The sequence below is a fragment of the Prionailurus bengalensis genome, chromosome B3 (genome assembly GCF_016509475.1).
Source record: "Prionailurus bengalensis isolate Pbe53 chromosome B3, Fcat_Pben_1.1_paternal_pri, whole genome shotgun sequence".
In the NCBI taxonomy this organism is placed as follows: domain Eukaryota; kingdom Metazoa; phylum Chordata; class Mammalia; order Carnivora; family Felidae; genus Prionailurus; species Prionailurus bengalensis.
The window spans coordinates 86,333,146-87,486,578 of NC_057355.1; the positions used below are offsets into that span (position 1 = coordinate 86,333,146).

The 1,153,433-nt window shown below is 37.3% G+C and overlaps 5 protein-coding genes, 2 long non-coding RNA genes and 1 other non-coding gene across 11 annotated transcripts; 6 read left to right on the top strand and 2 right to left on the bottom strand.

The window, feature by feature from the left end:
* The first annotated feature begins 10,596 nt into the window (after positions 1-10,596).
* On the top strand, positions 10,597-25,275 carry PAX9 (paired box 9). The gene is made up of 4 exons (XM_043554548.1): positions 10,597-10,797; positions 11,289-12,189; positions 15,171-15,313; positions 24,374-25,275. Exons 1-4 carry the CDS (start codon positions 10,597-10,599, stop codon positions 24,626-24,628), a joined length of 1,500 nt encoding a protein of 499 aa, XP_043410483.1. The 3' UTR covers positions 24,629-25,275.
* A 1,193-nt stretch (positions 25,276-26,468) lies between these two features.
* Positions 26,469-511,642, bottom strand: SLC25A21 (solute carrier family 25 member 21). 3 transcript variants are annotated; one of them, XM_043556020.1, is made up of 10 exons: positions 511,113-511,642; positions 220,614-220,662; positions 160,375-160,458; positions 84,861-84,927; positions 77,992-78,051; positions 74,128-74,235; positions 61,250-61,414; positions 32,952-33,133; positions 32,015-32,067; positions 26,469-28,725 (listed from the first exon to the last, which is right to left on the bottom strand). In XM_043556020.1, the coding sequence occupies exons 1-10, from the start codon at positions 511,180-511,182 to the stop codon at positions 28,664-28,666; spliced, it is 900 nt and encodes a 299-aa protein (XP_043411955.1). In that variant the 5' UTR covers positions 511,183-511,642; the 3' UTR covers positions 26,469-28,663. The 3 variants fall into 3 exon arrangements, with proteins under 3 accessions (XP_043411955.1, XP_043411957.1, XP_043411956.1); XM_043556022.1 differs by lacking the exon at positions 511,113-511,642 and adding an exon at positions 241,776-241,851; XM_043556021.1 differs by lacking the exon at positions 77,992-78,051.
* Positions 511,643-526,794: 15,152 nt separating this feature from the next.
* Positions 526,795-844,314, top strand: MIPOL1 (mirror-image polydactyly 1). Of its 2 annotated transcripts, none has more exons than XM_043556024.1 (13): positions 526,795-527,069; positions 577,059-577,196; positions 577,777-577,855; positions 596,260-596,479; positions 597,894-598,029; positions 599,340-599,445; positions 617,551-617,680; positions 630,310-630,343; positions 630,603-630,773; positions 671,647-671,754; positions 722,787-722,881; positions 791,590-791,820; positions 843,600-844,314. In XM_043556024.1, exons 3-13 carry the CDS (start codon positions 577,837-577,839, stop codon positions 843,664-843,666), a joined length of 1,317 nt encoding a protein of 438 aa, XP_043411959.1. In that variant the 5' UTR covers positions 526,795-527,069; positions 577,059-577,196; positions 577,777-577,836; the 3' UTR covers positions 843,667-844,314. The 2 variants fall into 2 exon arrangements, with proteins under 2 accessions (XP_043411959.1, XP_043411958.1); XM_043556023.1 differs by having other exon boundaries at positions 526,813-527,077.
* LOC122469739 lies at positions 585,272-585,419 on the top strand. The gene has a single exon (XR_006293623.1). It is a non-coding gene; the product is annotated as a small nucleolar RNA SNORA62/SNORA6 family (small nucleolar RNA).
* A 9,805-nt stretch (positions 844,315-854,119) lies between the features above and the next one.
* On the top strand, positions 854,120-873,996 carry LOC122469020. Its single transcript, XR_006293372.1, has 3 exons — positions 854,120-858,668; positions 859,893-860,015; positions 873,726-873,996. It is a non-coding gene; the product is annotated as an uncharacterized LOC122469020 (long non-coding RNA).
* A 7,136-nt stretch (positions 873,997-881,132) lies between these two features.
* LOC122469022 lies at positions 881,133-883,507 on the top strand. The gene is made up of 2 exons (XR_006293373.1): positions 881,133-881,375; positions 882,029-883,507. It is a non-coding gene; the product is annotated as an uncharacterized LOC122469022 (long non-coding RNA).
* Positions 883,508-884,972: 1,465 nt separating this feature from the next.
* FOXA1 (forkhead box A1) lies at positions 884,973-889,094 on the bottom strand. Its single transcript, XM_043556025.1, has 2 exons — positions 888,848-889,094; positions 884,973-886,588 (listed from the first exon to the last, which is right to left on the bottom strand). The coding sequence occupies exons 1-2, from the start codon at positions 888,917-888,919 to the stop codon at positions 885,227-885,229; spliced, it is 1,434 nt and encodes a 477-aa protein (XP_043411960.1). The 5' UTR covers positions 888,920-889,094; the 3' UTR covers positions 884,973-885,226.
* Positions 889,095-915,775: 26,681 nt separating this feature from the next.
* Positions 915,776-1,105,303, top strand: TTC6 (tetratricopeptide repeat domain 6). Its single transcript, XM_043556026.1, has 31 exons — positions 915,776-916,721; positions 967,786-967,878; positions 973,514-973,717; positions 980,546-980,679; positions 985,819-986,013; positions 999,031-999,172; positions 1,015,132-1,015,236; positions 1,026,062-1,026,151; positions 1,028,494-1,028,568; positions 1,037,594-1,037,967; positions 1,043,674-1,044,133; positions 1,044,476-1,044,605; positions 1,045,463-1,045,635; positions 1,047,340-1,047,476; positions 1,051,764-1,051,933; positions 1,054,926-1,055,046; positions 1,056,444-1,056,594; positions 1,058,802-1,058,884; positions 1,062,981-1,063,057; positions 1,063,488-1,063,648; positions 1,073,266-1,073,400; positions 1,074,654-1,074,803; positions 1,075,601-1,075,741; positions 1,077,222-1,077,335; positions 1,080,456-1,080,575; positions 1,086,041-1,086,114; positions 1,092,494-1,092,704; positions 1,095,485-1,095,637; positions 1,096,504-1,096,674; positions 1,104,057-1,104,282; positions 1,104,737-1,105,303. Exons 1-31 carry the CDS (start codon positions 915,786-915,788, stop codon positions 1,104,871-1,104,873), a joined length of 5,643 nt encoding a protein of 1,880 aa, XP_043411961.1. The 5' UTR covers positions 915,776-915,785; the 3' UTR covers positions 1,104,874-1,105,303.
* The last annotated feature ends 48,130 nt before the right edge of the window (positions 1,105,304-1,153,433 follow it).

Sequence of the window (1,153,433 nt, forward strand, 5' to 3'; positions counted from 1 at the left end):
GGACATGCTTCTTTTTCTTATATTCTTCTCTGTTTAGAGATGTGCAGGTTATTAGATGCTCTCCAATGCCATCTGTTCCTTCAAACTTCACCCATACTTGCTTTCCTGGGTGATCTGATTCATTAAGACTTAACTACATAAAGAGAAGTATGTCTTCAGAGTGGCGGCGGGTGGCGGGGGTGCTTACAAATATCTTTGAAGTTTTTTGGATGGCTGGGTGGTAGAGTTGTGAAATCCCAGACTGTGACTTGAGTTCTGTACAGATGACATGTACAGACTGCATAGCTTTGCCCACATCATTTCCACTGGCATAAGAAACTTTCCCATATGAGGAAAAAAAAAAATGCAGCTTTTATGTAGCATCATCCAAGTGCATGTTATTCATTCTTCCTATATAATTCAATATATATTATACCTCAAGGGTATATTTTCCCTAATGAGACTAATTTGCTTTAATAGCCATAATAATGACTCCACTGTACCTAATACCTTTATCCCCAAACACTTTCATGTGACTTAGCAGTTCCATGATGAAACACACGGATCATGTGCATGTGTGGCCAGGAGCTGTGGTTCATCTTACACACAACTCTACAAATTTAACCTTCTGCTTTCTGCATTTAGTTGTTTGTTTGTTTGTTTGTTTGGTTCCCTTTGGTACTGGGCACACTTGGGAAACAAAGTTTTAAGGAGATTTTGTCTCACAGTCAAAATATAAACAAGTCTGCTTCTAAAGGAAAACTCATGCAAACTTTCTGTCTACCCCTCCACTCACTGGAGGAGACTTTGGAAGTAAGAATTCATACATAACTTTGTGACATCTGAAGTTCCAGCACAGAACTTAAATAACAACACGTCTTTCTACTCTACGTATATTCTCCTCTTGGGAAACATATAAATAGATACATGCATTTGGTTCTAAAACAAAAAGTTAAGGAAGTGAGGAGAAAAATACATCTACTCACATCAGTTAGCATTTGAGGATTTCATTTTATGCCAGAGTTGAAGAGCTTATAAAGCTGACTATGAATGACAAAACTCTCTGAATTTAGTATGTGGAAGATTTGGGAGGTATGCAAATATTTATAGCACATCTCTATCTTGTTTTGGGTTGGCTTTTTGTTACCTACAAGTAAATTTGCTTTCTCTGTTTAAACCCATTTACCAGTACAAGCAGTACAATAACTCTCACCTTGCAAGTAACCACTGAAACCTACTGGTGTGAGGCATTCAAACTGCAAATGGAAAATCTACCCAGTCAAGTGGTGCTACAGTGCTCTCCCTTTAAACACAGCAGCAGCACTGCCTGGCTGCTGGAATGGCCATGCTGGGGAGGCTTGTAAATGTTCCATGTATTATACAGCCTAGGCAGAGAGGGTGATTTAACCCAACTGAAAGAATTTTAACTTTTCTATTTCCTGACTTTCAGGGGCTTAAATTTTTAGCCTTAAACTGGCATTATTGAAGGTTTTTTACATTGAGTAATGGGATCATTATTTCTCCCCCCACTGAAAGAGGTTCCTCCAAGAACAGAACCATGTGTCTAGGCAGAATTCAATCCCAAAGGGAATTGCATAGGAATCGCTCAGGCAATAAAAACTACTTAGGGAATTTGTATTGTCAGCTTGCCAGAACATCAGATTCACACCTCTGGTCCTGCAGGAAGGTGCTAGGGGACTTTTTAAAGCTCCCCTGTTGCCGTGACCTTGGCTTTCTATCCTTACAAGAAATGGCTCACCGGTCAGCCACTGTCATGGGGTAGGCTTTTGATCCTGCAGAAAACAGAACCAGCCTTGTTCTCCCAATCCTCTATCTACCCTGGGAGTCTTTCAAGAGTGGCAGCCACACGGTTGTATGTAGCCTCCACATCATACATAAAACCCTGGCCCAGCATTTCTGGTGCTAATCTCTGGTTGTTGTAAACTCTCTCTCTGCCCCCTACAGCCATTAAACCTACAGGCTGGATAGGATAGAGCAACATAACAACCACAACAACAACACCTTAACATGTAAGAACTGTGATAACACAGAATTGTAGAAATTGGGGTAAAATACAAAGCATTGGTATTGTCTAAAAACCCTTCCTTATTTTCCTAAGTTTCCCCCTCAAGAAATTTATTTTTTCTTTTGTTTCTACTATACTGATGCTTACTCATTATAATGGTTGTGTTAAATGCTGTCCCCCAAAAAGATTTTTATTAAATGCTCTACCAAAGTTGATCTGCATTATTAAGATACACACTTAAGCATCTTTGTAGACCTTTTAAAATATGAGGAACTTTTACATGTGCGAATTCCTATATAGCGTCAACAGACCTTTTAAAAACTATTTTTTCACATTTGCACAAAGGACATACATGTACTGAACAAAACTGATAGCACTTACATGGGTTTTCTTGAAAAAGAATTTAGAGTCACTCATATTAATTTAGAAACCATTTCATTTGAATTAAAAAAAATTAATCATGAAAAGGATATTTTTTTCCCTCTTTCCTCAGGAAGAAAAAAAAATTTTAGATTAATTTAATCTATAAAGATGTATCTGTTTTGTCTCTCTTGGCTTAGAAAAATGACTCTTTTGAGAGGTTACATTTCTTTCTTTTTTTTACATTTCTCTTCTCTAGACTCTATGTTCTCACTGAAAACCACACTGTTGGATCTCTTGGCAATTTTTTCCATAAGTATCCTCCAGTCATGTCAATGGCGAAATGATGACAGTCTGTGTTCCCACTGACTCGGACACGACTCAAATGCGACTGACCCTGAGGAAAAGGTGGGATGTCGGCTCTTTCACTGGTCGTGGGGGGCAGGCAGAGTTTTTAGACTTGACAGGACTGCTGTGCTGGCAGAGGGAGGAGAAGAGAGTGCATCCTGAATGTAGCAAGGGGTCCTCTTGGTTCCGCAGCCTTCATCAGAAGGGCCTACCTGAAACTCTCCAGTCTCAGGAAGGGCTGAACCCAGCCAGGAAGAAGACAAGTGATGTGTGACCCGCTCTACTGATGCTGTAGATTGCTGGATACAGACCCTTGCTGCAAGAATACAGTCAGACAACTCCTGGCCTGCAGGGCTTTGGTGACCCCAGCCAAGACGGGAGCGGCCAGATTCTGGTGTGGATCGCAGTTTCTCTCAGAAACCGGAAAACACCAGCTTGGAATTTCACAGCCCGGGTTCTCAGTCCCAAATGGAAGGCACCTTCCCTACCCAATCCCCACTCAAAGATCACCTAGCAAATTCCTCGTGGGCCACAGCTAGAGAGCATTTTCCCAATACAGTAAAAGTGACCCCTGCTTCTATTTACTTTGTGGTCTTCTCTTTCCCTGGCTACCACCTCTCCCGGGGTGCACTGAAATTCTCTTAACATTATAGTTTTTAAAATGAGATGGTTTATATCTTCTCTGTATCCTGGATAACTAAGAGTTGAGCTGGGCTACAAGATGCAACCCAGAACAAGAAAAGCGTAACTGTAGTCCGGAGTCCTGGGAGAGAGCTTGACTAACTGGCTAGCTACCACGCACAGTTCGGAGCCATTTGGGTGCAGCTAGCGGTGTTAATTACGGGTTCTAATTTTATTGCGGCTCGACTCCTCCTGGTTTGTCCCCACTATAATGCTCTTAAAAAGAAACACCCACAGGCACACACCACAACGAATCCCCAAGGAAGACAAAGGTAGATTTCTCTGCCTGGGGGGTTGACACTCTGAGAGCGCCTGGGGAACCAGAAGGGCAGATTCACGCATCCGGAGAACAGATCTCAGCGAAGAGCAGCTAATTCCTGAGTCTTCTCTGTCCTCCTTAGTGTTCCTCTTCCTGCAGTTCAGCGGAGGCGCTCCCGGGGCACGTTGCCGATACCCACAGTAACTGTGGTCCGGTGCCCAGGCCCTGGAGTAGCCTGAGTCTGGAGAAGGCAGTGCACGCAGCCGGCGCCTGATAACGGTTTCCTGTCCTCACCGGGTCAGTCCCGACCTCTTCAGCGGTGGCGTGAAGTGTCGTGGAGTCTGTATACAGTGAGAAAGCAAGGGTACAGGCCCTCTTTGCCGCAGGCTCTTGGCGTCCTTAGGTGGGTTTCTCCCCCTAAGTGATAGAGGCGGGAAGGAGGAGTGTCCAATGTCCGTGCTGACACCTGCGGTAAGGGGGCTTCTCTCTGTGCTTCAGCAAGAGCTGTGCCTGTAGAATAGGGAAAATGGGAGAACAACGACACTGGGAGCATGGTGGGGTTTGCACTCCCGTCTGCTTCATGAATCGTGTGATCTCATTTAATGTGTTTTGTGGGCTTTTATTTAATGTCAGTCTCTGTTTTATCTCTTATGACACTGGAAAGGTAGTATCTCCTTTGTACGGTTATTGTGGTGCTTGGGTGTTGTAAGCCCTCAGCAAATGGTAGGATGAGCCAGAGGACCATGGTCTCATCACTCCCTTTCCTTTAGAGGAGGCTCTTGGCAGTTTCCAGTTTTCCGCTGTAGAACAGAGACAAGTCACAGAACCGTGGCTCTGAATAGCCTCTGGGGATCACAAGAGGATGGAGCCCTGCAGTGTTTGGAAGATGAGCTTTGGGTGAATCATGAAAAGACTAATGCTCAAGTTTGCCTTGGAGCGTTGTAGAGGAAGGTATGGGGATTTGGAGCCCAGTGGAGAATTGGGGGTGAAGGAGGAATTGGAAGAGGAAACTAAAAATTTCGGGCTATAGATGTTCTGTGGATTTTCAAAGGCCTTTCCCAATCTTTGCAAAAAATTACTGTGGGAGCATCATCAAAATTGACACCTGTAGGTGGCGCTATGACGAGGTGACTTGTCCGGGAGAGAGGTAGCCAGGGACTTGAGGACCGCAGCAGATTTTCCGTGACTCCGACCCTGACTCTGCTCCCAGCCCTGCTTCCTGTTTTCAGAGGGATGGTGAGGACTATGCAGCAAGATTCTCCGCTTTCAAGGTCGGCGCAGGGCTAGCTGGTGGTGGAATTTGCCCAGAGAAGGAGACAGGTTGGAAATCCCGCGCCTCAACCGCACCGAGCTGGGCAGCTCCACCACTCTGTCCATTGCCCGGTTGTGAGCACTCGCCCGGAGGGAACCGCGAAGTGAGCGAGCCTGTTCTCTGCATCACTGAAAATGGGAGGAACGCCAGTGCTTAGCTCCAAGACTGGCCCACAGGTCGATTTCGGCTTCTTGAAGCCTGCAGGCAACTCCAACTTGACAAGAAAGCTGAATTCAACATAATCTGGACCAACATGGGGAGGGAACCTGAAGGGCTTTGCATTTGCTCGAGAGCCCAAACCAAGGCTTAGACGTGCGGCCTGGTTCGTATTTATCTTTTCCAGACAGCCATTGGGCCAATCGGGTCTTCGGAAGGAGGCAAACCCCCTGCCCTTCCAGGGACCCTGAGGGCAGGGTCTTTTAAGAGCCCCGCAAAGCTTTTCCCACACGCAGCGGCAACTCTCTTGAGCTGCTTCAGCTCAAGGCTGTAGAGTGACCGCGGACGGTGTCCTCCTCTTGGTGTGGCTCCTACAGATGCTTAGACCCAGGCGAGACGAAGTGCCCCCTCCCTCTGACAAGGAGGCTCAGCCTGGCCTCCCAGAAGGGATCCTCCCTGTCCCTGCCCCCAACCGGATCCGATCCTTGATAGCACTTGCGAGATCGCAGCCACAAGTTTTGCTCTTTGCACGCGCGCGCGCGCGCGCACACACACACACACACACACACACACACAATGTGTTCTCTTTCATTTGCGGATTTAATAAACAAATGTAACCATATCACATGGGGCTCCGAGCCGTCCTTCTGAAAGCAATTCCGCTGTTGAAAACTGAAAAATGGGTGTAATTTGCGTTCAGAAAGTGATGTTAGGGTCATGGCAATTTCCCGGGCCGTTATTTATTTTTACTTTAAAGTCTTTAGGGAAGATTTGCTTATATACTCGGAAACCTTCCAATGCGAGAGTACCAGCAATCCGGTTCGCCTTCAACGCGGCGGGGGGGTGGGGGGGTGGAGAACAATTACTGAGTGACGCTAATATGGGGAAACTGAAAAGAAATGTCGATTGTTTTTATTGTAACAGAAGGAGTGAACAAACAGAAAAACCAACCCCGGGTGATCGGAAACAGGCAGGCGGGGAATTAAAAGCGGGTCTCAGGCGGCAACAGGCCCCTCCCCTGCCCTTGGAAGGAGAAAGCGGGTGAGGAGCGCTCGCAGCCCCGGGGGCCAGTCGCACGGCCCGCAGCGGGATTTCCGCGCTCTGGCCGGACCCCGCACGCTGCTACCCTCCGGGGAAAGGGTCTTGAATCGTAAGCAACGACAGGAAGGCGGAGAGGCGGCAGGGAGGCTTTGGCGATTCTCGGAGAATCTTCTGGGGTCCTTCTGGGGGCCGCACCCCCCCCCCCGTCGCCCCACCTCCACTTGGGCTGGTACGTCCCGCGGCGTCCGCAGCCCGGTTAAGTCCAGGCCTGCAGGTCAGTGTGTGGGCACCTCCACACCCCAACCCGGGTCCCCGGCTGGGGCTGAGGGCCCTGGCGGTCTGTCTCTCCTTCACCCCAGAAATTTCCGCTGTGGCCACCTCTGGCCACCCCGCCCGCTGCTTCACGCGCAGATCCCGCCTGGCCCGCAGCTCAGCGTGGACCCTCCCTCGCCTTAGGCACGGGGTGCGCTTCCGGCTGCCACGTGCCGCAGCAGGCGCGGGGAGGTCGAGGGGGCGGAGGAGCTGCCGCTGACCCCGTGTGGCCGGGACAGAGCAGTGGGCAGGTCGGGGTTGGAACCCGTGGCCCAGGCGTTAGTAGCGCAGTGTGGCGGGGACCGAAGTCCGGCCTCTTTTTCCGCTCTCCGCCGCGCTCTTTTACTTACCCTGCAAGAGCGCTCCTTTGGGCGAACCGGGGGCGAGATCTTGTTTCTACCTCCTTCCCTCCTCACAAGGCTTGAAGACGTGACTGTGCTCTGGAAACCCGTCCTGGAGCTCAGACTCTGCCTCCTCTCCATCCCTCGGAGCTCCCTGGGTAGGGCGAGAAGTGGGCACGGTCGGCTGTGCCTGCCCTGGCTCCTGACCCCAGGAGGAAGGCAGGTCGGAGGCATCTGCCCCTTAATATTCTTCTCTGTCAACCCTGCTCTTCACGAGTGCTACTGAGAACAGCCGGATCCCTCTCCTGCGCGTACACACGCCCATCTCTCATTCTATCCCCCAGCCGCAGCCCTAGCTGACCCGCGGACTCCGGGAAGCAGCCCAGGGTGTTGGTCAGGGTTGCAGAGCGAGGGAAGAGTTCCCCTTCCTCAGCAGCCTGTAGCGCCGGGGTCCCGCCGCGGCAGTCGCCCCCGCGGGCGCCATCTACCAGGCTGCTCGAGGGCGGCTTCGGATAGAGCCAGATTCCTGTTCCTTCTCATCGTCTCTCCTCAGACCCGGCCTGTGCCGAGAGGGGGGCACCACAGGTTACCGTCCGCGGCACTGGGACCGCTGACAGATTTATGAAGACTTTACAGCATCTGGCCTGGGCCCGAAGTGGCAGGGCAGAGGTCCAGCCTAAGAGACGCTCTGCGGGCTAAAGGGCTAAAGTTCCCCCCAGCTGCGTGCCCAGGGGGCGGGGGTGGGGGAGTGGGGGGGGTGGGGAGCGGGGCGCGAGCTGCCCCTGGAGTCCGGGGCCCTGGCTCCCTCCCCTCTGGCGGGTGTACACGTTTGTCCCCGCCGGTGCCGGGCATAGGGATTCTCCCCGCTGCGTGTAGTCCTCTCCTTCCCACCCTCCCCGGCTAGCTTCCAGTCTCCCACAGAGTAAATATTTACCCAGAGGACGGGTAGCCCCTCGGAGGAGGCCTCGACAGCACCCTGGAAGGGCTTTTGGCTTTTCACCGGCCTGTATCAGCTGCAGCCCTTAACTGGTTGTATTTTGGTTTTGATCTCTCAGTAGAAATTCTTTTAGTAGATATTCTTCCGATCTCTGTGTAATCTTCTGGGTCCAGAGCCGGCAGTTACCAGGGAGCAATGACCCCATCTGCCCCTTGCTCTTCTCAAAGTCCTCATCTTTAGAACCACCGTCGAGGCTTACTGGCCCTTAATGTTTCTCGCTCTCCTGCCGGCCCGCCCTCTAGCCCTCTTTCCCTTCTTCAGGTCACTCGTCTCTCTTTCGTTGGGGGTCTCCGATTTGCCGGCTACCTGACCGCAGCACTCATTGTGCGTCCCCAGGAGGATTTAAAATCAGTCCCTTCCTCTAGGATCCTTCACCTCTGTCTCTCCCCTGAAGCTTTGATTCCTTTTGCCCCCGAAGTTGGGCCCTCAGTTTGCCGCAGATTCTTCTTAGTGTCCCTAAACACCGAAGATGCTCGCCAGCTCTTCAGAATGTCCTGGGCTGAGAGCACGGAACACCCGAACTCGCTGGCGTGATGAGGGCCTGCCGCGCTCCGAGGAGCCCCAGCAGAGGCTGCGCCACAATGATCATGCCCTGCCACGGCCAAGTCCCAACAGGTGGAAATGGAGAGAGAGAGTGACGGACCTATTTGGGAGCGCAGGATATGTGAGGTAGCTGAAGGAGTTTAGAGGTGAACGAGAGGGATTTGTGTGTTAGGTACACCTAGCCAGAGCTCTAAACAATGAGAATCTCAGAATCACTCTGGGTTGGTGCTGTAGAACCACTATAACCCTCTAAGGGCGCATAGACCCACATCCCGGCACTGGGTCTTGCCAGCCGGAAGGTGGAATAGCCCATTACCGACACCGCAGACCAGCAAAGTCAGCGAGGCGCTCACTGGGAGCGCACGAGCGGTGTGGAGTCTGAGCAAGAGGTAGAGCTAGTCACTGTGCGTGTTTGTGTGTGTGGGGGGGGGGGGGGGCAGGGAGCTTCGTGATCCAGAAGCCCAGGATGTTCAATCTTTCTCACAAACCTCAGTCCTAAGCTCCTCTCTGATATCTCAGTCTCAACTAATTTGCACCCAACCCCCGAGATGGAATTGCTGCATTAAAAATCTTGGATTCCCAAAGCACCTCTGCGGGGTAAGATACCAGGCAGTGCCAAGCAACAGGTAGTGAGGGTCAGACGAAGGTGAAACCGCTATCAAGTCAAATTGCGAGAAATTTTAAACAATTGAAACAAACAAAAAAGGCAGACATGTTCAAGTATTTCTAGTTGTGAGACTTTTCACACGAATCAAGCATAAGGAATTAAGGGTGTTTGAATTCATCTTTTTTTTTTTTTAAATCTTCCAAGTCTTCCTTACCTGTAAATTTGAAGTTAGACTGCGGCCCCAACAACAGAAGCATGAGGATCTGGAGATGGCTCTCCGTTTCAAAAAGCACACATGATCATTCGCTTTTCTGGCTTCTGGACACTTACTGGTCCGGAATCTGGGCCCAGTCAGCTTCCCGGTTTGTAGACCAGAGCCACACACATCCCTCGGGATTGTGGGAAGATCAACACGAGTCCTGTGTGCACGAGAAGTAGCGTTTTGACTGTCAAGTAGCAGTAGCAGTATCCTCGACCAGAAGCAGTACAAACACCCAAGTTCATTAAAGATGTTCCCCGTCTTGCTTTTAATTTTGACTAGCATTCCCCATAACCCATACTCAAAATGTGATCAGCTTTGGCCGCCAATAAGAGTACTGTACTCTTTAGATTAGACTTAGAGTGATCGAAAGTGAAAATTCAGAAGTAGGCTGCCCCGCAGGGCCTCTGGTAACTAAACAGAAGACCGGGGGATTACTTGTATGTGCAGTCTCAGTGTTCAACTTTCTTGGGACCGAGTCTTTTTGATTAAACCTTTCACTGGTGGGGGGATGCCAGCAGACCTTGGCATCAGGTACCAGCAGACCAGTATCGCGGCTGAGCTGTGTGGTGTGCTGGCCTCCAAGGAGAGTGCCCCTCGCACAGGCAATCGTCGACCCCTTGTGCGTAAGTTCTCGGCGCACCGCGCATGGCCAGGGACTGCAGCCAGTGTGGCTATGGTTTGGCCCCGCGCTTCTGGATGAACCCATCAGAGGCTGCGTTAAGGAGGCTAGTCACGGAGACAGAAGAAGGGTCACCACCTGGCGGTCGCAGTGGCCCCCATCTCCGTCTCGGTCTCTCCTAAACCTCCTGGTCTTTCCGAGGGGCCTACCATTTCACACCTGTGCTCTCGCCACCTGGCATAGGCTGGAGTGAGGTAGCCCCTGCCGGTAATAGGTTCTTCTCCAGACAGCCCCTGGAGGCCCACATGACGGGCAATTCTAAGAACCACTGCCCCTCGTAACGGTGGCCCCCACCTCCCACCTGGAGTTTTAACTTCAATTCTGAGGCATCTGTCCCTCCTCCCCTCCTAGAAGTCTCTTCAACCCCTTCTCCCTTCGAGTCTCTCAAATTCAGACCAAACGCTTTCATTTGCTTATTCAGCATTTTTATCAGCCCGATTGTGTTGTCTGTTTGCGCTGCTCCTGGGAAGGTGTCAAACTCCCATTTTCATTGTATTTAGTCACCCAGGTGCAGAGCAAGCTTGAAAGAGACAGCGGAAGGACTTTCCCGGACTGCACTGTCGCTCAGCTGGCCGCACCAATCACCACGCAGCTTGCCCTCGGACCCTCCTCTTTGAGGGCGTGTCCCTGGTGAGTGATTGACGGAGCCGCCCGGCCCAGCTCAGGCCAGCCCACGTTGCTGCTTAGATTGAAATGCAGAACTCTAGCCTCTTTCATCGGGGCACAGACTTCCTTTTACTCCTTCCTTTTGCACTCTCGCCGCCTCCTCCCGGGAAGAAGCGGAGGCACCGGCGGCCCGGGGCAGCGACGAGCCGGGCCACTGAGGCTGTGCGAAAAGTTACTTTTTGGGAGTGCGGAACTGGGGCCCCGTTGGTGTACTGCTCGGAGCAATGGGTGAGTGGCGGCGGGGGACGCTGTCAGAGCCGGGAAGGGAGGGAGGGAACCACAGGGTGAGGGAGGGAGGGAGGAAGAGCGAGGGCGCGCACCACTGAGCGCTCACACTCTTCTTATTGACTTTGCTCGTGTTTCTACAAGTTGTTAGGAACACGCTAAGGGTCAGGGCGCACAGCAGTTCAGTCTGAACGCTGGCTACTGGGTTGCTGTTGATGCCATTTTCTGATTTTAAAAGAAGGGATTGGTGGCATCAGCAAGCTCCGCAGTCTTAGTGGAGGACCAAGTTTTGTTTCACGTAGACTCACACACTCAGAACGTGAGGGGAAAAAAAACCAAACAAACTGTAGTTTCTTCTAGACCTTGTCTAATCGCGCGGGTCTCCAGGCGGGGCGCTGGGGCTCAAGGGGTAGCGGCCCAAAGACTTTAGCGCCGAGAAGGCGAGAAGGAGCCTGTTGCAGGCGTCAAGACCGATCTCCTTGCCCGCTTCGGAGACTTTTGAACACTTGGAGCGGCCCTGTGTCCCACCACTTTGTTTGCTTGTAGTGGCCGCAGGCACCACCGGAATGGGGGGGGGGTCCCACTCGACCTTAGTGGTTTGGGGCCACTGGGCGAGACTCGGGGACAATAGGGTTTGGGAAAAGCCCAGGTCCCTAGTCCGGGGTGGGTGCATCCGCCCTGCCTTCTTATGCGGGCGGAGGCCGAGTGGTAAACGGCTGTCCCAAACTCCCGGTGCGTGTCCCCGCGCGCCGTGTGTTCGTTTTGCAGAGCCAGCCTTTGGGGAGGTGAACCAGCTGGGAGGAGTATTCGTGAACGGGAGGCCGCTGCCCAACGCCATCCGGCTTCGTATCGTGGAACTGGCCCAACTGGGCATCAGACCGTGTGACATCAGCCGCCAGCTACGGGTCTCGCACGGCTGCGTCAGCAAGATTCTGGCGCGCTACAACGAGACAGGCTCGATCTTGCCAGGAGCCATTGGGGGCAGCAAACCCCGAGTTACCACCCCCACCGTGGTGAAACACATCCGGACCTACAAGCAAAGGGACCCTGGCATCTTTGCCTGGGAAATCCGGGACCGCCTGCTGGCGGACGGCGTGTGCGACAAGTACAACGTGCCCTCGGTGAGCTCCATCAGCCGCATCCTGCGCAACAAGATCGGCAACTTGGCTCAACAGGGTCATTACGACTCCTACAAGCAGCACCAGCCGGCGCCGCAGCCGGCTCTGCCCTATAACCACATCTACTCGTACCCCAGCCCCATCACGGCGGCCGCAGCTAAGGTGCCCACGCCGCCCGGGGTGCCAGCCATCCCCGGCTCGGTGGCCATGCCCCGTACCTGGCCCTCCTCCCATTCCGTCACCGATATCCTGGGCATTCGCTCCATCACCGACCAAGGTAAGGGCTCACGGGCCGGATGTGTGGACGTTGCAGAGTCTTCCTCTACACCCTCGCTGGTGTCTCGGTATCTGCGGCCTCCGAGCCCGCATCTATCCCACCACCTGAGGCTTTTTCCTTTCGAAACTATGGAGTCCTCCCAGGGGGGTGTCCTGATCTCATTAACTTGAAATTCATGCCCTCCGTTTCCTTGCCACACACAGTCTCCTGCCTCATCTCAAACGACCAGACCCATAACATCCCCCCATCCCCAACACATGGTTCGCATTTTCCACCCTCCCCCGCCTCTCTCGCCGCTGCTGCCTCAGACCCGCTCGCTCACTTGGAGAGCGTGGCCCGGGTTGGACTGGGGGCTCAGCCCGGGAGGACTGAGCGGGCGTGGGGCTGCCGGTTGCAGACACCGCTGCGGGCAGCTTGTTTGGGAATCAGATGCGGCCGCGAGGAGTTGGGCACCCTGTGGAAATTGCAGTATTCTTGGATTCTGGCAATCAGGCCAAATTTGCTCAGGCAGGAAGTTCAAATGTCACCTAATTGGTTTCATTCTTATGCTTCACTTCATTTTCCTCGGAAACTGAGGTCCCGAAGTTACTACTAGTAACTTGCATGTTACTGCATTGCTCATTCTGGGACTAATTTTCTGCTTTATTTCTCTCTCCCTTTTTTTCCAAGCGCCCCCCACCCTGGCCTTTACCTTAACAGACTTTACTACTTGTATCTTAGGAAGTAGCACCAACCACCGCTGTGATGGAGACAAAATGCGTGGTGATTCCATCTTGTCCTCTCTTCTTTCCCCCTTTCCCCACGCCTGCGGCTTCTCTTTAGTGTCTCCTGGTCCCGGGAAATGCCAGTGGATATCTAGTACTTGCACGTTTTCAGCGGTGCCACCCCGCTGTTCTCTTCCTTTCTCACCCTTGACCTTGTGGTGTCCCCAGTGTCTTTTCTGGTTGGTAAGAAGGATTCCCCGAGCAACCCCCCCCCCCCCAGCTCAGTCGGCTTCTGCAGACCAGAGTTTGTTTTCTTTTACTTCATAGTTAAACAAAACAATACAACAACAACAAGAAAAACCAGCATTAGCTTCTTTCTTGGTAGGGGTAAAAAGTCAAAATGTCCTAGATGCAGAATTAAAATAATACAGACATAAGAGCCTACCTTTTAAATTTGTTGGCCAAAAGTTTAAAAAGCACAGAAGAAAAATTAAATAGGATGGGGGGGGGATAGTTCCTTTAATTATTTCCTGTCTTTCTCTGTTGTCACCACATTGGCACAATTATCTTTTTAAGTAATTAAAGCAGAGCCTGATTTCTCATATTCTTGTTTTCTGACTGTCAATTTACAAGATCCTTCTAAGGAGCTCAGTTTTGTCTTATTCGGGGCTGGTTGGAACTTTAGTTGGAGAGAGTTTGCCCTTGATTTATAGGATAAACTGACCTCAGTGACATTTAAAGGAAGCTCCTGTTCATGGGAAAGTGTGAGATCAGCAGAAATGGGGGCTCACAGGGGGATCTCAATTTCTTAAGATAACTTCAGGCTTGTGCCCACCGATTGCCTTTTGTCTGGGAAGGCAAAGAGAGACTGGCAGTTCTGCACCAAAACATGGTTTCCTGGTGCAAATTGGAACACAATCTAATCCTTTGGAAAGGAGGAGGAATAGTTAAAAAAAAAAAAAAAAGACTGACAGATTTGAAAAGACAACTGTTCTTCCCCAGGGATCCTACAATCAGACCAAATATCAGTTGGAAAAGTAATGGAGTATATGGAGAGGAGCAACTGTTCGTTCTAGATGTTGATTCTGGATGCCAGCTTTAAACATGTTTTCTGACAAATCCATGAACATAAGATGATTATTTCTATAAGTGATCACTTCTACAAAATGATTGCCCTTCAAAGCACTGTGTCAGATGGAAGTATTTAAAATCAAGTTGTAGCAGCTTTATCAAACTTCAGTCCTCCACCCATAGGTCCCAAAGACAAAAACACATTGCTCATAGTCTTCAAATATCTCTTCTTTAAAACTGCAGTTGGCCATTCAAAGATGGCAGTGGTTTAATAGGCACACCTTTAGGTATTGTGGTAATCATTTTACAGTGTATAATTTTCTTTGTTTTTCTATTAAGAACATAAAGGATAACTGATGGTTTTACTCCTTTCAAAATACTTAATTCTACCTTCATTTTCTTAACTTTTTATTTCATTAAAAAAAAAAAAACCCACCCTCTCTCTATAACCTTACCACTGTCACTGGTGGCATTTACAGGGGTAATTGTAATATTTATTTTCTGAGTCGTATGCACATAACCTCACATATTTAACGTGTAGACATAGAGCATCAAGGGTAGTCACACACAAGTTAGGCACACACAAGACAGAAACTATGCACTCATATTTTGCATGTGCATTGTGGCCATCACGTAGTTATTTGCTTGCAAAGGACTTTGCAGGTCTTTTGTCTCATCTATCCACCTAAGTACTAGATCCCCACAGCACAGTGAGCATTTTCCTAGATGTCTCTGAGCAGGAGCACAGGCCAAGGACGGTTAGGCCAAGGACGCTCCTCTCTCCCTTTTCAGTCTGCGCCAGTCCCAGTGTTCGTCAATCCCGAGTCAACCCTGGGTTACGATTGGGATGAACAGCTTCACGTGTTCTTTCCCTAATTTGGGAAAACTCCCAGGTTCTTTCCATTCGATTCCTCGGGGGAGGGAACAGGGCGGGGGGAGGAGAAAATCAAAGGCTTTTGAAAAAGGGAGAAAAAGAAACCTTCCCGCAGGCCTCGGTGAAAGAGCTCGGAGAGGCCTACTCTGAGCGAGTCAGCGTCGCGGGGCCCTGGGCTGAAAGCGGGCGAGGCCGCGCCTGGGACCAGCGCCCCCGGGAGGCCGAGGGCAGGGGTCGGAGCCCCGGAGCTCGCGGGTCGCTGTTTCAGGCCGCGTCTCAGGCCGGGGTGCGCGGGTTGGAGCCCCAGCTTGACGCCTTCTCGTCCTCCCCAGGAGTGAGCGACAGCTCCCCCTACCACAGCCCCAAGGTGGAGGAGTGGAGCAGCCTGGGCCGTAACAACTTCGCCGCCGCCGCCCCCCACGCGGTGAACGGGCTGGAGAAGGGAGCTCTGGAGCAGGAAGCCAAGTACGGTCAGGTGAGAAGGCGAGGGCCCCGCCGGGTGGGCCGCGGTGGCCGCGGGGGTTTGGGCGACGCAGGACCCAGTTCTTTCTGGGCCTCGACCGAGGGCAAGCCCGGGCCGACCGGCGGTCACGGTTGGGTGAGTCGGGACGGAGGCCGGGACCTTGCAGGGCGGAGTTGAGCCACGACCCCCCGCCGCGGGCCCGAGGGCCTGGGGCGGTGGAAGCGCCTCCAGGCCTGTTTGGCCTCTGCAGGCGCGGCCCCCGAAGCCCAATCTGCTGCTCGCACTGGGAATAGTGACCCAAGGAAGGCGCTTCCGAGGGGCTGGGAGAGCGGCCTGGGTTCTCTGAGCGGCGCCGGCGCGGGCTGCCTGCAACGCCCGCGAAGCGCACGCCGGGGGTCGGGGCCTGCGGGCTGGTGGGCTGCGGGGTCCCCACGCTCGCGCGTGTCTCGTACGGCGGCTCCCTGCAAACACGCCGGCGTAGCCTGTCCTGTGATCGTTTGGAGAGGGCAACCAGATAAACCTAATAAAGTTACCATTTCCAGATTAAGGGTCACGTTGTAATCTCCCAAGGGAGGTTTGTGAGAAAACCTCAAATTATACGGACTGGCTGTGGACCGTTTAATTTTTCTTTCCCTCTGTCCCTCCCCCGACTCTGCAAAAAGAAAAATTGAAACACTCGTGTTCTCCCGCCCCCCTCCCCCACCCGGAAAAAATTAAGAAACCACCACCACTGACGCCCTAGAGGTTTGAGTCTAAACTCATCACCAAGTTGGAGTCAGGAGTTCAAAGCCCCGAAAAGCAAGCAAGCAAACAAACAAACAAACAAACACGGACCTTAAAGCAGCTTAAGGTTTCATTGAGCGGGTCTGGGTAGATTTGCAAGGTTCTTAACGCCAAACTCCAGTTCCGAAGCCCCCAAATACCCAGTTTTCGTTTTATTATTTTGAAGTTCTAAAACTCCTAATGTTTTAGCTGTCAAAAAGCAGCGTTTTATGTGATATGTAACTTGTTGCTTTTATTCACTTGGGAAGAAAAAAAAATCCTAATTCTCATTTTCTCAAACGCCATTTCCACTTCCTTTTCTCTCCCTGTTTTGTTAAAAGAGACTCATATACGTATTAGTTCTCCCGTGACAAAGATCCTCGAAAATAGCAAAGAAAGAGTCCCTTTCCCGTATCTGTTTCTACTGTAAAGAATGTCATGGAGAAATTATACGAAAGTTTGTCGTTCTCTTTTTAAAAAGCTCCTTATCATAAAGAAGATGCAGTAGGTACAGCAGTTAGGAGCTCCGATCTTCTGGCACCACTGCCACTTAAGCAAGTAATTTTAGCGCCTCCATTTTCTCATCTGTAAAACGGGGAAATAATAGTCCCAACCTCAAGAGATGTTGAGAAGATTCAATGAGATAATGCAGTCGTAAGGCGCACAGTAAACCGCCATTAAAAGTTACCAGTGGTTATACATGGCGGTTTAGAGATGGTCTTCCAAAAACAAGCGATTTTGAGGGGTGGGGGTGTGTGAGCATATACTTTGTTTGGAGAGTTCATAGTCAAAAAGTGTCAAGGCGTGTTGTTACAAACAATAGAAGGAGTGTATTTAAAGCATCCAGCATAGTAGCTCGCGTTTAATAGGTGCTCAGTAGTTTTTATTAGGTCATCATTTGTTGGAATAACATCGCGAAGTATAGAGTTGAAAAATAGTTTTTAATTCTCACATATAGTTGATAAACCCAGTTTACATATAAAGCAATGTCTTAATTCAAAAATCTTTGATTATTTCATTTTTTCCTCCCTTGAATTATATAGATCTAATGTTTATACTCATTTAGAAATGGTTAATTTACACACATACTTCAAACAGACCACTTTAAAATAAAAATAGAACTGATTCAAAAAATCTGTATATTCTGAACATGAAAGTTGATTACATTTTATACGTTGATTATTACTGAATTATGATATTTATAAAAGCAAGTAAATTAAAGACATAAGTGGCTAAGCATTGTTCGAAGTACCTAAGAGAACAAGTTCAATTTTTTTCCAGAAGAAAAAGACATTTATATCAAACTTAAATTTGGAAACTTCTTAATTGCAGAATGCTAATCTTCTGTATTATCATGTGGTAATATAATTCAGTTGATGTAAAATTTCAAAACTTCAGAAGTTTCTAAGTACAATTAAAGCAGTGGTTATTATAATGATCAAAATAGTGCTTAATGATGAAGGTGTGCTAAGTAGGTAGAGAAATTTAGGCTGTGTCATTTTGTGAACGGTTTTGGAACTTGGACATTGATTTCCTGGAGGGTAAAATTCTTTACTAATACTTGCTCGTAAACAAAAAAGCAATGGTAAGGTGTGTTGTGTGTGTGTGTGTGTGTGTGTGTGTGTGTATGCATTTCCCTCGCCAATATTCAAAGAGCAGCTTTATTTTTAAGTTATTTTTCAAAATGTTATCAGCATAAGTATATTTTAAAAACCAAAATGTAAACTCAGGTAACATTTTTCTATTTGTGTAATGAACAAAATTTGAAAGTTTTTGGCAAAAAATTCTCAAAAATTATGCACATAATACTTTCAGGGCACTTATAATTTTTATTAAATAGTGCAATATTATATGATTCAAGTTTCATTTTAGTACATAAAGGAGGAAATTGAGAATTCAGAATCATAGGATTTAGAGCATAGTCTTTTCCCAGAAGACACCTGTAAAATTACTAAAGGGACTGAATTGACAACTGATTGTAGGTACTAGTGATTACCGTAATCTAGAGTTTCTATTTCCAGCTTAAACTACAAAAAAGGATGCCTGATCGCTAGTAATTAGAACCTTATGCACATTTCAGCTATATACACACCTATCTTTTGTTTTTAAACCACTAATTTAGAGTACTCAAACTTGTCTTACTCATTAAGATGAAGTCAATACTTTATATTACCATTTAGAAGTCCTTATTGTCTACCCTTGAGGATAGAAGAAAAAAATATTTATTTGTTTTGGCTTTTTTCACCTGCATTTAATATTGGGCTAGAAATCTTTAATCTCTAATTCTGAATGGCAACAATGTTCTCTGGTTCCTAATGGCTGGTTCTCTTCTGTTAAAACAGAAAACCTTTACTGAATGCAGTTGCATGGCAAAAAAAGGGGAGGGGGGGCTTTGGAATATTTCTATGGTACTTTTATATGGTACTTAGTGAATTAATGCATTTTATTTAAACAGTTTATAAATAGTTGTATAGTTCTTGAAAAATTTTCTACAATTGGGCATACTTTCTCAGAAAAAAATATGTTGTATATCTGGTACTCTAACTGAAGTAATCTGAATGTTAGATTTATAAGCTTTGCGTATTCTTCAGTTTTGGTTAGTGTAGGTTAACTCAGACAGCAAGATTAATATAACGTTAGCTACAAATCAAGATGTCAGGAATGAGGAAAAATCCTTACATACTTGAACTTAAAAAGTTAAGAGTTAAACAAGCTGTGAAAATGGTTGGATTTGGAGACATAAATTAATCTGAAATTCTTACGAAGCATTAATGTGTATATTGTATTAGAAATATAGTATTTCAGAATCCTGAATATAACTTTCTAGTACATTATTTTAAACACCGGTTGTCCTTGTAGACATACTGTTCTCATGAAAATATAAATGAAGTTGCACTGGATTTTTCAACATATGAAATAAAGTTAATTTTATGTTAAGTAATTTATAATTTTGCAGAGAATCAAAATGTAGGCAAATGCCAGTAGAAAGTGTTTGAAATTCATGATGTTGTCTATTATGGAAAACATTCCTCAACCTGGGTAGCTTTTAACTATTAGTGTCTTAAAACAAGATTAATGATGTAGCAGTAAAATGTGTCATATAAAATACAAAAAAAAATAACTTAAATTTTTTTCATGTCTACCTTAATTTTAGTATTTTGGAAATATAAAATTTAGGGAAAAATTTTAAATAGCAGCTTTCCGTTACCTAGAGACATTTAGATCTGCAGTGTGATAACTAAGCATAATTAAGATCTTTTTGGATGAATGTTGAAACCATATTTACAACCATCATTTCATTTTATCAGATTTGTTTTACTAGGTCATTGCATAATGAATTAAGAACGGTAGAACAACAGTCAAACAAAGATTGCACCACGAAGAGCAAGAAAATCTTGTTTATTTTCAGATCTGAAACTTTTTCTTGCTTATGTTATGGAGGCTGAAATTCTAGGTGAAGCACATCTCTATTTGTGGCTAAATCTACTTTACTATAAAGCCAAAGTAAACTCATTTTATAATAAGGGGAGGACCAGGTAGAACTGATGAGTGGATGAAAGATTGTGGGTAGAGGATTGGGCGCTGCTGTTTGCATTTTCTTCAAGGGAGAAAATGTTGAGTAGACAATTCTCAGAATGTGAAGACTACTGTCTATCACTTCTAATTGCCAGACAGTTGTCATACCAGTCTCCCCCCCCCTCCCCCCACTCCCTCCTCCTGCCATGGTCAAAAGCATTTGGATCTTAATGCATTTCCATTTTCGGGGGTGGGGGTGGTGGTGTGTGGATAAATGGAACAACCATAAATCAAATAATGAAATGGCTAGATGAGAACTTTTATTTACTTTTTTCAACAGCTTTATTCATTTTGCTTACTTAATGTATAATGCTTGTTCTGTGATCAAAAGTGACTTTTTTTTTTTAAAGCAAGAGTATCAAAAGGCTGCACTAAGGTATACAAATGGTTATGAAACACCTATGATATGGCCCATTTTATGAGGATATGAGATGATTGAGGCAAGCCCTGTTCTCAAACTATTTATAGTCTAGCTCTCTGCCAATATCGCTTCTCAATATACTAATTTAAAAGCATGTTTTTAAAAAATGGCAAATCTATGTTTCTAAAATTTTAGAACAAGTAAAATGAAAACTCATTTTTTTCATTCAAATCTTAACTAGACATTGTATTTTATGTTTTTTTTTTTTCTCCCTAGACTATTTTCTTTAATACCAGTGAGATAGAATCTGTGTGTGTGTTTTTTTTTTTTCCTAATAACATTCAACAAACATTCAACTTTTTCTAGGGTATGCTGTTTGGTCTATTTTACTTTGTATTAGTAAATCTCATTGTCAAAATTAGGTGGAAGATCATTTGCTTCAGGGAGATCCTTGTATAGTTCTTTAGAGGACAGGATTCTCATGGCTTTTATGGAAGATCCACATAAAAAAGCAGTTGATGGATTGAGGTCTTATTTATGGAATCTTAGGTAAAGTCATTTTCAAAAATGGGATTTCCATTACATGCCCATTGCTGGGGTTTCATTTGGAAAATTTGTTTACTCTTCTCTGGGGATTCCATATGTTGGTTGATTTATAAATCATATTTACAATCCAATTAAATAGAGTAATTTAGCATGTTTGCTCCCACTATATTTATGGTGTACATTTGGTAGTCTCTACTCAGCCTAACTAGCTTTTCAGATTAATTACATGCCCTTCACTGAAAACATTAAACAGATTTGGGAAGTTTAAGTCATGTACTCTTTTACTGGAAAGAATAAACAAACATCAATGCTACCTGTAGTTGTTTTCCTTTGTGGTGGAAAATTTTACTCATTCAGTGATTGCTTCATAAATAACAATTACTTTACTCAGTAGAGATTTATATCTTTCGCCAACATCATATTTCAGAATTAATATGAGAAAATTGATGTTTATTGAGTCACTAGAAGGAATAGTGAAGGTGGCAGGCACATTTTAAAGTGTGTTTGTCATCTCATCTTGTTTATGCTGCTTTTTCTAAATTTCTAAATCTGAACTTTACCAGTGAGAAGGAAAGTTGAGACAAAACTTTTTCACCCCAAATCTGGGTCATAATTTAACCTGAGGGAAAGCAAAGAGCTATTTTTATACTGTTTAAAGATTTCTGTTTTTTTCTTCTTTTCTCTTAAGCAAATACTTAAAAAAATTTTTTTTAAATATAATTTATTGACAACTTGGTTTCCATGCAGCACCCAGTGCTCATCCCAACAAGTGCCCTCCTCAGTGCCCATCACCTACTTTCTCACTTTAGCCTCCTCTTGCCTTTTTTCTAACAAGACGAGGAGATCAAACCTCCCTGAGCTTCCCTTCTTATTCATCCTTTCTGCAGTACAGAGGGACTGCATCACTAAAATGATACTAAATATGTTGTGGATTTTAGAAAACTTTGAAATACTTAAGTCACCAAATTTGTGTTATTAAGTATGAGAAATTGGACAAATATGGAACAAATTAGTAGTGTTTACTTTATGCCCAACAAACAAATGTAGTCACAGAATAAGTAAGGCACCTGAAGGTAGCAAAGGCCTAAATCCAGTGTTCTTCCTCCCCTAAATCCCAGGAGCATTATCTGAGATGAGAGTCCACTCCAGCCTGATTTCTCAGGAGGGATGTTTCTGGGAAAAAAGAAATGGGTCTACCTAAGGGGATGGTAGACATTGCAAGAGAACAGCTGAAGAGCCCCGAAATAAAGGGGGCACATCACAGAGCAATGGCTCTAAGGGCAAGGATGTAAAGGGAAGATGGTGAAGCAAGTGTTTCAGAGATAACTATAATTCTGGATGATAGAAAAAATGCAAAGAAAAAAGAATGGGTAGGAAAAATTCAGCTGTCATGAAAAATAAAATTTATCAACACATTTTTTGGCTAACTAGAGCACTGTTTCTGTCATGTATAACATTAAGTAGTTTAGCCTTATGTACTTGTAAAATGTTGAGCAAAGGTTTTCACTGTTTTAGAAGTAATTTTAACCTTATGATCTTGACATGGTAAACAGGATAAAAAATTAATCTAGAATGGAAGAGGCTAATACAAATGCAAATACCTTTCTATAACTGGATCAGAATGATTCCTTTCAAAACCAATTGCTCATGGGTTATTGGGAAAATCCTACATGAACATGATTGGAACTGTAATCTCTATGCAATGCTAGATTTCTTCTACAATTTGATAGCTATCTTCATACTCATCTGCTGAGAGCCTTAGAGTGTGTCTCCTTTGAACCATTCTCTGATAAGCCATCCTCAGAAAGGGGGAAATTTGTTTTGTTTTGTTTTGTTTTTTTCAGAAGCTAAGAAACAATGAGGGTCTAACAATGAAAATAGGGTTCTGGAAGAAGAAAAAATCTTTTACAAGATGTTATATCAAAAGATGCTCTAGTTTGAGATTAAATTGTGTTTGTTCTTTAAATGTCCTGGCAAAGCAGGAAAAGATTTGCTACAGAGGATCCTGTGTCAGGCAGGGGTGATAACTTCTTTTAACACATGACCATTGATTTGCCAATTGGCCCAGGGTAAATGGCTAAATTCCTTAATCTACATTCTTGTGTATAAAAAGAGGATAAGGATTTCATTTATATTTTAAAGTGATGTGCAATGATTTCTTTGTTAAAAATAGAGCACCATCCTATAGGACCCTTGAAATACATTTTAATTTCAATTGAAATCAAATTAAATGAAAGTAATATTGTGTTGTAATCATTATATATTATCTTGCCATTATTATAAACCCAGTAGTTTATAATGAGTTACAATTCACCAATCTTCATTATTCCATAAACGATGTTGGATATTTCTTGGTGCCTGGGACATAGGGCATATTCAAGAAACCTTAGTTTCCTTCCCCCTTCCTCATTTTTCAAAGAACAGGCACTTTGACAAACAGAACAGGATCTGTGTGTTCTAACAGACCAAGTACACAAGGTTAACCCCTCTACTTTTATTCTTGTCAGAAATCCATGAGCAGTGTTAAATCATACCCATGTGTTTATTCTATTCCATGTATTACTCTAAATGGAGAAAATCATTTTTGAGAACCCACCATTGCATTGTCATAGATGTGGAAGTGAAAATAACAATCAAATGAATTAGGAAACAATTTCTATGTTGTAATTGAATTAGAAAAAGTATCTAACACAAGTCTGCTCTTTTCTTACCTCTAAGGATTGAATCGGTTTTACTACTAGTAATTATATTATACATTTACTCTCATTAGGAAATATATTGATGTATGAATTCATTCACATCTCTGCCAGGAAACAAGTTTACTCTTTATTTATAAATAATGTAGAAATTGAGGGGGAAAAAAAAGAAGTTACTTGAGACACCAAGTGGTCATGCCAGAATCAGGATAGGAAATTGGGGTGTTTTTATTGTTGTTAATAGTAACAATACCAACAGTAACTTATTGGATGCCAAGAGAACACTGGTTTCTAGACAGAGCTCCTTGCCTGGGCTGCTGCATTTTGTTTGCAAACTAGGATTTTACATTTAAATTCCTTTCAAGAGATTTATCAATGTGGCTTTTAAAAACTCATATCACAGGACCCCAAAACTTTGCAAACCAATATTCCAATTTCAAAACCACACATATGCAGTTCTTTTATATTCCAATAGACAGTTTTCTTGTTGATAAAATAGCTCTGGAAAAAAATATCCCCAATCTTCATTTAAGAACTCTTATAAGACAACTGCCTGATTTTGCATGTCCTTTGTCCAACAGGCATTTTCAACATGACCTTTTAAAATACGGCCCATGTTTTATTTAACAAAGGTTGTGCTCATTTTGAGAGTCTGGAGTGACAGCCTACACTCCGTGCCCTTCTTTACTGGAAATGAAAGCTACGCCAACCAGGCCCTTCACAAATGCTTCAACAAAAGAGCCAAACAAAACCCAAGTACGGGGAAGGTTGACAAAGGCATCCGGATAGCTGAACAGCTTCTGAGAGTGTTTAATCACCATTAATTCTTTCCTCACCCTGTATTTCCTTCCTATAATTCCAAATAGCAAAGCAAGTACTATGAATTTTCTTGTTGTAGCCTCCTCAAAGCCTTTGTGGAAAGAATGATATCTTGTTTTTTGGGCCTTATGTTTAAGCAGCAAGACTGTGAATGCATTTAGAATATAAAGATCAGATCTAAAAAAATCAGAAATTAGAGTCCGAATATTGCTTCTACTCGAGGAACTTACATTCTGCCTCTTTCTGCAAACCCGTGAAATGTCAACTACTACAATGTAATTATTTTCACCTCTTCTCTCTTCCTACTCTTAGGCACCAAATGGCCTACCAGCTGTAAGCAGTTTTGTGTCAGCGTCCAGCATGGCTCCTTATCCGACCCCGGCCCAAGTGTCGCCTTACATGACCTACAGCGCCGCTCCTTCCGGTTATGTGGCTGGACATGGGTGGCAACATGCCAGCGGCACCCCACTTTCCCCCCACAACTGTGACATTCCCGCATCGCTGGCGTTCAAGGGAATGCAGGCAGCCAGAGAAGGTAGTCACTCTGTCACGGCTTCTGCACTCTGATGGGAAATTCTGTCAGTGGCAGCTTCACCCGGGTCTCCCCTCAGCACACCCTCCCCCTTTCCCCTGGTCTCGGATCCCACCCCTCCCGCCCCCAAAGCTGGCTTTAAGGACTCACATCCTTTGTGCCGATGACACTTAAATATTTCTTGCCATAACTTCTCTCTTGCAGAAAACCTGACATGACTTTAGGATTTGAAAACAAAAGCAATCTTAAGGATTGAATGAGACATTTGTGTTGCCCACACACTGTTTTAACGTAGCAAAGAAACCTGCACCCCTCAAAGGGCTTAAGGAACTTTTAAAACTAGTCTTTGGTAAAACCACATGTGTATATTTATTCTAAATCAACCTGAACTTTTGAAACGTGCAATTGTTGAGATTTTTGCAAAATCAATAAAGGAAAACACATACAGAAAAAAGTTACGCTGCACCCTCTAATCAAATAAGGTGACCAAGTAAGTTTAAATTCATCATTAGGAAACTAATCGATAATTGACTTGAGTGATGCTTTGTTTATTTTTAAGAGATAACCTATTTTGTTGGAAAATATGTATAACAAGCCGTATCTGAATTTAGCTCCTCCTGATGTTTTTACTCGGTTCCAAATACAGTGATGTTTATATTTTCTATTAGTTTGTAAATATGGACTCTGGATGGTGCATTTGTGTTTTCATTCCATGGGATACCCCCCTCCCTCCCACCCCTATCTATTTTTTTTCTCTCTTTTTGTAAAGGTGACTTTCTGGCAACGTCTTTGTCTCTGTTTGGTGGTGGGCTCCTGGACCTGGACTTGCCCCAAATTTTGTGTGTGCAGTGAAGGCTTCAACATCTTATGAAGGACATTTTCTTTCTACAGCAGAGGACTCAAAAACAGATTAAACAAGCCAGTCTCCCATTTTGTATCCTAATCAAACAACACACATGCCAAGCATATAAAGACATGAGGGTGGAAAATATCTGAATAAGAAGGCTTTAAAGGAAGTCACTTAGAAACTTAAGTTTAATGTGAAATGCTTTGCAAAGACACTTAAAATGAACTTTATGTTAAGAAAACCACTGTGAAACTAAATTGTACTGTTATTGTTGGCTTACCTGTGTGTTCAGCAATCTCAGCCCAAAATTATGTTGTAATTTAAAGAAAGTGGAAAATTCTGCTCTAGTGAATGTAAAAATGGCTTGCTGTGAAGTTTACATTGTTGTACAGAAGCATGTTTCACATGTAGGTAAACTGGTGGTGGTATTAGAAATACAAATGCTATTTAATTTTTTAAAATTCCCTTTATTCATTTCTGCAGTTAAAGGACCTAGTTTAGCCAGTAAGTCTTTCTAGACCAATTCTGTTTTCACTTTAATGTTAATAGTAGAGCTGTGGGGTGTGTGTGTGTGAGTGTGTGTGTGTGTGTGTGAGGTGTCGTGTTTTAAAACAATTGCTTTTCTTGGGTATAATTCTACATTTTTTCTTTTCTGTTTAGAAAGTTCTTCCTGCTTGGGATATAGGCTTGAAACTACGTTTTAAAAACATTGGTACTATTCATCTATTGGAAAATTAATATATTATGGGTTTTTTTTTTTGGCATTCTGTGCAATAACTAAAAGGGCACATCACTAGATAATGGATGTTAAAGATGCATTCGGTTAGGTGATCTTGGCTTCTTCCTCTCTGTGCTGTGCACAGTCCACATGGCAACCCAGTTCCGTCACATCGGTTTCGTGGCTTCATTTAAAAAACTCAGATGGCTAGAGGAACTAGGTTTTCAGATCACTAGCATATAAACAGTAAGCAGATTTCTGACACACAAGTTACATTCAAAGAACTGCTTTTTTTCCAACTACAGATATCTTAGAGGGCTTTGAACTGCATTTATTTCTAAAGCAACCGAAATTCAGTGCTACAAACAGAGGATTATAACTTCAGGAGAAGAATAAGCAGAAGGAGCAGATGAACTCTCAGGGCCATAGTCTTCCTTTGATCTTGTAAAACTCCTATTGACATCTGGAGTTCCCAGTCTGGTAAGAAAATAGACTATAAACCGAATGGAACAAAGATACCAGTCCAATATTTTGGTGAAGACTTTAAAACCATACTGTACAGGGACTCTCCTGCCATCCAGAAAAACTGACATAAGGTACAGAATTATCCTTTATCAGATATTTTTAGGTGGCTATTAAGAGTCTTTAAAAAACTCAATTGTATGAAACACAATGAAATATTTATCTAAATTAAGAAATCTCTTGTTATTCTATTTATAATTTTTTCTGGTTCTTGTATTTTTAAAAAATCTAATATTAATGATACCAAGATTTTTTTTTCCTTCTCTCCTTCCCCTCAGGTCTTTTCTTAGCAACAGTGAATTCACGAGTAACTTAAAGACAACAGAAAGCTAGAATACAACTTGCTACTCAAAGCAAATTATGATTTAAAGCTACTTTTAAAAATAAGGAGAATGGGATGGGGATTGTTTAATTTTTAGACGTTATTATTGGCTAATGTTGACATATTTCCTTTGTTTCTTAGGGGGTAAAAGTGTTGTTTTTAAACTGGCAAATGCACTCTTCAGAGGTCCTTTCCCATCCCATTCACAGGGAGAGGTTAAAGGTTCAATTTCATGGCCTCCATGCAGGCAGTACTCTCCTTCACGGGCCGCAATAGCATTACCTGCAAAGGATAGGATGCAGTTGTACGACACACGCATCTTGTTTTTTTTTCTTTCTACTTTTAATGACCCTCTTATTGAATATTGGGCTGAAATATAAATTAAAAAACACGTTGGAAAGGATGTACAACCGAAGGCTGTGTATGTATATACAGTATGTCAAAAAGCCTTTATTTTTATACTTCAAATGCTCTAAATTAATAAAAAGTAATAATTACCATGTTATCTTTTATTTTTTATTTTCAAAATGCTTCAGTGACCTAGCCTCATGGTAGAAATAATCTTTAGTAGTAGTTAAGAATAGGTATCGTCTAGAACGTGCAGATATTTTTGTTGACGTCAGCTACTGAGGTAGCATCATTTCAGGAGGCAACTAAAAAATCCAGTTTGGTTCTGTCGGTGCCAAGGAGATATTTTTTTGGAGTGCATGTTAGTACAGGAATCTTTGGAAATGCCAAGAACGTACTTCTATTTTGAAACATTTTTCCCTTCATAATACACATTTTAACACTGCAGATAGATGACTTCATACCAGAAGCTGTCACTTTAATAATTTGGAAATGTACTTTAAACAGTCTTTTTAAGAATGGCATAGGTAAGAGTTCTGAAAAAAGATATTTGGATGCAAACACGGCACAAAGGGGCCCAAGGAGTGGTTCCAAATTATTTAACATGAAACTATTTCAGCAACAAAAATTGTTTTCAAAGGGAATTATGTGAAGGAAAGTAGTTCAACATAATTTCATGTTTTCTATTTGTCCTAAAAGACTTCACATATCATGATTTAAAAAAAACAGTGCCAGTAGCTTTGGGAAAGTAGAGGTGTGATGTAGATTATTACTCTAAAGAAAACCAATGGATTTAAATTTTAACATAAAATTCAATATTTTTAAAATGCCATTTTAGTGTACTTTAAAAATCTTTTCCTTGTGCCTTTTAGTTATTATTTATGGAAGAATTCCTTAAAAGAACTGTTCAAATTTGGCTTAATTTTTTTTTTATGACTTTAAGCATTTCTTGATCTCTTGGGGAAAAAAGTAATTATGAATACAATGAATTTTCATTGTGAATCAGTGTGAGAGGAATACAGGTCATGAAATTTATATTGCTTTTATGAACTATATCTGATTTCTATGCTCGATTAACACACCTCCTTACTTCATATTATCTTTCTTCTCACAGATTTATGGATGTGGCCAAAACTACTGTCTCAAATGGTCTAGAGATGATTTTTGGAGTATCGAAATAGATTTTCATGAATCTAGAGTTCATGAATAAACTGTTTCCCCTTAATTGTACATAAGATTGTAAATTATAATTCTACAATTATCAGCTCAGTTCTGTATAGCAAATATCCATTATTTCAACACTTCATAGGTAATCACCAGTTCTCTTGAAGCCATGAATAGGTGTATTCATAAACCAGCAGCATCACTGCACCACCTAGAAAAGAAAAGAGCTGGTTTTTATCTCAAATCCTGCAAAATAGCATCGTTTTTCCCACTGGGTTTCTGGATCTGTGAAGTCCCATTAGCCTATCAAGCAGGGGCTGCTTAGACTCACCAGTCTTTGGGCTCTAATACGCTGATGTAAAACTATTGTGGAAAATTCTCACAGCAAAATCAAGACCATCTTGAGTCTCCAAATACATTTTTTCCCCATGAGTTTCTGTGACTTTCAGCATTTCTCATCAGATTCTTTTTCAGGCACTCTTAATTTTTAAAAGTAAATAAATATAGACACATTTAGTCATGTAAGGGCATGTGGCTTTCCTGCAAACAAACCTTCATATTTTTCATATGTAGGCAAAGGATTTATCTTTTTCAGTCCATAATTAACATTGTCCTAGTTGCATTCAAGAAGGAACTCTCTAAGAGGGTACTTGACAGATGAGTCCAGCTTTCGCTTACAGCCTTCAGAGTGGATTGCAATGTGAAAAGTAGCTTCTGAATATTTAAAAATATGTGCATTACAAAATAGAGCTAGCTTTCATCCTCCTCTTGTTTTTCTTTCTCTTCTCCGCCTCATATAAATGTATCACACTTGAAAATTTGGTAGTGGGGTTTGGGTGCTATGAGACGAGACCACCATTCATCTTGAAGGAGAAGAGTTCTATAACTGGCTTCAAAGAGGCTTGCTATGTAATATGTCAACAAGAATATGATACAGAAAACTAAGCACCCAGGTTGCAGAATACCAAGAAGTCAGGAGAGGCATTTGCATGTGGATGATTTTGTGTTCTGTCTGATGCCGTAAATGGCACGTCTCCCATGCTCTTGAATATAATCTATCCTCTCATGTCTGTGTGAAAAATGTGGACAGATACCCTGAGCACAACTTTAAGAAGACTTGGCTGCACGAATAGAAGATGGACTTCTGACGAAAACAACCAGAACTTGATTTTGATCTTAGTTATTTTGTACACACTGCCATCTGTGTGTGAGTGTGTGTTTTTTTAATCTACAGGCCACACATGTTTGTGTAACCTTATACCAAAGATAATTACCTGCCTGTAATTTTCATTTTTAACCCATGAAGATACTCTATTAGACCCCTCTCAGCTGCTGTAGCCCTCTTGGTACTCTGGCAAACAAAGACGACCCACTAACACAGGGCTGTTAATACCTATGTAATTGCTGTGTTTACTCTTCTTAACTGTTCTCAGTGTAAGACAAGAACATGCAGAATTGGGTTAGTTTTCAGCCTAGTGATGTCTGGAGTTTGACCCACAGACTTCACGATTCTCCTTTCATGGGAGGTAACTGGTTGTTAGCCACACAGAGCTGCTGAGGCTGTTATAAAAAAGGTGAGATGCTTCCCTACTACGAAGGATAAAAGTTGCAGATTTACCTTTCTTTCATTTTTCACTCTTTCTGAAAAAATCTTGTCCTTAAGTCAAATGTCACACCTTTCTACCTTTCAAGTTGCTAGGGCTTGCATGTTTGGAGGACTTAGATGCGAGTGGGGGCCTGGTCCTTGAACGAGATTTCCAGTCATTCACAGTTGTGTTTAGCCTGGATAGTACATTCACAGCAACCCATTTCATCGCATTTAACACTATATCAACTCAGGACACCTCATGCAAAAACATTTGAAAAGCCAACCAAACATTTGCAAGCCTCTAACAAACCTTGGGGTCAGATTATTTAGGAGTTTGGGATTAAGGTTCCAGTCAATTACTGTTTTAGGTTAAACTCTCCCTGATTACCACTCCTTTTAGGCCCATCGCCTCCTGAGAAAGCTGGGTTAGGGTCATTCCTATGATTTTCTCTAATACTAGGTCTACCAGCAGGTTTTTACTGTGCGGTGAAGGGAAAACACCACATACGTGCAGAGTTGCACAGAATCACCAAGATTCTTTACAATTGGCTTTGTTTTTACACACGGGCCAATGACTAACAGGAGGCAAGTCCGAATCTCAAATGTGGAGCAAAATCCATGCTTATATGACTAGACAGGTTGGGATCGATGGATTGGGAATTGTGGAAGTGTTTTCTAAATACGTGTCAGTGTGGGGGTGCCTGGCTGGCTCAGTCGGTTAAGCGTCCGACTGCGGCTCAGGTCATGATCTCGCGGTTGGTGAGTTCGAGCCCTGTGTCAGGCTCTGTGCTGACAGCTCGGAGCCTGGAGCCTGCCTTGGATTCTGTGTCTCCCTCTCTCTCTGCCCCTTCCCCCAGCTCACACTCTGTCTCTCCCTTAAAAAGAAATAAGCATTAAAAGAAAAATTTTTTTAAATATGTGAAAGTGTGAGCTGTTCACTGCCTTCAGTTTACAGACCATTGTTCTCTATCCTCACATTGGTAGAAATGCTGGTTCACTGGGCTGAGATTTGATGGTCAACATGCCTGTGTGTGACATTGGTGTTAAAAGGGAGGAATGGGAAAGGGAGAGAGGGGAGGAGCAGGTGAAGCTTCTGGGAAAGAATACTAGGATGTCTAAGCAGGTGAGTGTGGCCTGGTTAAAAAAATATGTGGGCTGGTGCATACCTCTGTCCTTACACAGAAGGTTGCTTATAACCCAAGACTATTTGCCCAGGCAGTTGGGTCTGCAGCAGTTATTTTCTCATCTATTTACATAGAGGCAGCTGACTCTCCCTGTGGGAATGGCAGCCGGCTTTATTTTGTGGGCTGGCATCTTGAGGTGAGGCCCTGAGCCAGGAGCCTCCACCATCATGCTGACAGAGGCCCAGAAGGTGAGTGCTAGGCCGCAGCGCCACAGCTCCCTGGACGGTATTCACAACTCACAGGTGATCGTGAAGCCAAGTGGTTCTTGCCATTTGTGGAGGCAAGTTATCCCTCTTTTCTGTTTTTGAAATGAAGCTGAGGCAGGAACAAGAATGAACCTGGGGCACCAGGAAAGTTTTACTGGGCTGCTCCCTCACTCACTGAGAATCCTTTCCTGTAGCCAGAAGCCACTGTATGTACATCTCTGTGCTCAAACTTCAACTGGCTGTGGATCCTTTTCTATTGACTTAAGCTGGGCTTTTTGGCTTCTATCAGTCTCTAGCAAGGCCTTAAATAGTACCTTATAAACAGAGGTGGAAAACATTTTTTAAGAAAACATTTCTAATGGATACCTTTAATATCTTGAATACTCCTAGACAACTTTATATCCTCAAGATTTCCATCTTTCACAGTGTGATAAACTTAATGTGTTGCCGATAGACACACACAAAAAAAGAGACACCACAACAATAAAGAAGGGAGGATATAAGTAATAAAAACATCATTACCTGGTCCAAGCCTCATAATCTTGGGAAGCAGGCCTTTGTACAAAGCTAAAATCCTACAACAGGAAGGGAAAGAGCAACATTCATAACTCTGAAAAGAAAATGGGGTTGTACCTCAGCTTTATGGGGCTGCTGATGCAGCATCTACAAGAACATTTATTTGAAATTACACATATCGCAAACCAAAAAATATCTGGCTATGCGTCTTCTGCAGCAAATTGGACAAAGGGAAAGAGTTAATTCTTTGATGCCCAAGCTCTGCTGATCATCTCCACCAGAAATATGACTTTCATCAGTGAGATGGCTTTTGCTCTGAACACAGGTCTTACTTTCAAGACAGCTGTGTACATGGACAAAATGACTTTTGTAATCGAATTTAAAAGACCACAAACTCAGTCTGCACAAAAGGAAATATGATATAGCTTCGATCGAAATAAAATATTACTTGCTTACTTGAGAATAAGATCTGGGTGAAGAGGTATGAAGACAAATGTAAGACTCAAAAACATTAGCAGAAAAAAACCTGTAGTTCACATTTTTGAAAGAAAACCCCTTGCACAGAACTCTCGTGTTTAATTCCCCCAGGAGAATATAATGAGGTGACATTTTGATTAGATTTACAGTTAGAAGACAATCACTCTCCTGCCCACACGTTAGCAGGGTGTATTAGAGCATATTGTGCAAACTGACAAGCAAAAGGTTCATCTTCGCCTTCTCGAACATACAGCGGATTGTAGGATGGTGGCCCGAGGTTCTTGATGGTGTCAGAACTCGTTGCCAACATTTCCTTACTGTGTTATCTCACGAAGTTTGTCATTCATTAGAGCTTTTCCAACACATACACAATTTCGGAGGGTTTAGTGCCTCTCATCAAAATGGAAGCACAATATAGCTTTAATAATACGTGAACCCTGCACATTTATTAAAATAAGAATGTTACCCTTCTTCCTGGTAGACTGTTGCCATTGTTTTAAAACAGGTTCTGTACTTGATCTCTCCAGGAACTGGCTGAGGCCCTTGAATCCTACTTTTGGCAACATCAAAAGGGATGTTAATGACTGAGGCTATTGTGCCCGAGAGAAGACCAATCCCAAATTTTCTCAAAAACTCCAAGGTTGGATCCTAAAAGAAAAGAATAAAATAACAGAAAGGGAAGCGGAAGCCCCTAAATTGGCTCAACACTATAAAGCAATATGTATTTAAGCAGAGCATTGCACTCCCCGGCACCCTCCTGTTATTCCAGCGGAACACATTAGGATTTCCTAGGCTGGAACTTGTTTTCTTGACAATCCCATTGGCTATGTTTTTACACATGGTCTAAATTGCTGAAGTACACATTTCCTCACACAGGATTTATAAACACAGTTCATAAAGAAAGACTGGTATGGCATATGGGGATGATTTGTATAATTGGGCTTCACAATGTACTTAGTATTACTGTATCAAAACAGGAGAAATCCAAGCACACTATTAGCTAATTGGCCAGAATATTTTACAAATGACAGCAACTTCCACCATGAAGCCTACTAAAATGCTCATTTGTGTGTGGACCCCCAAATGTTAAATTAAATCAAGGCTACTCTTGGTCTGCTGCTATTCCCCTCCAGGTTTTTTGCATTTATTTTCACGTGTAGCTGATCCACTGTACTGAGAAGTGCTAGCTTCCTGTTATTAACAAACCAACTTGGGGAGGCTGCAAAACAGCCTGTGACATTCTGTGCATTATAAACAGTAGTAAGTCACTGGACTAATTGGCTGAAGAATTTACAACCTATTGTTCCTGAGTCTTATTCTTCCTTCGTGGCAAAGGAAGAGAAGGAGAGAGAGGCACAGAGAAGGTGGTGGGGAGAGAGAAGAGAAGAGACAGAGAGAGAGAGAGAGAGAGAGAGAGAGAGGAGAGGGAGACAGAGAGAGAAATTTCTCCTATTTGAATTTAGGTCCTCTACTTTAGTCGGATTTGATTTTCTACCCTCCCTGCTCTGCTTTCTGACATCAAAGTATTTAATTAGGTCTTATGTGGGAGTCACTTTCCTTCAGCCTATTTTTGTGCCCAGTGAGCTCACATTATGCTTTGTTATAATGAATTTGCTGGGAAGTTCTCATTATGTTTTCAGCCTCAGTTCTTGCCCTGAAGAGAGGTCATCCCACAAACCATGCAGAAGCTCATGAAGACCCCCCCCCCCCATCTTTCTCCTGCCCTCTCATTTAGTCAGTGTTTCGGGAGTATCTTCACACAGGAACAGTACAGGGTAGTGCCGTGATGCTGTTTTACCCTGGAGAACATAAGTGGAGAGACATACCCCACTTACTTAAAAAATCAGGTCTGAGCACTGCATGCCTCTAGCTTCTCTGGAAGAAGAAAACTCTTGGAAGCTCTGAAATTTTCAACCGAACCAAGAGCCAGATACCATCACAGAAGCCCCTATGTGGCTAAATATAAAAAGTGAAGGGTTCGGTAATAATTCTTGGATCTGGGCCATACAGGTGCCGGGTAGGTTTAAAGGGATTTAAAAACCAACAGGGTGTTTCAACAGGAAAAACAATGCAGTGATTGCAGTATGAGTGAGGTGTGTTTAAATAATTCCCCCTCCCCCCATTTTTTTCTCTTTTACAAGGAGAGAAAAATGCCTTTATGTTACCCTTCTCCATCATGGCCCAGAAGCAGAACCGGGGCTCAGAAGGATGGGGTGTTTGGGCCTGGCTTTGGTTTGTCTGACCTTGCACGAGTCACCAAATCACACAGAGCCCAGTGTGTAGAGGGACAAGTTTAACACCTGCCTTACCTTTGTACTGTATTATTTTCCTGAAAAATAAAAACAATAATAGCAATAAAAGTGCTATGAATGTTGGATAAGCCTGGCAGAAAACGGACAGTATTATTATGTAGCCTGTTCTGTAGAGTCTCAAAACATCCTGTAATAAGATTCTCTTACGGTATCCCTGCAACACAGCCCAGCTCTCCTTTTTGAATTGAGGACAAGGGTGGAAATGATGGCTTGTACGTACACTGCCCTTTTGGGACGTTTGGGAGACCCTGTCAAGCATGCGGCCTCTCCCATCTCCTGATGTGTTCACCGAGGACTAGAGGTCGGGGGTGGTGTTCGGCACTTGATGAAGGTCACTATGCTAAAAGTCACTGCTGGAGGCCAAAACCGAAAGTCTTCAGCCTATCACAGTGTTCATTAGCACAAGTACGTGTTGAGCCCAGGGTTGCTATACACTTTCCAGACTAGTTGTAAGGTCCCACAGTGGTTTCCCACAACAGATGTGCAACAGAATCACCTGAGAGCATTGCAAAACGTGGATGCCTGGGCCCCATGTCAGGTTCCCGGATCAAAATCACATGGGAAAGGGCCTGAAAATGATTTTAAAAGATCCCCAGGACTTCTGAAGCTGCCAAGCTGAGGACCCATGTCCAGGAATCAGTGATTTTGATATTCCACGCGGGCAAAGCAGATGGTCAGTTGCTACCCTTCTGGGCATTCAAGGAAGGAGAAGACTTCTTGGGACAGCCAAGAGGTATTCCTCACCACCTGGTCTCTGGGCCCTTTGCCAGTTTCGTCCTTGGAGCCCATGGTCTGCTTTATGCAGCAACCTCGCCTGGGACTGGGTGTGCCAAGGAGAGCCCTCTCAGCTTGCCTCTTGCCTCTGCTTTTTTTTTTTTTTTTTTGCTACATGTCATCGACCATTCTCAAAATGCAGCCTCTCAACATACCTCTCCCCTGCATCCCCTGATGGCCACTCCCACTGCTGTGGCTTAGGTTCCTGTTACCTTACCAGGTCTTATTTTCTTTTTGCTCTCTATCATCTATTCTTCACAGTGGCACCAGGCTCTCTTATTTGGAAAAGCAGATCTGCTCCTGGTCCCAAAGATCCTCAATCCTTCCCCACTGAACGGAGAGTAAAGCCAAAGCTCCTCACTTGGCCTTTGGTTTCTTTCCTACCATATGCTTCCAACTTCTCTCTCCGGCCTCAAGTTCTGCACCTCCACCCCACTCCCATGCTATAGTCACTCTGGGTAAATCATAATCGTGCAAAGTTAAGCCGAGCACTTTTCTAACTCTTTTCTTCAAATGACTTACACAGCCTATAATGTCCTTCTCCATTACAGTCACCTAACATGGTCACATTCCACCTTAGAGTTCAGCTTGATTCCCACCTTGCCCAAGACACTTTAATGGATCCCTGTCAAAACTGATTTCTCCCTCTTCTGTACTCTTGAACTCCTGTATGAACCACAATCATTGCCCTTGCTAAGGTTCACTTTGCGTCTGGCTTATTTTTGCACGTCTCTCTCGTCCCTGCTGGCTTGTGAGTTGGCACCACCTAGAGACATGTGTTACTTCTCTTTGATCACCTATTACACAGTGTACACAGTAGGCACTAAACAAATGTCTGCCGATTGGCCTATCGAGGTACTTGTTCAGTTATTTTTGTAGAAGCAGTGAGAATCAGGTCTAGCCCTTAATCATTACTTCTCAAGATTCAGCATCTTCTATCCTAGAAACGAACCTCTACTAGAACTTTACATGGGGACACTAACATGGGGACACGACAGGGCATTGGGCATTTGTAAAGAAAAGTATTTCAGGGCAAATAAATTGAGACTCTCATGTAACAGAGCTAAGCCTGGGCTTGCTAGATCCCATTGCTCAGTGGCTCACACGGAGAACCATGATACGGCAGCCTGTGACCAGATCTTAGCAGAAGAATGTGATGGGCATAGAGTAAGGTCTTGAAACATTACTCCTAGGCTCTTTTTTCTTATACTTCCTGATCTTTTCTTAGTAAGGAGAGGCACCCACTTGCCTGAAGAATGAGGATTATTGTAGAAAGACTACAGAGAGAAAAAGGTAATATTCAGTGTTTTTGGTTTTTAAACTATGCCCTTTCATGTATTATATCAGTTAATCTTCACAAAAACTTTGATGTAAGAACTATTATTATTATTCCTGTTTTAAAAATGAGGTAACTGAAAGATTAATTATAAGAAGGGAATTTTTGTTACATCCATATGAACCAAGGCTTTGTGTTAGGTCATAATTTTTCTTTTTTTAAATTTTTAATGTTTATTCATTTTTGAGAGAGAGAGAGAGAGAGAGAGAGAGAGAGAGAGAGAGAGACAGAGGGTAAGCAGGGGAGGAGCTGAGACAGAGGGAAACACAGAATTCAAAGCAGGCTCCAGGCTCTGTGCTGTCAGCACAGAGCCCGACATGGGCCTTGAACTCACGAACTGTTGAGATCATGACCTGAGCCAAAGCCGGATGCTTAACCGGCTAAGCCACACAGGCACCCTGTCTTTTTCTTTTTTTTTAATGTTTGTTTATTTTTGAGAGAGAGAGAGACAGACAGACAGACAGAATGAGAGGGAAACACAGAATCCAGAGCAGGCTCCAGGCTCTGAGCTGTCAGCACAGAGGCCCACATGGGGCTCAAACACACAAACTGCAAGATCATGACCTGAGCTGAAGTTGGATGCCTAAGTGACTGAGCCACCCAGATGCCCCTAGGGCATATTTTTTCTACTGATACTCTTTAGAGTCAGTGGCTAGGCTGGTGGGAGAGGTGTCCCAGCACCACTTGAAATTATAAGCAATGCTTCTGTGTATGTGTAGATGGGTTTTTCTGGAAAGAGTGTCTATAGATTTTGTCAGGCTCATAAAATCTTAGAAAAACTTCATGAAACTATTTCCTCTACCAATAAATTTATAAAGTAAGAAGAGGGAGGTCAGGGTTGAAAACACTGGGGCTGAAAAAAGAAAGCCCTCATCTTCACAGGGGTTATCAGGCAATTCACCTTAGTGGAAAGATTTCTACACACATTCCTGCCCTGGACTCAGGTTACTCGTAACCATTTCTATGAACTCAGTGGTTCTCAAAGTATGGTGCTTGAACCATTATCATCAATACTACATGGGAACTTCTTAGAAATAAAAATTGGGGTCCTATCCCAGGCCTACTGATGGCGATGGAGCTCAGCAATCTGTTTAAACGAGTCCTCCCAATTACTCTGCCAGACACTGAAGTCTGAGAACCACTGGTCAACTGGAAGTTTATGGTTCATCTCTCTGTATCCTTGGGTTGGGTAAGAGATGCTCCGAGAAGCTCTGGATGTGCTGGGGAGGACTGTAAAGCTTTCTTTGGTGGAAACAGGGCTTTATTTAAGGTTGCAGAGCTAAAGGCAATGCTATTAACTCTTTCCACCTCTCCTACCCCCAACTCAGTCCAAAGCAAGAATGCCCACTGTGAGGTTTTGGGTATGAGTGATACCTGTCACATAATCTGAATAGGTCATTCTGTACTGGCCATCAGTGAATCACTCAAGCATTTCTGTCAATAATGATAACACATCACAATTAAATTAATAGCAAAAATAGAAACATATGTGATATAATACTTGTATTATTTTTCATAACTTTCATGAGAAATAATGGTACTATTAATTAATAGTTACTTATTGCTAGACACCATCTTTTTTTTTTTTTTTTTTTTAGGTAGGCTCCATGCCCAGCATAGAGCCCAACATGGGGCTTGAACTTATCACCCTGAGATCAAGACCTGAAACAAGAGCAAGAGTTGGACACACTCAACTGATTGAGCCACACAGGTGCCCCCAAGATACCATCTTATATTCAAAAAATATATACAAAACATAAGAACCCTGTGGATTAGCTATGTAACACCATTTTACAGATAAGGACACAAGACTGAGAGAGTTAAATCAGTTGTCCAAGATCACACTGCTTACAAGAGGTAGAGCCTGGATTTGAACTCATGTTCTTCTGATTGTCAGCCATATATTCTTCACCATTATATCATATTGTTTCTATCCATCATTCATTTTTTGTTTATTCATCCAGCAAACATTTACTGGATGTCTATATATGCCTGGTCCTACACTGGGTGCTAGAGGTGAGTGTGAAGGTAAATGATCCAGAAAGGGGGTGGGAGGCCATTAATTATCAAGTATTACAGTACAATGTGATAAGAAAGTGGGGATATGAACAAAGTGCAGGGGAAATATTCTGTAGGGAGAAGGAGGTTACTCTTGGGCTTTCACTCTCAAAGTCCTGTGAGAAAGTACCTAGCTTCTCTGCCTCTTAAAAACTTAGTCACTTCTTGATCTCTGTGTCCAACATCCCAACTTCTCTGGGGAGGCCCCCAAAACTGGCATCTTTCTGGCAAGTTGTGGAGTTCTGACAGGTTTAGCTACCTGGGGGAGAACTGAAATGGGGGAGGTTTCATAGTCCTCCCCTTTCTCAGCACAGAGCAGACAAAGATGGCAGCTGCCTGCTTCACCCTGAGGAAACAACATACTATCAGACAACCAATGGGTCAAAAAAGAAAGTAGAAAATAACTTGAGACAAACATAAATGAAAAGACAATATAGATAAAAGGAAAAGACAAAACTTACGGGATGTAGTAAAAGAATACTCAGAGGTAACTCCATAGTGATAAACATCTACATTAAAAGAGAAAATCTAGGGGTGCTGGGTGGCTCAGTCGGTTGAGCTTCCAACTTTGGCTCGGGTCCTAATATCGTGGTTTGTTGAGTTCGAACCCTGCTTTGGGCTCTGTGCTGACAGCTCAGAGCCTGGAGCTGCTTCAGATTCTGTCTGTCTCTCCCTGCCCCTAACCCACTCATGTTCTGTCTCAGTCTCTCTCTCTCTCTCTCCCTCAAAATAAATAAACATTAAAAAAAGATCTCAAATAAACAACCTAATTTTACAGCTCAAGGAGCTAGAAAAAAGAAGAAAAAATTCAGTCCAAAATTAGCAGAAGGAAAGTAATAATAAAGATTAGAGCAGGGATAAATAGAGACTAGAAAAAAAAAAGAAAAAAAAAATGAAATTGTGTTCATTTTTTGAAAAGATAAAAGTGGCAAACCCTCAGCAAGACTAATAAAGTTAACATGAGAAGAACTGATGTTTTGAGAAGATGGCAGCGTAGAAGGACACTGGGCTCACCTCGTCCTGCTGATTGCTTAGATTCCACCCACATCTGCCTAAATAACCCAGAAAACCACCAGAAGACTAGCAGAACGGACACTCTGGAGCCAAGCCAAGCCAAGAGGCCCAGAGAAGAGGGTAGGAAGGGCAGAGAGGCGGTAAGTGCTACACAGACTGGCGGGAGGGAGCCGTGCGGTGGAGGGGCAGCCTGCCCGGCAAGGCAGAGCCCCCAAATTCTGGCTTGCAAAAGAGGAGGGGATGGACTGCATGAGTTCTGACAGCCAGCGGGACTTAACATCTGGAATTTTAAAAGTCAACAGCTCTGCTCACGGATTGCAGGGAGGGCAAGATGACACCTGGAGGGAGAGTTGTTGAGCCCCAGAAGGACAGAGCTTGGTGGGGGAACAAAGGCACTGGCAAGCGCCATTTCTCTGTCCCATCCCCTAGCTGAAATTCCAAAGGGAACCAGTTCCCATCACCGAACTTGCTTACACCATGCAAATGCCCAACACTGTGCTTCTCTGGGTCCATCCCTCCGATGGGCCTGCCTCCCTCCCAGTGCTGCAGGGCCCCTCCTGCAGGGGGCCACTGATGGCAAAGCTAGCTAAGCTTGCCTCTCCCACCCCTGTGCACCTTGTTGATCTACCCCATCTAATATGCCCTTGGCCAGATCCCATTGAAGCAGTACCACAAGCCTGGCAGTGTGTGAGCAGCCCAGACAGGGGCCACACCATGCCACAGTGAGTCCTGCTCCTGGGAGAGGGGAAGATACGGTACACACCAGTCTGACTGTGGCCCCAGCGGTGGCCTGGGGGCAGCCATCGGGTCTGACTGTGGCCCCACCCACCAACACAAGTTTCTCCGGACAGCACAGGGGAAGTGCCCTGCAGTTTGGAGCTACCTCAGGGACTACCTAAAATGACAAAACGGAAGAATTCTCCTCAAAAGAAACTCCAGGAAGCAGCGACAGCTAACGAATTGATCAAAACTGATTTACGCAATATAACAGAACAAGATTTCAGAATCTTCAGAACAAGATTTCAGAACAGAACTATTTAGAATAATAGTCATAAAATTAATTGCTGGGCTTTAAAAAAGCATTGAGGATAGCAGAGAATCTATTGCTACAGATATCAAGGGACTAAAAAATAGTCATGAGGAACTAAAAAAAATACTATAAATGAGGTGCAAAATAAAATGGAGGCAGCCATAGCATGTATTGAAGAGGCAGAGGAGAGAATAGGTGAATTAGAAGATAAAATTAAGGAAAAAGAGGAAGCTGAGGAAAAGAGAGATAAAAAAAACCCAGGAGTATGAGGGGAGAATTAGAGAACTAGGTGAAGCAATCAAGCAGAACAATATCCATATCATAGGAATTCCAGAAGAAGAAGAGAGAGAGAAAGGGGCTGAAGGTGTACTTGAACAAATCATAGCTGAGAACTTCCCTGATCTGGGGAAGGAAACAGGCATTGAAATCCAAGAGGCACAGAGAACTCCCTTCACATGTAACTTGAATTGATCTTCTGCACAACATATCATAGTGAAACTGGAAAAATACAAGGATAAAGAGAGAATTCTGAAAGCACCTAGGGATAAACAGGCCCCATCTTACAAAGATAGACACATGATGGTAGTAGCAGACCCATCTACTGAAACTTGGCAGGCCAGAAAGGAATGGCAGGAAATCTTCAATGTGATGAACAGAAAAAAATATGCAGCCCAGAATCCTTTATCCAGCAACTCTGTCATTCAGAATAGAAGGAGAGATAAAGGTTTTCCCAAACAAACACAAACTGAAGGAATTCATCACCACTAAATCATCCCGATAAGAGAGGCTAAGGGGGACTTTGTGAGTAAAATGTTACAAGGACCACAAAGTACCAGAGACATCACTACAAGCATGAAACCTACAGACATCACAGTGACTCTAAACCCATATCTTTCAATAATAACACTGAATGTAAATGGACTAAATGCTCCAACCAAAAGACACAGGGTATCAGAATGGATAAAAAAAAACAAGACCCATCTATTTGCTGTCTACAAGAGACTCATTTTAGACCTGAGGACACCTTCAGATTGAAAGTGAGGGGATGGAGAACTATCTATCATGCTACTGGAAGGCCAAAGAGAGCTGGAGTAGCCATACTTATAGCAGACAATCTAGACTTTAAATTAAAGGTTGTAACAAGAGATGAAGAAGGGAATTATATAATAATTACAGGGTCTATCCATCAAGAAGAGCTAACAATTACAAATGTCTATGTCTATAACAATTACAAATGTCCCGAATACGGGAGCCCCCAAATATATAAAACAATTAATCACAGACATAAGCAACCTTATTGATAAGAATGTGGTAATTGCAGGGGCTTTAATGCTCCAATTACAACAATGGATAGATCATCTAGACACAGAATCAATAAAGAAACAAGGGCCCTGAATGATACATTGGATCAGATGGACTTGACCGATATATTTAGAATTCTGCATCCCAAAGCAACAGAATATACTTTCTTCCCAAGTGCACATGGAACATTCTCCAAGATAGATCACATACTGGGTCACAAAACAGCCTTTCATAAGTATAAAAGAATTGAGATCATACCATGCACAGTTTCAGACCACAATGCTATGAAACTTGAAATCAACCACAGGAAAAATTCTGGAAAACGTCCAAAAGCATGGAAGTTAAAGAACACTCTACTAAAGAATGAATGGGTCAACCAGGCAATTAGAGAAGAAATTAAACAATACATGGAAACAAATGAAAACGAAAACATAACAATCCAAATGTTTAGGGATGCAGCAAAGGCAGTCCTGAGAGGAAAATCCATTGCAATCCAGGCCTATCTCAAGAAACAAGAAAAATCCCAAATACAAAATCTAACAGCACACCTAAAGGAAATAGAAGCAGAACAGCAAAGATACCCCTACCCCAGCAGAAGAAGAGAAATAATAAAGATCAGGACAGAAATAAACAATATAGAATCTAAAAAACCTGTAGAGCAGATCAATGAAACCAAGAGTTGGTTTTTTAAGGAAAAATAAACAAAATTGATAAACCTCTAGCCAGGCTTCTCAAAAAGAAAAGGGAGATGATCCAAATAGATAATTCCAGTTTCATTCATGATTTTATTACAACCAATCTCTCAGAAATACAAGCAATTATCAGGGAATACTATGAAAATTATATGCCAACAAACTGGACAACCTGGAAGAAATGGACAAATTCCTAAGCACCCACACACTTCCAAAACTCAAACAGGAAGAAACAGAAAATTTGAACAGACCCATAACCAGCAAAGAAATTGAGTCAGTTATCAAAAATCTCCCAACAAATAAGAGTCCAGGACCAGATGGCTTCCCTGGGGAATTCTACCAGACATTTAAAGCAGAGATAATACCTATCCTTCTCAAGCTATTCCAAAAAATAGAAAGGGAAGGAAAACTTCCAGACTCATTCTATGAAGCCAGCATTACTTTGATTCCCAAACTAGACAGAAACCCAGCAAAAAAAGGAAACTATAGGCCAATATCTCTGATGAATATGAATGCAAAAATTCTCAACAAGATACTAGCAAATTGAATTCAACAGCATACAAAAATAATTATTCACCAGGATCAAGTGGGATTCATTCCTGGGCTGCAGGGCTGGTTCAATGTTCAGAAATCAATCAATGTGATAGATCACATTAATAAAAGAAAAGATAGGAACCATATGATCCTGTCAATCTATGCAGAAAAAGCATTCGACAAAATTCAGCATCCTTTCTTAATAAAAACCCTCAAGAAATTAGGGATAGAAGGAACATACTTAAACATCATAAAAGCCATTTATGAAAAGCCCACAGCTAATATCATCCTCAAAGGGGAAAAACTGAGAGCTTTCCCCCTGAGATCAGGAACACAACAGGGATGCCCACTCACCGCTGTTGTTTAACATAGTGCTGGAAGTTCTAGCATCAACAATCAGACAACAAGAGGAAATCAAAGGCATCAAAATTGGCAAAGATGAAGTCAAGCTTTCACTTTTTTCAGATGACATGATATTATACATGGAAATCCTGACAGACTCCACCAAAAGTCTGCTAGAACTGATACATGAATTCAGCAAAGTCACAGGATACAAAATCAATGTATAGAAATCAGTTACATTCTTATACACTAATAATGAAGCAACAGAAAGACAAAGAAAGAAACTGATCCCATTCACAATTGCACCAAGAAGCATAAAATACCTAGGAATAAATCTAACCAAAAGATGTACAAGATCTGTATGCTGAAAACTATAGAAAGCTTATGAAGGAAATTGAAGAAGATACAAAGAAATGAAAAAACATTCCATGCTCATGGATTGGAAGAATAAATATTGTTAAAATGTCAATACTACCCAAGGCAATCTACACATTCAATGCAATCCCAATCAAAATTGTACTAGCATTCTTCTCGAAGCTAGAACAAGCAATCCTAAAATTTGTATGGAACCACAAAAGACCCTGAATAGCCAAAGTAATTGGCTGAAGAAGAAGACCAAAGCGGGAGACATCACAATCCCAGACTTTAGCCTCTACTACAAAGCTGTAATCATCAAGACAGCATGGTATTGGCACAAAAACAGACACACAGACAAATGGAATAGAATACAGACTCCAGAATTGGACCCACAAAAGTATGGCCAACTAATCTTTGACAAAGAAGGAAAGAGCATCCAATGGAAAAAAGACAATCTCTTTAACAAATGGTGCTGGGAGAACTGGACAGCAACATGCAGAAGAATGAAACTAGACCACTTTCTTACACCATTCACAAAAATAAACTCAAAATGGATGAAGGACATGAATGTGAGACAGGAAACCATCAAAACCCTAGAGGAGAAAGCAGGAAAAAAACCTCTCTGACCTCAGCTGCAGCAATTTCTTACTTGACACATCTCCAAAGGAAAGGGAATTAAAAGTAAAAATGAACTATTGGGACTTCATGAAGATAAAAAGCTTCTGCACAGCAAAGGAAACAAGCAACAAAACTAAAAGGCAACTGACAGAATGGGAAAAGATATTTGCAAATGACATATCAGACAAAGGGCTAGTATCCAAAATCTATAAAGAACTCACCAAACTCCATACCCGAAAAACAAATAATCCAGTGAAGAAATAGGCAGAAGACATAAATAGACACTTCTCTAAAGAAGACATCCAGATGGCCAACAGGCACATGAAAAGATGCTTATTGTCTCTCCTCATAAGGGAAATACAAATCAAAACCACACTGAGATATCACCTCATGCCAGTCAGAGTGGCTAAAATGAACAAATTAGGAGACTATAGATGCTGGAGAGGATGTGGAGAAACAGGACCTCTCTTGCACTGTTGGTAGGAATGCAAACTGGTGCAGCCACTCTGGAAAACAGTGTGGAGGTTCCTCAAAAAATTAAAAATAGGTCTACCCTATGACCTAGCAATAGCACTGCTAGGAATTTACTCAAGGGATACAGGAGTGCTGATGCATGGGGCACTTGTCCCCAATGTTTATAGCAGCACTTTCAACAATAGCCAAATTATGGAAAGAGCCTAAATGTCCATCAACTGATGAATGGATAAAGAAGTTGTGGTTTATATATACAATGGAATGCTACTTGGCAATGAGAAAGAATGAAATATAGCCTTTTGTAGCAATGTGGATGGAACTGGACAGTATGCTAAGTGAAATAAATCATACAGAGAAAGACAGATACCATATGGTTTCACTCTTATGTGGATCTGAGAAACTTGACAGAAGACCATGGGGGAGGGGAAGGGGAAAAAAAAGAGAGGGAGGGAGGCAAACCATAAGAGACTCTTAAAGACTGAGAATAAACTGAGGGCTGATAGAGGGTGGGAGGGAGGGGAAAGTGGGTGATGGGCATTGAGGAGGGCACATGTTGGGATGAGTACTGGGTGTTGTATGGAAACCAATTTGACAGTAAATTTCATATTAAAATAAATAAATAAGAATCAAATAAAATCAGAAATGAAAAAAGAGACATTATAACGGACATTACAGAACTAAAAAGGATAAAAAACTACTATGAATGATTATATGCCAACAAACTGGACAACCTAGAAGTAGTAGATATATTCCTAGAAACAACCTTCCAAGACTAAATCATGAAGAAATAGAAAGTATGAACAGTAACTAGTATGTAGATTTAATCAGCAATCAAGAACCTGAAGACAAAGGAAAGCCCAGGACCAGATGGTTTCACATTGTTTCTACCAAACTTATAAAGAATTAATACCAATGCTTCTCAAATTCTTTCAAAAAATCAAAAAGTAAAGAACACTTCCAATTCATTTTGTGATACTAGCGTAACCCTTATATCAAAGCTAAAGATACCACAAGGAAAAATATTAAAAAACTACAGGCCAAGATTCCCAATAAATACAGATTTAAAAATCCTCAATAAAATACTAGCAAATTGAATTCAACAGCACATTAAAAGGATCATACACTGTGATAAAGTGGGATTTATCTCTGGGATGCAAAGATTTTTCAACACACCAAAATCAATTAATGTGATACAGCACATTAACAGAATAAAGGATAAAAAAATAACATGATCTTCTCAATCGATGCAGAAAACACATTTGACAAAATTCAACCTGCTTTCATGATCAACACCCTCAGAAGGTAAGGAACATAAGGCAAATCCCTCAACATAATAAACTCCATACATGTAAAGCCCACAGCTAATATCACACTTTACTGTTGAAAAACTGAAAGCTTTTCCTCTAAGATTAGTAACAAGGCAAAGATGCCTGCTCTCATTACTTCTATTCAACATAGTACTGAAGTCCTAATCAGAGAAATTAGGCAAGAAAAATAAACAAAAAACATCCAAATCAAAAGTAAAACTGTCCCTGTTACAAACAACATGGACTTATATACAGGGAAAAACCTAAAGATTCCATAAAAAAATTAGAATAAACAAATTCAGTAAAGTTGCAGGATACAAAATCAACATACAGAAATCACTCATGTTTCTATACACTACAAACAAACTATCTAAAAAGAAATTAGGAAAACATTCCCATTTCAATGGGATAAAATGAATAAAATACTTAGGAATAAACTCAACTAAGGAGGTGAAAGTCTTAAATACGGAAAACTATAAAACATCAAAAAAATTAAAGGCAACACAAATGAAGACATTTCATGTTCATGGATTAGAATACTTAATATTGTTAAAATTTCCACAATACCGAAAGTGATCTAAAGATTCAATGCAATCTCTATAAAACTCCAATGACAGTTTTCATAGAAATAGGAAAAAATTTTACAACTGAGTATACCCAAGTCCATCCTAAGAAAGAAGAACAAAGCTGGAGGCATTATAATTCCTAATTTCAAAGCATATCATAAAGGTATAGTACAAAACATTATGGCACAGGCATACAGACAGACATATAGTCCAGTGGGACAGACCAGAGAGACCAGAAATAAATCCAAGCATATATGACCAGCTAATCTTCAACAAGAGTGTCAAGAATACACAATGGGGAAAGAGCAGTCTTCGACAAATGGTGCTGGTAAAACTGGAAATCCACATGCAAATGAATGAAATTGAAACTACATATTATGCCCCCTCCCCATACACAAATTAAAGACTTAAATATGGGACCTGAAACCATACAACTCCTAGAAGCAAACATATGAGTAAAGCTTCATGACATTGATGTTAGCAATGATTTGACACCAAAAGCACAGGCAACAAAAGTAAGGACAGACAAGTGGGATTATGTCAAACTAAAAAGCTTCTGAACAGCAAAGGAAACAAAAGAATAAAAAGGCAACCTACGGGATGGGAGAAAATATTTGCAAATCATGTATCTATAAAGGGGTTGATATATAAAATATAAACTATATAAGGAACTTTTATAACTCAGTACCAAGAAAGCTAATAGCCTGATTTTAAAATGGGCAAAGGACTTGCATAGACATTCTTTCAAAGAAGACATACATATGGCCAATAGGTATATAAAGAAATGCTCAGTCACTAATTATCTGGGAAATGTAGATCAAAACCACAAGATATCACTTCACATCTGTCAGGATGATTATTTTCAAAAAAATAAAAGTACGTGTTAGCAAGGATGGGGAGAAATTGGAATCCTCATACACTGTTGGTGGGGGGTTTTAAATGGTGTAGCCACTCTGGAAAACAGTATAGAGTTCCTCCAAAATTAACAATAGAACTACGATATGATCTAGCAATCCCACTTCTGGGTATTTATCCAGAAGAATTGAAATGAGGACCTCAAAGAGATATTAGCACTCTTATGTTCATTGCCATACTATTCACAATAACCAAGATATGGAAACAACCTAAATATCCATTGACAGAACAGATAAAGAAAATGTGGCATATTTATACAATGAAATACCATTTGCCTTTAAAATGAAGGAAACTGCAATATGTGACAACATGGATGAAAGTTGAGGACACTATGTTAAGTGAGTCAGTCACAGAAAAGAGAATTACTTCATGATTCCACTTATATGAGGTACCTAAAATAGTCAAATTAGTAGAATCAAAGAATGGAATGGTGGTTGCCAGGGCTTGGGGGCAGGGAAATGGGGAGTCACTAATCAAGTTCAGTTAAGCAAGATGAATAAACTCTAGAGATCTGCTTTACAACATCATACCCATAGTGGACAATAATGTATTGTGCACTTAAAAATATGTTGAGGGTAGATCTCACATTAAGTGTTTTTATCATAATATAATGAAAATAAAAAAAAACTTGAGGGAAAAATATGTCACTTAGCCCAAGTAAAATATTTAGGATGGATCATACCTTAATTATGTAAATGGATATTAATGTTGATGAAAAATCTATCTTATTAAAAATTTCCAACTTACTTCTATAATTTGTTCCAACTGTCATCAATCAGGAAACTTCCTGTGTTCCTAACCCACATTCCTCACGCATAAGCCTAAACTATTTTACTCCAATTTTTTGCTCAATTGCAAGGGTAATCAACTGTCACCATTCCTGATGTAATTCATCATGATTTAAAAACTGTTATTGAAATAACCTTTTCTTCCTCATGCTTAAAAACACAGTTCCTTTGAAATATTTATTTGTAAGTAGTATACATTATTTCCCCATCTACAGATGAGTTTTATTCTTTTCTCCTAAGTATGTTCCAATTTTTCTTATAAAATATGGTACTTTAAACTGGAGCTAAGTAGCCTGAAATGTTAATGTGTATTACATGCATTGACCTTATTTGTGATAGCAATACAAAATCCAATATTCATAGTTTAAAAAAAATGATTTAATTCCCCTGCAAACATTTTAAGACTGATGTTAACATTTCACTTCTCAAATGAGACAACTGAGACAGAGGAAAGGTATAACTTGTCAGAGAGACATGGCTAACGAGTAAGTACCAGAATTGGGAATTGATATCAGGTCTCTTAGTAGAACTCTGGCAATTTCCATAACACTGCAATTTGGTGTCAGTGCAGAGCTGAAGAGATGTGTTTTCCAGTCGCTCTTTTGGAAGATCAATGAGTTTCCCTGACAGGACATGTTATTTATAGACTCTCCACAGCTTAACAAGAAACACTAATAAGTGATCCCAAAACATTGGTGGTCATGATGTTCCATAACCTTTAAGAATTCAACAAAAGTTACCACGTCATTGGAAATGAGATCATATGACTCAAAATAGTTAACAATCAACATACTACATATTTGTGACTAACTTAACCATCTAATCCAAACATTATATCCACAGCTAAGGACAGTATTAGTAATTTAAGGCAATGGCACTTAAGAAGTTAATATGCAGAGAGGCAAAATGTCTTGATCAAAAGAAGCATGTGCCTCTCTTTTTACCTTCCCTGGCATGGGCTTTCATGCTTTGCTTTGTGACTGGCCAGCTGGCTGCTAGCTTGATAAACAGAACCTTTGCCCATCTCACAGGCCTTTGTGATTAGGGTCTGGCATCTTTAAGAAGACATTCCACACAGAGACATACCAGAAGGAGGGGGTAAGGAAGATGGGGGAAGCAAGATCTGTTAGCTAGTGAGGACTAGGGGTGGTGAGGGAGACTGGCCAGGAAGCCTGCTGCTACCCATAAGGCAAGGCTTAACAGAGTGTAGCAATGGGCGAACAGCATGAATATATACCTTAAAGTCTAGTCTTAGAATCTTCCTACGATCTCATGACAACCCAAATTAAATTTCCTTTGCTCCCCACGGTTCACTCATTCTCTAATTCCTCCTGTCATCACACTGCATCGAAGATCCTCTCTGACTAGCTTTGACCTAACTTGAATTCAGTACACCCTGGCTACTACCTTAGATAGTCTTTAATAAACACACTTAGAGAAACATTCTCCATTCAGGATGGGCCTTGGTTGATGCTAGATTGGATTTACTGTTCCTTGTCAAAAGTTGCTAAAATAGGTTTGCCATTTGAAAAATTAAAATTATAGTTGAGAAGTGACTGAAAGAGGTTGCTGTAAATTGCTTTAAGACAATTAAAGACAATATAGTGGCCCTACAAAGAGTCACATGATTTTCAGGGTATCACAAATTGCTGTTTTTTTTTAGTAATTATTTTTTAGAGAGAGAGAGCGAGTGAGTGCACAGGTAGAGGAGGGGCAGAGAGAGGAGGACAGAGGATCTGAACGCAGGCTCTAACTCACGAACCACGAGATCATGACCTGAGCCGAAGTCGGACACTCAACCAACTGAGCCACCCAGGTGCCCCACAAATTACTTCTTCATAGAACTTTTACTCTGCTTTCTCTTCCCGCTAGTAGGTGAATAAATTGATGGGGAGAATGTTAGGACCATAGCAGCTGATTCAAAAAGAATGGAACATTTTAATAAATCTATTAGTTAGATTATATACAAACATGTGGTCAAAACCAATTTTAATGGGCTCCCTCAGTTACTTCCATAATTTTACAATGGTCAGTGGACTGACAATGGTCAGTCTGTGCTAACAACACACATTCTATACTTTAATTCATTTTATCCCCTTTGTTGCACACCACCATCAATCGTTAAAGGGGCAGTTGTGACGCCATCTTTCATCTCCTCAAGGCTGCCAAAAAAGAGGTGATACAAACAGGAATTTCATGTGGATTCTCACATGAAGAAACTGCAGACAACCTGGTCTAGTAATACATTTTTGAAAGTTAATTTCCTTTTGAATCATCCTCTACACTTTGATTTTAGAAAGTTACTTGAATAAGTCTTCCATGTTATCCTGATTAATAAGATACTGAATGGAGGGAGGAGAGATGAAAAGTACAGCTGGAGATCCCTCAGCTGTGAAAGATGTGTCCATAAGACAGCCTGATGAGGGGCTGGATGAACCTGGGTCAAGATGTGAAAGGCCTGCTCTTGGATCTGCTGATCCCAACACAGGTTGGGAGGGGAAGCTAGAATGACAGATGAGGCCCTCAATATTAAAATTTATCATCACAAGCACTGGACTGAACCCACAGGATTACTTTTAAGCACAGTGAATACAAACTGTACAAGTTCAAGGGGAGACTTGACTGCAGTTCACATACTCTGGGAATTTTAACTGACCATAGTTTTATACATATCAACATCTTGATGTAAAACCAACACCCACTCTCTGTCCCTTCCACCCCAACAAAAATTTCTCGGGGAGCCTGGGTGGCGCAGTCGGTTAAGCGTCCGACTTCAGCCAGGTCGCGATCTCGTGGTCCGTGAGTTCGAGCCCCGCGTCGGGCTCTGGGCTGATGGCTCAGAGCCTGGAGCCTTTTTCCGATTCTGTGTCTCCCTCTCTCTCTGCCCCTCCCCCGTTCATGCTCTGTCTCTCTCTGTCCCAAAAATAAAATAAAAACGTTGAAAAAAAATTTCTCAAGAATTTATTTCTGTACAATCTTTGGCTGCATTAAGAAGATGTGGTACACACCCACACGTGTGCACGCACACACACACATCACTACTCGGTGATGAAAAAGAACGAAATCTTCCCATTTGCAACAACGTGGATAGAACTAGAGTGTATTATGCTAGGCAAAATAAGTCAGAGAAAGACAGCTTTCATATGATTTCACTCATATGTGGAATATGAGAAACACAACAGATGAAGATAGGGGAAGGGAAGGCAAAATAAGAGGAAAAACAGAGAGGGAGGCAAACCATAAGGGCTCTTAAATACAGAGAACAAACTGAGGGTTGCTGGAGGGGCTAAAGGGCTGAGGGGTATTAAGGAGGGCACTTCTTGGGATGAGCACTGGGTGTCATATGTAAGAGATGAATCACTGGGTTCTACTCCTGAAGCCAAGACTACACTGTATGTTAACTAGCTTCAATTTATTTTTTTTTAATGTTTGTTTATTTTTGAGAGAGAGAGAGACAGAGTGCCAGCAGGGGAGTGGCAAATAGAGAAAAGGGAGACACAGAATCTGAAGCAGGCTCCACGCTCTGAGCTGTCAGCACAGAGCCCAACATGGGGCTCAAACTCACAAACCATGAGATCACGACCTGGGCCAAAGTCAGACTCTTAACCAACTGAGCCACCCAGGTGCCCCTAACTACCTTGAATTTAAATGAAAAATAAAAAAAAAAAACAAAAAAAACCCAACATGTGTTCAGATCACAGGAAGGGTTGAGACTACTGTACTCTAAACTGATCCTCTGACAACTGTAGTATTATGTTCAGTTTTGACACTGACATTGACAAATCTGATGCATCCATAGTGGGGGACACAGACCATAGAGAGGACCAAAACTCATGTCACTTGACGAGGAGCTGAGGAAATGTGGATATCTTCCAAAGAAGAAAAAACTCAAAGGCTCACCTATCCATACCTTTGAAGAAGTTGGGTACAACAATTACAAGTATGGATTCTCGTGTCAGATGGCCTGGGGTCAATCTTTGGCGGATTTAGCAGAGATGGGCACCAAACTCTGACGTTCTCTGGGAAGAGTCCTGCAAAGCCTCTTAAATGAAAGGACTGTGCTATGTCATATTCATTTTGTATGTACACCAGGCCTGCCACATCTTCGGTGTTTAATAAATGTTTTCTTTCTCCTCCCTACAGACGTCATACGCAAAGAACTAAGGTCTCAGAAGCAAATTACAAAGGTGGTACAGAGGCACACTGGTTAAGCACCTGGTAGCAACTGCAAGGCAAATAACAGTGGCTCAGCGCTGCCTGCCCCACAGCTGGCAATGGTCATCATGAAAATAATGTGGGGAGCTGAAATCGGTAGTTGCCTCCTAGTAACTGAACAAGGAGGCAGCCTGAGTGAGAACAAACTGCCTTTTATCTTTTTTTTTTATGAAGAAATTTGCATTTTAGTTATTGTTAGTTTCAGTGGGACCAAGTCAACTCAGAGTCAAGTCAGCTTGCAGTCTATCTTTTATCTTCTCTAATGTTGGCTCTCTTCTGTTGTTTTGTTTATAAACTTTGACAAAAGCATTGTTTGCCCTGATGTCATGTATCATGCTGTTTTGCCCTGAAATGAAAATACCTGCTATTAAAGCTTAATTAAAAAATACAGTTGTTTCCACTTCACAGCTATCAGAAGAATCTATTACAATGTTTGTTTTCTCTTTATGTGAGATAATTTGGGGGAAATGCTAGCTCCTCACTCCACAGAAGGTCACTAACTAAAAAGAGATGGTTTAATTGATAAGCATTCTTTAAGGAATGTAGAGTATTCCCAAGATCCTATCCTTGCAGGGCTCTGGGCTTTGGAATGAAATCAAAGTCTTGTTAAAAGCTCAGCATCTAAATGTAGCCATTCAGAAAATAGCCATGAAAATTCCTTTTTTCCCCGAGCTAGCTCTTCCTTAAAGTGTTGTGAAATGTAAAATAATTTTAAATGTCTTACCGACTTAGTTCAAATTATAAAACACATGCAATGTCAAAATGGGTTAGGGTTTAAGCATAACAGTTATCACTTGATTATTTCATACACATGTATATATATATACCTACACACACACACACACACACACACACACACACACACACACACACCCTCTCCTTAAATACCTCTCTTTAAATATTTACATGGGTGGGTAATACAGTCTAAGAGTCAATTGTATTGCTGAGTGTTATCGTATGAAATTCAGGAAAATATTAATATATTTCCTTGGGAACTCAGTAAGATTTTTCCATTTTGGTGTGCTCTGTTTATTCCTTACCTCAATAAAAGGTGCTGATCCCAAGGAAAACTAACAAACCAGGTTTCCAAAACAAAATTCTAAAAGGTTGAGAGGTCAGAGAAAGGACACACTGAGATGCTTTGATATGGAGGTAGGCATATGATCAAGAAGAAGGCTTGGAACCAACTTTATTTCATGAGATTCTACTTCTGGACTGCTTCTATAAACGATGCTTTCCCATGCCCATTTAGTTCTACTTATGTAATACGTTTGTTCGACATATACCCAGAGTTAAATCATGTAAGAGGAGTCAAGTGACTTCTACATACCTAAAACATGTGGGCCAGATACCCTCTGCAGCCTGCATGGCCTCCATTCCCCTCGGGTTCACCATATACCAGCTTATCCTCATTCTTCGTCTTATCCCTGGTTCCCCAAGCCTCTTTTTGCTTCAGGGCAGTCACATATCCTCTTCTCTGGTCTCTGCTCATCCTCTTCATCTTGGCCAATCCTCACCCTTGAGCCTCAGCCTAAACATCGTTGTTGAAGGAAGGCCTTTCCTATCTCCTTGCCCTGCCCTGCCATTGGTCTAGATTGGGATCCTGGTTTCTAAATTCCCACAGCTTGATAGTTGCCTTCCATGGCACTCATCATGACTATCACTATCCAGTTCCATGTGCCATGATGTCTTTATTATCGGTCTCCTCTCATAGACTGCAAAGCCTACTAAGGCAGGGGCAGCACTGACACTTAGCAAGATGGCGCCCGGGACATCACATGTGTGCCATGAAGGTTCTTGGAATGAATGAACAGAAGGAACCCACTGAGAACCTAAAGCTACTTGTACCACATTTCCATCCACTTGGGTGGTGCCTGCCTGGAAATTTTTGACTTAAAGTTTATTTAAGAAAGTGTCTGAATCCTTGCCCCCTTCTCTCTGCCCTCCCCCACGTCTTCCTTCTCCCCAGCACACATACCCCAGGGAGTCTGTGAAAACTGCCAATGAAAGATACTGCTTTTTACCACAGAATCTTGTCACATATCCTGGAATTTTATAGATAACATATACTTGCAGTTTTACCCCAGTGGTTACCAGAAAAGCGAGTTGTTCTTAATGAAACTTTAATGCTCTTGCCCTTCCCATTACCGGATGATTGGTAAGACTAATGATGGAGTAAGAGAGAATCAGAAAAATAAATGGCCATAAATTAAATCCTACTATGATCTAATTCTACTGAGATTCTTCTTTCCAAAATACAAACAGCTCTGTCTAAGCTCTCCACTTGAACCCAAAGGTGCATTTTTCATTCAGCTTAGCGCACACCTTAGGGAAGGATATAGCTTTAAATCATGAAAATAACACATTTCCACATTTCTTCTGATAAACTGAGGTGCGTCTGGCACCACCCTCAGACTTTCTACAGAATTTACAAAACAAAGAAAACATTAAAAATCAAAAGACAAAGAAAAACATTTGCATTTCCAAAAGGCAATCTTTTACAAATATTACTTTAAGAGAAAATAAAATATGTTTGACTTAATGCTGTCTGTAGTGAAATGACCATAGGGACAGGGCTAAATGGTTTATTAAGTAAGAAAAATTGAACATATGAAAAATTGTTCTCTCCCAGAATATTTCTAACCCACACATGTAATTTATATCATGGCAAAATTCAACACAAAAGGTCTATTGTTTTTGGCAAAATAACTTGCAAACATGCTTAATTAGGATGCAAACTGAAAGCACATTTTAATACTGTTGACAGCCACGAGCTTTCGACAGTGATTTCCGCTATTATTATTATTATTTTACTTATGGAAACATTTGAAAAGCAGTAAATACGAAACTAGAGGACAGTTATTAAAGAGATATAATATTTTAATCTTAGGATTCTCATTTCTGTGTCAACATCACAAATAATATGCTTGAACATCCCCACCTTGCAGTAGGGATGAAAGAAATTATTTTTGCTATGAAAGCTTACTCCCATGGATATTTGAAAAAGATGTCAGCATTTAAGTTAATCAATACCTGCTTCCAGTGGGCTTTACTTTGAGAAGTGATGCCTCTTTCTGGAGAGAAGGGATAATTCTTTATACTGACATTCCATTCCATTTACTGCAAGATGTAAATGAATGCCTCCATTAAATGAATTCCATGGTCAGTTAATATCCAAAGAAGTCTTTTCTCTATTGTGTATTCTTACCCACCATAGGAACAGTTAGATCCTAAAAATAAATCTAAAATATTATAACCCAGGGCACCATTTTCAAACTGCGAATGCCCAGTTGTTCCAAGGCTGTGACTTATATAATTCTTTGTTTCCATAGATTACAGACTAAGGATATAAAAAGGGAGGACCAAGTTACAGGACTGAATGAGACAGAAGAGGAATTTGGTTATATTATCTGGATATTCTAGCTCTTCCACATATTTAAATTTCAGTGATCATTTGTAACTTGTAATTTATGTATGACAAAATACAAGGTAAAAGGTAGAGATGGGGCACCTGAGTGGCTCAGTCAGTTGAGCGTCTGACTTCTGCTCAGGTCATGATCTTGTGGTTTGTGAGTTCCAGCCTCACATCGGGCTCACTGCTATCAGGCAGTCACTGTTGAGCCCGCTTTGGGTCCTCTGTCCCCCTCTCTCTGCCCCTCCCCTGGTTGTGCTCTCCCCAAAATAAATAAGTGTTTTTTTTTTTTTTTAAAAGTAGACTTAAAGCATTGCATGGTATAGTGGAAAGAGTTCCGGTCTCTGGTTCTCTCCCTCCCCCTTGGTGTATAACCTCAGATAAATTACTTCAGTAACTTTCTGCCCTGGGCCATAACTTCTCATTTGGTTTTCTTATCTGAAAATGACAGTTATCTGTGATAACTTGAAAAATCAATCTAATAGAGGTCACCAGTCTGAAGGGTTAAAAACTTCAGGGGTGGATATGTGACCTGAGTCCTCTAGGCTCACTGTTTAAAGATCTTATTTTACCTCTACACACAGCCTTAGAGTTGAATAAAATGTGAAGAAGCTAACTAGCTATTCTATTTTATGAGACTCTATTGAACTTTTCACTGATTTGTTTCTTATTATAAAATTAATACATGCTTATTGCAGATGCCTTCAACAGCTCAGAATGGTATACAGAAAAAAGTACTTCCCTTTACTGCTGCTTTCTCTCTATCACACACACCCACACCACTTCTCGTTTCCACTCCCCAGAGATCATTATAAACAGTTTCTTTTAAAATAAAATACTTTGAAAATGGAAAACGCTGTAAGACAATTTATGGATTTAAAAAAATACATTAAAGAAAAATCTCAAATTATTTCATGCCAGTCAGGATTGGTGAAATCTCAAATTCCCTCGGAACAACAGAATGACCAATTGCTGGGTAAGGCAACTGAAATAATAATCCTGTAAACAAATCATCCAAAGTGTATGGCTAGAGACAGCCCACAGCAAAGATGGAATAAAGCCTTCAAGGAACACCACCTCCTCCTCATGGTTAACAACTTGATGACGTTCTTCAACATGTTTTAATGATTATCATACCTTCCCCTTCACAAAGGATTGATTTATTATGGTTTAAATTTAAAGAATACTGGTTTTCCAGTTTTGAATCAGGCTTAGATTACAGAACACATAAAATCAATGACTTTGTTCTAGACAAGAAAAGACCACAGTGTTCATTTAAGTGAAAAAGGAACAGTCCTGGGGAAACATTCTTCATGGGGTTCTACGTGCTGTTTCCACCACCCGCTTCACCACCTCTCTCCTTCCCTGATTGCTGTCATCAGCACCACCACACCTAACATTTCCATGGCTCCTTAAAATTCACAAACAACTTCACATACCACTTATCTTAATCATCAAATAATGTCGGGTAGAAAGAACCATCTTAGCTTTTCAATACACAATAAAATACACACACACACACACACACACACACACACACTAAAAAACCTGAAGCTCAGAGCAGCAAGGTGATTGGCTCAAGTTCTTTCACCCAGTAAAGGGACACTTGCCCAGGTTTATGACGACTTCAAAGTGTGTATCTCCAACTCAGATCTCCCCTCTGAAGCTCCAGGACCCACATCCAATCTCCGACTCAACATCTGCACTTTCGTTCTGAGGGTAGTTAAATTCAGTTTCCAGGCTGAGCCCATGATATTCTCCCATTAACTTGCCTCTCTTTCAGTGGTTTTCTTTCTCAGTAAATGGCACCATCATCCTTTCAGTTGCTTAAGCCAAAAACTTAGGCATCATCTCTATCCACCACCCCTTTTCTCAACATGCATACATGGACTCCATTAGATTTTGCCTTCTGAAGATTTCTCAAAAATGTCCATTTCTCCTTGTCTCCACCATGAACAACACAGCCCAAGGCCTCAGCATCTCACTTTGAAATCATTTTCATGTTATACCCTGCACTTCCCTCACCACCTCCACTCCATGCATTCTCCACTTGGTAGCCACCGTGATTCGGTAATTCCTCTACTTAAAATCTTTGGTTGGCTTCCTAATGCTCTTCAGATAAAGGGAAGAATCCCTAGTGTGGCCTATAAGAGCCGGTATGATCTGACCGCTGCAAACTGGCAAGATAAATGAGTGCTTTCCATAGTTTCAAGATACCATGCTGTATTTTTAATTTTTTTTTTTCAACGTTTATTTATTTTTGGGACAGAGAGAGACAGAGCATGAACGGGGGAGGGGCAGAGAGAGAGGGAGACACAGAATCGGAAACAGGCTCCAGGCTCTGAGCCATCAGCCCAGAGCCCGACGCGGGGCTCGAACTCACGGACTGTGAGATCGTGACCTGGCTGAAGTCGGACGCTTAACCGACTGCACCACCCAGGCGCCCCCATGCTGTATTTTTAAATAATGAGTATTTAAGTTCTGTGTTTATATAATGCATAATATTTAATAACATAAGTGCATTAATTGTAGAGTGACATTCACACTTGTGGATTTTAAAGCATTAAGATATGACCACATATAAATCTTCGTGAATTCTTTCTTAAATATAACCAAATACATTTTATAATACTATATTAATTAAAATACATGCCCAAATATGTGTAATAAAATATATAATAATCATATAATTTATTTCATTGTGTGTGATTTCTATCTGTTTCAAGCCTTTGGATAGCTGGAGAGATGGACATGTCTCCCATGTTGTATGGATTACTCATCTCAGAGTCTAAAAAGCAGAGTCAACTTCATGTGATTGTGTCTTGTGCAGTTACCCAGGGCCTACACATAGAAGAGCTTGGTTTCACTGCCTTACTATTTGGTCTTGAAATTCTTAATAATTTTTGAACAAGGGTCCTATATTTTCATTTTGTCCAAGGAACCACAAGTTGTTTAGTCCATTCCTGCTAAAAAGAACCTCAATGTATTAAGAGTTGAACTCTCTTGTATCATTCAAGACCAAAGTATTTATTGCATTCTATTTCTGGATTTCTTCACAGAAGGAGGACTCTGAGGACCACTGGAGTCAGAATTGTCAATCAATGGGGGAAGGGTGTTTATATACTGTGGTCAATCACAGACTTCAGGCCAACAAAACATAAGCTTCTACTCAACAAATGAGGTTTCCAGGGGTGCCTGGGTGGCTCAGTTGGTTAAGCGTCTGACTTTGGAACTCAGGTCATGATCTCATGGTGCATGGGTTCAAGCCCTGTGTCAGGCTCTGTGCTGATAGCTCAGAGCCTGGAGTCCATTTTGGATTCTGTCTCCCTCTCTCTCTGCTCCTCCTCTGCTCATGCTCTGTGTGTGTTTCTCTCTCAAAAATAAATAAACACTGAAAAATTTCTAAATAAATAAATAAATAAATAAATAAATAAGATTTCCAAATACAATAAAATGTGGTTAACAACTTTGGCTAGTGAAAGAGGTAATACCAACGGATGGTTAATGTGGAACATACCCTGGATTCAGCTGCTACTTAAGTCTTGTCCTAGAATATGGGCAATAGCTGGGCAAAGGTAGGTATAATCAACTTTACTAAAGAGTCTAGTGGTAGCAACATTAGAAATATTTTTATGATTTATAAAAGTCCATCTGTACTTTGTACTAAGCAAAATAAAAAAGTGAACCCCTGTGGGAAATTTTCTGCATGTGAAAAATGTGTCCCCAGAGGGTGCTTCCAGGATTGCAATCTTTGATGCAGGCAAGCAATATAATGGTGGGGGAAAATTGTGCTGTAATGGCTGAAAAGATGCTAGGTTTAAAGCACATCATGTGCTACTTTCATCTTGTAGAAGTTAAAAGGCTGCTAGCAACTGTAAATTATCATTAAATATATATATTAAATATATATATTACATATATATTTATTAAATATATATATAATTAAATATATATACATATATAATTATTTTTATTTTGCATGAAAGTGAATGATCCTTAAAGAGTTGGTTTACTGCTTACCCTAATTAACGTAGGTGAATTTAAAAATGAATATCTACGTAAAATTTAAATTTTAGGCTGATTATTTTTCCCCAGAGCTCAAAATTTATGTAGAATATGAAAATTTCAACTTTCTTGAGAAGGTTACGCTTCTGAGATAAAAATTACATGATAACACAGTTTCTAGAAGTTCCCATTTGTGATAAATGGGAAGCATTCAGATGTAATGGTGCATACTTCAAGAAGAATTGTGGTGTCAGAATTGGTTTCAAGTCTCTACTTGGCTATTAACTACTTAACAATTTACTTGATTTTTCTTTTTCTTTTTTAAAAATTTTTTGAATGTTTATTTTTGAGAGAGAGACAGAACGTGAGTGGGGGAGGGGCAGAGAGCGAGGAAGACACAGAATCTAAAGCAGGCTCCAGGCTCTGAGCTGTCAGCACAGAGCCCAACATGGGCTTGAACTCACAAACCGTGAGATCATGACCTGAGCTGTGGTCGCCCAACCAACTGAGCCACCCAGGCGCCCTGAGTTTTCTAAGCCTCAGTTTCCAATTCCTAAATAAGAATAACAACAGCCCAGGAATAAGGCTACTGTGAGGATCAAATTAGATATAAGTGTTTAGCACAGTGACTAGGACATGGCGAACACTCTACAAATGTAGCTGTCATCACTGATGACATTTTTCTCCAGGATTTTAATCTATTAAATAGTTACCTTATTGACAGGAACAATGTTTTTGACATTGTAGTAGAAGCCAAAATAAACCATGTTGAAAACCCCATGACGTCCCAAAGTTGCTGTAAATCCTTTGTTGAGGCCCTGGAGTCCCAAGCCTTCCTTCTTAATGATGTGTCTTGCATAACTCATAGTGGATGGTTGCTGTAGGAGAGAGGAGGAAAGCCAGAAAGATCATCTTTGAGACCGTGAAATAGAGTAAATTACCATTTTAGCTTCCCTTCAAGCCAAAACTATTAGGGACGATTTTTGTCTCCAACATGCATAATCATGCCTAGATCCATGCTTTTAAAATTAGGAAGCCCAAAAAGTAAACAAAATTGCATGCATACAGGTCTGAAAGGGAAGATTTCTGGCAAAAACAAAAAAACAAAAAACCCACATCTTTGTTGGAATTAGTGAAACTAAGGTCATGTAATACCTATCATCACTACCTACATGTAAATAGCTGTATCCAATTCTGGATTATCCAAAGTAATGGAGGGGATTAGCCATACAGATAAACTGGTAATCCGTAACTGTGCATAATCCAAAAGGAATTTATATTTGGTTTTTGAATCCAGCATATGTATTTTCTAATTATGTTTTTCTAAAGTGAATGTTACAATTAATCTTGACTCCATTGGCTCAATAGTTTAAAGTGGCACCAGGTTAGAAATCGGGCATGGATAAATTGCAGTTGTTTGTAGACTTCTTCAAGAGGGTGCGCAATCAGTGTGTATCACTCACTGTGATAAATGATGAGTCAGTGGTGCTGGGAGTAGTGGGTTACCTTTAATTTACTTCCTTCCACTCTTCCGATAGATTACCCGACCCTAAAATACCCTGACTGCTGAACTCCAGTCTATTGCTACTTTTGGAACATGCTACAGAGCTCACTGTAGCTTGCCCTGAGGTTTATAATTCATTACAATACAATAACAGTTAATGTGGGTTTTTTTAAAAAAGTTGAATGATTGCTTCCTTTTGGAGGTACAGTACAAAGGGTATCTCTCCATATATATATATATATATATATATATATATATATATATATATATTTTAATGTTTATTTTTGACAGAGAGAGAGAGAGAGAGAGAGACAAAGCATGAGCAGGGGAGGGGCAGAGAGAGAGGGAGACACAGAATCTGAAGCAGGCTCCAGGCTCTGAGCTGTCAGCACAGGGCCCGACACAGGGCTCAAACTCACTAGCTGTGAGATCATGACCTGAGCTGAAGTTGGACGCTCAACCGACTGAGCCACCCAGGCACCCCGCTCCTTGTTATATTTTGAATGAATAGTAAAGAGGGGGAAATGTTCAGTATTTAATTTTTTTTTCCCCCATGAGGCAAGCACTGATGTGACATTTGTTTTTTTTTTCTCCAACGTGCATAACCTGGAGCAGGTCGCTGGAGTGCTCATGGCAGTCTGATGTGCTTTCTAAGTGTTTTCTTATCATGTGCAATTAAGGTTGTATCAGAACAGAGAAGAACAAACCCAATCAAGGTTTTTCATCCACCTTGTATTTATAGCTATGTAATTAGCATGAGATACTTAATTGAGCTTGTTTATATAGTAAATCCTGTAGGTTTTGGTGATGTTTTAAGAACTCCTAACTACAATACTACACTCGACTTCATCTTTTCATTTTGTACAATAAATTGTATTAAGCTTAAGGAAACCCTTTTTTGCAACATGAAAAAAAAACACATGAGAAAGCATCTTAAAAATAATAAGCAAACATTTCATATAGGAAAACCAAAAATTCTCAGAAGGTTAAAGTTCACTCTCTGTCCTACAAAATGGGACTTTTTTTATTCGTGTTCTGGCACACTGTCTATCAACACAAATTATTTATTTTGGTTTTCAAAACAGACTTGAGGACAAGTTGAGCAGAAATTCATTTCTGTTGGAAAGACTCTGGAAATGCTGGGCAAACCACCTAAGCTCTGCTCTCCTGCTCTGGGGAAGGGAGCCAGGGGGCACATTTTGAACTTAAGTGCCTGGTTGCGTCTGAACTCTAGTTGTGAATCATTAGTTAAATCAGGGAGCAGCACAGTAGATAGAAATAATGGGTTGGAGCTAGAAGCTCCAGGTTTGAGTCTCAGCAATTCCACTTGCTAGCTTGGGCAAGGATTTTATCTGCTTTTATCCTCACTTTACTCATCTGTAAAATAAGAATAATAATAGAATCCTAGAAGAGAATCTTTCTCATCGCATTGCTGTGATGACAATAAGTCAATGCATTTTTCCTATATAAGCATTCACTACATATTAGCTGTTAATAATGGTAATTATGCTGTCAATAAAACTGGTTCTAATAACGAAACAACAGGTAATTTCTTTGTTGGCTGGAGGCAATGATATTAAAAAAACAGAGGCTGATTTGAGGGAGAAGAAGGGCATGCATAACTAGCCTCGTCCTTTTCCTTCCTTCTGGCTGTCCTTTCCTTTTCCCAGAGCCCTGGACCCTTGTGATTTGTCACAGGAAATGCATCCAGGCTGCAATAGGAAAAGGTCTACTTCCTCTGAGGCCTAACAAAATCTAGCCTTTGGGCTGGAGATCTTGTCCAGGGATCTTGCTCACCCCAGGGACTTTCCTCTCTAGAGCAGTGGATCCTATAAAATGGCCTCTTCCCTATCCTTCAAAGTTAATATCGTTGGTAAGAATTCTCCACTGGATAAGTCTGTGGGCTGCAGAAGCAAGGTCACATGGGAGCAAAGGTTGGGAACGAAAAAGTCACCAGCTGTGCCTCCACCTGCCACAGGCTACAGCCTGGAGAGCATATTCATGTGTGTTACCACGTACCTGGAACACAGTAAGTGCTCATCGATGTTAACCACTAACAGGTATTTGGCACTTTACATATATCACGTTATTTAATCCTCTCAACAAGTGTGTGAGATAGGTATTACCATTATTCCCATTTGACCGATGGGGAAACTAAGGTTGAGTTACTTGCTCAAGATCACAGACATAGTGCCAGTGCTCAACTAAAGCCTCTCAGACTCCAAGTCCATACTTGGTTTTGCCATCCTAACATATCCGATTGCTTTTCTCAACGTTGTAATGTGAGGAGCGGGTGATATTTTCCTTATTTTGCAGGTGAGGAAACTAAGGATTGTTCCCATAAAAAGTAGGAGTGTGCTTTTTGCTTCATTCAGCAACATTGTATCACACACATGTAAGCAAATATTTAATTAGAAAGGCAAAACATGACTTCCACTGGGATGCTTAAATAGGAAAATACAGAATCATTTTGACTAGATCTCTGTAAACACAAGGAATTTTACTAAACGTATTTGATTACTGGGCTTCCATTTCAAAACAAAATGGTGACTGATTGGCATCATCAGCCAAATGATTCCAATACTATCCAACCCAGCAGGTCACCCACCAGCTCAGTTTCCTTCCAACATTTAGATTCACTGCAATTTTCGTATTTAGTTACCAGTTGTGGGCCAAATTGCATTATAACTTCCTAGAAGTACTTTTCACTCACTGCACCAGAACGCAAGCAGGGAAGAATAAGTGGATAGGAAGGTAGCTAATACTGTGATATCACACTGCTCTCCACACTGCTTTGCAGAAATCTTCAGGTCACTATACCTGTCAGAATATTTCCCTCTGACATAACTCAAAGTCTTTCAGTTTCACTTCAGCTATTGTCAACTGCTAATTCTGGGAACTCTGTTCTTTCATGCATTCATTTATTCAACAAATTCCTATTGTGTGCCTAGTGGGTGCCACGTGCTGTGCTAAATGTCTAGTACAGTACTTTTTGTTCATATTCTAGAAACAAGTTATTTTTGCTTTGATTTTCTCTTACTTGGAGAGATACGCTGATAATTTTTTATATCTGCCCATGAGAATATTCCACAATGGTTATGAAATATGGAATCAAATATCTGTTTCAAAAGTCCTTAAGAGGCTTAATTAAAGAGAAGTTCCTTCGCCTACACAATACTCCCAGGCATCACTCCGGGACACATTCCTTACTCACTGAGAGTCCAGTATTACCAACAAATCACTGAGATGACTTATGGCAGCCTGAGCTATTTTTTCTGGAGTTCTTCCACCTAACTACTGCCCATAGCTGGCTCTAACTAGCTTGTGAGATCACAGACTGAAGCGAGGGCAGAAGGCATTGTTCTCTGGGTAAATAGCTCTCAGAGTACGGCCAATAGGTATAGACGTGGGGTGTGTGTCAATGAATTTCCTCCATCCCTAAAGCCAGAGAAGAGCTCTAGGCACATCATGTCAAAAGTTAGCACGCTCCACATGCGTTCCTTTACCTGCTTCCTAGGGCAAGGTGAATTTTGCTGTATTTTAGAGCCAATGGAATAGGGCGTTGCATTGAATTTCATCACATGGCTGGAAAGCAAACCGGATGAGACCTTTACACAATGGAGTGAGTGTCCATATCTGGCCCTTCAGAAAAATACTGCTTTGTTAAAAAAAAGAAGAGACTCAGTTGTTGCTTTTAGGTAGGAGAATACCCTGGTTCTTCAGGAGATAGAAGATCACTTATGTTTTTCATTGGTCAAATAAAGTCTCAAAGCATTTTGATACATTTGAAAAGAAAAAAGAAAAAAAAATCCCTCCCTGTTTTTTGAGAACAAAATATAAGTGAAAGAATATGAATTGGGCTAAAATTCCACACTTACACATTTCTTTAGCTGAGATACTTCACTAATTCATCATTATAGTTTATTTATTATTTTTTTGTTTTAATTTTTGTTTTCAACGTTTATTTTATTTTTGGGACAGAGAGAGACAGAGCATGAACGGGGGAGGGGCACAGGGAGAGGGAGACACAGAATCTGAAACAGGCTCCAGGCTCTGAGCCATCAGCCCAGAGCCTGACGCGGGGCTCGAACTCCCGGACCGCGAGATTGTGACCTGGCTGAAGTCGGACGCTTAACCGACTGCGCCACCCAGGCGCCCCATTATAGTTTATTTTAATAGAGCAAGATTATGGACAAAAAGACACTCAGAATATAATTATAGTTTATACCTAGAGTTAATGTTTGATGAATGGGTCTATTTTTTAAATAATCTGTGAGGGGATAACAATTTGCCATAAACAAACTTTCCCAGATGCTAAGCCACAAAGCTACATCAATACCAACTTGCTACCCAATAACCACTCCTGGAGGAACACAGGGCTTTCCAGGTGATGAGATGCTAACACTGTGCCTTGACACTGCACTGTTGGTAGAGCAGGAAAGAAGGTGACTGTGCTGTGGCCACAATGGTGACCACTCAATGACTGGCAACACAGAAAGAGTCTTTGTCTTTTCATGGTTCCAGAAACACTTTAGACTTTCCCTTAAGTTTCATAATTACCTGCATTTCTTTATCTCAATAAAAGCAGTGTGGTTGACTAGAAAGAGAACTCTATGCTATTGTTCAGTTCCTTAGAGCTACTGATTTCATTAGGCTTTATTTTCCCTATCTATACAATGGAGATAAAGCCACCGACCTTATAGAGGTAATGGGAGAATTTGAAATACCAAGAATGTGTATATGTGTGGCATTAGAAAAAAGTGGCAGAATGAATAGCAGTTACCAAAGCACTGGGGTTGGAGGGGAGTGCTGGTGGAAATTACAAACTATTTTTTCTTTCTTAAATGTTTATTTTTGAGAGGGAGAATGTGTGCGTGTGTGTGGGTAGGGTGGGGGTAGTGGCAGAGAGAGAGAGGGAGACAGAATCGCAAGCATGCTCCATGCTGTCAGCACAGAGCCCGATGCAGGGCTCAAACCCACAAACTGTGAGATCATGACCTGAGCCAAAATCAAGAGTTGGACACTTAACCAACTGACTCACCCAGATGCCCCTAATTTTTCTTTTTGTAGGTTTGTATTACTTGATTTGTAGGAAAGAACCAATGTAATACTTTTACCATTTACAAAATCATATAAGTTCAAAAAATCAAATAAAGGAAAAAACATGTAAGGCATCTCACACAGTATCTGGCATATAGTAGATGTTCTGTAAATGGTAGCTATTATCATTACTTCAAAGTCTCAATTCTGAAAGCAAAAATCTAGAGTTCCTGGCACGGCTGAATGGAAGACTGAAGTCTATTTTCTGTAAATGATAATAGAGAGACAACTTGGCTGCTGCCTTAGGTATTGTTGAAAGATAACTATAGGAATGGATTCATATACATAATTCACTTTTCTGCCCACAAGAATCACAGACTGGAAAGAAATAATTTATGTACTGAGCAGTTTCCAGGCAGTGTTTCACACAGTAATGCAGGAAAAATTTCAACTTAACTCAGTACATCATCATGAATGTTGACATGCCCTTGAAGCTGGCTTCTCACACTATCTGTAAACAGAGCCACACGCTCATTCTCTAACTCAACTTCCCTCTTTCTTGAAAGAGATAATCACAAAATACAGTCCTTCTATTTACTTTATATTGACTCTACATAATGCAACTAAGTTTAAACATCTGTTAAATGCCTATGGAGAAAATCATCACTAAGCTTTGTGATATCATATATGATCTAATTGGTCTCTATTAGATTATTAAGCTCCCAGGAGAAAGTTAGTGGTGTTATCCAAAACCAGAATCAAACCCTGAACTAATTTTTTAAAAATCCCTATTGTTAAAGATTCTGCCATCAATGACACATTTGCTATCTGTTCCTTGAGCCTTAAAGTTATAATCATATCATAAAGGTAGAAGACTAATTATTCCTTTCTTGGGTTGAACATCTTTAAAGACTAAGTAGAGGGGAAACAGGCTTTTGCAATTCACTTAAGCCTTAGTTTCATATTTGGGGGTGAGAATGATTATGTTCATATGTAATGTAGATAAAAATGAGGAGGAAAACCTGTGCCCCATCCACACATCAGAGGCAAATCCTATAGACCTCAAGGGAAGGAAAACATAACCCGTTAGCCAAATAATAACTTTGAAGTAGATTTCAAAGTGGAGAGAAAAACTGGGAAACAATTCATACAAGATTTTGCTCCTGGGGAGAAATTCACATTTTCCAGGCTTGCAGAGAGCATGCCAACCAAACACCACTGGGCTAAGCACAACTGATAGGGGACTTCTAGTTCTTACAAATCTATAGATTAAAAAACGACGCGCCCAGTTAGAGAGGAGAAAGGTCCTATAAGGACAACAAGCTGTAAAGTCACACTTCTGGCAAGACTGGATATGCAAACCATCTCCGATAGAGAAATCCTCAGGCAAGCCTTGTCCTTAGCCAAAGAGACTACAAACCAGAACAACACTTTGCTTGGGTTTAGTTTGAAGGACAGGGGGATATTTGGGTCTATCCCGATTTTATTTGAACATGTTTTTACACCCACTGAACCAAACCAGAGCATGACAAAGCTGTGATTACTTTGCTCCCCACAGAAGGTCAAGCATATTTAAATTAGAGACCGGTTTTCTTTATTCACTGTGAATTTTAAGATGCTGGCCAAGATTCTGGTATTGGAATTGGAGGAAGTGTGGCAGGGATTATAGTCTTTGACTGATATGGTGGTAATTTAAAAAGTGGAGGCAAGACAAGCACACCTATTGAAATACTTTACACAGAAGCTGGAAGGATATGAGGGAAATATCAGGAACCAAATGAACCACAGTTTCTTTGTATTTTTAGAATAGTTTATGGCTAAACTGAGTGGGAAGGCGCATTTTATGGGTAACATACTTTTGACTGGCTAGAGAACCAAGCCTAGACCACAGAAGGGAGAACCCAGGCAGCTGGAGCCAGCAAGTCACCTGCCAGGCCTGGCAATTCTCATGGGAATTGCACTTGGGGCTCCAAGAACCTAACAAACACAGCCTCTTCTCTCAGCCAGCGCTGCCTTTGGACCCCAGCCAGAGGCCCCCCCCCCCCCCCCCCCCCCCCCCCCCCCCCCGCATTCTGGCCCCTTACCAGCTCTGCCCTCCCCACAGGACCAATGGGGATATCTGCCTACTTCCCACCACCTCTTTCTAGGCCTTGCTCTGTGTACGCTGAGACTACATTAAGATTAATGTTGACTACTGTTGCCCTCGTCTGTCTTCCGCTGCAGGAACCTCTCTCAGCTACAGCAACTTCTTCGGAAACTTTCATTTCTAAGCGACCATGTTGACTCACCTCCTCTGGATGACGAAATAGGAAAATCCACAATTACTGTGTAGGAATCTGCAGTGGTTCGTATCTACGACATGAGGGTAGCATAGCGGAACGGCAGGCAGGCTGCCGGAGAGACCGACACTACCGGCCGGAACAACTAAGCGTTAATCTACCTGCAAAATAAGCCTCTGAGGAGTCTGCTCTGCTCTCCTTAAAGGTGTTGTCAAGCCATTTGGCCATTCTGCCTGCAGCCCCTCCATTGAGGGTTCTACCACAACTGGTAGTTATAATTACCCGCAAAGGCCGAAAATGAGCTTAGTTCACAACCTCCACGTGAGATGATCAGGAAGGCTTGATCAAGAATTTTATGAAACTATTCCAGAGGAAGAATATCTTGATCATGGTGGAATTCTTTCCAAAGTGCCTTCACATGTTTTTAGTGTCAACCTCTAACTTCTGCTGCTATATGCTACTTATTCACAGCAAGCCGGTAGCCGGTTTCTACTGTTTATGATAGGAGACCTGCATCTGCGTTTGAAGACCTTGTCAAAAGGCCCTGTAACTAGGCTGCCAGCCCTTAAGCCTTGATGAAGAATTCCTATTGGCAGCTGAGGATGGCCTAAGGTGGGCTGAGGGAGAAAACGAACCATCGCTCAGTAAGCTGTTTACGTGCCCACAACTGGAGCCACCTGTGACCGCCCAGTATTAATTGCGGTACTAGCTCAAGATAAATGTCTTTATGCAAACTTAAGCGTTTATAAGATCAACTTGCATCTTGAAATAGTTGTTACTGGTTGACTGCCTACCGTGTACCAGGTTCTGTGTTAAGATCTTTGCGTATATTATCACATTTAAGTTCTCATAAAAACACATAACAACAGCTAACACTTATTTAATCATCACTGTATGACAGACTGTATAGACAGCTTTGCATACACATCTCAACCCTGATTATACCATTTAATGTGGCTGTTAACTATTATTCTTCTCTAACAAAACAGGAAACTGGGCTATAGTCAGAGTGGGAAACATGAACTTGTCACATAGTAACCGAGACGGCCCTCCAGAGCTTGTGCTTCTAGCCACTTCACAGAGATGCCTCTCTGTCAGATGGTTGGACTGGTTGCCATCACTTTACCATTTGGCATGTAACTTTTCTCAAGGCCCCAATGTTAGGAAATGGTAAAGAGCATGATGGGTGCATCTCTCTCAAACCCTGGGCCTGCTTTGCCAGTTCACCAATTGCTTTCCTGTTCTAGACAGTTCTGTTTATATATGTTCTTCAATAGTCTGTATGTAAGGTTTAAAAATTTTAAAGAAATTATAGAGCAGGGGAAAATGAGGGTTTCTGCTACTGTCAATGAAGCAATGGAAACTGAATTATGCAATATTGAGCCTTAAGATGAGCCAGCAAATCATTCCTACCTAAATCAGCTGAGAACCTTCTCCCTAAAGGGAGGCTTGGTCCTGGTAGAGCCACAGAACACTTCTTTTGGATTACATACTTTTTTTTTTAAAATTTTTTTTAATGTTTATTTATTTTTGAGAGAGACAGAGACAGGATGTGAGTGGGTTAGGGGCAGAGAAAGAGGGAGACACAGAATCCGAAGTAGGCACCAGGCTCTGAGCTGTCAGCACTGAGCCCGACGCAGGGCTTGAACTCACAAGCTGTGAGATCATGACCTGAGCTGAAGTCGGACACCCAACCGACTGAGCCACCCAGGCACCCCTATATACTTTTCTTTATACTGTTCTGTATTTTCTAAATTTTCTACAATGAAAGTGTTACTTTTTAAACTAAATGGTCACAGGTAATGCTGAATACATTCTCATGTTAAACATTCCACACAAAGCCCTTCCCTTAAACTCTCACCTTCCACTCCCCTATTCTAGACCTCCTTTCTAGAGGTAATCATAATTTATAAGTTTGTATGAATTCCTTTGCATGACGGACTGCACTGTCCTATAAAGAAATCACTACCCATACGTGGCTATTGAACACTTGAAATGCCCTAGTTCAAATTGAAATGTACTTGTAAGCATAAAATACACATGAAATTTAAAGACCAAATATGAAAAAGAGTGTAAAATAACCTCATATAATTTTTACACTGATCACATGTTGAAATGACAGTATTTTAGATGCACTGAGTTAAATAAATCAAAATAAATAAAGTGTAGTATTAAATTAATGTCATGTTTCTTTTGATCTTTTTAAATATAGGTACTAGAAAATGTGGCTTAAATTATATTTCTATTGGCCAGAACTGCTCTGGAGTCTAGATCACTTTTAGTATGTTTACATACTTACATATAGAAATATATAGTTTTTGTATGCATTACTTTCACACTTGGACTAAAAATTTTTTTCTTAAAAGAGTATAATCTTGAAATGCATTGAGCATTAAATTAATTCCTTTTTCCCTTCCTTTCTCTTCCCCACCCTACCCACCACCTCCAACACACATACTTCTTGACAACCAAAAAAGCCTCAGAGTGAAGAAAGCAATAATTATTCTTGACCATACAAATGCTGAAGTGGGAACACCTGATAATTGGATTAAGTCAACCCAGGCACAGAGTTAACAAAAGGGTATCTCCTTTTTGGATAAAAGAAAGTACTAGTCAATGGAGGAAAGCTTTAGAGTTAGTGGGTCCCAGAAAAAAGACATAGGAAAATAGCTACATTTGCCAAAAATGACCAGTAGTTATTTTTAAATAACTAGATCCAAGTTTGTTATTCTTGTCATCTATTCCTCTCAGATTTTTTTTTCCAGAAAGTGTAGTTCCATTACTTTATGTTGGGTGACTATGTACTACTAACTACTTTTCCATTTGATCAATATTGTCTATAAAGCACCACCTCAGTTCAGCTACTGATAGTTGCTGGAAATAAATGCTGACATATGTGACCACCTCTGACTTGTTGAAGGCTATAAGGTACCCAAAATTTTTGTTTGGTCTAAGCAAATATCTAAAAGTGAATCTAGTTCAGAAGATTCTGCAAGGAAATGACCCCAAACAGGTGTCTGTTCTCCCCCACTTAAAAAATGCCTGCCTGCATACACATAAACAATTTATACACACCACACTGTTCTAAGTGAACTGGGAACACGTTCACATGCAGCATTCTTGTGTTAGGCTGGAAGGGTGTTTACCATGTTTTAGCAAGGCCTTAGCACATGCAACACATTAGCAATTATTACTTGGCCTCAGTGTAGAACCTCCTTGAGGGCAGAGGAGAGAAAAAGAACATTAGGCATGAGCAGAGGTGCTGTGATAACTCATTATTTTCATTCCCATGAGTGCTCCTTGGTGCTCTGTCCCATTTGCATCCCTCTGGTTACGTGCTACCTTGATAAAGGACGGTAGTTGAATACGTGTTTTCCTTTGCCCCCCTCTTGCTGCCCTGACAAACTTCCCAATGACTAAAATGAGGCCATCCAGGGGAGGAGCTCCAAAATTTTCTTCTAGTTGGTAATTCTGCTTGTCTAACAAATCAAAATTTCCTTGAACAGATTTCATGGGGGCTGCTCCATTTTGATAGGGCATTGGAAAAGCGTTTCTTCTCTTTTCTTCCTATTCCTTATCACCTTTTTCCTTCATTCAAGGAAATAGAAAACAAAACAGAAACAAAGACCAGGGCAATACAACAACTGTCATTCTTTTCCAAAGTGCTCTACATATCACTTTAATTAAGGCAACTTTTTGAAACTTAAAAAAAAAAATCACCCTTAATTAGGATTGACTTCATCTGAGTGGAGAGCATCTGCTGAAGCAGCCCAACCCTGTCCCCCTTGGGTCTTGGCAGCTACAGGTGAGCTGGGCCCCCTTCTCCTTTCCCACACCCCTGCTTAAGAAGTTGCCAGGGAGCTCTCAGGCAGTATCAGCAGGCAGGAAGCAGGGTGGGAGTGAGGGGGGTCTCCACCCATTAGCAGCTGCTTAAGTAGTAGGCAGGGGAACTATTCTACAGAGAACTTCAGGTCAGCAGATACTCCAAGGCAATTTACACCACATGCTACCCAGTTGTGGAATTAAATTAAAATGCTGAGGAAGGACCTGGAATGCCAATCTCCTTTTCTCCCTACCTTGTGCTTGGCACCCAAAAGAATAAAACAAGAACAGTTGGACTTGGGGGTTTTAAGGGAATTATTAGGCAACTGGGAGGAAGTGAAGGCAGCATACACCAAGGGAAGCTGTCTTCATGGAACATCATGTACCAGTGATTAAATGTCAGGACCCATCATTGTCCAAGGGGTGACGTCTATACAGGTTTAGTAACTTGCTCATTCCAATTAAACCAAAAGACAAGCTTGACAGATTATCAGAATCTTTGGGGGAAGGAGGTGGGTGGAGTGGAGAAAGGAGTGAGGTAATTTTAAAAAATGACTTCATAATTTTTTTTAAAAGGCACAATATTCTCACCTCAGTGATGTTTGCTTCAATCTTTTCCAGTATAATATGAAATAGAAGTTTTGCCAAAAGTAGGGAAAACATTTCCAAATAAGTCACTATAGATTACATTACAAATCTAAAATAAAAACAGGTAAACATGTGTTTGCCCATCAGACTTTAGTATATTTTTGTTAGCACTTTCCTTGTGGAAGAAATTTGACTTTTTCTTACGCTACTTCCTTAACAATAATTTGCTACAGCTTTAACAAGTGAGTAAGAGCTGGGCTCATAATTATATATATATATATATATATACATATACACCCACTATATATAAAACAATTTTTTATGTTCCCTCACCAATAGGAAAACATTAAGTGATTACCTCTGTAAATTTGTTCCGATTCGCTTGCAAGCCAACCTTTACTACCTCAAAAGGGTTAACCACGATAGCTTCAGTTAGTCCAGATCCTAATCCAGCAATGGCAAATGTCTATAAAAAATGAAATCAATCAATATTTTAAAACAAGTTATGTGTACTAGGTTAAACATCCTACTTGTTACACTCTGCAGCTGAATGTTATGTTGAGAATGAAGAAACTTACATAAATGCACCATATACCATTACTAAACAGCTTTAGTTCTTGATTAGATGCTGACAATTCATGAAGAAGAAATTACAGAAGCCACAAACCACATCCTAACAATTCAAAATAAAATGTCAAAGCCCCATCAACAACGACTTTTTCCTTAATGAAAAGAAAGGTTGTTTTAGTGATTTAAGGTGGATACTAAAACATCTGCACATGTAACAATTAAAAGAGAGTTTGGCCTGTAAAAGGAGAGCTTCATTTTTAAAGCAGCTAACTTAAATCCTTATTGAGCATCTAAAAAAATTCAAGGAGCAGAATCAAAAATAAAATGTTTATAAAAAGCTGAGTTTCAGGTGACCAAACACTGCAGCTGAAAACATTTAAATGTATAGCCCTGTTGTTAGAGTCACTATTCTAGATAATTAACAAAAAATTTTTATTCATCCTTTCCCTATTTAAAAAAACAGACAACCGCCCTATTCTTCTAGCCATAGAAGCTGAGGAATAAAAGTTGAGATCAGAAATGGCTAGGTTGTTCTGAAGGCTCAGCTAAAATCTAGAACATCAAAGGATGATGTCAGGTTCTTACTTGCTCTCAATTAAGAATTTCTGCAAGAAATTAAAAAAGAACAACTTTCTAGAATTTTCCTCAAAGTAAAATGCTTAAGGGTTTTTCAGAAAATCTGTATCGAAAATAACCAGAACAGGGGCACCTGGGTGGCTCAGTCCATTGAACATCTGATTTCAGCTCAGGTCATGATCTCATGGCTCTGAGTTTGAGCCCTGCAACTGGCTCTGTGCTGACAGCTCAGAGCCTGAAGCCTGCTTCGGATTCTGTGTCTCCCTCTCTGTCTGCCTCTCCCCCACTAGTCTCAAAAATAAAATGTTTAACAAAATTTTTAAAAAGTTAACCAGAACAATTAACACACACACACACACACACACACACACACACACACACACACACTCCAGAAAAACAAAATGAAATAAAGCCTCAAATCTCCAAAACAGATGCTGAAAAAAAAATCCTTTAGCGCTGAAGCTCTAATTCCAGAAGAGGTAATAGTATATACAACCAAAAGAAGAAAAAAGCCAATGAAGAGCAAAGAACACATAACTCTTATCAGGGGTTTCTAATTTCTTCAAATAGGAGACCAAAAGAGAAAAGAGACAGGAATATTTCATAACCTTGGAAGAAAAGGCAAGATAGAACAAGGGAGCATCCAGAGCCAGGAAGTCTGAGTTTAGGTCCTGGTCGTGCCACTGATTGGATGTATGACCACAGTTGCCATGTACAGTAGTTTGTGCACAGAAAAAGGTGTGTGTGTGTGTGTGTGTGTGTGTGTGTGTGTGTGTGTGTGTGTCTGAAACCCAGCCTGCATCCCACTTGCCAAGCTGGACCTCTGGAGAGGTATCAGTCAGGAGAAAGGGTGCCTTTTCACAACTCACACAAAGGTAACATGTGCTAGTGGCAGCTCTGTGTCTAAATCACTGAACCTTTCATAAGCCATGGTTTTCTCATCTGTAAAATGGGGACAATGATATCTAATCTCCCTAACTCATAAGGGAATTACGAGGATCAAAACAATGTGTGAAGCCCTTTGTAAAGTGCTATACAAAAGCCATTGTTCCTGTTGCACATAAAAATGAAGAGGAAGAATGGGATAGCATACAGATTCAAGGAGAGAGGGAATAATTAATGTTTTCCTTTCATGCCCCTTCATTACGGTTTTAAACATATTTGTATAGGGTAACAGACCAAATATTTTATTCATTTATCTCAGATTTTCATCACGGAACCCAAAACGTGTGTGTGTGTGTGTGTGTCACACACACACACACACACACACACACACACACAAATACTAGTCCCAAACTCTTCTGACTAGGAAAGCTAAAATCCAGATGTTCAGGTTTTTATTACTTACTATATGCAACCTTCCAAGTAATTCACTTTTTTGCTCTTCTATAAAACTCAGCTACATTTGCTGTCAGGACTAGTGTTCAGCAGTCCCTTGTCAAAAGAATTGATCAGCTATCAGCAGATCATGTTACTTAGATTATTCCAGAGACCAGTGGTAATAGTTGGGTTCCCAGCCCCCTAGGCTTTTCATGTGAGAGAACCAGGGGACATTTAAGGGCTGTTTAAGTGTCTAGCTATATCAAAAAGAAGCTGGAATAAATGAGTTCAAGGAAAGAGAAAAACTGCCTACAGTTTGCATGCATTCAGTTATAGTAGCTCGAGTGGCCAAATGCTTTTCTGTTTTAATTCTCAAGAGTGGAGAGAACTGCCGTCCCTCACATGGTACCAATGCTCGACACTGGAACAGCCAGCTGGCCCTCTGGAGACCACATTTTATTGTCTTTTGCTAGGAAGTTTTTAATCCTCTCTTTACCAAGATGTTTTCAAAGTTCAGAGTGACATTAAGAGACGACAGCAAGGCATTAAAAAAAATCTTAGCTAATATTAGGACTCATTCTGCCACTTCCTCCATTCAAGGTTACTTCACAGCCAAGAAGTCTCCTAACAGGATCCTTCCTAGAAAAGAGGCATGTATGGTTTTAAAAATAACAGATACTTCTTCTTGGACAGTTTATTTGGCAGAGTAAATATTCTGAAGTGAACCTTTACAAGTTAAGTAACTGAAAAGTTGAAGCTCAGAACACTGCCTCTCTGGTTGAGTTTTGAGGTACATTTGAGAAGATAAACTGGGGGACTTTTCCAGGGGCTGGAAGGTACACTGTCAGAGGACCAATGCATATGTTGTTTTGCTTTGTTTTCCAGATTTGGTGGGAGAAAAAAATAGTGCATTTTCTCTCTCTTGGGCTCTTGTTGCACACATACTTGTAAAACCCATTTGGTCAATATAATCTGTCTTGTGAAAAGCAGCAAAGTCACCAAGAAGGAGAGGAGTGGCATGGAGAAATGTTCAAATCACCAAACGATTTTCTTGTAATAGCTGAGATGTGTCACTGTTTTTTTTAAGTTTATTTATTTATTTTGAGAGAGAGAAGTGGGGGTGGGTTGGGCAGAGAGAGAATCCCAAGCAGGCTCCATGCTGTCAGCACAGCCCAACTTGGGGCTTGATCCCATGAACCATGAGATCATGACCTGAGTTGAAACAGAGTCGGAGGCTTAATCGACTGAGCCACCCAGGCACCCCAACTGAGATGTGTCATTGTAACATCACTGTTCTCAACTACAAAAGGCCCTTCTGCGTCTGACTACAGGGTGACTTGAAGCCCTATATTTATTTACTACAGCTTGAGCAAAAGCTGGAAAAGTGACCTGTTAGGAAATGTTTTAGGCATACTGACTTTTGCACAAATAGATACGTTCAGTATGTAGGTAAACATATGCATGTTTTGGCTTTAACAGAATCTTTGAAAAATGTACTCTTTATTTTATATTCTTGACCATATCTCATATGAGTCCTTCCACACATATCATTGTTGCCATAAATTCATCACCGGGAACTATAAAATAGCCAAATTGTGAGTTATTAGGAAGATGGCTTTCAACAAGTAGCTGAACATTGAATAACTCGAATTCATATTTTAGTAGCTGGGCTTGGGGAATCAAAAGGGTTTTTGTTTCCAGATTTTCCTTTATGAAATAACTCACACACTTAAGTATAATAAATACTCTCACTTACCAATGCTGGTGACAGTGACACATATCCTAGCAATTTCTTGTACTGCTCGAAGGTGAAAAACTGTGAAATAAAACCAAACCCAGAGATTTATAACAATTTCCTGCAACAAACCCTTTAATTGACTCAAATTTCTTTAGTCAATCATTATATTAACCAGCATTTTAGAAAATGATAAACCATCGAACATAGTTTTTAATCTGGTCTCGGGTAGTTACTATTGAATCTTACTTTACCATTGGCATTTTCAAATGCAACTATAATAACCTACAGAAGAGCTGATGGAATCCTTTATAGCAGTAAATGAAGCATACAGCTTCCATTTACCATGACCATTTTCAGTTTCCCCAGACATCAATAGACTTCTTTTTTATGGCAGTGATTCAAAATTATAGGCATAGAGACCTGAAATCTCTGGTCTCCTATGTTTTCTCTCTGAACTGCTTTCCCAGTGAATGCCCAATTTTCTAGCCCACTTGTAAAAGACATCCACTTCTCATCTTTAACTTGAATTTATATTGCTGTGTATCTCTCTTGTTTCATGGAATGTCTAAACACTCACTGATGACGAAGACGGCATGGTAAAACAGAGAAAGACCTAACGAGGTCAGCTTGTCCATCCTGACTTAAAGCAAGACTGTCTTCAACGTGAATAAAGAAAGAGCGCTGTTTATTCCTTCCTTTAAAATTTGATGATGATGAATATTTTGTATATTCCTTCATTAGGTAACATGTAATAGAATTTTCTCTGCAAATAAATTTCTATGGAGGCAAATCTAATCAGACTTCATACAATGTTCCCCAATACATTTCTCTCCTCTCTTTCTATACTCTGCATTTTGGGCAACGACTCTGCTTGATCATGATGTTTTGCTCCTGGGTGCTCTTTTAGGTAGCTGCCTATATCACTGATAGGGCACAATCTTAGGTCCTGCTAGGGTCTGATTTTTAAGACCCCAGAAATGGCATGGTCTCAAGTGTCTTCTACTCTATACTTTATAATCCAATAAAATGGGGGAAGGAAAAAAAGTGGAATTGGGGGTTAAATAATACTCTGTTGTTAGAAGGAGGTAGTTCCATGTAGACATGGCTCCATGAGTTGTTGGGTAGACCTAAAATCATTTTATCACTGGATAGATTTTGATCCTTTTAAAGACTCAGGAATGACTTTTGTGTCATGCTTCTATAGCTCAACTATGGATGTAGACTTTTGGAAGGAAAAGTTATTGTCTTAGGCTTTAAAGATAAGTTTTTTCCTTCATTTTTTAATGGTCATTATCATCACTATTCTTTGACAGTCACCTTGCTGGGGTTTGAGGGGAGCAATCCTGGGACTGAAACCTGCCTATGCTACTTAGCTGTGAAAGCATGGGCAACTCACCTGACCTTTCTAGCCTTGGAGAACACAAAACTTACCTTCTAGAGTATTCCTTAAATAATAGAATTTAAGCGGCACCTGGGTGGTGCAGTTGGTTAAGCATCTGACTCTTGATCTTGACTCAGGTCATGATCTTGCGGTTTGTGAGTTCAGAGCCTGCTTGGGATTCTGTCTCTCCTGCTCTTTGCCCCTCCCCCACTTGTTCTCTCTCTCTCTCTCTCTTTTTCAAAATAAATAAATAAATTTAAAAAAAATAACAGAATTTAAGTAAGGTTTTATGACATGCCTGACATGAAGAGGACTTTCAGAATATCCTAGTTTTTATTCTCTTTCTTTACTTTGACTAATAAAGAAGCCACAGATCCTTAGTATCCTTAGTTATTTGTATCACCTATGATAGCCAGCTGTGGTCCAGAAAACATGCTAAGGCCTTTGCATGTGCTACTGCATCCAACCCATACAAACCCATCAGGCAACAGGGTATAGTAAAACTATGATTCTCATTTTGTAGATACATGTCCTGCAGCTAGTGAGTGGAAGGACTGACACTCCCCTCCATAACTGCAAAGTCTGTGTATACTCTCAACCACAATATGTGCTCACTCATCGCTGAGCCGTGATTGTTGACAGTTTGGGATTCTCTGCCCTTGAGTTTTCTTGCTGTTGAGATCTTGCCTTCCCTGACCCTAGAAGCCCACAGTCCCTCAATGCAGAAGATTTCAAACTTTTCTGACCACAATCTAGGTAAAAAGTATTTATGTAACACTAACACACATACACACACACACACACACGCACACGCACACGCACACGCACTTGCACGCATGAATGCAGTATACACTTATATTAACTGAAACAAAATATTGCTATAAAACAATGTTTACCCCTTCACTATGTGTAATGCACTATGTTTCTATTCTGTTTCATGAAAAAAAATTCTGGTCATGACCCATTAAATCTAGTAACCCACTAAGTTGATTTTAGGACTCATGTGTCATGGCCCACATTTGAAAACACTGAACATTGGGTTCAAGGAAGTTCTGGGATGGATGGACCTCACAAGAGGCCTCACTACCTGGTTCCCTTCTGCTGTGAGGAGGCGGTTTTGATTTTTGTCTTCCTTCCTTCCTTCCTTCCTTCCTTCCTTCCTTCCTTCCTTCCTTCCTTTCCCTTTCTTCCTTTCTTCCTTTCTTTCTTTCTTTCTTTCTTTCTTTCTTTCTTTCTTTCTCTTTCTTTCCAATTTTCTGTAATTACGAAGGATTAAGGACCATATTGGGATCTCAAGGGAGACGTCTGGGGACATGGACTTGGACTGTCACTGTAGCAATTCTCACAGGGAATCCCAAGTCTATGTTTTGGGGCAATTTTAGTCTCTTCATTTCCCCATCTCTAAAATTGTTTTTAAAAAACAAACTACTATTAATTAGCTGATTGGTGCTCATCAGACTTTTCTGGAAACTTTCAGTGAATGGCTAGGATGAAATGATTCTGGTTCCAGAGAATAAAGAAGCCCCATAGATCATAGTGATGAATTGTTAATGTACTGAATTCAAAAGTAATGAACAATATATTATCATATATTCTAATAAGCAGATAGTGCTTCAAATAAATAATACAGGATCTTAAGGAAGGAAAAGCTAAAATCTTTTAAAACAAAGTTTCAGTAATAGTAAAATTACGTAAATGTCATTAGTACAGTCTGAAACCGATATTTACTAAAAAAAACATTCATTCATTCAACAAATATTTACTGAATGTCTCCCATGTTCAAAGATTAGAAGATATTATGCCAGAACTGTATTCTTAGGAACTAGGAGATTAGCTATTATTTTAATTCCTCTCTATACAACACTACTGCTTTATGGCTTTCATGGTACTTTTCGGTAATTTCTCATTCACAACACTGATCAATGCATAGATGTGATAAAAGTACCCTATCATGTGAGATATGAGGTTACTCTCTAAGGATACAATTAGGGGGGTCAACATGTAATAAAATTACCTCCCCAAAGTCATACTGAGGTGTGAATAAAGAGTTTTGAAAACATTCATATCCAATCAAGTTTTTGGGAATTCTGAATATAAAATCTGGAATCCAAATGAATTATGTCATATATAACCTATGTACTGGAATCTAGAAGTTGATAGTCTCACCTAGGGAGAGGGGCACAAGCCATAGAGTTTACGGAGAAGTGTCAGGTTGTGGTTTGGCAGGGGAGGTTGGTACCATTTGCCTGGGTGACACAGCCCTCCAGCACTTTTCCCTTTGCTTTATCTCATGCTCACTAAGCAGTCTGATGACTAACCTGACCTCCCAGGTATTCTGTTCAGGGATGCAGTTCAATTACATGCAAACAGTCTGATCCACTTGGATCTTGCTTTTAACTACCTAAGCAGTGCTCAGACTAGGGCTGATTATTCCCCGCTATTGAGGTAACCCCCTTCTGAGTACTCCTCTTAATGCCCTGTGCATTTGGAGGCCCTTCAGTTTGGCTGGTGGAAACAGGTACCATTCCCAGACCTATGTGCTTACCAAGCACTGTTCCCCCTAATGCTCTGTACACATCTTTCCCAAGCCTTGCTAGTTTTCTTACATGCATGTACTCATCGGTTCTCACCTGAGTATCTACAGGGTCCCTCTGCAGATCATAGGAGCTCTCTCTTTTTCTGGTACTCTGTCCTGTGAACTTTAGCTGCTTTGCCCTCTCCAGCCCGTCAGCTGCATCTCATCCCAGGGAGTACACTGGGCTCTCCTTACATCTCCCCTGCATGACCTAGGTCTGGCAAACCTCTCAAGGTGGTAAGTTGGGGCAAACCATAGAGCTCATCTCGTTTGTTTCCTGTGTCTCTGTCCTTCCTTGCCTGATGTCCAGTGTCTTGAAAATTGTAGTTTCATATATTTTGTTCATTTTTATTGTTGCTGTTTCAGGCAGGAGAGTAAAATCTGGTCTCTGTTACTCTATCTTGGCTGGAAATGGAAGTCTTGGTATTCCAGAGACTGAATAGTAGACATGGGAATTTGGGGGAATAGGACAGGAATGTCTCCTGTTATAAATCAATACACTTTTTGTTTCTCTCTCTCTATGTTTCATTTGTGCATCTAACATTGACTGAGTTTCCAGTATGTGTAGACACCATGGCAGGTGTAGGGATCGTGGTGAACAGCCTTCACAATTTATATTCTTTCATGAGTCTGGTTAGTATTAGGCAATCCTTGAGAGTCTGTTCATGGAAAAACGGTGTTTCTAGACTTGTGACTCTCAAGACCAGACCCTGGAACCTGGAATGTGGTGCTTCCCATGTCCGAGGGACCAGTTGGTATCTTTCCGAGGTCTTTATTTCCTTCTGCTAACTGCAATACTAATTCTGTTTTAATTTGTGAAAGGGGGAAGTTTGATTTATTTAGCATCGATGAGTCTTCTTATTTTAATGATGAATCTCATTTCAAAGAATAAAGTACAGAAAACTTAACATTATTTCTGATTATAATAATGATTGTAATTGAAGTTTCAGTACCAAGGAATACACACATACATATATATTCATAGACCATATGTACATATACATATGTATGTGTGCATGCGTGTGTGGGTATATTTATATATATACATATATATGGTCTCTGAATATTTTTTCTGAAGTGAACTTTGATGATATACAATGAAGCAGTTTATGATGTATGAAATCATTACAATCAGATGATCACTTTTCTCACAAATTCTAAGATAAATATCTATAAAACAAATGTTTTCATGAATCGTATTGAAAAACTAGTGCTATCCATCTGGCAAAGATACACTTAACTCCAAGTTATACTTAAAAAGCCAATGCACTTACCATATGTCTCAATAATTTTAAGGTAAAATTGACTTGAAACAAGATGTCTGGGACACATATACCATATCCAGTTGCCCAAAAGTTCATCTGTTAACCATTGTTCTGGCAAGGAGCATTGCTTTTTTTTTTTTTTTTTTAAGTAGAGACTAACTCAGTTTTGTAAAGCTCAACTTTTTTTTTCTTACATAAAAGACTGTTCAACACTGATAAACTTTAATCCTCTTCAAATTTAAATTAAATTTGTCTCCAATATACAGTCTTAAGGAAAAATATTCCAGGAAAAAATTTAAGTATAATTTACTTCATTTATACTGTAAAACACTGAACAAATGAATATATTATTCCATGGAGACAAAGTGACTTTCCTTTTGAAAGGAACTCCGCTCTGTTTGTTTACTTGGGCAATCTTTTATCAAGTGAAGCCATTTCATAATTCAAGTCAGCCCTCTTGTGTACTTTGGTGAACTTCTTCCAGATTCTTTACTGTGATTCAGATCCTTATAATGAAATTTGTGTTGAAGTAATAATATAAGATCACAAAAAGTACGGCAACAAAGGGGATAAATTTATAGAGAAGTATGTTTTAAAGCTTTGTTTTCTAAATTCTAGACTCGAATTAAACCCTATTAAATTACTATTTTGACATAATGTAAAAGTTTGGTGTCTGCATATCTGTTATTTTCTCCTAAATGTTAACTTACCCTCTTAAGTTACTGAATAAAAGTATATAAACTGTCCCTTGTTACCTTTCAGGAATATTGGGAACACATATTGAATAATGTATGTGAAAAAAGCTTTATGTCATTAGTTGGAAAGGAAGTGTTTCGGTCCAAGTGTATGTTATCCTTCTTATGGAAAGACAAAGCCGTATTTGGTGATGTCACTGGTCTGGGAGAGGGGGCACTGCCAGCCAGAGTCACTGTGATCAGGAATTCTATCCGAGAGAACATATATCAAAGACTGATCAGATTTAGTTCTTTCTACCCTGGGGGTCCTGCCAGATCTCCATGTTCCCATCCAGACACTGAACCAGTAAGTAGTACATAAACCTCCATAGTTATGTGGTTAAAGAATGGAAATCGGCGTAGTGGAAGTAATAATTTTGTAAAAACCAGAATAGAGAATTTTAACAGAGGAGACTGGGGTTGGGAGGCGGGGAGGAAATGAAGTTAGCATGCCAAATAAATGTGTTATACGAGAATCATATACAAAGAAATATACTCTATTAGTTTGCTCTGTTCATAAAATGGAACTGGTTTAGGGAAAAAGGTTTTTCTACCACTCTTCCCTCCTCTCCATCTCTCTCTAATAATTATTGCTCCCAAGGAAAATTTATGAATTGCTTTGAAAAAATGTCCAAGCTATTTTGTGGCTGCTGTGGTTCAATTACATGAATTTCATTCACCACTGTAATTTTTGTATAATTTCCTCATCAGAAGGGAGTGCCTTTACCTGAAAAAAAAAATCCACAAACCAATATTTGAGAGAGTGACCACGCCTAATTATAATAAAAGTTATGTTATAATTTCCACATTAAAATTTTTACCATCTTATGTTCAGTTCACATTAATGACCCATAGTTTGTTGTGGGATGTTTTAGGGCTGAAGGTGTTACTGCAGTCTATTTTCCCTTGGTGGAAAGGTATACAGAGCTTACCTTCACTGCTCTTTTTGGTGTTTCAGCCAAGATGGGTGGCAGAATTCCCTTGTAAAAACCAAACAGCCTATTGGAGAAATAAAAGATTTTATGTAAATGAACCAGGCAACAGGTAATTCTGCCTTTGTTTATGGACAAAACAACTAATCTTAAAGTATTCCCAATTATTCAATGTAGGACACCAATCATGAAGTCCTCTCTTGTTTTAATTCTAAAGTGCAGAGATTATGAATTCTAAATTTTTTTAGCACTATGAAATTCAGAAGAATAAATGATACTGAGACTGGAATCCCTAGGTACATTGCTAAACACAACAATGAGTTGTACCTTACAGCACTTGACCTTACTCACTGTAAGCAATCTTAAATTTTCTCCCTCAGTTGTATGGTAGGTAGCTGTCAACAGTTGAGCATTTTCTCCCTTTTTACCAAATGAGGTTAGAGTTATACCTGAGACCTGAGCCCACTAGACCAGAAATTCCTGAGCTACCAAGGGACACAAATCCTTAATTTTAGCTTTACTAACACAAAGGAACTAACAAGCTCTATGGCCATGGAATCTGGGCTCCCAGCCTTGTCCTGAGTTAGTCATAATTTTTTAACTTCCTTGATGGAGATAGAAGGTCAGGGACATATGTTGCTGACAGAAGAAATGTCAAACTTGCTTGCTGACATGCAGTCTTAACAGTACCCGAGATGACACTGTTGTTGCCAATGTTGAGGGACTTGTCATATATTCAAATGTTTTTAGAAACAAACAAAAAAACAAAACCAAGAACGAGTGCCATATGCTTAATATAAGGTTCATAAAATGTCACCACTTATTTCATATTAGATTTTAAGATCCAAAATTTTCAATTTTGTCTGCCTGGAAAAAATTATATATGCCATACACTCATTTCTTTTTTTTTTTTTTTTCTGTTTTCTGTTTTCTTTTTAAGTAGGCTTCCCGCCCAGCATGGGGCTTGAACTCATGACCCTAGGATCAAGAATCAGGTGCCCTACCGACTGAGCCAGCCAGGTACCCCTGCCATTTACTCACTTTAAACCTGAAATACATAAATAGAATATTCCTCATTCTTTTCTGAGATAATCAGTTTTATTTCTTTTTTAAAAAATATCTTTTAATGTTTACTCATTTTTGAGAGAGAGAGAGAGAGAGAGAGAGAGAGAGAGAGAGAGAATGAGCGGCGGAGGGGCAGAGAGAGAGGGAGACACAGAATCTGAAGCAGGCTCCAGGCTCCAGGCTGTCAGGACAGAGCCAGAGGTGGGACTTGAACCCACAAAATCATGACCCGAGGTGAAGTTGGAAGCTTAACTGACTGAGCCACCCAGGTGCCCTGATAATCAGTCTTCTTGATGAACCCATATATGAGTATAGAAAAGGGCAGGACTCAAGTGTGTGCATTTTAGGATGTCCATTTAACATGGATCTGGAGCTTCTCTGACCCTTCAAGCTTCACTGCAACTTTCTCTCTCTCTCTTTTTTTTCATTTTTTAAAAATGTTTTATTTATTTTTGAGACAGAGAGAGACAGAGTGTGAGCAGGGGAGGGGCAGAGAGAAAGCGAGACACAGAATCCGAAGCAGGCTCCAGGCTCCAAGCTGTCAGCACAGAGCCCGACGTGGGGCTCGAACTCACAAACTGCAAGATCATGACCTGAGCCACAGTTGGACGCTTAACCTACTGAGCCACCCAGGCGACCCTCTTTTTTTTTTTTTTTTTTAAGTTTCTTTGAGAGACACAGAGACAGCGCCAAGTGGGGGAGGGGCAGAGAGAGAGGGAGAGAGAGAGAATCCCAAGCAGGCTCTGTGCTGCCAGTGTAGAGGCCCACTTGGGGCTCAAATACCCAAAACCGTGAGATCATGACCTGAAAGGAAAAACAAGAGTCTGACACTTAACCAACTGAACCACCCAGGCATCCCTCACTCCAACATTCTTACATTGGGTTCTGCTTCTAGCTGTGCTTCTGGAATAAGAAAGTTAAGAAATTTTTTAGCCTAATCCACTTTGCCACCCAAATTAATGTGGTGAACTCTTGCTCTTCCTTGATTCACTGGCTTACAGAGCATACTTCAATTAGGAAAGCAAAGGGCTTGTTTTACAGCTTCTAATTGATAGCTCCTTGAGGGCTGAGTGTGCATTAGTGTGCTTACCCCCAGAGTGATGTGTATATGTAACCAGGACACAAATGTTTGTTAAGCATATGGATTTCATAAAGAGGAAGAAAGGAATCAAATGATCCCCTGATATGGGCTTACTCTACCCTCTGTTTTTTAAAAAAATGTTTATTTATTTGTTTTAGAGAGAGAGAGAGAGAGCATGAGTAGGAGAGGGGCAGAGAGAGAGTGTGAGAGAGAATCCTAAGCAGGTTCCATGCCTTCAGCACAGAGCCCAAAGCTGGGCTCAAACCCACAAACCATATCATGACCTGAGCCAAAATTAAGAGTCAGATGCTCAACTGACTGAGTTGCCCAGGTGCCCTGCCTAACCTCTGTTTTTGACTTAATGGATAGTGTTAGATTTATGAATAGGAAATAAAGCAGACACGTGATTTGAAGAACCATGGAAATTCATACTCCTACCTCCTTTCCATTCCAATTTCAACTACTGACGCCTGAAATTCACTTCTAAAGTTTAACCATTCTTTATCATTTAAATTTCATTAGAAATTAATTATCACATAATTTTCAGCATGAGAGTGACTAAGCATAGCTTTGGTCTTGCCAGAAGGTAAATGTGATTTTCTTGAGCAGAAGTTCTATATTTCTAATGAAAGACATTAGTTCTGTTCTTTCTGTGCTGAGTTTTCCATATCTGGAAGATTATACCTGGTTTGGGGGAAAAATTAAGAACTTTTAAGTAAGTAATGCTTCCATAACTGAGTGTTCCTGTTAATAACAGAGGTACTTGAAAACCCATAGAACAGAGAACAGTTATAGGAAGAACACTTGCTCAGCCTGGAGAAGAACAATCATAGGGAGAAACATAATGAACGTGATGATCTCTTGAAAGGTGAGCATGCAGGAATGAGATTGGACTTTTCTGTTTGTTTCCAGGTGGTAGAACTAGGACCAACAGGTGGAAGCAAGAAAAGACAAATTATTGGCCCAGTAGGAGCTTAATACAAGGAAGTACTCCTAATAGTCAGAATTATCTGGACATAGAATGGTCTCTCCTGAAAAATGATGAGTTCTCCTTCATGGCATGTGGTCAAGCAGTCTGCATGGCCACTTGTAATGGATGCCAGAGATGAGATATACACAGCAACAGATGAACTTGCTCACCCTCAAGACGGGTCCACTCCAACCCTCAGATTTTGTTGTTCTAAGAAAAATAACAGGAGGATATGGGAAAGTGCTTTCCTGAAGAGAAAACTCTGCCTTGCTTCAAACTTTTGCCTAAAGTAGAGCACTGCTTCTCTGAAGGAGGACAGAAATCTTATAAGTAACACAGAAGGTCTTCATTTTAAAAATGATGGGAGAAAATATTAAAAAGAGGTGTAAGGCAGGAGGGAAGAGAGGCAGCTGGGAGAACCATAAGGATTTAATCCGAAAACTGCTGGGAGGTCCAGAGCCCTCTGCTTCAAGTTGGCGATGCTTCCTTGATGTGCCCTCCTTCCCTTCTCTCTGCTCAGTTCCTTTCATGTGTAATCATCCTCCACCACCCCCCCCCCCCACTGCCTCCAGCCATCCCACCATCCTAAACTTTCTAACAGCGAATGAACAGTTTTAATGGGAAATTCTTAAGGACCATCTTTTGCTGGCAAATGGGAATTTAGATCTATTTCCTTGCACTGTTTTCAGTTTATCCATGCAATAGTGGACATCTATGGATTAGTCAGGCCGGCACCTCTTCTGCTGAGAACTGCCCTGCCCAATTTTTTTAAAACACTGGAAGCAACACATTAGTACAGTATGACACTGCTTGTAGGCAGCCATTGATTGGGCATCTCACCAATGGATCCAAATGGTATTCCATCTCTTTGCCCCCGATCCAAGCTAGACCTAGCAGAATTCTTCAGGATTTGGGAATTAGAACTGAACAGGTCAGTCTCGCCCTGTGTGGTTGACACTCTAAGATACAAAGGTAGCATGTCGATGGTACTCATGTTTTCTGCCATTTGGAGGAGGTCAATCTGCAGTGATAAAAAAGAAGGAAGCTACTGTTCAGAGAAGCACGGTAGCAGGATGGAGAACAGAAGATCCGGTACTGTGAGTATGACCCTGCCGCCAGCAGCTCTTTTTCTTTTTTTTAAACACTGTTTTTATTTTTTCGGAGGGGGGAGAGGAAGAGGGGGAAAGAGAGAGAAAGGGTGGGGGGGAGAGAGAGAGAGAGAGAGAGAGAGAGAGAGAGCGCGAGAGAGAGAATATCCCAAGCTGGCTCCATTGTCAGCACAGAGCCTGATGTGGGGTTTGATCTCACGACCCTGGGATCATGATCTGAGCTGAAATCAAGAGTCAGACGCTCAACCAACTGAGCCACCCAGGTGCCCCAAGCACTTCCTTATGCTTAGCTACATCTCAGTCCTTATTGAATACTGGCATTTCCCTTTGCTTTTCATTCTTTAAGATACCCAGTATCATTTAGAATAAATTCCTTTTTTTTTTTTACCTAAATTATTTTGAGTTGGGTTTATTATTTACAACCCAAAGTCCTGGATCCAGAAAGTAAGTTTCATGACCCCTACAGCCAAAGTGGCTGCTACAGCATCTCCATACCATGCATGCCCTCTCACATGAAGAGCCTTTTTGTCAGTGAAGATTGGCACTTGGGCCAATCAGAAGAGCCACACCCAAAATTCGAAAAGGAGAATGTGGTAGGCAAGGGCTCAAGCTGATGAGCTACTTTTTTACTTGATTAGATAATTACTGGAAGTTTTCCTAAGGTAAGGTATGATATACAGATTCTAAGAAACAAAAAGGAATTGTAATGTTTTATGAAGGAGATAAACTTCTTTTTTTTTCTGCCAAAGAACTAATCTTTATACCCACATGTACTGTTCACTCTGCCAACTTTTTCCCGTGTTCATGTAGTTTTGGCTGCACTCTACAGAGCATGTGGCTTACCAAGACAATAACTAGGGAAGTTAGGAGATTTGTGCCACCAATAGCAACATGCTTTATCCGGCTTACTTCTCAAGAAGCAGGCTGACACATCCAGTCTCCTCCCCAGATGAAGGGAAACTGAGATTCTAATGTATATGTAGCATCAATAGCAGTCCTTTTTCCTGAACAGGTAGGAAAGCCACTATTCTGGCTTTAAGTTTTGACCAACATCAGGCCCATTGGAGAACTCTTTGGAAGAGGCATAAGAACCAATGTAAGACCTCCCATAACAAAGCAGTATGAACTGTATGGCAGCCCTCACATTTTGTTTCTCAAAGTTGTTACTTCCAAAAGTTGTGAATTTGATTTTACCTATCCTGTGTAGGAAAATGTTGACTTGTATGTTTATGGACTTTTGTTGATATTGATACAAGTAAAAACAGCCAAAATTCGTCTAAAGCTTACTATGTAGTAGCCACTCTATTAAGAATAAATGTATGTAGGCATATGGGCATATTTTAACCTCATTCAACTTTCATAACAATCCTTTGAAGGAGGTATGATTGGTTATTTTCTTCATTTTGCAGGGGATGCCTGCTGTCACATCACTGCCAAATAGCATACAGTGATTCAAATCAAGTTCCGTTGTCCTCACAGTCCATGTCCTTGACCATGGGGCTACACTCTATTGCAGTTTTTCTTGAAGTAAATTTGTTTTTATAAACATTTTTGAAAAGTTATTTCTGTTGTAAAATGTCTTATTTTAGGAAAAATCAGTTTTTTAGTCCCATTTCCACTCAGTTCTGTTTTAAAGTAATGTGGATCACTACCTGCATAACCGATTGATTTAGGCTGAAATGCACAAGATCATTTTTTGTAAAAGCTTTTGAGTTGTCGATTAAGCATCTGCAAGTTGGACCAGATTTAGAAAAAAAAAAAAAAAGTAGGCCCAAGGACGAATGTTTCTCCCAACAGGATAAGAGGCATACCAGGATGATTCTGTCAGTGTGGGAGAAAGACAATACTTCAGTAATAGGAGAAAACATTGAAATATTAATACTATGTATTAAAGTAAAACTGTTATTATCCAAAAAGTCAGTGGGGAGCACTGGTGGTTGCTCACCCAACAGAATTCCCTTGCTGTTCCTTGGGCTGCAAGTATTCACAATCCTCTGCACTCAGGCAAGAAAGCCCTTCTGTAGTCCAGGGGTGAAGCAGAATTCTTCAAGCTAATCATGGTGGTCCCATTCCCTTGCTAGTGAATCCTGTCACATCCATGGACATATGATCCAATGCTAGCCCATGAGACCAGTGGTGGGAAGAGAGGAAATGTATGCTGGAAGTCTTGGATTTCCAGCCTAAGGAAAAAATGCACATGGAAAGACAAGTCCTTCTTCTCTCCTTGTCGTTCTAGCTGCATGAGATGCCTGTGTACTGCAGTCAAATGAGATATCATTGCCCACAAACTGAGGAAGTCAGCACAAAGTTGGAAAGGACCTGGGCCTCAATGACATTGGACTGTTGAATCAACCAATCCTAGGCATCTACCTCCAGATTTCTGGTCACGTGAAATTAAAAACAAATCTTTACTATCTGAACTGCTTTCAACTACATCTTCTGTTAACCTACAGCCAAAAGCATTGAGAAGAACACATACAATGTACTTTTGGTCTCCACTAGCAAATAGCCTTTGACACCCCCATATCTGAAAAAAGTCTTAAATGGTATTTCTTAAGTCATAATCATAGTGAAGGTGGTTGTTGAATGTTACACAAAGCATTTTGAAGGAGCCTGTGAGAACCATTTTGAGAAATGGTTTTAAATTCTTTCAGGAGCCCATCAGACATTAGAACCCTATCCTATTAGGATGGTTACCTATGAGAGAACCCCATACCACACATGGAATAAGCTTGTAAGCAAATATCAGGATGGGGTTCCAGGTCTCCAAAGCCATTAATGGTGGTTCATATACTAATGAGAGTTGTTGTTCAGAAACATAAGTAGACACAGAGTACTACAATATTGGATCACATTTGTTTTTCATTGTATAATCAAAACAGGCCTTGTATTACTTATGTACATCTATAAAACGAAGATCAAAACTAAATTGCACGTGTTCTTCTCTCAAAGACACAGCTCATACATAGCTTATTTGAAATGCAGATTTGTGCCAAACCTCACAACATAATTTTACCCCTCATTTCCCCCACCCCCATTTTTGAAGTGCGAAACTATTTAGCATATTGGGTGGCTCCAAGGTCGCAGACCAATCAATGAAAAGATGTTGATTGCTTGAAGCAAGGAGATGTGGAATTTCCTTTGAGTTCCAGTTTGTGTCCCCTCTTGGTGGTTCATTTGTGGCAAGTCACACCCTTGAAGAAGTCTTTCTGCTGTCTCTCATTAGTAGAGTCTAATTTTAGGTTACCTTGTTTAAGGTCCAAACTTTAGATGCCCAAACAGACTAGACAGATCCTTAATTAAACATCTTGTACCTGACAACATCTTTAGTCCATTTGGATGGCTGAAAAAAAAGTTACTGGCTCAGTCAGCCTGAAATCTGAAGACTTTGTGGTAAATAGTGGGTAGACAGGACAGTGCTTAACACTCTCAAAATTTGACTCAGGTGAAGAAACCAAAAAGGAGTGGAAATATCACATATTCTGTCTGCTCCTCCTTTTTTCCTTGAGTCACCCCCTTGTTGGTTTTGCTCTTTCTTTCTTTCTTTCTTTCTTTCTTTCTTTCTTTCTTTTCTAACTTAGCATGTAGAAAATGTTTGTTTGGAAGTCATTTGTACCATGCACTTGGACTGTTCCTACAGGCAGGCTGGGAAATTTCCGAAGTTGCTAGGCTAGCAAGCAGGATTTTGGTGTTAGGAAAAACAACATGGGATCTTTTCTTCTTTGTAGCTTCCAAGGAGAAATGGAGGTATGTAGCTGCTTCAAAACTGACCATTAGAGGGAGTTAAGTCCCATTGTCCTTCAGAAAGGCTATCCTAAAACCCAACTGACAGATTACTGAGAAAAAAGAGTATAAGAAGACCGTGAATAAAATGTCTTCCTGCCTAAGAGAGGAAAAGATCGATGAATCTGCTGCCCATGGAAACGGAGGCGTTTCCTGGTTGTCAGAGACAAAGTGCTTTGGGGTCCAAATTGCTGAGACTCATAACCAACGTCCAGCAACCAGAACACTGAAGGCCAGGATCGAGGTGCACATCACCCAAGCCTGAACAGGCCAATTGGAAATGATTTCCAAGCTCTAAAGCCATTTTCAAAGCCACCTGCAGCACACTCACACGCGGCATGAGAAGGATGCTTTCACCTGGATCCCAGTTCTTTGCCAAAAACCTGGCATTCACCAAGTGTCCAGAGCAGCAATAATAGTCACCGGTGAAGCATGAAATAGGAACGACAGGGAAAGTGACACCAGATCCCCAGTTGGGGAAATTGGAAAGCATTAACACGTCTGTGTACCTAACAGAGCACAATTACTACATTTTATTTTGTTTCAACAGTCAGAACTTAAATGAACATCACCATTCAGTTCTGTTCTGGGCAATGATCCAAGCTCATCTTTGGTACAGTTGATTTTGAAGCTTTACAGTCAATCATATCTTCACAATTTGTTCTTCTTTCAGGCTTCAGGCATCCTCCTGATTTCCATTTCTTGTTTGGAAGCCTTGAGTCATCTGTTCTGGCAGCATGACCAACCCAAATCAGTCATTTTCTCCAAATTACATTGAAATAGGGATCCTGCTAGTTTGTTTTCTTCCTCCTTTCTTTCACATAATTTTCCCTTTAAGGATCTCCTAATACAAAGCTGATTGAAGGCATACAATATCCTCTTTCTTCTACTCTTGTCAAATCCAAGTTTCTTACCCACATGCTGTAGCCCTGTAATTAAAACAATGAGGGCGGCACTCAGCTCTGCGTTGTGACTTGAGGGGCTTCTACTGCTTGACGGGTCGCACATCCCAGGGCAGAATTCTGGCCCTGACACTACACCTTTAGGGCAATATTCTGACGTCATTTATACTCCACAAGTCTCAGTGGTTCACAGATTCCAAATGAAAGAGTGGAGCTTCATGGCTCTGTTATTGGAATTATGTAGAATCTGCAATCTGAAGTTCACAAAATTGCATGCATCTTGGGGCCATTTTAATGTAGCAAAGGAGAGGGGGAAAACTATGGGTCCTTTAAAGGAGAGGAAAAACAGCTTAAAAAAAGACTAAGCTTGCTTTTCAAACCAGCAACTGAACTTCAAGGAAGTGCAACATGACAAAGGTTTTAGCTAACATTGTAGTGAAAAACCAACAAAAGTTTTCCCTGCTTCAACTCCTATCAGGTCTTCATGCACAAACAACACAGTTATTAGTTTTCATTACTGAGAATTAATTGAATTAAGTTTCTGCATATGGTCCTTGGATATATTTGTTACCCCAAACCATGCCACTTTCATTATATGCTGTATGGAGGAATCCTTTAAAGTTTTCCCGAACACCCGTTTTTAACCGAACTTTTAGTATGATTTTACCACGACAATTAAACTTTGTTGATATGTCTAAAATAAACTACAACTTTGATTTTCTAAGATACAGAAAATTAGCTTAGCTGTCAGTATCATTTAGGAGGTACGTCTATGGCTCGATTCCCTGGAAAGTTGGCTGGGTGCTCGATGCACTAAACATGCTGTACAGCTCAGCCCAAGGAAGGCATTAGCGTGATATAAGAACCAGAACCCTGATGGAAAACGCTAAGGAAAAAAAAAGCAGAAAAGATATTTGAGAAGTGACTGAAGTAAATAACAGGGGGAGAGTGTGGCATTAATCGCCCCATTAACCTGTAAGTGAACAGACTTACTTAGAACCGACTATGCAAAAAGTGTATTAATTTTCAGCGACAGCAGATTACCTGGCTTTAAAAGATGAACACATTTCCATTAGGAAGTAAGAATCATTTAGGGGCAGTCTTTCACTCATGTGGATGGCAACTATGAAGAAAAGGACAATAAATAAACAGACAGACAGACAAAACCCCCAAAACCAACTGAAACAACACTATTTCTTGGGCTGGGACTGAAAGCCAGGAAAGAAGTCCTAATTGTGGAGTCAAAAGTTCCTCACCAGCCAGCTCTCTGCTAAATACGGCCCTCTGAGGGAATTTGGGAATTCTTTGCTTCATCCTACTTACCCGCATCCTCTTACCGACCCCATTTTTCTTTTACCTCCTCTGTTTCTAATTTCTGTCCTTCCCATTCACGAAGTAACCATCATTCATTTATTCATTCACTCATTCATTCAATATGCTCTATTCCATGTACTAGGCTAAACACATTATTCTAGGGTCAACTGTTGATACAGTAGTCCCATTGTCCCCAAATTACTTAAGACCTCAATTTTCTTAAAAAAATTTTTTTTAAATGTTTATTTATTTTTGAGAGGCAGAGAGACAGAGCATGAGTGGGGGAGGGGGAGAGAGAGAGATGGAGACACAGAATCTGAAGCAGGCTCCAGGCTCTGAGCGGTCAGCACAGGGCCAGATGTGGAGCTCAAACCCACGAACCGTGAGATCATGACCTGAGCTGAAGTCGGACACCCAACCGACTGAGCCATCCAGGTGCCCCAAGACCTTAATTTTCTCCAAGAAGTCTTTGAGATGGTAGACAATTGCCCGTTGTTGACCAGGCATGACCAAGATGTTGCCTTTAATATTTCATCATGTGCTTGGCACACAGTAACACTCAGGTAACATACATTGAATATAACTATATCCAAATAAGAACTATATATACTTAAGCATATATATATATCTATATCTATCTCTATATATCTATACATGTACTTATGTAGATCTATGTACACAGACAAGACCCAAACATGATCCATATTAATAGTCTGAATTGCTTGTATATTTTTAACTAAATAGAGTATGCATTATTCACATGATTACCATATTTAATCCAGGTTATAAATTGCTTGACAATGGCCACTCCTGCTCTTTATCACCACCCTCTGGTATTTAGCATTAATTTGATGCTACCTGTCAGTAAAGCAATATGACATAGTGGGCAGGAGTGTGGGCTCTGGAGCCACACTCCGTGGGTTTGAATTTTGGCTCAACCATGTGTTAGCTGCTTACCCAGCACAAAAATCCATTGGCACAAAAGGTGAGCAAATTAATTCCAAAGCACTACTGCCAGAATAGAGATTTTTTTTTTTTAATGTCAGCTCTCTTTACAAGTGCTTATGAAAATGAGTTGGTACCTGGTTGTAATAAGTAGACTGATTTAATAGCTTGACCGAGCAGGGCTATGTATGACCACAGCTGGGGCAGAAAGCCTCAGAATTCAGAGATGTCCTTCACAAATAGAATCTTACCTAAGTATATGACCCAGTACTTTAGGAATTCACACCCTGATGTGGAATTCTGCTACAATCAATTTATACATGTTTGAGACCAAAGGTGTTGTGCACTAAGTGCGCTGAGCAGGCTACTCCCAGAGCATAAGTCACATTTAGAAATTCATTAACTCATGGCTGCCAGTTATTACAGTAGGCTCCAAAATTAATTTGTTGAGGTGCCCCCTAGTGGTATTGGAGTTAAATGCAACTCAATAAATCTCAACCCTGGAGAACAAAGCCTTGGACCAGAGCATTTGGTAGGTTACAAATTACAATCTGATTGAACACATCTTCATTTCAATACTCTAGGCTCCAAAGGAATAGTATTATAACAGCTTGGAATTCTAATGGAATTGAGACTACTGAGGGAAATTTTAGAAACAAAAATAGCAATCATTATGCTAAATGCTTTATAATTATTATCTCATTCAATTTTTACATGAAATAGATTCTACTCTTTCCATTTCATAGACAAGGCCATAGAGAGAGACAGTAGCAACTTTCCTACTAGCCAAACAGCTGGTAAGTGGAGGAGTTGGGATAAGAACCCAAGTCTACTTGACTCCTCTGCTTCCGAACACTATGCTTGACTCCATGTTCTTAGCTTGAGATCCAGAGTGAAGTCCACTGGGAAATGTCATTCTACCTCTGCTCTGGGGCTCCTTCAGTGACTATGTCTTTATTGTGCAGAAACCAGTCTCTGCTTGGTTTCTGGGAGAGACTAAAATGCTTGTTTTTAAGAGGGGGAACAGCTGAGCCAGGGTTCGTAGTCTCCTTTGGTGTAGTCCCTTACACCAGTTTTTTTTGTTTATTTATTTATTTCGAGGGAGAGAAAGAGACAGTGTGTGTGTGTGTGTGTGTGTGTGTGTGTACGTGCATGCACGCATGGGTGCATGGGGGAGGGGCAGGGAGATATGGAGGGAGAGAGAGAATCCCAAGCAGGCTCTGTGCTATGAGTGCAGAGCCCCACATGGGGCTCAATCCCACGAATCGTGAGATCGTAACCTGAGCCAAAATCAAGAGTCAGACGCTTAACCGACTGAGCCATTCAGGTGCCCACCCACTTACACCAGTTTTTTAAGTGCCCGAATTCTTATTTAACTTATGAAAACACAAGTTAAATGCACAGTCACTGAGCTTTCTGCATGTAATAAGTAAAAGTCCATATGTACTTTACGAACTTATGGATGTGCACAGTCTCCCAGTAACTTTGAAAAAATTTTCCTTCATATTACATTATTGCCAGTGGGTCATTAAGAGTTAACTTTTCCCTAACTCCCGCAATCAATGTCCTAGGAAACTAGAGTTGGATAAGTTACACAGAACTCAAGACATTTTCAAAAACAATGCAGAAGACAATCCTAGGACTTAGTTTCTGGACCTTGTCTACCTCTTCCTGGTGATTTCATCCAGTCCTATTCATTTAATTATCACCCCTATGTAGATAACAGTCATACATCTGCATTCATCTAGTCACCTGCTCAACATCTCCACTTGGATATCTAAATGGGATGTCAAAATTATCACATTCAACATGAATTCCTGATTCTTCCTCACACACTTGCTCCATCCACAATATTCTCCAGATCAGTCAACAATAGCAACTCTTTCCAGTCACTCAGGTCAGAAACTTTGAAAGCCTATACTTGAGTTCTTGCTTACTCTTATTCATCTCTATTTTTCCAGTGCAAGCCCTGATCATATCTCACTCGAGCCATAATGATAGCCTCCTAACTAGTTTCCCTATACTCTATTCTCAAAGCAGTAACAGAATAATCCTATTAAAATAGAAGGTAGATCGCATCACTCCTCTGTTCCCAGCTTTCCAATGTCCTTCCATCTCCCTCAGAGCAAAACCAAAGTCCCTTCAAAGGCCCCAGGCAATCTGCTTCTACCATACTGCATTATGCATTCCACTTCATCCTTGATTCACTCCCCTCCAGCCCCACTGACCTGCTTTGTTCCTTGGATCAGGCACACTTCTACTACAGGACCTTTGTAGTTGATGCATCTTGTCTGGATCCTTTCCCTACATATCACCATGGCTCACTACTCATCTTCTTAAATTCTGTACCAAATTACCTTCTCAGTGAAGCTTGATCTTACTTCTCTTCTCTTTAGAATCACAACAACTTCACTTGAACACTGCCTATCCTTTCTGCGTGCTTTCTTTTTCTTGATAAAGCTATCCCCTTCAAACATGCTTTATGGTTTATCTGCTTGCTTTATTTATTCTCAGTTGCTCTCACTAGGATGTAACCTTCATGAGGAAAGGGCAGGGGCTTTTGTTTATTTTATTTGCTTACATACCCCTGGGGCTAAATATAGGATCTGACATATAATAGGTGCTCAGTAAATATTTGTTGAACTAAAGAACAAATGCATTGTATTCCCACTGACTCAGTCTGGCAGTGTTATGAATAGAAGCTTGTATCTGGTATTTTGAACTATTCCAAGATCAATCTCTTTCACTTTCCTACCAAATGTCAATTCTTCCTGGTTTCTTTGGAACTGCCTAGACTTTACCAAAATGGCTATCAATGAGGAAAACTTTGGGCACTTGATCTATAGAATATGAGCAGAATTTAGGAAATGGCAGCTGAAGAGACCAAGGCTTCATGTGAGTTATTATGCCTCATCAGCTACCAAATCATGGTTGCAAACTTCATTTCTACCTACCCAATAGGCTCCATCATTCTCCATGCTGTCAGAACCTAATTTTAGTGTTCACACCCTTAAGGTCATGTGCTCAGGGAAGTAGAACTCTTCACCAGCCCTGGCACGACTGATTGAATCACCTGGTCTTATTCTCCTAGTCTGTAATTGCATGAGATGTGAGTAGCAACTTAATTCTAACCAATGCAACTTGAGGGGGATTTTGAGAGAGGTATTTTCCCCCTTCCTAAAAAACAGGATCCTGGTGCCTTACCTCCAGACATTTGGATTTGGTAGGTCTGAGTGGATGTTCAATAACATGCATTTTTATTACTGCCACTAATTCTCATGCAGAAGGTCCAGGAACTATGCATTGAAAAACAGGGGGAAAAAAACCCCAAACCTTCTTTATCAAGTTAACGACTTAGGGCTGCTCTTACCTAGATGTCTATCTGTTAGGAATCAGGCCAGAGTACTCAGTACCATTTGATTGGGTAATTCTCTAGAAATTTCATAAAATCGTCCTCACTTTCTTCCATTTTCTAGTCTAGTGTACTCGCTTTTTTTTTCAGTGAAAAACTGCTAATTACAAGTGTGCTCCATGCCTCTGACATGACCATCTCTGGCCTTTGAGACCAGGAAGCTATACAGATTCTTATAATCAGTTACTGCTGAATAGAATATCAGGTCACATCCCCCAATACCCACTGGTTGCTCGGCTCGGCTGAAGGCTACTTCTTGGTTTGCTCCTCAGTTTATTTAGGAACAACACTGAGACACAACAGAAACAGATTATTAGCTTGCCCACATCTTTTCAAAAGAAATTAATATTTCATTCCACCTCTGTCTATTAAGACTAGCAGAAATCGTGGTTAGCAGAAAGCACACTTTCACTGTTTAAACACTACAACAGAATTTAAATGAGGGTACTTTTCTCTCATTCTGCTAACAGTCGTGCACTTTGCAGAACAGGTACAGCAGGAAGCAGCCCCTGCTCTAAAGCAAGCAGAGCAGGACCACACCTATGGCTGTTTGAGCTGCAGAATGTAGGAAAACACTTTCCTTCTGCTCTATGGAATGAACCAAAAAAGCACTCGTGCTTCTCCGGGGTTCTGCAGGTGATTGATTTTTAGAGAAGCAACATTGCACGGGGAGTGTGGTTACAGATTTGGCTTCCAAATTGATTACTTATTTGAAGAAAAAAGACCTATGAATTACCCACTCATCTTGGTGTTTATACTTCCCACCAACGCTACTCTCTGGGGCTATGTCCTAAGGAGTTTCAAGTCCCTCACATACAGTCTTTATCTTTAGTTACCAATGAGTTACCATTTTCAGGACCATTCACTTATTTATCAGCAAGTATTTATTGAGCACCTACTATATGTCTGGTACTAATTACCAACAATACATGCAATTTGGACATTGAAATAGCAAACATGCTACAATTTTGTTAATTATTACATCTGCAAGCTAGAATGATCCAGCTACAATATTTTATTTTACTTAATTAATTTATTTTTAAAAAGTTTTTGATGTTTACTTATTTTTGAGAGAAAGAGGCAGAATGTGAACGAGGGAAGGATGAAGACGAAGACACAAAGACTCTGAAGCAGGCCCCAGGCCCTGAGCTGTCAGCACAGAGCCCAATGTGGGGATTGAACCCATGAACTATGAGATCATGACCTAAGCCAAAGTTGGACACTCAACTGACTGAGCCACCCAGGTCCCCACCTTTTTAAAAAATTTTTTAATCACAATATTTAAAAAAAAGTTTTTTGTTAATTTTTATTTTTGAGAGGCAGAACATGAGCAGGGGAGGGGTAGACAGAAAGGGAGACACAGAATCTGAAGCAGGCTCCAGGATCCAAACTGTCAGCACAGAGTCCGACACGGGACTTGAACTCACAAACAGTGAGATCATGACCTGAGCTGAAGTTGGACACTCAACTGACTGAGTCACCCAGGTGCCCCGGGCCACAATATTTTATGAATCTGTGTAGTATGTCTATGAGGCAGGAAAGGCCCAAGTATATTTTTCTCTCGTTTTCCAAGAACACTAAGTAGTGGAAAGGTTATATTTATTTATTACCCCAGGCAAAAAAAAAAAAAAATTGAGTGCCTGAAGATTAATTCGGATTCCATATTTGGACTTTGAATTTTTCTCTCCAGTAAACTCATTCATTCATTCATTCAACAACTGATTGATGTCTGCTTTGTGCCAGTCATGGCTCTCTGGGTTAGAGATAAGACAATGAACAGGTCGGATGTATTTCCCCTAGTCACAGAGCCTATCCCCTGTTTGGGGAGCCAGACAATGAACAGGCATCAAATAAATGAATAAAATGATGTCAGGTCAGTATTACTAATCATTAGGGAAATGCAAATTAAAAATGTTGAGATGCCACTTCACACCTATGAGGATGGTTATTATCAAAAAAACCCAATAGCCTAGAGGCGCCTGGGTGGCTCAGTTGGTGACGTATCTGACTCTCGGCTCAGGTCATGATCTCATGGTTTGTGAGATCAAGCCCCATGTGAGGCTCTGTGCTGACAGCGTAGAGCCTGGTTGGGATTCTCTCTCTCCCTCTGTCTCTGCCCTTCCCCCACTCATGCACCTGTGCACAATCTTGCTCTCTCTCAAAAATAAATGAATAAACTTAAAAAAAACCCAAAAAACCAAAGCCAAAACAACAAGTGTTAGGGAGGCTGTGGAGTAGGTGGAATCCTTGTGCACTGCTGATGGGAATGTAAAATAATGCAGCTTCTATGGAAAACAGTATGGCGGCTCCTCAAAAAACTAAACATAGATCTGCTATATGATCTAGCAATTCCACCTCTGGATATATACCCCAAAGAATTGAAAGCAGATATTGGTACACCAGTGTTCATAGCAGCATTATTCAAAATAGCCCAAAGGAGAAAATAACCCAAATATCTATCAACAGATAAATGGATAAACAAAATGTGGTACATATGCACAAAGAAATGTTATTCCGTCTTAAAAAGGAAGGAAATTATGACACATGTGACAACATGGATAAATCTTGAAGACATTATATTGCTAAGTGAAGTAAACCAGGAGCAAAAGGACAAATATTATATGATTCTACTTATATGAGATACTTAGAGTAATAAAATGCATAGAGACAGAAAGTAGAAGGGTGACTGTCAGGGGCTGTGGGAGGGGGCATGGGGAGTTAGTATTTAATGAGTATGGAGTTTCATTTTTGCAACATGGGAAGAGTTCCGGAGACGGATGGTGGAGATGATTGCACAACAACGTGAATATACTGAATGCCACTGAACGATACACTAAAACATGGTTAAAGTGGTGAATTTTATGTTGTGTCTATTTTGCCACAATACAAAAAATTATGCCAAAGAGTGCAAAGTTACAAAGAAACTTAAGCAGAGGGTAACTGGTTGTTATGAGGGATGGGAGGAGGCTACTAATTCTGATTGGATAGCCAGAGAAGGCCTCAGCGGAAAGATACGTGCTGAGCCAAGGACTTGTGTTTAAAAGAGGCACAATCTATTGGAATGGGAAAGAAAATTTAGAAATGGAGAGCTTTAGGAAAAAATTACAAGGGAGAATCCAAGGCAGTAGTTTATAAGCTTTAGCTTTGTTCTTTACATAAGGAGGATGGAGGAACCATGATTTCCAAGGTAGTCTCTTGGGATGTTCTAAACACTAATTTTAAAATTAGTTCATGCACTTCAGATTCATTCTTTTTCCTACAGGGAACTTAATGCATAGTAGTTGCTTACTGTATTGAAGATTTAAAACCAAATCATTTGGTAAGACCAACCAGAAGCAAAGCCTATATTAAATATAGAATTATAGATCCACAACATCTTTGGACTAAGAAGGGCCATTTAAGGTCCTTAGTCCTCTCTTCTGAAGCTTGATTTCTCTTTACAATGTCCCTGCCATGACATCACCCTGCTTCTGCTCAGGCGCCTATATGTTGAGACCGCCCACATCCTTTCCGAGTGCCCCTCTGACTGGATAACTTCGCCGTTGAAGAAAGAGACCCTCCTGCCTTGAGCCTAGTTCTGTTTTCAGGTGACTTTTGCTTGATTCTACTCACTAGGTGTGATGGTTAATTTTATGAGTCAACTTGACTGGGACATGAATTTGGTTAAACATTATTCGGGGTGTTGCTGTGGGGATGTTTTTGGATGATATCAACATTTAAATCAGAAGACCATGTAAAGCACACTGCCCTTCATAATGTTTGTGGGCATTATCCAATCAGTTGCAGGTCTGAATTGAACTAAAGGGTGACCTTCCCCCAGTAGAATTCTCCTGTCTGATGGCCTTTGAACTGGAACATCAGTTCTTCCTGGTTCCAGATTTTGGACCTGAGGTGAGACACTGGCTCTGCAGATTTTGCATTTGCCAGCCTTCTTAATCTCATGAGCCCATTCTTTATTAGATATGTATGTGTGTATGTATGTATCCTATTCTTTCTGTTTCTCTGGAGAACCAGGCTAATACACCAGGAAGTACAGAATAAGTCTAATTCCAGTCCCCTTTAAGGAACTGAAAAATATTTGAAGATGGTTACTGAGCACCCTGATGCCTCTCCTCTATAAGTTAAACACCCCAGCTCTTCATATGACAGGGCCTCAATCTCTCATCATTTGGCCTTGGAGTCCCTGGACCAAAATCCACACTTAGTATGTGCTGATTTGGGCACAGTAGAGCAAGACCACTGCCTTTTTCTTCTAAATGTTATACTTCTATTCTTGTGCCTCAAGGCCAATTTAGCTTTATTTCATTTACACTATTCTGTTGTGTGTACGTGTAACACACATGCAACTATATACAATCTGCTGCTGTAAACCTATGACTCTTCTACTTCGTTAAGGCTATGATGGAAGGGAAGAGGATGGGTGGGGGTAAATATGCTCCAAGTACATTACAGGGGAGGGAAAGAAGATTTAATGAGGGTTGCTTAACATACATAATCTTATTTCATCTTTATTTACAGATGTGGGAACAAAGACTCTTAGAGCCTATATAACTTATCCATATCGACATAATTAAGCAGTAATTGGGATGGGACTGAAGCCCAGTTGTCTCTGATCTTGAAGCTTGTGGTCTATCCACAGCCCCACACCGCATAGCATACACACTGCAGGCATTTAAAATAATTTCCAGAATAATATAAAGTGAGAGAAAGATAATGCCCAAGAGGAAAAAAAGGGAGAAAACTATTATTATAAGGAAAAACCAAATTTAATATCAAAGACATTATTACTTCACCCTCTTGTCTTTTTATGCCTTGCTACAGAATTCAGGAATTCTCATAGACAAAAATTTTTTACCAGCAATAACAGAATGTGTGGCAAAGAAGGAATAAGTATATGTTTTTCAGGTGTACTAAGGAGTGAGGAAATGGAATTTAAAAAAGAAAACAATACACACTCAGTAATCAGAACTTTTAATTTACATTTAGTCTTAACCCTTGACAATTGTGGTCCAAATCATACCCCCATTTATATTAAATAATAATGAAAGGGGGAAATCTGTTATTTGACCACAGTTTAGAAAAACTGGACACCAAACAGTTTTCATCCGGCCATAGGTATAGAGGTTCTTTATTCATTGAAGAAAGCAACAATGTGATACCTAAGAAAAATCTGCATTACCACCCACCGTGAAAGACCAACACGGTATTCACAAAGTGGGCATTTTGCACATAGAACAATCCCATGAACCACTAATGTGTGCACACACATAAGCACACTTGCACACATGGTGGTTCTTCCCCCTCCATCTCTGTCAGTGCCCTGTGGTGGTGGTCATTGATCCCACATGGGTCTTGGCAACATTTATCTGTTCTACAGAGCCACCAGCTGATGTTGCTGGTGATGAGCTCAGAGCTGTCTCTCTCCTCCTCGAGGCTGAGCGGATTCTGTGTAGAGGACTGGCATTTCTACCAGGACTGCAAATGAGAGCCTGGGATTCAGGACTGAAAGTGGATTTCCTGGACAGCTGAGCCAAGCGCTTCCAACCATCCAGCCAGATGTTTCTCTATATGGTCCTGGCAGTCATAGCTTGGGATAGAGCCAGAATTTGGCCTGATTTCTATACTGAAAAGCTTGATGGAATGCTGGGGTGGTGCCATCCCATAATAAAAGAGGTGGTCTCTCACATTGGCACACTACTCCCATTTGCCTTGGGAGTCCCTCCAAAGGGAAGAGTAAAAGTAGGTGTGTCCATCCAATCCTTGCCAGGGCTTGGGTGGAGGAGGGGAGGGTGCGGGCCGAGGGAAGGTGGATGGAGAAGAAAGGTTCTGAGTGATTGGAAGTTTGTGCCAGATGGAGCTGGAAGACGGTGCTCTGTGCTTCCCTCCGCACATGTGTGGCCACCAGGGGATTGCCTGGCTATGCACACTGCTTCACATCTGTCAGCTAAATCAAAGTTGCATAATTGAAGATGCAAAGCGAGAAACATTACGTGGTTCACAAGGCTCCCCAGAGGATTTGGGATCTGTAATCCAGTGAGGAGATTTTAATGAGACATGAGCCTAGTACACTCATCTGTGAGAGAGGATCTTATTCCAGCTGCGTTCAAGGATGTGGAAAACTTTTTTTGCAGGATACGAGCAGTCTTTCTCAACTGGTCACTGCCTGCCCATTTCTCTTGGCACCCTTTGGCCTTCCTCCCAAAGAAATGCTTATTTTTGAAGCTTGGGCTATTCTCAGCATGAGGAAGGCACAAGAGGCGCTGTGATTAAGGCTTTAGAACAAATGGGTCAAGGAAGGATATGCTAGCTAAAACCATTAGCCTGGTATAATTTCTTACAACCAAGTTTAAACATTTTCAAATGTTTAATCATAAAAGTAACACATATCCAAGGTAAAACATTCAAACAATACATAAGGATGGAAAATATGAAGCAAAAGTGTTTATAGGATTCTTTGCTTATGTTCCTAGAATAGTACTTCTCAAATGTTCTGTAGTAAAGGAATAATTTTTCCTTATTTTCAATCTTCACGAACTGATACTTTTGTAAAATACCATAAAAATGGATTACCAGAACAATTATAAAAAAGGACCAAAGGTATGCAGAATACCAACCCATTAAAAAAAATTTAAGTTCAACAGATCACACACTTGTGGAATATCAAATTGCTATAAATATTTCTAAACACACTCAATTTCTGTACTTACTGTGGCCCACACTTTGACCATTCATTTTCTTCTGGAGATTCTGAAAAATTTCTATACATATCAAACATATGAACATCCAGATAATTTTTTTAAACATAAGAGGAACTGTACTATATGTATTGGTCTATAAGTTTACTTTTAACTTAATATATTTTGACATATTTCATATTAGCCTTTAAAGATCGACATCATGCTTTTTTTGTGTGTGGCTGTCCAGCTTTCCATAGTATGAATATACTGCATTAAAAAAAAACAAAACTGGTCTCAACATTTATGGGTCTGCAGATGGTTTCTAGACTTTACCTATAGTCAAAATTTGATGGCGTGACCTCCACAAGCAGACTGTTATTAATTCTATATGCATTTTGATGCCAAAGTCACAACTAGCACTTGTTAGAATTACGGCTTTGTGAGCAAAAGCAAAATATCTTGCAGTCCAAAGGTTCTCGTCCTTCAAACTAGCTTGTTGACCATTCTGAAGGTTGTCAGTGGTGAAGCAATTGGGCTAGGCATTTGTCACCACACACAGTACAAGGCACACCACCCTCCTCCCATGGAGAAGGCTGGGTGTCCACTGCAAGGTGGTTGGGATGGATACTGTAATGACAGGCTTTGCCTTTCTCAGTAGCACAACAATGGATGCAGGCTGCCTTGGGGGTCCCACACACCACAGCCATTCTACGGTGAGCTCTTATCTTACTGACTCCAACCTTACCAAAGACCTTGCACGAAGGAAAGGTCAGCCCGGTGACTAACCTCAGCTCAGTGCCCAATTCCTCTCTTACAGTATTTTTGAAGAAGTAAATATGGGGCTCTACAAGATTATCTGAGTGATTTTTCACATTACTGTTAGGGCCTTAAGTGGCCCATTGTGGAAGCAGTTAGCTTTGTATGTGTAAACTACACTCCCAGTCAGGCAGGTCCAGTCAGGATGAACCTGAACAATTGGCCCCGGCAGTCTTGCTTCAGGCACAGGGCATGACCCAGGGAGAGGGGCGGAGTATTTCCGATGTTTGTATTTCAGGTGTCTCTAAAGCAGATAATTGTGTCAGGTCTCTGGGCATGTATGGAGATACCGGAAAGGATTCTGTGTTGAAGACAAAATGCTCAAGCAGAAAGACCAGTTTTCCTTTCTACTGGGTTAGCCAGGCCAAAAGAAGAAGGAGGTTCTAGGTTTGTACTATGAAGTTCATCAACTTGGCTTTGGTTAGCCCGGATGGAGGGAAACCAGCAGTAACTCCCCTCTGCATTTTCAGCTGAGAAGAGAAACCATCTTAGATACCCTTGAAGGCTTATAAGGACCTGAAGATCTCCTGTGGGAGCATTAGTCACATACTGATACCCAGTGAGGGAAACTAATTCTTTGGTCTTGCTAGAACTTCAAGTGGTCCTGAAGAGAGTAGCCCTGAGTAGAAGCATCCAGGCTAACAACCAAGCTGGAGTTACATGGAGAATGACTGAGCTTCGGCAAAGGCGGATTCAGTTTGGCTTCTGGGATGTGCATTATCCATGTAAAAGGAGGCTCAGCAGAGGTCTGACAAACAACCTGTAGATGAGTGGGCATTTTCATTATCCATCTCATGCTCAGATTGGGCCTTGACATGGTGCCCTGAGTCCCAGGCATGGTCCACACAAGGACAGAACTCGGGGCATGGAATTTCATCAGCGACCTACTAGCCCCTGATGGGCAGCTCCTACAGGATTTAAACAAAACAAAACAAAAACCTGCAAAGAGTTCTTTCAGAGGAAACCTGCCCCAGCAGGCCTGCCTTACACATCCCTTCAGAAATGTTTTCTTTTTCTTCTGAATATGCTTTTCTGAGTGGGCGCCCTTCCTACTGTCAGACTCTTTTGTGTGAAAGCAAAGTTGCCATCCCAATCTGGGGGAAATTCTTAAATGTTGTATCTAGTTTCCATCTCAGAAAATCAGAAGACCCTTTCCCTGTAAACATCATCTCTGTTTCAAAGTTCTTCGAGGGACATTTTGTTGGGTTGACACGGAAATGCTTACCCTTGTCCTCAAACTCCCTGATTTTACAAACTCCGCAGACAGGCTCTAAATGTTTTGTGTTGCTGAGACAATCCCTTGGTTACAGGTGAGCCCTCACAGCCCTCATGTTCTCTCCCTGCTGCTCGGCCTGAAAAGACCTCCCTTATGTCCTACAGAGGAGACAATCATGCCCCCAAAGAGTCAAGACCAGGATCACAGAATAATTCAGTTAATATGGGCAGAAAAAGATTACCCACTTCCCCTCACAGCACACAACTCTCATTTCCAGATGATAATGACTAAAGCAGTTACGAAAGTAAACTGCTAAGTCCCTGGGCAATTTTTTTCCTCACGTCCTCTGAGTAAGCGATTCAGTGTATGTCTTCCTGCACATGTGTTCTCTCTGGGTGAGTGAGGCAAGGACCTGGCTGTTCTCTGGCCACCCCTCAATGACTTGCAGACACTACAGTTGCAGGGGCAATCGCCTTCCCCGTGACAGAGCATTTGCACTGCTTTGTTCTTCATCATCACAGGCCGTGGCAAAGCCAACCCACATCACATCTTACCAGGCGTGACTAAATAACTACTATGACATTACTGCCATGTTGATGGCACCGTCTTATGGAGGCAAGGAAAAGCTTGGTCCCTACCAACCAGGCCCTCTCAAAGATAGTGGGAGTGAAAAACTGAAACACAAAACAAAGCACCATGCCCTGCCTGTCACAGGGAAGGAACGTCCACCAGCACCCTGGCACATGCAGAGTCTATCTAAGCACCCAAGACTTTTCTGGGTGGAAAAGTCTGGGTGGACTTTTCTGGGTGGAGTCTTGGACAGAGATGTCCAAGAACAAAAAAGCTATCTCGTACTTAATTTTTGAGAATGCGTTCACTTCCCTCATTCATTTCCACATCTGCTGATGACCTAGAATGCCAGCGACTCTGTTTAGGAGGATACCCTTCATGAGAATGCCTGGCTCCTTCCTAAAGAGAGAGGAAAACAGGAAGGGAAGAGAGGCGATCACAAGAGACGAGAAGAGAAGAAAGGGAAAGAGCAATGGGGAAAGCAAGGAAAAATAAAAGGAAAGGGGTATCCTGTGGTTTCTGCCTCATTATTTTTTTTCATTCTTGCCAAAGTTGCTGGCAGATTCTTAGAGACTACAAAGCCTGTTCCTTGAAAACCAACTGGTTGTCTAGACCAGGCTTAAAGGCATCTCTTTAATTACACCCACAGAGATGTTCTTCTTTCCTTTCATCTCAGGCCTTGCAGGGCTCAGCTCTGGCCCTCACCATTATCTCCTGAAAGGTTATACGTGCTACATCACCATTCAGTTTGTGCATCCAAACAGAAGCCTTGAAGCGTTTTTCCCTTGCTTAGGTTGGCACGGCCAGCCTGTGGGGGTGTGACTTTGCTACTCTCTCGTCCGTTTTTGTTTTCCTTGAGCACATATCACATTAGTGTCCTGCTCTGTGCCAGATGTGTTCCTCACTGTAGCCTTCACGTCAGACAACTCCCTTGAACGGGCCGTAACTATGCTCCTCTCTCCCAAAAGATGCAAACCAGGAAAATATTTGCTACTTTCTACAGAGTTGGCTCATTTTAAAGCTGACGCAACCAAGGTGCAGAGCCTGAGAAAGAGCAGTTTTAAATGATTTGCAACAATCACTGGAAGTCAGTTAATCTGGGCAAATTTTCATGGAGGATCATAAACTGCATTTTGTATATAAAATAACAAACCAATAGTCTTAACTGACTTCTCAGAGGCCACACAGCAAGCTGGAAAAGAGCCAATTTAAGAGCTCAGTTTGTGAATCACTATTCTCCTGACATTTAGATACATTTGCATAGGAACAAGTTAAGAATTAACATGGGGTTGGTCTGGATAATAAAAAAAAGACACACAAAAATGTGGACCAGTATGGCATTTAGAAAAGTTTGATCAAATTATCAAATCAATTACAAAGGTATGTAAAATGATGCAAAATAGACTGAGTGACTTCAAAAACATAGTTAACTCTGGTTATTAGGTCGAGTTAGTCACCTTGTATGATACGGGCAATATTTGAGGTGAATTTTGTTTTTGTTCTTTTTTCTCTCCTGCTGCCAGATTTCTGTTTACATTAATGCTTAAGAGTGGGCTATAGACAAGAGAGGAGAAAATGTATAGTTCAAATATGCTCATTTTTATCAAGTCCAATCTTTCAAAATACAGGGAATCATGAGGGATTATAGATTTCAATTGCTATATTTGCATATGTAAGAAGGTACCATGCAGCAGTAAACTTAGTGAAGACAATATCACCAATTCTAGATAGACTTCTTTTTTTAATGCTTATTTATTCATTTTTGAGAATGAGAGTGAGAGAGAGAGAGAGCACATGTGCACAAACAGAGGAAGGGCAGAGAGAGAGGGAGACAGAATCCCAAGCAGGCTCTATGCCATCAGCACAGAGCCTGCCATGGGGCTTGAATTCACAAACCGTTAGATCATGACCTGAATGGAGATCAAGAGCCAGATGCTTAACTGACTAAGCCACTGAGGCGCCCCTCTAGTTAGACTGCTTACAGAACTGAGGTGCTCTCTCCTCTAGTGGTCATCCAGAATAGACCTGTCATGTATTCAGAAGACTTTAATCTCAACAGCAAAAATGATCATCACATCAATACCAATCCATATTGGGGAGCTTGTTACATATCCGGCACTGAGTTAGTTATTTTATACATATTATTTCATCTAATTCTGATAATCCTGAGGTAGATTTTCTAATTCCATTTTTTCTCACATCAGAAAACTGAGCTCAGTAACAGAGCCAGCAGAAGAGAGAGACAGCTCTGGGTCTTGGTACTGCCTTTCATTGAGATTGCTGGCCTGGCCTACCAGGAAGCCAGGTCTGGCTCTTGGGCAAGGCAGCTGGGAGATTTATTCAGAGTCACATAGATGGCAACAATTTGAAACCGAATGTGTAACACCAGATTTATGGGGAGTATTTATAGAGTTGAGACTTCCCTGAATATTGCAAATTTATCTGAATTTGAAAATATACACTGTAATAAATTCTATACCATGTGGTTATCAAGTATTTAAATCTGGAATTGAATGCTAGTTCAAATCCAGGCTCTGCCACTTAGTGGCTGTGTAACCCTGGGCATGGATCTCTCTAAGCTTTAGATTCTTCACTTGTAAAATGGGATGTTATGCTGGTCCCTTTGATCTGGTATGGAGATTGAGATGATGTTTGTAAAGAGCTTATATCTGTGTCTGGTGCATACATAGTAAGCCCTTTAGTATTATCGCATCTCTGTGGCACAATCTAGAACTGATGAATATGCTGTAGAATGAATCCAACACACTTACTCAGATAATTTAGCAAAAAAAATAGGCCCATTACCTAAATTATATAGACCCTGGTAGTTATGTGGAGGCATGAGTTTATGACTACTGTGAGAAGGTAAACATCAGGTCATGATTATCTTCCTATAGTTCAAAGAACCTGCATTAAAGCATGCAAAGCAAAGAGATGAGGTCTCAGAATTTCAAAAAGTAACACTGCAATATTGTAAAACAAGTGAAACATGCTAATTAAGTTATATTCAATGTAGACTTCCAAACGCCCAATAAAAATGGATACACTCAGGGCTCCTGCATGGCTCAGTCCACTGAGAATCTGACTTTTAATTTAGGCTCAGGTCATGATCTCACAGTTCTTGAGACAGAGGTCCAAGTCAGCCTCTGCGCTGACAGCACAGAGCCCACTTGGGATTCTCTCTCTCCCTCTCTCTCTCTTTGCCCTCCTCTCCTGCTCACACTCTCTCGGGCTCTCTCTCTCTCTCTTTCTCAAAAATAAATAAATAAAAAACTAAAAAAAAAATGGATACACAGATTCTGGTATGGGATTGAATAGTACCACCGAGGCCCAGACTTAGGTTTTTCTCTGGAAGGAATTAGGACAGAGAGAACACTCATTTGTTTATTTGCTCATTCACTCAATCACTCTCTTTTGTTCATGTGATAAATATTTATGGAGTGTTGCTAAGCTGTGTTTGGGTGGTGCTGAAGATACTGGGGTGAATCACACGAGTTTTGCCCTGTCCTTACGGAGTTTACAGTCCACTGGGGAGAGAGAGGATATTACACTAATAGAAAACAACTAATGAATGCAAAGGTGATGAATGCTTTCAGTGAGAGCTATGTGTCTTTTAGTCACTCTACCACTGGAGATGAGATCAGGAAGAACCTTTGAGCTGATTGGGCTGGAGAAGAAATGCTTGCTGGACTGCCTCAGGTATTTGGGTGGGGATGTTGGGCTTGAAACAGATGTTCACTGCTGGGGTGGGGTCCCTGCTTGATTTGAAGAGGTACTCACATAGGAGCAAGACACATTAGGGCACAGTGAGAAGACCAGAAAAAGCAGTCCTGTCAAATCCATTACCCCAGACACTGGGTAGCCCTCCCAGGACAAAATGCATCCCAAGGGAGGAGCCACCTAGGCACCTTTACTTGTTCTAGTAACGATGCCTCAGCCCTGGGTCAGAGTGCTGTCTTTCATTGAGATTGTTCCTCTGGCCATAGAAACAGGGTCTGAGTCCTGGGAACTCCTGCTAAAAACAGAAACAATGGAGAAAAAAAATAGGTCCAAGAAGAGTGGTTTTCATATATAATCTCCATGAGACGTTAAAGCACAAGCTGCTTTTGATTGGAGACCAAGATAATGTAACAAAAGGGATTGTAAACTTACGCTGTAACACACACATACTCTGGCACAAGACCAGCATGGCTTTGATGGACCTGGAGCTCCAACAGTTCAGGCAGTGACCCTAAATGAAGCACTTACCAGCAGGTGTGGCTGTGACCATAAACAGCTTTTATAGTCATGGAAGATAGTGTTCCTAAAGTGTTGTGTTGATGGCAGGCCCCTAGCAGGGTCTGTGACAAGGCTCCCCACGTGGCTTCATGTGTTGCAGGAGCCCTTCTGCACAGGGTACCTGAACCCAGAGGAAGAACGTGGTGAACCACAAATTAACTAGCCATCTTGCTCTTGAGCACATAGGAAACCCTTTGTGCAGACTTCTGGAACTAGTTGAACAGGAGAGTCTGTGTTGCTTCTCTTTAAATCTGAACGGGCTCTATGACTATTTTGACCAATAGAATGGGTAGAAGTAATACTGGGTCAGTTTTTGGGCCCAGACCTTAGGCAACTGCAAGCTTCCATTTCCTGTATTTTGTATTTCGCTCTTGGAGCCCTGAGCTGCCACAAAAGAAGTCTGATTACCTTGGGGTCACCATTTTCTTAGAAGCCCAGGCCCTGGAGGATGAGCTCCTCCTGTATGGAGAGAGCTTAATGCAAACGAGCCCTGAGGCACCAAATGTGTGTGTGAAGAGACCACTTTGGAAATGATCATCTAACTTCAGCTGCCTTTCTTAGCTGACCATGTGGAGCCAAAAGGAAGCAACAGTCCAAGCCCTTCTCATTTTCCTGGCCCACAAAAGGGTGAATGAAATAACATGGTTGTTTTAGTCTCCAGTGTTTGGGGGGTAATTTGTTAACATCAGAAGACGACTAGAACAGAGGTCATAAGGAAAACTACAAGTACCAATGATGTGGCTGATGGGGGCCATGGGGTAGAAGCCAACACTTGTTTCCAGTCAGCTGTGGTCTGGGAAAACTGAGATTATACTAGAAATGATGAAAAATTTTTAAAAAAGAGAAGAAGGTTAGACACTGCACCGTTTTGGTTTTCCTGTCTGACACTGCACCGTTTTGTGTTTTTGTTTGTTTGTTTGTTTGTTTGTTTGTTTGTTTGTTTTGTTTTGTTTTTCTGGCTCCTCCTGTGTATCCTTTTCGTTTGTTACTCCCCAAACATGTGTTCAAAAACATCTGTCCTCAGACTTTTTCTTCTCTCACTTGGACATTATTTAGTCTCTTCAACTTCAACTACTCCTCTATATGGATGGCAGGACATGATACTCTGGCTCCAAAGTCTACCTTGGGATCCATGTTCTTACTCTTGCATGCCTGTTTGATACTTCTCAGAACTGAAGCTTGGCATGTCCAAAATCAAACTCTCTTCCCCTACGAACCCATTTTCTCCACCCATCTGCCCAACTTCTGTTAATGGTTGTCAGCTTTGGGGTCTCTGGAATTACTAACTCATTCCCCTCTGGAATATCTTTCTTACATTCTCTTTTCATTTCTCAAGTTCTAGCATCGACTTCAGTAGCATATAATTGTTTTCCCCACCTTTCCCAACTATGGTCTAAACCGGTCTTTTGCCTACTGTGGGTTGCAACCTATCAGAGAGTTATGAAAATCAATTACAATCAGGACTATTAAAACAAAAAAACAAACAGAACAGAATAGAAAGCATGAGCATTTGCATACAGTAAAGGTATTATCTTGTACAAATTTTGTTTCAATTAGAAATGTACATTTTAGGGGCGCCTGGGTGGCTCAGTCAGTTAAGTGTCTGTCTGACTTTGGCTTAGGTCATGATATCGCACTTCATGAGTTTGAGCTCCAGGCCGGGCTCTGTGCTGACATCTTGGAGCCTGGAGCTGCTTCGGATTCCATGTCCCTCTCTCTCTGCACCCCCCCCCCCCATCTCTCTCTCTTTCAAAAATAAACATTAAAAAAATAAAAAACAAAGAAATGTACGTTTTAAATCTGCATGTACCAAGTTGCAATGAAAAATGTATCTCTTGGGGTTCCTGGAAGGCTCAGTCCATTAAGGATCTGACTTTCGATTTCAACTCAGGTCATTATCTCACAGTTTATGGGTTCAAGCTCCGTGTCAGGTTCTGTGCTGGCAGCACAGAGTCTGCTTGGGATTCTTTTTCCCCCACCCCACCCTCTCAAATAAATAAACTTAAAAAAAATGTATCTCTCACTGTGGGTTGTGATCAAAGAAGATTGGCAAAATAGTGGTCTGAGTTGTACATTCCTGCTAGACTAATGTTCCTAAAGTATAGTTCAAGTCATATTGCTCTCTTGTTCAAATGCCTCTGATGGCTAACTATTGTAACCAAAGGAAGTTCCCATTCTCATTCTGGGTTCCATGACTTACCTGACTTGGCCTAACTTCCTTTCTAGTTTTATCTCCCACTGTCTTTCTCCATAAGCTCCTAACCAGAGTGGGCTGTGATCCATTCCCTGAACATATCCCATGCTTTCCATCCTCTGGGACTTTGCTTACATTGTTCCCTTTGCCTGTCCTGGTTTCTCCCAACACTTCCATATATTGACTCCATTTTAATGCTCAAGAGGCACTGTGGCATGGTGGAAAAGATCAGGCCTTGAAGGCCCACCAACCACAGATTGACTCTAGGCTTTGTCACTTACTCTCTCGACAAGTTATATAATCTTGAGACAGAATTTCTGTATCTCTAAGAAGGGACCTATTGGCATGGAGATTATCTAAGGCAACACACATAATTCATTCAGCATAATATGTGCCAGCCAGTAGGTATCTACGAATGGGAGCCAATGTCTCCAACACACCAATACTGTGTGATGACATTTATGTTCATAATGATGTGGCTACCACTTATACTGTAACAATTATGACATAATATAAACAATTATGACCTAATATCAGGCATGTTGGAGATGCTCAAATGTTAGTTTTTTCTTCTGTCTTACTCTAACCCTTCTAATTTTGTTCTATTTTATATTTACTAATTCCTATGCTTGTTAAGTTTTAGTGGACTTAATACTCCTAGGTTAGGGGTATTAAAAAGGATCTGTCTGCTCTCTCTCATAGTGCTTAGAAATATGGCTTTCATATAGAAAGTGATTTTAAAAAATGGAATGGAGTTGGAGGTAGAAATGCTGCCACATTGTAATCTAGCCAGAGGAACGTTCCACATACGTGGGCCCTGAATATACTGAGAGAAAATCCTGACTCTTTATTTTGATTTTGTTCTGGCTTCACAGAATGGTTGCATGTGTACCCCTTAAGGGCTGTGTCCATAAGTACCCCCTCTGAAGAGTTGGAAAGACTGTGGTATGAAGATTTGCCTTAGAGAGAGGTTATGAAGATCAAGTCCATAAATTTTGTGCAGTATCCTGGAAAAATCAGTATAAAAGTAAAAAGTGAGAACCTGAAACGAGTTATTTTAGGGGAGAAAGGAGGCATCAAATCTTGAAAAGTTGGAATGAGTCAAATATACCAAAGATCAAACGTATAAATCCCAGGACTACACTTACTCACTTCTTGTAGTGAATGCTCTTTTCCTTCTAATCCATTATGCTAATACATATGCCACATCTTATGAGGCCAAGGCGAAAACTAATCAGGCTCTATTGTAACTAAGCCTGTTTAGCTGACACATGACACCCAAAAGGATTTCTAGCCCAGCAAATCAAGCCCACTGGTATCTGCTGGGAGGTGATGAATAATGAGGTAATCACAGAGGATTGTCTCACCAGGGCACTTTGTGAGGAGGTGGCAAAACAGGCTTCGGATCTTAGGTTTTAACCCTTTTTTACTGGACATCTGGTGCTGCAAATACTGCTTTGACGAGGCTGTTGTAATCCTGACACACATCTGGGCTGACTCCCGTAGCACTGTTTCACTGAATTTTGCCGTGTGGAAAGGCATGTAGTTGCCTGTGGATCCTTACTCTAAGGATCTTTAGGATTCCAATTGGCTGTTCACATTTAGGTGGCCCTGGAATCACCTATTGGCAACAGCCTTTGTTTAATGGCTTTGTGCATTTACAATGGGCTTTGGAGAACCAGGAAGCAACAGAGATGTACCAGTGTCAGTGTTGTCAAAATGTCAGTGTCAGTGTCAAAATGAACAAGAGAGAAGCAATTGTGTCACTTTCTATTAGTGTTGACAACCTTAAAGCACAAGCAGAAAACCCAAACCAGTAAACTGACAATGACTTGGGCTTACCTACCAAGTAATTTGTTTTTGATACTACATCTGTAATCCATTTGGTTAGGACAAAAGCACACAAATTGCTTGAAGCTAACTGGAAGTTGCTTTCGACAGACCTGGGTCCTGCTATCTCCAGATTCTGTGACAGTGGGAAGGTTACTCAACTGTTCTAAATCTTAGCTTCCATGTCTGTAAAATGAGATAGTAATAGAGGTTGTATTTTAAGGGTATTTAGAAGATAAAATGATTAATGAATGTACAAGGCTAGCACAATGGTAATGGTAATGGTAAGTACCCAACAAGCAATAGTTACTGTTAACAATTACTCAAGGTGCTAAAACTCCACGTACTAGATTGTCTCTACTGTATACTTCCTTTACAAAGCATTATGATGTCACTTGATGTGATTTCACCTGGTATTGCTGCAGCTGAAGAGATGGGGAACACAGATGATAGGTTGTTACTAAAAGGTGTGCAGTTACACAGATTTATTTGGAAATGGAATACTGAGAGTCTCGATAACAAAATTCAAGTTTCTTTGTCTTTGTTTTCTAGCTTGGTTCTTTTTTTTCAGTGTTTATTTATTTTTGAGAGAGAAAGAGACAGAGTGTGGGTGGGGAAGGGACAGAGAGAGAGAGGGGGACACAGAATCTGAAGCGGGCTCCAGGTTCAGAGCTGTCAGCATGGAGCCTGACATAGGGCTCGAACCCATGAACGAACCATGAGATCACGACCTGAACTGAAGTTGGATACTTAACTGACTGAGCCACCCAGAAGCCCCCAGCTTGGTTCTTTTTAGCATTTCTGTCATATTTTTCCAACAATTACAAATTCTTTCTCCCTCTGTGAGTTGTCAGGGCAGACACGTGCTCTCCCTTTGATATTCTCACGAATGGAAGAGCTTGATTTTGAGGGAGTTTTCTGTCTTCTTTTTTTGAACCACTTTATTGAGGTATGACTGACATGCAGTAAGCTGTACATATTATGTATACAACTTGATGAGTTTGGAAATAAGTACATATCCATGAACCTAACCATCATCACAATCTATCCCTTGAATATACCCATTGCTCCAAAAGTTTTCCTCCTGCCTTCTTTATTTACTGTTATTATTGTTATTATTATCATTATTAGTATCATTTTGAAGGAGTTTTCAATAGCCCTTCAACTATAACTGCTTTAAAAATGGTTATCAGTTTTAGGGAACCTGGATGGCTCAGTTGGCTGAGCGTCCAACTCTTGATTTTAGCTCAGGTCATGATCTCATGGTTCGTGGATTTGAGCCTTGCATCAGGCTCTGCAGTGACAGTGAGGAGCCTGCTTGGAATTCTCTCTATCCCCTCTCTGTCTGCCCCTCCCCCCTCACACATGTGCTTTCGTTCTCTCTCTCTCTCAAAATAAACAAATAAAAATATTAACAAAATAAAATGGTATTAGTTTTGAAGGTCATTCTCAATTTAGGAATTTTTTTTAACATTGGAAAAGGATTTTAAGATAAAATACTAGTGATCACAAAACAGCTAGATTTCTACAAATTCCAGGGAGAGTCTACTCTCATTATATTATTTCCATATTATCCAAATGCTTACCAAGGATGGCAATTTATCTTTCAATGGCCTATGTTTACATATTTCTTCTCCCAAGGGTATATTAGGGTTTTAGCTTTCTTAGTTGCTTAAAATTCTTTTTAAAATATGTAGACCCGTGTTTTTGCTACAAAGATAGAATCCATGACAAGGAAACTGAAGACATCTCTCAGAATAGGAAACCTCAAATGGCACTGAAATACTTAAATTGTTGTGTCATTTCTATTTTTACATTTGTTTAACAAAGACTTCTTACTTTTATACTTCTAGGATGACCATTGTTTTCTATCTTAATTTAGTGTCACATCCTCACAGGGCCTGGCCTGGAGTCTGGTTTGAAGGACAATCTACATTTCCTGTCAGGTCAGAGACTTGGGCGCCTCCGAAGGCAGCGTTCACACGCCTTCAGGGAGCTGTCTAGAATCCATCCCCATCTAAGCCAGTGGGCTCCAGTCTAGACAGAGCTTGTCTCTGAGACCGGGACCTGAAGGACTGCCTTCTTGGTTTATATCTATTTCAGAAAGCATTATACTATGTATACACAGCATTTGCTGTTGATTATTTATGATTTCTGGTGATTTCTAGAAAATGTTAGGCATCATGCTCTTGGTGAGGCATATAATCCCCTATTATAACTGTTTTTATGAGGAAATCAGATTTGACTTATGTCTTTCTTACTTATGTAACCTTTGCTGGGAATGTAGGTAGATTTGGAGGCTGCCTGTATTTCATTTTGCCATATGTAATTATGTTATATGTATAATCAGTCTTAAAAATGTGTTGGCTATATTCTGTTACTCTTGTAACCATCGTGACTTTCTGCATATCTGTCTTATTTAGATGTTGTTTACCTTATATTCTGATGTCCCCCTTATGCTCTCATGTAATTCTAGTCTACTTCTCTTCTCTATCAAGAAGGTCTAATTAAAAGCCCTTCCTGGGGATCAGATCTAAGGTGCTACCTTCTGACTCCACAGCATAGTAACTGATATGTCAACATTCCACTGTGATAAACAACAGGTGAAGATGTAAGTTTTCAAGAATAATCTCTTGTTAGATTAAGTTTTGTTATCTGACAGCCCATCTGGTCTTCAGCCTAACTGCTATATTTAAATCTTTAATATGCTTTAAAAATTATTGCCTAATATTTCTCTTAATTTGTAAATCTCAGCATTCTTTAAGTACCATGCGAGTCTTATAAAAACAGAAACCCTGTAACCAAAGGGAAAAAAAAAAAGAAAAGATACAAAATAAATCACTGATTCAATCATATTTTTGCAATTCTCATTTTTGGATAATAGCCAAAAATGGATTTTTCTGATGCGGCTTCTGAATGCAAAGTACAACTCCCTCCGTTGTTATCAGAACAAAGATCACTTACTTTGAATGGCTCAGTCTATGTAAACACAGCTGGTCCAATAGCTCAAGTGGCAATGAAGCACACTGCCACAGAAGAGCTGGTCTCAGGTGTGACCGGAGGACTCAGATGCACTTGTGCAAAAAGCCCAGAGGCCAGACTATGTCTCTTCCTCATAGAGAGCAGTAACTTGTGCTCTCTAGACAAGTTTCTCCCTTGCTAAACTTAGAACCTTAGAACGGGATATAGCCTTTTGCAGTTCCCAGATAAGCAAAGTTTCAAAAACTTTGGGGGGACTTCCATAAAGTTGTCAACTTTTAGTTTCACCAAGTAAGACGTATCAAATGAAAAGTTCCTACCAGCTACCACCACCATCATTTTATTAAAAAGAACATTTTAGCACAAAACATTAACAAGGAATATCTCTTTAAATTGAATACATGTAAGCTTTACTTACAACAACCGCTGTCTTCTTAGTTTGTAGTGTATCAGAGAACACTTTGTCCCACACAGTGTGGTGTCAGGGCCCCCTGGCCTCACCCCTGGCTGATACGTGCTGATTACGGATGCCCAGAGGTCTGAGCTCTCGAGCAGTATCACACAGAGTACCATTTTCCTCAGGGCCAAATGATGGAAGGGCTTGCCAAACCCTAAGATTTCACATTGCCAGAATGTGCCACTTTAAGGCCACAGTTTGGCAACAAGGGACTGCTCACAGGCCATGTGGACTCCTTAAGGAGCAACTCACGCCACTGAGAGCCTTCATAAGAAGTGAAAAGAGAGAACTCTTGTAGCCTGGCACTCAGCAGCCATATTTCAACTGTATCAGAATCAAAGCAAGGGGAATCTTTTAGTAATTCAAAATCTCATCCAGACCCTCTAAACTACATGTTTAGAAATTCTTGATATTTATCCTGAGGATAAATCCTGAGATCTTAAAATCTCCAAATATGTGAATATGGAGATATATGCATAGGCTCCTCACTTTTTAAATAGTTCTTGTGTTTGTTTTTGAGACACATGTATTTATTCCCAAAACATATTAGCTTCTGAAGCCAAGCAAATGTTTTCATTTTTTAAAATGCTTATTTATTTATTTTGAGAGAGAGGGAGAGAGCACCAGAGGTGGGGGGGGTGGGGTGGGGTGGAGAGAGACAGGGTTGGGGGAATCCCGAGCAGTCTTCACTATGTCAGCATAGAGCTTGATGTGGGGCTTGAACTCATGAACTGTGAGATCATGACTAGAGCCAAAGTCAAGAGTCAGATACTCAACCAACTGAGCTACCCAGGTGCCCGCAAGCAAATGTTTTTGAAAGATTTAACTTATTTTTCATACAATGACTATTTTTCTTTTTCACAGAAACCAAATTTTTGATCACCCTAAGAATTACTTCCTAGGTCAGGAGTAACAAATAAAAACAGTTGATCGGAGAGGGATGCTGAGTGTGCCTAGGCTAACCCACTAGCTCCTCAATCATTCCCTAACGCTAGCTTCAAAGTACATGTGATTCAAATTTGAACCTCAGCAAAACTGCCAATTAACACATCACAAACCTTCATGGTCGATTGCAAATATTCAAAACCTAGAGTGTTAAATCTGTGAATACCAAGGGTCTCCTGCATAGTTCTCTGGCAGTTCAGTGTTACATAATTTAGGGTGAGGAACCTGCGCGGCTGTTGGGAATGGTAACAATCACCAATTACATCTTCCTTTGTTGCAATTCAAAGCACAATAAAATAAAAGCAAAATATATTTTTTAAAATGAAGATATCAATCGCCCACATCAATTTCTCTTGGTGTCACTATGCACTGGCATGGGATATATGGATATTATGAATTAAGAATTTGTGAGATCACTGAACACTGCTCAGGAGAAAAAAGTTGGTTAAAGGTCTCTATTGTTGAACTATTATGCTAAAGAAAAATATCTCACATTTACCAGCATTCTTGAGGATTTGATGTTCTTTCAAAATAAACTTAAAGTACTTTGTCTGGTTGGATACATGATGACAGATTTTGAGAGGGGGGAAAAATCTCCTACCAGTCACTGGGTGGCTAAACAACAATGTGAAATGTTTGTGTCTTCTCAGCTGTGAGTGACGAGTTAGTCCCCCAGACTCTGCTGTGATACAAGGCTCACCATCTAAGGTGCCCATGTCACCAAGAGCCATATCAATTAATGTTCATTTGGAAAGACCCTTAACTGGCATAGATGTGATAAGTCAGGAATAGAACATGTGATGGAAAAATTCTCTGTGCTTGGCTCATCCTCAGTCTCAGAGGGAATTTCACCAGTCTCAGAGGGAATATGTTCAGAAGTTTAAAAGTCAAAGCAACATATATCTAGTAAGTATCTATTCAAAATCTAGAATTCGGGTTTGAATAAGTTACAAAAGAAGAAAAATAAATGGTCCCTATCCTAAAGGAGCTCAAAATCTCATATTGAAAAGCACAATAAGAACAAATGTAGTAGTAACGTTTACTGAATGCTTCCCTGATGTCTGCCACTCTGCAATTTCATTTAATCCTCATGATAATCCTACGCGTAGAGTTTTGAGGTTGTTAGTAGGTTATAGATGAGAGCACTGAGGCTTAACGAAGCTAAATCACTTACCCCACTAGGTCTCTCTGACTCGAAAGCACATACTTTTAACCACTGCATCATGTATACATACATATGTACATACATATATAAATACATACATACATGACAGTGAGGGGAAATAGAGTCAAAGTGAAGGTTCAATGGTACTTATTGTTGCTTTAAATAATGAATACACATGAGTTATATTAGAGGTCCATTTGAGGGATATTGTGGTTGTCTTGTCTACCCCCACTGAGCAGGTGATGGAAATGCCCAGCTATCGGCTCAAATTCCTTCTCTTCTCTGTGGAAGGAACTTCTAGAAGAGCTTTTGTCATATTCTTCTAAGAGCACACGTCACCTTTTGCTATTTATTGTAGTGATTTATGTAGGTATTATAATTCTCTAATAGACTGTGAGTTCTTGAGCCAAGAGAATTTGGTTGCTTTCTCAATGTTGAGCAACTGTTTTATACATAGTAGGAACCTGAACTTTGTAAATTTCAGCTAACAAATGTCTCAGCAGATATAGGGAGTCACTTACTATGTGTTCTTGATTTTTTTTTTAATTTATATTGTTAGTTTCTACAATTGATTTGGCTTGCATGTCAGCAGATATTATTCCATATGACATTGGGAGAAAATATTTAAAAGGCAGACAAAAATAAAATGTTTTCCTCAGTAGTTTTCCTGAGAATACTGCAGTAATGCAGTAAGAGGAAAAGAACTGATAGTTTGCTAGATAGATTTTGATAACAATATATTCTGGACTCCAAATTCTAAAATGAACAGAAGGCTCTATATCCATCTTATTAACAGTATTTGAGTCATTTTTAGAGACCGTTTTTAAATGAAAAACAAAAAGTTACAGGAAGAACCTCAGCTTATCTGTTGGCCTGTGAGGACACTGACTCATTTAGAAACCTTTCTCTCCTTAGTAATGTAAGTTGTGTCATCAATCCTGTCATTTTATTTAAACAAGTTGTTATACATTAAAGGAAAAAGCTGATGTTTCTATTTTAGAAATAACCGTTATTTAAAATATTTGAATGAGGGGCGCCTGGGTGGCGCAGTCGGTTAAGCGTCCGGCTTCAGCCAGGTCACGATCTTGCGGTCCGTGAGTTCGAGCCCCGCGTCAGGCTCTGGGCTGATGGCTCAGAGCCTGGAGCCTGTTTCCAATTCTGTGTCTCCCTCTCTCTCTGTCCCTCCCCCATTCATGCTCTGTCTCTCTCTGTCCCAAAAATAAATAAACGTTAAAAAAAAAGTTTTAAAATATTTGAATGAAAAAATAATTTAAGATTGATCCCAACGGTACTGATCTCCAAAATTATTTTAATCACTCCTGCAGCATTGTAATATTGATGAATATACAACATTAATCACATACTTCATTCTTATCATCCATGAGATTTTACCTCCCTCATTCAAGAGCTACATATGGTGCATTCTGTCATTGCTCTTTGCCAAAGAACTGTTTGAGTAGACATTAATTCCCATAGGATTTGTAAGAAGAAGAATGTCAGCTTTAGTGAAAGGAAAATGATTGCCACTCAGGAAACCAACAGCAGAAAAGGGGAAGAGTAGAAACTGAGCCCCATGTTTTAGTTCTCAGAAGACTTAGATCTATCCCGAGGAACTACACATAAGAACATGTAAAGTGACCAAGGATATGAAGTCTGTGTAGCCATCTAGAAAAGATCTTTTCCCTGCTAATTTATATAATTTTACAAATTGACAAAAATCCTAGTCGCTTCACAAGTCAAAAACAGCCAACCCAGGTTGTGGAAAAAGAGATACTGGTGTGCAGCATGGGGCTGCTGGGAGGGCTGAATACGCTGAACAAGGGGTTCTCCACGGCAGAAGTCACCAGCATAGACACTGAAAGCAAAGTTTGGAAGACTGTATGTGTATAAAACCCACTGAAAGAGAAAAAAACCTTTTACATTCCATAACCAAGCAAGCAATAAAGAACTTTTTCTTGACCATCGCCAAGCAGAAGGGTACTCACGCTGCTCTCTCCCATTGCTCAGATCTGTGGTTGACCTTTGTACCAGGAGCCCACATATTGTGAGGATTTAAGTTATTTTGCTTTGCACTCATCAATACCAACCACCATATTCGACAATCTCCCCATTTACACCCAGACATCCTAGCCCAATATTTCCTTGACTTCTTACTTTCAAAATTCTCTATCACCACCTCCATTTAGCATCCTGTTTGCAAGGTGGGGCACTGCATAGCCTGGAATGAGACACTAAATGGCATCAACCCATATTTCTGTCCTTGCCCTACCCCCTCTTAATGCCTTGGTTCAATCATATCTGCCTTTCAACCTCATCTGGAACTGCTTCTCTCCCACTTGTCACAGTCTATTAGGAATTCTCTTGGATTCTCCTCTTTCCTTATTCTTAGTATATTCCTTTATTTTTTGCAATCACACACAATCCATCAATTCTTAAAAACTTCCACCAACTGTTTTCTTTCCATCAACCACTCCTATCCTAAGGTTTCAGCATCACTCTATGGCATGACCTAATGATAGGTGCCACCCAAATATACAGTGCCCAGTTCCAAATGGGGGCTCACTGTGACTCCTAACAATCCTGTTGTTCCTGGTCTTTTCTCTTTTCTATTATCACGGGTGCTATTTCTTACCTTCACACCACTTTTCTCAAGTTCCTCTTCACTCCTAGCAGATAATCTGGCCTTCTACTTCACAGAGTAAATAGTGGTTATCATAGAGGATATCTGTCAACATCCAGCTCCCCACCTTCACATCTATTTACTTTCACACATCTTGTCTCAGAGAATTAGAGATAACCCTCACATTAGAGTGTATTTCTCTACTGATATCTTTGGCTCATGCCTCCTTAAAGGTTTTGATCTGTCAATTATCCCTTTTCTCACATAAAACCTAGCTTAAGTACCTCTTATCTTAAAAAAAACCCCACAAAATTTTACCTCTGTATTGGGTTGAACAGTAGCCCCAAAGAGATATGTCAAAGTCCTAATCCCTGGTACCTATGAATGTGAACTTATTTGGAAATAGGGTCTTTGCCAATGTAATTAACTTAAGGATCTTGAGATGACTCAAGTAGGTCCTAAGTCCAATGACAAGTGTTTTTATAAAAGACAGAAAAGGAGAAGACACGCAGAAGAGAAGGTCATGTGAAGATGGAGGCAGAGACGGGTTACGCTGCTACAAGCCAAGGAATGCCAAGGATTGCCAGCAGCCACCAGGAGCTAAGAGACAGGCATTGAACAGATTTTCCCTCAGAGCCTCCTGAAGGAACCACCTCTGCAGACACCTTGATTTTGAACTTCCAGCTCTCAGACTGTGAGAGAATACGTTTCTGTTGTTTTAAGCCATGCAGTCTGTGGTAATTTGTTACAGCAGGACTAGGAAACAAATATGCCCTCCATTCCACAAGCCCTTCTACTTATCAATGATTTCAATCTTTTTATTCCCTTCTGAGAGAAGAATCTACATTCATTATGCAGTCTCTTACTTTGTGTCACTGAAAGTGTGATACTCATAGTCATTATCTTCCAACATCCACCCTTAGGATCTCATTTAGCCTTAATTACCTTCCTGAAGACTACCTATCTCAAATATCATCACATTGGGGGTTAACATAGGGCTTCAACATCTGAATTTAGGGTGGGGGGGGACACAAACATTCAGTCCATAATAGTATGTAAAAAACTTAACTCAGTTCCTGGCATGAAGTAAGTGCTCAAAAGTATGGCAGGTTCCTCACTGCCATTCATTCATTCATTCATTCATTCAACAGTGTTTTAGTGAGAGTCAGGTAGTTATGTGAAGAGCTTGAATAAAAATGTAAATCTTACAGAGTGTTCACCTTTAAGCCATTCCCAGTCTGGGCAAGGGGCAGATTCATTAATTGATGATGAATGTAATGATTGATGTGTCCATAGAATGGAAAGGTTGGTGAAGAAATGTTGAGGAACAGATAACTCCTCAGCTGAATCTGGACCAAATGGTAGAAACAGTTGGGTGAGAAAAGGAGAAAGAGTTCTCTAGGCAGAGGAAACATCACACATAAAGGCATATGTGAGAGATCATGGCATGTTCTGGGACAGTGAGTGATCTAGTGTGGCCAGGGTATAGGGTACGTGTGGGGGAAATCAAAGCTGGAGAGGGAGATAAGGACAGATAATGAAATAGCTCACATTCTAATTCTGAAAGTCCTGGGGAGCCATTGAGGAATTTAAGGCAGAAGAGTGACAGATTCAGATTTATTTTCAAACACCACTTCGTGGATTAAAAAAATGGCTCATCACTTACTGTCTCTGGGACTCATAAGAATTACTTAATCTCTTTGTGCCTTATTTTCCCATCTGGTAAATGGAGAAAATAGATAATACTACCTCAGAGGGTTGCTGTGATGTTATTAAACTGTTTGTTATGTGTAAAGAACTCCCTGTCTGACACATTTGATATGCTCCATGAACATTATTTATTATCTTTATTTTATTTTATTAATTTTTTTTTACTTTTTTAAATGTTTATTTATTTTTGAGACAGAGAGAGACAGAGCATGAATGGGAGAGAGTCAGAGAGACAGGGAGACACAGAATCTGAAACAGGCTCCAGGCTCTGAGCTGTCAGCACAGAGCCTGACACGGGGCTCGAACACACGGACCGCGAGATCATGACCTGAGCCGAAGTTGGATGCTTAACCGATTGAGCCACCCAGGCGCCCCATACTTTTTTAAATGTTTATTTATCTTGAGAGAGAGCATGAGTGTGAGAACATATGAGTGGGGGAGGGGCAGAGAGACAGAGAGAGAGAGAGAATTCCAAGCAGGCTCCTCGCTGTTAGCACAGAGTCCAACATAGGGTTCAATCCCACGAACTGTGAGATCATGACCTGAGCTGAAATCAAGAGTTGGATGGTTAACTGACTGAGCCACTCAGGTGCCCCATTCTCATTATTTTAATAAAAGTACCTTGGCAGTATAGGAAGCATTCAAAGTGGAAAGAGAGTCTCAGAGCAGCTCCCTCAGGAAGCACATGCACACATCCTGATTCAAGATTGTGACCCTTTCTGTGCACCATGCTCCAGATACAGTGGCCTCCTTTCTATTCTCCACCCCACCGAACTCATTCCTACTTTTTTCCTTTGCACTTGCAGTTCCTACAACCCAGAATGTTCTTTCTCCCAGCTCTTTGCAGGGCTAGCTTCTCATCATTCAGTATTCAGCTCAAACGTAGTCTTTTCAGAGAGATATCCCTTGACCATCATAGCTAAGTTTAGTAAGGTCATTCCCCAATGCATCTGTCTATTTTTTTTCTTATACAAGTTATCACTGTCTGAAATGGTCTTTTGCATTTATGTGTTCATTTTCTTTTCCTTTCACTAGAATGTAAGCTACCTTGTTTGTCTAGTATACCCAGAACAGGCTTGTTCATGGAGTGAATGAATGAGTGAATAACCACTTAAACTAAGGAGATGGAAAGGGAAGGAACTAATATATATTGGGTAGTCACTGTACCCACTGCTTCCCACATGACCCCTCTCCCGGGTTACTGCAAATGATTCCAAACCTGTAGCTCTGCCTTTAACTGTACCCAATCAATCACTTAATTAAAACTCCCTTCAGTTGTTCCATAGCAGGTCAAGTTTGGTTCTCATTAAAACTCCAACAGCACTGAGGGCAGTGGCCACTCCCTAACATGTCTTCTATACCTTCTAACAACAGTAGTGGCTCCAACCTTATGTTTCTCCTTCTTGCCAAGAACTCTCTTGAGAATCTAATGAAGACTATGGACTCCCCCAGAAAAACACATGTAGACACACAAAAAAATGTCTGTTGGCTTCATACCTCTCGAGGTCTATGAACCCTAAGTTTAGATCCCTGTTCTCTGAACATTGATCATGATGCAGGACAGTCAGAAAGTGTGCAAGGGCAGACATCATTTGGCAAAGCTCAGTTAAGGTGGGGCTTGATCTAGGTTTTCAGGTATGAGTAGGCTTGAGTAAACAGATGAGGGAAAAGGGTATTCAAGGTAGGAAAAAAACATGAATAAAGGAATGAGTTGGAGGACATCAAGGTGACCCACTTGGAGAGCCTGCTTGAGAGAATCGAGAAGTACTTAGTACTATAAGTTAGTATTAATCCTGCATTGGCACAGAAGGCAATGAGGAGACTGTACACCTTTCTGAGCAGAGGAGGGTGATGATAGTGGTGTTCAGACAAGCAGACACAGAGAAAAGAAGAGAGAGGGGTACAGGAAGCAGAAAGCCTGGCTAAAGTGGCTATGATGGTAGCATTTAAGAATGGAAAGGCAGAAAAGAACCAGAGAAACATTCCAAAGGAAGGACCAGCATTTGGTGAGAATGGATTAAAAGATCTGGTGTTGGAAAGAGCCTGGGAGATGGGATGACCAATGGAGCAGGGAGCAAAACCATCAGTGTTATCTTCTTCACAGGATGGTGTGCCACGAACCAGACTAAAACCAGCACAGTTGTTCCCTTCACCAACTTAGAGGCTAAACCAGATACCAATGTAGATATTCAACACACGTCCCAGAAAACCTGCAGTGAGTTCTACCAAATTCTAGTAAGTGAAATAAACCCATGAGCAATGTTTCCAGGATGTATATCAAAATGCCCACCCTGAACACCTCAGAGAAGCTCTCTCCTAGCAGATGGTGCTCTGCGTGGAAACTGCTTTTAATGCAACGGCATCTAATCATCAGTCACATTTCCGTTCTGCCACCTAAATCCCTCAACAACAGCAGCATTAATAACATCTACCAGCATTGCTATGGGCTTTGCATAGTTCCACTGCATTTTCTAATGGGGACATACCCACGGTTTCTGATGGATCTTGGCATCATGTAAAGGAGGACGCCTGCATCTAAGGATGCTGTTACAGGAGTCACTGGTCATAAGCATTTGCATGGACACAAAAGTGTGCGGTGGCAGCAGCTACAGCAGCATGGCTCACCCAGGTTCCCCCACATCAAAACTGTCTGCCGGGACCAAGTAGTATACAAGTTGTGCCCAGTAACAGCTGCACAGGTAGAAAGTAAGTGATCAGGTAACAACTTTACTGACTCCGGGATGATGCAAAATATTTCAGTGTCTGAAACATTCTCTATTGTGCTCAATCATTTTAAGTGAAATTGGGCATGAACTTAAATTTGGAGGAGGTGGTGGGTGGGGAGATCCAATCACCCACTCACATCAACTCTCTAATTGGGAGCAATTAGAACAATGAGTTCTAACTGTTCAGAGGAAGGCCAGACTCAACAAAGGCACCTTCAAACTGTGGTTGGAGCTGGAGCTGGAGACAGCCTTAGCATTAGAATAGAAGCCCAAGGGAGTCGGAACTAGCCCTAGGCTGGAGGAGTCAGTGTGAATTAATGCAAATCAGGAACTACATCCTGGGTTCTGTTTCCCACCTCCCACCCCAGAGGCTTTACCAGTCACTGAGACACACATCCCAGACTTGTTTTGTTGTTTCTGGGATGAGCAAATTTTTAAAAACTAAAAAAATCAAAATATGAAAGAAAATTTATTTTTTAAAAATTTTTAAATGTTTGGGGAGCATGGGTGGCTCAGTGGGTTAAGCGTTCGACTTCCGCTCAGGTCACGATCTCACAGTTCATGAGTTTGAGCCCCGCACCAGGCTCTGTGCTGACAGCTTGGAGCCTGGAGTCTGCTTCAGATTCTGTGTCTCCCTCTCTCTCTGCCCCTCCCCGTCTCACACTCATCTCTCTCTCTCAAAAATTAAAAAAAAAAAATTAAAAAAATTAAAACAAAATAAATTTTTAAATGTTTATTTTTGAGACAGAGAGTGGGGGAGGGAGACAGAGGGAGACAGAGGATCTGAAGCGGGCTCTGCTTTGTCAACACAAAGCCTGAGGAGGGAGGAGAGGGGGCTCACATGAAATGTGAGATCATGACCTGAGCCGAAGTCAGACACTCAACTGACTGAGCCACCCAGGTGCTCCTGAAAATATGAAAGAAAATTTAAAAACTTGGACATCCTTTTACTTTTTTGTTGTTAAAAGTTTCCTTGCATCATCAAAACTGACTACTCAGAAAAAAAAAAAAAAAAGATTACTCAGGTTGTCAGATACTTCGTTGATGAAAGTTACTGGTCTTTAGCAGAGGAGCCCAGGCACCATAGATGAGCTTTTCATGGCAGACGTAAGGAATGTTTAAACCAAGCTGTGGTTTGGGGCATTTTCCAACACAGCATTCAGTAGACATATTTGATCTCCATGATTATTAGCACAAGAGATAATGTTTTAAATCAGGTGTGTTATGCAAGAAATTCAAAAGTTTCTGATAGAAACTTCCACACTCATGAAGTCTGGACGACCCATGTGCTACCAGAATGTTGGACTGAGTTGTTTGTATTCTCTGGACTGGAGAGGTCTTGAGAGTTAGCTCATGGTGGCAATGTTCTATGTGAGAATGACTTGAGATTCTCCTCAGCCCCACAATGTCACTTCTGGAGTTACCCTCACCTCTCTCATCAGTTGTAAAGCCAACCATAATGTCTTTCAGGGTTTGAGAGAGCTGGACTGAGTTAGTAACCTTAGGTGTCCCCAGGTAAAAGACCATCCCTTCCTTTTAGAAACGGACCTACAAGCTGAGGCTAACCAGACAACTTCTAGAGACAAGAGTGGAAGCAGTAGAAGGGGCCACACTTAATAGGAGGAGCTTTTTGTCTCTCTTCCTTCCACAAGGGTGGAAGAGAGGTGGGAATAGAAACAGTAATTGAGCACTTAACCATGTGCCACTTGCTATCTCACCCCACAAACCACTTATCATGATTCCATTTTACAGACAAGGAAACAGAGTTCCAGGGTTCCGTATGCTTAGTGTACAATAGCCATTTGGCAGTTTGCTTCTTAAACATGTTTTATGCAGGGAGTAAAGAGGTACAGCACTGGAACTGATAACTAAAATAAATTCTTGGATGCTCTGTGAACGTCATCTATCCTTACCCTTTCCAATTCCTACATGAAAACAAGAAAGTAGAAATCAATTATTCTACTAATTCCTTGGCCTGAGAGGATCTGCATAGGGTGGTTGCCAGGGAAAGATGGACCAACACAGTGACTCAAAGAGTACTATACCCTCATGGAGTACAAAACTGGTTCAATAATACGTGGTCAATTCTTGTACAGGAACAGACCAGCGAAATTCATTTCAGACCTGACCATTCCTCTCTGGCATAAAGTAGGTTGCTTGTGAGTGGAGGGGAGTGAACCACGTGCTCTAGGAATCCTTTCATATTTACTGGAATTCTGATTCCATTCGGATCTTGTATTTGACAACAAAACCGTATCGCGCAAAACCAACTAGCAAACAAACACACAAATATATGTTTGGTGGTTTCATCAACATGCATTTAATAGTCTGACACATCCCTTTGCCAGTCTTCTAGAAAGTAACCTTGCTGTGGTTGACTTCCTGCATGTGAAAAGTGGAGATGTATATGTATTTTCCCTATCCACCCCAGAGAGGTGGTGAGAGGATTATTGAGACAATAGCCTTAAAGCTATGTGAGCTTCTTATCAAATGATGCTACTGGAATACAAATTATTATTAGCATCACCATTGTTGAATGGCTTAAAACTACAAAATGAAAAGCAGGGCATATAGATCAGTGTGTCAGCATCCTGTATAATTTATGTTCAATTTGAAGTTGGTTGTCTTTGCATGCTCAGGTTCTATATTAAAGCATTCTTTCGATGAAAGCACTTTCAAGGGGCCAGATGTAGTCACCCTGCAAGAAGAATAATGAAGGTGCAAGAACGGACATGCACAGGTAACACCTGTGGAAAATGGATGTTTGAGCTCTCATTTCTTTAATGCGTGTTTATATTACAAAGTCCCACCATGGTGAAGTTGGGGGAATCTTACAAGTCTTTTATTAAGTGCTTAATGTACAGAGATTATGTGACTTGAGACGAGCTGGAAACAGATACTGAAATTTTGCTTTGATAAGTGAAGCGTTTTGATAGAAACTAAAAATGTGGTATCAATGAACATTATTTCTTGGGGACAATTGTGATATTTCTAGTCATTTAAGACCCTGCTCATGGGTTTGATTCTTGGGAGGCACCCTGGTGTACAGGCAAGAGCATGGGCTCTGGAATCAGACACGCCTGGATTTATTTATTAGCTGCGGGACCTCAGGCACCTTGGTTTTCACCTATAAAATGGGGACAATAAAATCTACCTCAAAGGTTGTTGTGAAGATCACATAATGTAATGTGTATAAAGAACCCAGAACCAGGGTAGGCACTCGTTAAAAATTATTCCTGTCCCCTGCTGTTTGGCACGTTTCAAGCATCTATATTGTTCTTCAAATACAGTCGATAATGCTGGCATTTAAAAAAATACCTAGTTTTGAATACTTGAATGCAAATGCTGGGCAACCCAGAGATTATTTGCTTTTCTGTATAACTCACTAAAAAAGATACTCTGCAATATTCCTGCAATTAGGACAGGTATTCAGAACAGGCTGTTTAGAAGAGCTCCATTTGAAGACTAATCAGGAGAACTGTCACAAGATGAATCCAGAATATCCCTAAATTGTGTCTAAATTCCCAGGGACATCATTCTGCAGGCAGAGCTTAAATTCTTAGTTTAATCCCTTCAATAGCGTCTCTGTGAAGTTGTCTTTCTCTCAGTCCTGAGATCATTCGAATTCTTTTCTCTAGAACCACAAAGGTCCTGTACCATTTGTGCTCCCTTTAGTCTATTGGGTGGCCCTGTATTTTAAAACTCTTCTTAAGGGCCATCTAGAAAAGAAGGAAAAAAAATAGCATAAAGATGGGGGGTGGGGTGGGGAAACTCTGAAAGTGTTGGGCATATCGCCCTGCACCCCAGACCCCGGCGTCATATAGGAAATGTTCTCGGCCATGCTGGAGCCCCCAAAGAGCTGATGGCAGTAATGACTTACTGTCCTCCATAAGTTTTCTTGCCTGGGGGTTGAAGAATCAACACCGAGAGCCTTGATAATTAAAGTTATCATATCAGGGCAGCCACTGAGGCCATGTTCTTTAACGTTTACTTGGTGGCCCCCTATGAATCGGATTATATGGAACACGAGGCACCTGCTCTTAGCGACTTGAAGGAGTTTTGCATTAGTTGGGAAAAGCAGCAGAAAGAAGAGGGGGAGAGAGGCCATTACCAGAGAGTCAGGGAAATGGCCTTTCAAATATATGCTCCTCAGAATATCCTGAGAAGCTAATAAAAACTATGGTGGGGCAGGAGAGCAGTCATTTATTCTAATCCTAGCCAGGTCCTCATTTGTTACATTATCTCAGGCTTTTGAGATAATATAAATTAATTTCACCGTTAAGTTTTTCCTTTCTTTACAATGGGGCCAATGGCATTTTTAAAAATTTATTAAAAAAACAGATACAAATTCAAAGGGTTTTAAAACATACTCAGCATGCAAGTTCTAGAATTTAATTTCTGGGTGTTTTCAAAAAGTACAAACTTTAAACAAAAAAGAACAAACTTTTGTGAAAATTTTTTTAAAAAAACAAATGCTGAAATTGACATTAATATAGAAAAGATGAAAAGAGTGAAAGCACAGCCCATTTTATACTAAACTGAATTAATACTGTTCCAAATAATTGTACAATTGTGTTAACAAAACAGATGCAAATATTGTGTACAAAATAGTATTAAGTACAATATCATTTTCTAGACACTTTTTCTTACGGAAACACACCAAAAAGGTAAAAAAAATTATTACTTCTTCCTGTGATGCAGAAACATGTCTAGTTAACATAGGAACTGCTAGGATGAAGAATTGCTTTGGCCTCATGCTATTTTTAACACCTAAATTCCCTGTTTGGATTTTTTTTTTTTTTTAGGCAGGAACAAATGGTTTCTTTGAATAGTTCTTTGCAAGCATGCCTGTTTTAATCAGAATGCTTGTGCAATGCGTAAACTTAGCTGTATCAAACCGAGGCGACACGCGGTGTAGACACTCAGAGTAATTTGTTTGATGTGGACCCTAAGCAATTGCAAACACTAACTTAAAGCACATTGCTCTCTGTACTTCGAAAGGAAAAAACTAGCATTTCTGGGGCACTCTGCACTTATTTTTCAAGAAATGGAAGAAATAAAGTGGCCACTTTCATAAGTTTGAACATATTTACAGCATTGCTTTATTTTCTTAAAGCATAACGGCATCCATTCATCACTCGAGAGTAACAAAGCAGTAACCTGATCTATGACAAATATTACGAGCTTAATGGCTGATGTCCATTACCGATGGGTCCCGCTCACTCTTTGGAGGAGATTGGCACTGAAGGATTACTGAGCAAACACAGCACCTGAAAAAACTTGCACTCCACAGTCTGTCATCAGGGCTCTGATCGAGGGCATTACCTGAGAACCGCGGTTCTTATCTGAAGCTGCAAACTGTTGCCACTGCCAACAGTTCTCAACAAAGAGCGGCAGTTATGGAAGGCTGAGCCATGGAGGTAGGCGGTGGGGGACGCCACCTTTCTGTAGCCCACCCCCTTTCTGGATCACCTGAGCCCAAGCACCACACCACCCTTTAATCCGGATGACCACAGCAACCGAAGACAGGCATCCCACATCTGTATGTGTTGAAAAACAAAAAAGCTCCAACCGATCTCTTGTAATACTAGAAAATACTTAGCATTTAAACTGCACCTTTTAATTTCACAACCAACTCAGGAATGTGTCTGTGCATATGGTTAAAATCGTGATGGAAATCTTTGGATTCTATCAATATTGAAAGTACGTGCTTTGCTGTCATCTGTCTTTCTTCTCCTTTCCTAAGAGGACCTCATATCTCTGAGAACTAAACTTGTCACACTGGTTTGACCCTCATGAAAAGTAAGTCACTGCTTTCTCTTTAGTTGTTTTGCTTACCTAGAAAAGATCAGTTTTCAAACCATAGGGTTTATGGCTTAATGGACTTGTCAAATTATAAATTCCAGGTGAGAACAGGATTTTTGTAGATTTGGTTTTACTCATTTACTCATTTTACTAAGTAAAATATGTACAGCCCAGAAAAAGATATTTACCTAATGTTTCCTTGTTGTCATTGTTTCCTTGTTAGATTTTATTTCAATTATACATTAACATTTGACTTATTTGTTAATGTCCACTTAATTTCAGTTATGCGCTGATAAGTATAATGCATACAAATATTACCTTTATAACAGAAATAAGAAAAAACTTTACAGGAAGTCGACTTATTTGGAATTAATACTGACAATGCATTACTATGATAATCTCTCATAAATAGTTAAATTCAGTGAAATGAACAGTAAAGAATCATTTGATATTAAAGTTCTGCTGCTGATAATCGGTTTTGCTTAAAGTATTTCATAGTTGTTTTGGGGCGGGGGGCTTGAGGGTAGAGCAAGCGTCTTCAGGCAAAAAAGAACAAAAGCTGGAGTGAAGAAGGAATATGTCTTTTTCAGAAAACCGTTGAGAATTTGATGCCCATCTGCGGTCATTATGCTTTGATTTTGCTAGCGCCGTTCCTCATGAAAAAATTTATTTCTATCAGTCTTCATCAAAGAAACTATCAAATAGTTGATAAAGAAAGTAAAGACATGAACAAAGTACTGTTTACTAGCTTTAAAGATGAGATCCATGGCTTCATAGGGTAGCGTTGAGTATCTGTTGGCCTTAGCATCTAGAAGCATTTTTGTTAAAGTTAAACTTTCTGAAGTGTGGTGGCATCTGAGGATAGAAGTATATTTACAGTGGTAATTCTAAGGTAATAAGCATAATAATAATTATTAACTAGCTCAAAAGAAATGTCCAAACCAAAATAAATCAGCATCATCAAAGTTTCAGACCTTTGCAAAAATTTCAATTATTTCTAAACCTAATTTTTAAAGGTTCTGGTGCATTATTCTGTTTAAATCCGTAAATTATCTATCTCTCTCCTTCTGTCTTTGAAGTTCTGCTTCACATCTGCTCTTGCCAGGTAAAATGTTGAATTTATTGTTTTAACTCACAAAAAATGACATCAACAACAACAAAAACCTATGGGTTTGGGCACTGGGAATCCCCAAAAGTATTTTGCACATGAGCTCATACCGGATATTCAAAATGGTTTCTGTTCTGCTCATATTTAAACAGATACTTCACTCAATTACGAATTATTGAGAATTTTTGTTCTCCAGAAAGCCTGCAACACTTTTGAGGGTGCTAAAATAAGTCCTCTGTTAGAAAAGCCAAAAAATAATGGGATTTGGGAAATCTGGTTTGAGATGAAAGGTTAGCTAGCACACACAATTGCACAGTGATGATTGCCCTCCGTTTTGAAAAATAAACGTTTCAAAGCAGGAATTTGGGAAGGTTGGATTATTATAAAACTACATGTATCACAGCATCACAGTACTGGAAAAAGGAGATGGGCATGGTCAAAATCTGTATTACATCTTCCAAAGATAGTATTTCAGTAATAAAAGGAACATGTTATATCAGTTTTTGTTTAATAATAGAGCTCAAAATTAAATGCAGCAAGAAATACCATCAAAAGTTTTGTCTTTCCCTTTTTTTTAATTTCAAAATAAATAGCCAGAAATTAGCAAACATAAGCAAATGACTACAGTCTTTAAAACTACTGTTTATGCCTATATTAGAATGATTAATCTAATTGAACCTTAGTATATTTCTAAAAAGATGCTCCCAGAATTATTTAAATCTAAAAATCTTTAGAGAGAAAATTACACTATAAGTTGCTAATTAATAAGTAAGCATCTTTTCAAACTGAAGTATTCCTATGGACAACACTTCATAAATGCATGCATTACTTTGAATGTAACTTAAAACTATACCACTAAATCACCTTACACAGGGCAATATTCTGCACTTTTACAATAAAATTTTTGTTCATTACTTATTTACTTCCTTCATCCAAACAAAAATACTTTACCTGCCTTTAAAGTCTAGAAATTTCTTTACAAATCTCAGTGAAAGCCTCTAGCATTTAGTAACTAATATCTATTGAGAAAAATCTGGCTTAATTATGGTTCTTCTCTCCACCAGCAGCCATTTTAAACAGAAAACTGGTTTAGTTGTGTTGACAATCACATTTTAAACTGATTCTTTCCAGATGAAAAGATACTTTTTCAAACAATGTAATAAAAATGTAAACTCAGCTGTTTCACAGACATAAAAGTGATTTATATCACATGTACTGTGCTCATGGAGTTTTTCTCCTTACACAATGGAAGTTTTATTTTAAGGAAAAGTTAATAATTAACAGCTAGGAAAATCCCACAATGCAAAGAAGCCAGCTATAGGGGTTAACCACCCCCTTTGCTCTCCCACAAAAATCAGCCAATAAACCTGGTGAGAAAACGATGTGATATTTGAAAATTAAAAAGAGTCAACATCAGGATGGTCCTTACCATTGTTGGGGGCCGGGTGCAATATGGAATGGAGGGAGGGACCAGGAGGCTTCTGGGAGCTGAAAATATTCTGGGTTTGTGTGTGTGTGTGTGTGTGTGTGTGTGTGTGTGTGTGTGTGTTTTATCTGAGTCCTGGAAACGTGGGTATCTAGCTTGTGAAAATTCACTGAAACCGTATGCTTAATGTGTACTTTCTGTATGATACTATACTTTAATGAAACCTTTCAGAAGGAGATTACATGTTGTTTTTTTAAATGACAGTAAGAAAAAAATTAATGTAACTAAATAAGTACTCATCAATACTCTGAAGTATTGGACCATCCACTATCCCCCATAGAACTCTTACTGTAGGACCCAAAAATTATGATGGAGGCTCATGTGATGGGTCCCATGCTAGTCCTAAAGAAACAGAAAACAGGGTAATATTTTACATTTTAGGAGAGAGAAATATGTGTGAGAAAGAGTGTATCTGAGGTCTCATAGCTGCAGTCTCCAGAAAAACATGATCTTTTTGAAGAGACTTTAACAGAGGCCTGTAAAATCCATGTTTCTAGCAGAATTTTTCAATGGCTGTGAATCTGTATTCTGGATATCCGGTTCCCAATTATTCCTATTAATGAGAGGCAGGCCACATGGGTAATTGAAAACCCACTGTCAAGAGCTGGAACAAACCCCTCCTCCATCAGAATGGGGGTCAAGTATTAAATAAATAGAAGAATTGGTCTGTGTTTGAACTGCTAATAAACTGTGCAACGTCCAAAGTGTAGGCAACCACAGGGCAGGCAGAGGACACCATTCAGCCAGTGATCCCCTGAAAAAAATCTAGAACTGGACAGATTAAGTGGGTACCTTTACACAGCGAAAGCTTAATTTGTACAGGTGCTCCGTGAAAAACTTTAAAGTTTAATCCATCAGTACATAAATGTTTACTATTTCCATGTTCTAAATGCAATATTTCTTCTGTCATTATAAAATTAAGAGCAATATGAAGGATGACTTTTTGGTCTGCATTCTGAAATAGTCCTCCGTTGCCCAACAACCTCAGGACCTCTACCAAGGAAAAACTATTCCACCACTATCACAGCTCCTACCACATCTTACACCCTACCCGGCATCTTAAAGGCAGTCGTCACCAGTTCTTTCTTCCTGAAACTCCTCTTTCCGGTTCTTATTTGCCTTTTTGTTGTGACCTTACCCTCTGAAATAGGGTCCTATGCTGGCTTTATTTACTTTTTTTCAAAGTCTGAGCAAAGTAAAAATATTATCTTAAAGCATACACATATGATTGCGTGTTCATCTCAAACAAAACTGAAAGGTCTGGATATAAACAGACAATACGTAGGCAAAGACACAGTGATTACTTCTCTATACTGTGTGGGGAATGCAAAAGGAGAATTTATCCATAATTTGAAATTTCCTAATCAGCTATATTCTGAGGGAAAACAGAGGTCGAGTGTGGGAGGGAATGGCGATAGAAGAGACAGATAGGCAAAGTCACTGACAGGAAAATCTGAATAAAGAGAGTAAGTAAAGAACCTTGGGTTCACATTTCCAAGCGGCCAGGAGGCTAACAAGCTATTCTGTACCTCACAGTCATCTTGAAGAAGAAACCTCTGCCCATCCCACTTTAACATCTGTCTCCCTCTCCGACTCCAGAAGACACACAAAAATCCTTCAGCACGAATACCACAATGGTCTCACACATCACACGCCATGTTAATTTGCAGTTAGAAGTTAAGGAGAAGCACATAAGTATATGATGAACCCAAAGTTAATGGACCAAATGTTTTCAGAGTTACTTGTGTACATCCCCAGGGTCAAATTCAACCCTCAGAAATCCACGTGCAGTTTCCATAGAAATAACTATAAATACCGAGCAGGGAAAAATAGCTGTAGTCAGTTTTTTTTCTCTGTATTGACACATGGTCTTTATTCTCTTCTGGCTTTATCTTTTGAATGGCAAGTTTTGGCTTGGTTTTATTTATGCAATGGAACGTCATCAACTCACACACACCTTCAAGAGAACCAGAGTAAAATCCTCATTGTGGGGATCAGTAAAGAAGCAGAAAAAACTTGGCAAGAAGAAGCAAATCAAAGAAGTTCATGAAACACATTTATTTTATTGGGCTATGAAAAAAATACAGACTTGGAAAGCGACTATGATGTAACCTCAAAGGAAAATAAATAGTTAACAGAGATGAAAATGTCAATCAGCAAGCATCAAGGCAAATGAGTAAAAAAAATCCGTGGCCAAGGCTAGTGTAGATAAAATACGACACGGGCAATGAATACATACAATCGGGGCAGGTGCGCGGAGCATTAACAAGGGAGTAGAAATGAGTAGGAAGTTGTTTCCTAGTTAGTGATATGCACTTTTTCATTTCTCTCCAGGAGAGTTTTTATTTCCACAAAAGAAGAAAAAAGAAAAAAATAACCCTTACTTGTAATAAAGTTTTAATAACATGAATTGCAATGAGTCTTTTAACAACAATACCAATATGTAATATGCTAGTGTCAGACTGATTAGAAAATATGATTATGTAATGATTTAAAAGTTTAATTGTATATAGACATCTTAGTAAAATAAGACTCTTGTCCAAGTAATAAAAATTACAAATTTATGTCAATGGCTCTCTGTATAAAATTAAGTGAAAAATCAACAATATAAAAATCTCATAAATTTCAAATAATCCAAATTTTACTTGCAGCACGAATCTATGGATTTACTGCATTTGTTTTTATCATACACCACACTCATATTGTTGGAGGCCACTAGACTTTCTGGTGAAAACTTTATTTATTATGACTTTATGAATCAAAAGGAAAATGAGGGAATTCCCAGGCGACCCTATATGACTGTAGCTTATCATAATCACTCTAGAGATACAATAAAAAATAATCTATTTAAATTGCTTTTTGTTATCGGGGCTTTGAGGGAACAAACAAAATTAGAACATGATTTTAAAATGCTGCTGAATGGTATATAGCTTAGAAAATGATTTTAACTATGTTAGGAAGTCCCAAGGATCATAAATAAGTGATCAGTTTGGTCAATTTAAGTTACATGTAAACCGATTCCGTTCTGAGCAAAATTTTGCTTGGGGCAGAGTTCTGTTGTGTTATGTGATTCCTTAGGTCAAGTTGTGTGTCCAGCTTCTTGGGGTAAGAGTGCAGGATACCGGTACCACAATTCTGCTCACCTGACAGATCCTAACAAAGGTCCAGGCATCTCAAAGAAAGTCTAAAATGAAATGTGAATCACTTACACTTAACATGTTATTAGAGGTGTTTGGTTTTGGTTTTAAAAGAAGGATGGATTTATAAGAGTTTACTTGTAACCTTCTAGTCGGAGAAACTGAAGACTGAGAAGAGTTTATTTCTAAAACCGGGGCTGGTGTAGATCTGAGACTGACAGTGTAGATGCATGAAGTGTTTGTGCAGTGTGACTCACATGCCTGAATGAAGCCCTTCTCGGGACAACAGGTAGAAGCCAACTGTTTGCCACTCTGAGATTCCTGTCCTCAACTCAGAGGAGCAACCAGGAGGCAAACTCACAAAGTTAAGTCAGAGAACCATGGCAGTACCATAAACTGTGCCTGAAAACTAGTAGGCAGTTCATGCAGACTGGCCTGGAGGGCATGGGGAGAAGAGCAGAACTCAGCATATGCAACACAGCTTGTACGTAGTACCCTCAGAACAAGAGTAGTCTAAATGCCAAGGGGTTGCTCTGGGGTATTAGAGTCACAGGAAGTGTAATAAAGGATAACAGTGGTGTCTGATCAAGGGAGGAGATGCTTGGGGCACCTCGGTGGCTCAGTCAGTTAAGCATCTGACTTCGGCTCAGGTCATAATCTCATGGTTGGGGGGTTTGAGCCCTGCGTCTGGCTCTGTGCTGACAGTGCGGAGCCTGCTTGGGATTCTCTCTCTCTCTCTCTCTCTCTCTCTCTCTCTCTCTCTCTCTGCTTCTGTCCCTCCCCTGCTCATTCTCTCTCTCTCTCTCTAAGTAAACAAATAAACTTAAAAAAAAAAAAGACCTTTAAAAAAAAACAGGGAGGAGATGATTTTCCTCCCTTCAAGTGTTAGCACCATGTAAATCAGAAGAAGGGTGCACAGCCTCTAAGTTAGCTCTCAGGAAGAGCTAATAAGTTGATGCCCTAGGAACAAGACAAAAATTCCAGACACCAAAACTGCCAATTTACTAGCAATATCTGCATGGTGAGACATTATAACACTTTAAAATGTAGGCAATCATCACCACGGTGGACATAATGCAGGGAGGAATTAAGAATAAATTAACTCTATTGAGGAATAAATTATGTGTTTCACTTGATAGATAAATAGGATGTTATTTTCTTTAAAAAAAAAAAAGGACCAAGTCCATTTTTAAACAGAGTTAAAAATTTTAATCTAGTTTAGCTGAGTTCAACAAAGATTTGTTGAATGCTAAGATTCAAGTACTGTCAGGTCCCAGGGATATCAAGATGGCTATGACAGGATCTTGACCCTTGAATAGCTCACTCCTGCCTGCTTATGACATGCTAATTAGCTTTAGATACAGACTTGGTATAAGATTCGCAGCTGCTGCAAGATTGTGACATCCCCGGCATTTCTTTGGTCTGTTTGCATGTATGATATGCAGCACACTTGCACAAAAACACCTGTATCCACAGGGACATTTAGTTCCAGTGATGACACTGAAAACTGAGTTATTTGAATGTTCACGTATCATTTTTTCCAGGAGATACACCACTTTTTCAAAGGGAAAGAGCTAGTGTACTTTATATAACTGCCTCAGGGTGCTGTACTCAGCCAGTAAACCTGGTTTCCATTTCTCGCTGCGCAGCCACTCCTTAGCAAGGAACCTTTAACAAGGTGCCTAATTTTTTTCTCCCATTTATTTTACTCAACATAAAATAGGATCAGGACAGGGTGGGGGTGGGGAAGTGGGGTAAAGAGAGGAGAAACAATAACGACCTTAATGTTGCTAGGATGAGTTAGATGAGCATAAAATTCTTCTTCATTTGTTGGAGGAAAGATGTAGGAAAAGAGGTATTAGTGGTAATCATAGCTAATATCAAGTTCAAGAAATAATGTCAGGTATTGTTAGTCTAACAATAATTTGATGAACTATTTTTAATATAACAGATTATTTCCAAGCGGGTAATATTTTTCCACGTATAGAAAAAATAGCTTATTTTTTGAAGCCTTTCGAATGTCTCACTTAAAACAGACAAAACTCCAATGCTGTCGATACTTAGCTACAGGTGAAACTGAAAAACAACTTAACGGTTTAAAACTAGTTTTAAAACAGTTTATAGCAGTTTGTTCCTCTTCCCTACCAACAGTGATGAAAAATAACAACAGCAACAAAAAAGCAAGACCAAAAAAATTTAAGAGCTCTTGTTATATGTGAATTATAGGACACTGTAGAAAAGACAGTTTATATGATAAGCAATGTGGTTTACATTTTGCTTCACTGTTATCTAGAAAGTTTGCATGGCCCAGGTAAATTCTATAGCAATGAATCTCTGAACAGTAGCATCTTCCTCTTCAAGGTTTTACTTACTTCAAAACCCCTGTCGTAAAACATAATTCGGGGTAGCAAAGTAGAAGGGAGTGAGCGGTGGCACAAATTAAGAGAAGAGCGTTAAAGAAATCAACCCAAAAAGTTTTTATGTAGTTGATCCCAAACCTTATTTGAAAAGTCTGAATAGGATGAAAGGTTTTCTCTATTCACTAGTTTCACTTAATCCTCAGTCTAAACATTTGCCCCAATAAACATTAGATTATTTTTATGTTAGCTATAAAGCTGTCAGTCCTCAATAAACAGATACACTCCCGGTGGTTTTACCTTTGCTGTCAAAGAATTGTCAATATGCATACTGGCTCTTTAAATTAAAACAAACACACAGGAAGAGAAATGTAAAACAGAATCATGCAGAGTTTAACAGGAGGCTGCAGAAATCCTAAATAAATGATAGTCCAAAGAGATGATGTTGATTAGAAGTTCAGTATGCTGTGATATAAAGTCGTCAGTGCGTTGTTAGCGCCTTGCTGTCTCCTTAATGGAATGCTGTGATCTCCCCTATCCAGGTAAGCCAGACCCTACTTTAGTGTGTCTCAATTAAATTTTATGTCTGATGTGTCTATTTGTCATAGAAAAAGAAACAAGCTCAGTGAAAGGGACACTTTGAAGATTTTTATTTCCTATGGGGACAGTTCACTTCTGTCTGGAAAGTGCCTTCATACCTTTCGCAGTTTGTTTCCCTGTGATTGAGAATGGTTATACAAGATATGCGAAGAGATATGGAGGACTGGAAAATGCAAATCTATTTTCTGGTGGAATCTCCACCAATTTTGCAGTTGCTTTTCAAAGGATTTTTCCACAAAGGCATTTAATAGAACCATGTGACTGAAACAACTATTTTTGCTCATAGAGTTATTTCATTGCAGAATTAAGCTTTTAGAAGGCCAGCGCTGTGTCTTTTAAATGTACTCTCTGTGTTGCTTAACGGAGGGCTGTGCACATATGGGCAGTCACTAAATACTATTTGCTTGCTGGGCTACAAGCGTTCTTTCAAGGTTGGTAAAGAAACAGCATAAATATAGAAAAGGTGCAGAAATCTGTTCTTAGCTAGAATAATATTGTTTGCCCTTCATCTCCTATATCAAAAAGCTATATAAACTTTAGGGAACTGGGTCCAAAACCACAGAGCATTTAAGAGATACTTAATAAAGTGATTGTCCACTATCACAAAAGGAGCTGTTCTTTTAATTTTGTTCACTTTAATTCTGGCTGAAATGAGTAGCTCTTTTTTTTTTTCTAGAAAGAAAGGAAACAAACAAGCAAAGAAAGAATGAAAGGGTCTTTTATATTGAAGGGTCCAAAATAAGAGATTAAAATAGGATGCGGGGCACTTAGAAATGTAACCTGGAAGAACAAAGAGTTTGAGGAAAAGAGAGCTGAAGGCAAATATATTGGGAATCTTGAGGTCCTGATGAATACTCCCTTTGTTCTATATAATAAATGTATGATCTTCCTTGCCAAGGCTGAAAGAAATGGATTTCCCAAGGAATGTCCCATCACTGGAGAAGAGATCTGCCATCAAAAGCCATCATGCTCTGAGGAGGTGTAGTAAAAAGATTAAACAGTTAAGACAAATGATGAGGTAAAGGAAGAAATGAAGACAGGGATGTAGAAAAAGTAAAATGTCAGCATCCTGAAAATGAGATCCACAAACATGAAAGGAGGAAATGGAGACTGTCAACTTTAAACCCATGTTTTGTATCTTGTGGCCTTGAGCAATTTGGAGTTTAAGGAGAAAGACGGGACATTCTGTTCATCACGGTATTGTTTCCAATATGTCAAACATACATAACAGAGCCCATGCCAAAATATATCCAGTAATATCCCGTTGTCCAGAAGGAACATCTGAGTAAATGTATAGGTCACATTACAAGAAGAGTTTAGTGCCCTGGCAGATGTCACCAAGCAATTGGTTTCTCAACTTTCTATTTATTGTCAGAAATTTGCAACTAGCCAGTCAGCCAAAACAGAACAATTTATGTGTCTTAAAAAAAGTATTTCTTGTAAAGCAATGTAGAGGTAACCCAGATCACATGGGTTCAAATTCCTACAACCCATGAAACATCAGACAAGTTACATGAACTTTTTGACTTTGGTTGATGCGTCAGTAAAATGGGAAGAATGATGGCTCCTCCCCCACAGGTTGTTGTGAGAACATAACTGAGTGTATATAAGGCACTTAGCAAAGTGCCTAGCCCCTGGTAAATTATGATTATTTTATTTGCTTAAAATGAATTAAAAAATGTATGATTCCCCTGCAAAAATATGTTATTATTATTATTTCCATACTTATTCAATCAGCTAATTACAATATGGAGTGACTACTACTGAATGCCAGTAGGATGAAACACGTTCCATCCTATTTAGAATTTATAAAATAATTAACGAATTACATGCTGATGATGTAATATGTGGGTTGAAAACTCACTTACTTAATTCTGATTTTCAGTTACAGAATTTTTCAAGATTTCCATTTAAGTCTTAAAAAAAACAGATTTCATATCTCTGGTGAAATTCCCCACCTTTTCTTTTAGTTTTTCTTAAAAAAATTTTTTTAATGTTTATTTCTGAGAGAGAGACAGAGTGGGAGCAGGGAAGGGGCGGAGAGAGAGACACACACACAGAATCTGAAGCAGGTTCCAGGCTCTGAGCCATCAGCACAGAGCCTGATGTGGGGCTGGAACTCATGAACTGTGAGTTCATGACCTGGGCCAAAGTCAGACGCCCAACCGACTGAGCGACCCTAGTGCCCCTCTTTTACTTTTTCAAACGTACTTATTATATATATTTTTAAAAGCTCCTGTTGGTTAAACATAGAATTACCATATGACCCAGAAATTCCATTTCTGAAAATATACTCAAAAAAATTGAAAGCAGGGTTTTGAAGAAATATTTGTCCACCGTTAATAGTAGCCATTGTTGGGGCGCCTGGATGGCACAGTCGGTTGAGCGTCCGACTTCAGCCAGGTCACGATCTCGCAGTCCGTGAGTTCGAGCCCCGCATCGGGCTCTGGGCTGATGGCTCAGAGCCTGGAGCCTGTTTCCGATTCTGTGTCTCCCTCTCTCTCTGCCCCTCCCCCGTTCATGCTCTGTCTCTCTCTGTCCCAAAAATAAATAAAACGTTGAAAAAAAAAATAGTAGCCATTGTTCACAATAATCAAAGGGAGCAAACAACCCAACTATCCACTGACACATGACGGATAAACACAGTATGGTATATACATACAATGGAATATTATTCAGCCTTTAAAAGGAAGGAAAGTTGGGGGCACCTGGTTGGCTCAGTCAGTTGAACATCTGACTTCGGCTCAGGTCATGATCTTACAGTCCATGAGTTCAAACTCAGAGCCTGGAGCCTGCTTCGGATTCTGTGTCTCCCTCTCTCTCTGCCCCTCCCTGCTTGCCCTCTGTCTCTGCCTCTCTCCGAAAAATAAATAGACATTAAAAAAAAAAGGAAGGAAATTTGGACACATGCTGCAACATGGACGAACCTTGAAGACATTATGCTAGGTGAAATAAGCCAGTTGCAAAACGACAAGTACTGCACGATTCCCTTTATGTGAAGTACTTACAGTGGTCAAATTCATATATACAGAAAGTAGAGTGATGGCTTCCAGGGGCTGTGGGGCAGGGGAGAAATAGGGAGTAACTGTTTAATGATAATACAGTGCAATGTGGGAAGATGAAAACATTCTGGAGATGGGTGGTGGTCATGGTTTCACAACAAAGTGTAAGTACTTAATGCCACTGAACTGTACATTTAACCATGATTAAATGGTAAATTTTATGTTATGGAAATGCTGCCACAGTAAAAATCAAAAATTAAAAAGTCACTGTCTGATAATTCCAAAATTTGAGTCACTTATTGTTTCTGTTTCTCCTGATATTTGGTTCTTTGGGCTTTTTCCCCCTAGACCCTGTGATTTTTTTAATTGAATGTAGGACATTGTGAGTAAAAAAAAATCAAAGAGCCTCTGGATGCTGGTATTTGAATAAATGTTTTCCTAGCAAACAGATGGAATATAGCAGATCATCTTCGTCTAGCTGAGGCTTGGACTTAGGCTTTGTTAGAAACAATGTAATTAGGGGTATCTGAGTGGCTCAGTTGGTCAAGCGTCTGACTCTTGATTTCAGCTCAGGTCATGATCTTCTGGTTGGTGGGATGGAGCCCTGCATCAGGCTCCTCGCTGACAGTGCAGAGCCCACTTGGGGTTCTCTTTCCCTTTCTTTCTGCCCCTCCCTTGCTTGTGTTCTCTCTTCCTCTCTCTCAAAATAAATAAATGTAAAAAAAAAAGAAACAATGTATTTATATTTTGCCTTATTCCTAGGACAGGGCCCTTACTTTTGGGAGTGGACATTCTAAGTCTCAACTAAAAACCTGTTGTGTTTACCAGAACTGTTCACCTGGCTGGGCTTGAACTCCAACCTTTGTCTCCCCAGCATCATGGGACTGCTGAACTCTCTGTTCCTCTCCATAGTCTCTCGGCCTCTGGGATTTTGTTTGTTTGGTTGTTTGTTTGGTTGTTTGGCTGAGTTTGTTCCTGTTCACTTGCAGTTTAGGAGTTGGCAAATGCCTCAAGGGGAAGTTGCGTATAAACCCAAAGTTCACTTCTCTCTAGTTTCTCTCTTCTGTGGGATTTTTGCTTCTCATGTCCCAGCCATACGACAGCTCTGAACACCAATCTCCAACTTTTGTCCTCAAATAAGACTTGGTCTTAACTCCCTTCCCCAGCCTTCCCACAAGGCTTAGCAAAGAATGGAAAAAGCCTGAGTAAATGTAGAGTTCACTGAGGTGGGCTTTCTTCCCTCCCATCTTGTAGCGCCTTGCAAGTTCTGCCTGCTTTGATAACTCTCTAATGCCTTCAAAAGCAGTTTTGTGTACTTTGTCCAATGTTTGCAGTTGTTTTCAGCAGAAGGGTTGTTCTGGTACAAACTATTCTGTGGTTGCAAGAACCAAAAGTTAGTTTGCATAGTCTTTTAAGAGTTTAACTCTTTTTTAAAAAATTTTGCTTAATGTTTATTTTTGAGAGAGAGACAGAGTGTGAGCAGGGGAAGGGGCAGAGAGAGAGGGAGACACAGAATCTGAAGCAGGCTCCAGGCTCTGAGTTGTCAGCACAGAGCCCGATGTGGGGCCTGAACTCATGAACTGTGAGATCATGACCTAAGCCAGACACTTAATCAACCGAGCCACCCAGGCATTCCAAGAGTCTAACTCTTGATTTGCCTCTCATTCTGTTTTAAATATTCTTTTGCTTTTACTTTAATTCATCTTTTTATTGACCAGAATATTTGGTTTTTATTTATACTGTATTGGCTCACTGTGTTTATTACACACTAGGCAGGTAAGTGTTGTAAGTACAACAGTGAAGACAGAACACATTCTAAGCAAGGTGGGTAGGTTGTTTGCCTTTGCTTGGATCTTCATCAGCCCTTCCCGTTTCCCTAACAAAACCTGGCAATGCCACCACCTGGCAACACCTGTCAATGATGAATCCCCTGAATCTAAAAACTAAATGCCAAAATCCAACTAATATGAAACTAGAAATCATTCAATTAAATTCAGCAAACATAAATTGGATGATGATTACATACAAAGAATTGTATGATACACTTTAGAAGCCCCAAAGAGATTTCATCAGAGCTCTACACATTTAAATAACTGTGAATAGTTTAAATAATTAGCTACAATATAAAGTAATTGTAATGAAATCAGTTAAAAATTATTGTGTGCATACTTAAACATCATCTATTAAACTAAGTGCTGGCAACATAGTAGATACTAGTATTCCATGCAACAAATAAAGAAACAGAAGTACAATGACATTCAGTAATTTGCCAAGGTCCCCAAATTTACATGTGGGGTTCTAATCCAGGTCTCTTACACTCTGAAGAAGGTGCCATAAGAGAACAGGTAGAGAAAATTATTCCAATTTTGGATAATGAGAGAAGGCATTAAAGAAAAGGTAGCATACCAGCTGGGCACTTATAGATGACCAGAATTACCAGAGCTGGACAAGAGAAAAAATGCCATTCTGGGCTGATGAACATGTATGAGGAGAAGCACAGAAAATTGTTTTAGGAGTTATAATTGGTCCAGAAGGGCTTGAACACAGAGGCATGTGATGACACTAGGTAAGACAAAGCTGGAAGACTCAAAGCAGATATGGAGAGTCCCAAATAAATACCACGTTGAGGGTTTCAGATTTGTTTGTGTGTTTTTTTTTTATCATCACACAATTTCTGTGGATCAGGCACCTAGGCATGGCTTAGGTATGTGTCCCTGACTCAAGGTCTCTCATGGACTGTAGTCAAACTATCAGTTGGGCCTGAGGTCTTGTCTGGTTCACACAGGTGGTTGTGGGTAGGATTCAGTTCCAAGTTGTCGTTAAACAGAGGCCCTCAATTTCTCATTGGTTATTGGCCCGAGCTACCTTAAGTTCCTTGTCACACGGGCTCCTCCATAGCGGAGCTTACTTCAAAGCAATAAAAATGTAAGAAACCAAAAGAGCAAGAAGAATAAGAAGTGTCTAACTAGATGCAAGCCAGTTTTCTATATACTAATCTCAAAAGTGACATTTCATAATTTCTGCCATATTCTCTTCATTACAAGAGAGTCAATAAACCTAATCTCTGACTAAAAGGAGGGGATTATACAAGGACATAAATACAAGGGGGCAGGGATCAGTAGGGCCATCTTAGTGGCACCCTATCACATGGACCAACAGGAAATCAACAAAGATTTATGAATGTGCAGGTGACATAATTTGGCTATCGGCATTCACACGAAAGACTAGAAAGTCATTCAAAACTTCTCCTTCTCACTCAACACCGCTATCCATCATCAATTCACTCCAAGGAGTTTAGTTGTCAGCATTTTCTCTTTAGAGCGGTACATAAAATGATAGCACATCTTACAATCATCCGTGTCTTAGATCCCACAGAAAAGGACAGGAGTCCTATGGTGACTTCTGAGAGAGCAGTTTGAAAATACAGGTGTAGACAGAAGTCAGACCATGTGAATTAAGGAGTGAACAAGTGGTCAAGAAATATTTTTGGAATCTAACACATATATTTTTTTACACATGAAGCCAGATCTCTAGTAACTGATATGTCCTGTTGCTGAATGGATTACATTGAAATATTCTTTTAATTTTGGTCCCTTTATAAATAGTGCCAACTTCTGGGAATTTTAGTATTTGAGTTTTGAAATGCATGTTGACCTATTCACTGAAAACTGTTAGGATACAAAATGGTAAGGACACCAGACCATGTCCTTTTTCTCATTTTGGTTCTTGATTCTTCTAATTTAGGAAAAGCTTCATGCAAAGAAATCTAAAAACTAATTCATCTAACAGAAAATTACAAACTCTCCTTAGCAGTTTCCAAAACTCATCTCACACTTTATCTCCTTTTTTGTTGCCACTGAGACTGTGTCTACATTAGAATTCCTGGTACCCAGGGCTTTGTTTCCCTACAAGTTCACTGTGGCCAAAGAGAATTATGAACAGTGTTTATCAGCAGGAGAACAAGGCCACTGAATATGGCTGGTCATATTCCTTTAGATTTTGGTGACCACATATTTTGACATATATAGCAGTCATAGGTGATTTTCACCCCATTTGATAATTCATCCAAGAAACTTTGATTAAATGCCTTATCTCATGTTTCATGAGGTTTTCCTGGTTATTACCCAATATTCAAGTTGAGTTAGGCAAAGGTACTAACAAGTCAAATAACTAAGTTCATGCCGTGTGTTTTGTTTTTTTTAATTTTGATGGTACATTTATTTAACATATCCAAAACATCATTTTCACATGTAATTCTTTTGCATTCTTTTTTATACACAAATTCTTTACATTCCTTTTACACACAAAGTTTTCAAAATCCAGTACGTGTTTTACACTTAAAGCACATCTCAGTTAAGTTCCTTTTGAACAGGGCTCTGTCCAAAGGATTATGGACCTCTATCTTGGTCTCATGGGATGATGGTGGCACACTTCAGAATACATTTTCAGTCCAATTGCATTTGTTCAAGATGTGATTTAAAGAAAAAGCACACCTTTGTTTTCTTTGAGTGCTGATATTAGGAACCAATCTATTATTCTGGGACTCTCACTAACCTCCTTTCTGCTGAAGTTTGCTGGTTTGCAGAATGTAATCAACCATAGCAGATACTACCTTCTCCTACTTCCCACTCCTCCGGGCGCTATTCAGCAAAGTGAGATGAGATATGTGACAATGTTTTGAACCCATAATGGGGACAGCATAAATCTGAGGTGTAGCTTCTGCTATTCCTAATACCACTATTAAGTTATTGACAGAATAGGGAGCATGATACAGGATGCAGAAGATCTTGGATGAAAGCTCACCCCAACAAACAGCAGCTATGGGATGCTGGGCAAGTCCCTTATCATTCTTATCAGTTTCCCTACCAGAAAACTAGAGACCATACTCCCCACCTGCCTGTTGCCTTGTTCTTGTGAGCAACAAGTGAGGTAAGACATGTGGACACATTTCACAAACAGTAAAGGGTCAAATGGTAACAATGGTTTTGAATATAATCACTGCTATAGCAAGAGTGTCTGAACCTTTTCCTTTCTTCCAGTTTCAAACCATCTGAAATACTGGGAGGAAAGGTAAAGCTAAAGTCATGAGACTAGACAAAAACTTCACGAACTAGCAACAAGAGCATTGCAATTGGGTGACAAAACAGATTCCCAAGCAGGAACTGAACAGAAACTTAACCGTAATTAACATACACTCTCCAGTGGTATCTGAGTCATGGAACTTACAGAGAAAATGTAGCAATCTAAACTATACGCAATTCAACTTAGTTTAAATACATGTATGCGGGCATGTATGTATGTATCAATATTTTTTAACTTCTTAACAGTGTTCTAAAATATTAAAAATCCATATGACCTTTTCTTTCCAAGGAAAATAAAATGGGATCAAATTTTCATATGACCAGGGGAGAAGACTTCCTAATAGAAGACAGAAAGATGTAATTCTACGATATCTGAGACACTAGCTGAAATCAATGAGTATGATAAAATATTAACTCCTTTAACCTTATCATGTCAAGCTATGCCTAAGTTATTTCCTATAATAAGAGAATCAGACAAAGGTAGAAGTTTTAGGAGATTTTCTTTCTCATTCTCACCTGAAAATGTTCAGTTTAACAACCACTAGAAAAAGGATTATGGTTTTGGTAAAGACGTTTTCTCCCAAGGTGACTATGCATCTAGTTCATCAGAAATCATCAGAGGAAGTTAAAATAAAGGCTTGAAAAGATTTCCATTTGGACATCTCCCATTGACTACAGAATCCCCTCACCTCCCATTAACACTCTATAAAACGTGGGGAATATCTGCTCAGGCTCTGGATTGAGACGCGAACGTTCCCGAAAGACAGCTACTTCCACCCAAACAACTGGTCCTCCTTTTCCTTCTTGTCAGCACCGTGAGCTGGGAGAGGCTGTGTTTGGTCTCTTAATCAGGCCTTGCTGACGAGCTGACATCACTGCAAACGTTTTCACTTATTCTTTGGCAACACTTAAATCCTTGCCAAAGGCCAGGCAGTAAGTCTGAAAGCATTGTTAGCAAGCGGCTGGGGGAGTTGGAGTGTGACTGTCAGCTAGCAATCTATGGTGATGACAGGAGGGAAATCTAGGAGCTGAAACCATTCTAAAGGTCACCCTGTGGGCAGAACAAAAGGCCTCTGACGGAGCTCTGGGACATGGAAGCCCAGGGATGCTGCTATGTGAGCACTCTGGAAATTCATTATCCTCTCCCTGATTGTAAAGACCAATACAGCTCAAACCAGCAACTATCTGCCTTCGCAGTGGTGTAAAATAATCTGGTAAAACAGAAATGCCCCATAATGGCATTATGGCTCAACTTTCTGTGTTTTGCAACATATTCTTCTGTAGTATTTTCTCTTTACCCTACATCCTTTCATTTTTAACCTTGAATTGCTAAATAATAAGAGTTTAAGGTTCTTAGCAATGTTCATCTTATGACTAAAATTTTATGAGTATAACATACTGAAGCACTGATAAGCCATTTTTAAAAGGAACACAGATAATGCAGGAATAATCAGAATAGGTCCATGCCTGAATCGAGATCATCTCTTTTTTCTCATTCCAAAACTGGGGAAGATTTGGAAGAAGAAAATGGCTTCCATCTACTGGGTGCCATAATCAGGACCTGGGTACTGGGTCATTTGTAAAACCTGCCGGAAAGATTTGCTATAGTTTATTCTCCAAACTCTCACCTACTGTGTTATTTCTTTTCTTATTCTCCCCCCACCTCCCTACCTCGCTAGATGGAAGACACTTGTTGTGCCATCATTAAGAAGCCCAGGCAGATCAGGGCAGAATCCTGTAGTGTGGAAGCAAGAGCAGCTGGGATTGTCTGCTTTCCTCCTTATCACCACAGAAAAACGAGGAAACAGGGAACCAATGGACAGCATTGGTGACTACAGTTAATAATTCTGCACTGCATACTTGAAAGTTGCTAAGAGAGTAGATCATAAATGTTCTCACCAAACACACAAGAATGGTAATTATGTGAGGTGATGGATGTGTTAACTCTCCCTATCGTGGTAATCATTATGCAATGCATACGTATATATCGACTCATCACATATTACACCTTAACCTTCACAATATTATATGTCAGTTATATCTCAGTAAAGCTGAGACAAGGGAAAGCTGAAAGCTGAAAAACAAGGGAGCACTCAATGGAGGTCCTCTGGGTACTAGGAAGGGTCTCTTCGGTAAGACAGAATGGAGCAGAGAAGGTACTCGAGACACCAGGAAACTCACACAGAAGGCACAGTGCACATCTGGTACCCACCAAAGAATGAACTCACTATGGTACACCAGGCTTGCAAACTCAGTCAATACCCAATGATCTACTCACAATTGATTTGCACTGCAGATTATGCGCTTAGGGGCCTGGGAAACAGTCTGCAATTATTCATGTGAGTGAAAACTCTGCGCTGGTTAAGTAGCAGTGAGTATACAGTGACCCGTGACTCACTTGTAATGTGAACTCCTGGGTCTACATATAAGACCCTCAGATAAGAGGAAACAGCCTCAGGATCCAGGGAATAGTGATGTTAAGAACCACCCACTCCAGTCTGGCTTGGCAATACTGGGTAGAGGAGCTGGTTTCTGTTGGATGAGAAGTGGGGTAGAGGGGAGAGAGAAAAAGCAGCAGCAACTACGGGGCCTTGTGAAGTTGGAATGTGGCTTAGGTGGTGAGGATGCTGACTGCTCCAATAACTGTGATTCCTGCGAAGAGTTAGCCTCCATTGTCTCTTCAAGTCCAACACTTTCCCACATTTCCATGTGACAGTGAGGGGGTTTCCAGGGGCTACCCAAGAGGTTTTCTCTAGGGGTAAACTTTCCTGTTTAGAGATGGTGTTTGAAAATCACCTGGTTGTGTTACATTAGGCAAATCATGTTTTAAAAAGTAGACCCACTAAGACACCAAATTAAGGTAAAGATCTTGGAGTTAGTCCACCTGTAAAAAGAAAATGTCCAAATCTTGCCAGGTTGTTGTTGATTTTGAATTGCAGACGTCCCCCTTCCTTTGTGTCACAAGCCACTCATTCCCCTTAATGAAAACAAGAGGGAGTGATTATACCTCCTGGGGCTGTGCCATTCATGCCGTCTGAAAGGCCCTTAAAGGAGTGGCACATTATCTCACACATCTGGAGTTTACCAAATTAGCCAATTATGCTGTAGCTCATAAAACGAGGCCTTAAATGTCATTTAACTAGAAAATATTATAATCACCAAGTGGTCTGATTGTAAGATGATACTTGGGGCAGCATCAGTGGTTACAGAAAACAAATCGTGAAGCAAAACACAGTTCAAATACCCCCCAAACGCAACCACATATTTTCTACAGTAATACTTTCTGAAGAATACCATATTTCTGAAGGCACCAGCAATCAACATGTTTCTCATTTGAAACTAAGTTTAATCCGACCTAGTTGTTTCCTAGTTATTTGCCTTGGGCAAACCAACGTGCATGAATTTTTCTCAGAAGAAAACTGAGGAACATGCAGGATGAGAGCCGACGGGAAACCATGAACTTATCAGATATGGATCCGTTTGTAAGGGATGGGACAATAACTGGATTAAGAGTCTTGAGTTATCAGAGGTTTGTGGTGCTGTCTCTGAACTGACAAGATTCAGTTCACTGAGCATATATGGTCTCTCAGAGTTTTTGTACTTTACCTGAAGGAAGAGAGAAGAGCTGCTTTAAATTGCTACGTGATTTTGGGGGTAGGAATACGGAAAGTTGTAGAAGAGTTACTTAAAAATTAGGGGTTTATGGGGCGCCTGGGTGGCGCAGTCGGTTAAGCGTCCGACTTCAGCCAGGTCACGATCTCGCGGTCCGTGAGTTCGAGCCCCGAGTCGGGCTCTGGGCTGATGGCTCAGAGCCTGGAGCCTGTTTCCGATTCTGTGTCTCCCTCTCTCTCTGCCCCTCCCCCGTTCATGCTCTGTCTCTCTCTGTCCCAAAAATATAAATAAATAAATAAATAAATAAATAAATAAATAAAACGTTGAAAAAATTAGGGGTTTATAGCCACTCATTTCACATTGCCTTCTTTTCATTTAATAAATAACAAAATTTGGTGTTTAGTAAAAGGTGATGTAAGACAATGGAAAAACCATGACATGCTGCTAGTATCTGCGTGACTTTGGGCAAGTTATTTAACTTCTCTGATCTTCAGGCACCTCACACAAAATACAGACATAATGCTGTCTTGTGTTGAGAATAGTGCTGTGTTCCATATAAGGTTTGAAAAGTCCCTAGCATCGTGTCTGTTACACTGAAGAAACAAATATCAGTTTCACGTCTTTCTTTACCTATGTCACCAGGATATCTTAAGTTCTGTTTTAATTCTTTTTCCTCTTTATTTCAGGAAGAATGGCCACTAGGAGCTTCCAGAAGAGGAAGAGGGAGAGACAGGCAGTCCTGGTTTTACATTAGCATAATTTATAATCCTCTCGCCCATCTGTGCGCATCTCAATCACTCTCTTTAAAGGAATGACAGGTACAAAAGAGACTAGAAAAGCTTTCAGGAGATACCCTGAAGCAGAAGGAAGTAAGATGTGATGCACAAACACACGGTAAATGGAGACACCAGCTGCTGTTTGCCAGGAGAATTTATAAAACAAAACTAATTGGTTTTAAAGGTGCCTCATCAGCTAGGCTAACTATGTCTTCTGGGCTCACTATTTCAGTAGATGGACCTATGAGTTTATTTTTGCCAAACCTGAAAAAGAAGAATCATGGTGACGATGGAGATACTCTCAACAGTGACAAAGTTCTTCCCCGTGAGTTCTTTCTTCTCCATTAGCTAAAACAATGATGGCCTCTTTGGTAAAAGCCAACTAAGTGTGATGATTCCATATAGTAGAAGTTCTTGCCCAGAATTTGGAAGGCCTTTTTTGGGTAAAGCTGGGTTGAAAAAAACCATGTGTTTCATTAAAGTACAATATATCTATATTTTTAGTTCTTAAAAGAATCTTAGAAATGGTAAAGGGATTTGGACCCATGTATTTGAGCCAATGTCTCTTGGAAACATGAATTCTGGGCAGAGAAATAGGGAGCTTCATCTCTAAGAATGGTGATGAGTATCACTTCACTTTCTTACAGCAGAGAGGAAAATGGGAGATCTGTGCAGACATCAAGTATATTATCAGACTTTAATGTTCTTAAATAACAGAAAAGGAATAGCTTTCAAAACCTTTAACTTGGAGGATATAGGAAAAACGAGGAGAGATGAACTGTCTCACCTATGTTAATAGTCAAATTGACTTGTGTTGTATCTCTACAGCCACAGACCGAATGGGGCTGTAGGCACCTGAGTGAGAAAAACATCTTTGAAAGCAGAGTGTACTCTAAAAGCTAAAGAAGAAAATCAAAAGGAACTGCTTTCACTAGGAAAAAAAAAATCAACACAACATGCATTAAAAGGTTTTCTTTTCTTTTTTTAACTTAACTCTATGAAATGTTCTTGCTCGGTATCAAAAATAACAGGCAGCTTTTTCTTTTGTGTTTTAACAAATATTCACATATCTAAGACGAGAGGTCTCTGGCTTTTGGCTAATAACATGCCTAGATCTAAAGGCATTACAGAAAGTATGTCAATTTGCTCTAGAAACAATTATACATACAGTCTAGGAAAAGGCCAATTTTACTATGCAAAGACCACACATGCTGTATGTTTGTTGTATTACTTGATATCAAAGCAGAAACATCAAATTCTTCCTAACACACATGAAATAAAGAGCCTGGCTAAGGAACTCCCACATCTAATTCAGAGATATCTGTTACAGCTTACAGAACTTGGCAATGCTACTACTACTCTTTAACTGGGAAGGGACACTGCTATTGACTATATAATACACTATGATTTGTTTAACTTTATGTATATTTTGGGTAAACTGAGCATGAGTTTGATCCCAACTGTCATAAATGCACGTATATTACCAATGCACAGCACTTAGGTACCACATCACCACAGTAATAATAGCAAGAATTTGCTGCTTCTTTGTCACTAGATCTTCTAAAGATATTTAATCAGGTATCGAGATCTTATCATAACTTCAGAAGGGGTAGTCAATAGCAAGAATTATCATCTCTGTTTCATTTTGCATCATTATGATTTTGATGTGATGACATTTATTCATTTAACATGCACTTACTATCTCTACTCAGTGCTAAACACAGGCACAGGGGATACAAAGCTAAATGAGAAATTGCCCTTAGGGCGAGAGAAAGGAGATAGACAGAAAACAGCCATAATAAATTAGACAGGTGTATGCTATATTTTGTATAGCATATAAGAGTGATTGGTAAAGAAAGCGTGTGGTAGAGAAAAGATGGTCAGAGGGGGAGAAATGTGAGGGCACTCTTGAATGAGGAGGGATAGTTTCTTGTGTGGATGAGGGGGTTGGTCCTGCAGGAGTAAGATAAAGACTAGCATGCAAAGCTATGAGAATGTGAGCAGGCTGGCTGTTTTTAGAGCAGATCTGTGAATGGGGAACGAGCCTGGAGAAAAGGAGGGCCATACTAGGCTATGCTAGGGCCATACTAGGATGCTAGGGCCATACTAGGAAGGGCTCTGTACCATGATAAGTTTAGACTTTATACTGCAGGGCATATTTTTATATATTAACCAAATACTCCAAAATTAAAATAATTAAAACAGTATAATGCTGGCAGAGAGATAGATAAACTGATGAAACAGAATAAGAAATGGAGAAAGAGAATAGAAAATTTAGATGATGTATACGTGGACGTTTAATACACAAAAAAGTTAGCATTTCCAACGAGGGAGTAACAGATGGATTTTTCAACACGTGGTGTTTGGACAATTGACTAGCCATTTGAAAATAAAATTTAATTCCTATATGCCACACAGCATATTAAAAAAAGCAATTCTCAGACGGATTAATGACTTAAATGTCAAACATACCAGAAGAAAATGTTTATAATCTTGGGGCTAAAATATCCTTTTTTCTAATGTGACAATAGGGTCAGATATCACAAAGAACAAGATAGATATAATCACAAAACCACAATCTTCAAAAATCGCAAAGTTCTGAAAGGTGTAAGACATTGTAGCTCTAAGGCAAATGGCAAGCTGGGGAAAATATTTGCAATCTATGTCATTGTTAAAGAATTAGTACCTATAATATATACGGAGCCCCTACCAATCAATAAAAACTCTAACTTAAGAGAAATGGGCAAGAATATAAATAAGCAATTCATAAAAGAAATGACACTTAATGGTATAAAAGCATGCTCAATCCCAGTTATAATCAAAAGAATGCTTATAGACAATTTATTTTTCACCTATTAGATTCTTTTTTTAAAGTTTACTTATTTATTTTGTGAGAGAGAGAGAGGAAGCGGGAGAGGCGCGCAGAGAGAGAGAGAGAGAGAGGGAGATATTGAGAGAGAGAGAAGCTCAAGCAGGCTCCACACTGTCAATGCAGAGTCCAACACGGGGCTTGAACCCTCAAACTGTGAGATCATGACCTGAGACGAAATCAAGAGTCGGATGCTGAACCGACTGAGCCACCCAGGCATCTATGTAAAAAAATACTCTTTATCTGATCATCTAGTAGACAGGATAACAAATGTGACACATCAACTTTTGACACAGTTCTGTTTTGATTGAATATTCATAAGCTGCAATGCAAATAAGGAACACATTTGGGCACTATATTCAAGAATCAAAATAAAGAACTATTACATTTAGATAGCTGCTGTTATGAGAACTTGAAAAAAATCTTAGGGGCGCCTGGGTGGCGCAGTCGGTTAAGTGTCCGACTTCAGCCAGGTCACGATCTCGCGGTCCGTGAGTTCGAGCCCCGCGTCAGGCTCTGGGCTGATGGCTCAGAGCCTGGAGCCTGTTTCTGATTCTCTGTCTCCCTCTCTCTCTGCCCCTCCCCCATTCATGCTCTGTCTCTCTCAGTCCCAAAAATAAATAAACGTTGGAAAAAAAAAATTAAAAAAAAAAAATCTTAATGGCACAAAATAGAAATTGTCTTCCAGTCAGCAAATTGAATATTAATATCATTTTTGTGGTAGTTCTTATGGTATACATATTTAGTTTTCAACTGTATTATCAGGAAAAACTAAAAAAAAATGTGGGAAGGCACCCTTTTAAATATTTTCCCTTAATAACACTAGGAAAATGAAACATTAAAAATGAAAAAAACATGTAGTAATATGTTAAATGTCTATATCAACATAAAGTCCATACATGAAGAACTGTACTTACCCTTCTATTCGGAAAATTGTTCGAAAACTGTCTCCCAAGCTTTTATAACTGTTTGGATCAGTTGCACATCTCTGAATCTGGAACCTAGAAACAAAATCAAACAAAAAAATCAAAGTTAAGGAATTGCCAAATGACTTCCCTCATTTTTCAAAGTCTTAGGAAACTCGGCCTTTTCAGGTTAATCTAAAATATTCTGGTTTTTGCTATCGACTTTATTGATTTATTTGCCTCATATAATCCTTACCTTATTTTTGTAGCCTTTAAAATTCTATTTCTCTGTATTTTAATAGAAACTATAGAGTTTTTTTTTCATCTGTTTCTTAGCCAGGCAGATGCACCCTGAGGCATTTATGCCTTTTTCTTTTGTGAAAAGCATACACAGATGTCATAGATTGTTTAATGTATAATTCAGAAATCTGAAGGTGCATATGAAATAAATAAGTAGCTGTATTTCTTATCTTAATTAGTACCCCTTGATGGTAATTTAATAAGAAGTTTAAATACAGAGCCGCTAATATGGCCTAACTTGGATCCTGATTGTGAATTTGAAATTCATTCTGGCAGACAGGAACCTGTGCTTAGGGGAAGAGAATGAATTTGTATTGTGATACAGTTTACAATCACTAATTCTACTTCATGATGGAGCAGAGTTGGTCTTTACTTTCAGGCTCCCTGAACCCTTCATATATGGTCTGTATATAGTTGGTGCTCGATAAAAATGTATTCCATTTTAGAAAGCTAAATTCTGTTTTTTTCTTCTTTTCGGTTATGATCATGCATCTCAGGACTCTAACCTTCAACCTGTGGAAGTTTCCCAGTGTCAGGGTCTTAACTTATTTATTTTGTATGCTACTCTGGGGTTTGTTTTTAAAGAGCTTTATGACAAGTACTCTCATTTCTCTATACCCCAGTTCTCCATTTTTGAGTTTCTTTAGTCTGCTCTCACCTGGTATTTACCTTCCTTGTCCCAATTCTTAGTTAAGGCCTTTCTGCTCTTCCTTCCATAATTTTATCAAAAATTTTAAAAGAAATTTTCAAAAACACATCTTATATTGTCTACTTTGAGATACTTTTCTGAGATTGTTGGATTTATGATTCTACCTCTAAGAATAATGTATTTTATGGCCCTAGGCCACAGGGAATTATGCTGAAAACGGATACATGTATCACAGAAAAGAGTTAATATTTCACTTTGATTGAAACAGCTGGGCATAGGAAAGGAATGAGTCTATTATAAGACTGGAAAGTGAGGCTAGATTACATTTGATTTGGAGAGCGGAGAGTTGCTGAATATAATCATGCGGGAGGGTAGCCATTCTGAGATGGAGGAAGTTGAGTAGTCCAGTAGAGTTCTCCCAGCAGACCACATACAAATAACTACAAAAATATTTACTGCCTGATTGGGTGGATTGGAATGGCAGTATGGAGGGCAGAACAACCATGAAGGCAATAGGATGATCTAGGTGAAGATAATAATGCCAGAATATGAATGGAGGCAACAGAAATGTAAAGAAAGGGGTAAGCTTGTTGAGTAATCCTTTTTCTCTTTATTTATTTTTTTTTTTAAATTTTTTTTCAACGTTTTATTTTATTTTTGGGACAGAGAGAGACAGAGCATGAACAGGGGAGGGGCAGAGAGAGGGAGACACAGAATCAGAAACAGGCTCCAGGCTCTGAGCCATCAGCCCAGAGCCCGATGCGGGGCTCGAACTCACGGACCGCGAGATCGTGACCTGGCTGAAGTCGGACGCTTAACCGACTGCGCCACCCAGGCGCCCCTCCTTTTTCTCTTTAAATAAATGTGTGTGTGTGTGTGTGTGTGTGTGTGTGTGTGTGTGTTTTATGATACATTCAACACGACTCCTTCTTGATCCTCTTCAACCCATAAAGCAATATTCTACTATTGCCAAAATTAAACAATGTCCTTAATATTCACGATGGTTTTGTTTGTCAAATTTACACCTCTATTAACGTGATCAGTTTTAGAAGGTTAAATTTTTTAATTCTTAATTTAAAAAATTTTTTTTTATTTTTGAGAGAGAGAGAGAATGTGTGTGTGAGCAAGGGAGAGAATCTTAAGCAGGCTCCATGCGATCCCATGACCTTGGGATCACGACCTGAGCCAAAATCAAGAGTCGGACGCTCAACCGACTGAGCCATCCAGGCACCCCAAGAAGGTTCGTTTTTAGACAAGAATTATATCTCTAAAATTTGAATTGTATTGAGCTCGTCAGAAGCTCGTGGATCAATACAGCCAACTCATTTAAACTATTCTGGGTCTAGAGGTACATTTGGTGTGTGCATAACCACTGACCCAGAATGTTCAGTAAGTGGTTCTGTCTATAATCAAAAACATGATTTGATGGTCACGTAGGTGGACCATGTTTGATATTTCTGGACTACTGCACATAGATGAGATAACTTGGTACTCTGGATACAAATGAATTAAACCTAAACACAAAATAGTACAATAAGAAAAATATATGTACACTTACACAACAAATAACTTTGCATAAAATTTGTTTATACTACAAATACAAATAACATAGTGATTTCCAAAACACGATGCCGATTCTAGTGTGAAAAAGAATCTCCATCTCTCCATTTGCATATTTGTAACCTATATTCATGGCTGAGTATGAAACATTTTCTTATGTCCTAGTTGGGAAAGTCAAGATTCTTCTCTAACTGTTCTTTAAAGAAAATAATTTAAAATAGTTTTATATATTATAATAGTATTACATGTTCATAGATTTTTCTCATACTATCTGTAATAATTTTCATTAAATTCATTTACCTCTATCAAATTCCCTTCTAGATGCTTTCCCCCCCAAATTACCAAGTATTTTTTAAAATAATTGTCATATGAAATAAGATCTACAAGTTTTATAAAAACTCAGGGCATTATCCTCACTGTAAAGGGCATAATAAATAAATGAATGAGAAAAGTGACTTATAAGGTAAAGAAAAATATCCATAATGTCAAATAGCATCTGCACCAAACTGCCCAGGTGTTCATCAGAGGGAGAAAGTACTGCTTTCTGCAGAGGGCAGGAAGGATTTCAGGAAGGAAAAGGGATTTGAGCTGGTCCTATAGGATTCAGAGGCAAAAAGAGTAAGCATGGGAAAGCATTCCAGGTGGGGAAATGAAACAAAGGCCAGTGAGGGAAAGTTGTCCTTTTAAGAGAAGTGAAGGAAGAGATCCCCCACCATGGCAACCTTCCACGTTTCCTTCAGGACAGGTGGTACAGGACTCTGCTGGGGCATTCAGTTGCTCAGGGTGGGTGGCGACCTGAGTGTGTTGGGGGAGGAAATTTATGAGATAAAGTCAAAGCCCAATATAGACCATTTGACCTCTTCCTGCTCCTCAGCTGAGTACTTCAGTTAACTCTTCATGGCCATCTCACAGTTATGTGACCCCGGTTCTAGAAGGGACTATAAATGAGTCAGCAGAGGGACCAAAGCAAGTGCATACTAATGACCTTAGCCCCTCTTTCACTGCTGGAGTTAGAGACATCAGCTTTGTCTACGATGTCTGTGTGCGTGGGTAACATTGAAGAAGATCTTCTGTCAGCTTACACCAAGATGAATCCAGAGTGCTGCTATTTCATAATTAACTAGTTATCTAACTTTGCTCTAGGAAATCTAGGCACTTTACTTGCTAGCTGTAACTTCTTCCTTTTCATAGAATCTGAATAGATAATATTTCTTCATAGATAATATTTCTAATCTGCCATTCATGCAGTTAATTACAGTTTTTGAACACTTCGCATGTATTAGTATTCCACTATTTGGGGCATTATACAGAAATAAGACACAATCCTTCCCTTTAGAAGCTTATACTTAGGTGAAGGAGCTGTGCAAACATATGATTACAATATGCAAGTAATAACAGTATTTTGGGATATCCAATGTCAGCAAAGGAGTTTTACTGGCATTGAATAAATACTACTACTCTTTTTGGAGGTGATCTCCTGTCTATAGGTGGACTGTAGCTGACAGAAAATAGCACTATGTAGAGACATTGGAGAGAAGAGGGAAAATGGGAAGGCTATCTTTGGGCTAAATATCTGTGATTAAATTTTCCCCACCCACTTTAGAACAGGCAACAAGAACAGTTAGTGGAATCTGTAAGGAGTGTTCCACTTAGAAGCTGACTGATGAGTGACGCTGTGTTAATTACAAACAGGAGTGGTGACATCAAAATAACATTACACGAGAAGGGTCCACAAGGAGTGTTGTAAGGCAGTGCAAAAGGATGAGCAGGTATGGTAAATACTAATTCCTCAGTAAAGCCACCGCCATTCTTTACTATGCTAAAGGAGCTGGAGTCCCATTAAACAGGCAAGCACAGCTGTCTCTTTTGCTGCACATCTCAAACACGTCGTGTCTACGCTTTGCAGAGAAAGTGCATGCAGTATTTAGTTCTACTACACATGGCTTATTCGGATCACAGAGTTATCAGTTCTTCTAAGGAATCTGTTTCAAGTTGATACAATTATAGTGCATTTTGGTCAATCATGTAAAAACAGCAATTTCCTTCTTCCCCTTTATTGTGTTTCAGCAACTTAAAAGGTTGCTCTCTTGGATTGAAACTTTACGTCAGCATTATTCCAAACTGCATTCTGTTCTAACAAATTCTCTCTATGCCCGGGGAGACAATTTTCCAGTTACATAATACAACTCTTTGTAAAATTACAAAGGCCAAGCCACACTACCCTTGATTGTATTTAGAAGAAAAGGTTGGACCTTTCCATTGTCCTAATAAAAGCAGCTTGGACACATCTGGAATCTCCATCTGAGAAACTTCTCTTATTAGAATGAAAACTTGCTGCCAAACCGGCAAATTGGACAGTGGAGGAACACTTGAGAAGTATTCAGTGCCTAACATCCAGTCAGGATGAAACACACAGAAAGGCATGTGGCGCAAACCCTACGTATGCCTCATTGTCCAGGAGCCAGCAATCCTATCTGCTGTGGTGCCACGGAGCACAGTACTTCATAGTCCTACAAATGGAGGGAACAGCCCTGTCATCGACCATGCCATAAACATGAAGCGGGTTTCTGTGGTAACCACCAGCGCAAGGAAGGGTGGCTCAACATTCAAAAACAAATGTACAACATATTTTTAAAAGCTGGAGAATGTTCTCACTCACTAAAATATTTATTTTTCTCTAAACTGGAGAACCATTACTGCAGGATTTCCCACTGGCTTAGTTGTGTGCTTAGCCAGTGATACCAAATTTCAAACTAGCCTGTTGTTGATTCTTAGCACAGTGAGAAATGCCAGTTTAGGCACTCGGCTTGTCTGAGCTCTTCTTAAGTTGTGGCCATAAAAAAGATATGTCTGTGAGAAATAAAATGGCTTTGCTCCCTTAAAGGCTGTAGGATCAGATCGTTTGAAAATCTCAAAATCTCAAATCTATGCAGTGCCTTCATCTGCGAATTAATTTTCTATCTATCATCTTAAAAAAATACTGATGCCTGATGGTATCTACACTGGGGTGTGGAGGCTTCAGGACACACACATACAGACACACGTATACGTATATATGTACGTGTATATATAATTTATAGTGCATTTATATGAAGGCTGGAAGTTGAGTTGCAAAGAGTCAGACTGGGGCAGATGATGACATTTGTCCTGAAGCTATATTTGCATAGCATACACTCTGCTTTTTAGTTTGATCTTGCGATTATTTGTAGTGCTTTAGGATAGGGAGCTGATGGAGATTTGGGAGGGGGTGGAAGCCATTCCAAGCCATCCCTTTGGTACTGCTATTAATCCCAAGCAAAGCTGTCAGAAGGTGAAGTTTAGCTCTTGCATCATCTCCAGGTGATTCTGCAGTTCAATAGAATTCTTGTGCTCTCTCCTACCTTCCTCCCTTCAACTCCACTCTCAGAAAAGCATTCATACCATTTATCCTTAGTGTAGCTTTGAATGTGAGATGTTGTCTCTCAGATCTTGTCCCTTTAAAAAGATTTCAGCTATCCAAGAGGAGGTAGAAAGGTTTGTCTTGTTCCCAGTGGGGACGCAGGGTACCTGCGCCACCAAAGATAGCCCAGGGTGGCACATTTTTCCTGAGTGGAATTAATTGTATGTATGCTACCATTATGCTGTAGGTTACGTAAAAATGACAACTTAGTGTCAAAAGTGAGGAAGTTTGGGGAACTGAGCCACAGACCAGGAGCTACCAGTTACAATTTATTGAGTGTAGCCACCAATAAGCAGTGAAAACTAGTGAGGTTTGTAGTTTAATCCTTCTTTGCCTTTCTCCTCAGCAGTATAATGGGGAGAGCAGACATTCGAGGACTTTTTGATTCTGAAGGGACAGTGACACACAGAGTTATACCTGAGTTTGTTAGCCATAAGAAAGAAGACACATTTCATTTTGTTTCGTAAAGCCCCAATTCCATATCTTATAGAGGTGGGAGACTGCTAATAAAAATTGTACGCTGATAATAAGTGGTGATGAATCTAAAGAAACTCGCTGCCAAGATCTTTGCAAATGTGCTATGAACAAAGATTATTAGTAATTACCAGAATGTTACACATGCTTCTTAATAAACACTTAAGAAACCCACTAATGAACCAGAGATTAAAAGACTAAAGGTTTGCAATTACAGAACACATTAAGAGGATAACTGTAGGAAGATTAAATAAAGATTTTAATTCACTGTAATTAGCCTATCTTACAGAAATAAGATGTTTCTCCTATGAAGTATGTTTGCTTTCTCACTGGTTGGTTGAACATGGCCAAAGTCACACCGAACATGCAAAGACATGTCTGAGGCTTTGAAGTATACGTGTACACACCTACCTTACAAACTTTGGGAAAAGGGCCCCAGGAAGCACATCTTTAGAAAAACCATGTATATTTGTTTCCTGTACTCTGAAAAATCACCTTCCACTGAGGCTGCCCCAAGAAAAGAAATACCCAGTTTCCACAGAAGGCTAAGCACTGAACTGGAGGGGAATGGGGTCTCTGCATTTGTCATCCCTGCAGAAAAACCACATCAGATGATGGGGAGATGAGGCTACTGATTTGAGAGACGATTCCATCAGTTTTCTTTAACAAGTGCTGGGGAGAAAAGTTTTCTTTGAACATTTCTCGAAAAAATGTTAGCTATGGGTATTCTGTTTTACTTTAGATTAAATATAACAATAATCCTCATAGCACTGTCTTGGCAATGATGAGCTCAAGAGTCCTTTAATCAGGTCGGAAGGGTGTGGTTTACAGTTCCAAACACAGATTTCTGCCTCAACATTTCCTGAGATCCCCATCTGCATGAGAGACACAGAGATGAATAAGCCACAGATCCTGTCCTCTAGAACAGAACAAACAAGTGGAGGGAGGGCAAGATGTTAGTAGTTAGTTATAAAATAAGGCAGACTACAAGTGTTAAAGATTCTGGGAACTAAGTACGCCTGCAATTTAAAGCATTGCCTTTGCTTGCTGGGTTCACAACCTAGGCCTGGCATCAATTAGCACCCTAAAATAATGCTAACAAATCCACAAGGGTCATGGGTTTGGCTCTATCTGAGCAGTGACCACCGACCGAAGTTCAAAAGCTGTACCCTTACATATTTGGCTGCTTATCAAATTATTCTAAAAATTCAGGGAAAAGAAAGATATTTTTCCTGAATGTTGCACAGTCATTGCTCTGAGAAAGTCTCCTTAGAAAAGAAATAAAGACAAATGCCTGGTAAAAATTAAGATGTCCTTTGCCTGTTTAAAGTCTGAATGTCTTTAGTAGGTGTAGGTGGGCGGGGCTATGCTTTGGCTTAGTGTTTATGATACTGTAAAGGACACCAATAAATTTCTCTATGTTATTATAAAACAGTTTATAATTTGAAGAAATATGTAACCTGGGGTGCTCAGTCAGCCTCGATAATTACTACAGATAAGGTAACACATCTTGGCAAGGCCACAAAAGCAAGAGAAATCTTCTGTGCCATGTAATTTTGAACATGCTTTTGAACAGAGCCTCAAAAATATTATCTCTATGAAATATCAGATCAACCCAGATAGCCTGATTATACTTTAAGTAATTTCCTGTGATCCTAGACACATCTAATTGCAGTCTCCTTTCACAAGCCAGGGAGATTTAAAGTCTGATGTTCTGTGACTGTACATTTTTCAATTCACACTTGAATCACACACTTAAATATCCTATAAAGGTTTCATCATTTTGCCAACCACAAGTTTTGTTACAGTAAATATGTACCTATGTGTCCCTGATTAGTGTGATGAAATAGATCTAGGTTTATGCATCTTACACAATTGTAAGACATATGGTCTTCCTAGCATTTAGAATCTGTGCAAAATTTGACATTGTAAAATGGAATCATGATAAGACAGTTGATTCTACCATCTGGCACATGTTCTTCCAGTTGTTTATATTACTTATGGGATAATAACTAAGAACACTGACAATATAATTCTGAAATTTATTTTAATGACAATATGCTGGTTAACAAGTCAGAGACAAATGATCATTAGAGATTACAGCTTAACTCTAATAATGTAAAACCACAAGCAATAAAACAGGCTAATTGACATAGCTGTATAATTAAAATGCTCCAAGCATAAACTGGTCTTAATTAAACAAATGCCTGACTAGCATGACTTTCAGTATTTTGCTTTGTAAAATACATGTCATATTATCAAATTATGCTTATAACATCATAATATAGTGCTGTCACTCTTTGAAGATACATATGTGTGTGTATGCATATATTCAATTAAACTTCACATTTAGTGTCAACAAATGACCAGATGCACCTACCTCCATTTTCCCAAGTGCACTGATGTAGGTTGGCCATTACAGTGGTTAATTAGCATGAAATCAAATCACACTTGGGAAGTGAGGGAAGGATGGATCACAGGTTGGAAAATAACCCATTAACAAGGTAATGAGAGTAGAGAGGGATACATCAGCTTCAGCAATCAAATACTAAAGTTACCACAGTCTTGATAAGTATCATTGTTTTTCCATATTCCTCAAATAATTATAGTTTGAAAAAATTAGATTCCTCCCTCCAAAAAAAGTTAGCTATGTTCTTTCTTTCACCAAGCCTCCCCACCTACCTCCTTGGGTCGACAGGTTTTCCTAATGTCCATCAAATAGCACCTACTGCCTGGTGACAGAGGACCACATGAGATCATTCTCACCTGTTGAACCTCAGCTCGTTGCTTACGATGAGATGGAAGTTCTTGGTGTCTAGCCACGGTAAAAGATTTCCAGGACAGAGAATTCAAAAGCAGTCAAATCTACCAGAACCCTACTTGTCCTGGGAACTGAGCCACTTCACATAAACTTAATTATGCACTAGAGACCATAAGCCAGGGGTCCCAGGGAGGGAGAATGTCAGAGAATATAAAGTCCCTAGAGACCTAATATGCCATTCCATTTTATTTTAACTGATCAAATGTGCCTATTTTATGGTTTATTTAGCACTGATAAGGAAGGATGTCTTTCAATAATGTCAAAGAAAGAACGATTAAGAGAGTGGGTGGTTTCTTTGTATTCATAAGCATAAATGCTTATGCTAGAAAGAAATTTGGGGAATGGAGATAATAAACTTGGCTAGTAAAGAAGAAAACATGCTTATGCTTATCATAGTTGAGGAAAATTTCAAGGGAAGTTTTAACTTTATACCAAGATTGACCTCATATGTTACAAAGATTTGGATCAGTTGTTATTGGTTCCAAATGAGGACAGAGTTTTCAAAAGCATTTTATAGGTGGATAGGACCCCAGAATGACAAAAAAAGTGGTAATCATACTGCTTCCTTGTAAATCACTTTCAACTTTGAGAGAATTTTTATTGCTTTTTTATTTTATTTTTTTTAAAAAATTTTTCTTAATGTTTATTTTTGAGAGACAGATAGAAGAGACACAGCGTGAGTGGGGGAGGAACAGAAAAAGAGAAGGAGACACAGAGCCCGAAGCAGGATCCAGACTCTGAGCTGTCAGCACAGAGCCTGACATGGGGCTCGAGGCCACTAACAGTGAGATCACGACCTGAGCAGAAGTCGGATGCCTAACTGACTGAGCCACCCAGGCACCCCGAGAGCATTTTTGTATATGTGATCTCATTTGAGGGTGCTCCTTAGTTTCACGGTTCCTTACATTTGTAGGGTAAAAAAATCACTTGAAAAAGGGTAAAAGAAAAAGTATCAGCTTGGAGGTAGAAAGGCACCAGACTAGAGGGAATAGGTTTCCCTGAAATCTCTCACCGGTTTTGAAAATTTTTGTCTCTAGTTCAGAGAATGCCTGGTAAAATTACTTCCCTAAACTCAAGCTTTTTTCATTTGTTAAAAAGGGAATAGTTACTTGCATCCCACCCAACTGACTTTGAGGTTTATCTCTAAAACTATTAAAAACTCAGCGCTGAATGAACTGTTTTAGGGAGAGCCAGAACAGTTTCAGAGATGAACTGATTGTGGTAATGTGATTTGATCCCTCATTGTCAGGAGTATAGACTGTGGGTGGAGAGAGATCTCTCATGGGGGAGGTGGGATAGACATCTTTGTGGAAGAATTCAGATGCAGCCTTATTTGAAGAACAAGACATCATGTGATTCCTTTCAGGTCTCTCATTGTAGACAACTCAATTGATATATTCTGGACCAAAAAAAAATCTTTCTATACTTATTTAGCATCTATTATATGAGTTTTTTTCCCCCAAGTGATTAACAGCTTATTGTCTGCCTGGAGAACACTGTCAAGGTCAATATCAACTAACTCTGTAACTTCTCCTATCTCTCTCCACCCAAGCCCCACCCTCTCCCATCTCTCTCTTCTAGCTCTCTCTCTTTTGCTCAACTATATTCCATTGAAAATTCCATTATGACATGAAGCCATGCTCAAGAGAGCCCCAGTGGAAGGGTGTGGTTTCATAATTACCATCAAATAACATGTTAAAAATAATTAAAAATCACTTAGAGCACTGGCAGCAGAAGAGATGCCTAAATTATTCCCACTCAAGAGCAGGCCTAAGTTGGCCACAGAACTTGTACAGGAAATGGTGTTTTACCAATTAACCAAATATTTAATAAAAGACAACTAATGTTTTTGGCCAAATTACAGGTGGATAGTTTGGCGGGTAACAAAGCACTTCAAGACAGATCCAGTCATTTAATTTCATATAATGATGATCTTATTCCAACTAGCAGCTTTTACATAAATGTAACTTTGAATTTTAAAACAATTATCTTAAAAAAAAAACACCCTAGCTCTCTATGAATTAAGATCCAGATTAATTGGGTATCTTGGCTAATGTAGGTTCCTTAAAGTGTTAAAGACTAAACACAAGGCATTCATTTCAAATGAGACCCAAGTGAGAAATCTACACTGAACACATTAAGAGTTAAACCTTCTTCAAACTTTTGCTAGGGTTATTGCTTCTCAGCCTTTTGGCTAAGATCAAGTGCAAACTTTTTCTAGGGTGAGTTCTGGTTGTGTCCAATAAAACTTTACTCACTTGCATTTGTTATCATGAATTCTAAGTATGAAGATTAAATTTAAACATTGGGGCTTTTAGCTCTTTTCTCCACAAGTAAAACCTTATCATTGAGTATAGAAGAGCAAAAAGTGTTCTGGAACAGTGAAATTTACAACAAGAATTCAAGCCACCCAACGTTTATTGAGCACCTGCTCTGTACTGGACACTTACATGTTAAGACTGGTTAACTCAGACACTGACCCTGTCACAGAAGTTTGCATTCTAATAGGAGACAAACCTGTAGCATTAAAACATAAAATGGGTAAGTCTTCCCAGATTTGTCGTATTCTTGCTTGCATCCTTGAATAGCGCTCAGGAAACCTCCCGTAGCATGTTCATAGCGCCTGGTGTCAGAGGGGGCCTTCTGAATGGGAATTATCCTTCTGTGCTGTTACACTGGGATCTGCTCAGGCCTTCCAAGGCTTGAGCAGGCCAGTCCCTACACTAATGACCTCACAGTGCATTTCTGGTTCTTTGTTTTCTCTGTATGGTTTTGTTCTGTCCCTTATTGCTACGCGATGAGCAATCATTGCTTGCACATCACTGTGTCTGCCCCTAAGACACTCTTCCTGCTTCCATCTCCTCCACCTCCTTTTCTCTCCTGCATTCCTCCTGTGACCTTTAACTCACCACCTAGGACCAGCAGTGAATGAAGGATGAGATAACCCAGCTTGGTCATGGCTCTTAGTGAGGGCTGCAGGGGTCATACTATGAGTCAAGTTCATGAGCACCAGTGCCTGGCCTTTGTAACATCTATTTTGGCTGTTCAGAGACCATTTTCCGTAAGTGGTTTGTTTCTCAGCTCTGTGCCAGAGTTGAGGTTCTGAGATAAGTGGCCTCTGGCTGAGCTTGAACTTTCCCTGAGAATGGGCTGTCCTGAGAGGAGGGAAGGGGGCAAGCAGCCTCCATTTTCCTCTTTCCTAGGCTCAGTGGTCAGGCCCAGTGGAGGAGCTCAGGCAGGTACAGTCTGTCCCACTCATGGGAAGACAGCCTTGCTGCCATGTGCTCCTATCCCTTCAGGATCCTTCTACTCTGTGCATTTAATAGAGAGTCCTGTCACTCCTGGAAGCTGAACAAGAACTAATTTATAACTGATGACAAGGAAGATGAGGATGACACAAAGCACAGCTGATGCCAGCCATAATTATTCCTTCTTCATTCTGTTCCCTTATTTGTTTTGTGGTTTCTGTTTGTTTCTTCCCCCCAAAATGCCCTTTTTTATTTTTTGGTACATTTTCCACTTTTGCATTATGAACTATGTGGTGTCTGTTATTTAGATTCTCATAAATGCATGTTTAGTTTGAAAATTTGAGGAAAATATCCCTTTAAAAAAACCTATTATTTTTCAGAATTCTGACCAAATCACTGTGGTTTTCTGTTGGCTCTGATGGTACTGTACTATACCTTTTGGGGGAGAGAAGAGAAAGGACTATAGAAAGGAAAAGGGAGAGAGAAAGGGAAAGGGAAAGGGAAAGGGAAAGGAAAGGAAAGGAAAGGAAAGAAGCAAGGAAGCAAAGAAGACAGAAAGAAACAGAAAGCACCACTGCAAAGGGTTCTACTTCCCAGTACAAATACTTTTGGAACTGTTAAGCCTACTCTTACTCATGTGTGTTAGGTCAAATTCTGGCAGAAATCACAAGACAGCTGCAATTCCATACTTTGAAATGTCTATTAAAAAAATCTTGATATAATTTATAGAATAGTTGGCAGGTATTCCTGCTTTTTTTTTCATTCCCTTGAATGTAGACAACTTTTGGAATAAAGGAAGGGGAGAAATGAGTATTTTCAATGGTGAAGTCAGTATATTCACAACTTTAAATGTGATGCCAAGAGAACTTTTTGCAAAATGAAGACTGGTTCAAGCGTGTACATACTTTTAGTAATATTACTTGTGTCAGATTCAGTTTCGGCTAACTATCAAGAGAATTACAAAGCTGTACAATGTCTGAACGTTTGTATGACTGAAGACAAAAATTTCCCACAGGTAAACAAATACACAAGTGAAGACATTACGCTTTTAGATAGAAATAAGATAAAGACAATTTTCTTAAAAATCTCAAGTTTAAACATTCTAGAAATTTAAAGGTATAAACAGATGACTTTCTTATTATATTGCAATAACTATCCTAAATGAACATGGCTTCGCCAAGGGCTTTGGTTTCTAGGGGCTGCCATGTCTCAAGGTAACTCACATGAGGGAGGAAGTGGTTATTACAGAGACCATGCGTGACAAGGAAGTATAATGAGGTCTCCTGGGAACTGGGACTGGAACAGGGGAATCCATCAGGGACTGTGGCAGAAGCGATAAGCAGTACACTAAAATCTCCTGCTCCTTTTTTCATTGTGTGAAGTTGATTTGGAGAAATGCCTACACAGTCAGATAGTAAGTACATCCCCAGCCCCCAGTACATCCAGGTGTAGATCATGTGACTAGTTCTTTTTTAGTGGAATCTAAGTGAAGCGATGTGTCACTTCCAGATTGAGATTTTTAAATAATGAGTGGGGTTTCTTCATTCTCTCTCCTGTTTCACCTGCAATGTACTTTGCAAGATACATCTTATATCAACACTAGTTACACATGACATCAAATCTGCATCACCTGCAAGAAGCAAGCAGAGGACTCCAAAGCTTTAGTGGGCGTATAGTCACAAGATGGAAGGAGACTGTATCCCTGTATCACACACTGAGGAATACCTTCTACCATTTGGTAATACTCACATTGAACTATTGTATCAGTATACTTTATTGGGATAAATACTGAAATTTAGGGGTTTATTTGTTATTGTACCTAGATTTGCCTTAACTGAGCCAAGGACCAACACTGTACTATGTCTTTGCCTCTCTCTGTAGACCAGTTCTTTTTGGTTATTCATGCTTCCTGCTCCCCTACAGATGCACTGACTTTGATATAGCTACCCAGCCATAGTGTAATACGACACAAACCTAGTGCCTACCAGTAACTCCTTTCTGCCACTATGCGAGCCAAATACCTTTCATTTGCTCCTCCAAACACACTCCCTATCCTTTTCCACCCTGTTTGTTGACCTGAGAGGTGATCTGAATTGATTACATCAAATAAACCCTATGTTCTCTGCCTTCGAGTTGGATTTGGTCAATGAGAAGCCCTGACAGGCGACAGGAGGAAGGGAGGAAGATGAATTTGGGATATTTATTTGTCTGGTTCCTTCCTGTGAGGTTTCTTCAGCCTTGTCTCTGTCAACAGAAGTTCACTGCCCCACTCAAGAAGCCCTCTCTTCATGACTTTCATCTTTCAAATTTGGGTAACCTTTCCCTTCAGGCATGCCTTTGAGCTTAGAGGTAGTGACAGCTTTACCTCCTGCTGCTGGTAGCCTCAGGATCCTGAACTCTTCCATGTAATTTCTTTATACCCTGCCCATACTTTTGTTGTGAATCCATTTATAAACCCTCTTCAAATTGTCCTAATTTGAGAGAACTACCTCTTTCCTGTTGGTTCTCTCACTGCAAAACCATATCCTAGTTAAAATTCTTGAAGGCGTCAGCTGTCTACCACTGGCTGTCTTAGCCATGTCCACGGGACGGAGTTATTGTGCAAGCATGACCTCAAACCCACTCCTCTGAGCCTGTGAGTAATGGCAACTTGCAGAGAAAGAGGAAGTTTTCAGGTATCTCAAAACACGTCTACAAATAATACATCTTCAAATCTTCTGGTAAAATATCCCCCTTTTTTTCCCACTCCTATTCAGCTATATAATTGCCACCATCTGCTATTGTATTCCCCGCCCCCCCCCCCCAGTGGATTACCTTAGAACTGAAAGAGCACATTATTGCTTTCTACAGGATTGTGTATTGTGAACAGTGTGTGTTCCTACTATACCATTTAGAATTCGAGTCTTTAGATTTCAAAATGGAAATGTTCATAAAAACAAAATAGGACAAAAAGTAGAAACAACCACAGATTAGTGCTTTTGCCATGTTATTTTTTAGGGGGAGAAACATCTTTGTACCAACCTGGATATGCCATGGGTATGTCATACAATATTCGCATCCAAAGAACTAATCAATTTTCTCTTTGACTTTTTTGGGGGGGGTGTCATTCACATTCTTTTTATTGTCATTAGTATCCGGCAAAAGATGCTACATAAGCACACAATGTAATCAGAAATTATTATATACCAAACATCTCAACACTTCCACTCAATGTGAAAAGTGCCTTACACAAGCAGTTTTGATAAAGTGCCTAACTTAAAGCATTATAAAGATGTTGTGAATATCCACGTACAGAATCCAAACATTCCATTTTAAGGATTTTTTTTCCAATATTGTATCCTACTATATGAGTAAGTATATTGTAACAGTTTTATCCTTTTTCCCATTTCAGGAAAAGAGGAACTAGAAAGTACTCTCATTCCTCTCCTGCGAGAAGACAAAATGGAAGAAAATACATTCTTTCACTCTTCTTAAAGTTGAATGTTTTATATAAACTGAAAGAAGGTTAATATTGTAGAATAGTTATTTTTCCAACTTAATATATTGCTAAGGAATGTTATTACCATGCCCTATACCATAGGAAACCCACACTATCTACTCTTCAATATCCCTCATCATCAATTTCATGATTGGGATATATGCAGAAGCTTAGATTAAGTAGGACTTCGTGATGGGATTCAAAATGGGAGATGGTTATCTGTTTTCTAAAGTCATAGATTGATCATATAGTCACAGCACCCCCATCCCCAAACCTTCCAGCACACACACATCCATAACTAAAATAAGGGGAAAAAGTGCACTTAGAAATCAGTTCAGCACAAAAGCATTTTATTTATGCTGGTTTCTAGTGGACATATCAAAGTAGATTATCTTTATTTTATCATGTTTCTTCTAAATAGGAACTACCTACAAAATGGCCATTAAAATTACACTATAGTTTGAGTAAATTCCACAAAGGCTTAAATTTGCACTGTCCAAAATGGAAATCACTAGTCACATGTGGCTAGGGAGCAGTTGAAATATGCTTAGTGCAACTGAGGAAATGAATTTATTTTATTTTAATTAATTTAGATTTAAATTTAGAGCTAAAGAAATGTAAAACATTGTTCCATTAAATATAACTTCATTGTTTTTCTAGGACTACACTTTATCTGTTGCATCCCAGAAGATGTATTATAGCAAGCATGTCCTTTTTCTTTCTAATATGTGGGTAAGAGCAAATTTCAAATTATGTTTATGTCTTCCATTCTATTTTTTAATTTTTTTTAATGTTTTACTTATTTTTGAGAGAGAGACGAGTGGGGAAGGGGCAGAGAGAGAGGGAGACACAGAATCTGAAGCAGGCTCCAGGCTCTGTGAGCTGTCAGCATAGAGCCCGATGTGGGGCTTGAACTCATGAACCGCGAGATCATGACTTGAGCTGAAGTCAGATGCTTAACTGACTGAGCCACCCAGGTGTCCCACTTCCATTATATTTTGATCGGAAAGTTCAGGCTTAAAAGCTAAGATCTAAAGCTAATACAATATTTTTTTTTTGGCATACAGTTTCATTTTGATATATGTAGCATTTGCGGGGAAACATCTCTAGTACACAGAGTAGGTACAAGAGTTAGAAAACTATCCTGAATTTCAAATTCAGTTCCCCTCTTATAAGCTTGGTATCACTTATTGTATAGTCTCTCATTATTTCAATTGTTTACGTAGGTTTAAAATAAAATAAATTTCATCACAAGATAACCTTATTATGCCAGTTTTGAATTGATCAAAGGTGAAAATATCTCTTTGGTGTCCCTTGAACAATCTTTCATAAGATGCATCAGCTTAGAATGAAGCCACAGTGCCTGTAAGGCTGACAAAAATGTTTTCTGAGAAATCCAAAATGGAATCTACTGGATTAAATTCCAAACCAAATTAGGAACATTGAAAAGACTCTTAAATACACAATGTTCTTTTCCTTCAAGCTATTTGAGTTGCAGCTGAAGAAATCAGTGTGATCTTTTCCAAGTATAAAATTTGAGAAAGATCAATACACAGATAGGCTGAAGTCATTTCCATGCCTGTGTCTTTGCTAGTTTGATAAAACTAGCAATTAAATAGAATCAACCGAACATAAGGGATTGTCAATATAGTCTTTATTTTTAAGTTTATTTATTTTTTAAAAAGAGAGAGTGAGCACAAGTGGGAGAAGGGGCAGGGAGAGAGGGAGAGAGAATCCCAAGCAGGCTCAGCACTGTCAGCATAGAGCCTGATGTGGGGCTCAGACCCACGAACCGTGAGATCAAGACCTGAGCTGAAATCAAGAGTTGGATGTTGAACTGACTGAGCCACTCAGGGGCTCCATTATAGTCTTAAAAAAAAATCTAATCTCTTACTGGAAAACAGAAACAGCCAGTTTCTCAGGACAGTGTTGTAGAGAGGTTGGAGTGTTTATAGAGAGATAGTGACCTGAAAATCACCAGAGTGTAATGAAAATTAAAAAGTGCTTTTTTCTTCCAAATCAACTTAATGACTCTATAAAATAATACACATATCTTCATTACAATGAGTCATAACAATGATTTGAGATCTTCTAACTTACATGGTATGTCCTTTTGTTTTTCCTTAGACAGGACAAGAGACAAAAACTGGAAAGTTTGGGTCATATGGATCATGGCAGCACTGCTATGTCTGGAATTTTCTTATAAATACCCTATTGCTTTGAGCTTCACAGCCCTGGCTGAAACAGCAGGGACAATCTCATTTGCACTTTTATAGTTGTAGAGGGATTTTCAAGAGTTAAAACAATTTTCTATAATATTCTGTATTAATTAATCTAAATGTGATCATTACACTCACATTCACGCTTTTCTGTGAGCTGACAATTGGGAGGTAATTAAAACAAACAAAATTATAAACAATGACAACAGGAAGGCATTCTTGGGTACTCAAAAGAATCTACTTTGCAACAATTTTTTACTGCCTGTTTGGAGCTTTATGCCTTTTTAAGATTATTTTTGTAAACACTATAAATATTTCTACCCTCGTGAAAATCATCACTTCAAAGGAATGTCTTGTGGTACTGTACAATAACTAAATAAATCTCAGAAAACAGAGTGGACGGGACCCTTTTTTGTGCTATTAAACAGAGAACACTTTATCAGAATCTACTTTGACTTTATTAACATAAATGTTCATTGTTTACCAGAGTTTGAATAATTTCACTTTGCTTAAAATGAGGGAAATACTAGTATTTCACTAAAATGTAAAACTTCCAGATAAGACCATTAAAGTTAATTTTCAATTCATCTAAAAATCCTACAGCAAACTATCCCAGGCAGGCATAAGGATACTAAAAAATATGACATACAAGGAAGTTTAAAAATCAGAGTCAACGAGAAGGGAATTCAAAGTAAATATACAGTACTATTAAAATAAATTTTATACACACACACAGAGAAAATAAATAAACGCTTAAAGGAGATAGGATATACAAATTGGGTTGACGGATTGGAGAATAGATGCAGTTAAATGGAGAAAACTTATTTGAAGCAGTTAAACTGTGATGCCAGGAAGGACAGTTCTGGGGCAGTGAACAGAGTATTTTCATGGGTGGATGGGAAGCTAAACCAGCACAGAAAAGAGCCTTGTTAGAGGGTTTTAAAAGGAAATATGTGTACATCAGTAAGGGCTGATAAAACCTTTTCCTAAGGACTAAACATGATTTTCGAAAGCTTAGGAGGGATGTTCTAGAAGTTAGGAAAAAAGATACATATAAAGTCAAAAAGAAGTAAGTAGTTGAACAACAGGCAGACGTGAAAGTAAATTATTCAATAGATGATTTGAATCTACTTAGGAAAGGGCATTGGCTTCCACTGAACTTGGCTTTGTGAAGGGAAAATTGTGCCAGACCAATTTCATTTCCTCCCACAGGAGAGTGACAGGCAATGTCAACTGACAGGAAGCAGTAGTGAAAAAGGATGTTAAATTAGGCCAGGCATGAGAGAACCAAAATCTGGAACACAAATCTGATAAGGGGTTTGGCAAGGTAAGGATACACATAGGTAGAGAAGGCCCTGGGTTCAAATTCTGCCTATGGCAGTGATCCATTGTGTGAACTAGGGACAGGAAATTTAAACCTTTCTGTTTCTTTATCTGGAAAAGTGATACCTACCTTGCCATTTGAAGTGAGGATTAAATAAGACAATGTGTATAAAACTCTTGGTACATATATTTCTCAGTAAATATTGGCTTCCTTCCACCCCTTCTCAATCCTAACCTCTCCTTCCTTCTTTCCCTCTAACTGCCCATACACCTTGGAAAGAAAGATTCATGAAAAGGCTAAGAATAAAACCCTGACTTGTGAAACAGGAAAAGGGACACAGCCCCACTTCCTTTTACTCTTAAACCCTTGTTAAAGGTTTCCTGACTCTACAAGGAGCCATTTACACCCATTTGGCATTCTCAAAGCGTTTCCCAGTTTTTCCATGTCAAATGTCAAGGAGCTGAAGAAAACAGCCTCCTTGCCAAGTGATATTTAAAAAAAAAAGTCTTTATCCATATCATATATATAGAGAGAGAGATCAGGTAAAATGCAGTGCAAACATGAGTACGATCACCAACAAATGGTAACCCACCAGATCAGGTTTACATCTACAACCTTAAGCTAGGAAATCGGTTATTCTATTCTTATAGATTTGTCCAGTTTTCTCAAGTAAACAAAAATCAGTTTCCTAGCATGCTCTGTAACATCTTGATTACAATTTAACACCTATGCATAAAGAAAGAGTCAGGGATTATACAATCACTTAGAATGTATTATTTCTAGACTGAGCAGACATAAGTCTTTGAGGATTAATTTCATGCTGAGGGTTAAATTTCACTTTCATGATAGGCTAACCATTGCCTGGGGCTGCACAGATAATGAACCTGCCAAGGGATTAGCAAGGAAACACTTGTGTTATTATAAAGCGGGTATACTTCCCTTTCTAACCAAGTTCATCCTACATGACATTAACAAATTACTCCCTCTCTCTGCCCACATTTCAATATAATGTGAGCCAACAAGTGACCCTGAACCAATAGGACACGAGATAAGATCTTCTCAGTGCATGGATGGCTATTAAACTAGTCTGTGGGAGCTAGACCTCCTGCAGGGAAACACAAGGCATTTTATCTCCATAGGGCCCCTGCCTCCCCTGCAGAAACCTTTCTTTGGTCATAAAGCCTCTAAATGGACACAATGCCAAGAGGTAGGAATGCCTTAACAAAAATATTTAGCCTACAGAAAAGGCGCTCTCTAGAAAACACAAATGACACAATTCATTTTTGACAAACTCACAAGGTCCTTCTAAATAAAAGTCTTCTAAATAAGACTTTAGTGGCTTAGCATTTGCTGAAGGCTGTGTTCAGAGAGATTTCTGATTTTTTCAGATAAAAATATCCTTTTCTCAAGAGAGCTTTTCTTAAATTATGTTCAGAGACATCAAATCTGTTGGCCTTTGCTCAAACCTCATTCTCAGAAGATGATCTTCTGAGGGGGCTCTCCTGCTGGCGGCTAGAAAGGAGCCCCACTGAATGACACTTACCATTGTCTCCCTCCAATTGTGGTCTCCAGGCCATGTTTCTCCTACTTGACTGTGAGCTCCCTGAGGGCAGGGAGTTCATCTTAACTTACCTTTGTGTCCCCTCCAGAGTCTGACTAAATATCATCACAGGGTGAATACTCTGCTACTATTGGCAAATAACCAGCCTCTACATTTGACCATATCCTGATTCCATGGCACGATGCTTGGAGCAAAGAAAATCTAACAGATAAACAGAATATGTGGTTCCTGTTATAGATGAAGTTATAATTTAGGAGCGTTTAGTATAAATTAGAAGTGCTTTTGTGAAAAAGCTGATGTTAATGAATGGACCAATTGTTGCCAAAGTGAGACCGGCTACTTCTGTACCTTGCCAGTAAGCAGCAGAAGGAGAAATGCAGAATGGTTAGGATACCCCTTGGTATTTACTACAACCTAGCTTGGTTCAGACCATGAATATTATGGGAAAGCGCAATTTGGTTTTATGATACAGCAAGGCATCTCTGTTCAAAATATTGTCCTATGTACATTAGAAAATGTTTCTATAAATTCACATTCTTATTTGCCAGATTCAAGGCTTTAGATTTGGGCCCATAATGAAATTGCATTTCATATATATTCTCAGACTAATAGAATATACGACTCTTAAACACAGATGTGTTGAGCGCTTACATGGAAGCATTATGTAAAGAAGATGGAGGGGTCTAGTGTCTGAGCTCTGCTAGACTGAAGTACTGTATGAGACCCTGTTTGAGAGGCTGTTTCAGTAGAATGGTGGAGGTGGGCATCACAGCACCTGGGCAAAGAAAGAGCAGGTGGCAGAGAAAATGGATGCAGACAGTAACAGTATTCTTCATCAAAAAGCTAGGTAGTTAAGGGGCACCTGGGTGGCTCAGTGAGTTTATCTGATTTCAGCTCAGGTCATGATCTCACGATTCATGGGTTCAAGCGCCGCATCAGGCTCTATGCTGACAGCTCAGAGCCTGGGGCCTGCTTCAGATTCTGTGTCTCCCTCTCTCTCTTCCCCTTCTTCTGCTCACACTCTCTGTCTCTCTGTCTCTCTCTCTCTTTCAAAAATAAATAAACATTAAAATGTTTTTTAAAAAGCTAGGTAGTTAAGGAGAGGACAATAAACAAGAGGAACTAATAGGAAGGTTTTTTTTTTTTTTAAAGGATGCGGGAGATGAGCATATTTGTAATTAGAAAAATTAGGTTGGAGGGGAAAACCAAGGAAGCAAAGGAAAGAAGGGAGAGAGTGATTTCTAGAGGAATAGAATCAGGAGGATCTGATGGCAGAAAAGAGACCAGATACTTCCTCTTTAGCCACAAGAATAAAGACAGGCAAGAGAAACAATGCGGGTTTAAGCCAGAGTAGAAGAGTTGGGAAGAGAATCATGTCAGGGGTCCTTGGTTTCCTTAGAAGAAAAGGGAGGCAAGTTTGCCTGCAGAAAATGATGGGAAGGGGTGTGACAGGAGGCTTGTGCGGCACAAGGGAGCCCACGGGGATTGCTGCGGGGAGTGAAGCAGGGACTCAGGAAGGAATTCATTAGAACTACTGCCAAGTTGTAGTGGGACATGGAGCCAGGCTTGCGCGTGGCTGAAATGACTGGTGGTGGGCATCCAGACTGAGAGCCAAGCAAAGTTAGGAGAACTAGGAGAAGAAACAAAAGTGGAGGACTAGGAGCAGAAGGAGTTGAAGGGCAGTGGTTCTGAAAGGGATGAGGAACAGGAGCACACACAGGAGAGGGGCATAGTGAAGAAGCAAGAAAAGAGGGAAACTCATATCTGACATCAGGGAGGTGAGTTTAATGTCAACCACCCTGCATGGGGACAAAGGCTAGGGCTGGTGCAGGAACCATAGGGACAAGAGGTTAAATGGTTGGTCACACTGAGGTTGAAAAGCTGATAATGCCATCAGGCGCAGGCTCTAGAGTGCTGGAGGGTTGTGGGGTCATGTCTGGGCAGTTGGTAAATGGCCAAGGGATGAAAGAGAAAGCTGTGGAGTGGGGGTCAGAAACAGTGGCCAAGGCAGGTAAGGAACATGCCGGTCTCTTGTGTGAAAAGAGAAGAGGAAAAGCAGCAGCCTCCTCTGGAGGCTTGTGAGGAGTATCACAGAAAGTCAGGCAAAGGGGTAGAAGGAGAAGATGAGGAGATGTGAGATGCAGATGTGGACAGGGCTGGTGAGTACAGGCAAGCAAGTTTAGGGAGACCTTGGGCTGACCTAGTCTGGGGTCAGAGAGGGGCAGCAGTAGACAACCCCCTGACTTTGCAGTTCCTTGGTTTTCTCGGCTGCAGTGGCCTCTGTCCCCACTAACTCCCATGACTCACCAATATAGCTAAAGCTTGACCATGTCACACTGGAAGGCTTTCTGTTACCATGATCTCAAAATGTGGCTTGTTGCTGTCTTGTCCCTTTGGTTCTTCTGGTGAATGAGCTCTTCAGTCCTGTGACCCAGTATCCATTGCTATCTCCAGCACCCAGTCTCAGGGCAACAGGGCCTGGGGATGGGCCCCAGGTCTGCATTAGCAATGAGCACTGGGAACCAAGTCATCATCCCAGAGTCAATGCAAGAGATTATAGATTGAGGTGTGCCACAGCTTTCCCCATGGAAGGATGATGTAGGCTGGTGGTTTTATGATCACGGTCCTTAAACTAAACTAGTAGTTTAGGAATGGAAAGAAGTAAGGCAGAGTCAAGAGGTGGACTGTGAAGAAATGGAGATAGCCAGAGGTGGGCAAAGTGCTCTCACTTTGGTGAGATGTGGGCTGCCAGGGCTCTCACTCTGCTTTTTCCTCCTGGGTGAGAACTTGGGTGTGCTGACGTAGAGTTCAGATGGAAAGTCAAGGAGTCCTGATGCTTGTAAAGATTTTTTACCTTCTTCTGGAAGAGTGAAATAAAAGCAAATTATGAAAGAGCTATAGCACAGCATACAGTACCTTCTCAAACACCAGTATTGGCACCTGCACAGCCCTGTTGGGGTCTTTGGGCTCTTCACGAAGCCACAATGGGACATACTGCCTGCACCTGCACTTCCTCTGGGTGGCCACCTAGCTTCTACTAAGACCGTGTAGCTTTTGCTAAATAAATCAGGACCGTACTACAGATGTACAGATCATGAGTGTGTGGTCTCTTCCTGCCAAACTCGAGCCTACTTGAGGTAAAGTAGGTGGGGTACAAAGAACAGGATGTGATATCATAAGCCTGACACCACAGAAAAATGGTCTAGTCTGCTGAAAATCAATTTTAGGGATAGGAAAAAGTAAACTTCAGGGATGCTGTAAGATGGGAAAAGATCACTATTAGAAGCAATTTACATTACTTCGGTATTCTAGGCTACAGGATCAGGGAGATATTATTTGGCATATTAGCCAGCATTCCTGTTCATGGTAGCATGAAGCAGTGATTCTTATCTCTAGAGTTGAGTGGGAAGTCTTATTTATTTGTTAGTAGTCAGTAGCTTCCAGAAGAAACACACCTTTCTCTCTTTTTTTTTTAATTTTTTTTTCAATGTTTATTTATTTTTGGGACAGAGGGAGACAGAGCATGAACGGGAGAGGGGCAGAGAGAGAGGGAGACACAGAATCGGAAACAGGCTCCAGGCTCTGAGCCATCAGCCCAGAGCCCGACGCGGGGCTCGAACTCACGGACCGCGAGATTGTGACCTGGCTGAAGTCGGACGCTCAACCGACTGCGCCACCCAGGCGCCCCACCTTTCTTTTTTAATAAGCATTTTAGTTGGTTACCTTTAGTACATTATACCAGTACATCTACTAGCCTCTTAATGGAGAGTTCAAGTTATTACAGGTTAGTACCTCTTTCAACCTCTCACTTGCCATGGAGTGTGTATTCTATAATCTGCCAAAAAGCATTCAGCTGAATGAAGTTCTTTAATCTACATAATTACTATATAAAATATATTTACAATATTTTTATTTGATGTTTCCTTTAAAAGAGTCACTGGATGGGGCGCCTGGGTGGCGCAGTCGGTTAAGCGTCCGACTTCAGCCAGGTCACGATCTCACGGTTTGTGAGTTCGAGCCCCGCGTCAGGCTCTGGGCTGATGGCTCAGAGCCTGGAGCCTGTTTCCGATTCTGTGTCTCCCTCTCTCTCTGCCCCTGCCCCGTTCATGCTCTGTCTCTCTCTGTCCCAAAAATAAATAAACGTTGAAAAAAAAATTAAAAAAAAAAAAATAAAAGAGTCACTGGAGTTTATCCAAGATCACTTATAATAATTTTCCATTTCCCATATGAAGGTTATTAAATCTTAATTAAAGTGCATTTACAGTCAACCAGAAGAGACTCTCATTCAAATTATATTGACAAATTTTATTATAAATCCCCACAGTCTTAACACATTAACTCATCTTTCAAGCCAAATTTCAGAAACAGATAGGATTTGCGTTTGGGTGTATGGGGGAGGGGGATATAATAAATATTCAGTGGGTATTTACTATTGATGGGTATTTTTCCCAGGGGACACAGAACCGGGAATGCAAAGAACCCGTTTTATTTACATAATGACTATTTTGGTGGGTAAATCATTTCCACAGCTTAAGGGAACTGGCGAAAGGGAACTAAGTTAACTTTCCTACGGTTCAATTTCATAAAAGGCTACACTGTAACACTAAGTGACACCCTTTCACTCTGAAAAGTTAATCTGGCTTTTGAAAAAAATTCCCTGTCTGCCCCTGAATCCAGTCAAACGATGACAAAAATAACTGGGACAAAAAGCTCCAATGCAAAAGAAACATATTCTGGAGATTCAGAGACTCTAGTTCACTTCTGGGAGATGGTTCAAATGAACTGTGACTTGAGGGGCAAGAGATGACTCAAGCCCCAACTGCCCACAGCAGCACCACAGAGCTGACCCTCCAGAGGGATGCTGAGGTTCATAGAATTAACTCCACAAGAACATCCTCTATTAGGCTTCCCTGTGACAAGTCAGAGTAGAACTGAATTTGTCACCAAAAATTAAAACAAGAGTTAAAAAAATTTTTTTTTCAACGTTTATTTATTTTTGGGACAGAGAGAGACAGAGCACGAACAGGGGAGGGGCAGAGAGAGAGGGAGACACAGAATCGGAAACAGGCTCCAGGCTCTGAGCCATCAGCCCAGAGCCCGATGCGGGGCTCGAACTCACGGACCGCGAGATCGTGACCTGGCTGAAGTCGGACGCTTAATCGACTGCGCCACCCAGGCGCCCCAAAACAAGAGTTTTTAAAGAAAAACTCTTATCCAAGAACTCACTGGGGAAAATCTATGAGAGTCAATCTTCTGTGATTAGAGGTAAGAAACTTCTCTGATGGATAACAAAAGGAAGAGTTTATTTCAACCACAAATATATTAATATATTTGTTTGTGTTTATCTTTTGAATTTCTGAAGCAAAAATAACTGTTATGCTATCCCTTCTTGGAATTATCTTTTATCTAACAAATATTTGTGTTCTCCACATCATTAAAGAAAAAAATAGTTCTCCAAGTGGGTAACCTGAGCAAATTCCTTACTAGCTTCACTAACGAGAACAGAAGAATCAGTTTGTTTTGGACAGACTTGATTCATATAAACTTTCTTGAAAAGTATTGTCCTTCAAATGGTTTGATAACATCAATTTCCTTAGATTAGGCTCTAAACAACCCAGTGTTGCTCTCCAACAGTTTTCCCACTTACTATTACAAAATAGAATTATGTGATACATGAGGTTCTCAAAGTCTTTCTAAGTTTCAATAAGCTGTGACTTCCGGGGTGCCTGGAAGGCTCAGTCGGTTAAGTGTCCGACTTCGGCACTTGTCATGATCTCACTGTCTGTGAGTTCGAGCCCCCGCGTTGGGCCCTGTGCTGACAGCTCAGAGCCTGGAGCCTGTTTCAGATTCTGTCTCCCTCTCTCTCTGCCCCTCCCCCATTCATGCTCTGTCTCTGTCTCTCAAAAATATTGAAAAAAAATTAAAAAAAAATAAGCTGTGATTTCCAAAAATGAGAGATGAATAGTTTTTCAATAGATCTGGTATCTGATGAGCCAGAGAGAAGGCAGGAAGAACTAAGAAGATGAAAGAGCGGCAGTTTTAACATTGGTAGTGAATGCTGCCTCCACCATGCAGCTGCATAGCCGAGCACAGCACTTACCTGCTCTAAGCCTAAGTACTGGAGGATGAAATAAAATTATGTATGCCATTAAATTAAATGTTTATTATTTTATCTTTTAATTTATTATTATTATGGCACTAATTGCTCATTATTTTCCTTTTAGGAACTTTGATTAAATGAGATTTTATTTTCTCTTTTTCTAAGAATTAATATAGTAAGCCTTGGATTTCTTGAGTACAATCAAAGTATCAACATGTCCTTAGTTTCTCTACTATATGTAGTACATAAAACCTTCAAAAAAAATCAGCTATCCCTTTCTATGAAGACATTATCCTTTTTACAAACAAAACAAAATGAAACCAATACCCAAACTACTGGGTACGTTCTAACTGGAAAATACCAATGGATGAACATAAAGCATAGTTCAGGTCTCAATTAACTTGGTAGAAATAATTTTGGGGCTTTCAATTCTGTAAGAATTACTTAGTGACTTTTGTTATATCTCTTCTATCCACTCTGTACAGTCCTTCCTCAAAGTCTTTCAGAATTCACAAGTATCCCCTTTGGCCAAAGGCTCCACTAGTCTCCTGGGCCAGAAACCTCAGAATTGGCCTATATTCATTTCCGTTCCTTTCATTCCCTAAACATCGTACTCCCTCAATTTTCCTTTCAAACATCTTTCAGCGTTGTCTTTTCCTCTCCATTTCCTCTGATTTCTTGACACATGTTTATATTAACTCACAACTGTACTCATTTACTAACTCCAACCTCTTTACTTTTATTTGCAGCTAGCAGTCTTCCTAAAATACCCTGTTCACCTACTTAATGCAGTGCTCAAGAACCTACAATGGCTCCCTATTGCCTAGTCCATCAGGACCAAACACAGGGGTCTTGGGTTCAATATCCTCTACAATCCATCCTCATTCTACCTGTTTTTAGTTTCCTTTCCTTTTCTTCAAACCATTTCCTCTGTCCAGGTGAGGCCAAGGCCCTGACCCCTGACTACTTGCTCATTTCTTCCCCCGGGGTTTACCTGTGCTCTTTCTTCTCTGGAAAATTCTCTTACCATATCTCTCATCTAAATCTTATGCAAGGCCAAACACCTTGCCTGAAGACTTAAATTCTGTTTTTTTCTCTGAGTTCCATTTAGATTAGCACCAAATTTCTTCTAATATTCCCACACATTTGCCTCCTTAAATAAACTGTAAGCTCGTAGGGGATTAGGTGGCATAGGAGACATGTCCTATTTTTTAATGCATTCCCCCTCATACCAGAGTCTATAGATTCAAATGTATGATCCAAAGATATACAACACTGTATGTTGTTAGCTGGTGTTCTCTCTCCTCTTCTTCCTAATAAATTCCCTGATACATTTGGAGCAACAAAGCACTCAGGGGAAAGACTACATTTATCAACTTTCCATGCTGCTTGGTGAGGTGCTGGCAGAAATTATTAGGTGAGGCTCCCAGGAGACTACTTTCATGTGACTGACTCAGCTGGGAAGCATGCTCTTTTTGCCTGGAAGCTGGATGGAGAGGTGGAGTTCTGGTAGCCATTCTACATACTTCACAGAAGTGACTGTAAAAGGATGGGAGGCACAGACAAGGAATAGAGAAGTCAGAAGACAGAAAGAGCTTAGGTCACAGATAGGATTATCCTCCTGACTTATTTGGGAAAGAGGACTCACTATTATATTTAGATTGGCACCAAAAAAGGAGAAAGAAGCGTCCGTGGTAAGGTGGCATAAAATGAGGAGCAAAATCACAATCCTTGGTATTAACAGGAAAAGAATAAAGTAGGAAAGGTTTGAAAACAGGGTAGAAAAGCATGGCTTCTCAAGGGGTGCATCCACACAGCCCTCCCATCCTGATGCTGCAGAATCAGAAACCTGGGCTATGGGAGGGAGGGAGATGTGGGGCTAGGAGACTAAGGCACCCGGGTCCATTATTCCCTGGGAGCCAGCCCTGGATATTATGAGGAAAGACATTGTTAGGGGACATGTTTGATACTATATGGGTTGGATCCTGGATAATATTATAAAGAAATCCTTGGTTAAAAAAATTCATACATCAAGGAATGACATTCATGATAGCTGTCAATTCAGTGTGAGAAGCCTAATCAGCTAGGCTATTCCAGGATGGAAACTCCATGGCTGCCCTTGGGAAGGTGAGGATCTTGACTTTACTGTTACCCCGAGTAACAGCAGCAACAGAGAACATTCATTGCTAATCAGTGAGCTCTTCACTTTGCCTACACAATTTTTATTTAGTTATTAAAACAGTACAACAAGGTAAATAATTATAAATCTCATTTGTAGAACTCATCTAGAGTCATCAGTTTTTAACATTTTGCCACACGTTTTTCCTCCCCCCTCTGTGTGTGTGTGTGTGTGTGTGTGTGTGTCAACAGATACAAAACATTGCTATTTTGCTGAGTCACTTGATATTAAGTTGAAGACATAATGGCATTTCATTCCTAAATATTTCAGAATATCTCCTAAGAACAAAGGCATTCTTAACAAAGTGCCATCAATTCACTCACAAAATTTAGCATCAGTAACATAATATTATCTACTGTTCAGCCCACATTCATATTTCTCTAACTGTTACAATAACATTCCTTGTCATCTGTCTGTTGCAAACACTACCACATATTATATATACTCAATTGTCACATCTCTTCAGTATCCCTTAATCTAAGAGAGTTCCCTGAATTTTGATTTGTTCTTTCAAGACACTTGACCTCTTTGAAGTACACAGACACAGTTGTTTGTAGAATGTCCCACGATTTGAATTTGACTGATTGAGGTTCCTTACAGTTTTTTTAGGTTAAACATGAACACTTTTGATAAAAATACCACATAGGAGATGTTGTTACCTTTTCATGTGTCACATCAGGAGACATACAATGTCAGTTTATCTCATTACAGGTGGGCAAGACTACAGATTTTGATGCTTTACATTTACTAAAGAAGTCTAGTTATTTCAAAAGCATCTCCTTTATTAGCATGCCGATCCAGCATTAAACAGATTAGTAATAATTCAACCAGCGTTCATTTTCTTTTCCCGCCTTAGGAACACATCTCCCATTTATAACTCCCCTTCAAGTAGAGAATAAAAGTGTTTTCTTCCTTCTGACAAGTTTTCTGCCCAGGAGACTTGCTCCTGCTCCAGATAGTATGCAGGCACAGCATGTCTCACTGTTCCCTTCCATGCACCCTCACTAGAAGCTGGTACAGGTGGGTACCAGCAATGCCAGCAGCGTACAAGGCACAAACCAGCAAACAAATCACGTTAAACTGTGTTGCCCAGAGAAGGTGTTTGGAAGACACAAAGCCAAATCTGAAATATGATCCCTGAGTACTCAATCATTTCCATTTTATTTTACCTAATGAGGCAAGAGTTAAAACATTGACCTGATCAGAGTCAGATGGAAGCCTTACAGGAGCAGGACCCCCACTGCCCTTCTGTCCCGACACCCTTTGTTACCTCCAAGTGAGCTGAGACCAGGCTGTGAACCATGTAAATAGAAGGCTTCCAGGTTAATGAAAAGCTTCAGCACCATTCAAAAATCTGGACACAGGGTCATGCCGCCTCCTAATCCAAAGAAACTTCATGCAGCTCAGTAATAAAGTTTAATGAATGCTGGTCATTTTGAATCATGAGCCTGTGAGACTGGCCAACGGCTAATAGTTTCCTTACAGAATCTCCTCTTTAGCTGGGACACAGCAAGTACTCAAAGGCTGCATGGGAAGCCAGAGTTGCACATGAAATGTAATATTCCATATGCCCAAATCCAAGGGGAAGTTTTTGAAAAGGGCAGTAAACATTTCTCACAAGCTGATGTTTTTATTAGGTGATGGCATGCTTTGTGCTGCATTTCATTCATTATCTGCCAAAGGAACTTTCTTTCAACGCCATGTCAGATTTGACCTATTGCAATCACGTAACGTTGCAGAAAGCCAGCCTGCAAAGTACCTTCTCCACCTTCCTAGGGGCATATGCATGTAAGGCAGGCTAACAATGTAACTAAAACTGACCCTGGAAAAATCTACATCTCCCAGAGAATCAAGCATGGATTTGTTTTTATTAATTTTAAAATATGACCATCCTGATTGCTTTGAGTAGCAACACAGAGATGGATGGCTTTCTGAAAAAAACTATGTATCATTGTCAGAATGTATGAAAAAACCCACATAGAAACATGCAAAGATCAAACGCTACTTTCATGAGCACAGATACGCACCTTATATCCTTGAGATTCATTTTAAAATATAGTAGAGATTATATTCCAGTTACCTACTACATGGACTCAGATATGCCATAAGTCAAACCATAGTCTAAAAATGTTCTAGCTTGCACACAGCAGAAGTCTAAAAGGTGCCAAGCCATATATGAGGCACTGGGATTTTCAGGAATGCAGAGAACTTTTCCGCATTTAAAAGAGCCTCACACTGAATTATTTTAAATAAAACCTCAATAGAAGAATATAATCCACTTGGTGGCCAAATTATCTTATTTGCCTCCAACTCCTCTTTCAGTAAATAAGGCTTTCACTTATTCTTGTAAAACAATTAGCTGCGATTTTAGACATTCTCTTGACAGGCAAGTCTGGGAATTCAATGTAAATATGGATTTGAAGATTTATGGGGCGGAATATTGTGATCACACGCCGGCGCTTCTCCAGTTTTCCAGAGATCATAATTCCTGCCTCTGTTTATTATTCAGTTTATGGTTGGAGCATAACAGATGATTCATTTTTAATGTGATAAATGTTTGGGGGTTTGTTTGAGGGAAATAAAAGTTTATAGTTCAGCACGGGACATGGATAGTAAACTGGAGTATAAGGCAATATATTTCTAAAACATGGTGATTAGAATATTTATTTGCTCCTTTATACCCAGGGCTCCAGTGAAGAGTGACTGATCATGTTTACTTTTAAACCCTTAAACCACATTACTCTGCTTTGCAATGTTCTAGAAGGAATTTAAATTTTCTCAAAAAATGCAAACTACTACTTTCTAGTTGTGAAAGAAATTTATAATTCCTTTTATGTAGACAGCACTAACTCTATACAAAGCATCAGAGAGCACAACATGATCAAAACAAAGTACCCTGACCCATAAGAACTTAGAGTCTATGAAAAAAAATAATGCTTAGAAACACGTAATAGTCTCTGTTATTCAGATTATCTCCACAGCAAGCCAAACTTTTGTTTAATTCATGTATCCATCTATCCATCCATTCGCTCACTCAACAAAGGTTATTGAGTACATCCTAAATGTCAGACGCAGTTCTAATGCTAGCGATACAGGAGTGAGCAGGAGAAAGTCTGTGGCTCCAGTGAGTTTACATTCTAGGGAGAGAGATTAACAATAAACAAATAGGCTAATGCATTTACAGGCCCTAATCCCTTTCCGCAGTTCCCAAATCCAAATGGTCGAAACATCCCCAAACCACGATTTTCCCCTAAGTTTGTGGCAAACTCATTTGATGGCAAAGTCTTCCCTGAAAAGAATGAAGTTATCTGTAGTTTTCATTACATTTAGGGTGAATGTGCATGTGCTTAGTTGCAGAAGTATTACATTTGATTATGGAACGCTGTCCCAGACCCTACTGGGGTGTTTGTCATACACATGGTGCACCATATTATAAAATATAAGAATTTCTGAATTTTGAAACACCTGTCTTCAGGAGCTTTTTAAAAAACAATTTTATTGAGGTATAATTGCTACACAAAGAGCTGTACATATTTAATGTGTACAATTTGATGAGTTTGGACATATGTAAAACCCATGATACCATCAGCACAAGCAAAGTAACAGACAAATCTCAACACTTTCTAGAGTTTCCTTGTGTCCTTTTGTTTTTGTTTTTAGATAAGAACACTAAATATGAAATTTACCCACTTAACAATTTTTGAAATGCACAATACCATACTGTTAACTATAGGCACAATGTTATATAGCAGCTCTCCAGCTCTAATTCATCTAGAGCTTTATGTCCATTGATAACGGAAGCTTTATGTCCATTGAACAAAAACTCCCATTTCTTCCAGCCCCTAGCCTTTGGCAACCACTTTTATAGTCTCTGCTTCTATGAATTTGATGGTTTTAGCTATTTTAGATACTTCCTATAAATGGAATCATGCAGTATTTATTCTTTTGTGACTGGCTTATTTCACTTAGCATATCGTTCAGGTTCATCCATGTTGTAGTAAATGGCAGGATTGCCTTCTTTTTATATTTATATTATATGTAATATTATTTATATTATTTATATTACTAAATATGTACTTATATGTTATATAATATAAATACATATATTAATATGTTTATATTATATATAATATATATTATATATAATATGTTTATATTATATATTACATATAACATATTTATTTATATATTACATATAATATATTATATTATATATATAATTGTAGTATATGTAATATATAATATAAATATTTATATTATTTATATATATATGTATGTATATATACATACATATATATGTTAAACACATTTTCTTTATCCATTCATCTGTTTGTGGTCATTTGGGTTGTTTCCGTATCTTGGCTATTGCGAATAGTGTTACAATGAACATGGGAGTGCTGATACTTCTTTGAGATCCTGATTTCAACTCTTTTGAATATATAAAAGGGATTGGTAGATCATATGGTAGTTCTTTTTTTATTTTTTTGAGGAGCCCCATACTGTTTTCCATAGTGGCTTTACCATTTTACCATTCCTACCAACAGTGCACAAGAATTTTGGTTAAGGAATTTAGATTTGTATACCCTAACATTAGGAAGTGAATGAATGAATAGATGCATGGATGAATACATTGATGTTTAGAATTTTTTTAGGTGAATCTGATAATTCCATCAAAACATTCAGCCATCAGTAGATTACTACATTTTTTACAATGTCTGCAACCTAAACCCAGGTTATTTGGTAGTTATTGGCCCTAGCATTTATTTGTTCATTTATTGGTACCTACTTTGTCTACTGAAAAGACTAAAATGAATAAGACTTAGTCCCTATCTTTGTAAATTACAATCTAGTAGGCAAAATAGATATGAAAACAGAAGAACGTCACACATTGTGATAAATGCCACTATTACCTGACTCTGCCTGGGAGAACTGGGCATAGGAAGTGACATTTCAAAAGCATTGAAAGATGAGTAGATGTTTGCCAGGCAAAGAAGGTAAGAGAGGACCCTCCAGGAGGTGGATTTCTCTGTTCAAAGGCTCACAGAATTTGAGAAGAGCATGGGATGTTTGAAGAAAAGGTGAGAAGGTCACTGTGGTGGTAGCAGAGGGTACGCAGGGGTAAACTTATATGAGGTGGAAAAGACTGAAGCCAAAAGAAGACCTGTCTGTGGCTTTGCAAAGGAGGTTAGATGATTTTTATAGGACATTTTCAGACGTGGAGGTGACTGAAACACCTACATTTTTGCTTTGTTTCATTTATTGTTTCAGGAAGATAACGCTGGGAGCAGTAGACACTTAGGTTTGAATAGGGACCAAGAATGGAAGGCAGGCCCTTGGGAATTGGTGATAAAGGCTGAATTAGGGCAAGGGCAGTGGGGGGCAGGAAAACAGATTTAAGAGACATTTCCAAGGCAGACACAAAAGGGTATGATGATCATTGGCTATGTGCAGTAAGAGAGAGGGAAGAGTCAGGATGTCTAATTTGATGACTAGGTAGAGAAAACCAGGTGGACAAATACACCATGAATTGAAATAATCACATAGTGTTGCTAAATATTACCCATCAACTCCCAGATGTTCCCCTTTTTAAGTTATCACCTCACCTCAAAGGGTCAATAATATTCTGTTTTACACAACTGTGGACCCTATTCATAAGGCACAATAAGATTAGAATTTTTTCCCCTGTATTTAGGGACTTTCCAGTGGGACAAGCAAAGGAATTAGGCATTAAGTATATTCTCCATACTGTCAAGGCCCAGATTCGTTTCCACTGTCATAAATCATCATAATTAACAACCTTTCAACCAAATGGATCCCAAAGCACTTTCCAAATTATGCAACTCTGGAGGTGAATTGCCTTGGCTGTCCAACAGCTGTCAGCAGCACTCTACATTGGGGACAGAACGAGAGGGAGGATGCAGAGTCTCCAGGGAACTCCTAGCAGTATTTAGGTTTATGGAATGCAATTCCCCAAAGCAGAACTTGGCCCAGAACAGGGTCTCATCTACTCTTGGTAGAAATGCAGTAAAGCCATTCTTATTTCCAAATAGTCAACAGATTTCTCTTTCTTATAAAAGATACCTGTGAATGGAATCAATATCAGTCCTTTGCTCAAGAAATCAGTGATATATGTCAAATTACATTTCTTATTTTGGTAATGAGTTCCTTAATGGTTGATCAGGGGATGGTTGGTTCAAGTGAAATCTCATTTCATTTTCACATATTAAGAGACCAATAAACAGTTGTGAAATTGAATTGAATCAGGCTGTCTGGAATCTCATGTGCTCAAATCCACTCTGGTTTCTGTTTAAGTTTGGGTTTTGAGGGGCCTCTTTGTAATTTGATCGAATTCTGACTTTTTGTCTCTCTCACTGTTAGTTCAGGCCTAGAATATTCTCTTAATTTTGTGCTTTTCCAACTAAGAAAGGCAGGGGATTTTCAAAGTTGTAAAATTAACATGGTGAATAATCTTGGAGCTTCTGATTTATTCTAAGATTTGGGATAAATACAAAAAATGATATAGCATGACATGTAATGTAAGATTAAAATAATTTTTAAAAAAATAATAAAAATAAAAATAAAATAAAATAAATTTCAAAGATCAAGTATGAGAATTTGAGTTTGCTTTGGACTACTCAGGTACATCCCCAGATAGTTCTCATTCCTTCCCTGTCTTCATCTGCTCATATGTATTTGTTCCCCTTTCATTTCATATGGAGAGGACCATGCGGAATACATTTATGAGACACTGACATAATGAGTCCTTTCATTTTTAAAGCATGGCTCTTTTGGACAGCGGGGGGATGAATTACACATTTTGAAATGTGTAATTCAAATGTGACACCTTGATTCAAGAAATTGGATATTAAGGAAATAGTGATGAAAGGGGCTTATATATTTACCTTTCATTATAAGCAAAAACTATCACTACTAGTCTGAGAATAATTCAAAATAATCAGTCCAGTTGACATAAATTATTTTACCAATACCATTCCTTTCTTTTTTTTTTTTTTTACTTTTTAAATGTTTATTTATTTTTGAGTGAGTGAGTGAGGGAGAGAGAGAGAAGTGGGAGTGGGGAAGGAGCAGAGACAGAGGGAAACACAGAATCTGAAGCAAGCTCCAGGCTCTGAGCTGTCGGTGCAAAGCCCGACACGGGGGTCGAATTCATGGACCGTGAGATCATGACCTGAGCCGAAGTCAGACACTTAACCGACTGAGCCACCCAGGCGCCCCCTACCAAATACCATTCTAAAATGAGAAGTAAGAACTTGGTTCTTTTCATATAAGTCCAGTGAAATAAAGTCTCTGGATTGCCTATCATATTCAAAAACTCAGCTAATAACTCTAAGTGATGCAAAGTAAAATAAGGTAGAAATGGCATTTCCAAAGCTTTGGGCTATGCTACTATTTGATAGAATCTTTACCTCTGGTGGATCTTGAAAGTCAGTTATCCAGAGCTTATTTCCCGCTAAAATGCATGCCAGACATGTTAGGATCTATTATCATGTTCAGTTAATATTTTAGAATCAAAGGCTTAGGCTTTTTAAAAAGTTGAACTTATTTTACTTACTTTCAGTTACTTGTTACTTCACTGTTTAATTAAACTACCAATTAAGTAGTCTGAATCTTTATTGTTCTCTAGCTATGTGCCAGTCTTTGGGGGTCAAGTGAATGACAAATGGCTCTTACAGCCACAGAAGTTTCAGTCTCGTGTGGGTACAGGTAAGTAAACAGGTAATCAGCAATACTTTATGCACGAAGTGCTGTGATCAGGGAAAGTTAGTGGATGGTGCACAGTAGCAGGTGGGTACCTGACCCTAACATAGGAAGGGGAGAAGGCCTTCCAGAGGAAGTGATGGATAAACAAATACCTAAAGGATAAGGTGTTAGCCCAGGGAAGAGGAGAAGGAATGAGGTGGAGAGAGACTATTCCAGACAGAAGAACCAGCATGGGCAAAGGCAGAAGGAAACAAGAGAGTGGTGTTTGCGGCACAGAGTTAAGGAGGAAGAATGACAGAAGAGGAGGAAGATAAAGCATGCAGGGGGCCAGATGCGACAGCCCTGTGAGAGCTGAAGACTGTGGGCTTTATCCTGAGAGCCCCATAGATGGGAAAGAGGCCTAAACTTAATCCAAACAGACGTTATCCTGACTCTGTGGCTCAGAAAGAAAACAAGATATTCATGAGTGCTTCTAATCACTCCAACCCATATTTGCAAAGAATTAGCAATTGCTACCAAGGGCTGACTCCTTGCCAGAAATATCATGGCATTTTACGTATATGATAGTTAATACAACTGTCCCATTAGTTGGGTATCACGACCTCTATTTTACAGATTAGAAAAATATGGATCAGTTAAGTAATTGGTCAAGTCACGCTGTTACTAAGTCATACAGTCAAGATTCAAACCCAGGCCTGTCTTGCTCAAAAACTGAAATTCTTTCCACACTTTAGCTTGCTGGCTCCAGAAAGCAGTAGAAAAATTTGAAAGAAAAGTCCTGCCTGCAGTCCCTGTTAAGAAAAAAGCTTATAATCACAGAGAGCTACTCAGTCAGAACTCAGATTTGACCACCTTTTTCCTCCCAATCCTTCAGAAATGATGTTCACCATGGTACCTCCTAACCATCCTGGAAAATTGACTGATAGTGCATTGCTTTGTTATAACATATTATTTTCTCCATATGACCTGCACTCTCCAGGCATCTAATAGAGCTATAGTATAGGGCACAAAAGCCTACCAGCATCTCTGAATGGATTTTAGCACCATTCAGCCAAAAAAGAGAGCAGGGATTCTGCATCTATTTAGGAAGCAATATTTTGGTCTTGATTATGCTCCATGGGACTCCTTCATTCACTACTAGAAATTCAGACTTAATGCATAATACAGGGACCATGGCAGGTGTCAGAGAATCCTGTTTTCTACCTATCCTTTCCCCCTACTAAAAATGTTAGTGGTGGAAACAGTGATTAAAGATTATGGCATTCTACATTCCTCTTCAAATAAGAGATACAATATGCATATGCTCTGTGCAGGGATTGCTTGGTGTCTCTATTTAAAGGAAGATATTCTGATTGTGAACAAGCTAACAGATGTTGGAGTCATTAATAGTTTATTAAACTTAGTCTTTTCTATGCACAAAATAAAGTATGTAAGATAACCTGGGAGCCATATGTGTCACATGATTTGTTACGGCCCAATCACACCTAATTTCAGTGGCTGAAGAAAAAGAGGCAAGCAATTAAGGGAGAGTTTGGTCAGCTTCTGTTCAACCAAGGACGGAAACCCGCACAGCTGGAGACAATTCTGAGCAAACTTGATCAGAATTCCTTTTACCTTAACTAGAGCCTGACTAACAAGTTGATACCCATGAGTTTCTATAGTCAAGCAGCAAAAACTTTAGAATGCAGAAAGGAAAGTTACCTTGGAATATTCGATAGCTCTAAACCATGTCTTTTTAAGGAGCAGGGACACCTGTTATCTTGGGATAAGGAAGGCTATTTTTTACGAAAAGTATAACTTTCTGGGTAACAAAATGCTGTACCTGGGTGTCAGGAGAATCAATCAGTTGAATGTGGCTGATTATAAAATAAACTGACAAACTAGAAAAAAAATAGGGACTAGAAAAACTATGGAAATTATTACTCTCAATGGCACAATATCTTGTATTCAAAATGTTGTGTTTCCTATAAAAAAAAAAGAGACTTACATTTTAACGTGTGTTCTCCAAATGAGCAGCTAAGAGTCTTCTCTGAGTTGTTAATCCTCGAAACCTTACGAAGGGTTGCTTTATATATACTAGTTTGCTTGCCTGCTTGCCAAGCTGGTGACCACGTCCAAAAACAAAGTCTTTTCCTGGGATAGATCAGCTACTTTAAGGAGGTTTTCCTAATTCCCAAATAATGAACCCGGTACTCTGGAAGGATACCAAGCATATTAAACATTTGGAAGAGTTAGTGAAAACAGTTACATATTTTTTAGATAATAAAATGGATCTACCTCCCTCAAAACATGATTATTTTTGCAGTTGCAGACCTTAAGTCAAAGCCAAAAAGTATTGGAAACACAGTCACTGCTATCCAAATGAGCATGCTATGTATCCTTTCACGCACTGCAGGAGAAGGAAGGACCTACCAACCAAAATCACCTACGGCCCAGAACAACAATAAAAACAATGATAAAGTCCAATCTGTTTCTACCAGCTAGCAAAAGTGAACCTGGTTAGTCTGCATCAGCTTTGAAACACTCTTTCTAGATTCTACACCTTTTCTTAACTATACCATTGGTATTTCAGAAAAAAAAAGGAAAAAAAAAAAAGAAACAAAAAAACCTACCCCTAACAATTAGACACACCTGCTTCAAGTGCCCTGTGCTCTGTTCACACTTCATGGTGTATCTTAAAGTGACAGCATATTAAAATGTCAATGTAATTCCTGTGCATTATGTAGCTATAACAGCTGAAAGTACAATTAGAGTTCCTAGCATTATGTAACTGAACTGGACTCACTTAGAGGGCTAAAAATTCATATATTACATGAAAAATGTAATTGTCACAAGAGTATAAGAACTTACACAAATGGAAGCATACCTTCACAGAAACTTACAAATTCCTATGGCTTTTTGGTTTGTGTGTTTACAGTATGATCACGGTATTCTTTAGGAGTATACCATTATGTGTTAGCATAATACATGAAATTCTGGATAAGAAAATTGTCGCTCTAATATTTCCAAGACAAACACACAGCTAACCATACTCAGCTTTAAATATATATATTAAAAAACCATACAGGAAACACTGCTAAAATGTTACATGGAAACCAAATATACTGAATTTAAATATAATGAATATCATAAACATGAAATAGGATCAAATTGCCTCCATGCACCGAAAAAGGAAAATTGTAAATCTGTTAGAACATATATCCCTGGTAATAAATCGTGACATTCTTATTGTGAAACCAGGAGTGCAGCAAAGTACTTATACTGTAAGATCGTCTTGGTAGCCAAAATAAAATAGAATATTACAAAAGAATTTGGCACTACAACCAAAACAACAATTGTTCAAGGGGAAATCATATAATTAAATTATTCCTTTGAAAACTATAATGATAAGATACAAATCACAGTCCAGATAAATGTTTTGGCAGGGTTCTGCTTCCATTAAAATCTCCCAAGGACAATGCTAAAGTTGCAAAATCTGCAAAGCTGTCTGAGTCAATGTTGTACTCCAATAAAGCATTTTTTAATGTTTATTTATTTTGAGAGAGAGAGAGAGAGAGAGAGAGAGGGAGGATTCGAAGCAGTCTCTGTGCGCCGACCTTGCAGAGTCAGATGCGGGGCTCAAACTCACAAACTGTGAGATCATGACCTGAGCCGAACTGTGAGAACATGATCTGAGCCCAAGTCGAAGTTGGATGCTTAACCAAATGAACCACCCAGGCGCCCTCAAATAAAGCACTTCACAGCAGATTGAAGCCTTCTCAGCACAGAAGTGCCATCTTGCTCCCAAGAAGCCCCTCCTCCACTCATCGGACACGCAAACACACGCTTACTCCACTGAATAATTGGTTATAGGGGGAAATGCACTCTGATGGCTGTGGTTGCTCCAGCGTGGCTACCCTTGGTTCTGCTGGACCAGTGACAAATGCCACAGCTTTTTAATGGTCTGATCCCCGGGACTTTCATCAGCCAACACCCTATTTTTCAGAGGCCTTAGGTGTCCTCTGAGACCCTCCAACAAACACTGCTGTATTATGCATCTAGTGCTTTTGTTCCACTTGGATTAGAGAGCACAGTCCATATATTGTCTTTTTTTTCTTTCTTTTTTTTTTTTTTTACAAAAGTAGGTAGGGTGAAAATCTTTTAAATTATAGAAACCAGAAGTATATGTTGAAGTGTTCATTTCAACTCAGGTTTGACAACTGGTAGACTGATGTGGCCTGTGTACGTTTAAAGCAATATTTAAAGTTGGGATATATTAGTCCTTTATTTACTTATTCTTTCAGTTAACACTTAGATAATATCTCTTTGGTACCAGGCATCGTGCTATATGCTCTGAGTACAAATACAAATGTGAGATGATCTCATGTTTTGACAGAGAAGACTATAAAAATCTAACGATATTATTATTTGAAACACATATTATACACATTATAGACACACACATGCGTGTGACGCATGCACATGCTTGCACACACACACATGCACAATTTCATCCAGTGTCTTTCCATCTACAGATGTAGAAGAGTATTCACAGAAGAAGTTATGTCTGAGTTGAGTCTTGAAAGAGAGTCCCGCCAATGAGAAGCTGGGGGAGAGTAATCATTACAAATATAAATAGTGTCTACAGTGCCTAACACAGAAAATTAAAGATGGAAGAAATCAGGGTTAACACAATTTAGCTTTCTCATCTATAGCTACCCTCTACTGGTAGGTCAAGCACCAATCCAGACAGGTCCAATGTAAAGAGTCAGACTGCCTGGGTTCAAATCCTGGCTCGCTCCTTAACTCCTTTCTTGCCCTAAGTTCCAAGTTCTTTATCTGTAAAATGGGGATAATAGTGTTTCTATTGTGGGATTTTGAAAGATTAAAACAGACAACATGGTCAAGAATTATACACAACACACAGTAAATGTCGATAAGATAGTTGTTAATAATTTTTATTACTATTATCACTATTAGGCCTAGTTACAGGTCATGTTTGGAAAATAATAATCTGGCACAGATAGAATGTATTTGCATCAAAGTCAGCAGATACAGCAGATTCTGAAAAAGGTAGGTTGGGGTCCTCTGAGAAAGACTTCTTACATTGGTGCAAAGGAGCCTGGACTTAACCTCATCCACAAAGTGGAGCCACAGATGGTCACAGAATTCAGTTAAGCACTTCCTAAGACACCTACAGTGTACAGAAAACTGCAGTGTAGGAGAATAATTGGTGTCTTTTCTTGGGCATGGTGCAAGGAGGGGAAATTCTGCCATCTCTGGAAACTACCACGGGGGAGTAATGGTAGCAGTTTGCCCAAGGTGCAGACAATAGGGGGGTGCATTGTCCACACAGAACTTTTTAAAAATAATAAGCTTTGACATAATTTTTATTATCCCCATGCCCTGGCAACTATGAACAATGTCAGTGATCAAATATGTTCTTCCCTGCTGAGCAAGCCACCTCTTCGGTATGCCACAGTTTGGTAGTTTGCTTTGTGAAACCTGAGGAGGATTAACAAGCACCCAGAAGTTGGGTGCCCATTAGTATTTCCTGACATTTAGGCATGAGTTAATTCAGGAGCAGGAAATGAACCCGAGGAGCAAACGCCAGACAGAAAATTCTAGTGGTGCCAAGTAGTTGGGAAAAGTTTGGAGCATTTTCCAAGGAGAACAAAGGAGGACACGCCCTCAAGGAGGTCCTGGGAAAAAGAGGCCAAATGACACTGGGCAGTGGGTGATGAAGAGGAAGACACAGACACAGAGAAGGCTTAAAACAATACAGCTTCCTCATCTGTGATTACCTCACCACTGGTAGGTCAAGTGCCAATCCAGAAAAGTCCAGCCCAGCGGTTTTCAGGAACCACTGCAGGAATCAGCATCACCTTGTCAGCCAGACTGGCCGAATCAGGAACTCTGGGGTGAGGCCTAGCCATCTGTGTTTTAACCAGCCCTCCAGGTGATTCTGACACATACAGAAGTTTGAGAATCACAGATCTCGCCATCTGCACAGCAGCTCCCTGAACACAGTACTATCTCTCTGGTGTCTCACTGGTATATGTGAGATTTGCATATGACACTGGTGTATGTGACATTACATGTGACATATCAATATTTATGTCTATTAGACATGAGACCAATGGATTTGCTCTTTTGTTTAACCCAGTGGTTCTCAACGGGAGTGGAGAGTGATTTTGTCCCCCAAAGAATATTGGGTGATGTCTGAAGACATTTTGGGTTGTCACACTGGGAGGAAGACGCTACTGGCATCTTGTGAGTAGAGGCTATTGGCTACTAAACATTCTACAATGCTTAGGAGAGACCCCCCACAACAAGGAATTAACCAACCCAAAGTGTCAACAGAGCCAACGTTGAGAACCCCTGGCTAACCTTACAAAGAAAGCTGTTTCTTTAGGATCCCTATTAAGTTGGGGGAAGGAAAAGGCAGGGTGGGGAAATCGCCATCCAATCTGCTGTCTTTGAACACAAATCTTCCCTCGTGTGGTGAGGAATGTTTACTGATTGGTGACTGACTCTGTTTATTGTTGGTCTGTAAAGGAAGTAGGAGCTTTATGACCCTAACCAGGAACTGCCGTCTTTGTTTGCTCTCCCTCTCTTGAGCTGTCCTTCTGTATATTGTTTCTACCCTGACTTCATTCTTTGATTCTAAAGCAGTCAGGCCAGTCCTGATCTGGATCTCAAAGTGAAGGCTTGAGTCCTGGTTGTTCAGACATGGTTTGTAGGAAATGGGGGTGGGGCAGATTTTGGAGATTGCTGATTCTGGTAGTGGGCACTGGCAGGGACAACTTCGCTGAAATGCCAAAGCCAAGGTACCACCCCCCTCCTTCAATTGGGAGAGGCCAGCGACGAGAGGGGCACTGGCACCGCTCTGAAGAGATCTGCAGCTAGGTAGGGCTGTGCTAGATGGGCATAGAGAGTGACCAACATGTGGAATCCCCGAGATCCCCACACCCTGGCACATTGCTGATACCGCAGAGGTGGGCACACAGAGATGATCATTGAGTGAATTCAGCTAGAATCTAAAGGAGGCAGGAATTGGGGTTAATTGTGAGGTAGAGGGACAGGAAGGGGACAGATCTATGGAGATTAGAAGCTGGGCACACAGAAAATATGAGCTCAGATGGAAAGAACAAATGAGAGTCACAAATATTTGGCTTACTTCTGTGTGTGTGTGTAATTTGGAGTAGGCTTGTCCACTGTGCTGTCCAAGAAAGCTTGCTGCCGGTGCAAAAGGACATTTAATTCCTATGAACAACTCCTGGCATCTTTTCACACGATGATTTTTACAGCCTTCATGTTTCCACGGGATCTTGCTGAATGTACCACTGTTTGATAACTCTATAGTGCACTCCAATAGCCAAATGGAATACCGTTCTATTTTAATTTTGGAAGGAAATTCTTTGTATTTAAAGTCTAAAGCGTGCTTTGTCTTATGCCTGGAGTCTGGATCTGCCTGGAGCTGGGTCTCCAGATTTCTTATCATTAGCTGTAGTGGAGATGAGCAATAGGGAGACTCTTCTGGACAGCCAACGCTGCACCAGCACTGGAAGCTCACTTCCTAAAGACACTGAGCTAGCCAGAGGCCCTCAGATGGAAACACCTTTCAGGCAGCACCACGGGAGTCTCTATTTAAACAGGTGACCTTGCAGACAGAGGCTCCAGATCCCATTACCGACTGCCCGGCTGAGAGGCAGATTTGTTTTTATGAGCTCTCAAGGCACACATTGGGGGCCCGGCGTAAATATGGAGAAAACTCGCTGAGACCTTGCTCCTTTTTACACATATTATAATGAAAAGAAAATTATGCGCAGGCTTTTTGAGCATAACTGCTTAACAGCAAATGGCCAGTGAGCAAAGTGGTCATCATTCGATTAAATATATTTTATCTAGGGGGATAAAAAAAGAGTATCAGATATTTCAGCCCTCCAGCTTCCTTCAGGGAATGGAGGAAAGAGGAAAACAGCTGCTTGTATATGAAGCCATTTAAGGGTCAAATATTGCTCTGCCCAGCGGTGCTGACATCACTTAACTCTCCCCAGGAGAGGGGCACTGGCGTCATTTGCTCGGCTGGCCGGAGCGGGGCCTGAAGATGGGCTGGCCACAGCTCCCATTTTGTTTCTCCTTGAGCACCTACGGGGTCAACAACTGCAAGTGAGCATTGCAATTAAGACTCTAAAACTTTGTTTTTATTGGCTTTTTCAGGAAATTTTTTTTCACAATTTATGAAAACACAATGTAGCCAGTAAGTTAAGATGTAAATGTGAGTTTCAAACTTTGCATAGTCATTAGGCTGATCATTAGTCATTTGTGGTTGACAAGGAGGGTTATAATTTGACACCTGGCAAAAATCAAGCACATTTCAGAGAATTTGGAACAGGGAAATGAGATGGAAAAAACACCCTCTTTTCCCTAGGAGGTCCCATGAAGTAACATTTGCAAACCACTTTTCTCTCCACAGAAGTGAACTGCTGTGATTCAGGGCTGTGATGTCTCTCCATCTCTGACTGCTGGACACCACCCCCCCTCCTGAGCCTTGTAAGAACTGGCCAAAGAATCCAGCTTAGAAGGTTCCCAGAAGTGAACCTCTGGGAGTTAAGAGAAAAGAGATAAATAACTCCTCAATCTGATGCTTAAGCAACAAGAGACCACCGGAAAGTTTCAGTGTCAATTCACAAAATATTTTCTGAAACATCATAGAGTCATGGGAGAAAGGAGTTTTAGAATGATAGAACCCTTAGTTCCTAACTTCTCCACAAAATTCCAGATTTTCTTCTGTCCGCTATCAATGACCATTTTCTTTTGTGTAATGTGATCAAAATATCGAACCCTGCATTTGTATTTTCTGACCCCCGACCTCTCACAGGTGTTCTGGCTCATTTCCTGAGAGTTATGTTTGATTTGGGAATGCTTCTCTCTTTTCTTCCATTCCCTTGTTACAGTTTGAAACCTGGAACACCCGCATACAAGACCCTGACTATCTCCCTGTGCTAACCCAAAAACACTCTTAAATGTTCTCTCAGAACTTGGCAAGCATCTGAACAGGGACAGTTTTCTCACACTCTGGGAAATCAAAATGTACAGGAAGCGTTCTTTATACTGATTCTTTAACCTGAGGATAAATCTCAGGGTCATTTCTTTTTCTTTTTAAGTTAAACTTAATAGTTTCCCTTTTTTAGTACAGGAAATCAATAAATAATCAAAAGGAAATCAAATAAATAATCTACTTAAGGTTTCAGTATATAACAAGGAAATACAAATGCTAATTTGAAATTCTTTAGGACTAAACATGAGCAAAAATCCAAAAATTATCCCAAAATCATTGCTTCAGAAGCAGAAATGAACATCTTCTTAATAAAATCTCTTTCTTCCAGAAGAGACTAGAAAATACTACTTTTGTAAGCCATGCATTATTTTTGTTTTGAAAAGAAGTCAGAGCCCTACTTGACTCTACTATTCTATTAATCCTGGTTGTCTCTGAAAGAGATAAAGCTTAAGATCCATAATAAATCTTGATAAGAAAGAGATTTCTATGCCTTTTATTTCATTAAGAGGCCAATTAGTGAACTAACCAAAAGAGCTACCTTGAGGAATTCAACAGGCTCTGCTTACTCCAACTGGCATTATTCATTAAACACACACACACACTCACACACACACACACACACACACACACACACACACAAAACAACGCCCGCCCCTCTCCCCTGCTCCTGCAAACTAGCCTCATTAAGTTGTGTAGGTAAAAATAAGATTGTATGCACTAAAAACATTTCCTTAAGGAGTGTCCAGGTTGTCTTCATGCAACCCACCTGTCACCAGCATCATGCCCACCAATCCACAGGTCACCCAGGAGAGTGAGTTCTATTTCTAGCCTAGTGGGTGGGGATCATCCATGTGCTGGACTGGAAGAAAGATTGGTTAAGCTTTGGCAGAGGAGAATGGACAGGACTGAGAGAGGTTCAACTATCCTGAATCCAGATGACAACTTCTCCATGGCAGGATTACTAAAGGAGCAGCTGGTACAGAGGTCCTGGAAAATTCACTGGCACTGAATGAATATATGAATATAATTTCTAATTCTCTGTGGTAGAAAACAATAAACCACAAGTTAAGCATTGAAGAAAGAACAGCTTAGGCTATATAAAATGCCCAGATTATGTAGCCAAAGAAATATGTGAATTCCATAAAGTATGTGAACTGCTCTTGTGTGTAGTCTGGCTCAAAAGTCAGTCTCAGTGTTTTTGTTTGTTTTATTTTTCCAAACACAAAATTTTAAAAATATGTAGTGTCAACTCTTAAACTATAATCATTCACTAAGTATTTATTGAGCACCTACTTTATGCCAACACTGTTCCAGACATTGCATACATGGATCAGTGAACAGAGAAAGAAGGTGCTTTGCTTTTAGAAGCCTACATTCCAGTAGAGATGAACAAACAGTTAATGAGTACACAAGCAAATCAAACTGATGACTAGTTGCAACATAAGACTAGTGCAAAGATAAATAGGGTAATGAGAAATAGAGAAACACCAGAGGCCATGCTAGATGAGGCAGCCAGGGAAGATTCTAAGATGACAGCTGAACCTAGGTATGAAGGTTGAAGAGAAGCTAGTTATTCCAGGAAGAAGGGATATCAGGTACACAGGTCCTGAGACAGGAAGAGAGCTTGGCATGTTCAAGGAGTAGAGAAATCCCACTGCTGGATATGTACTATGATCACATTAACATTTTTTTAATGTTTATTTACTTTTGAGAGAGAGAGAGAGAGAGAGAGAGAGAGAGAGCAAGGAAGGGGCAGAGACAGAAGGAGACACAGAATCTGAAGCAGGCTCCAGACTCAGAGCTGTCAGCACAGAACCTGCCATGAGGCTTGAGCTCACAAACCATGAGATCATGACCCGAGCCGAAGTCGGACACTTAACTGAGCCACCCGGGAGCCTCCTAAGATCACATTTTTAAGCACTGACAACATGCCTTTGAAAACATAAAACATCTTATTGGAAGAAGCCTTGTGATCTCTTTGAGGTATACCCTTAATTTCCAGGTAAGAAATCAAGACCCATAGCAGTTTCATTGGCTCACTCATCTGGGGCCAACAGCATTGAACTGGAACACTGGTCTCCTGTCTTTATCTTCTCTGAGTTGATATGTGTTACTACATTCTCCCTTGACAGTGTCCACAAAGCCTGGAAAGCCTGTGCACAAAAAGGGATCATCTCTGCTAGCCTGTCCTTTCGGAATGAAAATGGGTCAGAATTGCAACCAGCTCCCACTATAGAACAGCTAAAGAAAGAAAATCAATACTTTCTTCTTACATATATTTACTTTTCAGAATGTAAAAGGGCACAAATAGATAACTTACATTCGAAAGCCTGTTTTCCTTTGAATATTTAGCAGCATTGAATTAGATCTGCAAATGAGACTTGTACCATGATGTGGTGCGTCTTTACATAAAAAAGAGAAATGAATATCCCAGATAGATTTTGATTACCTCAAATTGAGGATATTCAGTTTACTTTCAATGGTTTTTGCTACAAAAGGAAAGTATGTAACCTTTTAAGTACACAAAAAAGTTTTACTGGAGAAAATATTCAATCACCCCCAAATGGGAAAATTTTATTCTGAAGGAACTTGGCACAGAGTATTCAATGTTGCATCCAGAGAATATACGGCTCTATTTATCATCTTGCAAACTTCTTCATTATGTCAAAACTAAATCTCAGCTGTGCCCTGACTGCAAAGCAAAAGCAGTACAGGCTATTTTAACCATCCCAACAAGAATATTTTGAGAATGAATCGATTTTCCAAGAATGTTAAACAATTTTACCAATTTTTGGTCAAGGCTCTCAGGTAAGATACTTACTACATTATCAGTCTTGAATTTATGTTTGTGTAAGGAAATTTATGATTTTTATTCTTGCTTCACAAAAAGGAAAAACAATCTTCTAGAATATCCATAACCGTAGTTTTCAGCTGTGCTACAATCCCAACAATTTAGATTTCATTAGGCTTGGTTCCCACTGTATGCTCAACTCAAAAGCAGCTTTCCCATGGGCATGGCTTGAGGTTCTAAGGTTCAGCTCACAGTTAGAGCTTTCACTTCTCAAGCAGCTTCTTTCTCAACACTTTCAAGTTTTCTCACGCTACAGGAAGAGCTTCCCCCATTGTACATGTCATGTAGGGAATATTCCAGTCCTTTTGAGATAAGCACCTGCTCTTTTTAAAAAATGTTTTTAAAATATTTATTAATTTTTGAGAGAGAGAGAGAGAGTGAGCAGGGGAGGGGCAGAGAGAGAGGGAGACACAGAATCCGTCCAGGCTCTGAGCTGTCAGCACAGAGCCCGACATGGGGCTTGAACTCACAAACTGCAAGATCATGACCTGAGCCAAAGTCAAACGCTTAACCGATTGAGCCACCTAGGTGCCCCAGGACCTGCTCTTTTTAATAGATGCAGATGAGAAGAAACACCCTTGATAAGACGATTTTATTTTCTTTTTTTTTTTTAATTTTATTTTTCAACATTTATTTATTTTTGGGACAGAGAGAGACAGAGCATGAACGGGCGAGGGGCAGAGAGAGAGGGAGACACAGAATCGGAAACAGGCTCCAGGCTCCGAGCCATCCGCCCAGAGCCCGACGCGGGGCTCGAACTCACGGACCGCGAGATCGTGACCTGGCTGAAGTCGGATGCTTAACCGACTGCGCCACCCAGGCGCCCCAAGACGATTTTATTTTCACTGGTGGCAGACTACTTAGAGCTTAGCTAAAAATCATTTAAAATAATCATGGAAATTTACTCCCAAAACTGAGAGCACACTGTATATACACTGTATGTTACGTAAGTTGACAATAAATTATATTTAAAAAAATAGTAAAAATAAAAAAAAGTATGATAGCCAAATAAAAAAAATAAGTATGATAGCCAAATAAAAAGCAAACATTTCAAACTTTTGCTTTACTTCTTGAATTTAGAGCAAGGCCTTATCTCAAAAAGCCTTGAATAGCCACTGAAAATAGACATGGTATGAGTTCCAAATTCTCTACCCCCTCAAAATGTGTACTTAAAATAGAAGATTATCTGAGCAAACTTTATGATTGTATAAAAACGCTTAGAAAAACATCCCATTTGTTTTTAACTCAAAATAATCCAAGATCAGTTTATTTCATTCTCATATATTATAGTCTTACTACAGACTAACAGCCCACAATTGGAATTTAAGTCACAGTTAAGACAAAATACGTCATTATAGGGAAACATGTGATGGTCATTGGCTAAATAAGTAGATTAATGAAGCTTTGCAAATTTACAAACAATTGGATAAAACTCTGGATGGGGCCTGGGGTGGGGGGTGGGGAGAAACAGAGGAAATAGTTTTCATGCTGATGCTCATTTTAGAAGTAATTCACTTTCCCATGACAAAGATAAGAAAGCCATTTAAGAGTTATTTACCTTTCAGCTTAAAAAAAAAAAAAAAGATGTCTGGAGAAGCCCACTGACAGGCATGAAGAATGTATAGGCTCTTTTCCTTCTCATCCTTCAGGCTGGGATCACACAGAAGGAGAAGCTTTTGCAGTTAAGCAGGAGGAAGAGAAAGGTATCAAAACGGAACACACGTTATGTTATTACCTAAGGGAGAATCTTCTAAGCCCATTTCATTAGTTGGAGAATAATAGCTACTGTACTTTAAACAAACACCAAATCTTTATTTTAAAAATTTAAACAAAAACACAAATGAAGGAAAGATTAAACACTTTACAGAGGTTCCACATTGTGAGTCATAAAAATAGCATGCTCCTCTAGGGAGTGATTTAAAAAAAGAATTCCGTTTACAAATAAAAAAGAAAAGAAAAAAGAAAAAAAAATCAGAATTAAGAGTTAAAGATTATAAAGTGAGTTACAGTTGATTTAACAAAATTGAGAGTTTTGTTATTTTATGTGGGAGGAACTGACTGGATTTTTTAAAAGGATTTTCTCCTTATTAATGAATCTGGAAAATAATTTTAGCAGATGGTAGCAAGAATATTCTGCATAAGATCTTTGGGACTAAGTTTCCTCCCAATGTCTCAGAGCAACAGGTCTTTAGGTGTCTCACATTCTATCTCCTCCTCATCCTTGGGCCACTGGAGAAAAGATTAAAGCTACTTAGTAGCAGCAAAGACTGACATGCACCAAGTACTCTATAGGTAAGGAAACTATTATAACCAACCCAGCCGACGGCCTGGCTTTATGTCCAATGGAAGGACCACCAAATGATGTGAGGGAGGGAAAGACCTTCTACTATCAACCCTTGTGTGTTTTCCACAATTCTGATACAACACTTGTTATCCCAAAGAGAGGCAGGACCATTGTCCACGTAAATATGCCAGCAATAATATTAAAGAAATCTCTTCATTGGGTCACGGCCTAATATCCCTAAACTCTCTGCCTTTCTCCAGAAGGGCACACTAATCTAGGATGTAGACGTGCTGCATTCTAAACAGGGCACAAAATAGGATTATTTTTTCTAGTTTTAAGGTCATGCTTAGAGTCTACACGTCTTTTTAATTAAATCACTATACAAATGTGGGACCCTTTAAAGTTTGTCATGTGCTCATTGGCAATGACACATTTGATTTGTAATAAAGTACTTAGGTGGGAGCAAATGGCATTTTAAAGCATACATGGATTCACTTATGCATTCACAGCAATCCTACGAGGTAACAATGAGCATAGTCAATTTTCACCTATATTATCCATCTTGTGCACTGTTCTGATTTGATTACGCTAATAAATAAATCTTTAGTGATGACTGCAGGGAAAAGCATGACAATCAGCACAGAGTTGCAGCGTGGTCACCACCTAGTCCTTCCTTGCTTTCGATAACTACAAAAAGACACTGCAGTTAAGTAAAACACATGCAAGAAACCCTAATGTGGTCATGCAACTGCAAAAGGGAAGGTGGAGTTATATTCACAGGTATTTGGGGATACTGCGACCATTTCATACCATTATATGTTGCCATTGATTGATTTAGCTACAGTGACAAAGTCCCAATAAAAACATAGTCTATAAAAATGTGCTTCTACTCCTTGCTTGCTTTACTTCAGACACATTCTCTCCATGGTTAGAAATAAGCCATGACAGTGGTCTAGCCCCGAATTTCTACGGATGATGAGAAATCAGGCATAACCATGGTCTAACCCTGAATGTGATCTTAATGTTTTATACCACGGACAAATCGTTAACATATGGAAACAACCCTCTCAGCGGCTCTGTTACTTTTATTTAATCCTATAGACTCTACTGCCTCCCCTCTCTACTCCAGGCTAACTTTCCCTGCTGCTCTATTCCCATTTTGAAAGGATTCTTTTCTTCTTCTTCTTCTTCTTTCTTTTTTAAAGGATCTACTGGGGGAAAACATTCTTCGTTCCTTGTTTCCTCCCTGCTGTTCTGTGGGCCCCAATGCTGCTCAATGTCCCCACTCCAGTCTCTTAAATTAAGTGTTCATTTTCAAGTTCATGGCTGTTCCCTCTCTACTGCCATAAAGGGAGGCTGTGGATGCACCCCAGCTCTTTGCTCCTCACTCTCTCCTGGGCTCCCCACAAAGTAGCCTGTCTCCACAGCAGTCCTCAGATTTCTCTTTTTAATAAAGTTTGTGGCAGGCTAACGGCTCTAAATCATTTTTACCCATCACAGCCATTTACCTTCTCTCTGTGACAACCAACGCTCATTCCTCTCCCATCCTCTGGCATTGATTTTTGGTTCTGTAACCTCACTCGGTAGGACAATAGATGTTTTTTTCTGGCTGTAGGTAATACTTTCCCATATCATTCTCACAAACCACAGAATGAGCTCTGCAGGGAACTTCTGTCCTTCCACTTTTATTCATTATGAACAAAAGCAGTTTACATAAATGAAACCAAGGAGAACCACAGGTAAATGAGATGTTAAACACACATCCACACATGCACAGAGGGGTGGGGGGAAGGAACTCTTTACGTGAAAACTTTTTACAGAACTGCCTATAAGGGTATTCAGCAACATTTCCCAAAGGTTGACCCAGTGACTAGTCTGGGCTCTCTGCTTAAGATTCACCCAAGAAGGTGTTAAATATAACTATTGGTAGGTCCCACCCCTAGAGTTTTGGCTTCAGCAGGTCTGGGGTACGGGAGCCACCAACAGAGTGTAAATCAATCTCAACAACTTGAGTAAAAGCCCCATAAGCACATATAACAATGTATGGATGCCAAGTTTTCAACCCATGTGAGTCTTTAGAATTCACACAGTGATTAATATGTTTTGAGAGAAGTATGATAAGACTTTTCAGTGCAAGTTAAGTCCTGATGGGAGGAAGGATGGAAGCCAAGGTATGTACCGGCCGATCCACTCACCAGCAGCCTGTAACTGTATGTCTGTAATGAGATGTGGAAACGCCTCTCCCCTTCTTGCCTTCCCTAGCACCCACCAGAAAATGTGCCTTGCAGCTCTTTGACAGGACGCAGTTTTAAAAGATCAGTTTTTACAGGATCAGTAATTTATTTAGTTTGCACCTGATTTATGCCACATTCAAAAATGAAACAAAAGTGATTAAAAATGACTGGGGGCAAAACAGAATGAACACCTTAGTAATGCTCTCTTCCTGAAGCACAAGGAACCATTTCCCTTCCAGGGAATAAAAGTGTGAAAGGTATATAAGCTAAAATCCCCTTGGACTGCGATATGGGTAAATCTTTGAAGCCTCTGATTGCCACTTTCTTCACACAGGTACAAACCTTCAAATGCATATGCAGTAAAATTCCCTTCCACTGAGGACCCTGCTTAATTGCAACTGTCAACGCATTCTAAGCAACAGTATTCTTCTTACTGAGGAACCACTGGACCACTTCTCTTTCCCCTTAAAGAATTTCTTTCCCATTGCATTCCAGACCCATGCTATCTAATCCAGTAACCACTAGCCATGGGTGGCTACACAGCATTTGAAATGAGACTGACTAGTCAGTATTTAGATGTGCCCTAAGTGTTAAAATATGCACCAGATTTCAAGGGTTAAGTATTTAAAAATGGAATGTAAGGGTGCCTGGGTGGCTCAGTCGGTTAAGCGTCTTGACTCTTGGTTTCGGCTCAGGTCATGACCATGAACCTGTGGGTTCGAGCCCCGCATAGGGCTCCACGCTGACAGCACAGAGCCTGCTTGGGATTCTCTGTTTCCCTCTCTCTCTGCCCCTCCCCTGCCTGGGCTCTCTGTCTCCCTCAAAACAAATAAATAAACTTAAAAAAAAAAAGGACATGTAGAACCTTGGGCAAATTATTTTCAAACAAAGACTGTAAAATATCTCATTAAATTTTTAAATTGATAAACACATTGCTATGACAATGTTTTTGGATACATGAGGTTAAACCAGATACACTGTTAAACTTAATTTTACCTGTTTCCTTTTACTTTTTAAAATGTGGCTATTAGAAAACTTAAAATCATATGTGTGTCAGGAATTTTATTTTGATTAGCCAGTGCTGTCCTAGATGGAAGTCCAGCATTTTGCTTTCTATCTTGAAGCTTGTCACACATGCTCTCTGAGGACCTTCAGTCCCCTGTGGGTTCAGCCCACCCTGCTTTCATTTTGGCACACCTGTTGGAAACCCTCTCGCCTCACTCTTCCCTAATCCAGTCTCTGGAGCTGCACTACAAGCCTGAGATGTTTCTGCCCACCATCCTATCAAGTAATATCTCCTCTTTTATTTAAACAGATTCTTACTTCCCTCCTCTTTTATGAAATTTTATGTCTTTTAATGACAACAGCACAGCTCCTGGAGGCCAGGCACGATGCTTGCTGTGGCACACAGTCCTAAATAATGTCAGCACATAGCCCTAAAATGATATGTGGAATGATGTCAACAGGAACGCATAGATGAAACTGATGCTCTCCTGCCCTCAGACCCAGAAGGACTATCTACTTGCAAACACCCCTCTGAGAAAAGATTTAAATGTAGTGCTCATATAACACAAGTCTTCCGGCTTGGAAACTTGAAACCGCCTGATTCCATATTAAACATTTCCCCTCTCCCACACTTTTTATTTTCCCTCGTATTTCCCTGACTACCTTACAAACTCCATTTGTCTTTGTAGTCCCTTTTCCTTTGCTGACACAGTATTAAATGCCGTGTGTGTGTGTGTGTGTGTGTGCGTGTGCACTTTATATATATATATATATATATATATATATTCATATAAACATATATGCATATATAAATACCATAAATATGTATATCCCCATTCATTTCTCACAATAATGTACATACCATTATTGTTCCTATTGAAAGCTTAGGAAACTTAGGCACAGGGAAGTTTAGTAACTTACCTGATGTTACACAGATAGTAAGTGAAGAAGCAGGATTTGAACCCACGCTGCCTAACTCTAGAGCCAGAGTCCTTAGCTGCCAGGTTATCCTGTCTCAGGGAGAGTATACACAAACACCAAGGCCCATGTAAGCTTGAAGCTGCTAGGGCCATCTGGTGCCAAGTGAGAGAAGCACCCTACCCCCAAATGAATCCTATGCAGGAAACGGAGAGTTGAAGGGAGACAGAGAGGAAGAGAGAGAGAGAATGAGAGACAATATGAGAGAGATATGATTATTTTATTGTTTTTGTTTATTTATTTAAATCCTTGGGAGAATACAAAGCTAGAAACTAACTTTGGTCTTTCTAATTATACAAGGACATAGAGTCTTTTGTCATTTATAGTTATGTGTTCTTAACCAGAAGGTTAACCCACAATTGTATACAAAGTTCTTTGCATATAACTTTAAAAGAACCATAAAATAATGTATAGGCCCATCTATAGGAAGAATCTCAAAAGAGACCTTGATTCTACCTAAGTGTCATGTACATAATAGCATCTCAGTCAAGTCTCCTCAGCTAACATAAGGTGGGACACTTACAGCAAGGCAGTTGCCATGTGGCTAGCTTATGCTAACATGGGTCTATCCCTGGAGCTATACTTCTATGAAGCAGATACACTAGTTCCTATATTAAGCCAGGTGCCACAGTGCCTAAAATCCCTTCATAAAAAAAATTATTAATTATAACTTCTAATCATCTTTTAAAATGCAGAGTGAGTTCTTACAAAATTAAAAATGCATGCTTGACATGTAAGTGCCCATCAATGGATGAATGGGTAAAGAAATTGAATACACTATATACAACAGAATATTATTCAGTCATAAAAAAGAAGTAAATCCTGCCACTTGTGACAATGTGGATGGATCTTGAGGGCATCACGCTAAGTGAAATAAGTCAGAGAAAAACAACTACCGTATGATCTCACTTACACGTGAAATCTAAAAAAAGAAAAGAAAAAGAAAAAAAGAGAAAAAATGAAATTTATAAGTAAAAAGAACAGATTGGTGCTTGCCAGAATCTGGGGATAGGGGGTGAGTGAAATGGGTAAAGGGGGTCAAAAGGTACAAACTTCCAGTTATAAAATAAATGAATCCTGGGGACGTAACGTGTATCATGGTGACTACAGTTAATAGTACTGTATTGCATATTTGAAAGTTGCTAAGAGAGTAGATCTTAAAAGTTCTCAGCACAAGAAAACAAATTTGTAGCTATGTATGGTGTTGGATGTTAACTAGACTTATTGTGGTGATCATTTTGCAATATATACAAACATCGAATTATTATGTTATATACCCAACACTAACATAATATTATATCAATTACATCTCAATCAAAAAAAAAAAAAAAGGAAAACGCACACATATGGCATCTCTTTCTCCAAATCTCACTAGAATGATGGCTTCTCAGTCCTGGTTCTGTTTGTCTTCAGACCCATTTTCTTGTTCCCTTGTTCTGTCCTGCTTTATTATGCAAAAAGACTGCCTTCTGCTAGGCTGGGTTTCCTAGGTTTCCACGGTTTAGCAAATAGAAGCACTGGTGGGAGACTGAAGACTGGGGAGAAATGAGAAAGTAGAGGATTTTTCTCTCTGTCTGTCTGCCTCAGGTAGTGAACCTGGCAATGGCTGGGGTTCCAGCTACAACTACACAGATCTACTATGGTTCCAGCTTCACCAGGTAACCCTGGCCCTTGGGCTCAGGTAATACCACCATCTCCCTTGGCTCTCGGCCTGGGGTAACAGAATTGATCATTTACAAAGTTAAAAAAAGGAAAAGAAAAAGAAAAAAAATCTCTGTAAAGGATGAGTTTGGAAATGTGTTTTCATTCCACAATGAAAAGAATACAGAAATAGAATCCAAAAAGAAAAGACTAAACTCCAAGAAGTAAAAATTTAGTTTGCTATACTTCTGCACATGAGATATTGTTGAAAATGAGCCATTTCCATACTCAGGTTAATTCAGAGTACTGCCTTTTAAGTAATATTATCCAAGGATAGGCAAAAAACAGCCCACAAAACAACTCTGAAGGAAGTGAGGTTTGGCATGGTGTATGTCATCTCCCACTTTGACAATGCCTACAACAATTTAGAATCCAGTGCCCCTGATGTCATTAAGGAAGGTGACATGTTAAAATTACCAATGCTGCATGGTTTCATATGTTATCTCTTACAGTTTATAGTTTATCTTATTTAGAAATGTAGTCATCTCCTGTACAATATAATGGTGAAGTGATTTCAGCATTTAGTCTGTCCTATCTATTCCCTGTCACTTCTGTGTTAGTACCCAGTGAGATAGGCTGCCAATCTTTGCATATTCTACTTCTGTTGCAAAGTCAGTTGCACGTTAGTTTGGAATTTCAGTTTACTCTATGATTGTGTCTTTATTCAATATACTTTTTATTGCTATACAGGTTAAATATCATCCCATATCAAATTCCCTTCTTCTTCAGGGCACCTGGATGAATTATATTTTCCCTCCCCTCTGAAGTTAGACAACAGCATGTGACTAATTCCAATCAATGAATGCTATTTTCAAAATATCCATGTAACAAAAAAGATGTAAAGCCCCAGTTACTTGGCACATCCATTTCAAGAAGTATGCTATTCAAACCCAGTACCATGAAATAATATAATTTTTGAAACTTACTGTGATGAAATTCCTACTAACTCATCAGACTGTGAGCTCTTTAGGACAGAGCTCGCCTGGAACCCACAGGCACTAGATACTTAATAAGTAAATGAATGAATGATTGTGTGACTGAATGAGTGACCATAATTTCAATATCATGTCTTATTTAAATCATTCTTATTTCTCCTCTGGGCTCATTCGAACACGTCACCAATTTAGGAAATTAACCTTAAAAAAAACAGTTTATTCCTCAGTGAGGCTAGAAACAATATTCTGGCTTTTCAAAGGTTGGCATGCAGTCTAAGAAGGAAATGCCAGTGAGTTTTGCTTTCTGTTTCTGAACACTGTAAAAAGATGGGCCAGGGAGTGCATGCAATTTTACATTTGAATGTAATTGTGGTTTTCTTTCTCTGTTTGGGTTTGGTGACTTGAGGCTGTAATGGACTGAATGCTTGTGTCCCCCCAGATTCATATATTGGACCCCTAACCCCCGTGTGATGTTATTTGGAAATGGGGCCTTTGGGGAGGTAGTTAGGTTTAGGTGATGTCATGATATTAGACTCGGTGGAGTGCTGATAATGGGGTTAGTACTCTGATAAGCAGAGGGAAAGATATCAGAGCTGCCTCTCTCCCTCAAGTGAAGACACAACAAGGAGGTGGCTGTTTACAAGTCAGGAAGAGGGCCCTTACCAAGAACCAAATGGACTGGCACTTTGATCTTGGACTTTCCAGCCCCAGAATTATAATAAATGTCTGTTGCTTTAGCCATCCAGTCTATAGTATTTTGTTATAGCTGCTCAAGCTAAGACAGGGCCAAAGTCTCATCTTCTCTCATTTAGAAATGCAATATTATTTGCATGTCACAGCCTTGCTTTCAGTAGGCAGCTTAAGATTCTGCTGCCTCTTTAGGGAAATTAAGCAACATGTCCATTCAATGATCAGCCTGACTCTTCAAGTATTTTCTAACTTCGGCAGTGAGGGTCTGTTCAACCATCATTGGTTGCAAGGCACTGTTTGCTATTGAGCTCCAATGTAGGTACGCTGCTCTTAGGTTTGACACAATGCAAATAAATGGAAACTTTCACTAAACTCTAACAGCTTCTAATTTAAAAAATAGAGAGCTCAGTAATTCAGCCACAGATTTATTTTTAAAAATGCTCTAGATCATAGTAAAACCCATATGAATTTTTTCACTTTTTTCACATGGTAAATAGAATTATTACATTGCCCTGATTTGCATCTTCCTTTAAGAGCAAATGCATTTTCCTAGAAATATGGCATTTTGCATTGGCAAACGGTTGCCACTTTAAACACTATTTAAGAAGTTTACTTGAAATTTCGTCTTTTTTAAAAAAAGCATTTATTTATTTTTGAGACAGAGAGAGACAGAGCATGAATGGGGGAGGGTCAGAGAGAGGGAGACACAGAATCCGAAACAGGCTCCAGGCTCTGAGCTGTCAGCACAGAGCCCGACGCGGGGCTCAAACTCACGGGCCGCGAGATCATGACCTGAGCTGAAGTCGGCCGCTCAACTGACTGAGCCACCCAGGCGGCCCAAAATTTTGTCTTTTTTTAAAAAACATTTATTTATTTTTGAGACAGAGAGAGACAGAGCATGAACGGGGGAGGGTCAGAGAGAGAGGGAGACACAGAATCCGAAACAGGCTCCAGGCTCTGAGCTGTCAGCACAGAGCCCGACGCGGGGCTCGAACTCACAGACTGCGAGGTCGTGACCTGAGCAAAGTCGGACGTTTAACTGACTGAGCCACCCAGGCGCCCCGAAATTTTGAAGTCTCACATCAAAATGCTGACTATTAAGTAGCAATCTGTTATATGCAATGCCTAATGAAAGTCTGCTGTCATAATTCACTGAAGTTCAGTTTTTACATCATTTTGATAAACTTATCCCGCTTACCAGCTTAGCCACAAATCATACCTAATGGTTGTCATGTGAAGTCAGTAAAATATCATATACCTTCTGATGACCTCTTTCCAAAAATGCTTTTCCCTATTCACATTTTATCTGTCAAATAGCATTTTCCTTAAGAAGTAAATATAAATGCCATTATTGGGAGAAGCTACTGGCCTAGGACAAGTTCTAGCATTTAGTGTTCTGACATCTTAATTTGGATATCAGCCAAAGTCAATAAAACTTGTTCATGCAGAACCTTACCTGGTTTTCACCACATCGAGGGGGTGCATCAGGCAAATTTCTACAAGACCTGAAAGACGATAAAGAAAAGTCCAATAAACACTTATGTAAACACTGGTTCTTGTTTCCTTGACCCCATTGATTTCTCAAGTATGAAGATTCAAATAAAACTTGGGGCTTTGGAAATGACAGCTCGTAGTCAGAGACTAGTAGCAAAAGACAAAAGTATGAGTGCTCTGGCACAAGCATGGAGGTGGGGCTGTAGGGAAAAGAAAATGCAAAAGGAATCAGATGTCCAAAATTCCAGTCATCTAGGCAGGAACTATTGTGTACCATTCCAGTCCAATAAATAAATATATGTCAAAGGAAAGGAGGAAAGAAAAGAAGGAAAGAAGGGAGAGAAGCTTGGTTTCAGCATTTCTACTGCCACTCACTAACATGACAAATCATAGCCTCAATCTCAGTGTGCATGAAATAAAGATAATGATGTCTTTTATCTCCCTGGGTAGGTACAAGGCTCCAATGCATATTTAATACATTAATAGCTTAATAGAGAATATATATATTAAGTGTTCTTTGCGTGCTAGACACTATTCTAAGCAGTGCCTAGTTTATCTCATTTAATCTTCACAAGAGCTTGCTGGGTAGCAGGTATTATTATTCCCATTTTACAGATGAGATCATTGAGGCACACAAGGTTAACAACTTGTCTAAGATCTCACAGCTAAGAAGTATGCAGTAACCTCATAAAAAGCCCATGATCTTAACCATTGCACACTTAGAATTTCTATACCTTCTTGCAAATCCATTGTAAAGCCCTCCTGCTGTCTAACTGAGCAGAGAAGACTGCTCAGTTACAAACTACTGGCATGTAACAATAGTAGCAGTAAAAATAGTATTATGTACTAGCGGTAGTAAAAATAATGACGGCAGCGATGGTCATTTAACACACAGTATCACAGGTATGCAAAACTACTAAGCAAGGTGAGTATGTATTATCTTCATCTTTACTTGAATATAAGCAAACAGAGGTTGACAGTGTTGGTTGATTTGCCCAAAAGCCATATTATTTGTGGGTAGTTTCTTAAACACAGACCACTTACCACTCTTTCCATTTGCAAACTAACTCAATTTGAGCTTAGCTATGCTTTAGTTCACCTTCCCCATTCCATATTTACATATACAAATGTCTCTTACTCCCCATACTGGTAAGGTCCAGTTAGCCCAAAGTTCTTATATTGACCCAAAACAACTGTCTTCCTTTGGCTGAAACTAACAGGATCCAATATTAATGCATGTGCCACAGGTTTCCCAGCAGGAATGCTCTTTAGTGGTTGGTAACCAAATCACTGACCCAAACAGTCCCATTGCCTAGAGATGGGAGGAGAACGATGTAGGACAGCAGAGGCAACAGAATTGCTAGGCACAATAGTAAAGCCACTGGGCACTGTTTTAACTTCAGAATAAGATCTGTTACTCAGGATTGCATGGGTGGGTTTCTTACTTGCAACCAGGAAAGTCTCAGTACATTCCTCTTGCTTTAAAATTCACATTCACCTTGAAGTAAGAATCAGATGACCAGAGTTCTCATCCTGGTGCCTTCAGGGAATGAAAACTTACCCCTGAGGACATCAGTACCTTACCTGTAAAGGGAAGAGTTAAATGGTCTATCGTACCTTTAAGGTACTATATGTTTTACTTATAATTCTAACTTAAATGTTATTACATTAGCTAGAAAAGGATAAAGCTCTAATTTCATAAATAGGATTTACCCTGGAAACTGAGACGTATAAAATATAGTTCTTACCAAGCAAGAAGCTTCTATTAAGTGCACTTATGTGCATCTCATGAGCATAAGGTAGTAAGATACTCAGAATCAGTTTAGCAAAGCAAGGACACAGTTTCTCCTGCTAACGTGGCATTAGAAAAGAAGCAACATGTTAAACACCAAATAGCACTAGTTGATATATTTCTCAAAAAATTTACCACAGGAACTAACAATCCCAACAACTTATTAAAACCAGTAACAGAATTCATAGAATCTATTCACATTTATCTATACCTATTTGCAAAATTTTCCTCGTTTCCTGTTTGCTAATGGGCATTTCTGGTAGTAAGTAGGTAACTACCTTAGATTGTTATAGTTTTCTGGTTACTTAAAATTCTTTTCCAACCTCTAGTATGCATCGAAACATTCATTTTTTCCAACAAACTTACATTGGGTGTCTTTTATGTGTCTGATATTGAGGATAGAGTCTAGTGAAGGGAATGGACACACAAGAACAAACAATAATGCACGGGAGGAGGTGCAATGGTCAGAGTTTATGGGAACACAGGAGAGAGAGGCTCCTGATACGGCCTGGAGTTGGGTGAGAGGTGGAAAGGGATTCGAGGCCGAAAGAGCACAGAATGAGCATCAGGCATGGAGGAGACACTGCATACAAAAAGAAGGAAAGAGGAAAGAACAAGATAAGCATTGCAGTAGCTGAGGGTTGAAGGCAGGACATGGCAAGAGATGAGGCTGTAAGTGTATAGGTCAGGGTCAGATTCATGTTCAGACACTTGTAATTCATCCTACAGGCCATAAAATGCCAGTGAAAGATTCTAAAAAAATAGCTCTTTGGTTGTTTTTTCTTATTTCTTAATGTATCCATGTTCATTGAAGACATTCTGAGGGATTTTACTTTATTTTATTTTAATTTTGAGAGAGACAGACAGACAGACAGACAGACAGAAAGAGTGCAGGAGCGTGAGCAGGGGAGGGGCAGAGAGAGAGGGAGAAAGAATTCCAAGTAGGCTGTGCTCTGTGAGGACAGAGCCTGCAGTGGAGCTCAAACTCACAAACAGTGAGATCATGACCTGAACCAAAATCAAGAGTTGGACGCTTAACTGACTGAGCCACCCAGGCACGCCTATTTTATTTTATTTTTAAAGTAGGCTTCATGTCCAGAGTGGAGCCCAACACAGCGCTTGAACTCACGACCTTGAGATCAAGACCTCAGCTGAGATCAAGAGTCAGATGCTCAACTGACTGAGCCATCCAGGTGGCCCATATTGAGAGATTTTAAGAAGAAGTGAGATATTAGCCTCTGTTAACATGCTCTCCCAACAATCTAATAATATGTCTACTAATCCTCCCACTGTTCCCAATCACACATTCACATACAAACATGAGCACTGAGGCTCCACCTGCTACCCTCTGGTTACCAGTAAAAGCATCATCTCTCATCAGAGCATAGATGGCCCAATGTCTCATGTACCTGTAATGCCCATCTATACAGCTACCTACTAAACTGTAACTTGGCCAATAGGAAAGTAGGACTTAAATTATCAAATGTAATTTGTCCAGAATCTCTTGGTTGTTCATTCATTGTCATCTTTAATCAAAACAAGTAATCTTGAAGAATTCAAGTGAGCAGCAAAATGCATCATAAGCAGAAAGGACAGATATGTTGGCAATGATATGGAAGTTTTGGTTTTCAATCAGAGTTCAGAGTTAAATCCAGATTGACTCAGGGTGAGAATGGCTGGTTGTTGGGTTGTTGTCCTCTACTGGGTAGCTAGGGGCTGTGAGATTCTGATAATTATTGATGGAAATAACCATAAAAGTAGAACAAGATGAATCATGTTGTCATAGGCCTAGATGTGACCCCTGGAAACTGAACTGTACTGTGTACTATTTGGCAATTCTATTATCTAGGATGAAGTCATTATCTAAATAATGGGTTAGAGGACACAGATTTAATGATTTATCTTTTCTCATAAAACTCAAAGTTTAACATAGGCAAGAAGATGACTTTGAAATTGCCAACTCAAGACACACGAGTCTGAAAACAAATGAGACCTAGAAGTTTTGCTCTCACAACTTAGCATTTATTAAACTCACCAGCCACAGATGAACACAAAATAAAAAGCTTCAATCTCCTCTATCAATGCATAATACAAAAATGGTATTGCTAACTATCAACCATGGAACCAATTTCCTTGGGAAAAAAAGGTTATAACTTCATGATATTTGAGAAGGAATACGAAAAAGAAGTGAGAACCTACATAATTATAGATTTAGACCAGAGCTTTCCTTATAACTCTTTCTGGTTGTTTTTCAAATTAAATTATGTGCTTGATCTTCAAACCAGAAAAATAGACACTTTAGAGATAAAATATCTTCAAGATAGGTTTATTTTTAAATGTATTGAACTAGGGGCGCCTGGGTGGCTCAGTCGGTTAAGCGTCCGACCTCAGCTCAGGTCATGATCTCACAGTCTGTGGGTTCGAGCCCCGCATAGGGCTCTGGGCTGACAGCTTGGAGCCTGGAGCCTGCTTCGAATTCTGTGTCTCCCTCTCTCTCTGCCCCTCCCCTGCTCATGCTCTGTCTCTCTCTGTCTCAAAAATAAATAAAAACATTAAAAAAAATTAAAAAAAAAAGTATTGGACTATCTGCATCTTTCATTCATTTTGTGGATAAAAAGCATAATCAAAACTTAACCAAAATACAGTAAAAATGTATAAAAACATGTTTAAAAAGTACATTTTCCAAATAACATGCTATATATAAGGAAGTTCAAGATATTTCATTTGTTATTTTTGAGGCAATTGCTTATTTATCACAGTAACAAGCTAGCAAGAATTGCTATTAGATTTATTTAAATTAGATAAAAAACTAATTTTATAAGGATAGAATTTATGAAAATTAAGAAAGCCGAAAGCAGGTTGATATTGTGAATTTATCATATTGTAAATGTTTTCATTGTTCTTACAGATCCATGCCACTTCAGTGACCATGACCATTTCTGTATGATTCAAATGAAACTGGTAATGTGACCCAGTCATGAGCACAGAAAGGTATGGGCTAGCCCCTGAACCTTACCTTGGGGTTTCCCCTAACTGCTCCCTTCTTTCAACTGGCTTACATACATGATTTCACCTGAGCCAGTATTGCTGGAAAAGGACTAACATGACTTTGTCGTAAACCGTCTCCCAGCCTCCATTTTTTTTTTTCTGAATAGGACTCTTGGCCTATTTAACCACAAAACTGTACTGAACATGTACCCCATCCTCTTCGTCAGATTTAACCTGAGCCCACATCTTTTCCTAAGAAGAGTACAGACACTATCATACAGTGATTTAATCATGATTGGTAAAAGAACAGTTTCTTCTCAGTGTTCAATTCTCTGGGCCTTTCCTTTTTCTCTGAAATGTCCTGTAAAGACACACACACACACACACACACACACACGCACGCACACACACACACACACACTTCTTCCAAGAATCCTACTTCCCTTCAGATCTCAATTTGGGCAACCATCTTACCAGAAATCCTCGGGCTAAGACTGTTAGTTGTCCCCTAATATTCATCCCCTCCTTCTTCTTCCTGGCTGCCCAGAATAAATATTGCATTTTCCAGCCTCTCTTGCTGGTAGGCATTACCACCTGAGCAAGTTCTGGCCAATGGGGTATAAGTGAAAGTGGTTTGCGCACTTGAATACTTGAGCTCCTGAGAAGACTTCTAAAAATAGGGAGGCTGTTCCTTTCCTCCCTTTTCCTCCTTCCTACTGATGGAATGTGAACCTAGGGTTGGAGCAGGTATCTTGGACAATGAGGTGACTTTGGGCACACAACACAGCAACAGGACAGAGGCAGTCTCTAAATCATGGAGATCTGATCTACCTCCAGGCATCCATGTTGGAGAGAAATGTCCATTTCTTTTAAACTACTGCTATTTGGGTTTTCTGCCATTGTACCTGAACCTGAATCTAACTGATATGCGTGCCCTTTGTTGTGCTCCCACAGTACCTTGAACTTGTGTTATTACATGGCACTGCAACTGTGTTTTCTTGCCTAAAAGCTCCAGGGGGACAGAGACTCCACCTGCCTTATTCACCTTTGCATCCCATCACTTTGCATAATGGCTGGCACTCAGCAAGCTCTATAAAAATTTGTTGAATAAATAAATTAAAGCTGATTAGGGTTACTGCCTCTGCCATTATCTCAGGTAATTCTCAAGATAAACTGAACTGACAGCTATTTATTCTACATTTATGTCATTAGTTTGAGTATTATACAAATAAGCAAGTAAGGACAAGAAATGTTGGTAAAAATTATATGAAATAAAGTACATTAAGTACTTGAATACAAAATTGCAATATTGTTCATCACATGCTCAGATGTTCAGCTACGTAAAGAAGGCAACCAATCAGCACCTGATTGATTGACAAATAATTCTTGAGGGCTGTGTACATGCTAGGTGCTGTGCTAGGTGCTGGGGACAAAGCCTGAAGCACCATCAAGGGTGCCTAAAAGGCTGAAGAATTTCAAAGGTGGGCACAGGTATGACACATTGAGAAGGGCTTTCCAGGTAAAGGGAAGACATTGAGAGAGAATAGCAATCTGCATAAAACTGTTTCAGGCCCAGGGATTTAGTGCTGCTATTTACAATGCAAAATATTGCTATTTAATTTCTGTATCTAGTCTTGCATAAACCTTTACTTTTATCCCAAATTGACAACTGTCGTCAAGGAACTATATCATGGTTCTTATAAAACAAATGACAGAAAATACAGACACATATTTAACAAGTTTAAAGTAAAATTATAATTCATCTGTAGTTTGAGTGTGCTTTATATTTGAAATTACTTGTCCTTGGTCACAAATCTGACTTCTGTAAGGTAGAGACACTTAAAAAATTACATATATATATATATATATATATATATACATACATACATACATATATACATATATACATATATATATACATATATATATACATATATATATATACATATATATATATATATATCGATGTATCTATTTCCAGGAGGCAGTGTCTACAGTTCTCACCTACTTGCCCACGACCACCAACAGATATCTCATCTCAACGATAGCCTTTTTCCTGAGAGCTGGAAGCAGAAGAATCACATAGAAGGCATCACTTTCCAGAAAGGATGGGATTGTTCTTTTTCATTCTAGAGATTTAAATGCTTACAACATAAAGCAAAAGATCTTTTTTTGTCCCCAACCCCTTTACATCCTGGGCCACAGAAAAGAGACATTGGAAAGTGTCCTGCTACATTGATGGACTGATGACCACAGGACATATTTGACCCCTACTGACTCCTAATGGAATCCAAAAGTACAGAAACCTGGAATGCATCCCTGTGCTTTCCTTCCTGGCCCACCTCTGCTCTCACTCATGAACAGTGTTGCAATGGGCTTCAGTAACCTTTTTAGCAACGGGATGGGAGAATGTGGAAGACAAACTGGGTCCCTGAAAGTAGATTCAAACAGAGATTATTAAAGGCAGTGTTGAGTGATCTTTCAGTTAAAGGTCTTAATTTTAACTATAAACAATGTTTTTATACATTAATCTGTTCTAAGAAACATTAGAGAACAGAGTATTGTAAATTTACTCTGCCATCTTATCACCAAGTCAAGTCACTGTTATCTTTCTCTATGATTCCATTATATATACCAGTTATAAAATATTTAACATTATCAATTATGTTACATTACAATTCTATTACATATGTCAAGAATAGAATTTATCATACCAAACTATGCCTAGCAATGTGCAGAAATATGTAATGGCCTTTTTATACTTCTCCCCTACCCCCTACCAGCCATTGTAGTATTCAGCTCCAGATATTATAGTCTATGTGAAGGGCATCTCCTGGACTTGTGAAAATGCGTAGTCAAATACAAACCACAGTTCTTTGCGAAGAGGGAGTATTGCCTTTATCGGCCCACTGAGTAAACAGCATCAAATACATGAAAATCATTCAAGAAGTTCTCTATCTACACTCACTCCCTTGGCGATCTCACTCCAACCCATGGTTTTAATCACCATCTATGTGCTAACAACTTGTCAGTTTACATTTTGAGTCTAGACTTCTCTTTCAAATCTAGACTTAAGTATCTGATTGCCTATTTGGCATCTGTGCTTCAATATCTAACAGACCTCTTAAAATTCACATGCCTAAAACTAGACCCTGGACCCTCTTCCTTCCCACCCCTACTAAAACAAAACAAAACAAAACAAAACAAAACAAAACAAAACAAAACAAAACAAAACAAAACCAATCTGCTCAACCTGAGACTCACTGTGGACTCCTCTTTCTCTCAAAATCCTATTCCAACCTATCAGGAAATCCCATTGGCTCTACTTCAAAATATATCCAGACTTCTACCTTCTCTCACTTCCTCTACTGCGCCTACTCTGGTCCAAGTCATGATCATCATTTCTCAGCTGATTAACTGCAACACCTCATTAACAGGTCTCCCTCCATCCACCTTTGACCCCTTCCATCTGTTTTCACCCAGCAGTCTGAATGATCCTTTTAAAGTGGAAGTTATTTCATGCCATTCCTCTGGTTAGCAATGGTTCCCCATGTCTCCCAGAGAAAAGCCATATGCAATCCTGGCCTGCATTCCTTCTCTCACCAATTTTCTTTCTACTCTCTCCCTCACTTTTTCCACTCGGCTACACTGACCTCTTCACTATTTCCCAAACTTGCAAGGACTACTTCAGCTTTCGGTCTTTGCACTTCGCATCCCCTCTGCCTGGAATGCTCTTCCCCCAGTCTCTACTTGGCCAACTACCTTCACGTGGTCAATGAGTAACCGTGACCACTCTAACAGAGAAGCCTGCCCCTCCTTACCCTAGCACTAATAAAACTCTTCATGCTGGTCTGTTTCTTTTTCTATAGGCTGTATCAACTTCTAACAGAGTACATTAATTACTTATTATATTTATTGTTTTATATCTGTCTCCCCCAGTAGAATATAAGCTTCACCAGGGCAGAGATCTTTATCTGTATTGTCCACTGATATGCACTAAGTACCTAAAACATGCCTGACACCTAGAAGTTGCTCAGTAAATATTTGCTGAAAAAAGAAATCCCATTATATAAAATCTACAATGATAAGATTCCTTTTTAGTGATATATAGAAGATAAAGTTTTAAGAATTTAGTGTACAGAATGAGAACTCAGTTAGTCATTCAAGGAATCAATGATAATGCTTTAAACAGGGAGTCTGCTGGTAGGTTCCAAGTCCACACCTATCCCTAAGTAGAACTGGATTATTCCAAAGATAATTTTGGCAAGTAACATTTTATGAAGCAGAAAACATTTCAACATCTCTGTGAACTACAAAGGAATAGCAATGCAGACAAAGAATTGAGGCAGTCAAATCCCCAAGATGTCAGTTATGAGCAAAATCTATGTTTTCCTTTTATCAAACCAAAACTCTTTGCATTGTTCTACAGTCCCTTCCTTAGCATTTTCAACTTAAATCTAAGACTTCTCTTTTGTTCTCTCAATTTCTAACCCTGTTTTAACCACTACCTTAAACGATTTTGTATAATATGTTTAACTCTTGAAAATATAAATGAATCTTTTTATTTTTTTAAAAAGAACCACAGAGGAATAAATGGTTTCAAACTGTGCAAATTTTAAATTCAAAAATAGAACAGCTACAGACAGAACTGATATTTTTTCATCTACTCTACTAGTCAAGCAAATCATTACAACATCCTATTTGATAGCCTGCCCAGAAAATGTGGTAGCCCTACTGAATTATAAGCAATGTGAGACTCATAAAGGGAAATCAAATATATTATGCTTTCCCCTAATAACAGTTAAGGCATACTACCTTTGTGGCACAGTAAATTAATATTATGCACACTGAATTGGCCAAATAGGCAATGTGATTTGGCAGGTTTGAAAGATGCTGTTAAAAGTTATGCTTTTGGGCAAGCCACAGCCTTTCTTGAAAAATCTTGAAGTGAATATTTTGAAGTTTACTGTTAGCATGTATCTTTCTAAAGAAACTAACACAAGCAAGCCTTGTTAGCACATATCTAAATGAAGTACAACACTTTTCTTAGTGCATATCCCTTGTTCATATAGAGCTTATTATCTGAGTTAAGAATTTAGAAAAATATATTTTAGAGGTATAGTATATGTATATATTATGATCCAGAAATCATAGTAGATTCAGCATATACAAAGGATGAAGAAAAGTTGAGGCAGAGTTTAAAAACAAGTGAGTTTTTTTTAAATCACCCTTTGTATGCAAAGAAAGATTATGAAAAATTATGAAACTAATGAAAATCTCACTTATAAACAAAGTTTTTATATTAACTTTTTAAACTCCATTTCAGCTCAATGTAACATCTTTAAAAATTATTGTTTTATATATTAGCTCAAAGGAAATTATCCTTTTCCTTTTCGTTATACTTAACTCTATATTAGACTTCAAGCAAGCTCCAAGTGCATTTGGGTTAGTGGATCAATTTTCAGATACGTCGATCTTTTATGGAAAGCTAATTGCTCTAGGTGGTCCTTAACACAATTGGTAATGCAAAGAGAAACACCAGGGGGAAATAAGCTGTGGATTAAGTTGGCAGACAGGAAAATACTTTCAGAAGTGTCTTTAAGGAGAAGGAAATGTGAATAAAAGAGAGAGAAATAGAGGTATCACTTGTTTTATTATATATATGATATAATCTACATATACGTATAATAAATGCATACACATACACATATATAAATGCATACACACACATACGTGTGTGTGTGTGTGTGTGTGTGTGTGTGTGTGTGTGTATTCAGAGGAAGTTTGCCTGTATTTTGTTTATCTAAAGTAAAAAAAAAGTTCAAGCTGACCAGCATTTCAACATTGGAAGTGTATGGAAATGCAGAAGGGCAGCTGAGAGGGGTTAGGACTCTGTGGCTTAGGGGAAGGGCAGCCTGTCCGCCCCATTCTGGTGACTCTGTTTTCTTACTGCTTCTCAAACAACTAGAAAGACAAAAATATTCTGCTCTGCCTCAGGACTTCTTTCTCACTTATAATATTGGTTTTTGTTTCTCCTTTTTTTTGAATTACCTAGAAAGAAGGAGCTCTCCATTTGTCCCAAGAGTCAGGAACAGAACCCAGTCCTTCCCTGCTTACCCCCCAGTCACGAAGTGAAGCTGCCTTTTACAAGCAAGACGGCATGCCTCCCTTCCCAACTTTACGTTCAGTGGCATCATGGCGGTATGATCTGCCACACTGTCATGCAGATGTTTCTAGGCTTCACACACACAGATTTAGTAATGAGAGCAAGGCTTCCATCTCTCAGAAAACAGCTTCCTTTCTCTGCTCTTTTCCAAGGATATGAGCACTTTAAAAAGAGGAGAATAAAGGTGGCTACAATGCCAGCTTTGCCCTTAGTCATCAGACAGACATCTAGAAATAGGAAGAAGTCCTCAGGCAAATCCATAACATCTTGCTAAGAGAAGAATTCAGAATTTTAGTTCACAAGAGGCTAGTTCTTTCTTATCTATAAGTCACAAACAACAATTGCCATCAAAGAAAGAGCAGGATGAAGTTACAATGCTTTTCTTCTTGTTCTAATTGGTATTATTTCTTGCAATCTATTATTCATCTTGATGGAGTAAAAGACTTGTGACTTAACATATTTGCCACCATTGCTTTAATTAATATATAGCCAAGTTTCCTGCATTTAATAAATCACACTGCCTTAAAAACTTGCCTTTAGGTGTTTGTTCTTAATTGTATAATTGCTGAATGACCTAGTAGTACCATAGCTACAGAAACTCTTATTTTTAAACACTTATTTAATATCAGACTTTATGCCATGCTCCCATGAACTCCAGCTTACTGAGTCAGCTTACTGTACCTACACTTTAAGTAAATTCCATATACCACATTCTTTATCAAGGTTTGGCTTGTGGGGGAAAAAAAAGAAGGTTGACTTAGTTTCAGAGACTCCTCTCACTGCTATGTGGCGTTCACACAGTTTAATCACACAAGATTTCTACTAAATATAGATTAAACTAATATTTATGTCCACATGAAAAACTTGCAAAAATGAAACTGATTATACTTCACATAAATTAAATGCCAACAAGAAACAGTATTTGGGTACTAAAGTATAAGATACTACATAAACACAAAGGCAGATAGATTTCATTATCATAAACATTTAGTTATAATAGCACTGAATGTGTTACTACTCATGGAAACATTATCTAGATAATAAATAAATCATAATATAACAACCTACCCTGGAATTCTACAAGGTGCCTACAAAGTCTGAAAACATAGATGAATAAATATAATATTGTGAAGGGCCTTGTCCATCCATAAAAAACTAAATTAGGGGTGCCTGGGTGGCTCAGTCGGTTAAGCGGCCGACTTCGGCTCAGGTCATGATCTCGCGGTCCGTGAGTTCGAGTCCCACGTCGGGCTCTGTGCTGACAGCTCAGAGCCTGGAGCCTGTTTCAGATTCTGTGTCTCCCTCTCTCTGACCCTCCCCCATTCATGGTCTGTCTCTCTCTGTCTCAAAAATAAATAAACGTTAAAAAAAATTAAAAAAAAACTAAATTAATATTAACTATTTTTCATACTTTAGACTCTGTTGACCTCATAGGAAAGGCATGGCTTTGACATTCACTCAAAGACTAGATTTAGCTACCAGATAATTTTTTTTAAGTATAGCTTACATGTATGTTACATTAGTTTCAGGTGTACAACACAGTGATTCAACAATTGATACATTATGCTGTGTTCACCACAAGTGTAGTTTCCATCTGTCCCCATACAACACTATTAGAATATCACTGACTAAATTCCCTATGATGTGCCTTTTCTTCCCATGACTTATTCATTCCATAACCGGAAGCCTGTATCTCCCACGCCCCTTCACTCATTTTGCCCAACCTCCCATCCCCCTCCCCTCTAGCAACCATTAGCTTGTTCTCTGTATTTATAGGTTGGATTCTGTTTTTTGTTTGTTTGTTCATTTTTTTTAAGATTTCACATATAAGTGAAATCATATCATATTTATCTCTCCTGGTCTAACTTATTTCACTTATTAGCATAATATCCTCCAGGTCCATCCACGTTGTCTCAAATGATACAATCTCATCCTTTTTATGGTGGTGTAATATTCCAGTGTGTGTGTGTGTGTGTGTGTGTGTGTGTGTATACATCTTCCTTATCCCTTCATCTCTTGATGGACACAAGTTGCTTCTATACCTTGGATATTGTAAATAATGCTGCAGTAAACATAGGGGTGCCTATATCTTTTCAAATTAGTGTTTTTGTTTTCTTTAGATACTCAATCGTGGAATTATTGGATCATGTAGTATTTTGTATTTTTACTTTTTTTTAAATTTTTTTTTCAACGTTTATTTATTTTTGGGACAGAGAGAGACAGAGCATGAACGGGGGAGGGGCAGAGAGAGAGGGAAACACAGAATCGGAAACAGGCTCCAGGCTCTGAGCCATCAGCCCAGAGCCCGACGCGGGGCTTGAACTCACGGACCGCGAGATCGTGACCTGGCTGAAGTCGGACGCTTAACCGACTGCGCCACCCAGGCGCCCCTGTATTTTTACTTTTTTGAAGCACCTCCATACTTTTCCCCACAGTGGCTGCACCAATTCAGGCAATTTTTGAATAAATAAAAAGGGAAGAGCAATGTTTATATCTTAACTCTAATTTCTTCATGTAAGACTTTGATTTATCTATAAGGATCAATTTCTTCATTTCCCTCTTATACACAAAAGTATTACAGGCGACATCTGGAACAATGGCAGAAACTAAAATGGCACTTATAAGCCTGGGAACAATACTGGAGCTCCTCCAAAATCCATTCTGTCTTTCATCCATGGCCATGATACCTCAGAAAGATGGCATTTTCTAGCACCTCTTGTGTGTGACCATATGAGTAAGTTCTCACCCAGGTAAGGTGAGAATCATAGAGCCTGAGACAATGAATCCACCTAATTTAAGAACTAATTTCCCCTTCCCACTAACTGGAGCTTCAGTGCAGTAGTGACTCAAGTTATACGTTAAAGATAGGTGACAAGACAGGGCCCTAGAGGATGGTGGAGTAATCACTGGAAGGGACTTGTGTCCCAGAGTAATTATGGGGAGTAGAGATTTGATACTAAACTAAGCTATTGCCATCAGGACTTTACATGAAAGAGAAATATACTTTTCGTTCTTTGAGACACTGTATTGTTAGGTCTCTTTGATACAGCAGTTAGGCTTTATCAGTTAGTTTAGGCCTAACACATGCAAATGCCACATCAGGTAATGTAATCATACAGTTGTCAACTATATTATGAATTCACAAATGGTAACTTTTCTGAATTAAATTCAACCTACCACCAAGGAGGAAAGAGAATTCTGCTTTTTCTCAAAAAGAAGAGTGACAGGGGTGCCTGGGTAGCTCAGTCAGTTGAGCATCTGACTTCGGCTTAGGTCGTGATCTCGAGGTTCATGGGTTTGAGCCCCACATTGGGCTCTCTGCTGGCAGGGCAGAGCCCAGTTAGGATCCTCTGTCCCTTTCTCTCTCTGCCCCCCCCCCTCTATCTCTCTCAAAAATAAATATTTAAAAGATAAAATAAAATTAAAATAAAATAGAGAATTTCTAAAAGAAAAAAAAAAGAAAAGCGAAAAAAGAAAAAGAAGAGTGACATCATGAAGCGTGCCATCAAGACCAGGGCTATGAAGTTTATTGGGTTCACTAAGCTATGCCTAAGGCTTCTTTTGCTTTGTAATGGGTTTTGGAGCACCAGTAATTGAAAACTGAATCAAGAAAAAGAGATTTAAACTTGATGTGGAAAATATGGCTCAAGTTGGACCACAATACAATTATCAAAATGAGCAAAGAGTCTAAAATGCCATTGTCTAGAAAATGAAACAATACCGTTTCTTCCATTGCAGAGTTTAATTTATTCATTATTTGTTTCACACAGCTTGAAAGATACCCCTGAAAGGATCTTTCGGTGTTTTAATGGTGCTAATAGTGTTTTCTAGAATGAACACATATTCCATGTTTTCTGTTTTACCTTACCAGTGAAAGGCTGGAGGAATTTGTGTGAGAGAAACAATGCTTATCTTATTCGTGCAGATACTCAATTCCAACAAAAATAATTTGTCAAGACTCCTTTGGTTGTTTGAGACAAAATTCAACACAAATCAGTTTAAATACAAAAGGGGAATTTGTTGGCTTATAATTGAAATGACGGAAATGGCAGGGATACTTGGCTCCAAGACTTTATCTCCCTTTCTCTCATCTGCTTGTCTCTGCTTGTCTTTATTCACTCTTGCTACAGAGATTTCCTAACACAGAGAGGTAACTGCCTGGGAGATCCCCCTGTTCCTACCCAGTAATCTTTAAGATGCAAGAGGCAAGCAGACACTTCTCCAATAACAGAAAAATTCCTGGCAGGGCTTTGATTGGCCTCACAGTGGTCACCTGTGAATCCCTAGTCCAATCACTGTGGGCAAGAGGTTGTGGACATCCGATTGGTCAGGCTTTAGTCACATGTTTACCTCTGGATGAAGGGTTATGGAAAACAGAATTTCAGAGTTTTAAATCTTTTTGTAACATCTTTTTCTTTGTAATTTGACAGATAAGATTGGGTTTGAAATGTTTAAACAATACTCTTGCTGCTTCCTTCTCCAAATAATTACATTTTAATCCTAATTAACTGACGCCCTTTCCATACTGCTAACCATCCAATGACAGTGGTACTGGGACTAATTAATTGCACTTCATCTCAAAAAACACTTTCTTACTAGGAGCTCTTAGTTTGTAGTTTGGTTATTCTATATTCCTGTGAGATCAGCAAACTTGGAAAGGAAATGAAATGGCTCAAGTTTTAAATATACATATACTGCATGAGATGTTATGTTAACTTGTGGATAAGGCCCTGGCTCACCTAAACTTGTCATTTATAAAATATTTATCGTATCAGGGAAGGTGTGGAGAAATAGGGAAGACATAATCCGTGCTTGAAAGGTTTACATAATAACTCTGGAAGCCATTGCAATAGGGCATCATGATTATTAAAACTGTACACTGCTTCCTGGAGGGGCAAACAGAGGTAACTGGCTGCATGTTACAATCCACAGTTCAGTTTGGCATAGCATCTTGCACAAAAGTATATCCCAAACCACTTTACAGAAGTGAAATTTCCATTCTCAAGCCAATATATGCTATACATTACAGAACAGCTGTGTGCAAACGCTGCCTCATGGGGGGTGGGGAAAAACCCTGAGGCATGAGGTCATGAGATGAAAATCCAAAGGAGAACTTAGGAGGCATGGACCAGTAGGGCAGAAAGGAGGGGTAAGAGGAAACAATGACAGGAAAGGAAACATGTTAATTTGCAAGATTTAGAAATGAATCTGTGATAAGCTTAAGATACATCCCACACTTTTTCCCCTAGAAAAAAAATCTAGACAATCTTTAAAATTTTTTTTAATGTTTATTTATTTTTGAGAGACAGAGCACAAGCAGGGGAGGGGCAGAGAGAAAGGGAGACACAGAATCTGAAGCAGGCTCCAGGCTGTGAGCTGTCAGTACAGAACCCGACATGGGGCTCGAACCCACGAACTGTGAGATCATGACTTTAGCCAAAGTCAGACACTTAACTGACTGAGCCACCCAGGTGCCCTGAGAGTAGGATAATCTTTTACATGATCCAGAGGAGTAGCACCAGAAGTTAAACAAAAAAATCATGAAGTGAAAGCTGACAAACTTTCAAAGTAGTGGTATAATTACATAGGATCAGTAATTCAACCATTAGGGGATAAAGGCAATAAAATGATATATTTTGAGGGAACCTGAATTATGGTAAACTATTACCAGAAAAGGTTAGGGGATGAGATGGACAGTGAAAGCTAATTTCATAAACGTAAACACAATGCATGAATTGTGTACTTTAAATAGAGGGGCGCCTGGGTGGCTCAGTCGGTTAAGCGTCCGACTTCAGCTCAGGTCACGATCTCGCGGTCCGTGAGTTCAAGCCCCGCGTCGGGCTCTGGGCTGATGGCTCAGAGCCTGGAGCCTGCTTCCGATTCTGTGTCTCCCTCTCTCTCTGCCCCTGCCCCGTTCATGCTCTGTCTCTCTCTGTCTCAAAAATAAATAAAGGTTAAAAAAAATTAAAGTAAATAGAATTTTATAAAATACACTTAATTCTAAGACAAAGCAATTATGTTCTTTCAGAATCTTGCCTGGCTTTAAGAAACCATAAAATACCAGCTAGTGGGGAGCTGTATTTAACAAATGGTGACAGTGTGCTGTGCTTAGACTGGATTTCTAATATAAAATCCTGCTTTTAAACCTAAATAAAAAATTTTAAGTAGAAATAACTCCTAAGAAAATTTATTTTACTATTTATATTTCTTGTCACTTAAATAACATTGAAATCTTTTAAAAATTCAAGTTCTCCATTTTGGATGTTCACTTGAAGCTTACATTTCTATTTCAAGTATCATCCATATAGCAAAATAGCCTTCCGCACACTGTGTGCCTAAAAAACATTCTTTGAGGGTGCCTGGGTGGCTCAGTCGGTTAAGCGACTGACTGGATTTTGGCTCAGGTCATGATATCACAGGTTGGTGAGATCAAGCCCTACGTTAGGCTCTGCGCTGACAGCATGAGGCCTGCTTGGGATTCTCTCTTCCTCTCTCTGTGCTCCTCCTCCTCTCTCTCTCTCATAAATAAATAAATAAACATTTAAAAAATTCTTCAAATTCCATGAACTCCAAGATTATTCATTTAACAACCAGTTTGCATAACTCATTACAAGTTACGCACTTCTGTTAAGGGGATATACTCTTGATTACTGGGGTTTTCCACATAAATAAAAAGTTTTACACTCTGTATCTTGTGTAAGCTATTCATGTTTGGCATATGCTCATTTTAATTTGGCAAGTATCACATTTTACATGACACATATAACACCATGTGCGAAAAGTGAAGAAATCAAATCCGTAATGTATTATTTCCTGAAGTATTTGGAAATACTGCACACTTAGTTGGGTTGTAGATAAATTTGGTCTGTCTGGCCTTTAAAAGACATGGAAGATACACAGATTATCACTGATTTAGGCAGCATAACAGGGGTTTAGCAATGACTGATACATATGAAATTTCCACTAAACTGGGTACAATTGGGTTTTCCTTTACCTTCTTAAATGCCCAGTATTTTTTTTTTAAAGCCATACTACCTGGAAAAAAAAAACCAACAACACTGTGTCTTAGAAGGAAAATCAATGGACCTTTCAGGAATTTTCATACTATCATGTATCTTAAGAATAATTATGGAATTAAGGATCCTTCCCTGCACGTCCATCTCCTCCATATGCTCGCTCCAGAAGGAAAGGCAGAATTAGAGTGGTTAACAGTGTTGGATGCAGAGTCTGAATGATAATCTTGGTTTAGCAATTTCCTTATCTGTGTGATGGAGGCACAAACTGTACTGACTTCAGCACTCAGCACAGTGTCTGACATAGTATAATCATGGGATAAACAGTGGCTACTCTTCTTGCTGCTATCACTATTTGTAACTCTGAAACTTTTCAGATAACCCTGAGAAGTGTTCTAGAGACCATGATGGTGAGGGTTCCAGCTGTACTACTGATGGCATCCTCCCCAGTTCCAGCCTCATCTCAGAATCTAGTCATTCTAGTGGGGGCGGGGGGGCAGGGATGGAATTGCAGATGGCTTTTCAGCCTGGGAAGGCTCTACTCTATTGGCTGCTGTCTCAACTGTGCCTTTCTCTAAGGAGGGAAGCATGTAGTAGAAACACACACACACACACACACACACACACACACCTCTGAAAATCTCTGTTTGAGCTCTGTATCAAGTTTCACAGATCACTTATTCCAGGGGTTCTTAACCTGTGGTTGAACTTTGGAAAGAGGAAGGTGTCCACGAATTCCTAGAAATTACATGCTAAATTTTTCTTTTTTAGTGTTCATTTTTATGACAAGAGAAATCCATGACTTTCAACAATTTCTCTAAAGATTCTGTGTCCTTGAAATAAGGACTCATCGAGCTTCAATTTCCTCCTCTATAAGATGGGAATAAAAATAATGGTCCTATTGGCCTTACTGGGTGTTCTGAGGATCCATTAGAGTGTGAAAGACTATAAGTCATCACTATATAAGCATTTGCTATTCCTAACCTTGATGCCATTATTTCTTTTTATCAGTTTGTGTGCACACTTCTGATTACACAGTATCATCCAGAAGGAACTCAAAATCTTCTATCTACTTTTTGAAAACCATGTCATAGCTTGCCCAAGCAATAAGCATTGAAAAGAAGATTGAGGCACTACCTCCAGAAAATAGTCTACAGATGTGTTTTGTTCAGTTCACACAGTGTTCTTTCAAGAATGAGTTGGTTGTCAACATTTAGAAATCAGGAGTTTTCACATAAAAAAAATCAGATTTCAGGTTACCTGAAAAACTGAAATATCTGGCATCCCTGAGTCACCTTTCTGCACGACAACAACTAGCCAGAGCTGAGTACAGGGACATGTGCCCCCTGTATCCCATTGTTGAATCTGGCCCTCCTGCTTCCCTTGTTTGGCCACATAAGTGTCTCTAGCCTATAGATATGAAGTCTAAATCATATATGATTAACTGAGTATAATCATTCTGTTTTGAAAATATATAAAATAAGGTGTCACCTCCCCTTCTTTTTCTTCTTAGAAAGTTCTTTCAAACCTCAAACATGGAATATTTAGAATAAACATTCAGGTATTAAAGGACAAAGTATATTCTCCACACATACTGCTCTTCAGATTAGCAAATTCTTATTCGTTGAAAGAACATCCTCTAACAGGAATATTGAAGGGCAAGACACACAACATGATTACAAAATCCAAGAAAGAGGTAAGTGATGTGATTGGGGAAAAGCCATAAGTTTATTCAATGGAAAGTCATGACCCTCACTCATAATTTAAGCTTGTACAAATCAATTAGGTACAAAGGAATAAATGGATTGCTAACATATCATTTGGAAGAACTTGACATGAATCAGCAACTGAAAGAGCCTCCTAATTTTGACCTGAGCAAAAATGTCACTTTTAAGAATAAGAAAAATATGAAATATAGGACGGTGTCTGTTTCTCTTAATTTTTGTAGGTGACAAGAGATAACATAAGGCTGACTTTTCTCTGGAACTTACTAGGAGGAAGAGCCACTTTGAAAATTGAAAATGCACGGCGAAAATTCAAGGTTTGGGAAGTTCTGGATGTTCTCCCTTTTAAATCAAATATTCTTTCATGTTATTAAGAGCCCCCAAATAATGAGTAGGCTGCTACAGATTATGATAAAGAGAAAAAAATGATACCAGGGAATCCACTTAGATATGATTAGAATTGACCCTCTTTCAATACAGTTCTTAAACTCTAGTCCAAGATTATTTGCTCTAAGGAATGCTCTATTTTTAAAATTGTTGATATTGACATTAGAATTTTGATTCAGAAGAAAACCATATCAATTACATAAACCTGTGAAAGATTTCAAGATTTACATGGTCATTACCAAACTAAAATTTATGCTGGATCATGTACTATTGTAAATGTTTCGGCAAGAGCGATGTGGTGTAACAGAGGCCATCCATTCGAGCGGTAGAGCCTGTAGGAAGTTTTTCTTAACCTAATTGCAGGGGCCATTTGGGTTAGAGCAAGGTTGCACTGTAAATCTGCCACTCCTAGAGGGCCAACTTTCTCGATGCATATTGAACCAATATTCTTGCTATGAAACTGTGTAAGCTAGATTCTGTGCCACTATAGTACAATGCTCCTCAATAAACTTGTTTTCACAAAAAGTTTGCCCACTCATGCGTCCCAAGGCTGTTGTAATCTTCATTGTTGAGGCTGATCTAATAGCAGGGACATTATTCTATTTCTTGACATGTTTAAAGTTCTCTAATGAATAAAGCTAACAGCTTATGGCTGCTTCAACTGTCACTTGATTACCCCGAAGGGATTTTCTTTTCTTTTTCTTTTTTTTTTTGTCTTTAAAATTGGCCTCCTAGTTTGTTTTTAACTACCTTGTGCACAGAGGTCTGAAGGGGAAAGCAGATCAAAGATCAGCTCGCAACATAAAAAGCAGCTGTAGTTAATTACAGGCAAATGAAGGACATCTGACCAGATTCTTTATGAGCCGCCTTGTCACACATTCAACAGTCTATAATCTCTGTGACCTTGTCCCTTGGTCCTGAACTGTCGCCAAACCTGAGAAATGGATATGTCTCAAATTATATATGAATTAAAAAAAAACGGGAGGAATGTTCAGGGTGTGACTTAGGAAAGAGTGAGTGATGTGGAAGAAGAACACAGTAAACGCGGAGTTACCTGGGATATATAGAAGTCACCTGGAGTTTCCATCGTAAAGTAGCAAGTCTTTTCTCACACTGAAAATAAAGTCATTTGTTATAAAGAGGTAGAGGTAGATAATCAGATTATAAAAGTTAACATGTGAGAAGTGAAATGCAATACTTACTCTGCTATGATTTGAGAGAAATGAACAATATTCCTACAGTGTCCACTATTTGACTTCTCAAAAAATTTTTAACTGTTCTTGTTTTTAAGATGCTATTAAAATCTAAATGACTAAAGTAAAAAATAAGGTTTTCTAATTTTATTTCAATTTTTTATTTTAGAAAGAGAGACAGTGCACGTGAGTGGGGAAGACGGGCAGAGAGAAAGAGAATCAGAAGCAGGCTCCATGCTCAGCATGGAGCCTGACACGGGGTTCGATCCCACTACCCTGGGATCATGACCATGAGCTGAAATCAAGAGTCAGATGCTCAACCAACTGAGCTATGCAGGCACTCAGTTTTTCTAATTTTATTATTTAAAAAAATTTTTTTAAATGTTTATTTTTGAAGGAGAGAGAGACAGAGTATGAGTGGGGGAGGGGCAGAGAGAGAGAGAGACAGAGACAGAGACAGAGAGACAGAATCTAAAGCAGGCCCCAGGCTCTGAGCTGTCAGCACAGAGCCCGACGTGGGGCTCGAACTCACAAACCGCAAGATCATGACCTGAACGGAAGTTGGATGCTTAACCGACTGAGCCACCCAGGCGCCCCATCAGTTTTTCTAATTTTAAGAGCAATACATGTTCATTCTACATATTGAAAAGTCCCAGAAATATCTAAGAAAAAAATACCCCCAAAACCCAGCTTCTGAGAGAATCCTGTTAAGATTTATATTTAAATCAAAACAAACAAAAATTGAGCACATACTACTGAAAAATCAGTGAAGTTGCACTGTTTGTTGATGGCCAACATGGTTACAAAGCATGGATGAGTGAATGAAAGGTATGGGTTCTGATAAGTCAGTACCCTGTATCAGCAGTAGGAAAATGGCCTTAAGGGCCTACATTGGCCCCTTAAAAATGCATCACCAGCATGGATAAAGGAAAAGCCACTGTATACTCTACAAATCCCAAAGTGATCAGATAGCTCCTGTTTCTGCCTGTTAGTTTACTTCATATAGGCCCAGAATGGCACACTCCATGCCCCAACCTCCACTTTCTTTTGACTAGAGGTTGGGGATTATAGGAAAAATGCCTACTTTACAGGACTGTGTAAGGAAATAGGGGGTCATATTTCTAGGTACGCTGTGGAAACTGCAAAGTATTAATTATTTATTAACTATTGTTAGCAGTAATTGAGGTGCCATGGAAAACATTAAAAATGATTAAGAGTCTACCTTCAAGGAGTTTTTATCAAGTACTTCGAGGTACAATACATAAACAAAAAAACGTTAATTAAAATTTGAAAATAGGTTCAACTTTACAATGCAATATACCAGGTAATCATCAAGTTACCTGTAAACATCTGAGAAGGAATGATACCATAGCCTATAGGTTTTGGTTTATTTGTTTCTAAACAAACATATCAGAACTAACCAACATGAGTGAGTGTGATCCTTTTCAAAGCTGTCACCTTCACTGCCTATAAACATGAAAAAGGTATTGCCAAGGTTTAAAAACTTTTTTGGATTCTACGGGATTCCCTTGTTGTATATAACTTTTAAACACCTAAAGTTGTAATTTTGAAGACAGATTCAATTTCTGGAAAGAACTGAGTATCAGATAGAACCAAGAATAGTGAATACAGAGACTGATACCTAAAGAAATGTCACCACATATTAATGAAATCATTTTATAAAAGACAAATTATTTCTGAAGAGAATTCCAAGAGTGGGTATCCAAAAAATATTTTGATTAAGGCAGTGCCTTGAAATAAGCTACTATTCAATATTCAACACTGTGAATAAATTCTGATTTATTCTCCAGTTTAAAAAGTCCTGGTTACTTTATATTCAACTCTGTAATTTCATAGGACTTCAGAGGAGGGAGATACGAGAAAGCTTTGCAGTCTAATTTGGACTTGATTTGTTAGCAGATGAAGAGTGAATTTTAGAGAAGTTGAGTGATATGTAAAAAATTATGGTAGGTCACAGAGAACTTTTAGGGCAGTGAAAGTATTCCTTATGATACTATAACGATAGATACATGTCATTATACATTTGTTATAAATCATAGAATGTACATCACCAAGAGTGAACCCTAATATAAACTATGGACTTTAGGTGATAATGATGAATCAATGTAGGTTCATCCATTCTAACAAAAGTACTGCTCTGGTGGGGGATGTTGATAATAGGAGGTGTTGTGTGTGTGTATAGGAGCAGAAGGTATATGGGAATCCTCTGTATCTTTTCCTCATTTACACTCTAAAAAAAGTCTATTAAAAAATGATGGTGGGGAATCACAAGGCATTGATGGGAGGAAAGAATAATTAGAAATCATTCCAGGCAAAGGATAAAAAAGAGTATAAATTAGAGAAGAAGGCAAAGCTCTGGGAAATGAAAGGATTTCAACACAAGGCTATCCAATAAAACTTTCTGCAATTACGGAAACATTTTATAATCCGTGCTATCCCACATGGCAGCCACTAGCCTCATGTGTGGCTACTGAGCATACAAAATGTGGCTATTATGACTGAAGAAATGATATTTTGTTTTTGTTTCCTTTTAATTAATTTAAATGTAAATAGCCATATGTGTATAGCAGTTACCATTCTAGATAATGCAGGATGGAGCATGGAGTGAGGGTGCTGTGAAATAGGAATGGAGAGTTACATAGGATATAGCCAGACACTGGAGGATCTTCAGCTAAGTTAGGGAACATTAAATTTATCTCAGGGAACATGAGAAGCCAATGAAAAGATTTAAGAGGGGGAGTAACTCACATAATCTATTTGCTTTTTGGCATCAGGCTACAACAGAAAGGATGGATTAGGGTTGGGATGATGGTTGAGGCAAGGGTGCCAGGGAAGAGGCTATTGGATCATCCAGACAACAGATGTAATATCCAAAAGGGTAGAAATAAAGGCACGGCACTTGAGGGACACTTGGGAAGTGGAGAAAAGGATGGATTGGATGTTAGGAATAAGGGAGGTGGAGGGAGAGATATATGAGGATGATGGACGATGGAACCATTCACTGAAGAACAGCTCTGAGGAGAATGACAAGTTCAGTTAGGGACATGTTGAAGATGAGGGGCCTGCTAGGCATCCAAGTGGGATGATACACATTTGTGAGCCATGCACATGTGGATGGCCATGGAAACAATGGGAGGGGATAACACTCTTCAGGGTGAGTCTGAAAGTAAGAAGAGGGACTAGGACAAAACCCCAAAGAATACCAACACCCTGACATGATTCTTCTGTTTTTATATCAGTCTTCTATTCATCCCTGCCTATTGTAGCAAGCCATATTAATCTGCACTTGTCTTTTAAATAAAAAAACCCCAAGCTCACAGTCTCAGTGCTCCATGGCACCCCACAGTATTTGGCAATTTCTCACCACCAAACCTCCCATTTTTAGGAGGCACTGGCATATGAACAGTGTTATTCTAAATTTGGGTTTTTTCATTCAGGACACAATTTCAGAGAAAACAGAGTGAACTCTACTGCAAAAAAGAAAAATTACTGGTGACAGAAACTATATGAGTTAAGCATGTTTTAAAAGAAGTTAATAAGAACACAGTCATCAAAAAAACTCCACAAGGTTTCTCTCTCCTGTAAACAGATTAGCAAACAAATGTCCAGTGCCCTTACTACATTTGGCAAGCCATCAAATAAGCTACTAACAATTAATCACATCACAAAACAAGAAAATATACTGATTTTTTGAAGTGGAAGCATAACACAAACTCTCCTAGCTAAATACAGTGATACCATTCCAGCGAATTCAAGTTTGCTTTATCAAGTTTTTACTATGCAAATCATAGCCTTAATGGAGGGTGCCATTGCTCCTATACAGAACTTGTGATCACGCATGGTAAAGGTATATAAGTACCACTCTTAATTATTCAGGTGTATCAGACTATCAAATGCTCTTATTTGAGGAAGCGTAGCTAGTAGATTAACTGAGATACTACTTACTTCACTTTAAATATTCATAAAAGCTAGCAGGCAATCCAAGTGTAAGTCTAGGGACCTTAGGGTCATTCTTATTTCAAGAACCCGACAGGCACTTCTCCATAAATAGATTATGATAGACCCCAAGTTGGGACATTCTTTAATTTAACAGCCTCTTATTAAGCATTTACTAAGTATCAAAATAGAGAGAGCTTTCACCATCCTGCTGAGCAGTTTGGACCTTACAGGTATGAAATAAGAAGTCTCAAAGTGTTGGAAGATGAGAGATGGTGGGGTAGTGACAAGATCTCATCTTTGTTTTCAGAAAGAGAACATTGGCAGCAGAACTACAATGCAGAGAGACCAAATTCATGAGCCCAGTTAGAAGATTTACATTAATAGGGATGAAAAAAGATTAGTCCATGAAATTGGGAAGTGGTGACGGGGATGGAGAGAAAGGGATTAAAGATACTTAGAAGTTGATTGGGAATTGAGAAATAATTCGGAGATTATCGCCTGGGGTGATTGAGTAGATGTTTTTGATCCCAGGGGGTATATCTCTAAAAATATTAATTATTTCTTAGCCTCTATTTGTGGTACTTTCCTAAGAAGTACCTTGGAGGTGTTAAAAACTCATTAGTGGCTTATTTTGGAATTATAGTCATTTCTTTATTGAACAGACCTGTCAAGTAGTTAATGATCTGTAAAACTCTTAACTGAACCGGGAAGAGCTCTTTAATTCCTTAAATCAAAGATCCTTTTATTGTATTTTGTAAATTCTGATTTGCTTCTCTAAATGAATTGTATGTATCTTTCAGTGTGTGTTTTCTAGCCCCTGAACTGTGAGGAAAATTTTATTAGTTTTCAATATGATCAAAGGGAAACCAAACCCAAACTGTTAGCTTTCTAAAAATCAACATACTAGAGATTTTAAAAGCTCTTGTGAAACTAAATCAGCAGTTGTCGTGAAGCTGTACTCTATTCCTAAAATGATATTTCTTTTTTTACTTTTATTGCTGCTTCTACTAATAATAATTCTACTATTACTCTTACTACAACTATTACTATCATCACCACTATTAAAACTAGCTTACTTTAAGTGCTTTTATATATCAAAGCTGTTGCACATATTTTGTGTATTAATTCATTCATTAACTCATTGCTGACAAAAGTATTCACAGCAGCACTCTGAAGAGAATACCAAATTTTCCCCACTTTATTAATGAGAAGATTGAGGTCCAGGGAAGAGAAATAACTTCCCAAGCCCCCGCAACTATTAAGAGGCAGAGTTGGGATCCAACCCTGTTGTGCCCTATTGCTTTGGTGGTCACCAATCAACTATACCTCCCAGCATTCTGGTCCTGGTGGAATGCCCTTTCGCATTGACTCCAAGCTCACCCCATGACTGATTTTGGACACTGAGACATTAGCATGTGTTATGTAAGCAGAGGCTTAATAAGCCACTTTCACACTGGTATTTTCTCAGCTGGCACACTTATTTTGGAGATCCAGCTGCCATGTGCTGAATAGTCTAAGCCACATGGAGAGGCCACATGAAGGAGAACAGAGACTCTCCAGTCTTGCCCAAGAGCCTATGCCAACAGCCAGCCACGTGAAGGAGTCATCTCTGCCACTGCAGCCACCATTTGATTGTAACTGCATGAAAGACTCCAATCAAGGCCAGCAGAACTACCCATGTGTGTCCAAGCAACCTGCAGAATTGTGAGACATGATAAAAATGGCTGTTTTAACAAAACCCAATTAGTCTGTGCTCTTAACCACTTTGCTATCCTGAGCTACAGTTACCTTCCTAAAAAATCATTACAGATACCTAGCTAGCTAGCTAGGTCTATATCTCTATGTATCTCACTGAGTATTTCTTTACTGTGTGCTTATTATAGCTACTTACTATCTTAAATCCATATTTATAAAATGTGTCTTCTCTGTGTGGTATACTGCATGACTTATTATCTATCTTAAATCAAAATACTTCCTGGGAATTAAAAACTGATAAACTACCTATCCATTGCCAAGAAAGTTCAGTTTTACCACAAGAACCAATTTGTAGAAAGGATTAGACCTAGTTCACTAACTCTGTTAAGAATTTATAACAACAATGTTTACTCATTCAATCATTCAACAAATAGTTAAAATTTATTGCACAAATATTATGTACCAGTAACCATGCTAAGCAACTTGCATACATTTGCTCCTCACAACCCTAAGGTTGTACGAGGGATGGGAATGTACTAGAAACCATGCTGGAGGTCATGGCTAGTAAGCGTCAGAGCCTGACCAGGCTCAAGTTCATCTAACTTGAGTCCAAGATCTTGCCCCACATTCTGCTGCACTTGGTGCCTCTCTATAGGCAGCAGCCACTAATAAAATCCTAGTTGATTATGGCAGTTAAGGCCTTAGAATCTGACTGAAAGCATTACTGAATATACAGTCTCATTAAAAATGAGTCTCACTCAAAACTCCCATTTCTAGAAATTGAATTCAATTCAATACATTGAATTGACGTAGTCTAAAATTGAAGATAAATCTATAGATTATTTTAAAATTAATATACAAACACAAATTAATGTTTAATGCATAAACTTTATTGTGGGTAAACGTTTGCCTACATGTTAATTTGCAAAGATTTTAAGCCTCTGCTTGGCTAAAGGTAATCCTTCTTAGGCAGGAGTCCTCCTTGGACTATCCTCGTTAAGTTAGGTGCACATCTTAGCTCTCTTGTAATGTATCACAGTGAATTCTAATGTTCTATTCACTAATCTACCTCCTAATTCTCTTCCACCCACACTGGATTGTGTGGACTTTCAGAACAAGACTTATTTATTAAAAATTGATTTTATCATATAGCATCTTTGGTGAAAGAATAAATCCCTGGGTAGAAGGAGGCCTCAAGGCAACATTTCTTCCTTCTCTCCCCAGCAGCCACCCGCTGGGTTGCCTTTCCACCTGCCACTGGCTGAGAAAATCTGTTCATTCTATTAAGAGATAATATTAATAATGTAACTTTAAGTAATAATGTAATTTTAAGTAATGGTGAAACTTTAAGTTTTTGTTATTTTAAGTCATTTCTTTCCTTCCAATTTCAAAAAACTTTTGACCTATACAATATGGGTTTAAGGACCAGAAAATGATACATTAAAAAAAAGGAGAGAGAGAAATTCCTAACACAAAAACTACTATATAAGCTTCTATATTGTTTACATAGTTAAAATCCAAAACGTATTTTGAGAAGAATAAACACGTTAAAGTAGAGGCAGAACTAGTGATGTCTGAACTGACTTAGGAAGGATAAGAACGAGTTGTTTGAGTAGATGTTTATAATCCTTTTCATTATTAGTGGTAGAAAAACAGGGGGTAAAAAGTCTGAGTGAAGTGATTCCTTAGTCTATTGTAAATCGTATGTTGTCAAAAGAACCTTTTATAGATCATTTAATTGTAATCAGAGTAAATCAATCACAGCAAATGCTAAGTATTAATTTTCTTAGGTACTAAGTTAAGTATGAATGAATGGAAAGCACCACGTGGGTATGTCTTTGATAGACATGGAAATTCAGAATCAGATAGGTCAGAACATTCTGAATTATCACAGTAAAGCTTGAGGGATATTCTAAGAAGGACAGACACACTCCAAGAAATATTAGGTTTTTACAATATATGATTATGCAGAATATTGCTAGGTCATGTAATAAAAAGTCACAGTAATATGGGACAGTTGTAGTTAGGTAAGGGTTTCCCTTAATAAGCAACTCTTCTAAGCAACTCTTCTAAGGCAGATCTTCCACCTGAAAGCTAAATGCTAAATACACTGACATTGGCAGAAGGTGAACAAGAATAAATGAACATAAACTTTCTGCAAATCAGAAAGACTTTAAGGAAATTTCCAGCTTAGAATAAATACGTGTTTAATTTGCTTCCAGATTCCCTTATACTTGACTGGTTTTAATCACCATGACGAAAATTAATAAATGATTTGTCAGTGTTTGGGAGACAGTATAGTCTCCATCTGGTATATTTGAGGCCTGTGAAAACATTTTCCAGTACTACCCAGTGACAGAAAACATTGGTAAGGTAAGCTCTTACAGCTGAAATGCAGCAGTTGATTGCCAATGGAAGCTACAGAAAAGGATGATTAATATAAACAGGCTTTTGCCTGTGTTTCACAGCAACATTACATAAAGCAGGGCTATTTCAAGAGACTTTTATATTTTAATTTCCAAGAGTCCATAGGGTAAGGGGTTTTTTTCTTCATCTTGTTTGATCTTTGATATTTAAGACCAACTTCTGTGTTTTGTTTATTTTTTCTTTGCATTGGAAAAAGAACATAAAGTGAGTGACAACACATAATCAGGGCTAATTGGTATTTTTCAGAGAAAAAAAAAGAAAACACCTTTTATGATGAGCCAAATGCAAACATTTTACAAATAGGGTATCTTGCACCAAATAATCATGTCAGGAAAAAAAAATGGTTATGTTGCATGCATGGAAGTATTTGTTAGTTTCAAATTTAATCACAGCAAGTGGTTTTAATTTATATTTCCCTAAAATTTGGCTATTACACAAAGCAAGAACTTTAAAGGACTGATTGTCTTCTCCCTGAAGGAAAGAAACTGAAAGTTGATTTCAAACTGAAAGGGATAATAGAGACAAAACATTTTAAATAAAAATAAATAAAGGGGGTAGGTAAACCATCCAGTGGCCAGCTTGTTTAATATAAGATTATTTAGTTTCTCTTTAAAAAAAAAACTATTTTTTCACTCTAAAAATGATCAGAACGATGCAAGCTAACTATTCTTCCTTAATATACTATCAAATATGTAGGGGTCTCCTTGCTGCACTGTTGGTAAGGGCTGTGTTGCCGAAACAGGTGATGACAGCAGTACTATTTTGTGTTATTTTAGCCGTCACTAGCCTTCCTAGTATTTTTCACCACTCCCACTTGCTGGCAGTATATCATGGCACAGTTTCAACAGAATTCTACTATGAGCTGTGAGCTAACTGGGAAATGTCAACATGTAAAGCCATGTCTAGAATTAACCTGTCTTTAACAAGGGCAAACTCCCACACTCTCTCTTCTCTCTCAAAACTTAATTACAGCAGGAGTACAGCAAAAAGAGGTGGAGAAGATTGGATGAGGAGATGCTAGAGACAATTCTATTACCAAAGATAAGATAATCACACAAAATCCACCATGAGCATTTTGCTATGGAGCTAGAAACTAATATTGTTCATCTTGTCAGAAAACAAACTCTTCTAATTAAGAACCACATGGCCATCAGAGTAAGACTCTCTATCCCTCCAAAGTGAAAGGATCATGCCCTTCAGCTTATTGTAATGCATGCCACGTCCCCTCTTCTCTGGAACATCTGACTTTAATTGAACAGCTATTGAGATTCCTGCTGTGACACCCTAGAAGTATCATCACACTTTTTAGGCATCAGCCTTGGCTGTGATCTGCCCCATGTCCTTTTTAATGACAAGAGGTCAACATTCTATCTCAAACCAAGTTACACACTATATGATGGCTTCTCTTAGCACTGTTGACCTTCTCACTGCTTGTTGACCTTGAAAAATGACTGGTAACCACCAGACAAATCAGCAAAACTCCTGAAGGTCATGGCCCCTGTGTAACCTAATCAGCATCTCTAAATAATTTGTCAGAATCAAGTTGAGAGTCATACGCTCAAAGGACATTACTGCCTACATTACTTCTTCTCGGGTAAGAAGTGGGTCCATAAGGATATCTGTGGAAAGACTATAGAAATAAAAAAGAAAGGTTAAAAAACTTTGGTAAGATTTGAGAAAACAAAGAAATAAAAGGCGGCTTTTAGATTAAAAAAATTGATTATAGCATTTCCTGGATTCTCAGCAATATGAGAAAATTTCACCAACTAAAAAACAGAGATTTAAGACTCTGGACTATTGTCAATACAAGTGGCCTCTGACAATGCTACTAGCATCCTGGGGATCATAAAATGACATGAAAAAGAGCTCAGATGTTGTCTCATGAGATCACTTCTCATTCAAGCTGTTTATCCTTTATCTTCTCATAAATTAATGTATTATAAACCCCACCATCAGGGAAAATAAATATAAGTATTTCTCATTCTTTCTCACACATATATAGTTCAAAGCTACTCATAGTGTTCTAGCACAAAACAAACAACACACAATGTATTTCCAACATAGTTTTCATTGAGGTTTAATTTAAATTCACTATTTAACAACTGTGGATAATATGAATATGTTGGTGGGTTCCACTAAAACACGTAAAGAGATGCTGTTTGATTGTAGGCCATAATGGCATAAATTGTGAATTTTGTTTAAATGACATAAACTCAGTTCAATTAATTTTGAAAATGTGGGCACACACTCTGACAAAATTAAGGTAATTAGCTTATAACTACTACCTAAGAACTGTTGAGTTCCAGACCTATTATCTAGATTTGATCTCTCTATGGCTCAGAGCCAGCTTTTTTTTAAAAATCTTTTTTTCAACGTTTATTTATTTTTGGGACAGAGAGAGACAGAGCATGAACGGGGGAGGGGCAGAGAGAGAGGGAGACACAGAATCGGAAACAGGCTCCAGGCTCTGAGCCATCAGCCCAGAGCCTGACGCGGGGCTCGAACTCACGGACCGCGAGATCGTGACCTGGCTGAAGTCGGACGCTTAACCGACTGCGCCACCCAGGCGCCCCCAGAGCCAGCTTTTAAACGATCTCCTGGACAGTTCCACCCGACTGTCTCTTGAGCACCTAAATCTCAATCTGACCAGAACAGAATCTCTCATCTCTATTCCCAGCCCCACCACCAACCTCCTCCTCCTTTGGCTCCCCCCATCCATCCTACACACAATAATGCAAATCAGAAGCTTCATCTTCAACCTAGTAGCCCTCTATATCATGGGATTTCTCACACCTTGATTTCTCTTAAATCTCTTCCTTTCTCTGTTTCTACTGTATTTATCAAATGTCAGGCCTTCCTTATTTCTGAGTGGACTTGAACAATATCCTCCACTATGGCTCTTTCTGCTTCAAGCTTCTCTTCACTCTTCTTGCATATCTGATATTGATGTTCCACTGCCTCATCGATTGCCCACTACTCATAAGAAAAGATTCACCTAAACCCCATCTTTTTGTCCAGAACTTCATCTCCAATATTCAACTCTTTCCTTGGTGTATCTCCTGTTTTCTGACCCTAGAAAAGTAACTGCATATCTTGTTTGACCCTGGCCTTCTGGACACCAAGGGTCAGAATGCCCCACATTCCTATCTGCCTTTTGAATGCCACTTGGGCAACTCTAAACAGAGAGAAGCCTTTTTTCCACAATTTGTTATTTATATCCTGTTTCTTACAATAATTGTGTACATATGTATTCCTTTTCCCACCAAAATGTAAGCTCCTCAAAAAACAGAATCCATGTACTATTCACATTTTGGTCCTTAGCATCTATCACAATGCATAGTGCACAGAAGGCAATTTAGTAATGTTGAATATAGTAAATAAAGAAATGTAGCAATAAAGCACTGAAAGATGCTTCAGTTCTTGGATTCAGAGCTATATAAATAAGACATAAACTATAGAGGTAAACTAATGGCATTATGGTTTGACTAGTTCCTAGTCAAACATTAGTGAAATATTATTTATAAAGAAAATAATTAAGTTCCTGGAAAAAATAATGCTAATTATATAAAAGTCAAGACGTACCTTGTATTGTACCATTAGTAGAAAAGATTAAAAATATTTACAGACAAAGGTGAAGTTTTGGAAAATGAAGATTTCATTTTAGTAACAACCTGACTAAAAGCAAATTAAATGTTCTCATCTGAAAAACTGAAACTGGCATCATAATCTTATTGCTTTTTGCCATTTCATGATTATAAGTGTTTTCAGGGTCTGAGATGTGTGATTTAGCATCACTTGTGTGTATGAACAATCTGCATTGTTCAAGGCACTAGACTTTGGGGAAGAGACAAAGGCTCCTTATGTGACTGTGATGCAGAAGTACACTCTCTAAAAAGGAATATAAAATGCAAAGCCCCGTAAGTTCCTTAGCTTAGGCCAGCTTCCTTAGTGTATAAGATTTACTATAAAGATTGAGCTAAAAAAGTTGCAAAAAATCTTAACATCAGTATAGCAGATGTTAGACATACTTTGAGCTCCAGATGTCCACAAACAGCCTTGCTACACTTAGTCAGACCCATGGGTCACCCACCCTAGAATCACATGTCTTTACAGAGATCAAGGGATGATTGTGGGATGCCATGGTTTTCCTCCAAAATGCCAAGCTCAACATGATAAGCAACTATTTCTCAAACATCCCCAGTTTCCTAAATAACTTACTGAAAAGCTATCATCCTCAAGTTGATTTAAATCCTTCCTGAAAAACAAAATTTACTACAGACTCCCGATCTGGACCTAGGGAATTGGCTGGACTTGAATCAGAATTGTTTTCAGAATTGCAGGATGAGAAAGCCCAACACAGAGGAGTTTAAAGAGAGGATTTCACCAAGGGCAGGGAAATATTGTCCACAATAATTGTGTAAATCTAGAGCCATTTTTAGAAATCACCTTCAATTTAATATAAATAAATTTCATACTTTCTTATTGTAGATGATCAGAAACCAACACAACTGTAAAAGTAGAAAAAAATGCAGAAGCTATAACTTTGTCACACATCTTTATTACCTTTAAAATAACTAATGAAAAACATTCACACACACATACAAAAAAACCCCACCAAATGGTGGGGAAGAAAAAGAAGCTGTAAAGGGAAAAGCCAAAAGATCCTTTTAAGTGTAAGACACATAAATTTTTCTTTCTCTCTCTCTTTTTTAACTACCCTCCTCTGTGAAAAAGGTTTTATGTGATCAGTCAGAACTTCTAGATAGTAACTAAACAGAGAAAAAAAGACAGTAAAAAGAGGTAGAGTCCAACCATAGACACCAAAACAGAGTTCATGGTCTTCCTATCGCTCCTAGAAATAATTATCTCAAGAAGAAAAGAAGATACATGATCAGTTTTATAACCTCAGATGCCAGTCTTCTCTAAATCTTAAACCAAAACTATTTACCAAATCCACTTTGCCATTAGGTATAATATCTTACTTTAAAGTGCTTTGGAGTGAGATTTAAACAGCTATTTCCATGTTAAAAATTAGTGAATTTCTTATTAGGTTATATCTTCATTAGATTTCTTTATCTATGCTTAAACATAATATATTTATTGAGCCATCTTTTTTAGTAAAAACTCCTAATCCAGTTTTAGAAGTACTGAATGAATTCTAAGTATATTTTAACTTTTGTATGAATACTTGCTAAGAGATATATCAAACTGACATTGAAATAATATATTACTCTGGGGTCAGGATTTCATAATGGCATTTCCTAAGTCCCAGCAATTCCTGTATCTACTGAAATTCTAAAATTCCTCCTTGGTATTCCTAGCGTGGAATGGGAGAAATAAATTAAATATAAATATAAATTTATACACACAATACGCACACATACATACGTGTGTGTGGTGTGTGTGAAATAAATTAAATATAAATATAAATATATACACACAATACACACACATACATACGTGTGTGGTGTGGTGTGTGTGTGTGTGTGTGTGTGTGTGTATGTTTATGGATATTTCAAGTCTTTGGGTATGGATACTCAAAGACTTGAAATACCAAGGACTGAATTTTTGGTAATTACACAGGAGGCCAAAGAACAGATAGTATAAGTTTTGATTGAATCATATACATACACTCGATTTGCAATCAAATGTTTCCTTGCTAAAGACCACAGACCAAATTATTATATCACATATTTAAAGACAAAAGACAAAGAATAGTGATGAATGAAAGTAAAGATCTTGCCAATGAATTTCATTCTCTGTAAACAAAATTACACTACCATAAAAGCTGTTATTTTGTAAAGATGTCCTGAAGATATTTTGTTTTGTCAGTTCTGCAAACTTTTCTGATTGCTAATTTCAGCTCTGGAAATCAGTCAAATAAACACAAACACACAAAATGTAGTGGAAGAAGCAAGTTTAGAAGTTTTGCTGTCTTGAGAAGTAAACCAGTTAATATTTCTTCCAGAGACTGTTAATTTTAAGAACTTCATATTTCTAGTTACGTTAAAAGTTTTTTTTTAATCGTTATTTATTTTTGAGAGACAGACAGTGTGAGCATGGGAGGAACAGAGAGAGAGGGAGAATCTGAACTAGGCTCCAGGCTCTGAGTGTGTCACAGAGCCTGACACGTGGCTTGAACTCACGAAGTGCGAGTCCACGACCTGAGTCGAAGTCGGATGCTTAAGTGACCACCCAGGTGCCCCTAGTTCTAGTTACCTTTATGGTAGGGCAAATGTTCTCTAGACAACATATCTATCCTACTACAGAGATACATCCATGAAAAAAAACTATTGATTCAGGTAAAATAATTCCTGGTATCAATTACAGTTTAATATCCATGGAAAATTTAGAATTATAAAGCAGGCTCCATTTGAAATTTTATGTTCACACACAGGTGGCAGGAATGTGATATAATTTTTTAAAATATGGGAGGAGGGGTGGTGATCCAGGATGGTGGCACAGAAGATCCTGAACTCACCTCTTCCCACAGACACTGAATCTCCAGTGACGTATGAAATAGTTCCCACTGAAGAAGATGTGAAAACTAGGTGCACAGCTCTTTCATTACAAATAGTAAAGAGCCACACTGACATGGATATGAGAAGCAGAGATGTGGTCTTGCCAAAAATCTCACCCTTGATACAGCGACACACAATTGGGAGAGATCTCACAAATACAGAGCTTCTCCCTGAGGAATGAGGGGTTCATGACCCACATCAGGTACTCCAGCACTTGAAATCTGCAACAGAAAGATGAGCCTCCAAAACATCTGACTTTGAAAACCAATGGGGCTCATGTACAGGGGACCCAAAGGAAATGGAGGGTCCCAAATAGAATGGAGATACTCTCTTAAAGGGTTTGTATGCAGACTCATGCACCCAAGGGGCCAGCACAAAAGCATCAGTTTGAAAAGTGCTTAGACTATAGGAAAAGATTCATTTGCTATATTATAGTGACTTCTGGAGGGCAGGGGACTGTTGGAACTCTCTCTGGGGAACAGAGGTGCTGGTAGGTGCCATTTTTGCCTTCTCCCTCTCCCTTGACAGCATGGGTGGGCATGCCCTGGCCCTGTGCCTTCCAGCCACTGTGTGAAAGCAGGCAGGCATGCCCTGACCTTGCATTCTCCTCATGAAAGCCAGTGGGAGATAGACAAAATGAAAAGATGTAAAGTGTAGTACCAAAAACAAATTGTAGCAGGGTGTGGTTAAAATGTAGAGTTTTAGAATGTGTTCAAACTTAAGTTGCTATCAACTTAAAATAGACTGTTATATATATAGGCCATTATATGTGATTCTAGTGGTAACCACAAAGCAAAAACTTCCAGTGGATATACAAAAGATAGTAAGAAAGGAATCGATGCATAACACTAAAGAAAGTCATCAAATCATAGGAAAAAGAGCAAGAGAATAAGAAAGCAACAGAGAGGAAGCATAAAACAGCCAGAAAACAATTAACAAAATGGCAATAAGTACATACATATCAATAATTACTTTAAATATAAACTAACTTGTCCAATCAAAAGACAGAGTGTCTGAATGGATAAAACAAAACAAAACAAAACAAAAACAAGACTCATCTATATGCTGCTTATAAGACACTCACCTTAGATGTAAAGATGCACATAGGCTGAAATTGTAGAGACGGAAACAGATATTACATGTAAACAGAAACCAAAACAAAGCTTGTGTATCTATACTTATATCAGAAAAAAGAGACTTTAAAACAAAGACTCTAAGTAAAAGACAAACACATTACATAATGATAAAGGGGTCAATCCAACAAGATATAACATTTGTAAATATATATGCACCCAACATACAAGCATCTACATATATAAAGCAAATATTACATGGTCAGCATTACCCTGATACCAAAACCAGACAAAGACATCATATACACACACACAAAATCACAGACTATGTCCCTGATGAACATAGATCCAAAACTCCTCAACCAAATATTAGCAAACTGAATTCAACTATACGTTAAAAGGACCGTACACTGTAATCAAGTGGAACTTATTCCAGGGATACAGGATGATTCAACATCTGCCAATCAACCGACATGATACATCACATTAACAAAATGAAGGATACAAGTCATATGATCATCTCAATAGATGCAGAAAAAAGTATTTGACAAAATTCAACATCCATTTATGATAAAAACTCTCAACAAAGTAGGCATAGAGGAACATGCCTCAACATAATAAAGGCCATATATGACAAGCCCACAGCTAACATCATATGCCACAGTGAAAAGCTGGAAGCTTTTCTTCTGAGATCAGGAACAAGACAAAGATGCCCACTCACCATTTTCATTCAACATAGTATTGGAAATCCCACCCAGAGAAACTTGGAAAGAAAAAAATAAAAGGCATCCTAATTAGAAAGGGAGAAGTAAAACTGTCACTATTTCCAGATGACATAATTATATAGAGAGAAAACCTTTAACACTCTACCAAAAAACTGTTAGAACTAATAAACAAATTCAGTTAAGTTGCAGGTTACATAATTTTTATACATCTTATACACTAATAATGAACTATCGGAAAGGGAAATTGAGAAAATAATCCCATTTACAATTATACATAAATAATGAAATACTTAGGAACAAATTTAACCAGGTAGGTAAAAGATCAGTACACTGAAAACTATAAGAAAATAATTTAAGAAACTGGACACGCAGATAAACAGAAATATATCCCATGCTCATGGATTGAAAGAATTAATATTGTTAAAATATCCATACTACCCAATGTAACCCACAGATTCAATGCAATCCCTATCAGAATCCCAAAGGCATTTTTCACAGAAATAGAACAAACAATCCTAAAATTTGTATGGAACCACAAAAGACCCAGAATTGTTAAAGCAATCTTTAGAAACAAGAACAAAGCTGGAGGCATTACACATCCTGATTTCAAATATGTTACATAGTTATAATAATTACAACAGTATGATATTGGCATAAGGACAGACATAATGACCAATGAAACAGAATGTAGAGCCCAAAAGTAAATCCACACATACATGGTCAATTAATTTATAGTAAAGGACACTAGAATATACAATAGGGAAAGGACAGTCTCTTTAATAAATAGTGTTGGGAAATCTGGACAGTCATATGCAAAAGAATGAAACAAGGCTACTGTCTTACACCATTAACAAAAATTAACTCAGAATGGATTAAAAACTTGAATGTTAAGACCTGAAACCATAAAACCTACTAGAAGAAAATACAGATGATAAGCTCCTTGACTTTGGTCACGAAAATGGTTTCTGACTCCAAAAGCAAAGGTGACAAAAGCAAAAATAAGTAAGTAGGACTATGTCAAACTAAAAAGCTTCTGCACAGCAAAAGAGACTATCAACAAAATGAAAAATCAACCTACAAATAGGAAAAAAAAATTGTAGATCATACATCTGACAAGGGGCTGATGTCCAAAATATATGAAGAACTCATACAATTTAGTTGCAAAAAAAAATCATTCTGATTTTTAAAAAGGGGGGGCAAAGAATCCGAATAGACAATTTTCCCAAAGAAGACATCAGATGGCCAACAGGCATATGGAATGATGCTCAATGTCACTCACTAATTATTAGAGAAATGCAAATCAAAATGACAATGAGATATCACTATGGCTTTTAACACAAAGATAAGAAATAACAAGTGTTGGGGCACCTGGGTGGCTCAATTGGTAGAGTATGCAACTCTTGATCTTGAGGTTGTAGGTTTGAGTCCCATGTTGGGTGTAGAAGATCACTTAAAAATAAACCTTAAAAAAAGAGAGAAATAATGAGTGTTGGCAGGGGTGTGGAGAAAAGGGGGCATTCTATGCACTGTTGGTGGGAATATAAAACGGTGCATCCAGTATGGAAAACACTATGACAGTTACTAAAAAAATTAAAAATACAACTACATATGATCCAGTAATTCTTTCGGGTGTTTATCAAAGAAAATAAAAACACTAATTCAAAAAGACATATGCACTCTTATGTTCATTGCAGTATTATTTATTTACAAAATTTTTTAATGTTTATTTATTTTGAGAGAGAGAGAGAGAGAGAGAGAGAGAGAGAGAGAGAGAGAGCGCACATGAGCAGGGGAGGAGCAGAGAGAGAGGGAGACAAAGAATCCAAAGCAGGCTCCAGGCTCCAAGTTGTCAGTACAAAGCCTGATGGAGGGCTTGAACTCACGAACTGTGAGACCATGACCTGTCAGATGCTAAGTGACTAAGCCACCCAGGTGCCCCACAGCATTATTTATAATAGCCAAGATAAGGAAACAACCTAAGTATTCTTTAGTGGATGAATGGATAAATAATATATACAAAGTATATACTAAATATTTATTACACTATACTATATATACACTATATGCTATATGTAATTACTAGAGTAATTATATATAGTAATATATATTATAATATATATATACTATATAGTATATATAGTAATTATAGTAATCTAAATATAATAATATAGTCAATATAGCAATGTATCATGTATATAGTAATATATACTACTGTATATTATTATATCTATATATAAATTATATATTATAGTAATTATATATAATAATATATATAATGGGATACTACTTAAAAAAAGAAATGAAATATTTCCATCTGTGACAACATGGATGGAACTTGAGGGTATTACACTAAGTCAATTAAGTCAGAGGACAACAAATACCTTACTTATATGTGCAATATAAAAAAAACAAAACAAAGAAAACAAAATAGATACAGAGAACAGAATGGTGATTGCCAAGGAGAAGGGGGATTGTGAGGTGGGTAAAATGGGTGACAGGGATCAAGAGGTACAAACTTCCAATCATAAAATAAATAGGTGATAAGGATATAATGTACAACATGGTGATTGTAGTCAGTAATATTGTATTGCATATTTGAAAGCTACCAAAAGAGTAAATCTTAAAAGTTCTCATCACAACAAAAACATTTTTTGTAACTTTGTTTGGTGATGGATGAACTGGCCTTATTGTGGTGATCATTACAGTGCATAAAATACTGAATGACTATGTTATACAACTGAAACTAATACAATGTTATCCATCAATTATAACTCAATAAAAATTTTAAATATAAATTCAAATCATTTTAACTATGTTTATATTTACATCATTCTGAAATTATTGGCAAGTTAAATATTCCTTATCATCAGGATAGCTACCCTAACAGAATCTCTAAACAAACTCATATAAATATTATTGGAGAAATTCCATATGTTGAGAAGGTACCAAGTGTTTTTTAAAAAAATCAACTACAACAACAACAACAAAAACAAAAAAACACCAAAACCTGGGCCATTCTCATGCAGTCATTTTCCATCATACTTCCTTTAAGTGGCTCTGGGACAAATGCCACTTTTAATTCTTTTAGTCCATTCTTGCACTTCGGGTTTCATATATAATTATAGTAGATAAAGTCACAAAAATAGAAAAGGAGGAGCACTAGCAACTCTATAGATCTAAGGGAAATGTTATGACACTTAATCCAAAAGAAATTTAAAATTAACCAAAGTTAATTCACTCATCATTTCTTTTTTGTTCAATAAATATTGGTCACATATTACCCATGTACTAGGAAAACAACTTTTACTGATAATTATTAACTCATGACTTACAATCAGTCATATGGGAAAATGAATATGTTTGCTTTCAACTGTTCCATAAAACAACTTATGGATTTTTAGGTCTAATGAATTCTTAAAAATTGAGTCCTCCTTTAAAGTTGTTTAGCAATGTCTTCTTCTAAGACACAAGCTAGAAACTGTGGCCCAATGAACTTTGCCTCACACTGAGAGTAAACTGACCTTGTTTCTATATGAAGTTCAGCCAGTCATATTCTGGATTATACTCAACGAAGAAAATAGTAGAACAAAATTTTTTCATTTAAGTGTACTTCCATTTGTTCATTCTGAGAACATATACTGAGCATTATCTACATGTAAGGAACATACGGGGTCCTACAGATATAAAGGCAAATACAGTCCTTTACCTTCAATTAAATTATAATAGAAAAAAATAGGGGCGCCTGGGTGGCTCAGTTGGTTGGGCGTCCGACTTCAGCTCAGGTTACGATCTCGCCGTCCGTGAGTTCAAGCCCCGCGACGGGCTCTGGGCTGATGGCTAAGAGCCTGGAGCCTGCTTCCGATTCTGTGTCTCCCTCTCTCTCTGCCCCTCCCCCGTTCATGCTCTGTCTCTCTCTGTCTCAAAAATAAATAAAAAACATTAAAAAAAATTTAAAAAAAATAATAGAAAAAAATTTTATGTTTATAGAAATTGACAAGCTAATTCTTGCCATGAAAATGCAAAGTTTACATGGAAATGCAAAAGCCAAGCATAGCTAAGGCAATTGCAATAAGGAACGTAGAGGACTTACACTATTACATATCAAGATGTATCATATAGCTATAGTAATAAAGACAATGTGATATTGGCGTAAAAATAATGAACTAGACTCAATGGAACAGAATTCAAAGATCCACAAATAAATTCATGCATATAAGATCACATTACTTATAACTAATGTGTCACTGAAGAACAGTAGGAAAAGGAAAGTCTTTTCGATAAGTGGTATGGGGACAATTGGATACCCCCCCTCCCCGACACACAAAATGAATCTTGACTAATACTACACTATATACAAAAATCAAGTCCAGATGGATTGTATATCTAAACATCAAAAGTAAGATAATAAAACTTAAAAAAAAAACCTTAGAAGACAATCTTCAGAAATTTGGGGTAGACAAAGACAGGTGACAGAAAGTGCTACATAAAGGAAAAAATGATAAATTAGGCTGCATTAAGTTTTTACAAAATTTTATGAAAAGAACAATTAAGAGAGTGAAAGGGAAAGCCAAAGAGTGGGAGAAGATATTTGAAATATGTATGTTGACAAATGACTCCCATTCTGAACATGTAAATGACTCTTACAAATCAATCAGGAAAAGAAAGTCAGGGGGAAATTAAGGGCAGAAGACTTAGCCATCATTTCACACAAGCAAACATATGAAAAAGTTCTCCAATTCATTGGAATTAAACCCACAAAGCAATTTCACAATTTATCTATCCTAATAGCTAAAATGAAAACACACATAAATTACCAAGTGTCACTGAGGATGTTCCATTCTAAGACTACACCCAATAGAAAGAGGTATACATAATTACTGAAAGATATGTGTAAGAATGTTCAGAAGTGTAATATCCTCAAACCAGACTTAGAAGTAGAATGAATAAATGTATTTATACTGTAATACTATACTGCAATGAAAATGAGCTATAGCCACATAACACAAAATGGATGAATATAATATTGAATTAAAGAAGACAGCTTCAAAAGAGTACTTATTATATGATACCATTTCAATGATACTCAGAAGGCAAAACTAAACTAGGGTAGTAGATTTTGGGATAGTGGTTACCCTTACTAGGGAGGAAGTGATAACTTGAAGGGAACAAAAGGGGACTTTTGGGTGCTCATTATGTTCTGGATATTGGATTAGATAGGTGTGCTCACGCATATATTTTGTTAGGCTGAACATTTTAGATTTCAGCATTTTTCTCTGCATATAATGTATGCTATACTTTGATTAAAAGTCACTTTAAAAATTATAGTATGGGGGCACCTGGGTGGCTCAGTCAGTTAAGCATCTGACTTTGGCTCAGGTCATGATCTCGCGATTCATGAGTTTGAGCCCTGCGTCAGGCTCTCTGCTGTCAGTACAGAGCCAGCTTCAGATCCTCTGTTCCCCCCTCTCTCTGTCCCTCCCCCTGTCATTCTCATTCTCTCTCAAAATAAATAAATAAATTTTAAAAATTCTAGTATGGAAACTCCATTTCTGGCCATGATTTCATCTCCCACTATAAACAACTGAACTTGCCCTCCCACCAAAAACAACTAGAAAACTGGATAAAATATGGAACAGTTGAGGGGCGCCTGGGTGGCGCAGTCGGTTAAGCGTCCGACTTCAGCCAGGTCACGATCTTGAGGTCCGTGGGTTCCAGCCCCGCGTCAGGCTCTGGGCTGATGGCTCAGAGCCTGGAGCCTGTTTCCGATTCTGTGTCTCCCTCTCTCTCTGCCCCTCCGCCGTTCATGCTCTGTCTCTCTCTGTCCCAAAAATAAATAAACGTTGAAAAAAAAATTTAAAAAAAATATGGAACAGTTGCTGTCAAAAAATGGACAACCAGCAGTGCAGGATGTTTTTCCCTAAAAGAAAGGAAACAAATGAAGTTATTTTTATGATTACCCCTGCATTCCTCTTGGAAACAATTTTTAGACCCCAACCAGGAAAGAACAATCCAACCAAGGTACACTCATCTCACCAAATTGAGGAGACAAAGATTAGAGTTTAGGAAGGCCACAGAAGCTCTAATTTGGAAGACAAAATGCCGGAGAGGAAATCAGTTATGCAGAGAAGGAGCTCCAGAAATCTTCATGGGGATCCTCTTGGTTCTTTGACAAACTGTAGGATGCACTTATGTATAATAAAATCCTACAAGACCGGGCATAGAACTATAGGGGAACTGGAGCTAACATTCTCAGAATTCACATAGGGCTGGGAGATTTATTTCATTTTATTTTGTTCTATTCTATTCTATCTTCTTTTATTTACTTTTAATTGAATTGTAACTGACATACAATGTTACATTAGTTTTAGAAGTACAACATAGTGATTCAACAACTCTATACACTATGTTATGCTTACCACAAGTGTAGCTACCATCTGTCAACATACAATACTATCATAATACCATTGCCTATATTCTCTATGCTGTACCTTTCATCCTATGACTTATTCACTCCATAACTGGAATCCTGTACTTCTCACTCCCTGTCACCCATTTTACCCAACCCCCCTGTCCCGGTAATCACCAGTTTGTTCTCTGTATTTATGGGTCTGTTTCTGCTCTTTTGGATTGTGTGCTTATTAATCTGTTTTATTTTTTAGATTCCATATATAAGAGAATTCATATGGTATTTTTCTCTGTTTGACTTATTTCATTAGCATAATACCTTCTATGTCCAACCATGTTGTCACAAATGGCAAGATCTTATTCTTTTTATGGTTGAGTAATACTCTTCTTTATCCATTCATCTGTCGATGAACACTGAGTTGCTTCCATATATTGGTTATTGCAAATAATGCTACAATAAGCAGAGGAGTGCTTATACCTTTTTGAATTAGTGTTTTCATTTTCTTTGGGTAAATACCCAATAATTGAATTAGTGGATCATATGGCATTTCTATTTTTAATTTTTCGAGGAAGCTCCATGCTGTTTTCCACAGTGGCTGCACCAGTTTACATTCCTACCAACAGTGCATGAGAATTCCCTTTTCTCCACATTCTTGCCAACACTTGTTGTTTCTTGTCTGTTTGATTCTATCCATTCTGAAAGATGTAAGGTGATATTTCATTGTGGTTTTGATTTGCAGTTCCCTGATGATTAGTGATGCCGAACATCTTTTTATGTGTTATTTTAAATAGCCAGACTAGAGAGATGTCATTGAAAATATGGAGCATTCAGTGAAGACTACAGATGGCTTACAACTTTTAGCAGGACTCAACTAGCTTCAGAATAAGAGATACTCTAAATCAATCCTTAAAAACTTAAAAACAAGCTTTAAAACAATGAATATGATCCAGGAGTAACGTAACTGTATGAAAAACAAACTAAAATCACTTTTTTAAACAACAACTCTATACATTGGTGAAATACATCATTCAATAATGTAGCATTTACAATGCCCAGCATCCAATGAAAAATAACAAAGATGCTGCAAAACATGACCCACATCCAGGAGAAAAATTGGTCCACAGAAACAGATTCAGAAATGAGATATAATGAAATTAGCAGACAAAGACTTTAAAGCAGCTATAATAAATATGGCCAAGGGTTTAAAGAAAAACTATAAATCATGTATTTAATAAGCACAAAAAATCAAGCAGAATAAAGAAAATGAAAACCACTGAAAGACAAATTATATCCAAATTGCTACAAAGGAATGACAAAGAGAAAATCTCAGGGGTGCCTGGATGGCTCAGTCAGTTAAGTGTCTGACTCTTTGGGTTCAGGTCATGATCTCATGACTCATGAGATTGAGCCTCATGTCCAGCTGCTTGGGATTTTCTCTCTCACTCCCTCTGCCCCTCTCTTGCTCACACTGGCTCTCTCTCTCTCTCAAAGTAAATAAATAAATAACAAAAAAGAGAAAATCTTAAATGTAACTCTCCCCAAAGACATACATGCAGAAGAACAAAGATGAAAACGATGATAGAATTCTTACCAGAAATTTTAAGCCAAAAGCAATAGACAAATATCTTTAAAGTACTGATAGAAAAGAAACGACAGCCTAGATTTCCATTTCTAGAGAAAAATGTTTTTTAAAAAGCAAAACAAAGACTTTCCACAGAAAATTTGAGAGCACTCATTGCCTGCATCCCCATGAATATGATAAGAAATATTAAAGTCCTCCAGGCAAAAGGAAAATGATAGCAGATGGAAATTTAAATCTACACAAGTAAATGAAGAACATCAGAAATGATAAATGTGTGAGTAAATATAAAAGAATTTTTCTTATTTTGAAATTTTACTTAACAATAGATTGCTTCAAGCAAAAAATAGTACAACGTAAGGTTTATAACATATGTAGAAGTAAGGATCATGACAGTAGTAGCACAAAGGAATGGATGCCAAAAATAGAAACATTCTGTGGTGAGGTCCTTACATAATATGGAATGTGGTACATTAGTTGAAGGCAGACTATTTTAAAAAACATGTAAAAAAAACCATGTCGTGAACTCTTAAGCAAGAACTTAAAAATAAAGCAACTTCACGATTACAAGATGCCTTTCCATTTATCTGTGTCTCCTTTGAGTCTTTCATCAATATTTTACAGTTTTCAGTGTGCAAGCCTTCCACCTCCTTGGTTAAGTTTAGTCCTAAGTATTTTATTCTTTTTGATGTTATTGTAAATGGGATTCATTTCTTAATTTCCTTTCAGATAATTCATTGTTAGTGTATAGAAATGTAACTGATTTTTATATGTTGATTTTGAATCCTGCAGCTTTCCTGAATTTATCTGTTAGTGCTAACAGTTCTTTGGTAAGGTTTTTAGGGTTTGCTATGTATAAGATTATGTCAACTGCAAACACAGATAATTTATTTCATCCTTTCAGATTTGGATGCTGTTTATTTCTTTTTCTTGCCTAATTGCTCTATCTAGAACTTCTAGTACTGTGTGGAAAGAAGTGGTAAGAGTAAACATCCTTATCTTGTGCCTGATTTTGAAGAAAAGTTTTCAGTTTTCTACCATTCAGTATGATGTTAACTATGAGCTCATCATATATGACCTGCATTATGTTGAGGGACATTCCATCTGAATGTTTGTTCAGCATTTTTATCCAGAAAACGTACTGAATTTTGTCAAATGCTTTTTCTGCATCTATTGAAATAATTGTACGATTTTTATTCTCCATCTTGTTAAAGTGGTATATCACATTTACTGATTTGCATATATTGAACCATTTGTGCATCCCAGAGATAAGTCTTTCTTGATCATGGTATATAATGCTTTTAATGTATTGTTAAATTTGGTTTGCTAGTATTTTGTCAAAAAATTTTGCATTTATTTTCATAAAGAATATTGGATGAGGGTTTTTTGTTGTTGTTATTGTACTGTCTTTGTCTGGCTTTGGATTGATAAAAGAAATTAAAGAAGAAATAAATAAGTGGAAAGACATCCCATCTTCATGAATTGGAACACTCAATATTGTTAAAATGTTTATACTGCTCAAAGCAATCTACATATTCAATGCTGTTATTATTCAATGTATAAATAAACCCATGCATCTAATCTTGAACAAGGATGCCAAGAATACACAATGGAGAAAGATAGTTTTTACAACAAATGGTGTTTGTAAAACTGAATATCCAAATGCAAAGGAATGAAATGGAATACTTACCTTATACCATATATAAAAATCAACTCAAAACGGATTAAAGAGTTAAATATAAGACTTGAAACCATAATATTTCTAGAATAAAATAAGAAAGCCTCATGACATTGCTCTTGGCAATGATTTCATGGATATGACACTGAAAGTACAGATAGCAAAAGCAAAACTAGGCAACCGGGATGACATCAAATTAAAAAGCTTCTGGACATCAAAAGAAGCCATCAGCACAGTGAAAAGGCAACCTAAGAATGGGAGAAAATATCTGTAAACCACACATCTGATAGGGGGTTCATTTTCAAATATATATATGGAACTCTTATAATTCAATAGCAAAAACAAAACCAAAAGAAAATACAAAATAAACCAAAAACAAAAACCAAAAACAAAAACAAAACAATAACCTGACTGGAAAATATCTGAAGGACTTTGGATAGACATTTCTTGAAAAAAGACATAAAAATGGCCAACAGGTATATAAAAAAGTGCTCAACATCATTGTCAGGGCAATGCAATTTAAATTCACAGTGAGATACCATCTCCCATCTGTTAGGATGGCTATTATCAAACCAAATCAAACCAAAACAAAAGATAACAAATGTTGGTGAGGTTGTGGAGAAACTGGATATCTGGTACACTGTTGGTAGGAATGTAAAATGGTGTAGCAGCTATGGAAAACAGTATGAAGGTTCTTCATAACATTTAAAATAGAACTACCATATAATTCACCAAGCTCACTTCTGAGTATGTGTCCCACCCCCCAAATTGAAATCAGGATCTTGAAGAGATATCTGCATGCCCATATTCATTGCACCACTATTCACAGTAGCCAAGATATGAAAACAACCCAAATGTCCATCAAAAGACAAATGAATAAATAAAGTGTGGTATGTACATACAATGGAATATTATTCAGACTTAAAAAAGAAGGAAATCTGGGGCGCCTGGGTGGCTCAGTCGGTTAAGCGTCCAACTTCAGCTCAGGTCACGATCTCACGGTCCGCGAGTTCGAGCCCCGCGTCGGGCTCTGGGCTGATGGCTCAGAGCCTGGAGCCTGCTTCAGATTCTGTGTCTCCCTCTCTCTCTTCCCCTCCCCCATTCATGCTCTGTCTCTCTCTGTCTCAAAAATAAACGTTAAAAAAAATTTAAAAAAAAAAGAAGGAAATCTTACCATTTCTGAGAACATGTGGACCTGGAAGACATTATGCTAACTGAAATAAGTCAGTCATAGAACAAATACTGCAAGATTCACTTATATGAGGTATCTAAAATGGTCAAATTTACAGAAGCAGAAAATAGACTGGAGGTTGCCAGGGAATAGGGGCAGGGAGAAGTGGGGTGTTGCTCAGTGGATGTAAAGTTTCAGTTACGCTAGATAAGTAAGTTCTAGAGATCTGCTATACAACATAGTACCTATAGTTACCAGTGTGGTACTGTGTACTTAGAAATTTGTTGAGTATAGATTTCATGTTAAGTGTTCTTCACACACACAGACACACACACACACACACACACACACACACACGAACACAAGGAAACTTTTGGAGTTGTTCACCCTGACCGTAGTGATGGTATCATGGGTGTATGCATATGTTCAGGCTCATCAAATTGTATACATTAAATATGTGCAGTTTTTTATATCAGTTGAAGCTGAATAAAGCTATAAGAAATAAAACAAAGATGTATAGTTGATGAAGTAATAATGATGATAAAATAAAATAGTAAAAAAATACTCAATCTGAAAGAATGCAATAATAGAGAGATAAGGAACAAATAAAAGCAGAACACAGAGAAAATCAGAATAGTAATCCTTAATCCAACTATATCAATAATTACAGACAGAACTGGAAATAGAAATATACAAACTCACATATATACTTAATTGAAGACAGAAAATAAGCAAGTATATGGAAGAGTTGGATATCATCAATATGACCATACAGACATTTACAAAACCCTCCACTCAACAACTGCAGGATACATATTCTTTCAAGTACACATGAAACATTTACCAAAATAGACCATATTCTGGGTCATAATATTAGTTTTAATAAATTCAATAAAATTGAAATCAGAGAAAGTATGGCCTCTGAATAAAACTAAATTAAATTAAAAACCAATAATAAATAGATATTTGGAAAATCCCTAACTATCTGAAAATTAAAGAACACAATTCAAAAATACTCATGTCACAAAGAAGAAATCATAACAGAAATCCAAAAGTATTTTTAACTGAATGATAACGAAAATGCAACATATCAAAATTTGACCTTGGGGTAGGCAACAATTTCTTAGCTAACACAAAAAAAGCATTAATGGTAAAAGGGAGAAAATGGTGATTAATTTAAACAAAGACATTTGAGGGAGAGCAGACGAAGAAGACCCTTGGAAAAAGAAGAAGAAAGATAAATCAGTAGAAGTGGGTGGGACACTAGGAGGGAACTTTTCAGAACGATCTAAGAAGACAAGAAGAGTGCATTTCCTTAAGATGCCAAATAAAACTAAGAGGTCTAATAAAAGAACAAGTAGAGAGGGCAGGGAACCATGGGTAATGAAACTCACTAAAATGAGTATGTGAAACAGCACCTGGGTGAAAACCAGCTCAGTGGATTTGGAAGAGATCATTACTTAGAACACTGGCACCTAAAGAAGTTTGAGTATTTAACTACATTGGCACTTGCAGATTAAATATTTTGGAATACATTCTTTTTTCAAAAAAATTTTTAATGCTCATTTATTTTTGAGAGAGAGAGACAGAGAGAGAGAGAGAGAGAGAGAGAGAGAGAGAGAGAGAGAGAGAGACAGCAAGCCAGGAAGGGGCGGAGAGAGAGAGGGAGACACAGCATCTGAAGCAGGCTCCAGGCTCTGAGCTGTCAACACAGAGGCCGACGCGGGCTCAAGCCCACAAACCGTGAGATCATGACCTGAGCTGAAGTTGGACGCTCAAGAGACTGAGCCACTTAGGTGCCCCAAATACTTTGGAATACATTCTTAATGCCCACCCCACTCCCACCCCCAACCAAAAGAATGAATTGTAAAAACTATCTTCTCTGCTTTCTCTGCTTTAAAACTAAAGAGTGCATTTATGTAGTAATTCTCTATCACTGAAAAGCTATAATAACCAAGCCCTTGTAGAACATGTCTCATTTCTTCAATTTGGCACTTTAGAAGTATTTCCTAGGTTGTATTGATGCCACTGATGATGAAAATAAGTCAAATTATTAAATTTATAAAAAGATACCTTAGACATTTGAACAAAACTGAACATTTTGAATAAATCTTTAGCTATTTCAAATACAGAGATAGCCTGAACCTGTTTTTGCCACTTATACTTTCTTCCAAGAGTCACATTTATGTTTGGAGTTTTAAAGACTAAAAGTGAATGGACAGAGGGGCTTCTCTCCTATTTTGTTTTCCAGGCAGATGAGAATTTTGACAGATCTGCAGCAGGGCTAGGCATTTCCCATGGAAGTCTGTAGCAACAGTATGCATGTGAGATTTTTGATTGTGTCCCTATTTTACTTAATATAGATTCGGATACCAGAATCTACTTGAACAGGAAATAGGCAGCTGTACTAATATGGACAGTCAGCTCAGTATATGGTTTGTACAGTATGTAGTTTGTGTGAGAAAACTTCATCTTTTAAAGCAAATTCATTATATCCACAGTGGTTTGTCTAATCCAAGCATGGAAAATAACAACTGACCACTGACTAGAATCCAGCTTTATACATGTCCCCCAAAATATGAATAATGAAGTATCTGCTCTGTGGTGTCTATAATCACAGCACCAACAGCTAATGGCCTCTGCAGTCAAGTATGAACAACTACTTGGAAAGAGATCTTTCTATTCCTTTTACTGTATGTAAGCCAGACTTCATTAGGTATTCTTGGTACCTAGCATATAAATTGAGGCAAGGGAAGCTAGGGCCCCACAACAGTGATTTCTTAATGACACCTTAGAGGCCCAGAAGCATTAGTGCTGACTTCCTAAGGCATCTAATCTTTCCCAGGGAGAGGTTTTCCCTCCTGATATAGTCAGGCTCATTATGACAACATCCAGTTGATACCCTTATCTTTAAAACAACTAAGAATTATTCATAAGTCCTGGCAATAGTTGCAACAGAAGAATTTATAATAGTCATGTGTAAAAAATAAACAGGTACTCCAAAGAAGACTAATTTACCTACAGAATAATGCCAGAAACACTAAACGTGATAGTTTTGCTTTTAAATAAAATGTAGTTAATTTGATTACTATTTTGTTTTTTGCCAGATTTCAATCAATTTTTATGGCAGGATTAAGTTTCGAAGTAGAGCGTTGTTTTTGTTTTTGTTTTTTAAATAATGAAAGCACTTTTCCAACCTTTACCATGGTTAACTAATGGGAGGTTAGTGTTGTACATTATGGATCTATGTTGATCCTCAGACGTATTTACCCAAAATGCGTGCACATTTAGGTCTGGGTTACAATGACTAGGTATGTGTATTGCAGACTCTCATTAATTCATAACAGCTTAGATTGTGATTTTTATTTGGCATCCTACTGTGGAACCCAGTAGAGAATGCCGAAATGCTCAGCTAAACATTTTCAAATCCGTGACTCTCCATCTGGTTATTCAATCAGGAGAAAATCCCTGCAAAGAAAATCCTCTTCCTAGAGGTACCCCATTTTCCTGGCTAAGAATCATTCTGGAGAAATGCGAACAGTTTGCCTAGTTGTTCAAAAAGTTTATTTGCAGGAAAAACTAACACTATAAATATCAACAGCACTTAAAGGGAAGTAAAGAAAATTCCCTCATTCTGAATAATGGCAGGCTTGTTAGGAGTGACTACACATAGAAAATGGAACTCTTGCATTAGTTATTTTTGAGCATTCTTTGAAAACTTCAAGTCACATTAAATAATCTCACATGACTCTATTGACAAATAAGGAATAGCTACATTAATATTGTCATGTTTTATAGGATGTCCAAAGTGATAGTAATTTAGTACCTAACACCATTGTAAGGCCACTACAAAAAATAAATTGAAAAAAAAAATCTGCTCTAAACAAGAAAGCATATACTGAGGTTCCTGGAAAAGAATAAACTATCTGCATGATGCCTGGGACATAGTAGTCTGTAATGAATATTTGTTAAATGAGTACTGGAATGGTCCACTCACAGTTCATAGGACTTTGGTTCACAACAATAAGGCAGAGAATTAGATTCCCATCTTAAGTAATTTTTAACAGGGCCTTTTATGGATATATTTTACTTGGGTTAATAGTATTTTTTAATGTGTTTTTCATTGCTTTAGTTCATTGGCTATCCCTGACTTGGAGAAGAATGGGAAAAGTAAACACTGCAATTATTTTTTTCTTCTTAAAAAATAAGTCTGTTTCCAATTAGTGAATATTGGATAAAAGAAGATTTCATGTGTATGATAATGAAAAGTTGATAGGAATCGTATGAGTTAGAAGTAACGGACTTGGCTATAATATTAAATAGAATAAGCATCATGTAAATATTGGATGTTGGGAAACAACATCCAATGGTTTTACATTCAAAGTGGTTCTGTAATTATTTTATCATTAAGATATGGGAAGAAATTTTTTGAGAAACTCACTTTGATTCACTTAAAAGGAACTATGACAAGAGGTTGTAATATCAAGTCTTTCCTCCTCTCTATGTGCAATCATTCCTCCTTTGAGAGCTACAGTCTATTCTTTCATGCTCTTGAATCTAAGCTGCTCTATAAGTGCTTTAATCAACAGGAAGTGATATCTTTTGACTTCCAAGATTAGGTTGTAAGAAGACTTGTAGCTTCCACCTGGTCTCTTGGAACACTCACTCTGGGGGAAGCCAACCACCACAGAAGAAGTCCAACCACCCTGAGAATGCCATGCTGTGAGGAAACCCAACACAGTCATGTGAAGAGGACTCTTGAGAGAGAAATGTCAACCAGTTATTATGGTCTGGCACCAGACATGTGAGTTAAGAAGTCTTCTGATGGCACTAGCCTCAATTGCATTTTGGTGCACTCCAAGTGAGAATTGCCTTGCTTAGCTATCAATCCCCAGAAAAAGAAGACATGTTAATAAGTTGTTGTTTTAAGCCATTAATTCTGGCCAGCTAAAGAACACCAAACAAAATCAGCATTAGTGAGCTTTCAGAATAATATTTAACATTCTTCTATTACTGAATGTTTTAAAAACTAGTGAGACTTCAGAATAAAATAAGGTTAAGAACCTAACTAATGTCATTATTCCACAAGTTGTTAAAATTAGAAAACTGAGCTGCATTAAACTCTGAACTTTCATTCAGTCCCCTTATCCAACCAATCCCCGAATTCTTTACAGTCTATCTTAATATCACTCAATTCTATCAGTTCGTCCTCATCCACATTGCCACTGCCTTGTATCAGATTTGAACTTTTTGTTTAAATTACACAACTAGTATTCCTTCCTTCAGACCATCTAAACCCCTTCAAACCCGCACTCTACCATCTACAACCCAACCCCATATCTACCCTGCATACCACTACCATAACAACATTTTCACACCAAATTCAAGCTTCTCATCTTTCTCCCTAAATCCTTAAATGGCTCTCCATAACTGTTACAATGAAATTTAACCTTCTCAATCTAAGACACAAGGGCCTTCATGATCTAGTAACCTCTTACCTCTCAAGTCTCACCCCCACCATATTCCTCCTCATGTGTCCATCGACACACACCAAACCTGTTGTAGCTCTCTGAGGGAGTAAGGTACCTCAGTACTGGCTTTCCCAAATGCTCTGTGTTCTGCTTATGACACCCCATCCTTCTGCTTTTTCACCTACTTAACTCCTATTCATTTTTCAAAATTAGGCTAAAAAAATCACCTCTTCTAGCGAAATTTCCCCTAACTGGTCCATCTAATTTTGACACCTCTTCTCTGGGCTCCAATGTCCTCATTTGCTTTTCTACTGGTTAGTTCAGTACACCTTGAATTAATTTCCTGCTTCTCCTATTTGCCTGACAAACATTAGGCCCTCAATAAATATTCCTTGAAAGAATAAATGGGTTATTGAAAGCCATGATATTTTCATTTATGTAATGAAAAAATCCTAAATACCACTTCCAACTGTAAGTAGGAAATTGTTTTTTCTGAGGAGGAACATGCAACTCAAATTAGAGGCAAATGAGACCACTTCTCAGAAGTGGTCACCTTAGAGAGGATGAGATAGCTTGCCAGACAGAGTGGAGAGCAGGGATGTCCCAGCAGAAGGAAAAGCCTTTGCAAAGGTGTAGAGGTGAGAGAGAAAACGAGAGTTCAGGAAACATAAATAGATCAGAATGACAAATGCTTCATATTCTGAAGAGAAAAATGTGAGGTTGGTATGGTGGGCAGAAGCCAGAAGATGGGAGGCTCTGGGAAGGACATACTTTATTGTGTAGACAATGGAGAACCATTAAAAGATTTTAAGCAAAAGAGAAACGTTTGGGGTTACATGTTAGGAAGCAAAAGTATGGAAAATTGATTAAAGGAGGGATATAAAGCAGAGAGGAGCCTGTAGGAGTCTAATTCAGTAATTCAGGTAAATACAAAGGACATGGTATTAGAATTGACAGAATTTGTTAACTGACTGGATATAAGGGATGGGCAACTAAAATGTCTCTAAGAATTTTGCTCTGAGTCCTTTCATCAATGGTAATGTCAAATTACAATAAAGTGAAATTAATTTCCAAAGATTTCTGAGAATTTAATCATGCATTTCGAGCTAGAGACATTTTGTAATACAAGGGGCATGATGTTTTCAAAGAGATGATTCTGACACTGGTGTCCATTTGCCATAAAATAATCATGAAATTTGATTTTGGGGGGTTATGCTGATAATTCTCTTTAAACTTTCCGCACTTCAGTCTTGCAAATTCTTCCATGCAAATAAGAAAAAACATGTGCCTCCTAGATAATTCAATGAAGCAATTTAAAAGTAAATTTGTCTGTGTAGCAATTTGTGACTCCTAAAGGTTCAGTGAAATACGATCTTCAATTCCTCCTCTATTAAAAAAAATTTTTTTAAGCAGAAGGTTTAAATGATTTCAAATGGCTCTTTCAGCTCTAAAGATCAATAACTCCATAAGTCAGAACACTTGGTTGGAGCTGCATTCAACCCAGATCAATGGTTGATCCTCAACAAGAACCAAGGGATTTATGGTGGAGGTAGGTTGTCCTATTTAAGCACTTCCTGCTGAGTGAAGTAGTACTTCCTTTTATTCGTCTTAATAGTCTTCTGTTCTTTATTGTGCTACTTTTTAATGAGGTGTTTTCATTTGTTTAACAAATATTTATTGAGTGCCTACTATGTGCCAGGCACCACATTAGGTGCTAGAGAAAAAATAAATAAAATGAGACATGCTCCCTTGCTCCCTTCTGTTGCACCTTTTTTAAACTGTAAACCATATTCAAGCCAAAATACACCATCTTATAAAGTAATATTTATCATGTACATGATCCTTCTCTAGGAACCATGCCAGGCTACCCCATTAAACTTGATGGGCCTGAGAATAGTAAAACTATACTCTGTATAATGTATTTATAGTATATAGCAAGGCAACAAGATCCCCTGAGAAGGGAAGGCAGGAAAACTGAAAAATCATCATGAGTGCACTTGGAACTCATAGAACATTCACAAGCTCCCTGACTACTTTGTGACTCCATTTCTTTACCTATAAAATGGAGATAATAAGGCTTACTTCTAATATTCCTCACAAGATATTATAAGGATTAAATAAGTAAAAGCACATTAAATACTTTGAGCTTTTAAAAAAAGCATTAAATAAATATTAGGTATTGTTGTTTGGTAGCATTAAATAAAAGCACTTTAAAGTGAAAGCCTACTGTAGCTATTCTAATGGAAGTTTAAATCCCAAGATGAAAACAGCATGAGTTGAATAATGAACATCAGGATACACCCCTAATTAGATCTAATTAGAAACTAAAATTAAAACTGGAATTAGCTGCATGACTGAAAAATGGTTTCTCACACAGGGCAGAACTTACAAGATGTCTAGTTTGTATCTATAAAGTCAGGAAGGAGACCATGAGCCCCATCTGGTTTGAGCACTCTTGGATTCTAAAAATGAGTCTTCATCTGATTCGCAGCTTTCAGAGAGAAACTCCTAATTGGTGGGAGTCATGCCCTCATTGAAGGTTATACCACCAACTCTCCAGTGTCAAAGCAAAGACATTTCCACACCAGGATATTTGATGCATGTCTTCTTCAACAGCAGAACCACTGGTCAATCTTGAGAGGTCAACTGTAATGAAATCACTCTGTCTCTTCTCAAAACTTGGCGTGGTTTTGTTCAAATGTTCTGTTATAAAATACCCAGGCCTTTGAAGAAGATAATTTCTCATGTGATGTTCTTGCTAAGATACTCAAGGTTAAAGCAGATAGGGAGCAATAGGGAGACAGAGAATCCCAAGCAGGCTCCACACTGTCAGTGCAGAGCAGAGCTTTATGCAGGGCTGGACCTCACGAACCACGAGATCATGAGCTAAGCCAAAAATCAAGAGTCCAATGCTCAACCGACTGAGCCACCCAGGTGTCCCTGAGAAGCTAAACTATTAAAACCTCCACCTGCCACCATATTAGAACTATCTCTAAGCTCAGCAAGAGGAATCAGGAAACTGTTCAGTCCATTCCTTTGAGTCCTAGGTGGAAATCTTCCTGATTAGGAAACAGATAGCAATATCACAGTACAGCTTTCTCTTTCTGCACCAGCACTATAGATAAGAAGATAAAGGAGAGCAGAGTGGGGTTTCCTTTTTCTTTTCACCTTACTCACAACAATTCTTTTGGTTACTGAAAGAGGGAATGAGTGGTAAGGATGGGTGAGGAGATTTTTGGATTCTAATAATCCAGCACCAGGAGATTCTCTGATGCTAAGTGTGGCTGAAAGTTGAAAGCAAACCTTCAGGATATGCTTTTAACTATAAGCCAGCATTCAGGGAGAGTGGATAAAGGAGAAAGATTAGTTAGAAAAATACCAAACTTTAACTCGATTTTTAAGTTCCAAAATAATGTTTTTAAAATCTGTATTTGGTTAAACCAAAATTGTTTAAAAAATAGGTTTATTCATTTGACAAGTGGAAATTACATTATTGTTGATCTTTTAGGACTTGGGTAGAGAACTGCTGTCTGACTCTCAGGCAAAGCAAATGCTTTTTACTATCCGATTATAATCCAGCAGACCTCACATACTTCTGTTGAAAGGTAAATAAATCTCTTTAGGCAGGTGAATCTCTCTATAATTAAAGAATCTAAGCAAAAGAAAGCCCACAAATTCTAGTTAGTTACACAACTTTCTGAACAATACATTCCAGAGTCTTAAAATTCTTAGACTCAAATTCTCCTTACACCAAATCTGTATGTATTTTATCTTGGGAGATAAAAAAAATTTTAAAGTATGTCATCCCTTGGGAATTAACTCTTCCTTTATATTAAAGCTATAAATCACCAACTACCAACCACTGACTGAAATTAATGATCCTAGTTCCTATGCCATTTCCACTTAACTTCCAATTCTCGAGGACTTACAGGGTGAAAAGAAGGTGGTAGAACTTACTGCTTTTAGTTTAAATATATAGTTAAGTATAGTATAGTTAAATATATAGTTATAGTCTAGTTAAAATATACTTGTTAAAATCCTCAATCTTTCTAATTAGATTTTACACACACACACACACACACACACACACACACACTCACTCCTCAGCTGAGATTTTGGAACTTTTTATATGCCTAGTTATCTTTTATTTCCAACACCTTGTTCAAGATATATTTATTAAGATTTGTTAAGCACCACTATGTTTTCTATGTACTATTTCCATTTTAGTAGCCTTGCTTCTTCACATTTATGACTTGCATTCCACAAGATACTCCCAACAGCCTGCCCAGCACCACACCCTGCAAAAGCAAGCAAGCAACAAGACCTAGCAGCTAAAACCTTGTGGTTCCTCCTCCTTCTCTTGAGGGCTGTCACCAGGGCTCTCAGTAATTCTATCAGCACATTCTAAATGGGGAACATAATTCAAAAGATTCCAGAATGTTCTCAATCCAGTCTTAATTCCTTATTTTACCACTGCCACCTCCAAATGACTATTCAGATCCTAAACCTATGAGCTGGTGTAGATTTTCTAATTGTCCATACAATATCCAGAACACTGTTCTGGCTAAGCTTTGTAATGTTTCCCAGGAATCTCCCAACAGGATAATTTTGAATCATAATTAAATTTCTCTATCCCTCATATCTTTCCATTTTAACTTATTCTGGCATGGAGAAAGCTGTGGCCAGGCAGAGGATTGACTCAGAGCTTGACTTGAGAGGTCCCCTGACCCTGATTCTAATATGGAAACTATTTAAAAGGGGTTCTCTTACCTGAACTATGTGAAAGGTGACATTACTGTGCACACTATAATTCTCTTTCTAGATTAGCTCTGAGAACTAACTTATGTTTTTAGGAGAAAACAGGTTTATATGGGAGCCATTGAATATCTACATTCACCATCATTTTTTAGTGGAATAGATCCACATTATTCCATCATCATTGTTTAACGTCTGATTGGTTAGATGGTTTAACTAAGTTTTCCTCACTGCCAGGAAACAGAATAAAATTTGAAACAGAATAAAACACTGTTTGCAAATCTAGTAAAGAAACCTGGAGGGGGAGTACCCTCAAGCACTCTCATGATAAACGTTTTTTATATCTAATTCTGAGATTCTGCCAAAAAAATGGTTACAGATTTTTCATCTTCTCAATTTTAAATTTCAGAGTGTCTGTAAAATAACACCATTTTGAATTTTTTTTAAAAGACAAATATATTTGGATACTCAAAAACCACCTTAAAGAATCCTAAAAGTTTAAAGAGTAGAAATTCTGCATGGTTTAGATGTCAAGGAAGAAACAATTTGTTTCTAAATAATGGGATAGTCACTCCAGGGTAAGTATTTCACATTTCCTTCAGCTACTGGTTCTGATTTTTTATCAGTACTATCAGTGTTGCAAACCACAGGCCTGCAATCACAGAGGTTGAGAAAACCCCATCAGGGAAAATCAATCCTAGTCAGGCTAAAGAAACATCTGCATTTCTTCCAAGCTGAATCACAAACAGTACACACCCATCGTGATCCCTCTTCAAATAATTTCTTCATTTACCTGTGTGGCACTTCCTGAAAGTAAGGAATGGGCTTGACTGGATGAGCTATTATCTCATTAGGATTTGTGAAGCACCCAAACAGACTGGAATGCTTTTCATGAGCACCCCCCCCCCCCCACAGCCCCTCTTCATTTCCCGTACCAGGGCCACCTTTTGTACTGTTTGCCTTTTCTCAGTTTCTGTGTTGCTCAAGGCAGATAGATAAGCCCTTTAAATGATTACTACCACTCTGCATTAGCTTTCAAAGCCACTGACAATTTTTCCATGTTTGGTAACTGATTTGTGATAGAAGTGTTGACAACGTAAAGTGATAACTAAACCACAGACCAGAACTTCTCGGAATGAATGGAGATCACCCAACAGTTCTCTGGGAATCTTTTCCTAAGGATTTCACCCACAGATCTGTTCAAAGCATATGTGAATTGTAAAGCAAGATCTATTTTCATTGTTCTTTAACCCACAGGAATACCAAGAACAATTATATAGTTATATATATACTGGAGTTTTTTTGATTTCAATATGATGGTTTTAAAATGAATTTTATTTTTCCTCTTTCTCCTTTTAGATTATCCAGAAGAAAATTATATAATTTCCCAATTTGATATCCTAGAAGAATTACAAACTTTGATTTTCATTTAGAATCCTAATATATGCTTATACAGGGCATAACCAGAGGATAACATTTTCTCTTCACCCTGTTGCATGTATATTCATGCTGCTCAAGGTTCACTTATAATAGTGTAACTGAAGGTACAGGACGTAGCCAGAACTCTTCCTATGGTACAACAAGGACAGATAAATATTACATTTCAGATCAAGAGTCAAAGGAAAAAAAAATAATAAAGCAGGAGAGTTTGCTAAATATTTACTTCTGTTCAACGCACTGCTAAGTTTTCTTTTGCTGATTGATTGAATGCCTGTCACTGAACAAAACCCTAGTCACATTGTAGAAACTTCTGTCTATCTAAACTGGAATGATGCTAGAGACACATTGTCTCACATTGTCCCACATTGTCTTGGGCTCCTAGAAAGAATATGGCCAATGAGGAGCCCTCAGAAGTGTTGTGCTCACTTACGTTAATCCAGAGTGGACAGGTGTTTACTGACTGACCTTTTCCTTCCAAAGGATACCAGGCTAAGTTAAGAATGCCTACACAAAGCAAAAGGAAAAACAAAAATACATTTGCTTAACAACACTAAACAACCAATGACTGGAACAGATTTGTTGGGGTAGCAGAATGGAGAGTCATAAGGGTTTCCTTTGGAGGTAGGTTGCCCACTGTCAATTGTGATGCATAAATTTTAAAGGACAGCACTCAATCATTTGACTCTTTCTACATCTACTAAGTATGTGGCACCATTCAAGATGAAGGAAATACAGTGGTGGAGAGTAGGACCATGAAAGAAAACATAATTTTGGATTGTGAAGGGAACTAACAAAAATGATAGGATAGAATAACAGGGCAGAGAGAGGACAGGCTATTATACATAAGATACTCTATCAAATGAAGAAAGAACTAGCCATGCAAGGAGCAAACAAAGCAATGCAGGCAGAGAGCATAGCAAATGCAAAGGCCATAAGGTAAGAAAGAATAGAAAATGCTCAAAAACTGAACTCATGGCGCAGAGGAAAAGTTTTTCTGTTGTTTTTTGATGATTGAATTTCTAATGGATAGCTGAGAAATAAAGAAACGAAAGTATATAACAAAAAATTACAGGTTAACTAAATATGTCTGATTTTAAAAGCCATCTATTATTTCAGAAATTTCCTGGAAAGAACACTTTATTATTATCATTTATTATTATTTTGGGACTAAATATAATGTTTTGCTTCTTTTTCTTTTGAGTGCTCAGGAAAATAGTATGATGAGGTTTACATTAGTATTCCTGATTTAGATTACTTTCTCAAACATACCCACTGAAAACATGTTGTTAGCTACATACAACTACATCCCACTATTGCACCTTTTTTTTTTTAATCTTTCTGAGAGAAGCCTTCTCCCAATAACACCTAGACTTTGACTTAACTTGGCCAACAAATTAAGTCCCTATGGCCCAGGGTGGATGGTGCCCAGGTCTTTGACCAAGTCTACTGATCAAGGACTCTGAGGTGGGTTCACTTGATGCCAGATGCTCTTCACAAGGGAAAGACCACCTTGTTTGTGTGTTAGGATGAAGTACTGTTAGAGACTATCAAGCTCTGGACAGTGTTAGAGGAACAGCAGGGTTAGGATCCTTGGCACCTCTGTGTTACTCTCTTCTCAGTCAGCATTCCACTAAGCCTTTGTCTATCTATGGGATCAAATAGGCTTTCTTCTGCCTGATTGATTTTTCTCAACACATAATAACAAACGATTGCCAAACAATCAATGGGATGACTGCACAGGCAATTCAACTTGATCACCAAGATCACATCTGGTTATTTTACTCATTTTAATGACCAAACAGGATCAACCATGAAGAAATTTGGGTTCCTTAGTAATCAGTTAATCTCATAACCTAAACAAAAACCTGACGAACAATGGTCAAGTTGGGATGTGTGTATTAGGTATTACTCATATGATGAATAAAATACAAATTTATAAAAGACACATCAGAAATCTATTTTTCTGATTGCATCGTTGAAATAGAACAACCTGTAATATATTCAGATTTAACTCTCTCATGCTTTAGATAACAGTTATTCACTATTTTCAGCTCATGCTTCTAAAAAGTTTTATGTAAACCAAAATTTTGGAAATCTAATCATATTTAGATACATTAACAGGATTTACTACTTAAATGATGAATCTGTAATCAATGGAGTACTCTCAAACACATCTCTGGTGTACAGCTGGAATTTCATACAACAGATTTTGCTTACAAGGGAGCTTCTGTTGCAAAATTCTGTGTTTCCCAGATAATTTGTAACAATTTTTAGTAAACCTAAATTTGTGGTCAGACTCATTTATGGAAAAACACAAGAAAGCACTGTTTCTCTATTTAAAAGAAGAGGGGGGACATCTTGTTTTTTCCCTAATCCAAGAAGTTGGAACCAGAGGGGAAAAAATGTAAATAGTTCTTTATCATGCGTAGTTCCTTCAGTGAGGAATTTGTCCGCAATATGATTGAAAAGAATATATTCATGAGCACTGCTTGTTAGGACAGCGCTTTTGTTAAAAGGTTCTGTCAAGTAAACATGACTTATGTCCCTCTTTCTCATACCCATAACTTTCTTGTTGTCCACCTAAAGTTTTCTGACACAGCACCTCCAGGTTACCTGGAGCTCGGTCAAGTCTCCCAAATCCCTGTCCCTCTCCTTTCTCACACCTTCTTCCACCAATGTGCCTCTTACTGTCCCTGATGTGAAGAAAAAGCTTTTTTTTTAAAAGTGTATTTTGTATTTAAAAAGATCAATGAATTCTTTAAGGGGAAAGCATTCAATGTTTATACACATGTGTAAGTAAGTTGTACATACGCAGTTCTATTTAAGTTTTATTAATCTCACAAAAGGGAAAAAAAAGAATTCAAAAGACACGGGAAACACTGAACAACAGGCATCATTAGCAACACTTAGGGAGCAAAATCTTAAATGAATGAGTAGAAAACATGGGCAATTTTAGTCACTAACATGAACTTAAGAAAGAAGGAAGTCTGATTATTTTGCATTTCTTTTTTACATGCGGGGTCCTTTTTCACTTAAGACTTTCCTAAAAGAGATCTGTGCCATCATTAGCTCTTCACCGTGTGCTGAAGTTGATTTTAAAAATCACCCCAGCAATGTACACATCTACTTTCCCACATAGTTTTATAGAAAGAAAATTTAACACGAAATTTTAAAATGTGTACTCTAAAATGTTTATTGCAAAAGTTTCATAATTATGCTTAAATTCGGTCAACTTCAAACACTATCAGCAGTACCTTTGAATGAAAACATTAAAATGTTATTTTCCCACACAGCTAAGCTAGTTTGGAGTTGAAAAAGAACAAAAATATATTTGAAACCACTGGCATTTTTTTCATTTGGTTTCTTCCTAATTTAAAGGAATGAACTATGTTGATTTCAAAATTTTAGTAAAATTTTCCCTCAGACTGAGAAAGGAAATTTATTAATCTGAGTGTAGGTGAGAATTTTTTAAAACGGTTGAATTATAAACCAAAACTCCTAAAAATAGGAGTTTATGGTGGAAACGACGGCATTTTAACTATAAAGGCATGAGTGGTGTCCTTTTACGGACGCCTACATCAAACACAGAAAAAAGTGATATGTTGCCAGGACACTGAGTGCACTTTTCTTTAATCGCCATATATAGTTAATAGCCTGATCTTTCTTTTAAGAAAATAAATTTCAAAGTTGCAAGCAACTCAATTACATAATATCTTCCCATGCAACATATCAAAAACAATGAATTTAATCATTCTGTGGTCTGGGTTGAATTCAACACTGAAATCTTTTTGTTGAACTTCACAGCAACAAAGAATTTCAAACTTACAGATGACCATCTTTGAAGTTGGACAGAAGCCTGACCATACTATGACTGTCTGATACTGAAAATGGACAAAGTACAGAATACAGTATCCCAACCAGGATTTGGGCTGATCTGAGAAACTCGAGAAAAGTACTGTGAAGGAATTACAGATATAGAATGACTGGATAGGTCATTTGATCTCGCTTCTGAGACTGAACTTAAAAACCTCTGTTTCAGATTAAACAGCACTTCATGGCTTTCCTTTTTCTTTTTTTCTTAACACAAAAATACTTCTACAGATTAAAAGAGTGGAAATAATAGAATTATGCAGTATGTATTATACTACATAGGCCCATAAAATTTACTGAAATTTGAATAATCCCTGCTTTGCTCAAAGTAGGGACACTCAGTAGCATCAAACCAAATTCTGGGAGCACACAGTGGTCTTTTCTATCGTGTGTGTGAACGGTAAGAACAGTGATCCTATCCTATAAAACATCATACAGAGGGAAAAAATCATCTCACATTTCTAGACATCAAGCTAGCTCATTAGCCTAAATATACAGTTTAGGCAGTCAACATTTTATGGCTTTCATCATTTTCAAACACTATGCTGCCCAAAACTGTACGAGAATATTCTGACTACATTTTAAAAAGTAGGAATGACAGCAGTAACAGTCCTGACTGTAGCCTTAACTTATATTATTAAGATAAGGATATCAAATAAATTTGAAATTCATAGAATTTTGGTATAAATCTTGAATCATATGTTCCCACCATTTAAATCAATACTTTTCATCACATCAATATGGATTTTGATGGTATTTTCTAGGTAGAAGACCTGTGGTATATATTTAGCCATGGCATGGAATATTTTTACTATGTTTTCTCATAAAGCTTACGATATATGAAATTAAATATAGCTATGTTTTTGTTCACAAAATAATTTTACATGTTATTCCTCATTAGCATTAAAAATATTAACTGCTAATTATTTTTAAAAATTAAGTTTTATTTTAAGAAGTAAATTTAAAAGTAATGAAAACTGTGAGAGTAGGTCAAAAATGAAGTACTTAAATACATAATTTTAGGGGATTGTTATATACACAGAAAGCTACAGCAGGTTAAAGACTGTGAAAATATGGCGGTATTCATTTTGAAATGTATAATAGTATTTTCAGATAAATTTTAAACATAATCAAATGAAGCAAAACAAATGATACATCAAATCACATTTACAAAACTGAACGAGAAATAACCATATCGGTTGAAAAACTAATTGGTGAATAACAAAACTGGTAAACATCTAAAATTTTGTTCTTATTCTTTAGAAATATGCCAACGCACTTTACATTTATTTATATTACACGGTTGTCTAATTTTTAGTTATTTTGACTGTTATTCAGTCTTTCAGAGTTAACACTGGGCTTCTAAGCAAAAATCTGGACTAACTATTAAAGATCTTGCTTTCATAACGACTTAAATTCATTGTAACTTGAGTCGTTTTTGAGACGGAAATTCTTAGCAATAGAAAGCCAGTCGAATGAGAATATTTTTGGTCAAATTTAGTCAAAATTACCAAACCAAACCAACAAACACAACTACACCAAACACGCAAAGTCCATGTTGCTGAGGCTGGAGAACTAGCTGAAATAACCATCTCCAGAAATGAGCAAACGCAGGGAGAAGAGCCGTGCTGGCACCTAGTGGAGAAGGAGGTAGGAGAGTGGTGTACCTTGGGTCTCAGAGACACGTTGCGGGGGGGAAAGCATTTTAATTATTCTAATCTATGCTTTCTATCACACACATCTGAAAACAAGATAAATGAAAAGTATCTGGGGTAATTCATCCTAAGTCTGCAGCCAAATGCTCTGATTGTAATTTTCTGCCAGGACAAAAAGAAAGCCTGGAGAGGGAGGGGTGGTGGAGAGGAGCAAGGCCAGCTGTGGTGAAAAATATGATATAGTAAAAACAAAGACTGTGTAGTTTTCTTTTCCCTTGATATGTTCTGCCAAACCTGGTCACACTCGCCTATTCTCCGTCAAGCAAAGAATCTTTGTGAAATCAAGTGACAGGCTATTTGTTAAGTTCTGTCTGTATTTGGGATAAAAGTCACCAAAAACTATCACATGTACCTCTTAACATTAAATTTGGAATTTTCAGATGTCAGTATTATGTGCAGAGTTATGGTGGTTTGTTCTGCATAACATTTTTTACTAGAAGGGCAAATTTAAATTTGAGCCTTGCCTCCCTTATCTTTTGGGACTGGGGAAAGGTGTGGCTCTGGTGGACAGCTTCTACCCTAGAAGGAATGAGTCCCTGATTCGAAGTGATCAAGCAAAGGCAGAATTACTACTACTTTCCAAAGAGAGTCATTCATCAGTTAGGTCTCTAAGTGGCCTCTAAGGTCTCTCCCAATTGTGCGAGTCTTTGATTTCTTAAATAAAAGGTTTTCTTTTAATATTCTACATTGGTAAATGTATTTTAGTTCATTGTCTCTATAAGTGTCACAAAGACTACATCTATACCCTTATTTCTTGGTATTCCTGGAATGGTTAGTAATTTTTTTATGATGGAGACACCGAAGGGTCAAATCATACCAAGGTCAAACCAAAACTTATCTTGTGATAAATTAGGAGTCAGGTCGCCCATAACTAAATACTGAAATGGGTTACTAAAATGCAAGTACTCCATTATTTACTCTAGGTCTGCTTTTCTTAATCAAGCAGCTGCATTGTTTTAGATAGCTGGTTTAATATTTAACTAATACATGATGAGAGAGGTTCAAATATACATTCTTGTCCATTAATAACCTTTTCCCCATCTTTAATCAGGGAGCATAATCTGTTTTCATCCTATTGTATTAATTTGATGTCTCATACCTAATCATGTGCCTAAGGCTTATCCTCTATACTTTACTGATGCGCTCCTTTAAAAACAGACATTTTAGCTAATATAATTTGGTTTGTTTCATATCATATTTTAGACATCGAGAAACTTAATGCTGAGTACATGAATGAACTATTCCAAAGGATCACCCCATTAGAGGGCTGTTTCTGTCCATCTAGGTCCCTGTTGTGCTGCAATATAGGAATGAGATCAAATGTTCCTTGTAACTTTGGCTTTCATGAAGCCGTGGAGAACTGCCAGATAACCCAGCAGTACGGTTCCCTTTGGTTCCATGCAGCTCCACAGTACCTAACCTGAGAGCACTGCCAAATCAAGTCAGAACCATTTCTCAAGATGTAGAAACAAGAACAGGACTTGTATCCCAGCTTCCTGATTCTGTTTTCTGTTTAGCAAGTATCTTTTGTTTAAAAAGCTGGCTAGAAGGGGCGCCTGGGTGGCTCAGTGGGTTAAGCGTCTGACTTCAGCACAGGTCATGATCTCGAGGTCCGTGGGTTCCGGCCCCGTGTCGGGCTCTGTGCTGACAGCTCAGAGCCTGGAGCCTGCTTCAGATTCTGTATCTTCCTCTCTCTCTGCCCCTCCCCCGCTCACACTCTGTCTCTGTCTCTCAAAAATGAATACACATTAAAAAAAATTTTTTTTAAACTGTTTAGAAACCTTTTGGTAATAAGCTTGATTAATTGATAGAGAAAATATACAGTAACAGACTTTTATATTAAATATGAAATCATCACTACTAAATTGATAAGAGAAGCAATAAAAGGGGGAAAAAGAAACTGATGGATCCTAGTTCACTGGCTTCCTTCAAAGGTCACCCAATTCACTCTGAAACCCCAAATTCAGATAAATACAACCTCTGCCCTAATCCCACTCCAACTGCATCACACAGCCACAGTGTCCACCTCTACTTTCTCAGGCAACCCTGCTGAAAAGTGACCAGAGGGTTAGGGTTCTGTCCCCGGCTGGCAAAATCTCAGAATCATGTCCTGAACCCTGTCCACAAGTAGAACCCTAGCCCAGTGTGCTGTGGGACGAGGACAAGGATGAACCAGAGCAAAAGCCCCACATGAGCAGGAGGGGGAAACATGTGGATAAGTAGCAGAAGAAATCCAGAACCACAGTGCACTCAGTTTTGAGTGTTCAGGAGGAAAATGCCTTCAGCTCAAGATGTGGATTCAGGATGAAGGTGTCAAGGAAGGCTTCCCGAAGGAAGTAACTGTGATTTGAGAGATAGTTAGGACTTGAGAAATCATGATGAGAGAAGAGCAAACTGTGTATGAGGACACATGGCAGATGGTGACAGGATCTCCTGTCCAGCCCAAGCTATATGGCCTGAAGAGAAAGAGATCTGTCAGGAGGGTGGGCCTCCAAGTGGCCTGATGGGTCACAGGCATGAACAAGTGACCACCACTGCCCCATATAATACACAAGAAAACCACTGTACATTTGTAGAGTATTTTTGAGCTCACAGAATTTACCTGTGGCCTCACTAGCAATGATAAAATTACACCTTTTTCTCTTAGTCCCAGTCCATTCCATCTCCTGTCATATTCCTTTTTTAATTAATTAATTAATTAATCAATCAATTAATTTAAAAAAAATTTTAGAGACGGAGAGAGAGAGAAAGGGAGAGCAAGCAAGCAGAGGAGAGGGGCAGGGGGAGAGGGAGAGAGAGACAGAGAGAGAATCAAATCCCAAGCAGGCTCCACGCTCAGCACAGAGCCCAAGGTGGGGCTCAGTCCCATGACTCTGGGATCATGACCTGAGCTGACGTCAAGAGTCGGACGCTCAACCGACTGAGCCACCCAGCCACTCCTCCTGTCATTTTTCAAGGGCCATGAGCATTAGTTCAAAAGTCAAAACAACAAAACACAAAACCAAGAGAGAGTGCCCTAAAACTGGGTCCACTGCAAGCGGCTGATTCATCCCACTGCAGCTTTTGTTGTGTGAATCAGTTCTAATTTTCAAACTAAAATATATTATCCTTTATCCTCATTTTTTTCCCTTTCATAATGTCCCTGATATAGCTGCTAAGAACATGCAGATTACATTTGTTTCTCCGGAGTCATTTCTCTAGGATTCTTACCAGTCAACCTTCTCAGGACAACCAAAGCCAAAAATTAAAACCAAACCAAACAAAAAACCTTATCTCCTCTGATCCAGATTACTGTTTTTAGTTCTTCAGGACTACCTGTGAGGGTAAGCAGGGATAATTGCTCATTTTCCTTTTAAAGTGCTCCTATAATGATTTCAAAACTACTGCGTAATGGGGAAAGTTCTTTTCCTTTTGTGAATAAAGTAAGACATTGAACCTGGGAGTATTGCTACAAAAGGAGGTAGATACGTGAATGATACCACGTACCCAAGAGATAGCTCTCATTTTAGCCTGCTTGAAACAAGTCTCAGTGATATGATCCAGCAAATCCACTTCTGGGCATCTACCCAAAAGAACTGAAAGCAGGGACTACAAGACAGGAAGCAACTCAAGTGTTCGTCAGCAAATGAATAGATAAGCCAAAATGGTATCCACATACAATGAAATACTCTTCAGCCTTAAAAAGGAAGGAGATTATGACATATGCTACAACACAGATGAGTCTTAAGGTCATGATGCTACATGAGACAAGCCACACACAAAAGGACATATACTGTACAATTCTGCCTATATAAGGTACCCAGCGTGATCAAATTCATAGACACAGAAAGTAGAATGGTGGTTGCAAAGGCCTGGGAGGAAGGGAAATAGAGAGTGATTGTTTCCTGGGTACAGTATTGCAGTCTTATAAAATGAAAAGAGTTCTGGAGATGGACAGTGGTGATGGTTGTACAATAATGTGAATGTACGTAATGCCACTGAACTTTACAACTAAATATGGGTAAGATGGAAAATTTTATGTTGTGTGGAGTTTGTCACAATAAAAATCATACCTAATATTATTCAATAAGGAAAAAGTTGAAAAAAAATTTCAACATTCAAAATCTAGAATATGAGTTGAACATATGATTTATGCAAGCTAGCAACATACTCTCTAGGTCTATGATGTATCTATGATGTGAATGATGTTCATGCTTCTGTTAGTACAAGATAAAGGCATCAGATAAATTAGTGAATACCTCCAGGATGCTGTGAATATAAAAATAATATTATATTTGGAACAAGAAACAAGCAGAATGGTGTCATCAATTAAAAATAATAATAATGTGTGAAATAAGTCAACAAATGCAAATCTTTATTTTCACACTGTGCTAATATAGTAAAAGGTTCATTATTAAAATACACAGTTAATACACAGCTTTCAATGGTGTCTATGATGTCCACAAACTATAGGTGCATTCAAGGATCAAGTCCTCTTGCTTCTAAATAATATCTGTATTTACTAGCCACTAGCCATTATTACTGTAGGAGGAAGAAAGTATGTGTGGTTACTTTAAATGTAATTCATTAAGTTTAATTAAGTGTGCCATAAATAAATTCACATTTTATCAATTATTAATACTAATCGATATATAACCACATAGGTAAATGACAGCAATAATAATCCCAGCAAAAGCTGAGCATTTGAGTTTTTAAGTCTTTCGGTGACATTAACATGTGCCCCTTTAATTTTTTTTTTAAGCTTCTGCACTGCAAAGGAAACAATCAACAAAACTAAAATGCAACCGACGGAATGGGAAAAGATATTTGCAAATGACATATTGGATAAAGGGCTAGTATCCAAAATCTATAAAGAACTCACCAAACTCCACACCTGAAAAGCAAATAATCCAGTGAAGAAATGGGCAGAAGACATGAATAGACACTTCTCTAAAGAAGAATCCAGATGGCCAACAGGCACTTGAAAAGATGCTCAACATCACTCCTAATCAGGGAAATACAAATCAAAACCACACTGAGATACCACCTCATGCCAGTCAGAGTGGCTAAAGTGAACAAATCAGGAGACTGTAGATGCTGGCGAGGATGTGGAGAAACAGGAACCCTCTTGCACTGTTGGTGGGAATGCAAACTGGTGCAGCTGCTCTGGAAAACAGTGTGGAGGTTCCTCAAAAAATTAAAAATAGATCTACCCTATGACCCAGCAATAGCACTGCTAGGAATTTACCCAAGGGATACAAGAGTGCTGATGCAGAGGGGCACATGTACCCCAATGTTTATAGCAGCACTTTCAACAAGAGCCAAATTATGGAAAGAGCCTAAATGCCCATTAACTGACGAATGGATAAAGAAGATGTGGTTTATATATACAATGGAATACTATTTGGCAATGAGAAAGAATGAAATCTGGCCATTTGTAGCAACGTGGATGGAACTGGAAAGTATTATGCTAAATGAAATAAGTCAGGCAGAGAAAGACAGATACCATATGTTTTCACTCATATGTGGATCCTGAGAAACTCAACAGAAGACCAGGGGGGAGGGGAAGGGGGAAAAAAGTTACAGAGAGGGAAGGAGGCAAACCATAAGAGACTCCTAATACTGAGAACAAACTGAGGGTTGATGGGGGTTGGGGGAAAGTGGGTGATGGGCATTGAGGAGGGGACTTGTTGGGATGAGCACTGGGTGTTGTATAGAAACCAATTTGACAATAAATTACATATTACATAAATAAATAAATAAATAAATAAATAAATAAATAGCTAAAAAATATAAATAAATATTATAAATTAAAACAAAAAATAATTTTTAAGTATTTATTTTTGAGAGAGAGAGAGAGAGAGAGAGAGAGAGAGAGAGAGCTTGAGCAGGGGAGGGACAGAGAGAGAGGGAGACACAGAATCTGAAGTAGGCTCCAGGCTCTGGGCTATCAGCACAGAGCCACACTCAGGGCTCGAACTCATGAACTGTGAGAGCATGACATGAGCCGAAGTCGGACGCTCAATGGACTGAGGCACCCAGGCACCCCAACATGTGCCCCTTTAAACTTCTATTTTACACATGCATCTGCCTGCCTGATATAATCAGCATTATGAAAAAGACCTGTTAAAATCTGAATAGGTGAAATTTTTCTTCCATAAATCATTATTTCACGTGTTGTCACAGTTCTCAAATGTTTAATTAATTAAAATCCAAGTAACAGTTGGTTTTGCTCAACAACTGTCCAGCCCAGCAGCCTAATGAAAGATGGCCACCCCTGTAATCTTAATAATACCTCTAGGCTGTCATCGTGTCATGGCCTGAGCATGAAATCTAACTTGACAGATAATGGAAATGAGCTATTAACACAAACCAACCTGTGCTCAGACCATGTTTTAATATTTTATATGTGTTTATTTGACAGAATATTGCAACTTTTTTCAGTCTGTCTTGTTAAAACCCCATTCTAAAAACTATTTCTCTTTTGTTACACACACACACACACACACACACACACACACACACACACACACACATTTTTTAATGCTGACAACTTAATTATTCCATACCTTCCAACCCTCTTCACACCATCCCACATGCTCCATAAAAGTTTCTAAAAGTTACTTAGTACTTTAGTCTTAGACTGTTTCAACTCTCACCTTTTGAAACAGCCCAGAAGTGATAATGAAATGCATAAAGGAATGAGAAAGAGAATCCAATTACATCTACCTGCACAGCTCAGCTGCACACCAAGTAACAATAAACAGGCATTCTTAAGTCACAGCATTTCACTGGAAATGGGGCAGAACTTGTGTATTTTAACAACTTTTTACAACTAGTAACCACTACAGCATTTATTTTACTTTCTCAGAGAAAACCAGAGAAGGTTCATAATTTAAACTAAAGGGTCTTTCAGCCTTGAAGACAAAAAGCACTTCTGCTTAGCACCTGAGTAATAATGTGGGATGTGTACAGGTGAATTAAGAAGACTGGATTCAAAGATAGTTTGTCTTTGGCCAGTCTGAAACATATGACTCCTTTCCAGCCCTGCAATCATTTATTATCCAGCAAAGAAAGGCTAGGTTTTTGCTCCACAAACACAGTGGTGGTCCTCAGCTTACGATGATTTACCATGTCTGCTCTGAAATGCATGACACAGACTGTTCCAGAACGGTCTCTCTCATATACAGACGCACACACATCTGATGGTATTTTAGGTCTGATTTACTTTTGTGCCACTAAATCCAGAGTTTTGGTCACCTGCACATATTTTCCCTCTCAAATGTGACACCGAAAACACATTTTAGGGGGTACTTCATTTTAAATGAAATATATCTGAACATATATTAGCAAAAGCATCTCAGGTTTTATTGAGTTAGTAACCCGATATTCATTTTTCCTGTTAGAAGGGACTGTTTTTAAAACTTAGAGGAGTATTGCACCCAAAACACATTTTAGGCATTACTCTTTTTTAAATAATATGTAGTGGAAATAAATAGTGAAAGCTACTCAGGGAATGTTGGGTTAGTAACTAGATATTTAGTTTTCCTCTAAGAAGGGACCATCATTACTAAAAAGTATGAATATTTTACAAGAGCACAGAAAAATATATAGTATTAATAAGAAAGAGCTCTAACCCTGATGGAAGTTTGGACACATTGGTCTAGAAATCCCAGTTCTGAGGTGTGCAAATATGACCTCAAATCTGTATCATGCACATATTCAATTATGTACACAGTCATAAGTACTGCCTCGTGTATATCATATCTAGGTGTGCAGAATACATATATAATGTCAAAGGCTCCAATTTTTAATATTTGCTATCCTAATTGGATGCTACAAGTCAAAAAACAATAAATTTTTAAAGTTATCTGGTGTATAGATTTATATACTTTCCTTAGATACACAGGGTAGTGTGAGTTCAGACGCTAAATTAAAATACAAGTGTCATTCTTAGCAAGGATAAGTTACAAAGCCATCACAGGTAGTTTGGCATAACTGCTAAATCTGCACTCAAAGAAAACTGTTCTGAAGCAATAAGACAAAAAGAGGTAGGAAAAAACTAATAAAAAATCATAAAAACCTGCTTGAAACTAATAGGAGGAACGAGACATCTAGCAGAGCATAATTTAATAACCAACACTGAAAGGCAAAGTAAAGTTACTCCAAGGCATGTAACAGCGATGAAAAGTTTACTCTTCTTTTTTTTTAAAGTTTATTTATTTATTTTGAGAGAGAGGGTGAGAGAGAATCCCAAGCAGGCTCCGCACTTCGTGCTGAGTGCAACTCAGGGCTTGATTTCACAACTGGGAGATCGTGAACTGTGAGATCATGACCTGAACCAAAAACAAGAGTTGGATGCTTAACTGGCTGAGCCACCCAGTACCTCACAAGTTTGCCATTCTAATGCTGTAGGTCCAAAGCTATGCAGCCAGATATGGCCACCACTAGCCAGATATAGCAACTGAGCTCTTGAAATATAGCTAGTCTGAACTGAGACATGCTGTGGGTATAAAATAAAAACCAATATAAAAAACTTGGTATTAAAACAGAATATAAATATCATATTAGTATTTTTAATTGATATGTTGATAAGTTAATATTTTGAATTAATTACATTAAATATAAAGCATTGTAATCAATTTCATTTTTTCCTTTCTATTTTTTTAATATGGCTACTTGAAATTCTGACCTTACATATGTGGTTTGCATTATATATGTATATACAACACTTGATCTAAAGGATAAAATCTCAGAATGTGAAAACTGGTTCAGAACTGACAAATCGTCTCATCCAAGCCCCCACATTTTACCAACAAGGAAGCTGAGGCTCAGATATATAAAGCAATGAATTCTGGTTAAGCCCATAATTAACCATAGATTCTATCAGAGGCCAGTGTCCATCAATCCAACTTTCTTTCCATAAGAATATCAGGTCAGGAAAGAGAGACAGGAACTTGTCTCAGTCACTGCAATCAAACATACTCTACTTTCAGTTTCAAAACCCTTTTGTTATCTTTTGAGATTTCATATAAGAAACTTTAACCTTGACCTACAATCATCTATGCAATTGTCTTCACTCTCTTGATTCTGGTGGTGGACACTTACCCCATGACATGCCTTTTAGGTACTGTTAAAATTATATGTATATATTCCAAGGAAGATTTTTTAATTTGCATCATGCAATAAGTGAATTAGAAAGAAAAGTGAACAATTTTGTATACCAAACCAATTTAAAACAAGTTTTAATCTTGTCTTTAAAGAACAATAAAAGTTAAGTCATCTTTCACATGAGCTCCAGTATTTTCTCAGTAATTTGTCACCCCTTTTCCTTTCCCCTCTACCATCCCTCATTTCCATGATCTATAGGATAAAATTTTTTCCTTAACAAAACAAGTTTTACTTTTTATTCTTATTGCCATGACACCAAGTTTAAATTTATACATTAATGCTCATTTCTAGATTCCTGTGTTCTGAGAGTCTGAGCTGAGTTGAGATGCTAAATGGAAAACAGAATAAACTAGAGATTTACTCCACCAACCTCAACAACACTACCCTTTGACATGGGTTGAAGTATTTTCCAAAGTGGGCAAACAGACAGCAATAGATTTCTTTTTTTTTTTTAATGTTTATTTATTTATTTTGAGTGAGAGAGAAAGAGAGAGAGTACACACGCACACACATGCATTGGGGAGGGACAGAGACAGAGGGAGAGGGAGAATCTCAAGCAGGTTCCACAGTGTCAGCACAGAGCCCAACATGGGGCTTGGTCCCCAGTACCACGGGATTGTGACCTGGGCCAAAATCAAGAGCCAGACACTCAATTGACTGAGCTGCCCAGGTGCCCTGAGAGCAGTAGGTTTCTTAAAAACAAACAAACAAAAACAACAAACCAAAAAAAAAAAAAACTGAGGGAAGGTTTTACATCCAATATGGGGGAGAAATTTTTGGGTTAAATACAGTTAAACACTTTTCTGTAGTACATCTCAGAAACTTTAATATGCTAATGGATAATCTCACTTTCCAAGAAATAGATGTAGTATGGAGAATTCTCCAAACCTATTTAAACCACATAAATCCTGTTCTTACAGAGCATTTTGAGACACTAGTATCCCATAGAACACATTTGGGGAAACTAAATTTGATGCAAGATACCTTATAAAATCATGTATCACCCTTCACCTTTGTGTTATTACTGAATAACACCATTTATTATTCAGTTGTTCACCCAATAAAATTTATTAGCTTGTTATAGACTGAACTGTGTCCCCCAAAATTCACATGTTAAAGACATAACCCCCAATGTGACTCTATTTGGAGATAGGGCCTTTAAGGAGGTAGTTAAGGTTTTCTGTCATAGTTTTCTGTCTCTCCAAAGGTCATGTGAGGTCACAGTGAGAAGACAGCTGTCTATAAACAGGGAAGAGAGGTGTCACCAAAAACCAACTGTGGACTTGATCTTGGACTTCTGGCCTCTAGAACTGTAGAAAATACATTTCTGTTGTTTAATCCACCAAGTCCATGGTATTTTGTTACTGTCACCCTAGTGGACTAACGCACAGATCCTGTTATGTTTTGGGGGATGCAAATAGTGAACAAATAGACACTGCCCCTGGCCAACAGGGAGTTTGCATTCTAATTCAAGGGCAATGTAGGCAACACTGAGTAACTTTCTGCTGTTAGACTAATCAATTACTTTACTTAAGGTCAGAAACAATGTACCTCACAACTGAAACTCCAATTCACATTCTCATTGCAGGGGATAATAAAATTTATTTGTTTTGTAAATTTTTACCTGAAGAAATAGGCCAATGGACCCCTTGCCTCTCTCTCATTTTCTGGAAAAACCTGGAATTCCAGGAATCAAAGCCTGACTCCCTTTACTGCTGCCATACAGGATGCAAAGATATTCCAACCAGGCAGTAAGGAATGAACATTCCACGCTCCCCACCACAACAGCTCTCTAGGAGCCCAAACACAAGGTTCCATAACCTAAACTTAAGATTTCCTCAACTATGGTTGTTGAAACCACACTGTAAGCATTTTTCTGCCCCTTAAACGTCCAGAAAGGAAAAGGAGGCAATCTGAAGTCAACCCCATCTACCACACCCTACATAGGAAGCCTTCTCTATCTGCCTCAGAGACAATGTTTTGATGACAACGTTGCACACCATGAAATATTCCCTTCTCCTTTCAAATTACACAAAAAGAGCAATAATTTATTTATCTCTTGCCGTTACTAAAAAAAGCTAATTGTTACCAAGACAAACAGCCTATTTTTAAGCAATCAATAATTGTGTTCAGAAATCGGTTTAATCAATATAATAAACTTAAAGTAGAGTGAGAACATATAAAAATAACTTAGGGAATTTGGGAACTGCTGATTAGTTATATTTTTTCTACTGCTTTTTCCATGGCACTGTCTCTGAGTCATTGCATCTGTCTGCATCTCAAATGCCAAACTGTTCACTAACATATAGACCTTATCAATTGCTCTAGCTATGTCCTGAAGCAAATAAAAGAAATAGGACTTTCCTTATATCCACAGAGCTTTCCATTAAACAGTCATTTATTTTGTCTAAATATTTGTGTAAGAAAATTTTTTTTGCAAAGAATTGTTTTGCAAAAGTATCAACAAACAATTAAAATGTAGTAATATGGAAAAATTCAATTGCTACTAAGATGATATAGTCTAGATCTGGTTATACCTTCTTGAAAAAAATCACTTACCTTCTGTAAGCCTCACTTTCCTCAAATTCGAAATGAAGGGAAAGTTTATTAGATATCTAAAATATCCTAAAAGGCCATGTTTGAATGAAAAATTATTTCTTGAAACTTAAACTAACTGTAAATTACTACCTTTTAAATTCCATTCCCCCTTACAATATTTTGTAATTCTAAATTTTAGGCAAAACATGGTACACTAAGAAAACAGGCTAGTTCTACTTAAAATTTAGCTATTGTAAAACTATCCAGTTCAGCTGTGGGTTTTATTTAAATAGCAAGAAAAAGCAAAACAATGCCAACTTCGTGCTACTGTTTTCTGTCCTGAAATAGAGACAAGGCCAGTCTCTTGGAAGGAATGAGTCTGAGATTTGTACAAATAAACTATGTGTGCTTGTATAAAAACAGCTAAATACGTTTTTTTTTTAAATATTACTGTACATGCTCATATTGTCTTAAAATACTCTGCCTTGTGACTGGATAAGAATGGGCATGTTGGTACCAATCCAGAGTAAAATTATCCCATTCAGGATATACTTATTGCTCTTAATCCCAGTCTGTACTGGACATGCCTAGGACCCAGTGGAAGTGGTGCTGTGGGGCCTAACCTTTCTGTTTGGGCATTTACTACCCGCATACACCAGAGCCCTGAATGTAAGACTTGTAACCAACTGCTTACATCTCCAGAGTTCCATCAAGGGTGTAGATCACAGTGAGGAAAACGCTTGGCTTTTCAAATCAGTGTTAGATGTTAGGAAACCTCACCAGGTCAATGGTTCTTTATTAATGAGCCAGATGAATTTGGAGTTTTTTATGATTATGATAGGTGCACAAACAAACCACTTATTACAGAAATATATCTCACTGAGGCTGGAATTGGTCGATGCTCGAAAATTTCCTGTCTCTGATACTGAACCAGGGACAATTTTATGGTAAAACATGGTTGAGCACCATTGTGTTGACAAAACGGACGAGTAAAGAGGAATGTATGCCAAAAAGCCTGTGCAATGATGACACTCTTTGTGACGGTACTTTCCATTCTTTAAACCTAATTAGATTTTCAGATTGTCTTACCTTTTGGGAAAAAAAGCTGCCCGATTTAGTAGTTTCTAACTGTTGCCAAGATTTAGAAAGCATGTAAAACAAAGGAAAGTCCCACCTCAAATACCGTCCACATGGTTTCCAAACTACCCAATTTCACAGGTGAGTAAATTTTTTTAATCTACAAGATGAACATAGAGTTGCAAACTTTTTATTGTCAAACAAGGAAATTTTTAAAATTACCATCATCTACTCTCACAATTATTTAAAGAAAGGAAGGGAACTTTTAATAGCACAGGCATAGAAAGGACAGAATCTTAAAACTGACAGTTATTTAGACTGACTGGAATTAATTTTATAAAGATGTATTCTCTATTTTTCTCAGTTGACACAAACCAGTGAAGACTCCATTTGGATAGGCATGGGTTTAGGGAACAACATTTGGGAATCATTGATGTACAACGTAAAGTCTGTCAGTAAGCCTACCCTAAGGGCATTTTCTCTCTCCATTCCCCTTAACATTTTTCTCATACTAATTCTATTATAGAAAAAACTCACATTGTATCATATTCATTTATGTGTGTCCAGTAGACAAGAATAAGTCATCTTTTGACTCCTAACATAATAAATTCTGGGAGCCTTTTTATGAACGAGTGAATGGATAAATGGGAGAAGAAATCAGTGAAGGAAGGAAGGAAGGAAGGAATGAAACCCAGGCACACCAAACACATTCAGTTCCATGGGTTAGCCTGTTTTTCCCTACCATGGAGACTGACACTTCCTACAAATGCAGTACATGGCCGAGAGATCAAGTTCAACCTGCCACTGTACATATCTAGCACAATTACATGAGAAAATAGAATCAATTCAGAACATCTGTTATGGGCTTTTGAGTTATTCAGATCTCATCACCTAAGACTGCGTTTTAGAACCCCACAAAATGCTTCACTGATTATATACACTGCAGGCTGGGGAACCTGCATGGTTTCATTTTTGCCCATACTTTAGGTAGTCTTACTGCAGGTACAATGAATGCAGGGTAAACTTGGACCAATAAAAGAACAATAAAAGAAGGGCCACAATGAAATGAACTATTGTCTTCTTCCTTTCAAGTTCTTGTCAGTACAGCTATTAAAGCAGGAAACAGAGTATCAATTTGGCAGGGAAGGAGGTCTATTATTTGATGTTCTTAAAAATTCCTATATTCACATGTCTCTATGACTATCATTTCTGTAGATAAGCTTCTTAAAAGTTGGAATTCTTTATTAATGTTACTATTATATTATCACATGAAAATGTTCACTAAATAAGTGGTGGGATTTTCATCTTAAGTAAGCAGAAGTGACATCAGGGTTAGAAACCATAGACTAATGAAGTTTAGACCTCACAAAGTCCTACCATTTTCCAGGTATGTGGAGTTCAAACTGACAATTCTTGGAAATTCTATGCTACAATAGTTAAGGGTAGAACAAAACAAAACAAAACAAAACACTGATTCCATAACATCATAACAATTAATTCCAAAAAGATAAATTCCAAAATACAACACAAATGAATCCCATTTTTATCCAGTCCACAAGTGCATGGCCTTGGGCAAAAAGACTACACCTTCTATAGTTTGGACTCAGTCTCCAAGTTGTTATGTCTCAAGTATGAAGAACAGGATTTTCAAAAAAAAACTTCTCTCAAATAACTATTTACAGAACATTTAGATCTGGTTACTCATCTATCACCAAGCTGTGGCTACCCAGTGTTCTCTAGATCCTTCAGTGGTGTTGTGGAATTTGATTTTTATCATTTTGCTATTCTATCTCTGCCTCTACCTATTTGGTTTTGAAGTGTCAGTTTCCTGTATTATGGTCCATGTCCAAACACTGCTCTTGGTTGTCAGGAGTTGAATGTCAGAAAATATTTGGTTAATTATAATAAGATATACTATAGGCTACTACTAATCAGCAATGTGTTTGACCTTTAAGATGTTTCTTAATCATTTTTTGAATTTCATATAAATACAGCAGGATACTTTTGGGCTACCTTGTGTAAATATAAGGCTGGACTAAATAACAAAGATTGTATTAATATTTCTATTTTGTAACCCGAAGCTCCAATTGTTTATAACATGCATATGGTGTAAACAGCTAATAAAATTGAGTCACAAACATTAAAGCACATATAAAGTCAGAAATATGGAATACAAAGGAAAAGTCAAAATAGAACACAACGGGATATAAAAGTTTGTAAGTGGTTAGCTCTAAACTGAAAATGTGAATATGTGCCTAATGAAAATATTCAATAGATGGCAAAACTAACAGAAAACTTTTAGATAATTTTCTTTGTTTTGTATGGCAAACAAATAACTAAATGTTAGTGTTCTTTACTAGTAGAAACTAATTTTGGTACAAAGATTTTTGGCATAAAATTTTTTCAGCATAAGACCATATAATTTGGGGCACCTGGGTGTCCAACTTCAGCTTAGGTCATGCTCTCTCACGGTTCACGGGTTCAAGCCCCACGTTGGGCTCCGTGCTAACAGCTCAGAGCCTGGAGCCTGCTTCAGATTCTGTGTCTCCCTCTCTCTTGCCCCTCTCCTGATCATGTTCTCTCTCTCTCTCTCTCTCTCAAAAATAAATAAACATTAAAAAAATTAAAAGAAAAAAGACCTCATAATTCAAATACTGTGTTCAGTATTGTTGAGAATAGAAGATATAAATCTATCATTTTGGAAATTATCACAATAGAGGGATTTATTAAGAAATATTTATTTACCACTTAAGCATTTTAATCATTCATATGGTTAAGAATTAAAAGTTATTAGATATTTAATGCATGTGTAAGTATCTACTCTGTAGCAGATACTGGAAGAGAGAAAATAAATTGTGCATTGCTTGATTTTCCAACTGCCTACTGAACATCTTTACTTGCGGTAATTTGTTAAATAATATTCCAACTTTATTCAGCATCCATGCTTTGTTAGAAATTAGGGATTCAAAGATGTGTATAAAACGATTCTGTAGAACCAGACTATCATACTGGTGTCCAGAACTGAAATTATCATGCCATCCCTGCTAAACCTGCTCCCGTTTTTAACTGACTCTCCCACTCACTCAGTGGAAATGTGAAGGTCGATCTTGCTGCATCATCCCCAATAAAAAATGTCTCAGAACCTCTGATCTGACTTCTGTCTCACGTTTCTACTCACTGGCTCCCTCTTTCTCCATGTTCTTTTACAGGAGTTCTCTCCTCTCTTAGCAAGGCTTCCCAACTGCACCTTTGGTCTCTTTATTCTCCACCCCCTCCTAGAGAGTTCTTCCTTAGCACAGTTCTGATCAAGTGTGTTTCTGCTACAGACTTTAAATTCCTCCCTACTGACTAGGGAAGAAGGCCTGAATTCTTCAGCTTGGCCCCTCAAGGTCCTTATTGCTCTGGCCCCAACTTATGTTTCCATCATTTTCCAATTTCTTCACTTCTCCCCCTTGCCCTTCCTCGGTGCCTTCCTTCATTTTCCTTATGCTTGCAATGGCTTCCCTCTACTTCATCCTGTTCTCTGGAGGTACAAGTCCTAGGCATTCTTTAAGATCAGCTTCAAATACTGACACTTCTGGGAAGTTTTTTGAGAGCCCTCCAGCAACAACTAATGATCCTTTCTGCATCTGCACCTCCCAATGCTATCTTTAACTTTCTAAGGATATGGTTCATATTCTACCTTATACTTGTGGCATTTCTGCACCTGTTTTATCTACTCCACTACTTTTTAAGCCATTTGAAAGTTCCTTGTCTGACATATCTTTGCGTCTTCCTCAAAACTCGGCACAGTGTAGGCATTCAAACAATACTTATTGAATGTATGAATAAATGAAAGAATGAACACATGAGTGAACAAAAAGTCACTAAAGATGGACATGGTAGGGGCGCCTGGGTGGCGCAGTCGGTTGAGCGTCCGACTTCAGCCAGGTCATGATCTCGCGGTCCGGGAGTTCGAGCCCCGCGTCAGGCTCTGGGCTGATGGCTCAGAGCCTGGAGCCTGTTTCCGATTCTGTGTCTCCCTCTCTCTCTGCCCCTCCCCCATTCATGCTCTGTCTCTCTCTGTCCCAAAAATAAATAAACGTTGAAAAAAAAAATTAAAAAAAAAAAAAAAAGATGGACATGGTAAAATTAACTTGTAAGGTGTAACAAGAAAGAATGTACAGCATTGCTCAAGAGGGTATAATAACTAGGTATAATGGCTGACATTATGAAATAAATAATTTATGCTAACTACCTGGAAAATTTTCCCAAAGGGATTACTTTTGTATTGTGATAATTTCCTACTTAAAGATGAAAGGAAATTATCACTTGGACTGATGCTAAAAGTTTTTCCTATTTTTCATTGTAAATCTGGAAAGGGCACTGTGGGGACAAGCCTATGTTGCTATTCGGATAGCCTGTTTGACTTGTTAGTCTCTTATATTTCTGGATTTTGTGATTTTATCTACAGGCATTCTCGAAGCATCTCACCATTAATCATGGGAATTTTAAGTGTAGACACAGTAGAGATGACAAACCAAGATTAAAGATGTGTGATAAATGTGGTAAAAAAAATCCTCTTCTGCTTAATTTTTCACCTTTACCCATCAAAAAATTGTACCTCTGGTAATGAATACTTAGGCTTAAGATTCTTTTCTTTTTTTTTTTAAAGAGTAATCCATCTTGTGGAATGATATCTGTGAAACAACTTAAGAACTGTTGCCTGTAAAGGGGTGGGACATAGAAAACAGTTTCCACACCAAAAAAAAAAAAAAAAAGTACAGACTGTTCAAATCCCATCTTGTTTCTACCCTTTGGTGCTGGTCAATAAACTTGGTACCAGATATAAACAAAACATTCCATTCAACATTATGTCAACCTTCAGTGAAAAGGTCATCCATCACTGTACCTTAACGTTCTGAGCACCTGTAAAATCTGATGTGCGTTCTTTCAGGCCATTTTTTTTTCAACTTTGTGTCTGTCAGAGATACCCCCCACCATATATATATTATTTATGTTGGGAGTAGCTTTCTAAATGTCACCCAAATGAATTAGTATCATGCTGAGCCTCAGAGTTAAGAGAGTCGCCATGTGCATTTATGTGTTTTCTCTCCCTGAATACTGACACATTTATATCCTTCCCCCGTCTGCTCTGGCTTTGGCAGGGATGCATAGTACAAGCAGTTTATTTTACTATGACATGGTGACAAAATAGAACTTTATTTATGTGAAGCTGGTTAAAAATGCCCTGGCCAAAAAATATGACACCGGTTAAAGAAATCTAATAAAACCTCTTGTAGAAATGGTGTAAAGTATAGAGTTTTATTTGGAACTTAATGAGGTCAGTAATGCATACTGTACCTTACTGTGTCTACCAAATAACATCAGGCTAATGTTGCCAAGTGCTTTTTTTTTTCCAAAGCAGCCCAATCTCTGTTAATTTAGTCAGCCACTTTTAACTCCCTAGATCTCCCTCACTCCCTCACTCATTCCCGCATTCATTCATTTGCTCTTTTAACAAATAGAATATTTATCACATTTCTACTTCATGTAACTCGAGAGGAATTCCATTAGTTTTTAGATATATGAAAAAAGCATTTTTTTTCAACGTTTATTTATTTTTGGGACAGAGAGAGACAGAGCATGAACGGGGGAGGGGCAGAGAGAGAGGGAGACACAGAATCGGAAACAGGCTCCAGGCTCCGAGCCATCAGCCCAGAGCCTGACGCGGGGTTCGAACTCCCGGACTGCGAGACCGTGACCTGGCTGAAGTCGGACGCTTAACCGACTGCGCCACCCAGGCGCCCCGAAAACAGCATTTTTACCAATACTTCTGAGTTCCTTTAAAGGTCTCATTGGAAGTAATTCACTAATCAAGAGATACCCATAAAAGCTGAATGAAAAGAAAAAAACCTGAAATTGGGTTTTGTGAAATTTTTGTGTTCAATGCCTTATCATCCAACAATTATTTTTTATAATGACAGAACAGATATCCTCATTTATATATTGTACTATGTGGCTTGGCAATGGTCACAAAAGCAGCATGTGTAAATAATACCAAAAACAAAAGGCCACAATTCTTAAGCACCCTCAAGTTCATATCTCTGATGCACACAACCAACCAGAAATAAGAGTTGTTCACCCAAATTTGTATTGTATTTCAAAAGCACCACAGTGAAAGGCTGAATACATATTTAAATGATGCTGTCTGCTGCTCAAAGTATTTCTGACCCTTGCCTTTGAAATGATCAGAGAGCCTCTGTAGGTCACAAATGAAAGTCTATCTCGTTACTTTAAAGACATAGGACACTCTTCCATGGTCATCATTTCCCTCCCCCGCTTTCTTATCTTACCTCCTGTTTCCTTCTCATCCCTGGGACCCCTACTGCTGGCAAAGACCCAGAGACTCAAGGAAGGGGCAAGCTTGAAGAGACCCTAGGAAGCAAGAGGTACCTTCCTTAGCATTCACAAGGATGCCTACAGGAAGTGTTCAAAGCTGATGCCAGAGTAAAAACTGGCTGACCTTGGGCTAGAACCCTGAGTTCCTATCCTGGTTTGCTTACTAACATGCTACATGACCTTAGATAAAGGAATCTACCTCTCTGAGTTTTAATCTCCTGATCTATAACATAAATTGGCTGGGTGTGGGATGGGGTACCACAGGCAATCTATCCATCCTTCCTGCCTCCCACTTCTATGTCCTGACAGTACCCTATCCCCAGAGAAGCACCAATAGAAAGAATCTTCCATCAACCACAACTAAAATGACATAAAATCCCCAAATCTGAGAAGCCAATCACATTGCCTGAACAAAATTTAACTTTGATTAGGATTTCAAATGCAACTGCCAGTATAAATATCACATTAAAACACCAATACCTCTGATGAGAAAAAAATGTGCCTGCCAAATGATTTCTCTTTCAACATATTCATTATGCTTACCTCAACAATTAGCATTAGCATAGGTTTCTGACGAGGTCATGAAAGTAGTTTTATTACACAGAACTTGTTCTTATAATGGTATTCATTTATATTGAAGTTTGTTTATGTTTCATTTATATATATGTACTTATATGTTATATATATGTATATATATATATACACACACACACACGCACGCACGCACACACACACACATATACACACATATATATTCTGGGTAACTGTAAGCAAAAGTTTATTCTTTCCATTAGAAGTGATAAAATAGAGTGTTGATGAACCTGAACATGGGTTCATCAGGTACCAGGTACCATGTACCTGGGTTACACGGTAGGAGAGAGCAAAGGAAGAATATCTTCAGAAATTACTTTTTTATTTATTTTATTTTATTTTTTATGTTTTAATATATGAAATTTATTGTCAAATTGGTTTCCATACAACACCCAGTGCTCATCCCAAAAGATGCCCTCTTCAATGCCCATCGCCTACCCTCCCCTCCCTCCCATCCCCCATCAACCCTCAGTTTGTTCTCAGTTTTTAATACAAATTACTTTTTAAAGCTCATCTTCAGGGCACCTGGGTGGCTCAGTCAGTTAAGCATCCAACTTCGGCTCAAGAGAGGTGTCTCAAGACCTGGTGTCTCCCTCTCTCTTGTCCCTCCCCTGCTCGCATTCTGTCTCTGTCTCTCTCTCAAAAAAAAATAATAAAACATTAAAAATTTTTTAAAAATAAAAAAAATAAAGCTCATTTTCTACTCAGCTATTAGGTCTTTATTATACACATAAACAGCTACTGAGGATAATTCAACTAGGCCATTTCCAGATGTGTTTGCCCAGACAGCCAAACTATTAAAACACCTATCGCTGCCTCCATCACCTCATATTGCCTAACTGCCTGGGTGCCATATGGCACAAACAAGTAACCATGCCCAGCTCTCTAAGACAGACAACTACACAGAAACACAACTACAGATTCAACAACAATTTTATATTTTATGTCGTAATCAGTGCACACATTTATTTCACATGAGGGCAGAAAAGCAAGTATGAACAAAATTTCATGATTTCAAAATCACTTAAGAAAGTGTTCTTTTAGGGATCTCAAAGATTGGACTCTCTTGAAGTCTTCCTTCAGGTATATGTTTTATTACGGCCCTTTACGCCATGAACACCAAGCCATAGTTCAGAGGCAAGCTTCCTGACATCACAGAGATCTTACGAGTTATCATTGACTGTGCCTTCGGGGAACTAGCCTTCATTAGGTATTGAGGCTTTTCCCAGATATGGGAGACTGGCACTTTCTTCCTCTGAAACACTCAGATTCACATGCGCACGTGTGTAGATATATACATACACATGCAACGGAGCCAGAGGAAAGAGGACGCTGAGTGAGGCCACTTGGTTTGCAAGAGCTTTTGAGGCGACCATGCAGATGAATCAGAACAGAGTGGACAGAGCCAAACCACATGAAGGAAGCCCCTAGCGACAAGACCATGCTCCCAAACTTCTGCAGCCCACTTCTTGTTACATTGGCACTCTTCTTCGGGCCTGTTTGTTTAAACCGTCTTGCTAAACTGTGCATATTGACTCCACAGACTCTTGGCCTTTTAACTGCCCGGTAAATAAATGATTCTACAGTACACAAACATGGACTGAAGGGAACACTATCATGTGCTTCCTGTAGTTGCTCTATCAACTGAGAATGTCCTACGAGGGAGGCCAGGGTGTGTGCCATGGATTCAAGGCTTCATTTTGCTTTCAGTGGGTGTTGCTGCCATCACAAATGCGCCCCACTTTTCCATGGTACCCTGACTGAGGGCAGCTGGCCCAACACTTCCTCTTCCAACCCCTGCCCACTCTTCTCCCTTCCTCCCTCCACCAGGAATCTATGATGGAGTGAAGGCCAGTAGAGTTGACTGCCTTAACTGCCAGATTCCAGCCTCTTTGTATTGGACCCTACTCACTCAAATCAGGACATTCTCCTCTCCACTGTTTCTAAAAACAAACCTCAAGAACTGTCTTTAAATATTCTAATCCTCTATAATCCCCCACTGACTACAAGTGGAGGAGGTGATGCTTCACCTGCTTTTATAACCTGAGAAAATAAGGTCTCCAAACCCAGGCATGCCCAGTCATTGCCTGTGTTTCCCAGGGTAACACTGGTAAAGTAAACTCTCCACAAAGCCAAAGAGATGGAGAATAAAAGGCATATGCCACCAACTGACCCGAAACACCTATAGAAAAAAAACGAAGGGCAACCCAATTTTTTGCTCATTTTCATCTTTAGATCTTTGTTTGAACATTCTGAATCAAGATTCCATAATTTAGACCACAATTCCTCTGCCAAGTGTCACTAAACAGACCAATACAGGATGGATGTTCCAGTACCTAACTGTAATAATATAATCAGTGACCCAGAAGCAGTCTGAGCGTCTACCTTCTCCTGGAATGGTAAGGCAAGAGAAAAGGCAGCACACTGGGGAAAAGATCATTGACCTCAGAGCCAGGAGAAATGAGCTGGAATTCTCCTTCTACCACTTGCTGATCATAAAATGTCCAGCAGATCACTTAACTTCTCTGGCTGCTAGGTTCCCCATCTCTCTAATTAGGTTAATAATATTCTCCCTGTTTCTCTTCAGGACTGTCTAAGCATCATATGAGATGAGGTGGGTGTGAAACCCACAAAAGCCCAAGGTGGAGAGGTCCATAGGTGTGCCTTTTCTATTTTGTTTTAACTTAGAAGAAAAAGTTGGAAACTGGCCATTTAATCCAAAATACGCTAGGTGTTTACATGACCATAATCTATTTCCACTGACCGATTTATGTCATTCCCACTGTTAGTCTTGTGAATCCTATTCCAATCTAATTACACCTTTTACCTTTCAGTAACTTGACCACTTAACCACACACAGACAAGTGTTTGTGAATGAGAAAGCTCTCTGGAATATATAGTATGACAGTGGAGAACAAACCAGGATTGAGAAAATTTGCTTTCATAAAACAGAACTAGATTTTTATGTTTGGGGCTAGTGATGAGGAGAAGAGGGTAAGTAGAGATAATACTAGAAAAATTCCCATGTTTTTCAAATCATAAAAATAATTATTTCTATTTCTCAAGAGTGCCTTTTTTGGTATAAATTTCCTACCTTATAATACAGGCTCTGTGCTGATGCCATTCTCTTATCATCCCTTTGCTTTTTTGTACGTTATCCTTCTTGCCACAACTTGGCACCTGAGTCCTTTCCATCCCTCCCTTCCATGACCCTGTCTCCCTGAAGATGGCCTCACCATTATTCTCTGGTTTCTTTCCTGGCCTGTACCTTTACAGCAAATCCCTCTAGAGTGAGAAATGCAAAGCCGTGGGCTGTAGTTATATGCACAGTCCTGCTCAGCAGCACCAAACACAGTCACGGCCAAAATAAGCAAGAAAGTCCATGGGAACACCTATCTAAACACCAGTGGTGATTCCACTCTCCAAGCCACCCGAGCATAGAGCCACTCTGATTATATGTAACTCCTGCCTTTTGCCAGTAATCAGGAAAGAGGAAGGTTCACACACAGTATAGAACACAACACCTAATTGCTCATATGGAATTCTGACAGCAATAACGTTGTCATCACTGTCCTAGTTTTTAAACTAATCACAATCTGTTAAGCTGAGGAGGTTTAAGATGATGGTTCTTAAACTTTCATGTGCAGGAGTACCCGAGTGAGTCTGTAAAAACCCACCCCCAGAGAATATGATGCTGAAGGTCTGGGGTAAAACCTGGGGAGCTATATAGCTTTAGCAAGGCTTCCCCCGGTGTTTCTGATAAAGGAAGTCGAAGGGCCACACTTTGGAAACACTGCTCTACAAGGTCTGGAAGATCTTTTAAGACGGGATGGTTCTAAGAGAGTCACTTTGGCTCTGGGCCTGGTACTGACCCTTACTCTTGTCCTGCAAGCTCACAGGCCATACTCCTTCCTCCCATCCGTGCTCCATTGCTGGTGAGGAGTAGACGACGGCTCTCCAGTTGACACCCAAGCTACAGCCTATGTAGGGGAAGAGCCCGGGAAACAGGAGTCCTTCCAGAGTAACGAAACAGTGCCTTATGAATGCCCTCTGCACATGAATGCTATACCAGAAGTGGACAGGCACATCACCTCCCTAGAGTTAAAGAGATGAGTATTTCCTGAACCCCTACTCTAAATTCCTTGAATAGGCCAGATGCCAAGGCAGTTGTAGGAGCTATTTCCAGGACAGACATGTTCCCTCATTCCTGTATGTCTCACAACATAATCTCACATAGAAACAATGATAGAAGGAGAATTAGAGCCTCAGGCCAGCATACAAATGACGCCATATCTTAGAAATATTTCAACTCCATCTACACAGTCCCAGTCTCAGATCTCATCTTTTTATTTTTTTTTTATTTTTTTTAGCAACTAGCTTGCTTGCAAAGTTATTTTTTCTCACACACAAATTGTTTATTAGTGTCAATATCCTTGTTTCTGCCTAGTAGGCTCCATGCCATTCCTTAGCATAATGTTTTTAAAACACAATCAAGTAACATCAAGTTTAAATCAGTAGCTGAAATACCTGGAAAATAACCAAAAAAGTAGTAACAGTGCATGTTTTATCCGGAAAGGAATCTAGAAATCACTCCCCACTTGAATGAAAGATAACAGAATGACATGTACCCATCCAGCTTCTCTTGCCTCTAAGGACAGTAGGCTCTTTTTAGGAGTTAGAGGTACCCAACAAAATCAAATTCACTTTAAATAATTTATAATTTTAGTGCTTTCCTTGATTCTAGAATTTGGGGTAGAGGTAACAGATGTGTTGTTTTGACTGAGCCAGAAATTTTCTTTTTTTGTAGTGGCGTAGAACTATTAATACGAATAGCAGTAATTTTAGTTTTTGGCAGAAAAATTATTGTGAGATCTGAGTTGGCAGTCTTCAAGTTTTTATTTTATTATTCCATACTCTTTTTTTTGAGTTATTTAAGAGGTTGAAAGAAAGTCAAAATGTTCCAGAAATATTTTCCACTTTCTTTTGGTTACAAAATAGGCCCCCTTTTCCATCAAAGGTTAGTACATATCCCCTCATAGTATATTAAAGTGGTTAAAGAAACTATAAGTGAAAAATCCATTAAGCTTATTCTATTTTAAAAATTTCCCCCTTTTTCCTGTCTTATTCCCCAAAGTCATGAAAATGCTGTTTAGATCATGTGAACAGAGGATCTAAAATGGCCCTCCCCAGATTACAGTGATTCTAAACAGCATGTTAGTGAAGAAGGTATTTACAGCTGACAGAGTAATGGGAAAATTTACATTTTAAAATAATAGATTATTCATGCAGCAACCATAATAGCTCTCTATCTGCCTTCAGCACAAAGATATAGGAGACCATGCATGGGATTGTGAGAAAAAGAGACAGCTGAATCAATGTGTATGATCACCCAGGCCATTCTACCTGTATTCTGCATCCCCTTGGTCGAAGGCATGCTTTGACGCCTTGTTAATGGAAAACGAGGCTGCTACAACCTTTAACTCTGCCTGCAAAATGAGCTGCCAAAGGTTCATGCAGAGAAGTGCATCCACCCTCACTGCAAGCCAGGCCAGCTTGTTCCAACTTCACAAGCCTGCTCACAGAGTGCCAGGAGCATCCGGTGACCCCTGGTTACAGGGCACAACTCAAAGGGACCATAGATGGAACATCATTGTTTTCTCTGTGAAAAAAGTAGCTAACTGAAGTGGAGTGACATTCAAAAGGCTCGGTGAATAATGGCTTCTCCTGTCTAGTAGGTTTGCTGCATTCCAAATTCCACAATACTCTTCTCCATCTCTACCTCGAAGCCTCTTTTTGAAATTGCACTTTTGCTGTGTTTGCAAAGGCTACTCAGAGTTTCCATTTTTCAAAGCTTCTTACACACATATATAATTTCCTAGTCTAAGTTCATGAAAACCAAAATGGGTAAATATATTTTTAAATGAATATAGTTTTATTACGTTCTCATAAATACTAATTACCATGGACTCAAACCAAATACCAATAAAATGTGTCTAAGTATATGCGTCCTAATTTGTGAATCAATAGCTTGTTTGCAATCAGCAAATTGGGTATAAGCCAATGCAAATGAAATGCTTGGCAACTCTTCTCTGCAGCGAGTTCTCCACATTTGTATTACTTCGTTTGCTCAGAAAACCCTTCCTGTATGGAGTCTACAAAGTGGATCCTTCATGTATGTTCACAAATTCTTAATTTAATGGGGTCCACATGACCATTCTCTGGGTAAGAGCCATTGCAGAATACCTCCTTCAAGTGTTAATCTTGAGGGTGGAACAGGCTGGAATCAGGAGCGGTTTTGCAGCCACATTAGAGACTTGGTTTGCAGCCTTTGAACAAGTCACTTATATCCATGGGAAGCAGTTTCCTCAGTTATAAAACAGGAAGAATAATCCTGGGAATAACACACTAATGTGAGTTAAGCTCTTAAAGATCTTCTTGTGAGAGGTGCAGTAAAAGGACAAAGAAATATTATTGGTACCTTGTCAACACTCAAACAATACTCTGAGGTCTTAAGAAAAAGGGAATGTAAATAAAAGTAGAATCAGTGCCTGCAGTATCATCACGTAACCCCACTCAGGGTGCTCACCCAGAACTGTAATTTAATTACATGTTTCAAGACGAACATTCAACATGAACAGATCTATTCAGCTTTATTATATCAGAATTTCAAACTTGCTTGGGATAGGGAGGGTAATGATTTTCTTATATCTGTCTCATCAGTTTAGTTCCTATTTGTCTCATTAGTTTAGTTTGATTTTTCTATCCATGTGGATGTTCTGTAACTTGAGAAAAGGCTTTTCTAAGTTACTCAAAGGAATGAATGATTTTGGTTGAGCTCTGATTTTGTCTTCCATTTATTTACTCCAGGTTCAAGTTTTTTTTAAATTTTTTAACATTCATTCATTTTTGAGAGACAGAGACAGGTTCAATTTAAATGCCTATGGTTACCTTCACAGGATATGGATCAATGCCAGCAGGTGTACTGGCATTTGATTTGATTCTTTTTGCAAATATTTGTTTGCTTTGCTTCCCTTTTGGAATGCTCAGAATTGATCAACTTGAAAGTAAACTGAAAATGCTCCCTTGTGATCCTGCCCTATGGAATAGAATTATGCTTTAAATCAAAGAACATCATACTTCATATCTCAATCGCCACGACTTTCCACAAAAACAACAAATTCACAATTGCACAGTTATTGTCCAACTTTTCCACTTTACTAAATTTGAAATCTTAAGCTCTATTCTTTTTTAAAATAAATTTCCTCTCAACTAGATTAGTGTATCTTCATTTGATATTTACAGAGTATTCTTATGATCTCTAACATTCCAATGTTTAAATAATTTCATTTTGGTTTTGGTATATAAATACACACAAACTATATATAGATATACTTTCCAAATAAGAACCATAGCATTCCTATCTATCTCTATCAGAAATAAAAGTAGAGTATTCTGGATCAAGTCCAGTATTTTTTAGAGTGCACCAGACCAGAAATATTTTCCTTCTGGGTTTATTCTCTACTCTGTCACTCTGATATAATCCCATTAAATTATGACAAATAGTGTTTATATTCTTATGAAAATATATTTTAATAAGTGAAAATATAATATTTTCATATAGTATTTAAAAATAAAAAATCACAACGTATAAGAGAGCCCTAACCATCTGAAAATATTTGTAAATATACTTTTGGCTTGGGATAAGAAATACATAGAACTGGGGCGCCTGGGTAGCTCAGTCAGTTAAGCGTCCGACTTCAGCTCTGGTCATGATCTCCCAGTTTGTGGGTTTGAGCCCTGCGTCAGGCTCTCTACTAACAGCTCAGAGCCTGGAGCCTGTTTCAGATTCTGTGTCTCCCTCTCTTTGCCCCTCCCCTACTCACATTCTGTCTCTCTCTCTCAAAAATAAATAAACATTAAAAAAAAAAAAAGAAATACATAGAACATAAGAAAGTGGATGGCTCGGAGATGTCACAATCATGAGGAACAGCCAAATCACCATTTTTTAAAATGTCTATCTTTTTATTTTGAGGGAGAGAGAGTGTATCTGTGTGCATGCATGAGCGGGGGAGGGGGGGGTACGGCGTGGGGAGAGAGAATCCCAAGCAGGCTCCACGCTAACACAAGAGCTTGATCTCATGAACCATGAAACCAAGAATCATCACTTAACCCACTGAGCCACCCAGGCGCCCCTCAAATCACCATTTTTAAGGTGGCTTCTCTCTTCCCTCTGCTCTTCTGCTTCATCTGCTACTCCAAAGAAACATTTCAAGAAAGTGTCCAACAAAGAAGAGGGAGGAGGTTGCTCATCAACACAGTGACCTATGACTTCACAGAACTTCACAGACATTCCAACAACTGCTCACTATTTCCACTACAGAGAATGGATCGCCAAGCAATGTGAAAACAAATTAGTGGAAACTCCTGAATTGATTAAAGAACTTGTTTAAGAGTCTTGTATGAAGAAGACCCCTTGTATGTCCTGGAGTGGACTGAGCACAGCCTGGCCTAATGTCCCAGTTGATCAACAGATCAGTGTCAAGATCTTATCAATTCCCTGCTTTCCTTATAGGATGTGTTACTGTTTCTCTTCTTGTATACACACCATACTCACACTCCAGCTTACTAATGTTCTACTCCTCCGACATTCAAACCAACTATTGTCATCTTCCCTGAGCAAGAAGATGACTTCTTGAACTCTGCAGTTTAAAAAAAGTTAGCAAATCAGAGCATCAGAACTCTTCCCTCTAATAAGATTCTGAAATTCTAAAACAAAAGTTTCAACTTGGAGCCCTTCTGGCTGGAGGATTGGCAGGACCTGAGTTCCTCCTCTCCTGGCATCTCCTTCAGGAGCCCTTGCAGGGATTTCACAGGGAAGGAAAAATCTCTTAATTTGGCAACAAGAGGAAACTTCAGTGTGAACTTTTATTTCCCTAAATATTTAATTCCTTAGTTCCATCTAAACACAAGTAAATAAAATGTACCTACTGTCACTCCTAAATCTTGTAAGAAATAGTGATTTTTCTTCCTTTTGAAGAGTGGGTTAATTTTATTTTTTTTTAATTTTATTTTATTTTTCAACGTTTATTTATTTTTGGGACAGAGAGAGACAGAGCATGAACGGGGGAGGGGCAGAGAGAGAGGGAGACACACAGAATCGGAAACAGGCTCCAGGCTCTGAGCCATCAGCCCAGAGCCTGACGCGGGGCTCGAACCCACGGACCGCGAGATCGTGACCTGGCTGAAGTCGGACGCTTAACCGACTGCGCCACCCAGGTGCCCCAAAGAGTGGGTTAATTTTAGAATGAAATAATAAGATTTATGGGCTACAGATCTGTATAAATCACCACTAACTGAGGGTCAGTTACATTTTTGTCCTTCATGATTCCACAGATCTGACCCTCCTCTGAAATGGACAGAATTAGACTTTTCTCTCTTTTGTGATTCTCCCACATTCCCACAAGTGAACATTTTCTTCTCTGGTTTTTATTTGATGTTCCCTCAGGATGACAAGCATCCAGAGGCAGGGATCTTGTCTATGTTAGTCATCTCTACACAACACCAAATGAGTGTCTTAAACACACATTAGCGCATGGTAACCATTGTTTCATAGGGTTATTTGAAATATGTATACTCATTTGATCTGAAAATGCTGAGATTTTAAATATCCATTAATTATGAACAACCTCTCTCACACACAAAGGGAGTAGTTGCCATATGTTACCAGAAGTAGGTAACTAGCTTTGCTCTTAAAAGGCAACTCACACTATGAATGCTGTGTGTCTATTTATGCCTTTGAAAAGGATATAATAACAAATTTCTGCTTTCCTAATGATATATAAATTAAATATCTACTGTATCCAGCAGCAACAAATAGGCATTGAGTGATGGGCACTGGAAATGCAAATATGAGGACTGACAGCCATTGTCCCTGCCCTTTAGGACCTTGCGATTGGGGTGGGGAGGACAGGCATTTGTGCAATGGTGTGTGTGTGTGTGTGTGTGTGTGTGTGTGTGTGTGTGTGTGACATAGTCCTTCGTTATGTTAAGCATGAGAAAGGCATCCATCAATTGGTCACTCAAACAAATGCTATCAGGGAAGGGACATTGTCCTATGAGCACTTCGAGTTGGCAGCTTTGACCTAAGCCAGAAGGTGAGGAGGGCTTCCCCCAAAATGAGTAAGCAGCTAAGAAGACAAAACAAGGAGGGAAGAGCATACACAGCTAAGGGAAGAGTGTATACAAAAGCTCTGTAGCAGGAGGGAGCTTGGCAAGCACGAGGGCCTGAGAGAAGGCCAGGGAGGAATAATTTCTTAACATGAGGTAAAGTGAAAATGTTTCTGAAGGCAAAAAAGGTCAAGCAAACTTTGAAGCCACTTCTGCTGTTCGTCCACATGCAACCTGACTCTCTTCCCTCACAGCCCTTCTCCGGCACTGACAGCACAGCTAAGCCCCTGGTCTGAGGTGGGAGGTCCTGCTGATTGACAAGCAGTCACTGGTGAGACACAGTCAGTCATTCCTGACAAACCTAGGTTATTATTAAATGTAGTGGAGCAGTGAATTCAATGGTTAGAAACGGAACGGAGAGCGCCTGAGAAACACGGTGAGGCAGCCTAGAGGAAAACCACCTCCATGGAACAGGAAGTCTTTTCTCTTTTCAGAGCATCATCCATCATGCTGGGGGAAACGGCAGGAACGTAACCTACTACTTCTTAATAGGCTTCTGCACAGAGAGTGGCTTTGAAGCAGCAGCTGCCCACAGTAAATTTCACTGACCCTTAGAGCCTTTCCCCAAGTTTTCCAACTGTTTTGTCTCCTGAGCTGCAGCTCAGTGTTGGGTCCAAGTTACAGCACCTGACAAAACTAAGGAGCCTCCACCGTATGAGAATGGAAAGCGTTCAGCGATGTTGTCTTTTCTGTGCTACCCCAACAGTGAGACATGATGCCATTCCATCTGGCCATAAAGTGTATTCTTTCCCAGGGAGAAGAAACTCAGCAAGGGATTTTATTTTAGGGTCTGGTATTTTACTGTACATATATCAAAGGAAGTACAGTGAAATATAGCCCAATCCCTAGATAAGGCAGCCAGGGGGTCAAGTCTTCTCAATAAAGCAGAATTCATAAGTCTAATAAGAACAAAGCCCTGTAGAGTTCATTCAGACTGGATTTTGTTTTAATTATGAAGTGGCAGACACATAAAAATCAAAGGATGGTTTCAGAAAAAAGTACTGTGGGGGTAAGAGTAAATCTGAAAACTCAGCCTTTTCCTCTGTTGAATAATTTTCCTAACAGTTCCAAACTTTGGGCAATATGATTCTTCAGTGTAAAACAGACAAATTAATTACGTAAATAATTATGTGGTCTTTGATGCACAGGGTTGATGTTCCAGGCCCTTGCTAATAGAAGCCTATGTGTTGAGTTGCTTCTCTGGGAGTGGGAAGAGGTGTGTGTAGCTCTTACTACCCTATCTTATGATCTGGCTCCCAATGTGGGCTGCAGAAGGCCTTTGTGAAATGAGGGACTGTACCACAGTGAATCACTTGACACTTGGGGCCTTAATTCACACTCTGGTTTTTATTATCACAAATTAAGCTGAGTATTAGGGACCAGGGAAGTCCTAGACTCTCACTTTTATACTTCGATTCTTCCATTCTAAGCAGGCAACAGAGGAGGATACAAGCGGGACGATTTGGGTGGTACAGGTTTTGAGCCATGTTCTCACAGGTGAAATGCTTCTCAGGTACTTTAGAGGCTCAGGACAGAGGAAAAGCAGAAAGTGGGGCCAGGCTCCGGTTTCTATTGTCTCTGACTACCTTGAGCAAAGGTCCACATAAATTCCTATAAAGTCACACAATTGAACATTTACCTAACGAAGCCATCTCCTTTGGATTCCTATCACTGTTCTTAGTCCCGAAAATCTCAGAAGGAAAAAAGAAAAGATGCATCAGTGATTTTTTTTTTGTTTTGGAGAGAAATTCTTAAAATGCAGCTAACTCAGTGGGATTGTAACCATCACCATAATAACGATTATCATGATGACTGTCAGTTGAGCAAAGACTATATGCCAAACACCTTTCACATCTTCTCTCCTTGAGGCTGGAAGCCCTCTGTTGTTCAAGTGGTATGCCCAGAGTAGGTGTTCAAGAAACATTTGCTGATGGAATCATGAATACATGGGTGAGTCTAAGAGCATAATTCACTTGTAACAAGCATAAAAGTTACTGAGTCAAGATCATGACATGGCATGTATATACCTTTAGGCCAACTTCAAAGTAAAGGAAATGCCCAATTAATTTTATATTTTAATTACTAGTATAATAAACCAACTAATTATGCACTAATATGAACCAATAACTATCAGAGAATTAAGCCAACAATTACTAGTGATGACTAAAGCATTACTATAGCATTACTAATTAGTGCTTTATTTCCATAGGCTGAGTCAAAAGTGAAATAACAAATCAGTTTAGGGGAAAGAAAGTACCAGATGTATGTAGATCCTAAGCACTAACATTATGTTCTAGAGATTCAAGACAGATGCCACTCCATGTCTTGTAGATTGAACCATGTGAAATTGCTGTTTTTGTTAAAATGTCCCAAAATTAGCGGTTTCATATGGCTCAACTTAATATTTTCATTTAAGTATCCTTGTATTGAACTAAAAGTAAAGGTAAAAGATTACAATGGGTTAGGCATATTACTAATATACCACTCTTTGGAGAGATTTAAAAGAAATTATGTTAAAATTTCCAGCTTGCTTACATTTATTTGGACTATATATATTCACTTGTACTTTCAACATTCACACATTGAATATATTTGATCAGTCCCTGCCCATAAGTACTTGAAGATATCTTTACAGAGGAGACAAATATTTAAGCAAATAAAGTTCTTCAAGATATTTAAACTTGAGGTAACTATGTAAGCTCACCAGGTAAGGCAAACTGAAATGAACCTTACCAGTTCTTTTAGCCTTTCTCCATTAATCTATATGTGACAATACAATCCCTTTTGAGGGATTCTGTCCCACTTTCTTCCTCAAAGTGCAAGTCCTGGTTGGGAAAAGAAAGTCCTGAGTCTTGATGTATTGCAAAAATTAAGAAACATGGGCTGTGAATATTGTGTTTAAAAAAGAAAACAAATAAGTGGGGATACTGGACATAATATATATATATATATATATATATATATATATATATATATGAAGTGCCAAGCATGTATAAGGCATTATTCTGGTCCTCACGGAGAACATAAGAATAAGGTAAAGGGTGCTTCCTCATGGAAAGATACCCATGGGTCCCTTATGGATCTAAAATTCTATGGGGCGCCTGGGTGGCGCAGTCGGTTAAGCGTCCGACTTCAGCCAGGTCACGATCTTGCGGTCCGTGAGTTTGAGCCCCGCGTCAGGCTCTGGGCTGATGGCTCAGAGCCTGGAGCCTGCTTCCGATTCTGTGTCTCCCTCTCTCTCTGCCCCTCCCCCGTTCATGCTCTGTCTCTCTCTGTCCCAAAAATAAATAAACGTTGAAAAAATAAAAAATAAATAAAAATAAATAAAATTCTAGCCAAAGAGAAAGAAACATAATAAGCTATAAGGGTAGGTAAAGGCTGATAGACTAGAAAAGAGAAATAAGTAAAGTGAAGACTGGCCAGCAGGCGGAGGAGGCAACATAGCAGAATCAAGGATGGCTTTACAGAGAGGTGGTATTTGAGTAGGCTTTGAAAAACAACCTGCATCTTGGCAGGCAGAAACTAGGCAGGCAGGTTTAAAGAGTCCAAAGCAAAAGAGACATGAAAAAAATGCAATAGAAAGAAACTTAAGGGCAGAGCAAGTTCGGAGAAATCCAAAATGCTTGGAGTATGTGAGTAGGGAAGGCATGGAGGAAAGGATGGGAGAATAAACAGGGCTACAATGTGGAAGATCCTAACCATCAAAAAAGGAGTCAAATTTATTCTGAGAATATAGAGAAGCACTGAAAGACTTGGGGCAGAAATAAACAACAGTTGGAGCCACACTTGAAGAAGAAAGTTCTGGCAGTCATGTGGATGTGGCAGGAGGCAGGGAAACTGAGGCTGGTGCATGTAGTGGTGGTGATGGTAATGGCAGGGAGATGAGTTACAAGTCAGGAACAGTGGAGGACAAGAGGAGGTGCTGTGTGCAGTGACATGAACATGGAACTGAGCAAATTGATGTAAGAAACATCTTGAGGCCAATGTGATGGGATACGGTGACCACTTGAATGTGGGACAAGAGGAAGAGGGATAAGGTGAAGAAAAAAACAAATTTGCCGGTTAGGATGACTGAGTGGTATCATTACGAAACACAGGGACATGTTGAGTTTATAGCACTGGAGGGATACTGATATATGGATATTCAATAGAGGATGAGGAAGACAGATGTGGGTTCAGGAGAGAGGTGAGGGCCAATCTCAGAGTCCATCTCCTAGAGTTGAAAAGTGACTGATTCACTGATTCAGAAAATATCCTATAACTAATAAGAAGAAAAGTTTTCATTAGGAGAATTAAAGTATGATGAATTCAAACATACAGTGAAACAGATCCAATTGGATTTCAAAGTAAGTTTTAAAGATCAAAGAAACAAAGTAAATGGAGAAATAAACTGAGAGCTCATAGGGAAAGAGGAAAGGAAATGGGGCAAGGGAACACACTTAGAGAATAAAGATCAGGAGCCTATCTAGGACCGAAGAAGGATCAAATCTTCAAGTCCAAATTTGCAAGGATGAAGTCAAATGTGGTGCTGAATTAAGAAAAAAAGCTAAGAATGGGTAAGACTTTCTTTGAGACTACTTTATACCTTAGGCTACATATGGGGGGGGGGCGGTGGAATAGCAGCATTTTAATAAGAGGATTTGACAAACCCCAAAGGAGTTGAGTGGAAGCGAAATAAAAGGACACTGGGATGGGCTCACCAGAAATATTTGTCTGAAAGATAGAAGATTTGTTTTTCCAGTGTTACGTAAACGAATCACCAGTATTTAAAGTTTACTGACTTGGTAATGCCAACTTCTAGAATGACTTAGACGTTAACAGACGTGCTCCTGCATTGTTTCCATACAAAGGTGGTGACTGCCTTTTCTTGTTAGAAACATGAGTCACACTTTCTCTTAAATATCCCCTCTACTCCTCCCTTTTTATTTGGTAATACAATTCTGAAAGAGTGGCATGTACCAAGACCTTCATTTTGGTAACTCTTCTACTTTTGAAAACCTGTCTTAAAAAACAGAAGGCACATGTAAAGAAGACAAAGTCTGAATAGTTTCTTTCACACCTCTGTCTTTCCCTCTTCCATTTTACTCTGTTACCTGATCAATGATGGAGCCTTCTGAAGACATTCCAAGACAGTATACAGAGTCCTGCGGTCTACTTGGAAATCGTACAGATAATATTTCAAGGGAGATACCCTGATGGTTTTGACTGGAATATTCATATAAACTTTTAAAAGAGATGAGTGATAGAGCTAATCCTTATCTGTAAGTTTTCAATTTATATTGTTCCTGCCCATGTACAAAACCATGTTTTTTTCCTACAAATAGTTTTGGGTTTTTGTTTTTGTTTTTGTTTTGCACTGAGGGGTATAAAGGAAAGCAGAATTCTTTTATCATGATTTTTGCTTCAGCAACTTTGGGACAAATTATAAGTCCTAAACTGTGGTGCCAGAACAAACCAAACAGAAGGTACACGTATTGTTTCTTTTTTTTTACTCACATTCAGTGGCTGCTGAATATTCTGAAAGCTTCTATTTCCTGAGCCTCCAAATACTTTGCTATGAAAAATTACATACCCTAAAAAATTGGGCCATTTTGAAGTCGAATTATGCAAGAAAGTAAACAGACATCAGTAGCTGCATTAAACTTTTCAGTGGAGCTACCATAGCCTGGCCACCTGATACACAAAAGCAACACAGCGTGCAGTTATTCATGTCTGCCATTTTGTCCCATTACAGGCTGTGCAGATCAGATGGGGTGGGACTCTGACAAAGTGAGCAGGACGGGGGATATATGCAGAGGCCTGGGACTCTCTGCAGCATGCTTCAATGTATTTCAGTCTCTTTGTGAGAGTTTATAACAATTTGGGTTTTCTGTTTGTTTGTTTTGCCAATAACCAAAGGCAAAGATGAAAATAAATCTTTAAATGTGGTAATTACCATACCATGTTAAAGTGACAAGTGTGAAGGTGGGCTTTTTGAGCCAATAAGCTATAATATTTATACCAAGTAAAACAAAAAAAAAAGTTCCAAGAACTATACCTCAGTATGTAGTTCTCTAGGGATATAAAATAACTAATGCAGAGATGCAGAGTTTAATGATGATCATCTATGATGATGATGATGATGATGATGATGATGATTGATGATGGTGATGACAGATGATGACTGACGTTTCAAAGCACTTCTGGGACACATATTATCTCATTTAATCCTCATGACAATCCTATAAGGAAAATAATCATCCCATTTTACAGATGAGGAGATTTAAGCTTCCTGGAACTCCTGACAGGACATACAAGACTAGGCAGAAGAAGTAAAAACATACATAAAGAACTTGACTGATGACATCAGACAAGAATCACCTACCAAAGACAGATGCTAGAGAATGAGGAGGCACAGCAGATGACCAAAGGTTACATTACAATGAAATATGTATATTAGAAATCCAATATAAATCAGGGAAAAATGTAAGGAAGATTTTTTTTTGTCTTGCCACATACTAACAGTCCTTTTAGAAAACAAAGGTGACAAAATTTCCTTTGTATATTTGCACTGTTTATAAAGATAACAGCTGTTCAATGAGTACAAACTTAACACATACATGACAGTTTCACAAATCCAACTGTTAAAATGTAATTTTAAGATGGTTTTGTTTGGCTACAGAAGCACCTAGAAAAAGCTCGGTGGTCCAACTATTCTCTGATAAACTTGTTTAGTTCATGTGGCATACATATCTGATGTCCAGATCCTGAGATGAAACAGCCCGACAGTTCTACAATCTCCTATTTGGCAACGCTATTAGAATCCCAACAGGTGAAAACTGGGAGGAAATCGGGGACCGTGGCTGATAACAGTGAACAATCAAGCAATAGTCACAGGAGGAAGAATCAAAGTTCAAGACACCCTGCAGAAGTAGAGTCACAGGAAGAAACAAACTAAAAATGTGAGTTGCAGAGAAAACATCTGTAAGCAGTGCTACTGTTGGGGGAGGCAAACCCTCAGGCAGTCCCTTGCCAGGCAGCATCAATGTAAACCAACACCTCAGCCATGGGAATTTTTGCTCCAGATCAAAAGGACAGCAGCAATGCCATCTGCTGTTTGCTTAGAAAAATGGTAAGAGCAGATGTTTCCATGTGCTGACCTGCCATCCCTTGACTAAGAGGCCACTTGAAAAATAATCATGAAACAGCACAGGAGAACATCTGCACAGTGCACAGCAGACCACCAATCATGCAGCATAGGAGAGAAAGAACATGCAGTGAACCCATGAAATGATTGTAGTCAGGTCCCCAACAAGTGGTGGGGGTCCCCTCATGTGTACATGTCATATGAGAACATATAAAAGTGGAGATCAGTTTGGGGCGAGGAGTGGTCAGAATGCCTCCCAAGGACTTGAGTGATTTGGGTGGGCAAACCCTAAACTATGTCAAATATCTTCACAGCTTACACAGTCACTTCTCAGACTCCTCTCTGTTGTTGCAGAGAATCTCATTTGATTTTGTATAGCCCATATTTTAGGCATCACTGAAATTAAATAATCAGCGGTTCCTTAAGAACAAGCCATGGCCTGTAGATGAAAAAAAATTCAAATCCAAAGGGCCTGTGCAATGTGGGGTCAGGATAAGGTGAGGGAATTTGCATCTCACCAATCCTGCTACACCAAGCTCCAGGAGGCCCTCGCCCCCAGGGTATGGCTGATTCAAGCTAAGGCTCTTGGAAATTGCTGAGTCACTCTGCAGACACCAGGTGGGCCTGCAGACTCTTGGTCTCAGGAGGAACCAAGTTTCATTCCGGATTTGCACCTCACCTATTCTCCCCTTACTTTGCTGCCACTTGCCACCCTATGTGAGCTGATCCTCTTGCTCTGAGAGCCTTGCATGAAAAGCCCTAGTTATCCATTCTGGCCTCCCTGCTGGATGCGAGTCCTCGGTCCCATCTCCCACTAGCTAAACGTCATCACAGCCTCTCAAGTCATTTTCTGAGCCAGAATACATGTACTTGGGAGTAAATTTTACTCACAGCTTTTCAGATAATAAGTTTTCCCTTTGTGTACACGGAAGACAAAATGTGTACATGACCTATATTTCCTCTTAAACACATTACACGTCTCTACTTAGGAATTTGCTTTCAAGGTAGTTTTTTTTCTAACATCAATTATTTGTTCCATCTTCCTTCTTTAGTTTATTTTTCTGATCTAGTGATCCATTGCCCAATATATCCTCAACGTTTTGGTTTGAGTTTTGTAATTGGAAGGAAGAGATTTGGCTCATTTTTTAAATGAGCACTTCCTCCCTTTTCCTGATATGAATGCGGCATTTTTTATTGATCAGAGACGGAGGGCTCAGTCTTATTTTCTTTGCTTTGCAGACCTGCTGGCACACGGTAAATGCTCAAGTGTTTCAACAAATAAAAAAACAATTTTCAGGAAATGCCTTAATGAAAATGTCTGCTATACCACCACCAGAAATAATATAGATTCTCCCTAAAAATGATACACAAACACTGGTGGGGAGCTTGAGCTCTGTAATAGCGGCCACTATCTCCTCCCAAACTCTCCCTCAAACAGTTGTTTTGCTATCTCTCCTCTCTTACAGCAAGGCAGCATTTGAAGAAAAATGTTACAACGAAACTTTCTCTATGTTATAATGCAAGCAGTGCCTTCTAATAAAATTTGTTTTCTTAGATCCTATAACTATATAGCACAGTTATTGTACACTATTATCCTTACCACACAGCAGTCCCAAAGAGAGAAGATGTTGCTTAAAATATAAAGATATTACTTAATTTTCAAAATTGAAACATATTTTGCCTCCTTCGAAGTTGTACTCTTGTTAAGACAAATGCATATCATTAGCATTCTCTTTGGCACTTGGCACTCAAGGAATTCTTTTGGATATGCCCTCAGAGTTTTTTTTCTTTTCTTCTCCCTTTCTTTTATACTCTCCTCAGTGGTCAGGAAGTTTTTCTTTGGAGAATTATTTTGAATTTTGTAAACATTCAAATGTCATTTGGAGGCAACCATGGGCAATACCATGATCAAACAGGATATCACTTGGCTAAAAGCAAGATATGATTATAAAGTTACTGTATGAGTAACTATACGCTATATAGTTGTTTTCTTCTGTGACTCAAACTGGTTCTAAAAGTATAACAAAGATTTTCTGGGCAGCAGAACAGCTGCAACAATCCTAAGATGGCAATTTTGATGGCTAATACTTCTCTGTATAAAAATAATAAGTGTATACACATATATATAAAGAAACAAGTCTGTAAATAAATTCTATTTCATGATGATACTCATACTGCAGAGTATAAAATCTAATGTAATGTAAAATTTTAAAACAGAATACCTACACACTTTTAGTATGCTCTTGAATACTGTAATTGTTTGCCTTGGAAGATTGAGTGTTGCATACTGTACATCATTTTCTATTTAGACTTAGTTATTCTCAACTGGATTGGAAGTGAATGTCCTTTCCATTCACTAGGCCATTCATTGTGTGTAAATCAGGCATACTGTGAGGATCACTGCATTGTCTGATAACTTTCTATAGTCACTACTATAAAGCAGCTGGTCTGAACCTTTACAAGATAGTTTGCCACAAGACAACAATATACCGTAACGGTTCAGGTGTCACGATGCTGGGACTTGCAAAACCCAAATATCTGCCAAGTGTCTGGTTCTTTCAGGTACTCAAACAAAGCAGAATATGGGGTTTGTTTCTTCCCTCAGAGATTATATTACTATACTGGAAAACAAGTCAACCAAAATTTCAGTTAAAATTAATGTAGAGAAATGTGGGGTAATCCAAACTACTAGCTGAAGTAGTATTTTTAAAAACCTGCTCATACTGTCTAATGATAAACAGTCTTTTAATTGGTCAAATAAATAACAGATGATGGAGAAAATCCAGACCCTCAAAACCCACTTTAAAATTTTTGGTGTGTAAATTAAATATGGTCCTAACATCTTCATTTTTTACTTTCTGTACAGAGAAGGGCAAAGGATCTGCAGACCTATAATCCAGCAAATTCTAAGGCCATAGAGACTCAAATTAAAGGAAACATAAATTCCTAACCTGCTTCTTGGAAGCTAATTCTTTCCCAATTAAACAATGAGATTTCCCTTAAGAAGAAATTAATCCCATGGGTGCCCCAGTGGCCCAGTTGGTTGACCATCTGACTTTGGCTCAGGTCATGATCTCACAGTTTGTGAGTTCGAGCCCTGCGTCAGGCTCTGTCTGCTGACAGCTCAGGGCCTGGAGCCTGCTTCAGATTCTGTGTTTCCCTCTCTCTCTGTTCCTCCCATGAACACTCTGTCTCTCTCCCAAAAATAAACAAAGATTAAAAAAAAATTTTTTTTAATTAACCCTGGAATGCAGGGACAGTGTCTCCTCTGAGTGTAATTCTAGACCTAGTCCAGTGCTCAGTGCTTTAACCTAATAGTAGTTATGTACACAGCAGCCCTAAGGTAAGTGACTTTTTTTTTTCTGGCTTGTAGGATGAGTCAATTACAGAAGAAGAGGGTGTGTTCTTTGTCTTCTCTTTACTAACTAAGGCATAAGCTGGGTATATACAATGACAAACAACTATTTTAAAAAGACACTGAACTGAATATTTGCTCTACTCAATACCCAACAGGTTGATTTATTAACTGAACTTCTTGCATTTTTACTGAACTGAATGATGGTTTTGGTGTCATGCAAACAACAGTCTGCAAGTTTTCTATCGGTCATCCCTATGATTATACACCCTTTATAGTATGGACGTAGTGACCATATATCGTCAAATATTCTGGAAAGTGTTTGTAAAACAGAGATTGTCTGTTACCTCCAACATTATATCATCTTAGTGCTTACAGGCAACAGCAAAAGTTCAGCACCAAACTGAACTTTATAACTGATTTTATAATCTTTTAAACTCCTTTTGAAAGAATGTATGCCATGAGGAAGTTGTTTTAAAATATAGTGTCACAGATGGGGCGCCTGGGTGGCGCAGTCGGTTAAGCGTCCGACTTCAGCCAGGTCACGATCTCGCGGTCCGTGAGTTCGAGCCCCGCGTCGGGCTCTGGGCTGATGGCTCGGAGCCTGGAGCCTGTTTCCGATTCTGTGTCTCCCTCTCTCTCTGCCCCTCCCCCGTTCATGCTCTGTCTCTCTCTGTCCCAAAAATAAATAAACGTTGAAAAAAAAAATTAAAAAAAAAAATAGTGTCACAGAAAGTGTGACTCATTTAATAATTCAAATTATTCACTGTGTATTATTCATAGTATAATTCTTAGTGATGGACACAGGAGTGTGGACACTCCTTAATTAACTGACTCAAATGTACAAAAATAGTAAAATATTACTCATATATCACAACATAATAACTTTATTTTCATCCTGTTGGGCTTGCTCCAATGAAACAAGGAATAAAAATAAATAAACACAAAAGTGTATGAATAGAATTTTTAACCATCAGAGATTCTAGTACATTTTAAGTAGATTTTTTTTACATTGGCTAATGCAGATATACATTACTAAGTAATATTCTCCTTCTTTAAGGGAAGACATTTGTTTATGCTGCTTTGCTTTTCCAAATCTATATTAAAGACACTAGTTGCCTCTGATTTTTTTTTCAAAATAGGCCAAAGGAATGGCTAAAAACCATCATAAAGTGTGATAAAGTATGGCTGAATAATGCTCCAAAATAAACATTTGGCCTTTAATGTCATAGTAAATATTTATAGACTTTAATATCTATAATGTTTTTTAAAAAGAAAGCTATTTTTCTCTTCATTTGACATGCAAGAGTGCTTTTTTTTAAATGTTTATTTATTTTTGAGAGAGAGACAGAGAGAGTGTGAGTGTGAAGTAATGCTTCAATAAACATAGGGGTGCATATGTCCTTTCGAATTAGTATTTTCATAATTTGGGGGTAAATACACAGTAGTGTGATTACTGGATCATATGATAATGCATTGTTAGTAGGAATGCGACCTGATACAGTCACTGTGGAAAACACTATGGAGGTTCCTCAAGAAATTAAAAACAGAATTACCATATTATCTTCTCTTTGTCTTTAGTGTTCTACAGTATGTCTATATACAGGCTTTTAAAAAATTTCTGCTTGTCTCTGCATTTTTCAAGATCATGGATGCAAACTTGGGTATCATTTACAAGGATATGATCACAAGACACAGCAGGAGATCATTCAGCAAATAATGTCTCTGACTGCTAATGTGAAAAAAGATATTATTTTGGGGAAAAGTAAATTTTCAACCCTCAGAACAGAAAATGAAAAAATAAACCTGGAACTACATCAATTAAAACAACAAGTAATGGATGAAGTGATCAAAGTCTGAACAGATATACAAATCAGAGTTCAGTCTAGAAAAAGGCAGAGTGAAGGAACTGTACTCATTGAATGAAAGGACACTACTGGAAATGAGGACAGAAATGGTGGCAGTGCATGTCCAGCAGGATTGGGCTGTTACCCAGACAGACAGGAAGGTAGACACTGAGGTCGCTGGCCTCAAAACCATGCTGCAGTTGCACAAGCTTGGAACAGTGTCTTATTTACATGTCTAACAGTAGCTATGGGATTTTATAGCTTGTGGATATCATAAAGTGTCTATTTAAACAGAAAAAAATGGTACATGGTAGCGCTACCTTTGCTTGTGTTATTATATATTTCATCTGTTTTAAACATCAGTTATCTTTTTTAATGTTGCTGCTCCTCCATTCTCCTTAGAATATCATCTGGACATCCTATTAGATGTATAGTGGACCTTTGCATTGCATTTTCAATGTCTCCTAACTTCTCAATTCTACTTTCGATTGTCTTTGTCCTTTGAGCCACATTCTGATCATTTCTTTAGCTCTTTCTTCCAGTTCACTATATTCTTTTCAATGTTTTGATCTTCTGTTTGGTTTGTACACTGGATTTTTAACATCAACATTTTTTTTTCATTTTTACCAGTTATTTTTCTAACCTGAATAGTAGTTTTTAAAAGTCTCTTGTTCCTTGTGTACTTCTTAAATTCCATCTTTTCTTTCTTTAAACACTGTAGAACAGTATTTTACATTTTTGAATCTTATAATTCAAATATCTAAAATCTTTGTAGTTTTAAGTCTTTGTTTGCTTGTTTGTTTTTACTGACTCCCATTCCTTATTTGGTGAATTTCTAAAATTGTGCAACATTTTAAAAAATTTTTTATTTGGAAATAAATCCAAACTTAGAGAGAAATTACCAGAATAATACAAAGAATTTCCTCAAACCCTTCACCCAAAGATTCCAAGAGTTTCTAATTATGTACTTTATAGCAAAGCATACAATCAAGAATCACACAATGTACTTAAATATTACATCTCTTCAGTGTCCTTCAATCTCAAATAATTCTTCAGTCCTTTCTTGACCTCCATGATATCATCATTTTTTAAGATTATAGGTCAGTGGTTTTGTAGAATGCATCTCAATTAGGGTTTTTATGATGCTTCATAATAAGATTCAGATTCTAAAACTATCATGTTGTTACCTCAGGGCAATATATCAGGAGGCACATGATGTCAACTGTTAATATATATTGATGTTTCTTGAGTTAATTATTAGTGTAACAACAGCTATAATTTTCCAGTTATATTACTTCTGCTACATTTAATAGCATTCTACATAAAAACTCTCTTATGTCTATTTAATTATTTATAAATCTATTTTTTATGCAGTGAAAATTCTGGATTCCTATTTTATTCAATGTAATATAAGCCATTAGTATTATTTAGTGCTCAAAGTGTCCTGTATTTGGCCAGTAAGAGCCCCTTCAAACTGTTTTATATGTCCTTTTCACATGCCCTCATGATTCTTTGAGTATGTCCTTACTTTTTGTAGAAGACATCCAAGCTTATCTATACTATCCTTGCCCCAAACCCAAAACCAGCCATTTCTCCAAGTAGCCCTGGTTCTTTTTAGTGGAAAATGGCATTTAGAAATCATGATCTCAGTATTATGTATGCTCTTTACTACTGAGATCTCTCAGGTATTCTCAAGTGGACAGAGCAACAAAATACATGCATGTGTATACATACATAGAAATCTGGTTATATACATTTGTACTTTTATATTTATTTCTGTATCTATCTACCTACCTACCTACCTACCTACCTACCTACCTATCTACCTATTTATCTATCTATTGGAAGTCATGCATTCACACCAATATCTGCAATTCTAATCCAGTGCCACAGGGTACATTCTGTATTCTCCCTTTTCATATTAGTAATATCCATCTCCAGCAGTGAGAAATTTTATTCCCATTTCCTCAGTCCATTCACTTATTGCACAATCCCCCTATATGTACCCAATGTCCTGACCTTCCTGGGCTTCCACCAACTTGGCTGCTTGGCTGATCCTTATGAATTCATACTTAATTGGACTTTATCTGTGGGAATCCCAAAGGGTTACAGTGAGGCTGCTTTCCTATAAAGAGGATTTGGGTTTATTTCTACCAAGAGCCTAAGGCACAACCAGTGTGATATCATGTGGACTCTCCTACAGATGATCCTGGTTAATACAGAAATTTTAGGTTACCAATCTGATGTTATAGCAAGCCTTAGTCTAAGTCTCCTGATTCCATCATTTACTGTTCCCCTCTCTTTTTAATTTTTTTAAAGTTTTTTAAAAAATTTATTTTGAGGTGGGGGGAGGGTAGAGAGCGTGAGCAGGGGAGGGGCAGAGAGAGGGAGAGAGACTGAATCCCAAGCAGGCTCCACCTGGTCATCTCAAAGCCGGATGTGGGGCTCAATCTCATGAACCCATGAGATCATGACCTGCGAGGAAACCAAGAGTCAGATGTTTAACCCACTGAGCCATCCAGGCACCCCACTCTCCTTTCTAATTTTAGTTCTCAGGTGCTTGGGGGAGGGACTATTTGAAGGGTGGGGTATTCTCTGTCTTATTGTTTCTGGTTTTTTTGTTTTGTACTGTTTGGGTGTTCTTTGTTTCTTTATTTCTTTGTTTTTGCCCTTAAAGACTCCCTTAAAGACTTAGTTTCTTGCAGTCCCCAGAATGTTGTGAAAGTTAGGCTTCTAATTTATCCAGATTTAGTTGTACTAAGTAATGGAACCATTCAGAGTATCTAATCAGCCATACTTTATGTGTCTATATGCTTATCTGTATTGATATTTCCCTATATACCAAAATTATTAATACCCTTGAAACACCGTGGGAACCTCTGCTACAGTCCAGTTACTCTTTCAAAGCAGAAAAAAAAGTGAGACTACAGAAATTATTGGGTAACACTTCTATTTTGTTCTTATCAGGAAATATGGACTCTTTATAGCAAGGTTATGATAAGAATAAGTCTTTTTTTTAATCTTAAAGATAAAATGGTCATTAACATTCCTTTGATCCTGTCCCCTAATCTGAAACATGAAGAAAACACAGCCCAGAGAAGATGGATTCCTACCAAAGTAAATGGCATTCGGTAGGCTTGCTTAGCTTATTTAGAACTGAGGTCTCTGGTCTACTATTCCTAATTTATTTCTGTCCAATCTTCTTTTCCTGACCAAACTCTATGATTCATTTTTTTTCACAAGTACATTTTAATGTTTCCCACTTATTAAAATAATTCATGATCATTTTAGAAAAAAATTTAAATGCGTAAAAGTATAAAGAAAATGACCTTTATTTATAACCCTACTTCTTGGAGATAACTACTGTTAACATTTTAGAGTTTTTAATGCTTACATCCTTTATTTTTATAGTTGAGATCATACCATATAGTTTTGTATCTTTTTTCATATAATAGCATTAATATTTCCACACCTCATTAAAATCTCTTCATAAGCATTATTTTTGATGCTCTACAATATTTCATCATATGGATGTACTTAAGTATAGTGAACTATTCACCTTCAGTAAATATTTAGATTTTTCCCTTTTTTTCTATTATACATAATGTTCTAAAGAATATGATTTTTATTCAGTGTTAGTCCACACCAATAATTATTCCCTAGAACAGCTTCCTAGAATTAGATGTCCTAGGTCAAAGGATGTGAACGTAATTAAGATTCCTGATATATACTGCCAAATTACTTTTCAGAAAGATAGTACCAATTTATGTAATTCCAGTTGAGTTTAAGAGAGCTGGTCTTATTGTGTCTTTACCATGGTTCTTCCATATGGGCTTGACCATTCTCAGGTATTCTTTTTCAGTATTTTCCTAAAGTTTCAAGTAAAAGGGCTCTCAAATTATGGAATGGAGCCTGGGGATACTATAGCTAGCCCTCCAACTAGATAGACCTGTGTAAGGATGAACATAAGAGCACCTCAAAAGCTTTGCTGGTGCAAAATGGTCCTTCTTCCATTCCCTGTGGTAATATGGCCTTGTGGGGGAGATCACAGGCTTGGAAGTTAGACATACCTGTCTATCTATTATCTGTGTAGTTTCACGGAAGAGAGGTAAGCCTCCTTGAGCCTTATTTTCCTGATCTATAAAATGAAGCCTTGGTGCCTATATGGTTGCAAGGATTAAATGTAAAATTGTGTGATACTTTTTTATCCCCTAATTAGTCCTTCCTATCAAGGGATCTCGACACTTACAATGATTTCATGAGGTAGATAAAATAGAATATGCTTCTTCCATAGGTTACAGCATTCACAGGTCACAGTTGGCAGGTACACCCTTCTACCATTTATCTGACTGGTAAGTTTATATATTGAACGCTTACAGGTTTGTACTGTGGCAGCATGAAAGAATGGGGCTTTCAGAGGCCTGGCACCCAGGATACAGAAGCCAAAATGGTAAGGTTTCATAAAATATATTCTACCACATTCAACTGATTAGATCAGGCTCCTCTATCTAGAAACACAGAAGTGCCCAGCGAGGAGTTAACTGTTTATTGCAATCTCACCTCTGGTTGTACATCTACTTTGAGAAAACTTTTAAAAGCTCCACTCAGAAGCTGAGTGCAATTGGATATACTGAATTGGAACCTCTGTGGGATGGGGCCAAGGTATCTGTAATTTTTAAAGCTCCCTAGCTGATTCTGATTCACTGCCAAGGTTGAGGCTTAATGGATAATGTGGTTCATAGATTCTGGAATGTAAGAGCTGGAAATGGTCATCCAAACCTTTAATTAAACAGCCTTGATTTATAGATTAGGAACCAAGGCCTACAGAGGTTTAATTACTTGCTAAATATCACATAGTTTGGTAATAACAGGACGAAAACCTAGAATTCTAACACATTGCCAGAATGTCTTCAAAAAGCTTAGTAGATAGAAGACAAACATCTCATAGAATGCAAAAATCAAATTTTTTGAAAGAAATTACTACCATGTGTCAAGGAGTCTTTACTGCTCTTGTTTCTAAATGATCGTATTTCACATTGTACATATATGCAGGATGAAGAAATTAGATTTCATTTCTCACCTGGATGAAGGGCCAAAAAATGCTTGCTTTGCCATTTGCTCTCCCCCAGGAAGTGAGCAACTATTGCTGTAATACAGAACCTTTGTTCTCTTTAGCACATCAAGTCCTCTTAACTTTTTTGGTGTTCAAAACTGTTTAGATGTACAATGGCCAAGGTGTAGATGTCAAAAAGCTTCCCCAAGGGCTGGCACCTCCAAAGTTCTTTTTGATTCCTGGAAGGTAATTATTATTATCGCCATTTACTTTCTGAATATTCCTCTCTTAACATATACTGTTTCTTCTTTAGATATTGGAGGAAGGGGTGAGAATGTTAAAAACTGCTTAGGTATACAATAGTGGATGTATCAGGGTCTTAGAACCTTGGGTGGGAAAGGACTTAACCAAACCTACTTTTTAATTTGATTATCATAGCCTGCTAATGAACTTTTAATCATGTTATTTATGAAATTTTAACATGAGTTTAACTTTAAAAGATTTCCTGAAAAATAAAAATAAAACCTAACCATACAAAAATGCCTGGCTAATTTTTATTCATTGGGGGCTGGGTCCTAAAATATCGCTTAAAGGCCCTGAGTTCACAACTGACACGTTCTTGACATTTATAGTGATTCTATGGACCCTCAGTATCTATTGCTACAGTTCCTTCTCTCGGTGTTTTTCTTGGATTGGATTTATAGCCAACTGGTTGTAATTGACCCTCTACTGGGACAAGTTAGGATATGAGCATATGACTTTTCTGTTAAAAAAAAAAAGACACAGAGAGTGACCAAGAAAAAAAAATCACCATTGATATTTATCTTAAACTTCCTTCATTTCCAGCTTCTCTGGCAGCAAGTCAAGCTGCTGTCATAAAGTAGAACTCTCAGTAAAAAGGGTTTCCTAGAGAAAGGCCACATTTCTGAATGCAGAAGCACATAAAAAAGAGTATGATAGAAAAGCACAGCATTTCTCCATCCTTCAGGCACACACAACACCTGAGTCTTGCCACAATATTGGGGTCTGCCACCTGAGATTCCAGGTTGGCATTTCCTTACAGGAAAACTGGTCATAGACAGTCTGAGCACAGATGGGGGAAAGGGATGTAGAGATCTCTATCAGCTCTTCACGGAAAGCCAAGGCCTATTAACCTACATAAGCCTTCCCAGACCCCACAAGCACCATCTCATTTTCTCCAAGGAACTGATTGATTGGTGGGTCTTCTTCCGCTTCCTCATCTAGTCGGCCACTGCCCCAAAGACAGAAAAACAAACTAAGGTTTTACCCACTAAATGAGAGTCTGAAATTCTTTCTCATTTAACCTACCATGGTTGGTTTAAGGAGACTGAAAAAAGAAATAGAAATAATTCTACATGGGGTGCATGAAATGCTTATAAATTTATCTCCCAAAGAGGCTTTCACTACCAAGCCTACTATACAATCTACAAAGTCAATCTAACTTTAAGAATCTAAAACCAGCCATCTCCCAAGCTCTTTAACTTTGTGGTCTTGGGCTTGGGAGTTCCTACCCCCATGTGCTGGGAAATAAATCAGTGCAAATCATTCTATTCAACAGCTTCCAGTTTTCCTTTCAAATGGCCTCTAAAAAGTTAACAACAACTGACGCCTGTTTTATGTTAAAGTCCTAATAATGTAAATAGTCAAATGCAGCATTTTTAGTCATTAGCACTGAAAGAACATCATACATCCGATTGTGTCACCTGGGTGTGAGCGGGGAATGCTGTTTTCTGTACAAAGCCGCTGACCACGATGAGAGATCGTCCATCTGTCCAGCTGCTAATAACACTGACCAGAGGTGGGAAGGCTGTTAATGGGGACCCCTTAATGCAAGGTTTCAGTTCATCTCAGGTTCAGCTCCTCAAGCTTCCCACTAGCTGTCCGTTCTGGCAGACTGAAGCAGACAAGACCTCTTCAAAACTTTTGAACTTTGGAGGCCAGTTAGAGAAGGAAATAAAGAAGCAAACCCTTGACATCACTGATTTTGCAAAAGCACTTCTTAAGTCCTGTGCCCTATTATGAGAACTCCTGTCCTCTAGTAATAATAAGGGCAAGAATTTTTGTATGCTTAATTGTGCTAAGGTCTTACCATCACTCGTGTCTCACAACAACACCAGGAGGGAGGTAATATTACCATTCCCATTTTACAGATGAAGAAACTGAGGTTTGAAAAAGTTAAGTAAATTGCCAGAGATCATCACATAGCTAGTAACAGAGCCCAAAATTAAAACCAGGCTTACCTGATTCTAAAGTCCACTGTCTTAACCACTACACAATGCTCTTAACCACGACACCATACAAGGAAGTTAATGGCCTCTCTCCAATGCTGCTGTCTCTTAACTTGGGCTGTTCACACAGTAGAGCAGAGACACTGAGAGAGAAGGATGCCCACTCAAGAGAGACAGAAGGAATCAACTGCTTTTTGGGCTGTTTCAGTAGCATCACTGCCTTCACTGGCCTTAGCATACCTTAAATGGGTATCTTGACAAGATCCTTACGAGATTTGGGTGACATCTCACATTTCTACAAAGGCGGTATAGTAGTGTGGTGTCCTATCAGTGGCTTCTCCACTTCTCACTTTGCAAGAGCTCAAGCTATTCTCTTTTCCACATAAAGCAATATTAAGACAACGTTAATGATTTATTAAATGTCTTTATGTGTGAGGCCTTAGGCTGGGCAATTTGCAACTTGCTGGGGCCATGAAATGGCATCTATGTTACATCATTCCCATGAATTTAACCACCTGTGGGTGGAACCATGTGTCCTTCCAATGATAAAACCCCTATGTTGACAGGTCAAAGGGGTCATATCACTACCTCAACTCCCAGGATATTAAGAATAGTACTGTTCCTTGGACACTTATTCTTAGAAAGGAACATTTTTACATCTGGCTTAAGCTCTGAGTCAGCAACTGGATACATACACTCAAGGTATGCTAGGGAGAAACTATTAACCATGCAAACTAGCCCCAAATGGCTTTTCTGATTATTTGCTAGCATGCAGGTGGCTTCATGAAGAGACCTGCAATTCTAGAATGTTAGTTTTTGTAGTATGAGAAAATCATAACTTTTTTTTTTCCAGGAACTTGTTTTGCCACAGATTTAAGGCAGTAATTTGTTACAGGCAGGACATTTATAGGGGCTGTGTTATCGAGGCTAGAATCATCAAGAAATTCTATCAGAAGACACAATGTTTAAGTATAGGTCTAATTACTGCAATCATTTCTTTTTTGTTTCCTTTGCAGAGATCCACTTAATCCCATCTCTTAGTGTGGGCACAAGCTGACAGTTGCATGACAAGGAATGTTTCCCTTTGTAAAAAACCCACTTCCTTTCTGTGTAGTTTTAGCCTAATTGAAATGTTTCCTATTAAGCTCAATCAAGGCAGCAATTATCTAATTACTCACTTATGCTTTTCCAGCCAAAAATTTGCCTAACTTGGTATATTGGAATGAGAGAGAACATATTTATTATTGCTTTTACATTTTCCTGTTTGGCTTCAAACAATAATCATAAACATTTACTTCTAGCTCACGAGTATATATCTAATTAATACTGCTATTTTCTATAAAATTGTATGGCTGTAAGCTACAGCCTAGTGCCAAATGTAGCCCCGTCTACAAACTGTGCTTTGTAAAACTTGTGGTTATACTACATGAATGGTGTCATTGGAGAAGGGGAATAAGAAAAAGAGGCTAGTGAAAACAAATCACAAACATATATTCAATCATTTCAAAGCCACGAGTTTTATGGCTTTACAAAATAAAAAAATGAATAACAGATTCAATCGAGAAAATAATTTTTAGAGCATCACTTTAAAGAAACATATATCCTGTATGTCTGGATTTTCTCCTGATACAAATCCCTTAGGTCTCGAGATGATCACAACCAGTCAACAACACAGGTGGTCCACACTTTTTAGGTATAAATTAGAGGCATATATCATTAAAACCAGAATTAATTTTAGAGTTAGTGACCCTATGAGGTCACTCCTGATTAACTCAATTGTGATTGAGGTTAAGCCAAAGCACAACAGACAAATTGGGTATGAGAGATTGATATTTTCATTTCCAGACAATAAATTTTATCATTATTGTTATCTTAACTGTTAGCTAATGTGGGACTAATACAGTCCTCTGCATGGAAAAAGACCCCTGGAAAACTTGTGTACTTCTGGGTGAATTTATAAGGAGGTAAAGGAACACCTCATCAATCCCCCAAATTGCGGCCACTTGACAAGCTTTCACCTAAGTTTATCATAAACCCAGAAAATGACTACACTCCATGAGAATTGCAGCAACAACAAAATCAGTATGCAAGGAGACCATTCCATTTGCTGGAAAGAGATGAGACATTTTGCATTGTGTTGGTAAGGAGAAGAACTTTCTTTTGCTTACACATAGTGAGGAAGGAACCATGCATAATATTAGTAACCTCAGAGATGACGAGTTCTCTACAAAACAAACAAACAAACAAACAAAACCACAAAAAACACTTCACTTTCTAACAACTGATTTATCTCAGGTATACCCTGAGTGATGACTGATTAATAAATTAAACCTGAGAGTGGGGAAGATGTCATTCCTAAACCCATGTTATGTTATCTGCTTCACAGTTTGCAAAGAAGTCTTAACAAAATGCATTCTATCTTAAAAGTGGTCCCAAAGATTCTGCATTCTGTGCTGTCAGGAGAGGAGGGCAAGAACAAAAGGTAGAGAAAGGAGACAAACCAATTTCTTTGCCAGAATGGGGAGAATAAAGTAATCAGACATTTCCCTTTCACTGGTCCTTGTATAGGGACTTGGAAGCTTGTGAAGTGTATGGTCGGAAAAATGGATTTTGTTTCTTCATGTGACCATTCACTGGAGAGGACAAATAAGTCTCACTATTCTGTCTGCAGTTTGACTCATTCCCGCTGTTTTTTCTCTAAGTAGCTTTACACACTCTAGAGAGGGACTAAATCCATTTCACAGTACGCAGAGTGGAAGCCTGGGGTGAACCTATCACCTGAGAACAAACATAGAGACCAGCGTTATCACCCATCTGTCTAGATCTGCCCTCAGCTGACCTTCGGCAGCACCAGGATCAGTGAAAGTCTGGTACGTTGAACCTACCAATGCTTCTTCCATCTGCAGGCCCATGAACTTCCTGTTCGGTGGTCAGCAGTAAACAAAAGGAAACAAGACATTAAACCAACGTGGTCTATGTTTTCAACATTATTTGGCTTTTGAAATTTTCAAGTTGAGTTACCACTGCTTTTATTTCCCCTCCTACTTTGCACTAGTTCTCATATTTCCATCCTTCCTCCACTGCAATAATTCAATAGAACTAATTATGTCTTTAAAAAATAGTTAAATAAGCAAATGACTGAAGTTCTTTCTGTTTTCCCTGATGCTGGGTCAAATGGCTCCTCAAGTTGTTCTGAAAGGATACTCTTGCATGTCTGACTGGAATCTTCTTTGGAGATTACTTTTATGATGTCTCGTTATTCTTCCCAGTGTGTTGAAGGTGCTATTTTATCAAGTTTTAAGTAATACTGTCTGGAAAATTTTAGGATAATACAAATTTAACACTAGGAAAGGTAAATATCCCACAGCTCTTAATTATAATTGTGTATGTGTATGATATACATATATATGTAGATATATATATCTACATATATACATGGTATACATATGTATCTACATATATATGTATATCATACACATACACAATTACAATTATGTATTATAATTATATGTTTTCCATTTGTCAGTTATTTTTCTATTTGTGCATTTTTAATAGCGGATTGGCTTGCTAGTTATTTTGGTTCTAAGGCCTAGAATATCAATGCTCTGATAAATGAAACTTTGCTTTTCATCACTCTATTAAGATCTTATAAATCAAAGTGACCACCTACTATGGAAAAGCCTAATGTTAGAGCACCTGGGTGGCTCAGTCGGTTAAGCATCTCACTCTTGATCTTGGTTCAGGTCATGATCTCACAGTTTGTGAGTTTAAGCACTGCATCAGGCTCTTGGAGTTCTCTATCCCTCTCTCTCTGCCCCTCCCAACTCATGCACACACACACACACACACACACACACACACACACACATACTCTCTCTCTCTCTCTCTCTCTTTCTCTCTCTCTCTGTCTCTCTCAAAATAAATAAATAAATAAACCTAAAAAAATAAAAAAAGAAAAAGCTCTTCACTTGTCATTGCCCAAGTTAAAAATATGTCATGCAGTTCAAGGATTGTAAAACATTATAACCCTGGCTACATACTGTAATTACCTAGAAGCTTTTTTTTTTATTTAAAAAAATTTTTTTTAATGTTTATTTAGTTTTGGAGACAGAGAGACACAGTATGAGCAGGAGAGGGGCAGAAAGAGAGATAGGGAGACACAGAATCCGAAGCAGGATCCAGGCTCTGAGCTGTCAGCACAGAGCTTGACACGGGGCTCGAACTCAGGAACCACGAGATGACAACCTGGGCCAAAGCCAAACACTTATCCAACTGAGCCACCCAGGTGCCCCTAGAAGCTTTTTAAGGCCAGAGATCCTAATTTAATTTGTGTATGGTACGCTTGGGAATCAGGACTTTACAACACCCTCCAGGTGATTCTAATGTAAGTCCAGGGCTGAGAACTACTTTAGAATGAAAGTATATAAACACGCTATATACTTGAGCAATTAATGGATTTGTAATTTTTTCCTTTAAGAGCCCTACTATTTGCTTGAGGTGAAACAGAGTGCTGCAGTCATTCATTCACAAAGTGACACCCTTTTCACTACCTAACTGGCCACAAAATCAAAACACCCCTTGAAGGAAGGAAGGAAGGAAGGAAGGAAGGAAGGAAGGAAGGAAGGAAGGAAGGAAGGATGGAAGGAAGGCAGGAAGAAAGAGGGAAAGAGAGAAATTTGTTAAGAAAAACTAGTTTAAAGGGAAAAATAGAATGGTAGGCCAAATAATAGCTCCCTAAGATGTCCCATCCTAACCCTTGAAGTCTGTGAATATATTTCTTTACATGACGAAAGATACTTTTACAGACATAATTAAATGTAAGACCTTGGGACGGAGATAGTAGCCTGGGTCATCCAGGTGGGCCCAAGCTAATCACATGGATTCTTAAAATCAGTTTCCCCCCTGTAGTCAGAGGAAGTCCTGCTACAGAATAACAGCTCAGAGAGATGCAACGTTGTTGCCTCTAAAGATGGAAGAATGAGGCCATGAGTTAGGGAATGCAGGAGGCACCCAGAAGTTTTGGAAAAAGACAAAGAAACACATTCTTCCCTAGAGCTAGCAGAAAGGAAGACAGCCTTCCTCGCACCTTGAGTTTGGCCTAGTGAGACCCATGTTGGACTTCTGATCTATAGGTCTATAAGAAAAAAAAATGTGTGTTGTTTTAAACCACCAAGTTTGTGGTAATTTGTTATGGCAGCAGTAGGAAAATAGTGCAGATACTGGTGTTAATTTTGAATTTCCAGAGTCCTCAGACAGAGGTAGAGGTACAGGGAATGTTATGTGGAGTCATGAGATTGCATCTTGCTGACCTCTAACTACAGGGAGTATAAATGACCTAGGGCCCCAGTTGCTGCTCTAAACTCCACTTGGTGCAGAGAGCATGCCTCCCATAGCTGCTCCCAGCCAATGACTGAGCCAGCAGCAATGCAGAGGCAGCCAGGTTCTGGGCAGATGCAGAGCTCCTCTGACTTTACCAGTTTGGTAAGGACTGCATCCTGTGATGGCCTTGCTGAGCATCCCTTCAATTGCACTGCAGTATAGGACACTTGCATCCCACCTTCCCCTCCTCTCTCTTTCACTCAGGGTTAGACTTGTATATGGATCCGACACAGCTATTCTACCTCTCCTGGCTCCTCCCCCATTTTCTATCACAGGCATTTTCTAGGACCAGCTATATAATTCAAGTACAAAATAAAAACGTGGAGCCCTCTGTTCAAAAATCATTAAGAATTTTAAGCCTGAGATAGCAGAGCATTAATTACCCCAACTAAGCATTTTATTTATTTATTTTATATATAAATTTATTTATTTTATTTTTTTATTTTAAATTTATTTATATATAAATTATTGTCAAATTGGTTTCCATACAACATCCAGTGCTCATCCCAACAGGTGCCCTCCTCAATGCCCATCACCCACTTTCCCCTCCCTCCCACCCCCATCAACCCTCAGTTTATTCTCAGTATTTAAGAGTCTCTTATGGTTTTCCTCCTTCCCTCTCTGTAACTTTTTTTCCCCCTTCCCCTCCCCCTGGTCTTGAGTTTCTCAGGATCCACATATGAGTGAAAAAATATGTGTCTTTCCCTGCCTGACTTATTTCACTTAGCATCACACTCTCCAGTTCCATCCACGTTGCTACAAATGGCCAGATTTCATTCTTTCTCATTGCCAACTAGTATTCCATTGTGTATGTAAACCACATCTTCTTTATCCATTCGTCAGTTAATGGGCATTTAGGCTCTTTCCATAATTTGGCTCTTGTTGAAAGTGCTGCTATAAACATTGGGGTACAAGTGCCCCTATGCATCAGCACTCCTGTATCCCTTGGGTAAATTCCTAGCAGTGCTATTGCTGGGTCATAGGGTAGACTTATTTTTAATTTTTTGAAGAACCTCCACACTGTTTTCCAGAGTGGCTGCACCAATTTGCATTCCCACCAACAGTGCAAGAGGGTTCCTGTTTCTCCACATCCTCTCCAGCATCTATAGTCTCCTGATTTGTTCATTTTAGCCACTCTGACCAGCATGAGGTGGTATCTCAGTGTGGGTTTGATGGAGTGACACTGAGCATCTTTTCATGTGCCTGTTGGCCATCTGGATTCTTCTTTAGAGAAGTGTCTATTCATGTCTTCTGCCCATTTCTTCACTGGATTATTTGTTTTTCGGGTGTGGAGTTTGGTGAGTTCTTTATAGATTTTGGATACTAGCCCTTTATCCGATGTCACTTGCAAATATCTTTTCCCATTCTGTTGGTTGCCTTTTAGTTTTGTTGATTGTTTCCTTTGCAGTGCAGAAGTTTTTTATCTTCATGAGGTCCCAATAGTTCATTTTTGCTTTTAATTCCCTTGCCTTTGGAAATGTGTCAAGTAAGAAATTGCTGTGGCTGAGGTCAGAAAGGTGTTTTCCTGCTTTCTCCTCTAGGGTTTTAATGGTTTCCTGTCTCACATTCGGGTCCTTCATCCATTTTTGTGTTTATTTTTGTGAATGGTGTAAGAAAGTGGTCTAGTTTCATTCTTCTGCATATTGCTGTCCAGTTCTCCCAGGACCATTTGTTACAGACTGTCTTTTTTCCATTGGATATTCTTTCCTGCTTTGTCAAAGATTAGTTGCCCATACTTTTGTGGGTCTAGTTCTGGAGTCTCCATTCTATTCCATTGGTCTATGTGTCTATTTTTGTGCCAATACCATACTGTCTTGATGATTACAGCTTTGTAGTAGAGGCTAAAGTCTGGGATTGTGATGCCTCCCACTTTGTTTTTCTTTTCAATATTACTTTGGCTCTTTGGGGTTTGGGTGCCGTGATAGGTCAGGGGCTCAGTCCGCAGTTCCAACAAAGCATTTTAAATGCAGGGTCCTGTGCCATTCCTCAGGTGACTCCCCCTTGAGGCTGGCACTGGTATCTTCTGGTATATTCCTTGCATATCTAATCCTAGTTTGGTATATGTTGGGAGGACACTAAGAGAACATTCTGCTGCTTTTCCCCTAAAATTAACTCCTTTGGGCATCAAACTTGGCTGTGATCAAGGAGTGGGAGTCAGTTTCACCTTGACCTCCCTAGCCTTTGATATCGTTTTAAAATTAAGTTTATTGACTCAAGCTAGTTTTCTATTCAGTTTTGAAGTTTCCTTTTTCTATAATAATACATTATGTTTAAGAAGTAGGGTGGTTTGGGGGCACATGGGTGGCTCAGTCGGTTGAGCGTCCGACTTCGGCTCAGGTCATGATCTCACAGTTCGTGGGTTCGGGCCCCGCATCGGGCTCTATGCTGACAGCTCAGAGCCTGGAGCCTGCTTCAGATTCTGTGTCTCCCTCTCTCTCTGCCCCTCCCCCACTTGTGCTCTGTCTCTCTGCCTCTCAAAAATAAAGAAAAAAAATTTAAGAAGTAGGGTAGTTTTTTGAGCCAAATTCATTGGAGAAAAAAATGTAGTAAGAATTATAGTTGAGATTTTTGAAGTTTCGTTTGAAATAAACACCAATGCAAAATTTAGGCAACAGAACTCATAAATGCATTTCGTCATTTCATAGTGAAAAAAAGGGGGATGGAAACAACTAAAGGGCTACTTCAGGGAAAGGACTAAAATTCCCTCCTTCTTCTCCCATTTGAAATTCTAGGTGTTTTTTGTTTTTTGTTTTTTTGAGAAGGTGTTTTCCAAACGTTTGGCAATTTTAAATATAAGGGCAGAGCTCTGTGGCCTTTAGCAACCTCTCTAGGCCTCAGTGTACTAAGCACGGTGGACCCTGCATATTCTCTGAGATCCCTTTTGACAATAAAATGCTTTGGTCTCATGAAAAACATCTGCTTTAGTCAAGGCTGTGAGTTTTTATGACATTATCATATATTCTTCCTCAGTGTCTGTCTTTTCATGATTTTCCGAAACAACACATTTGCTTGGTGCTCCTGTCATTAGGATTTGTTAAGGCATTATAGGTAAGATAAAGAAACTGAAATGAAAAATGCAGTTGATAGAATATTCACATGACCAGCCCAAGTCCCCAGAGTTCTTTAGGGATAAGCTCTGGACTGGAACCTGAGTTTCTTGACTATTCATCCTATCTCCTTGTCTGAGCCTCTCCTAGATCATCATAAAGAGCCAAGTGGTTAGATTTTGGATTTTTTCAATATCAAATTAAGAGATTAACATTTATCCATTTAATATATTCCCTTAGGTGGTACACAGGTCTGACCAAAACATTGGATTTCCCAAATCCCTACATTAATAATTTGGTCCCTTCAAACTGATGTTGTTTAGTCTTTTTTCTTTTTTAATTAAGTAAGCTCTACACCCAATGTGGGGCTTGAACTCACAACCTCAAGATCAAGAGTTGAATGCTCTACTCACTGGGCCAGCTATGCACCCCCACACTGATGTTGTTTAAATATTTGCCTCACACTGATGTAAATGAAGCACTAGGGGAGAAGGACCACCAAATCCCCATTTGTACAGCAGAAGACCTACAGGTAACAGGACCCACTGTCACTGGAAGTCCTAATACTATTGTGGTATACCTCTTGTGGTCCCACCCAAGCAACTCATCCATAGAGGTGACCTTGGGTGTAAAGTTTTGGCATCCTAGGTAACCATCTAACTGTTCCTGCTCTTAATCCAATTTTCATATTATATAACAAGTTTTCCTTTAAGTCCATTTCATTTTTATAATTCAAAACAAGCAGGGGTGAAATGATGGCTCCTACATCGTAAGTCCAGTGTAAATTTTGAAACCTGCTTCTGGTTTTCCTCTTTATCCAAGTAATTTATTATCACAGAGGTCTAGATATGGCGAGGACTCTTAGGGCTCTTTGAGAAAAAAACAAACACAAAACAAAACCCTCTCAGGCCAAATGTAAACCAGAACCATATATACAGTTTATTTAAAAATTCCTACTTATTGCATTAAATCTTAAAGTATCAGATTTTAGACTATTTACAATTGTCTGCAATAGGAATATTTACAGAAACACTTAATTTTTTTGTAGGGTCCATGCCAGCCATTGCAAATTGTGCTAAAGTTCTTTTCTCCTTATTGGGAACTAAGATGCTTTATTATCTGATGATCCTATTCTAAACTTGCTGAGTTTATGAGAAGACTGTATAGAGACTCTAAATACTTGGAAAAATCTTTTTAAAAAGCAGTATATGCTATAGAGTCAACAAGCTATTAAGATGTTGGAACAGCCGACTACTGCATTTTGAGCGTTACTGTAGGCACATACAAAGTCAGGTAAAATTAGCAGACATTTGTTTCAAACCCAGGTCTCTAAAGTTCTTAACCATTCTACACACTACCTCTCCAACTACTCTGTCATTACCCTAGCTGGCTTCCACTCTTCCTGCCCTCACAGTCTATCTCACCCCTGTGTCTTCTCTTGGTTAATGTCTTCATTAACACCAGAAATCTTTGTATCTCGAATTCTTGCTCAGCTAACTGCCATCTCCTGGCCCACCAAATCTTCATCACCTTAGTTCTCCATGCTTCACTTGATCATAGTATTGAAGTTCTGCTAACCAGCCTTGATCAGATCCTCACAGATGCTCGGCATCAGATATTAAAGATTTCCTACTGCATTTGGTAATACTATAATACAGTGTTTGAAAAGGCGCCTCTGGAGCCAGATGTTCAGGTTTCAAAGCCTGGATTCTCTACTTTCTAGCTTGGGTAAATTACCTAAACTGTTTGTGACTCTGTGTCTTCATCTGCAAAACAGAGATAATAACACATTGTTGTGAGTAGCAAATAGAAGTTGTTTATTAGTCACATTTGGCTATGATACATCTTTGTTTTCCTTTATACTGTTTGAAGGTTTCCTCTCAAGTTCCCATAGGTTGCTGCCTATACGAGTAAAAGGTGTTATAGAGAACTTACTTATAAGCATTGAAATCCAAACTATTAGTTGAAGGAATAAAGGGGAAAACAGTAGGATGAAGAGGGTGGGTGGTCTCAGAAATCAGTCAGGCAGTTAGAATTTTCTTAAGACCTACAGGTGAAGGGACAAGGCCATGGGGTACGTCTCCTCAAAGTGTCTTCAAACAGAAATGTGGTCACAAGTAGAGACGGAGTATACAAAATGAAGTAAAATAAAGATGTTCAAAATGAAGAGCAATTAACTCAAAAGAAAGGAGAAAGAAGGAAACCTTGGAGTCGTTCCTACTTCTACTGATTAGTGATTGACTTCGCTATGGGACAAGGAAGGAATGAGAGGGAAGAAACAGCCCAAATCCCAGTAGGAAAGTAGTCGGTGCCCTGAACCACAGGACAATTTGTTCTCAGAACTAGAACCAAAGCAAAGTCAGTGAAGGATTATGTTGTGGGAACCCTGATGATAAACACACTCAAGATGAAGGAATGAGTGCTCCTTCCCCAATTTTGTGGGTACCAAAATTGAAAACAGGATGATGTAATTCTTAGAAATTGAACAATTTAGGACTCAGCTCAATATTAACTGAACCTCTGCTACGTGCCAGGCACTGAAGACATGATCGTGCCCTTGCAGAGCTACGTACCAGAGGAGAGGCAGACTTTCTCCATGAGCTGCCAAAAGAATAAGAGGGAAGAGAGGAGGGGAGGCCAAATGGAGGGTGGCTTCCATTTGGAGGAAATCATTTACACTGAACTATGGTAACAAGTATAAATTAAACCATTGGTGAGAGGAAACTTAACTTGGCAATAAATTACCATATATATCAAGAATAGATATTACTTTAGAATATGCATGAGGTGGAAATTAAATGCTTGATTAAAGATACAAAGTAAGACTTAAAACTATATTATATAAACTTGTATAAAGTGCTTTTATTCATGTTTTACACATCTAGAAACACTGAGTGAAGCCTAAAGCAACCTTCAGGGACCCTGTTATGATCCCTATTTTACAAATGAGAAACAGAGAGGAACAGAGAGATTCACTACCTTGCCTAAGTTCACTCAAACAAAACCATCTTTGACACTGGACCATATTTATCTGGATTTCTTGCCTAAGATGCTGTTGGTTCACCCAGCATTTACACTGAGTATGAATTCTGAAACACTAGTTCCATAGAATGTTGGCAAATTTCTATTTTATGGTAAAGCAGTCTTGGACATACTGAGAGAACAGCTTTAAACATGTTTTTACTGTGAGACTTCTCAGAACCTTAAAAATGGCCATGTACAATGTAAATTTCCAAGTTGGGTGTATACATGTAGCTTTTCTTCTTTGATCACAGAACACTTTCTTCACGGTCTCTTGGACCTAGAGTAATATGGAATACACTGGAAAATACTGAACCAATGTGTACTGAGGTGAGCAAGGACCTAGACAGATTTTGAGTTTGGGTAGAGAAATACAAATATGAGGTAGAAAAATTACGACAAGATGATTCTGGAATAAATTATCCACTTGAAACAACTTAAGCACAGAGGAGCTGGTGCCCCTAAACTAGACCACCATACCTCTGTAAATATCTAGGCAACACTAAGTCTGAGTAAGTACGCACATGTGCATTTTATTATGGAGAATTCAGATATAAATACCGTCTAGAGATAGTTGGTGTGAACTGTATGACAAAGAGTCTATTTATTTCATCTGAATGGGGCTGAGAAAAAAGATGCAAACTATATTATCTGAGACAACTGAAAAGGCTGTGGTCCTTAGAAGCAGATTATTGAGCTCACAGGAGGAGTGAGGCAGTAACAGCCAGTTTACTTATGTATTTATAATACTTATGTATTATTTATTCATTGTCCTCCCCCATTTAAACTTCTAAAGGGCAGAGATTTTTGTCATTCTTCTCCACTGATTTATCCCAAGAGTCTAGAACAGTGTTTGCTACACAGTAGGCGATCAATAAACTGTGAACGAATAAAAGAACCTTATATTCAAGTCAGAATCTTTGATAACTTTCTACCCACCCTCACCAACCAGAGCAAATCTTCTTCATCTTTTCCATCTTAACGACAATTCCGGTTGACATAGTTCCTTGGGCTAAAAATCTTGGAGTTTACCCTCACACCTCTTTCTCTCTCAGCTTCATCCAGTTGAAGAGTAAACCGAATCAAGTCTACTTTTGTATGTGTACCAATTTTGATCTCTTCTTCCCATCTCCACTGATACTATCCTAGTTGAAGCCACCAACTCTTATCTGGCCTATTTCAATAGCCTCCTAATTGTTCTCCCTGTTACATCTCACACCCTGCTACCATTTCTTCTTCACATAGCAGCCAGAATGATCCTTTATAATGACAGATCAGGTTCCATTACACCCCTGCCCCAAATCCTCCAATGGCTTCCCATGGAAGTGCTCACAAGGCCATGATCTAGATCCCACTCTGGCTCCAGCCTCTCAACTTCCCTCTGTCCCTCTCTCGCGCTGGTCTCCTTGCTGTCCACGATTACATCCAAAATATTCCATGCTGCAGGGCCTTTACACTCACTGCTTCTCCCCCCAGGGCTCTCTTCTCCTGGACATCCATACTCCATACCCACCTTCCTTCCAGTCTCTTTCAGAGGTACCTAACCTGAGAGACTTTCTTTGACCATGCTATGTAAAGGAGCAGCCTCATCACCATGATTCCTCCCATCTTTTTACTTTATTTTTTCATAGCACTTACCACTTTATATGGCTATTTGTTTTTTGTCTCTATACTCCACTAGAACACAAGATCCATAATACTAGGGACTTTGTTTTGCTAAATTCTGTAGCTCTAGCATTTAGCAATTTTAGAATAGTGCCTGTCATTTTGTAGCCCCTGAATTAAAAAAAAAAGGCACGGGGATGCCTGGGTGGCTCAGTCGGTTGAGTGTCTGACTCAATTTCAGCTCAAGTCATGATCCCAGGGTTGTGGGATGGAGTCCGCTTAAGATTTTCAGTCTCTCCCCGCCCCACCACCCCCTCTCAAAAAAAAAAGTGCTAAATGAATGAATTACTAATATTTGTCAAATGCTTATTAAATGTCAACCCTTTAAATGTACTATTTCACATAATCCTTAAGAGGCAGTAGGTATTATTAATTTATTTAGATGAAGAGATTGATACCCAGAGAAATTAAGCAATTTGCTCAAAGGCCTACATCTAGCAAGTAAGAAGTCAGGATTCTAACCCAAGTAGGTCAACTCTGGTCTGCACTTTCGTGATCTATATTCTGCTTACCTTGCTATGGCACATATGTACAAGTCATTCTAAGAGTTGTTTTCATGATAACTCCCAGAAAGGTATTCTCTCTTCCTTCCTTCCTCTGTTTTTTCCTTTGGTTCTTTCATTCATTCATTCATGTGCTCACATGTTAAGCATGCAATTGGCTCCAGGGATACAAATTTGAGTAGGATTCATTCCCTACTCACAAAGAGCTGCACTGTCTAGAGGAGAAGGCAGACATATAAATAAATAAACAAACCTAAGATATGTATTTATTTTTTCTCAGAAAATAGAGATAATTTTACTCAAAGTTTTTTCCAGTTTGCATTAAACTGCAAAAAATTTTACTCAAAGTCATTGCCTAAATGTTGTGATCTGTTTATGTCAATTGCCCCAAAACATGTAAATACCATATTTTACATTTTTTTCCTTGCAAGTTGTTTCTGGTTCTTTGGAAAGTAGATGTGGTATAAACAGTAAATGACATAAAATATAAGTATTTCATTATTCCTTAAATACTTTTGATATTTATCATCAAGGCTTTGTACTAGATGCCATAAGGGATTATAAATGACATGGCATTGGCTCCTCAGAGAATTCCCAACCAAGCAGAAGGACACAGAAGAAATAAGCTCAGTGTAAGACGCCATCAAAAAAGCCCTCATAAGGAAAGTACAGCGTCTGATGTGCTTTCTGCAGAGAACTAGATTCTCTGGATGGATGTTGGGGATTTAAAAGCAGACATTTCAGTTCTAAGACCTTTATTCTTAACCATGTCTCTCTACTATGCTCACTATGATGTCAGTACGAATTTGGCATTCATAAATGTTTCAACGTAGAAAATTCATCTAAGATATTTTAATGTAAACTTCCTAAATGCTTTGTCTTCTGTGGAATTATTAAGGGCTCTACCAATCCTATGAGCTTTCTCTGCATAGAAGGCGGGTCTTCAGGATTAAGCCCAGGTCTACTTCCTATTATATACCTCTGAGCGAATTACTTCTCTGTACTTCAACTGTAAAATGGGATTGATAGGAATATCTACAGCACAGCAATTGGTGCTGAGGCTCCAAAGATGATTAAAAAGCAAGGAAAAAAAAAAAAACTGAGAGCAGTTAGTAAAAATGCAATGGCACTCAGGTAAAATAACTGAAAACTGCATATAACAGTGTTAGGAAATATAGTGTATGGTTATATACAACTGTGTGTCCTTATTAGAGATAAGGGCTGGTCCATGATCCTGTGCAGTCTTTCCATTAAGTCTATAGTTCAGAAACCATGGTGTAGCAACAGAGCTTCAGTGATTACTTGCATTTTTAAAAGGTAACAGATATGATGAAAAACTGGCAGTATCTACTAAAGTGGAACATTTTTATTCTTAGTAATTCCCTCTCATCATTATATACCTGATGGAAATGTCCATATGTTCACCAAGAGACATTTATAAGAATATTTGTAGCAGTAACATTTGTAATTAGTAAAAACTGGGAGTTACCAAATACTCATCAACATAAATGGTAGTATCGTCACTCAACACTAGACAGCAGTTACAATGAACAAATCACAACTGCACAAAATGGGTGAATTTCACAGAACAGTGTTGAGCAAAGAAGCCAGATTCAAAAGTGCACATACTCTGTGACTGTATCTAAAAGTTCAAAAACAGAAAAACTAATCTGTGATGTTCCAAGTTAGGAGAGTGTTTTCGTAAGAGGTTTAATAATCAGATGGAGTTACAAGAGGGATTTCTGGGGTTCTTGTAATGCCTGTTTCTTGCTCTGAGCACTAGTCAGGTAGGCATATGCAGTTGGTAGAAATTCTTCAAACTGTACAATTAAAATATGTACTTAGTGTATATATATTTTTAATTTTTTAATTTTAATTTTTTTTAGAGAGAGAGAGAGAGAGCATGAGTGGAGGAGAGGACCAGAGGGAGAGAGAGAGAAAAATTTAAGCAGGCTCCACTTTCATTGCAGAGGGGATCATAGTGCATGATCCCACGATCCTGGGATCACAACCTGAGCCAAAATCAAGAGTCGGATGTCCAACTGACTGAGCCACTCGGGTGCCCCAACTTAGTGTATAATTTTAATAAAACACTCCCTTGAAATGTTGTAGTTCTCCTCGCTGTCCTAACACCCAGGCCACGTGTTTCTTAGCTTTGTGTGTCCCTCCACACAAGGCCAACCACTCTGAGAATCCACCCAATTTAAGCGTTAAAAGTCTTTCCTTCTGTAAGCATGGCAGTAAAGAGTATTGTTGCAAACCACTCCTAGAATCAATGTTTTCTTTGACTATGATTAGCTCATTGGTGCCAGGTGTTCTGTGGGGCATTAAGACAACATTTTTAAAATGGCAAAATAATGAAAGAGGCATTTGATGCTAAAACAAGTAAATAGCTTGTCTTTATTTTCCAGAAACAACCTGCAACCACCCACCAAATTCTATTTTGAAATGTCATCAACAATCAACTATCAACTGACAACTATTATTTATAAAAGGCCCTATAAAGGGTATTAAAGATGTCAGGAGTGTTTTATCTACTGACCTGAAACCTGTCTCAGACAGAAATGAAAATGGCTGCAGAGTCAACACATATATTTCATTTTGGTGCTGCATTTGAGGACACCTGGGCCAATGTTATGTGTTAAGTCAGTGAAAATGTGTAATTCACAGAGTAACTGAAAAAGCCACTAGACAGGAAGATGGATGGATTGAACATTTTCTGTGCCACCGAACGGCTAATGATCAGGTAAACACCTTTGAGAAAAACAAAATCCAGAATTGTTTCAGCCGTTCTCTGACCACCTCTTGCCTCTGGCATGAGCAGCCATTAGCCTGCTGTGGGCTCTTCCAGAAGACAGACCAGCTGCAGAGTCCCTAGGAGGTCATGTCCTCCCTCCCACCCTTTAGAGCCCACTAAATAGCTCATTAGAGGCACCTGCTGTGGAGAAACTGGTGTGGGCAGAGCCAGGATTCAAATCTTGATTCCAAGGTCCAATCTCCTAAGTATTACACCATATTGCTTCCTAATTTTAAAACACCTTTTATGCCCTCCTTCTAAAAAGAGGAATAAGAACAGGGGCAAAGCCAGAGACCTCACTATGATCCATACCCAACTCTTAGAAGTCCTGCCCTGGGTCTCAATCATTCAATGGGAGGCAGAGCTCCAGGTGACACATATTTTCCATAATCATTAAATCCACTAAGGTATATACTGCTCTCCAGAATGTTACCTTCCAAATTATTCCATCTAAGTAGCTGTCCATATATCTGCACCTCCTGTGTACATGTACACACACACACACACACACACACACACACACACACACACACACACACACACACACACCCATGATTTCTGGAAGCAGCAAAGGTCAGAGAAGCAAGTCTTCAGGTTCAATCTCATTTGACTGACTTCCACAGGAAGCTCAGCCAGCTCTTCAAAATTAACTTCTTGCTTTTGGTTCTTAGTTCCCATCTGTAGCCAATGTGGTATCTTGTTTGGTTTCTCTTATTTATTCTCTAAGAACTATGTCAATATCCATTCATTATGCTTTATTAAATAGCCATGATTGGATAGTATAATGATACACAAAAGTTTAAAAAAACAAGGTTTGTTACAAGCTATGAAACATAATACTGCATCTGTTAAGAATTGAGTTCACTTACCTAGTTATCATACATTTTAGTTTTTAAATACCGCACTTATGGATTAGATTTGTTTTATGTATATTTTGCAGTTTACATTCTCTTATGAATCAATATATTGTATACTTTTCATGCATACATATATATACATATGATGTAACTCAAAGTTAAGGTTTTTTAAAGCTATACATACAAAATCACTGCATGTGGAATTAAAGCACATTACACACAAAATGAAAAGAACTATAGCATAAAACACAGATCGAATGTAACTTACCTATATAAAACAAAGCATATGATCATTGTATCCCTAGAATATTTTCTCTTTAAAAAAAAAAGCCAATTATCCACTTGTTGAGTAAATCACAATGCAGTTTTCTAAAAAAATTTGCTAGGCAATGATAGCTTTATTGCCTTCTTGGCTTCAGACCACCAACTATTCTAAAAGATATTTAATAAAAAAAATAATAAACACCATCACATGAAATACAATGTCAAACAAACATAATTATATTCAAACATCTGAAAAATGCATAGTACCACATTTGGGAAGTGTGGACTTTTTCCATTGTCGTCTCATTCATGATAAAGAGCAGTCTTTGGCCTCCTTTTTGAAACTTTTTATAGTGTTTCTTTAAAGTTTATTTTGAGAAAGAGAGAGAGCGAGGGCACATGAGAGGTGGAGGGAGAGAGAGAATCCATGCAGGCTCCAAAGCGGGCCTCGATCCCACGACCCTGGGATCAAAGCCTCAGCCAAAATCAAGATTTAGATGCTTAACTTACTGAGCCACCCAGGCACCCCATAAACTTTTTATAGTATTTTTTAGTGTTCAATAAAAATCTCATTTCAGCATTTTATCTTGAAGTATAATAGCCCTATTTTTCTCTTTACCTCCAACTAATATACCCCAGTCTTAAAATATTTTGTATGTGTATAACAGCATACAGATTCATGTATTTATTAAACAACTTGCTAAAATAAGGTCCCTGTGAAAGGTTTACTAAAATCATGCAAAACTAGGACTGATAAGAAGGGAACCTCTAGCACAGCTATTCAACGATTTGTTTTACTAGCTGGGAAAACCAAGAAGGCCTGCAAAATTCCATATTCTTCAAGTTTATCAACCTTAATTTCCTAAAACACTGCTCCAGAATCTCAGACAAACCCCAGATAAAATTATTTCCTTAATTCTGCTACTTCCTACTTTCTGCCACATTTTAATGTTTCTAAAATTGGGATTATTTTACAAAGGATATATATATTTCATGGTCGTCCGCCTTTTAAAATGGGCTATGCTAAATTGGTGTCATATCTTACAAGTGATGGAGATTTAGAATCCCAGAAAATAATGAATATAGTATTACTCATGAAAGGGAACTCTGAATTAAGTACTTTTTAATTTGCCATTTCTTCCAGTAATACTTGTTAAGGTTACTATTCACCCTACCCAAATTGGAGCCCTTACAATCTCCTGAAACAAAGAAAAGGCATAATCCTGAAACCAATCAATTTTTTAACATATTTTTTTTCTACAGTGGCAACTAAGGCCAAGTAACTTTATCACTTCCCCATGTGAAGACACCAGAGAGTGATTTGGAGATTAGGAAGATAGATTAATAGAGACAAAGAAAAACTTACTGAGAAATTATGAGGTTGGTTGCCAAATTGACAGTATGAATTATCTGTTGTAGAGGGACTCTCTTATGAGATGACACATTATTATTCAAAGAACTGGCCATTACGTTACCTTGGCCAGACTACATGCACTACTGCCAGAAACTACTCATGCAAAAACCTTGGCTAAAAGCTACCTCTGATGGCCTGGAACCTATTTTGGCATTAAAAGCCAGAACTTCAGGCCACTCAGCAGAACTTGCCCAAGAAATCTCTTTCTCAGTTTAAAAAAAAAGTTCTTCTATCTTGATTTTACTGGCATGCTTTAAGGAAATAAATTATTGACAGTTAATTCATATATATAATCACTCATCTTTTCAACAAAAGAAATATGAGAGGCACATTTAAAAATATTCCAAATTCAATTTAAAATTTTTACCATCTTAAAAATAAAATCAAACCTTTGCCAACTCAAAGATTCTGCATTTACTTCTGATTATTTTAATTTGTCACGAACCACCCTCAAGTAAACCATCAGGCTAAAAGGACTGTCCAGAGTTTCAGACAGCCTAAAACTGATTGTTGGAAGATACCATGGATCTGGTTGGCCAGGCACCTTTCTCATTGTTCCAAGTATCACTACATGCATTCTTTGCTCCAAAACAAGAGTTAATTCTGCTAAGTTGCTGAACCAAATTCTTGGTATTTGCCTTAACTTTCTTCATCCAGATTTGTTTTAAAAATTTACAGGTTAGTCTTGATGCTGCTCTGACCCTACAAAAACCCGACAAAGGAGGTTAAGAGGGGAGGTGTCCAGCCATTGGAATGGAGGATGTGATGCCCAAAGCTCACATAATCTCAGCTACTGAAAGCACATCAGTAGAAAGGAACTTCCTCTGCCATTGATTTTTTTTATTACTATTGAGGTAAAATTGGAATATAACATTAGTTTCAGGTATACCACATAATCCAATTTATGTATAGACTACAAAGCAATCACCACAATAAGTCTAATTACCACTCATCACCATACAACTCACATTAACCATTTTGGCTTCCCCCCATCCCCCTTTCCCTCTGATAACTGCCAATCTGTTCTCTGTATCTATGAGTTTTGTTTGCTCATTTGTGTGTGTGTTTTTTTTAGATTCCACATATAAGTGAAATCATGTGGTATTGTCTTTCTCTGACTTATCTGACTTATTTCACTTAGCATAATACACTCAATGTCCATCCACATTGTTGCAAATAGCAAGATTCCTTCTTTTTTATGGCTAAGTAGTATTCTATTATATATATATATGTATTACTCACTACTCACTATTACTCATTACTATTTATTTATTATTACTATTCATTCCTTTCTCTCTCTCTCTCTCTACACACACACACACACAGATACATATATATCACAAATTCTTTATCCATTCATCCATGAACAGTTAGGTTGTTTCCATATCTTGTAAATAAAACTACAATAAACATGGGGTGCATATATCTTTTTGAATTAGTGTCCTCATTTTCTTTGGATAGATACTCAGATGTACAAGTGCTGGATTATAAGTAGTTCTATTCTTAATTTTTTGAGAAACCTCCATACTATTTCCCATAGTTGAAGAACCAATTTACATTCCCACTGACATTTGTATGAGGGTTCTCTTTTTCCACATCCTCCTCAATGCTTGTTATTTCTTGTCTTTTTGATCCTACTCATTCTAGCAGGTATAAGGTGACATCTAAATGTAGTTTTGATTTGCATTTCCCTGATGATTAGTGATGATGAGCATTTTTTCATGTGTTTGCCATCTGTATGTCTTCTTTGGAAAAATGTCTATTCAGGTCTTTTGTTCATTTTTTAATTGGATTATTTGGGGGTTTTGGTACTGAGTTGTAAAGTTCTTTATATACTTTGTATATTACCCCTTTTCAGATACATCATTTGAAAAATCTATTTATTAGGTTGCTTTTTCCTTTTTTTTTTTTTTAAGAATTTATGTTTAAGTAATCACATTACCCAACATGGGGCTCAAACTCACATCCCCAAGATCAAGAGTCACATGCTCTACCAACTGAGCCAGCCAGGTGTCCCTGTTGCCTTTTCATTTTGTTGATAGTCTCCTTTGCTATGCAGACTTGTAAGTTTTTAGTTTTATGTAGTCCCACTATTTATTTTTGCTTTGTTACCTTTGTTTTTGAGTTGAATCTAAAAATTCAATGCCAAGACCAACATCAAGGAGCTTAACGCCTATGTCTTCCAGAGTTTTATGTTTTCAAGACCTTACATTCAAGTCTTTAATCCATTTTGAGTTAATTTTTGTGTATAGTGTAAGATAGTGGTCTAGTTTCATTGTTTTGCATGCTGCTGTCCAGTTTTCCCAACACCGTTTATTGAAGAGACTATCCTGTTCCCATTGTATATTCTTAGCTCCTTTGCTGTAATCCAATGACCCTATGTGTGGGGGTTTATTTTTGAACTCTCTATTCTGTTCCATATTTCTGTATGTCTGGTTTTATGCCAATACTACAGTGTTTTAATTAACATAGCTTTGTAGTAATATAAAGTGTGATACTTCAGACTTTGTTCTTTCTCAAGATTGCTTTGGCTATTCAGTATCTTTTGTGGTTCCATACTAATTTTAATATCCTTTGCTCTAGTTCTGTGAAAAATACCACTGGGATTTTGACAGGAATTGCAGTGAACCTGCAGATTGCCTTGGGCAGTATGAACATTTTAACAATATTAATTCTTCCAGTCCATAAGCATGGAATATTTTCCCAATTACTTGTGTCTTCTTCAACTTATTTCACTAATGTCTTATAATTTTTAGTGTACAGGTCTTTCACCTCCTTGGTTAAATTTATTCCCAAATATTTTATTCTTTTTGATGCAATTGTAAATGGATTTCTTTCTTAATTTATCTTTCTGATAGCCCATTATTACTGTATAAAAATGCAACAAATTTCTGTATATTGATTTAGTATCCTGCTATTTTACTGAATTTATGAGTTCTAACAGTTTTGTGTGTGTGGAGTCTTTAGGGTTTTCTCTATACAGGATAATGTCATGTGCAAATAGTGACAGTTTTACTTCCTTTCCAATTGGGATGCTTTCATTCCCCCCCCCCTTTTTTTCTAATTTCTGTGGATAGGACTTCCAATACTATATTGAATAAAAGTGGTAGGAGTGGCCATCCTTCTCTTGTTTCTCATATATGGCCTTTATTATGTTAAGGTAGTTTCTCTCTATACCCACCTGCAGAAAACTTTTATCATAAATAGATGTTGAATTTTGTCAAAACTTTTTTCTGCATATTTTGAGATGACCATATGATTTTTGTTTTTCATTTTGTTAAAGTGGCATACTACATTGCCCTGGAATAAATCCTATTTGATCATGGTATATAATCTTTTTAATGTATTATTGAACTCAGTTTGCTTATATTTTGTTGTGGATTTTTACATCTATGTTCATCAAGGATATTGGTCCATAATTTTCTTGTTTTGTGGTGTTCTTATCTGGATTTGGTAACCAGGGTAATGCTGGCCTCATAAAATGCATTTGGAAGTGTTCCTTTCTCTTCAGTGGTTTTTTGTTTTTGTTTTTGTTTTTTTTTGGGGGGGGTTGGAAGAGTTTGAGAAGGACAGGTGTTAAATCTTTGAGTTCATCAGTGAAGCCGTCTGGTCCTAGACTTTTGTTTGTTGGGAGGTTTTTTATTGATTCAATCTACTTTCTAGCAATTAGCTTATTTAGATTTTCTGTTTTTTGATCATTCAGTCTTGGAAGATTATATCCTTTATTTTTAGGTTGTTCAACTTCATGGCATATAATTGTTCATAGTGGTCTCATGATCCTTTGTATTTCTGTGGTTATCAGTTATAATGTCTCCTCTTTAATTTCTGATTTTATTTATTTGAACCCTCTCTCTCTTTTTTTCCTGGTGAGTTTAGTTAAAGGTTTGTCAATTTTTTATATATATTTTCAAAGAACTAGCTTTTAACTTCATTGATCATTTCCACTGTTTTTTTGTCTCTGTTTTGTTTATGTGCACTTTGATCTTTATTATTTCTTTCCTGCTACTAACTTTGGGCTTTGTTCTTCTTTTTTTAGTTCCTTTAGGTGTAAAGTTAAATTATTTATTTGATAGTTTTCTTGTTTCTTGAGGTAAGACTGCATTGCTATGTCTTCCCCCTTAAAGTTGCTTTTGCTGCATTCTATAAATTTTGGAATGTTATATTTCAATTTTTATTTGTATCAAGGTATTTTCTGATTTCCCCTTTGATATCTTATTGACCCATTGGTTTGTCAGTAGCATGTTGTTCAATCTCCATGTATTTGTGACTTGTTCAGTTTACTGTAATTGAATTCTAATGTCATGCCATTGTTGTTGGAAAAGATGACTGGTATGATTTCAATCTTCTAAAGTTTACTGAGATTTGTTTTGTGGCCTAACATGTGATCTATCCTGAAGAATGTTCCTTGTACACTTAAGAGGATGTATAGTCTGCTACTTTTGAATGGAATGTTCTGTATGTATCTATTAAGTCCATCTGGCCTAATGTGTCATTTAAGGCCAAGAATTCCTTATTGACTATCTGTCTTGATGGTCTATCCATTGGTGTATGTGAAATATTAAAGTCCACTACTATTATTATATTGCTGTTAATTTGCATTATATATTTAGGTCCTTTATTGGAGGCACATAAATATTTACAAATGTTATATCTTCTTGTTGGATTGACTCCTTTATCATTATATAATTCTCTTTTTTGTCTTTTGTTTAGTCTTTGTTTTAAAGTTTATTTTGTCTGACATAAGTACAGATACACCAGCTTTTCATTTCCATTTGAATGTAATTTCTTCTTCTATCCCTTCATTTTCAATATTTGTGTGTCCTTAGATCTGAAGTGAGTCTCTTGTAGGCAGCATATAGGTGGGTCTTCTCCTTCTCCTTCTCCTTCTTCTTCTTCTAATACATTCAGCCACTCTATGTCTTTTGGTTGGAGAATTTAGTCCATTTACATTTAGAGTAATCATCAATAGGTGTGTACTTACTGGCATTTTGTTAATTATTTTCTGGCTGTTTTTATAGTTTTTGTAGTTCCTCTCTGTGCTTTCTTCTCTTGCTCTCCTCCCTTGTGGTTTGATGACTTTCCTTAGTGTTATGTTTAGATTCCTTTCTTAATTCCATCTACTATAGGTTTTAATATTATGATTACCATAAGGTACACATATAATAATCTATTTACATAGTAGTTTATTTCATGTTGATAGCAACTAAAGTTTGAGCACTTTCTAATGACTACATTTTTATCCCAACTTCCCTACCCATGTTTTATGTTTTGGTGTTATATTTTACATTTTATTTTGTTTTATATATCCTTTAACTTATTATTATTGTTATGGTTAATTTCACTAATTTTGTTTCTCTAATCTTAATACCTGTTTTTTAAGTGACTAATCCACTACCTTTCCTATATGTTTGCCTCTTCCAGTGAGATTTTTATTTTCATGTTTTCTTATTGCTAGTTAGTGCCTTCTCTTTTCAGCTTAAAGAAGTCCCTTTTAACATTTATTGTAAGGGTGGTTTATTGGTGATGAACTCTCAGCTTTTGCTAATCTGGAAAAGTGTTTATATCTCCTTAAATTATGAATGATTGCCTTGCTTAGAGTATTCCTGGTTGGAAGTTTTTTCCTCTTAGCACTTTTCATGTCCTGCCACTCCTTTCTGACTTGCAAAGATCTGATTGAAAAATCAGCTGAAAGTCTTATGGAAGTTCCCTTATATGTAACAAGTTGTTTCCTCTTGCTGCTTTTAAATACTTTCCCTTTAACTTTTGACATTTTAATTATAATGTATTTTGGTGTAGATCTCTTTGGTTTATCTTATTTGAGACTTTCTAAGCTTCCTGGATGTAGATGTCTGTTTCCATCCTGACTTCTTGGAAGTTTTCAGCCATTATTTCTTCAAGTAAGTTTTCTGCCTCTTTCTCCTTTCTCTCTTCTCTTTCTCAGACCCCTAAAACACTTGATGTCCTGTTAGCTATATTCACTTTTTAAAATTTCTTTTCTTTTTGTTTTTCTGTTTGGATCAGGATGTTGATCCACTGTTCTGCTCCATCCCATCTGCTGTTGAACCCTTCTAGAGTATTTTTCAGTTCAGTTATTGTATTCTTCAGTTTAGTGACTTCTGTTTGGTAGTATCCTTTTTTTTAAGAGAGAGAGAGAGCACACACATGCATGCATGAGTGGGGGGAGGGGCAAAGGGAGAGGGAGAGGGAGAGAGAGAGAATTTTAAGCAGGTCCAGGGCAGAGTCCAACATGGGCCTCAATCTCATGATGGTGAGATCATGACCTGAGCCAAATCAAGAGTCAGATGCTTATCCAACTGAGCCACCAAGGTGCCCCTGTTTGGTACTATCTTATATTTTCTATATCTTCTATCTTTTTGTTGAAGTTCTCATCATTTCATCCATTCTTCTCCTAAGTTCAACAAGCATATTTATGACCATTACTTTTGAACTTTTTATCAGTGAGAGAAATAAGTCCCCCAAGCCCCAAAGACTGGGGTATCTGATGTGGGGTACAAACTCCTCAGTCCTCAGGGAGAATCTCCATATTTGTGAGATCCCTCCAGATTGTGGGTCGCCATGCTGGAGGTGGGATTTTTGGTGAAATCCCCTCTCTGCCTCTACTTCCCGTCTCAATGTAGTTCTTTTATCCTTTGTTGTAGAAAAGCTCCTTAGCTAGTTTTCAGGTCTTTTCCAAAGGGAACCAATTCATATGTAGCTGTACATTTGGTATGTGCATAGGAGGAAGTAAGTTCAGGATATTCCTAGACCTGAACCACTCTCTCCCTGCCACTGATTTTTAACTTCATCTTATGACAACTTACCACAACCATCCAATCCACCTGCTAGAGCAACATCCCATAATTTTAACCACCTGGTGTAATGCAGGGGCTTTACAAAGAGGTACAGCTTATCATCAATTAGAAGATAATGTAAAGAAGGGAGAGATGCTTTGATTAAATGCTATTCTTTTTCTTTAAATTTTTTCCCTCAAAGTTTTATGTCTCAATTATTTTATGGTGTAGTTAGGTAAAGGATTGTTTACAACACAAAATAATTTTATATGAAAAGCCTACAAATATATTTCACTGCTTCTAATACAACATCTGTTTTGTGTGACCAAAGAAATCCAGTAAACAACAAATTGAAATGGAAGACAATCTTAGTCCAAGAGAGTAATTCTTTAGAGAAGGAAGTGAATGGAGATAAAACATGCAGCAGGAATCCAGGGCCCAGGAAGGCATGAGCACAGCAGGGCAAACATAAGCCTTCTCTTAGTTCTTTCCTTTCCTCCCCTACCTGCTCTTGTTTCTCTCTTTTCTTTTCCTTTATCTCTCACCATTGGCTGCTCAGAGCCAATATATTCACTTACCTCAATGACAGGCTTAATGCTCTTCCTTGGAACTAAGGGATAGTGAGGAATAAACAACTTAGTTTGGTTTTGTAAGAATAATGTTAATGCAGAAAGATCTGGAAAAGAGAAAAAAGGAGGCTTCCATTTGTCCCTAAATGTTATCTTACCATAATTGGTGACATCTCTGGATTAGTGTCTAAATGTATTGAAAATCCTCTGACTCATTTGTTGCCCACTAAACAACTTTTTTTTCACCCCAGCAAAAACAACAGCCTCGCCATAGAATGTTCAATTAACGTTACTGATAGATTGATGTCCTGACGTTACCTCTCAGTGGTCCAACTAGTTCAGGCATTACTGTTTAAAAGACAGGATAGGACAGGCAAAATCAACCATAAATCCATGTTATAGATCATGAGGAGAGACAGGACTCAAGAAATATATCATAGCTTTGTAGGCTTTAACAACTTAAGAAATTTAACATAGTGTGAAAACTGTCTCTAGAGCTCAAATAATTGTCTAGTCTAGGTGGAATAAGAATTAAAAACTTGGTTTGAATAGAATGGTAGGGAGAAAACTCGACTTAGAATCATAACATCTGGTTCCAATTTTACTCTGCCATTTATTACCTGTGACTTGAAACATACTGCCTCCCTTACCCTGAATTTCCTTATCTGAAAATTGAGAAAATTCAAGTACATACCTAATAGGTATTATTGTGAGGATTTAATCAAGTGAACCACATGAAAGCTATTAGCATAGTACCTGAAATGCAGTAGATACTCAATAAACATACTACAGAAATAATTTTCCCCCACTGTAGTTGTGTGCTATCAACTTAAAATCCTTTTTGAAGGGGGAAAAGAAACATTTTCTTTCTGATATGGCTATTGCCTGGCATCTGCACTGTTTGAAATATTAGGTCTCTCTTAACTCCTTGGTCTTCAGGGTCAGAGAAGGAACCCACCAGACATGTGTGAGAGAGAAGAGAGGTTTTCCAGATAGAACCTAAAGAAATATCCAAACTCTAAAATATTTTAAAATATTTAAAATGCTCTTTTTAAGTGTGTCTAAATTCTAAATTCATATCGTTTATATACCAATATGCAGTTACTCATAATTGTACACATTTTTCTCTGTGACTCTAACTTAGATAACTTAAAAGGTAACAGAGATATTTGTCTGTTTAGATGATGAGAACTTTATAGGAATAAGCAATGATGGGAATAAATTGATAAAAAAAATTATGTCAAACAGGAGTGCCTGGCTGGCTCAGTCAGCAGAGCATTTGACTCTTGATCTCGGGGCTGTGAATTCAAACCCCACATTGGGTGTACACATTACTTAAAAAATAAAATCCTTAAAGAAAACAAAAAGAGTTACATCATTCTACTTTTACAAACTTGTGTTAACTGGAAGATGACACAGGAGACCCTTGACATTTGGTGTGTGAAAATGCCTGTAGCGGTCCTTGGCTTTCTGTCAAATCACAGTTCCATCTAGGGTCAAATCATTGTCATTATTATCATCACAATCATCATAGCAGCCAATACTTGTATGGTTAAATACAGTGCCAAATACTGTTGCGAGCGCTTGAGAGTAGAAACACACTTATTCTCAAAAATAAGGGAGGAAGATCCCATAGCCTTTTCAATTTTGCTAAAAATTTCTTACTTAATGAGGAAATTTACATTGGCCAGAGCATTCCCAGCACAGATTTACAAACCATTTCTTACTTCTCTGTGAGGCATAGGATAGGCTCGGTTCCTATACCTGAATCCTGGTTAAAAAAAAGATCATTTTTCATAGGCTTTTGCACCCTCACTTCATATCATACTCACTGCTTAGCTCTTAGGTCTTTCTCCATACCATTTTCACAAATGAACCCAATTTTTACCCTTCACAGGAGGTATAATATAGTGATGACCTGACTGGAACAATCAAGTTGCCCTGAGAAGCTGTTGCAGGGTAATCAGATGGACTCACTCCCTGACTAAAGTGATTTGCTCCCATGCCATACAAGCACTTCAAAGCCATGCTTCAGTAAAATGACAAATTAGTACCTGTCAGGATTTTGGGACCATGCACGGAAAGTGAGATCAAGGATACTAAATCCAAAAGTCTATTATCGTATAAAATCGCTGAGGTTAGAAGACAGCATTCTGTGTAGTCTATATAGTGAGAAGATAGTTGTAATATTTAGGGATAAATTTTGAAAGCCACTGCTATCAAACTTTTCTTATGTTATCTTGATGCTTCAAATGTGTACTTTTTACATATAATTCACACATTTCCTCACACTTGAAATGAAGCTACTATATATGAGAAGTTTAACACTGCAGCTCTACCTCGACCACCCTTAAAATGAGATGATTAGGAAATCAGAAGCTAAATTATATGTCTAGGTACTAATATGCCCACAAATAGTATAAACTGTACATGCACAAAGTAATAAATAACTCTTAATTGTCACAGAAAAGTTAACCTCAGTTTCACAGCATTAATAGAAATAAGTTTAGTATTTTTTGGAATTTTGATAAATTTTAGTCAAATTCTGACTCTGGTTTCATGATCCCACCATTTAATACATGTGACATTTTTAGAATAGCATCTGCACATGTGTGGTAGCCAACTTTCCCAATTTTAGTAATAGTCATTTGGCTTGAAGGACTCAATTTTCATAGTAGACCAACCACTTAGGACATTCAGTGTAAAACAACAGCTCTTGAAGTTAGAAGGGTCACCACAAAGAATCTACAGTGCTGAGCTGTGTTTGGCTTGTCGTTCCTACTGTCAGAATGACAAAACTGATTTGATCATAAATAGTTTCAAGAAGGCCAGTGTGCTTTGGGGACATGCCAACTTGGTCCAACCACTGTGAACTTGCAACTCTGAGAGCACAGTATCAGACTTCTTGAGGAGGGAAGTGGTGGAATGTGGAGCTCAGAGTCTAGCTAAACAAAAGTTAAATTGCTTTTTAATTAAAAATATATATACTCCAGGAACTCTAATAATTTGAGTTGTATTTGAAAATAACAGCTTTAACAAATATGATTTTTAAAGACTTCTTGCCATTCAGAGCTGCTATTCTGTGGGTGTGAAATAAAAAACCAGGCTTTATCCCACTGAAATCTGAGAGGCAAACAGCTCATTTTAACTATTCATATGTCTGTGTTGGCTTTACAGATAAAGATCAACTCAACGGCATTCTAGAAAATTAGTTGTGTCTAATCCCCAGTGTCCTAGTTGACATTTCCTTTATTAATAGAACAGGATACACATGGCTGTGGTCAACCTCTTACTGGGTCTGCTATGACTGCTGTAGCAGCCTGCAAAGTATAGCCTCTCTGTGAAGTACATTGGGCTGCTCCAAGGGAAAGAACTCTTCATGAGGCTTCTTGTTAACCTTCTCCATTTTAACTATCATGGCTTCTTGAGCATTTGCAAATTTTTCAAGTCTTTTAATAAATAGGTAACAAAACCAGACATTAAACATTGATTTCTAAAAAACCTTCCAAGAACTACCTTTAATGTTTTGTTAATGTATAACTTATACAAGCAAAAGCATAACTGTTAGTTTTTGTAAATTATTTAACCCTCACTCCAACCACTCTCCACAATCTCATAGCTCATCCAATAGCAAACAAAAGAGATAAGTAATAATTAGGCCTCCATTTCTTTCCTTTATTTTTTTCTTGTTGTCTACCTTCTTTCCTTTTCTTTTTTCATTTTTTAATTTCTCATTTTCTTTCTCTTACATATCTGAATGTGATTTTGCTTTTCCATTTCTACAATCATTTTGTGTATTTTTCACATAAAAATAGCAAATGGAATGGCTAATAAACATATGAAAACATGCTCAACATCACGGATCAGGAGAAGGTAAAGTAAAATAACACCAAGATAACAATTCCCCTTTCAGACTGAAAAACATAATATAAATTGTTAGAATCCAATGTTAGGGAAATTGACATGCTAATATATGGTTAATGGTGCAGTTCCTTCCAAGGGTGGCAATTTCTATCTCAATTCAAAATGTGCATACCTTTTGACGCAGCAATTCCACTTTTTAAAATCTATCCTACAGAAATACTTGTAAAACTATGTAGTGATATACATAATAATGAACATGTATGAAATTGTTGATTAAATTATGGTATAGCTATACTATCTGCAATTTTAAAAAATAATCAAGTAAACCTATATTACAGATATGGAAGAATTCCCATAACTTGTTTTTAATGAAAAAGAACAAATGACAGAATAATATTTATAGTATGCTCTTTCTTTTACTTATAAACACATACATGCATATGTACTTTTGATCCATATGTTTAGTTGTCTACTTAAAATATTTAAGCACAAATATCTCAAATTTAATGTCTCCAGCATTTGACTACTGATCTTTTCCCCAACACTGTCCCCTATCTTACTAAGTGACACATCTATCATTTGCTCATTCAAGAAACCAGGACATCTTCCTTTTTTTGTATTCTCCACCTCCAATCCAATCCTAAACATGTTTCAAATCTGTGCACTCATCATTGTTCCACTTCCATTAACCTATTTTCGTCTCCATCAGTTTCACCTGATTTTGTCAATAGCTTCCTATTTATTTGTTGTCTTTTCTAATCCTTTTTATGGATTAGATCCCTTGTGAAAACACAATTTGGATCATGTCACTTCATGCCTAAAACCCTCATAGTATCACTTTGCACTTAGAAAAATCGACTCTCAACAAACATGAGACTCTTAAATATAGAGAACAAAATAAGGGGTTCCTGGAGGGGTTGTGGGTGGGGGGATGGGCTAAGTGGGCAAGGGACATTAAGGAAGACACTTGTTGAGATGAGCACTGGGTGTTATACATAGGGGATGAATCACTGGAACCTACTCCTGAAATCATTACAGTGCAATAATGACTGCTAACTAACTTGAATGTAAATTAAAAAACAAAAAAAAAAGAAAAAAGAAAAATCTACTCTCTTTTCCCCAGCCTACACAACCTGCTTTATCTCATCACTGATTACCTCTCCAGCCAATGGCATTATTATTGTAACAGCAATAATAATATTATTGTCAAATATTTTCTCATTTAGGTTTCAACAGAACTGTTTAAGAATTCAACCTTTAGGGGCACCTGTGTGGCTCAGTTGGTTAAATGTCTGACTCTTGATTTCAGCTCAGGTCATGATCTCACAGTTTGTGAGTTTGAGCCCCGCATTGGGCTCTGTGCTGACAGCACAAAGCCTGCTTGGGATTCTGTCTCTCTCCTCTCTCTGCCCTTTCCTCCCTCCCACACATGGTCGCGCTCTCTCTCTCTCTCTCTCTCTCTCAAAATAAATAAATAAACTTAAAAAGAAAAGAAAAAGAAAGAAAAGAAAAGAAAAGAAAAGAAAAGAAAAGAAAAGAAAAGAAAATATGACCTTTAGTAACTACTCTGAAGATAGCTGTGAGTTTATCCCAGAATCAACCACTTGAAAGTTATCTCTTGTCCAGACCTGTGCAATAGCCTCCTTACTGGTTTCCTTGAGGTTCTTGCTCCCCTCCAATCTATTCTCCAAACAGCATCATGAGCATAGGTAATATATTCAAGATATTCCTTTGCTTAAAAGCCTTCGATGGTACAGACTGACCTGATCTGGCCCCCACTCAGCTCTCCAATCTTATCACATGCCACTGTCCCTCGATTAACATACTTGAGCCAAGTGGCCTCTTCTCAGTTTCTCAAATACACCAATCTCTTCTTCATCAATTTCTTCTTCATATTGGATTCTTCTATGTCCCTCCCTGCCTGAAACATTTTTCCTTCCACGTTTTATACAGCTGGCTCCTTCTTACATATTCAGTCTCAGCTTAAATGTCACTTTTTCAGAAAGTCTTTCCTTAACCATTAAGTAACCTACTCTTATCTTTCTCATTTTGACTTACTAATTTCCTTTATATTACTGGACACAAGTTTAAATTGGTTGTTTACTTGTCTTCTGTCTTCTTAACATTCTGGAAGTTCTATGCAACATACCCATAATAGAGGCATTGGTAGTGGGAGCTGTGAGTCATTCCTGCAAAGTCAGGAAGACCTCGCAGAATATAACATTAAGTCCTGAACTTAAGGGAATGTGCAAGGAAAGGAAATGAGGAAGGTCATTCCAGGTCAAGAGGACAATTGGTGAAGCTGGACAAAAGCATGTAAAAGGATGTCAAATTCCCAAAGACTGTATATTTGGGGCCTAAGGAGGGAAACAAGGAAAGGGCCTTTGAGGCTGGATGGGGGCATGAGGCAGGAAAAATTGATACAACCAGATGCTGAAGGACTAAGGAAGCTCTTCTTGTCCTATACATATTGGAGAGCCCTAGAAAACTTAAACAAAGAGTGACATACTAGAATTATAATTCAAATGGAGTAAGAGGAGAAAATACTAGAGACTATCTTCTTTCCTTCTCTTTAATTTTTTTAATGTCTATTTACTTTTGACAGAAAGTGTGAGTGGAGGAGGGGCAGAGTGAGAGGGAGACAGAGGATCTGAAGTGGGCTCCGTGCTGACACCAATGAGCCTGATGTGGGGCTCGAACTCACACACCATGAAATCATGACCTGAGCACAAGTGGATGCTCAACCAACTGAACCACCAGGCACTCCGAGACAATTTTCTAATAAACAAATCTGTAGCAGGGCACCTGGGTAGCTCATTTGGTTAAGTGTCCGACCTGGGCTTAGGTCATGATCTCACAGTTCATGAGTTCAAGCCCCGCATCCGAGTCTGTGCTGGCAGCTCAGAGCCTGAAGCCTGTTTCAGATTCTGTGTCTCCCTCTCTCTGCCCCTCCTCGGCTTGCACTCTGTCTCTCTCTCTCTCTCTCTCAAAATAAATAAACATAAAAAAATTTTTTTTTGAAATAAACAAATCTGTAGCCCCAACTCTCATTAATAAAGATATGCAATACTGTCTAAAACATGAGTTGAAATAAGTATAGTTTTTAAATAAGATGAATATATAGGAAAAAATACATGTAAATATGTATACATTCTAATACATTTTATGAAGTTAACTTTTTAAAAATAATGTAGTTTGGAAATTTTCCAAAGGAACTAGCACCAAAACTGTGACTGACTTTTATCTGGCAATGTAGCTAGTTTATGGAGCAGGAGCAGAGTTATTTGCCCTAAATAATAATAGAAAAAAAATGAGGCTTATAATCCATGTGTCACTCTGGTAAATTTTACATAGTAAGGTTCCTGGACTAAGAGAAAAACAAAAAAATTTCAGATACTTGTATATAAAGAAATGTCCTGAAATTGAAAGGTTTTTAAAAGACTTGGAAAATACATGAAACTCAATATTTTCCGTTTAGAAATTCATCCAATAATCTGGAAAAGAAAACCTAGTAAATATGAAAAAGGTCACTTTTTAAAGAAAAAATCAGTTTAGATATGACCTGATTTGACCCCCAAATTCCACTGGACATTCTGTTACTGAGTAATTAGAACTATACAGTGTACTTGTTCAATTTGTTTGTACTATGTAAAATTGATTTTTTTTCTTTAATACTAAAATTTGGTCCATCTGTTGGGAAAACAGAAAATGTTCTAAATATATACAAAGAGTGGAAATGCTTCATTCCACTGGCTGTATCCTGTGGTATATGCATTTTCATCAGTATGTTTGTCTTGCAGACAAAATGAATATCAGATGGTGGTTTTGAAAAAGGGCAGACCTAACATGAGGTGATTAGTTTCAAAAACAGATTTTTATTCTTGATAAATTATTACCAAATACAATCATCTGTTGATTGAGGATATAAAACAGATTGGTCATACTATAACCCACAGGTTAAATGAAAAACGGAAATAATAAGTTTATTTAACATGGTCTTGCATTAGGTTCCCAGCAGTACAAATCTAAGGCAAATAATTAGATTTCCAATTTAAAGATATACATTTGTTAAGCCAGACATTTCCTGAGGTCATCTATTTCTCTGTTAGCTAGTCTCATTGCACTGGCAATATATTTGGGACATTTTCACTTAGAAATTTATATTACTACCTATACCTTGCACATTACTCTGATCAAGCCAGTATTGCTGTTTGATTCAGGAATAATGCAGAGGGCAAAGCACTGATTGTGATGAGTCCTGGCTGCAAATTAGATTCAAACACACTGTTGCATAGACTTAAAGAAACTAATGCCTTAAAAATAAATCCCTGAGAAAAAAATAAAGAATTCACTAAGAGACAACTGGTAAACCAAACAAATCTATTTATACTAAGTTAATGGGACAACAAATATAGTACACTCAATTTCTTAAATATCCACTTTCTTTTTTCCATTTAATTTTATGGTGAAAAATAAAAACTTAAAAGACAGCTGCTCTGATCAATAGTATATCTTATTTTTACTGAGCACACTCCCCATCCCTCCTCCTCCTCCTCCTCTATTTCTTCAGCAATTTACAGCTCTGCTATGTAATGTCTCTCCAGGGAGCAAAGAATCCCATTACAGATGATTCCTCTGTGCAGACTTCAACTCTGTAAATCAGCAGGCTGAGCTCTCTAACAGATTTTAAATCCCTGCTTGAGTTAGGCTGGGACAACTTGCAAATTGGTGGGGCCGGAAGTAGGAGGAGGAAGGAAAGTTTGATACCAAATAAGTTCCAGGAAAAAGAACCTACAATATAATTTGTTTTTGTTTTGTTTTGCTTTTATTAATTTTATCCAGTAACATTTACGCCTGATACAGAAGAGGGAAGGTCCAGAAATATCAGGGATTGAAAAAGGACATCCAAAGGAGATTTTCTCCCCAGAAGAACATTCTCAAGGGATTCTAACAAACCCAGCAGAGTGTATCAGAAGCATAAAGTAATAAGCTGGGCTAATGCCTTCTTGGAGATAAGATTTCTACGCGGAATAGAGCACTTTAAAAAGATAAAGTTGTATGACAAAGGTGTGGGGCGCTATTTTTAAAACAAACCTCTGTAAAATAGATGGCTCATAGGGAATTTATTCTCTTACAGAGCTTCATATGCCTTTATTACTCAAAAAAAAGAGAGAGAAAGAAAAATCCTATAAAATCCATTGATATTGTGAAAGAATTTTGAGAGATCACCATTATTTTCTGTATGGTGCAGGTCTCACTTAAAATAATCATTAATAATAGTAACAACAGGATGTAAAGCATGGTTAATTACATAAAAACATATTTTAACAAGAATATTACACATATTATGCCAACACTTATCACATTAGGAGATTGACTCTTGCATATTTCCATTATTAAAAATCCAACATGATGTTTTAAATGTTCCTTATAAAAAAAGTCATACTATGTTCAAGTTGAACCAAGTGTTTATTGAAATAAAATAGTGAGAACATTAGGAACAGGGAAGGAAGTTGAATATTCCAAACCAGATTGTTTCTGAGGGTCAATCCCATATAAGACACCATCACCTGAGTTTAGCAAACGTCTCTTTTATTGTTATTATCAATATGTAAGATAGATCTCTGCCTCTCTCTCTCTCTCTCTCTCTCTCTCTCTCTCTGCCTCTCCTTAATCTCTTTCCAATTGTGTACCAGTTGTCCTAAACCAACACTTCATCTTTCTACCTTTTCTCTTCAAATTGTTTTACTTTTTAACTTTTTCACTCAGTTGCTTCTGTGACCAGTACCCCAACTCTGCTCTATGTTCACTTATTCCACTCATGTTCAAATTGTTACTTCATCTTGTCCATCATTACTTTTGTGTTTCTCTTATTTTTAACGTTTTTTTTTCTCTTACCATCATCCTAGTACCAGGATTCATCTCCTCTACCCTGGATTGCTACTATTTCATTCTGTCTAAACTTTTTGCTTTGAGTTTTCCCCAGATCTTTAGTCTATGCACAGAGTTCCAGTTAATCCTCCTAAAACATTACTCTAATCATGAACTAATGAAATCTGGAATCTGAGATACTTGCTTTTACTGAGTTTTATGATCTTAGGGAACAAACTTTGACTATGACCAAACATTCTGAAAACAAATGTCATCTGTAAAGGAATGAGAAAATGAATGGATTGGGACAAGTCACTTCTTCTATACAAGCCACCCCAAGAAAGTACTTTTATTAGTCAATAATTCCCTCTTAATATAAAAACAATAGCATATGATTATTATACTGAAAAAGGTTTTAGAAGATAACCTTAATGGAACACTTAATACAGGCATGATTATCAACTTAACGTAATTCCCCTTAAGGTCCTCCTTCTCTTCTAGTATCACTTCTCCAGGCCACCACCCTAACTCTGTAACATTGCTTCTGATTACTGCTACTACCAACAGCCTGAACACACCTCAAGGACAGTTTTACTCATCTGGTGAAAACCTGAGTGACATTCTCTAACAATCTTTGCTGCAGCTGGTTTTCTGAAAGGGATCTCACTGTCAATCTTCATTCCAAAAGTGTTCCAAAAGTCAACCTTTTCCTTAGCGTGGATTATTATGTAGGGACTTTTTTGTGCTGCCAAGAAATTTCAGACTGAACTTTTAAATGGAAGAAAAAGCCTTAAGGGCACAGTTGGGCACCCATGTTTAAGAATGGTGTGTTTGTTTTAAAATGGTGCTCCATCTCTAAAGTTCAGGAGGGACCTTAAAGAAAAGAAATCAATGTTTAAAAAGATCCAATTTCCTTGCACCTTTGGTCAAGAGTTCATAGTTAACTTCCTCTGTTAGAAGAAGCACTAACTTACCTTAGCAATGGCAAAAAAAAATTAAAACCAATGGATTCTCTTTTCTCCATTTATTGATTCATCAGTGAGTTAACTTTTCTCTAAAACTATCTTTCCCTTTGTATGCAAGGGCTTTAATTCTCTACTTATTTGGCATTTACAATTTCAAATGTAAATAATGAATGCTGAAATTCCAGAATGCCTTTCCAAATACTCTTTACTTCTGCTTACGCTTACTTCAAACAGTACTTCCTTGACTTCTGAGTAACAATTCTCTTATGTGTACTCTCACAGAACACTGTCTTCCTGCCTCCTCGCCAACCCCCATCACTGATACAGCACTTAACAATAAGACAGACTAAGCTCTTGAGAGATAGGGGCCATGTTTTCTTCACCTTTGAATTTCAAAACACAGCACGATAATTAACATATACTTGGTGTTTCTTAAACGTATTTGCTGAATTGAATTAGGTTGACAAAGTGCGATTCAGGCCATGTTGACTACTGGGTAAGGCCAGGCCTCTACAAACAGAGGACAGCAGTGAAATGAAGTAATTATCCAGATCACTGAGGACAAAAAATGTGCTAATTTGGGCAAAGTGAGTAAGCAAGACTTTGCCTAATGGGACTAAATCCATTGTTTCATTCCAATGCTTAGCATTGCTAATGGAAATCGGACCTCAGTAGGGCAGTCCTATTCTCCTGTGCTTTTGTGTTATAACTGAGTCATTTGTTTTATATCGATGCTGAACATACCCTACACCTCTTGTGCATAGGACAAAAATCACATCTTAATCCTTGTCAGCCGTCTCATGGGTGTGCCATTGGTTCCAAGCAGGGTCAGTTGAGGGCCGTGTGTACTTGGTTCTGTGAAACCAATGACTAGACACATATTTTAAAGACCACACCTCACTAATATAATGAGTCACTAGTATCTTCTTTATATACCAAAGCTAGCAAGTTGCATAACTAATTCAACTTTTAGCACCATGGCTTCTCCACATGAAGTCTGCATAATTCTCTAGACAAAAAGTAAGGTGGCTCTCTCATGTGAAACCATAAAACTCCTAGAAGACATAGGCAGTAATTTCTTTGACATTGGCTGTAGAAGCCTTTTTCTAGATATGTCTCCTCAGGCAAGGGAAACAAAAATAAAATTAAACTATTGGGACTACACCGAAATGAACAACTTTTGCACAGTAAAGGAAACCATTCAACAAAATGAGAAGACAACCTGCTAAATGGAAGAAGATTTTCCCAAATGATATACATAACAAGGGGTTAATATATAAAATATATAAAGAACTTATATAATTCAACACCAAAACCCCACAAATAATCCAATTACAAAATGGGAAGAGGACTTGAATAGACATTTTTTCAAAGACACACAGGTGGCAAACACACATGAACAAATGCTCAACATCACTAATTGTCAAAGAAATGCAAATCAAACTGCAATGAGATACCATCTTACACCTGTCAGAATTGTTAGAATCAAAAACACAAATAACAAGTGTTGGAGAGGATGTGGAAAAAGGGAACCCTTGTACACTGTTGTTAGGAATGTAAATTAGTGCAGTCACTCTGGGAAACAGTATCGAGGTTCCTCAAAAAATTTAAAATAGAACTACATGTGATCTAGTAATTTCATTTATAAGTATTTATCCAAAGAAAACGGAAACACTAATTCAAAAAGATAGATGCACCCTTTTAAACTGCAACATTACTCGTAATAGTCAAGATATAAAAAGCAACCCTAAATGATGGGTTGCATATCATAAAATCTCCTAAAGGAGATGTGGTATATGCTCCTGTGCACACACGCGTGGTGCATGTGCACACACACACACACAATGTGGAACGTTATTCAATCATAAAAAAGGATGAGATCTTGCCATTTGTGGCAACATGGATGGACCTAGAGGTATTATATTAAGTGAAATAAGTCAAAGACAAATACCATGATTTCACTTCTATGTGGAATCTAAGAAACAAAACAAATGAATAAACAGAAAGTAGAATTAGACCTATAAATTCAGAAAACTGATTATTGCTAAAGGGGTTGGAGAGACGGACAGAATGAGTGAAGGGAAGGGGGAAATATAGGCTTCCAGATATGAAATGAACAAGTCGCAGGCAAGAAACGTACAGCATAGGGAATATAGTCAATGGTATTGTAATAGCATTGGGTAGTGACAGTGGTAGCTACACTCATGATGAGCACAGTTTAACGGGTAAATTTAAGAAATCACTATATTGTATACCTGAAACTAGTGTAACATCGTCTGTCAACTATACTTCAATTTAAAAAATATTATCTATAATTTTAAATATGTATATATAAGTATATTTATAGTATATAACTATGTACATATATATAGTAAGGTGAGTCAATACATTTCCCCTTTGGGATGAAGATAAATCTACTGGATTTTAAGGATTATTAGAAGAAGAAAAGAATGTTGCTTTTTAAACCAACAGCTTTGTTATTTATAATGCATATGTCTGTTAGCATCTTTTCTTTTTCAGCTCATCTGTATTTGATCTAAGCGGGAAAAGCAAAGTTACTTAAACAACAAAGCAAGAGATAAGAAATTGAAATACTTGACATAATCTTTTGTCATTCTGTGACTGCAATTAATTTCCTTATGTAATTTCAGAAATGGGGATAACAAGGTTTTATTGTGCTTCATGAGGAAGCATAAATTTCGGAAAATACTTTGCATTTGTAAATTTAAATCTTTCAACTAACAAGCAGTTATTTAGTTTGCAAATAACTGGAAAAAACTGCACTGACTATATAATTATATTTGAAATCAACATGGTCAAATTTACAGGATTTTTTTTATACCATAGAGGCTTAAAAGTAGAATCAGGTTTTTTTAAATTAAGGTAGACAAAATATTTAATGAAAACTACAATGAACTACAATATTTTAGAACAATTCCAAAATTCTAGCTTGAATCTCAGCATTACCAGTCATGAACTTGGTGACACTGGGCAAGTCACTGAACCTTTCTGAATCTCTCTTTGCTCATTTCTTACACAGAATAATAGTTTCACCCTTATCTAAGTCTTAAGGTTGTTTTGAGAAGCATGAGATAACATAAACAAGAGTAATTTTGAAACTGTGGAAAGCTACACAATATATAGACATTATTATTATTATTATTATTATTATTATTATTATTGGCATGTGGATATTGATGGTGATGATGGCAGTAACGGCCTGATGTTTGCCATCAGATGCATTGCTAATGCTCTGCTGTTAGTTAATGCAATTACTACAACAGCAATTATTTTTTGTTCAGATTCAGCCATCTGCAAATCTGAAATATTTGTTTCAACACCAAGAGGAAAACAACTTATATTAGTTTAAATAGAATAATAAACACATATACAACTCTGCCAGAAAAGATTATAGCTCATATTTCTTCAAAAAAAGGAGTCTTTGTCTCATGTGGCTTCCTTCTCCATCTTGTAGGACAGACTTCTTTGCAAATGTCAATCATATTTTATTAAATTGACTGTGAAAAGGGTGAACTTCAGATCAAGATTTTCAGCCCTAGGCTTCCTTGATATGTTTGTTGCAGATGAAGCTTTTAGCAACTCCTGATCAAACTTCTTAAGAAAAAGAAGAAAGGAAGGAAGGAAGGAAGGAAGGAAGAGGAGGGAGAAAGAAAGAAAGAAAGAAAGAAAGAAAGAAAGAAAGAAAGAAAGAAAGAAAGAAAAAGGAAGGAAGGAAGGAAGGAAGAAAAGGGAGGGGGAAAGAAAGGAAGAAAGAAAGAAAGAAAGAAAGAAAGAAAGAAAGAAAGAAAGAAAGAAGAAAGAAAAAAAGAAAAAACAAAGAAACAAAGAAAGGAAGGAAGGGAAGAAAGAAAGAAAGAAAGAAAGAAAGAAAGAAAGAAAGAAAGAAAGAAAGAGAAAGAAAGAAAGAAAGAAAGAAAGAAAGAAAGAAAGAAAGAAAGAAAGGAAAGAAAAGAAAAAAGAAAGAAAAGAAAGAAGAGGGGAGGGAAGGAGGAGAGGCGAGGGAGCAGAGGGAAGGGGAGGAGAGGAAGAAAAAAGAGAGAAAAAAGAGCTGAGATAGAGACTAATACATAAATTGAAACTGGTATGGACAAAACCATGTGGTAAATACCAGAACGCACAGCAAAGGAAAAAATCCCTATCACACTTGGTCCTTTACACTTCACCATGGGGGTCTGGAGCTAGCTCAGACATAATCCACTATGTCTAAGGTAACAAAAGACCCAGAGGATACCAGTCATCTTCCTAAAGACTAGACTTCCTAAGTAAGTCTTTACTTCCTAAGTAAAGAAGTAATCTTCAACTAGCTTTCCGTCTTTGCGAATTGCAAACATGCAAGGTGCGATCCATGGCTCTTTGTAAAAATTTTGTAGCATCACAGGAAATAATCTTTGTTTTTCTGCATATCATTAGTTCTCAATTATTTTCATTCATTCATGAGAGAGAGACAGAGAGACTGCACAAGCAGGGGTAGGGACAGAGGGAGAGTGGGAGAGAATCTTAAAAGTATGCTCCACTCTTAGTGTGGAGCCTGACACAAGGGCTCCACCCCAGGTCCATGGGATCATGACCTGAGCTGAAATCAAGAGTCAGACACTCAACTGACTGAGCACCTGGGTGCTCATTATTTTCAATAAGATTCTTCCTCAAAAGTATTATGAGTTGGCTAGAAAAAGTGAGCATCACTGTAGGTCCCTGAGTTTTGTCAAAATGATCACCCTTTAATAAAGGTGTTTATGAAGAGCCTTGGCCAAATTGGTAATCTCCCAAGTGTCTTTCTTAGCTAGAAAAGCCTCCAAATTATTTTGTTATTTTTAAAAAAAGGCACCAAAAGGAGTTCCTTGTTCCCACCAACTTTAAATTCCACATATCTTTGCATATTTGAGGAAATAATTAGATAATATCTATATAGGATATTCCCCAACCCAAATTAGCATCCAAGTAAAACTATTATGTGAGATATTATGGTGTCATGTGAAAAAAGAAGTGTTTCATATCCAAATAAGTTTGGGAAATAATGAAATAAACTACATTTATTTTATTTATTTCTTTTTTTTTTATTTTGAGAGAGAGAGAAGGGGCAGAGGGAGGGAGAGAGAGAATCCCAAACAGACTCCCCACTGTCAGCACAGAGCCTGATATGGGGTCTGAACCCACAAACCATGAGATCATGACCTGAGCTGAAATCAAGAGTCAGATGCTTGACCTAATGAGCCAACTAGCAGCCCATGAAATAAACTACATTTAAAAGATATACTTTCTGCTGGAATTCTCATGCTACAACATGTTATCATGTATTGTGATGTTCTAAGAAAGTATTTACAAAATGTATTTGACCATGAAACTGTTTTTCAGGGAAATCTATAAAAATTTGGAAGAGATGTGGATAAGACATGTAGATCTGTAACATGACAGAAATATGTTAAAGAGTTCATCCTGACCATGTTAAGAGTTGTCTTTGTATGGTTGAATCTACTTATGCCAATCTGTGTAGCCACAGAGAACCTGTTGTCTTGCCAGGTTCTGTTTGTCTAAGGAGTAGACACAGACTGCTTTGAGGAAAGGAAAAAATAGATTTAATTAGCACCAACAATTCCAAGGATTTCCCCCCTACCCCAAGTGACAGCAATCTCAAGAAATGGTTTAGCTATCTTTTCCATGAACTCACAAGTTCCCAATATTGTTTCACCGTATTTTCACTGGAGAGAGTGGGGACAACATGTTTATGAATTACAAAAGCCATGATACAAACCACAAAAATACTGGTGCATCCTCATTTCTAGAAATTCTAGAAAAAACTGGCTTCACAATTTAAAAGAGGGCATACTATAGCAGACGAGATAAATTTTAGGGGTAATGACTTAATACCTAATACATCTGTATGTAGATACCAGTAACTGCTATCTGAATTCAAATTTCCTATCTCTGCATCTCTGACATTCCTTTCTCTAGCCGCCAAGATGGTTGAGCTATGACATAGTTGGTAACAACTCTTAGAAGATAGTTCCTGCTACTACAGGAACTCAAATCAGGTATTCAATCCAGAAGGCTTTTCTTGTAATCAGAATAATGACAACTGGCTTCGTTCTGTTCTTTCTTTTTCTTTCTTTCTTTCTTTCTTTCTTTCTTTCTTTCTTTCTTTCTTTCTTTCTTTCTTTCTTTTTCTCTCTCTATCTCTCCCTTTTTCTTTCTTTCTTTCTTCTATCTCTCTCTTCCTTTTCTTTCTTTCTTTCTTTCTCTCTCTCTCTCTCTTCCTTTTCTTTCTTTCTTCTCTCTCTCTCTCTCTCTCTCTCTCTCTCTCTCTCTTTCTTTCAGGGCAATAGGAAGGACCTAGGTTTTTATCTCTTTTTGTGAAGCTTCTCTTTTCCTAAGCTCAAGTGGAGCCTCCCACAGTACTACGGTAGCTCCGGAGCGTGTTCAGCGGCCGTGACAGCTCAACCATGCAATTTTATAGCAGGCAGCAAACAAGGCAGAGAATTCAGGGTTAAAAACTCAAGTGAAGTTTTGTCTTCTACAGTAATGAAAGCTGACTAAAAGAGTAAATCAAATGGATCTCCTAACAAAATGAAAACAGCTGTTTGGCCTGGCTTGGTCTCTGATTTAGGTTAAGTAATTATTGCTCTAGTGTGGTTCAAGGTTGTTCTGTATTAGTGAAATAGGATATCACATGAAAATCATCCAACTTTTTAATTTACTGTAGCATCAGAAATTCCACTGTATAAAAAATTCCAGAAACGTAATCTTCTAAAAACTTTACCTATAAACCTTTTCAAATGCCAATTGATTAAATCTTACAAGACATAATTACACAATACATAATTACATTATAGTAATAACCTTTAGTATCTGTCCTGAGAAAATGTTTTAATATTTTCCCTTTAAAACACTAATTTTTTCAAGTTTTACTGGAGTGGTATATTACATCCCAAATCCTAAATAACTTTAAAGACCTTTTTTTGTATAGAGATTTTCTTATGAAGAGTAACCCAAATCTTATCTTTTTGAAATGTTTTAATAGTGTAAATCTTTTGATATATTTTTAAATGTTTCTTTATTCCTTTTGACAGAGAGAGAGAGAGAGAGGAGACAGAGAATCACAAGCAGACTCTATGCTATCAGCACAAGGCCCAACATGGGGCTTGATCTCACGAACCATGAGATCATGACCTGAGTTGAAATCAAGAGTCAGATGCTTAACCGACTGAGCCACCCAGGTGCCCCAATATTTTTATCTCTTTAATGCAACGTTGCCAAACTAATAGTGGTTGAGAAGGAAAAAAACTTACAATGAAGAATCATAGTAAAGGGCCATTCTTGAGGAAGAGGTTTCTATGTTTGACACTATTCTGAGTAACTGAAATTACTTATGAAACTTCAAATTTCATTTCTTGTCTGTAGACTTTGGCTTTTCATTCTTCTATCATCATCATTTATGCTATTCTGCTCTTATATGAGCACTTTATTTCTTTAGCATGCCTATGATAACAAAGGACAAATCAATGGTAGGTGGTTGGTGTTTTGGTTTTTTTTAATGATACTTCAGTAATTATTTTTAAGTGGTTAAAAAAATTAAAACTATTATCTGACACAAGAAGTTAAGTTCTTGAAGAGAACAAAGACTGAAAGTCTTGCCCACTGTTAATTTTCAAGGCTGTCTCCATTATAGTATTGGAAGGATACTTAAATACATGAATAAACAATAACATTAAAATATCTCCTAACACAAACAACTATTTAAAATATAGAATAACATTTTTTTCAATAAATTAACATTTTAGAGCATTTTAATTCACTTAGGTATGTCGAATTTGGTTCCCAACAAAAAGAGGGAGAGAGGAGAAGAAGGAAAAGGTTGCATCAGAAAATTAATATTTTAAAGAAAATTACTTAGGTGGTGTAAAGCCCAGGAAAAGTCTCAGTTGTTATTGTTATAATTATTATTGCTGGCTGCAAGACATGACATATTTACCTTTCCAGTGGGATAGTTTTGTAGTTTTCCTAAGTCTAAACAGAATTTCTTGCTAGTCCTTGCCAATTATTCTAACTAGTGCTTGCCAGCACATCAGAATAAGAGAAACAACAGTTACATGTGTTATTTCTCCAAAATGTTTCCATATTATGATCCTTCTTTGGGGTCAATATTCCTTAAATAGAAGAATATATCACGTCTGGGGTTTCCATTCAAAAACTGTGTTGTGGAACTAGATCAACAGTGTACAATTTGCCTAAGGACTAGAGAGGAACTCAGTGAAAAGCAATATTTAAAAGAAAGGTTTAATTTTTCCCTTTCAGACAGTTAACGTAAATTCTACTAACTGAGATCTTCAAAAATGATAGGGCACAAGAAGCCAGTCTACATTCTTAGCTGTCTGCAATCTGAGGAGGGTAACACAGAGGAACAATCCCACCACTTTGCATAGTCAGTGTTTTCCTTTCAAGAAACACAAAGCCTACTGTTGTTACTTCATAAATCTTAGTGAATAGGCAAATGTCATTAAGTCGAATTTATAAAGAAAATAGAGCATAGTTAGAGTCACTTAAACAATGCATCTTTAATTGCTGAGTCAAAGTGTAAGGTCAAACTATTCAGTTCTCTGTAAACATGTTTCCATCAGTAGAGTCAGAGCGGTACTTCCAGATGTAATCTCTATGCTCAAAGGAGAAACTCCCTCTCTGAAAATCAATCTTACTCTCAAATACTCCTCTTGAGTCCCTGATCTGTCTCTAGCTCTGTTACTCCTGATATTCCTCCATCTGGGATGTCACCCCTTGAATAATCCTTTTTTGTCATATCTTCATGAGTTCCATCTTGAGAACAAATGTTTTCTAGATCCACACTGAAAAAGTCTTGCCCTGTATTTACTTTTTTTTTTCTATTTTTTCTGGATTGGTCTCCTAAGATATTACGATTTTCCTCTTTCTTCTTGACAAAATTCCAGGGATAAATCGAGTAGAATCTAAGAAGTTAGCACCAGTGATGAATTTGTTGGTCTTAGAAGATTATGTTTCTGACCTAGTGCTCAGCTTCATAAAGGGCATACCAAGAAGGCAGAAAATGGACACCCATGGTGACTGATGTGACAGACTGATGACCTCATACCTTCAGTGTATATTTTTTGATAAGTGTTCCTACAACCACAGAAACTCCTAGTTGGTCAAGTTGAATATAGGTCAAGGTCCTGGATTTTTTGTTTGGTCAACAGTCTCTAAATCCCAGCAGCAAAATTTGGCACCGGGGGCCAAAGATAGAATCAACCATCCAACATTTCAGCATGAGTAACTAGAGATTTGAACCTTGATCCAACTGTGCTTTTAAGAATTTACTCAATTAGGGAGTTCTTTGTTTGTCATAATCCACCCCAAATGGTACTTTGCTACTTCCTTTCTTTCCTCAACCATTTATCTTTACCCTAAGGATGAGCAGGATGCTGTTGAAAGGAAATAGATTTTTGAAAGATTGGCATTCTTTGCTCCTCCTTCACCTTCTTCTGTGTTATCAAAACTCTAATGCAGAGCCATGTTCCAACCACCCAGAGCCTTCCAAGGTAGCAAACCTTTTTGCATGCATATTAAAGGAATGACACTTTATATAGAGACAAGGTGACAAGGTGAGATCAGATAGATGGAATACACAGACCACTCTGAAGAACATTTGTACTTAAGATGAACAGTTTCATACAACACAGTTTTACACCCTTGCAGCCAACCATTTAGAAGCGTATTTCCCACACATTTTTCCTTTTCCTCCTAAATTTTGTAATGATGAAATTCCTTTTTTTAAAAGGACTTGGCTCAAAGTAACCAATCAACTCTTTAGTTCAAATTATTTCATTATACATATTTTTTCATTTTGTTTTAAAATTTAGAACACAAAAATGAATATTAAATATAAAATACTGTATATCATGTCAATTTCCATAAAACTTTAATAGAAGACCTTACAAAAACATCTTGGCAACCGTTCCATACAAAATGACACATTATTTTGTATCAGAAGTACTTCTTCACAGGATGTTTGCTAAAATGTGAGAGGATATCTCAACTTCCATAATCTGTGAATAATGGCAACCATATCAAAAGGTAGGGCCTTTACTATAGTTAATTCAGCTATGAATTCAATCTACGGAAATCTTTTGTAGTAATATATTCACTCCAACTCTCAAATCATAGAATTCTTGAATTGGAAAGGACCTTAGCAGCTATACTTTCCAAAGCCATCATTTCATATATAAGGGGATTAAGTCCTTGAAAGATTAAGCAACTCATCCAAGGCCACAAGGTCTATGGATGAGCCTAGACTAGCCCTTTCTTCTTCTCCAGGCGTTAGCGGTAAAACGACCACATTTTTCAAAAGTTTTAATCTCACATTGTATCCAGAAGAGATAAAGATGTTCTCTTTAAAGAGTTCCCAATCCCTAAAATTAAACATTTTATTTCTTTACTGCTTAGCACTTCCTAAGTATTACCAAATCAGTCATAAGGCTTTAATCATTCTCATTCAACATTCCTAATCCTCTAATCAGACATTCCCCATAATCTTTCCTTTTTTAAAAAAAAATGTTTATTTATTTTTGAGAGAGAGGGAGAGACAGAGTGTGAACAGGAGAGGAGCAGAGAGATAGGGAGACAGAATCAGAAGCAGGCTCAGGCTCCGAGTTGTCAACACAGAGCCCAATGCGGGGCTCGAACTCACAAGCCATGAGATCACGACCTGAGCCGAAGTCGGACACTTAACTGACTGAGCCACCCAGGTGCCCCCCACCAATAATCTTCCCTGTATATATATTTGAATTTTATATTTGAAGAAATTAAGGCACTATAGAAAACACTGCATGTCAATCACAAATATTATTTTTATGTGACAGGATCTTTAAACAATGCATTCTGAGTTTCTGAAACAAGTGCTAAGTCTATAATTAAAAATGAATCTGTTCGTTGTTTTAAAATACACCCCCCAAAAAGGTGGAGAAATAGATGAAACAAAATTGGCAAATTTATAATTGTATTTGTCATTTCATTGTAACTGTTATAAAACTGTAACTGGTAATGGACATACGTGGTTTATTATAGTTTTTTATTCAGTGAGTACTTAGAATTTTTCATAATGTTTACTTTAAAAAATCAGTCTACATACTGTCTATTGGGAGAACTTAAATAGTTACCAAATTCCAGCATACACCAACCAGTGGAATGTTCTAATCAAGAGTAAAAGGGTAAAGGAGAATGTAACCAACGTCTTTGTCTTTTTTTTTAATTGTGTAAAAAAAATTACACAAGGTGAGATTACCCATCTCAACCATTTTTTTAAAGTTTATTTATTTATTTTGGGAGAGAGAGAGAGCAGGGGGGTTGTTGAGAGAAAGGGAGAGAGGGAATCCCAAATAGGCTCTGCACTGTCAGCACAGAGCCTGATGCAGGGCTCAATCCCATGAACCACGAGATGACCTGAGCCTAAACCAATGGTCGGGTGCTTAACCAATTGAGCGACCCAGGTTCCCCCCATCTTAACCATTTTTTTAAACTTTATTTATTATTGAGAGACAGGGAGAGACAGAGCATGAGCAGGGGAGGGGCAGAGAGAGGGGGAGACACAGAATCCGAAGCAGGCTCCAGGCTCTGAGCTGTCAGCACAGAGCCTGATGTGGGGCTGGAACCCACAAACCATGAGATCATGACCTGAGCCAAAGTCGGATGCCCAACCAACTGAGCCACCCAGATGCTCCAATCAACCATTTTTAAGTAATCAGTTCAACAATGTTAAGTATATTCACATTGTTGTGCCATGGATCTCCATAAATTTTCCATCTTATAAAACTGGTGCTCTATGGCCATTACACGATGGCCTTTGAACCCTTCATTCAGCCATTGGCAACTCGTACTTTCTGTTTCTGTGAATTAGACTACTGTGAATATCTTATGTAAGTGGAATCATACAGTATTTGTCTTTTTGTGACTGGCTATTTTACTTAGCAAAACAACCTCAAGATTCATCTATGCTGTAGCATGTGACAGGGTTTTCTTCCTTTTTTTTTTAAATTTTTTTTTAACGTTTTATTTATTTTTGAGACAGAGAGAGACAGAGCATGAACGAGGCAGGAGCAGAGAGAAAGGGAGACACAGAATTGGAAGCAGGCTCCAGGCTCTGAGCCATCAGCCCAGAGCCCGACGCAGGGCTCGAACTCACGGACCGCGAGATCGCGACCTGAGCTGAAGTCGGACGCTTAACCGACTGAGCCACCCGGGCGCCCCAGGGTTTTCTTCCTTTTTAAAGGCTGAATAATATACCATTGTATGTATATACTACATTTTTTTTGTCCATTCATCCATTGATGGAAATTTAGGTTACTTGTACCCTAAAGTGTTCATCTTAATGTATTTTCTGAGGAAACACATAAAAGATGCTGTGAGGAAAACTCAACTAAGCAACAAGGAGAAAGAACGGATGTGTAATAACTGAAATGAAGTCTATCCACTTGACATTCAACACACCAGGACCTAAAAGAAAGTGGGTACACCAAATAGAAAATTAGTCAGTGGATCTATAAGAAACTACATTTATTATCTCCTTTTGTTTTCTAACCCCCTTGTATTTTTGTACTCTTTCTTGATGAAACTATTCAGAGGATATTGTTGGATATAGATATATTTTTACTCTCTCAGTCTAGAAATATACCTGTAAAAGATGTAGCCTGACTGAGTAGAAGGTACCATGGATGGATAGATAAAGATTGGGAGAGTGTCAAACTTTTCAAATGAAAAAACTTTTTCTTGATTAATAAAAATTACATTTAAATCCCAGATTTGTCAAAGAAGCTTGGTGTTACAGGTACTTCATGGTTTATTTTGATGATGAATTTGATAAACCGTTTGATTTGTAAAAGGCTGAACCCCATGTTCCATTTAGAAAAGCTTCCCGAATAGCACTGTGATATCATGGGGAGGCAGGGAGGATAATTATCTTATTTATTAAAGAGCATGAACCTACCATAATGCATGTAGCTCTTCAGATGATTGCACTTGCACTACATCTGAATCCACATGAAATAAAGTCTATCCAAAATCACTTGAGTTTCTTGGGCACTGAGAAACCACTGCCATCTTATCTGGAGCCACTTTTACACTTTGTATTTTGTCTCTCGTTAGCTTTCTCGGCTTCCACTCCAAGGGGTCACCAATCCCTTGGGCTCCTTAAATTTCTGGCTTAGATTATGTGGAGTGATTAATGGTGGTGGGCCTGGTACATGTTGAGGTCAGCGTGCTGAGCATCCTGTATGTCAGCGACAAATACAGCAGTGTGCATCCACCAACTCACTTTTCCCCTTTGCAGCAGTAATTTATTCATCCCAGAGTACACTCAGCCATCTGCTATTTATTTTGTTTTCTTTAAGCATTATTTCCCTCGATTGGCTAAGCCAGGGCACAGGTGAAAAGTGGTAAGAAGCAAAGGGAAGTTGCTGTTGTTGGACACAGGAGGGGTGAGCTGAGCTCCCCAGGAGGAAGAGCATTCAGCTCAACAGAAAGGGTCTAACTGTATTGTTGAATACTTAAATCCCTGTCTAATAGGAGCATTTGGGCCAGACCCAATCATAACTAGCTAAGGCTAGACCCCTGGGGTGAGGAGTGTAAAGCTGGGGAATTTTAAGCATCCTTAATAGTAGCCCTGTAATAAACTGATGCTCTGAATCTTTGCTAGAGTCTGTATAAGACTGGGCTATAAATTTTACATTTGGTTAAGTGACTCATAAAGAAACACCCACCTGATTTCAGACATGCATTTTTGGCAGTCAGGGAGTTCGCTAAATTAGCTATGGTTCTATTTTTAGCTGCTTTCTTTTTCTGTCTAAAATACAATGATTCTATCTATACAGTTTTACAACTCTGCCCTCCACTACTGCTTATTAGGCTGTTTTTTGGACAGAGAGATTGCTTCTTTTTTAAATGCCCAGAACGTTGGAAAAAATATATTTAATTCATCTATTAGCTTCTGGCTATGTGAGCTATTTTTCATGAGAGTAACTCTAATAAATACGTTATCAAAATGTATTTCAGCTTATTTGTACTATAACAATCACCATTATTATAGAGTGATAAAAATATAAAAACACTTTTTCTTCGGGAAGAGTTGAAGTGTCTCTTGTCTGGGGAGGTCCATTGTTGACTTGAGGAACTTCGGTCAAGCTGGTATTTGACCTTTGGCAGGAGGCTGCCCTGGGTCTTATATTCTCAACAAACTGGGCCCAAGACAATAGTGTGCTTTATAGCCCAGAGCCCGATCACTGTGTTTCTCCAAGGAAGACCTCAAGCTGAAAAGCCAACATGCCTGACAAGCACCGTCAAGGTACCAAGGGCATAAGCACTAGACATTGGAAAACAAATGGAAAAGCACACACAGCTACATCTGGAATCCTAATGGGCCGCCAATGGTTCCCAGCTAAAGGAAGAATTACCCGTGTTATTTTATCATCCCTTGCGCTAACTTCGCTGTTTATGTACAGCAATAAATGATTTTTTAAAAACATATTTGGGTCATTATGTCATATACCACCAGCAAGTAAGGTTGTTTTATTGTGCTTGGAGTCAAAATACACTGCTGTACCCAGATGTACGGGAAGTTTAAAATCTCTTGTCCTTCTGTATTCATTCCTCTTGGACAAATGAGTTAAGTTTTTAAAAGGGAAATTGAGAATTTTTATGGCTTTTACTCCCACCTCGCCAGTAAAATTTGCACCAGTATTTTCCTACCCAGCAAAGGTACTTGGCCAATGATAACACTAAATAGTAATGCAGAAAGCCAAACAGCTTCCAACCAACAGGAAATGCCAGAGATTTTTTTTTTTTTAACACTTTTAGCAAGTTGGATTCTTCTGCCAAGGCTGTGCTATAATCAAAAAGTAACTGCAGATCAGGAATAGGGAGTGAAAGGCAGAGATTCAAGTCAACTCTTCCCATGCAATTTGTGGATTTCCACCTTCCTTTCTGATTGCTGCAGGTAGTTTTAAAATACACCTGCTCTGTTAACTCCTTTTTCATACATATCCAATGGTTACCAACAAGATGAAATATTTTCTTATAGTTTTTTCTTTTAAAAAATATTTTCTTGGGGCGCCTGGGTGGCTCAGTCAGTTAAGTGTCTGACTTCGGCTCAGGTCATGATCTCACGGTTCGTGGGTTTGAGCCCCACATTGGGCTCCGTGCTGACAGCTCAGAGCCTGGAGCCTGCTTCGGATTCTGTGTCGCCTTCTCTCTCTGCCCCTCCCCCACTCACGTGCGTGCTCTCTCTCTCTCTCTCTCTCTCTCTCTCTCTCTCTCTCAAAAATAAACATTAAAAAAATTTAAAAAAATATTTTCTTAGTTTAAAAAAGTTTCCAAAATATCGATCTCTTTATTCTTTGGCATGACCTTTAATCAATGAAACTAGTTGGTTTCTATTTCTACCCCTTCCCCATACTTTACAAAATTTTAAAGCTCAAGTCATCCAAATCTGCTGCAATTCCGTTATTAATAAAAGGGACATTTTCTCACATGAATAAAGAAAGGACTTTATACATCAAGGGAGGGGAAAGGAGAGAAAAGGCTAAGAAAAGCAGATGTTCAGACATGACTGACCCACCTACCCAGAGAATCAGTCCTTGTGTGAGTGTTTGGTTTCTGAAGCAGAGGATGCTGGCTTTCCTGTTTACTTAGCTAGCCCTGTCACTGGTTTACAGGTGGCCTGGAAAGAAGATTTAGAAAATGTTTTCTCTCTCCATAAATGAACATCAAATTATTTTACAATGTGCCCTGGTACATGCATCATAACAGATTGGAAGCCAAAGACGATCTCAAAGCAGAAGGGAAGGCAGTGGGTTGGGGAGAGGATGAAATGGGGCAGGGAGCTGAGTGTTGAATGGGGGGCTGTGGGGAACTTTGCTTCAGAGTTCTTGGTGAAACAAAATTAATTAAAAATTTTCAAGTATTTTACTAACAGATGAGTCATTTTGCTCATTAGCCTGGCACACATTCCCTTCTTGGTCCCCTTTTTTGACAGGATTTCTGAATTCTGGTTATTCTTACAATGAACCATCACCATGATCAGTTAACTTGATTCTGAGTTTTACCTGAATCCTCTACATAAGGAAAGCCTAAAATCACCAGCATTGCTTCCTTATGAAAGAAGCCATTGCTTAATAACTTATTAACTAAGACTAGAGTTCCATCTCTTTTTTTTTCCTCCCTTTTTTCATGCTTGTATTCATCTTTTTCTTTGGCCTATTACTTAATAATTTTTTTTCACCAGACTCTAGTGGTGATTTTGATGATTTCTTTCCCCTTTTTTTTTCTTGCTTGTGTTCTGATCCTATCCTCCTGACACATTTCTAGCTTACATTTCAGCAGTATCTGATTCTTGTCATATTTCACATTTCAAGAGAATTTTAGAGTCTCTTGCTCCTAACTACATTCCCCCAGCCCAAAAGTCTTCACAGATCATATATGTCAAATCTTGTCCCTCCTCCTTCAGAATGCTGCCAGGAATCATCTCCCAAACTAACCCCATATGGCTCTGCTCAACCAAATCACTTCAACAATCCTGTTTGCACACTGACAGGAGAAATCACTTAGGAAGATGTTTCCACATTTTGCAGATGTTTATATTTTTCCTATGATTCTTTTGTGTCTATTCTCTTCTTATTTCATTTGCATATATCTCCTTGTCTTTATTTAAGCTTAAAGCTCCTTGTGAGTATGGAATGGTCTTATAATCAATTACTTTTTGTGTTTTTCTAGAGTTGTCAGTTCAGTGTTCACTACATTACATGGAGAAAAATCAAGAAATATGGCTACCTAACTGAAGTCTGAGATTGCTTTTTTGGCTGTCATGCTCTGTGGTCTGTGATAGCTAAGCATACCACAATAACCATTCCCTGTCTTTTGTTATCTAAGTACATTAGGCCCATCCACTGAACTCAAGATTTCTGACATGACATAGGGTATCCACCCTCTATCTTTCAGTACAAAAAAATAAATAATAATAAAACTGGCAAAATTATAACATCTGAAAAGTGTCTTCACAGCATTCAGTGTATGTGAGAGAACTCTCCTTTCTCAAACCCAGATATTATGTGTCTTCTTAATTTTTAACATCTCCAAATGAAAACAGCAACATGTAATGCCATTTATCCTTTAACTGAACTTAATTATTACAAATGTATTCACTCTTTTGAGAATTTTACTAGTCTTATTTCCTATTATGAAATAAAAGAATGTCCTCAGAGAAGATTTTAGAGAATATTCATAAAGTGAGAAGAATGTTGCAGGAGGGGAGGGTACAGAATAGTTTCCTTGGCCCTAAAATTGCGTTGCATTTAATTCTGGTCTTACAGACTATAGCATGAACTTGATTTAATTGTTTGGGGAACTTTTCTTAGAGACTAGTAGAATATCTGCCTTCCCATTTTCCTTAATACAAAGATTCCCCTGTCTCAAGATTCACAGATGCCAGGGGTCCTGTGCCCCCAAAGTGGTCTGGGTCTCCTAGCATTACTGTCATTCATACACCTCCCTTACCTCTTCCACCACCACAGGGACAAGGGGTATGCCCTTCCTTAAGCCCCTCCTTGCTTCTTCTAGAATATAATCCATAATCCCATGATCCAAAGTTTTAGTTATTTCCAATACCCCAAACAGTTGAATCTGACACTGCCTTAGAAGCAGGGGATAGTTGCTAAGTAGTCATCAGGGAGGTACAGTGATGGTAAGGTAGGGGATGGGAACCATCAGCCCAAGAACCCTGTGAGATGCCACCATCAAAGCACATGGTTATTAGTAGATATGATCTTGCCTCTTTGCCTGAGTCTCCAATAGCATGTCCCAGCATAGTTTAAAGGCATTCAGTGATGCATTCATTCCTCCTTATTGGCACTATTTTTAACTAAGGTATAATGGACATGCAATAAACTCTATATTTAAAAATGTACAACTTGATAACTTTTGACATTTGTATACACCAGTGAAACCACCAGCACAATTCAAGGTACTAATGAACATAGTCATCAACCCCAGAAGTGTCTTCGTCCCCCCTAGTTATCCTTCCTTCCCATTTCTGCCTCTCCCTAGGCAATCACTAATCTGCTTACTGTCATGATATATCAATTTGCATTTTTTAGAAGTTTACATAAGTGGAGTCATTTAGTATGTGCTTTTTTTTTTTGGTCTGGTTTCTTTTACTCGCATAATTATTTGGAGATTTCTTCACGTTGTTGAATGTATCATTAGTATGTTTGGTTTTTTTGGCTGAGTAGTATTCCAGTGTATAGATCCAGTGTCTATCTGAGAAAGACTTATTGGGCCTCTTCCTTGTGTCAGATACTATTCTAGACACTGTAATATACAAGCACTAAAGGCTAGGTCCCAGCCCTCAATGATCTAATCTATCTAATCTAAGGTGTCTTTATAAAGATAGATAGGTAACTTAAAGATTACAGTAAAGTCTGATAGGTTTTTGAAACCCCAGCTAAGGCCACGCAAATCAGACAAGGAGCAAAGTTCAACAAAACCTCTTGGAGGAACTAGTGCTTGAGGTGGATTTTGGTGGATGTACAATAGTTTGTTACATGATGAGGTCAAAGAACTAGGAGTAATTGTATATGCCTGGCATGGTGGGAGCCGGTGAAGCTAGTGAGAAGGACATTTTATGCTGGGTAAGAAGCTTAAATTATATCTTGAGACTTATTAAAGGCACTTGAACAGCAATTGAATGACATGATTAAATTTACTTTTGACTGTGCAGAATGAATTGAAAGATGACCAGAGATAGGAAGACCAATTAAAAGGTGAGCAAAGTAACCCAAGGAAGGGGGATAACGACTTAGGCTCAGATGGTAGATATAGAGACTGGGGGAAGTAGACCAGAAGGAAAGTGATAGAGACAGAGGAAATAGAATTCTAAGTACTCACAGACTAATTGAATATGTGCAGAGAGTCAAGTAGATTCCCATATTTAAGGCTTAAGCAACTAGGTAAATAGACAATGGATCGGGAAGTGAAAGTAGAGCTGGGAAAGATAAATTCATTCTAATATTTTGAGTTCAAGGTTGTGTGGGACATTCAAAGGGAAAAGTCCAGAACTTAGATGGATATAAACATGGGTTAGATTATGCAGAAGTTCAGAGATGGAAATGTACTTTTTCTTATATTTACAGGTCTGAGGGAGGAAAAGGATAGAGAATGAAAAAAAAAAGAGCAAAAGGCTTAAAAAGCAGCTCTTGGAAACACTGTCTTTGTGGGGAAATTTTAGTTCATGGATCTTACATATTTATTTTTGCTTCTTAATTAGTTTGTAAATTCCTGAAGGAAGGGCCTTTGCTTTAAACTTTTCAGTAACTCAGTATCTCTGGCCAAGAAGGGGTTCAAAATTTATTCATTATTTTAAGATTTGCAAATTGAAAATATGGTCAGTCCAGGTCTATAACTAGCTATTCCTAAGAAACCAATCCATGTGTCTAAAATACTAAAATAGGGGTGCCCAGGTGGCCCAGTTGGTTAAGCGTCCAACATCGGGCTCAGGTCATGATTTCACGGTTCAGTCCAGGGGTTTCGAATCCCGTGTTGGGCTCTGTGCTGACAGCTCAGAGCCAGGAACCCGCTTTGGAGTCTGTGTCTCTCTCTCTGCCGCTCCCTGTTCACATTCTGTGTGTCTCTCTCTCAAAAATAAACAGTAAAAAATTTTTTAAAAAATAAAATAAGATAAAATAAAATGCTAAAATAATCAGTTTGTGAGTGTTAGGACGTGAGTTATCACCACCACACAGATCTGATCTATTTCTGTCAAGTAGGAGCAGCAATTGCTAGTTACAGAATTTTCTGAAATTTAACTAAATATATAAAAGAGAAAAGTGCTTCCAGTTTCAAATTCAGTAATAAAACTTTAGCAGAACCCATGACAGTCAAGTCCAGCAGTGGGTTTAAATATACAATGAAATAAAAATTAAGACAACACACTGAACATCAGTTTTGTGGGCTTTTTAACATCATGCAGAATTTAGCAGGTGACAACTTGGATACATTTTTGCTTAAGTGACTAAGAATCTCAATTCTCTCAATAATACCCCCACCAAAACGAGGAAAGCCTTCCTAATCCAAATTAAATCTACAGATTGTAAATATTATTCTATCTTTAAACTAGATTAACTAGAGGTAAATGAGTGTAAGGAGGTCAGGAAAACTTCAGTGAATCAATCCTCATTTTTCTCACCACATCAAGCGGAGAAGCTGTGATTTATGCAATTTCTGCTAGGGAAAGTGCTTCCCTTGTAACTTTTTTCCTCCGTGATCTCTCCCCCTTAATACATTAAAGGGTAACCTTTACTTGCCATAGAAAAACAGACATGTGAATTCGATACTCACAGTTTGTTGATATGTTTTTAAAGCTGGCGAGCAAATAGAGTGCAGAACGTGAAATTTTTTGCTTCAGCTGCCACATGGCTAGCTGGAAGCTGAGTTCGGGACATAGCAAACTGTCTGTTCCGATTTCCAAGAACAGCAAAAATATTAAGTTATGTTGAGGGAAAAAAATTCTTATGCTTGATATCATAAAGCTTGCTTCCAAAATGCCCTCCAATTTCTTCTAGGTAGAGAACCTTACAAATGAAATAAAAACAAACTTAATTTTACCATTTCCCACAGATGTCTTTAAAGGAATTTCTTAGACTCTCATTTTTTTTGAAGTTTCTTTTTTAAAATAGAAAACAACAATGTAGCTTGAATTCCAGGTACATTTTCTAACTCCTTACAGAAATAAGGTTTAGATATAATTTAAGAAAATTGAATTTCTAAAATTTTTCTTAAAAAGATAAATTTTAGGGGCATATTAATTGTTATTTTATTTTTAATTTTTTTTAATGTTTGCTTATTTTTGAGAGAGAGAGAGACACAGATTGTGAGCGGGGGGGGGGGGGGGGGGGGAGGGGCAGAGAGAAAGGGAGACACAGAATCTGAAGCAGGCTCCAGGCTCCAAGCTGTCAGCACAGCACACAATGTGGGGCTCCAACTCACAAACCACAAACCATTTGAGCTTAAGTGGGACGCTTAATGGATTGAGCCACCCAGGTGCCCCTTAATTGTTATTTTAATAGCATTATTTACACGACAAGATTCATTAACATACTAATTTCTTCAGTGAACTTAAAAAAATAATTTATAAAAGTTTTGTTCCCATAGGCTTGAAAAGTTTCCAAACCAAGGCATGTGTGAATTTGTCTTCTATAACAATGGGTCCACAATACCAGGCTACTCGTCCCTTTTGTTTCCCTTTACAGATTCAATTTCCTCCTAACATGCCAGAGAATACCAACTCTGTACCACCAGATCCGATACTTCACCAGCACTCCAGACTCTTATTTACACTTCTTACAAGACATCTCCACTTGCTTAACCAATGGAAATCCAAATCCAATACATTCAGGGCTGATGGCATCACTCCATCTTCCAAATCCTGCTCCCTTTCTAATTCCTTATTCCAGGAAACTGATGAACTAGCCACCCACAGACGAAGTTAGGACACTGCAGACATTCTCCAATCCTCCCCACTTTTAACCATAAATACAACTTAAGTCTTGTTGTTTCCTCCTTCTTAATATTACTTAAACACATCCACTTCTCTCCCTCTCTACTCTTCACCTTGGTTCAGACCAACTCCACACCCCTCTCACCTTACGCAACTATCCAGTTGTACCTTCCCCTAATTCATTCTCCATATCCTGGCCAATGATCCTGTAAAACCACAAATCGAAGTAAATCTTTTCTGCCTAAATTCTTAAAGAATTTTCCAGGATAAGGCCTAACTCTTTAGCATGGCGTAAGAGACATAAGAGACACTTCAAGATAAACCTCTTTCCACTCCCCCTACATTCCAGTATGAGCACCAATCATTCAGAGTTACCTGCAACCCCCGGGTGCCCCCCTCACCCCTCACTGTCATTTGTTCTACCTAACATGAATTTTCGATCCTCTTAAACTCCTTCCCAACTGCCTTTGGTACGTGCCTGTGAGGTCTCGTTTCCAGGAAGTTTCCCCTGGCTAGTTTCTATCCCTTACATAGAAAACACAGTGCCCCTCCTATGTGTTCTGAAAATTCCCTGTTCTTACACCCAGACTACAGTACTTATCACCCTTTATCGTAATTGCTATTCATTTACCTGTCTCCTTTTCCACAATACAAGCTTTTTGAGGACAGGAACCATGCCTTGCTTTCCATTACATCACCAGTGCTAAAAACAAAGTATAGCACATAGCAGACACTTGGTAGATAGAGGTGTGAATAAAAATATATAAAGAAACATCAGCCAAGGATTAAAGGCAATTTTTCTCATTTTATTATTAATTATATTTTAAACAAAGTGTTTGGCTTTTCAGGGCACCTAGGTGGCTCAGTCGGTTAAGCGTCCGACTTTGGCTCAGGTCATGATCCCGCAGTCTGTGGGTTCGAGCCCTGCTTTGGGCTCTGTGCTGACAGCTCAGAGCCTGGAACCTGCTTCAGATTCTGTGTCTTGCCCTCTCTCTGCCCCTCCCCCGCTCATCCTCTCCCCCTCTCTCTCTCTCTCAAAAAAGTAAAAATTAAAAATAAACATTAAAAAAATTTAATAAAGTGTTTGGCTTTTCTTTTTTTATAACCTTATAATTGTAGTTTCCCAATATTTAAAAAAAATGAAAACAAAAATAGAAAATGGTTGCTTTTCTTATTTAAATGCAAATTTAAGTATGTTTCTTTCGGAAAACCAATAGAAGGTTATTATTTTAAACTAAAGAGGGGCGCCTGGGTGGCTTGGTCGGTTAAGCGTCCGACATCGGCTCAGGTCATGATCTCACGGTCCATGAGTTCGAGCCCCGCTTCGGGCTCTGTGCTGACAGCTCAGAGCCTGGAGCCTGTTTCAGATTCTGTGTCTCCCTCTCTCTCTGCCCCTCCCCTGTTCATGCTCTGTCTCTCTCTGTCTCAAAAATAAATAAATGTTTAAACTAAAGATACACTTACCTATTCACAGAAATTTCAATACAGGCATACATACTTTGATAGATAACATAAAGGAGATTATTAAAGATTACAAGTAAGCAGATTTTAGAAATCCCATTGGAACCTATGCCTCATCATTTATAGGAACACTGGTTTTGTATAAAGGTACTAATCATTGTTCTTAGTTTTAGAAACTTGAGTGCCTATGTACAATATTGGGCTTTCTTAAAGTAGGGTACAGTCATGAAGCACTAAAAACCTAGAAAGACTTCAGACTTGTAAAGAAAGAAAGGTAAAACATAAAACTGCATAATGAATACTGAATGATTACGATTATGAATATGAATGAATATGAATGTTCTCGTAAACCTGTCTTGACTTAAACTAAGACGTGATCTCCAACTTTTCTGGTTTTTTAATTTGCGGCAAAAATCCCAAAATCTAAAGATTAAGGTGTTTACTTGCCATTTGTTGTCTACTGGGCAAAATGAGAAAACTGGTCTAGATCAACGTTTCCCAAACATTATTCTAACTGAAAAAACTTTTATTTCTTTAAAGTAAATATTATGGAGATGACCAATATATAAAACATTTTTAAATGTTTGGGGAAATGAAAAAGGGAGACACTCTTGTTCCCTACTCCCTTTGCCCCAGAACATGCTGATTCTAAAGTGCCAAGAATTCAGTGGAGCACAGCTTAAAAACCACTTGTGTGTGAGACCTCCAAAGACCCCTTTCAAATCTGAAGTTACATGGTTCTAAAATTCACAAACATTTCTGTGTATGCAGTTATCTAAAGAAGAGAGACTAAATAATCAAATCTCTATACTGGGACTTCCTAGGGAACATGAATGTACGTGGTGTAACATAGGTGCATTTAAAATTACTACAGTTATGAAGGAGAGATCTCTGGGAATCGTCATAGAATTAATGGGTTCTGTAATATTATTGTAATTATTTTTTTAATGATTACTTTCCATCATTTAAGGGAGCCTGTGAGAACACATACAGTTGAATGAAAAGACAAACTGCCGGGAAAAATTTCACTAATATTTCAGAATTGGAAAGCGAAAAGAGTAGGTTTCATCGAGAACCACAAAATAATGACAGGAACTCAGTTTGAAGAAACCCCAAGACATTCAGAGACTCAAAGTAATGAGTTTAATTCCCCAAAGTCTCAAGCAGTTTCCACCCCAGGGTAACAAAAACAAGAACTCGTGTTTGTTTGTTTTGGAGTCTCCATTTGGACCTGGAAGGTCAGACTCTGAACAGCAAAGCCATTGTTCAACATCATTCATCCTGATCATGGTCCAGCACCTGACTGGGAATTAGGAAACCTGGGTTCTCTATCTGGCTCTGTGATTGACTCACTCAGAGTTTTTAAAGAGTCACAATTCCTCCCTTCTAGATCTGTGAAATGATCTTCCCCCTCTGGATGATGGAGGAGTTATAGGGATTACACTGTCTACTAGTACTTGGAAATATACTAAAGATGGTTATGCTGATACTTAATTACCAATGCTTCTCATTTCAATATCTAAAAACAACAATAATTATTACCTTTTCGAGGGATTATTTTGTGCCAGGACCTGTTCCAAGCTCTTTACACAAATTAACTTGTTTAATCCCCACAACAACCCTGTTAGTTAGGTATATTATAATCCTCATTTTGCAAAAGAGGCAGCAAAAATATTTTTATAATGTTGAGTAATTTGCAAAAAAAGTCACAGCTAGTAGGTAGCAGAGCTCTAACAAAGCAGACTGGCTCCAGAGTCCTTGCTCCTCATCATGCTATACTACCTCTCAAGAGAAGCTGTCCGTTTTTCCCAGATCTGGTGCTATGACCAGGAAGGCTAGAGCATAATTGCCTGTCTAGTCACATTAACCAGGTTTGTTCTTCCTCAATCATAGAGACTAGGGCATATACTGGCCCTATCCACCTTTTACCCCAAAGAGGGATGTGATTGTTTTGCAGGATGCTGGTAGTTAGAGAAAGAGGAGGGTAAAATAGCTTCAAAATGGCATTTTTAACTGAATTGGACTCTCTCTCAATATGCATGCATTTGGAACAGAAAAGGATTTGAAAACCTTGTTAGATATTCCTCCATACAATCATTTTAATAATAATGGCAAATCCTGAAATATCTGTTAGAGATACTTTGAAATTGATATCGAAGTGCAAACGGCTTGTAAAGTAAAACCTGTTGCAGGGCATTCTCTGATCAAGTTTCCAGGAAGTAGATATTATTTTGATTTCTTAAAGTCTCTACATATTCATAATTATTACCTACATTTACTCCTCTTACCCCCATCCCACTAATTAGAAGTTCTATCATCAGATTGTACAGGATAGGGGATTCTTACATCCCAGCAGAAACAAGAAAACAACTGAAAGTGTATTGGCCTGTTGAAGGCAGCTGCAAATGTTGAACTACTTCTGCCCCCTGCAACACCCCTGGTTCCTATTCCCCCAAATATTCCCTGGGTCTGTCTTAAATAGGAGCCAAAGAGGACAGGGGTATCCGGAACATTTGGCCTTATTATAGTTTGTTTTAAGACATTACAGTTCAAAAGCCTCTAAGCAACTACTGAGTTGCACTAATCACAAAGAAATCTCTCGTACAGGAACTATGAAATAATTTAACCAGAGTCTTCCTTCCAAGACTTCAATAACTTCTAAAAGTCAGAACGAGTCAAAGGATTTGGAAAGGCATTGAGACTAAAGAAATGCACACCGGTGGGATTGTATTAACTCTAAACCAATCTTGAAATCAATTCACGTGAGATTAAGAAGAGTACACTGCAGGCTAGAGGAAATGAAGCCTGGCTGTCAAGTCCAGACCCTTGAAACATGCAAATAAGACACTTAGTTCAGGCAACCGAGGCATGTTTTGAAGTGTACATTTTGTGCCCTAACTCAGGATAACTGATACTAATCAACTTCTGTGAAACCAGAACAAAGTCAGAAGGATGGGAGCAATAAGAAAAACATGACCTAAAGTGGCAATGTTAGCAAAGAGCAGACTATGGTCCATTGCTAGAACTTTGCTAAGAGGCAAAGCAGGAGGCTCTCGTCTCACTAATCCCAGATGGTAATGCAAAAACGAATGACTGCTAAGTAATTATTTATCAAACAGTTCAATCATTCCAGAAAAACAGAAAATATGTAACATAACAAGAACTATTAAATCAGTACCAGCGGAGCTTTGAAATGGGGCAGTAAAGAAGTTACCACTGATTAAAAATCAAAAGCAATTTTGTGCTTTTGATTTGTTTTTCTCTTAGAAAACAAAAGTGCTTTATCAATACCCATATGTGGTGACAGAAAGCAAAACCTTTCTTGAATTTCATGCAAAGTAGATATGGTTTTCAACGTACCATCACCCATTCAATGCCAGGTTTCAAGTTATCTTTATCAGGCTTATTAGAGAAAAGAGTAAAACTGTATTAATAGCACAGAATTGTAGGTGTTGGATTTCACATCATTTCCAAGGTATTATATGTGTGTGTGTGTGTGTGTGTGTGTGTGTAGGTTTGGCCATATTTTTAGGAAGAAAAAAAAGCAAATTTTAAAATTAATGTGAACTCACTATAATTGCCCAAAGAATGAGAACTCTTTTTATATTTTAGACAGAAAATTACTCATTAAAAACTTGTTTCCAGGTCCATCCGCAAAGTTCTTCCATTGTTTACAACGTTTGTGTATCTATTTAGGCTCTTTTGAAAAATGACCACTACTTCCATTCCTCCCTCAACATAATATCTGAAAGGAAGCCAAGGAAAACCTTCAGGAAAAATGCTGTCTCCTGAGAACTCATGAGAAACAGTAACACATTTAGATTTTGCAAGATTAACGCAGTCCATACAAATACATATTTCTCCCAGTGGCCGTGTCATTTTTCATACGTTAGCCACCACTTTCTAATAACACATAGGTAGGAAACTACTGTCATCATACACTGGGTCATGTGTCTCAATCAAGTATTACCTAAGGAAAGCTATGGGATCTGGGGAGGGGATGAGGCAGGACAAAATTTCTTTACCTCCTGCTTTTGCAGTAAAAAGTGTACCTCTACACTCCAATGAGAAGATGGAACCACCTCAAAAGATCTACATTATTCAACAGACTCAAAGATGCAAAGCTCGTCTGTCACCATAGAGATGTCATTGGTTACCTGCCTATGATATCTAACAGTTGACAGGTACCTAATTATAAATCTTCACAGAAAGATCCAAAACTTCACTCTGGTATTAGTAAATGCAAAGGTACTGACCTAAGCTGAAAGAAAGAAAGAAAGAAAGAAAGAAAGAAAGAAAGAAAGAAAGAAAGAAAGAAAGAAAGAATTGGACCACTCCTCCTCTTACCCACCTGAAAACCTTGTGAATCAGAAACTGCAGGGGTGGTTTAAGGTAATCTTTATTTATTTTATTTTTTTTTAATGTTTATTCTTTTTGAGAGAGAGAGACACAGAGAGCAAGCAGGGGAGGGCAAGAGAGAGAGGGAGACACAGAATCTGAAGCAGGCTCCAGGCTCTGAGCTGTCAGCACAGAGCCCGATGAAGGGCTCAAACCCACAGACTGCGAGATCATGACCTGAGCTGAAGTCAGCCGCTTAACCAACTGAGCCCAATCTTTGTTCATTTTTGATCTCCATACAAGATTATAAAACAACCATGATTAAGAACTATTACCATAACCTGCCAGGTGTCAGAGTGTTTCAACACAAAGTAACTGAATAAATCAAGTCAGTAAATCTTGCCAAGGGAAAAAAAAATCACAAATGAGAAAAGATTGAGAGCCATCACAGTTCACAGAGGATCCAAGAATTATTAAAATAATAATTAAAAGGTACACATTTTAGACCAATGTTCTGCAATAGATAGATAATGAATTACAACTGTGAGTCATATATGTCATTTGTAATTTTCTAGTAGCCATAATAATAAAAAAAAGCATGGAAATGCATTCTAATAACATATCACATTTAATACAATATATGCAACATACTATCATTTCGTAAGTGAAAATTATTAAGCAGATATTTTACATTCTTTTTTTGTATAAAGTCTTTAAAATCCTGTTTATTTTACTCTTAAACCACAGCTCAATTTGCATGAGCAACAGCTCAATAACCACAGGTGGCTAGTGGCTACTATATTGGACAGCACAGCTCTAGATTGTAATACATCTAGATTAATTACAGTAGATTGACTTTGCTCTAATTAAATCTATGATCTAATTACATCTATGTAAAACATACTATATGATATAATTCTTTTCATAAAGCTTAAAACATTACATTAATATAATTTTTATAACTGTATAACAGAAACATGGATTGGCTGCCATACGAAATAAATAGTCCAAGAGCTATTAGGCAGGATTACTTTGCCTGAAGTGTGAAGTGTATTCAAAATCATTTATAATATTAGTGCAAAAATACATAAGAACGGTAGAAAAACAAAGTGCACCTTAAATAAAGTTTTTCAAAAACAATATCCTCTAGAAACACTGCTTCTCCTAGTAAATTAAGCATCTTTAATGTATACTCAGGTATATGGTAAGTAGCTCCATGTAATTAACTGAGGATGTAACAGAGTTGAGCTGCACAAAGATTCATAACAAAGAAAGCAAGTGGCAGCTGAAAGCCAGCTTTCCTTATGCTAAGTGCAGAAGTGCCTTGAAATCTTCTAATTTATCACCCTTGAGAGTCACCTTTTTCTAAGAGAGCAAAACAGTACCATATATTCTAATGGTTGTCCTGAGTCTTGGAAGCACAAGCAGGCAGCTTTATCAGAATTAATTCATTTAGGTAGAAGTAGATGGCAAATCTGGCTCGTCCTCCACATTTTCCAAGCCAAAGTCACTTCTTCCTTGCTAGTACTCAAAACTGCAAACCTGAAGTGGTAATCAAGTAGTCCCCAGATCCAAGGTAGCTTCCCACAAAAATATTAACCTGCAACTTCTACCAGTAAGAAGTTTGAGCGGCCCACCCTCTGGGCATAAGGCAAATCAGAAGCTTAGTTTTCCAAACAAAAATCAGGTCTGCTACTTATGTACCAGGTATGTTAAGAATATTGATCTTATTTCAGACAATAGCACAGAATATCTACCTGTTAGGCTTCTCCATCTAAAATAACTGTCCCCTAAACCCCAGTTACTATCTGTAAATTTCCCTATTTCATCTTTTTTTCATTGAATTTAGCACTATCTGAATCACTTTTTTGTGTGTGTTTACCTTTTTAATATACCCCCAGTAGCATGTAAGCTTCATGAGGAAAGGAACTTTATCATTCACCTCTTTATTCTCATTCTATGAATCAAGGCCCTCTGTAATTATTCTTTAAAATAGCTTTTTGAAAAAACATTTTAATCTCAATTCTTAATGTCAAAATATCTACTATAAAAGACTACCTGATGATGATGGGGCAGCAGGAATATGTGATGACGTGCAGGCTTGGAATAGCATGGCTGGTTCCGGGAACAACAACTCGGAAATACGATGGGTAAATGCACTCGCTTCAGTGGAAGGAGAAGGAAAAACTCATTTCCCAGCTACAGGACAGTACTAGAAATGGCCCAACATTTACAAAAGGCCTTTCCTTTAAGAGGAAGTTAATTCACCTGGACTGAACTCCTGTGCCATGATGAGCTGTGGTTCAGTCAGGATAGGTAAGAAACAGATGGTAAGTGAAAACTGACCAATTTGAGAAAGAGTTTAATAAAGGGACTAAGGGCAGGGTTTAAGGAAATGTTTCAGTATTCTGTGATAAGTGGAGCCGAGTCTACCGCTGAACGTAAGAGGGTAGGGGAAGGCCAAGACCCTGAGAGTATAGGAGCTGTGGTCTTTGTCCAAGGAGCACAGTCAATCTACTGCGACCAAGCCAGCAGGGAAACATTCTGACTTCATTCTGCTTCCACCTGCCTGATCTCCCACCAGGGCCTTCCAGTGCTTCAACTGAACTGGAAGCCAGAGAACTAAGGAGCCCACTGAGCGGTCCAGAAACCAGCCCCTGAGTTACAGGTTGCAGGGAAGTGGACAATGGATCCAAAGGGTACCCGGCACACCCTGTGAAATGCAAGGTGAAGAGGAGGTTTGTTTTACATCAATCACTTCATATTTCACTCAGGTTAAAACCACTGTTTGAATTATTTAAACATAAAATGATTGTCTTTACATCCAAAAAGTCAAGTTACATACTTAATAAATTTCACTTACTATGATAAAAACTGAATTCCCAACACTCAAGTATGGGGCTTTTAAAGCATTTAAATGAAGAATTAAAGAAATGTGGTTTTGATTATATTACTTGATACAGAGATAGGAGTTATCAATTATTGAAGATTGATATTATGAACTTTGGGCCTGTGGTTTCAAACATGGCAAAGCACCCAAATCACCTGAAGAGTGTTTTAAACCTAAAGAGTCTAACAGGATCTACCCACTCTACCCCCCTGACTCTGATTCTTCAGGGGAAGGGCACAGGGATTATGACACACAGATTTTGAAACTAATGTTTTAGAATTTCCCTTTTAAATGTTAAATATCTTGCTTCTTTACAAAATGTTTTTATTTTTCCATGCTTGTTTTTTGTGCTGTTTCAAATTAAGTATTCATCAGAAACAATTTGTTATTCAAATTTCCAAAACCAATCAGTAAAATCATTAATAAACATAAACACTTAATAAAAGACTTCTGGGAATTCTGGTTCAAGATGGCAACAAAGGAGACTCCTGAACTCGCCTCCTCTCGTGTCATTAAAATTATATAGTGAAATATTTGTATAGTTAAATATCTTTATATTTATTTTTAGAACTATGATCAAATAAGAGTTAAAAGGGAAGGTTAAAATGTATGTAATGGCTATATGCTTTGACAATATAGATACAGAACAACTATTTTTTTAAATGAAGGAAATGGGGAAAGGAAATGGGGAAAGCATGTGCAAAAATAATTTCCTTAATTGTTTTCACAATCCTTTTGGTGGTCTTAAAATACTATTTCCCACTAAAAGATACTGGGGTTTCTTGAATAAATGGCCTAATCCTAGAGTGGATTAGCATTATGGAAAAAATGTGCAAAAGGAAGCCTGAAACATTTTGCCATACTATATAACAAGGAAGCGATCAAATGCTGTTAGGGTCAGGTCTAAAGGATTCAGAAGTCAACTTGAGGAGGCTCATATTAGCCAAAGGAAAGAAAATTTGAGGATCAATTAAAAAATAATACCTGCAGTGGACTGAAGCACATCAAATATATTTAAATCCACAAATTGATGATGATCCTTTTTTTAAAAAAAGGTCACCTTAGAATAATAAGTGTGGTAGGCTAAAGATGACCACAAATTCTTTGTTATTCTTTCCATTGAAACGTGAAATCTAATTCCCTTTGTTTGATATGGGCTGGCTTTAGGGACTTGCCTAAGCAATAGAACAAAGTGCAAGTAACATTTTGGGCCTTCAAAACCTAGATCATAATAAGCCTTGCAACTTCCATCTGGTCCCCTTAGAACGCTCTTTTGGGGAGACCTGAGCTGTCCCTATAAGACAGTTCTAGTTGACAGTTGCAATGGAACCTAACCTCCAGCCATCCTTACCAAGTCAGCAGACATTTGAGCAACATATCTTGGATCTCTAAAACCATCTCATCTCTCAAATCAACTGAGTGACCTTAGTTGATGCCACATGCAGTGACAGAATCACCCATCCAAGCCCTGCCCAAAGTCCTGACCTACAAAATCATGAAATATAATAAAATGTTTTTTGTTTTATGCCACTAAGTTTTGGACAGCTTGTTATGCATCAAGAGATAACTGGAACAGATTTGTACACCTGGAAGTAGAGCTCTACAGTAACAAAAATCTAAAACATGAGACATTGGTTTTAGGACTAGGTAGTGAGCAGAAGCTGGAAGAACCTCAAGGAGACTAGTAGACACTAGCAGTTGGGAGATTGTTGGTGAGGACTTGAAGGGCAATAAGGAAAATGCTAATGGAGTTTGGGAAAAGGGGAGCTCTTATATAGTGGCAGAAAGCTTGACAAGTTTAGGCCTTCAGAAATTTGGAAAATAGAAGAGAGATAAACTTAAAAAAAGCACTGTTCAGTTTTTTACCAGAATTTAGAGGGGGAAAAAAAGATCTAGGACTTTCTATGTTTAAATAAAACTGTTTATCATCTCTACTCTCTCCCAACAAAATAGTATCCACTTAGAAACAGACAGATCAAAGATCAAAGCCCTACAAGTAAAGCATGATCTCAGAGAGACGATGTCACTCAAAAACATTTAAGGGTAGGGGCGCCTGGGTGGCGCAGTCGGTTAAGCGTCCGACTTCAGCCAGGTCATGATCTCGCGGTCCGTGAGTTCGAGCCCCGCGTCGGGCTCTGGGCTGATGGCTCAGAGCCTGGAGCCTGTTTCCGATTCTGTGTCTCCCTCTCTCTCTGCCCCTTCCCCATTCATGCTCTGTCTCTCTCTGTCCTAAAAATAAATAAAAAACGTTGAAAAAAAATTTTAAGTAAAAAAAAAACATTTAAGGGTATGCCTAGCAGCGTGTCTAAGAATCATAGATCTTCTCTGATAGATAACCAAGACTTCAAGAATCTTAAGGGTATGGCTCATAGATCTTTCAACTGAAAAATGGGCTTGTAAGCATTTTAAAGTTATTATTCCACAGTATCCAGTCATTCAGCTCTAGGTTGAGAAGGACATGTCTTTGGAATAAAACGTAGATGTGGGTTTTGTCGAAGTAAGTAGATTATAATTTGATACACAGGAAGCCCACACATTTTTAAAAGAAAGTGTATTAGTTTTGACTAAAAGACACAAAGACAATTGAAAAGGAAAAGAGAAATTTTATTCCTAAACTTCAACCAGCAGGAATCAGACTAGGAAGGTTATTCCTTTGCAAACATAGAAAGGAAATGGAAGAATGACTCAGAATGTGAAGAAAATTTAAAAGGAGGGGGGCACAGAGGACGATATCAAGAGTCACAGAAAATCATTTCCAGGGAGAAGGACTGAGCCCTAATCAAGGAATTAGTGATGTCTTCCCAGTTAGAAAGCCAAATTGCTATAAAACTTTCATAGCTATGTGCCTCCTGTTTTACCCCTTTGGGAATGGAAATGTATACTGTAGACATCTTATGCCTTTTCACCACTGTATGTTAAGTGTATGGCGGGGGGGAGGGGGACTGGGTGATGGATAAACTTGTTTCTGATTTACAGACCTTCAGATCAAAAGGAACATTGCTAGAGAATACTAGACCTGAGAAATCACACCCAGGGAACTCATTAGCATCTGGATCTAATTTAGATGATGTCTTGGTTCAGGCTGTTACAACAAACTACCAAAGACTGGGTGGCTTAGATAGCAAACATTTATTTCTCACAACTTTGGAGGCTAGGAAGTCCAAGATCAAGATGCTGACAGATCTGGTTCTGGTGAGAACCCACTTCATGGTTTGCAGAGATGGCAATCTTCTCTCTGTCATCACATGGCAGAGAGCAGAAAGAGAGGACACAAGTTCTCTAGTGTCTCATAAAGGCACTAATCTCATTCATGAGGGCTCCACCCTCATGACCTAATTACCTCCCAAAGGCTCCACCTCCTAATACCGTCACATTGGGGTTAGGATTTCAACATATGAACTCCGGGAAGCCACAAACATTCAGTCGATAGTAGATGAGTATTACACATTAGGAAGATGCCATAATGAGATTAGAGTTTGGGAGAATTGAGAAGGAGAAAACTATATTTTGCACTTAGTAGTAATATAGGACTGTAAACACTTTGTGACAGAGGGCAACCTGAAGTAGGTTATATGAAGCCAGAAGTTATTCACTGCTCATTCCACTGAAATCTTGTTTCCTTCCCTTTGAATCTGGGCTTCCTTTAGTGGCTTGCTTGACCAAAGAATACAGTAGAATTTTGTAAATTCTTAAAACTTTGAAGACTTGAAGCTTCCACCTGGCCCTTTTGAAACATTCTTTCTAGTAGATCTGATCTGCCATACGTGGAAATCTAACTACTCTGAGACCTTTCTGCTGGACAGTCAAGGGTTAGGAAGGATCTCCAGGTGACATTCGTAGCTGAGCCTCGCCTTTCAAACATCCCCATCAACGCACCAGACATGTGAATGACATCCAGAGTTGTAGACCAGAGGCAAAGATTCCTATCTCACTCCAATCTTTAAAAGATTAGGTAATGGCCTAAGAGAAGACACTGTGAAACTTCACAAGTATTATAAATTCTATAAAATAGTATACTCAATCTGTATACCCATAAAATGACACACACACACACACACACACACACACACACACCCTTTCATAATTTACACATTCTCTAAAGTCTGTGAAATGACTCATACCCTTTCCCGTCAGGTTCACACACGATGGACCTGCTGCAGTTTTCTTCCTTACATTCTGGCCACCCTGCTGTGCACTGACCTCCAACTACAGACTTGGAGTCTGTAACCAGGTCAACACTAAGGGATTATTTATTTTTACATACAAGGGGCAAGCGTTCATCTATAACCATCACACCTTTCCAGACCATCAGGCCTCTCTCTCCCCCAAATAAACTTCTAAAAATCTTTATCTGGACATGGTAATGATTTTAATCCTGGGTCCATAAAGACTGGAAACACTTTTAAAATCTTCTCATTGTCCTTCCCTGGAAGCTTAAAGTTAAATAAATTTCCACACACTGAGAATCGGATTTCTGGTAAACCACATCTCCAGAGAAAGTCAAATGTCATTGTAGATGTCAATTTCTTATTTTTTACTTGAAAATTAATGTTAAGTCCTCCTCTAAATTTTTACCATGATAGTTAAAGTAATGCAGTATCACTCTCTCCTATTTGGGTTTAGAAGTTTCAAATATGTGTACATGGCTACAATAACCTTTCTTTACTCACAGCCTTTCCCTAACTATTTTTAGCTTTCGCAGTCTTGACATTCCTCACCCCAGCTCATTTTTTTGGAAACAATTTTGTTTTGCTTTCATCTGTGATACAATGACAGTTGGAACGTAAAGTGGTATTCCAGGTGGGTCCTGACTTCCTTGTCTTCTATATAGTGTATTTTTCCTCTGGCCAATCAATTTTATGATAAATTTAAGTTAGGAAAATTTTAGCAAGTTCAGCTATAAAGAACAAATATAGTTATAAATGGTGAACTGTGCAATTTCCTTTGGTTTTTCTAGTCCCTTTTCATATCCTCAACCAAAAAGTTACTGGATCTGAAAATCTTGTGAAATTCTTCCAGTTTAAATCAACAACATTTAGCAACAATAATATAGCAATTATTTAAAAATAAAAGGCTTATAGCATTAATTCATTCTAGTGAATACTTATGTACAATTAGAAGTAAACCCAATCTTATTCTCCTTTTTTCTCTACTGATGAATTACACTGTTGTCACTTTTCATTTTATTATGCTAACTTGAGTTTACATTCAACTAAAAGCTTTCCTGGGGCACCTGGGTGGCTCAGTCGGTTGACCTCTGACTTTGGTTCAGATCATGATCTCAGGGTTCCGTGGGTTTGAGCCCTGTGTCAGGCTCTGGGCTGACAGCTCAGAGCCTGGAGCCTGCTTCAGATTCTGTGTCTCCCTTTCTCTCTGCCCTTTCCCCACTCATTCTCATTCTCATCCTCTCTCTCTCTATCTCTCTCAAAAATAAACATTAAAAAAATAAATAAAAGCTTTCCCTTGGTACAATATTTTATTCCTGGATTTTTAGCTCTGTCTTGTCTGTGGATGCTGCCTTCAGTATTTTGAGCATATTTTCTTTTTTTTTTTTAATTTTTTTTTCAACGTTTATTTATTTTGGGGACAGAGAGAGACAGAGCATGAACGGGGGAGGGGCAGAGAGAGAGGGAGACACAGAATCGGAAACAGGCTCCAGGCTCCGAGCCATCAGCCCAGAGCCCGACGCGGGGCTCGAACCCACGGACCGCGAGATCGTGACCTGGCTGAAGTCGGACGCCTAACCGACTGCGCCACCCAGGCGTCCCAAGCATATTTTCATTTTAACAGATGAATGTTATGACCTAGAACACTAACATCTTAACAAATTAACATTGAGAACTCAGATAATCAGACAACCTTTAGCCAAACCTCATAGTGCCTGGAATGGTCTGCATTTTTATGTTTGGCATATGAACAGCTTTCTACCCATGCAGCAATGATCATATCCGTGCAATTTGAATTTGGAATGTATTCCTGAGATCCTATAGCCAGAGCTTTCCCAGACTCAAATCACAGTAGAATTACAGTCTATTCAACCAAAACTTTCAAAATTTTATTAAATAATTTGGAGAATGAGTGAAGCATATCAATGGCACATTATTCTCCATACTTACTAAAATATTCAAACAATTCAATCAAATCTTTTAAAATCAACTCTGCAAATATTTATTAAATGCTAGAAATTTAATGATGAAAAACATAAATCTATACTACCTAACAAAGAAAGTCCTTACATCTCAACTACCATCAGGGTGATTCTAACTTTTTGGTAGACTTTAAGTTCATGAAGATACAAGTCATTTGACTAACTTATGTATGCTTTGTTAAAGTAGACCTTTAGTGGCAATCTTTGTTTTATATCACTTCTATGAAATAATATGAAATCAAAAAGGCTTCTCAATATTTCTTTGGGTCCAGGCCTGTCAGATATGATAGTCAATAATTTTATAAATGTTACTTTTCCCCCACGAATTTTAATGTTCTCAGCTATAAAATGAAGGGATTGAACCAGATGATGGAAACCAGATGATATCTAAGGCCTCTTCTGGATTTAGGGTACATGGATTCCACTGTCACCAGTAGGAAAGAACATTATCAGGTCTAGATGGATGTTGCTTTGATATACACAGTAACAATATCTGAAGTCCTGACTGGATTTGGGGACACTAGGGCTTAAAGGCCACAGCAAGATCTTTTCAGGGCCTGTCACATTTGCAGTCAAGTTCTACTGAAGCTGATAATTATTCTGGGAGACCAATGCTTTTCCACTCAGAGAAATGTACAAACTGGCACCAGTTGTTGTTCTGCTCCTGAGAGTCTTGCTTGGCCTTACACTCTTGGATCAGATAAATGTGAATGGTATCTGAACTAGCGGTGACCCCTTACCTCTCCTTCAAATTACTGTCTCAAGCAGTCTTCTCTCAAAAAAGGTTAAACATTTCCTTGAAGCTTTCCATGATCTCTCCAGATAAGAGCCCCTTCCACCCTGGTCACTATTCTAACTTGACTGCATCTGCGGTTATGCTCATACTATTATAATTATCTTCTCATATGTTAATTCATGAATTTCTTCAGGGTAAGAATCATGTCTTATTTATCTGTGTATCTAACACAAGAGCCTACCACACAGGAGACACTGAAAGAGCAGTAACAGCCAACATTTACAGAGTATTCAGTAAGTGGCAAGCACTTTATAAATAACAGCTTTAACCCTTACACCAACTGCATGAAGTATTAAATGTCACTATCAGAATTTTATAGATGAAGAAACACGAGTCCAAAGTTTCAGTAATTTGTCTGTGGTTACATTCAACTAGACAGTGACAGAGTAAGAATATGAATCCAAAGAGTCTGGCTCCAGAGTCTGTACTATCAACTACTATGCATTGGTTAATTATCATGAGATAGCACCTTTTAACATGTTACTTTTAATGTTATATTAATATGTTAATATCTTACTGTGACATATATCCTCAGATTATTCTCCCTCTCCTTCTGAGAAAAAGCATGTTGTTTCTAGAGTGGGCCTCCAGATAACACATGGAGTTATATAAAGTAGAACTGTACTTTTTAAAATAGAGATAATTCCATTTGGAAGAGATTAACTGAAACAAACAAGCAAACAAACAAGCGAAAAAACAAAACGTGAGGAATAGATTTTTTTTGTGTTCACTACTGGGAGAAAATGACCACAAAGGCACACCTGCAAGCATCATCTTCTATAATGGAATTCTTCATAGAATAGACAAGTACAAATATGGTCCTGTATAGATGCAATCCGGCATCTGAAATGCCATCTTCCAATACTGCCATCCCAAGATATGGCCATTAGCTAGTCTGAGATGGCCAGGAGAGGACATTGGTGGAGTGGGTATAAAAACTAGAGGAGCACCAAGAAACAGTCTGGATCCAAATTTGGGCAACACCTAGCAAGAGCTATACCAGCGAGGTCTAAGTATTAGTTATAAACTGAAGTGCTTTGAAGGGGATCAGGAAGCTAATGGGACTGAAGGATATCTTGTTAGGAAAACATTTACAAATACTGGGATAAGGTCACGATCTCGCGGTCCATGAGTTCGAGCCCCGCGTCAGGCTCTGGGCTGATGGCTCAGAGCCTGGAGCCTGTTTCCGATTCTGTGTCTCCCTCTCTCTCTGCCCCTCTCACATTCATGCTCTGTCTCTCTCTGTCCCAAAAATAAATAAACGTTGAAAAAAAAATTAAAAAAAAAACAAAAAAAAACAAATACTGGGATAAAAGTAATACTTCATTTGTCTCTTAACTCTACTACATATTTTTAAAAGTAATAACCATGAGAAAAAATAGGACATGGTGCAAACTACAAAGAACTAAAAAGAGAGACTGATAACACTGTTCCAGGCATTGGTTGCCAAATCTCAATTTTTCACGGGACATCAGAAATCCAGACTTTAATGTGAAATCTTCCAATTTTTAAAATATTAGCAATTGATTCAGTTAAAAGCACACACACAATGTAAATAAACCCTAGATGTGGCAAGCAAAACATAGCTGCAGGTCAGATTTGGCCCACGACCCACCAGTTTGCAGCCTTGGAAGACAGGCTCCAAGTTCCCCAACATTTAGAAAACAGGAAACAATTACATGGGCAAACATGATTACTTGTGGTCAGAAGTAAAAACAGAGAGTAGAATTCAGCAAGTTAGACAAGGTGAGGAAAAGCAAAGGATTCTGGAGGTGAAAGCAGGAGAGAGCCCAGAAACCAGGAAGTTCAGTGGGTTAAGACAATGGTACCAGAAAACAAAACCACAAAGAGCAGCCTAATGCAGGAGTTTTGCCTACTAGAGCCATTACTTCTTACTGTAACTTCTCACTGAAGCTGGTAGTGGGTGGTGGCCATCCTTGGAACCACGGTACACTCAAGGAAGTGAATGCAGGCGGCTGGAAAGAGAAAGCCCTCTTCTCTGCAGGTGTGCTCTGATCCCTGCTGGAACAAAGACAGTCCAGCTGGGATTCCAGGGAGCTTCTAATGGTAAGGGTCCCTGAACTTTCCATTCTAAATAGGAAGCACACCTCAGAGACAAGGAGGTTAAGCCCTCCTATATTTCAGAGTCTCTCCTGTCTGCCAGGGCTCCTCAACTGTTCCACAAATAAAGCACATTTTGCTATGACACCAATGAACAGCACCCGTCCCAAGCAACAACATTTGGGCTGATTCCTCAAATGTCAGTTTGTACAATCTGCCCTCTTTCTTGTAGACCACCCAGTCTTCTTATAATGATTCTACGTTGTCTCATTTATTTTCCTCATGGCAGCAGAGATCCCAATTTCCTTAGTTAAATTTCATTCCCTCCCTTATGTAACTGCTGATTTATTTGTAATTCCCTGGCTCTCTATTAGTCAGCTCAGGATTTTTTTTTCTCTCTAATCAGCTGAGAAATATAGTAGAATTGATAAACAGCTATTTTTCTACTCAGAAAATTGAGGAACAAAAATAAAATATGGAAAGAAAAAATTAAGTATAAAGAGATTAGAAGGAAAAGAAAACACAGCAGATGCTACACATAGGTAGCTCACAGTTCTGAGTGTCCTTGTCACTGAATCTAGTGAAAGACATGGACAAGAAAACAGTCTTCATGAATTTAGCCTAGCATTTGGTGTAGCCCATGTTATTGCATTATTGTAATGAAAAACACATCAGAATATGTCTAGACACATGACATACTCCTGGTAGAGAGTTCTCTGCACTTCAAAAAATTGTGGTTCAATTTCCTTCTGGGAAACGCTCCAATGGCAACATTTCAGGTTCTTGAAAGGCTCTTCAGAATGACCGCCTAAGGGAAGGCCACCTCCAAAAGAAGACTTAAAGCACCAGGGCACTGAAAGGGCTGGCAGACCTTTCCATGGGAAAATGGTCCGAACAGCATGGCCCCCCTGTAGAAACCCGATGTACAATAATCCACTGATAGGCTTTCCTATGTACAGAGTAGCTGTGACAGTCTAAATAAAACACTGAAAATAACCTATAAACAGAACAGAAGTAATGAAATACTTTGTTTTGGTGATTCTTTAGTTTTAACTACATATGGATTAAACAAATCCAATTGGTATAACTTACACCAATGTGTTGATTTAAACCAAATTCTATAGGCATTGGAAGTCAGGAAAGGAAACCAACACCACATCCCCATGGTACATTACCTAGTATAGGGTAAATGATGCTGTGCCTGTGTTCTTGCAGAAGAGTCATGAGAAGAATAAATCCTAAACTGCAGCCATCATGCTTAGATTGTATTTCTGGCTGTGCCACTCCCAGACTTAAATCTCTAAATGCCTGAAGTTGGGCAAACCACATGATCTCCTCTCATACGTGTATAAAACAAAGATTACAAAACAAAACAAAAGGACCCTAATTTAATCCAACTTCTAGAATTCTCTGAGATTTTATCACATTTGAAAAAGGATGATTTATGAGGTGTGGGGATGCTCTCTGTCTAGACTCAGCAAGTCGACAAGTATTTCTTAAGTGTATAACCAGTACCACAACTAGATCAATGGCCCACCAGGGTGAACACAATAGTCTTTAGGAAGCCAACAGTCAATACTGGGACAGAGAAGTAACCCTTAGAAAATAATTAAGGAGCATGCCAAAACTGAATATAATTAAATGCACAATGTTGAAGGTTCAGATAATCTATGGAGTTTGGTCAATGGCCTAGAGTAATAGAGAAGATATCTTAGCAGAGGTGGAATTGTAGTTGGGCCTTGAACCCTGAGTAGACACAGCAAAAGGCATACTGGAATCATTACAACTGGAAACGTTACAACAAAAGCACAAATTGGGGGACGTGTTTTGGAGGGAGACCCAAGAGCAGCAATTACTGTGAATTTGGGGACACTTCAACTTGATTGGCATTTATTGAAAAGAGGAAGTCAGGTGAGTAAAGCAAGAAGGAGCCAAATTCTGAAGTCTTAAAAGCCTACCTGGTGGAAGTAAAACCTCTGTCCAAAAGATTTAGTCCTCGTTGTAATAGCCAACCCAAAAAGAAGTTCATTTGCCCTAAAGAGCAGCCTAAGTATTGCTCAAAGCACACAACAGTCCCATACAACAATCAAATCTTATGACCAGAATGCAAACTAAAGAAGACCTTTCCTGAAACACCTCCAATTTTACCACTGAGTGTTACCATATACCTTTTCTAATGCTGCAGCTGGTTCAATTATTCCTTCTATCTGGATCCTCCTCTCTAGCCTATATCTTTGAACAACTGTGAATGGTAAATCCCCCAAATTCCAAATTTGCTTCTGTTTGGCTAGGCAAACCAGAGAGCATCCCTTCAGGACTCACAGTAATTCTACTACCATTGCTACCACCATCACCAACACCCCATTCTGTGAATTAATCTGGTGTGTCCCCTGACCTATATACTGCACTAGTCACTCTGTCCCTTAGCCTAGCTCAATTCCATGTTGACAAAAAAGTTCCATCAAGAACAAATAGTTATTAGACTACTACTACATGGCAGCCACTGCACTAAGCACTGAAAACACAAAGGCAAATAAGACACATCAGCTCTCAAAGAGTACAGTCCATTGGAAAGTTGGATCTGTTTTCATTTTCATCTGACAAACATCTGTTATGGGCCTATTACATACCATCCATAATACTGGGTCCTAAGGATACAAAAAATGAGTAAGGTATGGTATCTACTCTCCAGGAACTTATGGTCTGTTTGGAAGAGAGAGACAGAAACACAAAACAAGCCAACCATGTAACAAAGCAATAAATTTACTGGGGAAAACTAGAAAAAGAGAATAACCTATTGTACCTTGGGGGAGGGATTTGTTCAGGAAAGTCTTTATAGAGGAGGTGACACTTGAACTGAGATATGAAAGCTAAGTGGGTATTTGAGAGACAGAGCAGGTAGAGAAAAACACTAAATGTAGAGATTATAGCATGCGGGAATATGGAAGCCCAGGTTATTCAGACTACTCTTCTCAATGCAAACAACAATACTGGATAATGTACAAAAACATCTTAAAAACATTAAAAATCTGAGAAGAAATTACGGAACAACGAGGCTAAAATCTAAGTGAAGCAGTAGCTTAGGGAGGTGAGCAGGGCTCTGCAATTGTTTTTGTTCCAGGACATCTGTCTGTTAGGTAACTTTGAGTTTTCATTTGTAGACTTCTCAGGGTGAGAGAAAACAAAATTAAAGCTCAGGTCCTGTAAGGTGGGAAGACAAACTGAAAAGATTCCTACATTAAACTCTTTCTCCAAAGGGCAACAGTCTCAGGGAAATGGTGATCTAAAAGTAAACTCACTCTATCCTATCCTCTACCCACCCCAGAGGACTGTAAGAAAATGTGTCATTTGCTGAGCAGATTAGCAGGAATAGTCCCTGAGAAACTGTAACTATAATGGCCTTTGAGTGAATCTGAAGACCAAATTCACATCCCTGGAAAAAAGGTACCATGAAGCAAGAACCAGCAGAAACAGTGAAATGCAGAAGATCTTCAAAGGCTTAAGATATCAAATCATTAGACATATATTATAAAACAGTTATTCTTAGCATATTTAAAGAAATAAAGAAAAAAATGGGATAAAATTTAAAAGGAAAAGGAAAATATCAAAATGTACCCTTAGCAAATTTGAAAAGGAATCAAATAGATCTTCTGAAATTGAAAAATGAAATTAATTTTAAACAAATAGTTTTTGCAACAATTATAGTAAAGATTAGAGCAGACAGGAATCATCACCGAATGACAAATCTAGGGGGACAATTTTATGAGAAGCAGGATATTTGAGTTTATTGTCTTTGTCTATTTGTTTTTGCATGTACAGTTAACCTATTTTACCCGATTTTGTTATCTTCTATATACATAGAATATTTTTTATTGAGGCAAAAACACTTAACATGAGATTTACCCTCTTCACAAAATTTTAAGTTTACAATACAATATTGTTAGCTGTAGGCACAATGTGGTACAGCGGATCTTTAGAACTTACTCATCTTAAGTAACTGAAACTTTATACCAACTGACAAATTCCCCATTTCCCCCTCCCAGGAGAAAGAAATTTGTATGACTTAAAGTGTTACCCCATAAACTTGCTTGTTAGTTGCAAGAGAAGAAAAAAAGTAATTAAACAGAAGAGAAATTGGATAAATTGATTGATCAAAATTAATATCACCACCTCCAGATGTGATACTCTAAGAAGGAAACAGCATCATTGATGCAGAATTCTGCCAAGAATGTGTAAGTTGGATCTAATCATGAGGAAACATCAGACCCCAAGTTAGGAATATTCCAATTTTAAAAGTCGAGTTTGAAGGCTATGGTCTTCCAGGATGTATAGGTAATAAATAAACAAAGAAAACTATAAAAATGTTCCAGATTAAAAGAGTTTTATGAGACATGACAACTAAATGTAGATACTGTACTGGAGGAGAAAAAAATGCTGTAAAAGACATTACTGAGTCAACTGAAAAATTGAATTTGGCAGGATATTAGATAAAAGCACTGTACCAATACTTTCTAATTGTTAGATTTAAATTCATTCCATAAAAATTTATTGAAATTGATAACTTAACTGTAATTACATGAAGATAACCTTATTCTTCAGAAATAAACATTAAAGTACTCAGGGGTAAAGGACCATGATGTACATCATTTACCCACAAAATCTTCAGAAAAAAGTTATTTACATATATACAAATATATATGTGTGTGTGTGTAATATATATACATATATATATATAAATACTACATACATTTATATATATACAAATTACTACATACATATATATATATATATAAATTACTACATACAATTTATGTATGTATATAAAGTTATACATAGAAAGGGAGAGAGCACAAATGATAAAACAGATGGAGTGCAATTTTGATAATAGGTATATCTGGGCAAAGAATATGCAAGTATTCTTTGTACTGTTTTTATTTTTGCAATTTATCCATAAGTTCTAAACGTTTGAAGTTATTTCCAAATAGAAAGGCTAAAAGATAACCTCAATGAATAGATTCAACATCAATCTAGACATAGATGAGGGTAAAATTAGTACACTAGAAAATAGGGAAGAAGAAATTATTCAGAATGCAGCATAGTGGAGAAATATGGAAATATAGAAGAGAGGTTAGGATATATAAGCTGAAGAATGAAGGCTAACTATGTTTAACTAGAGTTCCAGGAGAAGAGGAGAAAAATAAGGAGGCAGGAACAGGGACAAAATCTGAAGTAATGACTAACATATTTTAGAATTGAAAAAAGACACCAAAACAAATTCATAAATCACAATGAATCTTCAGCAGGCAAATAAAATGAAATGCACATTAAGAAACAGTATAGTAGGGGCGCCTGGGTGGCGCAGTCGGTTAAGCGTCCGACTTCAGCCAGGTCACGATCTCGCGGTCCGTGGGTTCGAGCCCCGCGTCGGGCTCTGGGCCGATGGCTCAGAACCTGGAGCCTGTTTCCGATTCTGTGTCTCCCTCTCTTTCTGCCCCTCCCCCGTTCATGCTCTGTCTCTCTCTGTCCCAAAAATAAATAAACGTTGAAAAAAAAATTAAAAAAAAAAAAAAAAAAAAAGAAACAGTATAGTAAAACTGCATTACACCAAAAACAAATGAAAAAAACTAGAGGAAAAAAAAGGACAGATTACTTGCATAGCAGCAGTTTGACAGCTGACAAAAACAACAATGAAAGCCAAAAGACAGTGGAATTACAATTTCAATGTGCTGAGAGAAAAATGGCAGCCTAGAATTCTATACCCAGCCAAAGTATCTTTGTTATAAAGATGTTTTGAGGCAAAGAAAGAGATTTTTCTTCCAGTAGACCCTAACTAAAAAAATTTCAAAAGGACATACTTCAAGGAAAGCAATCTGAGAGAGGAAGGTCTGAGATGCAAGAAGGAATAACAAGCAAAAGGAGGGCTACATACATGAAAGGAAAGCATGAACAAAGGCACAGAAGCAGGAAATAGTCTGGTATGTGTAGAGAATTACCAGAAGCTTGGGTGTGGGTTGGTGGACCAGAGAGTTAATCTCTCAACTTTATCAAATACAAATCCTATCAGTAAAAAATTAAACTAAGTATGTGCTCGGAATACATGTAAAGCATAGTGAATATAATTATAAATGATATGAAATATAGTTAAATATAATTAAAATTAAAGAAGGATGGGATTAAAAATATATGAATAGGACTTCTGACAGTTTCTTCCCACATTCTAAAAGACTATATATAACTAGTGGTTGGCAAACTGACATGCAGGCCAAATCTGGCTGACCACCTGTTTTTGAAAATAAAGTCCTAGTGGAGCATAGTCATTCTCATTTGTTTAAATATTACCTATAACTGCTTGCATGCTATAGCAATAGTTAAGTAATTTTGGCATATAAATTTAAAATATTTGCTATTTGGTGCCTTACAGAAGAAATCTCCAGCCCCCGAGTTTGAACATGGGTAGGCACAGGAGTATAAAGGGCTCATAAGTCACCACATTGTGGACATGAACATACCGGCAATGGGGATTCCTCAAAGGATTTTCCATAGGAGAAAGGTCACTCTGATAGCCGTGTGGTAATTGGAATAGAGGAGAGAAGCCTAAGGAAGAGGAGACATTTTTTTGATCATGCTGATGAAAGTGCTTTCTGTGTTTATAATGTAGGAGTGATAATTCACAGAGTTCCCTGTGGGCCAAATGAAATAATGGTAGTAAAGTGTTTCTTAAACTAAAAAAGCACTATAAGAAATTAAGGTATGATTTACTTGCAGTAGATTTTCATTAAATGAATGTTTTAGAAAGTGTTAGAGTTGAGCCTTGAACAACACAAGGAATAGAAGTGTCAACCCTCGCATACAGTCAAAAATCCATGTATAACTTTTTATTTCTCAAATCTTAACTACTAATAGCCCACTGTTGATTGGAAAACCTCACCAATAACATGAACAGTCAATTAGCAGATATTTTGTATATGTATTATGTACTATTTTCTCTCTTAAGTTTATTTATTTTGACAGGGACAGAGATAGTGCAAGTTGGGGAGGGGCAGAGGAAGAGGAAGAAAGAGAGAGAGAGAGAGAGAGAGAGAGAATCCCAAGCAGACTCCGAGCTGCTAGCACAGAGCTTGATGCAGGGCTCGAACTCCCAAAACCGTGAGATCATGATCTGAGCCGAAATCAAGAGTCACTCAACCAACTGAGCCACCCAGGTACCCCTGTACTATGTTCTTACAGTAAAGTAGCTAGGAAAAAGAAAATGTTATTAAGAAAATCATAAAGAAGAGAAAATACATTTACAGTACTGTACTATATTTATCAAAAAAATTCAGACATAAGTGGATCTGAGTAGTTCAAACCTGTGTTGTTCAAAGGTCAACTGTATATTCTGCTCTCTCAGTTTTGAGAGCATTCTTTCATATTAATACATTTTGTATAACTGCATCATATAGCTATACTGAAATCATTTAGTATCAAAATTTAAATGTAACTTAATTGTGTTAATTGATTTAAACCAATTTAGTAACTTGCCTGGAAAAAAAATGCTTCCAGATGTTAATATTCAGTGTAATTTATTTGCCTGTTTAGTTACAAAAAGGTGGTCCTCAATTGAAAAAATGTATTGCATAGGCATTGACTTTTTATTGACACCTAAAATGTACATCCCATGTAAAAGACCTAAGAATAAAAGACATAAGAAGGCCATGAAGAAATTTTATGGCAGAAAAAGATCTGGAAGCATAATCTTACATTTTCTTATAATTCTTGAGACTTCCAAACCATTAGGAACTAAATACAACAATTCAAGTCTTCTTTAAAAAAACAAAAACCAAAACAAAACAAAAAACCCTTAAGGTACGTCTCTTATTACTACTTATGATACTTAAAAATACAATCATATTAGTTGATTCTTTTTCAGAATCAGGGACATGGTTTTCAAGAGCACCCATCTGTATCCACCACCTCATTACATAAAATGCTGAGAGCATTACTTGGTTGCAATGCATTATAGAGAATCTGTGGCAATAATAGATTATGCCCTCACAATTTGTGAGTGCCTCTGTCCCTCGTGTGTGTACAAGTATGTGCTTATGAACACATGTGGAGATGTCCTTTTAAAACATGCCAGAAAATTTGTGAAAGAAAAAATATATTATTATCATCAGTGAAGATAGAAGGTGAGAAACAGTACCACATGCATCCTAATAGAACTGCAGGCTATTTTAATTTAAATTAGTTTCAGCCTTCTTCGTTGAAAACAGAAGTAAATCATGTAAGGAACTAATTCATACTGGGAGAGACAACAAAGAATGCCAATAAAACTTATTTGTAAAAAAAAATTACTACAAAAATATTTCTACCACATTTCCAGTTTTGTTTTAAATAAAAGAATAGAGGCCCTCTTCCAGGAACATTTTAAAAGGATATAGCTTAAAGGAAACTTTTATTTCTTTTTATATATATATATGGCTGGGTCTCATTTATTATGCATTAATTGCAGACAAAACCATGGTTCTCTGCACAAAAACAATTTGACACAAGCAACATGGTGGTCTATGAAACAGAAAGGTTACATGACCCCTAATTCTGATTGTGTCCAACATATGCACCTTATTGTTTGCTCCTCTGATAACAAAGATCAGATGCTTCAAATACAAAGTACACTCTTTAAGAAGCATCCCATCACCAATGCCCCAGGAATTCACAGGCAGTTATTTTATTTACATGGCTTTGAACCTGGATAATTTGGCGAGTCCAGTTTTTTCCACATTTTGGCGCTTGTCTTATCTGCCTAACCAGACTCCAATATATATCCTGCTCACGACCCATTCACCATAATAATCCTTCTTTGATGGGCATACCGAGGCACATTTGATGGAAGAGTATGTCTGATCTCCTTCAAGAGTTGTGAACATGCCCCAAAATGTTATCATTTCCCTAACCCATTACTGGTGAACTTATGTAAACTTTTAATAAATCTATTTATATTTTCAATCTGCACCACATCCTGGATAATGCATTCCACAAGTTTCTATTCATTGTAGACCTCTTTTAAGCTTCTGAGAATGCTGTGAGTTCTAGTATACCAGGATTCAATAAATAAGAGAGCATAGCTTTCACAGTTTTATAAATGTTAACCATATCTCCTTTTACAGCCTCCTTCCTTTATAATTAGAGCCCTTTTCTCTTTATGCTACACTCATAAAAATATTTAATTAGTGAATACACCAATTTAAGTCAATGAATCAATGTAGAAATATATTCTTTTGCCCATATTAGCTAACTTTCTCTGGACCCTCTCACTTTATCTGTCTATCTATCTATCTATCTATCTATCTATCTATCCATCCATCCATCCATCCATCTAGAGAGTGCAAGTCGGGGAGAAGAGCAGTCGGAGAGAGAAAGAGATAATCTTAAGCAGACTCCACGCTCAGTGAGGAGCCTGATGCAAGCTCAATCCCATAACCCTGGGATCATGACTTGAGCTGAAATCAAGAGTCGGACACTCAACCAACTGAACCAACCATGCCCCTAGAACCTTTCACTTTAATCATGTCTTCATTGAGGACTGCTGACCAGAACTGCACACCATGTTCCTGGTGTAGTGCATAATGAGGTACAAAGAGTGTTTATTCTAAAACAATTTATAAGCAAGGCTGGAAATGATTAAGATACTTGTGAAATCACCACATACACTGGTCTCAAGAAGAGCTTTGGTTGAAACAGTGCTTGCCAGTAAAGATAGGGTGTAGAGGAAAGAGGTAAGCTACCCTTATCAGATTCACCTCTTAATCCTGGGCTGCCTTCCTCACTGGACAAGCTGTCACATCAGTCTTTCCAGGAGAAGGCCTCTTCCAAAAAAAGTCTCTGAAATATCAAGAGTTTCTATGAAAGTAGAGTTTTGAAATAATTTTATAAGACAAGCTAAAGTACAGTGACCATACAAACAGTAAAGAAGAAAGAGGCTAGGATATTTGTCTGTTGTGCTCATATTAAGCCACATTCCAAAGTGATTACCCATTTATAAAACATTCAATAGATCTTCAAGGGCATAAATCCCCCAGAAAGCTAATTCAGAAGGTTTCTTGGCAAGTACAGAGTAAAAGCAAAGACGTTTACATGGTATTGATAAAAATAAAAAATATGCTAAATTAATCCTACTTCAGAATATATCAGTGTGACTGGCCAGACAACATGTGTCCATCAGATACTATTTTTCAAATAAACAGTTATAAGTTATCAATTTCCAATTCCTCTTCTTGTATAAACTCTATGTAGGCAATTCCTTTTCAATTACTTTATAGGAAAGAAGGTAAATGCCTGGGTCATGTGCAGCCATTATTCAATTTCCCTATTCATTAAAGACTTTGTAAATGGAAAAAACTCTAAGGCAGAATGCAGCTTCAGAATGTTTTTTAGTTCACTGTATTTGGCAATAATTACAAAATTATCACTACATTAACTGGTAATTAACTAGTTTTCAGCTTTCTTGGGTTATAATTTCTTGAGATAGAGAAATACCCAAATTATATTTACAAATGTCATTTCAAGGTTCAATTTTTTAACTGCTCTAAGAGGCCACTGGCCATCAAATGCACCATTGTTTTTAATGTGCCACTAAAGAAGAAAGATGCTGCTAGTTATTGGTAAGGCTACAGCAATTGTTAAAATACATTCTGATTTCAGAGATGTCAGAGTGTGGGTGAAAATATACCTTGAAATCTTTGAAATGTAGTATTTTCATTCTCATTTTTCTCAAATAAAACCAAAATTTAGAGAGCACTCTTCATCCAGGCCCTATGTTCTGCTTCCCAGATATTCTCAGGCTGTCCAAAGGCAGCTTCAAATTAGTGAAGAAGTTTGGAAATGGTACCACTATCAATAGCCTCCCACACCAGGTCAGAAATAGGAGACAAGCTGGGCTACAAACCAAAGAGAAAGAGTCATAAGAAGAATCAATTCTGAAAACATCACTTAAAACAAGAAATCAGGAAACTGTCTTGCAAGCTTAAACAAAACTGCTTAGAAAGTAGTCCTTTCACCCACACTTGCATTTGTAGGTGTCAGTCACCACCAGATTCAACACCTTTAAATGCCAAAAAATAACAACAATAATAAAAACTACATACATTTATTTGACCCATTAGTGGGACAAGATATCACTCTTGAGCTTGATTCCTAGATTCACCTGGTCCTGCCTGTCCTTGCTATTCATGTTGTCTCCCAGCATCATTCCTGAAGCCAACAGCCTCTCTTAATGTCCAGGTTACATGCTCTGCCCCTACACACTCAGCATCAGTTGAAGATAAAGTGCTGACCTGTTTTATTTGGGCATAACCCAGGGTGGACTCCTGGGATCCCATTACTCTTTGGTTGACCACAGAACTTAATCATTTCTTTAGACGTAAAAAAAATTTTTTAATGTTTTATTTATTTTTGAGTGAGACAGAGACAGAGTGTGAGCAGGGAGGGAAGAGGCAGAGAGAGAAGGAGACACAGAATCCAAAGCAGGCTCCAGGTGCTAAGCTGTCAGCACAAGCCCGACACAGGGCTCAAACTCACAAACCATGAGATTATGACCTGAGCCGAAGTCAGACACTCAACCGACTAAGCCACCAGCCGCCGTTCTTTAGACTTCTTAGAGCACATCTGTAGTGTTCAACTCATCTCCTGACTTTCTTCTAGATCAAAGAACAAATCTCCTTGTGCACCGGAGATACAAAATCCCCAGAAAGCGGCCCAGAAATCCATCTCTAAGTCTTTCTAGAATCAGTCTCCTTATCTCCCCAGTTCATCTCTATCCAAATCAGACAGTACCTTATTTTAGAAAATAAAGACAGAAGAAAGAAATATTACTTCATAGACACCACTTAATACAAATGGATAAATCTTTAACCCTTTCTGTAGCACTGCCAACAATAAAACACCTCAAATATGACAAAAACCAAACAAAGCAAAACAAAACAAAAACCAACCCTGTGTTTTCCTACAATAAAGGTTGTCTCTTTCCTAGAATTGAAACCAATGTTATCTATATTTCATAACACATAACTTACATCCTTTATTAAATGAAATTGGACAGCCTTCCACTGATGGAACGCTATGCTAGATATTCTTCATTTGCCTCTCTAGATCCACTCTTCTCCACCTTTTCTATCTGGCTTTCTTCCCAGGAGGCTGATTTTTAAGGACTGCATCAACTGTAATATTCCCTTTTGCCTTCTGGCTTCCAGTTGGGTTCAACCAATGGGAGGCACCTCCAAGAATTCATGGGCAAGAGGAGAGAGGGTTGAGTATTTATTTTCCCAGCTCTCTCCTCATCAGGCATGGCTTCTGTTTTCCGCTAGTTAAGGCCACAGCTCCTATAAGGCAGCCTTCGCTTCCTGCTTCAGCTACTGCCAGGGATGATAATGGTTTTCCTATTGCTGCCTGGTCCTGGATGAGCACTCTCTCTTATTGGTTCCTTAAATCTGCACAATTTGGTCAATCATTCTTCCATTAATCTCTCTTCAGTTTTGCCTTTTCAATGTGCCATGTCCAGCTGTCCATGTCCAATGTGCCATGACACATGTCCAATGTGCCATGACCAGATTGATACATCAGATTTGTATTACCTCATGTTTGGCGTGGATCTTTCCTTCAGTCTAAAGCTCAGAATATTCTTCCTCAGATACTTGCTAGTAACTTCAATTTTCAAGAATTAAAAGACCTCTAACCATTCTGCTAATGGTTCAAATCCTGCCTGAAACATCAGATAGTCAAAAGATCAGGCCAGAGCCCAAGTATTATCCCTAGTTTAGGCCAAATCAATCACAAGGAAGCTACACGCCACAACGTGTCTCTCTGTACACACTCTACAGAGCTGCTTCCCCCTAAATGATCGCAACTCTCCCATTTCCTTGCGTTGGCTACTCTTCCTACGGGTCTCACAGTACCATGAACTTTTGCCTGTTTGATTTTTCACATTATAGCTGTTTTTTCTGCTTATCTGCCCCACTAGATTATAAGCTCTATGAGGACACAAACTGTCTTACACACTTTAATATTTATAACACCTAAAACTATGCCACTAGGCACTCAATAATATTTGTTTTTAAAAAGTGAATGAACTGAACATTATGCCCTTGAAGTTATGGGCAATGAAGCAATTACGTATGTATTATAAATAAACTACTAATAAGAACTGTGTCACTCATGCCTTCACTCACTGCCTTAATCATTTATTGTTTGGGGCCTTCTACTGAAGAGCATGACACTAGGTCCTGGAAACACAAATTTGTGTGGCCACTTTCCCTGCCTGAAAGCCGCAGGCATTGTTAACTGCACAGGCACCTGGCAGGACACATTTTGACAACAGATGAAGGTTTCCTATGCAAATTCTTCTTAAAAGAATTGGGTTTTGGTGTTTGTTTGGTTTTGTTTTTGTTTTTGATTCCCAGTAAGAACTGGGAAGACCACTTTGCAAATTTGTGCAGTGTTTTATATCAAATGGTATAACTTTCTACCACTAGCATGCCTTGATTTTAACATTTCCCCTCTTCTCTGAATTATTCCCCTTTCTTTTTCTCATTTACACTTTATAAATAGTTCTTAGTTGTATTTTTCCTTTGCCCTAGTTTTTATTGTAAGCTGTTTCAAATGCTTCTTGAAAGAAGCTGAAAAATAAATAACAAAAAAGATTGCTTTATTTTCCTCACTTAAATTTTATCTACCTTTGAAGATTTTTTTTGATAGATCCAGCTAATTTTTCACTGAAATTAATTTTAAAAGGCCGCAGTTGTATTAGTACAGTATTAACAACAGAAAATCACATTAATGATTAAGAAGTAATTGATACATACAAAACTATTCATAACAATACATCTTTCTATATTATATAATTTTCAAATTTTTTATAAGCATTTTACTTATAGATGCATAAAAAAGACATATTTAAAAGAAATAGAATAAAGAGAAGACAGCTAGATTATCTCTGTTTTCCCATGTCCACATGGTGGTCAAATGAACATGCAGATTTAAGATATATAGGGTGGTAATTTGATTATTGAGTCATATGTGACCCAGCTGAATGAATGTAATAACAGACAGATGATGGTTTATGTTGTTGATAGGAACTGATTTCCCTCGTTCCATATTTTAGCAGCCAATCATTTCTAGAATTGGCTTAGACCCTGAAAATATCCTCAGCAGGGATGCAGTTTTGAGCCTGGGACATTCTCTAACAGCTGGAAGACATTCAGTGACTCCAAATGATGAGGGCCAGTGGGAGCATGTGAGGATGGGCACCTGTCCTAGAGCTTCCCTGAGCTAGCAAACACCTTGCTCTGACAATCAACTCTCCCCTGGGCTTTTTTAGATATTAAGTTTTAGAAGCAAATCTGAAGAATGACTGTTCATTTGAAATAGCTTTAATATCTAGAGACCACATTGTAAGACTTTTAGAAGTTTAATAGGAGTCTGCATTAGAGGATGGGGGGAAGGGAAGAAAGGAGCATAGATAGCCTTATTTTCAAATTTGTAGGCTACTCTTTTCAGAATAATTCCAAAGATTAACAAACCAAATTCTCTCCATTGTAGAGGAACATCAAGTCTTCATAAAATATAAGATTAAATTTAAAATATGTGAATAATGAAATATTGGGGTTCCATATTTGAATTCTCATAGTATAAAATATTTGAGCTGGTAAACATTAAACCCCAAAGATCTAATCAAATAAATATCTAAGTGACTCAGACATTGTAAATAATTTCAGCATTGTAGCATTGTATTTGCCAGCAGATACAGTCAGTTCTTTCACCAACTGAGATATCATTTAGTCTATAACTTAAACAAGCGTTGATAAAGTTTTTCACAAAAGATGCTATCAGCAAAACAAACAGAGGACTTTGTATTACTTCAAAGCTTATTTATAATGTGTTTAGAAAAAATTCAATGGAAACAGGAAAATAATGTCTCGATTTTCTAAACTTTGCAACATCTGCTTTTACTTACTTTTCAGCATTGTAAAGGTCTCTGGATTTCAAGTGAATTACTTTGCTTTCCCTTTGTCTACTCCTTTACTTAACTATCTTCACACTAACTTACACAGCCAGGCACAATCTGTGAACTCATGAAAATCTCTAAGGCATGAATAACAAAGGAATTTTAGAACAAGTGACATAGTACATGGAAATATGCCTCAAAAGAAAGGCCAGGTGTCTAAGGAGCAGATCCCTCTATAAAAATACTCGGAATCCTGCATCATTTTTTCTCATACCATCCTATGCTAGTTAATTACATGTTATTTACAATCTTTGTTGGATAGTCTTAAAAATATCTCCTAAAGAAAGGACTTTCACATATGTGTGTATATGTGAGTATATTTGTGTGCTTTGCCCAAATCCAAATAAGATCATTAATATAATGTTGAGTAAGTCCCCATGTGTTTACTGAAGAAAAAAAGCCACTAAAATCTGCTGGGAACAACATCCACATCCTCAATGTTAGTCTTCTGCATTGGTCTTTTGTTTCCCTTCTTCCCAAATTGCATAAGGACTTAAATCCAAAGAAATTTTTTAAATGTTTTCTAGATTTTTAAAAATAGATATTTCTCTATACTTAGTGAGAGTTGCCCCTAAAGCACACTAATGTCCAATTACTCTGGAGGGCATGGAAGTCTCTCATTCCTTGATCTTTCTATCTGACTAAGCATTCATTTGTTTCATTTAAAGTTAAGTTACTTTAGAAAAACAACACCATTGCTTCCGCTACATTTCCTGATTTCTTAAAATTTGAAATTTCAGTAAATTTTTGCATCAACAGGGAACAGTGGGTAAAAAAAGAAAGCTAATATACTGGTCATCATACAAACACAATTTTATTCAGGACTTCCTTGAAAACCTTGTTGAGATGCTTTAAACATTTGTTGGTGGCTTCTTGTGAAGCTGATTTAAAGGCTGGTGGTTATTTGTGGTTAATATACAAAGGGGTAAAAAGAAAAACAGGGAGAAAATGGCCTTTACAAAGCACACTCCTGAGGTTTCACCACTGGGTTAACTGACATTCTTTCCTTCACTTCCCCAGTTGGGCTGACCTCAACATTCTTGGTGTCCAAGACTTCTAAAAGAATGTAAACCACATTATCTTCCCCAGAGGGGAAAACAGAAACAAAGTTGGATGATATATCAGGATAAGGAATAGGTCCACCATGTGTTTAAAAAGAAGGAAGAGTTCCACTGTAATCATACCAAAAATCAAGGTTTTGTGGACATGGATTTGTCCACATAAAAAAGAAGAGTGGCTTTGCCATTTAGTCAAAGGTCTTTTACAAGCAGTTAAAGAACAAGTTGGGAGCCATTATTCTTGGTTTCTGCCACACACCTGTGAGATCACGATGGGAGAGATAATACAAAGAGATCTGAATCTCTAAAGGATTTAAAAAATGTTAAGATATTGGAAATCAGTGGTAAAAAGGGGGAAAAGAAGTAAAGTCCTTCTTTGGCCATCACTGAATGTTGGCAACACTGCCTTTTATGGTTGCTTTGATTATGCGCTAAATTCAAAAAGTTTTAGCCATGGATAATTTGATGCTTTGGTTTTCCTTTATTCTCCATTTTTTTTCATTGCATGTTTTAGAATGGTTTGTGTTCAAGAATCAATTTAACCACAACAAAAGAGACTCTGATTTGGAATATGTATGACTTCACTTGAGGTGGAAGGAAATCACAAATCAGTTCTGAAAAAGAAAGGAAACTCTCAAGCTCACATGCCTTCCTCTTTTCCTTAAAAACATTTTTAAGATGCTTTCACCTAATATTATCTTTAAATCATCACTTTGAAAAAGACCCTTTCAATGTCAATACTTCTCTGGGGATCAGTAATAAGCCCTCTGTTTTTTTTCATTCTATGCACTTCAAGTAACTACGCTGACAAGCAAACTTCATATAGCATCCATGCACTGGTCACCCTCCCATCTTTCTGTCCAGTCCAGTTCTGGGGCTGTTCGGACTTGCTGATATAATCGTCTGATAAACAACAGCCTGCTTGATATCTCATAAGCCCTCCAATGCCTCCTTTTCACAAGTGAACTCATGTCCTTTGCTCTCTCCCTACCTAAATGTTTCCCCTATGTTGCTTAAGTGTCTACCCAATGGAACCCAAATCATTAATTGAAGGATCTCTTTAAGTTTTCTGTCTCTTCTAATTAGTGACCCAGTGTTGTCAATCGCCCTCCTCAATATCACTTTAATAACCATTTATCTCCAACTCTACTGTCCCCCAAAATCATCATCATATCTGACAAACTGCTGAAACAGCCCTCTAACCAGTCTCTTTGCCACTGATCTTACTCCTATTCAACCCATTTACCATCCACACAGCCCTCAGAGTAATCTTTCTTAAAGTGATACTCATAAAACATAAACCTGATCACAACACTATAGCTTAATTTCTCATCACCCTTATTAACCAAGTCTAAACAGCTTAACTTAAAAGATTCTCACTATCTAGCCTATGCCTACTTCACTGCTGAGGTTTCACTCCCATTTACAGTCACACTAAGTAGCTGTTAGTCCTTCAGAACCTGCCATGCTTTTAGCTGGAATATGCTGTTCTCACTGCCTATCTCGAATCCAAATGTCACTTTCTTAGGGTCATCTTTCTTTACTCTAAATTAGATCAAGGTCATAGCTAAGCTTGTAAAACACCTAAATTCTAGTGCACAGCTCCTCATATACTGTTGTAATTGTGTACAGTGTCTCCTCCACTATACTGTCAGCTCCATGAGGGCAGGGATCATGTCTGTCTTATTCACTACTACTCAGCACCTGGTACTGGGGAGGTTTTTAATAAATATCCATTGAACCAATGAACATATTAATGTATTTCTTCCTTCACCAGGAAAACAGGCCATGTGATCTGCTGTATAGTTATCATTTACCACAGAGGAAATATGAGCCATCCTAGATGGCAATTAAGATTCTGGATGCCCCATAATCAAGACATCTTATAGAATTTATAGGCACCACTTTTCTCAAATTCTGCCTAGTTAACAGGATGGTAGCAGGGTCAACTAAGCTTGGCCAGGGCCAAAAGACAGACTTGCCTTTGGCTAATCTAAAAGTCATGGGTAGAATAAATAAATTAAGCTGTTAAATGGTTATTTACTAACTCTATCTATTCTCCTTGACCCCTGAATCTAATTGTAAGGATAGCTACCATCAATGATAGACTCTGATTGTGTTGCCGCTAAAGTGCTTTTGTGAACTTATTCAACTTGGAGAACATGAGAAAAATTGTGGGTTTATACAAACATTACAATGACACCTAAGATAGTCAGAACAGTTTTAAAAAGAAAGCTCATGTTAACTCTCACTAACTCTGGGTTATATTTTTCTGATGTTAGATATAACATTAGATGTAGCCACCTGTCAGTTGTACATGACGTAAGATGCAATGTTAGTGATACAGTGTGGAAAATAACTCAGTTGTGGCAAAGTTGAATCACAAGACATGATCCAAACAAAAGGCATCCAAACACCCACAGTGTTTGCACCTCAGGACCAGTACTCAGTCCACTTACAATGTTCTGCTCCTTGCCACCGTCCATCAGAATATGATCATCCCATTGTCTTAGTTATGCTTAAGGCCTACTAATATAGAGCTACATTATTAAACCAAAAATCATTATTAACTTAGCAGTTTTATATCTCTGTATTGCTTAGGGTGATAAAATATAGTAACAATTAGGAATTAAAACAATTTCAGTGTTCTCTTTAATTCTGCCCCTCAACTACTGATGCTTCAAATCCTAGCAGTGGAAATTATAAACTAAGGTGCTGGATAGAAGAGAAAGTTGTGGAATAGATTAGATCAACACTGGATAAATTCAGCAAGAATAACTGTATTCAATTATTACACTAGAATCTCTTTAGTACCTAAGTTGTCATTACTAATAAACTAGGAAACTGATAGTATAAGAACTCTGCCACACTGCTGGAAAACCATACAGTGGCTTTCTATATAAATGCCCTTCCCAAAGGTTGTAGTCAAAAAAAGAGTGGTCTTTGTAGGGACACCTAGAGAAGAAACTTGGCTCCCCATCTATTTATCCCTTGTCTCCTTAAAGCTTTAATCATCAGAAATGAAAGGAGAGTGATGATAACCTATCACATATGATGGCTCTGAGCAATGAAGTAGAGCACGTAAATTTCCTAGCACATGGTGAAATATCTAGCCCATAATAGATATTTTATTTATTTATTTATTTATTTATTTATTTATTTATTTATTTTGAGAGAGAGAACTTGAACATGAGGGGGGAGGGGTAGAAGGAAGAGGGAGAGAGAGTGAGAAAGAGAGAGACAGAGAATCTTAAGCAGAATCAATGTCTGGTGAGGAGCCTGATCCCATGACCCTGGGAACATGACCTGTACCAAAATCAAGAGTGGGAAGCTTAACTTATTGGGCCACCCAGGAGCCCCACCCATAACAGATATTTTAAAAAGTGAGCTCCCTTCCTTCTTCCTTTCTCCACCCACCCTCAAGTACCTAGTTTATGGTGTAGGTATCACACAGCCACTGGACAAAACAGAAACCATTCAGCTCTCATATTAGCAGGTCCCATTCTTTTGGCCTCTCTTTATAGTGGTTTGGTCTATTATTTTTCCTATAGAAATGAGAGTTGTTATTTTTTGTAGTATTTCTTCCATGATAATGAATAAAGGGCATTTGGTAACTTTGTGTTTAACACAGCTATAATTCAGCACGGCCATCCAAATAAAATTACTTTTTTAAGGGTATAATTCTACAACTACTCTACTCCTATTTGATGTCAGTATATTAAATCCAAAGTTCACTGTACACCTAAACACCAAGAAACTCCCAATGTAACTGTCTCATCAATTTCAAGTTTAAATGTATCCTAACTGGCTTAATATATCAAATTGTTTGCAGCTGAGAGACAAAATCTTCTTATGCTCTTGTCTGTGTTGAACATCAGCAGGTAAGGTATGCTCTGAGAGTAAAAGAGGTGTATTGTAATGGGAATCAATTACTTCAGTCCACATAGTACTATTAAGTGAATTCACAAATTTGTTCATTCAATCAACAAGTTATTTTTTTATGTTTATTTATTTTTTAGAGAGAGAGAGAGAGCGTGAGCAGGAAGAGGCAGAGGGAGAGGAAGACACAGAATCTGAAGCAGGCTCCAAGCTGTCAGCACAGAGCCCAATGAGGGGCTCGAATTCATGAACCATGAGATCACGACCTGACCCAAAGTCAGATGCTTAACTAACCACCTAGATGCTTAGCCACCCAGGCACCCCAGTCAACAAGTATTAAGAGCCTGGTATGTGCCAGGCAGTGAACACTGTTCTAGGGCATGTAGTTGTAGCAAGTAGTTCTACGGTTGATTTACAATGAAGAATCTAAAACTTGGTCATAGTTTCCTTTAATGAATATAATCCACCATGATTCTTCTTCTTCCTAACTATAATAACAACAAAAATAACACATGCTAAGTGCTTACAATAATGCCTGAAACAATGCCAAGTGCTTTATCCCATTTACTCTTCACAACATTTATATAAGGCAAGGATTATTATAATCACATTTTACCAGATGACAGAAAGAGCTGTGGAAAGAGTAACTTTCCAAGGCCACCTAGCTTATAACCAAGAAAGTTGAAATTCAAACCAAGTCTGTCTGACTCCACAGTCCACTCCCTAATGTCTAAACCAGTGCTATTCAAAGTCTGGTCCCCCACGGACTGGTGGTTTCAGCAATACCTGGGAGCTTGTTAGAAATCAGAACCAATTTGGGGGCCTGTGTGGTTCAGTCGGTTGAATGTCTGGCTCTTGATTTCGGCTCAGGTCATGATCACAGGGTTGTAGGATCGAGCGCTGTGTCAGGCTCCAAGCTGAGCATAGAGCCTGCTTAAGATTTTCTCTCTCTCATGGGGTGACTGGGTGGTTCAGTAGGGTAAGTGTACGACTTCAGCTTAGGTGATGATCTCATGGTTTGTGAGTTCAAGCCCTGTACTGGGCTCTGTGCTAACAGTTCAGAGCCTGGAGCCTGCTTGACATCCTGTGTTTCCCCCTCTTTCTGCCCCTCCCTCACTCATGCTCTGTCTCTCTCTTTCAAAAATAAGTAAAAACATTAAAAATTTTTTTAATAAATAAATAAATAAGATTTTCTCTCTCTCTCCCTCTGCCCTTCTGCCCCAACTTGTGCTCTCTCTAAAATAAAATAACAAAAACAACAAAAATAATAATAAAGAGAAACACAGAGCCCATTCAATCATAATTTGGGGGAGTGGGGCCAGCCATGTGTTTTAACAAGGCTTCTGCATGAGTCTTATGCATGTTAAAGTTTGATAAGCATTATCTAAACCACTCATTATACACACTGTTCAGTCCTCCTAATTCATAATACTCTAATGGTGTAAGGTCAGATTATTGCTCACTTGCATTAAAGACTTTCTAGCCCTCATAATAGCTGTCCTTGAGTTGGATTCTATGTGTAGTTAAAACACAACTGTATACCATATCCTTTAAGTAGGGTGACTAGTCATCCTAATTCTCCTGGGACAGTCCCATTAAGTGTATTATGCAATCAACAGTGGCCTCTTTCACTCTTAGAAGTGCTACAATTTAGACCAAAAATCATATGGTGGCCCTAGCTATAGGGCCTGTCTGCCAGTCTCTCCAACACCATGTCCTACCACTCACCACCCCACCTCTACATTGTAGCTACAATAATGGCTTTCTTTCAGTTCATTAAAAATCTCAAACTTACACAAGGGTTTACCACTTCTGTTCCCTCTTCCTCTAGATCACAGAATGATATGCTCCTCCTCATTGGCATTTCAAAGATGGGCTGGTAGGAACAGTCTGCACTGTATGTGGGCAATTTTGAGTACTTTATTATTTTATTTTTTGAATATAATTTATTGTCAAATTGGCTTCCATACACACCCAGTGCTCATCCCAACAAGTGCCCTCCTCAATGCCCATCACCCACTTTCCACTCTCCCCCAATTTTTGAGTATTTTAAAACAATAGTAAAAGCATCTAAAACTCTGTCTACTTTTTACTTATTACCATGCACTATAAAGTTTAAACAAAGTTAGTGATACAATATTGTTGCTCTCTAAAAATATTTTGTTACTTGTCCCTTAATAAATATTGTATTCTACATGGAAATTAATATAGAGATCTTTCAAGTACATAGGTGGACCCCAAGAGACACAAACATAGATATTTGAACTCATCTCAAGAGAAAATTCCTAAGAGATACAGAATAGTTATAGCTACAGACTGGTTATAGTTTATTTTGGGTAGTTTGTGTTTCCAACTTCTGTGTTACCACATATTCCTGAGTTTAAACAATAGATTCAAAATAAATTTTGGTAGCACAGTAATTGTGAAGATGAAGAAACTGAACTTGACTTGCTTCAATTCTGTCAATTTATATGGCTTCTTGGAATTTTGATTTTTATTTAAGATTTAAAACATAAGGGGTGCCTGGCTGGCTCAGGCACATGGAAGAGAATGTGATTCTTGGTCTCGGGATTGAGGTCATAAGTTTGAGCCCCACATTAGGTGTAGAGATTACCTCTATAAATAAACAAACAAACAAACAAGCTTACAAAAAAAGATTTAAAACAGTGATTCATATTTCTTAATTTCAAAATGTACTGCAAAGGTACAGTAATCAAGACAGGGTGGTACTGGCATAAGGACAGTGATATATGTCAGTGGAATACAGTTGAGAGTCCAGAAATAAACATTCATAATTACAATAAATTAATTTTCAATAAAAGTGCCAAAATAGTTAAATGGGGGAAAAAGTCTTTTCAACAAATGGCACTAGGGCACCTGGATATCCACACACAAATGCGTGAGACTGGACCCTCATTTCAAATCAACTCAAAATGGACCAAAGACCCATGAAAGAGGTATAACTATAATAGTTTTAGAAAACAAAAACAAAAACAAAAACAGATTAAAAAGAAAAACATGGGTGTAAATCTTTGTGACCTTGGATTAGGCCATAACTTGTGAAATATGACACCAGTAGCACAAACAACCAAAGAAAAATAGACATCAGCCTTCTTAAAAACATTTTTGTGCTTCAAATGGCACCATCAAGAAAATGAAAAGACAACACACAGAATGTGAGAAAATATTTGCAAATCATATGTCTGATAATAGATTTGTATCTGGAATATATAAAGAATTCTTACAACTCAATAATAAAATGACAAATAAGGCAATTAAAAATGGGCAAAGAAACATGAAAATGGCCAATAAGAAAATGAAATATGCTCAATGCCATTAGCTATCAAGGAAATACAAATCAAAATCACAATAAACTACCACTTCACACCCACCAGGATGAACAGAATCAAACTGTTAGATAGTAACAAGTGTTGGCAAGAACATGGGCAAATTAGAAGGCTTATACTTTGCTGATTGGGATGTAAATGATGCAGACACTCTGGACAACAGTCTGGCAGTTCCTCAAAAGATTTTAACATGGAGTTGCCACATGGCGTAAGCATACTCCTAGGTATATACCCACCAAAATATAAACATATGCTCATATAAAAAGTTGTACATGAATGTTCATAATGGCATTATTCCTAATAGCAAAACTATGGAAACAACCCAAATGTTCATCAAGTGATGAATGGATAAATAAAATATGGTGTATCCATATAATGGAATTATATTTGGCAATAAAAAGAAGTAATGATATATGCTGCAACATGGAAAAACATTAAGAACATGATGCTAAGTGAGAGAAGCTGATCACAAATGAGATCATATACATGATTTAATTTATATGAAATGTCCAAAATCAGCAATTCCTTAGACCCAGAAGGTGAATTAGTGGTTTCCTAAGACCAGGGGAAGAATATGGGGTTTCTCTTTTGAAGTGATGAAATGTTCTAAAATTGACTGTGATGATAACTGCACAACTCTATATGTATACTAAAACCCACTGGATTATACAGCTTAATTAGGTGAATTGTGTGGTACATACATTTCAATAAAGCTGCCCCCCCAAAAAAAGGATTTAAAATGGTGAAACATGGTGCAAACTGCACTATGTGGGGATATTATTTTTCCTTTTTTATAAAAAAAAATGATGTAATTAAAAAAAAAGATGTAATTAAAAATACTAATCCATTACTTTTTACCCTTTTTTTTAGTACAGTAATGTTTATTTTTTAGATTAATTTTGTTACTAGGATGATAATACATGAAATTGAGTGACTTTTCTTCATTGTGTCTTTTTCTGGCCATCATTGTATCCTTTGCATTGCGTGATCATTATTAAAAATAATTTTTGTCTAGGGGCTCCTGGGTGGCTCAGTCAGTTAAGTGTCCAACTCTTGGTTTCGGCTCAGGTCATGATCTCATGGTTTGTGAGTTCGAGCCCAACATCAGGCTCTGCGATGACAATGCGGAGCCCACTTGGGATTCTCTCTCTCTCCTTCTCTCTCTCTCTGCCCTTCACCCCCTCCAAAATAAATAAATAAACTTTAAAAAAATAATTTTGTCTAGGGGGGGGAACGTTAAAAATGTATTTATCCAAGATGACAAATATACTAGAAATACCACTGTTGCTCAATATTATCTAGATTTTTGATCAAATGTCAGCATCACAGAGAAGTTTTCCCTAACCACTCTATTTAAAATAGACACCACTCCATGTCCCCAAAGACATCACTTTATATCCCCTTACTCAGCTTTAGTTTCTTCATAACTCTTATGATATCTGATTTAATATTATTTGCCGGTTTACTCCTGTCTCTGTCAGTAGAATGTTAGTTCATTTAAGGGTTGTCTGTCTTCCTCAGTCCTGTATCCTCAATGCATCGTACATATTCACTCAATTTTTAGTGAATAAAAAAAAACACAAAAAGTATATCTACTGCTTAAATTTCTTCACATAAAAGATTAAAAAGATGATTTTATCTTTGTGCACTCTTCTCATCAGATTATTTCCTATATGGTTATCATATTCTGCTAGATACTTCAAAGATGTCTGGACATTCAAAATCCCTTTGTCTAGGAGTTTGAAACCTTCCCAAAAATATGTATGGCGTTTTATGCATCTGCATTATCTTCAGGGAGGTTTGTGAGCTATAATTCATTCAACTTTGCAATGTCTCTGTCTTTAACATTACCAAAAAAACCCATAATTTTTAAAGGTTAATCAGCTTAGATTATCCCAGAATTCATTACTCCAGTCTAGTGATAAAAACCAGCCTCTTTCATTAAACCTAGATATTGCTGTATTTTGTTAAACAGACTTTAAAACATTTACTTCTGAAAACTTGGCAAATTTTTATAGAAACTACTTCTTGGAAACTAGGTATTTTTCTATGGTTGTTCCTTTATCTCCTTTTAAAAATAATCATTGTATTTTTAAAACAAAACAGAACTCTGTTATAATATGGTTCAATATTACAACTGTTTTAAGTAGGCCACAGGTCAAATACTGTTCCTCCCAAAATGTGACAACCACACATGGTATAACTTGACCACACCGTTAGTCTATAAACCTTTTGTTAGTCATGTGCTCGGATATGAAAGTTAAGGGGAAAAAAAACTATTTCTATGTGTATAGGTATGTTAACATAATATTCCTTCTAGTAAAAGCTTCTAAACATAATGAAATAGTCTTTGGAATACTGTTCAAAAAAGTCTTTTGAATAATAAATTTGGTGCATTTAGATGTTTGTGTATAGATCCTCAAGTACTTAACCAAACCAAATCCTGCATTATAGAACGGTTGCTTGCTTTGAATCTGGAGTCAGAATGCCTATGCTTAAATCCCCAACCTACCATTTACTAGCTGCATGACTCTGGCCAAATGATTTATCCTCTCTATACCTCAGTTTTACAACCTTTAAAGTGAAGATAATCATAGTACCCACAACATGGGGTTGTGATGATTACATAAGTTAATACATGTAGAGTATTTAGAACAGGGCTTGTTACATAGGACACGATCAAAAAGCGCTGGTCATTGTTCTTAGGTTGAAATGGAAAAGAGCTTAAAATTAAATCTTTAGTTAACACTAATGCATCAATTAAAAATAAAAAAGACACCATTTTCATACATTTTAATATAAAATTAGTAGGAAGACTTTATTTTAGCTTCAGGCTTTCTGAGCACAATTATATTTTATTTGTGCAACTAAAGTAATGGTTTTCTGAAATGAAAATTTATGCAGAAGCCTAAAAGATGCAAGATTATTTTCTTATACTGTTGCAGCTCAGTAAAAAAAAGCATCCATGGCCCTCCTGCTAAGTTTAGACTAGACGCTTTTCTTAAACAGTCACATATTTCTTCATTAAACTGTTTTTTAATGGCCCTTTTGATGACTGCCAGTTTCCTCCACAATAAAAGAAGTTTTGACCTGTGAATTCATTTTTTTTAATCTAGTAATAACTTTGAATACATTAACTGAGCATCGTGGACCAAATAAGGAGCCAATTAGTTGTATTTTCCATCATCTGAATGAAATACGAATGAATCAACTTCATCACTAAACTTAAAAGGCTGTCTTCATTGGCAAAGAAGTCTAAATATTGTTCTGCTAACTCAAGTTCCTTTTAGAGAATAAGGAAAGTTGAATTATCTGTGACCTGAAACAACTGAGTTTCATTTTCCCTTTCCCCACTCTGCGAAGGCAAGTCAAGCGATCTAGTACCGTTCTACAGTAGCACTCCCCATAAAATTGCTGTAAGAACTCATTACTTAGTCCACTGCCTATAAATTATGACCCTGTACAGCATTCATTTTCATAAACAGACACTGTTTATTTTTCCCTCATCATTCATTCTTTATTTCCCTTTCCTATTCATTTAGATATTGGGATGACGTGATGAACGCATCTACTCATCAAGCTACCATCTTTGGTAAATAGACCTCACAGATAATCAACTCATCAACTAGTTAGGACAAGTCCGAAAAGAGACAACCATGAGTGAGTCCGTAATCTTAGTGCAAACACTCTGCAACCATATTTGCTTTCTATAAAAGCACATCCTTTCCCTTCAAACATTTAGTTTTTGTGAATAACAACTAAGAATATTTCAAAAGACACACACATCAAACACAACATCAACATTCTGTGCCCCTTTAGGTAGTGGGAGAGGCACACTGCGCTAAACAGGAAATACAGTTCGTCTCACCAACGCATATTGGATCCTCATTTTCAGCATTCTCATGTGCACTTTCTTTGGGATTTCAAAAGAGAAAGTGAAATATCAGTTTTCACTTTAAATGGGTCACCAAGGCTTTGGAGATTTTCTTATTACAAAATTAACAACACAATTAGGATTTCTGATTATTCACAATTGAATGTTTAAATGCACTTATTAATGCATTTTTTTTCTTTTGAATATGTATCTGTAGATTCAGATGGTCTGTCATTTTCTTAATTATTTGCTTACATTGTTGCTCAAGTATAATACATACGATGTCCAAATTTTAAATATCTTGACTTGAAAATATTTCTATAGCTGTTGTTTTTTATAGAATTCACTTTTTAAAAAAAGCTTAGGAAAAATGCAGCTAATGATATAAAAGGTAAATATAATTAAACCCTTTAATGTTTAAAAGCAATTAATTAACTGGGCAGCTAACTAGAGAGAGTACAAAAATCTTATTTTTAATACTCACGGGTTCTATTGTGAATATTTTTTCTGTTGCAAACTTTTCTGTCAGGCAAAGTCTCCAAGTTGGGAATGGGCCCTGTCAAGTCTCTGAAATTCGATTGTTCAAAAATCTTAATTATAAGAAAGTAAACAAAGAACGGGTTGAAGTTGTGCAGAGTTCTAATGAGCTAATGTAACAAAACTTGAGCAAAGTCAACCGTCTTCAAAGCCAGCAGGCTCGGCTCTGACAGTCATCCATCAAACTGAAGGTCTCCTTAATAAATGCCAATTATAGCGCATATATGTACAAATGTGGCAAGCATAAGCCATAGGATCATTTCCTTCCGAGAAAACTAGTGACCAAGAAAACACCCAGGCAGTGTAAGCAACCAGCCCACCCGATGGTAAGGTTTGCTCCTGATTGGAATACTAACCAGCATTATTTCTCTCTCTTTAGAAAAGCTCAGAACCACACAGAATTTTGTTTGGGGTTATACAAATTCCTTCACAATTTGTATAGAAGTCTAACATAACTTTTTAAAAGCCATGACATGCCCATAATGTATACAGAGTCTCCGACTTCCGCCGTAAGCGAGGCTTTTTCCTAACTTAATCATACTCAAATTTCACCCCTTTTAAAGATCCTGATTCAAAAATGTTCACTCATTCTCCACAGTCCACAAATTTATACCATCTCTTCCTGTGGTATTTTATGTGCATAAATTAAAAAAGAATGGCCTGCAATGAGGATTAAAAGGTTGGAAAAAAATCATAGACTTTCTAAATTTAGTTTCATTTTTCTTATTTTATCTGTCAAAATATGTGTGCTAACAAAACATATATATTTTCCTACATTCTTATAAAATAATCCATTTATGTTAACTTTATTACCTAGAGGAAATGCTGGATCAACTCGGATAGGAAGTTACATCGTAGGCTTAGTATCATATCACTATGTAACTCAGCATATATGAGAAATAAATACATGAGAACTCTAGAGAAATAACTAAAATATGCCCTCACTGGTACACTAGCTCTTGCTGTGGAATGCGCACCATTATATGATTTCCAACTTTCAAAAATGTTTCTCTGCTGCCTTTTTCATTAGCTGGCCAGGCACTTGAGCCCATTCTCAAACAGGTTTCTTAGAGACATTTGATGACATCAGAGGGAGGGGAGGGAACTTTCTTAAAGAGTATGGACACAGATCTTTTGTCTAGAAAGCACAGACCCAAATTTTATACTACAGCATTACTTTAATAGAGATAGATGGGATTTCAAAAAGAAGTGCTATTATCCTCCTATGATGACAGAGATAATTAATGGAATAAATGAAAACGTTCATGTTTGATATTTTTATGCAAATAGATTAGAATAGTCTGCATTAGCCCCAAGTTGATGTCTTATTTAATTGCCCTTTAAAGTGACATCTTCCATCACACATGCAGACCCGTGCTAAATTCATTTATTTCTATCTTGCCTGAAATTATGATGAATGGTCTGAGCTCCATTCAATTATTTAAAATGTGCAAAGAAACAGAAACAATGAAACTGGCAAAGCCCTCTACATTCTTAGGAACAATTTAGGCTAATTAGCATCAACTTCTCCCCCATTCATCATACCCCTTTAGAAATATAAACAAACTGTCAGCTCTAACCTAACAAACAGATCACTGAGCTACTTAACACAAATTATTCTTACATGAAAAGCTCCTTCTCAGGCAATATTCTCCTTTAGGGCATCTGGGAAGCTGAGCTATCAAAATTGAAGACATATGTTCCAGTCAAACTCAACTCCCGGATTGTAAAGATCGCTGTTGTGACAGTTTTCAGTCAGCATACTTGCTGCTGGCAACCCAGCCCCAGTCCCAGCGAAACAAAAATCAAATGGAATGATGCAAGCAGAGCCCTAGATGCAGAAGAACACCTCCCCACACTACCCATCTCAATTCTTATGATGTCCTGTTGCAGCTCAAAGTTTTGCTACATTTGGTTTGGGGGCAATAGGGAGAGAGGAAAGTAACAAACGTGGTCTTTCAGTGGATTTCATCATGCATTATTTTTCATTATGTCCTATGAGGCTGAAGCTATATTCAGTTGAAACCTAGAAATCGTTGCCTATCATTTCTGAGATGGCAGAGAGGACATAGCTGGAAGGGTCCAGATGGAGAGAAATGTAGTTTGCAGATAGATTGGGTATGGCTCCCCAAATGGATTTAAAAACTGAATTCTTTCCTTTTAACTAACAGGAATATAGAAAGTACTTATCCCTTTACATACTAGAACTCTGTGGTTAAATCCCTGCCTGGATCTGGACCAAGCTAATCTTTTCTTCATTTGCTTCAATGCAGTTGCAGATATATAGTTTATTCTTATTATTTGCAGTAGTTATGTAATTATATTCCATAAATTCACTATGAACACTGAATGAGTGAATACTGAACCCACTGCTCCTACAGGAAATACAAGGTTAAGTTCCTGCAATCCTCTGGTCACAACCTTTTCATCAACCAGTCAATATATAACCTATTTTACAGGCTATTTCTGTTTACAGACATCATATTTAATATATATCGTTGATTTATTAATACTGAACTCACCACCAACAACATTATAACTCATGCCAAACGAAGCTTATCTAACACATGTATTTTCTCATAAGGCATATGACAGCCTTCTTGCACTTAGTAACACTGGACAGCACTTCAGCACTATGCTTGGGGGCCATTAACAATGAAATCACCAACAAAAAAGCACAAAAATGTGGAAAATATACACTAAATAGACCATGAAAGGGACACTTCCTTACAGTATGAGAGCTGAAACACAAAGGCAGAGCATCATCTTGTTCGACCTCAGTGGATCTCAGGGCTTCAAAAGACTCAAATTTTTCACCACTCTGCACATGTCCGTGAATACCATGAAAGCCCCATGAGTATTGATTTTGAGGTTACAAATAAATTTTAGCAAGAAGACAAATTCACAAATACTAAATCTGCAAATAACAAGGATCAACAGTTGATCAACTGTATGTAACAAGGATCAAATTTATACATATTTTCTCCCTTCAGATTTCCCACTGAAGATCTTTGAGGTTTTTTTCTCTGTAAGCAAAGGTCACAGACTGAAAGTAGAGTAAAGCCTTCACAGGTTAACTGATAAAGTGGGTGGCCACAAACCTCCTAGTGACATGGTAAGCCAGAAAGCCCTTCAAATATGTCTGTTTTTTAGCATCCCAGGAACATGAACATTGATGGCACTTATAACTACTGCAGTAATAGCATCAACCCATACCCATCCTATATGGTACTAAGTACTGTGTCTCTACCTTTTTTTTTAAGTTTATTTATTTATTTTGAGAGAGAGAGAGAGAGAGAGAGAGAGAGAGAGAGAGAGAGAGAGCGCACATGTGAGCTGGGGAGAGGCAGAGAGAGAGAGAGAGAGAATCCCAAGCAGGCTCTGCACTGTCAGTATGGGGCTTGATCGCATCAACTGTGAGATCAAGACCTGAGATGAAGTCAGACACTTAACCAACTGAGCCACTCAGGCATCCCTACTGTGTCTCTACCTTATTATAGCACTTGAATTACTGTTATTTGCTGTACTGGACAGTTGCTATTGCTAGCATCCATCTCCATGCTTCTCCTCCCTACCTAGGTCTCAGATTTCCCACACAGGCTGTTTTTGTAGGGTTGTCTTGAGGAGTAAGCTCTTGGCCTTTAAGCCAATTAGTGGATGGTGTCTCCTTAGCCACAGTGACTTCTTTAGGGATGAGTACATGACTCAGTTTGGGTTAATGACACACAAGGAGATATTTGCTTAGCACATGTAGTAAAAATGGCTTGTCTCTGTGTCAGCCATGTTAAGAATCAGTCTCAGGATAAAGCAGGCACTGTGGAAAGGAGAGCAGAGAAATGTAAAGTATATGAGTCCCTCGTGATAGTATTGAGCCACTAGGAAAAGTCTCATATTTATCCCACCCGATTTTAAAAAGTTCTCAATTCAATAACTCATAAATACCCTTCATTGTTTAAGGCAACTTGAGTAAGATTATGTTTTTCTTGTATGCAAGAGAATCCTGAATAAGAGAAGCCTGTATGCTAGTTTTTATCCTTTTGCTCCTAATACAAACACACACACACACACACACACACACACACACGCTAAGTATCTGAATTCTCTTTTGCTCATCTTTTTACATGCTCTTTACTTCCTGACATTCATGACTAATAACAGTGGTCATTGATAAATATATCAAACTTAATTAGTAGAATGGAGAATAGCTTCCACGGATATAATCATAAGCAGTATAACCATGTTTAACCACAGAATAGTTAACCAAATGGCTGCTATTATATTGCTACTTGCCCATGAGAACAATGTTCTTGCTATGATTACCTTAAATATAAAGTGATTCATTTTCAAGTATACACATCTGTATTATAGAAGACTAAAACATTAATATAACCCATCAAGAATCTTTTTTTTTAACTTATCCAGTAAAATTATAAAGATAACATGATCTTATCTCCGGCCCACTCCCCAAAGTAGGAAAACTTTGGAATACTTTTTCTACAGGACTCCTAATTCCAGTATCTCTGAATTAGGATAAAATGAATAGAGCTGAATGTTACCCATGCTTATTCATAAATGTAAAATAATATGCCACCTTTTAAAGTTTCTGCCCAGCCTTTTATTTCTCTATGGGTGGTTTTAACAGCCATGGTTATTTGTGGATGCAAAACTGTGTGTATAATAAATTGCAACTGCGACTCACTAACCTCAGAACAAGTGACAAGTAACTAATTACTCCCACAGGTGGCCAACTGCTTTGGCAATTAGCCCATTGTGGGCAAAATTCATTGCGTGTAAGAAAGAGGCTTCCTTTTCAAAATATCCACTCCTCCTTTTTGGAGGATGAATGGAGGGGGGAGGAGTTACAGGGAAAGGGGGATGGGGGAGGTGAATGGGATAACAAGTAGATGGAAAATTAATGGTTTCTTCAATAAACAAGCCATATAATCTGAAGTTTTCTTCCAAGGTGGAAGAAAATTTTTCTTCCCAACCACCTCCTACCAAAAACCCTCAGTAATAATCTTCAAGAGAGTTCAGACCATCTACCTAAACATTTCAAATAATTCTAAGATCATCTGCCATGAACAAATATTTTCTCTCTAGTTTATCATACATCTCAGAAATCTTTGAGTGATACATGAACTATTTTGGAGACTATCCTAACCCATTCTTCATAACAGATAGCAAATAGCATAACAGAGTTGTGTCTAAATGTACATTTTTCAGTTATTTATAATTATACTATTTCATTAGCTTCCTACTAAAATGTTTCTAGGTACTAGATAACATTCCTACATCACAGCAATGTGGTCAAGTGTAGAATTTACATTTTAAAAATTTCTTTCCAAGACAGACTTTAATTGAGAATTAGGCATTAAAGTGTCCATACAATCCAAGGCAATCCACATATTCAATGTAATTCCTGTCAAATTTCCAATGGCATTTTTTAAAGAAATAGAAAAATCAATCCTAAAATTCATATGGGGCCAAAAAAGACCCCGAGAAGCCAAAGCAATTTTGAGCAAAAGTACAAAGCTGGAGGCATTACACTGCCTGATTTTAAAATATACTACAAAGCTGCAGTGATTAAAACAGTATGGCACTGGTATAAAAACAGACATGTACACCAGTGGAACAAAATACAGAGCCTAGAAATAAATCTACACATTTATAGTCACATGATCTTTGACAAAAGTGTCAAGAACACACAAAGGAGAAAGGACAGCCTCTTCAATAAATGGTGTTCAGAAAAGTGGGCAGCCACATACAGAAGGATGAAGTCAGACACTTATCTCACATCACATACAAAAATCAACACAAAATGGACTGGAGACTTAAATGTTAGAGCTGAAATGTAAACCTACTAGAAGAAAATACAGGAGAAATCCTTCTTGACATAGGTCTGGACACTGATTTTTTTAATATGAACCCCAAAGCACAGAAACAAAAGCAAAAATAGACAAATGGGACTATATTAAACTAAAAAACTTCTGCACAGCTAAGAAAACAATCAATTGAGTGAAGAGATTACCCACAGAATGGGAGAAAATATTTGCAAACTATCTTATAAGGGGTTAATATCCAAAATATATAAAGAATTCAATTAACTCAGTAGCAAGAAAATGAATAACCTAATTTTAAAATGGGCAAAAAACCTGAATAGATGTTTCTCAAAAGAAGACATACAGGTATATGCAAAGGTATTCAACATCACTAATCACTGGGGAAATGAAAATCAAAACCACAATGTAAGATACCACTTCACATCCATTAGGATGGCCATTATTAAAAAGCTAAACCCAAAAATAACAAGTGTTGGCAAGGCTGTGGTGAAATTGGAACGCTTCCATACTGTTGGTGGGAATGTCAAATAGTCCTGCCACTATAGAAAACAGGATGGTGGTTCTTCAAATAATTACAAATAGAACTAGTATATGATCCAGAAATCTCACTTCTGGGTAAATATCCAAAGGAAATGAAATCAGTATCTCAAAGAGATAACCGTATTTCCACGTTCATTGAGCATTACTTATTCCAAGATATGGAAACAACCTATGTAGATAATGGATGAATGAAATAAAGAAAATGTGGTGTGTGTGTGTGTGTGTGTGTGTGTGTGTGTATGTGTGTGTGTGTGCATGTGTACACAGAGGACATTATGTTAAGTAAAATAAACCAGGTAAAGAAAGACAAATACTGCATATCCTCACATGTGGTATCCAAAAGAATCAAACTCCTAAAAGCAGAAATTAGAATGGTGGTTACCAGGGGATGGGGAAAATGGGGAAATGCTGGTCAAAGGGTACAAAGCTTCAGATATGCAGAATAAACAAGTTCTGGAGATCTAATATACCACATGGAGTAGTTAGTATCATTGTTATTGTGTACTTAAAATTTGCTAAGAGTGTAGATCTTAAGTGCTCTGACACCAAAAAAGGTAATTATGTAAGGTGTGCCTATGTTAATTAGCTTGATTGCGGTAACCATTTCATAAGGTATTCATATATCAAAACATTATGCTGGACATCTTAAATACATACAGTTTTTATTTGTCAATTATGTCAAAAAAGTTGGAAGGGAGAAAAAGAATTGGGCAATTTTTCCAAAGACACAAATAGCAGCTCTGCAATCAGTCTCTCTGTTCCCCCAAGTGGGTCTCCTAGAGACTAGTACTACTGCAGCAATCAAACACAAACAGGCACTTTACACACCAGACTTGACAAAAACTGGACTCTTTTTTTAAGTTTATTCATTTATTTTTGAGAGAGAGAGAAAGCAAGGGAGAGGCAGAAAGAGAGAGAGAGAAAGAGAATCCTTAGCAGGCTCTGCACTGTCAGTGCAGAGCTCAATGTGGGGCTAGAACTTAGGAACTGTGATATCATGACCTGAGCTGAAATCAAGAGTCAGATGCATACCTGACTGGGCCACCCAGGTGCCCCCAAAATTGGACTCTTCATTATCATTCAGCTAATATAATGCCAGTTAGTATGGAAAAGATGGAAACCTAAATAGTTTTCAGTTTGGCAAGAATGGGGAGACAGAAGCCACTGTACTGAGAACAAAAATTAGAGTAAAATGATAGCATTTATCAGAATGTATAAACCAAATTTGTTTGATCCATGAATTCTCCTTTAGGGAATTATCCTACGATAAATGAGTTTGTACACAAACACACATACTTACACAAACTGCGCACATACACACAAACACAATCACATACAATCACATCCACATCTATACACAGATATACATTCACACACACACACACACACACACACACACCCAGATAAATATACTATATTGTAAGGTGCTTCCTGTAGCATGTTGGTAATAGCAAAAAAAAAAAAAAAAAAAAAGTGGAAACAAGCTAAATATCATCAGTGGCGACTGCTTGAGTGAACTATGGTACCTAAGTACAACAAAGTAGAGTACTAGTTTTCTTGTTGTACTAAGTACAACAAACTAGAGTCCAGTTTTTTTAAAAAATGAAATAGTTCTACATATGGAAACATATGTCCAAGATGGAATACAAGCTCTATCAGAGCAGAAATTTTCTGTTTGGATCACTGATTTATCCCCAGGGTCTACAACAGTGTTTGCCACATACATACACAATAAATATTATTGAATTGAAATAATTCTGTTATTCAGCAAAAACATATTGAAGAAAGGACATGAATAAAAAAGATACCTATGAACAACACCTTTACCCACCATTGAAAATTAGTATCTCAAGTGAGACATTGTGAACATGTGAGCCTCTAGTTGTGATATCCTAGAAGAACAAAACATCACTTATGTAGTATTCCACCCAAGCAGGTACAGCCAGTAGCTAATCATGAAGAAACATCAGGCCAACTCAAAATGAAATTTTGAAACATTCTTTTAAATTCTTCAAAAATGTCAGTGCTATAAATACTGAGGAATAGTTGAAGAATTGTTCCAGGGTCCTGATCAACAGGGACCAGTGAGACGTAACAAGAAAGTGCAATACATGATCCTAAACTAGACCTGATCTTAAAGGGGAAAAAATTCTATGAAGTACATTTTTGGATTAATCTTATAAACACATTGGATCAGTGACAAATTTATTGAAGTTTTATAAAAACTGATGACCGCATTATGCTTATGCACATCCTTAGGAAATACATACCCAAATATTTAGAAGTTGCTATAGAATGAATGATTATGTCCTCCCCAAATTCATATGTTAAATCGTAATGCCCTTTGTGAGGGTATTAGGAGGTGAGGCCTTTAAGAGACAATTTGGTCATGAGGGTGGAGCTCTCATGAATAGGATTAGTACTCTTATAAAGGATCCCAGAGAGCTACCCCAACCCTCCCACCTTGTGAGGACAGAGTGAGGAGCAAGACAGCCATCTATGAACCCTGAAGCAAGCCCTCACCAGGCACTGAATCTACTGGTATTTTGATCCAGAACTTCCCAGCTTCTAGAATTATGAGAATTAAATTTCATTGTTTAAAAGACATCCCGTCCATAGCAGAAGCCCGAATGGAGTAAGACAGAAAATAAAAAGCCACAACGTCTACAGTTTAGTCTCAACTGGTTCAAACAAAACCATTATCAATGGATGGATGGATGGATGGATGGATGGATGGATGGATGGATGGATGGATAAACAGATGGGCTGATAAATAGGTAGGCAGGTAACAATAGAGAACAAATGATAAAGCAAATGGGGAAAAATGTCAGCAGTGAATTTAGGTAAAAGTTCTTTCTAAAATTCTTATAATTTATTTGTAAGTTTGAGTTCTTTTCTAAATAAGAACTTTTGCAATTTCTGGAAGTAAACACCAAAAAATGTTCACAGTATTTACTTCTAGGGAATGGAAATAGAAGGATTCTGGTTGGAGTGGTGGCAGGGTTGTGTGGACAGGAGCAGGGATAAGATGTCTGAGCTTTCATTTATTATCCTTTCATACGGTCATAATTTAACATAAACACATGCTACCTTTGTAACAAGAATGCCTAATTAATTTTAAGGCAGCAGCTTGCAGTCGTAGGAAATGTGTGGCCTTAGCTGAAATCCTGTCAGTGCCCACTTTACTCAGGGTGTGACCTTAACCAAGTCAAGGAATTTCCTTGAGGGTGACATTAGATGGCCTGGTGTCCAGTCCCAGCTCTGTCACAAACTCACTGGAGAATGGTAAGCAGGTCATTTCACAAACCTGGGCCTCAAGTCTTTTGTCTATAAAATGAGAGAAGACAACCATGATTTCTTTACAAGTCAATTTTTCCAGCAAAAGAAGTTTGGTTTCCCAGGATATTATCTCCTAAAGAGGAAGAGTTCTAAATTTTTTCATTCAGGTGAAGAATGAATTCTTCACTTTTTGGGCTGATGACTATACCTAAACTTCTAATAGGACTTACACTGTTTTTTAAACCTTTGGCGTTGAGGCCACATTGATTTGTAATAACTTGGACTTCACCAAAGCTGGGGCTGAGGGTGGTATGATATCCTTTCCCTGCTCCTTCTACTCCTTACCTTCCTCAGGGAGCATTTCTCAGCCTTTCTCTGTGAGTCTACCTAAAACACTCCTGGGCAAACATCAGAGACTTCCTAACCCGGTAGGGCCCTCTTCTCACATCTCTTTCCCCTTAATGTTTAAACCCGTGCATTGCTGAAAGGAAATTTAATCCATATGCTTCTGACTAATTTACACTTAACACATCAAAATATTCCGTTGTAACAGTCATTTGTTGTCCCAAGAATCCTCTTGAGTCTTGTTAAGACTTTTATTCTTAAGCTGTCTCAGTTTAGCAGTTACAAATGGAATTTGACCTCCAGAAGGATAGTTCTTTCTCCTTATTATTCCTCACTCATTTGGTAGACCTTGCCAGGCTTTCTTTTCTTCTACCTTAGGTGAGAAAGTCTTTGTTCTAAGGCGCTTCTTACATTCTTTTAACCACATAATCAGGATGTTAATAATTACTGTTTGCAGGCATCAATGACAGGCTCTGTTATAGGAACTTATATGTTTCTTCTTTAACCTTCCCATTGAGATAAGCATAGTTTTCCATATTCAGAACCCAAAGCTCTGAGAGATTAATTGGCCTAAATCACATAGCTGATAAGAACCTAGGTGTGACTAGCTCCAAACACAGCATTGCATTCTTTCCAAATTAGATTAAAAATAAACAGTGGGTGATGGTCCAACTTCCATAGGTACAGGCTTTGTTATACCCAAAAGAATACAGGAAGCTCTATACCCTTGCTTCCCTGGCGACTTTTATTCATCCCAGTTCAAATGTCATATCCTCTCTTAAGGTTTCTCTCTTCTTTGGTGTCTTCCATATCCTTCTTCGTCAAATCACACTGTAATATAATCATATTTTTCATGTCTATTTTCCTCTTAGACTATGCATTTCTTGAGTTTAGGGTTATACCTTACTCCTTTTTGTCTTCCCAGAGCCCAGCCCAGAGTAGATACTTAATAGATGTCTCTCGAATTGGATATCTCTTACTTAAGATTGAGGTGGAAATGCCATTTATTGATTCATTATTCATTCTAGGTACTGGAGACAGGGCAAGTTAAAACAAGCAGATCACCTTTCCACCCAACACCACTCACATTGGGGGCCTTCTTCTCCACTCCCTGTTGACTCTATCCGTGTATTCCCTTTGGAGCCCAAATAAGTAAAGTATAACTGTACATTGTAGACAGTATAATACATGTGTCAAGGGAATGGACTCTGTAGTCAGCCCATCTGACTTTGAGCAATTTACTTCACCTCCGTTTCTACATGAATCGAATGAGGAAAGTAAAGTACTTATATGACAGGGTGGTTGCAAAACACAATTTATATTATAGACATTACATGTAAACTTAAAACAGTGCCTGAAACACAGAGTTCAATAAATACTAGCTATTAGTATAATTCTCCATATCACCTGGCCCATTTGTTCTGCTTTCACTGCTAGCCAATTTAATTCGCCATTATAAACTAAGAAATTAAATAAAACAATCTAATATGATTATTTCACAAATACACTTTCCTTGTGAAAGGCTTTTATTGTATATTACAAAGTAATGTGTTCATCCCATGTAAAAATGCATACACTAAACAGGTGTGAGAATTTTTATACAAAGCAGAATTATTAGTTGACCAGACATACTTTGATATCAGTAATTTCTCCCAACACAGATAAACCTCTTTCTTTCAACCTCTAAAACTTCCAAAACTTACACTGTATATTTTTGTTTTTATTTTTCTCCTTTCTTCTTTCTTCTAAGTTGGCCTGTCTGACTCTGTGGGAACAGAGTTGATGAGGCCAAGGACATAAACTCATTCCCTTTGTAAATCAGATTGTTCCCTGTTTAATTGCTGCAGAATATACTCTGATTTTTGGCCAATGTTACTAATAAAAATCGTTTATCACAAGAGATGCCAGGGGGTATGCTTTAAAACACTCGGGTACCTATTAAAATGTAATAGCTAGGTAAATGTAAGCTATTCATGTACAAAGATATTTATCATAATGTTATTTTTAATGGATAAAAATTTGAAAAAAGTAAATGTTCAATAATAGGAGAATGGCCTAATAAACTTGATAGTTATGCAATGGATTTTACATTATAATAATTTTAAAAAACAGAATACAGAAATGCACGTAATTATGTTAAATTATGCATTTAAATTTTTTATACAAACATCCACATATGTATAGAAATAGCAAAAGAAGACAATGTGCTAAAATGTTAACAGTGCTTATATCTGAGTAATGAAATGACCTATGACTGATTTTTATTTTCTTCTTTATCATCAATAGTATTTGACTTTTGACTTTTGACTTTATTGACTGTGTTAAATGCCTTATCTGAATTTTCTCACATTTTGGTTTCCTCATTTGTAAAATAAGGACAAGGAAAATATCTGTTTCACAAACATAATAATGTATCAGTTAAGATAACAGATATAAAAATTGAAAAATTTTAACGTACTGTTTAAATATTAAATTATTGGGGGGTACGCCTGGGTGGCTCAGTCAGTTAAGTGTCCGACTCTTGGTTTTGGCTCAGGTCATGATATCACAGTTTTGTGGGTTTTGTGGGTTTGAGCCATTCCCTCCCAGCTACTGACAGTGCAGAGCCTACTTGGGATTCTCTCTCCCTCCCTCTCTCTCTGTCCCTCCTCCACTTGTGCTATCTCTGTCTCTCTCAAAATAAATAAACTTAAAAAAATTGTTTTAATATTAAATTACTGGAAAACAATATAACTTTATTATATGTATGAATTATAGCAATTAGGACTAGAAATTTACTTTGTTTTTAAAGTATAAAAAATTGTAATACATGTGTGGCTTTTTCTTCTTGGAATTTGCCCAGTTCTTTAGGATTTCCTGCTCTTTTACCTCCTCTAGCTGTGGCATTGTTGTCAATGGGAAGGCTGGGGAAATATTAAAAAGGGTGGTGGTTAAAGGCAGGGGATGGAAGAGAGATCAAATAAAAAGTTCAGAAGTGTATGTCACCATGTTAGCCAAATAATGGAGAATAAGGCCAAACACTGAAGCATAGGAAAGAGTTAGATTTGGAATCACTCATGCACCAAATAAAACAGATCATGAACCTCTCAGTTTTCTGAACATCAAATCAGCAATGACTTTAGTCAGAGGTGGTCTGACTGAAAAAGTAAAAGCCTAAAGGACTAAAAGGAAGTGAGGTGTCTGATCATGAATACAAAATAGAAGAACAACATGCTGTGGTGGGGCTAAAGGTATGGGCCTTTTTTCTCAGAGTCAAATCACCACAATGCAAACTACGGGGGAATTGCTTTTCTGCATGTTTTCCACCTTGAGACTATGCTTTTTTATTCTATTTTTAGTTTTAAGAAAGAACAAGGCGAGTCGAGGGTCAGTGTGGGAATAAATCAAGCTCTCCATTCCAAAAGGAAAAAACAAAACAAAACAAAACAAAACAAAACAAAACAGATACCCTGAAGTTTTAAGATGAGGAATCCAAGTGATCTCAAGCATAACACAGATTACTTATCATTACAAAAGACACAAAGGTCTACTAGTAGAGTAGAATAGAATTCCATTAGAAGTCAAAAATTGCTAGACTGTTATGATGAAGTCCTATTTCATCACAAATCCAAAATGCTCCAAGATGGAATTCGCTTGCTAATGCTCTCTTACCATGTAGATGTTAATAGTGCCAGATACTAAAACAACAATAAGATCATTGTCACTCAATAGCACCAGCACATCATTAGTAATCTCAGACACAGATATTCAAAGTATATCAAAAAGTAGACAATGTCCCAAGAACTGATTCAGGAAATGTGCTCTGGAAATGAAAAGAATGTTCTTAGATAAATAGCTTTTAACTTTTCCTTTTAAAAAGTAGTTATCAGGGTCAATATTCATATTTTTATTTATCAAGTACATATAGTGCCTATTAAGTGCTAGACACTATTCCAAGAATTTTACTCATTCAATACATATAACATCCCTATAATGTAAGTATTATTATTATCATCCCCATTTTACTAAGAAAGAAACTGAAGCAGAGAGGTTAAAGTTCCTGACGTGTGCCCAAGAGCTCACAATTAGTGAGTGAGATTTCCAGGATTCATACGAAGTCATTCCCTCTCCAACTACTATTATATGTATTCATATATACTTAGTAAGAATAAAAGGGGAAGTCTGAGAACCACAGAGAAATGGGAATATGTGAGAAGCAGTTGTGGATCCTAGTAAAAGTGACCAACAGGAAACCAACAGGTCTTGGTTTCCCAGGGGCAGTCCAAATTCATACTTATTGTCCCAGTGTAATTACTAACAGTATCCCTTGTCATTGTCAATAGTGTCCAAGTTTGGGCAATAAATTATATGGTCAACCTGTTAGAAAGGCCCTACTCTACCACCAGGGGTGAGGCTCTTAAGCCTTGTTATCCATGAATTTCTCTATTTATAAAATGAGAGTGTTAATTTTTGCTCTCTTTCTGCCTCCCAAGATGACAATACTGTGGCATTATGCAGAAAATATAGATGTAAGATATTTTGAAATATTACAAATGTCTGATAGCTGCATAGGGAACTCCCAAATGCTGGGCTCCCATCATGTGCAGCACCTGAAGGTGGATGATTTACTTTGTTAATGGACTCATAATGCCTTTTTCATTCTTAGAGAACAAACATTTGTGATAGAAACCTTGGTGTCAGATAGAATACAAACAAATCATTGAGCCATTCTTAACCATCATTACTGAACCAGAAACTATGTCAAGAAACTTGAAAAGAAAGCTTTGCTAATTTCATTATATAATATCCACTTTATGGTTGACTCATTATTTCCACATAAGCAAGAAAAATGAGCAGAATAAAAAGAATAAACTGTTTTGTTATTAAAAAGGAAGTTTAGAAGGCTAGTACTGCTAAGTAACATCAGGAAAAAAAAGCAATGGATTCATTTTACAAAAGAAAAAGAGATATTGAGATATCTCAAAATATTGAGATATTGCTGTTACAGCAATGAGTTGAAATTCAAGAAAATCACCTATATATTGAGATTTAAAAGGTGTAAGCTCTATCATGGGGTGTATCTGTGTGTGTGTGTGTGTGTGTGTGTGTGTGTGTGTGTGTGAATCTCTTTGTATTCTGGCTTTTTGGTATGAAAATTCATAAAAAGGGGAGAAGGAAGAACATCTAAAATGGGCAAAAGTATTATATCCTTATCTTTTTGTATCTTTCCTCAGTTCTCACTTTTTGTTCCCTACTTTCCATCCATTCACTCCCTCACACAAATTTCTGACATATCGGCCATTATATCAGTCCATCACTTCCTTTAGTCCTCTTTATCATCTCACGAAATGTCTTCATCTCTTTGGTTGAAAATAGGGAAGAGGGGTGCCTGGGTGGCTCAGTCAGTTAAGCATCCAACTTTGGCTCAGGTCATGATCTCGCGGTTCATGGGTTCAAGCCCAGTGTCAGGCTCTGTGCTGACAGCTCAGAGCCTGGAGCCTGATTTGGATTCTGTGTCTCCCTTTCTCTCTGCCCCTCCCCACTCATGTTCTGTCTCTGTCTAAATAAATAAATTAAAACATAAAGAAAAAAAAAGAAACGAAGGGAAGAAATCTAAGTATGTTCATTGCATTAAATTTTTCTCTTAAAAATTTTCCCTATATGCAAAAGCAAAGTTTGGGTCTTGGTTTCCTCCTCTATAAATCAAGAAATTTCAATCTGTTGATTCCTATGAAATTCACAGCTTTGTAGGTATATCATGTGACGTAAATATATCATGTGACTGAGGAACTGAAGAAATGTTTCAGAATAAGACAAAGAGATCTTGGTGGGGGGGGATGAGTCTATCTTGCCTGGGGGAAAAACATCACCATAACAATGAACTCCACTTCAATTAAGCAATAAACCTCTCATGAACACAAAAAAGGACCAAGAAAGGAAACAAAGGTGGGAAGACAAGGAGGAAGAAAGGAATGGAGGGAGGGAGGGAGGGTGGGAGGAATAAACCTCTTGGTTTATAAAAATGTAAGTGTCAGCTTTGTTGCATTCCCGTAATATCTTGATCTGTTAGTCATTAGAATGTGAAATACAAAGCCAAAATATATAAATAAAATTCTGGCTTTTTCCAAAATCTTTTTATCTTCATCTGTCATAAAGAGCAGCTGTGAAAGTAGATGATGTCATACAGTCAGAGGACCTATGTGCCAGCCTTAGCTCTACCTCTAATTAACTGCCCAAGAATAAGCAAGTCACTTGGCTTTCACAGGCCTGGGTTTTGTTGTCGTTCCTGAGGCATCTCTCAGAATGGGAAATAATGGTAAGGATTATACCTTCAGTTCACAACTTGTTTGCATTATGAAAATGCCATATAGTTGACAAATCCTTTTTTTATAGATGATTTGAAGTCTTTGAAAAAGAAAATAAAAACAGAAACATAAATCATATTTTGTCAGATTTCTCATAGGTTTGAAAACTATTTACACTGAATGTCTAAAACCAAAACAGCTTAAATGTATACAATGAAAGTAAACTATTATAATGTTATGAAAATATTTTGAGTATTCTTTATAACATCATAGTATTCCAAGAACCAGAACTTCTGACTTTAAGTTGACCTGTGCTTTCCATGAAGAACGTTTTCATACTTGTGGTAAAAAAAATTGTATAACTCCTGTAAAACAATAGCTTGTGAACACTACATCAGACATTCTAACCATGCTCTAGGGAATCCAAGAGCTCATTTCCTCTGAACTTCTATTACTTATGTTTTATGTTAAGAGGTTATATTGGTTTGCAAAGGCATTAGTTAGCCAGAAAACTAGTCTCCAGAGAATTTGCTTCATTATTAAATGTAAAATAAGATACTGAAGGCAACTTTCACATTTACCAAAATCACCTAATAGGCTTACAGGGAACAGGTGAGTATGATGTGATTCTGGAGTATTAAGCACATCCACTTGAAATACACAGGCTCTTCTAAGCATGCCAGAATCATCATTTTTTATTTCTTGGAATCAAAAGCACAGCATGTACACAAACAAGTTATGATAAAGATACAAGGAAGGCAGAACTTGCTTGGAGTGAAGAGCTCAGTACAGAAGATGAAGGTGTCACTTGTAACCTATTTCTCTCCAGGCCAGCTTCTGTGCTGAGCCGGGGTCAACTCCATCCACATAAGCTCTGGGCACCATTATTCAGTTATATAAGGGGCCCCGCCATATTGTGCTCAATCATTGTCAGTTAAATCCATGGCAATGAAAATATTTCACTCCCAGACAACTGTTTATCAGTAATTGATATTGATATATAATATTATCAATATAATAATTTATAATATAATATTCACAATGGAGCAACAGCTTGTTTGAACTAACACCTGTACATATTACTTGATTTTTGAAGAGACTATAAACTGCTGGAGGAACTTGGTTTTCCATTTTTTTGCCAAACCTCACTATATAATTCCAAAAAAGAAAACAACTCATTTTTTTTAATAACAATGACCAATTTTTGATATAAGAATGCTTTGGAGCTAGTGCACAGAGTAGTGGTGAGATATGCAGCCCAGGGGTGAGGGCTCTGCCTTGATATCTTGGAAAAATCACTTCTCAGCAAGCCTTAGTATTTTCATCTACAAATTAAGGAAGCTAGGTTCAACGGAAGGCTTCTAAACTTTTGTTAGGATAAGAACGCTTTTTGCCAACAAATCTTACTAATGAACCCTACCTGTTAAAATGATAAGAGTGAACCTGCTTTCTGGTGGAAAAGAGGGTAGAAAATCTAAGCTTCATCAATCACTTTCCTGTCTACTCTCCCCAGTTCAGACTGCAAACCATGAAGATCCTTTCTATGACTCCATGTGCATGACAAAGACAATAAATAAAGCAGATGTTGGCTTTTAAAAACTGATAGTGAACTGTCTGAAGGTCTAGAAAAGAGTTTAAGAGAAAGATTGAGAAGAAAGAAAATGATGGCCATCTCCAAGTGATTCTAGATTCTGGCTACTGGAGGCCTTTCTTAGAGAACACCTTTTCTCTTAACTATCACTCATTTCTGGTTTGAAATGTCAAGGCGGGGGTGCCTGGCTAGCTTAGTTGCCTAAGCATCCAACTCTTAATTTTGGCTTAGGTCATGATCTCACCATTGTGAGATCAAGCCCCATGTTGGGTGCCACGCAGAGCATGGAAGCTGCTTGGGAGTCTCTCTCTCCCCCTCTGACCCTCTCCCACTTGCACATGTGCACACGGTCTCTCTTTCTCTCAAAATAAATAAATAATGTAAAAAAAGAAAGAAAAGCCAAAGAAGTCAAATTTTAGAGTCTATTAGAAAGAATAATTTTATTTTAATGAATGTCCGATCTCTTATCTGTATCAGTTCACTCTCCTCAAAGACAGCCAAATTATGTTGAAAGTATAGGTTGCCTCCTGAACATTTTCTCTTGTACATAATAATTCTCTGTCAAACATCCCTTAAAGAAACGAATTACAATCTATTCAAAGATGAAATCCAAAATAAAACAAAATTAAGTCTGTTATTATGAGGCAGTTTGAGATAATACTAAGTGGAATTTACAAAGCAAATTGCTACTATTTTGCATTCAGGAAAGATTTTTCTAATGGAAAACCTGAATGTTTGATGAGCTGGAAATTTGAAACAAATTTGAGGACAAATACTGAGATAGAAAAAAAAATTTGTTTATTCTTTCATTTAACATGTTTCTATATCCTTCCTTCCTTTCTTTATTCTCCCCTCTTTCTCTCTTCTTCCTCTTTCTCTCTCTCTCTTTCTCTCTCTCTCTCTGCTTCCCTTCCTCTCTATCTCCTTTAATTATATTTTACCTTGTTCCAAAAAGGATTAAAAGTGATGGGGGCAATATATTTCACAGAATAAAAAAGTTAACCTATAGTTTGCAGGCCCAAGAAAGACCACAGGCTCCTCTGTAAGGCATAGGCCACTGTGAACACTGGGTATTTAGACTGAATATTAGCATTGCCATGACTATAAGTACACAATAAGAGAGAGGAGGCAATAAGCAAAGAAGAGTAAAACTAAAGAAAGAGAAAGAAGAGAAAAGGGGAGAAGAAATAAGGAAAATCATAAATTTGAATTAGAGATCAAAACTGTCAGAGACTACTTTGGCAGAGACCAATAATTGTCCTCCCAGTGTTCATTCTCCTCTTTCTTCCTTTTGGTAATAGAACACCCCACCATTACCACTTACTTTTAGCTGGACACATAATTGCTCATCCCCAACTATACTTCCCAGAATCTTCTGCAACTAGGCATGGCCATATGACTAAGTTTCAGCGAAAGGAAGTGATGTAAGGAATTTCAGGTCATTTCTTTATTAAGGAAGTTGCTTCCCCTCCCGACTTAGACCACTCCACCACCAATTCAGGCTGAAATGAGCATACAGTGGTGATAATCCAGATTTTACTATGTAGATGGGGACCACAGTGTAGGGAAACCAGAGGAAAATAGAAATAACCTATTCCTTGATCTTATGGAACAGACACTCTGGTTTGCCCTCCTTCTTTTTGGAGTTAGTGTATTTTAGGGTCTTTTTATTATAGCAGCTTAGATTATATTCTAATTAACATAAGCTCCTTTACCTTATCAATGATTAAAAAATGGAAACAGTAATATAGAGATAGATGCAAAGAGACAACACCCAAAACGTGCTTCTGCCTTGATGTTATGAGGGTTAAAATCCTCAGCTCAGTTCTTAAAGTGTCAAATCCACTAAGAAAGATTCATAGAGTGATTCTGAGGGTTTCCACAGACACTTCGGATAGGTCAGATTTCAACAGGCCAAAAGAAATTTCATCAGAAGGTTGAAATCATTCACCATACTCATGTTAGCTATGGCTGTCTACTAGTTTCCAAGTATATGAAGCTTAAAAATACACCTTTTTTTTTCCTATCACACAAACATCTCTACCTTGCCATTTCATTTAGAGGGATGGATTTGGGGTATAACTGATCAATAATTTTTGGTCTCTTCACTCTAATTCCATCCTCATGGCAATAAAATACAGAGTAATAGAGTGGATTACAAAGATTGTGTACACAAATGGGGCAAGCACGGACATAGTACACTGCATATATGTAGGCACAACCCACTTACATTTTATTTTATCATTGAGATTGCCTTATTTCCTCAGAGTCTTTTCTCTAGTTATTTGGAGAATATCATACACTGTGAATTATTAAAACTTACACTTTGAAATAATAATGCTAAATTCTCCTCCATTCTATATATTTTATACCTGTTTGTATATTTGCTACTAAGATATTTGAAAGCTAGTTTTGAGTCCAACATGAAATAGTATTTATATATATTTTAATAATACAGGTAATTAAACGTTAAAAGTAGTAGGGAAAAGTTGGTTAAAAACAATGATGTAATAAAAATGTTTAGCATATCTTCATTTTCTTTAGACTTTTAATTGTTTGCTTTTCCTCCTACAATATCAAAATAAAACATAGAGTTACAATCAATGTGTGATGACAAATGGTCTCAGGGTTGAGTTTGCAGTCTTCTAATTATATTGGCATTTGTAAGCTAAAAAGATAGATGTAATCAACCACCCTCAGACAAAAGTAGGATGACTATTCTGGCGAAATGTTCAAACCACATTAAGCCCTAATTTGAAATGATGTTTGAAAGAAAGAAATGCAACGAGGACCAATTTATTTGTACAACAACTAAAAACTGGACTCACTAGACATAGTTAAGAGATGGAAATAATTAAATGTGTTTGTTTTCAAAACAGACCAAGTATATCAGAAACTTAGAAAGTAAAAAAATTAAAAAAAATTTTTTTAAACACAATAATTTCACTAGACACTATTATTTGTTGGTGTGCAATACTTATAGCATTTTCTTTGATGGTCCTCTGAGGTTGTTCTAATAAAACATGCTATTTTTAAGAGTTAATGAATTATCTGTTTAACTTCACATCATCAGTGTATCATAAAGCCTCATTCTAATTAGCAGCATATGGAAGAAAGTAGCTGTGAGGAAGTGTAGAACAACTTAATGTCATTTTATTGGGGGGAATATTTGTTTCATTTTTGTTTTCCAGAAAAGATGAATCTTGATGCTTCCCTTTTATAGTCAAATCAAGTTTCTATGGTATTCTGGTAAAATTGTGTCATGTGAGTTCTTTTGGGTATGTATCTGGACACACTGGGCACTTCAGCTGAAGATAACAATTGTTCTGCCTCCAAAGAGATTAAATAATGACATTTCTATCCAGAATAGTACCCTGCTCCAAAAGCAGGACGGCCAGATACCAGCATATCATCAAGTCTTTGGCTAATATATATACCTTGACTACTCAATCAAGGAGAGTTTCTTCAAAACCAAGTGTCCTAGACCCTATGGAGTCTTCTCCCTTGGGCTATGTCCTGTCAAGCCTGGCTAAAAGAGATGGTTCTTAGCACACCATAATGAACACAGGTCTAGGAAGGTAGACCCACCAAGGCCCTACTGAAGTTTGCCAAAAACTGATGCTACGGAGTATTGAAAACAGGATACGGCCGTTTTCAGTTCTCCTCTGCATCACTAGTTTGTAGAAGGTGGATGAACATTTGACTGAATACACATCAAGAGGTTTTTTTTTTTTCTATAACCATCAAGGATTACACACCTCTAGGGGCGCCTGGGTGGCGCAGTCGGTTAAGCGTCCGACTTCAGCCAGGTCACGATCTCGCGGTCCGTGAGTTCGAGCCCCGCGTCAGGCTCTGGGCTGATGGCTCAGAGCCTGGAGCCTGTTTCCGATTCTGTGTCTCCCTCTCTCTCTGCCCCTCCCCCGTTCATGCTCTGTCTCTCTCTGTCCCAAAAATAAATAAACGTTGAAAAAAAAAATTAAAAAAAAAAAAAAAAAGGATTACACACCTCTAAGCAAAAGTATATAAAGCTTGCCCCTCTGTGAGACACAGAAATGACTGGTAAGAAAGGGAGAAAAAACTTGCTAATTTTTTGATCTCATTACTCCCTAACTCCAAAGTACTCAAAAGGCTCTCCTCAAGGCTTATTAACTTTATGTAGAAACACTAACAGTTCAAGTGCACAGCATTTTCCTAACACTAGTTGTACCTCCTAGAAATCCATGTAGGGTTAGGAATAGAAAAATAAATGTAAAAAAACATGCTAAATAACTTTACATTAAAGATTTATTTATGTAAACTAGAAGTTGTTCAGAACAATCTAACACAATGATAAGAAAGTTCAAAAAGACTTTTAAAGGATGAAATATAAAAAAAAAGTTGGGGGGTACCTGCATGGCTATGTCGGTTGTGTCTGACTTCAGCTCAGGTCATGATCTCGTGGCTTATCAGTTCAACCCCGGTTGGGCTCTGTGCTGACAATTCAGAGTTTGGAGCCTGTTTTGGATTCTACGTCTCCCTCTCTCTCTCTGCCCTTACCCTGCTCGTTCTCTCTCTCTCTCTCTCTCTCTCTCTCTCTCTCTCTCTCAAAAATAAATAAACATCAAAAAAAATTTTTTTAAGTTGTAATTATCTGAACAGGGGTAGTCATAAAACTTAAACCAGTCAGCAAACAGTAAGTGAGCACATATTATGTATAAGACACTTTGTTTCAAAGTATCATGACAGATAACATACAACCTCCCACTTCTACCCACTTCACAGGATGAGCCTAGTACTGAATGCACAGACCTATGTCCTACCCAGAGTAGCTAAACTTTAACTCTTCTTTTTTCTAAATGTTTATTTTTGAAAGAGAGGGGGAGAGGGGGAGAGAGAGAGAGAGAGAGAGAGAGAGAGAGAAAGAGCACAAGCGGGGGAGGGGCAGAGAGAGAGGGAGACACAGAATCTGAAGGAGGTTCCAGGCTCTGAGCTGTCAGAACAGAGCCCAACGCGGGGCTTGAACCCATGAACTGTGAGATCATGACCTGCGCTGAAGTTGGACACTTAACTGCCTGAGGCACCCAGGCACCCCAATTAGAGCCTACTTTTAATTGGAGTTTTGTGAGTAGTAAGAACTACCTTACCACGCCTATACATTCACCATGTATGCATCTTACCACACACAAGATTATAGTGGTACTAAAGTCATATGTTACATTCTCTAACTTCACCATTACATTTTAAGTCCTTAGGCATGCTATTGGAAGCCCTTACTAGTCAGACCTCTCCAAACTAACCAGAACATATCCTTTTAATAAAAAATAATAGCTATGTTCTCATTTTCAAAGTTTGCGATTAAAACCTACAGTGAAAGAATCCAGCTGAGAAGAAATTTCCTTTTGGTTAAAAAAAAAATAATGTCATTAAATTTATCGGAACAATATGAAATGAAGATGTTGTTGTTGGGTCCTTCACATATAATGGAAACCAAATAGGCTTGCTGGCTTAGTTAAATCCATAAATTATTCGTCACATAACATTTCAACAATAATTTTAAACATATAAAAATTAAGGTACAAAAGAAAATCCCACTATCAATGACAATCAAACTAAACAATTACACGTCTTTTGCATGTGATGTAATTGCCCAGATTTCAAAGAAACCACATAATCTCACGTGTTAAAATATTGCTTTTACATATTTTAAGCATGGCAGGATGGCTTTTCAAAATATAACTTGTAATATTGGGTGCCATTCCAACTGCTGTTTTGGATCCTTTGACATGGCAGCCTAGTTTGCTAATCTTGGCTTATTCTTTTAAAAACAACTTACTACAACGTTACGTGGTAGCATTCTATCTTTCTCATGGGTTATAACCTAAAAAATGTAGTGTTAAATTGCTTTCGATATTGACAAAGGGCACTGTTATTCATTTTGTTTTTCAACATAGACCTAAAAGGTATATGAATCATCCCTTTTGAAACTTGGAATGCGGGCAACACAGTGGATGTGAATGGAGACTAAGTAAACAATTCCTCCCATCATCTAAACTTTTTTTCAGGGCATCAGACCTAGAAAAAGTCATTTTCTTAGCAGTAGCCTACTGCCCAAAAAAAGAGAAATGGTAAAAAATGTATTCCCAGAGAGCAGCTTATTTCCCATAAGATGTGGCTCAGTGAGGTGTTTTGTGCTCTGGAAACGTCAAGTTAATTCTTTCTGCCAAAGCCTTAGGAAAACAGGCATATCGTAAACACACTATTGCATTTTAGAGCTGGTCCTCATTTTATTTTAGAAGAAGGTTGTTTCTATGTGTCCCATAAATTGGCATTCTTAGATGTGCAGAAAGGAGTATAAGTAATTTAATAGTATCTTTGTCTGACAGATCTAATATAACATATATTAGAGCACTCTTTCATTCTCCATATGGGATTACAAAGGGAAGCGAGGGTAGAAAATAAAATCCCAAGAGATGAAACTGAATTTAGCTAACATGATACTTCTTTATGAAAAATGTTAAGCTACTTCAAATAGTATCCAGTCCGAGCTGAGGCTCAATACTGCCATCTCCTTCTTAAATGCTGAAATACAAGAAACAATCTCAAGATAAAAATATAGGATAACAAAGCAAAAGTAGCTACTGGACACATGAAATATACCAAACATATAACTTCTCAGTTTGTCATTCTGGAAGAAAGGTCCAACCACTAAAGATTGTATATATGCTTTATTAAATAAACAAATATTTTCACCAACAAAATGACTACTATTGTGTTTGTAGATTCTCCCCTTCCAAAAAGGTAAAACACACAACTAACTTATTCATTCCATTACTGACACTAGTCCAACTTATTTTTCTTATTTTGAAGACATTTAAGCATTGAGACAACTACTAAGGCTCGCCTTAAATGTAGGCAGAGAATTCACTGAATTTTCACTGAATTTTAATTTTCACTGAATTTAATTTTAGGGCTCTCATTCTCTGACTCTGACTCTAATAGTTTCCTTACCTAGTAACTGATACCTGGAAATCCCCCACTAGAATGTTTTCTTTAACTTAAAGCTTTGAGCTCTATTAAAATTCATACAGCTCACTAAGAGGTAAATTTATAGTGTGTTATCAACTATAAGGATTTTATTGTGCATTGTTCTCCAGTAGGGTGACAATAAGTTCCTGGATAGTTCTGGTTGATGCCTGTTGTCCCAGATTAATATTAAAAACTCCACTTTATCAGTCTGATAAATTATTTGATTTTCCTAGTCTTAGTTCCTTCTTGAAAGAAGAATTTATCAAAAAGAGAGGAGACCATTTTGGCAAATAGGGGGGGCTCTACAAAAGTAAGTGGGCGGAAAGTGAGAAGTAGAGTGGGAAGGTTGAGGGAATTATTTAGGTATTACATTTATAGGAATTAAGGGTCAAAACCCATGTAGTATGAAATGCAATACAATCTTAATTGGCAACAGTAAAAATATACTTAGCTAAAATAAATATTAAAGGACCAATTTATCACCAATTTCTTGAGCAATATGTCTTTTCCAAAAGAACAAAAATGCTAATTTTGAATTTCTCATTCCATACTGAATAGATCACTACTACTGAAACCATTTGTCAGATCCAAAACAATAATTCAGAATCGGCTTGAGAGAATCTGAGGTTCTACCATATGCATTTTCACCCTGTTTAGCAAAACACCTTTTCTCCCTCAACTATCTTGAGATCTATAAGGGAAGCCTAGAAGAAATAAGGGAAGCGACCACCATGTTAGCTGTTGGACAGGTTACTCATTGACGAGACAGCTCCACTGCCCTGGCTGATAGACAAAACTCTCACATCCTTAAAGGCGGGGTTCAAATTTAAGAAGGGCCATTGACCCAGGGAGGGAAAAGAGGACATGCTCACTTTTATTGAAGGAGTTGTAATGGACCAATGCTCTAACAACATGAGTGGTAAGAGACTCAGTATTCAGACATTAGAAATAGGAAATAAGAAACATTTTTGTGAATCTATCAAAAGAAGAACACACTTCACATAAGCTACAAGAATTATATTAAAACTTAACCACACATACAAAAATAAAACTTAACCACAAAAATATAATAATATGTATGATGTTTTTATACCTTCTAAATTCAGTAAGTCAAAACTTCAAGAAAGTTTTTTAAGTAAACTGAATATGAAATGAACCAGACTCAAAAGAAGTTTCCCTTTCCGCTTATAACCAGAAATTTTTATATGAAAGTTACTGGACTGGGGCACCTGGGTGGCTCAGTAGGTTAAGCAACCGACTTTGGCTCAGGTCGTGATCTCACAGTTTGTGGGTTCGAATCCCACGTTGGGGTCTGTGCTGAAGCTCGGAGCGTGGAGCCTGCTTCAGATTCTGCGTCTCCCTCTCCCTCTGCCCCTCCCCAACTTGTGTGCTCTCTGTCTCTCTGTCTCTCTCTCTCTCTCAAAAATAAATGAACAGTAAAACAACTTTTTAAAGTTACTGGACCAAATTCTCTCTTCACCTACCACCTCCAAGTTTATTCAAGTTGGGCTTTAGACCTTTTAATGAGAAGCATATATTTTACATGCATTTAATGTCATCTGAAAGAACATCTTAAAAATCTATTATAAAATGCATTACAAAAAGCAAAAAGTGACAGATGTGTTTAAATGACCAAAGAGGACTTACTTGATGTTCATCCATACTGCCTTTAGTTCTCTGAGAAAACAATGCTGATTTTAAGTCTTCTCTATTTTTTAGCCAGAGTTAGAAACAAAGGACACCAAGCACAGCTGCCAAATTGCAACACATAGGTGGACATAGGTGAGGCTACTTGGTGTCACACAAGGAGCACCACATCTGAAGACTTCCCCTTGGTCCCTGCACACCTATGCACCCTGCATAGGTGCTGCACACTATGTGTCTACCATTCCTCAAGCCTCATTACCAGGCATGTTGGCTCAACTGTAGGGGAAAAAAATGTCAAGGGAAAACATTCAGAGCTAGGCTGTTTTACCTAGCGGTTGCTTTTGGTGTCAGTAAGCGGCAACATTCCCATTGGCAGGCCCTGCAATAATAGAACACTACACAGAAGTTTTTCCACGTATAAGTCAGTAGAAAAAATACATATTCTGCACCTTGAAGAGTGAAAATATTCTAACTGGTATAAGCACTTCCAGCCTCATCGTTCTCTTAATTCCTCCTCTAAACGGAAAATTGAAAGTGCTGTGGTAGGTGTTAAAGAACTGAGGTTACTTGCCAAATGAGGACGGGATACTCTGAAGCTAATACAGGCTCCGAATACACACTTCTCTTTGCAAAGAGGGTCACGGCCAAGGCCTTTTAACCATCATGACTTCAGGAAACACCCAAAAGGCATACTGAGGATGACCATGCACCCTTTAAAGGTGACTTTTAAACTTTATCAGAACTCAAGAACATTTTTTTAAATTTTTTTAACGTTTTATTTATTTTTGAGACAGGGAGAGACAGAGCATGGGCAGGGGAGGGTCAGAGAGAGGGAGACACAGAATCTGAAACAGGCTCCAGGCTCTGAGCTGTCAGCACAGAGCCCGACGCGGGGCTCGAACTCACGGACCATGAGATCATGACCTGAGCCGAAGTCGGCCGCTTAACCGACTGAGCCACCCAGGCGCCCCTCAAGAATATTTTTGACAAGCTCCTAGATATAGCTTGTTAAAATTATCGAAAAAAAGCACCCCTGGTTTTTCAGGATATCGTATTGGAATGATCACGTCTTCATTCAGTTATTTGGTCCTTTCTTTTGACCGATTATGTGAAGGGGTGTGACTTTTACCGTGAAGTAAGGTGTGTGAACATCAGCTCAGTTAATATTCTTAATCTCACCAGGGCACCTGGGTGGCTCAGTTGGTTAAGCATCCAACTTCAGCTCAGGTCATGATCTTGCAGTCTGTGAGTTCAAGCCCCCCTGTCGGGCCCTGTGCTGACAGCTCAGAGCCTGAAGCCTGCTTCAGATTCTGTGTCTCCCTCTCTCTCTCTCTGTCCATCCCCTGCTCATGTTCTGTCTCTCTCACTCTCAAAAATGAATAAATATTTTTTTAAAAAATTTTTAGATAAAAAATATTCTTAATCTCACTGACTTATCGGGTGGGAATAAAATAGCATGTAAGTGCCAAATAAGAGGAGGGAAGTATAAAAAGAGCGAGAGAAACACGTAAAAATTTAGCAATGTATGGACATCAGCATGTAACCTGTATTAACTAAAAAGTGCTGACCTTACTAAATACCATGAGTGGAAAATTCATGCTGGAGAAACTGACTCCCTTCCTTAGACTTCATCTCATCTCATGCTCCAATCTTTCTTTCTTTCAAGAACCAGCTGGAAAGTCATGTCCTTCATCAAGTGTCCCCCAAAGTCCAGAGGCAGAAGTAAATTCAGGTCTGTACAGGCAGTAGTCTCTCTCATGCTCTATATTGCCTTTTTTTCTTCTCTTCCCCCTAGTTTTACTGCAATATAGCTGACAAGTAACACTGTATTAGTTCAAGGTGTACATCATAACGATTTGATAGATGTACGTACTGTGAAATGATTACCACAATAAGGTTAATTAACATCCACAATTTCAAATAGTTAGATTTTTTTTTCTTCTATGAGAAGTTTCTTTTTCTTGTTATGAGAACATTTTTCTTTCTTGAGGAACTTAACCATCTTGATGATCTCCAGAAAAATTAAGATGATGCCTTGTCCTAATAGGCCCCTAACTCCTTCCTGACATTTCTGAGAATGTCTCTTGTGACAGGGAATAATTCTTTTTTTCTTGTTGAATTCCTCTAATTGTTTATAACCCTTACATTAAACTACTTTGTAACTCTTACCCACAGATCTAAATTATGCATTCTAGAGTTACATGCAAATCTAATCTAAGTTTCATAGTACAATCCTTCATTATGTTTTATTTTCCAGACTAAACACTCCCATTAGAAATGGATTGTAGACCCTTTATCATCGTTGTCATCCATTTAAATGTATCTTACATTTCATCAAGACCTTCAAATCTTCCCAACAGAAATAGAAAAGAAACATAAATAAGAGAATATGATGACAATAATAAATATATGAGGTGAAAAAAGTACTACAGAAACACAGTGGAAGGAACAATTACCTGGCTTAAGAACTGATTAATTATTATACATTTTTTAATTTTAAAAAAATTTTTAATGTTTATTTTTGAGAGAGAGAGAGAGCATGAGGAGGGGAGGGGCGGGGGGGGGGGGACACAGAATCTGAAGCAGGCTCCAGGCTCTGAGCTGTCAGCACAGAGCCCAATGTGGGGCTCGAACTCACAAACCATGAGATCATGCCCTAAGCCCAAGTCAGACACTTAACCCACTGAGCCACCCAGTCACCCCAAGAAGTCATCAATTATTAATCAATGAAATAATTAAATAAGACTAAATTGGGGCCAGATAATCCTAAGAACTCCCCTTCAAACACCTATTTATGGGTCACAGTTTTCCAAGATATATAGCAAATAGTAAACAAAACTAGTAAGAGCTAACATTGAACATATGGCATGTACCAGGCAGTGTGCACACACTTTTTATAAATCAGATAATTTAATCCTCACAATAACCCTTTAAGGTAGATATTATCATTACATCAATTTACAGGTGAAGAAACTGAAGCTTTACAAACTGATTTGCTGAAGGTAACAAGTAAATGGCAGAACCAACACTCCACCCAGGCGTATCTGGTTCCAAAGCCCAAGCTGTTAAATCTCAAACTATATGGCTCACTTTTAAAAATAAAGACAGATAAGTTGGTAGGTAGACAGAAAGGCAGAAAGATGGATGGAAAATTAAAAAGTGGATGTGGTCACATAAGTTTGGAAAACTCAAGTTATATAAAGAACAGGGAACTGCTTGACTTCTCCGAACCTTTAAAATGCTGATTTACGGGGCGCCTGGGTGGCGCAGTCGGTTAAGCGTCTGACTTCGGCCAGGTCACGATCTCGCGGTCCGGGAGTTCAAGCCCCGCGTCAGGCTCTGGGCTGATGGCTCAGAGCCTGGAGCCTGTTTCCGATTCTGTGTCTCCCTCTCTCTCTGCCCCTCCCCCGTTCATGCTCTGTCTCTCTCTGTCCCAAAAATAAATAAACGTTGAAAAAAAAAATTTTAAAAAAAAATAAAATGCTGATTTACATAGTCAATCCTCAACGGGGGGGATGTAGTACACCAAATTTTGTACTGTGTTTCCCAAATTTATTTAAATAAGTGCATCTTGCAGGACTAGTGTTCTATAACACACATTTTGGGAAATGCTGTGTTAGATGAAGAACAGCTCTTTAAATTTTTTTCCAGCACATTTGTTTAATCTGTTATGAATCTACCCACTAGTGCGTGTGCAAGTGAATTTTCATAACTAAATTCTTAACTTGGGCAACCAACTACCTGAATATAGTCTAGGGAGTAGAGAGGAATGTGGCTGGACAGTAGCTCATTCTTTCCTTTATTCATTCAAAAGAAAGTAATGAACAGCTACCTTGAACTAGGCTCTGTGCTACATACAGGGCATACAAAAATGGCAGTAACTCAACTCCTTCTGTCAAGGCGCTGATTGTATTGTGGGCGACGCAGATGGAGACACACTGCCCATCTCGAGGAGCGTAACTCACACTGCAGACTGTGTGCACAGTAGCCTCATGTAGAAGCTTAGAATGGACACACACAAAGAAATAATACTATATACTGTGATGAACACAACACTGAAATCCTAAACAAAGTTCAGATTCCAGACAGAAGGAAATGTAACTCCATTTGAGGATCAGGGAAGATTTCACTATAAGATGGGCTGCAGCCTCCTTCTCTTTGCCCTGAATACCAATAGCAGTCCAAATATTGTATTGACTTTCTTCTCTCCCACTGACAGAGAACTTATTTTTCAAAATACCGTAAATCAAAGTCATCACTAACCTCAAAATTACTCAAAAATTGTTCTTTTTATAAAACAGTTTGAATCCTTGTATATATAGGCCCATATACCAGATGACAATTTGCCATTATGTCTTCAGTATTTAAAATTCAATGTCAAAAAAATAACAAAATAAAATAAAATAAAATAAAATAAAATAAAATAAAATAAAATTCAATGTCAAACAGACACTTGCTTCCCTAGAGAATAACTGTGGTGTAAAACGTGTGCCCTATGAATCCTTAGGGCCAATATTCACAGATAATGAGAAATTACTTATATAATGTAATGAGTAAGAAGAATGTTAAAAATATCAACTGGTTGTTTTCTAAGGCATTTTAGTACCTGAAAAACTTCTCCACTTGGAAAAAGAGAAGACTTCAAGATTGTTGCAAAGTCCCCTAAAGTGACATCTTGGACTAATTTAATCTGGGGGGCTCAGGGGAAGGAGATAAAAAGGAGTGACACTAAAATGAAGCCAGGCTGGGACATCTGAGAGGCTCAGTCAGTTAGAAGTCTGACTTCTGCTCAGGTCATGATCTCGCCATTGCCAAGTTTGAGCCCTGCATTGGGCTCTGTCCTGACAACTCAGAGCCTGAAGCCTGCTTCTGAGTCTGTGTCTCTCTCTCTCTCTGCTCCTCCCCACCACCCCCTCAACACTCTGTCTCTCTCTCTCTCTCTCTGTCTCTCTGTCTCTCAAAAATAAATGAACATTTAAAAAAACAAACAAAAAAAAATGGAGCCAGGCTGAGTGAGCCTGCTTTACAGTAAATGTCCTTCCAATTCCTCAATTTCAATCATCAACAATGAAAACAAGCACGTATAACTGACAAGATAAGAATGTCCAGGTCTACAGAAAGCAAAAAATGTTATTTTCCTTGTTATGGAGCAACTTTTAAAAATAAAAAATAAAAATGCTACAAATCAATATGCCACTTAATGCCATGTGCCCCACCACACACTCCCTCTAACTAGGGTCTCAAAATTTCCTAGTTAAATAAACGATGTGTTGTAAATAGTGAAAAACTGGAAAGAACGATATATCCAACAACAGGGGATTCAGTAAATAAATTTTGGAATACTTTTATTAAAAGGTGGTGTTTATACTCATAAAATGATAAATATCCTTATACTATAATTTAAACATATGAAATTTTATAAAATGTATCATGAGATTCCTATATGTAAACACATAAAGACTAGAAGGAAATGTATCAAAATAACTATGAGTGATTTTAATTTTCCTCATTATGCTTTTCTATATTTTCCAAATTCCCCAAATTAAGTTGTATAGGTTTTAAAAGAAAGAAAAATTGCTATCCTCTTTAAGGTTCTTCCTTCTCATTTTATTTTTCCTTCAGGGGGCATTGACTTAGGACATTGGATAATAACAGAATTTTAAATTTCATATCACCTTTGCCTAATGCTTACAGTTATATTACAGGGCACATACAACACTAATAGGTTTTCCCAATATATTATTGTTACCTATAGCAAAGATAAAAAATATATACCTGAACATATGGCTGGGCTGTAATGTTTCCTTTCTTGAACTGAAGGGTTTGATTTCCAAGGTTGAAAGTATCAGTAAGACCACTTTTGGTTATAGATGTTACCTCTGTGCAAATACAGGGTGAAGTATGAATGGGATCTGAATGGATGGCTATCAACAGAAAGCTCTGCACTAGGTAAAAGCCAGGCCACCAAAGCTCTAGTTCTGGTTATGCTACAAAAAGGCTGTGTGATCTTTGAACCAATCACATCTTCTTAGAGTGTCAGTTTCCATATATGTAAAATTGGGAAATTAACAATTTACTTCTCCAAGGAAGGACTCTACTAATACGAGGACTGCAAATGCATACATACTGGAGAGTCATATATAGAACAGGGTGATACTTAGGCCAATTTAACCACTTAAAAAAGATTCTCTAAAATTCTAGAATCTGTAATTTACAAACTCCTGGTCTGCCACTAGCTAGAAGTTTTTCTGAAAACCATTTGATCTACTAAGATCACCGTAAAACAAGGCAATGAACTAGATGATCTCTACATTTCATTCTAGCACTAAATCTATGATGTGGAATTGAAATATAAGTCTAGAGAGGACAAAGAGAAAGTAAAAAAGGATTGCAATAAACATGACATTCTCTGGCTTCCTTGTTTTTACAATGGGTTAGATTTTTTTTTAATTGTGTTACTTGGTGGAGGGATAAGTAGGGGTAACTCCTGCATTCCAGTTGATGGTAGAAAGCAATTATTAAAAAACAAAACAAAACAATTATGATTAGGTTAAGAAGCAGAAAATCAGTTACCCAAATGCTATTACTTTACAAACAATAATTAGATCCAGAAAGTGTAACCATCTAGCACTTTCTGACAACTAGAAAGCACTTAATATTTACTTTATGAGTTTGATTATTGTTGTTCTATTTGAATAAAAATGGACTAGGAGCAGGCAGTCCTCAATGGAAGATTCTGGTGTTCAGAAATCCCTTTCCTTTCTCTTTCAAAAGACTCCAAGTCTATGGACCCGTTAAACATCATTATATGTTCATGGTCTAGCACCATGGGAAGGAATCAACTGCCCAAATATTGTGGCAATATCTCCCTAAATTAGGTAAGTGTCAAAAGAAACTGAAAGTACCTAACAATTTAACATATAACAATTGTTATAGGAACAATTTGTTCATATAAATTAGGCACGATTATGTTTTCCAATGTATGACACATGATACCACAATCTTAAAAAATCTGGATACTATTTAAGGATGTGGTCCCAAAGTCTTTCATCATATCTCTTTTTATCCTACATACAACTGGGAAGAGAGAAAAGATGGCAGCATGGGAGGATGCTGGGCTCACCTCATCCTGCTGATCGCTTAGATTCCACCCACATCAGCCTAAATAACCCAGAAAACCGCCAGAAGACTAGCAGAACGGACTCTCAAGAGCCAAGCGTAGACAAGGGGCCCATGGAAGAGCGTAGGAAGGGCAGAGAAGCAGTGTGTGCTACACGGACTGGCAGGAGGGAGCCAGGGTGGTGGAGGGGCAGTCCACCAAGCAAGGCAGAGCCCCCGAGGTCTGGCTCACGAAAACGGAGGGTATGGACTGTGTGAGTTCTAACAGCCAGCGGGACTTAACATCTGGAATTTTAAGTCAACAGCTCTGCTGTTGAAGAGCGGGGAGGGCGAGAGGACGCTGGGAGGGAGAGCTATTGAGTGCTGGAACAACAGAGCTCGGAGGGGGAACAAAGGCGCTGGCAAGCACCATTTCCCTCTCCCATCCCCCACCCAAAATTCCAAAGGGAACCAGTTTCCCTCACCTAAGGTGCTTGCACCCTGCAAATGCCCAATGCTGTGCTTCTGTGGATCCACTCCTCCAATGGGCCTGCCTCCCTCCCGGTGCTGCAGGGCCCCTCCCACCAATGGGACCACCAATGGCAAAGCTAGCTAACCTGCCCCTCCCACCCCTGTGCACCTTCGAGGATCCACCCTAATATGCCCTTGGCCAGATCCCATCGAAGCAGCACCAAAGCCTGGCAGTGTGCAAGCAGCCCAGACAGGGGCCACACCCCGCCACAGTGAGTCCTGCCCCTAGGAGAGGGGAAGATAGGTACACACCAGTCTGACTGTGGCCCCAGCAGCGGCCTGGGGGCAGACATCGGGTCTGACTGTGGCCCCACCCACCAACACAAGTTTCTCCGGACAGCACAGGGGAAGTGCCCTGCAGTTTGGAGCTACCTCAGGGACTACCCAAAATGACAAAACGGAAGAATTCTCCTCAAAAGAAACTCCAGGAAGTAACGACAGCTAACGAATTGATCAAAACCGATTTAAGCAATATAACAGAACAAGAATTTAGAATAATAGTCATAAAATTAATCACTGGGCTTGAAAAAAGCATAGAGGACAGCAGAGAATCCATTGCTACAAAGATCAAGGGACTAAAAAATAGTCATGAGGAACTAAAAAATGCTATAAATGAGTTACAAAATAAAGTGGAGGCAGCCATAGCATAGATTGAAGAGGCAGAGGAGAGAATAGGTGAATTAGAAGATAAAATTATGGAAAAATAGGAAGCTGAGAAAAAGAGAGATAAAAAAAATCCAGAAGTATCAGGGGAGAATTAGAGAACTAGGTGAAGCAATCAAGCAGAACAATATCCATATCATAGGAATTCCAGAAGAAGAAGAGAGAGAGAAAGGGGCTGAAGGCGTACTTGAACAAATCATAGCTGAGAACTTCCCTGATCTGGGGAAGGAAACAGGCATTGAAATCCAAGAGGCACAGAGAACTCCCTTCATATGTAACTTGAATTGATCTTCTGCACAACATGTCATAGTGAAACTGGAAAAATACAAGGATAAAGAGAGAATTCTGAAAGCACCTAGGGATAAACAGGCCCTAACTTACAAAGATAGACACATGATGGTAGTAGCAGACCCATCTACTGAAACTTGGCAGGCCAGAAAGGAATGGCAGGAAATCTTCAATGTGATGAACAGAAAAAACATGCAGCCCAGAATCCCTTATCCAGCAACTCTGTCATTCAGAATAGAAGGAGAGGTAAAGGTTTTCCCAAACAAAAATTGAAGGATTTCGTCACCACTAAACCAGCCCTACAAGAGATCCTAAGGGGGACTTTGTGAGTGAAATGTTGCAAGGACCACAAAGTACCAGAGACATCACTACAAGCATGAAACCTACAGACATCACAGTGACTCTAAACCTGTATCTTTCAATAATAATATTGAATGTAAATGGACTAAATGCTCCAACCAAAAGACACAGGGTATCAGAATGGATTAAAAAAAAAAAAAAACAAGACCCATCTATTTGCTGTCTACAAGAGACCCATTTTAGACCTGATGACACCTTCAGATTGAAAGTGAGGGGATGGAGAACTATCTATCATGCTACTGGAAGTCCAAAGAAAGCTAGAATAGCCATGCTTATATCAGACAAACTAGACTTTAAATTAAAGGCTATAACAAGAGATGAAGAAGGGCATTATATAATAATTATAGGGCCTATCCATCAGGAAGAGCTAACAATTACAAATGTCTATGCACCGAATACGGAAGCCCCCAAATATATAAAACAATTAATCACAGGCATAAGCAACCTTATTGATAAGAATGTGGTAATTGCAGGGGACTTAATACCCCACTTAAAGCAATGGATAGATCATCTAGACACAGAATCAATAAAGAAACAAGGGCCCTGAATGACACATTGGATCAGATGGACTTGACCGATATATTTAGAACTCTGCATCCCAAAGCAACACAATATACTTTCTTCTCGAGTGCACATGGAACATTCTCCAAGATAGATCACATACTGGGTCACAAAACAGCCCTTCATAAGTATAAAAGAATTGAGATCATACCATGCATACTTTCAGACCACAATGCTATGAAACTTGAAATCAACCACAGGAAAAAGTCTGGAAAACGTCCAAAAGCATGGAGGTTAAAGAACACCCTACTAAAGAATGAATGGGTCAACCAGACAATTAGAGAAGAAATTAAACAATATATGGAAACAAATGAAAATGAAAACAACAATCCAAATGCTTTGGGATGCAGCGAAGGCAGTCCTGAGAGGAAAATACACTGCAATCCAGGCCTATCTCAAGAAACAAGAAAAATCCCAAATGCAAAATCTAACAGGACACCTAAAGGAACTAGAAGCAGAACAGCAAAGATACCCGAAACCCACCAGAAGAAGAGAAATAATAAAGATCTGGACAGAAATAAACAATATAGAATCTAAAAAAACAGTAGAGCAGATCAATGAAACCAAGAGTTGGTTTTTTGAAAAAATAAAATTAATAAACCTCTAGCCAGGCTTCTCAAAAAGAAAAGGGAGAGGACCCAAATAGATAAAATCATGAATAAAAATGGAATTATTACAACCAATCCCTCAGAAATACAAGCAATTATCAGGGAATACTATGAAAAATTATATGGCAACAAACTGGACAACCTGGAAGAAATGGACAAATTCCTAAACACCCACACACTTCCAAAACTCAAACAGGAAGAAACAGAAAATTTGAACAGACCCATAGCCAGCGAAGAAATTGAATCAGTTATCCTACATACAACTTAGAATAAAAATATTGTCTACTTTTCTAAAATTTTTACTGAGGTAAAATTGACTTACAATACCCTGTTAATTTCAGGGATTTATCATAGTGATTCAATACTTTTATACATCACAAAATGATCCCCATAAGCCTAGTTACCAACTGTCACATAAAAATTACAATATATTGACTATATTCCCTATGTTGTACATTACATCCACATGACTTTATTGTGTGTTTTTTTTTTGCTTCAAAGAGAATAAATTCTGCTTTATTCAACTATATAATACCATTTTTCATAGAACATGCTTTTATTTATTTTTTGTGTTTTGAAAAGTTTTTTATTTTAATTCCAATTAGTTAACATACAGTGTAATATTAGTTTCAGGTGTACAATATAGTAACTTAATACTTCCATACATCACCTTGTGCTCATCACAACAAATGCATTCCTTAATCCCCATCATCTATTTAACCCATCCTTCCACCCACCTCCCCTTTGGTAATCATCAGTTTGTTCTCTATAGTTAAGAGTCTGTTTCTTGGTTTGCGTCTCTCTCTTCTTTTCCCCTTTGCTCATTTGTTTTGTTTCTTAAATTCCACATGAGTGAAATCATATGGTATTTGTCTTTCTCTGACTTATTTCACTTAGCCATATACTCTGTAGCTCTCTCCATGTCATTGTAAATGGCAAGATTTCATTCTTTTTATGGCTGAATAATGTCCCACTGTATATATATACCATATCTTCTTTATCCATTCATCAATCAATGGACACTTGCACTGTTTCTATAATTTGGCTATTGTAGATAATGCTTCTATAAACATCAGAGTGCATGTATCCCTTTGATTTAGTATTTTTGTATTCTTTGGGTAAATACCTAGTAGTGCAATTGCTGGCTAATAGGGTAGTTCTATTTTTAACTTTTTGAAGAACTTCCAATCCAGAGTGGCTTTTCCAGAGTAGCTGCACCAGTTTGCATTTCCACCAACAGTGAAAGAGTGTTCCCCTTTCTCCACATCCTTGCCAACACCTGTTGTTCCTTCTATTGTTGATTCTGACAGGTGTGAGGTGATAATCTCATCATAGTTTTGATTTGTTTTTCTGATGATCAGTGATACTGAGCATCTTTTCATGTCCCCATGATTTATTTTATAACTGGAAGTTGTAACTCTCAATCCCCTTCAACTATTTATCCTGTCCCCTACCTCTTCCCCACTCTAGTAACCAAGAGTCTTGTTTCCTGTATCTATGAATCTGTTTCTGTTTTAGTTTGTTTTGTTTGTTTGTTTTGTTTTATAGATTCCCCATATAAGTGAAATCATATGGTATTTGTCTTTCTCTGACTTATTTCACTTAGCACAATACCCTTTCGGTCCATCCATGTTGTTGCAAATGGCAACATTTCATTGTTTTTTATGGCTGAATAATATAATGCGTGTGTATGTACGTATGTATGTATATATATCTCACATCTTCTTTATCCATTCATCCACTAATGTCTACTTTGGCCATCTGTATGTCTTCTTTAGAAAAATATCTATTCAAGTTCTTTGCCCATACATTTTTATTTTAATTAAAGTCAAGATATTGTTCCACTGTGGCCTGGCTGATAGCTTTCTTCCTTGCACATGCACTATGCATACCACAATCAGGAGCTGAATAGCTTTGTCATTAATAAGGACTCGAATACGCATTAGTTGTGCTGTCACAAACATGGCAGTTCACTAACATTGGATCAATAAGACACCATTACAAAACCATCAGTCAAGGCTTGACAGCACTGGTGCTTTACCAGAGCCACTGAATTGGAATCTGACCAATATCAATGCCCTTATCATTATATACCTAAAATAAGGGAGGAAACTAATTTCTGAAATTAATTTAATTATACATATAGTATTTGTCCTTCACTTTCTGCTGATGATACCAGACTACCAGTGTATCTATACATTTAAAATTCCATGTTACTGATACATTAAAAAGAATTTGTAGAAAAAAAGAATGTACATGTATATAATTTTATATTTTTGGCAAAATTATACAACACATGCAATGCAACATAGAAATAAGAGGCTATTTGTTACCACATTGATTTTCACAAATTTACCAGTTCAATTACAGCAAAAAGTTTATACAAACATGTCAGTCAGATCCAATTAATCAAGCATTTACAAGGTGGCTGCTAGATACAGAAGACAAAGAAACATTCAGAATATGATCACCTTCCTACCCTCAAGGAACTTACAAGGATATTTTAGTCTTCCTTACAAAGAAAATCAATTATTTTCCTTAATAGAATTCCCAGAAAAAGGTTTTGCTGAAAATGAATTAATTATATTTTTGCTAAAGTTTTGTGTTTGGAAGAGAGACCATGGAATTGATCTGATTTGAAAGAAAATAGGCAGGGTCTACTAGAAACTACTGAAACACATGTTTTTACAACACTAATATTAAAAGGATATTCCTTGCCCATCCTGGAGAACACTAGGTTCCTGTAAGGTAAAACAAAAAGGAAAAACAAGGAAGTGACAGAGGTAGCACTTATTATAATACAGCCCTAGTTTGGCAGGACTAATAATAACTACCATTTATTGAGTGCCAACCAAGTCCCATGCACATGATAAACATTATCCTAATTTATTTCATTCATATGTGGAATTTAAGAAATAAAACAAGTGAACAAAAAAAAAGGAGACAAAAAAAACCCCCAACTCTTAAATACAGAGAATAAACTGGTGGTTGCCAAAAAGGAAGTGGGGGTGGGGAATGGGTGAAACAGGTGAAGGGGATTGAGAGTATACCTGTTGTGATGAGCACAGAGTGATGTATAGAATTGTTGAATCATTATACTGTACACTTGAAACTAATATAACACTGTATGTTAATTATACTATAACAAAGAACTAGTCCCAGATAAAAAAATTATCCTATTCACCCTACAAAGGGAGCATTTTTACCCTAGTTTTTCAAATGAAGAAACTGAGGCCCAATTGGCTTTGGAAATTTGCCTGAAGTCACATAGCTATGAGTGGCAGAACCAGAATTCTAATCCAGGAATGTGTCACTACAACCACCACAAATTTCCACTCATCATCAGTTGCCTCTGTACAGAGATATCTCTGTGGATACCTACATGGAAACCTATCATTTGGCCAAAACAAATTTCTTTGACTTGAACTTTAATGCTGCACAATGTAGTTCTAGCACTCTCTCAGTTTTTACCTCCTCTGTAGTTGGATCCTTGTCATTGACTTCTAGTGCTTTTCTTCCCCCTCAATGATGAAAGCTTGAAAGAGTGTGTGGCAATTCCCAACTGTTGGCACATAGTCAGAATGGGTCTCAGATTGTACTTTTTTACCTGTATAAGTCCTAAAATGAAATAATTTCATTGATCAAATGCAAAGTAATCTTCTAAGAGTACAGACACCAGTTCTCTAGTTAACTGCTACATTCAATTGTCTTGTCTCAACACACACTGGCATATGAAAAACTCAAAACTAGAAGTCTGGTCAGGAAGCTGGAAGCAGACTAAATCCAACATAATTTCTTATTCTAGTTTTGAATGGTAGTAGAGTTATTTTAGTAAATATGGGATATATTCACACTTGGTAAAGGCCATGTGAAGTTGGCTAAGGAGAAGACGGTGTTAAAATTTTTACGGAGGGGCACCTGGGTGTCTGACTTTGGCTCAGGTCATGATCTCACAGTTCATGAGTTCGAGTCCCACGTCGGGCTCTGTGCTGACAGCAGAGAGCCTGGAGCCTGCTTCAGATTCTGTGTGTGTGTCTCTCTCTGCCCCTCCCCCACTTATGTGTGTGCACTCTCTCTCTCTTTCAAAAATAAACATAAAAAAATTTTTTTTAATTGTTAAGGAGTAGGAGAAGCCAAATATTTTGCTGTCAGCCAAAGAACAATGAGAATGGGATTCTACGAGAAGGGACTTTAGAATTCAAGAAGTAAACTTACCAAGAGAAAAGTTATGTTATAATGTATATTTAATAGTCAGAAGCTAGTTTTCTTGTCTCTTGTGTACTAAATACACCCATTCCTAAAAAACAGAAATGCCCATTCTGCATCTCCTTACTTTCAGGTCAACAGGCATTCTTCTTTAAGAAATGCCCCCATTATAGTGGTTTTCAAATATTATGTTGTTTAAGCCAAGTAATGCCTAGCATTACCATCACCATCAATAAATGGGAGAGAGGCACAGAACAGATTCTCCCTCAGTGCCTCTAGGAGGAACCAACTCTGTTGCCACATTGACTTTGGACTCCTAGCCTCCAGAACTATGAGACAATAAGTGCCTGTTGCTTTAAGCCCCGTCCCCCAAAATATGTTGCTTAGCAAGAATTTTATCTCTTAAAGTGAAGCATGAATTAGGTCAAATTATGTTATTTTGATGTGCGAATACAAAAGAATCTACTTCTCCAACGTAAACATGCAAGTCAGTATGGCTCATTACTCTACATTTTGAAAACTTCTTCGTTTACACAAATGCATACTCTAAATGGTGCTGTCCAGTACAGTAGTTACCAGCCACATGTGGCTATTTAAATTTAAATTAGTTATGATTAAATAAAATTAAAAATTAATTTCCTCAATTCCACTGGCCACATTTGAAGCACTCAGCACCCACGTGTGACTAGTAGCTACTACACTGGGCAGCACAGATAAAGAATATTTCCATCCATGTGAAACGATCTACTTGAAAGTGCTGCTGTAGAAGGGAAGAGATATAGACTAGAGAGCCACTGCCATAACCACTGCTTCTATTTAGGGAAATTCCTGGTTTTTCATCCAACACTGACTTCATTACACTCATATAATGACAGCTATACTTCACAGTCCCATAAATATCACTTTCTTGGCTTTACAACCTAAAGAAACTAAGAACTAGCACTGTATTATGCACAGTGGCTGATCAGCATCAAGTTTGGAGATGCTATCATCCTGACCTTTCTATTGGCAGGCGTTATCTTATGCAGTTCGATTTGTTTGGATTAGAACTCAGTTGGGGTGAGAGAATGGAAAACATGATCTCCCCCTTCAACAATGACCCAAACTTATCCACTGTTCCTTTTGAGATTGTTCCTAAGTGACCACAAAGTACATTTTACACTAACAGCAATCCTGCACTTTTCAAAAACCATAATAAGCCCTCCAGATAATAAAAAGATTGATCCTGGATAGAGGAAAGCTGTGCATTTCCCCCAGTCCCATATTCAATAATGGATATAGAAACATGGTATTGAGTACATTTTAAATAAGAGTGCTCAGAACAATCTACTCACAAGGCAGACAATCAATATTCCAAAGTGTGCCTAGAGTTCTCAAAATAGGTTTAGAGTTTTTTTCTAATTTATTATAGGGGTTCAAAGTTGTCATAAATATAATTATGGAATCTATATTACTTGCCTTAATTAAAGTCTCCAAATACATTTGAGAATTATTTTAACAATTTCTCCCAAGACCAATGTCTTCGGCATTATCAAAAACTTTTAAAAGACTTTTTTTTAAAACAAGGATTCGGTATCCATAGCATCCTATGAGAAAGACAAAGAGTGAAAATAAAGCTGAGTCCTCCTAGTAAGGCAGCCTAGATCCATTCTGTAACAGATTGTCCCAGTAAGAGAAAACAATGGCCAGTTTGAGTCCAGGGAGATATCATGACATATATCCTTGGGATGGCAGCGAGACATATTTGCTCTGTATTAACATGCAAATTGGATCTATTCTCTTATTATTTTTAACTCTTCTACTTACAACAAGCATGTGCAACATGGTATGATGGTTAAAGCATAAACCTAAAGGAAAATAAATAATAAAGTGCATTGCTACAACTGCAAATATGATAGGAACTCTGATCTAAATTTTAAAAATTAGAGGAAATTATTTTTAAAAATTGACATCAGCTCATGTGCATGGTGTGGCTCTTTTGAGAAACATGGGCCCTGAGAGAGACTTCTAGCCAAAGAAGATTTGGTGGTTTCTCATTAATCCCCTGGAAGTGAGTGAAATGAAAATTAAGTCGTTTATGGAACACATACTCTTGAGACATTCCCTGGCTTGATTAGATGAGGCAACAATACAATGTGGATGTGAATGCTAAACAGATGGGGAAAATAACCATAGAAAAGGGCTGCTGGCTTTGGCCAGATTGTAAAAGGTTTCTCCTAATGGGCAAGCAAAATACACCTCATTGAAAAAGAAGTTTGGGCGGATCTGGCCACTAAAAGAAAAAAGCTGAATACTCTATTGCTGGAGGGGAGGCAGAAGATAATGAATGATTGCAGGGAGGAACAAGGGGGGGCTTCTGGGTTACTAGTAATATTCTATTTCTTGACTGGGACAGTGGCTACAAAGTTTGTATACTTTGAATAATTCGTCAAGCTCTATACTTAAAATCTGTGTATTTTTATATGCATGTGTTACACTTAATTTTTTTTTTAATGTAAAGAAGTAAAACTCCCCCTCCTCAACAGAAAGTCACACAGACTAACCTCAGAATCTTCGTGGGTTTCAATGAAAGAAGCAACAAAAAGGGATTTGTTTAATGTAACACTAAGGCATGTCATTGAGTCAGACACATGTTGTGGTGACATTTCATCTTTTGAGGTCCTTTTGTGAACATTCTGGTGTGGCATCAGTCCAAGCCCATTGGTGCATGTAAACAAGATGTTTTATGTCTGACTGTTTGGTACTAACCAATGCAGTTGTCAGCCAGCAGACATATGTAGAGTGCCTCATAGATGCATAGTACTTCCTGCACTGGCTAGTGCCGCGAGAGAAGTATTCTGGCCACAGTGACATAAAAATGACCTTTTTCCCCCCTAAGCAACACACCAGCAAGTGTAGAATAATGTAATTCATACTAAGATTAAGGTGCTAAAGTGCTTTATGTTACTTTAATCAAAGAGACTCTCCAAGCATAGGTTAACTAGATTAGTGCAATGGTCTTAACCTTGGCTGCTCTGTAAAATCACCCAGGCAGTTTTGAAAAGCACTGATACTTCAGTTCCATTTCCAGAGATTCTGATTTAATTAGTCTGCAGTGTGACCTAGCCATGGAATTATTTTTCATTATTATTCTCCAGATGACTCTAATGTGCAACCAAGGGTGAAAACCACTGCCTAGGTTGGGACTTAGGTTGATAGCCTATTGCAAAGCTATTTCAGGTAAGAATAACATCAAGAAGAGATACAGGAGAATGAGTAGAAAAGTCCTGTGATTAGGAAGAACTAGGATGTTTGACCAGAAGCAAAGGACCATACTGAGAGATTAGGTTAGATCAGTGGTTCCCAAAGTCTCAGGCAGTTTCCACCCCCCAAAAAACTCATTTTTGTTTGTTTGGAGTTTCCATTTAAGCTTAGTAAGACCAGCATCATTCATCCTGATTGTAGGTATCAATACCTACGACTGACACTTCTGTGATTTTCTTAGGAGGCAGAATTTCTTTACTCCAGAATAGCACTTATATTCTCTTACCCACTTGAATGATGGAGATATTAAGGATATTAGGTTGCTATTGAAACGCTAACATACTAAGAGAACTTAGGGCAATACTGTATTACCAATGTTCTTAGTTTCAACACATGAAAATAGCTGAGTCAGACATATTACTCACATTAACTCATGTAACCTTCACAGCATCCCTATGAGTTTGATTCTTTTATTAATCCCAAACACAAGATACTAAGCCATGCTTAAGTAGAACTTGACACTTATTAATAAGTGGATGAGGTGAGATTCAAAGCCAGACAGTCTGGTCGTCTTCCATCCCACTATACTCATAGGTAAGTTGGAAAAGGACAGCATAGATAGCAAGTACAACTTAAAAGTGGAAGTTTTAAACACCAGGCCAAGAAATTTTAACTTGTGGGTGACAGATGCATATGGCGTGAAATGTAAAAGAAATATTTTTCAGGCATCTGTTTATGGATGGATTGGAAGAGCATATGACACTACTGATTTCTTTGAAATGTTCTTTACTTTAGCTTTCAGGATACTCTTTCTGGTTCTCTTTCCACCTCTCTGGTGACTCAGTTTTCACATTCTGATGCACCTACTGCTTCCTCCTCCTCTTCCTCCTCCTCCTCTTCCTCCTTCTCCTCCTCCACTTTCTCCACCTCCATCTCTCCTTCCTTCTCCTCCTCCACTTACCCTGGTGTTCTTCAGGGTTCTGAATTACTCTTCTTCTGCCCTTCTGGCTTCTCTGATAGCTATGATTCTTAACAGGGCTGTGGAGGATGTGAAGAGGGAAAGGTTTAAGTATCTCAAGTAGGAATGTACTTTTTTAAATCCCCTCGGGTGACCATGATACACACCCCCCATTCCAACACACAGACAAGGTTAAGACTCACTGACAAATATGCTGATGACTCTCAAACCTTCATGGACACCCATCCTAGATTCCAACCTCCTACTGAATAATTCAAATATCACATACATAAAATATAGGTCACGATTCCTCAGGCCCTCTTTGATATTCCCCACCACGTTTAATGGCATCAGACATCATCTTCACCCAGTCTCCAACTGTGAGGCTCGCTCTTACTCAACTTTCCAAATCCAAAATACCACCAAATCCAATGATTCTTCCTCAGATCCAGACCTCCTTCTCTTTCCCACAGCCACTGCCCTGAATGTTCATTCTCCCTCCTCTGAATAACAGCAACAACCTTCCAAACAGGCACCTTATGAGAATTCAACCTCTGCATCACCACCAATTTATTTTCCTCAGTAGAATCTGCACATGGCACTGCCCCCCATGGCCCCTCATCTTCTAAATACCTTTCACAGCCTCCTACTGCCTATAGAACAAATACAAAAAAGCATAAAAGAACCACAACACCTGCCCCAATTCATTTCTATAACTTCATCTCTCACCATTCCCTGTGTATTCCTCCTCCTCTAAACCCCAAAACTTCAATCACACTAAACTCATCCTTCCACGAGGTGATCATAAGCTTTCATGCTTCCAAGTCACTGCAAGTGCTACCTCCTCTGCTTCAAATGTCCTGTTCACTCAGAAAATTCCTACTCACCCTTCAATACCCAATACAATTATTTACTTCCTCAGTAATAATGTTCTGGCTCACTCTTTTGGGTCTCTCAATACTGGTGGGATCCTCCAGGCCCAGGACCCACTTTATTCCATGTTGTCTTCTCATGTCCACACTTAGCACCTGGCACCTGCTAGATATGCAATACAATCAATGTTTATTAAAGAAAGGACTGAAAAACTTGACCCAGAAGCTAAATAATTATTGAAGTCATCTAGTCAAGAAACTTTACGAAACCAAAACAGAGGTGGTCAAAAATAGAGAGAAGGAGGTAGACCTGAGAGATCAGTGACAGTTTCAATGAGAGGTACATAGAACGGAATAAGGATCAGAGTAACTCAATGTTTTGTGCTTGGGAAATTTGAGGGTTGATGTTTCATGGGTAGTACTAGAAAATATTAGGAAGATGAAATAATTTTTTACCCCGTGATGGGTCCTTTTTATACCAAACACAGCTTTACTTTATGTGAAAAAATTTTTTTCAAGGTTTGAAGTCTTCAAATATTAATTCTAGCTTTATGAGAATCCTTGGATAAAATAACTTTCCTGACATCTGCAATGGCAAAATTATTACTAAAAATTAGGCATGCTGACATTCAGTTACATTTCCCACTACAGTATTCTGACTCTTCAGGTTAGATTTCATATTTTGAACTCAAAAACTGAATACTCCAGGAAAAAAAAATCTAAAGACACGATTCTCTTGAGAGATTCATAATCAAGTTTAATATTCTATGTTTCATCCATGATTCTTACCTTTCTGTCCCTCAACAAATTTACTCATCATTTTTAATGGATCTCCTTCACCCCACTTATAAGTCGTCTCTAAGTTTGAATCCTATGGCACCCTCTTCATTGATTCAAAAAGTATACTTAACTCTTCCTGTACACAATTTAATACTCAGTTCAATGGGTGAAATAGTGGAGTTTTGTGATTTTGAGTGAAGCCTCTGGAATTGAAACCAAGAGTCTGCCACTCACAACATCAACAAGAGTTACTCGACTTCTCTCCCTTTTCTTCGATTTCCTTATTTGTAAAATAAAGTTGTTGACAGGTCCCACAAAACCTGGTTTTGCTCTAATCTTAAAAAATACCTATACGTAGTAAGTGTTCACTAAATGTTAAGCATTATGATAATTACTATTATTATCATTTATATAGTTGTGATACCTCAATGACTAGTCCATCTTGAATATTTGTGTTATCTGTCTTAGCTTAAAAATTCCTTCGTTGTTGGGGCGCCTGGGTGGCGCAGTCGGTTAAGCGTCCAACTTCAGCCAGGTCACGATCTCGCGGTCCGTGAGTTCGAGCCCCGCGTCAGGCTCTGGGCTGATGGCTCGGAGCCTGGAGCCTGTTTCCGATTCTGTGTCTCCCTCTCTCTCTGCCCCTCCCCCGTTCATGCTCTGTCTCTCTCCGTTCCAAAAATAAATAAACGTTGAAAAAAAAATTTTTTAATTCCTTCGTTGTTTATGGGAGTGGAAAGATGAACGTCTAAGCAAAGTTTTTGAATGAAACTTAGCACAGAACTGAATTCCATTATAATTAACTTAGAAATAAATCTTGGGGCACCCTGGGTGGTTCAGTCGGTTAAACTTCCGACTTCAGGTCAGGTCATGATCTCACATTTCATGGGTTTGAGCCCCACATCGAGCTCTGTACAGATAGCTCGGAGCCTGAAGCCTGCTTCGGATTATGTGTCTTCCTGTCCCTCTGCCCCTTCCCCACTCATGCTCTGTCTCTCTCAAAAATAAATAAAAACATTTTTAAAAAAAGGAAATAAGCCTTCAGTAACCTAGTGAGACACTCCAATCTCCTGTCTATATTGTAGTAGTCATCTTACTATGCGCTATGTTCTCCACTGTTTTTAAGACGACATCAAAAAGTATTTAAGCCATCCTCAGGGCGCCTGCGTGGCTCATTAGGTTAAGTGTCCAACTTCAGTTCAGGTCATGATCTCACAGCTCATGGGTTCAAGCCCCGCGTTGGGCTCTGTGCTGACAGCTCAGATCCTGGAGCCTGCTTAGGATTCTGTGTCTCCTTCTCTCTCTCTGTCCCTCCCCCACTCATGCTCTCTCTCAAAAATAAACATTAAAAAAATTTAAAGATGACCCATCCTCAACTATTAATTGTAATGCTCTTATCAAATTATGTTTATCTCACCTTGAAATCTCAACAAAAACAAACAGCAAAAAGCAAGAATTTGAACAGCCTTTCATGCCTATGTATACTATGCAGGAGGAATCAAAAAGTGTCTGTTTATTTATCCAGAATTCAACTGTATGAATCCAGGAAATGAAATTTGTCTCTCTTGCTATTATCTAAAGGTGTGGATATTCCTACGAACCAGAGACATTGTTACAATTAAGTTTACTTAAAAATATTTCAATGACCCAGCAATCACACTCCTAGGTATTAACCCAATGAGCTGAAAACTTATATCCACACAAAACTCTACACACAAATGTTTATAGCAGCTTTACTCATGATTGTCAAAACTTGAAAGTAAGCAAGATGTCCTTCAATAGATAAATCAATAAACAAGTTGTGATATATCCCATACAATGGAATGTTATTCAACCAAGAAAAGACATGGGAGCCTTAAATGCATGTTGCTTAGTGAAAGAAGCCAGTCTGAAAAGGCTACATACTATATGATTCCAACTACATAACGTTCTGAAAAAAGAAAAACAGCAAAAAAAGGCCATGATCGTCAGAAGTTGTAGGGGTGGGAATGAATATGTAGAACATCAGGGATTTTCAAGGAGTGAAACTATTTTGTATGATTCTGTAATGGCAGATACATGGCAATACGCGTCTGACAAAATCAGTATGGCGCTGATTTTTTAAAACTAGAATATTAAAATGTTATATTTATGTTTTCGTATTACTATTTATTCATTTGTGTCAATTACATTTCTTTCCAAAATTTAATTTTGCCCATATGCAAAAATCCCAATTTTAGTTCCCTATTGGAAGCATAAACATCAGCTGATTTTCTTTAAAACTTTCTTATTGCTGATGTCAAGTATGTGAATATATTAGGCTGAAATATAAGCAGGTAAGTACATAAGAAAACCTCCTTTAGTGGCTCCCAAATGCATCTTCATTTGTGCCAGATGTCTGAATTTTGTACATCACTACATTATAGGATCTCGAGTAACGCCAAAAAAAAAAAAAAAAAAAAAGAATGAGATCATATAGTGTAAGCCATCACTACAAGGTAGTCTGCTTTATCTAGGAATTAATCTGGCAATTATCTCTGTTATTCTCTAAAGTGAATGATATATCATTAAAGTAGCCAAAAGGCATCAACACTTCTGCAAAAGTTAGAGTCTATTACCATTTAGCATATCTGTATGTCAATAAATTAGTTTTACAGGGCTTCCTTAGCAATTGACACTCAACAGAAAATGTATAAAACAATTCAAGCATGCTAGAGGTGTGTCATCTATTAAGGACACACTCATCAATGTCAATAAAATAGTATTCCATTTTTTTTAAACTTTTTTTAATGTTTATTTATTTTTGAGACAGAGAGAGACACAGCATGAACAGGGGAGGGTCAGAGAGAGGGAGACACAGAATCCGAAACAGGCTCCAGGCTCTGAGCTGTCAGCACAGAGCCCGATGTGGGGCTCGAACTCACGGACCGCGAGATCATGACCTGAGCCGAAGTCGGCCGCTTAACTGACTGAGCCACCCAGGCACCCCAGTATTCCACTTTTAAAAACTTTTATTTATGTTGCTTGGATTGCTAGATTCCTTTTGTCTTTGTTTTGCCCCAAAACTTGTTTCTTAAAATATTTTGCACATATTCCACTTGCTTCTCTCTTGATTGATCATCAACCTCTTAGGGAGTTATCAGTCACTCTATTAAAGTAACAGAACCAGATATAATATCTCACCTCCCAAAGGCATTTATTCCCCAGGTGATTTTTAAAAAATCTACTGAAGAAATATAATCCCACCTTCAAAACACTGAGACAAGGAAAAAGACAATAGAAGAGATAAAGAAAAAGAAACGACAATAGTGCTCCTAGAAGTTTTAACTCATGATCTACCACGTCAAGTAAATTATGTACTTTGGCATTCAGAGTCATATTCAAAATTCGTACGATAAAGCCTTTATGTCTTATTTATTGTTATGGAAACTGATCTCCAAAATAAATAATTCTTAATAACTGTTTAAAATTTGACAAAAAACATATAGGTTTTCCTTGCAGACCACATTTTTTAAATTACAATTTCCATAGCAGGGACACCTGGCTTAGTTTGCAGAGCATGCGACTCTTGATCTTGGAGTCATGAGTTCAAGCCTGTTGGGCACAGAGCTTACTTTAAAAAAAAAAAAAAAGAAAAAGAAAGAAAGAAAGAAAACATTGACTTGTGAATTTACATATCTGCCTAATGCCAGAACAACTGGATAAAATTGAAAAATTCAGTTGATCTATAATTTCCATAGCAATGTAATATCCAGTAAAACATTCTAGATGCTGATGAAAATGTCAATATGCTAATAGCTATATAGCTCTACCTTAAACACATTTGTCACATACATTAATTTACTATCTTTGTATAATATCTCTTATCTTTTATCTATTTTATTCTACTCAATTACCTACATGTTTCTAATTGCCCCATCTGCTAATTTCTCTTCATTGAAATGTCAAATATTCTCTATGAGTTCCTTAAAAACCTTGCCAATATACTAACTACATATTATATTGATTTTCATGAGGAAAATTACTTTTTGAAAAAGGAAAAACTATTTTAAATCGTTTATATTATATCCTCCACAACAGTCTTCAACTGAATTTTTTTGGTAAACTATGTTGCAGTCTTTTACCAACGTTCTTTGGTTCAGTATAAATGATATGGTAAATTTGCATTCAAATTCATGGAACTTTTCAAATCTGTTTTCCATTTAGCTGGCCAGCCAAAAACAATATTTTCATTTGTAAACAGCTGTTTCATAATCAGCTCTTTTGTACTATGTGGAACTCCATAAAAAAATAGAAATTTTTATTTAAAATACAGGAATTGTATTAATCCACAAATCATTGATTAGTTTTTGTATACTACCACACGTTCAACTTATAAGGAAAGATTTTAAGGAAAATTTAATCTTGTGTCCAAATATAACATTACTTTAAACATGAGGTCATCTAAACATCTGTCTCCAATATATCACTGGGGATTTAAATCAAAAGTCTGCTAAACATGTACAATCATTTTGAAAATAAATAACAGGACAAATTTTGTCTTGATTATGATTATCATGCATTTTAAAAGGAAACATTTATTCTAATAAGAAAAGTCTGAACTAATTTAAACTTTATTGACATTAACTTAAAATAGTTTCACATAAGAGTAAGAGATATATTTATTTGCTGCTTAACAATACTTACATTTTAACTTTTCAACATTAAATGTTATTCCTTTACCTCTTTATAATATTTTTTTATCTTTGCAAAATATTCAAGGAAAATTTTCAAAACATAAAATATTTCCACTCAGTAACTGAAAAACTTAATAATATTTGTTCTGAACTTTCCTTCCTTTAGGGCAAGTATGAATCCTCAACAAGAACGAAAATAGTTCTATCCATTTAATTGACTCCTGCTTTATGCTTTGAAGTAACATGAATATGGCTAATTACAAAACACAGTTAAAGCAATATCTTTACTCCAGGACTTTACAATTAGCAAAAAAAAAAAAAAAAAGAATGTATTTTGAAGAGAGTTTAATTAAACTTAGACTCTGTAGCTTACTGCAAAATTTAATTTGTGTCTAGTAAGTGTGAATATTTTAAATTCCGCAACAGGATCACTACTACCAGCTAACTACTTGAGATGAATTAGCATTAAAAATAAACCAAAATGCTTCATCTTCCCAAGTTTCTGCCAAAACTAAAATGAACATTAGCCATTGAAAAGCTGAAGAAAAACAAACTGAAGCATCACTGAATAATACATTGTTAGAAAAACAACATAACATTCCGTAATGTGGCAGAAATCACCAGATATGAGAGTCTAGGCTGATCTTGCGCCCAGTAGGCTGTCACAAAACATAACTAGAAAATGGTCCTTATGGGTTTCTGAACTACCTCAATTCTTTTCTTCTTCCTGCCTATGTCTTGGAAGACTTGACAGCTTTGGCCGTGGCAATTTCAAGTCACGGATTCTGTGTCCTGGTAGACACAGGCTAAGAATTTCAAAATGCATTCATGACACTGTGTACACAACTCTTTTAAATCTATTTTTTTTTTTTACATTTATTTATTTTTGGGACAGAGAGAGACAGAGCATGAACGGGGGAGGGGCAGAGAGAGAGGGAGACACAGAATCGGAAACAGGCTCCAGGCTCTGAGCCATCAGCCCAGAGCCCGACGTGGGGCTCGAACTCACGGACCGCGAGATCGTGACCTGGCTGAAGTCGGACGCTTAACCGACTGCACCACCCAGGCGCCCCTGTACACAACTCTTTTAAAGGCAACAAGTGTGCCTTACTCATCTTGGATGCCCATTGGCCTACAACTCCATCTGACACATATCTGCAGCTTGATGATGCTTGATAAATGCATGAATAAGTTAGTGAAAGGAATATCTGACTAGAAAACAAGATCTTTGCCCTGGTTCCACTGAAACTGCCTACTAATAAACTGCCTCAGTTTTCCCACGTAGAAAATGAGGCTAATTCTTGAACTGCGTCCTCCCTGAGGTACTGTGAGAACTGAAAGAGAACATACATACAAAAGTATCTAGAAAACCAGCAGTAGTAAACAAGCGTGATTATGATGATGATTATCAACAACATACATAGGTTAAAATTGTAGACACAGAGAAAGATACTGAATGTGAGATGAAGTATTTATTTTAAAACACTCTTTTGAAGAAGTTTAAAATTAAAATAATTTGCTTACCAAAATAATGTGATATGTTGGAATATAGAGAAATTCATACTGGAAATAAAGAACTCGGGCTAAGAAATCCCTGTGGAAAAGTTAAGTCTTGTGCTTTCATTGTTTTTTAACTTTATAAGACCTTGAAAACTTAATAATTAATGTCTTCTGAATTACCAGGAAGAAACTCAAGTTTTTTTTATATAGTTAATCAATTGAGCTTTTCCTGGATCTTTGCTTTCCCATTCCAAAAGGTTTAATACTATAATGAATGGCTAAAGATGCTGATTCAACATAAGCAATATGAAAGCATGTATTCTTGTGCTGCCATTGATACTTTCCTTCAAATTCAAACAAACACAGATATGAACTAAGTAGGATGTGTTTGAATTATACTGATCTTTGCAGACTTGTCTTTATGATTGTCAATTATCTCCATTTTTTTCCAAAAAGAACCACTAAAGCATAAAAATAATTTTGTTTTATTGTACTTTCCACTTGTATAACTTGCTCACATTCAAACTTTGGGTTCCTACATATTTTATAATTTTCCATTTCTTTCTATGTAGATTTTCTCTCTATCATGGGAATAAAAAGCAGCCCCTTGAAAAATACTTAACTTGGCTTTTCCCTATTCACTTTTACTCAAAATACTTATAATAAAATATGCAAGGTACTATGGTCACTTTTTATTTTTTTCTAGATTATACTGACTTATATTTTTCAAAATATCCACATTGTTAAGCTTTTCATACATTTTTGTCTCAGTGTTTTAATATAATACAAGCCCCACCTTTAGGGACAGTGCTTGTCAACCTTGGCTGCATACAGGAATCAGCTGAAATGCTTTAAAAATGCCAAGCCCCGGGCCCAACACCCCAAGATGCTGATTTAGTTGATATGGAGTGTGGCTCTGGTATCAGGGTCTTTTAAAGTTACCCAGGTCAGTCAAGGCTGAGACCCATTGCTTTGGAAGTTTACAGTCTTGTACAGGAGATTGCTAACAACACAACTAACTGTCAATTTAGGGAGTGCTTACTTGTGCCCAGCAGCCAGCTAAGCACTTTATGTGCATTATCTCATTTAATTCGCAGCAATGTTATGAAGAAAGATTCTGTTACTAATTCCTACTTTATGAATAAGGACATGAAGATTCGAAAGATTAAGAAACTCTCGCGCCTGGGTGGCTCAGTCGGTTAAGCATCTGACACTTCAGCTCAGGTCATGATCTCGCGGTCTGTGAGTTCAAGCCCCGCGTCGGGCTCTGGGCTGATGGCTCAGAGCCTGAAGCCTGCTTCCGATTCTGTGTCTCCCTCTCTTTCTGCCCCTCCCCCATTCATGCTCTGTCTCTGTCTCAAAAATAAATAAACATTAAAAAAAAATTTAGAAAGAAAAAAAAAGAAACTTTCCCCAGGTCCTACCACTGTTAGTTGGCTGAGAGAGAACTCAAAGACAACTCTGTCCAACTCCAGAGAAGGAACTCTTCATCACTGACTACCATCATGGTGGAAACTGGGCCATAAGACAAATTTTTTTAAAAAGGCAAGTCAGAGGGCTAGTGAATAGAAGTGACAGAAGGATTAGCTTCTGGGATATAAAAACATTAAAATTAGCAAGACACTGGAAATGTCCTTTCTCTTCTTAGCCTGATTGTCAGAATAAATTGTTAACTTTCTCAAACTAGTAGCATTTGAGGAAAAGAACATTCCCAGGCAGTGTCCTGGTCTAGCTGCATACCTCTTAGTTGTCATGGACACAGGAAGGAACAATGAAATCATTATTTGACTATTATTTTCTAGTTGCTAGTCAGCATATGATTCTGTCTGTAAACTGCATCTCTGCATTCCCTACAGATCAGGGGAGCTGTCCCTCCTGGTAGTGACAGAATAACCACAAACAAAACAATCCTTCTCAGGGGAAAGCCATCTTTATCTGTCAGTGTTAGTCAGTTGAGAAACAGAGCTGCAGGCAGCTGAAAAAACAGTTTGACTGTTTTAAGTTTACAGGTGGCCTTATAATGGAAATTTTTACACACTGAAATTCCTTTTTCAAGTTAAAAAAGTTTGGACAAAAAAAAAGACAAAATTTGGCAGTATTTTAATGCAATGCTTCTAACCAGCTTGCGAAAGCAAAATATCAAATTTTAGTGAAGCTTGGTGAACTAAGCACCCGCCTTCTGGCAAACAGACTCAGTTAAGTATTCCCACCCTTTCTGTGCTGAACATTCCTCATGGTTAAAATCAGATCAGCCACACATACCTGTTATCACAGGGCCTGCTATATACAAGACACTTAAGAAAAGCTTTCTGAATGAATTCATGGACATTAGGAAGAATTTAAAAATATTTTTAATAGAAGATTGTATACACAGAAACATAATAATAATCTCAAGATATAAATAATAGGATAGCTGCTTAAAGCCCAGCTGGAAAGTATTTTCGTGTGTGTGTGTGTGTGTGTGTGCGTGCGCGTGTGTTTGTTTGGAAGAAACCAGGATGAAAAGAGTAGAAGGCATTTGACTAATAATTCCATAAGCATTAACAGCAAGGATTCGATACTTGGGATTCCACAAAAGATACCTGTTGGGCTTTCTCCAACATTTGGGGCAATGAAGCAGACAAAGCCAGTTTATTTTGTAGGTGGCTCAAAACCTTTTTCCTGATTGGCCTATCATAACTTAAACTTTTTTCTGGGGAAAAGGTACAGTTTGAGGCCTATCCCACACAATAAAGTACAACTAATTAAATTTATCAGGTTAGCTACAAGAATAAAATTTTTCTAGAACAAAATCAGGGTTTTCAAAAGTCAGATTAGGAAGCTATTGATGAGAGTCAGAAAGTCATGGGGTGCTTTGGTGGAAAGCCCTGGACAGCCCCCTCAGTGAGAATGCTGAACATTGGGGCTGAGACATAGAAAAAATTCAGAAACTAATGAGAAAAGGAGAGATGGTTAATTACAAACTTGGGTAATAATTTTGCTTGCAATTCCTGGGAAAACGACTAACCCTTCTTAATCTATAAACCTTTAGTTGTCGATCAGGTGGTCAGTCTCTTTCTCACTGGCATGGGATATGGAAATAACCACATTAAAGAAAAGGTCTTTATTATCTGTATTGATTAATAATACTTGAAACAATTTGCTCCAAATGGTACTTTGCGATTTTAAGATCCCCAAAGTTATTATGAATGATAAATATAATAAAATACCTACAAAAGTATTAATGCCCTTCTCTAAAAAAAAAAAAAAAAGTAGGTCTTGAGGGAAGGGAATAACCCAAGTTATTTGATAGGGTGTCCACTGGGATATAAACTGAAAATCATCCCTATAGGCCCACTATGGAATATTGAAAATGAAACCTAACGACTCCATTTTGGAAATAAAAACATTAAAAATTTCTGTTGAAAAATAAGATTAAGTTAATGATATCCAGGTTTGAGAACAAAACAAAACTCTACCACCAACAAACAGTTAAGCAAAAATAAGGTTAGGTTTCTAGAAGGTAAACAGAAACATACAGTTTACATTATAAATTGTAGAACAGAATTATAGTTACCATATATTCATATAGTATGTCACTCATCTATGAAGATTTCTTTAAATTCCTAGAATATGTCTAAATACTTTTATATTTTCCCTTTATGTTAGTAACTAATATTTACTGAGTACTTAGTAAATTCTAGGCACAATGATAAGCCTTCACATGTATCAACCCATCTGACCCTTCTAACAACTTTATGAAGTAGATAGCAATGTATCCCTATTTTATAAGTATAAAGTACAAAAATGTTAAATTGCCTGCCTAAAGTAACACACCTAGTGAGTATCAAAATTGGGATCTAATGCCAGGCAGTAAAGCATCAGAATCCCCACAGGAGACCACTTCCCTTATTATCTCGACTCTTTTCATAAGGTAAAGTGCACTATTGAAAATGGTGCCCCATTTTCTTTCTTTGTCAATAAAGAACAAAAATGAAGTAGATCAATGTTTTCATATTTTTTCTAAATTTTAACTTATCTACAAAAAGTCTGCCATCCATTTCTAACATGTGAATAATGAAAAGCAATAGACTTCCTTTTTGAATTTACAATGTAAAATATTTCTGTGTAGAGTTGCTCATAAGCAGAACTGTGCATCTTGTATTGATTACATGTCAAATAGAGTAAAACCTTGGTTTGCGAGCATAATTCGTTCTGGAAACATGTTTGGAATCCAAAGCACTTGTATATAAAAGCAAATTTCCCCATAAGAAATAATAGAAACTCAGATGCTTTGCTCTACAACCCAAAAATGTTCACATAAAAATGATTACAATTGTGTAATATAATATAAAGAAAGAAAATACAAAATATAAAGAACAATAAACAAAATAACCTGCACTTACCTTTGAAAACTTTCATGATTGGTGAGGGAGACAAGAGAGAGGAGAGTTACTGTGTAGGACAATAGAATCACTGCTATCTCTTGGCTCAATTGAATCTTTTTCTGCATGGGAGCCATTGTACATGCTCACAAGGATGTTGACTACAGCACAGTATTAATAAATTCTTGTCAGATACTGTATTTAATGTAACTGGCAATAAGGCAGCAGAGGAAAGGGTCTATATCTGCAGGCAGCCTGAGCTAGAATAAAGCAAACCATTCCTAAGCTTACTCTTGGATGGAAAAGCAAAGGACTGTCGGTAGGTGATTTCAAGTGACAAAAAGTATACTAGTGCCAGTTGTGGGCACTTTCCAACATTCTGAAAAATCACTGACTTTTGCCAAACATAGTGGCCTGAGACCGAGCATCCAAGCATGAGAGACAATCACTCATAATCCTGCAGCAAGTGAGAGAGACGGAGAAAGAGAAGAACCATTGGCTCAGTTTTGATCATGTGACATTCAGCATCATGTATTATTCATATTGCAATACTTCATTCATCAAGGTAAAATTCATTAGAAATGAATATTGCACAAACACGTTATTTGCAATCCAAGGTTTCACTGTATTCCATTATAGCAAATCACACTGTTTAGCATTTAAATATACCTTTGGTCAAAAAATAAAAGTTTTATTTTCAGTACAGCTCTGAGAAACTATCACTCCTACATTCCCTCAACTATCAGCAAAATAAGATGCTACAAATGAGTTCAAAGTACTTAGTTTTTTTTTTTTTAATGTTTATTTTTAAGAGAGTGAGAGAGAGCACGAGCAGGGGAGGGGCAGAGAAAGATGGAGACACAGAATCCAAAGCAGGCTCCAGGCTCCGAGCTGTCAGCACAGAGCTGGATGCGGGGCTCGAACCCATGAACCATGAGATCATGATTTGCACTGAAGTTGGACACTTAACCAACTGAGCCACCCAGGTACCCCAGCACTTGGTTTCTAAAATAGAAGATATTTTCTTTATCTTTGCTATATTTATGGCTGGTCAGACAGGGGCACACAAGCAAAATATGTCTCAAAAGAATTGTACTGCTTTGTGGTGAATGTAATTTGAATAAAAATAGATGTATTGAGTGGATATTATCTTCTAAGCACTGTGCAAGGCCTGGAGATACAAAATAAATAAGAGTTGGTCTCTACCTAAAAGGGGCACACTTATTTTTTTCACTATTCAACCTGTTTTTATTAGTCAACATTACATGTTTTTTACATTTTTTTAAGTCCAAATCACATATTTATTTTTTTTATTTTATTTTTTAAATTTACATCCAAATTAGTTAGCATATAGTACAATAATGATTTCAGGAGTAGATTCCTTAGTGCCCCTTACCCATTTAGCCCATCCCCCCTCCCACAACCCCTCCAATAACCCTCTGTTTGTTCTCCATATTTATGAGTCTCTTCTGTTTTGTCCCCATCCCTGTTTTTATATTATTTTTGTTTCCCTTCCCTTATGTTCACTTATTTTATCTCTTAAAGTCCTCATATGAGTGAAGTCATATGATATTTGTCTTTCTCTGACTAATTTCACTTAGCTTAATACCCTCCAGTTCCATCCACGTAGTTGCAAATGGTAAGATTTCATTCCTTTTGATTGCTGAGTAATACTCCATTGTATATATATACCACATCTTCTTTATCCATTCATCTATCAATGGACATTTGGGCTCTTTCCATACTTTGGCTATTGTTGATAGTGCTGCTATAAACATTGGGGTGCATGTGTCCCTTCGAAACAGCACACCTGTATCCCTTGGATAAATACCTAGTAGTGCAATTGCTGGGTTGTAGGGTAGTTCTATTTTTTTTTTTTTTGAAGAACCTCCATACTGTTTTCCAGAGTGGCTGCACCAGCTTGCTTTCCCAGGGGTACACTCTTTGCCAGACTTAAAAAACAAGAAATAAATCCAGTATAATCTTTTAAATTAATCACATACAAAAAAACTAAGGTAATTGTGAAAGGCATCCATGTAGAGTAAAACAGAAGATAGTATGTAAGCATATCAATGAAAACAAACACAAATAATACTGGATAATGCCTATTTAAAAACACCTACTGAATGGACAGATGATACATTTTTAAACTATAGAATATATAAATCTGGCAGGGTCACATAGACATCATCAACACTGCTTTCTTTCCATATAACTTAGGAACCAGTGTCTCTACTTTTCTTTCTTCCCTTCCCTTCTTTGCTTCTCTGTTAGCTTCTAATCCCCAGCACGTGTATGCTCAAAACCATAGAAGGTATACGCTAATGCAGATCTCTACAAAAACATGAAGGAAACAAAAGGTCTTGTCCTTCCTTGATGCTTGATCAGGCAAACATGAGACTATATTGCTCTGTAAAAGAAAGTTGCTGATATGCTTTCCAATTTTGATATGATCACATTTCTCCTTTCAACTTAAAAGAATATGAAATAAATGTTTTCTTAGGTCAACTAAAAAAGCCCCCACTACTCAAAATAAATCACTAAAGAGTCTTTAGTATTTCTGTACTAAGTATTTTCAATATTAACCTTCTTTATAACTTTCCTAAAATTTCATAGCTATATACATTTCTCATTAAGAGAGAAAGAAATAACATGTTTAATTTACTAATCATTTTTTTATGTTTTAAAACACATGGTCAAGTTACACTGCCATCTTGTGGTTAGAAGCTCATTTACAGTGGCAAGGACTTCTGGAATTTCCATTAATTCCACACAGAATCTATGTACCTAAAAGAAAAAAAAAGTCCTGTTTGGAACTTCTAAGAAATGCATTCTTTTACATCTCCCTCACTTTCTTACATTAAAGCCAAGAAATGTCAAGAAATGGCATTTTGAGTGGCTGCCCCAGATAGATAAATAAAAAGAACTATGCGTTTGGCACTCTAGATCTTGCTCACAGCAGCTTATAATTTACAATTAGTATAATACACACTCTAACCCTGAGAATTTAGAGAAACAAAACTATGGAATCTAGGAGGTTCATTCCCACAAGGTAATCTCCAAGACCTACAAGCAATGAATGTTACATTTATGCTAAGCTTATCAACAATTTTTGTTTGATCCAAAACTCTAAATTCAAAAGCAAGACCACAACAGAGGAAATAAATATTATAGCAATAAAAATAATTGCCCATCCCTCTTATTCACATACATAACCTTGTTTTTCCATACATGGTTAAGAATCATAATTAAATGAAAAAATTAATTCCAAAGTACAGTCCTCCACATTTTTCAAATGCATAATTCTCTATGATCTATGCCAGGCACATGTTCCAAATGTTTTATAATGGTGGAATCTAATTAGAAGTTAACACACTTCTACATCTAACTTTGTCTGCAGAAAGCTTTTCCTTCTTTTTTTATTTTTAAGTAAATCATCAAAATTATAGGAAGACAGTGCCATCTATAGGTCTGCACAAGGACAGAATGGAGTTCTATTCAGATGTGACTGTCCACTGTGACACAGTAGTCAACCAAATGCATTGCACTAGAAAGAAGTTCCAAAATAACTCTGCTCATTGTTGAGTCTCTGGAAAGGTGCCTATAATTTATTCCAAAGTATTTTATCTCCACAATCATTCTCCAAACAAGAAGAACAACAACAACAACAACGGCCACATCAACAAGAACAAAAATAATATTTTCCATAACTGTATTAATCTGATTTTGGCACATTTTATGACTCATAAATAATTACTTATTGTTGTTATTTATTAATAATTATGATAAATTTTCAAGAAATATTAGCTCATTGGCACTTCCTCTCTCTCTCACATAATGTAAAACTTTTGGGGGTTAATTTTTTTTTAGGTGCCATTCAATTCTATTGAAACATATATTTCATTATAATTTTTCCAAAGTTGTATTTCCCCCTAGAATAGTCCATTCTAGTTTTTATAGACAATCAACTAAATTCACCCTGCATCTCACCTACAGCTACCAAATTATTGCAAAAGGAAAAACTCAAAACAAACTTATTTTATGCAACTTCAATTCCCTCCTCTTTCACAGCCAGGCTCATTCAGTCTGTTCTGAGGTTGCTCTTTCTTCAGTGAGTCATTCTGGTGTCTTACCTAGTTGTACAGGTTTTAATTAACAATTACCCAAGGATTGGGGCTCAGCTCGTTCCTAATCAATCGCCTACAGGGAATGACACAAAAGAGATAGCCCTGTCAATGCTGACAAAGTCCTCTGATGGGTAAAGTGGAAAATTTTATACTTGTACTATGGCTGACATTTAGAGATCTGGCAAAAACAAGGAAGAGCCAGGTTGCACCAGAGGCAGATCCTGATTGTTCATCAGTGCACAAGTTCCTTGAGCAGCTACAATATTTAACCCAGCCTGAAGGAAAAAAGGTCTTATGGAGACAATACTCTGTATGGGGCTGCTAACCTGGTTTCTCATTTTGTACCCCATGAGGCAGGGTGAGGTAGCGGGTAGGAATACAAACTTTGAAAGCAAAGAAAACAGAGTCTGAGTTCATGTTCCATCACTCGCCTTGAACAAGTTTTTAATTTCTCCAAGCTTCACTTTCCTCATCCTCAAGATATTACAATTAACATCAATCATTTAAGCAAAGTAAGATGCTTTATACATAGTAATCTTCAGTAAATGTGAACACTTAAGATTTATCTTACTGTTTCCTGTTTGTCTGATCTTAATTATCTAATAATTAGGAAAGATCCATATAACCCAAACAAACACCCAGAAAAGGTCAGTTGTAACCCGCTAAGTTAACAAAAAGAATGAATGAGAAAGACAACTCAAAATAAGGGTGAGTACAACAATACAACAAAGAAAAATGGTATTTGATGGTCTAATATTAGTTTCAAAATTTACCTCTAAAACATTACCTTTGAAAATCACTAAGAGTTCACATAACTCTTGATCCCATGATATTTTTACTGTATAAGTTAGAAATCTGAGTCTGCAAGACACAGAGAAGTTGGAAATATCAGGGAGTTACCTGCAAATGGATAATACTGAAGCCAGAGAGCAGATGGGCTTGCTCGGGGAGCTCAGAGTGTGTGGAGCAGAGAATGCCAATTTTTGAGGAAAGGAAAAAAGAGGAACCAGCAAAGGAAACAGTAAAGAAGTGATTGGATATGAATAAGAAGATAACAGTCAATAGCAGAGACAACTTTAAAGAGAAAAATTGGTCAGACATGTGAAGTTTTACAAAGAATAGGTAAAATTAGGAATGAAAAGCAGTAGTTAACAGTTTGGGCAGAAAGGGAAAGACAGATATGCCAATTATAGTAGGTTGGAAACGAAGTGAAGAACTTTCCACAAAGGTTGACAATGAAAGGAAGAGAAACATAGGACCATGGCTTGAGATAAGTAACACTAACTTGAGAATTACAACATGAAGAGAAAAATACAATCAAATGCCTGTTGTAGGTTGAATTGCGTCCCCCCCCCCCAAAAAAAAGATATGTTCAAGTCCTAAACTCTGCTATGTGACTTTATTTAGAAATAGGTCTTTACAAATGTAATCAAGTTAAGGTGAGGTCATACTGGATTGGAGTGGGCCCTAATCTAATGATACCCTTATAAAAAGATGGAAATTTGGACAGACACAGAGACAGATAGGAAGAGAAAGCCATGTGATAACAGCCAAAGAACACAAAGATTGGTGGCAACTACCAGAAGCTAGGACAGAGGCATGGACCAAATTCTCCCTTGCTGCCTCCAGAAGAAACCAGCCCTGCCCACACTTTGTTTCAGACTTCTAACCTCCAGTACTGTGAGACAATAAATTCCTGGAATTTTAAGCCATCTACTTTGTGGTACGTTGTTCAGACAGTCCCAGCAAAGTGATACAAGGGATCAAAAGATAGAGATCTAATAGAATATTTAGAATGGCATAAACCTTGATCACGTCAAAGTATGGAAATAACTGACACAAATAGAATAGTTTAAAACCAAAAGAAAAATAAATTAATGAGGAAAAGCAGTTAAATTCTAAAACAGTTAAGAATCCCATAGAAGTCCCTTAACCTAGTTTCATTTATTGCCATTTTAAGATACCATCTACTTAAATCATAAAGATGTTTGAAAATGATCTGTGAATCTCTTTTCATTTTGGGGTCCTGGAACAAAAGATAATACATAAATTTTAAATGTGTATTTATTTTTGAGAGAGAGAGACAGAGCACGAGCAGGGGAGGAGCAGAGAGAGAGGAAGACACAGAACCTGAAACAGGCTCCAGGCTCTGAGCTGTCAGCACAGAGCCCAACACAGGGCTCAAACTCACAAACCGTGAGATCATGACCTAAGCTGAAGCTGGATGCTCAACCGACTGAGCCACCCAAGCGCCCCAAGATAATACATAAATTTTAAAAATTATCATGGACCTCTTCCTCAGAAGGTGGCAGACACTTCAGACCTGAAGACAATTTTTTCATTTCAATTACTAAATGATTACAATGAAAGAAAATATTGTTGAAAGAAAAGAAAGTTCTGTTGCAAATACTGGTTGTTTGATGGCTTGAACCCCAGCATACTTCTCTCTCTTCAGAGTTGGACCCTAATAATATATTTTGTGGCTTATGCTTCTAATATTTATTCATTAGTATAGTCAGCAAACATTTCCAAGCATCTACTATGCTTTACCTAAAACACCAGGTTCTCAGTGCTCTGAGATGTTGTAGTCAAGACTGGGAGCGGTGGGCAGTGCGTGGGCAAGGGAGACAAGGAAGGGCTGGTTTAACAAAGTGTTCCTAAGATGTTGTGCAAACATTGATTCACATTTTTACGTCAATTGAATCACGTACCCACATGTTATACATGTGTTTTTAAAATGTCTTTCAGGGATGCCTGGGTGGTTCAGTGAATTAAGCATCTGACTTTGGCTCAGGTCATGGATTCACGGTTCATGGGTTCGAGCCCCGCATCAAGCTCTGTGCTGACAGCTCAGAGCCTGGAGCCTGCTTCGGATTCTGTGTCTCCCTCTCTCTGCCCCTCCCCAGCTCGCTCGCTCGCTCTCTCTCTCTCTCTCTCTCTCTCTCTCAAAAATAAATAAAAACATTTTAAAAAATTTAAAAATGCCTTTCAGTGAGGGAAACTAAGAAATCCTTTGAAATGTGGTTATGAGATTTATATTTTGTTCTTAAATGTATATTTTTAAGAACTAGATTTTCTTTAAGAGAGATAAGACTACATTTTCATCGGGGCACCTGGGTGGCTCAGTCAATTAAGCGTCCAACTTCAGCCCAGGTCATGATCTCACAGTGTGTGAGTTCCAGCCCTGCGTCAGGCTTTGTGCTGATGGCTTGGAGCCTGCTTCGGATTCTGTGTCTCCCCAGCTCACACTTTCTCCCTCTCCCTCCCTCCCTCCCTCCCTCTCTCTCTCTCTCTCTCTCTCTCTCTCTCTCTCTCTCTCTCCCAAAAATAAATAAAAACATTAAAAAAATTTTTTAAAGGTCTTTCAGTGAAGGAAACCAGGAAATCCTTTGAAATGTGGTTATGCAGTTCATATTTTGTTCTTAAATGCATATTTTTGAGGATTAGATTTCCTTTAAGAGAGATAAGACTACATTTTCATTAAAATGCATCCCTTAAAGGTATTTTATAATTAATTTGAACAGTAGAGTTGTTTCCTCCTATGTGGTTGAAATAAGGGGAATTTTTCCTCCCTAATTACCCAGATAATGGGTTCCAGCCTTCCTCTGATGTGTCATAAAGGCTCACCTGTTTCACTACAACCTGCTATTTATTATCAAACAATTGCAGTTTCCCAAATCCTGAAGTTCCAAAGGTGCCATTTATCCAAATCACATGTGTGCCTCCTTTGCACCCATTCTAATGGATGCAAGAATTTTCCTTGATAAAAATTTTAACCTTGATTACCCCCCGGGTGCATCGACACTTTTATTACTTAGTCCTAATTAAAATCCAGAGGACTAGTACACATACTGCCTATTAAGGCACTTCTTTTAACTGTATTTTAACTATTATGGGTTAAAGCAAGCAAAAGTAGAATTCTTGTGAAAATGAATATATATATATATATATATGTATATCATATATATATAAGTATGATATACAAGACAAGGAGTTTAAAAAAAAATAAGATTTCAAATTATCCAATACCATTTTAGCTACCTTTTAGGTTGAAAGCCTTAACTCTCTCCCCTCAGTATAATGCACATTTTATATATACTGTTAATAGCTAATTTCCCAGAGACCTATCCATGAATCCTAGGTTTCCTTCCCCCTAAAAAAGGTTTCTCCTTTCACCTTGTCATTTGACCCCTTGAAGGTGATTAATGAGAAACTGCACAAAGTACTTGAACTGTGTCTAGTACAAAATTGGAAAACCTGTTTCCAGGATAGTTTGACTAAATAATTTCACCGAAATATCTCCAGGAAGACACACAAAATAAAAATTGTGATTGGAGATGTGATGGGGGTGTGCCTACAAGATACAAGGAACTAGGGTGGGGCTGGTGAGGAGCCTGGAAATTCTGGGAAGAAATCAGTGTCCTGCATGCATGGAGACCATGTAAATAATATAAGGAGGGGAAATTCTCTAGGAAGTTCTCTGAGTAGCACTTGCAGACTTCTAAGAATATAAGATTCTGGGAGGTAGAAGGAGGAGGGTCCTAGAGACGTGCAAGAGAATTCAGTGGGCAGGGCCTAGACAAGCTCTCAGGAGGGAGCCTGACAGGCTCTGGGAGAGCAAGGTCTCTCAGGAATCCAAGAGGACTTGCCAAAGACCCTGGAAAATTCTGATGTTAGAGGCAAAAAGTCCAGTGGGAACTTGGGGAGAATTACCATCTGAGTGAGCCTAAAAGGCTTCTACATTTCATGTGAAGAACCCCATGAGCATTGGAAACACATGGAAGAATCCAAACTGATAATTAAGGAGAATGGGAGGGTCTGAGGTAAAGTTGAGTTCCTGGCCCCAAGGAAGACATGTCATAGAAGGGAAACTTCCTGGAGCCCTGATGGTGAGCAGACAAGGGAATGATGCCTAATACTGAGGCCCAGGTACCTTGGGAACTCTAGCAAGCTTGGGGGAATTCTGTCAGTGTTGCTGTCAGGTTTGCTACCCGACATTTGGTAGTAATAGAAAAAGATGTCCCTTCTCCCCCAGGTGGATGCATCTCTACTCTAGGATACATGGATTATGAATCAGCATGGGCTAGATTTCAGCTCCCACTTGCTCCAATGGCCACAGCCCTTTTTTTCAGTGTACAACCTACCCAACTTCACATACAGGCCCTGAATGGACTGGGAATTTCTTTTAGCTAAAAGCTAATCTTGTGCCCATACACATGAAATTGTTTAGAGAGAACAACCTATCATTTAGCAGAAAGACTACAAGAATGGTATTTGTAGATAAAAGAACTCTTTTAAGAGATATAAATTAAAGAGCTATAAAGACAATAAGGGATAGTAGACTTGATTTGATCTCTCCAAATTCTAAAAATGTCTGATAATGTAAATGATATTTTTCTGGTGCCTCTCCTATCCTGATTTCCTACAGAAATGGTTGCATGCTTGAGCAACCATAGGCAAATTAACTAGGCCCTCTGTAGGTCAGTTTCTTTACCCTGGAGTTGTGGTGAGGATTAAACACGTTGATCCATTTAAAGCTAGAACTGGGTCTAGCGTTTAGTATTTACTCAATAAATGTTATTATTTGCGCTATTCACATGTTAATGAGAGTGTTGAGCTGCATGAGGCTGTAGAGGCCATCTGGACAACATTCCTTCAGAAAACAGTTTTCGAGCTAGGCCTTGGAAAATGGGTAGAATTTCAATAGCTAGAGAAAATAAGAGGAAGACATTCCAGGAATTGGGAATAAAGGTGGAAAGGTACAGGTAACATTCAAGTATTTAGCAGAAACTGAAAGGCATGTGTAGGAGAGGAGTGGTAAATAAGCCTGACAGCTAAACTGGGGGCACATAATAAGGCTTACAGAATTCATTCTTCTCTCTCTGGTCAGCAGTGAAAACCAAGAATGTTTTAACTTGTAACCCTCTGAAATCTGATTCCCCTCTATAAAATCTCTTTTCCTCAAAAGTCTTTTAATGCAGGGCATCTAAAACTGGAAAGTGCAAACAAATGACTTGAGGTCCTTCCTATAATACAGATTCTGATATGGCAGGTCTGGAGTGAGGTCTGAGACCCTACATTTTTAACAAGCTTCCAGGTGCTACCATGTCTCTGCTGCTGCTCGTCCACGGCTCACCCTTCGAGCACCAAGGGTCTAATCCAATGGCCTCTTCTCACTCTCATCCTTACCACCTCTGCAGTGTTTGGCCTTGCTGATTTTCCTTAAGTTCTCATCATTGGCTTCTATTCTTTCACGTGAAACTTATGCAATTACTTGAAGCTGAAAATACAGACTAGAAGCCTACTCTGTAAAACTTCAGTACATACTGACTTGTCCTAGGCATAGCTTTCATCATATAAAACAAAGTTGCCATTGGTAACAATACTTTTACATATTAGCTATAGCTACAAGCTCGAGTCCAATCTTTAGATGTATACTGTCCAAGCAAGTGTAAGTGTATCAATCTCTTTGGTTTTTGAAATGCAAGTATCACAAACCATCTTTTAATATAAGACAGACATATTTTGTTATGAAAAACATCTATTGCCTATCTCATAATGTGTCTAACTTCTCTGGAAAATAAATCTTCCCCGAAATCCCCATGCCCACTGTGGCCCCACCCATCCACATGGGTACTGGCTACCATTTATTGGTGCAGAGGTGGGCCCTTATCCAAAACTGGGTCATCTTGAGTCTTTCCCCCAGGATTTTACATGAGAAATGGAAAAAAAAAAAAAAAAAAAGCAAGTTAGTCTCTCACTATCTCTATAGAAGTGAAGAGAATGTAAATTCAAGAGCTGTTAGGAACCACATTCTGTCATGTGGATGGCAGAGCAGAAAATAGCAGCCAATTGTAAGAAAAAAAGATTGATAGGGGCCCATGGGTGGCTCACTCAGTTAAGTGTCCAATTTTGGCTCAAGTCATGATCTCGCAGTTTGTTGAGTTCAAGCCTCATGTCAGGCTCTGTGCTGACAGCTCAGAGCCTGGAGCCTGCTTCAGATTCTGTCTTTCCCCCTCTCTCTGCCCCTCTCCCTCACACGCTCTGTCTTTCTCTCTCTCAAAAATAAATAAACATTAAGAAAAATTCTTTTTTCATAAAAAAGTCTGAAGGTACCACAAGAGCACAGGGAAATACCTCCACAGTATGGCACACTGACAACCTTGAACATCTCCACATAACCTGTGGACACGGCTAGGCCACAGACTGATTCGAGTCTTGGCAGAATGCCCGATGATTTCTTCTGGTCTAAGGGAAGATAAGCAGCCTGGTGAGGAAAGGCAGAGAAGCTGTTTCTCCTGTTATCTTAGGGAAGACTACCATGAGGCCATTTCTCATGTATCGCCCCAGTTTCAGTTGAACTCAAGACTTTCCACCTCATTCCCACTTGGGGGAAGCTGCAGCCTTCAGTGTAAGTCAATAAAACTGCTTGGCTGTGGTTCTGAGGCACCTCCTCGACAGTAGAGTGACCCGCTGCTCATACCATCTACCAACTGGCATCTTCAGTTTGGTGTTGCCCATGGAATAAGGGACACAGGGAAATGACACCACCATATCACCTGCTTTTCCTAAGTAATTAGCTATCTGAATCCGTTTGGGCATGTTTACTCCTTACCAGACAAATCTATGGAAATATGGCAAGCCATCCTAGCAGCTGTATTAGTATTACTGGTGACCCTACTATTCACCACGAACCTGCTGCCTTGGAAATGTTTAACCATTTGACAACGTGAGGAAAGGTAAAGGATGACTTCCTGAATTCTCCTCAGTGCTCTAGCTCCTGGTTCCAGTCTCTTCCAGGAATGCATCCAGACGTTGAATTCCAAGAGATTCCCTGGTATTTCTGCAATAAACTTCCCCAGCTTTTTTCCCCCTTAAGAAAGCCAAAATGTATTTTTAACCTTGACCCTCAAAAGGTCATATAATACACACACAGAGGTGCCGCATTTGATGACATTATCAGTAATGAGAACTTTAGCGCTAGAGATTCAAACGCATTTTCTATATTTATTAAAATTCCACATCTCTTGTATATTAATTTCTCTTTGGCCCTTTACCTAGTATATGTAATATGATTAATCTGCATTTATTAAAAACCAGTAAATATAAAGCTTTATGAAAATATTATTGCCTAAGTAGAAAACACGATCTCCTTTCACTATGATGAAAGTGTACATTACTTTCAACATTTATCAGTGATTCCATAGTACCAAATCTATAAACCAACCACACTATGTTTAATTTACCTTACACATATACTAATTTTCATTCATATTAGTTACAACTATAAGAATATGATGACATCACACATTTGTGCCAAATATTTATCAACCAACAAAAACATGTAAGTAGGTTACAGTTTGACCCTTGAGTTTAGCTGTGTCTAAGATCTAGTATGATCATCTAAGCCAATACAGAGATGCTTTGAATCATTAATTAGAGATTAGGATGTTCACCAATTTGCCTTACTCTCCCATTCGGACAGCTAAGTTTTCTTTGATCAGGGTCATGGACTCTGAAATCAACCCAGTCAGGGAGAGCTGGCAGTCTGGGATATTATGGAATTTGACCCGGTGACTAAATTGGTGCAAATTCATCATCACTTCTGGGAAACAACTAAAAAAGCAGACAGTGTGGCCACTGACATCATAATTATGGATGGACAAAGCATAATCACATATAAGAGATGAATGCCTTGATGGTCATATTAATGAAATACCATCCTTATAAACTGTACAGACCATGATTGATACATGTGGTTGCTTGTGGTACTCCTGAGATGCAAATAGTTCACGACATAATGATAACTAGTCATAATTTGTAATAGGCCTTTATAAGAAGTCCAAGTGTATTTGAAAATAAATTTTCCTAGTTGACGTTAAACATTAGACATCTAGTCACTCTCCCTATATGATTTACTAGAGTTACCATAGTATAACGTCTTAAGAGAATATCTACACTTACAAAAATGTTTTATGGTGCTGAGTGAATTGTAGTAATTTATAAATTACTCTATAAATTTAAAATAAAAATGTGTCACAGCTATGAAAACTTAAATTTTCAATCAACTCATGATTTATATTCTAAAGTATCTTTAAAACACATCCACACAACATAATCTCATGGGTTCTTATTTTCTCTAGCCACACTTAGTAATTATTTCCATGATTAGTTACAACAAATTTTTTCTAGTTTTTTTCCCACAACGTAACTCTCCATAAATTGTGAACCCCTTATATCAAAGGTGTTTATGTGTGTTAACATATGCATTTAATTTTAATATGCCTATTTAAGGCACGAATAGCCCCCAGCAAGCACTCTCTGCACTAAGAAAACCTGTGGAGTGCTGAGGTACACACTCGAATGACGGAGGCAGGAGTTATGTAAGATCTGAGTTAGCCCAGAAGAAAGAAGCTGCAAATGATAGCAGAGCTAAGGCTGACGCAAGCTGGATCGCTTCAAGTAAAATAACCAGCTAGGAATCAAGGCCTCCTCCAAGTTGCAGGCCTTGGGGCTGCCTAGCTTGCATTTCAGGCCGAGGGCGCAGAAGGCGGGGCAGCCGAGAGCGGCGGCGCGGCGCGGCGCGGCGCGGCGGCGACTTGACCTGGGGCACCGGCCTCCCACCGCCGGCTCCCGGCTTCCTTTGCTCTGGCCCTCGGCGGGCTCAGGCGCTGCGCCTGGAGCGCTGCATTTAGACGGGAAACTTCGGATGCCAGGACTGTCTGAGAAAAGTTTTCCGACACGCTAAAGGAAAAGCGACTGGCCCCTAGCGGGGCGGCCTTACCAGCGGAACCACCGGCCAGGATCTGGCGAGAAGCCTCTTTCACGAAGCCGACCTCGGGCTTGGCGGACATCTTCGAACGCCCAGGACGACGGAGTGGGCCGAGATGAGTGGGCGAGCTCGCCGGCCTCGCTACCGACCTGCACAGCTTCTCCCGATCGAGAGAGCCGGGGCTGGGCAGTTCCTTGCGCCGAGTGAGGCTGCAATCCGGCGACTGCTCGGAGGTGGAGGCTCAGGGCGCACACTCGCCGCCGCGTGATGTGCCGCGGGTCCGAACCTGCCCGCTGCACCCTTTCAGGGGCGCTCTCTCGCCGCTGCTAGGCTTCCTGGGCTCCGAGAAGGACCTCGGGGGAGAAAAGACTCGCGGATGGGGTCGGGCTGGCTGCCGCGGTGAGGCGGGTTTGGTCTCCTAGATTGGCGCCCACGCGCTTCCCTATCGGGAGCTGCCTGCGGTTTGTCAAGCTGGACGTGCTGCCTCTGATAACGCAAGTAAAGAAGCGTCTCCGGCCTAGCGGCCCGGGCTGGGGCGACCCTTGCCCTCCCGGCAAGCAGGCGCACTGGGAGGTCCTAAAGAACGGACAGGTGGATAAGTTCTTTGGAGTTAGTTGTCCTGAAATTGTGGGCAGTAGAAACGAGAAAGCAAATCCCATTTGCAGTGACCTTGCAATTAGGGTAATGTAGTACTTCACAGAGAAATGGTTTTGGCTTAAGGGAATTTATCACAACTCATCAACCTGAGTTTTATTTACTGAAAAACCAAAATAAAGAAGAGGCATTACTACAGAGAAGTGTCATAGGTACCCTAGGTCAGTGATTCTCAAAGTATGAACTTAGCATCCAGGAACAGAAGCACGATGTGAGAGTTTGCAAGAAAGGCAAATTCATGGCCCCACCCATATCTACTGAATCAGAATCCCTGGGTAAAGGGCTCAGAAACCTGAGTTTTAGTAAGTTCTCCAGTGATTTCTTGAGAGCGTTAAAGTTTGTGAACCACGAACCTAAATGATCAAGGAACATTAAGGAACTATCAGTATATTCTCTCTTTAAAACACTTAATTGTTCACACTAGCCCTTTAGGATATTTGGCAAAACATAAATGCTAATTTATACTGTTTTTAAACCACAAGTTACAAGTGCTATGTAGAAGAGACACAATATAATGAAATTCAGAAAAATACCTGCCGCACTTATAACAGGTAGGAGATGATACCAGTAAAAGGTATTTGGAGAGGATTTGGAGCCCCTATTGTCATATTAGTTCTTAAACACACTATTTAATACTAAATATATTCACTTTGAACCATATGAAATTGCCAATTATGAAAAAGCCAGGAACAGTGGAGTATCAGCAATATAGTATGATTAAAACTTACTGTATATGATTTCCACTTAAATATGCAAAATACAATAATTAGTTTCATGTTTTGTTTTTATTTCTGAGGCAGAGCTATTAAAAGCTGGTAATAATGGTAACTGACTGGCAAAACTGTTGAAAGTAAGGAATTGGGGAGTTTGCTGCTTGTGGATCAGATACGCAAAAATAAATTTTCTCATATTTGGTCAAATATTTGATTAAAATTACCAAGTTTGAAATGTTTGCCATGAAATAGTTTTCAGAAATTTTTGCTATTTAGATAAAAGCTTTTGAGCAATGTTTGAGTCTTTTACAAACTAAACATGAAGTATTAAGTGCAATATAGAATCACGTATTCAACAAATATTGAGAACCTGTTATTATACTAAGCACTTAAATCAGACTTTCAGAGCTCATAGGAAATATTTCCCTCATCGTCCAGTGAGGACACTGAGTTTCCCAGGATCACACCACAAGTTAATAATGTCTCTGGGATTTGGTTCCAGAATTCCCTCTTCTAATAGCAACAGGATTGTAGATTTCAATATTAGCCGCAGGCCAAACTACATTCTGTCACACAGAAAACCAAAATAATTAAATGCCCCCAAATTAATTTATTTCTTCATATATATAAGTGGAGAATTTTTTTAAGTTAAAAACAATGTCACAACTATTAAACCCCAAGGCACACACTGAACAAAATTCTAGATTCATTCACTGAAAGCTTAACTAAGTATCAGCACTTTCCTACGTACTGGCAATGTAACAGTTAAAATTCCTAGTGGAGCATATAATCTAATGGAGGAGATACTACCATATTGCAATATAAGTAAAACTTTTGCCTTCCTGAGATACTCCTTGATACTCCCAAATCAAGATTTAAAGGTAGCCTTTTTTTTTTCTTCAGTTGGATCAATGTAAAGATAGCCTTCACCAATTCCATGAGGTCCTTAATCTCTGAATATCTTATCCAGAGGAGGTAGGTGCAGGTTTATGGTCTCACTAAGACCTCAGTCTCTTAACACCTGTATGGATTCAGTGAGAAGACCCTCCTAGACATAGTTCCAAATACTCTGTTAGAAAATTACTACCAATTATTAAACTCTTTGGGCTAGAGCAGATTTTTTTGAGTAAAATAAGCAAAGCCTGCCATCACATCTGATTTCTAGTCCTACACCTCTAGAATAGTTGAGGAGATAAGATCTAGGTATAAGAATATTCTGAAGCCGGGACTCAGCCAGTGTTAATCTAGAATCAACAAATACCCACTGTGCTAAGAGCTCTGATTATGGGATGTATCTCTTACCTGCAGCCAAATTTGCCTGTAGCTAATATTGGAATTCTGGGAGGTTTAGCGCTGGGGGGGGGGGGGGGGGGGGGGCGGGAAGGAAAATTTACTTGACCTACTGTTTCAGATTTCCTTTCTATCATTAGATAGATTACTCTTTCTATTATTATTTTTATATAATTCTGTAATGCCCTGATATCAGAGCAAAACTCCTAAAGTGTCAAGCTTATATTTTTAAATGATTATTTAAATTAAATTATTTTAAAATGATTATTTGGTTGAGAACTACATAATTAGAATGGCTAGAAACTTAACTGCCAGGTACCCTAAAATACTCACTGAACATAAATATCTAATAATGTCTTCAGTGTCTTGTTGGAATAAAGTTTTTGTATTGGGCCATTGGATCAGCTACTGTTCAAGACCAAAACAACAGTGGCTTAAATAAGATAGAAATTTATTTTCCCTCATGTAAGCCATGAATAAGGTTCCGGCCAGCAGAAAGAAGAGAAAGACAAGAAGCATAAAAAAAGACCTGGAAATTATACAGATCTCATTGGTCAGAACTTGGCCACATGGAGTATACCTAGGTACGAGTGAGGTTGGGAAAAATAGTATTTTGCTGTGTGGCAATGAGTCTAGGGGGGAAAAAAAACATTATGGAAGGAGGGGAGAATATATTGGAAAATAAACAGCATTGTTTACTACTTTGGGGAAAAGTTTAGGAATAAAGAGCTATATTTTATTTTCATTTATTTATTTTTTTTTAAATATGAAATTTATTGTCAAATTGGTTTCCATACAACACCCAATGCTCATTCCAACAGGTGGCCTCCTCAATGCCCATCACCCACCCTCCCCTCCCTCCCACCCCCCATCAACCCTCAATTTGTTCTCAGTTTTTAAGAGTCTCTTACGTTTTGGCTCCCTCTCTCTCTAACCTGTTTGTTTTTTTTTTTTTCCTTCCTCTCCCCTATGGTCTTCTGTTAAGTTTCTCAAGATCCACATAAGAGTGAAAACATACGGTACCTGTCTTTCTATGACTTATTTCACTTAGCATAACACTCTCCAGTTCCATCCACATTGCTACAAAAGGCAATATTTCATTCTTTCTCATTGCCACGTAGTATTCCATTGTGTGTATAAACCACAATTTCTTTATCCATTCATCGAAGAGCTATATTTTAAAATGACAGTATTTGCACATTTTGAAAAAATTTGTTTTCCTCAAACTTAAAGTCAACTTCATTAGTGTGTCACTAGAAAATACAGTATAACCCCATGGTATTCCAACTATGACTGGACCCACATCTCAAAATACCATTTACTAAGAGATACATAGCCTCTGTAGGCCCATAGACTCTTTTATTTAGGTGTCAAAACACAGACCCACAAATGCAGAATTTGGCATACATCCATGTAATAGAGTACTCCCAAGTCCATCCATGGAATAGGGTAGAAAGTTGGGAGAGATTATAACTCTTGAACTATTCAAAAAGACCCATTATTCCATAATATTCTTATACAGAAGTATTAGAAGTATTGAAGAAATGCTATTTACAAGTGAAAGACTCATGCTTTAAAATTTGTGGGTCTATCATTGCTCTAAGCTCTTAATGGCTTATAACTTACAAATACCAAGGCATCATGTTATAATTTAGGACAGATCTTAGGTTCTGGTACATTAGATTTTCCCATTATCTAACAGAACATTTCTAAATTCCAAGGGACTTTACTGGACAGTGTGAACAAAATAATTACTTGGGAAACTTTTTAAAATATTTTATTGTGATATGACAGGAATAACACTTAGAGGTCATATATGTATCAGAGTTCTGTTATTTGGGACATCGCTTGGAATCTAGAAGTTAAGACTTCTGTGTGGTCAACGTGCAGAAATCTATGCATTTTGCTCCTAGGAGAGCTTCCCCAGCCTTCAATCAAAACTAATTTTAGACTCAATTCTAAAAAGGTTGGTAGAGTAGATGTCTAAAATCTTGGTTCATGGAAGATTAGACACTCAGTTAAGTGTCTTACTTCGGCTCAGGTCATGATCTCTTGGTTCGTGAGTTCAAGCCCTGCTCAGGCTCTCCACTGACAAGCCTACTTGGGATTCTCTCTCTCCCCGCTCTCTCTCTGCCCCTCCCTCCGGTGCTTTCTTTCTCAAATAAATAAACCTAAAAATAAAAAAACAAAACAAAAGAGAATTGGGGAGGGGGAAATCTGGAAGATTCTGGAAAAGTGGAGAGAACCTGCAACTCACCTGCCATATTCAGCCTGCCTAGCAAATTGTAATAATGACAATCTTCATTTAATGCTTATGCCAGGCAATGGGCTGAGCATTTTGTAACCCATTATCTTGTTCACAATATTTCTGTGACAGATATTCTTATCCTCATTTTATACCGGCATACAGATTAAGTAACTTGCCTGAAATCACACTGAGTATTTGAGGTATTCTTTGAACCTAAGTATATATAATTTAGGAGGCCTCTCTCTGAATCACTAGCTGTGTTGTTTTTATGTTCTAATTTTAATTTCAACTTTTCTATACATAAAAAAAATTTTACTGTGAAATTATTCACAGTAAATAGCTTGTGGTATCCTAGACTTTGGTGTCACAAATTGCCTATGTATGAAAGGTATGAATTTTCTGTGTATTAAGTCAGGGTTTCTCAACAATGGCACCATTAACATTTTGGGGCAGATAATTCTTTGTTGTGGGAGGCTGTCCTGTGCAATGCAAGATATTTAACAGCATCCCTACCCTCTACCCATTAGCTGCTGGTAGCAACTCCATCCCAAGTCGTGACAAACAGAAATGTCTCCAGACATTCTTAAATGTTCTCTGCAGGGCAAAAGTGCCCTTAAGTGAGAGAATCACTAGTTTAAGTAAAAGAGCTCATATGATACTGAAGCCTATATTAACTTTCTAGAATCATAGAATAATAGACCTGGAAGAGACTTTAATCACTTCCTTATTTGACAGTTTAGGAAACTGAGGTGGGAAGAGATTGAGGACCTCACCTATGTCACCAAACTACTTAGTGGAAGAGTTGGGTGGGAAAGCCAGACATTTCCTGCTCTCAGAATTGGTAATCTAGGCACTTATGGATGTGACATTTCTTATAAACTGAATTCAATACTGTGGTTACAGTAGCTAGAGTTATCTTTTTAAAGCATAGTTCAGATATTACCTGTTCTAAACCATCTAGCGGCCTCCTGTCATCCTTGGAATAGAATCTAAAGTCCTAGCCATAAGCCCAAAAGATGCCCAATATGGCTCTCACTACCTCTCCAGACTCATTTCCTAACACCCTTCTCTTTCACCCTGTTCTCATCACACTGATTTTCTTAGTATTCCTTTGAACACTTTTCAAGCATGCTCCCATTTTTTTTGCATTTGCTTTTCCCTGTGCCAGGAATGTTCTTTTCCTAGACATTCCCATGACTTGCTTCCTTCCTTTAGGCATCTCCACAAAAGCTACTTTAACAGATAACTTTACATGTCTAAAATTGAACTTCTCAACTTTTTCACTCTTTATGTAGCCTGACTTTTCTCCATTACATTTTCAACACCTACATATATTCTGTATTTATTTGTTTATTCCTAGTCTTTACCTCTTTTTGAATGTCAAGTCCATGCAAGAGTGACTGAAATACTGTCTAGAACATAGTAGGCATTTAATAAATATTAATTTAGTTAATGACTCACATTTGACCCAGAAGAATGTCTCATACCCTTTGAGTAATCACTCCTCTTTTATCCTTCTCCGATCTCCTGGCAACTGCTAATATACTTACTGTCTCTATGGACTTACCTAATTCTGAATATTGCATATAAAAGGAATTATACAATATGTAACCTTTCATGCTTAAATTCTTTCACTTAGTATCATGTTTTAGAAATACTCACCGCCTGGTCGCTGGTCGTTGAGCTCTGTGCTGACAGCTCAGAGCCTGCAGCCTGCTTTGGATTCTGTGTCTCCCTCTCTCTCTGCCCCTGTCCTCCTCATACTCTGTCTCTCTCTCTCAAAAATAAATAAACATTAAAAAATTAAAAAAAAAAAGAAATACACCCACTTTGTAGGATGTATCAGTACTTTATTCATTTTTACAGTTGAGTAATAATTCCGTTTTATGTTCCACAATTTATTTATTCACTCATTTATTGATGGATTGTTTCCACCTTTAGGCTATTAAGAATAATGCTGCTATAAACATTTGTGTACAAATTTTTGTGTGGCCATATATTTTTCATTTTCCTTGAGTATATACATAGGAATGGGATTATTGCAACTACCAACTATTTTCCACAGGGGCTATACTATTTTACATATCCAAAGAAATGTGCAAGTCTTCCTACTTCTCCACATTCCTCCCAAAACATATTTTCCTTTAGTTTTATTTATTTATTTATTTATTTATTTATTTATTTTTTATTATAGCCATCCTAGTCTGCATGAGGAGGTGGTATCACATTGTGGCTTTAATTTGCATTTCCTCAGTGGCCAATGAAGTTGGCCATCTTTTCACATGCTTGTTAGCCATTTGTATATCTTCTTTGGAGAAATATCTATTCAAGTCCACTGATTATTTTTTTATTGGACTATCTTTGTTATTGAGTTGTAAGAGTTCTTTATAAGCAGTAAAACCTCAGATTTTGAGTAACTTGTTCTGTGAGTGTTCTGCAAGATGATCAAATATGTTCAATAAATTTTAACTTGATAAACAAGCAATGTCTTGCAATATGAGTAGTATGTGATGCCAAATGTCACATGATCAAAACTGAGCCAATAGTTCTTTGTGTCTTTCTCACTGCGGGATTATGGGTGATCATCTCTCATGCTCGGATGCTTGGTCTCAAGCCACTATGTTTGGCAGCAATCAGTGATTTTTCAGAACATTGGAAGGTGCCTACAACTGGCACTAGTGTATTTTTTGCCACTTCAAAGCACCTATGGACAGTCCTTTGCTTTTCCATGTAAGAGTAAGGTTAGGAATGCTTTGCTTCATTCTAGGTCAGGCTGCCTGCAGATATAGACCCTTTCCTCTGCTGCCTTATTGCTAGTTACATTAAATACAGTATTTGACAAGAGTTTTTTTTTAATTTTTTTAACATTTTATTTATTTTCAAGAGACAGAGAGAGACAGACAGAGGGCAAGTGAGGGAGGGGCAGAGAGAGAGGGAGACACAGAATCCAAAGCACGCTCCAGGCTCTGAGCTATCAGCACAGAGCCTAACATGGGCTTGAACTTACAAACCATGAGATCATGACCTGAGCTGACGTCAGATGACACCCAGGTGCCCCGACAAGAGTTTATTAATACTGTACTGTAGTCAACATACGTGCGAGCATGTACAATGGCCCCCATGCAGGAAAATATTCCATGGAGCCAATAGAGAGTAGTGATTCTGTTAGTGTTAGTGAAAGCTGGAAAGTTGTCCTACACAATAACCCTCCTCTCTCTTGTCTCCCTCACACCAGCCACGAAGGTTTTCAAAGGTAAGTGCAGGTTAATTTGTTTATTTTTCTTCATATTTTATAGTTTCTTTATTATTTTGTATATCACAGTATTATAATCATTTTTAAATGAATATTTTAGGTTGTGGAGTCAATCATCTGAGTTTCTGTTATTTCTTATGGGGAAATTCATTTTGATATACAAGTGCTTTGGATTACAAGCATGTTTCTGGAATGAATTATGCTCACAAACCAAGGTTTTACTGTATTCTGTATATTAAACTCTTAGATACATGATTTGCCCATGTTTCTCTGACTCTGTAAGTTGTCTTTACATTCTTGATAATATTCTTTGATGCCCAAAAGTTTTTAATTTTGGTGAAATCCAACTTATCTATTTGTTCTTTTGTTGCTTATGTTTTTGGTGTCAAAGAATTCACTGCCAAACTCAAGGTAATAAAGATTTAATCCTAAATTTTCTCATAATAGTATTATAGTTTTAACTGTTTATTTATGTTGTTGGTTAATTATGAGTTAATTTTTGTGCAAGCATACCTCTGAGATATCACGTGTGCGTTCACTTCCAGACCATGCAGTAAATCAAATGTCACAATAGACTCAAATGAATTTTTTGGTTACCCAGTGTATATAAAATTTACATTTACATTACACTGTAGTCTATTAAGTGTGCAATAGCATTATGTCTAAAAAAAAACAATGTACATAATTTCACTTAAAAATATTTTATTTCTAAAAATGCTATCAGGTGCACTTTTAGCGGGTCATAACCTTTTTGTTGGTGGAGGGTCCTGCCTCAAAGTTGATGCTGCTGATTGATCAGGGTGGTGGTTGCTGAAGTTGAATGGCTGTGACAATTTCTTAAAATAAGACCTTTGCCACATCCATTGACTCTTCCTTTCATAAATCATATTTCTGTAGCATGCTTTAATAGCATTTTACCCACAATAGATCTTTCAAGATTGGAGTTTCAATTGTCTCAAACCCTGCCACTGCTTTATCAACTAAGTTTATGTCATATTCTAAATCCTTTGTTTTCATTTCAACGATCCTCACAGCATCTTCATTAGGAGTAGATTCCATCTCAAGAACCCACTTTTTTTTTTGTGCCTAAGAAGTAACTCACCTGTTAAAGTTTGATTATGAGATCAAAGCAAGTCAATCATATCTTTAGGCTCCACTTGTAATTCATTTTTCTTGCTATTTCCACCACTTCTGTGGCTGTTTCCACCACTGAGGTCTTAAATCCTTGAAAGTCATCATTGAGAGTTGGAATCAAATTCTTCCAAGCTCCTGTTAACGTTGATATTTCAATTTCTTCCTATGAGTCACAGATATTATTAATGACATCTAGAATGGTGAATCCTTTCCAGAAGGTTTTCAATTTGTTTTGCCTGGATCCATCAAAGGAATCACTCTCTATGGCTGCTACAGCTTTACAAAACATATTTCTTAAATAATAAGACTTGAAAGTCAAAAATACTCCTTGATCCATGGGCTGCAGAATGGATGTTGTGTTAGGCCTAAAAACAACATTAATCTCATCACACATCTCCATCAGAGCTCTTAGGTGATCAGGTGCATTGTCAATGAGCAGTGATATGTTGAAAGGAATTCTTTTTTCTGAGTAGTAGGTCTCAACAGTGGGCTTAAAATATTCAGTAAACCATGTTATAAACAGATTGTTATCATCCAGACTTTGTTGTTACCTTTATAAAGCACAGGCAGAGTAGATTTAGCATAGTTCTTAAGGGCCCTAGGAACTTTAGAATGATAAATGAGCATTGCCTTCAACTTAAAGTCACCAGATGCATTAGACTCTTATAAGAGAGTTAGCCTATTCTTTGAAGCTTTTGAAGCCAGGTATTGCCTTCTCCCTATCTATGAAAATCCTAGATGCCATCTTTTTCCAATAAAAGGCTTTTTCATCCACACTGAAAATCTGTTGTTTGGTGTATCCACCTTCATTAATTATCTAGATCTTCCAGATATCTGGCTGCTTCACCTTGCACTATTGTGTTCTGCAGATGGCTTCTTTTTTTATACCTCAAGCTCTTCTTTGGCAGCTTCCTCATCTTTCTCAGCCTTCATAGAAATGAAGAGAGTTAGGGCCTTGTTCTGGATTAGGCTTTGGCTTAAGGGAATGTTGTGTCTGGTTGATCTATGCAGACCACTAAAATTTTCTCCCTAAGAGCAGTAAGACTGCTTTGCTTTCTTGTTCTTGCGCTCACTGGAGTAGAACTTTTAATTTCTTTCAAGAGCTTTTCTTTTGCATTCACAACTTGGCCATTTGGCACTAAGGCCTACCTTTCAGCTTCTGTTGGCTTTTCAATAAGCTTTCCTCACTCAGCTTAATCATTTCTAGCTTTTGAATTAAGGTGAGATCCCACCGCTGCCAGAAGTGCTTTGGGGCACCTGAGAGGCTCATTTGATTAAGCATCTGACTTTGGCTCAGGTCATGATCTTGCAGGTTGTGAGTTCAAGCTCTGCATTGGGCTCTGTGCTTACAGCTTAGAGTCTAGAGCCTGCTTTGGATTCTGTGTCTCCCTCTTTCTCTGCCCATCCCCCACTTGCACTCTGTCTCTCTCTCGAAAAAATGAATAAACATTAAAAAAGATAATAAGGCATAATTTTTTAAAAATGGAAAAAAAAGTGAGAGGTATAGGGGTTCAAGTGTTTACTTGAATTTCTTTGGGGCCCCTTGCAATTTTCTATGAACTTGAAGATTAGTTTACCAATTTATTCAAGAAAGGCCATTAGGATTTCTGTAGGGATTGGACTGAATCTGTAGATCACTTTGGACTGAATCTGTAGAGTAGTGCAATTCAGTTGTGCCATCTTTTAATCTGTAATCATAGAACACCTTTCCACTTACATCTTTAATTTCTTTCAGCATTGTTTTGTAGCTTTTAGTGTACAAGTCTTTCACAAACTCTTTGGCTAAATTTATCACTCATATTTTATTCTTTTGGGTTCTGTAGTAAAGTATTTTATTTCCTTTTTGGATTATTTATTGCTGGTGTATAGAAACAATTGATTTTTGTCTATTGATCTTGTGTCTTCCAACTCTGATGAATTCATGTATTAATTTTTTTGTGGGTTCTTTGGTATTTTGTCTATGTAGAATCATGTCATTTGCAAATAGGGATAATTTTACTTCTTCCCTTCCAATTTAGATGCCTTTATTTTTCTTTCATAATTGCTCTCTCTAGGATTTCCAGTACAATGTGAATGGCAGTGATAATATTAGGCATCCTTGTCTTGTTCTTGACCTTAGGGGAAAAGCTTTCAGTCATTATCATTGAATGTTACATGTGGATTTTTCATGATTTTTTATCATGTTAAGGAAGTTCCCTTCAATTCCTATTTTTCTGAGTATTTTATCATAAAAGGAAGTTGAATTTTGTCAAGTGCTTTTTCTATAATTTATTGAGATGATCATGTGGGCATTTTTCCTTTGTTATATTAATATGTTGTGTTATATAGATTGAGTTATATTGAACCACCCTTGTATTTCTGGGATAAATCCTTTTAATGTGATTTTGAGTCTGGCTTGCTAGTAGTTGTTGAGAATTTTTGCATCATAAGGGGACTGGTTGGGGATACTGGTCTGTAGTTTTCTTGTGATGGCATTAGTATAAGGGTATAAGGGCATAAGGGTAAAGCTGATTTCATGGAGTATATCAGGAAGCATTTACTCCTCTTCTTTTTTTGAGTAAAACTGTTAATTCTTCTTTATGTGTAGAATTGCCCAGCAAAGCCATTTAGTCTTGGATTTGTTTTTATTTTTTTTTCAACGTTTATTTATTTTTGGGACAGAGAGACAGAGCATGAACGGGGGAGGGGCAGAGAGAGAGGGAGACACAGAATTGGAAGCAGGCTCCAGGCTCCGAGCCATCAGCCCAGAGCCTGACGCGGGGCTCGAACTCACGGACCGCGAGATCGTGACCTGGCTGAAGTCGGACGCTTAACCGACTGCGCCACCCAGGCGCCCCTGTTTTTATTTTAATTACTGATTCAGTCTCTTTGCTATAGGTCTGTTGAGATCTTTCTATTTCTTCTAGAGTAAGTTTTGGTAATGTGTGTTTCAGGAATGTGTGCATTTAATCTACATTATTTGCTGGCATACAAATGTTCATAATATTCTCTTATAATTATTTTAATTTATCTAAGGTCAGTAGTAATGGCACCACTTTCACTTCTAATTTACTTACATCTTTACTCTTTTCTTCACCAATCTAGTTGAAGTTATTAGAATTTTTAAGTATTCATTTGTCTCACTTGTAATCTTTATTATTTCCTTCCTTCTGCGGGTTTAGGTTTAGCTTGCTCTTCTACTTCCTTACGGTATAAAGTTAAGTTTTTGTTTTGAGAGGTCTTCTTTTTAAATATAATCATCTACAGCTATGAATTTCTCTCTTAGCACTGCTTTCACTGCATTCCATTACTTTTGGAATGTCATATTTTCATTTTCATGTTTCTCAAGGTGGTGTTATGTGTTGAATTGTGTCCCTCCAAAAAGATGTAAAGTCTAATCTACAGCACCTCAGAATAAGACCTTATTTGGAAAGAGGGTCTTTGCATAATAATCAAATTATAGTGAGGTCATTAGGTGATCTTAATACAGTGTGATTATATCCTTATAAAAATGGGGAAATTTGGACACCGAGGCAGACATGCACAGAGGGAAGACATTATCAAGAGGCATGAAAATGCCACTTGATTATTATGCTCGGTAGAATGTCTTGAAATCAGGAATTGTATGGCCTCCACTTTGTTCTTTCTCAAGCTTGCTTTGACTATTCAGGGTGTTTTGTGGTTCCATATGAATTTTACAATCTTCTTTCTGTGTTTATGCAAAAGATGCCTTGGGATTTTGATCAGGATTGCACTGAATCTGTAGATCACTTTGGGTACTATGTACATTTTAACAATATTCTCTTCCAATTCACAAGGACGATGTCTTTCCGTTTGTATTTTCTCTTAGCAATATTTTATAGTTTTTCAGTGTACAAGTCTTTCACCTCCTCAGTTTATTGCTAAGTATTTTATCCTTTTTGATGACATAGTAAATGAGATTTTAATTTCCTTTTCAGATTGGTAATCCTTAGTGTATCGAAATACAATTGATTTATATATATGTGAAATCTTGTTTCTACTTCTCTAGATTACCCTGCCTAAATGCACATGGCATTCTCATGTACTTGTATACATAGTTTTTATTAATTACTCTATTTCCAGAACTGATTGCAGTGCCTGGCACATTGCAGGAGGCTTAAGATATTTGTGGAGTTGAGAGCATTCATGATCTGACATTCTTTTGCTCCCTGTAAAAAAAAAAGGGAGTTCATTTTCTTTTTCCTCTCATCCTTATTGAGATTTCTGCAAAAGCCCAACTTTTAAAAGTGATGATCTTTGATAATTAGCTTGAGAACAGGAAAGAACGCTATAATAGGTCTCCTTCATTTCTTACAGACTGGCAACTGTTAGGATAGAGAATAAAGAAATGTGTATATGAGCAACAGTGGTGTGAAGAGGTTTGGGAAAAAAATAGCTATTGAGATCTGAAAAATTCAGGAAAAGAACATTAAAAAGTTACCTTGAGTAAGTTAGAGGAAGGACTAGGGAGAAAGACCTAATGTTTGATATCACTGGATACAAAGGTGGAAGAAAAAACAACTTACCAAAGGGAAAGATAACATGGGGTTTTCTCTTTACCTTAGACTTTTAGCAGCCAGATGAGCTTTTAAAAACTAGGGTTAGGGGCGTCTGGGTGGCTCAGTCAGTTGAGTGTCCGACTTCAGCTCAGGTCATGATCTCGTGGTCCGTGAGTTCGAGCCCCGCGTCAGGCTCTGGGCTGATGGCTCAGAGCCTGGAGCCTGCTTCCGATTCTGTGTCTCTCTCCCTCTCTGCCCCTCCCCCGCTCATGCTCTGTCTCTCTCTGTCTCAAAAATAAATAAACGTTATGGGGCGCCTGGGTGGTGCAGTCGGTTAAGCGTCCGACTTCAGCCAGGTCACGATCTCGCGGCCAGTGAGTTCGAGCCCCGCGTCAGGCTCTGGGCTGATGGCTCAGAGCCTGGAGCCTGTTTCCGATTCTGTGTCTCCCTCTCTCTCTGCCCCTTCCCCGTTCATGCTCTGTCTCTCTCTGTCCCAAAAATAAATAAATGTTGAAAATAAATAAATAAATAAATAAACGTTAAAAAAATTAAAAAAAAAAAAAAAACAACTAGGGTTAATATACCTTTACCCAAAGAAAAATAGTATAATCACTTTCTCTAAATTTAACTTACAAACCCATTATTTGTTTTGAATTTTCTCAATGTTGTGGTCACTCTCCCCCCTTGTTTCTTGTTATTTCTTAGCTAGGAAAAGCAACTTTCTCTTCTTCCTTTTACACATAATTTGGGGTGGCCTTAAACCTTTTCAGAAGTCATTCTTGATTGTAATGCCCTTCCTACCTACTCTAACAAACTATACTACTTCTCTATTTTCTCTATATTTGTCTCATATATATGATGGTACTTTGTGTCAATAAATATCTATTTCAGACCTTGACTGAAGTAAAGAAAAATGTATTTCAAAGCTGAATCTGTAACAAACATCTTCAGACACTGTCCATTCATTACAATAAAATAGCCAATAGCTTATGAATATTATAACCTATTTTGTTTCAACCAACTTATATCCCATTTTTTATGTCTTATTTTTTCACTCCCCTTTTTTGGATTTAATAAAGTGTTGGGAAACTGTCCACACTTCCTATTATGCCAATTCTCTGGGGGATGTGGTGTAAAAAACCATTACTATTGCTTATCAAACACCCAGAAGAGTTCCAGGCACATAGTATGTACTCAATAAATATTTGGTATCTGAAGGAGTTAAGGTGACATTTATAAAAGCAATACTGATATGGGGAACAAGAAAACCACATCTGAATTACTAGCAGTTATTTAACAATGTCAGTCCTTTCTTGTCTAAACACAGAAATACATGAATTGAGGACTTAATTCTTTAATTCTGGAAGGTTTAACACTGAGACTTAAAGAATCCATTAGTTGAACATAAGCATCCAGATCTCGTTCTAGTACTTCAGTCAAAAAGTTTACCACCCTCAAGTTTTAGTTTGTAAATATTCCCTGGTCAGGAGCTAGGTATTGCTTTTTGCTCACCCAACTGGAGTCCAACTTCAGCTCTTTTCATTCAACCATCACTTCGCAATATGCCCCCCTCCCGGTGTCCTCTCATCCCAAACCACACACAAACCAACCAGAAAACCGCAATTCCTCCAACTTCTTGGACAGTGCAAGGCTAAAGTTGAGGCCACAAGACACGTTTTTAACCACAAGGTTTCCTCCTCTAGCCCGATTAGGTTTTGTCGGGGCAATATTTTGCTGTAATAGAACGCGCTCGTAGTCTCGGAGTGGACACCGTAGCGTCCAGCCGGCGCAGTCACAGGAAACTACTAAATCCGTCTTCTTCTCCAAACTCTTACAAGTACTTCCCAAGCTGGCACAGTCCTCCAGAAGCCCCGCCCCGTGGTTTTAGCACCGCGGTTTGCGCATGCCCAGTGAGCGCCGCAAGCTCCCGCCGGGCGCCCGTTCCGCCTTGGTTCCCCGTGGCCCCGGCGCGCGGCGTGCGTCTGGCTTCCTCCCCCATCGGGCCCCGCCCGGTCGTTTGCGGGCGCGCGCACCTTCCCAGGCGGGCGGGCGGGCTTCAGGGTCGAGAGGCTCCCGAGCGAGCGTCGATTGGCTGATGTGGTGGCCACGCGTCGGGCCTCTGAAACTCGGGGCGAGCGCCCAGAGTCGGCTCGCCAGGCAGTGCCAGGCGCATCTCAGGTAAACAGGTAGGCTGGGAGGTTCGGGCGACCGGCGAAAAGGAGGGGGTGGGCTTAGATCCAGCCCTGGAATTTCCGGCCGCAGCCTCCTTGGAGCAGAAGGGGCGGCGCGGAGTCTGCACCCAGTGAATGTTGACTCCCTATGGCCGGCAGTGATAGGGCTCACGCGAAGGTCAGCGTCGTGGGGTCCTCAGGTCCTCTTTCTGGGCATAGTTTCGGCACCCTCCTGTTTCTTATTACAGAAGTTCAACAGCTGAGCATTTATTCAAGAGTGTAGATTTTTGTTTGTTTTTCCCTTAAGTGGCTGTTAGTTGGAGAGTTCAGGTCCTGGCTCAGCCCATGACTCTGTGTCCTTGAGAGTGACTTAATCTTTGTGGATTTCAGTTCTCGCACTTATAAGTTTTAGCATAGAAGACGGTGCTTCTTTAGGCACTAGGAGCGGAGCTGTAGAAAGGTACTGTTAGAAATTTTTAGGTTCACAGTGTGCCTGAGCCCAAATTTTTCTGGAAGGTGACACCACCCAACAGTATTTGTGAAATATTTTAAGCTCCATGAATGGAAGTAACTAAACACAAGGTAGCAGCAGGATGGTAGAAAGAAAGAAAGAAAGAAAGAAAGGAAGGAAGGAAGGAAGGAAGGAAGGAAGGAAGGAAGGAAGAAAGAAAGAAAGAAGCTTTCCACAAGAGCAGGCTTTTTGAAAAGCTCCTTTGAACATTTTATGCAGATTAAATCACTGTGGAGATAGACAAAGGTAAACCAAAACAAAGGGCCAAACAAAACCACTTTTCAAGGCTCCCCCACCCTCCCGGTAACTTTAACATACTATCATAAGTTACTGGCTTTTCAAAGTTTCACCTTGGCATCTAGTGTGGTACTAACCGAAAATGACAGGTGCATAATCATTTGGGTATCCTGTGCAATAGTATACCAAGAAAAATAACTAAGTTGACTTCTATATAACAGGAATTAAGAGATCTCATTGGTGAGAAGTAATGATGATAAGTCAGAAAAATGAAAGGGTGGACAGTCCTTTAAAGGAATAGATTTTATAAAAATCTTTTTAGTGTGTTAATTTTTAAGGTATAATACACATAGAGAAAACCGCATAAATCAAAAGTGTACAGAGCATACATATCCATGTGTCTAGTACCTAGATCAAGAAAGGACATTACTTGAATCTTAGGAACTCCACTTTGTGTGATTCCGTTCCAGAGGTAACCATTATGTCAATTTCTAAAGTCATCTATGAATTTACTTGTTAATTGGCTTTATATAAATGGAATCATGCAGTAAATAGTCCTTTGAGTGTCACTTTTGCTCACTATTGTGTTTGTGAGATTTACACAAATTATGTAGCAGTAGTTCTTATGCTGTATAGTGTTCCATCCAGTTTTTGGCTATTATGAACATTTTTGTAAGTAGAGTTGACCCTTGAACAACATGTGTTTAGACTGCAGGGGTCCACCCATGTGTGGATTTTTTTTTTTTATAAATATAGTATACAACTGTAAATGTATATTCTCTTCCTTATGATTTTCTTAATGTTTTCTCTAGCTTTAGTGTAAGAATATAGTATATAGCAGCGCCTGGGTGGCTCAGTAGGTTAAGCGTCCGACTTCAGCTCAGGTCATGATCTCGCGGTCCGGACCGTGAGTTTGAGCCTCGCGTCGGGCTCTGTGATGACACCTTGGAACCTGGAGCCTGCTTCTGTTTCTGTGTCTCCCTCCCTCTCTGCCCCTCCCCCATTTGCGTGCTCTCTCTCTGCCTTTCAAAAATGAATAAATGCTAAAAAACTTTTTAAAAAAGAACATAGTATATAATACATGCACCAAATGTGTGTTAATAGACTATGTTATCGATTAGGTTTCCAGTCAGCAGTGGGCTGTTAGTAATTAAATTCTTAGGGAGTCAAAAGTTAAACTTGTATATTTGACTGTGTAGGGTTGGTGCTTCCAACCCTTGCATTATCCAATGGTCAGCTGTATTTTGGTGAACCTATGTATACATTTCTGTTAGATATACACGTACCTGTTGGTGAAATGTCTATAGGGTATGCAGGTATGTATTTCTTGTGTATATTACCAAAAAAGTTGTTCGAATCAGTTGTTTCAACACTCCTACTTGGCATTGTTTGAGAATTCTGGCTCCTCCAAGTGCTCGTGACACTTAGTGTTGTCTTTTCCATTTTTTCCATTCTGGTGGGTGTGTAGTGGTATCACGGTGTTTTTCCGTAATTTCCTTAATGACTAGTAATACTTAACACCTTTTCATATGTTATTGGCCATTTGGATATCCTCTATTGCAAGGGTCATCAAATTTTTTTGTTAGGGGCCAAATAGTAAATATAGGCAGTCCTTGCATTGTATAGATTCATTTAAAAATTCTTTTCGTAATGTTTTACTTATTTTTGAGACAGAGAGAGACAGAGCATGAGCAGGGGAGGGGCAGAGAAGGAGGGAGACACACAAACAGAAGCAGGCTCCAGGTTCCAAGGTGTCAGCACAGAGCCCAACGCGGGGCTCGAACTCGCAAACGGTGAGATCATGACCTGAGCTGAAGTCGGCCTCTTAACCTACTGAGCCACCCAGGCATCCCTGTAAAGATTCATTTAAAGCACTACCATATAAAGCTATGACTGCTTGCGTTTTAGGCTTTGCAGTCCATATACAATATACAGCTTCTATTTTATTTTCTTCCTTCTTTTCCTTCCTTCTCTTTTTCTTTTCTTTCTTTTTTGCCTGCCTGCTTGCTAGCTTGCCTTCCTTCCCTCTCTCCCTCCCTCTCTTCCTCCCCCCTTTCTTTGATTCTTGTTTCATAGACTGCCAACCTACTATGTTGGAAAATGTTCAAAATGACAGTTCAATCTTTAGCCCATTGGTGGTGGTGAAATTATTAGTTGAGAGGGGCTACATTGGAAAAAAAAAAACCTGAAAACTAACAGTATTAAGTATTGTGAGCTGTAGTGTTTTGAGGTTAAATAATAGTGTTAAGCAGCATGTGCTATAGTGTTTTGGAGTTAAATTTTAAATCTCTAAGTATATTTTCTTTGCTTCTTACCTGTTTTACCTCAGGGCTAATTAGATAGCTGGTTCAGGCTTCCCTAAACTGTTCTTACTGCTCCTACTTTTTCCCAGTCCTTTATAACTGAGAAACAAAAGACAGGTAAAAGGTGAGAAAAGACAGGAGATACAACCCATTTTCTGATAGTGCATAAAATGCTAAGAAAGGGATGAATATCCAAACAGTTCTGGACACTTTGAGGAAAAAAAAAAAAAAAGTACAAAAAGCATAAAATACTTTTTGCAGTACTTTCAGATACTGTCTTTTGAGCCATTCCATCATGGGATGACATGATTAAAATTTTTATCTACCTGATTGAATATTCTCATAATATGGAAAGTAATAACCAATGGCTTGGGCCATGAAACTCAGCTATTTCATCCCTGCCCGTGATAGAGGTCCTCTCTTCTTTAAATGCCACATTGGACTGTCCAGTTCATCTTCTCTTACTTTGGGCCCCCTGCATTTCACTCAGTACCAAAAAATATCAAAAAACTTTGGAAAATATCAAAAAAAATTTTTTTGACTATTATTTCAGTCTATGTTAACATTTTTAGCTAACAATTTCTCTTATTTTAGGTGGTTTATAGAAGTGAATTTATGAATGTAGTTAGATAATATGCTAAAACTAATGAGAGAGTTAGGGGTATTCTCATCAACTTGATCTTTTCTTTGAGATAGATAACTGAGTTTTGGTCATTCTTACTTGATTATTATGAGATAAGATAAAATATTAAGATTTAAGATAAGCCACTAGACCTAGCTTCCACCACCAACCACTGCTGTCCTTACTCCTTTCTTACATAGAAATTTTGGATCCATTTCTGCAATTATATGCATGTGTTTTTACACACACATTCACACATATTTTGACTAATGCAAATACCTTACTGCTTCATAATTGCCACACAAAATAATTGTACTTATATGCATTGTTTTAACTGTACTTCTTGCATCAGAGTTGGAGTCATTACAAATATTAGGGTTGGTAAAGGGTATAAAGTGGATCTAATATAGGAACAAATGGGGTGTTTATGTAATGCAAATGTTTAACAGTGCTGGACCGTGGACATCTGGACCCAGATGTTGTCATTAGCTTCCTAGAGTACCTACTTTCCTGGACATTGCCTGCATCATATTGTCATTGTCAACCTCTGGGACTCTGTATTTTCTAGGATTCCAGTGGGGACAAACCTTGCCTTTTCTGGTTGCAGTTTCAATTTTTAGATGCTTCATTTAGGTTATATTTAATCTTGTTTTCTTTATTTAAAGTGACTGTATTTCTCTGCTACGATTTATTATTTGTTGCTTTTATACTTCCCGTCCAGCAGATTTATTACTAAAATGTCTAGATACATGTGACTGGGGATGGGCAGAGGATAGTTCATTTTCATCTCACATGCCACCTACAGAGATTGTTTTAGGGTTGGTGAAAGAAAAAGGTAAATCCACAACATCAATTTTTGCTGCTCTTGTTAGTACTTTATTATTATTCTCAATACATTAATCAGTTTTTGCTGCTCTTGTTAGTGTATTATTACTCTCAACTTCCATTCAATATCTTGGATTTTGATACTATTATAAAGAGGGGATAGGGCTGTTTTAGGACATTGACTGTAAAAGCAATGTGCCATAATGCAAAAGCAGAATAAGTGTGGCTTACTACCTGTCTACGTTAACCTTTCCTGGAATTTGGTTTTTATAAAATGAGGCATTTTGACCAAATATCTCTAATCCTTGGTAACTCTTTTCAAAAGACTTCGTAGAGAAGCACAGAATTTAGAATTTAAATTACCCTAGAGGTCATTTAGGCCTCATTTTTTCTCAGTGAAGATACTGAGACATTGTAGTTAGCCACATAGTTACTAGAATCTAGTTCTCCTGACTTTTATTTCGGTTTCCTTTTCTGTTATGCTACTTGTAAGAGCCAGCCTTCTGAGATAACCCTGGTATTCACACTCTTGTGTAATCCTTTTCCCTTGAGGTTGACTACTAAAAGGCTCACTTCTGATAGACTATGTCAAAAGTGCTGGGCTGTCACTTACGAGATTATGTTATAGTAGACTATAACCTCCTTTTTGCTGTACCTTTCTTGCTTGCTCACTTTGATGTAGCCATCTGCTATCTCATGAACTGACCTTAGAAAGATCCCCCTGTCAAGGAATTGAGGAGAGCCTTTGGCCAATAGCCCACAAAGAATTGAAGTTCTCAGTTCAGTAACCCCTAGGAAGTGAATCCTGCCAACAGCCACTGAGTCAAGTTGGAAAATCTTGTCCCAGTGAAACCTTAAAATGATTGTAGCCCTGCCTGATGCCTTGATTACCACCTTGTTAGAGACCCTGAACCCCAGGACCTATCTAAGCAGCAGTAGATTCCTCAGGAACTAAGATAACAAATGTGTGTTGTTTTGGCCTAAGTTCTGGAGTAATTTGTGTAGCAGCAACAGTTAAGTAATGAACTACTCGTAGTAATACTTAATTTATTGTAAAAGTTTATTTATTTTGAAAGAGAACACGAGCAAGTCAAGGAGAGGGAGAGAGAGAATCCCAAAAAGGCTCAGCACTGTCAGCGCAGAGCCCGATGTGGAGCTCAAACTCACCAACCACAAGATCATGACCTGAGCTGAAGTTGGACAGTTAACTGACTAGGCCATCCAGGTGCCCCAATTTTTAATTTTTTTAAAGGTTTTTTTTTTTCCCCTGAAGTTTATTTATTTATACTTAGAGAGGGAGAGAGAAAGAAAGAAAGAGAGAGAATGTGAGCAGGGGAGGGGCAGAGAGCTAGGATCCCAAGCAGGCGCTGCCAGCCAGCAGTGCAGAGCCCGACATGGGGCTTAAACCTACAAACTGCCAGATCATGACTTGAACTGAAAGCAAGAGTTGGATGCTTAAACAACTGAGCCATTCAGGCACCCCCAATTTTTAATTTTTAATAAAAATAAACTTTTTAAAAATAAATAGTTCATCCTGGAGTTTTGTGAACATAGCTTCAGTCTATTTTTATCATTTTAAACATATTTGAGAATATGTTATTTTTACTTTTTGAAAAGTAAAATAATCATTTAACTATTCTGTATTTGTTTTGGTTATAACTTAATTGCTGTATATTTGATTTCAAGACAGGCAACATAAGGAGATATTACTTTGAAAGTTGAGAATTAATACTTTGGTTGAGGGTTTCATTAAAGTGGCTAATTGATGAGACAAATTTACTGTAAATCTCCTTTTGGCACTTGACATGTTCACCTCTGATTCAGTTATTGTCTGTATTGAAGGTATTTTTAATTTAGATATTTTACTGTTTGGGATGCATATACTCATGTTGTTTAGTCTTGTTTATCTGTAGTTTTGCATTATGGTGATTTGATTGTAATAAATGCTATTTTGAGACTTGCCTGTAGTATTCCTGGATTTATAAATTTTGGAAGCTACTAGAGTACAACAGGGATTATTTTGCTGGAACCCTTAATCCTGAATCTTGTTTTATATTCTCTTGAAGTATACCAACTTCCCCTCCTTCATAATTGTGTCTTGAGAATTTTGCTGCTGTGGAACAAGTTTTAAAAAACTGGGGAAAAAAATGACATCTAATAGATAAGTTAACTTTTTAAAAACTTTATTGTGAAATGTAATACATGTAAAGAAAAGGATATAAAATAATGTGGACAGTTCAATGAATAATTAAAAAGTTAATACCCCTGTAACTACCATCAAAATATTAATGTGCGAGTACTTGCTTTGTATATGTATTTTTTGTTTTTTTAAATGCTGAGTAAATATGAGTGTGTGTGAGAGAGGAACAGATGTGAATTCTGTGGTTGGTGCCATGCTTTATCGTGACTGTTAGATGAAGTTTCTTAATGCTGTTTTTAAAATTTCTTTCCTTACTGATTTGTGTGTGTGGCGTGGTTGTGGGCTGTGGGTGTGTGCGAGCACGCACGTGCTCGCTTGATTGATAAATACTGAGAATTTACAGTGTACTAAATCTCTGTGTGTAATCATAGATTTATTTCTCCCTAGTAGTTCTATCAATTTTTGATTTATTTATTTTCAGGTCATGTTATCAGAAACATTCAACTTTATAAGTAGTCTATCTTCTTATGAATTGAAGCTTTTTCTCCCCAGTAAGAAGTGTTCCTTTTTATCTCTAGTAATGCCTTTTGTTTTAAAGTCTGCTCTGAGTTTTAAAAATGTTTTAATGTTTATCTATTTTTTTAAAGTGCTTTTTTTTTAATGTTTATTTTTGAGAGAGAGAGAGAGAGAGAGAGAGAGTGCAAGTGGGGGAGAGGCAGAAAGAGAGAGGGAGACACAGAATCCGAAGCAGGCTTCAGGCTCTGAGCTATCAGCACAGAGCCTGACTTGGGGCTCCAGCTCACTAACCATGAGATCATGACCTGAGCCCGAGTCAGACGCTTAACTAACTAGGCCACCCAGGTGCCCCTAATGTTTATTTATTTTTGAGAGAGAGAGTATAAGCAGGGGAAGGGCAGAGGGGGTGGGAACAGAGGATCCCAAGTGGGCTCTGTGCTGACAGCAGAGAGCCCAACAGGGGGTTCGAACTCACAAACTGTGAGATCGTGACTTGAGCTGAAGTCAGAGGAGGCTTAGTCGACTGAGCCACCCAGGCGTCCCAAGTCTAGTCTGCTATTTTTAAAAGCTGTTAATTTTGAAATAATTTTAGATTCACTAAAAAGTTAGAAAAATACTACAGAGTTCCTGTAAAAATTCTTCACCCTACTTCTAATGTTAATACAATGTGTAATCATAGTACAATGATCAAAACCAAGAAATTAATATTGTTATAATATTCACAAAACTATACACTTTATCCAAATATCACCTGTTTTTCCATTAATTTTGTTGTTATTGTTGTTGTTCTAGGACCCAATCCAGATCCCATGATGCATTTAGTTATGTTTCCTTAGTCTTCTCTTGTCTGTGATCTCTTGAATTTTGATACCTATGTCAGCCTTCTTTTGGTTAATGTGGGCATAGAATTGGATTTTTAAAAATCCAATAGGGCATCTTTGTCTTACATTTGGAGCATTTGGTGATCATTAAATCCATTCATATATTATTCCATTTTCAGTTATTGTGGAAATTATATATCCTTTACCATTCTTTTGTAGAAGCATTGCGTCCTGGGATGCATCTTTTCAGACTTTTATGCTTTTCCTTATATGTGTATATATACCCAAACACATGGTTTGGTTTGTTTGCTTTTTTATTTTAATGTAACAATGGTAATGCTTTATTATTTTACAATACTCTTTTTCATTTAGTAATATTTTATACATCTGTGTCAGTGTTTTTATATGCATAATAATGTTTATAGTATATAAGTACCATAGATGTTTTTATATGCATAATAATGTTTATAGTATATAAGTACCATAGATATATACCATATACCATATATATATATACCATAGATATATACTATAGATATAGTACCAACCCTAACCGCTAGACATTTGTGCTGTTTCCAGTTTTTTAATGGTATAAACAGCACTGCTATATACATTCTTGTATGTATATATTTGCACCCCTTGCTAGAACATAGATTTATAGAAGTAGAATTATGGAATCAGAGTTTGAATATCTAAAGTTTAATTGATATTGTGTGACTTTCTTGTTATTTTTTAATGGCATAGCTTTTATAAAAATAATATATGCTTGTTACAAACTCTTGCAAGCAACATATATAAAAAGATTACAGTGAAATGTTACCCCATATTCTATCACCCTAACCAAAACAACCTTCATTAAAAATCATAACAGAAACAGAATCATAACATTCTGTTTCTGTTTCTAAGAATGTTCAACATTTAAAACAAAACAAAATCTGCCTCTGTGGCTGAAATTTCACAGCATCAAGAATGAAAAAAAAAATTAAAGAAATCTTGAAGGTTTCCAGAGAGAAAACCAAAATAGAAAAAAGAACTGAGTGTACCAACAGCAGTCTTCTTGACCAGAATTGTGGCTACTTAACAATGAAGTATGGGAGTAGAACAAAGATATTTTCATGCCTGGAAAGCATCAGAAGTTAGGCTCAAGCAAAATAAAGAAGTGAAAGAAAGGCCTGGAATGTAGGAAACCATAAATCTAACCCAGGAGAACAGTGAAATGATGTTCTAGGAGGGACAGCTATATAGCTGGCCTAGAGAACATATGGTCCAGATTCAAGAGGAGCCTCCTCAGGAAGGAGGTTTTCAGGAGAGAAAGGGGATTTCAGAGATGTATAACCTCTGAGTCTGGAGTTTTCTCTGTTGGAAGGTTTCTTCAAACTATGAATTCAGTTTCTTTAATAGAAATAGGACTATTCTGGCTATCTATTCTTACTGTATTAGCTTTGGCAGGTTGTGTCTTTCAAGGAGTTTGTCAAATTTATAGATATGAAGTTCTTTGTAATAGTCCCTTTTTATCTTTTTCATCCCTATGGGATCACTTCTCTTCTTCCTGATACTGGCAATTTATATCTCCTTTATTTTTATCTTGACCAGCCTAGCTAGAAGCTTACCAATTTCTTTGATTTTTTTTTTTTTATACAGAACTAGCTTTTGGTTTCATTGATTTTCTTTTTCTTTTTTTCACAATGTTTATTTATTTTGAGAGAGAGAGAGAGAGAGAGAGAGAGAGAGAGAGAGAGAGAGAATGCATGTGTCAGTGAGGGAGGGGCAGAGAGAAAGGGATTTCCAAGCAGAGCCTGACATGGGATCAATCCCACAATCCTCCAGATCATGACCTGAGCTGAAATCAAGAGTCACACACTTAGACTGAGCCACCCAGGTGTCCCGGTTTCATAGATTTTCTACGTTGATTATACATTTTCAATTTCATTGATTTTTGATCTTTACCATTTCCTTCCAGCTGCTTTCTTTGAGTTTAATTTTTTCTTAATTTTGTATTAAAAATAATTTTTTTTAATGTTTATATTTGAGAGAGACAGGGACAGAGAGAGGGAGATCAGGGGAGGAGCAGAGAGAGGGAGACACAGGATCTGAAGTGGACTCCAGGCTCTGAGCTGTCAGCACAGAGCCTGATGTGGAGCTTGAACTCACAAACCACAGATCATGACCTGAGCCGAAGTCACTCAACCAGCCGAGCCAGCTAGGCGCCCCTTAATTTTGTATTTTTTTTAAAGGTGGAAGCTAAAGTATTAATAAGAGGTCTTCCTCTCTTAAAAAAATTTGTTTTTCTTCCTCCCTTTTTAATATATGTGTTTAGTACTATAAGTTTCCCTCCAAGCACTAATCTAGCTACATCCCACAAATTTTGATATCTTATGTTTCCATTTTTATATAGTTGAGAATATTTTGAAATTTCCCTTCTTCCTTTTTTGAACCGTGGGTTCTTTAGAAGTATTGGGAAATTTTTAAGATATCTTACTATTATTGATTTCAAGTTTATTTCTGTTTTTTTTTTTTTAATTTTTTTTTCAACATTTATTTATTTTTGGGACAGAGAGAGACAGAGCATGAATGGGGGAGGGGCAGAGAGAGAGGGAGACACAGAATCGGAAACAGGCTCCAGGCTCCGAGCCATCAGCCCAGAGCCCGACGCGGGGCTCGAACTCCCGGACCGCGAGATCGTGACTTGGCTGAAGTCGGACGCTCAACCGACTCCGCCACCCAGGCGCCCCGCAAGTTTATTTCTGTTGTGGTAAAATAACATAATTTGTATGGTTTCAATCCTTTAAAATTTTTCTTTTAATCTTTACTTATTTTTGAGAGAGAGAAAGACAGCGTGGGAGCAGGGGAGGGGCAGAGAGAGAGGGAAACAGAATCCCACGCAGGCTCCAGGCTCTGAGCTGTCAGTACAGAGCCCGATGCGGGGCTCAAACTCGCGAACCATGAGATCGTGACCTGAGCCGAAGTTGGATGTTTAACTGAATGAACCACACAGGTGCCCCTGTATAGTCTCAATTCTTATGTGTTGAGGGTTTTGTTTTGTTTTGTTTTGTTTTGTTTTGTTTTGTTTTGTTTCTTTTAATGGACCAAGATAGGCTCTTTTTTGATAAATGCCATGTATTTGAAAGGATTGTGTATTCTGTCATGTTGGGAGGAGTTTTCTATAAATATCAATTAGGTCAAGTTTGTTGATAATACTGAGTCTTCTACATTGCTGATTTTCTGAGTTTTTATTCTTCTGATTATTGAGAGAGGTAGTGAAGTTTCCAACTATAATTATGGATTTGTTTGTTGCTCCTTTCATCAGTTATTACCTTGGGTATGTTGACACTGTTGTGAAGTGCTTACATATTTAGGATTGCTTTTGTCTTGTTAGTGAATTAAACCCTTTAATGTACTTAGTAAGACAAGACTTAGTAAGACTAATGTAGTCTTTCTTGTTTTACTTTGAAATTAATGTAGCCACTCCTACTTTCTTTTGATTAGTATTTGCAAGCCCCCCGGCCATGTGCTCTATTATCCTAAAAAATAAATAGTTAGGAAAGGGTAATTTGTAAGATATTTTCATTTTGTGTTGGTGTGGTTCAGAATAAGCGACTCCAAAATATGGCACTTTGGCTTATTGAATATTTTAATCTGAAAGATTTTGAGAAACAGATAAGTGCATCTCCCTTCTCCTCTGAAGCAGGTCATAAGACCCTCATGTGAGGGGTGCTCTTCCTATACCTGGAGGAAAAGAACATCTTTATCTCCAAAGCTAGGGGGATACCAAGGGGAATCCAGATGAACAGGCATTGCTAAGTTTCCCCCATTTTACTCCTTGGCTTGTACCTTTTTTGTCCTGTCACATTTTTCTGTGACTTTCTAGGCTTAACTTTTTCTTTAGGTCTTCATTGCCTTGTGAAGGTTCTCAGGTCACATAAAACTTAAATTAAATGAATTTACCTACTTTTCTCCTGTTAACCAGTCTTTGTGAGTTTACTATTCAGGTCCAGCCAGGAACCCTAAGAAGATGGAGGTAAAGTTTTTCCTCCCCTACTGTGTCCATTTCATTATTTGTGTATTTTTATTTTAGATACTGTTTTGATCTTAGGAAGTAGTCTTATCAAGTATGATCCAATATCATATAATTTTATGTTAAGATACAAGGATATAAGTGTTTATCACATTAATTAGAAAAATTTTTGCATTATTACTCTACTTCTTGGATGGAACTTGAATGGTAATTTTTTACAGGTGCTGTTTGCATTCAGGTGTTAAAATGCTGTTTTGTAGTAAGTCCCAACCATATACATATAAGCTAAAAAAATTAAACGTTTAAATTTGTTCTTTTTAATGAACTATTACATATTTCTTTTTTAAGTAGCATGTCTGGATATTAATTATTACTGTAATACTTTTATTATCTTTTAAATTGAATGTAAATCAAAGCCATTTCCTTAATTTATGTCAGAGAGCTTATTACCAGCATGGGAGCTGCAGATACTGTGTGATATAGCATATGATATCCCAAAGTAGTACATTTTATTCAGTGGCATGAGCTGGCACAGTGGGCAAGATTATTCTAATTCATTTGGGTAGGTGAACAGTAATTTAGGAAGTTCACATACAAAAACTCACTGTGAGTTTCTTTATGATTCTTTACTGGTAAACTCGGTTTAGGATTTCAGTGGCTCATTTCTACTGTTTTTATTTCATGCAGGTGATTAATTTCCATCTTAGTTTAAAGTAAAATCTATGTATACATCTTTAAAATGCCTGTATTTTTGCTAGCCATTTTAGATTAAAATCTCAATTAAAATGTTTTGTCATATGATTACTAATTGGTTGGTTCTGAAAGCTCGTGTTTGGTTTACATGCAAATATACCTTATGTATTAGAGAAATTAAATATTTCTTCACTAAAGTTTTTTGAAATAGTTTTTCATCTAAAATGTGTTCTTAATTTTAGGAATTACTTTATGAAAAGCCAAAGATTGTATTATTTGCATTTTAGTGGATAAAAATTTAGACTAGTATTTAACATTCCCATATTTAATGAGATTTTAAAAAGCTGCCACAAACATGCTCCATCTAGTGCTTTTCTTAACAGAAAATGATGATTTGCCGTCCAATGGAATATTTTTTTAAGAGTACTTTTTAAGTTTCTTTATTTTGAGAGAAAGAGAGAGAGAGAAGTGGGGCGGGGGGGGGGGGCGGCGGGGAGCAGAGAGAATAGGAGAAAGAGAGAATCCTAAGCATGCTTCACACTGTCAGTGCAGAACCTGATGTGGGGTTTGAACTCATGAACTGCGAGATCATGACCTGAACTGAATCCAAGTCAGATGTGTAACCAACCGACTGAGCCACCCAGGCACCCTCATTAAGTGCAATATTAAAGTCAATCGTTATTGGAGTGTTTTGAAGAAAAATGTTTATGATATGTTATTGTGAAAAAATTAAATATAAAAAATGACAAAGGGAACACACTAAGATTTTAAGAGTATATTTTGGTGGCAAATATAAGGGGTGATTTTTTTCCTCCTTTTTTACTTTTGTGTTAGTATATTTTGGAATTTTTTCCAAGGGATATGATAGTTTGGGCAGTGTCTGGAATTTGTGTCTCAGTGTCCCCCCCCCCCCCCCCCCCCCCATCATTTAGCAGGTCAAGAATTTGCAGGCATCATTTGACATTAATATTGGATCAGCTCTGACTTTGAATGGTTATGGATTAATTGTAACCATTCTGTTTATACCAGAATGTAATGATTTTTAAGCCCTTTGAAATCTTCTAAATGAGTTGTCAAAAGTTTTAAACATAAGTTATTAGTCAGAAAAATGTTTCCTGTTGTTTTTGAGAAGATTTAAAGAATGGCCAGTAACTTTTTAACATCTTTTGGCTGTACCACCTTCCCTTCCCCAGCTTTTACCTGGACTTTATTTTTACTTTGTCCATATTGTCTCTTCCCTACAAATTTAGACTTTATTTTTAGTTTCTCCCCAGTGTATAAGAAACTTTGTCCAAATGTTTTGACAGTTCATAAGATTTTGATTGCTCCAGCTCCTTCACTTCAGACCTTTTGCATTCCTATTTGCTTGCCAAGAGCATACTTGCTGCCTGTAGGGATTCTCATGACTCTCAGATACCACTTTGCTCCGTTTCCCTCTCCTCCTGTCTGCACAGATGCTGGATATCATGCAGGTCTTTTAAATGTTGGTGTCGTATGTTGGTGTTTACCTAGTTTTGTGGTAGATACTTTTTTATGGTTTCATTTTGCTATCCTGATTCACCTGGTTTTTTATAAAGATATTTGGGAAGATTAAAAAACTATGCTGCTTCCACCACAATCTTCCCAGAATCTTCCTGGCTTTTTCACAAAGTTAAACTTACTCCTTTTAAAGGGTTGTCTTTTTTGAAGGTATGTTCTGCTAAAATGTTCTTCTTTTTACGATTATTGAAGGTAGTTGCTTCTATTTTTTTAAGTCCCTTTAAAATAAAATCCTATGATTTTACTAGCTTGTGAAATCTAAACTTTTAGTGACTACTTATTTTCTCAATTCCCTAGAACAGAAAAATGAAGTGATTTGCCAAAGGGTACGTACAGAGTTGATAAGTGGCAGCACCTGTATCCAAATACAGTATTCCATTTATGATTCCACAGTGATCAGCCCTGAACTAGTTACAGGAAGTGACTAAGTGAAAGGGAACTCTGTTTTGAAAGTGTTTAAATCCTTCCATTGGGGCGCCTGGGTGGCTCAGTAGGTTAAGTGCCCAACTTCGGCTCAGGACATCATCTCGTGGTTCATGAGTTTGAGCCCCGCATCAGGCTCTGTGCTGACAGAAAATCATAAAGGGGTCACCTGGCTGACTTAGTCAATAGGGCATGCAACTGTTGATCTCAAAGTTATCCTTTTGAGACCCATGTTGGGCGTAGAGGTTACTTTAAAAATAAAATCTTAAATCATAGGGAAGAGAAAATACATCCATAGTACTGTACTGTATTATAAAAAATTCTGCATATGTTTAAACCTGCATTGTTCAAGTGTCAGCTGTAGTTATTAAACCAGTACACAGTCACTGTCTGCCATCTCTTATCTGGGGTTTGGAAATGGTGGTGGAACTGAACTGAAACATATACAGGGTCTAAAAAAATGAAATGTGTGTCAATGTGTATTGTGAAAGACTATATGTGTGTATATATTCAGAAGAGGGAGTGGGGTGAGCTTTGTCTTAGACTTTTAGGCACCACAGAATCCCTGTTGACATTTGTTGTTACTGCACCAGGGAACTTCTCTGGTCAGAATTGGAGGTAGGAGGCTGGAATTCTGTTAAGTTGTGTATTAGATTAAGAGAGTCTGTGTTGCACTAATAACCCCCATGTCATGACTTAATACAACACAAGTTATTTCTCACTCATACAGAGTTTGGCTTAGAGGTCCATGTTCCTTCTATCTTGTGATGCCACCATCTCAAATAAGGTTTTCAAGGTTGTTGCAAGAGGGGAAGAGAGGGCTAGAGGATCTCATAGAATGCCTTTAAGGGTGAGTCTAGAAACTTGCTTATATCACTTTATACTTGTGCTTACACTCTTTTGGCTTCAAATCTGTCACAAAAACTGGATGTAAAGAAGAGTAAGAAATGCAGTTTTCCTGCACTGTTGGAAATAGGAGCTGCTATGATTTTAGTCCAACAAGTCTGGGTTTTGGAGAAGGTAGAATAGTAAATGATGGTTACATGTTGTTATGAACTGAATGTTTGTATCTCCCCGCCCCCATTCATATATTGAAACCCCAACCCCAGTATGATGTATTGGTGGGAAGTGTAAGAAGAATTAGAATACAGTAATGTCATGAGGGCTCTACCCTCATTGCATGGGGTTAGTGTCTTTCTAAGAGGAGTTTGCTTCCCCTCTCTGCTCTCTGCCATGCAAGAATACAGTAAGAAGTTGGCAGTCTTCAGCCGGAAAGAGGACTCTCACCAGAACTCAACTCTCAGCCTGATCTCAGACTTTCAGCCTCTAGAACTGTGACAAATAAATTTCTGTGGTCTGTGAGCCAACTCCAATGGTATTTTTGTTAAAGCAAAAATGGACTAAGGTCCAGATGGACTAAGATCTCATCTCTTTTCTGTATGAAGTAGGATTTTTGCCCTACCTTGACATTACCCCATGGCACTTGCACCTTTGATTTTTGCTGCTGATCTTTTATTGATGAGAGAGACAGGACTTGTCCTAATGCAATGAAGTAAGAGCCATGCAAATTTTCTGTAACCTAGTCTTTCAGCATCACCAGTGTCTGCTCTTCACCCAGGGCTCTAATCCTCTTCCCTAATCTTCTTTCAAGAGGAGTAAAATGTGGATGACATGAAGTTTTTGATTGACCTTGGGGGCCTTAGGTCCATATTCCCTCTCACTTTCTAGTTTTTAACTGAGAAGGAAACCGTTTCATTTCTTGTCCTAATACATAGAATAAACAGTCCATAGAGTCAGGGGAAGAGGATAATTTTGATAAACTGGTAACTTTGACTATTCGATACTCAGCAAGGATAACAGAAAACTTTGTGTTGGGATACCTAGAGGTTAAGATTCTTGTTTAGCAAGTGGATTCCCTCCCAAATGTTGATAGTATCTTCAACGACTCCCCTCAGGTCAGGTTGTAGGTTTGAAATAATAATTTTAAAAACAATTTTATCAAAGTAAGTAAAGTGCATAAACTTTGTAGTCTGTCATGATATTGAAAAGGAAGAAAATTTAAAAGAATTTGATTCAATAAAATACGCACCTTCACCAATGAAGAAAAGATAGAAAGTTGAAAATTTTATTAAAGTTTTCAAAATAAGATGACAATCTCATTAAAAGTATTTACACTGGATTATTCATTTAAAATGTTGGGGGGCCTGGGTGGCGCAGTCGGTTAAGCGTCTGACTTCAGCCAGGTCACGATCTCGCGGTCCGTGAGTTCGAGCCCCGCGTCAGGCTCTGGGCTGATGGCTCAGAGCCTGGAGCCTGTTTCCGATTCTGTGTCTCCCTCTCTCTCTGCCCCTCCCCCGTTCATGATCTGTCTCGCTGTGTCCCAAAAATAAATAAAAAACGTTGAAAAAAAATTTTTTTAAATGTATATACTCCTCCACTCAGTACTGTGCTCAACAGGCACTAGAGATATGAATTAGTACAGTATTAAATCTTTACATTGTTAAAAGATTAATGTATAACTGTTATTCATATGAATTAATTAATTTACCCTAATTTTAATTAAAGCAGCGTATAGAGGAATGCACTTAAATGCTGCAATGAGTTTAAGCAGAGATGTGGAAATAAGTATTAAGAGGAAAAATCTTTTAATGTTACTACTGATTTTATACCTCTTTCTGTTGGTGCCTTATGTTTTGTATCATGATTCAAAAGTAAGTTTGATTTGAAATGTACTTACATCAATGATTAGAATGTTTTTGTATTTTAAAAATATGTATTTAAGAATAGTTATTAAAGGGGAAAATGTTGATAGTCAATTCAAAGTCTGCTGTAATATTAATGTATTTCATCAAATTTTTTAAAAATGCAAAAATTCATCTTTGTTATTTATCATTGGGGAAAGGTCAGCAAAGTGTTTACAAACCCTGGTTATGTTTTGTTTATATCTCCCTACCTGTTTGAAATCATGACCATAGGAACTTTGAAGAGAGTTTTACACTGACATTTGCTTGCAGAATGTCACTTCATACTTATAGAATGACTTTTGTATCTTTTATCCTCTTTAAAGGAACAGTATGAATACCAAGTTTTTCCTTTACAAAATCAACTGTTAATCTTGTTCGTATGAAAAAATTTGTTAGAAGATGTTGAGGAAATCTTAAATATTCAAAAATATCACTGAACAAATAGAAAATGTTTGTGGTTAGAGTATTGATTAGGTAAAATGTAATTACACAGTATGAGTGAAAAGCTGGCCTTTTTAAAATTCAGTTTTGTTTGGTTTACTGTGAAATTCATTGGGAGGACTGAAAACAAGCTTTGGAAATGTTTGTCTATTTCTCCACTAGATGGGGCTGTATACTAGTTATTGCTCTATAGCAAACAAGGTCATGTAGCTGAGGAGGTAATACTAAGGTTAAACTTAAGTGACCCATATATTAATACAGTAAAATAATTGGTCTATTTGCTGTATAACTAAAGGTAAAATATAATTTTAGCCCTTACATATAGAAGTGTTATTTTCCAGTCATCAGTGGGGAATGTGTACATTTGATTTTTTTGATAGAATTGCTAAGTTTCTATTGGTCTATCCTTATACTTTGTTGGTACCCTAATGGCCAAAAATATTAAAAATCTTTAATATGCAGTTAAAATTACCTTAAATGGCTTCCATTTAATGGCTTGCCTGCATAACTAAACTTCTGCATTTTTTTTGATATAAACAAATGGAGTGATGCCTATAGTATGTGCAGTGATTAGGTTAGTACATTGATCTCTTGTAGATGCTTTTACCCCTACTAGTTCAGTTGATTTATATACCTACCAACAGTCACTTGTGTTTGTCCCCAAACCTGTTTATACTAGTTGTATCTGTGATCATAATTGTATAACTTATATGACATCTACATAAGCTAATGGGAATACCACTTGTAAAAAGTGTTCCTCCTGTGAAAACTTAGGGTAAATGATTTACAACACTCAGTAAAAGGTGAATTGCTAAACAAATTACCATCAAATTAGGTGTGAGTGAGAAAGCTGTGGAAAAAAAATTGATTTTGCACTTGTTTTTTGGGCAGAAAATGCTTGGGTTTCTGTACGTTCTGTATAAAAGATGTTATTATTTAACAGTGCAATTACAAATATATGAGTTTCACATTTTGAAAGTTATAATTGAGAAATAACTCCAATCAATTTTTGCTTAAAACTGCCAAACGTCCTGAAAGTTATTTTTACTTAACGTGCTTAGGAATTTTAAAATTTCTCTTAATATTACTATCTTGCTATAGCTTTGTATGATTGTTTTAGCTGATTATTATTTAGAGGCCATCCAAATAAAAAGTGTTAATAAGATACAGAAGATATTTAGATAGAAGAAAATAAAACTAATACTTTATTAAAAACCCCAGATATACAGTTGAGCAAATAACGTGGCTTTTTCAGTCTTGCTTTTGAGTTACTATAATTCTTTTTATCTTTCAGTTATTCTAGATTTTATGATTTTTTGAATTTTTTTTAGCCTAAAGTTAGAAAATTTTTCCTAGTTTGTGTGGCCTCTTCATGTTTAATTACTAAGGGATTGTCTTCCTCCAGCTGTGCAAAACAGGCAATGTTCGTTCAGTAGTGAGTTCCTCTCTAATAGGAGTTTCTCCTCTGCTGTAATTCTATGAGAGAAATTTTATTACTAGAAAAATTAAAAGATTTTTTTCTCTACTTTTATATAAAAAGAACAGGAAGGAATCAGAAGGTCTAGGTTTTAGTCCTGGAATCTGGCACCTAAAATAATAAATACTTGCCAAAGAAATAAGTAAATGACTAGTTTGCTGCTTATTAGTTGTGAGATTATAACCTTGGTTGATTAACTTCTCTTAGAGCTAAAAATCTATAAAATCAGATTTTAGTAATGCAGCACATATTTCTTGAGTGTTATAAGTCAGGCCCAACAATGAGAATTTTAAACCTTCTTTCAATCAGATTGCTTAATTGGGAGGGACAGATAAGTAAATAATTAAAATATGCTGTGACATGTGCTCCCATGGAGGTAGGGCTGGACAAAGAAAAGTGAAGAGCCTTTTTAAACCTGTAAATATTGGTCAGATCTTTATTTAGTGGGCATAGGAAGAAATGGATTTTATTATCTTAAAATTATTATGCAGATACTGATTAAAATACTAATTTTCCATCACTAGTTGAGGAAAACATTTCTGAAAAAAATTTTGCAAAAAATTTTTCAGCTTTTGTAGCTTTTGTTTTTGCTTCTGAACCAACAGTTTCATGGAAAGCACGTTTGTAAGTTTCAAAATTAGATAATAATTTAAGTTGCCAGAGAAGTGCCATGGATTGTTTACTGAATTTTAACTTCGTGTAACTGCACGTGTAGTAGATACTGTTGAAGAACGTTTTAAATTTTTGGTTAGGTGAAGAGTGACATATAGAAACCTTAGTTAATTGACATCATACGTCTAATTTATTCCAATGATATTTTAGTGGCCCTCCTTGATTACAGTACTTTCTAACTCTGCCCCTGAGTCCTAAATGGCTTGCCTACATGCAGTTTGAACAATTTTATAATTTTAAGGTTCCCAATTCATGACCACAGTAAATATTTCCTTTTATTTAAGTTTTCTTTTATACCTCTCAGTAAAGTTGTATTATTTTCTTCCTAGGGGTTTTGCATTGTTGTAATGCTTATGCAAAGACCTCAAGTTTAGGTTGAAAGAAGAGTGAATAGCCAAGATTCTTGATTTGTTCCAGTATCAAGGGAATGGATTTTAATGTTTTGCCATTCTTAGAGGATTTTTCTTGTTTGTTGTTTGGTTTAAGATACCTGTTGCCAGATTATATTTTTAGAATGCGAAGAGTTTTTTAAGAAATGTGTGTTGAATTTTATCAGATGCTTCATCTCTATAAATTTTTTTACCTATCTTTTGATTTTCTTTTTTAATGTTAGTGTAATGGGTGCATTTCTTTTCAACTATTGAATAAATCTGTGATGAGGTAACACAACTTAGTCACAATACATTACTACCTTTTTTTATAATGCTGGTTTCTGCTTGCTAATATTTTATGATTTTTACATCTGTGTTCATTAATGAGATTTGCTTATTTCTTATGCTATTCTTATATGGGTTTGGTATCAAGATTTTTGTTATCTTCCTGAAGATTTTGCTATGTTTTTACTCTCTGGAGATTTTAAGGTAAAGTTAGAAGAATTCCAAATAACATTGGAATAATAATAATTTCTGGAGTATTCTACTCCCCAGGAATATTTTTCAAGTTTTCTGTGTGTATTAAATTAGTTTTGATAAGTTATTTTTTTCCCCTGGGACTGTTTATGTTTCATCTCCATTTTCAAATATCTGCTGTAAAGGTGTTAATTATATTATATTCTCTTACTATAGTTGATATTGTTTGTATATTTTCTCTTTTCTTCTTGATCAGTTTTCCCAGAGTTTGTCAGTTTTTCAGGCTTTTCAAAGAACCAGCTTTTGGCTTTGTTAATTCAGTGATGTGTTTATTTTCTTGTGTATTAACTTCTTGTAAGTTTTTTATCCTTCTATGCTCTTTGGACCTATTTTGCTTTAGTTCTGATTTCTTATGATGAATGCTTAGCTCATTAATTTTCAGTCTCCTCTACTATATGTATTTAGGGATATAAATTTGCCTCCAAGCAGTACTTTAGCTGCATCTCACAAGTTTTGCTTTGTGGAATTTGTTGTTGAGAGTTCCAAATATTTTCTGGTCGGGATGCCTGGGTGGCTAAGTTGATTAAGTGTCCAGCTTCAGCTCAGGTCATGATCTCATGGTTCATGAGTTCAAGCCCACGTTGGGCTTTGTGCTGACAGCTCAGAGCCTGGAGCCTGCTTCAGATTTTGTGTCTCCCTCTCTCTCTGCCCCTCCCCTGCCTCTCCAAAAATGAATAAACATATATATATATATATATAAATGTTTATATATATATTTTCTTATTGTCATCAAGATTTTTTTCAGTGACTTTGAGTGACTCTCTGCCCCTCCCCTGCCTCTCCAAAAATGAATAAACATTTATTTATATATATATATATTTTTTTCTTATTGTCATCAAGATTTTTTCAGTGACTTGAGTTATTAATTTCTAAGCATATGGGAACCTTATTTAATTTCTGAATATATAGGAATTTTAATTTCTGCACATATGAGGATTTTCTTTTTGTTCTCAATTTCTGAGTTTACTTTGTGGTTAGAGAAGATGCTCCATCAAGTTTTAATTCTTTGAAATTTGATTCTATTGGGTTTGTGTCCCGGAATATGGTCAGTATTCTAATATTGCATGTGCTTAAAAAGAGTGTATGTTTTGGATATTTGGATAGAACATTAATTTATGTTCAGATTTGTTAGGTCAAGTTTGTTAATAACATTGTATAATTCTTCTGTATTACTGTGTTTTTTGTCTTGTTCCATCATTGTGGATTATCCATTTTCTTTTCATTGTTTTGTTGGTTTCTGCTATATTTATGTAAACCGTATGTTACTAGGCTTGTATGTATTTAAAATTTTTGTATTTTCCTTGTGAATTGAAACTTTTATCCTTATGAAGTGACCCTCTCTCTGCCTTAAAATCCATTTTGCTCATATTCCTATAACTTAATGCCTTTTGCTTATTATTTGCATGGCATCGTTTTACACCCTTTTTTGTTCAACTTTTCTGAATTTTTTCATTTTAGATGAGTCTGTTGTAAACATGTAGATGGATTTTTAAAAATACATTCTGATAATTTCTTTTTAATTTTACATATTGAATTATGTAGATTGATTTCCTTCTCATTTGGTGTATATTCCTATGAAATTTTTTCATTGTGGTAAAGTGTACATAACATTTTTTTGTTAACCATTTTTTAAGTGTACAATTTAGTGGCATTAACTAAATTCACTACATTCACATTGTTGTGCATCATTACCACTGTCCATCTCTATTATTTTTTATTTATTCTAAACAGAAACTTTGTACCCATTAAACAATAACTCCTCACCCTTCTTCCTGTCAGCCCTGGGCAACAACTGTTCTACTTTAGGCCAAATTCTGGCCTCATCTAAGTGAAATCATACAATATTTGTCTTTTAGTGTCTGGCTTAATTTCCCTTAGCATAATATTTTTAAGGTTCATTCCTGTTGTAGCATCTATCAAAATTTCATTCCTTTTTAAGACTGAGTAATATTCTGTTGTATCTGCTTGCCACATTTTGTTTATTCATCCATCTCTTGATGGGCAGTAGGATTGCTCCATGTTTTGGCTATTGTGAATAATGCTGCTATGAACTTTGGTGTACAGTTTTTGAATTTTAACACATGTAAAGATTCATGTAACCACCTCTATAATCAGAATACAGAGTAATTCTATCACCACAAAAAACACCCTCGTGCTGTTTTTTTTTTTTTTAAGTTATTTATTTATTTAGAGTGCACATGTGAACACCAGGGCGGGGCAGAGTGAGAGAGAGAGCGAGCGAGCGAGCGGAAATCCCAAACAGGTTCCGTACTCTGAGCACAGAGCCCAACATGGGGATAGAACCCACAAACTGGGAGATCATGCCTGAGCCAAAATCAAGAGTGAGACGCTTACAACTGAGCCACCCAGGTGCTCTAATTTTGAAATTCTGAAATCTTGCCCATCACTACAGTCATGTCATTCCAAGGTTATATAAGTGGAATCATAAGTGTTCAGTTGTTTGAAGCTGACTGCTTTCACTCAGCTTAATGTGTTTGATATTCATACAAGTTGTTGGGATCAACCTTGTTCTTTTTTATTACTCAGCAGTGTGCCATTCACTGTGTGTATGTATGCATGCATGTATGTATATGTGTATAGCAGTTTGCTTATCCATTCATGTGTTAAGGCTGATGTAGTTGTTTTTGAGTGTTTGGCTGTAGATTTTTGTGTGGACGTGAGTTTTCATGTTTAGGGTAAATACCCAGCAATGAGATTGCTGGGTCAGATATTTATGTTTAACTTTGTAAGACACTGCCAAACCATTTCCCAGAGTGACTGTACTGTTTTTGCATTTCTGCTTGCAGTGTGTGAGAATTCTAGTTGTTCCTCATCCTTATCAACATTTGATATTGTCAGTACTTTTTTTTTATTTCAGTCTTTCAAGTGTGTATAGTAGTTATCCTGGTTTTAATTAGTGTTTCGCTAATGACTCATATGCTTATCTGCTGTACCTATATCCACTTTAGACAAGTGTCTATTCAAGTCCATATTCAAGTCCCTTTTTTTTTTTTTTTTTTTTTTTTTTTTTTTAAATTTTTTTTCAACGTTTATTTATTTTGGGGACAGAGAGAGACAGAGCATGAACGGGGGAGGGGCAGAGAGAGAGGGAGACACAGAGTCGGAAACAGGCTCCAGGCTCTGAGCCATCAGCCCAGAGCCTGACGCGGGGCTCGAACTCACGGACCGCGAGATCGTGACCTGGCTGAAGTCGGACGCTTAACCAACTGCGCCACCCAGGCGCCCCTCAAGTCCCATTTTTATTGTTGAGTTTTGATAGTTATGTATATATTCTGCGTACAAGTCCTTTGTCAGATATGTAATTTGCACATATTTTTTTCCCAGTCTGTAACTTGTCTTTTAATAATCTTGGCAGTTCTTCAACAGAGCATAAATTGTAAATTTTGGTAAGGACCATTTTATCATTTTTTTTCCCCTTTATGGATCATGCTTTTGGTGTCATTTCTAAATGCTTGGAGTTTTTTGAGCTTCCTTGATCTATAGGTTTGTAGTTTTCATATGCCTTGGGGTACTGTTACTTTGCATGTCTAAAAATTGTTTTATTCTTTTGAAGGTTATCATTCTTGTTGTTTCTTAAGAGACAGTTAACTCGTACAAACACAGATCATAAACCTTGGCTTTCCAACATTGCATTAGCTGCTATCTGCTCAATTTTTAATCTTTCACATGCTGCTTTTTTGATAGCCTCATTCTCTGGTATGCCTGCTGCTGATCAGCCAAGGATTTGGGTAGCACTTATAATCAGATTTGGATGCTTACAGTTTTTCTATCTTCCTTGTTTCTGGAGATCTTCCCCTTAATTTTCTACTACTCTGCCATATATTGGACTCTACCTTCTCAACCTCCGACCCCAGCTCTCTGCTGCCCTTACTTGTTTCGGAAACACATTCAGTTAATAAAGCAGCAGAGTCATAAACCTCACCTATTTCAGCTCTGTTTTTCAAGGGTAGACTGTGCTTCTGCTGTGGGGTTTTATTTTCTTGTTGGTGAATGCACTGGATTTTCCCCTGAGTATGTCCAGTTTTGTGGTCCACCAGAGATTTGGGCAGTATTTATATACTCAGATTTTGCATTTTACTTACTCTGATTCTCTTATATCCAGAGTCTTACCCTTATATTTCCAGCAATTATTCTGGTTCTGAACTCTGTTCTTTGCCATCTCAAGCCAGCTGTGATCAATATTCTGTTGATAGAATTGTGGGAATTGGAGAATTTTCTTCTTGAAGTTCTAATTTTTCAAGAAGAAATTCTTGTCTTTTTCTATGTTGGGATGCTTTCCATTGCCTTAATTTTGTCTAGATTTCATAATTATTATCTGTAGGAAGGTTCGTTTAAGCACTTCACTCTGTTGCCATTACTGGAAGTTACCACAGGAAAATTTACATTTCAGTTGTTATGTTTTATGTGTAGTATCTTCATTTATTTCCATTTCATATATGTTAATTCACAGTTCACTTTTTACTGCTTCATGTTCTCTGCATATATTTGAAACCTGTTCTTATTTTTTTTTAATGTAATATGAATGGTTTTGTTATTTGTAACTGATAACAGCCCCAAAGGCTGAAATATTGGTGGCTTGTCTGTGCAGTCCCTTTTTTCCCTTTTGATTCTTCCTTTTGGTTCACTACTTCTTTCTATGCGTATTTTTCACTGTGTGCTTGCTACTTACTGTATTTTAAAAGATTTTTTTTTTTTTTTTTTGGTGAGACTGGGATTCCTTGAATGAAGATACCTTTCTCCAGAGAAGATTTGCTTTTACTTGTGCCAGGTGCCAAAGGGCCTACCATTCCAGGTCCATTTGAAACTAAATTGAATGTTTGACATTTTTTGGACCACCCAGTTGATGTGAATTTGAGTTGCAGACCTTTGAAAGACCTGGCTTGTGATGAAAATTTCTTAAGTGCCCTTTTTCTTGTTTTTTTTTTTTTAATTAATTAATTTTTTTTTTAAATTTACATCCAGATTAGCTAGTATATAGTGCAACAATGATTTCAGGAGTAGATTCCTTAATGCCCCTTACCCATTTAGCCCATCCCCCCTCCCACAACCCTTCCAGTAACCCTCTGTTTTCTGTATTTAAGAGTCTTTTATGTTTTGTCCCCTTCCCTGTTTTTATATTATTTTTGCTTCCCTTCCCTTATGTTCATCTGTTTTGTATCTTAAAGTCCTCATATGAGTGAAGTCATATGATATTTGTCTTTCTCTAATTTCACTTAGCATAATACCCTTTGGTTCCATCCACATAGTTGTAAATGGCAAGATTTCATTCTTTCTGATTGCCTGGTAATACTCCAGTGTGTGTGTGTGTGTGTGTGTGTGTGTGTGTGTGTGTACGTACACATATATATGTATGTATATTTACACATACATATATGCATATACATACATGTATACACATACATACATGTATACACATACATATATACATATATATGTATACACACACACACACACACACACACACACACACACATATATACACCACATCTTCTTTATCCATTCATCGTCGGTGGACATTTGGGCTCTTTCCATACTTGGCTATTGTCAATAGCACTGCTATAAACATTGGGATGCATGTGCCCCTTTGAAACAGCACACCCGTATCCCTTGGATAAATACCTAGTAGTGCAATTGCTGGGTTGTAGGGTAGTTCTATTTTTAATTTTTTGAAGAACCTCCATACTCTTTTCCAGAGTGGCTGCACCAGTTTGCATTCCCACCAGCAATGCAAAAGAGATCCTCCTTTTCCACATCCTTGCTAACAACTGTTGTTGCCTGAGTTGTTAATGTTAGCCATTCTCACAGGTGTGAGGTGGTATCTCATTGTGGTTTTGATTTGTAGTTCCCTGATGATGAGCGATGTTGAGCATTTTTTCATGTGTCTGTAACCATCTGGATGTCTTTTTTGAGAAATGTCTGTTCATGTCTTTTTAGTCCGAATTCTGGCCTCATCTGAATCTCACCTAGTATATAATAGGCAGTCGGAAAATATTGGCCATAGTCCTGCTGTTAATACTATTATACTGTATAGTCTTTAACCACTTACTTATAGAGTGACCTTTAGATAGTTTCTAGCATTCCTGTCTAATATCATCTTTTAGAGTATTTCCTTTAGCATCCCCCATTTTTTTTTTCCTGGAGACCAAATAAGTTTGATTTTTGTTTAATTCTTTTAATGAAACTATAATCCCATTTTTACATCATACCACTATGGCAGAAAGATTAAAGTCTTATGGCCAGTTTGAAACTACAGCTGCCATGGTGATTAAAATATTCAATAGTCCTTCTTTTTTTTTTTTAATTTTTTTTTTCAATGTTTATTTATTTTTGGGACAGAGAGAGACAGAGCATGAACGGGGGAGGGGCAGAGAGAGAGGGAGACACAGAGTCGGAAACAGGCTCCAGGCTCTGAGCCATCAGCCCAGAGCCCGACGCGGGGCTCGAACTCGGACCGCGAGATCGTGACCTGGCTGAAGTCGGACGCTTAACCGACTGCGCCACCCAGGCGCCCCTCAATAGTCATTCTTGAGTAAAGGTACGAGTAGGTCTTCTCCAGTGTAGTGGAGGTATATACTGTTATACTAGCTTAGTGAGGCATCCATTCCACTCTTGAATAGATTCATCTTTTTTTTTGTTTGTTTTTATTTATTTATTTTGAGAGAGAGAGAAAGAGAGAGTGAGAAGAAAAACACGAGTGGCGGAGGGGCAGAGAGAGGAGAGAGAGCGAGGGAGAGGGAGGGAGAGAGAATCCCAAGCAGGGTCTACACTGCCTCAGCACAGAGCTCGAACTCATGAACTGCGAGATGATGACCTGAGCTGAAGTCTGAGGCTCAACCGACTGAGTCATCCAGGTGACCCTAGATTCATCTTTCTAAATGGACTGCCAGTCTTGACCGGTCTTCCAGAAGAGAGCACCATCTAGTGTTTCTATTTGTTATAACAAGTGTATTTCTTCCTGATGAAATGCTTCTGGGAACACCATCTGGGCTTGGTTCAATAATCTGAGTCCATCCCTAGGGCTCTGTTGTTGCTCCTTGATTGTTGGGGCCAGTGTTGACAGAGCTACCACAAATCCTGTTGGCATTGAGTACCTGTGGCCTGAGTGTAATTTAAATATAATGTACACATCCAAATGTATTTTGTGCCCCAAGAAATAGTCAATTAGGTGTATTTCACTTTCAGATGAAGTTTATTTAGTCTGCATAGGAAACAGGTTTGCTATAATAGCCCTTTCCTGAATTCCAGGAGTGAATCTATTCATGTTATGTAGCCACTATATTGCATCATATTCACTCTTTTAGGGACCATTCTTATTCCATGAATGCTGTTCCATTTGCATTCATGCCTTTTATAACAAAAAGAGCAAAGCAGCAGACTTTTTACACAGTGAGTAAGCAGCAAGTGATATTTTTGTCCTCATACCCCAGTAATTTTCTCAGGAGGGAGTGATGTTGATTGGTGGCAATATAACACACCAAATGTCTGCTGCCTATTAGAGTTTATCCCACCTGAATCACAGGTAGAATCTTTGTTAAGCACTACAAAGCAATCATCGTGATAAAGATAACCAACAAAAATATGACTCAAATGACAGTTCTAATTTACTGCCATTTAGATGTGTCATTAAGAGGATTTTCCTTGATATGTTCTCTTTAAATCCCTTCACATCAGCATTTGTTCAGTTTTCCCATGCTGGAGGTAATGGATCAGTTGTTTTCTCCCAACCTTAGTCATTCTTATTTTCTTGCTCTGAGAAGTTCTTGTGGCAAAAGAATAGTGGCATCCTTTTTTGTGTCATAGCCCATTTCCCTACCTTATGATTGACCACTGTTTGTTTCTGCTTATATTTTTTTTAACCTGTATTTTTCCTACCCCAGTGGAATGCTGTGATTTGGTCACACTGCCTGTCCATACAGCAGGCAGTTACAGCAGACTTGCTGAGACCTTTGCTTTTGCTTGTTGCCAGGTGTTCCCAGGAAAATTTTATACAATTTGACAAATCAAGAATTCTAGGCACTCTTGCTTGGTAATGAAGTAGTACTTCTGGTTAATCTTCATTTAGCTATATGCAGTGAAGTCATGAGCCACTCCAAAGTTTCCTTAAGAAAAGGTACAAATTGTATGTTATGGATAACGTGTCTTGTGCAGCAATATCTCCCTCTGTTGGCACTGTTATCCTGTTCTGAGCACATCTGGGTCTGGCAGGATGAAAGAAAAATTTGTGAGGTGGGGAAGATAAGACTGTGAAGTGCATCATGTCCATCCCCTAACTGCCGTTCTGGTTCCTAGAAACTTTTCCAGTGGAGTCCCCTCTTACTTCCTCTCATATTTAATTTTAAAATACCGTGCCCCAGTCAAGTTAACCAGCCCTTGACGCCCTTATCTTCTATCATTTAAGTAACAGATGTTTTAATTGCCCATTCCAATTTTTAATGAGATCATTACTTTGAGGGTAATAATATTTTAATTCCTTGCCCATTTTTATAAATAGGTAACAATCATAGGAAACATACCCAGGTGGTTGAAGCTGATAAGTTATTCTCTGCCCCTTTAATTGAATTCTTGTCAATTGCTTTTATTAAAGTACGAGCAAAGCCTAGAGTACAGTAGGTGTCAATTCTAGTCACTAATCATTTGTTAGGTCCCTGTGGTAGTGGTAGGGGTCTAATATGGTCCACTTGCTTCTTGTTTGTCTTTTTTTTTTTCCTAAGTAGGCTCTATGCTCAACGTGGGGCTTGAACCCGTAACCCTGAGATCAAGTTACATGCTCTACCAACTGAGCCAACCAGGCTTCCCTACTTAAATTCTTAAAGCAGAAGTTCCCTTAACATTTTTCATGATCCCCTTAGTGTCTTAGTAATATTTTCATGTGCTTCTAAGCTGCCCCCTTCTGCCCCCTTCTGTTCGTCCACATTAATTTTTGCATGGTATTTGCTTTTTATCCCAGCAATGCAAAGATATGAAGTCATTGAAAAGAATGTAGACATCTAATATTCTAACAATCAACTCCCTTGAACCAATAGTTCACATGATATTTAATGGATGTTGCTATTTCCTGTGAAAATTTAAAATATGCATGGAACCCCTCTGTGTTTGTTGTAGTGTTTGGAGATACCTTGGCACCTAATTTGGGAACGATAGGTCAAAGGCCATTTTCAAGCCATTCATATTGACTATGTGTGTGAGTGCACATGTTCTAATCTAGAAGATTGTTCATTAATCACAGATAAAATCCATTCGATGGAGTGGGTATGTGTGTGTGGTAAAATATACATAACATAAAATTTAACATTTTACCCATTTGGCAGGTGTACAGTTCAATGGTGTTAACTACATTCACAGTGTTATATAACCATTGCTGCTGTCTATTTCCAGAACATTTAATTAGCCCAGATAGAAACTGTGTACCCATTAAATAATAGCTCCCCATGCTCTCCTTTCCCAAACCCTGGTAACTTCTATTCTCTTTGCTGTCTCTATGAATTTGCCTGTTCCAGGTACCTCATATAAGTGGAATCATAGAGTATTTGTCCTTTTGTGTCTGGCTTATTTTATGTAGCATAATGTCTTCATGTTGTACCATGTGTCAGAATTTTCTTCTTTTTAAGGTTGAATGATACTCCACTGTATGTATATAACACCTTTTATTTACTATTCATCATCTGTCAATAGACACTGGGTGTGTTTACACTTTTTGGCTATTGTGAATAATGCTACTATGAACATTCACTTACAGGTATCAGTGTTTGAGTCCCTGCTGTCGATTCTTTTGGGTATATACCTAGCCGTGGAATTGCTGGCCCATAGGTAATCCAATGTTTAACTCTTTGAGGAACTGCCAAGCCATTTTCTACAGTACTTGTATTATTTTTACATTCCTGCCAGCAATGCACACAAGTTTCAGTTCCTCTACATTCTTGTCAACACTGGGTACCTTTAGTTGTTTGATAATAGCCATCCTATTGGGTGTGAAGTGAGTGGTTTTGATTGGGATTTTACTAATGACTAGTAATGCTGATCATTTTTTCATGTGTTTGTTAGCTCTTTGTATATCTTATTTGAAGAAATCTATATTCAAGTCCCTTGTCTTTTTTTTTCTTAACTATTGAAGGCTGTGGTAGTCAGTTTTGAGACTTTTCCAGATTATATTTGCAGATTATTCTTTGTTGTGTGTGATCACTGATGTCTCTGTCCCTTTGGCTCATGTTCAGCTAATATTTTTACAGAGTTTCCTTGAATGCCAGGAGCACTTCCAGTCTTTGCAGATTGCCTCTTTCTTAAGCACTCCTTTAGCCCTTAGCTAGGCTTGCTCTGAGCCTAGTGACTAGCCTGAAATGAAAGCTTAAAGTCTTCTTAGGTATTTTCTGAACTTGCAAGTAGCTTTCTAAATTCCCCTATATACTTGGCTGCTTTCTATGTCTTAATTTCCCAGACTCTCCCCCCAGTTTCTCTTCCAGGCTTTAGATTGTCTATTTGATGTCTCCACTCTTCTTACCCGGGGTGTCAGTTGCCTTACAGCTTTTACAAGCAATGTTTGCCCCTTTACCCACCTGCATTCCAAGTTAGGTGATACAGAGGCAGATGCTTTGCATCAGTCTTTCAAGTATCCCCCAGACAGGATAGAACAGATATGCACAATAATTTGCATATCAGGTCTTTTCTGCTATCCTTTAGAAGAATGAAGAAGCTGGGAACCAAGCTGCTACTGTTTCAAGAACAAGACCACTGTTGCACTAGAGAATGGATGAGGGAACAGTAAGAAAACACCACAAAATTCTCCTGCCATTTTGAACATGGCTTTTTCTTGATTGGGTGTTTGCTTGGTCACTATTAACTTCTGATTGTTTCCCAGAGTTTCAACAGAGTTGGTTCTGACAGTTCCTGCTTGTTTTTTAAAAATATTTCTTTAGGGTAATGAGAGCTTGGAGCTTTCTAGTCTGCCATTTTGCTGTCATTCCTCCTACAGATTTTTAATACAGTTTTGCTTGTGTGATCCATTGCTCATTCATTTGATGAATTCAGGATGCTAGTTCTAGAGGTCTAGGGCATTTATCTCTGCATTCCAGCTCCCCTCTGAACTAGCACTTTCATTTTTTTGATAAAGTTCTCATAGGGATTTCTATAACTGGATATTCCATAAAGGGTCATTTTTTATTGCCCAATCATCCAGGGCCTTTTTGCCATACTGTACTGGAATGACCCAAGATTTTGTGAATATCTAGATATTTCCCCAGAGACCCATTTTGCAGATTTCCTTTACTACCTTCTACCACGGTTTTACTGTCTGCAGGCTGTATGTGCCTTATTTTCAGAAACATTGCAGCTGTCAAATAGCCAATGGTATGCTAGTAATGGCCTCTCTGGAGGAAAAAAAAACAAAAAACAAAAACCCCTTGTTTGTTCCTTTTTTTTTTTTTTTTTTTGCTGTGTAATACTCCTACTATACCTGAAGCATAGGTGGTATAGTAGGAGTTGGATAGAGAAAAATGGCTCTTGCAGGCTAGCGTTAGCACTCCATTACAGTTAGAGAACTCGTATTGTTAAAACGAATGGTACATTTTGCTTTGGCTGAGAATCTTAGGGTTCACATTATACAGCAATCCAAACTGGGAAGTTCTGAGAGGGCCTCAGAAATGGTGAGTAGGCCTGTATGTGAATGTAATGAACTCCTCTTGAACTTACTTCTGGAATACACTCTTGCATAGGAGATTTCTGTTATCAGTAAGTAAGTTCTCCTGAGTGGCCTTCTCCTTATTTGAATGATTCTTTGACAGCATCTGGAACATGATGGTTATTTCTTGCTTCAGGATTATTTGATGACCTTCGATGATAGATGCAGTTTCTACCAATACGAATAACAAGATAGCTGTAGTCTTTAAAAGGTCTGTATTTAACACTTGCAAGGGGGCAGTTTTCCAATCTCTAGTCATCTCCTGAGAGTCTGCTGAGGTGTAATAATCAGTTTACACCTAAGGCTCCTGTCTTCCTTTATGTGTCAGCATTGAAGATCCTTCTAAAATAATTTGAGCACTGAGGTCCTAATGTTCTAGACTCTTGGACCTAAAGGCATAGCCTGGGAGACAATACTTTGTGAGTCTTTTTTGATTATTTTGGCTGAGGGCCTTCTTCAAATTCAGGTATCTTTTTTTTTTTTTTTTAATGTTTATTTTTTGAGAGAGAGAGACAGAGTGTGAGCAGGGGAGGGGCAGAGAGAGGGAGATAAAGAATCTGAAGCAGGCTTCAGGCTCTGAGCTGTCAGCACAGAGTCAGATGTGGGGCTCAAACTCACTGTGAGATCATGACCTGAGCCGAAGTTGGACGCTTAACTGACTGAGCCACTGGCACCCCAAAAGTCTGTTATCCTTAAACCTGTTGTATATTTCTTCTCCCAGTCTGTTGCTTGTCTTTTCATTCTGTTAAGGGCATTTAAAAATATATATATATTTAATTTGAGAGAGCGAGAGGGAGAGGGAGCATAAGTGGGGAGGGGCAGAGAGAGGGAGAGAGAGAATCCCAAGTAGGCTCCCCACTGTCAGTACAGAGCCCAACTCCAGGCTTGATCCCATGAACTGTGAGAACAGGACCTGAGCTGAAATCAAGAGTTGGCTGCTTAACTGAGTCACCCAGGTGACCCTCTTAATGGCATTTTTTGATGAAGAGAAAAATTTTAGTGATTGACAAATTAGACTTCATTAAAATGTATAATTAGTGTTTTATGTATACTTTTTAAGAAATCTTTGTCCATCCCAAGGTCAGTTAGATATTCTTCCTTGTTTTCTTTTAGAAGCTTGATTGCTTTAGATTCTATGTTTAGATCTGTGATCTAGCTCAGATTAATTTTTTGGTATAGTACAAAGTAGGGATTGAGGGTAATTTTTTCTGTATGGATACCCAGTTGATCCTGCATCATTTATTGAAAAGATTAGCTTTTTCCATCGCTGTGGATTGTTTGCCATAAATTAGGTATATGTGTCTGTGTGTGTGTATGTGTGTGGCGAGGGTCTATTTGTGTACTCTTTATTCCACTGAATCATTCCTGTATCCTTGCACCAGTATCACACTGTCTTAATTACTTGGCTTTATAGAAATAAAAGCATGTGTACTGGGAAGAAAAAAATGTCTTTTTTTTTTTTAATTTTTTTTTGAGAGAGAGTGCACATGCATGCACAAGTTGGGGAGGGGCAGAGAGAGAAAGGGAGACACAGACTCCAAAGCAGGTGTCAGGCTCTGAGCTGTCCGCACGGAGTCCGATGTGGGACTCGAACGCACGACCTGTGAAATCATGACCTGAACTGAAGTCAGATGCTTAACCAGTTGAGCCACCCAGGTGCCCCCAAAAATGTCTTTATTAGCAAACAACATAATTATATATGTAGCAAATCCTGAAGCCTCTATAATAAAATGAGCAGAGTTTATAAGTGAATTTAGTGAGGTTGTAAGTTTCATAGTCCAATACAAATATCAATTGTATTTCTGTATATAGCAAAGAAAATTGAAAAAGTGAGATAAAACAATTACATTTAGGGTTGCCTCGGTAGCTCAGACGGTTAAGGGTCCAGCTCTTGATTTCGGTTCAGGTCATGATCTTATGGTTTGTGAGTTCAAGCCCCATGTCAGACCCCATGCTGTCAGCATGGGGCCTGGTTGGGATTCTCTCTCTCTGTCGCCCTCCCCCACTCTCTCTTGTGCACGTGCTTGCTCTTGTACACACTTGTGTGTGCTTGGTCTTTCAAAATGAATAAACTTAAAAAAATTACATTTACAAAGCATCTAAAGGCATTAAATACTTGGGGTAAACTTTATTAAATATGTGTAAGACCTTTACACCAAAAACCATAAACCATTGCTGATAGAAATTAAAGAAGACATAAGTAAATTAAGAGGTGTGCCATATTTATGAATTAGATGGTTAAACTTTTAATTTCTTCTTAATTCATTTATCTCCGTCAGAAATTCTGGCATGCTCTTTAAAAAGAAATTTACAAGCCAATTCCAGTATTTATATGAAAATGCCCAGGGCTTAGCCAAGCAATATTTTAAAAGAATAAGAAAGTTGTAGGATGATACCTCCTAATTTCAAGACTTACTGCAAAACTGATGTAATAAAGGTGATTTGGTATTAGTGAAAGGATAGACATGGAATACAAAAAGAGCCCAAATACAGACCCCCACATACATAGCCAACTGATTTTCAAACAGGTGCCAAGGTAACTCAATGGAGAAAAGATAATCTTTTCAGATGATGCTGGAATAATGGGAAAAGTGAACTTTGGTTTTTGCCTTATGACTATATACAAAATTTGAAATCAATCATTGATCTAAATGTAAAACCTAAAACTATTAAACTTATAGGAGAAAACATAAAAGAAAATAGCTGTGGCCTTAGAGTTGGTAATATTTCTTAGAACACAAAAATATTAAGCTAAAAGAAAAAGATGATAAATTGGACTTTATTAAAATAAAAAATATTTTCCCAGATGACACCATTAACTAAAATGAACAGGCAAGCCACAGACTGGAAGAAAATATTTACAATGCTTATATCTGGCAGGGGACTTGTTTTCAGAATACATTAAGAACTCTTAACCACTGGGGCACCTGGGTGGCTCATTTGGTTGAGCATCCAACTCTTGATTTTGGCTCAGGTCATGCGTGGAATCAAGCCCCGTGTCGGGTTCTGCACTGACAGTGTTGGCGCCTGCTTGGAATTCTCTCTCTCCCTCTCTCTTTCTCATTCTTTTTCCCTCTCCTGCGTGTACATGTATGTGCACATAATCTCTCTCAAAATAAATAAATGAATGTTTAAAAAAATAGAACTCTTACCACTTAGTAATTAGAACAAGTAACTCATTAAGAAAAAATGGGCAAAAGAGTTCAACAGACACTTCACACAAGAAGTTGTATGAATGGCCAATACGCATTTGAAATGATGCCTATCATCATTAAACAGGTTATTCAAATTAAAAATCATAGGATATTACTGCATACACAAGAAATGATTAAAATTAAGACTGAAGTAAGTCATGGAAGTAACAGCATGGTGAATATAGTTAACAATACTGTGTTTATATTTGAAAGTTGTGAAGAGAGTAGATCTTAGAAGTTCTCATCACAACAAAAAAAATTTTACAACTGTGTTTGTTGTATGTTAACTAGGCATTGTGATCATTTCATGATATGTACAAATATCTAATCATTGTTGTACACCTGAAACTAATATAATTATATATGTCAGTTATATTAAAAAAAACTGGTAAGGCAAAACACATCTGTTTTGTCTTTTCCAGTTTGTACCATACCAGCTACAGTGAACAGTAAAAGATACGTGTGTGTGTGTGTGTGTGTGTAAATTTACATATTTATATTTATATTTATATTTATATTTATATTTATATTTATATTTATAAAAAGAGTGTCCATACCAAGTTTTAGAATGTGGAGCATCTGGAACTCTCACCCACGGCTGGTGGATGTGTAAAATGGTACAACCACCTTAGGAAACAATTTGGCTGTTTCTTACAAAGTTAGTATGATCCAGCAGTTCGACTCTGGATATTTATTCAAGACAACTGGGAACCTGTGGCTGCAAAAAGTTTTGTCCTACCACACTTATTACTGTTTTATTCATAATAGGCAACAATTAGAAACAACCCAAATATCCATTAATAGGTGAATGGATAAACAAATTGCAGTGTATTCACACAATAAAAAGGAATATTACTGAGCAAAAGAAACAAACTAGTGTTTTATACAACATCAGTGAATCTCAATTATGTTAAGTGAAATTTCAACGTTTATTTATTTTTGGGACAGAGAGAGACAGAGCATGAACGGGGGAGGGGCAGAGAGAGAGGGAGACACAAAATCGGAAACTGGCTCCAGGCTCTGAGCCATCAGCCCAGAGCCTGACGCGGGGCTCGAACTCCCGGTGTTAAGTGAAATTTCAGATACAAAAGAGTATTGGCAGGGGCTCAGCTGAGCTGGAGAAAGCTGATTGGCTAGGTGTCACTAGCAGTTAAAAAAGGTAAGCCAAAACAAAATTAATTGTCAAGCCTTTAATCACTTTATGTGGTGGTATATAGCAAGAGACTAAATGGGGAAAGCACTAACTTCCCACTGGCCCATCTTTTCCCATGGAACAATGCATCCATTTGAGGGTGGGGTGGATCAGCACAGACGTGGGGGTCATCTCACAGCCTAGGGAGCCCCAAACAAAAAGCTTCTGTACTTTTATGGACCCAGGTTGAGCAATGGGGGCTTCAGGGGGTAAGAGTAGAGTACAGAGAGGAGGGAGAGAGGGAGGGATTAGGAGTGGAAAAGTACTAGTCACTGAGTCAAAGTGGAAAAAAAGTGTCCTCCTTCCCCCACCATTTAAGGAGATCTCCTGATGAAGATCTTCCAGATGAAGAGACCCCTGAATAGCTAGTAATACAGATGTGCCTAAGAGCCTGGCCAGCCAGGTGGGCCTGGCCAGCCTGCCAGATGAAGGCTTTGTAATTGCCTGTGGTTGGGTTTGCAAAATCACACATAGGTTTTTGGCTAGGAGCTGGACTCTTCAAGTATACATTGTATAAGCCCATTTATACAAAACTCTGGAAGTAGCATCTAATTTATATAGTAAAGGAACACAGATCAGTGGTTGCCTGGGATTGGGGAGTGGGGTAGATTTATTGCAAAGGGGCATGAGGCAACTTTATAATGGTATTTTTTTGTTGTACCATTGCAGACAGTTGTCAAAATTCACCAAATGTGTACTTAAACAGTGGATGCAACTTTATATAATGCAAATGATATATCCCTCTACTTTCATATTTCTATATAACATGCTTATATTGCTGCTTCTGGATCCCCCTTACCTCAGTCTTATCACAGATTTCATTACTTCCTGAAGCTATCAAAGATAGGCAAAATGTCATCAGTCACATTATAGGACAGAAAGGCACGCGCATGTGCACACACACACACACACACACACACACCCTAAGTATCCCAAGCAGAAAGGGCCTTATATAGGGAATTGGAGTTTATAAAATTATTCCAAATGCTGGAACAGAAGTTAGAGATTATCTGTAGACCATGATTCAGCATCATTATATTACTGTTGCAATCTAGAGGTCAGAAAGCTGCTGCTGCTGCCACCACAACTGGCTGTCATACCAGGGGTCTTACACTAGACATTAGACCAGTCCCTGCCACCAGAAACATCCATGTCTAACTTTACATGCTGAAAGCAAACAGGTGTCCTCTGCCTTACTTTCTTCCCATATCTTGTTGGAGTACTACATCTCCTTGGTAAAACCTTTGTTTACATTTGGACTATGAGCTGCAAAGAGACTGGAAAATGTAATTTTTAGCTGTTTACGTCTTCCAAATCGAAAGGAAGAGTAAAAGTTGGGAAAACCAATCCAGGTAACTCCTACAAGGAGGTAGGTCTCTGTTGATATGTCTGCCCCTGGTACAGCTTCACTTTCTGTTTTTCAACCTTCTTACATAGTTATATTGCAATTATTTAGAAAAATATATAGTATTTACATTATTATGGTCATGTAGGTGCTAATCATAACTAATACATGTATATTTTATTTTATCTTCCCCCTCCCTTGCACAGCTTTTTGCTGTTGTATTTGTTTTGTTGCTTAATTTTTTGTGTATTTTTATTGATTGAACCCCAAACTGTCTTAGTTTTTTAATCACTTCTCAGATGCCTGGAGTTTTCTTTTCTTTCTTTCTTTTTTTTTTTTTTAATAGGCACTTGTACAGTCAAGTTCTTTTTTTTTTTTTTAACGTTTTATTTGTTTTTGAGAGAGGGAAAGAGACAGAGTGCGAGTGGGGAAGGGTCAGAGAGAGAGAGGGAGACACAGAATCTGAAGCAGGCTCCAGGCTCTGAGCTGTCAGCACAGAGGCTGACACAGGGCTCAAACCCACAAACCACGAGATCATGACCTGAGCTGAAGTCAGATGCTTAACTGACTGAGCCACCCAGACGCTCCTGAAGTTTTCTTAATGCCGTCAGGTTTGAATGGTTTCCCTCAATGTCTGGTGTATAGCTGTTATCCCATGATTTCCCTCATCATGATCTTAGGTATTCTTTTTACCTCTCTCCTTAGATAGGACCTCTGTTTTCTAAAACCAGGGTCTACTTCTTTCATGCTTTTACTCCCTTGTTTTGGTAGAGCACATTCTCTGCCAGCTTCCTGAGAAAGAATGTAAAGGTGGGTAAAGTATAAAGAAATACTTTTAGAACATTGCTAATCCATATTTTTTTCTATGCTCTGACTGATATCATATCTTCTTGGCCAGTGAGAAGACTGCAGTTTGTACTATATGCACTCAGCGTTTAAGTGTGGCATTGCATTCTGCCATTTGTTTTGATTTTTAGCAAACAGTTTTGACCAATTGGTAATAGGAGATGTGTAAGTAATAATACTGGACTATAAAAAAAGGAGGGGTGCCTGGGTGGCTCAGTTGGTTTAAGTGTCCAACTTCAGCTCAGGTCATGATCTCACAGTTTGTGAGTTCGAGCCCTGCATCAGGCTCTGTGCTGTCAGCGCAGAGCCTACTTAGGATTCTCTGTCTTCCCCTCCCCCCACCCCAATAAACAATAAAAAAATAAAATAAAAAATGGAGAAATAGTGTCATGCTGATATTAACAGCAATCATATTGGTGATTCCCTGTGCCTTCATGTAAACGTTGAGGAAACAGGAAAAAGATCAGCAGGCTTAGCATTATTAAACATCTCTTCATATTATGAAGGGTATTAAATGCATCACTCTGATTTGTACCTAACAAAACAGTATAGGTGTGCCATAATTTCAGGAATTTGATGAAAATGAAGGATCATTGCCAAAATATGATGCTGGAAATGCATCTCTATAGGCATTAAGAAATGTTGACACTGTGTAAATCTCATTCAAGTTTTCTTTTCCAGGGACACATTCTCTGTACTAATCAGAGTATAATTATTTTGCTTTTCCTTTCTTTTTTCTGTTCGCCCCTTCTCTAACCTTTATTGGACATATGTTAGAACTTTTATCTTCCCTGATTCTTCTTTCTCATATTTCCAACTCTGTTACTCTGTGCTGCATTCCAGGGAATTTCTTCTCCCTTGTCTCCAAATCATCAATTTTCACTTCCAGTGTTTTCTAGTTTTCACTTCATCTGTCATTTCAAGTTCAGTGAACATATTTCTCATTTCTGTGATTTCTGCTAGGCCATTTTTTGTATCTATCCATGCTTATTTAGTAACTGCCTGATCTTCTTTAATAGTTACATTGCTTTATCTGGCAATTTAAAAATCATACCTATTTTGATGATTGATTTCAGATTGCTTAGTTTTCTCTAATTCAAGTGTGAACCCCCACCTCTTTTTTGTATGTCTATAGTATCTTTTTTTACAACAGATTATTTCATATATTTTATAGTTTTGAATGGCTGTGAGCTTATTTTCAGAAGATTTTATCTTGTAAAGGAATCTAGCACATGACCTTTTTTTTCCCTTTTAAACTTCTGGCTGGAATACAGGTTATCAGGTTGTTAAAGCAGTTTTATGTTAGTTGCTTGGTTTAAGTGCAGATTTGGATTCCTTGTCCCGCCACAGTTAAAGGCTTTTGGTTTTGATCTTGGGTAGTTAACTTTTTCACCTAATTTGGCAGGTGCCTTGTGTCTGGCTAAGATATTGAACAGGTGGTTGGAAATTATCTGATTGCTATTTAAGGATGGTGAAAGTCAGTGTAGTTGAACCTCTAACTCAATTTGCTCTCAACATTTTCATGGACTGCTTGGCTTCAAGTCCCACTCTGTTATGGTTTGATTTTGACAGGTGAATGTTTACCTTTCTTTTGAGATTTATCTGTGTTTTAAAATATTTATTTAAAAATATTTTAGTCAGGGGTGCCTGGGTGGCGCAGTCGGTTAAGCGTCTGACTTCAGCCAGGTCACGATCTCGTGGTCCGTGAGTTCGAGCCCGGCGTCAGGCTCTGGGCTGATGGCTCGGAGCCTGGAGCCTGTTTCTGATTCTGTGTCTCCCTCTCTCTCTGCCCCTCCCCGTTCATGCTCTGTCTCTCTCTGTCCCAAAAATAAATAAACGTTAAAAAAAATATTTTAGTCAGTATTTTAAAGTTTGGAATAGTAGCTATCAGGAGGTATTCCAGCAAATGTTTAATTATTTCAATCAGAATGAATTTGAGTTTGCAGTTCCTCAAAATAAAGAATCAAAAAAGAATTAAACTGGGGGAGCCTGGGTGGCTCAGTCATTTAGAATCTGACTCTTGATTTCCGCTCAGGTCATGATCCCAGGGCTGTGGGATCAATCCCCGCATGAGGCTCTGTGTTGAGTGTGGAGCCTGTTTGGGGTTCGTCTCTCTCTCTCTCTCTCTCTCTCTCTCTCTCTCTCTCTCAAATTAAATTAAATTAAATTAAATTAAATTAAATTAAATTAAAAAGAATTAAATTGGGTGTAGGACCTGACCTGTGACTGTCATTTCACCTTAGATTACAGATATACTTATTTCTTTCACTGATAGAAGTTATTACTTAGTAAAATAATTTTATTGTAAACAGTGTGATGAAGTATAAAATTTACCTAATTTGTTGGTTCAGCCATAGACTTAACATGTATTAAAAGGTGACAAGTGTTGAAATTTTGAGACATGGTGTTATAGTCATGATCACTATTTCTGCTTATGATTCTTCTATGTAAGTCATCCTCATTTAAGATCACTATGCCTTTTCAAAGAAATATGACTGTTCTACAAATGGGAAAAATCCTCAGGAATAGAAATAAATGTTGTGTAAATAAAATTAGAGAATATTTCAAATTTATATAGTTATGACTACAGCATATCATAAACTTGGTTACTTACATTGCAAGTCAGTAGCAGTAACTTACTAGGATGTTGCTTCAGGATGTAGCAGATGGCCTGTAATTAGCTTGGTGAGGAAAATGTTTGCTAAAGGTGACAGAGTGTACCTACCCTGTTTCCCATATGCACTAGGTCATTGGTAACATATTGTCTTAGCTTCAGGAAGTTGTTAGATTAAGGTCAGGGAGTAATTCCAAAGCATTTTAATATATTATCTATTTTAGCATTTAATATATATTATCAGCTGATATTATTTTCTTTTCAGTTCCTATATGCTAAGATGAAATTTGTAAGCTTTTCTTCAGATAACATGCAGTATAAATCCATGTGAGGTGTGTGCCTATGTATCTGTGAAAGATGTGCATGCAGTATTTGTTGCATGATATGTGTATATATATATATCAGGCATGAGATTGATGGGGTTTTAATAACATTCTTATAGAACATGGAACACTCATTGCTGGTCCTGTGAACGATTATTTAATGGGTTTTGCTAGCAAGTAAATAATGCTGTATATGTCCTTTAATTTTACACTGTGTGTTTTAAACTATCTGTTATGGAAAATCCTAAATGTACAAGAGTAGCGAAACAATATGAACCTGTATGTACACATAACAGAGCTTCAACAATTGTCCTTCTTGGTTCATGTTAGTTAATCTTGTTTCATCTTATTCTGCCAGCTTTTATGAATTCGGCTCCCCTAGCCCTCCAATCTCTACCCATCCCTGTTCCCTCCACAGGATGATACATATTAGTTTGTATTACATCCCTCAACCAGGAGGCTTATAATGTTTGATTGCTGTTTTGTAATACCTTAGATATTTATGGAAGTTTTTGTTTTCTCTTTTTCTTCACAGTTTATAAAAGGTTTTCTTACACAGTTAGTAGTGTAAAATGTCAAATTATTTATACAGCCATTTTGAGCACAGCTACATCACAGAGCTGCAATTTTCTTGAAAGAAGTAAAGTCTTATGTTTTAAAATGGAAGATCATCAGTGTCTTTTGAAAAATGTCTTTAAAAAATTAAAAGCACACATTGTTTAATGTATTTAATACTTTAGAACACTGTATAATTGTATTACTATTAATTTTTTATAAATATCTTTAACTCAGTTGATTTGCCATTTAAGAATGTTTTTTAAATGTATTTTCTGAAAAATTTTTAGTGAACATGTACTGATCCTAAGAAACTACATAGTATGATGAAGAAAAGAGATAATGGAATATTTACATATAATTTATGGTTGAAATCGTAATTTTAAATGCAAGAAGAATCAAAGTGTTTATGGAAGGAAATTACTATATATAGGGTGGCTTATATTTTTCTTTTCATACTGTATTTTTATTGTTAACTATGGAATATCTATTTTTAGGACCATATTCTTATTACATACTTTTCGTTAATGAAAATATTTATTAAGAATGACTTAAGAAATTACATGAGCTTTTGTAGTTCTTCAGTTAAAGGAGACTGACAGCTGTGATTTCCTAGATATTGAACAAGAAATTAGAGCCTAACATTTATTTTGCTGTTTAAAGATTTTGTTCTAGTAATTATATTTTGCAACCTAAAAGTTGTCTTTAACATTACAGTTTAAAAAGTGAAATGCATAGTTTGCAGGCAGCACTGCCCATTGAGAATGATTAGGTACTCTAATGTTAGCAAATGGCATAAACATTGTATTATACAATGTATGCATTGCTATTAAGTGTTCAAAACAGGAGGGAAAGTATAACTTGTTTTTGGAATATGTTGATTCTCAGCTTCTATTTGTTAATGTCTCAGTAACTATAAACTAGAGAGAATTATTAAATAGCTTTTTGATAAAAATCTGTTAGCATTATGATTCCTGATAATTAATTAAGACCTTGTGTGGTTATTTGTACTTTATTTTAGCAAGACAGTTTCTAATAGCTGTTATTTCATTTGATTTCAAGTGGCTGCTCATACCAGTTGTCATTATAAATTGATTTAACTTGCTCTAATACTTTTTTACCTTTGATATGCCAAGAACTTCAATTGGTTGTGTGGAAATGCAAGCCTTTGTGTAAAGGAGTAGGTAATTGCATCAGAACTTGGCACCCACATGAATCTTATGAAAACAGGCTGTTTGTTCCCTAGAGAAACTATTCTATAAGCTGACTTTGTTTTTATATTCTGTTCTGTGCTAGATTAAGTGATTTAGTTTAGTTTGGCCTAGGGCAAAACGTTTCAGGATATTTTAGAAAATCCTGTATCTCATTAGCTCTCTGAAAATAATACTAGTTTTAAAGTTTTGGTTTTTAAAAATTAATCGGAAGGCTATGCAATGTGATTTCCATTTTCAAAGTGTCATTTGTAACTGGCACTAAAAACAGTCACAGTGTTCCAAGTGGTATATTGTTTTGCCCTTCAAGTTTTGAAAACATGAAAGCCGTTTATTTTAAACACCAAATATTTATTTCCTCTTAATTTGGTGTCCTTCCTTGACCTTCAGTGATGAGTAATTTACCTTTTTGATTAGTAATTTCTTGATTACTAAATATATAACATGAGAACTATGTGTGACAAACATATGGTAGTCATAATATAGAAAAACTTATTTTTATTATAAACCCTTTAATAAATTTTTTATTACAAACTTCAAAATCCTGAACACTGTGACTTCTATAAATAAATAGTCCCTAACTGAACAAAGAAATGTGATTGTTTTAAGAAATATTTGCATAATTCTTAGGAAACTTATTTATTTTTAACTTTTCCAAAAAATTCCTACCATGTATTAATTTAAATTTTCACTGTACTTAAACCAAGCAAGCAAGCAAACAACCATAATAAAGTGTAATTATAAAAGAGTAATTAGGCAACAATAATTTTTTTTTCAAAGTTTCAAGGGAATCATAAAGATTATGTCCCTTTTATTCGCTTTATATCTCTCAAGTGTAATATGGTTTCCTTCAAAATTTCCTGTTCAGTTCCAAGATTATTAATAAATATTTATTAAGTTAAAAATTGTACATGCTCATGGTTAAAACATCAAGTTATGCAGATATAAAATGAAATAAAAATACTTCTTTCTCAGCACGCCTGAGTGGCTCAGTCAGCTAAGCATCCGACTTCGGCTCAGGTCATGATCTCACGGTTTGTGGGTTTGAGCCCTGCATCGGGCTCTGTACTGACAGCTTGGAGCCTGGAACCTGCTTTGGATCTGGGTCTCTCTCTCTGCTCCTTCCCCACTCATGCTCTGTCTCTCTCTGTCTCAAAAATAAAATAAAAATATTAAAAAAAATACTTCTTTCTCTCATTCCTCCATATCCCCACCTCAACTCTTAGGTCCTTTTTTCACAGTAACCACTGGTAATAGTTTCCTGAGTATTCTTTGCTTTGCCTATTCAAGCATGTATGCATATGTAAGTATAGTTTTACATTTCTTTCTGTTTTTACTTTTATGTTTTGTACTTGCATTGTTTTGGCCAAAGACATATTCTGAGTAGGAAATTTATTTATCTTATTCACCACTGCCTATCTATCTCCTAGAACAGTGTCTGACATATAATATATAAGTGCTTAACAAATGCTTATTGAAAGAATCTTCCACACACAGTACATGTATGCATTTATAGTATAAACCATACAGATTTGCTTTATGATTTACACTTTATATTCTCAGTTTTCTGTTGATGAACATTTATGTTAAGTCTGTATTTCTGCTAGTCATTGATCCATCTATCCATCCATCCTCCTTTCTATTAAATATATACTGAGTAGTTACTATATGCCAAATACCTTCTAAGAATATAGATGAAGGAGAAGATCCACAGCCCTGCTTGCATGTAATTTACATAGACTTGTAAGTTGGCTGAGATCTATCAAAAACAATGAAATAAAACCTAAACAAATTAAGAAATTCCACGAAGGCAGAAGCATAGGTACTATCCTACTTCAGGTAGAATGGCCAGAAGAAGGAAAGAAAGAAAGAAAAGAAAAGAAAAGAAAAGAAAGAAAGAAAGAAAGAAAGAAAGAAAGAAAGAAAGAAAGAAGAAAGAAAAGAAAGTCTGAATGATGAAGAAAATTGTTTCGAGCTTTAGAAAAAAAGACTTCTAGGCAGAAGGACAAGCAAGTATAAAAGCTCTGAGTCAAAAATAACCTTGGTGAGTTCAAGGAACAGAAAGAAATCAAGTATGACTAGAGCATATTTTCTCTTGCAAATACTGCTTCAGTGAGTGTCTTTGTACATAAAAATATATTTTACATATTTTTCTAAATACTTCTGGTAGTAGAACTGAGGGATGAAATAGTATGTGCATTGTAAGTTTTGATAGCTATGGAGTGGGGCCTCTTTTATCCCTTATCCTTTCTCCTGAAACCTCTTCTTGGTTTTCCTGGCTCTGAAGACCTTGGATTATCTAGAGCTTTGTAGGGAGTGGGCTGTGACATGAGGCACAGTGAGTGAAAGGAATTCTTTTTGGAAAAGAATGTGCCAGGAACTGTGAATGTTTGAGAGACTTTGGTCTAATAAGAAGAAAATCCATCAGTGGAACATATGCATATATGGTATATATTGAGTTATGTGATAAAATATTTGACTCTTCGAAATACAGTGCTCTCCATTAGCCTTTTAATGAAATCTTTTCAATGCAGAAATTAGCAACATTTCTCCGCTAAGAAATATAAAATTTGGAGTTTTTTGGTTACGGTTGGATATGAATGAGGCAGTATTACAAATGATTCCTGGTTTGACACTATTGAATTCAATTTACAAAAATTGTGATTAAATTAAAGATGTATTATGAAAAAAGTGCCATTAAAGTCCATCAAGAACCGTTGCTATAATATGGCTTTTGCAGAGGAAGATAAGAAGGGTATCTCCAATTTAACAAATCACCCTGAGAATGGGTCTTTTTTTTTTTTTTATGTTTTATTTTTGTTTGAGACAGAGACACAGAGCATGATCTGGGGAGGGGCAGAGAGAGAGGGAGACACAGAATCCAAAGCATGCTTCAGGCTCTGAACTGTCAGCACAGAGCCTGATGCAGAGCTCCAACCCACAAACTGAGGTCATGACTTGAGCTGAAGTTGGATGCTTAACCGCTGAGCCACCCAGACACCCTCAGGGCATCTCCTATTTAAAATAAATTTTTAAAAATCCTGGTACAATGTATTGGTACATTGGTGAAACCCGTTTTTAAATAAAATGCCTCTTTACCTAAAAGGCATTGTTTTAATTTTAAAGGAGAGATGTCAGAGTCACTTATAAATTTTTAGGCAGATTAGAAATTTTAGACTGGTTAAAGAGCAAATTTTGGTTCATGAGGTGTTGTACTGCTGAGTAAACAAGGAGAGTCAAGTCACATTTCAGATGATAGAGATGTTTATTTAAATTTTTTCATTCTTTGTTTTTTTGATAGGGTAAAGGTAGGAAATTTTGGCAGAAGAATGCAGATTCCCATCTACCTAGAGAGAAAAGGGGGTATGCAGCTTCCTTAATTATTATTTATTTTTTATTTTTTTTTTACATAATAAGACCACTTCCTTTGAGAGTAAAAAAAACTTGAAGGAATAAGGTTGGGAATCTGTGATAGAGAAGATCTTAATTTAACAGATGCTAATGTGGTGTGTTCTGTCTGTTATATTAAAGACTTTTTGTTGGTTTTTTTTTGTCTTTTTTAACCTGGGTAATTTTTCCAGCACAACTCATAAACACGTTAGTTGGGAATTGTTTTTATTTTGCTACTTGAACCTGGTAAACATTATTAACGATAAAGCAATTAACTTATATTTTGTCTGTGATATGATAAGTTAGACATGATAAGATGTCTATGTAAATCATCCAACTAGTTTTAACATGAATATATAATTTTTGATTGAAACAGGTTCTTGATGTCAAATCTTAAAGTGAGTGTAAGGAAAGGAGTTGGTATTTTATTAGTCTTCTCCTTTGTCCTAAAATTAATAGAAATATAAAATATGTTGCATGTTTACAGAAATCTTTTCCTTTTACAATATGTAGATATGTAAGTTGTAATTATTTGAATCATTAGAACATCTAATTTTTGCTTGACAATATGCAAATGTGCCATTAAATCTGTTTTTTAAGATTTTTCCAGTTTAATGTCTGAATCCAAATTCATAAAGAGTTGGAAAAATGAGATGTCTGAGCTATAGGATTCACAGGGATTTCATATGAAGCCTATTTAATCAGGATAACACTGTTATTAATATTCATAATGTCAGCTGGAACACAAATGACAGACTATGGGGCCTAAAAATTTTACTTGGTGAATTTATTAAAAGTAGCTTAAAAAATTAATGGAATTTAAGTAAAGTTGGTGAATATGAAAATCTTGTGTTAGCAGAAAAAAAAAATCTCTATTAGAACTTTCTTTAAGACCATTTTGCATTGATGTCTTTTGACAGATTTCATTGGTACTTAAAGAAGAGAGATGCATGAATGGTCATTTAAGAGGATTTAAACACATTGGCACATTAATTTTTACATGAATAATAAGTACTTTCCAAAAGCAATTAACTTACAGTGTACAAGATATGAATTGAAAAATAAGACTGTGACATCAAGGGCAAAGCAAATGTGCTGTACATTTTAAACTTAGTGGCAAGACTTTTTAATATTTTGGTTTATTCTATTTTTATGGTTAGGATATGACTTAGAATATGGTTATTTTAATGCGTTTGAAAGCATATCAGAAGAGCAATAATGTTTCCTCCCTCCACAAAAGTATTGGTAGTGTTAAACATTATCCACTGCGAGTATTGCTTGCACTTGTTGGAGAATTAAGCATTTGTTGTGCTATTGGTAATATTTGAGAATATTTGAGAATCTCAATTTAATATTATAGTTAAAGGGATGATTCTCATGGGGCTTAGTGATTCAAATACATATGTGTTAACACAGATTTAGTGATTATAGTATAACTTAAATGTATAACAAATAAGCTTCTTATAGTGTGAGAAGTTTAGTTAAGAACCATCTGAGTAGTATACAAGTCAATTTGTTCTGAATTTTAGCCTAAGGAAGTAAAAAGTTGGGAATGGTATTAAGTAAAATCAGAATGCATTTTACTTTGTGTATCACTTGTTACTTTTTATGTTTTCAAATGTGTTTATAATGATATTACACCATTTTATTTTTATTATCGAAGTTCATTAAAAACAGCTGTAGACCATCACGTACAGTTATAATAATACAATATTTTGTTTTATATTTTTTCAGAGATTATTTTTCATGCAAATTCTAGTACATAAAAAAGTACATAAAAAAGCATGATTTAGTTACTATCTGTAACAATTCACTTAGGGTTTAATGATGAGAGAATATAGGCAGTGGCCTGGAAGTCCAGACAGGTACTAGAAGTTTCACTTGTAGTCTGTCAGTGTTATATGTGAATGATTTTGTTTCATTAGATGTATAGAAATTGCCTAGTATGTTTTGGGACTCAGAGCTTGATTAGAAAAGCATTAATAACCAGAGTGTGTAGAAATGATCACAGTATAAGATATAAGTTAATTTTTTTGTATAAGGAATGAAATCAAATTGATATATTGGATATTACTATTTTTTCTAGTAGGTTTTTAAAAGTTAGGTTTTGGGTAGGTGGGTTTTTTTTTTGTTTTGTTTTGTTTTTGGCTGTGAGATATTCACTTACATGCCCAGGAGAGGGCAGCATTTTACTATATCAGGCTCATAAAAGAATTAGCCCTGCTTAGACTGTCAATGTTTCTTGTAATTACTCCCAGTATATTTGTTGCTTGCTTATGAATTAACTTGCATTTATGGAACTAAATCATTTCAATCATTTAATTACACCTGAGGAGCTGAACTATAATTGCTTGCTTCCAACTAGGATCTGATATGGCTTGAGCAGTATTAATTTGGTGTTTACTTTTCTGAGTGCTAAAAGCATTAAAATGATTGTGCAATGGGATTACATTTTACTAATTGCTGGCATTCATTAGCTGGGTAAATGATGAGGAAGAGTGACTGTATATTGCAGAGGGATAAAATTATGGTTTTAAATAGTATATTACTAAGCACATTAAGGCCTGTAAGACATGTTTTAAAATACTCCAGAGGTTATTAAAGACTGTATTTTCTACATGTCTTGCTATATGAATCTCTTATTAAAAGACTGCAATTATTATTAACCTTTTTGGGCAATATGTAGGGAAATGGCTTCATTGACTGGGACATATTTCTTTGATATTAATAACTTCCTATATTTTCAGCTAATCCAAAAGTAAATGAGGAACTTAGAAAAAGATTGCCAACTCCAGATCAACATATTTAGAGAAAATTGGAAAAGGAGAAGCTTACGACAGCTTTATTTGAGGACTTTTTAAAGAACGCAGAATTCTAGCTGTGAGGTAAATCTAATTTTATTCTCCTTAAAAGCATGCCAAAAAACAAAAAAAACATGCGTAGCTTTTGTCATGTTTACTGTAAAAACAAATGCAAGACACAAATATCAATTGTTCAAGTTAATGATAGTCTATGTTTTAAAAAAAATTGAATAGTATTCTTAAATTACTTTTACAAGTATAAAATGTTTTATATGAAAATACACATTGTAAATTTAAACCAATACATTTGAAATTTTTGGTGTAAAGTTTATGACAAATAGAGTAAAAATTTTATTTTTCTTAAATTGATGGAATTAGAAAAGTCTTAAGTTAAATAAATTAAATGATTTTCTAACCAAAGGAGCAAGAATGTCTAGAAGCTTAACCTGAACTGTATTTACTAAAATGTAAGTGTGAAAGAAAGGACCTTTTTCTTAGAAAAAAAGATTTAATTTCACCTGTTGAAATATACACTTAATAGTCCCATTATAAATGTTTTAGAAAACCATTTATCCTGTAAATTCTCTGTTAAACAAAGGTAAGGTTTAGGTGTGTTCCGATATATTGTTTTAAGTTTATTTATCTAGAGTTGGCTTTATTTTAGCTTCAAATCTTGGAGCAAAAACCAGAGACATTGCCAGAGCAAACAAGAATAGAAGTACAAATGGAGGACTGGTCAAAAGGTAAGGACTTTTAAGGTATTAATACCAAACCCCAGGTGTTGTGCTAGTTCAAGGCACTGAATGAAGTGTGTTTGTTCTAACCAGTATATTAGACGGAGGCAGACAAGCACACATGCACGCTCACACATACAGAGAAGGAGGCACTCACAATGAGACCCACATACTGCAAAAGAGACACAAAGAAAGACACACAGAAAAAGAGAAACACATGGAGGAAGAGATACTGAGAGAGAAAGAAGAAAACAGCAGGGAGAGAGGAAGAAACATGCACAAAGTGATCAAGAGAGGAGATTGAGAGAATGACCGGGAGAGATGCATACTGAGAGCCACACTCAGAGAAAGAAACACAAACAAAGAGAGACACAGACACAGGGAGGGAGATACTGAACTCAGAGAGGGAGGCACAGACACGCATGTTGGAAGCACATACACAGAGAAAGACACGCGTGTGTAGGATACACACAAAAAGAGACCTACACACATAGATGCACAGAGGAAGATACCAGAGACCAGCAGTGAGAAAGAGACAGAGACATACAGTGAGAGAGACAGGGTAAAAAGAGACACACTGAAGGAGATAGAGGCATAGACATACACAGACACACACAAAAAGAGACACACAGTGAAAGAGAGATAGAAAATATATACATAGAGAGAGAGACATATATGTGGAGAGAGACACATGCACATAGAGAAACAGACCAAGGCACATACAGGTAAAGGAGACAGGTCCACACCAAAAGATGCACTCAGAAAGAGACACCTGCAGAGAGATGGGGTCAGAGAGTGCCAGAGATAAAGCAACAGAGACATGTATAGATGTGCAGATGGATACAGAGAAAGACATTCCCAGGCAGAGACAGAGAGAGACATGAAAACAGAATCTGAGACAGGGAGAGAAAGATCCACAGGCAGAGGAAGAGAACAGTCAGAGACAGAAACACAGTTAAAAAGTCACACAGACTGAGAGATAGCCTGAAAAACACAGAGAGACGATAGATAGGCAGGCAGACATGTAGGTAGGTAGGTGGACAGGTAGGCAGGGGACATCTGTCTATAGAGCAAAATACAGACAGCCATAAAGAGAGAAGTTTGGAAAATATTAGGTTTTTAATTGAAGTATCTCACAGTAAAATGTTGCAAATCTGAAATCCCTGAGAAATGAATCATTCTGAATATAGTGTTGCATATTGTTGAAGGCTTAAGTCTGTATGTACATCATTTTTTATTTCCTCTAAATTGTGCAGTTAAAAAAAAATGAGATTATTCCCAAAATATTGCACACTTCTCTCCCTTTTTTGGTGCCCTCTACCTCAACCGGGTTCTTCTTTTACCATATATTGACCATACTATCACCTTTTTCAAAAGGATAAAGGCCATTTTGGGGAAAGTTTATAGTTTTAGTGAATGGGTTTTGTGACACTTCATTTTGGTCCATTCTCTTTATATTCAAGTTTGTGATAAGATTGTACTGGTGTGAAGCTGGGAACTAATTTGTTGTAGCTGTTTTTATTCATTTATGATAAACAAGAAACATTCTTTTCAAGAGCTCAAAGCAGTTTTACTCAATTTATGTGCAATAATAAGAAAAGAGGAAGTAAATAATGATGCCCCTGTTACTTATGTTCCCTATTCAGAGGTCACATTGCTGTGGAAGTCATGTTGTTCAAATTATAGACGAAAGGATCTCTAAGGAGCCAAAGGAATTATTTTTAATATATCTAAAGATCTAGAGGCTGTGGAGGAAATACTTCTCATAAGTGTAGAATAACCAGGAAAGAAGTTCAGGAAGGGAGCTGCTGAAGCTCTAGGACACTTAAAGAAAGGAAGGTTTTAGGACTAAAGACATAGATGCATAAAGAGTTTGCAGAAGGCACGGACTACAATAGACGTGACTGAAACATCATTAAGAAAATTTGCATTTTTACGGGCTTTTTTTTTTTTTTTTACATCAGAAATAGGAAAGACATTCCTTTATATAAAGGGCCTGTTAATGAAACATTATTAAGAAATAAAGTTAAATAGGTAAATGTAATATCTTTTGATTTTTGTGATAAGTGATATGTTTAAACAGTAAAATCTCACATGGTCATTGCCTTGATATCAGGGTTCACAGGATTTATCATAAAGCACTAATTGCTTCAAAGCTCTGTCTTAACAGTAGTATTCATAGTCTGGGTGGGTAATTAGTTATTTTATACATTATTTTACTTATTTTTTTAAGAAATTGAACTACATAAAAACTTGTATTACATACACATGCCTTTGTGTCACCTTACAAATTTTATTATAAGGAGTGCTGAAGTGGCTAAGCCTTTTCCTAGATTTATCGTAGAAACATTGCTGAAATATTTGAAGTTAGAGTTGATGAGGTATATAAATTTAACAGATGTAACAACTTACTTTTTTTGGTTTTGTTATTATTGACAGTTTAGAAAATGTAAAGCTATAGGGGGTAGGTAGGATGAGTGAAGGTATCTACAAAATGTTTCCAGGTTTGAGTAGTTACAAACACAACTCTAAATGAATGAAATTTTAAGTGTGAGTGAATGAAAGTGTTGCCAGGTGAGCATTTATAACATCTTCTGGCTTCTTAAGAAGTAAATGATGTCTTGCCCTTTTGTGAAATTTTGTTTTTTAGGACTTTTCTTTTTTCTGCTTTTTCAGAAAAAAAAAATGAAGTGTTATAATCAAAGGATGTATGTACGGTCAGCCCCCCCCCCCCCCCCCCGAATGAGTTGCTATGTGATTGGTTGCTTAGCCCTTTTTAGCATTTACTAACTATTTACTTATCTATGTAAGAAAAAAGACATGAGGGTTAGAAGTCTCTGGTGAGTAATTTTTTGGAATAGTTTGATACATTTCTGGATATTTCTTATTAAATTTGGTGCCTTTTATTAAGTTCGCTGAAACATGGTTTAGTTTATTTATAGTGCACAATAGTCCACTGAAAATAGTTTACATATTTATGAACAAACATATCTGCCATAAACATACATACCTACAATAATGTAAGTAAAAATGACGTCTGAATGCCATTTAAATTCAGAATATTGTGAAACTTATTCAAATTTAGAACCTTTAGGGGTCAGTGTTCCCTAAGAAAGGTTAAAAAAGGTTACTGTGCTTACCCAAATTAAATATTAAGTCTATATTTTAAATATTTCTTACCAATTGAAGGTTAGAAATGGTAAGAATCATGCAGTTTGAAGAAGCTTCAGACAAAAACCATTCAATTATATGAGTTTCTTCAATATGATTTTTAGGTTTACTATTTTAGGGAATTATATTTAATATGTATTTTATACAGAGTAGTTATTTTCACTTACATATTATCTCAATTTAAATAAGACTTATGTGTTTTTAAACTATTCTAAGCTTACAAAGTGAACCTGATTCTAAATCATTGTATGCATTTAAAACTTGAGATGAAAAACCACTGCTAGAACTGCTTTGGGTCCCTTGATATTGCAGTTTATGGGAAATTAGTAAATATTTTTAAAAACCTTATCTTGTGAATTTAAGTGAAAGCAACTGTCCTCTTTGTTTTAGAAGTAGACTAGCAATTATCTTTTATAACCATAATTCTGCTGGTTTTTCTGCTAAGCAAAAATAAATAACTAAAACCTAGGAAAAGGTAACTTGTCTATGATTTGTTAGTTTCTTATAGAGTCAGAATACTGTGTATATCTAGTTGGTATTTGGGACCTGTGTGCCACCATCAGTCTCTTTTATTATTGCTTCATCTATCTTTGTCATTTCACAAAGCATGTATTCTTTTCACCTTTTGTCCATCTGTTGTTCTGTAATTAAATTACATCTAAAACTATTACGTGATTTGCAAGCATTTTATAAGGGGAGACATCGATAGAAACACTATAGAAAAAGGTCTAGCATGCTTTTAAATGTCTGATCATTATGACTAAAATATGATTGTAGAATCTTGTATCATTTTCATAAACTTTCTTTTGAAAGCAGCACAGAAGGAAATGTTAAGTTGCATATAATGGACATCCATTTCTACCAGCAACATAGCTGGTAGTAAAAAAAAAAAAAAAGATCCCCTAGGCATTATTAGACCCTTCTTGAAATTCAGTGTTTTGAAATCTAGTTAATTAATCATTCCCTGTTAAATTACAGGACTTGAACTTTAATTAATAATTGACTTCTATTAAGTAATGTTATATTTTCCCTAAAATGCGTTGTAATTTGGTTTTGTTTATTTCATAGTGGAAGGTAAATTTTACTGGAGAACCATTGCATTTAATCATTTCAATAAAATGTTGAAGTACAAAGAACACACTTTGGGGGGTTAGATAGACCTGGGTTTCACATTTTTAATCTTCCACTTACTACCTACCTGGACTTGGGGACAAATTTCATAATTTTAAGCCTGAGTTTTCTTGTATATGGAATAGCGAGATAATTCCCTTAGGACTGTTTTGGAGATTAGAGATTGTGTATGTAAAAGCCCTACTACAACACCTGAAAAAGAAATGAGTTTATGTAATATGTATTTCCCATACCAGGGCAATTATTTTCACTAGTGTGGTTTTTACAGATACTTAAAAAAAAAAATAGTTAACATATTTTACAGGGCCTAAATAAATGGTGGCGTTGTCATTGTTATTCTACCCAGCTGTGAAAGGCAGGTCTATAAAAAAGTGTTAAAACTATTAAGAAACATACATAATAGTATTTGAAATGGTTATTAGTTTTATAAAAATACTGTCTTCAAATATACTGTTCACAATACCATTAGAAACTTGATTTTTTCCAAGTAGTACAGCTTGTATTTAGTATGCTTATATTTGTTAGGATACAATATAAAGTCAATAATATTCATTTAAGATAAAATATAATTTTATCTGTATTGAAATCCCAATTGCAATAAAATTCAGACTAGTGGTACCACACAATGAATTTTTCTTTTCCTTTTGGCAAGTGTGAATTTAAAAATGCATTTTTTATTTTTTCATATGCCATAAATAGGGGTCTTAGGTCTGATTAAGTTTACTGTTCATCTCTATAGGACATAACTTAACTTAGTAGAGTGCTGGTTGCTTCTCACACAGGACCCTCTAGAATATTTGAGAGAGTGGTTTTAGGACTACTGGCAGCTGGTCAACAAGGATTGATTCATTTACAGAGGAAATACTAAAAACTCTTAAAAGAATGATTGAGGTTATATTCTTTCATAAAAACATAAATTTCTTTTATATTAAATAACTATTAAACTAAATGGGACTCTGTGTCTTTATTTTTTAAGTTTGATATGAATGATTCTGTTAACTATTATTGGCCTCAGTTGAAAAATGGAACGCAAAAAATATGTTTATAAGGGCAACTTAAGTTTTCTAACTGGTTATAAAGTTTATGAACTGTACTTTGAGATTCATTGTTTCTAATATGAATAATTCGCATGTGTCAACTTATGCCATAAATTGTATTTTTTTACTTTATTTTTTGGCAATATTTAAATAGACTTTATTTTGTAGAGAAATTTTACATTCATAACAAAACAGAAGAAAGTGCAGAGTTCTCATGATACCCCCCTACTCAACCCCCTGCCCCCACAAACACACAACCTTTCCCACTGTCAACATCCCCTACTATAGTGGAACATTTGCTACAATTGTCGAACCCACCCATAAATTCTGAATAAGGGCAAAAGTTTGCAAGGAGTCTTGCCTTATTTATTTATTTATTTATTTATTCATTCATTCATTCATTCATTCATTCATTCAAGTGTTTTAAATCGGTTCAGGCTATATTCTTCATGTGGAATTCTCACTATACCTTTGGTCCTTTATTTTATAAAATGATAATTACTATGAAGAATAAGCACAACAAATGGTAAATTTCTTTTTTTAATACGTTTACTTCTCCCCATTTCTGTACTATTGGTATGATCCTCTCTTTGAACAACTTGTGACTGTTTCTTTGACTTAAGGAAATATACCTCTTTTTATATGCAAGCTCTATCATATTTACTTGGGGCCATGAAAATATGAATATGGTTTTTTGAAATAGAAAAAAAAATACCTGAAGTTTTCAAAAGTTTTTTGCTTTGTTTTAAATTCTCTATCCTTAAGATTCTGAGGTCTTTGATAAAATTCCTCATTGATTTCTGGTTATGGCCCTTTCATGCTAGAGCACTTTCTGGAACACATATTTACAACAAAAATCTCGATACGATATCATTGAATCTTCAAGTTTTTTAAAAATTAGGATTTCAGGGGCACCTGGGTGACAGTCGGTTAAGCATTTGACTTCAGCTTAGGTCACGATCTCACAGTTCGTGGGTTCGAGCCCTGCATTGGGCTCTGTGCTGACAGCTCAGAGCCTGGAGCCTGCTTCAGATTCTGTTTCTCCCTCTCTCTTTGCCCCTCCCCAGCTCGCACTGTCTCTCAAAAATGAATAAATGTAAAAAAAAAAAAATTTAAAAGAAATTAGGATTTCATCTTATCATATTTAAGATAACAATTGTGGTCTCCATAGTGGCTAATTTGTCACCTTTAGTATGATTCCTGTACAGTCCTGAGTGTGCATTGGCATTTTGTTGATTTTGGAGATCGGAATCAATATTCGTTGTTACATAGACCCAAATTATGGTGATTTACACAGTGGTCGAGGTTGACTGGCTGTTTGTAGAGTAGCACTGATGTGACCACATTTACTCACTGATTTTGGTTATCAATATATCTGATAATTAAATAAAACATTGGGGGGTGGTAACTGAATACTCCCAACTGTGTGTGTGTGTGTGTGTGTGTGTGTGTGTGTGTGTGTGTGTGTGTGTGTTACTAAGAACAGCCTAACGTGTAGGACATAATTATCTTTAGGGGAGTAGTTTCAGATGCAGTTTTTCTTTGTGTTTTTGTCTTTTGTGTTTTTGTTTTTTCTCAGAGAATATGAAGAAGCAAACAGAACAATTCAGGCTACAAAATTTTGAAATTTCATAGTCCAAATGACTGAATTAAAAATATTGACTGAATTTAAAATACTGTAATCTGTAGTTTTTGGATAAATTCAATAATTCCTTGCCAAATAGTAAAATTCTGCTGATAAGATGTAAATTAAAAGTAATTATTTTTTAAAAACCCTATTTGACTTTCATTTTTAATTTTGGAGTGAGTCTAGTCTTCACATATGGCACTTTTTAGTACTTCAAAATCAGGATGCTACTAGTGAGTAAAGAGTTAAAAGTGATTAGTTCATGTTGGCAAAATTATACTTGTTGAGCAGATACTGAATATATTAGTTTTTGCTAATTACATTTTTTAAATTAAAATTAAATTTTCCTTTTTAAAATAGTTTCACTGGCTGTACCTAAGGTAATTTGATGTATTCCAAAACATAGTAATGCTTATTGATTTTAAGCATTTAGTATAGAAATATAATAAAAACTAAGCACATGCACATTGTTAGATATTGAAGTTGAGGCTGCTGGCTAATCAGTGAACTCAAAAGTGTAGGTAGGGTGCTATGTGAGGGGCAAGTCTAACACCACAAGGGTCTCTGGCCCAGTGAGTGGAGTTTGATAGTAATTCTTACTACAGGTATAAAAAAACAAAAAGTAACTTAAAAAAGAAAGAAAAAAACTAAGCACAATATACTCTTCTTTATTTCTTTAGTCAATATTTAAAAAATTTCCCCCTCTGTTTTCAAAATTTTCAGATTAGTATTGATCAGATCAGGATAGGTAGGTTTTATTAGTTTCCTTGAAGCAACAGCATGTATTAGAAGAAATATGATAGGAAAGACAGATAAATACATAATCTTTAAGGCTTCAGGCATTTGGAAATTGGAGTATAGAATATTCTGGATTCTTTCCACAGATTAATTGTACAGAATTTATAATTGGAATGAATTCCTATTTACACACTTGCTTTTAAGAGTTTATAGTTAAAAAGTAACGATTTCAGTTTGGCAAATCTGATTGTTTCCTTTTAGAAATCTTCAGTGTCCAGTATTATAGTCAACTAGTATAGAGATTAGGGCCAGGACAAGTCTGCATTTCCAGGTAAGAAGACCAAAGACAAAACAAAAATTTTCCTTAAAAAGACAATACTTGATCTCCTGAGAATGCAGTAGAGACTTCCTCTGCATTTTTTAACAGCCTGTTTGCTCTCTAAGATGTTCTGTATTGGTCTTTTATTACCTTTTTTTTTTTTTTTTAAAGTCTCTTCCCCTCCCCAGAGTCCTTTGAAATGAACACATTATAAAAAAGAAAAACAAATTTACTTTTCTCAGGCTTTTTTTTTTTTTTTTTTTTGGTCTCAGGTATTTAATACTTTTTTAAAAAGTTACAAATGTTAACTCAAATACGGGCTGACGGGCTGACGATACTACATATAACTAACAAGGCACTAGTATAGTAGTCATGGTTGATTAATGAAATGGGGAGTTCCTACCTTTTCCTTTTATGCTTTTGTTTTTTTTTCCTGGAGAAACAAATGGTAAATTTGAATAAAACATACATCATTTGCATAGGAAGTTATGTAATGATACCATATAGAGTATAATGATTTCCTAAAACCTTGTATTTAAAGTAACCTGAATTACAATGAGAGATAAACAGAATATTTACCCATCCCTTATGAGCTGCTGCTGATATGTAAATTTATTCTTCTACTTTGCACAAATATACTTTTGAGCTACTGCTTAAACACTTTGAGGTCCTTAGTCAAACAGTTTTAATGATGCCTCCAATATTATGAAAGTGTGACATTTGATGAATGTCTCATATAGTTTTGATATCTGGGCACATGTCAACAAAAAAAATTGAACATTGGTTTGTCATGCAACACCTAGATAATTTATAATTTTACTGTTTATATCCATCTTGACATTTTTTATCTGCCAAAGGCAGGTTTCATTTGGAATCTTAATCTGAGATTTATTTGGTGGATCTGGAAATCATAGCTAGGGTTCCCACAGGAAATGGTCCATCTACCAACAGATTAAATGGCAGTCCTGCAGTTGTTAGGGGAGCTCTGCATTTAACACACATGCATACTCATTCAGTCAGCACTGTGGAGAAAAATTAAAGTAGTAACCCAGGTTTAGGAACAATGTAGCTAAAAAGTCCCATATTTGCTGAATGACAAAGGGTTATATAGCAGCATTTCATTTTATTATTCGTGCTTGAATTTCTTGTTTGCTCTGTTGAGTCTGCTGACGAATACTAATAAATGCCTGCAACAATCCAGACGAGAGATGCCTGGCAACAAAGCTATGCGGTGGACCTCCCTGATCTTCTCCAGTTCACAACCTGACCTTTTGAAAAATTGGCTGGGCTAAGCTGCAGAATTTGGGTGTAATGGTTATTGTTAACTCCAGCTTTAGGATTTATTAATTTGTGTGATCAAGACTTACCTATACTTCAAAGTTTCAAAAGACCAAACACAATCATCCATCCATTAGAACTAACATTGTGTTTCAGTGATTTCCACTTAGTGTCTGACTGGTGATTCTTCTGTTTTGTTTTTCAAATCTAAAAACGCTCCTAAATAAAATAAAAGGCACATATAAAGAAAATCTGGTTTTTTCTCTTTATATTTCTTATTGGAAAAGTTAGCATCCATACGTGATTGATGAAATTGCTGAATTCACGGACAGTCGGTATGTGTTCATATTTAACAAACAAAAAATAATTATGAAACCTGTTTTACTTGCGATTGTGGAAATATAAGACTTACCTAGTTCATTCATATTTTAATTACTTTATATAAATTATACCACAAGTTGAGAAAGGCTGAAGAGGTTAGAATTGCATAGTAGGTAGCCAAAATAATTCATATCACTGAAGGAAAAAAGGAATAAAGATCGCTCATATGTTAATAAAATTTTAGGATACTTTTCACAATTATTTCAACCTAGATAATATTTGTAATGGTTTAAATAGGATGATACAAGTTTTACAGAGCTTTAATTTATGTGATATGTTCATAAGTTAATTAGGTAGCCTAAGCTTTAGGAGATTACACTATTGTACTGTGTTCATGGTCTTCATACAGTGAAGGATGTTAGAATTTAGAATCTGAAACATTATGATAGAAGTTAGTTCTTACACAGAAATCTCATCTCTTCCCCAGGAGAATGAATATTGATGTGCTCATGACTATGCAGACTTGATGAAACAAACACTTTTAAAAATTTGGTGTAGTACCACCACTTTAAATACCTTTTTCGTAATAAAATAAATAACAAAATTCCAGTAAAATAATTTTCATGGCTAGCCACTGGGTAATTTGAAATATGGTACACTAAGTCATTAGATTGTCTTAATCAAAGATGAAATAGCCTCACCACTTCTTTTTGGTATGTTTCTCTAGATACACAGCCATGTATAGGAATGTAAAAGATGTAGTTTCATTTGAATGTTGAACCTTCACGTGCAAATGAATAAATTATGTGATATTGACAGGTTTCATGATTTTCCAACTTTATAAACCTTTGTAAAATCTTATTTCAATATCTTACAGCTACATTCTGACTCTGCCCTCAATGTTTTTGACTTCTCATTATATATAAAACACCTTATTAGAACTGCATAAGGCTTTATGTCTGTGCTTTCCAACATGGTAGCCACTGGCTGTGTGTGGCTTTGAGCACTTGAAATGTGGGCAGTGTGTATGCATGGCAATGAAAATGAAAGTTATAGTTCTTTCTTTTTTCTTCTTACTGCTGTTAAAGCCAAAATATATTGAAACCTCCCTGAGAGAGTATCCAGTATCCAAGTGAAAAGTTTGTATTTTTTTAGCTAGAGATCCAAAAGTTACTTAATTTCTTGTGACTGCTAAATTAGAATATCTGAAGGATAAGTGCCTGTGATCTGCTAGCTGTGGTCTTGATTATATTTAATATTGTGCCAATATAGTGAGTGCTCAAATTGTGTTGCAGAAACAGGCAATTTTCTTACTATGAGACTGAATTTAAAGAAATGTACTATTAAATTTTCTTTCTGTGGGATCTTTCGCTAGTGTCAGGATTTCTAAATTTTGAAGTCATATTACTTGTGTAACTTGTTCATTTTATAATCCTCTACATGCTTCATTAAACCATTATGTGTTAACTGTAAGTTTTAACCTCATTAAGTATTTTCTTTTTATTGTATGTTTCTCATTGAATGAGGCATTGTATTTGTTTTTATGTCCATGTCTTTGTATATTGTAATAAATTTTTACTATATTTGATTTATTCTTTTTATATTTTAATTTAAAAATATTTTTGCTTTAAAAAAATCTTTTGTTTTTAGCAGCGCTTTGCAGATAATAATAGCTAACATTTAGTGAGTATTCTGTGCTGACACTTTTCCAACAGGTTATATAACTTAAATAATTTAATCCTCGTAACAACCTTTTGAGATAGGTACTGTTATTATGTACTTTTATTGATAGGGAAATTGATGAGAGAGGTTAAGTAATTTGCTAAAGGTCATACAGCCATGTGGTGGAGCCAGAATTCAAACCCTGCAGTTTGGCCAATACACTGTGGTTTTGCTAGGAAATCTAAATTCACCAGTGTTCTGCTTGGAAGTTCTAAACTTTTATCTCGTATACACTTATAGTGGGTGAGACCACTATGAAATGGCGTAAGTTTCTGATGTCTTTTTCTTTTATATTTGGCAGGGGTTGTGGGGGTAGGCCAATGTATGCATCTGTGGAAAATTAACCCTCCCCCGCATAAAAAACGATTATTTAGTAAAGGAGATAAATAGTATTTGTACACACACGTAGATAACCTACATTTTAACTTACTTAAGAAATTGGTAGAAGTTATTTGGAGCCACTAACTGCTACTGTTGCTCTGATTATGTTGAAACTAATATTCACTTAGAAAAATCCTTACCATTGAAAAAAGACATCTTTGGTTTAAAATATGGGACTACTATTGTAATTACATCAAATTTGCAGTCTTATTTAGTAGCAAAAAAGTGTCCTATCATTTTGATGTTCTTACATAGTGTGGTAATAGATAATATAAAAAAGAAAGAAGCTATAAACATGAAGTTTTTGTTTTTTTTTTATATTTATAAAATTAGATGCTATAGCATAAATAATAACCTTTCTCTTCCAAAAAAAAAAAAAAGTTTAAAGAAGTGATGACCATTGTGTTAGCAAGCATCAGAAAGAACATTAATAAATTGCCTCCTTTATGGTTCATTTTAGATACAAATGCCCGTAAGTATCACCTGCATCTGAAGGTGCAGAGGATCCATTTATTTGAATGTACTTGCCTATGGTATTTCTATTGCCCTTTCTCTTTTCTGCCCCTGAGCTCTCAGGTAGCTGTGATGTTGCTATTCTGAGTAACCCCAGTAGGATCCCTAGAGACAATTCTAGCTCAGCCACTCCGAAGAAACAGCTCTGTAAACAGTATTGACCCCCCAGGGGACCATCAAATCCGTTTACACAGATACCAGTTGTCACAAACTATTTACAAAGCCAGACAGAACAGAATTTCCCAGCCTTTAAGAATCCCTATTTGATTCTAGCCACCTCCTCACTTCTGTGTAGTAGTTGTGAAATAACAGTTATTTTTGGCCATGAGTCATGATTTCTTGGGTAGCATCAATTTAACTGAGTGTATTCTACATTAACTAATGTGTAATTGTCTGGACAATTGAACCCTAAGGGGATCCTAAGGCTTTCTTTCCTAGGGTAGGAAATGGTATAATACAATAAATTTTCTAGACTAAGGAATTGAGAATTTAATAGCAATGCTAGCATTAAGATAGTTGACCATACTGGTACTTCCAGAAATAGAGACTTTGTTAGATCATGAAAATGATCCATTGGAAGCAGCATGAAAGTTACTAGACAGACAGAGGGTCTTCAAAGCATATATTGCAGGTAGCCTAGGTACATGTATTAAGTATTAAAATCCCCCCCAAAATCTTTTCAAAATCCACCCATTTTGCCCAGATGAGTAAACTGTCTCTAGCAATAGCAATTTGAGAAATAACTAGTAGTTTTCCTCTGTAAAATTACTTTGAAATGGTCACAGGATAAGCTAATATGGTAGTGATAGCATAAGATAGTAATACCAAAAACTGGGAAATATATTTGGTTTGAAGTGGTCAAATTCTTATGTCCAGTAATACAGTCCTCACAGAAGAGCAAATAAATAACTAAAGGAATTGATAGTAGTTATAAAAATTCCCTGTTGTTTAACTCTTAGGAAAGAAAGTTAGGGGCGCCTGGGTGGCTCAGTCGGTTGAGCGTCCGACTTCAGCTCAGGTCACGATCTTGCGCTCCGCGAGTTCGAGCCCCGCGTCGGGCTTTGGGCTGATGGCTCAGAGCCTGGAGCCTGCTTCCGATTCTGTGTCTCCCTCTCTCTCTGCCCCTCCCCCGTTCATGCTGTGTCTCTGTCTGTCTCAAAAATAAATAAATGTTTAAAAAAAAAAAAGAGGGGCGCCTGGGTGGCTCAGTCATTTGAGCGGCCGACTTCGGCTCAGGTCATGATCTCACGGTCCGTGAGTTCGAGCCCCGCGTCGGGCTCTGGGCTGACAGCTCAGAGCCTGGAGCCTGTTTCAGATTCTGTGTCTCCCTCTCTCTGACCCTCCCCCGTTCATGCTCTGTCTCTCTCTGTCTCAAAAATAAATAAATGTTAAAAAAAAATTTAAAAAAAAAATAAAAAAAAAATAAAAAAAAAGAAAGAAAGTTAGACTTCAGAGTCTTATGAAATATGAAGAAGACATTGATAATTTATTGTCTAAGTCCATATGGAGAAATATATTTAAATAGTAATAATTTTGTTAGTCATAATGATGGAATAGTTAATAATGACATTGATTAAACACTGAAGCAGATTACTAAAAAAGGTTATAGAGTTTCCATTTTAAACCATATGAGAGAGGAATTAATAGAATAGTTTTAGTTTTAAACTTTCATCTGTCTAGAGATATTTAGAAGTGAATAGGGTTTTTTTCTTTTAAATATATATCTTATCTTTCCAATTGCCTGGTGTGCAAAGCAGACCTGTAACTTGCCTTTTTGTTGCATTGTATTGACATATATTTATACTTCTGTATGCAATGCTTTTTCAAGTGATGGGGCAATCCAGACAGCTTAGCTGAAGCTTTTAGTGGCTTCACCCCATTATCACTTCATAATGGTCTTTCTTGGGGTAGCTCGGTGGCTCAGTTGGTTAAGCATCAGACGTTAGCTCAGGTCATGATCTCATGGTTTGTGAGTTTGAGCCCCACATCAGGCTGTCTGTTGTCATTGCAGAGTCTGCTTCAGATCTACTCTCTCCCTCTCTCTCTGCCCTTCCCCCACTTGTGCTCTTTCAAAAAAATAAATAAATAAAAATATTTTTAAAAAGTAATGGTCTTTCTTTTGGGCTTGAGAGTGTAGGGAGAATAATTGAAGACTGAGTTAGAGTCACTAAGTGCTATCATCTTCTCTTGGTTGGAGATGGTACTAACTCAGAAATTGAACTTAAGTTGGGCCTTGAAAAAGGTAAATCAAACTTGACAAAATGCAGTGTGATAGGGCAGTATCTTAAATTTGACTTGAAAAGTCAAAGTACATAACGCCTGCAACTTACTCTCAAATGTTATGGAAAAAATTACATAGGTAGGTAGATACAGAGAGAATGAAGAGAACAATAAAGCAAGTGTGGTAAAATGTTAACATTTGGAGAATCTGGGTGCCTTGACTCAGTACATAGGAACTCTGTACTATTTTTGTAGCTTTTTTATTAGATTGAAATTATTTCAAAGTAAAAAGATAAAAAAATGACTTCTCTACAATCAATTCCTCTCAGCTCTCTCATTTGTCTCTGTTTTCTTCAGCATGTTGATGCGGTCAGTGAAGTCTTGGCTCTCATTTCTCCTTTCCATTGCTTGCTATTTTTCTGAATGATTTCAGTGTTTTAATAGATAACACTTTCAGTACCTTGATTCCTTGATTTCTTCCTCTACATGTACCTTCAGTCTATTTCATTTACCCATTCCCAGATGAACCACATCTTGGACTTTGTCTTACATATCACTCATTTTAGAAATTTTTACTCCCTGACTATAACATCTTGTCATTTCAAGAAAGATATACAAGAAATGTCTGTGTTTTTCCTAAAGCCATTCCTTCTCCTCTGTACCCATGCTTGTTCTTCCTGTTACTTTATTCTTAGAGTCTGTCAACTTTTTCATTACATCATCTAACTCAAACCGTTTGGTAGTTGATTGCTTTGCACATTCCTACTTGTCTTTTGTTGGAACAGATGCCTTTGTGAAATCTTCCCAGAATCTTCTAGTTGAGCATCAGTATGTCTAGTATGTTTTATGTTTGGTCTCTATGACCCGAGTATAGCCATTTCTACGTTGTATTCAAATCGTCAGATCGGTTTGCCTCCTCACTATACTAGAGTCCTTCAGGGGAGAGTCTGTTTCCCACTCCTTTGTTTTCCTAGTACTTTCATTTAACATATCATATTGGAGATTTCCATTAATTAGTTAATAAATAGATTAATTAGAAGGGTCAAACTTCCTATACAGAAGTTGAATTCTGATTTAGGATAATGTAATATGGCAGAGTAGAAAAGCATTGAGAGAAGACTTAAACAACATTTGCTATAATGGAAAAAAAATAGGCAGACAAAAGGAAAATTTTATAAATCAGCCTTTTTACTCCAAAGTAAAATTAAATTTTCACTGGCAGAGTATGTATGGATAGTTTGATTTACAGAGCAGGCTCCAAATGCCTGGTAAACAGTTACAGTTAGAAGTTTAAAAGCTTCTAGTACTGAGCAAGATTAGAAACATCTTTAATTAATCAGAGCCAAATCACACAGTACAGGGTTCTTCAAAAATATTAAACATTTAGAATTAAATTCCAGAAGTACATTAGAACTTGCTGAGTTTATTTTAATTACACTATAAGAGATTATAATTACTATAATCCAGGAGGGATCTGCATAGAGTCCTTTTATTGGGAAGCTCTGAGTTTGGAGAAGATAGTACATTCCCTGGTGAAAAGGTGCTGATTTGCCAAGAATTCAGCAGAACACAAAACTTGACATTAACCTGAAGTAAGAAAAAGAGCTATAAATATAGTAAGCAGATAGAAAGTATACATACCAAGGATGAGGTAAAGTAAACACTAGGAGGTTAGAAATTAGAAACTGGGAGAAGAAAGATGCTAAACTAAACCCAGAAATACAGAAGTAAAAATATGGGACGAGTTGTACATAGTGGTAAGGTAATGGTAATGTAGATGATGGAAAACCGTAATTCTCTTTCATTTTAGTAAAAGTTGATCCTTGAACAATCTGGGTGTTAGGAGATCCAACCCCCTGCACTCAAATTCCTGTATAACTTTGACTCCCCCAAAACGTAACTACTTAATAGCCTACTGTTGACCAGAAGCTTTACCAGTACTATAGTCAATTAACACGTGTATTGTATGTTGTATGTATTAATACTGTATTCTTAACCATAAAATAAGCTAGAGAAAAGAAAATGTTATTAAGCAAATCGTAAGAGAAAATACATTTACATTACTCTATTGTAGTTATAAAAGAAAAAAATTCACAGATAAGTGGACCTGCACAGTTCAAACCCATGTGTTCAAGTGTCAGCTGTACTTTTAAAATTACATGTTAGTGTTAGAAAGCATGGTTTATAGATACAGGTGTATTTTTTTATGTCCATTTATAAAATTCCTTAATTCAGATTTTGAGGGTTCCATTCTACTAACACCAGCTTCTCCTAGAAAAGTAGCCTGATAAACATCTGAAGCAAACCATGTAAGTGTTTTGAAATGTCAAAAACCAACAGGATAATTTTCAGATACCTAGAATTGTTAAAGTTTAAATAAAAACAGTATAATGTTTTACTGTTTAATGTTTCATAGATATCTTACAGCATATAATTATGATGACATAGTCTCCCTATTTGTTTCGTCAAAGTGAAATTGAGAGTAACTTACTAAAAACAAGTGATTTCTGATTTAGCTTCAGCTACCAACAAGATAATGCCCAGGACTTAGGGTTTATGACTAGCTAAACCTAGTTTCAGCATATCCACAAGCAAAGAATTTCTCCTTAAGAAATGGATACTTTGTGAGAAGTAGCTTATTTATAAGTACCCCTATTTTGTTATTTATTCTAAAACTACTCTCCTCTGCTTCTCTGCTTAAAAGGATTTTAAGTTTGGCAGGTTGGAAAAGGCATCATCAACAAGCAGGTGAGATTCACTTGCTTTTTAAAGTTCAAGAGTTATTGATACTGGAAATAATAAAGTATTTGTTACAATCAGTATTTGTGCCTGTTGGTCTGATTTACCAGTAAAAGAGTTTGTTTTATGTAGTTGCATGTGTGTCATTTTCTTCCAAAAATTTCACCATAGTATCAGATATACTATTCCTTTGAAATAGCTGTTATATACTAGTTACAGCTTAAGATAATTTTTATGGGATAGCCAGGCATTACAAAACAGATTTTCTTTTTTTTTTTTTTAATTTTAACGTTTATTTATTTTTGAGACAGAGAGAGACAGAGCATGAACAGGGGAGGGGCAGAGAGAGAGGGAGACACAGAATCTGAAACAGGCTCCAGGCTCTGAGCAGTCAGCACAGATCCCGACGCGGGGCTTGAACTCACGGGCCGTGAGATCATGACCTCAGCCGAAGTCGGATGCTTAACCGACCGAGCCACCCAGGGCTCCAGATTTTCTAATGTATAATATATATCTGATAAGATGGAAGTTAAAAATAATTTTTCTTATATTGTATTAATTTTAATATTATGATAATGATTACAAAAATAATAGCTAACATTTACCAATGTGCCTAACACTAGGCCAAGTACTTTGCATCAGTCAGCCCTTAAAGTAACTCAAGTAAAAGTGCTCTTATGTTCTCATCTTACAAACAAGAAACTTAGGCTTTGATGGGTTATGTAACCTGACGAAAGTTATGCACTAGGCAAAGCTGGAATTCTAGCCCAGGCAGTTGGATACCAGAGTTGCATGCACAGTATCACTTCTCTATAGTCATTTGTGTATCGCATCCTATTTTTTGAAATCTAGAAAAGAAATCTAGAAAACAGTGCCCCTAAATCTGTGTTTCTCAGTTTTGGTTGGATGCTGAAGTCATTTGGACACTCTGACACATTTTGATTTAATTAATACAAGATGTGGTCTGGGCTAAGGATTTCTAGAAACTCCTCAGGTTATTTCAACCTGAAGTGAAGGTTGTAAACCACTGCCCTAAATGCCCCCACCAGATGTGGAAAAACCACTGTACGTTCCTGATTACAATAGGAGTAAGACTAGTAAGTACATGTTTAAAGCTATGAGAGCACCTATTTCTACAAAAATATTCATTTCAATGATTTAATATGTAGCTATGGTATTTCACGTATCATTTGTTTTTGTTTTGTTTTAAATACAGAGATAGCCCATAGTTACCTTGAACAAGAGACTACAGGGAGAAATAAAAGTACAGAGCCAGATGAGCAACCAACTGTGAATTCTAAGGAAAGCATGCATCAGAAATCCAGTGAATTGGTTAATGAAGCCACCTATGAGGACACAGAACTGCCAGGGCAGAGATCAAGGAATTTTCCTTATCCAGGTGATGAGACAGCTGACTGCACTACTGAAAAATCCAAGTGAGTGCTGGCAGCCTTAGATTTAGAAAGTAAGACTGAGAGAACTCTTTCTTCCTCCCTCCCTCCCTGCCCCATTCGTCTCTCCCTTTTTTCTTTTTGGCTTCAGCTACATTGGACATATCATTAACTTATTAGAATTTGGGCTGTCTACCAGAGTTTTCTACTGTTTTCATTATGTTGATAGAATGGATGTAGATTGTTAAGTGAAAAAGCATAAGGTGAGTTTAAATGAAGGCCATGAGATTTTATTCCTTCTTGTTGAATATTATTTTCTGTGACCTTTCATTTTGGATCTGGAAATAACTGTTAAGTTGACATAAATGGGAAATTATTCATCAGAGTCAAAAAATGGCAACTGTAGGACAAAATAAGCCCAAAGATGTGTTTTGGCTTTGATTAGCGTGATTTTTTGTTTAAAGGAGTTTGATTACTTTTAGAAGGGCCTTGTACTTTCTCATTTGCCTTCCTTATTATTTTCCATTCTACAGCTTTTACCATTCACCTCACCTACTTATCCCATGACAGGATTTGAATTTGTGACCCCTGTGACTTTTACCTCTATGGGATTAAAGTACTTCCATAATTAGTCATATATTTTGAAAATACTGCAGAATTACTGCATAGGGGCATAGGGTTAGGGATGAATGAAGAGGTGGTAAACATTTTATAACCATGTGGGAAAAATAAATAGTAGAGACTGGTCTAAAGCCAGAGTATGAAATATCTTAATATAATTGCAACAGAAGGTATACATGGTAGGTAGAACTGCACTGACTGTCCCAGACCTCCCTGCTTAATTGCTTCTTAGAGACTCGAAGTTTACCTATGCTTACAAGTTTAATATAATGCCTTCAAAAAATAGTCCATCTCTTTCCCTTCCTTTTTACTACCTGCTGGCAAGTCGATACTGTCCTCAAAGAGCATACAAAATGTCAAAAAAATTATTTACCATTAAATGTTACAGGAATAGGTTTTTCAGTTTTGTTTTGAGTTTAATAACAAAAATATGATATTCTGTCAACCACACTGCAAAAAGTATGATTCTTTCCATTTTCAGAAAAGTGAGATATGTATCTAGAGTCCTGACCAAAAGTATAAATTGAATTATTCACATCCCCTAAAATCTGAATTCTTTACGTATACTTAACAATGAATTTCTATAGAAATGACTAAATGCTTTCCACACATTTAGTTCCCTCAGTTGATAGATTAACGGCTCTGTGACGTTGATATATTCATTCTTTTCCATCCATGTATTTTCTTAACAGTATATAACAAGAGAAATTTAAAACTAAGTAACTTTATATATTATTGTTAACATTAAATTGGTCTCCCTCATTTGAAGTGTAAAATTATAGATTCCGCATGGTAGAAATCATATATGTATATAGTTCAATAGTTTTTTTTCTTACAGCATTATGGAACATAGAGATCATGATTTGCATTGTGAGTGTACGATCCCTTGTCAAGTTACTTCAGACTTAGATAAAGAGAAGACAATAGCATTTCTTCTAAAAGAATTGGACATTCTCAGAGCAAGCAATAAAAAGGTACAATATAGAAAGTCTGATAATTGTACAGTGTGCTTTTAGCTGTTGACCTTATAAGTTTGCTTTGTTGCCCATCATAATTCAGTTTCATCATGTACTTTTAGCCTTTTGTGGTAGCTTTATGTTGTTGCCATACCATACCATACCATCAAAGTATGATTGTATTGAGAGATTGGCTATCAAAAGCAATTTCTTTACTTTCCTGCCTTGCTGGCCTGTGATATCACTTCTTTTTTCATAAATCTGTAGTACCCTGAGTAGGTACCTTAAAAAAAAAAAAGATTCATTCAAGTTTTAACGGTAGTAAAAGCTTACTTCAGTATTACAGAAAGTGAGAAATACAATGAATGATTTCATGTTACTTAACTTTTTTGTCTTAGCATCTGTGCCCTGTATTTCACCTCAATAACATATGTGATTAAATTTTGGCAATACCGTCACATTCCTTGTGTTATATACTGCTACATTTTGTCCAGTCCAGTTTGTCATGTCATGTGTCTTATCCTTACTGACTCTTTGTAGTTACATTTCTTTGCACATTTAATAATGTTATTAAATAATGTTTGTTTTCTATACCTTCTGTTTTTTTAACCTCTGCATACCTCTACATACTTTTCTGATTTTCATACTCTAGTTTTTGACCTAATCAAACTGAGGCATGCTGTTAGTAATGTTGATCATATCTGATGGAAAACAACACAAATGACAAACAATTGAGGGGTTCTGTATGAAAGTAGGAGATATGTTCAGTATTTTCATTTAGTAATTATTTATTACATGCCAGTTATAAATCAGGTGCCAGTGCCGATTTAAATGGGATATGATGGGATAGCATTCTCAAAGGAGATTTGTTTCACATATTAAGATTATTATCTTAATTAATTTTGTTTCAAAGTATTAGAATTACTAAGAGAAGCTGTAAAGCTGTTGTTTTTTTATTAGGGTAGTGCCTTCCAAGTCTTTTGCTTTAAGACAAAAGAACAGATCAGATTGCTTTTTGCAGTATTTTTAATAATTGTGTCATTCCCTCTTTAATTTCATTTGCCTATAAATACACAAGTGTATATCAAAATGTTTCTATAATTTCTCTATCGTTATAGGTAATTAATTATTACTTTAAAAATAGCTTAAAATGTTAAACATTATGGGATTTCTTCCCCCCCCCCCCCCACCCCGCTTGGACTTATGTATTTAGGCAGTTAAATGTAATAAGTAAGGGTTTAGAAAAAATAGCTTTTACTTTGGGATTAATTATATTTCTGTAAGAAATTTGTCGAATAAGAAACTATGTTTCTTTCAATGTGTTTTAGCTTCAAGAAAAACTGACTAAAGAAGATAAGGAACATAGAAAACTAAAGCTTAGGCTGGAACTCCAGGAGAAAGCAACAGAAGCTCATATTGCTGAGAAGACAGCAGGTATAGTAGACGAGTATTAAGAGAGTTATTATATGATGTGGCTCAGTGAATACTAGCATACTAGCTTATTTGCCAAAGGAGGGGAGGCTCTTTTTTTTTTTTTTTTTTTTTTTTTTTGGCTGCATAGAAAATAGGTGGCTTTAACATCCTGGTACTGGTATTAGTGAGAGCTTTACCTGTATTCATACTGATTTGGGCATTAAATGCATTGTTAACACCATGTCAATCCAATCACAAAAAGGTTGTTTGTTTTGTTGGAAGGGCCTGAACAAACAAGGGGAAATAATGATTACCAGTGCCTCTACCTTTCAACCAGCAGTTCAAATACCACTTATTGTTTTAGCTCCTTGAGAGGAAATACTTCTCTTTTGTGTGAGGATAGTCATATATTCATTGCCAATGGAAACCTACATTTGATTCAAAAAACTGTTTTGTGCAATTAATAAATTTTCATCTGATCATGTGGATGATGATGGAGATAATGTTTTCACTGAGAAGATTAAAATGAAAGGTTGCCAGAGTTTAAGATTATAAATGACTGCCTTAAATATGTTTTGGAGTCTATCTTTACTCACAGGTCTTTGTAAGGAAAAAATTTTTAAATATATTTGTGATATGTTACAGATAAGTTCAGATGATTCTCAATAGTTTGTGACTCTTTTGCTCACACTGTTTTATGTTAAGGAGAGAAATTTCATAGTATAATAGAAATTAACCTGCAGAGGCATTTTAGAGATTACTTATTTAACATTTTTATATCAATTAGAATGATTTTAAGAAATTATTTTGTGATTAGTTTGAGGCTATGTTAACCTGGTTGCATATATGAGAGAATTCTGGTTTTTTAGGTCAGAGACATTTACAGGTATAGCCTGTCTTTAAAATGTTATTATACAAAATAGAACTGAACATCACTATGAATATATAACGAAAATTACCATAAATAAATACTCCAACTAAAATAATAGATGGTTGTTTTTCTGTACTGTTAAACTACCATGAATGTTTTTTCTTTTTTAATAGAGAATGTGGGACTAATATATTTTAAGGAAAAAATAACCATATGTTAATAATGAATAATTCAAATAAAAACTTAGAACAATTTGGAAGTTTGTTGGCTTTTTATAATCATATATATGCTAACTACTAGGAAGATATTATAAGTACATTTGTTTAAAGGTGTTGTATAGCTTTGCATGTGTCTTTCAGGAGTAATTTGATAAGATTTAGGGCATTTTGATTTACTGAAAAGCATAAATTAATATGTTTGCATTGATCACTTATATCTTGGAGGTGAAATCTCATTAAGCAATATTATCTACTCTTAAAACTTTTGTATGATATAGCTAATCATATACTTCAAATATTTACTTATTTGTATATACTTAAGGCTTCCCTTTGACTAAACAGTACGAATCATGCATGCATACAATGGAAAGAATTTGATTGCTTTATGATTCTTGTTAATCAAATATTTCTCATTAATTATACAATATTATTTTAGTAAATGTTAAATATTTGAGATGTTTAGTATTTTTACAGCCTCCTAAATTGATGAGAATAGCAGTGCAATCTAGTTAGAAGAGATACATCCAACCACTTAGTTATAAAAATGACACAAAATGAAAATCCTCTGAAATTTTTTTAAAGTATAAATTTTCAGTGTGTATCTTTTTAATGCTTCAGTTCTATCTTATTAAAAAAGATTAAAGATATTTTACTTATGACATTAGAGAGAGTCATCATTGTGATATGTCAAAATTTAAAAAAAACACTGAATTGCTTAAGAAATCCATTGGCTTGAAACTGTAAGAAATTCATTAACTCTTGATAGACTTATTATTTTTTTCATATTTTCTCATACGTATGGTCTTTAGTAGCTTATTTGCTACCCAACTGGTATCAGGTGCAGTCAGAAAGCAAAACACAACAACAAAAACTGTGTCAGTACCTTAATAGATAAAGAGGAACATTATAGGAATATGATTACATGTGATAAATGTGTTCTTTAGTGTCATGTGAAAGGACAGATAACCCACATAACAACAGCAGAAAAAGTCCACACCAGTATTGATGTTTGTTTCTGTCATGGCTCATTTTTATATTCAAAATAAAAAGTGTATTTGGTAAAGTATATTATAACTATGACACATTTATGTATTATAGTGTACTTAAGCAAAGTATAATTGTTTAAAAAAATCAAGATATTCCACATTAAAAGAAATACATGCAAAAACATCTCAAGTAAACATTGAAAATTGCAAATAAGATATAAAAATATATGTTTATAGATTTTTCAAATGTTAGTTAAAATATGAAGTACTCTAAGGAAATAGCCATTTCCTTATAGTGCATGACATAAAGATTTATATTAAGGATATCCATACTAGTGTTAGTTATAATAGCCAGACATCAATCAGACAATAAGAGAATGGTTAAATAAGGTATGTGTATGCTGTGAGACATTATATGATAACTGAAAACCGTTGCTAAATATTTGGTGATATGAGAAAATCTTCATGATTTAATGTTAAGTGAAAAGTAGGGGGGAAACTGCATTTATAATATAATTTTGTTAAATCTATGTGTACACGTACATTATATGAAATGAGGCAAATTTATTTGTATTATTAATGGATATATTAATGTTTCAATTAATGGTTTTCTGCCTTTTCAAGTTTTATACAATGATCATGAATTAGATTTAGTATTTGTACTCGTATGATTATCTAATCATATTAGTATTACTGATATTAGTATTACTGATCACTAAGGAAGTGATTTTTTTAATAGTTACTTTCTGATCTTCAAATAATTCCTGTGATATGTTTGATACATAACGACCATGTGAACCAGTTTCATGAAATTTATATGACGGCTGTGATCAAATTTGCCATTTTACCTAAGCCATTTTTGTTTCAGATTTTCTCCTTATTTATTTGCGTGTCTTTGTGTGTTGTATAACTTACATATGTATTAGTCTATTTTGTCTTCCCACCTGATTAAATATAAGAATGAGAGTCTGGTACAGTCAAAAAACCACATGAAACAAAGGTGCCCAGTTCTTTGTGAGGCACATTGAAATAATGGGAAGACCAAAAGCCGTAGAATCAGACTGACCCAGGTGCAAATCACAGCTTTGATACTTATTAACACAACTGTGCGCCTTTGGGCAAGTTACTTATGAGCTTCTCCAGGTTTACCTTCTGCCGTGTAAAATGTGAATATTAACTAACTTACCAGATTATTTTAGGGATTATAGATAATGTACAAAAGCACCTAATATATAACTGGTACTCAGTAAGTTGTAGCTAATAGTAATATTTATTATTTTATCTCTATACAATTCTTAAATCTTTGATAATATCAGAAGTCATAAAGAGACTTTTGTTCTGTTTAGGTTTTAATTAAAAATACATCTTACTTAAATGTGAATCCAAAATAAAAGAATTGGGATACAAAAGATATGGGCTTTAATCTAATGTGTACCAATAATAAACCTTTATGTAGACTGTTAAAATAATATCAAGCTTATTTCCGTTACTTCCCTGTTGGTTTTTATATACTACAAATACTGTCATTCAAACTGACATGATTTCATGCAATTTTGAAACCCCATTGTGTCCTCTATTGTGATAAAATCTCAAATGGTTGACTCTCTTGTCTTCCCCTTCTTTTTTGACATCACCACCAATACTGTTTTTATTTGGCACTTTACAGGAGCTAAGCTAACTCTTTTAAAATTTAACCAAGAAGTATTTATTGAAGGGCCATTGTGTGCTAGGATTGTTTTAGGCACTGAATATACACCAGCGAAGAAGACAGATTTGGGATTTCAAACATTTCTTTTTGACTGTATTCACTTTTCACTCATAATACACTATAGTAGGGGTTAAATGTTCAGAGTTTGGAATCAGACCTTTGTTCTAATCTTTTTGCCACTTATCATGTATAAGTGACAGACTCACTAAGCTTTGATTAAAACTTATTTTATAGGTTGCTGTGACATTTAAGTGAGATAATGTGTATGAAGCGCTTAACCCATAAAAAGCACTCAGTAGATAAGATGAGGATGTTATCATCTTGTTTTCTCAAGATTCCTTGATTTAATAGAGGGTATATTCAAAATGTACTTGTAATATAAGTAAACTATCCCATAAGTATTTGTATATGCTTTTGTTTCACAAGGGATTGATATTCATTTCTTTTTTAAAAATAATTTATGAGGGTTTTTATTAGTTCATTTATCCCACAGTTTTCAATTTTCCTTTGATTTTAAGATTTAACTGTATTTAGGTAGCTTGGAAATAAGAAAATATTTTTTAAATCTTTTCATTAAAGAAAATAAAGGAAAAATACATAGTAAGTAGGTCTTAATTTTGCAAAAGCTGAAATGACTAGCTCATTCCATATGTGTTACGACTGCAAAAAATTTGTCTCATAGGAGCTATTTAAGACTTCTTACTGTGTTTTAACTCATTAAATTGTACATGTGGATAAGATTATTTGAACATTTTGACATATATGACCTTTAAATAGTAGGGGATATTTTAGAGAAGCGTAGCAGAAACATTGACTCTCTATTTTTTAGTTAAGTATTTCTTCTCAACTAAATAAAATGATGAAACCACAAACACTTCAAAATTTGTTTTACCTAAATTGAGTTTGACAGTGAGATGTAATATTATATGGCCTGTTGCAAACATTAATATACTCTTAGGTCCATGATGTAGTTACATTTAAAAAAATAACTTGTTCAATTAAACCTGTTTTCCCAAATAGGCTCAGTGGGCATTATGTAGAGTGTAATATCTCTTCATTTTTATTCCTGTATTATGCTTGCAGTATACAGATAATGTTCAAATTTTACACATAAAAATATTTCATTTTCTACATTGTTTTGTTTAAAATACATTTCTTTAAAAGCCTTATTTTTTTAATTTCTTAAACGCTCACTTGAGAGTCTCTGCTTTATATGTTAGTTATTTTTCTTTCTTGCATGTCATCCATTAAAGATTAGCTGTGGAAGGTTGGAGCATGGAGAGATTATGAATGACAGAACAACTCCTGTAGAATAATAATCAGTTTTTGGTATTTAATGCTGTTTGACTTTTGCAGACACATTTCTTATTAACCTTTGGTACAAAGAGAAATCCAGGTTCCTGATATCTCATGGAGAAGATGAATTTGAGATCCTCTTCCAATTAAACTGAAATAAGGCCAATATTGGGTTTTAGCCAAAAGAACTCCTTAGTTCCTAAGTCTTGTGTTTATAAATCTATCCATCCATCCATCCCTCCATCCATCCATCCATCTATCTTAGTTACTTTTTACATATAATTCATTACTTAGCTTGCTGTACTGAATCTGCAAGCATTTAATCTGCTTTTTTGCTTTACACATAGATTCTTTTCTCTGCACCCAAATTTAGACTGATATTTTGTAAATAAAAAAGATACATATATGTCAAGCTCTTATTACACGGAATTTTCATTTGTTTTTGGTAGGAAGGAGAGGACTTTAATTGTGATTGCCTAAAGTTCAGAACATAGAATCCCTGAAACTTACAACTTAAGTCTTCTATTCAGGTTAACGTGTAAATGTTCAAAGTATAGATCTGTAACTACCATTACAGCAAATACATTAAGACACCACAACTAATAAACATGAAAAAATACGAATTGTTGTATAATAGAAAATATTTACATTGTTCTCTTCAAAAGAGTATTTAATACTGTATACCATATCTCAGATGATATTGACCATCTAATGATTAAAAACAAGAGTGAGTTCTATATATCAGAAGAATAGAAAATAATATATTTACTTTTAAAAAGTAATACATGTTAGAATACTATTCTGTATAGACAGTGGTCATTACTAAAATGTGATAGCCTTTAATCTAACACTGAAATGCATTCACTGTATTACAATACAACATTATATATTTATATCTATATGATCTTTTAATTTGAAAGGAAAAAGGATTTCAAGTTTCAGATAAAAACAAAAAGGCCCATCTCTGTGAAATATAGCAGAAATATCGATAGGTAGAATGTTGATTATATTATTATCTTTGGCTGCAGAATCCTGTGAGTGTGAATCAGGATTAATTATGAGTGCCAAGTAAAATAATGTTTGAGGGTGGAGTATGGCCAATTTTGTAAGCTCTCTCCCTAGGAAAGTTGCAGTTTTTCTGGAAAAACAAACAAACCAACCAACAAAATAAATATTGAGTAAACAGAGAAACTGTTATGCATAATAATAATCAACAATTGAAATATTTAATTAAGTGTGCTACACTGTGAAATTTAGCATGGTGTCAAGTATTTGAGGACATGTCACAATTAGTTATTTAAAACAAAAATAACAGGGACACCTGGGGGGCTCAGTTGGCTAAGCATCCAACTTTGCTCAGGTCATGAATTTATGGTTCATGAGTTCGAGCCCTGCATCAGACTCTGTGCTCACAGCTCAGAGCCTGGAGCCTGCTTCAGATTCTATGTCTCCATCTCTCCTTGTCCCTCCCCAACTCGCATTGTCTCTGTCTCTGTCTCTGTCTCTGTGTCTCTCAAAAATAAATAAAATTTTTAAAAAATAAAACAAAAATAACAAAAAATTTTCAGAAAATGATTCTTAAGACTTTTTCCATATGTTTAATTAATTTTGAAGAGCAAATGATCTTGGAAAAACTTTAGATAGCAGTTATATTTTGTAGAATTTTCATATTGGCATTTATTAAAATTTAAAGTAGACATTCTATGCAGAAAGTAAGTTAAGTACCTCTTAAAATTGTACTTTAAAAGTGCATAAAATAATTGATACTGGTTTTAATACTTCTGGGATAAGCTTATCTCTTTCACATTAACAATTTTAGTTCTGTATTCAATGTTTTAATGTAAATAGCATATTCTTAGAAAGTGTTCTTATATACTGAGTTTTCTGTACTAAATACATGTATATAATAATTCAGAGTTTTCCAAAAAAATCCTTATTTTATAGTTTTGCTACTAAAACTCACTATTTGTGTGATTTTTAAAATTAATCTTTAGCAGTTGCTATACTGTTGATAAGTATAAATGTATTAGCAACTTTACAGAAGAAAATTTTAAAACATTAAGAGCTTAAGAAGCTGATTTTTAATGTAGTAACCATACTTCTAGGAATTTTGCTCAGTAATTAGCTATGTATATACATAGAGATTTATGTACAGAGATGTTCATTACAGTACTATTTATATGGTGAATAGTTGGGAACACTGTAAAATCTAATACTAGGAGCATCTTAGTCCTGTCAAATATGTCATCTCCAAATGATAAAATCCCATGTACTATTTCATATTTTTAAAGAATACTTAAGAATAGAGGAACATATTCTGTTTGAGTATACACACACAAAAAGTTATAAGACTATGGAAAATATTTCTGTCTGTATTTTTACAATGAACCTGTATTTTCATTATATTTATGAAATAATCATATAAAATGTTGACCATTCATATATAGTTCTGGAAAAACTTAATAGTCTGACCTGTAAAAGGAAGACTAGATGATCAAACTACTTGGAGTAGGTTGGTTAATTTTCTCTTGGTATAGGGGTTTACCATCTACACTTAAATTTCCAACAACCAATTTATACAAAGAGAGAGAAATCACAATTTTTAAGGAGATTAAAAGACATAGTAATGTTTTTGGTTCTACAATGTGGTGACTTCATAAAACACTATCATATTCATAAGGAATCCACTTAACAAGTAAAGCAATAACAGTAGATATGCAGACAATCTGAAATTCTTTTAAATATAATAAAGACCTGTCTTTTATAAAACTGTTATCTATATTTATTGCTTAGAATTTTGGAACATGAATTGCAATCATTGCTTATTTTACATGTTTCAAGTCCTGATGATTTCTTTTTCCCTCTCTTTAGTTCAGCCTTTTCTATTTATATAACTACCTTGAGGATATTAACAAATGGATTCTTTTTCTTGGTAAATGTCTATTCTCCAAATTATGTTATTTAGAGAATCATGATCCAGTGTTTAAACTAGCATGTTTTCCAACATACTGTCTCACTTCTATTGTGTTTTAAGAGTAGTATGAGATGTGTAGAATATGGGTTTGTCAATAGACTTGGGTTCTACTAAGAAAATATGTACTCTGTCTTGACTCAATAAACTCATACTTAGTATGGTTCAGCTTCTTCATATTTACTCTTGCCCATATTAGAAAACAATTAGCTTACTAAACAAATTTGAGTATTTGGTGTTGAGGGGGGGTGATCCTCTCTGAATCTTTCTTGAATTTGTCTAAGAATTATAGGATATTTGATAACCATGTTTAAAAATGGAGATATCCAAATATTATTGTAAACACCCAATGATTTGTTTTACCTACAATATAAGTATTTTACTTGGTTGGCTTACATAGTAGCTAATAATATTTGTTAATGTAATTTAACTGCTGTGAACCTTTACTGAACAAATATTGAAATTTATTCAAGTCAAAGAAAGAGAATCTCTAATGACTTTTGTTAAAGCTTCTATTTAATAGTTAAGGAGAAAAGTTTGTATGACATACGAGATGCAATTAACAGTAGATTTTACATTTAATAAAAAGAAAGAAGCATGCGTATTTGCTTTATTCATTCCATCATAATTTGCATTAGAGCTGTGGGTGTTTAATGAGCAAATTCCAACTAAAATGCTATATTGATTTTCTAGTGAACTTTGTAATAGTCATCTACCTTGGAAAAGCTCAGTGTTTACAATTAAGTTTTCTTTACTAAAAATGTTTGAGAGTTGCATATTGATCCTTTAAAAGTACTGAATTCTAGAAAGAATCAGGTTTTTCATAATCAAATTTCACATATAACCTAATGTTTAAAAATTAATTTTAGAAAAACTTAGCATTTACAAAATGTGTAATCAGATTTGTGTGTGTGTGTGTGTGTCTGTGTGTGTGTGTGTGTGTGTGTGTGTGTGTGTGTTTTAAGGCACTTTCAAACTTAACCTTAGAATATTCAAAAGGGAATCTGTTTTAAATATGCACATTATTTATATCTTTAGAGTTGATAGCATTATAGAGGGAAAGAAAAATGTTTTCTCTTGATCAACACAGGACCAAATAAGTGCTTAGTGTAAAACATTTAAGCATAGAGATAACTGTACTTATACTATTAAAGTCCTTGACATTGCTAGTCTTACCTTTTTCATTATTTTTGTACATAAAGTAGAACACAGCTTACATTAAATGTCACTTTATAAGGATCTCATCACATTTTACAGAAATAATAGGAAGCCTATTGACATTTAAAGTTTAGTAATTAGTATTTTAACCTTTTGATATGTCAGAATATTTCAGGGTATGACACACATGTTTATCTGTACTTAGATCACTATGTAGCATCATTTTGTCCATCCTATCTGACCTGCAAATTAGAAGTGTTTAAAAATTTCTTTTGTCACTGAAGTATAGTTGACACACATTATAACATTAGTTTCAGGTGAACAACATAGTGATTCACCACCTCTACATATTATGTTATGTTCACCACAAGTATAACTACCATCTATCACCATACAACACTGTTACATACCATTGACTACATCCTCTATGATGTACCTTCATTCTTATGATTTATTCATTCCATAACAGGAAGCCTCTGTCTCCCACTCCCCTTCACTCATTTTGCCTATCCCATTTTCTCCTCCTCAGGCAACCACCAATTTTTTCTCTATATTAGTGTTCTGTTTTTGGTTGGTTGGTTGGTTGGTTGGTTGGTTGGTTGGTTGGTTTTTTAAATTTTGTTTTGTTTTTAGATTCTACATGTAAGTGAAATCATATGACATTTGTTTTTCTGCCTTATTTCACTTAGCCTAATACCCTCTAGGTCAATCCATGTTGTTGCAAATGGCAAAATTTCATTCTTTTCATGGATGAATAATATTCCATCGTGTATGTATACCACATCTTTGTATCCATTCATCTATCAGTGGACACTTGGGTTGCTTCCACATCTTGTCTCTTTGTAAATAATGTTGCTGTAAACAGGAATGAAATTAAAGTGTTTTAATGTAAATGTTTAAAAATATCTTAGACTGTTGTAATATTTTATACAGACTATTACGTCATTATAGTGTGCAGTATACAATATAGTATGGATTCTAAACAATTTTTCTTTCAGTCTCATAACTTTTGAATGCCATCAAAAATATATACATATACGTATATATTTGTGTGTGTGTATACACACACACACACACACATATACATTATATAATTGGTCCAAATTAATTAAAATCATATTTTAAATATGTCTAGAAATGGAGCCACATTGTGAGTCTATGGATTGAAGGTAGTAATGGTAGGGATAGCATGGAACCAGTGTTTATTGAGTATCTACTTTATTTGGCCAAGAGCTTTCATATATTGTCTCACTTAATATTTCCCTAACAACCATAATGGTGGCATCATGTCCATTTTATGCACCTGTATTGTGACTAAAATAATGTAAGAAATATACAAAAATAGGTTGCTTAACGTTAGTGTGTTAACACATTGGATCTGAATCAAAGCCCATATTCTTCCTAGTATACCATGTTGCTTTCTGTAGGCTGTTGTGAGTATCCTTCCTGGAAGGAAATTACATACAATTACAAGGGGGAAGTAAAAACTCATTATTGTATACTACATTATGGGCAGAAGTTTTTTTCATCCCTTTTTGATTCTGATACAGGGTAGCAGAATAGTATACTACATAGAAAGCCACATAGCACTCATGATATTACCTTTAAAAGGAAAAAAAAAACAACTATGAAAATTGTGCTGAAGAGTACTGGTTCTTCCAAAAGCTATGTTCATAACAAGAATTTATATTTTATTTTATTTTATTTTATTTTATTTATTTTATTATTTTATTTTATTTATTTTATTTTATTTTATTTTATTTTATTTTATTTTATTTTATTTTATTTTATTTTATTTTATTTTATTTTATTTTATTTTATTTTATTTTATTTTTTTAGTTTACATCCAAGTTAGCATATATTGCAACAATGGTTTCAGGGGTAGATTCCTTAATGCCCCTTACCCATTTAGCCCATCCTCCCTCCCACAACCCCTCTCGAAACCTTCTGTTTGTTCTCCATATTTAAGAGTCTCTTGTGTTTTGTCTTCCTCCCTGTTTTTGTATTATTTTTGCTTCCCTTCCCTTGTGTTTATCTGTTCTGTGTCTTAAAGTCCTCATATGAGTGAAGTTATATGATATTTTTCTTGTTCTGACACTAATTTCACTTAGCATACTACCCTGTAGTTCCATCCACGTAGTTGCAAATGGCAAGATACACACACACACACACACACACACACACACACACACCACATCTTCTTTATCCATTCATCCATTGATGGATATTTGGGCTCTTTCCATACTTTGGCTATTGTTGATAGTGCTGCTATAAACATTGGGGTGCATGTGTCCCTTCAAAACAGCACACCTGTATCCCTTGGATAAATACATAGTAGTGCAATTGCTGGGTTGTAGGATAGTTCTATTTTTAATTTTTTTGAGGAACCTCCATACTGTTTTCCAGAGTGGCTGCACCACTTTGCATTCCCACCAGCAGTGCAAAAGAGATCCTCTTTCTCCGTCCGCATCCTTGCCAACATCTGTTGTTGCCTGAGTTGTTAATGTTAGCCATTCTGACAGGTGTGAGGTGGTATCTCTTTGTGGTTTTGACTTGTATTTCCCTGATGATGAATGATGTTGAGCATTTTTTCATGTGTCTGTTACCATCTGGATGTCTTCTTTGGAGAAGCATCTATTCATGTCTTTTGCCCATTTCTTCACTGGATTATTTGTCATAACAAGAATTTATTGACCTTATCTGTCAATTAACAGCATTTGATTCTATGCAAGTGGATATCCAGTTGTTCTACCACAATTTGTGATGTAGTTTGTTCATCTGCTGATAGAAATTTGTGTTGTTTCTAGTTTGGGGCTATTATAAATAAAGATGCCATGAATATTATGTGTAAGTCTTTGTATGGACATAGGCTTTAATTTCTCTTGGATGAGTACCTGTGAGTGGAATAGCTGAGTCTTATGGCAGGTGTATGTTTAACTTTTTAAGAAACCAACAAACTGTGATTGCACTGTCCTACATTCCCACCAGCAGTGAATGAGGATTCCAGTTGCTCTCTCCTCTTCCCAGTATCTTTAATCATACTTTCATTTCTGCCTTTGTAATAGGTATGCGGTGGTTATCTCATAGTTTTAATTTGCATTTCTCTAATGACTATAAAAGTCTTCAGCAACTTTTTTTGTTCTTATCTCTCATCAGTATGTCTGCTTTCATACAGTTTCTAAGTCGTTTGTACATTTTTTAAATTGGATTTTTTCCTTATTATTGAGGTTTGAGAGTTTTAAAAATTATTTCTGGATGCAAGTCTTTTATCAGATATATGCTTTGCAATTATTTTCTTCCATCTGTGACTTGTCTTTTAATTTTCTCATCAGTGTCTTTTGAAGAGCAGAGATTTTTAATTGAATTAGATTGAAGTCCAATTTATCAGTTTTTAAGAATAGATTATGTTTTGGTATTATAGTTAAGAAAGCTTTACCTACCTAAACTCACAGAAGTTTTTTTCCAGAACGTTTATAGTTTTAGGTTTTACATTCATCTTGTGGAATGAAAGGTTGTTTTACCTTTAAAAAAATTAATAAAAATTACTAAAATAACAAACTAAAAAAAGAAAAACAATATAATCATCTTAAGGCCACACTCTACCTTCTTATTTCAACTTCTGTATTCTAAATAAGTGTTATTTTTGCAGCTTATTTAGTGTCAGATTTACTTCATTTTTGTGCCTTTTATTGGTGATTTCATTGTTTCAAACAGCCCCTAAGCGTAGTCCTGAAATACAGTGTAGTGTTCCCTGAATATAAGAAGGCTGTGATAATATGTGTGTGTTAGATAAGTTTTGTTCAGGCAAGAGTTACAGTGCTGTTGACCATTAATTCAGTGTTATTAAATCAACGTATATGTTGAACAAGGTATCTTTAAACACACATAAAACAGGGTTATGTACCAGTTGGTTGACAAAAATATTGGTCAGTTTCAGTTAATTTTTTATCATTATGAGTCCTAATTTTGGTCCTTGTTCGCATGCCTTGGTAATGATAAATTTCACCATTTTGGAAGCTATTTTTGTATTCTTATAAAATATTTTTGAGCCTTGTTCTGACATATTACTTACATTTGCCGGAAACACATCTCTCCTTTTGGGTCATGTTTTAAAGATAGACTAGATGTTACCAGAGCAGAATTTAGTCTGTAGTTCATTAATCCCCGCTACTGAAGCAAGACCCTTCTGAGTACTCTATCCAGTACCTCATGAATCTTGAGGTTTTCCAGTCTGGCCGGTGGGAACAACAAGCCCTGTTCTGGCTTTATGTAGCCTAGGGCACTGTTGCCTCTAATCTTCTCAGGTTGTTCTTTCCCCTGCAGGGAGTGGTTTACTCACACTTGTGCACCCAGTACTCAACTGACTTTCTGAGGAAGACCTGCAGTTCTCCAAAATTTTCTTTCTTTGCAGCTGTTTTTTTCTCTAATAGGCTCTCCTGTGAATTCCAGCTGCTTTGGTTTCCCCACACTCTATCTCTGCCTCTCAAATTGTGGAATCAGCTGCGCTCCTCCTAGATTCTTCCCTTCCTGTACTATCTTCTGGAAATAGTTTCAGTGTATTAAGCTGGGCCAATCATAGGGCTCAACTCATTCTCCCCCACCCCCACCTCAGGTTACTGTTTGTTTGTTTTTTTCCTTATAGCCTTGAAAGCTGTCACCCCATATATTTTGTCCACTTTAAAAAGCTGTTTTAAGTGGAAGCACAAGTCTCTGTTGCTTAAAATTTAATCTTAACATATACTCCCAGAAATTTTATCATACATGCTAACTTTTTTCTACTCTTAATAGTTTTCTTTAAATCAGTTCAATTTTTTAACTACATAAATACATTATTTAAAAAAATTATTTAAGGGGTGCCTTGGTGGCTCGGTCGGTTGAGCGTCCGACTTTGGCTCAGGTCATGATCTCGTGGTCGTGAGTTCGAGCCCCATGTCGGGCTCTGTGCTGACAGCTTGGAGCCTGGAGCCTACTTCAGATTCTGTGTCTCCCTCTACTCTGCCCCTCTCCCACTCCTCTGTCTCTCTCTCTCTGTCAAAAATAAATAAACATTTAAAAAAATTTTATTTTAAATAAAAAAAAATTATTTAAGTTTATTTGTTTATTTTGAGAGAGAAAGCATGAGCAGGGTAGGAGAAGAGAGAGAATCCTAAGTAGGTCCCACACTGTCAGTGCAGAGCTCGACACAGGCCTTGAACTCATGAACCGTGAGACCGTGACTTGAGCTGAAATCAAGAGACTTGGATGCTTGACCAACTGAGCCACCCAGGCACCCTGATAAATATATTATTTTTAATGTAATCTTTCTTATTTAGTTTTAACATCTAAACATAAAAGCTCACCAGTAACTCCACAGTTTTATGAATCTCAGAAAGTATGAACAAACTGTATAACCAGCACCCAGATCAAGAAATCAAGTATTACCAGTATTCCAGAAGTGTTCCTCATCTTCCCTTTCAGTACTACCTCCAAAAGGTAATCATTTATTTTTGAGAGAGAGAGGAAGACAGAGTGTGAGCAGGGGAGGGGCAGAGAGAGGGAGACACAGAATCCGAAGTAGTCTCCAGGCTCTGAGCTGTTAGCACAGAGCCTGACATGGGGCTCGAATTCAGGGACCGTGAGATCATGACCCAGGCCCAAGTTGGATGCTTAACCGACTGAGCCACCCAGGTGCCCTCCAAAAGGTAATCATTAGCCTAAGTTTAATAACTAGGTCATTCTTTTGTGTTTTTGAACTTTAAATGAAATAATAGAAAGTTACTTTTCTTTTTTTTAAATTTTTGTTTCATTTATTCAATTTTTGAAAGACAAAGGGAGACCGAGCACGAGCAGAGGTGGGGCAAGAGAGGGAGACATAGGATCCGAAGCAGGCTCCAGACTCTGAGCTGTCAGCACAGAGCCTGATGTGGGGCTCGAACTCACAGACCGAGAGATCATGACCTGAGCTGAAGTCGGACACTTAACCTACTGAGCCACCCAGGTGCCCCAGAAAGTTACTTTTCTATGGCATCTGGCTCAACAGTGTGTTTGGGTAACTTAGAGAAATTCAAAATTTAATTAGACGTGAAATTAAATGCCACTAGGAGAAATTATAGGCCTAATGTGCCAGCTCTGTTTTTGTAATATACATTAAAATGATACATAACTTAAAAACATGTTTCACAACCTGTATTTTATATAATATTGTCCTAGAGGGAAATGGTGGTAGGTGAGGCTGGGAAGATAAGCCAGAATTATACTCTGGTTTTCCTTGAATGCCAGGCTGAGAACTTCTTTGCTTTGAAACCTGTGTAGCAGTAGTGAGAAGAGTAACCTGTTTATCATAAGGTTTTAAGATCATACTACTGATAGATTGAGAGATGGCTTTAGTGAGGTCACCTGTTCTATTTTTCTGTTCTCTAAAATTTATTCAGTACATGCTTTAATTCTTTGGTTCTATTATTTTACCCTTTTTGTTATGAATTGAATCCATTTTCTTTTTAATTTTATTAAGAACGCCGTAGTTCAGGATTTCATTACTTCCTATCTGGACTGTTACACATAATGTAAGATTGGGTCAGGGGACACATGCAACCCAAACTGCAACTTTCCACTGACCCCTGCATCTTCCTTTGTATGCTTATTAGTAGGAGTTTCCTTCTAAAGTACAGATCTGGAGCCCTGGGTGGTTCATTCAGTTGAATGTCCAACTCTTGATTTCAACTCAGGTCATGGTCCCAGGGTCTTGGGATCAGCCCTGCCTTAGGTTCCATGCTGAGCATGGAGCCTGCTTAGGATTCTCTCTCTCCACCCCCCTCCCCCACCCCATGCCCTCTTTCTCTCATTAATCAATAAATCATGCACAGATATGATCAAATTGTTCCCATTCTAGAGATCCTTTAGTGTAATATCTAAACTCTAGGATGGCACATATATTTACTTCTAGGCAGCTTAAACTTTCAGGGAATGGACGTTTTACATGGGTTATTCGTGTGAATTCTTGCTTCGACTATTCCTGTAGTCTCCTAACTGGTCTCTGTGTCTACACTTGCCCATGTCCAGACTATTTCTCACCTAGAAACCAGAACTCCACTACATAAATGTGATGCTTTCATTTCCCTGGTCAGAACACTCCAGTGGCTACCATCACAGTTTAGATGATATCTAAAATCCTTGCAATGGATTACAAGGCCCAGTGTGATCTTTCAGAACTCTCACTGTCTCTCACTGTGTTCCGGGTACATTGTCCTTGATGCCGTTACTGTAGTACTTTCAGGGCCTTTGTATTACTTTTTCTTCTGCTTAGTCTGCTTTCAAATATATACATATATAGCTTCTCTTCCTTTATTTACATGTGCTGAAATGTCATTTATTTGAAAGGCTCTTTTCTGGCCACCCTTTCTAAATTAGTTTATTCTTTTCCCATCTGCCAAATCACTCTTTTTCTCTCTCACACACCCTTATTTTCCTTCAAAGCCTTTACTACTATCTGTTTCTCTCTCTAAATCTATTTATTTTGGGGCCTTTTTTCTCTCTACTGTCTGTCTGTCTGTAATAGAATGTATACATCTCCAGAATGGTAATAACTCTTAGACCATTATAGTCATATTACTTAAAATTGGATGGATGACTGTCACAGGAATTTGATAATATTTGATGAAAGATTAAATGAATGTGAGTGAGTGAATGAATGGATGGATGAATGTATTTCTCTTCCCATAGGGTCACCTTCTTGGACATAGTTTTGACTTTAGCTTTGCCATTATATGTTCCATTTTATATTCTATTATGGAAAAGGTATAGGTGACTTATTCTCAGGGTTTGTTTCTTTTCTACCACTTATAATTTAAATAATACAAAAATAACTCTTGATTATGCATTAATCTATGACAAATGTTAGCAAAAACCAAATGCTTTGTGAACTAAAAGAATATTTCAAACATCTTTTCTAAGTTTATTTTGTGATTTGACAGTGTAAATAAAATTTGGTTTAGTGACCTAGGTATTTAAGCCCCTTTTTGTCTAACATTGCAGTGATATTTTAAAAGTTAAATAAGATTTCAGGTAGAAATTATGCTTGAGAAATGACAATTTCAGGTAACATCAAAGCTTCCTATATAGTGCTGCACAAATCTAGATGATGCTATTTGTATTATAATCTATATAAATGGTGCTCCCTGGAGATATGCAGTGCTAAAGAGCACAGCTCTGCCCCTGTTTGCTTTTCCTTGGTCCTATTTTCTTTGCTTTTCTTCCACTGTGCTACTGAGATAAGTATTATCCTGAGTTTGTTGATTATCATTTCCATGCTTGTTTTAATATTTTTACTAATTGTGTTTGTTCATAAATAATAGAGTGGTTTTGCCTTGCACCTCGCAATTTTTGCCACAATTTTATTTTTGAAATGTGTCTCTATGTCCATAGCTAATTGATTTTAAATGTTGTATCATATTCCATTTTAGTAATTTATTTATCCCTGCTCCTGTTATTGGACATTTGGGTTATTTCTAAGTTTTTGGTATAACATAATGCTACAATAAGCATTTTAATACATGTTTTCTTGTGCTCATGTGCAAGAATTTCTCTAGGCTGCATACCAAAGAGAAGAGTTCCAGGTTATAGGCTAGGCAAATCTTAAACTGTAATAAATATTGCCAAATTGCTCTTCAGATGGCTGTAGAAATATGTACACCTGTCTGCAGTATACATGTGAGTTACCTTTATTTCACAAGCTCCCAGTATTTGTTATTGTTTGACCTCTTTAATTTGTGTTTCTACAGGTAGGAAATATATCTCAATTTTACAGCAGCTTCTAAAAATAATGGTTTTTCAAGTGATTAATTGACTTAATTAGTAAAATAAAATTAATTTTGCTTTTTACTTTTGCTAAAAGTGGCATTTTTTATTTTCTCTAATTAATTATGGATTATATATTTTGGTAGCTCTGGTTGAAGAAGTGTATTTTGCACAGAGGGAACGTGATGAAGCTATTATGTCTCGACTGCAGTTAGCCAATGAGGAGAGAGATGAAGCAATTGCACGAGTGAAGCATATGGAAATGTCTCTAAAAGTGTATGTATACATTTGAAACTATTTGTGACTTTTGGAGCATTTATAAAATGCATGCATTTTGTGGTAGTACATATTCAGAAAGTTACTGATTCTTATATGGTACACTAGTAAATTCCATATCCCCACAGTCTTCCTGAAACTTTTGACATGCTGTGTAGTAGTTTGCATGTCAGGAATAATAGTCACCAAAAAAAAAGAGAGAAGAAGAATGTACTCTGTACAATTACTTTCTTTACTTTCATAGTCTATTGTTGATATCCTTACCTGGTCTTCCTTTGTGATGCCTCTTCCCTCTCTTATTATTGCTTTCTTGATTTATTTCAAATGTGTGGGTTTTTTCACTGCTCTCTGCTTAATATGCTCATTCCTATTCTTCACTACTTTTGACTTTATTAGGTGTGTCATAAACTTTAATGACACCTGAAATAAGGTGGAGCCTGAGAATTTACACTTTTTTCCAGTATTTATTTATTTTTATGAGAGAGAGAGAGAGAGAGAGAGAGAGAGAGAGAGAGAGAGAGACAGAAAGAGGGAGAGAGAGAGAGACAGAGAAGCCCAAGCAGGCTCCGCCTTGTCAGGAAAGAGCCCTTTGGAGGGCTCAAACTCATAAATCTTGATGTGAGATCATGACCTGAGCTGAAATCAAGAGTTGGATGCTTAACCCATTGAGCCACCCAGGTGCTCCTGAGAATCTACATTTTTAACAAGCACCAGGTGACTCTGACATAGGTAAATAATGGACCACACTTAGATAAACAATGTTCTAGAAATAAGTAATTCTCCAATTTTAATGTGACTTCAGTCACTTGGGAAATCTTGTTAAAATGCTCATTCTCATTCAGTAAGTCTGGAGTGGAACTTAAGATTCTGTTTTTCTTCAAGCTCCCTGATAATATAAATGATGCTACTTTAAAGAGTCAGAAGTAGGTAAAGGCCCTAGAGTATCTAGAAATATGTTACTTGTAAGATAGGTACAATGTAGTAATGTAATATTTTATGATGATCCATCAATATACTTATTGAGTGTTTGCTCTGCCCAACACTGTGCTAGACTCCATGGAGGATTACAGTAAAGTACTAATTAAAACATTGTTCATTAGGGAGACAAAAAGTCATTAAATAATTAACATGACAGTGTTCAAGTTGTGATTAGGTAATGTGGTTTGTTTTTTGTTCAGATTAATCGCTTCATTTTTTTTTTTTGAAGACTGATAGACACTCCTTAAAAGGCATTAAACTCATTGAATAATAGACATAAAGAAACCAAAAAAAAAAATCATCTGAATTCCCCACTGCCTACTCCCAAATAACTATTTTTATTAATAGAGAAACATCATCCCAAACATTTCTCTTTACTTATATAGTTAAACACTATCATCTACAAGAATGAGTGGTTGGTAGTTAAATGGATGTGTACGTAGTATTAATTTGATAAAAATCAAATCATTCTTTACATTACTATTTTATTTGAGAGGCAATATAATGTAGAGGTTAACAGCACAAATTCCAGATCCAGGCATTTGTATTTGAATCATGGCTTTTTTACTTCCTAGCTGTACAGCAGTGGACAAATTACTCAGAGTCTCTGGACTCAGTTTTTTTGTCAACAAATGGGTAAATATTGCCTATTTTGTATAAGTTCTTATAAGAACTAAATGATTTAGTAAATATTGAAAAGTACCTGACTCATAGCTCGTGCTATGTGTTACTTGAATTTAGGAGTAATAATCAATTGAAGTGAAACTAAAGAAAATTTTGAACTTCATGCAAAGTTTTCTTTTTTTTTTTTTAATTTTTTTTAAAACATTTATTTATTTTTGAGAGAGAGAGACAGACAGAGCCTGAGCGGGAGAGAGGCAGAGAGAGAGGGAGACACAGAATCTGAAACAGGCTCCAGGCTCCAAGCTCCAAGCTGTCAGCACAGAGCCTGATATGGGGCTTGAACTCATGAACTGAGAGATTATGACCTGAGCCGAAGTCAGTTGCTTAACCAACTGAGCCACCCAGGTACCCCAAAGTATTCTTATAATAAGATATATTAATTCCCCAAAGATCCTTTGGAATGTAAGAAAAGAGACTGAAAAACATTAAGGTATTGGAAGCATCAATTCTTCTTTTCACTTTTTTGAAACATGCAGTGATTAAACAATATCCTTTGACTTTCAGCTATGAAATAAGTTTTAAACTCTTTTTTACTTTGTCTTTATAAATTCTAGTTTTAAAATATTTATGAAAGCTGCATTAGATTCGGTAGCCAAATTTCCTTTTATTTAATTTTGATTTTATATTTAAAAGTATTGAATAATCCTTACTACAACTTTTGTGATACATGATGTTTTTACACCTGATTTCTTTATTTTGGGGAATCCCTTGGTAACTGAATTTCACTGTCAGTTTTTTGAGGAAGGGCTAATAAGTACTTTATTCTTAGATTCAGTATGCTTCAGACTGGCTTTGTGTTACCCTTTATATTCAAATTGGTTCTGAATAAAATTATTGGGTTAATTTTTTTTTTTTTTGACTCTATGCAATGTACAAAAGTCCATCTTGTGACACTGGTTTGTCTAAAAAGAAGTCAGGTCACAGGTGTTTTTTCCTCACTTACTTTTGGCTTGTGTTTTTGTTTTGTTTGTTGTTTTTTCCTGCCTGGATACCTAAAGGATTCTTTGTTCTTGAAGTAGAACTTAATCATGATGTTTGTGTTGATTGTTCTTTAATAACATTTTGGAGACCCACAGCATGCCTCTCTAGGAACTATTTGTTTCATCTTTTAGTTCATGGATATTTTAGATTTGTGAATTTTGTATTCTATTTGTTAGGTTGTTTTAGAGACTATAGTTATTCTTGTAATGGGGCATTTTTGTCTTTATGTATTATCTGTTCAATAATTATTTGTATCCCTCTTTTTTTCTCTGTATTCACTGTGATAATATCACAATTTTTCTTTATATTAGTAGTTCCAATTGTCACTATTCCTATCCCTGTGTTTTATAGTTCATTTATTAAATTTTTACTTATTTGTTTGTTTGGTTATGGTTCTCAGTACGTTTCCTTAAGTTTTCAACTTCCCTTTTCATTCACCTTATGTTTTGGCATTTTCTCCATGAACTTTATTTTATCGAATTCATGTTCTTATATTCTTTTAAAATACCAACCATTGGAGGTTCCTGGTGGCTCTGTTGGTTAAGCATCCCACTCTTGATTTTGGCTCAGGTCTTGATCTCATGGTCATGGGATCAAGCCTTACGTCAGACCCTGCTGAGCCTGGAGCCTGCTTGAGATTTTTGTCTCCCTCTCCCTCTGCCCCTCCCCACCTATCAAAATAAACATTTAAAAATAAATAAATAAATAATAAAATACCAACCATTGGCAGGAAGATTTTCTTTCTCTTGGTTTATGTTATTTTTTATATTATGATCTTTTTAAATTTCATTTATTCGTTTTGAGAGAGAGTATGAGTGGGGGTGGGGCAGAGAGAGAGAGGGAGGGAAAGAATCCCAAGCAGGCTCCACACTCTCTGTGTAGAGCTCGATCTCATGAACCGTGAGATCATGACGTGAGCAGAGATCAAGAGTTAGACACTAAGCCACCTGAGTTACCCTGGTGCCTGTTATGATCCTTTTTTTCTTATGGATTTGTGGTGTATATTTATAATTGCCATGTCATTTCTCTTCATCTTGCTCATGTATAAATTGTCAAGAACTTTTCTTTGTTCTGATATAGTGCAAGTGAATTTTCCTTCATAAACATTTCACATTGTTTGAAATCTATTTGTCTTCTTCTCAGAGCTACAGTTTCTTGGCAAGGTACTGCTTTTTGGCCACCTGTCTATATAGCCCTCTGGCAACGTGGTAGGCGGAATAGAGATTGGGAAGATCTCCCTGGGGATGTATACCCTTTTATTGGAGGTTCTGTCCTCTGCTTATGTGATTTTGTTTGGTATGTTGCAGTATACCAAGGGTTCATTCTGCCTGGTTTTGTGTAAATCCTGATTCCATGGAGTATTACTTTGAAGCTTTTATTTGTTCTACCAGTGTAGTAGAAAGTGGCAGCCCTTGTGCTTCTTGCTTCCTTTGTAAAGATTCTTCAGTAACATAGGCTTCTATTCAGGAAGGATTTTACTTTTCTCTGGGCTGTCTAATCAACTCATTGGTCTCTTAGGTTATTTCCAAGTTGTGTATTAGTGGAAGTCTCAGGATTTGGTGAGCTCACTCCTTTTCTCCATACCTGTTTTTATGTGTAAAAGGAAAAGTTAGGTGAACTTGACCAAAATCATCATTTCTCTACCCTGCTTTAAAAAATTACTTTGTGATAGTCCCTGGGTGGTTCCGTCTGTTAAGCATCTGGCTCTTGATTTCAGCTCAGGTCATGATCTCATGGTTCATGAGATTGAGCCACACGATGGGCTCTGCACTGACAGCATGGAGCCTGCTTGGGATTCTCTCTCTTTCTGTCTCTAAAAATAAATAAACTTTAAAATAAAATCTTAAAAAATTACTATGTGATGTCCTACTTTCTTTACTGTTTGATTAATTTTTTTTTCTGTTCATGTGGTTATATGATGGGATAAACAGATGTCTGTTCAGATTTTACTACACTAACTTTACTGATCTTCTTTTTTATCTTATCCCAACAGACCTCTTATTTTAGAGTACTTTTTAAAAAATTTTTTCTCAATGTTTATTTATTTTTGAGAGACACAGAAAGACAGTGTGCAAGTGGGAGAGGGGCTGAGAGAGGGAGATAGAATCCGAAGCAGGCTCCAGGCTCGGAGCTGTCAGCACAGAGGCTGATATAGGGCTTGAACTCCAAAACCATTTGATCATGACCTGAGCTGAAGTTGGATGCTTAACCAACTGAGCCACCCAGGTGCCTCTAGAATACTTTTTAGGTTTATAGAAAAGTTGCAAAGATAGTACAGGGAGTTTCCATTAACCATCATCCAGTTTCCTTTATTGTTAACAGCTTACATTATTATGGTACATATGTCACAGGGGAGAAAGCAACATTGTTACATAATTACTAACTAAACTCCACACTTTATTTAGATTTTACTAATTTTTCTCATGTCCTTTTTATGTTCCAAGTTCCCATCCAAGATCCCATATACATTTAGTTGGTATGACTCCTTTGCCTACTCTAATCACATTTCCTCAGACTTCCCTTGTTTTGTTTTTAATGATTTGACAGTTTTCAGGACTATTGTTCAGGCATTTTATAGAATGTTACTCAGTTTGGGTTTTTTGAATTTTTTCTCATGATTAGACTAAAGTATTGTCTTTTGGGGGGACAAAGAGTACAAGACTGAAGTGCCATTCTCATCATATTATTTCAAAATTATGCTATCAACATGACTTAACACCAGTTATGTTAATCTTGATCACCTAGTGTAGGTAGTGTTTGCCATGTTTCTCCACTGTAAAGTTACTTACCAACATTCTTCTTTCATATTCTCTGAAGCAGATTACTGAAGTGTGGCCCATACTCAGGTGGTTATAAGAGATGTGGGCTGAGAGGTTAATTGAGCTCTACTTTCTTTAGGGATACTATCTACATAAATTATTTGTAATTTTTCAGTACAAGAGATTTATCTCTTCCCCTTCATCTATTTATTTGTTTGTTTATGTTAGTATAGACTCATTGATACTTCTTTAATACTTTGGGTTATAATCTAATACTGTGTTGTTTAAAGTATTCCAGCTTGGCCATTGGCAACTCTTCCAGTTGGCCTCTATATCCCTTTGACATGTCCCCATCCTTTTGATTTTTAAACACTTTTCCTGATCTCTGGCACCTCAAGATGCCTCTCGGTTATGTCTTCTAGAGATGTATAGGGATGTGCCCCATCCCTAGAATTAGCCATTCTTCCGAGGGGCCTTATTCCTTTTATTGGAAAATGGTATTAGAAACCAAGATCTGGATGCTGGGTGTGCTCATTGTTATTGGGTCTGACTACTTCTAGGCCCAGTAAACAGAAAGAGCTAGGGTATATATGCATGTATACTAACTGATATATATACACATATCTGAAATTATTTATGTATCCATCTGTATCTTTATTAAGCTAAATCTGAATTCATACTGACTTCTCTTATTCTAATCCAGTACCACATAGTTCACTCTGGCTTTCTCCTTTTTCTTATGTGTAATTTCCTCTCCAACAATAGGAAACCTGGTTTCCATCCTCCACTCTCCATTTCCTTATTTGTTCTACCCCTGTGTATGTTGTAACTCTTTCAGTATCATTAGCCCATACCCCTATGAGAAACAACCTTACCTACCAGAGGGCACTGTTTATGTATAGTTCCTTTAGCCTTTAATCTGACAGGTTTCAGTCAAAGTACCAAGTTTCTTGGGTTGGCTCTTCTTTTTTCCCCTCTACACCCTTAGGTGAGGTTATGTAATATAGTCAGGCTTTTTTTCATAGTCTGCATACTATGCTAGGATCCTCTTACATCCTGGTGATTTTTTTTTCTAATTACTGGCAATTTTGAATTACATTGCTATTAGCATTTGCATACAGGTTTTGTGTGGACATATGCTTTCAAACTAGTTGGTCAAACCTAGTAATGTAATATCTGGAGCAGATGTTAAATCTTTGTTAACTTTAGAAGAAACTTCCAAGCTCTCTTCCAGGGTGGCTGTGCTATACCATTTTGCATTCCCATCAGCAGTGAATGTTTCTTTGTTATCTTAATGTTGTATTTAGCAAAACATAATTTTTAAATTGTGATGAAATTCAATTTATTGATTTTTTTTTCCTTTCATGGATTGTACTTTTGGTATTGAACATAAAACTCATTGCCCTATATAAGGTCACACAGCTTTTTTGAGATCCTTTGTTTTCTTCTAGAAGCTATAAATTTCATGTTTTACATTTAGATCTGTGATTTATTTTAAGTTAATTTTTGTGTGAGAGATGTGGTACTTGTGGAGGTGTTTAGTTTTTTTTGTTGTTGTTTTTGGGTTTTTTTTTGTGTGTGTGTATGGACATTCATTTTTCCAGCACCATTTGTTGAAAATGCCATCATTTCTCTGAAATTTTCTTGGCACTTTGTCAAAAACTCAGTTTACTCTATTAGTGTGGGTTAATTTCTGGACTTTATTTTCTCTTCCATTGATTTAAGCAATCTATCCCTTTGCCAATACCACATAGTCTTTATTATTGAATCTTTATAGTGTCTGGAATCAGATAATATTAACCTTCTAATTTTACTCTTTTATTACAGAATTGTTTGTTGGCTATTCTAGTACCTTTGTTTTTCCATTTGCCTTTTAAAATCAGTTTGTTTATATCTATAAAAACACTTGCAGGACCAAATGTTTTTACACACAACTTTTCAAAGTAGATACCTTTCTTATTTCAATAATACTCTTATAATAACTTCAGAACTCTTGGGGATTTGCAAGTACTATTTCATTCAGCTTATCAACTGCTGCACAGTGCTGTATTTACTTGTAATTCGTAACTGTAGATCTTATTATGTAGGTTAATTACCAATTTTATTGATGAAATTTCTAAATTTCTAAATAGATTGTTTTTTTTCAAAAATGAAAATCATACCCCAAAGGTAACAAATCAGTTTTTTATATACAATGTCACAATTCCTCAAGGTAGGTGATGTTTGTGCTTTATAGGTGAAAAAATTCTGACTGGTTGATGACTTGCCCAAAGAGTCAAAGTCAGTTACACATTGTAGGACTTGTCTATCTCAGATTTACACAGGCAACTCAAACTTAGCATATCTCGAATGGAATTTTATTCATTTTTAAAACCTTATTCTCCCTTAATCCCCTGCCCTGACCAGTGGCACAAACATCTGCCCACATATCCAAATCAAAACTTCTTCCTCCGAGCCTCTGTTAATTTGGTCTCTTAGTTTTGTTCATTTTCTCTCTTTAATTTATGGATCTCAATTGAGCCTATTTTTCTTCCCTATTTTTTTTTTTTACCTTTCATTGTCTACTTTAATTTGTATATATATTTTTATTATAATACATTGAAATTAGGATTCCTTGAGGCAGAGCCTTTTTCACTTTATTCTTGGTAGCATTTGTATTAGAAGGCAAAAAGGAAAACACTCAATCCCAAGCCTTTTCTTTTAATTATTTAGTCCATTTAGTAAATATTTATTGAATATGTACTATGTGTCAGGTTGCTCAGAACACAGCATTATGGTTCTAGTTTAGTTGAGAAGATAGACATTAAATAAATAACTTCATAAATACTTAAAATATTAATTGGTATGAATAATTGTTGGTTCTTAGGCACAGTTTGTAGTCAGCTCCTACAGTATCATAGTCCAAGAAAAATCATACATAAGAAGGAAGTACAACAATAAAAGAATATATGTCAGCATAGTTTTAAGTGTCACTGTGAATGTTCCTTTCTACTCAATTGAGGGCTGTAGTTCTGAACTTTAAAACGTGCCTTTTATTTATTTTATTTTATTTTTTAATGTTTATTTATTTTTGAGAGAGGAGGGAGAGAGTAAGAGACAGAAAGGGGCAAAGAGATAGGGGGACCCAGAAGCAGGCTCCAGGCTCTGAGCTGTCAGCATAGAGCCTGATGCAGGGTGAACTCATGAGCTGTGAGATCATGACCTGAGCTGAGGACAGATGCTCAATTGATTGAGCCACCCAGGCACCCCTCAATAGTGCATTTTAGATGGAATCCTTATTAAGGTAGAATCAATTTATAATTGAGCTTTGCTTGACTGAAAGGCATATTTGGAGGCAGTGAGTTATAGGTTGAAATAATATACATTATTTCACATCTCTTTTTGTTCTAACTCCTTATTTCTTGCTTCCTGTAGTCTTCAAATTCCTTGTCTTTTCTCTTTCATCTTTGCCAGTTTTGATCTACTTCTATCTTTCTGTGATGTCTGTCTTGGCTTATATTCTTCCACTTCTGCTTTCCCCTGCCCTGAATCTTCAGTGTTTTTTTCTTTTTCACTTTTATCCAAAACTAGGAAAAAAGTAAAAAGGATTCAAGTTAAAATGACTAAAATTTACATACTAATATAGACATGTTTGTGTATGTATATTCCAACTTTTGAGATCATGATATTGTGTACAGTCTCTTCAGGGTATTTTTTTTTTTTAACATATTAAGGTGGCCCTGTGTAAAAATGAGAAGAATAAAAACAAATTCTGAGGTTTTTGATTAGCTGATCACTAGTTCTTTTTATCATTTGAGGTTAAAGTTTAGCTGCTTCCCACTGAACAAGGTGAATGACTATAGGTTCAGAAGACATGATATTGACTGATCTAGGGATAAATCAAGAAATGTGACATTTCATGTAGGGGTCTTTTTACTTAGAGTGCAAGGGTGTCAGTCAGAATATGCACTGTATAGGAAATCAATTGAAACTTGAGCCCATGGACATTTACTTCAGCAAAATTCTTACTAATTATCATGACTATGTCTAGTTAGACTGTTGTAAGCATAATTTAGTTTCCAAAAGGTTGAGATTCTTTTGTATAATTGTAAATTTCCTGTTAATGATAAATAATTTATAGTTTGTTAGCTGTATTTTATATAAAATCAACTATTACTTTAAGTCTTTATTAAACCAGTAAAGCTTTATGTTATATATACTGCTAGTAAACCTTAAACCTCTGACAAGTAATTTTATATAGAAAATAGAAAGCCTGGTTTACCTGTTTCAAATTGTCTTCTTTTTTCTAAAAGGTAATTTTAATAGTTTTCTAAAAGGTAGTCTAATATTTATGTTTTCTTAAGTAATACAGTAAGTGATATGAGACTGAATTTTATTTTCTGAAATCCATTCTTTTTGGTGGTTAGTTTTCAAATGGATATTGAATGATCCAGCTGAGAAAAATATGTCATAGTTGGCACTTACAGTTTTAACATCAAAGGTCTGGTCTCATTTTTCAGTGCTCTACATCAGGGATGAGCAAAGTAAGGACCTATGGTGCACATCCATCCTTTCAGTTGGTTTTGTAAATAAAGTTTTATTGGAGCACAACCACACCTGTTCATTTACATATTATCTTTGGATGCTTTGTCTACATAGGTAGCATTTAGTAGCTGCAGCACAGAACATGCAGCAAAGTCTAAAATACCATATGACTCTTTACAGAAAGTTTGCAGATCTCTGCTGTAAGTAATCTAGTTGAGATTAAATTTTGATGTAGTTAATCTTTGATATCTGTGACAAGTACTTCCTGAAACTTTTAAAGAAATAAAAACAGAGAAATATAAATATTAGCCTTTTCACTTTCCAGCCTCATGTTTATATTGAAAGTTACTTGTCTGTATGTAATTTTTCAAATCACAAATTAACCCTTTGCTCATTTTTGTTAAAGTTTTAGTTTTCTCTCTTAGTGGTCTCTTTAGTGACTGTTTATCACTGTACTTACAAAGGATAATCATAGAGCAAAATTGAGGATAATTAAAGGATAATAATAAAGCAAAATTGAGATCCAAATAAATGCTAAGGTTTACTAAGCCTCATGCCCTGCGTGTCAGACCTGGCGCACTTAAACCAAAACATGATTCAGATTCGCTCATCAGCAAAATGATAAATTACTATACATTATGTACTTCTAAGGGCAGTCACACACATTACTTATAGTTGTAATGCTAAATTAATGTGGAAAGGACTTGGTATAGCCTTTGATCAGAAAATTTTATTTTTTAAAAATTTTAATTAACAAGGAAATTTAATATTCGACTAAATACAACTATCTTAACCGTATCCTCTAGAAAGATGTTAATTTAAAACATTCAGACTCTTCATTTGTCTCTCTTTAAAGTAATAATTTTCAGTGCCTGAAAAAAAAAGCTTACAGGTATCACATGGACATTCCTTACACTTTGTTAATTATTTTGAACATACAAGTTAGGTAACCTGCCTACACTGTTGTTTTCTTCCTAATCATATGTAGTTCTTTGGAACAAAAGAAGGGTATTTATAACCTTGGGATCTAAATTTTGTTTTTTTGCAAGAGCTTCCAGTAATCTAGTAATATAAATGTTTAATTTTCATGTATCTTTTCACATTTTAAATTATTGAGCTTAATTAATTAGGAAATTTATAAGGATTTAAGTTGAATCTTCTTTGAAAACTGCTATAAATAGCACTTAGCCTGATTTCATCTAAAAAAACAATATTAAGGTAAATATTTCTCACTACATATGGTTTCCTTAAAAATGATACTTAGCCAACCAATAACTGATGGTTAAATGCCTTTCTGATACTTTAACATGATCATAAAAAAGTGTAAGAATTTTGTTACCTTACACTTTTTACTATGTTCTTTAATTGAGTAAAAAAGAAATTATTGTCTTCAGAGTTTATGTAGAACCAGCTTTTATGAAGCAGGATATTTGAAAACTGTTGAGTTATTTTGGGAGAAAAAAAAATAAAAGTTGAAAGTATTTGTCTTTACTGAAATGTGAATCCAAGTGGACATTACTACTTTGAGACCCATTAACTATATATAATTCAAAATTACTATACCATACCATCCTTTTAAATTATACTATTTAAATGTGTGTAGAAATAGTTTTTTTGATATATGTTTATTTTTTTCCTGTAAAAAATACAACGTTCTAAATATCTCTCCATGAATGTAGCAGTTTCATTGAACTCTGAAGTTTGGGACAATTTTGTAATAAATTTGTTAAGTTTCTGTATTATCTTTTCCAAGTATGCTTTTCTTTGGTGGTAAATGTTAAATCATAGGAGCCCAGAAATAGGGGAGGGAGGATATGAGAAAACAGGAACTTCTATATCTAAACTTTTTAATACAATTTTAAAATAATTGAGCCATTTCTAAAATCTACATCATTTTACTAATACTTATTACCAATTTTTGTTAATTTACCCAATTTAATGGTTGCCTAAATTATATTATAGACATTTTCTAAAACATGTCATTTAGAGCTCTTTCTTTGCCTTTCCTGCATTTGTTCAGTTTATTAACATCAAAAAACATTTCAGGAAGCACTGTGACTCTTCTAATACAAAACACATTTATGAGAGGAACCAATTTACTTTCTTAGTCTTTAAATTCAGTAATTCTATATATGTAATGAAAAAGAGAAAATAACATTAGTCATCTAAAACTGTGGTCCAGTTTTGGTCAGCCTTTCTATATATTTGTTTCAACAAATAGGTAGCACAAGAGATTTTCAGGTCAGATTTAGTGGCAATTATTTGTCTTTGCTTTTTTGGGAACATAGTTAAACTTTGCAATAAAAATACTTGCCTTGCTTTATTTGTGAGGAAGTCCAAAAAACAGAGGAAATACAATTTTTGGTAAGAATTGAAAGTCCAGGAATAAATATAATGATGAGAAGTAGTGCTTCTATCACTAGGGAACTTTCCTCATCTAAGCACATATGAACAATTGATCCTTGTAGTCATATATAGCAGTAAACATTAATAACTTAACAGTCTGAAGTCAGCGCAGAAGATATGGAGCATTATTGAAAGATGGAGTCGAGCAGGTGGCACTTTAATATGTTCAGTGTCATGGTTGACTCTAAAGACTAGTCGAATGAAATTACTTGAGGTTCTAAAGATTTAAAAAGCGAACTCATTTTGCTGCACTAAGGAAATGCTACTGATCAGGCTTTCTGTGTCCCTTTTTTCTAGGCTAGAAAATATTAACCCTGAAGAAAATGACATGGTAAGCCATTCTCTGAGGAGATTTCTTGATGTCAGTCTTATATCTTAGAGGCTTAAGTTCAATTGAGTGGGTTTCAAGAACTAAGATGTGGGAAAAAGAAGAATTGACACACTAATAATGTACATCTTTGCTGCAATATGAAAATTCAATAACTTCACTCAGTCAATTTACAATTCACATGTGCCTATTAATTAAAACCCTATATTAAATAAAATATATTAAAACTTCATGTCTGACTAACATATAATGGTGTTGGTAGACATTACAGGAATTACTGAACAGAATAAACAATGCAGACACAGGGATAGCTATTCAGAAGAATGGAGCTGTAATTGTGGATAGAATCTACAAGACCAAGGAATGTAAAAAGAGAATAACAGCAGAAGAAATGAATGCAGTGATAGAAGAACGGGATGCTGCTTTGTCTCAGGTAACTGCATATATCTGTAAAAGCATTTTCCCCTCCCTCTTTACCATTAAAAAGCAACATTTCCCCACATATTCTTAATTCAAATTATTTTTAGCACATAATTAGTACCGTGATGATTAGATATGTTAAAATAGTCACAAATTTTGTTCCACCATTCTCCGAGTACATGCATCCATGTTTCTTAATAAGATTGCCACAAAATTTTAGTTATATTCCAAAAAAAAAAAAAAAAGAATTTAGTTACATTCTTTAATGTAATCACTTTTATATGAGACTTCTTACTTGAGTCGCACTTTTGTGAGGGCTGAGATTATGTCTTTATTACTGTTTTATTCCCAGTGCCTAATTCAGTGCCTTTTAGTAAACATTGATAAATGAATCAAATTATTAGCGTATTCTTTTCTGAACATGACTTATACCTTCCTGCTCTAACGAAACCTGATTACCTCCCTGAGGATACTGCTTCTACTGCAGTCCTCTCCAGTAGTGATTGTATTCCCTCCCACAGCAGTTATACCAGTGTGCCTGGAGGCTTGTTCCCCATTAGTGTTCACTGTTCCTTTTTCATCTCTAAACACCTCTAGCTTTGAAACTCATGCATCAGATTGTACCACCCAGTAGGCACTCCTGTTGCAGTAATTTACACATGCCTGTGTTGCTTCCCTCATTTTCTTGAATGTCTTAGGATCTATTTCAATGTCTTTTCTTCAGCCCACTCCTGTCTTAATTCTTGGTGATTTAAATGTCTTTGCAGATGATCCTTTCACTGTTCTGGCCTCTCATCTTCTTGGATTTGTCTCCTCTCTTCATCATGTATTCTGCTCTATTTCTGTCATACTGACCACCACTTACTACCTGTCCAGCTCCCTTACTCTACAACCCTGACTCTAGCAAATTTTCAGCTCCACTGGCACCTGTTTCTGTTGACTTGACCACTTATTCTCCTGTGCTTCAAGCCTCTCATGTTCCCACTTCCCAGTTCATCTAGCTTAGATTCCACGGCTCACGTAATTACCACCAATTTGCTTATAAGATAACCCCAGTTCCTTTAGTTCATTGTCCTCACCAAACAAAGCCTAAGCCTTAAAAAATTTAACTTTCTCCCTGTTCTACACTGTCATAGTTTTATATGGCAGGAGAATGTCACACAGATTTGCCTTAATCCTTAAATTCATGACCTTTGTCTTTAAGTAGGCCCTTGGTGTTGCCTCACATTTTTCTTGCCTTTTGTTGGTCCATTCACTCTCCACTGTAAAGGACTTTTTATCTCCTTTCTTTCTCCTCAGATATCCAACCTCACCTTTCCAATATAAAAAGGAACTTCTGCTTGTCTCCACCATTTCATCCACCACCCTACCTGCATTTGTTCCCATATACTCTGCCTTTTATTTCTTAGTACCTACCCCTGTTTCAGGATAACCTATTTCTATACTAGTTCTCAACTTTTCTTGCTTGCTTAAGGTTATCACTTAATCAATTGGCCCTTTTGTCTCCTACTTCATAAAATGTTTCCTATCAATTAATTTCTATCATTATCTAAAATGCTTTACTATCTTCCATGGAGGCTAAGTGGAAGTTTTGATAAGTCTTGATCGACTTGTGGTTCAGCTCTGTGCTTTTGGTGAGGTTTCCGAAACAGAGCCGAGTATTCAGTGGACCCTACTCTTGCTAAATCACATATTCTAGTATTTATCTCTTCACATTGTGAGACTGTGGAAAACTCCATTATGGTTTTCAGAGGTTTTGGAGCCTTAACTTTTTAATTTCAAGCCCTGTACAGGTTTGGGATTTATCAAATGATTTGAGGTAGAAACAAGTCTCAAATCTCCAATTTTGTCACTTCTGCCTTGCACAACTACCAAAAGCTTAGATGAATTCTCTGTCCTCCAACAGAAGCCCTCTTTGTAATCAGAGCCTGACTTCCCAGCCCCTTGCCCAGGTCTGGAATCTTTAAAACTCAGGGCAAAAAATGACTGCAGATCTTCAAATCGCCCTTTTTCAGAATCTTAGCCAGTCAACTCATTGTTGTAGCAGCAGCCTTCTCATGTCTTTAAGCTGGGTTTTTAAATTTAATCTGGCTTTTCCTGTTTGGGGCTGGCACATTGTTCAGTCACAAAGGATTTCATTCTATGTAGATGTAGAGACCTGACATTTATCTTCACATTAGATTTGGAAAAAGTCCTTAAACTTTTTAAATGAGCAACTTTTTACCATTTTGTGTCCTACCAACTGTATGCAATCTTGAATCATTCAAGATTGTTGAGAGAAGCCAAAACTGTTTATAGTGCTTAGAAACAATTATAGCGTGAATTCAAACATTTGATTTATTTTTTATCATTTATTTTCTTAACTAAAAACATACACATAGAGCATAATTAAATGTGGACTGCCAACCATTCCTTCATGATACATAAAGGTAAATCAACCTTTGGCAATATTTACCAATATGTTCTTTATTTATAAATATATATTATCCATCATTGCAATATATTTATTATTTGTCTACTGCATGTATTTATTACGTTTTATGAAGAACGACTTGTGTTTTTTTAATTCTTTTAATTTGCATAGTTTTCCGGCTTTCTGGACCAAATAGTATTCATTTTAGTTTTTATGTCATAATCATTATAAAAATGAACTTTTGAACTACTATTCTAGTTCTGAATGGGAACTTTTTTCCTTAATTTTTTAAAGTAAACTTTTTATTTTGGCATAGTTTTAAATTTGCAGGAATGTTTCTAGGTTAGCGCAGTATAAGGGTGCACCTGGGTGGCTCAGGTGCTTAAGTATTCAACTCTTGATTTCAGCTCAGGTCATGATTTCATGGCTCTGACACACTGACAGCATGGAGCCTGCTTGGGATTCTCCTTCTCCTTCTCTCTCTGCCCCTCCCCTGCTTCCTCCCTCTCCCTCTCCCTCTCTCCCTCCCTCAAAATAAATTTAAAAAAATTTTTTTTAATTAAAAAAGATATTACAGTATAGAGTTCCCATATATCTTTCACCAGTTTTGGTTTTGCCCTGCTTTTGCCATTGCTCATTACTGTGGTAAGTTTATCAAAATTAAGAAACCCACATTGGTAGATTACTATGAACCCCAGACATTATTCAGATTTTATCAGGTTTTCATTAAAGCCCTTCTGTTCCAAGATTCAATCCAGGATACCACATTGCATTTAGTTGTCACATCTCTCCAGTCTCCTCTGGTCTATAACAGCTTATTATTCCTTTTTTTTTTTTTTTTTAAAGACCTTGACAGTTTTGAGAATACTAGCCAGATACTTTGTGGAATGTCTCTGAATTTAGGTTTGTCTGATGTTTTCCTTATGATTAGACTGAGATTTTGAGTTTTTGGAAAGAATTCCACCAAAATTAGAGCTTAATTTTAGAGTTGTTATTTAGCATCAACTGTTTTCTGATTATACAATATCTTCTGTGAAGTCCCAGGATTACCTTAGTCCCATTCTATGTAGCTATTGGAGACCTTCAGATTTAGTGAGAATTTCTTGATTTTGATACAGTTTAACTTAACTTTGTTTTTCAAATCAACTTAAAATCATTTATTTACTTGAACTGGCCTTATTAAAATCTTATCTTTTTCAGATGAATACTAATATTCTTATTTACTCAAATTCTTTTCCCACAACTTTTCTATCTCAAGCTGAAAACTGAGAGCCTTAAGATCTTTTATAGGATGAATTAAAATTTTTAAAATTAGCATTTGTTTGATTAAGGAATTGACTTACCAAACAGTCTTTCATTCTTTCTAATCATTTTTTGGTCCATTAATGCTCATATAGTTTACTTAAATTACTGAAATACCTGGAATTAAGGGATAAAGCAAGAAACTTCCAATTCTTCACTAGCTTTTCTAGAATCTTAAATTTCCTACATCTCTAGAAGCTATCTAGTTAAGCTACCCACTAAATTAAGGAATCTTATGTATGACTAATTTTCATTTTAGCTTGTTATTCATTTCCTCTTAATGTCTTGCTATTGGTACTCCTATTGGCCGCAAGCATTTGACTCAAATATTTTTGAGTATCTATATGACCATTTATGTCCAAAATCATACAGGCCAGTCTTTGAGGCACAGTTGGACCCAGGCCAAACACCAATAAGTAACAGAGGAATAGAACTGGCCAGGATTGGGAGTTCGGTAACTTTGAGGCCTGGCCTTATTACAAGCTACAGTCATTCAAATAACCATTTGTATTAGTTTGGGTTCCCCAGAAAAACAGAACCAACAGGATATTTATAAAGAAATTTACTATAAGGAATTATTTGCTTAGGCGATTGTGGAGGTTGAGAAGTTCAAGATTTTCAGTCAGCAAGCTAGATACCCAGGAGAACCAGTGGTGTAGTTCCAGTCTGAGTCTGAAGGCCTGAGAACCAGGAGAATCAATGATATAAGTTCTAGTCCAAGTCCAAGTCTAAAAGCAAGAGAAGACCAATATCCTAGTTTAAAGACAATTAGAAGGAATTCTCTCTTACTCTACCTTTTATTCTATTCAGACTTCTAAATGGGTTGGATGAAGAGCCCCACTCACATGGTGGAGGGCAATCTGTTTTGCTCACAGACACACCCAGAAGTAATGACTAATCAAATATCTGGACCTGGTGGCCTAGTCAAGTTTTCACATAAAATTAACAGGCCATTACTAGGACTTCTAGCTAAATTAGGCTACTTTTGGCTAGTTTTGATTTCCAGGGACAGGTGTGGATATGGACAGGGCCTAGCAGCCTAGGCTTCATTGATACTTATAGTTGGTAGGATAATATTGTAGAGATTTTTATTGATTGGACCCCAACTGATACCTGGTGCAGAGGTGAGGGGCCCAATCCTGAGAGCTGAATAAATTAGGCATGGGTATGGGGGTTGGGATACAGTCTTTAGCCAAATGGGCCAGAGGCATTGATAAAATATATTCAAAACACCAAAGAAGACGTGTCATAAAGACTTGGAACATAGGAAGGATGAAGGAAGAGAAGTGGTAAATCCTATATGTACATGGGTGTTTGGAATCAACTCCAGGCATAGTGGATAATATGTTTATGGATCTTGAACTCATTTTATTCTCACTTCCTGGTAAGAATCGGACTTTGTATTGCCAGGCTTGATCAAGATTAGTTCATGAACTATGTGAAAAGGAGCTTGTGAGGTAAAAATTTTTAGGCTGACTTAGTGATCATAAATTTCTATTACCTGAACATCATGCAGATAATCCTAACTAACCACTATTTTTGGACATGAGTCATTGCAAATATCAACAGTCAATAAAACCCTTTTAATTTGTGCACTTTTGTTGTTTTTGATGAAAGTATTTCTAAAACATTTTTGTGCTTCCTTTAACATAAATTTAGCACTTTTTTTTTCATCATTTAGTTACTTCATTTTTATCAAATGTTATAATGGAAAGTATAGATCCTGAAATCTTTCAGGTCCCAAATTGACAAACACAAAAAGCATGGAAGGACCAAGGGATAATCATCAGGGTAATTAAAGAAACTCAGCTTAACATTTTACTAGTCAGGTTCCTTCTTTATAGCCTTTGTGCTATTCTAAGCATTAAGCTACAACTCCAGCAGAATGAAAAATAAACCAAATAAGAGGAAGACTTGAATCCAGTCTGGTAGTATTAATGGAAATTAAGACAGCTGAACAGTGTACAGAAGGTATAATTGGTCTGTTTCTTTGTGACTCTTTTTGCCTTTACACATGTTTCCCTTCTCACTGGAAGATGCTTTCTCTCCACTTGTTACTCACTTATCTTTTGAAGTAGACCACTACTTCAAGCCTAATTTAAATATCTCTTCCATAAAGATCTTTTACATGAAACAAAATGATAAATATCTTCTTTTTGTCCACATTTCACTTTATATTCTGTTAAAAGTACTTGTCACACTGCATTACACTGTCTTTCCTACTAGCATGAAGTAGGAACTATTTTTCTTTATATGTGTCTGTCACAGTTTTATCCTTAGGACAGTATAGGCACTTAATATTTGTTTGTTGAATTAATGAACTGATGAGCTGAGCTATTTTAAATCAACTTCAAACTACACAGAACTAAAAGAATTTAATGAAATATTCACTCATTTACATTTTATTGCGCACCTATTATGGGCCGTGTGTTGGGAACTTAGTTCCAAATAGAAGGTTCTTACTCTTACAGAACTTGTATTTTAATATGGAAATATTTAGATAGTGAACAAACTAATGAATAAAGTATTTTCAGGTAGTAATTTACTGAAAGTAAAAAGGTAGTTGGGAGTGACTGCAATTGGTAGTGGGGCTGTTGCTTAAACAGGGTGATCAAGGCAGCCTCTTTGTCAACGTGAATAGTTGAACTAAGACTTGAAAGAGGAGGAGGATCTAGCCATGCAAAGAACCATGGAAAGGCAGTGCCCTGAGAGAAGGAACAAGTTTAGTGTGTTTAAGACACTGATATAAAAATACCAAACTTAAATGTGATTGAAGTACAATGAGCAAGGAAGATAGTAGCAAGTGATGCGTTAGAAGAGATAGGCAGCAGACAAATCTGTATGGTCTTATAGGCCATGGTAAGGAGGACAGATTGGATCTAAATGCAGTTTTGAAAGAGAAAGGCTATTGCAGTAGTCCATGCAAAAGATGACACCAGTGAGGGCTCAGAGAGACAAGTGTAGATTTAGAGAGTGTAGAGTGTAGAGGTGGGCAGATTTGGGAAATATCTCAATAGTACAGTGAATAGGACTTGATGGCAGATTGGTTTTGGGCATAAGAGAGCAAGAAGATTTAAGGCTGACTCCAATATTTGGGGCTCAAAGACTATGTAGATATTTGCCCCATTTATTGTGATGGGTTTTGGGAGGAGGTCAGTATATTTGGGGAAGGAAGTTACATTGTCTTGGAGGAGATATATTTGAGATGACTCTCACCTGGAAATATTGAGCAGGCATTTGATTATTGCAGCCATCAGCAATAATTAAACCTTAGGACTAGATGAAACTGAGGAAAGATCATTGAGAAAAAGCTTGGTGGTGTGCCAATGTTTAGCAGTTGGACAAAGTAGAAGGGGACCACATAGGATATTGGGAAGGATGGCCAATGAGGTTGAAGGAAACAGAAGAGAATGTGGTGTCAGAGGAGGCAAGAAAGTGTTTGCAAAAAGTGAGAGTGATTAATTCCCTTAAATGGTGTTGAGAGGTTGAGCAAAGGGAAAATGGAACAGTTACTTGTAGATTTGATCACATGGAAGATGTTGAGGGCTTTGACAAGAGTTTGGTCCAGGACAGAGGCCACATTGGAGTAGTATGAGGAAAGAATGGAAAGTGAGAAAGTGAAGACAGTGAATGCATACAACTTCTTACCCCTGTAATGGAGGTAGAGAAATTGGCAATAGATGGAGAGGGAGCTTACAGTTCATGGAAAGGTTTTTCTTTTTTAGGGCATGTAATTGATATGTTGATGGAAATGAACCAGGAAAGAAAAAGTGATTTTAAGAGAGAAAAAAGATAACTGTAGTAGGAAAGTTCTGGAGTAGATAAGTAGATTCAGAGGGGATAGGATCTAGAATATAAGTGAAAGAGTTGTTTTTTGCTAGCAAGAGGGAAACTGCTTCCATTGTAACAGAGGAATACAAGAACTCAGATGGATGCATATCCTTTCAAGTTAATAAATTTAGGGAGTGAGGTATCCTAAAGTTCATTTAGATTCTCAATGTGATGGGTCAAAAGATGGTGCTGAAGATTTATAAAGGTTTGTAAGGTATTAGAAGTTTGATAAAAAGTTCGTACTTGAAAAGGAAATAAATCATAACATTTAGAGTTTTACTTTTCAGGATAGTTTGAAACAGTTGTCTTGGTTTGTGTGTGAATGAACATAACTTTAGAAACGTAGGATGCCAGGCAGAGCAGAATGTCCATTTAAGAATTAGATAATGAATTTGAAGTGAAACCTGTCAGGGAAGTTGCATGATTTCTTGTAGCAATATTCAGATCTCGAATGCAGTGTGGTATTGTAGATATTTTAACCCGGCTTGGGGTTGTGATGGGTGAGGGACCAGGAAGTCATTACAGTGATGGCCTACAGACTGCCCCTTAAAGAGGAAACTAAAGAGTCACAGTCGGTAGGATCCTGGACAGTAAAAATCTGCTCCGTGCATGTATTGGAGTTCTTTGTTCATCTTGGAGTGCTGTAATGAGTGGTAGTCAAGAGAAAAAGAGCCTTGAAATAAACATTTTGAAGGTATCGCAATTAGTGGAGTCAATATATTTCAGATATTTTTCTCTGTAATTTTTTTATGGATTTGAGGGGGGAAAGAACTAAATGTTGGGATATTTTAACACACATTCATCAAGACAGATCCAGAAGCAGTAAAAGAGAGGGAATACATTTGAAGAAAAGGTATAAATAATTTAGAAATTAGAATTCTTCTATTGTATCACATAGTCCAGGAGTCCACATTAGTACATTCCTCGCCTGGTTATGAATTCTTCCCATGATATTCTATGTGAACTGAAGTCACTGTGGAAAGCAGACTGAGATTAGGGAGTGTAGCCTAAACTAACAAATCCACTTGAAGTGAAAAACCAAAATCTTGGCTATTGATAATAACCATCAAAGTTAACTTTCCATATTAACAGGAAAGGATAGCCTAGTTTCTTAACCTCTCCATTGTTAGTGTTGACGTCACTTTGTATCCCTAATGATTGGCACAGTGCCTAACATATAATAGATACAAAATAATGATTTGTAAGTTATTAGAAGTTTGATAAAAAGTTCATACTTGAAAAGGAAATAAATCATAACATTTAGAGTTTTACTTTTCAGGAAGAGTAAGAAACATGTTTAACATTCTTTATTATAGTGACTGTGAAATTTTTATTAATTTTTTCCCCTGTCAGTTTGTTAATTTTCTTCCCTGTCTTATCCTATAATTATTTGCCTGTGCATGTTTTTTTTCCAGTCAATCTTGCTAAGATATCTTATTTATATTTGTTCTATTCTAATAACTTTTCTTAGTTCTTATTATAAAATTTTTACAAACTTTTTCCAACTATAGGTAATTTTGGAAAGCATAAACAAGAAGGTAAAATTTGCTTGTAAAGTCATTTCCTAGAAGAAATCATACACAGATTGTCTTTTTTTTTCAGTCCATATTATATCAGTACATACAAGTTAATCAGATTTTTCACTTTGATTTTATATTTTGTCAGATAGTCTTATAACTTTATAATGTGGATATATTAAGATTTGTCAAACTCATCTGCTGTTTGAGAGGGTGTTTATTTTTTTTTTCTATTTTTTTGATACTGTGAACATTTTTGTAGCTAAATTCTATGTGTATCTATGTTTATTTCCTTAGGAAAAGTCCTAGAAATGGAAATACTGGATTAGAGACTATAAACATTTTAAAATAGTATATACTTCCAAATTGCCTTCTTAGAAAAAATTATAAATAGAAATGGTGAATAAAATGCTAAGGAATTTGGACTTTATTCTCTAGGCAGTGTGGACCTCCTGAAGTTTAAAAGTCTAAGGCTAAGGAGACAGTTGGGAATCTATTATAATAATTCATGCAAGAGGTAATGAGGGTTTAAACAAAAATCAGAAAGGAATAGATATGAACACTATGGAAGTTAAAGCTTGTATTTAAAAAAATTTTTAATGGAGGTATAACACAGTAAAGTGTGCAAATCTTAAGTGAAAGATTTGATTGATTTTTACATATGTATATACTCATGAAAGCATCACTCAGATCAAGATATAGAACATTTGTAGCCCCTGATTTCAAACTATCTTACAAGCTACAGTTATCCAAACAGTATGGTATTGGCATAAAAACAGACACATAGATCAAGATGGATCAATCTCAGTAGAATAGAGAACCCATAAATAAACCCACACATATATGTTCAATTAAAGGAGCCAAGAAAATACAGTGCAGAAAAGACAGTGTCTTCGATAAATAGTGTTGGGAAAACTGGACAGCCACATTGTAAGGAATGAACCTGAACTACTGTCACATGCCATACATAAAAACTAACTCAAAATGGATTAAAGCCTTTCATGTAAGACCTGAAACCATGAAATTCCTAGAAGAAAATAGAGGGTGTAAGCTCCTTGACACTGGTATTGGTGATGAGTTTTTAGATTTGGCGATGAAAGCACAAATAAATGAGTGGAACTATGTTAAACTGAAAAGCTTCTGCAGAAAATAAAAGCATCAACAGGGCTACCTGGGTGGCTCAGTCAGTTGGGTGGCTGGCTCTTGGTTTCGGCTCACGTCATGATCTCACGGTTTGTGAGTTTGAGCCCCACATCAGGGTCTGCATTGACAGTGTGGAGCCTGCCTGAGATTTTCTGTCTCTGCCTCTCTCTCTCTGTCTCTGTCTCTCTGTCTCTCAAAATAACAAATAAATAAACTTTAAAAAAAAAAGTCATCAACAAAAAGGAAAAGGCAGCCTACTGAATGGGAGGAAATGTTTGCAAATCGTGTATCTGATAAGGGGTTAGTATCCAAAATGTGTAAAGAACTCCTACAACTTAATAGCAGAAAACCCAATTCAGTTAAAAAATGAGCAGGGAATCTGATAGACATTTTTCCAAAGAAGATACAGAGATGGCCAACAGGTACATGAAAAGATGCTCAACATTACTAAACAGCAGGGAAATACAAATGAAATCCAATGAGATATCACTTCACATCTGCTAAAATGGCTGTTATCTGAAACACGAGATAACAAGTGTTGGCAAAGATGTGGAGAAAGGAACCCTGTGTGCTATTGGTGGGAATGTAAATTGGTGAGAATTGTAAATTTCCATAGCAGCCGCTATGGAAAATAGTTTGGAGGTTCCTCAAAAAATAAAAATAGAACTGCCGTATGATCATCAGTTCCACTTCTGGGTATTTATTCAAAGAAAATGAAAACACTAATTCAGGAAGATAAATATGCATCTCCATGTTCATTGCAGCATTATTTTCAATACCTAAGATACAGACACAAGTGTCCATGTGGATGAATGGGTAAAGAAAATATGGTGTGTATATATATGCATACATATATATATACACAATGGAATACTAGTCAGCTGTTAAAAAAAAACAGAATGAAATCTTTACCATTTGCCGCAACATGGACCTTGAGGGTATTATGCTAAGTGAAATAAGTCAGAGAATGACAAATACCATATGATCTCACTTTTATGTGGAATTAAAAAACAACGATGATAATTAATCAAGCTCATAGCTGAGGAGAATAGAATCGTGTTTGCCACAAGCGGGGAGTGGAGGGAGAGAAATGAGCGAGTCAAAGGTACAAATTTCCAATTATAGAATAATGAAGTCATGGGAATGTACAACATGGTGACTATAGTTAATAATAATGTGCATATTTGAAAGTTGCTGACAGTAAATCTTAAAAGTGGTCATCACAAAAAAGAAAACAATTTGAAAAACCAAATACAATGAAATGTAATATTGTTTTGTATATATTTAAAAGAACATTTCAACATTCCAGAGATGCCTTCATATGTCTTTTCTGTCAGAATTTCTTGTCAAGAGTAATCACTATTCTTTCTTCTAACAGCATAGGTCATTTTGCATGTTTTTAAACTTAATATGAAAACAATCATGCCGTGTACTCTTTTGTGTCTGACTTCCTTCACCCAATGTTATTCTTGTGTGTTGATCTGTATTGTTATAGTTATCAACAGTGTATCTTTTTCTTTACAGTGTTATGTTCCATTGTATGGTTATACCCTTATTTACATATGCACCAGTTGATAGAAATACAGGTTGTTTCTAATCTTGACCTATTATGAATGAAATACTATGAATGTTCTTGTACATATTTTTTGGTCAATGTTAGAATTTATTCCCTGTGGTTCATATATAGCATATACACAGGAGAATGCCTGGCATAGGTTTAGCTTTAGTAATTAATTCCAAATGTTTTCCCAGAGTTGTACCAGTTTACACCAGCAGCGTAAGGAAGTGGCTTCCAGTTGTGAGGGTCAACACTTGGTATCTTTATTCATTTTAATTTCTATCATTTTGATGGATATGTGGTCTTATTGCATTGAGGCTTTAATTTGTATTTCTCTAATGACTAATGATGTTGAATACCTTTTCCTATAATTAGTGGCCATTTTGATATCCTCCCTTATGAAGTGTCTGTTCCAGGCTTTTGCCCAGTATTAAATTTGGTTTGTTTTTTTCTTACTGATTTATATAAATTGGGTACAGATACTTGTATAGTCTTTGGCTTGCATTTTTATTCTTATTGATGTCTTTTGATAACAAAAGTTCTTAATTTTAAGGAAGTCAAATTTATCATTTTTTCTTCTTATGGTTAATGCATTTTGTGTTCTATTTAAGAAACCCTTGTGGGGCACCTGGGTGGCTCAGTCAGTTGGGCGTCCGACTTCAGCTTGGGTCATGATCTCATGGTCCATGAGTTCAAGCCCCGCATCTGGCTGTGTGCTGACAGCTCAAAGCCTGGAGTCCGCTTCGGATTCTGTGTCTCCCTCTCTCTCTGCACCTCCCCAGCTTGCACTTTGTCTCCTGTCTCTCTCAAAAATAAATAAACATTAAAAAGAATTTTTTTTAAAGGAAAAAAACCCTTATTATTCCCACAATAATGAACACACTCTGTAATGCTTGCTTTTAGGAGCTTAATTATTTTAGCTTTCACATTTAGGTCTTGATCTGTTTCAAATTAATTTTCATATGGTCAAGGTATATCGTTTTCTTTATATGGAAAACCAGTTGACTGGCCCCAACATCATGTATTAAAAAGATCGTGTACTGCTCTCACGTCCCCAGTGAGCTATAGGGGTATGTGTGGGTTTCTTTCTGGACTGTGTTCTGTTGGTGCAATTTTCTATCCCTGCACTAATACTATACTATGTCTTAATTCCTGTAGCATTATATTGTGTCTTGATTTGTGATGGTGTAACGATCCAGTGTTGTTGTTCTTCAGTTTTTCCTTAGTTATTCTGTGTCCTTTGTTCAGCTTGTCATTTTCCATTAAAAAAAAAAATCTATTATTTTGATGGGAATTGCATAGACTCTAAAGATCAATTAAAGGAAGATTGTTACTTTAGCAATTTTGAGTCTCCTTGGTCTTTTCAATGAAAACTATTAATTTTTCTTCAGGTACTGCTTTAGTTGTATCACACAAATTTTGATAAGTTGTATCTCATTATACCTCAAAATATGTTTTTAGTTTCTTTTTATTATTTTTTGTTTTTTTTAATGTGTATTTATTTTGGTGGCGGGGCGGGGCGGGCAGAGAGAGAAGACAGACAGAGCATGAGTGGGGAAAGGGCAAAGAGAGAGAAAGACACAGAATCCGAAGCAGACTCCAAGCTCTGAGCTGTCAACACAGAGCCCGATGCAGGGCTCAAACCCATAAACTGTGAGATCATGACCTCAGCTGAAGTTGGACGCTTAACTGACTGAGCCACCCAGGTGCCCCTGTTTTTAATTTCTAAGTGTGATTTCTTCCTTCACTTGTGAATCATTTAGAAATGTGTTGCTTAATACTTAAACATGAGGAAATTTGAGATTATCTTTCTGTCATTGAGTTGGAATTTAACTACATGGTGGGAAAACAATCTATATGATTCAGTCTTTAGAAACTTGTTGATACCTGCCTTAGGACCTAAAACAGTCCCTATTTATTAGATATGTACTATTTAAAATATTGTGTATTTTGCAGTTGGCTGAATGTAGTGTTATCTATATGTTATTTAAGCAAAGTAGATTAGTCATGTATTTGAATTTTATGTTTATAGATTTATTGTTGCTTGTTTTATCAGTTTCTGAGAGACATGTTTAAACTATCAAATGATGGGGTGTCTGGCTAGCTCATTCGGTAAAGTATTAGACTCTTAATCTTGGGGTCGTGAGTTCAAGCCTCACGTTGGACATGGAGCCTACTTTTAAAAAAAGTTGAAAAAATAATAAAAATAAAAGAAACTACCAAACAATTAGGATGAATATCTTTCTTTTTAATTCTGTCACCTTTTGTCTTAGTTCTCTTAAAGCCATGTGGTGATGTACTTAAATTTTTAGGATAACTGTATCTCACTATTCCTATGAAATGTGTATTGTTATCTTTTTTAGGTTTTTTATTTTAATCCCAGTAAGTTAACATACAGTGTTATATTAGTTTCAGGTGTACAATAGTATGATTCAGCAATTCTGTACATCACCCAGTGCTCATCACAAGTACATTCCTCTAATCCCAGTCACCTATTTCACCCATCCCCCGGCCCATCTCCCCTCTGGTAACCATGATTCCATCTATAATATTCTTTAGCTCCATTCATGTTGTTATCTTTTTTATATTTATTACTTTAAATTCTACTTAAGTACCGTAGTTTCATAGCCTTTTTCATTTGTACTTTCAACTTTTGTCAGCATTTTATTAGGAAATATTTCTAACATATTGCAAAGTCATAAGAACCTTAACCGCAAACATTTTTTCACCAATGACTTGGAATCCATTGTTAATATTTTCCTAAAAGTAATTTATTACATTTATTTCTACATTTATTCATCCTTCCCTCTGTTGATCAATTTATTTCACTTAGTTGATGCATTTCAGGTAGATCCAGGCATAAGTACATAGGACCCTAAATTCTTCAACATAGGAAATCATTAGCTAGAGTTCAACATTTTTACAGGTTTTTCCTTTTGATTTAAAACTTACATACACTAAAGTATACAATCATTTTTGTTTTAATTTTTTTTCAACGTTTATTTATTTTTGGGACAGAGAGAGACAGAGCATGAACGGGGGAGGGGCAGAGAGAGAGGGAGACACAGAATCGGAAACAGGCTCCAGGCTCTGAGCCATCAGCCCAGAGCCCGACGCGGGGCTCGAACTCACGGGCCACGAGATCGTGGCCTGGCTGAAGTCGGACGCTTAACCGACTGCGCCACCCAGGCGCCCCAAGTGTACAATCATTAAGTGTACATTCTCTAACTTTTGGCAAATAGGTACGGCTGTGTAACTACCACCACAGAAAAGATCTAGGAGGACATTATTGTCACCCCAGAAAGTTCCCTCATGCTCTTTCTAGTTAATCCATGTTCCCACCCCCTACTAAATCACTGATAATGATATTTTTACATCATTAATTAGTTTTACTTTCCTCTAGAAAGTCATGTGTATGGAATCAAGATGTATCTAAGATGTTAACATTTATTTGTGTGTTCTATTCTTCTGCAGGTAAGAAATGTATCTTTTATCTCATTCTTTTGTATCTTGCTCTAAGTGCTGATTTTTATTTTAAGATTTTCATTTTTTTTTAAGTAATGTAAGAGTTTCGTTATTCTTTCTTTGTATTAATTCCTGTAGGTCATTTGGTTAGAATGATGATTATGCATCAGCATATTACTCCTAGAGCTCTACTATAGCTTTGCCATCTTAAGAGATCAAAAACAAGTTATTTCCCAGAAAGTTAATATTCATTACCATTATGACTAACACTTTTTAAAATATAACAGACTGTATTAAGTACATAATGACATTTTTCCAATATATTGTTATTTAGCATAATAGTAAACCCTTCCTGATTTCCCTGAACAGGCAGTGTTCCTCTAGTAGCAAGATTCCACATAGTGTGAATTTAAGCCATTAATTCATTATGAAACATTTGGTAATTAGTGTATGTCCCTAAGTATTGGGGGACCTGTCTTATAAACTTTTTGTCATTGAAGACTCTTTATTCTAAACATCTGACTTTTTAAAGAGAACCAAAATTTTATAGTAGCATCTTTAGACAACCACTTGATGGTTTCATGAACTGTCATTTGGGCACAAAAATTCAAATTGGTTCAGTTTTGTTTTTTTAATACATCTCTGATTTCGTAACGAATTTTTTCCGTTAACATTTTAGTGGATTATATTTATGCTAAATTTTATCTTCAAAAACAAAAGTAAATGGAATCAAATAGCTTATCTCCTGTGCTTACACAGATATTGAAGGATGAATGTAAAGATCTGAATATATCATTCACAAGAAAGTATTTGTCTGTTTAGTCCAAAGTGTTAGGACCTTTATTTACTTACTTACTTACTTACTTACTTACTTACTTACTTACTTACTTTTGGACACTTTAAAACTTGCATTGTCAACATGCTGTATCAAAGCAGGTTTTCATATTTCTTTTGGAAATGACTCTGGCTGTGCTTGTACATTTGCATACAGGTTTGTTTGATTAATTGCTACTTGACTCATCTGTCATAATACTAAGCTCTGAGATCACACAAGATCAGATTCCCAAACCACTTCGTAGAATTAATTTAAATATTTAATGTCAATACCTTGAAAAATTCAGGGGAAAATGGTTTTAATTGTTACTCGTAGCCTATTTCAGTATTATAGTCCCTTGAAAAAAATGTACATTTATATATTAATTCTTATTAATATTGTCCTATTGTAAAAAACTGTAGTGATCTTATAAGAAGGTTAAATATATAATAAAATACACTTTTAAATTGTAATTTTTCTGGAAACATATTCAATAAATATATCTATAAATATAAGTGTATTATAGATTTTTGTGAGTGTGTTGTTTTGGTATAGTGATCATTGAAAATTTGAGAATTTTTCCACTGTTAACGTTTACTTTTTATTTGTTCACAATTTTGATTTTATATAAAACTCAACACACAGAAATAACATAAATATTAAATCTGCAATTTGATGAGTTTTGACAAATACGTGTAACATTTCCATAACCCAAGAAAGTATCCTCATTTATTTCCCTTCCCTACCGATCATCCCTTCTTCAGCTTCGCTGAAACAACTTTTCTGACATTTTTAAGCAAGATTTATTCTGTTTGTTCTAGAACTTCATACAAGTACAGTTATACAGTGACAGCATTAATTTTGTGATAGTTATCCATGTTGTTCTCTGTATCAGTAGTTCGCTCCTTTTTTGTAAGTAATATTCCACTGTATAATATTCTGTATTTCACTTTGTATTCATTCTGTTGATGGACGTTTGGATTTGTCAGTTTGTCTAGTATGGTAAAGACTACTATGAGAATTCTTGTGCAAGTCTTTTTGTGGACACATGCTATTACTCTCTTTTTAAAATAAGAGTAGAACTGCTGGGTTGTAAGGTTAGTATTTATTTTCAAAAGAAATTAAGCAAATTGTTCACCAAAGTTGCTGAATCAATTCACACTCTCAACAGCAATTTATGGAAGTTTTGATTGCTCCACATGCTCACCAACAGGTGTTGTCAGTATTTCTTTTAAATTTTTTTTTTTTAACGTTTATTTATTTTTGAGACAGAGAGAGACAGAGCATGAACGGGGGAGGGCCAGAGAGAGAGAGAGACACAGAATCTGAAACAGGCTCCAGGCTCTGAGCTGTCAGCACAGAGCCCAACGCGGGGCTCGAACTCACGGACCGTGAGATCATGACCTGAGCCGAAGTGGGCCGCTTAACCGACTGAGCCACCCAGGCGCCCCGTTGTTGTCAGTATTTCTAATTGTAGCTATTATAGTAGGTGTGTAGTGGTGTATCATTTTGGTTTTAATTTACATCTCCCAGTGACTAATGATACTGAACACTTTTTCATGTGCTTCTTAGCTATTTATATATCTTTTTGAACATCTGTTCAGCTCTTTTGCCTATCTATTAATTGGGTGATTTTACTTTTTATTATTGATTTGTAGGAGTTCTTTACATATTGTAGATAAAATCTGTTTTCAGATATATGTATTAAAAATAGTTCCTCGGGCGCCTGGGTGGCTCAGTCCATTAAGGCTCCAACTTCAGCTCAGGTCATGATCTCATGGTTTATGGGTTCGAGCCCCACGTAGGGCTCTGTGCTGACAGCTAAGAGCCTGGAGCCTGCTTTGGATTCTGTGTCTACCTGTCTCTCTGCCCCTGTCCTCATGCTCTGTCTCTTTCTCTTTCTCCTTCAAAAATAAATATCAAAAAAAAAATTGTTTAATGTTTCTCATTCTTTATCTTGTGTATTCATTTTCTTAATTCTATATTTTGATAGGCAACAATTTTAAATTTTAATGAAGTCTAATATATCAATTTTTTATTTTAAGTTTTAATTTTAATTCCAGTTAACACACAGTGTTATATTAGTTTCAGGTGTACAATATAGTGACTTAGCGATTCCATATATCACCCAGTGCTCATCACAACAAGTGTACTCCTTAATCCCGATCACCTATTTAACCCATCCCCCAGCTGCCTTTCCTCTGGTAACTATCAGTTTGTTCTGTATAGTTAAGAGTCTGTGTTTTTGGTTTCTCTTTTTTTCCCCCCTTTGCTCATCTGTGTTGTTTCTTAAATTCCACATGTGAATGAAATCAAAAGATACTTGTCTTTCTCAGACTGACTTATTTCGCTTAGCCTTATACCCTGGATCCATTCACGTCATTGCAAATGGCAAGATCCCATTCCTTTTATGGCTGAATAATATTCTGTTGTGGATACCACCTCTTCTTTGTCCATTCATCAATCGATGGACACTTGGGCTGCTTTCATATCTTTCAGCTTTTGTAAATAATACTGCTGTAAATGTAAAGGTGTATGTATGCCTCTGAATTACTGTTTTTGTATTCTTTGGGTAAAAATCCACTAGTGTGATTACTGGATCATAGAGTAGTTTTATTTTTAACTTTTGGAGGAAACTCCATACTGTTTTCCAGGGGGGCCTACACCAGTGTGCATGCCGAGCAACAGTGTACGAGTGTTCCGTTTTTTCCACATCCTCCCCCAACACCTCTTGTTTCTTGTGTTGTTGGTTTTAGCCATTCTGACAGATGTGAGGTGATATCTCATTGCAATTTTGATTTACATTTCCATGATGATAAGTGATGATGAACTTATGTGTCTGGATGTCTTTGGAGAAATGTCTGTTCATGTCTTCTGCCCATTTTTTAATTGGATTATTTGTTTTGGAGTGCTGAGTTATATAAGTTCTTTATATTTTTTGGATACCAACCCTTTTTTGGATATGTCATTTGCAAATATCCTCTTCCATACTGTAGATGACCTTTTAGTTTTGTTGATTGGTCCCTTCTCTGTGCAGAAGCTTTTTATCTTGATGTAGACCCAGTAGTGTATCTTTGCTTTTGTTTCCTTTGCCTCAGGAGACATAATTCAAAATGGATTAAAGACCTAAATGTGAAACCTGAAACCATAAAAATAATATATTAATTTTTAAATATATCTTGTCTAAGAAATCTTACCTTACCCCAAGTTTGCAAAGATATTGTCCTATGTTTTCATCTATAAGTTTTATTATTTTAATTTTTGCTTTAAAAATACTTTTTTTAATATTTATCTATTTTTGAGAGAGGAAGAGAGACAGAGCATGAGTCGGGAAGTGGCAGAGAGAGAGGGAGACACAGAATCCAAAGCAGGTTCCAGGCTCTGCGCCAACAGCAGAGAGCCTGATGCGAGGCTCAAACTCATGAACTGTGACATCGTGACCTGAGCCGAAGTCAGACACTTAACCAACTGAGCCACTCAGGCACCCCTAGTTTTTACTTTTAATCTGTGATACTTTGAATTAACTATTGTATATGGTGTAAGATAAAGATTGTGGTTTATTTCCTTAACCAGTTACTATTCAGTTGTTCTGGCACTATTTGTTGAAAAGGTGGGTTCCCCCCCCCCCCGTCATAGCCTTGGTGCCAATTTTTGAAAGTTAATTGACCATATAAGTATGTGTTTGTTTATGGGCATGCTATACTATTATAAAGATCTATTTGTCTATCCTTATGTAAATTCCACAATGCATTGATTGCTGTATCTTTTGATATCAGGCATTGGAAGCCTTTTCAATGTACTTTTTAAAGCTTATTTTATTTATTTATTTATTTATTTTTTGTTTGTTTTTATTTTTTTTTGTTTTTATTTTTTTTTTCTGAAATTTATTGACAAATTGGTTTCCATACAACACCCAGTGCTCATCCCAAAAGGTGCCCTCCTCAATACCCATCACCCACCCTCTCCTCCCTCCCACCCCCCATCAACCCTCAGTTTGTTCTCAGTTTTTAACAGTCTCTTATGCTTTGGCTCTCTCCCATTCTAACCTCTTTTTTTTTTTTTTTCCTTCCCCTCCCCCATGGGTTCCTGTTAAGTTTCTCAGGATCCACATAAGAGTGAGACCATATGGTATCTGTCTTTCTCTGTATGGCTTATTTCACTTAGCATCACACTCTCCAGTTCCATCCACGTTGCTACAAAAGGCCATATTTCATTTTTTCTCATTGCCATGTAATATTCCATTGTGTATATAAACCACAATTTCTTTATCCATTCATCAGTTGATGGACATTTAGGCTCTTTCCATAATTTGGCTATTGTTGAGAGTGCTGCTATGAACATTGGGGTACAAGTGGCCCTATGCATCAGTGCTCCTGTATCCCTTGGATAAATTCCTAGCAGTGCTATTGCTCGGTCATAGGGTAGGTCTATTTTTAATTTTCTGAGGAACCTCCACACTGCTTTCCAGAGCGGCTGCACCAATTTGCATTCCCACCAACAGTGCAAGAGGGTTCCCGTTTCTCCACATCCTCTCCAGCATCTATAGTCTCCTGATTTGTTCATTTTGGCCACTCTGACTGGCGTGAGGTGATACCTGAGTGTGGTTTTGATTTGTATTTCCCTGATAAGGAGCGACGCTGAACATCTTTTCATGTGCCTGTTGGCCATCCGGATGTCTTCTTTAGAGAAGTGTCTATTCATGTTTTCTGCCCATTTCTTCACTGGGTTATTTGTTTTTCGGGTGTGGAGTTTGGTGAGCTCTTTATAGATTTTGGATACTAGCCCTTTGTCCGATATGTCATTTGCGAATATCTTTTCCCATTCCGTTGGTTGCCTTTTAGTTTTGTTGGTTGTTTCCTTTGCTGTGCAGAAGCTTTTTATCTTCATAAGGTCCCAGTAATTCACTTTTGCTTTTAATTCCCTTGCCTTTGGGGATGTGTCGAGTAAGAGATTGCTACGGCTGAGGTCAGAGAGGTCTTTTCCTGCTTTCTCCTCTAAGGTTTTGATGGTTTCCTGTCTCACATTTAGGTCCTTTATCCATTTTGAGTTTATTTTTGTGAATGGTGTGAGAAAGTGGTCTAGTTTCAACCTTCTGCATGTTGCTGTCCAGTTCTCCCAGCACCATTTGTTAAAGAGGCTGTCTTTTTTCCATTGGATGTTCTTTCCTGCTTTGTCAAAGATGAGTTGGTAAAGCTTATTTTAGTTATTATAGACTCTTTGCTTTTTCCTATAAATATTAAAATCAGATAATCAGTTTCCATAAATCCTGGTGGGATTATGATTAGATTGTGTTGAATCTTTAGATCTTTAGCAGGTAGGGGGATGGACATCTTAACAATTTTTAGTTTTTTAATCTGTGGTACTTTTCATAACCTTGGGACTATAATAAACACACCACATAGTTAAATTGTAAGAATCTCAAAGTTTCATTTGTTTCATTTATTTCATTTTGTCATATTTTCCTTAACTTGAATTTGTTTTAGCATTTTCTTCTCATTTTTCCTCTTCCTCCCTCCCTCCTCCTTTCTTCCTTTCTCCCTTTCTCTTTTCTGATATACATCTGTTGTTGTTGAATTCAGTTCTCATTTATCTGACTATATCTTTACTTCACTCTCATCTTTTAAGAATGTATTCAATAGCAATAGGTATAGATGAATATAATAAGATTAATATAAGATCTCCCTAAGGGATCTCTTTATTCGATATATATTCTTCCTTACCACCATTGTATAGTAGCAACCCAGTTTCCCCTTGGTAGTCAGTATCACTTACCCAGCCAGTACAGTAACCCCTTTCCTTACATACTGATTCAAAGGCATGAGGAGCCCCAAGCAAACAGGTGGCAGTTTCAACTTCCAGTTTAAGAGTCTCATGCTCTATCAACTGAGCTAGCCAGGTGCTTCAACTTCCAGTTTACTGGAATTTCTGTTATGTCTCTAGGTGGACGTTTTTCTCCCTTTGGAGCTAAGAACTCTGTATTATCAGAACCTCTGTTTGCAGAGACGGGAAGCAAAAATTTTGCTGGTAGATCACTAGAAGTAAGTGAATGAGGCCATTCTCATTTTACCTCTTAATTCTCTGACCCATGAATACTGGCTATGGATGAAAAGGCCAGTATGTATAATACCCTGATTTAGAGCATGCACACTGTCATGGAGAACCTCGCCCTAGTTCCACAAGATATTGCCACCTAACTGACATTACAACCAAGTGTACAAAAATCCATTCCTGTTTTATCAAGCCAACTATGTCAAGAAGTTGGGGAACATGGTAAGGTCAGTGAATTCCATAAGCGTAGGCCCACAATATTGTCACACTTCTTTTGCTGATTTGCTGTGAAATGATCTTGATCAGAACAAGGCTATGTAGAATACTGTGACGGTACACATGGCATTCTGTAAGTTGACGGATGGTTGTTTTTGCCTAAGCATTGCATTCAGGGAAGGCAAATCCACATCCAGATAAAGTGTTTGTTCCAGTAACAACAGTAAAGAGCAGTTTTAGTAAGAAAGTAGAATAGAAGTTTTTGATCCAAGAGTAGAGTTTCAGAGTTAAAGATTAAAGAGAACTAAGAACCAGATACCGCTTTGGGTATTGTTTGAAAATATTATTAGAACAAATGAGTCAAGAAAGTGTGAGGCAAGAGTTTTATGTGGGTGACCCTTGCTTTTGTCTAAAATATTGACAAGATAGTTTCTTTTAAAATGTGGGAAAGTAACCTTGGTTGTCACATCACAGTGGTGCAGTTGAGAAAGCAAGTCACGTAAATTAGTCCTTCTCAAACTATCTGTGGTGAAGGACCAATTTAAAAAAAAAATATTTTCCAATGTGTTATCATTTTTTATAACTAATAAAAATGAAGTACCAAAAAATGAAAAAGCAAATAGACATGGAAAATTCAACCATACTTTTTTTGTTATTGGGTTCAAACAGCCACACATTTGCTCTGTGAATTTCTATAAAATGTTTAATTGCCTCCTCTGAATTTTAGTACTGCCTTCATGGCACTATCAGTTTCAGACCAGCACTAGCCCCTTGGATCACACACTCCAATTGGATAACAGAAACTTCAAAAATTGAAAGGATTGTTTAGTGGATTACTGGCCTGGAAATGACAGTTAAGAAGCAGAAAAATGCAAATCCCTTCTTCCTACCTCTGAAGTAATAGTATGTGAAAGAAGGAATACAGTCTACTAAAGAGGGTTCACAGAGACACATCACTGGAAGTAAGGTGGTTTTTATATTGAGCTGAAAAAATAAAGGGATTAAGTTTAAGATTGTATAGAAGTATCTTGGTAATGAAAAGATACCTCCAAAGGCCACAGATGACGAAAGTATAAGGAGGGTAGATAAGAGAAAGAGCTAAGCCAACAGAAAATTAGAGTTTTCATTGATTTGAGTGAGTTGAATATAGTAGACCATTCTTCACTGAGATTGTTCTCCAGTTAATCACTGCATTTGGATAATGTTCTTGACCTTACAAATACATGTCATTAAAACAATTACAAGAACGTTTAGGAATTTAAAAAAAAAAAAGTATAAATTATAGACTTCATTGAACAACGAGGAAGTGTCCTGAGAATTGTCCCAAGTTTCCAAAGCTTTTGTGACAATATTCAATAAATCAGTCCACAAGTATTTACTGGTTTCCTTTGAAGAACACTTGTTATCATATTTACATATTCAAGGTAATTAAAGCCTTATCTTTCAAAGAATATGAAACTTGTTGATACTTTTATTTGTCATACTTTTTAAAAATTTTTCTCCTATTTTAATCTTGGAAATTGGAGTGGCTTCTGTTAGGATTTTAAAATGTTTGAGCAACACATTTTATAAGAATATTAAGAATGAACCCGTAAGTAACTGACAGCTCTAGTGGGATTACAACATTTATAATAGCAAACAAACAAAAGTTTGCAAGCCAAGAAGAGGCATCTGTAATTCTAGGAACGCAATAACTGAAAAAGAGCTTAATAAACTATTAAAATGTGGCTATCATCCAGTGACTACTATTTCCTGATCTCTACTTTGTGATTTACAATAGTATAAGACGCATCTCTGTCCTTTTGTGCAATAACTGCCAACTTAACATTTAGGTTATACTGTTGTTTGTTTATGGATTTTGAGAAAATCCATTGAAGTTTACTTAAGAACCAACTCATTACAATGGTATTATTTACCAAATTTTGTTTTCCTGACTATTAGCTAACTACAGGGTTCAGCATTACAAGGTTATAACTGTACAAAAAGGATCAAAATACCATATCCTAGCTGTGGCATTAGCTAGAGAAGTAAAGTCATCATCTTAGAAATAAATGTCTCTATAGAACTGAAGAGATTAAAGAAACTAAGCTTAGATCAGACTTCTTTTATGTAGTAATTTTATAATTATATTAATTAGTTATAAAATATAGATTTTAATTACTTCCCAGTTATTCATTTTAAACTACAGCAATATAGTACTTTTCCAAAATAATTAATATCAAAGCAAAAATTTAGGACAGTTATAGAAATATTGAAATTGAAGAGGAAGTGTTTTTTTAATTTTATTTAAAATTTTAAAATTTTATTTAAAAAATTTTTTTTAATGTTTATTCATCTTTGAGAGAGAGAGACAAAGCACGAGCAGGGGAGGGGCAGAGAGAGGGAGACAAAGAATCCAAACAGGCTACAGGTTCTAAGCTGTCAGCATAGAGCCCAACATAGGGCTCAAACCCACAAACCATGAAATCATGACCTAAGTAGAAGTCGAATGCTTAACCAACTGAGCCACCCAGGTGCCCCAACGTTTTATTTACTTTTGAGTGAGAAAGTAATAGAGTACAAATGTGGGAGGGGCATAGTCATCTCTCTATGCCCAGCAGGCTCCAGACTCTGACCTGTCAGCACAGAGCCAGATGCAGGGCTCAAACGTACAAACCATGGGATCATGACCTGAGCCGAAATTGAACACTTAACTGACTGAGCCACCCAGGTGCCCCTGAAGATGAGGTGTTCTTAATGAATTGCAACTTTTAATTAAACTAATAAAATTATATGATCTCAAATCTATTTAAGATTTTAGGTCACCATCCTGATCATCTGGAAACTACCAACCAAGTATTCTTAAATTTTATACAAACATATTTCTAATTCAACTTAAGTTATACATTAGATATCAGATATTAATAACATTTTGTGTTTAGATTGCCATTTTCTTCTTGTTAGGCCCTAGTGGATTGAGATCCTGAGAAGATGTGGGCATGGTGAAAAGATTTCCTCTCTCCAGAACAGTAACTACTACTGAAATCAAGGAACTATGGTGGCTTTTATCTTTTATTTTGGGCCCTACTTCATTTTTTTGGTAATCTGATTAAATTACTTCCTTGGATTTATCATCCTACCCTTCCCTTTTTTTACTCCCAGATCAAGGCGCCATAATACATAGCCAGAGAATTAGCTGCGAATGCTAGGAAAGAGAGATCACAGAGGGGTATGTTGAGTGGCCAAGTGGTAAGTTAGTGCTGGCCTTCTTTTGTGTTCAGGGAAGTGTTAGTTACATTTAAAGGGCTAAAATGGAACAAACATCTGCAATGTATTGATTTTTTTTAAACTTTAATTCCTATTACCAGCTCAAATCATAGGAATCATTTCTGAATGTGTTCTAAATAAAATCTGAAAATGGTGATTTAATAACTCTCTTCTTTGGTAGACTAACTATGTTTGGTAAGTTAGCAGTCTTTACTAACTCTTTTTCAGACTAACTACATTTAGTAGGTTAGCAATTTCTAGCAATTTGTAGATGTTATATAATTAAAGACTTACTAATTTACTTTTAATTTTCTCAAATTTAGTAATTATTATCACTAGCATATTGTGGTATACCCTGGAGGAAAATTTCACTGCTAAGGAAGTGTTTAGGAATTTGTGTACATAATTCCATTTCCTACTAACTACTCTAGGAATTCAGATTTACAGATACTAGAAAAGATATATTGAAAGTTATAGAAAATTGGAAAAGAGTGTTAAGTCAGCTTGAAACAAATGAAATTTACCATTCAGTTTCTGTATTGCAACAACTTTTCTCTCAATAGGAAAAATTGCTTTTGTTCTCTTGAAAAATGATAGAGGCTTCTTGCCAGTATAATTATTACCAATCTTGCCATGCTTCAAAAAAACAATTGGAAAAAAATGTAGGAACAACAGGTTGCACAAGAATGCACAGAGTGAACTCGATGATTCCCCTGGCATTATGTCTAAAGTCACCCTTCCTGACTCAGGAAGATAGAGCCCAACCAAACACAACAGTGGTCTTGCTACAGTAAAGAAAAAGAAATTTAAGTCTAAGTATTTGATCTAAGTATTAAGTCTAAGTATTACCTGAAATTTGCAGATGTTATTAAATGAGTAGTAACTGTGCATATGTTAGGTATCTTACCATGGACCATCCGCAATATGTAGCGTACAACTAGAAGCAGGAAATCCTAGAATCAGGAAAATGTGAGGCACATTCTAGAGAAAATGTAGTCAATAGAAACAAATCTCGAGACATTAATATGTCAGAAATTGCAAAGTGTTTAAAGTATACATATTATATTTCTTCAGAGACTGAAAGGAAAGATGATCCTAATGAGTGAACTGATGGGAAATATCAGCAAGGAAACCAAGTCTAGGAAGAACCTAATTGTAAAACTAAAATTGCAACATCTGAAGTGAAAAACTCAGTGGACAAACTGACCAGTTCAGAGACTGTACAATAAAAGATTAGTGAACGTGAAGACAGATCAGTAGGAATTACCCAACCTGAAGTAAAGAGAAAAAAATGAAAGTAAAAGAACACAACCTTGATGATCTGTGGGACAACATCAATCAGTCTAACAAGTGTGCCACAGAAATCCCTAAAGAAGAGAGAAAAAGTGAGTCAGAATAAATATTTGAAAAAAGAATTTCTGAAGATTTTTCAAATTTGGTAAAAACAGTCTTCTAGATCAAGAACCTCAGTGGACACCAAGAAAAATAAATACAAAGAAAATTTTACCTAGGCTCATCAGAATCAAACTGATGAAAACCTATTTAAAAGAGAAAATCTTGAAAGCAGCCTCAAGGATGGGCACTGATACATACATGGAACATTCCTGCGAATGATGGCTGACTTCTTATCAGAAATAATGAGAGTAAGGAGACAATAGCCATAACCTTTAAAGGAGTGAAATGAAAAGACAAAACCAAAAACTGTCAACCCAGAAGTATATATATAGTGAAAATATCCTTCAAAAATCAAGTAAAACCGTGTAAAATGTAGCAGAACTATTTTACAGAAAAGTGTAAGATCATAGAATTGAACTCCAGTATAACAAGATCTAGAATATCTAAATATTTAGAAATTGAATAGTGCCCTTTAAGAAAAAAATCCAAGAGTCAGTGTAAGTAGAGAAAAGTGAATTAGAAAAATACTACAAATTTAAAATTATGAGATAATACATATCAAAATTTGTGAGATGTAGCTAAAGCAGTCTTCCAGAGAAATTATATAGCTTTAAATATTTATGTTAAGAAGAAGAAACATCCACAATCAGTGATTTAAGTTTCCATCGTAAAGATTAAAAAGATAAGCAAACTAAATAAACACAAAGTAACTAAGTATAAAGAACAAACGTAAAATAAATGTAAAAGAAATATGAAAGAAAGACAACAGAGAAAAGTAAGCCAAAGTGACTTTTTTCTGAAGATTAGTCAAATGTATACGCCCTAGTAACAGTGAGCAAGGAAATGTGTCAGAGAAAGACAAATGCAATATGATTTTGCTCATATGTGGAATTTAACGAACAACTGAGCATAGGGGGAAAAGAGAGGCAAACCAAGAAACAGACTCTTAACTATAGAAAACAAACTGAATATTACTAAAGGGGAAGCAGATGGGGGGATGGATTAAATAGGTGATGGGGATTAACGAGTGCACTTGTGATGATCACCAGGTGTTGTATGGAAGTATTAAATCACTAAATTGTAGATCTGAAACTAATATTACACTGTATGTTAGTTAACTAACTGGAATTTAAATAAAAACTTAAAAAACTGAAAAAGAAAATTCAGATTTGTAGTATCAAGAATGAATGGAAGGATATAAGTACAAATTCTACATTTATGAAAGGGTACATACAGTATTATGGAGAATTTCATGGTAATGAATTTGATGACTTGTATGAAATGGACAAGTAAGTTGAGAAACAACTTACCAAAATTAGTTATTCACTATTTCAATTTCTTGTGTAAGTTTTACTAAGTTGTGTTTTTCCAGATTTGTCCATTTCATCTAGGTTATAAAACTTTTAGGGGTGCCTGGGTGGCTCAGTCGGTTGAGCGTATGACTTCGGCTCAAATCATGATCTCATGGTTTGTGAGTTTGAGCCCTGTGTCAGGCTCTGTGCTGACAGCTCAGCCTGGAGCCTGCTTTAGTTTCTGTGTCTTCCTCTCTCTCTGCTCCTCCCACACTCACACTCTGTCTCTCTCAGTCTCAAAAATAAATAAACATTAAAAAAAATTTTTTTAAAGACTTTTAGAAAAATTGACAACCCAATTTTGAAATTTCATGGAAATATAAATGACCTAGAGTACTCAAAAAAGTATTGTAAAAATAGGAATTTGAAGCATTCATACTACCTGATTTCAAGACTTATTACTCAAATAAGTCTTGAAGTCTTGTAGTTATTATTCAAAACTACAATAATATGTCTTGTGCATATACAAATCAGTGGGACAGTGTAGACAGCCCAGAAATAGAACTACTCATATATAATCATTTATTTTTTTTTTGCATTTTTAATAGCTTTATTGAGATGTTCATGCTATTCACACATTTAGTGTATGATTCAGTATTTTTTATTGTATTTACAGAGTTGTGTATTCCCGCAATTTTAGAATATTTTAATCCCAAAAGAAACCCTGTACACACCCCCCAATACCCTTCCCCTAGCCCTAGGCAACCAGTAATCTGCTTTCTGTCCCTATAGATTTGCCTATTCTTTTGTATAGGGGAATCATACAATGTGTTTTTTGTGTGACTAGCCTCTTTCACTTTACATAATGCATTTAAAGTTCGTCCATGTGGTAACATGTATTAGTATTTTTTTTGCCAAATTATACTTTTTAAATTGCCAAATAATATTTGTATGGATATACCACATTTTGTTTAACCATTGATCAGTTCATGGACATTTGAGTTGTTTCTATTTTGTGTTTATTGTGAATAATGATACCGTGAACATCCATTTACAAATTTAGTGTGGATATATATTTGCTTTTTCTTTTGGGTATATACCTGGCAATAGAATTTTTAGATCATATGGTAACAATGTCTGACATTTTGGTGAGCTACCATTTTGTCTTTTTGTTACTGGTTTATTTCACTTAGCATAATGTCATCAATGTACAGTGTGTCAGAATTTCCTTCCATTTTAAGGCTAAATAATATTCCATTGTGTATATATACCACATTGTGTTTACTAATCAATCAGTGGATATTTGGGTTACCTCTACCTGTGGTTATAGCGAAAAATGCTGCTAGGAACATGGGTGAAGAAACATTCTGAGATCCAGCTTTCAGCACTTCTAAGTATATACCCAGAAGTGGAATTGCTGCATTGTGTGATTATTCTGTTTTTACTTTTTTGAGGAACCGCAACACTGTTATCCACAATGGCTATGCCATTTTATATACTCAGGAGCAGTACACAAGTCTTCCAATGTCTCCATATCCTCAGCAACACCTGTTATTTTCTGTTTATTTTATAATAGCTATTATAATGGGTGTGAGATAGTGTATTGTGGTATTTGTTTGTAATGATTACTGAGGGTAGACATCTTTACATATGTTTATTGGCAATCTGTATGTCTTCTTTGGAGAAATGTCTACTCATATTCTTTGCCTATTTATTAGTAAGATGTATTTTTTTTGTTTTTGTGTTATAGGAGTTCTTTATATATTCTATATATTAACCATTTATTAGATATATGGTTTACTAATATTTTCATCTGTTCTATGTGGTGCCTTTTCATTCTTTTGATTGTGTTCTTTGATGTACAGACGTTTTGAATTTTGATGTAGTCGAGTTTATCTATTTTGTCTTTTGTTGCCTGTGTTTTTGGTGTCATATCCAGGAAATCATTGCCAAACCAATGTCATGAAGCTTTTCCCTTATCTTTTTGGCTAAGAGTTGTATAATTTTAGCTCATACATTATTTAGATATTTGAGGCATTTTGCGTTAATTTTTGTATATGCTGTAAAGTAAGTGTTCAACTTTATTATTTTGCATGTGGAAAACTAATCTTCCCAATACCATTTCTTGAAAACACTGTCCTTTCCTCCACTGAATGGTCGTAACCCTTATAAGAAATTATTTGACCATATTTACAAGAGTTTATATTCCTGACCTTTCTATTCCGTGGTTTACATGTCTGTCTTTATGCCAGTACTACACTCTTCTGATTATTGTAGCTTTGTATAAGTTTTGAAATCAGCATATGTAAAAACTGTATATGTCATGTTTTATTGGTGATTGGTGAATTGACCCTTATATCATTATAAAGTGTCCTTCTTTGTAACAGCTTTTGACTTAAAGTCTATTTGCCTGATACTATTAATAGCAACTCCTGTTCTTTTTTTGGCTACTGCTTGCATGAAATATCTTTTTCCATCTTTTCAGTTTAAGCCATTGCTTGTCCTTAGATTTAAATTGAGTCTATAGCAGACCATACATCCTGTTGGGGTGTTGTTGTTGTTGTTGTTGTTGTTGTATCCATTCTGTCCTTTGAAGAATTTAATACAGTTACATTTAAAGTAATTACTGATAGAGAAGGACTTCCTGTTGGTCTTTTGTTCATTGTTCTCTATGTGATTTGCAGTTTCTTCAATCTATGGTTCCTCCCTACTGCCTTCCTTTGTTTTCAGTTGATATTTCTATAGTGATGTGCTTTCATTCCCTCTCATTTCCTTTTGTGTATAATTCTGTAGATATTTTTGTGGTTTGCCATGGGATTGCATAAAATATCCTAAAACTTATAGCAATTTATTTTAAACTGATAACTTCAATCACATAACAATTATACTCTTTTACATCTCTGCCTCCCCAATTTATGTTGTCACAAATTATATTTTTACATATCATACACTCATTAACATATATTTATAATTATTTTTATGCTTTTGTCCTTAAATTCTATACAAGAATAAATAGTAGGTTTATAAACCAAAAATTACAATAATACTAATGTTTATATTTGTCCATATATTTACCTTTAGTGGCGAACTTTATAATTTCATAAGGCTTTTTATTTACTGTCTATTGTCCTTTCATTTCATCTTGAAGGACTCCTTTTAGCATTTCTTGTTAGGGCAGGTTTAATGTTAAGGAACTCCCTCAGTTTTTGTTTATCTGAGAATGTCTTAATGTCGTCCTCATTTTTGAAGGACGTTTTTGCTAGATATAGAGTTCTTATTTGACACAGTATTGGGCTTTTTTTTTCCATTCAGCAGTCTGCGCATCCCACTGCTTTCTGGCCTGCAAGGTTTCTCCTGAGAAATCTGCTAGTAATTTTATTAAGCGTCCCTTCTGCATGAAAAGTTCTTTTTCTCTTGATGCTTCCAAGATTCTCTTTGTTTTTGACTTTCAATGGCTTGATTATAATGTATCTTAGTACGAGTCTCTCTAGATTTATCCTACTTGGAGTTGAGTTTCTGGTATTTTTATATCCTATATTTTCTCAAATTTGGGAAATTTTCAGCCATTATTTTTTCAAATGAACTCTTTGCCCCCTTTCTCTCCCTCTTCACTTTCTTTGAATCCCCTAATAAGTCCACTTGATGGGACTGTAAATCCCTTTGACTCTATTCACTTTTCCTTATTTTATTTTATTTTATTTTATTTTATTTTATTTTATTTTATTTTATTTTATCATCTTGTCTTATCTTGCTTTATTTTATTTTATTTTTTGCTCCTCAGACTCAGTAATTTCAAATTAACTTTAAGTTCACTGATAATTCTGCCTGTTTGAGTCTGCCGTTGAACCCCTGTAATGAATTTTTCAATGTAGATATTGTGTTTTTCAGTTCTAGATTGTCTGGTTTTTTTTAAATAATTGTGTTAATTTGTTGATATCCTCATTTTATTCATAGATTGCTGTCCTGATATTAATTTTATGTTCATGTTCTCCTCTACCTCATTGAGCATACTTAATACAGCCATTTAAAGTCTCTATTCAGTAAGTTTGATTCACTTTGTTCCTTCAAATAGGCCATGATTCCCTCTTTCTTTGTATGCCTTCTCATTTTTTTTATTGTTGGAAATTGGGCATTTGAACAAATATCCACATCTCCCAGTCTTTATGGACTGACTCTATACAGGAGACTTTGACTAATGAGAGTAGTCTGATGGCTCAAGTTCTTCTTGGGCCTTTTCTAGACATGCATCTTCCCTGGGCCTATGTATGCCTTTTTCCCAGTTCTTCCCTTTACTTGGCTGCTCTAAATGTCCTAATTTCCCTTAGAGTCTCATACTTGCTTCTTTGCAGGTCCTTGGATATCTGTTGTAGTCTTCTGCTAATAATTTCTTGACTGCAGACACCTAAAGCTCTACATTTCTTCTATAGTACTCATTCATCATGGTATCCACTGTTGCTTTCAGCAACTTCCAACCTGATATCCAAACTATGCCATTCTTCCCATCAGTACTGCACAATCAGACAAGGCAGAAACAAGTCCCTTGGACCACCTGTAGACAAGCCAGAATGTTGGGAAAAAAGTCCCACTTTTTTGTCTTATCCAAAGAAGGAACTGGGAAATGGACAGCCTCCTTGCAACTGACATCTCTGTGATGCCAGGGGGGACAGTCCAGGAGGGGCAAGTAAAAATGCCACAAAATCTCCTACTAATTTGAGAGTGTCTTTTTCTTGGCTGAGGGTTCATTTGGTTGCTGCTGATCCTTAACTGGTTTCTAGAATTCCCACAAAGCTTGGTTCATACGTTGCTTACTTTTTATTTCCACTGGGGAACTTGGGCCTGGAGCGTCATCCTACACCCTTTTGCAGAGGTCACTGTCATTGTGACTTTGATTTGTTTTTCCCTAATGACTAATGATGTTGTCTTGTCTGTTTTTGTGTTTATTAGCCATTGTATATGTTCTTTAGAGAAATGTTTCTATTCTGATCCTTTGCCCATTATTTATGTGATTATTCTTTCTGTTACTGAGTTGTAAGAGTTTTTTATATATCATACATACAAACTATTTACCACATATATTATGTGTAAATTTTTTCACGTTCTTAACGATATCATATGGGGCACAAAAGTTTTTTTTTATTGTGCAGTTCATTTTATACTTTTTATCACTTGAAGGCTTAGAAGGTTATGCCTAATATAGTGTCACTAAGATTTACTCCTAAGTTTTTTATCCTAAGATAAATTACTCCCAAGGTGTTTTCTCCTAAGATTTTTATGGTTTTGGCTTTTACAGTTAGTTTTGTGATCAGTTTTAAATTAATTTTTCTGTATGTCTTAAGCAAGTTGTCTAAGTTCATTCTTTTGCTTGTGGGGCTCACTTGATTTTAGACCAGGGCATCAGTTTAGTCCATTGAGGAAAGATAAGACAGCAAATAGTGGTGCAACAGCTGGGTATCAGTACGGAACTAAAAGGAGTCTTGACTCTTCATGCTGTAATCAAAATTAAAGTCAAGGAGGATTGTAGACCTAAGCAAGAAAGCTAAAACTTGAGGAAAATATTTTTATTACACTGAGTGAGGGGAGCGTTTCAGAAAGGACAGAAATAGCTCTAACCATAATGCAAAAATTGATAAATGTGCCTTTAACAACATTAAGGCTATCATCAAAGGCCAACTTTAAGAAAATGAAAAGATAAGCCACAGCATGGGAGAAAATATTTGCAGTTCATGTATCTGACACAAGACTTAAATATTAAGTATGTTTAAATAATTCCCACAAGTAGATCATAAGAAGATAAACAGTCTCCCCTAAAAATGGGCAGAAAATTCACAAATGTCCAATGAACACATGGAAAGATTATAATTTGTGAACAGGGAAACACAAATTTAAATGTGATACTACATCACATGAACTATGGCATTTGAAATTTAAAAGACAGACACAACAATTATTGGTGAGGTTGTCAGCAACCAAAATTCTGATCCACTGCTAATGGGAGGAGAAGATGGTACAATCAGTTTTGAAAACTGCTTGGCAGTTTCTTATGTAGTGGAACAATATCTACTCTGTGACGTAACAATTCCATTTCTAGATATTTAGCCAAGGAAAATGAAAATATATGTACATTGTAAGAGCTGATTAATAGTATGTATAGTAACCTTTATTCTGAAATAGAGATGCAAACTATGATTTTTCAGATGAAAAGCTTTTCATGAATGCAACTCACATAATAAACTTAAATAGTATTACAAAAATAATATTTTAATAACAGCATACTAAATAGATTCCTGCATACATGTGGATACCTTTAAGATAATTGTCATCTTTACTAATCCTTTTACTTTGTTGTTTAAAATCTTTCTTGGAGTGTCTGAGTGGCTCACTCAGTAAGCATCCAACTTTGGCTCAGGTCATGATCTCGCAGTTTGTGAGTTCAAACCCCATGTCAGGCTCTGTGCTGACAGCTCGGGGTCCTGGAGCCTGCTTCAGATTCTGTGTGTCCTTCTCTCTCTGCCCCTCCCTTGCTCACACTCTGTCTCTGTCTCTCTCTCAAAAATAAACGTTAAGAAAAAAATAAAATGTTTCTTTAATCTTTTTTTAAATAACTCAATAGTTTAAAAGGACTAAAAATTACCGTGTTTGTTACTAAATCCCTAGTTATTTACTTTCTTATGGTGTTTTTGAAATGAATATAAGTAATTAAGATATATACGTACAAATTTGTAGAAATATGTCATTGTGTGGCATGTTGCCTGGTGGGTGCTTGTATCTTGTCTAATGGAGGCTCAGTGAATATTTACTGAATATATGTTTTTAAATATGTTTTATGTGTGTGTGCATGTGTGTATATACACACATATCAGCTATAGTGCATGTGGCTTTAGAGTCTCATTCACGTAATTACTGTTTTTCTTTTTTAGTCTTTGGTATTTTTAAACTTAATACCTCTGAGCATCGTATAAATATTGATTTAAACTGTTATTGATATTTTTCCGAGGCTTTAAAGAAACAAGTTACCCTTTGAATTTGAAAACTCTTTATTCCAAGTTATTGCAATGTAACAAAAGCATTCTAGTTACTGTTTTGAAATCTAAAGTGAAGTGATTTTTAAAGATTGTTCTAAATTAAGAAGACTAAAAACTTATTTATATAGTCCTAAGTGCTTCCAAACATCTGCAGTTCAAAGTACATAATTCACATTGACACCAAAGTGTAGCATCTGTTTTGACTGGAAGAGTCTGTTGTTATTTTTTGTCTGCAAAGGAAAGAATTGTATAGCATCCAAGTGGAGTGACGTTTGATTGTATGCAGTCAAAATGGTCCGTGACTGAAAGCAGATTGTACAGGAGAAACGGGAGCTGTTTAAAAACTTATACAATATTAGAAAACTTTTTGTTAAAAACTTAAGGCATATTAATCTTTCGGAAAGAGCACAGAGTAAAACAGTGTAAAACAATGTATTATCTGCTTGATATAATTCTTCATTATTTACAACAGCAAGTAAAAGGAAATTACTGCTGAAAACAGATCTTGTATTAAAAATGGGCCAAATCATTTTATGATAATTTTTATAAATTTTTATATTTTTTATGTTTTTATAACAATTTTTATATTTTATATGTTTAGTTCACTCGCACTGTAGAATTAATTGTTTATAGAGAAAATTTTAATCCTTTTTTTCTTATCAGTGAACCTACAGACCACAGAATCTCTGAGCCCCTGAGATATTTTTACCATGCTACAGCTGTCCATCTTTTTTTTATCTCTATCCCCCTCTCATTTATTCTTTCTCATGTTATTTTGAAGGAAATACCAGATATAATATCCTTTTTATCTGTAACTTTTATTGTGTATTTCTTTTTTCTTTTTTTTTCTTTTTTTTTTTTTTTTTTTTTTAATTTTTTTTTTCAACGTTTATTTATTTTTGGGACAGAGAGAGACAGAGCACGAACGGGGGAGGGGCAGAGAGAGAGGGAGACACAGAATCGGAAACAGGCTCCAGGCTCTGAGCCATCAGCCCAGAGCCCGACGCGGGGCTCGAACTCACGGACCACGAGATCGTGACCTGGCTGAAGTCGGACGCTTAACCCACTGCGCCACCCAGGCGCCCCTCTTTTTTCTTTTTTTTAAGTGTATTCATGTTGAGAGAAAGAGAGAGTGAATGAGGAGAGGGGCGGAGAGAAAGGGAGAGAGAGGATCCCAGCAGGCTCTCCCAGAGCCCTCCACAGAGCTCAAACTCATGACCTGAGTTCGTGAAGATCATGACCTGATCTGAACTGTGAGATCATGACCTGAGCTGAAACTGAAAGTTGGACTCTTAACCAACTGAACCACCCAGGCACCCCTTACATTGTGTATTTCTAAAAGATATGAACTGTTGATTATAACCACAGCATCATTATCACAACAAAAATATTAACAAAGAGTATTGTGAAGCATCTGATCAGTTTTCAAATTCCAGTCATTCCATAAATATCATAACTTTCTTCTTTGTTTGAATCTGTATTTAATAAGAATTACACATTGCAAATGACTGAATTGACTCTTAACACTATTTTTAATTTATAGATTCCCTTTCTATCTCTTTTTGTCCTTGGAGTTTATTTTTTAAACACATTGAGTCCGTTTTCTTGTAGTTTCCCAGTTTATTGATTGCATCTCTGCAGTGTCATTGAATGTATTCCTCTCTTCTCTGTAAGTATCTATAGGCTTGATCAGATTTAGATTACTGTTTGTTACCAAGACTGCTTTACAGGTAGTTTTGTGTTTTATCTGGGAATACATGTTGGTTTGTGAAGGAACTACGTGAGTTATTAACAGGTCTCAGTGGTCTATTAATGATCTCAGTATATTAGTATCTCTTAGTTTATTAATGACTTCAAAATTGTGATACTCTAATACTCCTTTTTTTTTATTAGCTTGGATGCTTCCATAGCCATTTTCTTATCTATTCTTTGACTACCCAGTGGTAAAGTTTATATAAGAAAGGGTAGATAAATTCTTGGCTTATAAATTCCCCCACAGTGCTAATTAGTTTTTTAAAAATTTTATTGTAATTATAAATTTAATAATTTAAACATACTCTGTGTGTTACAGTATATTTCACTTACTATCCCTATTGGTGATCATATTGTCTCATCTTTAGCTACAGGAGAGCTTTTCAAGTTTTCTACTGAGTGCTTTCTGAGTCTCTTTGATAATTTCTTAGTCCTGATTAATACAAAACTTCTGCTAAGAACATGTGTTCTTGGATCATATTCTATATTTCTTGTCCCAGACCTGGAGTCAGCCATATATCCATGGAGTCCTATATTTTTAGTAGGAAATGGTACTTGAAACTCATAGGGTAGGTGCTAAAAGTACTCATTGCTACCGGATTTCCTGTTATTTCTGTCTTTTTCAATGGGCAGAACTGGGAAATACACAAACACACATATTTTTTAAAGGTAAAACCCTTTGTATCCTCATACTGATTCTTCAGTTCAATTTCTGAACTAAAAGGTTTTTTATGTATTTTATCTTTCGTCTTTATTTTCATCTCATTTGATGTGAGCCCTAGTTCCCAAGGGCACTGTAACAGTATACAGATAGCATTTACTTAAGTTCAATTAAAAGATGTTTAAAAGATGTAAGAAATCTCCTAAGTCTCAATTTATTCATTAGAACTTTTAAGAATATTAATATTTGGCAGAATATGATCAGGGAAAGTATTATTTTTAATTATGTTAGTTCAAAATGAAACTCTAAAACCATGGAAGATGTTATGTAATACTTGATCTAGCAACATGCATTTTCTCTAGCATTTGTCTTCTTTCTTTTCATTCATTAAAGTAGGGAGGATCACTAAACAACTTGAAAGTGTAGTCCTTTAGGACACTTGCTAGTTTGAGTGGTCCCTGGGCCTTATCTTCTATCCCTCTTGTACTTCATGGCCGTGGAAACTGAGCCCAAGTATGCAATGTGGATAAATGCCCTCAGGTCAACAGTAGCTTTATTGTTCTTAAGTTATACTTTTCTGTTTGACTACAGTGTTTCATATTTTGTGTATTATGTAAGTAGGAAAGAAGTCTCTATCCCTGGGTTATTTCTGATTTCCTACTTACTTCCTTACTTAAATAGGTGGTCAACTTGTGACCATGACTTCTCACTTTCTTCAAGCACACCCTTGACATTTCTACCTTTCCTCCTGTGTTCTTCCTCTTTTCCTTCATTCAACTTATAAAATCATGTTCCCCGAATAAGCCCAACTCAGATGTCATCAGCTCCATGAGACATTCTTTTATCCCATAGCCAAAATTATCTCCCCCACATTTGTAACCTCATAAGTCATAGTCATTCTGTTTAAGTACTTAATATGTAATAATTTTGTATTAAAATCAATTGAAAATGTAGAGGTTAATTCTAGTAAAGAATACTTCTGCTGGATTGTGGTGCTCACTGCTATGTCTTACTCGTTTTCATGCCTCATGATTTGTGTCTTCACAAAACACATTTATGTTTTGGTTGCATTTATGAGCAAATATTTGAATTGTTACAGGCAAAATGGGACAGATATAAATCATGTGTAAATCATGTGTCCCTTCCAAATGAAGGCCAAATGATGTAATGTCACAAAGGTTTCACTCAAATCATTTTTTAAATGTGGTAAGTAATTTTTTAAAATCTTATTTATTTATTTTGAGAGAGTGAGTGAGTGGGGTAGGAGCAGAGAGAGAGAGAGAGAGGGAGAGAGAATCTCAAGGAGGCTCTGTCACACAGAGCCCAAAGTGGGGCTTGATCCCATGAACCATGAGATCATGAGATGAGCTGAAATCAAGAGTTGGATGCTTAACTGACTGAGCCACCCAGGCACCCCTAAAAACGTGATAAGTGATTCAAGTTGTCACACAGCACATGTTGGAATATTCATGGCAACATGAAATGATCTGTCACTATATTATATTTGACTATAATATAGTCAGCACTATATTTGCAGAACTTAATTTCAACAAAACTTTATCTGGTAAATTAAATTAATATTTTAAAAATCTTGATTTTGTGATTATTATTTTACTTCATTTATAAATATATTTTGGTTTTATAGTTGTATTATATATGCATGAGGCATGTATATTCAATGTTGTAAAACATCATTCTATAATTTAAGTCAATATCAGCAGTTTGGTATGACATTTCTTTTAAAAGGATTTGTGGGGCGCCTGGGTGGTTCAGTCGGTTAAGCATCACAACTCTTGATTTTGGTTAGGGTCATGATCTCACAGTTCATGGGATCAAAGCCCTGATCTCTGCACTGATAGCACGGTGCCTGCTTGTAAATCTCTTCCTCTCTCTGCCCCTCTCCTGCTCACGTGCACATGTGCACATGCACGCTCTCAAAATAAATACACAAACTTAAAAAAATTAAAAATATAAAAAGATTTGTATATTACTAGGTTTGAGAAATACTGATATGGGCTAAATATTACAGAGGTCAGAGGCAAAAAAATCAATGTTAGATGCCAAATTGGATTATGACTGTATCTTGATTATTTTGTAATAATGATTTTTAATTCATTAGGACAACCAGCCACTTGTCAACTAATATAGAATTAACTTTGTATAGGTATTTACTTACTGGTTGTTACTTAAATATCCTAATTTTTTTAATTTTAATTTTTTAGTAATGTCTACTTCCAGCGTGGGGCTCAAAATCACAACCAAGAGTCCCATGTTCTATCCAACTGAGCCAGCCAGGCATCCCTTAAATATTCTAACTTACAAATAGATAAATTAAGGAGTGATTTTTTAACTTTTTTCCTGAAAGATGGCTTTAGTACTTTATTCCTTTAGCTAATCACCCCCCCCCATGTATCTTGATATGGTCCTGAATTACAGCACATCACTTTATAATTATTGTGTAAAATGTTCAATATATTTATATGAAGATCTTGTATTCAAATGTCATAGTTCAATTATTTTTTAACATCGGTGCCCATTTATGCTTTTATTTATAATTTCTTTTTTTTACTTATATTCTCATATATTTCCTGTAGGTCAGAATGTCATTTCATGTTTGTTATCACTTGTTTTACTTAAAAATAAGGTTTAGCCAAAATAGAAATGAAAAACATTTGTTTCCTTAGTTGTTTCCAAACCTATAGCACTATAGTTACTACTTTCTTCCTTACACAATTGCTTCCTTAGATATTTCTAAAAATCTGGAAAACCTCTTAATACATATTTTATAATTGCTATTTTAAAAAATTTAATAAAAATTCATCACAGAATACCATATTGAGGTTTACTTAGAACCCCATGTGATTTTTAGATGTTTTTATTCAGCCAAGAGATACCTAATAAAAACCATTTGATCAATGAAGAAAATAATTTTAAATGTAGTTTGATCTTAATTTTATGAAAGCACAAAGTATTTTTCTAACTCATGGTAATATTTAGATTAATAAAAGATAATTGCAATTGAATTGCCAGAGTACTATAAACAATATTATTTTGTTCTTATTCATCATTACTTTTAACTTACTATTCTTATTGCGAAAGATACCTTGTCTTTTAATGATTGCAGTGGTATTATTTACATTAATTCATATGGCTTGTTTGAAAAAAAAATGCTATAACTCCTTTACTTAATGGGATTCTTCCCTTGTGGCAGTGCAAACGGCTAGAGCAGGAGCTTCATCATCTGAAAGAGCAGAACCAGACTTCAGCAAACAACATGAGACATCTGACTGCTGAAAACAATCAAGAACGTGCTCTGAAGGTAAATCTCTGTTCCTTCTTACAGGCAAATTAAGGTTGTAAGCCCTTGGTGCCAGCTTTCTGTGCTGCATATATCAGTTGTGTACATTTCCGCAGAAGTGAGCTGTGGTGTTTGCCAACAACCCCTTCTTTAAACACAGATACAGCACCCTTCTGTTATGGTATTATTTTATTTCGTGTTATGTGTACATGAAAACAACATATTTTCTGAATTTTGAGTGGTGGTATATTAGTACTTTGGGTTCATTCTGTTTCTGATTTTACAATATATTTTTACCTTTTGTAGTTAATAAAAAGTGGCCACACTATAAAAGAAAAAAAATTAAACCATGAGCCTTTTCTTCACATCAATATTTATTACACTAATCTTGTAATATTATTAACTCACAGAAGTGACTCTCCCTGAAGGGTATGTGAATATATTTGGGAATTGAAATAGTACTTAAAATGTTACTTATTGCAAAAAAAAAAAAAAAAAAAAAAGGAAGAAGATAGTGTACCAGAACTTGAAACAAGCGTACATTTCATGATAAGAGGTTCTGTTTCATTTTAGTATAGATCCAATAATCATGAAAATAGATCCAACATCGTTTTTATTCTACTAATTATATATTTTTTTCTTATTGTACTTAAGACTTTCCATTCTCCCTTTTCATTTTTGTCCCAATTCCTAGCATAGTACCTATGACACAGTAGTGGTTCCTGCCCTCAAGGTGCTTACAGTCTCATTAACTGCTTAAAAATAAAAACAAAACCACATCTATAGGAAACAGAAAAGATTCATCATTGTCATGATTGTGCAGTAAGAAAAATATGCTATCAAGAAAATTGTACTTTGTTTTCTTAAATTCTCTTTTTGCTACAGTTTGCAGGATAGTATTACAGCATTAGCAGGATAACTCACTAAGCCAGGATTATCTACCAAAATTAGAAAAATGGTGACATTTTGAAGTGGAAAATATTTTAGTCTGTCAAAAAGTGTGAAGTTTGGTTGAAGTCAGATTTTTCTGTAAATGTGTTTAGCTTCATTTTGAAATTCTCAGTGAGTAATTAGGAGCCTATGATAACTTTGTTGTCATTGTTTAATGCACTTTCTCCTCTTTTCTCTCAAATTCATAGATAGACTAGAGCAATAAGGGGAAAAGAAAAGAAATTTAGATTCTTGATCATTTTTTAATTACACCAAGGAATTTAACATTATTTGAGTAAAATTTAGTATAATCATTTTTTCCAGTGTATACTTGCAAATCAAAAGAAGGATTGTTTTAAAGGCAGCTTACATTATATATGCCAATTTATTATCAGCATCAGGGGACAGATTTCATGTGCCATATATGATATGGCTATTCTTATGTAAAACAGACCTAAAATTAAAATTCTAGTCTGTTAAGTACATAATAATACCATAGTCCTTCTTCTGGATTTTTTGTTGTGTATTTATGTTAAATTGAGGAGGGCACCTGTTGGGATGAGCACTGGGTGTTGTAGAGAAACCAATTTGACAATAAATTTCATATAAAAAATAAATAAAATAAATATATAAAAAATAAATTGAATTAAATGGCACCTGCCACCTGTGGAGAAAAAGAAATGTACATTTCTAAGAGGTTATTAAAATTAGAAGGTAAGATATAGAACAAAAAAAACCCCTGGAAATTTAAACCCAAAACAAAACCCCTATAAAATAGAAATCTGTATAAATTATGGACTATATAAAACAATATATAAACAAAGCTACATTTGAATCCTTTTTTTAGTTATTTTATGCCAATTTTCTCATGAGAAACCTTGAATTTATATTATATATCTGCTTTATTCTGAATCATTTTTTAAAATTATTCTTACCTTCTAGGGATTTTGTTCTGTTTTTGGTGCTTTGGGTGTTGCATTCTGTATCTTCAAGTTGCCATATAAGTTCTGAATAATAAGTTTATTATCAAGCTGTCTAATGAATCAGTTGTTTGTGTACTTTCTCAGCAGTATGCCTATCTTTTATGGCACACTTACAATTATTTTTGTGTTTGTTAACTCATTCAATATTTAGTTACTATGTAAATAAGCTTTAGGGAGAAATTTTTTAAAAGAGTCACTGTCTCTAGGGACCTTCAGTCAGTCAATAATATTTCTAGTATTTTATTATAAAAAGTACTGTTATTGATATCAGTAAAAGGTAAATTTGATTAGGATGAGAGCTGAAAAATTTACGCTTTATTTAATTGTGTAATGCTGAAATTCATAAAGGAAACAGTCCTAGTGATATGTTTGGGAAAAATCCAAGTTAATGGTCATACATTATATAGGACTTTCCAGTAGATTAAGGCAAATACATGATTATCATACAAAGAAATACTTTTTAATATTATAGTGCTGTTCAAATAATAAATCTTTGTTTATTCTGATAACCTGGGAATTCTTTCTAAATTAGTTCTGGTGGTAGAGGATAAAATTGGTTATTTGATGATCATATACGTTATTTTTAAAGTAGCATGGGATTATACCAGCTAAATTTGCTAAGATGGAACTTCCCCCTAATTTTATAGCGTTTGCGGTGTTCCCTAATAACAAGTAAAACACACTGGTACGTATGGGATGAAGGGCTAAATTTATACTGATACCAGTCTATAGCATAATAGTTAATTTAATAAAAGCTTATTTTCTCATTTAAAGTACATTTTATCCATTTATGTGAGGAAATTGGTTTCTTGAGAAACACAATTTTGGATATTTAATATTTTTAAATAAATTTAGATCAGCCATAAATATGCAGACATCAAACTTATTGAGAAATTTCATGTATACTGCCTTCTTTTCCTCTTTCATTTTATTTATTTACCTTCTTTATCATATGTCTTTCACTTCCTACAATTGGACTTCTCCACTGTAATTCCATTGAAAGCCATTCTTTCTTAGATTATAAATGACCTCTGGTGATTAAACCTGTGAAACTTATTCTTTATTCTACTCAGCATCCCAGTCAGTGTAACTAGAACACATTTCAATTTTGTTGGCCCTGCCCTTTTGAAATACTTTCCTGTGGTTCTCTATTGCTATATCATTTTTCTTCTTCGAATGGTGTTCTTTAGTTGGTGCCTCTTTTTCTACCTATTCCCAAGTTGTGTGATAAGTCCCTTATTATTCTTAAAAAAAAATCTTTATTCATTTATTTTTTTTTAGAGCAGTTGTAGATTGGCAGCAAAATTAAGCAGAGAGTGCAGAGTTCCCACATACCTCCTGCCTTCACACATGTAAATGCCCTCAGCATCCAGCTCCATATTTGTATATTTGTTACACTCCATGAATCTATATCAGTTTTGCCCACAGTCCACAGTTTACATTAAGGGTCACTCTTAGTGCTGTACATTTTACAGATTTTAACAAAGGTACATTACATGTATCTACTGCTGCAGTATCATATAGAAGAGTTTCACTCTAGAAATCCTCTGTGTTCTACCTATTTATTTTTCTCTCCTCCCAATATCTGCCACCCATTAATCTTTTTATGGTCTCCGTAGTTTTGCCTTTTCCAGAATGTCATTTAGTTGGAATCATACATTATGTATTCATTTAAACTTTCTCTATATTTTTTGATGGCTTCATAGCTCATGTCTTTTTAGTGTTTAGTATTCCATTTTCTCGATGTACCACAGTTTATTTATCTACTCACCTACTGAAGGACATCTTGCTTGCTTCCAGAATTTGGCAACTTTGAATATGAAATGAAAATGAAGTATGAAAGTTTCTATAAACATCCATTTGCAGAATTGTTTGTGGACATAAAATTTTCAGCTCATATGGAGAAATACCAAGGACTCAATTGCTGGGTTGTATGATAAGAATGTTTAGTTTTGGAAGAAACTACCAAACTATCTTCCAGAGTAGCTGTACTATTTTTCATTCCTACCAATAATGAATTTGATTTGTTTCTCCACTATCTCGCCAACACTTGCAGTTTCTTTTATTGTAGACTTGTTTCTTCTAATTTCATCCATTCCTGCACTATCACCTGTTGTTTATATCCTAATGACTATCTCGTCTGCCCTTCCACTTGGATATCTTAATGTTTCCTTAACCACAACAAGTTTGAAAACAAATCCCTAATTTGACTCCCTAAGTCTTTTCTCCCCAGAAAGAAGTCAGGACCTGAGTCTAACACTATTGACTGTATGACTTAACATTTATTCCCAATCATATTCTCCTTTGTTTGTCTTTACTATAGAACCAGGAGAAGTTAAACACTTTCTCAGCCTTTCTTTTTGCTAATATGACATAAGAGAAATTCAACAGGGTAGAGAGAAGTTGGAGTGTCTCTGGAAAAGTTTTTGTTTCCTTCATGTAGGACTGATACAGCAGGCATCTTATTACCTTAAACACTTACTGCTGCCTGGAACTACATCAACCATCTTATAGCCATGAAGAAAACACCAGAACTGGCCATTAACATTATTGAGCCCCTTAGCCAATGAGCTACTTTGAGAACATTAAGCACCTATACCCTGATTTCTTTTTCTGGTAATAGATATACCTTATATTTTAAATCACTTAATAGTTTTCTGTTATTTACTTCCAAATTGATCAATTAACATCTATTAATTAATGATACTACCATACTCCTTAGACACGTAGGTTAATATAATTGACATAACCTTCATGTTCTTTTAGGCTGTCATCCACCACAAAGCAGTCAGACATTCAGTCCTGTCAATTCTGCAACAATGATTTCTCTCCTATTTTCCTTTCTATTTTTATTGTCCTACCCCTACCCTATGTCAAATTCATGATCTAGATAATAATACTACAAGCATATCTCATTTTATGGTGCCTCATTTTATTGCACTTTACAGATAATACATTTTCTTCACATTGAAGGTTTGTGGCACCTCTGTATCCCAAGCAAGTCTTTTGGTGACATTTTTTTCAACTTTTTGTCTCTGTGTCACATTTGATAATTTTTGTGCAATATTTCAAATTTTTTCATTAGAATTATATTTGTTGTGGTGATCTGTGATAAGTGATTACAACTCACTAAGATCAGATGATGGTTAGTGTTTTTTACCAATAAGGTTTTTTTTTAATTAAGGGATACACATTGTGTTTTTTTAGACACAATGCTATTGCACATTTAATAGACTATAGTATAGTGAAAACATAATGCTTATATGTGCTGGGAAATTAAAAAATTCATTTGACTCGCCCTATTGCAATATTCACTTTATTGCAGGTGTCTAGAATATTTCCAAATACAATATTTCCAAAGTATGCCTGTACCCTCCTAACTTTTCTGTCCTTGGTTTCTCACCTCTCTAACCAGTTGTTACTTTCATTAGCCATCATTCTAAAACAGAAGGGACACTTCACTACTCAAAAACTTTCATTGTCTTGCATTTTCAACAATGACCCTGAATGACCCTTATAAAAACAATGAAAAAGGATGACTAAAATGTATATTTTAAGTGTATTTTACAACAACATTATAGAAAAGACAGGAAGATAAGGAATTTACAAAGACCTAAAACAAAGTAGAAATGAGAGCAGGGGACATGAGAAGTAAGTGATTGCCTGAAGTTGTCTTTTACTCTGAGAGCATTTGTCAGACCTCGGTGAATTTTCCATTTTAATGGTTTCAAGGGCAAGACAAACAAGAGGCAGAGCCTGGAGCCTGTTTAAGCCAGAGAGTGTAATGAGATACCCTCTCTTGAAGCTGGTATCATAATGGCCACACCATTAGTGTTTAGGTGAACAAGAGTCAAGCCCTTCATACAAAATAAGGTAACAAAGGAATTTGACTTTCTTGACTGTGGAGGAGAGGAAATTGCTCAGAATTCATCATCCTTGGCCAGCTTTAAGGCAGGTTTTAGCACCACACAGGTTGCCTGAATTCTTGCTATCTGTGTAACTCTAAAAGCTGAGGATTTAACTGAAGTAGTCCTACCCTGGCAGGACCCATAGACAACAGACCAAAGCAAATTACCTTCCAATTAACCTCTAATATTTCTTATAGATAAAATTTCAAAGACTCAGAGCTATCAAAAAACACATAAGAGAAGAAGGCACTTCTAATGAAAGTTAGTAAAAACATAAGGCAGCAGAATCATATACTAAAACAACAAATAGTTTAGGTATTCTAATTATCAGTCACAGAATATAATATAAATGTTTAAGTAGTATCTTTAAAAAGAGATGCTTAAAAATAAGAGCAAGGAAAATAGCTAAAAATGATCAAGTGAATTTGGAAAGCCAAATGAGATTGAATTTACAGAAATTGATAAAAAAATTTAAACAGCAAATAGGTTTAACACAATGTTAAGAAACTGTTAATGAACTGGAAGATATATCTAAACCAAGTATGGAAATGGAAGCCAGAAAGAAAAATATAAAATGTTAAAAGACACAAAAGATAGAATGAAAAGATCTAAAATCTATTTGGAATTCTAGAGTAGATAATATAGGGAACAGGGAAAGGCAAGATACAAAGAAATCATGACTGAGTATCTCCCAGAATTGTCAAGTGACACAAGCCTCAGATCTAGGAATACCAAATCAATTCTAAGTATGATAAATTAGAAGAAACTACAGAACGTGAAAGTTAAAGCTCTTAAAAACAACCATTAGAAAAGACCTATTTGGGGCACCTGGGTGGCTCAGTCAGTTGAACGACCAACCCTTGATTTTGGCTCAGGTCGTGATCCCAGAGTCATGGAACTGAACCCCGCATTGGGATCTGCACTGAGTGTGGAGCTTGGTCTGTCTGTCTGTCTGTCTGTCTCTCTCTCTCTCTCTCCCTTGCCCCTCTCCCCTTCTTGTGCACTCTCTCTCTCTAAAAGAAAAAAAAATAAAGAACAGCCAAAACATTTAAAAAAAAAAAGATATTTAACAAAGAAATGGCATTTAGACTCACTGACTTCTCAATGGTAATAATGGAATAATATCTTAAATACCCAGAAAGTAGCAATGGGAATAGTTCCTTAAATATACAGAGAGAAAAGTAACTGTCAAGGGCAAGAGTAAAATAATGGTCAGATAAATAAAAAATTTCAGTTGCTTTCTATTACGTATAGCATATAATCCAAACCTCCGAAGTGTGGAATTTAAGATTCTGCACTACAATTTTAGCCTGCGTTTTATTTTCCGTCTTTCTTTCTTTGTTTTTCTTTCTCTTTTCTTTTTCTTCCTTTCTGTCTTTTTTATTTTTTTTAAGTTTTTAAAGTTTTTATGTTAATTCCAGTTAGTTAACATACATTGTTATAGTCAACATTTCCATAATGGGCAATTCAACAATTCCATACATCACCCTGTGCTCATCACAAGTGCACTCCTTAATCCCCATCACCATTTAACCCATCTTTCTACCTACTTCCCCTCTGGTAACCATCAGTTCTCTATTATTTCTTGGTTTCTCTCTCTCTCTCTCTCTCTCTCACTTTCTCTTTTTTTTTTTTTGTTTCTTTTGCTCTTTTGTTTCTTAAATTCCACTATGAGTGAGATTATATGGTATTTGTCGTTCTCAGACTGACTCATAGCGTTATACTCTATAACTCCATCTGTATTGTTCCAAATGGCAAGATATTCTTTCTTATGGCTGAATAATGTTCCATTATATATATGTACACACTACATCTTTATCCACTCATCTGTTGGTGGTCAGTTAGGCTGCTTCCATAGTTTGGCTATTGTAAATAATGCTGCAGTAAACACAGATATGCTTGTATCCCTTTGAATTAGTGTTTTTGTATTCTTTTACTTTGTGTTTTACTTTCTTTTTCTTTCTTTCTTTTTTTTTTTTTTTTTTTTTTTACCATTTCTCTTTGTAGTCTTGATAAACCCCAACCATCCCCCACTACTTCCTAAACATGTCATGTTTTTTAATTCCTCTGGTCTTTACTTTTGTTATGACTGTTATTTAATTCTGTCTCTAATATTAATTGGTTGTTTACATGTCATCTCTAAATCAAAAATTTCTTAAGCATACGGGATCATAGCTTTTTCATGTTGCTCTTCTCTTGGAATTTAGCACATGATTGAACTCAATATATAATCAGTAAGTTTTTTAAATTAGAAACCAGTTTTAATCTGTCCTAGTTGAAATCAACATTTATTTTATTTACTTATTTATTTCATGTTTATTTTTGAGAGAGAGACAGAGAGAGCGTGATTGGGGGAGGGGCAGAGAGAAGCAGACAAAATCCTAGAGTTAGGCTTGATATCTCTTTCTTACATTCCACATTCCATCTGTAAACAAATTCTCGTGGCTCTACTTTTGATGCATGTCAAGAATTCGGTCACTTCTCATCACTTCCACTGCTACTACTGTCTTTCAGGCCTCCGTCATCTCTTGCCTGGATTTTACAAAAGCCTACTAATGGTTTCTTAGTTCCATCCTTGCTCTCCTCTATTCTCAACACAGCCTCCAGGATATTCCTATTAAAATATAAATTAGATTATATTACTCCTCTGCCAAGAACCTTTCAGTGGCTGCCATTTCACCCTGAAGATAAACCTACAAGACCTCTTGATCTGGACCTCAGTTTCCTCCTTGTCACCATCCTTTGCTTAGTCACATTCCTTTCTTGCTGTTCCACAAATATACCAGGCACCCTCATATCAGAAGGTCTTTTTGTACTTTCTGTTCCTACTCCCAAGGATCACTCGCCCCACCCCTCCCCCACCCCCAAATATTCACATGGCTTACTTTCTTAACTCCTTCAAGTCTCTTCAAATGCCACCTTTCATTGAGGTCTTCCCAAGCATTTTCTCAATCCTCTTCCCTGTTTTTACTCCAGAGTACTTATCTTCTAAGGAAGTATACATTTACTTATTTATTATTTTCATATTCTGTTCTCTTGGTAGAAATAACTGCTCCATGAGATCAAGGATTTTTGGTTACTTTATACACTTCTGTATCTATTGATGATATTAAAAATATTTGACAGTAAGTAAGAGATACTGACCAACTGTAACAGATGCCAGCTCTTAACAGTTTGTATGGTTGTATCTATGCATAGCAGCTGAAAACCAGCTCTGGCTGGATCTCCTACAAGTACATATAATAGCCATTGAATAAGTATCTCTTAAGTGAATTAGTACTACACATGCAATTTAGTATCCAGCTTTCCCTACTTAACACTTCATAACCATTCTCCAGTATACTTACTCTATAAATATCACCTTAATGTATGACGTAATTTGCAATGTATGGATGCACCATAACTAACTCTTCCCTTAGTATTAAATATTTAGGTTTTTTGTAGCTTTGTATTTTATGAACAGCACTGTGAAAAATATTTTTGTGTATTTTAGTATGCTGTGTATTTTTAAATTGTGTATTTTAATATTTAACTGTAGCTTAGCAAACAAATTTTGATTATTTTTTCAAATTTTTAGTTTTAGTAATGCAAATCATTTTAAAAGCCAAATGATTCTATAAGGGTTCTAATAAAAAAATAACAGTCAGCCTCCTTATCTCTCCTGATTTCTGCTCCGCAGAAAAAAATCACTCTCAACTCTTTCAGCTGTTCCTTCTGTCTATTTGCACTCTATTTCTAAATTTCTAAATGAATGTCTTATACTAGTTTTCATTTTTTGTTATTATTAATTGACTTCCTACTATAAAGATGAAGATTTAGCTTTCTCTTAGATTAGTGCTGGTTGTGACCCTCTAAATCAACTGGGTGACAGTTCTCCCATGGGTTTTTTTTGTATTTCTACATGTCTGTGAGCAGAGGCACAATTGACCTTTGTTCTGAAATATGTTCTAGAGAATATTTGCTTAGCAAACAGCCTTGGAAGATAGAGATAGTGTCTCCCTCTGTAGCAGAGGGCAGATTTGTTTACTGTCCAGTGTAAAAAAAACAATGTCTCCCTCGGAAGCAAAGGTCAGGCAGGTTTGCTAGCAGCATATTATAAAAGATTTGGCTTCCCTAAGTTTGGAGTTCCTTAGCTGTAATGCAGTCCCGCTGTGTGTGCAGTATATAACTGTTCCCCTCCACATTGCCCCCATGGGAGTTGCAGGGCAGAGACCCCGATACAAACAGGAAGCTTATGCTGTTTGTGCTGTGTCTGAGTAAAGTTCTCTGTAATGCAGAATTCTTGTCTTCTGCCAGTATGCATGAAACTGGCAGGCTAATTTGTTAGCCTGCAAGTAGGATAAAAATACTTCACTCTTCACAGTTCTTATAAAGCCGCATTTCCTTTCTTTTTCAGTATTACGTCTTCCTCAGAATTATGGTTTGGATTTTTTTGTTTGTATAATGTACATCTATCACTAGTACATCTGTACCCTCTCTACTAAATAAAAATATCTTGTTAATACCTTCAAATATTTCAGGTGACCTAAAACTATTTTTTTTGTTTGAGGATCTGAACTGATTATTCTATATAAGACATTACTAGTCTTGGAACCTACCTCCAGTGTCATTCTGTGGCTACCTTTAATTTCTCCTATGTTAGATCACCTGTTTCCTGTATCTCATTTTTTTTCTTGCTTGACTTTTTCATTTTGATGGAGCACACTTTCTAATAGTTTCCTGAGAAAGGATACATGTAAGTTAAAATTTTAAAGACTGTATGGTATTTCTTCAAGATAGATTTCTAGAAGTAGAGTACTTGAATAACAGAATGAACATTTAAATTCAAATTCCTAGACTCATTTTCAGGGTTAAAATATTCGACAGAATATTTGACAAGGACCCCAAAACCTTGCACTTTAATGTTATTATTTTTAAAACTTTTTAAAACTGAATTTCTCTTTTAAATTTTATGCATCCATTAAAACCACAGTGAAATACCATGTCACATCTATACAATGGCTAAATGAAAAATACAGGGGTGCCCAGGTAACTCAGTCTGTTGAGCATCCAACTCTTGATTTCAGTCCAGGTCATGATCCCAGGGTTGTGGAATTGAACCCCGCATCAGGCTCTGTGCTGAGTGTGGAACCTACTTAAGATTCTTTCTCTCCCTTGCCCCTTGACCCACTCACACTCTCTCTCTCAAAAAAAAAAAAAAAACCCAAAAAACAAGAAACACACACACACACACACACACAGATGTTGACAAGATGTGCAGAAACTGAATCTCTTACATACTACTGGTGGCAATATAAAATTATTACAGCCACTCTGGGATAGTTTGCCACATTTAACATGTAACCCAACTATTGCACTCCTCAGTCTTACCCAGAGAAATGAAAGTTTATGTTCACAAAAATCTTATACAGAAATGTTCATAGCAACTTTTTTTGTTATTGCCCAAAACTAGAAAGAAAGCTAGATATCCATTAGGGGGTCAGTGGATCAACATCCATGCAATCAACTATGACTCAGCAATAAAAAAGAGCAACTTATTGATACCTGCAGTGCCTTTTATGGTTCTCATTATGCTGAATGGGAAAAGCCAATAGCAAAGGGTTATATCTATGTGATCTCAGTTATATAACAGTCCCAAAGTGACAAAATCATTGTGATGGAGAACAGATCAGTGGTTTCTTAGACTTAGGTAGAAGATCAGAGTTTGACAAAAACTGGGTGGCTCAGTTGGTTAAGCTTTGGACTTCAGCTCAGGTCATGATCTCACGGTTTCTGAATTGGAGCCCCGCATCAGGCTGTGTGCTGACAGCTTGGAGCCTGGAGCCTGCTTCAGATTCTGTGTCTCCCTCTCTCTCTGCCCTTCCCCACCCCCCCCCATCTTGCACTCTCTCTGTCTCTCAAAAATAAATAAACATTTAAAAAATGTAACTTTCTGGATCCTAGGTATTAGCATCATCCCTACTATTGGGTTTTAGTAAATACTATTATTTCGTATTTAAGTAGTTTCTTTCTAGAATGTTTTTTTAAGTTTTTATCAGTGCATATAATAAATTTTATTGAGTTCTTGATATTGAACAATTCCCTGAATAAACTCTTCGATTTGATTTGTCATTGTTTTCTTGATTTTAAAAATTATTCAAATTCCCACTTTGTTTTTCTTTTTTAAGATTGTTTCGGCTGTGACAATTTGATGCCAATATTACTAGCTTAATGAATAGCATAAATTTCTTTTTTAAAGTGTGGCCTTGACAAGTTTAAATTGAATAGGAAGGGTCATGTACCATTGGAAGCCAGTGATTCCCGGCCTTCTTTTTTCCTCTATATTGTTATGATTGCATTTTGAATAAAAGTAGAGTAACTTACCAATATGTCACTTCATGCATACATGACACATAGTGAGAAATACAGTGGCAGGAAATTAGTTAGAGAAGGGAGAGAATGATGCCAGATCTTGTACATGTTGTAGTTCAGATTATTGAAATGTATGGGAATACTCAGAAGTCACATTTAGAAGTGAAATAAATGGAGCAATAGTGATTTCCAGCATTTTACTCTTGGTGCACAAAAATAAGTGATTCACAGAGGAGATAGTAGAAAGTAGAGAAGAAGTAGAAAGATAAGATGACCAAGAGGTTGTGTTATGATAGAATTCAGGGCAGAGTCATGAAGGAAATGGCTCACAGTGTCAAATGCTACAGAAAAATCAAATAAGATCAAAAGTTAGAGCCAACGCATTAAAATACACAAAATTCTGAGCAAAGGAAGTGGAGAGAAATTCTGCACTGGTTCCTAACAGCATTCCGTTCCAATGCCAGACTTTGTTTTCCACACAGTACAGTTTTACTTGCGAGAGTGCCTTTCCTTACAACACACAAGACTGTCAGCTAGACCAGGTTTACAGTCTTTGCATACTAAATGGAGAATTGCTATGACAGCATTCATTACAGGCTCTCTGAAAGAAACAGTTATGCTGAAGGGTGGTTCTGTGGATTTACAGCACCAGGTATAGCCAAATCATCAAAGCCTGTGTAAGTTCATCAAGTCCATCAAGACACAATAAAAACTGATGCTGTTCAGATAAAACCACTGTGATCCATAACCTCTTACATGGAAGGAATACTGAACTTCTGTGGAGATTATCAGCGGCAAACCACAAGTGCAGTACTTGTGAATTCTTACATTTAATTGCTCTCAACAATGAATGCCAATGTTTTTCTAATTTTGAATTTCATACTATTATTTTAGGAATGTGAGATTTTATTTTCATACATAATTATAGAAATACAAAATTACATTGCATGCTTTCCTGTCTTATACATTTTGTAAAATGCCAAAAAAAAAAAATCAAAATGAATACTTGAATGAAGACATAAGCTTTCAGTAGGAGACTGAATCTTTGGCAGATTTATCATTACGTGAGCTGGCTTTAGATAGATCTTGGAACCCTTTTCAAGTCTTTGTATCACCTTCTCTTTGGACCTAGTATTTCCTCTGATTGAAATGCCCTACATCACCTATTGCCCTCCCTCGTTTGCCCAGCTAATATCTACTCATCCTGTCTTCAGTTTGGCTACAATCCTCTTGTCACCAAACTGGAGAGGTATTTGGGTGGTAGAATGAAATGTTTTAATATCAAAATGAGCACTGATTTGAAAATAAATTGAGTATGTGAGAAGCTCAGTGGTCCCAGGATTTCCTCCAGGCCCTTCCTATCTCTGTCACATGAACAGTACCTTAAGTTCCACTTTCCCCTTTGCCTTCTGCTCTCACCTCATCATCTCCATCCTTTTTTTCCTAACCTATTGAGTTTTGGTATTACAGTGGCCAAGACATAGAAGAGCAGATATGTATGATACATTCATTGTTGGAAACAGTACCCAGGGCACCTTTATTCTTAGTGTTTTTTTAACATTTATTTATTTTGAGAGAGACAGAGTGTGAGCAGATGAGGGGCAGAGAGAGAGAGAGAGAGAGAGAGAGAGAGAGATACAGAATCTGGAGCAGGCTCCAGGCTCTAGGCTCTGAGCACAGAGCCTGACATGGGGCTTGAACCCACGAACCACGACTGAGCCTCCCAGGGTACCTTTAAAAGCAATAAGGGTCCTCTTGACAGTTTGTTAGGTAATGAGTACAGGTTAATGGTTCTTGACAAAGGCATGTATTAGAATTATTAAAAGAATATTAACTGAATAATAAATCTGGGCCATACCCAAAGCACTCTGAATTGGAAAATCTTACCCTGGATTTGAAAACTTGCTGACATAGACTTGGTGTTCGAAAGCAAATTAGCGACAAAATATTTCCCAATTTGTTTGTGAAAATAATATGTTTGGATTTTTGTTTCTGAAAATAAGGTTTGTTTCCTACCAACGGTGCTTTTAATTTTAGTTCTGTCCAGTTTTCACTGGCTTGATATTAGTATTTTGGTAGCATTATCAGTTTTACATCTTTTTAAAGTTCTTACTTGGATTTTAAGGGTAAGTTAGATGAAGCTACATAAAGAATGCTGGCCGGGGCGCCTGGGTAGCACAGTCGGTTGAGTATCTGACTTCGGCTCAGCTCATGATCTCACGGTTTGTGGGTATAAGCCCTCTGTCTGGCCCCGTGCTGATAGCTCAGAGCCTGGAGCTGCTTCAGATTCTGTGTCTTCCTCTCTCTTTGCCCCTCCCCTGCTTGCACTCTACTCTGTCTCTCCCTCTCAAAAATAAACATTAAAAAATAAAAAAAAATTAAAAAAGAAGGAATGCTGGCAAAATGAAATTTTTCTCTTTCATTTTTAGTGTTTTCAGTAACCAGATTCTACACAAGTTTGTACCTTAAAGTAATTTGAAATAATTTGGACATATTGTCTTGTGACTTGAATTGTGTACTAAAACTGAAAAATATAGTTCAAAATCCAGATATTTACTTAAAATGCTATGAAATTTGTTTTGATGGATTTTTAAAAAATTACATGTTCTTTCAAAATAAAAAATTTATATTTAAAAAGCAAACTTTAGATTATCAAATATAGTTAATTTACTTTGGCTACTAAGTAAAAATGTTTCTGATATGAGACATGATGATGGAAAGCAGTTAAATCTTTCATTAGAGATTACACAAAATTCTCAATAAAATTAACTATTTTAACAATCTAGTTTCCTGTACCAAGCAAATCTTTTTTCTAGAAACATATTTGACATGAGTTTTTTCCTAGACACATAGTTTTTAGTAATGCATCTACCGACCTTGAGCATGTATACTTTATTAAAGAAAATGAATTACTCACAAATTAACATAGCTGTAGTTTGCCTTCTGTACCAAAATGAGTTTATTGTGTTGTTCAGTGTTGGTTAGTTTTTCTGTTATGTTGATGCATTAAAACAGATATTAAATTTTATCATTAATTCAGCGCCTGGTCTCTCATCAAATCCCCTTAATTACAAATTGACTCCAAGGATTAAACAGCATGGATTTTAATTTTAACTGAAACAAAAAAAAAAAAAGCATCTTGAAAAATCACTCTTGCCTAGTGACTCATAGACACATTTTAAAAGGTCCTATGATTTATTGCTTAGTATTTAAAATGCAATATGAAAGACATTTCACCAATATTTTTATGATCTTACAGTCTTATTAAGTGTATATTTTAGAATATATTTCATAGTCTTGAAAAAAACTCTGTACAGTTTAGGAGTTTTGATAACTTGTAACCCTTTCTTGAGAAAATGTAAACTTTAGATCTTGCATAACCATAATTGTATCCACATGATATTTATATTATTTTGTATTTCTACTTCTTTAATTTCACAAAATCATATACCATGTTTTCACATATATCATGGACGTGTTTCCAATATTATCCAGTATCCTGTTTCTAGTATTATCTGTAGCTTATGATTATTTAGTTCAGTCTTCACTTCCTTTTGATACTTGCTATTTTAAGGTCAGAATAATTTTTATGCATTTTATTCTGAAGACATTTAAACATTGCTGTCCTAAGAGTGCCCATTTTAAAAATTGAATTTATTACATATATTTTAAATACTAGAAAGACTGTTTTTACTAGAATAAGAGGATAATGAAATTAACTTATGATCACAGTGATCAAAAAGTACATTTGTCCACTATATTTTTGCCCCATTATATGATGAAGAGCTTTGAACGCTGATATGCCTTTTCAGAAATTCACTTATTCTGAATATTTTCTGGAATCTAACTTGTGTCAGTCATTTATGTTGATTTTTATCTAGATCCATAAGTTTTCAGGTATTCACTTTACTTTTAGAAAGGCCAAGTAAGGGTTACTAATAAACCCTGAGTATTCTGAGGTAAACCATTTGTTTATTAATAAATTCTTTTGTGCCAATTACCTGCACATTTTAAAGGTTGTAAAATATAAGTAATAGTGTTCTTTCCAGTTAAACAAATATTATATATTTTTGTGAATTTTATGTTTAAATGGCATTCTTTTATGAGCTTTTGTTGCTGTTGCTATTAAACTAGATTTGTGTATGTTGAAAGATATTTAGTGTCCAAATGAGCTCAGTTCATCATGGCAGAGGAAAAAATAAATTGCCTAGAAACGGATTGTTTACGTAATATTAGATGGTAATATAAACCAACAAAAGCAAGGAAATTAACTTCTAAGGCTGACACACTGCCCTTTCCTTGCTCCTTTGTGCCTGTAGGTATCATGTACGTGTGGTAATACCAAAGTACAGTGAACTCAGTTAAGAACTGTCAAACTTAATTCTAAATTTCCTTACTCCGTTGGTGTATGTCACAACTTAATGTTATTATTTTGTCTCTTAATGCTATATAATGTCCTTCACATGTGAGATGAAGCAATGCATGGGTGGATCTGAACAAGATGGAAAAGTTTATTTGCTTTTCTCTCATTTACAGTTGATTGCCCCTGATTAGTCAAATATCATGCAGCCCTGAAATCAGGTCTTTCCATTTTGAGAAAAGGTAATACAAGAGAAAATTCTAAAATATCTGAAGAAATTTTTGAAAAGTGTAGATACTAATATAAAAATGACATTTACTCTTAATTTTTACTCCTATTAATTTTGTTTCATCATTTTCTGCTTATTAAAAGCAGATATTTTTCTTTACAAAAAACTTAGAGCAATGGGAAAGTATACTGTTGTCTTATTATGAATAATCAAATACGAAAGTATGACTTTTATCAAATAGTTCTTACATCAATTGTACAAAGGAATTATATGTAGAATTCTGAGGATAGGACTAAACCTCCCAAAATAACCTCCAAGATTGATTTGGGAACTGATAGATGCTTGGCCATTCTTTTAACAGCACCTGTTTCTTGATGACTGTGATAAAATGTAAATAATTCATTCACTTTGGTTTTTGTATTCACTAGTTAGGTGGTAGCTCATCAATTATTAATGAATGTTATCCTTGCTTTGGGGGACAATATTATACAATTGTAGGGACTCAATGATATTTTAGTATTAGAAAATGTTTTCCATTTTTGAATATAAGTCCAGGTCTGTTGCAGTTTGGAAATTATTTTGCTTTCTTTTTTTCTTGGTAAATGATTTCTACTCCTCTTTAAGTATCCATTAGCACACAGTTTTCTAAGGGTAAATTACATATTTTCAAGCTTTGAATTTTTCTAAGTCTAAATCTTCTTGGATGGTAACCAAAGGTACTTATCTACTTTTATAAAAAAAAAAAGATTTTTATTCATTTCTGATTTGTGTGTTAAACCTTATGGGAACAGATCAGATACTTTCTGTAAAACTTATGTAAGAGAACTATCTAAATGTGGTCAAACACAGATTTTTATCTCAGAAACTGCTACAAAAACATGGTAAAAGAGGGGTTGTAAAGTTTGGGGTGGTGCTAATTTTTTAAGAAATTCTAGTTTCTATTTTATGTAATTAATATTTAATTGGTTACACTTAAAAGAAGTGAAAAAATAATCTGTTTGCTAGATATTTGTGAAACAGTACTTTAAGCTCTTACTTATTTTGAGGTGTTGAAAGGTGAAACATTTGACATTTTCTTTTTGGGCATTACTTTAAAAAACACAGGGCGGGAAAGAGGCGTTGCAACATCAGAGTTAAGGGTGTTTGTGGTTGTCCGTGACAGCAGCTCTAGTTTTAAAACACCTGTGTTTACTTTCCAGCTTTTCAGAATCTGCCTGAAAGTGGCCTAAGAATGGCACAGGCCTTCATGGTGGCTGAGTTTTTTTATAATATGTGGAAGAACTAAACCGTGTACTTTGGTTTTCTTTTGCAAGCATTTACTTCTCTTATCTCATACATTTTATCTCTTCATCTACTTACATGTGTGCAGAAGATAATGCATGATTTATATTATCTATAGATTATAACAGCTATTTATTTGCATAGATGTGGTATTTTTGTTGTTGCTGCTCACTAATTGGAAAAAGCTGGTTTTTCAGCTTTGTACAAATGTATTTTCATTCATAATTTGAAGCTAATGAAAAAATGAAAATTCAAATACCTTTTTGGAAAGAAATGAATGTAACCCGAACATAATTATTATATTATTTGTTATTTTATTATCCTCTAGTAAGTATTTCTCCATTTTTCTGCTTATATTTGCATTTTTGCTTCATAGCATTTATTTTTTAAAACATTTTTCATAAATCTACAAATGTGATTTTCACTTTAGGTTAGTTTATATCATCTTTAATGATTTCAGTGCGGATTGATGTTTCAACTTACCTATCTTTGCTTAAGGGTCATTGTTTCCAATTTATAGACATGTGCTTTTTGAATAATTATTTTGTGCATTTCTTACTATTTCATAATATTCAAATGACACTTATGCATTATATAAACTTTATTCTCAAAATTGAGATACTTCTAGCTATGGTAGTTTAGTTTAATGAAATTTAATTTTTAAAGATTTGTTTTAGTTTTTTTGTTTGTTTTCAGACTTCTTATTTCTTACAGTAGATAGAAGCCAGATGACGTGTATCCTATCCTGTGATGAATTCTTTTTTTTTTTACAAATTTTTAAGTATAATAGCAAGGCATTTCCATGAGATTATAGTTAATGCCAAGCCTGTTTGATATGTAAAAGGAATAATTTAGTTTTTTGATAAGAGATTGTTATTTTTTATTTCTCCATATAACTAGTCATATTAACTGTTAACCTTTTTGTGTAATTAAACCCTTTGGAGAAGCCAGTGCCAACTGTGAATGTTCTCCCTGGGAAAACACACATACACAGAAATTTCAAGGAGTTTATTTCCCCTCTCCCCCAAGCCCATCAATGTGCCCCAGGCTGAAAAACGCTATTCTAGATTTTATTTTATTTAGGAAGTGTTAATTCTTCAGATAGTTTAGATAGTTGGTAAATCACAGAATCACTGAGTCAAGATCTTAAGTGCTTAGTACAAATCACCATGTTAGGTATTTAGCAACATAGAGCGGTAATTCATTTTTATCAGCTTTAAGTGTACATAGTATATTTATATCACACCCTATGATGCCTACACATATGTCAGTGTCTTAATACCAGCATCTCAGTGGTTTTGACATAAAAATGATAATTATCTCACTTTCTAGATTGAAGCAATTGACTCTATACCTATTATTTTATTAAAGGATAAAGTCAACTAATTTTATTACATAAAAGCTGTAAAAAATGATATTCCACTCAGAAACTGAATCATTCTGATATGGGTATCCATCTAGGTGGATAATTCTCAGCTTCAGACAGTATCAAAAGGAATTATAATAATAATATATATCAGTTGGACGATAATGGAAACTTGAGGGAACATAGCTGTAATAATGGAATTTTTAAAATATAAAAGCATTTAGGAAAAACTGTTAAACATAGGAAAAGCAGTAGAATTATTTTAAGTGACATAAGTTCAGTGACAAATAACTAAAATATTTGTACAAGGATTTGTATATTGTATTGTGTATAGTTTAACATAGATCAGAAGAACTGTTTGGTCAGATGAAACTAGTGAGAAAAATAATTACTTTTTAAAAAGTCTTCTATTTTCATTCTTTTCTGTGATTACTGATGAGGAAGTAAAAGGGAAAAAAGATACTCAGTGCTGTTAGTACATTTGTTTCCAGAAATTCTCAAATTGCATAACTGAAATCATGAAACTTGATACAGGATTTCTATTGGGTGTGTTGATTTTGTCTTGGTGGCAATTGTCTTTAGATAGTAGTATATGTCTGTGACCTAAGTTTCAGCATAATTCATGTATAGTTATGTGGTTATGGAAAATTTTAATTCTTTAATGAAAATAATGTGTGTATGTGACTCAATCACACTTTGCACTTCCCTAGTTATAAGGCCATGATTCTCAGTACGTATTTGGCAGATTTCCTGAATCTTGAACTAAAATATTGGATACAGGAAAACCAGCAGATTTTTTGTGGTGCTGTTGAAAAGAGGGGGCATCAAGCATACATCCAGTAGTTCCTTTAGGACACCTGGGGCTGCACAGGTTAGGAGATTAAAAACATAATTAAAAAGTCTCTGAAAAGCATGATGGACTTTACAGCTGTTTTATGAGAACCAGAGTCTACAAACTGATATCTACAGTACACAGTTCTTGGTTAAGTTAAAGTGATTAGCCCCTGCTCCATTTGCCTGGCATCGGTAAGGCTGAACCACCAGAATAAATATGTGGAATCTCTGCCATTATTTTACGTACAATGGTAAGCATTTAGTTGAAAATTATTAGGCACACAAAAAGAAAAGACCAAATAACCAAAACCAAGAAAAACACACATTATATAAACCAACTCAGTTAATCCAAATGTTAGAGTTGAATGGGCAAGGTTTTTATAATAGCTATGATTAAAATATTCAAAAAGGTAGTGGAAATGAAGGAGAAAGGCAAAAGCAGATTAAGCATTTCACTCAAAAAAAAGGGGGGGTCTATAATTATAAAGAATCAAATGGAAATCTCAGAGCTGAAGAACACAGTATCTGAAATTACAAACTTATTAAGTGGGTTTAGCAGCAGATGATATGACTGGTAAACTAGATAGTAGGTTTAGAGTTCAAATTGAAACATGAAATAAAAAGTCACTTGGGAGGTGGAAAAAAATCACTAAGAAGACAGATGGAATGTAAATAGTCCAATAGATGTGTAATTGGAGTCCCTCAAGGAGATGAGGAAGACAATGGGACAGAAGCAATAGTTAAAGATACAACAGCCAAGATTTTTCCAAAACTGATGGAAGACTTTCAAACCGCAAATTCAGAAAGCTATAAGAACTTCAAACAGGATAAACAAAATCTCACATAGACACAACATAATAAAAGTGATGACCTGCAGAGACAAGGAGAAAAATCTTAAAAGCAAGCTGAGGACAAAAGGTGTTTCAAAGAGCAACAATAAAACTGACAACTGCATTTTCCATAGAAATAATGGAAGCCAGGAGAGTACAATGACATTGTTAAAGCTCTGGGGAAAGGGGCACCTGGGTGGCTCAGTCAGTTAAGCGTCCAACTTTTGGTTTCAGTTGAGATCATGATCTCACCATTTGTGGGTTCAAGCCCTGCATCAGGCTCTGTACTTCCAGGATGGAGCCTGCTTGGAATTCTCTCCTTCTCTCTGCCCCTCCCCCACTCTCTCTCAAAATAAATAAATAAACTTAAAAAGAAAAGCTCTGAGGACAACGAAATTGCCAATGCAGAATTCTACACTTTGCAGACAAATAAAAACAGAATTAGTCACTTGCATATGTGCATGCAAAGAAATAGTAAACACAGTTCTTTAGGCAAATGGAAAGTGATAGTAAACATAAATACAGAAATGTAGGAAGCAATGAAGAACAACCAGAAGAATAAATGTATTGGCAAATATTAAAATTTTGACCGAATGTAGCCGTTTCAAAACAATAATGATAATATTTTGAGATTAAAATGTATGATTAGAATGCATGGCAAAAAATAACCCTAATGCCTGGAAGTATGTAATGGACTTCATATGTTTTAAGCATTATTGGAGAAGTGATAAAATTAAGTATTCATATTAGTTAAAAGTCAGGAAACCAAGTTAGAATTTCTAAGAAAATTATGAAAAAGATGTTAATACACACACACACACACACACACACACTTAAGAACTAATAAAGAAGGGGGCGCCTGGGTGGCTCGGTTGGTTAAGCGTCCGACTTCGGCTCAGGTCATGATCTCACGGTCCGTGAGTTCGAGCCCCGCATCGGGCTCTGTGCTGACAGCTCAGAGCCTGGAGCCTGTTTCAGATTGTGTGTCTCCCTCTCTCTCTGCCCCTCCCCTGTTCATGCTCTGTCTCTCTCTGTCTCAAAAATAAATAAATGTTAAAAAAAAAATTTTTTTTTTAAAAAACTAATAGAGAAGGTTAGTGGTATAATACAATATATTGAATAATCCAAAAGAGGAAAGTAAAGGAGAGTAAAGGGAACATAAAAAAATTGGGTCAGATAGAAACCAAGAATAAAATAGCAAACATATTTGGAAAGATAATGAGAATCTGTTTAATCAAAATAACTAAATGTTCCAATTAAAAAGCAAAAATTGCCAGACTATATAATAAATTAACCCAACTATGTACTGCTTACAAGAATACACCTTAAATTATAATGGCACAAATGTTGAAAGTAAAGGATGAAAAAGAAACCCTATGCAGATGTTTAAAAAAAAAGATATTTTAATGTTTTCTTATTTTTCAATACCAGTATAGTTAATGTACAGTGTTACATTAGTTCTAGATATACAATATCATGATTCAGCAACTCTACATTACTCAGTGCTCATCGCAGTAAGTGTGCTCTTAATTCCTATCACCTATTTCACCTATCTCCCCACCCCCACCTCCCATCTGGTAACCACCAGTTTGTTCTCTGTATTTAAGAGTCTGTTTGTCTCTTTAAGAAGATGAGATATTTATATTCATAGCAAACAAAGTAGACTTTAATTCAGGGAGCATTACTAGAAATAAAGTATATCTAACACTGATAAACATCAAGAAAATATAGCAATACTAAATCTGTATGCACCCAGTAGTAGCTCCAGAATACATAAAGTGAAAATTGATGGAACAGAAAAGAAAAATTGATAAATCCGTAATCATGTGGTAGATTTTCACACATCCTTCTCAATAATTGATAGTACAAACAAATCAAAATCAGGAAGGATACAGAAGATTGGAACATTACTCACACACAGAAGGAGATGCAGAGAGAGAACCTTGCACTCAACATTCTTTTGAAATACACATGGAATTTTACTAAAATAAATTACATGTTAGGCCATAAAGCAAGCTTCAGTAAACTTAAAAAAAAAACCTAAAATAATTTACTGGAGAACCCATATGGTACCACCCAGCACCTGCTGATCTCCAAGCTCCCAAGGATGTCTGCACGGAGGAAGACTGGACTTCAAAGGAAGATGGTGGAATAGGAGGACCCTAAACTCACCTTGTCCCATAGATACAACAAGATAACACTCACATCAGTGTAAATAACATAGAAAATGACCCAAACCCTGGCAGAACAAACTCCACAACTAAATATGTAGAAGAGGCCACATGGAAGATGATAGGAAGGGCAGAGACATGGTGGGCAGCCAGACCACTCAGGTATTGCTCCCTGAGGGAGGGAGGGAGCCATACACAGAGAAGGGTTGAGAAACAGCTATCATACAGGGAAACCTGCATGGAGAAGACAAGTCCCCTAGCATTTGGCTTTGAAAATCAAAGGGACCGAATTTTGTGAGTTCTTACAACCAGTGGAACTTAAAGCCTGGAACTTAAAAATCTTTGGCTGAGCTCTGGGAGAGCCCCAAGGACAGTAGGAAGCTGCATTCCTGCCCTTAAAGAGCACAGTAAATAGCCATGGGAAATACAGCATAGAAGCAGCAGTTTGAAAAATGCCTGGAACATATAGGAGGGAGAGTTATTTACTAATCTAAGAGTTCACAAGGAACTTCTCCAAGAACTAAGCTGGCAGGTGCCATTTCCTCCCCCTCCAACAAAAACAGACACCACCTCTGAGAACCAGCTCAGCACTGACACTATATAACTTTCTAACATCGTACCCCACTCCCTTCAGTGGGCCTGCTTCAGTCCTGTTGCCGTGGGTCCTGTCCCCCAGAAGATCAACGCAAACTTTGCCAACACTGCATCTCCCAACTGCAGGCTTTGTTGGGCCTCATCCCTGTAACAACTGGTTACCTCTCATGGAGGATGCACACACCTTGTTAAAACACCTCTTGCCTGCATGCAGTCTCCATAGCAGCTGCACATCCCCTAAGGAAGAGGACAAGCACCACCTTGCTAAAAGTGCACACCCTTCCCACTATGTTGAAGATCAAGAGACATAACTGACTTGCCTAACTCACAGAAACAGACACAGAGTGTTAGGCAAAGTGAGGAGACAGAGAAATATGTCCCAATGAAAAAAAAAGACAAAATCACAGCAAGATACCTAATGGAGATATGCCTGATAGAGAATTTAGAGTAATGATCATAAACATATTCACTGGACTTGAGGAAAGAATGGACGACATCAGTGAGACCCTTAACACAGAGATAAAAAGGAACCAATCAGAGATGACAAATATGATAATTGAAATTAAAATATACTAGATGGAATAAATAACAGGCTAGAAGAAGCAGAAGAATGAATCAGTGACCTGCAGGACAGAGTAATGGAAAGTAAGTAAGCAGAGCAGGTGAGAGGAAAATATGACATTAGTATTATATGGATTCCAGAAGAAGAGAGAGAAAAGGAGACAGAAAATTTATTTGAAGTAGTAATAGCTGAAAACCGCCCAAATTTGGAGAAGGAAATAGAAATTCAGATCCAGGAGAAAAAGATCGCCCAACAAAATCAAGGAGGTCCACACCAAGACACATAGTAATTAAAATTACAAAAAGCAGTGTTAAAGAATTTTAAAAGCAGGAGGAGAAAAGAAAACATTTACATTCAGGGGTAACCCCATAAGGCTATCAGCAGCTTTTTCAACAGAAACTTTGCAGGCCAAACTGGAGTGGCATATATATTCAAAGTGCTGAAGGGAAAAAAATCTGCAGCCAAGAATACTCTATCCTGCCAGACTATCATTCAGAATAGAAGGAGAGAGAAGGATTTCCCAGACAAACAAAAGTTGGAGGATTTCATGACCACCAAAGCAACCCTACAAGAAAAGTTAAAGGGGACTCTGTGAGCAGAAAGGAAAGACCACAAATAAGAATAAGAAAGGTAGGAAGCTCAAAACCAATTAAAATAAGTATCTCTGTAAAAACCAGCCAAGGGACTCACAAAATAGAAGGAAGTAAAGTATGATCCACAAAAACAAACACAAAACAAATAACAAAATGACAATAAATACATACCTATCAATAATTAATTTGAATGTAAATAGACTAAATGCTCCAATAAAAAGACATAGGGTGACTGGAATGGATTAAAAAAGAAAAAAAAAGCCGCATCTCTATACTACCTACAAGAGACTCACTTCAGACCTAAAGACACATAAACATTGAAAGTGAGGGAAAGGAGAAACAGTTATCATGCAAATTGATGTGAAAAGAAAGCCAGGGTAGCAATACTTATATCAGACAAAATTTAAAGACAAAGAAAGATACTGTATAATCATTAAGGGGGCAATCCAACAAGACAACATTTTAAGTATCTATGCACCTAATATGGGTACATACTACATGAAGTACATAAAGCAGTTCACAACATACATAAAGGAACTAATCTATAGTAATACAATAATGATAAGGGACTTTAACTTCCCCACTTACATCAATGGGCAGATCATCTCAACAGAAAATCAACAAGGAAATAGTGGCTTTGAATAACACACTGGACCAGATAGATTTAATACATATATTCAGAACATTCCATCCTAAAACAGCAGAATATACATTCTTTAGAAAGATCACACATTAAGTCACAAAACAAGTCTCAATAATTTCAAAAAGATTGAAGTTATAACCACAATGCAATGAAATTAGAAATCAACCACAAGAAAAAATCTGGAAAGGGCACATATCCATGGAGGTTAAAGAACATGCTACTAAACACTGAGTAAGTCAGCCAAAAAATCAAAGAGGAAATAAAAGAATGCATGAAGACAAATGAAAAATAAAATCAAACAATCCAAAATCTTTAGGATGCAGCAAAAGCAGTTCTAAGAGGGAAGTGTATAGCAATACAGGCCTACCTCAAGAAGCAAGAAAATTTCGTATGAACAACTTAACCTTACACCTAAAGGAGCTAGAAAAAGATCAAACAAAACCCAAAAATAGCAGAAGGAAGGAAATAATAAAGATCAAAGCAGAAATTTTAAAAAAGAACACAATAGAACAGATCAATGAAACCAGGTTCTGGTTCTTTGAAAAGATCAACAAAATTGATAAACCTCTAGCCATACACATCCAAAAGAGAGAGAGGGAGAAAGAGGACGCAAATAAAATCACAAATTAAAGAGGAAAAACAACAACTGACACCACAAACATACAAAGGATTATAAGAAAATATTATGAAAAATTATATGCAAAAAAACCGGACAACCTAGAAGAAATGTATGTATTTCTAGAAACTTACGATCTACCAAAACGGAAACAGAACGAAAGAGAAAATTCGAACATACCAGTTACCAACAATGAAATTGAATCAGTAACCAAAACCCCAACAAACAAAAGTCCAAGACCAGGTGGCTTCACAGGTGAATTCTACCAAATATTTAAAGAAGAGTTAGTACCTATTCTTCTCAAACTTTTCAAAAAAATAGAAGAGGAAGGAAAATTTCCGAATCATTCTTACTCTAAAATCAGATAAATACACCCCCCCAAAAAAAAAGGAAAGAAAAGAAAAGAAAAGGAAAAAAAAGAACTGTAGGCCAATTTTTTGCATAGATGCAAAATTACTCAACAAAGTATGAGAAAACCAAATCCAACAATACATTAAGAAAAATCATTCACTATTATCAACTAAGATTTATTCTCAGGATTGAATATTTGCAAATCAATCAGTGTGATACATCACATCAGTAAAAGAAAGGATAAAAACCATATGATCGTTTTAACAGAGGTGGCAGAATCATTTCACAGTACAACATCCATTCATGATAAAAACACTCAACAAAGTAGGTCTAAGGGGAACATACCTCAACATAATAAAGGCCTTATATGAAAAACCCACAGCTAACATGGTGAAAAACTAAGAACTGTTCCCCGTAAAGTATGGAACAAGACAAGGATGTCTGCTCTTACCACTTTTATTAAACATACTATTAGAAGTTTTTGCCCCAGCAGTCAGGTGAGAGAAAAAAAAAAAAAAAGGCATCCAAACTGGTAAGAAAGAAGTAAAACTCTCACTATTTACAGATAACATGATACTATTTATAGAAAACCCTAAAGACTCCACCAAAAAACTATTAGAATAGATAAATAAATCCAGTAAAGTTTCAGGATACACAATCAATGTACAAGAATCTGTTGCATTCCTGCATACAAATAATGAAGAAACAGAAAGAAATGAAGAAAACGATCGCATTTACAATTTCACCAAAAATAATTAAATACCTAGGAATAAACTTAACCAACTTGGTGAAAGACATGTACTCTGAAAATTAGAAATCAAAGACAACACAAACAGATTTAATGCAATCCCTGTCAGAATACCAATAGCATTTTTCACAGAACTACAACAATCCTAAAATTTGTATGGAACCACAAAAGATTTGGAATAGCCAAAGCGATCTTGAAAAAGAAAAACAGGGGCGCCTGGGTGGCGCAGTCGGTTAAACATCCGACTTCAGCCAGGTCACGATCTCGCGGTCCGTGAGTTCGAGCCCCGCGTCAGGCTCTGGGCTGATGGCTCAGAGACTGGAGCCTGTTTCCGATTCTGTGTCTCCCTCTCTCTCTGCCCCTCCCCCGTTCATGCTCTGTCTCTCTCTGTCCCAAAAATAAATAAATGTTGAAAAAAATTTAAAAAAAAAAGAAAAAGAAAAACAAAACTAGTGGAATCACAATTTCAGTCTTCAAGTTATATTACAAATCTGTAGTAACCAAAACAATATGGTACTGGCATAAAAATAGACACATAGATCAATGGAACAGAATAGAAAGCCCACAATTATATGGTCACTTAATCTTCTACAAAGCAGGAAAGAATATGCGATGGGAAAAAGACACTCTTCAACAAATGGTGTTGGAAGAACTGGACAGCTACATGCAAAAGAATGGACTGTACCACTTTCTTACACCATACACAAAAATAAACTCAAAATGCACTTAGGTTAATGAGACCTAAAACCATAAAAATCCTGGAAGAGAGCACAGACAGTAATTTCTCTGACATCAGCCAAAATTAACACAGCCCAATGTAAAGTTTGAGTTCTACCTTATTTCTTCTCTTAACCTGTGTTATGTATCTCTTCATCATTTTTAGACTGTGATTACTCCAGCTCTTTTTTTTCAAAAATATTTTAGCTATTCTACTTTCATTGCCTTTTATAAATTTTTAAATCAACTTGTCTACATTTACAAAAAAAAATCCTGCTTAAATTTTGATAGGAATTGACTTGTATATAGATCAATTTAAGGAGAAGTGACATATTTACTGTGTTGAATCTTAAAATCCATGAACACAGTATATATCTCCATTTTTGTCTTTTTTTATTTCTTTAATTACCTTTGTAATTTTGAGCATACAGATCCTGTACATGTTTTGGGTTTTTTTTTTTTTAGATTTACACTTAATTATTTAATGTCATCTACAAATAAGGACATTTTTGCTACTTCCTTTCACATGTGTATGCCTTTTCTTTCCCTTTCTTTTTTGTGCTGGCTGGGACTTACAGCATTGTGCTGAATAAAAGTAGTGAAGGCAGACATCATTGCTTTGTTCTCAATCTTAGGGGAAAGCATTCAGTCTTTCACCTTTAAGTATGTTATTAGATAAAATTCTTTGTAGATACCCTTTATCATGAAGACATTCTGTAGAGTTTTTATCACAAATGGATATTGAACTTTAATGAAAAATTTTTCATAATCAGTTGAACACCAAAGTAATTTCAACTTGTGATGCCAAAATTGGATTCCAAATAAGTTATAGTTTACTAACGAAATTGAGAAAATCCTGTTTAACTTGTCTGCTGGTAGGAGGTAGAATTGTGTCCCTCTAGAAAGGTATGCTTAAGTCCCAATGTCTGGTGCCTACGAACATGACTTTATATGGAATACAGATCTTCACAAATGTAATGAAGTTAAAATGAGGCCATACTGCATGAAGGTGGACCCGAATCCAATGACTGGTGTCCCTGTAAGAAGAGGAAAATTTGGACACAGGCTCAAAAACCACCAGAAAGAAAACCATGTCATGACAGAGGCAGAGACTGGAGTGATGTATATGTAAGCCAAAGAATGCCAAAGATTGCTGGCAACCACCAGAAACCAGGAGAAAGGAATGAAACAGATTCTCTCTCAGAGTCTCCAGAAGGAACTCACCCTGCTGACACCTTGATTTTGGATTTCTGGCTTCCAAAACTGTGAGACAACAAATTCTTATTGTGTTAAGCCACCCAATCTGTGATAATTTGTTCCAGCAGCCCTAGGAAACAAATATATTGCTTTGTTCTGGTGACTGTTTTTTAGTTCTAGCATAGTCTTATTTCCTCCCCTATTTTTTTTCTTTGTCTGTGGGCATATTTGTCATAATGGACACATAACACCAAACAATTCAGGTTGTGCATTCTTCCTAGAATGGCTTTTTCAGAGATCATTAAATTTTATAGAAAAGCATATAAATTTCTTATCCTCAATGTGTTTCCAGATTAAAGAAGGACATTCTTGTTGTCCTGTGCTTTGAAAATATAATTTTATGACAGGCCAACATTTTAATATCTTTTCTATGGCCAGCAACAATGGTAGACATCATTGACACATATCTAAAGGGGCCTCTACCTCCATTTCTATGAAGTAAAAAATCTCATTAAATAATTTTGCATGTTTTGAGAAACCTTTAAAAGTGAACACTTTCATTATAAAAGCCTCAATATCATTGGTAAGCAAATCACACTCCTTTCTAGAAGTGTTGTATGTAAGGTGTGTAGGATATTTAGCAGGTGAGATCCTTTCTTTTTTTTTCTTTTTGATAACAAGTTTGTAGATTAAATGAAAACTATACAAATTTACATTGCTTCTCAGCCTTTTGGCTAAGATCAAGTATAAAACTATACAAATTTACATTTGCACTGTCCAACATCCAGCTAAAACTGAGAAAAATTTGGACAAGATATCAACAATCAATTTTATATTTTCTACAATTTAAACTCTCATAGAAATCAAGAAGAATTTGTAAACCCATTTTACAAATCCAAGTACCTTAAAGATACAGGGAATGATTTTCACTGCTGTAATTTGGCATATTACTTGATATACATGAATGTTAGAGGTATGAATGTTACTAAGTGCTCACATCATTTATTATACACTTATAATAGCACTTACACTATTATTATACACTTATTATAGCACTTATACTAAGTGCTCACATCATTTATTAGAAAGCATGATTGCTATTAAATGCTAACAGAATCGGCTTTACAATGTAAGGGGCCAGTATATCTCCTATCATAAATTTCTTGGGCACCTGGGTTGAGCATCCAACTCTTGATTTCAGCTCAGGTTATAATCCCAGGGTTGTGGGATTGAGCCCCACATCGGGCTCTGCACTGAGTATGAAACCTGCTTAAGATTCTCTCTCTCCCTCTGCCTCTCCCCCGCTCATGTACGTGCATGCCCACTCTATCATGCTCTCTCTCTTGCTCTCTCTAAAATAAAAATAAAAAAGAAAAAGAAAATTTTCTTTTGTGTTTTTCCATAAGACATTTTATTTACAACCTGTGAGACAAGATGTATAAATATACTCAGTTTCATAGAACAGTCAAGGAAACAATACAGTAATATGTGTTCTGTGTGGTAAACCCAGGATAATTCAACAGCTACTATTATTGATGTAATTTCGGGAGATAAAAATGCATACATACATAGATACATACATACATACTCTTTTGGTTAATTTGGAAACACTTTTTTATTTCACTGAGAGTTGGGAGATTCAGTTTCTATATGTACTTTCATATCTCCTCTCTCGCATTCCCAATCCCAAATTCTTCTCTCCATATTTTGCAATATGTTCTGTTTTGATTATTTATCTCCCTAATCAAGTTGTATGTGTCCTTCCATTAAGCCCTCATTTTTGGTGATGTGTGGGTCATTCTGGCATTGGTATTGTCATCATTCTCATTTTCATTATCTGAACTCTTAGAAAGCATGGTCATAATATTTACAATGCTAAACATTAAGCTAGCACCATGTTGATTCAAAGCGCAACTGTTAACGCACAGAAAAAGTCAAAGATGAACTGATAACTTGAACAGTGACCATGTACTTATGTTGAACTTGTCACTGTACTATGAGTAATGCAGTGTTGGATAGTACATGATTGTGAAGCACAAATCATGGTTGCTAACATTAGTGGGCAGGGGAAAAACTAGCAACTTCAGGAGGCAAGTCATCTATGCTATATCCATCAGATACTAAAACCAGTGTTGCTTTAGCCCTATTTTTGGACTATTATATGAATTTGTGCTTTCCCCCAACTTCTGTACTCATTGTCAAAAACTGGAACTTTATTACATCCAGGGAGGAGTTTCACAAAATGGGTGGTGAGCCATGGGAAACTGATGTAAAAGTAGAGTGGGCTATTGAAAGTGAAACAAAGATTATACTTGGTATACACTGATGAGGACAGCAAACACTGCAGAACCAATACTAACTCCCTATAGAGTCAATATTATGATTTAGAAGGAGGACTATATGCCACTTGTATAAAAAGAAAACAAATACAACTTTGAAAAGTTTGAATGAATAATAGGGAAAGAAATGATGAGATAAAGGCTGTTTTTGCCCTGACTACCTGAGCTCTAGTAGGTCCTCTTACCTTGAGAAGATCTCTCTGTCCAGTTAATGATGTGCTCTAAGAGAAACATGCAGATCTGCCCAATGAAGAAACTACTTATTACTCGCTCTTGCTTATCACCACTATCCAAATATGCCAGTTTTTAAATGTGCTAAAGGAATCCATACCAACTGATATGAACAGGCTTGAGACTCCTTGTGTAACTCAGAGAGTTTGGTTGCTTTCAAAGGCCACACTCTACCATACAACTGGGTCCAACTGAGGCTATTTTATTGCAAGTAGAAAATATTTTAATTGAAATAAGACTTCTTATGAAGAGTCAAGGAGATGTTTTGAAAGGGTGATCAAAATAGACCAACATTTAAAAAATATATAGGTGATTTGAATAACAGTGGTCAGGACAAACATCTAGTGATCTGGGAAAAATAAAGAGAGAAACACTAAGCAAAAATACAAAGAAATGGAGTGAAATGATAGACAAAGAAAACTTAGTATGTGAAAACAAGAGTAACTGTAGAAGTGAAAGGAGTAGGTGAAAGAGAAACCACCTTCAAAGAAAAAATTTAAAAAAAACTGACTTGAACTGAAAAAAAACTCAAGTTACCAAAATAAAAATAATATAACAAGGACTAGAGGGAATAAATTTCTAAAACTACATGTTTACATATGTAAATATATATATATACACACATATATATATACACACACACATATATTAAATACATAGACATTTCTAAGTAAAATAATCTAATGATAAAGAGAAAACATTGCACCTTTTCTAGTATAAAGTTGATTATTTGAAAAGGAAAGAGCATCATACTGGCATTCAATTTCTCATTGCAGTACTGGAAGGTAGTATAATGCAACTATGTTTATAAATCTTCCAGGAAAATACTGCAATTTAAAGACCCTGTATCTAGCCAAAATAACATTTATACAAGAGGACAAAACAAAGACTTTTGCTTTTTGACAAGTATAGCTGAGAAAGTACCTATTTATACATTCTGGGAGATTACTTGAAGAATTATTATAGCCAAAAAAAAGTAAAACAGATCTCAAAAGAGGGAAATACCAGGCATAAGAATCAGTGGAATCCAGTATACCTTAAAATTTATAAAGAACTTAAAAAAAATTTTTTTTTATGTTTTATTTTATATTTAAGGGGGGGGGGGCGGTGAAGGGGCGGAGAGACAGGGACAGAATATGAAGCAGATTCCAGGCTCTGAGCTGTCAGCACAGAGCCTGACGTGGAGCTTGAACTCGTGAACAGTGAGATCATGAGCTGAGCCCAAGTCAGATGCTTAACCAGCTGAGCCACCCAGGCGCCCCTAATTCATAAATAATTTTAAAGCAGTGATTAGATCATTTTAATTGTGATGTTTTGAGGAAGGATTCTCAAAGTATGTTACAAATAACAAGAAAAATAAAAAATATGGCATGACACTACAGTTTTAAACTATTCCAAGTAAACTGTAGAAATGGTAGGTGAGAAACATGTAGGTTTAAAAAAATCTTATTTTGACTTTTAAAGTTCTTCCTTTATCTATTAGGTATATCAATTATGAGGTGATATAAATTTGATTTAGTGTCCCTGAATATGAGAATCAGTAAAGCCAAGTTGATTATTTTGATTTAAAAGGATAGATTTTCCTATTCATGGATATACATAGTAAATCAACCTAGATTAAATAACATATTTGTATAATATGACCTATACAAATACTAATAAAAATTTACTTTTAAAACAATAACCACAGGTGGTCTCTTTTTTTTTTTAATTTTTTGAATGTTTATATTTGAGAGAGAGAAAGACAGTGTGTGAGTGGGGTAGGGGCAGAAAGAGGGAGACACAGAATTCGAAGCAGGCTCCAGGCTCTGAGGTGTCAGCACAGAGCTTGATGCAGGGCTTGAGAGCCTGATGCGGGGCTTGAACTCCTGGACCTGGAGGTCATGACTTGAGCTGAAGTCAGATACTTAACCAACTGAGCCACCCAGGCACCCCAATTATGAGGTGATATAAATTGGAATTAGTGTCTTGAATATGAGAATCAGTAAAGCCAAGTGGATTATTTTGGTTAAAAGGATAGATTTTCCTATTCATGGATATACATGGTGAGTCAACCTAGATTAAATAAATAATATTTGTATGATATGAACTATACAGGTACTTATAAAAATTTACTTTTTCAACAATAACCACAGACATGTTATTTTTAAACATTTATATTTAGTCACTGAAAATGTTTAATGAAACCTTATATACTATATAAGAATACAAAAAGGAAAAGAAATTTATCATCTACTAGGGAAATAAATATACAAAAAAATACAAATGTAATTAGATGAATGCTACAGATACATAAACAAGGTGAAGTGAAGCATAGGAAAAAGAATGGTCTTTGGGGGAAGATGTGAAAGACTTAACAGAGAGGAAGTTAAGGAGTCTGCCAATGAGCAAAGTAGGACAGGCATGTTGAATATAGGTTAATTGATGAGAAAATGCAAGCGTTCATCCCAGGTAACCAAATTATACAGTAAAACTCTTAAATTGAAATGTTTTGAAATTGGTGTGAAAATGAGATATCTCAAGCATCCACTGTTGAAAGGTCACCTAAGCTATAGTGAGAGGACAGCCCCCTTGCTTCAGTAGTAGCCATGACTGCTTTGCATGGTTAACAAAACAGGATGGGCTTGTTAGATGGTAACCACACCTTTTCCTTTCCACATTGAAGAGAAAAGCATGATCAGCTGCTATTCCATTTTTTGTGTGTGACTTTCTAGTATTCCCGGGTAGTGCTCAGGGAAAAGACTGTTCCAGTATCAGGGTAGAAGTGATTTGCTTTTATTGCTACTATGCTGAGAAATTAGGTCTCCTCTTAGAATTGAGAAATCACAGAATAAACTCTATGGCCTAATATAAATTTTCAAACATAAAAGCTAATAGTTTGTTCCTCTGTTTACATATTTTGCTAGCTTCTGCATATCAGGAGATTCCTTAGAAATTATAGAATTTTAAATGTTACAGATTCTCATGGGAAGTTGGTTTCATAGAAATGCATAACTTTTTTGGTAATCTGCTTATCTCTCTTGTTTGTAATTACATAAATGTTGAAATTTCCTATTTTGGGAGACATAATTTCATAGAATGTCGTAGTTTTCTAGCTTTCGATTTTTCATTTCAGAGAGCATAGTGCCCAAGAGGCAATCTAAACAATATTGATTTAGAAAGTTTGCTTTTGTTAATTATTTTTTTTTATTACAACCTCTTTTGGTGAAATGATTTATTTACATGTTGTTTAAAGTTTCTGTCCCTATTAATTGTCCTGATGCCTAACTGAGGCGTTCAGAACTGATAATCGGTAGGCTTTTCTATTCAATGCTGGGAGAACAAGCTGCTTATGATGACCCAACAGAGACATGAGGAAGGTTTGTGAAAGGGGTGTATTCATCCAGCTCTAATCCTTGTTTTCAGAAAGGCAGTGTCTTTAAGTGTTCTCTAATTAGTGAATAGATATGGTTGTAAATTCTTGTAGATACCTCTTTTGTAGCACAGAGATGGATGCCTGGCTTGTTTAAATCCTTGTTTTACATTTCTTTTAAGTGAAATTTTAATATGAACATATAACAATAGAAAATAGCAAAAGCAATTTTTATACATGTAATTATTGCTGTTTTATTATTACGCTCCATTGTGATATTTCTTTTTAAACATTATTGTAATTAGGAACTTGAATATTATGTATCAGAAAATGCTGTCTAAAATAAAATGTGGTTTTATTTTTTGTTTTCCTGCTTGTTTACTTTGCTGATCTCTTTGTATACATAAAATAATATTTACTGCTATGAAATTCTTTTTGGGTTTGGTAAAATTGCTTCTACCAGTCACCTAGGAAATGTAAGCTAGGGAACAAGACACTGATATTTAGGCATACCGAGAGGAAATATATTGCTTCAGTGAACTGAATATAAAACATGATCAGCGAAAACACCTGGAAATCAAAAAGAACAGATTTTAGTTATGCTTCTCTTTTTCAAAGAACTTAAGTGCTTAGCTATTATTGTTAGTACTAGAGAAGTAAGTTGGCAGTGACATTTGAAATATGATAAATAAAAGCCTACAGAATGTCTGCTTCTACTTTTAGTACTTCTCTGATTTCTTTTTCAGAAATTGCATAATGGAAACTACCATAGAGTTAATGCAACTCTAATATACAACCTTACTTGTTGTAATAAATGTATTCTCTATTACTGTGTAATGATAAAGCCATAGTTATTGAAACTGCCAAAGAGATTGAAACAGAGAGATAGGAGCTTTTTGCCTTTATCACCTGTATTATTAATTGGAGATAATTACTGCAGAGCAGCTGGCTGTTGGTTTTAGGGAGCATCAATTGTTCTCCTCACCCAGCTGTTGACTAATAAGGATAGTCAACACATCTGTTTCAACAGCTGGTAATTAACAAAAGCCTAATTGCTGCAACTCTTTTAACATCCAATCTGTGAAAAAGAAGGGATGTAGAAGAATATTATTTACTTTGTGCTTTGCACTTTCTGAGACCAGTTTCTCTTTTTTCTTTCTCCCTCCACTTTTTTTCTTACTTTGAACACCACTGCCTTTGTATGAAGCATTGAATGGCAGGAGAACACAATATGGTAATCCAGAGCTTAACTTTTTCAGATCTTTGTTGGTGTTTCTTATTGCAACATTTCTTTGCTAACTTGCAAGATAAAATGGATCAAAAGCATTTTGAGTAGTTCCATACAACAGTTAAAATCCGCAGCAGTGTGCCCTAGGCTGTGTTGCTGTTGTCTGCAGCATCCAAAAGGAAACAGGGAATTCTCTTTTCTTATGCTTTTCACATGCTTAGACACAACTCCTAAATAATTCCACATTCATACACAGATATTTTGTTTTAATTATTATTACATATATTGGTTACCAGAAATTAAGTCACTCCTTCTTCCGTTGGCTTAGCAGTTTTTCTTCCTTTGGTTGAAAACTAAAAACTGGGGAAAAAAAAAACCTAGTTGTTTTTCTTAATGTCTGTATGTCAACTTAAGGTATTTAAGAAAATCTTTAATTTATGAAATCTTTCTTGGTCTGTTTTTCTTTAAACTGTATTTTGGTCTTTTTAAAATTTTTTAATTCAGGTAACTTCAGTTATTTCTTATTGATTTTTATAATAAATGAACAGGAAATTTACTGGGCTAGTCATAGAAACCTTAGTAAAATGGTCTCACAGATTAGAGATTTATAAATTGACATTTCTTTTATTTGATTTCTTTTAGTACTCTTATTTAGTTATGAACTATTTCAGTAAAAATATCTTTCATGTAGCCTTGGTTATAAAGTTTTATATTTATGTTTTTTATAGTTACAACTTTTGATAGTTATATATTAACATTTACATTATTAAAGGATTCACATTGTTAAAGGCAGTTATGGAGAATGTCTCAATTTCTATTTGTCAGCATTTTGTCAGTTAGTTAATTACTTATCTATGCTTTCCCCCTTTAAAAAAGTTAGACTATAAACACCTATAACTATACGTTAAATTAGAATATGTGGCAGTATTGGCAATCAGACACATGACAAGTTTAGGACACAGTCACTTTATCACTCAGCTGAACTGTGCTAACTGCTGTAGTGATTCTGACATGTTTAAATATGTTTGTCTCCTATAAAAATTTCCATTTAAAATACACCTTATTAAAATGTGTTCCTTTCTTCAAGAATATGTTTGTTTTCCAGTTATCATTACCTTTCCATAGTCTTTTACATTTCCTTTGTAGCCTATATAGGAAAACTTGATGAATGAAAATTTTATTTTTATTCATTAAAGATCATATAATCATACCAATTTCCTTTTAATACATCCATAAAATTTTAGATTAATGTCAAAGTTAATTTGATAGACAATGATTATGGCACTTATTTAATGGGAGTATCTAAAAAGTCCTTAGCTAAAATGTTAGTCAAGTTCACTTGATTAATCTCGCTTCACTTCTCAGTTGGCAATATTTCTGTGCAGGCAGTTCTTTAATTGTTGTTAGGTATGTTGAAAGGTATAGAAATTCTACCCAAGTGCTTGCCATGGACTGAATTGCAGATTGCATAATTTCAAAATTTTTTTGCTGGCAAGACAAGTTTAGTTCAGCAGGTGTTCAGGTGATGAAGTATATTATAGATGTAAAAAAAAAAAAATACATGATCCTGAACAAATAAACAAAATACTGCTGACTAAAATTCTAACTAAATAGGAGGGCACTGGCATGTAGAGAAATGTTTACGACTCAAGTGGAAAGGAGGAGAATATTGTCATTTTGGGAAATGTTTGCTTCTTCGGTTTAAATAAGAATTTAATTTTCTCTGTGTGCTCATGTTCTTAGGTAGTACAAGAGAAAGCAAGCTTAGTGAAAGGAATGTATCATGCCATGAGAAAGGAGAATGAACTTTTTGGGGAAACTCACATTCCAGCTGATGCTTTAAGTGTTTTCTTGCATGTAATTTTTTTCCTGAGGAAATGATCTCAGGAATAAGTAGTGTGGTAGACAGAAATTCAATAATTTAATAGGGATTCTCTCTAGATGATAAATATGACATGATTAACCTGTTTTCTAAATGTTAAAAGAGGCAAATCTCATTAAATGGTGGACAGATTATTAGTGAAGCCAGTGAAGTGATCAGTGGTTTCACATATATTAGTATAAATGACTTTCAGAGGTGTAGTCAACAAGTCTCAGAGACCAGACATCTCAATGGATCTAACTAGCAACAAATCTTAGTTCAAGGTAATATCTTCTGAGATAGAGTTCATTCAACAGAAAAGATAAAGCCTCCACAGTCTGAATCCATGGACAAAGAAATAGTTCCAGACAAATGTGTTACATGATTTGTCTTAAAAAGTAAATTCTATCATACACTAAAAATAAAAATACAAAGAAGTTTGAAATACAAAGAATACAATAAATGATAGTGAATGGAAAAAGAGCTAATAATTGGAGTAAACTGTGTCATTTCTGGAGTCATCACAATAGGATATAATGGCATGTTTCAAGTTGAAGAGGTTGGCAACGTAGTTAATGCACAGACTTAGGGTTATTTGCTGAACTGGTAATCAAGAGTTCTGAGTTCAAATTCTGCTTCTAACACTAACTTTTATTTATAATTTTAAAAACCAAGAGGGTTTTTTTTTTCCTAAAGAATTCACATTGTTAAAGGCAGTTACGGAGAATGTCTCAATTTCTATTTGTCAACATTTTGTCAGTTAGTTAATTACTTATCTATGCTTTCCCCCTTTAAAAAAGTTAGACTATAAACACCTATAACTATATGTTAAATTAGAATATGTGGCAGTATTGGCAATCAGACACATGACAAGTTTAGGACACAGTCACTTTATCACTCAACTGAACTGTGCTAACTGCTGTAGTGATTCTGACCATTAAATTGTTTTAGGGGCACCTGGGTGGCTCAGTCGGTTAAGTGTCCAACTTCAGCTCAGGTCATGATCTCGTGGTTCATCAATTCGAGCCCCGCATCGGGCTGTGTGCTGACAGCTCAGAACTTAGAGCCTGCTTTGGATTCTGTCTCCCTCTCTCTCTGCCCCTTCCCTGCCTGCACACTGTCTCTCTCTCTCTCTCTCTCTCTCTCTCTCTCTCTCTCTCTCAAAAATAAAGATTTAAAAAATTTTTTAATTGTTTTAAATGGTTTTAATTCTTTTTTAAAGAATATATTTAGTTTTGAGAGAGAGAGAGGGCACTTGCATGCAGGAGCAGGAGAAGAACTGGGGACAGAAGGGGGGTGGGGGCAGGTATGGACAAAGGATCTGAAGGAGGCTCTGCTTACAGCAGACAGTCCCACGTGGGGTTCAAACTCAGGAACCGTGAGATTATAACCTGAGCTGAAGTCTGATGCTTAACTGCCTGAGCAATTTAGGCGTCCCTAAATAGTTTTAAATTTTTTCAGTGTTTATTTATTTATTTTTGAGAGAGAGAGCAAGCAGGGGAAGGACTGAGAGAGAGGAAGACAGAATCCCAAGCAGACTTCCCACTGTCAGCGCAGAGCCTGACACAGGCTGAAACTCACAAACCATGAGATCATGACCTGAGCTGAAACCAAGAGTCGGTTGCTTAACCAACTGAGCCACCCAGGTGCCCCAGTAGTTTTATTTCTTACACTATATTATTGTAGAGCAAAGGAAACTGTTATTACAAGACAGGAAGGCATGGGGCACCTGGCTCTCTCAGTTAGTGATGCATGCAGCTCTTGATCTTGGGATTGTGGGTTTGAGTCCCGCATTTGGTGTAGAGATTACTTAAAAATAAAATCTTTAAAAAAAGACAAGAAATCAAAGAAACAATAATAATATCACACAAATTACAGAGCTAAAAATGATGATATTGGAAGTTTATTTCATGATGCTCTTAACCATCTGATCAAAATTTTTATGTAGACAATCTACATCTTTAGTACTTCCATAAAACAATGTTAAAAGTGAAAAATATTGTTAGGATGACTATATCCAAATTTTATTTTTATTTTTCATGTATTTGTATTTTAGAGTAGACAGCCCTTCAGTGGGCTCTTTTCAGAGAAGGGCTTCCAAATGCAACCTGAAACCTTCTTTGAATCATTTCTGCTTAAAAGCAGGCGAAGAATATTACAAGTAAATAAATCCAGTAATATACCAAATGTAAGAATTCTAAACATTAAATTATAAAAACATATTGGTCCATTTGTGATGGTACAATATGTGTTAAAATTTCAATATACACTTCTCCTTCCTGCAGTGTGGCAAGAAGATACTGTGGGGACTCTTTTGCTGTTAACCTAGCAGGTCCTGGAAAAGATACTTTAATGCATTGCTAGACTCACAAAAATAAAGGAAACCTTTAAAAGACTTTACTTCACAAAAAAATTGAGAGTAGAACCAGAGACAAACCCCTCTCCAATAGTAAGCAAACAGATGGTCTACAGCTATACCAGGGCAAACATCTATGGAGGTACTTTCATCTTCAGTTGGGATCCCAATTTCTAGACCATCAGCAAGGCTAAAGAGCTGAGCCAGAAACTCTGGCATTATTGTAGGCTTCTTGAACTTTACCTAGGAATTGTCTGTCATGGATCCCTGATGAAACAGGCACAAGTCCTATTCAGAGGAAGGCATCCCTAATTTAGTCCAGGAAGATCCTATAAGTTATTACCAAGAAAACATGAACTCACAACCAAAGATCAATCAAGTACATGAGGAAGAAAAACATCACAAGTGACAGTCACAACAGACAGAACCAAAAAAGAACACATACACACACCCTCACAAACACACAAACTCACTAAACAAAGTCTTCTAAAGAATATAGAATATTTTGTTCAAAATGCTTCAATGAAGTTTATAACTAGAGTATGAATCACAACCATGAATAAAACCAAGAGCTTTTTCTAGAAAATAACCATGTAAATCTGAAAAAGAATCACGTGCAAGTTCAAAAAAAATTTTTTAAGTAAGACACTCTAGGTAATTGTCAGATTATATATACAGCCAAAGAAAGAATTAGGGAGCTGGAAGACATATGAATTGGAATACATCTGAAAAATTACCCATAATACAAAACCAGTAGACAAAACAAAAATTAAGAAATATAGAGTAAGGTAGTCCAACAAACATTTAAATGGATTCCCAAAAGGAGAGAATACAGACAATCCTGGAAAAGCAGTGTTAGAACAGAAAATGACTGAGATTTTTGTAAAACTGATGAAAGATATTCTTTGAAAGCAAGATAAGAAATGCATACCTAGTCACATCATAATGAAATAGAAGAATTCTAACATCAAAGACACATTCATAATAGTAGCCAAAAAGATTACTTTTAAATGAGCAACAGTGACACAGATGACTTCTCAACAGAGCAGTGGAAGTCAGGAAACATTGGAATAATGCTTTCAATGTGCTGAAGGAAAATAGTTCCTAATTTAGAATCATATACTCAACATGAATATCTTCAAAGAACATGAAATGAACACGTTTTCAGACAACTAAAAATTGAGTGGGTCATTTGCTTTATAGTAAACTTTAAGAGCTGTTGTTTAGACAGAGGAACATGATTCCATAAGGGACCTTCCAACGAGGAAAGAATAAAACACAAAAGAAAAGTCACAAATTTAAATGCACATTGACTCAAAACAAAAAGTTAATTATGTTGGTTGAGGTTTAAATCTAGATAAATTAGAATACATTAAGAATAAACAGTAACAAATAAATTAGGAATAAATAGAGGTAAAGGGATTTAGATCCTCTCATTGTCAAGAAGTATTAAATTAGGTTTTTGATAAGTCAAACTTTTATCTTGTAGTTCCTGGGATAACCATTCAAAGAATGTAAAGGATGGTATAACATTGAAATTAAAGAGGGGGAAATGGGATGGTAATAAAAGAATCAATCCAAAAGATAGCAAAGAAAGGTGATACAAAAAAGTAAGAGAAGTAACAGGACAAAAAGAACATCATAGGATTACATATTGAAACCCTAATTTATTGATGGTGACATTAAATGTAAAAGGATCAAATATTCCAGTTAAAAGATGAAGATTGTTAGACTGGAAAAAAAAATATATGCTGTTTACAATAGTCACTTCTAAACCTAGGCATATAAAAAACATTGAAGTTAACAAGCTATAAAAAAGATATGCCATACAAAAGCTAATAAAAAGAATGCTTTAGAAATTATATTAACATCAAGCAAAATACAATTCAAAGCTACAAGGTTTTTTTTTGTTTGCTTTGCTTTCTATGTAATAAGTGAAATGATGCCTCCCAGGTGATTTCCTGCCATACTGCAGTGTTACTGTGCAAGCACATGGTTGCCATGAACCACTATTAACTTCTTTTTTCCTCCTATTATTATATGCCTGAAGAACCTGTTGAACTGTGGATTTCAAATGCTTTGTTTCATTGCCTTCAGAAACTTGTTCATTCTAGACAGATTCTTCACTTTTTCAGGTATCTAACAACATTAACCAAAAGCTTATATAGAACAATAGGTATTCTAGGCGCTATGTAAACCTGTGCTCTCTGACACTAGATCCATAATCAGCAAACTATGACCTCTAAACCGGCTGACTGTTTCTGTAGATAAAGTTTTATTGGAACCCAGTGTTGCCTGTTCATTTATATATTGTCTATGGCTGCTTTCACACTACAAAAACAGTTGAGTAGTTGCAAGCGAGACTATATGGCCTACAAGTCTAAAATATTTAATATCTGGACTTTAATGATCATACTGCAGACTACCACATGACTTGAACTTGTACTTAAAGCCCAATCCTTCTCACCTTATTGACCTATTACTTGGTACAGTGCTATTTCATATTGACTTCAGTTATTTCCCCAATAATTTTATACCTAAAGTTCAATAGTGTCTATTGTACAGCTTACATACTTGTTCACTTTGATATGGCTCTATCGTATGGTAAATTATCTCATTTTATCATTATCTAATAGTCATGTGAGATGGGTATTATCACCACCATTTTACCATTTTACCTTTATCAGAGGCCCTAATTCAGACTCATAGAACTGCTTGCTGGTAGCCAAACCCAGTTTTACTCTTAGTCACTGTGCTGCACTCTGTTTCTGGCATACTTCTCTTTACCTCCCTTCTCTGTTTCGCAGACTCAGCTCACTGCTCATGGATCATTGTCTGCCTATGAATGTTTTTGACTTCTGCTTCCATTACAAACTGTTTTCTTCCCTTCCTCATGTCAGAGCATACATCACTAGACAGTGCAGATATGACTGCTTTTGAGTCTGGAAACTGATCATCCTTGGTCTGAAAGGCATTTCATAGGGACATAATATTACCTCATTGGAATCGTCTTTAAAGAGCATTGCATATGGTAATATACGTGGTGAGAAATCCGTTTTCCTATGAAGGGGAGGTATAATTGAAATCCAGTCATTTTTAGCCTTTTGATAGTAGCTTTTTTTTTTTAGATACTTCTTTGCAAGGTTTTTAGTTATTTTTCTTTAATAGGTTCTTACCCTGCTTCTGAGGTTTAAAAAGTCAAATACTAGGATGGCTATAGTCCTATTGTTAAGCAATTTTCTAATTTGATGTGTTATTTGAACATAGCTAATTACATTCCTTACAAATGTGTTTAATACTGTAACACAGTTTATATATCCATGATTATAAAAAATTCTATTAAAACAATTAACATACATATTAAATTATGCCATATTGAAATGTAGTCTTGAATGGTAGAATAAGCAACATTTTCTGGATACTTTATTCTGGTTCCAACTTTCCTTCTCACCAACTATGAAACCTTGGACAATTTCCAAATGTTTCCCTAAACATATGTTAACAAAAATTTTCTCACCTGTAAAGTAAGATCCTTTTCAGGTCTAAAATTATTTGGTTCTGTGATTTAATTTGTACCGTATCTTTCTTTATTTAGCAGGTATCACACATAAGATCAAATGCCTCTGTTCTCTGATAAAAACAGGTTACCATTAATGGTCTTGGAGTTACCAAAGGAAGGCTTAACTATATCAGACTGTTACTATTAAAAACACATTCAAACAAAACATAACAAGATTTTGAAGTAAGATAAAAGTGGTTTCTCCACAATATCCATACAAATAGTGTTCAGTGATGGGGATACTGTAGTCTTTTCTTTGTCTGTCATTTTAAGGTACTAGATAAGACTCCAAGAAAACAATTCAGTTCATTTCTAATATGATAACAGTATAAATTGTTGTTCTATTTATATGGCATTGCTCAAAATGTAGTTTTAGAATGAGCCATTTAATTCTAAGACTAACCCTAACATTGGTTAACCAACTTGTTTTTCACTCACTTAAGGTAAATAAATTCTGGCAATGTACAGCATGGTAACTAAAGTTAATAGTACTGTGTCATATTTAAAAGTTGTTACGAGGGATCCCTGAGTGGCTCAGTTGGTTAAGAGTCTGACTTCTGCTCAGGTCATGATCTCACAGTTTGTGAGTTCAAGCTCCGCATCGCGGTGTGTGCTGACAACTCAGAACCTGCAGCCTGCTTCAGATTCTCTCTCTCTTTCTCTCTCTCTCTCTCTCTCTCTCCCTCCCTCCCTCCCTCCCTCCCTCCCTCCTTCTCCTCCTCCCCCACTTGTGCTCTGTCTCTCTCTTTCTCTCTCTCAAAAACAAATAAACATTAAAAAAATTTTAAGTTGCTAAGAGAGTAAATCTTAAAAGTTCCCATCACAAGAAAAAAAATGTGTAACTATGTGAGCTGATGGATGATAACTAAGTTTATTGTGGTAACCATTTCACAATATATGCAATATATGCATACATCAAATCATTATGTTGTGCACCTAAAACTAATACAATGTTATATGTCAATTATATCTCAATAAAACTGGAAATGAATGAAAAAAAATATAATGGTCCAAGAAAAAAGGTATAGTGAGAAGACTAAAGATGTAAAACACACACTGATCGTTTTGTAAACTTTTATTATTATCGAAACTATTATCAGATGATGATTTGATTCCATTGTTTCACCTAGAATTAGTTTAGCTGCTTCTCACACATGCTTTAAGCAATACCCTTTCTTTACATGTTGGGAATAAGTATCAAAGGTAGATGGAGGACATATGAATTCTGGAGTACACCATTGGCGATTTCAATGAAAATTTCAAGTTTTCCTATACAGAAAACAAAAGAAAGAATCAAGAATGTTGCAGTTCTTTTTATTTAATAGAGAATTCTACTCATGATAGACAAAGTATGGCTATTGTGTGTGAATGGAGTGAGGAGATGCGAAAAAACTTAAAACACGTGCCACCGTCCAGAAAAAGATATTTTGCTATTGCTCAGGAGATAATTTTATTGTTTTAGAGGAAGGAAATATATTAGGTTGAAAATCATTTCACATTGGGGCGCCTGGGTGGCTCAGTCGTTAAGCTTCTGACTTTGACTCAGGTTATGATCTCACGGTTTGTGAGTTCGAGCCCCGCATCAGGCCCTGCGCTGACAGCTCAGAGCCTGGAGCTTGCTTTGGATTCTGTGTCTCTGTCTCTCTCTGCTCCTCCCCAACTTATGCTCTGTCTGTCTCTGTCTCTCAAAAATAAATAAACATTAAAAAAAAATCATTTCACATTTTGGGACGCCTGGCTGGCTCAGTCAGTAGAGCATCAAACTCTTGATCTTCAGGGACTTGATCTCAGGGTCATGAGTCCAATCCCCACGTTGGGCATAGAACCTACTTTAAAAAAAAATAAAACATTTAAAAAAATAATTTCACATTTAAACATTGCTGTATGCTTGTTACAATACATGGTGCCTTGTAAGTATTATTGGCATGATTTTTCTGCATAAAATTATGGTGTTTTAAAATAAGCATCTTAGGGGTGCCAGGGTGGCCCAGTTGGTTAAGCATACTCTTGACTTCAGCTCAGGTCATGATCTCACCATCATGAGACTGAGCCCCCTATCAGATTCTGTCTATCTCCCTCTGCCCCTTTTTCACCCTCATGCACACGTTCTCTCTCTCTAAAATAAAATGAAGGGGGAAAATAAAAGAAATAATAAAATCAGTAGCATATTAGATTCAATGAAATTTGGTGGTCAGTTTATAAAATTTGTTTAGAGAGTTTAAAAAATATAATTGTGATGATATATGCTTAAAAATACTTTTTGTTATAATGGTAAAATTAGTGGATTTAGGAGACCATGTTTTAGTCAAGACAGATGTTTGTATAGGTAAATTTTGGTGGAGTAAACAGCAGAATGTTACTAGTATTAGGGAGAGATGAACCAGAAACAGTTTGAGAAGCAAAAGATCCAGCTAAAGACTAAATAATAGTCTTGACTCACAGTTGGTCCCATTACCAAAACTAAATACACACATGACTCCCAGTTACAAGACTCCTTGTCTTGTACACTTGATCCAAACATTGTATGGATCAAAACTCAATGTAATGATGCACATAATGATCAGAAGTATAGCATCAAGTTTCCTGCATTTTTACCTTGAGCAGGACTTGGGTGGAAGTTTAAGAAAAACTTAGGTGTCATTTTGGAGGAATTAGAATAAAGAACAAAAAGAGCAATTATATGTGGAAAGGCTTGAGTGATATTTAAAAAGGCAGCATGCTCAAGAGTATATAGTACATCTCTGCTGTCCTTTTCCCTGCAAGTGTGGCTATGACACACAGAAATTAACCAACCCTGGGGCACCGGGGTGATTCATTCAGTTAAGCATCCACCTCTTGATTTCGGCTCAGTTCATGATCTCACAGTTAGCATATCAGGCTTCCGCACTGATGGTGTGAAGCCTTTTTGGAATTGGTCTGTTCTCTTTCTGCCCCTCCCCTGTTCACACTCTCTCTCTCTCAAAAAATGTAAATAAAACCTTTAAAAAACAAAATTACCAAGTGCTTGTGAACCTACATGTTGGTATTATTTTTCAAATTCTTAAATACTTTTTGTCATCTGTCATATGTTCTTGAGAATATAAATTGACTTAGCAGATATATGTGTATGTGTAAACATACATGTTAAGTGTTTACATGTATTTACATAATGTATATACCAGAATATTATAGTTTTGCAAGCTGCTTAATATTCATGAACTTCAGTTTTATCACCAGGGATAATAGGAGTTATCTCATAGGTGGATTGTGGGGCTAGACCATAGATTTCAAGCATTTGATACAATGCCCCAATCTATAGTAGGCATTCAACAAATGGCATTGCTATTATAGTTAAACACAGATGCTTTAAAGTTACATCTATTTAGGCAGCAAGTTTGGCAGTTTCTTTACAATGTATATAATTTTATATAAAGTATATAAACACATTATACATATTTACCATAAGACCCAGCATTTCCATTCTTTGGTACTTACCTAAGAGAAATGAAGGTATAGTTGCACAAAATGACTATATGCTGATGTTTATAGCAGCTTTATTAATAATTGCTCCAAACTGGAAACAACCCAAATGTCCATCAACTGGTGAATGGATGTATAGATTGTGGTACATCCATACTCAGTGATATAAAGGAATGAACTGTCGGTATGTGTAATGCTCAAAAGCTCAAAAGCATTAAGTTAAGTGAAAGAAGCCGAATTCAGAAAGCTGCCTACTATATGATTCTGTTCATGTGACATTCTAGAAAAGGCAAAACTACAGGGCTAAAAATCGTAAGTGCTTGCCAGGGACTGGGTGTAAAAGGAAAGCATTGACTATATTGGTACACAAGGAAACACTTTAGAGTAATGGAAATATTCTGTTTCTTGAAGATAGATTATCTATAAAGTACATAGCCATATAGTGAAAGTATAAAATATCCTTGAAAATGATGAGCCCAAATTCATTGAAATGTTTCACTTGAGGCGATGGGGGGGAGGGGGCGGTTGGAAGGGAAGGAGGGAATGTAACTAGTAAGTGCAATATATGGGTTGGGGTAAAAGATTTGTTTTTAAATAGGAAGCAAAATAGCAAAATATTTTTTAAATTTAAAACAAAGTTTGTAACAGTGTATAAATAATCCCATTAATATTGTAAATAGGTTTACTTATATTTATACATATATAAATATGTATATATAATATACATATATTTACACACATAGTTGTAAATATACATGTCTGCTTATATATTCACATATAATTTCTGGAAGTATATACAACAAACAGGTGACTACTAATCTCAGGAGGGGATTTGTATTACTGAGTGTTGGAGATGGAACAAAGATTTACTTTACATGGAATATTTTCTTGTACTTTTTGAATTTCATTAGTTTTTTTAATGCATATGTTTTTATATGAATATACACATAAACGAATGCATGCAATTTTTATTAATTAAACTGTAGGAAATACGAGAAATATGATGCCTGAGGAACAGGAAAAATATCTTGTTCACTAATTTCCTTAATGGTTTTGACATAAAGTTTGTTATTGACCTGTAATGTGATGGAATTATAGGACATTAATAGTGAAACTAGGAAATAAAATAGAAGTAAACAGTACATTTAAATTAGTTTTCTTACATATAACATAAATCCAACTCAAGCTAGCCTAAGCCAAAAAAAGATTTATTTACCCAGGGAGTCCAAGAAATGGAATGGATCTGGAACTGTCTGGCATAGGGGATCCAGGAGTACCAGTGATGTCATCAGGATTCAGTTTTCTTCTGGGGCTGGTGGGATGGAATACTGTGTTTGAACAACCTGGATGATACATACCTGAGGTAGTGGGGAATGAAGTTCATTCTAGCCACCAGGACTGAACAAGATCACTGTGGCAAAGGGTAAGGGTATTTTTCTAAAAAGGAAATGCTAGCCAGATGAACATATATCTGATAAAATAGAAAAAGGCGGTTGTAAAGCCAGAAAGTTTAAAATAGCTTTGAACAGAGTCACCAGGGCCTAGACATAAGATTAGACATTTGGAATTAATAAATTCAGTGGATTTGCTATGAAGCAACACCAAATCTTGATAGCCAACTAAACGTGAAAAGAGAGTGAAAAAATAAATATTACTAGAAGCACGGGAATTTAAGTAAAATTTTCATGTTCCTATTTTTGCAGAAATTTCTTAGGCAGAAATCTTCATTTTGGCTTTTTCCTACTAGAACATTGTTGGTTTTGTTTTTTGGTGTCAGAGGGGTTTTTGTTTTGTTTTGGATTTTTTTTGTTGTTGTTTTGTTTTGTTTCATTTTTTTCAGCAGAAGTACCAGGTTAAAAAAAAAAATCAAAATAGTCGTCTAAGGTATTTGTCATTGTAACATATTTATTTAGCAAATTCTCTATTACCTGTCCAGTATTTGATATTCCTTAAATACATCCAACAGGATGTTTGACATTTTGTAAGTTGAATGTGATATGTCCTTTTTTGTGTGATTCTTTTTGACTAACCATTTAGTCACGATGGGTATCTGTGCCTTTCATGTTAGCATTTCAGTCACGTTTTATAATTTACTGAAAATTGGCAATGCTGTCAATTATTGGCATAAAGAACCAGCCACCTATTTTTAAATGCTTTTTAATAATTTTTGAGAATGTTTTATCTATAATTCTAGAATGTGACATGTTAAGGCAAGCACTCAAATATCTTAAATTTAAGAAGTAACTCTGTTAGATTTGCTAACCCAGATAGAGAACAAATCAATTAATTTAATTCCTAAATTATATACAGAGACCTGAACTGCTACATGTTTTTATTATTCTCTGTTATTTAAATAGAAAAGTGGCATTGTCCAGTGTTCACTTACATGACACTACTTTTCCTCTGGTCAGGATTTCACAGTTTGTCTTATGACTTCATTCTTATGGAAGAAAATAATCCCAGAGAAATTATGAGTTCAACAAAATTAGTGAACTTCTGCCTCCAAACTCGAGTACTTTTTAATTATTGCCATTAGTGTGTGCAAGGTATATGATAACATCGTTGAAAGTGAAAGACAGTATTTTCATGCAAATTAATCTGTGAATAAACAAAACTGAAATCTGAATACTAGCACCCTATTTTAAAAGTTCTGATGAAAACTCTTTTGGGCTATACCTGAAACCCAATGGGAAAGGTGGTTGGAAGTTGGCAATTCTTTTAAAATTACAAGTTTGAACTCTTGAAAAACTGATTACAGACCCTTTAAAATTTAAATACTATAGGCAGAGCGGAACAATAACATCCCTTGAATAAAATACCTCTGACACTCAAGATTGTTGCCATTCTCCCTTTAGAGATTTTTTTTTCCTTGCCAAAAAGGAATTGCAAAGGTTAAGTCATATCTGTAAGAATCAGGTTGTAGTCTTGTGTATTTTTTTCACATTAAATATCAAAGATAGCTTAACATATTTAGCATTTTCTGGGTTTTACTATTAATAAAGTTAAAAGAAAATCCAGTGTGATCAGGCAGTGGAGCCACATTAAGTTTGTATGTGAAACACCCATTGTGCTTATCTTATTCTTGATATTGCTCTGAACCCATGTTCCACATTCTGAGTTCTGTGTATAAAGTTAAACATTGCAGAAGGGCATATATCTGATGATACAGATGAATAAGGTTGAAGTCTAGTAATGAGCAAAGTTGATAAATTTAATATGTTCTTGTCTTCAATATGTCTTTTATTAATATAATTTGATTATTTTGTGGGAAATTATGAAACACTACTAAAAATTCTGATCGATTATAAAACTACCAGAAATTTAAGGTTCCTGTTTATACTATAATATATATTTTAACATACCAAAACCAATATTAAATTTCTTAAAATATTAATTACTTACAGGCAAAGTTGTTAGCTATGCAAGAAGCCAGAGAAACTGCAATTCAACAGTACAAAAGACTAGAGGAAGAAATACAAACACTTCGTGTTTACTACAGGTAAAATTCTTTTTAACCTGGGCATAAAGAAATGTTGGTTTGGGAAATGTTTCTACCTAGTTTTATAGTGAGTGAAGAAATACCTCAAGGAAATTAAACATTATTCAGTTAAAATATTTTTGTAATTTTAAAATGATTCAGGCACAAAATATTCTTTACCTTTTTTTTCTTTCCTGCATTTGGTAAAGTTTAAGCTTAGATTCCCATCAGATTTATAAAATTTACATAACTTATAACCAGTTGTCTGAATGGAGTCTAGTTAACTATTGAACTATTTGCTCATCTAAATGCCACCTCTAAAATGATACATATTTTTAAAATAGTACATGAATAGCAGTAATAGCCTTTCACCAATTATAATATAAGTTTCTAAAGGAATGCCACTGAAGGATTTTTAACACTTATTTAATTTATGCTCCAAGAGTAGTTGTGAAATTAACTCAGTAGGTCACACTGGCATTTTTTAATGAAAAGAAATAGAATAGAAAATGTCAGAGTGCATTTCCTGTAGTTAAAGTAAATATTGTTTTGTGATACTTTGGTTTCAGTTTTGTGTTATGCGAGAGAGAAATAAGATTGTTGGGTTATCTGTAAAATATCTGTATATTTTTTCACAAAGGATCATTGTAAAAACAAAAAAAGTTTTGAAAAATGATGTACAATGTTCTATATGTTCTCTGATACTTGATAAGATTAAAAAGAATCTGAAGTCTAAAACGTAAGAATTCACTAACTTAGGCTGTGGGTATTTGAAAGATTTTCTTTTAGTTTTTTGCGTCCTCTCAGAACAATGTGGTTAAGTACATAAAATACAATTAAATCAAAACCAGTTTTACTGAAATAGTTATGCAAGTATGTCATATTACTATATTCACACATCGTTATTAATACATTAAATAACTAGGTCTAACACCAAGTCTATTAACAACCATAATTTCAAAGTAGTGATGACTGTAAATGGTATTTTGGGGATAACTGCAAACACTGAAATGTGATGTGAAAATATCAGTGGCTTCTATGGATGCAAATTCTCTATATAAAGAGGTAACGAAGTAAAATTAGGTCATTAGCACGGGCTCTAACCAAATATGACTGATATTTTCATAACAAGTAGAAATTTGGACATAGAGATGCACACATACAGGAAGGCTGTACAGAGACACCAAGAGAAGATAGCCTTTTGCCTGGCATCCACAAGTCAAGTAATCCCAAAGATTGGCAGCAGATACCAAAATCTAGAGGAGGCCTGGGAGGATTCTCACCTATTCCATCAAAGAGAGGATAGTCCAACTGACATGTTGATTTTGGACCTGTAGCTTCCAGAACTCTGACACAATAAATTTCTGTTTTACGTCTCCCAGTTTGTGCTACAATGTTACAGCAGCCTTAGGAATTAATGCAGTTATCAAATATTAAGTATGTTTGAGGCGCCTGGTGGTGAAGTGTCTGACTCTTGATTTCGGCTCAGGTCATGATCTCAATAGTTTGTGAGTTCGAGCCCCGCATCGGGCTCCATGCTGACAGTGCAGAGCCTGCTTGGGATTCTATCTCCCTCTCTATCTACCTCTGTCTCCCTCTCTCAAAATAAATAAATAAACTTAAAAAAATATTAAGTAAATTGATTGATGACTGGGAAGTCATTTGCCTGCAGTTAGAAGCAGTGTCTATGTGTGGTCATGTAGATAAGCAGAAACCTGATAATGAATAAAGACATCTCAGCAATCCACCCTTTTTTTTTTTAAACTATAGAGTGGATATGACAATCTTTCCTCCATACTTTATACCAATGGATTCTCCACTGTAGCTGTGCATTAAAATCACCTGAAGAGCTTCTAAAAGCCCTAATCCCCATCTCCTCCCAGGCCAATTACATTGGAGTCTTGGTGTAGGACTAGGCTATCAGTGTGTTTTAAGGTCCCTAGAAATTCCCACGTGTATCCCAGTTTGAGGGATGCTGCTTTGCATGCACATTTCAGATAGCTGCGTTACAGCAGGGTCTCTTCTTGGTGGAATAATAGAGGCATATATTAAACCCTCTACTAGGACTTAGAAGTATCGTATGATTTGTGCTCAGACCTTGGATACCTCAGTGTGGTATGAAGTAGCTTCACTCTATTGATAAGGGAAAGTTTTTATGGAACCTTTTCCTGCCATCCTTGTGAGGTAGGACAACAGGTGTTTATTGATAAAGTGACAGTGTCCAAAAATTCTGAGAGGCATATGATCTTCTTACATGAACTGACATTTCTTCTTCAAAAATGAACCTGATGCCAGTTCTTAGTGTTCCTCCTTCTTTCTATTGAATTGCAGAAGATTACTGAGAGATTTTTGAAAATTGTAAAGCTAAACTATTTGTTTTTCAAAGACTTTTTAATCTACATGATTGTAACAACTCTTCGAGTTGAACAACTCTTTGAGTTAACAGTTGTTGGCTTAAAGATATTCTTCACATATACCCCTCTTACTGCTACTTAAAAAAAAAAAAATACTGGTAGTATGGTGAAGCTCCTGGGATTTGCACTTAGAGAGTCCTGCCTTTATGACTTATATAAATGAACTTCCCCAAGACCATTTCCTTTTTTGTGAAATTAGAATTCTAGTACCTACCTCATACACTTGTTTTAAGTATGTATAGCTCTTAGCTTTTTGTTTGAAATTATGTTGTCATTAGTAACCTCCACAGAAGTGGTTTTAATAAAGCATTAGATGTAGAAGTCAGTTAGCTGTGAATTGAAGAGTGATTAGAGGTAATGTAGTAATTTGGACAATAGAATGGTCCTTGAAGAAGCCTGAATAAGAAAGATGTTAATGATAGTTGAGAAGAAAGGAAGATAGGTTAAGGACTTATGTTTTTTGTTTTTGAAAGATGACAGATATTTGAGCCTGTTTATGACTAATTGGAAGGAGCCAAGAGAGAAATTGTCAGGGAACAGGATTCCTAAAGAAATAGGAAGAGATGGAAATTAGAATCTGCAAAAGAGTTTACCTTGAACAGGAAGATGGTCACAGACAGGAGTGAAGGAGATAAGAATAGCTGTGGAATACAAATGAAATTCAGTTTGCAATTAATAGGCTTCAGTTTTTTCTGCAAAGTAAGGGTCACCGTGAGCTTCTAAAGTGACGGAAGACAGGAAGTTTTGGAAGGAATAACAGAATAGCTACTGAAGAGAATGGGAAAGAGAACTGAATAAGGGCAAAAAGAACAAGACAAGCAATCCTGAAGAGTCAGCTGGGGATAGATGCTATAGATTTGTATGAGTTCTGGTTTGTACAGTTGTGTAACTTCACACATTCAGTGGTTCTTGTAAACACAAGAAGCAAAGAAGGCAAAGAATTGGAATGATTCAGGATTACAAATATGCAGGACTAACATGATGAAGAGGAGAGTGGTTGAAAGTAAACTAGCAAAAAGGTGTTGAAATGATGAATGATAGTCTGAGCTAAATAGGGCAGGAATAAAATTGAGAGTATACCAAGAGAAAAAGGAGAAATCCAGAAACCATAAATCTTGAGATCAAAAAGCAAAAGTAGTGGGATTAAGAAAATTCAGGAGCTAAAAGGATCAGAGATTGTAGTCAGAAAGTGGAACCTTTCTCTTTAAGCTCTCAGAGATTGCACTCATTCTCAGCATTGACAATATTTAAAAGTATTGCCTTAGTAGTAGATAGTTGAAACTTACAAGAGGTAGGGGTCACTAGATATAAAGAAGTCAAGGATTTATGAAACTAACGTACTTGAATACCCATTTGGATATTGTCTCTGAAAATATTGGCATATGTTGAGGTACTCACTGTAAGTGCCATAATGGAAAACGACCTAAAAATAAGTAGATAAAAGCTACATGTTGAAATAAACAGCTGTATGTATCGAAGGATGAACCATGCAGTGTGTGATGCACAGGAGAATGCGTGGTGTCTATGAGGAAAGTTGCACCCTTTAGGAAGATCCATATTTCTGTCAAAACAAAAAGGTATGGAGAACTGTTGTGCATTGTTGATGGGGATATAAAATGATACATCTGCTGTGGAAAACAGTTTGGCAGGTCCTCAAAAAGTTAGACATGGAATTCCTACATGATCCAGCAATTCTACACATAGGATATACCCTAAAAGAACTGAAAGCAAGGACTCAGATACACGCCACTGTTTGTACTGTATTGTTCAAATTAGTCAAAAAGTGAAAACAACTCAAGTGCCCATCTACAGATTAATGAATTAAAAAATGTGTTGTATACATACAATGGAATATTATTCAGCCATAAAAAAGAAATGAAATTCTGATGCAAGCTGCAACATGAGTGAACCTTAAAAGCATTATGCTAAGGGGAATAAGCCAGAGAGAAAAGATAGATATGATATGATTCCACTTCTGTGGGGTATCTAGAATAGGCAAATTCATAGAGACAGAAAGTAGAATAGAGTTACCAGGGGCTGAGAGAAGGAAGGAATAGGGAGCTCCCAGGGGCTGGAAGAGGAGAGAGTGGGGAGTTATGATTTAATGGGTACAGAGTTTCTGTTTGGAATGGTGAAAAAATTCTGGATATGGATGATGTTATCTTGCCACAGTTGTTTTTAAAATGTACAAAGAATGTTCTGTGAAGATATACAGATATTTATTTTAAATAGTATGGGGGTAAAATCCCTGGGATATAAAACTCTGGGAAGAGAGAGGCAATTACCAAAAAGAACAAAGCTGAAATTTCCTGGAAGCTCACATTCTGATTTAATCGATTCAAATGAAAGTAAACAATATTTCTTACTCACCTGAATAGATGGTGGTTACAAATCCATACATGAAACACAACTAATTCATAGAAACATTGGGAGTTTTTCTCCTTACTTTCCTATGTTACAGAGGACAGGAAAAAGTTCTACTTTTATGTGAAGGTAACCAAGACTAATTCTGTAGTGTCGGTGTGTGTGTGTGTGTGTGTGTGTGTGTGTGTGTGTGTACTCATAGATAATAAATTTTGTTTAACAAAGTTTAAGAAAAAACACATTTTCAGTTATTCAAGTCAATTTTACACTTATTTATACATATATGTATATTGTCATGTCAAACAAAGTAATTTACCAGTAATTAAGAAAAAATAGGGGCACCTGGGTGGCTCAGTTGGTTAAGCATCCGACTTCAGCTCAGTCATGATCTCACAGTTCGTGGGGTCAAGTCTCATGTCAGGCTCTGTGCTGACAGCTCAGAGCCTGGAGCCTGCTTCGGATTCTGTGTCTCCCTCTCTCTGCCCCTCCCCTGCTCATGCTCCGTCTCTTTGTGTCTCTCTCTTTCTCTCTCTGAAAAATAAACATACATTAAAAAAAAAAATTTAAACTTAAAAGGAAAAATAGCTAAGGACAATATAGGAACAGGACAGTAAGCTGGAGTTAGGAGCAAGTCAGTGTACAGCTTGCATGTATATACCATGAAACAGGAAAAGAATAAGCCTAAAGAATAAGTCTGGCTCTCACCTTTCCAAAAACCGAAGCAGGGGAGGATGTGTGATCAGTTATTAGTTTCAAGGACAGATTAAAATATGCTGATGACTTTCATTCTACCATGCCTTTAATTCTGCCAATTAGTGATATTGACCTTCTTCTTTTTAAATTATTTTCCAAAATAATTTTCTTTTGCTGGGTTATGTACACTAAGAGCTACTGTTACTATAACCTTTCCATTTCTCTGTATGGAGTAGGAAAATGAAAAAAATATTTTTCTGAGTTTCTCTATTCTGTTTGTTTCCTTTGAGCTTCAGAAGATTTTGAGTACTAAGAAGAGAAATGCTGGCCTTTCATTTCCTTTGGCAGAGTTAGAGACAGGGGCAGTGAGGTAGATGTACCCATCCTAAACTTAACCATTATAACTGACGGCTCTTTCGCATTAAACCGGAAGGCATAACAAGAGAGGAATAGCAAGAGGAAGATTTAAAATAAATCTCAGTTATTACCAACGTGTTATTAGTAAAATATCAGTACCTCCTCATTGCTGTGCTGAATGCTAAATTCATTTGCAAGAGCTTCATTAGTTTCAATCTGAACAGTTTCATCAGGGAATGATCTCAAACTTAGAAGGGTTAGATTTGTATTTTTTCCTGTATTGTAAACCTGTAGTGCTGCATTCCTGAGTTCAGGAGGCATAATAATAACAAACTCTTTCTAATGGAGAGAATGCCTAAGTTTGAACGTTTGCTAATCTTATAGTGCTTCCCTATATTTCCTTTTGCTGTAAAATGTAAATTCAAGTGTGTGCATAAGAACTAGATCCTGTTGTTTGGTGCCATTAAACTAGGATTTAATATACTTATTTATAACAACAGCAGTTTATGTCTTAGGTTTTTATTATGTTTTGTGTGATTTCCGTGTGGGAAGTTGTGATGCCTTATGGAACCTGGTAAATTTCACATTTTAGGCTAAAAGTACTGAATAGAATGCTTCATATTTTACGGTAGTATGTTTCCTAGGACTGTACTAGTACTTTCTTAATCATAGAAATCATTTTTATTTTTATTTTATTTTTTAACTTTTTAAATGTTTATTTATTTTTGAGAGAGAGGGAGAGAGAGAGAGACAGAGAGACAGAGACAGAGAGAGACAATCCGAAGCAGGCTCCAGGCTCTGTGTTGACAGCACAAGGGGCTCGAACTCACAAACTGTGAGATCATGACCAGAGCCGAAGTCGGACGCTTAACCGCCTGAGCCACCCAAGCGCTCCTAGAAATCATTTTTAATAGAATGGTTACATGTTTGACATACTGAAAACTAGACTAAACCTGAGCCCTGCTTACTGGTTCATAATGTACATTTCAAAGTCGTACGAGCTATAATATAGAGCCCATATAAAATATATTCAAAAAGAGAGTGAAATTCTTAATTTTGTCTGCATCCCTTTTCTAAATTTTATTTAGTTATGAATCTTTTACTTAGCAAGATTTTTTTGTCCGTGGATATGCTATCCATAACAGAGACATTACTGTCACTAGGATCTGGGTTTTTATTTTGTTTTGTCTTTTAGTGGTGGTTTTGGTTCAAAACAACGGTTTTGAACTGTTGTTCTCCCAGTTGGAACTATATGCATTGATAAGACAGTCAGCAGTGATTATGGCATGGAAGTTCTAGCCAGGAAGCAACATTGTTCTTAAAGTAAATCCCTCCTCAAGAGGGGGTTGATCCTGACCTCATTTGTTCAGTGTTCTAATCAACGAACTGCCCAATGACATAAAAAATTTTGTCACATATGTATTTTCTACAAGAAGCAACTATCCGTGGAGTTGTGTTAATTGTACCATACTGCTAAAGCAGTAATAAAAAAAGAACAAAAGGAGACCTGAATTCTTTCATCTTTGCCATTAATCAGAATTTTTTTTTTAACATAGGCAAGCTCTAACCTTTCTAGATTTCAGTTTAACTTTGACACTAGGGGCTTTTTGTAGTTCTAACATTTTGTGAAATTTGTCACTCTTTCATGTGACGTAGATTAAATTTTATGTTTAGTGATGTTTAGAAATAGTAACTGTCTTCTTGTATCAATAAGTTGCACCTATTTTCAAGGCCTTTTTATTGCACAGCTGACTTCACCTTTACTATTCAAACCACCATTATATTTGTCGGTGGCTCTGGAATGCAAAACAAAAAAAAATTAAAACAAAGTTTGAAAAACAAGAGACCTTAAGGTTTGCATTTTCTATATGTCCAATGATTTAGAATATAGTTATTAAGGATTATTTTCTTCCTTTTCTCAACTTATAGAATGTGACATTTAATAAGTTACTTCTGAATGTCAGTTACTTCACCTGTAAACAGAGATATCTGACCTGCTTATTAGGAAAATCATGAGATAATATGTTTGGATATTTTTTGAGAAATGTAAACCACTGTGCAAGGAAATAATAGTAATATTTATAAAATTACTTGAAAAGTTTTGCTTTATTCAAATGTAACTATTAAATTAGTGAAAAGCCATTTCTACTGTAATATTTTATGTCTTCCATGACTTTGTACCCAAAAGGATATTTTTTGCATTGTCAGTTCTGTTTGCTGGGCCGCCTTCTAACATCTAACAGTAAGTTAAAAAGCAAAACTAAAATTCCATGTGTGTAATTCTACTATTTTTAGTTTTTCTATCAAATGACCCGGCCTCCTAAGAGCATTTAACAAAATATTTGGCATTTAATCATTGTTGTTAGCAAGGCCCAGTGTTAAAATGGACTTTCCAATTCTAGGACTTAATGTTTTCCATCTATTAACGTTATTTCTATTAGCTTGAGAAAGTTTTAATTTCATGTTTTGTTAGATAAAAAATTAGTGTTTCCCTTGATCTTGGCACAGAATCACCATTATTATAGTTCCACAGGTGCCATTTGGCTCATGCGTAGGTAATCTTCCATTTGTCCCTTTGCACAAATTTAATCAGTAGCCAAATTTTGCTACAGTTTTCCTTGCAGTGTTTCTTACTTTTGACTTCTCATTTCCCACAGCTCCTACCTTAGATCAGACTTCTATAAATTCGTGGCCAGGCTTCTCTTGCTACTTCATCTTCTTGTTTCCATTCCTTACCCCTCTTAAGATTCCTGAAACATTATTTTCAACCTCTCACTCAGCCATTAACACTATTTAATAATACCACATTACCTAAACAATAAATTCCAAACTTTTTAGTGTAACATTCATGAACCCTTGTTTGTGAGAGACAGAGCACAAGCAGGGGAGAGGCAGAAAGAAAGGGAGACACAGAATCTGAAGCAGGCTCCAGGTTCTGAGCTGTCAGCACAGAGCCCGACGCAGTTCCAACTCACTAATTGCAAGATCATGACCTGACCTGAAGTTGACTGAGCCACCAGGCACCCCGACTGCCACTGGTATTTCTGAATTAACATGTCGCCAGTCATCTTCTTGCCTGCTGATTTCATTCACCTCAGTGTCACCCGTGTCAGTACACTGCCTCACACATAGTAGGAACTCGACAAATATTTGTTACAGTGAATTGACTATTATTTGCACTCCCAAAATGAACCGCTCACAATTTCTCGGACACACCCCACAATTTCCCACTCCAGTGCTTTGATTAACTAACTGTTCGATTAATCTTTTTCTTATCTTTTCAACCAGAAATGATCTCATTCTACCTGAAGTGAACTACCATGGTTCTTCATAGTGGCTGTCACAATATATACCTCATGCTTACCTATGTAATAGTTGTGTGGGTATTTCTCTTAATTCTTCCACCAGGGCTTCTATTCTTTATATACACCAGGCCTTCAGTAAATATTTGCCAAACAGATGAATAAACAATGAAATTTAACACTAGATTGAAAGTTTCTCCAGATGAAACATTTCTTCTGCAGAGTAGAACTGAGTGCAGTGCATACAGTAAGAGCTCAATGCTGAATGAAATGATTGGAAATAGTATGGACCTAGTCCAACATCTTGGTTAGTCATTTGCAGGGGTGTGGGACACAACAGGGTCTCCATATAAGAGAGTATGCCATCTTCCACCAAGTTTATTTTTTCCCAGGCAACAGTGTTCAAATTTGAAAACCGTTATTAGAAAACACTTATGTGAATATTACTTTTTTTGAAATTTAGAATTAAGAACTCAATATTACTACCATATATCAATGTCATATATGATGTTCATTGCAGTATTGTTTCTTATAGTGAAAAAATCAATTAGAATTTTCCCTATGGATTTTTTTTTTTAATGAGCACATTATTTAAAAATATCAATTGTCAAAATAAAAACTGGAAAATCTACCAACATGGGACCCTTAGGATTATGGCGTGGTGCGTGTATTAGGGTTCTCCAGAGCAACAGAACCAATAAACTGCATGTGTACATGGAGAGAGATTTATCTTAAAGAATTGATATGCATTTATGGGGGGGGGAGGGGTGGCCAGTCTAAAATCTGCCAGGTAAGCCAGCTAGCTGGAGAACTAGGGAAGAGTTGATATTGCTGTCATGAGTCCAAAAATGTAGAATTCCTTCTTCCTTGGGGAGCTCATTCTTTTTCTTAAAGCCTTCAACTGATTGGATGACCACCACCCCTCATATTATGAAGAGTAATCTGCTTTCCTCAAAGTCTATTGATCTACATAATAATCATATCTAATAAATACCTTTACAGCAACATCTAGACTGATCTTTGAACAGGTATCTGGGTACCGTAGCCTAACCAAGTGGACAGAATCAACAGTCACACCTGTGTGTTTCAACAGTCAGCTGGGGCTAAGTAGAAGCTACTTTCTCTGAAAGGAGCATGCACTCTCTGTTGCACCACATTTCCCATCCAGCCCAGTTCATGCATTTAAATCATCTGCCTCAGTCGTACAGGCATGTAAGTTTGTGTCGCAGATGTGTGTTGTGATCTTATTTATAAAAGGAGTGTGTGTACACATTACGTATGCACCAGCCCCTGGCTGCTTCTCTAACCTCACTTATTAACATGTTTCTACTCTTGCTTTACTCTAGCTACACTAGTTCCCTTATTATCACAGACCTTCTAAGAACACTGCCATCTCAGGGCCTTGACTTTTTTTTCTCCTCTGCCCTCTCACTGTGATGAGTCCCCTCCTTCACTCTGTTCACCTTTCTGTTTAAATGTACCTGACCATCTAAAATAGCTTATCCACTCTCTGCACCACTGTTACCCTCCTTTACTTTTCTTCATACTAGACAACCCCACATGACACTAGCCTGCATTTGTGGACTATCTTCTGAAATTAAATTCTGCAAGGACAAGGATTTTGTTTGCATATCACTGCATCTTATACTTGAATCAGTTCTTAGCATACTTTTAATGATCAATAGAAGTTCTCCGAATGTATGAATATATGCTTAAACATTGTAATACATCAGAAACTTAGCAGGTTATCTGGGAAATGAGACTGGGTGTAACAGATTAATTACCTGGTGAGAGAAGAGGAAATTTAAAAAAAATGTTTGATTTATTTTTGATAGAGAGAGAGAGAGAGAGAGAGAGACAGAGACAAAATGAGCGGGGGAGGGGCAGAGAGAGAGGGAGACACAGAATCCCTGAAGCAGGCTCTAGGCTTTGAGCTGTCAGCACAGAGCCCCATGGGGCTCAAACTCGTGAACCACGAGACTGTGACCTGAGCCAAAGCTGGACACTTACCTGCCTGAGGCACCCAGGTGCCCCAAGAGGAAATTTTAGACTGCATTTCATACCCTCATAAAGTGTTTGAGGTTTTTGTGAGTATGCATTACTTTTATATAAAAATAGATGTGTAACACCTACTTATATGTGTGTGTGACAATGAAGTTCATCTTCTTTAGTAGATGTTATTAGTGTTGTGCTTTACAAAAAGATAAGATGTATGAGAGAATGAAAATTCAAAGTAGATTTGCCCTACATTATGAAGTATGTTTCTGTAAGTGATAACTTCACTTATATTTTAAGTTTGCCAAATATTTTAAAGTATTTTCAAGTACTTTATGTGGCAAAAATCCAAGCACTTTTAAAAAAATAAAATATTAAAGGAAAGTACCAGCTTGAAAAGAAGTATACCTAAACATTCTTCTGCCACTTGGTAGCAGCAGGGGCCCATGACAGATTAGTGAGGAAAAGGGCACCTTTAAAAAAAAAAAATCCAATCCTATGAACATTAGCTATCGCCAGAAATGACCATGAAAAGAGAGAATCCCCTCATATTTCAAGAGACTTCACTGGGCACAACTAGGTTTAATTTAACATATTTGAATTAAAAATATTTTTCTCTTTCTGTACATGACATATGTGTTAGTAATGCGTTAAAGTTTTATCAAATCTACACTAGTTTAAAATATTTGGCAAATGGAAGTAATGCCTAATAATTGAAGACCTTTCTTCAGAAACATTGTGATTCATTAACCATAAAAAAAAATAATGATGCTAACATATAGAACGAGGTACAACAAACTGAGCTCTTTGAGCTACTCTTGATTCCTATAAACTTTCTAATGCTCCTGCTGTCATAAAGAGCTTAGTAAATATTGACTGAGGATGATGATGATCCAGCAGTATTTTTAAGACTGTGTGGCACTGGCAGTACACTCAGATATCCGGGACTTAAGGTTGTCATTTTGCCATGAGGCCCTTCCACCTGGGTCTCTCCCAAAAGGACAAATGTTTACCTGCAGTTAGGCATTTAAATGTGTAAATATTCCAGTCTCAATTATATACGAAGTAGCTAGAGTTTTCACTCTGAATCATGAAGTAGTTGTTCCCCAAAGTTTAAATTGATGTTCTAAAAGTTTACAGAAGTCAAAATAGGCTTACTTGAATATTATTTTCCATAATTCCAAACAAACGTTTTTTTATGGACATAGGTCAATATGAAAATATTTTGTTCCTTTTACAGTTCCAAACCCAGGATATTTATGCAACATCTGCATTTATTAGGGCTTAATTTACTATTCTGCTTAGTTGTTATGTTTTAAATATTTTGCAGTATATCTTGTTCCTTTTAACTTATAAGGGTTTTATGACTATCAATATTCTGTTAATATATTTCCTTAATATAGTTCCAGTCATTTCCCATTTAGTTCTCATTAGATCAGAAATAAACAATAATCAGTTACTACATGAAACCATCAAGAAATTCAAAAGCCTAGGGATTATTTTTTCGTTCAGTTTTATTAGACATTATTGATCTGAAATATTTTAATTTACTTTCATCCGTGGAAAGTTCAGTTGTGCTAGCAAGCTAGGTCAGATATTCTAAATCGTAAAAAATGAAAATTTTCTGAAACATCAGTTGTATGGAAAAATGTGAGAATTGAGGTTTTGTTCCAGACAGTTGGACACACTACAGCATCATTGGCTCATAATTGAGCTATGTAAGTTTCCTGATTTTGTTTGATTTTACTTTTTTTGAATTTGTTTGGTTTTGTTGTATATATTCAGAATTGAAATAACCATTTATCTAATTTTTCTACTCTGTTACCTGAAAACTAAAGTGAAATGAAGGAGTCAAGTGTTAGTCCTTTGTGTCCTGACATGATTCTTAATAGCTATTTCTTTTTGCTTTGTAATTAGTAATATGATGAAAAGGTGACACATAGACTTCAATTATAATTCATATGAAGAAAACTTCATTTATTTCTAAATCTGATTTAGTTGGATCTTTATCATTTTATTTATAAAATTTTATTTTGCATTTATTTTGTTTGGTACGACAAAATGTTTTAATTCAGAGCTGACCTAACGGTAAGACAAATGGTATAGATTCTGACTTCTTAGCTAAGTGACCTTTGACAGGTAATTAACCTGTCTGAGCCTCAATTTCCTGACCTGTAAAATCAGGATTGTAATATTACCTGCCTCATATTATTTTTGAGAAAAATAAAATGAAATAATGCATGCCAAATGCTTTGTACAGTTGCTGGGTATAGGCTTAGGTATTTAATAAATGTGAACAATTGTTATTATAATCTCTGTGCTGAGTTTATATTGAGTTGTCATTCACTTTTCTTTGAGATTCTTTTAATACATTTCCTTTTTTTTTTTAAGTATTTTTGACTCAAAATACCATATTGAGACTGCAATATGGAATTGTTTGATCTTTCTTTAGGGACAAGTTTTCACTGGAATTATTTTTTTCTTGTTGTAGGATACCTTAAAAAAAATTTAGTTACGGGGCACCAGATGGCTCAGTCAGTTAAACATCTGACATTGGCTCAGGTCATGATCTCGTAGTTTGTGAGTTCGAGCCCGTGTCTAAGGCTATCGGCTTGGAACCTGCTTCAGGTTCTGTGTCTCACTCTCTCTTTGCCCTCTCCCCTGCTCTCTCTCTCTCTCTCTTTCTCTCAAAAATAAATAAACATTAAATATATACATATATATTTAGTCAAAAGGATGTGCTTGAACTTAGATTTGGCTCTGTTTTTATTAACAGTTTAGTTTCAGGAATTGTTTCTTTACACAGGAACATTTTAGTGGTCAGAAAACTATTGAGAATTAGAAAATTAATACTTTGCATTCTTATTATACATTATTAAAAACATGTTTTTCAGACTTCACCCTCAAAATATACCATTTATCCCAATGTTTTCTAATATAAAATCTCCCCAAGAAAATAATAAGGATGTAATTTTAAAGCTATTCTTCTGTTCTTTTATCTTAGAGTTTGGTACATTCATTATCTTCCTTAATTCCTTCAACATCCTTGTGAGGTGTTACCCCTTTTTGCAGATCAGGAAACTGAAACCCAGAGCTATGAACTAACTTACCCTAGGTCACATCAGGGCCAGTAACACAAGTTAAATATTACCTAACTCATCTAATACTTGGGCCTTTTACTTATCTACTAGACAGCTTCCCCCACCCTGCCTGTCTCAAAAAGACTGCTGAGGCTAAACTGGTACTTCAGCATTATTTTCCTGATTTGGATATACTTGATATGTTTGTCACATTAAACACACCTCTAAGACCACGTTAAAGACATGTTAAAACGGTGAAAGAATTTGACCTGCTTTGGAGTTTAACAGTCTTTGTCTGTGTTCAACCAAACTATACAAATTACAACCGCAGTCAATGTCTGGATTTATAAATAGACTACCTCTGAATTTTTTTGCAGCCTTTAAGCTCTAGCATTATATCATATGTCAGACTACAGAAAGTAAATACTGTGCCTGAAAGTAATTTTATCCACATATTTATTTTTATTTGCATGTTGTAGTATTATATTATTTTATCACTGCTCTAGCACAATCAGTAAAATAACATTAACTGTGTTAGAAGTAATCATTAACCAAATAGCCATTTTTAATTTAATATGAATTTATTAACAGCCTACTATGTACTATGGAGTGTGCAGTCTCCTATGGAGAATAAAGTAACAGAGGATAAGATGCAGTTGATACAGTCAAAAATATTATAATTAAGTAGAAAGAAAAGAATATACTCAAAATAAGCCTAAAAAATTACATGCTGTTAAATAAAATTAACTTGACATTGCCATAGAAAATCACAGAAGGGAAAAATTATTATAGACTGAAATAGACAAAGTTTTATGGAATGCTTGGAAATTGAAATACGAACAAATGAGATTCTGATACAAAGAGAGGAGGAGGAAGAGGACATTGTAGTCTGGAAGAACAGCATAAGCAAAGAACAGTATAAGCAAAAGTGAAAACGTTGTAATGAGCATAGTGCGTTATGTAATGGAATTGAGAGGAGGTTGCAGGAATTTGCTCTCATGAATTTAAGATTGATTGTGTATTCTTTACAGATATAGAGCTTGGAAATTAGCATATCACCCAGCAGTTCCATTCCTGGGTATATACACAAAAGAGTTCAAAACAGGTATGCAATCAAAAACTTGTATAGTAATGTTCACAACAGAATTGCTAACAATAGCCAAAAATTGGAAACAACTAAAATGTACACCGACTAATGAATAAACAGAAGTGGTATATCCATATAATGGAATATTATTCAGCCATAAAAAGGAATGACATACTGATACATGCTACAGCATGGATGAACATGCTAAATGAAAGAAGCCGGGGCAAAGGTGCATTTTGCATGATTTTTTTTTTTTATGTGAAATATCCAGGATCAGCAAATACATAAACAGAAAGCAGGTTAGTGGTTTCCAGGGACTGGAGATCATGAGGAATGGGAAGTGACTGCTTAATGGATACAGGGTTTCCTTTGGGGATGATTAAAATATTTTGAAACTAAATGCTGATGACAGTTGTGTAACATTATGTGTCACTAGTAGTATATTTTATATTATGTTTATTCAAAAAAAAAGATAAAAAAAAAAACAACCAACCAGAATGCTGGCAAACTTAACCCAGTAACATATAAAAAGAATTATTTACCATGACCAAGCAAGATTTATCCCAAGATTGCAAAGTAGGCTTAATTAACATCTGAAGATCAAGAAATAGAATACGCTTTATCAGTTTGCTAGGACTGCCACAACAAAATGCCTTAGACCATGTAGCTTAAACAACAGACAATTTTTTAAAGTTTATTTATTTATTAGAGAGAGAAACTGCACAAGTGGGGGAAGGACAGAGAAAAAGGGAGAGAGAAAGAATCCCAAGCGAGCTCCGCTCTGCCAGAACAGAGCCCGATGCAGGGCTCAAACTCCCGAAACTGTAAGATCATGACCGGAGCCAAAACCAAGAGTCAGACGCTTAACCACCTGAGCCACCTAGGCGCCCCAAATAGCAGAAATTTATTTCCTCAGTTTTGGAGACTAGAAGTTCAAGATCAAGGTGTCATCAGGTCTGGTTTCTCCTGAGGTCTCTCTCCTTGACTTGCAGATGGCCACCTTCTTTCTGTGTTCCCACATGGTCTTTCCTCTGTGCACACACATCCCTGATGTCTCTCTCCATATATCCTAATCTCTTCTTATAGTCATCAGTCAGGCTGGATTAGGGCCCACCGTAATATCCTCAGTTTAAGCTAATTACTTCATTAAGTGCCCTATCTCCAAAAACAGTACATTCTGAGGTACTGGGTATCAGGGCTTCAATGTGTGAATTGGGTTGAGGGGGACACAATCCAGTCCAGAACACTCCAAAATTAACGTCCTCCTCACGTGCAAAATACATTCGTCACAAAGCCACAAGCCCAAAAGTCTTAGCCCACTATTGCATCCACTCCCAAGTCCTAAATCTCATCTAAATCAAGTGTGGGTAAAATTTCAGGTATGGTTCATTCTGAGGCAGAATTCCCCTCCAACTGTAAAACTGTGAAACCAGACAAGTTATCTGCTTCCAAAATACAAGGCTAGGACAGACATAGGATAGACATTTCCATTCCAAAAAAGAAGAAATCAGAAAGAAGAAAAGGGGTCACAGTTCCCAGTCAAGTCCAAAACCTATCCAGGAAGAATCCATTAGACTTTAAGGCTCTAGAATAATCCTCTTTGGCTCATTGCTCTGTCCTCTGGGCCCAGTGAGATAGCAGCCTCACCTTCCAGGCCCATGAGGTTAGCAGTCACACACTGGCCGTAGGCAGCAATATTGCCCCCATATCCCTGGACAGCAGCTTTGCCCCAAGGCCAGGGGGACAGCCTGACCCCCTGAAACCAAGGAGGAGACCACCTTGCCCACTGGGTCTGTGCTGGGGTGGCCACCCTGACGATCTCTGACCACCTTGTGGGTCATTCTTCTTTTTCTTCAAGGATGACACATGTGTGCAGCAAGACAGAGATCTCTATTGCCTCATCCTCTAGATCTCAGAAGTCCAACAGACTTCCTTCATTTTGTCCTATCTCTGTCCCCTTTAGTCCAAACTGGTCGTGTTTCTCCTGGCCCATGTCTATTCCCAGCTTCCATAAAGATGACTGATTAGATCCATGGGCCACACATGATCTCTTTTTGGAGTTGCTGTCCCATCTTATTCTCTCTAGAACACACTTTCTCAGTTTTTGCAATATGGATAGGCTGAGAATTTTCCAAATCTTCAGGTTCCACTTCCTTTTTGCTTAACAATTCCTTTAATTTTATCTTTCTCTCCTCGCATTTTACTGTAAGGAGCAGGGACAAACTAGGCCACACCTTCAATACTTTGTTGATTAGAAATCTCTTCCATTAAATATCCAAGTTAATCACTTACAATTTCTGCTTTCCACCAAACACTAGAACACAGTTCATCCAAGTTGTTTAGCACTTTAAAACAAGGATACCTTTTCTCCAATTTCTAGACATGTTCCTTATTTCCATCTGCTACTCACCAGAATTACCTTTAACATCCATATTTCTACCAGTGGTCTCTTCAAGGCAACATAGGCTTTTTCCAATATTTATCTCAAAACTCTTTCAGCCTCTACCCTTTCCCAAGTTCCACAGCCATATCCACATTTTAGGTATTTGTTACCACAGCACCCCTTTCCTGAGAGAAACAGAACCAACAGGATGGATGGATGGATGGATGGATGGATGGATGGATGGATAGAGATAGAGATATATAGACATAGACATTGATTAAATATAGATATATTTAGAGAGAGAGAGAGAGAGAGAGAGATTTAATAAAAGCAATCAGCTCATGTGATTATGGGGTCTGGCAAGTCCAAAATGTTCTGCATGAACCCACAGTCTGGAGACCAGGGAAGATGCTGAAGTTCAAATTTGAAGGCCTTTAGGCTAGCGTGGAGACCCAGAGAAGAGCCAGCATTGTGGTTTGGTTCCAGAGGCAGTCTGGTGCCAGAATTCTTTGTGGTTTCAAGGAAGGCAGTCTTGTTCTTTTAAGGCCTTCAACTGATTGAGTGAGGCTTATCCACATTATGCAAAGCATTCTGCTTTATTCACAGTCCACCAATGTAAATGTTAATCTCATCCAAAAATCACCCTTACAGAAACAACTAGAATAATGTTTAAGCAAATAACTGAGCCCCATGGCCCTGCCAGATTAACATATAAATTAACCATTGTATACACAAACACATTAATATAAAAATAAATGTAAACAAAATAATATAAAAAAGCAAAACCCATGTGATCATCTCAAAAAAGCATTTAATATCCAAAACTCTTCATTATTTAAAAAGAACAAACAAAAAAATCAATGAACTAGGAATATAGAAGGGAATATTCTCAACCTAGAAAAGAGCATCTATAAAAAACCCACAGGTAACTTCATACTTAATGATGAAAAGCTGTTTTGCCCCTGAGATCTCAAACAAGACAAGGATGTTCACTCTCACCACTTCTATTTAACATTGTACCAGAAGTTGTAGCAGAAACTAGAATAGAAGGCTTCTAGATTGTAAAAAAAGAAGTAAAATTGTCTTCACAGGTGACATGTTCATGTATGTAGTAAATCCATGTATGTAAAATTTACTAAAAAACTGTTGGAACAAATAAGTTTGGTAAAGCTACAGAGTTACAAAATCAATATGCAGAAATTAATTGTATATTGCAGTGAGCATTCTAAAAATGAAATGAAGTAAACAGCATTTATAATAACATCAAAAAGAGTAAAATACTTAGGAATACTTTTTTAAAATAAGTGCAAAACTTACATTTTGAAAACTATAAAACATTGTTAAAAAATTACAGAAAATCAAAATAAATGGAAAAACATCCCATGGTCATGTCATGGATCAGAAGGTTATATTGGTAAGATGTCAAGACTTTCCAGATTAATTTACAGATTCAGCATAATTCCTATCAGAATCACGGCTGTCTTGGTGGGATTGCATATGGAATTGCAAGGGACCAGAATAGCAAAAACAGTCTTGAAAAAGAACGAAGTAGGCAGAATCACTTCCTAGTATCAAACTTACTACAAAACTACATTAATCAAAACTGTGTGGTAGTAGCCCAAGGGTAGACATTTAGATAAATAGAATTGAGAGTCTAGAAATAAACCCATACCTGACCAAAAAAAGAAAAAAAAAAAAAAGAAAGAAATGGAAACTTTGAACAGCCCTATATCTATGTATTAAAGAAATTGAATTCGTAATTTAAAACATTAGTCAAAGAAACTCCAGACCCAGGTGTCTTCATGTGAATTTTATCAGCCATTTAAAGGAGACAGTAACATTTGTAACACAGTTTCTTTAGAAAATAGAGGAAGAGAGAATACTTTCTAACTTAGTTGATAAGGTTAATTTTATGTTAGTATAAAAAGCAGCTGCAAGCATTACAAGAAACAAAAACTACATGGAAACATCCTTCAGGAACATACTCAAAAAATCCTCAGCCAAAACTAGGAAATCTAATCCAAGAACATATAAAAAGCATACTGCCTTATGACCAAGTGGCAATGCAAGTTTGGTTTAATATTTAAAAATCAATGTAATTTACCCTGTTAACAACATAAAAGAGAAGAAATGACCATCCTAATGGGTACAGAAAAAATACATAATAAAAATTCAAAACCTATTCAGTTGCTCAATCTGACTGATAAAGAACATCTGGGAGCAAATTTACAGCTTACATATTTAATGATAAAGATTCAATGCTTTCTATGTAAGTTCAGGAACGAGGCAAGGATGTCCAACTGCCACTTCAGTTCAACTTCTTACAAGAAGTCATAACCATTAAAAACTAAAAACAAATAGAGCTGCCTGAATTCACAATGTAACTGTATGTATAGCTAATCCTGAGGAATCTTCAAAAAGGCTACTAGAATAACTGGATTCAGGTTTTTACACAAAAATCAATTGTATTTTTATCTATTAGCAATGGACAATTGGAAAATGAAATTAAAAATTCAGTTTCTTTTACACATCCAAAAGTACAAAAAATTTGAGGATGATTTTAACACTTTCCCTGAAAACTACAAAAGATTGCTGAAAATAATTATGCAAGACCTAAGTAAATGGGAGAAACACACAGTGTTCATTAATGGGAAGACTTTTCTGAGTCTTAAATATTGCTAAGGTAACCATTATTTCCAAATTGATGTGTACATTTAACATTATCTTAATAAAAATTACATCACTTATTATTATAGACATTGACAAGCTAATTCTAAAATTTACCAAAAAAAAAAAAAATCAATTGATTTAGAATTGCCATGCAGTTTTACAAGAGAGACAGTTGGAGGAAAATTACTACCTGATTTCAAGATACAGTGTATAAAGTCACAAATATCAAGATACGAGTATTGTGAAAGGATGGAAATACCATGTAGATCATTGAATTAGAATAGAGTCTCACATGTACCTGGCCTATTTATTTTCAACAATGAAGACCAGGGGATTCATATGGAAAAGTAAAACCTATTTAACAAGCAGCGATAGAAAAACTGGGTAGCTATGTGTAAAAAAAAATTCACTTTAACTCTTACCTCACATCATTCACAAAAATTATCTTAACAGAGACTTTGTCTTATTTGCATTTTTTTCCACCACCTAATACACTCTCTAGCTTATAGTAAGTGCTAAATAATTATTTGTATGATAAGTAAATGATTAGACTCTAGTTCTTCGGTTTTCTGGTTCTATCCTCAGTGAGAAATGCTTGTGTCACTTTTAGAAGGCTATACAAATTCTGTTTTCACGTCAAAAAGATAGAATCTAATTAGAAGGATTCTAGTTCCCCTGTTGCACTGGGTCACTCCAGGTAACTTTCCAGTCATAGCTTCCTAGATACACTCACCTGGCACTCAAATGCATAATAGTTTTACAGATATATTTCTTTGTGTCATTGCATTTGTATATATTAGAAACTGCAAGAATAAGAACATGTTAAACTTAAATAGAGTAACAAGAGGCAGAACAATCATACATGCCTGTGGATGATTTATTACCATTTGTTGATGCACTAATTTGCATTTTGCTCCCACTGGCAGCTAGAGTCAACATGACATATTCATTTATCCTAATATTTAATTCCAGTGAGCTCCCCTTTTTTATTAACATAGATATAATGTGACTTTATTTTGCTGAAAGAAGTTAGAGGATACTGGTGCCTTTCTTCAATATATGGGTAGATAGTGATTAATGTTGGTGGATAAAATAAAGAGGTAAGGTGACTGTTGAGCATACAAGATTGGAGACATAGGTCAAGACTCCTGATGGCTGATTTTATAAAACAATTCCTAAAATAGTAAACTGTTTGGGGCGCCTGGGTGGCTCAGTCAGTTAAGCGTCCAATTTCAGCTCAGGTCATGATCTCATGGTTCGTGGGTTCGAGCCCCGTGTAGGGCTCTGTGCTGACAGCTCAGAGCCTGGAGCCTGCCTCAGATTCTGTCTCCCTCTCTCTCTTCCCTCCCTCCCTCGTGCTCTGTCTCACTGTGCCTCTCAAAAATAAATAAACATTTAAAAAAAGATTTTTTTAAATAGTAGACTTTTATAGAATACCTCCTTCTTTGCAGAGTTGCAAACTAGATATGCTCTTGATTTAAAAACAAAACAGGAAAGTCTGATCAACAGAAAACAAAATGCTTGTCCTAAAAGCTATGTTTTGTGATATTACTTCAATAACGCACCAGAAGAGAGCCCCACTGAGGTTCTAACAGTCCTTTATACTTCTTCAGTACTTACTAATCTTCCTTTTAGGAGGCAAAGCCTCTGCACTATAGCATTAGTAGCAATAGCCAGTGTGGGCTGATACAAGACTGGAGAAGTATCATTGCAAAAGACACATGTATTCTGAAACAAGAATGTGAATCAAGGTGTCCTGTGTATGCTGCTTAGTTCAAAACTGATATAAGCTCTAGGTTGTAGTAGTTTATTTACAGTGGGCCCATAATGTCACTTGCAGGAAATTATTTTTCTTTTGATTGATGTTATTATAAATAAGGCATAATATATGGCAAAATTCTTTTTATTTGACTATAAACTATATTGACTTTAAAAAAATTTTTTTTAATGTTTATTTATTTTTGAGAGAGAGAGGGAGAGACATAGTGCAAGTGGGGGAGGGGCAAGGAGTCACACAGAATCCAAAGTAGGCTCCAGGCTCTGAGCTGTCACCACTGAACCCGATGCAGGGTTCGAACCTACGAGCCATGAGATCATGACCTGAGCCACAGTCAGAGGCTTAACTGACTGAGCCACCCAGGCGCCCCTGACTTTCTTTCTTAAATGTTGTTAGATTTGCCAATAAATACTTATTAATAACGACTAGCAAAATCATTAACAGCTTTCAACATTTTAATAGTTCCTGCATTTCTTAAATACTGAAGAGTCTTAAAAATCTTTACAAGGAAGTTAATATTGTTTGCTATGCTGTTGCCTTTTAAAATCAGTGGGGTGGGGTCAAGCAAGAGAGCCCAAGGGGAAAAAATGTTCCGAAAAGGAACTTAGAAAAATGAAAGTCTTCCTATATACTGTTAACTATACCAAAAGAACAACAGGATCTCAATTTCAGAATTAGTAGTCTGTTGACTCTTTCATATGCATGAATATCAATTGTGGTTTTTGCATTCATCAATATTTGCTCAAATTCCATGACAGATATGTTCCTTTATATCTTCAAGTTTAAGTTCTTTAGGTATATATTTTTATATAAGTCTTCAAAATTTTCTCATATATGACTCCACAGACATTCTCAAAGACTACCTTACAATAATTTCTGGTTTATGCCAACAAAAAAGGGAAAGCATAAGATTACATTCTTCCTACTGTCACCTGAGGAGTGTTTTTCACATTCCATACATCAGTACTTGATCAGACAGGTTGCTGAAATTTTGGCCATGTCTGCATCATTTCTAAGATCAATAGCTCTATTCCATTTTCTTTTAAATCTATCAATGGGTTCTGCAGCTGATATTACCAATTAAATAAAAAAACAAGAAATCTTTGGCAGAGATAATTCACAAAATTGTCAAAATATTCAAATAATGCATACATTAACTCAGATTGTATTTAAATAGCTATGTTTATTAGTATAAACACTGACATAATATAGACTTCCAGAAAACATTGGAATAGTAAGTATATAGACCTGTAAAGAACTCTTCTTGTCCCTCTTGTCTTAAAAAGTATTCAACAAGTTGAATGAAGGTAAAGAATTTGAATTTTGTTGTTTTTTTTTTCCCACCTGTCCATAGTAATGAAATTCTTCACTGCTCTATGTACAGATTACTGTTAAGATTTAAAATTTTTCCTATTTGAAGTTGACTGTTGGCCATGTGGTATTCAAAAATTACAGTTCCTTTCCTTTGGATTGAATTTGTCAGCACCTGTGCCAAAGGACAAGAATGTTCTTTGGATCAAGACAAAAGGATTTTTTTGTTTTACTCCATCAAGTACTTAAAATCATACCATATTTTGTGTTTCTTTCTTACTTGAGCCATGACTTTCTTGTACAGTTGTTTTATCTTGTCTGAAATTTCTAATTACCTTTCTTTTTCTTGGATCTTGTACTTTATTATTTCAGCTTTCTCCATCTTGTCACTCTTACTTTCTGTTTTATGTTTTTCTCTTTTTCATCAGAGCCCTGTTGTCCCTCCTGCTGTAATCGACATGTTGGTCGCTTTCTGGACTGCTGCGCACTGTTGTCCCAAGATTTCTCTCCACTGCTCCGCTAGGGTGGTTTCACTATTTCTGGGATTAAAGGTCTCCTTTCTTGCTTTATTCCCCTCTTCAACTAACTTCCAAACAAAATATAGATGGTAGAGGAGTTTTCTGAATATAGAATTTAAATTCGAAAATTACATCCCTTCAGAGAACTTTCAAATATTACTCTTCTCTTTTTATGCTCCCTAAGTAACTGATCCCAGAAGGAATCAAATTAGTGTTACTTTGTAGACTTTTTCTTAGGGAAGATATTAAACTTTTTTCACCTTGGTGTTCTCAAATCTCATGAGGAGGTGTTTGAGAGTGGATCTTCCTTAATTTATCACACTCTGTACTTACAGATGATTTCAATCATAAGATTCTTGTCTGTCATATCTGAGAAATGCTCCTTAAGATTATTTAATAGTTTTCTCTCCTTTTTTTTGTTCATTTTTTTCCTGATGTCTCTTTCTAGTTTTCTAACTGCTAACTGCTTTATCTCCCAGACTGATTCTTTCATAGTTTTCTCTGTATTGTCTAAATCTTTAACTTTCTATTACGTGCTTTAGAAATTTTCTCAACTTCTTTTGTTATTTGTTCGTTGGTTTGTTTGGCAAAATAGATTTGAAACACTTATTTGTATAAGTCTACTTTCTCATTGTTGCTTCTAAGTAGCTTTCCGTTTCCAAGAATAAAAATACATGTAAGTTGTCTGTAGATGCAAAGTTTTCACCATAGCTGTTGACCAAGAAGACCTTTTCTTGGAAATACTGTACCATTTAACAAGTTGCATGGAAGGCTACACATAGTCATTCTTTTTTATTGTGGTAAAATGTATAACAAAATTTACCACTGTAACCATTTTTAAGTGTGTAGTTCAGTGACATTAGGTATATTCACATTGTTGTGCAGTCAAGTCCTTCTGTTAACTTTTAATTTAGCCAATGGTATTTGTATTCTCTAAAAATGTTTTCTCATTTTTGTTCCTTTTTTGTAGAATTCTGACCTTGTATTATCAACATAATGTCTCTTCATTTCTCTCTATATCAACTTTTTCCCTTAGTTATATTTTCTAAACTATTTCCTTGGAGGAATCAAGTTTTCTGATTATTTACCTTGTTCTTTCTCTTTCATCTTGTGGTTCTCATCATATGTCTTTTCATAGTTAAAAAAAAGATGTCTGAATGTCTGGTATGGACTTCATTAGCTGTTGTGTAAGTAGGTCTATATGTCCCCTGTACAGGAATTGTGCTGGAGAATACTATGTGAAATAGAAGAGGGAACATAAACTGGTAGGATTCATTTTAATTTTAACCTAGTGAATAAGTAATTCTACAAGCGAGAAAAGGAGGAATATTTGACTTGGGAGTGCATGTCCCAATTAGCTTTCTCCAGGGAGTTCATTGGGGTTTTTTGTTTGTTTTTTGTTTTTAAGAAGTTCAGTAAATTTCTTTAGAGAAAAGATGGCAGACTATGTGTTTATTGGTAAACATCAATGTGCCAGCCCTGTGTGCTCAGAGGCAAGGTCTCATATAGAGAGTTCCAGTTAGCCCTCCTGTTTAAAGGCTCCATTTCTCACTCCTGCCCTGCTTCATAGAAGTAGCCTGTTTGCTCAGAAGCAAAGGAGCACCTCCTTTTCTAGAGTTCCTGTGTAGTATATTCTGGGATGCTTTTCTTTCTGCCTATTTCATCTGTTGATATACTACTCATCACTTTCTGTCTTCTGAAATATAAAATTTCTCATTGAGGGTAGTCACTGCCTCCATTCCCACCTCTCTTCTCTTCCCTTTCATGTGTTTATTTCTTTTTAAATTGTGATGCTTTTATTTTCCTGTGATCCTAGGAATTATGGGTGGTAAATGCATGTTGTAACATATGTATATTTTAGTTGTCATGAATAGACTAATGACTTGGAGAGGTAATTCATATTCTCTACACCATTAAATTAACTCTATTTCTTCAGGTACAGAAAGACTCTGTTGCTTTTGAAATGTCTTTTATTTAAAAATAAGAGAGGTGCTTACAGGGTAGAATAAACGTCTCTTCCAATAGCAATAATAATAATAATATAATAATAATAATAATAATAATAATAATAATAATGGAATAAAACAAAAAAGAAAATATCATCCATAATCTAACTCCATTAAAAATCAAAACATACAGGGGCGCCTGGGTGGCTCAGTTGGTTAAGCGACCGACCTTAGCTCAGGTCATGATCTCGCAGTTTGTGAGTTTGAGCCCCTCGTTGGGCTCTGTGCTGACAGCTCGGAGCCTGGATCCTACTTCAGATTCTGTGTCTCCCCCTCCCCTGCTCACGCTCTGTGTCTCTCTGTCTCTCAATAATAAATAAACGTTAAAAAAAATAAAATAAAAAATCAAAACATACATGGGGGTGCCTGGGTGGCTCAGTTGGTTGAACATCTGACTTTGGCTCAGGTCATGATCTCACAGCTCATGAGTTTGAGCCCCGCGTCGGGCTCTGTGCTGACAGCTCAAAGCCTGGACCCTACTTTGGATTCTGTGTCTCCCTCTCTCTCTGCCCCTGACCCACTCGCTGTCTGTCTGTCTGTCTGTCTCTCTCTCAAAAATAGATAAATATAAAAAAAATTTTTTAAAAATCAAAACATACATGTATTATTTAATCTATAGACATTTGAATACTTTTTACATATATGACTTGAATGTAAATTTTTTACAATACCTGAATTTATTAAGAAGCTTCATACCCAATATGTAAAATGGATTCATAAAATGGATGTACAGCTATATCTATAAAATTAATTGAGTTATAAAATGTTTTTGAAGTTTATCTTATTTATTTGTTTGTTTTGAGAGAGAGAGAGAGAGAGAGAGAGAGAGAGAGAAAGCACAAGTGGGAGAGAGGGAGAGAGAGAATCCCAACAGACTCTACGCTGCCAGCACAGAGCCTGACATGGGACTCAAACTCACCAGCCGATGAGATCATGACCTGAGCTGAAATCAAGAAATGGTTGCTTAACCAGCTGAGCCATTCAGGCACCCAAGTTAACAGTTTTTAAAATAGGAATACTGATTTGTTTCTTCTACTTAAATTACTCTGAAAAATTTTATTTCTAAAGTCTGCATGACATAATTAGTCATCAAGATGGATATTTTCTATGGAATTATTCTTAACAGCGCTTCCCCAGGGTACTACTAGCTGCTTTGTACACATTTCCGTTGTATCCTTCACTCTGTCACAGCACTTATAGAGAGTCCTTCTCCTTACTTGTTCACCGGTGTCCCCTCTTACCAAACATAAGCTTTTTGACAGTATCTTACTTATCTCTATATACCTTATCTCCAGTATCCTATGTATGGTGTAGGTGCTCAACTAACATTTGTGAAGTGTTACTGTGATAGCCTGATAAGTGTCTTAGAAGCCACTTTTTCTTCTGTTTGTGTATATTTGAGATTTATTTTAATAATTTTATAATTCCTTATTTAAAGATAGATATAAATATGGTGAGGTTTGTTGGTATAGGAAAGATGTATAAGCTTTCCATATCCTCATCATAGGTAACACATTCACTCACCTTTTTTTCAGGTCTGTCATTTTTGAACAATGAGTTTTGCTGTGTAGACACTGATTTTTATATATGGAAATAGAATTAATTATCTCCCTTGATAGGTATAGGTTTAATGAAATAATATTTTTGTGTGCATGTATATATATATATATATATGTATATGTTAGAAAAAGAATTGACATCCAATAGATTTAAATATCAAAGCATAACTTAGTTAAAGCAAAATATTATTTTTAAAGAGAAGACTGTATAAAATACTTGTTCTGCTCAGTTATATTTGTCAAAGCATATCAAGCAGATCATTATGAGGCTTAAAGTTCTTTTGTCCATTCTCTTTGCCTAGCACTTGACCACTGAGGACTTGAGATGAAAAGAAAGAGATATGGCTCCTCAATAGTCTCTCTTTCAGTGTGTTTGGATTTACAAAGTATGAAATCTGGAACTTAGCCAGATGTTATTAATATCTTAAAATGATTTTTAAATGCAGATTTGTACTTATTAAAATTTAATATACTAGAAAAGCATGAATTACAAAAATAGTCTTATGAATATGAACAGCAAATGAAAACTTGATTAAAGGTGGCCATATCAAGCATTCTTCCCTTGAATTATCTTGCCAGCTTCTGAGTAATGCTTTGATTGGGGTTTGAGCCTTTTGTATGTAACAGTTTTTAGAGCAAGTTACTACAGTTCTTTCTGAATAATATAGGTCATGAGAAGTTCATTTGTAGGTGGGGCAGCTGTACTACTTTGGGGGACTGTCTTAATAGATCCATTTCATTAATTGTCATGAATTTTTTATTAACAAAACCAGTATATCAGGTTTAGCGAGCTAAAAACTGTTCTCATAGTAGTTATCTTTACTGTCAGAAAGAATATTGTGAAAATAGGGAATTACTGCACATGCTTTAACTCTTGATTAAGCAGAGGAATGGCACTGTCCAGGAACAATAACTTAGGGGCATATTATCAAGTTGATGTACAGTGTTTCAGTTGTGCAACTCCCAGTAACTTTAAAGCCCTGTGCTTTAATTTCAGTGTCTTCCAGTTAGGAGTAATGTCGTAGCTGTCTGTTAGGTACTCTGAGTTAATGTGATTAATGTCAAGTAGCAGGATGTTCATTCTTTCTTACTTAAGCTTTATTCCAAAGGTATTTTGGGTTAAACGACCCTCTAAGGAATTGCCTTTCAGAAGAAACCAGGCAGTGGTATTAAGAAACAACAGTAATGGATTGGAAAATGAGTGGTGTTACTGTATGCATTTTATTGACCAATGGAAGAAATTTCCTTCAGTTTCCATCTGATAATCTTTTTTTTTTTTCAATGTTTATTTATTTTTGGGACAGAGAGAGACAGAGCATGAACGGGGGAGGGGCAGAGAGAGAGGGAGACACAGAATCGGAAACAGCCTCCAGGCTCCGAGCCATCAGCCCAGAGCCCGACGCGGGGCTCGAACTCACAGACCGTGAGATCGTGACCTGGCTGAAGTCGGACGCTTAACCGACTGCACCACCCAGGCGCCCCTAATGTTTATTTATTTTTGAGAGAGAGAGAGAGAGAGAGAGAGAGAGACAGAGCATGAGCAGGGAAGGGGCAGAGAGAGAGGCAGGGAGACACAGAATGTGAAGCAGGCTCCAGGCTCCGAGCTGTCAGCACAGAGCCCGACGTGGGGCTTGAACTCACGAACTGTGAGATCATGACCTGAGCCGAAGTCAGACGTTTAACCGACTGAGCCACCCAGGCGCCCCCCATCTGATAATCTTTATTATGAAGTCATACATAGAGCATTAAACCTATTATTTTTTTCTAATTTTAAGAAGTTTCAAAAGTTTTCTTAGACATGACAGGCAATTATAATACTATCCATATTCTTTGTATCTTTCCATGTCAAGGCCATAGCCACTTTTTATTTCTCACCTCTTATGAGATAATTAGTAGTATGAATAACTGTCTTCCTAAAACTGGTTTTAAAAGTGAAACAGGAAGAGGCTTAGTGTTTTTCTTAGGATCCCATAACTGATCTTTGCTATACTCAATAACAGAATTTGGAATGTGTACTCGTACTCATTGTACTTGATAAAACATTGGTCTTATAAAATTTTAAGGCTGAAAAAGTCCTGAGAAAATCATATTTTATAAAACAAAAATGACATAATTTTTGGAAGAAGATATATTGTGATTAGAATCCTGGCTCAACCGTTTGCCTTCTTGGTTAAATTACTTAACGTCTTTAGTCTCCATTTTCTCATTTTAAATGGAAATGATAACTATCTTTCATGATTATTATTCAGATTAGATATAATATATATAAAGTGCCCAAATGGGTGCCTGTAACTTTTCAAAGCAATAGACAAAACAATAGGCATCATTTTTATTATTATCTACAGATTTGGAATCATTCCTAAAATAGTTACACAGGATTAGCTAAGGTAACATGGCTTGTTAGTGGCAAGGATGGAATTAGAATTGTGTTCTGACCAAATCCAGTATTTTTTGCATATGCAATATTATCTCTTAATTATTGATATTTTCCACACCATTTAGCCAGAATTATTCATTGGTGAAAACTATTACTCAGTAATGCCATCACTTTCTTTTCCTCTCCCCCCCAAATTCAAGAGTTGTTACTGAGGCCAGAATCTCAGATTTTTTTTTTCATGTATGTGTGACTTAAAGGATCCTACTGTTTTTAACCAGAGAGGTTTCTAACAGCCAGTTTTCAAAGTCTGCAAAACAGATCTAGTTAGCCATGACCTAGAATAAATAACAGAAGACATTTATTTCCACATTAGGTCATACATTGCCCCAGTATGATTATCTGCTGATCCATGGAACCCTATTTACTGTCTGCTGCCTCTCTTTATGACTCTGCGTGCTCTCTGACTTGAGCTCTGTTTGTAGCTCCAGAGCCTTACTCCTACTCAATTATAGATTTTTGGGTGCTATCCAAGTTTGGCCTTCTCTGGAGCCAGTTGTCTTTCCCAGCCTTGACGTGGACCTCCCACCCCTCACTTCCCATGCTGTCTAGGTGATCCACCACAGAAGGAGTAGTGATGGTGTTAGCTAATACTTACATAAAGCTTTACTTTTGGCAGAGTTCTTTCATAATTATAATCTAAGTTGATCCTCATAACTCTGCGAAGTAAGCAATATTATCTCTCTTACAATTGAGGAATGTAAAATTCAGTTAAATAATTTGCCTGAAGTCATACACATGGTAAATGGAAGAGCACCGGTCCTTTGACCACAAACCCCAGGCTCTTTTCACTTCTCAATCACTGCTCATGAGCCTGTTGCTGACGAGCGATAACAGAAAGTGTCCTAAGATAAAAACAGATGAAAATGTACGAGTTCTGTGTTATGAGAGCTTTGTGGAAGAAGCATCTGTATATAAATCCATGTGAAAAATATTGTCAAGTGTTAACTGGGGAGTAAGTCTTACACTTCTCTTATTTTCTCAATACCGAGCACATGGGAAGTAGCAGATAAATATTTTTGGTTCATTATTTCATTTAGAATATTAGAAAAGAGGGGCACCTGGGTGGCTCAGTCAGTTAAGCGTCCAACTTCGGCTCAGGTCATGATCTCACAGCTAGCAAGTTTGAGGCCCACGTCAGGCTCTGTGCTGACAGCTCAGAGCCTGGATCCTGCTTCTGATTCTCTCTCTGTCTCTGTCTCTGTCTCTCTCTCTGTCTCTCTCTCTCTCTCTCTCTCTCTGCCCCTCTCCACTCATGCTCACTCTCTGTCTCTCTCTCTGTCTCAAAAATAAAATAAAACCATTAAAAATTTTTTTCAAATATTAGAAAAAAAGACAGCATCTCCTTTAGAAAAAAAGTCTTAATGTGATTTTATTGTAACTGTCTTTTGGCAGTTTTTTCATTTTTTATGATAGTTATTCGAGAAGGATTTTGGGGGGTTTTTTGGTTTTTTTCTGGACTCCCTTCACTTATTTTTCTGATTTTACCTCCCACCCTATACACTAATGACTCCCAAATGCTATTATACAACCCAGGCCTTTCTCTTTAGTTCCAATTCATATATGAAAACTATCTGCTGGACATTTCCAGGGGTTATTTCATGGGCACCTCAACTCAGAATGTCTAAAACTGAAGGCAGCAACTTGTTACAAAAAAACTGTGCTTTCTTCTGAATGCCTGAGTCAACAAATTCCATCTATTTCACGTCTTAATGTTTCTCGAATCTGTTTACTTTTTTCTGTCGTTATTACCAATACCTTATTCAGATCCTCATTCTTTCTCAGTTGAGCTACTGAAGTAGCCTCTTAAATAACTGCTTTACAACCAGTTTTATTCTCTTCAGACCCATTCTCTGCTCCTGACTGCCACTTCTTTTCTTCAAACCTTTCAGTAATAGTCCTCATTTCCACAAGAGAATGTGGCGCAGTTTTTAAAAAATTGTTTTAATGTTTACTTATCTTTGAGAGAGAGACAGAGTGCAAGCGGGGGAAGGGCAGAGAGACAGAGAGACAGAATCCAAAGCAGGCTCCAGGCTCTGAGCTGTCAGCACAGAGCCCAAAGCAGGGCTCAAACCCACGAACTGTGAGATCATGACCTGAGCCAAACTCGGACACTCAACCGACTGAGCCACCCAGGTGCCCCAATTCTATTTTAGCTTTATACAATTTTTATTTACAGTTTATCTAAACCTAAGTGACCACACTGTACTTAGTGATATTCAAATCACAGTGAAAATAGAAGATAATTCAGAAAATTATTGTTCTGTTAAATTGTTCTGTTAAAACAAACCCCTATATTTTGCCATAAATCACTGTACTTTTGTAGCATTTTTTCTACAAATTTAGTAATTAAATTCTTTTTAAAAATTTTTTTCAATGTTTATTTATTATTTTTGAGAGAGAGACAGAATGCGAGTGGGTTAGGGGCAGAGAGAGACACACACACAGAATCAGAAGCAGGCTCCAGGCTCTGAGCTGTCAGCACAGAGCCCAACACAGGGCTCAAACTCACGAACTGTGAGCTCATGACCTGAGCCGAAGTCAGACGCTTAACTGAGTCACCCAGGCGCCTCAGAGAACGTCGTGGTTTTTAAGGCTTTTCATGATCTACCCCAGAACTGTCTCTTCCGCTTCATCTTTTGCCCTTTCCCTGTAACTTACTTGAGCCCTCATCCACCAGACACCACAGGCTATTCTTTTTCTCATGACTATGCTTTTGCTTATGCTGACCCATGCTTTCTTTTCCAGAATTGTTTTCTTCTAAATAACCTACTGCCACCCTTAACTTCCATTCACCAGCCAAATTAGCCTCCCCCCTGTATTATAATTATCTGTCTTCTCAACTGCACTCTGAATTTCCTGAGGGCAGGGATGTTCTTATTCATTTTACAACACTATGGCTGGTAGTGCATTTGGTATGGCGTAGACAGATGTTTTTGAGATTCTTGCACTTTTAGAAATTGTCTTATTTTATGTTATTAGATTTTTAAATGCATTTCATTGTGATAGCAACGATGTCCTTAATAGCTCAAATTTGATTAATTCATGTTTATCAAATTGGATTTATTCCACTTATATGTCATTTTCATTAAAATAAATTAATTATGTGTCATTATATTCTGTTTTGCAATGTATTTCAATAAATAACAAAAACATATGCTGACAACAGTATTGCAGAAACCTTGTCTCATTAATATTATGTAGGTGAAAATATGGGTTTCTTCTACAAGATATTAGTATTGGTAACTTCTTATTTGTGAGTTCATTATACCCATAGCAGAACAAACAGAATAAAATTAACTGAACACCAGCTTTCAGTTCTTTACCCATCCACATCAGTCTTTTTTTTCCACATTTTTTCCTACTTGAAACTATTTTTCAATTAGCAAATGTCTTCTTGAGTAGTGAACAGATCAGATGCTTCATCCCCGACCTAAATAAATATAGGTAAGTGATATTTGCCCATAGTCCCCAAGTGAAGAACAAATTATAGTTGGAGCCATGTTTGTACTTGTATTATGGATAAGTTCTATACATATCCATAATAAGAACTTATTAAATGAAAAACAAGCATGTTGCAGCTATGACTATTTCAGAGAAAGGAAATACAGTTGTGCTTATTAGAAAGGAGCTTAACATCCTTTCTTACAGTAGGCTCAGCAGCAGTGTCATCCTGCCCTAATCCACTGTTTCAGTCCAGAGCTAGCTAAATATTGGGCTATGAGGACAATAAAAATTTCCCGGCTATATCATTTAGCTGTTAGTTTGTTGGATGGGTTGGTGTGTTTGTTTTGATGATTTACTTGCTTCAAAGAGATCTAGCAGTTATATTTGTCACTCCCCAAAGTAAACCTCTTCTAAGCAGTGATCACCAGAATGTAGATAGAGATATTGAAGTACTACAAAATCTAGTATTTATGATTTCAGACCTTTTCTTAATATCAGAATATTTCAGTTCATCCTAATGTTTTTTTTCTCATAAGAATATCAGATCTTTTGAAAAATAAACATAGATTTATGAAAATTCACTTTGCAGGCTACCTTTAAGGAATTGTTTTTACAACTGACTCATTCTCAAAAATTGTAATTAAGATTCTTTTTGATATTTGCTTTATATTCAAATTTATATTTACTGTTTCAGAGAACATATTTACAGCAATATATACTTTGTTGGCAGATTTAGTCTAGAGTTAAATATAATATTAAAAAAAGGGCTCATCATGAAAATACAAAATTTGAAATAAAGTATTAATTATAAAAAACAAATCAGGAGACTATAGTTGCTGGCAAGGATGTGGAGAAACAGGAACCCTCTTGCACTGCTGGTGGGAATGCAAACTGGTGCAGCCACTCTGGAAAACAGTGTGGAGGTTCCTCAAAAAATTAAAAATAGACCTACCCTATGACCCAGCAATAGCACTGCTAGGAATTTACCCAAGGGATACAGGAGTGCTGATACATAGGGGCACATGTATCCCAATGTTTATAGCAACACTTTCAACAGTAGCCAAATTATGGAAAGAGCCTAAATGTTTATCAACTGACAAATGGATAAAGAAGATGTGGTTTATATATACAATAGAATACTACTTGGCAATGAGAAAGAATGAAATCTGGCCATTTGCAGCAACATGGATGGAACTGGAGGGTATTAACGCTAAGTGAAATAAGCAACTGGAGGGTATTATGCTAAGTGAAATAAGCCAGGCAGGGAAAGACAGATACCATATATTTTCACTCATATGTGGATCTTAAGAAACGTAACAGAAGACCATGGGGGAGGGGAAGGGGGGAAAAAAGTTACAGAGAGGGAGGGAGGCAAACCATATGAGACTCTTGAGGACTGAGAACAATCTAAGGGTAGATGGGAGGTGGGGCAGAGGGGAAAGTGGGTGATGGGCAAGGAGGAGGTCACTTGTTGGGATGAGCACTGGGTGTTGTATGGAAACCAATTTGACAATAAATTGTATTGAAAATAAATAAAAAATAAATAAAAACCAAAGAATTGGTGCCTGGGAGCCTCGATATAGAGAATAGGATGGAAAATCGGTGAGAGAAAGAGCCTCTTGGACTAGAGCTGCAGGTGAGGTCTCCAGAAAGAGACCTTACCTGCCAGGTAGGTTTTTGCTAAAGCTAGATAAACTTCATTTTATCAAAGTTTCACAGGCGTAGGGATCTTGGTCCATTTCATTCAGTTTTCTTTCCCTAATGCCTTGAACAGTGTCTCACACAAAGTAGGTGTTCTGTAAATATTTGTTGAATAAGTCAATGATGACAGTAAAAATGAGCATGTCCTCAACCAGACCCAAGAGTTTTCACACTGTGGGTTCCAGGCAATCAGAGCACCACTCATTCTCTCAGTGTCAGGACATACTTGGAAGTAGGAGAACACACTCTCCCTCTTAAGATAAGCTCCTCTCCCTAACCCACTTTACAAAGTCTGAAGGCTTCTGTTTAGGACTAGCCATATTTGCAAGCCCGTAATTAGTTAAATATTTTCAGCAAAGCTTTTCTCATACTTCCATGTGAACCTTCTTTCCACACGACCTTCTTTAACTGGAACACCCTTCATTTATCCTTGTTTGATTGAGCAACTCCTACTCCTTCAAGACTCAGCTTACACACTATGTCTTCAAGAAGCTCCCCTGCCCCCATCCCTCACTTGATCTGGGTTTGGTGCCTCTATTGTGCACTCCCATATAGCGCCTTCTTTGTCTTTTACAACTTTCCCAAACTAGACAGTTTCTGAAGAAACATATTAAATGGTTTAGAACTAAATCATCTATGGCATGACACCACATATTGTTTGATTTCAGAAGTTAGCTCTCTGGTAAAATACAGTTAAGTTGATGCAGTTTGTCTTTGTATATTATAATATGCAATTGTGTATCAGAGCTGGGGTGCGGGAGTGGGGGGTGGGGGGAGTGTCTTAAATTTTCAGTTGAGGTACTATATTTCAACAGTACTACATGCAATTTATATTTTTCCATTTGCATGAGTAACTGGTTACCTGTGCACTGAGTTAACTAACACCATATTTTAAATTATTCCAGTGAGATTTTTGTGACCGTTTTGAATTGAGCCCCCAGACATGTACCTGCTGGCCTGTCCCTATTTCTGATCTGACCTGGATCCCTGGCCAAAATTTGAGAAGTAGGGAAATATTATGTCACAACATTTCAAAGATAAAAATCAATGTAAACATGTCTTCAAGACATAAAGGAAAAAATACTAATTTAAAAACATACATATTCTATGCCAACCTTCCAAACTTTGATATATTGAAGTCAGCAATGCACAAAATAAAACTTTTGCAATTGGAACATGATACCTTTTTCTCTGAAAGTGTACACCATATTATTAACTAACTCTGAGACAGGATTTTAGGGAAAATTTAGAAACCTTGCCTTCATACCAACTAGACCAAGTAATATCTTAAAAATTAACTTCATATGTCACTGATAGTAGGAGACTATTTCTTTTTCCATACACCAGCTATGTCAGGAAAAATATATATAAACATTCCTTTCAGACCACCACAAAGTAAAATAAACAGATCATCCCAATATTGCAAAATCCAGTGTTTCCACCTCAAGTCTGGCACATTTGTAATACTTTTTCGTTCTGAAAACCTCACTTTAACCTTTTTACTCTCACTTTTGTTTTCTTTTTCAGTTTTAACCCTTTTGATGTAGAATGCATCATGAAGGATCATTAATTCAGTACAGTGCTTTAAGTCATTGGCTCTTATTTGATACTTAGAAAAATAATTTGTGCTTTTCTACAGCTGGGCTATTAAAATACATACTTCATAAGTCAGTCCTTAGTACTAAATTTCTAGACTGAAATACATGCTAGAATAATAAAGAAACATGTTACTTGCAATAAGTGAAATTTAATTAAGTATAAATTTAAATAAAAGAGCCTCATTTATAGAAAGATCCTAATTGTCAAGTATTCTAATGAAACTTAAATCTGAAGAAATTTCTTATTTAAAAAATGAAGCTGTCATTTTTTTCTGTCTAGCCAGGAGTTATGGTAGGTAAAACAAGGGCCTAAAACTCCATAGATAATTATAAAGGTAGAGATGGAAAAACCCCAACCTTTACTGTGTTGAATAAAAAGCAAAATCCCTGTCTTCTGATTTTTACAGAGCATGTGGCAACTCTCTAACAATAGAAACTTTATAACATTTCCTTGTGACAGCAGCTGTACAACGGGTTTTGAACAAGTCTGGTATAGTCTTCATTAAAATGAAAGGGACTGGGTTGTTTTCTGCTTTGACTTGGCATTTTACCAAGGAGAGAAGTTTGGTGGTGGTTTGGTTTTCCCTATTATGTTTAAGTGACACAGTACTGATTAAAATGAGCATTTTTAAATACTAATTCACATTTGGACTTTTTCTAAAAGATATTCAATAAAATGAAATCCAAATGCTTTTACACCTACACACTATATTGCTGAGCAAATTATTTATGGAAAGGAAGGCAAGATAAAGTTGCTTTTAAGAGTCCTTTAACATATCAGTTGGATAACTAGCAAAACACCTTTACTGCCATTAAATATTTACCAAGACTTGGCTTTGGGCAGGGGGGCAGTTCAGTGCAACAAATTTGACTCTCTGCAATGCCATTGATTAGTTATCAGAAGGACATAGTTAATAAGTAACTTTAGGTATTACAGAGCACTCTACATTCCTGTCAAATCTTTCCTCTGAAGATGACCTAAAAAAAGTCGGTTACAACCAGCATTCACCCCAGCAATGATTGCACAAGCACAACTATGAAAGAAATAAAGGCCAGGCAAATCAGTTGAGCAGTACTTAGGCAATCTTTCCTAGTGACTGTTGTCATTGCTGCTGGACTTTAGAACTGAACATGTTTACATTTAATTAGAAAGGACACACAGTTTACAGCACAGTAGCTATCAATATCGGATCAGAATTGATATCCGCTTTCTCCCCAGTGATTGCTTCCTTCAAGCTAATTAAAAAAGGCATATAACCAAAATGACTCACATAAATTTTAAAACAAAGTAAACAATATTCCCTGGAGACCAAAATAAAAGTAAATGACATTCATCCTGATTACTAGCTACACTTCTTAAAAAAGAATTCTGATGCCTATAAATGTGATATAAGGCATGTTTTAGAGTTATCAGACTGCTGATAAATCAAATATTCCCTTTTGAAGAAACCTGAATGAAGGCTTCACTGAGTACTTTAGCTCCTGAAGAAACAACCTTACTTTTATCTTTATAATCCCTAAAACATGTAGATAAGGCAGTCTGATAGAAGCTTGGGCTGATTTTATTCAGGTTTTCAACTTTCACATATTGTATGGAGAAACTGTTCAAACATATGACAAAGTAAATAACAAATTGATTTCCTTTCAAATAAAGTGTATAGAACCTCAGGTATAATTTGCTAAAATTAAGGAATCATCCTGCTACGTGTGAATAAATTTTTCTATAATTAACCATAGCCAGAATCATCAATATATTTATTATGATAAAAGATTATGTCTTATAACTCTATTACTATAAAGAGAATTGCTTTGAATTTCACAAGCTAACATTTATTGTTGATTACACTAAATTATGGTAAAATGATTTTAAAATCAGAGAACTAAAATAGGAGAGAACTAGAGGTTACCCACAGGAGAATGGTGCCACAGCCCTCCTTCCTCATCCACAGACCTGCCATGTCTGTGGATGGCAGGTCTAATGTTCAGATTAGAAGCAGGCCTTAAGAAACATTCATTCATTCATTGATTCACTCACAGATATTTATTAAGCACTTCTTTTAGGCACTAAAGAGAAAATGGTGAGCAAAACCTCTGTAAGCTCAGACATCATTGTCCTCTTTGGTTAGTGTTGTATCCCCAAGCATTTACTGTGTCCTTGACTCTCTCTACATAGTTGCTCAATAAGTACTTATTGAATGAATGACTCCTTTCAAGGATTATTTCACTACAAACAAATGTCCACTCAGCCACCAGGGGGGCCTCCAGTAGCACTTGTTCTTAGTATTCCAGGAAAGCTGCTGAAATCCACATTGATGCTATGCTAATGACAGTCAATTTAAAATCCCCCTTTAGAACAGAATAACTCATTGAAGTTATTTTGGCTTGTTTTTCTTTTCTTCATTTCCTTTTTAAACCTTGGGCTTTTTCTTACTCTTAGTGTTCACAAAGCAGTCAACCTGTAAACCATCATTGTTTAACCACAGACCAGTACTAGATATCCATAGCTTATATTCTGCAGGGCACACACCAATCACAAAGGTTCTAGTTGGCCACTAAAACACACAAAAAAATTAAGAGCCACATGAAGCAGGACTAAGGAACCAGTAATTAATCAATTCCACAAATATTTATTAAAGCCTTTTCGAGGCGCTAGAGATCGAATTGTGAAACAAGAACAATTGCTTAACATCTATCCGGTTGGAAGGTCTAAATACTGTGGGAGCACATGAGAGGATCAGCTAATCTAGACAAGTCAGATTTCTTGGAGGAAGTCATTTCAAGCTGAGATCTACAGGGTGAATGGAGCTAGTTAAGTAAAGGAGGATAGATAGGGTCACTGTTCCTAGAGGATGTGAAGTTTGTTCATCCTGGCTACAGTATAGAGATAAACAGGTGGATAATGAGAAATGAGCTGGAAAGAGAGCCATGAAGAGCTTTGTGAATGATATTTAAGGAATTTGAACTTTATGCTTAGGAGCAATGAGGTTGTCATTGAAGAGATTTAATTCAGGTAGTGATACAGTCATCTTTGTGCTTTAGAAAACTCACTCAGGGCAAGGAACAAGTTAAAAGACTATTTCAGTAATCCACTTAAAAGAATAATAGCAGACAGTCTTAATTAAGATAATGGTAATGGGACTAGAAAGAAGTAGAAAGATGTAATGGAGATTTTAAGTTTCAGCCAAAAAGATCGATTAGATCTTATGGTGAGAGACAGATATCACGGATGATGCATGGGTGCATAGGATTTGTACTTGAACACTAGTGGTACCCAGTGAGGAGGGAGGAAGAGAAAGGGCTGATTTGGAGAGGGCATAACATGAGATTATAAATTTTATATTTGTAAGATGGTCCAGTGGGAGTGTCTATACTAAGAGGTTATGTAGAGTTGATTCTCAGGATAGAAATCTAAGCCATAAAGAAATACTTGAGAGTGAGGAGCCGTTAACTATATAGATGATTAAGTGAAGCATACGGGAGTGGGTTGAAATCATAAAGATTGGGTAGAGTGGGGAGAGAAGACTCCAACAGTTAAATGTTGGGTAGAGGAAAAGAAGCCCCCAAAGGACATTGAGAAGCATAAAGAAATACTTTGTTGAAGCAGAAACCAGAACTGTATTTTCATGGAAAACATTTCCAGAAAGAACTGGCTTCAGATAGGTCAAATAAGATAACGATTGAAAAGTGTCTTTCAGGGGCGCCTGGGTGCCTCAATTGATTGAATGTCTGACTCTTGATTTCAATTCAGGTCGTGATCCCAGGATCGTAGGATTGAGCCCTGCATTGAGCTCTGTGCTGAGTGTGGAGCCTGCTTGAGATTCTCTGTCTCTGTCTCTCTCTCTCTGTCTCTCCCTCTCTCTCTCCCTGCCCCTCTCCCCCACTTGCTCTCTCTCTCTCTCTCAAATTAAAAAAAATGTTTTTAAGTATAAAAAGTGTCTTCTACATTTAACAACAAGATTATTGAAGCAGTGTTGACCAAGCAGATTACAGAACACTAAATAGAAGTTAAGAAAGTGCAGACAGCAAGCACAGATCATTTAATTCTAAATGGCATGATTCCAAACTAGGTCCAAAGAAATCCTATCATATATATATATATATATATATATATATATATATATATATATACACACACACACACACACACACATATATGTACATATGTACATATATACACATATGTATATATATGTGTGTATATATGTGTGTATATATATATACATATATATATAACTAATTCACGTTTATATACATATATATATATTTTTTTTTTAATTTGAGAGAAAGAGTGCAAGCAGAGGAGAGGGAGAGAGGGTGGGAGAGAGAAAGAGAGAGAGAGAGTCTTAAGCAGGCTTCTTGCTAAATGCAGAGCCCTATGCAGGGCTAGATCCTATGACCTGAGCTGAAATCAAGAGTCAGATACTCAACCAAATGAGCCACCCAGGCGCTCCAAGAAATCCCATCTTTTAGACCACATGAATATTTTTAGAATTTACTGAGTTAGAATCTCTTAGTAGAAAACAAAACAAAAAAATCTTTATAAGTAATCTATCCGGCCCAAGTTAATAAAAGGAGAGTTTCTAAACCTTATTGTATTTCCTAGATTTGAGTCTTACTATGTAGTTCCGTGTTTTCTTGAAACTCCAGAGCTATCCCACTTGGAGAAGGAGCAAGGTGAATCTTACCAGTTGAAGGCTGTTTGTCACATCACGTAATAGAGATACACAAAACACCCCCTAACTAGAGCAGTTTTTTTAAAAGGCAAATCTTGTTGCCCTCTCTTTAAAATCCTTCAGTAACTTCTCATTTGCCTTAAGACAAAGACCAAAAAGGCCCAGTGTGATCTGGTCCCAACCACTTTTTCACTGGTCTCAGAACATTCATGCTAGCATAACTGGGCTTCGTCCAGCTCCTCAGCCATCCTTTCTGTTATAAGGCCTGTGTGCACATTCTTCCCTGCACCTGAAATTCTTCTCCACCCTTCTTCTGATTAATACCTACTCTTATCTTTAAATTTCACCTCAAATGTCACATCCCATCCTTTACAGTGTGTATAATAATTCGAAAGGTGTGTTTAGTCACTGCCCTAGTTCTAGCAGAGCACCCAGCATCCAGTAGTCATTCATTTATGTGAGGAAGGGAAGCAGTGCCTGAGTGGTCCCAATGCAGCCTCCTCCCAATTCCAAGTAAAACAGAACACGTGCTTCTGATATACATGTACTGACCAAACCCTACATTCAGTAATTCAGCTAACCAAATAGCTGTTCAGCAGCAGCTGTGTATTAAGCAGTGTGCATTTGCAATAGTCTCATGAAATGAATTTATTTATCCCTCATATCTGAAATTAGCATCAGTCCTTATCCTGAGCTCTATTATAGAATGTGAAATAAAACTATATGTTTAATAGGCCTTGGCTAAATTTTTTAAGGGAGTTAATTAGGACCATTAATACAATTGAAAAATATTTATCCCGTGTGAGAACAGTTGTGGGGGTTTTTTGACATTTTTACATATTTTGTATAATCATTTATTCATGCAGTTGGTTTGACACATAATTTTCTATACATGGGGAAACTTCTCAGCCATTTATTAAGAAACTGGTTAGTCAGAGTGTGTGCTGAGGTCCTCAAAAATGTTTTTCTCCAGAACTGGTCCTTACATAGATAATTAACTCTTCCTTTTTGACTGATCTGAGATGGGGTACCACATCTCAGTAGAATCAGGATGACAAATAATAATATCTGGCATTTAGCTAGGCCTCAACATTGTGAGATCACTTATATCCAGAGATGATTGAATCCAACCTTTAACATTGTGCAGAGATTTCTTCTATACCATTTTTAACAGGTTGTTATGTAGCAGCTACATAAATATAAAGATACCTGATCATAGGTAGGGTTTACCCTACCTGATAAACCCTCCTGTGGAGGTGCTTCAATTTTATCACTTACAAATTATCACAGACATAACCGAATTCAGGTGTGATTAGGTCTGATTTGGATACTCTTCCATTGCTGGATATGTGTGCCCTTGTTTCTTTGTATATCTTATGTCACTTTTGATTTCTACTGAACCAATTTCAGCCATTCTTCATTCTTATTCTCGGTGTGTGTACTGTGTGTGTGTGTGTGTGTGTGTGTGTGTGTGTGTGTGTGTTGAGTGTTGGGGGGATAATTAATAGACTTTATTTATTAGAACAGTTTAGATTTATGATAAAATTGAGCAAATAGAGTTCCCATATACCTCCTTACACACACACATACACACACACACAGTTTCCCCATAATTAACATCTTGTATTGGTGTGACACATAGGTTATAATTAATGACACTATATTGATACATTATTATTACCTAAAGTCCATAGATTACATTAAGTTTCACATTTTGTGTTGTACAGTTCTGTGTCTTTTGAAAAATGCAGAAATCATGTATTTACTATAACAATAGCATACAAAATAGTTTCACAGCACTTATAAAAACCCAAGTGCTTTATCTCTTCACCCCTCTCTACCTCCCCCTGAACCCTTGACAACTACTGATCTTTTTACTGTCTCTGTAGTTTTGCCTTTGTACAATGTCATTTAGTTGGAATCAGTTAGCCTTCCAGATTGGCTTCTTTCAGACTGGATTCTGTTACTAAGTAATACACATTTAAAGTTCCTCCAATCTTTTTATGGCTTGATAGCTCATTTTTTAGCAATAAATAATATTCCATTATATGGATGTACCACAGTTTGTTTATATATTCACCTATTTAAAGACATCTTGGTTGCTTATATTTTGTGGAAATTACGTATATAGCTATAAACATTCACGTGCAGATTTTTGCATAGGCATAGGTTTTCAGTCCTCTAGGGCAAATACTTAGGAGCACAATCACTGGATCATATGGTCAGATTATGTTTAACTTTGTAAGAAATTGCCAAATTATCTTTCCAAGTGCAGGTAAAATTTTGCATTTCCACCAGCAATAAATGAGAGTTCCTGTTGCTCTATATCCATATCACCATTTGGTATCATTACATTTTTTTATTTAACCATTCCAATGTATGTATAGTTGTATCTCGTTGTTTAAATTTGCAAATCCCTGATGACATAGGATGTTGAGCATCTTTTTATCTTTATTTACCTTCTGTATTTCTTCTTTGGTGACATAGCTATTCACATCTTTTGTCCATTTTTTAATTGAGTAGTCTGTTTTTTTATTGCTGACTTTTAAGTTTTCTTTGTATATTTTGCATGCTAGCCCTTTATCAGATAATGTGTTTCCAAAGATTTTCACTCAGTCTGTGGATTATCTTTTCATTCTCTTAACAGTGTGTCTTGCAGCACATAAGTTTTTAATTTTAATAAGATCTAAATCTACTTTTCTCATGGATTATAGTTTTGATGTTGTATCTAAACTCTCATTACCAAACTGAAGGTCAACTCAGGTTTTTCTGTTATCTTCTAGAAGTTACACGGTTTTGTATTTTACTTTTTGGCCTGTAAACCAATTTTTTGTTAATTTCTTTGAAAGGTGTCTGTTCTTTGTCTAGATTCACTTTTTTTTCACATGGGCATCCAGTTCCAGTACCATTTGTTGGGGGGGGGGGGTGTTGGGGCGGAGGCGGGAAAGGCTGTCCCTTGTCCATTAAATTGCCTTTGCTCCTTTGTCAAAGATCACTTGACTATGTTTGTGTGGATCTACTTCAGGGTTCTCTTCCACTGATCTGTTTGTCTGTTCTTTCACCAATAAATTCTGTCTTAATTGCTATAACTGCATAGTAAGTCTTGAAGTTGGGAACAGTCAGTCCTCTAACTTTGTTGTCCTATATTGACTTAGCTGTTCTGGATCTTTTGTCTTTCCATATAAACTTTAGAATCAGCTTATCATTATCTACAAAATAATGTAGAGGGTTTTGAATAGAATTTCATTGAATCTATAGATTAAGTTGGTAAGAATTAATATCTTAACAATAATCTTTTTATCCATGCACATGGAATATCTCTCCATTTATTTAGACTTTCTTTGATTTCTTTCATCAGAATTTTCCTCATATAAATCCTGTACATATGTTGTTAGATTTATACCTAAATATTTCACTGGGGGAAGATTGGTATTGTGTTTTATTTTAAAATTACAGTTGCTCACTGCTGCTATGTAGGAAAGCAGTTGACATTAAATTAACCTGTATCCTACACCCTTGCTTTTTAGTTCCAGGAGTTTCATGGTTATTTTGGTTTGCTTTGTTTTTGTTAAGTCTTTGTGACTTTTTACATAGATGTCATGTCATCTCTGAACAAAGATAGTTTTATTTCTTATTTCTTAATCCTTGTACCTTTTATTTCCTTTTCTCGTCTTATTGCATTTGCAATAAGGACTTTCAGTATTGTGTTGAATACAAGTGATGAGAGGAGAAATCTTTGCCTGGTCTTGATCTTTGGGAGAAAGCATCTAATTTCTCACCATTAAGTATGATGTTAGCTGTAGGTTTTTTGTACGTGTTCTTTTCTTTTTTTTTTTTTTAATTTACATCCAAATTAGTTAGCATATAGTGCAACAATGATTTCAGGAGTAGATTCCTTACTGCCCCTTACCCATTTAGCCCATCCCCCCCCACAACCCCTCCAGTAACCCTCTGTTTGTCCTCCATATTTAAGAGTCTCTTATGTTTGTCCCCCTCCCTATTTTTATATTATTTTTGCTTCCCTGTACATATTCTATATCAAGTTGGGAAGTATATTCTCTATTCCTAGTTTACTGAGACTTTTTATCATGAATTTAGATTTAGTCAGATGATGCTTCTGCATTTATTGATATGATCAAATGATTTTTCTTTTTTAGACTGTTTTGTGGTAGATTCCATTAACTGATTTTGAATATTGAACCAGTCTTTCATACCTGGAGTAAACCCCACATGGTTGTAGTTCATAATTCTTTATTTTTCAGGTTTGATTTGCTAATATTTTGTTAAAGATTTTTTCATCTACATTTATGAGAGATATTAGTCTGTAATTTCTCCTTTCATATGCTGTTTATATCTGGTTTTGGTATTAGAGTAATGATGACCTCATAGATTGAGCTAGGAAGTGTTTCGTCAGCTTCTGCCTTTGGAAGACATTGTACAGAATTGGTATCATTTCTTCCTTAAAATGTTTGACAAAGCAAGCTTGGTGTGGTCCTTTCTTTTTTTTTTTTTTTTTTTTTTTTTTGAATATTTTGATTATTGATTCAGTTTCTTTAATAGATGAAGACTTATTCAGATTATTACTTATTCAGATTTTTCCTTTTGTGAGTTCTGGTAGTTTGTATCTTACAAGAACTTGGTCCATTTCACTTAGTTATTAAATTTATGGACATAGAGTTGTTCATAACATTATTATCCTTTTAATGTCCTTGAGGTTAGTAGTGATGACTTCTCTTTGATTTCTGATATTAGTAACTTGTGCTTATCCTCTTTTTATTTCCTTGGTTAGCATGGTTAGAGGTTTATTGATTTTATTGATTGCAGTAGGCCAAAAATGGACCCCCCAAAAGATGCATTAAATCACTGGAATTTTTGAATGTTACAGGGCAAAAAAAAAAGATGTGATCAAGCTAAGGAACTTGAAAAGGGAAGCTTATTCTGGATTATCAGGGTGGTCCTAAATGCAATCACATGTCTGCTTATCAGAGAGTGGCAGAGGAAGTTTTGAGGACACATAGAGAAAGCCTTGTGAAGAGATTGGAGTGATGCAGCCATAAGCAAAGGAATATTGACAGTCACCACACACTGGAATAAGCAAGGGAAGAAATTTCCCGTAGAGCCTCTGGGGAAAGTATGCTCCTGCTGACACCTTGATTTCAAATGTCTGGCCTCCAGAATTTGAGAATAAATTTGTCTTCTTAAGCTAGCAATTTGTGGTAATTTGTTTTGGCAGCCCTAGGAAACTAATACATTGATGTTGTCAAAGAATCAGCTTTTCATTTGGGTGATTTTTCTCTTTTGATTCCCTGTTTTTAATTTCATTCATTTCTGCTCTAAATTATATTTCTTTTCTTCTGCTTCTTTTAGGTTTACATTACTCTTCTTTGTCTAATTTCCTAAGGTAGAAGCTTATGTTACTGATTTTAAATCTTCGTTTCTGATACATATATATTCAGTGCTATCAATTTTCTGCTGTTTTTGCTGTGTCCCACAAGCTTTGATAAGTTATGTTTCCACTTCCATTTAGTTCAAAATATTTTTCACAGTCTCTTGAGACTTCATCTTTGACACATGTGTTATTTAGAAGTGTGTTGTTTATTCTCCAGATATTTTGGGATTTTCCAGCTATCAATTAATTTGCTAAGTCTCTTTCAAGCAAATAATAGTTGACTCACCTTGCTTAGTGTTGAAGAAATCAGCATATGCTCCAGTATAATAGGCTTTAATTCTGAATGACATACAGTTATAGAGAAGTATTCAGTACAATTAAGAATGTGGTTGAGGGGATTTAATTTGTAAATCAGTGAGGTGATTCCACTGACTTGCTACCTTATTGTCTCAGTTGGTTTCATTTACTAAAATAACTTATTAAAGTTATTTTAGAGGCAAAAATAATTTCCTTATTATAAACTAAGTTAATTCTGAACTTAAATTTTTAAGAATTTAATGAATGTGATCAACATATTGATACTTATTAAACCTTGTGTGTTGCATTTTATGATACAAACTGGTGGCCACTAAATATAATTTATTGACTATTAAAGAAATGTAACAATCATTCTACTAACTCTAAAGATCCATTAAAAAAAGAAAAACATTTAATTGAGTGATGTCACCAAGATGGCAACATAGGTCATTTCTTACTTTACTCTTCTTCACGAGATGAACAGCTAATATTTATTCAAGAATAAAACACCACTGGGGCGCCTGGGTGGCTCAGTCAGTTAAGCCTCCAACTTCAGCTCAGGTCATGATCTCACAGTTTGTGGGTTCAAGCCCCGCATCGAGTCTGTGCTGACAGCTCAGAGCCTGGAGCCTGCTTCAGGTTCTGTGTCTCCTCCTCTCTCTGCCCCTCCTCTGCTCATGCTCTGTCTCTCTCTGTCTCTCAAAAATAAATAAAATGTTTAAACATTCTTAAAAAGAATAAAACACCACTGAGAGAATCCTAGAACACAGGGGTGAGGCTGAAGCACCCACTTGCACCTCAGAGACCAAGACAGACTGCATTAGGAGAGTAGAAGTGGCTGCACATTGACTGCATTGCCCCTTCTCCAGGACAGCACAGCACCATGCAGAGAAAAGAAAACCTGGAAAAACAAGTCTTCCCCAGCATCATAGGCTACTTTGTAGGAGCCCCTCCTCTAATCTCACACCACAGGAATTACAGGGGAGCTTTGGGGCACAGCCACTGGGAATCTGAGTGACAGAGAAGAGTAGACTTCTGAGTAGAAGAGTTTGTAATAGCCAGCACACAGATCTTGGCAGAGTGAGTTCTTATCCACAGTGCCCAAATAGTAATCCTAACCAGTGGCTTGGCTCATTTGCAAAACCAAGCCAGAGGCACACTCTGACCAGAGAACTCAGTGGGGTGCAGATCTGCCTGATTCAGACCCTCAAGTAGGGAGTTATGCCAGCCCTAGAGCCCAGATTGCCACACCCAAGCAGAATTCTAAGTCACAGACCCACCCACTGTGGAGAATGCGTTTCAGCCCCATCAGACCAGAAGGGCTGGCAACAACTTATAGAAGCTGTGTAGCGCAACAGCACTTGAGCTGAGAAGCAATGGACAGAGCTGATCATCCCCAAAGCAAAGCCACTACTGGGTATAGAGACTTCTCTTGGTATACATAGGCAGGGGTATTAATTCATAGCCAAGACTGAGGGCAGCTCCTGGTCCCTCCCAACTGAAGACCCAGTTTGGGAACTGAGAGTAACCTGGAGCAGCCCCTACCCCTCCTGCCCAAGCAGAGGGGCTAAGACATAGTACTACTATGGAGAGTGTCTTCCAGCCCCATGACCAGAAGCGCTGGCCAAAACACCTGAAAGTAGTGCAGCCCAGCAGTGCTCAAGCTAAGAGAAGAGCAGACAGAGCCAGTAGTACTGAGCGAAGCTAGTGGCCCTGTGTGGCGGGATCTTGGAACGCAGGTCAGCTTGAGTTAAGACAACAAATAGAGAGCTTTGCCAGTTTTAAAGTTCTCTCTACTGCTGCACCTAGGCAAGGAATCTAAGTTGTACCCCTGCTGAATACAGCCTTCAGCCTGTTTGACCCATGAACATAACCAGAGGAAATAGGAAACTTCACAGCCATTCCAGAGCCCTGCATACAGTGGCACTTGAACAGAAAGCACAGCCCATGGCTCCCCCATCTGCAGAGCAAAACTAGTAGCCTCACCTGACCAGGGAATTCAGTGCACATGCAAGCCTGATTAAGATCCCCAAACAATGAGTTGTATCAGCCCTGGGCTCTGGGCTGTGGCCTTGACCATGCAGGTGAGCTAATTCATAGTCTCATCTGCTACTAAATGTAGTACCCAGTCCCAACCATCTGGTAAGCCTGACTAGTGAAATCAGACAACCATGGAGCCAATCAAACAGCCTCACTTGGGTAGGGAACCAAGCCAGCAGTTGTATCCAACTGGTCTCAGCCAGTTGTAAAACCACCCCCCATTCCCATCCTCAAAGCTCGAATAGTAGCCTAAAAATAGATAACAATAGCAGTCCTCATATGCCCAAAACATTACCAACAGACTCACAACAGAAACCCAAACTTAGCTGATAAAGAAAGGTTTCTGCCACAGCAAACCTGTAAAATTTGGACGAGGAGCCCATTACTCAAATGAGCAGAAAGCAATATAAGGAATTGAGGATCACAAAAAAAAAAAAAAAAAAAAACCAGCAAAAAACAAAACAAAACAAAACAAAAAACAGGTAAATACGACACCACCAAAGGAAACTAATTAAGCTCCAATAACTGATCCTAAAGAAATGGAGATTATGAACTTCCAATAAAAGTTCAGAATAATCTTCTTAAAGAAGTTTAACTAACTATAAGAAAACACAGAAAACTAAATGAGTCCAGGAAAACAATGCATGAACAGAGCAAGAACTTTACAAGGAAATAGCAACCATGAAGGAAAGGAGAGGAGAGGAGAGGAAATGAAAGGTTGGAAGGGGAGAGGGGAGGGGTAAAAGGGAAAAAGGAAGAAGGAGTTGCAAAATACAAAGAATTCAATAAAGAGTTTCACAAGTACATTCGATCATAACGAATACCTACAGGTTAGGATGTTGGGAATTACCCAGTCAGAGGAACTAAACAAACAAACAAAAAAAAGAATGAAGAAAGCCTATGGGAATCATGGGACACAATGAAAAGGAAAAAATATTCACATTATGGGAAATTGAGAAGACGAAAAAGAGACAGAAATTATATTTAAAGCAATAATAGCTGAAACCTTCCTGAACCTGGGGGAGATAAATGGACATCTAGATCCATGAGGCCCAAAGGATCCCAACTAGGTTGAACCCAAATTGAACAATATTGAGACACATGATAATTAAAGTGTTGAAAGTCAAATACAAAGAAATGATTTTAAAAACAGCAAGAGAGAAATTACATACAAGGGAACCCCGATAAGACTGTCATTGGATTTTGCAACAGAAACTTCTCTAACCAGGAGAGGAGAGGATGACATATTCAAAATATTGAAAGAAAATATCTGTCAACCAAAAATTCTATACTGTGAATTGAAAAGAATTCCACACACTGTCTTTCAGAAACAAAAGAGGATAAAGACTTTCCCAAACGAAAAACAAGGGAGTTCATTACCAAAGTTCATGACTTGCCTTATGAGAAATGCAAAAGGTCATTCTTTGACTGGAAATAAAAGAATGCTAATTAACATCATAAAAACGTAAAAAGGTAGCATAAATATCACTGGTAATGATAAACATATAGTTAGATGCTGCAATATGTTAATAGTGGTACATGACTTACAATTCTAGTTTAAAAGTTTAAAAAAAAGCATAAATAATCATAAATACAAGAATCTGTTGTTGGTTACATAGTATTAAAAATGTGAACGTTGTAACAGCAGTAACCTAAAATGTGGGTGAGAAGAAGTAAAGTGTAAAGATTACAAATTCTGTTGAAGTTAAGCTATTATCAGTTTATAAGAGAATGTTGTAAGTTTAAGATATTTATGTAAGCCTCATGGTAACCACAAGGAAACATCTTGATGCATCACATTAATAAAATGAAAGAAAAGAATCATATGAATACAACAAAGTCAAAGCATACTAATACCAGAAGACATCAAAACACAAATAAAATATAGCAGGATAAGAAACAAAGAGCAATGGATCTACTAAACAACCAGAAAACAATTAACAAAATGGCAGTTGTAAGTCTTTACCTATCAAAATTACTTTAAGCATAAATAGATTAAATTATCCAATCAAAAGATATAGATTCTAGTTAGTTAACATACAGTGTAATATTAATTTCAGATGTACAATATAGTGATTCAACACTCCCATACAATACCCAGTGTTCTTCACAAGGGCACTCCTTAATCCCCATAACCTATTTAGCCCATCCCCATCCCCACCTGCCCCCCCCACCAAAAGTTTGTTCTCTATAGTTAAGAGTCTGTTTCTTGGTTTGCCCCTCTTTCTCTCTCTCTCTCTGTTTTCCCTTTGCATGTTTGTTTTATTTCTTAAAATCCACATATGAGTGAAGTCACATGGTATTTGTCTTTCCCTGTCTGACTTACTTCACTTAGCATAATATTCTCTGGCTCCATCCATGTCATTACAAAAAATAAAATTTTTTAAATGGGAAAAAAGGAGCTACTTTGTAAATAATGACTTAGTATATGTTAAAAATGAAAAGATGAGGTTAGTTTTTCTGAAAGATGGCTAAAAAAAACATAGAATGGCTGAATGGGTTAAAAAAAACAAGATCCAACAATGTGCTGCCTACAGGAGACTCATTTTAGCCTTAAAGACACACAGACTGAGAGTAAGGAGATGTAAAAAGACATTTCAAGTAAATGGTAATCAAAAGGAAAGCAGGGATAGCTATACTGACATCAAACAAAATATACTTTAAACTAAAAATGATAAAAGGAGACAAAGAAGGTTATGATATAATGTATTGGGGTCAATATATCAAGAATTTATAACAATTGTAAATGTTTATGCACCCACATCAGAGTACCTAAATATACAAAGCAAAAACTAACAGAGCTAAAAGAGGAAATAAACAATACAATAATAGTTGGTGAATTTAATACCCTACTCCGAACAATGAATAGATCATGCAGACAGAGAAGCAATAAGGAAACAGCAGATTTAAACAGCACTATAGACCAAATGGACCTAACATACATATATAGAATCTTCTATCCAACAACAACAAAATACACATTCTTCTCAGGCATACATGGAGCGTTTTTTAAAGAGAGACCATATGTTAGGCAACAAAATAAGTGTTAAAAACTTCGAATTCAAGAATACTGAATGGTGGGAATGCAAGCTGGTACAGCCACTCTGGAAAATAGTATGGAGGTTCCTCAAAAAACTAAAAATAGAACTACCCTACAACCCAGCAATTGCACTACTAGGCATTTATCCAAGGGATACAGGTGTGCTGTTTCAAAGGGACACATGCAACCCCATGTTTATAGCAGCACTATCAACAATAGCCAAAGTCTGGAAAGAGCCCATATGTCCACTGATGGATGAATAGATAAAGAAAATGTGGTATGTGTGTGTGTGTGTGTGTGTGTGTGTGTATATATATACGGTGGTATATATGTGTATATATATATGTGGTATATATGTAGTATATATGGTATATATGTGGTATATATATATATATGTGTGGTATATATACATATATATATATATATATATGGGTATTATGCTAAGTGAAATTAGTCAAAGATAAAAATCATATGACTTCACTCATATGAGGACTTTAAGAGATAAAACAGATGAACATAATGGAAGGGAAACAAAAATAATATAAAAACAGGGAGGGGGACAAAACAGAAGAGACTCATAAATATGGAGAACAAACTGAGGGTTGCTGGAGGGGTTGTGGGAGGGGGGATGGGCTAAATGGGTAAGGGGCAGTAAGGAATCTACTCCTGAAATCATTGTTGCACTATATGCTAACTAATTTGGATGTAAATTTTAAAAAAATAAAAAATGATACAAGTTTAAAAAAAAAAGATTGAATGGTATGAAAATGGAAATCAATAATAGAAGGAAAACTGGAAAATTCACCAACACTTGAAAATTACACAACACTCTCCTGAACAACCAATGAAAAAGAAAAGGAGAAAATAAGGGAAAGGTAAAAGAGTTTCTTGAGACAAACAAAAATGAAACCACAATATACCAGAACCTAATGGGATGTAGCAATAACCCTTATAAGAAGGAGGTTCATAGCAATAAACACCTACATTAAGAAACAAGAAAGATCCCAAATAAGCAACCTAACTCGATGCCTTGAGGAACTAGAAAAAAAAAAGAACAAAGTGAGCCCAAAGTTAGCAGAAGAAAGGAAATAATAAAAATTACACCAGAAATAAGTGAAAGAGAGAACAGAAAACCAATAGAAAATATTAAGAGTTGGTTCTTTGAAAAGATAAACAAAATTGGCAAACCCTTAGTTAGACTCCAAGGAAAACAGAGAAAGGGCCCAAATCAACAAAATGATAAATGAAAAAGGAGACACCACAACGGATACCACAGATCCAAGAAATGAGAAGAAACAACTGTGAACACCTGTACACCAATAAACTGTACAACCTAGAGCAGATGGAAAAAATTCTTAGAAATGTACAAGTCAGAATGACTGAATCAGGAAGAAATAGAAAATCTGAACAGACTAATTACTAGCAATGAATTTGAATCAGTAAATAAAAATCTCGCAACAAAGAAAACCTCAAGACAAGATGGCTTCACTGGTCAATTTTACCAAACACTTAAAAGAATTTCCTTAAAGTTCTTAAAGTTTCACTTAAAGTTCTTCCAAAAACTTGAGGAGGAGGGAACATTTCCAAAATCATTTTATGAGGCCAGCATTATCCTGATACCAAAATCAAAAAAAGACACTACTTAGAAAACTACAGGGGCGCCTGGGTGGCGCAGTCGGTTAAGCGTCCGACTTCAGCCAGGTCACGATCTTGCGGTCCGTGAGTTCGAGCCCCGCGTCGGGCTCTGGGCTGATGGCTCAGAGCCTGGAGCCTGTTTCCGATTCTGTGTCTCCCTCTCTCTCTGCCCCTCCCCCATTCATGCTCTGTCTCTCTCTGTCCCAAAAATAAATAAATGTTAAAAAAAAAAAAATTAAAAAAAAAAAAAGAAAACTACAGACATAATATCCCTAATGAATATAGATGCAAAATTTCTCAATAAAATTCTAGCAAGCCAAATTAAACAGTACATTAAAAAGATTGTTTACCATGATTAACTGGGATTTATCCTTGGGATGCACAGATGGTTCAACATACACAAATCAATTACTGTGATGCATCACATTAATAGAATGAAAGAAAAGAATCAGATGATCATCTCAGTAAACACAGAAAAAACACTTGATGAAATTCAATATCTATTCATGATAAAAACTTGTAACAAATTAGGCATAGAAGGAATACATATCAGTGTAGTAAAGGTCGTATTTGACAAGCCAATAGCTAACATCGTACTCAGTGGTGAAAGATGAAAACTTTTTCTCTAAAATTAGGAGAATGACAAGGGTGTCCGCTCTCACCACCTCTATTCAACATAGTACTTGAAGTCCTAGCTGGAACTATCAAGCAAAAAGAAAAAAAAAAGAAAAAGAAAAAGTATCAGAATTGGAAAGGAAGAAGTGAAATTATCTCTATTTGCAGGATTTTATATATAGGAAATCCTAAAGACTCAACCAAAAAATCGTATCTAATCAATGAATTCAGTAAAGTGGTAAGGTGCAAAATAACATACAAAATTCAGTAGCATTTCTATACAATAACAACAAAAATTTCTGAAAAAGACAGTTAAAAGTCAGTCCCATTATCAATAGCACAAAAAACAATAAAATACTGAGAGATAAATTAACCTAGGAGGTGAAAGATATCTATGGTGAAAACTATAAGACACAGATTAAAAAAAAAAATCAAAGAAGACACAAATAAATGGGAAGATACTCCATGTCCATGGATTGGAAGAATTAATATTGTTAAAATGTCAATATTACCAAAAAACATTTTGGTTAGTACTACCAAAAGCATCTTCAATGCATTTTCTATCAAAATTGCAAGGCCTTTTTTTTTTAACAGAAGTAGGAAAAAACACTCCCAAAATGTATATGGAACTACAAAAGACCCTGAATAGCCAAAGAAATCCTAAGAAAGAACAAAACAGGAAGTATCACACTTCCTGATTTCAAGCTATACTATAAAGCTGTAGTCATCAAAATAGTATGGTGCTGGCATAAAAACATACAAATAGGCCAGTAAAACAGAATCAAGAGCCCAGAAATAAACCCAAAAATCAGTCAACTAATACTTGACAAGAGACCCAAGAATACTCAATGGAGAAACAATAGCCTCTTTAATAAATGATGCTGTGATAATCAGACATATTCAAATGTAAAAGTATGAAATTATACCCTAACTTATACCACTCACAAAAATTAACTTGAAATGGATTAAAGACTTAAATGTAAGACCTGAAATCAGGAAACTCCTAAAAGAAAACATAGGAACAAACTCCTTCACACGAGCCTTGCTAGTAATTTTTTGGATATGACACCTAAAGGACAAGCAACAAAGTAAAAAAAACAAGGTGGACTACATGAAATGAAAAAGCTTCTGCACAGCAAAAGAGTCAAAAAAGTGAAAAGGCAACCTGTGGAATAGGAAAAAAAATTTGCAACCATCTATCTGATGAGGGGTTAATATCCAAAATATATAAAGAGCTCATACAACTGGATAGAGGGGGGAAAAAATCCAATTTAAAAATGGTCAGAGGATCTGAATAGATCCTCTAATGAAGCATAAATAAAAGGCCAACAGGTACATAAAAAGATGCTCAACATCGCTAGTCATTAGGGAAATGCAAATTAAAACCACAGTGAGATACCACCTCAGGCTTGTTAGAATGGGCATCATCAAAGAGACAAGAGATAACAAATGCTAGTGTGGATGTGGAGAAAAGAGAACCCTTGTGCACTGCTAGTGGAATTATAAATTAGAACAGCTACTATGGAAAACAGTATGGAGGTTCCCCCAAAAAATTTAACAGAAAACTACCATATGATACAGCAATTTCACTCCTAGAAATATATCCAAGGGAAATGAAAACATTAACTTGAAAAGATACATGCACCCCCATGTTCATAGCAGCATTATTTGTAATAGTCAAGACATGAAAACACCTAAGTGTCCACTGATGGATCAATAGATAAAAAAAGGTGTGTGTGTGTGTGTGTGTGTGTGTGTGCGTGCGCGCGCTTCTGTGCATAATGGAATATTATTAATCACCATTAAAAAAAAAGCAAGGAAATCTTACTATTAATGACAACTTGGTTGGACCTAAAAGGCATTATGCTAAATAAAAAAGGTCAGAGAGAGAAAAACAAAAACTGTGTGATCTGAAGTAAGTGTGGAGAATCTTAAAAAACAAACAAACAAACAAAAAAAACACTTAGAAAACGAGATCAGATTTGTGGTTACCAGAAGCAAAGGATAAAGGAGGGGGAATTGGAGGAAGATCGTCAATGGTCAAATAGCACAAACTTCCAATTACAAGTAAGTACTAGTGATATAATGTACAACACAATGACTATAGCTAACACTGCTGTAGGATATAAAGTAAAGCTGTTAAGAGAGTAAATCCTAAGAGTTCTCATCATAAGGAGAAATTTTTTGTCTTTTATTCCTTTCTTTCTTTTCTTTGTATTGTATCCATATGAGAGGATGGAGGTTAGTTGAACCTACTGTGGTAATCATTTCACAATATATATATAAAGCAACCCATCATGCTGTATACCTTAAATTCATGCAGTGATGTATGTCAGTTATTTCTCAATAAAACTTGAAAATTTCTTTAAAACATTTAATTATTGAATATCCCACAGCACTTGAAATTGATGCAGTAAGATCAGTTCCTGATTATCTAAGAGTGGATTATATGCTTCATGAATTTGGTGACCTGAGAAGCAAAATAGTACAGAACTATGCTCACAAAACCCCTCATATTTATATACCCCATACAGAAAATGGGCAACAAAACACATCTTAAACTTTACCTTATGACATATAAATACACTGTTATGATCATCACTAAAACTATGGAAAGTAGCCATGATTGGAAGTGAAATGAAACAAGTATACCTCTAAATTTAATGAAAAGGAGAATTGTGCTTCTGAGAAGATGGAAGAAATAGAAAATGTAATGAAGAAACAAATGAAAATTGTATTTGTTTTCCACATGAAAATTTAGAAACTGAGGAAGACAGTAACTGAAATGTAAAGCCCAAGTATGGGCTCAAGAGCAGAATTAAGAGGACAGAAAATAATCAGTGAACTGAAAGAACAATAAAAATGATTCAGTCTGAAGAACAGAGACATAGACTGGAGAGAAAAAAAAATGATGAGAATCTCAGGGACCTACAAACTATAATACAAGACCAAGCATTTGTGTCATTGGAGTCACGGAAGGAGAAAAGAACAAGAATAGAGCTGAAAATTTACACAAAGAAAAAATGGCTGAAAATTGTCCAAATGTGGCAAGAGACATAAACGTACAAGAAGTTGAGAGAACTTTAAACAGAGAAACTCAAATAAATATACACCAAGACACACCATAATTAAACTTCTGAAAACTAAAGAGAAAGACGGAACGTTGAAAGCAGCTGGAGAAGAACACCTTGCCTACAGGGGAAATACCGTTCACATTACAACAGGCTTCTAATCAGAAACTATACAGGCCAGGAAAAAGTGGCACAATATTTTTCAAGGACTGGAAGAAAAAAACTGTCAAGGCAAAATTATAGACCCAGTGAAATATAGTTCAAGAATAAAGGCAGAAATCAAGATATTCTCAGAAGAAGGAAAACTAAGAGACTTTGTCATGAGATCTATCCTACAAAAATGGCTAATGGAAGTTAGCTCAAAAGAAAAAAACATGATAGATAAACAAACTTTGGAATGTCAGGAAAGAAGGAAGAACACTGAGCAAATATGGAGAAATATAATAGGCTCTTTAAGTTTTTAAGTTATGTTTGATGGTTGAAGGAAAAACTATAACCCTCTCTGATTTCATTCTATATGTATGTAGAGGACATATTTAAAATAATTATAAATAAGGGAGGGTAGAGGAATGTAAACAGAGGTAAAGTGGAGCTGGTAAAATAATAACATCAATAGACCACAGTAACTTATGTACATATAATGTTATACCTAGAGATACACTAAAAGACATTGTAGGGTGCCTGAGTGGCTTAGTCGGTTAAGCATCCAACTCTGGATTTCAGTTTAGGTCATGATCCCAGGGTCAGGGGATTGAGCCCTTCATCAGGCTCCATGCTTAGCTTAAGCATGGAGCCTGCTTAAGTTTCTCTCTCTTCTCCTTCTACCCCTGCTGCCCCCCCCTACACATGTGCACTCTCTCTCTCTCCCTCTCTCTCTCTCTCTCTCTCTCAAAAAAAAAAATTCTAGATCTATAAAAATGAAATTTCAAAATATGTTCAAGTAACCTACAGGGAAATTGGAAAAAGAAAATAGAAAAAACAAAGAACAACAATAAAACCTCAGGGACAACAAACAAAATAAAATGGCAGGCTTAAGCCCCAACTTAAATGTTAATGATCTAAATATAACAACAGACAGAGATTGACAAAGTGGATTAAAAATTGTGGCCCAATTCTATACAGGCTACAAGAAACACAGCAAATAAAATTATTAAATAAGAGAACAGAAGATAAACCATAGAAACATGAATCAAAGACAAGCAGGAATGGCTATACTAGTATCTTATAAAGTAAACTTTAAAGCACGAAAACTTACCAGAGAGGGGCATTAAATCATAAAAAAAGGAGTCCATGGGGGCGCCTGAGTGGCTCAGTCGGTTAAGTGTCTGACTTCGGCTCAGGTCATGATCTTGCAGTCCATGAGTTCGAGCCCCGCGTCAGGCTCTGTGCTGACAGCTCAGAGCCTGGAGCCTGTTTCAGATTCAGTGTCTCCCTCTCTCTCTGACCCTCCCCCGTTCATGCTCTGTCTCTCTGTCTCAAAAATAAATACATGTTTAAAAAAATTTTTTAAAAAAAGGAGTCCACAAAAGCATAACAATTTTAACTGTGTTTGCACCAAACAAGAGAAATAAAAGTATATTAAGCAAAAACTGATAGAACTGAAAAGAGAAATGGACAAATCCACAATTGCAATTAGAGATTTTGACACCTTTCTCTCACTAGACAGAAGAAAATCCAGTGATATAGAATTCAACATGACCATCAACTACCAGGATCTAATCAACAGTTTTAGACATTCCACACAATAGCAGCATTGGTGTTTTTTTTTTTTTATAAATGCCCACAAAATACATACCAAGATAGATAATATTCTAAGTCATAAAATAAACCTCAATTAACTTAAAAGAACTGAAATCATATAGTGCATGCCCTTCGACCACAAAAGAATCAGAACAAATGTTAGTAACAGAAAGATAACAGGCAAATCTCCAAACACTTGAAAACTAAACCACACATTTCTAAATAACCCATGAGTACAGAAGAAGTCTCAAGGGAAGTTGTATAAACTACATGGAAGTGAGTGGAAATAAAAATACAACATACCAAAATTTGTGGGACACAGCTAAAACAGTTCTTAAAGTAAATCTATAACACTAAAATGAATACATAAAGAAAACTGGAAGTATACCAAATCAACAATCTAAGCTCCTACCTGAAGAATCCAGAAAGAGAACAAAAAAAAAAAAAAATAAGCAGGCAGAAGGAAGAAAATTATAACGATAAGAAGAGAAAGAAAACACTTTACCAATATCAGAAATGGAACAGAGAATAGTACTATAGACTTTACAGATATAAAAATAAGGGATTACTGTTAACAACTCTACACACACACAAATGGCAACTTAGAAGCAATGTACCATCTTCTCAAAAAAAAAAAAAAAAACCAAAACATACAAATTATTGATACATGCAGCAACCTGGATGAATCCCTAGAGAATTACGCTGAATGAAAAAAGAAAATCCCAAAAGCAACCTTTTCATTTATAAAACGTTCTTGAAACGACTTTATGGGGTTGGGGAACAAATTAATGGTTTTTGGGGTTTAAGGAGGGGAAGGAGTGATGGGGAAACATGAGGCATCCTTATGGTGATATAACTGTTTTTTATCTGAACTATAACAATGTCAATATCTTGGTGGTGCTTTTATACTATAATTTTATAAAATGTTACCATCGCAGGAAAGTGGACAAAGGACACCAAATTTTTCTGTACTATTTCTTGCAACTGCATGTGCATCTACAATGATCTCAAAACAAAAGGTTTATCTTTAAAATATTCCCCAAAAAAGGTGATGGAGTGAAGTGTGGGTAAAGGTAAGTTATGGAGCATATGGGGCTGTATATTAAGATAAGGAGAAAAGGAAGGGAAATAAAATTGATGTAATCCTTTTATAATACTGGAGGCCACTTGTTCAAATAGCATTTGTTTATTTTTAAAAATTTTTAATGTTTATTTTTCATAAATATGCAGAGCACAAGTGGGGGAGGGGCAGAGAGAGAGGGAGTCAGAATCTGAAGCAAGCTCCAGGCTCTGAGCTGTCAGCACAGAGCCTGACAGGGGGCTCAAACCCATGAACTGTGAGATCATGACCTGAGCCAAAGTCTGACACTTAACTGACTGAGCCACCCAGGTGCCCCTCAAATAGAGCATTTAAACAACAATGTTCAATAAATAAGTTTTTGTCTGCCTCCTGAAGAGTAGCCACGATGTTAGACCCTAGAAGGAAGCAAAGAAGAGTAAAACATAGTTCCTTCTTTAAATAATATTATAATCTAGTAGGAAAGATAAAACAGGTTACAATGGCTATAAAGGATAGTAGAAAGTGATGAATGATGAATATAATATAAAGGATATGGAGAGGGTATGGGAACTTAGAGGAAGAAGTGTCTCCTTAGGCAAGGAGGGTATGAAGTGTGACTTTGTGACAGTTGTTGCAAGTTGTCTAGATCTTGAAGTGTAGTGATAGGACATGTGGAGGGACAGAAACAGAGCATTCCAAGTAAAGGCAATAGCACGAGCAGTAATCCAAAATGAAAAGTATGAAGGCATTTTCAAAGAAGAGTTTGCATTTCCATTTGACTAGAATAAAAAATTTTGATAGAGTAGGTAGGAAGAAGTCTGAAAAGAAAAGTAGAACAGAATTTTGGAGCATCTTGAATGTCAGGCTAAAACTTGGGACATCAGCCCAGAATTCTATATTCCATGAAGTTATCCTTCAAAATTAAAGGAGAAATAAAGACTTTGTCAGATAAACAAAAACTGAGGGAATTTGTCACCAGAACACCTGTTTTGCAGGAAATGTTAAAAGAAGTTCTTCAGAGAGAAGGCAAATCACATAGGTCAGAAATTCAGATCAAAGTAATTGATGTAGTAAACCAGGAAGTAAACATAGTCACTATCCTCTCCGAAAATGTAGACTTAAGACAAGGTAGCACATACTTCTGCCTTTCATACTTGCTTTATCTTTATTTATTTTAATTCAGTAAAACAAGCCAAACCTGACTTTTTTTTTTCCCAGAATGATTGAAGAATGTTATCAGTAAGTGATAAAGGTTAGGAAAACTAGTTTACTTCCCCCAATTCCTGAAAAACCTGTAGAAACAGGCAGTTGTTTTTAAAAGTATTTATAAAAGGTCTGGGTATTACAAGATTTTATATAAAGTTAATTATAAGTAAATAATTTATTTTAAAAAGTATACATGGATGAATACCCATTCTTTGCCAGGTATTGTGCTAGATATTTTCACATAGCTAGATCTCCACATTTTGTTCTCCTGTGAACTCCATGAGATTTTTCTCATTGTTCTTGAGTTGATAAAATTAATACTCAAAGGGATAAACTATTTTCCTAAGGTCATACAAAGGGGTAAACTATTTTCCTAAGGTCAAATGACAGGACTGAAATTTGAATATACTTCTTCAGAGTCCAAACCCAACATCTTTGCATGTACACCAAGTTTGGCATTTTTGACACATAAGATTGGATAATTCTTTTTTGTGGGTTCTGTCTCTGCAGTGGGGGATGTTTAGCAGCATCTCTGGCCTCTACCCATGAAATGCCAGTAGTACCCCCCTTCTCAAGTTATGACAACCAAAAATGCCTCCAGATGTTGCAAAATGTCCTGGGGGACAAAGTTACTTCTCTTTGTGAACTGTTGGTTTATACTGTGGTATCTCACCTCTAAATTTTTTTTAATTTATTTTTTAATGTCTTATTTGTTGTTGAGAGAGAGAAAGAACATGAGCAGGGAAGGGCAGAGAGAGAGGGAGACACAGAATCTGAAGCAGGCTCCAGGCTCTGAGCTGTCAGCACAGAGCCTGATTCAGGGCTCAAACTCATGAACCATGAGATCATGACCTGAGCTAAAGTCAGAGGCTTAACCAACGGAGCCACCCAGGTGCCCCCTCACCTCTAAATTTTTAATTTGAAAATATGTATTCAATTAAAGTAACGTATATAGAACACTTGGTTGATTGAGCAATTACTGTAAACAAATGAAACCAGAAGAGTAAGTGCATACTATAGGATGATGAGTAAAGTGACTCAAGGACGTAAGTAATACCTGATCATGGAGACAAGAGAAGAAGCGGGGAAAAATAATGTCAACACTCGATATAAATGGAAAAGTACTAGTTGTAAGAATAAGCTGAATCCATGTATGACATTACAGTTGGGAGAAAAAGAGTTCAACAAGCAGGTAAGCAGATAAGCTGAGGAGAACATAAATATCTGCAAGCAGAATGTAGAAGTGGGTCATAAACTTGATAATTCCAAGATGTTTTAAGCTGAGGCAGTACAGAGAGTCGGGGACTAGGAAAATAGAACCGCAGACTTCAGGGAATAGACCAGGAGACATTGAAACTGAGACAGAAACCACTCCAGAAAGGAAATCTGTTACATGCTACTTACTAGTACTATGCCCATGGAAACGTATATTCTCCCTTTGCCTGCTATTGGATTCAGTGCAGTGAACAGCACAGGAGACCATGTACGGTATCATTTGACATGGATTAGAATTATAGTATGAAAGATTACTAAGTAAATATTTTCACAATCTCACTTTCTAAACTCAACATCCAAAAAACACATAATCCATTGAAGAAATGGGTAAAAGACATGAACAGTAACTTCTCCAAAGAAGACATCCAGATGGCAAATAGACACATTAAAAGATGTTCAACATCACTCATCATCAGGGAAATACAAATCAAAACCACAATGAGATACCACCTCACACCTGTTAGAATGGCTAACATTATCAACTCAGGCAACAACAGATGTTGGCGAGGATGCAGAGAAAGAGGATCTCTTTTGCACTGCTGGTGGGGATGCAAACTGGTACAGCCACTCTGGAAAACAGTATGGAGGTTCCTCAAGAAATTAAAAATAGAACTGCCCTACGACCCAGCAATTGCACTACTAGGTATTTATCTGAGTGATACAGGTGTGCTGTATCAAAGGGGCACCTGTACCCCAATGTTTACAGCAGTGCTATTGATGATAGCCAAAGTATGGGAAGAACTGAAATGTCCATCAATGGATGAATGGATAAAGAAGATGTGGTATAAATCTACAATGGAGTATTACTTGGCAATCAAAAAGAATGAAATCCTACCATTTGCAACTACATGGATGGAACTGGAAGGTATCATGCTAAGCAAAATTAGAGAAAGACAAATATATGTTTCACTCATATGAGGAATTTAAGAGACAAAACAGATGAACATAAGGGAAGGGAAGCAAAAATAATATAAAAACAGAGAGGGGGACAAAACATAAGAGAGTCTTAAATGGAGAAGAAACAGAGGGTTGTGGAGGGGGAATGGGCTAAATGGGTAAGGGGCTTACGGAATCTACTCCTGAAATCATTGTTGCACCATGTGGTAATTAACTTGGATGTAAACTATAAAAAATAAATAAATGATAGCAAGGAAAAAAAACATTTAAAAAAAAGAAATAATATATAAGGAAAAAGAAGACATCTCACTTTCTATACAAATTACAAAAGTTAAAGAATTACATAATTTGAAAACTGAAAGAGTGAATTGAAACTTGGTGTATGATATTACCTCATTAACTTCATGATAAACAAAAATAGTTCCCGTTCTTTGTCAATCAAAATTGTGTAAGCCACATGCCTTGGAATTTCTGAGAGTGATTTAATGGCTTTTCTGCCATTGTTTTATAATTTATTCTACTATGGCTTAAAATATTTTCCAATACAACATCATTTAAGACCAAAAAATTGTAATGCTACTGCCATGCTGAGAATGCATCTGAAAATCAATAACATTGAAAAGAGGTTAAATGTGATTTGATTCTATGAAGAAAGCTAAACAATGTGGCCCTAGGGAAGAGCACTGTGAGGGAAAAACCAGCACTAAAACAAAAATATGCTTCAATGGTATAGATTTATATATTCTGGGAATCTTTCCCCTCTATTTCATCTTTATTCCTATAAAAAAATTTCCTTAGGAATACAAGCATCTTGATTTATCGATGTTCTTAACACCTGTGTTCCCATTTTTAAAAATTGCCCTTTATAAATAGAGTATTAATATGTTGGAATTAGGAAGTAGATCATAAGATGAAACTGAAAAAAAATTACAAATTATTCAAAATTCTAAGAAGATAAAGAGTAAGGTCACTGAAACAGAATAACGAAGAAGGAACACCAAAATTTAGATTGAGGAGTCATAAAAGGTTTATCTGAGAAAGCAGCATTCATGCTGAGACCAAATGAAAAAGGAAGTTTGTCAGAGAGAGGAGACAGCATTACAAACAAATCCTCAAACAGGAAAAAGCTTGATGTACCTGAAAAACAGAATGTCAGACTAAACGATGAAGAGGAAGAGAGAACAGATGATACAAGACTTTGTGGCTCTGTGGCCTGTAGGGAGGAGTATTTCAGCTCAGGGAGAAAGACTGTGGGTTCAGATTCTGGTTCTGTCTGATGTGTGAGATTAATTAAATTACTTCCCTCTGATTGTTTCAATTTCTTTCTCTATAAAAATCTAATATTGATAGGACTTCTCTCATAAGTTGTTGTGAGGTTTAGTGAGTTTAAATAGGCAATTTGTTGTTTTATTTTGAGAGATTTATTCTGAGTGCAATGAGATGCCGCTGCAGGATTATAAATGACATCATCTGATTTATTGGGTTTTTTTTTTAATTTTTTTAACGTTTATTTATTTTTGAGACAGAGAGAGACAGAGCATGAACGGGGGAGGGTCAGAGAGATAGAGGGAGAGACAGAATCTGAAACAGGCTCCAGGCTCTGAGCTGTCAGCACAGAGCCTGACGCAGGGCTTGAACTCACGAACCGAGAGATCATGACCTGAGCCGAAGTCGGACGCTTAACCGACTGAGCCACCCAGGCGCCCCTGATTTATTGTTTTAAAAGATCACTCCAGCGATTGCTTCTGTTTGAGAAAGTCTTGATGGGAATTTAAAGGTCTCCAAGGCATTTTGAATGATGAGTAGCTTGTTGAACTTGAGAGTAAAGGATCCCAGTCATGGGTCCATCCAATAGAAAAATGAGATGTAAATTTGAAAAAAAAATTTAAATGATAGAAGACTAGTAAGTGATAAATGATTAGAGAATGAAGTCAGGATACCAAGATTTTAATAAAGATGAAATTTTTAAAAATCATTGATTTTTTTTCCTTATGTTTATTTACTTGAGTGAGAGAAAGAGGGTGAGCAGGGGAGGGCAGAGAGAAGGGGAGAGAGGGGAATCCCAAGCAGACCCCGTGCTTTCAGTATGGAGCTCCATCTCACAGTCACATCATGACCTGAGCTGAAATCAAGAGTCGGACACTTAACTGACTGAGCCACGTCCCCCTGAAACATTGATTCTTCATATTTAATTGGCTAGAGTATACTGAGTAGTGTCATGGACATCATAGACAAATGCAGAATTTTCAAACGAAGCTGCTCACTGTGAATTTTAAATGAGACCATGTATGTGAAATATATAGGAATGGTTAGGCTACAGTTTTTTTTAAAAGGGCAAAAAGCACACTGCCATTAAAGAAACAATGAGTAATTGGGCTTTATTCAAATTAAGAACTTACATTCAGCAAAAGACAATATGAAGAGAATGAAATTGCACTGTACCCCTACTAGAATGGCTATAGTGAAAAAGACTAGCAATCCTACTCTAAGGGAGAATATAGAGCAATTGGAACTCCCATACATTGCTGGTGGGAGTGTAAATTGGTTGGACCATTTGGGGAAACTCTATGCACTCTATGCATCATGTACTAAATCTGAGCATACATACACCCTATGGAGCAATTCTACTTCAGAAATGAGTACTTATGTCAATTATATCTCAAGAAAGTGGGGTTTGGGTGCTTAGGTCCTTCAAAAGGTAATGTACAAGAATATTATAGCAGAGTGCCTTGGGTGCCTTGGGTGGCTCAGTCAGTTGAGCGTCCAACTCTTGGTTTCAGCTCAGGTTATGATCCCAGAGTTGTGGGATTGAGCCCCATGTTGGCCTCTGTGCGGAGCATAGAGCCTGCTTGGGATTCTTTCTCTCTCCTCCTTTGCCCCTCTCCTCTGCTCATGCTCTCTCTCAAATTAAAAAAAAAAATTTTTTAATTTTAAAAACTTTGGGGTGCCTGGGTGGCTTCAGCTGGTTGAGCATCAGACCCTTGGTTTTGGCTCAGGTCATAATCTAACAATGGTTTGTGAGTTCCAGCCCCACATTGGGCTCCACGCTGCCTGTGTGGAGCCTGCTTGGGATTCTCTGTCTCTCTCCCTCTTTCTCTTTCCATCTTTAAATAAATAAAATGAAAAACTTTAAAAATTTTTTTAATCAAAAATAAAAAAATATTAATAGCAACATAATAGTGAAATGATTAAGTATATTGTATTTTCTATTTATACAACAATATTTTTTTCTTCAATGTATGAAATTTATTGTAAAATTGGTTTCCATTATACAACAATACTTCATAACAGTAAAAACAATGAAGTGCATGCAACAATAGGACAAATCTCATAAGCCTTATTAAGTAAAATAAGTCAGACAAACAGTTCAAAAGCAGGCAATACTAATCTTAATAGATGTTGGTAAGTGATTACTTTGGGAGAGGGGAATTAACTGGGAGGGAATACGGGAGAATCTTCTGGGTTTGTTATATATTTTGTTCTTTACATTTTGTCAAGCTGAATACTTTAGATTTGTGCACTTTATGTAATTTAAAATATAATTCACAATTAAAATGTAAGCTATAATCTTTTAAATGTAAAGAACATAAATAAACTTGTCTTCTTAAAGGTTTTGATTTTGTTTGTAGTTTCTGTCTTTCTTGGATCTCTCAAGTAGACAAAGAGGGTGGATTGAAGGAAACTGGAACATGGAATAAGAGGAATCAAAGTGTGAAAGAACATAGAAAGAATAGGGAAATAGGCAAGAGACAGGAATATGGATTGGTAGAAAGAACTGAGAATTGAAATCAGGGTTAGATAAATAACAAGGTGTGAGAATCATAAAGATACTTCTTTGCACTCTACAAATACGGCACTAAACACCATTCTTATTTTCATGTAGTAATCAATTGACCACAGTTTAATAGCAGTCTTTCTTCTTAGGAACTAAGTTGAATCTTGAAATAATTTATTTCGGTATGCTAAGTGTCCCTGTTGTATGTCCTTATTTCTATGTGACACCTACAAAGTGAGCACACTGGAGAGATTTATAGGTTACTTAAACAAAAGAAGAAATTTATAATTACTTTAGTTTGAACAGTTTTAAATAAAGTATCAGACTAGATATTTGGCCAGTGCTAAAGTTCCCTGACTAGCTTTTTGCAGCTTTAAGATTTATATTACTTTTTTTCACATCATCAATCTGTATTATATAGTTAGGTTGTTTTACTTCAAGTCTCCCATCGACATTTCTTTTGTATGCATATACTGAAATGATTTTATTTAATAAAAAAAGAACATCTCCTGTGTGGATTTTAAATTTCCCTTATTAAATATTTATATTTTCAAAATGTCTTTATTTAATTGAGTGAGGTGCTTGGTGCCATTTCAAAATAACCTCAGGTGGTAGGTGTAATGACATATCAAAGATTTGACCTTTAGCATTTTAGGGTTCTATTTGTCTGCATTTTCTTCTGCATTCATTTAGTCTTAATTTATATGCTATTTCTCTGTATGACTTAATGAGTGGATATATTTGGCATGAGATTCATTAACAAAAAGAAAGTATATCTGAATACATATTATTTTTGTGCAGTCAGACTAGTGATTTTAACTTCATTTCTATCTGTGTATGGGCTGATCAGTATTTGTACAAACCTCATTCATTCTCGTTAAGTGCTCAGCGGAAGAAACCCTGGATCTACTAAACTGATGCCCATTCTCTTACTTCTCACTTCTTTGCAGTCAGCTTATTATATTCTTTTATTTACCTAAAGGTGCTTTATTTTCTAATTCTCTGCTATTCCTTTTAAAGAAAATTGAATGTAATATTTACACTGATGTAATTAAATTAACATCTTGCAGCATCTTCTTGTATGCTCTGGTAACACCAATAATCATTTGTCTGGGTAGCTTTCAGCCTAGAAGCAGAGAAATATAATAATTATCAAGGATAATATTGTGATATAAAAATTATTTTTATTTACCCTTTTAAGTATGTCTCAATTGACTTTTAGAAATGGGTATATCTAACTGGAGATTTTTGTTAAGTAGATTATTGGTCAGTAAGACTGCATGTTTATGTTGAAATTATTTTTTTTTATGTTTTTCTCAGCTTACATAAATCTTTATCCCAAGAAGAAAGTCTGAAGGATCAGTTTAACCATACCCTTGGTACTTATGAAGAAGCTTTAAAAAATAGAGAAAACATTGTTTCCATCACTCAACAGCAGAACGAGGAACTGGCTATCCAACTGCAGCAAGCTCTGACAGATCGAGCAAACATGGAATTAGAGCTTCAGCATGCCATGGAGGCCTCCCAAGCGGCCAATGACAAAGTTCAGAAGTAAGTAAAATGATCTTGCATTATTTCAAAAGCCTGGAACAAAACAAAACCAGAACACTTTCTTTTGACAACTAAAATAATATGGTATTTATTATTCATACTGTTGGTGGTTTCAGACAAAGGAGATTGAGACTAATTAATTTTGTTATTTTTTAGATTGCCTATCATATCCATATTTGGGGTCATTTACTTGAAAATCATGGCCACTATTTAGGGCAAACCACCTGTACTTAATAACTGGCCTTCATCAGTTCATGAAGGCCATACATGAAAAACTCCTCTCATAGGTAATAAGTAAAGTTATTGGCAAGGGGAAGAGGTAGTCACGTAATCAACTTTACTTATTTAGCTTTGTGATAATCCTGCTTGAGTTGAGATCATCTGTAAGTGACTTTGTAAGCTGAGACCTCTAGGCACATAGAATAGTTACAGTGGAATTAATTTTCACGTTTTGTTCTTCTGAAGTATTCAATACAGCTTTTCACAGTGCATAATTACATTTGTTTATTTCTGATGATCTTTGCATTTTTATTAAAATTTAAATAAAGCTACAAAACAAGTCAGCCTTATGATAGCTAGCAAAATGTTAACATATATCATACAAAGAAATCACTTGTTAATTTATGGGACTTGAACACTGTAGCAGAATTTCCTAAGACAGCTTTAATGTAATAGAACTTGTCATTTTAACTGAGCCCATCTTCAAGTATTGTTAATAGCATTATGTCATTACAACACTTAATTGTTTTTAATTTCTAAGACATACCTTTTTCCTTAATTATTTTTTTCAGTCTCACAGTATGAAGTAGTGCTAACTTCAAATTTTCTTCTTACACTTCTTATTTGAAAGTAAGTCATCTCAAAAATTTCCCCAACATCCTGGAAATTATGCTTTGAATAGTAACCCAAAGTCAGGTAAATCTGTAGTTAAGACCAATTTTAAAACAGATTAAGAGTTATTCATGCTTATTAAAATCTTTACAGTCAGGTTATCTTGAAATTTGTGATTTATGGTAAGTATTATATTTTTTGTAGGTTTAAAGATTAGGTTTATGTTCAGTCAGAAACTGTTACCCAGTTAGTCACAATGTACATTAACATTCTAAAAACACTAAGGTACATAAGTAGATCTCATTTCATTGTAAATTACAAATCAATAACTTTTGACAGTCAGAATCTAATTTAGCTCTTAAAGTCTACAAATAATTACAAATTTCAGAGTTTTCGTTACATATAATCTTTAATTTGTATTCATGATTAAAATTCCCTTAAACACTGTTTCCCAGAGACCAATTAGATTTCTATAAAATCTTTGGAAACGTCATCAACCTCTTATTTTTTACATCTCCTCAACTACTATTATTATTTTGTGGAAAAAAAAAAAACTTTGTATACCAAGAAGTAGAAATAACATCACCTCAGGTAATGCTTTAAGTTGAACAGGTTTAACCTTTTGAAAAATTACTATATTGTCCTATTCTTCATATTTAACAACAGACAGATCAAAAGGTTTTAATGGAATGATACCAGTGGATAGAGTTTAAATGAAACTGTTATGTAACTTAAATGTTAAATTTTGATGTAAATGTTAAATCTTTTATTCTGATTTCCAGCAGTAAGACTTAAATAAAATATTACGAGGCTTTCCTGTTCATATTCAACCTACTGTATTTTATTTTTAATTTCCCTCCAATGGGCAGTATATCTTCATTACAGTTAATGTGGGCATCAACCTATATAATTGCGTTTAAAAGGATAACCTTCCAGGAAGCCAACTTATAAGACTTTGTTAGATGGTATTAATATTCTCCATATAACCTGAAATTACTGTTACTAGTAATTATTTTTGAAGGTCCTTTGTAAATATGTCAGTATTCTAGGCAGTAATTACAATGTAAACTAAAAAGGTCCACATTTCCCCTTTTCCTTTCACAACCAAATTTCCTGAATGACTGATCTGTGTTCACTATCGTATTTTTCAATTCCCATTCACTGTTGTGCTACTCAATGCACTGTGGCTAAGTTTTATGCTGAAATTGTTCTTTTTAAGATTACCAGTAATTTCCTAACTAAAAAATTCGATGGCCCATTTCTAATTATATTTTTATTATAAAACTAATATATGATCATCCTAAACAATAAGATACTCCTATATCTTTGGTAATATAGCATAGCGGTTTAAAAGCTCAGGATCTGGATTCAAAATGTGTAGGTATGTGAACCTGGACATTTTATTTTAAAACATTGTGCTGATGTAGATCATAATATATGGGTAATAATACTGCCACCTCATAATGTGGTAAGAATTAGATGAGATAAACACGTAATGCCTTTAGAATAATGCATGTTGCATAGTTTCTCCTTCTTTTGCCATTTCACTCCACACTGCAATATCTCATTCTTCAGAGAGGCTCTGTCTTTCAAGACTAAATACCTTTATATACATGGGTTCCTCTGCTTGACACCTTTTACCCTTTTCCCCCATGAAAAACTTACTCATCCAGGAAGATTCAGTACAGCATAGAGGATAGAGGCAGCCTTTGTAGTCAAGTCAGACAGACCTATATTTCAATCCCTGCTTTCCTACTTATTACCTGTGAGATTTGGGGCAAATTACATAACCCCTGGAAGCAAAAGTTCCTCAGTTGAAAAATTCAAATGGTAATACTGCCTTCACAGGCAGGTTTGATATGAGAAATAACCTGGATACCATCTAAAATACCTAGTTCAGTGCCAGTTACTTTATTATTATAAATATTCTATAAATTATTAGTATAATCATGCTCATCAAAAGAACACAACTAGTTCAAGTATCTCTTCTCTACAAAGTCTTCTTCAACTTTCTAGAAAGTTAAATCACTCTCTTCTGTGTGTTGCCATAGTATTTTTGTTAAAAATTCCCCCCTTGAAAATAAAGCCCTCTCCATTCTCCTGTATTTCCTGTCTCACTAATGGTCTTCAGCAATTTCAGCACTGTCCTGATTCCTTCACTGTTTCTTACTTTTCACATGCACTTTGCTGTCAATCTCTATTTTGTTTCCTACCTGAGAATCACCTGATTCCCTCTATTCCATGCTAACTTATTAATTGCATAACTTCAGGCCCTCATCATCCCTCATCTAGACTATTGAAATAATCATAAAACTAGTTTACCTGCCTCTAGCTCGCAAGTTTACCTCCCTCACTGCCATCAGAGTTAATTTTTCTAAAACTTAAATCAGGTTATATTACTTCCCTATTTAAAATGTTTAGGGTCCTTTCATCCCCTACACACTATTGCATAAACAACTTAGAATGGCATATGAGGCCTATCACATTTTTCTGGTATCATTTCCTCCCACGACCCCAACCACAATATCTTTGCACATGTTATTTCTTCTTCTTAAAGCATATTCCTCCCTTCTAGTACCTGGTCAAATTTTTGTTACTCTTTAGTCAGATGTTAATTTAAGTTACCTCTGTGATGTTTCTTTACCTTTTTATTTTCTTAAGTTTATGCTATTTGTTTATTTTGAGAAAGAGAGAGAGCAGGGAGGGTCAGAGAGAGAGGGAGACAGAGAATCCAAAGCAACCTCCACACTGTCAACACAGAGCCTGATGCAGGGCTTGAACTCACCAACCATGAGATCATGACCTAAGCCAAAATCCAGAGTTGGGTGTTTAACTGACTGAGCCACCCATGTGCCCCTTATTGTTTTCATAGTACTTAGTCCATACCTTTGTTAGAGGTCTTAATCATCTGGGTGTTATAACTGCTTTGTTTATATTTTTCCTGTCTACCTGACTCCCTGCAAAATTACCCACCATTGAGCATTCCCAAGACATGGACGCTGTTCTCTTCATCCTTGTATCCACATTCCCTCCACATATTCACTCAGATGCCTGATATAAAGTTGGTACTCTGTAAACACTTCTGAATAAATGAACTAGAACAATTTAATAGGTTGATGAGATGACAGAATAAAGTAAAAGCAGTTCAGATCAGGAATACACAGGAAAATTTCAAATGTGCACTCATCTACTTTAAGCCCTAGATAAAAAAAGTTTTCAACCAACCCAGTACCCAGTGCTAGTAGAAGAGTTTCCTGGAAAAGTGTGAGCTTTGCGGTGAGTCCTGACTGCCTCCCTCACTGGCACCGCCACTCTTAGCACTCTTCTCAAAGTCAGGATATGGGACTTTCTAGTTATCAGCTTTTAGCCCTTTTAGCCCTTGTCCTAACCACCAACTTCCATCAAGTTTAATTACATTTAAAAGACCTGAAATCTTCAGTAATAGTGGAGAGAGACTATATACTATTTCTAATAATTGTAGAATTTTAAATTTATATTTTCTTTTAGAGTCAAAAGAATTTCTTAATTTTTTTTGACCTATAGGAATATTCCTGAAGAAGAAAGCGGTACAGAAGTACCATCTAGAAACTAGCCAATATTTTTAGGCAGAAACACTGATAGGGAAAAGTATAGTGAATATCAGACATTATTGTCCAAGAGCTTCTTGGAGGAGGGGGCGCCTGGCAGACTCAGAAACCATGCAGCTCATGATCTTGGGGTCATGAGTTTGAGCCCGACGTTGGTTGTAGGGATTACCCAAAAATAAAATCTTAAATAAAAAACAAAAAACTTCTTGGCCCAGGTGTCATAAAGCCTAAAGTTTCCATTCCCCTGGGTTAAGCATACTGTCTTCAGGTACTTCTTTTTTTAAAAATGTGTATGATTGTGGAGGAAGAGCACATTATCATTTAGCTTTTAAGTTGCTCTTTGGCTAATCCTGGATACACTTATTTTGGTGAGCTGTGTGGAAGTAGGAGAGAACTAAGAGCAGGTTACCACCACAGGAACTTTGTAAGAAAAGCTTCTCTTAATGATTCTGCCAAGGACCACTCATAATCCTCATTTATTAAAGAGAAAACTGACACACCAGTCCATTAAGTGATGTTTTTATCATCATTAGAGATTTAAGACTCTATTATTCTTTATGCTATATTTTATTTCCCATCTGTCTTTCTGTCTATAGATATGGTTCTTGTGGCCTAGCACAAAAGTTTTCCAAAGGATTTTAAAAACATATTTGACTATACTTAACATACCTAAGCTACACATAATTACTTAAAAGTATTTACAACCAGGCTTATAAGGGTAGAAGTTCTCAGAAGCTTCTAGATTTTACAGTGAAGTAACTTTTATCACATATCATCTTTACTATGGACCAGATTTACACTGATATGATTGAAATCCCTCATAAACTGTAACTATATAAGAAATAGATCAGACAAAAAGATGTAGGGCAAAAGTTGTAAACTTTTAAATGTGTTTTCAAGAAAAAATGTCACTATTTAAAATTTTCTTTCTTTCCATACTTAAAAAAAAACAAGTACTTACTATTTACATGTGTTCTAATTTCCAATTGCATAATTAAAGTATAAAAGATCAGCATAAAACATTTCCTTTTGCAATATAGGGCATCCTAAGCTTTTGAGTGGTATTGACAGAAAAAAAAGAAGAGGAAGAACATGTAAGCTAACAAAAAGTCTTTCCTGCCTCTTGGTCAAATACTGATTTCTGTGAAGAAGTTGAGGTTACAAAGAAATTGTGAATTCTCAGCCCGGTTTCCCTGCTGATGGGTAAGAACTGTCTGTAGTTCTCTTCGAGGTGTCAGGGGAGTCGCCATAGTGTCACACAAGGGTTCTTAGCGTAGAGCAAACATACTTTCCACAAACTCAGCTGCTTAATCTGTTTGCAGGTTGAATTATAAAACAGGGTAGATGACTCTGAGTGCTGGGAAGGGGAACAGAGCATTTCTACAGTTTCTTGGCTTAAAGGGGGGAAAAAAGCCTGTATTCTTATTTTTTTTAAGAAGCCTATGATTTTCATCAAAACACATCACTAAATTTTTTAGTTTTGTTGCTGGCTCCAGATTTTGATTTTAATCACAATAAAAACTAATTGTGGTAATATGTCTTTACATAGATTAATACAGTTGTATTGTTTTCATTAAAATTATTCTGCTTCTTGCCAACTATACCTGTGATGTTTTATTTTTTTAATAAATTCTCAGTTGGACTGTAAGTTGCAAGGCAATAGTACACATGTCTGAACACTGTAAATACTTGTTGATTGAATCAAAGAATAAGTCTCATAAATTCTCAACTCAGCATAAGGTTTAAATCAGCAAATTATTTAATATAAGGTTGAAAGTTTATTTTGACTATTATCAATAAATGGGAGGATTTAAAACTTCTGTAAATTGCTCTTCAAAATGTATTTTGTGTTTGAGATTTAAAAGCTCTGTGAGATATGATACATATACTTCAGCAAATAATAAGTCAATTTATTTGTGATAATCTATCTGCAGATAAACTTCCCAGTCAGCTCTGGGGGCACCTTCTGAATCTAGATCCAATTAGATATTGTCATTTTTATGCTTTTTAAGAGTTTAATATTCTGGATTTCAGTAAATGATAACACATTTTTAAATTAAATATATATTTAACTTATGAAAGACAAACCTTCTTATACACTATCAAATAAGTATGTATTTTATAAAAAGTTTAATTTTATCATACATTCGTATAATGGATCACCTTTCTCATCCATTGAGTACACGTACATAAAGTAAATTTCTTTAGAGCTACTTATGTATATACATACACACAGAGATACCAAGTTTGAGAGATATGTAATTATATTTTTATAAAAATTAGAGTTGGGCTTACACCTTTATCTTTAGAGAATGTCTCACTTTGACATGAAAAAGAAACATAGTGTTAATTGTCTATGGCATTCCTCTCTACCAGGGAAGGATTAATGTAGGATTATTAAAATTGAAGCCTAACACAGAACTTGAAAAATTCTAATGAAGTGTAAAGTAAAGGGTGGAGGCTAAAGAAAAGAAATTCTCTAAATCTAAGAATCTTCACTTTCCCTGATAAATTCCCTTGTATAGTTAACTTTATGGAATGAATCATAAAGAGATTGAGAGTAAGGACTAAAAAAGTAAAATTACAGCGTGACTGCTTATATTTCATCTGCTTCTTCATTTCAGAACCTGTCTTCAAATAGGTGATCTAGAGTTGGGCTAATACACATGTCTGCCTACTAATATAGATAAAACATGTTTCAGATGAGTACAATGGGAAAAAAATGAGAGAAGAACAAAGGAGTAAAATATGAGAGAGATCCATGCTGTTTCCGTTTAAGACTAAATAAAATGCAGTAATTTTTGTTGTTTTTCATTAATCCAATGTTATAGTAATTAAAAGTCAGAAATAAAGTTACTGTCATTTTAGGGAAATTATAGGATCCACTTAATGATGAAAATCATGTACTTTTTAACTAGAACTTGACAGACTAAAAAACAAAACAAAACAGGAGTTCTTATGCCTCAGAAACATTCAAATGTGATTTTCACACGTTTATATGAAATGTAATTTCCTTAGAGTGGCCATATGATCTGACAAGTATCCTTTTCCTTGGTTCTGTTCTTAGCCCCAGTTAAAGCCTTCTTACTGTTTAACCCTTGACAAGCTACACAGCTCCCAGGTACTTCTGTGAAGACAGCTGAAGTCATCCATCCATCTTACCTGAGAATAGTTTTAGAACTGATAAAAATAAGATATGTAAGGTGATTTTAACTTTCTTAATAATACTAACCACTAGTGTACTTTAGAATAATTTTGTAGTAAAAAAGGAAAAGGGAAGCTGTTGTAAAAATGAAATTTTAAGAAGTTTTCATCATTCCTGCTTGGGTGTTGCTCAACCTCATTATACTTGCCAGCTCATTCACAACTTTGTCCTTTGCTTTCCCTATTCTTCTTTTTTTTCTTAAACACATAGAAAATTTAATATGATGTATCTCTCTGTTAGTATAGAAAAGTCTACATTGTTATATAAATCAAGGTCTGATTTTCTTTTAATAAATCCTTAGTATACCCACCTAAAATCTGATGTATACTTCCTTACTAGGTATAGGTTTTATTCCCAAAATATAATTACATAAGACCTAAATTGAACCCAGAAACAAGTAGAAATACTGATTTCACTTGGATTCTACCATTCCGTGTTTAGTTATTTCTCCCCAATAACTCAGGGATTTGCACATGTGCACCTTGGCCTCGAAAAATATAGAATAAAAGAATCTCTTGCTTATTTCAGTATAGCTTTAACTAGTGTTAAAGTCACAAACATTGTCCATACATAAACTTCATTCTTGATCATTTATAGTTAAAAAGAAAAAAATCATTCTGTAACAATACAGTATGTAGTAGTAGCTGAAGTGATCTTCTTTCTTCTTCATATTGTTATATATTCTTGGGCAACCCAACAGTTTTTTTCTGTTGTTCTTAACCTGAGTATAAGAAAATAATAGTTATACTACTATAGATTATTTTTCAGATGTTTCTGCAGAAAGACTAAAAGTGAAAAATAAGGCTCCAAAAATTACATAGTGAACAGTATTTTGGAACTTACTAAACTTAAGAATTTTAATTTTTTTTAATTGCTTGGGCATTTATACCATTCAGACTAATAGTCCTTGGAACATCATCATCATTGATGTTTTCTTTTGCTGCACACAACGGCATCCTAAAGGCATATGAAAGCATATATTAATTATTTCTCTTTATGTTACCATTTGCCATTTCACAAGCTACACAATGGTGAAAATATATATAAATATTTAAAATCTTGAAATGCCTTCTTCCTTAAATTAATTTGCCTTCTGAGCTGTGTATATTTCACATCAGTCTTCCAAGAAGTTCTCCCCTACTGACTGGAGGGCCTAATCTTTCCCAGAGTGGTGGAGTAGCACAGTTCAAGAACAAGAATGAATCTCTGTATAATCACACCACAATGTGAGGTGACCCTAAGACAGAGAACTGACCAGATACACATATGGGTTTTAGGAAGACTTTCTGATGCTCTTTTTTAACACAGCTGTGAGAAGAATGTGGCTAAGACCCAATAGTCATTCTTGAGTAGAGCTGGCAAAGGAAACCATGAGGAGAAGAGAATTTAACACATGGGTGTAAGAGAGCACGGCTTCATTGATGCGATCTGAGGGGAATGCCTAATGACTGGAAGAATCAAACTTGGCAATGAAAACACAAAGCTCTTTTCATCAATTCAAACGCAGACTCTAAAGCTGCAGATGGTCACCTCCAGCCTTGTCTATTCAGTGTGAGGTTTTATAAAATGGCACTTTGGTGAATACTAATAGATCAAAACAAAGATTTAATAACGTAAAGATGTGGTGTTCATTTTTAAATGAGTATACAGGTCAATGTCTCAGAAAAGGATAAAAAGAGTACCTTTTATATGTGGGTCTAAAGTCTTTTTGTTATTTTTCAACTTCAAAAATAAATGACATCTTTAACATACAGATTGTGTTCATGGAAAAGAGTTTACATTCTGAAAAAGAGACCAAAATCAGGGTTTATATTTACACTTACTGATTTCATTGCTTCTGCTTGAGGATTTTCAATTTATAATGTCTGTTAATATCATTTTTTAATATTTTCTTGAAGCTCACTTGATAGGATAAATATATATTATCATTCTCAAGGATGAATCAATCTAATTAAAAATTTAGGCCAAAATATTTTATACTTGAAATAGAACTTTTTTCCCACCCTTTTCAGAGAATGCAAAGAGACATTTTTAGTACAAAGGAAGCCTTTGAACTTTAATGTTGTCTAAAATTACACTTTTGCTACTTTGTGTCTGATTTTCTAAGATTTTACAAATTCCTAATAATTGCTTATATATTAAAAGGTAATTCATTATATTCTAACTTGTTACTTATGCTTCCATAAGTGAATCTTACTCTGAATTAAAAGATGGTATATTTTTTAGAATAAATTGCATTCTTAGATTTGGTTAGCCCTTTATAGTTTATAAAATTTAAGCTTTATTATCCAAAATAAGCTTAACATATGAATGTAAATAACTCATTAATAGCTTTCATATTTCTACTACTTGTGAAATAAATATAATTAGTAAGTCTCTATGCCTAATACTTTTATCTAATAAGTGACACTAACGTATAATAAATCAAAGCACTAGAATTGAAAGTTAAAGGGGAGGCACCTTAGTATCTTGCAGAAGTATCAGTGAACTAACAGGACCCTTGGTTGCCATTAACTGGGTATGTAGAAGTCATTAAATTGTGTTCCTTCTCAGAATCCCCATCTGGAAGGTAGAACTGATACACTTCCAAATGTGGTTGTGAGGATCAAATATGATGCATGTGCATAAAAGTATTTTGAAAAGTATAATGCACTCTATAAATGTAAGCCATTGACTGAAAAATATCTTCTACTCGTATTACACATTTCAAATAAAAAGTTATAATCACCTTTTTGGAACTGGAAATAGTGAGAAAAATAATAAATTTTAGCCTCAGAGACAGAAAGCAAATACCATGTAACTTTGGAAGAAGAGATTCTTCACATAGATCTTAGACTCTGGAAGTAAAAAGGATTCTATGCATTCTCATACATTACTGGGTAGAATGCAAAATGGTAAAAACCCTGTGAAGGAGAATTTGATAATATCTAACAAAATTACATATGCACTTACTCTTTGGCTAAGGAAAATTGCTTCTCGGAATCTATCCTGAATATATATCTCTATGAATATGAAACAACATAGGGATTACAGGATTCTTTCTAACAGCAAACAGAAGTAATCCAGATAGAGTAGTTGAATAAACTATGACATAGTTACATAGTGGAATACAATGCAGCTGTAGAGAGAGAGAAAGGAAGATGTCCATAAACTGCTACTGAGTGATTTCAGGGCATATTACTAACTGAAAAAAATCAAGTACTTATAATAGTCTACCTTTTGTGTGAAAAATAGGAATAAAAGGAATAGGAAGGATAAACCAGAAACTACTGAAAATTGTTAACCTTTGGAGGTAGATTGGAAAGGTTTCCACTGACCAAATTTAGCACAATTTATGCATCAGGAGAAAACTGTATTTGATTATAGAATATTTTTCACATTTTTTAAAAAAATGTTTTTTAATGTTTATTTTTGATCAAGAGAGAGAGAGGAAGGAGAGAGAAAGGGAGACACAGAATCTGAAGCAGGCTCCAGGCTCTGAGCTGTCATCACAGAGCTTGACATGGGGCTCGAACTCATGAACCGTAAGATCATGACCTGGGCCAAAGTCGGACACTTAACCAACTGAACCACCCAGGTGCCCCTGAATATTTTTCACATTTTAAAGTCTATAGATACACATAAAAAAAGATGGAAGATGAAAAGGGAGAAGGTTTTTTTTTTAATGTTTATTTATTTTTGAGAGAGAAACAGAGCATGAGCGGGGGAGAGGCAGAGTAAGAGGGAGACACAGAATCCAAAGCAGGCTCTAGGCTCTGAGCTGTCAGCACAGAGCCCCATGCAGGGCTTGAACCCACAAACTGTGAGATCATGACCTGAGCTGAAGTCAGACTGACTGAGCCACCCAGGTGCCCCTGAAGAAGTTCTTTTTTTACAAAAGAATGACAGTCTATAAATGTTGATAAAATGTTAGAAAGTCATCACCTTATAACCCCCAGGCTGATTAATTCAAGCAAAGGCCATCCATCAGCCATACAAAGAGTTAAAAGTAGCTACTTTAGCACTAGAATCAGGCAGTCTAGTTTGGGGAAATTTACTTAGCATATGCGAAGGAGACCTTAAAAATCAGGAAAAGTTTAAACATGGGGATTTAGGATGTCAGGTACCTTCTTCGAACAATATTTAGGGATTTGTATTGAAATTCACTTTAGAAATTTCTCTTACTCAAATATTCCATGCTTATGTAAGTGATAGCAGATAGACCTAAACTATTCAACCTTTTATCAAAACTCATCATTTAAAGAAATTCACTACAATATAAAGATGTTTTGCCTTAGGAATTTTATCCATATTATAATAGGTACTAATCATTTCTTCATTTAAGTTTTGGTATCTTGTTTATAATAAAATTTTTATGTTAACTTTGATTTTTTAAAATACTGATTGAAATATTGTTTACCTTGATGACTGAGGGTTTTTTTTTTAATACTCCCTTAAATTTTTCACCTGAATTGAGTGCCTCCCTCACCTCACCCTAGTTCTAGCCCTGAATACTCTATAAAAGATGAAAAAGACACTGCTGGAGGAAAAAAAGAAAACACTCCTGGTTTACCCTTATTCAAAAAAATAATAATGAAAACCTACTAAGTTACCTTAGCTTGTGTGATTTCTACTGACTGGTGTTTCATGTTCAGAAATGACAGTTGTATCGTGGAACTGAACAACTATGGTTCTTCCACCCTTGGGAATTTCACCACATTTTTAATTGTGCACTCTCCAGAGTGTCTACCACTGTCTGACTTTATGTTTCTTACATCATGATCATTATCCATACCACCTCTGTCAACCGTTAACTTTGTCTTCATTTCGATCGTCTGTGTAGATCAGTCGTCATGCCTATCAACAGTAAGGTGGTCCGGATTACATTCTAGACCCTAAATGTTGATTTCAATTTGAGAATGTATGGTTTTTATGAATCAGACATAAAGCAGGTAGAGAAAATTACTGTGACGATGCTAGCTTAATAAGTTGAATATTACTTTTACTTTGTAGGCCCCTGGCTTAGTCTGAAGTTTGAAGGTGCATTGAATATTATCTCTACTAGACTCCCAAAGGATGTTGCCAGTCTTTTGAATTAAACTTGAATAAGGTTGATTTGTATTCCCTGTTAATCAAAATTTGAAATGTTGACATTAGAAAATTTCATTCAGTGCTAATTATATATGACTTTTATGAAAGTTAGGAAGGAAAGAATCCTACATTTTAAAGTTTAGTATCAGTCTAAAGCCCTGTGAAAACAATAGTGAGTAGCTTAATAAGCCATCTTAATAAGATGCCTTAATAAAACTAACCAGTTATTCTAGCTTGCTGTGTTTCACTTGGCAGTATGAAAATCAGTGACTCGCTTCCTCCATCATTAATTGAAACTTTTCTGGGTTTAAAATGATGAAAAACCTCAGCAGTGTTACAGCAGTGTTTCCTAGCCTTTCTTGACTCTTGAATCCCTTTGGTAGTAATAGATATTCTCTAGGTAGAATTGTGAGCATCCCTTTTGGTTGATAGAAGAAAAAGAAGTTAATTTGCATTGATTTATAATTTTATTTAAGTGCAATCTTTAATATTCATAATATGTAACACCACATGGTATTTGACTTACTTCAACCATATAAGAAAAAACATAATTTATTAAGTTTTTTTGTGGTGTATTGTTTGGTTTAGACACTATAAATACATATTAAAAAGTAGATTAAAATTTAGTAACATTAAAAATAACTGCTTGTGAGATTATATTTGGAATTCTTAACATTTTACTTTTATTTATTTTTTTAACATTTTACTTTTAAAAAGGAAGTAATAGAGTTTCTTAGCCTCTGTTTGCTGGAATATATCCACAAATAGCACATTATAGATATTTTGGTCTTTACTTCAATATAGCTAAAGATTAATTAAGTTTAATTATTCCAATATTTCTTGTCCTTTTTTTTTTAAGTAACAGCTACTAAATAAGGTGATATGAGAACACAATTTCAAGAGCTGGTGAAGAGAATAGATAAATCTTACAGATTTCTCATTATATCCACATTAATTTGTGTTTCAGCATCAATGTACTTTCTGCGTCCTCTGAGTATTTAGAGGTCCATTAGTGGTGGAAATTAAACAATTTACAAGTGAGGAAGAAAAATATAGTAAAAAACAACATGTTGACGAGCTGTGTTCAACTGAATGATTAACCACCTAAGATACTGAGTTGTGAACATGCTATGCTGATTTTTGATTAACCTCCACCTTGCTCATTCATATCCAGTCACAAATTATCAAAGTAATCCATCTTAAAAGCCAAAATAAAATAACAATGAGCAAAAAATGTTTAATAATAATTTTATGCTTTTACTTCAAAAATGGAAGTCAGAACAGACATTACCACCTTTGACTACATGATCTCCTATGAATTTTTAAATTACAAAAGGAAAAAATGATGCTTTAGAGAATTTTGTTATATAGTTTTGCACACCTTTTTTACTCATCAATTTTAACACACTTTATATTGTTCAAAGGACATTTATTTTCTCAAAAATACATTTTTTAATGTTCATTTTTGAGGAAAAGACACAGAGTGTGAGTGGGGGAGGGGCAGAGAGAAGGGGAGACACAGAATCTGAAGCAAGCTCCGGGCTCTGAGCTGTCAGCACAGAGCCCCACGTGGGGCCCAAACTCAGGAACCCTAAGATCATGACCTGTGAGGAAGTCAGACACTTAACTGAGCCACCCAGGCACCCCTTTCAAAAATACATTTAAAATACTTGATTTGTTAACCACCCCCCCAACACATATAAAGTGAAATAAATTACCTGAATGAGTTAAATTAGGATGTAAATTATTGAAAGAAAAAAATCATTTCCTGGAAAAAGTGTGTGTTCGAGCATATTAAATAAATGTTAATGGTTTCTTTACATATTTTCAAATAAGAGAACATTTTTCAAAAAAGGAAATTTAATAGTTCACTATAGAAAATGTATGTTTTTAAAAATTAAGTAAAGGGGCGCCTGGGTGGCTCAGTCAGTTAAGCGTCCGACTTCAGCTCAGGTCACGATCTCACGGTCCATGAGTTCGAGCCCTACGTCGTGCTCTGGGCTGATGGCTCAGAGCCTGGAGCCTGCTTCCGATTCTGTGTCTCCCTCTCTCTCTGCCCCTCCCCCGTTCATGCTCTGTCTCTCTCTGTCTCAAAAATAAATAAACGTTAAAAAAAAATTAAGTAAATATTTTTCTCATCATGAGCAAAGCATACAACTCTAAGACCTGATGTGCTTATGTTGGCTGACTTAATAAACATTAATCTTTGCTAGTCCAGCTTATACCTTTTATCTTTCCTGTGCCAACACTCTGATTTTGCTCTGAAGTATTCTACAACTTGCTGTTATATGATATTAGCCCGAGAGCTAGCTTTTCCAGTTTTCTGAGTATGCTTAGTATATTCTGTAACTAATAAATCAATAAAACCTTTTGTAATGTACAAACTCCTATCTCTATGAAGCAATTATAAGCAAACTGTAAATGAACACATGAGTCCAAGAAAGGTATGTTGTGATTATATTGACTCTGAAAACATTTGTTTTTCATAGAATACATCATTTATTGTTAGGTATAAACTGATCATAGTGTTGCTCATAATTTTTTGAGTAATAAATCCAGTGGGTAGTAAAACAATAAAAATGTTTATATCATAAGAATACATTTTAATTACTCTGAAGAGCTACATGTTAGTGGTATCTTTGAACAAATTAATAAATATGAATCATATTTCTTATTTAGAGAATGAAACTGAGACCTGTTAATAAAATTTTTATCCTTAGTAATTGAATTTTATATTGGTTTCATACATTTTCTGTATCATATTATGATAGATAGCAAAAATGCATTAAAAACTTTTTTTTTAATGTTTATTCTTGAGAGAGAGAGAGAGAGAGAGTGCATGCACGATAAGGGGGTGGGCAGAGAGAGAGGGAGACAGAATCGAAGCAGGCTCCAGGCTCTGAGCTGGCAGCACAGAGCCCGACGTGGGGCTCAGGCCACGCCACCCCACAGTGAATCCCGCCCCTAGGAGAGGGGAAGAGAAGGCACACACCAGTCTGACTGTGGCCCCAGCGGTGGGCTGGGGGCAGACATCAGGTCTGACTGCAGCTCCGCCCACCAACTCCAGTTATACACCACAGCACAGGGGAAGTGCCCTGCAGGTCCTCACCACGCCAGGGACTATCCAAAATGACCTAGCAGAAGAATTCCCCTCAGAAGAATCTCCAGGAAATAACAACAGCTAATGAGCTGATCAAAAAGGACTTAAATAATATAACAGAAAGTGAATTTAGAATAATAGTCATAAAATTAATCGCTGGGCTTGAAAACAGTATACAGGACAGCAGAGAATCTCTTGCTACAGAGATCAAGGGACTAAGGAACAGTCACGAGGAGCTGAAAAACGCTTTAAACGAAATGCATAACGAAATGGAAACCACCACAGCTCGGCTTGAAGAGGCAGAGGAGAGAATAGGTGAACTAGAAGATAAAGTTATGGAAAAAGAGGAAGCTGAGAAAAAGAGAGATAAAAAAAAATCCAGGAGTATGAGGGGAAAGTTAGAGAACTAAGTGATACACTAAAAAGAAATAATATACGCATAATTGGTATCCCAGAGGAGGAAGAGAGAGGGAAAGGTGCTGAAGGGGTACTTGAAGAAATCATAGCTGAGAACTTCCCTGAACTGGGGAAGGAAAAAGGCATTGAAATCCAAGAGGCACAGAGAACTCCCTTCAGACGTAACTTGAATCGATCTTCTGCACGACATATCATAGTGAAACTGGCAAAATACAAGGATAAAGAGAAAATTCTGAAAGCAGCAAGGGGTAAACGTGCCCTCACATATAAAGGGAGACCTATAAGACTCGTGACTGATCTCTCTTTTGAAACTTGGCAGGCCAGAAAGAATTGGCATGAGATATTCAGGGTGCTAGACAGAAAAAATATGCAGCTGAGAATCCTTTATCCAGCAAGTCTGTCATTTAGAATAGAAGGAGAGATAAAGGTCTTCCCAAACAAACAAAAACTGAAGGAATTTGTCACCACTAAACCAGCCCTACAAGAGATCCTAAGGGGGACCCTGTGAGACAAAGTCCCAGAGACATCACTACAAGCATAAAACATACAGACATCACAATGACTCTAAACCCGTGTCTTTCTATAATAACACTGAATGTAAATGGATTAAACGCGCCAACCAAAAGACATAGGGTATCAGAATGGATAAAAAAAACAAGACCCATCTATTTGCTGTCTACAAGAGACTCATTTTAGACCTGAGGACACCTTTAGACTGAGGGTGAGGGGATGGAGAACTATTTATCATGCTACTGGAAGCCAAAAGAAAGCTGGAGTAGCCATACTTATATCAGACAAACTAGACTTTAAATTAAAGGCTGTAACAAGAGATGAAGAAGGACATCATATAATAGTTACAGGGTCTATCCATCAGGAAGAGCTAACAATTATAAATGTCTATGCACCGAATACCGGAGCCCCCAAATATATAAAACAATTACTCATAAACATAAGCAACCTTATTGATAAGAATGTGGTCATTGCAGGGGACTTTAACACCCCACTTACAGAAATGGATAGATCATCTAGACACATGGTCAATAAAGAAACAAGGGCCCTGAATGAGACATTGGATCAGATGGACTTGACAGATATATTTAGAACTCTGCATCCCAAAGCAACAGAATATACTTTCTTCTCGAGTGCACATGGAACATTCTCCAAGATAGATCATATACTGGGTCACAAAACAGCCCTTCATAAGTTTACAAGAATTGAAATTATACCATGCATACTTTCAGACCACAATGCTATGAAGCTTGAAATCAACCACAGAAAAAAGTCTGGAAAACCTCCAAAACCATGGAGGCTAAGAACACCCTACTAACGAATGAGTGGGTCAACCAGGCAATTAGAGAAGAAATTAAAAAATATATGGAAACAAACGAAAATGAAAATACAACAATCCAAATGCTTTGGGACGCAGCGAAGGCAGTCCTGAGAGGAAAATACATTGCAATCCAGGCCTATCTCAAGAAACAAGAAAAATCCCAAATACAAAATCTAACAGCACACCTAAAGGAAATAGAAGCAGAACAGCAAAGACAGCCTAAGCCCAGCAGAAGAAGAGAAATAATAAAGATCAGAGCAGAAATAAACAATATAGAATCTAAAAAAACTGTAGAGCAGATCAACGAAACCAAGAGTTGGTTTTTTGAAAAAATAAACAAAATTGACAAACCTCTAGCCAGGCTTCTCAAAAAGAAAAGGGAGATGACCCAAATAGATAAAATCATGAATGAAAATGGAATTATTACAACCAATCCCTCAGAGATACAAACGATTATCAGGGAATACTATGAAAAATTATATGCCAACAAATTGGACAACCTGGAAGAAATGGACAAATTCCTGAACACCCACACTCTTCCAAAACTCAATCAGGAGGAAATAGAAAGCTTGAACAGACCCATAACCAGCGAAGAAATTGAATCGGTTATCAAAAATCTCCCAACAAATAAGAATCCAGGACCAGATGGCTTCCCAGGGGAGTTCTACCAGACGTTTAAAGCAGAGATAATACCTATCCTTCTCAAGCTATTCCAAGAAATAGAAAGGGAAGGAAAACTTCCAGACTCATTCTATGAAGCCAGTATTACTTTGATTCCTAAACCAGACAGAGACCCAGTAAAAAAAGAGAACTACAGGCCAATATCCCTGATGAATATGGATGCAAAAATTCTCAATAAGATACTAGCAAATCGAATTCAACGGCATATAAAAAGAATTATTCACCATGATCAAGTGGGATTCATTCCTGGGATGCAGGGCTGGTTCAACATTCGCAAATCAATCAACGTGATACATCACATTAACAAAAAAAAAGAGAAGAACCATATGATCCTGTCAATCGATGCAGAAAAGGCCTTTGACAAAATCCAGCACCCTTTCTTAATAAAAACCCTTGAGAAAGTCGGGATAGAAGGAACATACTTAAAGATCATAAAAGCCATTTATGAAAAGCCCACAGCTAACATCATCCTCAACGGGGAAAAACTGAGAGCTTTTTCCCTGAGATCAGGAACACGACAGGGATGCCCACTCTCACCGCTGTTGTTTAACATAGTGCTGGAAGTTCTAGCATCAGCAATCAGACAACAAAAGGAAATCAAAGGCATCAAAATTGGCAAAGATGAAGTCAAGCTTTCGCTTTTTGCAGATGACATGATATTATACATGGAAAATCCGATAGACTCCACCAAAAGTCTGCTAGAACTGATACATGAATTCAGCAAAGTTGCAGGATACAAAATCAATGTACAGAAACAGTTGCATTCTTATACACTAATAATGAAGCAACAGAAAGACAAATAAAGAAACTGATCCCATTCACAATTGCACCAAGAAGCATAAAATACCTAGGAATAAATCTAACCAAAGATGTAAAGGATCTGTATGCTGAAAACTATAGAAAGCTTATGAAGGTAATTGAAGAAGATTTAAAGAAATGGAAAGACATTCCCTGCTCATGGATTGAAAGAATAAATATTGTCAAAATGTCAATACTACCCAAAGCTATCTACACATTCAATGCAATCCCAATCAAAATTGCACCAGCATTCTTCTCTAAACTAGAACAAGCAATCCTAAAATTCATATGGAACCACAAAAGGCCCCGAATAGCCAAAGTAATTTTGAAGAAGAAGACCAAAGCAGGAGGCATCGCAATCCCAGACTTTAGCCTCTACTACAAAGCTGTCATCATCAAGACAGCATGGTATTGGCACAAAAACAGACACATAGACCAATGGAATAGAATAGAAACCCCAGAACTAGACCCACAAACGTATGGCCAACTCATCTTTGACAAAGCAGGAAAGAACATCCAATGGAAAAAAGACAGCCTCTTTAACAAATGGTGCTGGGAGAACTGGACAGCAACATGCAGAAGGTTGAAACTAGACCACTTTCTCACACCATTCACAAAAATAAACTCAAAATGGATAAAGGACCTGAATGTGAGACAGGAAACCATCAAAACCTTAGAGGAGAAAGCAGGAAAAGACCTCTCTGACCTCAGCCGTAGCAATCTCTTACTCGACACATCCCCAAAGGCAAGGGAATTAAAAGCAAAAGTGAATTACTGGGACCTTATGAAGATAAAAAGCTTCTGCACAGCAAAGGAAACAACCAACAAAACTAAAAGGCAACCAACGGAATGGGAAAAGATATTTGCAAATGACATATCGGACAAAGGGCTAGTATCCAAAATCTATAAAGAGCTCACCAAACTCCACACCCGAAAAACAAATAACCCAGTGAAGAAATGGGCAGAAAACATGAATAGACACTTCTCTAAAGAAGACATCCGGATGGCCAACAGGCACATGAAAAGATGTTCAGCGTCGCTCCTTATCAGGGAAATACAAATCAAAACCACACTCAGGTATCACCTCATGCCAGTCAGAGTGGCCAAAATGAACAAGTCAGGAGACTATAGATGCTGGAGAGGATGTGGAGAAACGGGAACCCTCTTGCACTGTTGGTGGGAATGCAAATTGGTGCAGCCGCTCTGGAAAGCAGTGTGGAGGTTCCTCAGAAAATTAAAAATAGACCTACCCTATGACCCAGCAATAGCACTGCTAGGAATTTATCCAAGGGATACAGGAGCACTGATGCATAGGGCCACTTGTACCCCAATGTTCATAGCAGCACTCTCAACAATAGCCAAATTATGGAAAGAGCCTAAATGTCCATCAACTGATGAATGGATAAAGAAATTGTGGTTTATATACACAATGGAGTACTACGTGGCAATGAGAAAAAATGAAATATGGCCTTTTGTAGCAACGTGGATGGAACTGGAGAGTGTGATGCTAAGTGAAATAAGCCATACAGAGAAAGACAGATACCATATGGTTTCACTCTTATGTGGATCCTGAGAAACTTAACAGGAACCCATGGGGGAGGGGAAGGAAAAAAAAAAAAGGAGGTTAGAGTGGGAGAGAGCCAAAGCATAAGACCTGTTAAAAACTGAGAACAAACTGAGGGTTGATGGGGGGTGGGAGGGAGGAGAGGGTGGGTGATGGGTATTGAGGAGGGCACCTTTTGGGATGAGCACTGGGTGTTGTATGGAAACCAATTTGACAATAAATTTCATATATAATAAATAAATAAATAAATAAAAGCTACGAATAGGAATGAATGAATGAATGAATGAATAAATAAATAAATACAAAAGGTGAAAGAGGAGAACATTCCTAATGAATGAAAGGCCATGATTTAAATATTTTCCCAATGATAATTATAACAGCAGGATCTTGAACAATTTTATTCATGTATTTATTCAAAAATATTTTTTAAACAGTTACTATGTGTCACACAGTGACACTGTTAGAGGAAGAAGCTGGGACCAAAAGTATAAATGGACACTGTCCAGGGGAAAACCTTCCATGTGGAAGCAAAGCAAAGAACTTGGCACCTTTGATACACTGAAGGAAGATCTTTGCAGCTGGATGATAGCTTGGACCATAAAAGGAGGATAGAGTAGTATATAGAGTCAGATCTTAAAGAACGTTGGCACCCTTGTTAAGGTTTTTTCTGTTAGTTTCCATTTTTAAACTTTCTCTTCCAAGCAGTTTCCATTTTTAAACTTGATAGATTATAATCAGGGGACATGTTTTCATTTGCATTTTTAAAAGGTTGAAAGGCTGCTGTGTGAAGGATAATCTGTAATGGGACAGGTGTAGAAGTAAGGAGACTCATTAGGAAGGAGTGAGAAATTGTAGTGACTTGGACCAGAGGAGTTTCCTTGGAGATGGAGAAAAGAGGGACTTGAGAGCTACATGCCCTGTAGGCAGTAGACTTTCTGGATGGGATGCAGGGTGTCAAGGAAAACTCCCAAATTTTTGTCTTGAGCAACCTGATAGATGGAAATACTATTTACTAGAATTGGAAAAACTAGAGGAAGAACAGAGTTGAAGTGGAAAGACATTTTTAACAAGTTTAATTTGAGTAGTATGTGAGACACCAAGTAGATATTTATATTGATAACTTTATTTCTCAAAGAAGGATTTAACAGTTATAACAGAACTTCAAATTGTTAGTATGTCCATTTGACTAAATATTTGGGATTTATATTAGTTATATTATTAAAAATTCTAATGAAAAGAGGATAACCTTTCATGTTCTCTTTTATGATAATCATACCACTAAGCTCTATGAGGCCAGATACCATCCTGTGATGTGTTTGATGTCTACGATACCAGGCATGATCCAAGAACATGAATTAGTATATTTTTCCTTCCAGTAGAATAGATCATTTTTATCTGAAAGTTTGCATTGAACCATCTTGCCAAGAATTAGTTTAGGTTTTAAAATTCTGTCATTCACATGTATGTATCAGTATTTTTGTGCCAGAAATCTTTGCTATATGCATTTCCTGCTAATAATGAACTTGTATCATATTAAAAGATATAATGGATACACATTAACCAGACAGGTATATAATTGGAAACCATAATTTTATGTTACATTTTGTTTCAGAACAAAAAATGTTTTGCTTTTGAGATTTATAGTAGTTATCTGTTGCTGGTAACAAATTACCCCAAAACTTAGTGGCTTAAAACAGTTATTTCACAGTTTCTGTGGGTCAGGAATCTCAGTGCAGCTTTGCTGTGTCCTCTGACTCTGGGTCTCTTACAAGGCTGCATCATCTCAAGGCCTGACTGATAAAGATCTACCTTCTGGATGACTCATATGGCTATTGTCAGGATTAAGTTCTCACAAACTTTTAAACTACTAGACTATGGTGTCGGTTCCTCTCACACTCAAGACATCAAGGCCTTTGGTTCCTTGCTATGTGGGCCTCTCCATATAGCATCTCACTACATAGCAGGCAGCTTTATCCAAATGAACAAGCAAGGGGACGAGAGGGAAAGAGAGTAAGTTAGCTGAATGGAACTCACAGCCTTTTTGTTACCTAATCACTGAAGTCATATCCCATCATTTTTGCCATATTCTGTTCATTAAAAGCAAGTCAGTAGATCCAGTCCACACTACTGGGGAGGGGATTACACAGTGGTGTGAATACCAGGAGGCAGGGATCATTGGGAGTCATGTCAGAAGCTGCCTCTCACAAAGTTTTTTAAAAGTTAAGTTACTTTTATAGGGTCTTAAGTAGCTGAAAATTGACATCCAGTTAATCATATTACTTCACGAGCAGTGACAGTTGTGGGAAAATGCACAACCACAGTCTGACCTTAGGATACCATCACAATCCTCTGAAAATCTACAAGATCCTGTCTAAAGAAACCAAAGGTCATGATGGGGTCAAAACTTCTAAAGAAACCAAAGCCTGAGCCAAAATTAAGTACCAAGAATCATGCATATTCAGAAACTAATAGATCATGGACAGGGTAGTCAGTAGGACCCGTCTGTGGTGCTCTCAGTTCTGGATAGCTTCCCACTTACAAATTTCAGTTTTAAAACTCTAAGTGCAGCTAGCTAATGTAAGAAACAAGGAAGGAGGAATTAGTGTTTTACTTCTTTTAGATGAATATGAATACAGAGAATCTGAGTCAAGATTTAAGCCAGCCCTACTAGTAAAAGTGAGAAGAATAAAATAATGGGCCAAGGCTCAGGGGAAGCACTCAGCTGTGGAAAATGTAGCAAACCAGTCAATATTATTTGAATGTATGTTGAACTGTAGCAGTTTTATTGGCACTTCAAATCTGTATTGATGCTATTAATGATGATAAGCATAGTTTAAAAATTCAATAGCCAATGGAAATTCAGCAAAAAAATAAGTTATCAAATATGTGTTTAAACACGGAAGCTTATGTGTAAATTAAATGTAATAATTTTTTAAATGTAATAATTAACATGAAAGAGTACCAAAAATAAGTTCAGATAATAATAAGCATGATTATTACCACATAAGAAATGTTAGTGAATGGACAAAATATTTTTGGTAATAGAAGACTAAAAAGGGTTTGAAATAATGAATGAGAGTAGTGCCTGCACTTTTCTATGTACCTTGAGTTATCTGAAGGTACTTAGAAAATGTTTTGAAACTGTATTTCTTCTGTTCTGCAGTTCAAATGTCATTTCAATCAAGTACGTACTGCTCATCAAGCATTGAGGTAGACACTGGGTATCTACCCAGTGGAAATCACTGGTAAATAAGATTAAAGACAGCAGCACCTGCTATCACTGAGTTTACAGTCTAGAAAAAAATATTGACAAGTAAACATTAATTATAATAGGAAAAATGTATGGTACTGGAGGGACACTAGGAAAACTCGGGTCAGTCAGGGAAGGTTTTATACTTGTAAAAAAAAGCATGCATGTTCTGTTAACTCTGTGGGTTATGTTTCTAGGAGTCTTGATTACCAGTTAGAAGAATGTGCCATAGAAAATGGTATCAAATTGAAGATTCAACCTCTTCCCTAAAATATGATTGGGAAATATCAAATATGCTATGGTATATGTACAATATTCACCTACTAAAGAAATAACACAGTACCTAATTGGATCCACATCCTTCATTTAAAGCCCCTGGGAATATGTGTGTTTCAGAATTTAGAATTTCTCAAAAATCATAAAGGCAATATGATGTATATGTAACACCAGCTGTTCTAGAAATGCACAATGTAAACAAACACATGAATATTTCTGCAGTGAAGTATATGAATTGTCACTCTCGATCAGGTTTTCCTGCTACCTGAGTTTGCAGAAAACTTATAAAACTATTTTGGCTTTTAAGAGCTTTATGAATTTTGGAATTGTACATTAAAGGATTAACAGCCTCCTTTTCCATAAAAAGGTAGCTGGACTTGATAAATTAACAATAAGGATGCCTGGTGAAAATTTTACACTATTGTTATGCCTATGATACCAGTCATTCATTGAAACTAAGGGGAAAGATCTCACCCACTCCTCATTGATGGTATATTGACTGTCTCTCAGTAGTGGGGAGCATCAATGGGAAAAAGTAGACAATATTCATATGGTTTCTTTACCACAGTATGTCTAAGAGATTATGGCACATCAAAAGCTGTTTAAGTTTTAGGGACAAAGGAATCACAAAAGAATGAGAACTACTTTAAGTAGGAATTTTGATAACTTTATTGAATATTAGCCTCTCCAAACTAATATTTATGCCACGGCTCAGGTCAGGGTAGTGTTGCGTATATGCTGCTTTATAATACCAGTAGGTATAATAACTTAATGGATTAGTCTGAGTTTATTTTGAGGAACTTTTCATAGGGGAACTTTTTATATTTCAACATTTTCTCCAAGACTTTATTTCATTATAAAGTTTTTTTCCAGACTTTCATAAGTCAGTTAAGTTCCATGTTTAGCGAGATGCATAACCACCTATTAGTTGGGTTAAATAAAAGAAAAAAATCAAATACCACACATTAAAAGATTTTTTGAAAGAGGGATTTGTGGTTTTATTTGGAAAAGATGTCCTTTTATTACAGGCTCCAGCCAGCTTTTGAGGGATGGGCCACTAAAGGAGAGGACAAACTAGAAACAATTAAAACTATTTTTAGAGCGTCAGGTTTTCATTGAAGCCCAAATACAAGCTGTTTTGACCTTCTCCCTAAAGACTTTTTTCCTCACAATTCCTGTGAATGTGATCACTGTTTTAAGCAAAGCATTTTGCCTGTCATAAATAAAAACCTATACTGATTGTATGCAAGAAAATGAAGTCAAATTTGTATAGTTTCAGTGCTAAAAAAAATAACTATGAAATCATAGTCTCTAAAACATTCTCACTTCCTTACATACTTTCAAATATATAAGCACTGATGGTTAATTTTTAGCCAGTGCAAAACATTGTAGAATTATAATTTTAATCTTTAAGAAATTGCTCTATACATCTTTTACCAACTAGAGTGCAAATTCTGTGAGAAGAGAATCTGGGCTTGCTTATTTGTTTGTTTGTTTGTTTGTTTAAATCTGCTGTTAACAGTGTTACAAATGAGCAGCCTTCTTTAAACATATTTACATAGTTTTTCAATTTTAACAAAATTCCTAAAAAATGAAAAACTTAAGTTTCAAGAAAGTGTGCCATTTTAATTCTAAGTATTGCCAAATTGTTCTTTTAAAAAGTTAAATCAACAACTCATAATTTATAAGAATGCTGATTCCGCAATTTTCACTACTATTTTGTATTGTTAAGGTTTGAATCTTCCAATCTGAAAGATGAAAAATTACACCTCATTTCAATGTGTACTTTGATGATGAATAAAGTTAAGCAGCTTTTTATATTTTTATTTGCAATATATTTTTATTTGAACTGTCTGTTCTAGACTTTTCCCATTTTTGTATTGTATTATTTATTGATTTTTAAGACCTCTTAAGATAGTAAATAAATCAGCTTTTTATTAAGTGTACTGTAAACATTTTTCCCCATTTCAGACTTCGCTTACATTATATTTTTCAAGAGAAAAGTTATGTTTTGGTTTGTTTTTCTGACAGTGTCAGGTTTGTTAAATTGTGGTATCGTCTGATAACTAAGGCAGCTTGCCTTCTCTTGAGTTGCTTATTTGAGGTTTTTTTATTATTATTACTTATGATTATCTGACTAGAAAAAGTACTAGAAATATTTATAAATTTTTTTAATGTTTATTTCTGAGAGAGAGAGAGAGGGAGAGAGAGAGAGAGAGAGAGAGAGAGAGAGAGAGAGACAGTGTGCGAGTGGGGGAGGTGCAGAGAGAGAAGGAGACACAGAACTGAAGCTGGCTCCAGGCTCCAAGCTGTCAACCCAGAGCCTGACACCAGGCTCGAACTCACGGACCCGTGAGATCATGACCTGAGCTGAAGTCAGCCGCCCAACCAACTCAGCCAGCCAGGCGCCCCTAGAAATATTTATAAACGTGATCTTTGTGTTCTTTTTTTTTTCTTCTAAACAAAAGGTTGTTTTTATTAATTGGCAGCCCAATGGGTTTTTATACCTTAATACTAATTCAGGTTGGTTTATCTTCACAAATAAGCTATTTAGTCATGTTCTTCAGCCATAAATCTCCCCTTCCAAAGTAAATATCCTGCATAGATAGAACAAACAGGATCAAAACACAATAGAAAGCTTGAATGCTTAGGTGCTGGATTGGCTTCATTTGTGTGTGGGAGATGAAAGGAAAGTACCTGAGAGAGCCTTTACTGTGTAAGGAAATCTGTCTCTTTCAATTCAAATCATTGTTTTAAATATTGTGAATACTTAAAGTTGTATAGCCTTGATGTGTGATGTTAAAAAAAACAACAGAATAAATAATTCTTCCATGTTTGTATAGCATATGTCCCCTTAATTTATTTTTCTGGGCAATTTCTTGCTATGAGAAATACAATGATAAAACTTGAATAATATACATACTGAATATAAATACTTTACAGCCACATAGAACTTTTAAGTTCTCTGTCAGTCTCATGGAATTCCTACATCTGGGGAGAGTTCAGCAAAAAATTAGTGAGAATGGGAAGAGAGAGAAAGAGGTTACATTTCTGTCTTTTAAATGCCCTCTTGTTCACTTTAGTAGTTATGTACATGTGTTCATCTTTACCAAGAGATGTATTAATTAATATTGTTTTGATAGGCCAAATTTTTAAAAATGCTTTTTAATCACAAATAAATGTTTTTCAAATTACTGAAACAATTTACATTAATTCCTGAAAAAATTTTAAATATCACTAAGCACTCTGGTTTCTCTTCAGATCATATAAACATTTTGCCTTTTAAATATCACCAGGCAACTTGGTATCCTTACAAAATGTTTTCGTATATCACATACAATTTTATAATCTAATTCACTTAATATATGATGAATAACTTTATGTCATTATAATCTTTTACTGTGTAGTTTAAATGGCTTTAAATCTATTGTATGATTGTATCATAATTTATTTAACCCATTACTGTTACTGTTGAGTTGCTTTAAAATACTGCTGCAGTGGACAGATTTGCAGCTAAATATTTGCACATATCTGCAATTACTGAGTGGGACACAGATTCCTGGAAGTGGAATTATGAGTTAAAAAATACTTAGAACTGCTAGAAAGGTTTTAATTAATTAGAAAAACAATTAGACTATAGAAGTGCCGTCTGAAGAACTGCAGATTTTAAATCTCTTCGGGTATGTGGAAAAAAGAGAAATATGGTGCCGAGTGTTTTATAATGGATAGATAACGTTTCATCTTGTCCTCTAATTATAAAATACATTACCATAAATACTTTTTGTGGTAAGAATGACCTAACTTTGGGGCTCCTGGGTGGCTCAGTCGGTTAAGCGTCCGACTTCAGCTCAGGTCATGATCTCACGGTCTGTGAGTTAGAGCCCCGCGTCGGGCTCTGTGCTGACAGCTCAGAGCCTGGAGCCTGCTTCAGATTCTGTGTCTCCCTCTCTCTGTGACCCTCCCCCATTCATGCTCTGTCTCTCTCTGTCTCAAAAATAAATAAAAACATTAAAAAAAGTTTAAAAAAAGAATGACCTACTTGTAAAAGCTGTATATAAAAGTATATACAGTGATAGCAGGAATTTAACTTGAATGTATTACTTATGGTACAAGAACCGAGGCAATTTTTTCAAACTTTCTAGCCTTTTTTAATAACGGCTTTTTTCATAGCTGTCAAAGACACTGGCACATAATAGAGCAGAATGATGTGAAGCCATAAAAGGCAGAGTGTGTGTCCCATCAAAGAGTTGCCTTACAGTAGTTCAGATTGAGAAAGTTTAGACAGGAGTTAATAGCTTGTTTTGAGGATAGTAAGTCAGCTACTGTTCTCAGTAAGCCTGTCAAAATAGTGGACCAGCACTTGTGACAGGTTAATATAAATGATTTAAGACTTTGGATGTGTGTATATAGCATTAGAAGCACGCTGCCTATGAAAATTTTTTGGCAAAAAGGTAACAATTATGAGTAAGATGAACTCTTTTCAACTGTTCCTTTACAGCTGGCAATACCTTTTCACCTCTCCATTTATTTCATTGTAAGCACGAATAGAAAAATTTCATGGCCCGACTACATAGTACCTGGAATTAAAGATATATTCTCTCTTCTTGAAAAGATATGGGATCTTAGAGATAAATGGGGGAGGCAACAAATTTGGATTTTATTTTCATTTGTTACTTTTATTACAAGATACAGAGAAAGACTGTAAAAACACACACACACACACAACAGTGTATCATGTACTTAGCACTCTTTTAAATTTGGTGGAATAAATAAACAGTATGCCATAAGGCTCTTGCCCATAAGAAGTTTAGGGCATTGTTGTTTGCTTGTTTCCAAATACTGTTGCAGTGAACACACTTCTAGCTAAAAACTTTAGGCACAAATTCCTGGAAGCGGAATTGTTGGGTTCAAGAGTATATGACATCTTGTATCTGTATATAATGCTAATAATATATTTAAAAATATATATATGTATATATTGCCTTGTTTTTTAAAATTATTTTATAGAATGGAACTAAACAACCTATTAATTGTTCAGGGCAGGTAGTACAGGGAGAGGGAAGACCTCAAGGAAATTGAACTTGGCCTCTAGAATGGGTGGCGTATGAGTAAGTAGAGAAGAAACAGAGCGTAGAAGAGGAGAAACAGCACAAATGAAGCAAAGGTACACCTGTGAATGTATTATATAAGAGGAGATAGTTTAGAAGTCAGCCTGGCAGGAGTGCCCCATCCTGTGGGATTATATCGGATAAGCGAGGTGAGTTGAATTACTATGCAAAGGCAGATTTCAGGGGTTAGGGAATAAGAAACTAACGTGGAGTTTTGAAAGCAGCAAAGGTCACTTGAAAGAAATAGCATTTTAGGAATATCAGGCTCACTTAGCACTGGGGAAGATTAATTGAAGCAGTATGGTTTTAGAAGTCAGAGTACCAGCTAAGGAGCAACGGTAATCATATAATAACAGACAACTGATGTGCTGGTATAGGCTGGTAGCAGTGAGAATGGGAGAAAAGGATTCATATCAGAAACACTATAGAGAAAAACTGTGATCTGGTGACTAAAGAGATGTGAAGGGTAAAGAAGTAGTCGGTATTTTAAGATTTTCTGCCTAAGAGATAGGAACAACACAGTGCCATCAATAGGATGTCTTTTAGTTCAATGCTAAGAACTAATTTCATTTTCTTTTTGTATAACCCTAACTTATAAACTTATGAGAAAAAATATTAAGTTGAGTTTGAGAACACTACTGTCAGATGGCAGATATAAAACTCATCAAAATTGGCTTCCAGAAACTGAAGAGCAAAAGAAGGGAAGGCTTCTAAGGATTCTTCTCAAGGAATAATAGAAATACCCATGAGAATGTCTTTGGAATGATAGCTATTTAGATTATATAACTCTTTTTCCCAGGTAATTAAACTCTTTCTGTGGAGTTTAGTGCTAAAAGTCAGAATGTCCAAAGTTATTCTGAATGATAAAGATTATTCTGAAGAGCTGTATCTCAAGCCATTCAAAGAGAGGCCAAATGTCAAGGCTGTGGTTTGAGGCGTCATTCTTCAAAAGGCAATAGGTAACTCCTCTACTGGGCAAACGGCAGATTATTTCCTGAGGTGATATCATTGGTGATATCTGAATTATCTGAACCAGGCTGGTGGGTGAATACTTAAATGTCCAGATATAAGCAGCTGAGAGCAGCATATAGAAAGAATTTTTAGAATTATTTTATGTAAAAAGGCACATAATGAGGATAGCTATTAGCAAAGATTTACAGCAGTAATTCATTCCTATCATCTAGGTTATTTATTCAAAGAAATATTTCTACCAAATTTAGGTAACAAAATACATACCAGAAGATGTAAACACTACCATATTGTCCAAACCTAAACTAAACTGAGGAAAAATAACAAATTATAATTCATGTATCATGCCTTATAGAATATCTGAAAAACCTTTAGGATTTTATCAGAAGGCAGGTTTGAGGCTCTTTTCTTCACACTCAGATGAGAATTGCTCTCCAATTAAGATAGAAGAATAGTTTTCATTGGCTTTACAAGTGGCTCTCGGGTACTTAATCATAATTATAAGTCCTTATTTATTATCTTTGCTGCCAAATGTATGGTAGTTTCTAGAATATAAAAATCTATGTATTGTTAACAGTGCAAATACTGTAAATCTAAAGGAAATCATATGAAAAATCTATCTTGGTGATTACTCACTGTAAATAAATTAGAACATAAGTATAATTCACATTTAAGACCTTTGTAACTCAGTCCCTGAAGCAGTTTGCTAATGTCCTGTCAGCTGTGTCCCTATGTCACTAACATACTACCAATGAATAATCTAGATACTGAGAATAAAGCCCATTAATCCCTAATACTAACACTTTAACACATATAAGAAAGATGTATGTGATTTAATTTCAAGTCTTTTATGGTGCTTGAAAAGTATTAACTGTGAAGTGAATGGATATTAAAGAATGGAAATTACATTTACAAGTGGCATGTAAAAATCAGAAAGAAATGAAACTCAGTCAGAAATGCTCATCTTTCTATGCCTCCAGAATTCTTTATCTATAAAGAATATATATATCTATAGATATAGATATATAAATATATAGATATCTATCTCTCTCTATATATATATATATTTGGAATAGACACTGTTTTTGAGATGAAAATACAAACTTCTTTTACATATGTAGTATTAATCTTTATAGCATCTTCCCTTTTATATGTTGTTTAACGGCAAGTTTAAATAATGTATGTTCTACGGGCGCCTGGGTAGTTCAGTAGCTCAGGTCATTATCTCGTGGTTCATGGGTTCATGACTTCAAGTCCCACATCCAACTGATAGCTCAGAGCCTAGAACCTGCTTTGGATTCTATGTCTCCTCTCTCTGCCCCTCCCCGTTTGCACTCTTATCTCGCTCTCAAAAATAAATAAACCTTTAAAAATTAAAAAAAATAATAATAATGTATGTTCTATGACTATTATGTGTCAAACTTTTCAAAGAACTCTGCCTTTTCATGGCTATATTACTTTGCTAAATATTTATGTTTCAGAAAGATTAATTTATTTATATAAAGAATTTAGGACTCCATATACAATATCTGAGTCCGATAACATACAGTTTTAAACTTCCAGAAATAAGCAGTGACTACCTAGAAGTTTCATAATATCATGAATGCGATTAAACTTCAAACTTCTATTTACTATATCCTTATCTTGAAACCAAGGATCAGTTCGCCATAGGAAAAAAAACTTTGACAATATAATTGAACAGTTTCAAAAACACTTAGAAAGCAATGACTTATCAGTCTTAATTTTCAACAAAAGACACTCTGAAAATAGTGAAACTAATATTTTAAATAGGACAGTGATACAACCAACAAAGAATCCATTTTAGTCTAAAAGAAATAAAGGATTTCTATATGCTTTCAGATGTAATTTAAGCAAGTGTTCATATGGATTGTCCTAAAAGCTGGGAAGCAGGGGCAGAACACAAAAACCAGAATAAGAAAAGGAGGAGGAATCTTCCCACAAATCTGCATCCTTTTTGAATATACCAGTATCATACCCTGGTTCAGTTCTTAGAAATCCAGAGTTTTAAATGAAGTAATTTAAATGGTTGACCCTGTTATCAGCTTGTCTTTCCCATATTTTGTCATGTGCCTGCTTATCAGTAATCCACATCCGTGGCAACTTCATTCCTTTGTGTGCTTCATTTTTTTCTCCTTGCAAGTTATGAAATCAAAAAAAAGAGACCAATTTTCAGAATCAGTAATTCATTAATGTTATCACATTAACTAAATCCCTCCTGAAGCAAAAAGGATAACCTTAACTTAGTTCTCACTTAGGGTGAAGTTTCATTTAAGATCTTTCCCACCAAGCTCCCAAACTCCCTCCATTTAAAAGAGAGGAATCTTGGGGTGCATGGGTGACTCATTTGAGCAACCAATTCTTGATATCAGCTTAGCTTAGGTCATAATCTCAAGGTCAAGGGATCGAGCCCTGTGTGGGCCTCTGCACTGAATGCGGAGCCTGCTTGGGATTCTCTTTCTCTTTGTCTCTCTGTCCCTACCTCACTGGCACTCTCATACTCTCTCTCTCTCTCTCTCTCTCTCTCTCTCTCTCTCTCTCTCTTTCAAAATAAATAAATAAACTAAAAAAAATAACAAAATGACAAGAATCTATTCAGATAACTGCTTATTATATAATCTTCTTCTGCAAGGGCCCTTGACTAAATAAACTATTTACTTCAGGGGCGCCTGGGTGGCTCAGTCAGTTAAGTGTCCGACTTCGGCTCAAGTCATGATCTCACCGCTCATGAGTTTGAACCCCGCGCTGGGTCTGTGCTGACAGCTCAGAGCCTGGAGCCTGCTTTGGATTCTGTGTCTCCCCCTCTCTCTGCCCCTCCCCCGCTCATGCTATGTCTCTCAGAAATAAATAAATGTTAAAAAATTTATTAAAATAAATAAACAAACAAACTACTACAGATCTTCACATGGAGTAACTTGCTTTCTTTATTTTTGAAACCTCCTTTTAAGGGTCATCATCAAAATTTAAATCTATTTTTTAGAATCGAGAATGTAAATGAAATTCCTTTACTCTTTATTCCCTGTGTGTGTGTGCATGTGTGTATAATATCTATTCAGAAACAACTAAATAATATCCTGTTGATGTTTGAGAGCCTGTTATGCTAGTTACCAAGTACCAGTTACTTTATGAACAAAATACACATTGTACTTGCTCTCATGGAGCTTCATGGGCCTTTTACTGGTGTTGAGTTTTCTTGGGAAACTTACATATGATTTGAATATCCTTTCATAGACAAAGTGAGAGTCCAATAAAATTGTCACTTGATCTTAATTCATCCTATTATCTCAATCACTTTCTGATGTTAAATTAGGGGCTTAAGCAAAATAACTCTATTATCTTCTGTAAGTCCTTTTCTAGTGCTGCCATAGACTAATTGGAATCCACCAGACTATGTAGACATCTAATTTACTAACATTTATAACAAACATTTACTAAGATTTACAAAATCTTAATATCTGGGTAAAATGATACCAAAGTTATTATTTTAAAATCCAAAACTTGAAATAAAATTACCTTAGAGATACAGTAACAAAGGAAATGTAGCTTTACTCTTTCTCCATGTTCTAATTGTAAAATGAGATGAAACAAATGTAAAGAATGACAAGTTTTACATTAAATTTTGATTGTTAAATGTTTAACTTTTATTTTTACTAGTCACGTAAATTGATACTAATGACATTATGATTGATTGACAAGCCTGATTTTTCAACGTTACATGGAAGATGGCAAATGTTAGTCTACATTTAAAATAAAGGCAAGTTGGCTCCTGGGTGGCTCAGTCTGTTGAGCATCTGACTCTTGATCTTGGCTCGGGTCATGATCTCCCAGTTCCTGGGTTCAAGCCCCGCATCAGGCTCTGTACTGGCAGTATGGAGCCTGCTTAGGATTTTCTCTCTATCTCTTTCTCTGTCTCTCTCTCTCTCTTCTCCCTCCCCCCCCCCCCACACACCTCTCTCGCTCACTCTCTCTCTCTCTCAAAATAAATACGCTTAAAAAAATAAAATAGAGTTAAGTTTTCAGTGCTTGTCTACACATTGAATAAGGAATGTGTGTATCTAATCTAAGCAGAGTTGAGTGTGCATGTACTAAGATTTTTTTAAGTTCTATTTAATCTCAGAGATAAATCCAAGTTTACTGCTTAATTTCTGAAGGAATGATAATTCTTTAAAGATAATGATATCTTCTAAGTGATAATGCTTCATATAATGACATCAGAGGAGCTAAATTAATCTATCCATATTATTTTACCCTTTATTATAGTTACTTGAAATATTTTTTTATGCAGCAAAATGGTTTTGGGGAAATGATTGAATTGGATTTGACATGAAATTTATGCTAGAAATCAACAAGCTAATTAGTAAATGGTTAGTCATGATGCATTAAAACTAAATATTGTTGACTGTATGTACCCAATTTGTTGTTTTTCTTATTTTTCTTTTAATAGTGTAGATGCAGCCAAAAATATGAGTTGACAACAAATAGGGACAATTTTATATGCAGACAGAGATGATAGTCACATTCCTGGTTTCATTTAAGAGATAATGCAATCCCCAAGATATATCTATTTTCATACCTATCAATTGGTATTTAAATTTTCAGTATCAGAAATAAACAGATTTAGGGGCGCCTGGGTGGCGCAGTCGGTTAAGCGTCCGACTTCAGCCAGGTCACGATCTCGCGGTCCGTGAGTTCGAGCCCCGCGTCAGGCTCTGGGCTGATGGCTCAGAGCCTGGAGCCTGTTTCCGATTCTGTGTCTCCCTCTCTCTCTGCCCCTCCCCCGTTCATGCTCTGTCTCTCTCTGTCTCAAAAATAAATAAAACGTTGAAAAAAAATTTTTTTAAAAAAAGAAATAAACAGATTTAGGTTATGCTTTGTTTCATAATAGAATGCAGAAACTCTTAGTAGCCTTTTTATCAATCATATAACATTGTTCTCAGAAAACATTTTTTTTAAGCCAGTATTAAGAATCAAAGGGAGGAGAATGCGAGAGGATTAGACTCTGAATGGGAAGCAAGAGAAGTACCATTGGATCAACTTCTGCGCAGCATCGGTTTTAACTTTTGGTTTTTGGTTGTGGTTTTCTCTCTCTCTAGATGTCTTTATTACTGGTGGAATTCTGTTTCAGCAGTTATCACTACCAAATTTTTTAGGCTCTTTGAGAAATAAAGACAAACTTGACCACTCTCACAGTGCTGCCCCATGATTGGCCCAAACAGAACAAAGGTTACTTGGACTACTTTGTAAGAGGTGTAGGGAAGGCATGACCCAAAATCATTATGAAAACCATAATAATTTTGTAAACTTAAAAAAAATTTTTTTTAAGATTTATTCATTTTTTGAGAGAGAGGGAGACAGCGTGAGCTGGGGAGGGACAGAGAGAGAGGAAGACAAAGAATCTAAAGCAGGCTCCAGGCTCCGAGCTGTCAGCACAGAGCCCAACGTGGGGCTCAAACCCATGAACCATGAGATCATGACCTGAGCCAAAGTTGAACACCCCACCAACTGAGCTACCCAGGCACCCTTGTAAACTTTTATTTCCTGAGTATCATCTTGTGTTTGGGATAGTAGAGGTTGTGAAAACTATGTATACTTAATTTACATTACTGATTTGAAAGTTATTTTTAGGTCAAAACTAGAGCTGAGAATGCACCACTTTTGCTAAATTCAGCCTTTTCAACTGAATGTATCTAAACAAAACCTAGACATGTACTTTGCTTCAGCCAATGAAGGCTGTAGGTTTACCAACATTTCAGTACTTGTGGGAATTCTTAAATCTCATGGCAATCATAAAGTATTGGACAGACCTCAACACAACAAACCAAGGAGGTACTAAGAGGGCCTTTTAAAACGTTTATTTATTTTTGGGACAGAGAGAAACAGAGCATGAATGGGGGAGGGTCAGAGAGAGGGAGACACAGAATCCGAAACAGGCTCCAGGCTCTGAGCTGTCAGCACAGAGCCCGACGCAGGGCTCGAACTCACGGACCGCGAGATCATGACCTGAGCCGAAGTCGGCCACTTAACCAACTGAGCCACCCAGGCGCCCCAAGAGGGCCTTTTTAAATGCACTCTTTGGTATCTACATAATCTCAAATATTTTACGAGGATTAACGGGAGACAAATGCTTGATACTAATTATTATATCCATGTAAATTTATCACTGACATGTTAACCAGGCTAAGATTTGTAACACAGTCCTTTGTCAAGACTTTTTAAAAGTTTCCCTAGACATTTGCTTTGGTAATATTTTTCTAAGAAATTAACAAATACCTTTTAAATCTGCTTTATTATAAAAATCTTTTTTTGTGTGTGTGTGTGTTTTTATTTTTTTATTTTTTTTTTCTGAAATTTATTGACAAATTGGTTTCCATACAACACCCAGTGCTCATCCCAAAAGGTGCCCTCCTCAATACCCATCACCCACCCTCTCCTCCCTCCCACCCCCCATCAACCCTCAGTTTGTTCTCAGTTTTTAACAGTCTCTTATGCTTTGGCTCTCTCCCATTCTAACCTCTTTTTTTTTTTTTCCTTCCCCTCCCCCATGGGTTCCTGTTAAGTTTCTCAGGATCCACATAAGAGTGAGACCATATGGTATCTGTCTTTCTCTGTATGGCTTATTTCACTTAGCATCACACTCTCCAGTTCCATCCACGTTGCTACAAAAGGCCATATTTCATTTTTTCTCATTGCCACGTAGTACTCCATTGTGTATATAAACCACAATTTCTTTATCCATTCATCAGTTGATGGACATTTAGGCTCTTTCCATAATTTGGCTATTGTTGAGAGTGCTGCTATGAACATTGGGGTACAAGTGGCCCTATGCATCAGTGCTCCTGTATCCCTTGGATAAATTCCTAGCAGTGCTATTGCTGGGTCATAGGGTAGGTCTATTTTTAATTTTTTGAGGAACCTCCACACTTCTTTCCAGAGCGGCTGCACCAATTTGCATTCCCACCAACAGTGCAAGAGGGTTCCCGTTTCTCCACATCCTCTCCAGCATCTATAGTCTCCTGATTTGTTCATTTTGGCCACTCTGACTGGCGTGAGGTGATACCTGAGTGTGGTTTTGATTTGTATTTCCCTGATAAGGAGCGACGCTGAACATCTTTTCATGTGCCTGTTGGCCATCCGGATGTCTTCTTTAGAGAAGTGTCTATTCATGTTTTCTGCCCATTTCTTCACTGGGTTATTTGTTTTTCGGGTGTGGAGTTTGGTGAGCTCTTTATAGATTTTGGATACTAGCCCTTTGTCCGATATGTCATTTGCAAATATCTTTTCCCATTCCGTTGGTTGCCTTTTAGTTTTGTTGGTTGTTTCCTTTGCTGTGCAGAAGCTTTTTATCTTCATAAGGTCCCAGTAATTCACTTTTGCTTTTAATTCCCTTGCCTTTGGGGATGTGTCGAGTAAGAGATTGCTACGGCTGAGGTCAGAGAGGTCTTTTCCTGCTTTCTCCTCTAAGGTTTTGATGGTTTCCTGTCTCACATTGAGGTCCTTTATCCATTTTGAGTTTATTTTTGTGAATGGTGTGAGAAAGTGGTCTAGTTTCAACCTTCTGCATGTTGCTGTCCAGTTCTCCCAGCACCATTTGTTAAAGAGGCTGTCTTTTTTCCATTGGATGTTCTTTCCTGCTTTGTCAAAGATGAGTTGGCCATACGTTTGTGGGTCTAGTTCTGGGGTTTCTATTCTATTCCATTGGTCTATGTGTCTGTTTTGGTGCCAATACCATGCTGTCTTGATGATGACAGCTTTGTAGTAGAGGCTAAAGTCTGGGATTGTGATGCCTCCTGCTTTGGTCTTCTTCTTCAAAATTCCTTTGGCTATTCGGGGCCTTTTGTGGTTCCATATGAATTTTAGGATTGCTTGTTCTAGTTTCGAGAAGAATGCTGGTGCAATTTTGATTGGGATTGCATTGAATGTGTAGATAGCTTTGGGTAGTATTGACATTTTGACAATATTTATTTTTCCAATCCATGAGCAGGGAATGTCTTTCCATTTCTTTAAATCTTCTTCAATTTCCTTCAGAAGCTTTCTATAGTTTTCAGCATACAGATCCTTTACATCTTTGGTTAGATTTATTCCTAGGTATTTTATGCTTCTTGGTGCAATTGTGAATGGGATCAGTTTCTTTATTTGTCTTTCTGTTGCTTCATTGTTAGTGTATAAGAATGCAACTGATTTCTGTACATTGATTTTGTATCCTGCAACTTTGCTGAATTCCTGTATCAGTTCTAGCAGGCTTTTGGTGGAGTCTATCGGATTTTCCATGTATAAGATCATGTCATCTGCAAAAAGCGAAAGCTTGACTTCATCTTTGCCAATTTTGATACCTTTGATTTCCTTTTGTTGTCTGATTGCTGATGCTAGAACTTCCAGCACTATGTTAAACAGCAGCGGTGAGAGTGGGCATCCTTGTCGTGTTCCTGATCTCAGGGAAAAAGCTTTCAGTTTTTCCCCGTTGAGGATGATGTTAGCTGTGGGCTTTTCATAGATGGCTTTTATGATCTTTAAGTATGTTCCTTCTATCCCGACTTTCTCAAGGGTTTTTATTAAGAAAGGGTGCTGGATTTTGTCGAAGGCCTTTTCTGCATCGATTGACAGGATCATATGGTTCTTCTCTCTTTTTTTGTTAATGTGATGTATCACGTTGATTGATTTGCGAATGTTGAACCAGCCCTGCATCCCAGGAATGAATCCCACTTGATCATGGTGAATAATTCTTTTTATATGCCGTTGAATTCGATTTGCTAGTATCTTATTGAGAATTTTTGCATCCATATTCATCAGGGATATTGGCCTGTAGTTCTCTTTTTTTACTGGGTCTCTGTCTGGTTTAGGAATCAAAGTAATACTGGCTTCATAGAATGAGTCTGGAAGTTTTCCTTCCCTTTCTATTTCTTGGAATAGCTTGAGAAGGATAGGTATTATCTCTGCTTTAAACGTCTGGTAGAACTCCCCTGGGAAGCCATCTGGTCCTGGACTCTTATTTGTTGGGAGATTTTTGATAACCGATTGAATTTCTTCGCTGGTTATGGGTCTGTTCAAGCTTTCTATTTCCTCCTTATTGAGTTTTGGAAGCGTGTGGGTGTTCAGGAATTCGTCCATTTCTTCCAGGTTGTCCAATTTGTTGGCATATAAGTTTTCATAGTATTCCCTGATAATTGTTTGTATCTCTGAGGGATTGGTTGTAATAATTCCATTTTCATTCATGATTTTATCTATTTGGGTCATCTCCCTTTTCTTTTTGAGAAGCCTGGCTAGAGGTTTGTCAATTTTGTTTATTTTTTCAAAAAACCAACTCTTGGTTTCGTTGATCTGCTCTACAGTTTTTTTAGTTTCTATATTGTTTATTTCTGCTCTGATCTTTATGATTTCTCTTCTTCTGCTGGGCTTAGGCTGCCTTTGCTGTTCTGCTTCTAGTTCCTTTAGGTGTGCTGTTAGATTTTGTATTTGGGATTTTTCTTGTTTCTTGAGATAGGCCTGGATTGCAATGTATTTTCCTCTCAGGACTGCCTTTGCTGCGTCCCAAAGCGTTTGGATTGTTGTATTTTCATTTTCGTTTGTTTCCATATATTTTTTAATTTCTTCTCTAATTGCCTGGTTGACCCACTCATTCGTTAGTAGGGTGTTCTTTAACCTCCATGCTTTTGGAGGTTTTCCAGACTTTTTCCTGTGGTTGATTTCAAGCTTCATGGCATTGTGGTCTGAAAGTAAGCATGGTATAATTTCAATTCTTGTAAACTTATGAAGGGCTGTTTTGTGACCCAGTATATGATCTATCTTGGAGAATGTTCCATGTGCACTCGAGAAGAAAGTATATTCTGTTGCTTTGGGATGCAGAGTTCTAAATATATCTGTCAAGTCCATCTCATCCAATGTCTCATTCAGGGTCCTTGTTTCTTTATTGACCGTGTGTCTAGATGATCTATCCATTTCTGTAAGTGGTGTATTAAAGTCCCCTGCAATTACCACATTCTTATCAATAAGGTTGCTTATGTTTATGAGTAATTGTTTTATATATTTGGGGGCTCCGGTATTCGGTGCATAGACATTGATAATTGTTAGCTCTTCCTGATGGATAGACCCTGTAACTATTATATAATGACCTTCTTCATCTCATGTTACAGCCTTTAATTTAAAGTCTAGTTTGTCTGATATAAGTATGGCTACTCCAGCTTTCTTTTGGCTTCCAGTCGCATGATAAATAGTTCTCCATCCCCTCACTCTCAATCTAAAGGTGTCCTCAGGTCTAAAATGAGTCTCTTGTAGACAGCAAATAGATGGGTCTTGTTTTTTTATCCATTCTGATACCCTATGTCTTTTGGTTGGCGCGTTTAATCCATTTACATTCAGTGTTATTATAGAAAGACACGGGTTTAGAGTCATTGTGATGTCTGTATGTTTTATGCTTATAGTGATGTCTCTGGGACTTTGTCTCACAGGGTCCCCCTTAGGATCTCTTGTAGGGCTGGTTTAGTGGTGACAAATTCCTTCAGTTTTTGTTTGTTTGGGAAGACCTTTATCTCTCCTTCTATTCTAAATGACAGACTTGCTGGATAAAGGATTCTTGGCTGCATATTTTTTCTGTCTAGCACCCTGAAAATCTCTTGCCAATTCTTTCTGGCCTGCCAAGTTTCAAAAGAGAGATCAGTCACGAGTCTTATAGGTCTCCCTTTATATGTGAGGGCACGTTTACCCCTTGCTGCTTTCAGAATTTTCTCTTTATCCTTGTATTTTGCCAGTTTCACTATGATATGTCGTGCAGAAGATCGATTCAAGTGACGTCTGAAGGGAGTTCTCTGTGCCTCTTGGATTTCAATGCCTTTTTCCTTCCCCAGTTCAGGGAAGTTCTCAGCTATTATTTCTTCAAGTACCCCTTCAGCACCTTTCCCTCTCTCTTCCTCCTCTGGGATACCAATTATGCGTATATTATTTCTTTTTAGTGTATCACTTAATTCTCTAATTTTCCCCTCATACTCCTGGATTTTTTTATCTCTCTTTTTCTCAGCTTCCTCTTTTTCCATAACTTTATCTTCTAGTTCACCTATTCTCTCCTCTGCCTCTTCAAGCCGAGCTGTGGTGGTTTCCATTTTGTTATGCATTTCGTTTAAAGCGTTTTTCAGCTCCTCGTGACTGTTCCTTAGTCCCTTGATCTCTGTAGCAAGAGATTCTCTGCTGTCCTGTATACTGTTTTCAAGCCCAGCGATTAATTTTATGACTATTATTCTAAATTCACTTTCTGTTATATTATTTAAATCCTTTTTGATCAGCTCATTAGCTGTTGTTATTTCCTGGAGATTCTTCTGAGGGGAGTTCTTCCGCTTGGTCATTTTGGATAGTCCCTGGCGTGGTGAGGACCTGCAGGGCACTTCCCCTGTGCTGTGGTGTATACCTGGAGTTGGTGGGCGGGCCGCAGTCAGACCTGATGTCTGCCCCCAGCCCACCGCTGGGGCCACAGTCAGACTGGTGTGTGCCTTCTCTTCCCCTCTCCTAGGGGCGGGATTCACTGTGGGGTGGTGTGGCTCGTCTGGGCTACTTGCACCCTGCCAGGCTTGTGATGCTGGGGATCTGGCGTATTAGCTGGGGTGGGTAGGCAAGGTGCTCGGGGGCAGGAGGGGCAGGCTTAGATCGCTTCTCCTTAGGTGATCCACTTCAGGAGGGGCCCTGTGGCAGCGGGAGGGAGTCAGATCCACTGCCGGAGGTTTGGCTCCGCAGAAGCGCAGAGTTGGGTGTTTGCGCGGAGCGAGCAAGTTCCCTGGCAGGAACCGGTTCCCTTTGGGATTTCGGCTGGGGGATGGGCGGGGGAAATGGCTCTGGCGAGCGCCTTTGTTCCCCACCAAACTGAGCTCTGTTGTCAGGGGGCTCAGCAGCTCTCCCTCCCTTTGTCCTCCAGCCTTCCCGCTTTCCGAGCAGAGCTGTTAATTTCTGACCTCCCAGACGCTAAGTCGCGCTTGCTGTCGGAACACAGTCCGCCCGGCCCCTCCGCTTTTGCAAGCCCGACTCGGGGGCTCTGCTTGGCCGGCGAGCCGCCCCTCCGCCCCGGCTCCCTCCCGCCAGTCCGTGGAGCGCGCACCGCCTCGCCGCCCTTCCTACCCTCTTCCGTGGGCCTCTCGTCTGCGTTTGGCTCCGGCGACTCTGTTCTGCTAATCCTCTGGCAGTTTTCTGGGTTATTTAGGCAGGTGTAGATGGAATCTAAGTGATCAGCAGGACGTGCGGTGAGCCCAGCGTCCTCCTAAGCCGCCATCTTGCCGCAACTCTTATTATAAAAATCTTAAAAGTGGTGCTCATCTAGAATTCCTGTTTATTATCTACTTAAAATGAAATATTTGTGAAGTTCTTTTCAAAATATTTTGTATGGATTTATATAGTAAACAATTGTCCTATATCTTCTTTCCTTCAGTAAATTGGCCTGGTGATTGACTTTCTGTATTCTTGCCAGTATCAATTTTTTCCTCATTATCTCTAGTATAATTACATTGGAAATCTTATTTTTGCTATTAATATTACAATGTCCTGTTCCAGATAAGTAAATTATGCCCATTTCCAGATTAGCCACAATTTATTATTAACACTGAGTTTGCTAACAAGAATATAAAAATGTATTAGGCTTTAAATTTTATTTAAAAAACAAGAGACATTTGTAAGTCCATATCCATTTAAAAAATGATATCTTTTTCGGTAAGGCAAAATGCATAATACCATCATAGTATTGTTAAGTTGGTAATATTTTGGAATTTATTATTTGCTTTTAATAAAGAATGACTCGTGGACTTTCCAGTGAAGCGTTTCAGTAAATATATCTTGAATGTTGAAACACAGGTAGACCAACCCTTAAAATTAAATTTAAAAATAGAGTAAATGCTATGTGCTGTGAACCGTACCAGGCATGATATCAACTTAAGCAAGCAATGGTCTACAAATTCATCATATTTGCCAAATACCATCACAGCCCAGAAACTCTTGTTTCCATGCCACAGATGACCAGATTAGACCTATCTGGATATTTGTAAAAGCCCAAATTAAGCTCTTTAGGTACTCTAATTGAAATAGTTGAGTGCTTTTGGATGGCACCCTACAGCCAGTCCAGTTATGTTAGTTGCAGACCTACTCACTGATGTAGCCACTAAGGACTGATTATCTCTGGCAGCCAGGCTGTTCCCAGTTACCCATACTTGGTCTTGCAAGTCTAGCTGCAACTCAGAAATTAACCTCTATAACTGGTAGGTAAGGAGGAAGAACTCTAATATATCTTGATTTTAACAGTCATTTGGCAGACTATACCTTTGTGGACAAGATCAAGAAGGGATTGCACAGTTCTGGTAATTCATAGCTAATTGAATAGGAATACATATTATGACCCTGTAGGGTTGTCTGTGAGAGTTTGTCTCAGTACTTTTTTTGTTCAACATATTTCAATTACCTAAGTTAAAAACATAAAAGGTTAGTTTATCATAACTACAAGAAGTGATAAACTCTAGATGCCAAAAGATACTAATTTGCTGGAAAAATGGGCCAAATTTACCAAACTGAAATCTAGCATAGATAAAGGTAAAATCTTGCTTTTAATATCAATATTATGGAATAAAAATGGCCATGATTTTTTTTTTTGCAACTGCGCCTGTCAAAATGTGGAATTTATTTCCCTGCCCTTTGAATCTGGGCTGTCCTGTGACTCCCTTTAACCAAGTGATGTTGTACAACTTTTAAGCAAGGCCTCAAGAGACCTTCCTGAGTTCAGTATTACCCTCTTGCTGATGTGTTCACCAGGTAAATAAGTCTGGGCTCATCTGGTTGAGAATGAGATACCACAGAAAGAAAGAGTCCCAGCAGAAGTCAGCACACCTGTCAGGCACATGACCACCCCACCCCAACTGACTGCAGCTGAATGAGTGAACACGGGCAAGGCTAGCAGCACCACCTGACTGCCCCAAGCCCGAATGGACGTGAGTAAATAAAATAGCTGCCTTTTTAAGCCACTACGTTTTGGGTGGTTTATTGTGCAGCAATAAATGGAAAAGAAATATTAATCGTATATGAAATAGAACAGACTTGGCTTGGCCTGATAGTCAAAGCAGGCTAGCGTTTTAAGGTTAAGTCAGTAGTGAAACATGGCAGCATTGAAAGAGAAGTAAAAGTCTAAATCAACGAAGGTATCAGGCCCATGTTTCTTTATAATGATTAAACTGGATTATTATATAGGGGCCAATTATTTTTAAAGACACTAGACATACCAGAGAATATCCGCAAAGAGTACCGATAATGGTGAGCAGTCTACTAACTTGAATGTACCAGCCATTTGAAGACTGGAAGTGTAAACAATAAAAACCAGTAAAGACTGCTTTCTTAACATTTTGATAACACCTCATATGAGAAATCAAGTAAGGTAATGATTTAAAAGGTATGTCTACGGGGATGAGTGGGAGATCCAAGGAGGTATGTTGAAATAAGGAATAGGGGCGCCTGGGTAGTTCACTTAGCTGAGGATCTGACTCTTGATTTCAGCTCAAATCATGGTCTCACTGTTGTGGGTTGGAGCCCTGTGTGGGGCTCTGTGCTGGGCGTGGAACCTCCTTAGGGTTTTCTTTCTCCCTCTCTCTCTGCCCCTCCCCTGCTTGCACTCTCTCAAAAAAAATAAATAAGAATAATACAAGGAATAATTTTTGGCCATGTAATTATTATTTAGTTCCCCATTCTTTTCACTTTCTACCAATTCTTGTTTCCACCTTCTTCACCATGACTTTTCAACCCACTCTCCCATCTACTCCTACACTCACTTTTTCACTTACAAACTCTTTCTTCATTTTGTTTCAAATGTAAATAGTCTTTCTTCTTTTCTCAGCTTCATTCTTTCCTCATGTGGTATTTACTTATTTCTTATGTGTTCTTTTTGTGAGCATATATGTGTGTTCATATTTATATGGCCGTGTCTCTATTTATTCACAAGTATATGTGTATATGCCCATTTTTATAGGCATCTGTGTATCTTTTCAGTTACATTTTGTGGCTAAAATGGAGCAAGAACTTCTTACCACATTGATTACAATTTATGCATGGGAGAATGGGTGCACTCTATCCATTGGCTAATCCATTGGCTATTCACTTTCATACAGCTCTGTGCTTCCTCCTTCCCTATCTTTCTCTCCTTCTCTTTATTCCTCTGATCTCAGCTCTTTTCAGTCTGCTTTGTGGCACCTTCTTTCCATTGTTACTACCTTGCATCTATCCACAACTTCTACGCTGAATGTTTCACACACACATTCTACCTGAAACAAACTTACCAAGGACACTTGTTTCCTAGCAGCCCAGTCTCTTCCCCATACCCATATACTAGGACAGCAGCCTTTTTCCTGTACCCATATACCAGGAAGGAGAGTTCTTCTCGTTCCCCTTTGCTTTTGTCATACCTTCTACATCAATGTAAAAACACTCGCTCCTTTGAGATTTACACCATCCAGCTTTCTCACTCTCTGTCTCATCTTTTCAGTGATATCTACTGATCTCCTGATCAGTGCCATTTCCTTTAAATGTATTTCAGGCATCTGATTCAATGTCTTCCTTTCTATCTACCCCAACTTCTGCATTCACACTAAGAAATTTTGGTGTCAATGTCAGTAATGTGTCTGTTCCTTTGTCCCTTGAATGCTAATGACTTTTACCTCTTATCCACTTCAACTACAATAGATGTTGGCAGAACTTTTCTAAATATGAAATCCTAAGATCACACTTGCCTCTCCAACAATAACCACAGCCTTACTCCCAACTACTCTTGCTTTTTAGCTTCACCACAAATTAAGACATCCAGTCTCTTGCTCCTTTCATTCTTTTTCTGAACTGACAGCCCTTTTAGACTTGCTTTCTTCCCTACCCAATCTGAATTCTAGGTTTAATCACTTTTTCTCAAGGACACAGTCTTCTTGTACCTTTGTCTTACACTGTAAGTCATAAACTCTCAATTACTTTTATTATTTCCCCTCCCCATATCTATCCCCAAAGGATAGACCTGATGTGAAAACTAGAAGTCATACTACTATGATGATCAGTATCTCTACAAATTTGCAGTCTCTAGCTATAGCTGGATCATCAATCTCACCTAATATTTCTTTTGCATATTCCAAGGCACCTCCCTTCCTTGTCACATTAAACATTCAGCATTTTCCTCTAGCCTTTTTCTGTACCCTATGTTTTCACCAGAGAACTTTGTCTCCTACTCCATGGGGTAAATTGAATCTAGCGGACATAAGTTCTGTCAATTAACATCCTCCATACCTAAATTATCCACAGCTGTATTCTTCCTACCTCTTTCCCCTTAATCTCCAAGGAAAAATTGTATATATTTTTTAAGATAATGCTGTAAACCATGCTTATGATCCCGTCATCTAGACCCTACTTAAAAAGGTATCATCTTCCTGCCTTATACCTTTGTGTCTTCCTCTAGTCTTCTCTGCCATAGTTCACAAATATAGTCACATGCCATCAGTTTCTTAAAAAACGTCTTCAGCCATACATTCCCCTATAACTGTAATCCTCTTTACTTTCTAGCCAAGCTCTTATAAAACAGCCTGTACTTAGCCTTCGATTTTCACATTCCTCTCAGGCTTCCTCCTACTTCCATCATGCCATTAAAACTGCACTGAGAAGATGGTCATTTCCCAATTGCCAAATCACATGGGCACTTCTCACTTTGATATTGTTTAAGTACTTAAACTGTTGATAGCTGCCTTCTTGAACTGCTCTTCTCTGAATTCTGTGACAGCACCTAGTCTTGATCCATCTTTTACATCCCTATATCCTCAAATTCTTTTGCCAGTCTCTTTACTTTAAATATTTGTTTTCTTTGGATTTCTATCCTATTCCCACATCTCTTCTTCTTCTTAATTTCTCTTTCTAAGCATTTCCATCTACTCCTGTGGCTTTAGTTACAACCTAGAGCAACCTAGTCATGACCCAACTCTTCAGCCTCAGTTTCTACCATTCTCCACCTCTAACTTTGTGATCCTGAGAAAACAAATGCTATCAATAGCACTTGACACATATCATGCTTTTCATGCCTCTGTGCCTTCACAGATATTATTTCCTTTGTCTGAAATGCCCATCCTGCCCCTCTCCATCCCCTCCCTTCTTAAGATGACTATTTCCTTCTTATCCTTCAATACTTAACTCAGGCAAAATCCCAGGAAGACTTTATATGCCTTTCCTCTCCTCCTCTACCCAAACTAGGTTCTGCTTAATATCTGTGTATCCTTTTATTACAGCATTTATCAGTAACTTGTTGTTGAAGTTATCCATATAAAGATCTATTTCCCCACCCTACTGTTCCTTATAAGCTGGGACCATGTCCTGCTTTTTGAATAATCAATGCCTAGAACACCACCTGGTACATAGGAATTACCAAACAAATGCTTATTGATTGAACTGAAATCTATATCATAAACCTAGAATTCTCTCTTTAAGACAAACTCTTATATCCAAGTATCTACTTAACATCCTACTTATATGTCCCACCAACACCTCAAATTCATGTGTACCAAGCTGAACTCATCTTCACACACACATGCTCCCCAATAAATTCTTCTGTTCTTCCTCTGCACTGTCTTGGTTAGTATATCACTATCCATCTAGTCACCAAAATCAGACACCCAGTAGTCATCCTTCTTGCCCACCCCATCTCTCCCCATCCTGCCCTCAGAAGTCACTAAGTCCTTGGGATCCTATACTTAGATATCTTTCAAACTTGTCCCCTTCTTTCCATCTACACTGCTGTAGTTTTAGTTCAAGCCTTTAAGTCTCGTTAGGATATTGTTTTTTTTATTATAGTAAATCTTCATAACAAAGTTTACCATCTTAACCATTTTAAAGTGCACAGTTATATGGCCTTAAACACATTCATGTTATTGTGCTCACAAAGATTATTTTAATCAGGAGCTATCTGGACTTCCTACCTATAGGCTAACCTGTCTCCATCCCATTCCTACATCTTTGCCACTATAATCTTTCCATAATGCAGATGATGTTACTAGATGTGTTAAAACCCACTCACTGCTTCCCACTGTCACCATTAGTGGTTTCTTCACAAAGTTTTCACAGGTCCAAGCTGAAATGAGAAAATAAATAAATAAAATGTACCAAGTTTTTCTAAATTTTTTCAACTTAATGAATGACAACATTGATCAACATAAATACTGAAACATGCATGGGGGGCAAAGTCAATTTTGCTTTAGATATGCTAAGTGTCATATGCCTGTAGAAAAAGCAAAAGGAGATGTCTTAAAGGCAGTTGGGTATGTGAGTCTGAAACTCAGAAGGGAGTGAGAGTAATTCAAGCCCACGAAAACTCAGAAATATGCCTTAAAAATTGGTAGTACTTTTGGGAGCAGTATAGTACACCAGAGAGATCAGGGGGGTGGTGATTAGACTTACCATCACATCCTAGCTCCAAACTCACTAGCAATAAGGCTGTGATCAAATTACCCTCTATATGTTTTGGTTTTGTCAACCAATGATAATGTCTACTCTATGGAGTTATCATGAAAATTAAATATGTGCATAATTTGCTTCTCATAATTCATAGCACATAATCAGCGTTTATTAAGAATTATTTACTGTTTAACGTATCTCATAATATTCATTAAGAGTGAAAAATAGGGGCGTCTGGTTGGCTCAGTCGGTTGAGCATATGGTTTTGGCTCAGGTCATGATCTCACGGTTTGTGATTTCAAGCCCCACGTCAGGCTCTGTGCTGACAGCTCAGAGCCTGGAGCCTGTTTTGGATTCTGTGTCTCCCTCTCTCTCTGCTCCTCCCCTGCTCGTGCTCTGTCTCTCTCTCTCTCTCTCTGAAAAATAAATAAACATTTTTTTAAAAAGTGAAAAATAAAAGTAAACTGATTAGGAAAATTGGTAAATAACTATGTTGGAAAATTATGTATTCCATTGTAGTATATACACGTTATCTAAATACATAGAAAATATAAAAATCATGTTAATTGAAAAAATAAGATTTCTGTCTAAAATATATCTGTAAGTATATTTTTCAAATTTACTATAGTAAACAGTAGTTTGTAACTATTATTTCCTAATTACGTGCAATGTCATCAATTTACTTTGTTAATGTGTTACTAAAATCGCAGGTGAAATATACCCACAAATACTTTCCCAATTTAACTTAACTAAGAGCCTAAGGAAAATTTTTCATGAAGCTAAATAATCCATTAAATCTGAAATCTGTCGCTCTCTAGTAACCGAGCCCTAGTGGAAGTAACTTTGAACTAAGAACAAGGAAACCAGGCCCAGATTTGTTACTGTTTTACTACAGTCCTTGTATAAGGGTTTACTTGTCTGTGCTTCAGTTTCTTCATATTTGAAGAACTCCTAATGGAGTTCTCCTAATGGAGAACTCCTAATCCTAGCTCTAACCCTTTTCCTATTTCATGAAGCCCTTGGGAAACTACTGTTGAGTAACATCTGAAGCAGTTGGAACCTAATTTAATAAGCTACATACTTTTTTAAAGGATATTGTTGATTTGGACAGTAAAGAATAGCCTGCAGGCGAATCCACAAGGTGCTTCGACAGACGTATGCAGCTACCTTCCTGTTGGCACGGTCCACGTCTGGCAGGTGAATTCCATTCCTTACAAGAAGGAATAGGTGCTTCATTGTGTTTCAGAAGTCAGTACGCTTTTACAGAACGAAGTCACTGACATTTTTCTCATTTCTGAGATCAAATTTTCATAAATCATTCAACCTGGATAAACTGAGAATGTGGTTCATCTAGTAATTATTGAAACATAGTAAAGGGCAGTGCAAGATGTGATATTTAAGTATTTCCTCCTAACCTCTTACCTTAGCAAGGCATAAGAGTTCTAAATGGAAATATGTCCTAATCTATAAAAAGGAAACTAAAGTAAGATGAGCCTGTTAGCAAAGGAAAAGTCAAAAGAGGCACAACACAAATTCATCTCAGTAATTTGGAATGCCATTGATTCTGAATTCATAGTAATAATGATAACTATACAGAGTACAACTTTTCCATTATGAGGAATTTTTTTAATGGTAGTGTAAATCAGATTGTAGGGGAAGGATATAACTAACCAACATGAAAGTAATATTTTCTGCCTTTTTTACAATATATGCCAAAAAATGCTATTAATGGCCTGTCAATGTTTCCACTGGGAGTCATTTTTTAAGTTAATTGAGGTTGCTATCATACTTTAACAATACATTTAAAATTTCATCCTGACATTTTTCTTGCCCCTTCTCCAAAATTAGGTTAGTGAAACTTTGTCTTAAAGAATTTATGTAATCCTATATAAATCATCATATTCTTGTTTTCTGTTAACTGAACTCCATATATGCACAATCATCCAATAAACTTGAGCTAACTTTCAGTGTTGCAGGTAAACCAGAGTGTGTGACACTAAGAATACCCTCATTCCTTTAGGGTCTAGCTCTGTGCTATGTTTATTTGCAAAGGACCTTCATGCATGGATCCATATAAATGAGGCAAGCTGGAGCAGACTAGACTATGTCGCTCACCAGTCTTTGAGGAAGAAGATTGTGTATATATGAAAACTGGAAGATTTCTGTGTGTGTAACATCAAACATGATTTTTTGTTGAGGTTTTATGCTTTCCGTAAAAAAACATAATAACAGGAGAAAAATTAATGGTCTGATTCCATCATCTCTTCTCAAGCAAAATCTCACTGATCCACATGAATGTGATCTCCCTCCGTAGAGTAGCCTAAGAACACTACAGAATAGACTTTTGAACTTTTGACTTTATTTTCAAACTTATTTTTAACTATTTTTAAACTTATTTTTAAAAACTATTTTTAAACTTTTGACTTTAAGTGGTGAGTTTTTAATCAATTTAAAAAAATCACATATCCTTGATTAGAAACTATAGAGTCGTTGCTAGCCTATTTACATTACTCAGAATAGAAACTTCTTTTTAAATGTAGTACCAAAAGTCTGGTTTTATTAGCATCAAACCATTTGTGTTTACCTAAATTATTTTCATGCCCCTAAAGCATGAGTTTTTTCCAGCTAGCTACCTAATTCCTAATTATTTTCATCAGCTGACTCTTTGAAAAAGGAAGAAATTTAATGCATATGAATTGTACAACATAGTAATGTGTTACTTATTTACCTAAGTAACAGGTGTGAGGTTGATAGTATTTCTGAATTAAAATATGTACTTCTTGGGTAAAAATCAGTTTGAAACTGCTCTGCATTTAATGTGCCATCTTCGCATTGCATAATAAATGATTCATTCACAGCCTTCATGCAAGCAGGTAAATGTAGTGAAATGAGTATGTTACATTTTTTCATGTAGCGTCTAAAACTGACATAATCTGAAGATGTGGGTTAAAGTTTGTGTTGTTACTGTTTTTTTTAACCTCAGATACGTGGCACTCTGCACCAGTGTCTCTTGCTGACAGTAATGCTTTGTCTCTTAACACGACTACCAAGACTGCTTGGTCACAGGCAAATACTGTTCTTTTTCAGCCAAAACATTCCTGACAATAATTGTACTTTTTGTATCCTTTTTTTCCCCCTCCCCCCACCTGCCCCCAACCTAGGCTGGAAAGGCTGGTGGACGTCCTGAGGAAGAAGGTTGGAACAGGGACCATGAGGACAGTGATCTGACTGAAAAAAACGACAGTCTGGGGAAGCAATCACATCTGGTGACCAGGCTGCTTCATTCAACACTGTGTAAACACTAAAGCCTTAACTTAGCAAACAGTTGTTAGAAGTGGGACACTCCAACCACATTCCAAGCTGAGATAAAATCAGATCACAAATGTTTAACCACTTTGCTGCTGACTTATTTATCCAAATGTATTAACTACAGACTTTTACCAATGAGTAGCTATAAAGTTGTAGCTTATTTTGTAACTATTTTATATCACTCTATTTGATATAAATCTTTTTACTGAGAGGCCATTATAGGTCATATCTTCACATACGTCCCTTTCTGAATCAAAATGCAGCAAAGTAAATATTGTCTAAACCTTAATCCATTGTGTTAGGTCAGAACTTCAAATACGTGCATTTTTCAATATAGAGTTTATTTCTTAACTGATGAGAGCAGCTCAGACATGAGAATGTATAGTCTTCCTCCAATGCATACACATGATCTTTGTTAATATTAAAGAATATTAAATATAAATACCAAGAATTAAATGTACAATTTGCTCCAATAGTTTGGTACATTAAAATTACATTAATCAAGGAATGATTTTTGTTTCACTACAAATAATACAAACTGTTTTCAATAAAAAAGAGGATGTTGTTCATGTGTACTTATGGATTCATATTGTCGATGTTTTTAATGTTGTGTCTGAATAATGATCTAAACTCTATTTAAACTGTAGAAATTGCCAAGTCTGTCTAATAGGCTGGGACACCTCTGGCTTGAAAATTAGCATGTGCCAGCATGACTCTCAAAGGCAAGAGGCCATCAAAAACGTTAAGTATTCTTTTTGATTATCTTTATTTAGATTATCATTTGAATTTTTGTTGTGAAGGAGGGGAATCCAAGATACAATATACAGTAAAATTGTAGTGTAAAAATATAAGGATGTGGAAAAAAGAAAACTGGCAGTTTGGCTTGGTTACCTGCTTTTCCTTTTATTTAAAAAATTGAAATAGTAAAGCATAACAATCACTTCTAGTCATATGAAATTATGAATAAAACCAAGATTTATGTATTTGGCTACAGAAAAAAATACCTTCTTTTTTTTTTAGATTGAATAGATGAGAGGCCAATAGAAGATGACTGTGGCCGCAACAGGATGAAATAGGCAAGTAGAGATCGAATTCGTGAGAATTTTGTGGGAAAGTGAAAATTTTTCCAAGCCCATACAATATTTTAATTTAGCTTTAAGACCGAGGTAGATTCTCTACCATTGCTTATTTTCAGGACAAGAACAGAATAGTTTATTGCACCATGCTTTGGATACACCAGTGGAGATTATTCATGTGATTTTTTATTTTTTTTTTACTCTTGCAGGAAAACATAAGGAGCTTTATCATAGGGCCACAAAAGAATCATAATGTTAACAAACTCGATTTCCTTCTCATGGAATTTTTTAAACTCCCTGGCCATTAGAACCATTCCATTAAGTTCAAATTTAGAATGTACTCATGTCACCTGCTTTTAATTATTTTTTTAAACTATTAGAATTAGAAAATAAGGAGCAACAAGGGCTAGAAATAAGCTAACTGGATTTCTTCTACAGTCCCAAAGAGATTATAGCCTTTCATAGGCCAGTGACTATATAAATAGAGAAATTTGAAATAATGTGGTCATGCATGGAGTCTCCCCTCTGGGCTATCATGGAAACATGTGGGAGCCCCTGTGTGAAGGAATAGTGCCTTGCAAATCATGCAGGTAAGTAAAGAGGAACAGTTCTTGTCACAAAATAGTCCATTCCTGAATCCTCTTCAAGTAAACCACAAGTAAACCTGAATTTTGAGGTTAGTCCTAAAGAACAGACAAATCTTTCCTGAGTTATTTTGCTTGGGGTTTTATAAAACACACAGTAAGCATAAAGACATTTTACAGCTTCCAAACATCTCTTTGTGTACTGAAATGATTAGATTAGAGCACCCAATTCCTGTAATCAATATCCAGAACTTTGAAAGAATCTGATAGTATAAAGTTAAATTTATAAAACAATTCTAATATTTACTATTATCAGTGTAGGTAACCTCCGCCAAAATACCACATCCCCTTGAAAATGAGTTGTCTACAAAATTACAAATGCTAAGTATTTCAGCCAAATATTATCATTAATTGATTTCTTATACTTAAAAATGTCCACCAACAATGTTTCAAACCGTCTTCACTTTTGTTCATATGAAGGAGTTACCTAGCTTCTGAGATCGGTTCTCTAAATACTCGGTAATATGATGATGATGGTTTTAGTGTTGTTGTTATTATTATTACATTGTACAATTGAAGAAGTAGACTCAGAATCCTAGGAATTTGCCAGGGACTGGCGAGGACTTACAGCTGAGGTCTTAGGGCTAAATTCCATGTAGCTGTAGTTCTCTAAACCTTTCTGTAAGGAAAAAAAAAAACTGAAGATTTTAACTCTTGCAATTTTTATTATTATGCCATTTCTTTTCTACCAATACATATGAATTCACCAACAATTGAGATTGTATGCATTTCTTTTAGTGAAGTACAATAATGTGAACTGCATGTTTAAATAGCATCACATTTTTACTATCTCTCTACAGTGTTACAGTAGCAGCATGCTTTGCCTTAGGCTACAGTCATTGGGAATACTGTGACAATTCATTGTTAATAATAAATAACCTTGAGTTGCTTTGTGCCTGATGCCAAAACCTGACAGTGTAGTTTTATTGAATGGTGGTCTGAACTTCAAGGCTTACTTTATCTCCTACAGCAACTATTAGAAGTGGAACTGGTTATAAGCAAGTTATAAGCAAGGTTATTGGTTATAAGCAAGGGATAAGCAGTTATAGCAAAGTTATTAGTTAATTATGAATATATGAGAAACTTTAATTCTACTTTTATAAATAAGCCGTTATGTTAAAATAATTTAAAATATTCAAAATATGGTATCTAATAAAACATTTTCCCTTTTCAATGAGAAAGCTGATCCTCTGTATATATCCTTATTTCAAACAAACTGAAGAATCTTGTCAGTCATTTACTGACAGAATTTATTTCAAAAAATGTTAGAATATTCAAAACTTATAGTTTGAATATTAGATATAGTTGCATAGAAAAGCATTTTTATATGTAGCATTTTTAAAGATTATGGTTATTTTTGAAGTTTCTCTTTTCAAATACTCATGATTAATGAGTCATTACAATGATAAAACATTTTACACATGACTTACACATTTCATCTCCTCACATAAGTAAGGTTTGTGTGGAACCTGGATTTTTCCCAAACATCATTTTGTTATTGATAACTTATTTACAACTAACCTATCTATTAACCTATTCATGTCAATATACATGTGTATATCTGGATACTTAGAGCATACACACAGACACACACAAATACATTTGCCTTTTTAAAAATTTGATTTATAAGTCCACTGTTAGGCTCCAGTGACTTCAGCATTTTGTTCATGTTTTATTAGAAATGCACGTGGTTTCTGAGGCTTTTAAACAAATACATGGAATGGTTGAAAGATTTATATTGCTCATGCTTAGCTAAATATGTCATCTCTAGAAAAGATGTGGTTTGTTTTGGCACTGTTTTAAAAACTCAAATATTTTAAACATTTGTTAAGTTGGAGCTTGCACATTTGAACCAGTAGCATACGTTCCAGAATAGTTTCTCAAGTTACCAAACTTTCTGTAATCCGTTTACTAGAATAACCTCTATTGAAAGGTTTTTCTGTTCTTTTTTTAAGTACTTTAATTTATAGAGGTTGGAGTTATTATTTTAATGTAGGATTTCATAGATAGAATTGGACAGTGATGAATGTGTATTTTTGAGAATCATCAAAATATACTGTTGATATTTCTTTGCAAAAACTTTAATATACTTATTTTTAATTTTATTGTCATCTAAAAAGTTTTGGAATACACTGGTACTTTTGAAGTCACCAGTTTCTTGACTATCTGATTATTAACAAAGGTGAATTTTTTAAAAAGTTTTATTTATTTTTGAGAAAGAGACAGAGCGTGAGTGGGGTAGGGGCAAAGAGAGAAGGGGATACTGAATCCGAAGCAGGCTCCAGGCTCTGAACTGTCAGCACAAAGCCCGATGCAGGGCTCAAACTCACGAACTGCGAAATCATGACCTAGCCAAAGTCAGACTTTCTACCGACTGAGCTACCCAGGTGCCCAATAAAGGTGCATTTTAATGCACAAACTCAAATATCTAAAATATATATTTACTTTTTATTCACATAAAATCCCCTACTGCAAATCCTACACATTTCAATGCAATTCTGAGACATTGATCTTAATCAAATTTATAATGATACAATCCTGAAGACACTGCACTGGATATGCCTATAAAATATACTACAGTAAAAAAACAGATTAAGTTCACCATCAAACTGTGTTTGACAAGTTTAATGAAGATAAAAGTTGAGGGGCATCTGGCTGGCTCAGTGGGTGGAGCATGTGACTGTTGATCTCCTGGTCATGAGCTCGAGCCCCATGTTGGGCATAGAGATTACTTAATTAAGAAAACGACAAGAGTTGGTATGAACAAATTTTTTTAGATACCTCAGGAACCTTTAATAACTATTTAGATACAAAATAAAATCATAGCAATAAATATTAAAGAGAAACATTACTTTTGGTAAATACAGTTAGAAAGAACCTAGAAAAGGAGATCACGTCTCTTAATGAAAAAACAGTAGACTGATTTAAGTCCACTGCAAAGCACCTCTACTAACTTTGGAATTTGTATGTGGAATTTTGCCGTAACCAATAGCTGAAATCTAAAAACACTGCTTCTGTTCTGTTCATTCAATCAAGGTAAGGTAATGTAAATACGCTACCAAATACTCTATCACCTGCAGTGAACTTAGAATTTAAAGCTTAAAGTATATGGCTAGAAGAGGACCAGGGTGGGGTGGGCAATAAGAATTTTGGGGGCAGTGGTGCCTGGGTGGCTCAGTTGGTTAAGCGACCAACTTTGGCTCCGGTCATGTCTCGCGGTTTGTTGAGTTTGAGCCCCGCATCAGGCTCCGTGCTGATAGCTCAGAGCGTGAGCCTGTCTTCGAATTCTGTGCCTCCCTCTCTCTGTCGCTCACCTGCTCTCTCTTTCTCTCTCTCTCTCTCTCTCTCTCTCTCTCAAAAATAAATAAAACATAAAAAAATGTAAGGAATCTTTGGGGCAAAGATTCTATAAACTTGTCATGTCTAAAGTGTCACATCACTGTTGATAAAAATTGTTGAGTTACTGTGTCTGGTCTTTGTGATATTGTTACCATACGTTGTACTTCTATATATGCACACAATAATAACATTGTTATTATTTTTTGCTTTAAATAACAGTTTTTAAGGAGATTTTTAAAAGTAAGAACACCACTATTTTATATTTACCCATGTATTTACCATTTCCAGGGCTCTTCTTTGTGTAGATCCAGGTTTCCACCCATCACCATATTCCTTCTTCCTGAAGCATTTATCATTTATTGTAAAGCAGGGCTGTGAGTGATGAATTCTTCCAGCTTTTGTATGCCTGAAAATGTCTGGATTCTTTTCTTTTCTTTGCCTTTATTTTGTGGAAAAGGGCTTTTTTGCTGGATATAGTATTTTAGGATAATTTTTTTTTTCAGTATTTTCAAGATGTTGCTTTATTGTCTGGCTTGCTTTGTCCCTGCTCTCATTTTAATTTTTGTTCTCTACATAAAAACGTCCTCTGGCTGCTTTAAAGATTTTTCTCTTTGTCATTTGTTTCAACCAACGAGATTAGGATTTATTATGATATAGATTTCTGCATGTTTCTGTGCTCATGGTTGGTTGAATTTATTGGACTATAGGTTTGTAATCTATGAATTTTTTTTTAATTTCAACCATTACAGATGAACATAGGAGAAGGGAAGGAAAAATAAGATAAAAACAAAGAGGGAGACAAACCATTAGAGACTCTTAGAACAAACTGAGGGTTGCTAGAGGGGAGGCGGGTGGGGAGATGGGCTAAATGAGTGATGGGCATTAAGGAGGGCACTTGTGATGAGCACTGGGTGTTACATGTAAGTGATGAATCACAGGGTTCTACTCCTGACACCAATATTACACTGTATTTTAACTAACTTGAATTTAAATAAATAAATTTTAAAATTTCAACCATTATTTTTCTAATAGTTTTCTGTCCCCCAGATCTTTTTCCTCTCCCTCTGGAACTATTACTTTACATATATTAGACTGTTTTTTTGTTTTGTTTTGTTTTTTAATTTTTTTTTCAACGTTTATTTATTTTTGGGACAGAGAGAGACAGAGCATGAACGGGGGAGGGGCAGAGAGAGAGGGAGACACAGAATCGGAAACAGGCTCCAGGCTCTGAGCCATCAGCCCAGAGCCCGACGCGGTGCTCGAACTCACGGACCGCGAGATCGTGACCTGGCTGAAGTCGGATGCTTAACCGACTGCGCCACCCAGGCGCCCCAGTATATTAGACTGTTTTAAGCTGTCCTACAGCTCATTCATGTTTCATGTAATTTCTTTTTCCAGACTGTTTTTCCTGTGTGCTTTATTTTAGTTTCTATGACTTTATTTTCAAATTTACTAATCTTTTCTTTTGCAGTATCTAATGTGTTCATAATTCCATCCAGAGCATTATTCTTTGCAGGCATATTTTTCATCTCTAAAAGTTAAAGTTGGATATTTTAATTTCTTTTATCTCTCTCCTAAATTTATTTATGCCTTGTGTTATCTTCTGGAATACACAAAATATAGTTATAAGGACTATTTTAATGTCCTTATCTGTTAATTCTATTATCTATTCTATTTCCAGGTCTCTTTGTTTTTTGTTGTTGTTGTTTTCTTATCACGAGTTGCATTTTCCTGCTTTGGATGCCTGCTGACTTTTTTTTTTAGATGCCAGTCATTGTGAATTTTAATTTGTTGAGTGTTGGGTATTTCTGTTTTCCATTAATGCTTTTGGAACTTTGGAGATACAGTTACACTACTTGGAAACAGTTAGATCCTCATTATAATGCTCTTTTGAGCTTATTAGGCAGGATCAGAGTACCTTTAATGTCAGGCTGATCCACCCCACCCCTCCCCACCCCGCCCCACCCCCCCAGTTTAGGCAATACCTCTCTGAATACACTACTTATGTACAATGGGGTTTCTCTACCTTGACTGATCACAGCCTTGTATGAATTTTGATTATTATCTTGCCAACTCCTTTTTTTTGGTAATTCTTACCCTCACTCAGTAGTTTACTGTCACACATGCTGGTCAACACTCAGAGGAAGAGTCCGGGAATGCACTGCAGTTCTGCAGAGTCCACTGCTCTCTTGTGCTCTCCCTGTGGAGCACTCCTCACTACATGCAGAATCTCTCTTCTTCAGTAGTCTGACCTGCAAACTCTAACCACATTCTCAGCTCTGTGTTCTCGACTCAGGTAGGCTGCCAGGCTGTTTCGTTACCCTTTCCTGCTCTCTGCTCTCTAACTTCTCCAGATAGTAAGCTGGGTCAATCCTCCAGCTCACTTCATACGCTTCCCTTCCCTCAGGGATCACTATGTTGGGCTGCCTGTTGTCCGAAGTCCAAAAACATTGATCCATGGATTTTCACTGTTGTTTGCTGTTGTTGCTGTTGGTTGATGAGTTTTTTGTTCTTTTTTTTTTTTTTAAGTCAGAGGGTAAATGTCCTGGTTACTCCATCATGCCCAAAAGTATAAGTCCTTCTATAACTGTTTTAAAATATCATCCTCTTGATGTCTAACTGCCTTCTTCCCTGTTGAGAAATTACCTGTTGGTCTTAATGTTTTTCTCCTGGAGGTAAAGTCTCTGTTTTCTCTGATTCTTTCTTGTTTTTATCTTTTTCTTTGTTTTTGACAGTTTTGTGCCTAGATGTGGTCTTTGTATATTTCTTGCTTGATTTCATCCATCTTATTAAATCTCAAACTTGATATTTTTTGCCATCTTTAGGAAACTTTGGTCAATATCTCTTTCTCCTCCTTCTGAAATTCCAATTATATATATTTTATATTTATTCACTGTGTTTCCCCATATTGCTGTCACCCTGCCCTGTATTTTCCTTTTTTTTTTCCTTTATGTACATTAGTTTTGAATTTTCAAAATTGCCTTTTATTTCACTAATCCTGTCTACTGATGTTAAAGCTGTCTATTCAGGTCTTAATTTCAGATTCTGTACTTTTCAATTCTACAGTTTCCTCTTGATTTTTTTTTTTTTTTGTACATTCTAATTCTCTGGTAAAATACTCACCTTTCCAAATATATTGTCTCCCCCTTTGCTTCTGTTTTCTTGAATATACTAGTCATAGTTACTTAAAAGACTATGTCTACATGTCTACTAACTCCACTTTCTGAATCATCCATGGTCTGTTTTTGTTTTTTGCTTTCTAGATGCATGGTCCTGTCTCTTGGCATGCCTATTAATTAATGGTTGACTAAATGCAAGACATCCTGACCCTCTAGAAGGTTCTGTCTTCCTCCAGAGAGGGCTTAACCTTTCCTCTATTGGGAAGATTGCGTGGAAGCTAATCACCTTAATCCAGTCAGGTACTATGCTGAGTTGTACCTGGGTTACATTCTGAGTAAGGCTCAGTTTTCTCTGGTTTGCCTCTCCTCTGATGGCCTAGCTCACTCGAGCTTTCAACGGTACAAGTGATAGCTTCACTGGGGCCCATTGAGATAGTCTCATCTGAGCTTTTTTAACCTCAACTTAGCACAGCTCAGAATTTGCCAAGTATTTTGAAGGGAAAACTAGGTGTGTGTTTCAGGCCCTTTGGCTCTCCAGGTCTGTCACTACAGCCTTGCAAGAATTGCTGAAAGCTGTTTTCTCTGTCTCTAGCAGCAGTCTTCTTTCAGGACAAAGCCCAGATTATCACTCTCTCACCTTCACCCAAAACCAGCAAAGACCTCCAGGGGAGAGCGGCTGCAGAGTTTACCTCTCTGTTCTTTCCTCTCTAGAATCTTAGTCCCCCTCTTCTTTGTTTCAGCCCCTCTCTGATACTTTTAGTAAGTTATCCAGCTTACTTTTTGTAAGTTTTCCAACTTTTCTTCTTATTCTTAGCAGGGACATTTGTCTGCCATAAACCACTCTCTTCTGGAAGCAAAATGTCAGTGAGTTTTTAATTTCTGTTATTACATTTTTTTCACTTCTGAAGGTTATATTCTGATCATTCCCCAAATCCAGGTGGTCATTTTTATGGTCCCTTGTTCTTACCTCTTATTTTCAATTCCTTTTTATCTTATACATTTTAAACATGCTTATTCTGTATTTGATTTCTGATCATTTTAATATCTGAAGTATTCACTGCTCCAATTTTGCGGTATTTTCCACTAGCTACATTTTTGCTGCCATATTTCTTTGGATGTTTGGTGATTCATGAATATGAGCCTATATTTCTTAGAATTATCCTCTGCGGGACTTTTCAGGGCCTGGGTTGAAGGTCGGTTCCTCCATAAAGGCTTCACATTTGCTTCTGTTAATCACCTGGGAACACATACAGGCTTTAGAGCACTTTAGAAACTTAATTGGAATTTTACTGGACCACTTAAATGATGATAATTTGGGTTGAAAACCCACATGAGGGCTAGCTTATGGTTATAAAATTCATGACAGTTCCCATGTTTATGGATTGGAGGAATTAATATTGCTAAAATGTCCCGACTACCAAAAGCAATCCACAGATTGCACAGAATGCAATCCCTATCAAGGTTCCAGTGGCATTTTTCACAGAAGTATAGAAAACAATCCTAAAATTTAAATGGGACACAAAAGACCTCAAATAGCCAAAGCAATTCTGAGAGAACAAAGTAGGAGGCATCACACTTCTGATTTCAAGCTATACTATGAAGCTAAGGACAGTACTAGCAGAAAAAGAGACAGACCAATGGAACAGAATTGAGTTTATCAACTAATATTTGACAAGGGAGCCATGAATACTCGAGAAAAGACAGTTTGTTCAATAATGGTGCTGGGGGTGGGGGGTACTTGGATAGTTAAGTCAGTGAAGCATCTAACTCTTGATTTTGGCTCAGGTCATGACTTCATGATTCATGGTTTTTAGCCCCATGTTGGGCTTTGCACTGACAGCGCGGAGCCTGCTTGGAATTCTCTCTCCTGTCTTTCTGCCCCTCCTCCCACTCTCTCTCAAAATAAATAAGTAAACAAAATAAATAAATAATGGTGCTGGGAAAACTGGATATTCACATGTAAAACAAAAAAATGAAACTAGACCCTGTCCGGCACCACTCACAAAAATTAACTTGAAATCAATTAAAGGCTTAAATATAACACCTGAAACCATGAAACTCTTAGAAGAAAACATAGGAACAAAGCTCCTTGACATGGGTCTTGGCATTGGTTTTTTGGATATGACACCTAAAACACAAGCAACAAAATCAAAAATAAATAAGTGGGATTACATCAAACTGAAAAGCTGCACAACAAACAAAACCATTGACAAAGTGAAAAGACAACCTGCAGAATGGGAAAAAATATTTGCAACCGTATATCTGATAAGGGATTAATATCCAAAAACATATAACTCATTAGCATAAAAACAGTCCAATTAAAAATGAACAAAAGACCTAATTAGGCATTTTTTCCAAAGAAGATATATAAAGGGCCAACAGGTATATGAAAAGATACTCAACATTACTAGGCATTAGGTAGAAGCAGATCAAAACCACACAGGGATATCACTTCATAGCTGTTAAAGTGGCCATCATCAAAAAAGATAATAAATAAATGCTGGTGAGGGAACCCTTGTATATTGTTCGGATTATAAACTGGCACAGCCACTATGGAAAACAGTTATGGAAGATCCTCAAAAATTTAAAAATAGAATTACCATATGATCCAGCAATTCCACTTCTGGAAATATGTCCAGAATACATGAAAACACTACCTCAAAAGGATGTCTGCACCCTCATGTTTCTAGAACCATTATTTACAATAGCTAAGACATAGAAACAACCTAAGTGTCCATCAACAGACAAATAGATAAAGAAGCTGTGGTCTATATACACAATGGAATATTATTCAGTCATAAAAAAGGAAATGCTATCATTGCAACAACGTGGTTGAAACTTGAGGGCATTATGCTAAGTGAAATAAGACAGACAAAGACAAATACTGTATGGCCTCACTCCTATGTGGAATCTTAAAAGTGTTCATAGAGGGAGATTTTTTTTATTCTCCATTCATAGCCCAAGTTTAAGATTTTTTCCTTGAGTGGACCCTGGACTTTGTCCCCTATCCCCTGTGCCACTAAGAAGTACATGAAAACCAAAGCTCAAATTCACCCCCATCATAGGGCAAATGCTTTCAAAGTAAAAACTGCTTACCATTGAGGGTTCCCAGTTTTCCTTAGGTGTAGGCCTCTGTGTATTCCTCACCAACTAGCCAATACACTGATGGATTTGCGAAGATATCTGTCATTTTCTATCCAGCATTTTTAGTTGCTTACTGAGAGAGGTTCCAGGTTCAGCATAGCAGGAAACAGTAGTCAGGACTGAATGTTATTAAATGTGTACACATACACACACACACACACACACACACACAGAGATATAATTGCACTGCTAATAAAATTTTCTGAATTTAGTTCCAAATTTAGTATCACTTGTATACATGATTAAAATGAGTAGATAATAAATTTACTTTCCAAGATCCATAATTGCAGCTCTTTGTCCCCACCAGTAACTACAAGCAGTTTTTCATTAAAGAAAAGAAAATGATTGAATAATCCAAATTAGCCTGGGCAAGAAAACTAACAGCTGCTTAAAATGAAATGTTTGAGTTATGAGCCATGTGCCACTTTGGTTTATCTGCAGCCAAAAGGTTTAGAATCCTTATTCAATTAACCATGTTGCTTGGGAGGGCCTGGTTGCCCTGAATAAGAGCTGCCTGGTGATGAGTAAGAGGTATTCGTGACACACAAGTTCAGACCTTGCAACTCTGTTTTTGTTGTTTGAACTTTCTTCTCTGTTGTAGCTAGGGATCCGGCGTGGAATTTAAACACTTGTGTGGTAACTCCATTCCTTCAGCCATTGTGTTGTTAAGCTCTAGCTAACGAACTTTTAACACTGGCTTGATGTAAAGCAAGACTGAGAAAATAGCCCCCATCAACATTTCTGGTTTTATAATTAAAAACTATATGATTTCTGTGTCTTTAAGAAGTAAGATGCTCATGCCTGTGGAGTCCAGCTGTTCCCCCAAAAGTAACCTTTGTAATATATGTGAAAAATAAATAAACCAAGGTGCATCTAAGAAAGCTGAAATTAAGAAATGACTTACATTTCAAAAATCATACCTCTTGTAACAGAAACTCCAACATGCATACCTGTATTAAAACTTAGGAACTTTGCCTAAAATAAAGGAAACAAACTTATGTAACATTTGGAAAGGTGAGTATTGCTAAACATACCGGTCAAGTATACTTTGTCTCATGTGGCCCTTTTCTTCCAGGCCAACAGTTTTTGTTGCCTAGGGAGATCCTCCTGATAATGTCACAAAGAATGTTTCTCAGACCCATATAGATTGTGTACACGTCGGCTTGCTAAAGACAAGTTTTGATTTTAAATCTCTAAGCTTCAGTTTGTTTCTAAGCATACTGTTTGAAACAAAAAACAGGTGAATAGACGAGAGAAGACTCAATTTCTTCTCCCACTCATCAACCACTTCTGAAGATGATTCTGGCTGAGAAAATTTAAATACAGTTTGAATAATGATATGTAATTTGACATAAAATGTCTCAGAATTTGAAGAATTACTTTGAAGAATTACTATCCACTTGAACATACACACTGATTTCTGATGTTTTACGTCACAATCTTTTCATGTTACAAAATTAGATTTGTTTTTTGCATCTTATTTTCTTCAACTTCAGTCATATTATAAAGCACAGTTGTATACTTTCATTTAGCTGACATGAAGACATCTTTTCATTTAAGTTAATACCTAATCTTGTTTGTCAAATAGAAGCAAAGAAACACCTTTGAAATCAGCAGTTTCAATTAAAACTTCAGTCGTATCAAAATAATCATTTTATTTCTGTGTTTATAAAAAATGCAACAGCTGTTCAGGAAATATATCGCAGACTGAAAATTTAAATGTTGCAGATATTATTGTCTTTCAGTTGCGGTAAGACAAACAGTGGTTTTATTATTTCAAGAATCAAAGAATGAACCGTATGTGTACTGTTTTGTTTGGGTTGTTTGTTTTTTAGATTTTTTAGGAAAATTTTCTGGTTCCATATTAGATTTAAAAAAAAAAACCAATTGACCAAATCATACCTGGAAACTCGGGCACATTATTTTGTTTTCATATGGATGGCAAGAAAATTAATAGAATTGACTTTCTTTCATACTAATACCTTTGACCTGTGCTCCAAGCCTACTCTCCATTTCAGTTCCTACCCTATATTTTCATTATTGAATTCATTTACCATTTTTAAGCCTCTACTCAGTCAAATCCACCTTCGTGTGTTTAAATCCAATTCATCCTTCAAGAATACTTATACGCCACCCCCGACATGAAGCTTTCCCTAATTCCCCACCCTAACCTCACCACCAAGCCACAGTTAATCTCTCTTCTATATGCCTCATAGCTCTGTCTTCATCTGTATTAGGGCAGTTATTAGTATTCCTGTATAGTATTCCTGTACTATCTCCCATTACAATGCAGCTTCTACAGGTCAGAGATTGTCCATATTTCTTTGCACAGGTTAAATCTTCCAACTGTATTGTTTTATAAACATTTTTGTGTGATGTGTCTTTTAATAAAAGATGAAGATTTGAGTGTCATTTCCCAAAATAATGGTGTTAAAATACATTAGCATGTCAAATTATTTAGCACTTGGCGTATTATCAGGTGAAACGTGCTCATCTGAAGACTTTAACTTTTAACCATAATAAGTTTAAAGTGAAGAGTTTCGGTCTTTTGTGTTGTTTGTTTGATTTTGATTAGGTTTGGTTTTTTTAAGCAGAATTTCTTGTGTAACTGTCAAATCTTGGTCCCTATAAAGTTGAAATCTTACTCTATGATAAAGTGAAGACATGGTTCCATTGTCTTGGAAAGTTTAAACAAAATTTCCAGACCCCAAAATAGGCCATTTAACTCTTTATTGAACAATGCTAATAACTAAATTGCTTTCTGGAATCAAGTGTATCAAAAATCAAAGAGAGAGAATGCAAGCAATGTATAAACCAATGTGTGTTTGGATGTCTGTTGATATTGCTGTGATGTACTTTAAATCATGATTTCAAATTCATTGATTCTTCATTTCCAAAAAGTAAAATTTCCTAAATTCCGATTATTTTGATAAATTTTCTTGTTATTTTACTTTCTAGTTACGTATTATTCTTTTAGTTCTAAGCCATATTTTAAGATATGTGAGAACAAATAAATTGTGCATGAACATTTCCCATCAAGTGGCAGCTTCAAAAATTAATATTTAGCAACTAATTTTCTGTCTCTTCTCCACCAGTTTTCATTATGTAACTTGTTTAATGAAGATCCTAAAGCTTAAAAAATACATATCATTTTCCAATAAATAGGTCAGTTATATCAAAGCCTTTTTGAAACACTCAAGCGTAGAATATTCACTACATTTACTTGTATGACTATGAATGACATTAACACACTGAAAATCTTTAAGTTCCTTAAAGAAGTTTTTTCTCATAAATTCACCCTGGCTGTCTAACCAAATTACATTTTCAAGAAAGTATGTCCTCTGAAATTGCTTATAGTATGTACCTCACACACAAAGTTACCTATCTTAGTTACTCTGGTTGCCAGCAGAGTGATTCACTTTCAATAACAGTATTTTGTTTGTAATTTTCTAGGAACTACAGCCCTTTACTCATCAAGCAACAGTAAACCAAAACTGCCAACATTGTTTACCATGTTGAAAAATTAAAATTATCTTCATGAATAGTGCTCAAATGCTGGCACATGACTAAATGAATCATCTTTGTCTTAAAGCAAAAAGGTTAGACTTTACCTATGTTTAAGAGTTAATTTTTCTTGAAATTCATCAGACAAGAAACAGAAAATGCTGTAGATTTTTAGCTTTTGTCTTGAACGTCTGAAGTTCTTTTAGCTAGTAATTTTTTACTTGGAATTGTATCTTTAATCCGAGGATCTCCCATCTCTTTGAAGCCAGTTAATTAAAACACATAGTCATCGTACAGAACTTTCACATTTGGGTAAAATGAGAACAACGGAATTGAATAACTTTTATAATGTGACCTAAGCAAGCATTTTCAAATACGAATGTGTATCCACTCTTAAGTTCCCGCTTTCCTAGCTGTCTGTTAAAAGCTGAAAGTTGTGCCATCATGGTTAATGTTTTGACAGATTTTATCATAAACCTTGCTGTTGTAAATTTGCCTTGAGCCAAAATTTAACATGTTGTAAGCCCAGAAACAGTTTTTACTGTTAGTGACCAGAAAAGGAAATAAATCAATTATGCTCTTCTAAATGATGGGAGTATAGAGTTTAACTCTTTAAAAGTTATACATTACTCAAAATATAGGAGTAATATTCATTTTGTATGTTCAAGGCCTCTCAACTGTCAATACAACATACATAAACACTTTTGTGACTATCACAAGGAAGAACATACCAAACGAAATATTACGTGGCTTGTATGTGCTCACTAAATTTTATAACCAAAATATTATCCCGAAGTTTTCATTAAAATGCCCATTGCCTTAGTAGGTGGAATAAAAAATTTAGACCCTCAACATGTGATTGATTCAAACAAAACACTATAGGGTAATCCACTTTGTTTCCAGATAATTTATCAGAATGTTCTTTAGTTGGACCCCATTTTATTGTTTCTGTCATCTATTTTTTGATAACTACTTAGAGTATTCTATTACACATACCCCCAATCACTGCTATTTCTTAAAGCCTAAAGACCTAGATTTTTTTTCTCTCTCTAAAACATCTTTAATGACCATGACCATTAATATTTACTCATAAATGCATTTGTACACAGTCTTAACCATTGTACATGAGTGAAGGGAAAAAGGGTTGTTACCCAGTTCTTTACCCTAGAATAAATCAAATCAACAAATATTTATCGAATGTCTACTATGTGCAAATAACCCTGGACTGGTCAGCTTTTAAAAGCCATCCAACTTTTCACATTGACAAATCAAAGCATTATTATTTCAAGCATTGCAGAAGCTGTCTCCATGTCCTTTAGGTGACAAAGCCTATGAGGACTCTGGATTACTTGGAATAAAGAAAGACAAGGAAGAGAAAGCTAAATAGCAGACTGAAAAGAGGAGAAAAACTAACCTAAAATTCCACCGATGGATTGCATCATGTATGTATGTATATATACACGTATGTGTGTATGAGTTTATGTGCATGAGTATATTTTATGTGTGTGTGTGTATTTATACACACATATACACACTAAGAGAAGAATGAGTGAATTTGAGAAAAACAGACTTTGTTAAGGTGATAGAAGAATGAGCACTTACATTTGAGTTCAGAGCTTTGCTTTAAAAGTAGGCTTAAATGTCTGATTACTGTTCTAGAATAGTAAATCCTGTGGTATAATGAAACCAAAATACATCATAGTATAACAGAAAGATTACTCAACTTAGTGCCCCAAGTTCTAAAACCTAGCTTGCCCTAAAATCTATTAGAAGATGACCTCCTCAATCAATAGATCTATACTAGAAGTGACCTTTACATTATTACTATAGAAAACTGTTGCAGAATCCTAAATAAGAAGTTAATCTGATCATAAATAAGACACTTAAATGCTCATTTTAAAGATTCTACTTCTTATTAAGAACTAAATAAAAACTAGTAGTAAGAGACAAAACTTACATATATTATTATATATTGTGCTATGCCATCGTGCTACATATTATACTATGCTATATTATACTACATATTATGCTATAATTGTCTCTGCATTTCATTTTGTTAATCAGTAAAAGATAAATAACATATTATCTACCCACATCAAATAATGAAATGCATTTCCTTAGTGAGGTATAAAAGGGAGGCCGGTGATAATTTCCAGCTTTACCAAATAGAATTAGTCCTGGCTACTTTGCATAGTAGGTATGTATATATGTTGGCCATTGAAGATGCTGTCTCTGATATTCTCACAGAGGATGTCTGGTGTCAATTTTAAAATATTTGTTTAGAAGAACTAATGTTTTAATATTCATTTTTGCCTCCTATTGGTAGACTAAGTTTAATTTCCAATGAAAGTCAAAGCAGACTCTTTAAATAATCTTTTTAAGCAGCATTTATCTTTGCTAAAGTGCCTGAAACTAATTTCTCAGTTTTTGTGTAGGGGGAAAAAATGTTATAGCTCTATTATTCAAAGTTTATGTTCTGTTATAAAATTGTTGGTTATTAAAATCACTTTGAAGCAAAATTATCTTCTCATATATCTAATTATTTGATACTTCATCTATCTAGTTGAAATTTATTTTCAATGCATACTCTAATTGCTCTATAGTAAATTTTGGGTTTCTTCTCAGCTACTGTCTTTCCTTTCTTGTGAAACCATGCTGTTGACCTTTGTAAATACAGGAATCACTTTCAGTGTATTACTACACTGATTTGATCTCTTTCATTTATTTCCTTGGTATATTGTAATTAATGTCTTTGGATATATTCTAAATAAGATTTCACTTGGATGGTCCAGATCTAAATGCTTATGTTCATGAAGAAATATTATTTTTAGAGTTGTTTCTAATTTTCATTTAATTTTCCCTCCTTTGACCAGAATTCCCAATACTAAGACCCTCTCACCTAGGACCTACCCTGGATTCACCTGCCCCCTTGTGGTGTTCCTCTCTGAATAGTTAATTGATTTCTGAAATTGGACTTGATGTTACATATCCTGAGAAGAGAAATCTCATTCCATTACTCTTGTCTAGCAGTGTAGGGTCAGAAAGTTTTCTTCTCTTAGCCACTGGCTAACACAAAAAGAGAAAAGAAGTGTTGTGGGGTTTTTTTTTTATATTACATATTTTGGGGTTTTTTGTTTTAAATTCAGAGCACAAGAAGGAAATTGGGCAAGAAATAAGTAGATTGGAATAAATGATGAAAACTAATTTTGCCTAAAATCAATATTAGTGACCTGAAGATCGATAAGGTAAAGACATGTTTCAAAACTTATCATAAAGCAACTTAAAATCAAGTTCTTTCTATGTCCGTGTCTCCTTTTTCACTGAGTGGAGGAAGAAGGGAGAATGCTATCCTGTTTTATTTAAATGTTAAATAGATTTCATAAGCCTTTCATCAATGATGAATTCATAAATATAAAAAATAGATTAAACCTCACGTCCTGTGTAGTTAGATATGTCTGATATGATTGACGCGAATACATTTTTGTTTCCCTTTCCCAAAAAGGAATCCCTTCACATGCCTCAGGACCAATGTTTACATCTTCAGTTGAAGTCAATAGAATTTGCACATGGAAGAGGGCTATATGGGGTCAATGGATAAATTACCTAGTCACAAATTCAGAGACATTTTGTAAGAATAAGGACTTAAGAATTAAGCTACTAGTTAATAAAGAATAATATCAAGATAAAAGAAAGGGAAAAGGAAAGAAAAGTATTTACATAATGAATTTGTCTTTCTTAACAGGAAGAGATGGATTAATAAATTATTATTAACAAGTACATTTTTAAATATATCATTTTCTTTTAACTGTAAATATTTCTAGTAGAAAAGAGTTGTTTTTTTCTATGCTGATCTGCCTCCCACCCCCACTCCCCACCAAAGCTTGATTTGATTGAATAATAGTGATCCGTCGTGGCAGTTTAAACTTCACAGCGCCTCCCTTGAGATCTGGAAGGAACAGTACGCAGGCTTTAATAAAGCTATATGTAGTCCAACTGCCAAGTTTCTAGCACCCACCGCTCCTTTGCAGTTTCTCTTCTATTTGTAACAGTTGACCTACTAACAGGTTCCCAGAAACACAGGTTCAGATTTTGGCAGGCTTACCTCACCTCTTTGTCCTTCCAAAGTACATAAATGCTAAACTGTGTTCACAGTGAGGAAGGGAGAGTCATTCCAATGAGACTTTTAAAAATCAAGACCCTTTCTGCTCCCCACCAAGTTACTGCCATCCTCTCCAAAGGAATCAAGTTTTTGTCAGTGTGCCCTTGGCATAATTTCTTCAGCCTGGATTAAACACAGGTGACTGAGAGTCTACCTTATCTTCACAGGGCATTAGTCACTCTATAAAAGTTAAATTTATTATGAAATACTTTGTTTGTGTTAACATATATCTTCTCTGGGAAGTTGGAAACAAAGGCATGTCCTTTAAGACTCCATATGGGGAAAACACATCCTCCTTTGGAATTTAACCTTAATTTGAACCAAGATCTGTGAAAGAAAAGCACTTTAGTGTATTGTTCCCCTGCTCCACCCATCTATCCCTTATCTAAATGGGGTTACTGTTGCTTCGTGTTTTTTAACTCTTCTCGTTCCAAATCTTGCTTTCCTGAGTTTAAAATTTATCTCAGTAGAGAAATGTATTAAAATAATTGTGGCAAACAGTTGTGCCTTGCTTTTAAGGATAAGTGATTTTATGTAACATGTTAATTCTGATCTTTAAAATTAAACGTATAGCCAGTTTATACTCACATACGTTGTTTTAACAAATGGTGAATTTTAAAGAATATTTTATTCCCTAAAAGATTTATTTCCTGAAAATCCTCTCAGATTCTCTTACTGGCATTGTCGTGTAGGCATAGTTTCTACTTGATTAGAAGTTAAAAACAATTAGAAGAAAGGTTTACATTAAGAATGATGATGAGGTATATTTGAAAGACCAATTTTCAAGACCTCTGATTTCCTTCAGTCTGTTTGCAAAATCTTTGTAATGCTTTCACTGTATCTCAGTCCATAGACGGCCCAATTTTCCAATATAAAAGCAAAAGCAAAGCTTTCATTGCAGCTACCCTCATCATAACAGACTACGTGTTTATAAACATCAAGGAAACTATTTCCAAAAAATAATATTTGACACTTAAAAAATACTGTGTGTGTGAGTGCTTAGTTTCTTTCATTTAATAACATCTACCAACAAACTTGTAATTATCCAAATGATTTTCCTTCATTGACTTATGTTACACTAAGGAAAAATCACAAACTAAATTTGAATATAAACTTAGATTTTTATTTATTAAAAGAACACAATTTCAAAATGGACACATACAGAGACTCAGTGGGTTGAGCTTCCAACTCTTGACTTCAGCTCAGGTCATGATCCTAGAGTCGTGCCCCAAGTCAGGCCCCACATTGAGCATGTAGCCTGCTTATGATTCTCTCTTCCTCTGACCTTCTTGCCCGCTTGTGCGGTCTTCTCTCTCTCTAGAATAAAATAAAATAAAATAAAAATTGAAGCATCCTTACTGACCATGAACTGTATTACTAGACAAGACTTTGTTAGATGAACTTAGAAATAATTTAAAAATACCATAAATTCCATGGAAATTATTTATTTTTATTAATTTTTATTTACTTTAGAACTCCAACACTAACTAGAACATATGGAACATAGAAGACACTTAAAAGTATTTAATTCAAAATACTACTTACCTAAAGAAATCACAATATGACACAGTCACAAGAAGTATGGATAACAGACTGTAGCCACAGGTGAGGGTTAGGGGATAAGAGAATCAATTGTAAAACCTCTAAGCCTTATTAATATATTAATCATTTAATGACAACACATAAGTTACAGTACAAGTGAAGGCGGAAGTAATGTTCTCAGAAGAGATGTTTCTATGCCAGTTATATTTGGAAGTCTTCAGTATTTTTCTAAAAGTATATCCTAATGAGAGGATTGAAAGAGATACTAGAGAGGGTTTTATTGTTTGTATTTATCAGTAATCCAGACAACACCATCCCAGTGCTAAGGATACGAAGTTGACTGGAAATCACAGTCCAGAGGGAATGATGTAGCAGTAAATGACTATAATACAGTGTGGGAGATACCATAATAGAGGCAGGCTCAAAATGCTTTAGCAAAACAGGTGAGAAGGCATCTTGCCTTGCTGATGAGATTAAGGAAGGCTTCCCAGAGGAGATGGTGTTTGGGTTAAGTGCCACTGGGACTAGTAATTAAGGAGTGCATGGTGATTTTAACCAGAGCAATTTCTACTCTAATAAGATACAAAATCCAAATTGCAGACAGTTAGAAGTGAAGGAAACATATAGAAATGGAGACAGTGAGTGTAGACTGCTTTTCCCAGGAAACTGCCTTCTAACTCTCCTTACTTGCTGCCTCTGAATAGATTTAATAAAGAATTTACATATTGCACAACACAATTAAGTGCTGTTGCTAGTAATAGGTTTTTTTCTGCATGTTAGTGAATAAATCATATTCCATTTGTACAAGCTCAGTAACATGAACCTTCCAGCAAGAGCCTTATCGCTTGACAGAGGATCAGAACTACACCTTTCATTGTCAGTGTCTTTGATCCCCAATTCTTCTCTTCCCCCTTTCTATTCTGGACCTTCACAGTCTCAGTTGCCAAGTATACCTGGATGAAACTTTCTCTTTCCTCCCTGTCTTCTTCCATCTTTCTCATAATTTCTCTTTGTACCTCTAACCATATATCGTCATATGATCCAAATAGTTTAGTATCTATACTATTATAGATAGTAATATAGTATACTATATTACTATAGTAATAGTATATATTATGGTATATATATATATAATAATATATAGATATAGTATATAGTATATATAGATAGTAATATAGATATAGTATCTATACTATATTAGCATCTTTCTGATGCTAAGTATTACTTACTGAATACACTTCCAAATTTCTTAGAGCATTCAAGGCCCTCCAGACTTTTGTTCCAGACACCTTCTCAGCTTTATCTTCCTGTACCCTCCTCTTTCATACTTCAACTTCACCTTCCCCTGTATACACCCTAAACTGTCTGGCTTCCATTTCCTGACACTGTTAACCCACACCTGGAAGTGCCCCCTCCCTCCAATCTCATGTCTAAATCCTGTCTGACATTTATGGTCTTACTCACTTGTCATATTCCCTATAAATTCCTTTTTTGATCTTCCCAATAGTACTTTTTTTCTCTTTTATTTTTTATTTTTTAAAATTTACATCCAAATTAGCATATAGTGCAGCAATGATTTCAGGAGTAGATTCCTTAATGCCCCTTACCCATTTAGCCCATCCTCCCTCCCACACCCCCTCACAAACCCTCAGTTTGTTCTCCATATTTGAGTCTCTTCTGTTTTGTCCCCCTCCCTGTTTTTATGTTATTTTTGTTTCCCTTCCCTTATGTTCATCTGTTTTGTCTCTTAAAGTCCTGATATGAGTGAAGTCATATGATTTTTGTCTTTCTCTGACTAATTGCACTTAGCATAATACCCTCCAGTTCCATCCACGTAGTTGCAAATGGCAAGATTCATTCTTTTTGATTGCCGAGTAATACTCCATTGTGTGTGTGTGTGTGTGTGTGTGTGTGTGTGTGTGTGTATCCATTCATCTATCGATGGAGATTTTTGGGCTCTTTCCATACTTTGGCTGTTGTTGATAGTGCTGCTATAAACATGGGGGTGCATGTGTCCCTTTGAAACAGCACAGCTGTATCCCTTGGATAAATGCCTAGTAGTGCAATTGCTGGTTCGTAGGGTAGTTCTATTTTTAATTTTTTGAGGAACCTCCATACTGTTTTCCAGAGTGGCTGCACCAGTTCGCATTCCCACCAACAATGCAAAAGAGATCCTCTTTCTCCCCATCCTCGCCAACATCTGTTGCTGCCTGAGTTGTTCATGTTAGCCATTCTGACAGGTGTAAGGTTGTATCCCGTTGTGGTTTTGATTTGTATTTCCCTGATGATGAGTGATGTTGAGCATATTTTCATGTGTCAGTTGGCCATCTGGATGTCTTCTTTGGAGATGTGTCTATTCATGTCTTTGGCCCATTTCTTCACTGAATTATTTGTTTTTTGGGTGTTGAGTTTGATAAGTTCTTTATAGATTTTGGATACTAACCCTTTATCTGATATGTCATTTGCAAATATCTTCTCCCATTCTGTCGGTTGCCTTTTAGTTTTGTTGATGGTTTCCTTTGCTGTGCAGAAGCTTTTTATTTTGATGAGGTCCCAGTAGTTCATTTGTGCTTTTGTTTCCCTTGCCTCCGGAGATGTGTTGAGTAAGAAGTTGCTGCAGCCAAGATCAAAGAGGTTTTTGCCTGCTTTCTCCTCCAGGATTTTGATGGCTTCCTGACTTACATTTAGGTCTTTCATCCATTTTGAGTTTATTTTTGTGTATGGTGTAAGAAAGTTGTCCAGGTTCATTCTTCTGCATGTCGTTGTCCAGTTTTCCCAGCATCATTTGCTGAAGAGACTGTCTTTATTCCATTGGATATTCTTTCCTGCTTTGTCAAAGATGAGTTGGCCATACGTTTGTGGGTCCATATCTGGGTTCTCTATTCTGTTCCATTGATCTGAGTGTCTGTTCTTGTGCCAGTACCATACTGTCTTGATGATTACAGCTTTGTAGTATAGCTTGAAGTCTGGGATTGTGATGCCTCCCCAATATTACTTTTATTCTCCATATCAGTTTTTTATGTGTCTCTATGCCATTCATTTATTCAGCAAAACTTTACTGAGTACCTACTATATGCCAGAAACCAAAATGACCATTTTCTACTTTTTTTCCCCACAGTTGACTAACTATTTTATCTCACCACTCCTATCACGCTAACTTCTTTAAGATCAAGAATCATCTAATATAGCTCTGGAGGTATCTATTACAATGCTTTCCACTAGTAATTTTACAACAAGTGTGTTGATTTCATTTATTAATGAATAAATTAATCTCAAATGGAGATCCATCCCCTGAAATTCAGTGAAAAAAAGATAGCACTCAAATCTTTTATCCTCCCTGCCATGAAGTTCTCTCCTATCATTGTCTGCAAGAATACAGTTTGTCACTTCCTCAGTTTAACTGTCTTATGGCACTTAACAAAATGGTATTTGGCTTCCTTGTATTTGTTCTCTTAAATTCTTCCATATCTTCAGCTCCATATATTCCACTGAAAGATGCCAAGAGTTGTAATATTAATCAAGTCCCTCCACTTTACCTCCATGACGACCTCACTTATGATATGGTGACCATGCTACAACTTCCTTCTTAAAAGGATCGTTCAACTCCAGTTTCCTTCTTTTGACCTATCCTACATAAGTTAGCTTTGAATTTAAACTCAGACTGTATTTCTTTTCATATATTTCCTCTTTCTGTAGCCATTACAAAAACTGTTTAATACTAACACACTTCCATTTCTTCCCTAATCTTCCATCTTCTTGCTATTTGGCAACAATCTTAGTTTAAAATGCGCTTCACTTCTAGAACATTCTACCTCTTCACTCTCATCAGCATAGTTTACTTACTGTATCACTCCAGCTATCTTTAACACAGCTTAAAACCTGTTTTTAAGGGAGTTTTTAAAAATTAACCTAGATTTGTGTGTCACTATATTTTCTATATATTGTTCAATCAGTAAAGTAATTGAAACAAATTTTATTTATCCTTCTCTATAAGAGTCCTCTGCTAAAGACATTACCTAATCCAAATAGTGTAATATTCAATATGAATCCCATACACTGATCTGTATTTTAAATGTAAAGTTTTGCTTTTCATGATGGTGTTAATCTGTGGTTTTCTGCCCTTTAAGTAGAACAATTATAATAAATAGTGCCAAGATACTCAACTCTGCTAGAATTACAATATATAAGCAAATGATCTTTATTGACTAATTAACCAAATACAGGAAAATTAATGCTAGCATAACATGACTTCAAACATATGCCAGTTCCTAAAATATGGGTAAGAGACTGAATGTGAGGCTTGAATGCAAGAATTACCAAGATTTGATGGTCAGCGACTAGGGTTTAGAATATAATAAGGAAAAGTCTTCTGCTTCCAACTATAACAGAGTTGCTAACTCACCAAGAATAACTATAAAACTTGGACAAAATACTTTACTAAAAAGATAAAGAACTAAGAAGAGACTTTGTCAGTTCCATGATGCTGGGGAGACAAAAATTGGAATGCAATTCTCACCAAAGAGCAGAGATTCAGCTTTGGGGTCAGACCTAGGGAAAGCTATTCCATAGGAGTAAAGATACATTGTAAATAGAACAGCTTCAACTATATCAAGGTGATCTTCCCAAATTCACATACGCCTAAGATACTCACCAATACAAGATGGAATTTGGAGGAAGGACGGGGAATTTGCCTGTTCTCTAGACCCTGCACTGAATAGGAGGCTGCCTGCCACTGGAGGAGATGTCTGGGGCCTGCCTAAGACCAAGATGGGAGCTGGAGAGCTGAGTAACCCTCTCTGACCCACTGTGAGCCTTGCATCTAATAGCAGGTAACAGCCATGGACTTCTGGGGGGAATAAAAATATAGAAATAGACTCTGTCTATGCTGCAGGCATTGATAGCCTGCTGAAATCTGAGGGTGGAACAGAGAAACTGAGAAAAGAAAGAAAGAAAATAGGAAGGAAGGAAGGAAGGAAAGGAAGGAAGGAAGGAAGGAAGGAAGGAAGGAAGGAAGGAAGGAAGAAAAAAGAAAAGAAAGAATGAAACAAAGAAAGAAAGAAAAAAAGAAAAGAAAAGAAAAAAAAAGAAAGAGAAAAAAACACTTCCAGCTCTCTAGGCCTCACATTGAATACAAGTTGTGGCAATTCAGCCTGTCCCTGGAAAAACTTTAAATCTGTGGTACACTAAAGACAACTATAGCAATCACAAACCCCAGCTCACCTCAAGTGCTTACTAAATTCACTCCAATGCCCACACTAATGGCCTGACAAAAGAGATATTCCCATTTTGGGCATGTACCTCAGTTTCAATTGCTCTTTTATATATCATATTTGACATTTAATTTAAAAAAAAAGAAAAAAAAACCAAAAGACACATTGGAAAAGACACCAAGAGAACCATGTGAAAAGATAAAATAGTCAATAGAATCAGACCCAGAGATGTTGGAATTATCAGACTTTGATAAGAGAAGAATAAAAAGACATATTAATTTAAAAATAGTAACAATAAGATTGTTAACTTCTCAGAATAATAGAAAATAGAATAAAATGAAAAAAAATTAAATAAATTAAAAAAATAAAACTTCAAAGTGCTGAAAGTAAAAAATCAACAACCTAGAATTAAATGCCCAGGGGAAAATAAATGAGAGAATATCATAAGCAAAGCTCAACTAAAAGAAATCCTTTGGGGTGCCTGGGTGACCCGGTCACTTAAATATCCAGCTCTTGGTTTTGGCTCAGGTTATGATCTCACAGTTTGTGGGTTCGAGCCCTGCATCAGGTTCCACACTTGCAGTGTGGAGCCTACATTCTCTCTCTCTCTCCTTCTCTCTCTCCTCTCTCTCTCTCTCAAAATAATATTTTATTATTTGTTATATTGAGCAGTAATCTATCTTCTTGAATTTCAACCTCCTGACCCTAATTCTTCCCTCTACAATCACACACAAATAATTCTAATTTCTCTCACATATGCTTGAAATATTATAGTACCCTCCAATGCAACAGAAATGTTTTATTCTGTAGCCAAACATCCCCAATTTAAACCGTCCTTTGCAAGATGTGGTCCAGTACTTCTCTAACCCAGAATCTCCTAAATGTACCTCACTTTCTTGATATTTCTTAAATAGATCCCAACACATGAAACAGAGTCTTGTAGAAGCCCCTGGGTGGCTAGGTTGGTTGAGTGCCCAAGTCTTGATTTCGTCTCAGGTCACGATCCCAGGGTTGTGGGACCAAGCCTCACATGGTCCACTCAGTGTGGAGCCTGCTTAATATTCACTTTCTCTCCCTCTCTCTCTCCCTCTCTCCCTTTTCCTCTCTCTCACTCTCCCTTTGCCCCTTCCCCCTGCTCACACACTCTGTCTTTAAAATAGTAATCCAAGGCATTCTTGCTTTCCCTACTCCATGTATGCAGCAATGACATTTATCTTTTTTAAGGGGAGAAAATCATGCTATTTATTCATATGTAATTCCTAATTTTACTTCTGTGAAAGCTCTGGCTTCAAGAGGTTATGATTTATTTTTGTTCACTTAAAGCTATTGCTCAGAAATATTAGGCTAGGAATAGTGTACAAACAAGACTTGGACAACAAGATTCTGGAGGCTATTTTAACAGATAGTGCATAGTAGTATGGGCTAAAATTGTGACCTTTGGGATGTCAAAGAAGGAAAGATTGGGATAGTGGGTGTATTGATACGGCAGACTAATTTTAGGTGGACGGGCAATAAGAGGGCAATAATGAGTCAGTGATGACTATGACTTTTCAAGCCTTAGTAGCAAAGAGAATGAGAAAAATACGGAAGTCAGGAGGCATGCCTTGTTACAGGGAGAAATGTGTTGCTCTAATTTAAATTTATTGAATACTTGTAGAGAGGTATAGAAATAAGATGGGGGATTTTGTGGAGGACAGGAATGGACTTTTAGCTTCATACATGATAGCACAAGCCATAAGACAAAGGAACAAAGGTCCTATCAATGTCCTCTAGCCAAAGACCATCAGGAACATAGTATGATTGAACAAATTGGCTTTATTACTTGTTTGCAAACAAGACCACACACGATAGGGGATGGCATGGCATTTCAGTAACTATTATAAGATAGGGGCTCATGATAGATATTTTGGGGGAAGGTTCAAGAAAGTATGACTTTGAATTGGCTACTGTCAGGATATAAGGGTAATTCTGTCATTGGGTATCTCAAGAAATCTTATTTAGAAAGAGGGAAGACTAGAACAAAGCTAAAGCTATCCTTTGTAAAGAAGCAACAGGTACTAGTATTAGCAAGCATGAGGATTGTTTGCTATCTTTGTGGTTTGCAGTGACTTTATTTTTATCTGTACTGGGACAAAATTGCAAAGTGGTCTTTTGGTCTCTCCTGTCATTAGAGTGTCCTTGTCTAAAGTTGGTGTTTAGTAAAAATAGTTTTTGTTTCACAGGAGAATACCTAGGCCTACCTGTGACTGCCAGGCCAACTCCTAAAAACACCATAGCCTAGCTGGGAGCGTCAAGCCATTTTCCAAATGTTAGGGGTTGTTTTTGTCTCTCAGATCAATGGACTTAGCCTTGGGGAACTACAGTGGAAGCTGGAACAGACACAAAGATATTTATAGAGATAGAGAAGCAGTCCTGAGGAAGTGGAGAGTGAGGAAAGGCTAGTGCCAGGAGGTCCTTGGTGGGAGCGTGGTCACTAGGGCTAAGAATATTCAGAACTGTTTGAGACTCTGGGTGTGGGGGAATGAAGTAAAAACATCATTGAATCAAGGTATCACTGATGATCTTCAGGGCAGAAGGTTTTTGGATGTTTGTTTGTTTTTTTGTTTGTTTGTTTCAAGACAAGGGGCCACAGATCAAATTGCAGGGCTATGGAGAAATAGATACTGTGGGTGAAGACCATTCATTTGAAAATTTTGGCAGTGAAAAGAGCAAGAGAATATGAACTAGAAAATTTTGTGAAATCAAATTTTCCCACGGAAATAGAGGTAACCATTACATGTTTGAAGCTGAGGAGAAGGAATCATTGGAAACAGCAACAGTGGAGATGGTAGTAAAACAGTAAAAAACAAAACAAAACAACAACAACAACAAAAAAAAAAAAAAAAAAAAAAAAAACAAGAGAAGGGTCTGAGACAAGAACTTCAGGACTCCTTGACATCCCGGACTAGTAGAAGAGAACATAGAATAGAAGAGAAATAGACATGTTGAGTTGGGGTACAGGGTAGATGAAGGAATGGATGACAGGTAAAATGGGCTTTTTCTCTTTTTCTTTTTCAGGGAAGTTAGAAACTAAGATCATCAACAAAGGGGAAAGGGAGATGCAAAAGTCTGGAGGAGGTTTAAGTCATCTGCTAAGAAGTTGTTTAGTAAATCAACAAAAGATACCGGTTTCTATTAAGTCATCTCTTTTATTAAAGAAGAAAATACAACTGTTGCTGTGTATTATTAATTTATGGAGGATTAGAAGCAAGAGCCCTTCTCTTCTCAAAAGCCGGGGGTGGAGTAGGGGGGATGGTCGCCATATTTTTACATAAGAGTGGTACAAACAAACTTTCTAGATTAACTATTACTTTACACATTTGTAAGTTTTATTTTGTCTTTGAATACTGTATCGCCCAGAGGGGGGAAGAAATCTTGCTGTTTTCAAAAGCTAAAGAGAACATCAACCAGAGACAATAGCCATCCAGAAGGCTGAATTCCATAGTATCTAGAGCAAAGCAAATTAAGGTCTCCACTCGCAGTCACAGAAATGGACTCCCTGCTTTCCGCTGAATTCTGCGTATGTGTATCTAAATAACTAGCTGGCCTGCTCCTTCCTGGTATTAGCTGTGATTGAGAGATAACTCACCCGGCGGCGGTGGCGGCGGCAGTTTTTGTGCGCGCAGTAGCACATGCTCTTGTGAGCATCAAAAGGAGATGAAGCCTGATTAACCATTTTGAAATCTATCGGATGAGGAGAAGTCCTTACAAAACAACTTTTATACGCTTTAATTAAAAACGTGTTCCGGCAGCTCAGAGCTGAATGGGCTTCAGGGGGAGCAGGGCTGAGCCGGTTGCTATGACGACACCAAATCTTTTCACGCCTGGCCCTTCCCCAGCATACTCTGTCTAGCTCTGTCCAGCCATTAATTTGCCTCCATCCCATCTCTCACTGCCCCAATCCCTTGGTCTGGAAGGCTATGGAAGACCCAGTACCATCTACTTTTTCTGCTATGGCATCTCTCCCTCACTCCCTTTCCCTCATCATTTCATGCCTTATATTTCCCTGCCAATCTCTATTTTCTTGTTTCTCTTCAAAACAAGTTTACCCCCTGAGTTGAAAAAACAAATTTTTTTTAATGGGAGAGGGGGGTCACAGCATAGTAATTACTGCTTATTACCCCTCATGATAAATCCAGTTTTAGGGATCTTGAGTATAGTCAAGAAGGATCTCACTATGTTCTACCCTTTTTTTTTTCCAGGCTTAAGACTGGCTACTACACCACTCTTTCTGATGCTGAAGATAAAAAGGACTATGTTTCACTCTGTTTTAAAGTTAATTTGTGCTTATTAAGATCTCAGGTTATTCCACAAACAACTGGTATTTGTATCAACTGGTAACAATTGTAAGTGACCATAAGACTTTGAAATACTCTGAAACATTGCAGACCTCACTTTATGTGAGAAGGCTCTTTGAACATTTTTAAAGTAGCACTTTTTATACAGAGACTTAAATAAAACCCAGTGCTATCACTTACTGTACCATAATGAAACAAAAATCGGGTGGAACTTGCCCATCACAGAACCTAACTTGAGAGAATCTGGTATCTTTCAATCTTGTAGTCAGTGCATTTATAGACTATAATATTATTAAACAACTTCTTAATGTTACTCTTTGAATCATCAGAAGCCTTACAACTTTCATCTTGATTACAATTCCAATTTTCCCTTTCACCTATTGTGTTTTATAAGATAAGATAGGTGAGTGGAATGTGCTCATTTGTCATTTGTTCTCTCTACGTAACGCAGTCTCCTCTTACTGTGGTTACACTTCCAAAGTGAATTATTTGTTAGATTCAGTAAGTATTTCCTTTCTAATTGCCTAACTCAGTAGAGATGTTGTAACTTAAGAGACGGGTGTGGTCTGGAGTGTTGATCCTCAACATAGCATGGTCCAGTGGTCACTGTATACGAAGTAAGCCCTTCAGAGCCATGGGAGTCCAGATGAATCCGAGATTCCAAATCATAATATAACTTTGAAGCTCCAGACTCTGGCATCCCTGGAATTGAAATTTAGAAATTTAACTTCTTTTTAGAAGTTTTATAATGAACTTCCTCAGTCTTTTTACTATATAAAACCCTGACATAATGTATTCCTGACAGGCCACATGCAAATCTGTGGGCCACACACAAGTTCACAAATACTCTAAACTCTCTCTAGTACAAGGAACAGTCTTGGGGTTGGTTTCTAGATTCTGTTCTTATAATTTAAGGACTTACCACATTTTAAGAGGTTGAAGTCCTTTGACTTCTTATCATAGTCATACTTAAAATGTGAAGAAGCTGCGTGACCTAGTATTGGATGGCATCTCACAAATGGACCCAGTCTCCTGTTTGTAATTGCCTGATGTAATTCAAATGAATTATTGAGGTTTAACTTTATTATCCCCTTCTCAGTATTAAGAGTAAAAAATCAAAGGTTTGTACATCCTAAAGGTGTTTTCCCAGCTGGGGCACTTTATTTGGATCAATCTTAGGTGAGAATTAAAGGAAGTAAAGGTGTATAGATCAGCTAAATACATAGAGGCAGGCATTCAGGTATCTGAAACAGGTTTTAGAGCTAATAAAAATGTATCCTCAAAGAGGTATACTTAAAATATAAGTCCATTTTACCTAAATATCAGAGAAAATATTCCACTGGCAAAATGTTTTGCAATGGGTATAGTGCTTCTCCATTACACTGATAAAAAAATGGGAGTTCTTCAATTCTTGACATTTAAATCTATTCTGGACCTGGCCTGGAATAACTCTGAGGGGAATAATCTTGCAGGTGAGTGGACTAGAAAACACAATAAATAAGTCTTTTCCATCACCATATTCTATGGCCCCATGATTCAGTGTATCTCAAGACTAAGTGTACTTAGGGTTTGCACTTTAGATAATACAGAATTATCATTTCTACTGAAATGTTTTACATTTCCTTCCCTCCTAATTTTGTTTCAGAGCCAAAGACATCCACATGAAAATCATGGTATATTGTGTTTAGTAATTCATCCATCCTATGGTGCCCTGCTTACTTGAAGTCACATAATCCTTCATGTGTGCTCTGGCACCAGACAAATTGTTTATGTGATAAACCACAGGACTGCCCTGTGGCTTCTGGGGTCTGGTGGATATATGTCAGAATTAAAACTTTTATTCAGAGAATAGTCCTTAGACTGGGTCTGCAATGTAGTTACTCTGAAGTACTCAAAATATCATAAAAGTTAATTCCCAGATACCTCTATCTAGATAGAACTTATTCTGGCCATACATATTATGTTAAAGTCTTATTCAAGTTGTTAATCTGTAAGATCTAAACCACTGCCATCTTTACCCTGTGTAAATGCCTTTAGTTCCACAATATTTTGAAACATGTGAAGGACGCACAACAATCTATCACATGTGGAATAACGTGTCACAATTAAGGACAAAGATTAAGCCTCCCATTGATGTTACAAAAGAGATCTTTTTAAGGTGACTAAAGTAACACCATGCTGGAAATATACTGGTCACCAAAATTCAAACCTATTCTTTAATAGATTAACAAAAGCTGGGGTAAGGGTCCAGAAGAGAAGTCACTTATTCTTTGATAACTTGAGATAAGTATTGGGAGTTTAATATCTAAAGAATAGCACTGCCCATGGACTTCTCAGAATATCTGCAAGGTAAATGTTTTACACCCTTTTTGATGTAAATGAAAAAGATTTCACAAAAGCAAATATATGTTTTAACATAAGTTATATTCAGGATGCTGTTCTATAAGACAAAAAGAAAAGGTAAAAAAGGAAGGAAGAAAGAACTGAAGCCTTCCTTTTAATCTTACCTATCATACTGGATTTTTTCTCTCCTCTCCTTACTCCAAGTGCCTAGACCTAAAAATTGGAGTGGTCAGAGTTCTAGGGCTAAATTTGTAAATGTTACAAATAAATAAATGATGAAGGGAAATAATTAATTAAATAAATAAATTCCTGTATCTCCTGATGAGAATAATACCTAGCTGAAAATATTAATCTGAAATGCTTTTCTTGCTTTACCCAAATCAGCAGATCACTTTATTGATTTCATGCTTTGGGGACAGTTTTGTAGATGCCAAGGTATTTAATTGTATGTGTACACTCTATATATTAGAGCCAGCACATGTATACTGTAGGGTGTGTGTGTGTGTGTGTGTGTGTGTCTAATTCCCTGAAGAGAAAGGCGAGGAATCCATCACTTGAAGATTGGCATACTCATGACAAATTGGCAAGGAACTACTAATCCTAATCCATGGTTCCTACCAACGTTCCATAAGTGTTGTTGCAAAACAAAAAACCCAAACCATTTTAAGTTTTATTATTCTTTATCTGACTGACATAAAACTGCAATACATACCTTCCTCAGTAATGGTGAGGGGGGCAAATAGGATTGTGTAGGAAGAATACCCAGTAATGATGACTGAAACTCGTATTTTAGACACTAAACTATGGAGGTCTTCTTGGATCATGATTCTTAGGGAATTTCCGGCTGTCTCTGCCTCTCACTGCTCTGTCTCACACACACACACACACACACACACACACCCTGGGTCAAGGCACGTGATACTGCCTGTTTTAGTCTGTTTTCACCTCCGTTCACTCAGGATAGCAGAGAAGCAGAGGCTAGAGGTGTCTGAAAGGGCAAGCATGCCAGTGGAACCCGGGAGGAGGCGCTGACGTCCAAGTCGCGGTCCCGGGCGCAGTGTCCACGCAGCCGGAAGCAAATGGGGTGGTGCAGCACCCCCGGCACCGGGACCCTGCGCCCGGATGCGGGACGCGGTGCCCCGGCCTCGGCCAAGACCGCCGAGGCGCCGTTGTGCGATCAGTGCGGGTGGCTGGCGTGAAAGCGGGTGTGGAGAGCATCAGCAGAAAATGACTCCAGAGCAGGGGCGATTGAAATCCCCGTTTATCGGTGCTAGGTTGAAAGTAAAGCTGGCTCCGAACCACGGGCACCGGGACTGGGCGGCGCGGCCGGGATGCCGGGAGCCCTTTGCGCTCGGCCGGGGGCGCCTGGCGGCCTTTCAGGCCCGCACGCCTCGGGCGCCAGGGACGGCTCTGCAACCGGAGTCGCGGAGGAAGGAGAATAAACACCCAGCCCTCGAGGCGGCCCTCGGGGAATGACTGCAAAGGGAGACACGAAAAATAAATCAAATGAGAGTGCCGCCCCGCCCCCTCCCGGCGTAGTCTCCTCAGGCGGCGCCGCCTGTCCTGCAGCCTCGGGGCGGGCCCGCGCCCTGGGGCAGCCCGAGCCCGGGCCGGGCCGGCGGAGTCCGCGCCTCGGAGCTGGTCCCAGGAGCGCGCTTCGCCCGCCCGCCCCGCCCGGCCGGGCCCCTCGGGCTGGATAGAGCCCTGCTTTGCTCTTTTCGTTGGCCAAGCACAATTGTGTTATTGGAGATAATGAATTCAATCCCCATCAAAGGGCATTAGGCTCGCCCGGGCCCTGGAGTTGCTGATGCCTTTTTTTTTTTTTTTTTTAACTAGGAATGAAAGGCTGTGGAGGAGAAAAAAAAAAAAAAAATTCTGTGGGGGAGCCTTTCCCCTGATCGCCGCTTTTGAAGTGAAGGGGCCCGGCCATTGTTGTTCACCTCGCGGCCCATACGGCTGAAGAAAGCCTGGGCTTTTGATGGGCTGAGAACCGCCTCGGCAATGAGCACCACGTCGGGCCGCGCGGCCTGCGGGCAGCATATGTCTCGGGGCGCCCGGGCACCGTCTGGCGGGCGGGGCGGCAGGCCTGGCGGGGAGGGGGCCCCCACCGCGCCAGCAGCCTGGGAGGCAGGGACAAGGCCCGCACCCAGAAGCCGCGTCCCCCCGGGGCCGCAAGGTCTCCGTTTCTCGCGCCCACTTCGTGGCGTGACGCGGGGGGGGGGGGGTCCCATCATCTATGGGTGATCAGTGAAGACCTCTGACCGGGAGGCCAGCCCTTTGTAGGTGAGGGTGGGGACGGCAAGGGTCTCGGGAGCGCAGCGAGCCTGGTTTTCAACCATCAGAACCGAGCAACTAAGGTATCCGGCTTAGCTAGAGCTCGATGAGTCTGCGAAGGCGTTCCCCTCCGAGGGGGCCAGCCGTGCCGCACGCCGTTAAGATTCTGCGCCTGTGACTCGGCACCGCGCAGCGCGACCGGGCTCCCGGCGGGGGTGAGGGGACCACGGGAGGGCAGGCGGACACCCAGCAGCAGGCGCGCGGCCCGCTCAGCCAGCCGGGCGGTTTCTCCAGCGTGCGCGGCGTCCCGCCTCGCAATTCTGAACCCAGCACAGGACATTAGCACCAGACCACCTTTTCCAAAAACTTGTTGCACGAAGTTAATTAAGTTTACTTTCAGTGCCCTTAACGTGAACTTTCCTCACCTCCATTCGCATCCCGCGCCCCCCTCCGCCAACCCTCCCTCCTCTGAACTCCGGCCCAAGGGTCAGCGACTGGAGCTGTTCCTTTCCCTTCCCGGTCTCCACCCCTCCCCCGCTACCCCCCACAAAGGATCCGGGTTATCCGCCCCATTAATATATTAGCCAGGCATAACACAAAGGAAGCGCGTGTCGGCAGAAGGCAGTGCGACTCCGGGGAGAGGTGAGGAAACCTGGACGTTGCCCTGCGCCGCAACACGGCTCGTTGCAGTTTGAGCTGATGAATCGGCCTCCACCCAGGCAAAAGCGGTGAAAGACGCGGCGGGAGTTGGCGCTACGGCTAAGCAGACGTTGGGTTAGGCGGTTGTGGCTGGGCTATGGGAGTGAAGAAGCGCAAGGCTCCCAGGTGGGACCCAGAGCTAGGGGAACGTTCCAAAAATGCATCGGCCAACTGGATCGCGCAAAGAAAACCAGCTCTCTAAGAGTGTAGCACTAAATGGGAGCCTCCTACCTCCCTCGTGCATAATGGGTCCTTAAAGTTAAATATATAAACGAAACAAACCACCACGAAACCCCTTACAGTTCTCATTATATTGGTTGTGTTTTAAAATACCAGCTCTTTGGTGTGAAAGAAAGGGAAAAAACAACAACAACTGACCTAGGACATGATTAGACAAGCAAAGGAGTAACTAAAATTTCATGGGAGAGAGGAAAGAAACTAAAGAGATTTCTGGTTGAATGCATTGTTCCCTATTTCGAAGTAGTCCTTTGGGGGGTATTTCCAGGTTGTTTTTCTGGGTTTCAGGGATTTTTTAAGAAAAAGACCGTGATGTAATCTTGAGGAGAGAAATATAAAGTCAACCAAGGGAAACCTCACACTTAGAACTGGGAGTCAGGCCTGCCTTAGTACTGGCCGCTCTGAACTTGATCTTGATGGGCCTTGACCAGCATCCCACCTGGATTCGGAGGTCCCCAAGCACCTATTTCATTTAAGCCTTTTCCTTCCCAGATTTTGAGGGAGAATATTCTGCTTTTATACTTTACATTGAGTAGAACATATAGAAGTGGCATCTAGAAAGAAGGTGGCTTCTCACTTTCTCAGGCTACAGAGGAGAGCTTGTGCTTACCATGAGCTCTGCTTTTTTTGCTCTGTAGTCATAGCTGACATAATTGGAGAAATGAAGAAGTTAGAGAAAGGTAGCAAGTGAGGATTTCCCTCTTGTCAGGTTTTTAAAAAATGTTTATAGTAAGAAAATGTATGCATTGTACACGTTAAAATTGAAATGCATGGGTATTCTCCAACTCCATATTGCTTGCCAGAATGATGGCTGGAGTTGAGGGTGGTGAGGGTTGCAGTCTGCAGGGTCCAAAGTTCAGTGAACCCAGCTAGACTGGGAGCTAAAAGAGAGACACCAATGAAACCATTATGGCCTTAAATGTAACTATTTGGAAGAAAAAAAACCAGAACATTTAATCTGTTAAATGTTATTTGGATACACCAAATAGGATCAGTGGTAGAAAATAAAACTTGCAGAAATGGCTGCTGTAAAAAACAACACACCTTATATCTCCCCAAATAGATTCTATTTCTAGATGAAAAGGTTGTAGAATCTTCCAACTTGTTTCATTTTATTACACTCTTACTCTCATGAGTTTCTATTGATGTTAATGATTCCTTGTATTTGAGAAAATCTTATTTCTAAATTTCTGCATAATTTATTGACCTATTTTGTCCAAGGTAGTTTACAAATAGTCAACTTTTTGCACATAATTATCTCGAACTAATTAGACATTATCTTAACTCCATTTAGTTGCAAAACACATTTTACTACAATTCAAATAAGCGATTAAGATTTAATTTTTGAAAATAAAATATTTCTACAAATTTATTAAACATCTATTAAATAATTTAAGCAATTTTATCTTTTCAATGAGTATTTCCTCTTGACATATTGAAGTATCACATTAAAATACATTATAGCTAAATGTTCTACATTATTACTGCTAAATCAACAGAAAACCAATTGATCTTAAGGAAAGGTTAATTAATTTGGGCTACAGGTCTCCTACTTTGGTCTGCATTGAAAGGAATTTGAATTGATCGCAGAAGTTTTTGCAAAGAAACTGAATAAGCATTTTTGTGGAACTCAGATCAATTTTTCAAAGAGCCAAAACAAAATTTTTACATTTTATCACTCCAGGAACTCTTTTATGCTGTAGATCATTCAAATCTGTTAGACTCCTGAGAAAAACAATGTTTTTTTGTATGCTTTCAGTGAAATCAGTTGAGTATTCTAGGCTTCAGAAAATGAAAACAGAAGTTAAGAACTTTAATAGGATTGTTTGTTTAATCCCTCCTCCCTTAATAATTCTCACCAGCTTATTCTGCTATGAAGAGTTCAAGAAGGGACAATGGAAATTACATTTTATTTGTGACGTACACACTGTAATAGCCATCATGTAGAAACAGACCGAGCTGCCTTCTACTTGGGAACACTTCTAAGTTGTGTAGTTTCTGGTGAGCTTTTCTTCTTCCCTATCTGTGTTTAGTTGTCTTTTTCTCTTTATATCAATTTAAAAAATGCGTCAGTCCCGGAACCAGGTGAAAGTTACATGTAAAGTTCTCTTCCCCTGGACTCCACTCACTCCCAAAACAGTTTTGTTTTCTTCCAAAAGTGCTCAGTGGTGGCGTCGTCACAGCATCGGAGGGCCTCGGCAGCTTTGCTCTAGGGTCTGTAGGAAGGGTTTTGTTTTTTGGGTTTTTTTTCTTCTCACTCCCTCCCGCCCCATCCGGAGACCCCTCCCCCACCACGAGGGAAATTCCTAAATAAAGCGAGCCCGGTGGCCCGCGGCTGAGCGGTCAGCATCCCCTTTCCGGCCCTCATCTACGGGAGTGTCCGAGGTGAAGAAATACAGAAACTCGACGACGAAAAGGGGGGCGGGCGGGGGTCACGAGAAGGTGCCGCGCTCGAGGAGGGTCCTGGCACTCCCTCGGAACCACAGATGTTTTCCTCCTGGCCCTGGGGCGCGGCGCCCCAGCCCCGGGCGTTCCGGCGTTTGTGTGTCCGGGTTTCCGAGGAAGGGATTACGCAGCGGGAGCAGCCGCGGCAACGCGGGCGTTGGGCCACAGTAGCGGTAAAGCGACGCCTGGCCTTCTTTGTTGACTTTTAGGTCTCGGGCTCAACAGAAGATTTATTCGCTAGGAGGGGAAAATGCCCAAACAATGAAGAACTAACTGCACTTGTCACCCCGAGATGCTTGCGGGCCTGCTCTGTCCCCCTTCCCCGGCAACCGGCTGCCTTTGCCCCAAACGGCGCACAACCTAACGCGCGGGGCGCAGATCCCCTCGGCCAGACGTTGCAGAGCGCGCGCAAGGTGCCCGGGGAGGGGGGAGGGGGCGGTTTACTGCCCAGAGGTGGCGGAAAATCGCCTGAGAACCCCACGAGACCAGCTCCCCGAGATCCACCGTGCAGGCTTCTCAGGCAGATTTCCAAGGTAGCCTCTGTGGTCAGCCAACGGCGCTTCGCCCCCCGCAAGCCTAGAAAAAGTCTTTGCCAAGTAACAGAGAGCTAAGGCCGACTTAAGCCCAGAGGGTGAAGCAAAACATTGATATTGCTAATTTGTTAAAGAGAGGAAGGGAACATCACCGAGGGGTAGACGATTTAGATTCAGTGCGGCTGGTAAAATTCCTAGGCCCAAACTCACGCCCTCATATCACATTTGGAATTCGAATTTACAAACTTTTGTTTACCTGCTATATAAATATAAGTAACTATTGAGATTGAAAGCTTTTTCCTCTCTTTGGGACTTTAATGTCCTCCCGAGAGGCCTCTAAATTAGGTTTTGAAATTATTCAAACCAGTTATTTCTCTCTCCTCCTTTCATTAGCTGAAGTGTGTGTGTGTGGGGGGGGAGGGCTTGGATTTCTGGATTTTTCTCAAGTGCTACACGCCACCCCCTCTCTCATCTGGGGAGGCAATTACGCGATAATTAAGGGACTCACACAGCTCTTTTTATCTTGTCCGCAGTGTGGAGTGGGGCGATCAAAGTAAAGGCTGTCCAAGTTCAAGCCTTGGCGAGGATGGAGTTCATACACAGGGGCTCAGGCAGGCTAGCCTCTGCTTGGGCTGGTGTTGTTATTGTTGATGTCAATCCGAACAAGACTTACAAAGAAATAGGTGGACTGGAAAGTGAGCCTACTATCAAAGGAGATTAATGATTTTGTGATCTCAAGCAACTGTAGGGGTGTGAAGTTGCATTTAAAAGCTTCTTAGAAGGCAAACAAATCAGCTTTAAGTTCTCAGGAATGATATTTTTAGAAACCGTATTTTTAGAAGTATCTTCACAAAATACAAAATAGCAGCTACCCTGAAATGTCCTGATGGCACAAAGCTTCCCCTGCAGGAGTGAATTAACTTGCCTCCCCTTCACCCCCTCCAAAGCAACCATGATGGTTGAGTTTTGTTTCTCTTTTAATGGAAAAAAAAAAAAAAGAGAGAGAGAGAGTTCAGGATTCTTTGTTGTGGACAACTTAATTTTATCAGCCACATATGATATTTTATTCTCCTAGAATACTTCTCAGATAAGGGAAAATTCTACATTGAGGAAGGGGGCACCGTATATTAATGAATTTGATTTCATTGTGGACAGGCTCAAAGGAAACATAGAAGGCTTAAGCTCATCTCAAAAACTGAAGTAAACATTACTGGGAATAAACAATCTTAAAAATCTCAATTCTTGGGATATCACATCAATTTATCTACCCACTTTTATTACATTACTGTAACTGCTTTTTACTAGCCTCAAGTTCATGTAATAAACATAAACAAAACAATTTTGTTTTAGATCATTTTCCTTTTTGCCATTTATATTCAGTGCCGGACTTTGCAAAATATCATAATCAGAATTCCTATTTTGGACTTAATTAAGGAAAATAACAGAAATACTTTTTTTTGTTAACATTTGATTTATTTAAAGTCCTTAACTGCAAATGATCAAGAACATATTCCACGGCTTAAAATTTATCATTTTTGTTATTTAAATCAAAATATTTTAATTACAATCACATTGATAAAATTAACATTTTTAATTTGTAATTTTAACCATCATTTAAAGTAATTTCAACTATAAAGAAAAAAAAAAGGAATAAACCATGCAATAAATTAACATTGAGAAAGCAAAGAAGAAGAATGAAACCCGTCTGGCTATACTAACACCATGTCCAGCTGTGAAAAGTGCATTAACACTGAATGAAACAAGCACATGATGGCAATAATTAAAATGGCCACAATCAATTGGATTTTGGGATCTTGGACCAAATTTTGAAATACCACTCCCTATATCTTATCTCTCCTCCAACATTGTAATATTCCCTTTTTCCTGGAAAAAAATATTATTTAAATGGTATAGATACAGAGAAGCTAATTTTATACATGTTCTGTGACCTCAGAATGACATGACAATGGCACTCTGCAAAGCAAGGAGCAGAGTTATTGAGGATTGCAATTCTTGAGGAATTGATTCCCAGGGCTATATGTGGGTAGAGAGGACAAGGGAGAGGGATGTCTTTGTAACTTCTTGGTCAGGCAACTCTTGAAAATGTAGCATGTATAACACCTACGTATTACTTCTATATGTTATGCAAATATATGGAGGATGTCTACATATCTGAGCATGTGCATAAATAAGTTCGTACATAATATATACGTATTCCATATCTGAATGTATCAGAAATGTAAGCTGAATAACAAATGGCTCTGATGTTTATAATCAGTTTATGTTTTGCTGCATAACAGCAGTATTGTCCTTCAAATACTTTTAATAGTCCCTAGTGTCTACTTGTTTCTTCACTCTTTCAGTTCTTATGGTTAAGAGTATTGCCATAGACCTGTAAACTTGTGGAGAGGTCAGGTGGTGGAAGGGGGGGGAAGCACAAACAAATATTTTACAAGTTTGACCATCTTTCTTCTTCTTCTTCTTTTTTTTTTTTAAATAAACCCTGCACAGACTGGAATGTGTCTGGAGGGGAAAGAGGGAAGGGACAGGAATAAGGAAATAGGAAGATTTTATATATACATTTGTGGATCGTTAAACTTGGCAGGAAAAATTTTTTTTGTTGGTTTGGGATGGGTTTTCTTTGTAATAATATACACAAGGCATTTTGAATACAATAACAAAGTAACAGTCCTTTGCACTGGGGAAAAGATTGTGCACACACACACAAAAAAATGAAATAAAAATAGTTGGGATTTTATTATGCTGTTGTCGGCTCGATATGTGTGGTTTGGTTTGCTGTTGATTTTCTCTCTGTGTGTCTCTCTCTCTTGCTACCAGCATGGCCATGCCAGACAAACCCCCAGTCCCAGGGAGCTAGGAAGTGTTTAGGACGGGTCTGGAATACACACCTTGGTAGTACGCTGGCTCCAGGGCTGAGGGCTCGATGGGGCTCCTGGTGGCCACCGAGGCGCTGCCGAGCGGCAGGCTGGCGGGCAACGCAGCGCCATAGGGCGAGTACTGTAGTGCCTGCTCGTACGCCTTGAAGTCCAGCTTGTGCTGCTGCTCCGAGGAGGACATGAGGTTGTTGATGGAAAAGGGGTGGTTGAAGGAGTAGTGGGGGTCCCCTTTCAGGTGCAGCTGGGACTCGTGGGGTGCCAGGCCATGCGCCGGGTGGGAGGGAGGCACAGAAACCAGTGCCCCTGGCCCAGAGCTGATCGGGGGCGCCGCCGAGGAGGCTGGAGTCTTCAACTCCGAGGCGCCCCCTGTCGCTGTCGCCCCGTTGTGGTCCAGAGTCTGGGGGCTGGCAGCCGGCCCGGGGGCCGGCGCGCCCTCTAGCTGGCCCGCCTTACCGTGCACGCCCCGATGAAGGGGAGAATTGGCACTGGGGTTGGCGGCGCTCGAGGGGTCCTTGCGGCTCTCCGGGCCGCCCTTGGCGCCGCCGCCGCCGCTGCCGCCGCCGCCGCCTCCGCTCCCGCTTCCGCCCCCGGCCCCTGGCTGCTTCTCACACTTGAAGCGCTTCTGTCGGCGCAAGTAACAACCGTTCTCAAACATGTTGCCGGAGTCCGGGTGCAGCGTCCAGTAGGAGCCTTTGCCTGGCTTGTCCGGGGATCGCGCCACTTTGACGAAGCAGTCGTTGAAGGACAGCGAGTGCCGGATGGAGTTCTGCCAACGTTGCTGGTTCTGCCGGTAATAAGGGAAGAGGTCCATGATCCACTGGTAGATCTCGCTTAGCGTGAGCATCTTGCTGGGCGCCTGCTGGATGGCCATGGTGATGAGCGAGATGTACGAGTAGGGCGGCTTGGCGTGCGGGTAGCTGCGCTTGAAAGTCTTGGCGTCGCCGCCGCCACTCGCTCGGCTGCGGCCCAGGTTGGACGGCGCGTACGCCATGGGGCTCATGCACGGGTTCATGGCAGCGGCGTAGGGGCTCAGGCCGTTCATGGAGGCCGCGGGCTGCGCGCCCATGGCGCCCATGCCGCCGGGGCTCAGCGTTGTCCCCATGGCCGTCACGCCCGCAGCCGTCATGCTGTTCATGGCGCCCGCGGAGCCTCCTGGCATGCCAGCCACCGCGCCCGGACTCAGACCGGCGCCCAGGCCCGGGTTTGCGTAGGACATGTTGAACGAAGCTGGGGTCATGTTGCCGCTGGTGGTCATGGTGTTCATGGTCATGTAGGTGTTCATGGAGTTCATAGAGCCCAGGCCCGAGTTCATGTTGCTGACGGGGACCGAGGAGTAGGCCTGGAGCAGAGATAGCAAGTGAAGAGGCCCCAAAGGGCGGGGTTAGTGGTGGGCGCGGGCGGCGGATCCTCCCGGGGCAAACCCGGAGATTTGCAGAGAGCATTTCTGCAAAGCATAGGACCCCCCACCCGGGGCAAACCGTCAGGCGCCCTCCCTAGAAAGAGCAAAAAAATGTCTTGCGCGGCAGGGGAAAAATCCTATCGCGGCAGGCATGAAAGAGAAGCGCTCACAGAAAATATGTCCCCAGGAAGATGTGTAATCGCCTTACATGCCAGGCCCAGGGGCCGGCTTCTGGGGTCCCTCCAGCGCCTACCCCATCCACGCCAGTTGGTATCCCAGTCTCCACCCCAGGCCGGCCTCAGCGAAGCCCTTTTGGTTAAAAGGAGTTTTAACCAAACTAGAGAAAAAAGGCGGTGCAGCCTGGGGGTGTGCAACAGAAACACCAGCTCTGTGCCTATCTTGCCTAAGCCTGAGCTGACCGCGGAGCACTCTGTTGTACGGGGTGGCTGTTAATTAAACTCTCCCTGATAGGACTAATTATTCATGGCCGTATGACCCATCCATTTCTCAACAACTGGCTTTATACACCCTTAGCATTTTTTTTCCCCCAAATGGTGACTTTGTTATAATATTTACGAGTAATGTTTCCCATCTACTTGTAGCAACTGTAATATTAAAAGGGAAAGAAACTCAAGTTAAATAAGTTTGGAGAAAAATTAAAAATAGATCTACAAGAAGAGAAGGGGCTGGGAGGGGTGATTAATAATATCAATGCACTACACTTAACTTTAGCATGACTTCACATGTACATCTCTTTAAGACATTCAAAAACTTGCATCAATTTCGTTATCTATTTTCAGCCCCATAACATTTAAACATTTTGGTGACACAGTTTGTTGGTATAATCTATTTTGTTTCACATACTGTTATGTTGCTGCGGATCATTTCAAAGACTGGCTTTAAAATCTCACTTTAAATTTCTAAATCAAAGTCGACTTACTTTCTCTTAATGCTATTCTATTTCCCAATTCTCAGCTTTAACCTATAAGGAAGCTCTTTCCATAGGGGACTTCATTGACTAGTGGGTCAAGATGACTGCATTGAATTAAACCCGAGGAAGAATTCTGAGCTCATTTTTAAGCCAACAGTAGGAGAAAACCCTTATCAACAGCAATTTGGGAATGCACTATATATGTTAACAGTATACAGTCAGAAACATAAAAACTTCTGATAATTTAATAAAAATAATATAAATTTTTTCATCAGCAAATACAATTCCATTTGAAAACATAAAATCTGTACAGATTTAACACTCTGCTATGGTATACAAATAAACTCAAGCTAAGTTTGTAAATATAAAAATACACAAATCTAAATAAAACAATTACCATAAAAATATTTCCTGATTCTACATTTTTCTGTCCATGTCTTAAAGTATTTTTTACTTTCGTTTTTTTTTTTTTCTTTTCTTCTCCCCAAGATTATTCCAAGGCAATATCATTAAATGTTTTTAACAATGGTGAACTTTTGGGGGTTAATCGCCAGCTGTTTCCAGGGAAATACTTCTAGTAGATGGTGGTCCTGCCTGTACCTGGTTTTCCTCACAATCCCTTTGTGCACATTGTAAAATAAACCACATGAACGTGCCACCAAGGGGACAATGAAGAGAAACAGGTTCCCGGTTCGCCGTGCTGGAGGAAAAGTCAGTTCGCACCAGCGCCACCCAGCGGTTCTACGGTAGAATGAGCACACTTCTCCCCAAACAGGGCTTTTAAAGAAGTTTCATAAAATTTCGGAATCGTTTCATTATTAAGACGCTCAACTTAACGGCGGCGCGCTTTCATCTGAAGACATCTTCGAATTCAACCATGGGAGGAAGAGGTCGCCCTGCAGACAAGCTCTGTCTTTCCTAAAGTTACCTCCAACTCGTGCCGGCGCCCGCCCGCCAACCCGTGGCACCCCGGGCCTGGTTCCGGCTCTCGCTCTCCGCAAAGAGGCAAGTGCTTTCCAGACAGGGTGCTTTAAAAGCCCACAGTTTCCTAAAACCTTCTGGCCCGCTCCAAGCGCCGAGGTCCAGCCTCCCTCGCGGGGCAGCGGATCCGGCTCCAAGGCCCGACCAAGGCCTGGTCGGGATCACATCGGGGGGTGGGCAGACAGCGATGGCACGGAGAAGGCGCCCACAGCCCGCCAGCCGCCCACCCTGCCGGGCGTCCCCCCGCACCGGCTTCGGGAGCGTCCCGCCTGCCGCCCGCCTCTCACCTCCTGTGTGTCCGCGTAGTAGCTGTTCCAGTCGCTGCTCTCATGCCCTTCCATCTTCACAGTCCCTAACATCCTGGAGCCACCCTGCCCGATGCAACCATCCAGCCCTGTGCGAAGCGACGGGGCAGCCGCGCGGCGCAGGGCGGGGGGCGGAGAGCCGAGCAGCTGCAGTCACCCGAACGCCCGCGCCAGCCCAACGCCACCCTAGCAAGGAGGAAGCCAGGCGCTGCGGGGCGCGGCGTGCGCGGCGGAGGCGGCGCGGCGGGCGGGGGCAGGCGGCGGCCGCGGAGCGCGGCGCCCGGGAGCGCCTCCGCGGGAAGTGAGCGGGTGGCCTCTGCGAGACGAGTGCAGTTGAGCTGATGTGGATCTTACGTCGCTCGAGTGCCCACCTCCTCGTCCTCTCCCCATTTGTCCGCCGCACAAAGACGCTCGCACCTACAAAGCCCGAGGTGCACCTGCGAGGCGACCGCCCGCCAGTCCAGCCGCCGCGCCTCCCGCCCAGCGGCGCTGCCACTGCGCGCCCCCTGCGCCCCCGCCCGCCGAGCCCCCTCCCTCAAACCCGGCCCTCACTTTGTTTGCAAAGCAGCGTAATTGGTTTAAGCCCGGAGGCTGGGGGAAGAGGGAAATGGGGTTGGGGGGGGTAACCCCCTTTGAAAGAGGAAAAAAGAAAAATAGGCGGGGCCGGGCAGTCTAACGAGGGTTCTGGATAGGAACCGCGCAGCCGGAGAAAGGCTGGGGGCGGTGGCGTTGGAGCCCCGGCTCGCAGGGCAGTGCCAGCTAAATGACCCCAGGGTCCCTCCCCAGGGGGACCCACCGCCTTCCAGGGGCCGCCGGCTGCAGCCCCGTCCCGCGCCCCTCTTGCTCTTCTGCCCGCTTCCAGCCCCCACCGTCCTGATTACTGACCCAAAGTTCAACCCTGGGAGACTGGAGAATACAGACCAACCCCTTCCCCTGATTTCAGGCTTGCAAAAGGAGAAAGCCCCACTTTTGCCCCTTCACTAGAAACTCGGCCATCTGAGTTTCTCAACCTAGCCGAGTGACGTTAGGCCTATCTGGGCTCCTGGCTAGCAGAGTGGAGACGCTGCCACGAAACCCGTACCTGCGGCTAAGAGCAGGTGAGTCACAGCACCGTTTTTATATCTTTATGACATAACTTTTTTTTTTTTTTCCGCCTCGGTCCGCTCTACTTCCCTTGTCATCTGTAGCGATCATAAAGAGGAAGAAACTGAGAACAGATGTCTGTGTGATAGGGCAGGCGCATCCGAGTCGGGCCGTCCTCCTCTGCCCAGCTCCTCCTCCTCCTGCCCCCCTTCTGCAAACCCCGGGGACTGAGCTGAGGCGACCGTCTGGTTTCTGATAGGGAAAGGTCAGGGGGAGGGGACATCTCCCTAAATGCGCGCGTTAACTGGGAGAACATGAACCGAGGTGCCGGAATGCATCCGCTCCGTAAGGGAGGTGCCAGGCTTGAAGCCAGGGATGGCGTGCGGCGGTCCCTGGTCCCATCCCAGACCCAGAGGGGCCAGGCTAGCGCCCTGGGCGCTTGCGTGGTTCCTAATGGGTCTTGGACATTGGCGGGAAGTTTTCCCCCAAGCAAATCCTCTTGGTCCTATAAGGTCCTGGATAGTGGATTGCCCACTAGTCCTGGGGAGAAGGACCAACTGATAAGCACTGAGTTGGTGATAGGCTGTGGGATGGTGCGTGTATTTCTGAGTATATGACTGTGCGTATGTGTGAGCTTCTTACTGAGTGTGATCATGTCTGTTTCTAAGTGTGTGGGGTGACCACGTGTGTGCTGTACTCTAGGTAGAACCCACTAGTTTTCTTGAAGTGACAACAAAATTAAATCTTTCTAAAATGACTTAAGAATCTGCAAAATATTCTTGCTTGGCAAAGTTTTAAGCATGTTATTAATCTCATATTAAGAAATGTGTTTTAACTTGTCTTTCAGATACCTTTCTCCCCTTGTACTTTGTTCTTTCAAATCTTTCTTCCTTGAAATCTGGCAACAGAATTACGTTAAATCCTTGAACCAAACAAATCTCTTAAATCAGCAGGGGAGCACGAGAGGGTGAAGATGTGCAGTTAAGGAAATAAAAAAGATAAAAGCATCGGATTACAATTCCTTTTTTAACAAAAGGGGGGGTGTCACATTGTAAGGAATGGAATGAGAGTGAAATTAAATCCACCTGGAACTCAGAGCAGGCGCCTTCTCCAACTGCAGCCTGCCCCTGTGGCTGCAAGTGCCACCATCAGTTTGTGTAAATGTATCTGTAAATGTGTGGATCTGCACAGCCTTCTCAGAGCCACCGCCAGAAACTAATTCTTTTGTGCAAAGTTCTCATCAGCAGCAGGACCTTGGTTTCATTTGTAAAGTACACGGATGCTTAGCTTCCTGGGCCTGATGGGTGTGTGTGGGGGGGGGGGTGGACTTTCAGTGCTAATGGAGCTTCCTTGTTCCTTCCCACAGTGATCCTCCAACGCCCTCTTGGCTCTTCAACAAAATCGAGCATGACTAGGGTATTTTCTATGGGTAGTAACAACCTAGTAATAGCTTCGGTACATAAAAAGCTGGTGCTTTAAGAAGTGGGGGTGGGGCGCTGTTGTTTTATGGGGGGGGTCAATTAAAAAATCAAATATTCTTCTTCTTTTAGCCCACTTTCTAAACCTACCAGAGCTCATCTTTAAAAAGAAAAAAAAAAGTCGAGGAAAAAAGCCTATAGCGGGATGTCCAAAGCAAAGTTTTTACAGGGCTTCTTCAAAGCCCAAGACTGGTGGTGAAGAGTGGGCTCTGACAACTGTAGAGCACTGATCCATCTTTAGAGTTCCTGGGTCGCCGCTGGAGGAATTACCCGGCTCACAGCAGCTCCTGTTATGTTGGGAGGGGAGGGGCGAGGAGGGGCAGGGGGGGGGGAGCGCTGAATCTTCCTGCAGGCGCCCCCGGAGAGCAGAGCCAGGGGAGTCTGGAACTCCGCACTCCTCCCTTAGCCTGAGATTTTAGTTCATAGAGCTGACTGCCTGCGGCCAAGAAGGAGGCTGGGTTAGCTCCCAGCCTTTCTTCATCTCAGTGGCGATATTCCAACACACCTAACAAATTTAGGAAGTGAAGTTCTAGGGTACTCAGATGCCAGCCAGTCATTTCCCAGAGTTTTAAAAGCGAATCATCAGGGCCATGCCGGGTCTTTGATTTAGAAAATAAACAACAAACAAACAAATAAAATAAAGCTGCAGTCTCAGGATTGCTGGCCGGTAGGTAGCCAGGTGCCATGCCTGGTTGCTGTAGTCTACTCGTCACAAAACCTCGTCTCCCAAATAGGCCCTGTCTTTACGCTTTGCAGGAGGCTGTGCTGTGCTTTCCTCGGGAGGCTGGGTGGACTCGAGGGCAGCCACGTGGCGGCTGCTGGGGCGTCTCGGGCGGATCTCGCTCGGCTAGGACGGGTGTGCGCCAGCTAAGTGCAGCCCAGGGGAAGGCAAGCTCCTCAGTCGGTGTGAGCCGCAGCGGTCCGTAAGGTGGTGCGACGACCGTCCAGGTGGCCTGGGGCTGAGGAAGCGGCCCCGCCCTTCCCGAAAGATGCGCCTTCTGCGCCTTTGGGGTCCGCTCCCAGCGCAGTCCCGGGTGTGGCGGCGGGCGGTACGACATTCACCCGCCAAACTCGGCCACCCTCGCTTCCCTTTCCCAGTATTACCTGGCTGGGATCTCCTTCCTCAGATCTTCACCAGGGCTGGGAGAAGCAGGGGGTGACGACGGCGAGAGACGGCTCGCGCCTCAGGCCTTGGGCCCAGCCCTCTGTCAGTGGCTGCGCCGGGGTCCTTCCCATTTAGCCAGACTGCAGGGTGCGCAGGGAGCAGTGGCGGCGGGCCTCTGTGGTGCTCTGTGGAGCCTCCCGAGGACTTCCCTCTGGGGGTCTCCCTAGTCTGTCCCCTATCTCCACCGACTTTCCTCCCCACAGCGGGCTGTGGCCGGGTCTCGACCGACGTGGGCCCAGCCGCCCTCGGTGCAGGGTGGTCCGACCTCCTTCTCCGCACACCCCCACCTGCCACCCAGATTAGAAGTTTACAGCCTTCGCCTGCGGGGCAGAATCAGATGCTAGGAAACTGAGACCAGCTGTCTTTCACGTGGTTCAAAGCAGACCTGCACTGGGACTCGGGTCCGTTTAGGACTGAGGGTGGCCTGGGACGCCGAAAGCAAACTGTTTGCACTTGCGTGTGACTGGCCTTCGCGAACCGAGGTGTGTGTCCGAGCCAGGAAAGGGGCCCGGGCGCCGCAGAGAGCGGCCCCCAGCGATGGCCTTCAGCCTCCAGCCCACGACTCGGGAGGCGCCGCAGCCCAAGACTTTGGGGCGCACTGCGCCCAGGGGGCCAGGAGAGGAGAAACGTCGAGCTCCCGTTCTTTCACGGGCTTTCTTCTTTTCCTTTACTTTTCTTTGTTTTCTCTTATCTTCCTTCCTCTGCCTTTCCTTCGATCGTTACATTATTAATCAGGAAATTGATTCACAACTCCCACGGCGTCCGACCCTAAGGAGGTAGGGGCCCTGGGACCACCTTACCAGCCTTGTCTGGCAGTTTCCGGCGGAGAAATCTCAGGTTCCGGGCCGCGCCCTGGCCCAATGTTTGTACTGAAAAAAAAAAAAATCTAGTGTAATATTTTAATCCCAATTCTTTATCTCTGGGTTTGTCCTTTCCCTTACTGCTCCTGGAGCCGCCGCCGGGTTTCTGAGCAGCCTGGGGCTCAGGCCTGGCTGGCCCGCAGCCGGATGTCGGAGCCGGAGCTGTTCCCTACCCGGCCTTGCCCTCGGGCGACAAAACCGTCCTTCTGGCCTTGAGCTAGGTCGCCTTGCCAAAATCAACTAGCATTTTCATGTATTCAAATGAGAAAGGTTGGGAAGGGCTACCTGCTCTCTTGGGCAATCCCTAGCCTTGGAAGGAAGGAGTAAGCGTCCTATCGGTACCTGCAGAGAACTGGAAACTTCCCTTCCTCGACGCCGGAGTAGCCTACGTGGCGCCCCCGCCCAGGCTGGGTCCCCAGGCTGTCGCGCATCTCTAGGCAGCTGTGTTCCCCAAGTTACCAACCGTCACCTCCAGCGAGAGGAAGTGCCCGGTCCCAGCTAGCCTCTCCTCACCCCTGTGCACCTCTTCCGCTCTGTCTCTGCTCAGTGCCGCCCATACTTTCCTCTGGCTACTTAAAAACTGCTAGGGTTGGGGTCCTAGAAGGACTGGGAAGTGCACGCTTCAGACACTGAGTTGGAAAATTAGGGGGGATGTGACAAAGTTTAGGTCTGACAGCAGAGAGGGAAGAGAGTGGTTGGGGCCCTACTGTGTGCCACCGACTAGATGGAGTGCTTTGAGATCCGGGCATTTGCCCCATCTGCTGCCCCAGGTGTGTAAGAGCTGGGAGCCTGAAAGCCTGAGAATTGACTCCACCCCACCGGCAGAAGCTAGCGCTAATGGGGAGCCAGTGGGGGAGACCAAGAGCCTCAGAAAACTCTAGAATGTTATCTCTCTCCTGGAGGCTGCCAGCTTAAACCTAAATCCTTCCCTAAGGTGGAGGAATATTTAGCTTCTCAGTCCCTTAACTCCACTCCCCAACCTACCCATCCTCCCCCACCCAACACACACACACACACACACACACACACACACACACACATCCAGGAGCTTTCCCACGGCCCCTCACTTGGCCCTGGTGGTTTAACTTTGGCTATTCAAATGTGATTGGCCTCAAATTTACATAGTTTTTTTTTTTAACAGATGCTTTTGTAACAATCATATAAATCATATCCTACACAAGGGGCAAAAAAAAAAAAAAAAAGGTAAAAATGCATTCTAGCCAGGCTTTTTTCATCGTACAGTCTTCCTCATCATCCCCCCCCACCCCCAAGTTTAAAATTGTGGATTGGACTGACAAAAAGACTAATTTATTGGCATGGCTAGAGGAAGATTGCATTCATTATTTAAAACTAAAATTCGACTGAAAGACATTGTTGAGTGGCTGCTTCTGGACTTCCAGCAGCTATTCCAGAGGTAACATCAGAAGAATCAAAAGCAGTGCATTTGTTTGAAGTTGCTTTTCCTTGTCCTATGGGCCACAGAGTAAAACTCACCTTGTCGTGAGTTTGTTTCTAAACAGAAACACTGGGAAGAGGCCTCCTTGTCAGCTTTCTCTTTTGCTGGGATACCAGCAAGATTTGCAGTAACTTTGACAACTTCCTGAATGCAGCTCTCCTGGTTGTCTACTTTAAATGGATCCAAGTAAGGAAATGAGGCTGCCAGCACTGGGCTTTACCTGTGGTGGTAAGTCAAGCCTAGCTTCCGGGGATGTGTGGTGAGGACGTTGCAGACCTTCCCAACCAGCTGAGCTCTGCTCTCCTTAGGTCCACGTCTTAATCTACATTCCTACCAAGGTTGTATCATTCTGAACAACATATTCCATTTGTGTCATTTTCATTTTTTTTTATCTCCCCCCTGGACTAGAAGATCTCTGGGGGTGGGGTCCACAGTCCCCACTGCCAAAGCAGAGCCTGGAGCATAGTAGACTTTCAATAAAGATTTGTTGACTCAATCAATAAACTGCCCCAATCCAGATGCTGGCCAGGCTGGCATCTGGTGAGAAAAGATGCTGGAGCCTAGAAACCTTATCCACTGAACTCCAAAGTCTCCAATTGAGAGAGGACCTTAGGGAATCCTCTTAGCTGGGGAGGGTGGCGGGGGGTGGGGAGGATGGTTATTTAACAAATGGACTGACAGACTTACAGTGAAATGGATGGACAAATGCTTCTGGCAGAAAGGCAGGGGTCTCGGAGCCCTGGAATCCCTGGGCTTCCAGACCAACTGGGCATGGCTCTTATCCTGGCATCCATGCTTGATATTAACCCAAATCGTCAGGGTGACATGATCAAATTGGAATGCCCCCACCTCATTGGTTTCTGGAATTAAGCAGCATGGGCACTACCACCCACCCCCACACTCACGTGCTTGCCTATCCAGGGCGTTCAACGTGCGACCAAAGGCAAATATTTCACTTTTCCCTCGTTGTGAAAAGGCAGCAGCCGAGCCTTTCCATAGCAGATATTGATTAAAAGTTAAAGAACCCCATCAACTTTCCATCAAGCAAAATGTTTCTCTCAGGGCTGTAGAGGAAACGTCCGTGTTTGAATAATATGTTTAAATTGGCAAGCAAACGAAGCGGAGCCCATGCACTGGGAAGGAAAAGCCTTGCAGCAGGGCTCTCTGTTAGTCCGGGGCGGTGTGCCCGCCTAAAAGCGTGTGGCGCGCTGCGTTCCCACCCTGGCGCTGGAGGGCGCCTGGGGAGCAGGCGGTGGTTAGGTCGGCGGGGTCTGCGCGTCGAGAGTGACTGACATGATCCTTCCGGGTGCCCGGCACTCTGTGGGCCTTGGCGGTGGCAGCGTGAGTGAGATTATCAAGCATTTACCCGAATTGCCTCCCTGTCTTTAGGATCCAAAGCGTTTTATTCCACACGCTTTCTCTGTGTGATGTCATGATTTTCTTAAAGGTCCACTAAACCTCTCGAAATTTGCTGTGTTGTTGCAAGGTATTAACTGGAGGCCTCTCGTGTCAACTTCTCCTCCTGAAGTTTTATTTGCCATGAGAGCATGCGTGGGAATCCTTGAGAGAGGAAGCCCATCTGCCTCCTTTTCTGGGCTCCTGTCACTACCTGGAAACTACCTGGCAGGCGATACCACAGCTGCATCTGGAGTCCTTGATGTGCGGCCCCCCTTCCCCTAACCCGTGCTGGGTGGTGTGGGGCTAAGCCCTGGCTGGGATGCTACCTGGGATCTGTGCCCCAAACTCCTTTCAGACCACACTTTCTTCCCATGGCCACACCCCACCGGACCCAGGTTCCTGACTACTGGGAAAGGGGCTCAGAAGTCAGGTCGAGCCCCACTGGCCTTGGAGACTTAGGGTGCTAGCAGATCCGAAGTAGGTTTCTCTTTCAACGCTTTCGATGATGAAGTCTGTGGCGTAGATCCCACTCTCCTCACCCGACTCGTCTCCTCCTGCCAAAATACCTTCTATTGTGAATCTCTAGACTCCTCTGACCTCCTCATGACCCTCCTCTCACACCCTGCCAAGAGAAGTGGTTTCAATAAATAAAGCACAGTGGTCGGGTTGAAGGTCAGTTTACCCTGGGGCAGAAGCTTCTAAACCTCCTGCAGGTGCTGGAATGGGAATAAACCAGACCATCATCCTAAGAGATGAGAGGATATGAGGAGATATGAACTGGGTCTCAGAGTGGGTAGCGGTGCATTGTCAGGAGCTTGGCCCTGATCCAGTTGTGAATTCGTGGTCCAACCATTCGAACTTGAGTTTCTGGGGAACCCGGTCAGATCCTTCCGGCCTCAGTTTCCCCTTTTTCCAAAAAAGTAGCTTGGACTGAGGAGGGTTCTGGCAGACGTCAATTGTATGAAGGAAGCCTGGAGTGGCTGGCACAGCAGTCAAGCCTGATGCCTCCCACACCCTCACCCCGGGGGAGAGGGGCAGTGATGGGACCAGTACCGGTGTGAACCCAGGAAAGGAACTGTTCTGGTGAAGGGGGTGGGGGGCTGCTTAGCTCTGGGAGTAGCAAAGCATCCCTCTAGGTGAGGGGCGGATAATGCTGGGAGAACAAGCTAGGAAGAAGAGTTCCCTCCCTTTTGCTCTGGTTTTGTGGTCTATGTTTCATGGTAACTTTTGGGCAAAAGCCTCTCCCTTTTTCACTTCCCAGCATCTCCAAAGACGACAACCGGCAGGGGAGAGAGCAGCGTCTTCCAATTCCCAAGCCCAGGCAAAGCCTCCTAGGGTAGGAGGCTGTACAGTGCTGTGCACACTCCTCTGGACAGGGCTGGTCTCTGAGACTGTCTCTCATCACCTAAGTAAGCTCCAGCTTAGCTTGTTTGTGTGACCGATGGGATCAGTAGGGTTTGTGTTTAAGAGCAGGGGATTTGGAATGAGATCTGGATTCTATTCCGTACTCTGCCAGAGACTTGCTCTCTCTGAGCCTCTGTTTTCTCAACTGTTAAATGGGCATATAAAATGGGTAGTACCTACCTCATTCCAGTTGAGCACAGAGTAGGTGTGCTAAATTGTAACAATACGAAGAGCCTTTGCAGAGCTCTGGGAGTCTTGGCGGTGGCTCTGGATGCTGAACACGTAGTGGCAAGTAATGCGGCCCTGCAATCTAGGCACCCTCCCTCCTCCCTCCTACAGGTCTTTTGCTGGTAGTCACCAGCCCAGCTCCCCGGATGTTGTGGTCCCTCTTGGCTACAGTTGGTGGAGAGTGGGAGGGAACTTCCTTGGCGGGCTTCGTCTCTTGTTCCATGGCGACCCTGCCTAGAATCCTTTCTCAAATCTCCCTGACCTGACCTTCAGGACGCTCTCTGGGGAGTCAGGGATGGCAGAGGTCAGGCTGCAGAAGCCAGTCTGTGACTCTCCCGAGTCTCTGAGACGGTAGACCTGCCTATAGCAAGCTCAGTCAAGACCTGGGGCTTGGACCCAGGAAGCGTCCCTGTCGGAGAGGTGAAGGGAGTGAGTCTGGGCTTTTGGGAGGCCATTCCACCCTCAGCACCTGAATTTGGGGAGCTTGGAGGTAAGAAAGCAGGACTTTGATTCACCCAGACACTTTCTTCTTTCTCCCTTGGACCCTTTGTCCTTCGTGTCCCTTGGACACACCCTTCTTTCTCTCTTTTCCGCTTCCTCTCTCAAGGACAGAGTTAGAAGAAACCACTTAGGACCCATTTGGAAGAGTATCACCTAGAACATTTTCTAAAATCCTCAAAACCCAAGACAATATTACCATAAGGAAACTTTTGTTGATATCTTTTAGAATTATTTGACATAACTGTCTTAATAAAAGGGACTTCCTGGGAGTCCACCTGAAATGAAGCAAACACGCTGGGCTTATGATGGGTCCTTCAAATATTAAAGATGCTGAATATTACCTTGCATGTGCAAGAAAACCTAGCGGGGTGCCAAGGCTTCATTAAGAACAAAACAGTGTTGTATAAGTAACACTGTAACAGTGTTTGAAAAGACCAAATCACAAAAGACTTTCACCAGATATAGATCCATTTGCTGAAATGAAGATTCAGGAGTTGATTCATTCCTCCTGCTCAGGGGTCTTGGAAGAGCTGGAGTTTGGGGGGTGGATCCCTGGGGCTTATATGAACAGCAACCCACATTTCAGACAGGGCTTGGGTGGGTTAAGAAGGTCCTGTGTACAAGATTCTAATGAGTTTTTGAATTCTGTTTCATTTAGTAATCAGAACTAGGTGGATAAAATAAATTATTTCCTTCACCGAAGAACAGAAAAATAGCACATCTTCAAAGCTTATTAAGTTTTTTGGCCTGGTACCAGGAGAGGTGCATTCAGAAGTGGGCTGGTACACAGAAATCTCAGGCTTTGAGCAATTTCTGGCTAAATGCAGCTTCTGTTTTTACAGCTTACTTAAGGAGAGCTGTTAGTTTTTCTAAGCATAAACCAGGCATTGGTTCTCTAAGCTCAATGTTTAGGCTACAAAGCACATCCAACAGTCTTACATACCTACCTTTAGAAAAGGAATGGTGTTGACCTCAAACTCAGCAAACTCTCTAGTGCATTACCATACTTGAAGAACACCTAAGCAAAGCCCTTTGGAAGTGTAAAGGGTAATTGGAATGCTAAATACCAGCCACTGTGTCCTAGCAAAAGAAATCCTTAATTCTCAGCCAGGTACACCTGCTTTGGACCAGGCTTATTAGTGTTATTTGTATCTTTTCTTTTCAAATGGATAGTTTCACTCACAGAGTTTTCTTGCTGCTCAGTGCTTGCTATTTTTATCTTACCTTAAAAACCCTGAGATCAGGCCTGGCGCCAGACTTTTGAGACACCACAGGGAAGGGTGGTGGCTGACTTCCCACAGGCCCTTTCTGAACTCCATGAGCTCAGATGTCAGAATCACGGCAGAGTTCAGGGTCTGGAGGGAGGCCTAGCATATGTTGAGTAGATCACCAAGGGTAAAGTAGGGTGAGCAGGGTGTGAGGAGAAGGCTGGGGGTAAGCAATGCCAAGGGAAGACCTTAGGACAAGGGAAAGCTGTCTCGCTGCATTAGTGTCTGTGGATTAAAGCAGTACAGGCAACTTTGGGTAATAGACTTTGTTGGTTATTCTCTGTTTTTCTCCCAAGCTCTCTCTTCTACTCTATCCCCTGCCTTTGTTTTCTGCACATGTCATCCAGTTTTCCTTGTCTTTGGGCTTCTGATTGGGTTTGGTCAATGTGGGAGCAATGGTGCAGGAATGACGGGCATCTAGCAAATGACATCCAGCAAAATGGCAAAAAAAATCTGAGTGATACTATTCTCTCAGTTCCATGCAGGAACTCTATGACTAACCTGGTAATTTGATTGGCAAAAATTGCATACTGTTATTTTTTTTTTTTTACATTTGTTTATTTTTGAGAGACAGAGAGAGACAGAGCACAAGTGGAGTAGGGGCAGAGAGAGAATGAAACACAGAATCTGAAGCAGGTTCCAGGCTCTGAGCTGTCAGAACAGAGCCCGACGTGGGGCTCGAACTCACAAACCGTGAGATCATGACCTGAGTCAAAGTTGGATGCTTAACCGACTGAGCCACCCAGGTGCCCCTGCATACTGTTATTTTGATTTACACTTCTGAATGTAAATTACTATTGAATTACTACCGAAGTTGAGTATTTTCATATTTCTATTAGCCATAAGTATGTCTTCTTTTAGGAACTGCCTTTCCACACCTCTGTTAGCCAGTTTAAAATTTTGAGTACTTTTCTATTTCTCATAAGAAGAATATTGATCCATTGTCATAAATATTATGAGTTTTTCACCAGGTTTTCATTTGCATTATAATTTTGTTTAATATCTTTATTTTTTATTAAAAATTTTTAAAGTTTATTTATTTATTTTGAGAGAAAGAGTGAGCAGGGGAAGGACAGAGGGAGAGGGAGAGAGAGAATCCCAAGCAGGCTCTGCACTGTCAGTACAGAGCCAGATGGGGGACTGAAACTCAGACCATGAGATCATGACCTGAGCCAAAGCCAAGAGTTGGACACTTTATCAACTGAGCCACCCAGGCATCCCTAATTTTGTTTATGTTCAATGCATAGATGCTTTAAAAAATCTACCAGTATTTTAATTAGAGTTTTTACCTTTTATGGTTTAATGCTTGTAAGTCTTATGCACACCTGCTATTCTTACATATAACAAAATCTTGCATCCAACTGGAATTTATTTTGATACATAATACAAAGTCAAGATATAATTTTATTTTATTTTATTATTTATTTATTTATTAAAAAAATTTTTTTTTCAACATTTATTTATTTTTGGGACAGAGAGAGACAGAGCATGAACGGGGGAGGGGCAGAGAGAGAGGGAGACACAGAATCGGAAACAGGCTCCAGGCTCTGAGCCATCAGCCCAGAGCCTGACGCGGGGCTCGAACTCACGGACCGCGAGATCGTGACCTGGCTGAAGTCGGACGCTTAACCGACTGCGCCACCCAGGCGCCCCTCAAGATATAATTTTAATTATTAATTTTCCAAAAAGACTTTTGGGCAGGCTCTAATTATGAGGAAACTTGAATTATCTTTGGAGAACTTTGTTTGGAATTTATTCTGTGAGGATACTTTGGAATTATAGAAGCTGAATTTTTGGATCATCCTTTGCTTGCTATGCAGTGAGTCCAATAGGAGGCTCCAAAAGTAGATGACAAGAGGACTGATAGGGTGGTGGTTTGAGAGTGACAAAAACTAGATGAAATCATAGTGTTTTTTTTTCTTTTCTTTCTTTAATGTTTATTTTTGAGAGAGAGAGAGAGAGAAGTAAGAAGGGGCAGAGAGAGAGGAAGACACAGAATCTGAAGCAGGCTCCAGCCTCTGAGCTGTCAGCATGGAGCCCAATGTGGGGCTTGAACTCACGAACCGTGAAATCATGACCAGCTGAAGTCAAATGCTCAACCGACTGAGCCACCCAGGCGCCCCTGAAATTATAGTGTTTCAATGATTATTTAAGTAATTTTATGCTACTCTTTGAGTCTAATGCCCTTTTCTAGAAGATAGGACCCAAAGTATTAACATTTTCATATGGAGGCATTACAATATCAACAATAAATTTGAAATGCCTTTAGATCAGTAACTATTATTCCTTCTCCTCCTCTTCTTCCTTTCTCTTTCCATTCCTCCTTCCTCCCCCATTCTTCTTTCCTCCCTTCCTCCCTCCCTTCCTCTCCTCTCCCCTTCCTTCCTTCCTTCCTTCCTTCCTTCCTTCCTTCCTTCCTTCCTTCTTCCCTCCCTCTCTCTTTTCTTTCTTTCTTTCTTTCTTTCTTTCTTTCTTTCTTTCTTTCTTTCTTTCTTTCTTTCTTTCTTTCTTTCTTTCTTTCTTTCTTTCTTTCTTTCTTTCTTTCTTTCCTTGAATAGAGTTCCTAGCACAGAACTGATTACTAGCTATGGGACCCAAGGCAAATCCTTAATCTCTCTGAACATCAGTACCTTATCTATAAAATGAAGCTAATAGCATCTAGCTCATGGATTGTATTATCCTATAACATGGATATCTGAATGGTTAGCTATCATTTTGTATTATAAAAAGTATTAATGAACAATATTTATTTCCATTCATTCATTTAAATTGCTTCCTGACCATATGGTAGTCACATTTCAGGGCTACATTAATTTAAAATTTTTTCCATTTTAGGAACATGGCCTATATGTTATTTTTATGCAGCATCCAGGATGGCACCAAGAACAATTTGCACTAAGCAGTTTCGTTATTTGCTTATTATCTTAATTAGCATAAAAATAATGTTCTTATTGTCCTTCAGACAACAAGGTTAGTTGTACACTTAGGGTGAAGCTGCCCTCAAGAAGTATCCACAAGGCAGTGGTGGGTGCAATGAAACTTCAGGCGACTACAGAGAAATCTACAGAGATCTACAGAGAAAGATCTGCTGTGGGATGCTTCTCATCCTGTGGGCACTCGGCAGCCATTTTGAATTCCTTATGTTGGGGAGTAAGGCAACAAACCTTCCAGGTAAGATTATCATCTCCATTTGACAGAGCAGGTTGCAGAAACTCGGGGAGCATAGTGACTGGCGCAGTTAGCAAGGCTGGGGTCCCTACCTGGCTCTGTGTGCCTCTAGTGGGGGCTTGCCCCAGGGAGGCCTGAGGATAGCTGAGCACACCTGTCTCCACGGCAGGGCTGCTCCGAGGCCCAGCACCAGGGGATTGTGCGGCAGAGCATTCTTTTCTCTTGAATTTCTGGGAAGCATCAATATCATACAGGACTTCCAGATGATTCTATCTGCCACTTTCCTCATCTCATTTATTGGTTGCCTGAGTATTTGGAAGGATAGACATTGGTAGAAAGTAGAGAAATACAAAATAAACGTTTGAGGGCCATTAAGTACCAGGCACTGAGCAAAGCACTTTCATTTACATGATGGCATTTAATTGGTTTCTCTTTGGGCTCCTTTAAACAATGGTGAAACATAACACAAGAAAATAAATAAAACAGAAAATAGTGGTTTATCACAGAGAAAACTCCAGCAGCCGTCAACAAGGTTAAAATACAGAACAGTGCTAGCACCTCAGGACTCCTCCTTGTAAGTGTCTGCCTAAACACCATCACCTTCCCCACTCCCAAGTTGACTACTATTTTGGCTTTTATGGTTATTACTTTTTTTTTGTATTTCTTTGTATTACATCAGCTGAGCATGCATCCATCAGCACTATAGTTTTGCTGTCTTGGTTTTTAAATATTATATGGATGTACAGTGTGTACTCCTTGCATTTGGCCTCCTAGCTCACAGAGATTGATCTATGTTGTTTCCCATACATGAAGGTTGTTCACACCCTTCATGTTTAGTACTGCATTTTAAGAATATAGCACAATTAATTTATGCACTCTACTTTTTTTTTTTTTTAACATTTATTTATTTTTGAGACAGAGAGAGACAGAGCATGAACGGGGGAGGGGCAGAGAGAGAGGGAGACACAGAATCGGAAGCAGGCTCCAGGCTCTGAGCTGTCAGCACAGAGCCCTATGCGGGGCTCGAACTCACTGACCGTGAGGTCATGACCTGAGCCGAAGCAGGCCGCTCAACCAACTGAGCCACCCAGGTGCCCCAGCACTCTACTTTTAAAAAGTTTTTAAGAATTTATTTATTTTGAGAGAGAGAGAGGGAGAGAGAGAAAACCCCAAGCAGGCTCTGCACTGTCAGCACAGGGCACAATCTCACCAACCATGAGATCATGACCTAAGCAGAAATCAAGAGTCAGAGGCTTAACTGGCTGAACCACCCAGGCACCCTTTTATGTGCACTACTTTTAATGGACATTTGGATCCATACCGGTTTTAAGCTATTATGAATGAAACTGCTATGAATATTGGTGTACATGTTTCTTGGTGCCTGTTCACATGCATTTCTATTGGGAGTGGGATTGCTGGGCCATAGAGTATGGATATATTCAACTTTAATAGATAATGCCAACTACTGCTTATGACCTTTCTTATCTTGAACATCAGAAACTGAATATGCCGGGGCGCCTGGGTGGCGCAGTCGGTTAAGCGTCCGACTTCAGCCAGGTCACCATCTCCCGGTCTGGGAGTTCGAGCCCCACGTGGGGCTCTGGGCTGATGGCTCAGAGCCTGGAGCCTGTTTCCGATTCTGTGTCTCCCTCTCCCTCTACCCCTCCCCCATTCATGCTCTGTCTCTCTCTGTCCCAAAAATAAATAAACGTTGAAAAAAAAAAAAAAAGAAACTGAATATGCTGAATCAGGATTTTAGTAGGAACTCTCCAGAATTCTGAATCTCATGCCTTTGATTTCAAGATTCTTTTTATGAGTTGTGCTCTAGGTGCAGGGCATGGGAAATACCCCTGAAATGTACTCTTGGCATTTAGTGCAGACATACAGTTTAAAAGTATAGCAAAAAAAAAAAAAAAAAAAAAGTTTTAAGTTTCCCGGTTCAGCATTATTGGTTTAAATGTACATGACTGCCAAGTAAGCAGTTGGTTAAATTGGGCAAAACTGGCGATGTGGGAAACTCCAGTCCAGGAGGGTCTTTGGGACCAGCCACTTCACGCACGGGAAAACAAAGATCTTTCAGTGTGGGGTTAGGGCTTCGAGCCCAGCTGCGCTCTTGCAGCTGCTTCTGCTAGGCAGAAACGCGCGGGCTGGGACCGGTAGCGCGGAGGGATCCACAAGAGCCCTCCTTGCTCCTGGGCTGCGGTGCGGAGTAGGACGCGCGACTTGTTGCCGAGCAACGGAGCGCGTTCTTCCTTCCCGTAGGGGCTATCGGAGCCCACCCGGCCGCTCCGCCCCAGGAAGGCCGGTTGGATACACCGCGGCAGTGCCAAACTTCTCGCCACCTGCAGGGGAGCAGGGGCGTCCTCACCGGCCGGTGAGAGGTGGACCTGGCGCGGGTGACTTACTCTGGGACTCTGGGAAGTAGAGGCTGCGATTTTTGGGCGGAGCTATCGTGTCCCCTTCCGCCTCTATAATCCAAACTAATCTCTGAGAATATCAGGGTAGAAAATAAGGCTGGTGTAGAAGAAGGGATTGGGGCAGGAATAGGGGTTGGGGTGCTGTCGGGAAGGGTGAAAACCTGGTGGAAGGGAAAGATAGTGACCGCCGGGCTGTAGGGAAAGGAAAAGGAGTGAGGAAGGCAGAAGACTGGGAGGAATCAGAGGGACTGTGGGGAGGGAGTAAGGTCACAGTGGAAGGAATTTAATTTCCAACGCCCTGACCTTTCCTGTGTCCCTTGACAAGGGCTGGTTGTTTTGGACAAACCTTAAGCACCATTAGGTGAACCCCCCCACTGATGTCAACGCGTCTCATTTGGGAATAGTAAACTGTTTCTTGAGTGTGACCCAAAAACTCTGGTGGGCTGTGGGACACTGTAGGCTTAATGCAAGGATTTTCTAGCATCTAAGGCCACAGATCCACAGTGAAACTATGCTGACTGCCACAGCAGGAGTTTAAAGGAGTTCAATAGTTCTTTTAATTATGCAACATTCAAATTTAAGAGTTCAGTAAATTGGTTTTTCCTATTTACAGCTTTATAAAGGTATAATTTATATTTCCTAAACTGCACAGAATGTACAGATAGTAGTTAGTATAATGTATTGCAGTGTAGTGTACAGGTGCACAGTTTGACAGATGTGTATAACCTCTGAAACAATTACTGCAATCAAGATTACCAAACCTCTTTTTTTTTCCCAAATTTGAACTTAAATTCTTTATAACTGAATCTTTTCATTCCTCTGCTCCCTTTGGTATCCACCCCTGTTCTCAACTGCACCTACATCGCCCAACCAACTACTGGTCTACTATGTGACACCACAGAATAGGTTGCATTTTCTAGAATTTTATATAAATGGAAGCATACAAGGTATACTGTTTTGTGTCTGGCTTCTTTTATGCAGCATAATGGTTTGCCAGGACCTTTGCCTTGATTACTGTACTTTATAGTAAGTTTTGAGATTGGGTAGTGTAGGTCCTCCAGTTTTTTTAAATATCATTTTAACCACTTAAAGTTATTTAAATTTGTACATGCATTTTAGAATCAGCTTGCTATTCTATAAAAAAAGGTCTGCTGGAATTTTGATTCAGATTGCATAGAATCTATACATCTATTTGGGGAGAACTGCCGTTTAAACAATGTTGAGTCTTCTAGTTAACAAACATGGTTTGGAATTTTATGTAGGTCTTTAATTTCTCTTAGCAATGTTTTGTAAAGTTCAGTGTAGAGATTTTGGACATCTTTTGTTAGATTAATTCTCAAGTATTTTATGTCTTTTTGGAAATTATTTTCCCATTGTTTGATGTTGGCATATTAAAATACAGTTGATTTTGTATGTTAACATATTTTACAATCTTGATAAGTCACTCATTAGCACTAGTAATCGTTTTGTAGATTCTTTGGGATTTTTGACCTAAAAATCACGTCATCTGCAAATAGGAACTGTTTTACTTTTTCCTTTCTAATCAATTCCTTTAATTTCTTTTCCTCGCCATATTGCAATGGCTAGGACCTCCAGCATAATGTTGAATAGATGTGGTCAGAGTTGAGGCACTATTGCCTACTTTTCAATTTCGGTAGGAAAGGAAAAATACAATGTTAAGCTGTAAGGTTTTTGTAAATTCTCTTAATCAGATAGAAGGTGTTCCCTATGAAGCATATTTGCCCAGAGTTATTTCTTTATTATTATCATGCATGAGTATTGGATTTTGTCAAATAATTTTCCTCTACCTATTGAAATGATCATATATTTTCTTTTCTTCCATTTTCTGTTAATACTGTGAACTATATTGATTGCCAAATGTTAAATCAATTTTTCAACCTTGGGATAAACTATATGATCAGAATATATTATACTTAAAAATATATTTTTTTGGTACGATGTGCTAATATTTTATTAAAGATTTTTGTGTCTATATTCATGAGGGATATTGGTGACATGACTTTCCTTTTAATAAATGCTTTTGTGAGGTTTGGTATTATGGTTATGTAAGTGTCAGAAAATAAGTTCCTTCATCCTCTGTTTTCTGAAAATATTTCTGTTATTTCTTTCTTGAGTGTTTGAGAGAACCATCTGTGCCTGGAGGTTTATTTGTGGTAAGATTTTTGGTAATGAGTAAGTTTATTTCATATAGTAATATTAAGATTTTCTGTTTCTTATGCTAATTTTGGTAAATTGAAATTTTCAAGGATTTGATCATTTTATCTAAGTCGTTGAATTTGTTGATATAAAGTTGTTTATCATATTTTCTTATTATCTTTAGGACCTGTAGTGAAAAGCCCTTTTCTATTCTTGATATTGGTGATTTTGTTCTCTCTCATGTATTCTTAAACAGTTTAGGTAGGGGTTTTCAGAATTTTGTTGATGTTATTAAAGAACCAGCTCTTGGTTTTGTTAATTTTCTCAAGTATTTTTCTGATTTATGTCCTTATACTTACATTCTTCTGTTTATTTTGGATATACTTTACTCCTCTTTTTCTAGATTCTAAATGTAGGACCTTAGGTTATTAATTTTAGACCTTTCTTCTTTTTGATTTAAGCATTTAAGCTGTACTTTTCCCTTTGATCACTACTTTAGCTGCCCCTGATACATTTTGATGTTGTATTTTCACTATTATTTAGTCTAAAATATTTTCGAAGATTTAATACTATTTTTTGTATTCCATTTTACTGTCTATTGACTTTTTCATTACATTTCTTTGCATTATTTTAAAAACTATTTCTCCAAGAATTACAGTATACATTCTTAACATTTAACAGTCTAGAGTTAATACTGAACTAGTTCACATAAAATGCAGAACCCTTACAAACATAGTTACCTTACCTACCCCATCCTAGCCTTTTTGGTTCTTGTTATATGTGTTACATCTAGATACAAACCCCCCAACAATACCATGGGATTTTCATACAATTAAATTTAAAAAAAGACTAAAAAAATGGCCTTTTAAACTTACCCAGATATTTGCCAGTTCTGATCTTCATTCAGTCCTGAAGATTCATATTTTCCTCTTGTACAATTTCCCATCAGTCTGAAGAAATTTCTTTAGCATTTCTTATAGTCTGCTGGTAAGTAATTCTTTTAGTTTTCTTGTATCTGATTATGTCTTCAATTTGCCTTCATTTAAAAAAAATGTTTATTTTTGAGAAAGAGAGAGTGAGTGGGGGAGGGGCAGAGAGAGAGAGCGGGAGACAGAGGATCTGAAGCAGGCTCTGTGCTGACACCAGAGAGCCTGATGTGGGGCTTGAACTCACAAACTGTGAGAATATGACCTGAGCCAAAATCAGATGCCTGAGCCACCCATGTGCCCTAGTTTGCCTTCATTTTTTAAAGAATATGCTTGCTAGATATATAATCTGGTGTTGACAGTTCTTTGTTTTGTTTTATTTTTAGCATTATAAATCTTTTTTCACTATTTTGGTTTCTTTGTTTTTTTGCCTTTAAATTTTTTAAAATTATATATATATATATATAGAGAGAGAGAGAGAGAGAGGGAGAGAGAGGGAGAGAGAGGGAGAGAGAGGGAGAGAGAGAGTGCAAGCACGGGAGAAGGGCAGGGGGAGAGAGAGAGAATCCCAAGCAGTCTCCACGCTCAGTGAGGATCCACGACCCTGGGATCATAACCTGAGCTTATATCAAGAGATGGATGTTCAACCCACTAAGCCACCCAGGTGCCCAGTTTCAGTGGTTTTTGATGGGAAGTTTATGGTCATTTGAATTGTTTCCCTATAAACAATGTTTTTCTCTGTAGGCTCTCAGTATTTTATCTTCGTCTTTGATTTCCAGTAGCTTACATGTGGTTTTCTTTGGTTCTATCCTGCTTGGAATGTGCTGAGTTTCATGATTCCATAAATTTATATATCTCTTCATATTTGAGACATTATTTCTTCTTCTTCTTCTTCTTCTTCTTCTTCTTCTTCTTCTTCTTTTTTACAGTTTTAAATGTTTTATTTATTTTTGAGACAGAGAGGGAGAGAGACAGAGCACAAGGGGGGGAGGGGCAGAGAGAGAGGGAGACACAGAATCTGAAGCAGGCTCCAGGCTCTGAGCTGTCAGCACAGGGCCCAACGCGGGGCTGGAAGTCACAAACTGAGAGATCATGACCTGAGCTGAAGTAGGACGCTTGACTAAGTCACGCAGGCGCCCCAAGACATTATTTCTTTAGGTATTTTTTCCATCCCATTTTCCCCTCTCCTTTTGTGATACTGCTTACCTATATGTTATAGCTGGTGATACTGCTTCACAAGGCTCTAAGGCTGTTCCCCATGCCACTTCCCCCAGCTTTTTTCTTTCTCTTTTAAATGCTGGATAATTTCTGTTGATTTATCTTGCAATTCACTGACATCTCCATTTTGTTAGCCAAATTTTTATTGAAAGAATTATATTTTTCAGAGATAAAATTTCTATTTATTTTCACTTCTAAGATTTTCTATCTTTTTATTCATCTTTAGTATACCTCCCTTTACTTCACTGAGCATAGTTATAATATTTGCCTTAAAGTCCTCATTTAATAATTTCAACTTCTGTGTTATCTCTGGACTAACATCTGTGCCCTTGAGAATGAGTCACATTTTCCTGGATCTTTTTATGCCGAGGACTTTTTAAATTATATCCTGGGTATTGTTAATATTTTATTGTGTGGATTCTGGGTTCTGTTTTATGCCTTTGAAGAATGTTGATGTTTTTCATTTGGCAGGCAATTCACCAGGTTGCACTCACTGTAAGCTCTATCTTACTCTTTGTGATTGGAAGTTAAGTTCAGCTAAATCTCACGTCAGCTCTTTAAGCCTTTGTTGTGTTGCTTTGAGTTTGTTCCACATATGCACAGTTCAGAGGTCAGTCTAGACTTGGATGGGGTTTAGACACAGAATTAGGGGATTACCTTCTCTGGCTTTCTCTCCTTTGGGATTTTTTTTCCCTTTCCCTTCAGTGGTGGTTGTTGCCAGGGCTCTTTTCTCTGATTCTTCTGGCCATAATGATGAAGGGCTTTCTATCAAAGTTTTTGCCACCTGCACTATGCCATTTTACAGTATGGATGGCATTTAGGGAAAGGCCACAATAACTTGGAAACTTACCTCTAGGCCAGTGTTTCCACAAATTTCTACTCTGCTCCCCAGTCCTACTTTTGTTTACTTGTAAGAATCCTCAGGTACTTGTTTTTTTATATTTTTCCCAGAGTGTATCAACTCTGTTATTAGTAGGGGATTTTCTGTGGATGTAGATGTGGAACTCCAATAAATTGCTTTTGAAATTGAGACCATGCAACATTTCATATGTCAAAAGCATTATGATAATAATACAACTCTTTTATTTTCCTATTTTGGCTATTTAAGCAAATTTGATGAAGGAAGTTCAGGAAAGAAAGACAGAACATGGGAGAAGAAAAAGGCAGGGAGAATGTTTTGTTGTTCCATTGCCTGTTCTGTATTTATGTTTGTGTGTATATATGTATATCACAAAGGCTATGGGCATATTCTAGGTACTAGTTATAACAGTAGAGTAAGTTTTTTAGAGACATTGAAATTTCTATAGGCTTCTGAATAGTTTAGAGAAAAAGCTTTTTGTGAGCTCGTCTCTATTTCCTGTATCATTTTTAACCAGCACAATATAAGTGTGAGTTACCATTATTGATATTATTAAGATTCAGGGCAGCAAAACAAATATTATAGAAAGTTTCAAAAATAGAAAAAATACCATTATCTTATTTTCTTAGCAAATTTGTTAAAATAATTGTATATCTTCTATTAAGCTTTTTCATAAATTATAATCAATGCATAAACAGATCTCACTTCTACCACTGATACTTCAAAATCAAATAATTATTTTCAGAATATTTTTATTTTCCTTGCAATGTGAAGATTTTACCAGATATGATAGACTGTCCTTGGACTTAGATGTTTCTTTTGGAACTCTGATGTTGTGCATTGGAAGTTGATATTGATATGAAATTTAGGAAGTGAATTGTGATAATATTTGGCCATGGACCCAAGAGAACCTAAATCTTGCCCTTAATGTGTCACTCCTCCCACTGAGGTATCCATGACCATATGTAGAAGAGGTCAAGGCCTCCGCATAAGCAGCTGGTGCTTTGGCTCTATTCTTAATATAATAATCTGATGAACTAGGTCTAACATATGAAAGATTCCTTTCCCTGTGTGAGGTGGTTCCATGTAGCTTAGAACCAAGTTATCTGGTGGTCTGCTCTGTTTATTTCTACCTTATTTTAAGTCTAGAGCAGAGTATGGATCTTCTGTTCCGATCGGAAGAATGGCCATACCTGCAAGAATTGGATAGCAACCTGTCCCAGAGTCCAGAGGATTCACTAGTTAGCTCTCTTTGGGCCTTTAGCCATTTTTGGCTGGAGAGCTTTCTCATGTCTGATCATACCTTTGGTTGAGGAAAAAAAAGGCTGGCTCTTGGTCTTTCTGACTCCCTCACTGAACCTCCTGGGAGAGGAAGAAGAAAAAGGCTCAGAGCTCCAATAATTGGGAAAGAAACAGAGAGTAAAATTACTGCTCAGGTTGCAAAGATTTCAAGCACATTCTGTCCATCTTAAAATGTAAGGTAAATTTAACCTGGATTGTGAGCAGCAGGCTTGACACCGTATGTAAATTAATACTTTGTTTTTTGGGGACAGCTACATTATTTTTCCTTGAGAATCTCCAAACCAGAACTAGTCTCTTTCTTTCAATAAATTGCTTACCAAGAAAAAGAGAACCTATTATTTTCCCATGAGATTGGATGTTTAAAAGTTATTTCACATATTTTGTAATGTTGAGGGGTGGGTGAGAAGAAGAAAGGCACCAAGTTTTGATGGACTGGCCCATTTAGCATTGCGATACCACCTACCTTGAAAATCCAATAGAAGTTACTGTCAAATTAGAAGTTCTATATCCTATTGGTTTATTTTTACACTTCAAGAGCAACTTTCCTATGAAGAATTCAAGGAAATGTACTGAGAAATGTTAAACAATGAACACTTGATAAACTTCAATAGTAAACCAAGGGCCTGAGAGAAGTTGGGAAGGGAATACAAAACAGGAACTAAGAAACAAAAGGGAAGTGCATTGGGAGAGTCAAGTCAGATTCTCATCAGGTATTAATGTGCTTCTGTTCTGTGCTCTCTTCTAGTTACTGCCTTTCAGTCTTTTGTAGGAAGAAATGCAGATGGTGTCAGTGTGAGCATATTACCACCTGTGCAAATAATAATAGCCAAAACACTATGAGGAGGATTATGCAGCATTTTTTAAAAAGAGAAACTTCCTTAAGGGTTTTAGAAACCATTTCTAATATTCATATACTATAGGACAGGAAAGAGGCAACAGCATATTATTTTCACTTTTTCTTTCTTTTAAAAAATTTTTAAAGTTTATTAATTTATTTTGAGAGAAAAAGAGAGAGGGAGAATCCCAAGCAGGCTCCGCACGGACAGGTCCGTGGGGCGGATCTCACAAACTGTGGGATCATGATCTGAGCTGAAATCAAGAGCTGGACACTTAATTGACTGAGCCACCCAGGTGCCCCTATTTTCATTTTTTAATGTGAAATCTGGTTATGGATAGAGCTGAACTGTTCGAGGTCTAGGCATTGGTGGAGACGGGTAGAGAAAGAAAGCCTGTTGATGAGGTGAGCCCTCTGCCATGTAACAGGGTCTTCTGATTGAGAATCAACAGCGGATATTAGAGATTAAAAGCAACATGACTATATTTAGAGGCTAGATAGGATGTTTTGTTCATATTGCCCATAATACATGGTAAATGAAGAAATCTAATTATAAAGATAATGTTTTTATGAATTAATGTAAGCCCAATCAAGAAGGTGGATAAGATGATAAGCAAAGAAATGCAGGGGCAGCTGGGTGGCTCAGTTAAGAGGCCAACTTGGGCTCAGATCATGATCTCACAGTTTGTGAGTTCAAGCCCTGCGTCGGGCTCTGTGCTGACAGCCCAGAGCCTGGAGCCTACTGTGGAGTCTGTGTCTCCCTCCTCTCTCTCTCTCTCTCTCTCTTTCCCTCCCTCCCTCTCTCTGCCCCTTCCCTGCTTGTGCTTTCTCTCTCTGAAAAATAAATAAATAAAAACATTAAAAAAAAGAAATGCAAAGTAAAATAAGAAAATATTTTCTACATTTAGTCTTAAATCCATCTTATTTTGGTACATGGCTTAAAATGAGATATAATCCCCCCCCCCAATAATCAACCAGTTGCCTCAGCACAGTTCATTGAATAACTCTTTTCTTGACAATTTAATGCTGTCTTTACACTATAACTCATACTGTTTTTAATTCTTTTGCTCAGTCTACCTGATGATTCTAGCAGTCGTAGTTCAGTTTTAATTCTTATATCTGTGTAAGTTTTAATTGTCTTGTTAGAAAAGTGCTCCCTCATTTCTCTTTTTCAAAACTTTGCCTGTCTATCCTGTTTGTTATTTCAAATGAACCCAGAATTATTTTTCAGATTTCAAAAATATAATTTTTAGATTTTGATTGTGATGGCATTAAACCAATACAGTATTTTGGGAAGATCTGATATGATTATAATATTTGATTTTTTCACCAAGGGACAGTAACTGTCTATTTAGTAGAATCTTTCTTCTGTGTCCTTTAGTAAAAATTTAAAAATGTATTCATGCAGTTTCAGCACATTTCTTGTTATGTTCATTGCTAGATACTCTTTTAAAAAAACACAAATGGAATTTTATCACTATGTTTTTAAAGGATCATTTTGGTATAAAGGAAGTTAATTGGTTTTGTATAAAATTTAAAAAAGTTTAAATGCCTTGCAGAAATCTATTGTAATTCTAAATAGTTCTTTGATGTTTAGATCTTCCAGGTAGACAATCATATTTGCAAATAATGATGATATTCCAGAGATGTTTCTGCTTTAGTATTTTTTTCCCAAAGAGCCTTGGCCTTAGGCAAATTAACTAAAACAAATTAGTTTTTTCAATTCATTTTTTTCTGCTTTTGTTTTCATTATTATTATTATTTCATCATTTTGTATTTTACCCTTATTTCTTAAAACTCTCCTCTTGTTGGCTTCTGTGAACTTTGTTCTCCCCATTTTCCTCTCTGTTGCTCCTGCTCATCCTACCTCCCACAGATGCGTGTGCCCCAGAGTCTGTCGTTGGGCCCTTTTCTGTTTACACTTCTTGTCAGCCTGGCTTTTGTTTATGACCTCAGAGCTCTCAGGATCTGAAAATCCACTTATGATCATACATGAACTGGCCCTGTTGAATAGCAGGGTTTTTTTTTTTAATTGTGATAATAAATACACATAACATAAAAGTTACCATCTTAACCATCTTTAAGTGTACAAGTTACTGAATAGCAGAAGCTTTATTGTGTACTTGGCTATGACCCAGACTTCATCAAGATGATTCAAAGTTCTTATTTTAGGAAGGATCTTTAGTTGCTCCTATTTATTCCTTCTCATTGGCTAGATCCCATCAGTTTTACCTTGTTATGTCTCTCTTTTCACGCTGCTAGCTACCAAGGCCAGGCCTTATGCTCAAGCTGTGCAGGTTCTTATTTGCCTCTCTCCCTTTATTATTTCTCTCACTCAGTATTGCCCAAGCAGCAGATCCTATCAAGCCACTTTTCTGTTAAAAGTTTTTGAATGGTTTTCAGTAGCCAACAGAAGTACAAACACTTGGCATTCAAGGCCTCATGATCCTGCTACAGCCTACTTTGTGGCTGATCGCCTCTCTTCCTTCATACAGTCCACTGTAGTTCAGGAGACATATTGAGGGAAATGGGCTGGGTATGGGATGGAGACACTCAGGACCAGTTAGTTGGAGAAGGAAGAGGAAACTGCCATCTTTCCTCAGGAGTAGGGATTTGGACCTTGCACTGCCAGAGTCTTCATTCCCTACCCCCCACCCCTTCACTCCAAACTGCAAATCTGGAATTTCATATGAAAATCTCTCAACTTAAAATTGTTGGTACAAATTAATAATTTTGAAAAACTTGGAGCAATTGAAAAATATGTTTGTGGGCTAGATCCATGCCTCAGTTGATGACCTCTGTTCTTTCTTAGCAGGGTTTCTTTAGATGCCTGTCTCCCTTGTCTGGAATTGGGACATTATATTATAGTCTAAAGAATTGTTAAAATAAATCCAATAGACATTTCAGAAATTCCACTGTAAAAAACTTAACTGCTCTAAAGGTTTTTCATGGTTCCTTTGAAAAGGCCAATAGTTGGATTTAAAATGATATAAATTAATACTGCCCACTTGTGCCTCTGGAGCACAGCAAGTATTCTACCATGAGAGGGTTTTTGAGCTGGTCTTGCATATATCAACGTGAGTTTTGTTATATAGTCATACAATAGGGTCATACTATATACATATATATATATATATATATATATATATATATATATGATACAATATATTGTTATTTCACAGGACAGATTAGTCAAGATGTCTGCAATTTCAAAGCATTTTGGATTGAAATACAAAGAAGAATCATACATCTTTAAAGAGCTTGAGAAGATTCGCCAGGAAACTAAAAAGGACTTTCTCCGATTCAAGCAGAAGTTGGCCTCCAAGCCGGCTGTGGATGAAGGCCCAGTGTTGGGCCTCCAGGTCCCCGGCCCTGCGCGTCCCGGGGAGAAGGGCAGCGCTTCCTGCGCTGGACCCGCAAAGCCATCAGGGTCCCCTCGAGCTAAAAGCCCTACGACCCCCGCTGCGGCCCTCCCGCAGCAGGCGCCCCGAGGCGCAGCTCGGCCCCCGGGCCCCAGCGAGGCGGCCACTCCCGGGAAGACCCGGCCGTTTCGCCCCCAGGACTTCTATCTGCGGAGCTCCGCGTTCCTCCGGCACCGGCCCCAGAAGAAGCCGCCGGTCATCGCCTCCAGGGCCGGCACGTCCAGACCGGTGGTCCTGATGCCGCCGCCCGCGCCTAGGGAGAGGCCCGGGCCGCGCCGGGGCCCAAGGAGCCCGCGGCCCACGGCCTCCAAGCCCGTCCTGCACCCGGCCCCAGAGGGCGACGCAAAACGGGAGACCGCTCCGCTCGCAGAGGCCCTCTTGGCCAAGCCGAGGAAGGGCAGCTCCATTTCCAGCCAGGAGGACGACGCGGAGGCGTGCAGCCGGCTGTGGAGAGCCAGGAGTCGCACCCCGTCCTTGGGCGAGGGCTCCGTCAGCCTGCCGCGGGAAGGCGCGCGGCCAGTGTCCAAAAGCCAGCGGGAGAGGATCGCGCCCAGCCATTCGCTGGAGGCCCCGCAGCAGGTGCGAGTGATCCCGACGTGCATTGAGGAGGTCATCGCCTCACTGCAGTCTGAGGCCCAGCTGACCTCCGACCGGACCATCAAAGAGCTCATACAGAGTGTCCTCGGCCAGCACTACGACATGAAAATGGAAGTAGGTAAACCAGCCGCAGGGTAGTATTTCTTCTGGGTAAATGCTGCTTCAGGAGACGTTCATTATAGATTTAAGTGCGTGTGGTGTGGTATAAGCAAGACAAGCTAGACTAAACACTGGGGTGTTATGCAAGTGCTTTGAATTTTGAATTTGAATTTTTAAATATTTCATTGCGGGAGGGTACAGTCTTTTCAGTGGGAGAAATTGAGAGGTTATTTCAAAAATTAGTTCAAAGATTAGCTGTAGACCTGAGTAATACATCACTGGTAACCTTTCAAAGTCTTTGTGATTATTTAGTATTGAAATAACAGATGTTTTATATGAAAAACTCAGGTTTTTTCTGTTACGGCTTAGCATTAGCAGTGAATGTTTATCCAGAGCACATCGATGTATTACTACGAAGAAGTTGAATTAGTAAGAGTTCTGTGTTGTTTTTTTAGTGACAATCACTCTCTTAAAATATTTTTAAAAATTTACTAGCCAATTAAAGAGATTATTAGTGATTCTTGTGTGCCAGGCAAAAGGAGACAGAGTTTGTGTGCATTTTGCCTTGACAACCTCATCAGGTGGATACCCATAAGAGCCCCATTTTACATAAGAGGCTTCCTAGCTTTAGTGATGTTAAAGGACTGTCTCAGTTGTCCCAAACTAAGGAATGGCAGAGCTGGGATTCTACCCCAGGTGGTCACACCCCAGACACTGGACTCGAAGCATGCCAGAACTGTCCGTTTGTTGATTGTGATATGTCCCCAGGAGGGAGCAAAGCCAAATAGGGTCATGGGTTAAGATATTTTGTCCATTATATAGACTTTACTCTGGCAGAGACATTCAAAGCAAAAATAATAACAAGGGAATCTGAGTCCCACAGAAAGACAGAGGGGGGTGGGAGGGAGGGAAGGGGGGGGGAGTGGAGGGGAGGGGATGAAAAAAGAAAAAAGAGACTTTTTTTTTTTTTTTTGAGAATGGCAATGAGGATGACTGTAAGAGGGAAGAAGATTCCGTTACTGTCCTTGGCTGCAGTGCCAGACCTGTTATTTGTACACAGAATACTGCTGCCACATTGTGTCTTTAAAATAGTTTCAATACCAAAATACACTCTGGCTGTCATTTAAGGAATGTGATCATAAAGCCTATTAGGGAACAAAAACATGTAAGGACAAGAGTCCTCAGTGTCGTCTTTGACCTAACATTTGTCAGCAGAGTAGGACAAATGTTTTCAACTAAGACCCACACCTCCTCACAGTTACTCAACAAAATCAGTGTGGCTGCTTGGGGATTTCTAATTGGGTTTTGTGTGGGTCTCACAGAAAAAAGAATCAGGGATGTGCACTGGAGAACCTTAAGAAAAGACAAAAAAGTTCTCAGTGTCTGCCCCCGTAAGAAGTAACTCTGTGACATTAGTCAAGGTACTTGACATAAAGAGGGGCCCATATTAGAAACTGGCTCAGAGGTCCCGTACAGTTGGGAAAAGTTACTTTCAGGCCATAAGATAGAGTACACTTTGAAGGGTTCAAATAGAATAAAATATAAGAAGAAAGAGTATCAAATGATGAATGAATACTGGGACGGTGAGTTCTGTTCTTTGTGGTATTCCATTTGTCTTGTGTATCCTTTTTTGGTGCTTTCAGTTACCTGAATTGTTTAATGTAGGAGAGTGGCCTGGAGCATCAGAGTTCAGGAGCAAGGGGTGCTGACACTGTGTTATAGGACTTAGCCAGTAGCAAGTGCCCCAGTCTCATCCCTGCTTTCCATTACATTGATTTTTAGTGCTTTTGTGATTTTTTTAGTGCTTTAGCGATTTCATTCTTGCTTTTGAAGTTTTGCCTTTCCACACAAACGATTCCAGAAGACAGAGCCTTGGATTATTTTGAATCAAAGTGCTTTCAAAAGTTTTATTAGGGTGACAAATGGCTGTGGCTGGTTACATAGGTGATGGATAGTAATAACAATGCAAGTGTAAAAGTGATGTCTAAATTCTGATTTTAAAAATTCATAAGATTAGAATAAGGACATTTGTTTTAAACATTTGTAATTTATGTAAACAACATACTTTCAAGGATGAGCAAGGAATATGGTTCTTCGCTTTAGACATCTTAATTTGGATGTTAATTAAGAGGGAATTCTCAGAGGGAAAGCCAGAGGAAAAGACAGTCTTGACAGAGTGTGTTGTCTCTGTTTAGAGCTTGGGCAAGGCCATTCCACACCTAGCATTCAGAGTTTCACAATTACATAGGCCAAAAGTTGCACAGAATACCTGAAGATTCACTTAGCTGTCAAGTTTTCTCATCCTTGGCACTAGTGACATTTTGGAGTAAATAATTCTTTGTTGTGGGTGGCTGTTCTGTGAATTGTAGGTTGTTAAGGATTATCCCTGGCTTCTACCCACTAGATGCCAGTAGCACAATCCTCTTGCTTCCCTTCCTCATCCCCTGCCCAAGTCATGACACTCATAGTATCTACATATTGCCAAATGAGACCCTGGAGAGTAGGGCACCATGCCTCCCACGTTGAGAACCACTGGCCTAAACAGTATGTATACACCATTGTAGGAGGAATAGCAATGTTATATGGCCCTGTGTTTGTTTTACTGAGGCATCAATCACTCACAACATACATTCTAATTATATGAGACTGGAGTTCAGAGACTACCTTCTGGACATTAATTGAGAATGAAGGAGCCAGCCCATCCTTGCTTCTTTCATGTATAGTTGCTTTTTGCCACAAAGCACAAAGAAAAATGGCTTCACATGACCTAGGTAAGAAAGAATTCATGTTCCAAGATCTTTTATGAACAAATTATGTGTAGCTCACAAATGTTATATCATAAAATCTATGCCTACTTCCACTTCAGGGAAGATGAAATAGATGTACTTTCTCCTATTTCTCCTGTACAACTAAGTGCACTAGGTATAAGACAAACACGAGAATACTCCAAAAGGTGGAGAGAGGAAGACAGACTGGCTAGGAACTTCGGGTTCTGAGGAATCACATAGTGATGCTTTCTAGGGCTTTCTTTTTGCCTTATATCCTCCAGACTTGGATATAAGGATGCTGGCAAAATAGGAATTCCAGTGGATGCAGTAAAAGCTCCAGCAAAAGCCAGCTCTCGTTAGCCAAGGGATCAAGAAAGGGGCAGCCTAGAAAGACATAACTTTTAGACAATAACTGTGCTCCTCTAGCCAGAAACAGCAGAAAAAAAGCCTATGACCCCATCCCCACCTATACCAGCCAAGGCTGAATGGGGATCCTGGCCTTTCAATCTCACTAAGTTATAACAAGTTACCCCAACTTTTCTTCCCACTGAGGTGGTGTCAGTGGAAAGTCAGGACTTTGAACACTGTTCTGCAGTGAAGAGGCTGCCCTCTCCACTTTCCCTGTATCACTGGGGCCATGTGGGGAACAGTAATGAGATACCCCTATCCCTTATAACTAGAATGGTATCAGCAGAGGCCTAGTGGGAGCCAGAACTCCTACTCCCACCCAGCAATAATAAGGAAGCCTGCACCCCTGGTGTCAACAGAGACCAAGTTGGAACCTGTGCCCTCCCCCAACAACCCCTACTAGAGCAATGCCATAGGAAGCCAGCTAAAATAGGAAGTTTAAATGAGATCCAGAGTCTCAGAACACATACCCAAATGTCCAAGTTTCAGTAGAAAATCACTTGTCATACCAAGAACCAGAAATATCTTGACTTGAAAGAAAAAAAGATAACAGATGCCAGCACTGAAATAACAGAGATGTTAGAATAAAGTGGCCCTCAAAAAGAAGGCTTCAGTGAGTAAATATGACCACATGTGAAAAAATGAAAAAGTGGAAAGAGTTGACGGAGAAATAGAAAGTCTCATTAAAGAAATCAAAGATGTAAAGAGGAACCAAAGGAAAATTTTAGAACTGGAAGCACAATAATTGAAATAAAGCCCCAGTTGATAGCTAAACAACTGAATGGAGAGGACAGAGGAAAGAATCAGTGAATTTGAAGGTGGAACAATCAACTTACTCAATCTGAACAACAGAGAGACAATAGACTGAGAAGAAAGTGTACTTAACTTCAGGACCTATGAGACTATCACAAAAGATCTAACTTTATGTCATCAAGGTCCTGGAAGCTGAGTAACCCCCAAACCAAAGAAACCCAAAGGATCCACACCAAAATATAATTGTCAAACTTCTGAAAATGAAAAAAAAACAATAGGGGCACCTGGGTGGCTCAGTCGGTTGAGTGTCCAACTTTGGCTCAGATCCTGATCTCGCGGTCCGTGAGTTTGAGCCCCGTGTTGGGCTCTGTGCTGACAGCTCGGAGCCTGGAGTCTGCTTCATATTCTGTGTCTCCCTCTCTCTCTGCCCCTCCCTGACTCATGATCTGTCTGTCTGTCTGTCTCTCTCTCTGTCAAAAAAAAAACACATTAAAAAAACCAATAAAACCTTTAAAGCAGTGAGAGAGAAACAAGTGTTACCTATAGAGGAAAACAACTTGAATGACAATTGATTACTTGTTAGAAATCATGGAGGCCAGAAGGAATGGGCACAATATTTTTCAAGTGCTGAAAGCAAAGCATTGTGTACCCAGAATTCTATGTCCAGTGAAATTATTCTTCAGGAATTGAAGGGGAAATCAAGGCATTCTCAGAGAATTTGTCACTCGCTGTCCTACCCTACAGAATGGCTAAAAAAGTTCTCTAAACAGAAAGGAAATGATTAGAAAAAAGGACACCAGGAGGGAAGAACACAATAAACAAAAACTGTGGCTAAATATGACAGACTTGCCTTCTCCTCTGTTTGATATTTCATGCTAAACATTAGACAGGCTCTACACTGTCTAATGTGATTCTAAATGTATGTAGAGGAAATTTAATTTAATGTAAGACAATTATAAATAGGAGATGGTAAAAAGACATAAAAAGAGGTAAAGTTTCTATGCTTCACTCTAATTGACAATATCAGTAGACTTGGTATATATAAGTTATGTATATATAACATAATGCCTAGGATAGTGACTAAAAAAGCCATACAAGCAGATTCACTCAAAAAACACTATAGATAAATCACAATAGAATTATAAAATCTGTTAACTCATAGGAAGGCTGGTAAAAAACAGAGAAACAAAAACAGAAAAAAAGAAAACAAAAAATAAACTGACAGCTTCAAATTCTAACATATTAATAACTACATTAAATATAAATGGATTAAATACACCAATTGAAAGACAGAGATTGGCAAGTAATTAAATACATAACCAAACTATATTTTGTCTACAAGAGACTTACTTCTGATATAATGATATAGGTAGGTTGAAAATAAAAGATGAAAAAAACATATCATGCACACATTAACTAAAAGAAGTCAGGAGTGGCTCTATTAAGTTCAGATAAAGTGGACTTCAGAACAGAGAAAATTACCAGAGACATAGAGGGGATTCCAATATGGTAAAAGGGCCAATTCACCAAGAAAACAAAGCAATCCTAAATGTGTATGCACCAAATAACAGAGCTGAAAGACAGATAAAAACTGAAAGGAGAAATAGGAAAATCTACAATTATAGTTGAAGACTTCAACATCCCTCTTTTAACAACTAATAGAAAAATTAGACAGAAATTCCCCGAGAAGAACTCAACAACACCATCAACTTTCAGAATCTAATTGATGTTCATATAACACTGCACCCAACAATAACAAAATACATATTCTTGTCAATTGTCCATGGAACATATACTAAGACCATATCTTGACCATAGAAGTGAACTTCAATAAACTTAAAAGAATTGAAATCATACAGAGTGTTATTCTCTGACCATAATAGAATAAAACTAACAATTAATACCAGAACGATAATAGGAAAATCTCTAAACGCTTGGAAGCTAAACAATGCAGTTTTTGTTAATGTTTATTTATTTTTGAGAGGGAGAGAAAGACAGAGTGTGAGCAGGGAGGGACAGAGAGAGAAGGAGACACAGAATCTGAAGCAAGCTCCAGGCTATGAGCTGTTGGCACAGAGCCGGATGCAGGGCTCAAACTCATGAAGGGCAAGATCATGACCTGAGCCAAAGTTGGACCTCAACCAACTGAGCCACCCAGGTGCCCCAACAATGCAGTTTTAAATAATCCATGGATCAATAAGGAAGTCTCAGGGAAAAAAGACATTGAACCAAGTTTAAAAATACATGTGAAAATTTGTGGGCTACAGGCAAAGCAGTACATTCATCCACAGAAATGAAAACTTACATTCAAACAAAAACCTGAGATGAATGTTCATAGCAGATTTTATTATTTAATAATCAAAACTAGAAAGAACCCAGATGTCCTTTATGGGGTAAATAGATATATTAATCAGCAATAAAAAGAAAGATACCTACAACAACTTGGATGAATCTCCAGAAAATTATGCTGAGGCAAGCAACAGCAACAACAGCAACAATAACAAACTCCCTGAAAAACAGCAACAACAACAGAAACAATAACAAACTTCCCGACAAACAAACAAAAACCACCAAAAAAAAAAAAAAACAACCAAAAAACAACCCAGAAGAAACAATCTCTAAACATTAGAGACTGTATAATTACATTTATACAACATTCTTAGAAGGACAAAACTATAGGAATGGAGAACAGATTTGTGATTGCAAGGGGTTAAGGACAGGCTTAGGGTGAGGTAGGGTGGGAAGAAGTCAGTGTGGCTTTAGAAAGGTAGCATGAGAAATCCTTGTGGTGATGGGAATGTTTGTATCGACTGTAGCAGTGCCAGTGTTCTGGTTGTGATATTGTGTTACAGTTTTGCACATATTACCATTGGGGGAAAGGGGTAAAGAGTACAAAGGATATTTCTGTATTATTTGGTACAAGTGAATATGAGTCTACAGTTATCTCAAAATAAAAACTGAAATGTTATCAGAGTCTATATGCTTCTTTTTATAAGTTGTAAGAAGAGACACAAGGAAACAATATATTCTCTTCTAAGTCCTCCTTAGTTCCCCATAGTAACCAATGCTTATTGTTGTTTATTCTTCTACACTTATCTTAATATTTTAGTACAAATGTGCATACATTTACACATAAACAGGGGTTTCTCTTCATAAAAATAGGAATATATGATGTACATTATTCTGCAACTTACTTTTTGACATATTTCAATATGTACAGCTTCTATTTTTTTCCTTTAAATAGCTGCTTATTATTTCATAATATTTAAACATTTCCTTGGCTCTTTGCTTTTCAAATTTCACTTTTCCTATCCTAGGAATAAATTTTTGTTCATTGGAGGTATAAATTAGGGAACCTACCTGGATCTGGGCCAAGAAAAACAATTTATATTGTTTGGATGACATAATACAATTGGGAGGGACTAGTTTGGACAGATCTTTTCTATTCACAATGATAGACACACTTATTACATCTTTCTCTTACACATTCCCTTTGTGCAGTACTTTGTTGTCCTCATAGACAGAACGGGCTTAGGCTAGTACAAATGATATAATGATTTCTTGATTTACACCTCTGAAGTTTTAAATCTCTCAGATTTGGGTGCTTTCAACAAATACCAAATACTTATATATTTAATTTACATTCATTTTTAGAATATGGAAAATATTATATTAGTTTTTGAAGGAAAATTACTGTTTCTTTAGTCAGTTTGATTGTAGCAATGATTTTGAACCGAGTTGGAAGTTTTTCCTTCAAAATAAACTTATTCTTGGGGCGCCTGGGTGGCGCAGTCGGTTAAGCGTCCGACTTCAGCCAGGTCACGATCTCGCGGTCCGTGAGTTCGAGCCCCGCGTCAGGCTCTGGGCTGATGGCTCGGAGCCTGGAGCCTGTTTCCGATTCTGTGTCTCCCTCTCTCTCTGCCCCTCCCCCGTTCATACTCTGTCTCTCTCTGTCCAAAAATAAATAAACGTTGAAAGAAAAAATTTAAACAAAATAAACTTATTCTTTTGGATACAAATGCAGTTTATTTTCCATGAGGATTTTCTTTCAAGATTGAAATACTAAGTTATTTGAAAAATGAAATGCTAATTTAGTGTAGAATTCAGATGTGTTTTTTTTTCTGATTCTTAGCACAGATGCTGCACAGTAATAATTTTTCTTTTGCTTGTTTGTATGATAATGTACCTCAATTTAAACTCTACAGGACAAATGCATTTTAATCTTGATCCATTTTCACATATACCAGGGTTTAAGTACTATGAGGAGAAGTGAAGAAACATGTTGGCAAAATAATTGCCTTTTCTGACTGTTTCAGGTACAATTATTTGGATATTTATGATAAAAGCATTTCCCCTCTGTGGATTGTTATTTCAACACATAGTGCAATTTAAATTTTGATTTCCTGATGTAGACGTTTTTAGATGCTTTACAATTTTAAGGACTGGTCCAAGGGCTTAGACTTCCTTTCCGTAGGAGATGAAGTGGGCATTATCTGAGAAGTTGCATACTTAAAATCCAGCACTATTTGCCACCTTAACATTGTATAGTTTTAGTCCACTTTAGGGGTAATTTTTGTGATATCTTCAAGTCATGATTTTCATCTATTTTGTGTAAAGTGACAGGAGAGAGTTTATACAATTTAAAACAGTTTTTTGAAATCGAGGGCCTAGAGTAATATGGCCACCTTGACAGCAAATTGAAATACCGGAATATCCTAGTTGGGTTACATGTTGACTTATTGTACATGGAAACCATTTATTTTTATTACTGAAAAGCATAGTATTTGATTGTGATTTAAGTCTCTTATTCTGTAGCTGTAAACAGCCTGAAGCTAGGCAGCTGTATTCTTTACAATTCTTGTTTTAAAGCATAATAGGTAAACATTGAGTTTTAAGGATGGGTAGATAAACAGTTTTGACAGTAAAATCAAAATCTCAAGAACCAGCAAACCACAATCATGTCTGAACATCTCTCATCCCAAATCCAGGCAGGCCAATAGACTGTGCGGCACATTATCTAGTTGTACTGAATATGTATTTCATTTTGGGGGCGTATTATTTTACAGGTACCTGGTTTCCCTAGTCCACTGCAAAATGCACTGAATCCTGGTCTCACCACAGTGGAAAAGAATGACTTGACAAAATCTGTCATATTTCTTATCTCTATGAGTTTTTATAAAGCACAGTACAGAAAGGTTAAATTTTTAGTCTATTGTATTGAAACTAAAATATATATATAACATCTAAATTACTAAATATAGTCTCACTTAAATTTTTTTTACATATTTTACTTTGTGTTTTTATTATATGGAAAGGAACTGTTAGAGTCTCGGTGATAAATTTTTCCATAGTTTTTCCTTACTCTCATTTTTCACTGGAATAGTGCCTGGAGCTGGAAGATGACCTAATTAACTATGTATTTTACATAACAAAACTGAGACCCAATGAGAGAAAGTGACTGTTGCAAGGCCACGCAGCTAATTAGCATAGTGGAGACTGGATCCCTTCAGCTCTTCTGACAGCCAGACTAGAATTGTCTTCATTCTTATTACATCATGTTGATAGCACTTTCTTTCTTTCCCCCCATCGTCTCTTACCTTTTTTCCTTCACTATTTTAATACCTAGACCCCAGGTATCCAGAATCTTTTCTCACCGTGACTTTTCCCATCTCAGATTTCTGTGATGACTGCCTTAGTGGGAAGACCATCACTCTCCCATTCAGGGATGGCCATCCTGGTGACCTCTGAGCTCAGCAGTTTTAGACCAAGAAGCAACGATTTGCTGCTCATAGAGCCCTGTGGTGATGGTAGAGATGGCGGGTGTGAGATGGGACTCAGGTTGGGTACCTAAGATCCACACTGAGTCATAACATTAAAAGATGGAGGTGGGATGAATTACAGGTATTGATGACACTAGTAGTTGATTATATAGTCACTAGTCAGTTACAGTCAGCCAAGTACCACTGACTCTGCCAACTTAAGTTGGTGTTAATATGAACAAATGATAAAATCTCCATTATCTGTCATCTCATGTCAACTAAAGGCAGAGTAACAGACTGACCCACTTCTACTTCATCTTATTAGCTTTATTTTACATTATTTATTTTATTTTTAAGTCATTTAGATATTCTCAAAGTGAAAGAATACCCACAACACTTTCTCTTTTTAGGCCAGTTAGGTTGAGTCCCCATTTTTTGGGGAAACATTTTACATATTTGAAATTTTATTATCTGTGGTGGTTTGGGGTCTTGTAGAGAACTCTCGAGAGAATGAAGTGTGTCAGTGGCCTTACCAGGAATTCCCAAAAGGTAATGCTTTGGATATTATCTAAGTAAGGATGCAGGATTGTCATGATCATGTGGCTAACTATTAATTGGCATACTGGTTATCAAATTTGACCAGTCTTGATAATAAGTAAAATCCCCTGCACCCTCCACCCCTTCTACACCTTTTAAATTGTAAGTCATCTTCTCTGTAGATCTCACAGATAATGCAGTAAATAAAATTCCCATTCTTTGCTTGGCTTACTGCAAATTTATTAGACACACAATAGAAGATTATAATAAAGCTAGACCTCGTCATTTCAGCCAAATTTCCCCTCAAGAACATCTCCAGTCTCAAGCTCTTCATCTCTTAATCATTTGAAATAAGGTTCTGAAGAAATGAAAGATTGAGACAGCTGAGACACTTTTCATTGTTCTGATTTCATTATGCTGTTGAGACCTGCCTAGATGTACAGTCTTTGACAATCAATTATTACTTTGAAAAGTGATTATTCAACAGTTCATGGAATTATGGCTTTATATGTATAACTCTATTCTATTGCTCTTTAGGGTTAAGCGAAAAGGCTTATTAAATATCCATTTACAATGGAATCTTTGAAAATGCTAAATGGAATGCATAATTCATATAGGCTGTCACCAGTACAATGCCAAATCAGTTTAGCCAAATATCAAGTAACAAGGAAATGGGAGTAAGTGGCAGTCCTAATAGAACTTGTTCTGGGCAGCTAATGGGTGCAGATAATCAGAAAACCTAAAATAAGAGTGACTTAGATAAGGTAGAAGTTTATTTCTGTCTTGTAAAATGTCACGTAAAAGGCAATAGAGGACTGATATAGTGTTCTGCAGAGTCAGGGATTCTTTTTTTTTTTTTTTTTTAATTTTTTTAACGTTTTTTTATTTTTAACGTTTATTTATTTTTGAGACAGAGAGAGACAGAGCATGAACGGGGGAGGGTCAGAGAAAGGGAGACACAGAATCCTAAACAGGCTCCAGGCTCTGAGCTGTCAGCACAGAGCCCGACGCGGGGCTTGAACTCACGGACCGCGAGATCATGACCTGAGCCAAAGCCAGCCGCTCAACCGACTGAGCCACCCAGGCGCCCCTGCAGACTCAGGGATTCTACCTGCCATCTTACTGCTTCACTGACTGTGATCCTCATTACCAAGGTCATCTCAAGGTCCAATATGGCTGGTTCAGCCATGACATCTGCATTCCAGCCAGTAGGAAGGTGTAAATAAGAAAAGCATGTGCCTGAATTTTCCCACCACTTCTGCTTATATTTCAATAGCCAGAGCTTAGCCACATGACCACATCTAGCTACAAAAAAGGATGAAAAATGAAGTCACTATACTGGGTTCATGTACTGTTACAATGGAAGAGGGTAGAAGAGACACTAGGGCAGTTTCTGTCATAGTCTCTATATATGATGTGCCTTCTATGGAGACTTTACCTTTCTAGCAAAGTTTTATTGAGTACCTGCAGTGTTTAACATTGTCCTAGCACTAAGAATTGAAAGGTTTTATATTTAAGCAGTTAGGTAACATATCAAGGGAACTAACTGATCATGAAAAATGGTGGAGAAAGTCTTGGGATTGCAGTTTGATGACCTCAATAGGGATTCTTGATTTATAATTTATTTGTTTCTTAAATTATTGGCATCTGACTTTTCTCATCCCTGCGGTTAGAGTTTATAATACTTACCTTACTATACTGTGAAAGGAAAATATTCTTAAATAAAACAATACTTGTTAAATATACTGCATTTTTTAGGGGTGTCTGGGTGTCTCAGTCGGTTAAGTGTCTGACTCTTGATCTCAGCTGAGGTCAAGATCTCGTGATTTGTGGGTTCAAGCCCGTGTAGGGCTCAGTGCTGACAGTGTGGAGCCTGCTGGGTATTCTATGTCTCCCTCTCTCTCTGCCCCTCTCCCGCTTGTGCTCTTCTCCCTATCAAAATAAGTAAACATTTTAAAAAATACTGCATTTTTAAAGGTTTTTGATATATACTTTCACATTGCCTTTCAGTGAAGTTGAACCACCTGTATTCCTACCAGTAGTGAACACTGATCTGTTTCCCTACAGCCTCACCAACATTGTACATTATTGTGTTTCTGAAACTTTGTGAATTTGAAAGGCCAGTGGCTTTCCAATACTTTTCAGTTGTGGAAATTTTTCTTCAAATGCAGTATTCAACGAACATTAAATATCCTAAGCATTTAATAGCATGGCAGCAGTGTCTCAATTGGGAATTATGGGCCTGGAACCTACCTGTTGGATCCAGGCTCACATCAGCACACTGTACGGCCGTTAAGTCGTTTGTCTATCTGCTCAGTTTTTTTGGGTGCCTATACAAGACACTGAAATAGCAATGAACAAATGAAGTTCCTGCTTTCTTAGAGTTTATGTGCTAGAGAAAGGAGGCAGAGAGTAAACAAATCAGTAATGTCTCAGGTGGCAATATGTGACATAAGAAAGAAAAATGCTGGATAGAATAGACATTGATAGTGTGGAGAGATATTTATTTTTTTAAAGTTTATTTTTGAGAGAGAGAGGGAGGAGCAGAGAGAGAGGGGGACAGAGGATCTGAAGGAGGCTCCATATTGACAACAGAGCCCAATGTGGGGCTTGAACATGCAAACCCTGATATCATGACCAGAGCCAAAGTCAGATGCTCAACCAGCTGAGCCACGCAGGTGCCCAAATGTGGAGAGACATTTAAATCAGATGGTCAGGAAAGGATGGTGGGAGAATGTGACATTTCAGCAGAGGTCTGAAAGAATGGAGCAAGCCATGCAGTTCACGTAAGGGGAAAGATCATTCCTAGCAGAGGGAAGAAACATTGCAAATCTCCAAGGCAGGAATGTTTTTATGGAGTTTGAGGAACAGCAAAGTGGTGGGGCTTTGAATGGGGGTTTGGTAGGAGATAAAGTCAGAGAGATAGTCCAGAGCACGGTCAGTTAGGACAGTGGTTTTCAATACTATCGGACCCAGTGCTCCATTCTTATTATATATACTTTGCATATATTTTGCCCATTTTACTACCTTGAAATAAAATTCATAGATAATTATCATCTCCCAACCCACATAATGTCAAAAATTAACATAATGCCCTATTTGTAACATAAAGGATAAATGAGAGTAATTTATAATTGAATCATAATTCACTGGAAGATACAATGAAGTTGTTATGTGTTCTTGGTAGGTATATATGCAGCTATAATGTATAAGAAGGGCTAGAGGGGCGCCTGGGTGGCTCAGTCGCTTAAGTGTCCGACTTCGGCTCAGGTCATGATCTCACGGTTCGTGGATTCAAGCCCCACATCGGGCTCTGTGCTGACAGCTCGGAGCCTGAAGTCTACTTCTGATTCTGTGTCTCCCTCTCTCTCTGTCCCTCCCCTGCTCACACTCTGTCTCTCTCTGTCTCTCAAAAATAAATAAATGTAAAAGAAAAAAATTAAAAAAAAAGAAGGACCAGAAAATGGGGCGCCTGGGTGACTCAGTTGGTTAAGTGTTTGACTTCGGCTTAGGTCATGATCTCGTGGTTCAGGGATGAGCCCTGCATCAGGCTCTGTGCTGACAGCTCAGAGCCTGGAACCTGCTTCTGATTCTGTGTCTCCCTCTCACTCTCTCTCTCTCTCTGCCCCTTCCCTGCTCGTGCTGTCTCTCTCTGTCTCTCAAAAATAAGTAAAACAGGGACGAGAAAATGAAAACAGGGACCAGAAAATGAAAACACAGTGCAGGTAGCACTAGAATACATCTTAGGATAAATAAGAACGGATTAGACTTTCGTGTACATGATAAAAGGAAATAGGAAATAACAAGTGAAATGGTGATGTGTGCTAAGACCAATGAAGACCAATTAAGGACTTGTGAAATGGAGAAAGTGAGCTAGGCCTCTCTAGAAGTGTAGTGTCCAAATAAATTCCTGTTTCAACATGGAACAAAATGAAAAAGTGTCAGAAAAACCCTCCCACATGTCTTCCAACTTGGAATCTCAACATACATCAGGATACATTCAGTCTCTGGAACTTAAAAAGACCTTGGAAGCCATCTTTTCTGATAGATGATGAGACTGCTGAAAAAAAGAGTAATCCAAGAAGGTGTGGAGAAATAGCCCTCTGTAAACACTTTGAGAGCAAAACAAAACTAAATAACTTTCATATGTAATTTTAATGACACATTTATTATTATTTTGTTAAAAGATTTAAAAATTATATAGATTAGCCATAATGTATTTAAAACTTTTGCTTTATTAATTAGTCATTATTCCTGTGTTTCACATGTGTCTGCTTCATTATGTTTAGTTCTAAGTTAATGGAATGAATTTCTTTTATCCTCTGTTCATGTCTGCGTGCTACTGGTACCAATGCAGAATGAAACGGGTGTGTTTCAGCTTTTGGTGAAAAAGCTGATAGCACAGTTGACCTGATATTCTAAAATAGTAAGGATTTCCCAGGAAAACGAAGTATGGTCTTCCCTCTGTTTACATGGTAGTTGCCTTCCTGGAAAATAAATGAGGGGGAATATTTTGTGTTTAAATATAAAATGGAGTTAGATTCTGGTCTCGGACATTTGTAAAAATGTTTTTTACTGATATAAAAGCCTTTTAGGACATTTGACATTCAAGCTGATGTGGGTTATTTCTTTGTTTTGTGGGACTGCCCTGTGAACTGCTGGATGCCTAACCAACACCTTGTCCTTCCTTGTCCACTAAATGCCAGTAGCACATTCCCATTATAACAACCCAAAATGCTGACCTTCCCCCACCCCAGGCAATTTCTAAATGTTCCCTAGGGAGGAGTACTATTACTGATGTGTCATTTTGTAAGCCATGATAAAAACTTTGGATTTCTCTCAGAGTGATGTGGGAGGACTTGGGAGGGTTTTGAGCAGAGGCATGACATGATCTGACCTTGTTTTAAAATTATATCTACCTTCTGTGTGGACATAGATTATAGGGGAAAGAAGGAAGACCAGTTAGGCACCTATTATGATAATCCAGGTGAGAGATGGTGGTGGCTTGGGCCAACTATAGTGATAAGGAGATGAGGAATAGTCTGATTCAGCATACAATTTGAAGGTTGCTTATGGGTTGAATGTGTGTGTGTGTGTGTGTGTGTGTGTGTGTGTGTGTGTGTGTATAGAGGGACAGAGAGAGAGAGAGAGAGAGAGAGAGAGAGAGAGAGGGAAATCAAGAATAACCCCATGGTTTTTTAATGGGTGTAGCTAATGTAGAATATAGGTTTTTCTGAGGTAGTGAAGACCATAGGTAAGCCAGGTTGTGGGGTTCATTTTGGACATATTAAGTTTGAGATGCCTGATACACTTTCAAGTGGAGATATTGAATAGGCATTTAGTTTTAAATCTAGGGTTCAGTGGGGAGGTTAGGGCTAGAAATATTGGAAATAATCAGTGACCAAATGGTATTTAAAATTAATTAAGCTGAAAGAGATGACAAGGGGAAAAAGTATAGCTGGAAAGGAGAATAAATCTCTTAAGGGCAAGGAGCTTGGGGGCATACCATTGTTTAGAGGCAGAGAGAAGAGGTATAATGAACAAAAGAAACTGGGAAGGACAGCCAGGTGTAGATGTAAAACTAGGAGAAGGTATATGAGGACTCAGAAACCAAGTGAAGAAAATGTTTCCAGAAGAATATGGTAACTGGGGTCCTCTGGGTGGCTCAGTTGATTAAGCGTCCAGCTTTGGCTCAGGTCATGATCTCAAGGTTTATGAGTTTGAGCCCTGCATCGGGCTCTGTGCTGACAGCTCGGAGCCTAGAGTCTGCTTTGGATTCTGTGTCTCCTCATCTCTCTGTCCCTCCCATGCTCAGGCTCTGTCTCTGTCTCTCAATAATAAATAAATGTTTAAAAAAAAGAATATGGTAACTGTGTCAAATCCTGCTAAGTCAAGTAAGATGAGAACTTGTAAGGTTTAATCATAGTGTTATAATATTTAACTACACACGCTATACCTGTGTTACAGATTTTATTGCTTTTGTGAATGAGATATTTTTTCTACTTACATTTTTAATTGCTTATTACCCTATTGGTTTTAATGTGTTGACTATCCCATAATCTCTCTGAACCCTCCTATTTGTTCCAATAGTTTGCCTGTAGAATTTCTTACTTAATAAAATTTGTGTTGGATGAAAGTGGTGGTAGTGAGCATCCCTATTTTATTCCTGACTTTAAAAGAAAGGCTTGGTTCTTAATTTCACCACTAAGTAGGATGTTTACCTTAGCTTTTTGATAGATTTCCTTATTAGATTCACTTTCTTTTTCAGCTTGCTAAGAATGTTAAAATCATGAATGTGTTGAATTTCATTCAGTACATCTTCTGCTTCTTAAATCTGTTGTCATAATGTGGATTCATCTGAACTATCCCTTCAATCTGGGAGAAATGTTTTTGGTTATGTTACAGTATGTTTTTATACATTGAGGATTTCTATTAGGATTTTTGCATTTGTGTTTGTATGTGAGATTGGTGTATACTTTTTTTTTCTTGTAATGTGCGTGTCCATTTTTGCTATCAGGGTTATAATAACCACTTAAATTGGATGCTTTCTTTTTCTGTTCCCTAAAAACAGTTTCTAGAACCTCGTATTTGTTCTTTGAAAGTTTGGTAATTTTCATCTGTTATGTTGTTGGGCTGGTATCTTGGATGAAGAGAGATTTTTAAACAATTATCTCAGTTTCTTTAAGGATTATTAATTTATTCAGACTTTCAATCCCCTTTCCATTCCTAGGTCGATTTTGCGACACATGTTTCTAGACAATAATTCTTTTTATCCAAGTTTTCCCACATTTATTGGCATGAAGTTATTCACAGATTATTTCTTCTTATTCTGTAGCTTAATCTTTTGATTTCATAGCTGTGGAGTCTCAGTGTGTCGTGGCTTTGAATCTCAGTCTCCAAACACAGATGTGGAAGAAATATGTTTATTTCTCTAGAACTCAATTTCGTCTTTATTTGGAGTTCCCATTCCATCAGGACCACAGAAATTTGGTCTTAGGTGATTTGGGGATTCCCATCTCCACTCCTGGGATAGTTACAGGGTTCCCAAAGGTCACGTGCCATGCTGACCACTGCTGAAACATCCATACTTCCGTCTGGAGGTCCATTTAGGTCTTATTGGGAAATGAAGTTTTGTGCGTGCAGTCTTTTGACCCCTACTTGGCCCATAAGAATGGGCCTTAGGTCTGGAACACTTCTTTGCCAAGAGTTAGAGTCCTCACAGCTTGTGCTGGGTTGGTAGCCTTGTGTGGAAATCAGTTTTCCTATTTCAGACTCAATGTGTGCTTCTTTATTTTGCTCAGTATGTGTGTCACATGGCACCTGGCCAGTCCCAGTATTGTATTTGTCTCCTCTAGTGAGGGGATGAGGCCCTTAGTTCTGCTTCTCAGCGTGAAAGCCAACGGTCCTGCACTGGCTGTCAGGAGGGACCTGTTGGCCGGGATGGATGGATGGCCACGGCTGAAGCTGATCTTGCTCTGTGACTTCTTTATGTAACACTGCTCCATCCAGAGCTTGACTGTGTTGTTTTCCTTGGCGTCTGTAATACCAGGAGGCATGGTTGAAAGTGTTTGGACTTCTACTCCTGGTGACAGGCAACTGATGCCAGTTGCTCAACAGGTCTCCCCTCCATTGTCAGTCAACACAGGGTCCCTGCTGAATTGCCTCCTGTTCCCATCTCTAAGGCTCCTTCAGTTCCCCCCGCTGTACCATCTGCGTTTGCCACGTTTGGGCATACAGAAGTCATTTTGCTGTTCTCAAGACTTGCTCAGGCCTGGTAAACTGTGCAAGGTTATATAATCCCCCATCTGCTTCAACACTCCCACATGGCCGTTTCTTCTCTGGGATCTTGCTGCATCTTGGATTCTTCATGGGAAATGGTCCCATATTTTTTTTCTCTCCATTTCCACTAACACTTTCCATTGTTGTTTCCTTTGGGCTCAGCCCTGGGGAGCTGGAGATGAGATCCTATCACAGGGACCTAGCGGCATCCACGTTTTCATCACCTTCCCACCAGCTTTCTCTGGCCCAGGGATTCAATTCATTTCTAGCTGCATAGTGAGGGTATAATTACTCAAATAAACTCATCTTATTTTCTACCAGATCAATTGTCATGGTCCTGTGTTCTTTTGCTGCAAAAGATTCTTAGGCTTTTTGAAACCTGAAAGCCAGAGAAAGACTCTTATCATTTTATGTTCTGGGATGGCACTTTTTACCTGAGGCCATGGGCTCAGAATGCCCAAACTAAGCAAAGGGAGAATATTAGGGGTGTAGGTTGAAGGGAAACATCAGTGGATACTTCAAAACTATCTCTCCAGAGCCTTCATTTGACAGATGAGGAGATAGTGTCAGAAAAGTAACTGATTTGCCAAGATCACATACAGTTAATGGTGGAGCAGAGAGACCAAACTCCAGATACTCTAACTACTACTCTTGTGTTCTTTGGTATTATATACTTGTTATTTGAAACAAATACCGAGTTTAGGTTCTATAGCCCAATATATATTTCACCTAGATTTATTTTTATTTGGGTATAGTTGACACAGAATGTTACATTAATTTTAGGTATACAACATAGTGATTTGATGATTTTATGTATTATGCTATGTTTACCACAAGTATAGCTATCATGTGTCATCATACAATGCTTATTACAATACCATTGACTATATTCTCTATGCTGTGCCTTTTATTTCACAACTTACTCATTCTGTAACTGGAAAGCTGTATCTCCCATTCCTCTTTACCCATTTTGCCCATCACCCTCCCCTCCTCCCCTCTGGCACCTATCAGGTTTTTTTTTCTATATTTATAGGTCAGATTCTGCTTTGTGTTTGTTTATTCATTGTTTTGTTTTGTTTTGATTCCACTTATGAGTGAAATCATACGGTATTTGTCTTTCTCAGTCTGACTTATTTCACTTAACATAATACTCTCTAGGTCCATCATGTTGTCTCAAGTGGCAAGATTTCATCTTTTTTTTATTGCTGTGTCATATTCCATCATATACACACATGTACACACACACACACACACACACACACACACACACACACACACCACATCTTCCTTATCCATTTGTCCATTGATAGACACTTAGGTTACTTCCATATCTTGGCTTATTGTAAATAATGCTGCAATAAACATAGGGGCACATGCATCTTTTCAAATTACTGTTTTTGTTTTCATTGGGTAAATACTCAATAGTTATTTCACCTAGATTTTTAAATACATTATAACTGCCATCATGAGAGTTCCTTAGAAAATGAGTCATTTTCTTAATAATTATGTGTTCAATCCCTTAAGGACAGATATGCTCCTTTTAATTTTTACTCTTTCAGTAGAAACATTTTCTAAATTCTTTTCATTTTTTAAATGTTTTGTTTATTTTGAGAGACAGAGACAGCGCAGATAGGGGAGGGGCAGAGAGAGAGGGAGACACAGAATCTGAGCCTGATGTGGGGCTTGAACCCACGAACCAAACCGAACCGAACCGTGGGATCATGACCTGAGCCAAAGATGGATGCTTACCCTACTGAGCCACCCAGGTGCCCCTCTAAATTCTTTTATAGTGTGTCCTTTTGGGTTTTTGTTGTTGTTGTTGTTTTTGCAATATATGAAATTTATTGTCAAATTGGTTTCCATACAACACCCAGTGCTCATCCCAAAAGGTGCCCTCCTCAATACCCATCCCCCACCCTCCCCTCCCTCCCACCCCCCATCAACCCTCAGTTTGTTCCCAGTTTTTAAGAGTCTCTTATGCTTTGTCCTTTTGTAAAAGCAGGTGTGACTTGTTCTGCTTGCCTTCCAATTACCTAGCTCAAGTGCTAAGTTGACCGATCCCTTTCTTGAGGACAAGGGATACCATTTTGGATGTTGGTTCCTTACACTGTGCCTTATAGTGATGCCCAAGGTCTTACTGGGTGAGTGAAGTGTTTGCCCCCACACCCTATATTCAGCTGTGCTTCGAGTTCTTTGTTTTCTTTTTATAATTTTTGTTTCCTCCTTCCCATTACGCTGACAGCTGTCTCTGTTTTGCAGTCAGTATTTCAGTGTGTTGTAAGGAGCCCCTCTCCCACAGCTTTCTTCCTAATATCTTATTTCTATTCTGCCCTAGGCTTCGAAACTAGATAAATAAGCTTGGTAATATTGTTTGTAAAGTGAGAGTAAATAGCCTCTGAGGGAGGGCCTTAAAAGCTTTCCTATGGGAAAGTGTGTGAGCTTCCTCTGTGTGGGCCTTTGCTGACACCTCCTTTGCCTGCTCTAAGGCCTTTTTTGCTTACATCCTGCTTCCTATGGGCTCGGCTAGATCCTAGATCCGTAAAGTTGCAGGATGTCTGCAAGGTGAACAGGTGAGGAATAACTGCTTTTTTTTCTTTTTTATTGATTCAGAGATAATGTAAGAATATTTTGCATTTGAACGAACCATATTCCTAGCACAGAGCTATTACCTAGATTCGTTGGGAATCAGAATAAAAAATAACCACCACAGAACCACAGAATACCTTTGGGCAATTAGATTATTTAAGATGCAAACTATACCCTGACCTTGGGGGCTTTTTGAACCACAGCTGTCAATTTAAACAAAACTCCCAACCTAATTAAACTTTTGTTGGATGGGGTGCTAGTTTGAGAACTGGTTGGGCAGCTTTTAAAACTTAATGAGCTGTTCTTTTACCAGAAAACACATAGAAGTACTAATACTTAGTACGTATATTCTTTAAGGATAACCATAAGTCTTCCTTTGATCACTTTTTGGAAAATGAACAATTTCCTACATATAGATTAATTGTAATGTTTACAGATTTTCTTCACATAGTTGTTACGTTGTAAAAGTGGAGTGACGCTTATTTTTCTAGACTCCTCTCCTCTCCTTTCCTTCTCTTTTTCTTTCTTTCATTCTTCTCCGTCTTCCCAATTTAATACAGTTTATAAGTTGTTCTTAGTTCCCTGTCACTATGCATTTGGATATTTAAGAAAACATCATCAGCCTTTTCTTTTTTTATTAAGATTTTTATTTTAATTCCAGCATAGTTAACGTGTTATGTTAGTTTCAGGTGTACAATATAGCGATTGATTAATTCTGGACCCTACTTAGTGCTGGTCTTGATTACATGTGTTCTTGATCCCCTTCACCTATTTCACCCAGCCCCACCCCACCTCCCCCTGGTCATCATCAGCATTTTCAGTACTCACTTGGCCCTTAGAAAAAATTGAACCTTTATATATTTTTCATCTGTGATTAATTTTGGGGTCATTTAAGAAAACACTGAATTTTTCTTTCATGTATATTTATCTAGTGCCTTAGAAGTACCAAATATTAGTGATATATAATCAGATATATTTAAATATACAAAAATCAAAAGAACATTTCTGCATGTGATTTGTTTAGTATGACTGAAGTATCGAGTTGTGGTAAATTCTACATTAAGTTGGGTGTCAAGCAAGGGTGGATGTAGAGACTGGAGGGATGTAAGCTAGGGAGGCGGGCAGAGGTCAGCTTGTGATCTTGGGAAAGAACTGAGGTTTGATTCTGATGGCATTGAGAGGGCACTGAGGAATTTTAAGCAGGGGAGTTACATGATACAATGAGTGTTTTGGAAAGGCCGTTCTGACAGCAGTGCCAACATAGACTGGTGGGAAGCAAGAGTGAGGGGGCTGAAGCCTTACTTCGGAAAGAAATGAAGAGTGAATTAAGGCAGGAGAGCAGGGCATAAATGACACAGCAAGACATATTCAGGTGAGGGACTCAGAATTTGGTGGTGGCGATGACAGTAAACCATTAGGTTGAACCATTTGAAAGGCTCTTTATATAGGTAAAAAATGGCCAAAGCAACCATTTCATATGGTTCAACTCAACCCATTGCAGAAGATTTAGGAGTGATGGTGAGGACCTGATTTGGGAATAATTTGCAGTAATATTGGCTGTGATGGAAAAAAAAGAAATTGGACTATATCTATAAGAAGTTATATAAGGATTTTCTTTGAAAAGATGTTTATGCACTGAGGGGAAAGAAAGACATTAGAAATAGAAGAAGAAGAAATGGATTTAATGCTGTTGTTGTTTTGTTTCATTTTTAACTTAAGTTTTGTCAAAGTGATACCTAAATATAGTTTGGAAAGTCATATGTTCCTAGGCTTATAACAGTAGTTCCTTTGCAAACCTTTCCATACCTCCCGTTCCTATCCCCATAGAACGTTACAATCCAACCTCTTAACTGTTTCTCTTTCTTATATATCTTTGTATTTCTAAACATATTTTAATGCCTCTATTTCTAATTTTTCTTCATATTAGCATTTATCGATTTCCTTTATGGAACATGACAGTTAAGTGCTTTTACTACCACTTACGCCACCCCCTTACCATGGTACATACAGTTTTGTATCTTCTCAATAGAGTTAATCATAATTTTTGGTATTTGCAATATTATATTTAGGAAGATATCACAAATAAAATTTCCTTTATGGAGTAACTGCTTCTTAGTAGAGTTGATGATTGAAAAGGTTTTCTTTTTGTTAGTTTTCTATGTATACATTACTAATTTATCCCTAAGCTCTTTGATACAAATATCCTTTTACTATGTTTACATACATCAGATAATCTCTCTCTCTCTCTCTCTTTTTTTTTTTTTTTTAAGGTAGGCTCTGTGCCCAACATGGGCTTGAACTCATGACTCTGAGATCAAGAGTCACCTGCTCTACCAACTGAGCGAGCCAGGCACCCTTCATCTTCTTTTATTGAGACATTCCTTTTGGAGCTCTTTGATTTCCTGGTGTAATCAGGATTAATAACCCTTGGGGCCACTACTTAGCTGTGGACTTCACATTTCCCTTCATTATCCATTGATTGCATCCTATATTTTCCTCTTTCTTGATTTAGTATCAGAAAAGGATACATGGGAGGTACTTTTTTTTTTTTTAAGATCGCACCTCTGAAAATTTTATTATTTTAATTTCACTTAAAATAATAGTTTGGGTGGTCACAGGATGCCGGGTTGGAAATCATTTTATTCAAAACTTTGGAAGCACTGTTTCATCTTCTTCTAACGTCCATAGTTGCAGGTAAGAAATCCAGTGATGTTCTCATTTTGGTTCCTTTTCAGTCACTTTTTCTTCCCCTCTCTAAAAGCTTTTCACCCCAAGTTTTCTGGAATTTCACAATGCCATGATGTGGTTCTTTTATCACTCGTGGTGGCCCCTCAGTAGCCCTTTGAATTCTAGTGACTCATTTCTGTCAGTTAGTTCAGGGAAATCTCCTTTTATTACTTTTTAAAAAATATCTTCCCCTCTATTTTCTCAAATTTTTCTTTCTGGATTTTGTGTTACTTGAATGTTGCTCCTCTGGAGTAATTCCCTTAATTTTTTAATATTTCTCTCTTATTTTCTTCTTCATTGTCTCCTCTTTTCTTCTAGGAGAATTTTCTCAATTTTTTTTCTTCTTCCTTTGTATTTGAAGTAAACGTTCCTGCTGATATATTTTACTTTTCAGCCCCTTTTGTCTTCTGCTCTGGTGTGGGAGAGAGAGTTATTTGTTTGTATGGAAGGGGACCTAGGGAGGCATTGTCATTTTTGTAAAATGTGGTTACATTTCCTAGAGAGTTTTTGATAAAATAATAAAATATTTACAAGACATTCTCATGTCAATTTATCACTATTACTGTTGTTATATGTATATATATATACACACACACACACACATACACACATATACACTGGCAACTTACTGTATGCATTATAATAGTAAGACATAATAATAAATAACTCTAAAAATTTTTTAAAAAATAAAGAAAGGGTGCCTGGTTGGCTCAGTCAGTTAAGCATCTGACTTTGGCTCAGGTCATGATCTCATGGTTTGTGGGTCCAAGGCCCGCATGGGGCTCTATGCTGACAGTCCAGAGACTGGAGCCTGCTTCAGATTCTGTCTCTCTCTCTCTCTCTGCCCCTCCCCTGCTTGCGCTTTCTCTCAAAATTAAATAAACATTAAAAAATGAAAAAAGATAACTCATATAGAATATACTTATAGGTTCTTATGGTCTATCAGGTCATGCCCAAAGTAAACTTCTTTTAATATATTCCTAGTTAGAAAAATGTTTATTTAAAACAATGTCTTCTTGGGGTGTCTGGGTGGCTCAGTCGGTTAAGTTGTGATCTCAGGGTTCTTGAGTTTGGGCCCTGCATCGGGCTCTGTGCTAACAGCTCAGAGCCTGGAGCCTGCTTCAGATTCTGTGTCCCCACCACCCCCCTTCTCTGCCCCTCTCCTCTATCTCTCTTTCTCTCAAAAATAAATAAACATTAAAAAAATAAATAAAACAATGTCTTCTTATAAAGCTTGTTTAATATAACTTTTTCTACAGATAGTTTTTAGAAATCCTCCTTTTATTGAGAAGATAACGAACATCATTTTAAGAAAATGAGTGTTGGAACTGATAGAATTGTCAGAGAGTAAAGCAGCTCAGCGATAAATAATTTTTTTCCTGTTTTATTTATTTTGAAAGAAGATACATAAGAATTTTCTTTGAAAAGATGGTTAGTACCTAGACAAAAGTTAAATTGGAATAATAATGCTCCCAGAAATATGGGTAAGTCAGGTACTTGAGTCATTGAAAAATTTTGTGTTCCAATCCACAGAGAATGATGCTGGATTTTATGGTGGACTGAAATCTATTAACGTTAATCTGGAGATTATACTTTACCATTTATCAATTTACTCGTTAAATAACTTTTAAATAAATACTAAATATATGATTTCATTTCAGTCTGTGGATAGGTTTGTGAACACTATGACTGAGTTGTTTGGGCTGCTTGTTAATGTGTGCGTTACAGCAAGAGCTACTAACCCACTGCACCCACCACCCCAGCTGTTAAGCCACTTCTTGTCTAGTGTAACAGGCCTAGAGGTTTTGACATAAAGGTTGGAAAAGCAAGAACTATGGCCAAATACCACTCTGGAATTTTGATACTGTTAAAGATGAATATTTATGCTAAAACATAAACTGACAAATAATGTTTATCTAAATAAAGAAACTGGGGCGCCTGGGTGGCTCAGTCGGTTAGGCGTCCGACTTCGGCCCAGGTCACGATCTCGCGGTCCGTGAGTTTGAGCCCCGCGTCCGGCTCTGGGCTGATGGCTCGGAGCCGGGAGCCTGCTTCTGATTCTGTGTCTCCCTCTCTCTCTGCCCCTCCCCCGTTCATGCTCTGTCTCTCTCTGTCTCAAAATTAAATAAACATTAAAAAAAAAATTAAATAAAGAAACTGAATGATACCCAGAAGAGCAAAGACTAGAAAACAAACAAAAAAAAAACCTAAGTATAGAATGGATAATTTATCATATAAATTCTATTTTCATTTAACTTTCTGTATTTTAAGATATTTCCAGAAGTTTTAAAATAAAACCTCCTGTTTTTTTTTTCTTTTTTTTTAAAAAAAAATTTTTTTTTTCAACGTTTATTTATTTTTGGGACAGAGAGAGACAGAGCATGAACGGGGGTGGAGCAGAGAGAGAGGGAGACACAGAATCGGAAACAGGCTCCAGGCTCAGCCATCAGCCCAGAGCCCGACGCGGGGCTCAAACTCATGGACCGCGAGATCGTGACCTGGCTGAAGTCGGACGCTTAACCGACTGCGCCACCCAGGCGCCCCTAAAACCTCCTGTTTTAATTTCTATATTGCTACTTTGCTATCATGATATTTTTATGAGTCATGATATTTTGAATTTATAGACTATGAACAACCAACCAGGATTAATTTTTCCTTCCAGAACTACCTTTGTGTCAATTTGAAGTAACCTTCCTTTGCCTTGAACTATTTGCTATATCTGTAATGAAGGCATGTGATATTCCTGTCATAGGTTGTTATTTTTTGACAATTCCTCCCAGGCTTATTCAGAATGACTCAGCATCATGAAGGGCCCCAAATACTTTAAAAAGGGATCAACAAAAGATAATGAAATAAGATTATGGATTCTCAGGAAATGCAAAAACAAACATTAATCTGATACTACCACCACCCAATATTCCATTTATGGGTATTCATAAGGAACTTTGCTACAAAATCACTCTGCTTTGGAATCTAAAACTGAAAGCTGCCTGTCTTCAGACTCTTACTCACTTCTCTGAACTTCAGTTTCTTTCTCTTTTTTTAATTGAAATAGAGTTGACACACAATGTTATGTGAGTTTTCAGTTTACAATGTAGTGATTGAGCAGGTCTATATGCTATGTGAGTGTAGCTACCGTCTGTCACCACACAACAACACTATTACAATACTATTGACTGTATTCCCCCCATGCTGTGCCTTTTATTCCCATGACTTATTTACTCCATAACTGGAAGCCTATATCTCCCACTCCCCTCATCCATTTCCCCCATCCCCTATACCCCTCTCCTCTGGCAGCCATCAGTTTGTTCAGATTGTTCTCTGTACTTATGGGTCTGTTTCTGCTTTGGTTTGGTTTTTTAGATTCCACATATTAAGTGAACTCATAAGGTATTTGTCTTTGTCTGACTTATTTCACTTAGCATAATACCTTTTAGGTCCATCCATGTTGTTGCAAATGGCAAGATCTCCTTTTTTATGACCATGTAATATTCCATTGTGTGTGGATATATGTATATATATCACATCTTCCTTATCCATTCATCTGTTTATGGACACTTGGGTTGCTTTCATATCTTGGCTATTGTAAATAATGTTGCAACAAACATAAGGATGTATATATCTTTTCACACTTGTGGTCTCATTTTCTTTGGATAAATAGTAATGGTATTATTGAATCATTTCGTATTTCTATGTTTTTTTTTAAATGTTTATCCAATGTTGAGAGAGAGAGAGAGCACTCCAGTAGGGGAGGAGCAGAGAGAGAATGGGGCAGAGGATCCAAAGAGGGCTCTGTGCTGACAGCAACAAGTCCGATACAGGGCTCAAACTCATGAAATGTGAGATCATGACCTGAGCCCAAGTCAGATGCTCAACTGATTGAGCCCTCCCAGGTGCCACTGGTATTTCTATTTTTAGTGTTTTGAGAAACCTCTATACTGTTTTCCACAGTAGCTGTACCAATTTACATTCCTACCAGCAGTGTATGGGGGTTCCTTTTTCTCCACATCTTTATTGACATTTGTTATTTCTTGTCTTTTTTATTCTAGCCATTCTGACAGGTGTCAGGTATCATTGTGGTTTTGATTTTCATTTCCCTAATGATGAATGTTGAACATCTTTTCATGTGTCTGTTTGCCATCTGTATGTCTTCTTTGGAGAAATGTCGATTCAGGTCTTCTGCCTTTTTTTTTTTAACTTAAATTTTATTTTTTTTAATTTACATTCAAATTAGCATATAGTGCAACAATGATTTCAGGAGTAGATTCCTTAATGTCCCTTATCCATTTAGCCATCCCCCCTCCGACAACCCCTCTAGTAACCCTCTGTTTATTCTCCATATTTAAGAGTCTCTTATGTTTTGTCCCCCTTCCTGTTTTTATATTATTTTTGCTTCCCTTCCCTTGTGTTAATCTTTTCTGTGTCTTAAAGTCCTCTAGTTCTATACACATAGTTGCAAATGGCAAGATTTCATTCTTTTTGATTGCCAAGTAATACTCCATTGTATATATTTACCACATCTTCTTTATCCATTCATTCATCGATGGACATTTGGGCTCTTTCCATACTTTGGCTATTATTAATAGTGCTGCTATAATCATTGGGGTGCATGTGCCCCTCGAAACAACATACCTGTATCCCTTGGATAAATACCTAATAGTGCAATTGCTTGGTCGTAGGGTATTTCTGTTTTAATTTTTTGAGGAACCTTAATACTGTTTTCCAGAGTGGCTGTACCAGTTTGCATTCCCACCAGCACTGCAAAAGAGATCCTCTTTCTCCACATCCTTGCCAACATCTGTTGTTGCCTGAGTTGTTAATGTTAACCATTCTGACAGGTGTGAGGTGTCATCTCATTGTGGTTTTGATTTGTATTTCTCTGATGATGAGTGATGTTGAGCGGGTTTTCATGTGTCGGTTGGCCATTTGGATGTCTTCTTTGGAGAAGTGTCTGTTCATGTCTTTTGCCCATGTCTTCACTGGATTATTAGTTTTTGGGTGTTGAGTTTGATAAGTTCTTTATAGATTTTGGATACTAACCCTTTATGTGATATGTCGTTTGCAAATATCTTCTCCCATTCTGTTGGTTGCCTTTTAGTTTAGCTGATTATTTCCTTCACTGTGCAGAAGCTTTTTATTTTGATGAGGTCCCAGTAGTTCATTTTTGCTTTTGTTTCCCTTGCCTCTGGAGACGTGTTGAGTAAGAAGTTGCTGCAGCCAAGATCAAAGAGGTTTTTGCCTGCTTTCTCCTCGAGGATTTTGATGGCTTCCTGTCTTACATTGAGGTATTTCATCCATTTTGAGTTTATTTTTGTTTATGGTGTAAGAAAGTGGTCCAGGTTCATTCTTGTGCATGTCACTGTCCAGTTTTCCCAGCACCACTTGCTGAAGAGACTGTCTTTATTCCATTGGATATTCTTTCCTGCCTTGTCAAAGATTAGTTGGCCGTATGTTTGTGGGTCCATTTCTGGGTTCTTTGTTCTGTTGATCTGAGTGTCTGTTTTTGTGCCATGCTTATTTTTTAATTAGATTTTTTTGGTGTTTAGCTGTATAAGTTCTTTATATATTTTGGATATTAACCCGTTATCAGATATATTATTTTCAAATGTCTTCTCCAATTCAGTAGAGTGCCTGTTTTGTTTGTTTATGTTTTCATTAGCTATGCAAAAGCTTTTTATTTTGATGTATTCCCAATAGTTTATTTTTGCTTTAGTTTTCTTTGCCTTAGGAGTCATATCTAGAAAAATGTTGCTATGGCCGATGTCAGAGAAATTACTGGCTATGTTCTCTCCTAGGATTTTTATGGTCTCAGGTCTCACATTTAGGTCTTTAGTCATTTTGAGTTTATTTTTGAGTATGGTGTTAGAAAGTGGTCCAGTTCCATTATTTTGCATGTAGCTAGCTGTCCAGTTTTCCCAGCATCATTTATTGAAGAGACTGTCTTTTCCCCATTGTATATTCCTTCCTCCTTTGTCATAGATTAATTGACCATATAAATGTGGGCTCGTTTCTGGGCTCTCTATTCTGCTCCAATGAGCTATGTGTCTTTTTTTTTTTTTGTGCCAGTACTATACTGTTTTGATTACTCCAACTTTGTAGTATATCTTGAAATCAGGAGTTGTGATGCCTTCAGCTTTGTTCTTCTTTCTCAAGATTGCTTTGGCTATTTGAGGTCTTTTGTGGTTGCATACAGATTTTCGTGTTACTTGTTCTAGTTCTGTGAAAAATGCTGTTGGTATTTTGGTAGGAATTGCATTAAATCTATAGATTGCTTTGGGTATTAAAATTCATTTATATTCAAAGTAATTATTGATAGGGGTACCTGGGTGGCTCGGTCAGTTGAGCATCTGACTCTTGACTTCAGCTCAGGTCAGGATCTCATGGTTTGTGGGATTGAGCCCCGAATAAGTTTCCACACTGTCAGCTTGGGATTCTCTCTCCCTCTCTCTCTGCCCCTCCCCCACTCTCTCTCTTTCAAAATAAATAAATAAATAAACTTAAAAAAAACCAAAGTAATTATCGATAGATATATATGTATTGCCATTTTGTTATTTATTTTGTAGTTGTTTTTATAATTTACCTCTGATCCTTCTCTTGCTGTTTTTCTTGGTTTGTTGACTTTTTTTAGTGGTATACTTGGATTCCTTTGTCTTTATTTTTTGTATACCTCTTACTGGGTTTTGACTTGTGGTTACCATTGGGTTTGTATATAACATCTACGTATAGCTGTCTATATTAACTTGACGGTCACTTAAGTTTGAACCCATTCTTTACTCCTCTCCTCCCTATGTTTTAGGGAGTCATATTTTACATCCTTTTATTTTATGAATCCCTTGACTGATTTTACAAAAATACTTACTCTCACTTATAGTCTTTCCTTTCCACTCAAAGAGTTCCCCTTTAATATTTCTTGTAGGGATGGTTTAGTGGTCATGAACTCTTAGTTTTTACTTGTCTGAGAAACTCTTTCTCTCTCCTAGTCTGAATGATAGCCTTGTTGGGTAGAATTTCTTGGCTGCAGATTTTTCCCATTCAGCACCTTGAATATATCATGCCACTGTAAAGTTTCTTCTGAAAAATCCACTGATAACCTTATGGAGTTTTTCTTGTATGTAACTGTCTTCTTTTCTCTTGCTGCTTTAAATTTTTTTCTTTATCCCTACTTTTTGTCATTTTAATTACTATGTGTCTTGTTGTGGACCTTCTTGGGTTGATTTGGGGGGGGGGATCTCTATCTCTGTGCCCCCTGGATCTGAATATCTGTTTTTCTTCCCCAGATTAAGCAAGTCTTCAGCTATTATTTTCTCAAATAAAATTTCTGCCCCCTTTACTCTGTCTTCTAGGATCCCTATAATATGAATGTTATTATGCTTAATGGAGTCACTGAGTTCCCTAAGACTGTTCTCAATTTACCTATCTTCTAGGCCATTGATTTGTTCCTCTGTTTCATCTGGCCTGCTATTTATTCCATCAAGTATAGTTTTAATTTCATTTATTGTGTTCCTCATCTCTGATTGGTTCTTTTTGATCTCTTTGTTAAAGGTGTCCTCCACTTTTTTCTCAAATCCATTGAGTATCTTTATGATCAATACTTTGAATTCTCTATCAAGCATATTACTTGTGTTGTTTTGCTTAGGACTTTTGCTGTAGTTTGGTCCCGTTCTTTCATTTGGGACATATTTTTCTGTCTCCTCATTTTGTCTCTCTGGGTCTATTTCTGTGTGTTAGGAAAGTAAGTTACATCTTTTGTTCTTGATGGTAATGGTGTTATGAAGAAGAGGTCCTATAGTGCCCTGCAGTGCAGTGTCCCCAGTTTTTTAGGGTCTGATACTTCATAGAGTGTGTCCTGTGTGTGTTTTGTTTGCCCTGTTGTTGAGTCCTGGCCTCTTTTTCCTTCAGTCCCATTTTCTGAAGAAGCTTTCTTTACCTGTTGTGGGCAGCGTTTGGTCCCCAGAAGAGGTGGGGAACATTTTAACAAGGTGGTCTGCTTGGGAAATGAGACCTGCTGCCACTACCAATGCCAGAACTGACATTCTGCAAATCACATGGGTGGGGAGACCAGGTCTGGTGGGTGTTGCACTGGTCTTCTGGGGAAGGGGGTCCACAGTGCTGGGACTGAGGCAAGTGTGACTAGGAAAGCTGGGTTCCCTGAAGTGCAGGGGGCAGGGCTTGGTGCAAGCAAGTTAGGTAGCGAGTGTTGACACTGGGCTAGCTCCCACAGGTGGCTGTGTGTTTATGTTGGGGGTTGGAGGAGGGAAATGGTGCATGCTAATTCCTGTGTTCCTGGAGGGGCCTCCCTGTGATCCCTGACTCTCAGGGCCTTGCTCTGATATGAGTGAATCACTCTCCCTCCTGTCTTTTCCCCGGCATTTTTCAAACTGCTTGTTCTTTGTTGTGTCTGCAAGGTCTTTCATCATGCTGTGTCTTTAAGGGTGGGGACTCCACTTCCTAATGCCCTTGGGGCTCTTCTAGAGTGGAGCCTGCTGATTTTTAAAATTTCAGGCTTTAAGTCCCACTCATTGTAAGAACTCATGAAATTTGGCTTTTCTTGCTTTCAAAGCAAAATGTTATGGGGATTCATCTTCCCCATGTGGCCTCCCTGGTGTGAAAGTCTGTTTTTCACCCTTCTCCATGCCACTGTCTCCCTCTCCACTATGGGCAGCCATGGTCTGTTTCACTCCCAAACTGCATCTTTGCCCTTCCTACCTTCTTCAATGTGGTCTGTTCTCTACCATTAGTTGTGGAGTTTGTTGTGGGTTATTTATGCTGATGTGAATGTTATCTAGTTGTATTCATGGGACAAAGTGAGCTTAGGGTCCTCCTACTCCACCACCTTCCCAGCATCTGATCTGTTAGGGAATTATAGACATTTTAACAATATTAGTTCTTCCAATTCATGAGCATGGAATATCTTTCTATTTGTTTGTGTTGTCTTCAGTTTTTTCATCAGTGTTTTCAGAGTACATGCCTTTTACCTCCTTGGTTAAGTGTGTTCCTGGATATTTTATTATTTTTGGTGCAATTGTAAATGGAATGTTTACTTAACTTCTCTTTCTGCTATTTCATTATTAGTGTATACTAAAGCAAATGATTTCTTATGTGTTAATTTTGTATCTTGTAACTTTACTGAATTTATACGTTACTTCTAATAGTTTTTTGGTGAAGTTTTTAGGGTTTTCTATGTATAGTATATCATCTGCAAACAGTGACAGTTTAACTTCTTCCTTACCAACTTGGATGTCTTTTATATTTTTCTTGTCTAATTGCTGTGGCTAGGACTTCCAATACTATGTTGAATGAAAGTGGTAAGGGTAGACATCTTTGCTCTTGAGGTTAGGGGATAAGCTCTCAGTTTTTCACCATTGCATATGATGTTAGTTATGAGTTTTTCATATATGACCTTTATTATGTTGAGGTATGTTCTCTGTAAACCTACTTTGTTGAGTTTTTAGTATGAACAGATACTGAATTTTGTCAAATGATTTTTCTGTAACTATTGAGATTATTATATGATTTATATCTTTCATTTTGTTAATGTGGTGTATCATGTTGATAGATTTGTAAAAGTTGAACCATCCTTGCATACCTGGAATAAATCCCAATTGATTGTGATGAGTGAGCCTTAATGTATTGTTGAATTTAGTTTGCTAATATTTTGTTGAGGATTTTTGTTTCTGTGTTCATCAGAGATATTGACTTACAGTTTTCTTTTTTTATAGTGTCTTTGGTTTTGGTATCACGGTGATATTAGCCTTATAGAGTATATTGGAAAGCTTTCCTTCCTCTTCTATTTTTTGGAATAGTTTGAGGAGAATAGATTTTTAACTGTTCACTCAATTAATGTTGTTGTTTTTTTAATCCAATCTAAAGTTGGAACAATAATAACCATTATCACATGGGTTTGTTGTGAGAACTAAGTGAAATAATGTTTGCAAAATACTCAATGCCTGGCACACGGTAAGCGGTTGGTAATTGTTCGCATTCATAGTCCATTGTACATTCTTTTGCTTACCTTTTGTCAACTATCTAGCATTCAGGGATGAGTTGGATTTTTTGAAACAACCAAATGTCATTTAAAGCAATGAGTGAACACTTTTGGAGTAAAACCACTCTGGGTAAAAAAATCCAGATGTAGCAAGGAAGCAGAAAGACAAATTTTCTTATGTGGATGGCAAGTTGTCTCTGAAGGCAATTCTGAAAGATATTATTAAAATTACAAGATTAAGTATAGAACTTCCCAAATGGATTTCTTTAAAGTAGTTGGCAACCTGAAGAATGCCAAGAATAATAAGATATTGCCCAACATTAATTTGATCATGAAACATCTTTGAACAGATGCTGTATACACATCATAACTTATGATCTACTTATAGCAGGAGATACAGGATTCAAACTCTAATATTATTTCATAAGCCATGGAGTGTTATGATTGCTTGGGCTATGGGTACATGAACTAGTCAGGGATGTCAGGATATGTGTGTATCGATGAGAGTTGATTTGAGAGGATTTCCTGACTGTTTTGTGGAGAATGAATAGCTATAGTAGGAAGTAGTTAGATTGGCTAACTACTATGGGTTATAGTAGTTAAGAGGCTATAGTGGAGGTTCCAGAAATATGTGGACAGCAATTTAAGGATTTGGTGATGAAGTAGATTTGGGAGGTGAGGGAGAGGAGAGGTGTCAAACATAACAACGTGTTATGGGGACAATGAATTCTGAATGAATGTTAAAGGAGGAGAGGCATTTTAATAAAAAATAGTTTTCAAGAGGTTTAGAAAGTTTGGGAGCTATCTAGGTTAAAAAAAAAAAAGAACCCTTGTCTTTTTTCACACAAACTCCAAATATCTTACCTACCTATGCTACCTGGAGGAAACTATAGCAGGAGGGTATTTGGGAAGAGAATTACTGATGGAAGATCAAACATAAGTAAGGTTGCTGAGCCAAGAAAGGGCCTAGTGTATTTGGGAAATTATTACAGTATGAATGATTTGAACAATTTATAAAGAAAAATACAAAGTTTATTGGTATGCTTCATGAATTGAAAATTATTTAATGAATGAGATACTAACTTTGTAAACTATTATTTTCATTAATAAAAATACTTTAAGTGGAAGAATAAAGTATAGTGGTTGCTGAATTTTTAGGCCTAAACTTTTAAGGAACTTAATTTTGAGAGGAGATCCCGCTTTATTTATTTTTTTTTTTCAGACAATATGGTATGTAATGAGGCGATAAAATCAGTGTAACCCATGTAACTCTACATAAGGAAATAGTTTGATTTCTTTTTGTGATATGTACCAACTCTTAGCAGTATTTGTTTTCTCTGAAATTCCAGAGTGAAAAATTCATTCCTTTGGTCTTCTTTAGCAATGCATTTTTTCCCATAAGATGGTGATTTCTTATTACTTATCTGTCATTTACATGAAGGATTACCAAACTTTTCTGTAAAGGATTAGATAGTAAATAGTTTAAGCTTTGTGGGCCAAGAGGCAAAATCAAGGACAGTATGTAGGTACTTAATATTATGAGAGAAGATAAATTTCCACAAATATTTATTGATGAAAACCAAAATGTTATTAATGAATGCTAAAATTTGAACTTTATATATTTTTCACTTGTTATAAATATTATTCTTCTGATTTTTAAAAAATCATTGGAAAATGTAAAGCCATTCTTTGTTCATGGGCCAAACAAAAACAGGTGGCTGGCCAGATTTGGTTGGTAGGCCATCATTTGCCAACTCTTGATTTATATTATATTGTGGAAGTATGTCAGTCATTTTATGTGATCATGTTTTCCTTTTTTTTTTTTTAAAGTTTATTTATTTTCAGAGAGAGAGAGAGCGAGCACAGAGAGGGCAGAGAGAAAGAGAGGGAGAGAGAGAATCCCAAGCAGGCTCAGCACTGTGAGTAAAGACCCTGATGGGATCATGACCTGAGCCAAAATCAAGAGTCGGACACTCAACTGACTAAGCCACCCAGGTGTCCCACTCATGCTTCTTTTCTGAATAAAAGGGAGAACATGAGGACCTTGGGCACTGTTAATTGAAAGTGCATGTGAGGTGGTGAAGCCTCTGGTGGGAGTAATTTTGGTTTGGTTAGTTTTGGCTTTCTGTGTTTATAAAAGCTCTGGATAAATAAAATTTCTGAAAAAGTCCTTATTTCATCTTCACTTTTGAGATGTATGTAATATGGAATGGTTATGGAAACTCATAACAGTTTTTAAGAACATAGCTGTGTTTTTGCTGTAAAATTTAGATATTAGTCTAAGGTGTAATCGTGTGACACAGAGGCTATTTTTCTTTGAAATATAAATTATATGATGATTAATTACCAAGATTTACAAGTTAATTTCAAGTGTTAATCAGTTATTTTTTAAATTTTTAAAAAATTCACATAGATGAATTAAGAGTCAAGACATAGGAAAATATACTTTGCTTCTTGATGGGAAAATTGAAAAGTTACATAGCAAAGTGTGTAGGTAGAGTGAGAAGTGAAGAATTGAAGCCATTAATATGATTTGACACACCAGCCATCCACTACACTTTTTAAAAAATGTTTATGTATTTATTTTGAGAGGGGAGAGAGGGAGAGGCAGAGAGAGAGATTGAGAGACAGAGAGGGGGGGGGAGAGAGAGAGAGAGAGAGAGAATCTCAAGCAGGCTCTGTGCTGTCAACTTGAACTCACCAACCACGAGATCATAACCTGAGCCAAAATCAAGAGTTGGACACTTAACCAACTGAGCCACCCAGGTGTCCCATATCCACTACACTTTTAAAACTTCCTGAACATACCATATCTGCTTAAGAAAGGAATGGTAAGGATGTGTTTTGAGCCATTGTGTCATGAGGAAGCCTGACAAGTCTATTCTTGCTATAACACTATTATGATGCTTCCTGCTTCTTGATCTTGTGACTCCTTTGGTTTCTTTCGCACTGATTCTGTGATCTTGCCAGCCTTTCAATACCATCTACATGAAAAAGGGTCCGTTTCTGATGCTCCCAGCTGAGAACAGTGATCAAACCACTTCATGACTTGAATAAGCTGTTTGCTTCTACCCAGAGATAAACTTTGTTGCTTCAGAAATGAGCAAAGTGGGAGGAGGGAAATTAAGGTCATAGGTAATGTGGTTCAAGTTCTCACAACTTCATATAAACCCAAATGAATAGAGTGATTTCCCCCTTTACATTGGAATCTGGCTGTCAGTACAACTATTTTAGAGAAGCAAACCATAGGGTTCATCACCATCCCTTGGAAGTAGAACTGGGTATAGGGAGTGAGGGGACCAATATGAAGATACCTTCCATCCTCACCTTACCTATTGGCAGTAAGTGGCATATTTGTGCCTGCCCTGGGGGAGGAGAAAGGACTTGAAAATTTGACCGAGGAGTCTTTCTCCACATGAAATGCCCTTTGTATCCATTGGGCACATTTAACTCCTACTTTTCTCTTATGGCCTATTTTGTGGAAATACTGCCTTCTATTTTAAATCTATTTAATCTGCCCCCTCCTCACTCCAACTCTGTGTTACAAATTTACTTTCTGTGTCTTTTATGCCATGTATTATTGTTATTTATGTATGTACCAATATATATGTTTGTCCAGGCTGTGAATACCTAAGTGATCAGAATTGAGTCTTACTTGTCTTTTTATTTTTAGTAGGATGGATCAAATAAATGCTGAATCTGTTCTATCAGATCATAAACAACCTGGAGGCAAGATTATTTATCTTGTGATTTTTTATCCCTCACATCACCCTGCATAATTCCCTGGACTTAGTAGTCATTCTTTAAATAAATATTTGTTGAATGGTATAAATTAAAATATGCTCTCTCTTAGAGACATGAATTTTATTATTGAAGTATTTATTTATGTTATTAAATCATGTGTGACATTAGGAGGTTTCAAGAACATTCTTATAGGTCCTTCTGAAAATTTATCATTTCTACTCCCAGATCCATACAAGAAAAATTTGGAAGAGCTGGAATTTAGTATGGAGAAGGAATAACTGAAGGCTGATTATCAGTGCTCCTTTATGGGTGGTATTAGTCATTTTTCATCTTAACTAAGGAAGGTGTATATGTATAAACTGCCTAAATTATAAACATAGTGTAGATATTATTATTTATAGATCTGTGTTATAGGACTTACAGAATTTCCTTCATTGGCTTTGTTTAATAATAGGACAAGGAACCATTTCTTGGTGTGGGCTTATAACACCTTTTGCTTCTAGTAAGCTCTTTATTTCTCTGTGATTTGGTAGCCTTCATAAATGCTGTTAACATTTGGTTCATGGGATGTGTCCTTTTTCCAAATTTTTATTTCAATTCCAGTTAGTTAACATACTGTGTTATTTTAGTTTCATATGTACAATATAGTGATTCAACACTTCCATACATCACCCCGTGCTCATCACAAGTGCACTCACCTACTTCACCTATCCCCCCCCCCACCTCCCCTCTGGTAACTATCAGATTGTTCTCTATAATTAAGAGTCTGTTTCTTGGTTTCTTTCTCTCTCAATTTTTTTCCTTTACTCATTTGTTTCTTAAATTCCACATATGAGTGAAGTTACATGGTATTTGTCTTTTTCTGACTGACTTATTTAATTCAGTATTATACTCTCTAGCTCCATTCATGTCATTGCAAATGGCAAGATTTCATTCTTTTTAATGGCTGAATAACAGTTCATTGTATGTATCCTTACCAGCTCTTCTTTATCCATTCACCAATCATGGACACTTGGGCTGCTTCCATATCTTGGCTATTGTAAATAATGCTGCTTTAAACATAGGAGTGCAGGTATCCCTTTGAATTAGTGTTTTTGTATTCTTTGGGCAAATACCAAGAAGTGAGATTGCTGGATCATAGGGTAGTTCTATTTTTAACTCTTTGAAGAACCTCCGTACTATTTTCCAAAGTGGCTGCACCAGTTTGCATTTCCACCAACATTCACAAGGTTCTCCTTTCTCCACATCCTTGTCAACACTTGTTGTTTCTTGTGTAACAACACAAGATTTTAGTCATTCTGACAGGTGTGAGGTGAAAGGGATGTGTCTTTTAAAGTTGCTGATATATGTAATGAAATGTTAGATGATACTATTTCATGATGTATGTGGGACAAAGAAGGGTGTATTAAGTATCTCCTGGTATATATTGTTAATGCACACACTTTTTGTTTTCATTAATAATCTAGCACAAAGTACTTCAGTTTTTAATAGATTTTCTTAAACAAAAAGGCTAACAAAAATTATGGAGACTAGGTAATAAGGAAGAAAATACACACTTACCTAAATAAATGATAATTGTTATGTGATTCTGAGATCATAGGTTTTCTAGGAAATGTCATGACATACGTGAAGAGCTAGAATTTTACCTTTTGAGTTTTTTTCAGTTATTTATTTCTTTGTAACCGATCATCCCAAACCTTAGCAGCTTAAAGTAACGGACATTTATGATTTCATATAGTGTCTGTGGGTCAGAAATCCAGGAGCAACTTCTGTGTTTGATTCTGGCTTGAGGTTTCTCATGGGATGTCATATAGATCTTGTTGGGGGCTGCCATAATTTGAAGACTTTATTGAGGCTGGAAGGTTTCAATTACAAGACTGGCAATTTGGTGCTGGAAATTTGTAGGTGACCTCAATTCCTTATCATGTGGACCTCTTCATAGAATTGCTTGAGTGTTAACATGACAGTTGGTTTCTCCTAGGGTGAGTGATCTAAGAGAGAGTAGGTGGAAGTTGCCATATCTTTTATGACATAGCCATACACTATCATTTCTGCTATATCTTACTGATTATTGATTACACAAGTTAGCCCTATTCACTGTGGAGGGAACTGCTGGGAGGTGGAAATCACTAGGGACCATCTTGGACACTAGCTCCCAGAGCCTTTTTGTTAATAAGACCTGGGAATGGTACTACAAATGTTGTTGCTGAATATTAGGATAGGTTAGGTGTGTGCTAACTTAGTAAGTTTTAAATTTTTTGAATGATTTTATAATAGAAAACATTTAAGAAAATAAATTGAACTTGTTATTTGATTTTAGGGACAGCAAAAACGGATAGAAATGTTCAGATTTAATGTCATCTGAGAAACCATAACAAAAATGTTTTCATCCTTTTTCAGTTTAGGTCTTGAAAGTTTTAGAATTATAAATTCCTGTTGGCTAAATAAATAAAAGAGGTATAAAAACTTTCAACGTGAATTGATACAGGCATATAATTAATCAGGTGGTCTTATATTAAGATATGAAATGAGAACCGCTGTTCTCCCTTCCCTCTTCCTCTGCTCCCAGCCCCAGTTTGTTTTTTTTTTTTTTCAGAGGCATAATTGGAACTGGTGGATATTCTGATATTTGTACTCTTATCCTCATCTCTGCCTATAATCTGAATCCCTGTTGAACTTGGGTCCTGTGCATAATAATTAGGTTGCTTGAGTACATTGCTTTGTATTAAAAAAAAATATTTCTAGTCTGTTATTTTAATTTCCCTAATTAGATTGTAAACTTCTTGAGGAAAAGAACCTTGCCTTCTATTTCTCTTGGATCCCTGGCCCTAAAGCACTGTAACACACTGTTGGTCAATAGCTGGTCCTAAATCACTGAATAATTATTGCTTAATTCAGAGGAATATTATATCTGATATAGTAGATACCATAACCTAGAAGCAGGCATATTCATTCATATTTATCTGTAGGTTTTTGAAAGGAAAAGCCTAGATTTGTGTTGCCTTCCCTGGTATGAATGTTAAGGAGTAAGGGATAGTGCATTACTTGATAATATTCTGGAAATATTTTTCTGATTATATCTGTTTTAGATGACCTGGATTAAACAAACTTTTCATGAATGCTTCAATAATTTTTTTTCTAAAAGTACTCTATAGTTTTATGAGATAGGACACCTATCAGAAAAGTAATATAAAAAGTGGAAATCATGAACTGTATTCTGTTAGGACTTTGTGGAAAAGATACCATACATATTTAGTTATAGATAGTGTCTGTAACAATTTTGATATTTAAATTTATGTGGTAGCCATTCAAGTTGGTTTTTTTAATCATATTTTTTTACAACTGACAGTTTACTGAATATATGATCCAGCCATCCAGAACAATCATGTAAAATGTTTAATTAAAAAAAAAAAGTCAAATGTGGTTGAGAAGGTTTGCAAAGCAGCCCTGACACATTCTTGGGCCCGTAAGCAGGATTCTGCAGGCCAATGCCAGCAGGGTTTTGCCTGCGGGGAAACAAGAAAAAGTCAATGCAAATCAGGGCTGTTTCTCAAGAAAATAACCTGTGTGGACAAGTATTAGTTTAGGGCTATAAAAAATGTCTTTTCTTTCCTTCTTTCTGAAACTTAAACTTCGTAGTAAGTTATTTAAAGATAATGCACCTTGAATAAGTGCTGACGAAATCTTAAAAGAGTATCCGTTAAAAACATTCTTTTGGCCCATGTCTTTGCAGCCAGCCTCCTCTGGGGAGAACCTGGATTGCATGAGGAAGAGTAGGGGGAAAGTTGCGCTCCGCACCTCTCTTCTTTTAAAGAGGATTTGAAAAGAATACAGGTTCTGCCTAACAGGCCAGAGGAACACTGCTGCTTCTGTTGCTAGTCCAGCGGCTAGAAGCGGTTCAGGGGAAAGACCGTGGGCTCTGTTTGTTTTGAATACTACACAGCACAGTTTGGGGCTCCGAGCTCTGGTTTCAGTGGCTGAAATCTGCGCTTCCTTCAGACTTCACTGATCTTTCAAGTTCCTTCCGGCTCTGACATTCTGGACTCTAAGGTAGACACGAGAGGTCGAAACTGCTCTGTGAAACACATGAAAAATGTATCCAGGATTGTGAAGCTGGGCTGCTCATAGCTTTATAAATTTTCAGGTGTTTAAAAATTTGTTCAGGGACGCCTGGGTGGCTCAGTTGATTAAACATCCAACTTCGGTTCAGGTCATGATCTCACTGTTTGTGGGTTCCAGCCCAGTGTCAGGCTCTGTGCTGATAGCTCAGAGCCTGGAGCCTGCTTCTGATTCTGTGTCTCCCTCTCTCTCTGCCCCTCCCCTGCTCATGTTCTGTCTCTGTCTCTCAAAAATAAATAAACTTTAAAAAAAAGTTAAGGGGCGCCTGGGTGGCGCAGTCGGTTAAGCGTCCGACTTCAGCCAGGTCTCGATCTCGCAGTCCGTGAGTTCAAGCCCCGCATCAGGCTCTGGGCTGATGGCTCGGAGCCTGGAGCCTGTTTCTGATTCTGTGTCTCCCTCTCTCTCTGCCCGTCCCCCGTTCATGCTCTGTCTCTCTCTGTCCCCCAAAAAATAAATAAACGTTGAAAAAAAAATTAAAAAAAAAAAAAGTTAAAAAAAATTTGTTCAACTCTGACAGACCATGTGAAAAATGTAGAAGTATATTAGTTATTGTAGTTTCTGACCCAGGTGGACAAGATAGCATTAATACATGTAGCTCCCCCTTATCCATGGTGTTGTTTTCTGTGGGTCCAGTTACCCACAGTCAACCACAGTCTGGAACCAGATGATCCTCCTCCTGACATATTGTCAGAAAGTCAATAGTAGCCTAACGCTATGTCACAATGCCTCCGTCGTTCACCTCACTTCATCTTGTCATATAGACATTTGTCATCCCGTATCATTGCAAGGAGGGTGAGTACAGTACGGTAAGATATTTTGAGAGAGAAACCACATACACATTGACTTTTATTGTAGTATATTGTTATAATTGTTCTATTTATTATTAGTTATTATTAGTAATCTCTTACTGTCCCTAACTTATAAATTAAACTTTATCATAGGTATGTCTTTATAGGAAAAAACACAGTATATATAGAGTTTGGTACTATCTGTGGTTTCAGGCATGTTGGAACATATCCCCTGTGGATAAGAAGGGACTACTGTAATTGTATTTCTTTTAAAATTTTTCGATTTTTTTTAGTCCCAAATCCAAGATTTCTGATTCAAGTCAATTTTTGTATCTTCAATAAAGTTTTTTAGTTTTCCTCACACTCTTAAGGCACTGTTTTGATAGTTTATATTTTTGTTGCTTTTGTGATTTTGTTCCTTTTTTCCTTTTTTCTTTTTTAAGTAGGCTCCACGCCCAATGTGGGGCTTGAACGCACACCCCTGAGATCAAGAATCACATGCTTCACTGAGTGAGCCAGGCTCCCCCCTTTTCTCATTTTCTAAATTTGGTTTTTGTTAATGGATTTAACTGCTAAATAACATTTCTAATACTTTTGCAATAGATTCTTTTGGGTTTTCTAGGCATACAGTGATAGCCTCTTCAAAAAACAGTAATTTGGTTAAATCATTTCCTATAATTGTATGTTTTATTTATGTTTCATATCTAGAATTTGTAAGTATAATGTCAAATGATGATGGTGACAGTAGGCATCCTTATTTTGTTTTTATTTTAATGTGAATAATAATAGCTATTATGTACAGAATATTTTCTATATTCATGTATAATCTCATTTATTCCTTATAATAAACATGAAAGGTATGTTCTATTATTATCTCCATTTTATAAAACTGAGACCCAGAGAGATTAAGTGCTTTGTTCATGTCTGCCCAAAAGTAACAGAGGCAAGATTTAAATCCAAGCAATTGGATCACAGAGCATGTATGTTCAACCAACTTATCATACTGCCTTCCGTATAATTTTCACTTGAGACTGCCATGAAGATGATTATGTTTTTTTGACTTATAAATTAATTAATTTCCTGAGATTAAGTGAAGCAACTATTTTACTATTTTTTAAATTTGACTTACTAATTAATATATTTCCTAAGGTTAGAGGAAGCATTTTTTTTTACTACTTTTTACTCTTTACACATCCATTATGTGTCTCTGTTGCTAGAATTTAATCCAACACTAGCAAAATTATTGTCAATGAATGGTTATTTTTTACATTACAGGTCTTTTTTAAATGTCAGATGTGAATTTTTCTATAATACATTCTGTGAATGTATTATAATACAGACAAACAAAAATAAGTCCTTTTGTCATAGGACAATGTCTTATAACTATCAAGTATAAATTTTACTGTTAGTAAAAATGTCAAATGAGCAGAGAATATCTCCAAGTCCTTATCATACTAATCACTTTTCTTTTTACATTGAAGTGAAATTCACATAACATAAAATTAACCCATCTTAAAGTGAACAATTCAGTGGAAACCTAGTATATTCACAATATAGACTCATTAACTCCATTTGGTTCCCAAACAATTTCCTCACCTGAAAGGATAACTCATACACATTAAGCAGTCACCCCCCCCCCCCCCCCATCTACTGTTCTCCCCACTTCGCTTTCAGTGCCTGGCAACCATTAGTTGGCTTTTTGACTCTATGGATTTATCTAGTCTGGATTATTCATATAAATGCTATCATACAATATATGTATGGCCTTTATGTTTGGCTTCTTTCAATTAGCATACTGTTTTTGAGGCCCATCCATGCTATAGCATGCATCAGTGCTTCATTTTTTATTTTTTGGCTGAATAATATTCCATTTGTATGTATGTGCCACATTTTTTCATCCATTCATCAGTTGATGGATATCAGGTTGTTGCCACCTTTTGGCTATTGTGAATAGTGTTACTATGAAATCGATGTACAGATGTCTGTTTGAATACCTGCTTTCAATTCTTTTAGGAATATTCATAAAAGCAGAAATGCTAGATTATATGGTAATTCTATGTTTAAATTTTAGGTAACCATCAAACTGTTTCACAGTGACTGCATCATTTGCGTCCCCACCAGCAATGTACAAGTTTCAATTTCTCCACTTTCTCACCAACTCATGTTATTGTCTGGTTTTTTTTTTTTCTATTATAGCCATCCTGGTGAGTGCGAAGTGGTATTGTGATTTTGATTTGTGTTTTCCTAATGATTAAAGATTTTGAATATCTTTTCAAGTGCTTTTGGCTATTTGCATGTCTTCTTTGGAGAAATGTCTATTCATTTTCCCTTCATTCTGTTCAAGAGATATGTTATATTGATTGATTTTCATGTATTTAACCATCTTGAATTCTTTAAAAAAATTTTTTAATGTTTATTTTTGAGAGAGAGAGAGAGAGAGAGAGAGAGAGAGCAAGTGGGGTTGCTGCAGAGAAGGAGACACAGAATCCGAAGCAGGTTCCAGGCTCTAAGCTGTCAGCACAGAGCCTGACGCAGGGCTCAAACTCATGAACTGTGAGATCATGACCTGAGCCTAAGTTGGATGCTTAACTGACTGAGCCACCCAGGTGCCCCTTAACAATCTTGAATTCTTAGGATAAAACTCACTTGACCATGTCATCATAGTTTGCTCCTGGCTCAGTTTGCTAGTACTTTATTCAGGATCTTTGCATCTACACTCATAAGGAAAATGGTCTATAGTTTTCTTTTCTTGCAGTGTCTTTATCTGGTTTTGGTATTAGAGTTATAGAATTAGTTACAAAGTGTTCCTTCCTCTTTTATATTTTGGAAAAGTTTGAGAAGGATTGATGTTAATTTTTCTTTAAATGTTTGGTAGAGGGGTACCTGGGTGGCTCAGTCGGTTAAGGTTAAGTGCCTGACTTTGGCTAAGGTCCTGATCTCACCATTTGAGCCCAGCATCGGGCTCTGTTCTTACAGCTTGGTCTGGAGACTGCTTTGGATCCTGTGTCTCCTCTCTCTGCCCCTCCCCGCCTTGTGCTCTCTTTCTCTCTCTGCTCCTTCCCAACTTGTTCTCTCTCACTCTCTCTCAAAAATAAATAAATTAACATTTAAATGAAAAAAGAAAAATTAAAAAAATGTTTGGTAGAGTTCACCAGGGAAGCCATCTGGTCCTGGACTTTTCTTTGCAGGAAGGTTTTTGATTACTGATTCAATCTCTCTATTTGTTATAGGTCTGATAGATTTTTCTTCTTTTTCTTGGGTCAGTTTTAGTGGTTTATTTGTCTTTTTATTTTATTTTTAATTTTTTTTCCTTCTGCTTTTTTAGTGGTATTATCAATTTGTTGAGACATTACTGTCATACTTTTTTTCAGTTGCTTCGACAAGGTTTCCTTAGCTTTTTAATGTATTTAAAAAGATGATTTAAAGTGTTTATATAATAGGTCCAATGTCTGAGCTTCCTGAAGGATGGTTTCTATATCTTGTTTCCTATGTTGAGCCATAATTTCTTGGTTTTTTGCATGTCTCTTTTTGTTTGTTTGTTGTTTTTGTTTTTGGTTGTTATAAACTGGACATTTAAAATAATATAATGTGATAATTGTGGAAATAAGATCCTAGTTCTCCCCCCAGGGTTTGTTAATGGTGCTATTTCCTATTGTTGTTGTTGTTTTTCTTGTAATTAAAAAAAATTAGTGACTTTCTTGAACTAACTTTGTGAAGTTTGTATTCTCTGTTGTGTGTGGCCACTGAAGTCTCTGTTTTATTAGCTTAGTGGTCAGGTAATGATTGAATATAGATTTTCTTGAATGCCTGGAACCAATGTGTCTCAGATTTTCGGAGGGGCTCTTTTGTGTGTTGGGACATAACTCAATCCTCAGGCAGACAATTTACAACCCTGAGTTAGTTCTAACTTTCAGCTTGCCTAGAGCCTCAGTGTCAGTCGGAGGTGAAAACTTAGGACTTCTAGTCTTTTCAGAGAATGTGCACAGCCTATGGTGTGCACATCAATGTAGTGTAGGCACCTGACAATTAGCTTTTTTGATTGTAATGTAAGTGCCTGACATTCAGGTTTTGATTGCTAAGGCATTCATTTAAAAGACATCCATCTTGAATGTGTGTCAACTACACAACTAGATAAAGAGCCAGGCTGCCCCAACCATGAAGTTTCCCTTTTTTGGAAAGTTCTGGTTGACCTGGATAATCCTTTGACTACCTGCCTGTGTTTTCTTTCCTGTGCTTTAATTCCCACACTGGTGTTTTAAATTCACCAATAAATAGTGAATCTGGTAAACCCTGGGCATCCCACTTCAACTCTAATAAAGTCAGAACCCCAGGTCCATGTCCCCGTCCTCTCCCTCCCTCTCCTAACAAACTCACTGTGTGCTCCTTGGTATGCCATGTACCCTTTAGAACTCATAAGTAATAAACCTTGTCTTTTCAAAGTTCCCTGGTAGTTGTTGCTGGGGTATGTGTTGTAGTGATAATAAGAACAGCAAGGGCTGATCCAGCCACAACATTTGCTGTGGTTGGGGAAATGTCTCCGAGGGCTCACCACAAATAGTATGAGCCCAGGTAGTTGCCCACAGGTATTTCCAGTTAATAGCATCACTATTGATAGGCTGAGACTGACCATAAACAACTGATAGACATTCTTATGGCTGAGAGTTACTAAAATATTTATTTTATTGTTATCTTTTTTTTCAAGACTACTGCTTATTCCCAGATTATGGGAATAGGGCAAGTTAAAACACTAAACATACTCACTGTTCTTACTGTGATTAGTCATCATTAAACAGTGCTCCCTGGGTTGCTATAAGCCTTTCAACAATCAATTATGAGGCATACAAATAAACAAGGAAGTATGACCCATAGAAAAATAAGAAAAAGCCCAGGCATTGGACTTTAACTTGACAAATATTTTAAGTTTTCATATACTTTTGTCTTTATATTTACTTTATTGGGTGGTTTGGAGATGGATGCTATTTTTGGCTATTCTGATACCATTTTAACCTGGCTTTTTCTGCTAAGCGTAATGTTTTTGAGATTCATGCATTTTATTGCTTATATTATTTTCTTATTTTTATTTTAAAAATGGGATCTTAAGTGGTTATTGCCGGTATGAAATTTTATTCATTGAATTTATTAGACATGCTTTGGCCTACTAGTTTTTCAGTTAATTTTCTTTTTTCCATGAAATATATGGTCACATAATCTACTAATAGTAACATTTTGGTTTTCTACTCTATGTTATTTATACATGTAGTGTTTCTTTACTTGTTGCATTACGCCTCATCTATCTAATGTTTTATTTTGAAATATGTTTGGTGCAGGAATCTGCAAATATCTCCCGTGGGGTTTAAGTTTTTTTGTTTCTAGTTACTTTTTACTCAGATATAGGTGTTGAATTTTATTGATGGTCATCCTCAGCAGTTACTGAGTTAATCATATGAATTTCCATGTTAATCTGTTAATCTTATGAACTAGCAATGAATTTTCCATGTAGTTCTGGGAAGAATTTCCTTAGTCAAGATTTATTGTTTCTAAATATGATGATTAGTTTCATTTGAAAATATTTTAATTGGGATTTTTTCCCATTTATGTTCACAAGTAAGGTAAGCTATAGGTTTCTCTTTTTTTATTTTTTATTTTTTATTTATTTTTATTTTTATTTTTATTTTTGTGAGAGAAAGCATGAGCAGGGGAGAGGCAGGGAGAGAGGGAGACACGGAATCTGAAGCAGGCTCCAGGCTCTGAGCTGTCAACCCAGGACTGAGAACAGAACTGTCAAACTTGTGAACCACAAGATCGTGACCTGAGCTGAAATTGGATGCTTAACTGACTGAGCCACCCATGCATCCCTAGTTTTCTTTATTAAGATGTTTTTAATCCATCTTTGACATTGCTACATTACCTACATGAAATGTGTTTAGAAATTTCTTTATTATAAAATATTTTCAATTGTAGAAAAAGTACTCATCAGATTTTTCAAAATTTACTCTTTTTGTCATATTCACTTCAGATTGTTTAAATAAATAGGAAATTACAAGTAAAGTTGAGGCCCCCTTTGTACCTGTTTCCAATTCCAATAATTCTCTTCCTCCTCAGGTGTGAATGATATCCTGAATTTGGTGTTCATTATTGTCAGGGTTTTATACTTTAATGTTACATTTATAAACCTAAAATATTGTAAAGAAATTTTTGTAGGATTTCACATTTTACATTTCCTGTTTAGTTAGTATATTTATAAAAAGCTAAATCTCAGAAGCCAGATAGTGTTGGTTTGAAATTCCCAAATATAATAATGAAATTTTCTAGTTCTCTTTTCAGTTTTGTTAGTTTTTTTCAATGTCCTTTGAAGCATTGTCATTAGTGCGTAATTTCATATTTTCTGAGGAACTTAACTCTTGTATTATTATGAAATTATTTTCTTTTTCTTGGTAACATTTCTTGTTTTGAAGTGACGTCTACTTTGTCTGATATTAATACAACCACTCCAGTTTTCTTATGATTAATGTTTGTGTGTTATAACCCCCTTAATCCTTTTACTTTTAACTTATTTATATCTTTATACTTAAAGTAGGTTTCCTATAGCAATCATATAGTAGGGTCTTCTTTTTCTCTGCAGTGACAATCTTTGTCTTTTAACTGGAGTATTTAGAACCATTTACATAGAATTATTGATATGGTTGGGTTTATGTTTACTATCTTGCTATTCGGTTTCTATATGCCACATTTGTTTATTGTTTTTTTCCTCCTCTTTACCTGCCTTCTTTTAATTATTTTTAAAGCATTTTATGGTATTTTGTACTACTTAATTAGCTTATTTACCTCTTTGTTTTATTGTTTTATTGTAGGTGCTAATGGATTTTACAATGTGCATATTTAAATTATCCCTATAGATAATATGTTTCACATATGGTATAAGAAACTTACAGAAGAATACTTCTTTTCCCTTCTCCCATCATTGTGCTATCATTAATGCATACTTCATATCTATATATGTTATAAACCAATACATTACTAATTTTATTTAAACCATTCATTATATTTAAAAAATTTTTTAAAAGAGAAAAATGTTTCTTTTTATTTTACACACATTTTAAATCATTATACTACTTATTTCCATTGTGTGCGTTCAGGGTTTGACCTGACACCATTTTCCGTCTGCTCAAAGTATTCCCTTCAACATTTCTTGTAATGCAGGTTTGATGGCAATGAATTCTTTCACCTGTAGTTTGCTGAAAAAGTATTTCACCTTTGGTTTTGAAAGATAATTTTGCTGGTTATAGAATATTATGTAGACAGTGTTTTCTTTCAGTACAGGTACTCTAAATATGTCGCTTCATTGTCTTCCAGTCTGCATAATTCTGATAGGAAGCCTGCAATGTTAGTTTGTGGTAATTGTTACCACTAATTATTTGTTTCTTTGTACTTAATGTTTCTCTGGATGCTGATGAGATTTTTTGCTTTTTTACTAGTTTTCTTCATTTTGATTATAATGTGGTTGGCATAGTATTCTTTGTGTGTTTCTGCTTGAAATTCATGGAAATTTTTGCATCTAGGGTTTATAGTTGTTATCAAATTTGGAAACTTTTGGCCATTTTTTTCTGTACAAATATTTTCTGCTCCCTTCACACTCCCTTTTCTGGGACTCTAATGAAAGATTATGTTAGACTGGGTATTAATTTTCTTTCAGTTTTTATTTCTCTCTGTGATTCATTTGTGTTGTTTCTATGTCTTCAAGTTAACAAATATTATCTTCCTGCAATGTCTTCTCTGCTATTAATGCCACTCAGTGAAATTTTTATTTTAGATAATGTGTTTTATCTAGACATTCCATTTGATTCTGTTTTTTTAAAGCTTATTTATTTATTTTGAGAGACCAAGTGAGCATGGGAAGGGCAGAGAGAGAGTGGGGGAGGGGCTGAAAGAGGCAGAGAGAGAATCTCAAGCAGGCTCCACACTGTCAGCACACAGCCCTACATGGGGCTCCATCTTGAGCCATGGGATCATGACCTGAGCCAAAACCAAGAGTTAGATGCTTAATTGACTGAACCACCCAGGTGCCCAATTCTTTTTTTTTTTTTTTTAATATGTCTTATGCTCCTCTTATATATTTGAGCATTTTATATTTATATTAGAAATTTCAAGATCCTTATCCACTAATTCCAACATATCTATCATTTCTGACTCTTTTTCTAATTTTTCTTCTTTTAAGTGTCACATATTTATGCTTCTCCATGAGACTGGTCAAATTTGATTGAGTGCTGAATATTGTGCATTTTACATTGTAGAATATGAGATTTTGTTGTTTTCCTTTCAAAAGTGATGGAGTTTGTTCTAAAAGTCCATTAAGCTACTTGAAGATCAGCTTCATCTTTTCCAGCATTATTTTAAAATGTTATTAAAGTCCTAAGAAGCCATTACTCTAGAGCTGATTTAGCACCACTACCAATGTGTGACCCTTCTGAGGTTTATAGTGAACGTACTAAAAATCTAGAGGAGAAAGGGGGTGTCAAAAGTCATATGGTCAAATGCCCGTTTTAAAGAGAATAAAACTGAGGTTAAGGGGAGCAAAATAACTTGCCTGTTGATACCTGGTCTGTGACTTTACAGTTTAGGCAGGAGCTGGGTCTCTTTATTACTATTCATTGTTAGATGTTGTGGTGGACTCTCTTCTTACCACTTCAGCTGAATAGAGACTATATCATAGCACTTAGCATTAGTAGTGATGAAAATGATACTAGCAGTTATACTTATTGAAATTTTAAGTATAATCATACTCTTTCTTGCTTTTGATTAGGTTAAATTTTTGTTTTGATTTTATCTTTCTTGTGCAGCCATTTAATAGCCGTGTTTTACAGTACCTCTACCTTTACTCAATTGTCTTATTAAATCTGATGATATACCTACAGATGCCAATAATTTAAAAAGCCGAGAAGTCAGAATAATAGACAAAATATTTTTATTGTGTCTTTTGTTTTATATTTCTCATTTACTGCATAGTATTGATTAGCTTGTATTTATTCCCCACTGATTAAATGAGTAGAATTTTGCTGCATTGAATAATATAGCTCAATGATTTTAAGAACTGTCATTATTTAAATTGTTTTCTTTTTCTTCTTCAAGGATACATCTTTAATGGGGAAAGAGTACGGTCACAAGCCATCTCAAGTGCCAGCGGAGCAAGGATTACAGGTAAGTTTTGAGGAACCTCAAATGGTAAAGTCTTTAATAAGAATCCTCCCTGCCAATATTGAAGTAGTAGCCTGTCTCTTGTTGCTAGAATGCTTATCTAAATAAAGAATTTATTTTAGAGGTGTGTTTAACTGTAAAAATACCTAATCCAATATCACTTTGAGAGTCTTGGCTGTTTTCGGTCACTGTTGCCGCCTATCATAGACCTTTGGAGATAAGGCCCAAAACTCTTTTCAGAAGGGAAAGATTTTAACAATTCCTCTGGTCTAGGCATTTAGATCTAGAAAGTAGTTGGAGAGTTAATTAAAGGTTATTAGCTTCTAAGAAAGCATCATTTTATTTTTTCTATTATTGATGGAAAAATTTTGTGGAGAAATATGGACCGTTGATGACAGAAGTTTGTTTCAGAAATAAAGTTTCCTTTCCATCCATCATTGGCAAAATATTTACAGGATTCAAAGCAATCTGGAACATATTCCCTATGAATGGGACGCAGCTCCATATGTATAGAAATCCATATTTACATAATACAAATGATGGCACGATGGTCATTTCCTTTATAAAGAATTTGTAAAATATTGTTAAATTGCAAGCTCTATAGTTCCTGAAAATGTGAATCCACATACATAAAACTTCGCACTTCATTTTTATGATAATATGTCATGGTTAGAAAATATATGGAATCTTTTCACAAAAGCCATGGACCCAGTGATATTACTTTCCACAACTGGTTAAACTGCTAGAGTTTGAAATGCTTCTGGGTTGAGACCATGTCTTTTTCTGCTTTGTATTCTCATCTCCTACCTCAGGGCCCAGGATGTGTGGCACTAATATGTGGCTAAATCAATTTTGAAGCTTTCCCACATATGCTTTGGGCTTAAGACTGACATCTATGGTAGTTGCCTCTAGGGATCACCATTTACAGGTAGATATTGAAACCTCTGATGTCTAAACTTCTAATAGATATAGTAAATTCAAAATAAAAAATTAGTTAGGTGCAGAAAAATAGAAGTTCTTCATTAATAAATGAAGTGACTTAATACCATTTATTATGTTCATGTAAAGTATAGGAAAATATACCATTTTCAGGAACCTATGAAAAAGGCCAATTATCAGGTGCCTAGCTTAGACATTATCTTGACTATTTAAAATAAAGATTTAAACAAAAATATTGATTTCCTTGTAATTTTGTGGGAACCATTCTCTCAGCTTTGACATTTATAAGCAATCACTGGACCTCTTCTGGCCACTGGCTTTTTAATAGGTAAAGTACCTTTTTTTTAAAGTTTATTTATTTTGAAAGAGATAGAACGAGAGCAAGAGGAGCAGAGAGAGAGAGAGAGAGAGAGAGAGAGAAAGAGAGAGAGAGAGAATCCCAAGCAGGTTCCATACTCAGCATGAACCTGATACAGAGCTTGAACTCACATAGTGTGAGATCATGACCTGAGCCAAAATCAAGAGTCAGATATTCAACCAACTGAGCTACCCAGGTACCCTGACATAAAGTAAGTACCTTTTAATTTGATACCTGGTCATGGTAAAAAGACTCCTCTGTGGTATCTTTCTAGGTACATTTTTTGGGGTGCCTACTCTGCTAGAAAGCAGAACTCTACCTGTCTATCCTACTTGTCCTTTGGAGTTCTAGAAGATTCCTCAGCTGAGATTTGTCTGGGGGAGCATAGAGCAACATGCTCTTATTTGAAGAGGGTCTGTTCTTTCTAAGTTGTGCCCGGCATCCTCAGAGTATGTAGCTTCACTTGTGAACATCTCAGTGCCACAGGCCAAAGGTCTCTCAGTTCTTTGATACAACTTATTTTCTTTAAGTACCCACCATTTTAAATATAATAGTTTTTGAATCATCATGGAGAATGTTTTCCTCACATAATTATAAAAAAATCAAGGAACTTATTTATTTATTCCTTTTCTACAATGTGAGAGATATTGTTGTAGACATGGTTAATACAAAGATAGAAAAGACAGTTCTTGACCTTGAAGAACTCATTGTATGGAGTAGACCAATAGATAAAGAGACAAAGTACAATACCGTTCAATGAATATTCTAAATAGAGACTAAATACATAGCAGAGGAAGAAACTGATATCATTTTCTTTTATTTATTTATTCACTCATTTACAAATAATTGCTGATGATATACAGTGCACTAAGTACTTCAGACATAAAAGATAGGTAAGACACAATTTCCTTTTTAAAACAAATTTTTTTTAATGTTTATTTATTTTTGAGACAGAGAGAGAGAGACAGAGTGCGAGCGAGGGAGGGGCAGAGAGAAAGGGAGACACAGAATCTGAAGCAGGCTCCAGGCTCGGAGCTGTCAGCACAGAGCCTGACGCGGGGCTTGAACCCACGAACTATGAGATCAAAAACCTGAGCTGAAGTCGGACACTCAACTGACTGAGCCACCCAGATGCCCCAGACACAATTTCCTTTTTAAGAAATCCTCAAATTTTAAGGTTTTAAAAAAATGTTTATTTATTTTTGAGGTGGGGGGTGGGGGAGTGGGGAGACAGAGAGAGAGAGAGGGAGACACAGAATCTGAAGCAGGCTCCAGACTCTGAGCTGTCAGCACAGAGCCCGACATGAGGCTCAAACCCATGAACCATGAGATCATGACCTGAGCCGAAGTTGGATGCTCAACTGATTGAGCCACCCAGGGGCCCCTATTTCACTATTTTAATGTACTTAATGTACTTTAATGTACTTAAACTTTCTGTTCTCAGGATGCCTTTAAACTCTTAGAAAATATTTTAAGGACCCAAAGGAGTTTCTGTTTATGTGGATTATTTCGATCAATATATACCATAATTGAAATTAAAACTGAGAAAAATATAAAATATTTATTCATTAATTTAAAATAATAACGCAATTATTATGTTCAATTACATATGAACACAAAACATATTAAGAAAAAAATTGTATCCAAAAAATAATTTAGCAAGAATGGTAGCATTGTTTTACTTTTTTTTTTTTTTTTTTTGCAAATCTCTGTAATACCTGATTTAATAGAAAGCTAGAGTCTCATATCTGTTTCTACATTCAATCTGTTGTGTATGTTCTTTTGGTTGAAGTATATTCAGTAGGTCTTGTCTCATACAGATTGAAACGGGAGTAATATTTTAATAGCCTTTTAACATAATTATGGGTACTATTCTCTATTAATACATCCAAACTGTACAAGTGGTAGTTTCTTAAAGATGAGTTGCAATGGGGAAACTGAAACAAGATAAATTAACTTACTGTATATCCTTACATTAAAACCCATTGATCTGCCTTGCTCTTTGAATGGCTCTTTACCCCTGTACACTTTTGTAATCTCATGTGTTAATCATTTGAAAAGTACTGGTTTGGGGTGCCTGGGTGGCTCAGTTGGTTGACTTTGGCTCAGGTCATGATCTCAGGGTTCGTGGGTTCAAGCCCCACGTGGCGCTCTGTGCTGACAGCTCAGAGCCTGGAGCCTGCTTCAGATTCTGTTGTCCCCCTCTCTCTCTGCCCCTCCCCTGCTCATGCTGTCTCTCTCTCTCCTTCAAAAATAAATAAACATTAAAAAAATTAAAAAAAAGAAAAGTATTGGTTCATTGTTCTACCTACTACTGCCTTTTCCATCATCACTGCAAATGTCAACACAGTGAAAAAAGCAAATAAGGCTTAGTATTATTTTGAAAATAGTTTTAACACTGCAGATCATCTGAAAGGGGCTCAAAGATTGCCAGGAGTCTGTGGAACACACTTTGAGAAGTGCTAGTCTGTTGGGTATAGGGGAAGGAGGGTAAGAGAGTACAGGTTGGAATCAGGTTGTCTAGGTTCAAACAGAGCACTGCTACTTACTGTCAGTGTGACCTTGGGCAGGTTACTTAATTCGGTAAGTCTCCATTTCTTCATCCACAAAATGGGGTTACAAACAGTTCCTACTTCATGGAGTTGTGGTGGAAGATTAAATGAGATAATGCTTCTATATGTTGATGATTACAACTGTGATAATGATTACCTAGACAATTATAATACAGTATGATACATGCTGAAATAGATGCAGAGCACAGAGTGATAGGACCAGTAAACATTTTGTGGAGAAATAAGGCTGGGATGAGTACTAAAGAGGGTCATTTGCCTCTCCTCAAACTTTTCTTCCTCATTTTCTATTTTGGAGGGTGGTACCTTCTCTGTTTAGTCCTCCAAACCAGAATGCTGGGAGTGTGTGTTGAGGCCAGTAGAAGAGAAATTCAAAAGAGAGTGATAAACAGTGCCAAATCTGTGGTGCATGAAACGAATGAGTTTGTCATAAGTAGACAGCATAGGGCCTATGGCACCTGTCCCTCAAGGGTATCTATTCTGCCATTTTATGAAAAAGATTTTGTTAACCTCTTTTTTTATCAGTGAGGAAAATGAGACTAAAAAGTGTTAATTAACTTGACCAAAATCATACATCTGTTAATTGACAGATACAGGATTTGAATAATGTCCCATCTAGTTATAATAAATTACAGTAATGTCCAGTAAGCAGTTTTATAAAAATACGAGCTCCAGATTAAAGTTTAATTTTACAAATGGAAATTTCTTGGTTTAGCCATCCCTTTTGGCGTAATAAAGACATTTATGTAGTATTTGGTACTGTTTGCCAGCTTTACCTCTTATTTTACTTATTAGCAAATGAATATATCAAGAAAAAAGTGATACAATTGCATTTTCAAGTCATTCTCTAGAATTCAGATTTTTAGGTAAGTCAGACTAGTTTTATCATCTGTTAATTTGAGACAGTGAAGTTTTAACTGTCAGTACTCCATAATCCCAAATAATCTTGGTTTAAAATTGGTTAATATCCAAATATGGCTATAAAGATATTTTCCATAAGACTTGGTGAGATACAGATTAAGTCAGTGAGACTTTTTTTTTTAATGTTTATTTCTTTCTTTTGGGAGAGTGAGAGAGAGAGAGAGAGACCATGAGTGGGGCAGAGAGAGAGGGAGAGAGAATCCCAAGAAATCTCTACACACAGCATGGAGCCTGATGCGGGGCTTGATCTCATGACTATGAGATCATGACCTGAGCTGAAATCAAGAGTCAGATGCTTAACCAACTGAGCCACTCAGGCGCCTCACTGAGACATTTTTAAGGAAGACAAAATAGTTTTAAGAGTGATATTTTGTGAGAATTTTTCATTAGGGCTTGGGATAGAGTTGGGATGTCTGGGTGGTCTTCTTGAGACTTCTGGATCAGCTCTTCTTTGAGGACCTGAGATCAGTCTTCTGGAGGAGCATCTGGCTAGTAGGAGCCACATTTCTTAGGACCAGAGAACCTCGGATTGGGCAGAGGTCAGTTGTTTCTGTGGGCCTTGATTCTGTATGCGTGTGGGGTGAAGTCAGGGTAAGACTGAAGTCTTATGATTTCCTTAGAGTTGGTGCATAATAACCTGGGGGTAGTTGTATTTTCTGAGACAAGAGCCAGAAGAAATAATTTGGTAGCCTTTACATTTTTAACTCAATTTGAGTTTCTATTTCAAAATCTTCACAGGAAACTTACTATCTTTGTTTAATTTCAATCATGTATTTTTATAATCATTTTATGGTTAGAAAGAAACATTGTGTGACCTAAAACTTTGGAAGGACCATTAAGAAGATCTTAAACGTACATTTATGTTTTCCTACAGAATGTGCTTGAGGAACTTCCTGAAACTTTATCAAGTATTTTCCAGCTGGAACAAGAGGATGTATTGGAGTGGGGAGTCTCAGAAACAGAAAGCATAGTATTTAAATCTCAGGAAACTCTGGAAGTTCAACCAGCAGATGAATCAAGTAAACTTTTGAAAGATGAACAGCCCATAGGTGATTCCAAAGCAGCCAAATCTTTAAAGGTAAAACATTATTTGTGTTGGAAACAGTTATGATTGTTGAGGATGTGCAAATGTGAAGAAATGGCCTGGGTAAGGGCCAAGGCATGGAGGTAGGTTCCCCCTGAAAAAAGGGCTCTCTAATATGCAAATTGTGTTTTGCAGACGTTTAGTCTCAAACCTAATTACAACTCTGGAGAGAGAAGACACATATTTAAGGAGTGAAGGAACCTCAGGGCTTTCAGAAATTGACCAAGAGTCCTCCCATTACCATCTTGAGGGAGTCAGGAACTGTAGCCCAGGGACCAGGACTGGGTGAACTTTGTATATTTTACATCTTTGCCCTGTTTATAGGTTTATCCTAACCCTGAGTCTTTTCCTATTGTGAGAATGCTTTCCAAATTCATTTTATCTATGTGTAATTTAATAATTTTTACCATGTTTGTGTATTGCCTTACTACTATTTGCTTATTACTTTTCTTTAATCTGAGTTACTTTTTGACTTAAATGAGTTTATTTAAAATGGTACATTTTTTTTAATGTTTAGTTATCCTGAGAGAGAGAGCGGGTGGGGGAGGGGAAGAGAGAGACAGGGACAGAGAGACCCCAAGCAGGCTCTGTGCTGCCAGCACAGAGCCTGATGCTGGGCTCAAACCCATGAACTGTGAGATCATGACCTGAGCCGAAATCAAGAGTCGGATGCTTAATTGACTGAGACACCCAGGGACCCCAAAAATGGGTACATTATTATTAGGATTAAAGAAGCCACTTTTTTTTTCTGAACCACAAAATACTGTCTTGATTATTACCATTGATAGCTCTCTGACTTACTCAAATGGATACTACTTCTTGGGTAATAACCTTCCCTCTCCTTTTGGGTCCCCTCTCCCCACTGAAGACCATGTTCCTGCTCTGTTTTCCCCAGTTCAACTGGCCATTCTTCAACCTGTGCCACAAATCCCAACTCTGAAACCTTGGATTTATCTGTGATCTTCCCTTCCCTTGCTTTCACCCATAATCAGTCTCCAAGGCTTAGATACCTCCTAACATTATTATTTTTTTAAGATTTTATTTTTAAGTAATCTCTACACCCAATTTGGGGCTCAGACTCATGGCCCCAAGATCAAGAGTTGCATGTTCTATCAGATGAGCCAGCCAGACACCCTGCCTCCTAACATTGTTTGTAATTTTTTTCCTTGTCTTTTCCAGTTGCCCTCAACCTAGTCTGGGTCCTGGCGACCTTATGTTTGGATTAGTGCAGTTTCCTCCTGTTGTTGTTTTTTTCCTTCATTTCTCAAGCCCTACTTTCTTAAGTTCATCTTCCTGGCATATTGACCTTTTGGGAATAATGGGTAATAAGGAAGGTGCACAAATAATAGTCGACCAGAGAAAATCCACCATTGCTATGGAGAAAGGACTTATCCTATGATGAGCTACAGACTTCATCAGAAGTCATGCTATCTTTCTAAAGCTTACACTTGGGGTATGAAATGAATTCTGCCAAGGCTAAGTGAACCCACTCATTGCTAACTCCTCCAGGTGAATCCTGTGTTTCAGGCTGACACCTTCTAGGTGTGGAGATCTTAGATACTCTTTTCCTTTCTCTTTTCCCTTTCCTTTCCTTTCCTTTCCTTTCCTTTCCTTTCCTTTCCTTTCCTTTCCTTTCCTTTCCTTTCCTTTCCTTTCCTTTCCTTTCCTTTCCTTTCCTTTCCTTTCCTTTCCTTTCCTTTCCTTTCCTTTCCTTTCCTTTCCTTTCCTTTCCTTTCCTTTCCTTTCCTTTCCTTTCCTTTCCTTTCCTTTCCTTTCCTTTCCTTTCCTTTCCTTTCCTTTCCTTTCCTTTCCTTTCCTTTCCTTTCCTTTCCTTTCCTTTCCTTTCCTTTCCTTTCCTTTCCTTTCCTTTCCTTTCCTTTCCTTTCCTTTCCTTTCCTTTCCTTTCCTTTCCTTTCCTTTCCTTTCCTTTCCTTTCCTTTCCTTTCCTTTCCTTTCCTTTCCTTTCCTTTCCTTTCCTTTCCTTTCCTTTCCTTTCCTTTCCTTTCCTTTCCTTTCCTTTCCTTTCCTTTCCTTTCCTTTCCTTTCCTTTCCTTTTCCTGACAGTATCTTTAAAGACTATGGCATCTTAATGAAAAAGTATTAGGCTGTTGGGCACAGGTAGTGTTTTCATCTATACTTCTACCTGAACATTGGGACTTTGGAAGTAAAATGTGGGCATGAGAGGCAAATGATTAGCTACTAAATGTGTTAAAAAATGACATGGACTTTCTGGATAGCAATTTAACCACCATGGCCTGGAAGCAATTCAAATCCCTTATTAGAAAAGTTTCACATTAATTCTTTTGGATTGTTGTGACTGCTGTTAAATATTATTGAGAAATTATGGAAATGTATTTATTTTTGGTCAAAAGAGGCAGTCCTTCCCTAAGTTAATTAAATTTATTGAGTATTTACCACATGCTAAACACTTTGCTAAATGTTTTACATATGTTATCTTATGTTTTCCTAATAACTGATTTCTTAACAAGACTGTATTTGAAAAAACTGAGTCATAAAGAAGATAAATAACTTGTCCAAGTATAAATATCATGTTAGGTCATGAAGGCAGGGCTTGGACTGAGATGGTCTAATTCTGGAACCTTTACTCTTTACCCCTTGGCAACACTGTTTTTCATAACAACAATAAACAGGTGTCTGGTTAAGTACAAAAACAGACTCTCACTTGCAAAAATGACTAGGGATGGAGTGTCCTCATTAAACGGAGAAATGGTTGGACAAGAAAGACTTGGAGAATGGATTAAGAGAGCTCTAAACTGGAACCAGAAGTGTTTCTTTTTTTTTTTTAATTTTTTTTTAAACGTTTTTATTTATTTTTGAGACAGAGAGAGATAGAGCATGAACAGGGGAGGGGCAGAGAGAGGGAGACACAGGATTGGAAGCAGGCTCCAGGCTCTGAGCCATCAGCCCAGAGCCCGACACGGGGCTCGAACTCATGGACCGCGAGATCGTGACCTGAGCCAAAGTCGGACGCCCAACCGACTGAGTCACCCAGGCACCCCCCAGAAGTGTTTCAAGAGGAGGAAGAGAGGACCAAAAAAGACCTTTATGGATTATTGTTTTTGGAATAGTGTGGGACATATTAAAAATGCCATAGAAAATGGCACTGGAAGTATTCCTGTGACTCATCCCACCAAGTATCTTGTATTTATTTGCATTAACATTTCAAGATCAGTTGTAATCCATGAACTTTACTCTGCACATTCGAGGTCATAAAATTAGTCTCTAGCATCTCTAGCACAGGAATGAGGAACAATATACTCCAGCAAGCCAGGCCAGATTTGGGGACAAGAAGACCTCTTTTGACATAGCAAATAGAACTACCCAAAAGGTGTGATAAAAGAGCACTGCTCAGAAAAATGCCAGAAGGTCTCATTCAGGAAAAGAAACCAAAAAACAAAAAACAGAATTTGATCAGTCTTTACCTTGTTGGCCACTTATATTCTTAGAAGCTCATTAGTATAATAAAGGTTATTAGGACTCTGCTCTAAGTCATGACCAACATGACTTAGATAAATTAAATAAAAAAGACAAATTAGATAATGGTGACTATGAAGAAATGACTGACACAAGGGCTTGTGAGAGGATTGTTGAGCATTTTAGGAAGGAAAAGGGTAAAAAGTCTGTACAAAATGTAGATACCACATGTCCTGAGATTCTAAATGGAAGAAAGTTTAAGAGATGTGGGATGCTCTAAATCCCTCCAGTTCTCAGAAAACAGTTATGAGTGATCTATTCCATTCAGAGTTTTAAAAATACACAAAAGATGAAAGAAGAAATACACATCCATAGATAAACATAAAAGTGGCATGTGGCTGTAACAATTATATCAAAAACCCTAAGATTCAGAATGTGTTTAGGCCTGTGAATCATGCTAAGAATAAAAAAAAAAAGTATTTTTTTTCATATTAGTTTAAGAGCAAAGAGAGAAAAAAGGAAGGATAGCCCTGTCATTATGGATGAATAATGTGATGACAACATGTGACAGAGCTACCTTAATTTAATTTTGGGAAAAGGCTGAAGTTTTAAATAAACAGAAATATGACATAGAGAAAAGGAAGCTGATAAACTTGTACTTTGCTTCTCTTAAATATGACAAGGAGAATAATCTTTAGTTTAGAACGAAAAGAAAAAGAAGTGATAAAAGAAACTTGAAGCCCAAGATTGGTTAAAGATTTTCAGAGTTAACTTCGATATCTGAGCCTGTCAGCTCAGGTAGATAGGTTGAAGCCTGTTGCACCCCTGTCAGCAGCAGCTTTGAGGAGGTGCTGTAGTTAGTAGGAGAGGACCTAGAAGCCTGGAGACTGGCAGCTGAAAATCTGAGTTTTATTTTTTTAAGGATAAGGGTTATGGTTTCTGTATGTATGCACTGATCTTGGATAAAACTCTGGAATGATTAAATGATTCATTAAAAGAATTTTAACAACCTTGTAAGAGCCCCTGTATACTGCTTATAAGAGGAAACAGCCATCACTTGGAGCCAGCATGAGTTTCCTAAGGACAAGCTACAGAAGACCAACCTTATTTCTTTTTCTAGAATTACTAGACTGAACATCAGAAAAGTGTTAGACCTGGAGTTCAATGCAAGGCTATCATGGTGAAGAGCTTGGCCTACAGGAATGCTCAATCAACATTAGTTATTGTTATTAGCCTTTGGATTATAGCAATCCATTTATGTAAGCTTCCAAATGACAGTTTTGTAGACAAGAGTGCAATCAGGTGAACTACTAGATGGATTTGTAATTAGTTATGCAAAGGATGCACAGCTCGTCATAAGAGTCCCTAGTGGACTGCAATAGGGCTGGGTTTCAACATATTTCCTAGTAATTTGGATGAGAATATGGAAGATTTACTGATGGGATTTTTAGATAACATCCAAATGAGATTGGTAAGATTTGGTTGGCCAGACCTCAGATGAAATTTAATTGGGATAAATGTGTGAATGGTTCTGCCCTTGGGTCCATAGGCTAAGTGCATAGATATGAGGTGACGTGATGTAGAGCAAATGTGAAAAAGACCTCAGAGTTTTAGGCTATCACTTAGGTTTGTGATAGGAAGGTAAGTGCAATCATAGTTTGTGCTGATTGACGAATACCATAAAAGAGGATCATCTTTCTCCTGGTTAATCTGATCACATCACACCTCAAATGTTGTGTTCGGATCTGGGTATCCAATCCCAGGAGCGACACTGACAAATTGGAGACCGTTTGGAAGAGAACATTCAAGATGAAAAAGCACAGTACTTCAGAAACATGTAAGGCAGAATTGAAGGGACTGATGATGTTTATCAGGGAGAAAATGGGTCCAGGAGAGTCAGCTGTATTCAAATATTTGATTGTCAATCAAATGGAAGGAGCTAGATTGTACCTGTGTGCTCCTGAGGTTTGAAATGAGACTGGTGGGTAAAAATTGTTAGGCTGTATAACAAACAAACAAACAAACAAGCAAGCAAACAAACAAAGAAACAAACTGGGAGAGTTTCAGAGAGAGTGGCTGCCTTTGGATATATCCAAGTCCTCTTTTCCTCATCGTGTTCAAGCCAGGATAGATGACCATTAGGTGGAGAAACTTTAGGGAAATTCAAACATTAACTAGGTAGTGAGATGGAATGGTCTGTACTCTGAGCTTTTCTTATTCATCATCACTTCTTTACCTATGAAATTGCAATAGCTCTCTCCTATTTACTGCAGGGAGCCCAAACCCTGGACCTAATTTAGGAGAACCTCTCTTTATTTGGCCTCCTTCTACTTATTCAACCATATCTTTCTGCTTTCCCTAAGGAAGTTCTCTCTGCTTTCTTCCTTAAAGCCAGCTTAAAAACAAACAAACAAACAAACAAAGCAACCAACAGAGAAAAAATATTTTTAGATGAACTTTTATCACGAATTCTGCAAATTTTCTAGGAAATCTAGAAAAACAATACTACTAATACCTATAATGATTAAAAGGCAATTATTTAAGAAACAGAAATGCGTTTGATTTTTCTCAAATAGTAGAAATAGAAAACAATACAATAGTATAGTAAGTACAAATTGATCAACATTGCTCAAAACAGTTATTCATTTTGGCTTGTGGTTGCAACCACCAGTCATGCCAAACTTTTAAAGAGACTAAGCGCAAGTTCTATTAAAAATATCAATCAAGGGGCACCTGCCTGGCTCAGTGGAGCATTCAACTCTTGGTCTCGGGGTTTTAAGTTCAAGCCCCACATTGGGTGTAGAGATTACTTAAAAAAATAAAATCTTAAAGAAAAAATACCAATCAAGAAGAGAAGATTTGGGGCGCCTGGGTGGCGCAGTCGGTTAAGCGTCCGACTTCAGCCAGGTCACGATCTCGCGGTCCATGAGTTCGAGCCCCGCGTCAGGCTCTGGGCTGATGGCCAGAGCCTGGAGCCTGTTTCCGATTCTGTGTCTCCCTCTCTCTCTGCCCCTCCCCCGTTCATGCTCTGTCTCTCTCTGTCCCAAAAATAAATAAACGTTGAAAAAAAAAATTAAAAAAAAAAAAGAAGAGAAGATTTATGGAGGAAAAATATCTTGTATTTCTTCTTTAATAGTTTTAAGGCAATAAATAAAATATTACAGATAAATATGGTACTAGTATTTTTATTGCTATTGAGGTGTATATGTGAAAACCTAGGCAAGGATTTAGAGGAAAATATCAACTTACCTTTAGGGTTTATATTCTGTTATAAAATATATATAAAAATTAGGAGCTTCAATATAAGATAAACCATTAAATATGAGAGAAAGATCTAATTTTCATGTTACAACTTTCCTTAACAGCATACTTTATATTTTCTTGAAGGTGAAATCATCAGAATTTTTGCAAATCAGAGGAAAAGAAGCTAAGCAAACACAAAAAAGTAAATTAGGAATTCCACAACAGAGACAAGGAAGGTGTACAAAACCCCAACAGGATCAAAAACTACCTAAAAAAAAGTAACTTCCTTATGTTTACAATTTTTACTGTCAGTAGCATTGATAACTGAACATGCATTTTTAAAGGAAGAAGAAATATTGAGGAAATTCATATATGAGATCTAAGTTAAACTTTCCCACAGGAAGAGTTGGTATCAGATATTATGGTTAGGATATATATGCTATACTTCACACTTCTATTAATGCTTTTGACGAATGTACTTAGTTTAATGATGTAACAATGATATAACTATAATAAAAATAGCTCTTTTTGAGACAAAGGAAAATTAAATGTTAACATGTCAGATCTGATATTTTTGGTCACGGTAATGCATAATTTGTATTAACTGCTTATTATATTGGTTAATTTTGTTATGGCAAAATGAAATAAAATTTAACCCAATATAAAATGTTTATAGGCCAATTTGGTAATTTAGATGACCTTATTTTTCTCTACCATTATATCATGTTTTATTCCCCCCCCCTCATTTTTAATAGAAATTCTTAATACACAGGGATACAACCACAATTTTGAATAATGTGTAAATGCAAGTTAGATTTATGGGCTTATCTTTTGCCAATCACCTTGCTGAAACTGATTTTTTCCTTATTTTACCACTAGGCTTTTATGGGTTGGTTTATTCTAGACTCTTCTTCATTCAACTCTTTATTAGGGCTCAAAGAAGCTTTAATTATTAGCTTTTGTTGTTGCTTAGGGCATTGAAAGGTGTGCTGGACATGGAAGACAACCTTTTTATGGCCAGCCTAAACTCTGTAAATGGATATTACTCACAATTTAGTAGCTGAGAGTAGACTCATGGGAAAAGAATTCCAAAGTTTATGAAAGAGTCAAATTGGCATTTAAGTGACCCTGTACATGCCATTGCTTATCTGCATTGCTTTAAGCTCATTTAGTTAGCAAGATTATGTATTAAAACAAATAGTGACAGCAGACAACAAGTATTTTACCTTCAATAAATAGTTACTGTCAGATTATCAATGAAGCAGAAACTTCTTGATTTTTTTCCCTAAAAAACCTTGCATTTAGTGCATTAAGCAAAGTAGTGTGGCCACACACAGAGTCAGAGTCTTTTCTTTTTTATGTCTTAGTGTTTCAAAGAATGACAAATAGTCCTGTTTAAGGAGAGTGTGCTATAAAAACATACAGCCTTTCTTGAACATGCCAAAAATATTTGTAGATCTTTTTGAAATATATAGTACTGTGTTAATTCATTAAAATTGAAATGAGAAATTTCCATTGGAGAGAAATAATAAGATGCAGAGGAATGAAAACCTGATAGTTAAGAAATTTATATAATGAAAGGGAATTTTGGAAAAATGTTTCTGAAAATCCTTTATTCGCTGCTCCTTTTTATTTAGACCTTTTTTTTACATAACTTTTCTCACCCGTGACTATCCCCCACATTAAATTGTTTTCTTGGGAATTCATCCATCTCTTGGAACGTGATGTTATTTAGCTCAATAACCTAGGGAGATTCACTTACAAATCTGTTATTAGAGTATGATGGAACATAGGAATTCAGATTGGTTGTGATGCTTTTTAAGGAAAAAAAAAAAGTTGGTAATGTAATCTCAAGTACATTCCACTAGCCAGGACCTGTTCCAGACAGAACGATGATGTGGATGAGCTTGACATCAGAGCTCACCTTTTTTCTCCCCTCCTTTTTTTCCCCCAATCCTTTCTCAGGATCCCTGGCTTTCTGGACACCCATGTTCACTTCTCCAGTTAGGTCTCTTTGTCTCAGGCATTTCCAAATGCTTTGGTTTTACCTCTCTTCACCCCCCTGCTCCTGCAGCTTTGTCCTATTCAAACGTGTATGTTTTATGTCCTGTTTTTGTTGAGCCCTATGCTATTTTGGAAATGATATAAACTGTTCTCTATTAGTGATTCAGTAATGTCCATATTGTGCCTAGCAATGGGTTAGGTGCTGTCCAGTTCAAATTAATAACAACAGCAATAAAAATAAAACAAGCATTTCTTGAGAGTTCCACAGGCCAGGACTTCTTATTATCGATTTTACAAAGGCATTAGTTAAGGGTTTTAATTTTTATCTTACAGAAGACCTCCGGGGAGACCAGTGCTATAGCTTGCAAGTGTTAGAACTGAGATTCTGATCCAGGCCCAGCCAACCCTAAAGTCTTTCTTCTTCATACTATGTATGCTACCATCTAGAACACATGGAGCAGTTGATGGACAGATTGGCATCAACCCATTAGACAAAGGGTCAGAAGGGGTGGCACAAGAAGAAGGCAATGTATGAAAAGAGATATTTAAAAAAAAACAGTAAATTTTGCAGAGAAGTTTGTCTTGGAGGCCTTGTTCGAAGGATGTGTAAGCACGGACAAAAAGATAGGCAGCATTTGATCCACAACTGAAGGAACTGACAGATATTGTTGGACCTGTGAATTGTCCTGGAGACTGATGTAATAGCTAATATCTGCCATGTGAGAGACACTGTTTTATTTTATTTATTTATTTATTTATTTATTTATTTATTTATTTATTTATTTTGAGAGAGAGACAGAGACAGCATGAGCGGGGGAGGGGCAGAGAGAGACTCTCTAGCAGGCTTTGTGCTGTCAACACAGAGCCCGATGTGGGCCATGCTTGAATTCACAAACCGCCGAGATCATGACCCCAGCCAAAACCAAGAGTGAGAGGCTCAACTGACCGAGCCACCCGGGCGCCCCTGAGAGATACTGTTTTAAATGCATTCAGTCCTTATTATTGAAGTATGGTTGACACAGAATGTTACATTAGTTTCAGGTATATAACATAGTGATTCAACAATTCTATATGTTATACTATGTTTACAAGTATAGCTACCATCTGTCACCACACAACGCTATTACAGTACTCTTGACTAAATTCCCCGTGCTGTGCCATTTATTCCCATGACTTACTCATTTCATAACTAGAAGCCATATCTCTCACTCCCCTTCACCCATTTTGCCCATCCCCCACCCCCTATCCTCTGGTAGCCATCAGTTTGTTCTCAATTCCTTTCTTCCTTAAAGTAACTTTATCCAGGATGTGCTCATGTTATTTCCTATTTGCCAAAATGTAAATAAATTGACTTACGTACGACCTAGTGATTATTTTATTTTTTTAAGTTTATTTATTTATTTTGAGAGAGAGGGAGAGAGAGAGAGAGAGAGGCAGTAGGGGAGAGGCAGAGAGAGAGAGTGGGACAGAAGATCCAAAGCAGGCTCTGTGCTGACAGCAGCAAGCCCTAAGCAGGGCTCAAACTCATGAATCATGAAATCATGACTTGAGCTGAAGTCAGATGCTTAACTGAATGAGCTACCCAGGCACCCCTGACCTAGTAATAATTTTAAACAGGATTTGAACAGAGGCAGTCTGACTCTAACTACTGTGTTAGAAGTAGGGCCACATGCTAAGAGCCTTGAAACTTAGGAAATTAGATGAATGCAGCAAGCAACAGAGAGCCATTGTGCTGGGCAAAGGAGTATTTAGAGACCAATGTGGCAGAATTTTGCAGGAGGAATTGAAGAGAGGAAGAGACAGAGGATGTGGTACTCAATCCAACTGGCAGACCCTTGCTAATGCAGGCTGAGGTGATGAGGACCTTGACAGGAGTGTGTTGGAAGTGAAGAGGGAGAAGCAGCAGCCCTGGGAAGCAGAGAAGCGCAGTCTTTCATAGGATGTGCAGGTGAAGGGAAGAGGACTCAAAGATGGCTCAATCTTTTGTATCTTAAGGATGAGGAATCTAGGTAAGATAGTGATACCGGAGGTCAAATTTGGGAGGTCTTGGCACAAGAGGAAATAGTTGAAACACTGAAGCTTATTTTTCCAATATTCAGAGAGGAGTTCAACCTTGGAAGCTATACCCAGTTTTGAAGGTGGAGAAAGAAAATTGAATGACTAAATAAAATTATGATGAATTTTGGAGGTAGATGGAAAGCTGGGATAACACAGGTTTTAAAAATCTCACAAAGAAAGAGCCATTTCAGGAAGGGTCATCGATATTGTCAGCTGTGTCTTGTAGATCATAGAGAACATGATCTAAAGTTCATTTGGTTTGATTTGATGAAAAGGTCATCATTTAGTTAATGTAAGAGTATAATTTTAGGGGCGCCTGGGTGGCTCAGTCAGTTAAGCGTCCGACTTCGGCTCAGGTCACGATATCGCGGTATGTGAGTTCAAGCCCCGTGTCGGGCTCTGGGCTGACCGCTCATAGCCTGGAGCCTGTTTCAGATTCTGTGTCTCCCTCTCTCTCTGACCCTCCCCCATTCATGCTCTGTCTCTCTCTGTCTCAAAAATAAATAAACGTTAAAAAAAATTTTAAAAAAAGTATAATTTTAGTAGGGGTGTGGGGATGGAGTAGAACTGGATAGGGGCTACATCTACCTCAGGGGTCATTAACAGGCAGTAATAGGAAAAAAGTTGTCTTATAGTCTGCAACATTGTGTTTAGATCCTAGCAGTTACTCATTAATTTTATGAGCTCTCCAAAATAAGCCTGCTCTAATATAAGGATAATAATACCTCCCATATAAGTTCATTGTGGGAGTTGGAGAGAATGTGTGTAAATCACCTAGCATAGAGTAGTAGTGGTTCTTGCTCAATTAGTGTTTGTTCATTGGGTGGCAAGTGACAATGGAAATTAAGAAAGATCTTCATGCCTTCTTCTCTACTTTGGAAAGGCAGGAGAGAGGCAAGTTCTAGCATAGTGGAAAGGAGGATGCTGCATAAACTTGGGTTTATGATGCTAGTTAATGGATAATGTACTACCTTGTTCTACCTCTTCAGGGACATTAGCATTTGAGCAGAGTAGCAAAGAAGTAATGCATGATGGCTGGATATGGTGTCACCAAAGGAGTTACAGAAATCGGGAGAGAAGGCATTTGGGTGGGATGGTAATGAGTTTGCTTTTAAACATGTTTCTGAGGTATCTGTAAGTCCTATAGGTTGAGATCTTCAGCAGAAAGTTGGATATATAACTTTGAAGATCGGGTCCCCAATTGTGATATTAAATTCATTATAAATCATTATTATAGTTTTAAATCTTATACATTTAGACGCCCTTTTTAGAGCCTAAACTGTCAATGTCAATGTATTTTATATCAAAAGATCACAAAATGATCAAAGAAGCCCCCTTTCTTCTCTTTGCTGCAGAATTCCTCAAGACTACCCCTCTTCTACCCTCCATGATCTGTGCACCACTGTCCCAGCCCAGGAGCTGCCTGTCAACTTACACTTGGCTTCTCGAGTGTACCATACAGCTGACAAGAAAGGTCACAGTACTTTGCTTGGGATATTGGGAACCTCTTTCTTAGATGATCACACTACAGATGAAGAGTGCAGAGACAGGTAAGAGTTCCACTGGTAATTTTCTTTTAAAGTGGATTTAAACTGTCAAATTCTACCTTCGAGGTTTAGATTTTGATGACACGATTCTGTTTTTAGACACTAGAGAGGACCAGGTTTTGTCCTTTTCCATTCCTTCCCAGCACGTACACAGTCTAGGATAGTGTCTTCATTTCCTACTATTATTAACATGAACCGTGGCCCATGATAAGGTAGCTTTAGTTTAGTGGCATCTAGTTACCAAAGAATGTCACATACCTTATATTATTTGTTCTTCATAACAACTCTGTGGAGTACAGATGTGAAAATTGAGGTTCATAAAAATCAACCAACTCTTCCAGGCTTACACAGTTAAGAAAATCATAGATTTGGATTCAAAGTCAGTCTTTTAGATTTCACACCATCATTGGGAATACTTGAATCCAGGGATTATGTTCAAAAGTCATTGCCTCTGGAGTTTCTTCCATTTCTCTGTGTGTCTCATTTTCCTTTGGCATCTGAGTATTCTTTTGCGGATAGGATGTAATTTATAGCATCCTCAAAAGAGAGGAGAAAAGGGAAGGAAGCTCACATGTGTTTAGCAGAAACCACATTCCTAGTACTATGTGATGTACTTTGCATCTTTCCTTTTTAAATCTTCAACTGTAAGCAGTCATCATTTCCATTTTATTATTGAAGAAGCTTAGGCTCCATAATATCCGTTTGCTTGCCAAAGATCTTATCTCTAGATAATGATAAGAATCCAGATGTGTCTAACTTAGTTTTTCTCAAAATTTTTTATGATCAACCATTTAAGGAAGGCTTTTTCACTTTTTCTCTCCCAATTGCCTTCCCCCATTACATTTTAATACCCTGGATATACTGTGCATCTCATGGTCATGTGTGTGTGTGTGTGTGTGTGTGTGTGTGCGCACGCGTGTGCACATACGCACATGCCATATACATAAAAAGAGTAAGCTTTCATCATCTCCCTCCCCAGGCACCAACATTCACCCCTTTGGGATTGGTATCACCTGCCCATTGAGAATGCATATTTGTTAAGTCTCTTGCCTTTCATAAGAGCTGGTAGGAATCCTGAAAAATCACCTACTGCATGTTTAAGAATATTCAAAACATTAAATATTAAGTTAAATTTAAATAGAGACATTTTAAGTATTATATTTTAAGTATTTTAGACCTGTGAGAATATTTTAAAAGACCATTTTTAATTACACAAACTATCACAGAATTATTAGTAACTTCTCAACTCTTTTCATGGTGTATTCTGAGCTCATTTCCTCAAAATTGACTTTTAGTGATAATTGTTAATACTTTTACTGCATTCTTTCAAGCTTTAAAATTATCTGAGGGCACATGGGTGGCTCAGTCATTGAGCATCTGACTTCTGCTCAGGTCATGATCTCATGGTTCGTGAGTTCAAGCGCCATGTCTGGTTTTAAGCTGACAGCACAGAGCCTGGTTTAAATTCTCTGTCTCCCTCTCTCTCTGCCCCTCCCCTGCTCATGCTCTCTCTCTTTTAAAAATAAATAAACATCTGGTTTCCCTGTGTTCAGTAATCACAATGAAATTCAATTTGAATTCCTAAAAGAGGGCCATTCTCATGTTTATTTTCTAGTTAGGCAAAAATGTTTTTCAAAGATTTATTCGCTACTCAAAATCTTAAACACCTGTCTTTTAGTTTTATCAGGTAAGTGTTTTGAAATTTTTGAAACAAATTATATGTGAAAAACTTTGGAAATTTCCAAACGGTTCCAGTTTCTCTGGTAGAAAATAACAGTTCTGCAGTGTAGTCTTTGGAAAGCCTAAAGCTGAAAGTGGAAAATAAAGGTATAACCATTATCTAGTAGTCATGAACCCACTGTTTTGAGTCATTTCCATTAGCACTGTAGCTAAGCATCATTTTGAGGTGTCACAGCTTCTAGTAGTCATGTAAAGTGTTAAAAATACTGGCATCTTTCGAATTCTAAAATTTTTTTTTCTTCAAGTAGATCTTGCTTTCTCCAAGAGAGTCAATAAATGTTCTATTTGAGGATGATAATTCTTGGCAATTTGTTCCTAAGTACCAAATAAGAAGTTAATTTAAGCACTGAATATTTAATTCTCTGGCATCCATCTCTTGAGGATTACCTTGCTAAACATAGCTTAACCTTTTCAAAATATATCTGTCTGCTGAGCCTACAAGTTCAGAGAAATGTATAATTTTTTTCTGCACTAATAAGTGTTCTCAAGAAAGGTAATTGTAAACACAAAATGAATACCCTTTCATTTGGTGGCTTTTGCTTTTTCTGTGAGATGAACAGTTAACTATGAAGCCTAACAGTATTTGTGGTTATATAATTTTAATGCTTTCCCAATTCTCCATATAGTAATTGTTACTTGTGGCAAACACCAAGGATATTTTAATGGACTAGATAGGTACATACTTAAGTTTATTTAAAATAGCAATATATTGCTCAAACTTATGTTTATTTTGCTAAACAGCAATTTTGTTGAGAACTATAAAAATGTTTCATATGAATTATAATTTTGCTTTTAAAGTTTCTGTATTTTAAAGAGAAGTTTATAGTTGTTTTGTTAGAATTCTTAGCATGGAATTTTAGATTTGGTGTTTTAAAATAAGGTAAATCATTAAAAGTGTTTAAACACTTAGATTAAGTTAACAGTTTGGTGAATAGCCCTCTAACATCTCCTGTGTGTGCATGTGTTTAAACCATGTATGACATTCTATAGACTGATTTTTCACTCAGGGTTGTGTGTGAACATTTAAATATTTTCATATTATTCACTAACTTAACCAAGCTGCAATGTAAGAAGATTTCAAGTGTGGAATTATTAAACTTTTTGCTTTAAAATTTTTTTTAATGTTTATTTTTGGGGGAGAGAGAGAGAGACCCTGCACAAGTGGGTGAGGGGCAGAGAGAGAGAGAGAGAGAGAGAGAGAGAGAGAGAGCAAGACAGGATCCCAAGCAGGCTCCGCACTGTCAGCACAGAGCCTGACGCGGGGCTCGAACTCATGAACCACCAGATCATGACCTGAGCTGGTCAGATGCTTAACCAACTGAGCCACCCAGACTCCCCTTGCTCTAAAATTTTTGATGCATATTGCCAGACTTCTTTCCAGAAAAATTATTCAGACTTATACTCTACCAACAATTTATCATGTCCATTTCCTTTTACCCTTATCAAATAACTAATTGTCAATCTGCTTCATTTTTTTTCCTAATCTGATGAGGAAACATCTTTTTATTACTGTATATTTTTTCACTTTAAATGATGGTGATGTCTTTTGGTTATTCTCCTTTTGAGAATTATCAATTCATATTCTGTTGGGTCATCATTCATCTCTTATTGATTTATAAGTGATCTTTTTATATTAAAGATTTTAATTATTTGTTATATATAGTAGACATTTTCTTTTACTTTGTTGTTTGCTTTCTACCTTTGTTATGGTGTTTTATGCTCTCCAGAAGTTTTAATTTTTATGTAGTAAAAACTAGCAGTCATTCTCTATGCGTTCTAGTCTTGGTTTCATTCTTAGAAACGGCTTTTCTACACTTACACTTAAATGTATTTTCTCATATTTTCTTCTATCATTTTATAGCTTACTTTGATCCATCTGTAATTAACTTGATGAGAAGAATAAGCATTATTCCTCCCCCCACCAAGTGACTAGTCAATTGCATAATATCATTATTGTCAATAAATCCTCTTTCCTCACTATTTTGAAATGGCAGCTTCTCATACCTTAAATTCCAATGTGTTATTGAGTCTATTTATGGACTTATGTCCTATTTTACTGACTTGTCTATGTAAAATTGCTTGTGTATTTTGTTGATCCAGCATCAATAAAGAGAGAGTTGGCAAAAAATGCTGTCTTACAAACATTGGCTGACCTTCTCAAGTCAGGTTCACCTTACAGCCAGCTTCCTGGTGGGAAGCAGTGCTTAGGCTATAGATCCCAGACCTAACTCTCCACTTGGCTTCATGTTACAAAAGAAATTCTTAACCGTGTTTTGAAAAAATGTGGACAGACTGTTAGCTCCATATGTTAAAATAGTGGCAACTGCAATAATTGGAAAACCAAAGGTTAAGTGTCAGAATTTAATGTTTAATTTCAAAATAATTAAACAAAAATAATTCCTCTTATTTATTATTGTTATAAAATAACAATAAAAACACAATACTTTAGTAAATGTGAAAAATATGCAAGAAAATGCAAAAAACCCTACAATTATTCAAAATCTTGCTATCCAGGGATAATACTATTTACATTCTTAAATACATGATTCCAGACTTTTCTGTATGAAAATAAGTAAGATAGAACAAAACTGGGATAATGCTGTGAACGTTTTGTGACCTGATTTTTTTTTTTTTAACGTTTATTTATTTTTGGGACAGAGAGAGACAGAGCATGAATGGGGGGGGGGGGCAGAGAGAGAGGGAGACACAGAATTGGAAACAGGCTCCAGGCTCTGAGCCATCAGCCCAGAGCCCGACGCGGGGCTCGAACTCACGGACCGCGAGATCGTGACCTGGCTGAAGTCGGACGCTTAACCGACTGCGCCACCCAGGCGCCCCTGACCTGATTTTTTTTAACTGTGTTGTAATTATCTTTCCATGTCAAGAAATATGGATCTGACTAATCACTTAAATCAATCAGCATATATTTTTTGTGTACCTACTGTGTGGCAGGCATAGAGTTAGGCCCTAGGGAAGCATCTGCTAACAAGAGAAATAATCCCTGCCCTCAGGGAATATGGAGATTGGCAAAGAAGAAAGGTGGTAAATTACTTATCGTGAATGGGATAATTATACGCAGAAGGGCAGGGTGCTGTGGAAACTGGAAGATTTCCTGATCATCTTGGGAGGTTTGAGGAATTGATACTTAAATTGCAACCTGAGAGTGAATCAACATCACTTGGGAACTTGTTAAAAAAGCAGATGATTTGAAGGCATATTGAAGTTTGAGAGTCAGCTGTGGACAGTTGGAACTCATCTAAGAATTGGAAAGAAGTCCAGCATTGGAGAACGGGAGGAGCAGTGATGCAGTGGAGGTTGAGTGAAGGCATGAATCAGATCATGTAGGATTTTACAGATTCTCTGTAGGTGTGTGAGGGCATGTATATGAGGCTTTGGGGGAGAGATTCTTATTCACAGTGTATTGGGAAGACATTGATAGAGTTTTTTGAGGAAGAAGGACATGATCAGATTTGCTGTAAGATATCACAGTCCTCATTTTGACTTTTTAGTAGCATTTGGCACAGTTGCATTAACTCTTCCTTAAAACCCTTTAATTTCTTGACCTTTGGGACTATACTCTTTTCTGGTTCTCTTTCTGTCTCCCTGGCTATACCTTCTCAAGTCTCCTTTGCTGGTGTCTCCTTATCTTTTGATTTCAAAACATTGGGGTGCCCAAACTTATACTGGCACCTCTTTTCTCCCATACTTACCAAAGTGATCTTATCCAAGACCATGGCTTTAAATGTCATCTATATGCTGATGACTGTAATTTACTAAAATACATGCAGAAGGATGTTCATTGTCCTTATAATAACTAAAAACTGGAAATAACTTAGGTGCTTATCAATAGAATATTTGTTTATGGGGCATCCAGTGATGGGATGCATTGCAATCATGACTAAGAACGAGGTAGTGCTCTGTGCACTGAAAGAAGATAGAAGTAGATAAACAGATATGTGATTATATACACATTTTTGTGTATGTGTGGAAGAAAATTCAAGAAATTGTTAACTGTAGTCCTTTTGTTTTCATTATAGATTGTACACTAATTCCATAAAAAGTAAAACTACACTTTGTCCTATTTTTTGCTTTATTTATATGGTGTATGTTTGCCCTTTTATTTTTAACCTTTAGTAGTTGTGTTGCTTGTAGATTGCATAGACTAGAATATTTTTTAAGCCAATCAATTTTTTTCTTGTAACAGGTTGGATCACCCCATATGCATTTATTGCCATTATCAGTTATACTGGGTATTATTTTTGTCATCTTTGTATTCTCTCTTGTTTTAGTTCTTTGCTGTTTCCTATAATCTGTCATATTTGCTGACATTTATCTATGTATTTATTGTTTGTATCATCTGATATCTGATGTTATGAAATAAAAATCTGAAAGCAGCCTGTTTTTATTTTATTTGCAAGTAATCTGTTTCTTCTCTACTCCTCCTGGATGCTTATAGGACTTTAAGTTTTGCCTTAAATAATGTCACTAGAACATGTTTGGGAATGGATTGCTTTTTTTAAAAAAGATAGAGTTTAAAAGTTTTTAAAGATTTATTTATTTATTTTGAGAGAGAAAGAGTGCTTGCATGAGCCCAAGCAGGGAAGGGGCAGAAAGAAAAGAGAGAGAGAGAGAGAGAGAGAGAGAGAGAGAGAGAGAGAGAGAGAAGGAGAAAATCCCAGGCAGGCTCTGTGTTCCATGCTGAATTCCATGACTGTGAGATCATGAATTGGATGCTTAACTGACTGAACCACCCAGGTGTCCCTAGAATACTATGTTTAGATCTTAAGTAGGAGCACCAGAAGATTCAGGTTTATATTACTAATTTAGTCATTCAGAATCCTGAAAGGTGTTGGGGGTGGGGTGGATTCGGTTATTAGAATTTTGCCTTTACACATTTTCTCTGTGATTGTTAAGACTATTATACCAGAAGCAGACCTTTTCCAGTGTTTATTCTATATGATAAAGATTATTCTAGGGGCGCCTGGGTGGCTCCCCTAGTCAGTTAAGGATCCGACTTCGGCTCAGGTCATGATCTCATGGTTCATGAGTTCAAGCCCTGTGTTGGGCTCTGTGCTGACCGTTCAGAGCCTGGAGCCTGCTTTGGATTCTGTGTCTCCCTGGGTCTCTCTGCCCTTCCCTCCACTTGCACTCTCTCTCCCTCTTAAAAATAAATAAACATAAAAAAATTTAAAAATATTATTCTAGGCCTTTTTTTTCTGTGCATGCACTTACATATACATTTTACAAAAATGACATTAAGGGTGTTGTTTTCGTAGTTTATATTCCTTTGAAGATTTTTACTTTAAAACTGAAATACAGGCACATGGGTAATTATTTTGACTTACTATCTCTACTACCTATAGTTGACAAATCAACTATATAAAGTGCACTTGCATTTTAAAGATTTTATCTGAATCTTCTAAATATTTTGCTGATATTTGAATATGAAAATGGAAAATTATGTATTTTCTTCCCAAGTGAAGAAAATGTAGTTCAAAGTAGGTGTAAGTGACTAGTCCATGTGTATAGGGCTGGTAAAAGCTAAGATTCAGACCTAGATCTCTTTGATTCTAAATGTGGTTTCCATTATATTCCACTGTTTTGTGAACTTGTGAAGACCGTCTTGTTTTTTTCTTTTCATGCTTCATTCTGAATACTTGTTCTCATCTCGTTTTCAGAACCAATTTTGATGTAAGCTAGGAAGAATCTGAGGAGCTCTAGTCGAATAATTTGAGATATGCAAATAAAATTTTTATTTGAGATCTCAAATAAAATTTGAGAGATTTTATTTACAGTTGTGTTTTGTTATTTGATCCATTGTGACCCAGTATTGGAAGCAGGGCTTCTGCTTCTATTGGGGTGGAAGTTCTTATAGTGCTTGTTCCCTGCTAAGAACTGAAATCTTGTTTCTGAGTACTAGGCCAGGGCTGGGACCTTGCTAAATATGGTAGACTTTCCTGATATTAATTACTTATTTACTTGTAGCTTGCACTGAATACTGCCTGGTTTTGTTTTTCCCATTACTGGTTTCTTCCTACTAGAATGAACCATCATCCCTTGCTGGAACTTTCTGATACTACTTCTAGTGCACCACCACCTGTGGTCTCTCATACTACATTTGGAATATTGTGTTTTATCTTCTGCTGTATGTTACTTTCCACCGTGGGTATCTGGAACTGACTTTCCCCCACTATTCCCCATTTCCTGCATTGTCTTCCATTCCTCAATGGTTAAATCTAATCCTGGCCCTACCCACATACCTTACTTAGCTTGTTCCTTGGTACATACTCCAGGCAGTGACCCAAGATATTATGCCAAAGCACATAAGACTTAATCCCTGTCTGAGGTCTAGATGGGCATATGTCACAAAAGTACATGTTTTAGAGCCATAAGAGGATCTTATCCTTCTTTTAGCCTAACCCTCTCATATTTATGGATGAGGAAACTGAGGGTAAATTTTGCAGTCCAAATCACAGTTGGTGATGGAGTTAGAAGTAGAATCAATAGTAACCTCAGTTAGATTTCCATTGTATCCATTTTTAACAAATACCCCTTATACCTAAGGAAGACTTCAGCATATTTAAAAAATACAGATTGGAATGACAGAAGTCATTTTACTATGCACTATAAAAGTTTAATAAGCTATTAGATTAGTGTATTTTTTATTTTATTTTATTTAAAAAAATTTTTTTTTTCAACGTTTATTTATTTTTGGGACAGAGAGAGACAGAGCATGAACGGGGGAGGGGCAGAGAGAGAGGGAGACACAGAATCTGAAACAGGCTCCAGGCTCTGAGCCATCAGCCCAGAGCCTGACGCGGGGCTCGAACTCACGGACCGCGAGATCGTGACCTGGCTGAAGTCGGACGCTTAACTGACTGCGCCACCCAGGCGCCCCATGTATTTTTTATTTTATATAGATATTTAAAAACAGGAATTACTTGGACATTTATCTGATTTCATAACTGTCAATATGTGAAAGCTGAAATTTTTTAAAGCAAAGCAATATCATTCCACCAGATGTCACTGTTTGCATGTAACAATGAAGTTACAATGATTAAAAATAAAATCCCCCACTTCCCTAATCATATTTTGTAAAAAAATAAAATCTACATAGTTATACTCTTATTCTCCTTTAGATTTATCATTTTATTAAGATTATGGTTCCCTCAATTTTTAAAAAGTGTTCAAAGTGTTCATTACGTCTGCTACAGATTTTGAAGACTATAGTAAAGAAAATTATTTGTAATCTTCAAGAAGATGAACTCTTAAAGTCTTTTCTAGATCTAGGAGTTTGCTTTTCAAATAATATTCTTTGTAAGTTACTATTTTCTAAATTGTAGATTGTGACCTAATAAGGGGTTGTGAAATCAATTCAGTGACTTGTGACAAGTACTTTAAAAATGTTGTGTGGAATATAATACTCTATTGCCTGTATTTTTGTGACACAACTTTTGCACATGAGCACTCTGAAAATACCCCTGTACACCTCTTCTTTGAGTTGTATAAAAGCAACTGTGAGCATCATCCTGTGAAGCCTTTAACAGGTTTTGTACCCCAACAAGCAAGATTTTAAGTTCAGTAAGGAAGGGAAAGCAAAGATGTGACGGGGGAACTTCTCTGTTAGAGTCACATCCAAGAAGAGGGGAGAGTGCTGGAGGGAGAACCCTTCTTTATGCTTCATAGGATAGAGCTCATGTTCTCTTTTATGTGACTCGTAGAATATGTATGCAGAGATTTTTAAAAAGTGTTCACAGGTTAGAGCAAATGTTTTCTAAACTTCTTTGATAGCAACCTACAATAAGAAACGTATGTTATATCTCTGGCCCATGGGGGACAAGTAAAGAAACTTAACTCACTCTGAGAGAGGTGGGCATGTTTCCTTCATTTAATATCCTCAATGATAATAGCAATAATAATTGAATATCAGCCACTTACTAATTACTTAATAATTGAACATGTACAATGTGACATTTCTCACATATATTATTTCTAAGCATTAGACCCTGAAAGACCTGATCACTGTTGCTATAGATAGATGGAGAAACTGAGACCTAGGAAGGAGAAGTGACCTACCCCACATGTGAATTAGAATCTCTAGAGGAGGTATCTGGGAAGCTATAGTTTTGACAAGCTCCCAGGATATTCTTAGAATCAGGCTGTTTTAGGAAAGATTGTAGTACATCACTGGTTTTCAGTGTATATCAGAATCATCTGCAGGGCTGGTTAAAACAGATGACTGAGTCCTACCCTGAGATTCTGATTCATTAGGTATAATGGGCAGCCAAGAATTTGCATTTTCTAGCAAGTTTGTATGTGATTTTAATGATGCTGCGTTAGGGAACACACTTTGAGAACCACTGCAATACATCATGCTGACCTGTGATTCTCAGTTCCCTGGGATAGAGTCTGGGACTGGGAACTCACAGAGGCTGTGAGACTTTTCTTGCTGAGCCAAAATACAATATGTATTCAGTATGTACTACATTTGCATCACAGAAGATAGGAAATGAATAAGAATCAGTTTTCTCTTCAAACCAGTCTATGTCTACTGTGAAAAAGATACACAGAATAAAAAATAGCATATTCTACAATGAAAGATCCGATCAAATGCAGCAGAAAAACTAGGGAAGCAAAGATGAATTTTGACTGGGCAGAGGGGGATTTATAAACGTTTCATGAGGGAGCTGCAATCTGCAAGCCTTCTTTTCATTATTTTCATAGCCATACTGTATTGTAATCTGGTTTGCCTCTCTTCCCTATTGTCCCTAAGTAATCTCAGCACCTCAGGCACCTTCTACATAGTGAATGTAGGCTGGGCCAGGAGTTAGGGGAGGGCAGTAGGATTGGCAAGTAGATGGTATCCAGACTGTGGAGGACCCTGAATGCAAAGCCCGGGAGTTTAGGTTTATACAGTGTATATAGTCATTAAAGTATTTGGAAAGGGGGTGAGTGATGACATCTCTGGCAGGGTATATAGTATGGATTGGAGAAGGGAAGGTCTAGAGGTAAGGGACCAGCAAAGATGATATCGTAGGACTCAGATGAGAGAAAATGCAGTGGACAGGAGAGACACCATGGAAGAAGGAGCAGAACCAGTGATTACTGCTGGAAGTGATGGAGAGATTGGATATGAAGAGATTTTCAATCCGAAATGGTGTTTTCCAAACAGGAGAATGAACTCTAGAAAGGATTAGCTCTTCTCTCTGGATATAAAGAAGGAAGAAGGGAAAGTCTGGAGAAAATTTTCAAAGTAATTGATTACTCTTTGTCCTGTAGGAACACTTGCTAATCTTGGGTAGCCTTTCACTAAGGTCCTCTATACATGTCTACCAACACTATGCACTCCAATGACTTCTTTCATTTTTCTTCCCACCAACCACACTGTCAGCGTCATTAGTGCACATTTGGAATGTGAAAAGACAGTAAGTTGGGAATTACTCTTACTACCTTGGTTTTGGCTTAGAGCTAGATAAAAATACAGCAGTGCCTCAAGGTAGCTTCTTATGTCATGCCTGTCCTTCATGATCTTAGAAATACTGACTTTGATATATGTAGTCTCTTGGCTCACTATTGCAGCCAGTAGACTTCACCCTGTTCTTTGTTTTTCCTATACATACCATTCAGGATTCAGTTGACGAAAACAGAAATATTTTTTAGCTATTTTAGGCAAAGAGGGAGTTAGTAATGAGAATTTGATGCTTATAAAACCAATGGAAAGATTGGGAAAGTGGGCTGTAGGCAGGGAGGGTTTCCAGAGATGACACACAGCATGCTTAAATGTCTGCCAAGGAAGCTGCTGCTTCTAGCATAGTCAGGAAGGTAGTAAATCTGGAAGCCAGTACTGGCAACATACCACCCTAGCTATGATTCAGGGATCTGGTGGCCTCTATTGTTACAGCTTTAGACTCTGAAACCACGGTATGTCTGTTTGATATGCTCGCTGCTCACTGCCCTTCCCCCCCCCCCCAAAAAAAGAAAAGCAACCTGCAAAAGGACTACTATTAACTGAAACACTGCTATAGTAGAACTCGATGTTGCCATGACTGTTTGCTAACAAAAACATCAGAACTTTCTGCTTTCCAAATTGTATGCTGAGTGCATCTCATTAGTGGATCCTAACTCACATCTAGGACACTGGCTGCAAGAGAGTTTTACTTCTTCATCCTCAGTAGTTCAGGAAAGCACATTAGAAGGAGGGTAATTGGGTGTTGAGTAGCCGTCTACTATATTCACCATATTGGCAGTTGAACTTTATCTTCTCTTTGAATTCAAATATTTGACTAGTTGGGATAGGAGGCTTTTCTCCATGACTCTACTTTGGCAAGCCCTATTTCCATGAGCCTAACTTTGGGTGGACCTGTTTTTTCTAAGAGCTGGTATGATAGAATATGAAGGTTTCAGCATATTATTAAGTAACTAAAGTGAGTTGGGTGGTTTGTGAACTTTTAGTCTTCACATTTGATGACTCATAAAGTGATTGCCTATTCACATAAGGGTATATCAAAAAGTAGAACACTGGCTTCCGTGTGAAATTGATATAGCTATAGTCTGTGCAGGCTCATTTTATATCCTTTTATAATTCTTTTACAGTAATTATAAAAATTAGTACAAATTAATACCAAATTTAATACAAAATTAATGTATTTTAAAGCAGTTCATAAATTAGTCATTAATGACACATCTTGCCTTCAAATTTTCATTTAGCTTATGTCTTTGGCTTAATTAAGACTTTTGTTTATAATTTTTATATTATAATTTTTTGTATTATAATTTTTGTTTATATTTTTTGTATAATTTTATATAATTTTTATATATATATAGTTTGTAGCCTAGAAAGGAAGATAAATGCCATAGATTTTTTGTTCATCTTGGCAAGATGTGAATCAAGAAGAGAAAACTTTAATGTGAGAAGGCAGTCCTTCTTGGGCTGACACTTTACTTCACTCTAAGAAATGAGACCATTTCCTATGGGCTTTGAGTGGGGAACAGGTTAACCATCAGAAGGTAGAGACCTTTTTACCTCTTTTGTAATCAGACTTTTACAGGATGAATTTGTTATTCTAATATAGTAAAACCATCATGAAGGTTACTATTAAAATGTATGCAGAACCACAGAAAAGTTATTTTGAATTATTTCCCATTTCAGACTGTCTGACTTCTGCACAATTTCTGCTTATTACAGATATCAAATGTCGGTGTGTTTATTTCAGCAGAGATATGAAATGAGTCTCATCAGTGACCTAACAAACCAATGTATTGTTTTTTATCATACTGTAGAATATTGCAAGGAAATCCTGTTGTGGGTGATAATCAAGAACATGTTGCCATTCTTCCAACACCACCAGTGATACTACCTGATTTGGCACAAGGAACTAGACAGCGTGCTCAGAAACCACACCTACAACTCTTGGGAGAGGAAGTAAGAGCTTACCTTAATAGTACTTTTCTCTACCTCACAGCTCTTGAACCTTTTGGTTTCAGGACCCTTTTTGTAATCTTAAGAATTTTTGAGGACCTCAATAATTATTTATGTAGGTAATATCTATTGACATTTACAGTTGTTGGGAATTGGGGCACCTGGGTGGCTCAGTCGGTTCAGTGTCCAACTTCAGCTCAGGCCATGATCCCACAGTTCATGAGTTCCAGCCCCACATTGGGCTGTCAGTGCAGAGCCCACTTAGGATCCTCTGTGTCCGCCCCCTCCCATGCCCCTCCCTTGCTCTCTCTCTCTCTCTCAAAAATAAATAAACTTAAAAAACAAACAAATAAACAACAAATGTTGGGAATTAAAACTGAGAAAATGCTAAATGTTTATTTTTTATTTATTAAAAATAACACTAATAGGGCACTTGGGTGGCTCAGTTGGTTAACTGTCCGACTTTGGCTCAGGTCATGATCTCACAGTTCATGAGTTTGAGCCCCACGTCAGCTCTGTGCTGACAGCTAGCTCAGAGCCTGGAGCTTGCTTCTGATTCTGTGTCTTTCTCTCTCTGCTCCTCCCCCACTTGCATTCTGTCTCTCAAAAATGAATAAACATTTAAAAAATAACACTAATAAAGTAATATGTTAACATAAAATGCATTTTTATGAAAAATAATTATATTTTTGAAAACAAAATTTTAATGAAAAAACTAGGGTTGGCTTACATGTTTTGCAATCTTTAATGTGTAGCTTGCTGGAAGATGGCTGGATTCTCATGACTGCTTCTGCATTCAATTTTGTGGTAGGTTGTTTTGGTTGAAATATATGAGGAAAATTCTGGTCTCACACAGATAGGTAGTTGGAAAATATTACTTTAACATACTTTTAACATAATAATGGATATTTTCCTTTGTTAATATGCCAAAACTTAATAAGTGGTAGTTTCTTGGAAGTTGTTGCAAGATTTATACTTCTGGGGAAGATGGTGAAAAAGTATTTTTACTCTTCCCTATTCTTCCTGCTAAGTACAATTAAAAATGCTGGATGTTACAAACATAAAAGAGTCTTGAAAAGTGGAAAACAGGGGCGCCCGGGGGGCTCAGTCGGTTAAGCATCTGACTTCTGCTCAGGTCATTATCTTACGGTTCATGAGATCGAGCCCCGTGTCAGTGCTGACAGCATGGAGCCTGGAGCCTACTTTGGATTCTGTGTCTCCGTCTCTCTTTATTCCTCCCTCACTTACAGTCTCTCTCTCTCTCTCTCTCTCTCTCTCTCTCTCTCTCAAAAATAAACATTAAAAAAAAGAAAAATGGAGAACAAAGCACATTAATTAGAAATGTTGGCATCCAAGAAATGACATGGCTGCGAGTTAGTTCCTTGGGTTTTCTTTTTTGCTTCATATATACTAGACTTGGAGTTGAAAAAGCTGTTAATATAGAAGCAAAGATAGGCAAAGGAAAAAAAGGCCTCAACAAAAACCTGCTCTCTTTAGCCAAAGAACCAGGAAAGGGGCAGCCTAGCAAGACAGAAAAGTTTTAGACAGTAACTGCTCTATTCCAGTTAAACACCAAAGGAAAAACAGTGGCCCTAGCCCCCACCATCAAAAGCCTATTGGGAAATTGAAACTTAACTCTTGATAAGAGTTAATGAGGCACTCTTCCACCCCTGCCAGGGTCATATCAAAGAAGACTGCATGTGGAGCTGGGACTTTAATCTTAACAGAGTGTTAAAGAGATCCCCCCTCCTGTTGTCAGTTGAAACCACATGGGGATCTTGGACTTCTATCCCCAAGTATCAGTAATGACCACACCTCCCCTTCCCCACTTTGATGGTATCAGAGGAAGCCCAGTGGAGGGTCACCTAAAACAGAAAGGGTAAATAAATAAGATCAAGAGTCAATAACATTTTTTCATAGAAATAGAATAAACAGTCCTGAAATATGTATGGGACCACAAAAGATACTGAATGGCCAAAGCAATATTGAAAAAGAACAAAGCTGGAGACATCATGCTTCCTGATTTAAAACTATATTATAAAGTTATAGTAATCAAAACAGTATGGTAATGTGGTGCCTGCATGGCTCAGTTGGTAAAACGTTGGACTTCAGCTCAGGTCATGATCTCATGGTTTATGAATTTGAGCCCCATATAGGGCTCTGCACTGACAGTGTGGAGTCTGCTTGTGATTCTCTCTCTCTCCTTCTCCCTCTTTCTCTGTCCCTCCCCTACTCTCCCTCTTTCTTTCTCTCTCTCAAAATAATAAATAAAACAAAACAAAAACAAAAAACAATATGGTGTTTCCATAAAAACAGACACATAGATCAATGGAGCAGAATAGAGAGCCTAGAAATAAATCTACACATACATGGTCAATTAATTTATGACAAAGGAGCCAAGAATGTACAGTGGGGAAAGGACAATCTCTTCAATAAATGATGTTGAGAAAATTGGACAGCCACATGCAAAAGAATGAAACTGGACCATTATCTTATACCATACACAAAACTTAACTAAAAATGGTTTAATTACTTGAGTGTAAAATCTGAAACCATAAAACTCCTCGAAGAAAATAGGTGGTAATCTCCTTAATATTGGTCTTGGCAATGATTCTTTGGATTTAGCAAAGGCACCAGAAGCAAAGGCACCAGAAGCAAAAGTGAGTAAGTAGGAGTATATAAAACTAAAAAGCTTCAGCAAAGCAAAGGAAACTATCAACAAAATGAAAAGGCAGCTTACAGACTGGGAGAATATATTTGCAAATAATATATATGATAAGGTGTTAATATCCAAAATATATAAAGAACTCATACAACTCAAAGGCAAAAAAACAATCCAATTAAAAAATGGGCAGAGGATCTGAATAGAGATTTTTCCAGAAAAGATACAGATGGCCTACAGTTACATGAAAAGATGCTCAAGATCACTAATCACCAGGGAAATGCAAATCAAAACCACAATGAAATATCACCACACACCTTTTAGAGTGGCTATCATCAAAAGGACAAGAAATAACAAGTGTTGATGAAGATATGGAGAATAGGGAATTCTTGTACTCTGTTAGTAGGAATGTAAGTTGGTATAGCCACTGTGGAAAACAGGTTCCTTAAAAAATTAAAAATAGGACTACCACATGATCCAACAATCCCACTTCTAGACATTTGTCCAAAGAAAATTAAACCACTAAGTTGAAAAGATACATGCAACCCCCCATGTTTCTTGCAACACTATTTACAATAGCAAAAATATGGAAGCAATGTAAGTGTCCACTGATGGATGAATGTGAAAGAAAATGTGACACACACACACACACAATCACACACACAGGAGTATTCAACCATGAAAAAGAATGAAATCTTGCCATTTGTGACAACATGGATGGACCTTGAAGGCATTTTGCTAAGTGAAATAAACCATATAGAGAAAGACAAATGGTCTTGCTTCTATGTAGAATCTACCCCCCTCCCAAACTCCAAAAAACCAAGCTCATAGATACAGAGAACAGATTGGTGGTTGCCAAAGGTGACGGGTGGGGAGGTGGGTGAAATAGGTGAAGGGAATCAAAAGCTACAAATTACTAGTTTTAAGATAAATAAGTCATGGGGATGTAATGTACAGCATGAAGACTATAGTTAATTATACTGTATTGCATATTTGAAAGCTGCTGAGAGAGTAGATCTTAAAAGTTTCTTTTTATAAGAAAAGAAATTCTGTAACTATATATAGTGATGAATGTTAACCTGACTTATTGTGGTGATCATTTTGCAGCATATACAAATATTGAATCATTATATTATACACCTGAAAATAATGTAATGTTATATGTCAATTATATCTCAATTATAAAAATAAAGAGAAAGGAAATAGAACTCTTAGGAAAGAAATTGAAAATATAGGGGAGAAACAGAAAACATTTTAGAATTAAAAACATAATAACTGAAATAAAAAGCTTAGTGGATGGGCTCAAAAGTAGAGTGGCAGAGACAGGAATCAGTGAAGTTGAAGATAGAACAATAGAATTTATCCAGTCTGAACAACAAAGAGAAATAAACTGAAAAAAATAGACTTGTGGGAACAGGTCCCTTGACCTGTGGGGATATTACCAAAGATCTAACATTTGTGTTGTTACAGTCCTGCAAGGAGAAGAAAAAGAAGAGATAGAGGTGACTGAAAATGTGTAAGAAGAAATGATGGCTGAAAAACTCTGAATTTGGAAAAATACAAACATATTTAGGAACCTGAACAAACCCCAAGCAGGAAAAATCTAAAGAAATTTGTACTAAGTCACATAATACTCAAACTTATGAGAAGTAATGACATAGAAAAAAACCTTGAAAGAACCAAGAGAGGGACAGTATGTTACTTATAGGAGAAAAACAATTTGAATGGCAGTGGATTTCTCATCAGAAACTATTGAAGCCAGAAATCAGTCCTGTATCTGGAGAAAATATCCTTTGGGAATAAAAGGGAATCAAGACATTTTCAGACGAAAGGAAACAGAGAATTTGTTGCTGGCAGATTTGCCCTAAAAAAATGACTAAAGGAAGCTCTAAATAGGAAAAAAATGATGAAAAGAAGATTCTTGGAGTATCTAGAAGGAATAAAAACATTTAAAGCAAAAATATGAGTAAATGCATTAGTTTCCTTCTCCTTTTGAGTATTCTAAATTATGTTTGTCAGTTGAAACAAAAATTATGTTATTAAATGTATATGGAGGAAATGTTTAAAATAATTATATTATAAATGGGGAAGGGTAAGGAGACATAAAGGGAGGCAAGGTTTCATATTACTCAAACTGGTAAAATGATGACATTTGTAGACTTTGATAAGTTATTTTTACATAATGTAATTCCTAGAACAAAACTAAAAAGCTATAGAAAGAGATACACTCAAAAACACCATAGATAAATAAAAGTGGAATTTAAAACTATATCCAGGCAATAGGAAGGCAGGAAAAAGAAAACAGAAAAACAAAAAATACCAGATAGAGCAAACAAAACAAAAAAAATGAAATGGCAGACTATATCCATAAGTTATATGTAAATTGTCTAAATACACCACTTAATGTGACAGAGATTGTAGAGTAGATTAAAAGAACATGACTCAGTATATAGTGTCTACGAGTAACTGACTTCAGTTATGATGATATGGGAAGGTTGAAAGCAAAAGGGTAAAAAAAGGTATAGCATGCAAACATAAATCAAAGAAAAGCAGGTTATTAATATTATTATTAATATCATTAATGTCAGAAAAAGTAGACTTTCAAGCAAAGGAAGTTATCAGAGACAGAGAGGGGCATTATACTGTGATAAAAGCGCCAACCTACCAGGAAGACATGGCAGTCTTAAGAAGTATGTGCACCAAAGAACATACCTACAAAATATGTGCAGCAAAAACTGAATGAGAAATGGGATATTCCACATTTACAGTTGGAGAGTTCAACATCCCTCTGTAAGTAATTAATAAAACATTTGGAGAGAAAATCTGCAAGGATGTAGAAGAACTCAAAAACTCCATTAACCAATAGAATCTAGTTGAAATTATATATGATTACACCCAACAAAAACAGAATACACATTTTTTTCAAGTTCCCATAGGACATATACCAAGACAGAGCAAATCCATAATGGAATCAACTTAGATATCAATAACAAAGATAACAGAAAAATATCCAAATAGTTAGAAGCTAAACAATAAAGTTATAAGTAATTGTGGCTTAACAAGAAAGTCTCAACAGATAGAAAACCATATAGAAAATCAATTGAACAGAATTACAATGAACATATAACATATCAGAATGTGTGGCACACAGTTAAAGCACTGCTGAAAGGGAAATTTATAGCACTAAATGCTTACCGTAAGCACTAAATGCTTACCGTAGAAAAGACAAAGTATCGGGGCGCCTGGGTGGCTCAGTCGGTTAAGCGTCCGACTTCAGCTCAGGTCAGGATCTCACAGTCTGTGGGTTCGAGCCCTGCATCGGGCTCTGTGCTGACAGCTCAGAGCCTAGAGCCTGCTTCCGATTCTGTGTCTCCCTCTCTCTCTGCTCCTCCCTGGAGGAGCATGCTCTGTCTCTCTCTGTCACAAAAATAAATAAAAACATTTTAAAAAATAAAAAAAAAGAAAAGACAAAGTATCAATAAATAATTTTAAAACATATTTGAGTTTTATTTGTTTATTTTGAGAGGGAGATGGAGAGAAAGCATGCATGAGCAGGTGAGAAGCAGAGAGAGAGAAGGGGAGAGAGAATCTCAAGCAGGCTCCACATGGTTAGCAGAGAACCTTATGTGGGGCTCGAACCTGGGAACCAAGATCATGACCAAGTCAAAACCAAGAGTCATCTGCTCAAGTGACTGAGCTACTCAGGTGCCCCTCAATAAATAATTTAAGCTTCTACCTCAGAAACCTAAAAAAAGAGGAGCAAAATAAAAAGTAAGCAAAGGGAAGGAATAATAAAGGGCAGAAATCAGTAAAATTGAAAACAGAAAATATAGAGAAAATCAATGCAACAAAATCTAATTCTTTGAAAAGATCAATAAAATTGATCTCTAACAAGACTGACAAGAAAAAAAAGAAAGGACACAAGTTAACCGATATTAGAAATGAAATGCGAGATGTCCCTAAAGATCTTTCAGATGTCAAAAGAATAAGGGAACACTATGAGTGACTCTACACATATAAATTTGACAACTTAGATGAAATGGAGCAGTTCCTCAGAAAACAAAGCTGCCACAGCTCACTCATTATGAATGAAGTAGATAATTTGAGTAGCCTTATAACTATTAAGGAAATTGAATTATTAAAAATGTGTTTTTGTTTGAGTATAGTTGACATACAATGTTACATTACTTTCAGGTATATAATATAGTGGTTCAGCTTCTTTAACCTTTATGCTATATGCATAGTGCATATATATGCATAGCTGCAAGTGCAGCTACCTTCTCTCACCATATAACACTATTCCAATATCATTGACTGTATTCCCTACACTGTATTTTTCATTCCCATGACTTATTCACTACATAATAAGAAGCTGTATCTCCTAATACACTTCACCCATTTTTGCCTGTTCTCCACCTTTCTTCCCTCTGGCAACAATCAGTTGGTTCTCTATATTTATAGGTCTGATTCTGCTTTTTGTTTATTCATTTCATTTTTTATATTCCACATGTGAGTGAAATCATATGGTATTTGTCTTTCTCGGTCTAACTTATTTCACTTAGAATAATACCCTCTAGGCTCATTCATGTCACAAATGGCACCATCTTATCCTTTTCTATGGCTGTGTAATATTCCAGTGTGTGTGTGTGTGTGTGTGTGTGTGTGTGTGTGTGTGTTTACATACTACATCTTCCTTATCCATTCATCTACTGATAGACACTTAGGTTGCTTCCTAAGTAAATAATGCTGCAACAACCATAGGGGTACCACACATCTTCTCAAATTTGTGTTTCATTTTCTTCAGATGAATACCCAGTAGCGGAATTATTGGATCATATGGAATTTCTATTTTTAATTTTTTGAGGAACCTCCATACAGTTTTCCAGTGGCTGCACCGGTTTACATTTCCACCAACAGTGCAAAAGGGTTCCTTTCTCTCCACATCCTCGTCAACACTTGTTATTTTTTAGTCTTTTTTATTTTAGCCATTCTGACAGGTGTAAGGTGATACCTTGTGATTTTGATTTTCATTTCCACTAATGAGTGGTGATGTTGAGCATCTTTTTATGTATCTGTTGGCCATCTGTATGCCTTCTTTGGAAAAATGCCTACTCAGGTCTTCTGCCCAGTTTTTTGAAGTATTTTTTAAAGTTTATTTATTTTGAGAGAGAGAGAGTGCACAAGTGTGCACAAGTGAGGGAGGGGCAGAGAGAGAAGGAGACAGAGAATCTTAAGTAGGTTCCATGCTGTCAGTGCAGACCCTTATGTGGGGCTTGAATTCATGAACAGTGAGATCATGACCTGAGCCGAGATAATGATTCGGTCGTTTAATGGACTGAGCCACCGAGGTGCCTCTTCACCCCAATTTTTTTAAATTAGATTTTTGTGTGTGTGTGTGTTGAATTGTATAAGTTCTTTATATGTTTTGGTATTAGCCCCTTATCAAATATTTTCTCCCATTCAGTAGGTTGCCTTTTCATTTTGTTGATGCTTTCCTGTGCTGAGCAAAAGCTTTTTATTTTGATGTAGTCCTAATAATTTAATTTTGCTTTAATTTCCCTTGTCTTAGGAGACATATCTAGGAAAATGTTACTGTAGGGCTTACATTTAGATCTTTTTCCATTTTGAGTTTATTTTTGTGTATGGTGTTAGAAAGTGGTCCAGTTTTCCCCAGCATCGTTTATTGAAGAGACTTTCCTCCATTGTACATTCCTGCTTCCTTTGCCATAGATTAATTGGCTGTGTATGTGTGGGTTTATTTCTGGGCTCTCTATTCTGTTCTACTGAGCCATGTGTCATACTGTTTTGATTACTCCAGCTTTGTAGTATATTTTGAAATCAGGAATTGTGACACCTTCAGCTTTGTTCTTTTTTCTCAAGATTTCTTTGGCTATTCAGGCTCTTTACTGGTTTCATACAAGTTTTAGTATCATTTGTTCAAGTTCTGTGAAAAATGCTGTTGGTATTTTGGTAGGGATTGCACTGAATTATTGCTTTGGGGAATATGGACATTTTAACGATATTAATTCTTCCAATCCATGACCATGAAATATCTTTTTATTTGTTTGTGTCATCTTCAATATCTTTAATCAGTATTTTATAGTTTTCAGAGTACATATCTTTCACCTCCTTGGTTAAGTTTATTCCTAGGTAAGTATTTTATTATTTTTGATACAATCGTAAATGAAATTATTTTCTTAATATCTCTTTCTGATACTTTGTTATTAGTGTATAGAAACTCAACCAATTTCTGGGTGTTAATTTTGTATCATGCAACTTTACTGAATCCATTTATTCTAGTAGTTTTTTTGGTGGAGTCTTTATGGAGGAAATTGAATTCTTAATTAAAAAAAATCTCCTCTCAACCCTCTGGAAAACATTTCAGCAATCTTTTTTTTTTTAACTGAACATGCAACTACCAGTCAGCAATAAAAAGGAATGAACTCTTGATGTATGCAACTATAAGGATGAATCTTCAGAGAATTATGCTAAAAAAAGCATTTTTAAAAGATTACATACCTTATGGTTTCCTTACATAACATTCTTGAAGTAACAAAATTATAAGAATGGAAGACAGATTAGTGGTATCTAGGGTTTAAGCATGGGGGGTGGGATGAGTGTGTCTATAAAAGGACAACATGAGGGATCCTGTGGTAATGAAAATGTTCTGTGTTTTGACTGTATTAATGTTAATATTTGTTTGTGATATTGTACTATAGTCTTGCAAGATGTTACCTTTGAGGGAAACTAGTATAGACGGGATCTCTCATTATTTAATATTTCTTAAAACTGCATGTGAATCTATAATTATCTCAAAAATAAAGAAGTTCAATAAAAAATTGTGATTGTTAGACCACAACAAAGCAATTAAACTTAGTTATTAATATTGAATGATAATTTGTGTAGCTGAAAGAGAATGTATTAAATGATAATTCCTACAGCTAAAAATTTTTGTTGCAAATGAAAGCAGAAACCATATCGATGACTTTTTCATACCTTGATACATTAAAATCTATTGGTTTTTTTGTACTTGCAATGTATTTTTTTTACCCATTTGTTATTTTGTAACATTGTACCTTGGTTATTTGGAAAATATTGTTCATCAAGTTATGTAGATCTTCAAAAGTTGATACATTTCACTATAATATCAAAATACCGTATTTTTAATATTATCAGAAAAAGGTTTTAGCATTGTGTTAGAAGGTGGAGGAGGGACAGCAAAGTATCGTCCAGACTGAGAAGGCACTTTATGACTGAAAAAGGAAGCAAACCACTCCATACCATTTATAGTTTTATTCAGGGTAACTTACTGACAAGGGGGATTGGGCAGACAAACTACTCAGGTACTATGCAGCTATTCTCTGTCCAATCTGGACCCTAAGCTTTAGCTTTTATAGAGTGAGGGGCATTGTGGTGAGGTTAAAAGGTAGTTATCAAAAGTGGTGGCATCTGTGCACCAGTCAGCTTTACTGGTTACCAAAAGCGGAGCCTTCTGTGAACCACTTTAAGGAAGATCAGAATGAGCCTTCCCACATTCCTGTCAGTGTATACATCAACCTCCATGGGGTCTGCCATGTGGCACTGAGGGGGGTCATTGCACAGGCATGGACAAGGTGGAGGGCCAAAGATGGAGTCAGTGTGGTCAGCAGTCTTCTACATTGGGAACCTGACAGGCTCATGGTGAGGGGCACAAATTTTCCAAAATTCTAATTTTGGCTAAATGCTTAAATTGTTTCATTGGCACAGACACTATAAGTGGTTTTGTTTGAAATGACAGGATTTCTTCATTTAGTTTCAAGAAAATGCTTGCCACATATCCAAGTCTGAATGACCAGTTTGATGTGTGTCTTGTCAAAGTGAAAATGGTGGCAGGTTCAGTTCACAACTCTAACAATAGCACGTGTTTTTCCTCAAATCCACCATTCTGCGGCCACCGAAACACTTTATGTGTAATTCTCATTTAGTCACATTGATGTGTGCTTACAAAATAAAGATGTGTTCTTAACAATTTTTCCTGCCTTCTGGTGTGCATTTTTAAGGTGCTGCTGCCTTGATTCATGGTAAGGTGCCATCAGTTTTACTCAGTGTTTTTTTTTTTTGTTTGTTTGTTTGTTTTGCACCATCAGTGCAAATTTCAACACAGAGAAAAAGGCAAGTAGCCTCTTAATATTATTGAGGAAATAGTTTTCAGGTGTGGAAAGGTATTGAAAAGGTCTTGAAAAGACCCTCGAAAAGATCTTGAGTTCTTCGGAGTCTCAGACCACATTTTGAAAAGTCTCGTTCATCCTTATGTTTCACTTCTCTGAAGCTTGACTCATCCCTGGGAACTAATTTGCATGTCTCTCTCCCTTAGTGAACAGAATATTCTGACCTTGGCTCTTCAGTGTGAACAGGAGTTATTGTATGGGGTTGTAATGTACATAGTAACCACAGGGGCTGTGCAGGTGCTATTACACTTAATCAGCCTGGTTGCTTAATAGTAATTTACTTTGCTGTGCAATCCCTGTCTTCCTGTTGAGTACTAGCAGCCACCAACCCTGTCACTTCTAACTATTTTCCTAGCTCTTCTCTTAGAAAGTTCTGAGCATTGCAGGGGAAATCAGTTTACCATGATGAGTGTTTCTTTACCAGTTTAATTTGATAAATTCTCTCCTGAAGGTGCACTTGTGCTTTTCCTTAATAGCAAAGTGCTGTTGCTTGGTGATAGATTTTCCTCTCTTCCCTCTTTGAGTGTCATATCTTGCTTACTTCTAGGGGAATACTTTTATTCTGGATGCTTAAGCTGCTGGAAGTCTATCTACTACACAGAAGGAATTACTGTATTGTATGTATCCTATCATTTGAATGCCTGAAATCTTCTTAATTTCTAGTTGATCTTTGGAAGAAGAGTTGTCAGATGATTTTGGAAGATTTTATTCATCTTTTAGCAAGGACTTCCTGGTTGTAGGTCTGTACAGCATAAAGTGACATAATGCGCCCAGCAAAACAGAGGATGAGTGAGATAGAAACTTATTTTTGAATTCCTATGGTGGACAAATTAACCTGGCACCTGCAAAATCTGCTTTTCTCTACTCGGTTGGTATAGGAAATGCAATCAAGTATATGGAGTAGTTGAAGTATATCTGACTGGAAATAAAGTGGTCAAGACTCAGTGTCACCTTATAATTGTGGATCTTTATGTACTGTGTTTGGGTCTTTGTATATTATTCTAAAAGGTCTGTGTAACACCCACCCTCTAGGAGATATCACTATTAAGGTTTCATAGTCAATGCTGCAGTGACGCTTGCAAGTTGATGCTCTAACATTGTTTGAGGTCATTTTTCTGGTGAAAAATCTTCTTTGGGAAAATGAATAGTCCAATTAAGTATTATTAAAAGTCAACGGAAACATCAAAGAAACATAATCACCAATAATACCATGCATTCAAACAGCTATTTATTTTTAAAAATCTTACCACATTTTCTTCAAGGTTTTGTCATGAATGTCTGATTAATTTTTATGCCTCCAACTATTTTTTGAGACAAATTTTTTTGTTTGATTTAATATTTAATTATTTATTTATAATAAACTTTATTTTGTAGAGTTGTTTCAGAGTACAGAAAAATTGCAAAGACGGTATGGAGGTTTCCCACATATTACACATCCTGTCTCCCCCATTATTAATACGATAATAGTGGGTTAATAGTGGCCCCAAAGAAATATGTCCAAGGCCTAACCCACAATACCTGTGAATGTGACCTTATTTGGAAATAGGATCTTTGCAAATATAATTCAGAATGTTGGGGTGCATTCTGGATTTAGGGTGGGCCCTAAATCCAATAGGACAGGGTCGTTATAAGAGGAAAATGCCTTTGACCACACAGACACACAGGAAGGCCATTTGACGGTAGACGTAGAGATTGGAAGGATGCATCTGCAAGCTAAGAAATGCCCGGGACTGATGGCAACCACCAGAAGTTAGGAAGAGGCAAGGAAGGATTCTTCCCGAGAGCCTTCCAAGGGAGCCTGGAAAATACCCACACCTTGGTTTTGGACTTCTAGTCTCCAGAACAGTGAGAGAACACATTTCTGTTACTTTAAACCACCAGTGGTAATTCGTTAGGGCAGCGTCAGCAAACTAATACAGCTTACAGTTCCATGAACTAGTATTTATACATTGTTATTAACTAAGGCCCATATTTTATTCAGACTTCTTTAGTTTTTATGTAATGTTAATTTTCTGTTCCAGGATCCCATCTAGGATACCTCAATATATTTAGTTGTCATATTTGTTAGTTTGCTCTTGGCTGTGGCAGTTTCTAAGATTTGGGGGGAGTAGTAGTCAGGTATTTTGTAGAATGTCCCCCCATTGGGATTTGCCTGGTGTGATTTTGGAGGGAAGACAACCAAGGGAAAGCACCATTTTGATTACATCATATCAAAGGTGCGTATTATCAACATGTGTTATGACTGTTGATGTTAGTCTTAATCATCTGAAGTAGTGTTTCTCAAGTTTCTTCATTGTATAGTTTCTCTTTTCCCCCATTTTCATACCATACTCTTTGGGAGGAAGTCACTTATGTTCAGCTCACACTTTACGAATGTGGAGTTGTGCTCTATCTCCTGGAGGCCAGAGTATAATAAAAAAATTAATTTGTATTTGTGCAGATTTGTCTTTTCTTCTCATTTATTTATTCATTCAATTATTTATATAGTATGAGTCATGGATATTTATGTTGCACTTTGAGTTATACTCCAATACTACTTTATTATTATTATTAATATTAATATTTTGCTAAAACATTTTGAGCATTGGTTACTGAGAGTTCCTTCAGTTGGCTCCTATGTCCCTTCAACACCATCCCCCATTACCGTGGGATTTTTTTATAACACTTAAAAACATTTGTTTTTAGTGTTTGTTTATTTTTGACAGAGAGAGAGACACGCAGCATGAACGGGAGAGGGGCAGAGAGAGAGGGAGACACAGAATCTGAAGCAGGCCCCAGGCTCTGAGCTGTCAGCACAGAGTCTGACATGGGGCTCAAACTCACAGACCGCGATCATGACCTGAGCTGAAGTCGGATGCTCAACCAACTGAGCCACCCAAAAGCCCCAACACTTTTTAAAAAGGCTCATCTTATATATTTCCTGTCCCAGACCACAGAATCAGCCATTTCTTTCTTTTTTTTTAATGTTTATTTATTTATTTTTGAGAGGGAGAGAGAGAGAGAAAGTGAGAAAGCAAGAAAGCACAAGAGAGGGAGAGGCAGAGAAAGAGGGAGAGAGAGAATCCCAAACAGGCTTGGTGCTATCTGTGCAGAGCCCAGTGTAGGCCTCGATCTCACAAACTGAGATATCATGACCTGAGCCAAAATCAAGTGTCAGATGTTTAACCAGCCAAGCCACCCAGGCACCCCAAGAAACAGCCATTTCAACAAGAAGCCCCAATTCCCTTTATTGCAGAACGTAATTAGAAACCAACAGCTAGACATTAGGTGTGCTTGTTGCTACTGGGGCATTGTTGCTTCCAGGCCTTCTTAGCTGACACAGTAAGGAAATATGTACTAACTCCTATAAATATGTCTGTATATAACCTGTGTCTAAATTAAGCTAAACATGGGGTCATACTGATGTCTCCAACTTGAATCTATTACATGATCATTCTAACCTCCTCCCTTGCTTTTCTTTAAACTCCCAACCAACAGTGACAACCCTGGCTGCTACCATTTTCCATCCATTCACTTAACTGTTCAACTTCAGTGTAGACGTATTAGAATTATTGTCCCATATTCCTGGCGGATACAACTTCATCAACTTAAGTAGTGTTATATACAATTTATTTTTATAAACTATACTCATTTCCAAAGTTACTAAGGTCAGCAACTTTTTTCCCAACCCCCTTTAGTGAGGTTGTTTCATACATTTATAATACAGTTAGATTGTTTTTTTGTTATATTCTGCATTCCATCCTGGGATTCCCCTTGATTTCCTAAATTCTTTTTTTCTTTTCTTTCTTTCTTTTTTTTTCTTTTCTTTTCCCTTTTCCCTTTCCCTTTTCCTTTCCTTTCCTTTCCTTTCCTTTCCTTTCCTTTCCTTTCCTTTCCTTTCCTTTCCTTTCCTTACCTTTTCTTTTTTGAGAGAGAGAGAGAGAGAGAGAGAGAGAGAGAGAGAGAGAGAATCCTAAGCAGGTTCCACACTTAGCACAAAGCCCAAATTGGGGCTCAATCCCACGAACCGTGAGATCATGACCTGAGCTGAAATTAAGAGTCAGGTGCTTAATTGACTGAGCCACCCATGCTCCCCCTTAAATAATTTTTTTCAAATTTCTGTACACAAAGGTTCACTGTTTGTGCTCTAAAGTTCAGTGGGTTTTGACAAATGCATCATGTTATATAGCCACATTTCCAGTATCATGCAGGATAGTTTCACCTCCCTAAAAATTCACCTATGCCTGATTCAGTTTTATTTTGAAAAAGTTTGAATAAACAAACAAATATAGAAACCAAACTAACATACAACTGGTGACACTTTATCAAGAATTTGTTTTAACTTTTTGTCATACTTGTTTCAGATTTTTTAAAATAAAATAAATAAAAAAATAATAAGTCATTTTGCACTTCTTTCTAATTTCATTTCTCTTCCTCCTAACCCAGCAGCAGTTACTGTTATAATTGCAGTCTTTCTAGTTCATGATTTTATACTTTATTAGACATATATGTGACACTAAATAATAAATACTATAGTTCTGTGTGGTCTAGAGACTTTTACGTAAATGACACTTTCTAAAAGATGCTTATTTTGCTGTCAATACTGTGCTCCTAAGATCCATCTGTGGTTTATAATTTTTGGGCTTGAATGGCCTTATAGTGTTAGTTATGTGAATATGCCATATTTTATTAATTTGTTTTTCTATTAATGGACATTTAGATTGGGTTTTCTTTTTTGCTATTTCATATGCTGCATGAACATCCCTGTACATGTCTCTTCATGCACATGTGTAAGAATTTTCTTAGAGTATACAGTGGGAAGTGAAATTGCTGGGTCATGTGGCATGTACATTTTCTATTTTACTAGAAACGGCTGGTTTGTCTCCATTGCGGTTCTACTAGTTTCCCCACATCGTTGACATTTGTTGGAATTGCCAACTCTACATTTCTGCTAATCTGGTGGGTGTGAAAAGTTGCCTTTCCCAGACGTTCAGTGGTTATGGAACCAATCAACTCACTATCTGGGCAACCAGGAACACATTTGACAGAAGTTTGGGTCTTTACACTAGAGATAATTTGCTGGTTTTTACTAACCTTTCATTTTATTTCCAAAGGTGTCTGCTTATCCAGGATGTACGAAGTTGTTTTGGAATCCAACTTCACCCAAATTCTCTGTTCCAGTATCTGTTATGAAGGAAATTCTATATCCAAAATATGAGGTAACACACTGAATGACTTTTTTTGGTTGTTTAATAATTAAATTGTATAATTGATTATGACATTAAATTTTACTGGACAGTTGCTATGTAAATTGTCAGACAACTGTTGCCATAATTAAGACTGATTGGATGGTCTTATAGTGTTGTACTTATCCATGTCACTCTAGCCAGTCAATAAGATTATTCTGCTTTTTTTTAAATGTTTATTTATTTTTGAGAGAGAGAGTACAGGCTGGGGAGGGACAGAGAGAGAGGGAGACAGAAGACCTGAAGCTGGTTCTGTGCTGACAGCAGACAGTGCAATGTAGGGCTCAAACTCTCAAACTGTGGGATGACCTGAGCCGAAGTCAGAGGCTTAACTGACTGAGCCACCCAGGAGTCCCTATTCTGTTTTCTTTTTGAATAAATATTTTATTCGACCAAGTTTCCAAGATATAGAACTACTTGGGTTGTTTAAAAGACCTTCATGTCATTTTCATTTACTTTTTAAAGTGTACTTTTAGTTAATTTAATACCACCCAATACAGTTCTGACTCTTTTCTCTTCTTCCCTTAAAGACTGTTTGTTTGCTCTTATATTATGTTATACTGATTATTTTAAAAATTAGAAAAGTCAAGAGAAGAAAGCCCAATGCAACTATTATTCTTCTCCCTCAAGACAATTACTACCTGTTTTTTGGTCCATTTTCTTTCATTCTCAAAAATCCTTCATCTTCCTTCTTTTCTTCTACTTTTCTCCCCTTTTCTCCTTTCTTCTTATTTTTTTCCTTTTAAAACAATTCTGTGATTAACATTATTGTGCTTAAAATTTTTTTTTAATGTTTATTTTTGAGACAGAAAGAGACAGAGCATGAATGGCGGAGGGGCAGAGAGAGAGGGAGACACAGAACTGGAAGCAGGTGCCAGGCTCTGAGCCATCAGCCCAGAGCCTGACGTGGGGCTCGAACTCACGGACTGTGAGATCGTGACCTGAGCTGAAGTCGGACGCTTAACTGACTGAGACACCCAGGCGCCCCTGTGCTTACATTTTTAATAGTACTTAGGATTATTTTATTTGCATGGTATTTGGGGCAGCTTACTAAAACTCAGATCATGATAAAACAAAAAATTGAAGAAATCATAGAGAGAGCATAAGAAGGGTATATTACCCTTCTTGTGTAATAGAGGTAAAATTAAATAAAAAATTCTGTCCACACATGATGTTGCATGAAATAGAATAATCAGTTTACCACTTAGCTTCCCTGCAACCAAGACAGGGATGGAATCGCATTCATATTGGATCTATTCTGAATGTTAATATTGAAACATCTTTACATGTTTTAGATTACTTGGTTAAATATTATGTTGAATTCTGTAAGGCAATACTTTATTTTTAATGTATACTCATGGTGAAATATGTATGAAATGTCTTTTTCTTTGTTGCATTCTCCCATCAGGTTTATTCTTGCTTCATGAAGTTAATTGGGTAGGATTTCATTTTTTAAAAATATTCTGAAACTGATATAGCATAAAATAATCTAGAAAATTTGGAAGAACTCAGTGGAAACATCTGAACCATTTGGGAAAGTAATTGTTTGACAATTAGAATTTTTTCTTTTCTATAATATTATACTGTATATTAACTAACTGGAATTTAAATAAAAACTTAAAAAAAAAGAAAAGTCCTATGCTTATTATCTCATTGAAACTACACTGAATATAATATGCTTTCAAGTAACACCTTCCTTAATTAAGATGTGTTTACAAACATGTATAAAAGAATATTGGAATAAATGTGTGCTTAAGTCATTGAAAACAGAGAAGTTTTTCTTTTCTAATTTTTGGGTTGTTCACTTTTTTTTATTCATTTTAATTTATTTTTTATTTTAATTCCAGTATAGTTAACACACAGGGTTTTATTAGTTTCAAGTGTAAAATATAGTGATTTAACAATTCTGTACATTACCCAGTGCTCATTATGATAAGTGTAGTCTTTAATCCCCATCACCTATTTCACCCATCCCCCCACGTACCTCCTCTCTGGTAACCATCAGTTTGTTCTCTATAGCTAAGAGTCTGTTTCTTGGTTTCTCTCTCTCTTTTTCCCTTTGTTTATTTCTTAAATTGTACATATGAGTGGAAGAACATGGTATTTGTCTTTCTTTGATTGACTTAATTCACTTAGCATTATGCTCTGTAGCTCCATTCTTGTTGTTGCAAGTGGCGAGATTTTGTTATTTTTTATGGCTGTGTAATATTCCATTGTATATATATACCACCTCTTCTTTATCCATCCGTCAATGGACACTTGGGCTTTTTCTGTAAATTGGCTATTGTAGATAATTTTGCACTAAACATAGAGGTTCATATATTTTTCTGAATTAGTGTTTTCATATTCTTAAGTCCAGTAGTGGAATTACTGGATCATATTGTAATTCTGTTTTCAATTTTTTAGAAGTAATGTCTACACCCACTGGGGGCTCAAACTCACTATGCCAAGATCAAGCGTTTTCTGCTATACCAACTGAGCCAGCCAGGCATGCCTCTTTTTAGTTTTTTGAGAAACCTCCATACTGTTTTCCATAGTGACTGCACCAGTTTGCATACACTCCAATAGTGCACAAGGGTTCCTTGTTCTTGGGTTGTTCAATGATAAGTATTTTTTCTTGAGTCATTTCGTTCTTACAGAAAGCCATCTGTTTGAGATGTATAAATTATATGTGGCGTATGAATATGCTGTCTCTTCAGGGTTAATCTTTATTTCTTTTTTTTAAATGTTTATTTATTTTGAGAGACACAAGGAGAGAGGGAGCAGAGAGGGGGAAGAGACAGAGAATCCCAAGAGGGCTTCACACCCAGCACAGAGCTCATGGCTGTGAGATCATAACCTGAGCCAAAATCAAGTAGGACACTTAACCATTTTTTTCTTTCTTTTTTTAAAAAAATTTTTAAATGTTTATTTATTTTTGATAGAGAGAGAGAGAGAGAGAGAGAGAGAGAGAGAGACAGAGCATGAGCAGGGGAGGGGCAGAGAGAGAGGGAGACACAGAATCTGAAGCAGGCTCCAGGCTCTGAGCTGTCAGCACAGAGCCCAACGTGGGGCTTGAACTCACAGACCATGAGATCATGACCTGAGCTGAAGTCGGTTGCTCAACCGACTGAGCCACCCAGGCACCACTATGCTTAACCATTTCTAATGGTTAATCTTTATTTCTTTTTTAAAAAAAAAATTTTTTTTTTCAACGTTTATTTATTTTTTTGGGACAGAGAGAGACAGAGCATGAACGGGGGAGAGGCAGAGAGAGAGGGAGACACAGAATCGGAAACAGGCTCCAGGCTCTGAGCCATCAGCCCAGAGCCCGATGCGGGGCTCGAACTCACGGACCGCGAGATCGTGACCTGGCTGAAGTTGGACGCTTAACCGACTGCGCCACCCAGGCGCCCCTCTAATGGTTAATCTTTATTTCTAATGTTGCATCACTTTCTTTCCCATTCCTGATCATATTTTTGAGAATTTTTTCTTTCTAAAAAATATTTTTTAAATGAGTTTATTTTATCTTTTCTCATTTGTTTTCAATTACAAATGCTTTAGTCTCTACTTCTCAAATTACTATACTCACACCAGTATCAAATCATACCTTTAATTTTTTTTTTTTTTTTTTTAGCAAGGTTTATAGTATAGGATCCCCTAGCTGTTAGATTTTTCTGGCCTGTAAGTCAGAAAAATAAGTTCAACCTATCACCTTTGACTGAAAACCCTTCCATATTAATTCAATTTTTGCCGCTCTGAATTTTTATATTCAGAAGTATATTCTTCATATACTTCTATTTTTGAAAATTTTTTGATTGTTGGCTTCCTGCTTTCTATAGAAGGTTGACATTTTATTTGGGCATTTTTTAAATTTCTTGTTGAATCGTGTAAATCGTGTTGATTTACAATTGAATGAATATCTTTATCTTTCTTCCTTTTAAGTAGTATAAGTACTTCATGAATTTTCTTCTATGTAAGATTTTGATCTCATTTCATAATTTTTTATTTATAGTGTGTTCATTTATTTTCTAAATAATTTGTATTGCCATTTTCATTATGTTTTTGATACATGATTTATGTGGGAAAGTGTTTTTAGAACTGTTCTGACTTGGCATCATTTTAATTTTATTCTTTATCCTTATTAACATAGTAAAATATATTATTTTTTTTTTAAATTTTTTTTTCAACGTTTATTTTTATTTTTGGGACAGAGAGAGACAGAGCATGAACGGGGGAGGGGCAGAGAGAGAGGGAGACACAGAATCGGAAACAGGCTCCAGGCTCTGAGCCATCAGCCCAGAGCCCGACGCGGGGCTCGAACTCACCGACAGCGAGATCGTGACCTGGCTGAAGTCGGACACTTAACCGACTGCGCCACCCAGGCGCCCCAAAATATATTCTTTAGAATATCAGTGTCTTGGAATTTATTGGTATTTGCTTGGTGGTATCCTACATATCCCAATATTGTCTATTAATTCAATGGTATTCTAAGTTGTGACCATTTTGTGGCAGCACTAGCAGAGCACAGGCTTTTCAATCCATCTTGGATTTGAATCCCACTCACTTCCTGGATAATCTTTAGTTTCCACAAGTCTCGTTTTTGTTTTTTTTGTTTTTTTTTTTTGTTTTTTTTTGTATGTAAAGTGGGTGTTCTGAGAATTTAATGAGAGGTTGTAGCATATTGCCTAATGAAAAGTCAGTGCTCAGTTAACAATAGATATAGTTGTTATATTGTTATATTAGTCCATTCTTCTGTGGCATATTTCTTTTACTTGTTTTAAAAAACACTCTTGAGGATTTTTTAGTGCAGTTGTTTTAATCTATTTCTTCATGTTTTACCAGTAGTTTTTATTTACTTTTTGCAATTAGAAGCTATTTTATCTTTATTATGAATTTAGCAATGTTTACCTTTCTTATGAATTCTGTCTCATCAATTGTAAATGGTCTACTTTGGCTTTTTTAATGCTGGAATTCTACTGTAATATGGCCATCCCTGTGTTCTTTTCTGTTTGTATTCAGGAGTATTTTCATTTTAATCCTTGTTGTTGTTGTTTTATTTTTTTAAATTTTTGCTTTGTTTCAGACGAACCACGTAAGTAGCATATGGTTAATTTGGTCTTACTGGTATTATTATTGTTGTTACTCTGTGGTTTCTGTCTTTTAAAAATCTTCTATCTTGTTTTTTTTTTTTTGTTAAACCACCATTGTTTCCTTTAGCAATATTATTGTTTTTTGCTGTTCTGAGTAACAAGGCCAATTAAAATTATTTAAGAACTTGCATGATAGTGGGTGAATAATTTTGTGCAGAAAAAAGTCAAATGATACAGCTGTGTATGGCAAAAAGGTCACTCCCCACCTTGAATGCTGTTCTTTCCTGGATCTCTTCTCTCTGAAGTTAACAATTATAAACTACATTGTGTGTATCCTTTCAAACACGTTCATTTTCATTTATGTAATGCAAATATATGCAAATTAATGTTTTGCCGTGTGTGGAATCACATAATCTATATTCTTCATCTTGATTATTTTGCTTAAAACCTGCTTCTGTTGATTCTCATTTATTGAGTATTTACTATGAGCCAGACACTGTGCCAGGGACCTCTCCTGTATTATTTCATTTGACCTTCCTATGAGGCCAAAGAGAAAGGTACTAATTATGTCTTCATTCAAAAAAATATCCCTCCTTTCCCATTTGTTCCCTTACCATTTTCCTTACCTCTTTCTGGTGCTGATAGCTACTAACCCAGTTTAGAAGGGCATATTAATTATTCATTGCTGCAGATCAAATTATCCCAAAATGTAGCAGCTGAAAACGACAAACTATTACTATCTCACACAGTTTCTGAGGGTCTGGAATCCACTGTTTCTGGCCTAACTGGAAGGTTCTGGCTCAAGATCTGTCATGTTGTTTGAGTGAGGATCTCAGCTGAGGCTGCATCAAAAAAACAAAAGCAAAAACAAAAACAAAACACAAAAACCAAAAACCAAAACAAAGACAACCCCTTCCCTACAAACCACACTTGCACATATATCTTTGTAAATTTTTCTATTTGGAATTCCCGGTCAAAGTATATGTATAATTTAAATCTTGGAAGATTGATGTGTATATTTGCATTTCCTTAAGTGTAGTCTAAACTTTTAATTTATTTCAGAAGATAATATTTTTTGGGGAAATATGTGATGAGCTAAAACAAGAAAGTTCATAACATAAAGGATACAAAAGATTGCCTTAATGTAAAATATTGGTAAATATTAATTTGCAAAAATAGGCATGGCATCCATGAAAATGTGATGCTTACATCTCCTTCAAGAGAATCCATTGACATAAGCATACATGACCGCCAGCCTCCAGCTGCTGTCCCGTAGATCTATCAGGGCATTTGCACCAAGGCCGTTTTTCCTCTGGGCTGCTCCTAGCCAGTGGCTGAACACAAGGGGTTTGCTAGTGTTGACCCCATTCCTGTTTGATGGAGGGTTGTTTTCACAGGAAGCGTTGGCTCCAGAACTTTCCATCTGCCTGGCTCAGAACTGCTCTGTGATCTGAGGCTCTTGCTACTCACTCCTTCCTCTCTCTTCCTCTTTCACAGGTGTCAGACTGCATCATGGTCTGAAGGCTTCTTACTGCTCCCTCTCTCTGTGTCTTCCACTGGTCGTATCTGCTTCTAACTGAACTAACACAGCTGGGGGGTAATAGGAATACTATGTAATATTACTGCAATATACTGTAATGAGTACAAACACAAACTCTGTGTTTATAAAGGAGGGGCATGTGTTTTTCTGTCTTTGTATTTAGAAAATGTGAATAGAAGGAATTGAGAGTAGGCAGAATTGTTGGAACAGAAGTAAGAATTGTAGCAAGATTGGTTTGTAACCAGGACTGGTTACAACTGGTGATGATGGAGTAACCTGTTAGAAAGGTGGTCCAAAAGCAAATCAGTGCTGGTGGTTGTTCACACCAATGACTAGAAGAAAAAGGATCCAGGAGGACTTTCTGACACAAAAAGATGGCCTAGGACACTTTCCATACATCGCAACTGGAATCAGACCTTTGTTCAAAGAATCCTTGTTCCTTTGAATGGGAAATGGTATTTAGATACAAAGGTCTGTGTGCCCTACTTTTTAAAGGTGTATTTAACATGTTTATATATATATTATGATCACTGATATTTTTTGTTTTATCCTACCATATACTTTGTGTTTTTTATTGACTCTGGCTTTATTTCTTCTTTTATTCCTTTTCCTAAATTTATCTTTTTGTTGTTAAATTTTTTTTTAAAAAGTCAGTGGTCTAGATATAATATATTCTGGTTTTATTTTTACTTTTTCTATTTCAAAAAATTGTGTTTTATCATCCCTATTTTGGAAGTATGTGTACTGTTTCTTATTCTTATGGTGATTTCCCTCGATAGACATCTTTAACTTATCAAAATCTGATGTTGATCAATACCTTTATACTCTTTATACTCTTCCAGGAAAATTCAGTGACTTTAAAACCTTTCAATTCCATTTACCCCCTTTTGACTTAGTATGTTTTCACTTTGATATATTATTAGATATTTATCTTCTAAAACCCTCAAAACATTGTTATTAATATTTTATAAAATATAATTATCTCTCTCTTCTTTTCTTTTTTCTTTTCTTTTTTTCTTTTCTTTCCTTTTCTTTTCTTTCTTTCTTTCTTTCTTTCTTTCTTTCTTTCTTTCTTTCTTCCTTCCTTCCTTCCTTCCTTTCTTTTTTTTCTCTCTCTCTAGTATCTCAGATCTTTCTGTCTGGCATCATTCTACCTTTTACCTAAAATATATCCTTTAGAATTTGCTTTAAGGCAAGTGGGAGTTCCATAGTTGGTGAAAATCTTGTTTTTCCTTTGTTCCAAATGTCTTTATATTAGCTCATTCTTTTTTTTTTTTTATTAAATTTTTTTTTTCAACATTTATTTATTTTGGGGACACAGAGAGACCGAGCATGAACAGGGGAGGGGCAGAGAGAGAGGGAGACACAGAATCGGAAACAGGCTCCAGGCTCTGAGCCATCAGCCCAGAGCCTGACGCGGGGCTCGAACTCACGGGCCGCAAGATCGTGACCTGGCTGAAGTCGGACGCTTAACCGACTGCGCCACCCAGGTGCCCCTAGCTCATTCTTGAGAGAGATTATACTTGGGTATGATGTATTTTGCAGATATATTCTTTTAGTACACTAATGATGTTCTACTATTTTCTGGCATCCACTATTGCTGTTGAGCAATGGGTCTTAAATGTGAATTTTTTGAGGATGATCAACTCCTTGCTTCCTCCCAAAGTGACTACTTTTAAGTTTTTCTCTTTTTTTCCCCCTATTTTCAATATGGTGTGTCTAGGGGCAGATTTCTTTTTATTTATGCTTTGGAATCTCTGGGATTTTTGAATGCATACTTTGATGTCTTTCATCAACTATGGAGAATTTTTAGTTATGACTTCTTCAAATGTTGCCTCTGTCCATTCTTTCTTTCATTTTCTGGGATTTTAATCATACGTATTAGCTTCTTTCTTTTTTTTTTTTCTCTTGATGCTGGATTATGGGTAATTTCCCTTCTGGTCTATCTTATAGTTCAAGTTCATAAATTCTTTCTTCAGTTGTGTCTAAGATACTGTTAAACTTGTTTACTGTATTTTTAAATTTGGTTTTGTGTTTTTCTTTTTAGAATATTTATTTTTTTCCCAAATCTGTTATGTTCTAGTGTTTTATTTCTTTGTCTACCTATCTTTAAATGTTTATTATTGTATTTAAAACGTTATTTTTAGGAAACGTTTTAGACTAACAATGGCATTTCTTTTCTCCAGAGAAACTTCTTGTCAGAAGTTAGCCCTCAGAAATAGTTTTAGTCTAAAGTTGAGGCTTGAATTTCTTTGAACACCCTTGTGATGGAACTGAGGCTGAAAGTCTACAGAAAGGTTACTTACTACCATTCTTTTTTAAAAAAGAGGTTTAAAACTTTCATTTTATTTTATTTTATTCTATTTTATTTTATTTTATTTTATTTTAGTAGGCTCCATGCCCAATGTGAGGTTTGAACTCAGGACCCTGAGATCAAGAGTCACATTCTCTACTGACTGAGCCCGCCAGGCACCCTTGCTTCTTTTCACTTTAAATCTGAGCATGTAGCATCTCCTGTAGCCTTGGATACTTGTATATTTTGTATATGTACAATATTATACAGTGTATTACATTTGTGTATAAATAAATAAATAATCTATAAATAAATCAAGTTACATAACTTAGGTAAGTTCTGGGCTTCAATTTCTATCACCCTTGCCCCAAGAATTCGTCAATCTGTAACTCAGACTTGCAGCTGCTTTGGCAAGTATCATAACAAAAGCATCTTGAATACTGGGCTTACTTTTCCAAGTTCTTGCCTTTTCTTAGATTTTGGCCCAGTATCTGTTCATCATCATGTTAGCTTTTTGATGCTTTGAAGATTGTGTTTTTCATACTACAAGTAGCTTTCTTAGTTTTCCCCAGCAGCATTACCTAGCCTGCCATAATTAGAAGCAGAGTCATAATTGACTTTTCAGATAGCAAAACTGTTTCCATTTCTATCTGCATCCCAGCTATTATTGGATGCATACAAGTTTTAGCAATACCTCTGGAGTAGAGCAATAACTCTGGAGTTACATCAGGTATCATATAAGCAATACTTGCTCTCTCAAGACACATTGGTTTGGCCAATATCTTGTCAGGTTCCAATATATGAACCATGTTCTCTTTTTAAAAAGCAACCATTTATTATTAGTAAGTTTTGCTGTTTTGATATCTGTAAAATACAGTATTATGGTTTTTGTCTTTTGTTATTGTTAAAAGAATTTTCTTAAATATATAATAGCTGCTATTCCATCATATTTTGTGTAAGCATATGACAAAATAGTTCCAATAGTTCCAATAGTTCCTTGTATATCACGTAGTTTGTCTTTGAAGAGTAATGGTGACCCCAGGTAGCCTTCTGCTATGTTTAGTAATTCTCTTAGCTTATACAGTGCTATAGCTGTGTTATAAAAATACACTAGAAGATAAATAAAAATCGATGCTGGTAGTTCCTAAATTACCCATAGCCTTCTCCATATCTGTTCCATTCTCAGTGATAATTTCCTGGTACTTTTAAAAGCTTAATTTCCTATTGAATACATATCGTTTGATTTTGAAATGTTAATTGTTTGAGACCTAAAAATTTCAGCAAAGTAGCAGTATGATTTAACTCATCATGACTACACCAGGCTGTCAAACTTAGATCTTCTAGTTGTTTCTATATATCCAAATCACTGATTATAATATAGAAGAATAACACACTTAATAATAATTTACCCTTACAACAATAAGTATACATATATAACTTAGTTGGTGGAAAGAGTTTGAATTGTAAAGCATTTAAGGAGCTTTCCATTCCAATAAAAATTTAGAATGCTTACTTATATCTGACAGAGAATAGTCATATATTGACAGTAAATCCAAATAATATGTCTTATTCACAATTCTGATATTGGCATATTAAATAGATTCAATGCTAACCTATGGGATCACAGTATCATTGATTGCTCCTGAGATTAGTACGGCCAGAAGTAAAGTAAAAGAATCTATTTGGCCAATGGCCAACACAGAAGCCAAATTGTGGGTTTTGGCCAAATATTATGGCTGTAGCTGGACTTCTAATATGTCTGTGGTAAACGTTTTTTGTACTTCTACCTTTTCCATACACTTGGTAATAATGTTGTATTATGACATAACAGTAATCAAAGGCTTTTTAAAGTACTCCACTATATAACTTAAAGCTGTTATCTTTTTATAACAGAGTGTTCAAGCAAGCAAAATTTTAATTGAGAAATTTTCATCTGAAAGCAAGGAAAGTGTCGCTTTAAATCGGCATAGCAGAAGTTCTAGGGTATGTGTGATTTTTATTTTAAATTGTGGGTTGGTTGCTTTATCTGTCTACAGCTCAGCTATAATTTCTAGTAGTTTTGGAAATTATTTGTTGGTGCTTCCTTAGTCTGGGAAATGCCTCAGAACACTCATTACTGGTGTCTTTGCTGAGGACACACTTTCTTTTTAAAATGTGTTGTCTTTGTGACACTCAGAAGATGTTATTTACTGATCAATAGCAGAATGTCTGCTATGAATTTTCTTAAAACTTTGAAAATTTCCAGTCTTACACTCATTTATCACTTCTTGCCTAGGTCTTAAATGATTAAAGAAACATGTTTGTGAATGTTTTGACCAAATGGGGGCATTGGTTATGGCCATGAAACAGTAAAACTGAATTCTCTAAATGGTGATTAGACTCATGCTTATGGCTTTGTTATCACTGTAGTGTATACAAGTAAACTAATTAAATAATATACATAATTGGACAGAAAAGAGAAAATGATTGAGAGAAACTAAGAAAAGAAGAAAGGTATAAACTATACATAACTGGTTTAATAAATGTCCTGCACTTTATGGGGGACAAACAAGAAACAGTTTTTTTTTTCTTTCATTAGTGCCTTCAGCCCTCTGCTCCCCTTGATGATATCTTGGGATGCTGAATGGCACATAGTGGAAAGTCTTGGTGCCTTGGGACAAATCAAATCCTATTCTGGTCAGTTAACTAGGTTAAAGATATGTCTATGACTCCTCCTTTATCCCCCATACAGTTAGGTAATACTTCTTTTTTTTTTTTTTTTTTGGAGGGGATACGTTAATATAGATCACTTTTTTGCTATTTTCCTTATAGAACTTACTAAATATTTGTCCATATGTATGTTTGATCATTTTATTCCTCACCAGCCTGGGGTCATAGCACTCTTCTTCACTCTTTTATCCATATCACCTAGAGCAGTGACCATCACATAAAGAACAATTGAACCAATGAACGTCACCTTCTAGTTTGGAGTGCCACGTGCACTTTCTAGACTATTTTAGTAGCACTATGTACACCTGCCTGTCAGCTATTCCCAGTTTTAGTAGCTGCTTCTTCCTCCATCCTCCTACTGCCTTCTACTTTATTCTTTCTTTTTTTAATTTTTACATGTGTATTTATTTTTGAGAGGGAGATATACAGAGCATGAGCAGGGGAGGGGCAGAGAGAAAGGGAGACACAGAATCTGTAGCAGGCTCCAGGCTCCGAGCTGTCAGCACAGAGCCCAACAGCGGGACTTGAACCAATGAACCATGAGATCATGACCCGAGCTAAAGATGGACACTTGACCGACTGAGCCACCCAGGTGCTCCACCTGCTATATTCTTAAAACAAGTAGGATTATGTCACTCATGTCTCAAACTGAGTAACTCCACCTAACAAATAAAGTCAGAGTGCTTCATTAAGGCTCATAACCTGGCCTCAACCAGACTTTCTAGCTTACCTCCCATTATGTTTCTGCTTTTATGTGGTCTGCCTGCACCAGAGTCCTTGGTGACTCCCCATGCCCCTGCTGCATTCTCTGTGCTTGTTTAGGCTGTTCCCTTGGCCTGGGATAGTCTCAACTCCAGCTCAGTCTATGGGAATGTTGCCACCTTTCACAGGCCAGCCCACACTACCTCTTCCCGCCAGTATATCCAGGTCCCGTCCCCTTCAGAACTGACTCTGCCTATCTTGTGTTCTCTTTACACCAGATTCATTCATACCATCTGAAGTCAGGGCCACAGCTGCTTTGGATTACAGTTTTCTTTTCTTTCTGTTTCTACCATTACATTGGTTGAGGATATGGAACATGTCATTTTTTTTTTTTGTACTTTCTACACTATCTAGTATAGTAGTATTTCCCAACTCTTACAATATAATAGCTCTCATAGTAAGTGATGATATTTGTATGCTCCTGTGGAGTAAAAGGTTGAGGTTGCTCATGATAAGAGGTGACTGTTCAGGGGACAGTAGCTGCTTCAGGTCCTACTAGTGCAGCCTCAGTGCCGAGGGGATCAATGGCTCAGCATATTTACGGCACATTTATACACACTTGTGCCCCTTGCACCAACCAGAAAGCTTTGGTAAGTATTTGTTGTATTGTTGAATTTAAAAAAATAAGAGTTTCCATTATTTATACACTTCTCTAAATTAACTGATGGATTTTCAGTTCTGTTCCTCTATGTGAAATCAGTGACTTCAAAGTCAGTCAGAATGTGTATTTTAATTAGCATTTCTGCATTTAATTAATTTACCTAAGCATTTATAATTAGTCAATTGTCATATGATATTGTACTTTACCAAATAGTGTCTATAGTCAATGCATATTTGTCATTTGATTATTTCAGTTTCTTTTCCTAAAAAAATCTGCATCATTTGAAAGTATCCAAAAATGTTTCAGCACACCATTTCCTCAATTAAAGGTATGATAATTTTTGGTTTTTATTATTCAAAAGAAATGCTTATATTTCTAGTAATAATCACTATTGATGCTTTTTTGTTTGCTTTCCTGAAATAGTATAGTGAGTTGATTCATTCAGAATTGATTAAAAGTTTGGATTTGAGTGCGTATTTGGAAGCCCCTGTAAAATTGTGGTTGGTGGTGCCAATTTAAGGTTTTCAACAGCTTTTGGAAGTATCTCATGTTCATAATTTGACTTTACTTGATATAAGTCAAGCCATTATAATATTGACCTACATTTGCACTGGGCTCACAGTTTTAAAGCATTTTCATGAACACTAGTCCAGTCTGGTCTCAAGCTTCACAATATCCTGAAAGAAGGAAGGTGAGACAGATATTATCCTTATTTTATGTGTGAAAAAAACAAAGGTCAGAAAGTGATAAATGGCAGAGCTAGAAGTTAAACCCACACCGCCTCTTACTAAATGCAATGTACTTTCCTCTGCACGAAGAATGCACAGGCCTTTTGGAGTGGCTGGGTTTTTGTTTTTTTGTGTGTTTTTTAGTTTATTTATTTTGAGAGAGAGAGAAAGCACAATTGGGGGAGGGCAGAGAGAGAGGGAGAGTGAGAATCCCAAGCAGGCTCCATGCTGTCCACGCAGAACCCACGGCGGAGCTTGATCTCACAACCTGGGGGATCGTGACCTGAGCTAAAACCAAGAATTGGATGCTTACCTGACTCAGCCACCCCGGTGCCCCTGGAGTGGCTGGTGCTTACCCTCAGTGGCATTGACATCTAGCTTCAGCTTCTGTTTTTTTGTCTGAAATCTTAGAAATCTTTCTTGACTCTCCATGTTACTTGCTTGTAACTTGCTTTTAACTTGCATAACATTAGCCTGCTTCCTATGTCATTTCTGACATTCTCTTTTCTTTTTAAAAAAATTTTTTTTAACGTTTATTTTTATTTTTGAGACAGAGAGAGACAGAGCATGAACGGGGGAGGGTCAGACAGAGAGGGAGACACAGAATCTGAAACAGGCTCCAGGCTCTGAGCAGTCAGCACAGAGTCCGATGCGGGGCTCGAACTCACATACCGCGAGATCGTGACCTGAGCCGAAGTCGGACGCTTAACTGACTGAGCCACCCAGGCGCCCCTGACATTCTCTTTTCTTACTGACCTTTTGATTCCTCTGTTTATATCTCTGTACAATCACACTATCCTTAGGATTTCTTTATTGGCATATAATCGACATATAACATTATATTAGTTTCAAGTATATAGCATTGTAATTCAATAACAGTATGTATTGCAAAATGATCACCACATCAAGTCTAGTTAACAGAGTGATACACTTTTTACATGTGATGAGAACTTTTAAGATCTACTCTTAGCAACTTAAACATTTTTTTAATGTTTACTTATTATTTTGAGAAAGAGAGAGGGAGACAGAGTGCAAGCAGGGGATGGGCAGAGAGAGAGGGAGACACAGAATCCAAAGCAGGCTCCAGGCTCTAAGCTGTCTACATAGAGCCCAATGCAGGGCTTGAATCCGCAAACTGTGAGATCATGACCTGAGCTGAAGTCAGATGCTCAACTGACTGAGCCACCCAGGTGCTCCCAATTAAAAAAAAAAAAATTCAGCTTGTAAATGTACAATACAGTATTTTAACCACAGTGACTATGCTGTATTACATCCCCAGGATTTATTTATTTTATAATGGAATTTTGTACCCTTTGACCATCATCACCCATTTCATCCATCACCCAATCCTTGCCTCTGGCAACCAGCAATCTCTTTTCTGTATCTCTGAGTTGTTGTTGTTTTTAAGATTCCATGTATAAGTGAGATTATACAGTATTTATCTTTCTCTGTCTGACTTATTTATTTAGTTTACTTAGCATAATGCCCTCAAGGTTCATCCGTGTTGTTGCAAATGGCAGAATTTCCCTTTTTTTAAAAGTTTATTTATTTATTTTGAGAGGGGGAGGGGGAGGGACAGAGAGAGAGGGAGAGAAAGAATCCCAAGCAGGCTCCACATTGTCAGCACAGAGCCCAATGTGGGGCACGATCCCACAAACCATAAGATCATGACCTGAGCTGAAATCAAGAGTTGGACACAACTGACTGAGCCACCCAAGCATCCTGAAGTTCCTTTTTTAATGGCTGAATAATATCCCATTATATATATGCAAATATATATACATCACATTTTCTTATCCATTATTCCATTGATGGGCCCCTAGGTTGTTTCTATATCTTGGCTATTGTTACTAATGCTGCAAGGAATAAGGGAGTGAAGATAGCTCTTCAAGGTCCTGATTTCATTTCCTTTGGATATATGCCCAGAAGTGGGATTGGATCATATGGTAGTTCTATTTTTAATTTTCTGAGCAACCTCCATACTGTTTCCCTAGTGGCTGCACAAATTTACATTCTTATCAATAGTGGACAAGGGTTCCCTTTTCCCTATAGCTTTACCAACACTCGATATCTCCTGTCTTTTTTATAATAGCCATTCTACCTCTTTATTTTTTGTGTATCTATCATAGGTTTTGGGTTTGCAGTTACCATGGGGTTCATATGTAACATCCAAAGTACATAGTAGTCTATATAAATTTGATGGTTATTTAAGTTCAAACACATTCAAAAAAAAAAAAGAAAAAGAAAAAACATTGCTTTCTTTTTCTTTTCCCCTTCACTTGTCCCTTTTTACTCCCTCCTCTACATTTTATACATATGTTGTCATAGTTTACATCTTTTTATTAATAATTTTCTTATGTCTAACTGTGGCCATTTGTTTTCCACTTAAATCCCTTTAACATTTCTTGTAAGGATGGTTTAGTGGTCACAAACTCCTTTATCTTTTGTCTAGGAAAATCTTTATCTTTCCTTTAAATCTGAATGATAACTTTGTTGGTATAGAGTATTCTTGGTTGTAGGTTTTTACTTTCAGCACTTTGAATATATTATGCTACTCCCTTCAGACCTGCAAAGTTTCTGCTGAATAATCACCTGAAAGCCTTATAGGTTTTTTTCTTACAGGTAAACTTTTTGTTTCTTCTTGCTGCTTTTATCTTCTCTTTATCTTTAACCTTTGACATTTTATTATTATTTAGAAAAAATTTTTTAATGTTTATTTATTTTTGAGAGAAAGAGAACAGCAGAAGAGGGGCAGAGAGTGAGGGAGACACAGAACCTGAAGAAGGCTCTAAGCTCTTTGCTGTCAGCACAGAGCCTGACTGGGGTTTGAACTCTTGAACTGTGAGATCATGACCTGAGCCAAAGTCAGATGCTTAACTGACTGAGCCACCCAGGCACCCCTAACCTTTGACATTTTAATTATTATGTGCTGTGGTATGGACCTCCTTGGGTTCATCTTGTTTGGAACTCTGTGCTTCTTGGACTTGGAAGTCTATTTCTTTCCCTAGGTTGGGGGATTTTTCAGTTATTATTTCTTCAAATAAGTTTTCTATGTTTTTCTCCTTCTCTTTTTCTTCTGGGACCACTATAATGCAAATGTTTGCCCACTTGAGGTTATCCAAGAGATCCCTTAATGTATCCTCATTTTAAAAAATTCTTTTCTCGTTTTACTGTTCAGCTTGTGTGCTTTTTATTACCCTGCCTTCCAGGTCACTGTTAACATTCTTCGACATCCTCTCATCTACTGTTGATTCCCTCTAGTATGTTTTTTATTTCTGTTCTTGTAGCCTTCAGTCCTGATTGGTTATTTTTTTATATATATATTTTCTATCTCTTTATTGAATGTTTCACTGAGTTCTTCACTTTTTGGTCCATCCCAGTGAGTACTTTGATTATTAATTTAAATTCTTTATCAGGCATATTGCTTATCTCTTTTTCATTTAGTTATTTTTCTGAGTTCTTTTCTTGTTCTTTCTTCTGGAGCATATTTCTGTTTCCCCATTTTCTTGACTTTCTGGATTTGTTTCTAGGTGGAATAGCTACTCCTCCTAAACTTGAAGGAATGGTAGCTCTTGTATATGGTGTCCCCTGTGCAGACTGTGTGCTTGGCGACTTTTGCTGTCTGGTTGGAGCTGTGGCTGTAAATGCCAGTTGCTCTTTTAAACCGTGGCTTTTTACAGAGAGAAGAAAATAATAATAAAATAAAAGTAAAATAAAAAAGGAAAAAAGAAAAGAGAAAAGAAAGGAAAAAAAGGAAGAAAGGAAAAGAAGAAAAAAGAAAAGAAAAAAAAACCAAAATGGGGCACCTGGGTGGCTCAGCTGGTTAAGCATCCAACTTTGGCTCAGGTCATGATCTCAAGGTTCAAGGTTCGTTGTTTTGAGTCCTGCATCCGGCTCTGTGCTGACAGCTCAGAGCCTGGAGCCTGCTTCAGATTCTGTGTCTCCCTCTCTCTCTGTCCCTCCCCTGCTCGTGCTTTGTCTCTCTTTGTCTCTCAAAAATAAATAAATGTTTAAAAAAAAAGAAAAAAAACCCAAAGGGGCAAAAATAAAAACAAGACAAATAAAAAAAAAGACAAATAAAAAAACAATTAAAAAAAAATAACAATTATTGAAAAATAAAAACAAAAGAACTAAAACAACCAAAGAAAATTCCTGGTTTATTTTCTGTGCTCTAGTACCACAGGGACTGGTGTGGGCTTGTGGACCTTGGGATTGCAGTTCCTGGGATTGGCTAAGCTTGCAAGCTGACCTTGGGCTGGACCCTGTTCTTGGCTAGGCTTTCAAGGTGAAGGGGGAGGGAGCATTCCTGCATTTCCTTCCCTTTTAAACCTTGGCTCTTTTTTCTGTGCCCCGGCACACTGGGGGCTGGCATGGGCTTGCAGACCCTGGGCTTACTGAGGTTGTAAGCTTGCTGTGATGACTGGACCCACCAGTTATGGTATCCAGACCCTGATTCTATCTAGGCTTTTAAGGTGGAGAAGGACTGTAAACTGTGTTATCCTCTAGTTCCTCTGACCTGGAGAGCTTCCCAAAGCTCCTCCTCCATTTGGTCCAGTGTTGTCTCTTTTATATACTAGTTGCTCTTTTAAACTGTGGCTTTTTTTTTCTGTGCCTAAGGAAAGACAAATATGTTCCCAGTTCCTCAGAACTATCCCTCTCCACTGCCGTGTACAGGATCAGGTGTGGGAGTTCCCTTTGTTTCGATGTCTTTGTCTGTCTTGCTGTTCTTTTTTGTCATTCTCTATCTTTGGTTGTTCAGAAGCTGTTCAGTTGGCCTTCAGTTCTTCAGGAGGAATTGTTGTGTGAATAGGTGTAATTTAGTGTGTTCTGTGGAGGAGGTGAGTTCAGGGTCTTGCTATATTGCCATCTTCATGGGAATTCCTCCCTATAATAGCCATTCTAACAGGTTTGAGGTGATATCTCATTGTAGTTTTGACTTGCATTTCCCTGATGATTACTGGCGTTGAACATCTTTTTATGAACCCATTGGCCATTTGCATGTCTTTGGAAAAATCTCTATTCGGTTGCTCTGACCATTTTTTAGTTGGATTTTGTTGTTGCTATGGAGTTAAAAGTGCTTATTATATATTTTGGATATTGACCCCTTTTCAGATAAATGGATTGCAGATATTTTTTCCCATTTTGTAGGTTGGCTTTTCATTTTACTGATTGTTTATTTTGCTGTGCAGAAGCTTTCTACTTTGATGTAGTCCCACTACTTGTTTATTTTTGCTTTTGTTGCTTGTACTTTTGGTATCATATTGAAAAAAGCATTACCAAGGCCAATATCAAATAGCTTTTCCCTATGTTTACTTCTAGTAGTTTTATAGTTTAAGAATTTAAATTGAAATCTTTAATTTGTTAGAGTTCATTTTTGTGAGTAGTGTGAGATAGGAAATTTCATTCTTTTGCATATGAATATCTAGTTTTCTTAGAGCAATTGATTGAAGAGACTATCAGTTCCTCATTGAGTATTCTTGGCTTCTTTGTCAAATATTAGTTGACCATATATGCATGGGATATTTCTAGGTTCTTGATTCAATGGTCTATGTGTTTGTTTTTATGCCAGTACCATACTGTTTTGATTACTATTGTTTCTTAATGAATTTTGAAATCTGGAATTGTGAAATCTCCACCTTTGTTCTTTTTCAGGAACGCTTTGACTATTCAGGTTCTTTTCTGGTTCCATATGAATTTTAGGATTGTTTTTTCTATTTCTTTGAAAAGTGACATTGGAATTTTGATAAGGATTATATTGAATCTATTAATGGCATTGGTAGTATGGACGTTTTAAAATACTAGTTTTTCTGGTTTATGAGATACCCTTCACTTATTTGTGTCTTCTTCAATTGCTTTCATCATCGTATTGTAATTTTCAGTATACAAATCCTTCACCTCTTTGAATATATTTATTCCTAAGTATTTTTATTATTTTTGATGCTATTGTAAATGGAGTTTTTAAATTTATTTTTCCGATAATTCATTGCTAGTGTACAGAAATGCAACTGATTTCTGTGTGTTGATTTTGTAACCTACAGTTTTACCAAATTCAGTAATTAGTTCTGACAGTCTTTTGGTAGAGTCTTTAGCGTTTTGTCTGTATGTGATTATGTCATCTGCAAACAGAGACAGTTTTACTACTTTCTTTCTAATTTGGATACCTATTTTTCTTTCCTAATTTCTTTGGCTAAGATGTCCAGTACTATGTTAGGCAAAAGTGGCAAGAGCGAGTACTCTTGTCTTGTTCCTGATCTTAGCAGGAAAGTTTTCAGTCTTTTACTATTGATCGTGATATTAGCTGTGGGTTTGTCGTATATGGCCTTTACTATGTTGAGGTGTGTTCCTTCCATACCAAATCTGTTGAACGTTTTTATCATGAGAAGAAGTTGAATTTTGTCAAATGCTTTATCTACATCTATTGAAACATCATATATAGTCTTTATCTTTCATTCTGTTAATGTGATGTGTCACTTTTATTGATTTGTATATGTTGAATCGTCTTTGCATCTGATGGATAAAACCCACATGATCATGTTGTATAATCCTTTCAATGTGCTGTTGAATTAAGTCTGCTAGTATTTTCTTGAGAATTTTCCATTTATACTAATCAGGGATATTAGCCAGCAGTTTTCTTTTCTTGTAGTATGTGTGTACATACAATATATAAATAATGGAATATCAACTACAAAAAAATGAGGAAATTTTGCCGTTTGTGACAACATGGATGGACCTTGGGATATTATGCTACATGACAGAGAAAGATAAATACTGTCTGTTTTCACTTATATGAGGAATCTAAAAAAGCTGAACTTATAGAAACATAGAGTAAATACTGGGGCTGGGGTGGGGAAAAGAGGATCGAACAGATGTTGGCCAGAGGGTACAAGAGTCAGTTATAAGATGTGTAAGTTCTGGGGTTCTAATGTACAGCCTGGTGACTATAACTAACAATACTGTATATATTTGAAAGTTGTTAAGAGTGTAGATCTTAAATGTTATCGCCACACAAAAACAATGGTAATTTTGTGAGGGGATGGAGTTGTTAACTAATCTTATTGTAGTAATCATTTCACAGTATATGCATGTATCATATCATTATTTTGTATACCTAAATTTACGTATGTTATATATCTATAATATTTCAATAAGGGTATGAAAAAGCCCCAAACCCATTCTGTTAGCTCTACTTTATAGTTATAGATTCCTCAGGATTCCTTCCTGAGTGTCCGACAGAGATGCATGGAGCCTCTCTGTGTAATTCATATCTAGTCAGCAAGCGGGAAATCTTATGTTCCACTTTTTTTTCAGGAATGTGTTTTATTGACGTATATATCACATACATACACGTGACTATCTTTCTTGATATATATATGTGTGTGTGTGTGTGTGTGTGTGTGTATTGTACATACACATATTCTGTAGTTTATGTATTACCTTATTCTCTATTCTAATTATATAGTGAGTTATATATAGTTTCTTGAGATAGGGGAAGTATGGTAAGTTATGGAGTGTCAATATCTCTATTGTACTTTAGTATATCTTAAAGTATATAACTAGTTTGTGTGAAATTGTTATGTTTGGAATTTGGACCTAACTTCACTTTAAAGAAAAATATTTGCATAACAAATTTATTAGCAAACTTAAATGCAGTTAACTTATGGACCATGGCTCAATAAACTGGAAATTCTATATTAAAGAATTGGAGTTAATGTCTTTTATTAGGTTTATTGTTAGAGTTTCAAGAACTAATGCATAATTATTACAAGTTATTTACAATTATTAGCATATTATAATATTGATATTATTATTAAAAGTTAAGTGGATTCTCTGATGATTAGATAAAGTAAATATTAGGCTGGAATTCTTTTTCTTAAGCTTGTAAATATTGACTTGAAATTATTGTAAAGAATACTTGAATGCTTCTGTATAGAAATTCAGTGTTGTTAAAGTGTTTTTGAAAATTAACTCACTGAGGTGCCTAGGTGGCTCAGTCAGTTAATCAGCTGACTCTTGATTTCAGCTCAGGTCATGATTTCACAGTTCAAGCCCCACGTTGGGCTCCCCACTGACAGCACAGAGTCTGCTTGGGATTCTCCCTGTCCTATTCTCTCTGCCCCTCCCCCACTCATGCACAGGAGCTCTCCCTCTGTCCGAAAATAAATAAAATTAACTTAAAAAAGAACATTCTCTAAAAAAAGAAGAGAAAAGAAAAGAAAATTGACTCAAATTGATTTTTTAGGATAGGTCATTTTAGTATTTCTTACCCATTCTACCAATTTTTTTTTATTTGCATTACAAGTAAAAGTAGAGTTTGTATTTTATTTCAATATGTAAAGAGCATTCTCTTTTAATTAAGAATATATAAAATCACAGTTAATGCATATATACTTTATAGTGTTATTTTTATGTAGCTAACAAAATGTCACATTACCAAATTATTGGACTTTGCTTTAACTAACCTACTATTAACTTTATAAGTTGACTTTGAAAAACATCAAAAATACGATTTAAAAATTTTCAACAAGCGACCAAACTATGTTAATAGTAATTGTAACTGAATTAATTAAAACACACAGCAACTAAATTGATTTTAAATGGTTTTGTCTTTGTTTCTTGCTAATTAAGAGAGTAAAATCTGCAGTGGAGTTGAGGAAAGAGGAGACCATAACTCCACTAGAGATTAAGGATGACATGCAAAGCAATATGAAACAGATTCTATTTCAGAAAGCAAAGGAGCTGGAGCGCTGGATGACTCAGCAAAGTGAAACTGAGGAAGCCATCCCTGTGAAAGAAAATATAGACACTATCTTAGATCACATCCAGAACAGAAGCAATGTGAGAGATCTGTCTCTCTCTCTCATTGAAGCATCTAGAAAAGCTGGCATAAGTTACATTGTTTATCCCAAGAAAAAGAAGACGAAATGGAAGAAACGATTGAAACTCAGTAAACTCTCAAACGTGTATGATGAATTATCCAAGCCACCAAAAGTTCTTAAAAGGTCTTATTTAATCTGTAATTGTTATAGTTTAAGAAATGTATTGTAGTTTTGGCCTTAATCTTATAATTTCACTAACTGCAGTTGTTATTATTTTATTCGGCACTGAAAATATGCTAAATCCTTAACTAAAGGACAATCCCTTATTTTTAAATATGTGAATATTTAATGGTACAAATGTATGACTGCTTTAAACTATAATTTAAAGTTGGGGCTGATTAAGGACATGAAGTAAAACTAAGTCAGTTTGATTTGATGAAATCTTTCAATGGAAAGAAATAAAATCTACTAAGTTATTTTTCTGAAGCGATTTAACACCAAAAAACAATGCCTGCTCCAAATAAGTGTCACCCATTCAAAAGTTGAAGTAGGTTGCTGAGATTTAACTGTTTTCAAATTGTAACTAATAGATTGAGAAATCTAGATAGACAAACTGTTTTTTGTATGTTGTGTGAGCCCTTATTCAGGGATCAACACATAGAAATAATTTTTCTCCTTACTTGGAAGTAATAGTATCTAGCATGTTTAAAATGTGCAAGGACCTGAGATAACAACAGCTGAAGTTCCAGGTATGCTCATTTTTTAAGTGTTCAGGACGTAACTTTCTTAGACTGAAGTGTTGTGCAAAATAGTTTGCAGAAAGCTCTGGGCTTTATTCCTCTTTAGATAACCCCAGATGATAAGGAATTCATTAAGTGTATGCTCTTTTGAAAACTAAAGACTTTACTGTTGAAGTGAGTCATATTGTTTTGTTTATTTTTATAAAGTCTTGTGGTTATGAAAAAGGGTTCATGGTGTTTTGGTGTAGTGACTTATTGTCCCTGAAAAGACTTGGGAACAATCACTGTAAATGTGAGTGACAGAGTGAAAGAGAGACCAATCTTAGTGGAGGATGCCATTCAAGTCCCGAGTTCTCTGCGCACTACTTATGCTTGAGTTTTCCCGGCAGCAAATATGTGGAACTGGTTTTGTTAGCTCATCTTTAGAAGACTTCAGATAGGTTTTTCTAAGTTGACAAATATTTTTGATAAGAAACAGAGATTAGCTTATAAATTTTTGATACATTTGCTGATTTCAAAGCATATGAATCGTTACTATCCTAGAAAGGATAATATCTGCACCATTCTGGCCATACCTAAGTGACTTCTGTCTCTATAAAGAATATAAGCAGATGAAACACTATTTTGGTAGGGTATTTTACCGCTTACTGATTCTTTATCACTTTGATTATAAAGTTTCACCATTTAAAGAGATTTATTTGCCTTTTAACAACTGAATTTGAAATTTGTATATACTGCCAACAAGTATAATAGGATGAGCCTTTTGGTGGAGGCAGTAAAACAAACTATAGGAGTATTTATCTAGGATAATACATTAGTACAGCTTTCTTCTTTTTAAAAAATCTTAATTTAGGGGCGCCTGGGTGGCGCAGTCGGTTAAGCGTCCGATTTCAGCCAGGTCACGATCTCGCAGTCCGTGAGTTCGAGCCCCGCGTCGGGCTCTGGGCTGATGGCTCAGAGCCTGGAGCCTGTTTCCGATTCTGTGTCTCCCTCTCTCTCTGCCCCTCCCCCGTTCATGCTCTGTCTCTCTCTGTCCCAAAAATAAAAATAAAATAAAACGTTGAAAAAAAAAATCTTAATTTAAACTAGCACAAAAGTGTAGCTATTAAATAATTTTTATTTTAAAACAAGTTTATGGAGAAACTTTAAAAATAATTTTATTTGTATAGTTTGAGATCTTTTTTCACAAATCTTAACTTGGTTAACACAGAATTATCCTTCTTAACCACTGTATATCTGACCTTTAAGCTTGTTTAGTTATACTCATTCTTGCTGGCTCCCTTAAATGGTTAGAAGCAGACAGTGTATGTACTCATATATCAAGTCAAAGCTTGATTGTGGAAAGTAACTCCTGCCGGAGTCCATTTGAGTTGATTAAAAACCCAGCCCCATGTGTTTTCTGCCAGTCCCTTTACTATAGGTTACCCCTGTTGCCTAGCCCCTCATCTAGGTCATGGCAGGATGCTATGTGTCTGTAATAACTTTGTAGCTTCACCATTTCTCTGGAAGTTTCCCTCAGCTTTGATCTCTGAATCCAATATTGGTGGACCAGCCATTGAGGGACTAGCAGAGACCTTCTTCAGAAGCTTACTGTTGCAGCAAGAAGATGTGCATGTTGATGGTTCCTGGTTCACCTTTACTTCCTTATACTCATTACCTTCTTTCTTACCTGGACTTCTGTGAATCGCCAGTCCCTCGGATCTCTGCCAGTGTTCTGTCTTCCAGGATTGACTAACATATTGAACTGAGATTCAGACCAGGCCTTTTGCTATTGGCTCTCTTATCCCTGTAAATGCATATCCTTCTGTCTCTTTTTAGAATAACTGACCATGGTCCCCACTTCCACTATCAAAACTTCCAAACTTCACTACCTCCTGACAGTGAATTTATAGTCTCAGTCCTGATTTTCTTTTGTCCGTCTTGCTGCCACTACATCCCCAAGAGAGGCAGAATTTATTTTCCCCCTACCCCAAACAGTAGGTGACATATTTTCCTTAGTGCTACTAGTCTGTAATTTCCCTGATGGCCTAGTATTGTTTTTGGTATGCCATCTTGGTGGGTGGTGGTAATAGGATGGAATGGAGGCAGTTCCAAAGATTTCTACTTGATCCTTACTGCTATTATCTTCTTTATGGTGTAGTTTACACAATTATCAAGTTGATTCATTCTTACTACACATTCTGGGACTAGGGAAATTATCGCAGGATGGGTCCATGTCTCACTAGATTCTGTTAGATGGCTTCAGGCCAAGATTCTTTATATCACTTGACCTTCAGAATCCCCCAATTTGATTGTGAACTTCAGTGGCATCCACAATGGGTATCTGTATATCAACATAAGTTTAGGGTTAAGTATCTAATAATTCTCAGAAGGTTTGGGTGTTTCTTCTCTCCCAGACCTTTGTAAAATTTGGGGGAAATTTCATTAAATCCACCTGGGCCACATTGCCAGGTCCTTCCTCAGAGGGACCTGGCCTGGCCTTCCCGTCAGGTGAGAAGTCTTAGATATGAACTAGCTGAGGTCAGAAAGCTGCATGAGAGGTTTTAAACCCCAGCTATAGCTGGTTACGCCTATGCCCAGAAGACTTAAAGGTTTTTCATTTATGTAAATCAAAGAACACCTTAGCAGGCTGCCCACATATCTCACTTTCTGAGAACCTGCAGTCTTTTAGTTCTTACCACTGATCTCCATGAGTTAAAATTCTGTCCACCAAATCTAGCTAGAAATCTAAACTAGAAATCTGCATTTAACAAGTCTTCCAGGTGACTAATGCTAAAGTTTGAGAATCACTCAGAGACTGGCAGGAAGTTCTAGCAAGGCTTCACTGGCTAGGGCTAGCAACCACCCATCCATGGAGGAGGTATGTAAGAGACTGAGGGACAATAGTCATTGTAGCTCCATGAGAGGGCTCGGGAGATCCCAGATGAGTGATTTTGAGGAGTCCTTGAATCAGATTTTATATAACATATGAAGCAATATCTCAGTGTAGTCCTTGAAAAATATTTATACAGGAGAGGGTTGAGTCTCTCACACTGGAGAATCTGACAGTATCTCAGGCAGTCTCTTCTGTCAAGAGAGGATAAGTGAAATTTGGAGATTCAAACTTCTTGGCCTCATTCATGCCTGCTCAAATGTTCACATCCTCTGTTTCCTACTCCTTTTCCAGTAGCTTCATTATCATGGTATCCAAGGTTTAGGGAATTTGGGCATTTAGTAGGTACTGTTCTTCTCTTTTGGTCTGAAAGAAGTAAAGTGATTCCACAATTTTTATAACCATTACTGTTGTCCTAGTGACTAAGTGGTAGCTACTTGATCTCCTACAACTTTGCCTTCCACCTGGGCACCATCCCCTGCTAACACTAGTGATAATTTGAGGAGCTTTGATGCCACCACACACCGTGGATTATTTGTGTCCTATATTTATCCTGGGAATAAGTTTATCCTAGGATCCTTCTGTGTGTGTATTTCCTGAGTCTACCTCGGGTACCAATTATTTTATCAGTCAGGGTACCAGTACTAAACAGCACTCTCAATTTAGGATAATTCTATGAAAATATAATAAAGGCACAATTTACAAAAATGTCAGGGCATAAGAAACCACAAATGATAATGTAGTATGCTGTGGCTAAAAATAATAGAGCATTTTCTGCCCCTAAGTCTGAGAGGACAAAAAGTAGGAGTGATTACTAGAACCTAGAAGAGGAATTTTGGAGAAATGGTTTCCTTAAAAAAAAAAATTAGTGATCCGTGGTCAAGGATCATAGCCATTTTGAAGCGACCCTTTAGGAGGGTGTCAGAGGAATAAATACCTTGACTTCACTCTCCTCCTTTCCTCTTTGGGGTTTCTAATTGGACATACCCAATTAGAAGACAGAGAACAAGGATCTTATGAATATAGTCTGAACAGAGTAAGTCCCCCAGGTCTGAGGGCAAAGTAGACAAGGGTAGAGTTGAACGTGGAGGTAGAAACAAAATGCATCTGGCACAGAAGGCCTTTCTAAGGTAACATTTGATAGGAAATATGAATTGAGAAGGAGCTAGCCATTCAGAAGTGCTGAAAAGTGCAACAGCCTTGAGGCTTGCTCTCAGATGATATGGCTGGAAAATTGAGACGTGAGAGAGTAGTGTCATCAGAGATATATGCCTGGGCCTCATCATGTAGAGTCTTGTAGACCATGAAGAAAAGCTTGATTTGCATTCTAGATATTAGGAGAAGCTCTTGGAGGGAGTAACATGATCTGATTTACATTTGTTAAGAAAAAAATAAGCAAGCATGCTGACTTCCATGTAGAGAACAGATTACACAAAGAGTAAGAGTAGAAGTCTGGTATTAAGAAGTGATTGTACTCTAGGCAAAAAGAGATATGGCAGGTTGCACTAGAGTGTAGAGAGGAATGGAGAGTGTCACAATGTAAGGGAAGAGAAGAACACTGACTTTTTAATTCTCCTAATGTTTAGCAATAGGTCTTTCTCACAGTATAAACTCAGTAAATATTTATGAAATGATGGGGTTTACATTTTTTTCTTCCAATAGAATTTACTTACTCTCACTTGTGTGGCTGGTACAATACCCATCATATGCTAAATTGTACTGAATGAAAACTTCAGAAAATGGAGAATTTGAGGAGGAAAATACTAGAAATGTAGCATTTGAAAGCATATTAGGTGTTCTCTAATTTGATAGTCTACTAAAGACGGGTGGTGTCTGGGATATTAATTTGGTAGTATACTGTGTAGTTAAATCTTTTCTTCTTCCCATTTCCTAAAGTTCATGTCCTCTCCAAACTCTTGGATGACATTGCCTTCCTCACATCAAGTTTTACCTCCTCAATTCCTCATTGTAATTTGTCTGGTTAGGGACAGGGTTATAAATTAAACTTGAAAGGAGCATTGACCCCTTATTTCAGTATTCTAAGAAAGCTACATCTTTAATAATAATCTTCTGCTTTCATAAATTCTATAGAGTTTCTACATATTCTTCATATGTTACAATTTTGAAGAATGAACAGGAGAACTTGGTTTGAATGAAAATAGCGTGTAATTTTATTTTAATAATAAAGAAGCGAATTTTGTGTAAAACTGAGTTGATTTATTGGTTATAAAAATAATTGTATTTCTGTCATTTAAAAATCACTCTTTTAATAACTAGATCAACATCTCATGGGATCCTTCCTGGACAGAAGAAATATTTACTCAGAGTTCCATTATATGAACGTAAATTTCAGTGTCCCAGTCTACCTTCGTGCTTAAATTTTGATGAATTTGTCCAAAGTAAGGGAGGAATTCCAGAAAATACTAACCCTCGAACATGGGCTCTTGATATGTTCTCTAAGCACAAACATCAGAAGACAACCACACACAAAAGAGTTAAAATATCTATCCATAATGACACGTCTGAAAGAATGAAAGAACCACCAAAACTAGAATTGAGTGATTCTTTGAAGTCTGGTCTTTCTCCAGAAGTTACTAAATATTATGAATCCGAAGTGGAGATCTTGACTAAAGAAATAAATGATAAGAAAAAATATCCTGCATTTGCATATTGTAGGCGTGGAGCTATTTATAGGAAACTGGGAAAGTTGCAGAGTGCCCTGAAAGATCTACAGGAAGTAAGTTTTATTTAATCAAAATAACAATATTAATAATTTGTACTTATATTAATGTTGTTATATAATTGTCCTCTCTATGTAAGAATGTATGTAATAATTTCTACTAGAATTTTGAACAATGAATTTTTGTGGTATAGGTGTAGGATTATGAAATTATAATTATTGGCATTTTCAAATGACTGATATGAAAAACACTACATTTTGTCTGTCAGATTGGGAGGTATCATTTTATAATATACACATAGAATGCCATTGGGATCAATAATATTTTAAAAATTCATTTGTTGGGATATCTTCCTTCAATAAACCAAATTTAATTGAATTTATACATATATTTTCTAGGCTATACTCTTGGAGCCATTGTTCCTTAATGCCTATTGGCACCGACATTTTATTTATCTTTTCCAAGACAAAATTAATGAAGCTTTGGATGATTTGAATTATGTAAATAAATATAATAAAAATAATGCAGGTGGGTTTTCTGTCCAGTTATATTATTTATATCTTTACCTAAGCTTTGGTCACTTAGTGGTGTTATAAAGATACAGAAGTTAATAGACATAAGTCTCCAAAAATGATTCTGGCTCTTTAAAGTTAAATTTACTCTTGATATTGTATATATGGGACTTGTATGATCCTATGGTGTTTTCAAAATACTCACCATGGTTTGAAATGTTAATTAATGTCCTTGTGTACATTACAATAAATTGGTTCCTTAATGGTCATCGCACAAGAAGGATATGAACTTAAAATTTTAGTTATAGAAGTGATTGATAAATCTTTTCTTGACCACAAATCTTTGAAGAGTTTTAGTGTTCTAAGACTTCTTGGTTGGATGAAATCTATACATTTGCCTTTATGTACCGTCCTCTAATCAGCTTGAATGACTAAACATGGAACTTTTTGAGAATGAGAAAATGTCCTGTTCATCTTTGTATCCACAGCGTGAATAACATACCCCTAGAATATAACTTGAGCTTAATAAATGTTTTTCGATCTATGCCTATTTCTGCCAAAGTCCATAAATTTTTGTTTTACTATAAACTTTAAAAGAGTATGAAACACTTCAGATATACAAAAAGATAAAAGGTCATTTTTGTTACTTAAAATTGAAATTGAAAATGCTTATAACCACAAATAGATACTTACCAGTATCTATAATTTGAGAACAAATTCTGCATTGTTGAAATAGATAAAAAAAAAACCCTTAATGGTTAAGAAAGTATAATACAGAACATTATTCTATGTTTTTGGAGGGAAAGGGATTAAAATTTTCATAGTTATTAAAAGGACTGTAAAACTAAATTTTACCTTTTTAATTTTCTTTAGAGGCATATTTGTCAAAGGCAGAAATTTTCAGGGGAAGAAAAGACATTACTTTAGCAATTCTAAACTATACCCAGGCAATTAAGTGCAAGCCCACAGATGCTGATATATATTTCAGGAGGGGTGAGATGTATGAAATAGCAAACAAAGTTCTGGCCATTGATGACTTTTCTAAGGTAAGCTTTATCATATATAATGCTGACATTTATGTATTTTAGATCATGATGTTCTTCTCCTAATATTAGAGCAAGTCATTGAGTGTCTTTCACATATATTATATAATAAAAACGAATTTATTATATGTTAGGACCTAGAGCACTCAGTAGTAGAATTGATATTAATGCTATGTCAATGGTTTTTTTTTTATTAGTGAATGAATGGATTTACATCAAAGAGTTGGGTATGGGTGCATTGAAACAACTTCGGGAGGGAGGCATGACTTTACTAGCTCTTCTGAAGCATGAAAAGTGCTTAAAGAAACCTTTGAAAATTGCTTCTTCCCTTCAGACAAGAGAGAAAATTATTTTCCACCTCTTAACTCTTGAGACATGGCTGATTCTCTTCTACAGAGAACCCATCTGCTCTTAAAGAAGCTGTGCTTGCTGGTTCATTCATTCATTCATTCACAAATATTTATCAACTGTATATTTATCACTCTATAATGTAGTAGATAAATTTTGGTGAATGAAACAGACCTGTTTCTTGCTTACAGGGAGCCTATAGGTTAAAGGACATATTACAGAAATAAATACGTACATAAATACATACAATTTATGATGAGTGCTATGAAAGAAATAAAGATAATGGAGGGGTAAATATATATATTTAATTATATATTTATATTGTGAAATATCAGGGAATTCCCTTGAAGAAGTGAACTTTTAGCTGAACTGTACTTTGAGGCTAGAGTCAGCCAAATAGTCCCCTAATTGCAGCACAATTGTAACCTTGATCTCCTGACTTTGCTCTAAATTCTACTTCTTAATACAATTGAGAATTTAGAAATTATTTAAGTAACTTAGCTTTCTGTGTTCCCAACTACCCTTTTTCTTAATTCATGATGCTTAGCCTCATACTTGACATTCTTTTGTTTCAAGAGGATTGTAAACTAGAAGTGACCAAAAATCTCTTCTAAGGTAATGAAATTATTAGATTATCTATTCCTGTTCATTTCCTCCATGCATTGACTAATGCAGCCACTTGAGGCCAAATAAGCTTCAAAATCTTTAGGATTTTCTTTTCTTTTTCTACTGTTTTAAAAAATACTCAGTAGTCTTTGTGCTTCACTTCCCCATTTCCCCCCCCAGCCCCCCACTATCAATAGGCAAGGAGTTTACAACTGAGTATACAATGATGTAGCCTTTTCACTCTTGCCTTGCATGTCAATGTGAAATGAATAAACCAGGCCAATACCAATTAATTCCTTTTTACCATTTTAGGGACTAGATTAATACATATTTGATTTGATTGAATCAGCCTTGATATAGTCTAATATGTATCATCTTTAATTGGGATAAATGCTATGATCTAATACAACCCCACTTTAGTTGAACATTGCACCTCTGAAATTTTATCAGTAAAAATTTTGGTGGGCAAAAGCTTTGGCTTCTGATATATGCTGGGTTTTTTTTTTTCCCTCTTTCAGTAAACCTCCTCCCCTTTTTAGAATTTGTTGATAAATGTTCTTACTGAAGACCTGGTCTTTAAATGCAAATTTGAAAGTTTAGGCATCTTAAGTTAGTTTGCATGTATATAATCTAAAGTTAAAAACGTAGTTGTCGGCTAGTTAATTTGCTATGAGATTATATACTTTTCTTGTGTTTTATTCTTTTTTCATTATTGTGTTGTGTTTTTCTGCCTCCCCTCCACACCCCATGTAGTGCATTTTTTATGATCCCAAAAGAACAGATGCATTATTGAAACGTGGGATGTTTTACTATGAAAATGAAAACTGGATTTCAGCCATACAAGATTTTACAGCTTTATTAAATATAGATCCCCAAAATTCTCAAGCCAGGTAGGAATTATTTTAGATGTGTTTTTTGAAATTATTGTTTTAAAATACATTCTGAGGAAAGAAAATTGCTGGAAATATGTCAGACAGCTTTTTAAAAATAGTGAAGTCAATTTTCAGTCCTAACAGTAGTGGGTAATTTAATAGGCATAAAATGACAATTTAGAGTTGTTTCATTTACATTTCCTAAATACTAGATACATTATCAATTTTGAAAATATTGACCTATATTTAATCTTTAAGCTTTCTTTCATATCCTTTTAATTCACTGAGTACAGAGAATTGTTTATATAGGTTTCTGTAATATCTTATTATAAGTTTGATAATGAACTTTGCTTTTTCCAACGTTCTTGTGCCTAAAAAGTTCTCATTTTGTTGCTTTTTCCTTTAATCTAAGTTTTGTTTTGAAGAGATTTAAATGTGTAGGTAGTTGTACCTGCTCATTTTTTTACTTACAATTTGTTCAATATTGAAATTTTTTATAGTAAAATAAGGGATGCATCCAGAAAAGTGTACCAGTGTGTAACTTAATGACTTATCACAATGTAAATACCTGCGTAACTATTACCAGGTCAAGAAACATTTCCAGCACCCTAGAGACCCCTTTGTGCCTTTGCCTTCCTAGAAGATTAACAACCACTATCCTGATGTCCATTTTAATCACTTCCTTGTAGTCCTTTTTAGTTTCATCACATAAGTGTGTGTCCTTAAATATTTTTAGTTTAGTTTTGCCTGTTTCTTTTTTTTAACTTTATATAAATAGAATCATGTGGTAGTATTCTTTTTATGTCTAGCACTTGCTGCTTCACCTTGCTCTTGGATGTTATGGAGATGGCTTCTTTTCCTTAAACCTCATGAACCTACCTCTGTTAGCTTCAGATTTTTCTTCTGAAGCTTCCTCACCTCTCTCAGCTTTCATAGAATTGAAGAAAGTTGGGGCCTTCCCCTGGATTAGGCTTCTGCTTAAGGGAATGTGGTGGCTTGTTTGATCCTTATCCAGACCACCAAAACTTTGTCCGTATCAACAACAAGGCTGTCTCACTTCCTTATCACTCATGTGTTCACTGGAGTAGCACTTTAAATGTCCTTCCAGAACTTTTCCTTTGTATTCACAACTTGGCTCACTGGTGCAAGAGTTCTAGCTTTTAGCTTGTCTTGGCTTCCAACATGCCTTCCTCACTAAGCTTAATTATTTCTAGCTTTTGATTTAAAGTGAGAAACATGCAACTCTTCTTTTCATTTGAATGCTTAGGGGCCACTGTAGGGCTATTAACTGGCCTCATTTCAATATTGTTGTGTCTCAGGGAATAGGGAGGCTGGAGGACAGGAAGAGAGACAAGGGAATGGCCAGTTGGTAGAGCAGCCAGAACACACACATTTATTGATTACGTTCGCTGTCTGATATGGACATGGTTTAAGGAGCCCCAAGACAATGACAATAGTAACATCAAAGAGCACTGATTATAGATCACCATAACAAATATAATAATAATCTTTGAAATGTTGTGAGGATTACCAATATGTGACACAGAGACATGAAGTGAGTAAATGCTGTTGGAAAAAATGTGTGAATAATCTTGCTTGATGCACAGTTGCCACAAACCTTTACTTTGTAAAAAATGTAGTATCTTCGCTCGCTCTCTCTCTCTCTCTCTCTCTCTCTCTCTCTCTCTCTCTCAAAAATAAAGAAGCATTAAGAAAATTAAAAAAAAATGGGTGCCTGGGTTGCTCAGTTGGTTGAGCATCCGATTTTGGCACAGGTCCTGATCTCGTGGTTCATGGGTTCCAGCCCCTCATTGGACTCTGCTGACAGCTCAGAGCCTGGAGCCTGCTTTGGATTCTGTGTCTCCCACTCTCTCTGCACCTACCCACTCCCTCTGCTCCCCCCGCCCCCTGCACACTCTGTCTGTCTCTCTCTCTCTCTCTCTCAAAAATAAATAAGCATTAAGAAAATTAAAAAATAAATAAAAAATGTATCTTCAAAATGCAATAAAGGGAAGTGCAATGAAACAAGGCATGCCTGTGTGCTATTCCACTGCCTTCTAGCCTCCATGATTTTGTATGAAATATCAGTTGTTAGTCTTATTGAAAATCTTCTGTAAAGGAGCAGTTACTTCGCTCATCCTGCTTTCAAGAGTTTTGTTTGTTTTTGTTTTTGTTTTTTGTTTTTTTGTTTTTTGTCTCTGTTTCACCAGGTTAATCATAAGGTGTCTCTGTGTGGATCTCTTTGAATTTATCCTACCTAGCATTCTGAGCTTCATCTGATGTGTAGATTTCTTTCCTGTATAAAGCATTCTCATGGTGGTTGTGAAATTTTTAATTATATTGATTCCAGAGTTCTAAAAAAGTTGATTCTGATGGTGTTAGCATATTCATTACCTTTATGGAAGGATGAAGTTTTGAAGTTCCCTATTCTGCCAGTTTTTCTCTGTTCTAATCTCACAACTTTATATCACTGCATTGACTTTAACTTAACAATACTGTTAGTAATAATAGGAATTTTCATTTACTTATAGGAATCTCATATTAACAGTTTTTCTAATTTTGAAAGATAAGTGCCTCTTGGACCTCATATATTTTTGGATGGAATATTGTCAAACTATACTGAGTTCTTTTTGTTTTTACTTTCTTGAAGATTTTTCATCTACATTTGTAGTGAGATTGTTCTCTAGTTTCATAGTCAGATTGTATTTTCAGTATTTGGCTTCTTTTCAAAAGGAATTAAGCCTTCCATCTTTTTCTTTTCTTCGGAACATATCCTTTAGGATTAGATAATTTTTGTTCTTTGAAAGTTTGAGATAACTTGCTTCTAAAATTATCCCAACTTGTAGTCATTTGAAAGGAGGACAATCTTTTTGGAAAGTCTTTTAATATTCTGCCCTAGTTATTGCTCTATTCTGGTTGTCTACTTCTTCTTGAGTAAAAGGGGTGTTACTTGCAGGAAAGCATCAAATTAGTTGGAGAACAAGAAGATTAATTAAAGCTATTGTAAGATGATGCTAGCTTATGGAACACCTTATATGCCATTTTGAAGAATCTGACCTCATTCCATTGCCAATAGGGGTTTGTTGAAAGTTTTTGAGAAAAGAGATCTTTATTATCTGATGATCAGATCTTATTACTCTAGAACTAGGAATGGAGTAAAATAGTACAGGTGTGAGCTGAGGAGGGTGTGAAGTATGAAGCAGTGGAAACAAAATAAGGAAAAGATATAAAAGTCAGTATGTTTGAAGAGTTGACATGACTTAATGGCATCCTACAGAAATATTACTAAAGGTTTATCCTGTAAATTTTAAGTTTGGGGTCATATAATATGCTGAAAAATCACTAGGAATATTCTTAGCAATCAGAAATACTTAACAATAAATATAAAATTCTTATATTTATTAGAAAATAAATAAGACATTTCTTAAAGATGGGGCAATAAACATTTAGGTGAAAGATAAAATATCATGAGTCTCAGGATGCTTAGTGCTTTTGAGAGATCTTTGTTACCAGTCTGTCAATGTACTGGCTTCACTCTTTTCTCCAAGTTATCATTGATTTCATAATATAACTTTCTTATACATCTCCTTATCCCCTCTCCCTCCCCCCAACTAGATTTATGTTAACTTCTTTGCAGCAGATAACCTATTAGCTTATTCCTCCTGTTTTTCCTTAATTGCCTTATTTTATTTCTAAAAGCTGATTTGCTTTACATTACTAAATGATTGAAAATGGAATTTTCAGGAATTGATGTAGGTTAATGATAATTTTGAAATTGGAGTCAGAAGTTAATGGAGATAAAATCCAATCACACAATTGATGCAATAGCTTTCATCCATGTGAAGCAGCCTCCTATTTATTTGGGTGCATTTTCAGTGCCAAAGAAAAATCTTCTAACAACTCCACTCACTGAGGCCCATTTCCTTCAAACTGGATTATTTGTTTTTTTTAGAGAACAATCTTACGTAAATTAAAGCCTAACATTTTGGGTACTCAATAAGTAATAAAAATAAATAAACTCATATTTATTTTATTGATACATTTCTCTGATAAGTACAAGAAATATAATAAGATTAGTAGGCATATAATTAGCATATTATTAATAAGCATATAATTATATATAAAATAAAGTATATTTATTTATAAAAAGTTCATATCCTTTTTGCTATTAACATCATTGCTAACCTTTTTGGGGGAGCAAGTGGAAATAATCAGAAATTGTTATTCAAATACAAAATTAGTTGTAAAGGAAAAAAGAGAAAATGTGTATTTTGCAATACATATTGAATTTTTTTCTTTTTCTAGGACATACAGAGGAAGAGCATATTTTAAACGGCAATTTTATAAGCAAGCAACTCAAGATCTTTCTGTGGCAATTCACTTAGATCCTAATAACTGGTTAGCACTGTATTATAGAGCCTGCTTGTTTAGAAAGAGTAGCCCTTTTAGAGCGCTCCAGGACTACAGCGTTTCAGGTACTTTGCCTTCAACTGCACATACATAGGAATTTGATTTGAAGTTCATGGAGTGGAATACTAATATGGGATGATTAATATAATATGTATATTTTTATGTAGTTACATATTAAGATATATTTGTATAGTATATATATTCACATATTTTTACAAGCTACAATGGTTTAAGTGTTCCTAGTATGCCCTTTTAGTGAATGTGAGTGTGTTTGTACTTACATGTATGTGTATAACTTTGGCAAAGGGAGAATATCATATCAAAGAAATCTCTTTCTATATATTGAGTTCTCAGGTTATTTCTGGAAATCCAGGTCTATTTTCTAGTCAGCTTGCTAAAACAACAGTGAATTTTCCTAGTGGGCTGTGTCCTACTCCATAGGCCTAGCCCATTGATTAGTCAAATTCTGAGTTTTTAAACCCTTAAACTAAAAATGAGCTTTGAGAATCTTTAGTAATAATAGGATGCCAAAAGCTAACAGTAGTCATTTCCACTTTACCCTGTATCAGTGTATTCTTGGTATATAAATATGCCCTGCACCATTCTGTGCATAGAGTAAGTGCTCAGTAAACAGTCCCAGCTGAATAAATTAGCCCATTGTGATTCGATAATTCCAGCCAGAGACCAACAGTGTTCCCCTGGGTGCAAAGTACTACAATCCCATCATTCTAGATGAGGCAGTATCAGTATCTAGAGACTAAGAGACAACTATACTCTTACAAAGAGAATTACATAGCTCCTGAAGGAAGGCAATATAAGATGATAGCCTTCTGAGGCCACCTGTGCCATGAATATTCAAATAAAATAACCTAGAGTCTATCCTATGTGCTGAAAGGAATCTGGTACCCTCCCTTCTATTTCTAAGGATTTTTGGAAGGGAAGACTAAGTTAAATTTTGTTTAACTCTCTTGTAATCTTTGCATCTAATTTTGCTCTCTGGTTGATTCTCCATTTTTGTATATCCACACAATTCTTGTGATTACTGTTAATGAATGTCTTGGGGTTGGGGGGCATTTGGGTCGCTCAATGGGTTAAGCATTGGAGTTTGGCTCAGGTCATGATCTCACAGTTCATGAGTTTGAGCCCCACCTTGGGCTCTGTGGATAGTTCAGAGCCTGGAGCCTGCTTCAGATTCTGTTGTCTCCCTCTCTCTCTGCCCTTCCCTGCTCATTATCTCTCTCTCTCTGTCTGTCTCTCTCTCTCTCTCTCTCTCTCTCTCTCAAAAATAAATAAACATTAAGAAAATGAATATCTTAGGATTCAAAGGATAAAGTTAGCAGAAATGATTTAAATTTAGAAAAAAAATTTTTGTAATGTTTGTTTAGTTTTGAGACAGAGAGAGACAGAACATGAGTGGGGGAGGGGTAGAGACAGAGGCACAGAATCTGAAGCAGGCTTCAGGCTCTGAGCTGTCAGCACAGAGCCCCATGCGGGGCTTGAACTCACGAGCCATGAGATCATGACCCGAGCCGAAGTTGGATGCTCAACTGACAGAGCCACCCAGGTGCCCCAAAGCGATTTAAATTTGAAGGTCAAGCCCACCCATTTTTCTTGAAGTTTATTTCTCTCTGTCAGCTCTGTCTGTCTGCCATCTGGCCAAACTCCTTTCTTGGTAATCTCTAAAAGCCTCTTTTTCATACTTCCCTCTTCTCCAAGTTGTGGGCTCCTCACTCTCTCTTTTCTAGGCTATCACAATAATACAAAGTCTTTGTTATTTAATTATTAAGAGCAGACCAACTTGATTTTGGCTTTAATTCTTTTCTACAGGCTAGCTTAAGGAGTTTTATCTTCCACAATCAAAAAGGACCCTTAAGATATTTTTCCAAGCTAATAATAATATCTAACATGTATTGTGCATTTCACTAATTGCCAAACACTAATCTAAATTCTTTATATAGAGTGTTTCAATTAATATTCAGAATAATGCTATGAGGTAGGAATTATTTTCATCCCTGATAAGAAAACAGAGGCACAGAGAGGTTAAGTAATTCTAATATTTTTTCCTTAGGTAGAATTTTTTAATTTTCCTAGAGCAACCACCAAAAGTGCAGCTGACTTTGTCTTTGCTAGCCAATTATACTGTGAATGGAGCAGATTGCCTTCATGATTATTTATTTAATCTGTGTCATCATTGCTTAAACTCAATATACTTCCCCAAATCTAACACTGTGAATATTTTTGTCCCAGACTGTGAGCACTATGTACATTTTTGGCAGAACTTTCCCTTCTTAGCCAGAATGGGCCTGAGAAGCTTAGAAAACATGGATCAAATGTTGTGGAAAACCCATGTAATTCACTAGCATGTTTTTGGGAAAGTGAAGGGAAAATTATTAAGTGGGGATACATGAGATGACCTCTAGACTGCTTATAGATGAAAGACACACACCTGGAGTACTGAGAAGATTCTTTTTGCCCCACACTCCTGTTGTTTAGAATATGCATAGTCAAGTTGCCTGCCTTAACTCCAAGTTCAGCTTTCCTTGGAGTAGTCTCTTTGAGCTGCTCTTCCTGGTTGATGTGTAGCAGCCTGATCTCTGTCATCTGCATGTCTGGAGTTGTACCAGAGCCTGTGTTATGACCAATAGCAATGCTTTCCTGATAATTAACAGCCCATCAAGGCAATGGTGCCCTTCTGACTGCAATCCACTGAAGTGAATCAGAGGTTAGATTCCATCTTTGCCATTGACTTAATCATGACTGTGGTTAAGCCCCTTTGCACCTTAATCTCTTCATCTGTGAAGTGAGTGGACTATCCTAGATTACCATCAGGATTTCTCCAGTTTTAATGAATTTGTGAACCTTGATAGCCACATTGTTACTTATAGACAAATACATTTTTATGTGAATACTGTTTCTTACCAAATAAATGCGCTCATCATAGATATGTTTTATAAAGTGTTCAAATGTAAGAATAAGCAATGGGAAGGGTAAAGACTAAAACACAACTCAGATATTTTTGTTCAGAACCCAAATAAGATGTATGTCGTTATTTTTAAGCTCTCATAAATGATGGCTATGAGAATCTTGGTTGTTTTCTACACCGGGGCATACTCTATGCAGATCTAAAGCTTTGGTTGCTGGCAATCTGTGACTTTGAAACTGTTATTTCTCTAGAAAGGTATGTTTTCCTTTTCATTCTTACTGATTTCACTTTTGTATAAAGTTAAGAAAAAAAAACAAAATGAAAGAAAAAGCCCTTTCCCCTCATCATTAATAACCTTATAAAATAACAATTGTAAAAGCATCCTAGAATTAGAATACTACTTCTAAGATAAGATCTGGTTCCCAACATCTGTTTACCTCAGATACTTTTGCAAATTTTAGATATTGAATGCTTTTGAGATGAGTCCAATTCACAGATAACAACATAAAGTTACTAACAGCAGTGTGGGGATAAACAGATCAGAGCTTCTTGAAATTAACTTCATGAAAAAATGTTATCAAGTTTTAAAATAATGAGAAAATATTCTGCTTGATATATTGCTATGCACACAACATATGACTCAATAATAGGAAACTATTTAGAATCTGACTTCATTTTGGATAGTAAAGCAAAGGAAAAAACCAATACTGTTAGAGTGTAGGTTCAGGAAGAAACAAAGACTAAAAGTTGTACACACTTTTAGTGTGTACAGAAATCTAAGCTCTAAAACACAGAATTAATTAATTTCTGTTCTTTTCAAAGAAGCATTTGTTAAAATGAAAGGCATCAAAAAAACCCTAAAAACAACATGCCAATTCCATGCCAACCAGCAGACTGTTTACTTTTATCTAAGGTAAACTTTAAACTTGACTTAGGAAAGTCATGGAGAATGGCTCCATAATGGCCAAAGTAGTTCCTTTTTAGATATTTTTGAGCCAGAAAGAAAAGAGTTTCAGGTTCAAAAAAAGCCAAAAAATGGGCAGTAAGAACTTTGGTGTCTTTTAGGCAAAGGGTCTAGGCTTTTAACAAAGCTGGGCTATAGGGTATGTAGTTTCCTCATTTTGAAATAGAGGCATCAAATAAAGTAATTTCTAAGATCAATTCTCTATTGAAAATGTTTTGATTCAAAGAGAGAAAAAATACATTTATTTTATAAAGAAAAGAAGCTGGGTTAATATGTAGGTGGAGAGGATTTTTAACCCCAGGCTCTGAGAATATTACTGTTTCTCTCTGTTACTCATGGCGAACACAACATAGCCTGAGGGGAAAACTTTTAAATTGAGAAAAACTAAGCTTGAAATTCAAGATAAGTCAAGATTAAGTCAAGGAAGAGTAAAGATGGAGTGGGGAGTTCAGGAATTCTGTTCCTAGCATAGACTCTATAAATGTTGATTCTCAACTAAGGATTTTATAAAGGTGCTTATAATTTTTAAGAGAATAGTTAACCGATTTACTTTGTTTTAGTAAAACATTTAATAAAACATCCTGATATATATTGATGTATGTATTTCACTAGGTTCATTCAAAACTGGAAAACATTTGGATTAATTCAAATGTCTAACAAGATTTTGCTTTTTCACTTTTTTTTTTAGAACTGTTATTTTGGCTTACATAAATATTGGCCTCATACATCTGCTATACTTGGATAACTACGTTGAAGCCATTTGGCATTTTTCTGAGGCTATTAGACTTGATCCTTTATATATTCAAAGCTATATTTGTAGAGCAGAAACCTATCATAAGGTATTTAAGTTTTGAAAACCTTGATTTAAAAAAAATGCTTTAATTTTCTGGATATCTATTGTTCAGTGTAATTTCAGTATATTAATATATTTGTTTTCAGTTAATTACAGAGGCTAATGCATGTCCAAGCAATAAATATAAAGTAGATATAGTTAATTATAATTACCTATGTATAAAGCCTTTACTTATGAAGTGTGAATTTTGTCTTTCATTAAAAAAACAATGTTTTTGGGGCGCCTGGGTGGCGCAGTCGGTTAAGCGTCCGACTTCAGCCAGGTCACGATCTCGCGGTCCGTGAGTTCGAGCCCCGCGTCGGGCTCTGGGCTGATGGCTCAGAGCCTGGAGCCTGTTTCCGATTCTGTGTCTCCCTCTCTCTCTGCCCCTCCCCCGTTCATGCTCTGTCTCTCTCTGTCCCAAAAATAAATAAACGTTGAAAAAAAAATTAAAAAAAAACAAAACAAAAAAAACCCACAATGTTTTTCCTTATTACAAAAACAATATATATTTATTTCATGTAATATATGTATGCAAATAACAGTAAGTTAAAATAATCTATAATTTTATTCTCTAGAGACAACTACTATTAACACTTTACAGTGGTTTTGAGAGTGTGTGTGTGTGTGTGTGTGTGTGTGTGTGTGTGAAAGAGAGCAGGTGGGTTCGTAGAATGGGATCTGTGTATATAATGGGATCCTACTCATTCATACTTACCTTTAGATTTTGTTTAAATTAAAAAATATTTTTAATGTTTATTTATTTTGAGAGAGAAAGAGCAAGAACGAGAGAGAGAGAGAGAGAGAGAGACAGAGAGAGAGACAGAGAGAGACAGAGCGTGAAGAAGGGAGAGGGTGAGAGAGGGAGACACAGAATCTGAAACAGGCTCCAGGTTCTAAGCTGTCAGCACAGAGTCCGACATGGGGCTCAAACTCAAGAGCTGTGAGATGATGACCTGAGCTGAAGCCGGACGCTTAAACTGAGCCATCCAGGCGCCCCAAGATTTTGTTTAAATTTTACAAGTTATTTAAATTAAAAAATGTGATATATCTTTAGTGTTGCAAAGTCAAAGATGCAATAAATAGCAAAAGTCCTCCCTGATTCCAACCAAATTTGACTTTCCAGAGATAAACACTGTTAGCTGTTGTTTCTGCCTTTCAAAATAGATATCCCTGTCTACCACTCCACCACTAATCATCTTGTCCAAGTCAGTGTCATTCCTCATCAGGATTGCTGCAGGGACCTCTTGGTCTTCTTGCTTCTGTTTTTTACTCCCTTCGGAAGGATTTTCAACATAGCCTCCATAGTGATCCTGTTAAAACATAAGTCAGATTATTTCACTTTGCCCAGAACCCTTTAATAGCTTCCCTTGTACTCAGAATAAAAGCTGAATCCTGCAAAAGCCAAAGGCCTCTAGGAACCACAGGAATTGGCTCCTTATTACCATTCTGCCCTCATCTTCTACAAGTTCTCTGGTCACACTGGTTTCAGCCATGATAGTCTAGTTTGTGCTGTGGCTAAACATGTACACACACGCACCAAACCCTCCCCCCACCTCGAACACTTAAAATCACTGTGTTAGGGGCGCCTGGGTGGCGCAGTCGGTTAAGCGTCCGACTTCAGCCAGGTCACGATCTCGCGGTCCGTGAGTTCGAGCCCCGCGTCGGGCTCTGGGCTGATGGCTCAGAGCCTGGAGCCTGTTTCCGATTCTGTGTCTGCCTCTCTCTTTTCCCCTCCCCCGTTCATGCTCTGTCTCTCTCTGTCCCAAAAATAAATAAACGTTGAAAAAAAAAAAATCACTGTGTTAAAATAACAAAGGTTTATTTCTTGCTCACAGTGCTTGTCTACTGCGAGTTAGCTAGAGTCTCTGTTCTCCATTGTCGACATCTCAGGACCCAATGTGGCTCGAGTCCCGTGCAATGCCCTTCCTTTCCTGATGGTGGAGGTAGAAGACCCAGGGAAGGCTTAGTAAAAAGTTTTTTTAAAAAAAACGTTTTAACTTTAAAAACTTTTTAAAAAGTTTTAAAAAACTTCTTTGTATCCCATTTGGTTTGATGATTCTTAAAAAGCAACAAACAAACAAAACCCAAAAGAACTCATGTATATTAGGAGATGTTCTTGCAAAATTTCTGTATTGAAGGATGGGAGGGAAGCATCAGAAAAGAAACAAATCAGTATTATTATAAGCAAAGTTTCTGTTTATCACTCAACAGTTGCATAAATTGAAAAAGGCAGTAAGAGAGTTATCTCGTGCTATCCACCTTCAGCCAGATGGAATCCAATTATATATAATAAGGTACGAACATAGAAATGGAGTTCTTCTTGGCATAACTAAGCACATGAGCTAGCTGTTGGGATCTTTACTTCCCTCTTGATCTTTCTGTCCTCTTCTTTTTACATTTAATTTCCCAGCAATGGCCACCTTTCAACTAGCAAGTCAGATATAGCTATTGTATTTGTTAAAATTTAAGATTATTTATAAGATAACCAGATATCTTACCCTTTTCTCTATCCTTGCATCAAAACACACCTGTTTAAACTACCCCATGATCCAGTAATCCCACTACTAGGTTTTCATCTAAAGAATACAAAAAAAAACTAATTTTAAAGGATATATGCATCTCTATGTTTATTGCAGGATTATTTACAATAGCCAAACTGTGGAAGCAACCCAAGTGTCCATCGATGGGTGAATGGATAAAGAAGATACACAGTAGAATACTATTAAGCCATAAAAAAGAATGTAATCTTGCCGTTTGCAATAACATGGATGAATCTAGAGGGTATAATGCAAAGCAAAATAAACCAGCCAGTTAGAATATGATTTCAGTCATATGTAGAATTCAAGACACAAAACAAAGGGAAAAAAGGAGACAAATCAAAAAACAGACTCTTAACTATAAAGAACAGAGGGTAACCAGAGGGGAGGTGGGTGGGAGGATGGGGGAAATAGGTGAAGTGGATTAAAGAGTATACTTATCTCGAACAGCTCTGAGTACTGTATGGAAGTGTTGAATCACTATATGGCACACCTGAGACTAATATGACACTGTATGTTAACTATACTGGCATTTTATTTATTTATTTATTTACTTACTTACTTTTGTTAATATATGGCTGGCATACAATATTATTTTAGCTTCAGGTGTACAATAGTGCAGGTACACAGTAAAGATTCCTAATTATATATATATATATATATATGTATATATATATACACACACACACACACATATATATATATATATATATATATATATATAACAAAAAGATCACCATAAGTCTAATTACCATCTATCACCATATTAAATTATTATAATATCATTGACTATATTCCTTATGATGTACTTTTTATCCCTGTGAGTTACTGATTTTATAACTGGAAATTTGTACTTCTTAATTTCCTTCACCTATATCATCCCTCCCCACCAAGCCCTTTCCCTCTGGTGACCAGTTTGTTCTCTGTATTTATGAGTCTGTGTTTTTGTTTTGTTTGCTCATTCGTTCTAGTTTTTATTGTTTGTTTGTTAAATGTTTATTTTTGAGAGAAAGAGAGACAGAGCATGAGCTGGGGAAGGGCAGAGACAGAGGGAGACACAGAATCCAAAGCAGGCTCCAGGCTCTGAGCTTTCAGCACAGAGAGAAATCATGACTTGAGCCAAAGTCAGAAACTTAGTTGACTGAGCCACCCAGGCACCCCTCATTTTGTTTTTAGAGTCTACATGTAAGTGAAATCATATAGTATTTGTCTTTCTCTGTCTGACTTATTTCACTTAGTACAATATCTTTAGTCCTATCCATGTTGTCACAAATGGCAAGATTTTGTACTTTTTTTACAGCTGAGGAATATTCCATTGCACACATATACCACATCTTTTTTTAAATTGAAATATTGTTGACACACAATGATACGTTTTGCCTCAGATGTGCAACATAGTGATTCAATAACTTTATACATTCTTCTATGCCTACCACAATTGTAGCTACCATCTGTCAACATATAATAGCATTGGCTATATTTTCTATGCTGTTTCATCCCCATGATTTATTCATTTCATAACTGGAAGCCTGTACCACCCATTTGTCTGCACCTATTTTGCCTATCCCTCTACCCCCTCCTGTCTGGTAACTATCTGTTTGTTTTCTGTATTTATGGGTCTGTTTCTGCTTTTGCTGTTTGTTCATTTGGTTTTTGGATCCCACATATAAGTGAAATCATACGGCAATTATCTTTTCCATTCTGACTTATTTAATTTAGCATAATATCCTCTAGGTCCATCCATATTGTCCCAAGTGGCAGGATTTCATTTTTTAATGGCTGAGTAATAATCCATTGTATATTTATACACATCTTCTTTACCTATTCATCTATTGATGGATACTTAGATTGCTTCCATATCTTGAGCATGTTATATAATGCTACAATGAACATATTGGTATATATATTATTTTGAATTAGTGTTTTCATTTTCTTTGGATAAATCTCAAAAGTAGAACTGCTGGATCATATGGTGTTTATATTTTTAATTTTCTGAGGAACTTCCATACTGTTTTCCATAGTGGCTGTACCAATTTACATTCCCATCAATAGTGCACAAGGGTTCCCTTTTCTCCACATCCTCATCAATACTTGTTATTTCTTGTCTTTTTGATAATAGCCATTCTGACAGGTGTAAGGTAATATCTCATTGTGGTTTTGATTTGAATATCCCTGATGATTAGTGGATGATTGGCCATCCACATATCTTCTTTGGAAAAATGTCTCTTTAGGCCCTCTGCCCATTTATAACCAGACAATTTGTTTTTTGTTTTGTTTTGTTTTGTTTTTGTTTTTTGGTTTTTGTGTGTGTGTGTGTGTTGAGTTGTAGGAGTTCTTTATAGGTTTTGGATATACACCCCTTATCAGATACAACATTTGCAATTATCTTCTCCCATTCAGTAGGTTGAGTTTTCATTTTGTTAATGGTTTCCTTGGCTGTGAAAAAGCTTTTTAGTTCAATGTAGTCCCATTTGTTTATTTTTGCTGTTGTTTCCTTGCTATTGTTGCCTGAGGAGACAGACCCAAAATAATATTGCTAAGACAAATGATAAAGAGGTTTTGGCTTATGTTTTCTTATAGGAGTTTATAGTTTCAGGTTTTACATTAGGTAAAGTCTTTAATCCATTTTGAGTTTATTTTTGTGTATGGTGGGAGAAAGTGCCCTAATTTCATTCTTTTGCATATAGCTGTTTAGTTTTCCCAGTACCACTTATTGAAGAGATGGTTTTTTCTCTATTGTATATTCTTGCCTCCTTTTTCATACATTGATTCACCATACGATTGTGGGTTTATTTCTGAGCTTTATATTCTTTTCCATTCATCTATATGTCTGTTGTCTGTTTTTGTGCCAGTACCATACTGTTTTGATGACTATGGCTTTTTAGTATAATTTGGAATCAAGGAGCATGATACTTCCAGCTTTGTTTTCTTTCTCAAGATTGCTTTGGCTGTTTGGGGTCTTTTGTGCTTTCATACAAATTTTAGGACTTTTCTTCTAGTTTTATGAAAAAAAGTCATTGGTATTTTGATATGGATTATACCTTTGGGTAGTATAGACATTTTAATAATATTAGTTTTTCCATCTTTAATCACTGATATCTTTCCATTTATTTGTGTCATCTTGTTTCTTTTATCAATGCCTTATAAGTTTCAGAGTACAGATCTTTCACCTCCTTGACTAAATTTATTCTTAGTAATTTCATTCTTTTTGAAGCAGTTGTAAATGGGATTAAAAAATTTCTTTCTGATAGTTCATTATTAGTGTATAGGAATATAACAGATTTTTGTACATTAATTTTGTATCCTACAACTTTACTGGATTCATTTATTAGTTATCATAATTTTTTGGGGGGGGAGTCTTTTGGGTTTTCTATATAGTATCATGTCATCTGCAAATAGTAAGAGTTTTACTTCTTTCTTTCTAATTTAGATGTGTTTTATTTCTTTTTCTTGTCTGATTGCTGTGGCTCGGATTTTTATGTTGAATAAACGAATGGGCATTCTTGTCTTACTTCTGATCTTAGAAGAAGAAAATTTTAGCTTTACACCACTGAGTATGATGTTAGCTGTGGGGTCAGAGTATAACATTTAAAATATAGATAATTCGAAAAAGATTTGAGTATTTTTATTTCAGCTTCACTTTTCCTAAATTGTTTTCTCATCACATCTGTATGCTAATTGGTCAATTTAGACTATATAAAATGTTTATAATTTTTACATTGTTTTTATTATACACATATAAGTATGAATAAATGTACTATAATTATAAATTTTAAGTAACTGATTATAAGAAATTTTATTTTAGAAAAATTATTTTTAACTACTTAGAATTAAAAGGTATTATTTTTTTCAGAGGACAATATCTTCTTATGATGAAATGTTATGATCTTGCAAAGTTTACTATTTATCAAGTGGCAGAAATGAACAAAGGTAAACATAATTAATGCAAAATTATAATTGTCTTAATTTTAAAATAAATACCTCCTACAATGTTTATACTATTTTCAATAGGCAAGTAGGAATAACATGGAAGGTGTACTTCATCAAAGATGATTTTGAAAATTTAAATTTTCAGTTTCACATGTACAAAATCAACTAGTAAATGCTTCACTGATGAAATGAATTTTCTGAGAGATTGTTATGGGAGATTCCAGGGTTATAATTTTAGTTTTTTTGTTTTTGTTGTTGTTTGTAATTGGAATATCTTATTGTGTGTTGGTAGTAAATAGATTTTAGTATTGCATTGATTTATTCATATTACAAAGATAAATTATTGAATTGCTTGACTTCCTTAAAATAATCATATTCTAAATCCTAGATACTTGGCAAAGGTAATTGATAAATTTTATTTTCCTTTTAGGTCTCATTGAGTTGAGTCCTATACAGCAAGCACTCATTTATTCATTTTGTGAAAACCATGACAAGGCCATTCAGGTCTTGGATCGGATCACTTTGAACAGGCCTGAGCTCACCATGTATACTCTATTAGCAAAAGCCCAAATGAAAGCCAAGAAAATCAAGGTGAAAGTCTTGTGTATTATTTACTAAACCTATTAATAGAATTTTTATATTGTGCTCAGCATGACAGCTTATATACTTTTTTTTTGCAGAACTAGATTATAACATTTATTTATTGATTCTTGTGTTAATTAACATCTGGGTTATTTCTTTTTATTTATTTATTTTTCCTCTTAAGACTAGGGCTGGTATAAATATTCCTTTACATGTTTTCTGTTAACATGTGGAGTAGCTTTCCAGGATATATTCCTATGAATGGAATTGCTGGTATGTATAGAATGTGAATATTTAACTTTCAAGAAAATGGCATGTTGTTACATAGGGCTGTACCAATTTATGCTCCTACCTGTCATGTATGAATGTTCCTGTTGATCTCTATCCTCTACTGTAATTGGTTGTCAGACTTTGTTTTTGTCCATTTAGTAGGTAAAAACTGATGTCTCATTGTGGTATTAATTCACATTTCTCTGAGCACAGATTGAGCATCTTCTTATATGTTTGTTAATTGCTCATATTTCATGTTCTCTCAATTTCCTGCACATATTTTTTGTTTGTCTTGTTGTTATTGATTTTAGGCATTAAAAAATAAATTCTGCATATCAATCCTTGGTTGGTTGTCATGTGTGCCACATACCTTCTTGTAATTTGTGGCTGGTTTTACAGAGGTTCTTAATTTTAATATAATAGAATGTATCTATTTTTTTGTTTTACTGTTGTGGCTTCTAAACAATTCTTGTTTAAGAAGTTTTTCCCTCTCCCAAGGTCATACAGATATTCTTCCATATTTCTTCTAAAAGTTTAAGTTTTGCTTTTTCTATTTAAGATCCTACTCTAACTTAAATTGATTTCTTTGAGTGTGAGATAGTGGTAACATTTTAATTTTTCCTATATGGATATTCAAATGTTCAAGTGTCATTTATTGGACTGTTCTCTCAAGCCAAAGATGTGAAGTGGTACAGCTGTCATATTATAAGTTTTCATGCATATGTGGATCTGATTTGGGGCTGTCTACTCTTGTCTTTTGGTCAGTTTTTGTATCCCCAGCCCAATAGTACAATCTCTTAATTATTTTAGTTTTATTGTAATTATTGATATCTGGTAAAGCTAGCCCCTACACCATATTCTTCTCTAGGAAACTACTGGTTATTCTTGGGCCTTTATTCTTCTTCTATTTTATTTTATTTTATTATTTATTTATTTTAATTTACATCCACGTTAGTTAGCATGTAGTGCAATAATGATTTCAGGAGTAGAATCCAGTGATTCATCCCCTTCATATAACACCCAGTGCTCATCCCAAGTGTCCTCCTTAATGTCCCTTGCCCATTTAGCCCATTCCCCCTCCCACTACCTCTCCAGCAACCCTCAGTGCTCTATATTTAAGAGTCTTTTTTGTTTTGTCCCTCTCCCTGTTTTTATATTATTTTTGCTTCCCTTCCCTTATGTTCACCTGTTTTGTATCTTAAATTCCACATATAAGTGAAGTCATATGATACTTGTCTTCCTCTGATTAACTAATTTCGCTTAGCATAATACACTCTAGTTCCATCCACGTACTTGGAAATGGCAAGATTTCATTCTTTTTGATTGAAGAGTAATACTCCATTGTGTGTGTATATATATGTATACACACACACACAAACCACATCTTCTTTATCCATCCATCTATCGATGGACATTTCCTTACTTTGGCTATTGTTGATAGCACTGCTATAAACATTGGGTGCATGTGTCCCTTCTAAATAGCACACCTGTATCCCGTGGATAAATGCCTAGTAGTATAATTGCTGGGTCGTAGAGTAGTTCTATTTTTAATTTTTTGAAGAATCTCCATACTGTTTTCCAGTGTGGCTGCACAAGTTCACATTCCCACCAGCAGTCCAAAAGGATGCCTCTTTCTCTGCATCCTCACCAACATCTGCCATTGCCTGAGTTGTTAATTTTAGCCATTCTGACAAGTGTGAGGTGGTATCTCATTGTGGTTTTGATTTGTATTTCCCTGATGATAAGTGATGTGTTGTATTTTTTCATGTGTCTGTTACCCATCTGGATGTTTTCTTTGGAAAAGTATCTATTCATGTCTTTTGCCCATTTCTTCAACAGATTATTTGGTTTTTTGGGTGTTGAGTTTGAATTCTTTATAGATTTTGGATATGTCATTTGCAAATATCTTCTCATATTCTGTCAGTTGCCTTTTGGTTTGGCTGATTGTTTCTGTTGCCATGCACAAACTTTTTATCTTGATGAGGTCCCAATAGTTAATTTATTTTAGCTTTTATTTCCCATGTCTCTGGAGACATGTTGAGTAAGAGCTTGCTGTGGCTGAGGTCAAAGAAGTTTTTACCTGCTTTTTTCTCTAGGATTTTGGTGTCTATCTTACATTTAGGTCTTTAATCCATTTTGAGTTTATTTTTGTGTATGGTGTAAGAAAGTGGTCCAGGTTCATTCTTCTGCTTGTGGTTTGTCCAGTTTTCCCAATGCCATTTGCTAAAGAGACAGTCTTCATTCCACTGGATATTCTTTCCTGCTTTGTCAAAGATTAGTTGGCCATAGGTTTGTGCGTCCATTTCTGGGTTCTCTATTCTGTTCCATTGATCTATGTGTCTGTTTTTGTGCTAGTACCATACTGTTTTGATGATTACAGCTTTGTAACACAGCTTGAAGTCCGGGATTGTGATGCTTCCAGCTTTGGTTTTCTTTTTCAGGATTGCTTTGGCTCTTCAGGGTCTTTCCTGATTCCATACAAAATTTAGGATTGTTTGTTCTAAGTCTATCAAGAATGCTAGTGTTATTTTGATAGGGATTGCATTGAATATGTAGATTGCTTTGGATAATATCAACATTTTAACAATATTTGTTCTTCTAATCTATGAGCATGGAACATTTTTCCATTTTTTTGTGCCTTCTTCAATTTATTTCATAAATTTTCTATAGTTTTCAGTGTTTATATTTTTCACCTCTTTGGTTAGGTTTATTCCTAGGTATTTTATGGTTTTTTTTGTGCAACTGAAAATGGGATCAATTCCTTGATTTCTGTTTCTGCTGCTTCATTATTGGTGTATAGAAATGTAACTGAATGCTGAGCATTGATTTTATATCCTGTGACTTTGGTGAATTCATGGATCAGTTCTAGCAGTTTTATGGTGGACTCTTTCTGGCTTTTCCATATAAAGTATCATGTCTGTGAAGAGTGAAAGTTTGATTTCCTCCATCCTGATTTGGATGCCTTTCATTTCTCTTTGTTGTCTGATTGCTGAGGCTAAGACTTCCAGTACTGTGTTGAATAACAGTGGTGAGGGTGGATATCTCTGTCGTGTTTCTGACCTTAGGGGGAAAGATCTCAGTTTTTATGCATTGAGGATGATATTAGCAGTGGGTCTTATGTATATGGCTTTTATGATCTTGAGGTATGATCTTTCTGTCTCTAATATCTTGATGGTTTTTATCAAGAAAGGATGCTGTATTTTGTCAAATACTTTCTCTGCATCTATTGAGAGGATCATGTGATTCTTGTCCTTTCTTTTATTAATGTGATGTGTCACATTGATTGATTTGCAGATATTGAACCAGCCCTGCATCCCAGGTATAAATCCCACTTGATCATGGTGAGTAATTTTTTTAATGTATTGTTGGATCTGGTTGGCTAATATTTTTTGAGAATTTTTGCATCCATATTCATCAGGGAAATTGGTTGGTAGTTGTTCTTTCTGGTGGGGTCTTTGTCTGGTTTTGTAATCAAGGTAATGCTGGCTTCATAGAATGAGTTTGGAAGTTTTACTTTCATTTCTATTTTTTGGAACAGATTCAAAAGAATAGGTGGTAACTCTTTTTTAAATATTTGGTAAAAGTCCCCTGGAAAGCCATCCAGCCCCGGCCTCTTGTTTTTTGGGAGATTTTTGATTACTAATTCCAGTTATTTACTGGTTATGGGTCTGTTCAACTTTCCTATTTCTTCTTGTTTCAGTTTTGCTAGTTTATATGTTTCTAGGAATTTGTACATTTCTTCCAGATTGCCCAACTTACTGGCATATAGTTGCTCAAAATATTCTCTTATTATGGTTTGCATTTTGGGGTGTTGGTTGAGATCTCCCCTCTTTCATTCTTGATTTTATTTATTTGGGTCCTTTATTTTTTCTTTTTAATCAAACTGGCTAGGGGTTTATCAATTTTGTTAATTCTTTCAAAGAACTAGCTCCTGATTTCATTGATCTAGTCTAATGTTGTTTGTTTGTTTGTTTGTTTTCGACAGCATTGATTTCTCTTCTAATCTTTATTATTTCCAGTCTTCTGCTGGTTTTGGGTTTTATTTGCTGTTCTTTTTCCAACTCTTTAAAGTGTAAGATTAGATTGCATATCTGAAACCTGTCTTCCTTCTTTAGGAAGGCCTGCATTGCTATATACCTCCCTCTTATGACCGCCTTTGCTGCATCCCAGAGGTTTTAGGCTGTTATCATTTTCATTGGTTTCCATGTACTTTTTAATTTCTTCTTTAAATTATTGGCTAACCCATTCAGTCCTTACTAGGGTGTTCTTTAATCTCCAAGTATTCGTTGTCTTTTCAAATTTTTTCTTGTGGTTGATTTCAAGTTTCATAGTATTGTGGTCTGAGAATATGCACGGTATGATTTCGATCTTTTTGTATTTGTTGAGGGCTGATTTGTGTCCCAGTATGTGTTCTATTCTGGAGAGTGTTCCATGTGCACTCAAGAACAATGTGTATTATGTTGCTTTAGAATGTAATGTTCTGAATATATCTATTAAGTCCATTCGTTCAGTGTGTCATTGAAATCCATTGTTTCCTTATTGATTTTCCGCTTAAATGATATGTCCATTGCTGTGAGTGGGGTGTTGAAGGTCCTACTTTTATGATATTATTATCAATGAGTTTCTTTATGTTTAATTTATATTGGGTTTTTCCACGTTGGCATAAATGTTTACAATTGTTAGATATTCTTGGTGGATAGACCCCTTAATTATGATAAATGCCCTTCTTCATCTCTTGTTACAGTATTTATTTTAAAATCCAGATTGTCTGATATAAGTGTGGCTACTCTGGCTTTCTTTTGGCAACCATTAGCATGATAGATGGTTCTCCATCCTCTTACCTTCAATCTGAAGGTGTCTTTAGGTCTAAAATGGGTCTCTTGTTAACAGCATATAGGTGGACCTTATTTTCTTATCCATTCAGTGTTTCGTCCATTGACATTTAGAGTGAGTACTGAAAGATAGGAATTTACTGCCATTGTGTTGCCTGTAGAGTTGGAGTTTCTTCTAGTGGTGTTCTCTGGTCATTTCTGGTCTCTATTACTTTTGGTCTTTTTTGTTTTATCTTTTCTACCCTCAGAGAGTCCCCCTTAAAATTTCTTGCAGGGCTGGCTTAAGGTCACAAACTCCTATAATTTTTGTTTGGGAAATTTTTTATCTCTCCTTCTATTTTGAATGACAGCCTTGCTGGATAAAGAATTCTTGGCTGCATATTTTTCTGATTCACCACACTGAATATATCCTGCCACTCCTTTCTGGCCTGCCAAGTTTCTGTGGATAGGTCTGCTGCAAACCTGATCTGTCTTCCCTTGTTGGTTAGGGACTTTTTTTCCCTTGCTGCTTTCATGATTCTCTCCTTGACTGAGTAGTTTGTGAATTTGACTAAGATATACCTTATTGATGGTCGGTTTTTGTTGAATCCAATGGGGGGTCCTCTGTGCTTCCTGGATTTTGATGTCTGTGTCTTTCCCCAGGTTAGGAAAGTTTTCCACTATGATGTGTTCACAATACTTCTACCCCTATTTCTCTCTCTTCCTCTTCTGGGACCCCTATGATTCTGATGTTGTTTCTTTCTAATGAGTCACTGATATCTCTAATTCTTAAATCATGCTCTTTTGCCTTAATCTCCCTCTTTTTTTCTGCTTCATTATTTTCTGTAAGTTTGTCCTCTATATTGCTGATTCTCTGTTCTGCCTCATCCATCCTTGCTGCCACAGAATCCACCTGTGATTGCAGCTCAGTTATAGCAGTTTTTATTTCATCCTGCCTAGTTTTTACTTCTTGCAGAATGGGATTCTAATCTATTTTCAACTCCAGCTAGTATTCTTATTATCATGATTCTAAATTCTGGTTCAGACATCTTGCTTGTGTCTGTGTTGGTTAAGTCCCTGGCTGTTGTTTCTTTATGCTCTTTCTTTTGAGGTAAATTCCTTAGTTTCATCATTTTGAAGGGAGAAAAGGAATTAATGAGGTTGAAAAAATTAAAATTAAAATTTTAAAGTTAAACTTAAAAATTTTAAATTAAAGTTTTCTGCTATGATTTGCTACCATAAACCTCCTCTTTTTTCTCTCTCTTCATCTTCTGGGATGCCTATGATTTGGATGTTATTCCTTTTTAATAAGTCATTAAGTTATTTAATTCTTGTATCATGCTCTTTTGCCTTAGTTTCCCTCTTTTTTTCGGGATTATTCTCCATAATTTTGTCTTCTATTTCACAGATTCACTGCTCTGCTTCATCCATCCTTGCCACGTGGCATCCATTTGAGATTGTGTCTCAGTTATAGCATTTTTAATTTCATCCTCACTGAATTTCACCTGTTATTTCCGCAGAAAGGTATTCTATGCTTTTTTCAACCCTAGCTAGTATTCTTATTATCATGATTCTAAATTCTAGGTCAGACATCTTGCTTATGTCTGTGTTGATAACGTCCCTGGCTGTCATTTCTTCCTGTTCTTCCTTTTGGGGTGAATTTCTTCGTTTTGTCATTCTGGAGGAAGAAAAAAATATAAATAAAATATTAAGTTGAAAATTGAAAAACAACAAAAAAAAGTCAAATAAAGGAAGCTGGATCCTAGGTGTGTTTTGGTTTGGTTGTTGAAAGAAGCTTGACAGAATAGAGCAAAAAGGGAAAGAAAAGAAAAGAAGAAAAAAAGAAAATGTTTAAAAATTAAAACAAATGTATACCATAAAATAGAATAAAAAGAAATTAAGAAAGTAAAATAGAATAAAAAGTCTATAAAAAATGAAAATATGGTAAAAAGAATTAAAAAATAAAAAAACAGAAAATAAAAATAAAATTTTCTCTTTGTATCCAAGAAAAAGAAAAGAAAAACAAAAATCAAAAAAACAAATAGATGGACCAGTAAACAGAATGAAATCTGAAATTACATACAATTTCCCCTGGAAGTCAAAGTATGAAGCACTTTATAGTCTACACTAAGCAGGCAGAAAGACATATAGTGGTGCTCTAGGCCCTGAGCTTGGTTGGTGCAGTTGGATTGGGCTTGGTGTAATGGCTCCTTTCTCCACTGCATGGCGCTGCTTAGCTTACTGGGGTGTATCGTTGTGGTGCACGTGTGCATGTATGCACATGCATGGGAAAGGTGAAAATTCAGAATTTTCTTTGAATTGTATTCAATCTCTAGATTATTTTAGGGGAGAATTGACACCTTTATGATACTGAATTTGTTTTGGGAATATTCTGACATTTTCTTAAAAATTAAACAAAAATTTATTTATATTCGAGGGAGAGTGAAAGATTGTGTGAAAGTGGGAGAGGGGCGGAGAGAGATGGAGACAGAATCTGAAGTAGGCTCCACGCTCTGAGCTGTCAGCACAGAGCCCAATGCGGGGCTCAAACTCATGAACCATGAGATCCTTTCCTTAGTCAAAGTCAGATGCTCAACTGACTGAGCCACCCAGGCACCCCTCTTATGTTTACTTTAACCTCCTCTCCTCCACTTATTGCTCTATAGAAATCTGGAATTACCTTTGATTGCCCTGTTCTATCCTATCAATAGTGATGTTCTCTTGATTCTTTCTAAATATCTCTCAGTTCTACTTCCTTTCTCCATTTCTATGGTCATTATCTAATCCAGAACATATTTTTATTTTACTAGAATGATAGCAACACTGTTGCACTCTTCTAAGCTTTTATCCACATAACAGCTGCAGTATTATTTTTAGAACATAAATATGCCTTACTTGGGTACCCCTCTAGATCTTCCCCAGGAGTCTTTTCAGAGAAGTGAAGAAGAGACAGGTAGGACATCAGCTAGCTATGAGAGGAAGCAGGAGGAAGTGAAGATGTATTTACTTTAATTTAAATGGGATGGAAGATTTTGTGGACTCAAAGAGACAGTGAAGGGGCAGTGACCCAGAAGAGGAAGGAAATAACTTGTGTTCAGGCAGAGCAGAAGGAGTAGGGGTCAAGAACACAGCTTGAGGAATCTAATTCCTTCTGAATTAGAATTAGAAATTTCAGAAGGAATTTCTCCTTCTGAAAAGGAGAAGAATAGAAACCATTCAAAGTCAGGAGAGAAAAAAATGGAAATGGAAGAAGATATAGATGTGTTGAAAAGTAAAAAGGAGGAAAATGGAGAAAGAAGGTGATGTATTTTTTCTATGGCAAGGTCAAGTGCTGAGAATAAGGATGGAAAGATGGATGTTGAAGTTATATGTGAATTAGATGCTAAGTGGAAGCACAAAGGACACTTAGCATATCCAAGCTAAATCTCGTTGTTTATTTAGTAATTTAATATGATTAAGAAAATGGTCTAAAGAGTCACAAATATTTATATTTCCATAAATATATCTGTTAGCTAATTATAAAAAAGTCATTTCTATCTGGAAAATTGAATTTTTTTCATTAGCAAATTTCAACTATTTTGACTAGTTTAAATGGGTGATTTATTTTAAAATTTATGTATTTATTCTGAGAGAGAGTGAGGGAGAGAGTGAGTGGGGGAGAGAGAGAGAGAGAGAGAGAGAGAGAGAGAGAGAGAGAGAGAAAATCTGTCCTGACAGTGCAGAGCCTGATGTGGGGTTCAAACCCATGAAATATGAGATCATGACCTGAGCTGAAATCAAGAGTCAAACACTTATCTGACTGAGCCACTCAGGTGCCCCTAAGAGGGTGATTTTTGATGTTAGTTTATTTTCTGGTGCCAGTGGATTCCCATTAAGAGCACAGTAGGACAGGGGCGCCTGGGTGGCTCAGTCAGTTAAGCGGCTGACCTCGGCTCAGGTCATGATCTCGCGGTCTGTGAGTTCGAGCCCCGCGTCGGGCTCTGTGCTGACAGCTCAGAGCCTGGAGCCTGTTTCAGAGTCTGTGTTTCCCTCTCTCTGACCCTCCCCCATTCATGCTCTGTCTCTCTCTGTCTCAAAAATAATAAACGTTAAAAAAAATTATAAAGAGCACAGTAGGACAAAATAAAGTTTGATAAAAACCACATCAGATATTATCATTGGAAATCTTTTACTATTTAATAGCTGTTCAGTATTTCTTTCAGGAAAATTACTGAAAAACTGGTCATAAACTAGTCTATAACTTTAAGCTGATTTTATACTACAAGAAAATAGCCTTAATAATGTAGAAATTATAGTATCAAAAGTGCATATCTATAGGTCTGCTTAAGTAGCAGATTTAGGAGAGACACCTTGTTGGGATTCCCTGCCATCAGACTCCCTGCTTGGGTCCTCAGCTGGTGGTGCACTGACAAGGCCTGTGTCCTACTGTGGCCTACTGTGAAATGAGAGTAGGGCTGCATGCTTAGCATTCTTTTTAACGTTTAAGGCTGTCATGTTAAATAAATGTTAAAACATTCCCTTCCATGTTTTTTTTAATCATTCTAGGAAGCTATGAGAATGTTTAAAAAGGCGTTGGATATCTTTTCTCATTCTGATAAAGGACCAAATGCCATAGCAGCTTCAGCAGACTGTCTGTATAACTTGGGCCTTTGTTACATGGAGGAAGGCAACATACAAATGGTATTTTGTGTATTTAGGAGCATAGGTTTTTTGTGATTTTGGAAATTGATTTCTTGAATTCAGTTCTATTTCTGAAGGCTACCTATACAGCGATTGACTAGACCAAAGTTTCTTATAAAGGTTGGCTTAATACAATCAGTCTGCACCCTGCAATACCTGCTATATCATTTTATTGACTCAGTACCTTTTATTTGATGTTGGTTTGCCAACAGTATTCCAAAGACTAATGTGTGTTTCCCACCAAAACAATAAATCTAACTGTAAGAAATTGTTATAGCAGAATATTTTCATCACATTAACATGAATTTACTCATTAAATTGTAAACATTTTAAATTGAGTGCTTCTGAGTAATACTATAGAATAAATAGAACATGAGTAGGATACTAATTTCTTTTATTGACAACTGAACAATTCATATCAGATTGAAACTGGTTATTAAGATGGTCAGATTCATTGAAAGCCAGTTGACTCAGTTATTATGTATTGATCCAATATTCGGCTAATTTATATAATTCTCCATTTTAAAATTGTCAATGATGTGATAAATAAGTAATACAATTGATATTTTACAGTGGCTAATGTTGGATATTCCATAACTGAATCTCCCTATACACAGGCATAGACACAGATGCACACACACACACACACACACACACACACCATTCCAGTCTTTGTATTTAGGGGTGGACAGTGTTTGAAACTTGAATCTCCATAAACTTGAAGAAGAGTTGCACTTGATGAGTTGTTCCATTAAGAAATTCCAATAAATATAAAATTAATTATAAATATTTTCTGTGTTTTTAGTCCTTTTGGACAACCAGAGCAAACCAACATTTGCTTTACAACATTGGGGAAATTTTTAGAGTTCCATTGTTCAGAAATGTTATTACTATGTATCTGCTATGGTTCTTGGGCCCTCATAGAAAATAAATGTACTGGTTGTGATTTCTTTGAAGAAACACATTATGAAGAATAACAATTAAAATTACACCTCCAAAAGTATTGGTATCTAACAACATGGATTATATAGATATCAGTTTGGGAGTAAAGGAACCTATAAATTATAGTAATAAACCTGACTTGTTTATATTACTTTTGTTTTCTCCACGAATTTCACTGGAAAATGTATTTAAAATGACCAAAAATAAGTGAAAACTTTTAAACAATTGTTATACACTGTAATTTATTAGCATTTTAAGTTAATCTATTCTACTCCCTAAATGATTTTCTTTTTAACAATATACTCTCCTAGGCTTTTGATTGTTTTACAAAAGCTGTGAAAGCAAATCCTGATTTTGCAGAAGGCTTTTATCAACGTGGTCTTTGTAAAGTAAAACTTAACAAGGATAGCTCGGTCCTGGATTTTAATCGTGCAATTACCCTCAATCCAAAACATTACCAGGTATTTAAATGAACAATTTCAGTGATTTGGAGAGTGTGTTAAATTTGCTCAAACTATTCAAGCCTTTATACGTTGTTATTATTAGTTAGCAAGAATCAGTTACTTATACCTACTTCTTAGCCAACTGTGTTTTGATAATCCATATATCTGTATTTCCCTTTGAACTAAAGATGTTATTTCCAACAGTGATATGTTATATGTAAAGGTGCTTTCTGAATTGTGATGTTTATAAGTTTTGTTAATATTTTACTATACCTATTAATAATTATAATTTTATATACTGTTATTAATTTCATTTACTTCTTATTTTGCTATCACATTTATTCTTGCCTTTTAAGAGGCTGGAGAGATGACACAAGATTGCATCTTGATTTTAAAAGCCTATGAAATTTGAATATGGACTAAATATTAGATGATTTTAAGGAAATACTATTAATTTTGTTAGATATATAATGATAGGGTGCTTATGTAAGAGAATGTTTACATAGTGGAAAACTCGGGGGTGAAGTATTATGTCTACAACTTATTTTTAAATAATTCAGAAAAAAATAGATACAACAAATATTGCAAAATAATAATTATTGAATCAAGATGGTAGTCATATTGATGTTCATTATGCTATTTTTTCTATTTTATATATTTGAAATATTTTCTAATAAAAGAGAGTGGGAAAAAAGACTATATTTTATATAATCTTTGGGTGGCATGGATTTGTTCAAACTATTACATATTTTGGGGGAATCGATGCTTTTACTAAAACTTCCATTCTTGCTTTCCTCTGCTCTTTCCCTGAAAAGGCGTATCTAAGCCGAGTAGCCTTCTATGGTTTAAAAGGAAGATACTCCAAAGCAATCTTGAATTGTAATGAGGCCATCAAAATTTATCCTCAGAGTGTGCGTGCCTATATCTACAGAGGAGTTCTGAAATACTACAACAAGGTAGGGCGGTTTCCTGCCTTGTTAACTGAGATTTTAGAGTGCTCTGATGCCAAGTTATGACTTGCTTCCTTTTTTTCTCTGTGAGAGGAGAATTGCCAAGGTATAAAGGACAGAACTGCATAAGACACTTTATACTTTTTTCACAAAATAGTGATATTTATTTTTGACATTTGTATTTTGAATAGCACTCTTTATTTATCTGATTAAGAAAATAGTGTATATTTATTATAGAATTTGGAAAGTACACAGGGGAATAAAGGGAAAGATTAAAATCACCTACTATCCCCACCATCGAATGAAAATTCCAGAGGGCATTTTGGTGTATTTACATTTAGTCTTTTTTCCCCTGGGGGGAAAATATATATATTATATATATATATGTATGTATGTATATATATATATGTATATACATGTATATATGTATGTATGTATATATATGTATATACATGTGTATATATATGTATGTATATATGTATATACACGTATGTATATATACATATGTATATACACGTATGTATATATACATATATACATGTATATATATGTATATATGTGTGTGTATATATATGTATATATATATATTATATATGTGTAATCCAAAATTGGGATTATGCTACCTATAAATTTGTTGTGCCTTGCTTGTCACAATACTTGAGGGTACCATTTTTAACAACTGAATAATATTCTACCATATTTTATTCTTGATCACTTTATTGTTGGACATTTGGATTGTTTTAAATATTTTACTATTTTACTATATTACTATCTTCATACTGTTACACTGAAAACAAAGTCATTGCTTGAGTTTATGATTGATTCTTAAGTGGAAATTACTGGATCAAAGGGTGTGAGCAGTACCATTGATATCTGATACTTCATGGAATACATTGTTTCTCCCTACTTTTCTTTTCTGACCTTTCTTTGTAACTATTTCATATGAAATACTTTGCAAATAATGCCTGAAAGCAAAGGTAAGACCTTGTATTACATGTTAATTCCATGAAAATTACTATCTATAGAAATGAGTGATCTAAGGTATCAGGAAAGCATCAAAGAGGAAGTGAAGGAGAACATGGGTAGGTAACATGGCGATTATGTGATCTAACAGTAAGAGTGACAGAAGCAAGCTCTGATGAATATTTGCTGGATGAATATGGCTTATTTCTCTTTTACTAATAAGAAGTATAATTTTCTTTTTGCTTTATAGCAATATTGGCAATAAAATAATCATCTAAGTTAAAGTTGTTTGTATATTGAATTTTATTTGAAGGTAGGAGAAACATTATTATAATAATTCCTATCAAAAGATCTTCTTAATTAACTCTATGAAAAATTAGGTTACTTGTCTTAATTTCAAATGATACGCAGGATGGTTGAATGAGTGTTCAAAAAATTCTGATAGAATCAAGAACTTATTTTACAATTAAATTTCATTCCATTACGATTAACCCTTGTTATCTAATTATTTTGTTCTTTGTAGACTTATAAGCTAGCAATTACAGATTTAACTACAGCTATCAACATGGACAAAAACAGTTACATAGCATTTTATAACAGAGCCTTATGTTATACCAAGATAAGTGAGCTTCGAATGGTAAGATGACCATTTTAGTAAACAACATGTTAACGCATTTGTAAACACATTTAAAGTATGTGTAAAACATGTTCTTCTTATTTATGTTATAATTTTGAAAAATAATTCCTATGGAAATACACACACACACACACACACACACACACACACATACACACACACACTTACACACTTGCGAAACCAAAGAACCATTTCAAAGAATATTTAGTGTTTTTGTTGGTCCTCACCAAATATTTTTATACCAATCTCTGCAATGTCAAATGAAAATGACTTTTACAATGCTTATATAAGCATTTAAAGGCATTTATAAATTAAAATATATTGCATAATTCTCACTTGAGTAAATGTTTCTACTGAATTTTTAAGCAGTGATCACTAGCAATATTGTTGCTTTAAAATCTCAACATTAGCCAGAACAGTTTGTCAGGGTGTTTTTTTGTTTTTTGGTTTTTTTTTTGTTTTTTGTTTTTTTTTGTACACTGTTCAGACCATGGGCACAGCAGGGAGTTTTGAATGATGGTTTCCAAGACTGGGACCAGTGACCAGTATTGCCTGTGTATTTATTATGAAGCTGTAACTAAAGGCTACAGTAATCATTTTTCTCAATTTGTCATGATCCACCTTCCACCAGTGCAAGGCCTCTTTTATATTTTCTAATCTTCCCCATCTCTTTCCTACTCTTGTAGGTTTGGTCCTTTTCCAGTGGAGATTCCTCACTGGCCAGCTGGTCTCAGTCTGTTAGTGTTCTGTCCCATCCTCTTGCTTCCCTTTCTCTGTTGCCTGCTTGTCTTCCTTTTTTTTTCTCTGCTTCCATAGCCAGTGAAACATTCCTTTAAAAAACTACATCACATTCCTGCTGTTCTGTGTGGATACACTCTGCAATCTCCTTGAAATTTGGGCAGTTAAATCTGTTTAAAGCATTTGGAGATTTAGAAATTTATTTGCTATGGAAGGGAAAAAGTTGAGAACCATTTTTTCTACCTAAGGACTGTAGAATTCCTGGTAACCAGTCTGTCAGGTTTCCTCCAGAAATGTTGACAAATGAATAACTAATTTTTAACAAAGGAGTTGTTAAGATTCTAAGAGCTAATTAAAGGATCATTTATCAGAGAAACCTGCATAGCAGGTGTCTTTGACAACTCCCTCCCCACCCCCATTCCTGCCTTTTCTGGGTAATTCTGAAGCCACAAACAATGGACTGGGTAGGGGCAGGGAACTCCCATTTTTGTTATCTCTGATATATAACAAAGTCAGTGTTCTATGAATGGGAAAAAATGTAAAACTACCTAGAGACCTAACTAGAATAATAACATATTGGTTATGTTAGAGCTGCTCTGTATCCAACACATTTCATCCCATTGAGTCATTTTACAGAGGAGGAAATGAAAGTAGGGAGAAGTTAGAAACACAACCAAGTCCCAGAGAGAGTAGAGACCTGCATTGGTATTCACAGGTTTGTTTGCTTCTGGTTAACAGTCTTTAGGTGGCTTTGTAAAACCATCTGACATCGAGCATGTGGACCGGATGTCATTTAACAGTGTCACCTCCTCTCTTTTTGTCTACCTCCCTGTTTCTCAGGGAGAAACAGTGATTCCTGCCATCACTAGACTGAGGAAACCCAAGTATCTTTCTGTAGAAAATGTACTTAGGCTTTCTTCCAAGATATACTTTCATAAAAACTAACAAAAGGTGAATTCTGCTTTCTACCACCGTGTATTAATATAAGTAACAGTTACCACTTACTTAGGGCTTATTGGGTGACAAACACAGGGCTAAATCCTTTACCAGCATAAAGTCAAATATTTTTAAGTGGACTTCTACAACAACAATATGATAAATTACCTCCCAGTTTTGCAGACGAAGAAACTGAGGCTTAGTGTTAAGCAATTTTCCCAAGACTGAAAAGCTAAGTAAAAATAGCAGAGGCACGATCCAAATCCTGCTCATTGACCTTCATGAAATCTCATTTCCCAGCTTCTGTTTCCTCTTGTGTCACATATTCAGTTGCTTAGTGGATCTCTAAGGCATCTTACAGATTTTACATTCTGTTATTCTGTGAAAGGAAAATTGCTAACATTCTAGTTTTGTTTTTGTTTTATAAGTATTACAAATTATTTTTACAGCCCTGGCATAGGCCCACTGATAATTATGTCACAATGAACATATAGGACCTTTAATTGTACAGTTCTTTTAGACACTTGAGTGCCTAGTAATGAAACACTAGAGAAGGACCAATGAGCAAATAGCAAAATAATATTATTTGCATTTTCAGTTAGTATGTGCTACAAGTGTGTACGTTTTGGCCCTTTTCTGATGAAACCATATGGCTTTTTTGGACAAAATATTCAGCAGGAAAATGAGTTAAAAGATTTAGTTCCAACCCAAATTTGCCGTATTCCTGGTACCTGGCATAGAGTAGATGACCAGTAAAAACATACTTAGTCAGTGAATAATGTAATTTAAAAAGATTAAAGTAATGGAGAAAGGTCCTATGAGTTGATCATTCTTAGTTTAGAATAATGTCTTACAGAATACAAATATGCTTATCAAAGTGCTTATCAAAAGAGTGCTTATTTATTGTTTATTAAAATCTATTTACATTGATTCATGATTTATTCAACAAAAATTTATCTGATTTCTATTATGTACGGGCACTGAACTAGTTACTGGCTTTACAATGGTGAGCAAAATAGATAAGCTCTACCTCCATAAAACTTAGGTTTCCGTGAGGAAAACAATAAAACACTAAAAATAAATTAAATTTTAAAAGGTAGCAAGTGCTCTGCTTTCATGTCAACAGTCATTTGGTGAAACTACTGAGGTGAGGGAGGGTGTTGCATGCCCCCCCACCAAACCATACACAATAAAAGTGCTTAGAAGCATTTCACAGATAACATGTGAAAAGCGAGCAGTGTGGACCATTTATTAAAGCATAGCAGTATCTGTAACACTTAGTTAAGGGGACCCTTTAAATATAAATGACTATTTTTGGCCATAAATGTACGCCATATTAAAGAACTGATGTGAGGTCCTAGTTTGGGCATAAACACATTTGTTCATAGCCAGTGTAGTGAGACTCTAGAGTTGAATCCAGGTTGTAAGTGGTTATTTTATTTTTAGGCATTAACAGATTATGGCATTGTGCTGCTTCTCGATGCTGGAGAAACTGTGATGTTAAACACCTTCATTAACCGTGGACTCATCTATGTAGAGTTAGAGCAGTATACTTTCGCATTGGAGGTAAACCTTGTTTCCTTGCAAAAATGAACCTATTTGATATTGCATGTTCTGTTCTGAAAACTAGTGAACAAGTTTCTTTTGGTATCAAATGGCAATATTAATGAGCAATAACAACTTTAGCAAGAATTGTATTGAAGTACTTTGAATGAATAAGAGAATCTTTGCCAAGAAATCGTGTATGTTTACTTTGCTTTGATTACAGGGAAACATCTAATATGTAAAAAAAAAATGTTTCTGATTTGATGAAGTATCAAAACACTCACCTCCCCCCAGGGAATATTTTGGCTACACACAAAACTCAATTATTTGGCAAATAGAATGATTTACGTATTGATTTATTTTGCTGCTCAGTGATAATTCTTTCTCATTCACAATTTTCCTCATTCCCCATTGACAATATATCAAAATAAATCTGTTTGTTTTGTTTAGGGGAGAAAATAGGTGCTCAAAATAGGCTACTGGGAATAGCCTTTTTAGTGGAAACAGGCACTCAGGCACTCAGAATTGCAATGGAAGATAGCATCTGTAGTGTATCAGAAGAAAAACGGGTGGTTTAAAATGTATTTTAATAATTAATTATTGGGGCACCAGGGTGGCTCAGTTGGTTAAGCCTCCGACTTTGGCTCAGGTCATGATCTCGCGGTTCATGAGTTCCAGCCCTGTGTCGAGCTCTGTGCTGACAGCTCAGAGCTTGCTTAGGGTTCTCTGTCTCCCTCCCTCTCTGCCCCTCCCCTGCTTGTGCTCTGTCTGGCTCTCTGTCTCTCTCTGTCTCTCCCTCTCAAAAATAAACATTAAAAAATTAAAAAAATAATTAGTTATAATTAAACAAAATTCACTATTATCATTTTTATCTTATTTGTATTTTCTCTTTTAAATTAATTTTGGAATTGATATGAGGCAAAAATTAAATAGCAATTTGAGGGTTGTAGTTAAATAGTGACATTTTGCTTTTGTGTGTCTGAAGAACCACAACAGAATAATACGGAGTGGAGTGGTCCCTAATTTTTTCACCTCCAGACATGGCTTATATTATTTTCCTATGCCTGGGAGCCATCTTTTGAGATTCTGCCCCCCTCCCCCCCCCCCCCAGAATTACTTATTGTTAAGGAAGTGCCTGAGAAAACTTATTCTAGGCAATTTATACTGTGATGAAATGCAGTTTCAAGATTTGAACTCCTTCAGGTTTTGGTTTTGAGATACACCATTCAGAATTCTCTCAGGTAGGTAGAGCTCCATCACTTCTTTGGAGCAGGCAAGTAAGCTCTGGAACTCTGGGCACCAGTGTTGGGGTGGAGCAAGTGAGGACAGTAGGGGTTGGGAGCAAAATACCTCAGCTGCTGGAGAATTTAATATAGGACCCATGTTATTTAACAAGTACGTATTTATTTAGTACTTAATAAAATCTTTCAACTAAGAAGTACTGGGGCAAGATTTGAGCTCCAATCTTTCTTGATTCCAAATCCTATGTTCTCTCTGAAAAAGCAGGTTACTGGCATTGGCATTGAAGCCTTGGGAATCAGGAAGACCAGAGTTCCAGTTCTTGAGGACCTCATGGTCTCAGGGGAATCATTCTGGACCCTTCTCTTTCTTTACCCCACATCTAACTCATGAGCAAGTCCAATCAGCTCTACTGTCGAAGCATATTTTGAATTCATCACTTCTCATTTTTGCCACTGCTGTCCTCCTAATTCAGGCCTTTGCCATCTCTTCCCTGGACTCCTGTAGTAGCTTCTTAATTGCCTTTCTGCTTTTGCTCTTGTTCCTCTACATGCTGTTCTTCACACAGCAGCCAGAGAGACCTCTTAAAAACATAAAGAAGATCAAGTTATTCCTTTGTTCAAAACCTTCCAGTGGCTTCCCATCACATTGAGCATAAAATATGAATCCTTGACTATGGCCAGCCAAGACCCTACATGGTCTGACTGTTGCCCATTGATCTGCCTTCATGGTCAAATGCTCTTCTTTTCTTCACGCAAGTCACTCCACTCTGGCCTTTTGCTTTTGCTTGGAAATGGCAGGCTCCCTTCCTGCCTAAGAGCCCTCACACAAGTGATTCCCTAAGCAAGCACGGAACACTCTTCCCACTGATCTGTCTGTGGTGCCTATCTTGCTTTCATTTCAGTTTCTGCCCAAATGTGGCCTCCTTAGTAAAAAAGACCATAGATTAATTAAAATCCAATGTTTAAAAACTTAAAATAAATCAAAATAAGTCTAGAAAGGGAAAACACAGGGACAGAAAACAGAGAAAACCAGCAGAAAACAAATAATAAAATCGTAGACCTGAATCTAATCATATCAGATGTTACATTAAATGGAAAAGGGCAAAATGTGCCAATTAAAATAATGAGAATATCAGATTGGAATTTTTAAAAAGCCCCAACTATATTCTGGCTATAAGAAATATACTTTAAATGATATAAATAGGTAAAAGTCTAGGAAAAAAGCATGCCCTGCAACCACTAATTAAAAGTAAAAACAGAAAAAAAGAGTTTTTTTTCATGTAAAGTAAAAAAATTAGTTTAAAAACTAAATTAAAAAATGCAAGTTGAAAAAAACCCAGTGAAAGTATATGACTTTTAATATTAAGATGGCTAAATAAAACAAGCAAGAGAAACAGTCTTAAAACTTCCCAGGGAAAATTTTTTAGTGGGAGTAATTGATTAATAGTGAGGTTAAGTAGGATGAGTACTGAAAACTTATTAGTTAATTGAAAGTTGTATGACCTTCATAAGAACACGTTGACCAGGAAGTAGAATGCAGCATTTAGACTGGCATTGTTTAGGAAGTTAATAGTTAAGCTGGTTGGATTAAGAACATTTGTTTATCCCTTTGTCCTCTTGAAAACCTACCAGGAAGACAGTAAAGGAATAAAAAATATATAATTCCACAAAGTTCAAGATAGTGGAAAAGAGTTGTTCATGGCACCCCAAACTACTACTCAAGATTTTAATACCTCAAACTTAAAAATAAATGAGTACCAAGGTTCCTACACTTGAGTGAAGTAAAACAGAGACTGAAACCAACAAATGCATGGCCATAGGTATATGGGATGGTGGCAGGAGGTGTGAGGTGCATGGAACGATGGTGTAAGATAGCTAAGTATTATCCTATGGTGGAAGTTAAACCTGATAGGATACTCATGTTATTTAGAAATTGGAAGGTAAATAGCAAAACAAAAAACAGCAAGTTGTAAAAAGAATTGCCTCTGGGGAGTGGGAATCAAGTAAGGAGAGGGGGAACAGGAGGTCACTGTAAGCTTTCTAGTTTTATTAGACCCTATACACTGTATACACGGGTTGCTTTGATAAGAATAAAAATAAATAAACAACAAATGTCTTTAGAGGCAGTTTACAAATTACAAAATAAAATTGGCCTTATTTTTTTCTTAATTTTTTAAATGTTTATTATATATATTTAAGAGAGAGAGACAGAGAACGAGCAGAGTAAGGCAGAGAGAGAGGGAGACACAGAATCTGAAGCAGGCTTCAGGCTCTGAGCTGTCAGCACAGAGCCCAACACGGGGCTCGACCTCACGAACAATGAGATCATGACCTGAGCTGAAGTTGGACACTCAACCAACTAAGCCACACAGGCACCCCTAAAATTGGCCTTATTAAACAACAAGTAGAAGTTGAGGGAATGTGGAGACATGGCAGCCATTGGTGTTGACCATGCTTTCAAGGAGATGTTCTTTCGAGGACAAGAACTAGAATGACAGGGCATGTGTAGTTTGATAGTGGGAGGATTGAGGGAAGGCACGTTAGGGTGGGGCAGTGAGACAAGGATTAAAGGTACAGAAAACAGCAGGACTATGATGGAGCAGGTATCCAGAAGAGACAGGCACGAATGAGGTCCCAGCCCACCCTCTGACACAGAAAGCAAGACAGTGTGGGTGAAGGTCTTTACAAATAAACTCAAATCAGTGGAGGGAATGAGAGTTGGGACTTTGCTTTGTGTAAAAATGACTTGGCGTGGTTTGTTATTTATGATATCCATATTAAAGAAAAGATTAATGCAGATGAGAAAAATAATAAAAATGCTGATAGCTTTATTTTGAGTAATGCTAACAGTCATCATTTATGTCTATTGCTGATCATTAATGTCTAATTACCATATAGTGTAATAATGGTTATATATATAAAGTCAGGTTGACATTTATAAATTTTATCTGATTACAAAATGGAAATTGGTATTCTCAACCTTTTAGGTTTATGATCACTCCCCACAACTCCTCAAATTAATAGGAACATTTAAGTAAATCTCACACTTACAAATTTGCCTCTATTTTAGCCAAATGATCCTTCTAGAGGAGTTAGTTACCAGCATATTTGATTAGATTATATTTGATTAGACAATGACTTTCTTATTTTCTCCCGAATATTTCCATTTGGTATCAAAATTTACTTCAGGAATCTAAGTGGGGAATCCATATTCGCGGGTTGGTCTCGGTAACTAATACCTTCCTCCCCCAGTAGGATCGCAGAATGCTCATTTGACCCCACTACTCCATCTTTCACCCCAGTATTTGCAGAAAACTCATTCTATCCCCAAAAGACAGCCAGCTTCCCTCTGGCACAGCCCTGGAAGGTTTGTGGAAGAAAGATGGGAAGGAGATAGAAAAGGGGGAACAGAGAAGGACAGGGAGACGATCTGTTAAGCTTAGCCCATCTCCGGCACCTACTAGAGGACAACGTTAGGGCCACAGCATCAGATTTAGCACTTTTAATTCTCTTAACAGCCTCTTCCCCAGGGTCATTCAGGTCTATCCTAGCTGACTTCTCTAACTCAAAATCGTGGGGTTAGAGTTTACATTGCTCCCTCTCAGGAGGCTTCTAGGATTCCTGCACAAAATGATACACTCCTTCCCAGAAGTGTGGATTCCAAAGGTAGGAGTAGCCTTAGCTAATCCACATGAAAGGCCCAGTTATACGCTTTAACTGGGCCTGAGTATCTGCTTGTGTTATAGACATGTATTGCCAAAGCTTGTCTCCAAGTGAATTTCTCTTTCTATCTAGATGAGGATGTTTCTGGTGATGTGCACTCAGAAAACAAAAACAAAAACAAAAAACAATTAAAAGAAAGCAAATGAAATATCTCCTTACACACATCAGGGCAAAACCACAAAGGTTCCGGATCCCGGAACCAGTCCCGCCTGCCCTCAGTGCAAGTGTAGGTGGTGTGTCAGGGAAGGTGCAAATATCTCCTTACACACATCAGGCCAAAACCACAAGGAAAGTGGAGACTAGTAGCGTAAGAATCCGAGTGAGTTTTCAGTTATGGGTTTCCTCTGCTCCATCGATTCTCACTAGCTGTGTTGCTAAAAGGAAAAAAAAAGTTTTAGGAAGATGTATATTTTTAATGTTTGTGTTAAGTATGTTTGTGGTAGAATCAAAGTTAGAAGGAAGTTTAAGAAAGCACAGAAGATCATGTTGCAAAATTAACAAAGCCCTGTAAAACTGTTTCAGGATTTTAAACAAGCTGCGCTGATAAGCAAGACTAATGTGAGCCTTTGTCAAGCCACTGCCATGTGCCATCACAGGTACGGAGTGCAATGTATGTTGACATGAAAGCAGGTAGGACCAACAAATTTATAGTAATGATAGAAGAATAGAAGAAACAGAGGAAAATGCTGTGGAAGTAACAGAGTACAAAAATGGGGAGAGACACGAAGACTCCCTATGAAGTAGTGGGGGGCACACCTGAATGTGTCATTAGCACCCTTCTACCTTCCAATAAGTGATTTAGCCAAGTGTAGAAGAAAATACCTGTATCATGGCATTGCGGTACCCACCTGCTACACCCCAGGACAGGACCTTGGTAATATACTGAATAAAATCATGCATAGCTTGAAATAGCTAAAAATAAAATCAAATTAATTAATTTTATTCATAAAATGGAACTAGCTTTTAAAAAGCATGTTTCTTGGAAGAGAGGGTGATTTCAAAAAGTAATACATTTTCAAGAATATTTTGCATTTAGACAACATAGTTCTAAATCTAAAACCAATTACAATAATACCAGTAAATATCCACAAAATACAATGAAATCTGCAAAAAAAAAAAACCCATATTACTAAAACATTGTTACCTGTTTCTGGGGATATTATAAACATAAGTAAGTTATAGAAGGGGAGAAAAGAGCAGTTACATAGGCTAAAATACAGATGGTGATCAGTTAATAACTTAGATAGTATTGGGGGTACCTGGGTGGCTTAATCAGTTAAGTGTCTGACTTCGGCTCAGGTCATGATCTCACGGTTTGTGAGTTTGAGACCCCATCGGGCTCTGTGCTAACAGCTCAGAGCCTGGAGCCTGTTTCAGATTCTGTGTTTCCCTCTCTCTCTGCCCCTACCCCACTCACGCTCTGTCTTTCTCTCTCTAAAAAATAAATAAACACTGAAAAAACCTTAGATAGTATTAGAGTAGATATATTTTGTTAACTATAGTGTTTCTACATATACATTTAGCATCTAAAAATTAATTTCTGGTCATTTTGCTTTTAAAAGCATAGAGGTTCACACATGAAGATTTTAATGTGGAATAAAATGTATTTGAGTAAGTAATAGTTTACAGCATTATTTTTCATGAAACAATAGCAATTAATTGGAAGGGAAATTAGGATATTCATAAATTATGTAGACTAAGCTATGTAAATATCCAATTTAGAGAATAGAATACAGTTTGAATTATTTAGGAAATCAACATTCTATTTTTCCCTTTAGGACATAGGTGTAGTACAGACTACATTTCCCTGTGAGAGTAAGACTTTTTTTTTTTTTTTAACAAACATAGTAATCTAATAACTGGTACTTGTGAAAGGCATCACTGAGTTAAAAAGCATTTATTTTTCTATAGACAGCAAAACATAGTCACACCACTGTCTGTGTTAATCCAGCAACCTTTGCATAACCCATCTCTTTAGGTAATTGTCATTCTTAAAGAGAGATGGACTAATGATGACTGATGTGTTTGTTTTGGTGGGTGAGTGCAGACCAAAAATGTCTGAGGTCATTGTATTCTCTTAAAATTAAAAAAAAAGACTCCAAAATTTTTCCTAACCTCATTCCTATGTTTAGCAACTATTAGAGACAGTAAAGTTCTCTCTCTGTCAGTTCCCGATCTCTTTTATGAAATGTAATCACTGAGTCTATATGGCAGAGCCTCCTTAAGCTGATACTGCTTTGCAATTCCAAATAACCCAACTTTCATCAGCCGACTGGAATCTCTATTGTCCTTTAATAAAAGTAGAATTTAAATCAACAGTAAAGCCCTGATAACTCAACAGTCCCAATTCCATGTGGTTTCAGTTTTACTGAATTTGGCAATAAGGAATGTTTAGTGATTGGTTGTATTTATTTCAGGAAACGTATTTTTGCTTTTCAAGGTATGCCATAACATACTTTTACCACAGCAGCATGGTTTCTAAGTATTGAGATTCATTATTGATGTCTTCTAGCGGGGAAAGTAAAAGTTTTTTCATTTGGAAAATTCAAAAAAAGAAAAAGGAATAAATCTTTAAATTTTAGGACTTTGATCTTTGAACTCATGGGGTTGCAGACTTTTGAAGTATGCCTTTGTATATCTCTGGCTCTCACTCTTGTCGTTGCTAGGAGACAACATTCCTTAGGCTGAATATCCTACTTGTTGTCCAATTTGGTCACTAAGAGTGTTATGGTAGAGTTAATTTTTAGATCTCTTTGAGAAAGCCACCTTCAGATTAAAAAAAAAATGGCGCAGAGAGAAAGCCTGATTTACTCAGAATTATATATCCTATCCACTTTTTACTCTGGCACATTTATTTTCCTATTATTACATTTGCATAAAATATTTTTGAATCCTGGACTCTGCAAACCACATTCTTTAGTTTTGGGAGGTATTTATGATTTATTTGTACAACTCAGTAGCGCACATCTGGTCACGTATGTGATTAATTTGAAAATGCAGTGGACCTTTGTGTCTGTGGCCTCACCTGCACACTCAGCACATGGTCCATAGTTATGGACATTGTAATGAAAATCATGCATCTTCCCCAGTGATCACGTTATTTTTAAATTTATAAAAGCACATTTTATTTTAGAAAAACTAATTTAATATACTTTTATATATATTTGTAATTGATGCTTAACAATTTATGTCTTGATTAATATGTATCCTGATAGAACATAGATACTCTACCAGTTGTTTACTATTGTTTCCCAATTGTTTAACTACATGTGATTATTCAACAAGAGCTTCAATCTAGGATATTGTGTGATATTGACATCTTCAGAAAAATGAAATTGCTATGTCTATAGTGGTATCTGTGTCATTTCTTTTTCTGTCTCTGGGAAGACAGAAGTCTCTGGGAAGTCTCTGGTTTTGGCACTGTCCACCTCCTCTGGACTTAATTTTTAGTCATTGTCAGCTTTGAAGAACTTGCGAGGTGTCTTTCAAAGTTCCTTTCCAGCTTTAAGCTTTAATAATTATTTACTTAGCCCGAATAGACTAGGTGCTCATTAAACTTTAGGGCTGATAACTAGATAGGTATAGAAAAATAGCTTTGATTTATTGCCTCATTTTTTCTTTTAAAATTTGTTAGTTTAGGGACACCTGGGTAGCTCAGTTAGTTAGGCATCTGACTTTTGATTTCTGTTCAGGTATGCTCTCACAGTTTGTGGGTTCAAGCCCCATGTCAGGCTCTGTGCTGACAGTGCAGAGCCTGCTTGAGATTCTCTCTCTCTCTCTCTCTCTCTCTCTCTCTGCCCCTCCCCAGCTCATGCTCTCTCTCTCTCTCAAAATAAATATCTGATAAGGGGTTAATATCTAATATATATAAAGAATTTATACAACTCAACACCAACCCCTCCCTCCCCCAAATAATTAGATCAAAAATAGGCAGGGAACTTGCATAGATATTTTTCCAAAGAAAACATACAGATGCCAAAGGGTACATGAAAAGATGCTCAACATCACTTATCACCAGGGACATGCAACTCAAAACCACAATGAGAGATTACCTCACACCCGTCAGAATGGCTAGTACCAAAAAGACAATACAAGTGTTGGCGAGGATGTGGACAAAAGGGAACCCTCATGGTGCACTGTTTAGAATGTAAATTGGTGAAACCAGTGTGGAAAACATTAAGGAATTTCCTTAAAAAATTAAAAACAGAAATACCATATGATCCAGTGATTCCATTACTTTACCCAAAGAAAACAAAAACATTAATTTGAAAAGATCTGTGCAGCCCTATGTTTATTGCAGCATATTTACAATAACCAAGATATGGAAGTAACCCAAATGCCCTTCAATAGATGAATGGATAAAGAATATGTGGTACACACACACACACACACACACACACACACACACACACTGGAATTACTCAGCCATAAAAAAGAATGCCATTTGCAACAACATAGATGGACCTAGAGGGTATTATGCTAAGTCGAATAGATCAGGCAGAGAATGACAAATGTGGAAGTTAAAAAACAAAACAAATGAGCAAACAAACAAAAACAGAAACAGACTCCTAACTACAGAGAACAAATTGGTGGTTTCCAGAAAGGGCAGGGATGGGGAATGGGCAAAATAGGTGAAGGGGATTGAGAGGTACAAAGGAAAACAGAATGCGTTATCCACTTTTAGAATGATTCCTGTAAGCAGTGAGACTGCAGCCTCAGGCATTGTTACCCTATATTCAGTGAACTTTTACCTCTCCAATAGTGCCAGTAATCAGGAGAGAAGCACAATTTCACTGTAAACTACTGAGGGAAGTGAACCTGTGTTTTCTTAGTAACAATCCACAGAGAGAACTCAGTGGGTACCAACTGACTCATGTATGTGAATGTTCACTTTTGCCTGCCTATACTAGAAGGAAGGACTAGCTAGCTTCCTGGTATTTCACTGTTGATTCTTGTATGATCTTCTGACAGAACACCTGATGCCCCATGTTTGGGGAGTGTTTGCCAAAACATGCAGCAAATATCCTAAGTACCACAATTATTCTTCATGGCTTAGGCATTAAACAATATTGAATCACATTGTGAGAAACTGAATTACTTTTCAGCCTCAAACTGAATTCTTTCTCAAACCTTATGAATACATCAAGGGCAAAGTCTCAGCCAAAATCTAGTCTTAATAACTTTCCAACACTTTGTAATAGAACTCCGGTTCAGTTTTCTACAGACCATAGTATCCAACTCCAATAGCTATTTATTTTTACGGTTGCTTTCTATTTATGGTATGAAATATTAATTTTCTACTTACGGGATTGAAATTAAGTTGTCTTTTAAAATAAATTGAGTTAAGGGGTGCCTGGGTGGCTCAGTCGGTTAAGCGTCTGACTTTGGCTCAGGTCATGATCTCACAGTTTGTGAGTTTGAGTGAGTTTGTGAGTTTGTGAGTCAGGCTCTGTGCTGACAGCTCACAGCCTACAGCTTGCTTCACATTCTGTCTTCCTCTCTCTCTGCCCCTACCCCACTCATGCTGTCTCTCTCTCTCTCTCTCAAAAATAAACATTAAAAAAAAAATAAATTGAGTTAAGTAAAAAACAGTGATTTGGCCTAAAGAAAAATGTTCAGTAAATGATAGCGTAGGTAGAACATAGGGCAGCTGTCACAAGGGAGGGGCTGAAGTTTGGGGAACACTATAAAGAGATATTCCTGAGTAATATCTAGGAGATGACAGTCTAAAATAGTTTCCCTGGGCTCCATGTATTTTATGAAGGAAAAATTAGTAAAGTAGTGGTGCATCTTGTTAAATTTTGAGACCGTTTTGAGAAGTAATGAAGAAGAGGCTGGGAGAAAGATGGCCATCTTTATTGAGGGTTTCTTTGCTCAGTGGTTTTCACACGTGCTCATTTGCTCTTCAGAACAATTTTGAAAAATTAATATTAATTTACACATTCAGGTTTACGTCTGAGCTTTCTTCTGACTACACTGTTGAGATATCAGATCTTGTGCACCAACAGTAGGTAGATTTAAAGCAAAGAATGTGAGCAGAGATGACCACATGAAAAAGCGTGACGTTTGAGGTTATGGTTTACCCAAGTCTGAATCCTAGATATTGTACACTGTTGAACGTCACTATGCTATTTACTGCACACAGACTTTTCTGAGCCATTTTCTTTTCATCTACAAAATGTAGAAAATTATAACTAGCTTAAGAATTGTTGGAGGGATTAAGTGAAATAGCATAGGTAAAGCATTTAGCACAGTACGTGGTATGTAAGAAGTTACTCAGTGTTAGCTCCCTCATTCTAGAGACTGAATATAATTATTAGATATGCATATACGATGGAAAAGTGACTATATCTGCCCACGAACAAATATTTGATTATTTTACTAGCTCTCATCCTACCACAAGAGAATAATTAGGGATGAGAGATAGAGTTATCATTTATTCACATGTGTTCACATTTTTTTTCTTTTTTTTCTTTTCACTTTTTTTTTTCTTTTCTCCTTTCCTGGTGTCATAAAGAAAGCATTTCCCTTTATAGAAGATCTGATATAGGCCTGCCATGTGATAAAAATTTGGTTCCTTTCATTGTATAAGGAAATGTGAAATACATAAATACATTTATTTTAATCTGATTTAAATAGTGTATTTTCATCATTAATAGTGTATGTTTTTCTGTACTGGCCGCTGATAGCTGTTAAAAACAAGTTCGGGAATGCCATTCATACTTGTATAGTTCTGAAAAAAGAACTTTAGAATATCATCCCAACATATTCTGCCTTTTTCCTTTCACCAAAATCTTCAAAGACCCTGTCAGTCTTCCTTAGGTCATATGAACTCATCCACTCACTTCCTATGATGGATAATAAAAATGAAAGATTTTTTTATAAGGGTCAATGCAAATCTTCATGGATAAATTATATACAGAAAAGCACTTAGAAAATACATCAGAAAACATCAATATTTTCATTTATTTTCAGAAATAAGGAGTTTGAAGAAGCTGTTGATTTCTTCACCTGGGCTCTTAAAATTGATCCATGTTTTCTGGATGCTTATGTTGGACGGGGGAATTCTTACATGGAATACGGCCATGATGAAGCTACCAAACAAGCACAGAAGGACTTTCTTAAAGTGTTGCGCATTAATCCAACATACACAAAAGCCAGAATTAGTTTAGGCTATAATTTACAGGTAGTATTCTATAATAACATATTAGTTCATAAAAATTCCTTTTGGAAAAAGGAGAAGAATATATTTGGCCCTTTACTGGTGATTAGGATACATGTTATTTCCTTGGTTATGTACATTTTACCTTTCCCTTAAGGTTAGAGCAGCAGTGAGAAGCGAGGGTTTATTAGTCACAGGGAGGCTGCCTGGGGACCACACCCAGGGGCCTGGTGCATAGTGAGGTGATGACCCTTCAAACCTGAGATTCCTTAACACCTGTGCCCTGCCTTACCTTACCCCCACACTTATATCTTTTGAAATTTGCCTGATGGGTTTCACATATAACAAACCTGGCTAACATTTGTTTCACTAACCTGTATTGGACCCCAGAGCTATTGTCCTGTTGAATTAATGAAAAGCTAATGGGTGAGAATAAGCAATGGGTGAGAGTTTTGAAGTGGACTTTAGCCATACAATGGGTCAGATAACCACTGTACAGGGATTCAGGTCATCTTCCAAATGGCAGTGAGTGAGAACTTACTGGGCAGGCAAGAGACTAGGTGTTTGTCCTTTCAGCAAGATGGGAAAGTATTACTCTCTGTGTCACTACACAGGTCTCTGAGTGGTTTCTGGAACACACTGACCTGACCCATGCACTCACGAACCTATTTGCACTAATAATATATGTAGCGACATCCTTGGAATAAAGTGCTAAGTGTGCTTTATATTCCATGAAGAGGAACTGAGTAATTAAATTTTTCTTCTCTTTTTTAAAATCTTTTTTCAATATTCAAAGTTTTAGATAATGGACAACAAATATGTTCAAAATATTGTAATTTGCAGAAATTCTTATTAATCTGCAATTACAGTTGATTTTTTTAAATTTGAAAATAAATGAGTTTGGCTGATCTAATAATATTAATAACATTGGAGTTGATTGTTAGGATTGGCAGCTATAGTGAAGTGTGCCCAAGAACTCATAATAAGGGAAATAAGATGGCCCTCTGAGACTTAAACATAAAATTAGCCATTATTGGATCACAGTAGAAATTTGCAAAATCAGCTTGAAGAGACAGGATGACTTCCAAAGCTGCTAGAGCTGATTGCAATCCAATGAAATGTGTTAACATTGTCATGCATTGCATTCAAAAGGCATTTTACTGAGCACCTATATAGGATAAGAATTGCTCTAGGCCTAGTGATATGCAGTAAACCAAATATACTTGGTTCTTCTTTTAGAGTTTACTGCCTAATAGAGAGATGAGTAGCAATCATGTGAATAATTATTTAATTATACTTATGATAAGTGCAACAAAGGAAAAAGATGTGTTTTAGGACAACTTATAACAAGTGAACTTAGATTTGTTGAAGGGGTAAGGGAGGGCTTTTTGAGAAATTAACAATTAAAGGGAGTGTGAAAGACTAGTAATCCGTCAGAATTAAGAATTGGGGCTAAGATACAGTGAACAACCCATTAGAACGTCTTGTGAAAAAACAGAGGGCCCAAGTGGATGGAATGTTACGGGAAGAAGAGAGTGTTGTAGGACAAGGCTAGAGAATTGGAAAATGACTGGAGGTGAAGGCCTTTCAGGCCAGTTAAAAATGCTAATATAATTAACCAAAGCAGTGACATCAGAGTTTTGTTTTATGAAGATCTCACTTTGTATATATCAACCTGAAAGAAGATTGAGAAACATCAGTATGAGGAAGGATTGAGTCAGGAAAGGAAGGACTTAGAAGAGTTACAGAGGTTCATCCAATTTCTGCTCAGGGGAAAGAGTAACCATTTGTTCAACAAAGATTTCTCTACTGTGTGCCTACCACTAGCGATATAGAAGTTAGCCAAAACAGATGTCAGAAACAGATGACAGATATCCTGTTGTGAGGCTGTCTGCAGCTTAATATTCTTATTCTTGTTTCTCAAATGAATTTGTCGTGACAGTGTTGATTTTCACATAATTTGTACAGAGGCAGAAGATTTGCTGGTTAAACAGTGTATAGTTAAAATATTAGTTTTATGTAAGAGTCATTGGGCTCAGTTTGGTGTATGTGGGGCAGCTTCTGGCAAGGTGGATTTTTAACCTATGAGAATAAAGGACAGACAGACTCTGGACCTCCATGAATTTATCAGCTCACTGCCTTACGGTGATGAGGTATTTAGTTGCTAGCTGGTCTTCCCTTGGAAATACTTGGACATCTTTCAGTTTACAGCACCCCTCTCCTAACCTTTGTTCTTATTTTCCAGTTGCTGCTAAGGTTTGTATGAACAGATACTTGGTAGATTTGAATGCATTTTTCCATGAAATATGTATAGTGATTCTAAAATTCTAGATGCTGGTAAAATCTGTCAAAATAGGTTTTACGCTATTAGTTTATTCTCAACACATTTATTTTGTTATTTTCATTATGTATATGTTATGTATAGCTGGAGATTCAATGCCAAGGAATAAATACAATCCCTACCTGTGTGTGTATGGAGCTCAAGTAAACCTCATGGTGGTGATTGTCAGAAGCATTAGTGTTCTCCAAGATTGGCATAAGAGATGACTCTGACAAGTAGATTTATTTTAATTAATTAAAATGTTAGTATAAATACTCAGAGGTAATTTAGTCAATTGAGTGCACTCACAGTACAATCTACTTTTTTTTTTAATATCTTGGATTTAGCACAATATAAATTGGCCCTTACTGAAGGCTTTAACTGATTAAGTTAGAACCATAAACATTTGTCACATTATAGACAATTTCTAACTTGTCATGTTATAGACAATTTCTAACTTCCTGTAAATGAAACCTTATTTTAGGCCCAAGGAAAATTCCAGAAAGCTTGGAATCACTTTACCGTTGCCATAGAAGTTGATCCAAAATGCTACTTAGCCTATGAAGGAAGAGCTGTGGTCTCTCTTCAGATGGGTGATAATTTTGCCGCAATTCAAGACATTAATGCTGCCATAAAGGTAAAAATGCACTTAGATTATATTATCATTGGCATAAATTAGCACCATTAATAAATAGGGTTATGTAACTTCTTGGTTACTTTTTAAAGTAACTTATAGGGAAAATGATATTTGTATGTTTTCTTTTTCCATAAGAATCCTAAAGAGTTATCATGGTTTGTCAATTTTATAACGTAAATAACATTTAAAATCCAAAATACAAACTCATGACAAATGTTGACTCTTGTCAGTAAATGCAATTTATAGTTTCATGGGACATAAATATTAGTTTGTAATAAAAAAATAAATGCAAAAAATAAAATAATGTTCTGGGTTCAAAGGAACTAAAGAAAGAACAATATAAATTCCAAAATCCTTCTGTAGTGAAATGGCAAATAAAAATCTTAGGTTTTGTATACAGTGACAGAAAAATCTTTCTCTTTTCTTCTGGAGTTTGGATTCTGTTTTTGTAGAAATGGGCAGATTTTGTAATCGTTGAGATGAGAAAAAGGAAAGAACTGAAAGATAATTGCTACTACCTAGGACAAATAAACATATTAACTATTTAATTTCTTCTCCAGCTTAACAGAGCTAAACAGACAACCTCCCCCTCGCCCCCCCTCCCCACTACCACTGTGTCTATCTTTTGGAAAGGAACTGAGTAAAGCACTAAGATTATTTGTTTTATTGCAACCAAATCAACAAAGGTTGACTTTGAATCAACTTCATACCCTGTCATTTCTCAAAATATTTGCTCTAATGGGTTTCACCTGCACTATAAAATTACTAGTTTCCCACAAGTAGATTTCATAACATTCATTTTTAGACTTGAAATTGGAGATAAACACTATTCCCAGATGCTAAATACTCATACTATTATATTGCAGATCAATACTACAGCAGAATTCTTAACAAATCGTGGTGTGATTCACGAGTTTATGGGTCAACAACAGAATGCAATGAAAGACTATCAAGCAGCAATTTCCCTAAATCCTACGTATTCACTGGCTTACTTCAATGCAGGAAATATCTATTTTCACCACAGGCAGTTTTCCCAGGTAACGAGTTTTCCTTAACATTGCCTTTTAGACACTAAATGCTTTCTTTGTTATATATAGTTTCAAAATGCAATCCTTACATAACAGGCTAATCATTCATTAGCTCTTTTTTTTTTAAGTTCTCTTTCATAAGAATGTTTGTAATTATTTATTAAATGTTTACATCTCTATGGGTTTATTCTTGTCATTATCATCAACCATTCGATACTTGTCCAGTAAACATTGTTCTGGACTTCCCCAAGCACGGGCCATTGCCTGGCTATCCATTGTTGCCAGCTTCTGTCCTGGCATCCTCTCTTTGACTCCACTTAGCCAAATCTCAGATTCCTCCAAGACTCTTTTTTCATGACGTGATTATCTAACTTAATTGCTACCTTTCCTAAACTTCAGTCACATGAGCACTTGACCGGGAGTAAGGAGATAAAGATGTTAGTTGTGGTTTTATGACATCTTAATCTTTTTGGACTGCAATTCAGAGTCTCTGAAATGAAAATGTTGGGTTATTAGATGATATTTACATAATTCAAATTATTCTGATATTTACATAATTCAAACTCAACTTTAATTTTTTATTTATATTCTCTCTTTTGTTCTTTATCTTCAGTTTATCTTTGTTCTTTGTCTGTCTTTGAGTCAGAAGTTCAATTCATCTATTGTCACCCTTTATTTTATATTGTGGTGAGTTGTCAAGGTGAGGCCATTTCCCTAGTACTGCTTTTAGCAGTTTCCTATGTATTTCGGTCTGCAATGTTTTTGTTTGTTTGTTTTCCTAAAATGTTACACCTGAAATTTTATTTCCCCTTTGACTGAATAATAAATTAACAAGGCAGTTAAAATGTCTAGGTAGAAGGACTTTTATATTTTCTAATTTTAGAGTTTATTGAGTTTTAATGTGGTCTAGTATATGGCAACTTAAATACTCCAGGGGCCTTTTCTAAAAACAATTTATGCTATAAGGATATATAGTTAAAAATATCCATATAAAATATACCTTATAAATTATGTTTTTAATTTAGCCTACATCCATACTTGTTTTTCATTTGGTTCATGTTGGACCGAGAAAGGTTTATTTAAGTATCTTAAAATTAGTGTGGCCCTCTGTAGTTTTCTTTACATCTCTTATAATTTCTGCTTTATAAATATTGCTGCTACATTATTATTTTATGTACAGATAGTCATACACATTGCATATGCATTGTGAGTGCATTACAAATGCCCTTCTGTTTCTTTTAGCTCTTTGGAATAAATTTGCTTTTATCTGATACGAAGATTGTGACCTCTGATTTCATTTGGTTTGCTTTTTGCCTGATATTCCTTTGCCCTTCCTCTTATTTTCAGTGTTTAGAATCCTTTATTTTAGGTTTGCATCTCTTTTATACAGCATAGAGTTAGATTTTGCTTTAGATGGCAATTTGAAAACATGTGGCTTTTCATAGATGGGTTAAGTCCATTTACATTTTGGCATGGTCAGTATGTTTGATCTTCTGTTATTTTATGTCATATTTTCTGTGTGCTGCATTTAAAATATTTTATTCTGTAGTCTGCTTTATTTAATTTTTTGAAAGGTTTTCTGATATTTAGGAAGGTTTTCAGTTTTGCTTTAGTGATTACCTTTATAAACATATTTCTATACTCTTAGTTTCTTATTTCTCCAGTTTCTCTACTATGAACAACAAGATTACCATTTAATCTCTTCTTCCCTTAATCCTCCCTCTCATTATTAGTTGATTTTAGTTAATAGTAATCTTTTTTTAAAAAAGGTGTCTATTTTTATTCTTAAATATGTTCAAGCTTATGGTATCAGCTTGTGCCAGTTTTCCACTGTGTCTCTCTATTCTCCCATTTTGTTGAGAGTTTCGTTATTCCTCCACTGCCAGAGGGGTTAATATTTGCACACTATTTTGTTACCCTTATTTCACATTTCAGCCTCTGTTCTCCAGTTAAGCATACTCAGTTGTCATTACCAGGCTTTTTGCCAAAGTTTCCCTCCCAACTGCTAATTTCTTAGTTGCCTGAAATGGGTCCTCTAGCAGAGTCCTGAGAAAGGGCTCATGAGAGCAATATTCCTTGAATTTTTTAATGTTCATAGCTGTTTGCCTGCAGCTTTTACAACTAAAGGTAGCATGTCTGGGTTTAAGGTCCTGACTCACTGTTCTTTCCTTGAATGTTTTAAGTATTTCACTATTTTCTGGTGTTATATGTTGTTGTCAAAAAGCCTGATGCAAACGTGATTTTTGTTCTTTTATTGGTGACTTTGTTTTGTCATGACAACCAAAGTTTTTTTGTTCGTTTGTTATTGTTTTTAAGTAAAAGGTTTTACCAAGGTACGTCTCAGAGTTGATGATTTGGAATCAAAGTATACGGTGTGCATTTTCAAGACGCAGATTTCAGAAGAGTTTTGTTGAATTCAGTGTAAAACTTTTTTTATTATTCTCTTCATTGGAATGAATGCCCATTATTATATATAAGATGCCCTCTGACTTCTATATACCAATTATTTTTTCTTATGTTTTTTAATTTCTTAATTTCTGTTGCATTTCTTTGCTTTTTTTACATTTCTCTTCTAAATATTTCCCGTGTTTTTCTGAGATCTCTGTTATCCCCCGTGGACCTTAAATTTTTTTTTTTCATCTGATTTCTATGTCATGCCTTCCTAGCCATGTCTTTTCTGGTATCCTTCAGTATTTGTTTATTTTTTTCTTAAACACAATTGCTCCCTTAGCATTTTTTTCTAGTTCGTTTTGAAATGTTACATTATAATTTTTCTCTACATTGTAACAATACTTTTTTTTTCTACTGAGTTTTTATAATCTTTCCAAAAATTAAGCTATTACTTTTCATCCTTGGCTTTTACAATGAAGGCAGGCAAATTGCTTCTCTGTTAACTCACATTTGAATGAGATACATCTTGTTCCTGGACTAACAGCAGAGCCTCTTGTGGGAAGCAGGGTGATGGGCCATGGTAACTTTCTAAGTTCTGCTCACCTTGATGCTATGGCAAAAGACTGCAAAATGTCCTCTCTAAGCCTACCTGGTCTAGGAAGGCTTCCACTACAAGCTCTGTGTTTCTTAGAAATTTTCACAACCCTTACCTTCTAAGATGATGTGCTCATTTTAAAAACTTGTTTTTATTGCTTGTATTTTCTGAGAACTATAGCCTCGGTGTTCTCCTCTGACATCCAAGACTGCCTCCGTATCCCTGAATAAAATGACCTGTGGGGCATCTTTATATACCAAGAGCTATCGTTCTTCTCTTTATTTTGCTGGAAAAGTTCAGCAAATATTTTCTGATTCCACTAGCTCTTCATCTCTTCAACCTCCGTATACTTATAATGTACCTGCCATGTGTGAGGCATTAATAATAACCCTGAGGATACAGAGCTGAACAAGATAAGGAAGGCTTCTTTTCTGATGTAGCTTACTTTTTATTGGAGGAAGAAATAGAAAATAAACAAGAAAAATATTAGTAGTGACAAACATCTAGTACAGTCTCACATAAGCATTATATCAGTATAAGCATATATGTGGGACTATATGAGATGAGATCGCCTGGGCAGGTAGTATAGCCCAGAGAGAGGGGTTTGAGGAGCGAGCCCTGTGGTAGCACCAGTGTTTAAGCGCAAAGCAGAGAGGAGATACCAGAATGTAGACTGAGAAGGGAGCACCCGGCTAGGATGATGAGAAGAAAAGTAGGAGATTATGATAATACCTTGAGAATAATGGGCTTTAAGAAGGGAAAAGTGTCCTGTGGCAAATGCTGCTGGGAGAGGTCAAGAAAGAGGAGGATGGAGGAAGTCACTGATGATTATGGCAAGAACACTGTCACAGCAGCAGAGACAGAGCCTTGAATAAAAGGGTTGTGGAAGTGGGTGGCAGGGTGGCTCAGTCAGGGAAGCATCCGATTTTTTATTTCAGCTCAGATCATGATCTCCTAACTCACATATATGAGTTGCTAAAACTGGATATTTTCCAAGTACATTAGAGCCCAAACTGGATTGATCTCGCTATCCCCTACCTCTTGTCGAGCTCTTCTTCATATAGATCCTCTCTCAGTTCAAGATGTCATCTTCCATCAGGTCACCTGAGTAGACACATCAGCATCAACCGTATCTTTCTCTTCCTAACTTCTTTCATCCATCAGTTATCTAATCCTGTCAGTTTTGCTTCTTGATTTCTTTCCCTCAGACATGTGCCCTCCATTCTGTTCTACTGCCATTGCCTTGGTTTATTTAGGTCTTATTTTTTCCCAAGTTAGATCATGACCCTGGACACCAAGCCCTGTGATGAGATTCATTGACCTCAGTAGTGAAGCTAAATGCTGGGACAGAGAATTATTGAAGGTATAATTCTATGAGGTGTGAATGAGATTGTTGTAGCTCAGACCTCAATGGACAGCTGGGAGGCTAATGTTTCCCAGGTTGATAAGCCAAGGTCAGTTGCCTTAAACTTCATCAATCTTAGACCATCTTTGTCTGGGTCCTAGCAATGTTTCCCTGCATTGTGGAGTTAGTTAGTGAGATAAAGATAAATAAAATGACCAGGTCAGTTTTCTGTTCCCATAAATGTTTAAGATCCACACGGGAGGGAGATTCTAATCTTTTAAACTTGCCTTTAATAACTAGGATGAAACTAGTTAGATTTAAGGTGTATTTGATCCTTGATTTTTTTTTAAGTATGGCTCTGTTTTCCTGGCACTAGGGACTCATTAGCTGGGTGAATATTTCATTTAAAATGTATTTTGTCCTCTTTCCTGATATGCTGGATACTTAGGCTTCACAGAGCACACCCTCACCAGAGTTAAGCAGACTTTGACAGTAATTATGCAGCTATTTTAGTATGCTTGAAGCCTTTTTGTGGAGAAAGTGGCTTCTATTTCCTCCTCCCCACCTCCTCAAACTTTGTTTCTAACTATACTGAAAGGAAGATTTAGGGGCAGGAAAAAGGGTCCTTCAACAGATCAAATAATCTCTAGAGACTTAATATATATGTGCATATATATGTATACATATATATGTGCATATATATGTGTGTGTATGTATATATATATATACACACATATGTGTGTGTGTATTATGTTTTGGCTTCTTTTATCATTAGTGACTTAATCATTTTAAATCACATTTGGATGAGCTACGTACATACATCATGAAGTATGGGTGACTTAAAAAGTAACTAGATCTGCTTTTTAATTACAGATATTATGGCATTAGGTGAATTGTTAAAAAATCAAGGCCATCTTTGCAGTAGGTGTCTTTGACCTTTAATTGCTTCATAACTATTACTCCTATACTGCAAGTAACCTCATTAAATGTATGGGCTTTTATTTTCTAAGTAATATATTTTGGAAGCTATGATAGAAAGTTACATTGTTCACAGGTACATTATTGGGTGTTACTGAATTATTTTATTGTAGCTTAAGTAAGCATTTGCTCCTACTTGATTGAAGTCATGCTTTTGTGATGTAGAATAGTGTGAGCTTTATTGATTATTTACTGGTTAACTAAAATGAAGCCTGAATTACTTTTTGAAGAAAGTCTTGGCCCTGCTTAGAGTCATTTCCTTGCCTCATTTCTGATGATTGTTGAGTCCAGCCTTCTGTTCGGGAGTGAATTCTCTTTAAGCTCTTCAGAGAAGGATGTCATTTCTGTCACCATTTTAGTAGATCCTTAAACTGCACTTATCTGCCACATAGAATAGTTCCATCCAGGAACAAGATGGGTTACACAATCTTGATCTAATTGCCTCTTAAAAGTCATCAGAGGTAGCAAAGTTCACAGAGAATTGCCTTAGGGCTATGTCATCTCTCCATTTGTAGACACTGGGAAAAAATGGTTTATCAGTAATAATTGAATAGAAAATAATTGGTGTTTTGAATATCATTCTCAGTACTTTACATATGAACCTCACAACCCTAATTGAGCACTGGAAGTAGAGTTCTATTTGTTACTTCCATTTTACAGATGAGAAAATTGGGGGCAAAAGGAGTTTTAGTTACTCATCCAAAGACATGGTGATAACAAGTGGTAGAGCCAGGATTTGAATCTAGAAATCTGGTTCCATGGTCTGGGCTCCTGGATACCATGCTACCAGTGTTTCATTTCACTCATGAATCCCTGTAATACACAGAGAAACATAGTTCAGTGAAGGAGACAGAGAAAATCATTAGAGGGGTAAGAGAAAAACCAAGGAGACATTCTGTCTCAAGGACAGGGAATTTTACGAAGGAAGCAAAGATCAAAAGTGTCCATGCCACAGAAATGTCATGAAAGAAAAGAACTAGAAAGTGTCCATTGGGCTTGAGGACATCTGCAGTCTCAGCAAGAGCAGAACTCACAAAATAGGGGGAGATAGAGAGAAGCAAGATTGTGGTGTGTTGGGAAAAACTGAGTGGTAAAAAATCGGAGAACAGTCTGTATTGTTAAAAATGACTTTTCCTTTAAGTGAAGTAAGTTTTAAAGTAGGATCCAAATTTTTATCCATCATGGAATTAGAGAAGACACTCCTATCTTGAGTAGTAGGGTGTCTAATGAGCATCTGAAGTGAGTTGTGGTGAAGGACTATTTTAAAAGTTTCCAATTTATTATTGATCAATATGTTGCTAAGACAATATAAACAAGTTACTAGAAATATGTTTATGTGCCGGAATGTCATAGCTGCGTCAAAGTGCTTTAGAAGTTACTGACAGTTTACTCTTAATTTCTGTACTTAAGTTCTTTACAGACCTGTAGCAAATGATTCTCAAACTAAGACCTCAAAACCAGTCTACAGACCACACTTTGAAGTGTTCCTTCAGCTTGATGATGAGTAGAGAATAATCTAGAGTCTTTGGTCTTCTTGACAAGTTGATTTTTTTCCTCTCTCTTCCTTCTTCCCAACTTTCATAGTATAACTAAGTTTTTATCCCTTAATGGTATGGTTTAGAACCTTATTTTTAAAATTCATTTACCTCTGTAGCTCTTAGATACTCCGCTTTTATATGAAAAATGTTAATTTTCCAACATATTTTATCTTGTTGTGACCTTCTTTTCTAATTTATATTTTGCCTTCTTCTAGTGCTGTACAGGGATGTGGGATTTCAGGGGTCGGTAGTAGAGCATTTCACCTCAGCAAGGAGTAGTGTTTTATCACTGACATTATCGAGATTTGCCAACACATGGTGATAACAAAAACAAAAGTGACTTTTGGCTGTTTTTATTACTGTTTTTTTTACATTGTCTACAGACAATGCACCTCTTTATCATCCCTATTTGGGATGAAATGCTTCCTCTGTCCCCTTGGTATGCCAATGTCCTTATTTTAACTTAAGAGCAAAAGTGCTTCAAGTTACTATATAGCTTCCAATTGAAATATATTCAAATTACCATCATCTTCACATTTTGTAGGCCAGTGACTACTTCTCAAAGGCTTTGAAGTTTGATCCAGAAAATGAATGTGCTGCCATGAATCGAGCTATTGCAAATACAATTTTGAAGAAATACAAAGAAGCAAAAGAAGATTTTGCATATGTGGTTGAAAGCTGTCCCTTTTGGGCTGCAGTATATTTTAACAGAGCACACTTCTACTGTTGTTTAAAGCAATATGAACTAGCCGAGGGAGACCTAAGTAGAGGTATTTTTGTTTTGTAATTTTTGGCTAAGATCACAGGGGTTGTTGATATGCTTAGTTTTTGACAACAAAAGGAGAAAGTCATCAGGTCTATTTGTGTAGGTAAACTTACATAAGAATTAATGTTTTTATACATTATATCTTTAATACTACCAATGTTGATTCCTTTATGGAACAGCTTAAAGCATGGGTAAGCTGAGATACAGAAAATTATTAGGGAAACCATACATAAACAATGGCAGCCTTTCAAAGAAAGACATTGTACAGTGTTCCCCAAGTTAGTTTCCTTAGAAAGATTTGATATTTTTAATCTTACTAAATAATTACTTACATTTGAAGAAAAATGCTTTCAAATAAATAACACTAAAGTTCTTATAAAATTTTTATTTTTAAAAAAGGAGCCTATTTTCTAATGTTAGCATAAAACATAGCTTGAAATGTTTTTTTTCTTTTACAGCCCTGTCTTTGAAGCCTGATGATGCTCTCATATATAATCGCAGAGCAGAAGTTCGTGGTAGAATAGGTCTGATTGAGGAAGCCCTGGCTGACTATATTCAAGCACTTGATCTTCAAGAATATGCCCCAGTGATGTGATTACACCGACCATGTTTTCTGCAGGAGTCTACACAGCTCTTCTTCCAGAAATAGAAACTTCTTTGTTTAAAAGGTTGCACTATCTTCATTATTGTATACATTATGTTTTGTTATCTACATAACCCTTTAATGCATTTTAACAATATATTTATACTATATATTAATTATAAAGCTTCTAGATCATTTTTATGCATATTTGAAAAGCTAATAATAACTGAATTTCCTCATAAGGTGAGGAAACATAAATAGAATGTTTCTTAAGGAATATTAACATCTAAGATATTTTTTAAAGTAAAATAATTCCTTTTGAAATAACACTTCGTGATTATAGAAGGTCATTGACCTTTTCATCAATACCTACTCATAATGTTTTCAACAGTATCTAGATTAAAAAAAATAAATACAGAGCTGATAGCTGTAAAGAAATTGAGTACATTCCTCTCTCTTCCTTTAAATAATGTCTATACAGGCCTGTATTTTTCCTGCTACTTACATCATTCCACCAGATAAACATGTTTCTCTTTTACATGTTATCTCCCTGCCAGGACAGCACCTATAAAAATTTTGGCCCTCCTGTTTCTTTAATATAGTTCGTTTTGCCTCTTTAATTCAAATTTCATAAACATATATCAAAAATTTGTATACACGTATAATTAGCGGCTCACAGAAGTTAATGAGAATAAATAAAACAGGTAAGGGAGCGCCTGGATGGCTCAGTCAGTTGAATGTCCAACTTCGGCTCAGGTCATGATCTCGCGGTTCATGAGTTCAAGCCCTGTGTCAGGCTCTGCGCTGAGAGTTCAGAGCCTGGAGTCTGCTTCAGATTCTGTGTCTCCCTCTCTCTCTGTCTCTCCCTGCTCATACTCTGTCTCTTTCTCAAAAATAAACATTAAAAAAATTTTTAAAAAACAGGTAAAAATTCTGTATAGATTGTCCTTGAAGGATCCTTGAGTGAACCAGAGAAGCCCTTTCCTTTACCGTCCTGATAAAAACAAGGATTCATTCACATTTGCTTCAGTCACTTGTTTTTCTTCTTTGCTTCATTCTTGTACATCTCTAGCTCCTCAGAGACATCAGGCATGTTGGAAAGAATACCTCCATCTACTCAGTTTCTGGTTTTTGTTTTGTTTTGTTTTTGTTATTATTATTATTAGTTTGATGTACCAGATTTTCACAATAGAAGGTTGATTTTAATATGTGAGCCACTGTGGGGTTGGATGCTTCACACTATTTCAGGATAATCTTCTAGGCATGATATGTGGGCTCATGTGAGGATTGGGTCATCCCTAGGGAATTGTTTCAGTTGGTGAACCAGACACATTTTAATAAACCACTTTGGATCTCTTGCCTTCATTTGTCTCCAGATATTTTTGTCCCATCCAGCCCAGAACCTCGATGAGATTGAGACCAACCTCCTGCACCCACAGAGAGCCCTTTGCCTCCTACTTCGCCCACTGCCCTGGGGCATCTCTGTTAGTGCTGAGGTGTTGGATTGCCATGGGATCGGCCAGTGCTCGCCCAGCTGTACCATGGATGTGCAGGGGCCTGAGTCCCTGTCAAATACACCTCTGATGCTGGGAGAAAGGAACTAGTTGATAGATTGTTCTCCCTTCCTTCTCTTGGTGGCATGTCTCGAGACACTCAGTGGTGTATACAGCCTCCTGGAGGACGCTCGTGGCAGCCAGCTTTAAAACATACCTCGTATTGGCGCTTCTGTCTTCCCTGCCTCACTCCCTCTTGTCACTGCTCCTACTTTTCTGGGTTTGCACTTTTTTTTTTTAATTTTTTTTTTCTTTCAACGTTTATTTATTTTTGGGACAGAGAGAGACAGAGCATGAACGGGGGAAGGGCAGAGAGAGAGGGAGACACAGAATCGGAAACAGGCTCCAGGCTCTGAGTCATCAGCCCAGAGCCCGACGCGGGGCTCGAACTCACGGACCGCGAGATCGTGACCTGGCTGAAGTCGGACGCTTAACCGACTGCGCCACCCAGGCGCCCCGGGTTTGCACTTTTTGATAGAGTCAGACCACAGGAGCATTTGCCTCTGGATCTGCTTTCTGGGGTAACCCAGGCTAAGGCAATTAGTCATTTAATATAGATATTTTTCTGATTGCACACAAATACTTACAACATGAAGCAGGAATGATAGAAACCAAAGGCCATCCTAGCATAATAGAATCATGTCTAACTTGTCAAAATGCCACATGTCCCCCTGTCCAGATCCCCTCGGCACCCAGTTTCTGTGCACACTGGCAGCGTCCTATTGCACACACCTACACTTTCCTCCTGAGGCATTTCTCTCAGATCACACATAGGCCAGGTCAGAACTGGAAGGGAGTTCATGTCACTAGGAGCAGCCTTCAGCAATGACAGATGGAAGGTGGAGGATAAACACTTCAGCCTCCTTGATGTTAGGTGGGCGCCTCTCCCTGACTTCCCCAATCGGCTTAAACTCTCCCCCCACCTCCACCAGTTGCCCACCATATAGCCTCCTCAATAACATACCCTTTGTTGGCTTTCCTCACCCTTGCCTCACTCTCTCCTCCTGACACCAGCTTACTGGAACCTCCTCCTAAATAACCCCCTGGCCCTCAAATCCTGGTCTCAGGTTTGGCTTCTGCAGGAATGAATCTAAGGCAGCATCACCAAGGAAGAGGCACTGAAGCTGGATCCTGAGCAGGGGTAAGTGCTCATGCATGGGCAGAGGTGTTGGACTGTTAGGCCCTCGATACAGACTGAATGTCAGGACAGGGACAGAAGTGGGAAAATAAAGCATGTTTGAAGAGTGGCTGGAGCAGAGTCTTTGTGAGGAAATGGTGGGAGGAAAACCTGGTCGTGTGGTCAGACATGAAAAATCTTTGGTGCTAGATAAAGGAGCCAGAAGAAGGAGTTAAGACCTAACTCTGTGTGGCGTATAAGGTAGGGCTGGTGTGGGGTGACTGACAGAGAGTTTCCACCCCTTCATTCTTTCATCTCCTGGCATCCTCATGTTAATGAACTGGGGACATTTTGTCATCACCAGATGAAAACTGGACTTATGAAAATTGATCAGTTCTCTGCAGAGAGAGGTTTGCCCTGTCCTGGATGTGCTCCACTCTGACTCCGAGTGAGTCTGTCTGCTCTGAAGATAAAGGCAGGTGAAGGAGACACAGCAGGATAGAGATAGAAGAAGATAGAGGCAGGATGGAGACCAAGGGAGAAAGTGCCTTCCAGAAAGCCATGAGAGCTAAATCAGACATGAAGGACCCCAAGGGAAGAGGAAGGACATGTCTGGATTCCGTCTTTTTCTTTTTAGCTTGAGTAACGTTGACTTCTTCAGCAGATGAATGGAGCCTATATCTCCCACCATCATGGGACTTAGTGATCAGGTTTAACTTATTCACAGTACATGTGGACGTGCACATACACTCACAACTTTTACTGATGATTATCCCTGGGAAGTAAAATTGGAGGGAAAAAAGGATAAGGAGATTGTTTTACCTTTTGTTGTTGTTGTTATTGTTACATTAAGATGGAAGAAGAATGGTAGGACTACAAGTAGCCTTTACTTTCAATTTTTTACACATTTTTGTAACTTACAGGGGGGTTTTGTTGTTGTTTTTTTCTCCATGAGAGCCTAAGCTCTATGAGGACAAGGATATTATTATTATTATTATTATTATTATTATTATTTTATTATCGTTATTTTCTTTAGTGCTGCATCCCTAATACTTATACTGACTAAAAAATAAGAGATGTTCAAGATATATCTGTTAAAATAAAACAAATTACAAATGCAGTAAGTCAATATTTCTGTGTAGATATTGTGGTGAATTGTTTGCTTGTCATACACTCCATTGTACCTCCTGCATGTCTGCCATAATACCGAGACTGAAAAGCTAAGATTATGTCTCCCAAATGTCCCTGCAGCCAGAGTTCCCGATGTGATTTAGTTTCTGCCAATCTGATACAATCTCATGAGACTAAATGGAGGCAGCATCATGCAAAACACCTTCCTGCTGATACTAAAACAGTCGGCTATGGGTGGCTCTAGAGCAGAGCTCTAGATTTAGCAAATAAAGATACAGGGCACCTGGTTGAATTTTAATTTCAGATAAAGAAGGGGTAATTCAGGACTCCTAGTTGAACACATGACAACCAGTTACATTTGAATTTCAAATCAACAACAAAGTTTTTAGTCTAAGTATGTCCTGACTATTGTATGGGACACACTTACACCAAACATCTTTTTGTTGTTGATCTGAAATTCAAATTTAAATGGGTGTCCTGCATCTTATCTAGCAACCTTATTCGGAAGCCAGCCCTCATGGCCCTGGCTTTCTGATCCTGGATGAATTGTACATTTTTCCTGGAGCCAATAGCTTCTGTGACCTTTTCTTGATTTTCTGCATTTCTCTTTATGGCAGAGCAGACTCCCCAAGTTTGGCCACTTTTGTGTTGCTCTTCTGATGGCTCAGTCTAGAACCTGCTGGACCTTCTGACAATGATGTGAGCATGCATTTCTTTGTATGAAACCTCTTTCTTCTTAAAATTACAAGAATGGATTCTGTTATCTACAGCTGAACTCTGACTGACATAGTTTCAAAGATTTTTAAAAAAAACAATTTAGAGCTTTTCTTTTCTCATGAATGGAGTCAGAGTAATAGCATCTTTTCTGCAATGAGGTATTTATATAGTTTGGTCATGGGTCAAAGTGGGTCAAAGTTGAAAATAATAACTATAATAATCATGATTTTTAGCACTTACTTGAAGCAACGTAGATACTTTGTCTCTACCTTGTCAACAGTCTTGTGAGGTAGTAGGTATCATTAGATGAGGAAACCAGGACTCAAGAAGATTGAGTTATATGATGAGTTATCCATAGCTAGTAAATGGTGGAGCTGAGAGTCAACGCTTACTCTACTTTAAAAGCCACTGCTCTTTCTGCTCCTTTTCACTAGAGAGAAATAAAACAAGATTAATTCATAGTCTATTAGTCTTTATCATAATGACATGAAAGCTTTCTGCCTAATGATCGTTAGTGCAGAAAAAGGATTTTCAGTCTTTAATGTTTCTTTTGTACTGGTATATATATGTATATATTTATATCCATGTCAATGTGTCTATGTATCTGTATATCTAATCTAGCCTCAGATAAATGTGTGATAATAGTAAGATTATCTTGAGCTTTTAATTTGAAATATAGTCAATGGGCAATACCTTGTATTTTATCTTTAATATTAAAAGCCAGATGGTGCACCTGGGTGGCTCAGTCGGTTAAGCATCCGACTTCAGCTCAGGTCATGATCTCAGGGTTCGTGAGTTCGAGCCCCGTGTTGGGGGTCTGTACTGACAGCTTGGAGCCTGGAGCCTGCTTCAGATGCTGTGTCCCTCTCTCTCCCCTTCTCTGCTTGCACTCTGTCTCTCAAAAATGAATAACTGTTAAAAAAAAAAACTAAAAATAAAATAAAAGCCAGATAAGAATGGCAGTAGAAGTTCAATATGTAGGCAGTAAGAAAGGGAAGAAAAAGGAAATCGTCATTTGTTAAAGACCTACTATGTATCAGAAACTCAGTTATGGCTTAAGGACATTTTCATTTCACCATTATAACCTATGGAGGTCTTGTTATTCCCACTTTACAGAAGAAAAATACAAGGTACGAAAAGGTTAAATAATCAATTTAGAGTACCTCTAGGATAATGATGTTACCCAAACTTTGTTTCATTTTTATTTACTCTATATATTTCTTTTAGTGGACTTATTAATATCGATTGAATTTACTTAAAATAAGGAATTTATAAAAATAAATGTGTAAATAATGAGAAGTTTGTCCTTGTTCTACCTGAAAGAATCTCTTCTTATGCCAATGTTTCTCATATTACAATTTGGGAAACACTGTATAGTATTAGTGCCTGGAGTGCATCTGGAAGAGTAATCAGAGTGAGAGAGGGAAAAACAATAATCCCTATTGAGATGGGGAGGGAAAGAGAAAGAACAAGAAGCAGAAGTTGACTGGTACCTGGACAGGCAGATCAGAACCAGAAGCAATAATTGTGTGCTTTGATAGTGTTAGTCTGTATTCAGAGCATTTTGTAATAACAAGGTCTTACTCCCAGAAGTTTTCCAGCAGAGCATAAAAAATGTTAGTCAATGTCTTAGAATCATTGATCTCCAAGAATAACAGGCATTTTATGACTATCCATGATGAGATCCCAATGTCCAACATCTGTTCCTCTCCTCACCTACTTTTGCATGGCTAATTTATTTTCAGAAAGAGACTTTTTCCGTACACAGGGGGGTGGCTTAGATATTTGTGCTCTCCCCTTCCACAGCACTATCACCTACTCTCTGGAACATGCTTCATATCCGTACATCCTTGTTTAATGAGTGTCTTCCCCACTACTCAGAAACTCTACAAGGGCAAGGATTAGGTCTACCTTGTTCACTGCTACCTCACCAATGCTTATCACAGTTCCTGGCACACAGCAGGTGCTTCATAAATATTTGATGAACTTACTTAAACAAAACACAAGCCTGAACATTATGTCCTGCAGGACAATATGACCCAACACACTATGGCTACACTTTACTATTCATTTCTATGATAAAGTGAGCATGCTGTGAGATTCTAGGCAAGCCCAGAATCTTCAAAAGGCAAAGCAATGACATCAGTGCTATTCTTATTTAACCTTTCCTGTGAGTAGAGAGGTCTTTAGAACCACAGCTTTTACAATGCCTAACTTACACATATACACACAGCACCCTGAAAACCACAAGATGAGATGAATAACTTTAGAAAATGAAGTTAGAAAAACTCAAGATGTGATGAATGAAGTCAGCCTGCTATAAAAATAACAGCTGAACAGCAACTCTTGTCAAGGTGATGAGGGCAAAATGAAATCACGATGTATCAACATCTCAGGATAATCATTGTAATTTTTATAATTGGATGATGCTATGACATAATTAAGTTAAAACCCAATTAAGTATAGTGAATAAGAGACTATAACAAATTTTTAGTTACTTCCTTCCTTCAGAAAGTTTGTGCTGGGTCACCTGAATGGCTCAACTGGTTAAGTGTCAGACTGTTAATTTCTGCTCAGGTCATGATCTTATGGTTTGTGAGTTTGATCCCTGCATAGGGCTCTGTGCTGATGATGCAGAGCCTGCTTGAGATCCTCTCTCTCTCTCTCTCTCTCTCTCTCTGTCTCTCTCTCTCTCTTTCTCTGCCTCTCCCCCACTTGCTCAGTGTGTGCGCTCTCTCTCTCTCTCTCTCTCTCTCTCTCTCAAAATAACTAAACTTAAAAAAAGAGAAAAGACTATGAAAGATGCATGTTTCTCTTTTTCCCTGGGAGCCTACAATGGACTCAGCTAGAGCTGGCAGGCAGGCCTCCTTTGCAGGTGCAACTGGCTCAGGCAGTTTCTGCCCACAAAATTCTCAGTCCACGTTTGTACTGTGACCATCTCTTTGAAAAAACAGCCTTAAAAATTTTTTTTCCCTAAAATACATAGTGTGGCGATCGTAGTCACTTAAATTTATAAAGAAATATAAAATTTTGCTGTTTAAGCCTGTGTTTGAAGACTTTTATCTTCCCAGCACCACAATTTTAATTTATTTGCAAAAGGATAAGGTATTAGTTTGCATGTACTTGTGTGGTGATTTTGCTTTACTTTAGAGCTCTTGCTTCTCTGCAGGTAGAAAGATCTCCAAGCCCCCGATGAAAAGAAAAAAAAAATATTAATCACCGAAAACTTTGCCTCAACATATCTGTGTCAACTTCATGACACAAATTTTAATAGAGAAAGGAAGCTTAACTGACTAGTGGTTTATGCTGATGATACTTGTAATTTTATAACCATCACTTACAAGCAATAAATCACTAAGTGGAAAAAGCATCATTTACATTCCAGATAGAAAAATTCTCCTTAATCTTACCTCAGTTGGTTAGTAGGCTAGACAATTCCATTTATTGTGCATATATATGTATACACACACACACACACACACACACACACATATATATATATAAACACTTTAAAGTATTATTTTTATTTATGTGGTTCTAAGGCCAAAGGAATAGATCCCTAATTACACTGCATGAAATATTTCTTTTTTCTATAAATTTCCCATAGGAGACCATTGTAAATCTATGAATCAACTTAGCTTGACTTCTATTTGGAGAAAGAAAAAGTAGTTGAGAATTTAACTTCATGATTTATGGCATTATGATTGTTACACAGTAGTAAGGGTTTTTTTTTGTTTTTTTTTTTAAATTTTTTCAACGTTTATTTATTTTTGGGACAGAGAGAGACAGAGCATGAACAGGGGAGGGGCAGAGAGAGAGGGAGACACAGAATCGGAAACAGGCTCCAGGCTCTGAGCCATCAGCCCAGAGCCTGACGCGGGGCTCGAACTCACGGACCTCAAGATCGTGACCTGGCTGAAGTCGGACGCTTAACCGGCTGCGCCACCCAGGCGCCCCAGTAGTAAGTTTTTTTAAAGCTTGTTATAAATTAAAATATTCAGAATTTATTAGACTGGAAGACTGCCATTTAGGTATGTTTGCTTTAAATTTTTTTAATGTCTATTTATTTTTGAGAGAAAGAGAGAGAGACAAAGCATGAGCAAGGGGAGGGGCAGAGAGAAGGAGATACAGAATCTGAAGCAGGCTCCAGGCTCTGAGCTGTCAGCACAGACCCTGATGCGGGGCTCAAACTCACGAGCTGTGAGATCATGACCTGAGCTGAAGCCAGACACTCAACCAACTGAGCCACCCAGGCACCCCTAGGTATGTTTGCTTTATAAGCTAGGAACAAATTTCTCTTCTGAATTTGAAGACCAAGATAAGAATTTTAGTGTCTAACTTAAGGTGATTTATTACACAAAAACCAGAGACGAGATCTCCTTTCCTTAAAAATAACAATGATTTTATTAAAGTCTCGAAGCCCTGTTCAGAAAATTTGCAAATTCTATAGTACAACTCTGTGCCTTTGTAATGTGGGAAACATCTCAATACAATTTTTCTGGGTGCAATTTATGCTGAATAATGTATGAGTTGTGTAATAGCTCTGCAGCGCGTTCTCATCTCCGCAGGATGCTGGCTTCTAGTATTGCATCTCCCGCTTTCAATTCCTATGCCGTATGTTTACTATATTGGATCTTTGACAGTAAATAGTCAAGGTGGGGGAAGAATGTTGGAGAACTGAAAATCCTTGGCAATCTAGAAAATAGCTTAATACACTAGACTTCTCATTGCAGCGTGGTTATGAAAATGTGAGTTTTGAATAGAACTTCCCTCTAGGGTTCTGAACCTGGGATGTCTTTACACCAGGGAATAAGTGGGTAGCCAGTGAATATCTATTGTACTTGGGGAAGGTTAGAGGGAGAGAAGAGAGAGAAATTTAAGTAATTTAACTGGAAAGCAATTTAAGCATTTTCACATAAAAAGATACAGCTTCGTTATGGAATAGAACTTTAAAAATTCACATGAAATCTTAACAGTAAAGCACGAGACTTTGGAGACATTGCTCCCTTTTGAAAGGCGGCTTGGGGATATACCACAGATCGGTAGGGGTCAGCATTCACCCTCTGTTCCTGGTGACCATGAAATAGTCGCAACATCCACCACCACAGCAACACAGCAACATTGTTCCTGAGGCTTCCTCCACAGCGGGTGCCCGTGAGCCCATTTTACAGATGAGGAAATTTGGGTCCAGAGATATTAAGTGGCCCATCAAGGTCCCACATTTTTAAAATATAATTTATTGTCAAATTGGCTTACATACAACACCCAGTGCTCATCCCAACAAGTGCCCTCCTCAGTGCCCATCACCCATTGTCCCTCTTCCCCACCCCCTCCTGTCCACCTTCAGTTCATTCTCTGTATTGATGAGTCTCTTGTGGTTTGCCTCCCTCCCTCTCTGTTTGTATCTATTTTTCCCCCTCCCTTCCCCCATGGTCTTCTGTTAAGTTTCTCAGGATCCACAGATGAGTGAAAACATATATCTGTCCTCTGACTGACTTATTTCACTCAGCATAATACCTTCCAGTTCCATCCATGTTGCTGCAAATGGCATGATTTCATTCTTTCTCACTGCCAAGTAGTAGTCCATTGTATATATAAACCACATCTTCTTTATCCATTCATCAGTGGATGGACATTTAGGCTCTCTCCATGATTTGGCTATTGTTAAGGTCCCACATTTAAGGAAAGAATCATAATACAAACCCAGGCAACCTGATAAATTTGAGAAATGCTGTTTCAGGAATACTTTGGAATGAAAATACCAATAAAGTCAGATAAAAAAGACTGAATCTCCTCTCTTTGAGTTGTTTTTTGTTTTTTTGTTTTTTTGTTTTTTTTTTTAGGATTCTGATTGAAAATCTTTATGACTAACTAGAGTAGAGTAACTCATTTCTAAAAGAACTTTCCATGGTACCTATATTTTTATTTAATGTCTTAGGTGCTATCTTCATGTCTCCTTAGATCCATTTGAAGCTATATAAAATATGTAGAATAATAACATTTAAGTGCTTACAAACTGTCAAAACCTTTTCTAAATGCTCTATATGTATTATCTCTTTAATTATTACAACCACTCCATGAAGTTCTTATAATTAACATTGCATTTTATAGATGAGAAAACTGAGGCAGAAGCAGATTAGGTAATTTGCTTAAAGCCACACATCAACCAAGGGGTCAAACAATCTGACTGCAAAGCCTTTGCTCTTTACCTGAGTCTAAGGGGCCTAAGGAAGGACAGACACTGAGGCCACATCTAATACGGAGAAGTGCCTGTCAGCGGTCTGCAAGTCTCAGGGGGATCTGTGCCCTGGAAACACTGTCTCTTGACACCCCAGAAATTGTATGGTTCCTTGAGAACTTCAGGAATTCCATGTCCTGTCTTCTGTTTGGAATAATGTAGACCCAAAGTGGCAATACAGTTTCATCTTAAAATGAAGAAGGTTAGAAAGTACAATTCGACCTTAAAAACCTAGTAACTAACCTCACTATGCTATAGGTTGTGGCTTCTACTGAACTAGAACTTTATTTTCTAGATACTAAGTCTCTCTGAGATCTACCCCTTAAAGTTTATAAAAAAAAAAGAACAGTCTCTCTAAGAAAAAATGGCTAATGCTGACCTAGCTTTCTAAACAGGATGAGGCTTTAAGAATAATTTCTGCCATTCAACTCTCCTGTGACCCACAAGCAATAAATGACAGTCTTTTAAAAACAGCAATGGCTTATCCTGGGCATCAAGCAGGGAAGAACGAGTGATTTCTCTACACTTGTAATGTCAAGAGGAGTCCTACTCAGAGACCTCTGTTATAAAAGAGGAATTGTTTATGGCTATTGAAAAATCCTCCCAGAACTGTCCATCAAACTTTATGAAATGTGTGAGTTACTTAGGTATCAGCTTTCTGGATCTAGTTTTGTTTTTTTGTTTTTTTTGTTTTTTGTTTTTTTTCCAGAGCATTCAGAATCAAACCCTTTGCTTACTGGCTGGTTTCATATTGGTAAACACAGAACTGTTTTATTTTCTTTTTCTTCCTTTTCTCCCTGTTTTTGTTGACTCTCTTCACACCTCTTTTCTTTCCTTTATACCCTGTACTGAGACTGTAACTCAGTGTTTCTCAAAATGGAGCCTGTGGCTCACTCAGAATTGGCTAGAATGCTTATTAAAAATGCATATTTGAGGCCTTCCCTCAACTATACTAAATCTGATTCTCTGGAGTGGAGCTGAGGACTCTGCATTTCAATAAGCTCCCGAAAGATTCCTATCCAGACTGAAGCAGAGAAGGTCTAGCCCAGTAGTTTTCCAACTTTATTGTGGAAAGCTTGTTTCATTAGAATTCTAGGCCCTGGTCCAGAGTTTCTGATTCAATATGTCCCTGGTGGGGACCAAAAACTTGCTAATGCTGCTGGTTCAGAAACCCCACTTTGTGAACACTAGAGCTTTAAGTTCTAGTCTAATCTTTGAAGTCCTGAAAAAAAAAACACCTTTAATAAAACATGCTCTAAAATGTTAAATATTTTGTTTATAGAAATAACAATATTAACAAAAATACCCAAATTTCTATCTGTACCTTTGTGTGGGACCATTCCTCACTCTACATCTCTATATGTTCAGCCCAGCTCATCCTTCAGAGGGTGACTCCCACCCCCTTCAGGTAATCTTGATTTACACAACAGTGAGCTCACTCTGTTTCTCTCCTTGGCCCCTCCCCACCCCCCAGCTTTCCACTTGTTTGAGGATACTGATTCCTTTCTATGTAGGGGTGTAGATAATTGTGTTTGGGGAAGATGTTTCATCTTTCCTATCATACTGAAGACTCCTTAAATACAAGGTTTGCACCATTTTTTATTCTGCCTTGCCTGACAGTGGCACTTCATTAATGCTGAGCACATGTTTGATTAATGAGTGAATATTTCAGTGAGGCAAAGATATATTTAATTCCTTTAAATTAGAGCTAGACTGTTAATGCTTTATGTTTTCCACTCGAAGGATCAGTCTTCACAGCAACGATAGTTGTTCTTTAATTTTGCTGAGAAGTTAGGTAAATGAAAATCCAAGGAATGTTCCAATAGGGTGCTGAGGTTTTGTACTGGTTTTCCAGAAATAATTCTGTTTTGGCTACACAAAGTGTAGTTCCTGGACCAGCAGCACTGGCCTCACCTGGGAGCATGTTAAAAACTCAGAGTCTTGAGCCTCACCCCAGGGTCATCAGAATCAGAATCAGAATCAGAATCTCTTGGTGCTATCTCTGTGCATTCAAGTTAGAGAAATATTACATTACTCAGAAGAGTTTCCTTCTGACTGAAAGAGTACTTAAAAATAGTGACAAGTCAGTGCTAGGATCCTTTTTATTGGTGACTACAAGTTTGTTAAGAAATGTTTTATTTGTAAGATACCCTTGTGGTAACTGGCAGTTTTACTGGGGATTTGTAACCATCATCAAAGCTTCTTATTATATGGGTATCATATTGTACTAGACACTGTTAAAGAAATGTAAAGAATCTGAGCTTTACCACAAAGCCAGACATGATTGATGTGGGTAAGCAGATATTAAGACATAAGTAAACCTATGAAGCCTATAGATCCAGCATCAATACAACATGAATGGATTTGTTTTTGAAAGTCTTTGTTTTATTCACCCCCTATAATCCACATTTCTTTGATTTGTGAATTTTCAAAACAAGGTATTTTTAGCTATTTGCATACAGACATTTGGTAATAAACAGTTACCTGGGCAGGTTACATTAAGATTGATATTCCTGAGCCCCTCAACAACCGATCTCAATTTGTCACAAAAAAGTATAAGTGTCCTTTGATATGGAAAATTAGTTATGCTATGTGGTACCCAAGTAAAGGCATCTTCCCTTTGGCTTTCATTTATAGTATAACTCATGTATAAATAGGTCAGGCATCAAAGGCATAATTAACAGTTTTAAATAAATTGTCAAAAATAAGGGATAGTGTTTATGTGCTTTGTATTAAAAGTTCACTCATAATTTAGGGTTCAAAGTGTGCCATCATTATACAAATATAAAAGCATTCATTTAAGCTTATCTGAGATTATCGTACTTAGAATATTGATCTTTACTGCTCCCTAGTGAATGGATTATGCAATATTTAATGTGTGAGGCTTACATGGACTATGGACTTTCTTGGTTAATAAGATCTCTTTTCTTTTATGACAGTTGTGATTCCCAAAAGATGCTCATTAGAAAGGTGAGAGTGGCTGCCTTGAACGTATGCTGGTTCAGTAATGGGCAAGGTATCAGCAAGGCCCTGGAAGGAGTTTAGGAACTTTATGTGTCTCATTCATTGCTGTGCTGTTTTTTTTTTTTAATTTCTCTGGGAGGTTTTATATGACATAATTTAACCAAAGAAGAACAGTGTCATTAAAAAGCTATTTAGGATATGGATGCTAATACCGGCTGTAAACATTCTGCTCTCCTAGGCCCCAGAGTATTAGAACAGGGGAATACAGCAGTTAATTATAAGAATATATTTTCCATTTTCCATAGTATTACAGTATTTTGATGAATTACTTCTCTATCACTGAAGACTTTACTTTCAAATGGTCTACTTACTAGTTAATATTGCTGCTGTTAAACTTCTAGCACAAAATCATTACTATATTATTCTGGATAATTTTGTTTCACTGATATTGTCTTTATTTGAGACTGTGGGATCGAAAACAACCAATGCATGCTACCATTTGCAAATACAATAAGATGACAATATTCATTATGAACAGAAGCAAAACTATGCCCATGTCTTCTTAATGGGAGTATTAAAACCTTTCCAAATTTGACATGCACTTTTCTAAGTTACATGAAGATTAGGATTGTGAACAATCAAGTCTCATAAACTATTTCCCCTTGGGAACTTCATTTTCTTTCTCTTCTTCTTCTCCTCGACATAAAAGCCAAGATGTCTTGAATTCAGTAATGAATTGCACAGCAAAGAGTAGGTATTTGATGCATGTTTATTGAAATAAGTAAACAATATTGGGGGAAAATTTGACCCCTCAAGAAGAAACATTTTAAAATGTGAACATGGATTTCAGTAATTTACAACAAAAAGTCAGTGCTAACTACCAGGATATAGAAGGTAGTCATGCATGTTTTATATTGGTAATAATCAACTGACATGCATTTCAGTCTTGTATTAATGTGCTTTAATGTTCAGAATAATAAAGCTTCTACATAAAGGCATATAAGTTATTGAACTCGCTCTGTCAGTTTTCTGAATTAAAGCATTTTTAAAGTAAAATAAGGTTGTTCCCAGAGATGTATAGTTTAAAAGACTAGGGCATTTTTTTTTCTAAAGTGCATATCTGGACTTTCGGTTTAGAATTGCATGTCTGGAAAAACTTTTCATAATCTGCTTTTCTCCCCTTTTCTTTTCTTTTTGCACGTATTTATTTTGGCCAGCTGGCGAGACAGATCTTTTTCAGGGGCCCAGCCTTCCAGTCTGAGTGTGGTTGTCCAAAACCAATCTTTGGATCAAATTCCTGTCTTACTTGCTCCAGTGTCTGAACAGTGTTGATGTCACAGGGGCATGGTGACCCAGTTGTCTGTCCCAAATGCCTGGTAGCTTGCCAAGTAAAGAGCTTAGCTTGGCGGCCACACATTACCCTGCCTCACAAGGGGCAAGGGGGTTGCGATATGCTCCTTGGGCAACCTGTCTCACCTTGCGTCTCCCATGTGAAGGTAGACATAGGGGTCTCCTTCTAAAATAAATGGCCCTTCTCCCCCTTCCCAGCTTGGTTGTCACCTTATCTAGTCTTATCAGTACATCTGTGGGCTAACACAAGGGTTAGTCCAATGAGGCAGGGGCTGGAAAGTTGTCCTCGCTTTAGAACTATTCCATGGCTTTGATTCTGGGGGAAAACTGCACAGTTTGATTTCGTTGTAGATAGAATTTGTCCTAATGGGATTTCAAGATTTTGTGCTAAAGTTTGTGCCCTATGCATCCCAGTCAGTTTTAGAAATGACCTTCCTTCTCAGAGATTCTAAAATTCCAGACCGAGGCATCCCCTGAGAAAGCCAGGAGGGATGCATTGACTGGAAACCAATGTTCCCTTGGAGGTGGAGAGGCTGAATGTGGGGCTTTTCACTGCTTCATCAGGTGTAACACTGGCACATACACCACCCGTCCCCCACTCCCATGACCTTGAATGTGGGGTCTCAGTTGATGTGGTCATAAAACAGAAACATTCTACTACTTGAAACCCCTGAATACCTTGTCCTCCTTCCTTCCCTTGTGATCATCTACCGACTAAATGATCAGTTTTAGTTTTCCCTACTTGGAATAGTTGAGGGATCATGATGTCACAGAAAGGGAATGGGCCTGGTTGTCAGAATGAGATTTTCTCATCCCATCTCTACTTGTTGTGCTGGCTCGGCTGCTCTGACCTCATTTTCTTATCTGCAGGATAGGTCTTCAAGTCCCTTCTAGTCTGAAGATCCATGGATTTAATGGGAATAATATTACCTGCTCAACCTACCCAACTGGGTTGTTGTGGGAATCAAAGGAGATCATATTTGTGAAACTACTTTGTAAATCCTCTACAAAGATTAAGGAATGTGATACTATTAATTCCCTCTGAAGAACCAAAATAGCTTGCAATTTACTTTTAAGCTTCAAGACTGTGTATATATCTTTTGTATTTAGATCTTTAATGATGTACACCATAACGCAAGACAATTGACAAGACTAATCTCTCTCTCACTAGATGTTACTCCAAGTGTCATTCTAAGGCAATAGGCCAGAGGGAGGAACTTTTTTTTTTTAACAAGTAAAATTAATCCCAAGTACACAGGGTTCTGGACTTTTTCCTACTCCTTTCAGACTTCTGAGAAACAGGTTAGTTTACTGTTTCACATCAGAGATTGCTTAACAGAACTGGGGACTCAACATAACATCTTTGGGGAGGAAAGTGCTATAGTCCAGAACAACCCGCAGGTGGAGGGCCAGTGAGTGGTGATAGCAGGTGGGACACACTCAGAGCCCACAGGGAAACAATGGCATCCTTTGTACCTGGCTGTCACTCATGAGACACAGCAGCATTAAATTAGTCCCTCTATCTAGCTGTGGTATTTTCCACTTCACAAAGTTCACAAAGTAACACAGTTCCAACTTTGTGAAGTTCCAGTTCACAAAGTAACACAGAAACCAACATACCTCCAATATTTTATATTATCTATCTATCTATCTATCATCATCTATCTCTGTCACCAAATACAGCTGAAAGTAGTATTGAAAAATGAGAGACTCTTCAGAGGTACTGGATTGTTCTCTAATTCTATGTGCACATGACTCCTCTTTCCAGCTGAACTGTATGCTCCTTGAGGACAAGAACTATGTCTTAGGCACTTTTCAAATTGTCTCCCTTACTCTGACAGCGTTAGACCCAGCCCTTGGTCTAGAGAAGGAGCTTGATAACTCCTGTTGATGAAGAGGTGGATTCTCACAGAGGTAGAGAGGAGCACTGAGGTAGGACACCCCCATTTGTACTCCTACCTTCCCTGTTGTCCTTGAGCAAAGAGCTAAGGGTTAAACACTGTCTTTATAACTGCTAGTGACACTTGATAAGGGGTTGCAAGATGGTGCAAAGTGTCCTAGGGAGGGGGTCCCATAGGAATTGCTTACTCTCTGCTCACTTTCTCATGTGATGAATTCGAGATCACCTCGAGGTTACGGGCCTGCTAGGAGGAGGAGCCATTGAATGTGGCTTTTTATTTATTTATTTATTTTTAAACAGAGCTTCTGGAGAGTAGGGCAGATCAGAGGAAGGGGACCAGCAGTGTTTATAATAGTACTGAAATTTAATTTCAGAGCTGACCTTTCATTTGACATTTTAGATAATGCTATGGATGTGCTCAGCTATTTGTTCTTAACATATTTTCCATCTTTTGGGGGCACTAATCTACTTAAATTCAAAGTCAATAAAAGAATAAAATAAATTTTGACTTAAAAAACAACTTTAAAAAAGAGTTCATTCATAATAGCAATAAAATATGCAATGCATATGAATTAACTTAAGCAATGTTCATGACTATGAAAAAGTGCAAAACTTTAAAAAGAGGCAAAAGGAAATACTGGAAAGAAAAATCATATTCTGAGATGGGAAGAGGTCACATTATATATAAAAGGGCTACTTTTTCCAAATAATTATATGAATTACAAATTCTATGAAAAGTCTTAATGAGCTAGGTTTTTAGAACTTGACAACACAATTCCAAACTTCACGTGGAAGAATAAATTGATCAGATTAATGAAAACTTAAAAGACTGAAAACACTGAACTCTGGCAAAGCTGTACAACGATGGAAACTTTTACATACTAATGGTAGCAAAGTAAATATACAGCCTCTGGAGAGTGTTAGGACATACCTAGTATAAAACTGAAGAGGTACGCATCCCACAACTTAGCAGTTCTACTCATAAGTATGTATACCTCCTGAAGAAATTCCTACGTGTATATATGGAAGCAGGAACAAGAATGCTCACAGCAAAAGAAAGCACGTAAAACCTCATTTACAAGGCAATGGATAGAAAATTTAAATGATATATTCATACAATGGAATATTATGAAGCAATGAAAATGAAAGCTAGAGCCATATATATATATGTATATATATATATACGCACACACATATATATATGTGTGTATATATATGTGTATATATATATATATATATATATATATATATTGCAGAAACTTCACAAAAACAATATTGAACAACATCAACAAACAATAGGAACAGGATATTCAAAGCATGATTTTAATTGAAAGTTAAAAATGCTAAACAAGTGTATATATTTACATACATAGTCAGGGTATAAATAAATTCAAAAGAGCTTTAAGATGCATGATGGGTACATGGATGCTCATTTTTTTATTCTTTTTTTAAATTTTTTTTAACGTTTATTTATTTTTGAGACAGAGACAGAGCATGAACGGGGGGGGGGGGGAGGGTCAGAGAGAGGGAGACACAGAATCTGAAACAGGCTCCAGGTTCTGAGCTGTCAGCACAGAGCCCGACGTGGGGCTCGAACTCACAGACTGTGAGATCATGACCTGAGCCGAAGTTGGCCGCTTAACCGACTGAGCCACCCAGGCGCCCCTCATTTTTTTATTCTATGTGCCTTTTTAAGTGATTGAAAAATTTCAGAACATATTGAAAAATATTAAATGATCAATAGATGAGAGTAGCTCAATTTCTATTTGAACAAAACAAAACAAACCAATCATGAGAATGTCAGCACACCATACTGGATATTACAAGGTATTATAAAGCTAAATAACTGAGGTGCATAGTATTGGCTGAGGAATGGAATCCTGATTTAAAAAAATAGAGAATCCTTAAATCGCCCATTTATTTATGAAAATTTTGTATGTAATTAAAAGGGGAAACCTGTGAAGAGGAATGGAAGTTTTATCAAATAGTGTTGGGATAGCCACTTGCAAAGCACATCCTGACAAACCACTACTTTGCCACCACGTACCCAAATAAGTTCTAAATGGTGTGCCTGGGTGGCTCAGTTGGTTAAGCATCCAACTCTTGATTTCGGCTCAGATCATGACCTCACAGTTCGTGAGTTTGAGCCCCTCTTCAGGCTCTGTGCTCACAGCATGGAGTCTGCTTGGGATTCTCTCTCTCCCTCTCTCTCTGCCCTTCCCCTGCTTGCTTGCTCTCTCTCCCTCTAAATAAATAAATAAATAAATAAATAAATAAATAAATAGTCAAAATAAATTCCAAATGGATTAAAGAAATTTAACTCTCAAAAATTCATAAGAATTGTATGAAAAGTTTTGATGACTAATTATATAATCTTGAGCATGCCAGATTTTCTAAACCTGACAATTCAGAAATCTTAAAAGGAAAAGGTGGACAGATTTGACCATGTACAAATTTAAACTACTCTATATCAAAAACAGAACAAAAATGGTAAACTGAAACATAATAAGTATGTTTGCAACATAAATATGAGAAGTTATTAAGCATAAGAATGAAGACTTTCAAATACACAAATTTTAAAATGGGCAAAGAACATAATTCAAAAATACAGAAATCAGATAAATAATATAATAGCCAGTGTTCAAGAAAATGGACACTTTCATTCATTGCAGGAAGAAAATTAAATTGGTCTAAAATTTCTGGGAGAGTTATCCATAGTCACAAGACTTTTAAGATATGCCTATCCTTTGACCCAGAAATTAGACTCGTACAAATTTGTTCTAAAGAAATCATTACAGATGTAAGCAAATATTTAGACAGCATGCTCATAAAAGGTCTGCCTTTAAAATAGAAAAACTGGAAATAATGCAAACATACAAAAGCATATAGGTTAAATGAATTATGGTATATTTATACAATAAAATGTTATTTCTCTATTAACAAATACTGTATATCACAGATAAATATTTTCCATAGAAAGATATTCATAATATATTGTTAAGTATATAACTACAATATTAATGTGCACATATGCTCTTGTAGAAGAATATATACAATATTGTATTAATAGCCATTGTCTTTGAATGGTGGGATTACAGGATTAAAGGTTTTTCTTTATTTTATTCATATATTTTTTTCTAATTTTGCTAATAATGATGTATTTTCTACATTTTTAAAAGAGAGAAAACTTCACATTTGAAGTTCCTATTTTTATTTTATTTTATTTTATTGCTTTTTAAACTAAAACGCAATTCTGAAATTAAAAGCAAATATTTATACCTGCTGTAGGAATTGTGGAAGCATTTTCTATAAATAAAGATTATCACATTTGAGTATAACTAATAGGTGTTGGCTAGATTTTACAGAGTGATGACCATTGTTCCCATTTCATATTCTTAAAGTGTGTGAAATAACATGTTGAGTTTATTGTATATTTAATGCCTAAAAATAAAGACTCACAATGTGCTATTGTGCTATTATTTTTATTACGTGCTATTACTATTATTTTTATGTAATAAAATACCCCTGTAGAAAAATATATTTTCAAGCATGGGATAGTGCATGAATGACTTTATAAGTTATCTGAGTAAATTAAGAATATGTACCTGGAGGTTGTGGGCTATGACGAAAGAGGTCCCCTCAATCCATTTGAGGTGAGGAGAGATTGTAGGGCATCCAGAAAACCCTCCCAGAGCTTATGCCCCTTGTTGGAACCATGGGTAAGAATCATATTATGTATCATAATTAACTATTCACTGTGTTCTGCTTTGGCCCCCCTCCTGCAGGCAGCCCTTCATAATTATAATTGGCATAGATTTTTTTTTTTAACATGAGTTTTCTCTCCAGAGCACACAGAAAATTTGGTAGCCTGGGAGTATTCTGGGCAGTAGGAAGACATGGTTGGGGATTAAAACCTGATGATCTCCTTGCTAGTTCATGCTACTGAGTATTATTGTAATAGGAGTGACTATAAAGTTTGAGAACCTGGTCCTGCATACAAGAGTTTTCTTAGCTACTGAAGATACACTTTCTCAAAGTAACTATCTTATCAAGCCACTCTTTTGCTAAGGAATCTTCAAAAAAATTTTTTTAATGTTTATTTTTGAGAGAGAGGGCACAAGTCGGGGAGGGGCAGAGAGACAGAGGGAGAGAGAGGGAGAGACAGAGAGAGAGGAGACATAGAATCTGAAGCAGGCTCCAAGCTGTCAGCACAGAGCCTGATGTGGGGCTTGAACCCATGGACCACGAGATCATGACCTGAGCCAAAGTCAGGTGCTTAACTGACTCGAGCCACCCAGACATCCCTGAATTTATATGCTTCTAATTTGTGTTTTCTGGGCTTCTCCAGCCAGAGGTAACAGCTGGTGGTCCTGTAACAGTATAGCACACTCTTTATCACTTTATCACTGCTGCAGGGCCTCTTCTAGGTCCCTTCAGGGTCTCACAGTAAGTTCTGGAGTTCTCTGGGTTCCATGTCATGGGGCTATACCAACAAACCTCAGTGGCTCTTATGTCCCCAGCTGCCATCTGCTTCTCTAAAGCTCTGTCTTCGGTAACTTCGCTGATGGAGGTCTCTGATGGAGTTGCTGACTAAAGCCACTTGGGGCACCTCAGCAATGCCGTGAGCCTCCTTTAACGTCTTCAGCCTAACTGACTCCACAGGTAGGTGCAATGACCTGTGAGAAGTCAGGATGGACATAAGCCAGGGGCTGAACCACTGCTCTTTTCCCACCATCAATATGGTATCCCGCCTGCTGGCTTCTTTCCTGTATCTTTTTATTCCCCATCGATTTTTGTGAGGTCTTTGCGCTCACGGTGAGGAGTCTTAAAAATTAAAAAAAAAAAAAATACATCAGTCATCCATTTAACTAATCCCTGTAGCATTTTAGAAGCAACTAAAGAATTCTGTGATGAGCAGTTTCATTTAAAAACCTCCACTGAGGGAGGCCTATTATAAACTATGAAAAGTGTTGCAGCTTGTAACTGACTAAAACCCGGAGTCCTGAGCTTCCTAACCATCTTCTCTGGAGTTTAACCTATTATTTTGTGTCCTTCCTGTGCTGGCTGTGGCCACGCTTTGACACATTTGGAAACTTTGGCTTCAGGGCCCTCCTGTGACTTCACGAAGGTGAATATAGAATTCGTCCCTCCAACACCTTGAGCGAGAAGGTAAAATATCCCTCAGGAGTGGAGGAGCATCCCGTCAAGTAGGATGGAGCCTGGGGAAGGGAGTCCTCTTCTGCAGGGCAGCATAAACAGAGGTTGTGCTCCTCCATGGCGAAAGGAGTGGATGCTTTACCATCTTGTACTTTGTTTCCTCAGAGCTGCTGCCCTCTCTCCTACTCTGGCAAGCGTGTGAGTTTGGCAGGGAGGTTGGCAAGCATTTCACAAGACAGTAAAGGTTAAGGTACGGTGGAGGTTGTTCAGTGCAGAATTGTAAATATTTGTTAAAACGTTTGTGGAGCTGCTGCTTTTGATACCTCTAATCCACCGAGACAGAAATAACTTCAAAGCCATGCCTAGTCCGACTTGGTCCTCAACCAAAGGGAAAGATCAGCTACCGCTAAAATATGTTTTCACTCACGGCCAGGCAGCCTGCCTTAGCAGGCGTCCTGGTGTATGAATCATAATTTAATTGTCTTTGGGCACTTGCACATCTGCTCAGGAACGTCAACAGGACAGGAGCTGAGCTGCATGAATAAATGTGAAGGAGCCTTTAGTTTACACCGTTCCATGCTGTCAAGAGCGGAACGACAAGTGAGGCTTGTGTCTCTTCAAAAGGACGGGCTGAGCCAGCTCTTCGGCCCAGAGAACTCACCACATACTACGGAGTGGTGGGAGAGCAGTGGTCTCTACCCTCTGGGACTTCTCTAGAGATTTCAGAGTAGGGGTCTCCAAATTGTCCTGTGCAGTCTGGGCACCTGACTTCACAGGAGAAGGAGAGGAGACGGAACTGGAGGCTATTTTACAATTATAGGTGGGTTTTGGAATTCTGGTAATTTGTTTTCATATTTTAAACTTCTGTAAGCAATTACTGATGAATCCAATTTCTTAATTTTCTTCCATCTCCAAATCATACTTATTTTTGTCTCATAGGCTCATTTGTTCCTCCAAAGCAATGAAAAACAGACGAGAGTGAATAGTACGTATGTTGCCATCTATAGGGAGAAAACATTATAAGAACTTTACTGTCTGACTAATGAACACTATAAAACGTGAACAGAAACATTTTTTTTTTACATCTTCTACTCTTCCTAACTTCACATCCTTAAATGTTTAATTACTACCATTAAAAAACTTTTTTTTAATGTTTATTTATTTTTTAAGAGACGGAGAGACAGAGTGTGAGTGGGGAAGGGGCAGAGAAAGAGAGTGGGAGATACAAAATCTGAAGCAGGCTCCAGGCTCTGAGCTGTCAGCACAGAGCCCGACGTGGGGCTCGAACCCACCAGCCATGAGATCATGACCTGAGCTGAAGTCGGATGCCCAACAGACTGAGCCACCCAGGCACCCCTAATTACTACTATTTCTATAGCCAATACTACCCACTTCTTACTCTGGATCGTTGGCTACCAACAAGTGTAAATTTTACTCTATTATGTTTTATGTCTAAATTGTTAACATCATACAATGCAACAGCTGAAGAGGCTTTAGACACTGGAAGATCTCTTGGCAGGGTCAGCTTCTTCCCCAGTCAATGCTTCCTGGCTTTGACATTGAGGTATGAGGCCTGACCAAAACCTCCCAGCCACTTTCACCAGAAGAATACTGGCTTGGGAGACTGTAACAGTTATTCAGTGGAAAAGAGATCTGAACCAGCAACAGAGCTTACAGGAAGCAGGAGAAGGTCTAAAATCATGGACATCAATGGGGCGGGGGGGAGGTGTTTCATCAAGGAGGGTGCTATGAGATTTAAATGTCCCAGAGAGCTTGAGAAGAAAGAGATCTGATAAACAACTCTGTGATTTAACAAGAAGGAGGCTAATGAGTCAAAAGATAGTATAATCAATATGTGTCAGGAGTTTGAGTTTAGAGAATAAGATCATCTGCTAGGTTACTCTAAAAGGATTTCATGAACGAAGTGAGCTCTAAACTGGTCTTTGAAAGATATACCTGGGGAATACATTCTGGGCAATATTCTCTAGTTGTGTGTCTGAGGTGATGGCACAGAGTAGCCAGCTGTCTGCCAAATCTGTGTCCTCCTCTTATTGGACATTCCATTGCACCACATTTTATGACTCAGCTCTGATATGAACCACTTCCAGGCTTGACCTATGGTAATCTCCCACGTGTGATTCTCCATGTTTTCTTTCCTTTTGGAGCAACCCTGGAAATGACATGTTAAAGATGGCAGAGCCATGGAAAGAAGGATCCTGAATCCCTGAATCATCACTTGGAGGAGAACCATATGCCAAGTGGGAATACCTGTTTTGGATTTCAAGTGAGTAAGCAATAAACTTCTCTCATATTAAGGCAATGACATTTTTGTTTCTCTGTTACAGCAACTAGCATTATCCAGAAGTGAAAGACACATTTGAAGGGCAAGAAACAGATGAGTCCAGGAAAGAGGGCTGGAAATGGGAGTAATTAGAGAAAGGGTTGGGGAAATGGGTGGTGGCCAACTTATGGAGGACTTTAGTTCCACGGGATACACCTGAATTTTTAGAACATTATTCTTCACATTTGTAGTTCACATTTAAATAACACTTCATGTTCACTATTTAATTTTTCTTTAGACCTATGAAGCACATGTTGATATCACATTTTGCAGATGATGAAATTTAGGCTTGAAGCAATTAAAGTTATGGAAATTATTCAAGCACAGAGCTCTGATTTGAACCCAGGGTGATTGATTCCAAGGCTAGCATTCTCTCCACTATAACATACTTGATTTGTATGGCCAATTGAAGTCAGAAAGTACAGCAGAAAGTTTATGTGTTTAAGGCAGCATTTGCAGATTATTATTTTAGGAGCAGCTTTTAGCATGGATTAGAAGAGCAGTGATTCCAGTTAGTGAATTTTTGAGGTAAACCGGGGGCATAGAGATAAAAACTTGAATGAAGATGGTGGCAGAAGAGAAGGAAAGGGAGGGTCAAGGTGGAGATTTATAAAGGAAAAATTTACGGGACCTGGTGCTTGGGTGTGAAAGACAGGGTGAAGCAGGACGTTAAGGGTCAAATATATCTTGGAAAGTTTGTAAAATGGGAGGGAAGGCCTCAAGGAGTTGATTTGCACAGGGACATCCGTGCCTCTTTGAGTGATGGAGGAGAGGTGTTTATCCATTCCCAAGGCCTGGGTCTCAGTCTGAGGTAGAGAGAGAAGCAGAAGGCAGAAGCGGATGACGATATCTTCACGAAAGATTTTCATGAGACGTGGGGCCCATATCAGGCTGTTTCGAGGCCCCAGAAGCAAAGTGGGACATGGCACTGGAATGAGAGGCCCTCTCACCTTTTTGTTAGAGAGCCAGCATGGTACTGACCTGTGAGGTCTGAAGCTGATGTGCACCTTTAGGCAGCTGGTGTGCTTGGCAGATCTGGGAGCCTGGAGACACCATAACGGCAAGAATGGCACCCCCACAGAAGGTGCCCGCAGCAGGGCTGTGGCTGTGCTCATGTGTGGGGAGCAGGTGTGGGCTTTGCATGTGCACATGTCACACGGTTCCTAGGCATATCAGCACCACCTGGTTGGGGTGAGGGGAGTGTCCTGCACGTGGGGACAATGGGCAAGCAAACTTTGAATTCTAACTATTGATGTAGGTATTTCTCTCCAAAGGTTGGTAAGCCCTGGGGACATTTTGGGTCCCATAAGGACCCACACTGAGAATATAAATGTATAATTTAATGAGGAGACACCTTCCATGCACGAGATAGGATCATTTAAGGATTGAGACCTGAACAACAAAAACGAGCTTATTCATACAAACGTAACTTAATCCGTACCCCTTTTAAGCTTCTTATTGTGCCTTGTTACTTGATGGGACTTGGTCTGGCAGCGTCTTTGGTGTTTAAGAGGTTATATTTTCAGAAAATAAGGGAATCTTTTTTTTTTTATTTGAATGTTTCAAAATGCTTTCATGGTATGTGAAGAAAGCCACTTGATTAAAGCATTTGTAGTTTACATTAAAATCCTTTTCTTCTTTCCAAAGAATTCAAGGTTTTGGCACAAACTAAAAGGGTTAACCTACACCTGGCCTCTTCACTGTGTCATTGTACAAGCAGCGAATATTGTGGGTAAAGTCCAAAATATGAGTTTTCATGTGAACATTTGGTAATTTTCCCCCCACGCCCCTCTGCACCCTGCCCCCGGCTGCATATACCTCACAATTGTAAATATGTTACTGGTTTGTCAAGTACTGGGTGGTGAAAAAGCAAATTGGTGGTTTTGTCCCCCGTCCATTAGTAAAGAGGGAGAAAACTGGCCGAGACTAAGCTTCTTCCCATTAATCTGTTCATTGTACCTCCCCTGCTCTTGCAAAACCCACTAACTGGAAGCCACCTGGTGACGGTTCTGCATTTGTCTGCTTCTTCTCTGGAGCGTTTGAGATGCAGATGGAAAGTCTAGCTATTTAAATACACAAAACCGTCTATACATTGAGTTACGAGGAGCCCCTCCTAAGCCACACGCTATTATTTTTCTTGCTTTGAGTGTCATTACCGCAGGCTTCTGCCTCGCTCTCATTTGTCATCCTCTGCAAATAAATAGCTCCCAGGGGAGACAGAAGCAGTGCAGCACCTTCTCGTCTCCTCTAAGCAGCCCAGCTTATTTTGACAGATTGCTCCATTAAAGCAAGTCTATTTACTTAAAAACAGACTGCCAGACTTCTCCAAACACAGTGAGAGAAGGACAATGCTGTGCCTTGTTCTCTGCCCAGCTATTCTCCACATTGTTTCAAATTTTTTTTATCTTGGACAGGAGGACGGAGGCAAGAAGCCAATGCTGCCACGTTTTCAGCAGTAGCCTTTTCTGGCACGCTGGGTGTTGCGGAGTCCCTCTCCACAGCGGGGGGCCAGTGTTATTTTTAGTCAAGAATGCAAAGCAAACTAAAATGGCGAAGGAAATGGGTTGGCAGAGTGTGTTACACAGTCCCGATTCAACAGCAGCCTGATAATAATGTAACTTTTTGCCCATTTGTTTTATCCTTTGCATAATATGATTTGAGGCAAAGTTAGCACAAAGTGATTAGCTCATTCATCAAGTATTTCTTGAGTGCCCACGATGTGCCAGGCACTGTACTAGGTAGTGAACAAAACTGGAGAAAAATCTTTGCTCTTACAAAGCTTATATCCTGGTGGGAAAAGACAACGGGGGAAAGCATGCAAGATGAAAACAATGCATTTAAACAAAAGTATAGGTTTTCACATGTTTCATAAATCCATTTTGAAATAGGTGGCAACACCGTATCATTTTACAGTTTATAAATAATATCAGGTAAAATCACAGGCAATTTCATATGTTTCAACTTCCACATCACCTCATCTTATCATTTCAATAACTCTGTGGCTGTTGTTATTCTTTTATCATTTACAAATGGTTACAAATCAGATTATATAAGCCTAAAATCACCTCAAATTCAGCTACTCAGAACAACTAGTATAGAAAACCAAAAATCGGGGCGCCTGGGTGGCGCAGTTGGTTAAGCGTCCGACTTCAGCCAGGTCACGATCTCGCGGTCCGGGAGTTCGAGCCCCGCGTCAGGCTCTGGGCTGATGGCTCAGAGCCTGGAGCCTGTTTCCGATTCTGTGTCTCCTTCTCTCTCTGCCCCTCCCCCGTTCATGCTCTGTCTCTCTCTGTCCCAAAAAAATAAATAAATAAATAAATAAACGTTGAAAAAAAATTAAAAAAAAAAAAGAAAACCAAAAATCATGGATCCAATGAGTTGCAAAATTTTGAAATAACACCAGTGAGAATTTAAAACCTCAAGGTGAATAGTTGCTCTGTCAGGTTTTTTTTTAATGTTTATTTACTGATTTTTGAGACATTGATTTTGAGAGAGAGAGAGAGCGCTGGCAGAGAGAGAGGGAGAGAGAGAATCCCAAGCAGGCTCTGCATTGTCAATGCAGAGCCCTGATGCCTGGCTTAATCTCATGAACCGTTAGATCATGACCTGAGCTGAGGATGCTTACCTGACTGAGCTACCCAGGTACCCCACTCTGTCAGGTTCTTTATGGAGATTCATTAATTGTGCTTTTGTTACTTTCCCTTTCAGACTTCACCTCTTAAAGTGACACATACTCAAGAAACACTGGGAGTGGAACGGGATAAAGAGCGGAACCAGCACCATGCCTTTCTGATTTACAGGGAGATGTGGTGGAAAGACCAGTGTTTAGACTTCTCATCTAGAGTCTGAATTCCATCTATGATTTGAGCTGGAAACTGTAATTAATTGGAGAGTGTCTAAGGTAGTTTGCGTTCTACCAACTCTAGAGACTAAAAACCCAAGGCTCCTATTAGAGGCAAAGTTTTTCATTGAAGAGAAACTAATAAGAGTAGAGTTCAAATCGAGAATAGAAATAATAATGGCAAATGAGAATGAGAAATCTTGATGAAAATGGGAGAGGGGAGCAGAGGAGGAACATCTCAGAAAGCTCAAGGCTGTGCGTTTTTCTCTTCTGAAACAACAGAAGAAGGAATTCTAAGGCTACGAAAGCTACCAATTCATCCCCACTTCCTGAAAGTACAGCAAAATTCATCTGTCTGAAAAATGAGCAGCTGAAAAAGGTTGTGAGTGAATTAATGCAAAGCTATTCAAAAAAGGAGGCTAAGAAGTAGAATGACGTCCTCACTCATGCAAGACTCTGGAAAAATATACCCACAGAGCAGATAACAATTGTAAACCAACATTTCAAAGTAAGCTGAAAGAACACTGATAGAAATTATGAGAGAACAACATAAATCAGAATAAGAAAAACTCAGAAGTGAGATAATTGGAGAAAAGGAACATTAAATGAGGAATAACATAACTTACAAAAGAATTAAAAATAAAGGAAAAATTTCAGAAATGACAAAACTAGCAGGAAAATAAAAACAAACACAATGGATGCTGTTCTAGAGAAACAGAAGAGGAAAAAGGAAACAAAATTAAAAATCAATCAAAATGAAGACAGAAGATTTGATAGAAAGTGACAGATATAAGGATAAGTAAAAAAGACCCAATATATGTATGATAGGAATCCTCAAAGAAGAAAGCTAAATAAATGGGGTACAACAAAACCTAAAATCTGTAATTCAAGAAAACTTTCCTGAGGTAAAAGATGACTTCAAGCCTCAGATTAAAAAAGAAAATACTTGGGAAAACTGATTTTAAAAAAAGTCCAACATTGATACATAGTCTAGTAAGCATATTGAGCTTGAAAAATCAAAAGAAAAAAATTCTTGGGGTATCCAGGCTAAAAGAAATCCAGGAATTCCTGTGTTAGGGAAAGGAAATTGATTTTCATCAGACTGTTCAAGAACAATGCATTACGCCAGACAACAATGAATAAGATAGTTAAACTATTCAAGGAAAGAAAATGTAATCTAAGGAATTTATATCCAGGTAAACTTACCTTCATAAGAGCTGAGAACTGCTGTCATGACTATACCATAATTTAAGAGGCATTGGCCCTCTGAGTTCTTCCTGAGGAAGCTACCACAGAATGTGCCTTAGACAACCACAATGACCAGAGAGGCATTGACATAAGGGTTCTTGATTGCTACAGGAAGATATGCTCCACTAAAATGAGGGGAAAAAACCTGGGAGGAAGAATGGGATTCAGGAAACAGTATCCAACACAAAAAATGTGAAACAGAATAATCTGATAATTCTCCAATGTAGAAAACTGTCTATGAGACACTTTATAGAGATGTTAGTGAGAGTGGGGAGTTTAGTCAACTCATCAAAGGAAACGAAGTAAATTAGAAAAATAGGACAATTAATCCCAGGAAAAACAGATAGTTGTACAACAGATTAAGTATAATCACAGTATTTTACCTGACATAATAGTTCACTTGAATAATATATATATTACTGTCATATAGTTATAATAGAAACAGTGAACATAGATATGATCTAAAAAATAAGATACGCTATAGTTGGAGGATAATGAAGGGGAAGAGATGATGGGATTGAATTAATACCCTGATCCACCAGATTAACAAGTCAAAGGCCACCAAGTCAAGTACCAGGATTATATTATACATATCATTTGGAAATATGGAGGCGAATAGGGGAAGAAACACTGAAATAATTAAAAGACATTGCTTCTGGAGAAAAGGATGAGGAAGATAAGGGGGACAAGAGAATGTTTTGGTTATAAGCCTTTTAGTTCTATTTTTCTTTTTTTTTAATTTTATTATTATTATTTTTTAATTTATGTGCAAATTAGCTAGTATATAGTGCAACAATGATTTCAGGAGTAGATTACTTAATGCCCCTTACCCATTTAGCCTATCCCCCCTCCCACAACCCCTCCATCAACCCTCAGTTTGTTCTCCATACTTATGAGTCTCTTCTGTTTTGTCTTCCTCCCTGTTTTTATATTATTTTTGCTTCCCTTCTCTTATGCTCATCTGTTTTATCTCTTAAAGTCCTCATATGAGTGAAGTCATATGACTTTTGTCTTTCTCTGACTAACTTCACTTATCATAATACCCTCCAGTTTCATCCACATAGTTGCAAATGGCAAGATTTCATTCTTTTTGATTGCTGAGTAATACTCCATTGAATATATATACCACATCTTCTTCATCCATTCATCCATCAATGGACATTTGGGCTCTTTCCATACTTTGGCTATTGTTGATAGTGCTGCTATAAACATTGGGGTGCGTGTATCCCTTCGAAACAGCACACCTGTATCCCGTGGATAAATGGCTACTAGTGCAATTGCTGAGTCATAGGGTGGTTCTATTTTTAGTTTTTGGAGGAACCTCTGTACTGTTTTCCAGAGGGGCTGCACCAGCTTGCATTCCCACCAACAATGCAAAAAAGATCCTCTTTCTCTGCATCCTCGCCAACATCTGTTGTTGCCTGAGTTGTTCATGTAGCCATTGTGACAGTTGTAAGGTGGTATCCTATCGTGGTTTTGATTTGTATTTCCCTGATGATGAGTGATGTTGAGCAGTTTTTCATGTATTGGTTGGGCATCTGGATGTCTTCTTTGGAAAAGTGTCTCTTCATGTCTTTTGCCCATGTCTTCACTGGATTATTTGTTTTTTGGGTGTTGAGTTTGATAATTCTTTATAGATTTTGGATACTAACCCTTTATCTGATATGTCATTTGCAAAAATCTTCTCCCATTCTGTCAGTTGCCTTTTAGTTTAGCTGATTATTTCCTTTGCTGTGCAGAAGCTTTTTATTTTGATGAGGTCCCAGTAGTTCATTTTTGCTTTTGTTTCCCTTGCCTCCGGAGATGTGTTGAGTAAGAAGTTGCTGCAGCCAAGATCAAAGAGGTTTTTGCCTGCTTTCTCCTCCAGGATTTTGATGACTTCCTGACTTACATTTAGGTTTTTCATCCATTTTAGTTTGTTTTTGTGTATGGTGTAAGAAAGTTGTCCAGGTTCATTCTTCTGCATGTCGTTGTCCAGTTTTCCCAGCATCATTTGCTGAAGAGACTGTCTTTATTCCATTGGATATTCTTTCCTGCTTTGTCAATGATAAGTTGACCATTAGTTTGTGGGTCCACATCTAGGTTCTCTATTCTGTTCCATTGATCTGAGTGTCTGTTCTTGTGCCAGTACCATACTGTCTTGATGATTACAGCCTTGTAGTACAGCTTGAAGTCTGGGATTGTGATGCCTCCTGCTTTGGTTTTTTTTTTTTTTTTTTCAAGATTGCTTTGGCTATTCGGAGTCTTTTCTGGTTCCATTCAAATTTTAGGATTATTTGTTCTAGCTCTGTGAAGAATGCTCGTGTTACTTTGATAGGGATTGCATTGAATATGTAGATTGCTTTGGGTAGTGTCGACATTTTAACAATATTTGTTCTTCCTATGCAGGAGCATGGAATCTTTTTCCATTGTTTTGGGTCTTCTTCAATTTCTTTCATAAGCTTTCTATAGTTTTCAGCATATAGATTTTTCGCCTCTTGGGTTAGATTTATTCCTAGGTATTTTATGGGTTTTTTTGTGGAACTGTAAATGGGATCGATTCCTTGATTTCTCTTTCTGTCGCTTCGTTGTTGGTGTATAGGAATGCAACCAATTTCTGTGCGTTGATTTTATATCCTGCAAGTTTGCTGAATTCATGAATCAATTGTAGCAGTTTTTTGGTGGAATCTTTTGGGTTTTCCATATAGAGTATCATGTCATCTGCAAAGAATGAAAGTTTGACCTCCTCCTGGCTGATTTGGATTCTTTTTATGTGTTTGTGTTGTCTGATTGCAGAGGCTAAGACTTCCAATACTATGTTGAATAACAGTGGCGGGAGTGGACATCCCTGTCTTGTTCCTGACCTTAGGGGGAAAGCTCTCAGTTTTTCCCCATTGAGGATGATATTAGCGTTGGGTTGTTGATATATGGCTTTTATGATCTCGAGGTATGCTCCTTCTATCCCTACTTTCTTGAGGGTTTTTATCAAGAAAGGATGCTGTATTTTGTCAAATGCTTTCTCTGTATCTATTGAGAGGATCACATGATTCTTGTCCTTTCTTTTATTGATGTGATGAATCACATTAATTGTTTTGTGGATATTGAACCAGCCCTGCATCCCAGGTATAAGTCCTGCTTGGTCGTGGTGAATAATTTTTTAATGTATTGTTGGATCCAGTTGGCTAATACCTTGCTGAGGATTTTTGCATCCATGTTCATCAGGGAAATTGGTCTATAGTTCGCCTTTTCAGTGGGGTCTCTGGTTTTGGAATCAAGGTAATGCTGCTTCATATAAAGAGTTTTGAAGTTTTCCTTCCATTTCTATTTTTTGGAACAGCCTCGAGAGAATGAGTGTTAACTCTTCCTTGAATGTTTGGTAGAATTCCCCGGAAAGCCATCTGGCCCTGGACTCTTGTTTTTTGGCACATTTTTGATTACTAATTTGATTTCCTTACTGGTTATGGGTCTGTTCAAATTTTCCATTTCTTCCTGTTTCAGTTTTGGTAGCGTATATGTTTCTAGGAATTTGTCCATTCCTTCCAGATTGCCCATCTTATTGGCATATAATTTCTCACGATATTCTCTTATTATTGTTTGTATTTCTGCTGTGTTGGTTGTGATCTCTCTCTTTCATTCTGGATTTTATTTATTTGGGTCCTTTCCTTTTTCTTTTTGATTAAACTGGCTAGTGGTTTATCAAGTTTGTAAATTCTTTCAAAGAACCAGCTTCTGGTTTCATTGATCTGTTCTAGTGTTTTTTTGGTTTCGATAGCATTAATTTCTGCTCTAATCTTTATTATATCGTGTGTTCTGCTGGTTGTGGGTTTTATTTGCTGTTCTTTTTCCAGCTTCTTAAGGCATAAGGCTAGGTTGTGTATCTGAGATCTTTCTGCCTTCTTTAGGAGGGCCTGGATTGCTATATACTTTCCTCTTATGACCTCCTTTGCTGTGTCCAAGAGGTTTTGGGTTGTGGCGCTGTCATTTTCATTGGCTCCCATATACTTTTTAATTTCCTCTTTAACTGCTTGCTTAGCCCATTCATTCTTTAGTAGGATGTTCTTCAGTCTTCAAGTTTTTGTTACCTTTCCAAATTTTTTCTTGTGGTTGATTTTGAGTTTCATAGCGTTGTGGTCTGAAAATATGCACGGTATGATCTCGATCTTTTTGTACTTACTTAGGGCTGATTTGTGTCCCAGTATATGGTCTATGATAGATAGTTCTCCATCCTGGATTTTGATGTCTGTGTCTTTCCCCAGGTTAGGAAAGTTTTCCACTATGATGTGCTCACATAACCCTTCTACCCCTATTTCTCTCTTTTCCTCTTCTGAGACCCCTATGATTCTGATGTTGTTTCTTTTTAATGAGTCACGGATATCTCTAATTATTATATTGTGCTCTTTTGCCTTAATCTCCCTCTTTTTTTTTTCCTGCTTCATTATTCTCTATAAATTTGTCCTCTATATTGCTGATTCTCTGTTCTGCCTCATCCATCCTTGCCGCCGCAGAATCCATCCGTGATTGCAGCTCAGTTATAGCAGTTTTTATTTCATTCTGCCTAGTTTTTACTTCTTGCAGAATGGGATTCTAATCTATTTTCAACTCCAGCTAGTATTCTTATCACGATTCTAAATTCTGGTTCATACATCTTGTTTGTATCTGTGTTAGTTAAATTCCTGGCTGTCGTTTCTTTGTGCTCTTTCTTTTGGGGTGAATTCCTTCATTTTGTCATTTTGAAGGGAGAAAAGGAATTATTGAGGTAGAAAAACTAAAATTAAAAAATTAAAAATAAAAAAATATTAAAATTAAAAAATTAAGCACACACACACACACAAATCGAATAAATGATGCTAGATCCTAGTGTGTTTTGGTCTGGGTGTTGAAAGTGGTTTGACAGGTTAGAGAAAAAAAGGGGGGAGGGGAAGAAATCATTTGAGAATTTGAAAAAATGAATACACCAAAGTGACTAAAATGAGATGAGGGTAGTAAAATAGAATTTGAAAAAAGTTTACACAAGTATAGAGTATAGTAGAAAAATTTTTTTTTATATATTTTTAATAAAAATTAAAAATAAAAATGAATTTTTTCTCTTTCTGTATTCAATAAAAAGAAAAGGAACAAAAAAGAAAAAAAAGAAAAACAGGAAATAATTTGAAAATTTGAAAAAGTGAATACACTGTAGTAGACTAAAATAAAATGATGGAAGTAAAATAGAATTTGAAAAAAAATTACATAAAAGTAAAAAATATAGTAAAAAATTAAAGAAAAACATTGTAATAGAAGTTGAAAGTAAAAATGAAGTTTTTCTCTTTCTGCATTCAAGAAAAATAAAAGAAATAAAAAAGAAAAAAGAAAAATGTAAATCATCTGAAAACTTGAAAAGTGAATACACTGAAGTAGACTAAAATAAAATGATGGGAGTAAATTAGAACTTGAAAAAGTTTACACAAAAGTAAAAAATATAGTAAAAAAAATTAAAAATATTTTTAATAAAAATTGAAAATAAAAATGAATTTTTTATGTTTCTGTATTCAAGAAAAAGAAAAGAAGTGAAAAAGAGAAAAAAAAAGAAAGAAAATTGCATAGATGGACCTGCTAACAGATTGAAATAGGACTGAAATTACTTTGTTTTCCCCTAGAAATCGGACTATGAAGTGCTTTATAGTCCGTAAACTAAGCAGGCGGTGAGACTTGTGTTCTTGAAGAGCGAGAGGTTGGGCCAGTTGGGCGGGGCTCAGTGTAACAGCTCCGTTCTCCACTAGATGGCGCTGCTAGCCTACTGGGGTGGAGTGTTGCAGCACCTGTAGGTGCTTATGTGCATGCGCCAGAACGGTGAGAATGGCGTCACCCAGCTGCCCAGGCTCTAGTATGAGGACTCTGTTCCCTCCGATCAGCAATCATGCACCCATGCTCTGTCTTCAGCTCTCACCCACTCCCCGCCTTTTCACTCTCCGTGACCAGGCCCCAGGTAATACCTCTTTCCCGAGTGTTGTCTCAGATGCGGCTGTTTTCCCCGGTCCCTTACTTCCGAAGGACTGCGGCTTTGACCTGCTCCACCCCTCTGCGGGAGGGTCTCACCGAGCAACGGCTGAATGAGTAATGGCCGAAAGAACAATGGCCGAATGTCAGCTGCGCCCAGGAACGCTTGCTGGACCCTGCTGCTGCCGGTGCACCGAGACTGTGGCCAGGTGCCAGTGCGCCCCAGAAAAAGTTTTGGAGACAGTGTAGCAGCAGCTTTTCAGGGATTATGGAAAATCACAACACACATCTGGCACCAGGCTTCACTTTTAATGAACTTGCCCCAGCACCAGTGAAAGTGGCCATTTTCTGGGGTCTGCCGGGACCAGGTGGCTTCAACAGTCTCTACCAAATGTCCTTCCAGCAGTGGAACCGCTTTTCCCTGTGTGGCCTGAGAACCTCCCGGACCCCACTCTGCTCCTCAGGATTCACTCTTCCCACCGGAGCACTGCCAGGTATTGAGCTGCGGAGTTGCAGCCTTTGCGCTCCCCTTGTTTACAGTCTTAATGGAATTTAAACCGTCTCCTTTCTCCTTTCTCCCTTTTTAGTTTAGTCCCTGTGGCCGTTTCCAATTTTCCACTTTCTCTCCAGCTGCTTTTGGGGAGGGGCGCTTTTCCCGTATTCTCCCCCCCCCCATCTCCATCCTCTCTCCACCCACAAAAGCACCTCCCTGCCCTCCGAAGCTTCTCACTCCCCAAGTTCACTTCTCCGCGCCGCATACCTGCTGAATTCTGTGGTTCAGGTTGGCAGTTTGTTGTGTTAATCCTCCAATCAGTTTTCTAGGTGTGCAGGATGGTTTAGTGTTGGTCTGGCTGTATTTCATGGACGCGAGACACACAAAAAACTTCCATGCTGTTCCGCCATCTTGGCTCCTCTCCCGCTATTTGTCTTTTTAAACCAATTTATACATAATCTTTGATAGCAAATAAAAAAACCAACAATAACAATCCCACAGCCTCAACAGAGGCCTGGCTTTTAGACCAAACCTATTCACTGCCCATCCACATGCCCTTTGGCCTTGCCTCCTGCTGACCGGCTATCTCTTCGTGGACTTTGTCCTCCCTCTGACTTCCCATCCTTTGCCTATAGGATAGGGACCCTCCCAGGTTTCTCAGAGTCTGAACAAGAAGCACTAATCACAGAATGTGAAGGTTGAAACCCCCCGTTAGAGACCACTCTGCACACTTATTCTTGTTTTACTGATATGGGAATCCAGCTGATGGTGAGTGAGTGACCCACCCAAAGACACTACTCATTAATTTCAGCTTCTGCCTGAATTGAATCTTAGGTCTCCTGAGTCTGTGATGGGTGTTCTTCCACTGCTACACAGTACAGTGTGAATTTATTCTGATCCATGTGAACCTTGCTCCATGCTGCTGACTCTCTCAGTGTTCTGCATCTCCAACTCACCTGTCATCTATGCTCTGTTTTGAGCTTTATTGGAATTACCCTTGGGGTGCTTGGCTTGTTGGGGCATCCTGTGCTATTTACCCTGCCCTCTGCTTCCCTCTGCTGGTGACAGGTGATCTTTGCTGTTCACCCTTCTTGTGGCCTAAGGGGCCACTAAAATATGTTACTTCTGGCACTTTTGACACTACCTCTCAGTAAAGAAGATCCTTTGCTTCAGGGCATGATTGCGCCCTCTGACCTGTGCCAATCTGTGACCATTTCTATCTGTTATAGGCCCTTGCTTGCTGCATGAATTGAATGAATAGTGTAGACATTACCTGGGAGCTTGTTGGAAATGCAGAATCTTGGGCCTCCACATTTACTGAATCAGATTCTGCAGTTTAACTAGATTCCCTTTCATATACACATAAAAGTTTGTGAAGCGCTGCTCTTGATCAAAGTCAACTACAGTTTGAGAAAAAATCAGGATCAATCTTACCTACTTGGTAATTATTTCTGATCACTCTGACACCTGTTCCAGTCCTGTTACTTGATAATGATGAATTCTGGCCTAGATGCTTTTTTCTGCTCCATTTCAGCCAGGATGGCTGCCTACAATAGCAAAGAAAGAAGTAGCACACATGGAATTCTAAATTTTAAAAATCCACTAAATTAAAATTAACCTAATCCATTAGGCAAATGGTGGAAAGGCATAGCACATGAATTGTGGGACAGTACTATAATCATTCTACATATTTTTTCTCTTTACCTCCCACATTTATTAATATAAGTGCTACATTTTGGCTTTGAAGATAAACTAAAATTATTCCGTAAGGATATATTTTGTTTACAATTTATAAAATCTCTCTATATAATTACAATGGGTATTTAGGAAACATTAATCTGGGGGCTTTAGGGAATACTAGAAATGCAACATGTTGCTAACTGAGGTGCCCTCCATGTTTTCCTACACAACTTCATTCATTCCCAGACATTTGTTCAGCAAAGGTTTACTGAACACCCACTCTGACCTAGGCACTCTCTTAGATGCTGAGAATTGAGGGCAGATCTAGTTTCTGCTTTCACTGATCTTCCAGTTTAATGCAGAAGACAGCTATTAAACAACTTATGATATAATAGCAAATGTGTCAAGTACCTAAAGAGAAAGTATAAGGTGATGGAAGATCAGGTTGGCTTCTAGGTAAAAATGACACTTAAATGGTATTGGAACTGGTGAAGGGTTGGGGGGTGGGGTGGGCATTTTAGTCAGAGGAGGTCCTGAGAGGAGCAGGGGTTGAGGGGAGCACCAGGAAGGTGACTGTGGCTGCAGCACAAAGATAGAGTGACTGTGAGCTACGTCAGGGCTAAATCTGCAGGTTCAATAGGACTTGGAACTTCTTGGTGATTTGTCATGAGAACAAAAGGAGCCACTGAAGATTTGAGCACCCGAGAATGACACGAAATGATCTTGTCATTCACACCAACATGCTGTTGTTCATACAGGTTGAAGCTGACCTGAATCTCTCGGCCATGACACCAGTTTGGGGAGTACCTGTCTTTGATTTAAGTGTGGTCTCTGAGCCTTTGGAATGGCTCATCACTTTCCTTCCCTCCTTCTCTCATTGCAATGTGGTGACCTCTCTCACAGAGCTAAACTGCTTTGGCTGGGGTTCTGGAACAGACTATATCCCACCGCACCCAGTAAGATGGGAAAAGACACCCAGTTCTCCTCCTTCCTCATTTCCATGAGCACAGTACTACATATTGTGGCTACCTATATTTCATCAACTCCCTGAAATCGGTCCTCTCCCACGCACCCCAGCCAGCTCCTGCTCCAAAGCTTCAGTGGATAAATTTGATGTAGTCCCCATAATGTATTCTGACTCTGTATCAAATGGTGCTTATTCTGTGAAAATAAGCCTCTGGTGTATAAAAGTTAAGGGTGGTTTTCTCTAAGCTTAAAGCAGACATTGGTGCCAGTTTATCCCTGGGTAGAATTACTGGAAAGGGAAGTTCAAAGGGAGAACCCTTTGACAAGAAGAATCTAAAAAGTATGCTTTTGCTAAAAAAAGATTTTACTTCAGGAAGAAGTACTCTATACTATTTTAGAAGGAACAGGTGGATTACTTAGGAACTCTGAAAACTAACTAGCAGGCATGTCTGATTTATAGCTTTCCGCAGGGTAGAGGAAAGATAACATCAATTTATTATTGGAAATGGAATTTACTTTTAAAATAATTATGTAGATTGGCTAACTTGGCAACAAATTATATATATAAAAAAATAAAATAATATTGTAGAGACCGTGAGAAAGAGAAGTCAAAATAAAGTTCATGTAAGTCAGAAAGACATTAAGATTTGTCCAGGTTTTGTTCTGTATTGTTACTACTGAAAACTTGCTTAATTAGTGAAATACATTATTTAATATTTCTTAACATATGCAACTATTTGTTTTTCATAAGTAATACTGACATGTAGTACTTAACATCTATCTTTGTCATAAGCCCCAATGGACAGCTAAGTTGGTTTGCAATGGGTCAAACTGATCGGCCACTTGAGCTTGTGGCTGGTGGGAGCAGTCTGGTCTTCACAGATGTCCCAAGAAGCCAGGGAGAACCAGTCTCAGAACAAAAGCCAAAGTAGGTGTGTAGTCCCTAAAATAAATTTCTCCAAACTCTTATTTAGCACTAGTCTGACCACACCAGTACCTACTGTTTTGGGTTGAAGCCAGGAATATGATTTTGCAATCTTAGTCTGCTACCAATATTTCAAATGATGCTGTAAAATCTTAAAGCTGGCTGACTGTATACTGATTTACACATTTCTACTAGTGCTAACATAAGCACTTGCCATATAACACACTGAGAGATTCTGGAGTGAAATCAGACAATGACAGGTCATAACTCCCAAGAATTCTGAGCAACCAGAGACTGTCTAGGCCCTTTTAGAACTTTCCCTGAGCCATCAATGGAGCAGGCAGAGTTTGAGGATGATTTATCCCTCAGCTGAAGCCTATTCAAGTCACTTTCTAGGAAAAAAAATATGCTGCTTTCCAGGGAGCTGTCATTTCTGTCCATATTTCCTTTTTACTCACCAATCTTCCTTGAACCAGACTAGCAAATATGGGAGCAAGAGTGCAGAACCATGTTCTGTGGATCAGCATTTAACAGTTGAACAGTTGAAATTCTAGAAGGGAGGCCAGTGTTTGGGTGCCCTCAAAATCAATAAGGGCATTTTTAATGGAACAGAAATGTTTTCGGTACGGCAGATAGCTAAGGGATTTCACACTGTCACTTCTTGGAAAAATTAATAAGTACAGTAAAATATGTGATTTTCTTTAGATGTTCCTGATACTTTTTCCTATGAGATTTCTCTTTGTGACTTTTTTTTTTTTTTTTTTTTTTTTGGTGTCTGCTCTTTCATGCTTCTGTGTACCAAAAAAAAAGAAAAAAAAAGTGTTTCCAATATGACTGGTGGCAAAAGTCAGCCAGGCTGGAGGTCTGTGCCTTTGCTGTAGCTGTCACTTCCTTATAGCAAGGTGCTTATTGTGGGGGGCAGGGGTTTGCAGAATGAACCAAACTGGGTGAAGTTAATGGGCAAAGGAAGTGGCTATATTGAGTGAATTTAAAATGTCCTATTTTCTGCAGAGGCCCATATAACACACTGACCTCTTAGAGCCATGTTCACAGGTTATTAAAACCTGGATGTGCAAAAACGTCCAGAATTTATTGGCCCCTTTCTCGCTCCGTCCTTGCCCCAGTTGGGCTTAGGCAGTTAGACTATTCTAGTGAAGAGGAAGAGAAAAGAAAGTGAGGGGAAGAGGATCACATTTAGAATGGCAGCTTTAAATTTGAAGAGACCAAGTAAACTTAATCAATTGGAAACAAAGGTTCAAGAGCTAAAATAACGTCGCTTTTGGAAAAATAAAGAGATGTAAATTTTTGCACCTCCCAGTCTCAGTACATAATCTATGAAATTTATTTCTGTTCAGTCACCAAACAGAGCACAGCGGCATCTGCACCACAGATTTTCCCAAGAGCACTTCTACGTGCGGTCCTTAAAAACCATCCTGGTGAGCTTCCCAAAGCAAAATTATCTCCAAAGGTCACCAGTATTTACCTTCAGAAATATGAAGGCTAGCAGTTCCTCACTGGCTGTCCCTTTGCTAAAAAAAACATTCTTCATCTGACATTGGCCAGTTTTGAAATGCCCAATTCTGACTTGTTGAATGCATATGGCATACCCAGTACTATGTAACTCTGGGATATAGCAATAAATATACCTGTGGTGCAGTCCTGCCCAAGAAGAGCCTACATTCTAGTCAGGTAAGTAAGATACATACATATTGAGTAAATGATTAAGGGATAGGAAGTCTCATTGTGATACCACTGAATAATAATGGCATTTATGATGAAGCTACTATGTACCAGCTTCTTTACTATTCACTCTATGTCTATTAACTCATTTATCCTGCCAACAATCCTAAAGGGTGGGAGCAATAATTATCTCCATTTGCAGAAGTCAAAATGGAGACACAGTTGGTTAATACCATTACCAGACTATAAGTGGTTGAACTAACATTTGTAATGGGCAGTCTGTTTCCAGGGCTTGAGCTCTAAGCTCTGAGATTTACTGTCTACCAGAATTAGAAGGGGGTAAAATGTCATTTGGATGGTTTCTTAGAAAAAGCAGAGTTTTAGCTGAGTCTAGAAATATGAGTATGCAGGTGTGAACTGCCAGAAGCAGAAGCTGGAAGGGCTTTCTAGATAGGGGAACAGCATGAACATGGGTGGGCTCCAGGCAGAATGAGTGGAGGGACAGTAGGGAGATACATCCACTTACAGGCCTTTGTGTTCCAGTGGAAAGAGAAGGGCTTCCGGGATTACATCTATTTTAGTGCAAGTTCTAGCTCAGGCACTCTCTTGATCAATTTCCCTGAGCCTCAGTTTCTTCATTTGTCATTTGAGGGGAAGTCATACTCTCATCACAGGGTTATTAGTATTAGAGATATTATGTACATAGTCTCTAGTACAGAAACTGTCATAATGTAGGTGCCCAATAAAAGGAAGCTATTATATTATTTTTAAAGCTGTGTTAGGAGGAGTGGGAACTCATATAAAACAGGGAGATGGGACCAGACTGTGGAAGACCTTGCAACTTTGGAAGTAAAATCTCAACCTTTGCACCAGTGGTTTCCAAACAAGTATATGACCCACTAATGGGCAGTGATCAACAGAGTAGGCAACAATAAGTTTGTTTTATTTATTTTTTAATAAAATAGAGCTGGGATTGAAATTTCAGATTGTATTGGGCTAAGAAAGTGTTGTTTCATGATGCCGTTGATTCAGTTTGTGAATATTTTTGTGTATTTTATAAATATGTGTGTAGGGTCTAGATATAAAAATCATTTTGTACTGTGGGTCAAGGCAAAGAATAGGTTTAAAAGTCACTGGTGTAGGTGGTGTATTCCTCTACTGATTTCAGATGTTCCAAAAGATAAAAACTTACCAAAAAGACCCAGGGCAATTTTGAAAGGCATGACACTGTGGTAAGTGTAGATTATAAACATGGCAGAGTGAGACTATGTGGAGAGTTCATATTGGGTTCATCCTGTGGGAGTGCAGAGGCACGATATGGTGTGCTGTGCCAAACAGCATGAGGGAATAGGAGTTCCTTTGTAGGAGCCACACTTTACTGCTTTTGACCTGAAGAAGTCATGTGGTAAAACTTGTTCCAAGCATGGCTAACAAATTTTACAAGTCTTTTGGAAAATTTGTGTCAGTTCAAAACTTCCTAGAGAAAAAAAAAACAACACAGGTATGAAATAATCAATCTTACAGAAATACTATTTTGAATTTTGCTAAATAGAAGAAATTTTTCCCGAGGTGTCTTCTCTACCCTCTCCCCAGCAGTATCTTTTAATCTAACCATTTGATATGTTGGGTCTGTAGAATTTCCTCATTCTTAGGAGGCAAGAACTGGTGCTTCAACTGTTGTCAATGGCAACCATGAAAAGAAAAAGAAAAGCTGAAGGGTGGAGAGCTGGAGAAGGGAATGCAACAGATATTTAACAGTTACCAGTGAACAATGGAAGCCTACAAGAATCCTGTCCTAAAAGGCTTCATAAGTGAGATTCCTCTTTGCTTTACCAGACAGGATTTTGTGTATCCTCCAACTTCGTGTATCACTCTGCCTCTGTGTATCACTCTGCCTCCAGTGTACTCCAGCCCTTCTCTCTCACATGTATCAAAGCGGTTAGCCAGAGTTCACATCTGACCTCTCTAAGGCCTGCAGTGATTTTGACACAGGTTCTTATAGGTGCATCCTAGAAGTTATGTTTCTGTTCTGGAGGGAGAAACTATTGTTGTTTTCTAATTATTCTTGCCTTCCAGGAAAATGTTCTGGTATCTCCCCTCTAGTTTCACATTCTTACTTTCCTGCTCTGTTTGGCCTTTGAAAACTATTCCCTTTTCCCCTTGGCAGTGATTTGAGAAATTGCCCTTCTGCAGCCTGTGTCTTTATTTCATAACATATATTCTTCCCCAGGCTCTCTAGTAATTATTTTGACCTTAGAGTTTTCTGGAGGACAGTAAATTCCTATATTGTCCAAGCTCCACTTCCACCTACCAAATTGGTTCTGTTCTCCTTTTGCTTAAGGCCAGGAAATTGTCTCTTCACAATTTGTCTCTTGACAATCTGTTTTTTGTTTTTCATTAAAATCTACATAAAGCAACTCTCCGCTTCTAGAATACTTCCTACTTCCTGAATGCCTAAACTCATTTCCCCTTCTTCTGAGACATTTTCCAATACTACTTTTTAACAAGTAAAAATGTGCACTGGATTCCCAAGACCCCAACTACACCCACAAAGGGCCAAAGAGAAAAGGACAATTAAGCACATGAGATGTTAAGTTCAGTAGTGACTTGGGTCCCAAGCAGTCTGAATGCTTTTGGGTATTTTATTTAGCCACTTGACAATAGCACTTTCTTTTAAATTTCTTGATTATGAAATCATTTTGTGTGAGTAATGGTATGAGGTGAAACATGTCTTGGTGAAAGGTATTTATTTTCCAACTTCTCCAATTGTTGTCTCGTGGGACATTCAAAATGTTTTGACTCTTTGATTTGAAGATGATAATGTAACAACATATGGATTCCTCCAATCTGTGTATTTTCATCAAAGGTATACAGTCTATTGGAACCACATACTTGAAAGTTAGAAAAAATTAGGATGAGACACTCTCTTCTATTATTATGATTTTAAATCAGGAAAAATGAAAGGCTCTATCTCTTGTTCTCACAGCAGCTAACATCAGAGTCCTTCTTGATCTGTTATCAGTACATTGTCACTACTGAGTGTCCTACAGGGGACTATATCACACCTGGTACTCTGCATACATTCATTTCAACAAACTTGAAATGTAGAGGTTACTTATCAACATTTTCCTGATGAGGAGAGGCTCAGAGAGGTTAGATGGCCTTTTGAGTGCCAAGAGCTAACTAAGAAACCAAAGAGTAGCAATGCAAGCTAGATGCCTTGGTCCACAAAGCCAGGACTTCTCCCATTGTTTATAGATGCTTCATTCACCACTTGTGTATTTTGGGACCTAAAGTCTGCACTGTCCAATATTGTAACCACTAGCCACAGGTGCCTATTGTGTGCTTGAAATGTGGCCAGTCCAAACTGAGATGTGGATTTCAAAGACTTAATATGTAAAAGGGATGTAACATCGTATTCATAATTTTAAAAATACATGACATATTAAATATTGAAATGCTAATAGTTTAGGTATATTGGGTTAAATGTAGCTTATTACTATTTTAAGCATATTATTAAAATTAGGTTAATCTGTTTTTAACTTTTTAAAGTGACTACTGGAAATTTTAAAATTACTTTTGTAGCCTGCATTATATTTCTGTCAGACAGTATTGTACGGATCTCAATAGAAGAGAGTATTGATAAACTTTATTATTCCCTATGTCCCCTAAGAAATCTGACTTAGTTAATCACTGCTGTGCCCCAGACTGGTGAATGTGGCTTGGGCCACACCCTTGTACTTGTATGTATAGTTTATTCTCTACTTAGGGAGTCTGAACCTTTTAATGGTCCTTGCCAGAGCCTCATCCCTTCAGCTCAAGGTCAGTGGGACGTTTTGGCTTGCACACAGATGTCCCCTTTTCTTGCCTGGCTGTGTGCCAGACTGTCTGTCTGTTGCTATGTTGCTCTGCTTCTCAGCCACTAAAATCAACATTACCTTATTCTGCTTCAGATCCTTGTGAGATAGTCTGTGGGGGAAATTTTGGCCCTAAAAGTCTTGGCTAAAGGCCTATGAATCTTTAGAAATGGTTCCAGTGGCGCCTGGGTGGCTCAGTTGGTGGAGCGTCGACTTCGGCTCAGGTCATGATCTCACGGTTTGTGAGTTCGAGCCCTGCATCAGGCTTTGTGCTGACAGCTCAGAGCCTGGAGCCTGTTTCGGATTCTGTGTCTCCCTCTCTCTCTGCTCCTCCCCTGCTTGTGCGCTCTCTCTCTCTCTCTCTCTCTCTCTCTCTCTCTCAAAAATAAATAAATAAACATTAAAAAATAATTTTAAAAAAATGGTTCCAGAAGTCGCAAGTAAGCGGTGTGATTTGGGAAAAATGGATATATCTTCCATCACTTGTCCAAATTCTATATGCAGACATCTGACTCACCCTATTGCCCATCTCAACACTCACTTGGCTTGACTTAAAATTCACATCATTCATGCTTGTTGTCTTATAAATATTCAGTAAACTTTTCAGATGCCCAACCAAATCCTGGGTTATGAGTTCCTTTGGATGATGAGTAAAGTAGAAAATAAAAATAATGGGTTATTTTACTGACAAGATTGGCTACTTTGTCAAATCTTTTTTTTTTAATTTAAACCACAAGAAATTCTCATCATATGTACTTAATTCATTCTACTACACATTTATTTATTCATTCATTGATATAACATTTATAATGTAGTAGGTACTTCAGGGTACCGAAAGGATATGTGTTCCCTCCCCTTAAAGTACATTTGTAAGCTGCATATGCAAATGGACACAATATTTGACTAAATGTGAATTTCTGTTGGGGAACACTAACAGAGGGCCCTTTAGAGTTTAGAGGGAAAAGAATCTCTGCTTCAGGATGACCAGGGAAACCTTTAAAAAGGGAGGTGTAAATTCTGGACTGAACTTCGAAAGATCAAAGAGAGTTCAAGAAAAAAGGACGAGAATGGCTAATGGAAAGGGGTCAGGAGTTCAGCTAGAATATGATGTCTGTGTATGTGGGGAACAGGAGCTGAGGTTGGGAAGGTAGGCAGAGATCAGATTAAATTCAATTCGTCAGCGCTAGACTGAGGAGTGTCTATTCCTTACTCTTCCCACTTTCTCCATAAATGATACTAGGAAAAGCATAGAGTAAATAAATTTGAAGAAACATCTACAATGAAATAATAAAACATAATAGAAACTGTTACACTAAAAGAATTACAAATTAAAATAGGAAGATGAGAGCAAATGACACAGCCGAGTAGAAGCTCTGTTTATCAGCTTCCTTGTGGTCAAAGCAAAAAGGGAGGTAAGACTGATTTTATAATTATCACGGTCTGCAAGGAAGAAACTGTCAGTTCTAAAAGCTTTTCTTAGCATCAAATTTAAAAGAAATTTTTGACATGGACTGAATTGTATGTAGAGAATTCTTCAACTCCACAGATTCATTTTAATGTCCCTTATAAAACCAGAGGAAAAACACTCTGTAGATTGGTGCTTTTCAGAGTGCAGTGTGCATACAATCACCTGAGAAACTTATTACAATGCAGATCCTGAATCAGAAGGTCTGGGGTGGGCTTGCTGTCCTGCATTTTTAGTAAGCTTCTGCTGTTGCTGCTGCCGCCATCTGCAGAGTGCAGTCTGAGTAGGTCAGCTACTAGAGAAATGTATAAAAACAGGGAATCAGAAAGATGCATATGATATTCATTTTATTATAACTAAAGGTGTAGTCATTTAGCCGTTTTTTGATGTAGAGCCAGGGATTTTTCTTTACAATGCAACCTGAATGAGGAATGATTCTGAATTTCTACATTTTTGGAAATTTCCCAATTTTTTACAGTTGTCTAATATAAACCTAGTGTGACACCAATTTTTAGCACTTAATTTACTGGGCGTATCGAAAGCAACCCACTAAGTTTTCACAGAAACAACTGATCTCTTTTCATCCGCATCTTGATCACTTTATATAATATTTAACCAAATTGTAAATTATAATAACAAAAATAACTAGTATAAATAGATTTGAGAGAAAACACAACACAATTTGCAACACAAGTTAATATAAGTTAATACTATTCACAACACAAGAAAACAAAGTTATTCCCAAATGGATAACTGGGGAGACGGAAATGCCCAGATTTGCTAGCTACGAGCATTCAGCTGGCCATGTGCTTTCCTCACTGCATTTTCAGAGGGAATGGGGAACATCTGTTAATCAGCAAGCTGGATAAGTGGAGGTCAGCTAGTGTGACTCTAAGAGAGCAGAGGCCAAGAATCCAGCTCTCAGATAATTAGGCTGGATAGAGTAGATAAAGGCCTGGATGGGCATCATATCCTCCAACCATATTCTTTAAATGTTTTATCTTGACTTGACGACAGCTGGACAGCAGCTAATTCAACACTGTGCTCTTTGGCAAGGCCTCGGAGGAGGCACAATCTGGGGAATCTTCCTTATTGAGGGTAGGACTCAGTGAATGGTAGACACTGAGTGAATGGTTCTAGAAGGTCCAGGTTATCTGGAACAAGCCAATTTGTGGTGGTGGCAAGTCCATAGAGCACCTAGTTTCACCTAGGAACAGAGCTTCTTGGGGAGCCAAATTTTTTGTGTCTAACCAGAAACACACAAGGGACGGATTAAGACAAAATGCTTTCAGCACGCAAGATACAAAAGATCAATGACCACGTGTATAAAGAGCTCCTACATATAAATAAAAAGACATCAAATCCAATTACTAAAGGAAAAAGTATTTGAACAGGTAATTTACTCAAGTTCCTGGGAATGTAGATTAAAATAAACTCTTGGATTAACAAAAATTAAAAGATCTCATAATATATAATGTTACTAGGTATGTGGGCTAATGGGCATGCATACACTATTGTGATTATGTAATTTGATAGTCTTTTTGAAGAGTAATCTCACAGCATTAATTCGAAAACTATGTCTTGACTGTCTCCTAGGTGCCAAGACTACACTATGGGTTGGGGATATAATCGTAAACATAAGTCCTATTCTCATAGTGGAGGGAGATAGATAATAAACAAACCAATATACATCTGGGTTTAATAAAAGCTGAGAAGAAAATCAAACAAAGTAAGGGATGAGAATGACAGAGGTGAGTGGGGCACTATTTTATATCAGATAGCTAGGGATGCCCTCGGATAAGCTGACATTTGACTATTTGCATATCTTAGTAGAAAAACATATCTATACACATAGGAATTAAAAGAGCTTCAAGACCTATTGTTTACTGAAAATAACGAGTTGCAGAACCGTGTCTTGGGTATAATCCTTTTATGTTAAAAATGTGGTGGGGCGCCTGGGTGGCTCAGTTAAGTGTCCGACTCTTGATTTCAGC

Coding starts and splice junctions, on each gene's coding strand:
- MIPOL1 (XM_043556024.1), top strand. Junction 599,446..617,550: donor TATTGCTGAGAAGACAGCAG/GTATAGTAGACG, acceptor ATATTTTGGTAG/CTCTGGTTGAAGAAGTGTAT. Junction 791,821..843,599: donor GCCAATGACAAAGTTCAGAA/GTAAGTAAAATG, acceptor CCCCCAACCTAG/GCTGGAAAGGCTGGTGGACG.
- TTC6 (XM_043556026.1), top strand. CDS start 915,786: ATGTCTGCAATTTCAAAGCATTTTGGATTGAAATACAAAGAAGAATCA. Junction 986,014..999,030: donor GATGAAGAGTGCAGAGACAG/GTAAGAGTTCCA, acceptor ATCATACTGTAG/AATATTGCAAGGAAATCCTG. Junction 1,063,058..1,063,487: donor AGTGGCAGAAATGAACAAAG/GTAAACATAATT, acceptor TTTTCCTTTTAG/GTCTCATTGAGTTGAGTCCT.
- FOXA1 (XM_043556025.1), bottom strand. CDS start 888,919: ATGTTAGGGACTGTGAAGATGGAAGGGCATGAGAGCAGCGACTGGAAC. Junction 886,589..888,847: donor ACTACGCGGACACACAGGAG/GTGAGAGGCGGG, acceptor TCTCTGCTCCAG/GCCTACTCCTCGGTCCCCGT.
- PAX9 (XM_043554548.1), top strand. CDS start 10,597: ATGCAGAACTCTAGCCTCTTTCATCGGGGCACAGACTTCCTTTTACTC. Junction 10,798..11,288: donor TGTACTGCTCGGAGCAATGG/GTGAGTGGCGGC, acceptor CCCGCTTCGGAG/ACTTTTGAACACTTGGAGCG. Junction 15,314..24,373: donor AGGAAGCCAAGTACGGTCAG/GTGAGAAGGCGA, acceptor TCCTACTCTTAG/GCACCAAATGGCCTACCAGC.
- SLC25A21 (XM_043556020.1), bottom strand. CDS start 511,182: ATGTCCGCCAAGCCCGAGGTCGGCTTCGTGAAAGAGGCTTCTCGCCAG. Junction 84,928..160,374: donor ACAATTTTCCGAATAGAAGG/GTAAGTACAGTT, acceptor TTTCTCCAATAG/GCTGTTTGGTTTTTACAAGG. Junction 61,415..74,127: donor ATCGGAACAAATTTACAGAG/GTAATCACTTAA, acceptor TCTCTCCTACAG/CAACCATCCACTATGAGTTA.